General features: G+C 40.1%; 14 protein-coding genes across 25 annotated transcripts; 5 read left to right on the top strand and 9 right to left on the bottom strand.

Annotated features, from left to right (window-relative positions):
• Positions 1–1,528: 1,528 nt before the first annotated feature.
• LOC131676463 (large ribosomal subunit protein P2-like) lies at positions 1,529–1,932 on the bottom strand. The gene is given in 3 exon segments (XM_058955529.1): positions 1,529–1,592; positions 1,642–1,856; positions 1,858–1,932. Coding segments are annotated over 3 exon segments (354 nt in total).
• A 5,458-nt stretch (positions 1,933–7,390) lies between these two features.
• Positions 7,391–9,447, bottom strand: LOC131686285 (pre-mRNA-splicing factor Slu7-like). Its single transcript, XM_058970537.1, has 2 exons — positions 8,668–9,447; positions 7,391–8,607 (listed from the first exon to the last, which is right to left on the bottom strand). The coding sequence occupies exons 1-2, from the start codon at positions 9,355–9,357 to the stop codon at positions 7,471–7,473; spliced, it is 1,827 nt and encodes a 608-aa protein (XP_058826520.1). The 5' UTR covers positions 9,358–9,447; the 3' UTR covers positions 7,391–7,470.
• Positions 9,448–10,204: 757 nt separating this feature from the next.
• Positions 10,205–12,545, bottom strand: LOC131686269 (protein scarlet-like). The gene is made up of 4 exons (XM_058970536.1): positions 12,047–12,545; positions 11,113–11,987; positions 10,490–11,060; positions 10,205–10,423 (listed from the first exon to the last, which is right to left on the bottom strand). Exons 1-4 carry the CDS (start codon positions 12,450–12,452, stop codon positions 10,248–10,250), a joined length of 2,028 nt encoding a protein of 675 aa, XP_058826519.1. The 5' UTR covers positions 12,453–12,545; the 3' UTR covers positions 10,205–10,247.
• Positions 12,546–13,218: 673 nt separating this feature from the next.
• Positions 13,219–14,780, bottom strand: LOC131686260 (transcription factor IIIA-like). Its single transcript, XM_058970530.1, has 2 exons — positions 14,425–14,780; positions 13,219–14,365 (listed from the first exon to the last, which is right to left on the bottom strand). Exons 1-2 carry the CDS (start codon positions 14,665–14,667, stop codon positions 13,346–13,348), a joined length of 1,263 nt encoding a protein of 420 aa, XP_058826513.1. The 5' UTR covers positions 14,668–14,780; the 3' UTR covers positions 13,219–13,345.
• Positions 14,781–22,586: 7,806 nt separating this feature from the next.
• On the top strand, positions 22,587–569,580 carry LOC131686146 (uncharacterized). 5 transcript variants are annotated; one of them, XM_058970337.1, is made up of 19 exons: positions 22,587–23,945; positions 194,918–195,648; positions 315,834–315,953; positions 316,025–316,282; positions 316,345–317,504; positions 317,909–318,000; positions 318,065–318,307; positions 318,434–319,033; positions 336,625–336,967; positions 337,283–337,684; positions 351,404–351,614; positions 387,432–387,815; positions 401,094–402,059; positions 402,132–402,258; positions 402,315–402,460; positions 402,519–402,921; positions 411,359–411,661; positions 411,720–412,756; positions 569,491–569,580. In XM_058970337.1, the coding sequence occupies exons 2-18, from the start codon at positions 195,343–195,345 to the stop codon at positions 412,751–412,753; spliced, it is 7,098 nt and encodes a 2,365-aa protein (XP_058826320.1). In that variant the 5' UTR covers positions 22,587–23,945; positions 194,918–195,342; the 3' UTR covers positions 412,754–412,756; positions 569,491–569,580. The 5 variants fall into 5 exon arrangements, with proteins under 5 accessions (XP_058826320.1, XP_058826311.1, XP_058826347.1 ...); XM_058970328.1 differs by lacking the exon at positions 569,491–569,580 and having other exon boundaries at positions 411,720–414,592; XM_058970364.1 differs by lacking the exons at positions 318,434–319,033; positions 569,491–569,580 and having other exon boundaries at positions 411,720–414,592.
• LOC131676136 (uncharacterized) lies at positions 143,304–143,846 on the bottom strand. The gene has a single exon (XM_058955259.1). It carries the CDS (start codon positions 143,844–143,846, stop codon positions 143,304–143,306), a length of 543 nt encoding a protein of 180 aa, XP_058811242.1.
• On the bottom strand, positions 458,772–462,701 carry LOC131686197 (uncharacterized). Its single transcript, XM_058970435.1, has 6 exons — positions 462,268–462,701; positions 461,048–462,199; positions 460,841–460,992; positions 460,568–460,784; positions 460,038–460,504; positions 458,772–459,978 (listed from the first exon to the last, which is right to left on the bottom strand). Exons 1-6 carry the CDS (start codon positions 462,562–462,564, stop codon positions 458,772–458,774), a joined length of 3,492 nt encoding a protein of 1,163 aa, XP_058826418.1. The 5' UTR covers positions 462,565–462,701.
• LOC131686235 (nuclear transcription factor Y subunit gamma-like) lies at positions 462,972–475,421 on the bottom strand. Of its 2 annotated transcripts, none has more exons than XM_058970487.1 (4): positions 475,087–475,421; positions 464,338–464,934; positions 464,048–464,224; positions 462,972–463,985 (listed from the first exon to the last, which is right to left on the bottom strand). In XM_058970487.1, exons 2-4 carry the CDS (start codon positions 464,932–464,934, stop codon positions 463,686–463,688), a joined length of 1,074 nt encoding a protein of 357 aa, XP_058826470.1. In that variant the 5' UTR covers positions 475,087–475,421; the 3' UTR covers positions 462,972–463,685. The 2 variants fall into 2 exon arrangements, with proteins under 2 accessions (XP_058826470.1, XP_058826481.1); XM_058970498.1 differs by lacking the exon at positions 475,087–475,421 and adding an exon at positions 474,432–474,729.
• Positions 481,767–482,807, top strand: LOC131676135 (jerky protein homolog-like). The gene has a single exon (XM_058955258.1). It carries the CDS (start codon positions 481,767–481,769, stop codon positions 482,805–482,807), a length of 1,041 nt encoding a protein of 346 aa, XP_058811241.1.
• Positions 569,581–680,757: 111,177 nt separating the features above from the next.
• LOC131686169 (uncharacterized) lies at positions 680,758–776,006 on the top strand. Of its 6 annotated transcripts, none has more exons than XM_058970414.1 (4): positions 680,758–681,563; positions 767,858–771,910; positions 771,988–772,828; positions 772,927–776,006. In XM_058970414.1, the coding sequence occupies exons 2-4, from the start codon at positions 767,871–767,873 to the stop codon at positions 773,371–773,373; spliced, it is 5,328 nt and encodes a 1,775-aa protein (XP_058826397.1). In that variant the 5' UTR covers positions 680,758–681,563; positions 767,858–767,870; the 3' UTR covers positions 773,374–776,006. The 6 variants fall into 6 exon arrangements, with proteins under 6 accessions (XP_058826397.1, XP_058826389.1, XP_058826379.1 ...); XM_058970406.1 differs by having other exon boundaries at positions 767,855–771,910; XM_058970396.1 differs by lacking the exon at positions 680,758–681,563 and adding an exon at positions 747,659–747,879 and having other exon boundaries at positions 767,855–771,910; positions 771,991–772,828.
• Positions 776,007–781,513: 5,507 nt separating this feature from the next.
• LOC131686218 (signal recognition particle subunit SRP54) lies at positions 781,514–783,911 on the bottom strand. The gene is made up of 5 exons (XM_058970465.1): positions 783,435–783,911; positions 783,118–783,369; positions 782,593–783,047; positions 782,274–782,535; positions 781,514–782,214 (listed from the first exon to the last, which is right to left on the bottom strand). The coding sequence occupies exons 1-5, from the start codon at positions 783,510–783,512 to the stop codon at positions 781,747–781,749; spliced, it is 1,515 nt and encodes a 504-aa protein (XP_058826448.1). The 5' UTR covers positions 783,513–783,911; the 3' UTR covers positions 781,514–781,746.
• Positions 783,912–791,111: 7,200 nt separating this feature from the next.
• Positions 791,112–792,977, top strand: LOC131686226 (46 kDa FK506-binding nuclear protein). Its single transcript, XM_058970478.1, has 3 exons — positions 791,112–791,331; positions 791,486–791,844; positions 791,903–792,977. The coding sequence occupies exons 1-3, from the start codon at positions 791,322–791,324 to the stop codon at positions 792,677–792,679; spliced, it is 1,146 nt and encodes a 381-aa protein (XP_058826461.1). The 5' UTR covers positions 791,112–791,321; the 3' UTR covers positions 792,680–792,977.
• An 11,534-nt stretch (positions 792,978–804,511) lies between these two features.
• Positions 804,512–830,914, top strand: LOC131686251 (uncharacterized). The gene is made up of 3 exons (XM_058970518.1): positions 804,512–804,647; positions 829,514–829,771; positions 829,843–830,914. Exons 2-3 carry the CDS (start codon positions 829,558–829,560, stop codon positions 830,253–830,255), a joined length of 627 nt encoding a protein of 208 aa, XP_058826501.1. The 5' UTR covers positions 804,512–804,647; positions 829,514–829,557; the 3' UTR covers positions 830,256–830,914.
• A 12,665-nt stretch (positions 830,915–843,579) lies between these two features.
• LOC131686202 (probable Dol-P-Man:Man(7)GlcNAc(2)-PP-Dol alpha-1,6-mannosyltransferase) lies at positions 843,580–847,249 on the bottom strand. 2 transcript variants are annotated; one of them, XM_058970448.1, is made up of 8 exons: positions 847,108–847,242; positions 846,863–847,036; positions 846,605–846,799; positions 846,406–846,538; positions 845,082–845,781; positions 844,888–845,028; positions 844,726–844,830; positions 843,580–844,667 (listed from the first exon to the last, which is right to left on the bottom strand). In XM_058970448.1, exons 3-8 carry the CDS (start codon positions 846,728–846,730, stop codon positions 843,719–843,721), a joined length of 2,154 nt encoding a protein of 717 aa, XP_058826431.1. In that variant the 5' UTR covers positions 846,731–846,799; positions 846,863–847,036; positions 847,108–847,242; the 3' UTR covers positions 843,580–843,718. The 2 variants fall into 2 exon arrangements, with proteins under 2 accessions (XP_058826431.1, XP_058826437.1); XM_058970454.1 differs by having other exon boundaries at positions 846,605–846,794; positions 846,863–847,249.
• Between the last annotated feature and the right edge of the window lie 40,294 nt (positions 847,250–887,543).

Genomic DNA, 887,543 nt, shown 5'->3' with positions numbered 1-887,543 from the left:
CTAAATAAATGGCCTCGCATCAAACTGCACGGGAGACAGCAAATAAACAAACCGAACAGCTTATGCACAATCCTAGAGAGTGCGTTCAGTCTTGATTTTGTTAGTCACCGCAACAACCAATCTGGCAAATGCGGTGTGAGCATATTTTCGTGTGACAAAATTAAAATTTGCAATACACTAGTTAACTTTTACTCTTTATCAAACTGTGAACTAAACTGAGCTTAATAATAATATAACTTAATAATAGACCACCGACTTTAGCCTGTTATTAATTCCGTGACTTCAATAAATATTTATGTAAATCCAAGCAAACAGACAATTATTCATGTTTTCACGGTGTTTGGTAGAACAATTTTATTCGAAAAAAATCGGCATCGCTAACAACTTTTTATTTTAAAGATTTTTTGTTTGAAAACTTAGGTTTTTCAATGAAACTGGTTCACATTTTTGCCCCTAGGTAGTACTTTAGATATTCAAATATTACCAAATCAAAGAGTCTGATGGACAATTTCATTGTGTACAACTTTGTAGAAAACTTCATCGCGATCTAAAATCGCCAGAGAAAGCTATTAAATTTTTATCAAAGTTTCTAGATTCGGAACGGGGCCTAGCTTTATTCCAAAAACATTTTCATTTGTAAAAAAATGGATTGCTTTTTTTTTAACAGTGTGCTCAGAAGAACCTGAATGCTAGCACCCACACTACTTTTACAGTAAACGGCAAGTTACGGCGGATAGCCTAGAACAACGTTTCAATAGCCTACCGATCGCCAGCATCTAGTTTAACCTGCCTGTCCGCCATTTCGTTTACTGGGCAATGTCCCACCTTTAAGCGGAAAAAAACATAATTCCAGATTCCACCGTTTCATGCGCACCATATTTTAGGAGTAAGGAGATATATTTGTTTCTTCTTTTTTCTTCACTCATTCTGGAGTATGCTTGATATAATCTTGAATCAACCTTTTTGCTCGTTAGCTTCTTGTGGGATATATACGGCCAAAATTTTAACTTTATATTTGATCAAACTCGATTAGATATTCAGTCATTTAATTTGATTTCGATTGAGAATCCTGATTAACAGTTCCATGAAGGATGGAAAAATAATTCGATGAGATTTATGTTCAAGTTTGTTGACTTTTGGGAATCGTTGTACATTGAACATAAATCGCAAAAGTAAATGAGAAATAAAGGTTTTGTCTATTGTACGAATATAGCTATCTCAATATAAAAGTAGATATAGAATGTATCACCTTTTCCCGAAAGACGTGTTGCTGTTAATGTCTTCAGATTCTGATCTGAACTGGCAACTCTGTCTTCTTGATATGTTGTCTTTGCTCTTATCCCGTATTACGAGGGAAATCTTCAATAAACAGATTTGTATTACTTTGAGAATTTACTGAACGCATGGTCCAGCCTGATATTTTCTTGTTCGTTTTCTGTTGTGATCGCTGTTCAACGACTAACGACAAGCAAAAATCTGCATCTATAAATTCTGATGAAATAAATCTACCCCAAAAGATATGTACCTCTTATTCGAACAGGCCAAATACCATGTTGTCATCCTCGGAATCGGTATTTTCCTTCTTCTCTTCTGTAAGAGAAAAAGAAGTCATTCAGACTTTATGCTCCATATAAACAAGAATTCAAAAAAATAGCTTTCTTCCCTCCAGTGGGTGCGGCAGTAGCAAGACCAACGGCAGTGACACCATCGACTGCCGGAGCAGCTCCACCAGTTGGTATCGAAGACAATTTCTCCCGGCCGGATGCGATGTGCTCCTCGATCGACTTACCTTTCAGCTCGCTAATCACCTTGCTGACGCGGACTGAATCCGCTTAGATACCGACGGAGCTGAGGATGTTTCTCGATGTCGGCGGCGGCTGGGGAAGCATTTCCACAGATCACGACTAAAAGGTATGCAGCTGCGAAACGCATTCTGGGAATAGATGTAAAAAAGAAGGATAAGGCCGCTGACAGTGGGGCGGTGAGAAGCTGAGCTGTGACTGGAAGTACCATTAGGGTGCGAGATGCAAGAAACCTGCTTGCAGCAACCTAAAGGGATGATGTCAGAGTGAAAACCCGGTTCATCTGCGCCAGCTGCCTGCATTTATTGGGACATGCTTCGATTGATTTACTGGAAGCAGGTTTATCGCATCCTAATGTCAGTATCGCTGCTCGCCGTCACTCTATTGGCAATCTCAGAAAAGGTCCAATTTCTACCTCACAAAACGCGTGTCTTTAGGAGAATTTCTAATGGTGCTACCAAATCGACAGAAAGCGGCCAAACAATGCTTCTTGACAATTAAATAATTTCTATTGAAAACTACAAGCATCTGTTCACATCTCTAATAATTGTCAATGGTCCAACTAGCGGAGGTCCAACTAAAAAGCGGTCCAGTGAAAAAGTGTCCAACCAGCGAATCACGACTGTAGTGCATATTGCATTGACTTAATCAGAGCTCCTTTTCAGGCGGGACATCACGCAGTACTAGGGGTTTGCTCAGAAACACAAATTTTGTTTTGGAGCTACCGTCATTCCGACGCTGTCTTAGTCCTGTGACTAAGTTAGTGTCGGATTCTGATGAGATAGTCGACACGAAAATTCCATAACTAATTTAGAAAATTCCTTCCAATGGAGCCGGTGAGCTTTCGATTTTAGAAGCAGCTTGAACTAACAACTTCCACGTAGATGTATGTGTCGTTAAGAATTTTGGAATCTATCCAGTTCAAATGTTACTGATTCCGACTCAACTCGAATCTATTCCGAAACCATTCAGACTTTCGAATCGATATCAGAAAGGCTTGATTGTATAGTACCATGATGTACATGGTTGAGAAATCACCCACCTGGTCTTGGTAGTTACCTGCATGGCGAGGAGCCAGTGGACTCGTGGGCGGATCGAAACGATCTTCCCGGGATGAGATGATAGCGTGCGGCCTTGAATAAAAGTAAACCTGCTCCTAGCGTACCGGTTGTCCCGGAATGTCATGAAAATTTACGAGCGGTAACTTCGCTGGTGCAACGATATACGAGAAATGCCAGCTGAGAAAATTTATGAAACATCGGTTGAGAAAAAACTGAACAGACATTCAGAGAAGAACCAACTTCACCGCTCACGCAGCTGTCGCACTGGCATCAGCTGTTGGTAAATTGGCTGAATGGCAGTTTGGAGAATTGTCTACAAGTGCACAAAAGCATGTGGTCAAAAGCGAACACAAAAAAGTGATGGAATTTAAATGAAATAGTGTGATTGCTTTCTATTCAACTGGAGAATCATAGCCAGCGATGGTTTGTGAGCTCAAACACTTTAGGCCGATGTCAAGCTGAAGCGGAAGGCGAAGCGTTTGCGGACGCGTCTGATCACTTTACATAGTGTTTTGCCGCGTTCGCCTCGCTTTTACTATGACAGTATTACGCGTTCTGCATGCACACACCAAAGAGATAGGTCAAACGCATTCGCTTCGCTACCGCTTCGCAAATCGCGTAAGCATGTCATCGGCCTTAATGTTAATAAAATTTTGGTTAATGGCACCATAACTCATTATAATAATACTGACAGCATCGCAAAACGCCATGGAGGTGGGCATCAAAAGTGAAGCAGCGACTTCAGCGAAGTCCACGACGAAGTACCAAACAAATGCCTAAAGAACTGAAAATAATTCGACTGCAGCATCCCATGCATATTGGAAAATGAGCTCAAGTCAAGTTAATCTTGAGAGAACGAAGAAATGGCTCGCTTGTCCGAAAGTGGTCAAATTGTGAGCATCGTGTTTTCCAACGAAAAAAAATTTCGCAATTCGTAATCTCTCAAAACGATAGGGTTTACTTGCCGTGTTGTAACGACTTTTAATTAGCAAGGGACTAAAACAGAAGTATATGTTTTAATATTATAGCCATAGCACTCAAGGAACAACCGAGGAAGAACGAGGAGTTGAAGGAAGAAAGTTTAGAAAAGCGTGGAATAGGGTCATATGAGCAAGCTTAGTGTTTCTTGGCTACTTAAGCGTTTGTTTTCTACCGCAGGAGTCAGGATATTTTTGCATTTGAAATGCGAATAACCCGAGTCTACGGCATGTCCGGACGAGCGTAAAATAACTTCGTTCTTCTTGCTGCCGGAACCGACAAAGAGTAAGTCACGGAAAACTTCCACACTAAGCACTTTGCGACGTTGAAACTCTTGAATGAGCTAGTTTTTTTTGGCCCTCACCAATCGCCTGCCGGAGTGTTTTATTTGATCGACTATTGTGATTGCCTCAGCAGCTGTGTCATATGGTCACATATGTGTTGCTAATTTACACGCTGTTGGCAGCTTTCACCGGTTGAAAACCAACTTTCCGAACTTCATTTCGACCCTAGGGGCAGATCACTTGTGATGCATATTTAAAAATCAGCGAAATTAAATGCATTTATTTCTAGATTTATTTCCATCAAAATAGAAATTCATAATGTATTTTGCGTTGCGTGCAATGTTTTTGCGTTGCGTGAAATGTTGTTTGCGTTGCGTGTAAGACGTCAAAACCCTACAGAAAAACTAGCCCTACATTTAACAAAACATCGAACAAAGTGGATCAGCGTAGGACGTTTGTTAAACAAACTTTTCTGCGAGGGAGTGCAAAGCTGATGCAAAAATGGAAATTAAATGCATTTTTTCTTATTTGATGCAAATTTGTTATACAAATTTGGCGCGAATCCAATGAATTTTTCATTTTGGGCCATTTTGGTGAGCAAGGTTCGAAGTAAAAAATACGCCAGCCTCGAAATACTGTAGAGAGTCTGAGAGTAGGCCAAAATACCAGCAAGTCACATTCGGGTAGCTTGCGATTTTTGATGTTTTTTCACACATTTTGTACTTTGAAGTACATAAAAATAATATTCCAACCCGAATTTATGACCTTTAAATTGGTTACATTTCGGACCCTGTAGTGTTTCTTATTTTGGAATAGCGTCAGCCTGATGCAGAAATCAAGAAGCATGGTTCTGAAGAGACGAAGTCGAAACGCAAGCCCCGTACAATTATTCAAGATTTCAACGTTTAACCCTCTTTATAGCTAACGTCGATAGTTGATGCAACCAAGGATGTCGGAATAGAACATTGGAACATTTTCTCTCTTTTGATCGTTGATTTCTTCGAGGGTTTCTTACAATTATTCACAATTCTCGGACAATAGAGATCTTTGGGGGTGTGCGGGTTAAGGCATATTCTGATGCAGATTAGTACCGTGAGTTAATATCTTAGTCCTTTTTCAATTCGTAGGCCCGAAACTATTGAAAAAAAAATTTTTAGCTTGTTTTCTTTTAGGACAATAACACATCCAAACCCATGCGACTTGCACGACTCTATAGGTTGCCTTATCAGATCTACCATAGTTTGCAGATGAAACTTGGGATGACAGGCTGCTAGCGGATTGCAAAAGTACCAGATCATGCTGTGTGGGGTGATGTCCCGGTTAACAATGAGGCGAACGAGATATTGCGCACTTCCCACCAACCTGGACTCCGCACTTTCAAAGTGCGAGTGATCTCAAAACTGCGAGCTGTCAAAACACGTATTTCCAGTGATAGATATGGTACTTTCATAGACAGACCAGTCGAACTAACCAGTCTATGAGAAGAATTTAATGAAAGAGTGGTAAGTGCGCAGTGCGGTTAGAATCCAGTTTTTAGTGCCACAAACAATAATTGCAGATACATCATTTGGTAGGACAACTGTCAGTTTGTTGGTTGAATTTAATTTGGTTTTTTTTTTAATTTAAAAATCAGAAAAGCATAATTAAGGTTTGAGAATGATATGAGTGTACTCGTAAGGACACCTGCTATCAATACATATGAAAAACTCAGGCAATTTTTCCAAATTAAAGATACCTATTTAGTGGAATATTTTCACCCAATCCCGATAAGAACTCTTCGATTACCATTTAACTTGCACCACCTATCACTCGTATCTATACAACAGATACGCGTATTTCGCAACATTACTTGTGAACATCATCATTGACACTGATAATGCACATATGCAATGCTGCGAAATTCGCTTATCTGTTGTAGATACAAGTGCTAAAACGGTAGTCGATAATCCTTATTGGGATTAAATGTTGGCTTCTTGCTTTCGAAATTATTCTTGGCGGCAAGGATCGCGAACCATAACATCAAATGAATTGACCAACCGAATCAAAACTTGCGAGCACGTAGTGTAAATAACCGAACGTGCAAAATGTATATAAGTTTGTGCTAGTACACGTACACGCTCCTTGTTCCCAGTTGCTCAGGACCAACATTCTCCTTTTTACTCGGGTTTGCTACCAGAAGAAGAAAAAAGAGAAGAAGAGAATATAGGAACGATTCCGGTTTGCTCCGGAGAACTTCCAGTTTGTATGGCACCAAATGTTTTTACTTTTACATTTACATTTTCGTTCGTAAAAAAATCACAACTGCACTCACATTTGGACAAATGTGATTAAATCAATATTAATTCGTCAAAAGGGCGAAAAAGTTTGTAAACAAACTTGTTTCGCTCATTAGTCCGCTGCAGAGTGTAATTTCATGAAAAATATGCGTTAATGTAAATTTTTACCCTTCGTAGAAGTAATTTCAATTGTTTTCTGCTTTGAAATTATAGTAAATTAAGAGAAACTAGCAATTTGATGATGATGAAGTGATTCAAAATAAAAGTTTCTTTACAAATCTTATTCGCCCTTTTGCAAATTTAATATCGAAATGTTCATAGTACACCGTGCGTGCATCCTAACCCCACAACGTAAGAGATTGTAACTCTTAAAGGGCGCAAAGCGCTATAGTATTGAAACAATGTGTAATCAGTACTATAGTAGCGACATACGTCCTCTTGTAGTTATGATCTCTTTTCGAAAAGTCCGTTAGATATACTATTTAACAAAAGCAGCACAAAAATAAAACACAACTCACTTGTTTCACGTTCAAGCTAGCAAGAAATTCAAATTAAGCTGCGCATGAGACCGAAAGCCATCTGTTATCACGCTTATCGGTATTAAGATCTCTGGTAGCTCATGTACAACCACAGATGCAAACGCAAGTCAAAGGAAATTGGTTTGTTTTCATCACGAAATAATTCCGCCTTTTCTTTTTGAACGGGAGCAGAAATGTCAATTATCAATAACGGATACAAATCCGCAGAGCTATCTTGCGGTGGATCCTAAAAGTTGCACAATTTAATTTTTCGAGCAGTTAGCGTTATATTTGAGCAGTAGTAACCACAACCAGATAGCGCTGGTATCAAATCTAAATCCAAAATAAATTTCAAACCCATGATCTTGTGGTCAGTATCGAGTTTATTCGAACCAAATCTACTGTTGAACATGCAAAAAAAAAATATTGATCAGACCAAAGGTAGATGGAATTGAATAGAAAGAACCTTAATTGTTAATTTTCTAGTGAACATGCAACATCAACCTTTATTCCCATTAATCATATAGTACCATACGCACTGCACTATTCTACTACTTCGTGAACTGCATCATCGGATCTTCATCCCGCCGGCGCTTCATCTGGTACGCTTCCATTTCCTCCTCGGTGGGAGCTCTAACTTCGAACATACTGTTGTACGGTCGCTTCCTCTCGTCCATCTTCAGCAGCTGCTCGGCTCGCTTCTGATGGCGCTCCTCGGCCAGCAGCGCCAACTGCAGCTTATCCTGCACTTTCTCCTTCTCGGCCTTTTTCGCCCGTTTCTTCTGTTCTCGCTTCAACCTTCTCTTCTCCTTTCTACGTTTCTTCTTGGATTTTTTAGATTTCTTCCGTTCAGCTTGATCCGAGTCCGAATCGGAGGACGAATCGCTGCTACTACTGCTGCTGCTGCTACTACTTGAACTGCTGCTGCTGCTTTCATCGTCCTTGTCTTTGGAAGGCGGCGGCTGTTTCAACTGCTTTCCGGTAGCAAGTCCCTTTTGTTGCTCTGTCCCAATCCGAGAAGGCCCAGCAATTGGTTCCACGATGTCTACCGGCTTAACAGCCCCCGATGCTTTACCACTCTCTCCGACGCAGTACGAATTTTTAATCGTAGATTCGCAGCATTTGTATCCCCAAACGCCATCCTTCCAGAACGAGCCCCACACCGTGGTGTGGTTATTTACGAGGACATCCTCCTCGTAGCGGGATCGTATGATTGGTTTGTCCTCTCCCTTAATGACTTTGCCGAAGCGACTGTACTCTACATAGTTTTCTGTTTGGGCGAGAAGCAGTGCCCTCGGAGGAACCTGCAGATGCTCTTCGCCACCGTACTTCTCCAGTACGGTGTTTTTACTTTCATCCTTAAACTGGTCCTTTTTCTTCTCGTACTCCATCTGCAACAGCTCCAGTTTAGTCGGTTCCGCTAATACATGGACATCCACCCCCTTTCCGTGAGCTTCCCAAGCAAAAAGTTGCGCCTGGGCATGTTTCTGAATGTCTCCCGAGTAGCGGACAAAGTTCTCGCCGGCAAAATCTGTCTCTTCTGGATTAAGCTGTGGATTTGGATTGTCTCGCATGGAACGAGTCTTCGGATCGTAGTACGCCGAGTTCGGGTCCAGATTGCGGAGATATTTTGCAGTGTCCTCACGAATACGAAGATTACGCACCGTAATACGTTGTTTAGAATCAACCTGTAACACAATTAAATGTAATTAGTAGTATGAAGTACTATTTAATAAGAATAGACTTACCTTTGTTCCCGGCATGTCCACTTCATCCACGTACTTATCCTCGTCATCTTCCCCTTCTTCCTCATTTTCCAAATCCGGATTCTCTTTCAACTTTTGCGCCCTCAATTCCCGCTTCGCCTGTTCGATTTTCTGATATTCCTCTACAATCTCCCGGTGATTGGCCGGATCATAACCCGCCCAGCGATCCCGTTTACCATCGTAATCGGAGATGATCTTCGGCTGGACAAACTCATCGTAGGAAATTTTCGCTCCATTGTACTTAGCTCCCACCTTCCGCGGTCGCTCCATGCAATCCTTCTTCTTGTGTGTCACGGCCCCACAATTCTCGCAAGCTCCCTTCCGGAACTTGGTCACCACCTTGCTGGTATCGACACCCCGCTTGTACCACTCGTCCACTCCGGAAAAATCCTGCTTCCGATCATCCTGCGGTCGCTGATGTTTCAGCGTTGGACCGGCCGTATTGTAGTACCACGGTGCCGAGCTGATGTACTGCGGAATGTGCGGATTTATGTCCTTACCTTCCTCATCGACCGCTGCCGGTGCTGTTCCCGCTTTACGTGCTTCCTCCAGCTCCTTCGCCTTGCGCCAGTCTTCACGGGATTTTTTCTTCGGTTCCTCATCGTCTTCCGTGGTGGCCGATTTGTCCTGCAGCAGCATCGAAATCGGAACGCGTGGCGCTCCGCTAGCCATGGTCGAGATGGGTGGAGTGGTGCACTTTTTCACGTAAAAATAATATTGATTGTTTTTCGTTCTGGAACTGAAACGTAAATAAAATGCTGTCACCTCTGATGCGTATATTTGTTTGACAGCAAAATTTGACAATAAATCAAGCGCAACATTTGAATAGGACCTAACTGACAAAACCAATTGAAAAAAATAAAAATAAAAATTGTTTGATTCATTTTATTTATGAATATTTAAATATTTACCTAAATACATTGAAACTAGGATTAAATTCGTGCTCAAATCACGTGAACCATTTTCCGAATTTTAAACTAGCCTTTACAAAGAATGTGTGCACATTATCTGTGCGAATCATAGAAGTTGAAAGGCTCAGTCATTTTTTGACAACCTAATTGACAACGAAGCAGGGATGCCAGGTTATATTTTGAAAAATCTGTGCGTGGCCCATTTAAAAATCTGTGTCTATCTGTGTCACGGAAAACGTGCAAATTTGGCTGAAAACAAGATGTGGTGACCTTTTTTTTGGTTTTGCGCGAGTCAAAGCGCAACAGAAAACTGGGGAAATCTGTGCAGTTCTTGCAATCCGTGCAGCATATTGAAAATCTGTGAAACACAGATAAATCTGTGCACCTGGCATCCTCAACACCGAACGAATACTTTAGCTGACCGTGTTCATCTAAACGTATAATATCATGAATAAGGAAAAAATATTCTGTAGGATAGAAAATAATTGAGAAAAAACGGTATTACAACAGAACATATCGATCATCCGAGGAAGTGATATCTGTAATCATTAAACACAGGTACAAAACTCACGAATCTGCCGAAAACGCATTATTTTCTTTAGTCAGCATAAAAATCTCTCCCTAAATTCTATAGAAACCAAAAACGAAACGCTAACCATGTCTCGTCTTGCGCCACAGAAACAAACACCCGAGCAGATGAAAGCCAAAATAGATCACCACCATCGCCCAGATGTTTCGCCAGAGGTGCGACTCGTGAAAACTGTAGTGCATCAGAACTTCCTCTCCGGTACGCAAGCACGGCAGGTTGGGATCCTCCACGGAACATGCTGCTCAATAAAAAATTGGTAAAATTAAAACTTTAAAAACATCGATCCCATGAACCCAAAACCTACTGATATTGGTAACGCCTTGCCACTGCGCGATCGACATCGCCTCGTTCGCATACATCATCCAGGAAATGTACGGCATCCAGGAGATCGAAGCCGGCATCGAGCTAAGCTGGATAAACACACCGGACGTGATCATGAGGATGTAATCGAACGGAACCAGATAGGCCATCGCCAGCGGCAACGAGTTGAAGGCAGCCGAAAAGAAGCACCCACAGGCAGTGGAAACGTTCATCACAAGCGTAGAAGCGATGACCGTGATGGTGAAGGCGGCCAACGTTGGACGCAATGCTGCCAACCAGTACGCTACAATAACGAAGATCAACGGTTCGGCAATGAGTCCCGGTAGCATGGCCAGCACGTTGGCTACGTAGTACTGAGAGGTTCGGTACAGGCCGGATTTAGTTTCACGCATAAACAGCGGAAAGGTATCAGGGAAGACCGAGAGGACTGAATACATCGGTGAGAAGGTGTTTTCCGAAACGAAGATGAACAGAATGCCTTGAATGGCTTGCACACCGAGCTGATCGAGCTTGATGGCACCGGAAAAGCAAAGTCCTGCCATGAGGGCGATAGCCTGAAAGATTTGAAATATGAGTAATGGTCATAACGTATCTTCTAACACGTACGATTTTCTGAAGAAGTCTCAACCACTGAATCGTTGGATCCCGCACCACAACCAGAAAGGCTCGATAGGTCAACCAAAAGGTTGTAAACACCCAGAGCGGCTTGCGGAAAAGATTCTTCGCGTCTTTTACGTTAAAATTAGCACTTTCGGCGATATGCATCTCCAGGTTGATCAGAACGTCACGCTGACCAGCGGCTTCACTGACGGCAAACAGATCGCACAGACGTTGAGCAGATCGCTGAGAGGCTTTCTCATATCCGGGAGCAGTGGCCAGTACGCCAATCAGAAACTCGGCAGGATTGTAGTTGGAGGGACAGTTGTAGCCTTGCTGCTCAAAAAATGCCAGCGCATCGTTGGGTTTCCCCGCGTAAGCAACGCGCCCATCAGCCAGCAGCATAACCTGATCGAACATGGAGAACAACTGGCTCGAAGGTTGATGTATCGTACAGATAATGGCAGTGCCTCGTTTGGCAAGCAGTTGCAGAGTCGAAACTAGAGTTTGTGCACTGAACGAGTCCAAACCGGTTGTCGGTTCATCGCAGAACAAAATCGTCGGTTTGGTCAGCAGTTCCGTGGCGAATGCGAGTCGTTTCTTTTCGCCGCCGGAAAGCATTTTACCTTCGCCGACTTCACCGATTCTCGTATCGACGCACTTGGCCAGTCCGGTTCTCTCCAGCAGTTCCTGAATCAGACGAGAGATGTTCTGTCGGTTGGCACCCCGTTCCAGTTTTAGCTTCGCCATGAAATAGAGATGTTCACCGACCGTCAGCGAACCCATGAACAGATCATCCTGATGAACGAATCCGCTAAGCCGGTACATGTAAGGTCCTATTGGGTGGCCGTTTACCAGAATGTCACCCTGTACAACGGTGCCAGCTGAAATAAAAAAGCAACATCAAAAAGGTACGGACACGATCATTTGTAAGGTTTCTTACGCTGCGTTCGGTAGGCCAACGCTGACATGAGAGTACTCTTTCCGGCTCCACTGGAACCCATTAGCGCAATTAGCGTGCCCGGTGTGACCGCTCCACTCACGTTGTTGATAATTCGCTTGATCCGACTCTGATCGCCTCCTTTCCCGGTAGCATACACACACAAATCCCGCCAAACCAGTGTCGCACCCTGTTCCGTCGGGGACCACTTATTGTAGCTTCTCAGTGAAGACTGATAGCAGCGGGTACCGGTCGGCGGGAGCGGCGTAACGATGGACACCGGCGGCAATACCTGCTGGAACTCGAAACTCTCCGGGGTACTGTTCAGGGAGCGGGACTTCCTTCTACTGTTGCCGTTCTTCACCATATTGGTTAGAGTGATGGAACACGAGGCGGATTGTTTGGTCATGACGATGGTCCGGAACTACTAGGATTGCATATCTCTCTGCGTGGTTTGCTGCAACCGAACCTCGACTGTTGTAGGTGCGCACTGCTGGACGAACGAAACTAGACTGAGGAAGCCAACCAGGGTGTATTCCGAGCGTGGTTCATTAGCGGCAGAGTGAAATCGATATCCCGAGACGCACGGCAACAACCATCAAAAGAGATGGAATGTTTGAAGTTGTGGTTTTCATCCCTTCCCGCGGTGGGGCTAACCACTCACCGGCAGCGAGGCGGCACTCAATGGAGCGTGGTGCTGCTGGTGCCCGCTGTAAAAGGTCTAGGGTTTTTGTTTCCATCATACATTGTTCATAATGGTCAATCAGCGAGCGAAGTTCGCGGTCCTGATGGTGTACGTGTAGGTGAATATCGCTCCCAGCCTGGGTTTGGGCATGTGCCGGCTAAGTAAAAGTGGTATATGTTGTAATCTGATATCGGACTAACATAATTTTCAAGTTTCTTTCACGTGCAGCTAGGAGTTGGCGGGATGGAGAAAACTGCTCGAGTGGAAAGGAAGTCAAATTGAACGGATTGTGGTGCATATGCGATAGAATAGAAGAGAATCCGTAGAAGGGCGCCTTTGTGCTTGTGTATGGTGAGGCGACCTGCTTAAAATTGAAGACAAGTTCTTTCATAAAAGGCGGTGGAAGCAAATGAAAGAAGAACGTACATTTACATCCATTTGATGGACAAAAATGCAGAGCTAGGACTATATTCCTATTGACACTAAGAAGTTCAATAAATACATTTTATTTCAAACAATTCTTTGGTGTATACAAAATTCATAACTTTCATAATGGAACCTTAATTCATTGCTGTAAAATAATACTATTCCCATCCCCCCCAATTGATCACCACTCTTCACTGAGTTTGCTCCTGCAGCAACCGAATCTGCTCCTGAATCTTCGCCAGCTGACCCTGAATGATCTCACCAACCTTTCCGCTCATTTCCTGCTCCGACTCGGACGCCGAATCCAGCGCAATAGAACACTCGAACTGAACCGGTGGCCTCCGGTCCGGACTCTGTTCGATCAGAATTTTTTCCGCCCGTGGATCCAGTTCAACGTTCGCCAACCGAGCAGCACTGGAACGCTTTGGTAAACCGCTGTCTTTCCGTTGTTTTCCGGCGGGCTTCCCACTCGGGATCTTCATACGGGGGACACTTCTCGCAGCAGATTCGTGCATTCGACGGTGCTGATCAAGCTTCTGTCTCGTTGACAATGATCGACCACAGTCCGGCACGGGACAAACAAATTTTCTAGACCCTTCATGTTTCGATCGAATGTGCGCTACTAAATTACGTTCATAGTCGTAAAACTTGGGACATCCTTCGTGCGGACATTGGAACACTTCCTGGCTTTCCAAGTGTATCTTGATGTGCGCTTTCAGATTCTTCTTAGAAGGAAACTTTCCCTGACATATATCGCACTGATACAGGGTCGCATGTTGCAACTTCCGATGAGCTACCAAATCCGTCCAGCGGGTAAACTCAGCCGTACAGGAATCACACTTGTGCAGAGCATGATTCGAGCGATGATTTCGAAACGATTTCAGATTCATGAAACCCTTCTGGCAGATGCTGCACCTGTGCGGATACTGTCCGGTGTGTTTGAACGAGTGCTGCTTCAGTTGCAACTTTCGCCAGAAACGTTCACCGCAATCCGGACAGGACCAGGACTTGCCCAAAATGTGTTTCAATTCGTAGTGACGACGCATACTTTGTTCGGTTGAAAAATTCTTCGTGCAGCCGGGATGTTTACAGCGAATGGGATCTCCCGGTTGCGGCAGTTTTTCCGTGTGGTTCGCCCGAATGTGACGGTTTAAGTGAGTCCGGTTTGTGTATTCTTTTAAGCATCCCTGTACCGAACAGCGGTATTCTCTCTAAAATTAAATTATAAATTTAATAACACCTAAAAAATATCACTCGAAAATAAACTTACCACTCCGGTATGTCCAAACCGATGGCGATCGAAGTGATCCCGCTTTCGAAAGGTTAAACCGCATTCTTCGCAGTTGAAAATTGAGGCGGCCGTAACAGTGGGTGTTTCCGGTAGTTTGTCTTCGGTTTGTAGTTGCACACCGTCGGTTTCCTGCAAATCGAATCCTCGGAACTCGGGTTCCGACGGTTGGCTGGCTGCTAGCGGACCCTGATCGGTATCGGTGGATTCCGCCTCACTTACCATAGTCTGATTAGCTTTGTTACACTACAATGTACACGATAGTATTGTTTAAAATTCCAATGATTGAATAAAAAACTCAATTTGTTTATTGCGAGAAATGGCGCGTGCTGTTTAAATAATTAAATGTTATAACAAACCATCATTGATTTGAATGATATGTCATCAGTATCGTTAAGTGCGTTTAGCAGTGCAATTGTATTTCAAACTGCTCGAAATACCATTGTGTGGCGCAATCTGCATTTCAACGCATGAAGTGCGGATTGAGAAATCGCAAAGCAAAAATTGGGAATCCCGCATGTGCAAATGTTCTTGAACAATCTTTGTGTAGTTGATTCCGAGTTCTCGAGTTTGTGACTATTATCACTAACGACATAATTCCTCTCTTAACGAAAAATTATAAGTACCTACAATTCAAGCAACTGTACAACACGATATCAGCTTAAGCGGAATCTCGTATCATGCAGAATCAAGCTAACCCGACACCATAAGTTCACCAACAACCAGTTTAAAGCACGTATTCCAACGGTGGGCGGGGACTACACAGCGTGGCCAAAGTTCACGGCCATACTATGGCGCTTTCTCGAGATTCTGATGCAATCAAGCTGTACCACCTGGACAAGGCTTTGGTAAACCAGAGAAACTACGCATAAGCTTGAAGGATATTGACGGAGAGATATGAGAACACACGTACTCGCGGTCTGGTGGGTTTGAAGAAGATAATGTCCGAATCTCTCAACGAGCTGCGAAATCTTCTAGGCGAGTGCCCAAAACACGTGAAAAGTTAAGAGTATATTTGATGCGTCTGAGCTGGTTATGGACAACCTGTCGACAGCGGCATTGGTTAAATCATCCAGAAAACATTGGAAGTAGTCCCTGGAGAGCTTCGCAAATTCCAACAAATACTGAAGTCGCTTTGGAGAGATGATAAACTGCTATAACAATGGGTGCAATCAAAGTGCGCTAGCCAGCGAGTGTCATCGTCCTATAAAAGCTGTCGTAATTGCCACGGCAGTTGTGCGAAGATAGGACCACACCAAGCCTTACTGCCGAATGAAACTAGCATTTACGGTTGAGAAGGGCGAATCCATCATCGGACCAAAAAGCCACTCCTAATCCAACCGAACGAACCTGTAGAGACGTGCAAGCCGCATGGGTTTGGATGTGTTATTGTCCTAAAAGGAAACAAACTAAAAAATGTTTTTTCTTCAATAGTTTCGGGCTTAGAAATAGAAAAAGGATTGAGATATCAACTCACAGTACTAATCTGCATAAGAAAATGCCGTAACCCGCACACCGCTAAAGATCCCTATTGCCACGAGCAATCGTCTTGCTGAAGGGCAGAACTGACCAAACTAGGGTTGCCACCCCTCCGGGTTTGACCCGGAGACTCCGGTTTTCGGGAGCGATCTCCGGGTCTCCGGGTTTTACATCAATTTCTCCCGGTTTGGTGGGAAGAAGCATAGGTTCATTTTTTTTTGGAATTAATTGATTCTTTACAAAATATTTAAAAAGTCTAAATTAACTATTACTCTGGTTCAGATTTATTTTTCCCGACTAACCCTTCGTTTCAAGGTGGCGAAGAGTTCACCAAATATTGCTAATTTCTTTCACAAAGCAATGAAAATGAAAAACAAAATTTACTACAAATTAACCTTCCGGAAGTCGCGCTAGTGCACTGAGTGCACGCTGCTCTGAAAATCTAGCGAAATCGTCTTAGGGGACCAGCGGCTGCTCGTTCGGTAAGCCATATGCACGACTTCCGGAGGGTTAAGGAAAGTAATATTTCGCTATGTGCTACAATTGAAATATTGCATTCCACTAAGTCGCTCAAAATGGTGTAAAAAGTTATTTTACTGCAATTTTACCAAATCATTTCACTCTTAGTGGTGCTTATCACCAGCTGCACTAAGGTCTGGGAGATTTTTTCTAATCCAACTGACTAGGTCAACATCACACGAGTTCTTGCGGTGTTGTTGCTACTCCAGCAGCGATCCTTAATTGGGCTAGGGAGGTGAGTTTTGCCCCTTTGTTGCGAAATTAAAATTTGTTGGTGACGAATAACCGACACCAAATAGTGTGATGTCGCAGTTCTGCCTCCTTTGCTTTCCTTCTCCTGTTAGTTGTGGAGAAGAGCAATGCTCGTTCGACCTCCACAGTGAGAGTAGCTGGTGCTTTTGTATTCTTGGCACTTAGTCGGGGAAGTGAAATATTACACCACATTAAACCGATAAAACCGTTCTCAAACGTCAAAAATTTATAGCTTTACATTAACGTAGTAATAAAAAGCGATTAAAGTGCTCTAAAATGCCTAGCAATCGCTTTGATTCCAATTTCTGTCTCGTTCTACTCAAAATCCACCATCCTTCATCATTGAAAACTTGGCCAACACTCTAGCCATTCAGAAACAGAGAGTTAGTGTTCCAATTGCTAGCATAAACAATTTGAAGACAACCACATGCGACATGATGGAGGTGAGCCTGATTTCCTAATGCTGATCGGAGCGTAACTCGTCTTCAAATTTATGAAGCCAAACCGTCTAACCCAAAACGAAGGTCTCCCGGAGCTGAGTGAGTCATTGCTTGGATGGATGGATCAACCGCCTGATTTCGTGCAATATTCGCAAGTGGCATCGATTCAATCCATTGAACACTTAATGCACAGGTTCTTGGAGAATGAAGAAGTACCGAACACCATACCACATTTTGTGTCCACATACTATCGAGAATCGACCGGCACATTTATAATAGAAAACCGCGCCGAGCTGGAAAGCGGTCGTTTCTTAGCATTTAAATGATTTTACAAGCTAAAGAACCGACTGCATCCAGACCCTGGAGCCGAGAATCCAACATGAAACTGTATCAGCTCTGTTCCAAATCACACGAAGTTTGGTTGAGCTAGCTAACGAGCGATACACTTTAAGAAGACGTTGAATCGTATTATCAGTTCAAATCAATCTTGGGAAAAGTTAGATTCCAGCTCCATGATAGATATCCGAATTTCTAGAACACATTCCGGCCTATGAACGGGAATTGAAGATTAGCGCATTACCAGACACTAAAAATTCTTGGTCTACTGTGGTATCCATCCGCTGACGTACTTTTCATCGTTAGTGTGACATCTACGTTAATCAAATTCAAGCGATCTGTGACTAAAAGGATCATCAACTCCTAAGGGACAAAAATGTACGACCAGCTGGCATTGTATTCACGAACCATCGTACTCGCTAAACTATTGATACCAAAACTTTGGCGCACAAAGAATGATTGATAAGATCCGACGGGCAACCGAATTGATCAAAATCAATGGGACGAACTATAGCAGTTTCTGCCACTTCTGAAGCAATCATCGATTCCACGCAGAGTTACTTTCGATGGTTCAGTAAGGTATGAACTGCACGGTTTTGTTGTTGCCTGGAGCCTGCCTCTTCATTCTGCCCTGCCTAATTTAGTTTACTAATCACTAAATCGAAGATGGCTCCACTTAACGAGGTATCGATTGCGAGTTTGGAACTGTGTGCCCTGCTTCTACTCTCGAATGTGGTAAACAAAGTGCTTCCGAGCATCCAGATAGAATTCCAGTGGGTCATGTTGAGGTACGATAGCAAAATCGTGTTAGCATGGTTAGAGAAGCATCCTAGTCGGCTGGATGTATTCATCTGGAATCGAATTACGTTACTAATGACGTTTTTGCTTGACCTCGGAACTGAGTAAGGTAGTAACCAGTACATTTTGACAGCAGTTGGGGTTAGAACCTGACTCAGTTTCGCTTCAAGCAAAAACCACATAACATTCGACGACTAACCGATGATCTGCAGTCTAAGCACCTTTATGACCCGTTGACATTATACATAGTTGCCAGCATGCTAATACCAGTGTGCTACCGGCATAATACAAACGCTTGGTAGCTGTTGGTAATTGCAATTTTTATGCTAGAAAACGCTGCTGGTACACAAATCCAAGTCTGCACAAAGAAGAAAATTCGTTATTTTCGCATATTTTTCGATATTCAACTATCCAAATGCTTTTGAATTGTGTAAAGGAACAGTGAGTTTGTAAGAATATATTAAATAAACGTATGTTTTCGAAGTTTTTCTATTATTTTGAAGAATTTTCTTACATTGCTAGCATCTTATCTACCAGCAGGAGTGCACACATTACCAGCAGATGGTTTGCCCGTAGCTGGTTCCAGTATCTAAATTGACATCTATAATGTAAACTTTACACAAAACAAGTGGGATGTGGTGGGAGGAATAACAGTTTCTCAACACTGGTTCACCATCGCTATACTCGAGAATTTTTTTGACGAGATTCTTGAGTTGAAACCAGCAATCGTGGTAACACCACCAATGTTTCAGTGTCTCTTAGGCAGTGGCAAAATATTTCCTTCAACAATTTGTTTTGTGTGCTCTTAAAGCAGTTGCTATTATCACAGATAACAGACATTTAGGCTAGAATAAAAATTCTTCAAAAAACCTGTGTAAACTTTCAAATTGATAAACGTTGGAAATCCGTGTTTCACTATGGGCATCTACGGAACTGTTTGCTATACGTGTTTGACAGCTGCACTCTAACTGCATTGCATCGATCTCTGCACCACCTACAAACGTTTGCCAAACGTGGTTCAGAACTCTGATTTATTCGGAATTTCAGTAGCGGGTATTTACACACGTTTCGAATCGAGTCCAAACGTCTGTTATCTGTGCTATTAAATTGCCACCAACGGTTTTGAGCTTCTAACCCTCTAAGAACGGTTGGTTTCAAAATCGTCCAATGAAGGACGTTCGTTGGACCAATTTGGACAACGTCCAAATAACCGTTCAACGAACGTCCATCGTTGGACCCGTGTTGAACGATTTTGAAACAATTTTTTGGACGTCTCAGTGGGAAGGCCGCTAACAGAGTTCCGGCGAGAAGCTGAGCAGGGGCTGGTACTGACATTAGGTTGTGAGAAACCTGCGTGGGATGATATCAGAGTGAAAGCCGAGCGGATCTGCGCCGATTGCTAGCTGTTACTTTGACAGGCTCCAATTGATTTGCTGCATGCAGTATTCTCGCATCCTTATGTCAGTACCAGCCCCAGCTCAGTCTCTCGCTGCCACTCTGTAAGCACCCTAAGGCAGTGGCAACTGTTGCACAGTTCACACCAAATCGAACTGCACAGTTTGAAAGTGTCATGAATCAAAAGTGCAACTCCTTTGAACTGACAGACTTCTTACTTTACTATCTGATCGTAGGTTAGCATGGCTGCCAGTCTCGCGGTTTTAAAAGTTATTCATTTCATTAAGCAACTGTGAAAAAAGTGTGATAGAGAAGTGCATTCTAAATCTAAGTTTCAAATCAACAAACATTATATTGCTCCTAAGAATAACGAATATTATTCATCGAAAAAATATGTTCATGTATTAAACAATGCACATTTTATGTCGTTTTCGACTGTGCACTACATCAGTGTAGTCGGTGCTACACTCATTCAAATTTGGGTGTAATCAGTCTGTCTCTTTTTTCGCACTACACCGGTGTAGCACCCAAAAAAACGAAATCGCTATTGAACTCCGTGATTTGTTGATAAAATGAACTTTTAATTTAAAATTCTGATTGTAAAGATTGGCATTGGTTATGGGTTCGAATTTCCAACATTACTAGGTAATGATTTGGAATGGCCGATGATGGTTTGAAATTCGTCATAAAAAACATTGAATTGCTCGAAATTCACGTTTTGACAGTTTAAATGCTCGATGAAATCGAAACCAAACTTTGCCAGCAGCATAACTGCAGGAACAAATCAAAACAAAAACATAAATTTGGTTGCCAGAATTATTGGAAGATTTTAAAATAGAGCATGCAGAGTTGCCAGTTACATAAAATTGGTCGGAATTCGAGCAAAGTTGGATTGAGATTTGTTGTAATTTTTTCGAATTTTTTGGCAATATTCTATCAAATCGTTTAAATTTTCTAAAATCCTCGAAAAAAAAAAAAGAAATTTATGTAAAATTGAACGCAAAATAACAATTATTCTGAACCATCATTCCCCTCGTGTATCATAGTATGTATTGATTCCTTGCCCAATTTTCATGGCCTTAGGCTGTTCGCAACGCTGATGTATTCTACATAGGGTGTTCTATTTTACATCACCGACTAAATCAGATCTATTCGCGATCTAAAGCTGGATGTAGACCGCAAGATGGCACGAAAGTGCAGTGATGATGTTTTTATTTCCATCTGTCAAAACGCATCGAAAAGTAAATTTTGAATTTCATAAACTCAATCAATATTATAACTAAATGTTATTTCATCTAATAAAAAGTAATATTGATGAAGAAAATATGTTTCCTATCTTTAAAAAATATCTAGATGATAAATTTCTTGTTACATCACTAAGAATTCGTTCTTCCGGTTTCAGTTTATACTAAACTGAATTTCAGAGATTGAAATATCGATAAAAACACGCTAGTGGGCGAAAATCACTGGATTAAAGAGTGCAAATATTGACAGTCGAGGTTATTCATTGATAAATTAAATTTCTAGGTAAACATTTTCCGTATTTAAAACAATCAACCTAACCTCAACAATACAAAAATAATTCCGGATCTCAGTAATTCGTAATAAAATATCAAATTTGACTGAATGTTTTGGCGTCAAACGGAAGAACGAGTGTTTTCTTATCACCTGTAATTGAACTTTTAGTGAAACTAAGCAATGTTGATCTTAAAACAATTAAAATCGAACAACCATCCTATATCATCAATGCAAGAAAATACTTCCGTCATCATTTGACTGATACCAATAATGAAATCTAGTTGGCGCGTCGAGCGGATAAGTTTCACGTTTGAGAGCCAATTCGTGATCTAACGCTAGATGTCGACCGCCAGAGGGCACAGAAGTTCAACGATGATGTTTTTATTTTCATCTGTCAAAACGCTTTGGAAAGTAAATTCTGAATTTTTTAAATTCAATCAATATTATAATTAAATGTTATATCTTCTAATGAAAAGTAATATTGGTGAAGAAAATATGTTTCCTACCTCTGAAAAATATCCAGATGGTAAATTTCTTGTTACTTCACTCACATTTGTTCTACCGGTTTCAATTTATACTAAAATGAAATTCAGAGATTGAAATTTCGATAGAAAACACGAAGGTGGGCAAAAATCACTGGATCAAAGAGTGTAGTTGTTGGTGGTCGAGGTTATCCACTGATAAGTCCAATTTCTAGATAAACATTTTCCATATCTAAAACAACCAACCTAACCTCAACAATACAAAAATAATTCCGGATCTCAATAATTCGTAATAAAATATTGAGTTCAACTGAATGTTTTGGTGTCAAACGAAAGAACGAGTGTTTTCTTATCACCTGTAATCAAGCTTTTTGTGAAACTATGTGATATTTATTTTAAAACAATTAAAATAGAACAACCATCCTATATCATCAATGCAAGAAAATGTTTTCATCATCATTTGACTAGTACCAAAAATGAAATCCAGTTGGCGCATCGAGCGAAAAAGTTTCACGTTTGAGAGCCAATCGCAATGCTGAGATGCGGTTCTATTTTTCGAGCACTTTTTGGGATCAGATTTAAAACAGCTCGGGTAGGCGCCACAATCTATAGATTCGATGCTTTCAAAATAACGCGATTTACCCAAACAAAACTGAGTGCGTCGTGTACATATTCGAGAGGATTTTTACGGGAATTTCCCACCGTATCGGCAATTGACGACCAGATGCCGCTGATGCAATTATATATCGAAACATTTCGAACAGCTCGAACGTTTGACAGTCCAGGGTCGCACTCCTTGCATCACACAAAATGAAAACGGTAAAAATGCACGCACATTTTCTTCCAGTTTTGGTATGATGGTGTTCGTGTGCTCGCTAGCTCTCGTCAAGCAAGCAAGTCGTTCGTTCGTTCAGTCAGTCACAGACGGACAATCGACGATCGAAGCTGCTTTTTTCGGGTACGCGACGCGCTGTCGTTTCGGTTTTTTTTTTTCGAGGTACATTTTCGCGAGCGGTGTGTGTGTTGTGTGAGTAGAGCAGAGTGTATTTTTTGGAAGACAGCCGAAAAACAAAAAGAAGGTACAGAACGGTACGCATTTTGCGGTAGTCGAGTGTTATTTTTTCCTGTGGAGCATTTTCCGCGCGCGAGGCTTTTCTGTGTTAAGTGAACGGGATTGTTTTTCCGAGCGATAAAACGGAAAGGAACAAAAGCGGATCGGATCGGGTTCACCGATCTGCTGCTGCTATTATACAGCGAGCGGCGTTGCGTTTTCCGTGGTATCCGAAAAACGAAAAAGAAGCGAAAAAAATACTTCAACAATCTTGGCGTACGTGTGTGTAGAAGTTGTTTTCCTTTTTCGGGTTTTGTGTTTTTTTTTGCTTGTTGGCTCGTTGGTGCATTCGAATAACCTAACATCGGGCAGCTGGAGGAGACGAAGAAGGAACCTAACGAAAATTGAACGAGAGTCGCTTCTGCCGTCAAGGTAGGATAACCCGAGCAAAAAAAGAGTTGGATTTTTTTTGTTTTTGAGTGGAAAAGTGTTGAAAATGTGTGAAGATGCCAGGTTGATAAGAATGTAATGTTTTTTTTTGAAAACAAAAAGTGAATGTTTTTGTCTGCTCGGAGAAGGAGGTGAAAAATTTGCGGCTGTGTGTGAAGCAACAAAAGTATTGCCTGCCGAAGAGAGAGAAAGGCTACTTTCGAAGCGGCACCGAATTCCAACAATATTTTGATTTGTCTGGTTGTGCTATTTTCGGTGAATTTTCCGTGTGTTTCCGAATAGACATTTTCTCGACTGTGGCTGCGAGTCGAGTTCAGTTCAGGCTGCCGCCGACGAGAGGAAAGGTGTGAAGCGAAATAGTAGCAAAAACAAAGAAGAAACATCGGCCTCCAACTCGCTAACACACACATACTGACAGGCTCGCCTGGCTGTGGCAAATACTTGGGGCCGTCGTCTCGACGGTTCTTCCACGGAAGAGTACTCACCGGGAAGAAACGGACGGAAATTAAATACTCCCATTTGGCGAGGAAGGAACGACCGACGAGAGGAAAGGTGATGTCGGTTTGGTAGGCTCTTGGCACAAGCAGCCAGGAAATAGCTATTTAATTGTTCTCCACTTGCTGCTTGCCGATTGGATTGATTGCCGCTCCCCCCGCATATCTGCCTTCGAGTGCCCGGGGAGAGGGAAGAAAGCCATATCAAATCGATTCCCGGCTGGATTGGAATGCCGGGTGTTTGGGGCGAATGAGAAGCTGAGAGCTGCCTGTCTACGATTGAAGAAAGGTGAGCGGGTTGTTATTTGTTAGGTTATGCTTTGAGTTTATTGGTTCCTAGAGTACATCTTGGGATGATGAATACATGTTAGGCTTAAGATTAACTATATTTACTAAATGAGGACTATTGGTAGTTGGCGACTGCTAGTAGTAGAATTCGTGAACAATTTTACAAAATATTTTCTAATGTATTGTCAACTGTAACAAATTTGACAACATTTTTACAAATCGTGTCGAGAAAGCCTTTTCACAGTCGTTTTGAATGCTTCTTGATTACACAAATTTGATATATAAAACTCCGTCTTTCAAATTGCAACACCCTAGACAATGTAGGTCACTTTCGATCAAGTGACAAAATCTCAGCGTCCGGAGTTGCAGCGTACAGCATCTGCTTCTTCGGCGCGGTTGCAAAACCAGACATTCCATTCCGGGAGACGATCGATTTGACCGAAAAACCCGTCCGTCGGATGCTTTCGCCCTTTTTAGGACCAGCAGCTTGTGTCGCGCAGCACAAAACAACACCACCGAGGCAGAACGACGAGCAGGCATTCGCTTTTCAATTAAGGCTTCCTTTAAATGGCAATGAATAGCTCGCTTTTATTTGGCGTGTACGACCGGCTTGTCTGTGGCATGCCGGTTGCAGATTTGCCCCAGTCCAGAAAGGTAGTCAGTATCAGATCCATTGATTTGGTTGTACTCTTGTGTTTCGCTACTGATTGTCTTTTGCTTCTTTTGCGGGCGACCAATCGCTATCAGTTCGGGATCATCCGGGGACTGGTAGGATAGGGTTGCAAGTTTGTTTTTTTTTCGCGGCGGCGAGCAGTTTTGTGATTGCAGGAATGGGGTCACTTGCGGTGGATGTACCAATAGTTTTCTTTCAAATTCCATTTCATTTTTCGTATTCACCAACTCAAATCGTTTCACTAATTTTCACTTTAACTTGTCCTCAAATTACACTATTTTCACTTTCAACTGTTTGCCACAGAGCATTGTTACTCTAGGTAGGTTAATTTTGATGTCTGTGTTGGGGAAACTTGATTAGGATTTTATTTATTGGCTACTGCCATTTGCATTAATGTTTGCCACGCATTTAAGTTGACCTCAAATATTGATCAGGATGTCTTTGGAGGATAAAAAGGATAACGTTAAATTATGTTTTCATCTTTTTAGTATTGTGAATTCGTTTGAGAGCTTGTCACTTTGTCAGTGTGATTTTCAACCCTGGTTTTTTTCCTTCAATGCGCCAAAAAGGAACAGGTTCTTACAGTCGGCAACGAGCAGCGAAGGCATTATTCGACGACGAAGAAGAAAGGATCATACCAGCCTCCAGTGGCTAGTTCTACAGATTCCTGTCCGATTCAATCCACAATAAGCATTTACAATCGATCAGACTTTTAAATTAGTTGTGATACTTTTTGCTCTCCCGCTTCATTCGTCAATGCTGTTTCGTTTCACTTTTAAAACTACAGAAAGGTCTTGCTGATTGGGTACTGTTCCTTGTTGCAAAGAGATATTTCGATGATTAGGCTGGTTTTGGAGAACCGATTCCGATGATTTAGGATTCTATATCTCCATACTTCAACCACAAATCAAATTCTTAAATCTAATTAGTAAAGCTTCAACGTACCATGCCCCCTGAATTCGATCCTCCTCTACCAACATTGACGTATTACCTTCATTTTCTGACTTTGACAACTCTATCTCCTGCTGTTAGAATATTCAATTTCCCCACTGGCAGCGAACATCGGTCACGGCGTTCGTCCGTCCGAGCACCCTTCATCCCCTGTGGGTCGGCTGCATAGTTTGTCGAAAGTCCCATTGCAAATTTTTCGCTCTCGTTCCCCTTTTTTTCTCGAAACCCGTCCAACCGACCGACCGACCGAGCTTAAACTCCCGTATCAAGTTTCTCCACATCGTCGTCGTCGTCGTCATTGCCTCATGTCTCGAGATCTGCTTCGTGAGTCTCCTTTCTTCGCCTGTCCGAGCAGGCTTTTGTTTACGTCTTGAGCCGTTAGAAGAAGGGAATCAAATCTGTTCGCCTGTTTTTTTTTGTTGCTGTATAGGTAAGAAAGACATCACCCTGCCAGTGCCAGGCAATCGCGTAGACCATTCGGTTCTATTCCGACGACTTCTGTGGATAGATTTTCGGGAACCGTTTCGTTGCACAGAAAAAAATCGTTGGGCGTTACAAAATTGCTCCAATAATTATAGAACATCGCTGATCTGATCGGTGAAAAGGGTAACTGTAAACTGACTGGGTCACGTTTTGTTGTAGAACTCGATCAAAATAGTGATTGATGTTAAGAGGCGAACGATTGCGCATCAGTTCCGGGAAGAGATCCTTTCGATCAATCACTCACCGACCGATTGATGACCATCGCATCAATCATCTCGAGACTATCAATAATTGCATCACCATGAGTCTGCGAGAGCCGCACAGAAAAAAAAACACCCCGAAGGCTTCATTCACATTCATGGAAATTACTGATTGCGCCCGCCACCGAGATTGAGTTGCGAAAGCCGAGCAACACCCCCCACGGACACACCCAAATGACATTTGGGGCTGGGAATTAATTACAAATCTGTCATCCTGCGGTGAATGGTAAAGTTAAAGGGAAATCCGCCCTTTTACTGTGGGGAGTGCCCGTAGATCGTTTCGATAACGGTGCGCGACAGACAACAGCAGGAAAAAATACACAAACACCCTTATTGATATTAACAACCCAGCCGGACTTTACTTCCTAATCTGGAAACGTTTTTTTCACTCTGCAAGTTCGTGTCCGAGCACACAAAATACTGGACGCGAAATCGATAGCTTATCGTGATGCACGCATTCGCACAGAAAAGTTCGCTCGCTCGCTGCAGCAGTCACTGCCCCAAACACATCAGCCCGCTAGTAATGTAATCAAAAACTACAAAAAACAACGGCCCTGCCGCCGCGCAAGAACGTGTGCCCAAAGCAGGCCATAAAACAATGCCAGCCGGTTGGCTGGCTGAACGAAATCCACCGCTCGGATAAAAATTATCATATTTAAACGTTCGGGAGGAGGAAGAACGGACGAACGAACGAACGACAATGGCCTAATATGGGCCTGGTAAGGCTCCAGTTTCATCTGCGTAGCGTTCGTCCTTGTCCGTTTCGTGGAAGCTAGCCCGTCGAGAGACTGACAAATGCAGCTCCCTGCACACGGAAGGCAGAAGGACACGGGTAAAGAGATTGTATGTTGCATATGTCGTGTACTCTCACTTTTTGTTTCTGCCGTGTGTAACTCTTTCTTTCTCGGGTTCAGTTTTCCTTCGAATCACTGCTGTTCCATACTGACGATGGCGCGTTTTCTCCTTCTGTTACACACGAACCGGTATCCGTCGATTTGGGGCCACCCTTGGGAGGGGTGTTCGTTGCGAGATTCACTTTTGTTTTTGTTCCAAATACAATTGTTTTCGCTGTTTGCAAATGTTCGTCTTCTGTTTCTTTGCATTCTCCATTTTTACCATCAAATTCTTTTTGCAGATTGGATTTTTAACACGTTTCACTTTCTGAATCTCGATTTTTTTTTGAGTGAATTTTAATAAGTTTGAATCATTCCGCACATTTTGCTACCAAAATACCATTTGATTTTAGCTAAAATCTCGTGAAATGTTTCAGAAAAACATAAATCTTCCAAGATCCAGATCTTGACATCTAATTAAGGTCATTTTTTGCTTAATTCAAAACTTTTCAAACGACTTAGTGGAAAGTCCCAATTAATCCTCTTCCGACGGATGTATTCCGCTTAATTCCACCACAATATTGTAGTGGAATTACACGGAAGACATCTGTCTGAAGTGGAATAATTATTTTCTTTCATCCGATTTAATTTTTACATCACTTAAAACTTACCTTTTCTGTTCTCATCTGTAGGAATTCTAGTTGGCGTCACTCTTAAGATTCTGTACTTTTTCTTTCAAATGCATTTCAATTTTCGGTTTTGTCAAATATATAAAATTAAAAAAAAATCTACGAATATGGTTTCTTGACACTTCATCAAAGCTATTTTCTTTCAAATGTGGTTCAATTTTTCGCTTCATTTAAAACTTACCTTTTCTGTTCAACTCTATAGAAATTCCAGTCCACACCACTGTCACGTCGCAGCTATTTTTTCTTTCAAATTATATTTTAATTTCTCTTGGCACTGCACTTTTACACTACACTAAACTAGGTTCTACTATTACACGCATGTGACTCGAGTATATTAATTCTGATGTCCCTGTTAGGAGAGTGCACCACTTCGTCACGATACATGTACTGCTTAACGCAAATTTTGGTTATTCTTCTGTTACACACGAACCGGTATCCGTCGATTTGGGGCCACCCTTGGGAGGGATGTTCGTTGCGAGATTCACTTTTGTTTTTTTTTTACAAATACAATTGTTTTCGTTGTTTGCAAACGTTCGTCTTCTGTTCCTTCAAATTCTTCATTTTTACCATCAAATTCTTTTTGCAGATTTTTAAAATGTTTCACTTTCTGAATCTCGATGTTTTTTGGGGTGAATTTGAACAAGTTTGAATCATTCCGCACATTTTGCTATCAAATTGCATTTGATTTTAGCTAAAATCCGTGACATGTTTCAGGAAGCCGTAAATCTTCCAAGATCCATATCTTGGTACCTAATTAGGGTCATTTTCTTATTTTTTTTGCTTTATTCCAAACTTTTCAAGCGATTTAGTGGAAAGTCAATTAATCCTCTTAAGACGGATGTCTTTCGCTTAATTCCACTACAATATTGTATTGGAATTAAACGGCAGACATCTGTCTGAAGTGGATTAATTAATGATCTTCTTTCAAATCCGATTCAATTTTCACATCACAAAACTTACCTTTTCTGTCAATCTGTAGGAATTCTAATCGACGTCACTCTTACGATTCTGCATTTTTTCTTTCAAATGCATTTCAATTTTTGGTTTTCTGAAATATATAAAATTAAAAAAATTACGAATATAGTTTCTTGACACTTCATCAGAGCTATTTTCTTTCAAATGTAATTCGATTTTCGCTCCACTCAAAACTTACCTTTTCTGTTCAACTCCGCAGAAATTCCAGTCCACACCACTATCACGTCGCAGCTATTTTTTTCTTTCAAATTATATTTCAATTTCTCTTGGCACTGCACTTTTACACTACACTGAAATAGATTCTGCTATTACACAAATGTGACTCGAGCATATTAATTATGATGTCCCTGTTAGGAGAGTTCACCACTTCGTCACGATACGGGTACAGCTTAATGCAAAATTTGGTTATTCTTTTGTTTTACGCGACTTTAAAAATAGTTTTATTCGTTACGTAGCTATTCTTCTTCCAATGTAACACAGTTTTTGATGTCCGTGACGGAGAACACCGTCACTGAATTAAATTAATTTTTTTGCTTAATTCAAAACTTTTCAAGTGACTTAGTGGAAAGTCACAATTAATCCTCTTAAGACGGATGTCTTTCGCTTAATTCCACTACAATATTGTAGTGGAAATAAATGGCAGGCATCTGTCTTAAGTGGATTAATTAGTTATTTTCTTTCAAATCCGATTTCATTTTCGCAATACTTCAAACTTATTTTTTTGTTCTCATCTGTAAGAATTCTAGTCGGCGTCACTTACGATTCTGTCTTTTTTCTTTCAAATGCATTTCGTTTTTTCGGGTTCTCAAATATATAAAATTTAAAAAAAAAACTATGAATATGGTTTCTTGACACTTCATCCAAACTATTTTCTTTCAAATGTAATTCGATTTTCGCTCCACTCAAAACTTACCTTTTCCGTTCAACTCTAGAAATTCCAGTCGACATCACTATCACGTCGTATATATTTTTTCTTTCAAATTATATTTCAATTTCTCTTAGCACTGCACTTTTACACTACACTAAAATAAGTTCGGCTATTACACAAATGTGACTCAAATATATTAATTATGATGTCCCTGTTAGGAGAGTGCACTTCTTCGTCAAGATCAATGTATCACTTAACGCAAATTTTGGTTATTTTTTTTATTTACGTGACCTCAAAAATAGTTTTATTCGTTACGTTGTTATTCTTTTTCTAATGTAACACAGTTTTTGATGTCAGTGACGGAAAACACTCACTGAATTGAATTAATTTCAAGCGTGTCGCCTGGTATCATCCGCTATAATCACAAATTACATTCACACTGTGCTGTTCAGTCTTTTTTTTCCCTTCGCTTGCTGGCAAGATCTATGCCACGGGAAGCTGATGCGCGGTAATTTGCACTCGCTTTTGTTTCGCGGTTTTTGTTCGGTTTTGTTTTTCAGCGTTTGGCCTTATTTTGGTTCGACTTCAGCCCACCGTGGTTTCAATATTTTTCCTAACCATTATTAATTTGTCGGTGATTGTTGATTGCGTCAAATTGGTGAAAGAACCACCACCACCGGCGGTGTTAAGGCTATCAATCCGGTTACCTTTTGGCAAATCGTGTGGGGCCAGAAATGTGTGTCTCAGTATCGTTTCTACCGGTTAGCACAGGTGTCATTCGTCTCGTTCGGTGTTGCTACCATCGGTGACGAACTGAAAATTCATTCGAAGCTTCGTTGTGTTTATAATAAAAATTTAGAACTCCGTTCCAAGCCTGAAGATATTTTATGTTAAAATTCTCATAGACATAGACTCCAAATTCTGAAAAAAAAATTGAGAAAATAATTGATTATTGTAAAAGTGGTTTTGAAAAAAAATCCGTACACTTTTCAACTGAAAATTTAAAATAGTAATCACTGTATCCCAGCACAAACGAGGTGACTATCACAAAATTTAAATAATTGAATTCAATGTGAGTGAAGGACCCCGGAGTGTACTTGTCAGAGCTCACATTTTTGCTAGTGTTGTGACCGGTTGCCACAAGCAGCGTTGTGTTTCAAACAGCGATGGCTTAAGTCCAGGGGATTGCGTTACGACGTCGTCTCCTCAGAATCTGGCTCTTGATCAAGACACCAGACTGTCGCCGACGTCCAAAATGAACTAACACTTGTGAGCACACCTAAACCACTTCTTAATTTTTAATTTCGATGTCCCAAACGAGAAGAACAGAACATCACTTCTTCTCTTTGGAAACATCGAAAGTTAGAAGCCGTTTAGGTGTGTTCACAAGTAGTGTTTCAAATTTTGAACCCCCGCTAGTCTGGAGCCCAGGTCAAGTGGCAGATTCTGAAGAGACGAAACCGAAACGCATACTCCTAGAATTTTATGGTGAGGTTTCTTTGTTCTTTGCTCATGAAGTAGGTTCTACACACATCCTCTTCTTTGGAGGGGGATACTGCATATCATTAATTTACCATCAAAGCAAAGACTAACTATTTCTAGACATCGTTTCGTTTACCACTTTTGAACTGTCCAAAAATATGGTTTCTTTTTAACATTTTTCGTGTCAAGTTCAGAATTACCTAAGAGTACCTAAATGAGGTACTCCAATTGAAACAAAGCTACAAAATTGTAACAAACTTCTAATTCAATTTTTTTCGATCCCGATTGAACAAGTTAACATACAAACGCTCGAGCCGCTCGCGATGATACACAAGAACGAACATGCAATCGTGATCATTCACGCACAACTACGTTCAAGATTTCGCTAATACAATAACGCCCCGATGAGTTATGTCGTTTTTCATTAGAAAATACCGGGCCAGTGGATTTCACTTTCTAGCAGAAATGGGCATGAAACACGTCTAGTGGCCTGCTTTGCTGCTAGAAAATGCAACACCAAAGCGATCCACAACCCCGGGGTTTTGCAATGAAAAATCCCATTAGTGAACGCTATTGCACCTATAATCTGATCAACTTCATAAACAAAATAGATGTAGCCTTTCGAAATTATCTCATCAGTAATCTAAATCAAAAATATAGCACATCCCGTGTAAATGCCTAAACAACTGGCCTTTTCCGAGTGATGTCTCGGGAAGCAAGTACAGACACTTTTTATGGTGTTCTGGTGAAAAAGAGCATGAAATTTGTTATGGCGCGTGGAGATTCTTTCGTGCAACGGGATTATATTTACACCCTCATCTCACCTACTGCATCTTTTGGGGGCCATTCGATTTCTCAATAACGGTCGTACAATCTTCGATGCTTAGATTTTTCATTCACGAGCGGTAATTCGGCGTCTTTGGCTGATGATGCTGGCTTTTGATTTGGAGGTGTTGGCTATAGTTTTTGGAGTTTAGCAGCTACCATTGCGGTCCTGAACAGTCGCCACAAATTTGACAACCGTTTGAGGACCCAGTGACAGTGATTGGCTCGAGCGAATTCGCATGGATTCAAATGGGACAATACTAACAACGCTATACCATGTTCGCGTGTCATTCGAATAGTATGGACCAATCATGGCGCAGTTTATTACTGCTTTCACAAAATCTTTTCCTCGTTTGTCGTAGTCTTACATTTCAGGGAATTTAATATGAAATTATTGCACATGTTTGTGATGAGATAGTGCAAAAATAAAGTGATTTGCTTTGACTAAAGTTAATTTGCTTTTGATAAATCCAGATATAAGGAAAATGAAAGAGCAGTCCTAGACTTAATTACAATTACTTATTACATCAATTTAAGATTTAATGCAAAAGTATCTAGAAATCAAATCAAGGAACTACAAGTTATACAAAACACAGAAAATTGAAGTTGCAAAATATAGCAAAGGTAAAATATCACTGCCTTAAATATTCAAAATGCTAATTTTATTCAACTAATTTAAAAATCCAGAACTTGAACATTTGTCGTTTTTATTTAGGTATTTACAGACCCAAGCATTGAGGAATACGACATTGTAAAAAGCGCAGTTATTCCAGAATTTGGCGATGACCAATAATATTTGAAGTAGAGTACTTTCAACTTTTTCAACAAAAATCTCCTTTCGAAGATAGTTAGTCATTAGACTTTAATCATTTATACTCCAATATCTGTGCCATAAAAATAATTTAATGAAAAATCGGTAAAATTGAATAGTTATATATGTAGTATATGTACGCCCCACATGTTCGTCTTGTAACATTCGTTGCTTGGTTGTTGACCGAGCAGCATGTAGATTGGAATGTGCGGACGGCACTGGAAGAGATTTTAGATAGTGTTTGTTCAGCCTAACTCGCCTGATGTCGCACAGACCAGAAGCTAAAAACACAACGCTCGTTCGCAGCAAAGCAACCGAACAAATTTTACCCGCGTCTTTACCTCTACAGGCCAGTAACAAAAAAATAGTCTCGTTGAACTCACGATGAGCGAGGTTGGTGAATCAAAAAAAAAGCGCGATACTAAGGAAAAATAATGCCGTGATCGATTGTACATAGAAGACCTACAGTGTGCGAAGTGCAACAGTTGCTATAATTGAAAATGAACCTCACGGTAGTGACTCACGTCCAACTACATCATACAAAATGTGTTACTGACAAGGTTTAACATGCTATCAGATGTAGAAATCTTTATGGTGTTGAACACGACGTCGAATATGACAATATTAAAACCAAGATACCCGTATATATGGACAAGGACTTAACTGAAATTCGCCTACAGAATTTGGCACAGCTTCGAATACATTCAAAAATTCCTTTCTAAGTACGGAAAAGTGTAATCCGTTGGGAATTAACCTGGAGAAACTTTTTCCCCGCCATTCTAAATGGCCTTCGCATCGTTAGAATGTAGCTGTACTTCCGACTTGGCCTTCGTTTGCAAATCTGCTCCAGGTATCACCTATGCACATGCACATACCCTGGGCAAACGCCCACGTTTCAGTTCTGCAACCAAACGGTACCTACGAAAAACCACGCACCAAAACTGCTAAGGAAAATGTATCTGCTGTAACGGCACTGACAAACAGTAAATTATCGAAAAACCCAAACAAACTTCAGACACGTTGGTCCTGTAGTTAGATTTGTCCAATTTGCCTTAACATTGCAGCAAGTACTGGTGGGACTAGGAATCGTGTCAAAAGTGGGCTGATAGGAGTCATTTTTTTGTCACTGTAGTGTAGACATTTGTATCTTCTGAACTGAACCACTTTCCTTGATCGAAAACAAAGTTCGAATGATGCACTGATCAACCCTCATTAGAATCTATGTGCTTGTGTATATAGATAATAGCAAGGTTGAGCTGGCGGTGGCACTCCGTACTTGCTATGGCTGGAATCAGCTGCAAAGGATACGTGGAAAAATATTCTTGGGTACTTGGCAGTATACGCTTACAATAACCCATCTCTGGCCTTCAAAGCCATCAGATAGTCTTCAATACCATCTGAAGGTGGAAACTAATTTCCGAAAATTAAATTTCAGTCTTTAGTCAGTGATCTTCACCCTATCGTTGTCATACTCAACAAGTGACAAACTACGAGAAGCAAACTGTTTGGTTAAGTTGAAACTCTTGAACCCTAGTAGTACGACATTTCGTGTATGGTGAAACTGAATACCACAAACTTAATTTTCAGCGATGATTCAGCTGTATTAGGTCATCAATGTCAAACTGTACACGTCTTTATAATAAGGATTTTAATTCGAAAATCTGCCAACACGTGATAGAAACTTCACAATGTTTTCAGGAAACGACGATTTGTTAGTGAGTTGATTGCGGTCAAACACAACATTTAATTAGCATCCCGTCTGCCAAACAAATAGTTGGTCTGTCTGTTTATTGTCGCCGAGATAAATAGCTATAGATTTCAAATATTGTCCTACCCATCCTTCTGTAGACTAAGCTCTGAACGTGACTTATGAAAGCGCAAGAAGCAAGGGAGATTTTTTTAGTTTATTGGGGCTTTAACTTAGAGGTCATTCGCTTTAGAAAGCAAAGACCGTGAATACCAAGCACTGTATGAAAATTGAAAGAGAAACGCATAACCCACAAAAGATGCAGTGGTCCGAAGTAGCGAATATAGGAGTGTGGCTTCCTAACCAGCAAACCAGACTTTCTGGCCTTTCTTCCCGGAACTTCACTTCGGACGAGACAGCTGTTTAGACATTTACACTAAACGTTACTATGTTTTTAATTGCCGCAAGGTTCTACTGTACAATTTACACTAAACGTATGACTTGTTGGATTTACTATCTCCTTGGACTGGCGATGAGCCCTGGTTTCAGACACTTAGGGCCGATTTCTTCACCCTCGCTTAACGCTTAAGCGAGCGGGTTTAAACGTACCGGTGAACCTGGCCTAAAGGTTAAGGGCCGATTTCTTCACGAGGGAGAAGAAATCGGCGCTTAAACTTGAAGCGTCCCATGCTGGGACTCCCAAAGATGACAAAATACCAGATGGCCTTTGGCAGCTCTGGGTTCGGTATAGACGCTAAGAAAGATGAGTATTTGTGCTGAACGTACTGCGTGCCACTGCATGGTTCAGTTTGAAGAATGGTCCGACAGTGGAAACATTGGACTGCGATGATGCGATGACATGCAGTGGGAAAACAATCAAAACCTTAAGGCCCACGCTAAAAACTAATTTTAAGTTGGGTATTGTGCCCTCCTGAATGAAAAAAACAACTATATTTTTGAATAGTGCCAGGCGTTTTTGTTCGTAAGCCAAAAAACTGTTTCGTGTTCCGTATTCTCATTAGCGAACCAATACTTCTGTGCTTGTCTTTTCGAGACATCACTCATGATTTAGGATTACGCGTCTAACAAGTGTTAATTTTGGTGCTAGTTTAAATTTAACATCTAATTCGCGCCAAGATGGCGCTAGTTACTGATGAGGAAAATCCGAAACGCTAAAAACTAACTTTTAGGCCCATTTGGTTGCCTCTTTTGTGTACAAAACAGGCTTCAACAAGTTTAAAGAAAAGTAACGAAACAAACACGTTAACGTACAAGCGCTTGAGCCCTTCGCGATCACCCAGGCATACCTACATCCGCGATATTCCAAACATGAAAACACCCCTGCAATTAAGTGAACGTTTTAGCACTTATAAACGCGATCTTAAGCGTGAAACTAAAAATGCTCGCGTTTGCGCGATAATGAATCGATGACGCCCGGAAGTCCCTACTCTTGGTCCTAGCAGCATACCCGAGCGAATTCTCATGGGTTTAGACACCATACAACCCCTTAAAATGACCATAAATATGGTCCGTGCAAGCTTCACAACTGTCAAAACACCATGGGTCCGAATAACCCATAAATACACTAAAAGATGGTTTTCATATGGAGTCTACCGGACCATGGTGATGGCGGTTTCACGGGTGAATCCCATTGAAAACACTCAAAACACCATGCAGTGGGGATGAAATTGAACCATGACCATGGGGGTATTATGGGCTTTTCGTTTGCTCGGGTAGACCCTTGGCTTCAGTTGGACCAATGCAAAAAAAACGATGCTCACATCTACTAGACAACACGTTCCATGGCGACAGGATCGGTTGATATGTGAATATGCGAACGTCCACACGGTTATAAAATCGAATTTTTGCACTCGAAATTATACACGCGACATACAAAAGTCCACGCGATCGAATATGTTAACGCTCAAGCCTCTCGCCATAATACACAAAGGCGAACATGCAATCCCGATCATCCAGCCCTTCCGAGAACCCAACCCGTATTTTAAGGCTAGCGCCTAGATGTGAGTTATCGTTACCTATCAGTATCCGTGGAGTCTTCCGATGGTTTTAAATATGGATATCGGCCAACTAATCCGGTGTATTGCTGCTTGAAGTTCGCGCCTGAAATTTTGAATGAAACTCGATTTGAGTTCAGTTCTAGTCGGGCTACGTTCGCAGTTCAACTTAGGCATAAAGAAGCTGTCTCCATCAAGTCCAAGTTGCTTCGTAACCTCTTTGTCCATCAAAGTGATTGATAAGCTATCATTCGGGAAGCGAGCGACAATCTGCTGTTGACTGCTACCGGAATTATCCTGAAGAGAATTCTCCGAACAGTGCGATGCTGATTAGTCCAAAGCCCCAAGTCCTGGTGAAACCGTGTTCACATCATCTTTTAGAACTTACACGGTCGTTTTCCATGGGCTCCCAGACAGTTTCGGCGTAGAGCTTGGCTCTGTACGGTTTTTCACCATTCCTCGACCGGTAATTTAGAGTGGAGCCCACAATCCTGAATTCTGAACACTGGATTATGTTCTCTGTGCTCGGGACACTGGGCTCAGTATTTTGGATTGGGGACTCTGGACCCAGGATTCTCGACTCTGTTCTCTGCACTCTTCATTCTTAACCCTGGATTCTGAGCTCCCGCCTCGAGATTCTGTGCTATGGACTCTGGACTGTAGACTGCGGTAACTGAGCTATGGGCTATGGGTCTTGATTTTGGACTCTAAACTGTGGACTCTGGACTATGCACTCGGGACTCTGGATTCTAGACTCCGGACTCTTTTCCCTCTCCTCGGGACTCTGGGTTCTGGTCGCTGGGCTATAGAATCTAAACTCTGGATTATCAAATCTGAGCTCTGGAATCTGGAACTACTATTTTGGGTTAGGGGCTTTGGACTTTGGGCTCTGGTTTCTGGATTATGTGCTGAGACTCTGAGTTCAGAATTTTGGGATAAGAGCTCTAGACTCTAGCATCTGAACTCTGAGCTCGGAACTCTGGATTCTGGACTCTGAGCTCTGTCTTCGGAACTCTGGGTTCTGATCACTGTGCTATGGACTCTGCATTCTCGACACCGACCTCTGGATTCTGGACTCTAGACTCGCCTCAGTATTTCGGGTTAAGGACTCGCAACTCTGGAGAACAGTAAAAGCAGCCATCAACAACGTAGCTGAGGACATTGTCGGGTACGAGGAAAGGAGACGTCGGAACGATTGGTTCGACGAGGAGTGCAGAGCGGTTTTGGAGGAGAAGAATGCAGCGCGAGCGGTCATGCTGCAGCATGGAACCCGACAGAATGTGGAACGATACAAACAGAAGCGGAGGCAGCAGACACGCCTCTTCCGGGAGAAAAAAACGCCGCCTGGAAGAAACGGAGTGCGAGGAAATGGAACTGCTGTGCCGTTCTCAAGATGCACGGAAGTTCTACCAGAAGCTCAACGCCTCCCGCAAAGGCTTCGTGCCGCAAGCCGGAATATGTAGGGATAAGGACGGGAGCCTGCTGACGGACAACCGTGAGGCGATCGAAAGGTGGAAGCAGCACTTCGACGAGTACCTGAACGGCGAACCGAACAGCTACCGGAGGAGTGGAAAGAAGGGGTGATCTGCCCCATTCACATGAAAGGCGACCATTTGGAGTGTGAGAACTTCCGAGCGATCACCATTTTGAATGCAGCCTACAAAGTGCTATCCCAGATCATCTTCCGTCGTCTATCACCTAAAGTAAATGAATTCGTGAAGTTATCAAGCCGGCTTCATCGATGGTCGGTCGACAACGGACCAGATCTTCACCGTACAGCAAATTCTCCAAAAATGGCGTGAATAGTAGGTCCCGACGCATCACCTGTTCATTGACTTCAAGGCGGCAGTATCGACCGTGTAGAGCTATGGAAAATCATGGACGAAAACAGCTCTTCCGGGAAGCTGACTCGACTGATCAACGCAACGATGGACGGTGTACAAAACAGCGTAAGGATTTCGGGTGAACTTTCCAGTCCATTCGAATCTCTTCGAGGACCGAGACAAGGTGATGGACTCTCGTGTCTACTATTCAACTTCGTTCTGGACGGTGTGATGCGATGAGCCGGGTTCAACAGCCAAGGCACGATCTTCACGGCCAATTTGTATGCATCGCGGACGACATGGACATTATCGCCCGAACATTTGGAACGGTGGCAGACCTGTACACCCGCCTGAAACGTGAAGCAGCGAAAGTCGGACTGGTGGTAAATGCGTCCAAAACAAAGTATATGCTGGTAGGCGGAACCGAAAACGACAGGATCCGGCTAGGAAACAGCGTTACGATCGACGGGGATACCTTCGAGGTAGTGGAGTCTACCTAGGATCCTTATTAACGGCTCACAACGTGAGCCGTGAAATCCGAAGACGCATCATCAATGGAAGTATGGGCTCCAGAAGAAACTGCGGTCAAGAAAGATTCACCCCCGCACCAAATGCACCATGTACAAAACGCTTAAAGCACCGGTGGTTCTCTATGGGCACGAGACTTGGACCATGCTTGAGGAGGACCTGCAAGCGATAGGAGTTTTCGAGCGACGGGTGCTAAGGACGATCTTCGGCGGTGTGCAGGACAATGGTGTGTGGCGGCGAAGGATGAACCACGAGCTCGCTGCACTCTATGGCGAACTCAGTATCCAAAAGGTGGCCAAAGCTGGAAGGATATGGTTGCAAGAATGCCGGGCAACAATCCTGCAAAGATGGTGTTCGCTAATGATTCGGTTGGTACAAGATGGCGGGGAGCGCAGAGAGCACAATGGGTGGACCAGATGGAACGTGATTTGGCGAGTGCTGTGCGCAACCGACTTTGGAGAGCTGCAGCTACAAATCGAGTATTGTGGAGGCAAATTGTTGATTCAGTGTTATCATGAAATTGATGTTGGACTAAATGAATGAAATGACTCGCAACTCGGATTCTGGTTACTTTCCCCCGGACTCTGGGTTCTCTCCTTGGCATTCTGGTTTCTGGGCAATGGACTCTGAATAAAAATACACTGAAAAAATCAGTTTGGACAAGGAGAAGTTTTTTTCAAATAACTTATTTTCCTTGAAACTTGAATTTTTGACAGTAGGAAGTATCTATAACAGTAATTACCTATCTTGGAACAAAATTACACCTAAATCAAAAATTCGAAATTGATTTTTTTCAGTGTAGGAGTCGAAGATTTTTTTCAATGTTTTTTTTTCGAAAATTTGACTAATTTTGTGAAAACCACTCCTACAAAAATTTTTTGATAGGATTTGTCATTTTTAGACAGCCATTTGAAAAAAAATTGGTAAAAAGAGTCTGACCCTTTTCAAAAGACAGTCTGTACAGAAATTTTCATTAAAATCTGAGAGGGTACTGCCAACTCTGAATACGATTTAGCGCGAAATTCGTGATATATGAGTATATCCCGAGTTGATCGTATAAGGTTTGTAGGGATTCCAAGTCAAATAGCACAGCCGTCGGCAAAAGCAGTCAACTTCTGACAACTTGTAGTGTGCAACCTCGTAAACTACGTTGAAAACGTATCATGTTTTCCGCCTGTGTTTACCCACACGCTTGCGTGGAGTTATGAAATGGACCGTAAGAAGAAAGACCACCCCTTAGGATTCGCGGAAAATATCGGTAACTGTCGGGGAATGACCTATTTAACGGTAAGCTGTTGAGAAATGGCCCCGTTGTACGTTAGCTCGTCACGTTCTACGGAACCCACCGTTGCTATAGGTGGTGGAGGCGAAAAACGCGAATCAGATCCATCTGACAAAGAAGGACCCTTCTGGGGTACAGTCCGTTCTCGAACGACGTCATCAAATGGATTCGAGAGATGGAATATAGTACCTGCGGTAGTTCTAATGAACGATTCATTTAAGCAAGTACTGGCCAACGATTAAGCTCGCAGGAGGGAGTTGGAATCGGGATTATCCGATAGTATTCTGTCCTTTTCTCCAGAGCCTGGTTCACAAGTCGTTTGCATAGTGGTCGCAGAACATTGCTAGGTCACATTGTCACTTATTGCCGGAATTTGCATCGTTGAACTAGCCCCATCAACCTGCTGCCGTTGATCTCTCCAATCCTGGACTTGGAACTTACTAAATCTGTTTTCTGTCTGTTTCTCCTTCAATAGACGAAAATTATCTTTTTAAAGACCTCGTCCATCTAAAGTTTCCGAATGTTCCAACTGGTGTTTCCTGTTTTGATCACTTTTCTCCATATCCAATTGCATTCAGGCGAGCATCTTCTGAACCATCAGTCGTTGTATTCGGAGCCGAGTTCGAGCCCGCGCGCCGGCCAGCTACGCTTGATTGATTGTGGCGTTTCATTGGCGTTAAATATTTCACGCGACCGTGTGCGTCAAGAGAGTAAATGCACATTATTTCGATTATCACTATACATCCAAATATATAAACAGGTTAGATAATATAATTAAAATATTCTGTTTAAAAGTGTAATTCTACGTCAACAGTTGTTTCTGATGCGTATCACTTTACCTGCTTAGCATCTAGAAGAAATTTTGGCACACTAATCAATAAAAAACACTCTTTCATTAGATGTAAATTTTCTTTCAAATTCCATTCCATTTTTTAGTGCGAACTTATATAACATTTCACTTCTGTAACAATGATTTGCATGTCTTATGGATGGCTATATTAATTCCGATGTCCTTGTCAGGAAAGTGCAATTAAGCAACTTTGGCTGAAATCCGGTTATGACTGAGTCCATTCTGGCGGTTCCTCCCCTTTGAATACATTTTAATTTATCACTACACTTTACATTTGTATTTAATACATCACGTATTCTCATGCGTTTAAATTTTCTTTCAAATGCCATTTCATTTTTCAGCACTAAACTATTGAACACTGCACTTTTCTTACTATGATTGGTGATTCACATGGATGAGTATATCGATTATGATGTCCTTGTCAGAGAAATGCAGTACATTTGAACCACTATATGACAGGACAAGCTCAATGTGTTCTCTTCCGTGTACCTAAAGCGAAAGATGCTACCATGCATGTGAGCATTTGAAAATTCGAGTATTTCGGTTTTATCGCGTTCTGATCAAATTTTGAAATTCTCAAACAAGTTTTACTTAGCATGATTTCATTGGCGAACGTTGAAACTATTTTTTGATGGATGATAAAATTACAGCGTACATTTTCGAATAGGAAGAAATCACTGCTTCTCAAACGAAGAATCTTACATGCACACATCCAATTACTTGCTTAATTTTCACTGCTTCGAAGGTTCTTTCAAATGCTACATCGTTTTCCTTTATAACATACTTTTCACTACTCCATCGGTCCACTCTTTCACACGTACCGTTAACTTCATCAATATTAAATTTAAATCGTCTGGCACATCACTTGAGATGTCCTTGTTAGGGAAGCGACTGGAGTGTCACTCTTTTGTTCGCCTCGTCCAACAAAGCCGCTAGTCAGTGAACACGAGCTATCTTCACTATGGGTGAAGGGCGTATTAATCAAAAATTCCGTTTTTACTTTGTAGAGAGGGACAGAGTGTCAAATTTGTCCGACCAGCAGCTCGTGGCTCAAAGGCATTGTATTTTAACCAACCCGCTCCGAAAGATTTTGCTCGGTGGACAATTCTAGTCAAACTTACCACTCTATATTCAAGCAGGCATTTTTTTTCTCATTCGTTCATTTCGGCACACCTTCGACAGCCACTTGAGTCCATCCGAAATAGGATACCGACGTAGACACGTCATCGGCTTCAAGAGTTTTTTTTTGTTCAACTCCATATGGCAAATATTCGAGCGAGTTCCTTCACCTTCTCCGGCAACCATAATGTTAGGACTGCAGCAGAGGATGGGAAATTCCACGCTCGGAAAACAAACCTCTTGCCACAGGGGGGTTTTTGGCACATATCGGCCTCTCGTTTGGCTGACACCACTTTTCACAATTTTAACAATCAAAAGCAGCGCGCAAATGAGTGCTGAGCTTACTGATGCGATGGTGGGGTTTTGGGGTGTACTTGAGTCCAGTCCATAGAAACAAAAAGTACCACAAATTACAGTCGGCGTAAAGTACAGCGATTTCGTCCTCATCATCCATCAGCCGTGTTGCGGCTTGAGGATCACGTTTGTTACTCGTAGACTCAAGTGGTTTACAATGGGTTCGTTCTCTATTCCACGAGAAAGCTTCGAGACCGAACTCACCCTCATCGCACGGGACTTTGGTTTTTATTCAACCCCTGTCGAATTGTGTTTTTATTTTAACATAAACTGCACAATTTTCACGCCATTTTAAAGATTATATAACGCGTCCCAGCTTCAGCATCCTTCGCGTCACGTAAATCCTTTATGATTCATTCACCCTGGTTTCCTGCTGTTCGGATGTAAGCATGTATGCCTAACACTCGGCGCTCGATAAGGGTGAGAGATTTGTTTAATTAAATATTGTTCAACCCCGGGCGCGGAATCCGGAATTCTGATTTATTGTCATGTCGGTTTTTGTTTTACTGTTTGTGCTTCGGCTTTGCTCGGCGGGCGATAACAGCAGTTTAGAGGATTTGGAGCCTACAAACTCTACTCAGGAGTGTATGGAAGTGTTTGCTTTAGAACTGTGGGGCACTTGATTTATTGTTTGAAAATATTGCATTGCCACAGTAAAATTCAGTGGAGCTCCACGTTCTAGGTTCTTTATGTTTCTTTCAAATTTATTTCAATTCTTTTAAACTTTTAATTACACGCTTTAAGACACTTTGGTATCATTGTTCTGATGTCTCTGTCTGGGATGTGCAATATATTGGATCATAAGGACGGACAATACCAGGTTGCATTTCGCTACTCTCGAATTCTGTCAAAACCAGCTTAAATGGCCTAGAAATGAGTACAAACCTCAACCTTCCCCCACCTCCTACCGTGGTGTTGCAGCTTTGGCAAAATCCAACCCCCTTCCAGATGTTATTAACCACCGAACTGATTATCAACCAAACCGCACCGAACCTGCATCCAATCTAATAACAAACTTAATTCCAAATCAATCGTGACTGCGGCGAGCTTTTTTCTTTGCTTTGCACAGCTACCACTAAATCTAATCGGTAGCACTTTTCCACGTCTCGCTTTTCACTCACATTAGCTGCTCGAACTAATCAACGAGAATCGAGTCCGCCTTCCACTCTCAACGCAATTTCCGCAACAATTCCGGGATCGGTCGAGCATTACGATACACTTTCCTATGCTCGCTCCCCTTCAATCCAACATTCTACTAGTAGTAATATTTCATCAATTCCCCCTACTTTTTCGCCCCTGCAAGCTTCAATCGAGCTTCGAGGAAGCTGATCATCTCAGTTAGATGATTAGTTATTGACTTCACGTTTGACGGAAGCCTAATCGACGACGACGACGGGGACTAGCTGCTGACTGCCAGCCAGCCCGGCTGTGATGGTGGCTGGCGTTGATGATGATTAGGACAACAGGCCATCGCCCGTTGCCGCATGATGATCAATTGCGATCTGAGACGTCGCTCATCAACCGGAGCGACTAACTCGAGGAGAAAGAAATTGATATACACATTTTGTTGTTGCTGTCGTCCATCGAGGCTATTTGTTGTTGGCTGGGGATGGCCGGAGTAGTGTTTGCAACTCTTTCACTTGCCAAATCCCCGTAGGGGGTTGCGAGGAGGCCCACTATTACTCTAGCATTGAAAGCGAAATGTGTAATAATAATAATTATCCGTCAATTATGAAATTGACTCGCTGCGGATACGTGACGGCGATGGCGAAATTGGATATATAGAAAATAGTGAGGAAGAGGGGTAGTTGTTGTGATATAAACAGTGCAGCGAACCGAACGGACGGACGGATGTGTGAGGAGCGGGCACAGTAATCCCGCGTATATAGCAACATGACTTCGTTTATCTCCGATTTCGCCGTACGACAGCTGCAGTAGCCACGGCTATGGTAATGGATCTTTTGAACTCTCGGCACGTGTGTATCGTGGTAGCAGTTTGGATGCAATGAGATCGTGATTTTATCATTTCGATCAAGACGGGAAGGTAGTTTTGGTATTGGTTATTACCCTACTTTTTGCCGGAACGATAGACACGGGGGAAAATTGTGGATTCGGTTCTTGATTAAGTTTTTCTTTCAAATGCATTTTAATTTTTATTTTATATAAAACTTACCTTTGCTGTTCTCATCTGTAGGAAACATTTTGGCGTCATTATCACATTTTTTTCTTTCAAATGTATTTCAATTTTTAATTTTCGCAGAACTTACCTTTGCTGTTCCCATCTGTGTAAATTCCAATCGGTGTCACTGTCGAGATCCAGGTTTTTTTTTCTTTCGAACTATATTCCAATTTTTCTTGTCACTACACTTTTACACTACACTAAAAGAAACTAAACTAAAGTTACTACACAGAAATCACAACTCTAGTATATTAATTCTGATGTCCCTGTTAGGAGAGCGCATCATTTCCTTAGGATACATGAATTTTGATAATTATTTTAGTTTGCACAGTTAAGCCATATCAATTCTGATGTCCGTGATGGAGAAAACCCGGTTTTTTTCAACGAATAAATTCCATCCGTGTCGCTCGGCATAATTCGCTGCAATTACGAATGACATTTACACTGTGTTGTTGGTCAGCCTCTGTTTCCATTAGCTACGGTACCACGGGGAGCCGATGCAGAGCAATTTGCACTCGTTTCGTTCCGCAGTTGTTTTTATTTTTTTTTTTTTTCGCTCACCGTTTGACCTTATTTTGGTTCGAGCTCATGCCGCGGTTTCAATTTTTTTTTCAACCCTGTTATTGATTTGCTGGCGGTTGTTTGCAGTTTGCGCCAAATCGCTGCGGGATTAAAACTATCAATCGGATTACCTTGTGACAAATTGATTGGGGTGTCTCCGGTACCGTTGCTGTTAGTTTGCATCGGCTTCATTTGTACAGCACCGGAGCAACCATCGCAGACTCAGTGCAACTCAAAGTTTCATCGTTTTTCTCATGAAAATGCAGAGCCTACACTCGCCATACATTCGATCGTAAATATTTACCTTTGAACCGCGTAGAAGAAGCAGAAAGTGACCTCTTGCGACCCTGCTGCGGCAATCTACATGGCCGAGGCACTCCAGTGAGATGACGACCGACGCGATGATGATGCCGTGTGAAGGTCATCGAAGAAGAAAGTGAAATCTCGCATCATCCATCGCGCAGCGCATATATCACGAAATTTGAAGTAGCGTCTTTTTTTTGAGATGCTATTTGCTGCTGCTACAGTCACGGTTCCGAGTTTTTCGCACCCCGCTATTTGCTTCATGGCTCAGCGCTTGCGGCGGCCTGTCGGAACGAATCGCCACTGCAGGGCAGCACGATCTTGACACGGAGGAGACTTCCTCGGGTGATCTTTTTTTTGTTGTTGTTTGTCGTGCAACGTCTGAGGGTCATGGGCTTGGGAAAACTCGATGCTCAGGAATCCGTCCGGTTTTGAGCCATACAGACACAAACACAGCGACCGGTGTGTTGAAGGTCGTGAATCTTCGGAGCCGACGAAAGTGGCAATTATTCCGGGCTTGCCTCTTTACGTGTCCTAATTTCGTTCCCTCTTGTCTAACACCGCTGGAGAGCCACTGGCATCAAGCGTTTATCGTTTGGCTTTTAAACTTTTTGATGAGCGGAATGAAAAGTCTTTCTTCGGTCGTAAAATAAACATTAAACACCAGGTACTACATCGCGTCATTTTGAGAAAGATGATACCGGCAAAAGGTCAACACACTAAGCTTCTCTCGGTACCCGTTGTTTTTTGTGCCTCGGGGCTAGCGCGTCGTCCGGTACCGCGATGAACTGGCCACGATCGGTCAACAATGGGTTTGGACCGGCACCAAACACGAAAAAAAAAACGACGCTAGTATTACTCTTGAACTCGTTTTATGGGTATTTTTTCCGTGTACCTTTCCCAACCTATAGGTACCCACCGTCATGTAGTGTATATAATTGCGCGACTGTGTCTATTCGTACTGCTAGAGTCAAACGAAGAATAGAAAAAAAATATGACGCTGTGATAAGTGGAGTGTCCCTCCCGGTGCGAGTGTGTATTTCGTGGCTAACGGACTAAACTGACCCAGTTGCTTTATAGGTTCAAACTAATTTCGGTAATTGGAACCAGCCCTCGAGGCCCGGCGGAAATGTAGGTAGTACAAAGAAATTACGGTTCCGGCGGTTGAAGGGAGGGCCCGGAGCTAACAGCTAACAGAAGAGTGAAAGGGCAGGTAATTGCGAGCTCAGTTTTTGTTGTTGTCGAACAATGAATCTTACCACATTCCACACCAGCATAGTAATTGGTCACCGCTAATTATTACAAGCTGTTGGGTTTCCAAAGGTGTGTTGACCTTCCAGAGTTACAAAAGAGGTAGCTCGGGAGAGGCAGCGGCGGTGAATAGTTTGGAATGGTATCGGTAAACATTTAGCACTGGATTCTGCTAAATTGCCGTCATAGAGCTTCAGAAAAAAGTACTCCTATGACTGCTAAAAATGCTGTAGTTAACACAGTTCGCACTGGAATCCACATAATCCATTAAATAGACACAAGATTCATAAATGTTACGATATAAATGGTAAATTTTTTGAGAATAATCGCTTTTAATACAAATATTGTTTAACGGATTGTTTTGAATAACTGATTTTGCTGTAGTAATTTCTGTTGACGTCAATGCAACGATCCTCGTCTCTTTTCTTTCAAATATATTTCAATTTTCTCGAAACTTACCCTTTCTGTTCCATTCTCTGTAGAAACTCCCAGTCGATGTCACTTTCACGATTCAGATTTTATTTTCTTTCAAACTATATTCCAATTTGTCTTGTCACTGCACTTTCGTCTTTTGAACTACACTTAAAAAACTACACAAAAATTACTACACAGAAATTGCAGTTCGAGTATAATGACTCTGACGTCCCTGTTAGGGAAGCCCATATCTGTGATTGCCTGTGTGTACCATTAAATGAGACCTGTGATTATTGTTTCTGGTGGTGCAACCAATTCTACGTACTGGTTACAAGAGTTCATCTCGGTTCGTTTTCTTACTTCGTACATTTTACTAACCCGAAAAAAGAAAAGTATGTCCCTAAGGTTATAACATTTACAATCGAAGCAGCAAAAAAACGTTATTTGTACTGAATTTTGTGCATGATGGAATTGTGTACAGATGATTTCCGAAAGCCAATACTCCAATTTCACCCTCCATACCATCCATTTTACCTGAAAAGTTCTACATCGTGAGAAGGAAGGACGGGCATGACAATAATTAAAATCAACTGCCGCTGTGTTAAGTTTGAATTTTTTTGTTTTTGGCTTCAACAACCTCACCATTCATATTGTCGGTCTCTGAAACGTGTGTGAAGTTTCCATCATTTGACCTATCCGAATAATGCTTTTGAAAAAAGCGCGCATTTCTAATATATTTTTTTCTTAGTAGTACTTTGGCACAATAGTATCTAAAAATTCTCCGAGCATTTTTGCACTTTCGTTATATTCCTACTTCATCTTTGGCAACAATCAATTTTCGATAACTGCTGCTTCGTAATTACTCAATTATTTTAATTGGACAAAGTTTCGGGCATTTTCATGTAGTTTTCGGGCGCAAAATAAACCATATTGGCTTGATAATACTTCAAAACCGATATAACACAATTCGACATGATGTCGAATCAGGCCAAACCATCGTAAAACCACAATGCCCTCGAACAACACTCATTGCAATAAGTTTCCAGGTTCATAGATCCGGTTGTGACAAAAATCTGACATTGTCTGCCGCTACTGCAGATGGCTTGCCAGACCAAATGTTTCCTGGCAAATTTCGATACATTTTGTGATTGTGTTTTTCTGAACCGTATTATTTGCTGACCTGGACAAAAGAATTTTGTATGGTAAATTTATGTTAAACTCGCCCTGTAACTATGAATGACCAATTACTATTATTATGTATTGTTATTTGCTGAGGTTCAGTGTGTTAACTAACCAGAGCCGTGGGTCTTTTATATATTTACATTATGTAAAAATATAATCAATAAAACGAGCTACAATGCCATTCGGATTTTGTGTGCGTTACTTGTAGTTGCGAGTAGAAACCTTTTCACGCGTCGGGGTTATTCATTTCTCTTCTGCTATTGTTGCTTGATGTTTGCGGGCAGATATTCTTGCTTGCATTCTGCCCTCACGAGACACTAGAGTGAACTTCTTAATCATTGTTAGTAGCTTTCTTACTGATAGTTCCGGCTGTTGATTTTGAGGTACTGGATGCAATTTTCATAGTTGTCCAGCAGCCACAAATTTGGCAACCATTTTTGTGGTTTAGGTAAAGGTGTTGGAGACTGTTTGTTGGAACTTAATTGCGTAGATGAATTTTTCTTGGCCGTTTCTGAGCAGAGTAGTCCGTAGCGCGACGTCTGTTCAAAGAAATGGCACGCGTTAATTAGTCCTTGATATGTGTAAAGAATTCTATCGCATTGTGTTTTGTACAGCATGGCCAGGTAGCATGAGATCACTAGCATTCTAACCACAAATATTCTATTTGAGTTACTTGGGAAATAGTTTCTCCATGTATCGTACATCCGCCGTGAATCTTTTAATGACCATTTTGCAAGTAAATAGTGCCAAATCATGTAGCGAAACTTCGATTTTTCCATCCTCCATATACACGGGGAGCTCGATGTTAGCATGTTAAAAGGATTCTTTTAACCTGTGTCAATTTGTTGAAGCTCTTCAGCACTGAACATCTGGCTTGGCCGAACTGAATAAAGGCGACTTCGGGAAGCCTAAGCTCCATTTTCATCTTGAACCAACTGTTCCTGATCACGAATGTTCTGGTTATGCGAAAATATTAAGCTCTCGGAAGTCATATTTATACAGTTCCACCATGTACGAAATTCTGTACAAACAACGCTCAATAGTTTAACTTAGGAAAGTAGCGTTTTTGAGCTTAACTTGAAACTCGTACGATTATCCGTTCAGTAACAACGCACCTTTGAAAAGCTCAACGCATGCGTCAATTTAGATTTGTAACCTTAGATCCGTTAGATTTGGAACCTTCTTCCTAGGTATTTCCAACGGTTAATTACTTTCTATAATTTTTAAAAAAGAATTTCAGCGTCACCAACCAAATCAGAAACTGTTGGCCAATCAGCAACTTTAGTTCAGTCAGCATCGAATGTCGAAACAGCAAAGACTGCACATTTTATATTCAAACCAACAGCTACTACCACCAACGATAAAGCGAGTCCTAAATTTCTTTAACCAGCTATAAAGCAGTATATATTAATAGGCTGTCGTCACAAATAAACATACTAATACCATCTGCTTCCATCCAGCGACGATACCGATCTCGAAAAGCTTTCAAAGTTGAAGTTACCCGGTGCGTTCGGTTAGTGTGCACTGAGCTATAGAAACCTGACACCTCTATTCTTATAGTGAGCATTGTGTGAACCGAGATGTTTTAACCTGAGCACAATGAGGTACCCCTTAAGACGTTGTTTCGCAGCAGATATTGACTTCAAGACTCATAGAATTCGTCTGCTCGTGCAACAAGTGAAAATGCGTATAGCCAATTACGATATTAGACTTATTCAGCTCCAACATATACGGAATGTGCTCTTGGAACAGTTTCAAAATCGATTCATACTAAATAGCTTTAGCCGCAAACACAACATAACGCGCTTCTTTGAGCACGTTAACGTCAATATCTTCGGCTATATGGAACGCAATGCAGTCGACATACGGCTACATTATCGGTCTCCGTAAACTTGTTAGTGCAATCAACAGATTCATGTCACAATACGGTAAAGGGGACTTGACCGAAAAAATTACGGTGTTCGAATGGTAAAAATTCGATTAAACCAGTCTATTATTTCCTTCATGATACTGGACTGTGGCACACCCTATGCGCAGACTACGCTGTGCACCTACGATCATCAAACTGCCTTGTGTCAGTTCTGTGAACCGTCCGTACCACAGAGCTGCTAATTTGCGACAGGTTTGTATGAACTTGAAGGACAAAACTCAAACCGTGCCCTACCATGTTCGAACCGCAGTTGTCAGTTGCATCATTCATTCATCACAGCCCAGCCGCTCAATCAATTTCCATTCATATTCGTGGCCGACAGGTGGCTCGACATGGATTGACTTTTGCTGTGGGCCGTGTCTGCAAGCATTGTTCCACAGTTCAATGGCAGTGTTGGGTTAACACGGCTCACAGTGGGGGTCATTGTGTGTCGGTTTTATCGGTCGGCTTCGTCGTCGTTCACAGACTAGTGTAGAATTGTTATGTGCTAGTCGTGTGTCTATCTGTGTACATTAGAGTGCCCAGAAAAATGATGAATTTTTGAAAACTATCGGCCCACTCCTGAGTCGATTCCTAGTCCGACCAGGAGTACTTACTCCAAATTTGAAGCAAATCGGACAAGTCTAGCTACCGGACCAACGTGTCTGAAGTTTTTCTTGGAATTTTTCGACAATTTGCATGGAGAAAACCCACTAACTCGCTTTTTCGCTGCTAGGTGGCACTGTATGCATCGTATTATCACTATAAGTGAAAATAAGAAAGATAATTTAATTGTCTACAACTTTGTGGAAGACTGCTAGTGAATTCGGCTTTATTTAAAGAGGTTATTAAACTTTTAACAAAGTGATGTCTGAGTCAGTTTTGCATATAAAAAATAACATACTAACATTTACAAACACTATCAATTGCATATTTATTGCACTCACAATCTCTCCCATTCCGAACGAACAAACGCTCGAGACCTTCGCGATAACACAAACCTGGTCACCCGTGATCTCGAAAACATTAAAACATCCCGAAGATTGAATGAACGCTGTAGCACTTACAAATTTACATACGCTGTGTCAAGCATCAACCCACCGTTCACGCGATCATAAACCCGGACCGGAAGTCCCTACCCTTGTTCCTTGCAGTCTAGACAAGCATGTGCCTTCAGTTGGCCCAATAAAAACTGTCGATGATATCCACTAGACAACACGTTCTAGGGCGACTTGACGGGGATATGGCGAATCTTTACTCCCTTCTAGCATTCAGCACGTTAACATACAAACGCTCAGGACCTTCGCGATCATCCACGCACACCAAAGTCCGCGGTCTCGCAAACTTGATAAAAAAAACCCGGTGATAGTGATTAAGTGAAGGTATTAATACTTACTTACTTGATACTTGATGGGCAACAATTCGCTTCGTTGAATCTACGTCGAGTGAGGAATTCTCCTCCACTGGACCCGGTCCTGGGCCAATCTCTTCCAGTCACCCTGGACATTGAGTGCTTTTAGGTCCTCTTCCACTGCAAACAGCCATCGCGTACGCGGCCTGCCACGGAGTCGTCGGCCTCTTCCCGGTTCTCTACTGAATATTATCTTCGCCTGTCGTTCTTCCGGCATTCGTGCCACATGACCAGCCCACCGCAGCCTGACGTTTTTTATTAGCTTGACAATATCCACTCCTTTATATACTTGGTATAACTCGTGATTCATGCGACGCCGCCAGATGTTATTTTCTTCTTTACCGCCGAGTATTATTCGCAGCAATGTCTTGTACAACGCGAATTTTGTCTTCGTCTACAAGCTACGGGACTTCAGATGGCTACGAAGTCCGTAAAAAGCCCTATTTGCAGCTGCAAGACGCCATTTCATCTCGTGGGTAACATCATTATCGCACGTCACTTGAGTTCCAAGGTACACAAATTCTTCCACTACTTCAAATTTATCACCACCTAACACCACTTCACCATCAACATCACTATTGGACCCACGTATTCTTCCAGCTATCATGTACTTCGTCTTGCTGGTGTTGATTGTGAGACCAATTCTTGCTGTCTCCCTTTTAAAAGGCACGAATGCCTCCTCCACGGCTCGGCGGTCGTACCGCTCTCTGTTCTGCCGGGTACCAGACACTAACATCCGGCTTCTGGAAGCATTTTTCTCATCCGTCGCTCTCTGGCACTCCTCATCTAACCAACCGTTTCTGGGTCGTCTCTGAGCAGTACCTATTACTTTTCGCGCTGCTGTGCTCACCGCTCCGTGGATTGACACACACACAGACTGTTGAGGTTGTCGTCTACGTTGATTCCCCTTATCCGCTCATCAAGCTTCTGGAGGTACTCGTCCGTCACACTTTCTGCTAAGAAGCGCTGGATATTGAAACGCAACGGTCGCTGAGTTCTTGAGTTCGCTACGGTTGACAACCGTGCTCGAATCCTACTGACAACGATATAATGATCAGAGTCGATGTTTGGTCCTCTGAAGGTCCTCACATCTAAAACATCCGAGAAGTGTCGGCCTTCTACCAGGACATGGTCTGCTTGGTTGCAAGTTTCGCCATTCGGGTGCATCCAGGTGTGCTTACGGATGTCCATCCCTCTAGCTGCAGCGAAGGTCGTTGTCATTGGTTACAGAGTGAAGGCTCTCCTTACCAATGATTGGACGGAAAAAGTCCTCTCTACCGACCTGAGCTTTGGCGTCCTCGATAACAATTTTCACGTCATGTTTTGGGCACTCTCCGTAGGTTTTGTCGAGACACTTGGTAAAACGCGTCCTTCACGTCATCGGGTTTATCGTTTGTCGGTGCATGGATGTTGATCAAGCTGTAGTTACGTAATTTGCCCCGTACCCTCAATACGCAGACCGGTTCACTATGAAACCGACTGTTCTGCCTTTTCGCCACCGCTACAGTAGATGTTGTATTTGAAGGAAGTGCTGGCGATGGGATTCACCGCCCTGAATTCACGTTCTCCAGTTCTAGGCCACCGTACCTCCTGAATCGCAGTCACGCTCACTCCAACCGTCTGCAGTTCGCGAGCCAAAAGACTCACTCGTCCGGGTTCATTCAAAATCCTGACATTCCATGTTCCGAGTTTCCAATCATTGTCCTTATTTCGTAGCCGGATCGGTTGCCGAAAGTATCGTTCGTTTTTCCTTTCTTCACTTTTCGTGCTAAGTGGGTAGGCTACCTTACCGGGGTCGCGCTACCTACATTGCGCTGGTGGGGCTGCCACCTTAGATATGGCTGACGCGATACAGTATTTCATACTCAGCCGCAAGGATGCCAGAACAGACGCTGTTTTAGCCGCACTTCCTTGGTGAACAGACGCTCAGGACGTACCTCCTCAATCTAGCTGAAGTCAGAAGGACAACAGTGCCTAGGTTGCACTACAGGCTAAGCACACAGCTCTTAGCTGGCGGTCGTTGTAATCATATGACCCGGGGAAACATGTGAGGACCAGAGCTATGTTGGACACTCCTTCCAGGTTGTCGACTCACCGTTTTGCAGCCCGGTATTAACACTAATAAACTTATAAACGCGATTTCAAGAGGGAACCTACAAACACCCACACATCACATCGGTCACGTCCAGAAATCTCTACCTTCGGTCTTAGCAGCCCATGTTCATGCCACGTAAAGGCTTAAAAAATAACGCTCTTAGCCACTAGACAACATGGCGACATGACCGAAGACACACGGTTATAAAATCGAATTTATGCACGCGAATTTACATACATGCTAGTACACGCGACATACAAACGCCCACACGATCGAACATGCTAACGTACAAACGCTCGAGTCCTTCGCGATGATACACGCGATCGTGTAGTCCCTATTCCCGCCCATACCTGAACCGTACAATGAATATCACATTCAGAATCCCGGCCTGCTGCAATTGGCTTGAGGCAGTGTGGGTAAAATAAATTTACCGACGCACGTGAGTCATCCATTCCCGGTCAGCATAGCATGATGAAAGTCTAACAGCATACAATTGTCGTTAATGATAAATATACAACATTTGCTGCATTTAGACGAGTTTGATTGCATGTTACATGTGTTTTTTCTATTCTACTTCATTGGTCTGTTGGTTTTGTGCATCTATTAGTTTGCTTTTCCATTATTTATGTGTACCAAAATAGTATTGTTCAATTTATACACTTCTAGTCAAGCTCTTTGCATTTTTTTTCTTTATTCGGCATGTTATGATTCCTTTTATTAGTATATCTTTACTATACGCTATCTATACTCATATAGGTACAAACGCTCGTGGCCTTCGCGATAACACAGGCCTGGCCACGGGCGCGACCATGCATAAGATTCACGGTCCGCGCGCGATCAAACAAGAATACACGCTACATCATTATAAAATCAAAATTATACACGCGAAGTCACACACACGTGACAAACACGTTAATATACAAATGCTTGAGCCCTTCGCGACCATCCCCGGTACCTACACCCGCGATCTCGCCAACATGATAACATCTCGGTGATAAAGTGAATGTCTCAGCTCCTATAAATTTTCAAACGCGGTATCAAGCGTGAACCTAAAAACTCCCGCACTCGCACGATCACGAATCGGTCACTTCCGGATGTGTCTATCCTTGATATCAGCAGACCAGGTGCATGCCTTCAATTGGATCAATTAAAAAAAAGAAAGCTCTCATATCCACTGGACACCACGTTACATAGCGACATGACCGAGGACTAGTGATATGGGGTAACTCACTCCCTGTCAGAATGTGAATTGTACACCAAAAACCAACTATCAGAATGAAGGTCCGCGTGACCATCCAAGAACGCACGCGTATATAGGAAATGTCACAAGGTCGCAAAATCCAGTCTTGTACACGCGAAGTCACATGAACGCGAGCACACGTGACAAACACGTTAGCATACGAACGCTTAAGCCCTTCGCGATTAACAACGCACACCTACGTTCGCGATCGCGCAAACTTAGTAACATCCCGGTAATAAGGAGAATGTATTAGCACTCACGAAGTTTCAAACGCTGTCTCAAACACGAACCTACAAACGTCCGTTTTCGCGCGCCCATGAATCTGTCACGTCCTGAAACCATTACTATCTGTCCTAAAAACTTAGGTCCATACATTCAGTGGGACCAATCAAAAAATAAAGCAAATATCCACTAGACAACGCGTTCCATGGCGACGTCACCGGGCACTCTAGTGATATGGAAGATCTCACACTCTTTTAGCATCTTAGCAGTACACCAAAAAATAAAGTCCGCGCGCGATTATCCAAGAACACACGCGAATATGCGAAAGGCACACGGTTATAGAATGGATTTCATACACGCGAAGTTACATACACGTTAGCACATACAGCGACATACAAACGCACACGCGATTGAACACGTTAACGTACAAATGCTCGAGCTCTTCGCGATTATACACGCGATCGCGAGTCCCTACGCCCGCACATACCCGAAACCACCGTACAATGAATATCACATTCAGAATCACGACCCGCTACAATAGGCCTAATGCAGTGTTTTAGTGGGCGACATTGCCTGTCTCGTCTGCAAATTGTAGTATGTGATTCTGACGAGGAGCCCTTCCGAGAACCTAGCTCTACAGCTCCAGTAGGACAACTCTCGAAAAAAAAGTAATCTATTTTGATGACGGAAATCTTTGAACAAAAACTCGTCGGAATATTATTTAAAAAGTTGTATTAAATTTAATTAAATTAACGCTAAAGAACCTGGATTTGGCGTCTTCAGCAAAGTTGATTGCAAAAGTTTATTGCACATCATTGGCAAATAAATCATTTGTCTATATGTGCTGACAAGAAAAATTGATAAATATTAATAACTTTTAGAAGGATTATTCATTACAATGTTAACACCAAAAGAATAAGGCTCGTAACGTTCCTACTAAGACGTCATTGATAAAACTAAAAAAACACCGTTTCACGCGTTGATGTCCCGCAAGCACAGAACTTCTGTGCTTGCGGGACATCATCTTTGACTAGTTTTCTACTGTGAATACACACATCTTGTGCTTTAGTTTGGAACACGAATCCGAAACCTAAATTCATGACTTATATAAGGATTTTGCCTTTCATACCACAATAGTTTTGATCGAATTGTCTCCTTAAAAAGTAGCATAGAAAAGATTTGGTTATTTTACCGTAAGGAATGTATGAATTATCAAACAATAAATAAAGCAAATGATTCACGAAAAAATTTCATCACCTCTGCCAAGCCAACAAAATCGGCGCACTATTCAAGATCATCGCTTTCATCTCGAATGGGAAAATCTTTTTCTGTGCTACCCCCAACACCGAGCAGTAGACCTGCGGGGGCGGCGTCATATCTTTACACAGCTAGGCCAGCGACGTGATCTCCCTGGTCGTCCCAGACCCCCCGCACCTCGTGAATTTCGTGAATATCCGCACAGTTTCGAGTGCACACAAGTCATCTCGGGTGTCAAATGGCGACGGTCAGCGGGGGATAGCGCAAGTCGGGCTCAACCGCAAACATGCGGAAAAAGGGACGCGGACGGAAGGCGAAAGAAAACCGCGCCACCTCTGCTGCTGCCAACCAACGTACGTCACAAGTGACCCCCGTTGGCAAGGTCCTTTCGGGCGGCTGATTCCAAGCGAACCCGAACGCCTCGCGAGGTACACTTTCGACGGAAAAGATGAACGGGGGACCGTGTGTTTGCGTTTTTTTTTCTTCTTGCTAGTTAGCGGTGAGTAATGGAGATTTTTCCAAACGACGACGGTTTTTGATGTGTGGTGGAAAATCGGCGCGGTCGCGCATCGTGCCGGTTCAGCTCGTCCCATGTTGTAGGAGCAACAATGATTTTACGACGACGAACGTCGTCGTCGTCGTCTTTATGGTGGTCGTGGAGGAAAAATTGACCAGCACCCAGTCTAAATATAGCAACTTTTTCGGTACGAGAATCAATTTTGGCCGCCTTGGTTGTCTGTTTGTTCAAGACTCGCTCGGATCACAGGTAGATGATGAGTTATAGTTTATTTATTCTACGATCCGATGACATATCATGGTTCTGCTCGAATCGCTCGAAAACAATGCCAATTCGGCCAACTCCACAGATAAATGGCTATGACTCGTTGCATAACCGCGAAGCAAAAAGGTTGCCCCGTTTCATTGCCCAGCGATAACTTATGCAACCCGTGAACCGACATGCTCACGAATTTCCAAGCGACAACTTATTTATCATTAACACCATTGCCAAACAGCTGTTCCACCCCGTCATCCGACCCTTTTTTCACCAACAACCACACGGTTGCACAGCTTTCTAGCCTCCTTCGATCGTTCTACCAAATGTAGTGTGTTTGTTGTTGGGTTGCCCTTTTTCAAGCCGCTTCGTGTTACAGTTCCCAATTTCATAACACCTCTCCAAGCATTATGTTCTTCGACTGCACACTACACCGCTCCGAAGGTGTCAATAACTATCATTATCGGTCACGTCACGTGAAACGACGGAGTGAGAAGGGAGGGAAACGAAACTCCACAAAACCCTTATCTCTATGACCGGGCTCACGGTTTCGAACGCTTTTTTCTCAGTCCTCCATTGCATTGGCGTTTGATTTGCAGGGCGTTATTATTTATTTCACACTTTTTATTTGGAACAAAGTTGCAATTGAACTATCAGCGATCAACTCGAGAAAGAGAGAGAGAGGAAAAGACAGAGAAAGCTATACCCTAAGGGGTTTTTTTCCTATGTGTCTCTGACCGGCTGTCTAGGCAACCGGGTTTGAGTTGAAATGAGGTCAAACTGTTAGATCTTATCTGAAGCGTTGTTTTTTCCCCTCATTCGCTAGACTCGAACTCAGGTGGTTTCCCCACCATCCCAATTGAGCGGGGTAGGACCCCGCGGTGACGATTGTCCCGCTTTTATTTTTGCACGTGCAGTCGGCGAGGTTCCGTTGTCTGGACGACGATCACACAGGCAAAGGCAGGTACCGGTTTGAGTTTGTTGTTCCGAATCACATGTGCTGTGCCGCTTACTGCTTAGGTGTACTTGGGTAAGGTCAAAGGCTAGCTAGAACTGGTCAGTATAGTACGCAGGAGGGAATTGTACTGTCTTTCTATTAGTGGGAATTCTATTGTTGACAGTTTAGAAGTTTAAACTCAAGCAAACACGGGAAAACATGTAACATTTCGTTTGTTAGCAAAATAGGAAACTGGTGCCCTTGCATAGACACGTCCGTTCTGGGAAACGGTACCACCTACCAGGTAGAACGTGAGTGCTGTAAAACAGAGGAACATTGATCACTTTTTGAAAAGAAGAACAAATATCGGTAATTCTCTGTCTAACCATGCATATTTAAAACTAACTTCTTTATTTAAAAAAATGGTTTAAAAAAAGGACCAATAAAATTATTAATACTTATTTAAAACATTACGCTCATACACCCATGGGTGTTGCTGTTTTATGGTTATAGTGCTGGTCTCATAAACCAGTTGTTCGACCGAACATTCAAACGCTAATGCAAATATGCAAACGTCCATATGGTTATTTGTACGCATTTATACATGCTAGCTCTGGGTTATAAAAAAGAAACGTCCTCGCATTCGGACACACTAACATATAAACGCTCGAGGCCTTCGCGATGATTCATACCTGTATATGTTAATAAATATTTTATATGGGATTACCAGCACATGAATTATTTCCCAAAATCACCCAAATATTATAAAAACAAAGACGTAGTCCTTCTTCCACACATGCCTATACGTAAATAATTTCAAACTCAAACGATCATTTTATTGAATAAAGGTTAGTTGAACAGAGATATTGTTAACCTGTTTTGTTCATAAATGTTTTATTTAGCGTAAGTTCGATCGAATCCTAAATTCAAACAATCGACAATTCTTGAAGCTAACGTAAAAAACTATTTCCTGCAATTTAAAGGGTTTTTTTGCAAATTCAATTCGTAAAAATTCTCCGAAAGCTGTAGAACTTCCCCAAAATGTGTTAAAACTTTCTTGACCTTCGAAGGATCTATTTGAAATTCGTTTGAATTTTGTGAGAGTCGTGAAACCATTCTGAAGTTTGCAGGATATCCCGAACGCTTGCAAGATATTCTTGAAATTCGTTTCGATGGAATATCTAGGACTTCCTTGAAGCGCGAAAAGTTTTACTTGAAATTAGAAGTTTGTTGGATTTATGTGAAGTTTGTTATTCATAAGTCTAGTAGTGGAAACACTTACAATTTGTGGCTGACACATTTCACTCCACAAAAGGAGGGTAAACGATACTGTACCGTGTGTGCAGTGGATAAGCCACAAAGCGGTAGATAGAATCCATTATTCCTTCCGCTATAACTATGACCCAATTTTTCTCGATTTGGCGCAGCTCTGCCACGTTTTTTCTGTAAACTACCTACTAAATGTGATTGCTCACAGTCCAGTATCATTATTTGCTGATGTAGAGGATCCTTAAAGCTTCTTAACTTAAAGCTTAGATCTTCACATTTCGAACTCTTGTTGATCACACCGTCGATCTCAACTTCGCAGGATGGTACGTAGACACGGTACTACTTCTACAAGATGTTGAGCACAATTCATTCCAATGTAAAATGTAAAAACCTGTTTTAATCCACCTAGAGGTGGAATTGTGCCTTTCTCATTTGTCCAAACTATGATTTAATAGCTGGTTCGTACAATATAACATTATGGAAATGTCTTTCATTATTATTACACTTGGTAAGTATATATAAGAGCACCTTTTTGCATTCATCGCGGTATCGGTTTGAATCGGAGTTTTCTATGTGATCGCACTCCACAACCCGTAACTCCGGAGCCGGAAGTAGGATGGAGATGGAATTTGATATCAGTTTCCGGGGACGCAACACCTTTCATTTGAGACTAAGTTGATCAAATCGGTCTAGCCATTTTCGAGAAACTAATATAACCGTTATTCTGATTTTGGATGCTTCCGGATCCGTCGATGGTGGCCAGTGTGGCCAAAGAGATTTTGAATGACTGTTGGTGACCTAGATCTACAAATTCAACAGTTGTGCTTACATTTTGGAAAAAAATTCACCTTTTTACATTCATCGCAGAATTCGTTAGAATCGGGATTTGCTGCGTGATCGTACGTATCACCCTGGTATTCAAGAACCAGAACTCGGATCAACACAAAATTCAACAGCAGCTGATGGACCTTTCATTTAAAATCAAGTTTGTCAAAATCGGTTCAGAAAATTCCGAGAAACCGACATTTGCCGATCTCAACGAACTGAATCGAATAGTGTATGACACTCGGCCCTCCGGGCCTCGGTTAAAAAGTCGATTTTTACAGTGGTTGCATAGCCTTTCTTTATATGAGAAAGGTAAAAACGAAGGATTCAAATTTAAACTGGATCGCGGCTATTGCTGATTGCAAACTTCTTGTAGGGATTAATGTTACTTAAAACATACATCAGTTGAAAGAATTTTTCGCTGGTAATCTCTGTCAGGCGTTGAAAAAAATTAAAGAAAGAACAACTCATGTTTCAAAGAAGGGAATAAAACAATTGCATATCGCCAGTATCTTGCGCCTGATGAAGTGAAGGGCCCTTAAAACAGACGACTTCATGCTTCAGCAGATGTTCGCAAATCAAACTTTCATCGTTGACAACACCGTCGATTTCGACTTTGCGAGACGGGACTTAGGCTCGGAACATACTTGAAAATTTAATACAATATTGGCGTAGATTTTTTCCGATAGATTAGTGCAAATATTGTCGAATTCCGTTTAGTACAATGGAAGTCATCAACGTTGTATCGCTTCTTTTTCGTCCAAAATTTTGAACAGGAGCCCCTGTATCAAAAGGTTAGTTGCAGTCATGTAAAAAAAGGATAAATGGGTCTAAATATTAATCTAAATAAAAAATAGAACAAATTTTATCGAATGTCCGACGAATTTTGCGCACGCTACTTACTACAGCGCGTGTGGACTTTCTTTCGTGGGGCGGAAACATGTGTGTGCTCGTTTACTATATCTCGGAGGTTGGTTGTCTTGTTGTCGTTTACTTCAATGTAATAATTGTTAAAGTCGTGTTGGTGTTCGGGATTAGATGTGCCTTTTAGATTTACGCGTCACGAACATTAGCATTAACTTCCTCGCTAATTGGGCTGGCTATTGATTTGGGGGTGCTGGACACTACTTTTGCAGTTGTTATTATGGCCTGAGCGGCAGCCACAAATTTAGCAACCGTTTGTGATTCAGATGTTTTGTGATTTAATTGGCGTGGATGAGTGAGCAACCGGTTGTATTCCACGCAAGGTTTTCCATGTTGTGCAGTTGGATTAGTGGCACGCAGAAAATTTTCTTTTATGTGCGTTGTTTGTGTGATTTAGTTACAAGTCGGGTATAGCGGATACTACTTGTCTTGTTTTGGGTGTTTATTTGGCACGGTATTACTGATCCGTGAAAAATTACTGGAAATTACATCTCATTCCATTACATTCTCTTTCTTTACGGTGAAGCAGCGTTGTTCGCTGAAATGCACCTCGGATCAATCAGTCTGTCTACTATCGTGTTATCGTTCGCCTCAAATTCGTCATCGATACTGATTTCTTGCTGCTTACAGTCCAGGGTTCTTGTTTCTTGTCCTTATGGGCATCTTCGGCGTTCGCTTCCTTGTTGGCTGATGCTTGGCTCGGAGACACTGGGCGCGATTATTGTTGCTTCCAGTTGTCTGTGTTGTGACGCGTGTTTTTTGGTGAACTTGGAGTATAAACTCGCTGCCGGAATTTTTAATCGTACCGCTATATTGTCATCTTTTATATACACGACATCTTAATTCCACGAGTTCTGCAAAACGTAACATTCTACTTGAGCTGAATGTTGAATGATATCAGTACTGAATGGTGTAGGTGATGAAACTGAATGATGGTCACTTCCGCAAGTCTAAGCTCTATTTTCACATTCTGAATATACTCCATTTTACGGATCGGCACTTTTTCCTCTACATCACTCAGGACAGCAAAAGTGTCTTTGTTCTCGAGACAACGCACACTATATCGACAGCCTGGTGGCTTTCGATCACATTGCCCAAATGTAGCTTTGGCTCTGGCAGTAGTTGAAAGTATATTCCCAAATTTATGTAGTAACGTGTTCAGTGTTGTTTGACCACCACTGTAGATAAAAATGTAATGTTTTCTACCGCTTTGGTTAGGTTCTGAACATTATATTATCCCTGGGAACCCTGATTTGGGACTCTTTGAAACCTGAAGTGTCTTACCAAGGTTCCTGAAAACACGAACTACCAGATGATCTTTTGTACGCCAAGAGCGCGTGGTCCGGGTGGCGAATAGGAGCTAATGAAGATATGTGTTAGTGCCAAACGCATCGCGTGCCATTGCAAGTTTCAGTTTGAAGTTGGGAGCTCTTCTTCTACCTGCTTGGCGATGAGGCCAGAATCATAAAAGTGATCAGTTTTGCTGATCCGACCGGCAATTGGAATCATGGACTGGTGATGCGATGGGAAGAATAAAACGGCCAGTATCTATAACAAAAACAATCAAAATCATCTTTGGACGAAAATTCTTCTACTAAATCGCACTTAAACTATTACTGGTAATTATGAAACCAAGCAATGCCCTAAAATCACCAAAGTTTTCCGGAATTTTTCATTCTACAGGATCCAGACGTCCAAAGACCAGACCTTCACAAGTTATATATAAAAAAAGTTGTAACGCTAGCACGCGCGACAAACACGTTAACATACAAATGCTTGAGTCCTTCGCGATCATCCACGCATATCTACGCCCGCAATCTCCCAAACATGATAACACTCCGGTAATTAAGTGAATGTTTTAGCACTTTTCAATTTAGAAACACGGTCTGAAAGGCGCATCTGCAAACGCCCCTTTTTCGCGCGTCCTGAATCGGGCACGTCCGAAAGTCTGCAAGCTCGGTTCTAGCAACCCAGATCCATGCCTTCAGTTGAACTGGCGCAAAAAAAAATATCCGACGCTCATATCCACTAAACAACATGTTCCATGGCGATATGACCAGAGTCTCTAGTGATATGCTCGAACCCACTCGTTTCTAGAGTCTGAACCGCACGCTGAAAATTAAATATCGTATTCACGGGTCCGCGTGATCATTTAAAAATACAGATGAATATGCGAATGGCCACACGGTTATAAATCAAATTTATATACGCTAAGTTACATACACATTATCACACGCGACATACCAACGATCGAACACGTTAACTTACAAACGCCCGAGTTCTTCGCGATTATACATAAAGACGAACATGCATTCGCGATCATCCACACACAACTATGGCCAAAATTTAGTAATCTCAAAATCGCCCCGATGATTTAGTGAACGCTGTAGCACTTATAATCTGATTAACGTGGTGTCAAACGCGCACATATAAACGCTCATTCCAACGCGATCGTAAAGACCTCAGATGTTGAGATTTAGCTAAGTACTTACGCGCTTTGTCTTTTCATTTTAGATCAAAGTTTTCAGGTGTGCGACCTCCAGTAGAAATATGAATGCAGTTCGAATAGGCATTTTTATTCTTCCGTAGGGCGTTACAAAAAAGGATAAAGCCGCGTGGAATATAATAAAGGTTTATTCATCTATAGACAGTATGACCTTACCACAATGTACGAAGCAGCTCGCGAGTAATTGCCGAAAATACGAAATGAGCAATTTGAAGTCCAAGCAGCCGGCCATCGGGAGTATTGCTTCTTATTAAGACTTCAATAATCATTTACAATGTTTGCAGTACAAAGGAAGCGTACAAAAAGTATAAAAAGATATGTAAAATGAATGTGAAGAAATTCACTGCGAAATGTTAATGACAAGTTGGCATCTCCACTCTCCCTATCAGACACGTTTCCATAACTGGGTTATGTGCCAAATTGCAAACGACATGTTTATTGTGCGTAATAAATATAATTAACACTACGATAGGAGATCCCTTAGTGATCCAGAAGAAGAATGGATGGGAGAACAACAATACTACTAGCAAATACCGACTACCATATGAGCGGTGCAAATTCGAACGAGTGACGTAGAGTACTGCACTGGATGGTTTGGAAGAAGGGGCCAGGAGTGCGATTTTACGAAGTTGTAGCTTCCGATGGCCCTACATTTTCTGACAGAGTGAAGTTCCAGGATGTTAATTTTTTTTCCATTGTTTAGGAAAGTAAAAGTAGTACTGAGCTAGCGTCAGACTTTCATGAGACCTCAAGAAGTCTCTTTGGAAGTATTCGTCAATGCAAATTTGTCGACAGATGGTTCCAGATTTAATAAAAAAAATGGCTTATTTTGACACGTCTACAGATCGCTTGCCACACAATTTTTTTTTGGTGCGAATCTTGTAACTTTCATGTAGGAAATTTATTGAATTGGCCTAAGATGAAGCTGTATCTTAGGCCAATTCAATAAATTTCCTACATGAAAGTTTACTTTTTTTTTAAAAAAAAAACGGTTTTTAAACCAAAGCTTTGAAAGTTATACCTTGGCGTGGAAGAGCCGGTATATTAATATATGCTGCTACTTAGTGTTGAATAGGGCATTGCAAAAAAAAATTGAATTCTCAAAGTCAAAGTAAGCTCGAAATTTTTGAAATTGATGCTATGGGAAAATAAAGAGGAAACATATACTAAATGCTATAGCTTTTGAAGTAACGATCAGAAAATTACAATTCGTACCTCATTTTAAAGGAAATAACCTTAGTATTTGGATGGAGATATTTCTATTTCTATGTTTAGGGTCCAATTCTCATCGCAGGCACCCTTCTTTTATTGCTATATTTTAAATTAGATCCATGCTAACACTCACTAACACAAATTACTTATTCTCTCATATACACTCACAATCTCTCATTCCAAACGTACAAACGTGGCCTTCGCGATAACACAAACCTGATAACGAATGCAAACCCTCGCGATCTCGCCAACATTCAAACACCCCGGAAATTAAATGAACGTTTGTACTTAAAATGTACTAACGCTGTCTCAACTATCAACCAACCGCTCGCGCAATCATGAATCGGTCATGTCCGGAAGTCTCTACGCTTGATCCTAGCAACCCAAACTCAAGCCTTCAGCTGGACCAATAGAAATAAAAACTAGACAAGACATCTACGCGCGATCATTGAAGAACACGCGAACATACGAATGGTCATTGGCTTATAAAATAATGTGTCCACGCGAAGTTACATACACACTAGCACACACGACAAAAACGTCAACATACAAACGCTCGAGTCCTTCGCGATCATCCACGCACAACCACACCCACGATCTCGTAAAAGGGATAACACCCCGGTGACCAAGTGAACGGTTAAGTACTTATAAATTCATAAACGCGGTCTCGAGAGTGAACCTTCAAGTGCCCGTATTCGCGCGATCATGAATCGGTTTCGTCCGAAAGCCCCTATTCTCGGTCCTAGTAGCATAAGTCCAATGCCTTCAGGTGAAATAATCAAAAAGATGATGCTCATATCGACTAAACTACACGTTCCATGGCGACATAAAAATCAAATTTTATCGACAAATCGAATCGACAAACAGACATACAAATGCTTGAGCCCTTCGCGATCATCCACGCAACCTACACCCGTGCTCTCGCAGACATGATAACATCCCGGTGATAATATGAACATCCTCAGCACTTATACACATTCAAACGCGATCTCAAGCGTGAATCTACAGTCCCCCACACTCGCGCGAGCATGAATCGTCCGGAAGTCTCTATCCTCGATTCTAGGTCCATGCCTTCAATTGTATCAATTAAAAAGAAAGCTCTCATATCCACTGGACAACACGTTCCATGGTGACATGACCAGGAAATCTAGTGATATGGGGTAACTCACTCCCTGTCAGAATGTGATCCGTACACCGAAAACTAAATATCAGAATGATGATCCGCGTGGCCATCCAAGAACACACGCGAATATGTGAATGGCCACAGGGTTACAAAATCGAATTTATTCACGCGAAGTCACATACACGCGACAAACACGTCAACAACGCTTAGGCTCTTCGCGATCATCTAAGCACGCCTACGTTCGCGATCGCGCAAACTTTATAACACTCCGGTAATAATGTTAACGTTTTAGTACTTACGAAGTTACAAACGCGGTCTCAGACGCGAACCTGCAAACGCACGCGATAGTGAATCGTTCACGTCCGGAAATGTTTACCCTTAATTCTAGCAACTTAGGTCCATACATTCATTTATACCAATCAGAAAATAAAGCAAATATCCACTAGACAACACGTGATATGGAAGAACCCACTTCGTTCTAGAATCTGAACCGTACACGAAAAATTAAGTATCAGATTCACGGTCCGCGCGCGGTAATTCTACAACACAAGCGAATATGCGAAAGGCACACGGTTATAAAATAGAATTTATACATGCGAAGTTACATACATGTTGGCACACGCGACATACAAACGGACACGCGATCGAACACGTTAACGTACAAATGCTCGAGCCGTTCGCGATGATACACGCGATCGTGTAGTCTCTACTCCCGCTCATATCTCTGAACCGTACAATGAATATCACATTCAGAATCACGGCCCGCTACAATTGGCCTAAAGCAGTGTTTTAGTGGGCGACATTGCCTGTCTCGTCTGCAAATTGTAGTATGTGATTCTGACGGGGAACCCTTCCGAGAACCTAGCTCTACAGCTCCAGTAGGACAACTATCGAAAAAAAAACACTTCGTATGTTAGCAAAATGAGAAACTTGTGCCCTTGCAAAGACTTGTCCGTTCTGGGAAACGGTACCACCTACCATGTAGAACGTTAGTACCGTAAAACAGTGGAACATTGATTTGAAAAGAAGAAAAATGTCGGTAATTTCTGGTCTTAAAAGGTAAATTTACTAGTAGTCCCGTTAACAAAAACGGTTGTAAGAAAAAGGCAAATAAAATGCATTAATACTTATTCAAAACATTTATACAGCATTGCGGCGGCTCCAGAAGTTTAGCGTTGGAATCGCAAGTCAGTCGTCACCTGTTCAAGCCCTGACCGAGATGGATTCTCAGTTTCAGTAGCATCTTAGCACTAACCGCTTCATTGACCTGTATACTAAGAATCGGCTGCGAAGTCTGTTGAAACAGAAAGCGAAAACTTCGCAGAAGAATTGTAGTGCCATGGCTTTGCTTTGCTTTTCATACACCCAAAATGTCTTCTAACAATACTTTGCTCTTTTAAAACTAGCATCTATCTCAAATTGTGCAGAAATATTGTATAAAAAGGACAGCTCATGCTAAAAAGAATGAAGTTATCCCCAGAACAGTTTGAATAACTTATAACCCATATATTTCTCTGTTATCCATACTCGGTCAAAGAATAATATTCGTCCAAGGAACGCTTTCCCGATGAAATAGCATTCGTTCCAAGGGTATTCGACTGAGTATCATTCGGTCAAACGGGATTCTGTCAATTGACATTTGGCCTAACGACCCATTCGGCAAAATAGCGACCATCGGCATTCGATCAAATGATCACTCAAACGCACACGGGAATATGTAAATGACTATACTGTTATAGAAAAGTATTTGTAAACACTAAATAAAAAATACGCGACATTCAAACGGCCACACAACAACAAAGAGCGCGAACAATGACATACAAACGCTCGAGACCTTCGCTACGATACAGGCCTGGGTACAAACTCGTCCTAAACGCGAATATACAAACACTATATTTGTACAACTCTAGTTATCTAGGGTTAAAGCCCCAATAAACAAATCTAGTGATATCAGAAAATTCCTTCTTTTCTATCATCACAACCGTACACCAAGCATCAGAATCACGGCCCTCGCGAACAATCTAATGCCCACGCAAATATGTGATCATACTAACATGCTTTACACGTTAGCACACGTGATATACAACCACCCATGCCCACGCGTTCGGACACGTTTACATATAAACGCTCGAGCCCTTAACGGTAATACAAACCGGAACACACACGGTTCACTGCAGTTGGCGCTAATCAGTGTTTTTGAGGGTCATATTTCCTGTCTTGCCTGCAACTATGATGAGTGGCCCTGACTAGGTGCCATTTCGATAATTTAGGACAATCTCTGGAGGTTCAGTACAGTTGTGTTATCTGTTTACCGGTACTGAAAATTCAGGGAATTCCGAACTAGTTCTCGTAGGTCCTAACGCCACACAGCCCCTTAAAATACCATATGTTTACAATCATTAAAACACCATAAAATGGTCCTAAAACTCTATGGTTACACCAACATACAATTTCTATATGAGATCTGCTGGATCATAGTGATGATGTTTTCATTGGTTGATCGCATTTAAAATACTATCAAAACATTATGAAAAGGTCTAATTTGAATTAGGACTTGGTTTTTAGAAGAACGAGCACCGAATAATTTTTGTGATATTGGAATTTTGTCCCATCTCCGTTCATGAAATCAATCAAGATATTAAAGCGAATAATTTGGGGCAAAATTTAAGGGAAATTAGACCATATGAACGCGTACCATAAAACACTTGAAAATTCATAACATATTTCGAAGTGCTCGAAAAACTTGGGTGTTTTTTCTAAATTCTAGATATCCGAGAATATTGCAAAAAAATTTAAATGTTCGAAAAAGTACATTTAAAACCTCTCATGTGCTCCACCAAGTTTCAATTTTTTTCAATGACATTTTAAAACATAACATAAAACATTTAAAAAAAGCAAGTATTTCCCGCAAAAAAAATGTAATGCCAAAAAACCAATTGATAAAACATGCAACCGAAGCTATACACTAAGTTTTACTTACTGGGTTTGCTGGGGTTATGAACAAGAAACCGGTCGGTAATTGACCCAGATAAAAACTAAAGATTGAGATTTGATCACCATAATACAGTTGATCCCGCAAATATTAACAAAAATTTTGCGCAGCTATAAATGGACCAAAAAACTCCAGAATTTCTTCTTTCTGCACCATCTGAACGTACATACACGTGCTTCTTATTCGACTATCAAATGAGGAGCCAAAATCATGCAGAACTTCCCAATACTCGATTTAGGTTTCTAAAATGCTCCATATTGACTCCATATCTGGGCAAATTTGTCGCTGTCGGGGAATAAAAACAATTAAATGAAGAACAGATCATGTTTAAAAGAAGGGAATAAAACAACTGCATATCGTCAGTATTTTACGCCTGATGAAGTAAAGTGTTTAGAACCGACAACTCCATACGTCAGCAGATCTTCGTAAATCGAACTCTCATTATTGACAGCACCGTCGATTTCAACTTTGCGAGACGGCTCGTAAACACGGGGTAGTTAAAGTTCTATCGCTCGTGGCCTTCGTGATAGCACAAACCTGGTTTCAAACGTGCAATTGCAATCATCCACACATACGTACGCACGCGATCTTGCCAACAATAAAACACGCCGGTAATTAAGTGAACGTTTTAGCACCTATAAATCTACAAACGCAGTCTCAATCATTAACCCACCGCTCGCGCGATCATGGTTCGGTTACGACCCGGAAGTCTCTACCCTCGATTCCATCAGCCATCCATAGACAACGCGTCCCATGGCGTCATAACCGGGAACGCTAGTGATATGGGAAACTCACTCTCTTCGAGCATTCAACATATTAGCTTACAAACGCTTACAACCTTCGCGATCATCCACGCACATCAAAGTAAATGTTTTTGCACTAATAAACCTATAAACGCGGTCTCTAACGAAAACCTACAAACGCCCATATTCGCTCGATTATGCATCGGTCACGTCCGGAAATCTCTATCTTCGGTCTTAGCAGCCTAGGTCTATGCCTTCTGTTGAACTAAAAAAATGACGCTCGACTTCACTACACAACACGTTCCATGGCGACATGACCGGAAACTCTAGTGATATGAGGAAACTGACTGAATCTGAACCATACAATAAAAACAATTAAGTATCAGATTCACAGTCAGCGCTCAATAATCCAAGAACACTCGCGAATATGCACACGCCTATAAAATCGAATTTATACATGCGATGTTACATACACGCTAGCACACGCGACATAGAAACGCCTACGCCCACGTGATACTCGCGATCGTGAGATCCCTACGCCCGTACATATCGGAACCGTATAATAAATCACACATTTAGATTCACCGCGTGCTGCAATTGGCCTTAAGCAGTGTTTTAGTGGGCGACATTTTCCCGTCTAGTCTGCAGTTGTAACGAGTGATTCTGACGGTGAGCCCTGCCGAGACCCTACCGCTAGAGCTTTATTTTTTTTAGTCAGCGAAACGAAACATTTCGAATACTATCAGTGAAAATTTTTTTCCCAACAACAATTTTGAATATGTGTAAATTTCATAATGTTTCACAGTCAAAAATGATTTTTCATTTTGATTATAGAGGTTTTAACCTTAGGGTCATTCGCCTCTTTTCGGGTTAGAGAAATCTCTTTTGAAAAACTTTCTAATCCTATGTGCAAGGTTGGGAATCAAACCCAGATGAGTAGCGTACGAGGCAATCGATTTACCAACTACGCTATGCCCGTCCCCTCAAAAATGATGTTATTGAAATAGTTTATAATCCAAATTAAAATGCTCTTTATGAAGATCCTCCAAAAATATAGTAAATTTTGTTTCAGCAAAAGCAATTAATTTGTAGAATTAACCCCTTTTTGTAAGTGATTCATGTTTCTCATATTCTATGAGAAAATTTTATTTTTGTCTGGCAAGTATTATCAAGCCAGAAAATATTTTTAAAGTTATTCTTAACAAACTTTTTTTATTGATACCTTCTTCTTAATGCAATCACCTTACAATGTTTGTGAGAAAAACATTCGATTATTTATTTTTATGTAGAAAAGTGAATATCGCTGTTTCACGAAATAGTTGTTTTCGTTGAAACAAAATTTTTACATATTTTGAAAACTATCCCATATCAGAAAATTTTTGATTTGAAATCTCATTTAGAAATTCCAAATAAAATTATATTTTTGTTCGTCGTATGAAATAGTATGAAATTTAAAAACATTTTTAAAATTGTTGTTAGACGAACTTTTTCTCTTCTTCGTGGTGCAATTGCATTTGAAATGTTGCCTGTCTCTTCAGACTTTCGCTTACTTTAAAACCTAAAACAAATTGAAATTGATTTTGAACCTAATTTTTTTTTAATTCTTGTAAAATGTCACAATTTTTTCACGGTGGAAACTGACTTTCCGATAGTTTTGCCGCACAAAATACGGTTCTCAAACAAGACTTTTTTTTCTAAATTGATGCATGCAAAAACATATATGCCATTTTAAAAAATGGCTCTTGAATCAAAATGATCTTATGACCTGTGACACCTCCTTCATAAATTGAACACAACTGCAAAGTTTTGTTTGAATCAAAGATGGTTGTGTTTTGTCATCGCTTACAAGCTATAAGAACCTTTCGCTGGTGGCAAGTGTCGTTTGTTTATTTTTTAGATGAACAGCTCATGTTAGAAAGAAGGTAGTAAATCAGATGCCTGTCTTAATGAACCCAAACAGCCTTCGACCAAATGGCAGGCCATAAAAGAGAATATTTTTGTAGGTTATTCAAGGTTTATTATAAGTGTTAAGTTTCGCCATAACGCTAAAAACGACGAACTTAAATCATATGATGAGTTCTTATCTATGCAAAGCGTGGTTTACATTCGAACCGCATCTCGAATAAAAAAAAAACGATGCTAACCATATTCACCTTCAAATCACCATATAAAATTATCTTCATTTATGTTTTATCCTCCTCCTGACCATGGGAACAGTCAGTCAGTCAGCAGGCAGTACACTGTCAATTTGGAATGTGAGCCGCGCCGTGCCTTATGAATTTGCTCGGAGGTGTCCGCGAAGATCACAATTCGTCCCGCAATTGGCTTCTCTTCCGAAAATAACTGCGGGACGGACTCGTCATCGTCGTCGTTAATTGATTTCATCGTCGTCGTCGTGAAGCTTTTGTTTCGAACCAGTGGCGCTTACCGCGAACAATTCGTTCCTCGCCAGCAAACGCGGCGCCGGCTTGGATCGTTCGTGTCGTGCAAAGATGATGTATTATTTTGACCAAAAATGGCGAAAGGTCATCCAGGGCTCTGACACTCGCTTCTCTAACCAGTAGGGGGACAGTGTGTCACGATAAAACGAATATGATCGCTCAGGGCGATGGGATGTCACGGTAGCGGTAGTCGTCGAAAGTCAAGGTATCTCGATTTCCATGTTGGCTTGACTACGCGATATCTATGTTTATTTTCTGTTTTTTTTCGCTTCATTTCTTTTCCGTGGCCAGCTTCCATACGTATCTATCAGCGTCCCAATTATCCCTGGAGCAAATTTTATGTAAATTGCTACCATTAGGCTAGAGCGCGGCGTTCGAATCACGTTCGAGAAAAAAAAACGAGGTAAGGGCGGGCTACCGGGACGACGACTTAGGTCGTGCAGTTAGTGCAGCAACAGCAAGTCCGGATTGATGGCTGTCGTCATGACGACAGGGCCCAACATATTCAGCAGCGACAGATTTCACTTTTTTTTTATTTTATTTCGACAGACAGACCATACCAGAGAGGGCCACTTAATTAATGGTAAATATCTCTCGATTGACATTTTGCTTGCGCGAATGCTTTTCCGCGATTATGGGAGTGGAACGAGGATGTCGATCATAAATTCCTCTAATAGGGCCAATCAGTGCACGGGGTTAATTGTGGAGATTAGCTCGGAGAGTCTCGGGACACAATGTGCTGCTGCCTGCCCTCCGGCAGCGTGAGGTAGTAAAATTTTATGCTTATGAATATTACCAGCCGACGGACGTACGCGGGGGGGAGTTCGTATCGACTACCGGTTGCACAACCTCGAAAGGGTCGCTAACTATCAAATGGTCATAAATTTTAACGTTTTTTTTCCTAACCGAAGACATATCTCAACTTTTCACCGGAGTGAGAAAAGTTCATTCGTTTCCAAAGGCTAAAGGGTGTCTGTCTGTCTGGCGGTAGATGTTAGCAGAACCGCAATTCTGTGGAACCGGTGGGAGGAGGCGGGCGCAATCCGTTAAGTAGGTCGTTGTTTCCTACATGGCTGTAGGGGACTTTCGAGGCTGTAGTTGAGCTCCCATTTTTTTGTTTGTTTTGCTGTCTGATTGCAGAAATCTGTGCGCCTTTCGCTGCTTTTTTGGTTGTTTTCTGGATATGAACAAAAAGCATCCGAACATGATGGTTGGGAGGAAGGAACATGTAAGAAACAGACGCTAACTTTCTTCCGAAAAGAGACGTGTAGTTTTTAGTGAATTGATGATATCTTTTCAACCATTTTTTTACACTATATAAATTTTTTGTTCCATTTATTTCCTCAGAAAAACACTAAACCTTTTGTCAGTTTCATTTCAGAAACCGATTTTTATCAATTATGTCCCGAAAACAAACATTAGGGTGACTCAACCCTCACCTACCGCTAACCCATTTTTAACTTGTACCCACAATAGAGAGGCCTTTTATCTAGATTAAAACCACAATCTAGCATTTACATGGAAGCTACGGAAGCGAACAACCACCCGGTTTCCCCTTGTTTCAGTCCGCGTCGTGTGGCTTGGCAGAGCGGTATAATCGACACGTGCTGGTTCGCGACCGTTGCTACACGGAAAATCCTGCGAAAAACGATTCTTCGAGTTCAAAGGTGCACGTTCCGTCTGTCTGTCTGTCCCACTTATTTTCAACTTCCCTTGCCACTGGACAAATCTGAATTGCTTCAGCCGGGTCGATCAGAATTCCGTGTCTGTTGTAAGTGCATGTAGGGACAAGGGAAGAACGACCGACGATCCCCTCCGTTTCTACCGGTGGTTCCGGACGGTTTGGTATCTCCTCAATTCAGGATTTGTTCCGGATCGAGCGGTAGCAGCGATGGAATGACTTTCTCTTTTGTATACTTTTTTTTTTATTTTGGAGAAAAGTGATAGGGGTGCAGTACTCTGTCGACGTCGCTCGGGTAGGGAAGAGGTCAATCCTCGCGTGGGTCATTAATCAACCGTGCGGTATGGTTTTTGTGAGGGGTTGTAGGTTTGGTGTTCTTTTTTTTACTCCCTTTTGAAGGGTGAGCGAGTTCCTCCGTTCTCGTAATATATTTATTATCGTCGATAATTCGATTCTCGTAGACAGATAGCAGTTTGTAAAAGGGCCGATTTTTCTTTGTGATAAGGGTAGGGCTTTTTCCGACAAGGAAATTGGGTAATTAGATTTTTGGGATGACTTCATGTCGACAATTTGGACACATGTTCTTTCTTTTCTATACACGGACAAATGTGTTTCCAATTTCGTAAACCATGTAATACGAATTCTGAAAGTCACGTTTCAAGATATCAAAAGAGAACTGTGAATCATATATTTCACAACTACGTTCAGTTTTTCTTCCGTAAAGCTTAGACAAAATTTCATGCTTCTCCTGATGCGTAAACCAAGTTCATAGTTCTGGTAATTCTATTCTCGATTTTGTAAAATTATGCAATATTAATTCCCATAAGGAAAAATTGGATTAAACCACTTTGCGAGTTAAGGGCACAAAACCTAACTTGAAAGAATTCGTCTCGTCAGTAACTAGCACCAACTTGGTGTCTAGTTAGACGATGTATCTAAACTGGTACTCAAATTAGCACTAGATAAACATAAAAAAAATTCCAAACAGCTCACTGACTTGTCCCGAGTGACGAACTCTTTCGCTTTCTCGTCAGCAAATCTGAGCCTCTGTTACTTGCTTACCGGGACATCACTCGGGATAAGTCAGTTGCTTTGCACGTTCACATGTGTAATGTGAACAGTTTGGATTTTTTTGTGTCTAATTTGAGTACTAGTTTAGATACATCGTCTAACTAGACATCCAGTTGGTGCTAGTTACTGACGAGATAAATTAGAAACACAAAAAAGATGGGTGGATAATGTCTAGGACATAACCGGAGTGTCTTGACTACTCGTTTGACTGGTAATTCAAATCGAATGATACTCAATGAAATATGTGGGAATGTTTCAAGTTATTCTTTATAATAATTATGGTCGTTCTGAAAAGAACCTTTGTTGTTGTTTGATTCACTGGTAAAAGTACAGAATTAACAAGCGCAAACTTAATACTAGTTAACAAAAGAAACTTTCTAATTAAATTCTTTTTCCATTTTGCATTTGTCCTAATAAGGACGGTTTGTAGATAACTATGTTGATACAAGACGAGAATCTTTTGAAACAATTCAAACCTTGCCGACGATTGTTTTTACTGCGTACACACATATGATCATTCCCCTTTCGCAGCTCACACCGAATGAGCACGCTTTGCATCTAGGCGTTCCTATTTATTAACTTTTCGATGCAGATGAAAGGCCCTCCTTTTGTGCGATAAATGAAAATATTTTCATCATTCGTTTTGGTGTAGCTTTCGCTTAGTGGTAGAGTTGCCACATTCACTGATTTTCTTGGAAGGATTTGCAAAAACCTGTTATTAAGGTTCAAAATGTACGTAACGCTTTCGCTAATATGCATTACTATCGTTTTGTTGCTCGTTCTCGGGCCGAGCATGAGCCTTTCCTTTCCGTCCGGTTTCTAATTTCATAACCAAAACGAATATGCCGGCTTTCCCCCGCCAACTACTCTCGTCAAGCAACCCAATACGAATAATCATAGGAACAAACATGTAGTGGACCTATATTTAAAACTTTTCATCATTTTATTGTTCGGTTGGTGCACCACATTGACGACTCTGTGCGGGATGGGCTGAAAATTTTCACTTTTCCGAGTCGTTTTCGAAAGATTTTTCAAAACACTATTTTTCCGTTGATAATCAATGTCCTACATATTCCAAAATTTAATACAACATTGGTACAAATATTTTCGACAAAATGCCGAGGAAATTGATTAAATCCATTCAGTACAACAAAAGATATAAGCGTTCAAAATCTTGCATAATTTTTCTTCCGAAATTTTGAAAAGGGGCCCCTATATTGAAAAGTAAGTCGTTAGTCACGACAAAATATAACTTAATTTGGAAAATTGTTAAGTGAACTCGGTCACAGAATTATTAACAGTTAACCCAAGTAACCAATAAACATTATAACGTAGCCTAATATCTGCTTTAGATCCACATATAAAGCTGTCTTAAAAAGCCGTGAAGCCCTAAATACTGATATAATGCTGGTATTATGCCAGAAAAGGCGAAATATTGTGCTATTACTGTGCAGAGATTGACAGCTCGTTTCTGCAGTACTAATGCTATTATATAGCACCAGCGGGCAAATGTCAAATTTGAAAGCCTAATATTGGCATTAGTAATGCTATTAAAAAGCTTCGGTTGGCTGTCATTGTCTGCCATGGTTTTAAAACCATTTCTTATATTTCCTTTCGGTATGATGATCAAAAAGGAAAAATATTAAAATAAAATGTACTGTTTAAAACAGTAATTGACTCTCTTCTGATGCATTGTAATGAATATTTTTACGAACTGAGGTACCTTGTCTCGTCCTTCACGGTAAGTGCGCTGCGTTCGCTCCCTGGACTATATTGCATATGTTCGATTGAAATGAAATATGCAAATAAACCCACAGCATTACAATAACATTACATCGGCTTTTTATTTGCTTTATACTGGCACTAAATGCACTTGTAAAGCTTACAAGCTTTAAAGATCCTTAAAGCAGCTTTATATACGCATAAAGACCAAGCGATAATGCTATATGTCGGCTGTGCAGTTATGCATTATTGATGCTAATATAGAACTTTATTGCATAGTTAATGCTGTAATAGAGTTTCAATGCAACATTAGTGCAAATGTATAGCCAATATAGTTAAATTAATTAAATTAATTAATTAAAATAAATTAATTCACAAAAAAGGACTCCCGGTCAACGCAATAAAATTTCTGTTCATTCAATCGAAACTGAATAGACGCTGCCTATCGGTCGGCTCTAGCAAAGTTTATAATGATTTAATCGGTTAATATTAAACTGATTGTCAGTTCAAGGCTCTTCAGTTGACAGTCAACCTCCTTCGATCCTGTGTGTGTATGTGTAATCCTTCTAAATTTCAGTGGTATTATAAAAAAAGTTTTCTACATATAGTCCAATCACCCCATGCAAACAACTGATTCTCGGGACATAGTAGGTGTTAGCTCTACCGATTTTCCAGTGATCCATTTCAGAATGACAGATACCTAGCAAGACATACCGAGGCCATGTTCACATCGGAAGCTCCGCTCAGTTATAATACGTGTACCACAATTACCAGTATTATAATCAGACTTTCGATTCCTTGCTCCGAATGAGTGTTTAAGGAATCGATGTGTATTTAGTGCATCATATAATTGGATCTACTTCGGGCTTAATGCCTATAACGTAACAGGTAACATAAAAAATAAGTTGTATTAATCTATAAAAAAGCAGTTATACATTGATTTGGCTGGTTTCGGTTACACAGTGAAAAACGCCATCAATATGGGTAACATTTGAGGGGTGGTTGGTCAGTAGATGACGGATATTGATGACTGAGGCCATTTCGAGATGGCGGTTTGCGGTACACATAAAACAGTGAAAATCACCCTCAATATGGTAATTAGACCGGCAACTTTTTTGAACATTTTTCGAAACTCTGTTAAATCAAGAGGTAATCAGGGGATGGGCATAGCGTAGTTGGTAAATCGATTGACTTGTACGCAGCTCACCTGGGTTCGATTCCCAACCTCGCACATAGGGTTAGAGATTTTTCCAAAAGAGATTTCTCTAACCCGAAAAGAGGCGAATGACCCTCTATAATCAACATAAAAAAGACGTAATTAGCTCTACAAACCAGATGCCAAATATGAGCTTTTTTCTATAGCTCTAGATTACTTACAAGAGTTCAGAAAATGCTTTGGTGAAATATATGAAAAATCGGCAATAAAAAAATCAAAATTCATTACAAACTCCCACAGTTGCTCTATAGTCCTCAAAGCTTCAGATATTGCAGCTTTTTTTAATAACGAACAACTTTGTTCAAAGTTGCAGAATTATTGGAGGTTGCCGGACAAAGTTATTTAATTTCGAAGACCAAAATATTTTTTGAAAATGTCCTACTCTAAGCATGTGCGAGAAATAGAGGCATGGCATTATATTAAAATACCTTTATACCACAAAATCGGATCAATTTGCAATCTTCTTTCGTTTTCAGCTATACATCTGAGAATTTACTACTTGCTACTTACTGAAATCATTGTTTCCATTGCCGATATTTAATAAACTTCTACATACAAACTTGAAAATTCTTGTAAGTGAACTACAAGCATTCTAACAAGTTTGTATATAGAGCTAATTGCCATTCGATTGGTTGGTTTTCCGAAAAAAGTAAATTTTTGTGCTGATCTAATGGATATCATTTGATCGGTCGTGGTCAGTAGATGATGGAAATTGATGATTGAGGCCATCTTGAAACTCTTAAAACAGTGAAAACAACATCAAAATGGGTACAATTTGAAAGGGGCTGGTCAGGAGATGGAGAACATGGATGGCTGGGACTATTTTGGAATTCAACTTTTTGTCTTCCGGTAACCACAAAACAGTGAAAAACATCATCAATGTGGATATCTTTTTTAATTTAGACCTTTTTTTTAATTTTTTTGACGGCCTTCAATTAGCTAGAGATTACTATGTAGGGAAAGATATGAGAATTTCGAGCTATAGTACTCAAATGAGAGAAAGGCTGTGAAATATACATACCGTAAAACTATAAATGGAAGGGTCGTTAGAAACGGATCTGAAATCGTACGGACTAATCCTTTGTCTTCTGTTGGTAGGAGTCTAGTTTAGGCAGAGCTATTATGAAGCGCTCAAGGCATATGAAAGGCAAACAAAGAATACCAATAGCATTATTTATTGTTGCTGTGAATCATCGATAGGCTTCAGGGTGATGATCTCACGTGACTTCTCTTTTATCGGACAAGTTTGTCTTTGCCGTGAGACGTGTTGTAGAATTGAACGATTCGCTGTAACTCTGCCTAAGCTCGACGACTGCCAGCAGAAAACAAAAGATTAGTCCGTAAGATTTTAAGCTTGTTTCCAATGACCCTGCTGAAAAAAATGAAATTAAAGACGGTGACTTACGGTTACCACAAAACATATGAAAACACCATCAATATGGGCATCATTTGAAAAGGGCTGGCCAGTGGATGACGGAAATTGAGGACTGAAACCATTTTGAAATTGTAGATGGCGGCTTTCGGTTACCACACAACAGTAAACACTACCATCAATATGGATATCATTTGAAAGGGGCTAGTCAGGAGATGAGGAAAATGGATGACCTAGGCCATTTGTAAATTCAAGATTGTTGCTTCCGGTTTCACCAAAAACAGTGAAAATCATCATCGATAAGGGTGTCGGTTATGCAACTATTTTTTCCGATCTTATTTTAATACAAATAATTAAGCAGTTCTCATTTCGTTATATTCTGAATTGCACATATTTTGTAGCATGTAATTTTAAATGTTCTTTGATTTGATGGCATTGTTTGGGAACACGTATCCGCCGGTTGATGCCAATCGAGCTGACATTTTTTTAAGCTGAGCAAACTAAACTCTTTGTTTGTATTGTGTTTATTTGAACAGCTAGCGAACTAATCCACTGGGATTTAATGCGCGTGGGGAATACGCATGGTCTTGTCTGAGTGAATGATGACTTTTGAATTATGCATGAGGGTTGAGAATTAACAATTAGCAAAAATAATTCAAAACTAGTTACCAATTTTCGGCAGTCGTATCAGCACGAAGAACAAATGTTTTATTGTCATATTCATTGGTTTACTTTTAGTTCATTTAATCATCAATAAATTAAATTAAATGTTCTTATTGTATTGAGTGCTTGCATATACTTTGGAGTAGTACATATTACTGTTACGTTAACCTTATTTCTTCAAAAGTATAAACATAATGTAGCTTGATTATTGACGCAAAAGCTTACCAATTATTTTTTCATTCTTATTGTTTCTTGTAATTAGCGTAAACAACCGCGCGCATGTCATCGGTTGTATATCCGACGTACAAAGTTAGTCGTTTCAGGTATTTCGGTAGGGCTTATTTTATGCCGTTTCAGATGTGCCAGAGATAGCATAACAACGCGCGCGAATAATTATTGCATAAGAATCAGTCGTCCGCGGAGAAAGAAGCCAATACATTATTGCCATTAATAATAATACCAAAATTTATACACGGTAAATAATGCTTGTATCACGAAACTACATAGATATATCGACAAATGTCTCGAGACACTGAATGTAATCACTTTTCATTATATTGTATTGTTTTTGGAAAGCCATGTTTCGCCGGAATGAAGGATCAAGACTGTCCGGAGCTGAAGTTGCTTTTTTTACAAATCGAAATCTACCATAAATTCTCGGCAGCCGGCTGCCCAGAGCAATAAACATATGATAACACTACCGGGAGTTGCATTGAACGTATCACTCATCAAGGATAATCGAGATTTGTGTAACTCCACCCCATCCTACTAGCAAAAACTGCTTTGCGTGTAGATGCAGAGATATACACGGTCTTCATAACAACGTTTGTTACACTAACATAACCACATCATTCACGAACAGTGAAAACAGTAGTGGACTAAGCGCACTACCTCGAGGAACTCAAGAATTGTTGGAAAAGGGTTCAGATACATTCAGAACTGATTATCCTAAAATAGTGAATACATTCAGATCCTCTGTATCCCACTGATAGCATGTCGATCAGACAAGTTTTTGACATTGCATTCAAAGTTTCCATTACTGACCGAACTGAATGGATAAACGAGAACAAATCAGTCCTGGAAAAATGAAACACACGAAAACTAATTGACAATCAAACTTTAGTAGTAAGCAAACCGGGCTTGATAAAATTGGATAGAACAGCTCATGTTTTAAAGAAGGAAAAAATACATAAGTTTTTCCAGGTCTTCACTAAAGCGATGAAACTTATGACGAGCACTAAAATACATCATATCAAAAGGCGTTTGCGGCTAGAAACGCATCAAAAAACGGAAACACAAATTGTGTTTCTGAGAAAACGTTAATCCGGTGCTAGATTAGTCCTGTCACTAAGTTAGTGTCGGATTCTGATGAGACGAAGTCGAAACGCAAATTCCATAACTAATTGTGATTGTTCTCCACAAGTACAAAACATAATTAACAATTAATTATTATAGTTTAATTTAAGTATAAGTAAATACTAATTGCTAAGAAATTCTGTTTGAAGTCTTGTACACGAACTCAAGCTAATAACGATTTTCATTCAAATGAGGCTTCAACTTTCGTTTATCGGATAGAGAGAGAGACCAATTTCTAAAACCCCCACTTTCCAACAATATAATAATTAGGTCCTGTAACGAACTCGACGGAAAAGGGGAACTCTTCTACTGCAAAAAACGGCAAATGGAGCCTCCCCCGTTGAGTGGTGGCACAGATTGCGGGCTAGCTTGTTTGTCGACTCGAAGAAACCCACATCATCCACTAGAATATAGAGTTGTCTCCCGCCGCCCCGGACCCCGGTTGCAACACACGCCCAGTGCAGATCTTGATCACTTTCCATAATGAATTATACATACTTTCGCTTTGATAGAAATCGACAAAAAAACGAAGAAGACGAAGAAACTTTACACATCCTATGCACGAAAACATCTCCGTCTGTGTATGTCTCTCTCTCACCCCCGGTCGGTTCCTAACTTCAGTCTCTCGTTAGTTAGTTAGTTAGTTAGCTAGTAAGTTGCTCTGCCACAGATCGCACCGGGCTTGTTATTAGACGACAGACCGCCGCGTCGTACCTCCCCCATCACTCCTCTTCGAAAGGTTTCTAGGGACCAGATCCAGCCCGCAGAGGCGTAACATTTATCGAAAGCATAGAGCTTCGACCTGTCTGTGTGTGTATGCTGTGGATGATTGTCGCCACCGTCACTCTTTGACGTGCGCGGGCACCCGTAGTTTTCACAAGCTTCAAACGAAATCATGAGTTGATGGGTTTGTGCAAAAAAAAGAAAGAACGGCCGATTGAAGAAGATTGGAGTGATGAAACTGGTAAACCGGTAATCGGCTGCCTCCATCACATCCATGGACGACTTATGGCGAAATGTGTCATTTCTTTTCGCTTTCTTTGGCCGCACCCGTGATGGGATCTGTTTTTCGATTGTTAATTTTTACTTTGTTGTTAGTCTTTGTGATGATCGGGAAACGATTTGAGTTTGATCTGGACCCGCTTGTTCTAATTATATCCTACGAAACGTTTGTGCGATCAAAGAAATATGATCAGATAAAAATAGTTCTAGCGCGTAGTGCGTGACGAACAAATTCACCAATTCGAGCATGGTTGTGTCGGAGCAGAGAGTTACGTCTAACACCTACACTCCCCCAGATCGGGCAAATGTTGAGCGATTTCCAATATTGAGTATATCCAGTTTCAATTAGGAGCCTTCCAAATTGCTACAAGAACCATTTACGACAAAAATGCTAAATATTTATTGGACAAACGAACCTAGTCGGCCTGATAGATAGCAGCCACGATCAACGAACGTGCGCAGGTCATCAAGAAGTCGATAATGAAACAGCGGAACGGTAAAGCGCGTAAACATGATGCGTCAACCGGTCTTCTTGTCGCAGTATGCATACATCATAACACAGCTCAAACGGACCAATGTTTTTGTTATGTTTTGTTATGAGCGTAAAGAAAACAATCACTTGTCGTCGGTGTGGACTGGGCTGTTTGGTGAGTCACCACCACTTTGTCCACGACATTGTCTTCAGAAGTGAGTTGGCAAGTCACGTCGCCGGGTTAAATAATCTCACTCACCATCAATTGACAGATCACATTTTAAAAGAAGATACTTTACTTACCGATATTAAGCCGAAACGATCGCACAATCATTGACACTACCTCTGCGGTAGTCGATCGCCTTTCGGTGGCTCGCGAAGAAAAAATGCTCTCATTTCGAATGTATCATTTCCCTTGGAGCGATCCAAAGCAAGAAAGCGATCGATTGACGTGTGTCGTTTACTAAAAATTGGGTCATCTGTCAACCGACCGGCCGACCGACAAAGGAAGCGAAAGCATCCAGCGGTTGAACCAAACCACTCGCTAAGGTTCGGCAAACATTAGAATTGGTTCGAAGCCGACTCCGCAATGAAGAACACGAGTAAGAGAGAGACCGGAAAAAAAACTTGTGATGCAGTTTTTCGTGTTTTGTTTTGAAGCCCCATTTCCATCAAACACTTCCTTCCACCACGCAGTCAGTTAAACCGACGCACGTACTGATCGTCAGTCAGCTCGCTAGGCCGGGGAGGATCGTCCAAAACTGTCGACCCATGTGTTGATCATCTACGCTAGATCGTTTGTTATGGACGATCTCTGTCAATTGAAAGGAGAAAGACCGATGCTCCATGTACAACAAATCATTTGACGTGAGAATCTTCGAACCTTTCGGTGCATCATCACCTATTCTAGGTACCGAAATTCAAACGTGTAAAATCGGTGGTTTGTGGTCAATTAGTTTCTCGCACGGATCTGGGCCACCGCCATTCGAAGGTTTCTCAACCCTCCCCCCCTTCGCACCGTATAGATTTCCGATACCTGATGCATTCCAATCCATCAACTGTTTTAAAACGGCGATGAATTTTAATTGCTTTCATAATGGTTCTTGCGTGCGTGCGTCCGTATGTGTGTGTGTGTGTCGTGTGACGGCAACACAGAATATCAAATAGCATCACCGACTCACGTATGGTCGCGAGGGGTACGCACAGAGTGCCTACCGACGACGTATACGTTCATTTGCGATGACGACTTCGACCTACATTTCACATGGCGTCGTCATCGACCATCGGTTGTTGTTGTTGTTTGTCGGTTGGGGGAGGTGTCGGACGGTACCTACTGTACAATGATATCGTAAGTTTTTATTATTTTCATGGATAATGCCGCACACGTGCTCGCGTAGCAGCCACTGTCATGCATATGAATATGTGCTCATAGTGGAGTGAAAATTGCAGCGAGGCTACTTCCGGTGCGGGTGGTGAATTTGCTTCTTCTCTGCCTTACCCGACCCCCATCCATTGGCAAACAGAGTGCTGACGTAAGCGGTGTTAATTGATGTGTAAGAGTGGAGTCGATTTAAGTGAAATTTAAGTAAGTGTTCTTCGTCGTTCGTTTGATCGGTTTGATAGAGCTTCTTTCTAGAAAATGCAAGTTATATTTGCTTTGACAGGTAGAATTAGACGAGCGGCAAAATAAAGAAAAAAGAACAATTCACACGTTTTCAGGTGCTTGTTTTTTTGAGCGAAGACAAAACAATAATTTGGTTAGCAACTGAATTGACATTGATGGACTATTTTTGTTTCTCGAGCACGTAGCATTTTAAAACACTGTTGTTTGTGTTTTTTAGGTCGACACCTTCGAATTGACGTAACGGATCTCAAAGATCTAGATAGTTGAGCAGGAGTACGATGGTTTTAGAAGTAGCCTAAAAATAGTAGAATCCTGTAAAGGAAGGTGTGTCTCACAAGTACCGGTTGGGCCGATTGTATTTTACATGAAAATGAGAAAACAGATATATGATTCGCTCACTATCTGGTTAAGTATGAAAAGTGTATGTTTAACTCCATAACGTGATTTATGGTAGCCGGAAACGCATCTATTTTAAACATACATTAGTCCCGTTTTTATTGTTATTGTAAAACTGTACTATAAGGAAAAACGAATCGTTACCATGAAGGCGATCACCATACCGCCGAAGATGGGATCGAACACCATCGTAATACTTTTCACTAATTCCGAATGAGTGTCCATGGTTCTAGTCTTTATCGTACTGGAAGTGACAATTTGTTTATTGTAAAATAACCTTTATGTGTTGGGTAATTTCGATCCAATTACTTAAAATTATATAAATAATGTTTAAAATAAAAATACAAAAATTTGTTTTTTTTTCTTATTACAGGTTAGTCAACTCCAGTCAAATCTATCTTTTAAGGTAAGCAGCTCTATACCATATTTTAATCGTGCCAAAAAACGAATTCCTAAAATACATCCGAATCAATCATACGTTCAATTGGATTTCATCTGGAGCAACCTGAAATCAAGCGGCATCCACGTTTTGAACACTCGTGTAGACTAAAACGCACATCTAGTTGGCTCTGTTAAGTTAAAAAATTTCTATTCTGAAGCAAGAATCGGAAGAATCAATACCATTCTCGGACAACTTTTACAAAATATGTCTCTAAGGTAAGCAATACTTTATCATATTTTATCTGGCGATTGACGAAATACGAAAAAGCTATGGCATAAACTGCTACGTGACTGTATTTAGTGCTGGCAATTGAAATCTAATAGCGGCACTTTACTAAAAATGCTATCGTCAATACTTGAAATTATTGATAGTGCAAAGAACTTGAACGAGACAACATCCAACCGAAGCTACGCAAGTTTTAATTACTGAGTTTGCAGGGGTTTTGAACGGTAACCTCAACAATCGGCAATCTACACAGTAAAACAAATTTACCACCGAACTTCTCGCAGAATACGAAATGATGTGCTTCTATCATAATTTATTGCATGCCCCTAATATTAACAAAAATTGCATGCGGAACTGTATAGATGAATGATGAAAATCCAGAGTGCCTTCTTACTGCACCGTCTGGACGCACATCCCCATGCGTCCTGCTCGCTTGACTAAAGAACTAAAGATCATTGAATGCTTCTGTCCACTACGTTCAGGCTCATTCTCGTTAAGCTCTTCATTGACTTGTTCAATTCCATGAACAAAGCCATAGTAGATGCAGTGGTCTTTTGATAAATTACAACACCACCAGCTCTAGAATGGGGCACTTGGATTCTCTATAACTACAACAATAACCGAATATATTCACAGCATAACAATTGTTCAACCAAGTCTCGCTGGTGGCTAAAATGTCAGCTTTGGTAGCCAAATTTTTAGTTGATATATCTGAGGAATGAGCACTCAAGCTTTGTACCATTGAAACTGATTAGGTTACAGGTATGGTTACGCCTCTAATCGCTCACATCTGCTGAATTCACGGACGTCCTAGCTGTTCTCAGCCTAGCAACATGGGTTATATTACTACCCGGATGAAAAAAGATAGTTTTCTTGCGTGATGAAAAAAGGAAGTTTGAGTTAAAAACTTACTGGAGCATTTGTGTTTTATTGTGGGAACACAGCGAATCCGGCGAGCCAGTTGTAGGTTTTTTGAATAATACTACGTTACTCGCTCGGCACAGATTCGTGCCCTCGAACAAACCGACCAGGTAGGTTTCGCTGGTTTCATATAGGGTCATTACGACAGCTCTGGAAGCGTAGATTGGTTTTGAAGTCTGGTGCAGTCTCACGAACCAGACGCTGCCAGGAAAGCTTGTGGAGTAGCAGCTCCGTTAACTTCTGAAAGCGACGAATTTCTCGAAGGGTGACAGTTCCTGTGGACGGTAGCGAGGGAGCTTTTCACACCACCAGTGACTTGGACACTTTTGTGGACGGCCTTTGTTGCCAGCTGTTTGCGAGGAGCTTTTCTTTCCGTTGATCTATGGAGGGTCTGTTAGGTACGGGCTGTGAAACAAAAATGTCACGCTGGACTGCTGATGCTGGTAATACAACGATGATCAAACGAATATTGAGAAAACCGACCAACTGATATTTTTGTATAGTCGCTCAAATACGCTCTCACTCTTTTTTGGTGTGTGCCTTTCTCGCATATGTTATATGTTGTATTTTCCACCATCCACCAGTGTTGTCACAATTTCATTTTCAGAGTTCATTAATAACTATTTTAAAATGGGCTTTTGAAGTGATGTGCACCGGGCTAGTACCGTGAACTGAGTTTGCACATTTCAACAAAAGTGACATTTTTGCTCGAAAGCGCAAAACTAGTGCACTTCACTGCATCATTGCACTGCCATCGAAAACGAAAAAAAGGGTTGCTGATTCGAAAAGAGAAGTATTTGACAAAGGAAAAGATTTTCAAATTTAAATCCTTTTGAAATAAGTCAAAAGAATTTAAGGGCTGCACAAGCTAAATAATATTCCGACGATGGAAGGGCAGCTTGCGGATTAGTAGTTCCGTTGATTTTTGATAGCGGCGAACTTCTCGCAAGGCGACAGTTCCTGGTCGGTAGCGATGGGGCTTCTTAGCGCCATCGGTGGCTGGGGCACTTTTGTCTACTGCCTTCGCCGTCAATTGCATGCGGGGGGGGGGGGGGCTCCAACTGTTGATACTGATGCTGGTAGTACAACGACGGTCAAACGAATGATGAGAAAACCCGACTAATGCTAGCATTACCAAAACGAATAAGCCGACTTGTGAAAGTGGTGTGCGATACACCTCATAGTTGACAGTATCAGTTCTTTTACTTCTCAGTTTGAGTTCTATTTTTGAAATGTGAGTGACAGGTCATGTCGTTGCTGTTAGCATGTTCTTAAGTTGGATGATCTCATCGAGTATTAGCTCGTAGATTGTTAGTTGGACAATCCTGCGAAATTTCATTTCAATAGCTGTACTAGAATTTGCCTTCCGTGAAACGACAGTCTTTCTCCAGACCACTGTGAACCACAGCACGTTTGCGCGTGTTCAAGCTAGATCGCAGCGCATGGCCGCGTAAACACCATCGACGGCGTATTACAGAACCAAAATATTTTAAAAAATCGAGTGACTAATATCCTTTATTGAACACCGGATTTTATAAAGAACCTCAAAAACGTTTGACTTTTGTGAACTCAAAGTGAATATGTTCGGCTATTCCTTCGAACGTTTGTCTTGGAGAATTTGAATCAACGTCGACCATGGATTTGTGTAAAATTGAGGTCTATTTTTGGCGGAAATAATACCGCCCACGCGGAGCGTATGGTCGCCTCGATGGATGTTACTAAAAATTTGGCTTTCGTTACCAATTCCGACATGATTGTGGTTGCCGTAGCAGCACATGAGAATGTCTTGTCCCAGATTGTCCATTGTGACATTGGCGAAGAAAAACCTTGTTCTGAAAGTATTTGTAAATTTTCTAAGGTACGATTCGCCATCCACAGCAATACATAAAAATGGGCGTCCAATAATCAGCATGCATTTCGATCCGTTTATTGTTCCGTCGAAAGTTGTTTTTAATGCAATGGGATTTTAGCACTTTTACAGTTCTATCGCATTTCCACCAAGTTACCTAAAAGTGTGAGTCTTGCGAGACTTGCATGCATTTCACCAGTTACCTTTTGATCCCCCGCTGCCTTCCGCAGCAAGTTCAACCAAATCGAACCGCAGTTGCATAACACCGAACGCGTTTCCTTTCCACCTCGAACGGAAGAAAGGTGTTTGCCTGCCAACACACATATTTCATTGCCGTCCAGGGCACGCTGAAAGGAACCATAACACCCCATAATTCCACTAAACACCGTGTGCGCATATTGAAAGCAACCAACCTTGCTCCGACTCCGTACGGCTGGCTGGTCGGTATTTTAAATATTTACTCAAACTTTTATCAAGTTGAACCGTTCTACCCGGCCCGCGCTGCTGCCCCGTTGACCAACCGGCCCGACCAGTCGGAGTTGATTGACTTCCAAGCGCGGCACGACGCGATGCTTCGACCAACCTCCCCTCGGTTTTCCTAGGCTAATTGATGAAGTGTTCACGCGTTTTCTTTTCCTCTAAACACCACTGCCACCACCTCTGTTTGCTTTCTTTTGAGCTGGTTTTATGGTAAGGAAGTGCATTTGCGCTGCACCACCGACTGGCGGTTGCGGTTCCCACCTACCACCGTCGAGAAAACCAACCAGGAGGGCATTAGGTATGTATTTAGTTTGGAATCGGGAGAAAAACGTAACGCGATGATGCTGGTGATGATCTAAACTGGTTGTACAAATAAACAGAAGCTCGGTCCTATAGTGTCCGGAGTCAACTGGCGGTTCGGCGGCAGGTTGAACCGTCCGAATGTAAACAGCTTTGATTTGTACCTATATCCAGACTGGGCCCGAATCCGGGATCGTGCAATCGAGTAGAAATAAAACTGTTAAATATGGGAACAAAACACCTTTTTTTCTGTACACAAGAAACTACCAGGTAGATTCTGGTACAAAAATTGATTCAATTCTACACGGAAAAAATCCGTTCATAAATTCATGAAAAAAAGATCACGGTTTCGTGAACTGAACGATTTACGAAAACCGTGACTAAGTTCCTGAAATTATGAATAATAAACCTCGTATTCATGAAACTATTTGTGTTCTCTAAAAAACAGTTCGCCCCGAATATATATACATGGCGTTACATTATAATGTTTGGTTGGGTTACTGTTGTCGTTCCCTGGACATGTTTAGTTTTTGTTATGATTCTTGCTCATGATTTGGGAATATTCAGTCGACAGTCAAACGTTGTTCATGATTTCAAGAGCTTGTTCGCGATTCTTGTGAATTCTCATGACGTTAGCAGGATTAAAGATCATGATTTCAAGATCGTAGTCGCGATGTTCGTAATTTCTATTCATGTTATCGTGATATTTTAGTCATGAGTAGAGTGATTCATGTTCGTGATTCCAGGATCTTCGTCACGATTTTCGTAATTTCTGTTCATATTCCAGATATTTTATTTTAGAGCGTACTTTCAAAGAGTAACTAATGTTCATGATATCAGCAGTTTTATCATAGTGTTCGTAAACTCTCTTCGCCTTATCGTGATCTATTATTTTTTGGTTACCAACGGTTTTTTACCTGGAATAACGTGACAATATGATCTGGATCATTAAAATAAGACTCATTTGCGATATATTGTAATGAACTATATCACGCACACTATTTGGGGTTCTCAGTGCAGTTTTCATTTTCTATCCGGACATCACAATGAACCATATCAAATGAATAACGATGTTCGAGGTTCTAATAGTTTTTTGACATTAAAAATGTCTTACTCCACTATCTGGGGCTAGGTGTCATTCTAAAATCTAAACTATCTCCCATGTAACGAAACTATGTAAGGTTTGCACGCTTATAACTCCGATATTACTAGATGGATGTTAATCATTCATACACCAACCGATTCAGAAACACCTAACTTAAATATTGGTAATAATTTAATATCTCCCCAATAAAAGTAGACTTTTAAAAATTGGTAAAATTAAAAAGTTCACGAAAAACGGGAAAATTACCATTCGTGATGCAGATTTCTCAGACACAGCCGTCATTAGAGGGTAGGTTAGTGGCTCAATCACAAACGAAAAGTCATAAATAGAAGCAACGCATGTCCGTTTAAATCAGTTGTTGCTCTTATCCCATATGAGCAACATCGTCTCCGGGCGATGCAATAAGCGCTATCGATTTTCGGCAACGTTGGCATTCGCACACACTCGCACCTAAGTGACTAAACCATATACGGTTAGTTTATAAATAGAGGTGACGCGTACCCGTTTGAATCAGTTTTTGTTCTTATGTCGAACGGGTAAGATCATGGCTGCAGCGTCTAGGCACTACACTAAGCGGTAGACGCTATGCATTTTCGGCAGCGGTGGCCGTGTGCGGATTTTTCGGGTACCAGCACGGTGTCACAGAATGATTTGCAAAGTGGGTGGGTGGGGTGGTTTGGATTTAATTCAATACGGTGTGTGCTGCTTAAGAGTGTTGCGTTTGAAAAAAATATATTTATTTTTATGCATGCGTGTGCGTTGTAACTTGTTAATCCATGTTTACGGCGCTTTGTAGCTGCGTAGGGTAAAGAGCCTATTGGTTTTCATGTTTCATATTTCGGTTATATGTTTTTTATGAGTAAGGCATCTGACAACGTGCTTCTGTAGTTATTGCACTGTTCAGCAGCGTAGTATTTTATATAGGAGAGTACACTCAGGTTTTTTTACGCGGTTTTCATTAACGCGTTTTTTTTAAATTTTACGCGGTTTTCATTTACACGGCCTGTATCCCCTGCGTGAAAAATCTGAGTGTAATTGCATCGGAAACAATCACATTCCCAGCAGAACTTTTTGTTTTCTAATTTCAAATACTTTTGTTTCGTACTGCACACAACGGAAAATTTTAAAACAGAACTTACCGTCCCAGCAGCAGTTTAAGCGGTTGTTCTTTTTCGATTCAAATTCAAGCCATGTCTTAAGCGTTACTGGACTTAAAATTGTTTTCCCAGTTTATCCAGTCAGAATATCTGTCCTACCCTATGTATTTAAAACACAGTTCTAATTGCGTTTAAAAGTATACAACAAATAGAACGGTTGGGTATACAATTTTAATTTTAAAATAAATCTGTTTTAAATTATGAAACAAACCGCTGTACTGAAGATAAATTATGTCAGTCCTATTACCACATAAAACGCCTATATAACATAAAACGCTGCAGAATTGGTTTAATTATACAATGTTTACACTACAGAGTTATAACACGTTTTAATAATTAGCAACAAGAAAAATGTCACCAAGATAGCATAAAAACCCGTTTTAATTGGTAGTGCGAACGTTGTATAACAATGTAATTTATCAAATAATTTCATTTGTTCAATCACTAATCGATCAAGAAATACTTAATCTTAAGATTGTTTACTTAAGCTCATTAGTACATTATTGAAAATTTAAATGGAAAATGAAATTTCATATTTCATGGAGAATCTGTATATTTCCGTTGGCGGGCGTGGGCTTCCTCATCACAGCTCTCAATATGGAACTTTTCTTTTGAATATATTTTCTGGACAGACCAGCCTATTTTTACTAGATGGATCAGCCAAATAATGCCAATCACCTAGTGAGATACTTGATTAATTAATAGATTACCGTTAAAAGACCTTCAATAAATTATGTTTTGACGGGGAGGGTATATAGCAAATTGTAACATATGAAAACAGGCGAGTGAACAAGAGCGTGAGTCGATATGTGTGATAGATAAAATTCATTTGCACGCTCTTGAAAAAAGCTACATTTTTAATGTCACCGTGGTCGTGTCCTGTACACCACCCTTTCATTTTTTTTTTATATCTACTGCTCGTACCTATTACTGGTCGCGAAGTTCACGAATACATGAATAATATTTTGATTTCGTGAACTTTTTCACGAAGAATGATAAGTTGGGACTTATATTAATTATCATGAACCAGTTCACGAATACATGAATAATATTTCATGACCTCGTGAACTATTTCACGAGCACGGATATTAGATCGTTACTAATATACTAGGAATCATGAACCAGTTCACGAGGATTGAATGGACTCATGAATTAAGTTCCGAATCTCGTGAAATAGTTCACGAAATAATAGTCAGAATATTTTGAGTTTGTGAACCAATGTTCCTATATCCATAAAAAAAATCATGAATCAACCTTTGGTTTTATGAATAATGTTCATAAAGTTATGAACTAGTTCGCGTATTGATTCTCGAATTAGAAATAGCTCGGCGGAAACCATGACTGAAGTTCACAAAACAAAAACAAATATGTCCACTAATGAAAGCGTTATGCGGGCGTTACTGAAGGAACATTTTTTTCCGTGTATAATTTCGAACTTCGGTGCAAGGTATAGATAAACTTTTCTTGTCAAAATCAAGGCCCACTTGTCCTGGATTTTCAATTTTTCAACCACGTTTAGTGAAACAGTTCTTCTAATTGATCTAGTGCGAAATCTTCTGTTGGAAAGTTCCTAAAAAATTGTTTTTTACTGAAAGAAATATTGAACCAAATGTTTATCGATTTACGCACTACACAGACGTCTCCGTTGTATCCTTCCAAATTAGCAAACCAATTACGGCCTTGCTCCCAATCCAGCAACCATTCGGCGGCACGAAGCAATGTTCTAGCACTTGACTTTTATTGACATTTCCTTCCTCACGTTTATTTGATTGGTGCTTGTCGATTGAATCCTCCTTTGTTTCCCATCGCGTGGCGAACGTTGCACCGTGTTTGACAATGACATATCGAGTGAAACTATGTCGACTTGAGCATAGCTGCACCCACCACCCGTGTATATCCATTTGCCATGACTCGGTGGAACGTAATCTGATGGTTTCCTCTATTTTTTTTTCGACTGTTAATTAAAGCCTCTCAATCTGGTTGAGTAATCCCAAATCGAAGCTTTTACTTTCGTTCCGTTTGTTGTTGATTTTTTTCGTTGTAGTTACAACTATGCCTTCGTCATTCCAGAGTGCCGTGTTTCATTTTATTTTTCAGTTTTTTCCTACTCTGCATTATTGATCTTGCACGTTAAGTTTCCGAAGAGGAATCGTGAATTTTCCACCATCTTTGCCCCACTGAATCGCACCTGCCTGCCTGATCGAAGGGGTGGGTGATGGAAATGGATCGCAGCAAGCGAAGCGCGGTTGATTTTCTTCATTCGCTATTGGGAAGAAGACACGATTTTCGTGCACGGTCGTCGCAATTCGACAGCGGATGCGCGCGACGAGGTTGATGGCGGATCCTAACACCGCCATTCCGTCGTTGAGGTGCGCCGTTTCATTATTTTATCGGCCGAATTATGCCGGAAAAAACGGCTACAGTCCGCGCTCGTAGCTTGCTAAGAATAGGGTAAAAACGGGGGGATCGAGGTAATGGGATCAAACATAATTATAAGTTTCAAATCGTGCATATTCGTGGGATTAATTATGCTTCGGCGCAAATAGGCAATCTAAATCGTGCCATGTTGACTGAGCGATGGGATATTCCGACCGATCGCTCGGTTTGAGAACGGACGGTCGCCGAACCGCTCCTCAGGAATTAGTGAAAAACAGGGTCGAGTGTTAATTGAAGCCAATCATTAATTCACTCAAAAATGCAAATGATTCATCTTTATTCCAAAAATTAGTGCTGGGCTCCTCACAGACCTCATTTACTCTCTGCACAATGGTCAGAGTGTATTTTTAAATTTTCAAGCGAATTTTTGTGATTGTTTTTGTATGTCATTCTGCAATTGTTAATTATTGTGCTAGTTGTGTAAGACCGTTTCACCTAATTGCCCAGAAAACAAAATCAGCAAGACGCTTGTGTCGTGACTAACAACGATAATTACCGCGCGCAAGCAAGAGGTGGGCCTCAAACACAATGTGCTCGACGGCAAACGCAAATAACAACATACAACGTAGCCGGCTACCTGTACATCGTAAATCGCGCTGCCGAAATACGAAATGTTTAATGTACACGGGTACTTATCAGTTTCGCTGTAAAAAAATTGTCACATAGTCACGAGTATCCACTTGGAGCGATAGAGGTAATAATTTGAAACTAACACCTATCAGTTTGTTGCCGAATGCGTGTAAGTGTAGATGCTTTCGGGTTCAACCGATCTTTGATGAAATCAGCTATCAACGGTCACGTCCGGAACTCTCTATCCCCTAGCCTAGCAGCCCAGACTCATGCCTTCAGTTGGACCAATAAAAAAAATGACGCTCATATTCACTAGACAACACGTTCCATGGCGGCATGATCGGGAACTCTAGTGAAATGGGAAAAATCACTCTCTTCTAACATCTGAATCATAAACTAAAAATTGAGTATCAGAATCACGACACGCGCGCGTTCATTCAGGCCACCCGGTTATACAAAAAACATTCGCGCGATGTTACATACACGCTAGCACACGCAAAAAAAACGTTAATATATAAACGCTCGAGTCCTTCGCGATCATCCAGGCACACCTACGCCTGCGATCACGAGAGCAATATAACTTTCCAGTGACTAAGTGAATGTTTTAGCACTTATAAATTCGCAAACACGGTTTCAGAAGTGAACGTACAAACGCCCGTTTTCGTGCGATCATTAATCGGTTACGCCCAAAAGACCCTGTCATCGGTCCTGGTGTCATAGGTCCAATGCCTTCAGGTGGACCAAACAAAAAGAAATGACGCTCAATTTTAGAATGCTTCTAGAATTTATACACGTGAAGTTACATACACATTAGCACAGGCAGCATACAAACGCTCGAGCCCTTTGCGATTCTGAAAGTGGAGCAATTATTGAAAGTGTAAGATAACACAAGTTAACACTCTACAATTTCACCATGTTAGATATACTGTACTGATTAACCTGTTCGAAAATTCTCCATATAACTTGGTCTTTGTTCGCTTGCCTTCAACTTCTTACGCAACAAAGACGTATCTGCTATTTTCGTTTCTATCGGTATGACGGCTAGCTTGACACAGCATTCTTCGCGACCAATATGTCGCCATCAAACAAATCGTTTCGTTGACTCCCCTATCCCAGGACGCTCTCCGTAGCGTTGCCTATGGCAGTTTGTGTGTTCTGTTACAGTTGTCATCGATCGGCGCTTAAGTGAGCTCCTCCTTCCCTAGCAGCGCCTGTTTTGAGATGCTGCGCGTAGGCTGTCGCGTGACATCCGTCTCCCTCAGTCGGTCCAGGATCGTTACACAAGTTCAGAATCATTCGCAACGTGAAGACATAATCGAAGTACGACTACGCGATCTAGCACTCCGTTAGCTATGAAAGCATCACTAAACAATACGTCCCAAAATCAGTTATGCTCAGATTGTTTATGAACAACATCGTTGTTAAACAGCTATAACTTTCGGTTTCGGTTAAATTTACATACAGAAACAATAAAAATGACTACAACCTTTCATCTGAGCACTAACAATTACAAGTATTTGCTATACAACAGAAGTTATTACAATTAGTCTGATTGAATTTGGATGAAACAGTGCTGCCAGGGACAGTATACGTTAACGACGAAAAATAAAATTTTCGTTATTTTGCATGTTATTGTAAACTGTCGAAACCCAGCAATTTAGACTGTCTTCAACTACGTTTTTTCCACCATTGCACTACTGTAAATATTTTGGAATAGTATTGAGCATTGGAAGGCAAAAGCTGAGCAGCTTCCAGCACTGTGAGGGAAGCATCTATCTTTATGAAGACAGATTTCTCGTGTTTCTTGACCCCACTATTTCCAAGAAACTATAGCTTTGGAATCTTATATTCACTAGTAAAAAAATGGGCTTGAAAGGGTTAAGAAAGATACTTGGTGGAACTTCTTACCAGATGGTCCCAAAGATTTATGTGGTTAAAATGTACCTGTTAAAATCTATCTCCTCCTACCTGGTCAACCAATTCAAGCCAATCCATACAGTCAGACCACGTTGCTTACGCATCCGGCTCAGATTCCTGCGTGCCATTTTCGTGCCAGATGTAGATCATCTACTACAACTAAAACCAGCACACAATCTGCATCATCTTACACTGAACCACAAACGGTTGCTAAACCAATAATTAAACTGTTCCCCTTAGTCTATACTAAATTCGATTAAGTTCCCTTCTGTATTCATCTGTCTTCCTAGTTTAAGATTGTTTAATTGCCATCCCGCTTTGTTGAAAGATTAGATTGCTTTTTTTAAATCACCGTTTGATTCATTCGACTAGAAGAAGTTGAATGAAGCACAGTTAATATTGAATTCGGTGAGGGCTTCACATTGACGACTCTGCCTGAAATAGACTGGGAACTTTCGCTTCTCCGGTTTGCTTCTAAAAGATTATCTGAAAATCAGTTTTAGCGCATCCTGGGAATATTAACGAATCTTGCGTGCGGAGCAAATATGGACGATGAAAATGGAGTGCGTTCTTCTTACTGCACCGTCCGTACGTACATGCTTCGCGTTCGACTAGCGAGCGTCGAATGAGGCAACATGCGGGATTTCTCAATACTTTCTCGCAGCTTCTCCATATATGACGGCTCTGTCTGAAATAGATTGGGTGGTTTCGAATTTATGGCGTCGCTTCCGAAAGATTTTCTCAAATTAAATTTTTACGTTGTTAAGGTTGAGGTTAAGAAAGATGCTTGGTGGAACTTTTTTCCAAGTGGTCCCAACGGGGTTCGTGTAGTGAAAATGTATCCGTTAAAACATATCTTCTCCTACCCGGCCAACCAATTCAAGTCCTGTTTTTTTTAATTTTGGGGGGCTTCTATATTGGAAAGTAAATTGTAGTCATGACAAAAAGATCTAACATGAACAGGAAACCAGCCGGTAATCTACCTAGTAAAACAATTTTGCTACCAAACCTCCCGAGAAACACTTAATATTGGGATTCGATCAACATAATATAGCGCCCCTCGCAAATATTAACAAAAGTACGTGCGGAATATGGTCGATGGAATAAATAAAGAAATCCTTTCCTTATGAGTACTTTCTTCTTACTGCATCGTCTTTACCTACATGCTTCTCATTCGACTAGCAAGCGACGAATGAGGAAAAAATTACACGTGGGACCTATATAACATATCGATACCCGATTATGTCTCGTAGGTGCTTCATATTTGACGGCTCTATTTGAAATAGACAGGATAATTTTTGGTTTTTTCTCGGCGCTTCCGAAAATTTTTCTGAAAATAGTATTTTGGGTTATTTATAGAAGTTATGTATGCTTCGAACTTCAATACTCCCTCGGCATGATACTGCACCTTGATGTGCTTCTGAGGCTTTTCCTCCAAAGCAGTATTACAGTGATTATATCACAGAAACTTGGGATATGATTATTTTCTTTTTAGTTAAGCTACATTGTGATCAATTTTAGTACTTAACTTGGCGACCTTTATTCTCCACTGCCTTGGTCGAATAATATACAATGTGGGTTTAGGGCCAAATTCTCTCTGGAGGCACCCTTCTTTTATTGCTATATTTTAACTTGGATCCATGCTAAGACTGACTAACACAAATTGCTTATTCTCTCATATACACTTACAATCTCTCATTCCAAACGCACAAACGTGGCCTTCGCGAAACACAAACCTGGTCACAAATGCGAACGCCTGTGATCTCACCAACATTCACACTCCCCGGTAATTAAGTGAACATTTGTACATGAATCGTTCACGTCCGGAGGTCTCTACCCTTGATCTTAACAGCCCAAACTCATGCCTTCAGTTGGACCAACAGAAATAAAAACTAGACAAGACGTCCACGCGCGATCATTGAAGAACACGTGAACACGCTTATAAAAATATTGTATCCACGCGCAGTTTCATACACTCTAGCACAAGCGACAAAAATTTCAGCATACAAACGCTCGAGTCCTTCACGATCATCCACGGACAACCACACCAACGATCTCTGCTTGCGTGACTAAGGTGAACCTCCAAATGCCCGTGTTCGCGCGATCATGTATCGGTTTCGTCCAGAAACCCCTATTTTCGGCCCTAGTAGTATAAGTCCAATGCCTTCAGGTGGACCTATCAAAAAGATGATGCTCATTTCGACTAAACTACACGTTCCATGGCCAGATAAAAATCGAATTTATACACACGAAGTCACATACAAGCGACAAACAAACATACAAATCCTTGAGCCCTTCGTGATCATCCACGTAACCTAAACCCGCGCTCTCGCAGACATGATAACATCCCGGTGATAATATGAACGTCTCAGCACTTATAAACATTCAAACGCGGTCTCAAGCGTCAACCTACAGTCCCCCGTAGTACTATCATGAATCGGTCACGTCCAGAAGTCTATCCTCGATTCCAGAACTCTAGGTCCATGCCTTCAATTGAATCAATTAAAAAAATCTCTCATCCACTGGACAACAGGTTCCATGGCAACATGACCGGGAACTCTAGTGATATGGAGTAACTCACTCCCTGTTAAAATGTGATCCGTACACTGAAAACTAAATATCAGAATAACGGTCCGCGTGGTACATACACACGCAGGGCCGTCGAGAGCGGCGGCGGGCCCCAAGGCTAGTGTTACTGACGGGCCCTTCTCAACTTACTAATTTGAATCTTGATTAGAGGACTTGTATATATTCATTCATATATCAAACTATGTTGCTGTTGCTAAAATTGCTATGGTTACGTGTTTTTCAATTAGCGGGTTCCCGGGTACTCTTTTGCCCTGTTAAAAATGTACACAATGGTTAACAACCTTATTAGAGGTATATGGAGATAATCCGTGTATTCGGACCACGTTTGTGTCATCGCCTTTATATATACAGAGGTACTGACTTCATGTTGCCACATTCAATGATATATTTAATTTTGCGCAATAAACGCTTCTACTTGATTATTAGTCTGAAAAATAATCAATACACTATGTCCAACTATGAAATTGTAAGGTATAGACAATGATCATCTTTACCTCCATTTGCAAATTTGATATTTTTAACTTCTCCAACAGGTGATTTTAAGGGACACCTCAAAAAGTAAACAGGAATACAGTTTGACCACAGTACGGCCATTTTCCGCTTTGATCGTCATTCATTTTTATTCACGTTCGACACAGTAGGTTGAAGTAGGGGAGACTGGGGCTAGTTGGCGGGGTTTTTTGGTTTCTATTTTTATCGCCGATTTTTTTAAAGTGTTTGATGCATTGTCTCCATTTTTAGAGACAAAAATATGTGACGCGGAAAACCCGCTAACTTACCCCCGCCCCGGGGTAAGTTTGCGGTATGTGAGTATACGCCAAAAACTAAGCAATCAAATGGAGATTCAATTACTTCAAGGGTCCTTTTGGAACGTGCTGAATGTCTTTTCGAGAAAACTGTATATTAACCGACATTTGCTATTATATTTCAGTTTCAATACCCCGGAATTTTGACTTTGATGCGTACTCCCTATACAAAAGAAAATTTTCGAAATTTTTTATGCAATTGGCCGGAATAAATGTCTCCTACATTGGCGAGATACACAAGAAAAAGATTTTCTTACTTTGGAGTGAATTCCAGAAATAAAAATATTTCATGATTTTATTGCACTGTAAATAGTACCGCCAACTTATCCCACGTGCAGCACCGCCAACTTGCCTCAACCGCATATTTTATTAAAAATTATTTAAAAATTACTTTTGTTTGTGGATAGATGTAATATCTATACGGATGCTCTTTTCACGCGCTGTCGAAAAATATAATCATTCGGGAAATAGATTTAAAACCACTCTAAATAACGCAAAGCATTTAAAATTTAGAACATTTACGTGGTATACTCGAAAACACAATATCACCCACAACTTCCACCAAACAAATCGTTTTGCAACAAAAACACATTGGATAACGGGTTTTACCTAACTTGAGGTACACAAGAAGAGCCAGCGCTATATGTCTAATTGAAACAGAGAAAAAGAAATTCCGCAAACTTACCTCAACCGCCAACTAGCCCCGGGCTCCCCTACGATATTTTGCTTCTGTGGTTTAGACAAAATGATACACGGGTAGATTTATCTGTTGGTAGCGGTGGAGCAGTTTTTAGCTTTTGTTGTTAGCAAGAATAAGGTAGCAAATTCAGATCGTAATTCTCGTTTAACCCTACAACGGTTTCGTAACTTTTTCTATACGTAAACGGTTTTGTGGGGTACATTCGTACCCCAGAATTAAAACCGCTCTAATATGCCTAATTTTTATTGAATTTATAATTAAATTAGATAGTTTTATTCAAAAATAAGCCAATCAAAGCAGCCTTTTCAAAAATAATCGTGCTTTGCAAATTTTTTATGCACATTTTCATTTTTATACAATTTGTCCTAAAAATACGTCAACATCCCTTTTTAACCTTAATATTGCTATAACTTCGGAAGCTTCTAACCGATTTTTACTATCTATACGGCGTTGTAAATATTATTAAATTGCCTTTTGAACAAATAGTAAATAATTCAAAAAACCGACCAAAAAGTGCATTTATTCCGATGCTTGTTTGAACACCAAATACAAATACAATACAAATAGTAAATATACAGCAATATGCAGTAACGAAGTTAAAAAAGGCGATGAAGGAACAGACCAGTGCATTGTACGTTCTAGAACTTGGGCTACAGAAGATGAGGAATTGAGTGGTGCGTAGTACATATTATATACAAATCATATTTTGACATCAAAACCAAAAAATACGATTACGATCCAAGCGCCTTTCTAGTTACTTTGCTATAGTAGCATTATTAAATCAAATAACAGATTTAATTGTTCAGCAGTGTTGAAGCCTATACAATTTCACGCAAGTTACTATGTATCGATATTTTGCTTATAAAAAAGATATAATAAATTTTCCGAATTATATACACATGATAAAACACTAACGTAAACGGTTTTGTGGGGTACATTTGTACCCTAGACAAATTTTAAGCAGGCACTGTTAGGTTATTTAAGTGAAACAAATAGGTTGCACCAGCTTTAATGGAAGTTTAATAATCAAATTGATTTATGATAAAGTTTGCTTGCAGTTAAAATAAACTGTAACGGAATAACAGGGATTGCAAATAGCTCTGGGGTACAAATGTACCCCACAAAACCGTTGTAGGATTAAAAATATAGAACAACCGAGAAAATTTTCTAATCATAGCTTTTATGAAGGTTTTTTTGGAAAGGAATGTGAAGTTTTAATGTAGAAGTCGGTTTTAATACGCTGTTGGAATATGCAGTAATAGACAAAAAATGACACAGAACGCAGTAATAAGGAATTAAACGCAAATAAAACAACTGCGAGTACAGCGGGCAAACGACTGCTAGTACTGGTGACTGAATTGAACTGATTTGATTTCCTTATTTGGCACATAGCAATTGGCTTCTTATGGATATCACAAACATCTCTAGCGACGCCCAAAATTAGTGTTCCATCTTAACACAAAGCATTTTTGGCGAAAAATTATTTTAAAGAGCTATAAAAATACAAATATACAAATAAACATTTATTTCAATTACCGGTTAATTAAGGTCAGTCTACCTACTCATCCCTCCCGGAGTCCAAGCTAAAATCGTTCCGCCATAGATCCCCGGCAAAAACTAGCCCCACTGTGGATAAATTGTGTTGCTATTGTTTTTTTTTTTGGAAATGTTCTTTGAGACCAGCTATTCGAGAAGTGAAACAATTACTAAAAGTGAAAAAGGTGCTCAATGTGGCAGGAGCTAATATCCTACACCATCCACCATATAAAACATTAATCACAGTCATTCGTTACGCGAAACAACATACAACACGCCAACGAATGCGGCAACTAAAGCATCCCCGTATATATAGACAACGGCTCTAAACAGGTGCGCTTACACGATTTATCTCTGCCCACTCCTGACATGGCGATAAAAAAAAAGTTTATATCAAGGTACGGAGAAATGGATTTAATAACATTGAGGAACATTTTCCAGGGTAATTCTAATCCTTTTCCTGTGGTGAGAATGCTTGTGAACAAACTAATTCCTTTATACAAAACCATTTTATGCATATTAACCGAACATGGAACATCTCATCAGACAACACCGGTTATGCACCCAGGGCAGATTCCTATGCGCAAATTCTCCAAAAAACACTGCACCACCTAAAACATTGTACAGAAGTAGCTAAGAAAAGTCCGCCTACTATAACCGCTAACAGCACATCGTTATCTTATGCCAAACCACAAAAAGCTTCAAAACCAAGATTTGTGGATCTTACAGAAACAAATATTCACTCAATAAAATACTCCCAGTGTCTGCAATCCAACAACCGGTACCACCAGTAAAGAAACGAACGCAGAAGAGGACGGATACGTCCGTGTGCTTGCATTTCTGTTTGGCGCTGTTCTCTTCGAAAATACATTGAATTGGCTTCTGAACGTTTTGTAAAGTATTCTGCCAATTCAAACAAAAAACTCGGTTTTGTTGACCTAGTACATAAAGTAGACAACTCCTCTAAGAACGTTTGTTTTAACAAATGTTAAATATATCGTCGATTGTCACGGTAAAGATGGACACGTCTATCGATACCAGGACACATGTTAGTGAACTCGGGTGATTCGTAGTTATACTGCCTAAGCTCGACCCTCATTAACAGAAGACAAAGATTAAGCCCGTACGATATTAAGCCTGTTCTAATGACCCTGCCACTTCTAGTTTTCCGATCTGTTTACTTCACATCCTTGCTCTCACTTGAGTACTATGGCTCTAATTTTCATAAATTTCCCTACCCAGTAATTTCTAGCTAATTGAATGTCGTTAAAATGTAAAAAGAAAATGTGACTAACATAGTCGAAACAAAAAAAGTTAAATATAAAATAAAGCTCTGGTATCCACAATTTCGAATTCTCAAGTTATTAGATTAAAATGTCTTTCAAATTTTTCTCCGCTTTCATCATATGACAATTTAATAGGGTGAATAATTACAAAGAAATTACAATTCTTATTTTTCTTGCTCTTCTATGAATACCAGACGTTTTCACCCATCTTCCGGATAAAAATTCGGGCCCCCAAACGCGACCCGGGCCCCAGGGCAATTGCCCCGGCTGACCCCCCCTCTCATCGGGCCTGTACACACGAAGTCACATACACGCGACAAACGCGTCAACAAACGAAGGCTTAAGCTCTTCGCGATCATATACGCACACCTACGTTCACGATCGCGGAAACTTTATAACACTCCGGTAACAATGTGGACGTTTCAGTATGAAGTTACAAACGTGGCCTCAAACGCAAACCCGTAAACGCGTGATAGAACCCACTTTGTTCTAGAATCTGAACCGTACACGAAAAATTAAGTATCAGATTAACGGCCCGCGCGCGATCATTCTAGAACACGCGCGAATATGCGTTTTGATATAGAATTTATACACGCGAAGTTTCACGTTAGCACACGCGATCGAACACGTTAACGTACAAATGCTCGAGCCCTTCACGATGATACACGCGATCGCGAAGTCCCTACGCCAGCACATACCTGAACCGTACAATGAATATCACATTCAGAAACACGGCTCACTACAATTTGCCTTAAAGCAGTGTTTTAGTGAGCGCCATTGCTTGTCTCGTCTGCAAATTGTAGTATATGATTCTGACGGGGAGTCCTTCCGAGAGCCTAGCTCTATAGCTCCAGTAGGACAACTCTCAAAAAAAATATTAGAAAATAAAATTATTAAAAAGAGACATGTGAAGTAGTGTAAAATTGTAATTCTCTAGTTTTAAGTGGTTGCGCCATTTTTTAGAAAACTGAAAAAATTGCCACGGACCTAAAATGTGCTTTGGAGTCATTAAAATGATATCTCAGAAAATAAGAGGTCACAGGAATTTGTTAAATGTTCAAATTTTCAATTCCGTTGAAGCGTTTAGGTGTACTCCTAGCGCACTGAAAATTTCTAACGTGTTTTTCTCGAAACCACTTTTTTTTAGTTGTCCAAGAAAATGTAACTCGAACAAATCTGTTTTGATCGTTATAAAACTTGCTCTAATAAAGCGAGAAGAAAATTCTAGGTCGAAAATTAAGGGAGATATTTTTCCGACCATGCATCCTTTCTAAAAAAGATCATCGATGAGAAAAGACTGCACAGCCGCCATCCTGTGAAAAAATTCTTGGAAAAATTGATTTTTGTATTTCACAACTAGTACTATAAATCGCATTTTACAGATTTTCTCTTTGTTAAGTCAAGTAAAATTTCCGAAATACGCCTGTGCTCTACAGTGGTGTAACCCCTTAAGAGATTTGCGAATCACATGCGGAACTAATATGGATGATAAAAATCGGGCCTTCTTACTGCACCGACTGAAAGTTCATTCACACGCTTCTTGCTCGCTCGACTAGCCAACGATGAATGAAACACAGAAATTACGTGCGCCACTGTATATGGATGACGAAGATCTAGTCGGACCAATCCAATAATAAAGCTCATATCCACTAGGCCACACGTTCTACTGCGACATGACTGGGAGCTCTAGAGATATGGAAGAACCCACTTTCTTCTAGAATCTGAACCGTACACGAAAAAATATGTATCAGATTCACGGTCCGAGCGCGATCATTCTAGAACACACGCGAATATGCGTTTTAATATAGAATTTATACACGCGAAGTTACACGTTAACACACGCGATCGAACACGTTAACGTACAAATGCTCGAGCCCTTCGCAATGACACGCGATCGCGAAATCCCTCTGCCAGCACATATCTGAACCGTACAATACATATCACATTCTAATATGGGTGATAAAAATCGTGCCTTCTTACTGCACCGACTGAAAATTCATTCACACGCTTCTTGCTCGCTCGACTAGCCAACGACGAATGAAGCACAAAAATTACGTGCGCACCTGTATATGGCCGACGAAGATCTAGAGTTTTTTCTTCTTACTGCGCCGTCATGCTTCTCGTTCGATTAGTAAGCGACGAATAATTTAAAAAAAACTTGTTTTAATCCACCTAGAGGTGCAATTGTGCCTTTCTCATTTCTCCAAACTATGATTTAATAGCTGGTTCGTACAATATAACATTATGGAAATGTCTTTCATTCTTATTACACTTAAGTATATATAAGAGCACCTTTTTGCATTCATCGCGGTATCGGTTTGAATCGGAGTTTTCTGTGTGATCGCACTCCACAACCCGTAGCTCCGGAGCCGGAAGTTGGATGGAGATGGAATTTAATATCAGTTTCCGGGGACGGAACACCTTTCATTTGAGACTAAGTTGATCAAATCGGTCTACCCATTTTCGAGAAACCAATATAACCGTTATTCTGAATTTGGATGCTTCCGGATCCGTCGATGGTGGCCAGTGTGGCCAAAGAGACTTTGAATGACTGTTGGTGACCTAGATCTACAAATTCAACAGTTGTGTTTACATTTTGGAAAAAAATCCCCTTTTTACATTCATCGCAGAATTCATTAGAATCAAGATTTGCTGCGTGATCGTACGTATCACCCTGTAATTCAGGAACCAGAACTCGGATCCACACAAAATTCAACAGCAGCTGATGGACCTTCCATTTAAAATCAAGTTTGTCAAAATCGGTTCAGAAAATTCCGAGAAATCGATGTGGACAAATCAAAAATTTTGTTTTGTAACCATACTCTTCAAATCGTAATCCGGAACAAGATGTCGGTTGAAAATGAAATTCAATAGCAACCTATGGGATGATTATACCTTTCAGTTGAATCTTAGTTTGTAAAAATCGGTTCAGCCATCTCCGAGAAACCGATGTGGACATTTTGTTAACAAATCCGCACATACACACACATACATACATACATACATACATACATACATACATACATACATACATACATACATACATACATACATACATACATACACACATACACACAGATATTTTGCGATCTCGGCGAACTGAGTCGAATGTTATATGAGACTCCGCCCTCCGGGCCTCGATTAGAAAGTCGGTTTTTGGAGCAATTGCGTAACCTTTCTATATAAGAAAGGCAAAAGAATAATATTTAATTAGCTTAATAAGCATGAGTTCAATGTTATCTTCATGTGATTATAATTTGGAAAGGTTGGTGGAATGGGTTTGAACGTGTAGGGAATGGGGGGTTAGTAGAGTGGGAGTGGAGGATGCGTCAGAAATCCATCATCTTATTTCGGTATACGGGGTGGATGAAGGAAATGCGGGCATGAGGGTGGTCCAAGAGGAGGGGAGTGATGAAGGAGGAAGGTGTAAGGACAAGGCGGGGGGGGGGGGGAGGTGCGGCGACGCAATACTCAACTGCATATTTTACCTTCCATTTGAGACTTGGTTTGAGAAAATCGGTTCAGTCTTCACCGATGAACCGATGTGAATTTAATTGTGGAATATGCCCGGAATTCCGGACTTCCGGAATCGTCGATAGTGGACAATATATTCAAAGAATGTTTGATTGGCAATCAGTGATCTAGATCTGCGATTAGAAGTAATTTGGTGACCATTTAAATAGTTTTTAGCCTCTGAGGTATTACGATTGTACCGTTTTATATGGGAAATTCCAGTGTATCCTTACTAACACCCCTGTAACTCCGGAAGTAAGAGTCAGAACCGAATGAAATTCAGCGGCAGTCAATGGCATTACTGTATCTTTCATTTGAAATCAAGTTTGTAAAAATCGGTAGAGAATTCGTTGTGGAATGGGTGTGATATTAGCTTAGGAACATGGCGGGTTCCATGGGGGCGTCATGAACCGTCATAGGTAGCCAACGTGGTCAAAGCTGCTTTGATTGACCATTAGTGATCCAGACCCCCAAAATAGAGTAATGTTACATCAATTTTAATATGTTTTACATCATTTGAATTTCATGATGGTACCAGTTTATATGGGAATTTGCTGTGTGACCGCACTCTTCAACCCGTAACTCCGGAACCGGAAGTCGGATCAACTAAAAATTCAATAGCAGCTTATGGGAGCGTTATACCTTTCAGATGAAACTAAGTTTGCGAAAATCGGTTCAGCCATCTCTGAGAAAATTGTGTGAGTTTAAATGACACACACACACATACACACACACATACACACACATACACACACACATACATACACACACACAGACATTTGCCGATCTCGACGAACTGAATCGAATGGTGTATGACACTCGGCCCTCCGGGCCTCGGTTAAAAAGTCGATTTTTACAGTGATTGCATAGCCTTTCTTTATATGAGAAAGGCAAAAAGGAAAAACATGCGAATTTATATAACTTTCCAATACTGGTATAGGTCTCCGTATTTGACGGTTTTGTCTGAACTAGACCGGGTGATTTCGGTTTTTCTGCACACTTCCGAAGGATTTTCTGGAAATTACTTTTTGTGGAAAATACCAATATCTTACACTGCTGTTTTATTAGATATTTCGAAAAGGGGTCCCTATATTGAAATATTATTCGTAGTTAGTGGCTTTAAGCCAACAAGCAGCGCCAAAACAAACTGAAACATTCGACTTTGAACACTACGAAAGCAGCGGCGATGACGATATGCTTACTTACTTCATGCTTGATGGGCGACAATTCGATTCGTTGAATCTACGCCGAGTGAAGAATTCTCCTCCACTTGACCCGTTCTTAAGCCAATCTCTTCCAGTCACCCTGGACATTGAGTGTTTTTAGGTCCTCTTCCACTGCAAACAGCCATCGTGTACGCGGCCTGTCACGGAGTCGTCGGCGGTTCTCTACTGAATATTATCTTCGCCTGTCGTTCTTCCGGCATTCGTGCCACATGACCAGCCCACCGCAGCCGGCCGTTTTTTATTAGCTTGACAATATCTACTCCTTTATATACTTGGTATAACTCGTGATTCATGCGACGCCACCAGATGCCATTTTCTTCTTTATCGCCGAGTATTGTTCGCAGTACCTTACGTTCGAAGACACCGAACGCTCTACGATCAACTTCCTTTAACGTCCACGTTTCATGGCCGTACAAGGTAACCGGAACTATCAACGTCTAGTACAACGCGAATTTTGTCTGCGTCTGGAAGCTACGGGACTTCAGTTGGCTACGAAGTCCGTAAAAAAGCCCTATTTGTAGCTGGAAGACGCATTTTCACCTCGCGGGTAACATCATTATCGCACGTCACTAGAGTTCCAAGGTACACAATTCTTGCTGTCTCCCTTTTAAAAGGCACGAATGCCTCTTCCACTGCTCGGCGATCGATTTCAATGATGTCAATATCGTCCGCAAATCCTAGGAGCATATGCGACCGAGTGACGATGGTACCGTTCCTTTGCACGCCTACTTTCCTGATGGCACCTTCAAGAGCAATGTTGAACAGTAAGTTTGACAGCGCATCACCCTGCTTCAATCCATCTAAGGTTACGAAGGACGTCGAAATCTCATCCGCAACCCGAACACTTGATTTCGATCCATCCAGCGTTGCACGAATCAGCCTAATCAGTTTCGTCGGAAAACCATGTTCTACCTTTATCTGCCATAACTTGTTTCCTTTCACTGAATCGTACGCCGCTTTGAAATCAATAAACAGATGGTGTGTCTGAAAGTTGCATTTCCGGAATTTATTTAGGATCTGTCGCCGGGTAAACATTTGATCCGTTGTTGATCGGCCTTCACGAAAACCACCTTGGTATTCGCCGACGACGAAAGACTCCTCCAACGGCCTCAATCTGTTGAACAGAATACGTGACATAATTTTGCACGCCGAGTTGAGGAGCGATATTCCTCGATAATTGGTGCACTCGAGTATGTGTCCCTTTTTGTATAAGGGACAAATGAGGTCCTCTAGCCAGTCAGCATGTACATGTACGATAACTCGAGAGACTGCAGACTGATCACCCAATGCTATATTTCTACTCTGTGGAGAAAAATTAGGGTAAAAACTCATTTTTATCCAGTAAGGAGAAAATTGTTTAAAACCACGTAAGCGTGTTAAGTGCACGAAACATATAACTAAATCAGTTATGGAATTTGTGTTGCGACTTTATCTCATCAGAATCCGACACTAACTTAGTGACAGGACTAAGGCAGCGCCAGATCGACGCTAGCTCCAATAACGGAGAAACTAATTGTATTCCTGAGCAAACCCCTAGTCAAGTGCGATGTCCCGCAAGAAAATCGCCCAAATTGCATTGGACCACAATGCTAACGCTTCGCCGATCAGAAAAGATGTTTTACACGAAGTGGCAAATTGCATTAATGGGATTCAACGAATAGGCAGTCCATTTTGTATGATTTTGTATTCTCAGCTAATTGTAAAAATAAGATAGCCGTACGGCTCAGTCAAGCTAACGCATAGAGTAATGAAATAGTAAAAAATTCACGGTCATGCAATGGTAATGATTAATAAAAATCTCGTAATCGAAAATTGAAAATGGATCCATTTATCAAAATTCTCAAATAAGAGCTACACATCCCAGAACAAAAAAATATTCCGTGACAGTTCGAGATAAAATTTAATATCCCATTTTTGATGAATGACTTTTCAGATCACCAGCTCTGAATCCCTTGAATTAGATTCTATAGTCATATAAGCCCGCTATCATGGCTGCCGTAACAATATAGTTAGTGGTTTGGCTTTGGTTACAGTAATTGACACGTGACGATCGGATTTCCATACGTACATGACGTATTCTGAGCATAGGAAGTGCCTCAAGCCAGTGTAATGGAAGAAGGAATAGGGTGAGCTAACTGCTTCCTCACCGCACGAATACGGTTATCAAGATCTTATTGGTAATTGAACCTACTTTTCCGTACTATCAAATGAATTTTCTAATGAAATCTTCGGCAGTGAACGATGACGGATCGTGTATAGATGTATTTGAAGATTTTTAATAAAAAAGTGGATTTTTTCTGCGATGCAAAATGCTTTCCAGTCAATTCCAACCGACCTACAATCCCTGCCGGCTATGAGTATGTGCCACCAGGGTTGCGTAACTGGAGCGTGACAGTCATAGTCGGTGGGATGTGTGGTTTCCTGTTTTTATTCCCCCCCCCCCCCCCACCAGAACAAGCGCCGATGGATCATCATTGAATGTTGCATCTCAATTTCTTCACCGCCAATAGAGTGCTGCACTGAACTAGCGTTAGTCCCGGTGCCGATTGCGCGGTGGTAGTTGGTTGGTGACGGTCGGTAGGGTGGTCTAAAACCCGTTCCCCACGTCCAATCAAGGGGCAGGAATCTCCGATTTCATCGTCGCGAGACGCGCAAAAAAAACTGCTTCATTAGCGACTTCATTAACAGTGGTGCTGAACCTCAGGCAAAAAAGTACCTTACCTCATATAAACGTATAAATAAATAATCGCACACACACACAAACACGACACAGCACACATCTCGTCGTTCCGTTCCGTCGAGGAAAAGCCAATTGTCCGGGCAACAGGCTGCGACGCGGCGAGAGTACGTTATGTAACGAAACAATTTTGCCTGTACTTGTTTTTAAAATGCACTCGACACTATTTGCAGACGTTATTATTTTTTTCCACTGAGCACTGTCACTCTCGTCGTCTCGTCCCCATGGCAACGCTGCTCCCCCTTTGCTAGTTGGTGTTATATGACACCCGCAGATGTTTGTCGTCAAAACGGAATACTTGGCGGCGCGGCGGTTCAATTGACGACGAAGTGAGAAACAGCAACTGTCATCATTAGCCATCAATGTGTGTGTGTTTTGATAGACGCATAGAAAGTGTCCGGGAATGCGAAAGATCCGAATTTGCATCGAAATGTCCTCGACACGTATATGAAAGAGTACATGGTAAGTTGATGTCACTTCGAATGGGTCCACTGATAAAGTTGATATCATATCGAACAGTGCTGACGATAAAAGCGTACGTCCGGATAGAAAATATAGATCGGAATTCCTGTGTCGAAACGTATAATCCGAATTAAAATCCATTCGAAGGAGGACAAGTTTGCAGCTCTGCCATAGGCGACGTAACAAAAAATCAATAACAATTGAGCCGAAGCCGATGGCGCGTATGGAACCTTGGCAAGAGACTTAATTCCTATGGTAATGACCATCATTAGCATAGTACAAGTTTATTTAAACGATGATTTATGCTACTACCGACCGGATGCTGTACGCTATAACGACTCGCAAGAGAATATGGCCAACCTGTAGCAAGATAGACGCCTAGATAAATAGTGCCCCGGTACACACACACAAAACAAACCGGAGCGTTCCGAATCGAACCGCGCCCGTCGGGAAGAATCACAGTACACAAGCATTTTGCGATAAACTGATTAGGCTTTTGCCTTCCACCCTCCCCTTCGAATCTCTCTTTAAGCGGACCTTCGGACATCGAACACACCTTCGCAAACGATGCACGATTCATGTTGTTGATGATAATGATGATGATGACGACGATGGCACTGACTGAAGCGGAACAACAACACATGCTCGGGGACATGTGAAGGCGGACTCCGGTGTACACTTTACTGACTTGTAGGTGTCTACAATGGCAATTTAATGGTTCTCGTGACATTAATGAATTAGATGACTCGAGGGCTGGATCGTGATCGCGATGTTTATTGAGAGAGAGAGAGCCCAACAGTGGACGACGGGGTCGTGTTGGTCTTTCCATTTCCGTTGGGGAACGGGGAATGCTCTGGTTGTGCGCGTTGAGTTGATCGTTTTCTGTCGGTGCATCCGAAAGCTGATACTCCCGGTGGCGATTTGAGCAAGCTTTTTGATACCGTGTACTGACTAACGGGGGTCAAGTACGGGTAAGGCTGAAATTTTCTGTCCTCTTTTCAAAATGTTTACTCAGCTGTGTCTGTAATACTCGCTGGGTAATTCGATTGTTTTTTTTCAAAATCCTCAATTGTTTGAGTTGGTATTCAGAAAAAAAAATGGATTTTTCAAGGTTATGTTTCGTTTGGAAACTGATTGGACACATCTTTTGAGCAGTTTGAGCACAAGTTGAGACTTTTAAAAGTAAAATAAGTCACTTATTTATTTTTTTTTTCAAAATAGTCCATTACAGGTACCAAACCTTAAACGTACTATTCTCAACAAAATAAATGTTGACCATATTTTTAACAAACTTAGCACTACCAAGAAGTTAATCGAATGATAAAAAAAATTATTTCACCCTACTCCATTGTTAATTATTTTAATTCATCGGGTCATGCTTCTACTTACGCACAGACAACTACGTGTACATATAACAAACAGTTTATTAAGTGTCCATTTTGTTCATACTCCACTGCCTAAAAAGCGATTCGCTCGAAAGCTACTACGCTCAAGTCTCTGTTTTTTACAGAATAGGCTATATTATAAAATACAGAACTGCAGAAAAGGAACGGAAAATAGACATTTGATAATTTTGAGTTTTCGATTTATAACTTTGTTAGCTAATTTTCAATTTTCCAAATCTGACAGATTTGGGCTTTTTTGTTTACAGACGTTAAATTTAATTTTGTTTCTGTTTATTTCGCAGTTTCAGTTGATAGCCTCAATTTAGTTTTAAATCATTTCTAGTTTTTTTCAGAATTTTTGTTCATGTTTTTCTCTTGTTTTGTGTCCTTCATTTTCATCTTTTATTTTCTTGTTTTTTTCTTAATTTACAGGTTACAACTAGAATGATCATTCGCCTGAGATCTATTACTTTTTAAAAACTTTGCTTTTGGCTTTCAGCCTTTTCGTTCTAATTTTTATTATTTATCTTGTTCTTTCGTCTCTTACATTTTATCTTTTTTCCTTATCTTATCTTATGATCTTTGCTCAGTTATGTTTATTATTTATCTTCTATTTGCAACCTTTGAGCTCAGATCTTTTATCGTTAAAATTTTATTTGTAGCAATTTGTCTTTCATCTTATATGTTTTTTCTTATTTGCCATTTTTGTTATTTACTTGTTTCTTTTTATATTTTTTATCCATTTACTTTTTATTTCCCGTTCATTTACTTTGCTTCTTTCCTTTTTCCTCTAGTTTTTCTTTTTATGTCCTTTTTTCGTTTCTTTTTACTTTACTGTTTTTCCCCTTTTTCTTTTCTCAGTTTTTCTGTTTCCTGTTGTTCCTCTATTTCATTTTTTTCTTTCTTTTTTTCCTTTTTTCGGTTTCTTAACAAATTTTCTTTTCTTTTTCGTAATTTGTTCTCCTTCTTCTTTCCTTTTTTTCTTCTCGCTTTCCACTTTTTTTATTTTTTGTTGTTTTTTATCTGTTTTTTTCTCCTTCATAAACTCTTTTCTTCGCTCCTTTCATATTATGTCCCTTTTCCGTTTATTTTTTATATTACTTGTTTTTCGTTTTTATTTATTTTTTTTTTTCATCTTAATATTCTTTTTCGCTTTGATCTTTTTTCGTTTTCTCTCATATTTACTATATATTTTATTTCTTTTTTCATTGTTTACCCCCTTTTTCTTTGCTTATCCCTTTTTTTCTGTCAATTTCTTTGGTCTTTTCTTTGTTTTAATTTCTATTTTTTTTTCTTTATCTTAGCTCCAGATGTATCTTTATACCCCTTTTCTTTTTTTCTTCGTTTCACTGTATCCTTGAGTATTTAGCTTCAAAACAATGTTTTCTCGTTCACCTTCTGTTTCGTTGTCTATTGTTTTTCGTATAAAGATCTTTTTTCCTCTTTTTCTCTGCTTGTTTAATTTCCTTTTTCCCGTTGCTTTTCTTTTTACATGTTTATTTTCTTTATATTTCCTGTTCATTTCCTTTATTCCTCTTCCTTTTTTCTTGCAATTTTCTACGTTCTTTCAATGTCCCTTTTTGTTTCTTTTCTTTACCCTCCTTTTCAATTTTTCCACTTTATTTATCCTTTTTCATTTCATTATTCTTATCCTGTTCCTTCTACTCATTTTTCTTTCCACTCTTTCTTTTTATTTTATTTTCCTTTTCTGTTTTAATTTCTTTTTTTACTTTCGTTTTCTTTTCCATTTTTAACATCATCCTATATTATTCTTTGTTTTCCATTCCGATTTTATTTTCTCTATTTACTAAACTCTTCTGTTCTTTTTCCATTTCGATTTCTTTTTTTTTTGTCTTGTTCCTTTTTGTTTGGGTAGTTTCTCTTCCGTTCCCTATTTCATAGCCTTTCTCGTTTACTTTTTTCTTTTCCTTTCTTTTTATTTTAATTTCAGCCTTAATTGTTTATCTCATTTTTTCTCTTCATTTACTTTTTGCTTTGCGCTTCTTGTTACTTGTTTTCCTTTTCTTATTCATTTTGTTCTTTCATTTGTTTTTGTCCTTTTTGTTCTTTTTTCTTGATTTTTCTTGTATTTTTATATATTGCTTTCATTTTGCTGTTTTGTGTTTTTTCTGATACGCATACTCTCTTTACTTATTTTTTGTTCCTTCTTTCTGAATTTTATTAGGTTTTCTTTTCCTTTTTCGTTCCTTTTCTTTTCATTCTTCTATTCTTTTCCCCTAATTTTTGTGTTTCTTATTCAATTTTTATTCCTACTTCAATCTCTTTTTTATCTTATTTTACTATTTCCCTGTTCTGGCTTTTACTTTTTGTCATTTTTTCGTTTGCTTTTTCCTTTCCTTCTTGCGTTTCACTCTTTTCCTTTTTTGTTTTCTGTTGTATTTCTTATTTCTCGGTTTATCTTTTGTTTTTTATTTCTATTTCTTTTTCTTCATTGAGCAATTTTAAGTTATTTTTCTTTTTAGTTTTATCCTTTACTCTTTTCTTTGCCTTTGCTTTTCTCCTTTGTAGTCATTGCTACATTATTATTTTTCTTTTTTTAACTTTTACTTGTCCCGTTTGCTTTCAAATAACGTTTTTTCGTTTCGTATTTTTGTTTGTGGCCTTATTTTCTTACCTATTACTTACTTACTTATTTTGTTTCTTTTTTATTTTATTGCCATTTTTCGTCCTTTTTCCTCTTCTTCTTGTTATTTTCTTTGTTGCTCTTCTGCTTTTTCATTCTTTCTATATCCTTTTTGCGTTCATTATTCTTAATTTTTTCCCTATTTCTTTCATTCATTTCTACCGTAGTTTATTATTTCTTTCATCTTTATCTTTTACTTTTGTTAATTATTTTTTTAAATATGCACGGTATTTGTATTTCGATTTCTTTTCATTAGAATCCGATGCCGGATTCACGCTAGCTCTAAAAACAGAGACACGATGTGCGTTTCTGCGCAGCTTCCCAATCAAGTGTGATATCCAGCAAGACAAAGCGTCAATCCGGCCTTAGTTTACTTCTGGCTCTAAGTTAGTGTCGGATTCTGATGAGATGGAGTTGAAACGCAAATTCCATGATTAATTTCGCTACCTGGTGTCTGCCCAAAAGTAGTTTAATTGAAGTTTCTCCTTAGTGGAGTTTCTCCTTTTCTGTTTTTATTTTCTTCTTCCTTTCCTATTTTCTTTGTTTATATGGTTGATTACTTTTTTATAATTTTTATATCGTTTTCCATTTTGCTATTCCGTTCTCTTTTGATAGTTATTTCATTTTTTTCGTTTTTTCCGTTTCTTATTTCCTTTCCTTTTTATCCTATTGTTTGTTCGTTTTATCTTTTCCTTTCACCTTTTTGAACCTTTTTCGTGTTTTCGTTTTCTTTTACCTTTTTTCTTCTCTTTTCATTGTCGTTAGCTTCAGCTTTAGTTTTATCTTTATCTACATTCATATATTTTCCTTTTATTATCCTGTATTTTTTACTCTTCCCTTGTCGTCTTTTGCTTCCAAATAACAATGATTTATTCGTTTTTTGTTTTACTTTATGTCTTAATTAGCATTTTGAAAGTTTTACTTTTTTTCCTCAATCGTTTCCTTTTTCCCTTTTCTTTTCTTTTTCTTTCTCTGTATATTTTGTACTTTATTATTTCATTTTCTTTTTCACTGTCCCTTTCATTTTGCTTTTTCCGTTTCCTTATTTTCTTATTTTCTTTATTTTTTTCCATCACTTAGTACTAAATCTATTTTTTTCCTGTTCAATTTTTATTGTTCGTCCTTCCTTTTTCTAATTTTTCCTTTTTCTTTCACTGTTTTTTAGCTGCAGCAGTACCTACATCTTTTATCGTCGATTTTTTATCTTCCCATTATATGTTCTTTTTATTCTGCTTTTCATTTTGCTTTTTTCTTCTTTTATTTTTTTCTTATTATTTACTTTCTTTTTTATTTTGTCATTGTTATCTTTTTGATTTTCGTTCCTTCTTTTGTCCTATTTCATTTTACTTTTTTGCTTTTTCCTTATCTTGTTCTTTTCTCACATTTCAATTAATCAAATGTATTATTTCACTACTTTTGATTTGCTTTCTCTTTATTTTGCTTTTAATGGTTCTTACCTTTTTCGTTTTTTTCTTTTTCATGTTATTTTTTACTTTTGTCTTTTGACCTTTTCATTGTCATTTTTCTCTGACTTTTTCCTTCTTCTTATTGCTTTAATTTCCGTTTTCTTTATCGTTTTCCTTTTTCTTATTCTTTGGTTTCTTTTTTTTATTCCTTTTTGCTTTATTTTTCTTGTTTTTCTATTTCTTTTTCTCTTTATTTATTTTCTTTGTTTTCTTTTGCGTATCTTTTTTCTTGCACAGTTTCTATTTTGTTTACCTCATCTTATTTTCTGCTTCGATTTTTCTTATTCTCTGTCTTATTTTCCACTCTTCTTTTTTTCGTTATTTTTACATTTCTTTGTCCCTGTCTTTTTTTATATCTCCTTTATTCTTTTCCTGTACCTTTTCTTTTTTTCATTTGCTTTTTCCTCTCTCTTCCCTTTTCCTTGTTATTTTCCTTTAGCATTCTCTTGTTCTTTTTCATTTTGTTTCGTTTTTCTGTGGGTTTTGCTTTTATATCTTTTTTATATCTTCTTTTCCTTTTCGTTTTCTTCGTTCTTTTAGTTTTTCCATTGTTCTTATCTGTTTTTCTCTTTTCTCATGTTCTTTTTATTTTACAGTTTCTTTTTCTGTTTCCTTATCCTTAGCTATAGCTTTATCGCAATTTATTTCGTCTATCGCTTTTTTTCTTTGAACATTTTTGCATTTTACTTTTTTTGTTATCCTAATATTCCATTTTTGCGTCCAAATTATGTTACTTCGTTCATCTTTTATTTTTTCCTTACCCTTTTAATTTTTTTTTTCGTACTTACATTAATACATACAAAGAGGACCCGATTTTATCAGCCTTTGAGTTTGTATCACCCAAATTTTGTCAGCTTCATACCTAATTTAGAGAGTCCAACGATTCCGGTTAATTTACACTAAATCACAAGTACTTTTTAAAATAGACGTATCTAACAATAAGTGACTCGAAGAAATGAAAGATTGATTACTTGCTCTTCTGTTATTAACTCGGTCACTTATTCATTGCATAATATGCTAGTCAAAACAGCCGTCTTTCAATATGTACTGTAAAACTAGTGAAAAGTTGTGTAGCGACGCCAATATGGCGCATCGAAAGAGAAGGTAAACAAAGAGAGCCTCTCATGGTTAGTTACGTCCATTTGAAGAAGTACTGCAGGTAGAATAAAAAATGGTTATGATTTTGGTTCTTTCTTGTATTTATTTTCTTTTTAAAGCTTTGTCTTTTCTGTTTTGCTTCGATACTCAATCGTTTCTTTTTCATCCTTCGTATTCTACAGCTTATTTTAAACATTTTTATTTTATTTCTTTTTATTTCATTCCTAGTACCCTTGCTTCTTTATTTTTTTTCTTTGTGCCATTTTTATTTCATTTTCTTTATTAGTTGTTTTTCTTTACTGTTTTGATTAACGTTTTTTTCGTTTCCCCTTCATTGTTTTGTTTCATTTTATTGCTGGTTGTTTAATTTTTACTTTTAATATTTTACTTTGCCTTTTTTGCCTTTTTATTTTCTCTTATCTTATTGAAAATGTTTACTTTTATTTTATTTTCAATGTACTGGTTACTCGTTGACAGATTCTAGTAAATTGATTCTAGTCTTTGATTTTCAGTTTCTTGTCTCTGAATTTTAGGCAATAGTACCTGTTTATGTTTTTTTGTTTTTTTAATTCCTATTTTTTGGGCTGGAAAAATTTCTTTAGAAAAATCTCAATCTGCGGGGTTGGGAATCGAACTCAGGTAAGCTGCATACGAGGCAAGCAATTTACCAACTGCACTATGCCCACCCCCTCCTATAAATAATTTCTGTTGTTAGGAATTTCTAAGATATTTTTTTTATTCATTTCGTTTATTTGATAGGCACAAATGCGTTAGCTTGGCGGTGCCAAATGCTTGTGTTTTTACATTTTGGATATCTTAAAACTAGGAGGTTACAATGTTGAAATATTTTGTTTACAAAGGAAAAAAAAGAGTTTACAGCTATCTTAAGACTAGAAATAAGATTCAATATACAAGAGAGGGCCAAAAGATTTTTTTATGAAAAGATTTAAAACAAGGGATTCACTTTGATATACAAGAGAGGGAGTAATAGTATTTTACGAAATATTTTACGGTTATCTTAAAACTAACAATATAGTTTAGTACACAAAAGGAGGAACAAATATTTATGAGAAACTTCACAGAAATCTTAAAACTAGGGATTCAATTCTATTTACAAGATGGAGGACAAGAGTTTCAATAAAGAGTAAAAATTATAGCTATCTTAAAACTAGGAATACAGAATACTAATTTGAATTCTTTAACTAAAACTTATGCTTGGTCAAGATATTCAGACGGTGGCTTATTTCCGCATCAGTGTAGCAGCAGTTGTATCAAGGACAGGGGAGAGACAGGGAAAGAAGAGCAAAACTTGCAACTTTCGCTCGAACGGGGGGGGGGGGGGGAAGGGGGATCAGCGAAACAAATTTGCGCCTCAGTCTAGTAAGTCGTCGAGTACCGGATTGGCGGATGGTATTCTTCGGACACGCGGGGAATCCTTCAAAACTCATCGGAACTCGAGTCGCTCTCGCTTCAGTTTCCTTCTATGCAGGAGTAGTGGTAAGGGCGACGGCGGTTACATAGTGGCACTCTGGAGCTGATCGGTTCCACAAGGCAGGAGGAAACTCTAAAAACGAGAAATAAAAGAGAGGGGCTAAATTGGGATATTTATCGTTTTTATGAAGGTATAAATAAGGGACATATAGGGGAAATCACGAGTTGCCAGCATATCTCGGACTGGTACATTGGGTGGTCTACCTCGGGCCCGAAGGGATTCCTTTAACTGAGACCTGGCGTCACAATACCCGGCGCATACCCAGACAACGTGTTCGATGTCGTGATAGCCCTCGTCACAAGCGCACAGACTACTCTCCGCAAGCCCAATACGCCGCAAATGCGCATCCATGGTGTAGTGATTGGACATAAGTCGGGACATTACACGAATAAAATCCCGACCAACATCCATCCCCCCGAACCAAGGCTTCGTTGATACCTTTGGGATAATCGAATGTAGCCATCGTCCAAGTTCCCCGTTGCTCCACGAGGTTTGCCAACTGTTGAGCGTCCTCTGATGACAAATACTAAAAAATTCGTTGAAGCAGATTGGTCTTTCGTATATGTCACCATTTAATGCGCCCACCTTTGCTAATGAGTCGGCCTTTTCATTGCCCGGGATAGAACAATGAGAGGGGACCCAAACAAAGGTAATCTGATAAGATTTTTCAGATAACGTACACAAGGACTCCTGTATCATCCCCAGAAAATACGGGAGTTGCTTTTTAGCCTTCACCGCACGAAGAGCCTCGATAGAGCTGAGGCTGTCCGAAACGATGAAGTAGTGATCTGTGGGCAGAGTGTCGATGATCCCAAGGGTGTACTGAATTGCAGCTAACTCTGCGACGTAAACTGAAGCGGGATCATTGAGCTTGAATGAAGCGGTGATAGTATTGTTGAAGATACCGAAGCCAGTGGACCCATCGAGATTTGATCCGTCAGTGTAAAACATTTTGTCGCAGTCGACTTCTCGGAATTTATTATAAAATATATTGGGGATCACCTGCGGGCGTATATGGTCCGGGATTCCACGAATCTCTTCCTTCATGGATGTGTCGAAGAATACAGTAGAATCAAAAGTATCTAGGAAACGGACACGGTTGGGATTGTACGAAGAAGGATTGATGCTCTGTGCCATGTAGTCGAAGTACAAGGACATAAAACGGGTTTGAGAATTAAGCTCGACGAGCCTCTCGAAATTTTGAATTACCAACGGGTTCAGAATGTCGCATCGGATGAGCAATCGATATGAGAGTTCCCAAAATCGATTTTTTAGCGGAAGAACGCCCGCCAGCACTTCGAGACTCATCGTATGGGTCGAGTGCATGCAACCCAAGGCAATGCGCAAGCAACGATACTGGATTCTCTCCAGTTTGATGAAGTGTATGTTCGCAGCGGAGCGGAAACAGAAACACCCGTACTCCATCACCGACAATATCGTTGTTTGGTATAACCTGATCAGGTCTCCTGGGTGAGCACCCCACCATGTTCCAGTTATTGTTCGGAGAAAATTGATCCTTTGTTGGCATTTCTGTTTCAGATACCTAATGTGACATCCCCAGGTACCTTTAGAGTCGAACCAGACCCCGAGATATTTAAATGTGAAAACCTGGTTGATCGTTGCACCCATTATTAAAAGCTGGAGTTGCGCCGGCTCACGTTTCCTAGAAAAAACAACCAACTCAGTTTTCTCCGTGGAGAACTCAATACCCAGCTGAAGAGCCCAAGCAGACAAATTGTCCAAGGTATTTTGTAATGGTCCTTGCAAGTCGGCAGCTTTGGGCCCTGTAACAGAGACCACCCCGTCGTCTGCAAGTTGCCTTAGCGTGCATGAATTGGCAAGACAATCGTCAATGTCATTCACGTAGAAATTGTAGAGCAGGGGACTTAGACATGAGCCCTGGGGAAGACCCATGTAGCTAAATCGCGATGTTGTTAAATCGCCATGCGAAAAGTGCATGTGCTTTTCAGACAACAGGTTTAGCAAAAAGTTATTTAAAATTGGCGAAAGACCATGCTGGTGCAGCTTCTCTGACAGAATGTTGATAGAAACTGAGTCAAAAGCCCCCTTAATATCCAAGAAGACTGATGCCATCTGCTCTTTGTTAGCATAGGCCATTTGGATTTCTGTAGAAAGCAACGCAAGGCAATCGTTCGTCCCTTTGCCTTTGCGGAAGCCAAATTGTGTATCTGACAGTAAGCCATTTGCTTCAACCCAATTGTCGAGGCGAAACAAGATCATTTTCTCGAATAACTTCCGAATACAGGACAGCATTGCAATCGGCCGATACGAGTTGTGGTCGGAGGCTGGTTTTCCTGGTTTTTGGATGGCGATGACCTTCACTTGCCTCCATTCATAAGGGACAATGTTACCCTCAAGAAACTTGTTAAATAAATTCAACAAGCGCCTTTTTGCAGTGTCAGGCAGATTCTTCAGCAAGTTGAATTTGATTCTGTCTAACCCTGGGGCGTTATTGTTGCATGATAAGAGAGCAAGTGAAAACTCCACCATCGAAAACGGTGTTTCGTTCGCGGTATCGGGAGGAAACGCGGCGCGGCACGTTTTCTGTACCGGGACAGAGTCCGGACAGATCTTCTTGGCGAAAGCGAATATCCAACGGTTTGAATATTCCACGTTCTCGTTGGTACTATTACGGTTACGCATACGTCGAGCCGTACCCCAAAGAGTGCTCATCGCTGTTTCTCTCGTTAACCCGTCGACGAACCGGCGCCAATAACTGCGTTTTTTGGCTTTCATTAGACTCTTCATTCGCCTTTCTAACGACTCGTACTGTTGATAGCTAGCGGGTAACCCGTCTTCCCGGAAGGCCTTATATGCAGTGGACTTTTCCGCGTACAGCTCTGAGCACTCTTTATCCCACCACAGGGTGGGAGACCGTCCATGGGTATTCGTGCTGGGTACTGGTTTAGTCTGAGCTTGATTCGCACTGTCGAGAATCAAGCCAGCCAAAAACCTGTACTCTTCCTCCGGAGGAAGTTCTTGAGTGGATTCGATTTTAACGGATATCGCGGTCGCGTAACTCTTCCAATCAATGTTCCGTGTGAGGTCGTATGAGACATTGATTGTTTCCGATGGTCTTGAACCGTTAGCAATTGAAATCACGATAGGCAAATGATCGCTACCGTGGGGATCAGGGATCACCTTCCACATGCAATCTAACTGTAGCGATGTCGAGCAAAGCGACAAATCCAACGCGCTTGCGCGTGCTGGTGGTGTAGGAATCCGCGTCATTTCTCCCGTGTTTAAGATGGTCATGTTGAAATTATCGCAAAGATTTTGGGTTAATGTTGATCTATTATCATCATGAAGACAGCCCCATACCGTACCGTGCGAGTTAAAGTCTCCCAGAACTAGCCGCGGTGCCGGTAAGGATTCCGTGATATTACAAAGCGTTCGGTGCCCTACCGAGGCTCTAGGAGGAATGTAGATGGAAGCAATGCAAAGGTCTTTACCTTTGATTAAAACTTGACAAGCGACAATTTCAATGCCTGGTGTCGAAGGGAGGTTAATTCGGTTGAAAGAATAGCACTTTTTGATCCCCAAAAGTACTCCTCCATAGGGGTTTTCTCGATCCAGACGAATTATATTAAAGTCGTGGAAGTTGAGATTTATATCGGAAGTTAACCAAGTTTCACATAATGCGAAAGCATCACATTTTAAACTATTTAGTAAAAATTTAAAGGAATCGATTTTCGGGAGGATACTTCTGCTGTTCCACTGTAGAACAGTGATCGAATCGGTGACCTCGTTCGATGACTTAGCCATCGAAGGATACGATCGCTGCAAGGAGGGGCCATTTAGTAGTCAACTGCTTCAAAAATTTTTGCACTATAGGGAGAAAACGTATCAGCAGGCTTTTAAGAGGATCAGTAACATTGAAAGCTGTGAAAATTAAGTCCACTATGTCAGAAAATTTCATTAGTCCGCTACTGGACTGAGTATCTGTTTGAAAAAAGGGGACACTTGGGGTTTTGGATGTCCCTGGAAGTGGTGGGTACTCCTTGTTAGAATTAATATTTCCAAGTCCTGGAGCAAATTGCTTCGGCTTTTGTGCATCACTTCCGTTGGATTTATTGGTTGTAGATGGCGCACTCTGAGTGGACGACACCTTGGCACCCTTACGAGGCAATGTAGGGGAGACTGGATTTCTCCTCTTCCTGGATTCCCCTGGGTTAACCAAAGATGTTCCCTCTCGTGGGTCGTCAGATTCTTGCTCAACGTTAGCCAAACCAGCATAGGGATTTTCAGACAGGACAGATGGCGAAGCATTCTTTAGCATTTCTGCATAAGAACGCCTTGAGCGTTCCTTAAGGGAGCGCTTAATTTTATCCCCGCGCTGCTTGTACGCAGGACACGATTTAAGAGCATGTGAAGGGCCCCCGCAGCAAATACACTTTTCAGTTTCTTTGTCGCAAGAGTCATCCTCATGCTCTCCTTCGCATTTGCCGCATCGTTTCTTATTTCCACAATATGTGGCTGTGTGGCCCAACTGCTTGCAATTGCTGCAGCTCATGACCCGCGGTACAAACAGGCGAACTGGTAGGCGAACCCTGTCAAGGAGGATGTAGTTGGGAAGAGAGGACCCGGCGAATGTCACCCGAAGCGAGCCTGATAGAGAGTAGGTAGTCTTACCTCCCTCGGTGTTTGCGGTATACAATTGTTTGCATTCTAAGATCTTAATCTGTTCAAGAGAGGGGTCCTTAAAGCAGCCAACCCCGTGCTCCAACAGTTCTTCGCATTTCAGGCCCGGTTCGGATACTACCCCATCGATTTCACAGGCCACACAAGGCACGTATGCTTTAAATTCCCGCGTAAAGCGCTCACAGCAAGCAATCGCGTTTGCCTGGCCGAGATCATTCACTAGAACACGTATCTTGTTTGCCCGAACACGTGTTATCTGAGTTACGGCCGGGTAATTAGCAGTCAGATCTCGAGAAAGTTTTAATATATTAACCGGTTTCTCTCCGGTCCGAAAATATACCACCCATGGCCCAGAGGAACCTTCTGGGTACTGCTTTATACGGGGAGCAATGCGAGTATTAGGGGGATCAGGGACTTCCATGATTACATCAGATGGTATTTCGCCCTCGGCCATTTAAGCACGAGGGCAGAGCGTTATATAAACGGGAATGTGTCTTATTATTTGATTACAAGGTAGAGTAAAAGTAGGGAAAAGGAAAGAAAGCAAACGAGGAAAAAAAATAAAGCAAAACTTATCTGCAAACAACGTCGATTGTTCCGCACCAGCGAAAACAATGTACTGGATTTACTGCCGGCACCAGCAGAACGGCAGCTAACGAACGAACAAAGGATGACCTTGACTCACTAAAATTTACAAACCGAACACCACTGTGAAATATAACGATCCGTTCCGTTCAAAGGTTGGGAGACGTATGTATTTCTAAGATATGTTTTCTATGTATTCCTATTATAAGTATATTTTACTTGTCTATTTCTAAATATGACTTTTGTTTCAAGATTGAGAGACAATTGTAGTTTAAAGTCCGAGAAAGCTCGCACTCATAAATTTTTCTGCGAAGAAAAATATTGATGGAATGTAATTCGTTCACTTTTGAATCATATCATTGTAGAAAGTATTTTAAAAAATAGGAAAAAGATTCATGTAATTACCTTCTCTAGTGACAGCTTCTATAGAAATTTGTAAAAAATGCAAATTTTTTACTGAAAGTAGTTGTAATATGCCTTCAAGCAAACACAGCTGCAAACCACAAAACATCAAAATTTTCATCTTGCGCTCGACACACATCCTTTCAGTCTGGGGTTATAATAATGGAACATGTTCGTGGATTAAAAGGCGAAAGTCGTTTCTCGCTCGTTTTATTACTCAAACGTTTGGTAATTTTTTGTTTGTTGTCGTCTGTAGCGAAAGTGAAACGACTGGTAAAGTGACACACGCGTCGTAAGATGCAAATTTTTACTACTTCACCTGTTTTTTTTGTTTATTTGTTTTCCGTTTACTGAAGACGTCACCTGCTAATCGAACGTCCAATTGAAACGGTCTACCGGTGAAAGTAGCCACATTTTTTTGCCATCTCCAGATCAGCCCTCTAATTTGAAGCTTTTAGTCAAAGACACTTGCATAACGCGGTTTTAACTACACACAACACACGCCGCTATAAATGATGTCATCGCCTTGAGAGCAAAACCCGTTACATCCTTGATTTGTGTTTATCTCAAAGGTGGAAAGTAAAACAAATCGCCAATCAGATAAAATTTAATTAATCCAGCCCGGCGGCGACGATGACGACGACAACAACGATCCGGATCCGCTTCGCGTGGACTGTCTGCGCCTGGGTTGGTTCGCAAACATCGTAAAACCGAGATGAGCAAATGAGTTGAAATTAAATTTTCTCCACACTCTCGGCCCGTCGCTGACGGCGGCCTCCGGCGTTGATGGCTGCCACCAGCTGAACGACTCCACCTGCACTGCTGCGGCGGTCCTCTACCCCTATTCCAGTCGAGATCGACTTTATGACATTGAAATTCGAGGTGACAACTCGCATCTGTCCCACTCCACAAACTGCGTGAAGCGCTTTGAAACGCTTTGCGGATAGGTATGATTTTTTTTTCCTCCGTAAGTTTATTAGATTTGATGATTGGATCTCGCGCGCCTTTTTTTCTGGACTCTTCCGTCGCTTCTTCCGTCGGTTGGGTGGTTTCTAAAATTAATCGCTCGCATCGAAATCGAGCAGATGTTGAGGTTTTTTTTTTTCTGTTTCGATGATGTAGCTTGAAAACCGTTTCATTTAGATTTATGTATTTTTGTTTTGTTTATTTTTATTCGCAGGTAAGCTATCACCAAGGTTGGACCGATCCGGGGAGCGCACTGATTTGGACTATAGGCGAGGGGTTGCGTGGAAGTTGTTGTAGAAGACGTGCACTGGAGGTGTTTACAATTCCGGGAATAAGTGAGTTAATAACTGAGCTATGTTTTGTCGGGTAGTATTAGCGATTGGGTGAAAATTGAATTTGAATCCAGATTGGTTTCCAATTGGAGTGAAATAGCGATTTGAATGTGCGGAGATGCAACAAAGTAGTTTTTCCCAAACTAATTTCTATACAGACTTTAAAAGCAATGTACAAAACCGGGGAGTAACCAATCGGCTCCAAAAATTTTGGCCCACTAAAGGAACTCTAAAAGTTCCGTGAGCAAGAATAGCATACGACGAGCCAGGTTAATGAACAGTTTGACAAACGTACCGGGTTGGAACTGGTAACATTTCATATCATCCAATCTGTAAGGATTCCAATAGAAATTTAGAATCCAAACTTCGGAGCTTAGAATACCCTTAGTTTTCAGTATTGGAACCCAAAATGTAAACCCGTGAATACAAAAGGTCTTTGCATTTACAGCACCTAGGATGCATAAGATTCAGAATCCTTCAGACAACTCATTCATAATCGTCTATATTCCAACTCAAGAGTTGCCGGCAAAACGTTTTCTCCATTATGTCATACTTTTTGATGTAAGACAAAATGTGATATTTTGTAGCATGTTCTACCGCAAAATAGGAAAAAAATGATTTCAGACATTCTACGCACCATTCATGAATTACGTTACGCAAAAATTGTCCAAAATAGACTCCCCCATCTAACAAATTTTCACAAATTTCTCTATCTCCCCCTTCCTTCTTATGTAACAAAATCATCAAAAAAATTATACTGTAAAAACATGGAACGTAACGTTCTACCTTACTCCTCCTCCTCCATATGTCACAACTCGTGGTAACCCTCCCCCTCTCCTTGAAGCGTTACGTAATTTATGAATGGTCCCCTGTAGGAGGGAAGGATAGAAATAAGAAATTTGAGATCTGGGTAGGCATAATGTATGTGTTACGTAATGTAATAATGGTTCCAACATTGCAATTTTTACATTTATTTTATACATTTTTATTATATTTCCTCTTTCTCTCATTTTTTCAGTTTATCCTAGAACAAATATATTTTTTTTCCTTTTTTGATTTTCTTATCGTTGTTTTTACCTTTTTTTTTGTTTTGTTCATTTTTACTATTTTCCAATCTCCTGTTTCATTTTTTCATTATTTTAAGCTCCTCATTTTTTAATATCTCTAATTCTAATGTATCATTTTACATCATTTATTATCGCTTTTCCTATTTTAATTCTTCTACTATCCAACATTATTTGAATTCATTTTCAAGTTTGTATTTTACCTTTCTCGCTCGAAATAGATTTTTGCCATTTATTTCGTTTTTAAATCACTATGTTTGTTATTTATAGATTTGCTTTAAATTTTCCTTTCTTCTATTATTTATTTTTTCCATTCTATTGTTCCATACTGTAATGACGTATTTTATTATTTCTGGTTTTTATATTCACCTTCTTATTTTTTAGTTTCATTTTTTTCTTTATTTTAATTTCAAACCTTATCTTTTACTAATTCTTTTACGTATCCTGTTATTTTTTTCATTTCTTGTTATTCCTATCCTCTTTTTTCTTCTTTTTCCCTTTTCCTATTTTTTCTGTTCCATTTTCCTTTTTTATTTTGCTTTTTCTTTTCTTTTTTTCCTTTTTATATCTTTATCTCTTTCTTTTCAAAAATAATCCTGTTATTTTGCCGTTTTTTTCTTTTTTATTCCCTTTCTTTTGTACTTATTTTCTATTTTTAAATTCTCTTTTATTTTGTCCATTTTCTTGCTATTTTATTTTCCGTTCTTTTGTTTATCGTTTTCTTCTTCGCTTTTTAAAATCATCGTTATCTTTAGCTAAAAAATTAGGATTACCTTTGGCCTCATCATTATCCTTGGTTTTGTTGTTTTTAAACGACTTTTTGTCCTTATTTTTTCTTGCAAACTGCTCGTGTTGATTATTCTGTTTTGTCGTATCCGCTGTATTTTATTTAACATGCTTCTCTTTTTTAGATTTTATTTACTCTTTTCTTTTTTCGCTTTCTTGTTTTTTTTCACCTTTCCTTTTTTTATCTTCATTTTTTTTATTTTTTGCATTTGCTTTCAGCTTTTTCTTTCTGTTGTATCTTCTTTTAAATTTATTCTTTTCTTTTCTTCTTCGTTTTATTTGTTTCCCTTTCACATTCCTATATCCTATTTTCCTGTAGCATTTTCTCTTGTCTCGTTGTTTTTTTTTCCATTTTGCGTATTTCTAATATTTTCAGTCCTTCTGTTTCTTCCTAATCTTTTGCAACATCTTTAGCTGCAGCTTTGGATTTATCTTTATTTTCATCTTTATTGTCTTTTTGTTTCTTTTATGTTTATTATTTGTTTTAAATCTGCTTTTATCTTTTATTATTCTTTTTTTTTCCTTTTTTCGTTTTTGCTTTTTTTTTTTAATTTTTCCTCCTAGCTTCCTCTTTTCCTGGTATTTTTAATTTACGGTTCTTTTGTCTTTTTCTTTCTTTCTGCTTGAACTTTGGTTTCGGTTCTTTTTTATTCTATTTATCTCCTTATTTTTCATATTATCATCCCTCTAATTTTTCTTTTCTGTTTTTCGTTTACTCACTTCCCATTCTTTTTTTTCCTCCTTTCATGTTTTTGTTTTCTTTTTATGTTTTTTTATTTCCTTCTATTTATATTTCTTTTATATTATATTAATTTATGTTTTTTCTTATAGAGGTTTTAACCTGAGGGTCATTCGCTTCTTTTCGGTTCAGAGAGATCTCTTTCGTAAAAATCTCTAGCCCTATGGGAATCGAACCAACTACGCTATGGCCGTCCCCATTTATTTGTACATTCTAATCACTTGAGCCACAGTTCTTTCAGTATAATCCGGAATTCTATTTTGTTTTTATTTCTAGATTCAATCTTTTTGTTTTTTTTTTCAATGTCCTTCTATTTTTTATGTTCTATTTCCTATTTTTTTTTCTTTTTTTCCATTATCCCTTTCTTTTTGTTCTTTTCTGCTTTTTATTTCGTTTTTTCATTTCCTTTTTCTCAACCTTTGTCTATAACTTCAGTTTTATCTTCATTGTTTTTGCGTTACCATTTTTACTATTCTACTTTTAGTTCCCAATTAGCACTTTTGTTTTTCTGACTCTTTTATCTTTTGCTGATCGATGTCCTTTCATGTTCCCTTTTTTGTTCTTATCATTCTCCATTGCTTTTTTATTCCTGTTTCTTTTTTAGCGTTTTTAGCCATTTGTTATCCTATTGCTTTTATTTTCTTTTTTATTTCTCAGCCTTTTCTTTTTCCTTTTGTTTTTTATCTTTTCTTATTTTTTCTTTATGTTTTATGTACCTTTTTTACTTTTGTATATCGTTTTAATTTTTCTTTCCCTTTTCGCATTTAGTTTTTATTTTATTTATCTGCTATTTTTCTTTTATATTTCTTTCATTTCTATTTCTATTTCCATTTCATTTTCTATTTTCTTTCTTATTTTTCTTACCTTTTGCTGTTTCTATTGCTTTTTTTCTTCATTTTCAATCTCTCCGACATTTAACTTTTTTCTTCTTTTTTTTGGTCTTTTTTCATATTCTCCGTTTGTACTTGTTTATCTACATTTTCGTTTTTTTCCTAATGACTATCTAAGATTTTCTTCCTATTGCTTCATTTCGTTCGTAATTAACATTGTCAGTGGTTTAATTTATACCTTTTATTTGCTGTTATTTTTATTCTTGTCTTATTTGGGCATTTTTCATTTTTCAACTTCACTTATTTTTAATTTATATTTTTTACATTATTTTTATATCGCTAGTTTCTATTCATTGGCAATTTTTCCTATTTTTCCATCGTTCCCATAAAATTTTTCTTTGTGCTTTCGTCTGCCTGATATTCCATCCGTTTATCCTAATTTTTTCTTCGTTTTGTAGATTTATTTTTCGATAAACAGCTCGTTAGAAGCCATTTGCTTCCTTTCGTTTTACTTTTTATTTACTTTCTTGTTGCAATTTCTGTCACAATTTTGCCACGTTTTGGTTTCATCCATAATTTGCAGGAATTATTTTTAATTTTTACATTATTTAATTATCCTTTTTTGTCTATTTCTGCATCTTTCATTTATCTAACTTTATTTTCTCAATTTTCAATTCTGATATTTTTGGCCCATACCTCTTTTATGTTTTTCAATTAATTTTCTCGTATTCCATGTTATCTACCATTTTAATTTGATTTTTTTCCATTTTTTCTCATTTTTTAGTTGTGCAAAATTGGGGGCTGATAAAATCTTGTTTATTGTTTTATTGTTTTCTTCAGTTGTTTCGTTTGAGTCATTTTTTCTTGTTATTCATCTCGATCACCTCATTCATTTTATTCGCTGTGCATTATATTAAATTGACTTGTTTCATTTCATTCATTTATTTTAATTAATTATCACCTTTATACATCGAATTAATTCCAGTTATTGTATTTATAGTATTCATTTTAATTGGTTCATGCATATTCTAAATTTTATTCACTCTATACGTTTAATTTAACTATTTTTAATGATTTAATTCAATTGATTATTTTATTTTTTTACTTATTCATTACCTGCATTTAGTACTTTCTATTTTTCGCAATAATTATATTTGTTTGTTATTTTGTTGATTTTAACCATTTTATTCATTCCATGCATGTTGTTTATTATATACATTTTGTGCATATACACATTTTTCTAATTTCTTTTTTGTTTTAATTATTACACCTCGTTCATTCGTTTTATTTTTGTAACCCTAAAATTCATTTTGTTCACTTATTGCGTTTTACTATTTTTATTAGTTTTGCTTTTAGGTTCGATTTTCCATTTTTTGCCAGTGCTTTGCGACGGTTTGTTTTCTTCACTTGTTTCATTTATTCACGACATTCTTTTAGCACTTTTTGAAGTATTTCATTTTTTCCTGTTTTCAGTTTAAAAATATACCGATTTTCAAACAGTTTATTCAATAAATTTATTCATTTCTCTTTTTTGTCTTCACCTAAACACTTTTTCGGAAAGTTTCCATTTTTAGTCATTTTTTTATATTTTCCATTCGTGTCTATTCTTTTCGTTTTTTTATTCCATTTTTCTACTTTTATCCTTTCATCAAATTTTGACAATTTAAAAAAAGATGTTGCGATGCCACTAGTATCGCAACAGTCTCTTCAAAATCGACCACTTTCGAGAAGTAGCAGTCTCAGATGGACCACTGGTGTTTATGTAGCCTCTATGCTTAGAAGCCCGCAGTATCTCTCCCAATTGATGATTCGTTTTCATTTCTTCTATTATACCAACCGGTTCATTCATGGCGGCAGCTTTGCTTTTGCTTCAGTTTTAAGTGGCTTCAAATGTTGCGCGGTTGTTATTATTTTTGTTTGGCGTTACGGTACAACAGACAAAAGCAAAGGACAAGTCCCGTTTCAGTGGCGATGGCGGCAATATTCAAATCGAGGTCCATCAATTCAATGACCGCGATCGAGAGAAGGAAAAAAAGGCCCGGCACCGTAATCTGAATCTGTATCATATGCACCTTGTTACGAGATTAGTAGTGTAGTTAACGAGTTCCACATTCAGATGATAATGTTTATGGTAATTTTGTGTCTGTTTTTCTTTCCAGGGGAGGTGGGGTTTATTATATACGGGGGGCTTTTAAAGGGGTTATAGTCTAGCTACAATCGGTTGGACAACAGATCTGTGCGGATCTGTTGTAAGTCCATTCAATTATAAAATGAAGGAATCGAATGTATTGATCCTCTTTTAACAGTTCAAGTCTTCAGTATATTGACTTAGATGTTCTCAAAACATAAATTGGGTTCGTGTACAAAAATTTGAGAATGTGAATTAGTTATGGAATTTTGCGTTTCGACTTCGTCTCATCAGAATTCGCCACTAACTTAGTGACAGGACTAAGCTAGCGCCGAATTGACGCTAACTTCAGAAAACGGAGATACAATTTGTGTTCCTGAGAAAACCCTTAGTCAAGCGTGATCTCCCGCAAAGAAAAGAGCTCTCATTTTAATCTGATGAGAGCTAGTCCTGTCACTAAGTTGATGTTGGATTCTGATGAGACGAAGACGAAACGCAAAATTCCATAACTGATTTAGTTATAGGTTTTGTGCTCTTTGCGCACAAAGATGCTTTTAACTTATTTTCTCCTTAAAAGGGAAAAATTTGTTTTTACCAAAATTGTTCTCCACTAAATATTGAAAATATGTCTTCTTAGTAAACTCCTTTAATGAGATCTCCTTCTGCACGGGCGGACCACTACAGCAGTTATGGATCAGTGGTCCAGAATGCTAGTTTTATGGTGCACAATATAAAAGATATAGTTCTGTTCTCGTCAAACCAACTAATTTCTATTAATTTAAATAGTGATTCGCTATATACTGATAAGTGAAAATTCTATATTTAATGGTTCGAGATAGTGTTAGGCAGTCTTTAAAAAAGTTGAAGAAAATCGTAATTTGAACTAAGTCTTGTGCTTTCCATTGTACACGAAAATTACCAAAAAAAAATGGAGATGTTTTTTTAAAAAGGTTTTATTCAAATAACTTGCAGTTTTGATTTTTCGTTGCGATGGCTTTAGAAATACTTTCCGATGTTTGGAAACTCTAGCGTTTTTTGCTAGGACTTTTTTGGTGGTATCCAATGGGAAGCAATCACGTGAAAAAATCACCCCAGTGGCACAATTCGAACCTGCAACCCTTGGGACTCTGGCTTAATGTACAAACCCCTGTGTTATCCCTGAGCTATGACCGCGTCCCAGGAAGGGCATATGATTGTAGCTTTGGCGACAGTGATCGTACCCTGACTCGAAAGCGAGATCACACACAATCGCAGCTGCCATCCAACACATTTGAACTAGTTAACATCCCCGCTAAGTAGCAAGGTCCGAGTTTTTATCATCGTCTGGTGTCTAATTTTAGCTCATTATCCATCGGACTTCGGGTGGGTGACAGAACTAATGGAGACTGTCGATTTGTGGTCCCTTAACAGAGGTATAACGGGAGCGAATCTGTCGTTCGAATTGACAACTAATTCGTTCAACCTGTCCTGTTTTTCAAAGAGAAAAAAATTGGATTATACAATATGCGATTTGAAAAAAGTTTTAAATTATTTTTGGCGGTTTTGACGTAAGTACCAACACCATTGTTGGTGATATCCAACGAGAAAAACAGATCGAAATGGTGAGTTGAACAAGCGCAATTATGTGAAGAAAAAATCACCCCTGAGGCAGGATTCGAACCTGCAACCCATGGGGCTGCGGCCTTTTTTCAATATTCGTCACTCTTTTCCCTAAGGTTTCGTTCTATTTATTTCTCTTGCTTTCATTTTCCTTTGAATTTTTTGTTATTTTGGTTCATTTAATTTTTTTTATATTATCTATTTTTAAACCTTTCAGTTGTTATTTGTTATTTAATTGTCTTGATTGCTTCATTTTTTACCTTTTGACGTTTATAGATTTGCTATTTTAACACCTTTTGTAAATAGTTTTTTTTGCATTTTTAATTTTCCTAGTTATTTCGTTTTCACATCTTTCATTTTCAACATTTATCCCTTTGCGTTGTTTCCATTATGTATTTTCTTAATTTTTCATTTTTTGTATATTTTAATTTTCAGCTTCATGGGGTCTATTCTTCTCACTACTTAAATTTTTCCATTTTATTATTTGCAAGTTATTTAGACTTTCCATATTTTCGCTTCTTTCTTTATTTTATTTGCATTTCTTATATTCTTTTTTTTCTTTTCCGTTGTTTCATTATTGATTTTTTTTATTTTCTCTTAATTTTAGTATCATTTTCTACTCATTTCATTATTAATCTAAATTTTCCTTCAATTTATGTGTTACTGTTTTTTCATGCTTAACCGTTTCATTAATTGGTTCAGTCCTTTTTTTCTTTTTCAACATTACAAAATTTGTTTTTTTACTAGTTTTGAAGTTTTCTTGCTTTCCATTTGTCTTTTTTAAAATCCCTAATTTACTCAATATTTTGAGTTTTCTTTTTTCATAATTTCTCTTTTTGTTTCATTGTTTTCATTTGGTGGTTCTGCTTATTATTTAACATTTTGCCTTCTTCCTATTGTTCCCAATTTTAAATTTTGTCTGCAATTTGTAATTCATCTTTTCACTGTTTTACTTGTAGTCCCAGTTCATTTTTTCCCATCTTCGCAGAATTTTTTCCAATTTTTTATGCTTAAATTCTTCTATTTTTCTTTTTCTCATTTTTCTCATCTCCTTCCTCCGAATTTTTTATATTTAACATTAAATTTTATTTTCTATAATTCATATTTACGTTCCAGTTGCCTTCGCTTCTATTCTATATATATATATATATATATTTTATAAGTCATTATTTTTCTCTATTTTTTAGCTTTTTCGTTACTATTTTAATTTTCATTTTTTCTTTTTTTATTTATTATTTTTTATTTTCTGATATCTTCCATTGCACAGTGGTCCGAATCCACAATTTAGGAAGACAAAAAGGTTTATAGCTAAACCTTATATTTTAGAGCTACGATGTCTTCAGGACAAATAATCAGTATCAAATAGGTCATTTCCAGATGTATATGGTATTAGGGTGGCTCTTATTGTTAGGGTGCTTCAAAAATTATTTTCTGAATGTGGGGAGATAGAATATTACAGTCTTCAGCAATATTGTAGAGAAGCTTATGCCGAGCAACATTGCCGAAAACGTCATAGTTGTATCTCAAAAGGTTTTCATTTTATAGCAACTTAGGGTGTACCTAACAAAAACTGTTTTTTGCTGTAACGTTTTACATTTCTTATAAAAGAAATGTATAGAATTCGCTCAAACTTTCAAGATTTTTTCCGAGGCCCGGAGGGCCGAGTCTTATATACCAATCGACTCAGCTCGACGATTTGGGACAATGTCTGTGTGTGTGTGTGTGTGTGTGTCTGTGTGTGTGTGTATGTAACGGACAAATTCTCATTCGTGTTTCTCAGCAATGGCTGAACCGATCTTATCTAAACCAAATTTAAATGAAAGAACTAAAAAACAGTATGAACGCTATTAATTTGTTTTTGATTCTGATGTTTAGTTTCCAAGATATGAATGTTTGAATGCGTAAAAATGGCGTTTTTCGCAGTTTTTTTTAATTATCTGTCGAAATTGACAATATAGATTAACAATTTATATGTTTTCAGATAGCTTTAACGAATACCTTTCGAACAAGCTATAGATTGTTGAAATCGGACTATTATCAAAAGAGATATTAAACATTAAATGCGGACGAAAGATTTTTATCATTTCCCATTGCCAGGAATATGACCAAAAACATGTAATCTATTATTAACGCCAAAACGGCTTATTTTAGGTCAATAGTATCTTCGGAGAATATAATGTAGGCAATATGCCCTTTCTTCTGGTATTGTGCTTTTGCTGATTAATCACCCTATGAGTGAGATATTTTCACAAATTTTCTTGGAAGTGATTATATCGAAATGATGTCTTCGGCAAATTTGTAACTCTTACTTTTGCAAATAACTTTACTGAAGACTTCAAATATCTATTTTGAATACTTTAAAAGTTATGGCTTGTTGTTTGTGGATTACTCTTCGTCGCCTATTTATTGTTCAATATAGTAATAATCCATTGAAATAAGCCAAACAGTATTTCGATAAAACGAATTTTGTATTTCATTTTTGTATCTACAACCGCTAGAAATAATCACCGAACACTTCCAAGTTGTCTGGAAGGAACTTGATAACTTATCAGTGCAAAAATGTTCATTTGTGCGAACCTTCTGACTGCAATTTTTCTAACTTATAACCATCGGATCGATCTGAAACATATCGGAAAATGCGAAGCGAAATAAATTACTCCAAGCAACGGCGTAGCCAAGAGAAGGTTTTGGGGTTGACCACCATACAAGCACCGCCCCCCCCCCCACCGCACCCAAAAAAAAAATTGAATTGAAGTTGAAAATTTATTGATGCAGACTGATTTAATTCAATATTACAATAACAATTATCTGATCCGTACATTGATAACCTGTTGTTGCAAACATCATGAGGACTTTTGATAAATTGTCGGAATGGGGTCCTCCTGATATGTAACTGATCTATTGGTCTTGATTTCACAGTTGTCTAATAGCATCAATGTCAAATTCCTGCCTGAAAACATTCCAATAGAAAATTCCAGAGTTCTGTAATCAATCATAATCCTCAGATTTCTTTTCAAATTGCGCACGCTTTTGTAGAGATGTACTGTAATAAGGGTCTTTATTTAATAGGAAGCGAAGTTAAAATTGATTTAATGCATGTGAAACATAAAACTGCTCACCAAAAAAATGCATAACTTTCAACATTTGCCAAAAATGTTTTTGCCTTTCTCATTCACTCTAAAATTCGTCAATCTAATCCCGACCCGGAGGGCCGTGTCATGTGCCAATCGACTGAGTTCGTCGATATCGGAAAATGTCTGTGTGTGTATGTGTGTATGTGGAAAAAAATGTGACCTCTGTTTCTCAGAGATGGCTGGACCGATTTGCATAAAGTTAGGCTCAAATGAAAGGTGCAACCTTCCCATCGGCTGCTATTGAATTTTTTATTGATTGGACTTCCGGTTCCGGGATTACGAGTTGAAGAGTGCAATCACGCAGCAAATTCCCATATAAACTGAAATGAAAAAAATTCAAAATCAAATTTGTATTTTTGATGCCAAATGACTTTAAAATGCATGAAACATTGAGATGTTTGACAAAAATTGACTTTTTTAGACTTTGGTACATTTTTGCCTTTCTCATATAGAAAGGTTATGCAACCACTCTAAAAATCTTCAATTATACCGGCCCGAGGGGGGTATGCAGTGAGGGGTTGCTACTTTAAAATTAAAACTAGTTTAAAATTTCTTAACAGGTTGAAAAATTTCGGCAGGACCTAGACCTCCCGGATCTTTCTCCATGATCTGCCGCTGGTTTCAAGCGATGTTTCAGTATCACATAGTATCTCAAGATCGTGGCTGTCGATCCATTGTATGTATGTGCAAATCGTACTGAACATGTAATTTTCATTTCCACCATTGTATTGAATATAACCAGCCATGGAATCGTAGTCTGGACAAATGAGACAAGCACAATTGCACTACTTGGTGGATTAAAACAGGTTTTTATTTTGGGAATGCGTCGAGTTGAGACGAAAACGTAAGATGATTAATAACGAGGATAACACTTTCCGAATGTAGAGAGAAATTTATGAAAAATGACGATTTCCATTCGACTCTAGCAGTTCCTGATCGATTTTGATGAGCATTTAATTTTTGTTATACGACCAATTATATGTATAGGTCAAATGATTAAAAACAGTAATTTAAGGTCAAGATAGCATCATTTTGAAACCACCAATTTAGGAGGTTTAGTATCTTAGTAGTATCTTAGTCTTTAGTAAATAATTTTGACGGTATATCGTCCAAGAAGTATTTATGGTGAATTTTCTCAGGTTAATATTCATGACTACAATAAAGTCTCAACAAATTCGCTAGACACGAACTCTGTTACTATTTTCTGAAAAATTAATTCTGCATAATTTTAAAACTTCAAAAATTACGGTTTCGGAATTATGCCGTTTGGACAGTATGATCGATTTTCACCAAACCCCCACCAAACCGAATTTCTGGCTACGCCGCTGACTTCAAGTAAGTAGAAACAAAGTCGTTCTACACTCGTTCACAAGAAACTTCTTCGAATGCTGAATATCTATTATAATACATTGAAACCCTGATTTTATCAGCCAAATATGAACATATGTTTGATGGGCTCTAGCAGACGAACAAGACTGAATTCGAGTAAATTCTTTCTTGAGCATGTTTTCCTTATCATGAAGATGGAAATATGCAAAAATAAAAAGTTCATCATAATCAGAAATAGTTATCAGACTACATCAAGGGACGGGAAGAATATTTTAAGAGCTTCAGTTTATTATAAAGAAAAAAAATTGCCCGATTTAGTCAATGTCCCCATTTTGTCAGCCTAAAATACACCATGAGACTGATAAAAATGGGTCTTTATAGTATGTATTATTCACTGTGTTTCACATTAATAGGTACATTTCATTTTTGGGGATTTTTTATTGTATCGAACTACAACAATTTTTAGGTAATTTTCAAGGGGTTTTTTATAAACTTCTTCCAAAATTTGGCGAACCTATTCCAATTCGTATACCAATTAATTGGTATACTTAAGGGTTAATATGTTGCAGATAGAGAAAATACTGAAATTTTCAGCTTTTTTCTTACACAATATTACGAAAGATTATTAAACAATTTTTCTTAATAAGTTTGTGAAAATTATAAACTATTTGAATTTTTTTAATAGTATAATTTTTTTTATTTAACCGTGATTTTTTAATAAATAGTGACCATCGCTTCACAACGTAGTCTATTTTTCATGGCTTGCGGTGAGCACGATCTCTCGAATTGCTGAACTGAAAATTATGGAATAGAAATTAATTTTTAGTATTCTTTACAGATTAAACTCGCCGCGCAGATAGCTCTGAATTAGACCCGCTGGTGCCCTAAGACGATTTCGCTAGATTTTCAGAGCACTGTGCACCCAGTGCATTAACGCAAGTGACGGAAGGTTATCGAAAAGTTTCGTGAAAATGAAAATTCCAGTAATGATGATGATTTTCCCAAACGGTTCGTTTTCGAGAGGTTTTTATTTGTTCTTTGACATTAGGATTAGCGATAATATTTCAAATCAAGGATACTACTGAGAATTCACCTTTAGAAAAAGTAGATGACAAAGTAAAATTTGGAACTATGCACGCATGCACTTCAGAGATAGCGTGATATCAAAAGCTGCGATTTCATTTCAACTCTTTTTTGTGAAAAGGGCGATACTTACAAATGTAAACATAAGGCTTTTTTTCATACATGCGCATGAGAGCTTTGAAATGCAACAAATTAACCTAAAAAATTGGATTCTACGATATTGCTTTCTTAAACTACAGCAAAAAATACAACGGGCGAAACTGTATTTTTGTTTATTTATTTAAAGTTTCGCCCTCCACGCTCCATGCAAACAAACAGGGCGATACTTTTTTTGCTAGCAGTTTAGAGGCGAAACTGTTATTTTCTGATACCAGCTGTAAATAGTAACAATGATCGCTATTGAAAAAACACGGACGAAATCGGTGGTGTTATACGGTAGTTATTGTAAAAAAACGTAAGGGCGATACTTCAATGCTGATAGGTGGGACCGAAAAAGTAAACAATCGCCAAAGGGGCGATACTATCATTTTGTCAATTTCAATAGCAAAAACAAATTTTAATTTAATAATTTCAAATACTTTATGAAGTTTTGGGTTTCGATCACTGAATCATGTAATCTAGGATGTAAAAACACAATAGTTCTTATATAATAAAACCAAGTCTGGAAATATTCACTGTTGATTTTCTTTGAATGGTATCACTGCTAGTATCGCCCTTTTTAAGAAAAAGCGTTGATTTCTTAGTTCTCAGTCACGTTGGAAATTTGAGTAAAGTATAAACTTCAAATCGATTAAAAAAAAATTCGATTTTTTTGGCTCAGTACAATATATAACCCCTTTAGGAAAATTCAGTTTTCCCACCACAATTTAGATATTTTATTAACAGAGCATTAACAATAATTCGTTGGTATGTCTATTTTATGGGCCATTTTTTCGCTTTCCCATTGATTTGGTTTGAGATTTCTAGCACTGATGTTGTCCTATGCTGATTTGAGCGATTCTCTGAGTCCTGCCACTATCCCATGTAGTATGTGTTATCAAAAACATCGCGAAGCATCAAGTTCTAAATGTTCTCAAACGATATAATATCCGAAGAGAGTGATAAGAGTTATAAGAAATGTCTCATCACACTGTTAGGTGGATTAAAAGCGTTTTTATTTTTCATTTCTCGTAAACGGTGTCTTCAGACAACTTTTAAAGCTCATTGAGACAATTTTTTTTTTCATAATAGAAGAATTCAGATATCACTTCCAGAACCGAAGTAATGAGCAATATTAAATAAAATATGGGTCCATTAAAAATATTTATATCTAAAATTGAGGCAAACGAAAAAAATATTTTCGTCTTGCATTTCAAAGAGAATACTTTCAGGCATGTTTAGAAAAAAATGGTGAAGGTGATATTTCTAAAAAAAATTTAAATCGAGTTTGAAAATTGTGATTTTACTACTGAAAATGCCCCGTGCATAGTCAAAATTTCTCAAATAGGCCACCCGAATTAGGTGATATCGCAATTTCGATGAAGGATCCAATTTTTTGGTAGGATGGGGCATTGTAAAATCAAATCTAGATGGCTACCGCGAAAAAAAATTGTTGACCATAATATCACAGACTAGCAGACATAACACTATGAGGAAATTCCTTAAAAAAAGTTTCGATTCGCGAATTTTAATAGAACACTATAGCGCCACCATTTATTCACGATCTCAACCACTCATTTACAAAAGGGTTATCCCTCAGTCTCGGGAAAATTTTTTCACTAGTGGTGAATTAGTGAGAAATTTTGACTTTACACGGGGCATTTTCAGTAGTAAAATCAAAATTTTCAAACTTGATTTAATTTTTTTTAGAAATATCACCTTCACCATTTTTTTCTAAACATGCCTGAAAGTATTCTCTTTGAAATGCAAGAAGATTTTTTTTTTCGTTTGCCCCAATTTTAGATATAAATATTTTTAAAGGACCCATATTTTACTTAATATTGCTCATAACTTTGGTTCTGGAAGTGATATTTGAATTTTTCTATTATTAAAAAAATTGCCTCAGTGAGCTTTAAAAGTTGTCTGAAGACACCGTTTACGAGAAATAAAAAATAAAAACGTTACAGCAAAAAAACAGTTTTTGTTAGGTACACCCTAAGTTGTTCAATTAAAATAGCTATAGAATGAAAACCTTTTGAGATATAACTATGACGTCTTCGGAAAAGTTGCTTGGCATAAGTTTCTCTATAATATTACTGAAGACTGTAATTGTCTATCTCCCCACATTCAGAAAATAAGTTTTGAGACACCCTAGCAATAAGAGCCACCCTAATACCATCTACATCTGGAGATGGCCTATTTGATACTGATTATTTGTCCTGAAGACATCGTAGCTCTAAAATATAAGGTTTAGCTACAAACATTTTTGTCTTCCTAAATTGTGGATTCGGACCACTGTGCATTGTTGTGTTTGGCTATGTTTTATTTTTTCTTTCGTTTCATTCTGTCCTGTTTTCTTCGCCCTATTTCTATCGTCCTACTTTTTCTTCAGTTATTTAATTTTTGCCATTATTTTATCATTTTACCGTTTTTTCTATTTTATCATGTTCTCCACAGCATTACGGGACAAAGGAAAATCGAAGACACGAGAATGGCTATTGCATAAATGACACATACTAACGAAGGGCCCCTTCATGGTGGCAGCTGGCAGCAGGACTGCGAAAAAAGGATGAATTAGAAGGCTAACAGTCGGTTCGAGATTGTAGCGGATCGGCAATGAATACAGCAGCAGACACATCTAGATAGTTCGGAAGAATCTATGGAAGTATACAAAGTGCGAAATGGACAAATTTGCGCTCTTATGATGTTTTGAAAAAGGGTCGTTAAGATAGAGTAAAAATATAGAAGGTTCGAGATGAGTACCCTGAGCAACTCTACAGGCTAGCAGCAAATGGAGATGTCAAGCAGTCTTCAATTTTGATTACCACTCAGATACGCGTGAAGTCAATTCAGAAAAGAATTAATTGAATCCAAACCTACTTATCTGGTAATTTTGTCAAAGGCCGTGGATAAATCAGTGTAAATGGATGTATGGAGTGTTGATCAATTCTACTAGTCATTGATTATATTGTCACTCGGTTCAAAAGACTCCGAATCCTATAAGCTGCCAACCCCAAGAAATATATCACGAACCATTTTCGAGGAATCTCCCTATCGCAAAAACTTCTCTCACTGGAGAAAAAATGTTTACGCCATCAGTCGAAAAAACAACCGACAGTAGTAGCATTCAATTTCAATCCGAAAGCGAGAAGCCAAGCCAGCCACCTGTTCCGCGGTGAATAGACGACCAGCAGGAAGTGTTTCTCGGAAATGATTTTTAACGATAATTGATGCTGATTTTCCGAGATCAGTGTGCAAAAATAAAAAAAAAATGCCTCAAATTTCCAACGCCTGCTTGTTTGTGCGGTGGCATGCCCGGTCGGCGGTGCTGGTCTGAGTAAACTTTGACGTAGCAACATTGCAAAGGTGTTCGAACGAATTGCTCGCTCGGAGGTAGCCAGTTGAGAGGAAAAGTCGGAGGAAGCCAACGAAAAAAAAACAGCATCTTTGCACACACGACTGGCGATTTTCGGGGAAATATCATTAGAGAAAATTTAAAAAGCAATATTTCATCTGAATGAGATGTTTCGTTTATTTTTTTTGTTGCTTTTTGCGCTCGAGTCAACTGTAGAATTTTAAGTGATGCATCAGGGCTGGAGGCTGGAGGAATTGTAGCGATTTTTCATTCCGCTGATCAAAGACTTGGATCGAATCACACAACTCGAGCGACGGTCGCGGCCGGGTGTAAAGATCAACCGTTTTCATCGTCTAAGCAGAGTTGACTAATTGCTTGCCACCATAAAATCGACCAGCAGCTGCCTCTTCTTCTAGAAAAAAAAGAAACCAACACTGAACCCATTACCACCCCCGCCTCGAACCGAGAGCTTTCTAAACGACAATCCAGTCGCGCAGACTCATAAACCTTCGCAAACATGAAAGCAAATCACATGCAAACGAAACACCAACCAACCAGGAAGTAGATACCGTTGCCATTCTCGCCGAGTGGGAAAAGCTGGAAAGGAAAAAGAACACACCTCGACTGTCGCAGCTCAAGAGGAAGAAACCAATTTTATTCCGAACAGAAAATCCATTAAGCCGCCAACAGCAACAATGTAGGAACTAAAGTAACGAGCAAATACCCTGGCATTACAAATAAAATGTGTTTTTCAAACTGGCAGCAGCAGCAGCAGCACACCACGCGACTACATCTGCTCCCGTCTCACTCCACAGCTCAAAAGTCCCCCACCCGTCTCGATCGTCACCACATCACCAGCTCCAGTGGAGCATCGCTTCATTAATTTTATTGATCGTTACAAACTATGTTTACTCCCCTTCGTTTATTTGAGGGGGGATCACTCTGACGACGGTAGACTCCGGGGACTGGCAACTGCGGTGACCGGCCGGTGCAGACCATGGCGCGCGTGTTTGTAAACATTGTCCCAAAGAGCGTTAATGCGCCGTCGGTTCGTGCTCCCCCGTCGTTACTGTCGTCAGAACTAGCTTCATGATCAGTTCTGCCAAAACGGGCAGATCCGGTTGAAACTGAAGCGGTTTCCCCAGGTTGGATCTAAGCGAGGCCAGCAGGGTTTGACGTCGAACTTTACCAGCTAACCGGGGCGTCTCGGATTCGACGGAGAACATCTCCGCACTGTACTGTAAATTATACCAGTCAAAATACTCCAGGATCAGTTGGTTGATCAGTTGAATCGCCGAAGGCGGTGATGCTGTCGAGGAACCACCACCACCACCGGTAAACATGTTATCTCCTTCGGATCCCTGAATCGTTTCCAGGACCTTCCGCCGCATTTCACAACGCACCTTTCGCAGATACCGGCTACTCTCCAGGCAGTTCCGGACCGTGTGCAGCAGTTGCTCTTCCGGATCTATACTGGAGGGGGCGGTGGCTTCCAGCTGATCCTTTCGTCCATCGGTCGAACTAGCAGTCGAGCAGCTATCGTCCATTAGGTTCGCTACGCGGTGACAGTTTGCCATGTTGTGCATCGCCTACGTTGATTTGTCGGAGCGTAAAAACGGTAAAAACTAACGTGTGCGAGAGAAGTGGGTGGGAAAGGGAAATTTATGGCACGCGCCTTCTTCTGCTTGCTGCGATTCGGATTATGTTCGTTCACTCGCGGACAAACTTGCAAATTTACTTATGGAGAAAGATTTGCCCTGCCGACCACCCCTCGCGCCACTAATCTTGTTCGGTGTTTATTTTACGCTTTCTTCGGACACAGAAATCCATAGTTCAAATGCGGTTTTTCTCCCTCACTAGCAGAGTTGGGGCGGTGGTCTTACAAAGTAATTAGATCAACCTTTTCAGCTCAATTGACAGGATTCAAATGGTGGGTTGGGTGCGGAAAAGGGTTAGTTAGTTACGAGGTGGTCGCTGTCGCCGATATTGTTGGCAGCTGCAGCGATAGCAGTTTATTTGGTATCACGTTCGCATATTTATACTAAGTGAGACTTGGTGAAAAACTTCAATCGGATTCGAGCACGAAACCCATAGCGAACCGGATCATTTCATCGGGTCAAATAGTGGAAAATTGTATTTTTAGCTGAAAGTTGAGAAATCGAGCTGGGAAAATCGAGTTACTTCGCCCCAGTTTTTATTGTTCCCCATAATACGATATTCCTATCTCATGAGCATTCAGATCATGTAGTCTGGATCCAACCTAGTTAGTCCAGTTCGGTTCGATCAAAGAGCGACTCAGTACGAAGGCCATGTTTGAAAATGAGTAGTACTGTGCATTGATAATTCCGAACTGGAACGGCAATAGTATTGCTTTGTTTATTTAGTGTTGCTACGACCGGCTAAGAATCTCATAAATGTCTGTGATATGCGAAGAAAATACGCATTGTTATGTCCGAGTGTTTTAACAAATGTTTTATCGTACGCCAATATGGTTTTTACTTTAACTCAGAAATTGATAGTTTTGAATAGGAGTTGCTTGATGCTGATAGCTCATTTTACTTTCCTTTATTTTATTCAAAACACAATTCACGGCTCTAAAGTAATTATGAGGAGAGTTTTTTTCTAATAATATTTACATCTATAAAAGAATTTCTTGGATACGGTTATTAGCTGACCTTCCATGTCTATTAATCATGAACTGTTTTGTTTCATTTTCCATAGTAGTCAGGAGATCACATGACGACACGTTTTTAATGAAATCATCTTTAGGAATACTTTTAGAAATTCTGTATCGATTTTGTTGGCTATTTTTGGCAAATTTGAGACTAAGAGAAACGAAAGCAATGAAATTGAAAGACGGATAGGTATTCTAGAGCGAATCAGTTATAAACTTGATGAGTTATGTTCTGCCATAGACCATGCGGTAGACTTGGGTGCAACGCCCAACTCCTACTCTGCAGAAGGCAAAGAATTCTTCACATTTCCTTTCGATCATGCCCATATGAGCCTGCCTAGTTCTAGTTTTCCGTTCTAAGTTTATAACTGATTCGCTCTAGAATACCTATCCGTCTTTCAATTTCATTGCTTTCGTTTCTCTTAGTCTCAAATTTGCCGAAAATAGCCAACAAAATCGATACAGTAGAACCTCGCGGCAATTAAAACATAGTAACACTTTTAGAAATTATTACTGATGACCTCCGATTTACATATTATACACAGTTGTTACATCTCAAATTGATTACAAAATGTCTAATTTTTCCATAAAAAATTCTTGATTTAAAAGTTATAAGATTAGGATCAAGTGTGTTAACTATCGTCTACAACATTCTAATTTCGTAATTTTGAAAACTGTGTAGAAAACTGCGCCAGTGCCGTAAAAAATCAATACAGTTTATAGTGGCGTAGTACTCACTTTTCATTACACTGCTACAAATCGCTTGCCATACAATATGCACTTGCACCGATGACAGATTTTTTAAAGGCGCGGATTTCAGGCCGATTTTTTAAAAAGAGTGTGATATTTTTCGATGAATTACTTCGATTTCTGTAAGCATTTACTGATAGAAACATCAGCATCGACCGCTTGCTTTAGCTTTGTTTGAACAGATCAGAGACACTGAAACACCATTTCTCTGAAATGGCTGCCCTCGCCAACACCTTCGGTTCAAATTTTGGTTTGTCAACATGCTAAACATCGTTTGGTGTTGCTTCGATGCCGTCAGTGCAATTGCCCCCGTTTGAACTTAATTTATGGTACAAAAATGAAAAGTAAAATTTATCATCCCAAATGATGAGTTTTCTATTCGCAAAGTGTTTACGGTGAAGTGTACGGCAGCAAATTGATATTTTTTAGTTGTTCCGCTGTACATTGTGGTGCCAGCATGTGATTATGATAAGTTACGCTATTTATTTTCAAAATAAGTGTACAGTTGAATCTGAAATACTAATTTCGTGCCAATTTGAGTGTTGATTGTCCAACCTATTTCATATCTTTTTCCGGTTTTTTGTCATCGCGGCAATTCTTCATAACATTGAAAACAGAGGCACGCGAGATTGTCCTTGAACACTCAAAGAGTTCCTTTTGTACTGAAACGGTCAACTAGGTTGGCAACAGATTTACGTAAATTCAGCTTGTACGACATTTTGTTTGCAGAAAACTTAGCAATGTGAGGTGAAAAATGCAGTAGTAATACAGTTAAGTGCGACAAGTGCATAGGTTGACATTCCTGAGCCTGTTGAAGCAGTAGAATAAACGCCTGAGACTATACTAAAACATGTTATTCCCAAATCAGTAAAAATCTCCGGATCAAAGTCCCACCGGAAGTGGCAACACTAATCAAATGTAGCAGAATAGTGTATATTGTTAATGATCTAAAGAGTTTAAAATTACTTTTGCGAACCAAAAATAAAATAAATCTGATTCTTAAAATAACAAAATGTTTATAAAGTGAAGAAAAAAGTGGATAACGGAAAATATTAAATTAAATTACAAATTTAACATAAACAAACGTAAATATAACAAAAGTTAGAAGTCTGCTTCCTCATCTCGTACAGATTAGAAGTCAAAAAGCTCACCGCTTGTAAATAGCATTCAAACAAAAAACTACTACCCGCGCCGCTCCATTGTGAACGTGTAACAGCAAAATTCCGTTGTCCCCAACTGTGAGTGAAATTTAGCCCATTACGGGAGAACACATTCCCGACTGACTTTTTACAGACCCCCATCATAGACCTCAAGTGCGCGAGGTGGAACAATTGATCAAGGTGAAATTGGAACTTGTGCTTACAGAAGTGTCACACATACAATTACACCATACGAGGCAAGTAGTACTAATAACGTTCAGCGCCTTAGACGAGACAGAAAGCTTCCTGGCGACGAACAACACGCAACACGACGTCGAATATGAAAAAGTCAAATCCATGATCCCCGTACATGGTCCTTGATATAACGGAAATTCGCCTACATTATTTTCATACTAACACGGATTATATTAAAAAATTCATGTTGAAGTATGGAGAAGTGGAATCCGTCTCCATCGACACTTGAAGAAACTTTCCCTGGCATTCTCAACCTATACCGTCTTACTTGACTTTCGTGTGCAGATCATCTGATCGTGTTCACTACATCCAAGAAGCGTGGACGGCCACGAGCCAGTTCTGTCACCATGCGCCAAAACAATTAAAGAAAACTCATCTACTACAACCAACACCATCAAACAACCTTCGCCATCTACTGATACACTACAGACAGCAGGCCAAAATAAGAAATAAACAAAAAAAGAAGACAGCTATACCATTCGAAAACACCAAACATCTAACAGCGAAAATCAAAGCACTAGTGACGACGACATGGACGCAAACACTAGCGAGGGAGAAGGCAGACGAAATGATCAACAAGCGGCAGAGGCTAAATCTACTAAAATAAATAAGAAAATTGATATGTACACGAAGCGGAAAGCCGTGCGCCCAAAATGAACGTCAGCAAAAATATTTAATTTTTTCCCCTAATATTGTTTATGGATTGTAATTTATTATTTCTGTTAATTGTGTACTATTTCCAAAGAAGGTGAATGGCCCTTGGGGTGAAAACTTTAGTAAATGTACATAAAACATTTGTTATTCACCTACTGGTGCAATTGTGTCTTTCTCCTTTCTCCAAAATATGATTGTAACACTGCAAATCATGATTTTGTACAACGTTGTGCAAAAAGCTCCGTCACAAAGTTGTTTGTCGATATTTTTGCATAGAAAAATTACAGCATGTCATTGAAATGATACACTATAATGTACAAAAGTTTTGATAAATTTTCTCCACGCAAAGTTTTAAAAAATTCGAAAAAAAGTGTTTTTTTTTTCACTCTGAAACCTTTACTTCCCCCCTTAATATTGCATAAAAAATGTTCGATTGAAACTACAGGTCAATGTGGAAAACAACCTATAAAAATTGGTGAAATTAAATAAAGAACAAATAAAAGCATAAAAATTAGAAACTTTAATAAGCATGAAAAGGTTTAGAATGTCAAAAGATTAAAAATAAAGGAATATAACTACTTGGCTACATCCATAAATGACGTAGCATTTTTTGAGCGATATTTAACACCCCCTCCCCCATCGTAGCATTTCGTCGCAAATCTCTAAATACCCCCTGGTAACGACGAAGCTTGACGGTAATCTTCCCCCTGAGTATGTATTGTTCGGTAAATAGCAAAGAAAAAATTTCGTTTTTAACTTCTCACATGTTTAAGAATTTTCCATTGTAATTAGAAAACCTTGAAAAATAAATACATAACAGGTGGTTCTTAGCAGCTAGATGAAATGAGTGAGATTGTCGTGACATCTGGTCAAAACCCTCTTAAAAAACTACGTAGCAAGACATGACCCCCTACCCTGTCGTCACACATCACACAAAATACAAAACTTCCCCGTCATCCATATAATGCTACGTCATTTATGGATGACGCTAACATGAGGCAAGAAATGGAAATGTTTCTGCACCACTCTAAATCAGTTCAAACCAATATTTAATTTTGAAGTGCTTTTTCAAAAGGCAAGCGCCGACTTTGACGGTGCTATCGTTGGAAGATTTTCCCGTGTATCATTAGTTGCTCATTTTGCAGCATCCTCAAATTCCTTGCCAGATCAGATTTCGTTTAAAATTTTTAAAACGCTTGTGTTCTGAAACAGTAAACTTGAAAGGATCTATCCTGTCCTTAGATTTGACGGAAGTCGATTTTCTTGTTGATCGTCCATCACATTACAAAATTAGTTTCGTTAAGAAATGGTATTTAGAACGCTTCCGTGTGTTATTCAGCGACATTTGCTTCATTTCTCTATCGTTCTTATTTTAGCTTTGTTGTTGTATTTATCCTTTTCTTAATTTTTTAGTTTTCCCATATTCATTTATTTCCAATTTCCTTCTGTTAAAACTTTTTTCAAATATTCTCCACTATATTTTCCATTCTTCAAATTGTTCTTTAAACCGAATTTGCGCTTGAAGAGCATAAAATATATAACTAAATTAGTTATGGAATTTTCATTTCGACTTGTTCTCATCAGAATTCGATACCAACTTAGTGCCAGGACTAAACCAGTACCGAATTGACGCTAGCTCCAAAAATTAAAACACTATTTGTGTTTCTGAGCTAACCCTAGTCCTGCGTGATGTCCCGCAAGGAAAAAGTTTTTACCTATTTTTTCATTAGGGGAAAATATAGTATAGTGCATATTGCATTGGCCTACTAAGCAAAACTAAATTTCGATTTCATAAGTTCTCATCAGCCTTATCATTTTTTCGTTGATTAATGGCTGTTTTTTGTTTCTATTTATTCTTTAATTTGTTCATGTTATTTTTATTTCACCATTTCTTCTATCGCTATAATTCATTTTTTAGTTATCAGTCCTTTTATTTTTCAATATTTTTATTACATTTTTTTCATTTTTCCTTCACTTTAAATATGCCAATTTTTCATTTTCATCAACTTCTATTTTTCGAATAATTATTTTTACATTTTGTCATTTTAACTTTTTCCCCTTTTAATTGTTCATTTTTTATCCTTACTCCCAATTTTCAGTTTAAATAATCAATTTCTAACACATTCCATTTTCCCTCCCCATCAAGCATCAATTGCTTTAAGATGTGTATAGCATTACGCCTCGATAGTGGTGCATCGAGGAGACCGAGAGGGCTTATGCGCCTTTTTTATGTTATATGTTGCTTCATACTCTGCACCGGCGCATACCAACGCGAAATCACTGGTCTATGTGCGGTGTCGTGGCCGACAGGTGGATCGACGCAGATTGGCTTTTGCTGTGTGCCGTGTTTGCAAATATTGTTCTATTGGTGGTATTCGTGGACGGGGCTCAGGAAGGGAGTCGTTGTTTGCCCATTTATCGGCCTACTTCGTCATCGTGCATATACCAATTAAAAAGTTTTACCAGTCTGGACTAATGCCTTCAGTTGAACCAATCGAAAAAGTGACGCTCATATTTACTAAACAACACGTTCCATGGTGACATGACCTGGAACTCAAGTTTCCCCATAGGGAAACGGACTACCATCTGTACCATACAGCAAAAATTAAGCATCAGATTCACAATCCGCGCGCGATCAAACAAAAATACACACTACGTCATTATAAAATCGAAGTTATACACGCGAAGTCACATACACGTGACAAACACGTTAATATACAAATGCTTGAGCCCTTCGCGATCATCCCCGGCATCTACACCTGCGATCTAGTAAATATGATGGCATCCCAGTAATAAAGTGAATGTCTCAGCTCCTATAAATTTTCAAACGCGGTCTCAAGCGTGAACCTAAAAACTCCTGCACTCGCACGATCCTGAATCGGTCATTTCCGGATGTTTCCATCCTTGATATCAGCAGACTAGGTCCATGCCTTCAATTGGATCAATGAAAAAAGAAAGCTCTCATATCCACTGGACACCACGTTCCATGGCGACATCACCGGGTACTCTAGTGATATGGAAGATCTCACACTCTTTTAGCATCTTAGCAGTACACCAAAAAATAAAGTATTAGACTCACGGTCCGCGCGCGATTATCCAAGAATACACGCGAATATGCAAAAGGCACATACACGTTAGTGCACGCGATCGAACACGTTAACTACAAATGCTCGAGCTCATCGCGATGATACACGCGATCGCGAGTCCCTACGCCCGCACATACCTGAACCGTACAATGAATATCACATTCAGAATCACGGCCCGCTACAATTGGCCTAAAGCAGTGTTTTAGTGGGCGGCATTGCCTGTCTCGTCTGCAAATTGTAGTATGAGATTCTGACAGGGAGCCCTTCGAGAACCTAGCTCTACAGCTCCAGTAGGACAACTCTCAAAAAAAAAAAAGAAATGTCCAGATTCTCAATAATCATATGCCTGATCCCATTTTTTAATTCCCATTTTCCTTTTTATCTACTATTTTATTTACTGTTTTTGCGTTTTTCGTGGTTTTAATTTCATTTTTTTGTTTGATTTTCTCATTTGCATCGCTTTTTTATTTCTTTATGTAATTGTATCATACATTAAATTATCATTTCTTAACGAAACTAATTTTGCAATGTGATCTAAGGACAGGATAGATCCTTTCAAGTTTACTGCTTCAGAACACAAGCGTTTTAAAATTCTTAAACGAAATCTGATCTGGCAAGGAATTTGAGGATGCGGCAAAACGAGCAACTAATGATACACGGGAAAATTTTCAAACGATAGCACCGTCAAAGTCGGCGCTTGCCTTTTCAAAAAGCACTTCAAAATTCAATATTGGTTTGGACAGAGCTAGAGTGGTACGGAAGCATTTCCATTTCTCGCCTCATGTTAGCTGGCGCTTAAACCTGTTTCTTGGTATAATTTTAAAAAAAGTAAACAATGCGACACGACCATTCCTAGTTAATATGCAGCAGTAAAACTTGAAGAGGGTGTGGGTCTATGTTTCTCCATACGTTAGGATTGGCATATGACATAATTCTAATCTGTAGTAGAACTCGAATGCACAATAGATTAACTTTCGAGTCGGATCATCATAGTTTATTTTTAGTATCTGATCAACGTGATTGTCACCAGCAGCAGCAGCAATTCAAAATCCTCGCATCAACCAGCAGCTGTCAGTCATTAAGGCGTGAGATCACGTCATTGCAACAAAACATTACCGCACCGACCGATCTATCGAGCTGCACCCCCCGGGATCAAAGCTGAGAAACTCTCACTTGGCACTGTTCGTGCCCTTGCGATTGAACTCTCCTTCCCCCTACCCCCGGGCAATCGGTGGTGAGTTCGTGTCAGACACAGTGGCGAGCAGCAATTGATAGCTGCGAAGGCATAGGGGATAGAAACAATCACCACCGACAAATCTAACATCATATACCCTTTGTTTACCCCACCGAAACCCCCTTTTAGCAGCTCCCGTGACGACTAGTATCTCAGCGAGCTATAATTATCGTGTAATTTGCACAAATTATGGAATGTTGTGTAAGTTTAATAAGATCCAGCAGCTGCTGCCCCTTCGCGGATTGTGTGCTGCATATATCAGCGAAAAATATGTCGAATGGTGTTAATTTTACGACCAGTTTACATCTCTATACCACGACAACACGACGTTTAGCAGCACGACCACCACCACCACCACCGCCGCAGGTAAGGTAATGCAGAAAAGGTCAAATCACGTTCGGCTGATGGGAAAGGGTTGATTGAAAAAAAAACATGTTGTATCGGAGCTAAATTCATGCAAATAGGCTTGAAACTCGATCGATGTTCCGTTTTGTGCAGCACCCAAGATTAGGCGCTGCTGGGTCATGGCCTTTTCGTGTTCTAACCGAAACCGGTAAACCGACTACACTACATCAATCAGCGTTCTTGTTCTTGCGTCAGCACCCCTTCGACGACCCGACTATATATAAGTATCTATAATGCGCTAATCCCTCCGGACAGCCGGCTGATTCAGCGTAGTTGGCCTCACATTATCTACCACTCCACACGCGATGAATAATATCACTTATCCATCTGTGAGTGACTTTTTTTTCGGAGGCCACCCGATTCAAGTGCCAGATTATGGCCGATTTAGAAGCCTAATAAACTCAACCGGCAGCAACTGTCACTCTGTCTATCTCTGTTTCTCACTCTATCTCTCTCCGGGCGGAAAAACTAATCCCTCCGCCATGGCTGACTCAATAGTTCACAACTTAATCGGTGGTCACGATCTCCGCCTGGAGCCTGCCTTCCTGCCTGCCTGACTGTTTGCTATCTGAGCCTTTCGGTTTCATTGGTTGTTAGCTTTTTTTTTCTGCTGCTAGCAGGGCCGCCGAGAGGGGGGGGGGACCGGGGTGTTTCCCCCCGGGCCCGGAGTTTTGAAGGGGGCCCGGATTTTTAACAGAAACCAAAATTTTGACAAATACTTTTTCGACAAAAATTTATTTGAGAATACAATTAAAAATTCAATATCTTGTGTATGAGGTAACTAGAATAGCGAAAATTCTACTAACATTTTAATAGTTTTGTTTTGAATTTTATATGTCATGGAGCATGAAGAGAAGATCTCTCAGTTCACAATCCTTCAGCTGCCAATGATTCTAAGATGCATACGTTCAACTAAATTGCTAAATTGTGTTTGATTGAGTTCGAAGAGAAAATTGAACTCTGCTACCAAACTAAATCAACTAGTTAGCAAGATTAGCTAACTAAAGTAGCAAGTTAAATTCGCATACAAAATCTTTTCATTTTGGAGGAGTGAGCGTGAGATTTTGAACGTCGCTTCCTGAACGTAACGATTTTATTTTTATTTTTGAGCTATTTTCTAGAAATCAGTTACAACATTCTTGTAAAATATTTGTGTTGGTGTGCTAACACACCAACACAAATAAAAGAACAATCCATGTTTTTATAGGATTATGAATGTTTTCGAAACCAGCATAGCGTAAATCCAACCAAAACCCTTATTTGAAATTTGATTCATGTTTGTATTTGTATTTCTACAATTGTACGATTCTGCCTTTTTTATCTTTTTGCATAATTTTATTTTATCCATTTTTTACGTTCCTTTCTTTAGCTTTTTTTTCTATTGGTAACACTTATTTTATTTTATAGTTTTTTCTCTGTTATTTCATATTATTCGCATTTTTTTGAGAAAATTCTGCTTTCTTAATTTTTTTCTTATTGTTTCATATTTATATACCTTGCTTTTTTATTTATTTCTTTTGTCATTCCATCTAATTTTTAGAATTTGTCTATTTGCTACATTTATTCTTGTCATAGCGTTTTCCTATTTCCTTTTTTATTTTCATATTGTTTGCATTTCCAAAAGCAATTTTACTTATTCAAATTCATTCCAATTTGTCTTATTATTTATTTTTTTACCTTTCTCCTATTTTTTCCCTCATTTTCCAGTTTTTAGCTTTCCGTTTATCGTAGTTTTATTTTTTCCCATTGTTCATTTAATATATTTTTTTTTATTTTTATACGTTTTTTCTTAAGATTTAATTCGTTATTGTTATTTCTACATGTTATCCATTTAACCTATTTTGAAAGTACTTTTTCAGTTGAGGAAAATACGTTAACATTGATATTTTTTTATTTTCCTAAAAAACATTTGATTTATCTTTTCTTAACACTATGCGCACTTTTTCTTAATTTTACATTTAGTTAGTTGTTTGAATTTATTTCAAATTTCATTTCTAGTACTTTTTCTATTCTTTAAATAGTATCCATTTTATTCATTTTTTTCGTGTTAATATCTTCATTTTTGTGTTTCTATAGTATACCATGTTGGCTTTTTCCTATTATTTTTTGTTTTCCATTTTGTCTGTTTGCTCCGTTTTTGTTCAATACTTCCAATTTTCTTTACTTTTTCGTCTTTTCATCATTTAAATTTTCCAGCTTTCCAAATTTTTCTGGTTCGTTCATTTTTTTTAATTTCTTTATGGTTATTTTATTCTTGTCTTTTATATATACTCCTCTAGTTTTATACATTCTCAAAGTTTTATTTATTTTTTTTCTATTGCTTTAAATATGTCTTGTTTTTAATGTGAAATAAATTTTATTATTCTTGATTTATCGAGTTTTTCAGTTTTATGCATTTTTTGTATTAATGTTTGTATTCTTTTTAGTAGTTTTTTTTCATTTTCATTGATTCTAAAAAAATTTCCTACTTCTCTATCGATTTTTCATTATTTTCACCATTTGTTCAATAACGTTCGACTTTTTTAATCTTCGCAATATGTTTTTCTAGTTTCCTGTTTTCCTTTATCAATTTTTTATCGGTTTTGTTTTGGTTTTTCTCGATTAAACCTTTTTTGACAATTGACATTAATTTGTTTATTTGGTTGGTTTTGTTATTTTTAGCTCTTTTGTACATTCTTTTAATATTTAGTTTTCCTATTGTTGTTTTATCTTTTGCCGTTGGTCGCCCGTTGGATATTTTTAATTTTTGTAATTACTATATTTTTAATCTTGCAATTTCCTTACTTTTACAAATACTATTAACAAAACGGTTTTAATCCACCTAACAGTGTGATGAGACATTTCTTATAACTCTTATCACTCTCTTCGGATATTATATCGTTTGAGAACATTTAGAACATGATGCTTCGCGATGTTTTTGATAACACATACTATATGGGATAGTGGCAGGACTCGGAGAATCGCTCAAATCAGCATAGGACAACATCAGTGCTAGAAATCTCAAACCAAATCAATGGGAAAGCGAAAAAATGGCCCATAAAATAGACATACCAACCAATTATTGTTAATGCTCTGTTGATAAAATATCTAAATTGTGGTGGGAAAACTGAATTTTCCTAAAGGGGTTATATATTGTACTGAACCAAAAAATCGAAATTTTTTTTAATCGATTTGAAGTTTATACTTTACACAAATTTCCAACGCGACTGAGAACTAAGAAAATTGAAATCGCAGCTCCTGATATTTTTCTAAAGGTGACTTCCCAGTAGTATCCTTGATTTGAATTATTATCGCTAATCCTAATGCCAAAGAACAAATAAAAACCTCTCGAAAACGAACCGTTTGGGAAAATCATCATCATTACTGGAATTTTCATTTTCACGAATCTTTTCGATAACCTTCCGTCACTTGCCTTAATGCACTGGGTGCACAGTGCTCTGAAAATCTAGCGAAATCGTCTTAGGGCACCAGCGGGTCTAATTCAGAGCCATCTGCGCGGCGAGTTAAATCTGTAAAGAATTCTAAAAATTTATTTCTATTCCATAATTTTCAGTTCAGCAATTCGAGAGATCGTGCTCACCGCAAGCCATGAAAAATAGACTACGTTGTAAAGCGATGGTCACTATTTATTAAAAAATCACGGTTAAATAAAAAATAAAACTATTAAAAAATTCCAAAACCTGCTAGAGTCGAATGGAAATCGTCATTTTTCATAAATTTTTCTCTACATTCGGAAAGTGTTATCCTCGTTATTAATCACATTACGTTTTCGTCTCAACTCGACGCATTCCCAAAATAAAAACCTGTTTTAATCCACCTAGTGGTGCAATTGTGCTTTTCTCATTTGTCCAGACTACGATTCCATGGCTGGTTATGTTCAATACAATGGTGGAAATGAATATTACATGTTCACTACGATTTGCACATACATACAATGGATCGACAGCCACGATCTTGAGATACTATGTGATACTGAAACACCGCTTGAAACCAGCGGTGGATCATGGAGAAAGATCCTGGAGGTCCAGGTCCTGCCGAAAATTTTCAACTTGTTAAGAAATTTTAAACTAGTTTTAATTTTAAAGTAGCAACCCCTCACTGCATACTTCCTCCGGGCCGGTATGATTGACGATTTTTAGAGTGATTGTATAACCTTTCTATATTAGAAAGGCAAAAATGTACCAAAGTCCAAAAAAGTCAATTTTTGTCAAACATCTCAATGTTTCATGAATTTTAAAGTCATTTTGCATCAAAAATACAAATTTGATTTTGAAAATTTTTCATTTCAGTTTATATGGGAATTTGCTGTGTGATTGCACTCTTCAACTCGTAACTCCGGAACCGGAAGTCCAATCAATAAAAAAAAATCAATAGCAGCCGATGGGAAGGTAGTACCTTTCATTTGAGACTAACTTTGTGCAAATCGGTTCAGCCATCTCTGAGAAACAGTGGTCACATTTTCCGATCTCGACGAACTCAGTCGATTGGTATATGACACTCAGCCCTCCGGGTCGGGATTAGATTGACGAATTTTAGAGTGAATGAGAAAGGCAAAAACATTTTTAGCAAATGTTGAAAGTTATGCATTTTTTTTGGTGAGCAGTTCTATGTTTTAATTTTAACTATTTAAATCAATTTTAACTTCGCTTCCTATTAAATAAAGACCCTTATTACAGTACATTTCTACAAAAACGAGCTCAATTTAAAAATAAATCTGAGGATTATGATTGATTACAGAACTCTGGAATTTTCTATTGGAATGTTTTCAGGCAGGAATTTGATATAGATGCTATTAGACAACTGTGATATCAAGACCAATAGATCAGTTACATATCAGGACCCCATTTCGACCATTTATCAAAAGTCCTCATGATGTTTACAACAACAGGTTATCAAGCTACGGATCAGATAATTGTTATTGTAATATTGAATTAAGTCAGTCTGCATCAATAAATTTTCAACTTCAATCCAATATTTTTTTGGGTGTGGTGGGGGGCGTTGTATTGTGTTTAACCCCAAAACCTTCTCTAGGCTACGCCGTTGCTTGGAGTTTTTTTTCGCATTTCATTTTCCGATATGTTTCAGATCGATCCGAAGGTTATAAGTTAGAAAAATTGCAGTCAGAAGGTTCGCACAGATGAACATTTTTGCACTGATAAGTTATCAAGTTCCTTCCAACCTGGAAGTGTTCGGTGATTATTTCTAGCGGTTGCAGATAGTAAAATGAAATACAAAATTCGTTTTATCGAAATAATGTTTAGCTTATTTCAATGGATTATTACTATATTGAACAATAAATAGGCGACAAAGAGTAATCCACAAACAACAAGCCATAACTTTTAAAGTATTCTAAATAGATATTTAAAGTCTTTTGTAAAGTTATTCGCAAAAGTAAGAGCTACAAATTTGCTGAGGGCATCATTTCGATATAATCACTTCCACGAAAATTTGTGAAAATGTCTCACTCATAGGGGGATTAATCAGCAAAAGCACAATACCAAAAGAAAGGGCATATTACTTGCATTAAATTCTCCGAAGATACTATTGACCTAAAATAAGCCATTTTGGCGTTAATAATAGATTACATTTTTTTGATCATATTTCTGGCAATGGGAAATGATAAAAATCTTTCGTCCGCATTTAATGTTAAATATCTCTTTTGATAATAGTCCGATTTCAACAATCTATAGCTTGTTCAAAAGGTATTCGTTAAAGCTGTCTATAAACATATAAATTGTTAATCTATATTGTCAATTTCGGCAGATAATTTAAAAAAACTGCAAAAAACGCCATTTTTACGCATTCAAACATTCATATCTTGGAAACTAAACATCAGAATCAAAAACAAATTAATAGCATTCATACTGTTTTTAGTTCTTTCATTTAAAATTGGTTTGGATGAGATCGGTTCAGCCATTGCTGAGAAACACGAATGAGAATTTGTCCGTTACATACACACACACACAGACATTGTCCCAAATCGTCGAGCTGAGTCGATTGGTATATAAGACTCGGCCCTCCGGGCCTCGGAAAAAATCTTGAAAGTTTGAGCGAATTCTATACATTTCTTTTATAAGAAATGTAAAAATGGCGCTTTTCAAAGTCAAAACTGTCGAAGAGGTATTAAAAACTCCCAAAGTATAAAAAAACTCTACGTTTTTTCCTTCATTGGCACTACAAAGAACTAGAGCAAAAAATGGTACATGAATATAAAATTTCAGTGTACTATACATAATATCAGTGAACTCCAATGGATTTCAAACATTGACTTTTTTGCACTCAGGCAATACACAGTGGTGGGGCCCCGTACGTTGGACCCCCCAGGCCCGTATTTTCTCTCTGCGGCCCTGGCTGCTAGCTAAGGCTAAGAAGGGTGCTTATTTGTTATGCTTTATATCATTGAAGAGAGCAAAAAAACCTTCCGACTGTCCAGTTGGGGTGCTTTCAGCTGTCCATCTGTCCTGGATTGGGGCCACTGTAGTGCTGGTTCCTTCGCCGTCGATGGATACACGGTGGGGTGGAGTGATGTCATATCTGGTTAAAATTCGAGGCTGGGTTTCTCCATGATGACTTCGAGTTTGACTGGTTTTGAGACTCTACTTCCCAGTGTGCATTTAAAATATCAACAGCAAATCTACTCCTAGTTCAAAACATAACTGCATTAGTGCTCGATGATGGAATTTACATTTAGCAGTTGGAGTCAGCGATCTTAACTCAAATAACTGTGATTAGCTTCAACTGTGTATACCGGGTAATTACTGTCATCACGGGGCTGTCTGAAAATTAGCCACCATCGAAGGAGGCCAGGAATTTTGGACTCGAGCGTCAAATTGTGATGGTGACTAGTGAGGCAAAAAAAAAGTTCTCTTCCCAATATTTATATTTAGCAAAATAACAGTTTTGATTGAAGTCGGGGATTTTTGACACTAACGTGGTGGTGAACTCAAGCACGATTAGAAGTAAACAGGAGCAATAATTGTACCACAGTCTTCTGGAGATTGGAACAACATGATTTGGCATTAGTTTAATTATAATGTTCTGGTTGCCCAACACTTAAGTTAATGTTTCAGCGGAATGGAATTGAAATTATAAACAAGCTAGCTTCATTGTCCCAAAAAAATCCAAAAACAGTCGTACGCGTGAAACAACTACTGAGAGAAACAAATTCTAAAAATTTTATTCGTATGTTTCCGAGATAATAAAACTTACAACAACTCCCAGCTTAACCTTCCGGCAGTCGCGCTAGTGCTAGTGCTCTGAAAATCTAGCGAATTTGTCTTAGGGAACCAGCGGCTGCTCGTTCAGTGGACCATAAGCGCGACTTCCGGGGAGTTAATACGATAGTGCTTGATTTCAAACACAGTACTGTTCGTCCCCCTATACGTATTTTTAAGACAGGTATTTTTGAGGCAGTTATATCACCTTACGGGAACGTTTGTACACAAGCAGTAATCTGAAATGACAGAAAAATTCATCACTGTCTCAATCGAGAGAAAGGACTTTTTACTAAGAAACATTATCGAACAGTTGCAACTCATTTCTACATGTAGATCCTTATCTGGATTGATCGATTGGAGTTTATTGATAGGGTATGCAATGAAGCCCTCTTAAAGCCCAAACCGCATCCCTTCCGCACACACTTCCAAACTGTCCAATTTTCTGTAATCATTAATCAATCATTGAACTTTGATCCGGTTGTTGCGAACGTAGACGAAGACGCGATTCCATTTATCGACCGGCCCGGCAGCCGGTGGGACAGACACAGTCAGTGTGCTAAATATAACATAACCGTGAGACAGTCGGGTGTTTTTTTTCTGTCCTCTACCATCATGCTTCCCATATGGTGCTTCACCTTTCGAACTGGAGGATATGTACGTACGGTTCAGCTGAGGATTATACAATCGACCGACGAGAGACCGGTCCGGTATGACGGGGTGACTGTTTTTGGGGTGATGTACGAAGTGCTCTTGATTTGCCTGTGAGCTGTTCGCTGCCAGGGCACTAAATATCCATCAGCCGCGTCGATCCAAGCAAGGGCTAAATCATAACCAAATAAGGGATCGGTGGGTAAATCCTATTCATTTGCCACTGAGTTTGGAAATTGGTTGACTGGTCCCGATAGTTATCTGTCATGTTTCGATCATCAGTGACTCCCAGATGGCTTTTATGTAAAGAAATTTGCAATCTCTGGCAGTACTCATGTTTTTGGAAGAATGTAGGCAGATTCTAATGTGTGTGTTTGTGTATTCAACATCGTATTTCCCATTGACTGTCATCGATTTACAGAAAAAGTTTTCATTTATTTATGCACAAACATGTAATTACTTGGTTCACGGATTTTGGTAGGTGTTAGCTCAACTGACCTTCCGACACTTGTCGTCCACAGGACAAGTAATGTCCCAAGTCATTGTTTCATCAACCAACCTCGTTTGATGATATACTTACCTAAAGCAATTGAATCTAAAGTTTACATACGGGTCGTACGTCCATCTAACCTTTACTGAATGTAGAATGTGTTGTTTTTCTTTTGTTGTTTCATCGTAGGCGACACTCAAAAACACACGAGAATATGCAAACGACCATTCATTTATAGAAACGCGAAATTTTAAACCAGCACATGCGACATACAAATGCCCACACTATAAAAAGAACGCACATGATAACATATAAACGCTCGATCTTTTTACGAAAATACAAACCTAGTCGCAAACGCGGCATTTTCGCATCCTTACGCCCACGATCTTGCAATCATGAAAACTCACTCTAAAATACGGATCTTACATACACCAGACAACAAGTCTCAGAAAACCATAGTTGGAGAATCCAGTGAGAAGTGGGAGCTCACTTTATTCCTTCATCGGAAATGTACACTCAAAATTAAACCTCAGAATGACGGTAAAATAGCTGGAAAATTTGGAGAGCCGTTCAAGAAGAGTTAGAAAAAGAACAGTCACGACCTCTCGGAACCAAATAATGCTTCGACAAAGGATAAATCAAGAGTCTAGGCGATCAATCCGAAAAATGGCAAAATAATTGAAAAATGGACCATCACAAGGAGTTTGACAGTGGATCAGGGCTACCAGATATATTTTTTTCTAATGTCATTTAACAACAAATTATCTTCGTTTGCACTCAAGGATCAGGACTCGAAATCAGTTGTTGATTTTGAACAGGAATTCTGGCAGAAATTAACCAGATTCTCGAATAAAACTCTCTTTAAAATGAGGACATGTCTTCGCATCTGGTATCCCTGCACCGGACGCCATCACACTTTGATTTGTTGTATACCGATGAGAAAATTTACACAGTCGAGTAACCCCACAATGATCCAGATGATCGCTAGCTGCTGCCAAAAGACACTTCTAAGCCTGTGAATTTGCCTCGATCACACCACCCTTAACATTTATCGAGTAAGGCATATAAGTCAAACGTAACAAAACATTTCACCATAGTCGCGCGCACAATTCGATTAAACCAAATATGCATTTCAACGAAGATATTTGACTAAAAACGGCTGACCATCGAAAATACTCATTTAAATCCGAAGGTCTACTCCGCCTGGTCCATTTTTGAGTCCAGAACCCGTACTCGCAAAAGCCTGGGAAAGCAATATTTCTTGTATGATGTAGTTGTATGTGTAATACTTTTGTAAACACAATCTCCATTTTCACCTATATCAACTGTTGCACCTCGCGCACTGTCTGTCTAAAACGGGTCTGTGTAAAGTCAATCGCGATTTTGTTCACCGGAAATGTCGCTATTTATTTTGCGATTCACTCATTTCGCTCACAGAGGCGACTGTACGACCTGCACGAGACTAGAATTCAGACTGTTTTGTCCGCTGTTTATATTGTTTATTATTGCATTTCTTCATTTTACCGATTTTTTTAAATTTTTCATGCAACAGTGATAAAATTTTTGTTTAAATATTTTTTTTAGTTTATTCACTATTTTATGTTGGTGATGCTTAAAATAAATGTCTTATTTTTATTATTTTAGTAACTCAATCTTTTGACATTAATTTCCATTTAATTAATGTATCTGCTTTTATTTTCTGGAATTATTTTTTTGTTCTGCTTTTTCCACATTTCATTTTCTTTATATTTCGCCTTTTTTCATGTATTTTATTTTTAGTGTTTTTTATTGTTCTGGAGCTGTTTTTCTTATTTTCCAATTTCCCTAATTGATTATAAGTACCTAATGCAACATTTTCCTGTTTTTATTATTCTTTGTTCCCTTTTCACTTCTTAATTTTCCTTTTGCATTTTCTTTTAGTTATTTTTCTCGCACTTTCACACTTTTTCTATTTTATTTTTTCCAATTTATTTTCACCATCCATCGTTTTTTTTTCGATTATAATTTCTCCTGGTTCTCTCTCTCTATCTGCCTCTCTATTTCTTTTTCTTTCGCTCTACTATTTCTCTAAAAAAAAACGAGATAAACAATTAAGAGCAGCTGCAATTTACGTTTGCTAGATTAAAAAAATGTTTCAATAAGCAAGAATTATGGCATTTAATTTTGAATGGTGACGTGAAGAATGCAGCATTTCAAATTTAAAGCTCGTCTTTCTCAAAATCAATAAACTATCACTTCGCGCAGTTTGACTTAACACATGAAGGTACCGTAAGATTCGGGGAATAAACAAAATATATATATATATATATATATATATATATATATATATATATATATATATATATATATATATATATATATATATATATATATATATATATATATATATATATATATATATATATATATATATATATATATATATATATATATATATATATATATATATATATATATATATATATATATATATATATATATATATATATATATATATATAAAAGTGCATTCTAATGCTATAATTCGCAATAAAACCGAAATAAAATAAGAATCCACTTGAACTGATAAAACAAATAAACTGGTAGATGAACTTTTAAAGGAAGGGAAACTAAAACAATTTGTTAAATAAAAAAAAGCATCTGACGAAAGACCAGTACACACTAGCAGAACAATAACTACTATTTTTGACACTTCTTATGACATGAAAGCAAGTGCATCTTTTCTTGTATCAGCAGCCAGATGTCACACGGCAATTAGACTAGAAAGGCAGTAGAATCTCCTAGCGGACCTCAACCCCTTGTTCGGCAAGCAATTTGTAGCTGCGGATAGATAAGCATGACATAAATCATGGCTGTTATGAACTCCGGATCTTGTGAACCTATGCATTTTTCAATGTTTATCTATTTATCTTTCCATTCTTTTTCTTTCTGTTTTTCATTTACTTTTAAAGTTCCATTTTTCCATCTCGTACTTTATGTTTTTCAGTTTTTCATTTATTTCTATACTTTTTTACCTGTTCCCTTTTCTCTTTTTTCATTTTATTTATTTCATTCCTTTCTTTTTTTCTATTTATATCTTAATTTATTTTTTTCATTTTATTACTTTTACTTTGTTATTCTTACCTTTCCTCTTTATTGGATATCCATTTTGGGTTCATTCATAAATTACGTAACGCAAAAAAATTAAATTTACTACCCCTTCGCGCGTTTCACAAATTGTCAAAACTATTTTTACTCACCACCCCTCCACCCCTAGCACGTACCTGGTTATTTTTTTGAAAGTTTTCCTTCAGTAAAACATGTTACGTCACGTTCCGTTACCGAACGTTAGTCCGACACTTGCTTTTGCTTTAGAGGTCGTGTATACGCAATCCATAAGTGTCACGGAAGGAAGGAGGTTGTTGGGCGCCCGGTCCCCAGGAGACTCATTAGGTGCAAAAATACGTATTGGGGTATTCGTAATGGCTTAATTCAAATATTATTTTTACAGAAGACAAACTGGCAATACGAAAAATACCAAAAAAGTTCGGAAGGAAACAGAAATAAGAGTGAAGAAAAAGTGGGCTACATCTAAAAAAGTATCGATTGATTTCGCTGCAAAAAAATTAAATAATTTTGAGCGGCCCGAAGGAAACATTAACTGTACCTATATCAACCTCCTAGTAGACAGCAGTCCCTTCCTATGCAACTCCAGCTCTTTACGACGCGCGCGTTTTTTATCCTAGTTACTAAGCGAACTAATTAATAATGTGCTAAAGCCAAAAGATTATAAAGATGCAAGAAATAAATACGGGACTTTTGGGTTTTTCGCAATTAATGGTATGGTCCATGTACAACTCAAAAGTATATCAAAGTAGTCAATACAATGAGAAAAATATTATAATGATGTTAATGATTTAACATGTCGCAAATTAATTTTCGATCCCTCTAATGAATTGTCAATTCTCAACTCTCATACATCATTATACAGCTATCGTTCCACACAGACAAGACCATGCGTATTCCCCAAGCACATTTAATGCCCTGTAGATTAGTTCCATAGATGATCAGATAAACACTAAACAAACAAAGAAATTAATTTGCTCATTCCAACGAAATATCATCCCGAGTGGCATCACCCGGTGGATCAAATCAACGAACATTCAAAATTACATGCGACGAAATATGTGCAATTTTGAAAATAATAGAATGAAGACTACTATTTGCTTGCAATAAAAGTCCTAAATAATAAGCACTATACTATATTTCTCCCTAAAGAGAAAAGTTTAGGTAGATGCCATTTTTTATCCATTAAGAAGAAAATTGCGCGTGAAGGGCACAAAACCTATATCTAAATTAGTTGTGGAATTTATGTTTCGACTTCGTCTCATCGGAATCATACACTAGCTCAATGACAGGACTAAGCTAACGCCGGATTAACGCCAGCTCCAAAGACGGAGACACAATTTGTGTTTCTGAGCAAACACCTAGTCAAGCGTGATGTCCCGCAAGAGAAGAACAAATGTAACTAAATAATAGAACTAGAGTTCAAGTACCACTATAATTCCGTGTGTCAAAAAACTATTAAAAAAGTATCACCAAAAATGAAGGTGCCAAAAATACCGTAACGTATCATGAAATAATATTAAATTACAACAGTATATCGTAAAAGTACCATAGAAGCATTATAATAGCATAGTCTGTCTCTATAGGGTATTGGTGGATTTGGGTGTAATACAAAAATCAAACATGGCGATTGATGGTACTCGGTGGGATATAGGAGAACTCACTCTCTTCTGGAATCTGAACTGCACACTGAAAATCAAGTATCATATTCACGGTCGGCGCGATCATCCAAAAACACACGCGACTATACGTATAGCGGTTATACAATTGAATTCATACACACTAGCCCACGCGACATACAAAATCCCACGTGATCGACATACAACCGCTCGAGCCCCTTGTCATAATACACAAAGATGAACATGCAATTGCGATCATCCTCGCACAGCTACGCCCAAAATTTCAGAAACACAAAAACACCCCCATGATTTGGTGAACGATATTGTATTGATAATATCATCAATGCGGTCTCAAGCGCGAACAAATAAACGCTCGTTCCCACGCGATCGGAAAGTTCCTACGCCCCCACATCTGAATCGTACACTCAAGATCACAATCGAAATCACGGCCCGTCGCAATTGGCCTTAAGCATTGTTTTAGTGGGTAACTTTTCCCATCTCGTCTGCAATTCTAGTGAGCGATTCTGACAGAACCAAGTTCTACAGCTTCAGTTTGATCACTTGAAAAAAAGGTGTTTCAACTGTAACATATAGGAAACAACGCAAATTTCATCAAATTATGTGTGTGGTTCTATATTATTTCGCATTGTTTTGATAACATTCCCATTAAAATGTTATTTCTGTTTGCATCCCTTATTTCATGCCCCATGTCCTATTGTTTTGTCCGATACGGTATGAGCAATTAAGTCTTGTGGATTCCCGATAACCTATGTAATTTATTGGATACGTAACGGTAAAAAGTAAAGAAAAAAAGTAAAAAGTAAAGTATAGAAAGTACCAGAAAAGTATTAAAAACAGAGTAAAAGTACAATAAATATACCTAAAAATAAGGATCAAAATACTAGAGAAGTATCCAGAAATAAGGAAAAGTACCATAACATTGCTATAAAAGTTTAAAAAATATGAAAGAAGTATCTTTGATTACCATAAACGTACAATAAATAATGAAAATACCACACATTGCAATAACAATACAATAAAACTACCATAAAACTCCTTTTTTTATAAAATTCGTTTATTTGATAAGGCACGTTTGCGTTAACCAGAAAACTCCTATTAAACATACCCATAGGATACCATAGAATACAGTTACCACGAAAGTACCATAGAATAATTATAATTATTATAATTCCATTACAAAAAATACTTCAAAAACTATAAAAAAGGCCGTAAAAGTACTGTAATAGTGCCATAAAAATAAAATAAACGTCCCATAAACGTACCTTAAAAGCACCATAAAATCTACATACACATACTGTAATAGTATTTACCATTTACCACATGGAAAAAATATTTCGTTTTTGACCCCCTCCTCTCCGTCGACAATTTCGACACATCACCCCCGGTCCCCTCGTGATCACGTGGACTTTTTCTTGTCAGGAACGGCTCGAAACAGCCTCTGTCTCGGAAAGGGCAAGTGAAGCAGAAATGAGGTAACTCGTCAATTATATTAAAAATGGCAGCTCCATCTCGAGGCTAAAATGTAAATGAAAATGGACAGGATGGGCAGTTGGTATAGTTGGTATTTATGTTGAGTTCCGTTTTTACGCTCTCTGTGGTTTTTTTTTTTTTATTCATTTCGTTTATTTGATAGGCACAAATGCGTTAGCTTGGCGGTGCCAAATACTTATGTTTTTACATTTTGGATATCTTAAAACTAGGAGGTTACAATGTTGAAATATTTTTTTTACAAAGGAAAAAAAAAAAAAGTTTACAGCTATCTTAAGACTAGAAATAAGATTCAATATACAAGAGAGGGCCAAAAGATTTTTTTATGAAAAAATTTAAAAAAAGGGATTCACTTTGATATACAAGAGGGGGAGTAATAGTATTTTACGAAATATTTTACGGTTATCTTAAAACTAACAATATAGTTTAGTACACAAAAGGGGGAACAAATATTTATGAGAAACTTCACAGAAATCTTAAAACTAGGGATTCAATTCTATTTACAAGATGGAGGACAAGAGTTTCAATAAAGAGTAAAAATTATAGCTATCTTAAAACTAGGAATACAGAATACTAATTTGAATTTTTTAACTAAAACTTATGCTTGGTCAAGATATTCAGAGGGTGGCTTATTTCCGCATCAGTGTAGCAGCAGTTGTATCAAGGACAGGGGAGAGACAGGGAAAGAAGAGCAAAACTTGCAACTTTCGCTCGAACGGGGGGGGGGGGGGGGGGGGGGGGAAGGGGGATCAGCGAAACAAATTTGCGCCTCAGTCTAGTAAGTCGTCGAGTACCGGATTGGCGGATGGTATTCTTCGGACACGCGGGGAATCCTTCAAAAGTCATCGGACCTCGAGTCGCTCTCGCTTCAGTTTCCTTCTATGCAGGCATAGTGGTAAGGGCGACGGCGGTTACATAGTGGCACTCTGGAGCTGATCGGTTCCACAAGGCAGGAGGAAACTCTAAAAACGAGAAATAAAAGAGAGGGGCTAAATTGGGATATTTATCGTTTTTATGAAGGTATAAATAAGGGACATATAGGGGAAATCACGAGTTGCCAGCATATCTCGGACTGGGACATTGGGTGGTCTACCTCGGGCCCGAAGGGATTCCTTTAACTGAGACCTGGCGTCACAATACCCGGCGCATACCCAGACAACGTGTTCGCTGTCGTGATAGCCCTCGTCACAAGCGCACAGACTACTCTCCGCAAGCCCAATACGCCGCAAATGCGCATCCATGGTGTAGTGATTGGACATAAGTCGGGACATTACGCGAATAAAATCCCGACCCACATCCATCCCCCCGAACCAAGGCTTCGTTGATACCTTTGGGATAATCGAATGTAGCCATCGTCCAAGTTCCCCGTTGCTCCACGAGGTTTGCCAACTGTTGAGCGTCCTCTGACGACAAATACTAAAAAATTCGTTGAAGCAGATTGGTCTTTCGTATATGTCACCATTTAATGCGCCCGCCTTTGCTAATGAGTCGGCCTTTTCATTGCCCGGGATAGAACAATGAGAGGGAACCCAAACAAAGGTAATCTGATAAGATTTTTCAGATAACGTACACAAGGACTCCTGTATCATCCCCAGAAAATACGGGAGTTGCTTTTTTGGCTTCACCGCACGAAGAGCCTCGATAGAGCTGAGGCTGTCCGAAACGATAAAGTAGTGATCTGTGGGCAGAGTGTCGATGATCCCAAGGGTGTACTGAATTGCAGCTAACTCTGCGACGTAAACTGAAGCGGGATCATTGAGCTTGAATGAAGCGGTGATAGTATTGTTGAAGATACCGAAGCCAGTGGACCCATCGAGATTTGATCCGTCAGTGTAAAACATTTTGTCGCAGTCGACTTCTCGGAATTTATTATAAAATATATTGGGGATCACCTGCGGGCGTATATGGTCCGGGATTCCACGAATCTCTTCCTTCATGGATGTGTCGAAGAATACAGTAGAATCAGAAGTATCTAGGAAACGGACACGGTTGGGATTGTACGAAGAAGGATTGATGCTCTGTGCCATGTAGTCGAAGTACAAGGACATAAAACGGGTTTGAGAATTAAGCTCGACGAGCCTCTCGAAGTTTTGAATTACCAACGGGTTCAGAATGTCGCATCGGATGAGCAATCGATATGAGAGTTCCCAAAATCGATTTTTTAGCGGAAGAACGCCCGCCAGCACTTCGAGACTCATCGTATGGGTCGAGTGCATGCAACCCAAGGCAATGCGCAAGCAACGATACTGGATTCTCTCCAGTTTGATGAAGTGTATGTTCGCAGCGGAGCGGAAACAGAAACACCCGTACTCCATCACCGACAATATCGTTGTTTGGTATAACCTGATCAGGTCTCCTGGGTGAGCACCCCACCATGTTCCAGTTATTGTTCGGAGAAAATTGATCCTTTGTTGGCATTTCTGTTTCAGATACCTAATGTGACATCCCCAGGTACCTTTAGAGTCGAACCAGACCCCGAGATATTTAAATGTGAAAACCTGGTTGATCGTTGCACCCATTAATAGAAGCTGGAGTTGCGCCGGCTCACGCTTTCTAGAAAAAACAACCAACTCAGTTTTCTCCGTGGAGAACTCAATACCCAGCTGAAGAGCCCAAGCAGACAAATTGTCCAAGGTATTTTGTAATGGTCCTTGCAAGTCGGCAGCTTTGGGCCCTGTAACAGAGACCACGCCGTCGTCTGCAAGTTGCCTTAGCGTGCATGAATTGGCAAGACAATCGTCAATGTCATTCACGTAAAAATTGTAGAGCAGGGGACTTAGACATGAGCCCTGGGGAAGACCCATGTAGCTAAATCGCGATGTTGTTAAATCGCCATGCGAAAAGTGCATGTGCTTTTCAGACAACAGGTTTAGCAAAAAGTTATTTAAAATTGGCGAAAGACCATGCTGGTGCAGCTTCTCTGACAGAATGTTGATAGAAACTGAGTCAAAAGCCCCCTTAATATCCAAGAAGACTGATGCCATCTGCTCTTTGTTAGCATAGGCCATTTGGATTTCTGTAGAAAGCAACGCAAGGCAATCGTTCGTCCCTTTGCCTTTGCGGAAGCCAAATTGTGTATCTGACAGTAAGCCATTTGCTTCAACCCAATTGTCGAGGCGAAACAAGATCATTTTCTCGAACAACTTCCGAATACAGGACAGCATTGCAATCGGCCGATACGAGTTGTGGTCGGAGGCTGGTTTTCCTGGTTTTTGGATGGCGATGACCTTCACTTGCCTCCATTCATAAGGGACAATGTTACCCTCAAGAAACTTGTTAAATAAATTCAACAAGCGCCTTTTTGCAGTGTCAGGCAGATTCTTCAGCAAGTTGAATTTAATTCTGTCTAACCCTGGGGCGTTATTGTTGCACGATAAGAGAGCAAGTGAGAACTCCACCATCGAAAACGATGTTTCGTTCGCGGTATCGTGAGGAGACGCGGCGCGGCACGTTTTCTGTACCGGGACAGAGTCCGGACAGATCTTCTTGGCGAAAGCGAATATCCAACGGTTTGAATATTCTACGTTCTCGTTGGTACTATTACGGTTACGCATACGTCGAGCCGTACCCCAAAGAGTGCTCATCGCTGTTTCTCTCGTTAACCCGTCGACGAACCGGCGCCAATAACTGCGTTTTTTGGCTTTCATTAGACTCTTCATTCGCCTTTCTAACGACGCGTACTGTTGATAGCTAGCGGGTAACCCGTCTTCCCGGAAGGCCTTATATGCAGTGGACTTTTCCGCGTACAGCTCTGAGCACTCTTTATCCCACCACAGGGTGGGAGACCGTCCATGGGTATTCGCGCTGGGTACTGGTTTAGTCTGAGCTTGATTCGCACTGTCGAGAATCAAGCCAGCCAAAAACCTGTACTCTTCCTCCGGAGGAAGTTCTTGAGTGGATTCGATTTTAACGGATATCGCGGTCGCGTAACTCTTCCAATCAATGTTCCGTGTGAGGTCATACGAGACATTGATTGTTTCCGATGGTCTTGAACCGTTAGCAATTGAAATCACGATAGGCAAATGATCGCTACCGTGGGGATCAGGGATCACCTTCCACATGCAATCTAACTGTAGCGATGTCGAGCAAAGCGACAAATCCAACGCGCTTGCGCGTGCTGGTGGTGTAGGGATCCGCGTCATTTCTCCCGTGTTTAAGATGGTCATGTTGAAATTATCGCAAAGATCTTGGATTAATGTTGATCTATTATCATCATGAAGACAGCCCCATACCGTACCGTGCGAGTTAAAGTCTCCCAGAACTAGCCGCGGTGCCGGTAAGGATTCCGTGATATTACAAAGCGTTCGGTGCCCTACCGAGGCTCTAGGAGGAATGTAGATGGAAGCAATGCAAAGGTCTTTACCTTTGATTAAAACTTGACAAGCGACAATTTCAATGCCTGGTGTCGAAGGGAGGTTAATTCGGTTGAAAGAATAGCACTTTTTGATCCCCAAAAGTACTCCTCCATAGGGGTTTTCTCGATCCAGACGAATTATATTAAAGTCGTGGAAGTTGAGATTTATATCGGAAGTTAACCAAGTTTCACATAATGCGAAAGCATCACATTTTAAACTATTTAGTAAAAATTTAAAGGAATCGATTTTCGGGAGGATACTTCTGCTGTTCCACTGTAGAACAGTGATCGAATCGGTGACCTCGTTCGATGACTTAGCCATCGAAGGATACGATCGCTGCAAGGAGGGGCCATTTAGTAGTCAACTGCTTCAAAAATGTTTGCACTATAGGGAGAAAACGTATCAGAAGGCTTTTAAGAGGATCAGTAACATTGAAAGCTGTGAAAATTAAGTCCACTATGTCAGAAAATTTCATTAGTCCGCTACTGGACTGAGTATCTGTTTGAAAAAAGGGGACACTTGGGGTTTTGGATGTCCCTGGAAGTGGTGGGTACTCCTTGTTAGAATTAATATTTCCAAGTCCTGGAGCAAATTGCTTCGGCTTTTGTGCATCACTTCCGTTGGATTTATTGGTTGTAGATGGCGCACTCTGAGTGGACGACACCTTGGCACCCTTACGAGGCAATGTAGGGGAGGCTGGATTTCTCCTCTTCCTGGATTCCCCTGGGTTAACCAAAGATGTTCCCTCTCGTGGGTCGTCAGATTCTTGCTCAACGTTAGCCAAACCAGCATAGGGATTTTCGGACAGGACAGATGGCGAAGCATTCTTTAGCATTTCTGCATAAGAACGCCTTGAGCGTTCCTTAAGGGAGCGCTTAATTTTATCCCCGCGCTGCTTGTACGCAGGACATGATTTAAGAGCATGTGAAGGGCCCCCGCAGCAAATACACTTTTCAGTTTCTTTGTCGCAAGAGTCATCCTCATGCTCTCCTTCGCATTTGCCGCATCGTTTCTTATTTCCACAATATGTGGCTGTGTGGCCCAACTGCTTGCAATTGCTGCAGTTCATGACCCGCGGTACGAACAGGCGAACTGGTAGGCGAACCTTGTCAAGGAGGATGTAGTTGGGAAGAGAGGACCCGGCGAATGTCACCCGAATCGAGCCTGATAGAGAGTAGGTAGTCTTACCTCCCTCGGTGTTTGCGGTATACAATTGTTTGCATTCTAAGATCTTAATCTGTTCAAGAGAGGGGTCCTTAAAGCAGCCAACCCCGTGCTCCAACAGTTCTTCGCATTTCAGGCCCGGTTCGGACACTACCCCATCGATTTCACAGGCCACACAAGGCACGTATGCTTTAAATTCCCGCGTAAAGCGCTCACAGCAAGCAATCGCGTTTGCCTGGCCGAGATCACTCACTAGAACACGTATCTTGTTTGCCCGAACACGTGTTATCTGAGTTACGGCCGGGTAATTAGCAGTCAGATCTCGAGAAAGTTTTAATATATTAACCGGTTTCTCTCCGGTCCGAAAATATACCACCCATGGCCCAGAGGAACCTTCTGGGTACTGCTTTATACGGGGAGCAATGCGAGTATTAGGGGGATCAGGGACTTCCATGATTGCATCAGATGGTATTTCGCCCTCGGCCATTTAAGCACGAGGGCAGAGCGTTATATAAACGGGAATGTGTCTTATTATTTGATTACAAGGTAGAGTAAAAGTAGGGAAAAGGAAAGAAAGGAAACGAGGAAAAAAAAAAATAAAGCAAAACTTATCTGTAAACAACGTCGATTGTTCCGCACCAGCGAAAACAATGTACTGGATTTACTGCCGGCACCAGCAGAATGGTAGCTAACGAACGAACAAAGGATGACCTTGAATCACTGAATTTACACACCGAACACCACTGTGAAATATAACGATCCGTTCCGTTCAAAGGTTGGGAGACGTATGCGCTCTCTGTGGTTAATGACTGGTTTTGATTCGTCTAGTATTCGATTTAAAGCTAGACCAATGGCTTTCCGTTCTAAGAAGAGAACCATTTGCCCTCGTATATTGCAGCATTTGAAACGATAATAAAATTAATTTCTGATTGGATGTGAATGTTCTATTCTAACAATCAATTGAGGTAGTTTATCGATTTTTTTGCTCAAATGCCAACGATGCGACCATGAAGAAAACGACAGGCAACCATTGACCACCTTCGACACCAATTTGGCCTTACCAAGCAGTAACGCGGGTGGGGTCGTGAAAACTGTCGAATAGGATTTGAGAGCAACTTGAAACAACATCCAACGACTTGCATATCGTACATAACTAGACTCACTGTTCCCCATTCACCCACACTAAAGTAGCTGAATGTTTTATAGGCGAATATTAAGGTGGGTTTCGAGGTCGACGATAAAGGACGGATCAAATGTTTGCTCTAGTGAGTTTGGGAATATTGACAACTTGTTGACTCATAATCTGTTTGATTTTGAACTAACGCACGATTCAGTGAAACGTGGCTGAATCGACCTTAACAAACCTATTATTTTTGTTTTTGAATGTTGTTTATTTCCGTAGATAGGGGTAATTTTATCAAAATAATAAAATTAAAATGATCTGAAATCTTATAAAAATATCAAAATACAAGTTATAGATTGACAAAATCCGTTCACGGAATGGTGAAGATATTAAGAATTTTATATTTTCATAAAGAGAATTGCTACACTGGTGTTTTAGGGGCAAAACTAAACAGAAGTCGAACATCAGGGTATAAAAGTACATTTACGTGATTTAAGGAATTCTATTTCGAAAATATTTTGTGAATTTACTTTACTTAATAATTAATGAACTATTTCTCAAAAAATTAATGCGCATGATACCTTTTTTCCAGGGTTAATGTATTTACCCCTTGGATTAAGCATTGCGTTTAACCGTGAAGTAGACTTTGGATGGTGTATTATTGCACAGATCGCAAAGTAATGTACCTAGTAGCGAAATAATAAACTTTTCGTACCATTCGTCTTCCTATTATGCTCGTGGAGCACCGTGAGTTACGTCATTTGTAGATCCCAAAATTCTAGTGAAAATTTGACTTCTTTTGCAAGATGTAGGTGATACTGGTCATTGCGAAAAAATTGCACCAGAATATAAGGGATAAAAATACCGAGGAATATATATAAAAATGTCACCGCACTAACCGTCCGTTACCATTCCTCACACCTCCCTTCCTTTTCTTTCTCTCTCTGTGTGTGTTTTAGACTCACATCTATCTTGCTATTTCTCTATCCATTTTTAAGTTGCGTCAGAAGATATGCTACTAATCTGAAATATTTGTTGAAGTCCAAGCAAATTTAATGTGTGCGATGTAACTGTGTATTTTTTGTGTGCTGTTTCTCTAAACATAGTTTTTGCATTTCAATATCGAAACACGAAAACAAATTTAATTGTACGTCCTACTTGGCAAAGAAAATATTTGTAATCCGGCAAAAATTGGCAAAACGTTGGTATTATGAGAAAATTATAACCAATTAATATTCAATCCCTGCTTTCCCCTGATGATGAAGGAACATTCCTTCGAAACGTTGCACTATGGGAAGACATGCGACCAAAAAAAAATAAAAAACGACATCAACTTCAATTTAATTCAATTCTATACCGAGTGTTTATGTATACTACATTCAAGAAAATATTTTGGTATCACAGAAAAATATACGACCTAACAGGGCCATTTTGGATGTTCGAAGATATTCAAATATGAGGGATTCCATGAGAAACCGGCCGACCGCAAAATATGACCATCGCCGATTCGAACGAAACTTTGCAGGTGTGTTCGCTGTATGAATCTCCATGATATTCTCTGGCAATTGGAATATTTTGATACAAGAGTAATTTTTCAAAAGGGCGTAAACGTTTCTACGTGTATGAATTTCAATTTTTTTTGTTCGATTACTGTATTTTATACAGCAAAACTATCTGAGAACAAGTTACGGGGAATGAATACTTCTATCCGAAAAAAATATACACTGAAAAAAATGTGTCATTTTTCAAAAATACAAAAATTTATGATAAAAATTTAAATTGCGAAAAAACCCATTTTTTAATTTTTTTATATTTTGTTACCAAAAACCTAAAGAGAAAAGTAACATTTTAATTGTGATTGCATGATGGAGAAAAAATCGGTAAAAAAGTTTTTCTAACAATAACTTGGTTGTTTTCATGTAACTTTCAAATGTTTCACAATATCGCCTTGATGTCAAAGAGAAAGTTGCAGGAAAGTTTACGGGCCTTTTGAAAAACCTATTATTGTTGATGGAGAAACGCGACTAACTTATGAAAAGGTCGTAATAAAACAAAATAATTGTGTTGTTAAAACAAAAGTTAAAATATCTCGAGAACTATTACATTTTAGAAATTTTTTGTTAAGAGCATTTCGATTTAAAATGGCGTTTAGAATCATATTCAAAAAGAAAATTGTATTTTTGACTGCAAATAGTAAGATTTATAAAAAAATGTCAAAAGTTGTCGTTAGGAAAACTTTTTTATTGAAAGCTTCTCCATGACCCAAATACACTAAACGATAAACATTAAATTTTTGACATTTTTTGATGGGGTAACGCGAATAACTTTTAAAAGAGCATAATTACATGAATTAATTGTTTTTGAAGTAGCAAAATTTCAAATATCTCGAAAACTATCGCATTTTGGAAGATTTTTGTTAAATGCATTTTGATTTTAAATGGTGCTTAGAATTATATTCTGTAATAGAATTACAATTTTGTATGTCTATTAGTATGAAATTTAAAAACATGTACGAAGTTATTGTTAGGAAAACTTTTTTACCGATTTTATTTTCCATCATGCAATCACATTCAAAATGTTACTTTTCTCTTTAGGTTTTTGGTAACAAAATATAAAAAAATTTAAAAAATGGGTTTTTTTGCAATTTAAATTTTTATCATAAATTTTTGTTTTTTTGAAAAATGACACAACATTTTTTTCAGTGTATATTTTTTTTCAGACAGAAGTATTCATTCCCTGTAACTCGTTCTCAAATAGTTTTGCTGTATAAAATACAGTAATCGAACAAAAAAAAATTGAAATTCGTACACGTAGAAACGTTTACGCCCTTTTGAAAAGTTGCTCTTGAGTCAAAATAATCTTATTACCTGTGGAAAATATTTAGTCTTGCATGACGGTGAAACGTGTAAAGTTTCATTGGAATCTAAGATGGTCGGTCACGATTTTAAAGATTTTCGGACGGATCTTCGTGGAATTCCTCATATATGTCTTTTGAAAACTAAGTTTACCTGTTTTTGTAAGGATATAATTGAAAATGCATTTTTATTTTTGTTGGTATGAACTTTTATGAAAAATAACGGATCATAGTCCAAGGATATCATCAAATAAGATCGGGCAAAAACAGTTTCCCCTCCCCCTCTATGCTGACAATATATGACTAATTTATAATATATGGTAATTTCATTTTAATTGTTTATTTCATTCAGCGTACTTTTTATTCATTTCAATCATTTGAGTTCATTTTATATATTTTACTCGTTTCATTCTTTAGAATAATTCAGATCAGTGTATTTATTTCGTGCATTTTATTCATATCATTCATTTAATTTATCTAATTTACTGTTCATTTAATGTATTTAATTGTTTTTTTCCTAGTTTATACATTCTATTCAGATTTCTCATTTTCATAATCTGACTAATTTTTATTTATTTCGTCTATCTTATTAATTTGATACAAATCAATTTATTCCATTACTTTTATTACTGTTATTTCGCTTATTTTTTTAAACTTTTACTTCATTTAATTCTGTTTATTTTCTTCTTTTTCTATTTATTTTGTCTTTGTTAATATTTTTTTAATTTCTTTTGATTTCATCCATATTATTTATTTTATGTTTTATTCATTTTATTTATTTTATTCATTTTATGCATTATTTTATTTGGTCCATTTTGTTCAATCCGTATATTTAATCCATTTCAATCATTTTATTCGTTCTATTTCCTTGTTTTTCATTTCATTGTCATTGTTTTTTAACATGTTTTTTTTCTTAATTTTATTAAATTTAATTATTTTACCCAGTTCATGCGATTTATTCAGTTTCTTCGTTTTATCAATTTTGTTTGTTTTGTTCAGATATTCCTTTTATTCATTTAATCAAATTTGTTAGATTGAATTAATTCAATCTATTTGATTCATTTATTGATCATTTTTTCTATTAATTTGATTCATTTTAATCAGTCTACTAATTTTATGAATTTTACTTTTTATTATTTTTTTGCCTCAATAATTTTTAAATTTTATTTGCTTTATTGGTTTTCTTCAATTGTTATACCACTTGTTCATTTTTCGATTCCTTTTCCCACTGCCCACAAATATGAAAACGATTTTATTTTCTTCTGATTCGTTCCGACCTAAAGATCGTTGCATATGTCGTCATCCCTCCCGCAACTAACTCTGTTATCACTGAAAAGGAAGTTGGTTATTTACGTTCCGATGGATCTACAACAAGATAAACCCACGCGCGTGTGTCACGTGTGTAATAATAATTGACCCCAGTCCATAACTACCGTCCATCACACGTATGACTGGTAACGAGCTTACGAAATGCGTTACATCATTCCAGTTAGAACCAATCAAGTTTAATTCTACTGTTTGACCGTGATGTAATCCGGTCTGATGATGTGTGTGTGTCAAAGGGTAATCTATTGGAAGCTGGTGCTTTACAGAGAATTTTTTATCTTAAATTTTCAACCAGCTGGAAAATTGGACTTTCATTTTCACTACAGATGTATACATTCCAAATATCATTTTCACTGAAATCTGTCCCACATCCGAGAAGCGATCGTTATTAGTGCCTATATCGGCATCGCTGACATTTATGGACAACACGACGACAACCAGTCAGTAAACGGCGGAAATGGCTTAACGAGAAACTCGAGTAAAAAAAACAAAGTTTAGTTCATCGAACGACTAATCTACTATAGTAAACTGGTTAACCTATTCGCTAACGCTGACCACGACCACGAAGAAGAGTTCAGTCACTAGTCACAGAGAGTTACTATTTCACTGTGCCACTGACCGGTTGATTCGTTGGGTACTCCTACTTGGTGGGGAAAGTATCCCCTTTCGAAATTGAAGAAGTTTTAAATCCGATCGGAATTGGATCGCGCCGCGGAAAGCTACCAGTTCGTGCGTAGTAAGTAAATGATGGTGGATGAAGGCAACTTATCTTATCACATCACGGGCGAAGGTACAGAGAAACGGAAAGTGTTGTCACGTTTATAGTTTTATGTTGCTCTGGTACACAGAAGATAAGAAAGTGGCACTCGGTATTTGCTTGTTTTGCGATAACACAGTCGATTAGCGGAGAAACACATCTGCGTTCGTCGATGTACTCGATGTGGTCTTCTAATCAGAGACCTGGTCAGTCAGTGGAGGCGAGGGACAGCAGTTTGGATAGTGGTTTACATTATGGATGAAGAGATCAGGTTCACCCGCGAACTCGTTCCCGGAGCAATTAAGAGGTATTTATTTTATGAAAACCGACCGACCAAAAACGTATAAACAGATATTATCGAACTGTATGCAGGATAAGAAACAACTAAATCCTCTCCTGTAGACAGTTATGATAGAAACTTAAACAAAGAACAGCTCATGCTAAAAAGAATGAAAGAATGACTGATATTTGATCAAATACTAACTGATCGGTTTTTTTCTAGAGATTTCTAAATCTTTTATAAGAACGCTCTACCGTTACTTTGAGTACACCTTCATAGACATGCTCGGCTGAAATTAGAAATTGACAAACTCGTCCATGTCAGGTGTTTAATGAGACTGCACCGGTAAATCTCGAAAGTAGTAATTACCGTGTTTTTTTTCTATCGCCCAACCAGATTCCAGGACTGAACTTGAATTCCGCAATCCACCTCTAAATGAATATTGCATGAAAATGAGCCACTTTCCCCCATAATCACCCTATAATAGAAAATTGGCAAAAAACTTCGCTACCGTTCAGTGGCGCACCCCTGTTCCGCGCTTCGCAACCACAAACCACGGCGGTATGTGCTTGTTAAAAGTCGCACCCCGCCGGGGTTCTCTCTTTCTCGGTCTCGCTCTCGAGCGAAGGGGGTGCTGCTGGCAACAAAATGTTGGCAAAGGCGTGTAAAATTGTTCGTTAGTGCATAACTACATGAGCTTTTAACTATATGGTATTACTACTGGCAGACAGCCAGGCCAACAGGCAACATATAATTGATTTTGATTTAGCAACAACAACAACAAAAACAACAAGTCAAGAACGATTCGCCTCCAGGGTGTCCGGTTCTACGGCGACCAACACTTAGCGTGCAAAGTATAACCTATAGATGAACAATTTGCCTTAATTATTGGTCACCACCGTGTGTGTGTATGTATATTTGGGTCCTAATAAGGAGCGTCAACCTTGAGGGGAACAAACGCAATTTAGCGTATGAGAGCAGAGTTGGGGCCGCCGATTGACACTTTGTGGTCGCGTCAATAACCAAGCGGATTAAGTTGTTTCCGGTGCAGAATAACCTGCAGAAAGCAAAAAAAATGTGTCAGCTGACTGAAACGTTTAACTGATTGATTAGGTCGGACGGCGTAGAATTTAATAGTTAGAAAAAATCCAGAAATTCTACATCTCACTAGATGTGTAGAAGTTAGATTCGTCTTATCAGTATTTGGCGCATCGACCTGATCACCAGATAGGTTAACAAATGTTAAATTCTATCATCATTAGAAAACGATTCGAATTTACCTGATATAACATTATTTATTGTTATTCAATGTATAATTTTTAACATTAAACATTATCTGTCCAAAGAATTGACACATTTTTAAAATAGAATGAAGATCTTTTAACTTACCTATTAAAAACGACTCCGAATAATCCTTCCCATCAAGTAAATGACAGTTAAAGCGCATGGCTTGTTTGGATCTGTGCAGCTTTTAATTGTTTCAAAACATCACACACACACACACACGCGCGCACGACCGACGACATGAACGCAGATTACCTTTTTTTCTTTGTTTCGATGAACTGACTAAATGACTCAAGGTGAGAAGATCAAGATTTACAACCGCAGATTACCATCAAAAAGGGCTCTTTGACAGGGTTGCGGGTTCCTGTCAGGAGGGAGGAAATAATATGTTTACAGCTCAGTTTTATCTTTTATATGAATGACACTTGGGTTTGGACGAAAAAGCAATAAAACAGATACTGGTAGAACCCAGTCTACTACGGCTTCCGATCAGTTTTCCGTCTGATCCCGATCTAGGTCATGACGCCGTAGGAGCGCTTACTGTCCACGATTACCACCAACCAGCGACGATGGCGGTCGGTCAGTCAGTCAGTCAGCGTTTGCAGCATTTTTAAGCAAAACCACAGAATAGAAAGGTAGATTGTGGTTGACTGGGACGACCAACCCTGATGAGCGTGCTGTCATATCACTTGTAATTTATGATGTAGATCAGTTAAAAGCTCGTGATTTAAATGCGCTGTGGTCTGACATTTCTGTGTCCAGTGATTGTCAGCGGGGCCCACGATGCTCTCAAACTGAATTGAACCCTTTGTTGGTCAGAATATTTTATCAAAATACAAATGAGCTTACAATTAGCTCCTACTACCAATCGACTGTTAATTTTCAGATGGGAACAGGTGGTGAGGAAGTTAGGGTTATGAGTAAAATTAGATAGCAAAGGTTTTATGTTGCTACCCTGCGTCTATTGCTTAAAATGAGTTTCTACGAATCCATGAAAATTCCATCTATTCACAAAATAAAAAAAAATCAATTAGATGAATTCGACGAGTTCGATGAATTCGATGAACTCGACAAATTTGATAAATTCAACGAATTCGATAATTTCCAGGAGTTCAATGAAGTCGGTGAATTAGATGAATTGCTCGATTCGACGGATTCCGTGAATTCAGCGGGTTCCACGAATTCGACGGATTCTATGAATTCGTCGAATTCTACAAATTCGATGAACCCCACGCATTCGATGAATTCAACGAATTTGAATTTCACGAAATCGATGGATTCGACGAATTCGATGAGCTCGATGAATTCGATGAGCTCGATGAATTCCACGAATTCGATGAATTCGACCAATTCGAAGAATTCGATTAATTCAACGAATTCTACAAATTCCACGAGTTTGATGAATTCGACGGATTCCACGAATTCGATGAATTCCACGAATTCGATGAATTCCACGAATTCGATGAATTCCACGAATTCGATGAATTCCACGAATTCGATGAATTCCACGAATTCGATGAATTCCACGAATTCGATGAATTCCACGAATTCGATGAATTCCACGAATTCGATGAATTCCACGAATTCGATGAATTCCACGAATTCGATGAATTCCACGAATTCGATGAATTCCACGAATTCGATGAATTCCACGAATTCGATGAATTCCACGAATTCGATGAATTCCACGAATTCGATGAATTCCACGAATTCGATGAATTCCACGAATTCGATGAATTCCACGAATTCGATGAATTCTACGAATTCGATGAATTCCACGAATTCGATGAATTCCACGAATTCGATGAATTCCACGAATTCGATTAATTCCACGAATTCGATGAATTCCACGAATTCGATGAATTCCACGAATTCGATGAATTCCACGAATTCGATGAATTCCACGAATTCGATGAATTCCACGAATTCCACGAATTCGATGAATTCCACGAATTCGATGCATTCCAGGAATTCGATCTAATTCCACTGCGAATTCGTTGATTTGCATTAAATCGCCGAATTCCATGAATTCGCTAATTTACATGAAATCGCTGAATTCCACGAATTCGCTGAATTTCACGAATTCGATTAGTTCCACGAATTCGATGAATTCCATGAACTCCGCGAGTTCGATGAATTCCACGAATTCGACTAATTCCACGAATTCGATTAATTCGCTGAATTCCACGAATTCGATGAATTCCACGAATTCGATGAATTTTACGAATTCGCTGAATTCCACGAATTCGCTGTATTCCACAAATTCGCTGAATTCCACAAATTCGCTGAATGTCACGAATTCGCTGAATTCCACGAATTCGCTGAATTCCACGGATTCGCTAAATTCCACGAATTCGCTGAGTTCCACGAATTCGCTGAATTCGCTGAATTCCACGAATTCGCTGAATTCCACGAATTCGCTGATTTCCGCGAATTCGGCTGAATTCAACGAATTCGATGAATTCCACGAATTCGATGAATTCCACGAATTTGATGAATTCCACGAATTTGATGAATTCCACAAATTTGCTGAATTCCACGAATTTGCTGAATTTCACGAATTCGCTGAATTTCACGAATTCGCTGAATTTCACGAATTCGCTGAATGTCACGAATTCGCTGAATTTCACGAATTTGCTGAATTTCACGAATTTGCTGAATTCCACGAATTTGCTGAATTTCATGAATTTGCTGAATTCCACGAATTTGATGAATTCCACGAATTCACTGAATTCCACGAATTTGCTGAATTCCACAAATTTGTTGAATTTCACGAATTTGCTGAATTTCACGAATTTGTAGAATTCCACGAATTTGTAGAATTCCACGAATTTGCTGAATTCCATGAATTTGCTGAATTCCACGAATTTGCTGAATTCCACATATTTGCTGAATTTCACGAATTTGCTGAATTTCACGAATTTGTAGAATTCCACGAATTTGCTGAATTCTACGAATTTGCTGAATTCCACGAATTTGCTGAATTCCATGAATCTGCTTAATTCCACGAATTTGATGAATTCCACGAATTTGTAGAATTCCACGAATTTGCTGAATTCCATGAATTTGCTGAATTCCACGAATTTGCTGAATTCCACAAATTTGCTGAATTTCACGAATTTGCTGAATTTCACGAATTTGTAGAATTCCACGAATTTGTAGAATTCCACGAATTCGCTGAATTCCACGAATTCGATGAATTTCGCGAATTAGATAAATTCGATGAATTCGACGAATTCGATGAATTCGACGAATTCGATAGATTCGACGAATTCGATAAAATCGATGAATTCGTCGAAAGCGATTAATTCGACGAATTCGACGTATTCCACGAAATTGACGAATTCCATGAATTCGACGAATTCGATGAATTTCGCAATTCGATGAATTCCACGAAGTAGATGAATTTCGCGAATTCGATGAATTGCACGATTTCCACGAATTCGATTTATTCCACAAATTTCGAATTCCGCGAATTCTACCAATTCCATGAATTGTACACATTCCACGAATTCCACATATTTGACGTATTCCACAAATCCCACGAAATCCACAAATTAAGTGTATTTAACAGATTTCACGAAATCAACAGATTCCAAGACTTCCACAAACTTCACCGATTTCCTCGACCTCCGCAAATTCCACAAATTCCACGAATTCCACAAATTCCACGAATTCCACAAATTCCACAAATTCCGTGAATTCCCCAAAGTCCACAACTTCCACAAATTCTACGACTATGAAATACATGAGTTGTATAATCGTTACTAAATCTTTGAATGTCACGTGCGTCACCTTATCGGAGCTCTTTCACATATCTACAATATGTTAGTGACTATCCATCAGATCCCGTGCGCGCGCCTTGTCATTGCGCGCAAAGATCCTTTTTCGCAGCTAGTAAATATTAGTTTCGTGACCAATTGCGCATTTATGGGGTCATTCATATCTCTCTGTTTGTTGTGACACGACCATGTCGTCATGGTTGCGTCAATACTGTCTTGTTTCTAGCGATGAGATGTTCTTCTTTGCTTCTTGAAGTTACTGGTCACGAGTGTGAAGGTCTTTTGCAGCTACTTTTTTCTCGCTGATGGTGCTGGATGTAGATCGTGAGATACTGGGTGCAGAATCTGCAGTTGCTATTATGACCTGAACAGTAGCCACAAATTTAGCTAGCCTTTGTCGTACAGGTATTAAATTTAATCTCCGCTTTTTTGCGGTTCACGGAGGTTTCCGTGAATACATTTACAACCAAATAAATATGAATAGCCAACAAAAAATTGAAGTATCACAACCCGCTATAACAGCAATCTAAGAGTGGATAAAAACATTGATAGTTAAATTTCTGTACCATGATCTCGTTCAAACTTAATTACCGGTCTGATTCTTGTTTTTGTGAACCAGTTGAGGATACAATATCATCGTTTTAGTTCATGTGCTCGTGAATTAGTTCACGTTTCCGTTCTATGATCTAGCTCAGCGATCATGATTGCTCTGATCTTAGTCAAGAATGTAGAGACAACCTGAGCAGCCGGAGCAAAACCAAAGACTTGATTGAAAACGATACAAATTTTGCGTCGTTGGCGATTTTCACGTGATATTGATTTTTATTGGGCGACGATATCGTGATTATTCATAAAAATAAGAATGGAGTTTTTTACGATCATTTGCTTCAATAAGAATACGCAGTTCTGTGAAATCCGAGGAGAGATATCTTACCAAACAATTCACTCTAATTGAGCCGAAGATCACTCCAATGTGGAAATCTATTGTGTCACTATGATTTCGTCATCATGTCACGTCGCGTCATATTCGCAATCGACAGTAATAAGTGCAACAGTTCCCTCTATCTCTCTCTCTCTCTCTCACACGCTCTTGCACTATTGTTGTAGCAAAATAATCAAGTCACTAGGCAACCAGCGAAGGGAAGGGAAATTAATTGCCACGTGACCGACAAAGACAGAGAGTTCGGCACGCATCGTTGCGATTCGTTTGTTTGGTACAGAGTCTATTTTGACCCGGTTAGAGAAGGTGCCGCGTTAATTACTTGGTCTATGAAATGCGTATGAATTGGCATCAACATCATGTAGTTCGTTTCTAAGAAGCAATGAGATAACGAAATTGGCCAAAATTTTGAATTCCCGAGAAAATTCATATGGGCTCAAACACAGCCTCTTCAAAATACTTTATATATGGTCCGTCTCAAATTTCATAACCATTAAAATACCATAGAATGGTCTCATTAATCCATATATAAAGCAAAGTATGGTTTTTATATGAGATTCTGCCGGACCATGACGGTGGAGTTTTCATGGGTTGATCCCAATTTCAAACACTATTAAAACCATGTAGTTGAGGTGGATTTGGACCATTGGTATGAGGGTTTCAGTGGGCTTTTCGTTTACTCGGGATACTCGTGTTAGAGTGCAACGAATACCCGAATCGAGTGACACAATCATCACAGACCAACGGTTTTAAATGGGTAGAGAAAAATAAGCTCATTACCCTGTATACTTTTTAATGTCTTTTGATTTGACTATGACGGTTTCTGCGGTGCCGCGACGTGACTTGACTCAACACGAGCTCATGCGAAACAACAACAACAACAACCAAAACAACAACTGTAGGTTATGGATGATAGCAGTACGACCTTATAATCAATGTTACACACTCGGGGCATGATGCAGCTAATAATAACAATAGTAATGACACAGTGTGTAATCAAATGAGCACTATTCATCCGAAACCTCAGCTGGTTCCGAAGGGAAAGGAAAGAGGGGTGCTTGGGTGTGCTGTAACCGCATTTTGGCGGCACCAACAGCTGTTTGGAAGATTGCGGTAAGATATGTACTGTAGCGAATTGTCGCGATTGTCCTCGAAACACCACCGTTAAAAAGGGGTTTCGAAACTGTATCTAAACTGTTTGTCGGTGGATTGTAACATCAGCTAGGTGTCGCTGTAGGTAAAGAGGGCAGGGAGAAAAAACTGGCGTCTTCACTGTTTTGATATTTCAGTACTTCTTTGCGCAATTACTGTGTAATTTGTCTTTAAGATATAACAGTTCGTGTACGTGTGGTGCTATTTGTGACACCACGTCAATGCCTTTTTGCTCCATAGAATTCGTGGAATTCGTAGAATTCAGGGAATTTGGAAGAATTTGGAAGAAAGCGGAGAAATTTGTAAAATTCAGGAGAGTTTGTAGGATTTGGAGAATTCGGGGGAGTAGAAATTGAGGAATCGTAAAACTCGGGTGGAGATTCGCTTTCGAAGGAATTCGGGGAAATTTGTAGAATTCACGGAATTCGTAAAATTCTGGGCAAATTTGTGCAGTTCGGGGAACTTTGGAGAGACCGGAGAATTCGTAGAGCTCTAGGGAATTCGAATAATTTGTAGAAATTGAGAAAAGTAAAACATAAATTAAGAGCTCGTAGATAGCCACAAAAAGTTGAAAGAGATGGAAGTTCCAAGGGGGGAAATGGTTGAAAGGTTGAAAGGACAAATGGTCGAAACTGATAAAATGTCAAAAAGATCAGAATTTCGAATGTAACAAAAGATTGAAAAGGCAAAGGCAATGGTCATAATTATCTCAGAATCCAATTTCTGAACTGCTAGTTGCCTGATAATTGCAAAAAGTATCAGTAACGAATTTGGTATATATTCATTACAAACTTGAATGAGGGCCAAGATAAGCCATTTAACATCTTCGATATATGCGGGATTTAACTAAATACCACTTGACCGTGTACGAAGAAATATCTTGTCTATGTACCCGCCTGGGAAGTAGAGATTGATGGTGTAGGGGCCTTAATTGCGAAGTATGGGGAACCCTTTGCTTCGGCCAGTGAAAAATCTGGTTCGCCATCCTATAAATTCCTCAATTTTCTTCGCTAAGCTTCCTCGTAAAGGCCTGAGAGTGTCCTTTGAAGGGCGCTGTTATAAAACCGAAGTAAGTAGTTCCTGGTCTCGGTAATCTTAAAAACTCGCAAAAATTTCTACATGGTACATCGAAAACCCTTAAGTATCCCTATGTTTCAGTCCCTACAGTTTCCCCCCAGGGTTTACACAATGCATTTGCACTACGATTAAAGGTCAGACGAAACGAGTACCCGACGCGAACAACCGTGAACAGTCTGTTGCTACTTTGTGGTGTGCAGATTGATGAAAGCTGAAAAACGTGATTATTGGCACCGGTCCGTCAACGGATTAACGGACAGATCATCAGAGAAACACTGTTTCGTCTGGTGGCTAGGGCCTACGTTGTGCATTCAATTCATCCTGTGATTGGAATACACGAAACGTTCGTCATATGATGACAGCTATGCATCGCTTTTATGCTAAATATTATGACATTAGTGTTGAGTGCAGTCATAAAAAAGGCTGTGCTGCCAACATTCTCCCCACAAAATTGATGGTTTTATAATTACCTATTAACGACCATGCCCACATCGTTACAGTTACGGGAGGCTCTCTCTATTTGATGGAGCATGAAAAGCACTATGTATTTCTTGGGGAAAACATGGAAGTTTTCGAGTACTTTACCTGAAAAATCATAGCAGATTACCTTAGTTTGAATTTTTTCGCAGTGCTCCATTCCGGGTCATGAGAAGGCGGACACTTGGATTAGAATGATAATGAGAAGTGGACATTTAGGCATTAGAAGGTGATATTTATTAAAAATCGCGTAGCTTCAACGAGTTTTTAAATATTTCTTCTTAGAGGACACTCGAAATTTGGCAAATTTCGTGGAGCGATGGAAGTTTAGGAATCCCAAAGGTATTATAAAACCTTAGTCCAAGAGAATGGATGAGGCTCATGACTGCATTCGGGTGATATCTCGGGTCATGTACAATCATTGTACGTAGAAGGCCCATCTCCGGCGTATTGAGATAGTGGAGAGCGGTCTCTGCACTTGTGGTGGCGGTTATCGCGATATTAAACATGTTGTCTGGTCGTGCGCTAAGTGTTCTAGTACCAGATCTCCGTTAAACGAGTCCCTTCGGCCTTGTTTCAGTCTATACCAAATTCGTTACTGATACTTTTTGCATGTATCAGGCAATTATCAGTTGGGAAATTGGATTCTGAGATGATTATGACTTTCATTAGTTCAGTTTTCGATTAAAAAAAATACACTGAAAAAAAAATCAGTTTGGGCAAGGAAAAGTTTTCTTCAAATATTTTTTTCCTTAAAAGTGCCCAACTTAAATTTTTGACGGTAGGTAGGGAACGTAATTACCTATCATGGAACAAAATTTCATCCATATCAGCGATGGTTTTTCTTTTGTAAAACGACTTTAAATTTTTAAAATCGCAGTTGCTATTCTCTTTTCGGATGAGTCTTATTTTGACAGAGCTTCATAAGGCACCTCATTTGTTTTACCTGGAGGGTCCAGGTATACAATCTTTTTTTCCAAACTGCCAAGCAAGGGCCTGCAGTCAAAGCCTAAAAAAATCTGGTTCAAAACCGAAGTCAAACCTTTCCGGTTTTAGAAATGTACAATTCCAACACAACGCATTTATTAGAAATAATAAAATTTCGACACGAAGGTTTAATTTCCTCTTCTATTGCTTCGACAGAAAAGCTGTCGCCGAACGAAGAATATGAATTTCTCGATGGTTTGATTATTGAGGAACCAGAGCCAGCTCAAGCGAAACGAAATCCTAACATGAAAATGTGTAAGCGACCTGGGACAAAGAATGCTTCGATACGCATAAAGTGAAAAAAAAATTGCTTGCAAGAAATTTTTCAAACAAAAATGGGGCACGTGTGCGAATTTCGAAAAAAAAAAACGATTTTGTAAAGCAACACTATCAAATTACGTAGTACCAAAAAAGTCTAGTAATTGGAACATGCGCTCCTGTCGCGACAAAAAAAATGCTCCGAGTTCCGAAAGAATTAAACTTCACGTGGTGAAAAATTAAACTGACCTTGCAAAAAGACACTTGTTGAATTTATTCGACAGGTTTCTTGAGCAGAATACTGTCCCGCGTGACTAGAGACAAGCGAGAGTTATCGCTATTCCAAAACCGGGAAAACTAGCCTCCGATCATAACTCGTATCGTCCGATTGAAATGCTATCCTGTATCAGAAAATTGTTGTTGGAGAAAATTATCCTACGACGTTTCAATAATTGCATTTAAGGGTATCAGATATCCAGTTTGGTTTGTCGTAGCGAACGTTTCGACTCGCGGTTTGTGCCTTCTCCAGGGCTTTTCATTGAGTAAAAAAAATATTGGGAGGTATAAAAAGTTGCACAAATTACTTCGGTGTACGGGCGGGTATTTTTCGCTCTCAATTCTCTAATGTATTATCGAATGTTAGAATAGCTACTTTTTAAATTTTTTTTTTGGTGTCTGTGTGGCGGATAACCATATGAACAGTGAGAGTGATATGTCACACTTCTTATGGGGAGATTTTCGAATTTGGCGTCGATTGTTTGTAAGAATTTCAGAGAAAACCGGTGTTCCCTTCAAGATTTTGGATAACACAGTCGTCGTAGTTGCTGCCATCTGTTGGAATCTCTCATTTGGTTTATTGACTAGTGCATGATGTGCGTACCTGCGGACTTCCAGCTAAATTGCTGTCATACCTACGTATCTGTGATCACAATTTGGACATATATAGATACTATACGTAACACCACAACTTGGTTTTCAGATTTTGGGTGTTGATGTTGTGGCCTATCTGAGTTTATAGATTCTACGAATTCGAATTTTCTATGAAATATGTAATTGTACGATTTCAATGATTCTTTTTTATTTCAATTGATTCTATGAATCGAATTTGAAATCTGCTAAATCGCATGGCTGACAAAGCTGTATACTCGTGTAACTTTAGATCCCACTAATTGAACATTCAGCTCTAATACAGTACTAACGTCCTGTAGTGCCAGTTTGGGTACGAATAACCTAGTCAAAATCGAGTAACAAGCCCCCGCTGGAACCTTTGCTCGTATGCTGACAGGGAAATTAAAAACTCGAAGAGCGTGAACGGCTCGAAACAACGTCAGCTTCGGAACCGACGAGAAAAAGAAAATGGTGATTTTCTAAGCCTTTGTTCGATTAAAACATTGAAATCTACCAACAAAATCTATTATCCAAACAAGCGGGAGCGATACTTTTGAATGTTTTGTTTATTTTTATGACGTTTGACCTACCCATGTGAATTCAATTTGTCGCGAAATACTCAACATAATTTTACTAATAATAACCTGTCATCATAAAATGAAATTTGATTTCTGGGTGCAGTCGCGGGGTGTCGGTTTTACTCATAATTCCCTTACAAAAGATCGAAAGGATAAAATAACGAAAAAGACAAAACATAGAAAGTGGCAAACGTGAACGAGACAAAAGATTAAAAGGAACGATAGAGTAAATGGATTTATAGAATTGTATGAATTATTAAAATTCGTAGAATTCATGAAATTCATTGCATATGTAGCAATCGTAAAGTCTATGGAATTTCATAAAATGTGTGGAATTTATCGTTGATGTCGTGGGAATGCGGGGAATTTAGAGAAATTCGTAGAATCCAAAAAAAAATAGAACTCGTAGAATTAAGGCTACGGAGGAATTTCTAACATTCGGGGGATTTTTTAAAAATTCGGAATTTGTAAAATTCTTGGAAATAGATAGAAATCGGGGAAATTCATGCGATTCTGCGGAATTTATAAAGCTCCGTGGAATTTGGTTTCAGGAGCACTTTTAGTACGGGGATTCGTAGAATTGGAGCGATTCTGTAGAAATAGCAAAGATTTTAAAATTCGAAGCAATTCGCCGAAAACCAGCAAAGTCGTAAAATTCTGAGAAAGTTCACATACTTCGTAGAATTTTGGGTCAATTAACAGAATTAGTAGAATTCGAGGTAATAAGTGGAGTCTGGGGAATTCGTAGAAATCGAGGGTATTTTTAGAATTTGGAGGAATTTGTAGTAATTCGAGAAATCGTAAAATAGGCGGAATTTTCTAGCGCTTGGGGGAACCCTCAATTTTTCGGGAAATTCGTCGACCTCGAGGAATTTGTCGGATCCGCGGAATTCGTAGAGCTCTGGGAAGTTCACAGAATTTAGTAGAATGAGTAGAATTTGTGAGTATTCGTAGATCTCGAGGGAATTTGTATAAGTCGTAAAATTCGGGGGAATTCGTAGAACTCGGGAAAATTAATTGATTTCGGAGAATACGGGAGAGTTCGTTGGATTTTTTAGGATTCGCGGGAGTTTGTAAAGTCTTGAAGAATCCGTAGAATTAAGGGATTTTTTTAGAATTTAGAGAAACTTCGAGTAAATTCGTAGAATTCACGGAAATCCTAGAATTGGGGGTATTCGTTGAACTCGGCTGAGTTTGCAGAATTCGGGAGAATTTGAGAAAATTGGGGAATTTCGGCAAAAGCAGCATTCCCAGAGTTCGGAGGACTACGTAGAATTCGGGAAAATCCGTAGAATTTGGGGAAACTTATAGATTCCCGGAGCATTTCGAAGAAATCGATAAAATTCGTCGAATTTGGAAGACAACTCGTAGAATTCCTAAGGAAATCGTAGAATGCAGCCAAGTTCGAAGAGTTTGAGGAAATTCGTAGAATTTGGGTACATGCAGAATTCGTTGAATTTCGTAAATATCCTGGAATTCGGTGACTTTTGCAGATTCCGGGAAAATTAGAAGAATCTGGAATTCGTCGAACGTGATCGATTTTGCCGAATTCGGGAGGATTCGCTGGGAGAAATTTGGGAGATTCGGTAGGCTTTAGGGCGATTCATAGAATTCAGCGAAAGTAGCAGATCTCGAGAAATTCGTAGACTCCTGAAGAATTCGTGGAATTCGTAAGAATTTGTGGTAGAAAACTCGCAAAGGCAAAAATTCGCAAATGAAGGACGAATATGATAACGTCAAAAAGATCGAAATGAACGAAAAGACAAAGGGTCGAACGGGACGTAAAATCGAAGGGGACAAAACATCGAAATGGATGCAGAATTGCTAGAGATAAATCGAAAAAGGCAACACGTCGAAAGGGAATAGGACAGAAGGTCGAAAGGACAAATTATCTAATGGAACAAAGGATAAAATATCGAAAAAAGGCATGGGTCGAAGGGGCCAAACGGTCGAAAGGACAAAAGACCGACAATATAAAATATCGATAGAGACAAAGACAAGTCGAATGTCATTATTGGAATTATTCATACTATTTGCTAGCTTCAATATGGTGTCATTTTAGGCAATATTTTTAGAACGATTTATTCTCCTTCCATTTTCGTCAAGATACACAACAATGGAGGGAAATCGCATTCTATTGAGAATCAAAATAGACGGTGTCCGCTCATTTTACCGAAAGGTATGTGGCCGAATGCTGCTGGGACTAATGCAATTTGGCCGATTGACATATGGCCAAATGCCGTTATGCCGAATATCGTTTGACCGAAAACCGAATGAGTCATTAAGCGGACTACTTTTGGCCTGAGAGTTATTTAATTGAATGCAATACTTAGACGAATGCCCATTCCGTTTGACTGCCTAACCGTAGTAAAGAGATAAATAGACACGACCTGATTAGTAGCGGATGTGATTTATTTGTTTTAAATTAAATATTGTTGATTTTTTCTAGTATTTGCAATATTTGTAGCTATTAGTCTAAACATTATGTGAATTGGAATTTTTTTGTGGTATCCAACGGAAAAAATAGATTTTATCTATTTTTTCCGTTGGATACCACAATAATGAGTTAAACGAATGCAATTGTGAAAAGGGTCCAATGTCGGCGGGGCATTTTTTCACAAAATTGCTTTCGTTTCACTCACCATTTTGGTCTGTTTTCCCCGTTGGATACCATCAAAAAAGTTTTAAATAAGATATTGGCATGAATCAAATGATTATGTGGATATATTCCTTCTTTTAAACATGAGCTGGTCTTTCCATACATTTTTTAATATATGTCTACAGTAAAATGAACAATATTTGCATAAAGCTCGATAACGTCGTCAGTTTTGTGAGAAAGAAAGAGAGAGATATTGAGAGAGAGAAAGAAAGAAGTATTGATAGACGACATGTATTTATTTCGGGTTTTTAGGAATAATATTTCAAAGAATTTTTTTTTTCATTTTAGTTAAAGATATTCTTCATTCTTTATCGATAAACTTTTTTTTGTTAACGACTGTTGGGACTACGGACACGCAAAAAGAAAATCCCAATACAATCGCTGATATTTCCTGTTGCTTTAGAGGCTATGAAGCATGGACATTGAAACAAGTGGAATATCGAATTCTCATATGACAGAATTATGAGCTCAATCAAAATCTTCGGGCATAATCCAGAACACACATATCCACGATGTACTATTCAGTGACTTGTAATTAAAACAAAGTTTACACTTCGTATAAATAATTTTGAAGGTCAATAAAAGTCTACTCTTAGCTAGAGAGGTCCGGTTTCTTTGATTATTTATTGTTCACCCCTCAACAAAGTTCAAACAAAAAAAACAAAAATAATGGTTAAGTTTAATGGTCTCAAAACACCACTCTCGATTTGAAAATTTAAAAAAAAAACACTTTTATTGCGACCTTTGCCATGAAAACGTGATCAACACGATCGCGTTCAAATTTACAACCGTTTTTACGACCCTCCCCTCCCGAATTGTTTGATTAATTCCAATTCGAGAAAGCAACACAACCAGCAGCATTCTACTAACACACCACAAACTCGTTCACTTTTTCCGAAACCGGCAATAAATCCTTACTCATTTTCAGTCCTAACCTAAGTACGAACCCGGACCCACCCAACCGACCGACCGGCTGCTCTCCGTGTCATTGGAAGTGAACTTCTTATCATCCGATGGGCATCGACAACAATAATGTTGCTGATGTTTTGAAAATAGCTCTCAACCAGACGAAACGAGACACGAACGACACAGTCAACCGCACAGTTTTATTTAGTCCCGTCGCCGGGTTGGGTTGGGCAAGGGATGGCGGGGGGGGGGGGGGGGGGGGGGGGTTAGTCAACGAGACTGGTGTTTAATGTTGTGGTGATCTTGAAAATGTGCAGGGAAAACAGTCGTTTTGTTTGAAAACTGTAAAAGTAGTGGCGGGCCCGAGTAAAATCTGACAGTCGAAATTAATGAAACAATTTTGTATTATTTTTTTGTTGTTAGCAGAAGTTTGAAACGGTTACGCAATTTTTCCCAGTAAAATTTGTACTGTTTACAGTTTTGATCTTTTTTAATCGGGTTTCACAACCTCGATTCTATATACCGAGATGCAGTTCGAACTTGCCATGGCACACTATACGCCAGCTGCTCACAGAGGTCACTCTGGACGGCCGATTGAGTGACTTGTGAGTGAGTGATGCGGCGGAATGGTCCGGGGAGTAAAGTAATGTGTGATAAAAATGACATAAATCATCAACAAAGAAGGCATTGAGAATTTTTATGGGAATTACTATTTGTAAACTCTCACAACCTTCCTGATGGGATCGGAGTGATTCGACAGTCTACAAAGCGAAAAGTGTGTTGTTATTGAAAACGAATCGTAAAATCCGTCCTCCTATTTTTACGAGCCTTTAATTGTTTTATGATCCCGCGTGTGGACGTCAAGTAATTATTTAATTTCCACTTCGCCTCCGCTTGCCTTTGGAAGGGCACTGTTTTAAACATATTCGTCCCCAAAGTAATAAGTCGTGCGGTTTTATGGGTTTACCCTTTTGTCGTTGACACTAATTAAATGTTTTATTTTTCTTCCTTTTTCAGGCTACCTTTTTCCGCGAACCTTCGCCGAGAAGACATCCGTATTTGGGATTACCAGCGCGCAATAAGATTTGCGGCCGCGACCGCGGCCTCCCCACTGCAAAGACGTGATAAGATTGAATTTTTAATATATGGCAAGCTGGAAACGTTTCGGAACTGCATCACTGCGCCGCAATGCGCTGCAACGGGAAGCGGGCAGCCGTGAATCGGTAAAACCATAATCGGCAACTAAGTTGCACGAAAAAAAAATATTAAGTACAGTAGAACCACAATCGCGCCAGTCATCGTAAAATGTAGCCCTCACCTCGGGTCAGCCCGAGCTTGTCCGAGTCGTTTTTTTATTTATTACGCAACCATCAAGTTGAGCCGGCCGTGCCGTGAACACCAACTGGGACCGGAAGTGGATCAATCGAGAGTTGAATCGAGCAATGGCAGAAATAAGCCCAAGTGGAACACAGACGGGTGGAGGAGCTAATGCCACGCAAGGTCCTCCGGTGCCAGCAGTGCGAACTTCATCGCTTCAACCGGTTCCCCCGCCCCGAACTACGACGCAGGCAATAGTGCACCACTCGGCTCCTTCCCAGCAACAACATCAACAGCAACAACAGAACCATCACTTGCAACAATATGTTAGTCAACAGTCCCAACAACAACAGCAGCAACATCATCTCCCTGGAGTACAGCATCCGCCGCCGCCACCATCGCAATCGTCGATCCCGCCGAACACTAATCAGGTATGTTTGAACAAGCGAAACCAATTTCAGCAATTTACCAACATCGTTGTTTTTGCCCGACATTCGTACCGAAATTCGATTCAAACGCGTGTTCTCGCTGTTCGATGTTCGGTCACACACACACAAACTACACACGAACGATAAACTCGGACCATCTCCTGCCAAACCGAAAACATGAAGATTAATGGTTCAGGGTTTCCCCGTTCGGGGTGATTGTGGTGGGACTAAATTCGTTGGTGATCTCATTGGTTTGCCGATTTGTTTTATTTCCCACCTGGCGATCCGCAAGCCCCGCGACCGCGACCGGTGGTGTCCCGAACACGTCGGAAGTGTGCTGTATCCGGCTAGAAGTCAGGTGGAGATTGTTTTTTTTATTTCATTTGAACGCGGTGTTATTCGCACACATGTGTCTGCGGGGAATCGAGAGTGGAATGGTTCTGCTTTCGAGCTCGGTACGGTCTCGCACCTGTTTGACATTGGGAATAACTTTCGCTTGGTTATGTTCGTTTCGTATCGCACATATGTGGGATGGTCATGGGAAGAAATTGCATCCATTTTAATAACGCTTTGCATCATCTTGATTTCATGGTGGTCCCATTTCATATGATAATTTACTGTGTGACCTCACTCTTCAACGCTATCTCCGAAACTGGGACTCCGATCGAAAAAAAAAATCATCTGGCTCTGAAGTGAAATGGGTCAGCCTGTGAAGACAAAAGTGTATCTATTACGGGATAATACCGAAGCAATTGACTAACAAATTCGTATTAGACCTACAGTGCACGAAGTGGAACGTTTTCTAAAGGGGAAAATGGACCTTGGCTTTATGGAAGTGTTCTGTGCACAGCTACATCATACACGCAATTGTGCACTGATAAAGGGCAGAAATTTAGCTGAGACAGATAGCTTTATTGTGAAGGACAATATGCAATACGGCAATATGGCAATGTATGTATGGATTATGAAAACAAAGAAGTATGTCTATCTATGTATGTCTAGTTTCGCGCATTAGACAAGACCGCTATTAAAAAGGGTTTTTCATTCAAAAGCGCTGGGGTAGAGGATTGCACTGTTGTTGCATCTTCTAGCAGAAGAGCAGACCACTAGACGTGTTTCGTTTTTACCTCTGCTAGAAAGTGCAAAACCCGTGCAATCCACTGCCCCGGAGTTTTTCAAAGAAAAACGGCAAAAGAGTCATGTTGAAATACGAAGAAAAGGAAGCCATTACAGAAGATGCTTGGAGAAACGATAGTCCGATGAATACGGAGTTCGGAATCTGAATTGGGAGTCGGAATTCGGTGTCTGAAATTGGAATTCGGAGTCGGAATTGAAAGTTCAGAGTTTGTACTGAAATTCGGAGTCGAAATACGGAATTCGGAATCGCGATTTCAAAGTTCGAAAAGCGAAACTCAGAGTCGGAGTTCGAAATCCGATATCTGAGTTCGAAATCGGATATTGGAGTAAAAATACGGAGTAGAGTAGAAAATCGGAATTCGGAAACGAGTTTCGAATCAAAATTCGTAGTCAGAGTTCGAAGTCAAAATTCGAAACTGAAATTGAGAGTTAGAAATCGGAATTCGGAGTTTGAATTGGAATTTGGAGCCGGAGTACGAAATGAGAGTTCGGAGTCGGCATTCGAAGTTCGAAGCCGTAATTCATAGTCGAAATTCCAAACCGGATATGGAAATTCGAAATTGGAATGCGAAATTGGAATCCAGAGTCTATTTTCGAAATCGGAGTTCAAAATTGGCATTTCAAAGTAAGAATGTGGAATCGGTATTTGGTGTTCGAAATAGGAACTCGGAGCCAAAATCCGTTGCTCGAAATTGGAATTCGGAGTTGGTAGTCAGAATTCGAATCTCGGAATTTTGAAATGAGGATTTGGAGTCGGAATTCTATTAAAATTCGGAGTTCGGGATCTGAATTCGGAGTCGGAACTCGGAGTTCGCAGTCAAAATTCGGAGACGGAATTCGAAGTTCGGGGTCGGAATTCGGAGTTCGAAGTCAGAGTTCGAAATTGACATTCGGTGTTGGACTTCGAAATCGGAATGCGGAACTCAAAATAGGAATTCGGAGTCGGGATTTGGACTTCGAAATCAGAATGTGGAGTTTGAATTCGGAATCGAAGTTCGGAGTCAGAATCAGGGTTCGAAGCCAGAATTCGGAATTTGAAGTTCGGAGTGCGGAATTCGAAATCGAAACATGGAGCTCGATAATGGAATTCGGAGATCGAATTCGGAGTCAGAATTCGAAATCGGTCACGGAATCGAAAGTCGGTGTTCGAAATAGGAAATCGAAGTTCGAAATAGGAATACGAAATCTGAATTCGAAATCCGTATTCGGAGTCATAGTTTGAAATCGAAATTTGGAGTTGGAAATGGGAATTGGAAATCGAAATTCGGGGTTTCCAACCTAAATTCGGAGTCGGAGTTTGAAATCGGAATTATGAGTCCGGTATTCGGAATCGGAAATCGGGGTCGCAATTCGATGCCCAAAATAGGAAATCGGAGTTCGAAATGCGAATGCGGAATAAGAGTTCGAAATTGGAATTTGGAGTAGGAGCTTAAAATCTGAATCGAAATTCGAAATCGGTGTTCGGAGTTGGAGTTCGAAATGGGAATTCAAAAGCGAAATTTGGGGTTTGAATTCGGAATTCCAAATCGGATATCGGCGTTCGAAATCGAATGTCGAAGTTCGAGACCGGATTTCGGAGCTCAAAATCGGAAGTCGGAGCTCGATATCGGAATTCGTGGTGGGAGCTCCAAATTGGAATCCGGAATCGGAGCTCAAAGACGGAGTCGGAATTCAGAGATTGGAATCGAGATCGAAGTCGGAATTTGAAATCGGAATCCGGAGACGAAATTCGAAGTTTAAAATAGGAATTCGGATTTGGAATTCGCCGTTCGAAATGGGAAATCGAAGTTAAAATAGGAATTCGGTCTCGTAGTTCTATATCGGAATTCATATTTTGGATTCGAATTCAGCGTTTGAAATCAAAACTCGGAGTTCGAAATTCGGACTTCGAAATTGATATTCGCAGTTGGATTTCGACATCGAAATTCAAAGTTCAAAATGGGATTCCGAAGTCGGAATTCGACGACGGAATTCCAGATCGCAATTCGAAATCGGTATTCGTAGTTGGAGTTCAGAGTTCGAAACCAGAATTCAGATTCGGGGTTCGAATTTCGAAATCGGAATTCGGAGTTGAAGTCCAAAATTGGATTTGGGAATTCGCAGTTCGAAATGGGAATTCGGATTTGGAATTCGCCGTTCGAAATGGGAAATTAAAGGTGAAAGAGGCATTGGGTTTCGGAGTCGAAATCAGGAGTTCGAAATTGGAATCGTATTTCGTGATTCTGAGTCGGCATGAAGAGTTCGAAAATTTGGAGCCCGAAATCGAAATAGTCGGACTCGGTGTTTGAATTCGGAGTTATCGGAGTTCGAATTCGCAATTCGTAGCTCGAAATCGAAATTCGGCCGTCAAAATCGAAAACGGAATTCGATATCGGAATTCGGAGCTCGAAATCGAAATTCGAAGACGACATCCGAATTCGAAGTATGAATTCAGAATTTGGAATCCGAATTCGGAGTTTGAAATCGGCATTCAGAGTCGGAATTCGAACTCGGAATTCGGAGTTCGAAGTTGGAATTTGGAATCGGTTCCGGAATCGGCATTCGTCAGAATATAGAGCTCTAAAATTGGAATTTGCAGTTCATAATCGGAATGCAGAGCTCGGAATCGAGTTCGGAGTTGGAATTTAAAATTGGTTTTCGGAGTTGGAGTTCGAAATCCAAATTCGGAGTTTGAAATTCGAAATGGGAATTCGGAATCGAAGTTGGAGTCCGAAATGGGATTTCGGATTTCGAAACCGGAATTCGGAGTTCGAAATCCGAATTCGCGGTCGGAGTTCAAAAGCGGAATTCAGAGTAGGAGCTGGAAATCAGAAATCGGAGTCGGAATTTAAAATCGGAATCCGGAGACGAAATTTGGAGTTCGAAATGGGAATTCTGAGTTGGAATTCGTCGTTCGAAATGAAAAATCGAAGTTAAAATCTGAATCCAGACTCGAAGTTCGATAACGGAATTAAGATTTTGGATGTAAATTCGGCGTTTGGAATCGGAATTCAGAATCGAAATTCGGACTTCGAAATCGATAGTCGCGGTCAGAGTTCGACATCGGAGTTCGAAATGGGAATTCGGAGATTGAATTCAAAGTTCAAAATCGGATTCCGAAGTCGGAATTCGAGGTCGAAACTCGGAGTCGCAATTCGAAAATGAAATTCGGAGTCGGATTTCAGAGCTCGAAATCAGAATTCGGAGTCGGGGCTCGGACTTCTAAATCGGTATTCGGAGTTGGAGTTCGTCACTGGAATTCTGAAACAAAATTCGGAGTTCGAAATGGGAATAGTGAGTAGGAAATCGGAGTTCGAAGTCGCAATTCGGAGTTCGAAATTGGAATTTAGCGTTCGAAATCGAAACCGGAGTTCGAAATTGAAACTCGAATTCGAAGACGTTGAGAAGTTCGAAATTGAAATTCGGAGTTCGAAATCGGAATTTGGATTCGAAGTTTGCAATCTAGTTCGGAGTCCAGAATCGAAATTCAGAGTCAGAATGAGGAGTTAAAAAATTCCGAATTCGAAATCTGAATTCGCGGTCGATGCTCAAAATTGGAATTCAGAGTTCAAAATCGAGTTCGAAGTTGGAATTCGAAATCGATATTCGGAGTTCTAAATAAAAAATTCATTATTGAAGTGTGAATTCGGAATTGAAATTTGGGGTTTCAAATCCGAATTCAGTGTCGGAATCGAAAGCGAAATTTGGAATCGGGATTCGGGCTTCGAAATCTAAATTCGGAGTTGTAGCTCGGAGTGCGAATTCGAAGTCGGAATTCGACGTTCGAAATGGGATTCCGGAGCCCGAGTTTGGGGTCGGAGTTCGAAATAGGAACATGGAGTAGGAATTTGAAGCTCGAAATGGGAATTCGGAGTCGGAATTTGGACTTCGAAATCAGAATACGGAGTTTGAATTCGGAATCAGAATCAGCATTCGAAACCAGAATTCGGAACTTGAAATTGGTAGTGCGGAATTCGAAGTTCGGAATCGAAACATGGAGCTCGAAAATGGAATTCGGAGCTCGACTTCGGAGTCGGAATTCGAAATCGGTCTCGGAATCGAAATTCGGTGTTCAAAATAGGAAATCGAAGTTCGAATCAGAATTCGAAATCCGTATTCGGAGTCATAGTTTGAAATCTAAATTAGGAGTTGGAAATGTGAATTCGGAATCGAAATTCGAGGTTTCCAACCGAAATTCGGAGTCGAAGCTCGAAATCGGAACTATGAGTCCGAATTAAAAATCAAATTCGGAATTTGAAATCGGTAATCGGAATCGGAAATCGAGGTCGCAATTCGATGCTCAAAATAGGAAATCTGAGTTCGAAATGGGAATACGGAATAAGAGTTCGAAATTAGAATTCGGAGTCCGAAATGGGGATTCGGAAGCGAAATTCAGGGTTTGAAATCAGAATTCGCGGTCGGAGCTCAAAATCGAAATCGGAGTCCGAAGAAGGAGTCTGAATTCAAAGATCAGAATCGAGTTCGGAGTTAGAATTCGAAATTGGGATCTGGATTCGATATTTAGAGTTCGAAATGTACATTTGGATTTGAAATTCGCCTTTCGGAATGGGAGTTCAAAATCGGAGCTCATAGTTTAAAAATTCGTAGTTCGAAATCGATACTGATAATCCGATTCGGAATTTGAAATCGGAATTCGAAATCTGCTTTCAAATGCTGCGCTTGAAATCGAAATTCAGAGTCGAGATTCGGGCTACGAAAACCTTATTTGGAGTCGGAGTATGACGTCGGAATTAGGAGTCGGATTTCAGAGTTCAAAATCAGAATTCGGAGTCGGGGTTCGAACTTCGATATCGGTATTCCGTCGATATTGTTCGAGTCAAACTTCGGAGTTTAAATTCGGAGCTCGAAATGAAAATAAGCAGTAGGAATTCGAAGCATGAAATGGGAATCCGTAGTCGACATCGGAACTCGATTCTGAGTCTAAATTCAAAGTTCGAAAACTCGGAGCCCGAATTCGAAATTCGTAGTCGGACTCGTTGTTTGAAATTGGAATTCGGAGTTTGAAGTACGCAATTCGCAGCTCGAACTCGAAATTCGGCGTTCGAAATCGAAACCGGTGTTCGAAATTTCAATTCGGAGCTCGAAATCGCAGTTCGAAGACAACATCCGAATTGAGAGTATGAATGCAGAGCTCGCAATCGGAAATCGTAATCGGCAGTGTCGGAATTCGAAGTCGGCTTTTGGAGTTCAAAAAATTGAAATTCGCGGTTCAAAATCGGAATTCAGAGCTCAAAATCGAGTTCGGAGTTGGAATTCGTAATCGGTTTTCGGAGTTCGACATCGAAATTAGGAGTTTGAAATGGGAATTCGGAATCGGTGTTGCAGCTCGAAATCGGATTTCGGAGCTCGAAATCGGAATTCGCGGTCGGAGCTCAAAATCGAAATCGGAGCCGGAATTCGAAATCGGAGCCGGAATTCGAAATCGGAATGCGGAGACGAAATTCGGAGTTCGAAAAGGGAGTTCGAATTGGGAATTCGCCGTTCGGAATTCGGAGTTCAAAATCGAAATTCGGACTTCGATATTCGAGTTCGACATCGGAATTCGGAGTCGAAATTCATAGTTTGAAATGGGAATTCGGAGAACGAACTTCAAAGCTCAAAATGGGACTCCGGAGTCGGAATTCGTAGTCGGAACTCGGGTTCGCAATTCGAAACCAGAATTCGGAGTATGAATTCAGAGTTTGGAATCGGAATTTGGAGGTCGAAGTCGGTGTTCAGAGTCGGAATTCGAAATCGAAGTTTTGAATCGAGTTCGACGTTCGGAATCGGAATTCGGAGTCAGAATATGGAACTCAAAAATCGGAATTCGCAGTTCTAAATCGAAATTCAGAGCTCAGAATCGAGTTCGGAGCTAGAATTCGAAATCGGTTTTCGGAGTCGGAGTTCGAAATTCGGAGTTCGAAATGGGAATTCGCGGTGAGTTCAAAATCGTAATTCGAAATCGTAGTTCGAAATCAGACCCGAATTCAGAGATCGGAATCGACATTGGAGTCGGAGTTTAAAATCGAAATCCGGAGACTAAATTCGGAGTTCGAAATGGGAATTCGGATATGAAATTCGCCGTTAGAAATCGGAAATCGAAGTTGAAATAGGAATTCGGTATCGGAGTTCGATATCGGAATTCAGATTTCGGAATCGGGGTTCGGACATCGAAATCGGTATTCCGTCGATATTTTCCGAGTCAAAATTCGGAGTTCGAATTTGAAGTTGGAGTACGGAGTAGAAATTCGAAGCCTGAAATGGGAATTCGTAGTCGAGATCAGGAGTTTGAAATTGGAATCGGAATTCGAGATTCTGAGTCGGAATTCAGAGTTCGAAAATTCGGAGCCCGAAATCAAGATTCGTAGTCGGGTTCGGTGTTTGAATTTGAAATTTGGAGTTTGATATCGAAAACGAAGTTCGAAATCAGAACTCGAAATCGAAATTCGAAGACGACGCCGAATTCGGAGTATGAATTCAGAATTTGAAATCGGAATTCGGAGTTCGAAATCGGCATTCAGAGTCGGAATTCGAGCTAGGAATTCGGAGTTCGAAGTTGAAATTTGGAGTCGAAGTTTGGAATCGAATTCGGTGTCCGGAATCGAAATTTGGAGTCAGAATATGAGGCTCTAAAATTGAAACTCGCTGTTCAAAAACTGGAATTCAGAGCTCGGAATCGAGTTCGGAGTTGGAATTCGAAGTCGGTTTCTGATTTGGAATTCGAAATCGAAATTTGATGTTCGATGTTCGAAATGGGAATTCGGAATCGGAGTTGGAGTTCGAAACCGGAATTCGGAGTTCGAAATTCGAAGGTCGAAATGGGAATTCGGAATCGGAGTTGGAGTCCGAAATCGGAATTCGGAGTTTGAAACCGGAATTCGGAGTTCGAAATCGAATTTCTGAGTTCGAAATCGGAATTCGGAGTTTGAAATCGGAATTCGAAATCCGAATTCGCGGTCGGGGTTCAACATCGGAATTCGGATTCGGAGTTCGGAATCGGAGCCAGAAATCAGAGATGAATGTCGGAATTTGAAATTCGAATCCGGAGACGAAATTTGGAGTTCGAAATGGGGAATTCTGATTTGGAATTCGCCGTTCGACAAGGAAGATCGAAGTGGAAATCTGAGTTCAGACTCGGAGTTCGATAACGGAATTCAGATTCGAATTCGGCGCATGGAATCGGAATTCTAAATTCAACATCGAAATTCGGACCTCGAAATCGATAATCGGGGTCAGAGTTCGACATCGGAATTCGGAGTTCGAAATGGGAATTCGGAGCTGGAATTCGAAGTTAAAAATGGGATTCGTAGGAATTCGAGGCCAGAACTCGGAATCGCAATTTGAAATTGAAATTCGGAGTCGGATTTCAGAGCTCGAAATCAGAATTCGGAGTCGGAGTTTGGACTTCTAAATCGGTATTTTGAGTTGGAGTTCATCATTGGAATTCCGAAAAAATGAATTTTTTAAGCTTATTTTGAACCCATCAAAACAAAAAAAAAATGCAGAAGGAAAAAACTTTTTCTTTGGAACTTTTGCCAAAAGATAGTTCTGATCTAGATCAGTTTCAAATTATCTAGATCAAGTCTAAATTTGTCAAACTATGACTAAATTTTACGGAAGATTCTAAACCGACACAATGCATACCCAGATCACTAACGGTTCTGTTCCTCGAAAGTATCTTCCTTCACCACTTGCAATCGAGCGTTCTTCCATCGCTACTTTGACCACCTAATCCCAACCGTTCGGTCATCATTGAATACATTCTCCCCCTCGGTGGATTCAAGTATTCCCAAAACCAAAGCCGGCCTCTAATCCAAATTTACGACAAAAGAAAACACCAAAATCCACTGCACGAGCACGAGACTGGGGTGCATGCTGGGAGCTGCTCACGCATTCCCGTGTCGTGTTCCCTCTGCGAAGTGAGTGGTTAGTAATTTCTGATCATTCCAGGCAAGCAGCTGGGGCCATCACCAGACAGAACCCGTGCACCCCCGCCCACCCGCTCCCAACGCACGAGCGCGCGCGCCCGTTAATCACACACAGCTTTCGGTTGGGGGACTTTAGCGCGGAAATAAATTACCGCTTTTACCGAGATTAGAGCCGTGGATTTATTGTGTGGACCCCTGGCCGGTTGTTATGTGATAGTTTTCTGCGTCTTTTTCCTTTGTTGAAATGTTCTTATCCACTGACAGTTCCGAAAGCAGTACGGTCGTAACATAACCTCGGTTCAAAGGGTTATTTGTTTTGAACCAAAAATCACTAACTCATGTTACACAATTTGACAGTTCCATCGATATGTATCCGAAAACGGTACCCAGTGTCCGTAAATCAGTTGGAGTTCGAATCCGTAGCAACTGCGCCCCCTGGCGATCGTTCGTCATTTGTTTTGCATCAGTCGGACACCGTTTTTCGCCATTTAGTAGCTTCGGGTTGTGTGGTCATTATCCACTTGAACGTTTGTGTGTGCGTGTGGCTGTACCGTTATGCCACCCGGGACAGGATTGGATTGCCTAATCGGGTGAGGTTTCCTGCCCATGGCTTAATCATCTCACTATTGCACAACTCAACGATTTGCCAAACGAAGATCATCCTCTGAAAAACATTATGTTGGGTCATCCTTTGACTTTAATCGTTCGGTCGTAAAACTAGTTCTTTCCATTTTGATTAACGTTTGAATGGTAGAGAATCACGTCGTAACAAATGTTCAAGTGTTTTTCAGAAAGCTTTTACCTGGAAAGAAATTTGACGTTTGATAGTCTTCTTCAATCTAATAAAAGAAACCAGACAGTACTCACCCTTCGTGTCTGAAAAAAACAAACAACTGTATAGTTCCCAGTAGACGACATAATGACATTACAAAATTTGATAATGGACTCCGAAACGACGCGAAACGATGTCAATAAAAACAATAACAATAAAACGAAATATTATTGAAAATACCGATCAGCCTAAATTCAAGCAGCAGCAGCAACACACAGTAGGCGCGACAAATGAACCCAACTCAGTTCACACAATCAACTCACGATATAGACGGCAGAAGGGGAACGGGGGGACCACAAAACGCATGCACAAATTCAGCTAAATTGCACCATAACGTCTCGTAAATTTCCACTTCGCTTCGAATCCATAAAATTTCATTCGTTATGACAATATGATTGTTCGGAATGGGTTGCTGCCGCTGCTGTCCGTGGCTGGAAACAATTTAGTCTCTCGTTATTTGAGAATCGCGGCGTACGTCGTCGGTCGTCGAAAGACGAGACAAGTGTGTGTGCGTGTGTGTTTACGTGAATAATGGTCACGAACACGGTTGGAATTCTGCCTGGTTCTTCCAGTTGGTGCGCCCTTGTTGCAAGCAAAACACTGTTGCTTCCCTGTCTAAATCAATGTTTCTGACGGCTCGTTTCCAAGCAACAAACAACAACAACAACGAAAAATAAGAGAAGAACCTTTAAACGCAATGCCTTTCAGTTATTTAAGACAAACCATAAATAATGGGGAGCTCATTGGGTGCTGAGATTAGTGCAACAGCAAACCCGTCCTGCCGGGGTATCTCATGCTGTTGCACCGGTTGGGAGTCGGTCGGGTCGGAGGGGCCGGCCGGTCCGGGGAAGTGTATAGGTAGATTAACACTTTGTTCGCCGGTGGTTTGCGATTTGGGAAACGATTAGCGTTATTCTGGGGATTATCTCTGGTTATTTCGGTTGAAATGTGGCCTCTCTTTGGAGGTTGGTTGGTTGGTTGGTCAGAGCCTGCAACCATCATCACAAGATTTCGTGGATGACATCGGCTTGGCTGGCGTTGAACGCAAAATATTAAATCGAATTCAAAATCGTGATCGGAACTCCTGGTCGGATTCGGAATCGATCCTCCGGGTGTCTGAATTTTGTTTCTGAATTTCGATTCCCCATTCCGACTTCGAAGTCCGATTCCGAACTCTGAATCTCGACTACGAATTTCAATTTTAATTTGGAACTTCGACCACCGACTCGGAAATCCAGTTTCGTACCCGCGACTCCGAATTCCGATTCCCAATTCCGATTTCCAAGTCCAAGCAAATTTCGTTTTTCACATTCCGACGTCGAGTTTCGACATATAACTCCGACTCCGAACTCCACCGATTTCGATTTCGAACTCCGCACTCCGGTTTCGAACTTCTATTTTGAACTTCGAAATTCAATTTCGAGCTCTAATTTCGAACTCTAAATTCCGATTCCGAAAACCGATTTCGATCACAGAATCCAGACTCCGAATTCCGACTTCGAATTCCGATTTAGAATCCAGAAATCCAATTTCAAATCCGAATTTCGATTACGCATTCCGACTTCGAACTTCGACTTCCAATTGGAACTGCGAGTCTCGACTCAGAATTTTAATTTGGAGCTCCCTACTAAACATCTTATGATTCAAGAGCCTAACGACCTGCCCGGAGTATCATCCAAACAATATGTGGAATCATTGCACCATATGGGTTAAAGTTCGTGTATAATTATTTTTTATTAGGGCTCCGAATTCCGATTTCGAACTGATTCTGATTTTAAATTTCGAATCTTCCGACTATGAAGTCCACCTCCGAACTCCAAATGTCGGCTTCGAATGCAAAATTCGAACTCTAGCTCCGAATTCCAATTTCGAACTCCGAATGCCGACTCCAAATTTCGATTCCCATTTCGAGCTTTGACTCCGATTTATAATTCCGAATTGCGACTACGACTATAATACCGAATTCCGGTACCAGATCCCGATTTCAAATTACAAATTCCGACCCTGAATTTCGAAATTCCAATATTGAACGCGGACTCTCGAACTCAAAGTTCCGAATCAGGACTCAAAACTCCACATTTTGAGTGCGAATTCTAATTTTAAAATCCGACTCCGCAGTCCGTCTCCGAGCTCCATTTTCAATTTCCGAATTTCGGCTTCCAATTCCGTGTTCGAATTCCGATTTCAAACTTCTAATTCAGATTTCAGAACCCGAATTCCGACTCAAAGTTACGATTATGACCTTCGAATTCCTATTTTGAACTCCGAATTCAAACTCCGATCTCAAACTTCGATCTCAAACTCCGATCTTAAACTCCGATCTCAAACTCCGATCTCAAACTCCGATCTTAAACTCCGATCTCAAACTCCGATCTCAAACTCCAATCTCAAACTCCGATCTCAAACTCCGATCTCAAACTCCGATCTCAAACTCCGAATTCAAACTCCGATCTCAAACTCCGATCTCAAACTCATAATTCCAATTCCGAATTCTGATTCCGAATTCCAACTCCGAATTTCAGCTCCGAATTCGAACTTCGTACTCCAACTCCAAATTTCAACTTCAAATTCCAACTCAAAGTTCCAACTCCGAATTCAAATTCCGAATTCCAACTCAGAATATCAGCTCCGTACTCCGACTCCAAATTTCAATTCCGAATTCAAGCTTTAAATTCCAGTTCCAAATTCCAACTCCAAATTTCAACTCCGAATTCCAATTCCGAATTTCAACTCCAAATTGCAAATCCGAGGTCCAACTTCGTATTCCAACTCTGAATTTCAACTCCGAATTCCAACTCCGAATTCATTCCAACACAGAATTCATTTCAACTCCGAATTCTATCTCTGAACTCCAATTCCATCTTCGAATTACGATTCCGAATTCCAACTTTGAAATCTAATTCCGAATTCCAACTCCGAAATCCAACAACGAATGCCAAATCCGAATTCCTACTCCAAATTCCAACTTCGAATTCAAATTCTGTATTCCTACTCCGACTTTCAGCTCCGCATTCCAACTCCAAATTTAAACTCCGAATTGCTACTTTAAATTTCAGTTCCAAATCCAAATTCCAACTCCGAATTCCAATTCCGAATTTCAACTCCAAATTACAAATCCGAGTTTCAACTCCGAATTCCAACTTTGAATTACAACTCCGAAATCAAACTCCAAATTTAAGTCCCGAACTAATTCAACTCCGAATTCCGCTTTCTGATTTCGAACTCAAAATTCCGATTTGGAACTTCGAACTTCGACTTCGAACTCTGAATTCCGAATTCCGACTTCTAACTTCGAATTCCGAATTTCAATTCCGATTTCCAACTCCGAATTTCAACTCCAAATTACAAATCCGAATCCCAACTCCGAATTCCAACTCCGAATTGCGACTCCAACTTCGAAATCCAACTCCGAATTCCAACTCCGAATTTTAGTCCCGAAATATTCCAACTCCGGATTCCGCTTTTTGATTTCGAACTCCGAATTCCGATTTGGAACTCCGATATCCGACTTCGAACTCCGAATTCCGGCTTCGAATTCCGAATTCGAATTCCGAATTTCAACTCCGAATTTCAACTCCAAATTACAAATCCGAATTCCAATTTCGAATTCCAATTCCGAATTTCAACTCCGAATACCATCTCCGAACTCCATTTCCGAATTCCAACTTCGAATTGCGACTCCGAATTCCAACTTCGAATTGCGACTCCGAATTCCAACTTCGAATTGCAACTCCGAATTCCAACTTCGAAATTCGGACTCCTACTCCGAGTTTCGATTTCGAACTCCGACTCCGAATTTCGATTTCAAACCCCGAATCGGATTACGAATTTCGGTTTCGAACTCCGGACTTTCGAACGCTGAACTGCGATTTCGAAATTCCATTTCGAACGGCGAATTATAAATCCGAGTTCCCAATTCGAACTCTGACTCCGAATACCGATTTCGAACTACGACTCCTAACTCGAACTTCGAATTCCGGTTTCGAATTCCGTTTTCGAATCCGAATTCTAAAATTACGACTCCGAATTCCGATATTAAACTCCAACTCTGAATTCTGACTTCGAAAGCCGACTCCGAGTTTCGATTTCGAACTTCAACTCCGAATTCATATTTTAAGTCCCGAATCGGTTTATGAATTTTGATTTCGTGCACCGAATTTTCGAACTATGAATTCCGATTTCGAATTTCGATTCCGAACGGCGAATTCAAAATCAAAATTCCCATTTTGAACTCTTAATTTCGATATCAAACTTTGAATTCCGAATTCAAACCCCGAATTTCGATTCCCAATTTCCATTTAAAGCTCCGAATTTTGGCATTAAATTTCGATTTCTAACTCCAATTCTGAATTCGAATTCCTACTCCGAGCTTTGATTCCAAACTCCGAACTTCTAACTTTGAATTTCCATTCTGAATTCGTAATTCCGACTCCTAATTCCAAACATCGAATTCCGATTTCGAACTCCAATTCCAAACTCCGAATTTCGACTTCAAATTCCTCTCTTCGAACTCCAACTCCGAATTCCAATTTGGAACTACGATTGCTAATTCCGATTTCGAACACCGAATCTCGATTTCGACCTCCAAATACAAGCTACAAATTCTGATTTCGGCCTCCGACTCCGATTTACAATTTCGAACTCCGAGTTCCGATTTCGAGCGTCGACTTCTAGGTTCCGATTTCGAACTTCAACTCCGAATTCCTATTTTAAATCCCGAATCGGATTTCGCATTTCGATTTTGTTCTATGAATTCCCATTTTGAACCCCGAATTTCGATTCCCATTTCGAGCTCCGAATGTTGACTTCGAATTTCGATTTCGAACTCCGACTCCAAATTCGAATTCCGATTTCGAGCCACGAATTACGATTTTGAACTCTTACTTCGAATTCCGATTTCAAACACTGAGCCCCGCCCGATTACGAATTTTGATTTCCAACTCTGAATCTCGAATTCCGAATTCTCATTTCGAACTTCAAAATCCTACTACGTATTCCCATTTCGAACTCCGCATTCTGACTCCGAATTTCGACTCAGTCTTGCCGATTTCGAAGTCCGAATCCCGACTCCAAATTCTTATTTCGAGCTCTGAAATTCGACTCCGAATCGCAATTTCGATTTCGAACTCCGAATTCCGACTTCAGAAGCCCATGTTGAACTTCGAATTCCGTCTCCGAATTCCCATTTCGAACTCTGAATTCCAACTTCGAATTTCGACTCCGAATTCCGATATCGATCCTCGGCTACGACTACCGATTTCGAAGTACGAATCCCGACTCCGAATTTCGATTGAGAACTCCGATTTCGAACTCTGAATCAAAACTCCGAAATCTGATTTCGAACTTCGAATCCGAATTCTGATTTAAAACTCCAGCTCAGAATTCCGATTTCGAACACCGGATTTACGAACTCTGAACTGCGATTTCTAATTCCCATTTCGAACGGCGAATTCCAAATTCCCATTTCTAACCTCGAATTTCGAACTCCGAATACCGATTTCGCAGTCCGACTCCGAACTCTCCGTTTTGGAGCACCGACCGCGAATTCCTGAATTCCGATTTCAAACTCCAACTCCGAATTCCGTCGAACGCCGACTCCGAGTTCCGATGTCGAACATCTGTTCCGAATTCCTATTTCAAATACCGAATCGGATTACGAACTGCGATTTCGAACTCCGAATTTTCAATTCATGAACTCCGACTCCGAATTCCCATTTCGAACTTCAAAATCTTACTCCATATTCCCATTTCGAACTTCGAATTTCAGCTCCCAATTCCGACTCAGAATACCGATTGAACTCCGAATTCCGATATCGAACTTCTGTTTCCTATTTCAAATTTTCCACTCCTAATTCCCATTTTAAACTCAATATCCTACTCCATAGGTCGACTCGGACTTTCGATGTCGAACTCCGACTCCGAATACCGATTTCGAAGCTTCGTCTCCGAATCTTATTTCGAACTCTGAAATCCGACTCCGAATTACGATTTCGAATTCCGATTTCGAACTCCGACTTCCGACTCCAGAATCCCATTTCGAACTCTGAATTCAAGCTTCGAATTTCGACTTCGAATTCCGATATCGAACTCACAACTCCGACTTCGAATACCGATTTCTAAGTACGAATCCCGAATCGATTTCTTACTCCGATTTCGAACTCTGAATCCAAACTCCGAATTCCGATTTCGAACTTCGAGTGTGAGTTCCGATTTCAAACTGCAGATCCGAATCCCAATTTCGAACTACGACTCTGAGTTCCGATTTCGAACTCCGAATTCGAGTTCCGATTTCGAACTCTGACTCAGAATTCCGTTTTCAAGCCCCGAATCGGATTACGAATTTCGGTTTCCAATTTCGAACGGCGAATTCCAAACCCGAATTCCCATTTCGAGCTCCGACTCCGAATACCGATTTCGAATTCCAACTACGAACCCCGGTTCTGAGTTCCGATTTCGAGCACCAGTTCCGAATTCCTATTTCAAATACCGAATCGGATTACGAAGTGCGATTTCGAACTCCGAATTTTCTATCTATGAACTTCGACTCCGTATTCCCGTTTCGAACTTTGAATTTCGATTCCCAATTCTGACTCAGAATATCGCTTTTAAACTCCGTAACCCGACTTCCGATTTTGAACTCCGGATTTCGATACCTAATTCCCATGTTAAACTTCAAAACCCTACCCTGCCCTCTGCATAGTTCGACTCGGACTTTCGAAGTCGAACTCCGATTCCGAATACCGATTTTGAAGTCCGAATCCCGACTCCGAATTCTTATTTCGAACTCCGATTTCGAACTTCTGGTCCGAATTCCGATTTCAAACTTCAGTTCCCGAATTTCAATTTCGAACTACGACTCCGAGTTCCGATTTCAAACCCCGAATCGGATTACGAATTTCGGTTTCGAACTCCGGACTTTCGAACGTTTAACAGCGATATCGAATTTCCATTTCGAACGGCGAATTATAAATCCGAGTTCCCATTTCGTACTGCGACTCCGAATAGCAATTTCGAACTACGACTGCGAACACGTATTCCGGTTTCGAACTGCGATTTCGAATCCGAATACTGAATTATGACTCCGAATTCCGATTTCAACCTCCAACTCCGAATTCTGACTTCGAACGCCGATTCCGAGTTTCGATTTCGAACTTCAACTCCGAATTCCTATTTTAATTTCCGAATCGGATTACAAAGTTTCGATTTCGTACAGCGAATTTTCGAATTATGCTTTTACAGTAAACGGTAAGCTACGGCGGATAACCAGAACAAAGTTCAAATAACCTACCGATCGATCACCAGCATCTCGTCTAACCCACCTAGCCGCCTATTTGTTTACTGGGCACATTTGCTACCCTATCATAGTGACTGCTTCCTTCAATAGCACAAGATCAAAGCGTGCACCAATATTAAAATTCAAAGCCTCCTGCGATTCAACACGATTAGATAGCAATTATCCTAAAAAAAATACGCAAACAAACAGCCATCAAATTAGCACGTAAAACATCCGTCATCAAATAACCTTGATGCGTCGTAGCTTTGTCGACCCAATGACAACAGTTTGGCACCGGCCTACCACCACCGGCAAACGCCACCACAGCAGACCTCCCCCCCCAAATCAATGATACGAATGCGAAGCACAAGGAACACGAAACAAAGAATAAAAAAAAACACGCTGCATAAATTACTACAGCAGCAGGCTGCGAGCGGTGATGCTTGGAATTTTATCACTCTTTTCGTCTCGTGTGTTCGGCGTGTTCCGCGCCGCGCCAGTTGCTTTCGTTGCTGTTGTTGTTGTTGATGATAGATCCAGCAACCGACCGTGCGTCCGTCTTTCCGCAAGTCACAAAACCCACCATCGACGAGCTGCTGCATAGCATAGGTCAGCTAGCGTTTTGTTTTTGTTTTTTTCCGCTTGCGATGCGCCTAGAGGTAGACTGCTGTTGCTGCTGCTGCACCGTCAGCGACTGATCGTTTGGTCGACCGTCTGTCAATAGTTAAGTGTGCTGCCTACGAGACTGAAAGTGCGTGCGCCTGCAAGTTCACCGGAGTGTACTAAGCGATTTTGTTATTGTATAGGGAGTAGTTTATCGTTAAGTAAAGCTTAGTTGGAACGAAATTGTATCAAATTCCAGGCTACTTCAGGTTGGAATTATCGTCGTTGAATGGAAGCATTTATTTTAGAAGTTTGTGGAATGTATACAAAAGAGATGAAACATGAAGAACAAAGAGATTGGTGTCTTGTATTGTCTAAGATGCTTCGTCAAATTACGCAAGGAACTGGTAAGAGTACGTTTCATTGAGCTTCTTTCAATCTAAATGTTGTTCTATTATATTTCAGAATTTGACTATACGAAGAAGATGCCCTCTTATCAACGACCATTTGCACGAAGCGTCAAATCACAACTAAGCTAACTGCGAAAAGACCCCCGTGACACCTCGACTTCAATTTCGCGGATTCATATTGCGATTCATAATTCTCCCTCGCCGGGGCGGACGGCGCTAGAATGTGTGGGCATGAAATCCGAGATATCGCCGCAAAGAGAAAAAGCGAGGAATGACAGTGACCGACCATCCGCGACCTCCCGCGAATGCGAATGGAAGATGTTGCCTCGCAGAATCTGGGTTTCATTAGCATTCCTCTCTGTATATTATGTATTACATATGCACATTATTAGAGAAAAGTTTCCGGCCAACGCGCGAAGCAGACATGATTAAGTGATTAGTTTGAACTGCACACTCCCTCCCGGGAGTCTGTGCGATGGTCACTTTCGCGGCGGCAGCAGCGGAGGTTTAATTTATTTTGGCTTAGATTTTATGGTTTTTAGATTAGTCCCATTTTCGGGTGCCGCTGGAAGAAATTTAATGGGTCGTACGTACATTGAACTGCCGCCGTCGGCGGCAAGGGAAACCCATTATAACCGTGGTTTTTATCTAAATGACAACGGGTTTTTATAACCACTTACGGGGTGTTGATGAGCGAATGTTTTCCGACGGAGGAGAAAAATAGCTTTGATATCTGGGACGAATTCACACGCGCTTTTTACCCCCGTCTAATGGCTTTCAACAGTTTTGAGAGCAATCCTTCATTCGAACTTTTCACCACCAAATGTTCGGCCCTTAATCCATACTGGCTGGTCTCCTTTCCCCGGTCAACCGTGTGATGAATTCGCGGAAATGTTGGCGGTCAATAATACCGAGTACGTTTCTTTAGTGCGGCACGGAAAAGAAGAAGGCGGCGGCGGACATTACCACGAAAGTCCATCGCTCATCGCGCGGCGGAGCGTTCCCAGCCCGTTCGAGAACCGGATGGGGGTTTTATTGGACCGTTAAACAGCCGGGCTCGGTCGCCCTTCACACGGAATGCACGCCAACCGCGCGACCCAAACGAAACAACGGCATCGTTTGTTTAGTAGGTTGCGTCCCAGTCCGTGCGTGTCTTCTGCGGGTGGAATTATTATGTTTTATGGATGAGTCAGGCTGCATTTTACTGCACGAACGTCTTAGCACTTTTTGCGTGTGCATTTCTAGTCTCCGCCACCTTACCCTCACCATCCACATTTAACACAGGTTAAACTGTTCGAATGCGATTAAAATTTGTGCCCCATCTTTTTTACGACTTTCGGGAGCGATGCTTTTTTTACGAGCCATATCTGATGGAGCCGGCTGGATTAGACGTCCCTGACCCAGTAAGGGGGGAAATTATCCCACATTTTTTCGATGTTTGAACGTTGAAAAGTGAGCCACAACACAACAACAAAAAATGGAGAAATCGAAACAATCAAGTTCTACTTCCGGCACCAACTAAGACACGTGCTTTCAGAAAGGTTCAACTTGTTTGCGATCCCCGGTCGTTTCGTTGTACCTAACAATCAAAAGCAGCGCGGCATTGGCCACGAAAAAAACGACCGTTTCGTGAGAGAAAATGATTATTAGGTGTGTGTCTAACCTGCAATCATCCACTATACAACGACGGGGCGAGTGAATTATAGGCCTTGCCGAATACGGGCCGACTGTTCCGCATTTCGTTTGTCAAATTTGTTGTTTGTTTTGAACGGGATGGGGTATTATTTTATCTAGGTTGAATAATGATCAAGTTCAAATGTCGTCACTGAAATATTGTTCCATATTAGATTCGTTAAACACTTGCTGAAAAAATTGTGCAACCTCCCAATTGCAAACTGTGTCGCGTCCATTTCAGACACCACGTTTACAAATCGCTTGCCAGATATTAAATTTATTTCGGCAAACTTGCTGACCGAGGGAAAATCGGTACCAAACTTAATATTGTATTTTTCAGAATTTTAGGTTTCATGAATGCCAGAATATTTCGGAATTCAAAAGATTTGACGTCCATAAAATTAGTTTTGTTTTCATCAAAATTTATTGAAATTAGGTATAAGTCATAGGAAATTTTATCTATTTTAATAAACTATATTCATTTCTCATTTCAGTTAAATACGAGAGACCCTGAAATTAACAAAATTGAAATTAACGAATGAAATATCAAAAGCAGAAGTCCGTATGTCGTCGTTTTCCACAAAAAGTTCACAAATGATGCTTGATATTCCGTCGAACCCAGGAGAAGGTCCCCTCAAGATGCTGAGAACAAATGAAGTCGAAACTTGGAGAAAAATTGCTAAATTTCGACTTCACTTGTTCTCAACAATTTTAAACAGACACATCCTTTCTTGCGGGACATCACTCTTAACTAGGTGTTTGCTGAGGAGCACAAATGGTGTCTTTAAAGCTAGCGTCAATCTGGCCAACAAAAGCCGGGACAGGAGCAGGGTAGAGTCGGGAACAGCAAATGGACAAATCCAAGAGCCCTTTCAGCAGGTCAACGACGAACGCAGACTAGACGCCACAATCGGAAGCGGAACTTTCACCAAACTACCATCAAATCTCACCGCACCACGAGACTTACCAGACCGGAGTCCGCCATTGACATTTTGGAATGAGTAGCCATATAACCTTTCTGAACCTGAAGCGAGTAAAATCACCAAGCCCAATGATACCGACTCCGACCGGGGAAGTACCGACCCTCACTGATGAACGCTCAACTTCACCACAATCGGAACCTCTGCAGCTCGACCGTCCTCCCGATCTCACCAAAACCACGCAGCTCGAAAAGCATCATAAAGGAGCCATCAACCCCTCCGACCAAAACACCCATCGCAACCAATACCAATACAGTAACCGACGAACCGGTATCTTCAGGCCGGCATCCCTACGGAAGTCCCAGTGGACGACTGCCATAACAACACCACCGATAAAAACTTACGGCCCAAACGAGAAGAACCAAGCCCTAGAACACATCCCCAATCAGTGACCTACACATCGGCACAAAATGAGCGTTAGGGAAAAGTACCCCCCCCCCCCTGCGCCCGTCCTGTCCGCGGATGTCCCGAACTCCACCGACAAGCATTCGGCGGCTGCGATTGCGAGGAAACAGCTCAGCGTCCCTAACCTCCTTCCAGGGAAAGATATTACCTTCGACCCCTATTTGTGCAGGGGACCCAATTTTCCTCCGGGTAAGTCACATCCAAATCAGGTCCCACCTCGATCAATCGTACGGTTTCCAACCCATTCCTGGTAGCCCACCGCACAGTCTCCAGTATCTCGACGACTAACAAACCTGGGGCCAGAACTATCCACACGCCGTGTAGTGGAACATAAGCCGTATGAGAAATAACCTCGGGAACCTACGAAGTACCATCGCCCGTCTCGAACAACTCTGCACCGCCATCCAAGAAACCCACCGGAACACCAGCATCGACCTCTCCTCATGATCCAGGAACAATACGATACGAGTGGGAGCTGGCTAGAGAAGACAACAATCACCAAACCATCGGCCTGTCGGTGTACCTCCCTTTAAATGCGGAGCTGGTCGCGGTTGCCTGGTGAAACCTTCCACAAGGGCCCACTAACATGCGAAACCAATTGGCCATTCTGAACGAATGCCCATCACACCACCTAGGACTCGGGCAGGTGTTGCCATCGAGGCAACGAGATCCTCAAATTTATCGAGGAAGTCGACACCGTGATACTCAACGATGGCACGTTCATCCGCGCAACGCCGTCCCTACTCTCGATGTCACTTGCCCCATTACCGGGATACACAGTTTGTCCCCGGTCAATAACAAGCGTCGCCCCCACCTAAAAATTCCCGACGCAGACGCTAGATTTACGAAAATGCCGACTGGGACGCTTAGGACGTCACCATACAGTCCCACCTCGATCGGGACCTCACTTACTCGCTAGTCGAACTCGCAGAAATGTTCGTCAACGCGCTGGCAGACTGTACCCTGGTGGAACGTGGAAGTCGTCATCGCCGTCCTCAAGGCTCGCGGTATCATGTAAAAACACCGTCCAACCATCCCCTCCGGGACCAAGGGGCGGATAACTTCAGGAAGTTCCGGAGAACCAATCAAGTGTCTAAGAAAACAAGCGGGAAAAAAATTCGTGGACGGCATCCCCCCGGACTCAACTCGCTCTCCGCCGACGTCCCCCTGACAGCCACCTTCGCACGGCGAAAAAGCCGACATGAAGTATCCCCTGCTATGTTCACGCTAGATTCTACAACCACCTACAGCAGATCCGTAACCGGAGCGGAACTCACCGCCGCCTTCAGCACCCGCACGAGGAAAGTCCGTAGACCCCAACAGGGTGGGCTACCCGATGCTTAGGGACCTACCCCCGGAGGTAAAAGGGTCCTGCTAGACTCCTACAGCACTATCGGGGATAGGTGAGTCCATGTTCAAATCAAGTTTCATCGTCAGATTTTTATCAGCACACGGCACATTTTCTTCTATGTTGTTCGAGCAGTAGAAAAACATTGGACAATTTTGGGTAATGCTAGGTAACCGCCATTAAAGTATCTTCCTCATTTGTGTATCTTCAAAAAACTGGACTATAAGCCCGTGCTAAAAAAACTTCCCCTGGCAAAGATTCCTTCAAAATAATAAAAATCGACTCATCGAGAGCCTAATAAGTTTAGAGTGGTGGTAACTAGTCTTAAACAAGCAAATTATGTTACTGGCTACGGGCCGTTCACGTACACTGTTTACGTTCCAGCAAGCTTAGTTGAGATCGATGGCGTGGTTTTCGATTCGAGTTAGAGCGAAAAACTGAAGCATGTGGTTGGCTTTTTTTTGAGGACCCTATGTTTCAGCTAATGAAGATACTGGACTGTAAACGGTTGCATTCAGCATCAGTCCCAACTGACGGAAAACTACCTATTGCAACTTAAACTCATATCGGGTGACCTTCGTCGGGTCTGCGTTACCTAACTATTTTCTCTTTTACAAGATTAATTTATCTGTTTATGCAGCGCTTCTCTGAAGTGCATTATTTTTAAACAATTTGGTCGTGCTGCCACATATTATAGCAATAAGGTTCGATGTGGAAAATGCAGTGGGAATCATGAGAATTATTCTAAGGAATGCTGAAAAGTGCCTCTACTGTGGGGAAAGTCCAGCTTTAGTTTATTCCCCACACCCACACAGCTTGAGGAGAAACTCAGGCCAGTCAAAAATGCTCTCAAAAACCTCCTGATAACCTTTCTCCCTACAGTAAAATTATTTTGTATGAAACGAACTGCAAAATGGCCACGTATTGTCAGGAAAATCGTTTAGATGAGTTATGGCGCGAAACATTGACGAATACTCTTTAGGGCACGACCCAATAAGCAACCAATACAGTACCAACGAATGCGTGGAATATTCCAACATATCATTCTCGCTTGCTCTCTTGTCATTCAACAATAACGCTTGAGGATTACACAGAATCAGATTCAATTTGTCGAAGAATCTGCCTGGCTTTACGAAAAGGCGTTTGTTGGATTTATTCAATAATTTTGTTGAGGGTAATGTTGTCTCCCATGAGCGTAGGCAAGTAAGGGTCATCACCACCCTGCCTCCGATCACAACCTGTATCGGCCGATTCTAAATGTTATCCTGTTCCGTCTTGACAATTCAGTTGAAGCAAATGGCTTACTGTTAGATCCTCAGTCCGGCTTCCGCAACGACGCAAAGACACGAACGATTGGTTTGTGTTATTAGCAACAGAAATTGAGATGGACTACGCAAGCATCCAATTTCTTGGATTATAGGCTTTCGACTCAGTTTCAATGCGAAGCTGCACCAGAATGGTGTATCACCAGTTTTTCATATATTTTCCTAAATTTGTTGTCTAAAAAGTACATGTATTTTTCGCAAGACGATTTGATAGCTGACAGTCTTGAGATTATCGACACTTTGTCCACGGTTCATAACTTTATCGCTTCGGACTGCCTCAGTTTAATACGGCGTCTTCGTTTGGCAAAACCAAAAAAAATGACTTCTTTATTTTCTGGATCATTTACCAGATAAGCAAAGTTTAGGTTTCATCGAATTGCTGTATCCCGGGTAGAAGCGAACTCTTCAGCTATGGTGGGCCTAAGAAAAGAAGAACATCGCTTCCATGAATTTTGCAGCATTTCTCATCGGAAAACTCTAGAATGTTGGCTAACCTCATGGATTTGGATCAGTGTAAAACGGTGGGTACATTCTATTATTCTGAAAGTATCAAAGAAACCTTGCTTAAAATAAATAGAAATGGGTCGGTATTTTATACGGGTGATGTCCCGAACAGAGATGCCACATTGAAATCTGTGTTTCGATCAAAAATATCTTTTTACCATCTGTAATAAATAAAACAGGAAAAAAAAAATCTGTGATGAATTTCCGAAAAATCTGTGAAAAATCAGAATATTTCCAAAAAAGAATCTGCGATGAAAAATTGTGAAAAAAATCTGTGACATTACAGAACAATCTGTGGTGAATATGGTAACCCTAGTCCCGAATCATGCAAAACAATGCTATACGTTGAAAGCGCATTTCTGGTGTATTAGATTCGTGGAGAGTGTGGGTTTGCGCTTGTGGCGATAGGTATCACGACATCGGGCATGTTGTCTGGACGTTTTACGTCTTATAAATTTATAATGATATTCTGATCCAGTTTTCCGAAGATACCACCCTTTCAAATGGTCAGCATTTCGTGTCGTTGAAAATTGAATTTCATGTAGCTATCTACCTCATGAAAATCGTCCGTTCATCATAGACCGCTTTTTCACTTTCAACAGAGCCACCCCAACTACAAACTATGACACTCTCAACTTTGCACGCTTGTAACCTTGTCAGTTTTTGTTGGATTGACTTGCAGTCTGCACGAGACGATTTGTTGCTACAAGAGGATTCACGAAAAAAATGATAGATTACAGCGCCACCTAGATCTGAAAAAGTGAAACTGGTGCGTTTTTCTATACATTTGGTCAATTTTTCCCATACAAACTTTGAGCCGTTTACGGAACCACTTCCAGTGTACCAAATGAGCTGAAATTTTCATAGAAGCTTATTAGCCACCCGAACTATCATTTTCAGGAGCAAGGTTTTGATTTCGAGTTTTTAAGGTATTTTGGGCCAGGCTATGGTACACGTAACAGACAGGTCAACATACAAACGCTTAAGCTCTTCGCGATTATTCACGCACAACCCGTCAACTTGATAGTACGGGTATAGTACTACGGTGAAAAAATAAACGGTTCTTGCGCTTATAAATTAGCAATTAACGCGGTCTCAAACGTGGACCTACAAACGCCCGTGATCGCGCGATCATGGATCGGTTGTCTCTACTCTATGACCACACGGTTACAAAATCGAAATTGTTCGCGAAAAGTTGCATACACACTATTACACGCGATATACCGACGTCTACGCGACATATAAACGCCCACGCTTTCAAACACGTTATCATACAAACGCTCGAGCCTCTCGCCATAATACAGACGGGGCGAATATGGAAGCGCGATCCTCCGAGCACAACCACGTCCGAGATTTCGAAAACAAGAACGCTTCGATAATTTAATGAACGCCACTGAACCTATAATCTGATCGACGCGATCTCAAGCACGAACAATCGTAGAGTCCCTATGCGCCCGCACAGCTGAACCGTACACTCAATATCACGATCAGAATCACGGCCAGCTACAATTGGCCTTAAGCAGTGTTCTAGTGGGTGATATTTCCCGCCTTGGATGCAGTTGTTATGTAGATACTGACGGAGAGCCCTTCCAAGAACCCAGCTCTACAGATATAGGAGCACAACTCTGGGTCCGACCTTGGCCCAACATTGGCCAAACTGGTCCAACATTGGTTCAATATTGGTCCGACAGTATTTCAAAAATGTCTGCAATTGGTCCGACATGGGTTCAATATTGGTCTGAAATTGGTCCGATATTGGATCAATATTGGTCCGAGAGTGTTTCAAAATTGGTCTGCAATTATTACGACAATGACAATAATGATCTGAAGTTGGTCCGACATTCATTCAATATTGGTCCGACACTGGTTCAATATTTGTCCGACATTGGTTCAATATTGGTCTGAAGTTGGCCCGAAACTGGTTCAATATTGGTTTGACATTGGTCGAACTTTCGTTCAATATTGGTCCTACATTGGTCCGACACTGATTTAAACTGGTTCGACACTTCAATATTGGTCCGACAGTATTTCAAAATTGGTTCAATGTTAGTCTGACATTGGTTCAGTATTTGTCCGACATTGGTTCAATATTGGTCTGAAGTTGGTCCGACATTATTTCAATATTGGTCTGAAATTGGTCCGACATTGGTTCAATATTGGTCTGACATTGGTTCAATATTGGTCTTAAACTGGTCCGTCATTGGTCCGACAGTGTTTCAAAATTTGTCTGCAATTGGTCCAATATTGGTCTGAAGTTGGTCCGACACTGGTTCAACATTGCTCCGACATTATTTCAATATTGGTCTGAAATTGGTCCGACATTGGTTCAATATTGGTCTGACATTGGTTCAATATTGGTCTTAAACTGGTCCGTCATTGGTCCGACAGTGTTTCAAAATTTGTCTGCAATTGGTCCGACATTGACAATAATGGTCTGAAGTTGGTCCGACATTGGCTCAATATTGGTCTGACATTGGCCCGACAGGGTTTCAAAATTGGTCTGCAATTGGTCCGACATTGGTTTCAATATTGGTCTGAAGTTGGTCCGACATTGGTTCAATATTGGTCCGTCATTGGTCCGACAGTATTTCAATATTGGTCTGAAATTGGTCCGACATTGGTTTCAATATTGGTCTGAAGTTGATCCGACACTGGTTCAACATTTGTTTGCAATTGGTCCGACATTGGTCTGAAATTGGTTGGACATTGGTTAAACATGATCCTATTAAAGATTTCATATTTTTAATTTAAATTTAAATTGAACAGTCTTAAAGCTGTTTAAATTGACACCCCCTGATTTTTTTGGCGCGCTCACTTCGCAAATCATAACGCCGGTCGAACCGCATGCAGCGTCCCTAGGTCAATGACAATATTGTCCGACTTCGTCGATCGCTGGCAGCAGGCAATCCCTCCCCCGCACACCGCGTCGGTCGTACCACAAAACGGTATCCAATTGAGCTGGCCGGTAAGTTGAAATCCGCAAGCCAACAGCCCCGACGAGTAAGCGGCGGCGGTAGTGGTCGAGATTCAAGAGGGCACTTGAAACTATACAAGTGTTTTTTTTTTATGGGAACTAGAGGCGCAGTTTGAATCTATAGATCGCGTCAGTAATTGGATGGATCAACAAAATTAGGATCGTTGCCGCCGTCGCTCATCATATCATAGAAGCGGTGGTGGGGGCAGGGTGCACGGCGAAGTAGCTTTTCAACACCAATCTAGGCCAATGAGATTTGCATCACTGGCTGGGGCCGTGTTGACATGAGTTATGCTTCTCGGGTCGAAACGTTCTAAATCGTTTGGGAGAGTGAGTGATTGATTGAAGCCCATTGGTTGTGTGGCTTTAGATTGCCTGCCACAGCCACTTACATCACACGGTGCAAAGTAAGATTCAAGGTCCCCCGTGTACCGTCCAATCAATGGGGGTACACATAATCATCAATGTAACTTCGGAGCCGGTAATCTATCGACCCGCATTTATCAAGCTGTGCAATGGTTGAAGGTTCCGCTGGGGAGCCGCTTAATAATAGTAATAGGCCAAGAGACACCACTTGATACGGTAAATTTGACTTCATGGACTCCATGTCACATAGTGCACAGCTGGCTGCTTCACATCAGAATAGTGTTGCGTCCCGAAAAGGTGTCTTCTATTATTGTCACGAAAGCAATCAACCGATTGTGATTAGTGTAACCGATTCGGTTGTCGGTTCTTCGCAACTGCTAGTAGCAGTAGGCTGTGACCGCGTGACCTTCGCTATTTGTTTGACAGCACACCTGGCTAAGTTTTGGCAGCCCTAAAAAACAATGAAAAAAGAAGCAGGTTAATAAAATTCAAATTTTTCGAAGCGCTAAGGTTTTTATATCAGTCATTAAAAGCTGAACGCGATATACTTACCAGTGGGTCACGAATTAGATTGGTTTGCATCAGCGACCACGTCAAACAATGTATTGTGCTATCACAGTTGAGTAATTTTATGACTCCATCTGGATCAATTGTTTCTGTTCTCGGAAGCGTACCGTCAAGGTTTGTACCAAGTTTATTGCTTTTTATTGTGAAGCTGCTCAGTTTGTACGTTGATGGTGTGAGTTAGGCCATCTCACATGATTCAATTGTTTCATTTTGGATCCATCTCAAGTTCCATGATCTAGCAGCAAAAATGTCAATTCCACCTGCTGCATCATTTCCGATAACCCGCGGGGTAGTTGTCAAATTGACATGACCTTCCCTACGAACGCTCCCTGCTGGGTCTTTTTTCTCTCTTCAGGTTACATAACACAGGTGCGCCGGCTTGAGGTCGCAAATTCACATCCCAACCGAACAAAAAAAACTTTCGTTTTCATCCGACCAACAAGTCTAAAGCCCCGTAAATAGTTAAACACCAGTTTGTCTTCTCTTTTTCTTGTTGTTTTTTCCATCTTTTCTAAAATCGGAAATAGGAGTGTACTATTTTTCTGCTGTACCCTTTTTACATCGTTTAATTGTTTTGTTTTCTCGCGAAGACGTTCACTTTTTGCTTCTTTTCCTCGATTTTAGCTGCTGTTGTTATTGTTGTGATACAAAACATTGTATGCTAATAAGACAGAGTCGTACCATTCGGACCTTTGCGAAAAAAATAGAGCTGCACTTATTGTTATAATTGTACCGGTCTATGGAAATCGTCTTTGCAATGAAGATACCATCGTTGGCGAAGAATTCATTAAGACAACTTATATCTTATGCCGTCGTAGACTCGCCCGTGGGGAAGGGGAGGAGAAACACAGCACCCTTTCGAAGATGTTTTATTGACGGCAGTAATTGCTATGTTTTGCGTACCTACGTACATGATACACACACCGAAACGAGTTCCAATAGTACTCGACGATTGCGACGAGAAGTGGTTTATTCGTTCAAGACCTTGCGAAACGTGCGCGATTTCGCATTGTTTCATACTCCGCGTAACAAAATTTGAATATGTGCACTAAACGATATCTCTTCTTTTGTTTTCTCTTTCAGGTAAGCCATCGTGAAGATCCTTCATCGTTTCCGGAGCTGATCTGAGCTAAGAAAGAAAAAAAAATATCAGCGCGAACCCTTGTGGCGATCACAGCACAGGTCTCAAACCCCTCCTAGCATGTCATGAACCGGTAACTTTTTAACATACAATTGACCACAAACCATCCTATTTCTGATTCAACCTTCAACGCGAGTCTTCCTCCTTCGGTTGTTCTAGAGCTCATCGCGCAGCAGGCCGGTCTGTGGCTGCACGCTGCGTACACGCGCAAAAGAATCTTCTCGACGCGCGGACGAGGTCGGCTCATCATCAATTACCTACCGTGGTAATGGACTTCTTACATGAGTTAGGTTCCGCACAAAGTCCGTGTAGTAACTTGATAAGTACATAGAGGGTATCTCACCTGCTACCGAAATGTGAGCTCGGTGGAAAAGTTTTGGAATGTTTCATTCGACAGTTATTTTAGATCGCTAGAAGCGATCGAGCGAACACAGACACCACGTCGTCTTTGATGGGTGCTGCTTTGCTATAGCGAATTTCAGCGGCGAACGCGTACGACGAAGGCTCTCACTGCTGCAGTGAGTGCTGTATTGATGTCGTTCGTCTCCGTAGCGCTGAGTGCCGACAGTGGTGCTAGCTAACTAGAGTTTTGTTCAAAATATCGAACGAACTTATGAGTCTGAGTTAATTTTCCGATGTCGTTCCTTCGCAATATTCTGGTTGCAGTTGAAAATCGAAATATTGAACTTGCGCCTTTTGCTTTTTTCCCAGTTTGCAGAGTGGGCAAGTAATGCGCATCTTGTGTAGATTTGAGAGGATCAAGTTGCGCATCATCTACACCAGTTGCGCTTTAGTTGCGTACGCTGAAAATAGGAGAAAAACCTAAAGGCACAAGTTCAGTATTTCGATTTTCAACTGCAACCTGAATTTTTTTTTCGTACTTTAGCGAAAAAAAGTTGACGCGTATTTTTGTTTGCGGATATATTCTTCTTCAAGTTATTATTTTATGAACTTTTGAAGTTTTAAAAATGGAAGATTTTTTAATTACTGATAACTACTCTGATATATGTAAAAATATTAAATTTTGTTTTGTTAAAAAAAATTAAATTATACTTTCTGTAATTGTTTGCAAGGATTTTTTTTTGTGATCGAATCAATTTTTTATTAATTTTTTGTTTACATGTACAATTATATGGGGAAGAATTTCGAAGCACTTTTTGAGGCATTTCAATTATAACAGACCTATTACAGGATGTTAAGTATAAAATAGCTTTGCTTTATTATAACAATAAATCTCAATTAACAATTGAAGTTTTATAGCGTGCTATAAGTGCAGTCTATCATAAACTTTTAATTGTAACTAGAATTATTCGCAAAGTATGTTGAGAGGCACTCAAAAAATTTTACGCTAATTATGATTGTAAATATTCATAAAAAAAACTTCATGAACACTAAGATAATTGGTTAAGTTCATTATAAACTTCTAAATGCACATTACATTACCCAACTGCATATTATCTTCCATTTGAGACTTGGTTTGAGCAAATCGGTTCAATGATCACCGAAGAACCCTTGTGACTTTAATAGCGGAATATGCCCGGAAGCCGGGACTTCCGGAATTGTCCATAGTGGACAATAAATTCAAAAAATGTTTGATTGGCAATCAGTGATCTAGACCTGCGAATCGAAGTAATTTATTGACCATTCCAGTAGATTTTTATCCTCTGAGGTATTACGTTTGTAACAGTTTGTATGGAAAATTCCAGTGTGACCTTACTAACCAACCTGTAACTTCGGAACAAAATAATCAGAACTGAATGTAATTCAATAGCAGTCAATGGGATTACTATATCTTTCATTTGAAATCAAGTTTGTAAAAATCGATCAAGAATTCACTCAGAAGTAGGTGTAATATTAGCTTAAAGAATCTGCGAGTTCCCCGGGGGCATCATGGACCATCATATGTAGCTAATATGGTGGAAGCTACTTTCATTGATCATTAGTGATCTAAACTCGCAAATCTAAGCAATATTGCAACAATTTTAATATGTATTGTATCATTCGGACATAAAGGTGTTACTAGTTTATATGAGAATTTCCTATGTGACCACACCATTCAACCCGTAACACCAGAACCGGAAGTCGGATAAACTAAAAATTCAATGGCAGCTTATGGAAGTGTTATATCTTTTATTTGAAATTAAGTTTATGTACATCGGTTTAGCCATTTCTGTAAAACTGTGAGTTTAAACGACACACAGACATTTTCCGATCTCGACATACTGAATCGAATGGTTTGTGAATCTCGGCCCCCAGGTCTCAGCTGAAAAGTCGCTTTTTAGTGTGATTGTATAGCTTTTGTTATATGAAAAAGGCAAAAAGGTGTAAAATCAGTGCCAAAAATTCGATTTTTGACAATTTTTTTCTGTTTTGAGATGACTTCAAATCTCGATGTTTCATGCATTTTAAAGATATTTGGCATGAAAAAAACCGCTCCGATTTCTGAAATTTCTTGTGATCCCTCCTTAATTTTTTTAGTTTTGGCTTATAAGGGAATTTTATGTGACTGAATAACTCAGTCTATATTTCCGGAACCATATAAACGAAAAGTTTGTGAAAATCAGCCCAACCATCTCCAAGAAACTGGTGTGAGTTAGTTATATTTGGAAGATGTTCATTTTTCCCGGGAGCGCTGGAACCGTCCATGGTGGTCAATGTTGCCAACGAGACTTCGGTTGATCGTCAGTGATCTATAGCTGCAAATGCAAGGCACTCATTTTCGCATTGTATTTTTACCTTTTTGCATTCATGGCGCTATCGGCTTGAATCGAACTTTTCTATGTGACTGCACCTCACAACCCGAAACACCGGAACCGGAAGTCGAATCGAGAATAAATTTAATAACAATTTACGGGAATTTCACCTTTTGGAGCTAGCGTCTATCCGGCCCTAGCATAGTCCGTTAACTAAGTTAGTGTCGGATTCTGATGAGATGAAGTCGAAACGCAAATTATATAACTAATTTATAACATTTTTTATTTGAAACTAAGTCTGAAAAAATCGGAAACCGATATGACTGTTATTCTGAATTTGGATACTTCCGTCGAGGCTTCCGGAACCGTCGGTGGTGGACAAAGAGACTGAATGGTTTTTAGTGACCTAAATCTACAAATATAAGCAGTCTTCTTCACATTTTGGCATTTTTTTAGGAATGTTGCACATTTCATTTGACACTAAGTTTGAAATCGTGTGCGATGATGATTTTTTTAAGTGTTCAAATAATGCAATTGATAATTATGAAACCTATTGTCTGTGCGTCCGTTTATCTTATAATAGTCTAGAAGGTGAGTTGTTAATTACTGCGACAGTTTAAATCGATCGATAAATCGGCTATAGTTACCGAAACGAAACCAACAAATTAGAGTAGTTCGGTATATGTATTTTTTTAGCTTATACATGTCTATTAAATGTGAGGATGAGAAAAATGCTCGACAATTTCGATTGACGTCCTTCATTAAAGCTTGTACAGTCGTTTCCGGTACGTTTTCTGTTTTAGTTCATTTTCTAATCATGTCATTCGCGTCCTTTGCCTCTCTATGAGTTTCGCGTTTCATCATGGTCCAATAGGTTTCGATGGAACGGAGTTCAAAACAGTTTAGTGGCTTCGGTACAAAACAAACAAAATTAGCCACATACCCTCCTGCTCGGTTTTGGAATAGTGGTAACGCCAAATTAGGCCAAAATAAAATGTAAACGCTACCGGCAAAATAGATACATTGACAGGATCAGTTGAAAATCGAACCACGAGTGTAGAACGTGGCTCGTTTCATAACACCTTCAAGAACAATGTTGAATAGTAACACAGATATTGTGTCTTTAACGCGCAAAACGGTTTAGCTCAATTTTTTTCTTTTGGGATTTTATTGCATGATTAGTTGAATTAGTTTTGCCAGAAAGTCTCTCTTATTTATCTTCTACACTTATGCTTTTTTACACCTATCAGAACACCGCCGTTGTGTTGGTGTGTGTTTGTAAGAGAACTGCGATTGCATCTATAAAGTCAGTTCAGCATTTAAAAATTCGTCATTCAACCAAGTCTCGGTGAACGCTATAATATCTTAATCACAGAGGGAGAGTGCCGCATATAAGTTGTTTGTTTTTGTTCGGCGACCTCTCACATTCTGATAGTAGATAGCAAACGGATGGTGTATGGATGTATTGTTAGACAGTTGGTTCAGAAGCATAGTATTCGCTTTTGGTAAGCATCACGCGGGCAGAATGAGCAAGACGTTCGGAGCTATTTGAGGAGGTTGGATACGAAACGGGGTACAACGGTTCGAGGGACGAAAATCGAGGGCAGCATCTTACAGCTGTGGTTCGATTCAAAAATTTGAATGATGCGAAGGTCAATTCTTGAATATTTTTACCTTTTGGAACTAATTTCGTTAAATCAACATTCTCATCAAAGTTTAAATTATGCTTCGCTAAATCGGTAATTTAGGCATGCGTATCTTCTGGAGTGAACTCGGAAAGTAAGAGCCAAAACATCTCTGCTTTATTTTTCTTGGTGACGAGTATATTTGCGGACGTTTCGATTTTTTTTAGTGCCGCGCAGGATGGCACTAGAACTTTCATCCATATCAAGAAGTCTCTTTTTTGCAATTCACTAGCACCGGACAAAGGAAAAGAATACAGTGGTGTTGTCTCGAAAAATCGAGATCGCTGTAAGATTGGACCAATTTTAGTTGTATGATCCACAGTTTTTTTCGGTTTTGGCTGTGTGTTATGATGTTTCTCATTCATCTAATACAGAACGCTGCTTGTTGACGACATTGCGTATCGAAAGCAGGAATGATACATCATCTCGGTACACACAAAACACATCCCAAACCAATGGGACCTGTTTTCAATCAAATCGCGAACTTTAGCAGTTAGTTTGACGTACTTGAGATGGAATGATTGGTGGCAGAATGCATTCCGGTAGTACGATTGAGAATAATGATGATGAACTCCAACAAGAAAAAACTGATGATGCTGATATTGAAGAATCGACTCTTGATTTTCAATCTGCTCCACCCGTCCATTATCCATCATGATGAAAGCTGCTCCCAGTTCGTGTGTATTGCCCCAGCTCTGGTCGACGGTACCCCGAAACGTACGCTTCGAGAATCCTTTCCTGCGCACCTCCTGCAGCGCGATGCTATCTAACTTGTGGTTCTTCAATTCTTCGGAATACACGCGAGTACTTTCAAGGAAATTAGGAAATCGGTAGTTTCACGTTCTGAGTTTCCAATCGTTTGTCTGCACCCGTAGCCTAGCTCCTAGCTGGTTGTTCCGGTTCGAATCTCTTTCTTGTGTATTTGTTGCTGCAGTATTGTTAACCGGTGTTTGCTAGAAGGGCCCACAATACCAGAGCTTAGAAAAATTGGCATCCCCTCGTGAGCTTGAAAGAGAAACGAAATTTAATTCATGCCCGCCGCGATGATAGAAATGTTTGGTTCGTTTCCCCTCGTCATACGTTCTTTCGATACAGCGCATTCACGTTCGCATATGTTCGATTTCAAAAGCAAGCTGAATTTTGATTCTATGCTAACTCTAAGAGGGCTTATAGAGCAAAAGTGCACCAGCTATGGATTACGCAGTTCACTTATGCTCGAAATTGTAAGAGATGTCAACGTTTGCCCTCAAACTGTAACAATTTAACAATTTGTTGGGTGAATGAATTTATACTTCCTCTGCACGCAAGCATTAGATTCTGCATGAATTTTCAGTCAGTTGGGAGTTGAATGAATTAGGGAGGTACTGAAACTGAAGATTGGTTTCGATTAATTCAACCAGGAATAGACAACTGTGTTTAAAATGTCACACCACTGCCCGCAACCAAACTATCTCTGCCGTGATGCTGCTGATTAACAGTCCCGAGCACCACTAGGGATTTCGGCTTTTGCGTTTAGAGTCTTGGGCCGCTAGTGGAGGACGTCCCTGACCTGGAAACAGACACTCGATTATAGTTTATTCAGCCTTACTCAGCCTGCACCACGGGAAGGTGAACTACTGTAGAACAGAAAACGGAAAAATTGATTTTTTTGGAATCTTTCATTAACGACATTCGGATTGATTCCCGTCGTTCGCTATGCGCCGACATAATTAGGCCTAAACCATGTCTTTATTTAGTTTGCTGTTAATTATTTATCTATATAAGAACGAACACCGAATTAGTAGCCAACCATTTTTGGATTAATTTAGCTTAGGAATCGCTTCGAACGGCGTGATTTCTAATTTGTTGGCAGGCTGAATAGATAAAATCCGGTAAAACCCCTGGCGTACAGGCTGTACACAGGTGTACAGCTAAAACTTTTTTAGAATCCGACTCGAAGTTAAAAATTTCAAAATTGAAAAACCCGAACATGGAAGTTTAAAAAACCACAACCCCACAACCCCCCTATAACCCATAAACAGACCATATCCGTCTTCCAAGTTAACTCAGAAGATCCAGCATTTTTGGATGTTTTTTTTGGAAGCGTTAAAAATATGATTGATAATTATGACATCAATTTTCTGCGCATTCTTCTTCCAAAAGCTTATGACAAAGTGAATCTGTGCTACATTTTTCCTGGTCAAATTTTAAATGTTCCGAAAAACTTATGCATCATCATCGTCCTTGACGGGCAGTCCTTACTCAAGTGGGTAAATCGTATCCCAGCTCATGGGAAAATAGGAATCAGGTTGACGTCTGTTGCAATCAACTTTAACTACTCAACTGAATTTTTTTTATTGCTATCGAAGGCTCTTCAGTTTCAAAAATTATTCCTGCAAGAGAACTTTTGTTAAAATCGGGTTGGAAATATATTTATTACAAACCAAATAGCTTCCCACTGGTACTGGCATCGAAGCTTCTCATTAGTTAATGAAAAGCGGACAAGCTGCGAATTGAATTTATATTTACCATTCTTGCAAATATCTCTCTAAAAATGGCTCTCATTTCAAACATCCATAATAATGGAGATATTTATTGGATTATTTGATAACCCTCCTCACATAAACACGTATTTTACAGTCAATAATGGATGTATAAATGTCTGTTTATATGGTGTGATGTTATGAAAAGCGGGGTCTATCGGCCACAGCTGCTGATTCCCTGCCATATCATCAGCTTATCGGCAAACTTGTCCTCAAAAGTATATTTATATTTCATGGAAAAATCCCCGCGACTTCTGGCAACATAAAACTTCTATCCCGAAAAGCAATTTGAAGTTACTGACCGTTATTTGTGAATGACCCCCTTAAAAGCTTTTATTCAACATAACTTCTTAATTATCGTAGATAAAACTTCAGCATGTTGAAGCGATCATCGGCCAATCTCTTATGACTTAGAAGTTCTTGAGTAATTTTTGGTAAAATTTACAAAAGTTCTAAAAGCGATAACTTTTGAGCGGACAAAAACGGACAGCCAACAGCTAGTTTCAATTAGAAATAATACATCAACACTAAAATTCAACAGAGTTCACTTGTCTCTTGTTGTCTCCAGTAAAGCTATAGATGTTTTGAAAAAACTATTGTATTTCAAAAAATGTCAAATTTCTTCGAAAATACTTGAGTTAAGAAAAATTATGCGTTAATAATTTCGTAGATTATATGAAACCCGTAGGAATGATAATTGAAAAAATATTTAAAAAAAAAATATTTTTGGGGACCATCCAAATATAACGAGCTATATATAACCTTTGAACTATTTAACAAAGTGACTTCATGGATTCAGCAAAGATATTCGTAAAACCAATCTCCACAACTTTTCCAAAGACGTTAGATAATTTCTTTTACCAAAATTAAATTTAGTTGAAAAATCTAACGAACAGGAGGATTAATCAAATAAAATTCTAGCAGCAAATGACTAACCTTGCTATTTTTGGGATAGTAGTAAAACACTATTAACGTAAACTTAGCCGTTTCCCAGTTAACTGCTAATCAACATTTGAAGCACGTTATTTTTCAAAAATTGACAAATTACTCTGAAAATACACGAGATAAGCCGTTGTTGCAATATGGAAAATTTTCCATTTTGATGATTCATAGCTTTTTACTGAACGTAACAAACTTGTCAGAATGATATTCCAAGGTTATATTAATGAATTGGCTTTAAAGGGATCATCCTCAAACAAACAGCAGTAATGTTGAAGATATTAAAGATAAAGTCTTTGTGTCTTCAACAAAGTTGTAGGCAATGGCTTGCTCTACAACTTTGCTGAAGACATTATTTTAATATATGCACGTGCAAGAAAGTTGGTAAATATACCTCACATTTAGGGAGATTAATCATTGAAATAACAATACCATACGAAAGGGCTTATAGTGTCGACAAATTTATCCGAAGACGTCATTGACCCAAATTTAACGATTTAGGCGTAATTAATAGATCGCACGATTTTGGGAAGAAACCAGTGTGCAATGGTAAGGATTGTCAAAAATTGCCTGGAGATTTCAATTATTTTTTTTCTGTTTGATTTCGAGTATAAGTTTAGTGCCACAATGTATTTTTTATATTTTCTATCGTTTTCGTGCAAACCCGACTATTCGTCGAAAATAAGCCAAACTCCACGCAACATGACGAACGAATCATCATCGCGCCATCTGCGCTCCGACACGTGCTTGACCCGTTTAATAGAAAAATCGTAGTGAGATATGAAAAGATAAAAAAAATTTAAGCTATCATTATTATCAGTGAACTCACTCCAGCTTTCAAAAAATTGACTCGTTCTTGCACTAAACTCCACATCTGGCATCGCGGCACCCTATTTCGTGAGAACCTAAATAATTTGCCACTCAAGAGAAGCTTTTGCTAGCACCCAGCACCCACCCAACTAAGAAGCCAACCAAACACTGAGTTTGTTTATGTTTTTCATTTTGATGGATGCATTAGCGCTGTGAGTTCCCTTTCAGTAGTAGCGCTTGTGCGCTTCGCGAGTTCCTATGCTTCGCGGCAGTCCAGTTTGTTTATTTATTGTTTGAGCGCAGCATAAACCGGGTACCTCTCTATAGCATAGCACATAGTAGTAGGTAAGCAACGAACCAAACTTTTTTCGCTCTCGATGTTTCTATCTCTCTCCTTCGCGCGCACACAGCAACCGGGCATCGCAAATCACGAGTTGGGGACTTGCGTGCGCGATCCATTCCGAGGGGTTCTCCAGCCGAAGCCGACTCAACGCCCGTTCAGTTGCGTTGTTGCGGTGGTCTGTGCTTGCACCCTGAAGTGTTTTTTCGATGGATCCGAATGCTCTAGTCTAGTGGGATAGTAATTGTTGGTGCGTATCGCGGTTCTTTTTTTTTGAATTGACTCTATTTTTGTCGTCGTCCGGCAGAGCACTCTCGGGACGCCAGATTGCCCGACCGACCGACCGATCGGCAGGCAACATCATCTCAACAAAGAAGTGTCGTTGTTCGTTGTTGGCGAGCGGAATTCTAAGTGACGATTCGATTGTTCTCCGGCACATAATAAGTGCGTGAATGGGGTGTGATTTTATGTTTCATGTTTGTGTCAAGTGTAGCGGCGCGCAAAACGAAAATAAAATAAAAAAAAGTTGACAAGTGAATAAATTAAGGCCCGCTGCTAGCTACCGTGGTCGGTCGATCGCCGGAGATTGGATCCGTTCGTTGGCTGGATCCCATCGCAGAAAGGCAAACAAGACGACAACAGTTTGTTTGGCAGTTTAGTTATGATGGAAATCTATAAAAGTCCGGTTTGATTTACGGCGCAAAGGTGGAAATGCTTTTTTAATGGCTTCCTGATGCGTACACAGCACAGCACAGCTAGCTAGCTGGTGATGGTGGTTCATGGTACTACCGCCGCCATCGTCGTAATTGGATTAGATCGCAACCGTGCTCACGGCAGCAGAATAGTGTAGTAGTCTGAGGGGGTAAAAAGGAGTGAATAGAAGGGGAAGAGCGGTTTGCTGTGAAGTTGCGTGCCGTGTCCGATAATTCGTACTGGAGGTCAATTAGATTTGTCGAATCCAAGCGTGCTGTGCCCCGGGTACCGGTGAGTGACTGTGTGATGTGTAAATAAATAAATAAATATACAAGTGAAACAACACTTGCTTGCTGTCGGAATTGATGTGGTGAACCGCGTGGCATCTCGTTTGAAGCGACTGTGTTTCAATTTCGGATTGTTAGAGTGGTGCGATCCAAGGACGATACTTTAATTGAACTGGACCCGTGTTTTTTTATTTGACGTGCATCACCAAATTTGAAGCCGGTGTCACCAGTTTAGTGTTTCAGTTCGACTTCTAAAAAAATTGACAGGTGAGTTACTGCCGGATCTTTCTCTGAACAATACAAGCTAATCCGAAAACAATGTATCTGAAGTTTGTTTATGTGTAGTGTGATGGGAGGGGGTGGGCTTGGGTTCTACGGCGGCGGTTTACCACAGCTTCTAATTGAGACTTAAATGGTTGTGATCTTATCGAGTCACGTCGAAAATTGGACGACGGTTTCCGTCAGGGTGACTTCAGTCTGTTTTGGACTCACGGGTACCGGTTTTTTTTCGGCACGTATCAGGTTACTACGATGCTGGTGATTCACTTCGACGGATGGTGGTGCCAAATGGCAAATAATTTGCACTTCGTTGCTGTGTTGCGGTGACTAACGGTTGTCGTTCGGTATTTGTAGGTGCGAATCGTTTTATTATATTTAATATATTAGTTTTTACGATCCTTAATTTTAGGGTGGTGGGTTTAGGGCCGAGTTCTCCCTGGATTGATACCTGCAAAAGAAACTGGATAACACATGTTTTCAATAAGTTAGAGCAGGTACGCGTTTTTTTTATTGAATTTAATATATTCCCTACAGTTGAAAGTGTGGGTAGATGCTGGACCTGTGGCCTTCGACTGGCATGGACCTTGGATGGGATAGCTAGTTGAGGGGAGTAGACTGATATCTAAAAGAAAATTGATCGCTGTATTTTTTTCTGGCACTAGCGAATGACGAGTCGATTCCCCAGATCAGTGAGATCGAGTCAAATGCCCACCTAGTTGAAATAGACAGTCGGACAGACTGGTTGAGTTAGTTCGGACGAAACACTGGCACTGCAATCTACAATCTTCAGTCCTGTGAAAACAAAACATTTCACGCGTCTGGGCCAACACCTACACACAACAACATTTGGCAGAGGTCAGATAACTTTCACTTGGATCAGTACTGAATTTTGTCACCGCTTGAGCCCAGCAGAATATGTACAGCTTCGGATATCACGTTACAAGAGCCAGTCTCATCTGCACATGGCATTTTCTCACGCAGTTTTGAGGCAAACTTTCTTCTTTTCAATGCCAAGCAAAAAATAAACACTCAGTCGACGGCACAAAACGGCAATCATTCAATTTAATCGCACAAAAATTGTATGTCACCAGACCAGACCATGTTGAATCGGTCATCGGCAGTGAACAGTGGTGACAATGCGATCAGGAGGGAACAAGTAAGAAGAAAGGCTCATTGTTCCGCATTCCAAAGGGGGCAAACAATCCGCCCCCTCCCGCTATCCAACCCGGACAGTCCAATTCCCAATGATCTAGGTCGCCGATCGTCATAGTTTAGAAACAGACACACACGCACACATCACAATAGACCCATAAATAAACTCAATGAGTTTTGATTAATCGAAAGAAATGGACAACCGATCGGTACAATTGCTCTGGCATCCGCGGGTGCGATGAATGACAAATGGGTTACCCACCAACCAGCGCAGGGGAGGGACACCGCGGACCGGCTGACGACGGCGGCGGGTTCAATGGACTGGATACGGGGCGATTTGTGCAGCGCAAAATGTTCGCAAAACACACATTGGAATTTTAGATTGCCATCAGTCACTGTGCGAGCGAGCGTGCGCCCTCGTATCGGGTCTGAGTGAGTGATAGAAGGAAATAAAATCGGGGCTTCACGCAGTGAATTTGGGTGAGTGACTATTCAAAGCGAAAATTCTATTGGTGTTCTTCCGGGACATCAAAATGAAAGACCTACTTGCTTCCAAATCTATTAATAGATTTTGATCGTGTTTCAACGGAAGGAAAAAGTGAAAATTAAACAGGTAAGCATCAACCGATCTGTCAAACTGTCAATAAAACTTACATAATTGTAAGCCGATTGTCGTTCGGGCGCACCGTCGCGTTCTGCCGGCATCTGCTTTCGCGAGGCACACACGTATGACATATCGCTGCAATTAATTATGACGCAACCGGAGCGTGGACCGCGGACCCTGTTTTCCCCCTTCCTCCTTCCAGCGAGAGAGAGAAACGAGATTTATTGGTTCAATCGCTCGATGCATACCGCGAATCGCTTTGGCGCTGTATCAACATTGGAAACATCATTATCGTCAATTTGTGCTGATCAATCACGGCGGCGATTACGATGCTATGATTGCCCCCTAAAGGGCCCTCGACGGATGATTTATCGGAACCGTAGGTTGGATCGGACAAGGGATGAGGAATTCTAAAAATTTTATGCGATGTATCATCCCGAGTCCGACGCGCTTCAACGCCCGGGTAAAGTTCACGTGATCTTTCGTAACGATTCGGCTTATATCGGTAGTCGATCGTTAAATGTCACCTGAAACAAAAATTGGAACAGTTCTGCGGTTCGATCGTAAACAACCAACCGGTTGCCGCCGAAACGCATTGCGTCCTCGTTGTCGTCGAACACAAAGCAAAACTTTCACTCGTCTGTGTCCGCAAAGGCCAACCAACCAAACATCAAACCATAAATCCGACTACGCGGGGCAACGGATTTACACAACGGTGCAGAGCCCCATCATGCATAACAAATGTCCTCTCCCATTCATTCGACCGCGCTTAGGCCGCGCTGTGTTTTGTTGTCACACACACACACAAAAACCGCAACCCACGGCGGCCGTTTTGGGGCTTCCATGATCCGGAGGTAGCTAACTGTGATGCACCCATTCTTTGTGATTCGTGACAACGTCGGCAGCAGCAAAGCGATGGCTTCATTCCTAAATTCTAATCCTTATTTACATAAAAAACGAGAGAGGCAGTCAGAAGCGATCTTCATCATCATCATCATCCTGTGACAACTTTATGCTGATTCCGGCAATTAAGATCGATATATTTTTCGGACTGTTACCGGGGTTGCATCGGTTCAGGGGGGCAAACAAACATTACGTAACCATTTGCAGGAAAAATTGATTTAGAAATTGTTTCGATTTTTTTGTGAAATGCTTAACACTGCAGAGCTCTTAATACTGAGCTGCAACTCAATAAAACTTCTTCTGAGAGTCGAAAAAAGGAGTATTTTTTTCTGATCTGGACACCTGAAATCGGATTCCGACAAGAAATTAATCTACGCTATACCTTCCTTCGCTACCCTTTGTCATAGTACTAATTTTCGCTCAAACAACGCTATGCACCTATGACAATCAGATTGCGTATTTTCAGTTTTCTCAGCGGAGTGCACACGTAAGTTTTAAAATTTCTTCTCTAATCTTACGGCCATCACATCACACTATTTGGTACTCTTAGTATGCATAACAAACATAAAGATGTGACTCAAGGTGCTTAAACGCACAAAAATCTTGTCAATCTTATTTTTTATTGGATTGTTTGCTCTAAAGATAGTAGTGAGGCGGGGTTAATAAAACCAACAACAATTTTTAGACTTTTCTGCTAGACATTGTTTATGAATTTACTATTTTCCATAACGAATATCACGTAACATCGATGACAGAGCAGTGGGATTAAGGCCAAGTTCCCCCTGGGTCGTGCAAAACTGAGAAACAACAGCAATTTTGGCATGGAGAACAGACTTCCATCTCAAAAGTTGAGTAAAAGGTAAATCCAAGGGTAATTGAGATGTTGTCATCATTCCGTTTGATGCGTGAGTTTTACTGAATTGATATTAATAGTAAGTATTTTAAACTTGTTTGTTCGAAATTGGATGTCTGCTTTCTGTGACTTAGTTGTAACAATCCAAATCTTAAATTATTTCTAATTATCAAACAAATCGTTAATACACACTAGAACAGGAATAATAACTGGCAGAATACGTAGTTACAGGGCAATTAGTATTCTTGGACATTACGCTCTCTGAATTAGTTAATAGTCGACTGACTCGCCTCAGACCTAGGGGACCCAAGAGGATATCAGAAACAAGACAGATGCGGAATCAATGCGAAGTTTTAATTGCATCACTGACGATTTATGACAGGTGTTTTTGGGAGCTTGATACATTCGATTAGACAAAATAGAGGACTTGACGTTACACACTTCGAGACAAACAGGCGCAAAATTTAGTCCTCCTCCCGAGGACCGGTGTTTACTTGGCAGACAGTTGCTTATTCGACCGATATTGCAAATTTTGTCTCGCCCGACGGACAGAGATCCCTCCTCTAAGCTATAAGCTGCAGTCCTATCAGCCCGCTAAAAAAAGAGGGAACTTTGCCCTATACCCACTGCGCTATCACCGATATGATGTTATATTGGTTACGGAATATTTTTTTGTGAAGTCTTTCGCTGATCCCACGAAATGAAGGAGTGTCTATAGTGCGTTTCCAGCACCCGCTGTCGCATCGCATTCATAGATTTACGTTTTAAGTTTGGTATTAAATTTGTACCATGATCCATGCTCCGGAGGTAGCTAACTGTGATGCACCCATTCTTTGTGATCGTGACAACGTCGGCAGCAGCATTCATTCCTAAATTCTAATCCTTATTTGCATAAAAACGAGAGAGGCAGTCAGAAGCGATCTCCATCATCATCATCATCCTGTGACAACTTTATGCTGATTCCGGCAATTAAGATCGATATACTTTTCGGACTGTTACGGGGGTTGCATCAGTTCAGAGGGGCATAAAAATATTACGTAACCATTTGCAGAAGAATTGATGATTTAGAAATTATTTTGATTTTTTTGTAATATACTTAACACTGCAGAGCTCTTATTTCACTAATACTAAGCTGCAACTCATTAAAACTTCTTCTGAGAGTCGAAAAAAGGAGTAATTTTTCCTGATCTGGATAACTGAAATCAGATTCCGACAAGAAATTAATCTACGCTATACCTTCCTTCGCTACCCTTTGTCATAGTACTAATTTTCGCTCAAACAACGCTATGCACCTATGACAATCAGATTGCCTGATTTCCGATTTCTCAGCGGACTGTACACGAAAGTTTTAAAATTGTGATGATTTGAAAAAGTTGAAAACAGGGTTAGGGATTTTTTCGTTGGACTTTAAATCGTCCAAGTTTTTACATGCAACCTTTATCCTTTATTATTTAACTGATGGCGTTGTAGGGTCGATAGAATGTTCGGTTAGAACACTGAGGGTTTTTTCATGCGGTTATTTTTGCGCGTTTTTTACGAGGTTTTTTACGCGGATTTTCGAACGAACGCGGTTAGAAGATTTTCAGAAAAATGGAAGAGACGGGTCTGGAAGACTTCTTATGCCCCGCGCTTCAACAATATGGACATTTACGGAAAGGACTTGACGAGTAGATGCCAGAAATTTATATTTGACGCCATGTTGACATCTAAGATGGCAACTTCCGGGCTAGTCACATTCGCTATAGACCAGTCAATATGGGTAATTTCGGAATGGTCTTGACGTGTAGGTTCCAAAAATTGACTTTTGATGACAATTTTTAAATCCAAGATGGCGACTTTCGGTTTAGCGAAATTCGCCTTAACCCAATAAAACTCAACGCCAACTCGAACAAATGTTGGCAGCATCCTCTCAGATTTTAATGAAACTTTCTGTACATGAGTACTTTGTCACAGAAAGCCACTTTGCAAACTTAGTTTTTCCAAAAATGATCTAGACTGTCTATTGAAAAGGGTCAAACTTTTTTTAACATATTTTTTCAAATGTGTATAAAAATGACAAATCCTACAAAAAAAATTGTAGGAGTCATTTTTACAAAATTAGAAAAATATTGAAAAAATTCTTCATCGACTTCTACACTGAAAAAAATCGATTTTAAAAATTTGAAGTCGATTTACAAAAAAAAAACCATCTTTGATTTCGATGAAATTTTGTCCCAAGATAGGTAATTATGTTCCGTCAAAAATTCAAGTTGGGCACTTTCAAGGAAAAAAAGTTATTTAAAAAAACTTTTCCTTGTCCAAACTGAATTTTTTTTTTCAGTGTATTTTTATCAAAAACTGAATCAATGAAAGTCATAATCACCTTTGAATCCAATTGCCAAAATGCTAGTTGCCTGATACATGCAAAAAGTATCAGTAACGAATTTGGTATAGCATCTCGGACTGGACTGCAACGAGGCCGAAGGGATTCGTTGAATGGAGAACACTAGAACACTTAGCGCACGACCAGACAACATGTTTAATGTCGCGATAACCACGACACCACAAGCGCAGAAACCGCTTTCCAAGACCTCAATACGCCGGAGATGGGCCTTCTACGTATAATGATTATACATTACCCGAGATATCACCCGAATGAAGTCATGACCCTCATCCATTCTCTTGGACCAAGGTTTGTTGATACCTTTGAGATTCCTGAACTTCCATCGATCCACGAATTTTGCCATTTTTCGAGTGTCCTCTGAGAAGAAATATTTAAAAACTTATTGAAGCTACGCGATCTTTCATAAATATCACTTTCTAATGCATAAATGTGCTCCATTCCGGGTAATGTGTCCGCCTTCTCATTACCCGGAAGCACTGCGAAAGAATTCACACTAAGGTAATCTGTTATGATTTTTCCGATAAAGTACTCAAAGACAAATACAAATAGTGCCTTTCATACTCCATCAAACGGAGAGCCTCCTGTAACTGTAACGATGGGGGCATGGTCGTTGATAGGTAAATATAAAATCATCAATTTTCTGGGAGAATGTTGGCAGCACAGCCTCTTTTATGATTGCACTCACCACTACTGTCATAATAATTAGCATAAAAGCGATGCATAGCTGTCATCATATGTGTACTCCAATCACAGGACGAATCGAATACACAACGTAGGCCCTAGCCACCACACGAAACTTTGTTTCTCTGATGATCTGTCCGTTAATCCGTCGACGGACCGGTGCCAATAATCGCATTTTTCAGCTTTTTCATCAAGTTTTTCATTTGCATTTGTAGCGTCGCGTATATTGGGAAAAATTCGGGTGATCCAGTGTTCAACAGTCCCTTTCGCGTATAATTCTAAGCAATCTCTGCCCACCACGAAGTAGGAGACTGTTCACGGTTGCTCGCGTCGGGTACTCGTTTCGTCTGACCTTTAGACCGTAGTGCACAAATGCATTGTGTAAAATCTAGGGGAAAATGTAGTGATTGAAATATAGGGACACAAATTCCTGCTAGTTTCTAAGATTACCGAGAGCAGGAACCACTTACTTCGGTTTTGTAACAGCACCCTTCAAGGGACACTTTCAGGCCTTAGGAGAGAAAACTGATTTTCCTCTTTCGGAAATTTATAGGCACTTTAGAAGATGGGGACAAGGAAACGTATAAATTAGTAGTTCCTTAGAAGAATGTTTCATTCTGTCCCCACATAATTTATATGCGGGATATGTCGAGAGATCATGCGGAGGGGGTCTCTCCACAGTAAGAAAACTGTTCATGATTCTCTCCGCATTTTCTACAGCGTGCCTTGTTTCTACAATAAGTCTGTAGACCCAATTGTTTGCAACAACGGCAGTTCATGCCTCGCGGCACAATAAGGCAAACAGGTAGACTCGTTCGAAATGAGGCTGATGGGAAATAAGTTATTTTCATGTACTCCTTGATTTTTCCTGAACTCAATTGCTTGCGAACCAGAATTTTCACTGGCGGAAGCAAAGGGTTCTTGAAGAAGCGAACTCCATAGTTAGCAATTAAGGCCTCTGTTGGAGACTACACCAAGATACTTCTTCGTACACGGCCAAGTGGTATTTAGTTAAATCTCGCATATATCGATGATGTTAAATGGCTTATCTTTGCCCTCATTCAAGTTTGTTATGAGTATATACCAAATTCGTAACTGATACTTTTTGCATGTACCAGGCAACTAGCAGTTGGGAAATTGAATTCTGAGAGGATGATGACTTTCATTGGTTTAGTTTTCGATAAAAATACACTGAAAAAATAAATTTAGTTTGGACAAGGAAAAGTTTTTTTTTAAATAACTTTTTTTCCTTAAAAGTGCCCATCTTGAATATTTGGCGGTAGGTAGGGGACATAATTATCTATCTTGGAACAAAATTTCATCGAAATCAAAGATGGGTTTTATTGGTAAATCGACAAAAAAAAATTTAGATCGATTTTTTTCAATATTTTTATCTAAAATTTAACTAATTTTGTGAAAATCACTCCTTCAACATTCTTTGTGGGATTTGCCATTTTTAGACTATAGCTATTTGAAAAAAAAAATGGTAAAAAAGTTTTACCCTTTTCAAAAGGCAGTCTAGATCATTTTTGGAAAAACAAACTATGCAAAGTGGCTTTTTGTGAGAAAAAGTTCTCATGTACAGAAAATTTCAATAAAATCATTCAAGAATACACGCTACATGATTATAAAATCGAAATTATACCCGTTACAAACACGTTAACATACAAATGCTTGATCACTTCGCGATCACCCACAGCACCTACACGCGCGAACTCGCAATCATGACAACACCCCATTGATCATATGAACGTCTCAGCGCTTATAAATAGTCTCAAGCGTGAACCTAAAAATTCCCGTGCTCACATGATCATGAACCGGTATCTTCCGGAAGTTTCTATCCTTGGTAGCAGCAGATTAGGTCCATGCCTTTAATTGGACCAATTAAAAAAAAAAGAAAGCTCTCATATCCACTGGACAACACGTTCCATGGCGACCTGACCGGGAGCTCCAGTGATATGGAGTAACTCAGTCCCTGCCAGAATGTGAGCTGTACATCAAAAACTAAATATCAGAATGATGGTCCGCGTGATCACGCACGCGTGAATATATGAATGGCCACACGGTTACAAAATCCCGTTTTGTACACACGAAGTCACATGCACACGCGCTCACACATGACAAACGCGCTGATATACGAATGCTTAAGCCCTTCGCGATCAACAACGCATACCTACGCCCGCGATACGCAATGAAAACATTTTTCTCCACTATTTGGGGCTTGAATGCTTTTAACTTCACTATTACTAGTTTGATTTTAATCATTTATACGCCAGACGATTCAAAAACGCCCAGCTTGAATATTGGTAATAATTTAGTATCTGCGCAATAACGAAACAAGTGGAAATTTCCATCAACGAGGCAGCTGTTTCCGGCAGAACCGTCAATAGGAAGCACCTAAGTGGCTCAATTAAACACGAAAAGTTCTAAAAATAGAGGTGCTGCGTGCCTGTTTGAATCAATTTGTGCTTTTATGCCAAATGAGTAACATCATGGCTACAGTTTCTGGACGCTATGGATTTTACGGCAGAATTTGGAACGTGCTCAGTTAAACCGTGTACGATTTTTTTGGGTATCAGCACGGTGTCACAGAATGATATGCAAAGTGGGTTGGTTTTGGATTGAGTTCAATACTGTAGGGTGCGACGTGTATGTGCTGCCTAAGAGTTTGCTTTAGTTGTGTGATCACATGCTTCAGTAGTTATTTCTAAAGCACGGGTGTACTCAACTGGATTTGTGCTTTCAGAAAGGCGGGAGTTGGTTGGAGATTTTGCAGGGCGAGGAGACTCGCAGTTTTGCAAGTAATGCCATTTGCTTTGAATATATTTCCTGGACAGATCACCCTTTTTTGCTAGATGGATCTGCTAAATAATGTCAATCAACTTATGAGTTTAAAGAAGTTAGATTTGAATGTTTCGTGTTTCCCGTCGTCAGTAACTGTCACCAACTTGATGTGTCAGCTAGACGATATCCAAACTATTCACAAAAAATATTAGTTTGAACGTATAGCAGAGAGCATGGTGTTCTACTTGGATTTAAAATTTTGTTACTGTTAATGTTAAATTCAGTTTCAACCCATTCATGCTCATGTTGTTTGTGGACAAAAAAGTTTTTTAACAGCTATAAGTTTTGATTGAGGCAAGATTTTCTCACAAAAACAAGCAAGGCTGGTAAATGTGACTATTGCCTTTCATTTGAGTATTAACAGTTGCAAGAAACAGCTCTAGGACTGAAGTTATTGCAATTAGTCTGATTGGATTCCGATGAGGCAGTGCTGCCAGAGACAGTTTACGTTGACGACGTAAAATGAATTTTTCATATATAAATATTCGTTATGTTGCAATACTATTGAAAACTGATAAAACTTTTGCTAAGTTTTTCACGCAATTGGACTATTCTAAATATTCTAGGAGAATTGTATTGAGCATTGGAAGGTAAAAATTGAGCAGCTTTTAGCACTGCGGAGGAAGCACCTCTTTATGAAAAAAGGCCTTTTGTGTTTCTTGACCTCACTGTTTTCAAGGAAAAATAGTTTTGAAACCCTTCATGCACCAGAAAAAAGTTGGACATGAAAGGGTTAATGAAGAGGGTGTATACTTTTGTTTTGGTTTTTACTCTTAAAAATAGAGTAAAAAAATTGCACATGTTATAGTTGTGCACTTTTGTTATCGTGTTAATTTTTGAATAATTCGTATATTGGAGATTATAGAATTGAGAGTTAGGGGCGGGCGCAGCCTAGTTGGTAAATCGATTGCCTTGTCCGCAGCGCACCTGGGTTCGAGTCCCGACCCCGCACATAGGGTTAGAAATTTTTCACAAGAGATTTTTCTAACTCGAAGAGGCGAATGACCTTAATGTTAAAACCTCTATAATCGAAATAAAAAAGTGAGTGGTCTGGATTCACAGAAATATTTATTGGACACATAGAAAAATTCCCCAAAAAAGTAATGTTTAAAAAGTCCTACCTATTTCGTTACAAAATACAAAACATATTGCCGGAAGGTATTTTTTAATTCTCATAGAATAGAATCAAAATATCTTCCACATATTTCCACATCTCTGGCAGTATTTTTAATCCACTTTAGCCTTCGACAAATATCTGTAATTTTTTAATTCTAACAACTCCATAGAACATTTGAAGATCTGCAAAAAACTCAGAAAAAAGTTTTAATAAAGAAAGATTTTCTGGGTGGTTCCCACAAACAACGCGCTTTATCTTAACACCATTACATTTTGGAGAGTTTGCATGTTTACCAATTTTTCTCTTAGTAAAATTTCGTACAACTTCGTCATTGACATCATGACTCTATCTCGAAAGTATTTTCCTATCTTACTTTTTGGTGGATTAATCACATTTCAATATACATCAAAAGAAGGGGTCTTCCATTCTAAAAAAGTATTCCTAACTCCCCAAATCACTAAAATCAACTCCTAGAGCCCAATTAATCAAACGCACGTTCTGGTACCATTGCGATTATTATGCATAGTAGCAATAAGTAGGGCTCCGATCGGATTCGGTGAATTTTGATTTCCGGTCTTGTCGTATTCGATTATGAATTCGCGATGTGGAACATTTTTTGGAGAAGAAAATGGCCCTTAGCCTTACGAAAGTAGTTTTTATCCAGTTCCATCATATAAGACACACAGCACTGATAACGTTTAATAAATTGACCCAGGTACCCCAGGTGCGCATCGATTTAAAACACGTGTTTGTGTTTGACGACGTTAAAATATTCAAGATTCCTGTGTATATGGTTGATGATAAGATCTAAGTGCGATTGGTTGACCTGGTACCGCGTAGCTTAGAAGTGGCCATTAAAAATCACATCACGGAGTTTACATGGAGAAACTATTTCCCAGTTATATCCAATGGTAGTTTTGTGGTGAGAATGCGTTTAGAACTACTCATGCCTTCCTACCGGACCTCGCGGTACAAACCATACGTACCAGTTCTGTGATCAGACGGTATTTCAAAAATCAATGCTCAGAAGTCCCCAAGGAAAACTCATCAAAGGAAATTATGTTCAACAAATACTAATTTCCACTTCAACCACCAACGATTGCCTAATTTGCAGCAGGTTCGGACAAGAACTGGCAACTGTAAACGCTGCATCTAGTACTTCAAAATCAATAGCCAGCACCATCAGCGAGAAAACTAATACCCAATGACGGCGGATTCATACTCGTTACCAGTAAGTAAAAGAAACAAGGAAGAAAAGAACATCTGATCGTATTAGCCACGATGACGTGGATGAGTACGGTAAATTAAATGGTATTTATTGACGTAATTCAGGTAGGAAAATGTGGAAGTGGCAAATGATGTGAAAAATTATGAAACAGCGTAGGGAAATGTTGAAAAAACGTGTATTTTTCAGCAGTTGCGTCTGGTTTTGTACTTTCTTCGGTGTCCTCGTCGTCGCCAGAGTGTGGAATAGAAGTTGTGCATTCCGGCTTACGCGGTTGTTAAGCTGCGCTTCTTGGCAGTTTTTTTGGATACTTTTTTCTTCTCTTTTTTTTGTTCTTTTTCCATCTGTTTCTGCCGTTTTGCTGCCTCTACTTTTTCTTTTTTTCAAGGGCAAATTTTTTTTCTAGCTTCAACGACAGTTTTTTTTTAGCTGTAGCTGCTGGCTCAGCTCATAAAGACTCCAGCATCACTGAATCAGCGAGAAGTGAAGCTTTACGTCGCTTTCGGCCTCGATTTGATGGTTTGGTGAAGTGGAGCTTTGGGAAATGGCTGAATGTCTTCAGTTGAAAATAAATTGCATGACACTTTACATTAAGATTAGTTGACCTATACTGCCGTTCTACGCATTATTGTTTTATGTATACAGGGAATTCCATAGAACACGAGACAATTAAACTTATAACGGCAGCATAGTGCCCACAAACGGCTGACCTATCGTGCTCCCAAGCGTATGTTTCATGTTGATGCCTGTATTTTTTTTAAATAAATATCGAAAAACTAACACAATACTCGTGTTCAACATTAATTTTTACGTCAGAAAAAACTCCCTTGATATTTTTTTTTATATTGATTAAATGTACTGTACTGAGGACGAAAGACAATGGGTTTTCGCAGAACAGCACGTGTAAAATTAAACGACGCCGTAACTACTTCAGCCGATCCAAGGTAACAGCCGAAATAACAGTCGTTAACGATGTTTTCTACAGTGTATCTAATTCACGCAACATATTTGACCCCATTCTACTCTAGTCTTTCTGTGTGATTCAATTTGTTGAATGTTGTATGTACCGTGTGCTTGATATGATGGAACTGAATAAAGGCAATTTACGTAAACCGTCCCGTAAACCGTAAATAATTCGAATAGTGCTGATTTAGTCGCCATTATTTGTGTATGGTCAAGTCGGACTGTCAAATACTGATGAGACAAAGTCAAAACGCAAATCTGTGCCGTACTAAGGTTATATGTACGTTCTAAACCAGTTTCTCGGAAAATTTCGCTAAAAATTTAAAAATTTAACAGTAACAATCCGCTTTCCATGCGTTCATCAACTAATTTCAGACATTTGAGTTGGTAGAAAAATTGATACAACTCACCGATCTACGAACAGCCAAAACTCCCTGCTGTCATTGTTGGTGTTGTATACGTCGGTCTATGGAAAGTCCGATTTCCTTAACGGATGAACAACGACGATCTTCTTTCTCGACATCGGCCGCGCGCAGTTATCCGATCGTAAGCTGTTTATCATATCTTCCCGTTACCCTTTCCCCCCTTAACATCATCGTCGTCGTCATCATCTCTCGATTCGGAACGAGATTTCGGTTGGTTTCTCATAAGCCTCGGACAACGGGGCCTTCCTCCTCTGGAATGAACAGCATTTTTCAACAGCCGACTATCGGCTGTTAATTTAATTTATTGCAATCGCTCTGCCTGCCTTGCCTGGCTGCCGAGCGAGCTGCACACATTTTATATCCACGGACGCAAGTAGCGGACGAGACACCACCGCCGGTCCACATTAAACCGTGTGCTAATGTAATACTAATGTTTTCTCTCGCCGGGAAGAGCTCCCGCTGGGCAGCTTACTTCTTTCACCGAGTGCGCGGCTCGAACGCTCTGGCCGAAAGAGGTTCGCGCCCCCTCGGGGAGGAAACGAGTTTAGAGACGACAAGCTGCTGCTGCTGCTGTTGATGACGCTAAAGCTACTAAGTGGCGGTGGATTTGAACTATGTATTATGCAGGAGGAACTGCCCTGGCATATGGGTACCTAATAATAATAACCTACGGCTGACAGTTGTAGTGCTCTATAGACTCTATCGACAGGCGACAACGAAGATAAAAAATGCTAATACTTGCAGCGCTATCGCAATCCAGCAGCTGATCGAGATTGATCTGACTTTTATTTGTTTTTTTTTTCAGTTCGGTGGTAAATTGCCGAAACGTGTTATCCGGTGACGATTACGAATCACCTGATAATCTTTATGCGTCTGTGCGGTTGCTAAGAATGCGATCACGCCTATTACTGATGTAGTGTGTCACATGTTGAGTGAGTTAGGTGACGAAAATAAATCTTTAGTGACAATTAAAAAAAACTCGTTGTCGAATTGGTTGTCTCGACTCCACATAGTCGAGGTTGCTAGTAGTCTGTTTGCTAATTATTAAAACTTATTTGTTTTATGCTCTCAACTTTGTTGATGCACCACGTTTCTGATATGATGAAAATGGATAAGGTCGACTTCTAACTTCACTAAGTGCAGTTAACCTCTATCTGAAATTTCATCTTAACTGCGGCATATTCGCTTAAAAACCACGTCTTTCAAAAATTTCATTGTTTGCCTTAGAAAAGTGCTCAAATCAGGTAATTGTGTTGATAAATTATTTACCTTGAACGCAGCTCATCTGGGTTCGATTCTTAACCACACATAGAGTTTAGAGGTTTTTCTTAATTAGGATTTTTCTAACCCTCCTCAAGTTAACGCCTCTATGATCGAAACAAACTGAAGTGTGCCTTTCTTATGTAGTTAGTTAGTTAGGGTAGTTGTTACAATTTTCCAACCAACTCCATTGTCCGAAATTAGTTGCTATACGTGTTGAAAGTATTGTCACTGTTTTCAAAAATCAACAAATAACACATTTTATTTATAAATAGCACCAAATTCTTTTTTTCGCCAAGCAAATAAGTTATCGGTATTTGATACCTGAACTAAAACCATGTGATTTAACTATTTTTTACACCTTTTTTCCATTTTTTTTCTTTCTTTTATAATACATGCAATTTTAATTTTTTTCCTTTTCCTTTTTCAAGTTTTTTTAATCATATCTTTTTTCCTTGATTTTATCCTTTCTCTCCATCTCTCTTCAACTTCAACTTCTTTCGTTTGTTTCTCTGTTCCATTTTTTCGTTTCTTTTCCTTATTTTTTCATTTCGATTTTTTTTTTTACTTTTTTTTAATTTTTTGCTTCTTTTATTGCTATTTTTCTTTCTTTCCATCCTGCTTACACATTTCTTTTGTACAATTTATGTATTCTCTGCACCTTCTAGTTGTTTCCGTTCTATTTTTTTGAATTTTCTTTTTTTTTCGTTATTTACATTAGACCTTTTTCATTTGTTCTTTATATTTTTCTCTTCCTTTTTTCTCATTTTATGTTATTTAATTTTTTCTTTTTATCTTCTTTTAAATCATCTTTGCTTCATCCTCATTTTTTGCTGTTTCCATTGTTCCATTTTCTATTTACTGCAACCTGTTTTTACTTTGTTTCTTTTTTTCTTGTTTCCATTATTCTATTTCAGTGGTTTTCAACCTTTTTCATTCCAAGGACCCCCTTCTGAATATTGATCCCCACGATGTACCCCTTTCTGAAAAAAGGGTGAAAACCATAATTTTACAATCAGGAACCTGTTCCTGAGCACTATTTAGTAAGCATCTCAATTCTGAAACACCATATATAAAAACAAATATTCAACGGGAATGTTGGATAACAAGTTCAAATTTGTCCCGCAGAATTCACCCCCTACAATCGTCTAATTTACCCCTGGGGGTGAATTCACCCCCCGATTGAAAACCACTTTTCATAATTTGTAGCTTTTACTTTTTTTTCAATATTTTTCCTTTCTATCGTTTTTGTTTTTTCCTTTTCCTTCGTTTTCACCTTGCTCAATTTCCACTATTTTAATATATTTTCTTTTTTTATTTTAGGTATTTGATTTTTGTAACTATTTTTATCGTATTTTCGTTTTATCATGTTTTCATTTTTGTCATTACTGTTTTCTTCACTTCTTTATTTTTACATTTTTTGTTTCATTTAATGTTTATTTTTGCTTTTTTTCTTCTTTTTCATTTTTTTATTCTGCTTTAGTTCTTCCTTATTTATTATTTTCTTTTCTTTTTCTCTATTACTTCAACCTTTTTTCTTTACTTCCTTTTTTCTATTGTTTTTTTGTTAATCCTTTTTTTATCTCTTGTTCACATTTATCTATATTGTTTGTTTTTTTTATCATTTTTTTTTCTCCAATTTTACTTTATGAGATATTTTTCCAATACATAATTCCTTTTTATTTTATTCTACTTGTCCTTACCATCTATTCCCCTTTTTCGTTTTTAATTCTCCTCTCATTTATCATTCTTTCTTCACATCTTTCTTTTTTTCTACCATAATTTTCTGGTTTTACATTGTTCCTTTTCATATTCCCCCTTTTTTGGTTTGATATTTTTTCTTCTTCGTACTTTATTTTTTTCTGTCTACATTTTCTGCTTGCTCCGTTTTACTTTGTTCATTTCTTATACTTTTTTGATTAGTTTCCATTTTTCTGTCTTTCTTTTTTCTGTGATTCTTTTCACCCATTTTAATTGCTGTGTTCTGATAATTTTTTTTTATTTCACTTATTTCTTTTTTTCATATTGCTACTGCTCCTGTTCTGATGTTCTGAATTTCACATCTTCCATTTTTTTCGTTTCATATTTATTTCTTTTTACCTTTTTCCAATTGTCTTCTTTTTACTTTTTTCCTATTTCCATTTTCTAATTTATTTTGGTATTCTTTTTGTAATTTCCATTTCTCCTTTTTTGAATTGTTCCGTTTTTATTTGCCGTTTTCTTCTTCTTTTTACTTTTCATTATTTCATGCTGTTTGCCTTTTTTCCCATACTTTTTTGATATAATTTCAGGCTTTAATCTTGAAGGTCATTCGCTCGTTTCTTCATCTTTTCATTTTTTGGTTTTTTTCTTTCTTTTCTTTTTTTTGCATTATTTCACTTTTTTTTCTTTTATTACTTCCCTTTTCTTTATTTTTTTTTTTCATTTTTGTTTTTTTTTTTTCGTTTTCTTGAATAAATGTTTGTCTTTTTACGTTTCATCCATTTTTTGTATCCTTGTATAGCATTTTTACAATCTTCTTTTTATTTCATTTTCACTTTTCGTTTTAGTAGTTTTATCTTGATTTATTTTTTTTTATTTTTGCAATTATTTTTCTATTATTAACATTTTGTCATTTTTCCCTTCGGTATTACCGCTTTGTTCCTTCCGTTTCTTTCTCATTCCTAGCAATTTCAATTTCAGTTTTTCTTGTTCTATTTTTATTCTGTGTCAGTTATTTCTCGTTTTTACATTTGATTTTTTTCTTTCTCTTCTTTTATCTTTTTCTTGAAACTTTTTCATTACTTTCCTTTTGCTTCTGTTTCTATGTTGTTTGTTTTTCTTTTATCCTGTTTGTTTTTTTGCTGTATTGTTTAATTCGAGTTCATATTATTTGCCTTTTTCCAATTTTGTTATTTTTCTTAATAACTTTTTTTATGTCATGCCGCTTTTACTATTTTTTTAATATTTTTGTTTCTTATCCATTGCTAGTTTTATTTCCTTTTATCATTTACCGCTTTATTTATTTCTTTTTACCTTTTTCCACTGTCCTCTTTTTATTTTTTTTTCTATTTCCATTTTTGAATTTATTTTGGAATTTTTTGTAATTTCCATTTCTCCTTTTTTGAAATGTCCTGTTCTGATTTGCTGTTTTTTCTTCTTTTTACTTTTCATTATTTCATGCTGTTTGCTTTTTTCCCCATTACTTTTTGATATTATTTCAGGCTTTAATCTCGAAGGTCATTCGCTCGTTTCTTTATCTTTTCATTTTTTTGTTTTTTTCCTTTCTTTTCTTTTTTCCACTATTCCACATGATTTTTTTTCTTTTATTTTCTTCCCTTTTCTTTAATTTATTTTTTTCATTTTTGCCTTTTTTTCCTTTTCTTGTTTGAATGTTTGTCTGTTTTACTTTTCATCCATTTTTTGTATCCTTGTAGATCTATTTTACAATCTCCTTCTTGTTACTTCATTTTCACTTTTCGTTTTGGTAGTTTTATTTTGATTTTTTTTTTGATTTTTACAAATATTTTCAATCATTACTATTTAGTTATTTTTTCCTTTGTTATTACCCCTTTGTTCTTTCCGTTTCTTTCTCATTTCTTGCAATTTCAAATTTCAGTTTTCTCGTTTTCTATTTTTGTTCTGGTTCAGTTCTTCCTCATTTTTACATTTGTTGATTTTTTCTATCTCTCCTTTTCTCTTTTTCTTCAACCTTTTTCATTACTTTTCTTTTGCTTCTGTTTCTATGTTGTTTGTTTTTCTTTTATCTTTTTTGCTGTGCTGTTTTTTGTTGTTGTTTTTCTGTCATTTGCCTTTTTTCCAATTTTGTTATTTTTCTTAATAAATCTTTTTTTGTCATGCCGCTTTTACTTTTTTTTATATTTTTGTTTCTTATCCATTACTCGTTTTTTCTCTTACCATTTACCGTTTTTTTCTAAGCATTCTTCTATCTTTAATCATTATTTTCAGGTTTGGTATTGTTATTTTGTGATACCTCCATATTTTGTCGGTTGGTGTTTTTTTCTAGTTTCTTTTTCACTCTTTCCACCTGATTTCATTTTTCCTGTCTACATTTTTTGCTTACTCCGTTTTATTTTATTCACTTCTTTTTCTTTTTTGCCTGGAAAAAAGGTGATTCTATTTTCCTTTTTGAAAAGTTGCTTATTCCATGTTCCTTTTATTTCTTTTTTATCTTTTTTTCTTCAATTTTCTATTTAGGAACTTATAAATATTTCTTTGTTTCCATTGTTCTTTCCTCTGCTTTCTCTTTTTTTTCTTCTTGATAATGCTTTTTTAATCGCTTCTTTAACTATTCTCATGGTTCCCTTTTGATATTTTGTTTTATTTGTAACTCATTTAAACATTTTTCATGTCCTGCATTTATCGCTTTTATATCATCCTTAATCATTTCCCTGTTGAATTTATTTCTTTTTTTTCTTTTTTTCTCTTTGTGATTATTTCTTTGTTGAATTTTTCAAATATTGTTTGTTATTTCCGTTTCGGTCTTTGAAATTTGATCCTTCTTTTATTACTGTTTCCTTCCTCATTTTTCTTTCTTATTTCACGATATTTACTGTTTTCCTTTACCATTTGACTTCCTATTTTATTTTTTATGCTTCTTCTTTCCTTTTCCTAATTCTTCTTTCCTCTAATCTTTTCTTTTGGCTTTTTCTGTAACCATTTTGTTTACTTCCTTTTGCCATTGTTCGTTTATTCCATTTTTTTCGTTTCTTTCTTCTTTTCTCAATTAAATTTATTTTATTCAACTCTTTCCATACTGTTTTTTCGTTGCTTCCAATTATTTTTTTTCATATTTTTCTATTTTTCACCATCTATTTTAATTTATTTTTTTCTATCCTCTTATTTTTTCCTTTTCTTTTCATATTTATCAGTTTTTATTTTTTTCTATCTTTATTCTATATTTCAATGCTTACATTGTTCTTCTTTTTATGATTTCTCCTTACGTTTCTTTTTAATTTAAGCCTCTAGCTGGGACCCAGTCGGTCTGAAATGGGAACTTAAAAGTCCATCTACTTACTTGTGATTCATGAATTTCTATTTTGTAACTATTGAAATTCAATCTGTTTGAATAATTAAGTAGTTAAGATTCTATTATCGACTAAAAAACAAGTTCAGAATTGTTTTGCTCGACAACCATTCAACGCACAAACCGTGCACCCTCCTGCAATTTCTTAATCGATCGCTTCTTTGTTGTCGCCCATTCGCCAGATTGACTCATAAATTTCCTCCTCTCGTAAAGATCACCCCTCCTTCTCGCACACGGGGCCAGCCACCAGGCTGATCAGATCCAACGCGGGGTTCGTCGCTATCGACCAGGGTCAGGCTAAACACACTGGTAGAACTGTAAATCAGAGTATTTTGACATTTTACCACCAGGCGAACGTTTTCCCTCTGCAAACAAACACAAAAGCCTTTGTTCCGTGACGAAGGCCCACAAATATCCGATCGCTGCAGCCAGCCAGCCAGCAACAGCATCATCAGGAAGTTCGCGTCAAATGGTTTGCAATGAAACAAGGAATGGTCACGACGGGTACACGCAGGTACAGGACAAATGCCGGATTCGATAATTTGCCCGTCTCCCCTGCCTCTGTTTCGTCGTCCCGTCATTCGCGGATGTATTGACGGACAGGTCAAATAAATTGCCGTTGCGTGACTCGGTATGTAGCAGTTTATCCGTTGGGTGAAAATTCTTCTTCTTGGTGAAATTTATTGAATCATGCCGTAACCTTCATATTTTTCGAAGCAGTTTTGATGAATTTATTAATTGACAGATTTATACTACACAGAACTGTGGCTAAGTGAACCTACTTAGAACCCATTCACGCTTAAGAGGACATGATCATGCACATAAACCAACTCGCAACGAAAAGAGCAAACAACCGTCGTGAGAACGATCTAATCTGCTAATTGACAATCGGACTGCCTCGAAACATGTTAAAGTCAAACAAATAATAAAAAATCGAATCGCAGACAACCCGTTTTCAGCGGATCACGGGGGACGTACGACCGCTCCACTAATCGCGTTCAAATCGGAAATAAAAATCCAACACTGTTAATAGTCACCTTTTATCCCATAGGCATGACTTTGAACAATTTATCCTCTTCGTCGTAGCCGTCGTCGTCGCCGTCGTTACCATCGTGATGCTCAACCTGTCCGCGCGTCGTTGCCGTTGGCAACCTTGAGGTGTCGATCGGTGATTAACAAAGCTAGATACGCCAGCGACGACGACGACTGCTTGGATGTCGAGACAAGTGAAGGCCCCTATGTTAGCCAGTTCCATTTTCTACCTCTGTCCGGATTTTAGTTGGGAGTCCTCTAACCGGCCACGACTGCCTCCTCCTCCTCCTGTCAAGAAAAGAGTGTACCGGAGAAGAAAACGATCGCGCCGCGTCGGTTTGCGTAGGGTGCAGTCTCAGGGACATCCCTCTCATCCAGCCCGCAGAACTATCCCGAGACCCGCGAGAGACAGACACTTAATAAGTGTCAATCGTACCACCACGCAGGGACTGTGAGCCTGTTCGACCTTGCCCAGGATTTGCTGGCTGATCATCGCGCGTGCGCGGAATTTGCAATTATACGCACATATTTATTTGGAGGCCCGGGTCGCCGTAGCTGCTGCTCTGTGCGCAGAATTGCGTGGTACGCGACTGCCCTTATGTTGCACTAATGGGACGATAAATTTTCCCCTCCTCTGTGGGTCTGTGTTCGGACAGCGGAGTTGCATTATTGACAAATTTTGAACGATCCGAGAGGATCGAAGGCGTTTCGAGGACGCTGGCAAAAAGAATAGCTCAAGATGCAGAAGCACCAGCCGGTTTGTTGCTGGGAGAGGGGATTGAGACCCAAGGATTGTAAAACGCTGTCAGGGCAGGATACTAAATCTTCATGTAAAATTCTTTTATGACTATTCTGTTTTCATCATTCAGAATGCTCTAAAAAAATTTACTGACGAAATTCTCCGAACCAAAACTCAAAACACAAACTCTCGACTAAGAGTGCAAAATTGAAATAGGACCAGGTCAAATGATAAAACAAAAAACTTGATAGTCCAAAAATCAACTTACTCGGCAAGCAATTTGAAGCTGCGGACTAAATAAAAAAAAAGTTGTACGGTATATAAGTGTACAGTGAAGAACTGATTTTGTCTGCCTCGTAGACTGTTGCGGGTTACAATGTAGGATGATCTAGAGAGAGTTCTGTCAACGTTTGTGACAAACATTGAAGAGGTCCTTAATGCAAGTGAAAAAAATCCAGGCAATTCACTTGAAAATACATCTTGTCAATTGCATACTACTTTTAATTTTTGTACAGGACGACGAAGGTAGTCTGATTGTAATAACTTACTAGCGTGGTCTGAGCATATACTGAGTCAGATTTTTTTTTTCAATCAATTCGTTTATTTGTCCGAGTCATGTTGCAGAGTCACGAGGAAGAAAAAGGCTGTAGCAACCGCATTTTCACCATTCTGAACCTCTCTAAATTATTATGTAAATTTGTGAATAGCGACCTCCGGTGTATCCAAAGACATATCGTGTAATCGTACCTCACCTGTATTATCTTCAATGTACTCATTGTATCACACCTAATATGCTATTATGGGCAACAAAATAGTCGCCTTTGTATCATATCAGCAGTACATTTCTAACATGATGGAACTGAATGTCATGAACTATAAATTCGTCGATTTTATTCTTCAGGTCCACTTCACGAATAGAGGGTTATCCCGTTTAGGAACCAGACATTCCAAAGTAGTGAAGTACAACTGGTTAACTGTACTTTTCCAGTTTACTTGATGACCGATATCTTCGCTAGTTGGAAGCAAACTGAACCATTTACTTTACCTAAAACTAATTCGATAAGAGCCGTATGAGTCCTACAAAGTGAGCTGGCAACGTTCCTTTCGGTCGTGAATTAAATCAAATGAAGGGAAGGCGTGAACGCTTTCCAATGCAAAACTGATTTCAGAATAAGAAAAAACCAAATAAATAAATTAAAAAGAAATAATTATTAAAATAATTGGGTAAAAAATACGTAAATCAAAGAAAACGAAAATTTATCCAAAAAAATTATCAATATGAAATAATAAACAGAAAATTATTGGAACAAAGAAAAAAAATGGAAGATAATGCATACAAAAACTGAAAATTGGAAAAAAAATCAGGAATGAAGGAAAGGAAAAATATACTAAACTAAAGGGAAAAACACAAAAATTGCGATAATAAAAAAAGGAACAAGGATGTTTGAAAGGAAAAAAGGGGACAAGAAAAAAGAGTAACGATTGGAAAAAGATATGGCCCAAATTTAAAAATATTTGAAGCAGACGATACGCAAGTGGATGAAATGGATAATAGGAAAATTGTAAGAAGAAAAAAATAAAAAGAAGGACCATGTAAGAAATGGAATATAGGATGAAGATAGAAAAATACCTAAATAATGGTGAACAGGAAAAGAAAATTAAAAATAATGAAGATAAAGAAAGAAATAGAAAACAAGGAGCAAAAAAAAGGAAAATTAAAAAAAATTGAAATGAAATAAAAAAGCAAAATTGAAAGGAACTGCATCAAAGGAAAAAAAGTTGAAAAAAGGAGAAGCAAAAAAATGGAATAAACAAACGATGAAAAAAGGAAGTACGGAAAATGGTTAAAGACAAAAGGAGAGATTAGAGGATCAGCAAAAGGAAAATAGAAGAAGCACAAAAAATAGAACAAGATATGAAAGAGTAAGGGAGACAGCAAATAGCATGAAATAAGCAAGAGAAAAAGTAGGATAAAAACAATAATAAAAACAAGGAACAAACTTAAGAGACAGAAATGGAATTAATAAAACGTGGTTGAAAAATTAAAAAAAGAGAATAGGTGAAAAGTACAAAGAGCAAAATACGTCAACAAAGAAATAAATACTATAGGAAAATGATTAAAGATGATACAAAAACGATAAATGCAGGACAGGAAAAATGGTTAACATTCATACAAAGGATAGAAACAGGAAACTATGAGAAAAGTAAAAGATGCGGTATACGGCATTGATTACAAAAAGCACTGTTCAAAAAATAATATGCAAAAATAGAGGAAATAGAAAAAGGAACAATGAAAACTAGGAAATAGCTATAAATTTCTAAATAGCAAATTGAAAAAAATACGTAAAAGAATAAAAAGAAAAAAGCAGCGATTAGATAAGGAAAGTAAATAATAGGAAAATGCAAAAGGAAATTAGCCAAAAAATGAAAAGAAGTGAATAAAATAAAACTGAACAAACAAAAAAGGTAGACAGGAAATGGTTGAAAGGGTAAAAAAGAAACTAGATAAAAAACAACAGACGAAGAAAAAAATGGAGGAGCAACAAAATAACTATGTAAAACCAGAAAATAATAGGAGAAGATAGAAAAATGCTAAGACAAAAGGTAAATGATAAAAAAAAAAGACACGAAAAATGGAAGAGAAAAAAATATAAAACATTGTAAAAAGCGACATAGAAAAAAAAAGGTTTATTACAGAAAGGAAACAAAAGGGATAAAAGAAAAATAAACAACTTAGAAACAAAAGCAAAACGAAAGTGTGAAAAAGGTTGAAATAAAAGAGAAAAGAAGAAAAAAACACATATGTAAAATTGAAAGACTAAAATAGAATAAAAATAGAAAAGAGAAGAACTGGAAATTGAAATTGCAAGAAATGAGAAAAAAGGAAGGAACAAAGCCGTATAACAAAGGGAAAATGACAAAAACGTAAGAATAGAAAAACACTTGCAAAAATTATAAAAAAGATCAAAGCAGATCTACTAAAAGGAAAAGTGAAAATGAATAAAGTGATGGGTGCGTTTCGACTTCGTCTTAGCAGAAACCGATTCTAACTTATTTTCGGAATAGATTAGCGCCGGCTTGACGATAAATCCTAAAACGGAAACACTATTTCCAATCGAACAACTGGTCAAACGTGATATCCTGTTAGACTAGAAGTTCGGTAAAGCTGATAAGACAGTGAAAATTGCAAATTTAAAATGAACTTAAAATTTAAAAAATTTAAAATTTCGAATATAAAATTGAAAACTGAAAATTGAAAATTTCAAAAAAAAAATGAAGAAAATTGAAAATTGAAAATTGCAAATTGAAAATTGAAAATTGAAAATTGAAAATTGAAAATTGAAAATTGAAAATTGAAAATTGAAAATTGAAAATTGAAAATTGAAAATTGAAAATTGAAAATTGAAAATTGAAAATTGAAAATTGAAAATTGAAAATTGAAAATTGAAAATTGAAAATTGAAAATTGAAAATTGAAAATTGAAAATTGAAAATTGAAAATTGAAAATTGAAAATTGAAAATTGAAAATTGAAAATTGAAAATTGAAAATTGAAAATTGAAAATTGAAAATTGAAAATTGAAAATTGAAAATTGAAAATTGAAAATTGAAAATTGAAAATTGAAAATTGAAAATTGAAAATTGAAAATTGAAAATTGAAAATTGAAAATTGAAAATTGAAAATTGAAAATTGAAAATTGAAAATTGAAAATTGAAAATTGAAAATTGAAAATTGAAAATTGAAAATTGAAAATTGAAAATTGAAAATTGAAAATTGAAAATTGAAAATTGAAAATTGAAAATTGAAAATTGAAAATTGAAAATTGAAAATTGAAAATTGAAAATTGAAAATTGAAAATTGAAAATTGAAAATTGAAAATCGAAAATCGAAAATCGAAAATCGAAAATCGAAAATCGAAAATCGAAAATCGAAAATCGAAAATCGAAAATCGAAAATCGAAAATCGAAAATCGAAAATCGAAAATCGAAAATCGAAAATCGAAAATCGAAAATCGAAAATCGAAAATCGAAAATCGAAAATCGAAAATCGAAAATCGAAAATCGAAAATCGAAAATCGAAAATCGAAAATCGAAAATCGAAAATCGAAAATCGAAAATCGAAAATCGAAAATCGAAAATCGAAAATCGAAAATCGAAAATCGAAAATCGAAAATCGAAAATCGAAAATCGAAAATCGAAAATCGAAAATCGAAAATCGAAAATCGAAAATCGAAAATCGAAAATCGAAAATCGAAAATCGAAAATCGAAAATCGAAAATCGAAAATCGAAAATCGAAAATCGAAAATCGAAAATCGAAAATCGAAAATCGAAAATCGAAAATCGAAAATCGAAAATCGAAAATCGAAAATCGAAAATCGAAAATCGAAAATCGAAAATCGAAAATCGAAAATCGAAAATCGAAAATCGAAAATCGAAAATCGAAAATCGAAAATCGAAAATCGAAAATCGAAAATCGAAAATCGAAAATCGAAAATCGAAAATTGAAAATTGAAAATTGAAAATTGAAAATTGAAAATTGAAAATTGAAAATTGAAAATTGAAAATTGAAAAATGAAAATTGAAAATTGAAAATTGAAAATTGAAAATTGAAAATTGAAAATTGAAAATCGAAAATCGAAAATCGAAAATGGGAAATTGGAGATTGGGAATCGGGAATAGAAAAAAAATTTAAAATTGGAAATAGTAAATTCGAAATTCGAATCGATGTTTGAAATTACAAATTGAAATTTGAAATTCCAAATTGAAATTTGAAATTCAAATTCAGAATTCAAAATCCAAAATTCGACATTAAAACTTCGAAATTTGACATACCCGATTAACTTGTAATTTCAACTCAACATTCACAAATCGAAATTGGAAAATTAAAATTCAAAATCGAAGTTTATTTGTTTGTGTTTGTTTATTTGTTTCTTCGTTTTGTTGTATTTTTGTTCCTGTCGTTCTCTGTTCCTTTGTGTTATTGTTTTTTATTGTTTCTTTGGTTCTTTGTTTTATTGTTGCATTGTTTTTTTGTTTCGTAGTTTTTTCTTTGTTCCTGTTTATTTTTGTGTTTGTTTATCTGTTTCTTGTTTTTATCTTTGTTTTTGTTTAGTCTACTAAGCCTGCATTGTTAATTTTTTTAATTTTTTAAGGTTACTATTGATACTCTTTAACCCTTAAATGGGCAATGTTGTTATAAACCCTCTCCAAATGATCGTAGTAACGTATCAAAGCTGTTTTATAAAATTTGTAAAAAATTGGTTTGCGTCTTTAAGGGTTAAATTCTTATTTCCAACCCACTCTTATAGCGATTTTTCTGCAGCATCGATACCTTCATGTTTAGAATTGGAAGGTAGCCTAACAAAAACAATATTTGTGTCCGTTTTTTTGTATGCGATGTTGGATGTTTGAAATCCCGTCCTGGGAAGCGAGATGGTGACCAGTCGCAAATGATTGCTCAAATAGGCCCCTTGGAATAGATATACATATTTTGAATCAAGCCTAAACCATTACATGCCCAGTTCGTGCAGAACAATTTTCTTCCCCAAAGCAAACAACCGACGGAAACATTCCGGATCGTCCTCAGCCTCTCAGCAATTCGTTCGATCACGCAAAACCACTCAGCTTTTTCGATCCTCTGCATGAAAACATGACAGTGCCATTCGGTAACGCATTTCCTTCATAGATAATTGATAAAGATACAAAACTTGTCCTGTCCAGCCCCGTAGACTCGTTCGCTCGATCGTTCATTAGTTCGTTTCGTTTGGTGTGTGTGTGTCGATCTGTGGGGCTCCAAACAGCGAAGCGCAGGCTGGCCGAAGAACTACACGGCGAGCTGGGCTGTGTGTGGGCTGCTGTTTGTTGAAAGTAGCAGCAGCAGTCTGACAACTTCCCTGCATAGAATGGAATTGGAGTGCTTTTCAGTGACAGGTTCAAGAAATGAGAAATTAGGGAAATTAATTTTGTTGAGAAGCGCCTCTAAGAAACAGTTGTTTGATCTGGCAGGAGATTTGTAGCTGCGGCACCACTGCTTCTGTTTTGTAGTGTGGATTAATGTGAAACTTTCAAATCAATTATATTTAGTGATTTTTTTAATACAAGGTTGTCATTGTAAAACTCTTTTCGAGGGTGAATGGGATAAATTGTACAAGCAAACCTACAAAGGCTTAACCTTCAGTAATTACCAGTCCTGTACTGTCTATACTCCTGCGAGGGTTACTTCAGACTCGAGCACCTCTCCGACCTCAATCTTTCAGCCAGCAGACGTTATTCGCCGACGTCTGACTCCGTGTCGCGCCGAATGATCCCAAAAAGTATACCGGCGACGTCGTCGTCGACGTTGTCTCGATTCGTTAATTAAGATCGTTTCGATTCAATTTCGACTTGTTTGTGAAGTGTACGCAAACATTATCCGGGGCTACCGGGTGTTTGTCACCTCGAGGGCTTCTCAACGAAACGGTTGTGTAGCTGTTCCCACGCGCGTCAGCTATGCAATAAAACAAAAGCATTGGAAATTGTGTACCATTTTTTGGAGGTTCTCTTGCCAAAATGAGGCAGTTGTGGGCAATCGTGGGTTTTTTGCTTTTGAGGCTTCTGTTTGGCACGCGAAGTGAGCTACAGCTAGTTTGGTTTACAAATTTGGGTAGTGATTTATATGAAAGCTTTCGGGTTTGTCGTTTGTAGTAGCTCAAGTCTCCGCTAGCATTTTTAGTGACTGTGAAATGCAAACTGTCGGAACTGTTGGTTTGCTTCAGTTGCATTGAATGGCTCGCTGATTTTTGGCAAGTTTTAGGCCAAATATATATTAAGTGGTGACTTGAGGTAACATAGGCGACGAACCCGTCTAATTCTGAATAATACCCACTAAATCATATTTTTTCTCTTCTTTTGCAGGTAAAAACAACTTTCAACTAATTCCGGTCACCGTCAAAGGTAACAAAAAAAAATATCCAATGAAATCTAAACGAACCGGGGTTCACTTCTTAGGCGACTGATTTGGATCACATTTCCCTTCCTATGAGTCGCTCGTATTACGCACGCGTTCCAGATCAGAAAATTGTAAACATCAATCAAATGGTCCCCACTTTGTACCGCCTATCGCTCCTCCTCCATCACGACAGTACGTATTTACATTCAGACCAGTCAATGGGGTAAGCACTTGGCTCTCGCTCGAGAGTGTGCAGTAGAAAAACAAACATTTGAATTGTTTTGCCCTCGTCGTGTATCCCCATCCACCATCGATCCATTACATCTTTCGCATTATGAACTGGAGAGACACCAGCAGCACCAAACAGATGTAGTATATCTTCTTCGACCGTGGCGAAGCGCAAAAAAAATAATATCGGCTGCTGTCCCACAGCTGCCGCATGACGTTTGCTCGAGTGTGTGCGCGCGCCTTCCCATTCATCACGCGGGCGAGCGGGCCTCCACTTGCGGGAGATCTATTTCCGCGATACACGCAGAGGAATGCGAACCTCATTCATACCTCACGCAAAATGCAATGAATTCGATTGAGAAAAAAAAGGAAAATAGAAAAACGAAGTAGGAAACCTTACTTGCCGGCATTAGCTAGCAGTGGAAGCAGCAGCAGCTCGGCAGGCAGCATAGTTGTGGGTGAAGGTTTGCCCGCGGGAATCGAATTTTTGTGCGCGGGTGCGGATATGCGAATTTGTGGCATTCCTTTTCTTTGGTTTGGTAACCGAATCTGTGGAATAGCAGATTCGTGATGCCGCAAAAAAAAAAGTCAGACGCAGTTCTCGAGCGTGATTTACGTGGGTGGTGTGCTGTGCGGTTCGTGTCATCAATTGAGATCTTGGGAGGTCACACGCTGTCAGTTAGATGGGATATTTTGAAGATTTCGAAGGTAGAATAGTTTTAAGCATTGAGCTCTCCGCGAAAAAAACAGAAACTCCAAACTTCACCCAGATAGTATGAACGCTTAAACTATAAACTGTAATATCCAAGTAAGTCAGATATTGCGTTTAGATTTCGTCTCATCAGTATTTGGCATCGACTTGGCATCTGATAGATGCTAAATCCATTAAAGTGACACTAGTTATGTTCGCAGGAAAGCAATAGTTTTCTAGTAAAATTTGGGAAGCTTTTAATTTTAAACTCTAAATCCTTAACCCGAAACTACATAAATTACAAATTGTCATATTTAATCTCTATTCTCGAAGCTCTGAACTCTAATCTTTTAACTCAAAATTTCCAACTCCCAACTCTTTATTTTATGTGAAAGGACGCGTTGTCATAAAATCGAATTTATACACGCGAAGTTTCATGCACGTTAGCACATGCACTCGAACACGTTAACGTACAAACGCTCGAGCCCTTCACGATGATACACGTGATCGCGAAGTCCACACATATCTGAACCGTACAATGAACGTCACATTTAGAATCACGGCCTGCTGCAATTGGCCTCAAGCAGTGTTTTAGTGGGTGACATTTCCCCTCTCGTCTGCAATTGTAGTAAGTGACTCCGACGGGGACCCCTGCCGAGACCTTAGCTTTACAGCTCCAGTAGGACAACCCTTGAAAAAAAACTCCAAAGTCCAACTCTTCATTCATCTCTATGAGCATTAACCTTCCGCTATTTGCGCTAGTGCACCGAGTTTATCTGATTCCTATAACTAAATATCATTTGCTTTTGAATATTCTCGATTGCAAATTCTCAACAAATGTATAACTATATAAATATAAATATAAACCAACTATCATAATTAACTTTGAGGAGGTAAAACATAGTTAACCAGCGGGCAACGGAAGATAAAGCCTGTAATTGACGAGTAAGGGTTTGTCTGAAATTTCCTCTCCTATTGAGTTTTGTGACGGCAGGCTAATACACGCCAATTATGTATTTGTTGAAAATTATACTCCCACAAAAAAGTTACAATACATTTTAAAGCTATTCTTCAAAATATTGAAACGTCTCAACCAATTCTAGAAACAAATACTGCCAGCTGTTCTGACGAAAACTACAGAGGTAACAAAAATAAAAAAAGTTTTCAACCAAATTTAGTAAACTACAATCCTCATGAACAAATGATTAAATTCGAAAGAGAAAAAGATCGTTATACAAATATTTGCAAAAAAAAATAATACGAATTTACAACGTTTGTGCGTTAATCGCCATGAGAATGTGAAAAACATTTGTCAACTTCCTTTAATAACAACACAATTTACTAAAAATGTATTCGTAATTTACTATGTTGCGATTCCATAGTATGTTTGAGGTGGTAAAGGAGAGTAGCCCCTGACTCTGACACTACCCAAGCGAAATTCTAGAAGAAAATCACGGTATCTTCTACGAAAGAAATTGATGGAAAAATGGTTAACATAGATAAAAATGGCGAAATGCAAAATATGAAAATTAAAAATAGAAAAAAGAGAGAAACCAAATGGAATGTAAAAAAAGAAAAAAAAAAAAAGAAAAAGGGAAAATAATAAAATAAGTATTAGAAGATACAAAATTTTAAATAATTGAGAAAATAAACGGAAATATAGTAAAACAATGAACAAATTTCATTAAAATATTGGAATTAACGGAAAATTGAAAAAAGAAACATGGAAAATACTAATGAGCATGCGATAAAAAAGAGATATTTTGGAAAATAATAAAATTAAATAAGAAAATTCCAGGAAAAAAAAACAGGAGAAAGTAAAAACAAAAGATTCAAGGAATAAGACAATTAAATAGAGAGAGGAAAATGGGGAATGATATAAAGGGAAACAAAGCATATGTTAAATAAAAAATTGGAATCACTAAAAAATAAATATTGCAAAAAAGAAGAGAAGTAAAACAAGTTGAGGAGAAAAGAGAATGGCATAAATAAAAAGAAATTAATATATGTAAAAGAAGTGAAGTAAAGAAAGGAAAAAAATCAGTTCCACACCAAAAAACAAAGTATGGTTAAATAATGGAGAATAAAAAGAAGAAGGAATAAAAAAGTGTGAAAATGAAGAGAGTAGAAAAGAATGAAAAGATCAAAAGGGTGTCATTTTAAACCAAAATTAAAACGGGGGAAAAAATTAAGAAAACTATGAAGAAACCTTTTTTATAATGTAAAGAAATGGGAGTGGCAATAGGACAAAACAAAAATAAAAAATGGTAGAAGTAATAAAAAAGGAAAACAAGGTAACGAATTAGAGAATGGAAATGAAAATAGCAAAAAAAAATTATATCAATCAGAAAACAAGAAGCTAAGAAAATAACAAATAATAGTAAAAAACATAATAAATAGAAATAATGGAAAAGTATTACTCAAACCTAAAGAAAAAAATACGAAATAAATGATAGGTACAAATAGAATGATCGAAAAAAAATAATGAATGAAAATAATGGAAGGAAGGGCAAAAAATAGAGGAACAAAGGAAAATGAAAGCAGGAAAGAAGGTCAAAAGAATAAAAATTGAAAATATCAGGAAAAAATAATGCTGAAGGCGAAACGAAAAAAAGAAATAATTTAAGAAAATGGAAAATAAGAAAAAAAAAAAGTAGAATGGAAAAAAACGGGAAAAATAAGAAGACGAGAAGCAATAAACTGAACTTAAAAGTACTGAACAAAAATATAGTAAAGTGTATTATCAGACTGGAAGGAAGGAGAGGTAAAAAGAGAAAATGAAGTGAAAATAGAATATATTGAAAACCAAATAGATATGTCCAATCTTGAACACCTCTGGAACAGTCCCGATGGAGATCAATCTGTCCCGTTTTCCTGCATGAAATATACTGTTTCGTATTCTCTCTAGTTGAAAAGTTTCCTACAGTGAAAAGGCTTTCCGAGCTGTAGGTAGTACATAACAGTTTTGATCAGTTGAAGAAAACTACCGCGCAGTAATATATAAAGCGCATTCTTAAGTTCGTGAAAAGAGCAGTGTTTGCAAGTATTTGAAAGTCCGAAAGTCTAATTTCGCGTGAATATAGGGTATGGTATGGATAAAAAGAAAAAAAGGGAAAACGAAAGATAAAATAGGGGATAAGACGAAAAATTGGAAAAAGACTATAAAAAATTGCAACGAAGTCATGCCACACGAAAACCGAAAAAAAAGAAGAAAACAAACAGAGATACGAATAATATGAATAAAACGCAAGAAAAAGAAATAATGATGAAAAAAATGAAAAAAGAGAAAGTAACATTATGTTGGAAAGTAATAAAAAAATGTTAGACAAAACAGGGCAAAAGGAATAAGCGTAAACGAATAAAAGGGGACAAAATGATAAAAATAAATATGGGTAAACTGCAAATATAATTCAAAAAGAGAATAGAAAAGAAAGAATGAAAACGAAATCGAGAAAAATGTGATATATCAATAAAAGATAAAGAAAGCAAAAAGAATGGGTGAAAAAGAAGGCAGAATAACGAAAATGATAAATCAGGAAGAATGAAAAAGGCAGAGGGAAATGAGGAAAATAAAAAAAAAGTAAAAGGGGCAAATGCAAAATCAGCCAAAAATATTTAAAATATTGATGAACAAGCGGAAAAAACGGATAAAATAATAAAAATGTCTAAAAAATTCCGATATTTTTCACTTTTTCCAAAATCGAGCTAGTTTCTATAAACTCCGCTCAAAAGTCGTGCATAGTTCTATAGTGAAACTGCCTATGAATATGATAAAAAATAAATGATAAAGAACAATAAGACAAGAGGAAATAATAATAAAAATAAAAAGATAGAAAATACAAGAACGCAAAAAGAACCAAAAAAAGGAATAGTTATAAAAATATAAACAACAAAAAAAACAAAATTACAGAACGAGTAAAAAAGTAACAAATATTGCAATATCTTGCAATAGAAGTAATAAAATAGTAAGATGGTAAAAATATTTAAAAATCAGGGAAATAGGCAAAGAGAAACAATAGACAATAATGTGGCGACAAGGGGAGAGCCAACAGACAAAAATGAAGAAATCGAAAGAAGCAGACAAGCGACATAGAATGATTCTTTCAAAACAAAAAATTACTTAAAACTTGTTTGTTAGAAAGATATTAAAAACAATATTAAATATTGCTGATATGTTCTATCAACGACCGCGCCGTTAACTTGGTGGAACGTCCAAAAGATTTTTCACAGACGAACGAGAAAAGATTGTTCACATTTCTTTTTGATCATGTCCATATGAACCTGCCTAGTCCTAGTTTTTCCTTCTAAGTTTATAACTGATTCACTATAGAATACCTATCCGTCTTTCAATTTCATCACTTTCGTTTCTCTTAGTCTTAAATCTGCCGAAAATAGCCGACAAAATCGATACGGTGGAACCTTGCAGAAATTAAAACATAATAATGCATTGAAAATCATGAAAATAAAAAAAAATATCACTAAAATAGAAATAATAAGAAAAAAATTATTAAAAATATTGGAAGGCGGGAAAAATGATGCATAAAAATCTGATGAAATAAAAAAGAGAATTGTGAATTGAAAAAAGTAAGCCTACATGCATGGATGAAAATTGTGAAAATAATTAAAATGGAATGACGCAAAGCTGAAAACAATGAAAAAGAAAAAGACTGACTAAGAAAAGAAGGGTCTAAAGAAAATGAGCAATAATTGGGGAAAATGAAATAGACGATCAGAGGAAGGAAAAAGACTAATGAAAAAGGTGTAATTTTAAAAATCTAAAATGAAAAAAAAACAGAAAAGAGCAGAAAGGAAAAGAAAAAGTGCAAAAAAAGATAATGGAATAAAATGGTAAAGGTAAAACGAGATGTTAAATGAAGAAGATATAGAAAAATATAGGAACAAAAAAACGGAAAATAGAAGAGGAAAAAGAGAAGGAAGGAAAAAATATACAGAGGAAAAGAAAATAATGAAACGGAAAAATAAAACATAGAAACAAATGCAAAAAGATAAAAATAAAAGTGAAAAGAGGTAAGAAAAAAAAACAAAGGTGGATAAAAGGAGAGCAAATATAAAAAAAAGAAAAATGAAAGGGTCAAAAAGGGAAAGAGGAGAATAAGGCAAAGCAAAAATGTTTTTAGAAAAATGGCTAAATCAAAGTTAATTATTTAAAAATAATTTTCTTATGTATAAATTGAAAAACTGGAAATACTGAAACTTTCAAGAAAACGACACTTCTACCCAATTGAATTTCTAAATAACAAAAAAAAGAAAAAATTGGTGCTGCTAAAAATAGAATAAAACGATTTGTAGAAAAATTGGGAGCATTTTAAAAGGAAAAAGTAAATATCGAAAAAGAAGATAAAATAATGCACTCACAAAAATTATGAAAGGGAAATACAAAATGTAGCGAAAACGAAGGATCTCTAAAAAAATTTAACCAATAAAAAGGCGGAAAAATCAAACAGAAAAAGTAATAGGAGAAAAGTGAAAAGATACATAAAATAAAAAAGGGTTAGAAGAAATAGAGAAATAAACAAAAAGAAATGAAGGATAAAAGAGTAAAGAAAGATATAGAAGTAAAGTGAGACAATGGGGGGTTGGCAAAAGTGAAAATTAAAAATATAAAAAGAAAATAAAATGAAATGATAAAATAAAAACAAATCAGAATGAAGAAGAAAAGTTAAAAAGGAAGAATTTTACAGACATAAGGGAAAAAAGCAAGTAATAAAATAATAAAAATTAACAAAAAAGGTGAAATGGAAATTGCGAAATAATGGAAAAAGACAAAAAAGAAAATGGGAAAAATGATAAAAAAGAAAGTAAAAATTAAACAATTTGCGAAACAGAAATATATAGAAAGAACGTAAACATTGAAAGCTGAAACAAAAATAAAAAAATGAAGTGGAATAAATGAAAATCATTTATAGGAAAAAAATAACAAAGGTATATACTGAAAAGAGGGGAAACATATAACAAACAAAAAAGGACAGAAAGGAATAGGAAAGAAAAAGAAATCAGTGAATTGAATAACAGAAAAAGTATTCATAATAAAAGAAAAAAGTCGGAAGGAGAAAAAGGAAACAGAAAGAGTTTACGAAAAAATGTTTTTCTTTTCACGTAAGAGAAGAAAATATGTAAAAACGGATAAACAGATGGGGAAATGAACAAAGGGAGAGTGGAAATAAAAAAAATGTGATATGAGATAAAAAAATTTGAGAAAAGGCAAAACAGCTCAGCAAGTACAGATACAAATAGTTAAACGGTAATATATATAAAACGAAAAATGGAAAAAGGGCATCTGCAGAGAAAATGAATAAAAAAATGGCCGAAATAGCAATTAATCCAAGAAAGGAAGATAGTGAAATGTATGAAAGTTGTAAAACGTAAACGGCGAAAGGAATAGGACGACTGCAAATAATTCATGAAATAAAGTACAGTCTATCAATATATTGCTGCAGCTGAAATGAGGATGAATAAAGATAGAAATATTAAAAAGATAGGAAATAATGGAAAAATTAAAATAGAATGTGAAATGCACGGAAGAAGTGAAGAAAGGTAAGAAAAAAGGGGAAAAAAGCAAGAACAAAATGAAGAACAAAGAGAAGAGAAAAAAAGGAAAATAAGAAAAAATGGTAAAAGGATAAAATAATGATAATAACATAATGAAAAGAAAGAATAAAAGAAAAATCAGATGGGGTAAGACATGAGCAAGAGGTATTAAAAGGAGAATCCAATAGATGAACGAAATCAACTAAAAAGTAATAAAAAATGAACAATTCAAGTGATTAGAAAGAAAAAAGAAGTAAAAATGGAATGAATTTAAGAAATCGGGATATGTAATAAAAAAGACAAAAAAATGGCAAGCAGAGAAAAAAGAATGAAAAAAATAAATAAAGGTTAATTAGTGGCTATTCTTATTGAAAAGGGAAGAATGGTCAAATACAATATAAAAAAGATTTATATTTTAAAAAAAGTCAAAAGGTAACAAAAACTAAAAAGAAATTTTATATAAAGAATTTAGTAAAAAAAATGAGAAAGGAAGGATAAAATTATATTACACTGGTTAAAGATCTGGAAAATCTTAAATAAATGAAAGATGCAATCCGATAAAAAGAATACTTGAATAATCGAGAAATGCTATTGAAAAAATATAGAAATAAATGCATAACGATGCAGATAGTTGATGAAATTAAAATTCGAAAACAAATATATTTAAACGTTGGAAGAAGAAAAGAATGATAAAATGTAAATAAGTGAAAGGAATCTAGATTATGAAATGTATGAAAGTTCGAAAATAATGGAAATAAGGGGATATATAGACTGGACATGAAAGAGAGAAGAATGAAAATGAAGAATATCAATATAATTCATCCAACGAAGGCGATGAATAGAGAGAAGAAAATTGATTGAACGAAATAAATGAAGAGGATAAGAGAAATAAAACGAATAAAACGTGTGCAAACAACGTTTAATTTAACAGTATAAGAATGAAGAAGACAATGAAAAAATAAACACCGAATCGAAGAAGAAAAATGAAAAAAAATAGGAGAATGAAGAGGATGAAAAAAAATTGAATGAATACAGAGAATTGGAGCTAATTAAAGATTAAAGAATTGATTAAAGAGAAAAAATATACTGAATGTAATGAATAGATTTAAAAGAACGAAGAATTTTAACAGATTTGAAAGAATGCAGTTAATGAAGATAAGTAGTCTGATAGTACTGGACAGACTTCCCATGAACATCGACAAGTTTGTACCTTTGTACAAAATTTCATGCGCGCGTTCAACCTCAAACATGCATGTACAGGTTCGCCTCGAACATCGAACCCAAGCGAGCAAATGTACAAACTCTAGTTCAAACATCCGAGTACGTACACGGAAAAAAGAGTCAACGCTAATGATGATGAGAGTGAGAAAGAGAAAACTGGTGCCACGAACCTATGTGTACGCACACCGTATACGTTCGGTTGTGCAGTCAAATATGTGCACGTGTTTAGGTACGAAAGAGCGCGTTCGTACACGAAGTGTGGGTTTAACATGAGCACAGAACCAGAGCAAACATTGTGTACGATGTTCATTTGGGAAGTCTGGTACTGGATGAAATGAGTAAGCAATAGAAGGCAAACTAAATTGAGTTCAAATTATCCTTCAGTTTTCATTTTGTTCAAAAAATTTTGAACATGCACGGTCTCGTATCGCTTCAATGCCTTTCAAACCAGTGTAAAAATGACATTTCTGGCAACTTTTGGTCAATTTGCATCCTTTGACAAAACGAACACGAACCTAAACATGTTCGTAGCTGACCACCGCCCATGTTATCCGACAGTTCGATATTTGCATTCTTTTTACGCAAAAAACCTCATTCCAATTCGATCGACAAGAAACCTGTAGTTTTGTTGTTACGAGAAGATAAACGACCAGTTTGTTCACTTCTAAAACAACATCCAAGTTGGCGTCGTTCAAATGCCGGCTAACAGATAAGCAGCTAAGCAATGACAAATCGGTTCGAAAAAAAAAAAGAAAAATTCCAATCGTTTCTTGGTTCCCTCTACTAGGGGTACCAGCAGTGCAATCTGAATCTGAAAAATCCTACGACAGTGCGTCCTATCGACCAGCCTTCCAGTTTGTACGAGTGCAACATTCTGATTCTTTCTTTTCCACGCAAAAGAAAACTTCTCTGATTTCTAAGTGTTTTTTCTTCTTATTACTTTGTTACTTCGCGATTCAGCTGGCTGTCAGCCAGCAGCATCGAAGCATTAATCATAGAAATCATAAAATAAACTTAAAGTGCGTGGGCAATTAGCACCTTCGGTCGGGCGAATGATATGATATCCTTTCTGTGGCACGTTCCAAAGACAGTTGTCGTCGTCGTCGTCTCAGTCAGCGTCTATAAATCATTCCTATTCAATAAATCGATTTTTTTTTGCGAGAAGTAAGGTTGGTGGTTTGGACAAAGACAGGGTCGAGAAAAACGGTACATTTTCTCGCATCTCTATGACAGAACCGATTCCGAAGTTGTCAGATTTTCGGGTTGTTAGTGAGTGAAAGAGGGGGAACCACGATTTACGAAAATAATTCGGCAATCGAATTTGAATAAGAATAAAAAAATTGAACTAAAAAAAGAGGGCAGAAAATATACAAAATGGGCACGTACAAGCGAAAACATAAACAAGCATCAGCGTGACGGAAAGTGGCACATTGAGTGGCCTGGCCTGATAGTGGGTATTGTGTTTGGGTTTTTATATGGTAATTTTTGTATTGTGCATTGCGCTCGCGGGTTGCTGCGATGCGATGCGAGAGAGAGAGAGGTGTTATATAAAATTGTAGGGTTGCAACTGGCGATGGGTGATGTTGATTCGATTGTAGATGCATCACTCGGATTGTCTCGCGCATTCACAGGCTCGTTCCGTGCAATTAGAATTGCAGCCGGCACGCTGGTTCGTCACTTTTTGACCGTTGAAGTCAGTGACTTCGACAGTCCGCAAACGACGAACCGCCGCCGATCGATCATTGTCATCGATTTTTAAGACGTTTTGACCCCATGTCACGAATAGGGATCACGGCATTGCAAATCTCTTTTCTTCGCGAATTTCCCCATTCGTCGCTACGCGACTTGGTTCTGGGTCCAAAAGTTCAACGGAAAAAGCGATCGTCGGCCGAACGTGACTTTCGAATTACTTTTCCTTTCTTCTTCAATGTTACTTTTTTGAGACCGGGATGACTGGATGGATGGACGGACACACACGCACGCCTCGAGAGAGACGTAACCGTCGCCGGGGCGCGTTGATGCATCCCGTCGCGGCCTCGAATTGTGCAAGAAGAGTGCAATTTCGCCGGTTCTCGCGTGTGTGGTACCTTCGGACCGGGTTTTGACGCACGTGCGGATAAATAAACGGTCCGGATTTCGAGTGTTGCGATTTTATTTGCATAACACTCGTACGAAACGCGAACGAAGTGACGGCGAGCTGATCGATGGATTTTTTCCGAGAAAAGAACTATGTCGCTTTCCTTTGTTCGTGGTTTCTTTTAAATTTTGATTGAGTCATTAGACCGAGTGCGCCGACCAGTCTCTCCAGTGAGCGCAATCGAGCACACACAGGCGGCATTCATCTAGCGCCCTATTCTTTGCACTAAATTGCATTCAGTCAGTCGTTGGGCACCGAGATAATTACAAACCGCTGAGGATCGGGGAGAACGAAGCGAGGGTGGCGACTATCGGCAGAGCCTCGCTTGAAGTGTGGCTTTTGCACAGTTTTCATCGGCATCTAAACCGTGGTGTGCGAGGAGTGGCCTGGGATGAGTGATGCGCTCTCTTGGCTGCGGTACACAAAAGGTTCTGTTACGTAAGCTACTGATTGACGGTCGGTTTGTCGGCCAGTCGGTACTCCTCCCATCTAATAGTCGGATAAATTATTGGCTCCGTGGTTGGCTAGAAGGGGCGGGTTCGAAGATTGCATTCAGCGACTCGGTGACAGGTTTCCTTTCGATTGCACGATAGTTGCTAAACTTCTGCTTCGGGAAGGTTCCATTAATCAATTCGAAGAATAAGAGAGGCGAGATCAGCACGAAACGGTAGCCTCGTAACATAACCATGGTAGCTTCCGTCTTTGTTCTTTAATTGGAGTTCAAAATTTGCGATGATGTGTGCATTTCTGTGAATGAAAAGATGTCAGTTATTTTCACCATTAGTTGGGCAAGAACTGAAGAAGAGACCGAAATGATGACTTAAGCGAAAGCAATTATGTGAAAAAAAATCTCTCTAGAGGTAGGATTCGAACCTACAACCCTTGGGACTCCTGCCCAATGCGCTTCCTGGAATATGAATACGGTTGTGTGTGTGACCAGGGTACTGTCGCCAATGCTATAATCATGTGTTCTTTCTGGGACATCATCAGATCCCATGCATTGGGCCGGAGTCCCAAGGGTTGTAGGTTCGAATTCTGCCTCTGGGGGATTTGTTCAGCTAGCTGCTCATCGTTTCAATCTGTTTTTTTTTTTCGTTGGGTACCATAAAAAAGTCTTAAATAAGGCGGTGACACCAAAAACCAAAAAAAATAGAGATCCTTAACTTGATTGAATAAATAGAGGAAAAAGCAAGCACCCCATATACAACTCTAGAATTGCATTACTGCAATAACTGTGAAGTCTTCTCCAAAATTTCGCCAAATTATTCATCGCGTCTGCATTCGAAAACGGTCCCAGCTCGTACCTATTTCGACTTGCTACACCACTCCACGATATCAAAGGAAGAGATGCATCCTACACGCACTATTTTTATTCATCTCAGTGCAGATGATGAACCGAACGCAAATATGTCTTTCTTCTCTTGCACCGCCAGCCACCATACTCGTCCGTCACTGATGACCGCCCCTCAGCTTGTTGACGGCGCTCAATTAGCGTTGATAAATGATGGAATAAACATCGTAATAATCAACAATAAATATTTATCAGCTCATTTTAACTTTTTTTCTTCTTTTTCTTCTTCTGCTCTGAACTCTTTTCTTCTTTCGCTTGCGATGTCCGCTTTCAAGGTTCCGAAAGTTGGTTTAAGATGTACCTGAACCCGGGACCCGACCGACCGGGTGGCGGATGAAAATATAATTGGAATAAACATTTGATCGTCAGGTATCGTTGCGTTTGTTGTGCTAACATGAACGGATTTCAAAGACATAGATAGTTGAACGCGAATATGATGGTAATTCTGCGACGAAAATAAACGAATCCTGAAAAGGCAGATGTTGCGATCGGAACGCATCTATTTTAAACATGTATTGTAAGGCATTAATAAAAAAATAGTTTTCAACATAGCTTTAGTTGATTTGTTTCCTTTTGTTATGTTCAACGATTGGTTAAATATCTCTAAACCCTCAGCTAAAGTCTCGCTTTAATTTTTTAATGTTAAACTTTACTCTAAGGAAAAACTAATCTTTACCACGTAGCGACCACTATACATACTGCTGAAGATGAGTCCGAACTTCATAATACTTTTCACGGATTCCGAATGAGAGTACCCATGTTTCTAGTTTTTGTCGTACTAGAAGTAACAATCGATCAGTTTGTTGCAGCGTACCAGTCCGGTAGTCGTACTCGTTTTCGCCGCAGTCTTTATAGGCTGAGGATTTTGATCCAAAAAATATTAGTTATTAAAATAATTTTTGAAAATAAACATATTGAAGATTGTTTTCTTTTCTTCTCATTACAGGTTAGTAAACTCCAGTCAAATCTGTCTTCTAAGGTAAGGTAAGGTCTATACCGTATTTTAATTATGGCAAAAAACGAATTCCTAAAATACATCCGAATCAATTATACGTTCAACTGGATTTCATCTGGAGCAGCCTGAAATCAAACGGCATCTACGTTTGAACACCAAAACGTACATCTAGTTGACTGTGTTAAATTTTAAGTGTTGGTAACTTTTTAGTGCTGCAGCTATGTTAAGTTAAATCTTTACTGTTCTGAAGCAAGAATGGGAAAATCATGTATTCATGAAATTTTATGAAACTGTCAATGGCGTACGGAGAAAAACAGCGCCGTCTCCCGTCATGTGTAATGACCGTGAAGGTAACTTGCTGACAGGTTAAACTATGGTAGCAGCCAGGTGGAGGGAGCACTTCGAGACATTGTTGGATGGAGAGAATGTTTGCGCGTCAACGAACAGAATAAGGATAAGTGACGATGGACAAGCTAGAAGAAGTGAAAAAAGCAAAGAGCTGAAAAACTGTAAGGCTTCCGGCCGAACTTTTCAAACACGGTAGTGAGCAGCTGCACGAAATACTTCATCGTACTCTTTTGAAGGTATGGGAAAAAGAAGAACTACCTGCAGACTGACTAGAGGGCCTCATTTGTCCCTTATACAAAAAGGGACACAGAATGGAGTCCGCCAATTATCGAGGAATATCACTCCTCAATTCGGCGTACAAAATTGTCACGTATTCTGTTCAACAGATTGAGGCCGTTGGAGGAGTCTTTCGTCGGCGAATACCAAGGTGGTTTTCGTGAAGGCCGATCAACAACGGATCAAATGTTTACCCTGCGACAGATCCTAGATAAATTCCGGGAATACAACTTACAGACACACCATCTGTTTATTGATTTCAAAGCGGCGTACGATTAGGTGAAAAGAAACGAGCTATGGCAGATAATGGTAGAACATGCTTTTCCGACGAAACTGATTAGGCTGATTCGTGCAACGCTGGATGGCTCGAAATCAAGTGATCGGGTTGCGGATGAGATTTCGACGTCCTTCGTAACCTTAGACGGATTGAAGCAGGGTGATGCGCTGTCAAACTTACTGTTCAACAGTGCTCTTGAAGGTGCCATCAGGAGAGCAGGCATCCAAAGGAACGGTACCATCGTCACTCGGTCGCATATGCTCCTAGGATTTGCGGACGATATTGATATCATTGGAATCGACCGCCGAGCCGTGGAAGAGGCATTCGTGCCTTTTAAAAGGGAGACAACAAGAATTGGTCTCACAATCAACACTAGCAAGACGAAGTACATGATAGCTGGAAGAATACGTGGGTCCAATAGTGATGTTAGTGGTGAAGTGCTGGTTTGAAGTAGTGGAAGAATGGCATGGAAGTAGAAGAAAATGGCATCTGGCGGCGTCGCATGATTCACGAGTTATACCAAGTATGTAAAGGAGTGGATATTGCCAAGCTAATAAAAAACGGCGGGCTGGTCATGTGGCACGAATGCCGGAAGAACGACAGGCGAAGATAATATTCAGTAGAGAGCCGGGAAGCGGCCGACGACTCCGTGGCAGGCCGCGCACACGATGGCTGTTTGCAGTGGAAGAGGACCTAAAAGCACTCAATGTCCAGGGTGACTGGAAGAGATTGGCCCAGGACCGGGTCCAGTGGAGGAGAATTCTTCACTCGGCGTAGATTCAACGAAGCGAATTGTTGCCCATCAAGTAAGTAGCTAAAGGCAATTAATGAAGAGAATCAAGATCATAAAATGCATGAAGTTGAGAGAAGGCGTAGAATAAAAAAATAAGAAAGTAGATGCCAGCCCGCATTGGTACTGAACGGCGGGCAAAGATCACTTCTGATTGCACAATGGTATACATCATGTTATTCCTAAGTGTGTTGAAGGACTACAAACTCGAGTGTAATAATTATCGTGGCCTAACGATCCCGAATGGTGTCTTCTGTAAGGTGCTCTTCCATGTTCTGTTTAGCAGATTGCTGGGTCCTTTGTCGGTGACTACCAAAGATAGTTTCGAGTAGGACCAAATCTTTGCCCTACGACACATTGTGGCAGATAGTGTTTGATTATGGCTTACCGTCGAAAATGTTTAAGATGATTAGTATAAGGATAGACGGGTCAAATCAAGCGCTAAAATAAATGTAACAAAAAAATATTGCTTGGTATTTTAAATTGTTTTAAATTGTAAATTGATCTATTTTTCGAGCTTCTACACGTACTCTCAAACTTGCACTAGTTAGGCAACAGATAGATAAAAATCTGTTACTATCCCTTACCTAACAAATCACACAGCACCGTCACGTAGTGGTCGTCTTACTTAATCATTTTTCATTTCTCCCCGGATTTACTACTTTGCTACTAAATACACCAGGCACTGTAGGCCATTTATTGGATCACCCGCGCTCGCGGTGCAACCATTGCAATCCAATCAGCCCACCTCGGTAACACTGTGATCCTGTAAACCGATCGATCCCGTCATCGTCGTTGTCGGCTGATTGTGATTAGTTTTCAAAACTAATCAATCATCTATTTTTGTTTCGTTCGTTCGTATTTGTCTCCCGATTCCTTTCCTCCTTCGCTTTCGCCTGCTTAGGCGAGTATAAAATCTTATGAATGAAACCACGACCGGGTCGCGAAGGGTACCGGAGCAGCAGTAGGGTGCAGCTAGCGGATTGATGATTGTTTTCAACAGAAAACTAACTGTGTAAACAAGCCGTGTAGCTTCTGATGTCGATGCATCGTTCGATAAGCCCCAACCCCCCCTGTATGGTGTGTTCCAACAAACCAATCAACCGCACCAGCAGGAGGAAAGGGTCGATTTTAATTTGAATAAATCCACTTAAATCAAGCCCCCATTATGTCAACGTTGAGCTGGTTACACAGCCTGTCGAACGGGTGCTGGGGCAGTGAAAAATTAACTCGACGCTGTCATCGTAAATTTGACTGACCAAGCACCTCCTCCATCGGGTTGCAACTATGGAGACGGGCTCGTTTCAAAAACAAACATTATTTAACACCACTGCTTCGGATTCTATTGTTCGACTATAACAGAGCATGTCATGAATCGACATGGGGTGGTGGTGAGGTAACTTCACCTACATCGAATCGACCACAACTTCTCCATGGCAACGGTGAGTGCTCCTGGGCCTGCTTTGCGGCAGAAGCACCTCATCAGCAGGGTTCAGCGACCTGTCGTTTGTTCTTTCATCGCGTATTCAGCCTAGCCGAAGGCGTAAAACCGTCTGGATCCTAGTCATTTTATGCATTCCGCCTCTCTAATTGCATCCCCGGTATGCATGGCAGGATGAATTCCGCCAGAGCGCATGATCCTATTGAGTTGACGGTGGAGGCTGCTGTAGCTTTGCACCCGCATCATTCTATGTAGGTATATATTGTAGTGTTAACGAGGGAGGCTGCCGGCTCCCCGGCTGACGATGCTCGTTTGCACGGTTTCACTCCGTTGCATCACATTATCCTGGCGGCAGAGTGGTTGCATTTCGTCATCCTGTGGGAGCAGGGAAAGGCACAATGATGAATCCTCTCGACGACGGGTTGAAAAGGCCATTTTTGGGAATATGAAATAGGTCTAGAATATCATTCAGTTTAATGGTTCAAACGACATTGACTAATATAAGATTTTTGATTCTAATATTTCGCCAGAAGAGATTTGAATTGAAGGCACAATTGACCCTCTTTTTATCATATATTCTTGGCTCTCGTACGTTCATCAGGAATGAAAAATTTGAAATGGACCTTAAAGCATATTAAATTATCTAGTTATCAACTCATCTGTTTTCTAAAAAATTAAATTTTAAACAGAATGGTAGACATCCGAAGGGAAATTTTTTTTCCTATAAAATCAAAAAATACTTACAATTAAAGTTTTCCAAAAAGAAAGGGTCAAAGACTTAAGATATTCCATAGTACTTAAACCAAAATTTATTTATTTTTCCAACCTAGGGAGGGAGACCTAGTTGGGGAGGTTTCAAAAATTTATTCCTAAAATGTTATTTTTTCAATATTTGTAAAAGAGCCCTATGCCCCCTTAAGTCAGTGGTGAACGAAGATGTCCAGGACGATCCTTACATCCTTTTCGGAATGCCAAGAAAACAAAGGATCGCTTTTAACAATTAGGACAAATCTCTGTGCTCAGAATTGAAGAGTTTGAAGAGGTACAACCGTCCGAGTAACCGTTTTAGTTGAAGTTGTTGAAGATTGTGGGGTAGATTTAACTGTAGTAGGTGTATTTTCTTGACAACCTCAACGCAGAGTTTCCCATGGTATTTCATTCGATTGCAAATTTGCACGTAAGAATCTGTCCTTGATAGGTACCTAGCGTTGTTTGTGTAATCATAGCTCCAATGATTTTCGAATTGCATAGTCAGGTAGGAAGGAATGGATCTTTCAATCCACCTTCTCATCACAAGAGCACCGTTTGAAATATGCGAGAAGAAGTTTCTTCACGTGCCAGCCTTGACGGATTCCACAATATTGGGAAGTTATATAAAGCTTGCCTGCAATTTTATGCTTTATGCGACTTTTGCTCGTCGAATGAGAAGCACGCTGATGTCCGGTTCGATGAAAGGATAAGAAGGCAAACTTAAAATTTCGTCGCCCATATTTTGTTGCATATGCCTTTTTGGTAATAATTATCGAAAGAGTTTTGAAAAAAATATGTGAAAAAAGTGTTTTAAGCTATCGCTCGCTGTTATAATAAGAAGGAAAGTTTATTTTTCTCCATATTCATAATGTCCTTGTTGCCATCCTCCATTATTTCATTTTGTCGAAGACTTTTTCAATCCAACTGTACTAGGTAAAACTATTAAACTTTGAACGAAGTGATGGACGAGTCAGTTTTGTACACGGCCTTACAGTGCATGGTGGTGTATCAGTACCCGAGTCCCACGTTCCCGATTTTAGTTCCACAATTCACCGCATGGAGAGTCCCTCAGTATTGCAAACATCATCAAGCATATTTCGTACATCAGTGCTACGGAACCTCTGACAGGAAATTGTTTTAAGATGGTTATTGCATTACGCCTCGATAGTGGTGCATCGAGGATACCGAAAGGGCTTATGGGTATTTTTTATGCTTTGTGTTTTTTCTTACTCTGCACCTGCCACCTGTTGGACAACACGATCCATGGCGACATAACCGGGAACCCTAGTGATATGGGGAATCTCACTCTACTCTAGCATTCTGCACCTTAACATACAAACGCTTAAGAATATCGCGATCATCCACCCACACCAAAGCCCGCCCGATCTCGCAAGCATGAAAACACACCGGTGACTAAGTGAACGTTTTAGCACGTGACGAATTTTGCGCTAAATCGTATTCGGAGTTTTTATGAAATATTCTGTACATGAAGACTTTGTCACAAAAAGCCACTTTGCATGCTTTGTTTTTTTTTTTCCAAAAATGATCTGTCTTTTAAAAAGGGTCAAATGTTTTTACCAATTTTTTTCAAATGGCTATAGTCTAAAAATTACAAATCTTACAAAAAATGTTGTAGGAGCCATTTTTTACAAAATTAGTCAAATTTTTCAATAAAAATATTTAAAATTTTCGTCATCGACTCCTACCCTGGAAAAAATCGACTTTAAAATTTAAAAGTCGATTTACAAAAAAACACATTATTGATTTGGATGAAATGTTGTTCCAAGATAGGTGATTATCTATCCTACCTACCGTCAAAAATTTAAGTTGGGCACTTTCAAGGAAAACAAGCTATATGAAAAAAAACTTTTCCTTGTCCAAACTGATTTTTTTCGGTGCATTTTTATTCAGGGTCCATAGCCCAAAGACCAGAACCCAGAATCCAGAGGAGAGAACCCAGACTCCTGATACCGTAGTCCAGAGTCCCGAAGAGAGAGACCAGAATCCAGAGTCGCGAGTCCTTAACCCAAAAAACAGAGGCGAGTCTAGAGTCCAAATTCCTCAGAGCTCCATAATCCAGAGTTTAGATTCGATAATCCAGAGTTTAAATTCCATAGCCTAGCGACCAGAACCCAGAGTCCCGAGAAGAGAGCCTAGAGCATGAAGTCCAGAATGTAGAATCCCGAGTGCAGAGGGCATAGTCCACAGTTTAGAGTTCAAAGTCCACAGTTCAGAGTCAAAAGTCCAGAATCAAGACGCAGAGCCCATAGCGCAGAGTCCACAGTCTACAGTTCAGAGGCGAGAGCTGAAAATCCAGAGTTCAGAATGCAGAGAACAGAGTCGATAATCCTGGGTCCAGAGTCTAGAGCGCAGAGTCCTCAACCAAAATTAATGTGGCCAGAGTCCAGAGCTCTGAGACCAGAATCCAGAGCCCGAAGTACTTAACTCAAAATACTGAGGCAAGACTAGCTTTCGGAGCACAGAGCCCAGAACCCAGAGGCCACAATCCAGAGTCCATAACACAGAATCGCGAGGCGAGAGTCCAGAGACCAGAAGCCAGCATGAAGAGTGCAGCATCCAGAGTTCAGAGTCAAGATCTAGAGCTCAAAGTCCAAAGATGAGAATCCTGATACCAGAGTTCGGAGTCCAGAGACAGGAGTCCTTAACCCAAAATTCTGAGCTCAGTGTCCCGAGTTCAGAGTCCAGAGCCAAAAGTCCATAGCTCAAAGCCCAGAGACCAGAATCCAGGGTCCAGAGTCCCGAGGAGAGAGCCGACAGTCCTGAATCCAGAGATCCGAGTGCAGAGCCCAAAGTTCAGAGTCCAGAGTGAATGATTGAGACCTCAGATACCAGAGCCCATGGTTCACAGTCCAGAGTACGTAGTACAGAAATTCGAGGCCAGCGCTAAGAGTCCATCAACCAGCGATGAGAGTGAAGAGTCCAGTATCTAAAATTCAGTGTCCAGAAGCCAGAATCCAGAGTCAGAGTCCAGACTTCAGAGTCTGGAGTCTAGAGTTCGGATTTCAGAGTCCAGAATCAAGACCCCAGAGAGCATAGTTCACAGTCCAGAGTCCACAGCACATAATATCGAGGCCAAAATACGGTGTCCAGAATCCAGCGTGAAGAGTGCAGAGTCCGGAGTTGGTCTTGACGAGTAGGTACCGGAAATTTATGTCTAACGCCATGTTGAAATCCAAGATGGCGACTTCCGGATGTAAATTATTACGGTTACACTTCGGATTGCACAGCACTTGATATTGTTTATCTTTGATTTATACAATTGATCCATAATGATACTGATATATTTTTGTATGTATCAGGCAACTAGCAGTTGGGAAATTTGATTCTGAGATGATTATGTCTTTCATTGATTTAGTTTTCGATAAAAAATACACTGAAAAAAAATCAGTTTGAACAAGGAAAGTTTTTTTTTTTTCAAATATCTTTTTTTTTCCTTAAAAGTGCCTAACTTGAATTTTTTGCGGTACATAGGGAACATAAATACCTATCTTGGAACAAAATTTCATCCAAATCAAAGATGGTTTTTTTGTAAATCGACTTTAAATTTTTAAAACTGATTTTTTCAGTGTAGGAATCGATGGAGAGTTTTTTTAATGTTTTTCAAAAATGTTACTAATTTTGTGGAAATCACTCCTACAACATTTTTTGGCAGGATTTGTCATTTTTAGACTAAAGCTATTTGAAAAAAATATGTTAAAAAAAGTTTGACCCTTTTCAAAAGACAGTCTAGATCATTTTTGGAAAATCAAAATATGCAATGTGGCTTTTTGTGACAAAGTTCTTATGTACAGAAAGTTTCATTAAAATCTGAGAGAGTGCTGCCAACATTTTTTCGAGTTGGCGCGAAATTCGTCACTTATGAATTCACAAACGCGGTCTCATGAGTGAACCTAGAAACGTCCGTTTTCGAGCGATCATGATTACGTTCGGAAGTCCCTACTCGACCCTAGCAGCCGACAGGCCTTCAATTGGACCAATGAAGAATGACGCTCATATCCACTAGACAACACATTGCACGGCGACATAGCCGGGAGCTCTAGTGATATGGAAGAACTCCTTCTCTTCTAGCGTCTGAATCGTACACCGAAAATATAGTATCAGATTCACTGTCCGTGCGCGATCATTCAAGAACACACGCGAATATGCGAATGGACATATTGTTATAAAATCGAATGTATATACGCAATGTTACATACACGCATGCAAAATACAAATGCCCACACCATAGAACACGTTAACGTATAAGCGCTCGAGCCGTTCGCGATGATACACGCGATCGCGAAGTCCCTACTCCCGCGCACATCTGAACCGTACAATGAATATCAATCACGGTCTGCAGCAATTGGCCTTGAGCAGTGTTTTAGTGGGTGACATATCCCGTCTCATCTGCAATTGTAGTAAGTGATTCTGACGAAGAGCCCTACCGAGAACCTAGCTCTATAGCTCCAGTAGGACAACTCTCGAAAAAAAAAACTAAAAAAGTAATGTCAATTATTATAAAAACAACTTTGATCCGTTTGTCTGTGGCCGGTCATTATTACCGATAGTCATTCCCCCAAAGTGTAATCCGTCGAGGAGTGTTTTACTCACCGCTTGCTTCGATGAAATGTATGCTTTAATGTTAGCGCAGTTTCACTAATAGTTATGCAATTCAGCACCGACAAAGAACTAGCTTGGTTCGCGTTCGCGCATTGATTCACCTCTATTCCACGGAATGACACCCCGGACCCCAACCGACGCACGGGTACCGGGGCCAGATTGCGGTCGGAGACCTTTAAGGACACCGCAGCACAATTGGCATCATAAAACAACCCGTTCGGTGGACAATTGAACCTCATTCCGAATGATTGAACTGAGGAGAAGATGATGATGATGATGATCATGACGTCGACGACGACGTCCAAGACTCTATTAGCTTCAGTGGAGCTAATCAAACTAAAGCAATCACACAGCGGAGCGTAGAAACGGCGGCTCAACATAATCAGGTTGAAATTATTATGATTATAAGTGTAGCCACCAGCTGTGCTGAAGAGTGTTTACTTCCCTTTCCTGTACGTGCCGTGGTTGTAAATCATCCGAGCCAGCAATCTATGGTCATATACCGGGGACTGGTCTCCGTGTAATAAGATTAAGTTTTAATGAGTTTATTACCGACGGAGTAATCTAACGGGAACTGACGTGCTCGGATGCAGCCGCCCCGCGTAACTGATCTCAAACCATGACCTACCGGAATTTGGCAAACTTTCACTACTGACTGTCTTGACCGCTGAGAGCCAAAACTTTAAAAGAACAAAGCACCGAAGCATGCATCTCTGTTATCGACGGGGGAAAATTGCATGCGGCACGCATGACGACGCGCCGGTCGTGACCGGAGGGAACTCAACCGAAAGTGCTTGTATGCATTTATGTGCATTCAGCCATCGAACGAGAATCCAAGGCCACAGACGTTAGGAGATAATCAAGCCCCCCAGACTACTAGACGGTTGCGACGCAGGCCGTTGCCTTGGAGAATGACTGTTGGGTCAGGAAAAACAAAAAGCGGGGGGACGGAGGCATGTGTCATCAAGTGGCCGAGATGGAGAATGAACGCTCTTCACGGGGACTAGCTAGCTCTGCTCCGAGATAGATCGTTGCAATAGAACACACAACACCATGCAGTCGGATGGGAAATGGGAAGTCCGCCGGCTGGCCGGGTTGTTTATTTATAGAATCGTTATAAATATTTAAAGTCGATTGTGTTCGGTTGTACCGGTCTTGCTTCCCTCTTTTTAGCCCCCTTAAGCTATGCCCGGGTAATTTTAGTTGCTCTTCCGGACCCTCCGTGCACCCATTTTGTACACCGGTGTCTCTCCTTCTGTGGAGCTCATTTATTTTCATTTTCTGCTATTTGAAAGCATAAATCATCGTAGATGTCGCTTGAAGGCAGTGAAATCCATTGCCAGTATGTGATGGCATTGGAGAGACGGGACAGAGGAGCAGGTTGGTCTGCGACCAGGATTAAGAAGCCCTGTAAGTGTTACCGGTCGGCCTTTTGTCAGTGAAATTTTCTAGCTGGATGACCCTCGACCAGGCGACCAGGTGCTGGGTTGTCAACGGGTCAAGGAACGTGTAAATGATATGGTGGGGAGGGCATACTAAAGAATAATGATTGCGGCTAAAACAATGAAAAGGGTTGGTATCGGCCACCGCAATTATTTTAGCGGGAGTTAGATATTGAAAAGATGTTTTTTTTTATGTTTCATGTTCCACTCGTCAGTAACTGACACCAACTTGCTGTCAGTTAGATGATGTATCAAAACTTACACCAAATTGGCGTCAGTTAGACGCTTAATGCAAACAGTTCTCACAGCGCGTGTGATCACCTAAAGAAACTAGCTGGTACTGAATAATGGCTCAGTTAGCCAAGCACAGAAATTCGCTGACGAGTACAAGGACACGAACTGAGAGCCAAGCGCCTGCTAGTATCCAACCTTTCTTTCCCAAAGAAAAAAAATTGAATAACCAATTTGCGCACTGCAAAAACCTATTTTTGGACGTTTATTTCACTTAAATGTGCATAACTTGAGAGCGAGATCTTGTATATAAAATCTAATAACGCCTATATTTTCATCACTCAAATGTATATCCCAAATAACCACTCACTTGACACTTTTTTAATTTTACCAAATTTTCAACCCCACCCTGTCTATTTTTATAACAGAATACAAAAATTCATCAAATCATAAATCTGATCCTGACGTACGAAGTACGTCACGAAGAATGCGAACCATGGGCAGAAAATTTACAAAAGCGTCCTTGTTTCACTGATTTACTATTGATTCACAAAGGTATGCGGTACTTCATTGCATTTTATGTCTGAATGATCCGACTGTCACAATATAGGATTTCCGCTTAGCTCTAGAGACAAAACGCTTTTCATTCGTCCTATAATTTCCACGATTTCTGTATCACGTTGCTAGAGACACGTTCTTTATGAAAAAGTACCGCGTATATGTACCCGCCCACACAGTTGAGATCAATGGTGTAGTCACCGACTCGAGTTTTCAAGCTGTAACTCGGCGGGTAACAATTTATCACTGCGTGGAAAAAACGCCTACGTTTGTGCTATAAACTTCTTAAAGTGTGTTGTTATGCAACTTTACGGCGATGATAGTTGGTCTATGGAGTTTTGTTTTGATTGAGAGACGATGGCAGCCATCGTCGAAAGACAGATGTGAACAGACGATCAGGATACTTTTTTGGGACGGTTTGTCGCCACTAAATCCGGTGAGGTAAAGTGCACTTGTGCGACTGTCAGGCACTCGTCAGGTCGGGCACTCGTAAGTAGGATGTTGGTTCGCCATAAAGGGGATAACCGCTAAGGAGCACTCTCGCTTCTCCGGCTACACGGGAATGAAACAAAACACTGGAGAATCATTGGATCGAATTAACCAAGCACGCCTCTACAGCTAATCACCAAGAAGCACGGAGCAGGGTGGATAAAGGTTCTTCCCTGTGAAATTCTGACTGCGGTGACTTCCGAGATCACAAGTCGATCCGGCGATACTTTGCCACCGTCTCTAGGGAGGTTCCAACAAAAAAGCTATGCTCACCATTCCTAGTATAGAAACGCTGGTAGAGCAGCCAACGGAAACACCCAGAAGAACTGCCGGTCGTCAACAGTTCCGCCAGCAGCAGCGTGGGTTTTTTTAGGAAACTAATACACGGTCATCTTAGCCGCCCTGATACTTAGGGTCAGCCGGGCAAATTAATAGAGAAACCGAGTAGTGGACAAAACCCCTATTCACAACATGCGTGGATCTGCTAGAGAACAGGTTCGGCTGCTTCACAGATCTCCTGGTCCAGTCAGTAAAAATTTTGGGTTGCAAGCATGTAAGGTTGAAAAGTGAAGAGCAACTGATGTAATCTATGTAATCTGTTGAAGGAAAATTTACGCCACCGACCATGATAAACTTTGATGCTTTCTTGGGTTAGGGTAAGGAAGAGTGTAGTTCTGATGATCCCTAAGAGGGGACATCTTTTACTGTGCTTAGAAGCTTAGAAGAGGGAGAATATTTCCTCGCCTGAAATATTTCTTAAAGGCAAATGTTTTCAAATATAATAAAGTGCTACCATTAAATCGCACCAAATAGTTTCTTGTAAATTTGATCTAACAAGGAGCTCCTAGCATTTCTAGGGACACCGCAAATTGCAGGTGTCTCACAAATTCAATGAACTGATGAAATGCTCTGACATTTTGGACAGAATATTTAAAGAATATTTAGAATATTTAATAACATGTTTTAAGGGAAAGAGAATATGTTTCAACATTTCTCTTTCCCTTAAAAATCTTTTGCTGAAGTTTTTGAAGCAGTTGGCTGCCAGATGACTCCAGTTTGGAGCGATCATTGCTTTCCCTTGCACGAGAGCCCCAATTTAATATTTGTTCTAGAGTGAAATTTCGAAAGAATTATACAGAAGATCGATACTGCAGTACATTAGCCCAGAATCGATCTACGGGGTGTTCTTGCTCCCATGTCGTAACACGCGACTGTAAACAGGAGTCCTCAAGGAGTCAACAAGTCCGAATCGACGTGAAATGCCTCGTGCGTGTTTATTTACGAATAGTGCTATTAATGCATGTCCTATATGCCTCCTTATAACTCGCGATGTTTGATATGTCACAGTCAATATAACATAACATAGACAGGAAAAGCGTCAATTTTTTTGGCATATTTGCCACATAATTAATCATCACCTTTTGATGAGTTCAAAAGTGTTGTATCATAATGTGGCCGAAATGAGCACCCACTCAATCGGCTAATTCGAGAGGCTCTTATGGAATACTTAAGCAGCACGAATCTACATATTTTCAGCGCTGGAAATTGCCCAATATTTGCATGTTCTGGCAATGCACGACTGTTAGATGTAACTTTCTGCTCCGACAGTATTACGCATGAGTTGGCCAACTGGCTCGTACCCAACGAGCTTGAACCGTGCGTCGTTATCTGACAGTGGCGTAGTAGCGGGGGGGGGTTTTGGGGACGAAACCCCCCCCCCGAAATATTTTGATGAATTTTTAAAAAAATCAATATGTTAAACAAAAATATGCCTAAAATTTTAAATGAAATGAAAGTTTCATTTGCAAAAGTTATCTTGTGAAAATATTTCCTTGTAGTGAAAATTGGCTGCAGACTCGACACCTACCTGACGGCACGTTGTGGAGGCTAGCTCAACCGCCGAGGACTATAACAAGTAGATCGCGGCGAAGCGAGGAGCTGGGAGCTTATTGGTTCACGAAACGGATATCGGTACCGAGAGAAATTTCACCACATTCTGTAGTCCTTGATTGACGGCGAACATGGACTGGAGAGTGTGAGAGAAGTATCCCCATAGAGACCACCAGGCGATTCTGCAGCCTGAAGAAGGACGGGCCGCAAGCTAAAGTGGAAGACGAAAGCCTTTAACGAAAACCTCTTTGTTGAGTTACTTCGGCGAACAACGGAATCAAGTACGTTGATGCGCAAGAAGGATTGGGACGGCTTGTGACGTTACAATGTCACGAAAACTAGGGCCATGCAGTAGACGGCGTGCAGATTACGGGTTAAATGAGTAGCTCAGTACGCTACACGCTGCTTGTCTTAGATCCAGAAAACGGGCTCAGAGCGTAAGATCGGAGAGTAAGAGAGGAGCACAAGCGACGTTTCGAGAAGGTAGGGACTCTTTAAAACGGGAGATCAAGCTTAGCAAGCCAATTGCCATAAGTAGCTGTGCTGAGAAATAAACGCCAATCCCTGGGGGACGCGTACTGAGTCGTCATGACGAAGACGAGGGTCTGCGACACCAGCTGAAATATACCCGGGAAAACTAAAGATAATCGTTGAGGGTCTCTTCCCGAATCACGATTCAACTACCTGGTCACCGACACCGTACGGCGAAGAAGAAGGAGGTAACACAGCCGAGTGGTAAGTGACTAACGACGAGCTCGAAGAAGCGTCGATGTGACTAAAATCAAAGAAAACCCCCGGTCCGGATGGAATACGAACCGTGGCGCTGAAAGCTGCGATCCTGGCGTATTCGGATATGTTCAGGATGCTACTGCTGAAGTCTTTAGATGATGGTAATCCCCGAAATGAGGAAGGTGCAGAAACTGATGTTTCTGCCAAAGTGTGGGAAGCCACCGAGCCATGCAACCTCGAATAGACCAATGCCGCAGCGTGGCATAAAAGAATGAGCCAGATCCTGAAGAGCTACTTCCAGAGTAGAGCACTGCTGTACCAGACGAACAAACGGGCAATAGGCAATGCGAGTCACAGCGGGCGTTCCTCAGGGCTCCATTCTCTGTCCAACACTTTGGAATGAGATGTACGATGGGGTCTTAACACTGCGGCTTCCCAGGAAAGTGAAAATCGTTCGTTTCGTGGACGATGTGTCACTAACGGTGAGACACTTGAAGAAATGGAGGTATCGGTGACGGAGACAATGAAATCGCGAAAAGCTGAACAGGACGCTTCGACTGCTGGTCGTACGAGTTGCGATTGTGTACCGGAGGCAGTATGCTTTGTCGCCGAGATGATCCCCATCTGCATTACCCTGACGGAGGATATCAAGTGCTACAAACAATGAAACGCCAGAAACGTGAGGAAGATGATGAGAATCGATTCGATGGTGATGTGGCAGCAGGAATGTGACAATACGGAGAAAGGAAAATGGACCTACCGGCTCATCCAAACCTGTCGGCGTGCGTCAATAGAAAGCACGGAGAGATGACCTTCCACCTGAAACAGCTCCTACCGAGCCACGGCTGCTTAAGGAGTATCTTCATCGGTGTGGGTACGCAACGTCAACACTGTGCTTGGAGTGTGAGATCGTCCAGGAGACACCGGAGCGTCTTTGAACGTCCGAGGTTTGAAGTCTTTGAATGTCCGAGGAGAGTCTTTGAATGTCCGAGGTTTGAAGTGACGTACAGGGAGCTACTTAAAACGGGAGGACCGGACATCAACCCGGATAATGTAGCCTACAGAATGACAAGCGACTTAAAGACGTGGAACACAGTAAACAGAGATATGATGTAGATCAGTGATTCTCAACCTGGGGTCCGCGGACCCCTAGGGGGCCGCGGAGTCATTTCTGGGAGTCCGCGAAGAAAAATATATTTTCCGAATGCATATTGAAATTTCAAGTCATGTTTCCTAACAAATTGAAAATAACATATTGATAGCATACAAAATTGATCTTTATCTATGGGGGTCCGCAGCAACCCAGTGTGATATCTAAGGAGTCCGTGGTACGAAAAAGGTTGAGAACCGCTGATGTAGATCATGACCGTCTTACAACGTAATGGGCATCGAACAACGGTTTCGGGAGAGCAGTCACCGCCAGGGAACTCTCCGCAGGAATAAGCTAGATTCACCGCCGATGACTAGTCGAGTAGACTGCAACAGAGCAGCGAGTATGAGTCGTCGAAACGCCAGCGAACCGGACGAAAGCTCCATGTGGATTCGTCAGACCGACCACGGCACCCCACCGGTTGTTCCGATAGAAAAATAGCGAAAACCAAAGAAGAATCGATATTGGGAGAACTTTTTTCGCCAGGGAACTCTCCGTTAGCGTAAGCTTTATTCACCGCTGGGGACTAGACTGAGTAGACAGCGACGAAACACCACTAGTCGCTGGTCATCGGCGCACCAGTGCACCGGACACCCTGCTTCACCAGAATCGCCGAACTGACCTCGGCACCTAGCTGATTAGCTCGATCTCGGGAGAACTTCTCTCGCCGGGGAATTCTCTGTCGGAGTAGGTCAGGTCCATCGTCGGGGACTAGACCGAGTTGTTCGCGAACAAGTCGAGGAGCTGAATGGATCATCAAGGAAGTAGTGCTAAATGGCCCAAGAAGAGAACTAAAGGGCTTAAAGGAGTTGCGGTGCTAAATGGCACCGGTCACGGAGCCAAACGGCTCAAGAAGTTGTAGTACTGAAGAATCGGTATCGGGAGAACTTATTTCGTCTGGGACCTCTCCGTCAGCGTACAGTCAGATTCACCGCTGGGAACGAGACCGCGTAGATCGCGACGATACACCACCAGCCGCGCCGGGGCTCCAGCAAACCGGATGCCCTACTCTACCGGAATCGCCGAACTGACCGCAGCACCTGGCTGGTTGGCTCGCTTTCGAACTTCTCTCGCCGGGGAACTTTTCGTCGGAATAGGCTAGATCTATCGTCGGGGACTAGACCGAGTAGTTCGCGAACCAGTCGGAAGCTCAACGAAGAAGTGGTACTGAATTGCACAAGGGAACTGAAGGGCTCAGTAAATTAGACAGTCTGAAGTTTGCCGCCCAGATTGTCCTCTTAGGGGAAGAGCAATAATTCTATACCAACAGCTAGCTTTCCTACCTTGACTACCCAAACCCGTTCCCTTAGTTGTTGGTTTTGAACATTTTTTTCCTGCTCAGAATGTTTTTGAACATTTTTTCATATATATATACAAAAAAAAATTCATATCCCCCCCCGAAAAATTTTCTTACTACGCCACTGTTATCTGATCATACGTACATTGTCTTTGATCATTTAAACATCTCGTTAATTATCGTCACATATCGTAATCTTAAATTTACGAACTGAGATATCTAGGAAGAGGGCTTGGTGACAAGGTTTCATGGGTTTTTTTTCCAACGATAGAATCTACAGTGACTTGAGGATGAGGTCGTGGATAAACAAACTCACTCGTAGTAACAACATACCTAGAGGCTTGTCCGCTTCGAGTTATGCGTGCACCGCTTGGTGGATGCCGAGCTTGGTAGACTCCAAAAGAGCTGGGAATGGCAGACGCAGGGACGGGTCAAAGTTTCAGCTATTGAAATCATTTTGTAGAATTTCTGAGCGGCATACGCGAAAATTTCCAAAATTCATCGCAAAATGGCTAGATTTCATGCGTTTAAACCTAACCATTTCTAGTTACATATCATTTTTGTTGAATTTACAAACTTTCGATCCCTTGAGAAAGGTTCAAAAAGGATCGAAACGTCGAAAGAAGCGAACATACTGGAGTTCTTTATTACAAACAAACTGAAACGCCGATTCCTGACCAAAAGCAATACAAAATTTAACCCCATATCAAAAATAAGGACACTGTCCTATGTCAAAGCTCGCGATTTTTCGGACCAGTACAAAGTGGAAAGGACCAGTTTATTGACGATATAAAAAAAGATGGGTGGGTAATGTCTGCGACATAACCGGAGAGATGTAGAATACATAAGGAACACGTTCTTCAAATATGTTGATACTCATTAGGATTTTCGGACAAAAGCTGATTTGGGCGAGGAATATTTCAAATTATTCTTTACAAAAATGATGGTGGTCCTGAAAAGGACCGGTTTTGTTGGCGTTGTTGGCCTTGGTGAGGGAGATGGCTAACGATGAAATTAATTGTTAGCATGAGGAAGTCGCGTAGTACTGGCCAATGGAAGAACAGATAATAATTGATTCCTGAAAATCAATTTTTCTTTATTCATGTAAATTATACATACTTACAAATCTAACAGAAGATTCCTGATCATATTTCTGAATCATTAGTGCGAACATTGTGTAATTTGGTTAAGTACAATGAAAGTTACAAACTTTCCAAACTCGACCTTCTGTTCATTCAGAAATATTGAAATGGGGTGTCGTGGTCACAATAAAAAAAGATGGGTGGGTAATGTCTGTCACATAACCGGAGCGTCGTGATTTCAATTCGAGACGTTAATTTAAAACTAATAATATTCAACAGAATCACGTTTGAATGGGAAATTTTCAAATAATTCTCTATGGTAATAATGGTGGTTCTGAAAAGAACCTTTGGTATCGGCGTTGGTGTTGATGGTGATGCGCTGGATCGTTGGATATTTTTGGCATGATAGTTACGTGCCTGGCGAACTGTTTTGTAGCCTCGAACAAAACGACAAGACTGGCTTCTTCGGGTACCATTACGGCTGAACTTTATAAGCTTAGCTCGACTTTGAAATCCTGCACAATCTCACGAATCAGACACTGGTAGGGCCATTTTGTTTGCTACTAGCACGGAGCTGAACAAAAAATCATTTAATGCAGTTAGTTCACGGGGGCTGCCAAAAAGCTTGAATAGAAGCATGCGACTTCAACGTTTCTCTTAAACACATGCAACAACACATTCGTTTTGGTAATACTGATAATAACAGTAGAAAGGAATGGAAAAGCAGTGCACGAAACGAGCGAGAGGATAATTTAAATTTTTGTTCCGTGTGCAAGCTACTTCTTTCCACCCAACGTATTATGTTGCTTGTTGAAAATTTGCTACACACCTTAAAATAAAAGTTTCAGTTTAACTCTCACTAGAACACAATTGATTGGTCCTGAAAAGAACCGTTGCTTTTATTGTAATTTACGCCCACTCCCACAAACCGACCAAGTAGGCATCAGTGGCTTCATTACGGCTGAGTTTTGTAAGCGTAGCTCGACTTTGAAGTAATACACAACCTTACGAACCAGACGCTGGAATGTTAGCCAGCGGATTAGTTGCTCCGTTGCCCTTTAGTTGGGGCGAAATACTAGCATGGCGACAGTTCCTGATCGGTAGTTGGTTGCGATGGGCCACCAGTAGCTGGGGCACTTTTGCGGACCGTCATCATCGCCAAATGCTTTCCTCCGGTGGACTGGCTGCTTGCTAGTGCTTGAACGAATACGAATGATGAGAAAAACCGACCGACCAATATTCATATATGAAAACACAAGAAAGCACTACTATCGCTCTCCCGCTCGTTTTCGTGCCATTCCTGTGCCTTTCCTTTCCGTTCGGCTACCAATACTAGCATAACCAAAACGAATATTCTGTCTTTCCATCGCCTTCAATCTAGTGGCCAGTGCTAGCAAACTTGCATGTTCAGTTTTTCAATAACAACATTCAAACAATATTTTCAAAGAATGTTGCAGATTTGAAAAGAAGGAAGGAAAAGATTTTCACAAATTTAAATTCTTTCGTGTTATTTGTTAGCGCTGATAAAGGCTATTTAGTTTGCTACTAGCAAGGAGCTGCACAAACAAATCGATTTATGCAGTTAATCAACGGAGGCTGCCAAAAAGTTCGAATAAAAGCGTGCGACTAGTGTACTTTGCATGTTCTATATTTTATCAATACTAGAGAGGATCAATAAAATAATTCAAATTGTTATAGCGACATGCAATTGTGGCAACACTGGCCATGAGATGGTGGGGGAACACGCACATTCGTTTTAGTTATGATGGTAGTAGCAGCAGAAAGGAATGGAAAAGCAGTGCACGAAAACGAGCGAGAGAAGATAATTTAAATTCTCTTTCTTTCTTTCCACACATCGTATTTCTTATATTGCTTTCTGAAAATTATTTGTTATACACCATAAAATGTAAATTTCAGTTTAACTCTTATTAGAACACAATTAATTGGTCCTGTAAAGAACCGTTTATTGTTTTATTGCGGGAGCATAATTCAGACGCACTCCCCGCGGACACGGTGAGCTAGAAAGCACTATTTTGCATTCTCGAACAAACCGACCAAGTAGGCATCGTTGGCTTCTCGGGGCATCATTACGACTGAGCTTTGTAAGCGTAGCTCGACTTTGCAGTCCTGCACAATCTCACGACCCAGACGCTGGAACGATAGCCTACTCTGTTGCCCTTTAGTTGGGGCGAAATTCTTGCAGGGCGACAGTTCCGATGAGTCACCAGTAGCTGGGGCACTTTTTCCGTCCGTCGCTATTGCCAACTGCTTTCCTTCGGTGGACTGGCTGCTTGCTAGTGCTTGAACGAATACGAATGATGAGAAAAACCGAACGACCAATATTCATATACGAGAAAGCACTACTATCGCTCTCTCGCTCGTTTTCGTGCCATTCCTGCGCCTTTCCTTTCCGTTCGGCTACCAATACTAGCATAACCAAAACGAATATTCTGTCTTTCCATCGCCTTCAATCTAGTGGCCAATGCTAGCAAACTTGTATGTTCAGTTTTTCAATAACAACATTCAAACAATATTTTCAAAGAATGTTGCAGATTTGAAAAGAAGGAAGGAAAAGATTTTCACAAATTTAAATTCTTCCGTGTTATTTGTTAGCGCTGATAAAGGCTATTTAGTTTGCTACTAGCAAGGAGCTGCACAAACAAATCGATTTATGCAGTTAATCAACGGAGGCTGCCAAAAAGTTCGAATAAAAGCATGCGACTAGTGTACTTTGCACGTTCTATATTTTATCAATATTAGAGAGGATCAATAAAATAATTCAAATTGTAATAGCGACATGCAATTGTGGCAACACTGGTCATGAGATGGTGGGGGAACACGCACATTCGTTTTAGTTATGATGGTAGTAGCAGCAGAAAGGAATGGAAAAGCAGTGCACGAAAACGAGCGAGAGGATAATTTAAATTCTCTTTCTTTCTTTCCACACATCGTATTTCTTATATTGCTTTCTGAAAATTATTTGTTATACACCATAAAATGTAAATTTCAGTTTAACTCTTATTAGAACACAATTAATTGGTCCTGTAAAGAACCGTTCATTGTTTTATTGCGGGAGCATAATTCAGACGCACTCCCCGCGGACACGGTGAGCTAGAAAGCACTTTTTTGCATTCTCGAACAAACCGACCAAGTAGGCATCGTTGGTTTCTCGGGGCATCATTACGACTGAGCTTTGTAAGCGTAGCTCGACTTTGCAGTCCTGCACAATCTCACGACCCAGACGCTGGAACGATAGCCTACTCTGTTGCCCTTTAGTTGGGGCGAAATTCTTGCAGGGCGACAGTTCCTGATCGGGTTGCGATGAGTCACCAGTAGCTGGGGCACTTTTTCCGCCGTCGTCATCGCCGACTGCTTTTCTTCGGTGGACTGGCTGCTTGCTAGTGCTTGCACGAATACGAATGATGAGAAAAACCGACCGACAGATATTTATATAATCGCGCTAATATGCACTACTATCGCTTTCTCGCTCGTTCTCGTGCCGTGCATGAGCCTTTCCTTTCCGTCCGGCTTCTAATGGCCTAACCAAAGGAATATGCCGTCTTTCCCCCACCAAGTGCTCTCGTCAAGCAACCCAATGCGAATAACCATACGAACAAACATGTAATGGACCTATATATAAACTTTTCATTATTTTATTGTTCGGTTGGTCTACCATAACGACGGCTCTGTGCGGGATGGGCTGAAAATTTTCACTTTTCCGAGTCGTTTTCGAAAGATTTTTCAAAACACATTTTTTTTGTTATTAGTACATGTTATACATACTTCAAATTTTAATACAGCATAGAGGAACATATTTGCAACAAATTGGTCTAAAAATCAAATCATTCTGTTAAGTATGATAAAAGTTATTAACGTTCAAAATCTGACGCGGCGCCGCAGCCGATATTTTGAAACGGGACCCCTATATTGAAACCTTAAATGTATTCTACATTAAAAGGGTCTAATATTGTTCGATGTTTATCGAGTCTACCAAATATTAAGAAATTCCAAGAAACTTTTTTTTCCGTCAGTCTATTTCTAACCACCACCAGCCTTCGGTCACGATATTCCATGTGCTGTTTGCGTTTGTCCGAGCCAACGCAAAGCAAACAGCAAAAAAGTTGCTCTTATCTTGTTCCTGTGCATTGTCTGAACAACAAAGCCGACTGCTACTTTGGTTCTTGTCGTGAGATGATCTATCGAGCTGGCTGAGCTTTAGCAACAAAGCATGATTCTTTGGCCACTGACTCACTGACTGCATTTATGATGTGGAATATGTTCTGTAGGGGAAAATGGAGCTTAGGCTTTTAGAAGTTGCCTTTTTTCAGTTCCACCATGTCAGACATGAATGATAACATTCAATCGATTGGCCCGGATGAAATGGTTTTATTTTTATAACAATATAAGTGATTGTGTGTTTGACAGTGCTAAACAGAACACGGGAGTGAATTTTTTGTAGATAGGTAATATAAGCAATTATGGGATTTTCTCTTTCGCCCAAACCATACCGATCACACAGTGAATCGCTCCCAGCTTCGACCTGGATTCGTTGATTAAATCATTTATTAAAGAAACAATTCAACAGCCGTATACTTCACTAACTTACGCTTTGGAACTGAGTTGTTACTGTCACATTTATGGATTGATTTAACACATCCAAGCCAAAACAAGCCGGTTTATCGTTGCGTAGTAGCCGGGCGTAGATTTTATTTTCGCATATATTTATTTATTTTTTGTTCTTATAAAGTATTCACTTCACCCGTAACCGTTTATTGCGCACAGCAGCACGGCATCGAGAGCAAAAGTTACCAAAAAATGGGTCATGTCCCTTCCGCTGATCAGAGTAGGCGGTCGAAAATACACGACGGACGTTATGTCCGAACTTTCGGTTTCAGCGCATTATTATGCATACCTTTTAATTATTGTGTTTTTTCCCTTCTTTTGACCATGGCTACACTGTGGGCGAAAATGGTGAAAAATGTGGTGAAAAAATTGCCTTTCCACGTTAGGTAGTATCAGTTCAAGATTTTATAAAGAAAAAAAGTCATATAACAGCATTCACAAACGTCGATCAGAAGTACGATCCTGACAGTTGTTTTACACACTGTTCACCGATCTGTCAGACACTTTTCCGCTTTTTCGAGAAACCTCTTTATTTCGCAACGTCGACGGCGGCGGCGGCGGCATCCGTCATTTTCGTGAGATACGTTTTGTGACCGACCGGGCCCTAACCCCCGAGGCCATGTGTGACCATGTGTCCAGTTTTGTTTCTTGTTCATTGCTGTCGCTGCTTCCTCCTGCCAACGCTGATGACTTAACATTTAAGCTGCCATCCGTGAGGTATCGGGATCGGTTTGCGCGAAAGTGCGTGTGAAAACGATAAATAGTTTTGGTTGTTTTTATTTTGCGTTTTGCCGGGAGAAGACAGTTTCATATTTCAGTGACCTTTCCCAGAGCAACAGGACAAGTTCGCTGATCGTGCGAAGTATTTTTTTTGTTGCAGCGGATCAACGTGCTGAAATTACAATGTTGAAATTACAATAATCATGGAAGGAAGGAATAAAACGACCGCAAACAAGTGTATTGTGGTTCACGTCACGATTTCCCGCTCCGAAGATTGATCTCATTTGTTTTAATTGCCAGCTTGACTCTCGTCGATCATCCCCATTGCATCGACCGGCGGATCGACAGCACACGAATGGTAATGAGTAGTATTCTTTCCACCTAAAGATAGTCACTGTGAAGGGATACATGCGTGGCAGAAGTGACAGCAAACACACATACACGGGCGGTATGTTATTGATCATGGCTTGGAACGCCCCTCGGCCTCGAGAGGACACCTTCTTAAACCACATGCATCGACGACGACGACGACGATATCTGCATCGGCAGATCTACAAAAAAAACAACAAGAATTGAAATGCGATGATCGCCAAGTTTCTTTCTGCTCTGGCGGACATTCACAGGGTAGTTTTACGGAAATCGGATATTCTTGACTTGATTCTGACGCAGGTTCGACGAGATAGCACAGATAGCTATACGTTTTGCATTGTATCGACAGGAAGAACTTTTCAAGCTCATGTTGAAAGCGATGGATAATTAGCTTTTGTGAGTTGTCGTCATTTGTGATTTAATAGAGGTTTTAGTGTGATAATCTTTTCTACGATTGGACTAAATCAAAAATGTTGTGTTTTTTTGAAAAACTCAATTTTATTGGATTAAACTGTGCAATCTATCATCAAGCCTTAACAAGGGAGTCACTTGAAGCCTGTGTTGTTCGTCGTGTTATGGCACAGCCGATCATCAATTGGTGTTGGGTTTTCTCAATGCAGCTGTCACAACAAACTGACCACTGTTACGTATTGAAAACAGTCACAACCTGGGGGAGAAATTTGTACTCCACTTTATATTTGGCTTCTCATCGTTTTAGCACCAAAAGTTCTGGAATGGAACTACCCATGCATACTAATAATATCGATTATTATAATTATTAATTTCCATTTTTATTTATTTATCCATTTTTGTTCTTTCACCATAAATTATTAACACTCAATAAATCAATCTTTTTTCTTTATTTTCGGTTTCATGCGGCGACATGGTATGATGATGACTGATGTACTGAGGACTCGGATGCTAAAACCCAAATGGAACCTGGAACATTCTGAAGAAGTTGCCGACAGGAAAATCAACGAATTTTTAAAACCTATCCGAAAAAAAGAGGGGGTTGGGCAGGAGTCGATCTACGTAAACTACTAGAATGGAACTATCAGTTACTTTAATCGAACAGTTTGAGTGCATGGAGTGCTAATTGAGTCGCACATCGACTGTAGCTCGACAAGAAGTGAAAGTACACGTCAAGAAACCACTACGACTGTCTAGCTATCGTAGTAATCCCGATGCAAGAAGCAGCTGGAAGGTAGGCAGATACAGGTACAGAAACTTACGCCACTTGTAAATCAGCTAGACAACCTGCTGCGGAATATCCGAATAAAAGAACAAGCTATTGAATTAGATCCAGTCCAGACCACGCTAATGGTGTTGAGGTAAATATGCCAGAGATATTTTATAAAGTTGTTACGTTCGTGGATGCTTAGAGGATACAAAACTTAGGATTATAGAGCCCTTAGCTAGGAAAGGATAGTATACTAGTAGCACTGCAAGAATCCGGATTGGAACAACAAGGTACAGAGTGGCCTTTTAAATCGGTCTCATTGTGCCGATCTGTCAAAATTCAATTACAAACCGCTGGGAACAATTTAAATTGCTTTTAGGATAAAATAATACAATAATTGCAGTGATTCTATGAAATTTCAGAACTATGGAGTGGGAATCCATGCGCTGTGCAGTTTTGAAACTATTAACGAAACGGAAATCGGTTCAAGATAACAAAACTACTCGGTGTGAATCAAAAATGTGTCTGGCGATCCAAGAAACTATTGCAAGATGGGCCGAAAAGGTCTCGTTCTGTAAGGACAAAGGCAATGATTAAAGCTGTGGCCAACAAAATGCGTCGCGATCCACGCCAGATCCACGAATCAAATGGCTAAGGACTATAATGTGTCACGTAAGATGTTCCAAACTGTGGTGAAAAAATACCTAGATTTGTATCCATACAAACTCTGGCAACGCCTTTCTGAGGCAACAAAAAAGAGACTGGAAAGATGCAAAATGCCAAAAAATTGATACGCAGATCATCCTGCCGTCATCAATATCTATTTGGGTGAGAAATTATTTGATGTAAGACGAAAATTTAACCTTCAAAATGATAGGGTACTCAGTAGATACGCAACAACTGGATTCGGTTATGATTTGGACCGCAGTACTTTCAAATGGTAAAAAATCTCCTGTTTTGCGGATTCCGGATTGTGTAAAAATCAACCAGTACGTCTACCTGGAGTTTTTGCGACCGAAAAGCGATCGTGGATCGAAAATGAGTTTCCAGACATTTGCGATACCCAAGTTTCAGCACCATCACATGGGGCAAAAAGCGTGCGATCGTAATTTTAAGCATTTTTGGTCACAGGGAAATGTAGCGTTCTTCATCTCTGGATAACAACCCAGTCGACTTCGCAACGTAAAATATTTGTTGAAAAAGTCACTAACGCTAATTCGAAACGTAGTAAGAATTCTCTAATAACAGTAATAGAAAAAGCATGGAAGAATTATCCAAAAGAAACTGCGAGTTAGCTGTTTCAGTGCCCTCGAAGACTACCGCAAATAACTAAGTCGAAGGGTCTATTTCGAATAAGTTTCAAATAAATTAATCGGAACTATGCAAGAAGTATTCAGCCAAATTTTTCGAATTTGTTATCGATGAAATAATGAAAAGGACAACAGATAGTGGAACGGCCATTTTGGTATCGAAGCAAATGTACTATGAAAATAGGCTCAACAGAATTAGCGATAACTCTGGCTCATATCCGTTTGATAGTTTTAACAGGAACGTCTAGTTCATCTGGACATACATAAGAAGCGGATCCACTACGGAAAGAAGGAAGTTTAATGATATTTCAAGATCCCTTCTATCAAAGACAACGTCATTGTAGTAGGTTGGGACACAGGATCGCACAGAAGAAGACAAGGGAATATTTGGAAAAAAAGTGCACATCACGAATTCTTTAATGCGAATGCTCGAGAACTGAAGACTCTGACTCCACGGTCAAAGATTGAAAGATTATCTAACCTTCAGTACATATCCAGCGGACAGAACCAACTCTAGCATGTTTTAATGACGAACATGAGAGTTATGAATATAACGAACATAATAGCATTCACAAATGGATCATTAGGAAGCGATCATAAAATCATAAAAGGATTGAAGTGCAATAAAAGAAAAAGTATCGCCCAATATCATACTAAAGAGAAGTTAATTTATCTCAAGTTGAGACCAGCCTTTGTCTTAACTTGAAGAAAGGCGACAAGATCACAGCTGGAAATGGAGCGATTAAAAGATGACATCTAATTATCCGACAAGTAGACCGAATACTATCGAACAGCGAACCAAGAATAGCTGCGAATGTTCAAGACAGGTGGAAGAGAAATCGAATCTGTAGTAATCGAAACGGCTGAATTGATGTTAAAAACCGCGAGATCGCCGCCAACCCCCGATGAGAAAACGGACGTAAAAGCTATTGTGTTGCCCAAAGGACGCTGAACCTAGCTGACGAGAGAAACGTAGATTTTAAAAAGCAGCTAAATATTCTGATAAAGACAAAAGAAGTCTCGTACGCATAGCGAGTTCTTGAAATACGGTCCAGAAAAGCTACTGAAAACGACTTACGGATACCATGCGATAAGCATTCCGGACGAATAGTTAACCAAATCTGCGGTCATTCTGCAAGATTTAGGAGTATCTAATTGGTAACGTCGTCAATACAATGATTTGCACAAAGCTCATCTCCCGCAGAGACAACAAGAGGAATCAAGCTCTCAGTCCAGTGCAGTTCGTTCTGAAGCTAACGCCACGGGATATCTGGTCGGACATCAGAGCTCATCATAAATGGAACAAGATGGCCAAGAAGTCTTGACGGGAGAAGCCTGACAAATGACTATCTTGATTCTACTGGGCCTAGTTTAGAGTTTTAGACACTGTTCAGCGCATGACTAGTGACGCTGCCAAGGATTATTGTGCCCGTTCCGAACACTAAACCAGAGCTATCAAAATCTAGTTTTAAACGAATCGTTTCACATCTAGAACTAGGTACTAAATTTGAGTCAATCGGCCAAAAATTGCGTTAATCGAAATTACACCGCAACACAGCAGCTCTGGCCGCGGTTCGCCCTCGGACACACCTCCTCAAGGGTTAGGGTGTCGGTAATGCCACGTCTTGTTTCGCAGTAAATACCAACGCAATTGTGCAGGAAAAACCGCAAGCTCCCACGCTGGTACTGACTGCTGATGCTGCCTGCTGCCGAGGCTGCGGCGGTTAGTAAGGAGACAGGACCCAACCCAGTCATAAATCTTACCCACTTAGAGGTTGTCTGTGTAAAGTGTGATGGCCCATTTCGAAGGCTCACCTTCTGATGCTGTTACTGAGGCTGAGGCTAAGGCACTGTTACAGCAATGATTGAAAGTGAAACGAGGAAACAAAAGTTACGAACGAAAAGTACGTGCCAAAGGTCGTAAATAAATGTCTAGGTGTACAATAAAATTAGAGCTCGCCGATTATAGGCGATGATGAATCAAGGGGTGAAAGTGAAAGAATGAAACAAAAAAACACAGTAACCGCTGAGAGAGTGCTTGTAGTCTGCCGCGCGACGCGATGACAATGGCGTAAAAAGTGACAGCTCGCCTCGTAAACAATGGGCGTTCCGTTTCTCAATTAGAGCCAATTTGCGATTTAAAAGTTTTAAGTGTGCTGAGGGATGGAATTAAGTTGATCATAAATCGTTCGATAGTTCGGGGGAAAAAATTATACAACCGTTGACCCAGATCTCGTCGTCGGGAGTATGCAGCTGTCAGTCATCGTTTGCGGAGGGAAATACAAGCCCAAATCGATCGGATAGTACTGATAGTAACTAAGTGGGGCCGATTTCGTGTAACACGGAAAGGAAATGTCGAAAATCTGCCCCGCGTAAATCCATCTCGAGGGGGCGAGACGAGCTTAAATGAATTGTAAACAACATTTCCCCGCGGCAGGTAGGAGTTATTGGCTTTGTCAGATTAGAGCACCCATCAGTTTGCTTTCTTCGCAGGGGGGTATCCCGCGCCCGAAAAGGGCGTAACATGACGAAAGCAATCAATCAGATATAATCATAGGCATATCTGGCATGCTGTCAGGTCGGATAACACATCAAATATCAAGGGTGTTGCCGGTTTTCAGCGTTTCGGTCATACAGCAGTCGGTTCCGTTGGCTGATGAGAAAGGGGTAAGGGCCACGGATAGTCATGCCATATTCGCCAGCTTTGGGTGAATAGTTTTCTATCGATATCGATCAGCCGAACGTTTGTCAGTATTTTCAGTCGCATTCCTTATGTTGCTCATAGGATCTTATTGCGAACAGGGACCTGCGGAAAATAGTTAAATGTAAGAAAACTATTAACTTCAAGCTATGAACGATAATATAAAACATTGGTTGGTAAGGATTGAGCTAATTCCATTGATTTTGCGTTTGAATCAGTTGGATTGGATCATTCATTTATAGTGATTTACTGTCTATACCAACGTATCAAGTTTTTTAAAAATATATATTATGTAAGTCACCTTTAAATTGAAATAGATGCTTGAATCGAACCACTGTTCAAATCGCTTCTTAGTTCTATCTATTTGAATAGATAGATCGAATTAATTCAATAGCTTAATGTGCGAATATGTTATACAATCGAATTTATACACGCTAACACATACAACATATCTGTAAACTCGCGATCGAACACTTTAGCATACAAACGCTCGGTTCCTTCGCGATGACACACAAAGGCGATAATTCAATAGCGTTCATCCGCGCAAACCTATGCCCACTTCCTCGTAAACACTCCGGTGATTAAGTGAATGTTTTAGCACATAAATTTATAAACGTAGTTTCAAGCACAAACATATAAACGCTCGTTCCTCAGCGATCATTAAATTTTTACGCTCTCACATCTGAACCGTACACTCAATATCACAATCAGACAGACGGCCTGCTGTTGCAATTGGCCTCAAGTGGTGTTTTAGTGGGTGACATTTCCCGTTTCGTCTGCAATTGTATAGTGAGAGTGATTCTGACAGGAAGCTTCCGAGAACCAAGTTCCAGTTGAATCACCCTGAAAAAAAATTCTGAGGTTTGATGGCGGTTAAATATAGCTGCAATTAGCTTGGGTTTCATCGGAACCAAAATTACTATTATCCAACATGTTGTACGGGCTTCGAGAGTCACTAGTCGGAGGTGATGATTTTCACATCGCGACAACCCTTTCTTTCTTGTGTTCAATGTATGCGGGGTAAGATGCAAAAGACACGTGCTCACTTTCTCAAAGAATACATTGTTCGAAATTTCTTTCGCATAATGACGTTTCGTGCACATCTTCACACATTCTAGATTTTGCTCTGTTAGCACAGAATTTTTCTGTATGCTCGAATAGTTGGTATCTATTACAATGCATAATCTTAACGGGATTGATACTGATAAATCTGTGTACATTTTCAAATGTTACGCGAAACGCTTCAAAGTTTACGTATTTGGAAGCTTGCTTTTCACTGGTTATTTTGAAAAGACTATCGCCTTCTAATACTTGCACTGACAGATTATTTCTGTTTTTGATTCCATATTCAACGATAGCCTCGGTATCAATTTCCTCGTCGCATACTACACCATTAATCTCGACCATATTACACGGTACGTATACCTGATAGAGATTAACGAACGTCTGCTTGATTGCAAGGTCGTTAGCCTCATCACGGTTAACGAATACTACTCTCAGCTTAGTCGACGATGCTCTTTTCAGCTTCTTTACGCTCTTATATTTCTTTTGAATTTCTGCTGAAATCAAACGAATGTTTATGGGGCTTCCTATTTTCCCTAACGAGCCCTACTAGCTATGGAAGGATAGGACTCTAATTCGAGGAAAAGATTGGCACTGAAAGAGTTTAAAGTTTTTCGGAACTAGGTCCGGGTTAGAATTTTCACCGTCCAGCTGGATCCCGGGAATCGAGATTAAAGGGATGAGAACAATGAACTGCTGCAATATTTTAATCTGAAGTACTAATAGCAAACTTCTGGACACGACCGATTTTTACTAGAGCAAAACTGCGACTATAACGGAGAATTTAATGTTAGAATAATACAATAACGTTACTGGTAATTTTTAACTAGAATTGTCTGAATCGATTGGTGGTTGAATAATAAAAATCCGCCAGGAATCAACAACGCTGTAATCGATTAAAATTTTGAGTTTGATCGTTTTGCGGTGTCCCTTGATCATGTCCGATTGGGCTTGGGTTTCGCGTGGGGACTCGTGGCTTTTTCGTGTTGACGGGTTGGAAAATTTAGGATTTTTTGCACGCTTACACGAAAACGGGGCGGTGATAAAGTCAACATGTTAGCACCTAAAATCGTATAAACGCGGTCTCAACTGCGATCATGCAAAAGCCTATTCCCACGTGATCGTGAATCGGTACTTAGTTTCAATTGGACCACTCTAAAAATATTGTATATTAGAATTACGATCGCGCAAAGAAACGCGAGCTCACGCGAATATACACACGACACCACGGTTATACAAATAAATCTATAAACGTGAAGTTACATAAATGCAAACGCTCGCACATTAACATACAAATGCTCGTGTACTTCACGATAATATAAACCTTAAGCATGCAATAGCGATCATCAACCTTCGGTTCTAGCATCTAGGCTCAGTCATTCTGTTGGATCATTCCCACGACCAAAACAAACTCATACATACATACATATATCAAGTATCAAGGCAGCATAGCCGGAGACTAGCGAAATGAGGAAGCCAGCATCTGAACCGTAAACTCAAAATTAAACACCAATATCACGGCACACGCAAACATTCTAAAGTCGTCCATGAGAATATGCAAATGTTTCACGCGAAGTTACATACACTATAACATACAAACACTCGGGTCCTTTGTGATAATACAAACCTGGTCACGAACATGAACAAATAATCGTGTTTGAATGCGTCGTGATTAAAATAAAACATACTCACACACAAACATTAAGTAAACCACATTTTTGCAGCCGGGAAACGTCCACAGAAAGTATGCAAAAAGTTTTAGTACGAAAATTACTATTTAGCGTTTCGGAGTCTCCTCATCAGTAACTAGCAACGTCTTGGTACCAGTTAGATGCCAAATCTAAACTAGCAACAAAATTGTCCACGAAACGTTCTAACTTAAACATATGATCAAAGGCAAACGACAAAAAAACAAGGATGCAGACTGGTACACACATACTCGACGGACAACCGGTATGGGGTGGTGGGGTCTGGTGTGGTTTCGAAGGGGATTTTTGGGTCAACTTTTTGGAACTTGGGTTCCAATTGGGTCAGGATGAGACTTGGTTTGGAGGTACAGCTCTTGATTCGTTTTTGTGTCTCGGTGGGTGTGTATTTCAGCAGCTATAGTATTTTGACGTTTTTACCATCATTTGAAACTTTTTTCCTCGATTTTGTATATTTAGTACCGTTTGAAATTTCCATATTTTTCACATTGTAGAGAAATTTTCTTGATTGCAGCGACTTCGACGATTTCAAAATTATCATGTTTTTCCACAATTTTGCTTAACTTTTGGATTTTTTTTGGTTTAATTATTATCGTTTCAATTTAGAATTATCAACAAGATGTAGTAATTTCTTTAATATGTAAAATTTTTGTTTTCTGTAATTTGGTACTTCTTGAAATTTAATTTTTTTTTCACGCTTTCGATTTGGCTCAAACGATTCTAAAATTTCTAATTTTTCTACCCTCTTGTTTTTCTTCAATTTTGTCAATTTAATACATCTTAGAATTTCGATTACGTTCTTTTTAATATTTTGCAGATTTTTTTACGATTGGTTCTGAATTTGTTAAATTTTTTTTTGATATTTTTCTCAATTTAGTACACTTTATTATTCCAATATTTTACCTTTTTGGTAAAGTTCTTTTGATGCCAACAATTTTGTTTATAAAAAAATGCAGTTTTGGTTTGCATTTTAGTACAATTTAGCACAAATTGTAATTTTGACAATATTTTTGATTTTTTAAGGGTTTTTTCGAAATATTTGTTGATGTGCTTAGACTTTTTCGTTTTTGTCCATTTTCTCGATTTAGTACAATTTGAAATTTCAATAATTTTCACAATTTTGCTCAAGTTCTTTTCATTCCAGCACGATTCCAGACTATTACAAAAAATGTAATTTTAGGTTTGCATTTGTTTTTCTTTCCAATTTAGTACAATTCCTAATCTCAAGGCTTTTCACAATATTGTCTGAGTTTTTTTTGGTTTAAAAAGAGTCAGCATTTTGACAATTTTACGCACATTTGGCATGTTGTTCCCTAAAGTTAGTCTATTTAGTACAGTTGAAAATTGCGACATTTAGCATGCATTCAAGAATTTTTTTTAAAAAATTTCGAATTAAACAATTTTGTAATATTTAATTTCTTTTAATACCATCAATTTTGAGAATACAGACGATTATAAAAATTTGTATTTTTGATTGGTATTTGAGGGAAATTTAGCACAAGTTGTAAGTTTAACCATCATTTTGTTTTTTTAAGTTTTCATCGATTTGTACTTTTGGCGTCATTCATAAATGACGCAGCATTTTTGAGAGATTTTTAACTGCCCCCTCCCCCATCGTAGCATTTCGTCAAAAACCTCTAAATACCCCCCCCCCCCCCCTGGTAATTATTCCCTTTAAAAAAGCTACGTAGCATGACATGACCCCCCACCCCCCTGTCGTCACATTTATGGATGGTCCCTTTGATCTTTTGGCTTATAGGTTTTCAGTTTTTTTACTTTTTTTTCAATTTAGTATTTTAGTACAGTTCGAAATTTCAATAATTTTGCAATTTCTACTTCCAGAATTTATTTAAAATTGTTACTGTTACAAAAAAATGACATTTTGGGCTTATTTTTCTTTTCAGTTCAACACAATTTGTAATCTTGACTAAATTTGCAAAACCCCGACTAATCTTTCATTAAGTTGAGCATTATTTCACATTTGGTTCATATTTGTTCCTATCGGTTTAGTTCATTTAGTACAATTGATTTACTACCTGCGCTATGTCAGGATCCTTGGACAGTTGTTCTTTCGTGTTCGATTTTTTCGTTTGAGTACAATGGAAAATTTCACCAGTCTTCATCATTAAATTTCTTAGCGTTTTTTGCGTCATTTGCACAATTTAGTATAACTAGAAATTTCGACCAATCCAACTAACTTTTGATCTGAGGTATAGTTTAGTTTTTTTTATGATTGTATAATATATATTTGGACACTCCTAATTCGGTTTCTGATCATCGAGGTCAGATGGCCAATCAAAATGCTAGATTTGGCAAGCAATTTGTCCCGGGGTTTTGGCGACGAGCCCTGGTATATTGAGACTCGTTAAACTTGGAGCATCCCAAGCCAGGAATCTTAAAGATCACAATACGCTAGCTGATATTTGGCAGCCTAAGGCCGCGTGCTCTGGATTGGCGGATCGCAGCTAAGGAAGAAATTCTTATCAATTTAGTACAAATTGAAATTGTAACTATTTTCACAATTTCACTTTATTCTTTTATTGCCAGCAATTTCAAGATTTCTGGCGAATGGAAATGTAATGTTTTTGGTTTGGTTTGAATTCGTTTATTCTTTTTTGTTCTTATCTTACTTTTAGTTTAGTACAATGAAAAATTCTAACAATTTAACAATTTCGCTTTAGTTTCTTTTGTTTCCAGCATTCATTTAGAACTTTCACTATTACAAAAAATGTCATTTTTGGTTTGCGTTCACTTTTTTCCAATTTAGTACAAATTTTCTCAAAATCCAAAAATCTCAATATTTTGTACTATATTATCTGCTTTTTGGGTTTAAGAGGTTTTAGTATTTTAACAATTTGACGAACATTTGGCGTTTTTTTCTTCTTAGAGTTAGTCTATTTAGTACAGTTTAAAATTACCACCTTTTTCAAAGATTCTGAAACTTTTTTCTTAGACTGTGATTTAGACGATATTTAAATAATATTTTATATTTTTATCAATTTTTTTACTAATTTTTACGTGTACTGATATTTTTCTCAATTTAGTATCATTTGAAATTTCGATGATTTTCACAATTTCGCTTAATTTAATTTCAGCAATTTTGATAATTCTGACGATTACAAAAAAAAAAAATGTTTTTTTGGCTGGGAATTTCAGAAAAATTTAGTACAAGTTTTAATTTCGACCATCATTTCGTTTTTTAAGATGTTTTCATCGATTTGAACTAATTCTTTGACTTGTTCTCATTTTTGTTCGTTTTTAAAATTTAGTACAATTTGAATTTCAACAAATTCGCCTTAGTTTTTTTCGTTTCTCGTATTTATTTAGAATTCTTACTATTAAATGATATTTTCGGTTTGAATTTTTTTTTCCAATTTGGTACAAGTGGTAATCTAGATGTTTTTCACAATATTGCATGATTTGTTTGGTTTCAGAAGGTTTTAGTATTTTGACAATTTTATGAATATTTGGCATCTTTTTTTGAGTCAATACAGTTTCAAATTTCGACATTTTTCACACATTCTAGAACCTTTCTTAAATCTGGACGATTTAGAAATATGTTATATTTTCACTACTTGTTTTTTTACGATTCGTGCTAATTTTTTGATTATTTTTCAAGTTTTCTATTTTTTCTCAATTTAGAACAATTTAAAATTTTGATAATTTTTATAATTTCGCTTAAGCTCTTCAAATTTCAGCAATTTAAAGAAATTTATCGATTATGAAAATTGGCATTTTGGTTGTCATTTAGTACAATACTTTTTAGTACAGTACATTTTAGTACACTTATACTAAAAAGTTATAGTTTCGACCACCATTTTGGTTTTTTAAAGGTTTCCTTCAGTTTGTAGTAAATTTTTGACTTGTTTGTACTCTATTTTTGTCTATTCTTTTAATTAAGTATTTTAGTACAATTTGTAATATTAACCATTTCACTTTAGTATTGTTGTTTCCAGTTTTTTTTAAATTCTTACTGTTACTAAAAATGGTAGTTTGAGTTTATTTTTCTATTCAGTTTAGTACAATTTGTAATTTTGACCAAGTTTGGAAAATTTCGACTAAGCTCGTTTAATTACAACGATTTTAGTGCATGGATCCCTTTACTAAGTTAGGCAATAATTCACATTTAGTCGTTATGTTTCCCTCGACTTACTTAATTTAGTACAGTGTCATCATTTCGACATTTATAACGATTTCGACTAATTTCTTCTGATTCCAGTGGTTCTTAGAAAATTAACATTGTTGACATTACTTTGTTTCGAATCCAGCGGTTTGGAACCGTTGGGTGCCTCATTGTCGGATTAGAAAAATTGCTATCCTTTGTGCGGTTGTTGGGAATCGAAAGCTGGTGAGCTCCATACTGCGTAGATTGTGATGCTATGCCAGGTCTCTTGGACATTTTTTTGTGTTATTTGTTCGATTTTGTCGTTGTTTTTTCGCCAATTTCAGCGATTAAATTTTCTGTTGTTACGCGGGATTTACACAATTTAGTACAATTCGAATTTTCAACCGATCCGACATAACATCCGATCTAAGCTATAGTTTAAGATTTTTGATGATTGTACAACATATATTTGAACTCACTTGATTCGGTTCCTAACCTTCGTGGTAACCGCCGATAAAAGTGCTAGATTTGGCAAGCAATTTGTCCCTGGTTTTTGGCGATAACCCCTGGTATGTTGAAACTTTTTAAACTGATCTAGATGATCGTTGGCAGCCTAAGGGCTCTCAATTTAGTACAATTTCAAATGTCAGCTGTTTTCACAATTTAACCTAAGTTCTTTCAATTTTAGAGATTTTAAGCATTTTAGTACAATTTTGCACACTTTGTAATTTTAGCAATATATCTGGTTTTGGTATTTATCGATATGTACTAAATCGTTTGACTTAGCCTAAGCTTTTTTTTTGTTCTTTTTTGCCTTGTTTACAATTTAGTACAATTGAAGATTTCATCAATTTTACATTTTTCGCCTTAGTTTGTTGTTTCTAGCATAATTTAGAATTATTTTCATCAAAAAAATGTCATTTTTGGTTTGCATTCATTTTTTGCTATTTAGTACAATGTGAAATTTTTACCAATTTCTTAAATTCCGACTAAACATTTAATTACAAAGATTTTGGTGTGCGGATTGTTTTTATAATTTAACCTTTAATTCACACCCAATCAATCGCCAATTTCAGCGTTACGCGGGATTTACACACTTTAGTACAATTCGAATTTTCGACCGATCCGACTAACTTTCGATCTAAGCTATAGTTTAGTATTTTGATGATTGTATAACATATATTTGGACTCCCTTGATTCGGTTCCTGACCTTTGTGGTAACCGCCGATAAATGTGCTGGATTTGACAAGCAATTTGTCCTTGAGTTTCTGGCGATAAACACTGGTGTATTGGAACTTTTTAAACTGAGCTAGATGATCGTTGGCAGCCTAAGGGCTCTCAATTTAGTACAATTTCAAATTTCAACCGTTTTCACAATTTTACCAAAGTTCTTTCAATTTTAGAGATTTTAAGAATTTTAGTATAATTTAGAACACTGTAATTTTAGCAATATATTTGGTTTTGGTACTTATCGATATGTACTAAACCGTTTGACTTATCCTAAGCTGTTTTTTTTTCTTTTTTGCCTTGTTTAAAATTTAGTACAATTGAAGATTTCATCAATTTCACAATTTCGCCTTAGTTTTTGTTTCTAGCATTAATTAAGAATTCTTACCATAACAAAAATGACAATTTTACCAAAGTTCTTTCAATTTTAGAGAATTCAAGAATTTTAGTACAATTTAGAACACTTTGTAATTTTAGCAATATATTTGGTTTTGGTACTCACCGATATGTACTAAATCGTTTGACTTATCCTAAGCTATTTTTGTTCTTTTTTGCCTTGTTCAAAATTTAGTACAATTGAAGATTTCATCAATTTCACAATTTCGCCTTAGTTTTTGTTTCTATCATTAATTAAGAATTCTTACCATAACAAAAATGACAATTTTACCAAAGTTCTTTCAATTTTAGAGAATTTAAGAATTTTAGTACAATTTAGAACACTTTGTAATTTTAGTAATATATTTGGTTTTGGTACTCATCGATATGTACTAAATCGTTTGACTTATCCTAAGCTATTTTTGTTCTTTTTTGCCTTGTTAAAAATTTAGTACAATTGAAGATTTCATCAATTTCACAATTTCGCCTCAGTTTTTGTTTCTAGCATTAATTAAGAATTCTTACCATTACAAAAATATCATTTTTGGTTTGCATTCATTTTTTGCAATTTAGTACAATTTGAAATTTTTACCAAATTCCGACTAAACATTAATTTACAAAGATTTTAGTGTGCGGATTGTTTTTATAATTTTTGCGGCTTTAATTTATAATATAATTTAATAATTTTTCTCGATATTGTTCATTTAGTACAATTTGTTATCTCAAAATTTTTCACGATTTCTTCTGATTCAAATGGATTTGTGGACCTGCAAAAAGCGGTACCCTCTTTTATCATATATGCTACGTAGAAGCAGGTAAATCCACAGGTGACCCGTGTGATGCAGAAAAAAAAACAAGGATAAGTCCTTTAGGAAAAATGTTTGCCATTCTCGCAGGCGTTTGGCTCTCATGCCAGCAGGTAGTTCGTTTCCCTATACTCGACAGCAGCGACCTAGAGCTTCTGTGCTTGGCTAACCGAGAGATCACTCGGTACTAGCCAGTTGCTTTAGGAGGTCACATACGTTGTGTGAACTGTTTGGATTTAGTGGCTAACTGGTGCCAATTTGGTGTTAGTTTAGATATGTCGTCTAACGGGCAGTAAGTTGGTGCCAGTAACTGATGAGCGGAACATGAAATATTTAAATTCAACTTTCCAAAGATAAGAAAGATAAGTACGAAAGCACAAGTCAACTTTTATTAATCAAATTTGAAAGAGAACTAGTCGAACGTTCTTGGAAACGAGTCCTCGACTTCTTCCTAAAGTCCATCAAAAGTCCAATAAATTATTTGAAGGAAAAAACCCAATTAATTATGCAACACTTTCGATCCGATCTCGTGGCGGCTATCTACCTAACAACCGGCGATATTTCGATCTGATGCTGTTCGTTTGCGGGACGCGAAAAAACAAAAAGGGCGTAATCAAAGTCAGCCTGATAAATTACTAATTACTACCCTCCCCGTGTGTAAAGGATCTCCCGGTTCCAGTATGCAAACGCCGTCGGATGATTCTGACCCTCGGAGGAAAGTAAATTAAAATGTTAATCAGCGCTATTAATTACAAAGCTTATGACCGCTCGCGCACAACCTAACCTCTCACTTGGTGAGCCTCGACCGACGACGGCGCGCAAAAACCGGGTTTTCGCGGCAGGGATATCACTTTTCAATTTCACTTCTGCGTGGTCCTCGCAACTGAACCACCGGGATCAAATTACCGATCCACCGCTTGTCGCCGAAATTGGGCGTAACCCCCTCCCCCCCTCGAAGCCGAAATTGTGTCCCACTCTCGCCGCCATATTGGGAAGCTCGCGCGAACGATTGTTACTTAACCCATTCATGCCCATGTTGTTTGTGGACAACAACGTTTTTAAACAGTTATAACTTTTGATTGAGGAAAGATTTTCTCACAATAACAAGTAACGTTAATAAACGTGACTATTGCCTTTCATTTCAGTATTAACAGTTACAAGGATCAGCTCTAGAACTGAAGTTATTGCAATTAGTCTGATTGGATTCCGATGAAGCAGTGCTGCCAGAGACAGTTTACGTTGACGACGGAAAATGAATTTTTCATATATCTTCGTAATGTTGCAATATTATTGAAAACTGATAAAACTTACCAAATTAAACTATCTTTGGCTACGTTTTCCACGAAATTGGACTGTTGTAAATATTCTAGGAGAAGTGCATTGAGCATTGATAGGTAAAAATAGAGCAGTTTCTGGCACTACGAGAAACGCACCTATCTTTATGAAAAAAGGCTTTTCGTATTTCTTGAGCCCACCTTTTTCAAGGAAAACTAGTTTTGAAGCCCTACTTGCACTAGAAAAAAGTTGGGCATGAAAGGGTTAATCGAACGTAATTAATGGAATGTGATTCAGCCTGACTCCGCCTGACTCCGCGACGATGTAGTCATTATGTCGCAACAATTTGTCTTAATTGGTTAAACGTCTGACGTTGGTTTTTTCTGTTTTTAATTGCAGATTTTCGCTACAACCGGTTTACTGAGTGGACCACGGCTCGTCGTGCTGCATCGGCACAATGGCGATTTTGGATTCACCCTGCGGCACTTTATCGTGTATCCTCCGCCGGAAGCGACCTCAGTAAGTACAGTCATTCGTGTTTCGGGTTTTGTGGTTAGTTGATTGACACTTTGCTTTCCCCCACTCGGTAGGACCCCAACGCTGGCCGATTAGCGGCTGCTGCCGGTATGCCCAACTTTGCCCAGCCAATGGACACCGTGTTTGTGAAGAAGGTTCATCCGAATTCACCGGCATTCCTAGCTGGACTGCAGGAAGGTGACCGGTTGCTTGCAGTGAATGGCATTTCGGTGGCTAGTCTCCCCTATGCCCAGGTCGTGGCCACGATCCAGCAAACTCCGAAAACTCTGACGCTGCAGGTTGTACCCAAGAACTACGATCTGCTGCAAACGGTGAGTGTCCTGTCATTTCCTGTCATCGAGAAACTAACGATCGTTTTTTTTTTTTGATTCAGTATTTTAGCGAAACGGCCTACAATCCGGAGACGAATCAGCGACCTCAACCGCAACAGCTCTTCCTTCCGAAGGCGGCCTCAACGCCAAACTCGCGAACGGCTGGAGTCAAACGAGTGCTGACCGACGTACAGGAAAAGCAGGAATCTCTCTACAGCACGCTTCAGGAAATTGTTGGAAACGCGGCAGTCCCCACATCGGCAGCAGCCGCATCAAACGCAAATAAAGCAATCTACGCGGAAGTTTCCAAAGTCCGATCACCACCGGTAGCAGCTGAAGCTCCCAGCAACCTTCCAATGCCTGTGTTACAACAGCGCTCCAATAACCCACTGGTTTTCGATTTTGATCCAATCAAACAGCAGCAATATCTCGCCCAGCAGCAACATCAACAGCATTTGCAACAACAACAAAAATATCTGCAACAAGGAAAGGATAACGATTCGATCAGTTCGTACGATTCGGTAAAATCTACTGCTACCCTCTCAGCAAACGACGTCCTGATGGGCGGCGGCGATAGTGCAATAATGTCCCGGCAGCGGAAAATTTTCGAAAAGAAGGAAGAATTTCTACTGTATCCACACTCGGCTCTGCAGCGGGAATTCTATGGACGACCAAAGCGGTTAGAAAAACCTGTCTGGCCACCGCCAGCCGGTACCACCAATCAACCACAACCACAACAACAACTTATGCCTGTGATAACCGCTGCTACCAACGAGCAAGATTCCTTAGCAACAAAACCAACGAAAGCATCCTTCGGCACGCAAACGACAAAAGCCGCTGCAGCAACAATTGCCGCTAATTCAAGTAACCCGGCTAACAGCCGAGAGCAGCGTACGACCCATCTGTCGACTATTCGTGAACAGTTCTTTAGCGGAATTAACGGAACCGGCAGTGTTCCCCAGCAGCCACAACACCCGTCGGAGTTGGGCTTTACTGTATCTCCTAAATCGGCACCTCCATCGTTAACCATACAAAGGGAGCAACAGCAGCAGCAGTTGTTACTACAGCAACAGAATCAGCTCAGTGGTTCACAGTCAGCGCTTCCGTTGTCCCCGCAAAGTATGCACGTTGTTTCCGAGAAAGCCAAACTATTCGAATCCGGCAGGCCACTGTCTCCGGATGGGATTGATCGGGCTGAATTGTACAAAAGTGAGCTTAGCAGGTGAGTTGAATGAATCAAAAATCATTTAATCGTTGGATTTGAATGTTTCGTGTCCGACTCGTCAGTAACTGACACCAAGTTGCTGTAAGTTAGCGACCCAGAGCTTCTGTGCTTGGCTAACCGAGACATCACTCGGTACCAGCCAGTTGCTTTGGGCTTCACACATGTGTGAATTGTTTGAATTTAATGCCTAACTGACGCCAATTTGGTGTTAGTTTGGATATATCATCTAACTGACACCAAGTTGGTGTCAGTTACTGGCGAGTGGAACACGATACATTCAAATCTAACTTCTTTAAGTTAGGTTTTGTGCCCTTAAGCGCAAATTGTTACATCCATTTTTTTCCTTCAGGAAAAAATAAAAATGCATAGTTATCTAACAACTGAATTGTATTTATTTTTAGAATGAACACTAAACAAGTAGTGCCAAACGTTGCCGTACGACGGAAAGAGTTCGAGCGTAAAGCGGAAAGCACTGGATGGAGAAGATCTACCGGTAAGTTTCTTGTCCTTTTAAAATTCCGGTCGAACCATCTATAACACAAATTTACTAATTTTAGAAGAAAAACCACGCTCCATCAGTTCCGATTCCGATAGCCGCCGAACACCGGTCCGGGTGCGATCTCTTTCGGTCGAATCCAGTTCGATCAAGGACCCAACGCTGCTGTACAATGACAGCGTCACCACCAGTGACGATCAGCAGCTCGGGATTGGCTCTGGGCCATCACCGGGCTCGTGCACTTTGCTGCGTCAGCGTCCGGTACGGGAAAATTCCTACCGAAATGCGCTCCGTAGCTCGACAGGTACGTGACACAGTATCTAGCATCTTGAAAACCACCCCAACGGTCCTACCACAAACCATTCTCTCATCTGTGCACCCATATATTGTTCTTTGTATCTATCTATCCGTTACCGGAAAAAAACAACAGCCTTTTGGCTACAAGGACCAGCCACATCGGGATCATTTGTACCGCCACCGTCAGCCTTGAGTCCTCCTCCTGTTCCTGCTCCTCCTCCTCCGGCATCAGCACCGGCCAGTACTACCCACGGTCCTGCATCCTTTCCCTTTACCAATTCCAAATCACCACCGGCGCCATCGACCTCGCTAACGCTCGGTATAGCACCGGTTGCTCCGGCACGTACCTATGCGGCAACGCATCGGTTGCATCCCCTCACGGAGGAACAGTTTCGGCTGAGGATGTTGCACCGAAATCAAACGATCGTAGAGGTTCATAGTCAACCTAGCTCGGGAATTGGTGGTGCCCTTAGCATCGCTAACAGTAGTAACAGTAGCAGCATCAGCGACGATGGTGGTGGTGGTGGTGATGGCGATGTCGATATGATGTCGTCAGTTCCTTCCTTTTCTTCCTCCCCCGTGATGATTTCCCCTTCGATTACAACCGGCGGCACTAGCACATCAGTAGCACCGGTGGCGATGGCTGCTTCCGGTAGTGGTCCTCCGGTGAATGCTGCTGCTGCAGCTCCTTCTACGGCGGCAGTCCGACCGACGACGTTGAATTTGTGTTCAGGTTGTGTTTTCGTTTTTGTTTTTCCTGTTTTGAAGGAGCGGTTTTCTTTTATTTGTGTACTAATATTTTATAAATTTTGATTGCGAAAGTTACTAATATTGCATTCATTTCTAGTGCCATAACAATTGACTAACGCTAACGGATGTTGTAACATCGTAAGGTGTCCTGAGGTTTCGGAAAATAATCAGTTTTCTGGCACAGAAACGCCACGTATGGAACAAGCAATGCCGAAAGGAATTTCGAACTCAAGTTGCACTGCCCTGAATCTGGAAAATAAGATGAATTAAATATAAGAACCATACAATCGATGGATCAAATAACTATAAAATCAAAGTATAGAGGAAAATTGAAGAGATACATAGGTATACATTGTATAGTGTACAATATATTAAAGAATCAAAGAAAACAAAAATACCGATGTGTAAAAACCCGAATAATAGAATTTGCAAAGAAAATGGGGTCTACAGAACCAAGAAAACAATAGAAATATAACAGAATTTTCTGAAAACCAAAAATCCCCCTGAAACAAATAGTTAAAGATTAAAAATATGTATTTACCAAAGGTTGAAAGGTCTAAAAAAAACAAAGCGCCGAAAAGCCACAAGCTAAAGAACCTCATATGCAAAAACATATACAGAGAAGCAAAGAACCAGTTGTCCCAATTAATGACGGCGATGGGAAATGCTAGCTTGATTGGAAATTCTAACTTGAAATTTTCAAACTTGATAGCAATTTAATTGTAATGATCAAGAAATCTAACAGTATTACAGCCATTCGTTGCAGAATTAGGCGTTCTGTTTCGACGTACTTCGTCAGTGTACCAAATATGCATTGGAAATGTGTTGGCAAAGCTTGTAGGCATCCTTAATCTTAGTGAGCTGAGTTCACGCTGTTGTGAAAATCTAGCAAAATCGCAAAAATGTTAGGGCACCAGCGGCTGCTCGTTCAGTGAACCGATTAATGGATTAATAACCCCAATTGAAATCGTCAACCACATGAAAGGGGAATGGCTCAAGAGGAGCTTCCAGTCACTCTCCGGATAGCTGAAAAGAAATTCGTTTGAATACTACTCATTGCATCTAAAGTTAGAAACAGATTTCCCTCTACAAGAAACTCCATAATGGACCTTACTGTACCAGTACCTTTAATCAGTAATCTTCGAGTACCGAACCCTACTCTTCCCAGAATTAAAGAACCTACAAAAGTATTTATCACTGTGACAGTAGCCAAATGGTTAGCAGATGAATTCCAGACGATGCCGACAAAATTTCCGCGTCGAACAGTAAAAAACGCACGGAAATTTTTGGATCAACTTCAATCATCAAACCACGTCAGAGACGACGAAATCATGGTTCCCTTCGATGTCCCAGCATTATTCCCCAACGTTCCAGAATTAAAAGAATTCATCAATCTTCTGGAAGAGTGATTACTTCAACAAAGCAACGACAGCGGATTGAAATCAAGGTTCGGTGTTGTCTGAAGCTGGCGCTGCTTCGCATGGACGAGAACTACTTCATGTTTAGAGACAATTTCTATAAAGAAACGAAAGGAGGATCAATGGAGAGGTCACTGTCGCCGTTTTTATACGAATTATTGATAGTAATCATTGAGAAAAAAAATGTACGGCTACGTCGACGATACATTCAGCACCAGCAAACGTAAGAAGACAGCATCATTAAAATCAATCAACATTAACAGAGATATTCGTTTTACAGTTGAACAGAAACAATATGGAAAGCTCTCCTTTTTAGACGTTCTCGTTATTAGCGAAATAAACAATTCTGAATGCTAAATCTACTGAAAACCAACAAATACCAGACGAGTTATATCCAGCACATCAAACCATTCTCACCAACACAAAATGGCAGAATTTCATTACATGATCAACTGAATGGAGCTTCTCCCGTTTGGCGACCAAGGTCGGACGAAGGAGTTAGGATATATCTTCGAAATGGAGTGATTGAATGGCTACAATGAGACCAGCATCTAAAGAATCGTCGACAACAGCAACAGAATCGAAACTACAAAATCCTCGAGCATACCGCGTCGTTTCACGCAAGAACTAAGGAGGATTTCAGTAGAATATGATGAGACTATTACAACAGAACTTCGCCCGGAAAAAAGGAAATTTGGTATAGATCTCGTCTTCACCAGCGGAAATATCCAACTTAAAACAAGGCTAGCATCGATTTAAGACTCGATCGAAGAATTAAACAGATCAGCAATCTACAAAATAATATGTCCCCACTGTAACAAAATATATAATAGACCGGCACAAAAATTTTCTTTTTGGAATACCACTCAATCGAATGGTAATTGGCTCCAGAAGCCAAATTGAAAGACAAACTTGTTCGGTTGCTTCTAGTTTGCTCACAAGAATTTTTAAGTTTGTGCGTTAAAATATCTGAAATATTAGCAATGGAAACAATATTTTAAATAAAAAAGGCCAGTATCGTAGGTATCCTTAAATGCTCAGATGTATGTTGAGAGATCAACATTGTAGAAGACTGCAAATTGATCCTACTTTGTCGTAAAAAGATATTCCGATATAATTTTATATGCTCTCACTCTTTCTCGCACATGCTTAGAATAGGACATTTTCAAAAACATTTTTGATCTTCGAAGTTAAATAAATTTGTCCGGTAACCTCCAATTATTATGCGACTTTCAACAAAATTGTTCGTTATTAAAAAAGCTACACTATCTGAAGTTTTGATGTGTGCCGAGTAACTGGGAGTGCTTATTGAATTTTCATTTTTTATTTCTGATTTTTCATATTGGGTAAGATGCCTATTTTCACAATAGGGGACCCTACCAATTAATTGATTACTCGGCCTAAAATCGTTGGAATGCTTCGTTGCTTAGAACCAAGATAATAACACTAATACCCTGGAAACGGTGCAATATTCGTGTTTGAACGCAAGGAAATATTCGTGTTTGAACGCTCCTATTGTCGAAACTTCTAAACTCTTGTGAGTGAGCTAGAGCTATAGGGAAAAGCTCATATTTGGCACTTGAATAAAAGACGTAAAACAACAACGAGGAGGCGTCAACGATGCTTACTTATTCATTGCTTTTCTTTTTTCGACGAATCAGCTACTGCGAGAAGGTAGTCATAATGCTTTCATAGATCGTTGCACTATATTCGAATTCCATGAGTGTTAGGCGCAATCGCTACCGCTCAGTTAGACTTAGACTAATTTATAGTCCCTATGTTTGAGTAATCCCGGCAAACGACTGGATCACAGCTTTACTTGCGAGGAGCCGTCGCTTCCGATTGAGTTGGTGGTCAACCCATCTGGCAGAACCTCAGCGGTTTTATGTCGTTTCAGTTCGTTGAGCTCCGCATCACACTGGCTTCGCCATTTGCACTAGAGCAGTTAATGTAGATGCTCAGTAGCACAGTTTTTTGCCAAAATCGTGCGATCTATAGCTTTATCTACGATATTTAAGAAGTTATGTCTAACAAAAGTTTTAACCCTTCCGGCACTCGCGCTAGTGCACTGAGTGCACGCTGCTCTGAAAATCTAGCGAAACCGTCTTAGGGCACCAGCGGCTGCTCGTTCAGTGGGCCATAAGCGCGACTTACGAAGGGTTAAGGGATCATTCACAAGTAGCAGCCTATAGCTTCCAGTGTACTATAAATAGACATTTTTGGTCGCAAAGAGCTTAACATTTCTGAAGACTTCATTTCTTTAATTCGTTTATTTGACACGGTTCAGAGCAGTAGTTTAACGGAGTCGTGGACCTTTGATATGTTTAAAATATGTAGAAAAATAAATAAAAGAAAATATTATTGATTATGTTTTGGATCTCGTGCACACAACAAGCTATTGCGCGCGGAGACCTTCTTTCGTGCTGGGGAAACGTTTGTCTGCTCGCCTACTCCGTCATGGGGGTCATTTAAATCTCCCGTGTATTTTATGTCAAAAACTTCATCGTTATCGCTGTCTTGTTGCCTGTGTTGCCCTACGGCTGGCTATTTAGGGACCATTCAGAAATTACGTAATGCAAAAATTATCGAAAATTGGCTCCTCCCTCCCCCCATGTAACAAATTTTCACAATTTTTTTCCTCCCCCTCCCCTATTACGTAACAATTTTTTTAAAAACATGTTTCGTAACGTTCTAGATTATTCTTCCTCCCCCTATGTCACAACATGTCCTATTTTGCCAGGGGGTATGGCAGGGCTCCTCTAAAAGTGTTACGTAATTATGAATGTTCCCTTACGTTGTCCCATTTGTGAATAGCGCCCACGGACCTCGAGTGCTCTTAAGATGACCCCGTCAACAGTTTTTAAAATGTTCTAACTATTGGGAGGAACGCTGAGTGTATCCTCTTTGGAGGATCAGAAATATTGAGTCCTTTGAAAATCCTGTCAACAATTCCGGAAAATTTTAATAATTCTACTGCCGGTTGAATTTCAAAGGAAGTCGGGATTTTATTATTTCTAGTTGAGGTATTTCGTTTAGATTCTAAATTTCCAAAAAAAAAAAAGAAAGCTACTGACTTGATTTTCGAGCCAGAGTTTGTTGGCCCCCGGGTTCCATTTTTCTATTGAAAAAGGGATTTGAGCCTTTTCACTTGGTAGTTTGGGGTAAGGGTCCTCCCGGATCCTTGAGGTAAACCAAATGTTGTACCTTCGTGCGTTCTGTCGGAGTTAGACTCGTTTGAAGATGAAGCGTTTATACTTCTTCAAATGTCGCTTAATTTTATCCTCGCGTAATTTTCATGAGGATTTTCTCCACATAGTAAACATTTTACAGTACCTTCATTAGGCAATCCATGAGACGTTTCTGATCAGCTGATTATCTCTTCTTTTGAGAAACTCCACGAAGTTCCGTCCGGAAATCTTTAAAATTGATTCTGATGAAAATTTACTCGTTTCACCGACATGGAAGACTATACATTTTCCACAGCCAATGAGACCATTTAGGCTCAAGAGTACATGGAAGTTTTTGCATGCATTTTATTCAGCAAAACAATCTAAGAAAGAGTTACAGGAAATAAATACTTCTGGACGAAAAAAATATACAAAAAGTTGAGATCACAAAAAACCCATTTTGTCAAAAAAAAACCTCTAGAGAAAGGACGCTAAAGAGATGATACTGAGAGTTCGAAAGGCGCTAGTGTCTGCTGTGAAGGAGATCGAAATGACAACGCTAGGGGCTAATGTAGCTGATGTGAATTGGCATGGGCTAAGGCTACCGTTTTTAGATGAAGCTGGTTGGAGTTTAGAACGCGGCAATTTCCATGACACCGAAGAGAGCAAGAACCTCGCTGGGAGATGCAGGACCAGGTGGGCCAAAAAGGCAGCTCCTTGCAGAAGATAAAGATGCTACTCAACAGAGAGATAGCTGGAGTTCCACTGTGAAGGAAGGCAAAGAAAGCAGCAAAAGCGGAAGAAGAAGAGAAAGGTGGAGCAGAAGAGGTAAAAGTACCTCCTGGTCGTCAGAAGGCGCCAAAGGAAGAACCCGTGCTCGCCAACCATAATGACGCGACGACGTATGCAGCGCTTCTCAAGAAGGTCAGATATGATCCGGAGTTGAGTGAAAACGTTGTAGGATCAGACGTACCGAAAAGGTGCTTTTAGAGTTGAAGGAGCATCCCACGCAAGGGCGGATCCAGAAGAAAAATTTCGGCGGGGGCCTGAAATTTTTATTTTGAAATAAACGTTGTACAAAACCGAATACGTAATAATCTAATTTAATGAAAATCAGTGGGTTCGGTTTAAGATGATTTTGAGTTTGAAATAAAATTAAAATTGAAATTAATTATAAATAAATTCATGGGGGGGTGGTTATGACCCCAGGACCCTCTCCCTGGATCCGCTCGTGATCTCACGATTAACAGCTCGACTGTGAGAGTGATTATGCGAAAATCACTGAACGAAGAGGAAGAAGTTAAAGCCTTAAGCCTGGAAACGCTGTTTGTGTGCAAAGACCTGGATGATATCATGACGACAGATGAGTTGAGAGGAGTGCTGAAGGCACAGTGCAACGTGGACGAAGTGAACATAACTATCCGATTAAATAAGAATGATTCGTCTACCGGCCACGACACCGTTCCGTCAGGATGAGTTGAGAGCATTTATTGTGTGCGCATTCACACGTTCCGTACGTCAAAACGCTTAGAACGTCACACGTTCTGTTGACGTGCTGTACCGGTGACGGAAGACTGACGAATCGTGTAAATGACACTTAAATTCCGAAGTTCTTCTTAACCGTCCATTTCTAAAATTTCTCTAAACCATCCTTTAAAAGTGTAGATTCCTTCTCTTCCCTTTTTAATATAGTTTTTTTAACGGGAAAGAAAGGAATTTGACTGATATCAGTAGAATATAACGCGACTATAACAAAGACACTTCGCTCGGAAATGAGGAAATTTGATAAAGATCTCAACAGCAGCAGAAATAACCAACTCAAGGAAAGGTTAGGATCCACTAAAGACTCGATCGAGAATTTAAACAAATCAGGAATCTATAACATAAGATTCAAACAAGACATCACAGAAACAATAATGGCCAAAATAGTCGCTGTTCCTTACACCGCATCACTTCAAGCTAAAAGTAGCAAAATTATGTTTGCAACGAGAACCATCTATGATATCTGCATTCTGCGACGCATCTTTAATCTCCGGAAACTGGATGTAGCTGAAAATATAGAAATACATAAATAAGACAAACTGCTCAATAGGGACCATGGCATCGGATATTCGTGGCTTTGGCTAGCTGAAAAGTTTTAATAAACACGCATAGCTTACTCTACCTATTTCATATGAAACTACTGTAGCTGCTATTATAGTTTCCTTTAAAAGTGAACCAACACGGACCCCCAACTACGGGTAGTTTTCATTTTGTTTACCGATCTAGTGTTGAACAGTGTTAAGCTCCAATGAGCGCAGCGCCTCAATTGCGCTGAGACTAGTCGTGACAATTCGTGACAGTGACAGTTCGACATTGTAGCCAGAGCTAGGTTCTGCAAGCCCCATCGATTCCTATCAATGTAGAGCATTTTTAGGTAGTAAACGTTCTGGTACTTACTTGTGAGTAGCTGAGGAATCTTCTGCGAACGTAGGCGATCTACGATTCCACGAGTCAGTTCTTGCATTAACGTGTACAGGGTCCGGCACTCGAAGTGTAACCAACTTCAGACCGTTCGCGCATCTATCGCACTGGTATATCAGTTGTCTATTAAATATCTGAACCACTGTTCGGAGCATTGTTTGCAAGAGTGCAAATCGTATTGCAAAAAGTGAAGCCAAAAGAAGTGATCCACGATTGAACTCAAACGTAAAAGTGAGATTGCTTTATAATTGGCGGAAAAAACCATAACCAGTGAATGTTCGTGAGCTCAAACACCTTAATGTGAATAAGGTTTCTGTTTATCGCACCGTAATTCGTTACAATAAAACTGGTAGCATCGCAAAACGCCATGCAGGTGGTCATCAAACAATTGCAACCTCACGAGCTGGTTCGACAAGTGAAGAAGCGGCTTGAGCGAAATACACGAAGAATCAAATGACTAAAGTACTGAAAATATCCAACCACGACATCCGACGTATGTTGAAAAAAGAGCTCAAGGTCAAACCTTAGAAGGTCTAAAAAGCCTATAATCTCACACAGAAGCAATTTGCAAACTCCCAAACGATAGGATTTACTTAACCGACCATTCATACGAAAAAATTAAGTTAACGGTTAGCCACTAGGAGGCAGCACCCGCTACAAATAATGGTTTGGGCCGCTGTAACCGCAGATGGGCGCTCTCCAATTGTTTTCATCAAAAAGTTGAATTTTAATGTTTCGTGTTCCACTCGTCAGTAACTGACACTAACTTGCTGTCAGTTAGGCGATGTATCAAACTACCACTAAATTGGCGTGTATGAACGTCAAAATGAATGCGACATATTATATGGAAAGTATTCTGGATGCATCTTTTGAAGCCGTGGGCAGACACATTTCAGTCGCAGAGCATGGTGGATGCTTCAACGAGACTCGGAATCGCCTCATAAATCGCGACTGAACCAAGAATGGCTGAAAGCCATCATTCCGAACTTCATTACTACCAGACAAAGGCTCTAGAATTTACCAGACACGAATCCAGCTCTGGACCATTTTAGAGAGCAAGATCCGTTTTCAAAAAAACACAGTAGCCTCGAGACGCTGAAGAAAGCCGTGAGTGGGCCAAAATATTGACAGGTCACATTCGAGCAGCTCGCGATTCGTTTTCTGATCGACTCAAGACCCTAGCCAAGGTAAAAGGCGGTCATATCGAACAAAAGTGAGTTGATAATGAATTTTTGATTATTTTACAACACATTCTGACCAGAAGCTTAAACACACCGCTCGTTCATAGCAAAGCAAAGCCTCGCTACGTTATTTCTACATGCTAATAACAGAAAAATCTCAAAGCCCCACGGTAAGCGACATGAGCGAACCAAAAAATAAAGTTCGCACACTAAGAGATAATATTGTCGTGATCAACTTTACACAAACTCGAAGAAGACCTACAGTGCGTGAGATGGAATATTCGTCAAAGGTGAAAATGAACCTTGACCTTACGTAAGTGACACACCTACAACTACATCATACAAATAATTACGTTGATAACGTTCAATATGCTATTCGATGCAGAATTCTTTTGTATGATGAACATCATGGAACACGACATCGAATACAACAACATTAAAGTCAAGATCTCCGTATATGAAATTCATGTTGGAAAACGGAGAATCCGTTACGAATGACACCTGGACAACTTTTCCCCGACATTCCCAACGGGGTTCAGCTACACCAACCTATTCCATCTTCCTTGAGCTTTGAATGCAAATCTGCTCAAGGTATCACTGGCATTCATGGTAAACCATGCGCCAAAACTGCTAAGAAAAATGGATCTACTACTACACACACTGACAAACAGCGTTCCCATACTAAACCACAAACAGCCGGTCAAACGATAATCATCGATAACCCTAAGCCAACGTCCAGTACACCCAACGAAGGAATAGCCGAAAAAGAAGACGGACACATAAGGGTCACCCCGAAACACAAAAAAGCATAAAAAACCAATCAACATTGAGAACCCGGGACATCAAAACAAACACAACTCTAGTGACAACGACATGGACGTACACGAGTCCAAAGGAGAGGGCGGAAAGAACAACTAACAAGCAGCAAATGGTAAAGGGAGAAATGGCATTAACGAGTCGCCCCCAAGAAAAATCACGCGCAACAGCTAGCAGGGTGCCCAAGATAGACGATCGTAATAAGTTTTTTGAATTGAATCCCTTGCCTGTCTTTGCCAGGAGACATGCTGGTGAACTTGAGTGATTCGTAGTCATGCTTCCTAAGCTCGACCCTCAAAAAATTATGCAACTCTTCCAATTCTTTGGTTCTCAAGTTTTTCTTTGTGCGTAGTAGTGCTTTCGCTCTGTACAATTTTGAACCGGTGGCACATTTGTGTACGGAAATAACAAGCCGATTTAAAAGTTGCAAGTGAATACTTTAAGTTGTGCGGTTGTCATATGTTGTCCCTAACTTCTAACAGATAACATTGCTACACTCAAACTCTATCAGAGAGGTATCAGTATTTTGGAAACATCAAAATTACTCGAACCTATAAATATAAACCGTACAACTCATTCCACCGTCAGTCGTGTTGAAGTAGAAAGCACGTCGAATTACTAAATGTTTTCAGCTGCTTTAATGCATTTGTAAGCTCCTGTGAAGTAGCACATTTTGGACTCTTCACTCTCATCGCTGGATGATGGACTCTTGGCGCTGGCCTCGAACTTCTGTACTATGCACTCTGGTCTCTGAACCATGGGCTCTGGTATCTGGGGTCTTGATCCTTCACTTTGGAATCTGAACTCTAGATTCTGGAGTCTGAACTTTGGGCTTTGCAACGGTGGAAACTGATAAGCTACTGAAGAGTCACCACAATACTCGCTCGGTGAAAAGAGCGAGGAACACACTGGGGGTGGTTCGTCCCAAGAGAATGAAAATGGACCCGGAGCTGAAGAAACTGAGAGAGAACGTCGTTGAAACAAGGCTCAGTCAAGAAGCTTCTGAAGTTAAATAAGAAGCTTTCCATGAAGAGCTCAACCTACCGCAACCTCGTTTCTAAATCCGAACGCGAAGCGAACGGAAGGGCTCTGTCACAAAAAGCCGCGGTCGAGTGCAACAGTCTGGAAGGCATTTATATTCAAATTTAGTATTACGCAATGAATCTGAATGATTCACCAACATGTACATTCGTGAACCACATCTACCACCTAACCATACAAGCAACAAGGGACCACTAATCAATAGAGAAGAAAATATTGATATACTATCTCTCTCTCACAATGATGCTCATAATTATGCTGCCTTGTAAGGATACGTGCATGTGCAAGTATGTGTGGTTCACTTCTCCGATTCTTTGTCTACTTACTTCGGTGTCCATAGCCGCACTTCAACCGGTTATATAGAGAAGGCTAGCATCATACCGTACTGTTTTGAGTTTCATTCGGATAGAATTCAAATGAATAGTGAACGCGCTCTGCTTGCGAGGGTCGCCGAAATGGAACGCAAGACAAGTTGGTCGGCCTTTCCGAATAGGTTCACGTCTTGGTACGCTTCCATATTAGCACCAATTGTGAGTAGACTAGTTACACAGTGAGCTAGCAACGGAAGTTAAGGAGCAATAACACACACGAACAATACGATGTCGTAGAAACTCGAGATATCGTTGTCACCGTCAATGATTTCCTGGTTTAAGTGGATGAGACCTAATTGGCTCATGAAAACGGATATCGGGATCGGGAGAAATACCACCGCCAAGGAACTCTCAGCACTAGATAAATAGAAACGAGTAGCGTCAAGAAAGATGAGAACCCATGCAAAGGTTGTTATACAGAGATGTAAACCATTGTGGTCGGCACCTCCGCATTAGTTCGCTTCTCAACAGGTGACGATATTTGCACCAGACCTAAGGGGATCAGTTATATCATGAAGGTTGGACAGGAAGCTAGCAAAGGCAGCAAAGGAATAAAACAGGAACGATTGACACAAAATTTCAAAGAGCAAGAGGACCTTCCCTACTGCAGTAATACCTAACGGTGGCCCCGCTGCGAAAAGTATTGGGAGAAACAAGAGGTTTAGTCCGTAGGCTTAACTACTACCAACCACTGCAGTAAGATAGCCTTTAATAAAAGGCGAAGAAATATATCTTTTGGCGATCCAACAAACAGGTCCGTCGCATACGGTTGGTCGGGTTGTCCCACTTCAAGTAGGGTTTATAGTATCGACCCTTTTTGGTGAGATCCGGTTCCTCGATGCTGTATCCTTCAGTATAGCTAAAACCCGGTACTGGCAAGTTTCTGTCAAAAAAAAAAACAAAAACACTAGAGCCTGTAAGATGTTAAAAAATATACTTTTATTGGTAAGCTTTTATATGCTTCAGTCTACCTTCTAATCTCGCCCAGAGCCGAAGCAAAAAAAAAATACTCTGTTATAGCTATCAATAAACCATTCAATCAATTTCTACTTCTTTGTTGCTTATTCACTACACAAACAGTACAGTATCGTTACCCGGCTGAGCAGTGAAATCAGAAAACCACAAAAGTGAAACGTTTCTCTACTACGACAATTTCGATTGCGACTGACTTTAAATATATTCGTATTAGACCAAATGTGCGCTTGGTGGCACTGTTCCTAAAGGAGATCACCGCGATAATCCGCTACATCGGGGGCATAATAAATAACACGTAATAACACAAAGCCCAGCCGGTTCTGCACTAAGTTGACTATTTGGTTAAAATGTTGAGCCATTTAAGATTTTTGCTGTTCCTGGAATCGCTGGTCTCAAATGACTAAGACCAATAGGTGTTTTCTGGGACTGTTCTGTTTGTCGGCCGCTCAAGAGATAAATGTAGTTTTTAGAAGGAATCTCATCTGTCTGTAGTTTTTCGGAACAGTAACGGGTGTCCTTGGAAGAGGTTTACTTTTCCGGAGCAAAGAGAGATTCTTCGGGCGCTGTTTGTATACTACGCATGGTAAGAGATCATTTGAACTCTTCCCACAATAGGTACACTTTTCAGCATTCCCAATACAAGTAATATTAATGACGCACTTGTCACACCGGGCCTTATTGCTACAATGGCCCATTTACTACAATTAATACAATGCACGATGCTTGGTACAATTAACCGAACAAGCAGACTAACGCACTGTCAGATTCGACCCGGTGACCACACCGTCGATCTTAACTTTGTGGGCAGGCTTGTAGATGCGGTAGTCCGTAATAAAATACTCGAAGGCTTCGATGACGAATTTTGTTCGACATTTATTTTAGGTTCTTTTTCAGCAGAGTTCAGTTATGTGCGGGCCTAGAATCCGTCGCAAATTACAACTTTAAGAATACGAAGGAAGAGAGAATAATTATGGGAGTTTTTACGTCTGTGCTCAGCTCACCTGGATTCGATTTCAAACCCACGCATATGGATGATGGACTCTTGGCGCTGGCCTCGAATTTCTGTACTATGCACTCTGGACTCTCAACCATGGGCTCTGGTAGCAGGGGTCTTGATGCTTCACTATGGACTCTGAACTTTAGGATTTGCGCTCGGGTCTCTGGTTTCTGGACTGTTGGCTCTCTCCTCGGGACTCTGGACTTTGGATTCTGGTCTCTGGGCTCAGAACTTGGGACAATATTTTTGGTTAATGACTCCGGTTTCTGGACTCTGAACTTTGGTCTCAGGATTCTCGTCTCTGGACTCTGAGCTCTAGATTCTGGACTTTGAACTCGGGATACTGCACTCTTCACGCTGGGTTCTATACTCTGGACTCTCGCCTCGAGATTCTGTGTAATGGACTCTGGATTCTGGCCTCTGTGTTCTGGGCTTTGTGCTCTGGAGTCTGAACTCTTGTCTCAGTATTTTGGGTTTAGTACTTCGAACTCTGGATTCTGGTCTCAGAGCTCTGGACTCTGTCCACAGTAAGTTGAGCTGAGGACTCTGAGCTCTGGACTCTGGACCCAGGATTCTCGACTCTGTTCTCTGCATTCTGAACTCTGCATTCTTAACTCTGGATTCTGAGCTCTCGCCTAGGGATTCTGTGCTATAGACACTGGACTGTAGACTGTGGTCTCTGACCAATGGGCTCTGTGGACTCTGGACTATGCGCTCTGCACTCCAGACTCTGGGCTCTCTTCTCGGGACTTTTGGTTCTGGTCGCTGTGCTATGGAATCTAAACTCTGGATTATCGAATCTGAACTCTAGATTATGGACTCTGAGCTCTGGAATCTGGACTCTAAACTCTGGTCTCACTACTTTGGGTTAGGGGTTCTGGACTTTGGGCTCTGGCTTTTGTGCTGAGGACTCGGGATTCACTATTTGGGGATAAGAAATCTAGCCTCTGGTTTCTGGTCTCTGGCAGCTGAACTCTGAACTCGGCTCTTAACTCTGCACTCGGAACTCTGGATTCTGGACTTTGGGTTCTCTTCTCTGGACTTTGGATTCTGGTCTCTGGGCTCTGAACCCTGGTCTCAGGATTCTCGTCTCTGGACTCTGATCTCTAGATTCTGGACTTTGAACTCGGGATACTGCACTCTTCACGCTGGGTTTTGTACTCTGGACTCTGGCCTCGAGATTCTGTGATCTGGATTCTGGCCTCTGTGCCCTGGAGTCTGAACTCTTGTCTCAGTATTTTGGGTTGAGTACTTCGAACTCTGGATTCTGGTCTTAGAGCTCTGGACTCTGGCCACAGTAAGTTGGGTTGAGGACTCTGGGTTCTGAACTCTGGACCCAGGATTCGCAACTCTGTTCTCTGCACTCTGAACTCTGCATTCTTAACTCTGGATTCCGAGCTCTCGCCTAGAGATTTTGTGCTATAAACTCTGGACTGTAGACTGTGGTCGCTGAGCTATGGGCTCTGGGGCTTGATTCGGGACTTTGGACTCTGAACTGTGTACCCTGGACTCTGGGTTCAGGTCGCTGGACTATGGAATCTAAACTCTGGATTATCGAATCTGAACTTTGGATTCTGGACTCTGAGCTCTCGAATCTGGACTCTAAACTCTGGTTACACTGTTTTGGGTTAGGGGCTCTGGACTTTAGCCTTTCTGCTCTGGATTATGTGCTGAGGACTCTGGGCTCAGTATTTTCAGATAAGAACTCTAGACTCTGGTTTCTGGTCTCTGGGCTCCGGACTCTAGGTTTTGGTTTTTGGGCTCTGGCACCTGAACTCTGGGCTCTAAACTCTGCACTCGGAATTCTGGATTCTGGACTCAGAGCTCTGTCTTCGGCACTCTGGGCTCTGATCGCTGCGCCGTGGATTCTGGGCTCTGCATTCTCGATACTGAACTCTGGATTCTAGACTCGCTTCAGTATTTTGGGTTAAGGACTCGCGACTCTAGATTCTGGTCATTCTCCTCGGGACTCTGGACACTGGGCTCAGGTATCTGGGGTCTTGATCTTTCACTCTGGAATCTGAACTCCAGACTCTGGACTTTGAACTTTAGACTCTGCATTCGGGTGTCTGGATTCTGCACTGTGGGCTCTCTCCTCGGGACTCTGGATTCTGGTCTCTGGGCTCTGAACTCGGGATACTGGGCTCAGTGTTTTGGGTTGAGGACTCTGGTCTCTGGACTCTGAGCTCGGGTCTCAGGCTGCTCGTCTCTGGACTCTGAGCTCTAGATTCTGGACTTGGAACTATGGGTTCTGCACTCTTCACGCTGGGTTCTGTACTCTCGCCTCAGTATTTTGAGTTGAGTTCTTCGGGCCCTGTATGCTGGTCTCAGAGCTCTGGACTCTGGCCACAGTAATTTGGGTTGAGGACTCTGGGCTCTGGACCCAGGATTCTCGACTGTTCTCTGCATTCTGAGCTCTGGACTCTGTATTCTTAACTCTGGATAGACACTGGACTGTAGATTGTGGTCTCTGACCAATGGGCTCTGTGGACTCTGTGCTCTAAACTCTGGACTATGCACTCTGCACTCTGAGCTCTCTTCTCGGGACTCTGGGTTCTGGTCGCTGGGCTATGGAATCTAAACTTTGGATTATCGAATCTGAACTCTGGATTCTGGACTCTGGAATCTGGACTCTAAACTCTGGTCTTACTATTTTTGGTTAGTGGCTCTGAACTTTAGGCTCTGTGCTCTGGATTATGAGCTGAGGACTCTGGGCTCAGTACTTTGGGATATGAACTCTAGACTCTGATTTCTGGTCTCTGGATTCTGGACTCTAGGTTTTGGTTTCTGGGCTCTGGCACCTGAACTCTGAACTTTGGACTTTGAACTCAGCGTTCTGGACTCTGAACTCTGCACTCGGAAATCTGGATTCTGGACTCTGAGCTCTGTCTTCGAAACTCTGGGTTCTGATCGCTGCACCATGGACTTTGGGCTCTGCATTCTCGACACTGAACTCTGGATTCTGGACTCTAGACTCGCGTCAGTATTTTGGGTTAAGGACTCTGGATTCTGGTCTCTCTTCTCGGGACTTTGGATTCTGGTTTCTCTCCTCGGGACTCTGGACTCTGTGCTATGGAATCTGGAGTCTGGATTCTCTACTCGGGATTCTGGGTTCTGGTCTCTGGGCTATGGACCCTGAATAAAAATACACCGAAAAAAAAATTCTGTTTGGACAAGGAAGTTTTTTTAAATAACTTTTTTTTCCTTGAAAGTGCCCAACTTGAATTTATACGGTAAGGGTACATAATTACCTATCTTGAAACAAAATTTCATTCAAATCAAAGATGGGGTTTATTTTGTAAATCGACTTCAAATTTTCAAAATCGATTTTTTTCAGTGTAGGATTCGATGAAAAATTCAAAAATTTGACTAATTTTGTTAAAATCACTCCTAAAACATGTTTTTGTAGGATTTGTCATTTTTAGACTACAGCCGTTAGAAAAAAATCGGTACAAAAAAGTTTGACCCTTTTCAAAAGACAGTCTAGATCATTTTTGGAAAAACAAAGAATGCAAAGTGGATTTTTGTGACAATGTCTTCATGTACAGAAAGTTTCATTAAAATCTGAGAGGGTGCTGCTAACTCTGAATACGATTTAGCACGAAATTCGTCATAGCGACAGTCTCATACAAATATTTAAGCGTTTCCTTGTTTGTAGCATGAGCCGCTTTTTATCATTAAGCTATGCCACGACAAAAAAACGGCTCATGCTACAAACAAGGAAACGCTTAAATATTTGTATGAGATTGTCACTACTCTGGGCTCTAAACTCGGAATTCTGGATTCTGGACTCAAAGCTCTGTCTTCGAAATTCTGGGTTCTGATTGCAGCACTGTGGATTTTGGATTCTGCATTCTCGACACTAAACTCTGGATTCTGGACTCTAGACTCGCCTCAGTATTTTGGGTTAAGGACTCGTGACTCTGGATTCTGGTCTCTCTCCTCGGGACTTAGGACACTGGGCTATGGAATCTGGAGTCTGGATTCTCTCCTCGGGATTCTGGGTTCGGGTCTCTGGGATATGGACCCTGAATAAAAATACACTGAAAAAAAAATCAGTTTGAACAAGGAAATGTTTTTTTCGAATAATTTTTTTTCCTTGAAAGTGCCCAACTTGAATTATTGACGGTAGGTAGGGAACATAATTACGTATTTTGGAACAAAATTTCATCCAAATTAAAAATGGTTTTTTTGTAAATCGACTTTAAATTCTTAAAATCGATTTTTTTTCAGTGTAGGAGTGTAGGATGAAGAATTTTTTCAATATTTGTATTCAAAAATTTGACTAATTTTGTGAAAATCACTCCTAAAACATTTTTTGTAGGATTTGTCATTGTTAGACTATAGACGTTTGAAAAAAAAATTGGTAAAAAAAAGACAGTCTAGATCATTTTTGGAAAATCAAAATATGCAAAGTCGCTTTTTGTGACAAAGTCTTCATGTACAGTGACAGTCTCATACCAATGTTTAAGCGTTTCCTTCTTTGTAGCATGGGCCGCTTTTTATCATGAAGCTATGCCACGATAAAAACGGCTCATGCTACAAAGAAGGAAATGCTTAAACATTTGCATGAGACTGTCAATACACAATCATGAAAAAATAATTAGATTTGGCAATTTGGTTATTACGGCAAATACGATCAGGGGCCATGAGAATGAGTTTAATTTTTGAATAATTATTATGCTAATTACTGCTTTGGTTGGGTGTCAGTGTGTCATCCCTATTTAGTTTTTAATCTGCACGTTGTATCGTCCGTAACACTTTTTCTAACCATTAAAGTTTATATAATCTCGAAAGCTTTGGTCCACCGACAGTCGACGGGGTGTCTTCTAAAAGCCATAAATTATTCCATTTTCGGCAGTTTTTGGTTTTCAATTTCCTCGGGCACCTCATCCATCAACCGAACGTAACACACTTAACAATCAGTTTTTGTCTGGAATGCATTTATAAAATAAAATTAAAAAAAAAATCTATCGCCAGTCTCTCTCTTTCTAACAGCGCTTTATTTTGATTGCTCAAAACAAAACCGACTTACTCACACGCGCAGGCTTTCCGCTTGCTCCAAAATACTAGCCTTGAATAATCGATTTCAATTTTATTTTCTCGCCTCGCCACCATCGCCGTCACCGTCATCACGCGCTACAGATTCCAGCCAAGTTGTGCTTCGCCAGAAACAGCAGAAACAACAGCAGCAGCAGAAAAACGCAACGCTAACCATCGAAGAGGATGAACGAAAAACCCGCCGGATATCGTACCTGCGGGCCACGGCACACGATAACATGTTCCAGATGGAGTCGGACCCCTCGGACAGTAGCCCCATGTCGTTGCCGGCCGATACGCCCGACACCGAACCGGAAGCGATCTGTGACCAACAACCGCAGCACCAACAACAGCAGCAGCAGCTTCAGCAGTCGCAGTCCATCGCCGGTGGTGATCCGCCACCGGTTGGTCAACTACACCACCAGCAAGTGCCACAGCAACTGAAAAGGTAAGAAGCGGAACGTTTCCTTATTTCGCCACGTCTCGTTACAACTATTGCTGAAAGATTGCCCCGCGCCGTCCATCCGTCCGTCCCACGCGCGGTGTGTGGGTGAAGGGTACAAAGAACCGTGGCAATCTTGATTCAGCTATCGGTTTTGAGCCGCTCGTTCTAATTAGTAATATTTCTCCACCGTTCGTTTCAAAATGCGCCGATTGAAACACCTTCCCTTCCTTCGCGGCTGAAACATGCATCAAAACAAACATCGCATCGATTGCTTGCGGAATGCAACAAAAAAAAAAAACAACAAACGGAAACCATCAGCGCGTATCGTCCCTGGCGGCGTCCGCGTTTAACCGGCGACATTCAGCCGCTGCGAAGGCTGTTCGATGAATCACCGCCGATTATCAATCTGCCGCCGATTCTCGAACAACCTGCGACCCCCACGTGTGGTGGTGGCGGCGGCGGATCGGTTATGGATCTATCCAAGCTTCCCTCCGCATCCATAACGGATAGTGATGGCGAAGGGGAATCGATCGCCGGAACGCCTAGTCCTGTTCCGAGAGCGAAAGCGACTGCACTGGCACTGCAAAAGCGATCGTCCTCGCTGACGACGGCGACTACGCTGACGGATCAGCTGCGGGGGAGCAGCCTGGGGAATCTGCATGTCATCACCACTACGTCCGCTTCCGGTGTCGTCACGAGGAGTTACTTCTTCGCCCAAAGGTTGGCTGGATGTTGTTTTTTTGATATTTTGATGTTGATATTGATGTTGCTTGGCAACCGTCGATTGATTGAAGAATGTTGATGTTTGTGTTGTACGCTCGACAGACAGCGGCGGCGGTCAAATGTTTTAAATCTAGCACGTGCAATGTTTTGTGTAACAATTTCATATATTAGTTGAATTAGGAAAGGTTCTTACAACCGGGTTCTGAAGAAATCAGTTCCGCATATAAATGAAAGCTTGAGTTACCGGTTGGTAAGAAATGTTCTGCAATTTGTTTCAATAGACAGGGGAAGTTAACCTCACTTTTTATTCGATTGAGTACAAACGATTGCACTCTCATTTCGATGGAACGGGACAGCCTACTATGATGGATGGAGAAATGCTTTGGATTTGTAGCCTGCAAAGGCACTCCATTGAATGTTACCTCGGAGATACACGCAGAAAAAAGATTTGTAGGTTCAATAAAATTATGCGTTAAATTATTGGTCGGGAGACAATAAAATTATTTATTGAATTCAATAAAATTTATTTATTGTTTCAATAAAACAAGATTATCGTTCCATTTTTCAATAATTATTTTATTGAAATTAAAAGAAAATTATTGGTACTAAAAATGTATTTATTGAAAGCAAAAATTTGTTGTTGTTCTAATAAAAAAATATTTTCAAACCAATAAGTTTGTTTGTTAAAGTGATAAACAATAAATGATTGGATTCAATAACACATATTTTTGGTTTAAATATGCTAATTCTTTCTGCGTGTACGACAACCACAGCTCTGCCTACTATGTCTTTATTATCTACATGTCGTTTGAATGATGGAAACTTTTTTCTCTCGTTAAGGGTATATTAAAGAATTGGAACATTTGACCGTCGATAAAATCTGTTGACGTATGCCAACCCATTTTCGCCTAAATTAGTCGTTAGTTCTAGTGCTCGCTAACACTTAATTTGCGTTGTTGTTATTTCCGCTGCATTTTTCTAACTGATCGATGTGGTTTTTTATTTATTAAGCTATTTTTGCATCAAATCGATTACAAATCAGGGTCTTTTCACAGTATTAATTGTCACCTTTTTAACACGATTATCTCCCCCTTAATTTTACGAAGGACATTGAAAAATATTCAAAAAGAAATATTGCACTTATGTTGAACATTGGTCGGTTTGATTTCCGTCATATTCTGCTACTGGGCGAGAGAGCAACAATCAACACGTTTCCATAGTTCAGTATAAAGCTGAAATTTGATACCAACTGAGCTCACAGAGAGCCAACACTATATGGTAAATACACTCAAGCCTCTGCAGTATCCTGTGACATTGGGAGATTTTTAACGGATTTAGACACTTTGAAATGTTTTGAGTCCGTTTGTCCAACGTTTTAACCCCGTTAATAGGAACTTGATGAGCTAGTTGGGATGCTAATTTTGGCAATATATTTCGGTCATTCTTTCTATTGCCCATTGGACACGTTCCTGCAAACCTTGAATATAAGAGTATCAAGATTCTTGAAATTGCCGTTTAAGGTCGCTTATTGTTTTTATCTGATAGTTAGACCCCGACACAATTAAATGGAAAAAATTAGCGATCTGATAGAAATGTGACCTACGAGCGACTTCAAAAAAAAAATGTCATATCTTAAATTCGCATTTTTTTTAAATACATATGCAGAATCTTAGATTTTGTAGTTTTCAAAATTTTTGTGAATTTTTTATAATTCTGTACAAATACTATTAAATTCTGTACAACAAATTCAGTAAAATTCGTAAAATGTTTAAAAATTCTGTAAATTTTGCAGCTTTACAGATTTTTTTGTAATTCTGTATTACTTTGTAAAATTGTAATTTTTTTAAAAGTATGTAAAATTTTTAAATATTATTTTTAAATTCTAAATAATTCTTAAATTTCTTTCGAAGGTTTTTTTAAAGTTCCCTGTAAAATTTTGCAAAAATTTGCAAAATTCTTAAAAAATTATGTGTAATTCGTAAGAACCGTAAAAAAATCAATGCACAAAAAAAAAATTCTTGGGCCGAATTTGAGCGAAATTTTGGCGAAATCTCAAAATTGGACCATTTTAACACGTGCCCTAAAGCAGTTGAATTTTTATATGTGAAACATTATCAAAGTAATAGAAAATTTTTGAATTTTTGGTGTTCGAGCACACTACGAATGGATTCGATCACTGTAAAAGGTAGGAATTTTCATCTAAAACGTATGTAAAAATACATAAAATTTCAATCGCTTTGGAGCACGTGTGACAATGGTCCAAATTTGAGATTTCGTAATATGTTGGAGATTGAGATTTCAAATTCCAAAAGTTTGAAATTTAAAAAATTGGTAGCTTGAAATTTCAAATGCGTTACACACTCAGGTTTTTTACGCGGTTTTCATTTACGCGGATTTTTTAATTTACGCGGTATCCCTTAATGAGGTTTCCATTAAAGCGTATTCTTAAATTTACGCGGTCTTCATTTACGCGGCCTCTATCCCCCGAGTGAAAATACCTGAGTGTATTTCAAGAATTTGAAGATCGAGATTTAACATTCCAAAAATTTGAAATTTCAAGCATTTGATATTTGAAGTTTCGAAAACTAATTTTCAGCAGTTTGAAATTTCGAAAATTTGGAATTTCAACTTTTTAAATTCCAAAAATTTGCTGCTTGAAATTTCAAAAATTTTAAATTTCAATGATTTAAAATTTCTAAAACTTTAAAATTCAAATTTGAAATTTCCAAGATTTTAAATATCAAAACTTAAAAACTGCAATATTTTGAAAAAAATAAAATTTTAGGAATTTAAAATTTTTGGAATTTAAAATTCCTTATTTTTGAAATTTCAAATTTTGAAAATTTCAAATTAAAAGTTCAAAAATTTGGAATACATTTCAAAAATTTTGAATCTAAAGTTTGAAAAATTTGAAATTTCAAAATTTTGAATTTCCAAAAATTTTAAATTCCATATATTTGAAATTACAAAATTCCTAAATTTCAAAGTTTGAGATTTGAAATTCCCAAAATTTGAAAAAAACCAATTTTCAAAATTTTAAATTTTAAACATTTCATAAACTTGAAATTTTAAAAATTTGAATTTTTGAAATTTCAAAAATCTGAAATTTGGTATTTTCTAAAATTTGAAATCTTAAAACTTTAAATTCCAAAAAAATCAAATTCTAAATATTTTAAATTTCGGAAATTCGAAATTTCAAAAATTTTTAAATAAAACTTTCTAATATTTGAAATTTAAATTTTTTGAAATTTCAAAAATTTTGGGATTTGAAAATTAAAAGATTTTAAATTTAAAAATGCGAAATTTTAAAAATTTTAAATTTCAAAAATTCGGAATTTTAAATTCCAAGAATTTGAAAAAAAAAACGAGAATTCAAAATTTCTAAAATTTTAAATTTAAAAAATTTCAATTTTCATAAATTTGAATTTTTTTTGATGATTTGAAATTTTATAAATTTGAAGGGGAGTGGCAGCACTGCCAAGTCGCTAGAAGGTATTTTTGTTTTTATCCAAACTTTTTTAAAGTTTTTGAGTGAAATACAGTATAATTTATCAAAAAGCGAAACCAACCATTCACTAGGTCGTATTTACCATTAAGCTGTGTATTAGTTGGTAAAAATGTCGCGAGAATAGTGCAGCTTAACAAAAAAAATTTTTTTCGTTATTTTACCAAGTACGGGTGTGATTCTAGCCACTAAAATACACGCCCGATCGTTCCACTCAGTGCCTGCAGCGCCATCTAAACCTGACTTTAAGGTTCATCGCTTTGGTTGATCGACGATAGAGGAGAAAATTTCGCAAAGGAAAGGCATCCCAGTTAAACCCATTCAGGAACCGGTTCGAATTTCTGAGTGGAGTCGGAGTGGATTCCAGCTCAGATGCAGCAGCCGATTCCGAATCAATCGGTTTCGGCATCGGTAGTTGCGTTTGAGCTGGAATCCATACTGATACCGTTCAGGATTCCGAATCAAGTTCCGAATGGTTTGACCGGGATAGATTGATTGATTGTCGTAACAGTCTCAGCCGACAGCGAAATAAAAGGAACAGGTAGCTTCTAGGGAGATGGACGGGTGTCGATGGCCAACCCACCCCACAGGAATATACCATACAGGAACTGGTTTTGAAGAAACCAGCGGAAACTGAAGGAGGGATTGCGCTGTACCTGCAAATGTGAGAAAGGATTGCTCGGGCTGTTTGATGCGTGAGAAAGAAGCTGGAGATTGTGAGAATATCTGGAGAAGGTTTGGAATGGGACGAAAAATGGATAAGCAAGTCACTCACTCGCGTAAGTAGGAGATGAGGAAGGAAATAGAAAAACTGGTATATTTTTCTATAGACATATTCTAATTTATATATACAAAAATAAATAAATACACTAAATACGCGTCGATTTCTTACCTCATGTAAGGAATCGAAAGTCTTATTGTAATGTTATAATCCATTTGATACAAACATTACAGTAAGGCGGGGCTGGTTGATGGAACGATGACCTCGGAACATGTCTGGCGCTGTACACGAAATGGGTCATCGGAAAGTCAATTGAGCTAACACCTACCTAAATCCTTGAACCAAGTTATTTGCATGGATATGTTAAAATACATGCAAACATCTTTTTTCTGTAAATCACTACCAGCTAGTGAGAGTTAGGATGGTTAACACACACACACACACACACACACACATTTGAAATTTTATAAATTTGAATTTTCGAAATTTCAAAAATCTGAAATTTGGTATTTTCTAAAATTTGGAATTTTATAACTTTAGATTCCAAAAAATTTAAATTCTAATTATTTAAAATTTCGGAAATTTGAAATTTCAAAAATTTTTGAATAAAAATTTCTAATATTTGAAATTTCAAAAATTTGGGATTTGAAAATTAAAAGATTTAAAATTTAAAAAATGCGAAATTTTCAAAAAATTTAATTTAAAAAATTCGGAATTTTTAATTCCAAAAATTGGAAAACAAAACGGAAATTTAAAATTTCTAAAATTTTAAATTTCAAATTTCATAAATTTTAAATTTTTCAATGATTTGAAATTTTAAAAATTTGTATTTTCGAAATTTCAAGAATCTGAAATTTGGTATTTTCTAAAATTTGAAATCTTTAAACTTTAAATTCCAAAAAAATTAAATTCTAAATATTTTAAATTTCGGAAATTCGAAATTTCAAACATTTTTAAATAAAAATTTCTTATATTTGAAATTTCAATTTTTTGAAATTTCGAAAATTTGGGATTTGAAAATTAAAAGTTTTAAAAATGCGAAATTTTCAAAATTTTAAATTTCAAAATTCGGAATTTTGAATTCCAAAAATTTGGAAAAAAACGAAAATTCAAAATTTCAACAATTTTAAATTTCATGAATTTGAAATTTTTCGATGATTTGAAATTTTAAAAATTTGAATTTTCGAAATTTCAAAAATCGGAAATTTGGTATTTTCTAAAATTTGGAATCTTAAAACGATTCCAAAAAAATTAAATTTTAAATATTTTAAGTTTCGGAAATTTGAAATTTCAAAAAATTTTAAACAAAAATTTCTAATATTTGAAATTTCAATATTTTGAAATTTCAAAAATTTGGGACTTGAAAATTGAAAGATTTAAAATTTAAAAATTCGAAATTTTCAAAATTTTAAATTTTAAAAATTCGAAATTTTTAATTCCAAAAATTTGAAAAAAAAACGAAAATTCTTAATTTCTAAAATTTTAAATTTACTAAATTTTAAATTTTTCGATGATTTGAAATTTTAAAAATTTGAATTTTCAAAATTTCAAATATCTGAAATTTGGTATTTTCTAAAATTTGAAACTTTAAATTCCAAAAAAATTGAATTCTAAATATTTTAAATTTCGGAAATTTGAAATTTCATAAATTTTTAAATAAAAATTTCTAATATTTGAAATTTAAAGTTTTTGAAATTTCAAAAATTTGGGATTTGAAAATTAAAAGATTTAAAATTTAGAAAATGCGAAATTTTCAAAATTTCAAGTTTCAAAAATTCGGAATTTAAAATTCCAAAAAATTGAAAAAAACGAAAATTCTAAATTTCTAAAATTTGAAATTTTTCGATGATTTGAAATTTTAAAAATTTGAATTATCGAAATTTCAAAAATCTGAAATTTGGTATTTTCTAAAATTTGAAAGTTTAAATTCCAAAAAAAATAAATTCTAAATATTTTAAATTTCGGAAATTTGAAATTTCAAAAATTTAAAAAAAAAATTTCTTATATTTGAAATTTCAAAAATTTGGGATTTGAAAATTAAAAGATTTAAAATTTTCAAAATGCGAAATTTTCAAAATTTGAAATTTCAATGATTCGGAATTTTAAATTCCAAAAATTTCAAATTTCTGAAATTTAAAATTTTAAATTTGAAAAATTTTAAATTGCAAAAATTTGAGATTTCGAAAATTCGAAATTTCAAAAATATTTCAATTCAAAATATTTGAAAATTTCAGGTTCGAAAGATTTGAAATTTCAAATATTTGGAACCTGAAATTTAAAAGAATTGAAATTTTAAAACTTTGAAATTCCACAAAAAAAATTTAAAGGTTTGAAATTTCAAAAGCTTGAAATTTCGAAAATATGAAATTTAAAATTTTTAAGATTTGAAACTTTAAATATTTGAATTTTCAATATTTTGAAATTTGAAATTTCAAATATGTGAAAATGTGAAAAGAAAGCATTTGTGCGCTGAGAAAAATGTGTTTTAAACTAAAATGAATATGCAAAAAAAAAGATTATTTAGAAATGAATGAAATTGTTGCTAAATTTTTTGCAAATCAGTGCATTTTTAAGCTCTCTCTCCAGCACCCTCTCACCTTTTGCACTGAAAGCGGAATACGTATGGCAAAAGGTGTCGGCAACTAAATCGGTTTTCTTGAGAGAGAGAGAGAGAGAGAGAGAGAGAGAGAGAGAATTTCACAAATTTCCGAAAGTAGCATATTTTTGCAAAATATGTTAAAATTGGTTAGATTCTGGGAAGACTATTCCAAAAACTGGTCGAGTTGGTACGAAATTCGTCGAGCGACGTACAGCTCATGTCATAAACAAGGTAAAATCCGAATAGAAAACTTGTTAGTTAATCAGCTTCTCTATTAAAAAAAATGGTGGCTAATGTCGTGACTGCCCTGGCTCTTACCTGATCAATACTTGAGATGATTGTTAGTGTAATGTTAAAAATCAAAATTTTAAACTACAAAATGGCGACAAATTCGTCATTTACACATATAGTTTCGAATTGTGTGGATGTCAAAATTTGATTTCTGACAGCATTTCGAAGAGCGCTAAGACCGTTTCTCACATTGTTGGAATTTAACAGGGATTTTGTAATCGGAAAGCCGCCATCTTCGATTTTAAAATGGTTCAGAAATTAACTAGCAACAGTGTTGGGGCCAAAGAGAACTTTTCAAAAATAGCGAACATGAGTAAAAGAGAAAAAAAGTAAAAGAGTAGAAGAGTAAAAGAGTAAAAGAGTAAAAGAGTAAAAGAGTAAAAGAGTAAAAGAGTAAAAGAGTAAAAGAGTAAAAGAGTAAAAGAGTAAAAGAGTAAAAGAGTAAAAGAGTAAAAGAGTAAAAGAGTAAAAGAGTAAAAGAGTAAAAGAATAAAAGAGTTAAAGAGTTAAAGAGTTAAAGAGTTAAAGAGTTAAAGAGTTAAAGAGTTAAAGAGTTAAAGAGTTAAAGAGTTAAAGAGTTAAAGAGTTAAAGAGTTAAAGAGTTAAAGAGTTAAAGAGTTAAAGAGTTAAAGAGTTAAAGAGTTAAAGAGTTAAAGAGTTAAAGAGTTAAAGAGTTAAAGAGTTAAAGAGTTAAAGAGTTAAAGAGTTAAAGAGTTAAAGAGTTAAAGAGTTAAAGAGTTAAAGAGTTAAAGAGTTAAAGAGTTAAAGAGTTAAAGAGTTAAAGAGTTAAAGAGTTAAAGAGTTAAAGAGTTAAAGAGTTAAAGAGTTAAAGAGTTAAAGAGTTAAAGAGTTAAAGAGTTAAAGAGTTAAAGAGTTAAAGAGTTAAAGAGTTAAAGAGTTAAAGAGTTAAAGAGTTAAAGAGTTAAAGAGTTAAAGAGTTAAAGAGTTAAAGAGTTAAAGAGTTAAAGAGTTAAAGAGTTAAAGAGTTAAAGAGTTAAAGAGTTAAAGAGTTAAAGAGTTAAAGAGTTAAAGAGTTAAAGAGTTAAAGAGTTAAAGAGTTAAAGAGTAAAAGAGTGATTTTTCCGATTTGTTTAAAAAAATTCAATAAATCGTTCACGTATCAAGTTATAGTTAATAAAAATATTGATAATTAGCAAAGTTACAGTCCTTTCTCCGATTCCCCTCTTTTTCGGAAGAGGCTTGCGTCGATCACGATGGAAGTCCAGCAGGTCAACCAAAATCCTAAAACTTAACAAATTTTTATTTTTGATAGTTTAAATAAGTACTTGTTTTTTCACAAACGGATCGTTTTTCCTTGACAGAAATCCCAGAAGAAAACGAAAAATCATGACGAACAATGACGATGTGCTGATGTTTATTGAAAATGATGGGGATGAGTGATCGATAATCCCCGGATGTCTTCATTGACTTATTGAGATGTCAGAATGAGGGCATTTTGATTCAAGGTGTGTTAAACTTGTTAATGATTTTTAAAAGCCTTATTCCAGTGATACTGGAGAGGTTGCTATTTGCGCCAAAGAATCAATTATATTTAACGTTGGGATGAAGCGTATGATATTAGTAGGTTCTAGTGCATATCAGAATTTTCAAACTTTGTGATTTCTGCTACTTTTGAGAATTTTGAAAATATTGAGATTTTTGAGAATTGGGTCATTAACCCTTAAAGGCGCAAAGCAATTCTTTTCAAATTTTCTGAAAATTGTCTAACAGTTTTAATACGTTGCTATGAAAATTTTGAGATGGTTTTCGCAATGTTGTTTTAAAACAACATTGCGCATTTAAGGGTGAAGCAATATACTTTTTTAAATATAAGTTTATAAATTTAATAAATTATTATCATCACACCTTCTATTGAACTACCTTGATCCCTCCTATCCTTTTGCTGGGATAACTGTTCAAAATGCTAACCTATGTGGCTAAATTCACTGTCAAGGAAGAGCGCTAGTGTAAAATGGGCACGTGTCTAAACTTTCGTAAAAAAACAATCAAAAAATTATTCTGATATTTTAAGGGTTGAACATATAGGTTGTTATGTTGAAAAAAATTAGCACTATCTGCTTATGTAATACAAGAGGAATTTTATTCTTCAATTAATGACCCAATTTCAAGAAATAGATAGAGGATTTTTTTTGGAGAATTGAGAAAGTTTTAATGTTAAAGGGTTAAATAAAAAAGGGGAACGCAGCTTAATTTTTTTGGTAATTTTTAATATTTGGATTTTTTGAGAAATTTGAATATTTTTAGAATTTTTGTAGTTTTATCATTTTTGAGAATGACAGGATTCGGAGAATTTTTGAATATATGGAGTTTTGAAATTTTAAAGGATTCTTTCAAACTGCAAAAAAATATAAAGTCGACAAGCTTCAATCTATTTAAAAATATTTGAAAAATTTCAGAAATTTTGAGAATTTTGAACAATTTATAGATATTTGAAAATTTTAAACTTTCTAGAATTTAGAATATTTTGTTTAAATTTAAGGAATTTTAAGCACACTGAAATTGTTAATTTTGAAACTACTTTTTATAATTCCGAAGAATTTGAAAAAATTTGATCATTCTGAGAATTTTAAGGATTTTAATAATTATTACTATATTGAAATTTTTGAGAAATCGAAGAATTTTAAAATCCCTGAATACTTATGAGAATTTTGAAAACTTTAATGATTTCGGGTATACATTTTTTTATCAAGAACTTGAATATTGTTGAGAATCTTAAGACTTACAATTTTTTTAATTTTGAGAAGATTTCCGATAATTCCTAAAATCTAGAAAATTGTGGAAATTTAGCAATTTTGACATTTTTTTGAGATTTTTGTGATTTAGATTTTCAAAATTAGAAAATTTTGAAATTCTGAAAATTACTTTGAATTTCTGAAAATTGTCTAGAATTTTCAAAACTTAGGAATTTCAAGAAAATCAAAAAATGATTTTGATTTTTAATTTTGAGAATATGTGGACAAATTTATAATTTGGATTTTTAAAAATTTAAGTTGTAAAAGTTATTCCAAAATTTCAGAAAAGTAAAAATGTAGAATTTAAAAAAATGCATATTTTTGGGAATCCTAAAATTGTTGAAATTTTGGAATTGTTTAAAAGAAAGTGAGCATTATTGTAAACTTTGAGAATTTTCACAATTTTGGAGATTTTTGAAAATGCCGGAGAATTCGAAAACTTTCGGAGAATTTTTTTTAATTTTATGTGTTTTGATTAATTTTGCGTATTTGTTGAATTACAAAAAGTTGGAAAAATTGACAATTTTGAAAACTTTTTGAGCTTCGGATTTTTTTTTATGAACTTGAATATTGTTAAGGATCTTAAGCATGACAAAAAAAATTGCCTAGAATTTTTAAACTGAAATTTAAGAAAAACAAAAAAAAGAGTTTGATTTTTAATTTATGATAATTTTGAGAATATTTGGACAAATTTATGATTTAAATTTTCAAAAATTCAAGTTGTGAAAGTTTATAAATTTTGCAAAACTTCCAAAATTTTAGATTAGTAAAAATGTAGAATTTAATAAAATGCATATTTTTGGGAATCCTGAAATTGTTGAAATTTTGGAATATTTTAAAAAATGTGAGCATTATTGTAAACTTTGAGAATTTTCACAATTTTGGAGAATTTTGAAAATGCCAGAGAATTGGAAAACTTTCGGAGAATTTTTTTAATTTTATGTGTTTCAATTAATTTTGAAAATTTGTTGAATTACAAAAAGTTGGAAAAATCGAAAATTTTGAAAACTTTTTGAATTTCGGATTTTTTTTATGAACTTGAATATTGTTAAGGACATACAATTTTTTTTAATTTTGAGAAGATTTTCGATAATTCTCAAAATCTAGAAAGTTGTGAAAATTTAACAATTTTAAAAATCTTTGAGATTTTTGCGATTTAGATTCTCAGAATTTTGAAATTCCGAGAATTATTTAGAGTTTCAGAAAATTGTCTAGAATTTTGAAAGAAACGAAAAAATTGATTTTGATTTTTAATTTATGAAAATGTTGAGAATATTTAGACATATTCATAAGTTTGAAATATGGATTATTTAAAATCATTTGAGCCGCAAAAATTTATAAATTTTAAAGAACTTCCAAAATTTCGGAAAAGTAAAAAAAGGATTGAAATTTTTTTACTATTTTTTAAATTTTTTAGAATTTTGGAGTATTTTAAAAATTGTTAATATTCTGAAAATGTTGTAAATTTTGAGAATTTTCACAATTTTGAAGAATTTTGAAAATGTCGGAGAATTTGAAAACATTCTGAGAATTTTGTCATTTTTATTGTGCTTTGATTTATTTCGAAAATTTATTGATTTACGAAAACTTGGAAAAAATGAGAATTTAGAGAATAATGAAACATTTAAATATTTTTTAAACTTTTTGAACTGAGAAATTTGAGAATTAGTTGATCAATGAAATATCTGAAAATTTATGGAAAGTCTAAAAAAGTTTAAGCATGCATATTGAAAATATTTTTTAATTTTTTTTGGAAAATTTCAATAATTTTAAAACTTTTGAGAATTTTTAAAGTTTCGCGAACTTTGAAAATTTCAATAATTTTAAAAATTTTGCGAATTTTGAGTTTCAATATCTTAAAGTGTTAGACAGTTCTGTAAAAATAAAATAATTTAGCCTCTCGAATTTTTTTTTTAAATAAGTTGAAAATTTTAGGAATGTTGAGGATTTTTAAAGAATCTGGTAAATCTTGTTGGGGTAGATTTTCGAAAGTAATTGAGAATAATGAGAACTTAAATACTATTGGGCATTTTGAGGGTGTTGAGAAATTTGAGTATTTTTTCGACATACCGAGGAATTTTTATATTTTGAGTATTTTGGAAGCTTCTTGAGAATTTGAAATATTCGAGGAGTTTTGGAATATTGACTTTTAGACTGACAGAAACAATTCCGGGGAATTCTAATTTTTTTTTAGGAATTTCCATATGTTTATAATTGTTGAAATTTTAGGAATTTTGGAGACTTTTAAGAACGCTTTCAAAATGTTGTTAATTTTGAAATTTAAATATTTTCAGACAGTTTTGCTGAGAATTTTGAGACCTTCAAACACTTTTCTGAATTTTATTTTTTTTATAATTTTGAAGATTGAGATTTTGAAGAATTTTCTAAATTTTGAAAATTTCCAGAAATTTGGAAATTTTTCAGTTCAGAAAGTTGAAAATTAAAATATCTCTTCAAAAAATACAATACAAACTAATTTTTTTCCGGCGATACCGAAGCAAGAAAATGCGAGCGAAATACAGAAATTATTTGTGACCGCCATGTTCCAGCTTGGAACCACCGTGCGTCGGTCTGTTCCGTACTATTGTTTCGAGCAATGCGTCAATGTGAGCTGTTTTTTATAATTTTTATAATTTGTTTCAAATTCTAAAATTTCAAAGAATAATATAATAAGAGACTCCTCCACAGTTAACAAAAGTTTGAAAGTAGTAACAAATTATCTGGATAACAATATTCGTAATTTACATCTTTTTTCATCTTTCAACAAGACTTAATCGCGATATTTTTATTATATTTAACCCAAACTACAACGATCAAACATTTTCATTTCTGGCTGGAATCGCACCCTTAAGCCTCTGCATGTATTGATGTTTAGTCGCCAAGCTTGCATAGCCTACTTTTTCAACGCAAACTTTCAACTTCATTTTCATGACTCGATCGCACAAAGAATCAATTCAGCAAAGCTTCCTCTACACCTTGTTTCTCTCGAGGAACGGTACCACAACCATTTCAATTTTAATCTTCATCGGAACCATCTTTACAACCATCATCATCATCATCATCATCATCAATCAAAAAAATCATCCGTCAAATGCTACACATATCGAGACTCACCATCAACCACCGCTCGCCACCACCACCACCAGTCAGTGATGCAATCGCTTTCTCTTTCACTCGCCCCACACCCCGCGCCTATATGTGCTGCTGTTGTTTGCTTGGATTGTGCGCCCCCTAGCCCGCGTTGTTGTTGTACAGATTGCTGCTGCTGCTGCGTCGAGGCTGTTTGTTATTAGTGTGTTTTTTATTCGTTTACTCCCGCGTCGCCGCCCTCTGTTGTTGTTTGGCTTTTCCTTTCAGCACTACACAATGATGGCCACGCCGGGAAAATCACTGACTTTTGCATGGCCATCTTTGTCGATGCTTGTTGCTAGGACAGAGCGACAGACTCATATGATGGGTACGGGCACGTTTGACACAATCACTGTAAAATCGTAAGCTTACATCGTTTGTGCGTGTGCGATGTGTATCAAAACAATGTGCTCTGCCCTCGTTATGTAACCGAACTATAACCGAATCGAGAGCGCGTTCTGTCCCCCCCTAATGTACCAACGGAATGAACTCGCCGTTATTGCTGTTGAGGAACTGTAATTTCATCCAGGATCTCGAGCAAACGATGATTCTCCGTGAAATTACAGTGTCTAGCCAAACTAAACAAATTCATAAATGTAGAGGATGCTAGATGGCAGTACCCTAATGTTGGCTTATGTTTCGATTTATGACGACGTGACTTATGACATTCTACTAATAACCTTTTTTTTATTTCTTTTTCAAATATTCGCACACACAGTCACAGTGCCAAATCGAAAGCGCTAGCCCACTTCCGGGACTCACCGGCGGACCCGTCGGTGCCGGTGCAGCGCGAGGGGGAACTGAACATCAAGGTGACCCTGATCGATGGTAAACGCTCCCAGGACCGGAGCTGGCGGACGGTGCACGCCGAACTGCGCGGAACTCGCCTCAAGCTGACGCTGATTCGCGACGGGAAAAGCTCCAGTCAGGTGAGTTGCCTATTGATGTTTATTTTTTGTTGCGTTCTCTGCGCCTACTTTGCGACGGTTTGTTTTGAACGGTTGGTTAATTGAAGAGACCCAGATCCGGTGGTGATCGTTGTTGACTAACCTTGACGGATTGGCATTCAAATTTTTTAGATGGTCGCAGAAAAACACACAGCTCTAATCGAGACCCTGGGGGGATGGGTGATTTCCTAGAGCACTTAGAACGTAACTACGCTTCCGGAAGCTGTTCCTAATCAAGCAAATGATCACGAATGACGTGCCATCGAATTTAGCGTGTATCTGGCTACCAAGTCGGTCTGCCGCGGTACTGATGAGACGAAGTCGAAATGCAAATTCTTTGAATTACCTTTCTCGATTGTATGTTCTTGGAAGACACTCTAAACGAAGATGACCTCAAATCAAGCTCATTCCGACGTGCGTGTGATCTTCGACCTCTATGGATCTATCAATCAAAATCTCGCATTCATTTCGATACAGTTACCTTCCATCACTTTGGACGGAGCGGGGCGTTGATTGCATTTTCAAAACAAACGAACAAAACAACAGAAAACCAATTTGAGATCGAAGGACTTGATTTGGATATATTTCGGGGGGCCGGCGGATTCGTCAGGGTCAGGGCACTCGTTGGGGGGTAAACAAAGTGCGATTTTCACTGCGGCCGCCAAGAGGCCGACCATCGCGAATCGCGAGTGCATTCATGAGGTCGTCATGTGAATCATGTCTAATTTTCCAAAAAAAACGAATGTGGCAGAACAAAATAAATCTATTTTGACAGTTCAACAATGTCTTTAGTGCAGAAATGTGATTGGAATTGGTTCAACTTTCAAATTTTGCCTCTATTTAATCCATCTTCAGTTTTGCAAAGAGCACTAGATTGCATAAATTGGGTATGGAATTTGCGTTTCGACTTCGGCTCATCAGAATCCGACACTAACTTAGTGATAGGACTCTTGCGGGACACACAAATAGTCTGTTCGTTTTTTTGGAGCTAGCATCAATCCGGCGCTAGCTTTGTCCTGTCACTATGTTAGTGACGGATTCTGATGAGACGAAGTCGAAACGCGAATCTCATAGCTACTAATTTAGTTATAGGTTTTTTGCTCTTCACGCTCACGCGGTTTTAAAAAAATTTCTCCTGAGTGGAAAAATAGTTTTTATCTAAATTTTTTCTCCACTAAGGACAAATACAGCAGATTGCAATATACTAGAGTGCAGTCAACTTTCCCTCACTTTAGCAGGATTTAAGCTGAAAAGTACAATCAATAATGTTCAGTGAAAGATCAATGCCGATTTAGATGCACATTTCAGGGCCAGACAGGTGCCATCAGTTGTAAGTAATAGCAATAAAACTGTACTTTACTTATCCTAAGGTGGTTTATTTAAGCAATTGGATAGGGGAAGGTGGAGTGAAATTGGAAGCCGCCGCATGGACTGGTCATTGATATTTCATTTTGGGGATTAAAATTGATAAATAAAGTATACCAATTTACCTACACTGAGGCCCTAATAAATGCTCCTAATTTTTCACCAACATTTGTATAATAAAGTGGACTACCAGGGTTGCCAGTTTTTATTGTTGTTGATAAAAACTATTGTTCCCCATTAAGGAGAAAATTGTTTAAAACCATCTTTGTGCATGAAGAACACAAAACCTATAACTGAATTAATTGTGGAAATTTCCGTTTCGACTTCGTCTCATCAGTACCCGACACTAACTTAGTGACAGGAGTTACTAAGCCAAACCAAGTTTTAATTTCATTAATTCTCATTAGTCAAATCAGAACTTCTTTTCTTGCGAGACATCACTCAGGATTAGGGGTTTGTTCGAAAAGCTTAGTCTTGTCACTAAGTTAGTGTCGGATTCTGATGAGACGAAGTCGAAGCGAAAATTCCATAACTAGTTTAACTATCCATCACTAATAACAAAATAGTTTTTTTCGTAATGTCATCTAGGTAAACTCTTTACTGCTTAGTACCGAAAAAGTAAGTAATTTTCAAATTTCTTCGGATTCAACTACCCCAATTACCCCAACTTACCCTCTCCGAGCAATGAATAATATAGTGCAGTTTTCAATTTGTTCGGCATCGCTGCTGCCGACGCTATCTCTCATCTAGGCAAAGAGTGGAAAACCTCCCTCGCGATGTGTGTGGGTGTCTGTGTGTTTGTGTGCAATACAAAACCGCATCATATATGCGATTACAGATGAAGAAAAAAAACAACGACACTCATTTTTATTGGACACCATTAATATTTGGTGATGGTGCCTTGCCGCCAGTACGTAACTATTTATGCCGTCTTGTTATTTGGCGGCGGCGATCGGTGAGCGGAGTTAGAAAGCGTGCAATTTCTTTATCTCCAGTCCACTCCTAAGACGTAAGATGAAGAAAAGTCGCCCAAAGTCGAATCATTTAGTCGGTTGAGCTTTAAAAAGTGTTGTTGCCTTTAATGAACTTTCGATTGATACTGATTGTAGGCTGAGGAGGACAAATTTTCTCTATTACATCAAACATCGTACATAAACCCATTGCAGTCGAATTAATGATACGAAGCAGCTAAAAAAGATAAGTCGTTTAATCAATTACCATTTGGTCGAAATGTTGTTGTTCCCAGGGCTGACTCGTGGGTATCCGGCCATTAGACCGAAGGTCACTAGGCTGAATAGACATTAGACCGAAGGGACATTTGACCGAAGGAACATTAGACCGAAGGAACATTAGACCGAAGGAACATTAGACCGAAGGGACATTTGACCGAAGGGACATTTGACCATCGAAGGGACATTTGACCATCGAAGGGACATTTGACCATCGAAGGGACATTAGACCGAAGGAACATTAGACCGAAGGAACATTCGACCGAAAGGGACATTTGACCGAAAGGGACATTTGACCGAAAGGGACATTTGACCGAAAGGGACATTTGACCGAAAGGGACATTTGACCGAAAGGGACATTTGACCGAAAGGGACATTTGACCGAAAGGGACATTTGACCGAAAGGGACATTTGACCGAAAGGGACATTTGACCGAAAGGGACATTTGACCGAAAGGGACATTTGACCGAAAGGGACATTTGACCGAAAGGGACATTTGACCGAAAGGGACATTTGAGCGAAAGGGACATTTGACCGAAAGGGACATTTGACCGAAAGGGACATTTGACCGAAAGGGACATTTGACCGAAAGGGACATTTGGCCGAAAGGGATATTTGACCGAAAGGGACATTTGACCGAAAGGGACATTTGACCGAAGGGGACATTTGACCGAAAGGGACATTTGACCGAATGGGACATTTGACCGAAAGGGACATTTGACCGAAAGGGACATTTGACCGAAAGGGACATTTGGCCGAAAGGGACATTTGGCCGAAAGGGACATTAGACATTAGTTTCGATTTTTATAGTAGTTTCAAAATTAAAATTACTTCAAATAAAATTTGACCACCAAAACTGGTTTTCATTAAATCAGGTTTTACGCAATTTACGTATTGTACAATGTTCATTCCAAAATCAAAAGTTTTTTCTGGATCCAGGCCTGGGTGTCGCATCTCGTACTGGACTGAAACGAGGCCGAAGGGTTTCGTTTAACGGAGATCTTGTACTAGAATACTTAGCGCGCGACCAGACAACATGTTTAATATCGCGATAACCGCCACCACAAGCGCAAAGATCGCTCTCCACGATCTCAACACGCCGGAGATGGGTCTTCTACGTATAATGATCGTACATGACCCGAGATATCACCCGAATGAAGTCATGATCCTCATCCGTTCTTTTGGACCAAGGTTTGTTGGTACCTTTGGGATTCCGTCCTCTGAGAAGAAATATTTAAAAACTTATGCCTAAATGTCCACCTTCTCATTACCATTCTAATCCGCCAAGTGTCCGCCTTCTCATTACACGGAATGGAGCACTGCGAAAAAATTCAAACGAAGGTAATCTGCTATGATTTTTCAGATAAAGTACTCAAAAACTCACATGTTTTCCACTGGAAATACAAAGAGTGCTTTCCATGCTCCATCAAATGGAGAGCCTCTTGTAACTGTAACGATGTGGGTCGTTAATAGGTAAATATAAAACCAATTTTGCGGGGAGAATGTTGGCAGCACAGCCTCTTTTATGATTGCACTCATCACTACTGTCATAATAATTAGCCTTATGCTATGCAGCGATGCATAGCTGTCATCATATGACGAACGTTCCGTGTATTCCAAACACAGGATAAATCGAATACACAACGTAGACCCTAGCCACCAGACGAAACATTGTTTCTCTGATGGTCTGTCCGTTAATCCGTCGACGGACCGGTGCCAATAATCGCGTTTTTCAGCTTTCATCAAGTGTTTCATTTGTCGCGTATATTGGGAAAAATTCGGGCGATCCGACGTTCAAAAGTCCCTTTCGCGTATAATTCTAAGCAATCTCTGCCCACCACGAGGCAGGAGACTGTTCACGGTTGTTCGTCTGTCCTTTAATCGTAATGCAAATGCATTGTGTGAAACCTGGGTGAAAATGAAGGGACTGAAATACAAGGACACTTGGAGTTTTTGATGATGTCCCATGTGGAAATTCCTGATAGTTTCTAAGATTACCGAGACCAGGAATCACTTCGGTTGTTTAACAGCACCCTTCAAGGGACACTCTCAGGCCTTTACGAGGAAGCTTAGGAGAAAAAAAACTGATTTTCCTCTTTTGGAAATTTGTAGGCACATTAGAAGATGTTCCCACAGGGATGGGTTGTTAGTCGTTGCCGGTGGCGTAGCGCTATTTTGCATTATCGGAGTGTTCTTTAAAAGAATGTTTCATTTTATCCCCACATAATTTCACTGTCTGAAACAAAAGGTTATTGACGAAGCGAACCCCATACTTCGCAATTAAGGCCCCTGTTGGAGACTACACCATCAATCTCTACTTCCCAGGCGGGTACATAGACGATATACTTCTTCGTACACGGCCAAATGGTATTTAGTTAAATCTCGCTTATATCGATGATGTTAAATGGCTCATCTTTGCCTTTATTCAAGTTTATTATGAATATACACCAAATACGTTACTGATACTTTTTGCGTGTATCAGGGAACTAGCAGTTGGGCAATTAGATTCTGAGATGATTATGACTTTCATTGGTTTAGTTTTCGATAAAAATACATTGAAAAAATAAATTCAGTTTGAACAAGGAAAAGTTTTTTTTTCAAATGACTGTTTTTCCTTAAAAGTGCCCAACTTGAATTTTTGACGGTAGGTAGTGAACATAATTACCTATCTTGGAATAAAATTTCATCCAATTCAAAGATAGGTTTTTTTTTGTAAATCGACTTTAAATTTTTCGGTGTAGAAGTCGATGCAGATTTTTTTCAATATTTTTATTCAAAAAAAAATTGGCTAATTTTGTGAAAATCACCTTTACAAAAAAATTTTTTGTAGGATTTGTCATTTTCAGACTATAGCCATTTGAAAAAAAAAATTGGTTAAAAAAGTTCGACCTTTTTCAAAAGACAGTCTAGATCATTTTTCAAAAAACCGAAATATGCAAAGTGGCTTTTTGTGACAAAGTTCTCACGTACAGAAAGTTTCATTAAAATCTGAGAGGGTGCTGGCAACTCTGAATACGATTTAGCGCGAAATTCGTCGTATGTGATATACAAAAAAGACTGTTACCATTTATAGGAATCTACGACGGTTACCCGAGCAAACGAAAAGTCCATAATACCCCCATGCTCATGGGGCTTGACATGGGTGTTTGAAATGGGTTCAACCCATAAAAACACCATTACCATGGTCCGGTAGATCCCACATAAAACACCATATGTTGGTGTATTTATGGGTTATTGAGACCATTGTATGGTATCTTGATGGTTGGAAATTTTGGCACGGACCATGTTTAAGGTCTTTTCAAGGGGCTGTGTGGTGTATGAACCCATGAGTATTTGCTCGGGTAAACTTTGTTTTTATCCAATCTGTCATCCTGTTGCTAGCCTCGGAACGTGTTGGGTTGACAGTGTAAAATTTATAGCCATCAAATTTTCTGGAACTTGCATAATGTTGACCACTCATGAAGACAACGCTTCGTAGGTATGCCAATATTATGAAAAAGCGGAAATCAGTTGTGCAAAATGTAATACATAGCAATAGGACATAGGAACACTTCAGACTTTTAACGCCTCAGGAAGTGCTGGAAGTAACTTGCTTCGGTTTTGTACCAGTACTTGCAGGAATTGTTATTTTTGGAAGTCACAGAAGCGACATTTTATGGCCTTTACAATGAATCTTAGGAGAGGAACTGATCTTCCTTTTTCTATTGTTTCTAGCCACAGACAAAGATGTACGCGAGTAGACAAGTTAGTATAGATATTCGTAGTGACCGGGGACGTAACTCTCTTCAGCATTTCTGTAAAAGATTGCTTGGAGTGTGCGTAAAGAGAACGCTTCAATTTCTTCTCGCGCTGTTTGTACGCGGGACATTCCGAGATCATACGGACTTCCTCCACAATAGAGACACTTTTCGATATACCACAGGAATCATCTGCTATCGGTGTTGAATGCAATACAGGTCTTTAAAACAGCCTACCGCGTGCTTCAGCAGATCTGCGCAATTTGAACCCGAATCGGAAACGACCCCATCTATTTCGACCAAGTTTGCCGGTACATAGACTCCATACTCCTTCGTAAAAGATCCATAGACAGCAATATTGTTTGTCTGCTTCAAACTATTTATCACCATCGTAAACTTATGAGGGCCAATTTTCGATATGTCCGTCACGGCCGAATCCCGCTCTCCCAGGACTCTAGAAATCTCCGATCAATTCCAAATTTTTCTGGCTTCGGTTCGGAAAAAAATTACAAAGGACCCGGTTGAGGAGCATATAGTTTCAGCCGGAGAGTTGATTTCATTTCGATATTCATCACACCTTGAGGCGAAGCTTTGTTATGGAAACGAGCGTGGAGCCCGGTGCAGTATGGTAGGAGGGACAAGAAGGGGGAAGATAATATAACAAAGCATTACTGCTTCGCTGCTCGAGTAACACGGTTAGTCACGCACACACAAAGAAAAAGAAAAAAAATGTTGAAACTTCCAAAAAGGCGGAGATCACAAGAAATAAACCTGAAAGTGGACTAGTCAACTTTGCACTATCGCATTACACTGCACAGGGCTGGGCAGAGCGTCGAAGCGGTCCAACAATCACCATACGAATGAACAATGTTCAATTGGTTGATTGTCACCGACGATATGTCCGACCATGTCAAAGCTCCAATCGAGTTATTCTTTCTTCGCAGTATCGGTGTCGGAGTTTTTCCTAAAAACTGTGGAATTATACTACTTTACTTCCCTTTTTTACCTTTCTCATATAAAAAATGGTTATGTTTTCAACTCTATCAACTGTCATTTTCTTGTGGACTTTGGGTTACGGAACACCGAAATTTGTTATTTTTCGAGACATTTGGTCCTTCTGGGTTGCTGAGTCGCGGTCTTCCATTTGGCGTTGCGCTGTTGTTGTTCGTTTGAGATTTTCTTTGACTGTTTTTCCAATGAAGAGTTAAGAGCAGTGCCACATCACTACAGTGAAGATCCGTTTTTATCAGCCCCTTGGTGAGATTTATGCTGTTGAAACGGTGACATTGATAAAATCGGGACATATATTTTTGTTTCTTTTTAAAAAAGTGAAGCTCTTAAAATATTCTGCTTTAATCCCTAGATATAGCCTCATAACCTTTCCTCATTATTTAGCTTAAACTTCCCTTAAGTGGGTCTGACAGCGCAAAACATAATTTTTTTGGTATGTTTCGGATCTAAGATAAGAAAAATATACTCAAGAAAGGATTTACTCGAATTCAAAATGGTTTGTCTGCTAGAGCCCATCAAACTACGAATTATCAATTTTTATATGAAGCTAATAAAATCGGGTCTTCACTGTATATAGAAAATAAATAAATCGCATGCAATTAAAAAACTATTAAAGAACAAAATGAAGTGTTATCAAGTACATAAAATGAGTAGAATGATGGATATAAATAACATAAAAAATAAATTATTCAAATTAGTTCAGCTCATTCAATGAAAAATTAGAAAATCTTGAAAAGTTACAAAATTAATACAATAAATTAAATTGCGTCAAATTGATAAATTGGATGAAATGAATCAAATAAATGGCTGAACAGAATGAATTATAATAAAAAATGAAGAATGCTAACAAATGGTATGATCTGACAAAAAATAATTAACAAAATAAATAATTGAATTAATTAAATGAATTAAAGGAATTAAAGGAACTAAAGGAATTGAAGGAATTAAAAGAATTAAAAGAACTAAATGAATTTATTGAATTTAATTAATTTAATGAATTTAATTAATTTAATTAATTTAGTTAATTTAATGAATTTAATGAAATAAGTTAATTTAATGAATTTAATTATTTTAATGAATATAATGAATATAGTTAATTTAATGAACTTAATTAATTTAATTATTTTAATGAATTTAATTAATTTAATGAATTTAATCAATTTAATCAATTTAATCAATTTAATCAATTTAATCAATTTAATGAATTTTATGAATTTTATGAATTTTATGAATTTTATGAAATTAAAAAGGAAAAATAAAAAATCAAGTCCGTTAAGCGAAAGCAATTATGTGAAAAAAATCTCCCCAGAGGCAGGATTCGAACCTGCAACTCTTGAGACTCCGGCCAGGGCTAGCACAAGGGTTTGTGCATTAAGCCGGAGCCCCACGGGTAGCAGGTTCGAGTATATTATAAAAATAGGAACAAACGAGAAAATCTAACAGGAGAACTTGAAAGGAGAAAATGGAATAACTCGGAAACAAAGAAAAACTAACAACATGTTTAAAAAACAATAATAAATGCACAAAAAAATTAAATCAAAACTAAACTGAGACAAAATAAACAAAAATTTTGAAGAAATAAAAACGCAAATAGAGCAAAGAGAAAAAGCAAAAATCAAAAGGATAAAAAAACCAAAAAAGCAAAAAAAAAAATCAAAAAATACCAAAAAGAAATAAAAAAATCAAAAAGTAGAGAAAACATAAAAAGAACGAACGAAAAAAATCAAAAGGAATACGAAAAAATTGAAAAAAATGAGAAAATAAAAAGTAAAATAAATCAAAAAGAGAAAATAAAAAATATTTGAATGAGAAATAGAAACAAAATGAAAAAATAAAAAAATCAAGGAGAGAAAAAATACAAAAAATAAAATAAAATAAATTGAAAAGAGAATATAAAAAATCAAAAAGAAAATGCCAAAAAGAGGTAACAAAATCCAATCAAAAAGAGAAGACAAAAAGGGAAAATCAAAGAGAACAAATAAAAAAAATTTAAAATGGAAAATAAAAAAAATTAAAGAAAAAATTAAAAAAACAAAGAAAAAATTTAAAAAGATCAAAAAGGAAAAAAAATCAACTGAAAATAAAAACATCAGGGAAAGAAAAAATTTAAAAAAATTTAAAAGAGGATATAAAAATTAAAAAGAGAAAATAAAATGCCAAAAAGAGGTATTAAAAATCCAATCAAAAAGAGGAAATTCAATATAAGAAAATGAAAAAAATCAAAAAGAGGAAATTCAAAAGAAGAAAATAAAAAAACTCGCGAAGAGAAAATATAAAAAGAACAAATGAAAAAAAAATCAAAAGGAATACGAAAAAAATTGAAAAAAAAATAGAAAAATTTAAAAGAGATTATAAAAAATCAAAAAGAAAATGCCGAAAAGAGGTAAAAAAATCCTATCAAAAAGAGAAGATAAAAAAGGGAAAATCAAAGAGAGCAAATAAAAAAAAATGAAAATGGAAAATAAAAAAATTTAAAGAAAAAATAAAAAAACAAAGAGAAAATTTAAAAAAAATCAAAAAGGAAAAAAATCAACTGAAAATAAAAATATCAGGGAAAGAAAAAATTTAAAAGAGAATGTAAAAATCAAAAAGAGAAAATAAAATGCCAAAAAGAGGTAATACAAATCCAATCAAAAAGAGAAAACAAAAAATGGAAAATCAAAAAGAGCAAATAAAAAAAATTGAAAATGAAAATACTTAAAAATTTAAATAAAAAAGCAAAGAGAAAATTTAAAAGAATCAAAAAGAAAAAAATTCAACTGATAATAAAAAAAAATCAGAGAGAAAAAAAACAAGAAGGAAATAATAAAATTAGAAAGCCAAATAAAAAATCAAGTGAGTTCAGCGAAAGCAATTACGTGAAAAAATCTCCCCAGAGGCAGGATTCGAACCTGCACTCCTTGAGACTCCGGCCAGGGATAGCACAAGGGTTTATGGATTGTGGCGGAGCCCCAAGCGTTACAGGTTCGAGTCCTGCCTCTGGGGCGATTTTTTTTCCGCTTCCGCTTAACCCGATCTGTTTTCCTCATTGGTCACCACCCAAAACATTACATATTCAGATATAGCCTGAAAACGTCGAGCTTCCACAAAGTTCTACAAATTACTATTTTATACTGAAATGGTTTTTAGTGCATTCTTTTTTAGCTTATCGAAACCATGGGTCATTAATATATTTACAATATGGAGTAAAAAACAGGTAGGTAGGTTTCCGGCAGATCAAGTAGACGCAATTTGCCCGTGCTCGTGGAGACCTTCTTTCGCGGTGGGGAAACATTTGCATCTTCCCCTTTTGTATATTGGAAATCATTCATTTCGTTATCGTGGTCTTTATCGTTCATTAATGCTATTATGGTTATTGCTATTATGGTGTTCGTGATCAGTGGTTCTTTTTTGTTTCTTTAACTTAAGGATCAAAAGCAGGCATTGCATTTATCACTCATATGAGTAAATGAGTTCGGATAATTTGCCACTTCGACAGTAAAACATTATCCAAAACATGACAAAACAAGTTTTATACTACTTCTACTGAGGTTTTCTTGGTAATGAAGAGTATATTGTGACACTTTTGTTTACTTTTACGAAAATAAACTTTCTTCTGTGAGAGAGGAAATAATCAGTTAAATTTTATCGGAAAAAAATATCCTCACGCTATTTGTGGCGACAGAGAATTTTACGACTTCTCTTATGCCGGAAAAGTTGGACATCGGATAAGCTCCTTCTCGCATGAGTGAGTGTGAATTACAATGCCTGGTCAAAAGCAATGAACCCGTTGTCTTTGATATTACCTTCAGCGCGTGAGGTGTTGGCTGTTGATTTGGAGGTACTGGACGCAGCGCTTGCAGTTTTCATTATTGCCTGAATCGCCCGGACAAATTCGGCAACCGATTGCGGTTCATGTAATGTGGTAGTGCTGACTGTGTGTCTAACACAACAATGACAGATTGGCGTTGACAAACATTTTCTAACGGTTAATGGTTTTCCGTAATGTGCATTCCAAATACTGAACAGACACGTAGAAATTTGTGCTTGACATGTGTAAAGCGTACTCTTTGCAATGATAGCTCCTTGTTGTTAGTATTATTAGTATCCTATACATCTCTCTAAGCACTTTTTCTTGGCCGAAATGAACCAAATTTTGCCCAGATTATCTTTAGAATGTATTGTTTTCATCCGCTCAGTTATGCAGTTGTCAGTGAGACTCCGGATTTTTTTTCACCCCCAGTTCAATACAAAGTACTGGTTCATGCAGTATTGCGGTTGGTATTGAACAATTAGCATATATTTTGCTCAAGTAGCTAAGTCGTGAATTAGACAGCGAAAACAACTATATAGTTTTTACTTCCAACGTTTCGATGGCTTTATTCCACCTTTATCAAGGATTAAAAATTTTGTTGTTTAATCCTTGATAAAGGTGGAATAAAGCCATCGAAACGTTGGAAGTAAAAACAATATAGTTGTTTTCGCTGTCTAATTCACGACTGATAAGCCGAAAAATACCCTTTACAAATAAGTTCGACTGTCAAGAGACATATTCAAGTAGCTAAGTTGTTATTTTTTTGGATAGATTTTTTTATTTCTTTCAGGTACGGGTATTTTCATTTAAAGAATTTTTGAACGTCGTTTAAAAATACTTCCACGCAGTAATTCGAAGCATCGAAATTCTTTTTTTTTAATTTCAATTATAGAGGTTTTAACCTTAAGGTCATTCGCCTCTTCGGGTTAGAAAAATCTCTTAGGAAAAATTTCTAACCCTATGTGCGGGGTCGGGACTCGAACCCAGGTGCGCTGCGTACAAGGCAATCGATTTACCAATACGCTACGCCCACTTCCCCATCGAAATTCTTTAATCTACAATCTTTCTCAATAAGAAAGCTAGAAACCGTGAAATGATGTCCCATTAGCATCAAGCATAACTCAATTTACGATATTTGCATATACTGTTTGCTACACTCCGTCGTCGTATCTTTTCTCTCACCTCACCTCGCCGTCGCGTGCGCTGACAACCGAAGCACACGCGTATCCAAATCCAAGCAGCGTTCCCCAACGTCAATATAATTGGCTAATTTTTCTTGAACACTTTTGGGCCCACCTACCTTATTCAGTATGGTCACAGGTGTGAAATGACTCCCGTCCCGAACTTCTACCTCCCTGCCCTCAAGGCCAAGGCCAAGGCAACACCCGAAGGCTCGAAGGAAAGATGTCACCACCCTGCGTCGTTTCTGGTCCCGCCTGGTGATTAAGCCAAACAAAAAGCATTTCTGTTTCGAAATCAAATTCGCTTGCCCCTCGTTTGTTTCGGAACAGCACCCACCAGCTGCTCGTTTGCTGAAACTATATGCGCCAATCAGCAGGTGAGTGGCGTACAAGGTGAGGTAATAAAAAAAATCTAGCACCCAATTGAAATAAAACTAGCAAGCACGCAATTTAATTCACGTGTGTGTGTTAGTTAGTTAGTGTTTAATCGACTACAGTTAAAAATTAACCGTGCAATCAAAGGCCTACCTGCGATTAAGCTTCCTTTTATTTAAAAAAAAGGCTTCGGTCGGTAGGTTAAACGTTTTCGGATGGTTCGTCGCTTGCTGCTGTACGATTCGAGCAAGTCACTACGCTCTATGAACGAATAAACGAACCCGTTACTGTACGTTTCGGATATGGTTCCCTTCGCTAACTTTGGTGATGCCAAAGCTTTATGATAATGTGACAAAAATAATTTGCATGAAAATTCGGTAGTCGATTGAAATTTGACGTCAACGATTAGGACCCTGACGAGCGGTACGAAACGTTGTCTTTGTGACTGAAAAATTTCTTTCACAGATTGAATAATTCACAACAGAGAAACTTTGTGCACTGGAAAGGAACTCGCACTCGGTTTCCTTTCTCCCAATTTTTTTCAGCAAATTAAACTTTTAATTCGAACCTTGTACCGACAATTTCCTTTTCATTTGAGCTCGAAAAGAGACGAACTCGTGAACCATAATATGTGCATACATTTTGGCTCAAACAGCCTTCGACCTGACCAGGCTACTAGATGCAGTCATGATCTGCGCCATGACACGTGCGCAGTTACGAATGTTGTAACAAATATAGTTCAACAATTTCTCACTTCAATTTTTGGTTTTTCGCAATAATGAATCAGAGTGAAACCAGATCCTCCGTAATAAAGTGCAGTGACCCTACGAGCAACTCTTTAATAAATGCTACTGCTATTACCAACTAAAGATAGACAGTGCCCAAAATAAACTCTTTTTTTCTGTTTGCTCAAAACTTGCCGAAAATTCATCACGATGTTTGAAGTGTGTTGTACAGACTTTTCCCTCTGTCCGTAGAGATGGTGAACGCGATCACGATGCTGTTGCTGTTTCTACTGATGGTGATGATGATGATGATGATGAGGATGATGTTTCATTTCGCCACACACTTTTGCTTCCTTCGTCGTTAATAATCGGAATCAAAATAAAAACGAAGAAAAGCATAGCGTTGCATTAATTATCGGCTACTACTGGATGCAGGGTGCTTCCGTCTTCTCCTTTATCCACTAACATCATCATCACAATACGAGTATGGTTGAAAAAAAAAATCGGCATCAGACGATAGACGACTTAGCCTGGATGGAGAAAATAAAAATTAAGCGATTGTGAACGACCGGGGTGGTGATAAAAGATATATCGAGCAATCAAAACGCAACCACCCATTTTTTACTTAATTTTCAGGGTTCTTCCAGCGAGTTACCTAATTCGAAATAGATCAAAACATCAGCTTGAGTTTGAGCTTGTGCGATCACCGCTGGTTGCTACTCCGTCATTGATATTACGCTGAGAAACAATACAGTAAAGACCCGATTTTATCAACCTCTTATGAAAATACGTTGGACGGGCTCTAGTAGACGAACCAAGTCACATTCGAGTAAATCCTTTCTTGGGTACATCTTTCTTACATTGAAAATAAAAAAATAGCGGAAATAAAAATATATGTTGTACTGGAAGACCCCCTTCTGGGAAATGTATGATAATTAATCAGAATGGGTTATGAGGCCATGTCTTTGAACTAAACATTTCAACAGCTTCAGTTTCATTGAGAAGAAAAAAAATGCCCCGATTTTGTCAATATCCTCATTCGGTTAGCCTAAAATATACCAAGAGCCTGAGAAAAACGGGTCTCCACTGTATATATCATTACAATGCCTGGAGGTAACAAATCATCCTTCAAGGTACAACTTCTAATAATATCATTTTTAATCTGTTCGTTTGATAATCCCAAATTATTAAAGATTTTTTATCGCCAATGCGATAATCATGTGCTGTTTCTGGAACGCTATCATATCCCAGGGATAGCATAAGGATTGGTGCATTGGGCTGGAGTCTCAAGGGTTGCAGGTTCGAATCCTGCCTTTGGGGGGATTTTTTCACGTAATTGCTTTCGCTTTGCCACCTACGTCAAAAACCAAAAAAATAATTATTTGCTGATCTCGAAATACTTCATATTTAAACTATTTTTAACGCCAAAATCAATTACTTTTTTTGTACATTATCTAAGGAACAAAAGAAACCATTTCGTTAGCGGCGGATATAGCGTAATGGGTAAGCAGATTGCTTGCCACGCAACTCACCAGGGTCCGATTCTGAATCCCGCACGTAGTTTAACCCCTTCATGCCCATGTTGTTTGTGGACAACAAAGTTTTTAAACAGCTATAACCTTTTATTGAGGCGAGATTTGCTCACAAAAACAAGTAAGGCTAATAAACGTGGCTATTGTCTTTCATTTGAGTAATAACAGTTACAAGGATCAGCTCTAGAACTGAAGTTATTGCAATAAGTCTGATTGAATTCCGATGGAGCAGTGCTGCCAGTAACAGTTTACCGAACTTGCAAAGATCAGGGTTGTGATAGCCAATTAAAATCAGTTAGACGAGATTGCTCGCTGCGAACTCTTTATGCGGAACTATATTGTCTACATACCCGCTCGCAAAGTCAAGATTGATGGCGTAGTCAACGATGAGAGTTTGACGTCTGATTTAGGTTGGTTAAATAAAACGATTTCTGTGACCTTATCATACGCCCTGCGAAATTTGAATTGTATCAGTTTCCTTAATTTCTAACAACATATTTTAGAGTAAGAATGTCCGGTTTTTTCTCCAATTTTTGGATCGCTTTGAAGCTGGTCTGAGTGAACATTATTTCGTATTTTTCTTCGTTCTATTTTGAGAATTTTCGCATTATTATTTAATTTCTGAACAAAATTACGGACTGTTGTAATCTATACGTCCAAAAAGCATAAATCATCATATTATTCAGTGAATGTAATTGTTAATTATATTTATTACAATGGGATCAAGCCGTGTGGTGTCCGGCGGGCTGAAATCTTTTTGCACTATTTCAACCAAGAATAGAACCTCTGGGAACTGCTCCCATGTCGTAAGAGGCGACTAACAACATGCTAGGAGTTCCTAGGCCGACGTTTTGCTCCGTACCGAAGACTTAATCTGGACGGACCTTAAGGTTTTCCATATTACCCTCTTTCCAGTCTGTATTTAGTGAATCACTGACATATACTCACCTTTTCTGATTCGCCTTTCTTGATTGTGTACCAACGTTTTAAGTTTCTTCTGGCGGTTGTATATTAGCCGTAAATGACGAAATCTAATTCTACACTAAGTAACAGAATATATTAATATACCGGCACTTCCACGCCAAGGTTTAACTTCCAAAGCTTTGGTTTAAAAACCGTTTTTAAAAAATGGAAACTTTCATGTAGGAAATTTATTGAATTGGCCTAAGATGGAGCTGTCGAATTTCACAAAAAGCTTTTTATGTTGCAAGTGATCTGTAGTTGTGTTAAATTAGGTATTTTTCTATTATATTTGGAACCGTCTACCGACAAATCTACATTTACGAATACTTCCAAAAGTGACTTCTTGAGGTCTCATGAAGGCCTGACACTAGCTTTATGATACTTTTGCTTTTCTAAACAGTAATAAAAATCTCAACATTCAAGAACTTCACTTTGTCAGAAAATGTAGGGCCATCGGAAGCTAAAACTTCGTAAAATCGCACTCCTGGTCCTTTTTTCAGTGCAGTACTCTACGTCACTCGTTCAAATTTGCACCGCTCTTATGGTAGTCGGTATTTGCTAGTATTACTGTTCTCCCATCCATTCTGGTAGTCAAACGGTGGGATAGCAAAATTCTTACAAGTTTCCTATCTCATGCCTCCACGCGAGTCTAAGTCTATTGATGACATTTGGTCCTTAGACCGCAGAATGAGAGGGTGCGAACAGATCTAGTCGAGAAAACATTGCCGTAAAATGAATAGTTGATCGGAAATTAGCCCCAATACGACTAATCTGACTAGTATCTATGAACACGGGTCAATACGTATTGAAAATTCGCCGCGTCTGTTTTTATGAACCTAATTTAAAGCTCCGTTATTGCTAACAAGCCCGTGCATCAGGTTAACAATCCTTTATATTTCCCTTCAGTGTTCGGTATTATCGCTCGTATACTTGTATTCCACAAACAATCCGATATGGAAAATAAGAAATACTTTCCTTGATTTATAACATCTCTCGCTATTTTTGCCTGTATAATGTGTTATCACTCGGTAGTTTTCAAGCCAATAAATATATCGTAGAGAAGAAGTAGCGAATTCTGTCCAAATACTGTTGCAATAAATAGTGATCCGGCCCATTACGCAGATAAGATTAGCTTTTCCAGGCAATACTCCCACGATCGGCTGTGTGGAGTTCAAATTGTTTTTGTTTAGGGAACATAGTATACTCTCGGTAGCCGGCTGCCCAGAGTTTAAAAATAACCAAAAACTAAACAAGATCATCTCTTTTTCGAGTGATCGTGCACTCGAAGACTAACTAAACAACTACCTAATAAAACATGCTTTACAGGTCGCATCGTTTGCTTGGAGCGAATCCTAGACCTGATACCCTTCCAAACCACCAACTCCGCGACACCTATGGAAGAGTCTGATGAATCGTCGTCCTTCCGTTAAGTAGGTGGAGCATCAACACTTCCCGTCTACCTTATCCTTTATCCTTCCCCGTGAACGATGGAGATGGGGGCGGCCGGCAATGATGGCTATCATGCTGTTGAGGTTTTAATATGGGTCGGATTGGTATGAATTCTTACTTACCACTTCCTAAGCAACTCTTATTAGATAATCAGCAGTCAAACATGATGAAGTCAGTGTGCAATCCGCCAAAATCATCGTCACAACGCAACGCAACGCAAATTATATTTATTACAATGGGATCCATTTTCGCAAAAGAATCTTACTTTAGGATATATTGGATCACTTTTTTTTAACGTAGCTTAAATCGCTGATTTTAACCTATAGAACAATTCTATTATGTGTTTTTTCCGCGAAATTAAATTTCCTATGTGGCGGAACAAGCACGCAGCCCGAAAAAAAATCAAAAGGCGAGAAAATTTTTTGCAATATATACTGAATTTAAATATTATTCGAAGAGAAGACAAGCAAAAGGACGGGCAGCAAATAATCTCGAAAAAAATCAGAAATAGTGAAAAACTGAGGCTACAACTAAAACGGTATCGATTGTATACGCGACGAGAATGTGAAACAATTTTTAACGGCCCAAAATAAGCATTACCTGTAAGTGAAAACATTGCTTTGTATGACGAACATCCTAGCAATTTGACGCGCGTCGTTGGTTAATTTTCTAACTACCAGAAAGCGACTGCTTCCCAAATGAACATCGTACACAATGTTCGCTCTGGTTCTGTGCTCATATTAAATCCACACTTTGTGTACGAACTCGAACACGCTATTTCGTACCAAAACACGTGCACATGTTCGTCTGCACAACGGCACCCAATGTACGTACACGGTGTGCGTACCAATGCGTTCGTGGCACCAGTTTTCTCTTTCTCACTCTCATCATCATTGTGTGAATCATTCTCGTGTACGAGCCCGGTGCACGTACACGGATGTTTGAACTAGAGCTTCTACCTCGTTCGCTTGAGTTCAATGTTCGCGGCGAACCTGTACATCGAGACGAACCATGTTTGAGGTTGAGTGCACGTGCACGAAATTTTGTACACAGATACAAACTTGTCGATGTTCATGGGAAGTCTGTCAGAAAGAGAAGCCGGGTTATTACAAATAGATAAGAAGAATAATAAGAATTAGAAAATCTGTACGATGTAGAAAATGAGAAAGTGTGCCCTGTTTTTGTCGCTTCCCTGTGACATACGAGCAGTCTACTTCTTTCGGCGGAGTCCACACGGCCGCTAAGCTAGGTTAAGTCGGAGGAAGATACAAGTGATATCAACCTCCTAGTGGACACCAGCCTCCTCTACGATAATCAGATTTCCAATAAACGAAAAATGAATATTCAAGTATTTACTGTTTTGTGGGAAAATAATAAACAATTTCAATCCTTGCTGGAAAGGGGTCTAACGAAACAGCAATTGATATATTCTTCTCGATTTGTTGTTGCAGCTTCGGCTCGGGTGCGTTCGCTGCGCCAAGTTGCTTTGCTTCATTTTCTACGTAAGCAGAATGCTTCATAGGAGAAGAAAGCTTTCTTGTGAATGTAGAACGAACGGTTCGAGATACGTTTTTTCCCATGCATGCTTCCCATGAAGCGAAAATGTTTCGTCCATATTACCGTGAAAAATTACCAACCCAATCAAAGCCTTAAGCAACAAATAACGGTCAAAACTCAAGGTGCTGATGAAGCTCAATGGATGTGTCTGTGTCGACGATGAATCATTTGCGAAAGCCGATTTTAAACAAATATTGGAGCTCAAGTTCTACAACGACAGACCCCAAACTTCGGGTAGTTTCTATTTTTTTCGGTTACCAAAAAAGAATTTAATTCAGTTTCGACCTCATATCATCAGTAACTGGAACCGTCTTGGAAACCAGATAAACAATAAACCCAAAAAGTGTCTCTTCATGAAGAAACGTTGCATATCTTTTTGATACATTCATCAGATGTTGTTGAACGTTACGTTGGACGGAACTGCGCATCGAAGCGGATGGATTCATGTTGCTCACGTGAGATTGTAGCTTGTTGTGATTAGACTCAATTTGAATAACTTCGAATGAAAAGGGAATCTAAAGATTTATTGTTCATGATGAAACTTCTGGTAGTTTTGGAGTGTGTTTGTCAAATCGACGACTGAGCTCACGTGACATTGAAACCGAAACTGCCGACTATTTGCTGTTTTATTTCTAACGTCTTTCTAACGTCTTACAGGTAAAACAGCAAATAGTCGGCAGTTTCGGCTTCAATGTCACGTGAGCTCAGTCATCGATTTGATATTTCTAATATATTTCCAACGTCTTTCTAACGTCTTAGAAAAAAAAACAGCAAATAGTCGGCAGTTTCGGTTTCAATGTCACGTGAGCTCAGTCGTCGATTTGACAAACAAACTCCAAAACTACCAGAAGTTTCATCATGAACAATAAACCTTTAGATTCCCTATTCATTCAAAGTTACTCAAATTGAGTCTAATCACAACAAGCTACAATCTCACGTGAGCAACATGAATCCATCCGTTTCGATGCGCAGTTCCGTCCAACGTGACGTCACACTTTCCGTTGTTTTTTCCTCACTCCCATAAAGTACGACTGGATTAAGTCAATTTTTATATACGCAGCGGTTTGTTTTTCCGCTGGCAGAGCAAGCGAAAGTGTTTGGTGGTTAGTGCCACGCTCGTCGTGACCACTGGGTGGTCATAATTCACGCAACAATAACCGTCACGTTATTGGCCAGCATAACTCACATCCTCTAATTGCAAACTGCCTTGCACCGGTGGTTGGACCCTTTTCTGACGTTTGCCGAGATTTACGACCCCCTTTCCAAGCAATGCGCGCACCGTTTAGTACATACTATTTTGAAAGCGAGAATAACCCTTTAATTATGTACTGGTTCGGTTTGTAATTGACGACGCGTAACGTGAGTTCAGTGAGCAGGAAGTTGGTTAGAGCGATGTCTTCCAAATTGATCAAAAAAAAAAAAAATTACGCCTTAGAAAAATCCATCGAAGCAATCTGAAATTCTTTGCCTCTCGCAACAACACCTTCACCACCACTACCCCAAAAAGCGACAATAATTTTTCCAGTCATCATCATCATCCGCTTGCTACGATTTTCGCGCTTGCCTAAAAAAAACAACAACAAAAAAGCTTTTGCTCAGAGCGGTTTGCGAGCGTCGCAAGCTCTTCCTCTTTTGTTGCAGTTGTTTGCTTTGATGCCGCGACGTAGAGCGGCCCCCGGGTGAACTATTGGATCCAAACCCCGACCGTTCGTTCGTTCGTCCGTCCGTCCGCCACCCCGTTTGTTTGTTGACTTGATCCGCGCGGCGATCGATGCATTGGTGGTAGGCTGTGCTGCTCACCTTCGCTCTCGGCCCGCGCGCCACTGGCAGCTAGCTAGCCTAGCTAGCTAGTAGTCGTCGTTCGTTGGTCCGCATGGTGAGGTGTAGCCGAAGCGTCCTGAGAAAAATCGAACGGCTTTTCCAAAACAACGTGCGCGCGTGCATGTGCGGTGGCAAGTGATTTGTGGGACGTTAGGTGACGAACCCCAACGAAAATTTTCTTCGAGGAAATTGTTTCGCGCAGTGTGATCTCATTGTAGAAATATTTTCGATCCTTGTTTGGATGCGGGATGGTCGATCCATATTGGGTGGAATGTGAATAGTGTGGTGTTGGTGGGTTATCGGACTTGGGCATGCCCCTGATTGTTATCAGTATGCAAAGCGGCAGTCGACGAACGGAATGAAGACAGTGATTAAAAAGTGTGCGATTAATTACTTAATCGATTTAGGGTGGCCCATGGCTTTTAACTAAAGTGCAACGGTGTCAGAAGCGGATAATTATAAAAAGTTCGGTTTTTTTCGAAAGGCACCAAAACTTACCCGATGACTTGGGTCAACCGATCATCATCGATCGCGATCAATCATCCGTCCGAATGGTGCAATTTTGAGTGTTTGTGTGTGTATGCGAACGCGGCATAGATCGATTTCGTAAATTATGATGGTTTCGAAAGTGAAAAGCGCTCGGCTTTTTTCTTTGGTTGTTTGGGGCTGGCTGACTGGCAAGCAGACAGGCAGGCAGGCAGGCAGGAGTAGGCAATTGTAGAAACAGAAGAAAAACCTTGAAACCGGGTGCCCACACCGAGTGAACGTCTTGTTTCTTCATTGATTCAGCGCGTGGTTCCGTTCCGTTAATGCGAGCGGCCGCGATCGATGGCCACCGGTGCCCGTAGCTGGTAGCTGGGTAGCGAGGTCGGTTCGTAATATGTGCGGTGTGTGTGTATTTGCAGGTTCGATGAAGACGCGCATCAAGAAGCAGAAGGTTCAATCGGAGCGGAGGGCGTACGTGATGCGTGGAAAATCTAAACCTCACTTAGTCGGTGTGCTCAAGTGTGTTGCGTACGGTTTGTGGTGATTGAACCGGCGTATGTTTATCCAATGTGAATCCGTCCGCGGTCCGTGGGTGGTGGATCCTTCTACGCGGAATGGGTGCCCGTAAGAAATCAGAGCGAACCGAATCGAAGGTTTCACTTTTATCTGGCCGACTACCTTAGATAATGTATATGGATGAAGTTTGTTTTGGTTCTTGGTTTTTGAAGTCTAATCACATCTGTTCCATATTCTATCAGTAAATGACTGACTGACGCAGTTTAGCGTTCTTGGAGCATGGCAAAAAGTACACTTGAGATCTTCGTGCGTCTAAAGGCAACATAGAATTTAAATTGACATTCTTCGAACATTTTGTGAGTGGAATACTGATTAGAACTTGAAGGTCGAATATATAATGGACCGAACCCAATGTTTCTATAAGACTTTCTATTTCAAACAATTCATCTTGTGGTAGCCCGTAAAGTCAAAAATTTTCTCATTCTACATAATTACTTTAGCAATGGTCGCCTTAAGATATTTCAGTGGCCTTTGGCACCTTAGCAAACTAAATATTTCCCAATATTTCATTTTTTTTATCGAGTTCATTGGTTACATCCGTTGAATAATTTTATTAATAGCTTTGTATCGGTGACTTTTAAACAAGGATAAACTTCTTTGAATACTATATTTAATAATCAATTTTGCATGATAAAAAAAACAGCTCATGTTGAAAAGAAGGAAAAATATAAATTAGTTATTGGAGAGGCATTTCGAGTTCGTCTCATCAGAATCCGACACTAACTTAGTGACAGAATTAAACTGACACCGGATTCTATTTTCTCCTCAGTAAAGAAAAAAAAATACTTTTTACACTAAGAAGAAATATAGCATAGAGAAAAAAATATAGTTGGAAACAAAATGCACAATGTACTGATAATCATCATTTGTGTATGGCGACGTTTATCGGAGCAGTATTCAAGTTTTTGTACTACACATTTAGGTTTCAAACTTAACTTTCAATTTGAATACGCTTCGTAATCAATTTTGAGCATTAACCTCATTTGCAGACAGTGTAATGATTCGGCTGATGCTCTTTTGGCGGGTTTCGGCGCTTTTTAGCTAATGCAAGGCGAATGAATTCTAAAAAGCATGCGATACTGTAGAATAATGACAAATCTGTGAATATTTTCCTTATTTTTTACATGAGCTGTTGTTTATGTGAGGGTCATTTTACGTCAGATTTACAACCCAAATTTAATTTTTTTTTAAAACTTCATCTTACGTGCTTAAGCGAAAAATAATCGAGACGCGCTTTTTATTTTGCAGAATATGATTTTTTTCCAAGGTGTGATTTTTTGAACACTTGAATTTTATAACCACGTTGTTGAAGTCCCACCTCAAAGCCCTGGTATAGCATAAGGGTTAGTGCTTTGGACCGGTGTTCAAGTGTTGCAGGTTCGAATTCTACCTCTTCTAGGATGTTTTATGATACTACAAGACCTTAATTTTGATGATATAATTATAGTGATTAATCCCCCTTGAAGTGAGGTATTTGCTACAATTTTTTTCAAAGTATGAAAAACAAGATGAAGTCTTTGGAAATGTTACTGCAATGAATTTGTTTTGCGAACATCTTTTCTGAAGACCAAAAATCTATTCGAAGTTATTGACCGTTGTTTGTGAATGACCCCTTAGTTTTTTTTCAACGTAGCTTCTTAAATATCGTAGATAAAGGGGTATTGGGTAATTTTTGGTAAAATTAGCAAAAGTTTTAAAAGTAATAACTTTTGAACTGGCAAAAACGGGCAGCCAGCTCTAGTTGCAATAAGAAATGCTACATTCACCCTGTAAAACCCAATAGAGATCACTTGTCTCTCGTTGTATGCAGTAGAGTTATAGATGATTTGAAAAAAAAAATATTTTTCGAAAAAGTCCAATATCATCGATAATACACCCAGGTTTTTTTACGCGGGGAATACGTACCGCGTAAAAAAAACCGCGTTAATTGGAAAATCCGCGTAAAAAAAACCGCGTTAATTCGAAAATCCGCGCAAAAAAAACTCAGCAAAAGACTTTTTTTTGGAAGTTTTTTTTGCGCGGATTTCGCAATTAACACTTTTTTTTGCAAAAAATGTTCTTTTGAATGCAAAAGACTTAGAAGATTTTCGGAAAGATGGAAGAGACGGGTCTGGAAGATTCCATATGGCCCGCACCCCAACAATATGGGTATTTTCGGAATGGTCTTGAAGAGTAGGTTCCAGAAATTGATTTTTGACGCCATTTTGAAATCAAAGATGGCGACTTCCGGTTTTAGCGAAATTCGCTATAACCCAATCAATATGGATATTTTCGGAATGGTCTTGACGAGTAGTAGACAAACGTCGATGTTTGCCATCATTTTAAAATTCTAGTTGGCGACTTCCGGTTTACCGAAATTCTCGCATGAAAAATTTGGGCAATCATCTAAATCACCCTCAAATATAAAATCTGATCATAAACCAATTTTGGGGGTTTGAATTTATTCAAATTAAACATATTGCTTAAATTTAAGTAAATTCAACTGTTTAATTAAAACTATTTGTACTACAACTTCAACTTCCAAAAATACCAATATTGATTATAGCGTATTTCGCGAAATCGGAAATCGCCATCTTGGATTTAAAAATGGCGTCAAAAATCAATTTTTGGAACCTGCTCGTTTAGATCATTCCAAAAACACTCATATTGACTGGTTTATAGTGAATGTGGCTAACCCGGAAGTCACCATATTGGAATTAAAAATGGCGTCAAACATAAATTTCTGGCACCTACTTGTCTACCATTCCGAAAATACCCATATTAATTGGGTTATAGCGGATTTCGCTGAACCGGAAGTAGCCATCTTGGATTGCAAAATGGCGTCAAAAATCAATTTCTAGTACCTACTCTTCAAGACCATTCCGAAAATACCCATATTGATTGGGGTGCGGCCAATAAGGAATCTTCCAGACCCGTCTCTTCCATCTTTCCGAAAATCTTCTAAGTCTTTTGCATTCAAAAGGATTTATTTTTTGCAAAAACCGTGTTTATGGCTAAATCCGCGTAAAATAAAAACTGCCAAAGTTCTTTGCATTTAAAAGGACTTAGAAATTTTTTTCAGAAAAAAGTCTAAGTCTTTTGCATTCAAATGGACTTAGAATATTTTTGCAAAAATCGCGTTAATTGGAAAATCAGCGTAAAAAAAACCACGGTAATTCGAAAATCCGCGTAAAAAAAGCTCGTAAAAAACCGCGCAAAAAACCGCGTAAAAAATCCTGGGTGTACAATCATTCCGATTCGAATAACTGATATTAGCTCGATCAATAATTTTATTTCTAAAATAACAATTCAGTTGTCTGTATAGCAAACAGCAAACATCTTGCTTGAATAATATATTTAATAAACAATTATGTGACATATGAAGGACAGCTCATGTTGAAAAGAAGGAAAGATATAATTAAGGGTTAGTAGGATAATCTGGCCTGTTTTTTGATAATTTTTTGTATGGAAACTTATTTTACAATGAAACCATGTTGACATCTGTCGGAGAATTGGCTGGGTAATAATGGAAAAATTGTAATAAATAGAAAAGTTATTAACATTCTGCTTTAGCATTGCCAATAATTAACAAAAAAATCATGTTCGTCGTAGAGACGATAGCCAGGAGTTTTGCGAACATTTGAAAAAAATTCAAGCAAGTCGGTAAAGTAGTTCGGCCGGAATCATGGCGGCCAGTTTAAAAAAGTGTGTTTTAAGAAAAACCCTTGTGTGCTCAGAGCGCCCTGAATCTCGAGCGGTTTCATCATTTTTGGGTCTTATTCGAAACCTTCCGATGGATAAGTATGTGTCTACATTAATTCTAAGGAAATATAGGAAAAGATAACGTAATTTTTTTTTTGAAAGAAAGCTTACTCTACTAACTTATAAACAAAATTCAAGAGTAGTAGTATTTTAATTTTTGTACCACATTTAAGTTTCAAGCTTGACCTTCTATTTAAACAAACTTTACAACCATTGTTTAGCATGGATGAGAAATTTGGAAGCCGTGCAATGACTCTGCGGATGCTTCCTAAACGGGATTTGGCCTATTATTATAACTATCCAATGCCAGGCGAATGAGATCTTAAAAAATGCGATACTGTAGAATAATAACAAATCTGTGAGTATTTTCCTTCTTTGTAACATGAGCTGTTCTTTCTATGAGTGCTATTCCACGTCTGATTTTCAACCCAAATTTAATTTCTTCGACAATTTTCTATTCGTTCTTTAGTGAAAAATAATTGACACGTATTTTTTATGTTGCTGAATATGATATCATTTTTTGAATACATATTTACATTTTATGCATGTGGACATTTTTCAATCACTGATAATTCAGCAACTATCCGGTGTATTGGAAAAAAAATATAACTATGGGTTTTTCCTGGGACGTCATTATAGTCCAGGGAGAACATAAGGTTTTGCGTATTGGGGCGGAGTCCCAAGGGTTGCAATCCTGTCTCTGGAACGATTTTTTACATAACTTTTCCGTTTAACTCACCGTTTGGATCTGTTTTCTCCTTTAATTTTTTTTAATTGTTTCACTTTTGTATTTTTTTTTTTCAATTCGTTTATTTGATAAGGGAGGTTTGCGTTAGCTTAAAGGTGCCAATTTTGTTTTGTTTTACATTTTAAATTACTTAAAACTAGGGGATTACATATTGATTTTTTAAATTAAACTAAGGCGCATTTATAGCTATACATATACACCAGGGGGTAATATAATTTTCGTAAGATTGGTCATTTAGTTTTTATGGCAATATGGTTTGACATTTTTAGCAATGAGATTATTGGAGCAAATAATGTTTAACTAAGGGGGAAAATTTTTACGACTATCTTAAAAGTAGAAATAATTAGAGGGCGTGATTAAATTTTGTAAAGATTCGGGGACATTAATTAGAGTTATTTTATGTGGTAGTAGAGTTGGGCATTTTCAACGAGATCATATAATATAATAGTTAAAACTAGAAAAGGAAAGAAGAGCTAAATGCTTCGTGAAGATATTTGGGGGGGGGGGATGGGGGGAGGTGTTACTTCTGTGTATAAGAGTCAGGGAAAGTAGGGTGGACAAAGATGGCAGGGGGAGAACATTATTTCAGTTTTAGGCTTCGGGAGATCAACGGATGAATTTCAGAATCAGAGTGGCCTTCATCAGGAAGAATCATGTACTGGGACGCCGGGTGGTCGTTTTCAAGATGGCAGGGGTTTCTCCAGATGATTTCGTAGTGCGGCTCAGATGTTGATCGGCTACATTTCGAGTTGTGCGTGTGATGTTCGTGCTTTAGGTCCCGTGTTTGTTGGCTCATTCGACAGGGATGTTTTGTGTCGCCTTGGAGTCGCATCAAACCATCGTGGGTGTATGGTACAGGTGGAAGAGAGCGCTTCTGAGAATGATAAGGAAAAAGGGGCAGTTAAAGTTGGATATTGATGGTTTTTATGAAGGTGTATATAAGGGACATATAGAGGACATCGCGGCTTGCCAACACATCTCGAACCGGGACGTTGGGTGGTCTTCCTCGGGCCCGGAGGGTGTCCATAAGCCGAGACCTGGCGGAACTGTACTCGGTGCACGCCCAGACTATGTGCTCTATATCGTGATAACCGTCGCCACAAGCGCAGATACCACTCTCCACGAGCCCAATACGTCGGAGATGTGCATCCAGCGTGTAATGGTTCGCCATGAGTCGGGACATCACACGAATGAAGTCACGACCCACATCCATCCCCTTGAACCAAGGTTTCGTCGATACCTTAGGGACTATCGAATGTAGCCACCTTCCTAGCTCCCCATTGCTCCACGAGGTTTGCCAACTTTCGAGGGTTCTCTGATGAGTAATACTGAAAAATTCGTGGAAGCAAATTGGTCTTTCAAAAGCGTCACCTTCAATGGCACCCACCTTAGCTAAGGAGTCCGCTTTCTCATTGCCCGGAATGGAGCAATGAGAAGGGACCCACACCAAGGTAATCTGGAAAGATTTGTCAGATAAAGCACTCAGTAGCTCCCGTATTTTCCCCAAAAAATACGAAGAATGCTTTCCATGTTTCATCGAGCGAATAGCGTCAATAGAACTCAGACTATCCGAGACGATGAAGTAATGGTCTGCGGGTAATGTGTCAATGACTCCAAGGGTAGCAGCTAGTTCTGCGGCGTAAACTGAAGCGGGGTCACCGAGTTTGTAGGAGGCGGTGAACTTTTGATTAAAAATACCGAAGCCAGTGGACCCTTCGAGGTTTGATCCGTCAGTATAAAACATCTTAGAACAGTCGACTTCGGAATTTATTATAAAAAATATTTGGAACCACTTGTGGGCGTATGTGGTCCGGAATTCCACTAATCTCATCTTTCATGGATGTGTCGAAGAAAACAGTAGATTCAGAAGTATTTATGAAATGCACACGGTTGGGATTGTAAGAAGAAGGATTAATATTTTGCGCCATGTAGTCAAAGTACAGGGACATGAAACGGGTCTGAGAATTGAGCTCAACAAGCCTTTCGAAATTTTCAATCACCAACGGGTTCAAGATATCGCATCGAATGAGCAATCGATATGAGAGTTCCCAAAATCGATTTTTCAGCGGGAGAACGCCCGACAGGACTTCGAGACTCATCGTATGGGTCGACTGCATGCACCCTAAGGCGATACGCAAACAACGATACTGAATTCTTTCGAGTTTGATGAAATGTATGTTCGCGGCGGAGCGAAAGCAGAAGCATCCGTATTCCATTACCGACAGTATCGTTGTTTGATACAACCTAATTAGGTCTCCTGGGTGGGCACCCCACCATGTTCCGGTTATTGTACGAAGAAAGTTGATCCTTTGTTGGCATTTCTGTTTCAGATACCGAATATGGCATCCCCAAGTACCTTTCGAGTCGAACCAGACCCCTAGATATTTTACTGTGAAGACCTGAGCGATAGTTTGACCCATTAATAGAAGCTGTAGTTGTGCTGGTTCACGCTTCCTAGAAAATACAACTAGCTCAGTTTTCTCCGTGGAGAATTCGATACCCAGCTTAATAGCCCAAGCAGACAAATTGTCCAGGGTATTCTGTAATGGTCCTTGTAGATCGACAGCTTTGGGTCCCGTAACAGACACCACGCCATCATCTGCAAGTTGCCTTAACGTGCAGGAATTGTCAAGACATTCATCAATGTCGTTGACATAGAAATTGTATAAAAGGGTGCTTAGACATGAGCCCTGGGGAAGGCCCATGTAGCTAAATCGTGATGTCGATAAGTCACCATGCGAAAAATGCATGTGCTTTTCCGACAACAAGTTTAGTAAAAAGTTGTTTAAAGTCGCTGAAAGACCATGCTGGTGCAGCTTCTCTGAAAGAATGTTGATCGAAACTGAATCAAAAGCCCCCTTAATATCTAGGAACACTGATGCCACCTGCTCTTTACTAGCATAGGCCATTTGAATTTCAGTTGAGAGCAACGCAAGACAATCGTTCGTCCCTTTGCCTTTGCGAAAACCAAATTGTGTATCTGACAGTGAGCCATTTGCTTTGACCCAATTGTCGAGGCGGGATAGGATCATTTTCTCGAACAACCTCCGGATACAAGATAGCATTGCGATCGGTTGATACGAATTGTGGTCGGAGGCTGGTTTTCCTGGTTTTTGGATGGCGATGACCTTCACTTGTCTCCAATCGAGTGGGACAATGTTAGCCTCGAGAAACTTATTAAATAAGTTCAACAAGCGTCTCTTGGCAGAGTCAGGCAGATTCTTCAACAAGTTAAATTTGATTCTGTCTGGTCCCGGAGCTTTATTGTTATACGACAAGAGAGCAAGTGAGAACTCCACCATCGAACAAGGTGTTTCGTTCGCGCTATCGTGAGGAGACGCGGCGCGGTAAATCTTCTGTGCCGGGGCGGAATTCGGACAAACCTTCTTGGCGAAATCGAATATCCAACGGTTTGAATATTCTGCACTCTCGTTAGTACTGTTTCGGTTTCGCAAACGCCGGGCCGTGCCCCAAAGAGTGCTCATCGATGTTTCTCTCGATAGTCCGTCAACGAACCGGCGCCAGTAACTACGTTTCTTGGTTAACATCAAACTCTTCATTCGCGTTTCTAACGTCGCATATTGTCGATAGCTAGCGGGTAACCCGTCGTCCCGGAAGGTCTTATACGCGGCGGCTTTCTCCGCGTACACGTCTGAGCACTCTTTGTCCCACCACGGATTAGGAGAGCGTTTTTGTATGTTTGCGCCGGGTACTGGCTTAGTCTGAGCTTGATTCGCGCTGTCGAGAATCAAGCCAGCCAAAAAGCTGTACTCTTCCTCCGGAGGAAGTTCGTGGGTAGATTCGATGTTGTCGGATATCGCGGCAGCATAGCTCTTCCAATCGATATTTCGTGTGAGGTCATACGAAATATTGATTGATTTCAATGGCCTTGAACCGTTATTGATTGAGACTACAATCGGCAGATGGTCGCTGCCGTGGGGATCAGGAATTACTTTCCACGTACAATTTAACCGCAGCGATGTTGAGCAAAGGGACAAGTCTAAGGCGCTCGGGCGCGCTGGAGGAGCAGGAATCCGTGTCATTTCACACGTGTTTAAAATTGTCAAATTGAAGTTATCGCAAAGATCCTGAATTAAGGAAGACCGGTTATCATCATAGAGGCAACCCCATGCTGTACCGTGAGAGTTAAAGTCTCCTAAAACTAGTCGCGGTGCTGGCAGGGATTCTAAGATGTCTTGTAGCCGTCGGTGCCCAACCGCGGTGTTGGGGGGAATATATATGGAAGCTATGCAAAGGCTTTTGCCTTTGGTTGTTACTTGACAAGCGACAACTTCAATACCTGTTATCGAGGGAAGGTTAATTCTGTAGAAGGAATAGCACTTTTTGATCCCCAAAAGCACTCCTCCATAGGGGGTGTCTCGATCCAGGCGAATAATATTAAAGTCGTGGAAGTTGAGTTCTATGTCGGAAGTTAACCAAGTTTCACATAATGCAAATGCATCGCAACTCAAATTATTTATTAAAATTTTGAAGGAATCGATTTTCGGGATGATACTTCTGCAATTCCACTGTAGAACAGTGATCAAATCCGTGACCTCGTTCGATGAGTTAGCCATCGAAGGATACAATCGCTGAGAGGAGGGGCCATTTAGCAGTCAACTGCTTCAAAAATGTTCTCACTGTAGGGAGAAAAGCTAACATAGGACTTTTAATAGGTTCAGTAATATTGAAAGTTTTTATTATCCAGTCCACTATGTCCGAGAGTTTTATAATTCCAGTGCTGTGATTACTCTCGAACTGAAACAAAGGAACACTTGGGATTTTTGATGTTCCTGGAAGTGCTGGGAACTCCTTCTCTGAGCTTAATCCTCCGAGACCAGGAGCTAGTTGTTTCGGTTTGGTTGCAACACTTCCAATAGATGTCACTTTCGGAGCCCCCTCAAGGGACACCTTCTGGCCTTTACAAGGAACTTTACGAGAGGAAATGTTCCTCCTCTTCCTATAAATTCTAGGCACCCTAGTAGATGTTCCCTCTTGTGGGTTACCAGCCTCGCCCTCGTCAGGAGGCAAGTGAGTATAGATGTTTGCTGAGGGTGGTGGCGTAGCATTCTTTAACATTTCTGCGAAAGAATGTTTGGATCGTCCCGCAAGGGAACGTTTCAGTTTATCCCCGCGTAGTTTGTACGCGGGACATGACGAGATATCATGCAGACTCTCCGCACAGTAAGGACACTTTTCGGCTTGCCTACTGCACGAATCATCTAGATGATTCTCCCCGCATTTTCCACAGCGGGCCTTATTGCTACAATGGGTGGCTGTGTGACCCAGTTGTTTACACTTTGTGCAATTCATGACCCGCGGCACAAACAGACGCACAGACAGACGAACCTTGTGCAAGAGGACGAAATTTGGCAAAGCGGTACCAGCGAAGGTCACCCGATAAGAGTTTGATTGGGGGTACGTTTTTGAACCATCCCCCGCAACTACTACTGAGTGCAAACGCTTGCACTCGAGTATTTTCACTGGCTGAAGTAAGCGGTCTCTGAAACGGCCAACCCCGTACTTCAGCAGATCCTCGCACGTCAAACTCTCATCGGTTACGACGCCTTCGGATTGTACTCTTACAGCCGGAATATACACGTTATAATCCCGCGTAAAGTGCTCACAGCAAGCAATATCGTTTGCCTGCTTTGAGTTGGCTAGCAACACCCTTATCTTGTCCGAGCGGACCTTTGAAATTTCGGTCACAGCCGAGAACCGTTCCGTCAGGTCTCTAGAAATCTGAAGAAGATTCAGTGATTTAGTCTTGGGCCGAAAGAAGACCACAAATGGACCAGTTGAGAGTTCTGGATAGCATTTGGGCCGGGGGGAGCCTTAGAAGTTGAACCCGATTCAACTTCCATTTGACCGTCCGGAGAGGGAACCATAGAAAACGTCAACGCACGGGGTCAGCGCCCGCGCAGACGGAAGAAAGCAATAAATGTGTTACAAATGACAAAAACCACTTAGCTTTAAACTGGTGTCCAACGACGAACCGATCCAGCTTATACAGCTGGCTATTGTTTAATCCTCACACGCGAACAAAAGACTGAGGACCGAACCGAACTGGTAAAATAACCTTGAATGCGGATTAACACTATTCTTTATCGCCTCACACAGCACTACGGACTAGAAAAAACAACCTCTGTCTCGATGGAGAGCTCGAAAACGAATGACGCACAATGGTTCTTTTGTTGCCAAAATCGTGCGATCTATTAATTACGGCTAAATTGTTAAATTTGGGTCTACGATGTCTTTGGGTCTACGGAGGAAATTGGGGATATTACAAGCCCTTTCGTATGGTGTTATAGTTCTAATGATTCATCAACTTTCTTTTAAGTACGTATATTAAGATACTACCTGCGGCAAAGTTGTAGGCCAACGACTTTACTGTGTAATGCTATCAGTGCTGACTGGCGTAAATGATGGAACTGGATAAAGGCGACTTTCGTGAACCAATGCTCTATTTTCATCTGTAGTAAATTTTCCACCTCCCGAATGGTGAAATAGTACAAAATCAAAAGTCCACTGCCGAAGTCGCATTCTGAAGCAACGCTTTTTCAACAATTTCACTCTTGGTTGCAAGAGTTAGGGTTGCTTTGTTCTTGAGACAATGCATACGAGATCAAGTGACTGTTAGTTGACATTCACTTTGCTCGCTCGTAACGCTGATTCAGGCAAAACGAATTGCTGAAAAGCAAATTTTAGTTTTTTTGTTTTGAAAGTATCTCTGACTTTCTGTGAATTTTTTTTATATTGAAGTATTTTTTATGGATCGTATGGTATACCCACAATTTTTTTATTCACCCTATTTTTATACACAAAAGTAAGCTTACCGCAAACATCCCCGCCTTCTTCGATTTGCAAGGAAACCGATCGGAACTAAAATCACCACCGCCTTCATACGTCCATCCGTCAGCTTCACAATAGCGAAAACAACAGAAAAAAACCGCGCACACACGTTCCGTGAATGTGATATGCTACATTCCATTCACCATATTCACACACCTGAATCTGACAGAAACAAACACTCAACTGGCGGCGGCGGCGGCGGTACGGGCACGCCGACAATAAGGATCGGCCCGTGTTGGCGGTGCGTTGTGCCATCATTTACGTATTATAGCCCTATTTTGTTTACAAAATCTGCGCGGGGGGGGGGGGGACGAGACGTGCAAAACTGGTCCGTCCGTCGATCGCGCTTCTAGCGCGACGATGACAAGTGCGTCTATTTGATTAAGGGTAGCGCATTTGTTTGAATCCGATTGGAATATTAATAATGTTACCCCCGTGCGTCGTCGTCGTCGTCGTCCCACGTCAACACGTGTCCACCCGCCCGGCCCGTACGGCCGGCTTAGATTGGCGTGTTTCTGTCGGTTGTAAGTAGGTTCGATACAAAGTGAGGAATTCGGTTAAAGTACTACCTTAAAATTGAGTTACCTTGACTCAATTTTCGATTAGAATATCGAATTGGACGATTGAACCTAAGGTTAAAACATCTATAACCAAAACAAATAAATTTAATGAAAATTAAATGAAATGGAAATTTTTATAATGTTATATTTCTCCTTAGTGGTGAAACATTTTGGGTAAAAACTAAAGAAAAAAAATTGGGTAAAAATTAATTTTGGGTAAAAACTAATTTTTCTCCACTAAGGGAAATTGTTTAAAACCATATTCGCACATTAAGGGTACAAAACCTATAACTAAATTAGTTATACATTTTCCGTTTCGACTTCGTTTCATCAGTATCCGACACTATCTTAATGACAGGACTTAGCTTCTTACGGAACATCACGCTTAACTAGGGGTTTTGCTCAGGAACACAATTAGTGTCTTCGTTTTTGGAGCTAGCGTCAATCCGGCTTAGTCCTGTCACTAAGTTAGTGTCGGATTCTGATGAGACGAAGTCGGAACGCCAATTGTATAACTAACGAACATTTTGTCATAAAACTTAATTTTAGGTAGTTTTTCATATTCGTGTACATCTCTCGGCCGCCTGAAATTTGCAACAGAGAGACCGATGGCAATGATAATTTCCTCAAAATTCTCTCAAGAATGGAAAGTGCCCTCGCCAATTGTCTTGACGCATCTCTAATAGAAAGTCATTCTCGTCTTTTACATAACCCACCGATGGACCATCATCGACGACCTAGTGGCTCACTTCCGATTTGCCAATTTCGCGCCGTTTTTCATATTTCACCGCGCACCTTCGAAAGCATCATTCAAGTTTTGCAGATGATGAATGACGAGGGGAACCATACATCAGGTAACAGCCTCCTTTGATCGATATAATTAGCGAAACCGCCCAACGACGACGATGACGGCGACGACGACGCCGAAGACGATGAAGCCTTTCGTCATCACATCGATCACTTCGATCATCATAACTCGGGCACGGGCTTTTAACGTGATGCATTAAAAAAAAATATTTGGGTTCGCTACCCTCCGCCCTCGTTGAAATCACTTTGCTTGTTGGCTGGTTGGCTGACTGGCTGGCTGTCTCGGTTCGCAGGGGCCGGGCGTTAGTTGCTTGCCTCTGCTACCATCCGACTGCAAGCCTACTGCGTTGCTGCTGTGCTGCCGTTGATTCAAATACCGTGGCGCGTTGCGTGATTCATGTTTTTCTGCTCTCTTTACTTGCTGTTATCTAAGGACGCGCTTCATATATAACAATTGTTGACCAACAACGATGATGATCATGATGATGATGCCGGTCGTTGGTGATCATAAGTAACATTTCCTTCTATCAGAGGGAGGCGGCCTCGTGCTTTTCTTACTGTCATATTTTGATCGATTTTTTTTTCGAACTCGTCGAACACGGCTTTTTTGTATTCTCTTGATCCATTTCTCTCTCTCTCATTGTTACCATCACTGATTATGATGATGATGATGATGACGGCGGTGATCAATTTATTAGATTGATCGTTTCATTGCTAATGGGTGAAAATCGTAATAACCTGCTACTGCTTCTGCTGCCGAGTTCGCTTCTTTCTTCGATCGTACCCACATTTGCGCCAAAATCGGAGCCATCATAAGCTGGTTTACTAAAGCTACTATTCAAACGTGAAAATCGATAATTGAAGTTTTCTAGACTTTGCAGAATCAGGATGCAATAGATTGTCTAAAACGTGCGAAATGAGTGATACCGCCATCAGTGCGGACTGCCCCAGTCGATACAAGAAAATGAGGGTTTCTGTGAAGATTAAGTGATCCATGTAATATATTTAAACAAAAATTTAGTTACCAAAAAATACCGCGTGATTTCAACAAAAATGGCCCACCAAAGCTTGGAGCGGAAGCTCTCCTACTACAACGATCCAGAATATGCCGCCGTTCGGCACGCCCAGAGCGGCCGCCTGTTCAATTGGGTCAAAGTGTCGCACGGCTTCAAAAAGTTCCGTCTGCGACGCTGGAATTCCACCGGATCTTGGGTTAATATGAATTTTTTTAATTAATTTGTTAATTTTTAAAAACGTAATTCTAATAAATATTATTTTTTATTTCCCCCAGAGCCCGGAACCGTCAGGAATAATCGATCTCACCAACTTTCACGTGGCCGAAGGAAATTACACCAAGCGGAAGAACGTGTTCAAGCTGACGACGGTGTCCTACCACCATCAGCAGCATCCGCAACAGCAGTATCACCAGCAGCACCCAATGAATGCCGCCCAGTCCCATCAGCATCTGGCACTGCATCATACGCAGTCTGCGGCCGGTGGGTTGGTGGGCCTGGCGGGAACTGGACCCTCGTCGGCGTCCTCCTCGGCGGCTACCTCGCTGTACAAGGGCTACGAAAGGGAGCTGCTGATACAGGCCGATTCCCACAACGATATGCGGCTGTGGATGGACTCGCTGCGGACGGTGTGCCGGAGCAGTCAGTATTTGAACAGTAGTGTGAGTATACAAGTTTGTTTGTTTACTATGTGCGCTGTGTTTTTGGGTGGGCCCGCGGAGGTGTTATGGTTGGAGAACTGTGAAGTTGTGATTCGTGTGCTCTTGTAAAATTTTGTCCAATCAGCATCCTGACACATAAAGCCTGATGTTTCTTGGGATTGATTTTATGTAAGAAAAATGAAATCTAGTCAAAATGAAGGTAATGTTATTTCATAAAAAATGCGAAATAACTTCGACGGCGTTTGGATGAACACGTGAACTTTCTTTGAAATTCCTGCCATCAGCTGCCGCTCACTGAACTGGTCAGCGTCGGCGTTCTTTTTTTCAACATTAAGCCTTCGTTCCAGTTTTCTGTAACTTCCATTTTATAATTTTCCAATACTTTTAAATTGGGTGGAATTATGGGCAGTTGGGTGAATATTGACGAAGTATCATCGCAGGGCCTCCTGGCTGTTGAAGCAGGTGGCCAAATCTGACCAGAAATTGAAAGAACCTTTGTGAGTCTTAACGCAAGATATGATTCATTTCTACAGGTATGCTTATACCGCTTCGAATCGATCGTTTTCTTGATGATTAAAATGTTTAGTTTTAAATCCGAAGCTTCAAACTCCTTGCCAGATCATTAAGGGGGTGGAGGTTGATATCACTATTATTTTACTCCAGACAAACCTAGCCTAGAGGTCCTGTAATATCCGGCGGCAGAAGCCAAGAATTGATCAGCTGGGTATCTGCACCTCCCAAGTAACAATTGTGCTTTTATGGCACTCTTGTCTCGTTTAAAACTTAGATTGCACTTATAGCGTGCTATAAAACTTAAATTGTTACTTGGGTTCTGTCGTAAGAAGCGACAAAAGCAAAACTCTCTTCTTTATTTCTTGCATCTTTCAGCGTTTCTAATTTTTTGAACTAAATTAGAAAATTACACGGTGCTACAAAATAAAACAAATTGAATGAACCTTTAAAGTGGTATACTAAAGGTTGTAGATCTCGTCAAATACAACACAAAACCACGTTTGATCAATTTGATATACCCTCAAAATCTTGATTTATAGCGAAAAAAAGAGAACATTTTTCAGGAAGTATGGTGCTAATTTTGGTACTAGTTTAGATACATCATCTAACTAGACACCCAGTTGGTGCTAGTTACTGACGAGGGGAATCCGAAACACTAAAACAAAAAACCATACTTTATGTAAGGTCTTGTATCCTTATGCACAAAAATTTGGCTTTGTCCAAAATTTTCCCATTTGGGAATTTTGTACATTTTTCAGGATTTTCAGAACGAAAAATTTTTCTGCGCGGTCATTTTCCAACAGATTTTAAATTCTCTAAGTGTTTTAGGAAGAAGAAGAAGTGAAGTTTCCAACGGTATGCTATGTTACTCTGCGGTTTTGGGACTACAATATGAAAGTACCCATTATTTTGCGACTTTTTCAACAGCTGTATGAAAATTGCCTTACATTTTTATTAGGAAGCGTCCTTGTTTAAATAGAAATTTAAGGAGAATACACTCAAGTTTTTTTTACGCGGTTTTTTTTGCACGTTTTTTTTACGCGGTTTTTTTTACGCGGATTTTGAAATTTACGCGGTTTTCATTTACGCGGATTTTGAAATTTACGCGGTTTTCATTTACGCGGATTTTGAAATTTACGCGGTTTTCATTTACGCGGCCTGTATCCCCGCGTAAAAAAAAACCTGAGTGTATTTAATTCCGCATCCAACGACATAATTATGATCAAAATCGGTTGGAAAATGGCTTAGTTAATATTTTTTTTCCAAATTAAAATGTTGCTCGCATGAACTTTTAAGGGGACAGTCTCATATAAAATTATGAAAAAATAGATTTTTTTGCTCGATTACGTATGCAATCAAAAGTATGTGGGTGAACTTTGAGCTTGAAATTGGAAAAAAATAACCGTAGATATAATTATAGCATCTTATAGTGCGATACAATATCTCACTATCCCTTAAGAGCTCATGCGAGCAATTTTCTAATTTAGAAAGAAAATAATAACTCTGCCATTTTTGAACCGATTTTGATGATAAATAGGTCGTTGGTTGCGTAATTGAATGCTCTCTCTAAAATTTTATTTCAACAAAGACTCTTCTTAATAAGAAATTTTTATTTTTTTTTCATGGAAAAATCGGAAAATTATGGTTGTTTTTAAATTGCTGACCAAAAACCGTAAAGCATCTATGACAAAAGGACATTCAAAAAAAATTAAAATTAGTCGAAAAATGACCGCATTTTTTAATGCCGAGCGTCCCGAAAAAAAGTTTTTGTTTGCCATAAATCAAGATTTTGAGGGTATACAACATTTTTCAAACATTGTCTTGTGTTGCATTTGGCGAGATCTTCAACCTATACTAAGTCACTTGAAAAGTACAAAATAATTTTAGCACCGTGTTATGTCTTATTTTTCTTATCTCTCCGCGATAATCCAGCTTGCTTCTTTTTATATTAGTTAGAATAATAATAAAACACGGGCGTGCGTGAAATTGAATAGTAATTGTCCGTCATACAAAGTAAGGTTTTCAAGACATTTAATGCTTGTTTTAGGCCGCTCAAATTTATTTCATATTCTAGCCTCGAAAACAAGCAGTTTTTCAGATGTGGTCTCAGGTGGTATCCCAAGCAACCAAAAGTTCGTATAAGGGAGCTGGATAAGCTTCTCGGTTTAAGTAATTTTGCAATACGTTTTATGTACTAATAGTGGCTTAAGCAGCTTTCAAGTTCCATCAAAGCTTAAGCAGCTTGAAAGTTCGCTAAGAACTTTAGGTGAACTTTAAAGTGTGCTTTTTAAGTATTATTCAAACTTCTGGTTGCTAGGGATACTTCTTTTAATTATTTTCGTCAATTTTTTATGTTTTTCTTTGGCTAGTTTGTCTTTTGTAATACAGTGAAGACCCGTTTTTATCAGTTCCTTGGTGAATTTTGGGTTGATAAAACGGGGACATTGACAAAATTGGGACATATATTTTTCTTTCTTTTCAATAAACCGTAGCTCTTAAAATATTATTCTTTAGTCCCTAGATATAGCCTCATAACCCTTTCTGATTATTTAGTTTAAATTTCCTTTAAGAGGGTCTAACACAGCAAACTTTATGGAAAAAAATAAATATTTTATTTTTGCTTATTTGCTTCGAATCGCTAAGATAAGAAAAATATGCTACAGGAAGGATTTACTCGATTTCAACTTAGTTCGTATGCTATTTAGTGGCGGGTTCAGGGGGGCTTAAATTCTTGAAATTTTAAAATAATTTCTATTTTAAATTCGTTCTAAATTCAAAATCATTCCAAACCACATTCCACCACCAAAACTGATTTTAATTAAATGAGGGTACTACATATTACGCATTGTACAATAAAATCATGCGGATTCATAAACCGAACACAACCTCAAAGGTTCGTTCGAATCGACGATGGTCATATTTTGTGGTCGGTCGGTTTCTCATGGAATCCCCACATACTTCCAAGAGTCTTTCATGAAAACCTAAATTTTTAATATAACTTTTGCAGTGTTCATTTTTTGCCTTTCTCATATAAAGAAAGGCTATGCAATCACTGTAAAAATCGACTTTTTAACCGAGGCCCGGAGGGCCGAGTGTCATACACCATTCGATTCAGTTCGTCGAGATCGGCAAATGTCTGTGTGTGTGTATGTATGTGTGTGTGTATGTGTGTGTGTATGTGTGTGTGTGTCATTTAAACTCACACAATTTTCTCAGAGATGGCTGAACCGATTTTCGCAAACTTAGTTTCATCTGAAAGGTATAACGCTCCCATAAGCTGCTATTGAATTTTTAGTTGATCCGACTTCCGGTTCCGGAGTTACGGGTTGAAGAGTGCGGTCACACAGCAAATTACCATATAAACTGGTACCACCATGATGTTCAAATGATGTAAAACATATTAAAATTGATGTAACATTACTCTAGTTTGCGGGTCTGGATCACTAATGATCAATCAAAGCAGCTTTGACCACATTGGCCACCTATGACGGTTCATGACGCCCCCGGGGAACCCGCCAAGTTCCTAAGCTAATATCACACCCATTCCCCAACGAATTCTCTACCAATTTTTACAAACTTGATTTCAAATGAAAGATACAGTAATGCCATTGACTGCTGCTGAATTTCATTCGGTTCTGACTCTTGCTTCCGGAGTTACAGGGGTGTTAGTAAGGATACACTGGAATTTCCCATATAAATCGGTACAATCGTAATACCTCAGAGGCTAAAAACTATTGAAATGGTCACCAAATAACTTCTAATCGCAGATCTAGATCACTGATTGCCAATGAAACATTCTTTGAATATATTGTCCACTATCGACGATTCCGGAAGTCCGGAATTCCGGGCATATTCCACAATTAAAGTCAAATCGGTTCTTCGGTGATGACTGAACCGATTTTCTCAAACCAAGTCTCAAATGGAAGGCAAAATATGCAGTTGAGTATTGCGTCGCCGCCCCTCCCCCCCGCCTTGCCCTTAAACCTCCCTCCTTCATCACTCCCCTCCTCTTGGACCACCCTCACGCCCGCATTTCCTTCATCCACCCCGTATACCGAAATAAGATGAAGGATTTCTGACGCATCCTCCACTGTTCAAACCCATTCCACCAACCTTTCCAAATTAAAATCACATGAAGATAACATTGAACTCATGCTTATTAAGCTAATTAAATATTATTCTTTTGCCTTTCTTATATAGAAAGGTTAAGCAATTGCTCCAAAAACCGACTTTCTAACCGAGGCCCGTAGGGCCGAGTCTCATAACATTCGACTCAATTCGCCGAGATCGCAAAATATCTGTGTGTATGTATGTGTGTATGTATGTATGTATGTATGTATGTATGTATGTATGTATGTATGTATGTATGTATGTGTGTTTCTATTGAATTTCATTTTCAACCGACATCTTGTTCCGGATTACGAGTTGAAGAGTATGGTTACGAAACAAAATTTGTTGATTTGTCCACATCGGTTTCTCGGAATTTTCTGAACCGATTTTGACAAACTTAATTTTAAATGAAATGTCCATCAGCTGCTGTTGAATTTTGTGTGGATCAGAAGTTCTGGTTCCTGAATTACAGGGTGATACGTACGATCACGCAGCAAATCCCGATTCTAACGAATCCTGCGATGAATGTAAAAAGGTGATTTTTTTCCAAAATGTAAACACAACTGTTGAATTTGTAGATTTAGGTCCCCAACAGTCATTCAAAGTCTCTTTGGCCACACTGGCCACCATCGACGGATCCTGAAGTATCCAAATTCAGAATAACGGTTATATTGGTTTCTCGAAAATGGCTAGACCGATTTGATTAACTTAGTCTCAAATGAAAGGTGTTGCGTCCCCAGAAACTGATATTAAATTCCATCTCCATCCGACTTCCGGCTCCGGAGTTACGGGTTGTGGAGTGCGATCACATAGAAAACTCCGATTCAAACCGATACCGCGATGAATGCAAAAACGTGCTCTTATATATACTTACCAAGTGTAATAAGAATGAAAGACATTTCCATAATGTTATATTGTACGAACCAGCTATTATATCATAGTTTGGAGAAATGAGAAAGGCACAATTGCACCTCTAGGTGGATTAAAACAGGTTTTTTAATGTATCTTTTAGATTTTTTTCGGAGTTTTTGAAGACGAATATTGTTTTCTAATACATCAAGACTCTAGCTTCTATTATTCAAAAGATATAAGTACTTATAATATCAAAATTTTATTTTTGGAAACCAATTTTGTGAAATTTAAAAAAAATATCGTCGCCATTTTTTGCTCAATTATACCTCGAATCATAACCTTATACGGAGCTGAAAAAGATTTTTTTTTGCCCCAATGAGTTATAATGGTACTCCAAAGAACCCCATTCTTGGTGAAAAAGTGCTCATAACTTTTCAACGATAATAGTTGGATATGTGGTACAACGAAAGAAATTATTCGCCTTAAAACAATCTTAAAGTTGTCTGAAGACTACTTCAGTTTTAAATCAATACCGGACAAAAGTTTTTTGAATAAAACAGTTTTTCTAGGAAACACTAAAAGACACCCTAGCCTTTGATTTAAAATTGTAAATTGTAAAATGAAGTGTGGCAGATAGAGCTTACATGTCTTCAGCAAACTTTTCTTAAATTTGTCGTTTTACAACTTCGCTGAAGGTCGTTTGGCTCTAGCTGCAATAATTGAAAAGGTAGTGAAACTAGAACCACCCTAACTGGTGTTATGACAAGAAAAAGGTGCTCACAAACTACGAAAACTTTTTCAAAGATTTGTTAAGGCTAAGTTGTTTAGTTTAAGTAAAATCTAAAAATTCTTGCTAAATTTGCATGTTGAAGCACTGTGCACTGTAGCGCTTCCCGGCTGTAGTGGCGGGTGGCCAATTCTGACCAGAAATTCAAAGAACCTTAACGCACAGTATAATTCATTTCTACAGGCATTTTTGCTTATACCGCTTCGAATCCTTCGTTTGCTTGGTGATGAAAAGTTTGGTTTTAAATCCGAAGCTGCAAACTCCTTGCCAAATCATCAAGGGGCTGGTGCTCACTAAGTGGTTCACTATTAGTTTGCTCCAACTAAAATCTTCCTAAAGACCGTGTGATATGCGGTCAATGATGTCAAGACTCTTTGCACTAAATTAGTAAATTAGTTCTTATCATTTTATCTTATCTTCCGGAAATAAACCTGCTTCTTGTATTAATTAGAATAATAATAAAAAAGTGAAATTTCTTGTAATTGTTCGTCATAGAAAGTAAAGATTGACTTTTAAGGTTTATTTTGGGCCGCTCAAATTTATTTCATATTTTCGCCGCAACATTTTTTTAAATGTACCCTCAGTTTGTTCGCTTCTTTTAATTATTTTTTTCGAAATTTTTTGATATTTTCCTTATGCTAGTTTGTCTTTAGCGATAAAAATATTAGATTTAAGGGGGGGGGGGGGGAAGTATTAAGGTGTAATAAAGTATTTTTGGTAAAAATCGATTTTTTTTGCGATGCAGAAAGTTTCAGGGAAGGTTTAAAAAGCTTGAAAAAATAAAATTTTGATATATCATCGTTGTCATGAAATATTTTTTGAAAACTGATAAAACCAAATTTCGACTACATGCAATTGGACTATTGTAAATATGCTGGTAGAACTGTATTAAGCATCGGAAGGTAAAAATTGAGCAGCTTCTAGCACTGCTAGAGAATCTTGATCAACACAGGTTTTTCGTATTTTCAGACCCCAACAGTTTGAAGCGAAAATAAGGATGTAGTCTTATATATGCTAGAAAAAAAGTTGGCCATGAAAGATTGATTCTATACTCCCAGTTATTATCATCTACATATTCATTCTCTGTGCAATTTTCAGCTATGAATGAACAACGGAGTTAGCTAGGGATGATCGAGCAAGTGCAAGCTCAAACAAGGCTGCAGATTCCTTGCCAGATCATCAATTTTCGACCGCATTTATCCGCGAAAACAAACTTGAATGGACTATGGACATCGGAAACCCAGCTTCGTTACATTTTAGATATATTTTTTGAATGCATATAAGAAAAGTTTACTTAATTTTTTTAATTGAAATTGATGGCGGACATTTGAGTTGATAAATGGAGCGTCTCGTAACTGCAGTTAAAAAAATCGAAAAGATTTTCAATTTACTTACAATTCCACGTGAATTATGAAAAATCCTAACTTTTATTTAGGGTTTTCGCTAAATTCTACAGAGTTTTGACTCACCGCGCTTTAAAAAATATTTAAATTATAAAATCACATGCGCGCGTCACGTTTTTTTACTTTTGGGAGTGGATCTTCCAAAATTCTAAGATAAAAGAAATAAAAAAATGATTTTTGACCTTGTAAAGCAGGCTATTTACTAATCTATTATTAGAAGCAGCTCCATTTCCGTAAAATCAGTATTCAGTTTTCTTCTTAGTACTGGCGCGTGGGGATCTGGCTTTGATACATACAAAGCGTAGTCTGAGCACTGATAGTGACTTGTATTTGAGCACGATAAGTCAGGTATGACCAGAAGAACATCCGCTAAGAGCACGTTATCGCGACACGCAATGTTTAATAGACTCCGCTTTAGTAAATGATGCCAAATCAGGTGGTCATATCTTCATTTTGATTTTGTTATCGTATATGTAACCATGGATCTTGATCCTAACATTGTTATACGCAGCGACACGACTAAGTTAAACACCATAATTATAAATGATCTTAGTACTAAATTCCTTGCATGATAAATAATGATAAAAGTGAGCCCAAATTTCATTTTAACCTTCAACATTGAAGTTTCACCATGCAAACAGATGGGTAGACATGAAAATAATTAGAGATATCCACCAAGATGATGTTCCGAAGTAGGTCCACGGTTGATCTTCGCTCATTTTCATACAAATGATGCACGGATTTGAACCAATTCTAGGCTAATTGTATATTTAAAACCAATACAATACAAAAAACCTAAATTTTGGTGTCGGTTAAACCACCCTTCGGTCCGTGGGAGAACCTCCCAGTTTTAACAATTTTAATTTCTTTTGATTATATCTCTGTTGTTCAAGGAATCTAGAAGACAAACCTGTTTTAGCGGCAGTGCTGCCAAATGTACCCACATTTTATCAGTTGAAAAATAAAAGTAAATTTATTTTGTAATATATCAATTTCAATTTTAAAAATTTCAATACTATTTTCCTGCCAGATATTTTCACATAAAACTGCCTTAAAACCTCAATATAATTTGATCCCATACCGAGATGCACCGTTCAGAAGCAAAATTGGGTTGTTTACATATAAAATCGATGCGCTAAGCTAGAGGAATTGCTTTCTCTCTTCAATAGAGAAATCGTTGAAAAGCGATTATAGATTGGATGACAGTTGCGATTGTGTGTGTGATCTCGGTTTAGAGACAGGGTACGATCACTGTGACCACTGTGCGGCTATAAACATGTGTTCTTCCTGGGACGTCATTATAGCCTAGGTATCGCATAACTGTTTTCGCATTGGGTCGAAGTCCCAAGGGTTGCAGGTTCGAATCCTGCCTCTGGAGGGATTTTTTTTTCACAAAATTGCTTTCGTAACACACTATCGATCTGTTTTCCCCATTGAATGCCACCAGCAACTCTTCAATAAGGTATTGGCCCTTACGTCAAAATCAATTATTATGAAATATTAGTCGAATAGCGGCCATTTTTGAAAACGATCCACACCGTTGGAAAAATCTCCATTAAAAATGAATCACTAGTACTCTAACAATGCCCTGAATAGCTTGATTGATTTTCACAAAGATTATGTAAACTGCTTTTTTCGTTGGCCGCCTTTTGAGGCTTCCTCAGTTGAACCTTAATACATTCAGCAAAGATATTCGCGAAAATAAAAAAAAATTGTCGAAAACATAATCTTAATATACGTACTGCCAAGAAAATTTGGAAAATATAACATCTCTATCGGTGAGATTAATCATTGAAATCACATCACCATATGAAAGGTCTTATAGAGACCACAAAGTCCTCCGAAGACATCATTGACCTAAATTTAACGATTTAGAGACGTAATTAATAGATCGCACGATTTTAGTAAAAAGAAAACATTGTATGGTAGTCCGACAACTGGAATACTGGTAATAGACTTGATACTTTCCGAAACGGCACTAAAAACATGAAATTTAATTTCTTTTATGCCGAATCACCGTTTATAGTCGATTTAATGGGGCGGTGCTAGCAATGCAATAACATTCTCGCTCGCCGGTCGAATCGTAGACGACCAAACAGGGCACAGATATTGACTGCCTTAACAGAATCAGATCTTTTCTTTATTTGTAGTAGTCGTACATTGTTCGGGATTATATGCCAAATTGTTTTGCATATTTCCGATAAGTTAGTGCAAAAATCTTGAAGATATTTTACATTTTGGCAGACGCACATATGCCGCCCTGTCACTAAGGGTCGGTCAGGTAGAAATGGAATTCGACTAGTTCAACCCTTTTAATGAACATTAAATTTTTTTTAGCGGTGTATTTTGGAGGGTTAGGCATTTTATAACTTGATTGAAGACACATAATCCGACAAAAAGGGTAATTTTATCTTCTATATACTATCGTTCTACTCGATAATCCTACTCGTTGCAGCAGATATGTTGAGTCTTCCAAAAATTTCACTTCCTTGACCTGATTCAAAGTCTGTACTAACAGGTTGTCGTGCTCAATAAAATTACAAAATAACAAATTACAAATTGCAAATTACAAATTACAAATTACAAATTACAAATTACAAATTACAAATTACAAATTACAAATTACAAATTACAAATTACAAATTACAAATTACAAATTACAAAAAAAAACCTTGCTGGGAAGGTGCAGATTTATTTATTTATTTATTTCTGGCATTTTCTATATAGCATGGGTTATAGCGAATTTTGCTAAACCGGGAGTCGCCATCTTTGATTTTAAAATGGCGTCAAACATAAATTTCTGGAACCTACTCGTGAAGACGATTCCGAAAATACACATATTGAGAAGGTTACAGCGATTCTCGCTAAACCGGAAGTCGCCATCTTCAATTTCAAAATGGCGTCAAAAATCAATTTCTGGCATCTACTCTTCAAGCCCATTCCGAAAATATCCAGATTGATTGGGTTAGAGCGAATTTCGCTAAACCGGAAGTCGCCATCTTGAATTTTAGAATGGCGTCAAACATAAATTTTCAGCACCTACTCGTCAAGCACCTACTCGTCATTCCAAAAATACCCATATTGATTAAGTTACAGCGATTTTCGCTAAACCGGACGTCGCCATCTCCAATTTCAAATTGGCATCAAAAATCAATTTCAGGCACCTACTCTTCAAGACCATTCCGAAGATACCCATATTAGTTGAGCTACAGCGAATTTAGATAAACCGGATGTCGCCTTGGATCTCGAAATAGCGTCAAACATAAATTTCTCGAACCTACTCGTCAAGACCATTCCAAAAATACCCATATGGATGAAGTTACAGAGATTTTCGCTAAACCGCAAGTCGCCATCTTTGATTTCAAAATGGCGTCAAAAATCAATTTCTGGCATCTACTCTTCAAGACCATTCCGAAAATATCCATATTGATTGGGTTATAGCGAATTTTGCTAAACCGCCATCTTTAATTTTAAAATGGCGTCAAACATAAATTTCTGGCACCTACTCTTCAAGACCATTCCGAAGATACTTATATTAGTTGAGTTACAGCGAATTTCGCTAAACCGGAAGTCGCCATCTTTGATTTCAAAATAGCGTCAAACATAAATTTCTAGCACCTACTCGTCAAGACCATTCCAAAAATAGCCATATCTATTAAGTTACAGCGATTTTCGCTAAACCGGAAGTCGCCATCTTCAATTTCAAAATGGCGTCAAAAATCAATTTCTGGTACCTACTCTTCAAGATCATTCTGAAAATATCCATATTGATTGGGTTATAGCGAATTTCGCTAAACCGGAAGTCGCCATCTTTAATTTTAAAATGGCGTCAAACATAAATTTCTGGCACCTACTCTTCAAGACCATTCCGGAAATATCCATATTGTTGAGATGAGTCCAGACCCGTCTCTTTCATGTTTCCGAAAATCTTCTAAGTCTTTTGCATTCAAAAGGAATTAGAATTTTTTTGCAAAGACCGTGTTGATTGCGAAATCCGCTCAAAAAAGCTGCCAAAATTCTTCTAAGTTCTTTGCATTTAAAAGGACCTAGATTTTTTTTTCAAAAAAAGTGTAATTTTTTTGCATTCAAATGGATTTTTTGCGAAATCCGTTCAAAAAAAACTTCCAAAAATATTCCAAAGTTTTGCTGAGAGTTTTTCGAATCAACCCGTTCTTTATAGGCGGTACGTTTCCCCCGCGTAACAAAAAAACCTGGGTGTATTATTACATTTTTCGGGGTTGTTTGGTTTTTTATTCGGCATTCCGGCGGCTTCACCAGGGCTGCTTCACCTAACATTGTGATGGGGTCATGTCATCTTGGATATAGCTGACGAGTCACCGCATTTCTTCCTCAGTCGCCCCTTCCAGGACGGACGCTGTTTGGAGCCGCTCCTAACATGGAGAAAGGATTCTCTTCTATTTCGGCCTTCCCTGTCAATTGTCAGGTTGCTCGCGCCCCAGCTAGCGTCACGTCGCACAAATAGAAGTTCATGATGATGATGACGAACACCTATAGTCTCAAACAAAGTCTAAATTTTGGTAGAAAAGTCAATAAAAATCCATCCGAAATTTCAAAAATTGGAACAGTTTATATTTTACGAATTTAATCGCAGTTTGCAATAACCAAAGACTTCTATTTACTCACCATAGCTTGTTAACTAACTTTGGCTTCCCCGGTCATTCATAAAGAATCCAACTACTCTCACTGTGAATGATGAGCCGAAATACCCTTGCTTTTCTTCACAGCTAACGGCCAAGGAGAAGAAAACAGAAAATATTGCGATGTTTTCTGAGATTTCATCCGGAAACAAAATTGTGAAGTACGGATGGATGACCTTGTAGGTTAAAACCCCCAAATAAACAAACAAACACTGTGGACTGTGGAGTAAATATAACAGTATAATAACATTACTTTTGTTTTTGCTCATGATATTTTACATTTTGACTGAAGCACATATGCCGCCCTGTCACTAAGGGTCGGTCAGGTAGAAATGGAAGTTCAACCCTTTTAATAGACATTAATTTTTTTTTCAACGGTGTATACTCGATAGTCCTATGCGCTGCAGCAGATATGTCGAGGCTTTAAAAAATACTTAGCGGAAGAGGAAATTATACTCTAGGACACACAGATTTGTTTGGGATGCTATTTCCATCGAAGACTCACGTGAACTGCTAGGAATTTTTACGCAGTACGCTCTCTTCCCATTCAGCGCCTGATAATGGTTAGATACCGAAAGCTAAAAAAGGCACATCAAAACAATACCCCCGTGCGGCTCACTGATAACAAACCTTATCAGCTCCGGTTGCCATTCGATATCGTCAATAAAAACCTCTTCTGTTTGTGTAACGTACCTCCCCACTAGCTATCAGTCGTTCCGCGGAATAAATTATGTGACCTAGCCTAACGCGCACTACAATGGATTTAATCCTAACAGCTCCAATAATAGTTGTGTACTATCCACAGAACGGTCGCTTCGTACGGGTTGACCGCGAGCAGGAAAACATTCAGCGGGAGATCTGTCAAATTTTGTCCCGCTCGGTGCATGGAGCGATTGTGTGTTTTTTTCAGTCATTGTGAATAACAATAATCTCTATCTCTCTATCTTAATTCCAGGATTACATCAACAACTTCGGCGGTCAGCAAGCCGAACCCCAGCGAGTGGCCGCCCTGACAAGTGTGCAATCAACAACCAGCAACGACGAATTCTCGCCTGTCCTATCGGCAAAATCACACCGCAAGTATGCCCTCGGGTCACGATCTCCCTCCGGCCAGTCACCGGTTACCAAAAGCCGCAAGACACCGCAGCATAACTCGGCAGCAGTTCTCACACCGGCGGCGATAGCAAATGCCAACAGTCACCACAGTGGGAAGGAAAGTTCGGACAAGGAAACCGGATCCCCCAAATCGAAAACCTGGAAAGGGATCGTTGCCCGGCAGTTTCGAAAGATGCAAGGTCAGCCGGGTTCCCCGGGAGCCCAGCATCCGGAAATGCTGCTACCCGATGGAGCTTCCATCAACGTTCCTCTGCCGCTGTGTCCACCGTCGGATGAAAACCCGTATGTTCCTTTGCTGCTAGCTAAGTGTACTGGGATCGTGGAAACCAAGGGACTGGGAGTGATCGGAATCTATCGGATACCGGGCAATACGGCCGCGATATCTCAACTGACCGATCAGGTAAATCGCGGAATGGATGAGGTTACCCTCCGGGATCCCAAGTGGGAGGACGTAAATGTGGTTTCCTCGTTGCTGAAATCGTTCATTCGGAACCTACCGGAACCGTTGCTACCGAACGAACTGTACCATAGCTTTATCTGTGCCGATAAACTGTCCGGCCAGGCGAGACTGATCGAGCTGAAGCAACTGCTGAAGCGAATTCCGACCTACAACTACGAAACGTTGAAGCATCTGATGCGTCATCTGCACGCCGTCAGCACCAACGCGCTGGTCAATCTGATGGACCCGCGAAATTTGGCAATTGTTTTTGGTCCGTCGGTGGTGCGGTCGGTTAACGAGTCGCTGGAAACGGCTGTCAAGGACATGAAGCACCAGTGCCAAATCGTGGAAGTGCTTATTACTCATGTGAGTGTAGAGAGTTTTAAATGAAAATGTAACAGTGAACAATAATTTTGTTTTTTTTTTTTTCGTTTACAGTATCAATACTTCTTCGAAGACGATCTATTGCCGATTGTGGTGGAGAAACAATCAACTACTACCGTTGATTCGGGTTTGGATGTACCGTCTACATCGCTGTTGTTGGATAATGTTTCCAAAATTGAACGTAAATCATCTCCGACCGGTTACGAAATCAATTCTCAATTTTTTTTCCATCCGCAGCCTTCAGAGAATCATCAAAGGAGAGTAGCTCACATTTCGTGGCACAGATCGTTCAGGCGGCCAATAGGAAGATTCGAAGAACGGCACAGCGAAAGAGCACCATGTCTTCGACGACACCGGACACCCTCTCACTGGATAGTACAACGGTAATGATCATATTTTATTTACCTCATTCATGATGAAAATTGCCGAATTTTCCCACAGTCAGCGGAATCGAAGGAACGTGCAACGTCCCACAACACCACCCACCAGAATAACCATCGATATCTGCATCCGAGCAGCGCGGCGGCGGCTGCTCCTCGCAATGGAAACCACCACGACGGTACGAGTGGTAGTGGTAGCCAGTCGGATCCGGTAGCAGCGTTGTTAGCAGCACCGCGTGGTGCAGCAGCACCAACCACCACCATCGTAGGGTCCGATGACGGTCAGAAGGAGAATCTGGTGCATCAACACCATCACCATCATCATCACTACTATCATCACCATAGCGGGGGCAGTGGCAGCGGGGACAGCCGGCACCACAGCAGTCAGAGTAATGATGATAATTCGTCAGTATTAAATCGGTCCTCGGAGGAGGACTCGAACGATAGTGCGTTTGCTGATAATGGTGAGTGAAGGGGGATCATTTTGTTTAGTTCACAACTGAACATTTGCAAACGTCTCTTTCAGTTTATCGAAGATATTATCCGTGGTATTATTCGTGAGATTCGTTTGACTTGTACTCAGTCTTGTACCGAATTTCTCAATTTTCTTTCGTAGAAAGAAAAATTGAAGAAACTACTCTTTTCCTATTTATTACAAACAAAAACTCTCTGATAAAACTGCTATTTGAGAACAATACCGCTTTCGATGGATTCTCAGGAAATTCGTCGAATTATACCCGAAAGGTATTTATGGGTTTTGCAAACGTGAGCTTGTTTCTGGCTGCTTTGTTCGCTGGAACCTGTACGGTTCCAATTCCTTTTGTGATAAAGCTGTGTGTTTTTTTATCGTGATTTCCCATCCTGTTTTGAATTGTTATTACTAACAGCTTGCCTTTAACTCAAACGATAACGTTCCGATGCCAGAAAGTTCCCGTTCGGCACAAGTATTTCTTTATACATTATTTCCGGATATGAAAATTTATTTTACGGTATGTCGGAATACAAATTGGGATTAGATTCTTACCGCCATCATATATAATTTATATACCTAATATCAACAATTGGTAATTCTTTTGAATAAGATTTTCTGCTCTATCGAGTTTATCAATGCTCTCTAACAAATAACACATCACATTGATGATTGAGTTGTGGGTTTAGGGTCAAGTTCCCTTTGGCGGTGCTGAAATGATATTTATAGTTCAGCTTTGTTTGTTCAGTGTTTACATAAATAACTAGATACTTATATATGGGAATTTCAATGTACAGGAATAATAAATTTCTTTCAATAAAATTGAAGTTTCATGTTTGTTGAATGGTTTTTTTTCAGCTAATGGGCTGTATAGATTAAATGGGAACTTAAAGAGTTAGGGACAGCTGCACTATCAACAAAAATCTATACACCTTCTCTCAAGTTTTCGTGGTAAGATTTTCGCGGTACCACCTAGGACGAGATTCGGCGTCGGCGTGTAAGTGAGAATTGCGGAATGTTGTAATAACTTTCGTTTAACTTTCGTCAAAAAAATTTTTTCGAGGTTGCATCAAATCTCGACGTTTCATGCATTTTAAAGTCATTTGGCATCAAAAATGCAAATTCGATTTTGAAATTTTCCTTTACTCCCACCTTTGAAAAAAAAACGTCAAACAAGTCAATTTTCGTTAAAAAAATTTTTTCGATATTACATCAAATTTTGACGCGTTATGCATTTAGTCATTTGGCATCAATAATACCAGCTCGATTTTGAGATTTTCCCCCTTTTGAACAAAAAAAAGTCCAAAAAAGAACCTTCGTTAAAAATTTTTTTTCTCGAGTTTCCATCAAATCTCGACGTTTTATGCATTTTAAAGTCATTTGGCATCAAAAATGCAAATTCGATTTTGAAATTTTCCTTTACTCCCCCCTTTGAAAAAAAATCGTCAAAAAAGTCAATTTTCGTTAAAAAATTTTTTTCGATATTACATCAAATTTTGACGCGTTATGCATTTAGTCATTTGGCATCAATAATACCAGCTCGATTTTGAGATTTTCCCCCTTTTGAACAAAAAAAAGTCCAAAAAAGAAGCTTCGTTAAAAAAAAATTTTCTCGAGTTTCCATCAAATCTCGACGTTTCATGCATTTTAAAGTCATTTGGCATCAAAAATGCAAATTCGATTTTGAAATTTTCCTTTACTCCCCCCTTTGAACAAAAATCGTCAAAAAAAAGTCAATTTTCGTCAAAAAAATTTTTTCGAGATAACATCAAATTTTGACGCGTTATGCATTTAGAAGTCATTTGGCATCAATAATACCAGCTCGATTTTGAGATTTTCCCCCTTTTGAACAAAAAAAGTCCAGAAAAGAACTTTCGTTAAAAAAATTTTTTCTCGAGATTCCATCAAATCTCGACGTTTCATGCATTTTAAAGTCATTTGGCATCGTAAATACAAATTCGATTTTGAAATTTTCCTTTACTCCCCCCTTTGAACAAAAATCGTCAAAAAAGTCAATTTTCGTGAAATTTTTTTTTTTCGAGATAGCATCAAATTTTGACGCGTTATGCATTTAGTCATTTGGAATCAATAATACCAGCTCGATTTTGAGATTTTCCCCCTTTTGAACAAAAAAAAGTCCAAAAAAGGACCTTCGTTAAAAAAATTTTTCTCGAGATTCCATCAAATCTCGACGTTTTATGCATTTTAAAGTCATTTGGCATCGAAAATGCAAATTCGATTTTGAAATTTTCCTTTACTCCCTCCCCCCTTTGAACAAAAATCGTCAAAAAAAATCAATTTTCGTCAAAAAATTTTTTTTCGAGATAACATCAAATTTTGACGCGTTATGCATTTAGAAGTCATTTGGCATCAATAATACCAGCTCGATTTTGAGATTTTCCCCCTTTTGAAAGAAAAAAGTCCAAAAAAGAACTTTCGTTAAAAAAATTTTTCTCGAGATTCCATCAAATCTCGACGTTTCATGCATTTTACAGTCATTTGGCATCGAAAATGCAAATTCGATTTTGAAATTTTCCTTTACTCCCCCCCTTTGAACAAAAATCGTCAAAAAAGTCAATTTTCGTCAATTTTTTTTTTTCGAGATAACATCAAATTTTGACGCGTTATGCATTTAGGAGTCATTTGGCATCAATAATACCAGCTCGATTTTGAGATTTTCCCCCTTTTGCACAAAAAAAATTCCAAAAAAGAACTTTCGTTAAAAAAAATTTTTCTCGAGATTCCATCAAATCTCGACGTTTCATGCATTTTAAAGTCATTTGGCATCGAAAATGCAAATTCGATTTTGAAATTTTCCTTTACTCCCCCCTTTGAACAAAAATCGTCAAAAAAAGTCAATTTTCGTCAATTTTTTTTTTGTTTGAGTGCATTTAGAAGTCATTTGGCATCAATAATACCAGCTCGATTTTGAGATTTTCCCCCTTTTGAACAAAAAAAGTCCAAAAAAGAACTTTCGTTAAAAAATTTTTTCTCGAGATTCCATCAAATCTCCACGTTTCATGCATTTTAAAGTCATTTGGCATCGAAAATGCAAATTCGATTTTGAAATTTTCCTTTACTCCCCCCTTTGAACAAAAATCGTCAAAAAAATCAATTTTCGTCAAAAAAAATTTTTCTTGAGATAACATCAAATTTTGACGCGTTATGCATTTAGAAGTCATTTGGCATCAATAATACCAGCTCGATTTTCAGATTTTCCCCCCTTTGTACAAAAAAAGTCCAAAAAAGAACCTTCGTTAAAAAAATTTTTCTCGAGATTCCATCAAATCTCGACGTTTTATGCATTTTAAAGTCATTTGGCATCGAAAATGCAAATTCGATTTTGAAATTTTCCTTTACTCCCCCCTTTGAACAAAAATCGTCAAAAAAATCAATTTTCGTTAAAAAATTTTTTCTTGAGATAACATCAAATTTTGACGCGTTATGCACTTAGAAGTCATTTGGCATCAATAATATCAGCCCGATTTTGAGATTTTCCCTCCTTTGAACGAAAAAAGTCCAAAAAAGAACTTTCGTTAAAAAAAATTTCTCGGGATTCCATCAAATCTCGACGTTTCATGCATTTTAAAGTCATTTGGCATCGAAAATGCAAATTCGATTTTGAAATTTTCCTTTCTCCCCCCTTTGAACAAAAATCGTCAAAAAAATCAATTTTCGTTAAAAAAAAATTTCGAGATTACATCAAATTTTGACGCCTTATACATTTTGAAGTCATTTGGCATCAAAAATACCAGCTCGATTTTGAGATTTTCCCCCTTTTGAACAAAAAAGTCCAAAAAAGAACTTTCGTTAAAAAAATTTTTTTCTCGAGATTCCATCAAATCTCGACGTTTCATGCATTTTAAAGTCATTTGGCATCGAGAATGCAAATTCGATTTTGAAATTTTCCTTTACTTCCCCCTTTGAAAAAAAAATCGTCAAAAAAATCAATTTTCGTTAAAAAATTTTTTTCGACATTACATCAAATTTTGACGCCTTATACATTTTGAAGTCATTTGGCATCAAAAATACCAGCTCGATTTTGAGATTTTCCCCCTTTTGAACAAAAAAAGTCCAAAAAAGAACTTTCGTTAAAAAATTTTTTTCTCGAGATTCCATCAAATCTCGACGTTTTATGCATTTTAAAGTCATTTGGCATCGAAAATGCAAATTCGATTTTGAAATTTTCCTTTACTCCCCCCTTTGAACAAAAATCGTCAAAAAAAGTCAATTTTCGTCAAAATTTTTTTTTTGAGATAACATCAAATTTTGACGCGTTATGCATTTAGAAGTCATTTGGCATCAATAAGACCAGCTCGATTTTCAGATTTTCCCCTTTTTGAACAAAAAAAGTCCAAAAAAGAACTTTCGTTAAAAAATTTTTTCTCGAGATTCCATCAAGTCTCGACGTTTCATGCATTTTAAAGTCATTTGGCATTTGCAAATTCGATTTTGAAATTTTCCTTTACTCCCCCCTTTGAACAAAAATCGTCAAAAAAATCAATTTTCGTTAAAAAAAAATTTCGAGATTACATCAAATTTTGACGCCTTATACATTTTGAAGTCATTTGGCATCAAAAATACCAGCTCGATTTTGAGATTTTCCCCCTTTTGAACAAAAAAAAGTCCAAAAAAGAACTTTCGTTAAAAAAATTTTTTCTCGAGATTCCATCAAATCTCGACGTTTTATGCATTTTAAAGTCATTTGGCATCGAAAATGCAAATTCGATTTTGAAATTTTCCTTTACTCCCCCCTTTGAACAAAAATCGTCAAAAAAAGTCAATTTTCGTCAAAAATTTTTTTTCGAGATAGCATCAAATTTTGACGCGTTATGCATTTAGAAGTCATTTGACATCAATAATACCAGCTCGATTTTGAGATTTTCCCACTTTTGAACAAAAAAAAGTCCAAAAAAGAACTTTCGTTAAAAAAATTTTTTTCGACATTACATCAAATTTTGACGCCTTATACATTTTGAAGTCATTTGGCATCAAAAATACCAGCTCGATTTTGAGATTTTCCCCCTTTTGAACAAAAAAAGTCCAAAAAAGAACTTTCGTTAAAAAATTTTTTTCTCGAGATTCCATCAAATCTCGACGTTTTATGCATTTTAAAGTCATTTGGCATCGAAAATGCAAATTCGATTTTGAAATTTTCCTTTACTCCCCCCTTTGAACAAAAATCGTCAAAAAAAGTCAATTTTCGTCAAAAATTTTTTTTTGAGATAACATCAAATTTTGACGCGTTATGCATTTAGAAGTCATTTGGCATCAATAAGACCAGCTCGATTTTCAGATTTTCCCCTTTTTGAACAAAAAAAGTCCAAAAAAGAACTTTCGTTAAAAAAAATTTTCTCGAGATTCCATCAAGTCTCGACGTTTCATGCATTTTAAAGTCATTTGGCATTTGCAAATTCGATTTTGAAATTTTCCTTTACTCCCCCCTTTGAACAAAAATCGTCAAAAAAATCAATTTTCGTTAAAAAAAAATTTCGAGATTACATCAAATTTTGACGCCTTATACATTTTGAAGTCATTTGGCATCAAAAATACCAGCTCGATTTTGAGATTTTCCCCCTTTTGAACAAAAAAAAGTCCAAAAAAGAACTTTCGTTAAAAAATTTTTTTCTCGAGATTCCATCAAATCTCGACGTTTTATGCATTTTAAAGTCATTTGGCATCGAAAATGCAAATTCGATTTTGAAATTTTCCTTTACTCCCCCCTTTGAACAAAAATCGTCAAAAAAAGTCAATTTTCGTCAAAAAATTTTTTTCGAGATAGCATCAAATTTTGACGCGTTATGCATTTAGAAGTCATTTGACATCAATAATACCAGCTCGATTTTGAGATTTTCCCACTTTTGAACAAAAAAAAGTCCAAAAAAGAACTTTCGTTAAAAAATTTTTTTCTCGGGATTCCATCAAATCTCGACGTTTTATGCATTTTAAAGTCATTTGGCATCGAAAATGCAAATTCGATTTTGAAATTTTCCTTTACTACCCCCTTTGAACAAAAATCGTCAAAAAAGTCAATTTTCGTTAATTTTTTTTTTTCAAGATAACATCAAATTTTGACGCGTTATGCATTTAGAAGTCATTTGGAATCAATAATACCAGCTCGATTTTGAGATTTTCCCTCTTTTGAACAAAAAAAGTCCAAAAAAGAACTTTCGTTAAAATTTTTTTTCTCGAGATTCCATCAAATCTCGACGTTTCCTGCATTTTAAAGTCATTTGGCATCGAAAATGCTTTTCCTTTACTCCCCCCTTTGAACAAAAATCGTTAAAAAAGTCAATTTTCGTTAAATTTTTTTTTTTCAAGATAACATCAAATTTTGACGCGTTATGCATTTAGAAGTCATTTGGAATCAATAATACCAGCTCGATTTTGAGATTTTCCTTCTTTTGAACAAAAAAAAGTCCAAAAAACTTTCGTTAAAATTTTTTTTTTCGAGTTTTCATCAAATCTCGACGTTTCATGCATTTTAAAGTCATTTGGCATCGAAAATACAAAGTCGATTTTGAAATTTTCCCCCTTTGAACAAAAATCGTCAAAAAAGTCAATTTTCGTCAAAAAATTTTTTTGGAGATAACATCAAATTTTGACGTGTTATGCATTTAGAAGTCATTTGGCATCAATAATACCAGCTCGATTTTGAGATTTTCCCTCTTTTGAACAAAAAAGTCCAAAAAAGAACTTTCGTTAAAAAAATTTTTTTCTCAAGATTCATCAAATCTCGACGTTTCATGCATTTTAAAGTCATTTGGCATCAAAAATGCAAATTTGATTTCAAAAATTTCTTTTACTCCCCCCTTTGAACAAAAATCATCAAAAAAAGTCAATTTTCGTTAAAAAAAATTTTTTTCAAGATTGCATCAAATTTTGACGCTTTATGCATTTTGAAGTCATTTGGCATCAAAAATACCAGCTCGATTTTGAAATTTTCCCTCCTTTGAACAAAAAAGTCCAAAAAAGAACCTTCGTCAAAAAAAATTTTTTTTCGAGATTGCATCAAATCTCGACGTTTCATGCATTTTAAAGTCATTTGGCGTCCAAAATGCAAATTCGATTTTGAAATTTTCCTTTACTGGGGGGAGATTTGCTGCAATCTCGAAAAAAATTTTTTTTACGAAAGTTCTTTGGGCTATTTTTGTTCAAAGGGGGAAAATTTCAAAATCGAGGTGGTATTTTTGATGCCAAATAATTTCAAAATGCATAAAGCTTGTTCAAAGGGGGGTTTGAATAAAAATCGTTAAAAATTTTTTTTCGAGATGACATCAAATTTTGACGCTTTATGCATTTTGAAATCATTTGGCATAAAAAATACCAGCTCGATTTTGAAATTTTCCCCCCTTTGAACAAAAAAGAACCTTCGTTAAAAAAAATTGAGATTGCGTCAAATTTCGACGTTTCATGCATTTTTAAAGTCATTTGGCATCCAAAATTCAAATTCGATTTTTCGTTAAATTTCAATTTTCGTTAATTTTTTTTCGAGATTACATCAAATTTTGACGCTCTATGCATTTTGAAGTCATTTGGCATCATAAATACCGGCTCGATTTTGAAATTTCCCCCATTTGAACAAAAAAAGTCCAAAAAAGAACATTCGTCGCAGTTTGTTTGCCAAATAAGAATTTTTTAGCGTATTTCGACATCTTTTTCATCCACTTTCTGGTCAATTGTGGTCGTCGTTGGAAATTGGCAGACACTTACATTTATTTCGACGACAGGAATACCCTCCGGGAAGCCACTTGGGACCGTTGATGTTTCTGCTTTACTTCAACGACATCCTTCTCTAGAGCTGAAGACACCACTTCTGCCCTTCCCAGATGATCTCGAGATGTTTACATTATCGTAAAATTTTGAGCATTAATAGCTACAAATTGTAGGGCCTATCATTAAAGCATGTTTTGCCAAAAGCGGTTTTTAGATCATTAAAGGTGACTTTAATGATAAATAGGATTACGAAGGTTGATATATACTTCTGTGTAATGTGATTAGTACAGTATACTCGAACGTTTTAATAATAGCAAATTGAAAAAAAAATTAAAATAAAACAATGGAATTTATTATTGATCAAAATTTAAGAAAAAAAATTACGCCCTTATCTGATTGTTGAGTTGAGATACTAACTTATGTGTGCTGTTAAAAACAAATCTATGAGATCGTGCACGCTCGTACCCTGTGAAACAACTGTCTTATGTATCTACTTCTGCCTCTACACTAAAGCTGAATCTCTAAACAGAATTAATGTGATTTTATCATACAATGGACCAAGCCATAATCACTCTCTGAAACCCTTTTTTCATTTTCGTGCGAGCTTGAAAAAAACTCGTTAACCCTTCGACCTTTTGACATCTAACCGCCTGACGAGTTGAGCTCTCACCACCTTCCTCCACCGAAGACTAACCAACCAATTCCCCCATTTTCAGGTTCGATGTCCCTCAAAACGATCACGATCACGCTGGACAACAAGCTGCGCTCGCTGCGTACCTCCTCGATCGATTCCGATCGGGACGTGGCGGAAACGACGCTGGAAAGCGATTGCGACAACAGCAGCAGCTGCTACAGCACTGCCACTCCCGGCGATCCGAATCCGACACCGACGCGTCGTTCAGCGCATCACTCCAGACCGCTTACGCTCGGCGAAAACATTCCATACGCGGACGAGTCCCCGGAACGGCCACTCATCCAGCCCCGGTCGAAGCCGCTGCGGCAGCATAGTAACAGTAATGGTGAGAATTTCTTTGTTAGTTATGCCCCCCGTCCGTTTTAACAATTTTCTATCAAAAGGTAACTTTCCCAAATCATCCGACACCAGCAACAGCAACAGTAATTTGGTTAACAACAACAACAACAACAAAAACACCAGCAATACCAGCACCCATGACGATTCGGTCAAATCGGTTCAATCGCTGGACAGTGGCGGCGGTGCGACCATCAACTCGGGCAGCGCCAACGACAGCTGCGTAACGCTGGTCAACGAACCACCGGACGAGGACGAGGAAGATAAGGTGAACAACATTTCGATTAGTTCCGACGATACGGACACTTCCACGACTAGTAATCCGCGGGAAAAGTTAACCGCTACCTACCGCATCGATACGGAAGTGATTAAGAAAATGAATCGGATTCTGACGAATCTGGAACGAAAGGCAAATAATCTTGAGCGGAAGTTTAATCTAAACCGGTCGCTGTCTTTGAACTACAAAAATCACAAGAATTCAGAGTGCTGTTGTGGACATGCGGTGGCTACGGTCCCAGGAGGAGGTCCGCTACCTTTGGCTATGCAGTGCTGCAATAATAACCTGCATAATCATCAGAACAATAATAGTGTGAGTGTGCACAACAGTTTGAATATGCGATCGCGGCTGTCGCTAACGAAGGACGAAAAAACGGACAAGAACATTAACCGGCGGAGGCAGATTCACGACGTCAGCCAGACGACGACGGTGGCGAGTAGTGAGGGTAGCTGTTGTGGGCAGGATCATCAGCTTTTACCGGTGGGACCTCAGATTATACTAACGCCTTCGGCGAATCCTCCGCCGGCGACGGCGGCGACAGTGACGGGTGGTGGAGGACGACACCGGCGTCAGTTGGGTAATAGGTCTATTCGAAGGAGGCATACGGTCGGTGGAACACATGACTACTATTCGAACAAAATGGGACATAATGGGTCGCAGTGTCAGCAGCAGCAGCAGCAACAGTTACAACAACAGAATGTGACTGCTGGACGAGGAGGGACTACGGTAGGGTGCGTTGGGGCCGTACAGCAACAACAAGCGGTTTGCGGGGGTGATGATAAGGGATGCAAGGATTTGGAGTAGATTGTAAGTGAATGTGGCTCGTTTGAGGGGAGCGGGTTTGTGGCCGAATTTAGGTTTGTGTATTGTACGAGATTGATCGTATGTTTCAATGTTGATTCTTTACATTACATTTACAATTTAGTTGGGCAATTATTTCGATAAGTTTTCGAAATTTACTGTGTAGTTATAGAAGAAATTATTTTGATACACATGGCCGAATATTTGTAGCGAAAATTTGCTGATGGTTTTATTATGTGAGACAAGCTTTTCAGCGGTCGATTACTTCGTTTGCAGGTCCGTTCAAAGGGACGAGCTACTAACTATAAAGGGCTTTGACAAAGGAAACCAAAAATTGATTGAACCATTTTTCAAGGTTAGGGTCACTTAGCATGAGATCATTTGGCTTAAGATTATTATCCTAATGGACAGTTGGCGTAACGGTAATTGAGCATAGTAGTCATTAGAGAGATCATTAATCATTGAGAAGATCGTTAGACGTGCTAACGATCAGAGCAGGGATGGTACACATCTTCGTAGGGACAGTCTCTATTGGCTGTTATAGTGACTCTCATTTCCCTCAATGTAACTGCGATATCTATCGAATTTTCGTCTCTCGCAACCGATTCAGGAAAGTGGGTACTCATTAGAACATCCAGTATTTCGCCATTGTCAGTTATGAGATAGCCATCTGCTTGTTTCACTTACCCGAGGCCATCCTTTGATAGGATTTTGTGAAGGCGAACTACCTCTGGTAAGTTTCCAATGTTTTCGCAGAACACGCGACTCCAGTTACCAGTAATTTTCGGTTTATTGAATAGGCACTCAATTTCCTTCCTAATTTTCCTTGCTCGGTAACATTTGTATTCTTCTGAGGTACGGTTTCGTAGCACAGTACAGATGTTGGCATCAACCTTGATTTGTGGAATGAACTTCAACCACAGCTGACAATAACAATACCTCTCCAGCGCTTTGTTTGCACTTTGAGGGCATTTTGGGAGAGTGTTCTTATACTTTTTCATCCGCTGATCCGCAGTTTTTTTTTTAGAATTGTCCAGTAATTGTGACAATTCCTGAGTTGACGCTGATGGATTTTGAACTACAGAGACTCGCTGCTTCTTTCCGGAAATCAATACGTCGATGTACTTCTCACCGTGATCTGCGACCTCGTATTATGGTCTTTCGTACGGTTGCTATAGTGAACGTTTGGTGGTCAGTTGGAGGCAGTCGTAATTTGTCTCGAACACGATGATGATACCTTTGTTTTGATCACATCCTTTGTGGGTGGATCAAAGAACTCGCCAGGGATGCGCAAAGGTTGGTCATATACAAGTTCTGTTGAAGAACACTTGAGATCAGCGATTTGCTGATCTTAACCCAAGAAGCACGAGTGACAACTCATCTGTCCACTGGTCACCTTTTTTGCACATTAACGATACTTTTAATGTAGGATACAAACGTTCCACCGCAATGTCGAATTGTGGGGGGTGGTAAGAAGTAGTGCGGATATGATGAGAGTCCAAGATGTATGCAACTCGCGGATCAACTCCGACACAAATCGGCGGACTTGATTGGATGGTGTTATTTCGGTTTCGGCAAGTCTGCTACGGGGATTTCCTCCGACCAGCGAGTGAAGAACGTTGAGGATATATCGCTTTCCCTTCGATGGCAGCAGAGGACCCATCAAAACAATATGTACTAGCCGAAATCTAAACTTCGGAGGGCTGAATGTACCAAGAGGTGAGACGGTGTAACGAGTGACTTTCCAAAGTTGGCAATCCTTGCACGTCCTAACGAACTGGTTAACATCTTTTTTCTTTCTAGAAGGCCCCACGTGTCCCAGGATAAGCCATACCGTGAAGTTGCTGTATAATGGCGCTCTGATGTTTCTCTGGAACGAATTAGATTTGGAACGGACGCATCACAAGATACAGTGCAAGAAAATATTTGGAATGCGATTCAGCTCGATTTTCAACGAGTGTTCACGGAGAAAATCATTGAAGCAGCCATCAAGTGTATACCACGATCCAGCGGTCGAGTTGGTCCAAAAGCGGTTCCATGGTGGTGTCCCGAGGTAAAAGAAACTATCAAACAGCGACGCGAACATCTTCCAGCCCTACGTCGTATGCAGCCCATCGATCCTGAAAAACCCGCAACCTTGAGAAGGTTCCAGGAGACGAAGGCAACCGTCCTGGGAGGATTTCGTATCCAGCACACTTTGGTACTCAAGCAAGCGGATGGATTTACGAATGACCCCGAAGAAGTAGCGGAAGAGTTGGCGAAATATTACTAGGAGAGTTCAGCAACAGCCAGCTGTCCACCAATCTTTCAAAAGCAAAAACGAAACACCGAACGACAACGTATAGACCGATCACACGGCTCCAACGAAATGTATAATATCGATACTACCATCGATGAACTATTGTGGGCGCTAGATAAAGGAACGAGTCTTTAACGATATGGTATGATATCCCATGCTTCAGCGACTTCCGCTGTCCGTGAAAACGATCCTCTTCGAGCTACTCAACAATAGGAGTAAAACTCTCGTGCGTCCATAACCAGGAAAGTGGAGTCCCTCAAGGTTCTGTTTTGTCAGTAACGCTATTTCTCGTCGCGATGCAGCCAATCTTCAAAGTTGTTCCAAATGGAGTGGAGATATCGTTGTACGCAGACGACATCCTTCTAATTCCGCGAGGTAGAAAATCGGATGCACTGTATCGTAAAGTACAGGCGCTGCTGTTAAGGCTGTCGACAAGTGGGTGAAAAGTGCCACAAAATCATTTATCTTTTATTCGCGCAACATCACCATCGATCGGATCGCCATTCCATACACAAACCGGCTCGGAATTCATGGTGTTACTCTGGATCGGACACTAAGCTTCAAGGCATCGAGGATACGGGTAATGAGAGCGATTGGTGCCCAACTTCCGCGTGGCCAACGGTCAACGCTATTACAAGTTGGCTCTGCGGTTGTGACATCAAAACTTTTATACGGAGTAGGATTAGTTAGCAGAGAAGGTGAAGCTAGCCTGCAGACACTTGCACCTGCCTATAATCGGATGATCGGTTTTTCTTCCGGTGCTTTCGTTGCCAGCCCCATATCGTCAATCATTGCCGAAGCGGGTACACTACCCTTCGGAATACTGGCGATACAGTCTATTGCACGAGTGACCATTCGACTGTTAGCAAATGACTGTAGCAGTATTAACCTTCACCTGATAACTCGCGCGTCTTCTCGTATCCAAGAACTAACTGGAGAACCAGTGAGCACGGTAGCATAAATTGTTAGACAAGGACATCGACAATGGCACATATCAAAAACGTCTGTTGTATGGGATGTGAAGAAAGTCGTGAATGCAGGCGATCCTCCAGAAAAAGTTCGACCCGTCATCCAAAACATGCTAACTAGCCGATTTCAGCAAACGTCCGTTTTCTACACGGACGGCTCCAAAAGCGACGATACAATGGGTGCCGATCTCTACACAGCTACAATGGAACAATCTCGCAGTCTTCCAAAGCAGTACAGCGTTTACTCTGCCGAAGAAGCATATGCCATCCGAATGGCACTCTTCGTGCCAAATATAAATAATTTAGTAATTCTTACGGACTCGGCGAACTGTCTTTTGGCCCTAGAATTGGGCAGATCCAAACAAATTTTGCCGGCATCGACTTGCTAACGAGGCGAGAAGTCAGCCGGCAGTTACTGCACATATTCCCGCGGAAGATGCGTGGATACAGGTAAAATCATCAATGCGTCGTCACTGGGAGGAGCAGTGGTTTGCTTCACGGGATACTAAATTGAGAGAAGGTAAATTTGACACGAAACGTTGAAGAGGCAGCTGACGTTGACAATGCAGCTGACCAACGTGTACTGACCCGACTGAGGATCGGCCATACTCGCCTAACACGGCTCTCCCCCTACTGAACGGTCCGAACATTTTTTCAGTACAGCTGAAGGTATAGCACAGAGTCCGGTAGTATAAGATGGTTTGGTATTCCGGATTACACAGATTAACCATTTGTTCCGAAACAGTTAACAGATCATCACTAGCAGCATTTTCGAATTCGGTTGTGATTGTCGAGTTAATTTAAAAAACATTCGAGAAAAATTTGGTAAACAGTGTGCATATAGCCACAGTTGTCATAGCTACCTCTCCGTTAAAAAGCATCCTTGATGGAAGTCCAGTTTCCTTTCGTTTCGAGTTGACAAATGACCAAAAGCCCTTCAGGTTTCGTCGTAGGTCATTCTGGATGCGGTTTACATAGCGTTTGTACCGAAGCTTCTTGTAGCAACGATTATTGGACAACGTCAATTTGTGCACGCAGGTAGGGTTTTTACTCGGGTGCTCTTTAGCCTCCGAAGAGTGCCGTTAGACCAGAGTGGCTGGTATTTAGATGCTGAGGTCTCAACGCAGTTCAGTAGCAGCTGCTTGTAGAGGGCAACTGCAGCATTAACACTCACTTGGACATACCGTACACTCCAATCAATTTGCGGCGAAGAACAGTGCAGCATTACGAAAGCAATTTTATGAAATTTGAGAGTTTACACATACTGAACTGACGGTGGAAGCTTCAGTAACGGAATACACCTGTTACTCATACACCCCTATGCAGTTGCATGATATTGCAGTCTAGTCGCTTTTAAGAACGAATATAGACAGCACCAATATAACAATTCCTCGATGGAGTGGTAATTTTAACCCAAACAGCCTCAACGCTAGTTAAACTTCCTACATCAATCTCACGGGAGGCGAGTGCGGTGGAAGCAGCAATCAAAACTTCTCCTCCACGACCGTAAATACTGTTGCAACTATTTCGGCTCGCATTCGGTAAACGGTGCATCAAGCCACGTTGCGGCGAAGACGCAAACATCATAGTCACCGTCCACAGTAAACCATCAGCTGTAACCATGTGCCAGCTGTCGTGTTATACAACCATTTGCACGACTGCGGGCTTAACGATCAGCAACATTGCGAATAGCGCTGGGAGAGCTGTGGCTTTAGCTACCACAGAAGAAGTTGCCAACTCGCTCTTAGTGTTTTCGAACGGAAGATGTTCTACGGTGGGGTGCAGAAGGAAGACGGAATGTAGAGACAGCGTATGAACCACGATTTTCAACAGTTGTTTTAAGCAAGATCCACGGTGTCTGCGGTGTGCTGGGCATATCATTAGAATGGGGAACGACAAAACGGTAAAAATGATTCTCTAAACTGATCCGACAAGTACAAGGTGAGGTGCACAACGAGCTAGTTGAAGGCCTGAAAAGTATACAAGGCAACAGGACACATGCCGTAAAAAATATTCACTTTGGATTTTGTTCTAGCTATTCCATTGCGGTACCAGCAACAGCGTTGGAATAGGTAGAACAAAATTCATAGTGAAGATTGTAACGTGTGTCCTGTCGCCTCGCGTCTACTGGCAAACAGTCATGGACCGAGTGAACTGGAGACGATTTCTTGATACATCAAAGGGCATCTCGGCTTTAAATTGAATAGTAAGGTAGATATAATAGCCGAATTTGAATGTACCAGCAGCATCGCAATCGAAGAATACATTCAGCATCATGAACTATTCTTTGTAGGAATCAAGTAATTGGGATATACTGGTAAAATCCAGAAGAGTAACTTCTTCATAAACTAAATTTAATATCTTAATATGGGAGTACTACGAAAGGCCGAATCACATAAGGCCGAAGAACAAAAGGCCGAATCACAAAAGGCCGAAATCACAAAAGGCCGAAAACCACAAAAGGCCGAATCACAAAAGGCCGAATCACATAAGGCCGAATCACAAAAGGCCGAATTACAAAAGGCCGAACTACAAAAGGCCGAAGCACAAGATCAAATCGCTAAGGTCGTTGTAATAGCCCATGGCGTTATTTATGAGCTGGTGCATATCATATCATGAATTGATAGCTGAAAGCTGCTTTAATTGATTTTTGATTTAATTAAATTAAATTCAAAAGAACAGCTCATGTTAAAAAGAAGGAAAAATACCCGAAAAGAAATAACATGGCAGAATTTCTAAAAATCTGTTCAACATTGATTGACCATTTTTCGTTAAAATATACACTATCCGCATTACATATTTTCTGATAAGGTCTTTTCGTGCATTTTCTAGTAGATTAGAACGATGCTGGGGGTCATTAGTCAGTGTTATCCGGCGGAAGGATATATAGCCGAATAGTCATTAGGGCGAGGCACACTAGGTCGAATGCACCAAATAGGGTGAGAAATAAAGTCTTTGGAACTGAAAACAAGATTTAAACGAATGATCAGCTTTCAACAATTTGATTGGAACCATTGAAAATAATGTTTAGCATATTTACGTCATCTTTCTCGCTGTAAATATGCAGCGAATATCAAGGTGCTGGGTCATTAGGCCGAAAGCCGGTAGGCCGAATGTCGTTTCGCCGAATGCAGTTAGGCCGACTGGTCCAAAAAGAATGACAAATATGTAGAGCAGTTGGAACTGAAAACTTTCAATGATGATATAGTAAATAATATCAGTTTGAGCGCAACTTTCCATACTACCTGTCATGTAGAATGTTAAACACGGCAAGTTGGTCGTTGTTCCACAGGCTACTGCTTGCATTAAGCCTAATATGGTTCCATAATCACCAACTCGAGACGCAACACAATGAAGTTATTCCACGAAGTTGCCAAAAAGTGGGGTCTCCAAAATGTCGATATACCTTTTCAGAATAGTAAATATGTCGAGGGGTTGGAACTGGAAACTTTCTAAGAGTGATTTTTTACGATTTTTTTCAATAGAATAATAATGTTTGGAATATTTACGACACTTTTCTCGTTGCATATTTGCCGCTTTACAGGAAGAAATAAACAACACGAAGCCTAATGTGGCTACGCCACATCGCTTCATGGCAAGTGCTGTCCGACATCGCTCCGCTCCGTCGGACTTAAACTAATTTAAGCCCCTATGTTTGAGTAATCCGGGCAAACGAGTGGATCACAGGTTTGCTTGCGCGAGGCCGCCGCTTCCGACGGCGGGTCGGCGGCCACCTCGTCCGGCGGATCCTCAGCGGCTTTACGCCGCTTCGGATCCTTGGCCTCGGTTATGCGGCTAGGCCGCATCGCACTAGCTTCGCCGCATGCGCTAGAGCAGTGTAACAACCAAAGAATGGTTGTGGCTAGCGGGTTACATTTAGCCAAACTGACTTTTTTCTATCAATTTTCTTTTATTATTTATGCTTTTTATAAACGCGATTTTATTTTAAAATATTAGTCATGGGAAATACTAAAGTATCATCAATACCAACAGATTAGATCATTCGATTTCTGATGCATGTTAGACTTGCGATTTTATGTGATTCGGCCTTTTGAGATTCGGCCTTTTGTGATTCGGCCTTTTGTGATTCGGCCTTTTGTGATTCGGCCTTTTCGGGTTTCGGCCTTTTGTGGTAGGTTAGAACATCTTCGGCCTTTTGTGTTTCGGCTTTTTGTGATTCGGCCTTTTGTAATTCGGCCTTTTGTACCGCTCCCCTTAATATCACCAGAGCAACGGTGCATATCCAGAACGGAAAAGATGCCAGCTCCATATGTCATTGCAACGTTACGTTCGTTTTAATTATTATAGCAAATTCTTTCGAGGTATGCACGAGTTTCGATGACCATTGGACGCACTTCTGAAAAAACTGGTCATCAGAGTCAGATTCAAATAATTCCTACAGTCCTCGGATCTTCTCCTCACTCACTACAAACCAGCACTGGAGATCATCGTTGCAACTGATCGGTGTAGAAATTAACTCGTTTCTTCTATTCTCAGATGGCAGTAACAACGGTGTGTCACGCATCTATGCAATCCTCAAGAGGAGTATTGTGTCGATTTGCCGGAAGATACTGCGGAAATCAAAGTGGAGAATTAAATGCAAATCGGTCCTGATCCACAAATTCGCTGACTTGCATCTCGATTTCGTTAAAGGGAAAACGTCCCCGAAAGAGCTATGGACTGCGTTGGAGAGGCTATTTGAAATGAAAGGAGTTGTTGGAATCTTCTATTTACTCACGCAAATGGTGGTGCTAAAGTACAACGAAACTCTGGTTCACTGGAAGAGCACATAATGACATTCGTAACGCATATGGAAGATCTGGAGTTACCCGGAGTGGAATTCAACGCAGAAATTATCGTTTTTAACTTGCTACCATCGATACCTAAGTCATACGAGCAGTTTATTATAGTGCTAGAGACGCGTTAAATCCAAGATGATAAGCGAAGGCGTTAATCGACTGTTGGGTGAAGTCAAGTCTGAATACAGTACAGCTTTTGTCGGTAGAAACGACTAATTCGTTTGGTGCACCTGGTCATAAGAGAGAAGGTTTCCCCTGAAATGGGCAAAAGCGACAGAGCGGAGCGGAAAGCCCTGTCAGCAAACAGAGAAAGAGAAATGAGTAAAAGGCCAACACCGTTTACGTTGACCATGCTGTGGCAGTTTTGACTATCGACGGTACTACTAAAGATGACTTTCAGTGGATATTCGACAGTGGAGTGTCCGAACATATGATAAAAGGCCTGAAGCTCCTCCATGACATTTACAAGCTAGAGCTACCGGTTATTATCAGTATGCCGTAATCTGGACAGCAGCTGATTACACATTACGCTGGCGAAGTATGGATGCTGACGACCGTGGGTGACAGACAAGCAGATACGTTCTGTAGTTTATGAGGTCCTGTATGTTCCTGATTTAGCGTTCAACTTGTTTTTCCGTGAACCGTGAGTGTGAAATGCGCACGATACTTTCACGCGATGAAGCATGAGTATATCGCTAAGCATGACGGATCACGAGTCTGTACCGGATCTCGAAGAAATTAAAATTGTTAGAACTTAATGTGGAGCTGTTGCATCCGTCGGATGCGTTGGCACTTGTGACAGATTCTTGGAATCAGATGTTTTTGTGGCACCACAGATATGGCCACAGTAGATATACTGGCTTGGAGAAGCTGGTGCGTGCCAGGATGGTGGAAGGTCTAGAGCTGGGGGGCCTGGTAGTAGACGAAAATGTGCGTGAATCGTGCATGCAGGGGTAGCAAACAAGACTGCCATTTAATGAAACACCCAAAGCAAAATCAACTCGATCTATGGTGCTGGTGCACATGCGGACCATTCAAGCCAATTGCGAGGAATGGTGGAAAAATTTATCAACGACTACACTTAGCTCACGGCGACCTTCACCCTTAAGACTAAAAGTAACGCATTTGAAGCATTCGAAAAATATTCCGTTATGGCGGTTGCTTATTTTGAGTGCAGGATAGCTCGAATACGCTACAAAACACAACAAAACGGCTTTGCGAAGTGCATGAACCAGACTGTAATGAAATGAGTACAGGCTTTGTTGGACATTTCTGGATTCAAGCGGGACTTGTGGAACGAGGCAGTGCAAGCAGGGTTGTACCTGATTAATCAAAACCTAACTTCAGTGCTGCGAGAAGCTGTGACCCCCTATGAGATGTGTTTGGAACATAAACCTAATGTGCCTAAGCTGTGTTTTTTTTGAAAGCAGGGCTTATGCGCATGTCACGAAGCAAAAAAGAACAACTTGACGCAGGATCTGGGATCCTGTCAAGCGGATCGTGTTCGTTTCCCGAGATATCGTTATTGAGGAAAACAAAACCAAAAAAAAAACAAGCCAATCTACACGTTGGATCAGTTGCTTTCGAACGAACTAGTAGAAGAATCAGAACTACGCTGAAACACCGTTTTAGTGGTAGAACCTTGTACGAGTAGCGGAGCTATTTTGTTCAGGTAATAATTTACTAGTGGGATCGATTTCGTGGCCACAATCATCCTCATCTTTCTGATTATCAAGTGTATGTTGCATCTGCTTTAAATGCAGAAAATTTTATCCCAAAATCAACCAGAATCGATCCACGAATTGAAGAAACGCGATGACTGGGAGAAGTGAATGATGACAATTGAGGATAAAGTGAGGTCACCGTCAAGTAACTGGTGGGACTTGATTGAACCTTCCAACGGCTGTCGCCCTTGTAAATCCATGGTTGAAAGGGTGTTCGCAACGATATGATTTTGATTGCAAGGAAACATGTCCCCATAGGTCGGATGAGTACTTTGAGAACATTGTTAGCCGTGGCTGTTAGGCAAGATATGTATCTACACCAAATGAATGTCACGTTCCAAAATGTTGTCCTTACGGAGCAAACTTTCATGCGTATCAGGATTTGAGAGTGGAAATAAGGGTTGCAAACTTGAGAAATCCTTGTACGGACAGCTCTGTCCGCAAGACAAAGAAGAGAAGATTGACACCATCAAAAATGCTTGTGTATGAAAAATAACTGGTTGAACTAAGATAACACATAAGAATACATTTCATCTCTCCCTCGTTTGAAAGTAGTAGGAAAGCAGACATCTATTTGGGATCAAATCACTGACGGAGACATCGATGAACAAAAGAGATATTCTTATCTCGAGTAAATGGCCACCTATCATGATGGAGTATTCAACGTTAGGTTAACTACAGTAACATCCCACTGTGTGGAAAGTTGTATATAGTAACAACGTTAAACGAGGAAATGTTAGAGTTCCAAAAAAGAATGGACGTTGGATACAAGGAAAATACCAAGGTCGCCGAATCATATACACCAACTTACTTCTTGTTGCCCAAAGGTGTGTATATCGAGCTAGTCAAGTCGAAGCTAAGTTCGAAACTGATAAACTTTGTATCTCGTGAGGGTTGAAATCGAAGAAATTTCCAGGTGATACAGTACATGAATCGTAACAGCACAACCAACGCGGTAATAATGACAGATTTCACATCTGGCTGGCTGTAGAGGGATAATGTTTCCGACGGCATGCATGAGTAGAAGATAATGGGATGGACGATCAACTGGCTATAATAGAAATGGTTGGAAACAGCATTTTTAAGAAAAAGATATTACAGTTTTTTAAACAATTAGCTACTACGAAGGACTGTACGAGGAACGCGCCTAGTAATGCTATTTGGATTATACGTTCGAGCTAGGAAAGGGACGCAAATATTTCGGGATACAAAATACGATCACCAACAAACTCTGACACTATAAAATATGTCTCGATAGCAAAGAAATTTGACTATCCCCTTTTCTGGCTATGCAAATTGAAGCTGGTAGCTAATTGCAATTGTGAAACACTCGGTTCGATCGACAATGCTAAACATACACATTTCTACTGTTAGAAATATGCCGTGACGAGAATTCTGTTTGGACTGGCTCGCCACTGTATCATTTATCATGTACGAAAAGTACCGTTCTATTCGCAATGAAAATCAATAAGAGCTATGAAATGATTTTGACGGATCAAAACAAAACCAGTCGAACGGGACACCCCAGCACAAACAGTTAATTGACTATAAGTAATTATCGCTGGCGTTATGGCTTTACAGGTATGCCATTCCTGTGTGGTCTGACGAGAAAATATCGGAAATATTTCATCGCCATTTTCAAGGCAGTGAGCTAGATGCCAAAAAAATAGATTTATTCTCTGACGAATCTATGTGCAGATTCTTGACGATTAATGGCCGAGGGTAATCGAGAACGACCTGTATCCGAGACTACAGTCCACGCAACCCCTCGCTGCTTACTGAGCTCCCAAAGGAACTTATCCATTGATCTGGCTAAATGGGTTTTGGCAACGCTGATATCGAACAAAATAAAGCAAAGCATTGGCACTACAATTCCTTTTGCGGAATTTGTGCGTTCTGTTTCAACGGACTTCGCAGCTGTACAGGACATTGATTATTGATACCACGGGGGGGATAGCGTGTGTGGGGACGAGTTTAAAGCTACATCCCCTCCAGCTATGCATAAAGTTGTGCCAAGATCAGATCCGGTCCTTCCGTGGTGGTGTTTCTTAGTGAAGGCAGAAACTTCTGTTAAGCAGTTTGTGACGCACAGTTCCCCGCAAATTGCGAGGAAAAGAAGACCAACTTTGACATGTTTCCATCTTGTTGATTCCTAGTCATAAGAGCACTTTTTGGAAACTTCCCTGTTCAGTTCCTTCCTGGGGGGACGTGAAATAGCCGATCACCTGCCAGTCGTCGTTGCCGTCAAGCGTCAGGTACGTCTCGGCGTCTATGATCACAACAAAGTTGCGCTTCACAAGGAAGACATCCTTGACGAGCACCTTCAGCTGCTTACGCTTCCGAAACGACTCAAAACAGCGTATTGAGGTGATTAATTCATTGGAGTCAAAACTCCATATTAGCGATTTTACACATTCTACAATGTTTGTGTGTGTGTGTGTGTAAAAAGCGCCATATTTTGGAAATATTATTTAAAAAAAAAATGATCATAGTAGGTTAAAGAACATTTATCTGTTGAGCCAAAAGAGATAGCGCTCGGCTGTCTTCGACAAAGTTGTATAGGAGACGTACATTCTTCTGTAAGAAAATTATTCAATATCGGTGTTAACTTTCCAGTCTTTGAACACTAGCGCGCCTACTTGCTCAGTGAGCCTATCGCGTGACTTCAGAAGGGCCAGACGTAGTGCTTTCAACAGTGTATAACTTCTGAACGGGTGCTTATGGACAAATAGTTTTACCTTTGTTTTGTAGGTGAAACCCAGTTCGGAGGGAATAATTTATAACATAATTACAGTACTAGTGAAGTCATGCGGTTTCAAAAACAGGCTAAAATAGAATGAAAATCAGGCAGAATTTTTTACAAAGTATCCACAGCTATTTGGTCTCTTCTCGGGAAAGCTGTGTGTTTGTGATGAAAAAAATATCTTTGAACATTATTTACGCGAAAATCTGAAACAAAAAATTAAAAGAATTGAAGGAGTTTTTCACAGAAAACGTCCTGTAACTCGATTGGTGTGAGTGATAGACATGTCTTTCGAAAAATTTACAAAAATTCTCTCCTCTACAACACTGGCGAAGACGGCCAAGCGATATCACTTTTGGTTGAAAAGATAAATTTTCTATAGCCTACCATGACCAATTTTTAAAAAAATTGCTGCTTTTTACACACACACATACAAATATTGCGGAATATATAAAATCGCTATTCTGACTCCAATGAATTAAGTACCTAAAACGCTGTTTTGAGCCACTGTATGACGATGTCCATTTTGGCTGAGTACTTTCTGACCGTCTGCCGGTCTACCACCCTCCAGGCCCAAGGGGTGGAAGATTTTCACCACCTAGCCTTCTATTTCTGTTTCGCATCTTCCGGTCACGCTCGATGCTCTCATCTTTCTTCGGAATCGCCAGCTTCTTGTCGGTTGTATTCGGCAGGCACAAAGTGTGCCATGATAACCATCGGCCCTATTCTGAGCGGCGTGTGACGTGAGACGACTAATCTCACCTCACTCTACGTGACTTTTCTCACCCAATTCTGAAGAGTCACTTCGGGTGACGTGAGACGCTCATTTAACCGCAATGGAGAATCTTACCTCATCCGAGTCGACTCTAAGAATCGAGTGAAAAAAGTCACGTAAAGTGAGGTGAGTTTAGTCACCTCACGTCACACGCCGCGCAGAACAACGCCGCATGACTTCTTCGCTTGGGATGGTGGTGAGGGGAGGGAGTGGTTTGGAACTGTCGGTAATTACAAACCATCGAACGTAGTCACTTGACTGCTTTTGCCATAGGTGTCGTAAAAGAGCTTTTTTTAATGCAAGCGTTAATATGATCATACTGTAACTCCTTCCTGGTAGGGACTCGAGCTTGCTTATGAGGCTAGCGCCATATCCTTCGTACCGCCGTACCAGAGTATGCATCGATTATGAGGAAACATCGATTATTGTTTCAATCGCTCAAAAACAATTCAAACATGAACCATGTACTCCTCGAGCGTCCTTGATGCGATATCAAGATACCAATATCATCGATAACTACCATGACGAAATCTAGATTGTCAAAGATTTTGCTGATAAAAAACGCTGGAACAATTGGCAACCGTACAATATAGAACTCGCATAAACTGAACGGAGCCAATACGGTTGTTTTGGGAATGTCTGTTACCTGAACTGGAATCTGATGATAAGAGCATACTAAATCTAAGGCCGTAGATGAGCAAATCGTGTATGATATTAATCCGAAACGACAACCTTTTTCAGCTGCCAATTTTTGGATTTAGCGTCTAACTGACCCCAAGTTTGCGCTAATCACTGAAGACTGCATTGGAAACACCAAATCCGACATTGTCTGGCGGTAGTCGCTGACTGGCCCAACTATTACTGGACGGTTTGCAAATACCCAGCTCCCAACGTCCAAGCGAATTCTTCTTTTGCTGCTGTTTGGGCCTAGCGGTGGCCCTTGGTGTGGGAAATTTGCAGCTTGCTGTTAGTGGCTGGCTATGTTTACACTTGTCCGCAGACAAATAAAACTCTTGGATGAACCACTCAAAACAAACCGCAAACAACTTATGTGGACTGTACTTTGGAAAACCACTTGCAACTGGATGTGATTTATTGAAAGGAAAAACACTTTTTGCGCTTTACACTTTATTTGGAATTTCACTCTGTCACTTGTACGTTACATTTCACATGTTGGATTAAAACTGGTTGCTGCGATGCGCAGAACGCGCCACGTTCTAGAAACGCGTGGAACATTCGCTCACTGACGATGATGCATTACCGCGCCTGCTGCTGTTGCTATTGTTGCCTCTGTTGTATGCGAGTCAAATATGTGACAGTTTATTCTGGAATGTTCTTACTGGTTGGAGATTCTGCTCGATTATGATGGACAGGTGTGGACAATTTTACGTGGCAGTGATTATCGCTGAACAGAGGCGCGAACAGCTGCCTTGAATATAGCCAGATGCATTCCCCTCATCTTAGAAGCTACTCGAAGGCTCATATACGGACCAAACAGTAGTGGAAACATCTGGGACGTCGAAAGCCTCACTGTACCGCAACTGATCGTTAGAATAAGATGTACGTCTAACGGAATGCGCTGCAGAAATAGCATTTTACGGAGGTGGTTTGCAATTCAATTGCAAATTGAGAAGAAAAGTTGTTGCATAATATTTTACAAATTGTTCCTTCTTTTAAGCATGAGTTGTTCTTCAATGCAAAAGAAAGCAACAACTCAATCCTATATACCACTCCGATTGGAAGACGATGCAGAAAACACATTTGCTTCAGGATTGTTTTCTTATATATTTTCTGGCTCAGGGTTTTTTTTGTGTTAAATCCTTTTGCTAGTTTTTTTTTCTTCAGGCAATCGATCCATTCTGGCACAATATGTCCGTTTCCACTTGCCACTGTGAAAAGAATCAGCATTCGACGTTGTACGATTGAAAGGTTAAAAAGACGGCATGTTACATTTGCAATGCCAATCCGGACAGCTGAAGTGACGTTTCAAAATATAATACGTCGTCTCTTTATCCTTATTTTTAGACCAAACCAGCACAATTTCCCGTTAACGTTCGAAACAAATAATAATGAAAGCAGCTTCATAACTGTTAATATTTGGACACGATCCTAAAACCAGTCACATCACATCAGAAAAAGATTATTCCGAATCCGTGAGGAAACCAAAAACAAACAGGTAGAGTAATATGCTACGACGCTAAATAGTAACAATCACAACAACGAGTGAGACCCAATGAAAATATATTATAACAAGGTAACAGAACAGTAACAAGTATACAGTATTTATACGAATCTTTTACCCCTCTCCTTTACATTCACAATGATATTGAAGAAAACAAAAATCGTGAAAAACAATCGAAAAGAAACTGAGCTTGATAGGATTTCATCATTAAAACGAATTGAAAAAAAACACGTACAGAAACATAATTCACATTTTATATAAACATATATAAACACATTAAATCTCATCCATAGAAATTAATCAACAGATAAGTAAACAAACAAATGCAGCTCTCCGCTAGACGTCGAACTACAAAAAAAACTAAGTAACCCGGGCGAATTGAGTTTCACAAGATGCCGTCAGCAATTGAATACAGTGTTATTTTTTGACAGCTCGCTTGTACTGTTTACATGGACGACTAGACTCACGCGAAGCCAAGCGCAAAAAATTTTCTTAGTCCTTGTAAACAGTACTAGTGAACTGTCAAGAAAAGTGAGCTAACCTGTGGCAGTAAAGAATCTAAAGAAATCTAAAGAAGATCTAATCGTGTTCACTTACAGAAAAAACGCCCATACGAAAAGGCACTAATCGGTTCCCGGTCGAATGATGTAAAAGACAAATGTAACTTGTTTTTTTTGTTCATTTTCTTTCCTTGTTTGATTGGTCTTTCAACTTCTTCCTCGCACCGTCCCCGTACGTATGTATGTGTTTGTGTGTATGTATTTCCATTGTCCACAAACATCCCCCTTCTATATCTAGGTGTACCTTTATTTGTTACTACTTTCTTGTTATTTAATTAGAAAACAAAAACTAAAAACACAGGAAAAAAGTGAAGAGAAAAACTCGTTAAACTTAAGTTATTTAGTTGGTTTAGTTTTTTACTATGTTTTTGTTTTCCTTCCCTTCGTGTCTGCGTTTGTATGTGTTTTTTTTCATCAAATGGAAAGCTGCAGCTGAGAGAGAGAAACGATAGTTCGAAATTTAAAAATATAATATTAGTAGCAATCGTGAAATACAAGCGCATTATCGCTTAGTTGAAACATTTAGATGTATCATATGATAGTAACGTTTATAATTTCAGTTACATTTAAAATGTTTGAGCGCCGTCTGTGTGTGTTTGTGTGTAAATTTTGTTCACAATAAGAAAAATGATTTCAAAATGTCGCAAAAAATAATAAGAATGAAACAGGCTTAATTAATTAGAACCATTCACGAGCTGTTGTGAGTGTATAGTGTGTACGCGCGAACTTAAAGTGATAGAAAGTTCGCAAAAAAAAAAAATCACGTTCGGTTGATTAATTTTGGCTTAAACTTCCGGGTTTTTTTTTTGTTTTGTCCGGTGTAAATATTTGGGAATGATGATATCCAATAACAAATTATGTGTCGATATATATAGGATGAGAATGTTTCCTTTCTCACACTCGGTATTATAATACGATAATTGTAAGGGTGAAACGCAGGTGTGTAATTCAAGCACGACGACGACGATAGTAGGGAGCGCAAATATAGTGCTCGATTTTTGGAAGCTCTGTACGAATTCAAGTTATTATACGCCACTGTGAATTACGAAATAAGGGGGAGGCAATAACTGCGAAGTAGAATGAAAATTTCCTTTAAAAAAATGCTTGAGGGTATTTGTATTAGAACTTCAAAGAAATGCCTGAATTTTAGTATATGTGTAACATTGTAACGCCACTCGAATGTGTTTAGAGTCTAGAGGTGTTACGACGTCCGCAGTTTTACTCTATCGTTCGTTCTTTTCATCCACGCCGATGAAGTAACGTTAGTCTCGCGCGCTTTAACGAGAACGATTCAACTTGCCAAAAAGAAAAAAAAACATGGGGTATCCCCAGTAAAGAAGTTGGTGGCATGAAAAAGCCGCCGGACGCATCTTTAAACGGTGCCAGGTATCATCCTTTGCGAAGCAACCGGTACATGGATAGTGGCCAATGTATCCAAGCAACCTGTAACTTTGCAACCAAAAGTTACAAACACGCGAAATTGTTTGGGTTGCTCGGATAGAAGTATTGGTGAGATGACATTATTGTTTTTTTTTCGAATCTCTATAGTAACGGTTTTATTTGATTTGAATAAAATGACAGTTTGTTTTCGGTTGAATACGGTTGGAATTTCAAACAATCGGTCGCTCGAATTTCCATTGATACAACCGGATGGTTGATGGTGGATCTGAATATTTAAAGTCACGTTATAAAAATTAATATGTAATAATTAGTAAGATGTGGGGCCGTATTCTCACAGTCACGTCCCCTAGTGACTAGGAGGAAATTTTCTTTTAGTCACTAGGTGACGCAACTGTGAAAATAGGGCCCCTGAATGAAACTCTATTGCAGCTAATGAGAGTTTTGTACCTTTCAGCAGAAATCCAGCCTGTAAATCTAAATTTGGAGAGGAACAAACAAAAAGACACTGAAGGAGCCGTACCGGAAATGGAGAAGGGATCAACGATTCAGTGGACAGAGCTGACAGTTCGAATAAGCACACCCCGCCGATCACCGGCCGGGACTAGATCTAGTAGAAGCGCAGGCGGAGGATGGACGGGGCATCGGAAAACTGGAATCCCTTAAATGGGCTATAAATCCACCGATAAGGACCATCTGAATATATTGCTACAAAACTGGGAGCTGAATGGCTCACTAAAATTCATTGCCGGGAACTATTGAAGTAGATGCTTGAAAAAAGATGAAAAGCCCAATGATTTCGTCATGAACGTCATGACCAGCTTCGGTGCCAGTTGTTCTCCGCGCTGTGCACAGTATGTTGGGAATCACAAGACTATCGATTTTTCCCCAGAAAAACAGGTGGCAGGATGAAAATATGCGTTTCATCGAAGGAAAGAGTTAACCGAAGCTTTAGGAGACCGAAAAACACATGGACCAGGAGAGAGAGATTGTGTTGTTGAATCGGGTCGAATTGGAAGAAAAGATAGTGGTGTTACTTTCGCGAAAGAGGAGTCTCAGCCTCGTGTAATCCGGGACAAACTAACCGTGGATCTGTATGACGAAATTGTGGTGTGGCCGTCGGAGAAAAGCTCTCTGCCTAGTGCGATACATTGCGGCTCGATTGTGTAGTGACACGCTCAAGAAGATTTGCTTTAAAATTGGGAATAATTTCGAGCAGAAAAGTGCGATTAAAATGGCGATCGAAACGGTGCGGTTCCTCGTGGGCTGTTGTTGACAAAATGATCTAAAGAAGTGGAGTATTTACACGAAGAAGCTGGGTGGAGAAAGCCTCCATTGCGTGGTTGCTGGTCGTCGTCGACCGGATTTGCCTTTCCTTTTTGTTACTGTCGTTGCTCACCAGACGGCCACAAAGAAACAGTAGCTGCTGTATGTGATTAGTTCGTCAACAGAATCACGATTGCGACAGCGCTTACTACCCTCCCTAGGATTGTACCAAGCACACATCGCCTTGGGGCATCAGATTTGAACCGACCTACGAGGGAACGGGAAACCCACAGGGCTTCCGAGTCGCCGGAACGACACAAGCGACGGAGGAACCCTCAAAGCTTGTGAGTCGCCGGTCGGAAGATGACCGTCTGATCCAGCAGCGATTGTGTGGGATTGCACTTTCCATTGCATAACCTGTAAGCTCGATTTGTTCGATTGCCTTATCGACGATAAACAATTAAGTGAAGTGGAAAAATTTCGCTAAGAAAAATGGAACAAAAGGTGTCGTGCTTGCTAAGTGGCAAAGCTGTTAAGATCAACTCCGTTGACCAATGCCAGTTTGAAGTCGTGCTGCAGTATCATGCCGCTGAAGCGAACACCCATCAAGCATCTTGATTTGGAGTCCACATCGTCTACAAGAGGCTGTTGATCTATTAGTGTTAAGAAGATCGAAAAGTCGAAAGATTGATCATGGAGCAGCTGGTAGTGTTCGTCCACCAGCGCGAACCAAAAGCACACCTGGAGACAACCCAAGTGGCAGTACTTTTTTCCCAAATAGACCACGTACTGGTAGATGGACGGCATTTCTCCGACGTCATTGATGTGAGGACCTTCAGAGGCCCAAACATCGACTTGGATCATTATCTCGTAGTAGCAAAGATTCGTGCAGCGTCAAGAGTCCATGAATCAAAAGAACGATGCGATTCAATGTCCAACGTCTTTCTGCTGAAGGTGTAGCAACTGAGTATCGCCAGAAGCTGGATGAGCGGATAGATGGAACCAACGTGGGAAGCTGTGACGGCGCGAGAAGTGATAGGTACAGCTCAGCGGCACCAACGATGCGGTTATTTCGATAAAGAGTGCCAAAAAGTAACGAACGAAAAGAATGCGGCCAGAAGCTGGATGTTAGTGGCCAGTACACGCCTCAAAAAAGAGCGGTACGGGGAAGCGTGAAACAAGGCCACCGCGAAAAGAGAAGGCAGCCAGTGCACGTTATGTGCAATGACCGAGAGGGAAATTTGCTGACAGACAAAACAATGGAGGCTGCCAGGTGGAAGGAACATTTCGAGGTTTTGTTGAATGCCGCAAGTAAAAGTGGATCTATGAACAGGATAAGCACTGAAAATAACAAACAAGCTGTGGATCTACCAACACTACACGAGGTTAAGAACGCTATTCGTGAGCAGAAAACCGCTGAAGCTGCTGGGAAGGACTTCTCCAGCACGATAGTGAGCAGCTGTACCAAACAATCCACCGCATTATTCTAAGGCTATGGACGGACAAAGAATTCTTGAGCGTTTTTTCAAAACGTCATATCTGCAATGAGTTACTCTCTTTGTTTACTTTCTCTTTCGATTTTTACGGCGTCACTATAACACTTTTCACTTATTTTACAGTACAGATCGAAAGACGGTGGTTTTAACTAGCATATTATGCAAAGAGCTGAGGGATAAATGTTAAAGTGACCGAATTATTAACAGAAGAGAAAGTAAACAAAGAGAGTAACTCATTGCAGATATGACGTTTTGAAAAAACGCTCTAGAATTGTCTGCTAGTTGGCTGGATGGACTGATTTGTCCCATCCACAGGAAAGGGCACAGACTGGAGTGCGCTAATTATAGGGGGATATCTCTCCTGAACTGGGCGTACAAAATACTGTCGCGTAACCTATTTAGCAGACTGAGAATACCAGGCAGGATTTCGTGAGGGCCGATCAACGACGGATCAGATGTTCAGCCTGCGGATGATCCTAGGCGAATTCCGGGAGTACATTGACATCTGTTCATTAATTTTAGGACGGCGTACGACTCTGTGGAAAGATATGAGCCAGTGACAGAGTATGTTATAACATGGTTTTCCGGCGAAACTGATTAAACTGACGTGCGACGTTCAAAATAAAGTATTTGGATCGCAGACCTTAGATGGACTGAAGCAAGGCGATGAACTTTCAAATTTGCTGTTCAGTAGTGCTCTAGAAGGAGCTATCAGGCGAGCTGGCGTGCAAAGGAACGGAACTATCACAAGGTCGCATATCCTTCTTGGTTTTGCGAACGATATTGATGTAATTGGAATCGATCGTAGAGCAGTGAAAGAGGCCTTCGTGCCTTTTTAAGAGGGAGCCAGCGAGGATAGGCTTAGTCATCAACTCAGCCAAAACAAAGTACATGGTCGCAGATAAAGAGAGAGAGAGAGACGCATCTAGTGGTGTTGGTTCACAAGGTAGTACTTGATAGTGACGTGTTTGAAGTGGTCGTAGAATTCGTTTCTCTTGGTGCATTTGTGACTTGAGACAACGATGTTTCCCGTGTAGTAAAAAAAGCGTATTTCAACTGCCAACAGTGTCTTATACGATCTACGTAACCAGCTTAGATCCCGCAACCTTCAAACGTTAACGAAATTCACTTTGTACATACACTGATCCTCGCTGTCGCTCTGTATGGCCACGAAGCGTGGACATTGAAGGAGGCAGATAGGAGAGCATTCGGAGTCTTCGAGCGTAAAGTGCTGCGAGCAATACTCGGCGGGATACAGTGGCGTAGTAAGAAAATTTTTCGGGGGGGGATATGAAATTTTTTGTATATATATATGAAAAAATGTTCAAAAACATTCTGAGCAGGAAAAAAATGTTCAAAACCAACAACTCAGGGAACGGGTTTGGGTAGTCAAGGTAGGAAAGCTAGCTGTTGGTATAGAATTAATGCTCTTCCTCTACGAGGACAATCTGGGCGGCAAACTTCAGACTGTCTAATTTACAGAGCCCTTCAGTTCGCTTGTGCAATTCAGTGCCACTTCTTCGTTGAGCTTCCGGCTGGTTCGCGAACTACTCGGTCTAGTCCCCGACGATAGATCTAGCCTACTCCGACGAAAAGTTCCCCGGCGAGAGAAGTTCGAAAGCGAGCCAACCAGCCAGGTGCTGCGGTCAGTTCGGTGATTCCGATAGAGTAGGGCATCCGGTTTGTTGGAGCCCCGGCGCGGCTGGTGGTGTATCGTCGCGATCTACGCGGTCTCGTTCCCGGCGGTGAACGGAGCTTCTTTCGCTGACGGAGAGGTCCCAGACGAAAGAAGTTCTCCCGATACCGATTCTTATTTGGTTTCAGTACTACAACTTCTTGAGCCCTTTGGCTCCGTGACCGGTGCCATTTAGCACCGCAACTCCTTTAAGCCCTTTAGTTCTCTTCTTGGGCCATTTAGCACTACTTCCTTGATGATCCATTCAGCTCCTCGACTTGTTCGCGAACAACTCGGTCCCCGACGATGGACCTGACCTACTCCGAAAGAGAATTCCCCGGCGAGAGAAGTTCTCCCGAGATCGAGCTAATCAGCTAGGTGCCGAGGTCAGTTCTCCCGAAACCGTTGTTCGATGTCCATTCCGTTGTAAGACGGTCATGATCTACAGCGGTTCTCAACCTTTTTCGTACCACAGATTCCTTAGATATCACACTGGGTTGCTGCGGACCCCCATAGATAAACATCAATTTTGTATGTTATCAATGTTATTTTCAATTTGTTAGGAAACATGACTTGAAATTTCAATATGTACTCGGAAAATATATTTTTCTTCGCGGACTCCCAGCAATGACTTCGCGGCCTCCTAGGGGTCCGCGGACCCCAGGTTGAGAATCAGGTTGATCTACATCATATCTCTGTTTACTGTGTTCCACGTCTTTACGTCGCTTGTCATTCTGTAGGCTACATTATCCGGGTTGATGTCCGGTCCTCCCGTTTTAAGTAGCTCCCTGCACGTCACTTCAAACCTCGGACATTCAAAGACGCTCCGGTGTCTCCTCGACAAGCTCACACTCCAAGCACAATGTTGACGTTGCGTACCCACACCGATGAAGATACTCCTTAAGCAGCCGTGGCTCGGTAGGAGCTGTTTCAGGTGGAAGGTCATCTCTCCGTGCTTTCTATTGACCCACGCCGACAGGTTTGAATGAGCCGGTAGGTCCACTTTCCTTTCTCCGTATTGTCACATTCCTGCTACCACGTCACCATCGAATCGATTCTCATCATCTTCCTCACGTTTCTGGCGTTTCATTTTTTGTAGCATTTGATATCCTCCGTCAGGGTAATGTAGATGGGGATCATCTCGGCGACAAGGCATACTGCCTCCGGTACACAATCGCAACTCGTACGACCAGCAGTCGAAGCGTCCTGTTCAGCTTTTCGCGGTTTCATTGTCTCCGTCACCGACACCTCCATTTGTTCAAGTGTCTCACGGTTAGTGACACATCGTCCACGAAACCAACGATTTTCACTTTCCTGGGAAACGGCAGTGTTAAGACCCCATCGTACATTCCATTCCAAAGTTGTTGGCTCATTCTTTTATGCCACGCTGCGGCATTGGTCTATTCGAGGTTGCATGGCTCGGTGACTTCCCTGACTTTGGCAGCAACATCAGTTTCTGCACCTTCCTCATTTCGGGGATTACCATCATCTAAAGACTTCAGCAGTAGCATCCTGAACATGTCCGGATACGCCAGGATCGCAGCTTTCAGCGCCACGGTTGGTATTCCATCCGGACCGGGGGTTTTCTTTGATTTTAGTCACATCGACGCTTCTTTGAGCTCGTCGTTAGTCACTTACCACTTGGCTGTGTTACCTCCTTCTTCTTCGTCGTACGGTGTCGGTGACCAGGTAGTTGAATCGTGATTCGGGAAGAGACCCTCAACGATTATCTTTAGTTTTCCCGGGTATATTTCAGCTGGTGTTTGCAGACCCTCGTCTTCGTCATGACGACTCAGTACGCGTCCCGGGAGCTGTCCATAAATGTCAGCTTCTTTCTCCGAACAGCCTAGATAAGCCGTGTAGTGTCGGTAGTGGTTGTTTCAACCGGCTAAGAATTACACTACGGACTACCTGTTCCGGTGGTAACACCAAACAGGGAACCCCAATTCCATAGTGTCATGCGACCCGTGCTATGGGTAAAATTGTTGAGGGGGTTTAAAATATTCTCAATGGCGAACGGAGCCTGGGAAGAGCCGGGCGAACTCCCCAGTAACTGGCTGTGGTCCACCAGGAGGTTGATAACTCTATTATCTTTCTCCGGACAAAACCAGCCTAGAGGCCGCGTGGCATCCGGTGGGTTTGAAGTATGTCAGTTATGGAAATAACAGTCAAATTCATTCGCAAAGGTGGCCGCGTCACTTATGAGGAGGCAAAGAGCTTAAGACCGATCAGTCTGACCTCCTTCCTTCTCAAATCAGTAGAACGTTTAATCGACCACTACATTCGGGATGGTAGCTTGGGCGAGCACCCGCTGCATGCAATGCAACATGCATATCAGCGGGGGAAGTCTATTACCACCCTGTTACCCAATGTTGTCTACAACGTTGATAAAGCTTTTTCACAAAAGCAATCAAGTTTGGGAGTTTTTCTCGATATTGAAGGTGCTTTTTGTAGTGTATAAGATATTGTTGGAAGAGAAATAATTTATCTAAAACCGATAATTTTAAGAAATATCATTCCAATATTAGAATATGTCAGTATAAAGTATACATTCCACCTTAATGAATCGGTATATCGGTACGAATGTGAATGCAACAGAATAAGAACATTCAAGCAGTCTCTTTGATGTGTAAGTTTCACTATATATGCCTTGTGAGAAGAAGAGGGGTTGACTGGTTGACAAAATACAAGAGCAATGAGTACAGCTGTGTGCGTTTCAGCGTGTCATGTAGTAACTACAGACATCGAACACACGTAAGCGAGTGTGTTGATATATTTTGCGGCAGGGAAACCGATGGAAGTGCGAATACGATTCAGTCTGTTAAGAACTATTGATAGGTGAAGACGCTTTGAAGCGGAAAATACTTCGACCATGGATGCGACAATGGCGCAGTGGCTCCCAGTGACTAGTGCTTGAGAAAAAAAGTTAAGTAAATATGTATTCGCGTTTTAAATAGCATCATGCACTTTTGGTTTGGCTTTGCAAACTAATGAAAGCAAGGGAAACTTTTTGCAGTTTTGTTGAATTTGATCGTGTGAGGTGGAAAGATATTGACGTGCGGAAAAAACGACAGAATATCCATGTACAGTACAACGGAATTTGTATTTTTGTTGCCTTTAAGTTTCCGTAGTGGTAATCAAGAAGATGAAAATACAAATGAGAACATGTTTGTTAAAGATTTCTTGCGTTTTGACCGAATATTGATTCGTGTTTGAAAGCACGAATCAGGGTTAAATTGTATTGGTTCGTGCGAGAGGACGCGAATTATATTTGCATTCGTGCGAGAGGACGCGAATCATGTTCCGATTCGTGCGAGAGGGCGCGAATCAGATGGAATATGTTTGAATTCGTGCAAGAGGACGCGAATTATGTTTGGATTCGTGCGAGAGGACGCGAATCAGATGGAATATGTTTGAATTCGTGCGAGAGGACGCGCATTATGTTTGGGTTCGTGCGAGAGGACACGAATCGGATGGAATATGTATGAATCCGTGCGAGAGGACGCGAATAGGTTTGGATTCGTGCGAAAGGACGCGAATTATGTTAAAATTCGTGCGAGAGGACTCGAATCATGCTCCGATTCGTGCGAAAGGACGCGAATCGGATGGAATATGTTTGAATTCGTGCAAGAGGACGCGAATTATGTTTGGATTCGTGCGAGAGGACGCGAATCAGATGGAATATGTTTGAATTCGTGCGAGAGGACGCGAATTATGTTTGGGTTCGTGCGAGAGGACACGAATCGGATGGAACATGTATGAATTCGTGCGAGAGGACGCGAATAGGTTTGGATTCGTGTGAGAGGCCGCGAATCGGATGGAATTTGATAGAATTCGTGTGAGAGGATGCAAAATATGTTTGAATTCGTTCGAGAGGGCACGAATTATGTTTGGATTCGTGCGAAAGGACGCGAATTAGCTTTCGATTCGTGCGAGAGGATGCGAATTGGGTGGAATATATTTGAATGCGTGAGAGAGGACGCGAAATAGGTTTAAATTCGTACGAGAGGACACGAATCGGGTGAAATAGGTTTGAATTCGAGCGACATTATTTTTTTTTTGTTTGTGTGCACAAGGAAAATTTTATTTATCCATGATACAAGACAATGGACTATGGGATATAAATAGCGAATACAGAGAGTTTGTGCGCGAGACGTTCATATAGATAACAGTACTCAATAATACAGAACTTTCATGATATATTTTGAATTTTTCGATACCGTATTTTCCGTTGGAGTAGAGGTGAGAAAGGATGTAGTGTATAAGATATTGTTGGAAGAGAAATAATTTATCTAAAACCGATAATTTTAAGAAATATCATTCCAATATTAGAATATGTCAGTATAAAGTATACATTCCACCTTAATGAATCGGTATATCGGTACGAATGTGAATGCAACAGAATAAGAACATTCAAGCAGTCTCTTTGATGTGTAAGTTTCACTATATATGCCTTGTGAGAAGAAGAGGGGTTGACTGGTTGACAAAATACAAGAGCAATGAGTACAGCTGTGTGCGTTTCAGCGTGTCATGTAGTAACTACAGACATCGAACACACGTAAGCGAGTGTGTTGATATATTTTGCGGCAGGGAAACCGATGGAAGTGCGAATACGATTCAGTCTGTTAAGAACTATTGATAGGTGAAGACGCTTTGAAGCGGAAAATACTTCGACCATGGATGCGACACTTTTGACAACGTGTCTTTCGAATCCATTTTGGAAACAGCACGAGATCATGGAGTACCTTCATATATCACGAACTGGATACACGCAACGCTTAGCAACCGACATCTGTGCTCATCGTTAAGACAAGTAGAGTTGAGGAAACTGAGTGTCTGCGGATGTCCTCAAGGTGGTGTAACTAGCCACACAAGACTGTGGCCCCAAATGGTTACTTGGGATGAATATACACTTGCTCCCAGTGACCTTACACTCACATGTAGTTTTCCTTTTAAAACTTTCAATGTGAGAATTCCTCTTCGTGAGGAATGGCGGTCTGGCTGGATGGAGCGACAACTTGAATAATACGTAGTTTGTTATACGGACGGTTCTTTGTTGGGGAGCCGAGCGGGTGCTGGTGTCTATTGTCATGGGATGAGATTAAACCAATCTTATTCGCTTGGTAGATACTGTACCGTATTCCAAGCAGAAATCTTTGCGATTCTGTGTGGCGTACAATCCGCACTTCAACAGGGAATTTGCGGTAAAAGAATCTATTTTTGCTCTGACAGTCAGGCTGCCCTGAAAGCACTTAGTTCGGCAGATTCGAGATCGAAATTAGTAATCGCATGTCGAACTCAAATCGAAGAACTTAGCATTTCAAATGCTATCTACCTTCTATGGGTACCCGGTCATTCCGGTTTTTACTGGAAATGTATGGGCGGACGAATTGGCTAGAGCTAGCGCTGCGACTGATTTCGTTGGTCCAGAACCAGTTCTACCATCGTCAATAAGTTAGATAAAGCACAAGATTCGCTCTTGGGCTGCATTCGAACATGCCAAACATTGGCGTAGCTTGCAAACTTGCGTTCAAACAAAGGCTTTTCTGCCGGATGTGAGTCCGAAAATGTCAAGAAATTTGTTGCATTTTTCCAAGCACAACTGCAGTATTCTGGTCAGGGCACTGACTGGACATTGCAAACTCAATTATCACATGGCTACTATTCAGCGCGCTGGGTATTATTCATGTGATTTTTGTGAATCCGATTACGGAACATCATATCATTTGATATGCAATTGCCCTGTATTAATGCAATTGCGCATCCGGTTTTTTTGGTTCTCCATACATAGATGAACCTATGTACAGAGAGCTGAAATTTAAGGATATGCTTTTGTTCCTAACCCAGTGTGGTAAAGGGCTATAGTTTTTTTAGCCGTATTTGAATGACAATATCTCTTCGGGGGTGTTGTCGTTCTGTTATCTCAATATCCCCTCGGGGGTGTTGATATATCCGCTCACTGTTTGGGTAGAGGTTCTAAATCCCTCCGGGGGTTGGAAGTTTTATTCCTGCTGTTGTAACACCTGCAGATCGTTCAGCATCACTCCGGGGGTGCAGAATGCTCTGTTTTAATTGTTCTGTGTCGTTGTTTTCCTTACCCCTAACCTTACCACTTCCCCAATCCTTCTCATCAGGAAAATGATGAAAAGACGATTCTTGGCAAGGCACAAATCTTCGATCAATATGGGGAACGTGCCATTTGAGCCAGACGCTACTGATTCCTGATTCCTGATTCCAGTACGCGTCCCCCATGGATTGGCGTTTATTTCTCAGCACAGCTACTTATGGCAATTGGCTTGCTAAGCTTGATCTCCCGGTTTAAAGAGTCCCTACCTTCTCGAAACGTCGCTTGTGCTCCTCTCTTACTCTCCGATCTTACGCTCTGAGCCCGTTTTCTGGATCTAAGACAAGCAGCGTGTAGCGTACTGAGCTACTCATTTAACCCGTAATCTGCACGCCGTCTACTGCATGGCCCTAGTTTTCGTGACATTGTAACGTCACAAGCCGTCACAATCCTTCTTGCCGCATCAACGTACTTGATTCCGTTGTTCGCCGAAGTAACTCCACAAAGAGGTTTTCGTTAAAGGCTTTCGTCTTCCACTTTAGCTTGCGGCCCGTCCTTCTTCGTGCTGCAGAATCGCCTGGTGGTCTCTATGGGGATACTTCTCTCACACGCTCCAGTCCATGTTCGCCGTCAGTCAAGGACTACAGAATGTGGCGAAATTTCTCCCGGTACCGATATCCGTTTCGTGAACCAATAAGCTCCCAGCTCCTCGCTTCGCCGCGATCTACTTGTTATAGTCCTCGGTGGTTGAGCTAGCCTCCACAACGTGCCGTCAGGTAGGTGTCGAGTCTGCAGCCAATTTTCACTACAAGGAAATATTTTCACAAGATAACTTTTGCAAATGAAACTTTCATTTCATTTAAAATTTTAGGCATATTTTTGTTTAACATATAGATTTTTTTCAAAAATTCTCCAAAATATTTCGGTGGGGGGGGTTTCGTACCCCCCCCCCTACGAAATAAAAAAAAAACTCTTAACAAACCTTGAGATGGAAGCAATCCAAAGGTTATTTTTGATGGTTCAAATGACTGGCCCGATGAGAGGGGGGGTCAGCCAGGGCAATTGCCCTGGGGCCCGGGTCGTATTTGGGGGCCCGCGTTTTTACTCGGTAGATGGGCGAACACGTCCGGTATTCATAGAAGAGAAATAAAAATATCAATAGTAGTTTCTTTGCAATCGTTCGTCTTATTAAATTATTAAATGATGGAGGCGTAAAAAATGAAAACTTTATTTGATAGTTGACATTTGTTAAAACAAACGTTCTTAAGGGAATTGTCTACTTTGTGTACAAGTTAAAAAGCGAGTTTTATTACTTGAATCGAGGAATACACTACGAAATATTGTGAAGCCAATTCAAAGTATGTTCGAAGAAAGCAATAAAACGTCAAACAAGAATGCGAGCGCACGGACAAACGCATCCGTCCTCTTCTACGTTTGCTTCTTTGCTGGTTGTGCTGGTTGTTGGCGTGGAAATACTGGGCGTGATTGTTGTTGAGTGAATATTTGTTCCTGTCAGAGCTGTAGATATTGATTTTGTAGCCGTTTGTGGTTTGGCATAAGATAACGGTGTGCTGTTTACGGTTATAGCAGATGGGCTTATTGTTCTTTTGCACAAAGTATTCTGTGGTGGTTTTTTGCAGAATTCGTTCATAGGAATCATCCATGGGTGCATAATCATTAATCAGTGTTGCCTGATGAAACGTTCCATTTTCGGTTGATCCGCATAAAATGGTTACGTATGAAGGAGTTGGTTTGTACGGAAGCATTCTCACCATAAGAACAACGTTAGGGACATCCGGGAAAATGCGAAGTTTCAGCTGTTATGAAAAGCTTTTCTCCGTATCTTGACATAAATTTGTTAATCACGATGTCAGGGGCGTGTGGAGATAATTCATGTAAGCGTATCTCTCTAGAGTCCTTGCCTATATATACTGGGATGATGTTGTTAACGTGGCAGCTTTCGTTGGTGTGCTGAACGTTGTTCACAATCTATACGTTTAATAATTGTTTCACTTCCCAAGTAGCTGATCTTACAGGACATTTCCAAATCAATATCAACACAATTAGTCTGCAGTCGTTTTTACCGTGTATCTATAGCGGGACGATTTTCAGTTTCTACTCTGGGCGAGATGAGAAGGTAGACCGACCTTAACTAACCGTTGAATAAAAGGTTAATTTTTATATTTTTGTATTGTTATAGAACGTACTAGTATTTTCCCTCTAAAAATGCATTGTGTTGAGATAGAACGGTGATTTTGGGCCTCACCAATGATGCGTGTGATGTCTATAAGAACCCAATTATGATGCGCAAAATAAAGAAATCAAATCAGTTCAGCTAATCCAACAGCAGCAGTATTCAATTACCTACTGCACTCACAGTTGTGTTATTTGCGTCTGATTACTGTGTTCTGTGTTTATATTATTGTCTCGTCCCACATATTCTCACAGTTTACTTATGTAAATAGAAAATCTTTTTGATTTGATAATTTTAAACTAAAATTTTGAGCTGCATCTGCTACCTTCTCATTTTTCTTACAACAAAAGCCAAAAACTGCTCCACCGCTACTAGCAAAAAAAAAAACAATCCATGTGTCGCTTTGTCTGCACAGTAGAAGCAAAATATTATGTTCCAAGCTACTGTGTCGAAAAAATGAGTGACGATTACAAGTAGAAAGTGGCCTATTGCGGTCAAAATATATTCCTATTTACTTTTCGAGACGTTCCTTAAGATTTGTAAGTAGGGGTTTGCCCACTACTCGGGTTCTGGTTTGCCCGGCGAACCCTTCTTTTCAGGGCGGCCTAGGTGCTTCTACAGAATTTCGGATTTTCGTTTCACAACAAAAAGTAAACAAGCAAATAAACTACTAAATTTACCGACTTTATTGTCCTCCAACTCTCCACTTCACTGCGACTGCTGGTGATTCACTGATCTGCTGCTACCGTTGGCGGGAATGCGGGCGGTTTCTTCCGACCGGCCGGGACTACAACGGCCGAGTTCTCCTTCGGTCGTATCTTCGTTGGCTGCTCCGGCAGCGGTCCTTGTCTTTTAGCTAGGGAGGTGAGCTTGGCTCCTTTGTTGGAACCTCCCTAGCGACGGTGGTGATGAATCACCGGATTCTTCGCTCCCCGCAAAGAATCCCGGAAGACACCGCAGTGTTCTTCCCAGGGGGAGCCGTTGTCCACCCTGCTTCACCCTCCTTGGCTATTAGCTGGGAAGGAGAGCAAAGCTCGTTCGGCTTATCCTTCCAAGCGAGGGCGGAATGGTGCGTCTGGATCCTTTACGGTTAGCCGGGGAAGCGAAAGCTCCTTGATAATTAGCTTCCCCCGACGGCGATCCAGCACCAGAAACAAACGAGTACCCGAACCACGGGCCGGCACTTTCTGACGGGTATTTTAACCGTCCACACGCGCACTATACCGTACTGGTTATGGTGGCGGGAAACTGTCCCGAAAAACACAAAACTGATCAGGCGTCTGTTCGATGCCGTGGTCCGTCACTATCTACCCTTTTACGATGGCCGCCTTCCGCACTCGACTACAACAAACAAGCACCAAAAAAAAAAAACACACCGCCGCATAGCTGTCATTGCCATGGTACAGCATAGTTATCAATGACTTTTACAGCGAGAGGAGAGCGGAGACCTACCTAAACCCTATGTTACTAATTCACAAACGTAAAACAAAAATTATCTAACCTATCTGTACGAATAAAACCGTTAACAAACGCGAAAATGAACAAAAATTTACAACTAAATGTGAACGGTACCGAACAGCGGTGAGCATAATTTTACGTAAACAATACACTCTACGGAGTGTATACGCAAAAAAAGGGTGTATTTCCACCCAGTGCAAAATTGTTACCCTGGCGGGTTACAATCTCGCCCACACCGGGTGGAAAAAAATTGGAAACAATTTTTTTCTAACCTAACACCTAACACCGATACAATAATAATAACGAAATGAATCAATAAATAAACAAAGAAAAACTAACTAACCCTAACCATTTCTTCCGCAATTTATCAATAATATTCATCACAAAAATCTAATCGACCGGATGTCCTCATCGGTGAACTGTTTGACTGTGTTGGGTCTGATAATACTGACAGCATACGCGAAGCGAGAGGCTATCAGCCATCGTCATTATTCGGTTATGGGTTGAACCCTAAATCCAATCCGAATACAAAATCGGAAACAACCGATATTCCTAAAATTCTGCAAGTGACATTGACAATTTTCAATGTTCCAACTTGCAGGGGAACGGTTGTCGGCATTATTTTGTTCGTTTTTTTCTCGACTGTCCAGAAATGTCTTACGTGTCCTTACGATACCAGTACTACACACTTGTGTTGGGGATTCAATCCAAATACATTCATACAATTATCCCATTCATTCATCCTCAATCACTGGCCTACTCGATCATTCACATTCCGATAAGCACTTCGAATTAACCCCAAAACAATTTTATCTTATCATTCGCACATGCATTCATTCACTCTGTTCGATTCCACACTCATACATTCACTCATACAATACCGCTTAACACGTCATCATTTCTCCCACTCACAGACATTCCGGACAAAAAGTTTGTATATTCGTCCCTTTTCGCCTCAAAACGCTTCGTACATGGCAAAAGAAACGTTTGAGAGGGACCAAAGAATGTCTTTCGCATAATTCTAACAGATCAAAATGATTCCCGCTGGAATCAAACGAACCACCCCAGGTTTAACCACAAACCCAAAATTATGCGAAATAAAATTTTATTATTTGATTCGAAATCGAAGACGCAAGGCGCTTTTTAACCCACATCTCCCCCTAACACCCATACCATCCTGATCCGAATCGAGCTACACCTGTATGATGCAGAGCATTGGTGCGAACATCAAGGATAGTGTCAAAAATGATGATGATATCATCCACCTGAATGGATGAATGAATCATCATCAAAACAATACGCGAAATCGGCGTCGCAAATTGTTTTTATTCGCGATTTTTTTTTGTTTCCGCGCGATTTCGAGTATTATTTCGGTCGGGAATTAGCCGTGCTAATGTTTGTGTCCCTATTGGAAAAGGGAATAGTGATTTTGTGCTCCCAACAAGGAGATTTTTTTACATTTTCTGCACCCGTAGGTGCTGGTGTCCCACTAGTGAAAGGGGTTTTGAATAAATTTGTTTTGCCGGACACGGCGGAAAGTGATGTATTTGATGCGGCCGGGGACCACGGTGTGTTTATTGAAGTGGATAATTCTATCCTTCCGTGGCCAAGACGGGTCCCCGACCATACATTAAGTGGTATAATTTGATTACCTCACTGCGTGAGTGGGGCGCAAAAGAATTTTGCTTCTCTTTGCCGAACACGGCAGGTAGTGTATTTAGATGCGTCCGGTGCCCGGGAGAACGGCACGGTATAAGATTAGTGTTTTTAGTAGAGTATTCCACCATACCGTAGTCGTCACCGGGGCCGGAGCATATATTTCGTGCGAGTGTTTGTTTACCACACTGCGTGAGTGTGGCTCTGAAAAATTGCCAGAAGGTGTTGAAGAACCTTCTCGCGGCAGAGTTGGTCTTCCACAATAAAAATAGAGAAGACGGAGAAATGTTTATTGTTTTTTTATTCGGACCAAAGTCCGTGTTGTTGCCGTCGTGAACTGACGGCACGGAAAAGTTTTTATGCTGGTTTAAGGAGATTTGCTGGCCAAACTCCGAGATTTTTACCTGCTAAATCCTCCAGCTCGTAGGAGGATACACCTTTTTTTGAGACAATTTTTGCCGGTAAGTATTGTGGTCCAAGTTTAGCATTGTAAGACTCGAGTGCATTCGACAACTTCATGTTTCGACGGTATACCATTTGTCCTGTTTCAAAAGGTTTGGAGAACTTTCGATGACGCAAGTTGTACTGATGTCGAATGCCCTCGCTTGCCTTTGCCAAATTTTTGACCACAATCTCCCGGATTTTGTCTATCTGTTGGTGTCTTGTTTCTAGGTCACCCTCATCGGAAATCCTGCTGAAGTCATCGGCAGATGCCATTTCACACCCGTGTATAATGAAATGTGGACTAAACCCAGTGGAGGAATGAACGGTAGTATTTAGGATGCGCTCCACATCACTGATGTGGACATCCCAGTTGCGCTGCTCGGTTCGAGCATATGCCCGGATTGCGGTGTTTATCGAGCGATTTGTTCGCTCCACTGGGTTAGCCTGCGAATGATAGCGGGAGTTCAGCCAATGTTTGACGTTGGTTTCTTTTATGAATTGACTGAACTCCTTCGAGGTGAAAGTGGAGGCATTGTCGCTTAGCAGAATTTCCGGGCTGCCATGGCGATTGAACCACTGTTCGCGCAGTATCGTACAGAGTGACGTACTAGCGATTTTGCGAACGGGGGTTAACATGACGTACTTACTGAAGACGTCGAGGACGACAAGCAAGTGTTGATTGCCACGTTTGCTTTTTGGAAGAGGACCAATATAGTCCACAGAAACCATTCGCCATGGTGCATTAGTCGCACGCGACTTACCCATTTCGGGCTGGACTGGGACGAAAGGAGCTTTGATTTCCTTGCACGTCCCACATTCTCGAATAAACTTTCGTACTTCAGATCCCATACGAGGCCAGTAATATCGTAACTGCACTTCGTGGATCGTTTTATCGTATCCCACGTGAAGCAAATTTTCGTGGGTACGTTGAATCAAATCTTGACGGAACTCGGGTGCTGGGACGAGTTTCCAACTGAACCGCGAGTCGCACGGAACAACTTTCGAGATTACATACTTGAAAAGTTGATCAATTTCTACTTTGAAGTCGGCATAGTCGTCAGGATTTTGGGTAACTTTGGACTTCATGGAACAGTACCAGTCTGAGGTGGACAAAGCGGAAACGGCTGCTACGGCCCGGGATAACGCATCTGGAACGACATTGTCCTTGCCTTTCCGGTGCTCAATAGACATGTCGTAGAGTTGCAATTCTAAACTCCAACGACTCAAACGTGAACTGGTTTTCCATTTAGTCTTCAGTATCCATGTAATCGCTGACGAATCAGTGACCAGTCGAAAATGATAACCTTCCAAGTAACCTCGAAAGTGTTCAACCGCCATTATCACCGCCAGACCTTCCTTTTCAGTTGCATGATAGTTCCTTTGGGGAGTGGTCAGTTTGTGCGAAAAGTAAGCAACTACTTTCTCACCCTCGGGATACTCCTGCACCAGAACAGCAGCGACTGCTACGTCACTAGCGTCTGTCTGAAGAATGAATTCTTTGGAGAAGTCTGGTGGGACTAAAACTGGAGGAGTGACTAGAAGTTCCTTAATTTTAAGGAACGCGAGTTCTGCCTCGGAGTTCCAAACTAAGCTCTTGGTTTTCGTTTTGAGCAGATCGCTCAAGGGAGCAGTGACCTCACTGAACCGATCAATGAAGCGGCGGTAATAACCGCACATACCGAGGAAACGACGAAGTTTCGTCACGGTAACCGGTCTCTCGTAGTCGAGAATCGGCTGAATTTTGTCAGGATTGACCTTGAGTCCATCCCGATTCAACAAATAACCAAGAAACTTTAGTTCGGGGACTCCAAAACGGGATTTTTCCAAATTGATGGTTAGGTTGGCTCTTGCTAGACAATCGGCCACTGCTTTGAGCAACTGTATGTGATGCTCGAACGTTTCGCTTACCACGATGATGTCATCTAGGTAGACGAAAACGTAAGGTTCCCATTTACCTCGTCCTAGAACCTGGTCCATCAGTCGCGCCAGAGTAGCGGGGCTGTTGACGAGACCAAATGGTAGACGGGTAAATTGGAACATACCCCTGCCGGGAACACTGAAAGCGGTATATTTGCGACTATCCTTAGCCAGGGGTACCTGGAGAAAGGCCTCCTTCAAGTCTATGGTAGACAGGTACTTCGCCTTGGGTAAGCCGCCCAATATTCGCCCAGGGTGGGGCAGAAGGTATGCATCCCGTACAGTACGCTCATTGAGAGGCCTAGCGTCTAGACAAAGGCGGATTGAGTCGTCTGGTTTCGTGACCGCCACAATATTAAGCGACCAATCCGAATCAGACTCCTCGATAATTCCCATAGACCGCCATCGGTCAACCTCTTCCCAGACCTTTGACAGTTTCTTTGGGCTCATGTGATAAGGATATCGGCAAACGGGTGTCGCACCTTGGAATTCATCTTTGATGACAATCCTGTGCTCTGTGAATGAGGTTGGGCTTAGCTTTCCGGGCTCTACTGCCTGGAAACACTTCTTTACTTCTTCTACGCGCGCTAACTGTTCCGAAGTGAGTATCGACTCACGCGGTACTTCTTCTTCTTCGTCGTCTTCCGATTCCTGACCTGAGTTCAACAGAGCACAGTTTTGTATCTCAGGAGAAATCCCAAAGGCGCGCCAAAAGTCCATACCTAGAATGGAGTTGACGGTCAGATGCTCTACTACAAGAGTGCATAGGACCTTTGTCAAATTTTGAAAAGTATACGGGAGATACGCTTGTCCAATGATTGGTAAGGATTGACCATTTGCAGAACGTAGTTCGAATGGTCGTTCCAACCTTTTCAAGGGACTTTTCGAAAACTTTCGGTATAGCTTTTTAGTTATAATTGTGGCGTTACTACCACTGTCGAGCAAGGCTTTGAAGGATTTGCCGTACACAGCGACTATTGCAAATGGACGGTTATCGAACGGGTCGTCAAGGACGAAGGTTTCGACGGACAATGAATTATCATAATCCTCATCACGAGCCGGTCGAAAACTGTCGTAAATCTGGGGATGGATTGTTAGTTGTTCTTTGGAGCGCTGCTTTACTGCCAACTGCGACTTCAGTTGGTTCTGATCCCGTTTTTTAGGCAGTAAGGGCAACGAGAAACATCAAAACCTTTAAACGCACACACGATGCAGAACACCCGCTTTGGTTTCCGACATCCCTCATGTTCGTGTCCTTTGTCTCCACAATTGTAGCAGACGCCGAGCACGGGAGGACGATGCTTTTCCACCAAATACTCCAGACACATTATAGGTTTCTGCGGTGGTTCTGTAGGTTTTTGATTGTTTCCCTCGAGATTCTTGCCATCCTGATTCCCTTGCTGTTTCTTTTTCTGGTTGTCAGGAGGCTTGTTTGAATCAAGACCTGCCGGTTTGGCATTCTTGTTCCAAAACGTTTTGGATTTTGCGTTGCCGTTATTCTGTCCACCTCTCTTTTGGTTTTGATTGTTTTGTTTTTGTTTGTTTTGTGGTGGATTATCAGAATAAGCAGCAACTTCCCGAGAAGAACCGAAAACTTTCTGATAAATCGGCGTCTTGGAGGCGTCGATCGATTTACCAAGACTCATCAATTCTGAGAGCGTGTTCACTGGCCTGAGGATAAGCATTTGTTTAAAGTCGGCTTTCAGGTTCCGCTTGAGCACGTCGAGTTTTTCGTTCGGTGCCATTGGAACCGTCATAGCACGAAATATTTTCTCCATTTCCAGGAAATATTCCTGGAAAGATTCGTTACGCATCTGCCGGCGCTGGAGAGCCTTCATTTTGAGCGTAGCATCAAGTTCAGGATGAACAAAATTTACTTTGAGCTCGCAAACAAGATGGTTCCAGTTAAACAACCGGTTTTGCGCACGCATAGCCTGATACCAGGTCAAAGCATTGCCAGTGAACAGATGCATCGCAGAATTGAAAAGTTCTTCTTCGCACATTTGTTCACACGCAGCGTAATTTGCTACGGTGTCCAAAAACTCATTAAGTCCAGTTCCTTCATCAGTTCCAGCATACTTCCGAATCTTCCAATCAGCGACGCGTTGCGGGTTTCGCGAGTAATTCCTTGAAGCTGCCATCGATCCGTTTCCCGCGTTGGATGAAAAGTTCGGATAGGATGGTCCCGCCCGCTGTTCGGTCCATTCAGGAAAGTGAGGCTGGTTCTGAGTTTGGTACGGGGCTGTGAATCCGGTATTCTGTTTCGGTTTCTCGATTGGAAGTGATGGGCATAGATTTTGTTGACCCGAGAATCCTCGCTTCAACACAAATTGATCGGGACTGGGCGCCAGTGTTGGGCGAGGAATCTCTGGTGTATCAAATGAATCGGGTACGTCCATCAAACGCAAATCTTCCAGATCGGTCTGCAGATCCTTCTCGGAAGCACTTTCCTTCTGATGTACTAGTGCCCGAAGTTCATTCACGGATTCACGAAGTGAGACAACTTCTTGAACCGTCTTTCTCAAAACTGACGAAATTGTTGTCAGTGAAGCAATCCCGCCCATTAGCGTTTCGGTAGCTTTTGAAAAAGCATCAGACCCCTGAGACGCTAGGGCTTTATTATCGTCGGATTGCTGTCGCAATTGTCGAATCTCGTCCCTCATCTCGCACAAGACACGCAACAGGTCGTCTCCTACGAGCTGTTTGGAAAGAGATCCTTCGTTATCGGAAGGATTGGATCCCTGTGGAATTGCAGGTACGTCTGTACTCAGCAAATCTCCCAAAATCTCTCCATTCTCCCCTTCTTGGTTGTCGGGAGGAAGTGCTGCCTGTTCGTCACTGAAATGACTGGCATAAACTGCTAGAACTTCCTCCAGCAACCCCGAAATTTCCTGGTTGACCTCCCCTGCCGCATAATTTCGGATAACCTGGAGCCTAGACCCCAAATGAAGCAACCGTGTTCGGTAAATCTCCTTGTTTGGGCACCGGTACTGGAGATCTTCCTTGATTGTTAGTAATTTACCAAGGCAGATCTCCTTTTCTTCACCCACGTCACCCCGGAAATTGCGAACTAATTCCCTCCGAGACGACCGCTCATGCGACAAAATTCCCCGAAGACGCCGCTGCTGCTGGACACCCGAAAGATCCGAATCAGGAGAGATAAAAATGCTTCGAGATAGCAACTCAAAATCCAGCTCATCGAAATGCAAATGATCGACGCGCATGAACACACACGCTTGGTTGAATTTCTCCAACGCCATCATAACTTGCGCTATATTGGAAGAAATCACCAAGACACAAAGCATGTAAGTACTGACACAGTATTAATTTCAATTTTTCGCCCACTAACGATTCCCTTAAAATTTCAGGAAATCAAGCTGCTCCAAAAATGTCTCAAATCGGATTGAGAATTCAAGACAATTGGCCACCGCAACCGAATAATAAAAAACAACCTTCAAACTACTCGTCCGGCAGACCAAACACAAACAACGCAATCCACAAATTCGGACAAAAAAGGAAAATGCAAAAAATCAAATAAATATACCAAAAAATGTAAATAAATAAATAATACGGCCGCGGAACAATATTGCGGAAGAAACCTCACCACTGTTCTACGAAAATCCTCTATTTAGTAGAAGCACCCCACACTCCGGAAGAAAAAAATATTTTCCAAAATAGGAAAATATTTTTTTCAGTGTGTTTTGCGCTGTGCGCCAAATGTAAGTAGGGGTTTGCCCACTACTCGGGTTCTGGTTTGCCCGGCGAACCCTTCTTTTCAGGGCGGCCTAGGTGCTTCTACAGAATTTCGGATTTTCGTTTCACAACAAAAAGTAAACAAGCAAATAAACTACTAAATTTACCGACTTTATTGTCCTCCAACTCTCCACTTCACTGCGACTGCTGGTGATTCACTGATCTGCTGCTACCGTTGGCGGGAATGCGGGCGGTTTCTTCCGACCGGCCGGGACTACAACGGCCGAGTTCTCCTTCGGTCGTATCTTCGTTGGCTGCTCCGGCAGCGGTCCTTGTCTTTTAGCTAGGGAGGTGAGCTTGGCTCCTTTGTTGGAACCTCCCTAGCGACGGTGGTGATGAATCACCGGATTCTTCGCTCCCCGCAAAGAATCCCGGAAGACACCGCAGTGTTCTTCCCAGGGGGAGCCGTTGTCCACCCTGCTTCACCCTCCTTGGCTATTAGCTGGGAAGGAGAGCAAAGCTCGTTCGGCTTATCCTTCCAAGCGAGGGCGGAATGGTGCGTCTGGATCCTTTACGGTTAGCCGGGGAAGCGAAAGCTCCTTGATAATTAGCTTCCCCCGACGGCGATCCAGCACCAGAAACAAACGAGTACCCGAACCACGGGCCGGCACTTTCTGACGGGTATTTTAACCGTCCACACGCGCACTATACCGTACTGGTTATGGTGGCGGGAAACTGTCCCGAAAAACACAAAACTGATCAGGCGTCTGTTCGATGCCGTGGTCCGTCACTATCTACCCTTTTACGATGGCCGCCTTCCGCACTCGACTACAACAAACAAGCACCAAAAAAAAAAAACACACCGCCGCATAGCTGTCATTGCCATGGTACAGCATAGTTATCAATGACTTTTACAGCGAGAGGAGAGCGGAGACCTACCTAAACCCTATGTTACTAATTCACAAACGTAAAACAAAAATTATCTAACCTATCTGTACGAATAAAACCGTTCACAAACGCGAAAATGAACAAAAATTTACAACTAAATGTGAACGGTACCGAACAGCGGTGAGCATAATTTTACGTAAACAATACACTCTACGGAGTGTATACGCAAAAAAAGGGTGTATTTCCACCCAGTGCAAAATTGTTACCCTGGCGGGTTACAGATTTATTGTTAAAAGTACAAATGGAGCTAAAGATGGCCAATGTTTACACCATACCATTTCACCATGTTAGACATAGCGTGCTGATTATGTTCCATACCATCAATGGAACAGAAGCGTTTGTTTCGCGAAACAAAATATATCCGCTCACTGTTAAAATACAAATTCTAAATCCCTCCGTGGTTTAGAAGTATTATTCCCGCTATTGTAGCACCTGCAGATCCTGTTTTCCTTACCCCTAACCTTACTACTTCCCCAATCCTTGCCATCAGGGAAATAATGAAAAAACGATTCATGGCAAGGCACAGATCTCCGATCCACATGGGGAATGTGCCATTTGAGCCAGACGCTGCTGATTCCTGAATACACACAAATTTAAAAACTTGTAACTATGGCTATTTTGATACCACGGAATAAGAAGCTGTCGAAATTCGCCTGTCTGGCACGCTATCTGTAGATGTGGCAGTATGTGTCAACCGGAGTCTAATAGAAACCACGGACTCATGAGTTTCCCGTGGCTGAAGAGATACTAACTCATACTGCACTAGAGGACATAGGTTTAAAGGGGCCCGGCAGTAATACAAGCCTTGAGGCCCGACGCGGCTCTCGACGGCCCTGCAAATGAGGTGTGTCCCGCATCAAATTGCATCATTTTCTCCTAAAAATTTGGGTAGAAGTAGCTTACAGTGCATTGTTTACACTGTATTTTAATCGCTGTCAGTTTTTCGAAAATTGGAAAAAGTTGCGTCACCCGAAAAGCAACATTGCGAATTGATTTTGCGCAAGCATCTGGAAAATCATTAGCTATCTCATTGGGACATCAAAAAACAACTCGGAATGGTGAAGTCGAAGATGAGTCGTGTGGCTTAACGTTACTACCAAACTCTGAGCATCGAACGGAAGAAAAAATGCGCTCAGAATGGATGTTCTATTGATGATCAGGATCACAAGCGTGTAGTGAAAGCGTTTGTATTTGTACTTGTAAAATTTTTATTCATCTAAAATATGTCTCAATGAAATTTCCTGAAACTAGTGTGATTCAATTCGTCTTCTAAATACAGATGCGGTGAGGTTAAAATCAAACAATTCGGAGAACTCGTTGAACCTCCGAACCATTGCGATGACAGGACTGTTGGCAGCATAGTCAGTTGGTCTCATTTCAGGAACAAGCATCACTCTTTGGCGAAGAGTACGAGATAGCGCATAGAAATACATTTGCGCTAGTAGGTCAGGTACGTCGTATTCATCCAGCAGTATTTTGGCCACAAAGACTGAATGCGATGTCATTCTCCTTTCAGCAAGGGTGTGCAAGCCTAACAAACAACAGCGGTCTTCATACGGCGGCAAGCAGAGCGTATCTGACAAACCGTCTCTGAACGCCTTCGATCCCATTGATCCAAACAGCATGGTAAGGATTCCAAACGACATTTCCAAATTCTAGCATCGAACGCACTAATGAACAGTAAAGAGCTTTAAAACACAAAGGATCACGAAATTCGTTGGATATCTTAAACATGAATCCCAGTTGTCGATTGGCCTTGTCGATTGTAGCAGAGAGGTGACGATGGTAAGTTAGCTTATAATCCAGTATTACTCCAAGGTCTTTGATGTAGTCAACACGTTGTAGCTGATTTCCAGAAATATTATAATCAAAAGGGATGGTGTTCCTAGTTCGATGAAAGCTGATGACACTACATTTGGGAATGCACAAAACCATCATATTCCGCACACACCAGTCGTTAAGAGTATCCAAGAGAACGGCTTGCAGTACCAGGCAGTCGGACTGATTACGAATTACGTAATATAGTTTAACATCGTCAGCGAAAAATAGTTTGCCACCAGGATTTAAAATACTAGCCGCGTCATTAATAAACAGCGAAAATAGCAGCGGTCCGAGTGTACTACCTTGAGGAGCTCCAGAGCTGTTTGAAAAGCAATCAGACTGAGCAGTGCCAATACTAACAGCAACTTGACGATGAACGAGATACGATCGAAGCCACTCACAAAACCTAGTCGTGCAGCCAAGTATTTTCAGTTTGGCAATCAGGATATTGTGATTCACTTTGTCAAAGGCGGATTTCAAATCAGTATATATCGCATTCACTTGAAGTTTTTTGCACATATTATCCATACAAAATGACGTAAAGCTCACTAGATTGGTTTCCACCGAACGGCCAGGATAGAAACCATGCTGACAGGTGGAAATATAGTGTCGGCAGGAAGCAAATAGTGTTTCGTTAACCAGTGACTCAATCAGTTTTGATTCAACTCCAAGCGAAGTAATTCTCAACGTTACGCTTGTCGCCTTTTTTTTGAAAACAGGGATTAGTGTCGAACATTTCCAGTGCACTGGAAACGTTTGCTGCTGAAGCGACATATTGAAAAGTTGAGCGAGTGGTGAAGCCAAGATGTCCGAGCATTTTTTTTTAATACAGCTGCAGGCGTAGAGTTCCATTGGACCAAGGTGGTTTCTTGGCAGGTTGATATTTCAGGACTGAAGCTGCAACACATTCCAGAGGTAGGCAGTTCTAGTGAGTTACAGCATCGTCGACATTTGCAAATTGTTGCAACTCATTCCAGTTGATCCGCATTAGAGAGCGTCGAAGAGCGGAATAATCTGTCTTGCGAAAATTGAATTTATCGAGAATCGGTTCGTCCTCGCAACGAAGACATCGGCGGAACTTCAGCAAAACTTCCAAAGCAGGATGGTGATTGTCAAGGGGTACTAAAATTTCGGGAGCCTCCACAACAGAACATTCACGTACTGCACTTTCACTGACAAAAACTAGGTCCAAAAAGCGGGACTGATGATTGGAAATTAGACCAGCCTGTTTCAGTCCATGAAAGGCTATTCCGTCAGAATGTAAAATCGTGACCAGATGGAGTCCAAATGAGCCCGGGTTGGTTGAAATCTCCAAACAGGAACAATTCGTCACTACACGCTCATACAACACTACTCAAAATTTGAGTTCAGAGCACTCAATTTCAAAAATAGAAGCAATGTGTCAAAAAATGAGTTTTTATTTGAGTAGATTGAACTCAACTGGTGAGTAACCATTCAATTTTCAATATTTTGAGTGAAAAAAATAGTTAACTTCAAAAGAAAGTGAACGAACTTTGTCGTTGACTAAAAGTTTTATGAAAGATCAAGCCGCAAATCCTGTAGTTGTAGAGCCGACTTGGATCATTCACAAAATTATAAGGTAAGTTTTTCTGAGGTTTGTTGATATTCAAATCAAACATCCATTCGTATTTTTATAGTTTCTGTCATTACTATGAGGCGCCGATAGACATGGAATACGTGCAGAGAAACCTTTAAGGATTATATTTCCAGGCATTGCTAGCGCCTGGAGGTTCAGGTAAATGATATGTGAAATGCCGGTGAGATTCTTTGTTGTTATATAAAAAATACGGAATTAATATTTTCCGCATTTGCTTTTTGAGTAAAATCTACTCAAATTTGACATTAGCATCCCAAACTCAAAACTGAGTAAGCGAGGCAAACTCTTTTTTTGACTACGTGCACTTTTTATGAAATTGAGTGGCTGGTCACTCAAATTTGAGTTTTTATGAATGAGCGTGTAGAATCTGCTATAGAACAGACGTATTCCACGGCATCAAGATGAAACTGTACAATATTACAGTCATGTTGCTTTTCCGGATGTATGTAGGCAGCTCCAATGAAACAATTTCTAGTTGCTCTGCTAAGTTTCACCCAGACACTCTCAATGGAAGAGAATCTTCCTACCGCAATCCGACAAGAGACGAGAATGTTCGAAACAGCTACAAGAAAGTTCAAGTGGAATCCCAATGCTTCGGTCAGGGATGTAACCAAAAAATTGAATCTGTCCAGGTCTGTCGTTCAGAGAGCCAATGACCTGAAGGGACTGCATACTTACAAAGTTCAGAAGGCCCAAAATCGAGACGAACGGCAAAATACAGCGGGAAAGTCACGGACCCGGAAACTGTACACCCAGATGCTGACGAAGCCTCATTGTGTCATCATGGATGATGTGAGTGTCAAGGCGGACTTTCGGCAGCATCCGGGGCTACTGTTCTTCGCCGCCCAACACAAGTTTGATCGTCCGAAGGAAGTAAGCAAAAACTTTCCAAGTTTGCCAACAAATACATGACTTGGCAAATCGTGACTACCGGGACCGTAAACGGGGAGATCTACCTCCAGAAGCGTCTGCTTCCTCTGTTGACGTAACACGAGGGCGCCAACGATATTCTGGCCGGATCTAGCTTCGTTCCTACTATTCATGTGTTGTCCTGGAGTGGTTCGAAATCAACGGGGTCATTTTCGTACCCAACGACATGAGCCATCCCCCAACGCGCCGGAACTAGGGCCCATTGAAAAATATTGTGCAATTATGAAGCAGGCATCCCAAGGAGAGCAAATCTAAGGATGACATGAAGAAAAAATGGGTTTCCGTACAGAAGAAGCTGCAGCCAGATGTTGTACAGAATCTAATGAGTGAAGTAAAGCGTAAGGTACAAGCGTACGGTTATGGTATTGAAGTTGAATTAAATAAATATGCCAGAAGGTTATTGATGGGTTATATTTTATTGTTTGAAAGTTTGAAAAGGATCGGTCCAATAGGTAATTTTCTATAGCGTTTTTTCCGTGATGCAATTTGATGTAGGCCACCTTTTAAGTGACGTGACGGTAAGAATAGGGCCTATTGCGTATAATGGTGAGCGTTAAAGCTGCCTGTAAGAGTTGCGATAGTTGGATGGATTCGGAGATGCCATCGTTCTAACAACATTAGAAGAGACGCAAGAAGATGTTGACAATGGAGACGACCTGCGCAATAAAAAATTGAAGCAAGTTGCTGCGAACTCATCACAAAACTGAGGCGGCCTAAGTCAGCATCTACAAAGCGCTTCAGCGGCTCAGATCGTAGGCATAGCAGTAACATCGAAACGTGTATTGAAACAGCCACGACAGACTTGTGTGGATACATAAATAAACAATTATTGCCATTGCCAAATAGCAGATGTTAAACTTGAGCAATACATATTTATTGTTATTAATTAGGATTTATTAACGAGTTCCATTGCTTATTCAAACACAATTAAGGCATTTTGAAACGTGAAATATAAGCTTCGAACAATGTGCTTTATTATGTGCAAAACTACCAAAGAATGTAACTTGCTTTCTTATTTTTCATTTCCATCTAATAAAACTATACCAAACAGTGACGCTCTCTTCACTGAAAAAAATCCAAACGTTAATTCTATTTGCTTCAAACCGCTTAAAATTCATATGAAGAAGAAATGCTATTGTTATCACGCGCACACATACCTTCTATGTGTCAACTGTATAAACTATGTATGCACACACATAAGTTATATGTGCATATTGTTATAGAATGGGGTTTTATGTGCCTAATAGTTATGGAATGTGAATGTAAGATTAATATTTCTTGTAAATACACACATTAGGTTTATGTGCCAGCAAATAGTGTCTATATGCCTCCGTTAATTGCAAAAATCTATGTGTAAAATCAATAGGCATAACGTTTACTTTTTTCTGAGTGTTCACTCCTCCTGCGTGTCCGTATCGAGCAGCTTGTTAATGTTCACAATGTCCCGTGTACTCCACGGTTCCAACGGATCCGGCGGCGAATCACCCCCAGCCTCCTGTTCCTGCAACCGCCGGTGCCGTGGCCCTCCATTGCCACCACCACTAGTAGGAGCCGATTTCATTCGTTTATCCTTCTTTGCCGACGAAACACTTTCATTCGAAGTGTCCGGTGAAATCTTATTCTTTCCTCGACCAATTCCATGACCGTGACGTTTCTTCGAACCGGAAGATTTCTTACTGCTCTCGGTCGAGTTACTGTCCCGTTCCGGTGAGACCCGCGCTCTCAAATGAAACTGCTCCATTCGCCGGTGAACCTCCTCTACCGTCACACCCTCGTCCTCATTGTCATGAATTTCCTTAGCTTCCTCATCAACGTCATGTTTCAAATCTTCCTCGGTGTACTCGTAAGCCGTATTCAGTGCACCGAAATCCTCCTGCGCAGCACGAGCCACGTTTTTATCATCCCAGGCAATCATAAACAGAGGATGTTGGTCAGTTTTCTTCTTCCTGGAAGTCGTTCTCGAAACGGCCGATTTAGCGCGACGAATCAGGGAAATTTTACCAAGAACTGGCTTCTCGGCCGCTTCGCTATCGGTGTCCTCCAGGGCTTCCAACGTTTTGAGGAATTCCCGCTCCTTCACCGGATCGACAACGTCTTTCGTATCCAGGAAGGGATTCAGCTGACCAACAGTCTGCTGTTGCTGTTGTGTCTGCTGCTGCTGCTGTTGCTCTTCCTGGCGCATCTGCGACTGGCGGGTTAGATCGATCTCGTGGATGTGGTCCAAGGTGGAAGCGTCGAATGCTAGCATTTTGACGTTTTGAGCATACTGTTCGTCGACAGAGGTTGCTTCGGAGATGATGACCAGCTCTCGCAGTGGATCTTTGTAATCCTTCATCGGAGGGAAATCATCGTAGGCCGGTGGAGCACTGACAACGGATTGGCGCTTGACCAGAGCGGGAGTGGGTGGAATTTCCGGTGTTGGTTGCTGTTGTTGTGGTACAGGAGCGGTTGCCGGTTTGACAGTGGTGGTCGGTTTTTTCGTCGGGTCAATCGTTGGTGGGGCCGACGGATCGGTACTAACCATCACGATGTCCTGCGTAAAGGACATCACATCGATGGCGGCCGTGATCGCAAAGGGGTCCTCCTCATAGCCTTTCTTTCTGTGAAATATAAAAATATGGGTAGCTACTAGAGATTTTAATTATCCCAACGAACTTACTTCTTGGATACTTTGGCCGGTGAAGTGATCGAGGACCGACCCCACATGATACGTCTCAGTTCCTCACCGGTCATGCTACGTTTCTTCAGTTCGTTCAAAGTGACACGAAGGACACTCTTCCAGTTGCTTACCGCACCTTTACGCTGACGGGCACGAGTTTTACTCTTGCTTTTAATGACCATAACTCCACGAATTTCGTACCGAGGATCATCCGAGGGGCCTAAACCGATCGAGTACTCTTCCAGGTATTTCTTGGCGTCCTCCTGCTTCACAGCCCGCTCGAGGTTGACCACGATCTTGGCCCACTGTTTCATGCCCTCTTTCTCCGCTTGTTCGATGACGTACGCGTAGGTGTTACCCATCATAGCGATCAACATGTTGAGAAGTAAAATCGGTACGAAGATCATGAACAGGATGAATACGGTCTTGGCAAGGCTCGGGTAGGTGGTCAGATTCAAATCGGCGTACTGTAGGAGTGAACAAAGAGGTTGTTATTTCAGGATGCGGTAGACTGGGACTCAACAACTTACATCGTAATCACCCAGAGTCGTCTGAAAAAGGGCCATCCAAGTACTCCAGTAGCTTCCGAACGGTGTCTCCTCCGCATCCGGGTGTCCTTTGTACAGAAAATAGAATGCCTGTGAGAAACCGAACAGTATGATCATGTAGATGATGCCGAACGTGAACATATCACCCGTGATCATGGAAAAGATCATCGTTACGAAGGGACCTGTCAAACCGATTGCTCTGTGGATGAGAAGAGTTGATTATGGGTAGCAATGAACTTGCGGAAGGATAGTTACCCAGCGAAGAACATCAGAAGAAACCAGCTGCCAGGAACGGCAAATAGAAGGATCGCTTCTTCGGTCTCTGTATCGCCTAGAATCCTCAGAGGAATACACGCCAGGATCATTAAATTCGAGACCAAAAAGATGGCTTTTGCCGGTGCGTTGCCCTAAAAATAATAATTTTACTTGTTGGCATGTTGGTTCATAGTTTCTGTCACTTACCAGAGATTTAATGAACGAAATTAGCCCTTGGTTCTTGATCTCGTCGCCTTGCTGCAGGACCACGTAACTCAGCACTCCCATCACGGTTGCGATCTCGAACCCGTAGCGGAACCAGCTCGTCAAATCAATACCTTCATCGTCTCCGGAACCCTCACCAGCCTCGCCATCAGCCTCACTCTCGTTAGGAAATACCCGAGCCGGTCTCAGATAAACCGAGCAGGACAAACAAAACAAATGCAGTGCAAGGATCAGTAGTCGCTTCAGAAACTGATTCCTGGCGAAAGTTTTCCACTTTTCGTCCAACAAACGCTCAACGATGCCACCATCTAACATGTTCAAATGCTCCTCCTTAGTTCCATTCAGAATGATAAACAAAGCCGAATTCCAGTTAGTCGAACCATCCGGCATCAACGTGTCCAGCGCATTCAACGGATACCCGGAACAGGTGATGTTACTATACCGCCAGAACTCCCTCGCCGACAGTTCCAACATCTCGCGAAAAACTTCATCGCGACCCAAACGACAAGCCAACGTCAACGGAGTCAATCCCGCTTCATTCGAAATCCCATTCTTGCACGGTAGCTTCGGATGACGCAGAGCATACCCAAACATATCCAGTTTATCACCCACCACAACCATATGCAAAATCATATTCCCAAAACTATCCTGCGCGTTCGGATCTGCCCCACACTCCAACAGCAAATTATAAACCGATTCATTCGCACAGCAAGCAGCCCACGCTAGTGGATACTCCCCAAGATAAGCCAACCCCTCATAATCGGTCGTTTTGACCGGTCGCAAACCCTGCTGATCCCGCGGAAGGAAGAAGCGTCCAATGGCCCGCTGGGACACATCCGCCCCGGCATCAATCAGATCGCCCACCAACTCGTTGTTGCTGTAGGCGATCGCCAGGTGAAGTGCACTAGCGCCCAGGTACTCCTCACCTTCCATCACGTCAATCGATTGTTCCGGGAAAACGCGCAGCATGATCCGAGCCAACTTGGTGTGAATTTTGGTGTCGCAAATAATTAACACGTGCAGTAGGCTCTCCCCCAGCAATCCTCGGTACTGCATCTGCCAGCAAGCCTTATGATCGACCCATTTCCCTAGGGGATCGTGCGGCGATAGGGAAGCCTCAATCGGAATGACGACCTTGAAGGGAAAAATCGATAATCGTTTGTTACGACACTGGTCAGTAAAAAATTGAAAATTGTACTCACCTCATGATTATCCATGTACTTCCAGCGAAGATACTCGGCCCGATTGATAATCTGTCCGCGTCCATTGTTATACATAAACACCCCAAACTGATCCCGAATCAACTGTTCGACGGCTTTCTGACCACCGACCTGAAAGGCGTCAATCAAATCGCCACCCCGTTTATAGTTGGCCATCTTGTACAGCAGACACTGGTTGGAGGCGTTGGCGCTCTGCGAAATCACTTGATCCAGGATAGCACCACCCTGCGGAATGTTACGCTTTTTGCGGCAAAGCCGCCGCCAGTTGAATTGTACCATGCGGAACGGTTACGATTGCGGGAACACCAAACCGAATAGCCGCCGAAGAAACGTAGTGGAACCATCGACTTGAACGGTTCGCCACAGACTGAAAAATCGAAATCGAATCAACAACGGCGGGGTTGGAACTAGGTGGTCACTCGGTTGGCATGGCGTTGGCAGGTACGTTTGCGTGTTAGACTTGAGTGCTTGTGGGATCAACAGGTGGGAAGTCAGCGCCGTTGTTCTTGTTACACATTTCTATATGGAAAATCGGTTGAATTTGACATTCGTTTGGTGAACTTATTTTTTAAGTTTGGCACATAACAAAGCTCATTATTCGAAACTTATATTGAATGGTGGAAATATCCTGCATCCTCTTAAAAAAGCACTGCAATTCAGTTCGTACTTTCGTAATGAATTTATTTTAATCAGAATTTGAAATTACATTTTGACTTTTCGCCAAGTTTCGGTATCTGTCACTATAGGTGCTGATGAAAATGGCCTTCTTCGATTCAAATATGTTGAACGTTGAGTTACCTATTTGTTTTCATTGAGTTATTCAGCTTTTTACGTGCCAGAATGACACCCAGTATCGTCCTATTTGCAACGTATGCCAATAGTTCTTATTTTGCCAATGGTTGTTTAGGCACTCCATCAAGTAAGATAAATTCATTGTAAGTTAGATCAAAGCGTTAGGCGTAGGAGCTCATAACAACCAAACTAACGCAATGTTGCTGTAAAGCTGTGGGCTTTAGAGTTGTTTTTTGTTTCCTCGTTTTCGGTGCCGGTGGAAGTTTCTATGTGTGATGACGGGCGGCACTGGTGGGCCGCGGACAAGTTTTCCTGTAACGGAGCCAATGAGGCGACGAATCCGTGGGAGTTTCTATGTTTTCGAGGAGCTCGGCGTCTCACAAGAATGAGAATAAAAAACATGATAAGTTATGCTACCTCCCACTGTAAGAAAAAATCACAAGCAACCCCATTCGAATCAAAGTAAAATAGCCGATCGTTAAAACACTTACTATTTACTTATTTGTCAACCTCAATCAATACTATTGCTTAACCTAATTGTATACCAAGTTGGTAAAAATCTGTTATAAAACATTATTTACATTTTCGGCATTGAAACACATTCGCATTCACTCATATTGTTGCTGCTGTTGATGTTGTTGTTGTTGCTGTTGCTGATGATGTATCGGTGATTGTTGGATGATATGATGTTGCTGTTGCTGCTGCTGCAACTGCTGTAGCTGTGCCGCATTCAAGAACAACCCGGTGGGAGCTGTCTGAATGATTGTAGGTGTAGCCTGAAGCTGCGGCGCCTGAATGATAATCGGCTGCCCAGTTGGTTGTGCCGTTGGGGTAGCTGTTGCCGTACCGGCACCACCCAGCTGTATCTGGGATCGGATGAAGTTAAGCTGGCTTTGGGTCAGTGGGATCTGTTCATAAAAGAATCAAATTACTACAGGTTTTTTTTAAATTGGTAATGGGTTACACATACGGGTATGTGGGTCACTTCTCCCGTAGAAGTGAGCACCTGCTGCATAAGCTGAAGGGGTTGACCTTGTGTCAGCTGGGTAGCGTTTATGGCGGTTGTTCCTGCAGTTTGTATGGTAGCTTGACCCGTCGCTGGGTTGGTGAGGATGATGTTCTGGGTTGGGGCAGCAATGGCGGTGATCTGAAAGGGATCGAACGGGTTAAGGAAACAACTCTAGCTAGAGCATCTAAATAATGTAGATTTCTGTACAAAAGATATCAACCAAATTTCAGATTAGTGAAGTATTCTAATACCTGCGGCGTGGTCTGCTGCAACGTTTGAACCTGAGGCTGCTGTAGTTTCACCTGGGTAAGCGTGGGAGCGGTCTGCATTTGAAGCACATTCGTTGTACTACTCGAACTCCCACTCCCACTGCCACTATCCTGCAGAGCCTGCTGATGCTGTTGTGCCAACTGTAGATAATATTGGACATCATCCGTCGACGGTTTCGTTTCGAAGTCTCGCCGGGCGGGTTTAATTTCCTCCCGCGGGACGATATCGATCAGAAAATCGAACTGATCGTATTTGGCAATAGCCATTGCGATATCGCTTCGCTGCAACGTTCGTCGTTTGTTTTCTTCTGTGTGTAGCCAGGCGCGGAGGGTTAGCTCTTGGATGAAAATCTCGGCGGCTTTTGCGAATAGCAGAGGAGCCTCGGCAGATATCATTTTCACGTCCTCGTCCAGCTTCATAATTTTTTTGATCCGTGCCAGCGGAAGTAGTTGGTTGCCAGGTTCGACGTGTTTGATTTTGACCATTTCCTGCATCACCTCCGGCCAGAACTCTTCGACGCTTTGCTGAGCTTCGCTCATTTTTCCCGATGTACTGCTGTGACTGGATTGACCGGCCATCTGCAATGAACATAAGTTCTTTAGTTAAACATACTTTTCACAGCAAAATGAAGAATTATATATCGACCAACAGGTCTGTGAAGAATAAGAAGCAAAGAAAGAATGCATTGTCCTATTTCGCACCTGGTCACATATCCAACGTTAATGTTTTTATGGTGAAATACCTTCAGGTACATAGTAGTATCCGTTTGATTTTTTACCCCACTACCCAAATAACCAATGGAATAATTAAACAACCGGTCGAAATGACCGCTTTGGCACGGGCGAACTTTAAAAGTCGCAGAACTCTGAGGTGGTCAACTTGGTTGCCAAAGGGCAGGATATCAATAACACGACCTTCGTTTCCTTCAAAGTTGGCCTGGACGTTGATTTGAAAAGTACCGCATTAGCCTAAAGGAATATTGTTTCGTCAATTTGCGGAATATTTTGCCCCAAAATTTCACAAATCTCCATTTATGAAGCTGGCGCCAACACCTATAACGCCGCCAGGAGTCTGAGCACATCACTAGCCGTGTACAGCATTGGATCGACGCGCTCTATCGTGGACGGTGGGGACCCTTGGGTTCCCATCATAGGCTAGTATTGTAGATTTTTCGTACGACAACAGCTCTCATTCACTCCGTGTATCAGCATGCATCCATCTTGGACGTTGACACCGACCGCCGCACCACTGCCGCGCCCTCCGCTAACCTCCTTCTCTATAATTGTTCCGGTCCTGAGGCTGATGATGGCAAAGAGGCTATCCCAGGCGATGCTGCTCAAAATAGTATCCGTATTTACTACCAAAACGTACGCGGATTAAGGACCAAAATAGACGCATTTTAATTGGCTGCTTCGGAAGTTGCGTATGACATAATCGTCCTAACGGAAACTTGACAGAATGATCCGATCTATTCGGCACGAAATCATCGGTTCCCTCTGAATAGCCGTAAGACTCGTGGTGGAGGCGTTCTAATCGCAGTATCGCTATAAATCAACTTCTAAGTTCATCCCGCATCCATCTCCAACACGCTCGAGCAGTTCTGGGTAGATCTACCGCACAACACACTCAGTATCGGCGTTTGACGCGTCGAGTATCAACGAACACGTAGAACCGTTGGGTTCGAAGTCGAAGTCAGTTGATTTGAGCGACTTGTCAGTTCCATCTATCATATCAGCGACAGCACCAAGGAAGTTTTGGCTATACTTGTCTCGTCTAAACTCTTAGACCAGCGACGGCGATCGTATCCAGAAGCCTTTCTACAATAGAACCCGCAGATGTTGTCCGTCTAGTTTCCAAGGGACAAGATGTTTCTCGTATGTTTTTCGTGTCATTACAAATCGGTTTGGACTCGTAGTAAGAAGTCAAACTTTGGATCCTTCATCGTGGCCTGCTGGTTTGTTATTCCGAGAATTTATCGATCAACAAAAAACGGGAGAGCCAATACAGTAACCCCATCAATGGTATAAACTTTATGCGTTGTATCGTGGACGGTGGGAGCCCTCAGGCTCTCGCCAGAGCCCAGTGATGTTTTTGTCCCTGTTGCACTCTTTTACAGCATAATGATTGCGTAGGTGAAGGTGTTCATCACATCGCGTGTGGTCTTCTCAACAGGACTACTACTATCGGGGTAGGAGGAAGTGTTTCATCGCTATCATCTCCTGCTCATATCGATCATCCATCGTTCGCGAATCACCTTTCAACTTATGATGATACATCGACAAACGACGGCTCCTGCAGTACCTGATCCCCAACCGGCACACATCACGACCAGTTTCTCTCTGTGTACTATCAGAACGTAAGGAGTGTACGAACGAAAACGCAAGCTTTTTCGCTGGCAATCTCCTCCAGCGATTACGACGTCAATGTTCTGACCGAGACATGGCGGCGCGATGATGTATTCAATTCAGAACTTCCGATGGACTATGTAATATACCGATGTGATCGCAACCCAGCTTTTATCCAGCTGCGCCGTGGTTGTGATGTTCTCATAGCGTTGAACAACTAACTACCTTGCAGGTTCTCTGCTGAGCTTAAGTGGAGTTGAACATTTAGAGCAAATCGCAGTACGTATTACCCTTCCGCATCAGTCTGTCTTTATTTGCTGTATATACCTGGGGCCAAATAGCGACCTAGAGTTGTACAAAGCACACGTCAATTCCGTTTATAATATTTTGGACAAAGCCAGCAGCTCCGACAGTGTTTTCATCATCGGTGATTCAGTGGTCACTTGACAATGATTTGAAAATCTGAACAAAGAAGAAGCTGTCACGGAGTCTATGATTGCAACCAGTCTGTACCAGATCTGCTCACTTACGAACGTGAACGGAAGGATACTGGATCTTGCGTTGAGCTGCTTGAACCTCCGAACGCTTTACTGAAAATCGATCCTCACCACAAACCTTTTGTGCTGCGGTTGGATGTACGCACCAATGCAGGAGATGATTTTTCCAGTCGTTTGACCACCTTAACTTTGATTTGCTGCTGTCGACTGGAGTGACTCAATGTGCTGCAATGAGCTAGACGATGCTGTCGCAATTTTCTACAGCGTAGTCTATGGAATACTCCACCATAATGTTCCAGTGAAACGCATCAAGAATATGGACCACAAGCACCCGTGGTGGAACGCTGAAATTCGCCGCTTACGAAACACTCTACAAAAACATTTCCGCCATAAATCGGACGCTAACAAAATAACACTTCGTCAAACCGAGCAGCAGTATGAAACCTCCAGAAACGGTACATTTCGCGTGTACATGAGTTGAGTGCAAACTAGTCTCCGTGTCCATCCAGTAACGCTTTGGTCCTTCGTGAATAGCAGAAAACGTTCTGGCAGTACACCAACTGACGTTTTTCTAAGGAACAGCTCATCCTCCTCCCCAGCTGAGGCCGTGAATCTTTTCGCTGATTTCTTTCGTGATGTCTTCAACAACGACTGCATTGCCCCTTCGGAAGAGTATTTAGCAACGCTGCCATCGTACAACATAAATCTACTTCACCTCGGTTGTTAGTGAGGCCGACGTCTTGAAAGCTCTGGTTGCCGTTGATACGTCAAAAGGATCTAGTCCGGATCGCATTCACAACGTCGCGAACTATAGAGGTATCTCACTACTAAACTGTCTTGCAAAAGTCCTCAAAAAGTTAGTTTACAATGTTATGTATGCAGCTGCTTCCCACTTCATCTCGGAATATTAGCATGGATTTGTCATGAAACGATCTACTACATCTAACTATAGATACTATATTCATAGTTAGGCGGACTCAAAAACCGGAAAACTGGCAGCTCTTATTTCAGGAAGAAAACACTGGCATCCCATGTAAATGTTCAAGCTCTAGCTTAACAGTTTTATTGTTGACGATGTTAGTAAGAACTTTGCATGTACGAATAGCAATACGAATTTGAAGATATGATGTGGTTTCATATTTTTGCGAACATCTCCTGGTGATACACAAAAAATATTGTTTATTTTTGTTTCTCTACGCTCGATAACACAAGGAGAGTAAAATAATCATCACCATAATCACAATACCTTTTCCATATACATCCGAAAAGAACATGTTATGTGACGTCATGCTCGATTGGCTCCGGCATTTGACATGTTCGATTGGCTCCGCTCAGTGTCTCCGCCTAACTATGAATATAGTAACTATACATCTAACCTAATGGCTTTATTGTTTCCTGTCATCGAGAAAGGCCAGCAGATGGATTCAATTTATATAGACTTTTCAAAGGCTTTTGACAAAGTACTTTACAACATCGCAATCCGGAAATTACAGCGGCTAGAATTTCCATCTTGGCTGACTAATTGGTTGCAGTCCTATCTCTCAGATCGGATCGCATTTGTTTGGATAAATAACACGCTGTCAAGCATGTTTAATAGACTGGTTCATTTTTTGACTTTTAGCTCCACCAGGCCCTACTAGAGCACTCTAGTTACAGTGTGGCCAAGAGGCCATGACGTATCCAAACGAACATGGAATTTGACGTATACACAATAGAAATACGTCAAATTTAATGTTCGTTTGGATACGTCATGGCCTCTTGGCCACACTCTAACTAGAGTGCTCTAGTCTCTACTGATTCCTTTAATGGCCCCTAGTAATTGTGCAAATTTTGGTTCCGATTGGTTGTGTCTACGGATCCTCCAAAAATTTCAAAGTTTATATGGAAATTTGTATGGAAAATCAATTAACATTGAAAATAAATTCTTAAAAAAATTGCAAGTTTATGAAAATTCGCTGAGAAAAGTTAGAACCTAAAGAAGCAGCATGACTTCAACACAAGTGGATTTTATTATTAATCATAGCAACCCTGTTTGAATAGCTGTATCTGCCATACGCGAGCGGTGGGTGGCAAGTCTAGTTTACACTTGTATAACGATGTAGCTATTCAAACAGGGTTGCTATGGTTACTAATAAAATCCACGATTCATAATTTGTTAAATAGGTATGTACGGTCATTAGCGAAAATTTAGAAATAAAATAAAATAAAATAGAAATACAACTTCTCTACCTATACAAGGATCTTCCAACTCCGTCGCACCATCCCACGATGGCGCGGCATCTTATGCTTCCGTGGCAGGTAACACGGTTACAAGAATGATGACTATCACGTCTCCGAATTCTAAATTTTTTAAATTGGAATGCTCGTTCATTAAAAATGAGCGAAGACAAATTTTTCAACTTCTACATAATGTGCATATAGCCGTTGCGACCGAAACTTTTTTAAAACCAAATATTAAATTGAAAAGTAACTTTAATTTTCATATTTATACAGGGTGTTTGGTTCATGATTAAGAACCTTTCGAGGGGTGATTGACTGTCACATTTGGACAAAAAAATCGTTCTACACATACCATAAAATCTCAACCGTTACAGAGTTATTGAACTTTATGTGTAAAAAACTTATTTATCTTAAAATACCTCTATCACGAAAAGTATACTTTGTATTTTAAACCTTTTACTTCCATTGGTAAGGGGAGAAAATTTCCTATTGAATAATGCTCTCATATCTTTCAGTTAGTTAGTTTTAATTATCTTTTAGTTGTAAAGTAGTTAAAAGTTGGTGTTTTTGATGAGGCTTTTGTTAATTTTCTCAAAATAATGAATTATGACTATGGCAATGTGTATTGTCCAAAAGTTGGGTTTCAGGACGATTCATAATTTGTTCTTTAACATCACATTCCTATCTCTTCTCGTGTATTTGTAATTCCATTACTAAACTTCTCCTGTAATCGACTTGCAAGTGCTTAAAAGATTCTAATCTAAAAAATATGCTTTATATCGTTGTTTCCAAGGCTTAATTGGAAAGCTGAGAAAAAATTTTTCGATGTATGTACTGTAACCTGGCGGGGTCGTTACTCCCAGCACTTATGAGACCCCCCTCTACACTTCTCAGGGAAGGCTTGCGATCGCGAACTATTGTCAAGAAAACGCTTGTTTGACCTTCAAGTAAAAACCCACTATATTTCCGGATATCGATGTCACTTTTTATTCTTCTGTTAGTTGAGCACTTTTCCCACTTTCTTAAGGTACTCCTACCTCGGGTGCCGATGGTGGCAATACACCTGCTGTTGTTTCGGGGCCCCTTCTGCTACTGCTGCTTCGCCGTCGTGCTCAGTGGTGTTCACAGTTTCCGTCGTAGTTCGCGGGGCGGCCACGAAATCTACGTTGGTTGTTAACGGCGTCTCGTTGCCTGCAGAAGGACCTTGGTAACCCTGCTGTGCTGGCCTGAATGTGGTAACGTATCCAGGCAGCTTTTAGGAGGCCGATAGGAATGGCGTCGGCCTTGACTCCGCGATGGCGGTCGCAACTATATCGCGCTTTTATGATGGTTGACGGGTCGGGAAACTCCGGCGGTCTAGCACGCTCTGGAGGTTTCCTAGGGTAAAACCGAAGGGTCTTGTTGGAACAGTTGGGGTAGGACTTTAAATATTGCAGTGGGTACGGTCGGGTTGGTATGGGAAGTTCTACTTGGAATGGCCATTACCTGATTGTATTCTCCTTATTCGCTTCCTCTTTCGTCACTTAAATGCAATCACTGCTCAAAACTTTATCTTCCACTTAAACTTTTCGTACCGCTTTGCTAGGTGTTTACCAGGCAAATGGCGTTTTTAGTCCTGGTCGTTCAACTCGAACCAACGGTCGCCCCTCAGTCGTCCACATATTCCGCCCCATTCTGTCCTTATAGTTGTGTGGTTATCGCCACCCTCCATGGCCGCCTACTTCCTTCGATATGCGCTACCAGTGGTGGTGGAAACTGCTGCATGTGATGGATGGCTGCGTGCTATGTGGGTGTTGGGTGGGCTGCTTACCGTCAGATCTTACATTTATTTTCTTGACACTCACTATACACAAATAAACACAAAAATTACGAAACGCGAATATCTCAACAGTCTTGGACGAAACTAAACCACTTGTTACAGTACAAATATCTTTTTGTTAAGTGTGCTAAAAGACTTTTTACTAGTAAAATAACACAAAATTAACGTTTTTCGAGAGTTTTGCAATTATTAACTAAATTTATAGTAACTATAGTTCATTTGGTGCTCCATAATATTCTTTATAACTTGTTTCTTGACACTTTATCCCTACCGCTTTTCATTTCGCTGCAACTTAATAGTTAACACAGCATGATCTCACCACAAACGTAGTGGGTTTTAAATCGTTGCTTTTGCATATGAAATGAGGCGATAAAAATGACTTTTGCTTCGAAATTAAGAGATAATTGAATGGATTCAACGGAAGAATTGTAGATCTTGCTGAGCTCCATTCATGATAATAATGGTGATGTTTATTATTTACTATTTAAAGAAAATAACAAAAATGCTAATAATAACATTAACGTTAAACTAATTTACTTCTAAAATAATACTAAATTCACTTAACTGAAAGATATTAATACATTTTTCTATGCAAAATTTTCCTGGCTTTCGAAAAAAAATGAGAAAAGGTACAATAAGTGCCATACTTTTTCAATAAGAGCTAGTATTAGTGAAAATGAGATAAAAAATATCTAAGTTCAATAACCCAAACACATGAAAACAAGAAAAGATAAGTGTATCATATCAAAGAACAAATAATGCAGCTCTTCAAGACTAATAATCTGAATTATTAAAATGGTGATGTTAACTATTAAGATTTTCGCGAAATGAACGAAAAATCGATCAAAAGTGTTAAATTTTAAATAAATTACTGTGAAAAGGTTACTTAACCTCATTAGCTGAAACATTTGAGGACATTTTTCAATGGGAAATTTTCTCACCTATCCAATGGATCTGAAATATTTGAAATACAAAGTATATTTTTTGAGTTTGAGCTATTTTAAGACAACTAAGTTTTTAACACAAAAAGTTTAATAACTCTGTAACGGTTGCGATTTGATGGTGTGTGTAGAACGATTTTTTTGCTCCAAATATGACAGTCAATCATACCTCGAGAGGTTTTTAACCATGAGCAAAACACCTTGTATATACAAAGTATATTGTGTAGCCTACAAGACGGAGCTACAGATCTGTCTGCTATAACATTTCCCGAATCACTGAACAAGTGGTTACAGCGCCACCTCTTACGAGGACCACTTGTCACGTTCAAGGTTACTCTACCAGAAACCCAACCCCAGAGTGGGTTAGTTTTACTAAATTTTGTGGTTAACGATACGGCAGAACTAAAGGCCGAAGGGAGCAATACCAAACAATAATCAAAAGATCACGACTAAACTACCGAACGTTAACACCAACTCCTGGTTATCGTCACTGGCACAGTCCCTAATAACTACCAATAATAAACCAGCTTCTGAAATCAGAGTGGGGACTATTTTCCCGAGTAGTACGCAGAGTACAAACGTAAAACTACCAGAAACGAACGCGAAACATGAGGCCCTTCAACTAGACAAACTAGCGAAATATCACTTCAAAACACTTAAACATTGGCTTAGGCGCATCAATTTGGACCGTCTTCGACTATCTTTTCCTAGCACATAGAATATTGAAAATTTTCTAGGAGAATTGTGTTGAGCACCGGGAGGTAAATATTGAGCAGCTTCCAGCACTGCGAAAGAAGCATCTTTCAATACGGGTTTTTCGTGTTTCTTGAACTCTATGAACACTACAAAAAGTTGGGCATGTAAGGGTTAACTTAGATTAATTTGTCATGCATGCAAGATGAAATTGCTCAAGAAAATATATAACCTTGAAGAGCTCATGAAAGAAAGAATGATGCATTTTATTATTTATTCAACGAATATGCGAATATTGCTGGTTCTATATTGATTGTCTCTCATATTCTTAAGCACAATGATTGTATTCTCGAGGCCATCACAGGCCATAACTACGGAATCTCTTTGATATGAGAGAAAGTTGAATCCTGTATTGTGACGAGTTACCGAAACGAAAAAGGTATCATCACAAACGTAGAATCCGTAGCCTAATGTTGATCCTGTACATGACACTGCCAGTTTCCATAGGATCTAAAACTTAATGTCTGTTCATAATTTTGTTTTTTTTTAATATTTGGATGCAACTGTATTAGTAATAAATCTAAGAGGCTTGAAATGTGCTTGTACCAAAACTGTTCACTTAAATGAAGGAATCTTTTCTTCATCTCGTCTACAGAAAAAATAGAAAAAAAACTACACTTGCAAGGGTTAAATATCTCGCATGGTATTTTTCATTTTGGAGTCTCTCGCTAAAGTTATGCGAAGGTATGGAGCAAAGCGTCCTTTTTTTCTACTCTGAAAAAAAAACAAGCGAAATCTCTATAGAAACGAAAGCCTTGCGATTATTTTTATATTTTTGTGAATTATGCCTAACGTATTTATGCCAAACGTCGCGCACCCTTTTTACATTTATTCCACAAAACTAACATTACTACACTTATTTCGCTATCTTACATTTCTACTCCCGGTTCAGGGCCCTGGCATGTGCGCGGATGGAGACAAATCTTCTATAAGTGAAAGTTAAAACGGAAAATATCCGAAGAAAATTTTTTGATCATTAATTAAAAAAAAAAATCAATTAGCAAGGGACTGGAAGGTGTGAAGTATATTCAGTACTCAAGAAAGATCACGGATGTGAAGAAACAATGTTTAGAAAAGCGTGGAGTAGGGTCATATGAGCAAGCTTAGTTTCCCGACAACCTAACCCTTCGTCTTCTACCGTCAGGATATTTCGGCATTTTTATCGAATGTGAATCACCTGAGTCTGCGGCATACCCGGACAAGCGTAAAAAAACTTAGCAGTTTGGGCTGTCGGAACCGACAGCATTTTTGAAAAACATTTAAATATTGAAATATGGTAAAGACCCGATTTTATCAGTCCTCGATTTCGTCAGCCTCGGTTGAAAATCCGTTTGATGGGCTCAGCAACTGAAAAAGACTTTTTTTAACAGACTAGCTTTATTAAAAATGAAAAAAATACAGATTTTACCAGTCTAAAATACACGGAACTGATAAAAACGGGTCTTCACTGCAATTAATAAAATGCCAATAATTGTAAACATTTTCAAAAAATGCACTTACGTGAGAATAAAAAGTATCACACTTATTAATTGTATTGCAATTCCGTCTTTACTCACTTTACACCATCAGTATAAATAACATTACTGCTCAGTCATGACATTACAAACACCTCGTCTGCACATAAGCAAATAAATATACCCGCATTTCACATAATTAGCAAACCAAATCCACTTTCAGCCCCGCCAGTCAAACAGAAACAAACAACACGACGATCGCCCAGCCAATCATTTACTAACAATTTTGCACCAATCGTGTGTGTGTGTGTATAGTAGGTAGGCAACCAGGCAGCAGCTGCCTCGCTATTGGCCGCCTTCACTCTGTCGGTCCAACCAAATCGAAGCAATCGGTCGACAAATGAAAAGCACACCAACAGCAGCACTGCACAGTCAGGCAGCACAAGTTAACGGGCACGGGCCCAGCGGTAGGCAAAAGCTGAGAATTTGCTTACCTTTCGCTCACCCCTCAGTGCGGCCCTGCCGCTGCAGACCAATCGGTGATGAACAATTTTCGAAAAAAAAGCACCCAATCCCCCAAGCCAGGCGTCCCGATTGGCCAATCGGACAGCCACCCGCAGCAAATAGGCTGCTTGCTTGCCGATGCCTCTGCGGTGGGTGGCTGGGCAGTACACTGTAGGCTGTAGGCGAAAAACACTCACCCGCTTTTTGTTTTCTGATGATTTGGCTTCTCTCAATTCGACAAACGGCTCTGATTCACTAATTAACAGCTGAAAAAGCTGACAGTGGGAACGGGAAATGTTATTTTAATTTCGCGACGCGTACGCAACAACTCGGACACTATTTTTCCTCACACGGCACACGCACTTGTTTTCGACACTTGGGGGTACGTTCAACTTTTTTCGCGATTCGACCTACGGGGCAACGGCAGCAGGCGCTCCAATAAGCGGCTGGCGGTTTCGATCTTCTGTCTTCTGATTGACCAGAAATTCTTACCAATCGAAGCAGCAGCGGCCATTTGATTGGCTCAGGCAGCTTTTTGACAGACCAGTGGCGTGTTGGCACTCACGCCAGAAGCGTAGTTGTTGCGATGAGTTGCCAGGTTGGCGTGAGCGAATGCGGAGCGCGCTGTTTGATTGAGCTCCTGGCACAGTGAGTGCGATGTGTGCGGATTTGTGAGTCGCTCTGCCTTAGAAAAATGAATATTAAGTTTGAGATAATGTTACGATGTATTTTCCTGTCTGATATTATTTTTGATAGCCGGACACGTAAAATAGATTATTTAGTTTCCTTCTAAGTAAAACTCAGCTGAATATACTACAGAATTGTAAGCAGCACGTATTTTATATGTATTTAAAGTATGTTTTGATGAAATGCTGACAATAAAAAAACCACCATGTGGCATTCGTAGAAGCGTACAGGTACATATTTCGTCGACAGTGTAAATGAGTTTTACTGTGAGCTATGTTAACCAACACTGCCATTAATCTGTGAACTAATGTCTGTAAACACGGCTCACAGTAAAAGTAAATTTATGTAGATTTCGTCTGCGTGCATAGACTAATGGGTATGCAGTTTAGTAACTGCCACATGGTTACAATTAAGGAATTACACCATTTGATCGGTTTGAAATTTTCACAGCCTATTCAAAACTGATTTCTCCAGAGACGTACGTAGGATTTTTCCTTTTTTATTGGTTACTTGCTGATACCCGTTGCGTGTTGCTGAAATTTTCAATAAAATTGGAGTAAAACACAATTTGTTTAGGTGAGTATATTATAAGAGTAAAATTAACATATTTTTTTGTAAATCGAGTGGTTTCCCCATGTGGAGTGAAAATGAACAAACTGCGGTCATCTTGTGACACAATTACTTGAAAAAATATGTTTATGCTTCATAACTACTATTATAAATACCATTTTACAAGATCTCGATTCATCTCATTATTGTATCAAGGAAAACTCTCGAGATGAGCCTATTTGTTCGTGTTATATAGTGGTGTAACTTGTTGAAACTAATTTTCTATTTATGTTTTTGAACGAAAATTTAGGTGATTGGTTGAATAATACAATTAAGCGACTGAAATATGAAGTCGCAAGATCAGAACATGCTTAGTAAAACCCGCTTCAAATATATTACAATATGAAAATCGAATGTAAACATCAAGCGTATAAATCCGATTGAGATCCTTCAGTATAAGAATCGCTTGAAAGGTTCTCCCTCGAACGAATCGGTAAGAATGAACATCCAGTATAAAAAGCTGTTCAAAGAAAATAATTAGTTCGTAGACTACTCCTTATAACGTTACATTCAAACTAAAAAATCGGAAAAATGAGTATTTTGAAAGAACCGGATATTTTTCACTAAAGATTTTTTTGAACAATTTTTACATCGAAGAGCTCCTGTGCGATTTTTAGATTATCAGATTCTTACATTCTACTATATTTGAAGTGGGTTTTTACGAATCATGCTCTGTTCTTGCGATTTTAATTTACGCTCACCCAATTCATTCTTTATTACATACATCGGTGGAGTCCATTTCCTAAAACTTCAGAATAATTTTTATTCAGTTTTTACGAAATTGTGAAACACAGTTTTGTTTTACACTATCGATTTTACTTGACAATGGGCAGTATGCTATATTTCACCTTCACCAGGGCGAAAATTGTTAGTAAAACCAGTTTTTGTGTATGAATGACACAAATCCTAACTTATTAGTCATGGGTGCGTAAAGTAAGGACTTACATATTATGAACAGGATGGCCGATGTTATGGTACGTAGAAAGCAGGATGGGGATAAAAAGTCACTACTTGTTTCTGAACGCACAATACAAAATATTCTTTTAAAAATTTGATTACTTTTTAAGACTAAACTCCTTTGAAGATGGCTCAGTGTCCGTAAGTTTTTTTAACATTTTGGCCCTTTAATGAGCTGCGAGGGTCAACAGTTCAGGTTTCTAGATTACAAGCTTTAAATTCTTGGCCTGTAGTATATTGACACTCTGTGGGACATACTTTCGTGCCCAAATACTGTATCACTCCTTGCTCTTCTTCCGCGATACTTCGTGGGGATGCAGACTGTGCCTTTTTCGCTTCTTTTTCTTTATCATTTATCTTCTACTTTCTACTTCTTGTAATCCATCATTCTCGGCGTACATTAGGTCGTTTAGTTCTGAACATTTACTCGGATAGACTTTTTGTGAAACGTTTAGCTCCAGCTTTGTCGCGATTTTTTCAAGCCTGCTCAACGTCCTGTCAGTAGGTGCCATGGTCGGTCCGGCGATGCCAGGTGAAAATATTGGCGTTTAGAACACTGGTGCTTCGATGACCCGCTACCGATAGATTCACGCAAACTTGTTGAACTGGTCCCCAGCGAAGAATCTAGTCTACTTCAGGGCCATTTTCGCGGCAGATAACGGTATTCCACGTATTTTCATCGTGACACACTCTGATGTTATCAGGGTTGGTGTTTTCTCCACTGATTGCTAGCACTACGCTTCGTATTGGGCAGTCAAAAGCAGCAACCATAACCTGAAAGAAATTGCAACAGATGGAAGTTGACTTCTCCATGCCTCCTGTTTATGGTTGTGGACAGAGTTACAAATAATCGAAGCTCTATTTTGACGACTGAAAATGAACTTGATGCGACTCGCGGTGAATAGCAAAAATATTCATTCAAATATCCATGTTATTCATTCAGTTGAATATCGTACAATATATTCATTTCACTAATTATCAAGGAAAATGTTTTCAAATGCCGGTAAAGCATATGAAACAACAATCATCATCGCTTACATTGTGCCAGGACCTACTTTGATGCGTTTGATTCGTTGTTGCACGGCCGCTTCGTGTAATAATCGGAGACGAATGAAAATTTGCATGGATGAATGGGCGGTTTGTTCGTTTGACGTTTTCAGCTGCGTCACTGAATATTGAAAATGAATGTGGCTGAATATGATCAATTTTCATTCAATGAATTTGAATATTTTTAACTCTGGTTGTGGACATGTTCAGGATCAATCGGTGTGTCCATCTTCTATTCGCCGCGTTGTCTTTTTTCTCTTACCACTCCTTCGTGGTTTCAACCCACATTCTTCGTCAGGTTCCTCTGGTGTCTCTGCTGTCAATAATAATAGGAATCAATTCGGCAAGCTCTTGTACCCTTAATGCGCAAATAGGTTTTATCCAATTTTCCCTTTGGGAATAATTATTGCATAATGCCCGGCGTTTATTTTCCTTACCAAAAGGCAAGTTTTTGTTTTCACTTTCTCACCAGCAAACTGGACCTTTGTATTTGTTTACCTGGACATCACTCGGAGCAAACCAGTAGCTTCAGGCATTCACGTGTCGTGTGAGCTGTTTGGATTTTTTGTGTCTAACTAGTACTAATTTGGGTACTGGTTTAGACACATTGTCTAACTATACTTTCAGTTGGTGCTAGTTACCGATGAGATGAATTCGAAACACAATACATCCAACTTAAGACATTAAGAATATCGCTTGTTCGAGTGTAAAGTATGCTTAATCAGCTAAACTTCCTTTCGAAAGCACCACCTCAGGCGTGACCAATAAACGGCAATTATTTCTTCGTGATTGTGGATGTCTTGCCCTAGTTGGAAACAGAAGCAGCTGTTACGCTTATCGTCGAATGCACTGTCAAATAAGCAATGGATCAAACACCATCAAAATCGTTCGTATAACATAAGCAAATAATTAAAACTGCTGGAATGAAAATACTAAATTCACCCTGCTGGTTATGTGGCGATCTACGCTTCAACAAGTAATAAGTGTGTTCGTGTCCAAATTCACATCTGGCCAACATCGTTCGAGGAAGTTTCTAATAATTAGTCGCACAACTGACGTCCTTTGAAATTCTTAAGCATTCGCATCAACGGAAAGCCGAATAAACTTCAGATCATTATAGCTTTTTGATAGATGTCTCCGGTACTTTTCGGAAAAGGCATACGTCCTTCGACGTTATCCATTATTGGATTCATTTTTCAAGTTCCTTGTAAAAATCAAAATGCTGATCCGCCAGGTCATCGTGGACCGAAACAGATGGTAGTCGAAAAGGGAGAGCATCTGGGGAGTATGGCGGGTGAGGTAAAACCTTCCATTTCAGTGTTTCAAGGTATGTCTTGACTACTTTTCAACATGTGGCCGAGCATTGTCATGGAGGAGGTGGCCGGTTTTCCTTCAATGCTAGACTTCAATTGCGTTCAGTACCGATCTTCTGTGATGGTCTCACTCGGTTTCAGATGCGCGTAGTATGTCACACCGAGCTGATCCACCTAAATGCAGAGCACAACCTTGGCTCCGTGAATATTCGGTTTTGTCGTCAACTTGAAGACATGAGGATTATCGTAACGGACTCATTTTTCAGCGCTGGTTACAATGCGATGTAGAAATCCCTTCGTATTTTGTTTTTGAAGCACATGAAAAAAACGTCGTTCGATACCGATCGGTTTCAAACCGTACGGAGCCCAATTTTCTTGTTTCTGGATCATGCCCATGGCCTTAAGACGTTTTGATATGGCTTGCAGAGTCACTGTCAGTGATTCAGTTAGTTCTTGCGTTTGGCACGAATCTTCTTCGAGTAGTGATTTCACGTCGTCATCTTTGAGTATTTTTTTCCACCACCATGCTTCTCCTCGACATTGAAATCTCGCCCGAAGTATTTAAGAGAATTCGATGAGCCTCAGCTGGAGTTTTATTTAAATTGAAGCAGAAAATCAAGACTTCCTGCAAATGACGAGAATTTGGCTCGAAAACGGATATTTTGGTTTGGTAGAAAGTTTAAAATTCAAACCACTTTCACTAATACGGCGATATTTATACGTAAACAGCTCACTTTATGATAATTTAGATCTCTGTACAGGGTGAGCCAGCTGGATGTATCCAGAGAAAGTCCGCCAAAATCCAATGGCAACGTGCCCCGTCAATGAACTCTTCTTCTTTGACAAAATAAGGACCGATGATTGTTTTGGAGCACACTCCGGTCCAAACACTTACTTTCTGGTCGTGCAGTGGTGTTTGATGTATAACTTGTGGGTTCTGTGTCTCCCAAATTCGACATTTTTTTATTTACTCCGCCGGAAAGGGTGAAGTGAGCTGCAATATCTTTTTTTACGATAAGCACGCATAGTTTTCACTATCGAACGATCGTTTTCAATGCAAAAGCGCTACGACTTCAGCGTGTTCTTTTGGTGTAAATCGACTCACAGCCAAAATGACACTAAATGATGTTTCACAATTGTGTTTATCTGTCAAAATCGGCTGGAAAATGACGGAGTTGTTCAATAGGATACATCCAGATGGCGCACCGCTGTACCCATCTGTCGGAAAACGGCAGAAGCAACACCTGATACAGAAATAGTCGAGTAGAAGTAGTATTACAGTTTCGACCCGTTTTTATAAACTCCCGGTTTTATGCACCCTCGATTTTATAAACTTTTCGTACCCGATTTTATCAACCTCATAAAATTAAAGGTTTTTGCTCACACTTAAGATGTATAATCTTGTAATAGTAGAGTGTTGAGTGAATGAGTACATAAACTGTTAGAATGTGGTAAGTATCTCATTTTGTAAGATAATATCTAAAATTGGAGTTCTTTATTAGATGCCCAGTATCCGGAGATTCATTTTCATTTTTATGTGCTAGTCACCAGATGGCCTGTGGATGTGTGTTGTGTATTCCTTCGTTTTGCCTGAGTTTCAGAGAGTAAATTAAAGCTGCACACAGAATGACACTTGCTCTTGTGTTTCGTGATAATACATGATATAACCTACTCGTGTCCTAAAAATATTTGTTCTTAATTTGTTGATACATTCATTATCGGTAACTGAAGTGTTGTTAAATGTTAAAGAAGCTAATAATTAACTTGCATTCTAGAGTATGCTAAGTAGGAATATTGAGAAAAGACAGCGTAAATCGCTGACATTGCATGACAAGGTAAAATCCTGAACTCCCTGAAGAATCCAGAGGTAAGAAAAATTGATTTAGCTAGACAGTACGGCGTCAATAAGTGCTATCGAAAAGAATGCTGCGTCGATCTTATCTGCCGTTACGAGTAAGCCTAGTAAAAAGTTTAAGTACGCTTCTTCTGGGAAGTACCGGATGTTGGAGGACGCTTTATTTCTTTGGTTTTTGAATCAAAGACGACTGAATCACGCTGTATCAACATCTTTTTGATCGAAAAAGCCATAAAACTCGCTCCAAAATGCTCTGTTCCTGACACATTCGCTTTCTCACTTCATTGGGCACACAATTTTAAAGTGCGCTATGGAATCGGCGGAAATTTTGTCTTGTCCAATGAACTGTATTGGTTAATTTCTCGAAAAACTCCTCGAAGAAATTGCAGTGAGGGAATTAACAATTGACATGATTTACAACGCTGATAAGTCCGGATTGTTTTATAAAATAACACCAAGTCATACATTGGTAGGTCCTAGCGAGCGAAGTGCAGCAGGACGTAAGGTGTCCAAAGATCGTGTGACGTTTATGCCATGTTGCAATGTGTCGGGAACTCATAAATTGGCCATGGTTGTTATAGGAAAATCTAAAAATCCAAGTGCCCTCAAAAACGTTAATATACCAGTTATCTACATGTCATCCAAAAATGCATGGATGACCAGAGAATTGTTTCGAAATTGGTTTTTTGAAAACTTTGTATCAGAAGTTCGAGAGTTTGCTTCGCAAAATAACATCGCACCAAAGGCGATTTTACTGCTGGCTAACTGTTCGGCACATCACACTAATGACGAATTATCCAGTGAAGATGGGCAAATACAAGTCTTCTTTCTTCCGCCGAATGTTACAGCCGCTATACAACCAATGGACCAGAACGTTATTCAAAATAAGTTGAAGTATCAACAAAAATTAATGCTGGAGCTAATGGCTAATGACGATGATACGAAAATACAAGAACGACTCTCAAAAATTAACATGAAAGATATATGCTTTTGGATTCATGAAGCTTGGCAAAATGTCGAACCAAAGGTCATACGTCAGTCATGGAGAAACATTGGATATATCAATGAAAACAAGCTAATTGACATCGATGACATACCACTGGCAAAACTACTGAACGCAGTACCGAATGAACCCATTATACCGCATAACATAGAAGAGCGCTATAGTTGCAAGGTTTTGACAGAAGAAATTTTGAAGCTTGTCACAGAAGCAACAGCTAGTGACGACATGGAACCTGACGAATCAGCTGAAGAACAACAATCTGTTGAATCTGAACGAGCAGATATACTACTCAAAAATCCTGGCAGCTTTACGGTAATAGAACATTTCGATAAAGTGATCGAATGGGCCGAAGAGGGTTCTCAACCCATAGGTGATATTTTGTTTCAGCGTCGTCTCAGGAAAAGAGCTCTTATGGAGATTGTCAATACGAATCCAGTTTCACTGTAAAGTTGATTGCAATTAATTTTTATTTTTATGTATCTACTATGTTGACACGTACAAATGAATTGGTGTACTTTAATTTACGAACTGAAATAAAACAGAGAAACTTTAGTAGTTAACACAAATTGTAGACAAAAAAGACGGTAACTTAATTGAGAGCGCCTCCTTTTTACGTCGAATTAAATAAAATTCGCTTGTTAGTTTTGAGGGCATTAATCATCAAGTCTTGTTTATGGAATACTTTGTTATCGAGAACGAGTTTATCTAGAAAATCTGGACATATAATCAAATCTGATGTACCCTTTTCATCAACAACCAATTATGGTCGACTAGGAAGCAAAAGGCTGTTCGCACTGACAGGTGATCCGGATTCGTATTTAAATAACCAGTCGGCTTAATATCGTTTCTCGGTTGTTTTAAACCATTATAAATGAGAAATGCCATAAATAAATTTTTCCCGATTTTATCAACTTCCCTGTTTTATAAACCAAAATTTTCCGGTTGGTTGATAAAAACGGGTCATTACTGTATTGCATTGAAATGTAAAAGTAACCTTAAAGAGGTTTTAAAATCGTTTCTTTGAAGTATAATCACGATACTATATTCAACCGATGTCTTAACCCCTCCAACGGGCTTGAATTATCAAAATGCGTTTTCATCACTGCAAATAGATAGTTACAAATGTTTATTAGCCCAAAGCATATTTTCGACAAAATAACCTGGCAGCTCTGAAGAGAAGAAATCATCCTTGCAACGCTTCATTCGTACGCAGCCAAAAACTACGCATAGATGCTTTTTTGCAGTTGAAAAGCTCTCCAAAAGCTGTTCGTTTTACACTTGTACCCACCATGGTTGAGAGCTTTATCTCATTCGGCATCGTGTTGCCCACTCGAAACAGCGTTGAGCAAAGACACAAATACATGCTTTTTTATCACACCATGAGAGAGGTGAGTTCAATTTTTTCGCCAATAGATGGTGTGCAATCAAAAGGGTTATGTTATGAGTAATTTTTGAGAGCACACATCGTTTACCAAACAATTGTAAAATATATTCATATGTCGACCATTAATGTATCTCAATTGTACTTGTACAGTGAGGTCTGTTTTCATGCGGGGCATAAGTATCGCATAAATTTAAAATCGCAAAAAATTTAATTTTTTTTCGTCTGCCTAAAATTATACGAAACAAAAAATAGTTTGCCGCATGATAATTAGATTTTTTTTTCGATTTTGGATATAGAAAAAAAAGTCAAATGTTAACAAGTCGTACATATATTTATTTTTTTGTTTCACGGGATGTATAATTGTTTATAGTAAACAATAAGAGTGGTAATTTTTGTTGGACAGTTAATTAATTGTTACATAAAGTTTTATTGTTAATCTACTGAGAAAACTCGGCGTCGAACAATGTTGAAACACCATAATATTCTATTGTAAATGCTATTGATTATTTTGAATTGGTTATTCAAAAAATTAGGATATCATTCAATATCTTTAATCCGAACGTTTTATCAACTTTTCAACAGAATCGATTATTTCAGGGAAACGTTTAAGTATGCCGAAAATAACACGAATCTCATTCTTTAAATGCGCTGACTGAACCATTTGAAGCACAAACGCATATTTCGGTTGTTTTCTAACCCCATCGTATTACGTTATCGGTTCAAGTATAATTTCGAATCGGCAGAAGTATTCTGAATACGCAATTTGCTATTATATTAACCATTAAAATTATTTTCAAGAAAACCACCTTTGATGGAAATTGAAGTCGACGGAGATCTTCAGTGAATTAGCTTCCTACGAAAAGGTTTTGGTAATATAAACCAGACCCGTTTATATCTTCACAACAGACAATTTGGGCATATAAATCGGTTACCACCTTCACTATACAGATCCCCTTCCTGAACCAATAGCCTTTCCCCGAGGCAACCAAAGTTCGATCCAAGCAAACTATGATTTTGTAATCGCAAGACAATGGGAAATATGCATGCAAAACAGAAGAAGCCAAGGAAGAAGAAAAAAGCACCGTGGTCATGCCATATGTGTATGTAGTGTGCCATGCGAATGACACCAATGCATAAATCAAAACTGAAAACTATCACCCGATCGATCGATCATCGATTGATCGCATTGGGATTCCTTTTTGCCTTCGATGTGCTGCTGGGAGACACAATCGCTTCAACGGCGGAAGGGGGTGTATAGATTTTGGCCCGTCGAATCGGTCAGCCAGACTCCCCTCTTCAAATTTTTTTGGATGGAAGAAGAGCACGTGTACGCGTATGTGACTGTGTTGTGTTGTGTTGTTTGCACCCATCATCAGCTATAGGGAACGCATCCACAAGCTGCAGCAGACACAGATCATTGGGCACGCCTTTTCTTCTCTCTTGTTCTCATCGGGGAAGATTGCTCTCATGTTTCTCTCTACAACGTCTGTATTAATCAGATATACCCCTTGCGGGAGTGTGAGTGCTAGTGGTGAATATGAAGCTCGGATTTCTTATTGGATGCTGCGCTGATTTCTGAGTGGGAGATTGAATAATCTCTCGTTCTCGTTTGTGTGGGAGATTGGCATCGGAATGTATATCAGCAGAGCGCCCCACTTCACGAGATAGAACCGGATTCTGATTGGTTGTCCCGGTTCTACTGGTGGAATGATTTGTGATGAGTTGATGTTGTCTATCCTAGATGATTGTTTAGCTTAGTATTTGTGATGCTAGCTAAAGAAAATAATATCAGACATGGTAGATAGGAAGAACGAAAAGAAGCTATAAATGAAATTGTCATAAATTTAGTTTTATCCTAAAAACTTTTCAGTTTTTCAAGTCTAGAGGTAAACCGCTTCCAAGAGGTCATGAGCTGGTCGAAAGTGGGCACATTAATTTGGATTACATCCACTAGGTTCCGCAGTTGGTCATGCTAATCTAGAATGGTAATGTCTTCCGCCAGGCCCGTAGCCAGGATTTTGTTTCGGGAGGGGCTTAAAAATTATTGCATAAATGTATTAATTCTGATGACTTGAAACAATCACTGGAAACTGAACGTAATTATGAAAAGTTCTTAGTGAAAACAATTCCAAAAATAAGACAATAGACACTAAAAACTCTAATAATATGTTGCCTGTTACAAGAAAGGCTATAGTGCATCGACGAATTAAATTTGATTATTTTTGATTTACAAGTTAGAAATTTCTCTAGTTACAAAAATGAATAGTCAAGAGCTCAAAGTATTAAGGGCTGCTTGAAAATGGTACGCTGCATGCTACGCTGCTTGCAGGCCCGTAGCCAGGAGTTTATTTCGGGAGGGGCTTAAAAATTATTGCATAAAGCTTTTTTTTATTTCGATTATAGAGGTTTTAACCTTATGGTTATGGCCTCTTTTTGGGTTAAAAAATTTCTTTAGAAAAATTTCTAACCCTATATGTGCGGGATTGATGAACGAACCATGATGAGCTGCGTACAAGGCAATCGATTTACCAACTACGCTTTACCCGCCCCTGTATAAAGCTTTTAGTTCTAATTACTTCATATTGTCACTAGAAACTAAACGAAATTTTGAAAAGTTCTTGATGAAAACAAAGCCAAATCTAAGACAATCCATGTTCTTTGTCACAAAAAAGGCTATAGTACATCAACGAATTATTGATGTTTAATTTGATTTTTATTATTTATTTTTATTTACAAGTTACAATTTACTCTCATTGCAACAATGGATATTCTAGAGTTCTCAGTATTTATGCGCTAACCGAATATGACAATCCTTGACGGTGCTGGTAAACGCAAGGTGTTCTAAGCTACACGTTTAAAAGGTGTAGAAGACGCTAAATCGAAATGAGTAGAAAAATATCCATAAAATGTTCGATCGAAGAGAATGTCGAAATTTGCACAAAATCTTCTGATTTAGCGAACGAATTGTAGATGGTTCAACTTCTATTTTCTTGATCTGGCGTCCTGTAACTATTACCAGTTCTAATGCATCATGCTAACATAATTTTTTGGCATACCCCAGTTAGGAAGGAGGATCTTTGGTGATCAATAGGATCAAAATATATGGGTCATTCCACGTCTGATTTACAACCAAAATTTGAATTCCTTCCAATTTTATTTCTTGCATTCATTAGCTAAAAATAATTGACTCGTATTTTTTATTTTAGCTGAATATGATTTTTTTTTTCAAATTATTAGTTTTTGAACTTTTGAAGTTTATAACATTGATCATTTTTCAATCACTTATAACTCGGAAACGATTCGATATATGGAAAAAAATATTAAATAAAAAAGTTGTGTACTCAATGAGCTTACTGAAAAAAAGTTCAATTTCTTTTTGTTATATAACTTATGAAATTTGCAATTGTTTGAAACAAATTGAATTTTTTTAAGTTGAACCAATTTTTGTACTTATTATTTTCTTTAAATATTAAGAATCATGTTAAAATGATTGTGCAAAAATTTGGGAGTGGATATCAAAATACTTTGCGAGATATTATAATTATAAACTTAAAACAAGGCAATTTTACACCAAACGCCTAGTGATAGGCCTATTGTAATTGAAATATCTCGTAAAATACTTCGAATTTCTTTCTGAAATTTGTATAATATAAATTATTATTTATTTTATTATAAATTATTTGAAAAAGCTAAAAAGATTTTTTGGCTCTACCCTGAAAAAAAATTGTTTGTTACTAATATTTGCATAATGCATACATTATTTAACAAAAACAAATATTACAAAAAAATCCGCCGAGATCATCCAAAAACGCAGCTTTTATTTTTTAATGCTTTTTTCCAGAAATAGTTTCTCAGTTATCAGGGAATGAAAAATGTCCAATTCTATTAAATTTATAAAACTTTAAAAAATCACTATATTATTAAAAGTCGATATTTGTATGTATATGATTTATGGACTCCGAAACGGCTTAACCAATTGCCGTAAAAATTTATGCATTGTAGGAATTTTTTATGGAGCTATTGGTGGGGATTATTTGCCTACAAGATGGCGCTTCGGAACAAATTGTGTTTTCCTCCTATTTCGTTGAAAGTCGCATCAACGCGCGATGGGTATTAGCTAGTATTTTATAAAGTTCAAAAACTCATAACTTGAAAAAAAAAATATCAAATTCAGCCAAAGTAAAAAAAATCGTGTCTATAATTTTCAGCTTTCAGTTTCCGAGTTATCAGTGATTGAAAAATGTTCAATTTTATAGACTTCAAAAGTTCAAAAGCTAATAACTTGAAAAAATATAATATTTAGCCAAACCAAAAAATACGTGTCAATTATTTTTAGCTAAAGAATGTAAGAAAACATTTTGGAAAGAATTGAAATTTTGGTTGTAAAACTGACGTGGAATGACTTATGTATTTCAATGATTTAATCAACTAAAGGTAACTGCCCGGAATTTAATCTATTCAAGAAAATTGTCCACAAATCGAATGAAAATCACTTAACACTGTTACTACTATCATCTAATTTACGTAAAATTTTACTAAATGCATCATTGCTGACAACATAACTAGAAACTATAAATGTGAACAAGCTCAATAATTTTTTTTTAGACTGTAATATAATGAAAACATGAAATCGAAACAATAATTCCAACTTATTGACTTATAGACTCAACTAGTTACAACATTTTAGTCGCTCTCCGTGATAACCTACTGATGTCTGATCAATCTATCGACACGTCGTTTTCAAACTTACATAAGCATTAATTAGAAACCATCGAAAGCGACTAAAATGCTGCTGGTGGTTGCAACATTTAGTTTATTATGGTTGATTGACTAATATGTGGTTTAGAATCAATCGATCAATTGACATCCGAAGGAAAGTAAGTGTAAAATCACGTCAGTTAGTACTACCGCTACTGTGTACGTTTCTGTATATCAACAAAATTAGTAATATACGATTTCGTGGGTTGATGAACACCTCAGGAAAAACGCTGGTTTACCACTTTTTGGCTTGTTTACTTTTTCACGTTTTTCTTGCTTATTGTTCGATTTTCCAGACTAACAGTGTTTCAATACGGCCCGCATTCCCAACATAAAATGAAATTGAGTGTCAATAGAAATACTATTGCATTAAAATGATGCGAAAATAAAAAAAAAACTGTCGTCTCGGCTACAACTATGTCATCAGCTAATTGAAATGTTTTTGTTTAGCGCGCTTGAGTAAGAGGCCTGACGTTTATATTAAGCGTACAGTACTCTAATCTATTACAGAAATACAATTTGCGTATGATTTAACTAATTTTCTTGATTAAGGCCAATATCTAGCACAAAATGAGTTTTGTTAGATGACATCACTAGCGATAAATGTTAATTTTGGGACAGTTTTTGTACTCAGTTTTCTATGAAACTTCTAACATTTTATTATATAATTCGTTTATTTGAGTCGGTTCAATGCATTAGCTAAATGAAGCCTCGAGCCTTTAATATATTTCCACGATATAAACAATGAAAATGATAAAACGCTAATGGTTGTCCAACAGATCACGTGCGATTGACCTGTTTACTGACTGAGAAATATTTTTCATAACCAACCGCGTCTTGGTGGTCGTTCATATCTATCTTGTACACTTCCGTATTATTATCGTGGTAACTGCCATGTCCATGTTCGTGAATATCTGATTTCATTTTTGTTTTGTCCCCTTACGGGCCACCAGTATCGACTTCCTCAATGATGATGCTGACTGTTAATTTTGAGATACTAGACGCAGTTTTTGCCGTCAATATTATATGAACAGTAGCCACAAATTTGGCAATTGTTTGTTTTTCAGGTAATCGTATTGGAGACTATGGATGTGCAAAGATGTAACGTGTATAATGATACTATCGCATGGCGTTCTGTATGTGCAGGGTCAGCTAGGACGAAATCCTAGCTGACCCTGCCGTCTAGTATCTAGATGTGTCCTTTATAATAAATTCCACTTTTCCCAAATGTGACAGGAATCTTTTAATGGCCACGGTTCAAATAAGTTAAGTTTGTTTATTGGGGCTTTAACCTCCTGGTCGTTCGCCCGCGGTTCAAGTAAGTGGTATCAGATCTTGTAGCCGAACATTGATTTTCTCATCATCCATATATATGAGAATCAACCACGTGTTACAAGTTGCAAAATGACTGGTTTCTCCTGGGATAATTTGTTGAATAACATAAGTACTGAATGCCTGACAAGGTAGAACTCGTTAAAGGCGAAGTTCGTAAGCATAACCTCTATTTTCACCTTCAGTAAATATTTCCCATCATGAAATTCGGTTATGCAAAAATTCCGGAAGTCAATAGCCTCCACGTTTGGCTGGAGCACCACTTCTTGCTTCTGCGATTCAATCATCCGACGGATCACCCCAGCAAGAATTAAAGTAACAGTTTCTTTTGTTTTCCGAAGAATCACACAATATGACAGGAAGTGTGTTATCAGACTCGGCATACTGAGTAGATATCGATGTCTTCGGTGGTTCGAAATAGCAATCTTCCTCACCATTCTCCCATTAATTTGTTGAAACCAAACAAGACACAATTTTTTTACGAGTTACCGAAAAACATGTTGCTTCTTAAATTCATTTTTGAAAAATTTCGGGGGGGGCTTTAGCCCCCTAGCCCCCCCCCCTCTGGCTACGTGCCTGGCTGCTTGAAAATGCTACACATTCGATACACCTTTACAATTTGTAGAAGACGCTAAATTGGAATGAGTAGAAAAATATCCAAAAACCCACCTCATGAAACTTTACACGCATTTGCTAATCAGAAGAACGAAACCAACGTCAAGGTTGTCCCCATGAATAGGAATATATCAGTGTGAAATCAAAGTTTACCGTTGCAAAGAATGTCCGAACAAAGTGAATGTCGAAATTTGCTTCAAATCTTCTGATAAGGCAGGCGATTTGTAGATGCAGAAAATAGGTTCAACTCCTATTTTCATGATCAGGTTTCTTTCTACTATTACTAGCTCTTTGACTTCATCCGAAGTTTGCGTTAACTCGACTTTATGAAATTTTCAATTTAAATGATACTGATCATGTCGTAATCAAAACAATCCTGAAAAAACACATGTTTTTTCATTTGACTCTCATAGGTAATGGGTTAAAGACTATCTTCGACAACATTATCAGGCAACTCAGAATAACTATCTTTTTATCTATTTAAGTTGATTCTTTTTAGGTACTTTTTATATCATTGTACTTATGAATTAAAAATATCGTAGACTGATTTTCCTAGATCCCTAAAACTATAGTAAAAGTCAAAATGTAAAGTGAGTGCAAAAACTACTGATTTCACTACAAAGCAAGAATGCCTTAGCTCTATTGACTTTTGACAATCTTGCAAAACCGTTGTAACTTGAGAAGATTACCTAGATTAAGTAAATATTATATTTGAACATTTTGGTTTTATTTATTTATTTGAAGGTTTTATTTCGGAATTCGTGGGGTTTTGGACAATGTCAAATATATATTTCAATGATTTAATCTACTAATGGAAACTACCCAGAATTTAATCTACTGAGCGAAACTGCTCAGAATCTATTCACAAATCGAAAGAAAATTACTTAGCACTGATTACTCAATGCTTCTAATTTACATAAAATTTGGTAAATATAACATTGATGACACCACCAAAATAACTAGAGACTATAAACATAGATAATAATTTCAGCATCACTTGCTTCCGACACATGGAAGAGAACACATCGCACTTGCACCTAATTTGCCGAGGCTTTCTTTTAGAGTTGTCTGTTTTAAATTACAGCAAATTATCCGTTTCCTGTAAAACTTTTGCAAAACTCTTTGCCAATTCATTAAACAAATACGAACACTAATCTGTTTAGTAATAGGTTTGTTTGTGAATAAAAATAATTAGCTCTTGATTTTTTTCAATCATCATCAAGATTGGAAGAGATGTATGATTTCTTGAAGAAAGTTGTAATGTTTGTCTGATTACATGTTTGTTTTATCACTATTTGGGAAAAAGTTTCAATTAAAGTTGTTGCACCTAACGCAACGAAGACGAAATGAGAAGATCAGAGCGCAATTCGGAAAGAACTCGTGTTGAGTGTATAGTAAAGATAGAAGAGTGATCTTGAGTCGATTTAGATTGGTTGATTTTTTTCCTCTCTTTGCTCTCTTATTTAAGATTATCTCTCTCATTTTATTCCATAACGAGCAAAAACGGAACGAAAGACTGTCACATACTTAAGACATGAAATCGAAACTGTTATCCCAACTTATTGACTTATAGATTCAATCAGTCCCAACATTTTAGTCCCTCTTCGTGATTGCCTATTATTTTACCACTTTTTGCCCGGTCCACTTTTAAAAGAATTTTTTTTGCACGTTTGTCGAAGATATCGAGGATTTACGGATTAACAGTGTATTAGTACGGAACGAATTACTCGTAACAATGAAATGAAGCGTTAATAAAAATGGTATTGCGTTAAAATGATGCGAAATGAAAATTCTATTCTCGTCTCAATCGTTCTCAGATAAATTGAAATACTTTTTGTGTAGCGCAGAGTAGTGTACAGAGAACAGAGTGTACAGTGTGCACTGACCTAATACAGAAATTCAAAATTGTGTGCAATTCAAAAACTTATCATTTAAAAATAACAAACTGGGTCGTGGGTCTTTTATATATTTCCTTATGTAAACAATAAAAATAATATAACGAGTTTATGTGGTTGTCCTACAGATCTCGCGCAAGCGCTTAGCCATTGCACGTGGAAACCTGTTTACGAGGCGAGGAAATATTTTTTTCCTCACCAACTATGGGGGGGAGTAGTTCATTTCTATCTCGCTATTGTACATTTCCGTGTCATCATCGTAGTTGCTGCCTTTATGTTCGCGAATATCTTCCTTGCTTTTCGCCCTCAATAATTGTCCTTCCAAATAGATTCCATTTCTCCCAAATATGACATTAATCTGCGAGTAAGCGGTATCCGATCTTGTAGCGGAACATTCATTTTCTCATAGTCCATATACAGAAGGATCTTAATTATAGCATTGTCACACACAACCTTGTGCTTTAAGTTGTGCGAAATGAATGGTTTCATCTGCACTAATTTGTTGAGCGCTAAATGCCTGCCATGGTAGAACTGGATAGAGCCGGTTTCCGAAAGTCTAATCTCTATTTACACCTTCAGGATGCGAATGATCAATAATTTTATAATCACCGCATTTGGCTGGAGCACCAATTCTTGCTTCTGCTAATCACTAATCTCGACAGATTATTACAGCTACAATTAAAGTAACAGTCTCTTGTATTCTTCAGACAAGGCACACAATATAAAAGTTACTTTTTTGTTGTTCGCTTCGCACTGGCTCGAGCAAAAGCATAAAGCACCCTGAATTTCGTGACCATTGCCTTCGGTGGTTAGAAATAGCCTTCTTTAACTTTTTCTCAATAATTTGTTCAAACCAAATAAGCAACAAGTTTTGTTAAAAGTCACCGGTTTTTTAAATTTATTTTTGAAAAATTTCGGGGGGGGCTTTAGCCCCCTAGCCCCCCCTCTGGCTACGTGCCTGTCTTCCGCATAGTTGAGTTTGTAAGTAGGGGTTTCCCCAATGCTTAGGTTCTTCTTTATTTGCTCAGAGGACCTTTACGCGATGTAGCACCACGGATTAGCACAGATTACATTAAAATATCCATGTCCAAATATGGAGAAGTTTAATCCAACTCTTGGAAAAACGTCTTATTTGTTTTTCGGTGACAGATTAATGCTGATTTCGTTTTTAGATCAGAGTTGCTCTAGGTTCGCTCGGAGCTGTCGCTTTTGTATGGAAACTGTAAACATTAGAGCGAATCTAGGGCGACTCGATTCTAAAACCGAAAACAGCATAAGGCTCAAGTTACCTCAAGGCTTGGTAGTATGCGTAAGAAAAATTGTGTTCAGCTTTGCCACCAGATTATCCATTTAAATCTTTTCAAAACTCTAAAAGAAGAATATCAGTCGATTTATTAGATCATCAGGATTCAATTCATGCAAAATACCTGCTGGAAAAACCATCGGCTTAGCTGGATGGTGCTTTTGAAAAAGTGGCTGTGATTTTTTTGTCACACTACCACACCGAGCGGGGGTACGCAACACAACTGCGCAATGAAAAAACCACAGTCACTTTTTCAAAAGCACCATCCAGCTAAGCCGATGGTTTTTCCAGCAGGTATTTTGCATGAATTGAATCCTGATGATCTAATAAATCGACTGATATTCTTCTTTTAGAGTTTTAGAGTTTTAAAGGTTTATATGGATAATCCAGTGGCAAAGCTGAACACAAATTTTCCTACGCACACTACCAAGCGTTCAATTCTAACACATGCTTAAAAAAGGTAACTTGAACCTTAACTCAAGGTATTAAATACATTGAAAGAAGGCTATACACATACTCTGGGCAGACATCCACGTGCCAGTTTTGTAACCAGAAAATTCATCTACGATAGCCAACACTAACATACCGCCTTTGACATCTCGTGATACACCACAGGTAGGCGGCCAAATAAAATTGCCGCACAAACAATTTTTAACGTTATCACCAACCCTGCAGCTAGCATTACCAAGGAAGTAGTAAACCAAAACGAAGACGGCTATACCAGAGATACACAACTATCAAACATCCAAAAGTGAAAATCAAAAGTGCTCTGGCATCGACAATATAAACATACACATGAGCGAAGAAGAAGGCAGCCGGAACGATGAACAAGCAGTAGAGGCCAAGGCAGACAACGAGTCCCCATTGAGAATGAAAAATTACACACACAGTGGAATGTAGTGCTCCCAGAATAGCCAGAATACAGGGCAGCAATAATATTCGATATTTTTCTTGAATTGTAATTTGTTTTGAATTGCATATTATTTCCAAAATAGGAATGAAAATGAAAAAAAATGCAGAAGCGGTAAAAAATGCCACACCACCTGTCCCCTTAGAAAATTCGTATGCTCTTTTGGCTTGTATTGAGCATTAATCTGTCCAGGAGGAGGAGGAGGAGAAATCTTTCCGCACCTTGACTGCTCGTAAGGGTCAAAACATGTCCCCCTCTGTGAGTGCATCAACCACACTAATGAAAGTGCTGCCCTGAAGTCCAAGTAACATCCGACATCCGACAACTGCAGGAAGTACGACACGTTAGAAAAGTCAATGAAGAGCTTGATGAAAACCAAAAAACGCAGTTATTGGCGCCGTTTCGTCGGCGGGTTAACTGAGAACTCGTTGGGATACGGCCCGAAATGATCGGTTGCGTAACCAAAACAGTACTAACGAGAGCATGAAATATTTGCTTTCACCAAGAAGATCAGTCTGTGCTGTGTTCCGGTAAAGAAAATCATTCTTGTCGCGTCTCCTCACGACACCACGAACCGATTATCGTTTTCGATGGTGGAGTTTTCGCTAGCTCTCCTGTGATGCAATAATAATGCGTATCCCAAGTAACCAATAAGCATTATAACGTAGCATAATATCTGCTTTAGATCCACATATTAAGCTGTCTTAAAGAGCCGTGAAGCCCTAAATACTGATGCCAGAAAAGGCGAAATACAGTACTATTACTGTGCAGAGATTGACAGGTCGTTTCTGCAGTACTAATGCTATTATATAGCACCAGCGCACAAATGTCAATTTTGAAAACCTTATATTGGCAATACTAATGCTATTAAAAAGTTTTAGTTGGCTATCATTGTCCGCCATGGTTTTGAAACCATCTCTTATGTTTCCTTTCGGCATGATGAGCAAAAAAGAAAATTTTTAAAATAAGATGATTCTGTTTAAAACCGTAATTGTCTCTCTTCTAATGCATTGTAATGAATATCCTTAATGGGTTTTCGTTCTCACAAAATATGAAAGTTTTTCGAAAATTACCTTTAGTCAGTCTCGAACTGAGGTACCTTGCCTCGTCCTTCACGGTCAATGCGCTGCGTTTGCTCCCTAGACTATATTGCACATGTTCGATTGAAATGAAATATGCCGAATATAATCTTCAAAAAGAGTTGCATAACAAATAAACCCACAACATTACAATAGCATTATATTGGTTTTTTATTAGCTCTATAATGGCACTAAATGCACTTGTAAAGCTTACATGCTTTAAAGATCCATGAAGCATGTACGCGTTATATCAGATTTATATACGCATGTAGAGCAAGCGATAATGCCATACGTCGGCTGTGCAGTTATGCATTATTGATGCTAATATAGACCTTCATTGCATTGTTAATGCTGTAATGGAGTTTCAATGCAACATTAGTTCAAATACGTAGCCAATATAGTGCAATGGCTTAATGCTTATGGTTACTTGGGATGTGTCTGTTGAATTTATTTAAGGGGATCTCCTCATCAGTCAGTTTAAATAAATCTTTTTTTGCTTCAAGTAAGTTTCTTTTAATTTGATTTTTTTGCTTCTAAAAACTTTAAAGCCCATTTTATGAAAACGATATATTTTTTACACCCTTTTGTTTCAGGTAAAAAATTGGAGTTTGAGTTTTCCGTGGCTGCTGTGCGAGATTGTGCATAAATCCGCCATTTTTATTTATTTTGGTGTAAACAAGTATCAAATAACTATATGTGTGAATTTTTTGTAAAATGGTTTTTGGAGATTCAGTCAAATAATGCAGCATAAACGTGGTTTCGACAATTTATTTTGTCTACTTCACAGTAATAATAAGACAAAATAAGTTGTCGAAACGTTGGACAACATAGCCATACGTCGTTTGTGCTGCATTATTTGACTGAATCGCCGAAAACCATTTTACAAAATATTCCGGAACAGTCGACAGGCTACACAAATATATGTGTGAATTTTCCCAACAAATTCTTGTTGTTTTCATGGTAAAAAAATCCTAAAAAACACCTTTTTATGAGTCACCGATGGGGAGGTCCTCTAATTCCTTGAGGGGTAATATTGTTGAAAAATCTCACTTTTGGGAGGATTAAACACAAAAAGCAGCAAATGGCACATTGCTATTTTTGTTTTGTAGTCCGAAAAAAACTGTTGACGTAAATTCAGCCGTTTCCACGTTAACAACCAATCACCATTTGAAACACTTTATTTTTCAAAAATTGCAAAATTACTTTGAAAATACAGGATATAAACAATTGTTGTAATGTAGCAAGTTGTCCATTTTGATAATTCAAACGTTTTTACGGAACATACCGAACATGTCAGAATGATATTTAAAAAGTTATATTAATGAATTGGCTTTAAAGGGATCATCCCCAAACAACCACCAATAATGTTGAAGATATTAAAGATAAAGACTTTATGTCTTCAGTAAAGTTATTGACAAAAGCTTGCTCTAAAACTTTGCCGAAAACATAATTTTAATATATGCACTTACAATAAAAATTGGTAAATATATCTCACTTTTAGGGAGATTAATCATTAAAATAACAATATCATATCAATGGACCACTGTGCACTGTTAAGAAAAATGATTCTATTATTTTATGACTAACTTAGCTTTACTTGAGATTTTCAGCTAAATTAGGCAACATTTTAGCTTTTGTCCGATTTTTGTTCGAAGATCCGCCACTGTGCGACGGCCACGTCCAATGCTGTCCTACCGGGGAAGGAAAGGAGAATGCAACTTCGACACTCGCACTGTTGATAGAGACAGACTGTCTCTAGATCTCCACGAGCATCACGGGTAAGGTATTGTGTTTAGTAGGAAAGGGAAGCGGTCAGGAGGTTTGTCTTGGTAGACCAGCGGTTCTCAACTTTTTTCGTACCACGGACCTCTTAGAAATCACCCTGAGTTAAACATCGATTTTGTATGCTATCAATGTATCATTTTCAATCAGTTGGGAAACAAGGCTTGAAATTTCAATATTCACTCGGAAAAAATAATTTTCTTCGCGGACCCCACATTAAGAATCGCTGTGGTAGACAATATGATCTTAGCAATATATACGAAAATTGCTCGCGATCATTTTCTGAGAATTTTTAATGAGCAACTTGATCTCTGCATAGCCAGTCATCGGAAGTGTCGCTTCTTATTTACACTTCAATGATCATTACCAAAAAGAAAGGAATGGTCTCGAAAAATCAATCGAGGATAGTCAATAAACCGAAGCTACAACAGAAAACTCGACTTTATTTGTGAAGGCAATATGAAATAATTTTGAGTGGCCCAAAATGAGATTTAACTGTGCTGCCCATAAAAGCATAAGAGTCCCATAATGAAAAACAGCAAGCCGAGAAAAACTCGGTTCAAGATTTACATTTTCATTGAGCCTTATGGATGGGACAACCATGTTTTGGTATTTTTTCGATATTTTCTGAACAAACTTGGTAATCTTATTCGTGCATAGTGATTCAGTGGTGATACAGAATACAATCCAGCAGATAACTCATTTTGGACAAAAATCCATATGGGACTCTTATGCTTTTATGGGCAGTATATCGACAGCTTCACTTTGTATGATGGGCATATTAAAAACGACGCGCGCGTCGTTTGTTCCCCTTCTCTGTCAACATATCGACAGATTTTCACTAATGCAGCTCCTGCCTGAAGCGAAACCGAGTCAGGATCCAACTCCAAAAAACGGCATAAGGTGGCGCGTCCCCGGTCGGCACCGCGGGAAGGTAAGGGATGAGATTTCTGTAGTAGAGGTGAATGGCGACATAGTGCGGCTTAATGATTTCCAATAATACAGCTTTACCAACCAGCACTGCGGAAAAAAAATCATGAAATCGATTAACTGAAAGCTGAGATATTGTCAGTAGGTTGTGTCATTACAACATTTTTACGCAATTTTTCATGTGCACGTCCTCACCGTGTATAACGAGGATCCAGCGTACACTGCGATCACACTACATATTTTGAGATCAGCTATTCACCAACAAAGTGGCACGCTTCAATCCGATCGATGTAACTGACCTCCACGAGAGCGCAACATCACGAAACTGCCGGCAAAGTGGCAAAGTGAACCGATCCTTCCCAAAGTGGATCATACATAATTTTTGACAGTTCTGTGGCACAAGGCACACGGAGATCCATTCCACGTCGAAACACCTGCTCTCCTCGTTGGCTCTTTAGCTTTTCATCTTCTAATAATGAAGATTGGTAGGTTGTTAGGTAGGTAGGCATGCATCAGAGGGAAGAGCATTCGCGGTCAGACTGCTTGAGGCAACCAGCTTGCGCCAAACGAAACATCTTCGGCGTTAGACTGGTTCTTGCGTGAATGTTTTATGTTTCACTTTGATGCGATAGGGGAGCTTGCGGTGTAATGGCAATCCGGGAAAGATGAACCAAACCGGGGATACTCTTGTGACACAATACTGTCGAAATACATAAAATTGGAATTGTATGCCTAAATTAGTTATGAAATTTGCGTTTCGACTTCATCTCATCAGAATCCAACAGTAACTTAGTGACAGGACTAAGCTAGCGCCGGCCTATCTGTTAATTGGATCAAGGGAGGCACTTGATGCTATGTACTTTTATTTGAAAACGGGCCCAACAAATGTTTTTCTTAAAAACGTTGACCAGACGGCTTCAATACGTCACTCCAATTTGAATTCTATTCCATAAATATTTTAAAGATGCCTTTACACCAACAATATATTGATCAAAAATTGATTTATTATCAATATTTCTGCTAGCGTAAGACAATATAATAATTCGTACTGTTCTACTTACCCTAACATCCCCTTGACGCACAATACATTGTATTCGGAAGCGTCTGTGACCAGCAGACTCCGAACCCGAAGATGCCCGACTCGACTCGGTGCTCTCTGCGCCTGCTTCGCAGTTGGTTTTTTTAATTCAATAAACACCTGTACACTTTAAAAGTGCCCCCGAGGGGAGCGGCATTTCCCCCTCGGCCATTAATCGATGGTTATTTGAGGTTTTTCTTCTAACGTTGCAACAAGTAGGTCTGTAGCAAGAATGTAACTCTTGCCGCAGACTGCCTTTGTGCGGCCTTCGTTTGCCTCGGGGCATCGATTTTTCATTTATGATCTTCTTCTCTGCACCTTTTTTATCACTCTTTGATGATGTTTCGGAAAAAAATCAGCTTTTGATCAGCTGACCCTGTTGAGAGAGGTGGCACGAGCCAAACAAGACAGCGACTAATTGCTTCTGATGGGTTTGTTCATGTAGGCAAGTGACGACGCGGCCTGCTGGGATTCTTTTGGCGACATATTTTTCGGTATAAACTAATAATTTGTATGGAAATATCGCTCTTTCTTAAAAAAGGGTATCATTTACTTGGCAGACAGTTTTTTGCGATAGTTATTTCTCAATTTGGATGTAGACGTTCAGATTTTGAAAGCTGAAAAATGTAAATATGTTATACGTTGTATATTGACAGGTTCATACATACATTTGAACGGGCAGATAAAATCGAAAAATTCTTTTGGCTGTTTTGAAAATGTCGGAGAGAATAGAATGAGACGTGAAGAGTGAAAATCTGTTAAAACGGCAACATCTTTACTCTGATTACTTCACTAGATTTTTGGCAACCACATCTAACAGGTAGCACTTTAAAGCACTCTCTGGAAAATGTGTGCCCAAATGATTAAATTAAAAGATTGACCTTACGTCAGCTAATTTTCAGTGAAAATCTTCAAACAAACTTTGCAAATTCCAACCAACCGAACAAAATCTCCCTAAACCGATCATCAATTTCAAGAAATCGCTACCACGGCCGTTCCTGCCATCACTGGGTCCACTCTTCTTGGAATATCAATTTTCTCCCATAAATCGCCCACCCGAACGAACCCATCTGTCCCAGAGGCAAAGTCACGAATCGAATCAATAAAATATGTCCATCCACACATGACATCCCAATTCCTTCCAAGCAGTGTCATTTCGATCGGTTCACCATTTCACCGTTACGTTGCCCAAGACGCACCACCAACTAACTACTGACAGTTGTGTCTGTGCGGGTGTCAGTAGCCACCGCCACCCATCGGTCGGTCGTTCACCATCAACAGAGCATCGCAGCAGGCCACGGCGGCCGAAGATATTAAAATTTCTCTTCCTCGTAAAGGTGAAAACGATTTTGTGTTTGTATTTTTTTTTTCGGGTTCATTACCCATTCATCATGATCATGATCATTCTCCATACTTTAACCGCTTTCGCCGACGTTGTCTTCTTCGATGGATCGTGTGCGGAGTGTGTATTTAAAAATTTAACGCGTGCTCTATGCTTGCTGTGCGTAACGGGGAGCCGGATGACCAAACCCCAAAATGGGGTCTCTTGGCATCCTTTCCCGACTCGCCATAGTAGCTGATCAGCGAGCGAAGACCGGTGGCGATCGGATAAATTAGTTGTTGTGTACTGTTGGTTCCAACGTTGAACATATGTTCTTCCGAATATTTAAGATCTTGGTTGAGAACGGTTCATGGTAAACCAAAACAAATGTTTTTTTAAGCTGGTGAAAATTACTAAACTCATTTATGAATTCATTTACTCGAAAGGAGAAAACTATTGACTGTTGATGTTCTATTGAAACATTTTACTTTATCATCTCAATTTACTTTAAAATAGCACATCTATAATCGCGTGTTATATTGAACTTTGTCGTTTTGGCGACTTTGTAAGGCAATACACAAACAACATTTAATCGATTTGACATAACTTCGTATTGAACAAACTATTTTTTATGCTGTTACTCGATCTAGTGTGCATTGTCTGTATGACAAAGTGACCGTTAATTTTATTGTTGCCGTAGTGACTGAATTTGATGAAAGAGCACTGTTCTAGTGTAATAAAGTGGTGGTGGACTTCAAATGTTGTGGTATTTGCCCGAATATTTGAGAGGTGGAAGTCTAGCTGCAGGTTACAAGGGAGTTTAAGCTTACGAAAGTCGTCTTTATCCAGTTTTATCATCTACGAAATTCAGTACTTATATCGTTTCATATGTTAGGCTATGTAGAAACTTTCTTTTTGGTTGAATGTGACAAAGTTGCAATCAAGATCTTCGTGTATATGAAAGATCGGGTACCTCGTACTTCCCATAAGTCAATTTGGAAACTATGGTCGCAATAGGGATAGGTTGTATACTTCAAGTCTGACACACGAAGAAATTTTTCTCAAGTATTCCCAACGGCATGGTGAGGAAGAGGGCTAACCAATCAATTTATCCTTTTTATGTGTTCATAGCGCGAGGGGGAAGTACCAAATTTTCCATATGACTCAGTTTCAAAAGTCGTACTAAATTAGTTACTTTGAATAATAAAATATCGTCATTATTAAAAAAGTACTTGAAAATAAAAATAATAATATTGTCATTATCCAAAAAGTATTTGACAAATTTACAGTAGATATTTTACCGATGTTATTTTAAGTACAGAAAATTCGTTTTTTATTAATGCAAAGTATATGAAATACTGCTTTAAGTACCTTCGTAGAGACAATAATTACATTCAAGTACCGTGATGACTATTATAAGGTGCAACATAAGTATTATTAAATACTTCAATTAATCAATTCAATTGCGTCCAAAATGTACAGGTATGTTTAATACGATACAGTCCTAAGACAGGCTACACTATGTACATATCAAGAACAAATTCATACGTGCCAGTTCTGTAGCTGTACACAATGGAACTGCAAAGAAAAATGCGTCTACCACAACCAAATCTAAACATTTAAACATCAACTTTTCGAAATGAATCACACAACCTACAGCACAAACAGTAGCTGCTGTCCATAGGCAGTCAAATAACAAATATTGTACCTAGTTCTCCCAAATCAATAAGCAGCGCACCGCCAGCGGCCAAGCGGAAGACAAACACACGGTCATTACTTGTAAGCTCAAAAGACAAGCAAGAACATCCAACAGTGAGGCCCAGTACGTCAACAATGATGATAGTATTGATTAATATGTACCGGGGTTGGGTTGTCGATTTTCAGAGTGATTTCATCATCATCATCAATCATCAATCCGGGTAGTCCGAATCATAACCATATTTCAGACTTCCGGGTTACTCAATCTTGGACCAGCCCGCCGGTCAGTTCCTCGATTGTATACAGCCAGCAATTGCGGGGTCTGGCCCGAAGTCGACAATCTCTTCGAGGACCATTACTGGCCATATTTTTCCGGCATTCGCACTACATGTCCAGCCCACCGTTTTTTGCGCTGTTTTATCAGATTTCCAATGTCAGCATGTTATTATACTTGGTAATGGGGGTGGTATATGCGTCTGCCCCATTCTGCAATTTCTACTGTGTCGCCGAGCATTGACCATAGAGTTCTTTTCTCAAACAACTGGATCCTTCAACGCCCATACTCATGGCTGTACATAAGTACCAGGAAGTATCAGTAAGTTATATAGAGCAAAATGTATGTACATCTGTTGGCTGTGGGACTTTAGCTGATAACGTAGATCAAAGAACGTCCTTTTCGCAGCCGCGACACGTCTTACCTCACAGCTAACATCATTATTACATGTCAGTATTGTTCCAAGATATATGCATTCGTCGACAATCGCGTACCGTAGCCAATTGAATCTTTATCTCGGAACCAAAATCGTTCGGACTACCTCGCTCTTTACCAGCTCCCACTATGGTTCCATTCCTTTGCACATCAAATCTTCGTATCGCACCTTGGAACACAATGTTGAATAATAGATTAGAAAGTGAATCCGCCGAACACCATACGAATCAGCTTAATCAGTTTTGCCGGGAAGCTATGTTTAAACATTATCTGTCACAGTTCGTTTCGTTGCACTGCTGAGAATCAAACCAGCGCTGAAGTCAAAGTCTTTGATAGGATGTAGCTCTTCCGTTGAATTGGGAGTGCTGGAAGAAAATTTATGATTTCATTCCGTTTACTCAGTCTAGTCCCCGACGATGGACCTAGCCTACTCCGACGGAGAATTCCCCGGCGAGAGAAGTTCTCCCGAAACTGAGCTAACCAACCAAGTGTCGAGGTCTATTCGGCGATTCCGGTGGAGCAGGGCGTCCAGTTCACTGGTTCCTTGACGACCTGCGTGCAACTGGTGGTATCTCGTCGTGGTCTACTCAGTCTAGTCCCCGGCGGTAACTCTGGATAACTCCGACGGAGAGTTCCCCGGCGAAGAAAGTTCTCCCGATACCGATTCTTCTTTAGATTTAGCACCACAACTTCTTGAGCCCATTAGCTCCCTGTCCGGTGCCATTGAGCACCGCAACTCCTGTAAGCATTTGGCTTCCCTCTCGTTCCACTTCCTCGATGAGCCATTCAGGTTCCACCTTTACTTCTTTGCGAATAACTTGGTCTAGTTCCCGACAATCGATCTGGCCTACTCTAACGGAGAATTCCCCAGCGAGATATAGTCCTCAGCGGTGATTCTAGCCTACTCAACGGGCCAGCCAGTAGGTGCTGAAATCCATCCAGCCATTCCGAGTGGAGCGTAGCTTCCGGTTGTCTCGCGTCTACTACGCGGTCTACTCAGTCTAATCCCCGGTGGTGGATCTAGCCTACTCACGAGCTACCCGGTAGGGTGTCGAAGTCGGTCCGACGATTCCAGTGCAGCCTGACGTCCAGTTCACTGGCGCCCCGATGACCCAAACCAGGTGCTACCGCGTGTACTAGTCGCCGGTACGTCTAGTTTGCACTGCTCTATCACTGCAGCCTTCAGAAGATGGTAGCACGAGATTAGTGCTGAACAATAAGACTCTAGAGTCCATATGATCTCTAGACATGTTCCACCTACAAATCGCGCGGGAATAAAATCATTTAAAGAACGCCTGGGTCACTTGTCCTCTGCAGCCTCTGAAAACCCCTATGAGGGACCATATTTTGCTGAATTTGGCGGTTCTAGGAAAAGAAAGAACCTTACTTCTCCGAAGCTTCCCAGCAAAGAACCTAAGATATCCTCGGTTTGAAACAAAGGAAGAACAAAATGTCAAGGAAGAAAGTTTAGAAAAGCGTGGAATAGGGTCATATGAGTAGGCTTAGAATTTCCCGACGCTTAACCCTTTGTATTCTACAGCTGGAGTCAGAATGTTTTTGGCATTTTTTTTTTATCGAATGCGCATCACCTGAAGTCTGCGAGCGTCTAGACAAATTGACTTGTCACTTTATGTTGTCGAAACCGACTCACTTCAATGGAAACTTAGTCTCAAAAGTTTTTCCCTGCCGACAAATTGTAATCCCGGCGGATACCTAGACCATTAGCGCGTGCAAGGGCAGTATATTTATATCGTTGCTCGACTACAGTTAAATTCCACTTGGTAGCAATCATTAGCCAATCATGGCCTCAATAAATAACGGTGCAAGCCGCGTGGATTCGAGTAATGTTTCGTTTGGCCTTACATAAAAAAAAAATGTTTGGAAGAAATATAAGAGTGAGATCACAGATACGATAGCCACAGTACAAGAGCTTCCTCCAAACGAACAATACGACTTCCTGGCAGGCTTGATCATCGATGCTACGTTTCAAGCATTAATGAACTCTAGATTCGTGGTTGGAATACGAGTGTTCTGATGCTGATGCGAAAAAAGTACGGAGCATATAAAGAATTTCGGAAGTATTGTGCACGTGAAAAAAGCAGTTATTGGCGTAGGTTTGTCGACGGTTTATCGAGAGAGAGAGAGAGAGAGAGAGAGACATCGATGAGCTTTCTATGGAACACTGCTAAAAGAATGTGTAATACGTAATGTAACGCACGATGGCGAGGAAGATACGACTCTTACCCTATACAGAAAATTGTGCGTGAGCTGACACCGGGAAGCTACGAACTTTACTATTTTTTCGAATATGTAACTCCTGTCATGTAATAATAATGGGACAGAAGCTGCCTGATCCTGCAAAGAGACGTTTATTGTATTTGTTTAATAGGTATATTGTGCAGAACTTTATCCCACATGACTAGATATAAGTGAGCTTCCGATCATAATTCGTATCGGCCGATTTAAATTCATTTATTGCATTGCTGTATCTGGAAATTGATGGAGAAAATTATCTCACGATGCCTTGGGTTGAAGCCAACGGTTTTTTTTTATCAGATATTCAATCAGGCTTTCGCAAAGGCAAAGGGACACTGCTTTAATCGAAAACTGAACTGGCATATGCTCGTAAAGAGCAAATTGCATCTGTATTCTTAAGCATTAAGAAGGCTTTCGATTCGTTATCAATAGAGGCTATCTCGCATAAACTTTTGTAACATGTCACCCTGTCCCATAATTAAAATTAATAAATAAAAAAAAATTGTTTTTGATTTGTATAATAGGAGTTAGGTCTAGAATTGTTTAAATAAAATTAACTGCCAATTCAAAACACTACCGCTACCAAACTGTCCGAGTGCAATCATCAGCTACAAAAGCCGGAAAACACAAAACGCTCACAAAGATTGCAGTTGATCATATTGGAGGCTCGAGATCAGCTTGCAGGATAGACTCGCTCTCTTTGGCTCCAGCTGTTGATCAAGCCACACGTACCGCTGAAATATCGTTGAGTGAGTCAAAGTAAAACCGATATAATAGAGTAGAAGTTGAAACCCTTTTGGGGATCAAGCCGTTTTCGCCCGATCCGAGTGTAGAAAAGTGTGACCGTTTAAGTGATAAATTTCCGGGGGTTGGTAACGACAAGGTCACAGCAGTTAAAGGTGTAAAAAGCTATTGTCTATCCCAGGAAGCTATGCCCAGGAATGCGAACGGTACCGGTAAACTACATTTTTTCCGGTACATTTACATTTGCATAAGCCGCACAGCCCGCTACAGCGACGCATCACTACTACTCTTGCTGATTAAAAATATAAAAAAAATTAAAAATTAAAATGTTAAAAAGTGTAAAATAAGGAATGAGAAGCTGTATCGCTCACGTCTGGTGGCTGTACTGGGGGGCAGTATTTTTTGTCACGTTACTGCTTTGCACACAGGCTGCCATACAGCGCTGGCTGTCCTGCAGTAGCGAACGACAGCAGCGTCGTATGAGAAATGAGAATGTAGGCAGAAATATTACAGCCGTAGAAAGGTAGGCATTTTGCATCCTTGCCCATGCCACGGGTAATTGAAATAATAATTGGCAAATGATCGCTACCGTGAAGACCAGAAAGCATGTTCCTTGCACGTGGAACATTTTTTCTGGTACTAACCGAAGTGGTGTCGATTGAAGAAGTAAATAAAATAAGAGCAGTCAACTGTTTCAAAAATGTTTTAATTTTCGGGAGGAATGCACAGAGTAAATTTTTCATAGGTTTAGAATTAAATTCTTTGAAAATCCAATTGACAATTTCAGAAAATTGTAAAAATACATGTACTGATTGAATTTTAAAGGGAGACATCTTATCTTTGATCCTAGAAGTAACTACTGACTTCTGCTTGGATTTGCGTTGGACTGTACACGACGGATCCCTGAGTGTCACTTTATTTCTGTTGGTCGGTGCGGTTGTTGATGTTTCAAGTGCGGTTTTGGTTGATCGGTCGTTATTTGCGGTGATTCCTCTTCGCTGTTGGAATAGTAAAATCCTCGTAGTAACAATCGCCGTCGGAGAGGAATCGGAATCGTATCGGAATCGGATTGTTCACTACTGTAGGATAACACTTTACTTTTCGGGTATTCATCTTTTCGAATTTCAAAACAAAACTGTTTCCATCAACCGTAATCGATTTCTAATATAGTACTGGAAAATGTTGCATGACAATTCCTGAATATTCCACAAAACTGGCGTCACTGCAACTAGCCTGTGCACGCTGACGAAGTCGACTAATAAGTAGACATAAAATGAAGTTTACTGTGAGTCGTGTTTACCAACATTGCCATTAAGCTATGCAGCAATGTTTGTAAACACGGCTCGCAGTAAACGTCAACATTTATGTCGACTTCGTCAGCGTGGATAGCCTAACTCACGCAGTCATCGTTCAGTGCGTGTTGATAATGGTAATTACGACGGGTCGTAATCTTTCGCTCTCCTTCTCTCTCATTCACTCGGTTAACAGCGCTATGGTTAGCGGGATTGGAAATGTTATTTTGTTCCCTTTTGGCGAGGCATATGACAAGTGGGTGGAAGGGTGTATCGAATGAACATGGATGCTAGTTTTTCTTCTTGCGGACGCAACACTCAGCATTGTGATATTTTGTTGAAAGCAAACAAGACTTATAAACAGCTAAAGCGTTTACATACCCGCTCACAAAGTTGAGATCGATGGTGTAGTTAACGATTCAAACTTGGCATGGGTCCCACTGAAGGACGGAATTGGCTGTTTCAAAGACCCCTTGCTCCAGTTATCGAAGATTTTGAATGGCAATCGCACCGACAAAACGGGACAAACAGCACCGGGTCTTAGACATTTGAAAAGAAACAGGGAGTTTCCAACGCTTCCAGGAATACCAAAAATCCTATGTGATATTTCAATCAGAGATTCAACGTAGTGCAGGATTGGAGCTACTAGGTTGGGAACCGGCAACTTTGTGATATTACGGAACTTCTGCCGGCGCCGAGGAGACTTCAATTTTCACGATACGCATGGAATTATTTTGTCGGTGATAACTAATCTAGCCACCTTTTTGAGCTTACCTGCTTACTACCTATGACCGAATTTCTGTTCCCCTTGTTAGTATGAGCGGAAAATGTTGAATTTAGCAGTCTTTGTCTTGCTCGTTGTTTATTCTGGATTAACAGGACCGTAGCGTTGTCTTCTGGTGACTTCGGTAGAGGCTCAGTTATGCGCTTTTTTGCTGTATACTTTGGCTTTCTACTTCATAATAATTTTGTGTGTGCCTGGGAATGATACTCCTACTCTGACTTATTTTATGACTTAACCTCACTTATTTTATAAAGCAGACCGAGATTTTAGAGCCCGCCCTAAGGTTGGCGCCTTTGGCGGGGGCCAGCCGGGCCATCCGTACGATACGGCTCCGGGCAGACCGCTGGCAATTGTGGCTCTGACATTGTAGATTTTCCTTTTCTAGCTTTTGTGGGAACAAAATGAAAAAAAGAACGGTGAACATAATTTTGAAGGAGATTGCAATAATGAATGTAGACAAGGATTGCGAGGAGCGCAAATTTGGTGTGCTACGGTATTGGAAAACATTTCCTGTACTTCATCTATCCTTAACAATCTAGCTGGAGACGACGTCAAGGTCGGGTTCTTCGGAAAATAAAAGAGCAAATAAGTTTTCCGGGGGCGGTAGTAGTAGGAGAGGCTTTTTCAAGCATTTGGGCTTCTGAGCATTTAGTTTTTTTTTATTCACGCACGAGTTGTATACGGCACAAAATGAGAGCCTGCTGTGTTTCACCACAACACATACCTACATTTTTCGAGTGATACTGCCTGCAATCAAGTGTGTATAAATCTTTAAGCATGGTGTCTTTGAAACGACAAACCTTGCACATTCACAGTCCAACTCGTTTCGGTGCCAACACCGTCGATTTTAACACCACGGGAGGGGATGGCAACAAAGAACAATGCGAATTTCATTCATTTTAATTTTCAGGTTGTCTTTTACATCTGAGTGATGCGAAGCCAAATGTTTAGAAATTTGAATACCAATTAGCATAGAAAAATCTAATATTTTGGGCCTAAAAATTCAAAGTATGGTCCACTCGAAGAATCTGTGTAAATTTTAGTTCTAATGATATTAAAATTTATATCAGAAGGCTGTGCTGCGAAAACAGAAAATTTTAACAAGCTTTCATTAAAGATAAACTCATTTTGAATAAAATCGTATTTGGTTTGACGTTCTAAGTTTATAACTGATGCGCTCTAGAATACCTATCGGTCTTTTAAGTTTCGTATCTTTCGTTTTTCTTAAATAATATTTTGCCTAAAATTGCTAACATAATCAAGAGAGCCTTCGGTCAATGCAGGCGTGCTTTGTTGGGGAAAAAACGGATCTTTGCGTTTGGTACTTTTACTACACTTTATTCCAACGACTAGAAATGCTTCAACTCTCTTTCAAAATGATCCTCAAAGTTAGTAAAACCTATTCATTTTTACTAGAAATTACTTAAGTTGATCCTCAAGGAGGCCACTAAGGACCACTGAAGTTTGTTTTATCATCAACGATATTGGTTCAACAAGTGGCTGTCTACTAAACAACAATTTCGACAGATTTACAAAAACAACAAGCACTTTTTCATTAGGACAATTTCTGATTGTATATTGGGGGCACGAGCTCCATGGAGCTGCCCGTGATTTCAAGAGGTTCAGATATCTCCTTTGCTGTTTCCTTGTTTCAAGCGCCCAGCAGTCTGTATATTATGTACATACTGATCAATTGACTAAAAAATTTAAAGAAAGGTTCAATGTAGAAAGTTTGACTCTGAAATGCACATGTCCTTCTAGATTCCTGGTTTTTATCTTCGAGAGAGGCAATTTATCACCAAAAGATCAGCCGCTCGCGCGTTAATCCCTTTTTCGAAGGAGAGAACAAAGAACGAAAAATGCACCAGCAGTCAGTGCTCGAAACAGAACAGAACATAATAAATTTAAGATCAGACAAAATCCGAAAAGAAAAAAAAGAACAGTTGAAAAAAACCTTCGAACTAAATGTTCGTTGAACGCGTGCCACTTTTTTTTCTTTCCCTCTATCGGACAATCGACGAGGGGAACTGCGCTATCAGCTGATGGACAAGCAGCCCTCGCCCTGGCAGGTGAAGTATCTCTGGTGAACGAGAACCGATGAGGGGATGCGCGATCATCACCATCATCACTGCCGCCGCCGCCGCCACCACCATGAGCGGGAGAAGATCGGCATCCCAATGTGTGTGCGTGTGTGCTGATGGGGGAAAAAGACTGAATTTAACTTCCAAACGATAGCAGGTGGTTTCGCTGCTCTGAGGAAAAAAAGGCTGCTAAACGCGCGTGCTGTCGGACTCGCTGATGGTTTGGTACGTGTAGGCATCAAATGCACAGTTACCAACTTGTATCACGGAGATAAATCCACCAAGCAGTCAGCTAATTGGAACAAATATTCAGAGATCATAGGACTTCGTTGAAAATCACAATATTATTCCCATCAAAGGGATCTAACAATCAACGAGAAACCCCGCAGCATCGCTGCTGCATAACAGCAGGACGGGAAACGAATGATCGGAGTAGGCCGGGGAACAATCAACTTAGGCACGAGCCCCCTGGAAACGATTGATCGCGGTGGTGATCATTTTTTTTTTGTCGGAGGCCGACGGGATGCATGCTGTTTGCGAGCTGTTCCTTCCTGAGAGATGCGTTTTTTTATTGTTGGCTCTTCTTGATCGCGGTTTTACGACTTCTGATATACGGTGTATGATGCGGTTTTGTGTTTGTGCACGAGAAAGGATCCTTGAACAAAACTACTGAAGAGATGCGCCACATACAGAACAGAACCGCGGCAGATGATCGATCAATGGGGTTGACCATTCGGCTCAGAATATACGTAAAGTCAGTGGGAAAGAGACAAGGTAACCTGACCTATTGCCGCCTATATCCTGAACTCTTAGCAAAGGAGAATGACCGCAGACCGTCACCAGCAGACAGTCGTCCTCGAGCTCAATGTCCGGGTCTTTAGAGCTTACTTTGGTTGTATTGGTTACTCGGCGAGATCCACCAGCATATTTTGTATAGCGGCAACGATATTTCTCTCAGCTGTCCGGCTGCTGCTGCTGCCCCTGTATCCGAAGGGAACACAAAGGAGCACCAACGAAAAATTAAAGATGAATAAATTTTGTTACAAAATATAATGATTAGCTATTATCGCGAGTGAATGAGTGAGCGAGCGAGCGAACGAACGAGCGACTGACAGAGCGCGGAAAGGCAGAAAGAATCAAGAGGCACCTGTATCTTTTGGATGGTGCGGGGCTCAATTAGAAAACGGACGCCGGCTTTTTTTGCCTTGTCCGTTGAATCTACCTTCCGAGTGATCTTTTGTGTGTATCCTCTTCTCGTGGCGTTAGAGAGACGTTGGCATCAACGCAGCAGTTCCACATGGTGCGATTAAATTAATAAAACATGACAATTCCCGGCATCTTCGGCAGATCGAGTAAATTTATGTAGATTGAAAAATTGGTATTTTGTAAAAAAAAACATTCACCTTCTGTGGTTTATTTACATCACTTTGATATTCAGTAATACTACGTCTAAATTGTTTAGCATTCCAACCGTATGGAATTTAGGAGGCTGTACGAATCTGAAAAAATTACCTGTTTACATTTGACCGGAATTTGTATGAAATTTCCAACTTTGGGCGAAATCAGAGTACTCCCACATATTACCGTATGCTTACCCAATTTTTTCTCCATTTTTTCCTGTATATACTTTGACTGTTGCTCATTTTATGTAAATTCCAGCCGACAATCTTGAGCTGAACTTTGTTTGAAGGCAACGGATTGCCATCCAGTCATACAATGAGAAAGGAGAGATTACCACATTTTTACTTTACTATCCCCTGACTCGTCTTTTAATTTCGCATATATCCCGCATCTCTTTCTTTGAGCTTCAAACGTATTCACTTTGCGAATAAATGCACAAAGGAACTCTCCTGAAAGAGACCTAGCGGATGGTAAAATGGATGTCGTACACGAGGGCGTAATCGAAGACTCCGAGTACCTGTTGAAAATAATACATCACATCTGCACTTCTTTCGGATCAAAGTATTCTAAAGATTTCGAAGATAAGCTCAGTATTGTTATATCCTATCGAAAGCAAGCAAGACATTACTGGCGACAAGTATTTTATAAAAGACTGGCGCGTTTACATCCCGCCCACAATGTCGAGATCGACGGTGTCGTCACCTATTCGAGTTTGTTTGGCGTAGATCAACTGAAGCACGCTTCAGTTTGCTGTTTCGGGAACTCCTTGTTCCAGTGAGCGAAGGTTTTGAATGGCAATGGTCCCAGTGTGGTAAGTACGCAGAGAATCTTTTGGGTGACTCTTATATTAGGTAGCGTGCCTATTTGTGGGGAGAGTCCATCTGAACTATTACCCTGCCCTGCGTACAAGCAGTACTCGGAGAATTTGAAGCTTTCCATTAGAAGACGCTCTAAGTACTCTTTTGTAGAACAACAGAAACGAGCTACACCATTCATCACGACAAAATATTATGCACAGTTGGCTCAGGAAGAGTACGACTCTGACATGGGTGGGGCATCTGTTACTGCACCTAAAAACTACAGACAGATTAGTTTTCTTAAAAAGACTAATTTTTTTTCACTTGAGAGGCCATCAAATATAACAGCTCGTGGAATCGCTGATAGAAAGCTGAATCAAAAAGCCTCAGATCTTGGAAATTCGAGATCAAAAATCTCTCGCTCAACATTTCAACCAGAGGTTCAACTTAGTGCAGAACTGGGTGGGCTTTGGTAGGGCACCGGGCACCTTGTGTTATTGTGGAACTCCTCTCGGCATCGAGGAGACTTCAATTCTTACGGTACGGAATAGGGTGCTTTTCTCGATTTTTTTTTATTTCGATCATAAAAGTTTTTATTTTAAGGTCATTGGGTTGGAAATCGAATCCAGATTAGCTGCGCACAAGGCAATCGATTTACCAACTACGCGAAGTTCGCATCCTGGCTCTTCACTGATATTCGATTAAGCTTACTCCACGATCTTTGTTATAGCATTGAGGAGCTTTACTACCTTTGAATGTGGTCTGTCGCATTTATGTTTCTATGAAATTGAGATAAAGTTTGCAATACTTTTCGCTATTTTCTCAATTTGAAGTCTTTGCATTTGAAATTTCGTGACGTAGCGTGGTCTTCTGGGGCTTTTGGTGAAACCATGGTATTGCGTCTCTTTCGTGTTTACATTGGTTTTCTTTTTCAGTTCGTCTTTCGAACAATAATTTAGTGTGTACTTGGAAATGGCACACTGATTGTTATCGGAATAAGAGCATTTTTGTATATCACCCGAAAGAATGTGATGGGCGCTCAAGATCTTCTCCAATTATGCTTTGAGGATGCGAGACAGAAGTTTATAGACGTAGTTAATAAGTGGAATCGGTCTGTGTGAGCGAGCGTTGTCACCAGTGTTTTTTTTGTCGTGACTAACGACTTACCTTTCAATATAGGAGCCCCTTTTCAAAATTTCGGAAGAAAAATGATGTAAGATTTTGAACGCTTACATCTTTTGTTGTACTGAATTGATTTAATCAATTTCTTCGGCATTTTGTCGAAAATATTTGTACCAATGTTGTATTAAATTTTGGAATATATAGGACATTCATTATCAACGGAAAATAGTGTTTTGAAAAATCTTTCGAAAACGACTCGGAAAAATGAAAATTTTCAGCCCATTCCGCACAGAGCCGTCAATATGGTGCACCAATCGAACAATAAAATTATGAAAAGTTTTAAATATAGGTCTATTATATGTTTGTTCCTATGATTATTCGTATTGGGTTGCTTGACGAGAGCAGTTGGTGGGGGAAAGCCGGCATATTAGTTTTGGTTATGCCATTAGAAGCCGGATGGAAAGGAAAGGCTCATGCACGCCACGAGAACGAGCGAGAAAGCGATAGTAGTGCATATTAGCGAAAGCGTTAAGTACATTTTAAACCTTAATAACTTTTCTTCTACTAAACGGAGTGCCAATCTTGTTTCATAAATCGGAAGGAAAACGTTCAACGCTTGCTACCGATACGTTGTTTGCTATATAAAATTTGTTTAAATAGTTCAAAAACTACTTTAAATGAGAATCAACATTAATGATAAAACCTATAAATAGGGGTGTCGCAGCTTTTCTCAAAGCCAGACATGTGTAAGACGCAGTACATAACAGACGTGCGAGGTCGTGAGAAGCTGCATCGGACGACCAATCAAATCGGCTACCACCGGAGAGAAGAAGAAATACGTTGGTGGAGGTGGTGGCGGTGAGAAGGCCAAAAAGCCAAAGGCTAAGAAACGCAGTCACTGAAAAGGCGGTAGTAACTGCCACTAAAATGCCACCAAAACATCGAAGGCTGCAGCGAACCAGCCAAAGAAGGCCGCCAAACCTGCCAAGAAAGCTGCCCGAAAAAGATAAGTAAATTCACGCGTCTCTAATGTTGCCAACAGTCCAATTCAGGACTAACAAAATACTTGTAAAGAATTAGTGGTGCTTATTTTCCGTTAGCGCTGTTAATTGTAGATGAATTTGTGTCATAGTTGTATGCAAACCGTCCTTAGGATGAATATATAATGGAAAAAGAATTTTATTAGGAAGTTCCTTTTATTAATTTGTATAATTAAAATAATTATATAAGAAAATATTTTTCAAATTAATCTACATACCCGAAGGTTTTTGCAAATCCTTCCAAGAAAATCAATGAATGTGGCAACTCTGCCACTAAGCGAAAGCTACACCAAAACGAATGATGAAAATATTTTCATTTATCGCACAAAAGGATGGCCTTCCATCTGCAACGAAAAGTTAATAAATAGGAACGCCTTGATGCAAAGCGTGCTCATTCGGTGTGAGCTGCGAAAGGGGAAAGATCGTATGTATGTACGCAGTAAAAGCAATCGTCGGCAAGGTTTGAATTGTTTCAAATGATTCTCGTCTTGTATCAACATAGTTGTCTACAAACCGTCCTTATTAGGACGAATGAAAAATGGAAAAATATTGATTGGTAATATATATGACATAACAGGGGTGTCGTGACCGCACTTCGAATTTATTTCAAATCTTGCAAAGCATAAATTGACATAATTTCAATGATTGTTCCTATATGAATGAAATGACAAATTTTCAGGTCAACGCGGCAATAACTTTGCAATTTATAGAACAATTTTATATTTTTAGTTATCATATATTATCTGTCATCTCTTCCAAACAACTTAACCCTCTGCTGCCAACCCCGTGGTTTTGAAGGGTTAAGGAGAATCATTGTAAAATGTCCAATACACGATTTTATGTTGTTACCTCCACTAAAACCACTTCTAAACACTCCCACCTGTCATACGAGTACATTGTCTGCTTGTGGAAATCATATGAAATTATTGACCTGTATTCAATGCGGAGAACTCGGTAATAAAATTGTTTTACTGAATAGATTAACGAACGGGAACCCCAGGAAAATTTCGCCGAGCCCGGTGAATCGAACTTAATGCGTAAAATTTAGCCATTTGAAAGAGATACAAGCAGAATTTAAAGAATATGATCATCGCGGTTATGTCCCGGACATTACCCGCCCCTAGTTTTTCGCTAAGCGTGATTCATTTCTGCACGCTAGGAAAAGATTCCGATGGTTGTTTCGAGAGATTTTAACATTGATATTTCAAAGCAAGAAAATATGAAATTTGTTCATTTCATGAATGAATGTCTCAACGAGCTTAGAATCCAGCGTATCCCCTATCAACGCAGACGCCAACAACAAAGGTTCTTTTCAGAACCACCATAACTATTATAAAGAATAACTTGAAACATTCCCACATATTTCATTGAGTATCATTCGATTTGAATTACAAGTCAAACGAGTAGTCACGACACTCCGGTTATGTCCTAGACATTACCCACCCATCTTTTTTTTACTAATACAATGGTGCTCTCAACGAAGTCGGCGGGGAAGTTGCACGACAGGGCTTCGATGAGATTGAGCTCTCGGTGCATGACGTCGAAGGTCCATTAATAAAAATCCTTTAGGAGGCCGTCTGACCTGAAGATTTTTCGGGGCGCTAGTTTTAAATGCCGAGAATACTTCGGCTGTCGTAAGTTCGTTCATACTGTTCTCGTTTGTTTTATCATTATCGGGTCAACACTTTTGAACCCTACAAATCCCCCGGCAATAGGTTTTTTCTACAATGGATAATGCATTTACGCACTGACCCAGTACACGTGCTTAGTAGTTGCCAAGCTACCACACGGAAATGTACTGGAGTGTCGGGCTCGACCAGGACCAAGCTAAACTCCATTGGGCTCCGCCATCTTTCTCCCAGGAGCTACCTCCCGGCATTACTTCTGGGGGGGATCTCACTCTCGCTCACGTACGCACACATCCAGTATGAGGCTTACTTGGGTGCTCACCCCTGCCACCCCATGTGAGTCTGACTTGGACGCTCACCCTACACTCCTCTGCGCCACGAGGTATCAATAGCGATAGGTACCAACATTCTACGCAACGACCCTCTCATCTCGGCATGGGCAGTCCATACATACGTCTATTCACTCACTCTTCTGCCATGCTTCGGTGTGGCTATCGCGGTTGCCACCCGCTGCGCCACACTTGCCTCAGCATGAGCAGACCATTCGCTCAGCCCTTTCCGCTCTAACTAATCAATCACAAGTTTGTCATGCTTGTCGTCTGTTGCTCGGTACGCCAGATTCTCTGCAACCTGCAGGCAATCTGAGTAGTTGCAGCTGAGACTGCGTTCCACTTCTCCACCGCTTTACACATCCTCTGGATACCCGATCAGAATGAAATAACAAGATTATAACAGAACACATTTTTTGTAACATATTGTGTTATAAATTAGGTCTCGTTAGTAGTTAAAATAACAGAAATTTATAACAAGTAACAATGCGAGTTATAGTTTTGAAATATTTTTGTTATGTGTTTCTGATCGGGTAAGGGTATCAGGGATTGTGTCCCGGCCGCAGACGTCTGGCATTGCTCTTCTTTCGACGTCGAAACGAGGACATACGAACAGTATGTGGTCCGCAGTTTCGTCAACACCTGGGCAGTCAGGGCAGACTGGGGCTTCCGCGTGCCCAAACCTGTGGAGGTATTGTCGGAAGCAGCCATGGCCTGACAGGAATTGTATCAGATGGAAGTGAACTTCCCCATGGGGTCTTCCCACCCAGCTCGATATGCTAGGTATCAGCCGGTGGGTCCACCTGCCTTTCAAGGAGTTGTCCCACTTACGCTGCCATCTGGCAGCGGTGCGCTCACGGGCTCCTCTATTTCCACGTAGCTCGAAACACTCCTCATCTTCCCGAATGACCAGCCCGACTGGCATCATGCTCGCTATCACGCAGGATGCATCGTGTGATACTATGCGGTAGGCAGATATCACTCTGAGGCACATCACGCGGTAGGTGCTCTCCAGTTTCTGTAGGTAACTGGTTACCCTCAGTGCTCTTGACCATGACGGGCCGCCGCACTTAAGGATAGATACGGCAACGCCTGCCAGTAATCTACGTCTACTGGCGCTCACCTTTGAGCTGTTGGACATCATCCTCGATAGAGCCGCAACAACAGTCGACGCTCTCTTGCATGTATATTCGACGTGGCTGCCGAAGGTCAGCTTGTCGTCTATAATGACTCCGAGAGACTTCAGACTCCGCTGTGAAGTGATCGCGACTTCTCCCACATGGATAACTGCATGTTGTGCCGACTTACGGTTGTTGACGATAACTACCTCCGTCTTATGATGAGCGAGCTCCAGGCCTCTCGCGCTCATCCATTCCTCCACCGTGTTGATCGCGTGTTCTGCAGTTAGTTCTACCTCTGGGATTGACTCCCCGTAGACCTCCAAGGTTACGTCGACGATCTTGACCCCAGGAGGAAACTTCAGTCTCAGAACCCCGTCATACATGAGGTTCCATAGCACCGGGCCTAGGATCGAATCCTGCGGGACTCCGGCGGTAATCGGAACCCTTTTCTGACCGGCATCGGTCTCGTATGATAGTACACGGTTCTGGAAGTAGCTTTCCAAGATCCGGTACAGACCCACCGGCAGGCTAAGCCGGCGTAACGAGAGCGCCATGGCATCCCAGCTTGCGCTGTTGAATGCGTTCTTCACATCAAGTGTCACTTGCACACAGTATCGAATACCTCGCCTCTTCCGTTGGATCGCTTTCTCGGCGGTCTTCATCACTGAGTTGATAGCGTCCACCGTGGACTTACCCTTTCGAAAACCAAATTGATTGCTTGACAGGCCGTCCGTACCTTCTGAGTACGGGGTTAGCCTGTTGAGGATGACCCTCTCAAGCAGTTTGCCCGTCGTGTCGATCAGGCAAATTGGTCTGTACGCCGATGGGTCGCCCGGCAGCTTTCCGCCCTTTTCCATCTATCGGAAAAATGGCACTCGTCAAGGTATCTCTGCATAGCTAGCCTGAACCTCTTCGGGTTCGCTATGATGGCTGTCTTGAGAGCGCTGTCTGGAACTCCATCAGGCCCTGGAGCTTTGTTCGTTGCTAGGGAATTAGCCACTGCGAGTAACTCTTCATTCGTCACCGGAGCCACCATTTCGGCCGCGCCCACACCTTGCAGCGCAGGAGGCTAGGGACTTGTGGCTCGAGACGGGAAGAGCACTTCGATAATTCTCGCCAACTGGTCCGGGGACCGTTCGGGCGGTGAAGAGCCCCCTTTGGTCTTAGCCATCACGATCCTGTAGGCGTCACCCCACGGATTCACGAAACACGCTATCTTGCTGCTTTTAATGGCCTTGCTAAGGGCCAATTTCGCAGTTCGAAACACTTCACGGCGGTCCGCTCTTACCTCCTCGGTGTGGGCTCGTTGCGTCCTACGTCTAGCTCTGAGGCAGGCTGATCGTAGGGCTGCAATCTCGGCACTCCACCAATATACCGGGCGTCTGCCATTTCTTGGCAGGGTTTTCATCGGCATGGTGGCGTCGCACTGTCGCAGACTGTCGGTGTTGGCCTCCAGTCCCAGGGCCGAGGTGAAAACTTCGCTGGCGAAGTGATTGGTATTCCTGCACAGCATAGTTGATCCTAAAGCGAATTGCTAGCTGGTCACTATGGGTGTAGCCCTCGTCTACCCTCCAGTCCATGTCTGGAACTAGACTCGGGCTGGCAAACGTTACGTCAATCCATGACTCGACCCCATTTCTACGGAATGTGCTAGTGGAACCACCATTGACTAGCACTACGTCGAGTTTCGCAAGCGCCTCCGGTAGCGCTTGACCCCTGCTATTTGTACAGCGGCTGCCCCACTCCACTGCCCAAGCGCTAAAATCTCCCGCTATAACGAACGGCTTCCGACTTACTGGGTCGGACGAGACCCTTACTGGCGCAGATAAGGCATTTTGGTACCCTATCGCATTTCTGCACCATGTGTCTCTCCTCGCCACAGCGACGACATAACTTACTACTGTCTGGACCCTTGCAGTCGCAGGACTTATGGCCGGACTCTTGGCAGCGATAGAAGCTGTCCACTGAAGGCGACTGAGGTATGCTTACTGGGCATACTGACCAGCCGATTTTCAGTTTACCTTTCACGGTAACCTTTTTGGGCATCTGCCTTCCGTAGCCTGAAGTAGGCTACTTGGGTGCCGAAGGGTCCCCCTCTCAAGCGCACAGAGGCCCGCTCGATTGTTACGTCGCATTGCTCCTTGACGGCTGCGACGACATCGCCTGCGGTCGTGAACTCGTCCAGATGCTTACACTGGAGAGTTGTTTCCGCCCCTAACGACCTGAGCTGGGTGCCTTTACCCATGACCTCTTGGGCCAAGGTCTTGTAGACAGCACTGGATTGTGCGCCTCGCTTCAGCACCAAAAGCATTTCTCCTGTATTGGTGCGTCTCACGCTGCGCACGTCTTGCTCGAGGGCCGAGAGGCTTTTGGCCGCCCTCATCGACTTTAGGACGTCGGCGTATTTGTCCTTGTCGGTCTTTAACCGCAAGGCCTCGCCTCTGTCCTTGGCCTTCTTCGCGCACCGCGGCCCGCCCGGAGTGTGTGGACGTGCAAGAGACACCGGAACACGCCCTTGGTTCGAAGAAGCTCGAAGGGGTATGCCTGGTGTGACAGTTGATAAAATCGTCGAATAGATGTGCCACGACGAGCATATCTGGGACGCTGTCAACAGAGTGGTTACGAGTATACTCTCCGAGCTGCAGAAAAAGTGGTGAAGGGACCAACAAAGTAGCGTCCTTGGCTAGAAAGCCGCCTTGAAACCGCAAATCGGGTTTCGGGAGAAATTCCGCCACCGGGTAATTCTCCGACGGTGTAGACTAGGTTCACCGCCGGACACCAGTCGAGTAGTACGCGACGTAGCACCGAGTTCGAGCCGTCGGGGTGCCAGCGAACCAAACGTCAGGTTTCACCGGAATCGCCGGACCAACCTCGACACTCTACCGGTTAGCTCGTGGAACTCTCCGACGGTGTAGGCTAGATCCACCGTCGGTGATCAGGCCGAGTATATCGGAACGAAGCGGGGAGCTAAACGGCTCACGGAAACGAACATCGTTTAGCTCCGATTTCCGTGAGTTATTTAGCTCCCAGCTTTGTCGCGACCTAATCAGATAGTCTTACCTTAATCTGACTGAGAGTTCCCTGGCAGCGGAATTTCTCTCGAAACTTATACCCGTTTCCTTGTGCCATTTAACTCCCAGCCGGTAAAACTACCCTACTCCGACTGAGAGTTCTCCGGTGTCGGAGTTTCTCTCGGTACCGATGCCTGTTTCGTGAACCAATTAGTTCCCGGGTTTGGTCACGATACAAGTGAGCCATTTAACTCTCCACTTCGTCGAAAGTATTCTCAGGAGATAGCCCCCGATGCTATGGCACTGGGTGTACAACGTTTGTCGAGCACGGACGTTGAGGATCAATAGACGAGACGATCGTGCTGCCAAAGAATACGCGCAGCAGCTAGAGACAGCGCTACAAACTAGGCTCGGCTACTCTTGAGAATGACTGGAGCAACTGATGAACGTCATCTACTAAATTCTGGCGAGCGCCAGAGGTTAGTAGATGAAAAGAACGCGGCAAGGGCGGGAATGTTGCAGCACCGTACGAGAGTAAACAAGGAACGATACAGAAAATTCTATTTTATGAACGAATGTGAAATGATCGATAGGTGAATGCAGTATTTCGAACGGCGAATCAGTTGATGATGATAGTAGCACAAGAACCAAAGCGTAGACGCGCGCAGCCGACAGCAAATTACCGGCACCAGATCTAGTTGAGGTTTGGGAGGAGATCGTACGTTGAGGAATAACAGAGTGGTTGGAAATGATCAACTGTTAACTGAGCAAAGGATCACAAATCGACAGTCTTCATGAACTCTGTCACACACCGAAGTACGATGGGTAATGAACTAAAATCAGACATCAGACAATACAAAAAATCCGGGCTTGGTATCCAACGGGGAAATGAAATAGATCAAATGTGGCAGCTGCAATTATGTGTGATCTCTCTCTAGAGGCAGTGGTACGATCACTGTCACCAATGTGATAATCGTGTGTTCTTCCTGGGACGTCATTATAGCCCAACGATAGCATAAGGGTTTGGGCATTGGACCCGAGTCCCAAGGGTTGCAGGTTCGAATACTGCCTCTGGGAGGATACCACCAAAAAAGTCTTAAATGATCAACTACCAAGCGAGCTGTTGAAACACGGAGGGGGGAAATTGGTTAGAGTACCCCACTGGGTGATTTCGAAGAGGGATTTTAGCGGAAGATTTGATGGCGGGAGTAGTATGTTGAATCTACAAGGAAGGTGATAAGATGGATACTGAGCAATGACATTAATGAAGGCGGCCTACAAGGTGGTCTCCCAAATTCTTTGACGCAGCCTATCAGCGTCGCGAGTACAGCGTACCCGCTTATCACCTGTTTCAAGATTTCAAAGCCACTTATGACACGATTGATCAAAGAAACAGTGGATCGAGGCATGTATTAAGCCCGAGTATCAGGGACGCGTCTTTTTGAAGCACGGAAAGGGTTCTCTGGTCTACTGTTCACTATCGCTTTGGAAGATATGATAAGAAGAGCGAGGATTGACACGAGTGTTTCGATTTTCCGGAAGCCTGTCCAGCTTTCTGGCCTCACTGACTACATTGATATTGTGACAGGTAATCTTGAGACGAAGGTAGCGACATACTTCATACTGAAGGTTTGCAGCAAAGCAAATTGGACTGACCATAAAAGCGTCCAAGAAGTTGCTAAGTTCGTGTATTTGGCTCATTGGTAACCGCCGATAGTGAGACTTAAGAGGCATATTCTAGCAGGTAATTGTGCTTACGTCGAGCTTCGGAAAACCCTTCGATCGAACAAAGTACGCAAGTTAACCATCCGCAAAACGCTCCTTAAACCGGTTGTCTTCTACGACCACGATAGCTGGACTAACCTTCAAACTTTCAGGATTTGTTCCGAGGCCTAGAGGGCCGAGCCTTGTGTACCAAATTGGGATAATATCTACTATCGAGAAGGAATCTTCAACAGACACTACTGCCTGCAGTGTTTTGTAGTAAGCCTGTAGACTACAGCTAAACCTATTGTTTCTACCAACCATCATTCTTATGGGGTCATCTTTAGGTATTTTAGGTATTTCTTGATTACTATCCAGTGTTCATGGTATAACGGACCTTCTCAAGTTTGTTACAAATATCGTTACCAGCTGAACTGATCCGGAGGTGCCCTTTTATCTACTAGCCGGTACTGAGAGTTTCCCGGCGGCGGAATTTCTCCCGATACCGATGCCCGTTTTTCGAGAACCTATTAGCTCACTAGAGGTTTAATTACTCTAGACATCGATATCTTTTTATTATGCAATATTAGTTCCCAAAAGGGGAAAATTGGATGAAACCGATTTTCGCAGTAATGGCACATGGCCTAACTTAAATTAAGTTTGATTTTTGTGTTTCGAATTCATCTCGTCAGTAACTGGCGCAAACTGGGTGTTTAGTTAGCTAATTTGGGTACTAGTTTAGATATATCGTCTCACTAGACACCCAGTTAGTGCTAGTTACTGACGAGATGAATTCGAAACACAAAAATCAAATTTAATTTAGATTTTTATGTTTTTGACCCCAATAGTTTTCAAATTGTTTCCGAATCCTATATGAGCTTGAGGTTGCGCGATCACCCCTGGCTGCTAACTCCGTTATCGATCTGGACTAGCTGAAGTTGCACAGGGAATCAGTAGATAATTATGCTTGGGAGTAGCGAAACACATCTTTCAATGTGCAACTCCTGGGGTGACATTGCGCATCTCGAAACGAAAGGTTTATTGTATGCAAGCTTGTCTGAAAAAGTCGATTCGAAATGGTTCCATAATGTCGCCCCTGGTAATCCTAAAGTGTTGGCGCCGGCCAGGCCCGAACGTAGATCGCAGCAGGGAAGGAATGTTAGTCTGATACTTGCTTTTGCTAGAGGCCGTATATACTACTGCGCACTCCACAAGTATCACGGGAGGAGGATATTTGTTAGTACTAGAACTTGGATTCCACTTCTTCTTTATCGACGCCAGAGAGGTGACTCCACTATCTGGATTAGATATCGATCCATCAACTCATGGACCGAAGACCAGCGGCTTTGCTTCTTCCCTGCCGAAGGAAGACGTGACCACAGATTTTTTCACCTCAGAAAAATCTCAATGACCTTGGCTGGAACTGAACCCAGGCCAACAACTGGAATCAGTGGCGGTCACGCTTACTACTCAACCACCGGAGCCTTTTTTACAAATTGTTTCCGAACCCTATATGTACTAGAAAAAAATTACACGAAAAACTTCATGAAACAATTAAACGTATTCAAAAACAATGGAAAAATATTAAATTTTGACATTCAATTAAATTGCATTCGGTCAAATGGCTTTCGGCCAACTGACCAAGAACCGTTCAGTCTTACTCTATGCAGATTGAAGCCTGGATTCTTCTCCAAAGTGATCAGTATCAGCCAACCTTCTTCCATCTAGTCTACTTTCTTTGTTGAATGATGACGATGATGGCGTGCACAAACTTCTTTTCTCTTCCTTCCTGCTTCCACCAGTTGGGCACCCCTTGTTTATTATGTAGGTAAGTGCTATATATAGTACATAGAGATGATGGGGAGGCTTTTTTTTTTCAGAGAATCATTTCCTCTGGGTATGGATGGATGGAAATGAAACGGAGGATTTCGCTCGTTGCTTTTTTTATCAGTTTGTTACCGTCCACGGCGCCATCACCCTGCAAGGTGTGTAGTCGGTAACGAAGGTACTACCGCTGAGGGTGTTGCCATAGGAACAAACATATATGGATATTGTAATACCAAAATTTTCCAAGGCTACCTTTGTTTCGCGGGGCTTTGTTGTGAAGGTGGGCGAGGGTGATTTTTCCATGTTTCCCAACTCAACACTAATCATCTTTCAGGACAATGTTTTTTTTCGTTTTATGGAGGAGGGTTGAACAACGGAAATCATAGCTTATCGAACTACTTAGGCTAATGTCCCCAGTAATGATCCTAAATTATTAGGCTACCGTGTATAATCACTAATCTCCGAAAAGGGAATTATAATGTCAAAACAAACTGAAACACTCCGCACTTAAAATCTAACCTGGATATCCGTGAGCAGAACCAAACCAGACAGAGGAAGTTCGGTCAAATGTTATCTCAATTTCTTCGATTTCGACAAGAACCGAATAAGAATATTGATTTTTTTTCCGCCGCCCTTTGTTTACCTAGACTTTCCTCCGTGAACGACATCTTCACTCCCCACCGCCACATGAGACCAAAATAAAAATGTCAAAGATGTACGAACCTACCGCATATTTGTCCGGCATCGTGTTCGTTTGGACTGGATGTTTTACCGGGTCTCTTATCTCGTCGTGTTCTTCTCCAAATGGTTGAGAGGTTGTGTTTTTTTATTGTTTACATTCCGACTCGGTCCGGATATGCACTCGGGGTTTTTAGAGGATTTCGAACCATTTTTCTGCGTTGCATAATGCCATGGGTGATTTATTATTTGCTCTCCAGATTCGTAGCATTGTTATCCGGTATTGTCACTTACAACATAACCTCTCGAAAGATTGTCATTCTGGGTTTGTTTGGGTATGATGAGTCACATTTTACCAGTTACTATCTAAAATGGTTGTTGTGTGTACAGCAATAAGGTACTTCGTCGGAGCAGCTCCCGATTTTCCGTCAAAAAAAAATCCACGCGTTTAATTTGGTTTTGAACTTTGAAACAAAATCAAATTTAATTCCCTTTTCAAATTAACTCTCGATTACCGGAAGCCTGACCTGAAAATCCAAGCATCCTTTACCCGATGAATCACTGGTGGAGTTTCCCAGTCACATGGCTTGCTATGGCTTCACGAACTCTATCAGTTCTGTGAATGTTTGTGTGTGTGTGGGTGTATAGTAAACGCGTAGGTAGGCGCTTTATAGGATCACGTGCCAGTCTGAACAAAGAGCGTAGGTGTGCTGTAGGCGCAAGGCGAACTCACCACCCCATTTCCGCCCTGGAGAGCATATGTTCCGTTTGCCGCGCCGCTCTCCCTTGTCCTTTTTTTCTTTTATTCAACCGAGATAGTTTATTCGTGTGGAATTTGCGTGTAATTTCCTATCAAGCATCGAAGCATTTTGGGCAGAACGGAACGAGAAATTTATTTAATCACACAAGCTACATAAAACCTTCCATCGGGGGAGTCATTGTCCGGTGTTATGTTCGCTGGTCGCATTGAAAAAAAACAGTAACAGATCGTAGTAAGCCAGGTTCGACGAAGGGGACGACGACTGCTGCTGAGACGATGGAAAACTGTCTGATATGAGCACATGTTCTGTTTTTTTAAACCCCTGGTAGTTTTTTTTTTTAATTTCGCTCTTCTCCGATGAAAACAAACGAGGAGACAGGTAGTAGGCCCTGGCTTGTCGGATACGAATGCAAGGCCGGAGAGATCATGCTTGTTTTATCGATCCGTAATGGAAACAGACGAAATGAAATAAAGCAGGAGGCAAACGAGCGCGCGTGCGGAAACGGTTCGACGGGGCGGAGAGGTAGTGGAGTGGAGTGACTCGAGGCTCGCAGGTTTTACACATAAATTACACCTGTCTATCTTAATTTCCGGTTCAATGTATTCATCCGTTACTTACTGCGTTGAATACACTATCAATTGATGTGAGAACGAAAACAAGCGTAAGCAGCTTAAAAAATTGTGGACGAGTGTGTTTTGGGAACCCTCCGTCACTAATCTAACTAAACAGCTGACATTTACCAGTGCTAATTGCGTCCGTGAAATTCATCCCGTTTAGCATTTAATAATCTCAATAATAGACCCTATTTTCACCACCCGAAAAGTGTTTGTTGATTCATGCTCTGACATAAAGGGATTGGCCGCCAACACCAAAAAACAACCAACATCCCAACAGATCCGGATCTTGTTGCATGACCTTTCGCGCTTCCCCCTATGGTGTTTTAGCGCAGTTTCGAAATAAACCAGGGAAGGAAACGTCCCGTGATCAAATTAACAAAGTGGTACATCACCCTCACCTCACCCACAAAACAACTCGGGACTCAACCAAACAATTGCGATGAGATGAATGTGCTTTTAAAAGTCATCAACATCACCACCACAGCAGGCGGCCGGCCGCACCTTGAAAGCCATCAAACCCGACGTCGCGTGGGGATTTACCTTTTCCGCAGCAGCAACAACAACGTCAGCGTAAGGAAGACTCGGAAACCGAACGGGAGGAACTCAATCCGTTGCGCTACCACGGCTTTGCATCATCATCATCATCCTGTAGCCAGCAGTAGAGTTTTTGGCCGAGCCCTTTTTCTACCGTGTCGTGGGGTAAAACAGTTTTTAAAAGGGCGAAATTATCGGTTGTTCTGGTAATTTTTTGAGATTTTCAATGTCTACAAACACTTCTAACTTCAAACTATGAACTTTTAACTTCTTACTTTTTATCGTTAAATTTTAGCTTTTAACTTAATAGTTGATGATACTAGAATTACGAAAATCACCTTCATCCGGTTCCATCATGTGAGGTATACATCAATGATAACGTTGAAAACGTTAAAATCAAGATTCTTATGACGAAAATCGCAATATTGCTACACGATCTGGTATAGCGTACTAGACCTATCGCCACTAAAAATTCATAGCGCAATTTGTAGAAGTGGAGTCCGTTACGAATGATACATGGAGAAAGCATTACTGTTGTTATGGTGATAATGCGAGTGGACTTACCCATTCCTTTCTACTTGACCATGCAACACAGAATACAAGGCGATACAGATCACTTTGAGCACATATTACGGACAAATTAATACACATTCAGTGATAAGTCTGCTACGAAAACCATGCTAAAAACTTCTATGGAAAACGAACAGTTCTACACTTCCATTATCCGAAGATTAAACGCTTGTCAAATGTGTAAGTGCAGTTCAGGTAAAAATGAAAGCTGAAAAAGCTACATTTTCTACGAGTAGTTCAAAATCAACATCCGGCCCAATCAACGACGACTCCATTACCAACAATGCACAGAGTATCAAGATGTTATTGTCACGATAAAAAATCAATGGCTCCAAAACTTAGGCTACTTCTAAAAATTCTCCGAATATGTAAAAACGCATCTTATGATATCAAACTAATTCGGTTATTAATCCCCACATAACGCAGTGTTTTTTTTGCCAAAAGCGCGCGGAAAATTGCTGATATAGTTGTAGTGATTAATCCCATTTGAAGTGAGATAATTGCTACGAAAAGACAGGTTGCATACTTGAAGGCTGAAAGAAAGACAGTTCGTTTCCCTATACTAGTCAGCAACCCAGAGATTGCTGTGTGGATTTAGTGTCCAACTGACGCCAATTCGATGTTAGTTTTGATACATCGTCTAACTGTCAGCAAGTTGGTGTCAGTTACTGACGAGTAGAATACGAAACAATAAAATCCAACTTTACAATTTTTTGTCAAAGTATGAAACACAAGCTGCAGTCTTCAGAAATGTTAATTAACTTGCTTTTGAGAACATCATTACTGAAAAATCTCTATTTATAGTACACTCGAAGTTATTGACCGTTGTTTGTGAAAGCACCCCTAAAATCTTTTTTCAACACAACTCCTTAGATATCCTAGATAAAGCTTCAGCATGTTCCAGAAAGTTGTTCGGTTTATCCAGATACATATCTTTCCAGAAGAGATCATCGTCTATCTCTTGCGACTTAGAAGTTATTGGGTATTTTTTGGTAAAATTTGCAAAATTTTAAAAGTAATAACTTTTGAACGAGAGAAAAACGGATAGGCAGCTCTAGCTGCAGTTAAAAATGCTGAATCAACACTATTGTCTCTGGTTGTTTCCAGAAGAGTTATAGATGATTTGAAAAAAAACTATTGTTTTTCAAAAAATGCCGAAAATCTTCGAAAATACTAGAAATAAGAAAAAAATATGCATTTATAAAAATTGTGTATTTTAGCGATTGAAATAATTTCGTAGAATATATGAAACCCGTGGGAATGAAAATTGAAAAGATATGTAAAAAAATGTTTTTGGAGGTCATCCAAATAAAACGAGCTATTTTCTTAAGCATTAAAAGAAGAGACCTCATGTATTCCACAGAGATATTCGTAAAGGCAATCTTCACAACTTTTCCAAAGGCGTTAGCTAATTTCTTTTAGCAGAAAAAAATTTAGTTAAAAAATCTCACTTCTCGGAGGATTACTCACAAAAATCATAGCAGTAAACGACAAACCAAGCTATTTTTATGAGTAGTCCGAAAACACTACTAACGTAAACTCAGCCGTTGTCACGCTAACAACCAATCACTATTTGAAACACTTGATTTTTTAAAAATTGCCAAATTACTTTGAAAATATACGAGATAAGCCATTGTTGTAATACAGAAAGTTATTTCGTTTTGGTAATTCAAACCATTTTAGGCAGCCAAACTTGTCAGAATGATATTTAAAAGTTATAGTAATGAATTGACTTGAAAGGGATCATCCACAAACAACCACCAATAAAGTTGAAGATTTTAAAGATAAAGACCTAGGGTTTTCAGCAAAGTTGTTGGCAAAAGTTTCCGCTACAACTTTGCCGAATATATAGTTTTAATATATGCACTTCTATTCTATTATATTCTAACCGTTACACAGCCAGTATAGAAAAGCATCCTGCAAAAAACTTAGTTATTTTGGAGTGTATTTCTTGTTAATATTAATATTTGAAGCATATTTTCATATGTCGCAAATATTAAAATATTGGGTTTGAAAAAGTTCCAAAATTAGACGGCAATTGAATTATTAATTTGATGAATATATTAATTAGCGAATTGTTTCGAATCTTAAAGGAGGAAGAAACGAGGACAACCGTACCGACCGTTTCAGTTTAAAAGGGTTATAATAAATCGTTGGCAGTGACTTGCAAGAAAGTTAGTAAATATATCAAAATTTTTGGGAGCTTAATCATTGAAATAACAACACCATATGAAAGAGCTTATGGTATCGACAAATTCCTCCGGAGACGTCATCGATCCAAATTTAACGATTTTTAAACAAACATGTGAAAAGGGCATAACGCAAATGAAATGTGTTTACTTTCTCTTTCGATTATTATGGCGTAATGATAAAACTTTCCAACATTGTTTCAATAAATATCAAAAGACTCTGATGTCGTCTAGCATATTATGCTAATAGTTAAGAAGTACACGTAAAAGCGGCCTAGCTATTGTCGGAAGAGAAAGTAGACAAGGAGAGACTCTCGTTTGCGTTATGCCCTTTTCACATGTTTATCTAGATTTAGGCGTAATTAATAGATCGCACGGTTTTGGCAAAAAAGACCACGTTTAAAAATTCGTAGGCGTTAAATTATTCACCTAATCACAGGGGCGTTTTGATATTCACGAGATCGCGAGTATAGATTTGCATGGATATAACCACAATTGTTTGTTCGCTTTCTGACCAAGGCATTATCGCGCAGAGCTCGAGCGATTGTATGTTAGAGAAATCTCTTTTGAAAAAATCTCTAACCTTGTGTACGGGGTTGGGAAGCGAACCCAGGTGAGCTGCGTACAAGGCAATTGATTTGCCAATTACGCTATGCCCGTCCCCCACGCTGTTAACAGATTTGATAGCGATGCTAAGTGTCGCGTGTATGTGTATGTATAAATTCGTTTGTATGACCGTGTGAATGTTGGCGATTTTGAGGGTACGTATCAGATCTGGAAGGGAGAGGTCATGGAGCCTTGGGACTTCCAATGCATATTAGTTTGTTTTTTTTTTTATACCAAGATTGAAGGCATGAACTAGGGCTGTTAGGAGCAAAGGTAGGGGCTTCCGCAGGCTTGAGACCGATTTTATACATTTGTAGGGGAGAGAGGGTAACGATGGAACAGCAGGAACTTGAAACATTTTCAATAAAATCAAAATGCATGGACGGAATCGTCCCATTCCCTCATATTTCATGATTTCTAATTCTTTACACGTGTTGCCATATTTTGGATAACTCTATCTCTTTTAATAGATATGGTTTTTGTTTTGTGTTGTCCAGTGGTTGCTGGATCGCGGGAGTAAGTTGCGTAGATGGTAGCGAATGGCTCCAGCATTTGTATGTTAACGTGTATAAATTCGTTTTTATAATCATGTGGCCATTCGCATATTTACCCGTATTCTTGAATGATGCCGCGTGGATCGCGAATCAGATGCTTAATTTTCGGTGTATATCAGTTTCCCCACATTACTAGAGTTCCCGGTCATGCCGCCATGGAACGCGTTGTCTAGTGAATATAATTATATTTTTTGTTGAATAATCCAACTGAAGCCATGAGGCTAGTAAGTTAGGGTAGAGACTTCCGGACGTGACCGATTTATGACCGTTCATGTTTTAATGTTGGCAAGATCGCGAGCGTAAGCATCTATGAATGATTGAAATTGCATGTTCACGTTTGTGATCAGGTTTGTATTATCGTCTAGGTCAAGAGCGTTTGTACGTTTGGAATTGGAGAGATTGTGAGTGTATATGAGAGAATATACAATTAATTGAGTTAGTGATTATTAATATGAAACTAATTTAAAATATAGTAATAGAAGGAAACATAACATGCCAGCTACAAAGAGATTAATATGAAGAGTTTAAATTGACCGATGCGATTTTTGGAGTACATGAGTAGTATAAAAGCAAGCTACTAGAAGTACAACAAAAACAGACTATTGAAGTAGAAGAAAAGAACACATGCAATCAAACTACTTGAACTCGTCTAAATGCCAGCAAATGATGTTTATTTACCATTAACGATAATTGAATTCTGTTAGAGTTTTATCATGTCAAGCTGACCGGGAATGGATGATTCACGTGCGTCGGAAAATTAAATGTACCCTTATTTATCTAGCGTAAAAGTGTGCGCGCTTTCCGTTAATTTATCCAATCCGATTTTCCCCAATGAATCTAATTGAATACACAAATTGAACACTGGAAGGATTACCCACTATTCTATCATATACGCCAGTTCTGTATCCATTCCCTGACCCAGCTGTCACAAATACTTAGACTAACGCGTACACACAGGCGTGTCCACCAGCACTGCCATTAAACTGTGGAACAATGTATGCAAACACGGCCCACAGCATAAGTCAATCTACGTCGAGCAATTGTCTGTCCGAGGCTCTTTAATATTGATGAACGAAATATGCTTGATGATGATATTTGCAATACCGCTAAACCCATCAATCTAGAGGAGGGAAATTTTTCTGCAATGTTACAGATTTGTTTAACCATTTTTGGTCGCAAATTCTATTTGACAGATTACAGTTTAATGGCGTTTTTGGAGAATTTTAAAAATTGCTACAGCTTTTTAAAACACTTCTGATACTAAACAGATGTTTTTGGAAATGACTAACAGATTTTCAGATTTAGACATTAGATTTATTTGATTGAAATACAGATCTCATCGCTGGTGGACGATACCCAGTTTTTGCGGGATAGTTCTCACCTACAATAACCAGTGCTGGTCCTCAAACGGCGAGCTAGCATAGTTCTTACACGTCTCCTATTTCAAGCCTCCACGCGAGTCCAAGTCGATTGATGACACTTACTTCTTAAGGGGATCTTCTCCTGGATTCGGCGGAAAATCAAATCAATGCTTGAGAATGGAAAAATGAAAAGACATACGAACTTCTGCTTTTGATCTTTTATTCGTTATTCATCGATAATTAGAAAAGATTTTTTTTCGAGAATTCAAAATGGCGTTTTTTCTTCTAACATGAACAATAGGTATCTGATTTCTTTTATTAAAAAAAAAATGTTTGTTGTATAAGTAATACTTCTCATAGGCGACTATTCGGTATTCAAATTGATTATTTTGTAAAACGTATTAATACAATAAATACTAAATTTCCCAGATTGTCGGCAGCCGGCTGCCCAGAGCAATTATAACATGATAGTGCTTTTGACACACTAACAAATTTTCTCTTTTCGTGATACATGTGGAAATGCAGAGGATTGGATTCCTCGGTCACTAGCATAAACATGTATCGAACTAACATTCCTTTCTTCCCCAGAAGAAAATTTGCATTCGCACGTGACCGGCGTCGGTATTGATCAGTATGCAGGAATCAATATTGATTGCACGAGGCGATTCATCCTGTTATTCCCAAGCAGGTTTGTCCAAAGAACATTTTGCAATCTCAATTGGTTCTAGTCAATAACGTTGAAGCAAACACGGGCGATCTCTTATGTTTATGCTCATAGGAATAGATTATTTCGGCTTACATTCATGGTCACACTAATTGGGAAGGTCTGCAATTCTAAACCAGGCCGCACGGTTACAAAATCGAATTTATAGACGCAAAGTCACATACGTGCTGTCATGCACGACAAATGCGCGAACATACAAACGCTTGAGCCCTTCGCGATCATCCACGCACCCCTACGCTCACGATCACGCAATTTGATAACACCATGGTGCTAAAGTGATTTTTTTAGCACTTATGATTTTACATCACATAACCACAAAATACAAGTATCAAACCTTATGGAGAAACAGATTATTTTTATTTCTGAACAGCCAACAGAAGTACTGTTCAATTCACCTTTTCATCACATTCTGCAGCACAATTATTCGTCAAGTGTACATCAATTCCTCAGTCCCACCCCAACGTTGCCGCAGCAAACGCTGCAAAATGAAAATAAATTCGTGCCAGTTGCTAAGAAAATAGCATCCAGTCCAGGTAACTAAATTTTTGCTTCTTTTCTGACTTTATTATATCTCCAGTATTCTTGAAGTTTTCATTTTGTGTCATGCTCTGGCCCGTCTATAAATAAACCAATGTCAATAAACTTTCTTGAGGGGACCCGGTTGATAAGAAAATGAATGCCGAAGCAGATTCGTCTCAAAGACTCCGATTTCCCATTTAAAAACATACACATCGAACTCGGTCGGACCATATCTGATCTTCCACGAATTATTCTAAACGATCTCGAAAAAACAGACGCAGAAATATTCGACCGTGACGGATATCTTGAGAGTTTGTACAGATAACCTCAGAACTGTGACAACGAAGTTGCTGGCGATAAGTCTATTATGAAGGACTAACCGTATATGCATGCTCGCTCACAAAGTTGAGATCGACGGTGTGGTCAGAGCGAAGTTTTTCAATGCACGGTCCTAAGTTTTGTGTCCTTCCTAATTCATATCGTGTGGTTCATGGCGAAACTGCTGATCGTTTAATTAAGTATTCTTCGAAAAGAATCCTCCGCCTGGTCGGCTGTTTGAAGGTGCACATCATGTATTGCAGCCTCGCACTAAATACAAGCAAATGGGCTGCTGCAGTAGTAAGGCTAGATGAGAAAATTGTTCAGAGATTCATGAGAATGACTTTTGCCTTTGGCCTTTCCGATGACTGCCAGTAGGATGTCGTCGACGTATAGGAATAGGTAGACTCCAGGTGGTAGACAGCCGAAGATGGATTGCTTGCCGATTAGGAGCAGTGTGACAGGTAGGATGGATCCCTGGGGTACTCCGTTCTCCTTGGTGAAGAGATCGGATTCGTTTCCTGCGTTTGCGACTCTGAATTTCTGGTTTTGGAAGGAATCGTTGTATGTAGCTGCCGAGGATGCCGCGTATGCCCTTAGTGGTCGAGTTGTTGGATGACTCTTTTTCGCAATAATCTGTTGTAGGCCTTATCGATGTCCCAGGCGGTGATGTCAACGTGAAGGCCTTGGTTTGTTGCCTGGCCTAAGATCTCCCCGAGGGATGCAGAATCGAATCCGGTGCCTTTTTCTTTCCGGAATGCGTGATGTATGTTGTTTAGTAGTTACCGCTCTTCAAGAATTGTTGGGAGGCGTCTATTGACCAGTCTGCCACGCGTCTGGGAGTGGTGCGTTCTCACATATTCGGTTGTTGCTACGCAGCAGTCCTTTCTTGCCTTGGAGAGGTAGTTTCCTTAGTAATGGGTAGCCGATGTTATCGGGTCCAGTGGCCTTTCGATACTCGCGGGACAGGGCGTCGGCGAATTCGGGTCTGGAGAAAGGTTTGCTCGTCTCCGGCTTAAAGGCGTGAGGAAAAGTTACGGGGGTTACTTGGAGAACTGGTTTCTTGCTCAGGAAGTTGAATGGAAGAAAAGACGGTCATTATGATCCATATAAACAGCTGATGTTGGCACGATAGATAGTCATTCTAAAAACGAAAACTGTCCAACAAGATCCTAATCAAACTTGATTAATATAGTTTATGGTAAGTGTTATGAAGAACAGCTCATGTGATAAATAAGGAACATATATCTAGAAACCGAATTCTATTTTTATTAGACCAATCTTCTATCTTCGGCAGAGCGGGGTGACATTCGAGCTTCTGCCGACAATGCAAAGTCAGACGATCGATAAATAGCAACAGCTAACTCTTTCCTCTTTTTCCATTGATCATCGCCCATCTGGCAACCTGCCCCCTTAGCGGGAGCTTAATCAATTCAGCGCGGAATCGACCAACCGGGACTAATTCGATCGCACGCCACAATCCGCGATGAATGGAAGAATGGAGAAATTTGCATTCACTTCCTTATCGATCGCTAACCGACCGACCGACTGGATGTGTGTGTGTGTGCTGTTGTCTGCCGCCCCTCACATCGGTCGGTTGCATCGGCCTGCAGTTCCAGCAGCTCCGTCAATGATGATCAATGAATCAAACGGATCAAACTTAATATTCCACATCGGTTCATCACACGACACAGTGCGATGGCCAAAACGGGACCCGTCCATTGATGACCGTAGTTGGCCCACGGAAGAAAGTTTGCACATGCCGAATCGAGTCTGATGTCATCACTGTCAAACGGATCACTATAGTTAATGTGACCGTTACACCGTTGTCCAGCAAGATCGATCTCAACAGAAGCCATCACACGTCCACCGAATCCCTGGCATAAACGTGCTGGCCAAACGACCCAAATTATGCAAGACTGACCATTGCCATCTCGAAACCGTCTTAATTTGACCATCGTCGTCGTTGTCGCGTATTGAAGGCACACACGCGGTGTTGTGATTTCCAAATCAGATTATTTCATCGAAATCCGTAGGCCATGAGTGCAGACGCGTAAGATTTACTCAGCAGCATGGCCACGGCAGACGATTAGCGATTCCCGGCACGCCCAGCACGCAATTTCCATCATCCAAGTAGCCTGGTCGCGGCGAGCATCTTTTCCATCCGAAGCCACCCTCCGATTCTCGCCGCCGCCTTGAGGATACCAACGAATCGAACACCCTTTTAGACTTAGACCTCGCCTGCTAGGATGCTTTCAAGTGGTGATCGATTTGGTGTTTGTGGACCGAACAGAATTGCATCATCGCATCATCGATCTGACAGTCGTCAGACAGTGTGCAGTCATTAATCTGCTTCGTCGTCGGCCGTCAAGCGTTACAAAACTTGCGCGCGCAGCTCCCCGGTTTGCACCTGATTAGCATGCGTTGGGCGTCTGCATCCACTTTACGACGCTGAACTTACGTCGTTGTCGTTGAAAAAACCAACGAACGCAAACTACCCGCCTGCACTAGATGTGCTCCAAGCAGACACTGTACCAAATATTGCTCTACAGAGCGTAGTAAAAAAAAAATATAGACGAAAAAAAATATGTCAACTGTAATCTCCATATACTTTTTGCATCGAACGAAGAAGGCCATGAGTTACGCGACGGACAACGCGTTGTGATTCTGTTTTCATTTGACAGCCGTTGCGCAATATCTCGGGCAGTGCATCTTAGCTACAGTTTCTGACCCCGCGACAATCGGTAGGTGGTGGGGATGGTGGTCAAGAAAAGCGGACATGTTAAATCGTGATGCGTGATGTCAAGTCAAGCCTCGGCGTCCATTAGAGCAGTATCATTACCGAGAACAGACAGATTTTCATAAATATTTTCACGCTCTCCATCGTTGGACAGGTTGGACGGAGGAGGACGGACGGAGCCTACGCATCGGAACCTGTGGTGAAAGGCAGCAGCAGCAGGAGGGTTTATTTTTTCGACACTCGAGCTACCGGAATGAGGATCACGTCTGCGCGTTTTATGAATGTGATTAGCGCAAATGTTTTCATTCAGAGGCGTACGCGTTATTGTTTGCTTATTTGAATCTTTTTTTTTTGGTTGGTGCGTGGTTGGTTTGGTTTATGCTTTTCTCCGTGACAGAAGAGACGGTTTCTGCCCGTGAACGGATCGTTTCGTGTTGACACAATTGGGGCAACTTAGTAGGAATTTTTATTAGTTTCGAGACGCAGAGCATACACAATTCGATTATTACCAACAAAAATATACTTCGCTTCGATTATGAGAGGATCAGCTAACCACAAAAAAAGTTTCAATCAGCTCATAAAGGTGAAATTTCGAATATTCCCCTAATTATACTTCAAACTCAAAAAGGATTTCATTATGAATGGCCCACAAATAAAGAAACTCGCACGAACCCTATTTTCCACAGATAATAGGATGTACGAACTAGCGTTAATCGTAGGAGGCGGTGATGATGATGTTCTAAACCGGTACTTCGTTGAATGCTATACTCAATTTGATATGGCACTTTACACCCTTCCAGACAAAGCAAGCAGGGCATCACCATCTGACTGATTTCGAGTTTCGTTGTTTGGATTTTTAGGAAGTCAAACTAATGGCCTGCCTCGTGGGGGAGAGAAATGTTAGGGTGTGAACCGTTCGATGGTGTGCATTTGTGATTGAATGAACTAGGGTTTTGAAGCAATGTTAAGCATAGGTAATATTTGCGGTGTAGGACTAGGTCTTCGCAAAACGTAAAAGATCCTGACGACCCGAAGCATGTCAACCATGGGGTTAAAACTGACTCAGTTTCGCTTCAAGAAAAAATAGCATACGAGGTTGTCAGTGGGCGGCAGTAACCAGGGTGGCCAGATTAAAGGGCGAACACGAAATTATTGTGACACCGAAAATGTCATGCCAATTTTCTTATAATGTTTAAAATCAAACCAAAATTTTAGGGTAGTTTTATACATATATTTACTTCAAAAATCAAAAGAAAAGTTAATCGGTGGAGCCTTGAGTGTAAAATTGAACGCATTTTCGCTTGATGCCCTCCATCAAAGTCTTTACAGTGTCATCCGGTACCAGTTTCTCAGTTTTTTCCATTTTCTTAACATGTCCTTCTCGTCTTTGACTGTCTTCTTGCTCTTCCGATGTTTCCGCTTCGTCATTGCCCAGTACTGCTCTACCGGGCGCAGCTCCGAACAGTTTGGCGGATTCATGTCCTTTGGAACAAAATGGACAGAAAAGGCCTCATACCACTCCAGGACACTTTTAGAATAGTGGCATGATGCCAAATCTGGCCAAAATAGCGGAGCTTCGTCGTGCTGCTGCAAGAACGGCAAAAGGCGCTTCTCGAGGTACTCAAATTTGAAGATCTCGCCATTTACTGTGCCCTTTGTCACGAAAGGCTCAGTCCGCAAGAGCAGATGGCCTGCCAAATGAGATATTTGGAGGCGAACTTCGACATTTTCTTCTTCTTAAATTTGTCGTCCACATAGAACTTGCTCTTGCCGGTGAAAAACTCCAACCCCGGAATTCGCTTAAAATCGGCTTTTATATACATTTCGTTGTCCATCACACAGCAGCCATATTTTGTCAGCATCTTCTCGTAGAGCTTCCGAGCCCGAGTTTTAGCCATCGATTGTTGCCGCTCATCGTGGTTCTGTACCTTGTATGTATGTAGTCCAGCTCTCTTCTTTGCATTCTGGACGTAGCTCTGCGACATGGCGATCTTTTTGGTCCAACGTCAACCGCTCCTGGAACCGTTTCAACCCTCTTGAGACGGTTAAATGCTGAATGTTCAACATTTTTCCCAACTGCCGGTGCGACAGGTCAGGAAATTCCAGGTGCTTGGAAAAAATTTGTTCTCTCGACTCGCGTTGGTTCACCTACCTTTTCGTTGAATCGAAAAACACGACTTCGAGTTTGACAGCATGTAAACAATACACATCAATGAGAAAGTGTGCAAAATTTGGTTGATTTTTACCCAATGGTAAAAAAGTTATGCCCTGTTGAATGTGTCGCAATAATTTCGTGTTCGCCCTTTATACTTCACGAATGTCATGAATTCAACAAACACTCGGTTGTTTTCCCTCTACTGGAATGCTGTGAACCACTAAAAATATTCTGAAGCACGCAACTAACCCAATTTATAAAAGTAACAAAAACAAATTTAATCCAACCGATCAAAACAGACAATAATACAATCTTCGGTCGAATCGCGAGCGCCAGCCCACCTTCCATAAATACATCCTATCTCGAGAGTCGAGAGGTTCGAACCTGGTCTCAAACTAAATCTAAAACTCGGATCCAAATTGTTCCCCCAATTTTTTCTTAAATTTGGTGCCAGCTTAAGTTTTAAATTTATTCATAAATTTGATTGCATCTAGGCTTGAATGTAGCCGAATTCAGTTTCGTCTTTTGGCTCAAAAACATTTTCAAATTTTTGTCTCTACTCTTGCCCAAAATCTATTGCAATAAAGTCTCAAATTCAGTCTTAAGTTAAATTTTTGAGACAAAATTAGATTCCAAATTGATCTTAATTTCTAAACTGAATTTAGCTTTATTTGAGATTAAATTTATCCAATTTTCAGAATAAATTCGTGGCTTAAGCTGAAATTGAAATTAAGACCAAATTTCACTAAATTTCGCAGTGGTTCAAAACAGCGTTGAAAAATTTGCTATTATACATATTCTATAATATTTGTGTGTGTATAAAGTGCTATTTTTAGCAATATTTTTAAATAAATTATCGTAGTAGGCTATAGATAGTATAATTTTTGAATCGAAAGAGAGCGCTCGGCCGTCTTTGAACATCAAGCGAAAACGCCTTTGAACACCAGTAGCATCCTAACCAAAAAGGATTTAATCTTTTTCCCTGCCAAGGATCCGAAAGCACCAACCATCCTCGCGGTTGTCAACACCAAATCCGGGATAACTCGACCGTTGTTTTCCTGATAGGACAAAATTTTGGAAGCTGCTTTTTGGTCACTCTGTCACAAAATGTATGCGGGAAAGGCAAAACAGACAATCATGCACTTACAATAAAAACACATCACCAAAAAAAGGAATGTCGCTATTTTGTACTTTTCTGCTTTGCTCCCTGAGTAAGAAATTGGATTTAAACCGTACAAAATCTATAACTAAAGCCAATGATTTGCATATTGACTTCGTCTCTTCAGTATGTAGTATAGCGACTTGATTACCAGCTAAATGCTTTTTTTGTAATGATTTGGTTATCACTAATCATTTCGATAAACTTCAATAGAATGAAAGGATTTTTTGTACTTCGACCATATCCATAAAAACTTTTTCGACTCAACATGCCAAAAATCCAAAACTATCATCAGAAACATGCTCCAAAATGGTTGTTTACATAAGCTTTCAATTTAATATTGTTAAGCATCGACTCTGTGGCTAAACACTTCCAAGGAGAAGATGGCATTTCTCGACTTTCTCACGCATCCGTCCGCAGGACAAACGTGACCTTCGAGAAACGCGACCCTTTTCCTTACAATAAATGCTACCCGATCGTGTAATTCAACTACTGAAGCCAATGAAGAGCAAAAAAAGAACCCAACTGAAAACAAACGGTTTCATCCCGAGGTCCAAGCTCATTCGAGCGCACAAAGGCTATCATCAGCTGTCCTGTGGAAAGGTCTTTTTCCTCGATGGTGTAAGAAGACACCAGCTTCTCCCATCGTCCGGGCCTTTATTTTGGGATGCTTGTTTTGTTACACCATCATCATTAATTCCAGGGCTGCTGGACCCTTTTTCTTTGGTTCTCCCCCTGGTGAAACTGGCTACCGCCAGCAGTCAGTGTGTGCACGGTAATTGATGTTGTCGATGCAACCCTTTACCCGAACAGCATCCCAGTAGTAGACCATTAGCTATCAGGAATAGGATTTATGACTCGCGTTTTTTATTACGTTCACCTCTGCCTCGGGTACACACCTGGACTTCTCGCGACTGCCTTATTACGGAAATGGACAATCCGCCGCACCCTTCATCACCTTTCGTAGTCATATGGCGCTGCTGGTTCGCTGCCGTCAGCCGGTTATCTTTCGAATCGATCAGCGTAGACATTAATTAACGACAACGTACACCCTCGAAAGGAGCATCGGAATTATTCTGGAAAGAAAAGCAAACCTTACACACTTTTCCGAACTCCTTCGGCAGTGGAATAAAAACATTGTGACTCCTTTTGCTGATGAAGAACAGAAAAGAAAACACTCGCTCTTCGCGGCTGGTTGATTCGATTATCGGCACTGAACGTTCGATGCGAAGGGTAAACGGGACGGAACATCTGGGCCGGGATCCGTCGGGGTGGCTTGCGCCACTGAAGTCAATTATCAATTTGCGCGGGATTCATTCGAAGAACATTACAATGTTTAGCTGATCACGGGTCTATTTCTGACACTACCGATGAAAAAATACTAGTTGAGGCTGCGCCTACTTGACTTGGTAGCTTTTTCGTTTTTGACATTGCAACTACATCGGTGTAGTTGCTGCTACACTCGTGCAAACTTGAGTTATTGAATTAGGTTCTTTACTGACACAGTTTACCTCACTTTTCTTGACAGTTCGCTTGTACTGTTTACATGGACTTAGAAAAATTTGTGGACGACTAGATTCGCTCGAAGGAAATCGTAAAGAATTTTTCTAAGTCCATGTAAACAGTACAAGCGAACTGTCAAAAATGAACACTCAGTTCATTTGTGACGTCAGCGTAAAGTATTCAATACTTTACGGTGGCATCACAAATGAACTCAAGTGTTCATTTTTGACAGTTCGCTTGTACTGTTTGTTTACATGGACGTAGAAGATTCTTTGTGATTTGCTTCGGGCGAATCTAGTCGTCCACAAATGTTTCTAAGTGCATGTAAACAGTACAAGCAAACTGTCAAGAAAAGTGAGGTAAACTGTGTCAGTAAAGAAATCTCAATTTTGGCGCGTTTTACGCTTATTCTATTTTTACGTGAATCAAAAAGATCGACCATTTTTCCGCATGCTCATTGCTCGAGCGAAAACTATTTACTTCAAAGCTGCTTATATACTTTAAACAAAGAAAAAAATCAGGTTACAGAATATAGAGCAGAACAAACCAAGACCAGAGACAGCGCCCTTCCTTCGAAATCTCTTGTCCGGTGTTGTCCCCGGTGATAAAGAGAATGACGAAAAGGCGGGAAAGGACCTCGACCGTGCTCTCGCTTGACCAATGGTCAGTTCTCGACTCTATCCTTTTGACATACATGAATAGGATTAGAGCAGAGCCAAACAGAGGCCGAAAAAAACATGCTCGGGTTGCATGCATTAAAACCAGTAAGGAGTAGTTCCCCCTTGATCTAATTAGGATCAGTTCTATTCCGTTTACTTCTACGTCGTAGGGAGAAAGAAACTACACTAATAAATTGGAGCAGAGTGACCGTTGATGACGTTTGCTGTCCTGATAGGCCTCTAACGGCTGCTGCTAAAAGGCCAAAAGGACACGTACAAAGACGGCGAAGGAATTTCCGATCACCAGAAGAGAAGAGGAATTGCTAGAATATAATTACAATTTTTCTACCAACCAGCAGCAGCGCGGAAAGCGGAGACAGCGATCATCTGTCGCTGTTGGTGGAAAAAAATGTGGAACATTTAAAAAACGGAAGGTTTTTTAATTTTTTTTTCTTCGTTGTAGGTATGTAGAAAGCAAAAAGGACGAGGGAGCACGAGCCTTCGGAAAAAACGGGAGCATATGTTATCCTTTGGCTTCCCGATATGTGGCTGTTCTTGGCTGTCTTGGAAAAGGGATACAACCGGAGCTCCGAAGATGGGCAACGAGCCGTGAAGAAGCTCGCTCAGGGTGGTGTAAAAAAGAAAACAACCGTTCGATGTAACGACTTTTTGTCGAGTTTTGGCGCAATCTCCGATGCAGTCATCTGCCGATGCGTGGCAGAGAAAAGGACTTTCACCTTTGACGGGGAGATGATAGACTGCCATTTGAAGATCACGTCTGTTTTCGATGAAATTGTAGCCAGTTTTTATGTGTGTCTCCAAGTAATGTTCCTTTATGGGCTTAATGTTTATGGTTGGGGTCAAGTCGGCTGCACCGTACTGATGAGACAAGTTGAAACGTTAATTCTAACTTACTACAAATTGCTTGGAGCTTTAAGGTTTGAAATCAATTGCTTCTCAGCGGCTCAAGCTCCTTTTATTCAGATTCAAGAATTAGCTATCGATTTAATTCATAGAGCAACTCAGTTCCACTCGTGTTCAGTGCTAGTCCATAGCGGTCTTAGACAACGCATGGCTTGCATGCTTCTCATTCGCGCACATTAGCTGTTCCTGTTCTTCGCCTGTAGATGAAGTCTTCTTTCTGTTCCGTTTACCGGATCAGTATAAAGTAGACAGAATTATCAACAAACCGAATGAAGTCGTGCTTCATAGACGGCCCCACGCAAAACTGTTCGGAAAAGACCGTTCCGGGGTAAAATTATCAGATAGTTCCATAACGGTAATTGAAAATCTGCTAAGACAATCCCAAAAATTTGGCATCCATATAGCTAGGATTTTATTAAAATTTACAAATAGTATTGCACTACTGGAACACCCCACGGGAAACCCATTTATCCGGGAGACAGACGATCTCATCCGATCCCCTATAGTAGGTTTGAAATAGTGAATAGGTTCCTGATACCAAAACAACTACAATTTGAATCGGTTTGAAATTAGCTTAGTAATGAGCCAGATTCATTTCTACCTACAGCGAACAAAAGGACGGATACGACAATATTTAAAAGCAACAGCTACTGTGTTGAACCGAAGTGTATTCCCATTTTGCGCAAAACGTAAAAAGCGTCGTTGTACGGACTCATTCCTCTCAACACCGTTATTATAGTTTGGGTACCAAACTTCACAGCAATACGCCAGAAATGTCCGCGACAAAAACCAGTACAGCGATTTGAGACAAGAAATATCCGTAAATTATTTGTCAAACGATAGTTATCTCCTAAATCCTTTACGTGACTAACGCGTTCAATTTCTGTATCCAGTAGGCGGTAGTTAAAGCAAACTAGGTCTTTTTTTCGCGAAAATGAGATCACCGAGTATTTCAGCGAATGTTTCAAACTATTGTTGTAGTAATCTACAGTCTTCAGTAGAGCGGTTGAGAAGAAACATCGTGAGATCGTCTACGAAAGACAGGCGTGGAGTCTTCAGAGCTAGATAAACGTCGTTGAAGTAAAGCAGAAACATCAACGGTCCCAAGTGACTTCCCTGGGGTACTCCTGACGATGCAATAAAATATCTTGATCAACAAACCGACAAACGATCGAGAGCGCAAACATTAAATCAACAGTGTAAAACACTGCCATCAGCTCGTGGCAACTGTTGTTTGTCGAATACTTTAGTTCAAATAATTTCTGAACTAACGAATTAATTAACAGGCAAACGAATGGCTAACGCAATTTTTGTCTCATATCCAACAATCTTGCCATCAAACCGTCGTTCACTGGAAAAATTGAGTGGAAAGGTTCTATAATTTAATAGCAGACTTGCATAAAAGCATCGTTTTTCTTGTGATTATTCTACTTTCAATGATTTTTTCCGAATAATAATGATCCTATTTTACAGTTATGAAAAAACGGTGAAAGAATGAATAATTTTGTATTAACAGCGCAATCAATATTAATAATCGTCTAAAGTGAAGAACACGGTCCAAGAAACCTTCGGCACATGAATATTTCCACCATAAAGAGAATGCTGGCAATGTGGTCTTAAATACATGTTTTGTTTTATTAATTCAGACGAATAAAAAATATTGCTTAGATTTCGGAATATTCAGGTTGCATGGTTTTATTGTAATGGAAAAGTTGTGAGTTAACCACTGAAAAATTTATGAAAATGCCTGGAAAATCAGCGAATTTTTTGTATTTTGCGAGGTCGTTTGTTCAGCTGCAATGACATATTTATTTTTTTTTTGTTTTCAACAATCAAACACATCAACATATTCAGTTGTTTCTTAAGTGCCAGTCCTGCACCCTGTTTTAGGACCAGTCATCACGTCTAGGGTCAAAAGTGTTGACAACTACCAGGATCCACATGTCCCCCACTCAAACAAATTTAACAATTCGCTTGTAAGTTGAAACACACATTCACCAGCTAGCCATGACGGTATCCGAACCGATGGGAATGGATCGTGCCAGTCGAAGGCCATACCACACAAACCAACTCGCACCTTCAATCATTGGGGAATACAATTTTATTTTTTTCCGTTACTTTTCGAGGGTCACATTAAAGTGGACAACAACACTTTTAAAAGGGCATTTGCATTGCCAAGTATTTTAATACTTACTCTGATAGTTTGCTAGTCTGTAAGAACTTATTATTCTTTATCTCCGGAACGAGAATTCCTACAGTAATATATCAGATGAAAGTTATTATGCAGTAAAATTATCTTTTTTTTTAAGTGCTACAACTGAAGCTGTTAAGCTTAGTTCTGGGAAGGGCTCCCTGACAGAATTACTAACTACAATTGCACAGACGAGACGGGAAATGTCACCCATTAAAACGCTGCTTAAAGCCAATTGCAGCGGGCCGTGATTCCGATTGCGATATTCAGTGTACCGTTCAGATGTAGAAGTGTGAAAATTTCACGATCGCGCGGGTACGGGCGTTTATATGTTCACGCTTGAGACCGCGTTTATCAATTTCCAAATGTTAAAAGGTTCACTTGAGCATCGTAGCGTGAGAGCGCGGGCTTAGATGTGCATGGATGATCGTGAAAGACGCGAGCGATTGTATGTTAACGTGGTTGATTGCGTCATTATTTTTCTTGAGAATAGTTCAACTGAAGGCATGAGCTTAGGCTGTTACGAGTGAGGGTAGGGGCTTGACCAGCTAATGATCACATAGGAACAGACGTTGGAATAATTACAGCGACATTTTTATGATAGCCATTTCCACGAACATCACGGGAAAGGAACTGTATTAGTAGGAAAGGGAAAAGATCAGTAAATGATCTTAGAAATATGTACAAAAGTCGCTCGCGATCAATTTCCAAGCATTTCAAACGAGCAACTTGAATTCCGAACATCCGGCCATCGGACCAGTGTTGCTTCTTATTTACACTTGAATGATTATTTCCAATTTTTTGTAGTTTTCGTTAAGCTTGAGCTGATCTACACGTTAAATAGCGAGAAAATGTCTTGAAACACACTCAATCGATATTTTTTCAAAAATTCTCGATTTAATTTGTGAAGAGAATATGAAATAATTTTGAGCGGCCCAAAATGAACATTAACCGTACCGAAAGCTTTACTTTATTTTACGGATACATTAACAGACCCACGTGCGCTTCGTTTGTCCCTCTTGCCTGCCAGTATACGACCCATAGCGCCTCGGATCCAAGCAAAAACGGCATAAGGTGGTTTGTTCCCAGATTGGTTCCGCGGGCGGGTAAGAGATGGGAGTTCTGTATCAAAAGTGAATGGTGACATAAGCCTCATGTCGCACAAGAATACAGTTTTACCAACCCACATTAGCAACCGGGTATGTGCGTGTGTTATCGCAAAAAGCTCGAGGATTTGTATGTTATTCTGTGCAACCTTTTTATGGTTATAGCACTCTAGCTTCTTTTCTGAACCGTGTTTCTTTTATATATTGGCAATATATTAAAAATAAAAAGTTATGAAAAACGAGTATCAGTACGATTCCGCGCCGGCATCTTACAACTTCAATCTTCTTTCGCGATGGGGAAACGCTTGTTTCCTTGTCAAATGCAAAATGGGATTCAGTGAACTTCTCACTCGTTGTTGTTGTGCGGTTCGTCATCGTTAATACTGTCTTGGTATTAGCTTCTTTACTAACGGTACTGGTTGTTGATTTGGGGGTATCGGAAGCAGGTTTTTCAGTTGTCATTATTGCCTGAACAGGAACTACAAATCTAGCTAACGAGTATTCTCGATAATATGAGCTTTCGACAGTAGTTTTTACACATAGTATGCTGCAAGGAACCGTCTGATCACAGAACTGACAAGAATTAATATGTCCTTGTTAGGTGCAAAGCATTGTACAACAAGGTCAGATAGGGAACTAACCGAATATTGGAAGTATCTTCGAAATAATTTCTCCATGTATCCTCCGTAACGGATTCCATTTCTCCGACTTGATTTTTAATATATTTTAATATATCGCCAATACGCAATGCAAGATTGTGTGGTAGTACCTCGATTTTAGCATCATTCATATACAGGGCGTTTTTGATTCGGACGTCGTCCACAGTTTAACTGTAAAATATTTCTTGAAACTAATTTAGTAGTTTTTTTCACGGCCCATTAGAAATAACATGTCATTTCGTGAAAGAGGAAAAGTCAATAAAATAACCAACTGTTGGGTTTGAAATTTGACAGATTATGATAAATAAATAGCAGTAAGCCATTAGAAAGAATTTCCATTTACGATAAAATCTCCTGACACTCATCTAATTAACACACTTTCGTGCACCAGTTTTTGGACTAAGGGACTTTCAGTTGTTGTTAATTTCGTGAAAACGAGTAGCTTAACGTTGCTGATGTGATGAATCGCAATTTTCAACTCTGGAAAAAGATACATTCTCTCATCTCATCTATTAAATATTTCACTGCGCAAACAGATGGACGAATCTTACAATTCTTGAAATTAATATATATATATATACAGGGTGTTTGGTTCATGGTTAAGAATCTCTCGGGGGGGGGGGGGGGGGTGATAGACTGCCATATTTGGAGAAAAAAATTGTTCTACGCATACCATCAAATCTCAACCGTTACAGAGTTATTGAACTTTTTGTGTAAAAACTTATTTGTCTTAAAATACCTCTAACTTTAAAGGTATACTTTGTATTTTAAATATTTCAGTTCCATTCGAAAGGTGAGAAAATTTCGCATTGAGTGATGCCCTTACATGTTTCAGCTAATGAGTTTAAGTAGCCTTTTCAAAGTAATTTATTGAAAATTAAACAATTTTGAACGATTTTTCGTTCATTTCATGAAAATCCTTATAGTTAACCTCATCATTTTAATAATTCAGATTGTTAGTCTTGACGAGCTGCTTAATTCGTTCTTTGACATGATACACTTACCTTTTCTTATTTTCATGATTTTGGGTTACTCAACTTTGATATTTTTATCTCATTTTCACTAGTACCAGCTCTAATTGAAAAATTATGGCACTTATTGTACTGTTTTTCTTTTTATTCGAAAGCCAGGAAAATTTTACAGTGAAAAATGTAGTAATACCTTTCAGTTAAGTGAATTTAGTATTCTTTTAAAAGTAAATTAGTTTAAAGTTAGTTTTTATTATTAGCATTTTCGTTAATTTTCTTAAAATAGTAAATAATAAACATCACCATTATTATCATGGAAATAATGCATCTCAGCAAGTTCTACAGTTCTTTCTTTGACTCCATTCAATTATCTCTTTTGGTTTCGACGCAAAATCATTTTTATCACATCGTTTCATATGGAAAAATAACGATTTCGAACCCACTACATTTGTGGCGAGCTCATGCTGTGTTAACTATTAAATAGCAGCAAAATGAAAAGAGATATAGACAAAGTGTCAAATAAAAAGTTATAGAGAACATTAAGGGGTATCAAATGAACAATAGTAACAATAATTTTTGTTGATTAATAATTAGAATAATTAAAAAACTCTCCAAAAAACACAAATTTTGAGTTATTTCGTTAGTAAAAAATCATTTAGTACACTTAACTAAAAGATATTTGTACATACACTCATAGGACATTTTCTCAGCTTTCCAATGAAATCTTGTAAATAACGATATAAAGCATATTTTTTAGATTAGAGTCTTTTAAGCACTTGCAAGTCGGTTACAGGAAAAGCATAGTAATGAAATAACAAAGAAATGAGAAGAGATAGAAATATGACGTCCAAGAACAAATTATGAATCGTCCTAAAACCCAACTTTTGGATAATGGATATTGCTATAATCATACTTCATTATTTCGAGAAAATTAGCAAAAACCTCCTCAAAAACACTAGCTTTTAACTACTTTACAGCGAAAAGGTAATTAAAACTAATTAGTTAAAAGATATGAGAACACCATTCAATAGGAAATTTTCTCACCTTTCGAATGGAACTGCAATATTTAAAATACAAAGTATACTTTCAAAGTTAGAGGTATTTTAAGACAAATGAGTTTTTTACGCAAAAATTTCAATAACTCTGTAACGGTTGAGATTTGATGGTATGTGTAGAACAATTTTTTTCTCCAAATATGACCATCTATCACCCCCCGAGAGATTCTTAACCATGAACCAAACACCCTGTATATATATATATATATATATATATATATATATATATATATATATATATATATATATATATATATATATATATATATATATATATATATATATATATATATATATATATATATATATATATATATATATATATATATATATATATATATATATATATATATATATATATATATATATATATATATATATATATATATATATATATATATATATATATATATATATATATATATATATATATATATATATATATATATATATATATATATATTCTGTTGACTTCCAAGTGATCACATTTATTGATGCAGGAGTAGTAATTCCTTGTTTTATTGACTCTTTTTGAGCGAATTCTTGTTGCGGTAGTTCTTTGTTATAGGTTTCTACAGCCGTTCTATATAAACTTTAAAAAAAAAAACAAAAGAATAATAGTCCATAGTCGAAAGAAGAATATTCAATAAATTTTTCGGCAAAGTTTGTTGAAATTCGCTTCCAAAGTGACACATTGAAATTACTCGAATCTATAAATACATGCGGTACAGCTTTCAAGATCAATCGTGATGTATAGTAGAATAGTATACTTGTTTTTGATGCTGGGGTTTATATTTTGTCTTGTTGAATGTCGTTCGTCCGTAAATTGTGGTTTCTTTTTGAACACGATGCACTGAATTAAAATAGTTATTTTATTTAGAAGCATGATAAATCCCGCGTAATTAAAGAATTCGCAACATATTTTCGTTTCAACGAAAAATTACTTTTGAACCATCTGGTCGGAAAAACTTTACATTTAATCTCGTATGTATACTTTGCATTAATAATAAAACAATTGATTTCAAACAATAATCTATCGAAAGCGGCAATTGTAAGTTAATCTCGAGCAGAGCTGTCAATATGAAGTACTAATTGAAATTCACAACTTTATCAATTTATAATGTAATGTAATAAATGTGACAAAGCTGCTGATGTGCATAACTGTACACAGTGAACGGGATGCTGAGCAAACATCATGTTGATTGTAATAAATTTGTTCTGTTTATTTAACATGACAGGTAATACAAAATAGTGTCCTAAAAGGTTGGATTTTTTCGTTGCAGCTAATGAACTTTGGTACATATTTCCAAATAATACCGACGGTGAAGAACACTTTACGTGTAGTCAATAACATGATTTCATCGCGCAAGTCACACCCATATCCGATTCGTAGCTAGTAAGGCGTCTGTATTTCGATTTTTAGCACATTTGTTTCACTTACATTTAGATCTTACCAAATATGCCAAAAAATCGAATTGCAAACGACTTATTAGCAACGTTTGGAATATGGGTATAGCATAGGAAACATTGAGAAACGAAAATCCAAAAAAATATTTTCGATTGCCAAAAACTCCATTGAAATTGAATGTAATAGTGTTCATGCGTGAAGACGGTATCAAGTGTTCCCAATTGTTCACCAATACTGTAGTATTATCTTTTCAGAATAGCTGTCCCAGATTTTTTAAACCGTTTCCCACCAGTTTCTAATGTCTCTCTCCATATCGCCCGGTCGAGGTCGAATTCAGGCATTTCGCTAATTACGTACCGATCGTTCGCCGAAGGTTAATGTTGTCCAAACAAGGCTATTCTAGAGGTTCTCGTTTGGCACAACGACTACGACGCATTTTACTACTCTCGGTATCATATTATTCGAAAAACAGTCTCATTACTCATCCAAATCAGTTCACAGTCATCGTCGTAGCTAATGTGGTTTTCGTTTGAGGCGAAACTGAGTCAGTTCCTAACCCCAACTGCTGTCAAAATGTATGAACTGACAGCGGTTGGGGTTAGAACCTGACTCAGTTTCAGGTTCAAGCGAAATCGCCATAAGATACACTCATCGATTGGAAAAGGGGTCGAGGCGGGTGCGGATCGTTTCCCTTCAGAATGTGACCGAGTCAGGTTTGAAATCAGATCGCTGCAGTGTTGCGTCGGAATACGGTAATTAAAATAAAACGCCGTTCTGTGTTAATGTCGTCTGTGAACTGTTCTATTTTGACAATTTTCGACACTTAACCAAAATCAGAAAACAAACAACAGCAGTGCGAAATGGTTGCTTTGATTGCTTACGAAATAACGTCTGCAAAAAGGCGACGCATAGTTGGCCTACATTTTCAACGCCTTCTGGATTGATAGCGTTCGTAGAACGGTTTTTTCCATTCTCATTGTCGTACCTACTGATTAGAACAGTACCTCCCGAAGTGCCGTCGTAGACGGCCATGCCGTTCAATGTATGTAGACCGGTAGTGTCTTCATCGGTAGGTAATTATAAAGGCAAGCTGATTGGCGCGAAAAAAGTGCCCTGACTTGATTTTGCCTTACACACGGCAACCTCGATCCATCTGTAATTACGATTGAAGTTATCATTGCAAGTTTGACAGTTTTATGGCAGTTGTCGTAGTGGTAGTAGAACATGTTTCTGTCGTCTGTATATAAATTAGCTAAAGGAATCAAAAAAACAGATCAGCTGATTCTACAGGCCTTTAAAAACCGTTACTTATGTACCATTTCGAATATGGCGGCAAACAGGCCATGTATAAATAAAATTCAGACCGATCCACTTTCGCATTCTTACAACGGTCAAATCCCCGCCTCGTCGCCACCTTGTCCACGTAACTCCAACTGTCCAGGTATTGCAAATCAACCGACCCGGACTGTTCCAGTTCTAGATTAAATTTGACCAGTAACTGTCAGTGCCCAAAATCAACCCAAACCCAAACAGTATGCTTCCAACGGTCACTTTTTTTGTTGTTACCTCGTCAAGTCAAGAAACCCGAATCAAATCTAGTCCAATATTTGGCAACATCCGAAAGGACTGGAAAAAGGCGCACTCGCTTGATGATGGACGATTTATGTACTCGGTGATTTTCTAACTATGTATGAAAAATCCTTTCCTTGTCTAGCCCCGAAAATTGCGTCTTAATTTTACAACCATCCTGGCTGGCCCATTTCCCGCCTCCTCCCGGTGCCTCTCTTCGCTCCAAATTGGCCAACTTCGGACAGTGGTCAGTGTGTGCGCAGGTAGCCGAACTCGCCTCGAAAATCATTTTCTCATTACCGGAGCTGATTTATTACGAATGTTTCGAGGAAACCTTTTTTTCCCAGGATCTCGTTTCGGCAGGGAAAAACTTTTCCCGCGGTCCGGCTACCGGGACGGTCTCGCGCGGTCAGGTAGCAGAGATAGAGATGACCATCGTCACCGGCTGGACGCTGTGAGGGATGAGGAACCAGGACAGGAAACGAGGAAAAGGATCTTCGTTCGTTTTCGATGCGCAATGGTCAGTTCGTACTTCATTTACATAGAACGGAACAACGGTTTTCGGTCGTTTGGCCAGGTATAGGAAAAGTTTTATTTGCATAAATTGTGAGTTGCCTCAGCTGCGCCAAAGCGCAGGTAAAAAATTGAATCAAGCATCACTTTTAATCTTAATAAAAATTTGTACGCGGTCGGTCCGAAGGAAACAGATATCCTTCTGCGAGACTTTGGTTGCAAGGGGTTTGCAACGGGGGGTTTTTAGTTAGAATTTCCTACCTGGAAGCGCAGCGCGACGCGAATGGGACAGGTAGTCGAGTACACGATGCAAGCAAATATTGTCTGCGCTTGTGTGCAATGGTCGGCTGGGAAATTGAAAAAAACGGAACAAGTACAATTTTAGTTATAATTAAGTACAGGGTGACGATTTAGTATTGGCCATAAAGTGCGTTTCAGATGGAGGATTTTTTCCTACAAAGAATTGTGATTGCGAGATTTAGTTTTGATAGAATTTCGAACGGAGTTGTACTAACTTTTCCATTCATCCCTTCCCTTATATACGCCATTCTAAAATAAGTGTCCATGGGACATGTAATAAACCTTTACAGATTTGAACAAACTTTTGAAGGACAAAGGCAAACATGTAATAATCCCAGTGTTTGTGTCAATTGGTTTGGATAGACATCAAACACAGAATATTCCTTTCGAATTCTGCCTGAAATTACAAAGTTTTTTGGTGAAAACCTAGAAATGTCTGCTATGGCAATTTGAAAAACAAAAGGTTTGCCTAAAAGTACTGACTAACAAAGCCGTAAATGTCTTTATTTGTTCAGTGTCTATTTGACCAACTAGAGACTGGGGTGTTGTGTGTACGGGGGAAATACGCATTGTTTAGTCGGAGTGGAATGATTACTACATATGTTTTATGAGCGTAATATCATTATCTACGGCGGATCAATAAAATAATCATGTTCATATTTTATTAATTGACATTTTATTTTGAGTATTATCTGCACAAGTAGTGTATCCTTTTGTACACTTAACGTCTCCGTGGCAGTGAAGTCGGCCGCCCTATGGAATACGAAGCGAAAACTCATGATAAAACTCCTGCGCATCAGGGATGCCACATTGAAATCTGTGTTTCGGTCAAAAAAAAACTTTTTACCATCTGTGATGACTAAAAAGGGAAAAAAAAATCTGTGGAAATCCGTGATAAATTTCCGAAAAATCTGTGAAAAATCACAATATTTCCAAAAATCAGTGAAAATCTGTGAAATTTTCATCAAAAGGCCAAAAATCGGTCATCTGTGAAAAAGAATCTGTGATCAAAAATTATGAAAAAAAAACTGCGACATTACAGAAAAATCTATGAATATGGTAACCCTGCTGCGCATTTCATGAATCGTATTACTTACTAAAGCTAATCCAAATTTATGTAATTGTTTATCCCATCTTTCTAACTCCCACGACAGCCATTGAGATTTAGATGTATACACAGTAAACAGCCCAGAAAAAAAAAACGAATTTTTAAAACCTAAATGAGTCCACCCGTGACTACAAAAAAATTACACTCATCAGGCTACTCCTGGTCGATTCCTAGTCCTTCTAGGAGTCTCTGTTTGAAATTAGAGCCAAATCGGATAAGTCTAGCAGGACCAACATGTTCGAAGTTTGTATGGGAGTTTTCGACAATTTACTTGGAGAAATCCCAATAATTTGTATTTTCACCACCAGGTGGCACTATATGCATCAGTTTCTCACTGCAAGTGAAAATAAGAAAGAAAACTGCGAATAAATCCAACTTTCTTGGAAGAGAAGTTATTAAGCTTTTAGCATCCATTTAAAACCACGCGCATAGTTTGCTTTTGTGTCTATAAATACAAACCGGCATTTTTCTTGAAAGCTGCCACCAAAACGGTCGAAACGTCGGATAGTTTTGAACCAAGCAGCTTGATACACATATGATTGAGAAATCTAATGTCGAAGCATAAATCACCTTGGGTCGATCGAAAAATAGACAACAAAAAACTATTCTAGCAGAACAAAGCTACACGATTGGACTAAAAATAAGACAGTTTTGGGTAAAAATCAGTAATAAAAATTATAGTCCAAAAGATGCACATCATCTCAAAACATCGTTAACCTACAAAGTTACTAGCTGTTGATTTTGAGATACTGGACGCAGCTGCCATATTGCAGTTATACAAATAAATACGTGCCAGTGTTGCGATCAAACGGCACGTCATGGAAATCCTGATCCGAAGCTACAATGCAAATTAAATCCTACATAATTTGCATTGTAGCTTCGGATCAGGATTTCCATGACGTGCCGTTTGATCGCAACACTGGCACGTATTTATTTGTACTTGATATGCGCGGAAAGTAGTCTGTGTAATGATACAGTTTCGTGTGTTGTATTGCAAGGTTTAGTAGGGAGAATCGGATCGGACCGCATTTCCACTTCAAAATCACCATATTGGAAATATCAAGGAAGTTGTTTCTCCAAGTATCCTCCACTTCTCCGAATTAATATAAATTATAAACGGCCAAATTGTAAGTAAGTGGTACCTGATCGTGCAACCTTACCTTGATTTTCCCGTCTTTCATGTATTCGTAGAATCGTTGATTGTTCTGTTCCACACAACCCTGTCATACAATTTTTTCGCATGGGCTAATTTATTGCACGCTATTGGTACTAAATGCTCGATATGATGGAACTGGATATAGCAGGCTTCCGTAATCCTAAGCTCCATTATCCATTATCACCATCAGTAAATGCTGTACATCGAGAATACTCGGTCTAACATGAAAAGACTTGAAAACAATAGCCACGTATTTAACCGGAACTCCACCTCTTGCTTCTTGGCCCCTAGCTTAAATGACTGCGAGTAATACTGTATCTTTCTGGAAATAAAAAAAATAAACTCCTCTCTAACCGAACCATTTGTAAGGATATTCAGGATCGACAGAGAACGGTCATAATGCTGGCGTAAATCTTCGTATTCTTGGCAGTGGACGAGTCCTGATGTTGCAATTCTGCTTACCCCGTTTAGGTTCCCTTCACCTTTTGTGGGTAGCCCGGAGTGCCTCTCCAACGAGCAAGTGGTGGTTACTTTTCTCTTGAATGCCTTGCATATATCGGACGACCGAACTTCACGAGTTAGTAAGGTACGGGAGTGACGTCCAAGTGAAGCTAGTCGGTCGGCATTTCATTAACCTCACAGTGTCCTTGGACCCAGTATATTGTCGTTCGCAGTTCTCGATTTTCGGACGAAAGGGTGTTAAGGGTCCCCGTACTCCAGGGTAGTTATGATGGAAATAGAATCTGAGAATATCATGGTTAGGATATCCTTGGGGTTTTGGAGATGGCTGGAAATCACTGCATCTTCAGCTGAAACGACTGAACCACAGGTAACAGACGTTTAGGCTCGATTTGAATCGTGTGTAAATACCCGCTACTGGAATTCCGAATATATCAGACGTCTGAAACACGTTTGGCAAACGTTTGCAGATGGTGCAGTGATAGATACAATGTAGTTAGAGTGCAGCTGTCAAACACGTACAGCAAACTGTTGAGCAGATGGCAATAGTGAAACACGGATTTCCAACGTTTATCAATTTGAATGTTTACACAGGTTTTTGAAGAAATTTTGTTCTAGCCTAAACGTCTGTTATCTGTGACTGAACTAACGGATCGGATACGGAGGACCCCACGGCTTTTAGCTAGAGGAACATCTGCACGGTGGTGGTAATACTCCTGGTCATTTCGAGAAGGCGATAATAATCATCTTGCGTGGGCATGTTGGGAGAAAGTTGGTTACTTGTAGAATCGCTCCGTAATAGGGAGGTACTTGCCGAATTCCTGGCTGACACGACCGACGTTCCCGCGGATGTTCCACTGATGTAGTTGGCGGAGTACACCCTCTTACCGACCGTTTTATAATCTTACGCTTTATTTAGTATGACAATACCCAACAGAGGCCTTCAAATAATGCTTGAGTAACAATCTCAATTGTAACCCGTCAGGGTAACAATTTAGCACTTGGTGGAAATATACCTATTTTTACGTACTCTCTCCGTGGAGTGTATTTGTTTACATAATTTTATGCTTACCTCTGTTCGATACCGTTCACATTTAGTTGTAAATTTTCGATCCTTTTCGCGTTTGTGAACTTTGTTTTGTTTGTGCAGATAGGTGTAGTAATTTTTGTTTGACATTTGTGTATAATTAGCATAACGTTTAGCTAGGCTACCGCTCTCCTCTCGCGAAAATACGTGTGCGTTGGTTATGCTGCTCATCGATGGCAACTATGCGACGAGGCGGTTGGTGATTTGTTTTGGTCGTGAGGAAGGCGGCCATCGGGTGATAAGTTAGAATGTGACGAACCACGGCGAATAACAGACGTCCGTAATATGTTTTATGAGACAGTTTCCGCCACTAGAGAAAAGTTTCAAGTTAAGACCGTCGGTAAGTGCAAGCCTGTGGTTCGGACACAGTACATAGTGTGGTGTCGGGTTGCCGGAAAAGGAAGCTAAGCGCCAAGGAGTCACTCGCTTCCCCGGCAAAGTATAAAGGACCCAGAAGACACCTACCCGCTCTCGCTGTGAAGGATCAGCCGAACGAGTCTAGCTCTCCTGCACAGCTAAACGTCAAGGAGAGCGAAGCAGATCGGCCAAAGGTGTCTCCTAGGAAGTACACTGCGATGACTTCTGGGATCTCTCGCGGGGAGCAAGTAGATCCGGCGATAATTCGCCATCGTCTCGAGGGAGGTTCCAACAAAGGAGCAAAGCTCACCTCCCTAGCTAACAGTCAAGGACCGCTGGCAAAATAAGAGTAGAGCGCGGCCGTTTCTGTCCCAGCCGGTTAGAAGGAGCCACACACCTGTCCAGGTAGAAGCACCTAAGCCGCCCTGAAAAGAAGGGTCAGCCGGGCAAACAAGAACCCGAGCTGTGGACAAAGCCCTACTTACACAATGAAACAACCCAAGTGAATATAAGTGCCAAGACGAATATCACTGACTCTTCTTGGGGATGGGGATTAGGAGCGCTCTACGCCAGGTCTCTGGAAAAGCTCCATCTTTCCAGAGTCAGCTGAAAATATTAAAAAGTATTCTCTACCACAGTGGCGAAAAGTGTCGGAGCATTGCCGAGTGTGGCAGCAAATTCGGTGGCGAAAAAAAAGGATGTTATACCGGGTAATACTTCGTCCGACGACAGCCATTCAATCGATCTCGTTGGCGATCACAATGGGGTCAACTGTCGTAGTTCCGTTAATAGTGAGGGAGATGCCGGTCTGTCTTCGTTTCCCACTAGGACAGTTCACTCTCCTCCAGAGTCCCTGGGTTGAAGAGTCAGGGCTATTTCCATCGATTAAGTCAGCCCAGTTGGCTATCTTGGGCTCCCTCTTGCTTGATTTCTTAGCCTACGATAATCCACCGATCACCGCTCCCATAGAGGGTAATCGATAGTAACACTCTTGAGTGATCGAAGGGCTGTCTAGAGTGCCCTGCTATTCGATACCACTTCTAGGTTCCACTAATGTTTTATTGCGATGTAATAGAGTTCCACTTGTACGGCGGATACAAGATGAAGCTACCTGTACCATGAGCTCGAATAGGATCTAGTGGGAGTATGACCGGTCTTGGTCGTTATTGTTCGATAGATTCTGTTCAAATACGTCGGTCCGTTAAAAATACAGCATCTCTGTCTGGACGTGCAGGGTCCACAAAATCCTGCGATGTCGATCGACCGCGGACAAATGTGGGGCTACCGTCATTAAGCATGACAGCATTACTGTTCTTGACTACCTCTAATATTGAGTTACCGCGATGACAGCCTTGCCTAGAGCGCCAGTTGTGATGGTGTGCATTGAAGTTCCCCATTATTATAAGTTGAATTGGGAGCTGCTCGATGAGGTTGCTAAGCTTATTTCGAATGTTACTCTCCGGCTGGGGTACATAGATCGAAGGAACAGTGCATTTGAAACTGATCCGGCGTGCTTCAGCGATTAGATCGGTGTTGAGTTTCTCCGGTTCTGTTTATAAGATCCGCTCTTGTTCTGAGACCAGACCAGAGTCCTTCCTGATGTGTGTTTCCAGAATGGCGTGGCAGATAGGTGCGTGACGTTGCAGGTTTCCAAGGTTTACTTTGAATCCGGTGGTGTTTCATTGTACGGATAGCATGCAGTGATGTGTGAAGTAGGGACACTGGGGTTGGTACGACTGCTTCGGGTAGGGCTCCTCCCGTTTAGTGGACTGGGGCTGCCGGACGACCATCCAGGAGTTACCCTATTAGCCACGGTTTATTGAAAAGATAGCGAGTGGCCAGGGCACAGGTTGTCTAAGGTGAATAGTGTTTGTGTTTTCCGGGATGGCACAGTTAGCAACGAAGCAGTCCGTGACTTCTGTGACAGGGCCATACTGGCTGCGTTTTTTCGATCATATGTGGTGGTCCGCGATCCGCGAAAACGACTTCTGGATCGAGATTTGTAGATCCTGATGTTTGGATACATAGGCTCCTCAGTAGTCACCTTACCGTCCAGGCTTGTTGTCTCTTGCTGTTTGCCGTCTCCACTTCACTCGGTCCATTGCTGCTTGTCGCCAGCCTCGCAGTCTTCCAAGGGTCCGCAGGTCGTCCTCTATCTGGTCGATCTACCGTGCACGCTGTGCGCCCCGTCTTCTTGTTCCTGTAGGGTCGCCCTCAAGAACCATCTTCACCAGGTCGTCGTCCGGCATTCTTACGACGTGTCCAGCCCACCGCAAACGTCCTATTTTTGCGGTATGCGCGTTGGATTGTTCTTCCAGCAGCTGATGCAACTCATGGATCATTCGCCTGCGCCACGTTCCGTCATCCATCTGCATGCCACCATATATAGTACGCGAAACCTTTCGTTCGATAACTCTAAGGGCGCGTTGCTCCTCCACGAGCATAGTTCAGGTCTCGTGGCCGTAGAGGACCACCGGTCTAATCAGCGTCTTGTAGATAGTCAACTTCGTGCGGCAGAGAATTTTGTTCGACCGGAGCGTCCTCAGGAGTCCAAAGTAGGCACGTTTTCCCGCCAAGATCCGAATTTCTCTGCTGGTATCATTGTTGGCGGTTACTAGTGAGCCCAAATACACGAATTCGTCGACCATCTCGATTTCGTCACCGTCAATCCGAACTCGGGATGGGAGGTTCACATTGTTGTCTCTAGAACCTCTTCCTATATTTTGTCTTCGAAATTTTGATGGCAAGCCCAATCCTGCTGGCTTCAGCTTTCAGTCTAATGCACGTTTCCGACATCGCCTCAAAGTTCCGTACCATTGTGTCAATGTCGTCGGCGAAGCCAAGAAGCTAGACGGACTTCCTGATCGTGCCACTCCGCTCTCCTTATTACACCTTCTAACGCAACGTTGAATAGCAGGCACGATAGATCATCACCTTGCCGTAACCCTCTTCGTGATTCAAAGGGTATCCCTGATACTCGAACAAAGCACCTCACCCGATCCGTCGTTGCTTTGACTGATCGTGTTAGCTTATCCGGAAAACCGTACTCGTGCATTATCTTCCATAGCTGATCTCGATCAATTGTGTCATATGCCGATTTGAAATCGATGAACAAATGATGTTTGTACACGTTGTATTCGCGATACTTCTGCAGAACCTGCCGCGATTGAATATTTGGTCCGTGGTGGCACGGGAACCCATGAATTCCGCTTGATAATGCCCAACGAACTCCCTTGCAAATGACTGACAATCGGCGGCAAAGAATTTGGGAGAGGACCTTGTAGGCAGCGTTAAGTAGTGTGATCGTGCGGTAGTTGCAGCAATCCAACTTGTCACCCTTTTTGTAGATTGGGCAAACGAACTCCACCGGAAGAATCTCCTTCTCCCAAACTTTGGCGATTTCCCAGTGCAGCGCTCTATCCAGTGTTTCACCTCCGTATTTTAATAGCTCGCTGGGTAGTTGATCTACACCGGCAGGTTTGTTGTTTTTCAGGCGATCGATCTCTTACTTGGACTTCTTGGAGATCACGTCGTCTTCTGCGCGTGCTCCAAGATCTGCTTCACCGTTGAGGTGCTCGTCATAGTACTGCTTCCACCTCTTAATCACCTCACACTCGTTCGTTAGAAGGTTGCCGTCTAAGTCCCAGCACATATCGGCTTGCGGAACGTAGCCCTTGCGCGAACTGTTCAGCTTCTCGTAGAACTGGCGTGTGTCGTTTACGCGGTACAGTTGTTCCATTGCTTGGCGATCTCGTTCCTCCTGTTGGCGCTTCTTTCTCCGGAGGACCGAGGTTTGCCTGCTCCGTGCTTGTTTGTATCGCTCCACATCCACGCTAGTCTTGGGCAACCCCGGTGTCCCGAAGTGGCGCGATGTTCGGCCTTGGCATGCATACTGCAACTAGGTAGTGGTCCGAATCTATATTCGCACTGCGGTGGGTATGAACGTTGGTGATATCAGAGAAGAATCGCCCGTCGATTAGAACGTGATCGATTTGGTTTTCGGTGCGTTGGTCAGGTGATCTCCAGGTGGCTACTTCGGACTACCATGCCACGGGAGGCTGCGAAGTTCACGCATCGTTGGCCGTTGTCATTCGATACGGTGAGCAAGCTGTTTGATCCTGTTGCAAGACGTTTGGCGATATGGCGATGATCGGGCGAATTTTCGTTCGAGAAGTGACAGCGATGGCTGCAGGTTTCACCGCGAATGGCGAAGGTCCTCGAATGCTCTCGACCTCTAATATATCTGCACACATTTGTCGACGCCAGTGACAACGGTTATGTAGCCGCCGTACATCTACGTTTTGTCTAGAACGGAACACACTCCAGTTCTGGGCTCGGGTAAGACAGCCTGGCACTACTTCTATTTCGAGGCTTGAACTCCAGGTAGCCGTTGTAGGTGCACGTTTGGCAGGACCGATTAGACAATCTCTCACTATTCCAACTTACAACCGTTTTTTCGGGACTCATTCTTGGGACGTTATGGGTTAGCTGAGCTCGGACCATCAGCGGTACTCCCAGTCCGTCATGTTCCGAGTTAGCGAGTTTCGCGAAATTACTGAAATAAACGAAAGGCATTAGGTACGTATCAAGCTGAACGTAACCGATGACGACGCTACCAAGTAGGTTCGCCTGCAGGATATGACGCCAGACAGCAGATGGTACAAAGGAGTCCCTAGTCTACCGTTACACTATACGACTACAGAAGCAGCTATCGACGTGAATAAGTTCTGCACCTGGAAGTGACTCGTTAAACTGACCTGAAGTGACTCGAACATGTATGATTTCCAGCCAATTACAAACACCGACTGCAAGGGGAGGTAGACCTTCATCGCCACGCGCAGCTGGAAGCGTGGAAGTTTCCATGCAAGTTAATACCGAAGAACAACGAACTAACGCCCGTACTCGATCAGGGGGGTGTACTCAGGATGAAGGTTAGAACATGGTTCTGCGTCTACGCCATAGAAGACTCAAGGGGTTTTCACCGTGACCATAACCTAACAAGCTTAATTGACGATGATTCCGAATCACTTTCTCCTCGGTATCTTTGCCAGGTCTTCGTTCAAACTTCATCACCGATTTTACGCCGATCCGGTTATGAACATAATCCCCTTGAAGGATAGAATAAGCCCTAACATGGCCTCACCGCTTGCATAGACAACCATGGGGTCGTCGGAGGCGACTACGTACTACGTAGATAATTGCCCGAGGTTGGAACCCAATAACAAATAGAACACAACGGAAAAAAGAAGTACACGGATAGGCGAACGTGTTCGCAAGAAGCGGGAAACTTGCGAGATCGCCAACATCTGAGTTCGACTAGCACTAAGCGTCAACACCAACACCACGGAGCTCAGGAAGAAGATATGGAAAACTCAACGATTTCGTCAAAGACATGAATGACGTCCACTCTAGGATCAAACATCTTGTGATGGGTATCAAACCAGGAATGCTGTCGAACGATACCAGAACAGCTTCTTCAGAAGATAAGAATTGATCCGAAGTTGAAGCAGTTGAGAGAGAATATAATGGAAACCCGTCGTACTCCGAGATGCGAGGTGCTCTTTGAATCGAGAATAACACTTAACGATCAAGATGGTCATCGAAAAGTCGCTAGGCGAGGAAGCATCCGGCTCTCAGCGCACTGAGAGAATATTCGGACCTGGGAGATACATCTGAGTGATGCTTACTGAGGTACGCAGCCAGTGTCGATACGGATTTCGACGGAAAACTGATGGAAATAGTCTGACTCAAGGTTTTGTGGACAGTATGCTGTTTCAGGGGTTTCCAAACAAATAGAGAGATGCTTCAAATACATGGGCTTCGGTCACTAGACGAGAAACTGCGAATTGGGGAACGGCTGGAGGCCTTAAATGCCCGGTGAACTGTAAACCCACAGCGCTGGTGACTCATTACAGCATTGGACAACGAGACTTCGGCAAGGAGCTTTGCGTCGAACACCATGCAGACAAGTTGACGGAAGCGTTAACGAGGGCTTGTAGTACAACTATGCTTTGAAGATTAGGGCCAAGGAACAGTCGGCGTCTAGCCTACTGGTAAAACGAAACTCCAAGCATTCTTCGGACAGCTTGTCTTAGAACCAGGACCTAAACATATAGAGAGGTGCGTGGCGTAGTGTATTATGGGACTATGGGAGATAAAGGTGAGCAAATCAAACTGATTCAAAGAGCCGTGTCGAGAAGCTGATGCTAGACCTTAGAGTAACGTTCATCGGATCGGGATGGCAAAGATCAAAGAACAAGCCGGCGTCGGTAGGAATGTGCCCGATTAAGCTGAAGGTAATCGTGGAGGGTTTTTTTTCCAAAGCATGATCCAATAACATGGCCGCCGACTCGGTACGGAGAGGTAGAAGCAAAAATCACCGACGATATGTAATTTCTAGCTTCTGGTGGGGTTGAAGCGTTTAAGAGCTATAAAAACTTCTGGTTCGGATGGAATTTTCGAGGTGGCATTGAAACATACAATCCTGTAGATCTCGAACAGATAGGTGATGACGAAATTATCTTGAAGAACGCTACTTCCCAGACAGATGGAAGATCCAGAAAGGAAGATCTTGGAAAGGATCATCCTCAACAGACTAACGAAAAACAGGCATCTCTGATTACGGAGAGGAAGATCGAAGGGTAGTAGCAATCCGGACAGTCATCTAGAGAGCAGAGAAGGTGCTCAAACAGAAGAGGAGGGGTAATCGGACGTTAAGATCACATTCAACAGCGTTAGCAGCATCGCTGCACAAAATACATATGTGGAAAAGGTATTTTTAGAATCGTTGTTTTCACGAAAACAAGCGCTGAAAGAGCTGGACATGCTGACAATGGAGACCACCAACGCAAACGAACGCTAGATGAATGAAATCAAGTGGTGGCTAGCCAACCAAAAAAGGAAATGGTTCTAGTCAGCAACTGCAAAGTGGTTCAGCGGGCTCAAATCACCGTCGGAGGCTTCATGACCTTCTTCATCCCGAATAAAAAAACTAAACCTTATTAAAGCACCTGATAGGGTGCTTCTGGGCTGTAACTGAAATAGTAAAGGACTGCTCGGGTCGTAGTGTCATTTACAGTCAGCACTTCACGAATGACTATGATGTATACGTCCCCGACGCGAAGTTGAAATCGATGGAGTTATCAGCGATGAGAGCTTGACTTGTACCAGTCTGCTGAACGACGGAATATGAAGAACGACTGTTTTGAGATCTTCTGACTGGATTTAATTCGTGTTGCGCTCCTGCTCTTTTCCTACCAAATTACAAGCAAGACGCGCATCTGCTTCGTATTGAGATTGAGCTTGAGAGTAGTCTCTGCGCTTGTGGTGACAACTATCACGACATAAAACACGATATCCGATCGTGTACCGGATATTTTGACGCCAGTTCTCAGTTAAAGTATCCCCTTTGGGCCCGCGAAAGACCACTCAGACAAATATCAGCAACCGCAGAGCGGGTCCAGATCACCGTGGCTTTGCTGCCTTATCGATCCCGAAGAAAAAACTAAACCTAAAACTAAAAAAAATATCAAAAATTTCTAAAAACTTGATGGGACGGGCGGACATAGCGTAATTGGTGAATCAATTACCTTGTACACAGCTTACCTGGTTTTGATTTCCAACCCCGCACATAGGATTAGAGATTTATCTAACGCGAAAACTAAGGAGAATGACCATAGGGTTGAAATATCGATCAACGAAATAAAAAAAACAAACTTGACGAAACGCTTCCCGGCTGTTCCCGAAATAGCCAAGGTCCACTCGTGTCGTGATGGCTCTTTTCGAAGGACAATCATGTCTACGTACCCGATAGCGAAGTCGAGATTGATGGTGTGATCATCGATGAAAATTTGATCTGTGATAATCGGCTGAAGTGTCTTACATGGTCTCTGCCGCTCTAATGTTTGAAATTGAACTCCTTTGACGGTGTCTGTCCCAAGAATAAATTATCTCCTTTACAGAAAGCCGAATAGTGTTTCTTCTAGTTTTAATTGCTAAATCAAATAATATTTTTTGTTAAAAAATGTCAATCAGTATTTTCAACCTATAAAGATGTCTTAAATTGTCTTCGTTAGTCTAGTTAGAATTTTTTTTGTATGCCGATTTGTATTTCTAATTGTAAGTGAGCCTAAAATGTGTTCCTCTTAGTATACTTCAAATTTTAAATTGGAACACCCTTCTTTTAAGAAATTTTAATTGTAGCACATAGAAATTGGAACCGTCAATTAACGCAAACGTGCCGAGCCGAATAAACAAACTGAATAATGAAAATAGTGTTCAACATGGCGCGTATAAAACTAACAAAATTTGTTAGCAACAATTAAAACAGTAAGAAAAATATAACACATTTAACAACACTTAAAACTAACATATCTCACGAGGCACCCTGTAGCGACCATCCAACTAACACATCATTCAATCAAAATTCAAATTAATTGGCACTGACCATTCGCCCCTTCCACCAAACTGGACAGCCCCTTTTCTGCCCTCCTTTGCCCCCTTTTCTAGTCATCGTCGCACCAGCGCACCACTGACCATAGCAAAACAACTTCCCATGCCAAGCGTGAAACTACACCCCTTGAACTCGCCGCGCTACATCTACTGCGCCAGGTACAAGATCCTAGGGTCCATTTCGGCTGCCCTAATTCCCTCCTGTAGGAAAGAAGGTCCTTTCTTACGATCTATGAGCGATGACCTCCGGCGATGACCCCGGGTCTCTTCGTCAGCCGTCAAAAGCGGAAGGGTCATCGCAGGAACCGAGTCCCCTTGAATCTCAGTGACCACCACCACTACCGGACCGGGCGAGGGGTCACTTTATCCCTCTTTAGGATTGATTATTTATGCGAATGACCACTAGCTTGTTGCATCGCAGTTCCCATTCACGCGTGTTTGTATATAACAAAGTGTAATTGTTTATTACACTCCCGGCTGGACTTTGCCGCCGTAGGGATCTCAACATGTTCTCGTTTGTACCTGTACGACCCGGACTTTTGCCGATGATGGTCGGGTAGGGGATGCCGGACGGGGTAAGTGTAATTTAAATTAGGTCCGTTGATTTGCATATTTTCGGTGTGTCGGTGATGAATGATAGTTAGAGTTGGTTCGTATATAAAAGGTTGGCGAGACTGACCAGTATTGACGGAACTTCTGAAATGGCGACACACAGTAGGCCATCATCGTTGCTGCGTCGATTTCGCCATAAATCTTCGCCCGTCGAAGAAGCTGAGAAATGACGGATTACTTCGCATATTGATCGCCTCGTTGGAGTCCATAAAATAACCCAACAACAGCGGTGGATGGGGGCGGAGAGGTTCGCCAATATAATGGGTTACGGTGGCCAGTTAGTTATAAACAGTAACCAAGCTGGGATCGAGTGGTGATTTGATCATTCTCGCTCTTTCCCTGTCCCCACTCCGATCGCTAGATGTTTATGATTAATGTTCATCATCGCCAGAAGCGGGCTGCAGCAATTCAACTGTGAATGCCCGGAGTAGGCTATGCGGAAAGCTTGCGAACTATGGTCATCGTTTCTACATGTATTATGGTAGGAAGAGAAAAAAACGTGTAATTTCAAATTCCATCACATAGTAGGCTGGCCATCCATGCTTGGCATAATACCTGCCCGCGACGAGGAGACCCACAGCTCAGATGGCGGATGGATGACCATCTTGTACATTGACAAGAGAAACCGAATCGAATTATGTGATTGCTTTGATTGTTGAATTTAGCGGTCCCTTGACGGTTGCTGAGCGAAAAACAAATCTTCCCACTCTGTATGCACGTCCATCACTTGAACTAGTTTCTCCTATTTTTATCTAGATCTAAGCTTGTTCTTAATTTGCAACGATTTATTTTTCCACTTCACCAACGATGGCCATGTTAGAAGTCAGTTCCTTCTCGCCGCCACCGCCGTCCGAATGATGTTGAAGTACAAATTTATTCACCACCTTTTGTTTTTTCGCGCGCCCGCTGTTAATTCCGCTGGAATGCGTCACACCACGGCGGCGCGCCGACCACCGCCGTCAGATCTACTGGCTACTGGAGTGGTGTTGCACCTTGTTGTGAGCCGCCGCTGGATAAACGACCTTTTGCCTACGACGAGAAGAGGATTTTGTGATACCTACCTTCAGTAGACAGACCAACGTAAAATATATACGGCCACGATTTGCATAATTTTTCCATCCTTTCCCTCATGAGGCATGCAGTTCCCGTGTGTCTATCCCGAACCCGTGGCAAATAAAAATTACCATCTCTCGCGCGGCTCTTCCATCATCTCCTCGTGGAAGAGTCTCCGCATGGAAGAGCCCTCATCCCAAGCCTCGAGTACCTAGATGAGGGTAAACAATGCGTGTTCCGAGATGCTGGACATTCGATAAGGGTAAATGCCTTACGCCGAACAGCCGAACACAGCTGAATTGGAAGAGAGCACTGTTGCGTAACCGAAACCGAACGAAAAAAAAAAAACGCGAACGGACGTGAACGGGATCGTGTTTATTTTTCTCTTTCACTGAACAGGCAGGCCTTGAGAAGGCGCCAGCCAATGCCTACCGCGATAAAGGATGTCACGGCTATCCTTGATGGTGATGAAAATGATCAACCCGAGAAAAAAAATCGTTCCGCAAACGCATTCAAGTACACGACCGTCGAAATCTAATGCCATCTTCTTCTACTTCTTCTCCCGTGTAGACGATTTTTTTTTATTTTTCGCTGACAACTTCCGTCTTCCTGCCGAGTCTCGCGCGCTTGCTCCTCTCGATATATCCGTGCTAATCCGCCACCAACTGTGGTTGTCTTTCGCCTCGCTGTCTTCTGCAAGGGCAATTTTTGCTGACTATCGGTATTTTTACGACTCTATTTTATTACTTTATGGTCGCAGCGCAAACAACCGAACCGTCCTTCGGCCAGCCCCAGCCAGCAGCAGCAGCAGCGGATGGGCGAACAGAGCCACTATCAGTCTCAGACGAGTTCTTCTCAGTTTTATTTTTTGTTTTATGTGTATGAGTGTAAACATCATCACTATTTTCCTTCTTTCGGGGATCGCGTGCACCTTCGGGCGAAAGATGATCCGTCGTTCGTCGAACTGGACCAGTTCAAACAGAAAGTTTGGGAGTGACGATGATTCGAACGAAAAAATGCCAATTCAAACAGAAAAAAATAATAATCATTGAGCAAACAAACAGACAACGACGACGACGATGCGCGGTTCTGAGTCTGGAACGGAACCTGGTCTCGCTATCGCTATCGTTTAAGGTGTTGCTGCTGCTGCTGCGCTGGGAGTGGTGCTGTTCCGGAAAAGGTGAGTCTTTGCTGCGTCTACGATGACGGTGATATTCGAGCGCACCGTCTAGCGACCATCGTTCGGATTGATGAGGCATCATCCCGTGGGTAAACATTTTCCGTCTTGAAGGGGAAATTTTGAATGACGTTTGCTTGGCTTATCACTGGTAGAGTACGAATTATCTCTAATAGGTTTCCTGGTCATCGGTGTAGCCACGCCAGTGCTTCTCTGGAATCTATTCGAAAAAATTCAATTGCTATGAAGTGATTGTGAAAGATAACTTAGCCCCACTTTGCTTTGAACATGATGCCTCAACCCGCCATAAAATTAAAGATGATCAGTGGCAATGAGTGTGCCTGCATTGAGAATCGAAGGCCTTTTTCTTCAAATGCAGCATCATCAACGTGCACTGCCACACACATTATGAGACTCAACAGCAAGAGTAACCAATTTTCCTAATCGGATTGGGATCGGATTTGAGAAAAAATGGCACCAAACGACACCTACCGCAAAGCAAAAATTGTGAACCAAGAAATCACTAAACGGCCCCATTCGTAAACCGCTTCGCAGCTTAACCGAAACACAAACATTTCAATTATTTAATTACCCTATGCTCAGCAAACGGTAAAGAACCTAGGTATAGCTATCGAAACAATGGCGAAAAAAATTAATATAATTAAATCAACAGCGGTCTCTGTTCCCCACATTTGCTTCGACTGGTTACAATGCTCACTAGACTGGTTCAATTTTTGACTTTTAGCTCCACCAGGCTTTTCTGATTCCTTCCATGGTCCTTAGTAATTGTACAAATTTTGGTACCGATTGGTTGTGTCTACGGACCCTCCAAAAATTTCCAAGTTTATATGGAAGTTTGCATGGAAAATCGGTTAACATTGAAAATAAATTCTTAAAAAATCACCTCATCATTCAATTAATCAGAACACTATATATTTCTAAAGGTATTCTTCTACTGTACACATTCGTGGAACATTGCAAGTTTATGAAAATTCGTTGAGAAAAGTTATTAACAAAAGAAGCAGTATGACTTCAAAACAAGTGGATTTTATTAGTAACCATAGCAACCCTGTTTGAATAGCTACATCGTTATACCAGTGTAAACTAGACTTGCCACTCACCGCTCGCGTTTGGCAGATACAGCTATACAAACAGGGTTGCTATGATTAATAATAAAATCCACTTGTTTTGAAGTCAAGCTGCTTCTTTAGCTAATAACTTTTCTCAGCGAATTTTCATAAACTTTTAATGTTCCACGAATGTGTTCAGTAGAAGATTACCTTTAGAAATATATAGTGTTCTGATTAATTGATTGATAAGGTGATTTTTTAAGATTTTTTTTTCTAATGTTAACCGATTTTCCATACAAACTTCCATATAAACTTTGAAATTTTTGGAGGGTCCGTAGACACAACCAATCGGTACCAAAATTTGCACAATTACTAAGGACCATGAAAGGATTCAGAAAAGCCTGGTGGAGCTAAAAGTCAAATATTGAACCAGTCTAATGCTCACCCATCCAACCCCTCCATCGTAACCGGGTTGAAAAACAGCACAGCTTACTGGTGTAAAGTGCGGACCACATTGCAGCAGCGAGGTGTCTAAACGTCGATGCATGCAATCTCGTACAAATTCGTACAATTGACTTGAGCACCATGAGTTGCTAGGAGACATACGTCAATTAGTTTAATATTAGCCATTTTGATTAAACTTATTATTTATATTTTAATTAACACTTTCCATGTTGTCGCTACGCCATTCATTGTCGTTTTTGTAAAATAGATGTCCGTGAGGTGGAGGCATAGAAGGCGCAAGCTGCAAAATTGCAACTATCCTCCCTACTCGTTTATCAGAACACGCTACTTCATCGTTTACAGAATCGAATTCTGCATTGTGAACTGTGTTTGTTTAGTAGTACCAACCGATGTGGCACCGGCCAGGCCCTACGGTAGATCACGAAGGGAAAGGGAAAGAATGTTAGTCCGACACTATTTCTTTTTGCTAGAGGCATACACTACTGCACACTACGTAAGTGTCACGGAAGGAGGGTTAGTAAGAAAACGGATACGATGGTAAACTCAGAACCGTCTTTACGTATGGTCACACTCGCCCCACGTTGGTGGTATCGAACGGGGAAAACAGATCTCAATGATGGGCGAAGCGAAAGTAATTATTTGAAAAAATTCCCCAAGAGGCCTGCAACCTTTGAGACTCCGGCCCAAGATTTTAAGTCTTAAATAAGGTATAGTGTCACTAAAGTCAAAAACCAAATGAATGAATTATTTGTATAATTCGAACGGCGGGTTCGCTCCCGTGATACCTCTGTTAACTTGGCAAGAGACTAGAAATCAACAGTCTTCATTAGCTTTGTCACCCACCGAAGTACGCTGGGTATCCCCCATTTCGATCTGTTTTCCCCGCTGGATATCATCAAAAAGGTATCGAAAAGTGTTCTACTTCAGCGATAGACCTCCAAACTAGTAACGTTCGCCCATTTATCAATGAGGATTGACATCTTTTGACGTATAATAGCATATATATTTGATGTTGCAATATTTACGCAGTCATACATAGCTGAGCGCACTGTTCCCTAAAATATCCTTAAACGCATTATGAATTATGATTATGAATTATGAATTCTTTGCTTGCCTGGCCAAGGGAGTTCGAAAGATGAATTCACGGTAAATCTGCCTTACCCCCTTATTCCTTCTTCTTGACCAAGAAACTCTTCATTCTCCAACAACGCAATGTAACGTAGGATTTGTTCCACTCAATGCTAATTGCTACTCGTTCCAGTAGTGAATAATGTACCGATCGAGACGACCTTCAGTTGTGGCCATCATGGTCCACAACAGTATATCCCATCCACATTAAAAAGTGAAACACTTATGGAAGAAAGGATAAAATGTGTATCGGCGAATGTAAAGTTTGTGCAATGTGCAGTTCCACCATATATGAAATGTTGTACTGACAGGAACAGAAATCTCTGTTTTACATAACAACATGAAAATATTAGTCGAGTGTGACAATGTTAAAATAGAATTAACGAATTGTTTTGAATCTTAAAAGAGGAAGAAACTAGAACAACCGTACCGACCGTTTCAGTTTAATATAATAAATAAATAAATATAATAATATAATATATATATAATAATAAATATAATAATAATAATATATATAATATATATAATATAAATATATTATATATAATAAATATAATAAATAATATAATATAATATAATAAATTGTTGATATAATAAATTGTTGGGAGTGACTTGGCTAAGAAGGTTAATGTCTGGCTAATAAACCTAGGTTAAAGGGCATTTACTCGTTCTAAAAGATATTCAAAAAAGCTTATGTAATTTGTTATTGTTTTATATGGAAATGTCTAGTGAACGGCAACGAAGGGCAGGGAAATCGTTCGTTCTTGCGGCGTTGCGGAATGCAAATAGTGTATCTGAAAGAAGGTTATTCATCTCGAACAAATTTTCCAGGCGGAACAGAATCGTTTTCTCGATACTTCTGAATACAGGACGGCATTTCAATCGGACGATATGAGTTGTGATCGGAGGACGATTTTCCTGGTTTTTGGATAACGATTGCACTCACTTATCTCCAATTGTGTGGGACAATATTCCCTTCAATAAAATTATTTAATTAATTCAACAAGCATCTTTCCGGAGAGTCTGCCGGATTCTTCAACACTTGATTATGTCTGGTCTTGGAGCTTTATTAACACAGCAAGCTCGAACTCCCTCAACGAAAACGACATTTCGGTCGCGGTATCATGAGGAGGCGCGGCGCTGCTGGTCTTCTTTACCGTCGGAATCCAAACGAACCTTCTTGGCAAAATCGGATACCCAACGATTTGGATATTCTACGCTCTCGTTAGTACTCCTTCGGTTCCTCATACGTCGGGTCGTACGCCATCGATGTTTCTCTTCTTAGCTCGTCAACGAATCGAAGCAACATTTTTTGGCATTCATCAAACTCATCCTTCGCGTTTCTAACGTTCGTCCGTATATACGTTTAAGCACTCTTTCTCCCACCACGGATTGAGAAACTGTCTTTGAGTGCTTGCGACGGATACTTTAGTCTTTAGTCTGAGCTTGTATCACGGTATTGAGAATCGAAGCCAACAAAAACATGTATTCCGGAGGAAGCATCTGTGTCGAGTCGAAAGTATCGCATATAACACGTCAAACTCTCATCGTTGACTACGCCATCAATCTCGACTTCCCGAGCGGATATGTAGACAATATAATCCCGCCTGAAAAGCTCGCAGCAAACAATCTCGTTAGACTGCTTTGAATTAGTTATCATAACCCTGACCGTTCGAACATGACCGAGAAGCGTTTCATTAGGTCCCTTGAAATCTTGAATAAGTTTAAAGATTTAGTTTTGTCTTTGGGTCGGAAAAAATACGCAAATTGCTAGTTCTAAATGTCGTACAAGTCGGGGGCAGCCCTCCTCCCGAGGATCAGGGTTTACTTGGCAGACAGTCGCAACTTATTACGTTTTGCAAAATTTGTCTTGTCGGGCAGACCGAGAGCAACTGAGCATGCAAGGTGCAGTCCTATCAGTTCGCTAAAAATACTAATATTCACAATATTTGAATTCAAATCAAACGAGTTAATAAAAAATAATCTAGTAAAATATAGTAGTATTTTTTCAGTAAATATTCTTTCAGGCATGTTCTTTAGGATGCCAAAAAAAGAAATCACTTGCACTAGCTCCAATTTTAAACATCAAAGTTTAAAAAGACATGTTTTCGGATGAAAATAATAATAACTTCTAAACTAAATGAGCTATACCAAATCTGATTTTACGGAAATATTCGCATGAACAAGTTCTAATAGTTTTATGAATGTACAATTGATGAAATAATTGAAAAAGTAGCAGCAAAAGATCTGATTTAGGCTGTGCTGAACCATAAGTTTGGGTTGTTTTTCGCATTGCCAAAAAACAGATTCGTGAGTAAAATTCCACTTAATTTGAAACTCAATTTCACAGAAGGGAACACTCTTCCTCTTTAGGCTCCTCAAGGTATGTCGAAGGAAACTTATTCGGATTTTTTAAAATATTGTGTTTCATAACAAAATATTTTCTTCTATTCATTGCAGATTTTTTAAGGCATCATGTGCTCGATCTCTACCAAGTTTCAAAATTTGTTGAAGCTCAATGTTTATCATTAGGTGTTTAATACAATTCTTCTAGAATTGACATGAACAATGTAGTCGGAGACAGAATGAATTGGTATGTTTTAACAGTTTTACTAATATTTCCAGACAACAACAATCAATGAAAAAGTCCATTTTGATCCATCCCTGGCAGCACTGCACAGGCAGAATTCAATCAGAACAATCGCAATAGCTTCAGTTCTACGGATAATGCTTATAACTGTCGTCTAAATGGTCGTGCCTAAATGAAATTCCAGTAATTAGTCTTCCTTGATTCTGCGGGCGAATTTTGCTTAACCAAGAAGAATTAGTTGTTTAAAAACATTGCCTAAAAACTACATGGATATGAAGGGGTTAATGGCCACTTTGCAAATCGGAGGTGTCAGATCGTGTAGTCGAACCTCAATTTCTTCTTCTTTCATATATATGGGGATCTTGATTTTTGCATAGCTAAAAACAACCACATGTTTTAAGCTGTTACGCTAAATGATTTTTTTTTTGGCTGTGCCAATTCGTTCAATGTTATCGGTACTGAACACCTGCCATATTCGAACTGAATAAAGGCGACTTCCGAAAGCCTAAGCTCCACTTTCAACGTCAGTGAATGATACGCACTGCAAATGCTCGATCTTGTGCGAAAAGAGCGGTGATCAATGGCCTTCGTGTTTGGCCGAAACACCAGGTTTTGTTGCTGAGATTAACTCATCTTGATAGGTCACCACGGCAAGAATAAAAGTGACGGTTTCCTTTGTTCTTCATACAATGCACATAAGACGGAAGTCAGTACTTTTTGTCGCTCGCTTTGCGCGGGGCAGAAAGTAGGTGGAATTTATTGACCAAAAAGCAAAAAAAAAAAAACAATTCAATGCACTCCTGAAATATATTCACCATATGGAATTTGACCATTTTAATATTCACTATTGAAGAAAATACGAGAAATAATTTGGAATGTTGAAAATAACACCTTCTTTGATTACGAGATTTGGCGCTTACTATTCAGCACTACTACTTTCTTCGAATTCAAAGCTGCCCGGTACCAGAAACCCCTCTTTTCAACATTGAAGCAACAAGACATCATCAGTTTGTTATATTGGATTTTCACTTCTACCATATCTCGAGTAAAATTCAGCGCAATTCACAGCACAGCAGCCTAACACCACTGTACGGTTTGCCCAATCCTCTCCTTTGCTCTCCACGGCTTCTTTCTCTTATGTACGCTACGCTTTCTTGCTGGCTACTGCTCTTTCTAGTCGTCAGAAAAATCACAATTCTTGCTATTTGAAGCGACTCACGCGGATGCTAATCCAAAATAATTATGTACTAAATCGAAGTACGCTCATCCATAGATAAAGACCGAAAGCCGAGTTGCCACAAAGTAATTATGTCGGTACACAACGAATAACGAGAATTTCGATCACGGAACATTCTCAAAAAATCATGTTTTCCATTATTTTCCATTCGTTGTAAACACGGCGGTTTTGTTCATAAAATACCCCGTTTACCGAAAAAGTAAATTTCATCTGAAAAGATGAATTTTTGACAGCTAATTGCGAACAGTTTGCTTGACCAAACAATCATTGTTGATTGAAAGGAAACTGAGCACAGGAACATGACAAGCAGGCAAAAAACAATGTTCACATGAAATGTATTTATTTTAGAGTGATCCAACTGAAGCTATAGAGCTTGGATCTCGCAAGTGCTCCCTGTCGGAATCACTCGCTACGATTGCGGACGAGACAGGAAATGAAGAAATTTCATGATCACGAGGAAACGAGCGTTTAGTTGTTCGCATTTATAAATTTGTAGATGATAAAACGATTACTTCACACACCGGGGCGGTTTTCGAGATCGCGGGCGTATGCGGTATGGTATGCGTGGATAATCGCGAAGCGCTTGAGCGTTTGTATACTAACGCGTATACGAAACTTCACGTATGTAAATTCGATTGTATAATAATGTGGTCGTTCGTATATTCTTGAGTGATGCTTAGTTTTGAGTGTAAGGTTCCGATTTTTTTTATTTATTATCTGACAATACAGTCTTAATGAATGAACGGAAGTATAATTATAAAAACGGAGATCGCGATAGTTTCTTTGCGAATTTGTGCGACGGTTCTCCAAAAGCGAACAGATCCTCAACTGTGGATATAGCCTGCATACATGCTGATATTGGTTCGTTGGATCCAAACAGCGTACGTTGACTGCTAGAAAAGAGTGAGTTCCCCCATATCACTAGATATCCCGATCATGTCGCCCTGAAACTTGAACTTGTCGTCTAGTGTACATGACTGAATTGATTTTTTTAAGGATGGTCCTAATAAAGCCATGGACCTAGGCTGCTATGACTGACGCTAGGGGCTTCCGGACATAACGGATTCATGTTCCCGTGGAAAATCGCGTTTCTATAATTGCACTTGAAATCGCAATTGTAAATTCGCTGGTGTTAAAAAGTTCACCTAATAAAAGAGGCCTTAAGGTGTATAAACCTTGCAAAAAGAAGAAAACACGACAAACGTCAAAATAGGTAAATGTGGAAATATGAAAGGTCAATAACACAGGCTTATCCCCAAAATTTGTTCAGATTAATTTACTCTCGATTCGATTCATGCGAAGAGTTTCCAATATTGTAGTATTTTTATTGTGAAAAATGAATATTTAACAGTCCTAGTAACAATTGAGGTTTTATGGCACCCTTGAAGCCATTCTTAAAACGTAGAATGCGCTTGTAGTTTGCTATAAAACTAGAAATGCTACTTGGGAGTGCATGATTACAAATCCGAATGGAAACTCTTTTAAATTTCAGCAGGGTAATTTTCAAAGACCACTTCTCGTTTATGGAGAATGTTGAGATTAGACCAATAACCTTCTTACATGTGAATGTTTCATCGAAATCGATAACCGGTAACCAATTGAATTCAAAGAAACCAACTTCAAAATAATGAAAAAAATATTGTATATCTATCATTCAGAAATCTGTCATGGCTGTCTAGTTCAACGTACAAATGAGTAATTAAATAATCACATATTTACAATCGCAAATGGTCTACCTTCTCATCTCACCTAAAGCAGAAGCTAAAAATCGTTCCGTCATTCTACCTCCTGCTTTGTTGCTGTTCATTTTCCAAGCAGTACACCGAACATACTGTGTAAAGTAGTCCTACTATGGCAGAAATATGTGTCTGTTGATTTTTCGAAATGTCCCGTAAAGCTACCTATTCGGGAAGGTGAAACATTACTATAAGTGCAACTGGAGCAATTTTCAGCTGCAGTTGCATTCGCCGGATGAAACGGCAGTGGTACACAATGATAAGCGTATCGATAAGAAGGTAAATTATCGGCATCAAAGATCAGAAAGCCTGCTGTTCATCGTCAAAAGTATTCTCAATTGGTGGGGACGAGCATAGCGTAGTTGGTAAATCGATTGCCTTGCACGCATCCCATCGGGGTTCGATTCCCAACCCCGCACATAGGGTTTAGAGATTTTTCCAAAGGAAATTTCTCTCAAAATTAAAAAAAAAATTCTCTAATAGCAAATTGTCAAGGATCTCGGTCGGATCAAACAACGTCAAAATCTGAAGGTTCTAATATAAATGACCATGAGCATCTGCCTCGCAACCAATCCACCCCGCTGCGATCAGTCGGCAATTAAACACCTCAACCGAGTGCAGCCAGCCTTCCGCCATCCACAAATCAGTGCAAGTGAAAGTGTTTTTTTTTTGCTGAAAGCCCAACCAAACTACAGACTGTTTGCAGAGGAGCTGCACTTGCAATTCGATTTCAGGCGCATACATATTGCATGCATCGCTACCGTTCGACCACCCGCCCACTCACTTTTGCATTATTTTTTTTCTTTTTTTGCAAAATACCTTACAACATAAACATTATGAGTGCGGACTGCATACCCTCCCCCGGAGTCTAATGATTGTGGCAAGGGTGCATCATGGGTAGAAGAAGACGAAGCAGAAGCAAAAACGCTAAACATTACAGCGAATCATCGAAACACACTCCTAAAACTCTCCTTTTCAGGCGCAAGCGGCCGAGAAGAGCTAATTGCGCCGCGCTAAGCCGAGCCGTTCGAGGCTCCGGAGGAGGTGCCATGATGGAAGGACATTGAACCGTAAACAGTTGGGGAATGTAAGTGGTTCGCGCTAAGGGACCAGGAAAAAAACAGTATGCACAAGGAACGCGCGAATGTAACAAACAAAACAGTGCTGCATGTTTTGTTTTGTTGAAAAGTGCGTTCACTTTTATCTAGTACACATATACACGAGGGGGCCAATTACCAATCCAGATCGATAGGTAAATGGCGCTCTCTCTTTCTATCTGACCACGCAGTAAGTGGTGGTGGTTCACGAGATAGGAAGTGATTCCAGGAAGTTTAAAGCGAGGTTTTGGAACGAGATTCACGCGAGGAACTCGCGGATGCTTGACTGAGCGTATCGAAACAATTGATATCCGTGTGTTACATTGACATAACTCCTTTCCCATCGGGTGAAACGTTTCTGAAGGGAGATTAAACTGTCATCAACATTTGATGCCACGCTGTCTGGTTTGAATCGCAGTAGGCTATTTTTCCCAGCCGGCGACAATTTCTCAATGTTTACCCCTCAAACATTTGTTCTAACCTGTGTCTTTTATTATCACACTTAATTCAGTGCATATATTTATTTAAAAGAATAAAAAAACACCTACATAGACGATTCGAGTGCGCTATCAGCATCGGCGAACCCTGGGGCACGACGGACACGGTGCTATCCGTCCAGAGTGTGGAACGAGGCTAATTAAGTCGTAAGTCATCGAGGTCCGTGCTGCCGCCGTGCCTGCGTAGCAATAAAAACCGGTCCCTCCCGCAGTGTGTCTTATCAGAACTGGATGTGTCTTCAAGACTCCCAATTCAGAGCGTGGGATCCAGTTCTAGCTCCGCGGTTCGGTTCGATGGCCTCCTTTTTTCTTCCTATCCCATTGCTGGCGGTAGATAACTCTTCGGTCTCACACTCAGGTACAGTTTCGAATTTGGGTAGACCGGAAGAGTGACTTCTATTCCTTTCTTTTCACTTACATATCGAGAATGTATGGTTTTCGACCATTGTGACAGCGCGTACAGCAGGAGCGGGTCGTCGAAGCAGGAGATAGTTCTGGTAAGGTGATTTTCCGAATGGAAACGTTTCTTGGCGTACAAAGAAGACTAACGCGCCTCGTTGGATCTACGTTTTTGTTTGAATTTGTGTCATATTCGTTTTGAAAATTTCGGTCTTAGTCCAAAAATTGTAGGTAAATAATATTACGTTTTAAATAACGTTTGAATTATACCGATTTCGTTCTTCTTCATCTTCTGGTTCTAGATATTTTCCGTCGGTTTATTTCCACTACGAGGCCAAACACCAACGCCAGAGAGGTGACTCCGCTATCTGAACTAGATATCGACCCGTCAAACTCATGGACCGGCGACCAGGGGCTTTACTTCCCTTGCTCACCTCAGAAAAATCTCAACGATCTCGACTGGGATTGAGCCCCGACCAGTAGGGGTGAGTGGTAGTCACGTCGTTACCACTCAACCACCGGCGCCGTTGATTTCATTGTTGAATCCGGGCCAGGGTAGGTTCGCTTTAAACTGTCATTTTTGATGGATTTTGTAAACATTGGCAAACCTACTTTGATTAGGATTTAAATACGAAACTAGTAAGACGATATACAGGGTGTTTGGTTCATGAGTAAGAATCTCTCGAGGGGTGATTTACTGTCATATTTGGAGCGAAAAATCGTTCTACACATACCATCAAATCTCAACCGTTACAGAGTTATTGAACTTTTTGTTTAAAAAACTTGTTTATCTTAAAACACCTCTAACTCAAAAAGTATACCTCGTATTTTAAATCTTTTATTGCCATTGGAAAGATGAGAAAATTTTCTATTGAATTATGTACTCATATCTTTCAGATAATTAGTTTTAATTACCTTTTATATGTAAAGTTGTTAAAAGTTAGTGTTTTTGATGAGGTTTTTGTTAAGTTTCTCAAAATAATGAATTATGATTATAGCAATATCTATTTTCCAAAAGTTGGGTTTGAGAACGATTCATAATTTGTTCTTCGACATAATATTTCTATCTCTTCTGGTATCCTTGTAATTTCACTTCTAAACTTTTCCTGTGATTGACTTGCAAGTTCTTAAAAGACACTTATCTAAAAAATATGCTTTATATCGCCATCACCAGGGCTTTATTAGAAAGCTGAGAAAATTTCCTTTCGATGTATGTACAAATATCTTTTAGTTAAGTGTACTACATGACTTTTTACTAGTAAAATAACTTAAAATTTGCGTTTTTTGGTGATTTTTGTAATTATTCTAATTATTAATCTAAATTTATCGTCACTATTGTTCATTTGGTGCCCCTTAATATTCTCTACAACTTGTTATATGATACTTCATCCCTATCGCTTTTCATCGCCTCATCACAAATGCAGTGGGTTCGAAATCGTTGTTTTTGCATATGAAATGAGAAGATAAAAATGATTTTGCTTCGAAACTAAAAGAGATAATTGAATGGAGTCAAAGGAAGAATTGTAGAACTTGCTGAGATGCATTAATTCCATGATAATAATGGTGAAGTTTATTATTTACTATTTTAAGAAAATAACGAAAATGCAAATAATAACACTAACTTAAACTAATTAGCTTCTAAAAGAATACTAAATTTACTTAACTGAAAGGTATTAATACATTTTTCATTGTAAAATTTTCCTGGCTTTCAAATAAAAAGAAGAAAAAAAAGTACAATAAGTGCCATACTTTTTCAATAAGAGCTAGTATTAGCGAATATGAGATAAAAATATCCAAGTTCAATAACCCAAACACATGAAAACAAGACAAGATAAGTGTATCATGTCAAAGAACAAATTATACAACTTTTCAAGACTAACAATTTGAATTATTAAAATAGTAATGTTAACTATTAAGATTTTCGCGAAGTGAACGAAAAATCGATCAAAATTGTTAAATTTTAAATAAATTATTGTGAAAAGATTACTTAACCTCATTAGCTGAAACATTTGAGGACATTTTTCACTGGAAAATTTTCTCACCTATCCAATCGATCTAAAAGATTTGAAATACAAAGTATATTTTTTGAGTTAGAGCTATTTTAAGACAACTAAGTTTTTAACACAAAAAGTTCAATAACTTAGTAACGGTTGAGATTTCATGGTATGCGTAGAACGATTTTTTTCTCCAAATATGACAGTCAATCATCCCTCGAGAGGTTCTTAACAATGAACCAAACACCCAACAGAGTTAAAGATATTTTGATACACGACTAACCAGGAGAATTAATTTACATAAAGTCAATCTTCAAATTATTATTATTTACAAATTTACAGAAAAAATATGAGTTCGAATCGTATCACAGAAAATTTCCCAACAACCCAGTTCAGGTGGGCCCGTATGCTTCCACTGGTTTCCCGTGAGAATTATATTCAGAGAACAACTGGGTGTAAATGATAAGGTTACACGACAGGTGGGATCTTGTGAATTATCATTTACTAGCCCTGTTTTGTGATGAAATATGGGTCATTGCACGCGAAGTGACCATAATAACATGTTCAAGCGACCATCGCCGAATCGATCTAATTCACTCAATTTTAAGCGAATTGACAAATATCCTTATAATATAATTTGTAGGGCGTCTGCTATATTACTCCAAAAAGAGAAAATTTTATTAAAATCGTTTCTTGCATAAAGGGCACAACACTTAAAACTTTCGCAAGTCAAGGATTTTCATTTCGAGAATCTAGTAGAAAGGACTTGGCTACCAGATAGATGCTAAACCTTGAATTACGATCGGCTAGGAAGCTGATACGATGAATTTCATCAAGGAACTCAAGCTTTGCTTAAAGCTAATCGATATTATCTTTTCCCCTAGTACCGGCACTTTCTTTTGTATGCTTAAGTCATTTAACTGCGCATCCGGAGATAATTATTCTATACTGTTTGTGTACTGGATAAATAACAAAGCGGTAGAGGATTTTTACAAGAGGTGTTTTGAGCCTTTTATTCAGGCAGCAAACCACCTCAAGCTGCGAAATACCACCACCGGAACACTAATGTTGCCCTTTTTGCCTAAAAGAGCTATGCAGTTGTTATGTTTGCACATAATGGTTAAGATAATGTGCATATTGAATTAAATTATAAAATTAAATTATGGTTCATTGAGGTAATTATGATAAGCGTGCACGGCATACCCGACAGAAGAAGGTGTGCAAGTAAAACACTCGCTTGACAAAAACAAATTTGTCTGGCAACAAAAACCGGACGTAGAAAAAAACGTCAAAAAGGTAGAAAAAAGGAAAAAACGTGGGAGAAAAGTCAGTAGAGAGGTGAGCGTTCAATCGAAAAGACGGCAGGTACGAGCAAACGGAGGCTGATCCTGCGGACGGAAAAAGGAGGACCGTCGTGTTATCAGCAGTCGCCGGGAACACATGCGATACCGTTAACACCGAAGATACCACTCTCGTATCCGTACCATCATAGGCAGGAGACAAGTAAAACATCCCCATCGTCACGAGGTGTGAGTATAAAATAGTGCCGCAAGGGTCAGCGCCGGCAGTAAATATAAGAGCAAACCACGCTGCCGTGCGGATGCTAGGTTCCAACGAGTTCGCCGGTAAAATCAAGAGAAAGACGGCAACAACTATCCGGGAGCATCCAATAATCATCCCTCGGCGACGTCGGCCCGGTCCCGAGAGGAAAGTCCGTGCAGTCCGGCTCCTCCCAGGTCGGCAATACTCGTAGTGGCAACAATCACCACGACATTTCGGTTCGATCGCAACAGCCAGAGTCCGGTGCGGCTGGTCAAATCCTGAGGAGAACCGGTTTGGTCCACCGAGTACGTGATCAAGTTTCCGAACAAGGCGATCGAAACCTGCACAGCGGATCCGGATCTGCAAAGAAGACAATATTACAGACCTCAATTGTTCAGACTGCCCGGGAAAGCAACCACAGCGCGGGTGGAAAACGGTGGGAAAACAGCCGCCACTACCAATGCAACGGCAAAGCAGCAGATTCATTTGCGGCAACAGAGCGGTTATTGTGAAATTTCTCGGATCGAATATGTTGTGTCGGCGAACCATCTAGTCGCGGAAGAGCGCTGTGTATTTGTGAGGAATGACTGATTCGCTTAGGATAAATAAACCAGTGACGGTGGTCTGGAATAGGCAGCTCTCAAGCAATTCCCGGGGTCACATGATGACGACGGCCAACATCATTAAGGTGAGTGCACCTCTTTTTACCTCCTTCTAAGAACCATATGTGTTTTGGGGCAATTTTGGGAAACGATTTGGGTAAAGTCAACTTTAATTTTACACAGTCACTCCAAAAATCGATGTTTCCTACCGAGGCCCGGAAGGCCGAATGTCATATACCATTCGATTCAGTTCGTCGAGATTGCAAAATGTCTGTGAGTGTGTTGTATGTATGTATGTGTGTATGTATGTGTGTGTCAAATAATGTCACTCAATTTTCTCAGAGATGGCTGCACCGATTTGCAGCCATTCATCCTCCCTTCCCACTAAAAATATACCTTCCCTTCACCACATCGCATTTAAAAACTTGTTAACATGAAGACAACATTGAACTCACGCTGATTAAGCTTTATACATATTATATTTTTGTTTGTTTCAAGTGTGTTTCAGTGTCGACATGTTACTTATCAGGTTCGTGATAGTCGTGCTTATCAAATGTAATTAGAAAGTAATAGACAATTCCACAATGTTATTTTAAACGTAACCAGACATTAAATCATAGTTCGGATAAATGAGAAAGGCACAATTGCACCACTAGGTGGATAAAAACAGGTTTTTTGAAGTTAAAATTATCTATACACCATACTTCATTATTTAACTCCAATCGGGTACTTTTACATATATGATTTGGAAAATGATGACTACTCCCAACAAACAAGAATTATTTTTATGAGCACTACCTTATATTTTTCCCTAAGGTGAATGAGGATTAATTATTTTTGTGTATGGAACGCACAGAATCTATCCTTAGGAGTACGTTTCAATTATTGTTTGTATAGAGCATTTACGCAAAGAGCGACGCCAAAAACCTACAGAACATAATCAGAATCAACCTCCGGTACCACCACATCAGAGGTGAATACTGATTTTTTCTTGGCTTCTCTCTTTGTAAACTGTGGTATCGACTTCGTATTGTCCGTATCTAGTATTGACTTACTGCCAGATAAACGCTAATCAAAAAACTAAAGGGTTGTGTATAGGGCAACTCAATCCAAACTAATCTTATCAACGTACCTTTCCAACACTATTGCTGCGCAGCGCTCGATAAAATCTGCACAGCAAGGATACAGGCGCAAGTTGTACACGGCTCAACTGTGTGCGGGTTGCAGGAATGCCATATCGACTACCGCTTAATTTGCTGTCCGGGCGACATGGTCATGATGTTGCTCGTTTGGAATGCAAGCATCGACTGACGCAAACAGATACGCAGCACCTCTATTCATAATCTCGTGGTATTTGATTGCTTCGCAAGGTGCTCCGTATTGACGGTTCTTCCCGGAATGTATGAGATTTTTCACATTTTTCTATATCTATTCTTTTTACGGATTGTTCAATAATGCACTATTGAAATACATAAACTATATTGCAATAGAATATAATTTCAGTTAATTGCTAATTATTGGGTAGTAAAAAGACGGAAATCTTCCATAAATAACAGAGATACCAGCGTTCAAAATAGTGACGCGAAAACGTGACAGCGTTTGATTTAAGATTCTAGAATAACATCTAGTTTCAAATAGTGCAGCAAGACATTTTCAATGTGGAAAATGAAAACACTACTCTACAACCGCTCACTAGCGACTTCCCGCAAGTACAGAAGTTCTACTTGTCGATAAGTAACAAATGCGGTCAAAAATATTTCTTTCGTAAAAAAGATGAAATTTGAATAACGCCTATGAGTATGAAAATGAGGTCTGTGCAAGGGAAAGACTTGTCCAAGTTAGCAAAAATCATGTGTTTAGCACATATTTTACAGATTTACGGCTAATCCCGGACGAAGGACTGAGTGTTATATCCCAGTCGACTCAGTTTGTCGAGATCGGAAAAAAAGCCTGTACGTGTGTGTATGTGTCAAAAATGTCACTCATTGTTCTCAGAGATTGACCGATTTGCTCAAACTTAGTCTCAAATGAAGGGTACAACCTTCCCATCGGCTGCTATTGAATTTTGTGTCGATCTGAAATCCGGTTCCGGAGTTACGGGTTTAATAGTGCGGCCACACAGAAAATTCCCATAAAAACTGATACCACTTTCATATTAAAATGATGCAAAACTTTTTTTAAATAGGTGCAAAATTACTTGGATTTGCCAGTCTAGATCACTAATGACAAACCAAAGGCGCTTTGGCATTGGCCACGACGGTTCCTGAATTCATAGAAGCAGGAACTGAATAATGTTTAAAAGGCGAAGTAAAAGAAAATTTAAAAATCAAATCTTTATTTTTGAAGCCAAAAAATGTCTTTAAAATGCATGGAACATCGAGATTTGCTGAATTCTCGAAAAAAAATATCATTTGTTTCAAGTGGTTCACCATCGACACGTTGCTCATCAGGTTCGCGGCTGGCGAGCAATTGTTTTGGGTGCAAAGTGTACTAAGAACGTAATAGACATTTCCACAATTATATTAAACATAACCAGAAAAAAAAATTAAAATGAGAAAGGCACAATTGCACCATTAAGTGGATTAAAATAGGTTTTTTCTTATACAGCAGTCAAGGATATGAAATGATGCTTTCATAGCAAGCGATAAGATTGAAACACTGCTTATAATCGACATTCTCAGCTATTCTCAAGCTGGAGTCCGCGAATCCCTTGGGAGCCGTGAAGTGGTTTCTGGGGGTTGGCAAAGAGGAATAGCTTTTCCAGATAGCTTTTGGAATGTTAAGCATTTGATTGCATACTACAAAAGTAATGTTAAGCGGCGGGGATGCGCAACAATTCAGGGCGATTTCGAAGGGGTCCGTGTTACCAAAAAGGTTGAGAACCGCTGACCATAATGATTTTTGGGTTGGTCTTACGTAAGTATGCGAACATTTTATCTGTTGTGCACATTTTGTACTATGTTGCGGATTTTTCGATGGAATGCTATTCTGAGAATTATCTTACTGTAGATTTTCGGAAGGGCTCCCCGTCAGAATCATTCACTAAAATTGCAGACGAGACGAGAAATGTCACCCATTAAAACACTTCTTAAGGTTTATTGCAGCAGGCCGTGAGCCGGAATGTGATATTCATTGTACGGTTCAGATATGTGCGGACTTCGCGATCGCGTACATCATCGCGAAGGACTCGAGCGTTTGTGCGTTAACGTGTTCGATCGCGTGTATGTCGCATATGCTAACGTGTATGTAACTTCGCGTGTATAAAACCGATTTTATAACCGTGTGTCCATTCGCATATTCTCGTGTGTTCTTGGATGATCGCGCGCGGACCGTGAATCTAATATTTAATTTTCGGTGTACTGTTCAGATGGTAGAAGAAGGTGAATTTTTTCATATCACCAGAGTTCCCGGTCATGTCGCCATGGACCGTGTTGTCCAGTGGATACAAGCGTTATTGTTTGATTGGTCCAACTGAATGTATGGACCTAAGCTGCTAGGATGGAGGGTAATGGTTTCCGGACGTGACCGATTCATGATCGTGCGAACACGGACATTTGTAGGTTTGAGGTTTGAGATCGCGTTTGAAACTTCGTAAGTACTAAAACGTTCACCTTATTACCGGGGTGTTATCCAGTTTGCGTGATCGCGGGCATAGGCGTGCATGGTTGATCGCGAAGGGCTTAAACGTTTGTATGTTAACGTGTGTGTGTATCGGGTATGTGACTACGCGTGTATAAATTCGATTGTTTGATCATGTGGCATATTCGCAAATTCACGTGTATTCTTAAATGATCGCGCGCGGACTGTGAATTTGATGTTTAATTTTTAGTATATAGTACAAGTAACTTATTAAATAAATTCAACAAGCGTGTTTTGGCGAAGTCTGGCAGATTCTTCAACAAGTTGGATTTGAATACTGAGTTATATGATAAGAGAGCAAGTGAAAACTGCACAATCAGAAAGAGTGTTTCGTTCGCGAGGGGACGCGGTGCGGTAGATTTTTTGTTCCGGAACAGACACCGGACAAACCTTCTTGGCGAAATCGAATATCCAACGGTTTGAATATTCCACGCTCTCGTTAGTACTGTTTAGGTTTCCATACGTCGGACCGTCCCCCCAAGAGGGCTCATCGATGTTTCTCTCGTTAGTCCGCCAACGATCCGGCGCCAGTAACTACGTTTCTTGGATTTCATCAAACTTTTCATTCGCGTTTCTAGCGTAATTACGATTGGTTTTATTGAAGTTGTCGCTAAACTCATGGAGTGAGGTAGAGCGGTTATTGTCGTAAAGGCAACCCCAGGCCGTATCGTGGAAATTGAAATGACATAAAATCAGCCTCGGTGCGGGGAGGAGTTACGCAATATCGTCAAGCCGTCGGTGGCTAACTGAGGCTCTAGGGGGGATGCAGGCGGATGCAATACAAATGTCTAGTTTCTAGTTTGGTAAGTGATAACTTCAATGTCTGGTGTCGAGGGGAGGTTGATTTGATTGAAAGAATAGCACTTTTTGATCCCCAATCCGTAACTCTTCTTAATTCAACCAAACAATATTAAAATCGCGAAAGTAGAGGTCTATTTCTGAAGTAAGTCATGTTTCGCATAATACAAATACATCGCATTTCAAACTTGCATTCCAGTATCTTCAATGGCTGAAGTATGAGGTCTTTAAAGCAAGCAGGCCCATGTGTCAACATATTCGCACAATTCAAACTCGAATAGGAAACAACCCCGCAGATTTCAACTCCATTAGCTGGTACATATACTCTGTACTCCTTCGTAAAAAGCCCGTAGCCAGCAATACCATTCGTCCGCTTCATACTATTTGCCAGCATCCAAAGCAAATCAGGACGAATTTTTAATATTTCTGTCTCAGCCGAATATCGCTTCGTCAAAACTCGCGAAATTTGCAATAGCTTCAAAAAGTTCTTGTCTTTGGTCCGGAAAAAGATTATTCCCCAGTGCAGGCTGATATTTGAAACAAGAATGGAGAATGTAATATTATAGCGATACCTAACCGCAACATCGACGGCTTGAAAGATAAGAAACACTGCTGCTTCATTCGTTTTCGAGCTCTCCATCGAGTCAGAGGTTGTTTTTTTCTAGTCCGTAGTGCTGTGTGAGGCGATAAAGAATAGTTTTAATCCGCATTCAAGGTTATTTTGCCAGTTCGGTTCGGTCCTCAGTCTTTTGTTCGCGTGTGAGGATTAAACAATAGCCAGCTGTATAAGCTGGATCGGTTCGTCGTTGGACACCAGTTTAAAGCTAAGTGGTTTTTGTCTTTTGTAACACATTTATTGCTTTCTTCCGCCTGCGCGGGCGCTGACCCCGTGCGTTGACGTTTTCTATGGTTCCCTCTCCGGATGGTCAAATGGAAGTTGAATCGGGTTCAACTTCTAAGGCTCCCCCCCCCGGCCCAAATGCTATCCAGAACTCTCAACTGGTCCATTTGTGGTCTTCTTTCGGCCCAAGACTAAATCACTGAATCTTCTTCAGATTTCTAGAGACCTGACGGAACGGTTCTCGGCTGTGACCGAAATTTCAAAGGTCCGCTCAGACAAGATAAGGGTGTTGCTAGCCAACTCAAAGCAGGCAAACGATATTGCTTGCTGTGAGCACTTTACGCGGGATTATAACGTGTATATTCCGGCTGTAAGAGTACAATCCGAAGGCGTCGTAACCGATGAGAGTTTGACGTGCGAGGATCTGCTGAAGTACGGGGTTGGCCGATTCAGAGACCGCTTACTTCAGCCAGTTAAAATACTTGAGTGCAAACGTTTGCACTCAGTAGTAGTTGCGGGGGATGGTTCAAAAACGTACCCCCAATCAAACTCTTATCGGGTGACCTTCGCTGGTACCGCTTTGCCAAATTTCGTCCTCTTGCACAAGGTTCGTCTGCCTGTGCGTCTGTTTGTGCCGCGGGTCATGAATTGCACAAAGTGTAAACAATTGGGTCATACAGCCACCCATTGTAGTAATAAGGCCCGCTGTGGAAAATGCGGGGAGAATCATCTGGATGATTCGTGCAGTAAGCAAGCCGAAAAGTGTCCTTACTGTGCGGAGAGTCTGCATGATATCTCGGCATGTCCCGCGTACAAACTACGCGGGGATAAACTGAAACGTTCCCTTGCGGGACGATCCAAACATTCTTTCGCAGAAATGTTAAAGAATGCTACGCCACCACCCTCAGCAAACATCTATACTCACTTGCCTCCTGACGAGGGCGAGGCTGGTAACCCACAAGAGGGAACATCTACTAGGGTGCCTAGAATTTATAGGAAGAGGAGGAACATTTCCTCTCGTAAAGTTCCTTGTAAAGGCCAGAAGGTGTCCCTTGAGGGGGCTCCGAAAGTGACATCTATTGGAAGTGTTGCAACCAAACCGAAGCAATTAGCTCCTGGTCTCGGAGGATTAAGCTCAGAGAAGGAGTTCCCAGCACTTCCAGGAACATCAAAAATCCCAAGTGTTCCTTTGTTTCAGTTCGAGAGTAATCACAGCACTGGAATTATAAAACTCTCGGACATAGTGGACTGGATAATAAAAACTTTCAATATAACTGATCCTATTAAAAGTCTTATGTTAGCTTTTCTCCCTACAGTGAGAACATTTTTGAAGCAGTTGACTGCTAAATGGCCCCTCCTCTCAGCGATTGTATCCTTCGATGGCTAACTCATCGAACGAGGTCACGGATTTGATCACTGTTCTACAGTGGAATTGCAGAAGTATCATCCCGAAAATCGATTCCTTCAAAATTTTAATAAATAATTTGAGTTGCGATGCATTTGCATTATGTGAAACTTGGTTAACTTCCGACATAGAACTCAACTTCCACGACTTTAATATTATTCGCCTGGATCGAGACACCCCCTATGGAGGAGTGCTTTTGGGGATCAAAAAGTGCTATTCCTTCTACAGAATTAACCTTCCCTCGATAACAGGTATTGAAGTTGTCGCTTGTCAAGTAACAACCAAAGGCAAAAGCCTTTGCATAGCTTCCATATATATTCCCCCCAACACCGCGGTTGGGCACCGACGGCTACAAGACATCTTAGAATCCCTGCCAGCACCGCGACTAGTTTTAGGAGACTTTAACTCTCACGGTACAGCATGGGGTTGCCTCTATGATGATAACCGGTCTTCCTTAATTCAGGATCTTTGTGATAACTTCAATTTGACAATTTTAAACACGGGTGAAATGACACGGATTCCTGCTCCTCCAGCGCGCCCGAGCGCCTTAGACTTGTCCCTTTGCTCAACATCACTGCGGTTAAATTGCACGTGGAAGGTAATTCCTGATCCCCACGGCAGCGACCATCTGCCGATTGTAGTCTCAATCAATAACGGTTCAAGGCCATTGAAATCAATCAATATTTCGTATGACCTCACACGAAATATCGATTGGAAGAGCTATGCTGCCGCGATATCCGACAACATCGAATCTACCCAAGAACTTCCTCCGGAGGAAGAGTACAGCTTTTTGGCTGGCTTGATTCTCGACAGCGCGAATCAAGCTCAGACTAGGCCAGTACCCGGCGCGAACATACAAAAACGTTCTCCCAATCCCTGGTGGGATAAAGAGTGCTCAGACGTGTACGCAGAGAAGGCCGCCGCGTTTAAGACTTTCCGGAACGACGGGTTACCCGCCAGTTTTCGACAGTACGCGACGTTAGACAAGCGAATGAAGAGTTTGATGAAAGCCAAAAAACGCGGTTATTGGCGCCGGTTCGTCGACGGATTAACGAGAGAAACATCGATGAGCACTCTTTGGGGAACAGCCCGACGTATGCGAAATCGAAACAGTACTAATGAGAGCGTGGAATATTCAAACCGTTGGATATTCGATTTCGCCAAGAAGGTTTGTCCGGATTCCGCCCCGGCACAGAAGATCTACCACGCCGCGTCCCGTCACGATAACGCGAACGAAACACCTTTTTCGATGGTGGAGTTCTCACTTGCTCTCTTGTCGTGTAACAATAAAGCTCCGGGGCCAGACAGAATCAAATTCAACTTGTTGAAGAATCTGCCTGACTCTGCCAAGAGACGCTTGTTGAACTTATTTAATAAGTTTCTCGAGGCTAACATTGTCCCACTCGATTGGAGACAAGTGAAGGTCATCGCCATCCAAAAACCAGGAAAACCAGCCTCCGACCACAATTCGTACCGTCCGATCGCAATGCTATCCTGTATCCGGAAGTTGTTCGAGAAAATGATCCTATCCCGCCTCGACAATTGGGTCGAAGCAAATGGCTTACTGTCAGATACACAATTTGGTTTTCGCAAGGGCAAAGGGACGAACGATTGTCTTGCGTTGCTCTCAACTGAAATTCAAATGGCCTATGCTAGCAAAGAGCAGATGGCATCAGTGTTCCTAGATATTAAGGGGGCTTTTGATTCAGTTTCGATCAACATTCTTTCAGAGAAGCTGCACCAGCATGGTCTTTCAGCGACTTTAAACAACTTTTTACTAAACTTGTTGTCGGAAAAGCACATGCATTTTTCGCATGGTGACTTATCGACATCACGATTTAGCTACATGGGCCTTCCCCAGGGCTCATGTCTAAGCCCCCTTTTATACAATTTCTATGTCAACGACATTGATGAATGTCTTGACAATTCCTGCACGTTAAGGCAACTTGCAGACGATGGCGTGGTGTCTGTTACGGGACCCAAAGCTGTCGATCTACAAGGACCATTACAGAATACCCTGGACAATTTGTCTGCTTGGGCTATTAAGCTGGGTATCGAATTCTCCACGGAGAAAACTGAGCTAGTTGTATTTTCTAGGAAGCGTGAACCAGCACAACTACAGCTTCTATCAATGGGTCAAACTATCGCTCAGGTCTTCACAGTAAAATATCTAGGGGTCTGGTTCGACTCGAAAGGTACTTGGGGATGCCATATTCGGTATCTGAAACAGAAATGCCAACAAAGGATCAACTTTCTTCGTACAATAACCGGAACATGGTGGGGTGCCCACCCAGGAGACCTAATTAGGTTGTATCAAACAACGATACTGTCGGTAATGGAATACGGATGCTTCTGCTTTCGCTCCGCCGCGAACATACATTTCATCAAACTCGAAAGAATTCAGTATCGTTGTTTGCGTATCGCCTTAGGGTGCATGCAGTCGACCCATACGATGAGTCTCGAAGTGCTGTCGGGCGTTCTCCCGTTGAAAAATCGATTTTGGGAACTCTCATATCGATTGCTCATTCGATGCGATATCTTGAACCCGGTCGTGATTGAAAATTTCGAAAGGCTTGTTGAGCTCAATTCTCAGACCCGTTTCATGTCCCTGTACTTTGACTACATGGCGCAGAATATTAACCCTTCTTCTTACAATCCCAACCGTGTGCATTTCATAAATACTTCTGAATCTACTGTTTTCTTCGACACATCCATGAAAGACGAGATTAGTGGAATTCCGGACCACATACGCCCACAAGTGGTTCCAAACATTTTTTATAATAAATTCCGAGAAGTCGACTGTTCTAAGATGTTTTATACTGACGGATCAAACCTCGAAGGATCCACTGGCTTCGGTATTTTCAATCAAAAGTTCACCGCCTCCTACAAACTCAGTGACCCTGCTTCAGTTTACGCCGCAGAACTAGCTGCCATTCAGTATACCCTTGGAGTCATTGAAACATTACCCGCAGACCATTACTTCATCGTTTCGGATAGCCTCAGTTCCATTGACGCTATTCGCTCGATGAAACAAGGCAAGCACTCCTCGTATTTTTTGGGGAAAATACGGGAGCTACTGAGTGCTTTATCTGACAACTCTTTCCAGATTACCTTGGTATGGGTCCCTTCTCATTGCTCCATTCCGGGCAATGAGAAGGCAGACTCCTTAGCTAAGGTGGGTGCCTTAGAAGGAGACGTTTACGAAAGACCAATTTGCTTCAGCGAATTTTTCAGTATTACTCATCAGAGAACGCTCGAAAGTTGGCAAACTTCGTGGAGCAGTGGAGAGCTGGGAAGGTGGCTACATTCGATAATCCCTAAGGTATCGACGAAACCTTGGTTCAAGGGGATGGATGTGGGTCGTGACTTCATTCGTGTGATGTCCCGACTCATGGCAAACCATTACACGCTGGATGCACATCTCCGGCGTATTGGGCTCGTGGATAGTGGTATCTGCGCTTGTGGCGACGGCTATCACGACATCGAGCACATTGTCTGGGCGTGCACCGATTACAGTTCCGCTAGGTCTCGGCTAATGGATACCCTGCGGGCCCGAGGAAGACCAACCAACGTCCCAGTTCGAGATGTGCTGGCAAGCCGCGATGATCTCTATATGTCCCTTATATACACCTTTGTGAAAACCATCAATATACAAGTCTAACTGCCCCTTGTTATCTCCTTATCATTCTCAGAACGCTCTTCCACCTGTATCAAACCATCTGTATCGAATGAGCCAACAAACACGGGACCTACGGCACGAACATAACACGCTTAACTCGAAATGTAGCCGATCCACATCTGAGCCGTACTACGAAATCGTCTGGAAAAACCCCTGCCATCTTGAGGAGGACCACCCGGCGTCCCAGTACATGATTCCCCTGATGAAGGCCACCCGAGTTTATAATCCATCCGTTGATCTCACGATGCCTGAAACTGAAATAATTTTCTCTCCCTGCCATCTTTGTCTACCCTCCCTCCCCTGACTCTTATACCCAGAAGTAACACCCCTATCCCCCCCCCCCCCCCAATATCATCACGAAGCATTTAGCTCTTCTTGTCTCTTCTAGTTTTAACTATTATATTATATAATCTCGTTGAAATTGCCCAACTCTACTACCCACAAAAATAACTATAATTACGAATCTTTACAAAATTCAATCATGCCCTCTAGTTATTCCTAGTTTTAAGTTAGTCGTAAAAAATTGTCCCCCTTAATTAAACATTATTTGCTCCAATAATCTCACTGATAAAAATGTCAAACCATATTGCCACAAAAACTAAATGACCCCCCTAATCTTACGAAAACAATATTATCCCCTTGTGTAGATATATAAGATAGCTATAAAATCGCATTAGTTTCATTTTTAAAAAATCAATATGTAATCCCCTAGTTTTAAGCAATTTAAAATGTAAAACAAAACAAAATTGGCACCTTTAAGCTAACGCAACGTGCCTTATCAAATAAACGATTTGAATAATAAAAAAAAAAAAACACTGCTGCTTCACTGCTCTGCTGGATGAATATCGGTAAATACACAAAATTGGTCAAATTTTTTAATAAAATATTGAAAAAATTCTTCATTAACTCCTACACTAAAAAAAAACGATTTTAAAAATTTAAAGTCGATTTCCACAAAACACCTCTTTGATTTGGATGAAATTTTATTCCAAGATACGTTTGTTAAGCAAAAGTGTTTTTCAAATAACTTTTTTCCTTGAAAGTGCACAACTTGAATTTTTGACGGTAGGTAGGGAACATAATTACCTATCTTGGAACAAAATTTCATCCACATCAAAGAGGTGTTTTTTGGAAATCGATTTTAAATTTTTAAAATCGTTTTTTTTTCAGTGTAGGAGTCGATGAAGAAATTCTTCAATATTTTTATTCAAAAATTTGACTAATTTTGTGAAAATCATTCCTACAGCATTTTTTGTTGGATTTGTCATTTTTAGACTATAGCCGTTTGAAAAAAAATCGCTAAAAAAAGTTTGACCCTTTTCAAACGACAGTCTAGATAATTTTTGGAAAAACAAGATATGCAAAGTGGCTTTTTGTGACAAAGTTCTCATGTACAGAAAGTTTCATTAAAATCGGAGAGGGTGCTGCCAACATTTGTTCGAGTTGGTACGAAATTCGTCAGCTGCAAAAGCTGTCAAATTGGTTTCTTTTTTCAATAGATAATCTTAAACAACATTCACGACAGTTTTCTGTCGTAGTCACAATTACAAGCAATTCACTTAATTCGATTTCATTGACGTAGTCCACGAGGCGAGCCCTCAAGACGGTTTTTGTAGTTCTAGATATATTTCAGAATCTATTCGGATGGTTATGGAAAGTTTGACAGGGTATGAACATGTTACAGAAATTAGTTGCAAAATAAAATTCTTGCGATCATGCTAGACATAACGCATGACTAGGGGTTTGTTCAGAAACTTAAATTTTGTTTTTGTTTTTTGGAACTAGCGTCAATCCGGCGCAAGCTTAGTTCTGTCACTAAGTGAGTGTAAGATGCTGATGACAGGAACTCGAAACGCCTCTCCAATAGCTAATTTAGTTATAGGTTTTGTGGCCTTTACGCGCAAGGGTGGATTAAAACAATTTTCTCCTTGCTAGAGAAAAAATAGTTTTTTTCTATTTTTTTCTCCTCCAAGGAGAAATATAGCATAGTTACAGGATTGTTAGATGAAGCTTGTGATCATTTCAAATACCGTTGGAACGTGACTAAAAACCCTTTTTTTAAATTTAATATTTTCAATGAAAAGTGAATTGGATACTAGAAACGAATCGGTTGGCCATGCGGGGGAAATACGCATTGTTCTCACTGAGTCGATTAATAGTTTTTGAACTAATTATTCGAACAATTTTTAAATATTCGAACGACTCTAAACTCTAATACAACATTGTTATACCCAGCATTCAGTCCAAATCACTTTAAACCCCATCGGGATCATTGTTGAAAAATAATGGAGAGCCGTCCTATCAATACCATACCTTTGTAAGTTTTCTGTTTGTTTCAACCAATCACACTCGACCAGCTCGTCGTCACTCGTTGCGATGAACTCGATTTGAATAAAGCCACTGAGCTTAATAACAACTGTGATATCAACAACAACAACAACGACGACGACGCAAGTCGTTGAGATATGCAGATTAGTCCCCCGGTCGGCCAGTCATCCAATGAGCCAGCAGCGTGTTGGTCTTGACAATCTTAACTGCGATCAATGCGCCATCGCCGTTCGATCGGACACTTCATTTTGACTTTCGATCGGTTCGGATTGAATATTCATTAAGGATGTTGCAAATGTTCGCTGGCTCCGCGTGTGATCGGCCATTGTACGTTTGACATTTGACTCCCTTCGGTTTGCCTGAATGACTGAACAAACAACGACGAAACTGGATCACGTTCATCGTCAACAAAGTGTGGAGAGAGAGAGAGAGAGAGAGAGAGAGAGAGAGAGAGAGAGAGAGGGGAAGTTAAGGCAACCAAACCTTACTAAGTAAAAATTTCCATCTTCCATTAGATATCAGAACTTCGAAACTGGCGCGTGAATTGTGGCGTAACAACTACAACAAAAAGGTGCGCGCGCTTTCGAATTAAATGGAATTAATTATCCATTTTTCGGGAAGAAAGAATCCCTCAGAGACCGAGAGGCCGGCGTGTGCATGAAGGCGGAACATCAAACTCTAATGGGAGTCGCTGAAATAAGACACAGACAAAAAGGGGGAAGAAGGAAAAAGTCGTTGCAAACTGACTTTCTTCGGACAGATGGATGGCGAAAAAAACATACGAGATAATTTCTAGAATCGGTCGGAGACTCACCCGCATCTGTTGTTTGGCAGGGTTACTGTGCGTATTTTTGACCATAAGACAAACATTTCATGACTCTCCAAAGACTCCTAGGAAGAGGACACAAAAGATAAACCAACAGGGTCATTAGTTCACCTTAATTTCTTCGACAAAAATTGTATGTTCTACAATGACCCCATAAGGCACCTCAACGTCAACGGGAAGTTCATTAATTTATAACTGCCACTGAACTCTCGTTCAAGAGAACCATCAAAAAAGTGGTTATCTTCTCCGTCTGCCCTACCGACGCTCGAGGCACGCTTCGTCGCACCTCTAATCGGGGGCGTCCAGTTGGCTGCCATGCTGATGCCATGAGATGCGCCTTCTGTTCTGGACTCGGAAGTGCGTACGGACGGGCCAAAGAAGGTGTCCTCAAGCGTGTCCGACGATCTTGACTGGATGATACGGACCGGAGAGGAACAAGAGCAACAACAATAAAAAAAAACAGACGCGCGTCGTCCCCTGCTTACGGAGCGTCTCCACTCATCTTCGGCGCGGAGGGCAAATTAAACGGATGGTCTTTTCTCGTTTTTTCTTCCCGGATGACTACCCGTCTGTCTTGTAGTCGTCGCTTTATCTCCGGAGGAACTTCAACGGACGCGGTCGGAGGTTTGCTATAAAGCACGAACCCGCTCCGGGTAAGACTGGGATGTGGTTGAGTGCTTTCTGTGCGTGTCTTTCTTGCTCTGGATTCTTGCACTTTGATGATGGAACATGCAGAACGTAGTAGGCTTTGCTGATGGTGGTGGCTGCATTAAGACTCCATTACGATCACAGGCTGATGTTTTTATGTGGCGTTTTTTTCTTCTGTTATTGCCCTCAGCTGCTCCTGTCACGGTTCCATGGCTATCATGATCATGAGCACAGTCCGGAGAAGATCTGGGGGCATCATCATTTACGTTTGTGGTTCGATTTTTTGGTTAGCATTTTTGCTACGCTTTGGATCTTGCCTTTAATGTTTTCACACTCTTCGCCGGACTTGAAGTGGTATTGAAAGGTAAAGATCTACATTTCTCTCATGATGAAAGCGATAACAGGCTGTCTTTATACCAGTAATCTTCATTCCCGCATTCGCACTTTATCTGGTTGAAATAGGGAGGGGGATTTGAACCATCCAAAATGAGTTAGTTCTTAGTTCTATGTTCTAACCTTCACTCATTTCGATTCAAATGACTCTCGTTACACGATTCATTGCTTTGGTTGTTGTAGCTACATTGCGCGCTTGCTGCGATGAAAATATTTGTTCAATTTATTGCTTTGTTCTAACCATTTGAGCGACTCGAATCCAATCAGAATTCATGAAACTTTTTTCGAATCTGCAATGAGTGACTCTCATTGTTTACTTTCTCTTCTGTTAATAATTCGGTCGCTTTAACGTTCATCCCTCAACTCTTAGCATAATATGCTAGTCGAATCCACCGTCTTTCGATCTGTACTATTAAATAAGTGAAAAGTGCTATAGTGACGTCGCAAAAATCGAAAGAGAAAGTAAACAAAGAGAGTCACTCATTGTAGATTTGAATAAAAGCTCTAGAATTAATGTTCTTTCCAGAGCGTACGTAAGGAGAGTTACGACAACTGTCAAAAATGAGACAATGACTAATTGTCAGTGACATTTCAAACGAAAATCCACATCCCTCCCTCTTTAGTTTAGTTTGTTAAAAAGAACAATTTTCAAAATTTGGCGATGCAGAGACTGCTAGTATATTCATGCATTTTCCATATAATAAAGCAGCATTCGAACAATTCGTTTTCTTATATCTTGAGCGTTTTGCAAAAAGTCGTATCTGCAATGAGTTACTCTCTTTGTTTACTTTCTCTTTCGATGTTTACGGTGTCACTCTAACACTTTTCACTTATTTTACAGTACAGATCGAAAGATGGTGGTTTTAACTAGCATATTATGCAAAGAGCTGAGGGATAAATGTTAAAGTGACCGAATTATTAACAGAAGAGAAAGTAAACAAAGAGAGTAACTTATTGCAGATATGACGTTTTGAAAAAAACGCTCAAGATATCTTCATTTCAATATACTGAAAATGAGCGAGTAACAGCGAATTTCCGAAATAGTAATTCTAGAAATTTGTAAGTCTTTATGTATAAATAGATCGAGAGAGACGAAAACAGATGCATTTACGCTCCCGATGATCTGTTTTGGGTGTAGCAGTCCGTAATCAGGGCCGTAGCGTGCTCTTCTGGCGCCCTGCGCCCCTTTAATTTTTACTTTGGCATTCTTTTTCAGTGTGACTTTCAAATTTGATTTAGTTTATGACTTAATTTCACTTATTTTATAAAGCAGTTCAAGATTTCACCGCTTTCCTAAGGTTGGCGCCCATGGCGGGTTTAATGATGAGACGATTAATTGAGGGATTCAACCGTCCGCTATCATACAACATTGCGAAGAATTTCTTTGAATATTTGTTCCTTCATCAACCATTATATACATTTTTGACAGATGAAAACTTGTAAAAACACCGAAAAAACCGATTTCCAAAAGATTCGATTGACGCTCGTTCGTGTGAATTGCAGTCGCAAATTATGAACAGTAGATACGTGAAATCAGTTGACGCTTGGTGTTTGTAGGCAACGGATAGAGCACCTATTCAGGAGACTGTATATCAAAATCAGTATACTGAGGAGACAATTTTTCGGAGCTGTGATCTGGTAGGTGCATTTGAATTACCAGTCGCACACCCCTATAAATTCTAAAACTTCCGAAAGAACTGACGCAGAACCAGACATCATAAAAGTTCGCCAAATTGTAATATCCTCTCTAAAGCAAGCAAATGGCATTGCTGTCGACCAGTATTTTATGAAGGCGTCTCTACATGCCAGCCCACAAAGTTAAGATCGATGGTGTAGTCACCGATTCGAGTTTGTTATGCGTGGATCTACTGAAGCAAGAGGTTGACTGTTTCACGCACCCCTTGCTTCAGTGAGCGAAGATTTTGAATGGCAATCGTACAGGACGGCGACGTGTATATTAGCGGATAGGGGGTCAAACATTACGCTCCACGAAAAGTAACCTAAAAATTTTGTCACCCCACGCCACAAACGGAAAGGAATGGTCAGTTTCCATATGATAATTGCCGAGAGCACGTCCCACCAGCGATGCCAGTCATGCGAAATTTCATTTTTAAAGTGCCAACTTACTGTTGCATCTACCGCAACCAAGATTAAAGTTCAAAGCCTCCCTCAATCGTTTACTTTAAAGTTGGAGGTATTTTCATGCAAAGGCGATCGTTTTCATTTCAGATCAATACTTTTCCATTTACCAACCAAAGCCGTCAGCCTCTCGGTAGTGCCAAGTTTAGGTTGAAAGTTGACATGTTTAGCATTTTCGAGCACAGCATGACAGTGAGACACAAGAGTAGCTCGTTTGCAATCTGCAACCAGTTCTGAAGTGGATTCAGGAATTCGGCTTTGCCATCAGAACCGAAAAGTGCAGCTGATCCAGTAAAAAATGAGGCAATAATATGGCTTCCTTCTCCCACTGCCGTTTCAGGTGCTCGCCTTTTTTTGGGGCGAAGTTTGTGCCCATCCTGCGCCAGAGAAAAAAAAAGTTTGTTATTACACGCTCATTCACAATAACTCAAATTTGAGTAGCCAGCCACTCCAATTAATAAAAAATTGCCAAATTGCATAAATTGACAGCGGTTAGGAGCAGAACCCGGCTCAGCCCCAGGTATAAGGAAAAAAGGCATAAGATGGCTCGTACCCCGTTTGGAACCATGGACAGTAAGGGATAGAAGTTCTGTGTCCACAAATGCTCGAATGCAACGACTTGAAGCAGGAAACTCACGATTTTTCATATCGTTTGTTGTCTTTCAGTAACTAAGCCGAATTTCAAAATGTGGAAAATTCCAATTTGTATGGTTATTCCAATCAAGTTACAGCTCACTACATTGTTCTCTGTTCGAACATGTAGGCGTTGCAAGCATTCGGCTCATAGCGTCAGTTACTCTTCGGCACTCCACGTCAAACCAGTCACTGACTTCTGACCACCTCGTAACCTTACCGGATAAACCCAAAATTACTCCCTCCCCTGATTCCCCCAGTCCTTCCCGTATTAAAACATACCCAGCCAATTCAAATGGCCTCTGGATGGTGTATTTCCGGCCCAACACGAAATCGCCTAATATTCTAGAGATCTCACGGGAGCTGACTGCTAACTACCCGTCCGTAGCTCAGATATCACGTGTTAGAGCTAATAAGGTAGGCATATTAGTAAATGACCTCGACCAGGCAGACCAGATTGCTCGCTACGAGCATTTTACGAAGCAATTCAGGATGTATGTGCCTTGTAGGGTAGTGGAAATCGATGGGGTCGTCGCCGAACCGGGTCTGAAGTGCGAAGACCTGTTGAAGTACGGGGGCACTCTTATGCAGAAATGCTAAAGAATGCTTCGCCATCTGTCCCTTGCGAAAATTCCTTTGCTCTTTTAGCTCGTGGTGAGCAACAATCTGACGATCCACAAGAGAGAACATCTTTTGTTAACTCGGGGGAATCCAGGAAAAGGAGAAAACTAGCGTCCACTAGACTGCCTTGTAAGGGGGCCAAGGTGTCCTCCCCTGAGAGTGCGCCAACTACATTTAATAAATTCAACGGAAGTGGTGCCCAAAAGCCGAACCAAGTTGCTCCAGGACTTTCGACACCAGGCATTGAAATTGTCGCTTATCTAGTTCTAATCAAAGGCAAAGACCTTTGCACTGCTTCCATCTACATTCCTCCTAGCGCCTCGGTAGGGCACCGAACGATGTACGAACGAACTTTGTAATATCACGGAATCCTAACCGGCACCGCAGCTAGTTCTAGGACGGCCTCCTACCCCGTGTTGGGACAAAGAGTGCTCAGAGCTGTAGCTGGCGAATGAAGAATCTAATGAAAGCCACAAAACGCAGTTATTGGCACCGGTTCGTCGACGGGTTAACGAGAGAAACAGTGATGAGCACCCTTTGGGGTACGGCTCGACGTATGCGTAACCGAAACAGTACCAACGAAAACGTGGAATATTCAAACCGCTGGATATTCGTTTTCGCCAAGAAGATCTGACCGGACTCTGTCCCGGCGATTTGGCTACATGGGTCTTCCCCAGGGCTCATGTCTAAGTCTCCTGCTCTACAATTTTTACCTGAATGACATTGACGATTGTCTTGCTAATTCATGCACGCTAAGGCAGCTTGCAGACGACGGGGTGGCCTCTGTTACAGGGCACAAAGCTGCCGATTTGCAAGGACCATTGCAAGATACTTTGGACAATTTGTCTGCTTGGGCTCTTCAGCTGGGTATCGAGTTCTCCACGGAGAAAATTGAATTGGTTGTCTTTTCTAGGAAGCGTGAGCCGGCGCAACTCCAGCTTCTACTCATGGGTGTAACGATCAATCAGGTCTCCACATATAGATATCTCGGGGTCTGGTTCGACTCTAAAAGTACCTGGGGATGTCACATTAGGTATCTGAAACAGAAATGCCAACAAAGGATCAATTTTCTCCGGACAATCCTGCTTCGGCTTACGTCGCCGAATTAGCCGCTATTCAGTATGCTCTTGGGATCATCGACACTTTGCCTACAGATCACTACTTCATCATTTAGGACAGCCTCAGCTCTATCGAGGCTCTTCGTACGGTGAAGCCTAAAAAGCAATTCCCGTCTTTTTCTGGTGGAGATACGGGAGTCTCTGCGCAAGTTATCTGTAAAATCTTACCAGATTATCTTGGATTGGGTTCCCTCTCATGGCTCTATTCCGGGTAATGAAAAGGCCGACTCTTTAGCAAAGGCTTTAGAAGGTGACATCTATGAAAGATCAATTTGCTTCAAGGATTTTTTAGTATTTGTCATCAGTGGACACTCGACAGTTGGCAAAACTCGTGGAGCAATGGGGAACTCGGACGATGGTTACATTCTATTGTCCCGAAGGTATCAACGAAGCCTTGATCCCGGATTACGTCCAACCACTACACATTGAATGCGCATATGCGGCGTATTGGGTTCACAGAGAGTAGTCGGTGCGCTTGTAATGAAAGTTATCACGACATCGATCACGTTGTCTGGGCATGCGCCGGGTATTGTGACGCCAGGTCTCAGTTAAAGAATTCCCTTTGGGCCCGAGGTAGACCACCCAATGTCCCCGTTCGGGACATGCTGGCAAATCGTGATCTCCCCTATATGTCCCTTATTTACATTTTTATAAAAACGATAAACATCCCAATTTAGCCCCTATTTTTGTTTTCTTCTTAGCCAACAAAATCGATACAATATTTGGTTCTTTCCGAGTCAGCGTGAAACAATCAACAGTAACAACAACAACCTTAGTGTACTGTGTGAAGAGCAAACGAAGTTGTTACTTTTATTCTTGTCGTTGTCATCGTCTGTGTCGCGATGTGTGAAACAAGGAGCAAAAAGAGTAGCTCCGGACAAATAAGACCGAAGACTTCTCATATATGTACTTGGTCTAACATATTCATCTGGTGGACCATTTGTCGAAAGTGATAATAGAGCTTAGGTATACACAAGTCACCTATATCCAGTTCCATCATGTCAGGCACACAGTACTAGTGTGCCGATGATATGTACGGGAAAAGTAACCATCGAATTTTACAACCGGACGCACCTTAAAAATGCTATAGAATGTGACGAAACATTTATTTTTTTAAATGAGTTGCCTCTCTGAGAATTCCCAAACAGAGATTTCTTAAACTAGAGATTTTTAAATCGAGATTTTCGAAAACGATTTTTTTTCATATTGACAAAATCTGCATTATAAAACTCAAATCTCGTCTCAACTCAAAAATCAAAGGAATCGTAGAAACGATATTGATGTGCCAATTCTTTTGTTATATCCGCACATATCGAAAGAATAAACATGCCTACTTTGTTTATGATCTACACTCTGATCGATTTCAACCACTTTCGCACTTTGCCCCTTTTGTTTCCTGCCATATCTGTAGGTTGGTAATAGAGACACACTGCAAGAACTTAACGAGTCGGCGAATGACAATTGCTCGGATTTTTCTGCTGAAATCAGCTCTCATTTCCAAAGTAAGGGGCGTTTTTCCAACGTTCTATACCAACCGGTTGCTGCCAACTGGGACACCAAGCGACGAGGAAGAAGAAAAAGGAAGAGGAATAAAAATAACATCCATCGATCAAATGTGCTAAAAGGTGCTATCATAATAAAATAAACTGAGGTGACAAAGACAACGACGATTGCAACACCTGAACTGAGCGAAGCGAAGCAGGCGCTGATCGAAAAGAGGGCTACGGCGGCGGCGATACCCGAACTGACGCGACGGGGGGTCGCGATTATGAAATCTAGTGCACCACCTCAAGTATAAAATTAAATTGTAATGCTTATCGTTTGATTTTTCCCTTCGCTGTTGGTTTACTTATTTTTGCTCATTCCTTTCTCTCTCTCTCTCTTTCTCTCCGTCACCGGTTTTTTTGCCGTTTCACTCGGCTTCGGGAGCAAACTCTGCCCGATGTAAGTGACCGTTGGGGAACTTTTGACTCATCGAAATCCGATTTGCACGTTTCTGATGAGTTCTCGGTTCGAGGAATTTTGCGACGCGAACCGGAGATCGGTTTGGTGCAGTACGCGGGAAAATCACCTTCATTTTTCGCTGCATTTTTGCTACTCGCCATTTGATATGGCGAGCGTCGATTTGCATTTAGCACTAGTTAGGAAAGGGATAAGCAATTCCTCGGATGAATCGCATACGAGTGCAGTTAGTCATCCGAATGGTTTTGAAATGTGGAAATAAAACCGATGCGCTTCGAAGTAATGGATTTGATAGAGGAAACTGAACATCTATCAAGTCCGTGCAACGACCTCGCAACGAATCCATTGGATCGGTAAGTTGGTTCAAGTTCCTCAAGTTCAGGAAAAAAACGCACATCGTTTGAAACATCGCGTCAATCCTTGCGCGTTCACTAACCATTTTCACCCACCTCCTCCCCCCGGGTAGCGAGAAGGAAAAATTCCCCCATCCTATGCAGAAAGAAAAAAATCGCGAGGCTCGCCACACTGTTTTGAGTTTTCACTTTTCATAATTTTCATCTCTACATCAAGCAACCATGAAGCGGTTCAAAGCCCTTCGAATGCTTCCTTTGCTGTTCGAGCAGACATTCATTGGCAAGGCATACTAGATGGGTAGATAGATGGATAGATAGATAGATGGATCGATGAGGAAAACTCGCCGAGGGGCCGATGTTTGAGCAGGCGTTCTCTCATCCGTGGCCATCAAACACGCGTCATAATAACTTCAAGTCTGCGTCCTCCTAAGCTCTTCAGTTGGATCTCTTGTCCGCCGGGCCGCATACCGCATGCCGCCGCCGCCGCCACCGGCCTGTCAGTCGGTCCGGTCAGCTAAAAGTATGAAGCAAATGCGCGCGTGTGCAGATTGAAAGTGAGGTGCCTTCGACTGGGTGGATTGCAAATAAATGTGTGTGTGTTGGTGTGTGCATATTAGCCGACGGCGGTAAATATTTTTGCACTGATTAGCCGACGATTACAACATACAGTTTTCTGCGCTCCGCTCGACGAACAGCTGTTTTAAATCTTGCCTAGGCGGCGGCGGCGGTGCAAACCGTATCTTGGATGCATCATCGCGAAAGCGAAAACCTGAGCAATATGGTCTAATGTGATCTAAGCTGGCTTAGATTTTTTCGTTGTTGTTGTTGTTATTGCTGTTGCTATGGTGTTGTACCAACTAAGGGCCAATGGCTTCTGTTAGCGCTAATGAACACCGTTTGGGTTGGACAGGGGAGGGTAAACTGTTCGTGTTAACTATCGGTGTCTGATGATCTTGGATTTCCTGATATTTGCAGAAACATCAGTATCAGCGCAATCGGGTGATCGATGATATGTAGTATTGATTTTAAGTGGGTAATTTTTTCCTGGAAAATAAAAACAATGCATTTTGAGCGTTTCGTTTTGACAGAACACTGCCGAAATTGTGATCGCTTTTGCACTAACTATTCAGTAGTCATGAACCATGTACAGGAACTCATTTTAAAATTGAATTTACCAATGTCTACACCATATCTGATTTGAAATCTAATTTTACAGTTAGGAGTGATTAACGCTTGGTCTTCCACAGCTTTGATGCCGTTTCAAAGAGCGCGGGAAATAACGTGTCAGCCTCGATGCTTTTAAAAATAGATTGTGTACAGTTATGACAGAAAATTTCTGACAGATTTTAATTGAATTAATGGGATGTATCCTTTCAATGGAATACATCTGATTGAATTCGACTGATTTGTTTTGCTACTATTCGATTTTGATTTAGTGAAACCTATTCTAAAACACCCTGTGTATATTTGTAGGTGGATTGTCTAAAATAATGCTACTCATTTTTTGGAGTTGACTGGACCGGTTCAAATAAGAATTAAATAATCGGTTGATGTAAATTACAGTTGATTTTTACTATCGAAATTCTCGTTCCTGAGATATTGGTTGATAAGCAAGGTAAACAATTTTACCATGATAGGAAAATAACTTAAAACCTTTTGAAATAGTTATCATCGTACTTGGATTTGCAGAATCAGATCGTAGTCGAACAATTCGGTTGTTCCGAATCATGATTTTCTATGGTTCGTGTTGTCAGCTAAAGTTGCCTAACCTATATTCACACCCAAAATTTCGTACAAATCGCTGATACTCTCTGTTACTTTGCTCCGCTATGAAGCATAGACGTGAAGGTAAGATTTCAAAAAGATGGAAAGAAGAATTTTGAGCTCAATAATGTTTGCATCACCTAGAACCCGGGCACATAAAATCAGGTATCTCTCGGGATTGTTTTGGCGTATAAGCATGTGATTAAGTCACAATCAAGGTATTTTATTGAATTTTCATGAAAAAAAATCGCACGGAGTACGAATGAACTAGCGGACTTTCTTTGGAATTCTCTCCAGCATCTGCCACACACTGAAATGATCAACCTATGCGGTCACTTTATTTGCGACATCGAGCCATGCAGCGTTCTCGGACATCTCTTTAGTTTGCTTAAACTTTGGCTTGACAATTGCCCACTAATTGAGCGGAATTGCGGTTCACTGCACTTCACTGATCCTTCGTGAGCCTTAATGAAAGGTAGTATGAATTTCTTAAGACTCTCTTACTTATACAGCTTCGAACCCACCAGTTTTGTTGGCCATGACACTTGTTTTTGAGTCCGCACCTGCAAATTCCTTGCCTGATCATCAGTTTCCGGACCAATTTATTGGCAAAAATACTTGGATTTACTGGGAACACTGCACCGTGCTGTGACCAGATAAATTTTTTTTCCAGGAACTCATCTGAACGTAGGTTTCGTCGACAGTGGGTAGGCATCCTTTGTATTTCGTCAGAACCAGTGCGTACAACTTTCGGGCTCGTATTCTGGCCTCACAATTCAAGTTGATCATACTGCCCGGTTTCGTGGAGATACGGTATGAACAGTAACCGGACGGATCCTCGGAACGATACAATGACTGGCGTCGTATTTTAGCGACATGCACAAGTAGTAATTTTTGTTGCATATTGGTTATAGAACAACAATTTCTGATTGGGAAACGATTCAATAGGATTGGGTTTCTTCGACCTTTCAACTTAGCTGCTGATCCGAAGTGCCAGTACAACATTTGTTTTGCACCTTCCAGGCCAAACTCTTGCGATCACGGAATCACGTGAGAACATCTTTCAAGGTAGAAATGATAATTTTAAACATTCTCGCGATATAGTGATGTGCGTTTTCGACGTGGATGTGCAGGATCAGTTTTCTTGTCTTCCATCTAGCACAACTTTTCAATACCACACGTATCGAGTCGAAACTTTCACCACTGAAACACGTGTGCTTTCCAAATAACTCGCTGTAAAAACTTTTCAAATAAATAAAATATCCGGATTCTAAGTGAAGCAAACTTTATCATGGTCGTTCGCGTAGGTGACATGTATCGTCCTCTTCGGATCACAGACATATCTGCGCTGACCTAAAAACCGAGAGAACAACTTAATTCGATTCAGCGTGCTACTGAAACAAAGGGGGTGGAGTGTTCCACTGTCGGATGGATTACTGTGATTGCCCGCTGGGAGGTGAGACTATAGCCATGAGAACCACTAGCGGTTGCTCTCAAGGAGGAATGCTGTCACCTCTTGTGTGGTCCCCGGTAGTGAACCCCGGTAGTGGACAGGCTCTTGAATGAAATGCTGAGATTTGAAGTAACGGGTTACGTAGAAGACATTATCATCACAGTTAGGAGTTAGAATGAATCTGCCATATCGGCAGGTTTTTAAGCTGCTCTAAACGTGACGTAGTAATTGTGTAAAAAGAAGGAATCCTAGCATAAATCTCCAAAAAAAAAAGTCACAGCAGTCCCATTTACAAGGAAAAAAAGTCAGCCTTCAATGGAATTCTATCGCATGGTCCATGGATGTTAAACTTACAGTAATAACAGATAGTACAATGCTGTGGAATCTGCATATCAAAAGTAATACGGAAACAGCCCCAAAATGCATGATGGCTTGCCGAAATCGTTTCTAGGCGAACAAAAAATGTCATTTAGATTCAAAGTGTATCATCTATGGGCTTTTTTGCATACAGAGGATGTCCGGTGGAAGAAACCTGAGCAATTTTCAAATTATTTCGGCAACCGCAAATCTAATGCGTGGGTATGTGCTATTAAAGAAGAAATATCGAATTTCCGTACTTCATAACAAAAGTAAAAAATCTCACTTTTCCAGATGCCTTTAAAAAAGTGTAGAAACAAACTCAAAACTCAGGTACAGTTTCTCCGATGCGTCATTTGTTTCAGTGGAAAGTGGTTCGGCAAAATGGTCGTTCACTACCAAATTTCAAATTCAGCACAACGCTTCCTTTGCTCCCATCGATCTGGGTGGTATTACAGCAGAGAAGTAACATTTTATACAACAATCAATGTTTCAACTGATGACCGCAATGTTAAATTCTACCTCCATGTTTGATTATTCAGGCGAGGCAAGAGATTTTGCACATTTCCTATTTGATCATGCCCATATGAACCAGCTAGCACAAGTTTTCCATTGCAAGTTTATAATTGATTCGCTCTAGAGTACCTATCCGTCTTTCAATTTTAATATTTTTAATTTCTCTTAGTCTTCAGTTTGCCAAAAATAGTCTACAAACACCGACACAGTTCTTGTTTTTTGTAAGTTAAACAGTCGTTACTGATTGAAAAATAGTTCGTGGTTCTACTCACGATGTTGAAGTGTGTTGATATTCTGCAGTATGCACCTGGAAAACTGACTTTCATAAGTAAACGGTGTGGTCTGAGCATAGGGGTCATGAGCCAGGATATCGAAGAATAGAAAAGCTCACCACAGAATTGTCGTTTTTAATGGCTAGGAGAAACATCAACTCCCGATTTCAATTGTTTTATTTGAATAATGGCATGCATTAAGTCCTACCTGAATGGTAGTGATATCATTCTGGAGCAGTAAGATTCCTAACTGTATGCAAGTATACAAGTGAGGATTATATCCGTAAATAACTTTTTCTCTTATGGCCCACTTCTCGAACAAAGGGACGGACCGTGTGTGTGGCACTCCACTGATTGGCAGCGGTTTACAGAAAAAAGTTTGCATGTAATTTGCAAATAAATTAGTTCAAGAATTCGGATAGGTGTTAGCTCGACTGAATTCCGATGATCAATTTCGTTTGAAGGACAAACTAAAGATGAGCCAAACAGTTCACTTTGAAGAACCATTCCTGGCTGAACAGTTCTATAAAAAGAACTTGTTCACATGAAGCGTTCTTACGTTTAGCTGATATTATGTTGTATCTAGCGAATGGTTCTCAAAACATTCGAATCTCTGTGAGACACCAAACAGATCCACTACAATTGCTGAGCGAGAGTTCTAACAGAACTTTTGTTGCCTAAACCGTTATATCTCTGTATGCTGAACGAGTTCACCAAAGGTGGCGAAACCCTGTGATGTATATTGACAGACAGAGTGAGTGAGATGAATATTTTTATTTTGCTTGTGTGCCGTTCTTCGCCTAGTTTGCCTTTTAAATGAAAGGATATTCCCTTGAAACATGGGTCATTCGAAACAAAACGAATATTTTTACAGGATATCTGTAAAGAAAAAGGCATTTTTTAACTTGTAAGTAGAGGTAAACTACTCGTGTTCTAACTTTACCTGCCCGGTAGACTCTAGATGACAGGGCGGCCTAGGTTCTTCTCCTAAGACATTCGGATTTTCGTACTGCATTCTGCCGATGAAGCTGATCCCTGTGGCATCCCTGATTTTTTTGCGTTCCAGGAAAAACACATGATTATCGTATTGGCGACAGTAACCGTACCCTGCCTCTAAAGCAAAATCACACACAACCGCTGCCACCACCCAACGTATTTGAACTATTTAATTTATCCAATAGATACCAAGATCCGTTGGTTTGTGCATTTGGCCGTAGTCCCAAAGGTTGCAGGTTCGAATCCTACCTTTGGAGTGATTTTTTCACATAATTGCTTTCGTTTAGTTCAACATTTTGATCTGTTTGCCCTGTTGGATACCACCGAAAACATCTTAAATTGGCACTTCCGTCAATATCTAAATATATGAATTAATTATTTAATTATTACCTCAGGTGGATCCAATGTCCTACCTGCCTCGCCTTTTTTTGCGATCAACTGTGGGGAAGAGGTAGGCTCGTTCAGCTGATCATCCACAGTGAGGACCGGGTAAGCGAGTGGCTCCTTTGCAATTAGCTTCCCTTTTCCGGCAAACCCAACACTTCTCAGACGGATTCTACCTGCCGTCGTATGCGTGCACTTCAATCGTCGTCTAGCGGTGGGAAACTGACCCGAAAAAGCAGTGTTTACGGACGTCTTCTATTCACTGTGGATCATCACCTTTTGCGAGGGCCGCCTTCCGCATTCGTGGTTAAGCAAACGCCTTCCGCTTTCGCTCAGTGAATAACGAATTTTTCGCACCAAGAGGAAAATTGGAACCTGGCTAAACCCTAACATTTATATACGAAGATGTGACAACATTCTCCCCACCTATCTAGACCTACAGAATCGATCATAAGAACAAAAACAAATAAAAAATGTAGGGAAATGTGAACAACCTTTGGTACAGCGGTGAGCGATTATGTGGCATAAACAAATGCACTCTACGCAGTTTATAGACATAAATAGGTATTTTTCCACCCAGTACTTAATTGTTACCCTGCCGGGTTACAACCTCGATAACCAATCGGGCGATACCGTTTCCTGATATTTAATGAAGGTCTTTCAATAAAGTTGTAACTCCAGACAAACTTTCAAGACGGAAACTAAGACGCGAAAAAGAAACAAAATGGATACAATAACTTTTTTCAGGTAGCAAACCGACTGATTTTCACAAGCATTTTTGGATTTTCTTTTCATTTGTAAGCAGACGATGTTGCAAACTAGTCATTCTTCTTCGTATTCTTTCTGTAGTGTGCCGTCTGTTTACAGTACTGACACGTGGTGATCTGACCTTTATGCGCACATCGTGTGGTCTGAGCAATAATTTTAATTTGTTTTTGAGTTCATGTAATCAGGCAGGAAGAAATTAGTCGAATATAGCACTTTCTTGCCATAAGAACACCGATGAGAATACTTCGCTTCAGCAGCGATCTGATGCTAGGTCGGTGAGTCATGCTTCGATTTTGTCATCGTGCATGACCCCAGGAATCTTGTTCCTAACACCATCATTTTCGGTGAAGCGGCCAGAATGAACGAAATAAAGCGTGCTTCACCGTCAGAGCAAACGTGAAATGGCACCATATTGCGAGGAGATTTAAGCCTCTTTAAGGATATCAGCATTGCATTTCTTGTATGATGAAGCTGAACAAAAGACACTTGACACAGCATTGCCGATTGATCAGTTGGAAAACTACAAATTGTTGAAAGCACAAACAGATCGAATAATGCTCAAAAGCTGGGAAACACGAATTTTTGACGTGTAAAATGTAAATCTTCCATTGAGCAAAACGTATAGAACAGCTTATTTATCGAAAACGACAATACGTTATATGTTGCGAGGTCGGTTATCTAACAACGGGGGATATTTGTGCTGTGATATTTAATATAGGAATATTGATAACAGGAAATACCCAACATTTGCATGAATCTGACTGGGAAGACGTGTTAGGTTTAACTCTCTGCTCTGACAGTATTACGCACGATTGTGTAAACTGGTTCGTACTGAACGAACTTAAACTGTCATTATCGAATCATCAATACACCAGGTTTAATTACTTTTGGCTTTACGTTTTATGGATCTTTACTATTCACATCCAGCAGGCTTCGTTCGTCGTAGGTTTATCGTTGGCATATATTCCTTGCTCCAACACTCCCACATCCACACTACTAGATACAGTGACCGCTTGTGCACATCACGCAGAGTTTCCGCCAGATTCACACAACTATCCACGATGAGATCCGCGCCCTTCATAATTTAACGTAGAAACAGTCGTATTGCCACTATTTCAAGGCGCAGCGCTCTGGCGGCGAGGCACGTAAACACTGCCATCCATCGTTCTTCTTTTCTTCTTCCCACCGATACTTATGCTGGTTCCAAATAGTCCACACCAACCGAACTGAACGGATGAAGTCCAGCTTTGAAAACCATCCGGAAACTACCCCGCCAGAATCACTCACTACAATTGCAGACGAGACGGGAAATGTCACCCACCAAAATACTGCTTAAGGCCAATTGCAGCGGGCCGCGATTCTGAATGTGATAGTCATTGTACGGTTCAGATATGTGCGGGCGTAGAAACTTCACGATCGCGTGTACCATCGCGAAGGGCTTGAGTGTTTGTACGCTAACGTGTTTGATCGCGTGCCCGTTTGTATGTCGCGTGTGCTAACGTGTATGTAACTTCGCGTGTATAAATTGTATTTTATAACCGTGTGCCTTTTGTATAATCGCGTGGTCTTGGATGATCGCGCATGGACCGTGAATATGATACTTTATTTTCGATGTAGTTCTTCCATATCACTGGAGTTTCCGGCCATTTCGCCATGGAACGCATCGTGTTGTCGAGGATGAGACCCCCGGAAGTGGCTAATTCGTGATTGCGCGAGTGCTAGAGTTTGCAGGTTCACGCTTGCACCACGTTTGAAAATTTATAAATTTTGAAAGATTCACCTTATCACCGGGATGTTAGCATGTTTGCGAGATCGCGGGTGTAGGTTGCGTGGATGATCGCGAAGGGTTCAGGCATTTATATGTTGACGTGCTTGTCGCGTGTATGTGGCTTCGCGCGTATAAGATCAATTTTATAATCGTGCGTCCATTTGCATATTCGCGTGTTTTTAGGTTATTGTACGGACCGTGAATCTGATACTTAATTTTCGCTAGAAGAGAGTAAGTTTTCCGAATTCCACTAGAGTTCCCGCATGAATCTGGGCTGCTAGGATAGGGGGCAAACTTCCGGACGTGATTGACCGACGTTTGTGAATTTATAAGTGCTGTTATAGCGAAGGCCACGAGCATTTGTACGTTTGGATTGAGAGAGATTGTGAGTGTATAAAAATAAGCAATTGATTGGTTGTGTTAGTGAGTGTTAGTATAAATCTAATTTAAGATACAGTAATAAAAGGAACAATAACATGTTTCTTCTAATAAAGAAAAAGGAAAAAATAAGCAGAAGCGCATAAAAGCATATAAAAAACAAACTACACTGAAGTCTTTTTTATGCGGTTTTTTTATGCGGATTTTTTTTATGCGACTTTTTTTATGCGGATTTTCAAAGTTATGCGATTCTTTTTATGCAGCTTCCTTTTAATTTCTAGGGCATCACCTGAAGCGACTTTTATCGAAAGATAGATCCTCGTGAATGCATATGCTTAAACAAAAGACATAAAATGTTCATATTTTTATTTTAGGTTATAAATTACTAGTCTTTGGGTTAAGGATATGAGAAGTATTCTTGATGCAGTGAAAATAAAAACAGAAAATTACTGAATACCTTTTTACCATTCTCATAATAAAACTTATGCAATCGGTCGGAATTTCAACTTTTTAACCGAGGCCCGCAGAGCCGAATCTCTTATACCATTCGACTCAGTTCGGCGAGATCGGAAAAAAGTCTCTGAGCGTGTATTTTTTTTTACTTGGTGATAAAGCTTTTACGCCGACCCGGCACACGTTCAGTAGTTAGACCATACTACCGATTTCGTCCATCAGGTGCCAGAGTGAGGGACTCTGAACAGAGAAGATAACTCTCTATTCCTCTAAACTCCACCAAGAAGTCCGACATTTGCCTGATCCCTCGGATTCCATTTGAAATGACTACTTTGGGGGGAGGCGTGTTAATGCACTTCACTTGATTCCAGGTCTAGCTGGTCGTACTAGATTTCGCTTGTCTCGTAACCGCCATATCAGTCCTGCACGGCATGATATTCTACATGCCTTCCTCTCTACGTTGACCAGTTGGATGCCGTGGTCGATCTGGCGATTCCGGTTGGAGAGTGGCTTCCGGTTCACTGGTGCCCCAACGACCAGGGTCTGTCGCGTTCGGTGCTACTCGGCGTAGTCCCCGACGGTGGAGCTAGCCTACCTCGGCGGAGAGTTCCCCGACGAAAGAATGTCTCCCGTAACCGTTGACGGACGCATTATTCTTCCTTAGATGCAGTCCGGCAGAATGCCGAGGTCAATCCAGCGATTCCCGGTGGAGGATTGCGTCCGGTTCACTGGCGCCCCGATGATTCAAGCCGGCGATTCGCTACGGACTACTCGGAATAGTCCCCGACGGTGGATCTTTCCTACTCCGACGAAAAGTTCCCCGGCAGTGGAAGATCTTCCGAAACCGATACTACTCGGGCAGATGCAGAGGTCGGTCCTGCGATTCGGGGTGGAGTGACTTCCAGTTGTCAGGCGCCCCGACGAGCATCTGCCGGCGCTACTTCCCGATCTATTCGAATTAGTCCCCGGCGGGGGCCTAGTCTACTCCGACGGAGAAATTTCCCGACGTTGAAATTTCTCTCGAAATCGTTATCTCGATGCTGGTCGGTTAGGTGCCGAGGTCAGTCTTGCGATTCCAAGGAGTCACGGTTCCGACAGCATAAGTCATTAAGTGACTTTACGCTTGTCTGGACATGCCGCAGACTCAGATGATTCGCATTTAATGCCAAAAGATCCTGACTCCTGCGTTGCAGAAGAAAAAGAGCTAAGTAGCCGGGAAACTCTAAGCTTGCTCATATGACCCTACTCCACGCTTTTTTCTAAACTTTCTTACTTCAAATCCTTGCTTTTCCTTGAGTACTATGGCTCTTAATATTGAAAAATATTTCACACCTTATGTGTTTTTTTTATGCGGATTTTCAAAGTTACGCGGTTTTTTTTTATGCGGATTTTCAAAGTTATGCGGTTTTTTTTATGCGGATTTTTTTATGCGGTACGTATCCCCCGCATAAAAAAAAAATCTTCAGGAGAGAACACATGTAACATGGAATCAAACTACTTCAACTAGTCTAAATGCCACTAAATGATACTTATTTACCATTAACGACAATTTCATTCTGTTTAAAAAATTTTCATGCTATGCTGACCAGGAATGGAAGATTCAAGTGCATCGGTAAATTAATCGAACGCACTGATTGAACACCGGTAAAATGTTACCAACGAATCCTAGGAAAGGTTACCCACTTATCTATCACATACGCCAGTTCTGCATCCATTCCCTACCCAGCTGTCAGAAATACTCAGACGAACACATACACAGATAGACATACGGCCAGCACATAACAATTGTGCACTACTACTTAAAACTACAATTATTACCACACAACCTCTAATAGGCTTCCACATTTACATTTTTTTTATTTATCCTGTGCACGATGACTCCACAGAAAAAGTCAATCCACGGTGACCCGCCAGTGTGCACAGTTTGTTGGCTGACTATTTGTTTGGGCAAATGCAGAGTATAAAAAAAAACATAACAAAGGCGCATAAGCCCTCTCGGTCTGCTCGATGCACCACTATCGAGGCGTAATATTATCTCTACGAAGACTAAATCTGTTTACTTTTCGTAATTTATTTAAAAAAAATTATCAAGTTGAATTTGGGTAAAAAAATCTACTTGAAGTTTGATAACAAAGCTACAACAGGGCGCGCGATTTTTTTTAATTTTCGGAGAGTGTTTTACAAGGCAATTACTCTAATTAAACTGTCGCTGCTAGAATTAGAATCGTGGTTGAGCGCTGCGTGCAGTTATATTTTTCGCAACTATCCACATTCTTGAAAATGGTTACACTCAAGCTGATACGCAATGTGTATTAAAATTCCACAAGGAATTCACTTGAAACCAATATTCTTTGTTTCATTCTTTAACCGCCTCATTAAATACACAAAGTCTATGAAGCTTATCCTGAAAATATTCCGCTCTTTTGCATCGGTTCTCGACTCTATTATGGTTCAAGATGATGGTGATCAGGAATCAGGAATCAGTAGCGTCTGGCTCAAATGGCACGTTCCCCATGTTGATCGGAGATTTGTGCCTTGCCAAGAATCGTCTTTTCGTCATTTTCCTGATGGGAAGGATTGGGGAAGTGGTAAGGTTAGGGGTAAGGAAAACAACGACACAGAACAATTGAAACAGAGCATTGTATAAAGCATTGTATAAAAAACGTTGAGGGGTTGTGTATACGTTCAAAACAGAGAATGACATAATCATTCTGAATGTCAAATGTTAATAATATCAATGATCCAGACATTTTAGTAGGTACTATTGAAAGTCAAACAATGTGTGGGGGGCGTGATTTTAAACATGAGTTTGAAGAGAAACCAGACAACATTGTTCGCGGTGACAGATCAACAAAATCCTTTTGTTTCCAAATAAATTTACGTCGGCCAGCTCGGAACGCTACGTTTTTCACCAACATCTTGGAGGCACGTTGGCAACATTCTCTTGAATCACATGCTGCAAGTGACAACAAAGCCTTTCGAATCGGGCTCTGTCGGGCTGTCCAAATAACGTGGCAGTTATTGTACAACTCACGCCTGTTGCGCATTGTGTGTTACACAATTCTTGTTAAGCTGGAACTGTTGTCATTTGTCAGGTCACAGCCGCAGATAGGGCGACACTATTTGTCAATAAAGGAAATCACGTTCGGAAGATATGTCTAGTTTGGAGAAGGTCTGTTCGTGCGATTCGAGTAGGCCTTGATTTTCAACGACAAGTAAGATTTACTCGTAAAAGTGAGCAGATGTTCTAATTGGCTCCTGTGAAATCAACGATGGATCCAAGAGTGCTGTTTGTTATTGTTTAGCTTAAAATGAATATTCACTTCCCTTTTCAGAACCAATTTAAATTCAAACGCAATAAAATACTATTAAAACGGTCCGGCGTGTGGTTTCGAGCGGGGATAATGTGGCCTTCTTCCAAAAATGGTTTCCCATCAGTAGATTGTAAGCCGCCCAAATAATGTACCGTTTCTTCCCGGGTCCGTTTGAGTCGCACCGAGAACCTTATACCTTCTCAACTTCCAGGCAGTGAAGCGAATCGCCGATAGATTATCCGAACTTGGCTCTGTGCGGTATGGTCAAGCTACAGATCAAGTCACCGCGGGAAAAAAAAAAGACGGTAGCCACAAGCAAGAGCTGTGTCCGCAATCGAAGTGACACGTACGAGCATAAATAAAGAAGCTCTAAGCGCGAAACAAATGAGTCTCATCAAATGTTGCTTTGACTTGTCCGCGGCCACGACTCCGGCGTCCGGTTCCTTTGCTCCCCAACCCCCAGTCAGTCTTCAACGGCAAACCGGCCGGCCGTTCGTTGCGGTGAGGAATGGGTAGAGCTTTTCATCGTGATTATGCAAGAGACCATCTCTTCCCGTTTGATTCTTTTATTTTATTGTTATGCGTTTGTCGCTACTGGCGTGATTTTTTTTATTATTTATCTCGGGTTGCTTCGATTGCGGCCAGTGCTGGCCGGTCGATTCGGTGAGCGTCTGTTCTACTTGAATGCGGTTCAAAGCTTGCTTTGATACAATCAAATTGTTCAAACTGATGATTTTTTTTCACATCGTCTGACATCACTGCCAGCGTCTTCCCGAGGCCGATCGTAACAAACAGGAAAATGTAGAAATAAACTATCGTGATGATTATCAGCAAAGCGGGCCAGTTGAAAACACCAGCAGCCGTTACCAGCCCCAGTAAGATTCTTTCTCCAATTACAATATGAGCGGCTCTCGATTCCTCCAGCACTAGGCGAACGACACCCCACCCATCATCGACGGTGGTGATCATGATCAGGCAGCTCATTGGCCAATCTGATCACGTCCGTGGCCGGGCCACGGCACAGCTAGAGCTGGGCAGTGGCAGCAACTTTTACGGTGCACTCCAAGAAAACTCGCGACCGGCTTTTCTCTTCCTCTTTCTCTCACGTTTCGGATCGATCACGCAGAGAGTAGTTTCGTTCCCTCCTCCGGTCCGGTGGAGGCAGCGGGATGCGGGAGTCCCTCACCGGTCCCGATTATGATGATGATGGTCGGTTGGTTGGTTGGTCGGTCGAAACACTCGCAACGCGGACAATGGCGGGGTCTCGGGTCGGATGATCGGGAATGAAAAGTTGGGCGAACATAACAAAAAAAACAAGAAGGCAGTCGGGACATATCCGGTGTGTGTGCGCTGCTTTGGGTTTGAGCATGGTTTTATGAATCAAACGGTTTTCGTTGAGGTTGGATCTAAAGAAGATTCCAGCACTTCATTCATGCGCGGATGGCGTTGGGAGAGTGCGCGCGATCGTTGACACCGGAGAGGAAGTTCCGGACGATCGTTGCATGACAATTGAAGATTTGAGGTTAGCCAGCGTTCATAATTGTTGTGTAATGGGAGAATGATTCTGTTAGAAAATTGTCGATCGACTCTACCTAGGATAGATTTAATGGAGGAAGCGGGTGACGTCGATCATCGGTAACGGGTTTTTCAACTACTATCTGATTTAAAATCTGCAAAGCAATTCAACAGCAGAAGATCGAACATTTGGCCACTTTCACCTAAGTTATTTGTCTGTTTAGACCTTCCCGGAAAACAAAACAAAAAAACCAGAAGCTTCACGTACGCGCGGACGTGATCGCGATAATAATCAAATTGAATTCTAAAAGACCAGATTATCTACCGGGTCATATCTCCCAGGCCACAGCCAGAGCAGTACACTATCCATCATCGGGAGAGGGTGCAGCCTGTGGGTCTTCACAGCTCGGACCAGATCAAAAGCGCAACCAGTCGTAAAATGCGTTCCCTTCAATTGCTACTACTGATCACGCAACAATAAAGGTGATCGTTACTCGGAGTTTTCGGGAAACGATTGAAGCAGTACACGGTTCACTACACCGCGCACCCGCACACAATGCTGCGCATCTTAATCGCAGTACTGGTCCCCCTGCTTGGTCTGTGACTGTGCGAGAAGAGAAGAGCGTCTTCGCCCATCCTCGGCAGTAGCGATTCAATTGTTTCTGACGAGTTTTTCTTTGAATTTTAAAATCAAGGAAAGGCGATTCAAATTAATTAACGATTCTGCTCAGGACCGAATCATCCAATGCTGCACCGCGCAAAGGTGGGAACAGCGAGAAACGTTCTCACAGATCATTCGCCCGATTCTTGTTCGAATCGTTGCTTCGTTGATAACGGATTGTGGTCTTCGGGCTTTGGCAGGCAGTCTCCATTTCCGCCATGTATCAATCTGCGTCAGGGTAGGCTGGTTTGCCGAAGGTAGCAACCGTCGCCAGGGGCTGTGGTTTGGGCAAAGTAGGCTGCGATGATGGCTGCGCGATTTATGCTTTCGCGACTCTGCTGGAGCTGGAAGAGATGTAGGTAGAGAAATGTCATCGAATGCGAACGAGCCATGAATAATTCTCTGCGCAGATGAGATGATCGTTAGTCGTGGCGGTCGGTACGGTCAGCCGAGTTGGATTCCGTGGGATCGCTAGAAATTCGGTGTTCTGAATGACTTCGTTTGATAAAGATATTTTGACCCACATCAATCATTAAATACTCTTTGTTATACTACTCTTTTCCGGTTTTCGCAACAAACAGAAATTAATAAATTGATATCAAACAAAACCAATCTTCGGAAACAGTATTATATCGAATAAATGAACCAGCTGGTAAAGCGGGAAAATATAATTTCGATTGACTTAAAAAATCTTTTTGACCTACAGTCATGTACAGTTGAATTGTTACCAAAAGTGAAAACGGATCAATATCTCAAGGAAATGACATATATACAGTTACACCACGTGAGAAACTGTGTATAGATAACGTTTAAAAGTTAAGCCCCAGGCAGAAAATTTTATGGTGAAGAACAACATGCAACACGGCACCGCATATGACAATGTTAAAACCAAGATCCAGAATATACGGATGACGATAAAATAGAGGTGCGCCTATTCGACCTAGCGCGGTGCATTAGATCAGAACACATTAAAAGATTTTTGTCAAAATACGGAGAACTAGAATCCGTTACAAAATACGGAGAAGTTCAAATTTTCAGTGTCATTCCCAACGGCGCTCGTGTTGTTAAAATGCGTTTGGCAAATAACGCTGTGCACCTACTATGGTCAGATTCCTACAATGCTCCGAAGTCGCTTAGAAAAATCAACCTACTACAACCAACACTAAAAAACATTTTGCAACAGATGGTGATAAAATACAATCAATTGGCCAATAAATAACTGGTGCGCTTTGTTTATCGAAACTAACTTCCTGTACCGACAACGAAATAACACCTATCGGTCTAGCTTCTCCAAACCAACAACCAGCACAATAAATGCCAATAAACACGGAATTACTGACAGCGAACCCGTAAGAACAGGAAACAACCAAGAACTTCGAACATCTTTAAAAGCTGTACCGATCAAGACATAAACGTGAACAATAACGCAAGAGAAAGCAAATTGGTTGACTCCTAAGCTGTGGACAGCACAGCTAATGCGCATTAGCGCAAAATATTCAGGTAAGAGACAATAGTTATTTTTCATCGCAAGTTTTGTGGATCTGACAAATGATTTGGCTCACCTAGTTTTCCGGCTCACACTGAAGTGAAACGACCTGTGCGTGCTTCAAAAGTCGCCTATGAAAAAAGAGCTTTGTGCATTCTTTTCCAAATACATTTGCTTGCTTCTGTTTAATCGTTTAAAAAAATAGTGCATGCTTCTACAAGCAAATCCAACACACAACCTTCATCATAATCAGCTAAATCAAAAAACGGTTACCCAACTCGTATCTTTTGCTCAGGTAGAACATGTTTCGTTCAGCATTGTATCGAGAGTTGTAACGCACAATAAAGATTTACGCTATGTCTAAGGAATTGAGCGGTACCAATACAGAATTTCGTGTATGATGGAACTGAATACAACTGACTTTCGTAAGCTTAAACGATCCCAAAAATTTTTTCCTATTTGGTATGATCAGTAGCCGAAATCTAAACGAAAATCAAGAAAAAAATGATTTTCGTTTAGATTTCGGGTGAAATATAGCATAGTGCTTTCGCATAGGCCTGCTAAGCCAAGACAAGTTTCGGCTTCACTTGTGTCTCATCGGCATAAACAGAACTTCTGCTCGAACGGGACATCACGTTTGATCAGTCGTTTGATTGAAACACATAGTGTGTTTTAGTTTTAAGGGATTTGCGTCAAGCCGGCGCTAATCTATTCCGACATTGTGTTAGTGTCGGTTTCTGATGAGGCGAAGCCGAAACGCAACATAGTATGAAATAAGGATTTGTGCCCTCCTGTACAAAGACTGGTTTTTACCAACAAATTTTCACCCTAGTGAGAAATTTTGGTTTTTACCAAATTTTCCTCCATAGGGTGAAATATAGCATAAGAAAAAAATTAAAATAAAATGAATATCCCAGAAAAAACTATTCATAGAACCTTTTTTGAACTGAGAGCTTCGTGTTCTTTGGGAAAATATCATTTAAATTAGAAAATAATCCAATATTTTTTTATTTTCAACTAAAATTTTCCTACCTATTTATTATTATTGTCGTTCATCAGTTCAAATAAATTATACCATCTTTTGGCATTCCTCCATTGAAATTCTTAAAATTATCTAGTGTTTTTATTTCTTCCGATTTTTTATATATATTTTATCAAATTTTTATGTTGTTAATTATTTCATTTGATTTGTTTTTCATTTCATCCAGGTTTTTTTCAATTTTTATTTTGCCTCACTGATTTCAATTTTACATTTTTTCTATTTTATCTTATCATATTTTTTTTTAATTTTATAATTTTTCCTTTTTATACTGTTCCCATTTTTTCTTTTTGTTTTATTGTTTCATTTTATTGCATTTTTTTTTCAATTTGTTCCATCTGTTCGTGTTATTTTTGATTTTTGCGTTTTTTCTGTCGTTCTATTGCCTCGCTTTTCATTAATTTAATTTATGGTATTAAATTTAATTTAATGAATTTGTCTACATTTTTATTATTTTCCTACTTTTTGGTATTTTTATCGGATTTTACAATAAGCCTACTTTAACATTTGATCTATTCGCAGTTTTTCTATATTTTTCAATTTCTGTTCATTGTTTTCGTCATTTTGATTTTTTTTCGCATTATGCATTTTTCGGTTTTTTTTTTAAAATTTTAACAGTTTTTAAATTTATTTCGCTTTTTTGTTTGGATTTTTCCTATTTCATCATTTTATTTGACCCAACCCAATTTTATTCAATTTTTTTTGTTTCTTGTTTTTTTTCTTAATTTTTATTCGTTTCCTCTAACATTTTTTGTTATTTAAAGCAATTTGAATATAACTCTTGGACTATTCACAGTTGTTCTTGTTTCCATTTTTTTCTTCAATTTATGCCGTCCAATGGGATGGATTCATTTTGTTCATTTCAATATTTGGTATTATTTTTTGCATTATCCGTTTTTCTTACTTTTTCCGTTTTTTATATTATCCATGTTTATGATTTCGTCGTTTATTCGTTTTTAATTATTTTTTCCATGTTTGCAATATTTTTCCATTTTTTTAATTGTATCTGATTTCCTTTTTAAATTCTGTCATTCAATAAGATTTTTTAAACTTTTTCATTCTTTTTTATTTTGTTATTTTTTACTTATTTTCTTCATTTTAATTTTGTCCATTTTCTGTTGTTTCTTCGATCCTGAGGAGTTATCTACTAATACTCGAAACCAGCATAATATTGTAGAGGAACAACGTGGTTTCGTAAAAAACGCTCTTCCGCGACCAATCTAGTGTGGTACGTTTGAACTTATATTGAGAAAACGCGAGAAGCGTCTACAAGTGATTTCAATTTATGTCGATTTATCGGAAGTCTTCGACAGATAGGATTTTCGATTGGTTGACACCTGTGTAGTGGAGTGCATTGAAACTGCGCCGTTTTTGCACTTTCTAGCAGAAGTGCAGAAAACTGGATATGTTCCATTGACACTTCGTCCTTATATAGAATTATTTTGAATCCCGTAGGTGCGCACTGGACAATGCTTAAGGGGAGTATCTACCTTGTTTGGTGAAAAAAATCGATCTTTTTCTTTTGAGCTACCGAATAGCTATATTTCGAATATCTCCTCATGACATATCAATTCAAAAATTTATTCTCCAGGAAATGTTGGAAACACCACATCTTGTCTTAAGTTTTCTAGATCATGAGCCATTTGCTTCGGTTCTGCGTAAATACTTCCTCGGGCTGTTATTTTTTTAGTGATCTTCATAGGACATTTTCTGGCCTTTACAGGGAAGCTTAGGAGAGGATCCTTAATCTACAGTTTCTAGGCACAGGAAAAGAAGTTCCTTAGTCCGAGTCACAATGTACATAATAGCGTGGGAACGGGCATTAGTATAATCGCACTTGAGACTGCCTCTATGTATTCGTTAGTTCGAACATAGTACCTTGATCACCGGAGCGTTTTTATGTATACGATTGAACGTTTCCATTCGTGGCCAGATTTGTATTATCGTGAAGGGCACAAGCGTTTCTATCCTAACGTAATTGTTTGCGTGCTAGCGGATAGATAACTTCGAGAATTAGAAGTCGTTTATATAGCCGTGCAGTTGTTTACCTTCTCGTGTGGGCTTTGGAATGTTCGCGCGGGTCGCTGTCTCATGTTTAATTTGGGGATTTTGAGTGAACGGTTCAGATGAAGATAGTTAACTCTCCCACAATCCTGGAATCTCCTACTATGGTGACCGAAGACTTGTTGTTTAGTCTAAGTTCCATAGTTTTAAAGTAGAAACAAGCATGATTTGGAATCGCGCGAGAGCGGGCGTTTGTGTGTTACATAAGATCGCATTTATAAATTCGTACATGCTACCTCGTAAACTTAATTGCCGGTACATTTATATAAATACGTGACAGCGGGCGTTGGAATGCGTGAAAGATCGCGTTTGCGATCGGGTTTGTGTTATCGCGAAAGACTCAAGCGTTTGTATGTTATTGTGCACATTCTTTTAATCGCGTTCGCGTTGGTATGTCGTGTATGCTTGCGCGTTTGTGATTTCGCGTGTACTAATGCGTTTCTATAACCGTGGGGTCGCTTGCATATTCCCTTGTGTTTTTGAGTGTCACCAAGAGAGAGACAGCAAAACAAAAAAGAACACATTAATCAGTAAAGGTTAGATGAACGTACGACACGTATATTATAATATAGTAGAGAACGACCTAAGACATTGCGATAATCACGCGCAGAACGATAAAAAAATCATTGAAGCGAAAAATAAGATTTTTCAACAGTAGTAGACAAGAGAGTAAGGATATTCGTAGTGCCCGATAGCGTATTCCTTGTTAGCAAAGATTGCCTAGTGCGACCCTCAAGAGAATGTTCCAGTTTCTCCTCGCACTGTTGAGCAATAATGTGAACTTTCCCCACATTGTGTCACTATTCCAGCATCCCATTCTACAAGAGTCATCCCCATGATTCCCGCCGCATTTTCAACAACGAAACAATCGTTTGCAGTCCAGCATTTTCACATTGACTAACTCGCAGGGTTCAAATTCGAATCGACGACTACACCGTCAATCTCAACTTCGCGTGCGGGTACGTACACGCGATACTCCGATGTAAAAGTCCCGTATCTTTATTTTTGCTCGCACTTCTGCAAACTTTAATGATTCGATTCAGCGACCAACTCAGAAGCAAATTTTCCTATGCGTTCGTCTTCTCACTTGAAAGCATTTCACCAGTAAGCAATAGATATCTAGGTTAGGCGACGGCACTATGTGAGCGAGCTGAGCTATATGTTCCCAGAAATGGTTTAATGGTATATTAACCTAATTCTGGAATGGATGGGCTCTATTCCCACCGTCACCTCACCTCACCTTACTTGCGTCACCGTCATCTTAATAACATCTAACCCACGGAGTATTCCAAGAGCCACTATAAATGACATGGTTGTTGGGTGACCATCGACACCAAAAGTGATCCTCAAGTTCGCATTATTAACTCACTTCCCGGGAAATGTACAGAAACAGCTGGAATCATTTGTAATTTAGCCGAATATACCAAAAGTTAATCGTGTTGTCTAGGCGCATCTTAGGGCCGATTTCTTCACCCTCGCTTAGCGCTTAAGCCAGGTTTAAACGTACTGGTAAACCCGGTTTAAATGTTAAGCGAGGGTGAAGAATTCGGCCCTTAGTATTTTGAAATCCAAAATGGCAAGTTTTGTTTTTTAAACAGTCAAAACATATACAAAAAGTAAATAGACGACGAAGCTAAAAACTATTTTCAAATCCAAAATGGAGACTTCGGTTTGCCATAAATCATTGGAAACCCATACAAAAAGAGGGTGTCCTTTGAAAGAGACAAGTACTCAGATGACAGAACTGAAAGATTAAAGCCACATGGAAAATCAAAATGGCTATCACAAAACATTGGACATTTTTATGAAAATCGATGGCCACTGAAAGGGGGAAGTGAGTATATGACAAAAATCAATGCTCGACACCATTTTGAAATTCAGGATGGCGAGTGCTGTTTTTTTTACCATGAAAATCAATATAAAGATAGAATTCACCTCAAAGAGCAAGCAGATGACGTTTCAAAGAATCGTCCTGAAATTAGCTGAACTTACTATGGGATGTATAACGACCCTCAATGCCGCCTACAAGGTACTCTCTCCTGTTCTGTTTAGTAGACTGCCGCAAATGCGAACAATCAACGACCGACCAAATATTTACCCTGCGATAAATTCTGGGACTGCAATCTGCGAACTCATCATCTGTTTGTGGATTTTAGGGCGACGTACGATTCAGTGAAACGAAGCGAACTGTGAGAGATAATGCTTGAACATGTTTTTTGACTGATTAAGCTGATTCGTATGACACTAGCTGGGTTAAAATTAAGCATCAAAATAACCAGAGATATACACGACTCATTTGTAACGTTAGATGGATTGAAGCAGGGGCGACATGAAGATCTGGAACCATCATCACGAGATCGAACGTGCTACTTTGCTTTACGGACGACATCGGCATCATTGGCGTTGATCACAGAGCAGTGGAAGAGACATTTTTGCTTTGTAAAACGGAGGCTGCGATAGTCGGACTGAATATAAGCTCCAACAAGGTGAGGTATATGATAGCTGGTAGAGAGCGAAGCAGTTCGAACGGTTACAAAGTAGGAAATAATGGGGTAAGTGACGAGGTTGTCAACGAATTCATATATCTTGGAAGAATAGTGACATGCGACAACCATGTTAGCCACGAGATAAAAGGTAGTGTAGAAGTTGTGAATATAAATTTGTGAGGCTCTAAAGTCATCAAGTCCTGTAGCCTGCACAAAACTTGCTCTAGACAAATCGCTGATACTCCCTGTTGCTCTGTACCTGTACCGCCATAAGTCATGGGCGTTGAAGCAAGCAGGTAATCGCCTTCGAGTAAAGTACTTTCACAAAATTCGAATCGGTAAAATCTTACGCAACTTTGACGATGAAACCCCACTGACGTGTGGCTTTTGAAATAACGGTTGAACGATATAAGTCGAATGACGACTTAGAATCCAACATGGCGCCTAGGTCCTGGATTTGCTGAACTTCTGTCGATGCGAAAATCAAATACAATCGATGGCACATCGTTGAAAAACAGAATAAAAAACATGGGACCTAGATTGCTGCCTTAAGGGTGCCCAGACGCGTACGAAAATGCAGTCGAAAAACAGGAAACGGATCTTTACACGTAATATTCTGTCAGTTATATACGAGTTCAGCCAAGACAGCAGTTATACAGAAGCACCGAGGCATGACCATTTCAGTCAGTTTGATCAAGAGCAGCTGTCAGGTCAGCGTAAACTGCGTCAATCTGAGTTTTATTTGCAATTTGTGTGATGCATAGCAAGAAATTTTGTTGATCGAATGAAGTGTAATTTCGTATGCTTCAAGAATCACGCCGCTTAAAATAATTTCAAATAACATTCGCTTCATTTATTTATTTATTTAGATTACGACAGATTAGCTAGCATAGACACTTACATAGTATTTTTAACCTAAACATATTCAATTTTATATTCAATGTTATCCTTAGACGAGAGTCGGTTAAAGGCTGCGATTAGCACACCACCACCACATTTCTTCTCTGCACTGTTAGGTTCATGATCATTACGGTAAACGGTGCATCTTAAGCCGAACAATTGGAGCGAGTTGATTTTATCATGTTTCGCTCAAAATAATAACATCATGATCGACATCTACAGCAGTGCCGAACAGCTGATTAATATTTATGCGCAATAATTTCACGTACGGATAGCAGATTCTAAGATACCCCTGAAAGTAGCGTCTTGGCGATTGAAGGATGGACGAAAAAGCCACTTTTAAAAGAAAAAAATATATCGAAATTTGCATCGTATTTTGCAGGCAATCTGAACCCAGAATTTTTGTCCCAAAAGACACAATAATCGGGAATATTTACATTGAGTTATTTGCATGAGGTCCAGTACTTCGCTTCTAACTGCGCACATGAATATAGGTACAACTCCCTTGTTACATACATTGATATCATTGGACGAAATGTATTCTAGTACGTACTCACCTCAGGTCAGGTCAAAAGCGTACTACCCCATATAGAGTGATGTGCATTGGCATCACATCCAATGTTAAAGGAATTGTTTATGCTTCTGTAGTACTTTATGAACGTAGTGCTGTATCTTCATCGCCAGGGAAGATGCGATCACAATCTCCTGCTCTCTCATAGCCGTCGGTGCCTCCACTGTTGTTGCCACGACGTCTCGTCAAATGAATCCTGTAGTTGGACAGAATTTTACTGCTCTGTTTATCAAAACTGTTACTCTTGGAGTTGGTTGGTCTTTACAATATACTAACTTGTGCGCTGAGGAATCGCTCAGGCGCTCTTTGGTGATCCTGCGTGCTGTTCGACGAGGCCTTCTTCTCACCGTCGCCTCACTTGAGTCACTGTCATTTTACTTGCTAGTAACCCACGGAGAAGAATTCCAAGAGCTGATGACCATGGACAGCGAAGGTGATCCTCGGATTCAGAGTTTTTAAGTCATTTCACGGAAAATGTAATCCAGCCAAGTATACCAAAATTTCATCGTGTTATCTAGGCGCATCTTAGTATTTTGAAATCCAAGATGGCAAGTCCTTTTCTCTCAAACAGTCTAAACCCACACAAAAAGTAATTAGATGACGAAAATGGAAGCTTAAAGCCAGTTTCAAATCCAAGATGGTGATTTTGATTTGCCCTAAACCATTGAAAACTCATAGAAAAAGAGGGTGTAATTAAATGACCGAAGTAGAAGATTGAAGGCTCTTTGAAATGCTAGTTGCCTAGCACTAAACATTAGAATTTTTTATGAAAATTAATGGTTTTTGAAAGGGGGAAGTAAGTATATGACAAAAATCAATGTTCGACACCATTTTGAAATGCAGGATGGCCAGTACTTTTGTTTGTTACTAAAAAAAAACAATAGAAAAATGGGATTCACTAAAAAGAGTAAGTAAATGATGTTTTTTTATGTAGAGTGGGATCAAATCAGTTTTCTTTTGTGAGCTCGCGCGATGGTATTTTTGCATTGATTTTGACAAACAAGCACTCGTTAGAAAGACTATACATCTGGCAAAGTTTTCAAGCTAAATTCAATAAGGCGAAGGAACTTTTTTCGATGATTTTTGGGGTACGAATGGTCACTATATTAGAGGTTAAATGAAACTATTTACACACTTAGAAAATCATCGGTTCAACTTTTTTTTGAAGAGTATTAATACTGCAGATTATTTAAAAATCAAATTGACGTCATTGAATCAAGAAAATGAGAAGCGGCAAATGATGTGAAAAATCATGAAACAGCGATAGGAAATGTTGAAAAAACATGTTGTTTCGGCAGCTGCGCTTGGTTTTGTACTTGCGTCGTCACCAGAGTGTGGAATTGAAGTTGTACACTCCGGCTGACGTGGTTGTTTAGCTGTGAGACGATTACTAGTGACCTATAGTACCCCCTAACGGCTGACCTATCGTGCCTCCAAGCGAATGCTTCTTGTTGATGTCCGTATTTTTTCAAAAACAAAAATATCGAGAATCCAACACAAAACTCGTGTTCGGAATTAATTTTTACGTAAGAAAAAACTTACTTGACATTGTTTACATTGATTAAATGTACTGTACAGAGGACGAAAGATAGTGCGTTTTCGCAGAACAAGACGCGAAAACATAAATGACCAGCTGATCCACTGTATCAGCTGAAATGACAGTTCTCTACCTTGTATCTAATTCACAGAAGATGAGCGACCCCTGCAAGAACATAGCAAAGATAATGCCCTATATCTATTGTAAGAGCGTGTCATTTGAAGGAGGGAAGTAATTAAATGACAGAATTAGAAGATTAAAGCCTCTTTGAAATATTAAATCACTACCATTAAACATTAGAAATTTGTATGAAAATGGATGGTCTTTGAAAGAGGGAAGTGAGTATATGACAAAAATCAATGTTTGACCTCATTCTACTCTAGTGAATAATATGAAAATCTAATAAAAACGCATTTTTTCAATTATTTACGATAATTCAAGCAATCGTCCTGAAGGCTTAAAGTCCATAATCATTCGCCTCTTTTTGTGGATTGAATCAATCTAAGCTTACGTGTGAGCGTTCAATATCGAATCAAAATTCTTTCGAAGTCTTTTCAAGCCAAATCTTCTATCAACATCCTAGATAGCAGTAAATCAGTTCCCAAGCCAGCTAGAAGAAAACAAACAACATCAGTTCGATCTCCGGATGCACTTCTCGAGCTGCAATTACCATATCACAAACGCAACATTGTTGCAGCTTCCCCCTGGTTTTGTCCAAATCGATCCGTTCCGTTGCGTCTATCGACCTTTGGGCAGGAAGCAAAGTCACCTCTAGCCTCTAGCATCTATCGTCAAGCCGACTCGCCGTAATTTATGTACACTTTATTCAGAAAAATATTTTCTCCTTTCGTGCACCCTCGTTTCATATCCCGTTAAAGAAATGCCTGCCGAGGGAAAAAAAGGATGCACCCATTCAATGCAATCCTTATCTCATCGTCGTAATCGGAACCGTGCGCGTCCGGTCGACCAGAGAACCAGAGGCAGCAGTCATCGGACAAGAGAGCGGGACGAGAGGTACTCCGATGTGTAATTAATACCTGCTGTGAGGGGATCCGGTCCAAGATGAGCTACTGAAAGGATGCGGCGGTGACCTCGGCAGAGGTAAAATCGAAATGGATCGAGGGAAATTGACGTACATGTGTCCATGTCGTAACGTCAGTAAAGTGAAGTTTTCTGACGAAAAACGTGTCTTTTCTTCGGCATAATCTTCAGCGCAACCTCAAGTGATACCGTTTATCCTGTGCTCTCTTCCTACAACCTATTACCGTCACTAGAAAGGCTTCAACTCTTCCGATCCCACTTCGTCGCCGCATGGCCTACTGCTGCTGCTACTGCTAAAAAGTCATCTACAGTTTCAGCTGATCGGAAAAAAGGACACAAGAACATAAAACGACACAGACGGAGAAATGGGAAGCTTGCACCCTTTTTCGATCACATTCTTTACCTGAGCAGTTATTGCCTGTCTGTCCTGTGCTGATGATATGGTATGGTGCCAGCCTACTATACTGGAACCTGAAGCCCCTATGGATGAGACGGGTATCGGTAGCGGAGCGGTAGTTGTCGGTTTTACGTAATTGAGTATGGAAAATAAACAAACTTTTAACGACTTTTCTTACGCGCGGCAGCAACGGCGACCGGAGAAAAGGCTCTGCTGACGGACTGAGCTCGGCTTAGCTGAGGTCTCAGGTAGGCTGGAAGGGATGGACGGACGGACGTGGACGGTCTAATGGTGAATGGGATAAAATATAAAACAAACAGTCGACCGGTGGATGATGATGATGATGATGGGCGGAGGAAAGGGATGGAAGAGGTAAAGAATTGAGGTCAACGACAGGCGCTATGGCAAATTGGAGTGGTTAGTCGATGCTAAATCTGGACAGACCCCGAATGTCTTTTGACTGAAATGTAATTAGGCGATTGTTTCGTAACAAATTATTTTGCTAATTTGAGACGCCCTTTATTTGATTGTGGCAAATTTGTTTCATTGAAGCTAAAAGGTTACAGACGGATCAGTTGGTCCACAACCCGACAAAGGAAAATACCGTTTTTTGTCTCCGAAAGTGCGCATTTTTCTTTCCCACAGAGAAAACAGAAAATCCAATAAAACGTGGCAGAGAAAAATGTTACACGACACTTTAACACTTACCGGTTCTCGTCGTGACCGTCACTCTCTAGAAAGTGACACTATTGTTTTTGTTAACTGTCGCAGCGCCCAACAGTGATCGTAAAAATTTCCTGTCCCTGCGTTATTACAAAAAAACAGCACATCTATGGAACCCAGATATGAAGAGCAGAGAACTGGAGATTGTTCATTGACACTACACAAACGGTGCGAAAATGGATCTGACAGGTATTGTAATCACGTTGAATTCAAACTGCATGCAATTGACAAGCGGTCGTCAGTGGTGAACCAGGATTGTCACGTACATCACTCAGAAATGTCACTCATTTCGTGAGTGTCTAAATCGAAATCATAGCACATTATCTGATTCGATCAAAGCAAGCGGCAATCGGCGTAAACTGCACTTTTTATGCCTACAACGCATTAAGGCCCGAACACAATGAGAGCGGCAGAGCGGTAATACGTGCGCGTTTTTTGTCCAGTTCATCGCTATTTGAAAAAAAAAAAAACATTATTAAAGCAGGTTCCGTTTCTATTTTTCTTTCCAATTTTTAGTGAAAATTCCTTTCTTATATCACATTTAAATTGCCAATAAATTTGGTGATCTGTCTGCAATAATATCTAGATATATAGACGCGATTGATTCCGGAAATCTGTACTACGGTCTGGCGTAGAAAATATTTTATTGGGAATGTTCATGTCGGGTGGTGCATGAAATCACATCACATGAGGAAACCAATAAAAATTTTAGAAGTGGTGTCTGCATTTCGGTATGTTGTGGTCATGAAGTATCCACATTAGCATGAGCAGAACAGTTCTACGTATGGTAATGCCAAATGTGGACAAATTTGAGCCATTTTTATAAAAATTGTAATAAATGTAATAAATGGTACCCTTTGAACAAATAGTTTGGAACCAACAGCATAAGTCACTAAGTGACTTTACGCTTGTCCGGACATGCCGCAGACTTAGGTCATTCGCATTTCTAATGCCAAAACATTATGACTCCTGCGTGTAGAAAACAAATGGTTAAATCGCTGGGAAACTTTAAGTTTGCTCATCATGAGTCATATGACCCTATTCCACGCTTTTCTAAACTTTCCTTGACCTTGAGTACTATGGTTCTTAATATTGAAAAATATTTCACACCTTCCGTTCCCTTGGTAATTAAATGTCGTTACAATATTAAAATAGTAAAATTGACTTACTCTTAGTCGTTATATAATAAATATAATAATAGAAAATAAATATATATTTCAAAGCTTCAAACCACTGTCAATTTTAAACTCCTGAGGACTGAGGTTTATTCCAATTGACATAACCGCATCCGATATTGAAAGGTTTGGGTTTATTTTTGACTTTTAAAAAACAAAACGAAACCATCTCATTTTTGAACATTTCAAAGTTTAAAAGAAATTCTGGGAAGTATTGCGAATTTCAGAACAGTTTAAGACTTTTTGGTGGTATCCACCGGGGAAAACAGATCGAAATGATGAGTTAAGTAAAATCAATGATGTGAAAAAAAATCCCCCAGAGGCAGAATTCGAACCTGCAACCCTTGGGACTCCGTACCAATACCAAACCATTTCGATCTGTTTTCCACGTTGGAAACCACCACCAGTTTTAAATGATGTCACCTCAAAAACCAAAAAAAAAGAATGATTTATTCATAACAGTTGTAAAAATTGTAAGGCAATATTGCTTATTGCAAATCATGTGGCTTAATTTCACTATCGTCATTGAGAATGCCAATCACCTTTATCCGAAATATGAATCCTTAGTAGTACAGAACACGAATAGTAAGTATTTCGAATTCCAGGAAGTTCAATGAACTTCAAACATATTCATGTAAGTTTTGTATATTTTTTAAATGTATATGTAATGTATAAATCAATTGACACTAATTGGAATTGCAAAATGATCATTTGAAACAACATGCTTAAGTACAAAACGTGTGCAATATGTCGTGTGACGTCCGCATGCTGTCTAGGGAAGGCAAGAATGCTGGTCCGATGTTCCGTATGTTACCGCTAGAGCCGGAGGAATCTTCTACATCTCCACATATGACATCGGATGGGCAAATTTGTTAATGAAAATGGCCAATTGTGTTATTAATATATATCAATTGCTCTGGACAGCTGGTTGCCGAGATTTTTTTATCAAGTCTTAAAGTTTGCTGTATTATTACGAAAATTCATGGGTTGTACAATATGCAACTTATACTCCAGAGAGCCGATTGTCGGGATTGTTGATAATATTTTATTGAAGCGAATATTGCAAGAAAGTAATCACCTCCAGGGATATTTTGTGACCTTGAAGGAAGATATGCTAGATTAAGGAATGTTCCGTGAACCCAGAGAAGTATTATAAACTTCAAAGAAGATCTGCAAACATCTGCATAAATTACGAAAAATCGGCGAGCTTGTGAAAAGTTTAGCGAATTGCAGGAAAGCTCTGAAAACTACAGTGAATTTCCGGAAGACTCTATGAGATTCAAAGAAGTAATCCAAAGCTTCATAGTGGTGTTCAAAATGCCAGGAAGGTATACAAAAAATTAAGGGGTATGCTGAATGTTTTACGAAAGTTTAACTTAAAAATGGTTTTTCAAATTTTAGTTCCCTGATCAGCGAACTTAAGATTTACATACGTACTGAATAAATAGCAAAATTTAGGAAATTTCTTCAAGGGGGTTTTGAAAAATTCAAGGAAAATCTAAAGGGCGAACACGAAATTATTGCGACACATTCAACAGGGCATAACTTTTTTACCATTGGGTAAAAATCAACCAAATTTTGCACACTTTCTCATTGATGTGTATTGTTTACATGCTGTCAAACTCGAAGTCGTGTTTTTCGATTCAACGAAAATGGAGGAGGTGAACCAACGCGAGTCGAGAGAACAAATTCTTTCCAAACACCTGGAATTTCCTGACCTGTCGCACCGGCAGTTGGGAAAAATGTTGAACATTCACCATTCAACCGTCTCCAGAGTGTTGAAACGGTTCCAGGAGCGGTTGACGTTGGACCACGGCAAAGAAGCTGGAAGAAAACTGGGACCGGAGAACAAAAAGACGGAGGGAAAGGTGAAGCGGATGATTAAAGCAAATCCCAACGTCTCAAGCCGTGATTTGGCTAAAAACATCGGCATGTCGCAGAGCTACGTCCAGAATGCAAAGAAGAGAGCTGGACTATATACATACAAGGTACAGAACTTCCCAAACCGCGATGAGTGGCAACAATCGACGGCTAAAACTCGCGCACGGAAGCTCTACGAGAAGATGCTGACAAAATATGGCTGCTGTGTGATGGACGACGAAACGTATATAAAAGCCGACTTTAAGCAAATTCCGGGGTTGGAGTTTTTCACCGGCAAGAGCAAGTTCTATGTGGACGACAAATTTAAGAAGAAGAAAATGTCGAAGTTCGCCTCTAAATATCTCATTTGGCAGGCCATCTGCTCTTGCGGACTGAGGAGTGAGCCTTTCGTGACAAAGGGCACAGTAAATGGCGAGATCTACATATCTGAGTGCCTCGAGAAGCGCCTTTTGCCGTTCTTGCAGCAGCACGACGAAGCTCCGCTATTTTTTGGCCAGATTTGACATCATGCCACTATTCTAAAAGTGTCCTGGAGTGCTATGAGGCCAATTCTGTCCATTTTGTTCCAAAAGACATGCATCCGCCAAACTTTCCGGAGCTGCGCCCGGTGGAGCAGTACTGGGCATTGATGAAGCGGGAACTTCGGAAGAGCAAGAAGACAGTCAAAGACGAGAAGGACATGTTAAGAAAATGAAAAAAAAACTAAGAAACTGGTACCGGATGACACTGTAAAGACTTTCATGGAGGGCGTCAAGCGAAAATGCGTTCAATTTTACACTCAAGGCTCCATCGATTAACTTTTCTTTTGATTTTTGAAGTAAATATATGTATAAAACTACCCTAAAATTTTGGTTTGATTTTAAACATTATAAGAAAATTGGCATGACATTTTCGGTGTCGCAATAATTTCGTGTTCGCCTTTTAAATGGACAGTGAGAGAATCAATGTTCAGTTACAAGATCGGATACCGCTTACTTGCAGATACATATCACATATGGGAGAAATGCAGTACAAAACATAATGCGATAGTACAATTACACATAGTATTCTGTGCACATATAAAAAGCAAACTAGTACGTTCCAGTTCTGTGAAAAAAACGTCCTATTACGATTTATTTACCGCTGAACACAAACAATTGCCAAATATGTGGCACATGTTCAGGTAATATTGGCAACGGCAAAAGCTGCGTCAATATCTCAAAATCTACAGCCAGCACAATCATTGAGGAAATTCACAATCATAAAGGCTTGTTTGCGAACATGAAGGCAGCAGTTGGGGTTGCAAAAAATATTTCCCTGCTTCGTAATCAGGTATCTACGTGCAATGGTTAAGAGCTTGCGTGAGATCTATTGGCCAACCAATAAAACTCATTTTATTATTTTTATTGTTGGAAATAGATATAACTAGATAACAGAACCACTGTTTCGATTGGCTAAAGCATTGAACCGAGTTCACTTATGAATTATTTAAAAAATAGTTTGATGAACGACTGAGTACTAAAACTCTCCAAAAGTGAACGCATCATCGCAAGTGATTGTTTCGTTTAACAAAACTTAGACGTAATGCTCGATATTGGCAACTCTATTTTAACCCTCAAAAAGGCAACCGGGTCTCAGAGGCCCGGCACGTTATAATTTTTTAGTTACAAAAAAATGTGTATGCAGTATAAGCTTGGGCATGGAAATTTTGATAAGTAGCTTTGAAATCTATAACAAAAATAAAGAATTGTGAAATTTTCATCTATGGAGTGATGCGCAGCTATGTTTGAATTTTTTACATGCACAAAAAGGCAAGCCGGGCCTGGCAGGCCCGGTGTGCATGCAATATTTACTAGGAATACCACGGGTTTTATACATTAATATTTATCTGAAAAAAACATTTTTATGAGTTCATCTTCATATTAGCAGGAATTTTTTTCATGTTTCGATTGATTTTATCTTTTTACTTTTTTTATAAGAAAAAAATCTTGAAAGTTTGAGCGAATTTTATACATTTCTTTTATAAGAAATGTAAAAATAGCATACGATAATGACGTGTGTCATATTTTTTTGGGTAAATACTTTTATTTCACCCACTGTGGTCTACTTGACAATTATTTGGATACAACATAACCTATCTCTGTCGTTATTGTCTATTTTTATTGTCTATTCTTTGTGTTATAGTTGTCGTAATTATTTAAATTGTAGGATCTAAAAGCAACAAAAATTGAAATGGCTATGAGACGATATGCCCATGTTTTAAATCGTTTCAAAGAATCTGAAATAATGGAAGAAATTCGAGAAAATTCAACAGCAGACGATTCCGAAACTGATTTGCAAAGCGAGGAAGAAGATGTGAATGATATTGCTTCCGACGATGAATCTGATGCAGAAAAATATGAATATGTACTCCGGTTATGCATCAGAAGAAATTAATAGCAACCAAGAAACATTTATTGGTCGTGTTCAAACGAAAAGGATCTCAGAACCAATCGACAGTCGACGTGATCTTCCGAGTACTCACCTTTTGGAAAAAAGTTGACCTTTTTACATCCATCGCCTTATACGCTGAAATCGGGATTTGCTGCGTGTTCGTACTCATCATCCTGTAATTCCGGAATCGGAAGTTGGATCAATTAGAAATTCAACAGCAGCCAATGGGAATGCTGTACCTTTCATTTGAAACCAAGTTTGTAAAAATCGGTAAAGAATTCGCTGAGAAATATGTATGACATTATCTTAGGAGCTTAGTAAGTTCCCCCGGGGCATCAAGAACCTCCATAGCTGGCCAATGTGGTCGAAGTGCCTTCGGTGGGTCATTAATGATATAGACATGCAAAGCCAAGTAATGTTGCACATATTTTAATATATATTGCATCATTTGGACATCATGGTGATATCAATTTCTATGGAAATTTACTGTGTGATTGTACTCTTCAACACGTAACTCCAGAACCGAAAGTTGGATCAATAAAAAAAATCAATAGCGACTGATGGGAAGGCTGCACCTTTCATTTGAGACTAAATTTGTACAAATCGGTCCAGCCATCTCAGAGAAAAATCGGTGAGATTGTTTGCCACATACATACATCCATACATACACACACACATACAGACATTTTACGATCTCGACGAACTGAGTCGAATGGTATAAGAGATTTGGCCCTGTGGGTCTCGTTTAGAAAGTCGAAATTTCGACCGATTGCATAACCTTTCTATATGAGAACGGCAAAAAGGAGCTTGAATTTAGACGGGCCTGAGAGGCCCGGCTTGCCCTTTAATGTTAGGATTTTAGCTTGCCTTCACAAGGGTTAAATTTAAATGACAGGTTTTTGAATTGTACCCAATTTGAGTTACTGTATTAGGTCTGTGTACTCTGTACTCTTAGTATAAATACTAGACATCACATTCAAGCGTACTAGGCAAAAAATTATTTGAATTTACTGAGAACGATATAGCTGAGGCGATAGTTTTTGCTTTCGCGTCATTTTAACGCATCGTCATTTTTATTGGCACTTAATTTCACTTTCATGCGAGAAATTCGTTCCGTTCATGCGAGTTCGCAACTAAAATGTTGTGACTGGTTGAATCTATTAGTCCAATAATTTCGATTTTATGTCTTCAGTATATAGCAGTCTCACGATCTGTTTTTTATTCGTTTTGGACTAAAATGAGAGATGATAAGAAATCACGGAAGGGAGGAAAAAAGAAACAGCTAACCTAAGAAGCCTCCAGAGCACCTCTTCTATCTTTTCTATGCACTCAGAACGAGTGCTTTCGCTTTGATCCTCTCAATTCGGTTTGAATAAAACGGCATTTTCGAAAATACATTACGTCTTCGTTATCCGCACAACATTCAACGTTAGGTGGAACAACGTAGATTGAAATTATTTCCCAAATTTTGGTAAAACAAACCTGTTATCAAAAAGCATCACGAAAACTGCCGCTGACAAAAAATTTTGCAAAAGATTCACAGAAATCGGATAAATTATAATAATTTAAAAACAAAGAAATCTGAAAGTCTCTTCGGCACAAGAGAAGCATGTGCGATGTGTTTTCTTTGATTTGTCGGAAGCAAGTGTGATGCAAAAATTATTTAGCTCACCCATATTTATAGTTTCGAGTAATTCTAGTGGTGTCATCAATGTTGCATTCAGTGTTTCGAAATTTCCAAATTAAGTTAACTATTTCTGCTTATCGAAACTGACATTTTCAGATTCAACGCCTCGGTCATTCAACTTTCCAACTGACTGAAATTTCATGCAGAAATCGAATGTTTGAGTGCAGAGGAAATATAAATTCCTTCACCAACCAAAGCATTCATTTGTTATTATGTGGACAGTTCGAGCATTAGTGAGTTGCGTATCCATAGCATAGAAACCAAATTCAATGCGCTATGTCGGGAGAATGAATGACGAGGGAAACGTACCAAACATTTTATTCATCGCGGCGGGCAGGAATTGAATTTCGGTTTTCTTTCAAGTTCACGCAGGGATGTCAATTTTTTTAAGCTCTGGTTACATTTAACAAAATTTAAATAAATTGCAAGAAAACAGTAATCAGGGGATTTCCTTTCGATTAGTGAACAGTCCTGTAGTAGATAAAATTCCGGCTAGTTTAGTAAATTAATACATTGAAACATCTCTTTTGTATTGTCCAAAAATCCATAAATTTCAAAATGAAAGCTGTAAGCTTCGTGTGCTCAAATATAATATTGGCTTAATCTAGGTAAATACAGCTTTAGTTCTTATTTATGCTTTGTAAAGAAATCAGTAATATTTTTTGTACAAACAAAATTACTGGTCTGTGTTTTGCCATAGTTTCAAGGATCTAGTAAAAGAATTGCCTAGAAAAATAAGCCTGTCTAATGATATAAAAAGTTTCAATTTCATAAAAGAATAGGATCTGTGAAAAATCTGAATACTTAAATAGATAAATAATTAGTTGTTCTCCCTTGTCTGAAAATAGTCTTTAATGTATCATCATTTAAATTGAAAATTGTTATAAATTTGAGCTGAATAGGAGTTGAACCGTTTCTGCGCATCTACAAATCGCCTGCCTAATCAGAAGATTTGGCGCGAATTTCGACATTCTCTTGTATTTGTATTTGTATTTGTATTTGTATTTGTATTTGTATTTGTATTTGTATTTGTATTTGTATTTGTATTTGTATTTGTATTTGTATTTGTATTTGTATTTGTATTTGTATTTGTATTTGTATTTGTATTTGTATTTGTATTTGTATTTGTATTTGTATTTGTATTTGTATTTGTATTTGTATTTGTATTTGTATTTGTATTTGTATTTGTATTTGTATTTGTATTTGTATTTGTATTTGTATTTGTATTTGTATTTGTATTTGTATTTGTATTTGTATTTGTATTTGTATTTGTATTTGTATTTGTATTTGTATTTGTATTTGTATTTGTATTTGTATTTGTATTTGTATTTGTATTTGTATTTGTATTTGTATTTGTATTTGTATTTGTATTTGTATTTGTATTTGTATTTGTATTTGTATTTGTATTTGTATTTGTATTTGTATTTGTATTTGTATTTGTATTTGTATTTGTATTTGTATTTGTATTTGTATTTGTATTTGTATTTGCATTTGCATTTAAATAATTGAGTCATTAGGACTATTAACTATGCTAAAAAGAAATTACCTAAAGTGGCATGCGCGGAACTAATGACGAAGTAGAAGATGTCGTTATAATCGTTGAAGCGACGGGTCATTTCTAATATCGGTTGTTTGCTGCGTAGTTAGTGTTGTGCATTTCAGAGTGCAGCAGTATTCGAGAACAAAGGACACGGGTTGGTGCGTAGAGGTTAATTTGTGATAGATGATCGGGAACATCATATTCAGCCATAAGAAGCTTAGACACGAAGGTAGCTTACGACGCGGGTCTACGATCTTCTGAAGTGTGTAGTCCCAATAATCGAGAACGATCTTCGTATGGTTCAGGTTCAGCAGATCGTTCCAAGGCAATTGACGTAACGCATATCGTATGAATCTGCGCTGGACAGCCTCACTTCGTTGGCTTCAAGTTGTATGATAGGAGCACCCACGTTTGCAAATTCCAACAGTGAAAATGGTAGCTTATAAATTAATAATAAAAACCGAATTCAAAAGCAAGAATTCGTCGATGTACTATACCATTTCTTGTATCAGACAACATATTGTCTGTTGCCTTAGTTTTGGAACTGTTTTCGCTAAGAAATTTTCAAAATTACATTCCGTTTCAAGTGACTATCTCAAGTCACCAGAATTAACACATTTATGCAACAAGTTTTAAGCCTCTCCCGAAACAAAATCCTGGCTACGGGCCTGTCAGAAGATTTGATCAAAGCAGGCGACAATCGGTGTAGTCTTTCTGTCCACCAACGCCTTTGGTTTCCAAGGCGACGTGTCAAACATACGTCAAAATTTTCCGAAGAATAAACAAACAACCAGCTCCCGCAAAATAATCTTCTCTGGAAGATTTTACGGTCTCCGGTTGAGATCTGCGGTGAAACGAAACCCGCAATAAAACACAGAAGTCACGACGACTATTTTTATTATCGATTAGATAAGCAAATGTGTCGATCAGAGCTACTGCTGTTATTTATTTCGAGCGACGACACACAGAAAAAAAATAAAACTGGTGACAAACGAGAAGAAACAAGAGAGCTCCCGAGTTTGACCGTGTGAGCCAGCGATGGTCAGACCATCCGCACCGCAGTTCTGTGTCTGTATGTGGGAAATTGATGCGGAATTTCGAAGTCGATGATGAATGGCTTAAGGTCCAACCGGGTCCGCCGCCGCACCGTGCGGACGTGAGACGCGCAACGAGCGCAGAAGTTCGCTTTCGCATGAGTGTAAAACAAATTTTCTGATGTCTATGTCGGGTAATTTTATCTCTGTTTCTCGTCTCTTCTGTCTCGGGGCAAAGTCAAGTCGATTCTGTTTAGTCTCCTCTCCGGTGCCGCATATTGTAGACCGACCCGATCGGTGTGGTGTGGAGTGATGTTGCAATATCCATCACACTCCCCGTTTCCGATGATAAGACCAATCCCGCACATCGTCAATGACGTCAGCGCGGCGTGACCGATTCTGGGGAATTTTCATGCAAGTCTCAGCCTCAAAATCTTTCCCATCGTTAACAAAAAGTGTCGCAACCTTGACATGTACGGGTACGCCGCACAAGATGCTGACCATTTGACCGCGTGTCGTCACCGTAAAACTGGTCCTCTTGGAAGGTAATTAAACGCATCCACAACACCATCATCATCAACATCAGCAGCTGCTGCTGCTGCTGATTTAGCTTCCTCCGTTTGCTGGACCTCGTGTCGAGTCCGGAATTTTCCCAGAATACCTGCAAGCATGCTGTGCACTGTACTTGCTTTCGGTACACTCTTCATAGCCGCAACCGTCACCTGCTACCATCCGACGAACCGACCGGCCTGCTGTGATAAAAGTCTCCGGTGAAACAAAAGTGCCATGTAAACAACTGTTTGCGCATCGCGTTGACCACGGCCTACTTGGATTACATGCTGATAAATGCTCGTAAAAGATGCGCTACTGTGGCGCTTTTTCGCGTCACACACACGGAATCGGCTATGGGACGAAAAAATGTGATACTTCAGAGCGAGAATCGGAGATGGTCCGTCCCCGCTCGAACCCCATCAGTCGCGATCCGACCGGAGTCCGGAGAGTAAAGCGCAAAGATCAGCAGCACAGCCAGAAACTCGAGCATGAGAATGGAACCAGTTTTCCGGTGGAAAGCGTCGAAACGAAATGCGATGATGTAAACAGAAAAAAAAGCTGTGTGAGATATGCCACGGGTGGAATGGAAGACTGTGATTAATCCACCTGGAATCTGGCGCTTGCAACTGTAATTGGGGTCTTTTGGCTAGGGTTCTTGTCTTTTTATTTTTTTTTCTTTGAGAGACTCGGAACGGAACACATAAGTAGTACGAAACTGCATATAGTCAATATAGGTAATTGCTCAACATTTGCACGGTCTGCGAGAGAATAGGTGCTAGATATGACTTTCTGCTTCGACAGAAATAGTCCTGAGTTGACGAATTGGTTTATTTCTATGGAACTCAAACTATCCCTTTGTGGTTACAAATACAGCTTCTATAATCATTGTAGTATTATTTTAGATATCGAAGAAGCATTAGCTATTAAATTTCTTATGCATTTTCTGATTGTTGAATCTCCATGTGGTTTGAATGAAGCCGTAGATCCGAAAAAAATCACCCACTGAAGTATATTACTAAGAGGCATGAATGGCAAAGAGTTTTGAACCGATCAGTCTGACCATTTTTCTTCTCCATGGCATTATGAAAAGCACCAGATAACTTGTCTTTCGAACCAGTTGCTTCATATACATGCAATACTTAACAGCTGACAACTGGGATCATCGTTATGACAGGTAGATATTAGGAAACTGAATATCTGCGGCAGGTCCTCAAGTTGGAATGCTGTCACCACTTTTATGGTCGTCGATGGCTTATTAAGGAAACTAAAATTTATTTCCGATTTTATCCTCGGACTCGCAATGAAATCCTACAAAAAAGCAGACTTCCTGACCGCTTAGTGTCAGATTGTCCGCTTTGTAGCTTCAGATATCGAGACAATTTCGTAGCAGGGCTGCCAAACTTCCAGATTTTTCTGGATTCCAGAGTTTTAAACGTCACACAGACATACAGATTTGTTTGTCTGATTCAGATTTCAGGGAACTTGTTCAGATCTACACAGACAATTTGAAAAATAACAAAATAAGTTAAAAGAATGCATCGTTGATTTTTAAACCACCGTTTGAAGGACATTTTTTAAACGAAACTATCGCTAAAAAGAAGAATTTTTATATGAATTTCAATCAGCTGGAAGCTCTAGCAATTGCTGACAGCCCAGAGACTCAAGTTTAATCCATATACTCTATGCTTAAAATTAAGCATTTGGAATTGTTAGATTGGCAGCACAATTACCAAATTTTTAGTAAGCTGAGACATATTGTTAAAATACAAATATGACTTTGTTAGTGGTGTCCTAAGGGGGAAAATAGACCGGGATGGTAAGTTAAACGAAAGCAGTTTTGTAAAAAAAAATCACCCCAGAAGTAGCATTCGAATCTGCAACCCTTGGAACTACGGTCCAATGCACAAAACCTTATGCTACCTCTGGGCTATGACGAAGTCACAGGAATTATCGCATTGGTGTTCTTCCTAGAACTTCATCAAATCCCAGAGGTAGCATAAGGCTTCTTGCATTGGACCGTAGTCTTGCAGATTCGAATCCTGCCTCTGGGATGACTTTTTTACATAACTGCTTTCATTTAACTCAGAATTTCGGTCTCTGTTCCCAGTTGGACATCATCAAGAAGTCTTAAATAAGGCATTGGTACTTACGTAAAATCCCAAAAAATGCATTGATTGTATACAAATAAGCTTCAATGATAAATTGCAACAAATACAACTGATAGATGAGCTATGAAGCTCTTCAAAAAAAATTTAGACCGCTTCAGGACTTTTTCAAAAAATATTGCTGATTTTTCGATAAAACTGTCGGCTGTTTCGTAGTAGGCTCCTTTGATGCGGATCGGCAACACACCGAGTTGTGCGCATGATGTTTATGCTTTAGGATCCGTGCACGGTACAGGCGGGAAAGGGTACTACTGCTAATGTTACAAACAGAAGAAGGCCAAATTTGTATATCGGTTGCTGTTCAGAATGTGTAAACGAGGGTCATATAAGAATGACTGCAGCTTACTAGGACATTCTGAACAACTGGTTTAGTCGGGCCCGACGGGAATCCTTTAACTGAGACCTGATCTCACATGACCAGACAATGTGTTCGATGTCGCGATAGTCGTCACCACAAGCACGGAGACCACTGCTCTCTGCAAGCCTAACTCGCTACAGATGCGCATCCAACGTGTAGTGGTTGGACATGAGACGGCATTACAGTCGTCGAGAACTTCGTGGTGATAGAATGTAACCAGCTACTAAGCTTTCGATTGCTCCACGTGGACTTTCTAGTGTCCTCTGACGAGAAATACAAAGAAATCCTTGAAGCACATTGGTCTGTCGTAGATGTGCGAAGGGACCTAAACTAAGGAAATTTGGCAAGATATTTCTGACAAAATACTCAATGAGTCCTGCGTTTTTCCTAGGATATACGGTTCGTCAAACGGAGAGTGTCAATGGGTCTGAGGCTTTCAGTCATGATGAAGTATTGATCTGTGGGTGAAGTGTCAATCATTCCAAACCCATATCAAAAATCAGTTAAATCTATGACACAAACTGAAGCAGTAGTGGTAGTGGTCTAGCTTGAAATTTGGTTGTGATTGTATCGATCGGAATGATCTTCAGTGACTGAGATGAGTTTGCTCTGCGGCGTATCTAGACGACCACTGTTGGCTTCATTGGTGCAAAATTAAACTCCCAGATCACAAGATATCTAAATGTATATATCATTTTATCCAATTATAAGCATCGGTTCAAACTTCCTAAAAAAACGTGCTCAGTTTGTTCCGTGGAGAAATTCAGACTCGGCAGGAACACCGTCGATTTCAACTGCCCAACCGGGAACGTAGATGCGATATTGCTGTGGAAAACGCTTGTAGCAAGCATCTGGTGTACCGCTATTCACGATAACTGTCTGCTCGTACGTTTAGTATCTGAGCCACAGCCCAATAGTGCTTGGTCTTTATATTTATTCATGCATTTTATCCAAATGTTTGATGAGTTGTCTACAGTTTTGTAGACACATAAATTTGACAAGCGAACTCCGCCATCGTGCTCTGGCTACATTGGGTAGGAAAATAGAAATAAACTTGCTTCAAGCGTCCTAGCGATCTCTGCTAGCAGATTTTCGGCTTAAAACCTCCACATTTGAATTTCGACACATTTTTATACCCCAAAGCAAATTATATTAATTCTATTTTAGCAGAAGACATGAAAAAGAAGCTCCAAAAAGAGGAAAAGGAAACAGCCGGCTTACCCCTCCCAACTACTAGCCTACGCTCCTCTACTCAGCAACATAATTTTTTGTTGATTTTGTAAAATAGCCCAAATGTAAGAATTTTTTAATTAACCAAACTATTTGAAGCAATTGCGAAATCTCGGCGAACCTCTTGTGAAAGAGGTTGACTTTATACGGAAAAGAAAACTCTCTAAACTACTCTATTTCTTATTTAAAAATCAAAGTTCGGTTCTCATTTCACGGAGATTAATCATTCAACCTGGCGTTGGCATTAATCATAAATCGCACGTTTATGACGGAACTATGAATCGGTCTTTTTTTAATTCTTTAACATAGCTCAATGCGTTAAATCACAGACAAATGACCAAACAGCGCTAACAGCTACATCAAAAACGAATTTTGAATTCATTTTCATATGATACTTGGCGGCATAATGGAGGTCTGTGATTATAGTTTTTTTTCATTTTAGATCCATTAGTTTTTTTGTGGAGATGACGAAACCCATACATCACTAGTTCAAACGAGACTGTTTGTTTGTGCTTCACTGTGAGTGCATCTTCCACCTTGTACCACCGTTCACCACTGAGATCGTCCATGCAATATTCAACCTTGACCGAAATTACTACGTATACGTACCCACCCAGGATGTGGAGATAGATGGTGCGATTACCGATTCGAGTTGGAGTTGCTTGGATCTGTTGAATTATGGAGATAGCTATTTTTAGAACTCCTTGCTCTGGACAGTGCAGATACTTGACTGTAAGTGATTACATTCAACATCAATCGTAGCCAACGGGATTACGTCCTTTATCCACTCACGCTCCTATCGGGTGACCTTCGCTGGGTCTGACTTGCCAATCTACGTTCTTTTTTGGCAAGGTTCGTCTGCCTGTTCGCTTTTTTGTGCCATGAACTGACCTGTATGCCTGCAATTGGGTCAATAACGATCGCTGTTGCAAGTGCTCTGATGCCATATCCCCTTAGGGAACGTTTCAAGTGCTCTTTTGCAGAATAGCGCCACTAGTCACCTCAATTTAGCATGCTTCCTTGTTCACTGACGAGTGCGACTGTGTCGAACCCATTGAAGGAACTCCTACTGTGCCTCTCCAAAGTTTTCTCGTAAAGGCCAGAGGGTGTTTCTGGATGGGTCACCAAATAGAACTACTCGAGCAAGTGCTGCCAAAAAGCCGAAGAAGTGTCCTGATCTTGGAAAGTTTAGATCACAGAAGGAACTCCCAGCACTTCCAGGGGTACAAAAATCCCGAAGCGTCTTAACATTTCAGCCAGATTAGTTTCAGTACACTCCCACTGTACGGCGTGTGGTTGTCTTCATCATGATCGAATTTGCTTACTTCACAAGCTTTTCGATATCTTCAATATGAATATCGTATTTTTAGTTCAGTGGAGGTTGAATCCTGTGGCAGCTCTATTGAAAACTCGTTGAAGTACGGTAACAGTGCTATAGCGACGGTAGCTGGTTTTCCTAAAAGGTAGTCGCATAAGAGAGTTAGTACGCAGTGTTCGAATGCGAGCTAGAAGATTCGGGCGTTCTAGAAGTGTAGTCCAATCCACTCTGGCAGAGAGTACGTATGAGACGAATAGGGCTCGAAAGCAGTCCCACCGGATGCTGAGTGTATCGAGGTGTATTAGCTGGTAACGGTTTTCGTAGTTCAGGTCTGTTTCGCCATGGGAGATGTCGAAGGGCAAAGCATATGAACGACAGTCACGATTGTGTCAATCCCGGATTTCAAATAACAGAACAATATTCTAACATTGAGCGAACCAACGCGCAATAAAGCGATTTAACACAGTATACGTCCCTGGATTTTTTTTGCTATTCGGCAGATGAACCCTAGCTTGCTTGTTGCCATGTTCACAATATATGAAGTATGTGATTTAAAAGTTGGTGCCAAAGCCAAGATGACTCCCGGTACAGAAGACCTGGAAGAGTTCACTCACGATACCACGAACGAATCGCTGTTTTAGATGATGGAATTGTCACTGTTCCCTGAGGATGACATTGTCCCTCGTGACTGGAGGAAAGTCAAGGTCATCGTCATCCAAAAACCTGGAGCTCCGATCACAACTCGTATCGGCCAATTGCAATGGTTTCCTGTATCCGGAGATTGGTCGAGAAAATTATCCTATTCCGCCTCTATACTTGGATCGAAGCAAATGGCTTCCGCAATGACAAAGGTACGAATGATTTCCTTGCGTTGCTCTCAACGGAAATGTCCTATGCTAGTAAAGAGCAAATGGAATCAGTGACTTTTGACCTTGTTTCTATCCAATTTTAAGTATCTTCTTGAATCCCTTGTTGTAGAGTATAGGACGACGACAGTCCTATACTCTACAACTTTTACGACAAATATCTTGTCAATTCATACAAGCTCAAAAGCTTCCGAATGACGGAATGGTCTTTTTATAGAACCCAAAACCGTGAATCTCTATCTACCATTGTAAAATGCCTTGGACAATTTGTCTACATGGGCTCTTTAGCTAGGTATCCAATTTTTCACAGATGAACTAATCTAGTCGTATTTTCAAGCAAGTGGAAACTAATACAACTACCACTTCTATTAATAGGTAACAACATCGCTCACTGGTCTAAACATTCAAATATCTTGGGGTCTCTGTTCGAGTCTAGAGGTAGCTGGGGATGTCACATTAGATACCCGGCACAAAAGACAACAGAGAATCAACTTTCTCCGTACAATAACCATGGTGGGATGCACTCCAAGGATACCAGATCAGGCTGCACCAAACAACGGTATAGTCCGTGCTGGCGATCGGGTACTTTGGTTTTCGCTCCGTTGCGAGCATATACTACTCAAACTGAAGAGAATCCAGTGTCGTTGAATAGTAGTATCGCAGCAACGAAATGATGGGTGCATCAGAAAGTGACAATTACGAAATACCAATTGGCTTCCATTAATGTTTCTGTATTTTTTGCCAAGGGACATTGCATAGTTAGCAGACATTTTGAGGCAATGGATAGCTTGGGTGGTGGCTACATTCTATTATCCCGTAGGAACCAACGAAACCTTGAGTTAGGGAGTGATGGGTGTAATCCGGAAATTTAATTCGCATGATTTTCCAAATCGTGTTCACTCACTAGATCCGCATCTTCGGCGTTTTGAACACGTGGAGAGTGGTCTTTACACTTGTGGCGATGGAGACATCAAGCATGTTGTCTGGACGTGCGCCGAGTATTGAGTGGACAAATCTCAGTTAGTAGTTTCTCCGTTGCTACTCCGTTTTTGATCTGGACTAGTTAAAGTTGCACAAGAAATAAGTAGATATTTATGTTTTGGTGTAGCGAAACATCTTTAAATGTGCAACTCCTGGTAATTCTAAAGTGTTTATTGATCAATACCGGAGCCGGCCAGGCCCGAACGTAGTTTGCGGAAGGAAAGCGAAAGAATGGTTAGTCCGATACTTGCTTTTGCTAGAGGCCGTATATACTACTGCGCGCTCCACAAGTATCACGGGAGAATGACATTTGTTAGTAAGTATATAAGTTGGATTCTAGTTCTTCTTTACCGACGCCTGAGAGGTGGCTCCACTACTATCTGGACTAGATATCGATCTATCAACTCATGGACCGGGGACCAACGGCTTTACTTCCATTCCGGAGAAAGACGTGACCACAGATTTTTTCACCTCTGAAACATCTCGACGACCTCTGCTTGAAATGAATCCAGGCCAACTGGAATGAGTGGCCACCGTCAGTATCAGTTAGTAGTTTCTCTATGTGCCCAAAAACGAGCCCCTACGTTCCGGTATACTCATACATAGTCAATATCCAAAATTTAGCTTCTTTCCCCTTTGTCTCATCTTCAGAAACCTCCTGGGCCGTCTACCGAATACCTGCGACGGCCGTGTCCTACGACATCAACATATTCACACTAACTCAGTCGCACAAACGTGTCAGTTGATTTCCAACAAATATTAGAACAGGAGTTTCACGCCGGAAGTATGAAGTTCGAAGTAAACGATCCTTTTAAAACGGAGAAAATGTCGAATATCGCATCGAAAAATTTAATTGGCAAGCAATCTGCACCTATGGAAAGCGAAGGCACCTTCAACGGTAAAATTTACAAAACGAATTTTCTCCACATAGGTCTTTTGCTATTTTTGAACAAAACAATTAAAAATACCCCTCCCTGACGCCACCAGTGTTTTCTGGCTCCTGCTTGTAACATCATCAGTTTTTATCCTTCTTCGATAATTACGATTTGTGGCGTTGCTAGGTGCTGATACAGAGAGGAAAGGTAAACTCTTGTCACGACTGCATCAGCTCTATTTTACCAAACAAAGCAGCGGTCCGTGTTGCCACTTTGGTATGCCCAAGCAGAAATATTGCTACATTTGCACCAAATATTGAGGAGAGCTTCTTTTCGAAGAGCTCAGGTTTCGCTGCCAGCATATAATTGGTGCGCGGGGGGACTCGGACCAAGAGGCACGGTTGATTTGTATCTAGAGCGAAGATTTATTTCGTAACCAAACGGCAGCCATCATCACCGCGCACACTCCAAGGTTCCCGTCGCCGTGCCGTTCTCCTGCTGAATCGTCTGTGTATTTTGTGATTGACTGTGGTGAGCATTTATTGTTTTTTTGTTGTTGCTTCGTTCGTTTCACCGCCTGCTATGCCCACCTCGCACGGGCTAAGATAGAGCCGGTCAGCTACACATACCTACAGCTCACCAATCCTCGCTTGATTGATTCCGAAGCGCGCAATGTATCTTTCGAAGCTGCTGAGCCTCGCATTCTGTCCACACGCGAGTCCGGCCATTCCTCCGCCATTGCCATCGTCAGCGAGCGAGTAGAGTCACTCCGTTTTATTCCGTTTACCGCGCGGTGCGCTACGACGGTGATTGTCCCTGACTGAGCTGAGCGTGCGTTCTCCGTGCTCCGAGGCGGGAAAGTGATTTGCTAAATATGCTACCTTTTTTTTCAATTGTGCTCATTAAAAAATGGATTATTTAAGTTTATGGTAAAAAAATCTACTGCCACTTGACTGTACCGGCAAGTCCGGAATCAGACGGCACTTCCTGAACGGTCAAAAACCTCCCCTCTTTCAGCGCATCGATCATGATCGGTAAATGATACTGAAATTGATCCTCGATATCCGTTTCCCCCTTTGTGTAGAATCCATGCGATTGCTCATCCAGTAGTTCCATTCCCTGACCCCGACGTCTAGTCAGCTGTGTTAATCCGCATTGGGAAGCGGACGAGAAACCGCACATATGTTACCATCCAATCCTTCTCCAGTCCGAGGCACAGACAGAGAGGCTGCGTGTATTTCCAGTGGCCGGTAGTCATCCGACCGAGTCTCGTTCCCTCCGAAGCAATAAAAGCTACACGCTCCGAAGGATAGAGGAAGCGGAGGCTAGCCACACTAAAACTAAAGCCAAACCTAAAAGTGATGGTCGTTGTTCTTCTTCTTCTTCAATTAATTCGATAACCTTCTCTCCGGTAGCAACGAAAATCTGCTTCGACATTGATCAAGCAGTAGGTGATCACACGTTCTCTTCCAGCAACCCCCCAGCGATGATCGATTGCGGATGCAGCGAAGTCGTACAAAAAATAACCTATATAAAGTCCTCATATAAAATTCTCCGGTAGTTTTTGGCGGTTGAGTTTAGCTTCTGACGCCTGGCTATGTTTGTATGTATGTATTTTATACGGGTAGCGAGCGTAGGAGATTCGACATTGGATCTGATCACCGAGAGGAACGATTCAATTACGGACTTCCTTCATAAAAAAAAATAAAAATAAAATTGGTATCAGGTGCTGCGCGGGGTATCATCACATGTGCGATCGCAGGAGGCCTTGGAATTTATGTGGTGAGACCTATCTCTTTTGCTCTAGTAGTAGCATGGCAGAAAAGGCAGCAGCAGGCCGATGGCAGGTGTCAACAGAACTCACTCATTTATAATATCGGGATGCAATTAAAAGACGATTAGAATGCCCGGTGAAGCGGGTGCGGTATTCGAGAATAGTAGCTCGTGTCATTCAAGGTGTCAAAGCCGGCCCCCGATAGCATCTGTCACAGTGACAGTATCTTGAACGTGTCGCTGATTGATTTCTCAAGCGGATCGGGGCTTGGATCTTGAATCGAACACACCTTTATCGGCCGTGGGGAAGATGCGATAAGAAGACCTTCTGAGTTGATATTGTAAATAAATATTTCAAACACGACGACTAAGAGAAGAGAGACGAGTCGTTCGTAGTCGTTATCGCCATCTGTGGTGCTCGTTATTTCCTATATGGAGCAAACGGGGACGGGAGGAAGTCCAGCAGAACTGCGGCGGAAAGTCGGTCAAGCATGAAGGTGGTTTGCTGCTCGGATTTGATAAATAAATACCCTAATCGCTAAGTATCTTGAGGTGCTTTTCAGTCGAAATGTGAAGATTTTCGTCGTGGATGGTGTAATATCCGCTTTGATTAAGGTGTGTGTACTATCATCATCGGATCTGCCGTAATCACGAAGTTATTGTCATCATATTATCGGAGAGTAATTTTAAGGCTTCTATAGGAAATGGATGAACTATAAAACTCTGCACAGTGGTCCAGAATGTAAATTTAGCAGAAATTTTAACTTTTTGCTAAAACTAAATAACTTTTCAAGGCTCTTCTTTTCGTTTAAATAGAACCTAGGGTGGTTCTAGTCTTAGCAAGATCTAAAAGTATTTTTTAACGGTTTGAGATAGAGCTGGACTGTCTTCAATGAAGGTAACACATTTTAGACAAATTTGCGAAAGAAATGCAAGCTTCATCTTTCATACTTTCGATTGCCCGAGAAATTCAAATGTAAGGTTTAGGGTGTACAGTAGGATTCCGTTTTTGGCAACAATTTTATTTTTTTCAGTTGCCAAAACCGGAACCGTGCCAAAAATGGAACCTTATTTTTAAAGTTTTGATTTTCAATTTACGACTTCAAAAATGTTTCAAGGATTTTTAATCATATGTGAAATGAAATGAGATGGAAGAACAAATAAGCAAATTCTATTTTATTCATTATTTTATCAAATTCAGACGTCGTACAGTGGGGCAAGCTTTCGACGCTCAAAACCTCTTACCTATATCCTGGAGGATTAGTGTCTTTAGCAAAGCATCTTAGATGGAAATGATCATTATTTTGACAACTTTGGTTTTAATCTAGATAAGTAGAAACTGATCTAGATCAGTTCTATCTTTTGATAGAGGTGTTTTATCAAAAAAAATTCTTCGGCAAAGTTGTTTGTTTTGATATTTCTAACACATGTACTGAAGACATTTATACTTTATAACCTATGTAGATGGCGCTACATGACCTTTAAAAAAATACTCGAGAAAATGAATTTTAACATTTGTTAATGAAAAATATATCTAGAAATAAATGTTTTATTCCTAAATCTTCGAAAATATACAATAATAAAAATGCTTAAAAGAGTGATAAATGTTATCATGACATTTTAAGGTTGTTTTCATCAAAAATATTAAAAAAATATGTTCCACAAAATTTGTAATAACCCACGAAGCGGCAGATGGCGGCAGCTGGAATTTTGTTTGTGACTAGTAAACAGCTTTAACTTTATAACCACGAAGAGAAGAAAAAGTGGGGCAAGGTGGCCCTTTTGCAGACAAATGAAATGAGAAAAAAAATATAATTCAAGTTAAATAGTTCCTACTTTGCTAGAGAATTTTTGAATAAACTAAAATATATGCAAATATTTTCTTGTTTTCGAATTCAAATATAATATTTCGAACTGAGAATAAATTTATCAAGTAATTTATAAAGTAATCTTATTTAACTCACTGCTGTTTCTAGTCCTTTCTGCAGTTTTCCGAATTGTAGTTCAGTCATAAGGCTGTGCTTATTCTTTGCAAGAAACGTTTTTCAGTCAGTTGTCAAAATAATGCTCATTTTCATCCAAGATACTTTTCCGAAGACATAAATCCTTCAGGATACATACCCAGGGCGCTAGATGATTTGAGCGTCGAAAGTAGTATTCTGCCCACGGTGCCGGCCTGTAGATTTTTCACAATCTTCGCGCACTTCTCGAGTGCAATTCCCCTCATTACGAATATGTAAAATAGCATTTAATTCGAATCGCTTTTCTTCGGCCCACTGAACGTCAAAACTTGAACAATTAACTGAATGGTAGTGTTGATTTCGCTCCTGGTGCTGTTATGTCTTCTTTCTGAAAATTATTGAACAATTTTGTTTAAAAAACACAGCTCTTTTAGAAAATTAATAAATTTATTGCTTCTCCATAACTAACCCATCGTTGATCTTTCAAATGGAATTGATAGATTGAAAATCGAACTGCAATGCTTGAAGATATTTAGGCTTGAAGAAAACCATTTTTGCTGTAAAAATCACTTGTCGGCACCCCTATGTAGCTTTTGACAGAAACCAGATATGGACATTCTGATAAATATTATTTGTGTTATATATTAGCGCGATCTTTTTGTGCCGATTGCTGAAGCAGACTCGAATGTTCTGTTCTACAACCAATATATTTTTTGAACAAGTGAAACTCTACTCAAAAGTTTTTTTGATGATTTGCTTAGTGTTACAGAAAGAAGTAAATCGATCGAAAAAGTATGCGCGTTGAATATTTACAATGTGAATTTATTCTATTTTGTGATTCAACGTTGAATGGCGCCGAAATGTTCGCCACAAGTTTTCTTTTGATCAGTTTTCAAAAAGGTTACTAAAATCGGTTGTCGGCACCCAATTTTTTGTGGCAAATGCTCCCAATAACCTAATCAATATGGATATTTTGGAACGGGCTTTACGAATAGATACCAGAGATCGATCTTTGGCACCATTCTGAAAACCAGGAAGGCGACTTCCGGTTTAGCGTTTTACATTTACCAGATTGTCACGACCAGATAATTTGGTGGGGGGGGGGGGGGTTTGGGGTTACCGTGTAGTCCCCCTCCCGTTTTGACTGACTTCTAACTGATCTGTCTGAGGCTTTGGTAAATACCTGGAGTGCCTGAAACTAACTCAATGGCAGTGAATGCGATCCGTCAGTTCATTAGCAGTGCGTAATATTCGCACTAGTTTTTCACATACACATATTGTGGTTCTGATGAAGAATGATGTTCATAATGCCTTTGATGGGTATTGAACTGAATAAATTTCCTTTTCTCTTTAAATCGTGATGATCATCATTCATATTTTTCCATTTTTAGTAATTTTTTTAGGGTGCCGACAACCGACCACATTTTTCAAAATGGTAAACATTTATCATTTGACTAAATTGTTAATAACTTTTTTTAAGTTGACAAATGAAATTAAATTCTTCGATAAGTTATTAGCTAAGGCCTCTAGCTTTCTATTGGTATGCATATTCCCATATATTGTTTAATTGGAGTAATGTTGTGAGACAAAAAACAAAAGTGTTTCGACAACCGAACACAAATCCCCTTACATAAATAATGCATCTCTACACTTATTGTAATGATTAAATAAAACACGTATAGTGTAAAATATGGGTAACCCTTCAATACATAACACTGTTTTAAAACAACACTGCGAAAAACATCTCAAAATTATCACAGTAATGTATTGAAGCTATGAGACAATTTTCACAATATTAAAAAAATGATTTGCGCCTTTGAGGGTTAATATGACTCCCATGTTTGGAAATGAAGTCAAATGTGATATAAATTGATACAAAAAATATCTTTTTCACATTTCTAAAAGACTTGTTATGACCAACAAAAATGTTGCCAAAATCGGAATCTTACTGTACCTTAAAAAAAAGGTTTTATTTATAGAACTTTTTGTAGTTTTTATTGTACTCTAAAGCAATCTTTGGACAACTTGAATACTATTTTAGAGCGCATAATTTGTTTATATACAGCAACTACTAAATTATCTTCGTTCGAAAGTTATGAGAAAGTGTGATGATACATTTCTTATAACTCTTAACGCCTTTTTTTCGGGTATTATATCGATTGAGAAAAATTAAAATTGGATGCTTCGCGATTTTTTTTATAATTCGTTTATTTAACACGGCTCATAGCGGTGGCTTAACGGAGCCGTGGATCTTTTATATGTTTACAAAGGTTAAAATAAAAATATAAACGAATAATATTATAATATTGGATCTCGTGCGCGCAACTTTTTATTGCGAGCAGAGACCTTCTTTTGCGGGGTTTGCTGGCAATCTGCATCTAGGGGGTCATTTAATTCTTTTTTGTGTTTCATGTCCAAGTCGAAGCCGGCTTGGTGTCCGCGATCAAATGTTTTTCCCTGTTACTTACACTTATTGTTTATCAGCGTAAATCCGTCACTGTTATTGTTATCCTTGCCAATATTGCTTACAGTTGATTTTGCGGTACTGGATGCTTCTTTTGTAGTTGTCATTATGGTCTGTGCAACTGCTGCCACAAATTTTGCCAAAGTTTGTGGTTCATGCATTGGTATTGAAAACTCTGTTTTGGCTTGGTTTGCCGTAGATGAGTTGGCAATTGGTTGAGATGCATTTTCCTATGCATCTTCCACGCAAGATTGTCCATGATGAGCTGTTTGATTACAATACTTGCACGTAGGAGTTTGCCCCTCATGGGTGCATAGCGTAGTTTGCATAATTGTAGTTCCGTGAGTTTTGAGTTTTATTGTCAAGTAGGAGGGTATAGGCCTTTCAACCCGCATCCTCACTACAAAAACGCCGTTAAGAGTACCCGGAACGAAGTTTCTCCAAGTATCAGGTGTAACGGATTCTAGTTCTCCGTATTGCGACATGCATTTTGCAATTGGCTCAGGAGGGGTACGAGGTGATATGTCATATAACCTTACATCTATATAATCATTCTCAATGTATACGGGAATCTTAATTCCAACGTTGTCACTATCAACCACGTGTTTTAAGTTGTTCTTCAAAACGAAACGCTCGGCTTGTGCCAACGTGTTGAATGATATTAACACTACATTGCGAAGATGATGATACTGAAGGTACAAGACTTCCGCAAGCCTAAGTTGAATTTTTACCTTCAGAAGGTATTCCACTTCACTAAAACTCGGTCGTTTTAAACAAAATTTAAAGTCAACGACCGCAGCGTTGGGTCGGAGTAGAGCTTTTTCGTCAACTTTACTCATGATGACAAGAATAAGCCGATGTTTCCTTTTTTCGGGAGACAATGCACACTAGATCGAGATGCCTGTTGTTTATTAGGCTCGATTGTACGTCTGACTGCGGCAGAAGTAGAAAGTATGTTAAGATAAGGAAAACATAGTCAAGAAAGGATTTACTCAAATTCAGCCTTGTTTGCCTGCTAGAGCCCATCGAACATATTTTCATATTAGGCTGATAAAATTGGGGGCTGATAAAATCGGGTCTTCAATGTATTATAATAGATAGGCAGTATTCGAAGAAGTTTCTTGTGGACGAGTGTAGAACGACTTTGTTTCTACTTACTTGGAGTCAGCGGCGTAGTCCGAAATTCGGTTTGGTGGGGATTTGGTGAAAATCTTACTTACTGTTCAAATGGCATAATTACGAGACCGCCATCTTTGAAATTTTAAAATTATGGAGAATCAGTTTTTCAAAAATTTTGTAACATAGTTACTGTCTTTAGCGAATTTATTGAGACTTTCATTTAAAACAACTTTATTGTAGGCATGAATACTACGTATATGGAGTATATCGGGTCATAATATGATATTTACGAAGTGTTCCTTAATTTAGTTTTTTTTTTCTAAAATAACTTCTATTGTGAGCTGCACAAAGTCAAGCTTTGGATAAAATGTAAATTTTATCGTTTATAAATAATAGAAAAGATTTATCCTAAACTGTAAAATCATAACAATTTAATTTAAAATTAAATAGAAATAGTCTAAAATTTGTTAATACCTTGAACACATGGAGCCTTCATGTCTTCAACAAAGTGGTTTGTAATAGCACTCCCCAAAATTTTGCTGAAGACATTACTTCTTCGAGGATATAACGCCAAATTATTTTATCAAATGATGTACTGTTTAACGTTTGTAAAATTCATCGAAGATACTAAACCTGCGAAATTGGCGGAACGAAAAACGCTATTTTTCATTAATTCCCCTACTTTCGGAAGGTGGTTTTCTCGTTATTAATTCTATAACGTTTTCGTCTCAACTCGACGCATTCCCAAAATAAAAACGATCTGCTTTCCGGCAAAAATGATTAGGCTTATTTCTATGACGCTCATTTGGGACGATAGATGAATGGTAACAGCGCAATACATTTTTTAATTTGTTGTTCTACATAGATTTGTTCTTTTGCAATGTATTTTTTATCCGAAATATTTAAAGATATCAAAGTGAATAACTCTGTTGACACGCATGTCTCAATTCATTGATTACCTTTCCAAAATTCATCAAGCGATTCCTAATGCCAAAACGGCCTAAATACTTCCAGCCCAAACAGCTAATTAGGAAACAGGTTTATATTTTCCAGATCGCAACAAAGTCAGTCGGGAAGTCAGAGTCAGAGCTTTATGTACCCCATATTATAGCTGTGGCTAAGTGTCTGCATAGTCGTGAACAATATTGACGAGTAACCCTCGAAAACGAGACCGTAAAGTCAAAAGGAAAGTTATTACATCCGGAAGTGATATGACTGACTGTAACTTTGGGTCTCGTATTTAACTTTTCGTGTTTCGCTCACGTCCACCTCAACTCGTCTCGTTTCGTGTCGTCTTCTTTGACCGTCTGTCAGTCTGCTTGTGGCTCATCGATGTCATCGTCGTCGTCGTTCATCGCAGTTAATTTCAATTTTCGTCGTCCTATCTTTTTTTCTGTCTGCGCATGTTGGTCTCCTAAACGATTGGTTTTCTTACTCTCTCTGGGTCGGACGGTATCAGTCCATCTATCAGCTCGAGTTGGTGCTATTAAAGTTCAATGAGGTCGAAATCTGCATTCGCTTGTGCCGTCTTCCTGCCTTCTGTACCTCACTGAACTGAATCTGCACCGCACCGCACCGGCCGGACCGGACCGGACCGGACGATGAACGTGGCGTGGCGGCGGTGGTAGGAAATTGAAATATCATTAACCTTCGCCGGACGGGGGCTAATGAGACACGATCGCATTCCACACTCCGATTCTCGCTCCGATGCCGTACAAAACAACGTACAACGTACACATAACATCGAAATCAACCCCGAACACCTCTCGAATCCAGGCCAGGCAACGAGATATGAATAAAAACGGGTGGTGCAATTAAAAGAGAAATTTCGTGAAAAAGTACTTAAAAACGCGTCTAAAATCCTATTGCCATTGACCAAAATCCCGCCTCGCGGGCGCGCTTTTCTAACGGATTACACCCCCGAAATATTAATTAGCTCTTCTACGTCTGTACATAGGTATATTGACCAGTTTGCAGATCAGTATCGTGTTCAGGCATAGGCATAGTAGGCCGTTTCGGGGTGCTACATAAACTGTTAGCTTGCAACACCGACGCCGCCGCCGCCGCTGACCGTGTCTAGCCTAAAGGGGGTGGGAATAACAACAATGGAGTGTGGCGATTTCATATTCATACCTGAACCTGAAAACGACGGTGGCGGCGGCGACGGCTACTGTACAGACTGACCGCCTAATGTCGCCCAATCTGTCCGGTCCACCGAAATGTTTATGTTTGTACACCCGGGCGGTATTTGGATTGATGAGTAAATCTATGCTACTGGGGTGTGCTTGCTGCCTGGGCTACTGTGATCGAAAAGTGACATCTGACGCCACCTTTCGAAGGTGGAAGAAAAAAGAAAGAAAGATGGTGTGTATGAGTGGTCGACAGCATTTTCGGCGACCGTCGTTAAACGTCTTATGAGATTTGGCGTCCCTTCGTCGCGGGCGCGCGCCTCGTAAATGGTCATAACTAAGCGTGCGTGTGACTGGCGAATGTAATGCAGGTATGTGGTTGGGTACTCGTTTTTCGACTGCGGTATGCATACGGCATTAGGAATATTTTTGGGAGGAACGTGGCAGGGTTTGGTTAGAGATTTCACCTTAGCCTTCTATTGGTTTGAATGAAAATCCATAAATTATAATATCTGAAAACGGTCATTTTAAAGCTGGAGTAATTTCAATTCAACAACTCCCATATCTTTATAGAAAGCTTCAAATTGCATCTTAACTTTTCTACTAGTTCGTCGAGATCAGGCAATGTGTGTATGTGAGTGTGTCATTTAAACTCACGCAATATTCTCAGAGATGGCTGAACCGATAACGCTCCCATAAGCTGCTATTGAATTTTTGATTGATTCGACTTTCGGTTCCGGAGTTACGGGTTGAAGAGTGCGGTAACACAACAAGTTCCCATATAAACTAGTAATGCAAATTGAAAAGGGTGCGACATTGCTTTGCTTTGCAGGTATAGATCACTAATGTTCATTCAAAGTAGCTTTGACCACATTGACCATTTCAACATGAAACTATTTTGTTCAGGGTGACAATGTTAAAGTAAAGATCCCCATGTACGTTGACGATAATGCAGTTCAGGTGCGACTACACGATCTGTCCACAAACATATTCAATATCTTAGGTCGCAAATTTATTTGTATTTCAATTTATCATCCGAACTGGAGTGTTAATAAATATAGTAAAATATTAAAACTCAATCTAAATTATCCAGAGCTTCATCAAAATCGAATAAATCGTTCACTAAGGTGAATAAGTGTATACAAGTTGCATCCGGCTCATTGTATCCGACAGACGTCCTGTGACATCAAAGATATGACAGCGTTATGGTTTGAGATGGTCTTGATGGTCGTCCGAGATCTATTAGCGACAGTAAATGCAGTGCCTTACTTTCGCCATTCAGCAGCGTCCTAATAAATAATGCTTTTTGGAGCTATCTTCGTCGCTGCAGCGTATCTAATCGTAATAATCCACGTTGATTGCTGTTAACAGCGCCACAATGAGCCGGCTTGCCCCTCGTTTCTCAAATCAACAAGATCGACGATCGACAGACAAGCTCGATTAGCCGCACCCGTCACACATTCAAAGGATCGCCGCATCAATGACAAAGGTCGAGTGTAGTATTAAAAGTATATATTGCGAAAGCTATAGATCATTTCATTTATTGTGCTTCAAATAACTAGCTGTGCTGAAATTATAATTTAAGTAGCTGTTATGATCGGCCAACGAATACGTTGAGAATCGGCGCTGGGTTACAGAAAACCGGTATTACCGAAGATAAGGTGAGAAAGCCGACAGTTAATTTAGATAATTTATAATTAAACATTGAAACATGAATTAATTTAAAAATAGGATCTTGAGCGTCACGTTGCTCCAAAATCTAGCGTTGCTAAGGTCAGGCAATTTCTCAGCCCCAGAAGATATAGAAAGGTAGTTACTGGCGCCGGTTCGTTGACGGACTAACGAGAGAAACATCGATGAGCACTGTTTGGGGCACGGCCTGGCATATGCGAAACCGAAACAGTACTAATGAGTGCGAAGAATATTCAAACCGTTTGATATTCGATTTCGTCAAGAAGGTTTGTCCGGATTTCGCCCCGAAATAGAAGATCTACCGCGCTGCGTCTAGAGGACACAACAACTAGACGACACCAAGCGAGTTGGGATGTTAACGCATATAGCGAGCCATATCAGGTTTAAATGGGACACGATCATTTGATTCCCATGTTTTGCAAAGAAAATAATGGTCCACTGTGTCAGAGATTCGCATTACACAGTAAGGGCAAAACCCAAAATGCTCCGTGCGCGACTGGCATATTTTAAGCCCTCCAGTCATCAAGTCCTGGGCACGGAACTACACCTTGACTTAGGGTCTTCGACTTTCAGCCGCCTCCTACAACATGGGAGCAGGACCCCAGTGGCTCAATTCTTGGCCGGATACCACACGGCCTCTTTTTTTTTTTTTTACAATGGAGAAGACCTTTATGTCCTAGCCCAGTACACGTGCTATTGGTAGGGTCCAATCTACCGCACGGGGTGCACTGGGGGCGTGTCGGACTCGAATGGTGACCAGCCATTAATACCGATTAAACTCCATTGGGCTCCGCCATCATTCCTCCCAGGAACTACCTCTCGGTATTACTTCTGGGGGTACCACACGGCCTCTGGGCAGGTTCATCTGTACACATCGAAATTTGATAATCGAAACTCAGAAAAACTTCACCGAACTACTATCAGCCGAGAGTCTCAGCAAATCCCCAGCCAACAAAAATTCGACAAAATAAAGTTCGCCATTGAGAATATTTTAAACCCTCTCAACAATTTTACCCATAGCACGGGTCGCATGACACTATGGAATTGGAATTCCCTGTTTGGTGGGTTTTTACCACTGGAACAGGAAGTCCTAGTGTAATTCTTTGCCGGTTGAAACAACCACTACCGATACTACACGGCTTATCTAGGCTGTTCGGAGAAAGAAGCTGCCATTGAAGGACAACTTCCATAGATGGCCGATCACCGCGACTACTAACGACGAAGATCTTTAGAATGCTGGGCTTCTTAAAGCGGAACATTGAGGACTTCGATGATTTATAGGCTCTAAAATCAATTTACTATGCCCTGATCAGAAGTGTCCTGAAGTACGCTATCGAACCAGTTATATTGTCGCCTTATGCCGATAGATGTACTCACTCTGCAGACGCTGGCGACTCGTCGTATCTTCCTGAAAAGAATTTTTGTTTAACTATCTGTCAGGTAATACCGATAGTCTAGATCTTCTCTCGGAGGTCCAATTTGTATCCAGAGACAAACTGCCACTAAACCAAACTCATCACCGGCAATCAAATCCAACACACAGCCTTCAATACCGCAAATCAACGGTTGCCTAAATTTGTGGCAAGTCTTTAACAAAATCCGAAAGACTGTGCCCAGCACCTCCAAACCAAAAGCCAATACCATCTGCAAGAATGCAAATGCCAACAAAGCCGTATTTATGGAAGAATATCCGACCGCGAGCACTATCGAAAAAACGACGAGTTATCACCCGTACGATACGTGGAATGGATTCACCATACGAATCGCTTAAGCTGGAAGACCACTATTTACTATTTCTTGATTCCAGATCCTTTTTCTTTGAATTCGAAACCTTTGGGTCCAGTTCTCGGAACTGGAATCTTGGAATTCAAATACCATGTTACAAAATTACAGATCTCAAGGCAAAGATATTTGACATCCATATTGATGGGAATGATGACACTTCTATCCAACAATTCCAATGCTACCATTAACTGACCAATGGTTTTATACCTTTGGGTGATCACGTGATAATCTAGGCTTGAAAGTCTAAGAAATTGAATACCCATTATGATTGCGTTCCACCACAATGTAATGTTATCAAAAAAAATCATTTCGGTCGGAGTATCTAATTTTCTCTAACTCATGTAAATTCTAGAGATTTTTTGACATGGCAAGAACTCTTAGTACATTTTGAATAAATAAACATTCTTTGTGCTCCTTAAAACTCACAATGAATTCGAATTTTTCTGTCGTATAGAAATGCCAGCCCAACAATCTACCTTTGTATTTTAGAAATCTGTACCGATGTTGGTAGCCCACAGTTGTTTAACTTTGGTATAACTGTAACTCAAACTTGTGACATAAAATCCTCGAAAAACATCAAACAAAAATGTGATTTATCTGGACTCATTCCAATACTTTCATACTGACAATTCATTCGTAGACTTGAAATAGATAGTTTTGGGCGAAATGTGAAACATTCCGCAGTTTATGGAGAATCACATCCGGAATTTCAAGCCCCGTCTGGAATAGTGTCCGGAAAATTTCATGGGGAATCTCTTCGCGGATCTCTAGAGGATCCCATCTGGGACTCTTGAAAATAACAACCGGAATTTCTAGGAATTTCTGCAAGATCCCATTTTGGATTTTTTGAAAATCTCATTGAGGAACACTGGACAAGACCACCCGGGAGTTTCAAGAGAATCCCATCCGGGATGTCCTATGAATCCGATCTAAAGTGAAAAGAGAATTTCTTCGTAGATTTCCGAAGAATCTCATCCGGGAATTCTGGAAAGTCCCATCGTAGATTTTTGGAGAATGCCATTCTCTGGAGAACTCCATTCAGAAAAGTTTGCACTTTTATTTTCATAACCGGAAAAAAGTTACTAGCAAATGCTATGAAGGGCTACCCACTGTTCTATCATATATGCCAGTTCTGCATCTATTCACTGACCCAACTGCCACAAATAATCAGACGAAGACATATACAGATAGACATACGACTAGCACATAACAATTGTACACTAGAACTAAAAATTACAATTATTGGTACACTAACACTAATAGGCTACTACTTTTATATTTTTAATGGTTGAACGTTAGTTTGGGCTGGTGCAGAGTATAAAAAACACAAAACATGAAAAGCCCTGTATCCTTGATGCACCTCTATCGAGACGTAATGCAATAACTTTCCTAAAGCAATTGTCTGTCAGAGGTTTTCAAGCACTGCACTGCTCGAAATATGGTTCATGATATTTTCAATACTGCCAAAGCCATCAACCTAGGGGAGGTTTTGGGGAGGAGATTTGAAAGAAAATTGAACAAATATTCTTTCAAATTTTACTTTGATCAGTTTTTCCTTCAGAATTCATATGTGCGACACAACACTGAAAATCCTGCGCAGATTCTTCTATACAAAGTTCGATCAGTGCATTCAAATCTATCACAGTGTTCAATACTGTCTACGAAACAGTCAACGGTTGCCCAACCAGTAGGTGTAGCAACACGTGTCTTGTTCTCTACCGACCTTCCACATACTGTGTCAAAGTTTAAAGTCATTTCGATCCTCGCATCCTGTATTTCAAAAGTTGCAAACTCCTTTTCCACCGCTCTGCGATCGACTCCGATGGTGTTGATATAGCCCGCGGAGCCAAGAAGCATCTGTAATTCGGTTTCTTTGCACACTAAGTCTACGTATCACTCAATGACACAAATAAATCGGGTGTCTTTCACAGAATGATTTTGACCCATCGTGCATCACATGAATCAGTTTAATCAATCATGTCGGAAAGTATACTCGAGCATAATTCGATTCGCTTCACTGAATCGTACACTGTCTTAAAATACACAAGTATATGAATGGCTGACGTCCAACGTTGGACGTAATCCACGTGTAGTGTAATTTGAGAAATTTGAAAATTATGTTTATGTTTTTATTCAAATCGTTTATTTCATAAGGCACGTTTGTGTTAGCTTGACAGTACCAAATTCTATGTTACCATCGTGTCAAGTGCCCTATTGCTCCATATGACTTGCCAACTTTTGAGTGTCCTCAAAAGTTGGCAAGTCATAGTCTAGCGAGAAATGCAAAAAAAAAATCATAGAAGCAAATTGATCTTTGGTAGATATATTCACTGTAATGTCGTTCCCCAGGTAATAAAGAGTGAGCCTTACAAGCAACATCACACGGAGGCCCTCATATAGCTCAGGCTACCCGTAAGGATAAAGTAATGGTCTGTGCGCATAATATCAATGATCCTAAGGGAATACTAAATAGTAACAAATTCTGCGACGTAAACTGAAGCAGGAACACTGAGTGTATAGGAAGCGGTGAAGTTTTGATTGAAGATACCGAAGCCGGTGACACCGTGGAGATGTGATCCTGCAGCATAACGACGCATCACTTGTATGTGCTCCGAGATTCCTCGAGTCTCAAATTATTCAATATCGGGCAAAGACCATGCCGATGTGGCGGAAATTAAATTGTGTATCTGACAATTGTGTATCTTTCTGGGCTCCGACCCGATTGTTGAGGCGGAACAGGATTATTCTCTCGCAAAATTTCCGGATACACGACAGTATTTCAATCGACCGATACGAGTTGTAATCGGAGGCTGGTTTTCGTGGCTTTTTTAATGGCGTGGCGTCAACTAGTGTGAAAGAATGATTTCTAAAGACATTTATTTAATTAAGTCAATAAATATTTTTTGACAGAGTCGGACAGATTCTTCAATAAGTTGAATTTGATTATGTGTGACCCTGGGGCTTTCTTGAAAGTCGAGCAACTGAGCACCCCAGTATCGAAAATAGTGTTTTATTCACGGTATCGTTATAGGTCTTCTGCGTTAGTGATTCGTTTTTGCATACATCAAGCCGCTTCCCTAAATAGTGCCCATCGATGTTTCTAACGTTAATCCGTCAACGAACCAATCTCTAGTAACCACTTTCTTGACTTTCATTCAACTCTTCATTCGCGTTTCTAACGTCTCGGTTGAGCCCTTTTTGTCCCTCCTTGGATTGGGAGAAGGTTTTCGGATGTTCGCACCGGGTACTGGTTTTCTATGAGCTTGATTCGCGCTGTTGATAATAAACACAGCCAAAAAACAGCACTTTTTCTCCTGATAAAGTACTTGAGTGGAATTGGTATAGTCGGATATCGCGGCAGCATAGCTCTGCCAATCAATGTTTCCTGTGAGGTCATACGAAATATTGACCGATTACGATGGACTTGAGTCTACGATCGGTAGATGGTCGCTACCATGGGGATCAAGGATTAATCGCTCAATCGAACCGTAGCAAAGTCAAGCAGAGGGATAAACTTGTGCGCGCTGATAGAGAGGAATCTCAAACTATTTATTAAATTTTTGAAAGAATCGATTTTTGGGATGCAATTTCACTATAGAACAATTCCGCGACATCGTTCGATGAATAAGCCACGACACGATCATTGGGGGGTCATTTAGCAGTGAACTTCTTTAGCCAGGTGTTAGTTGCTTTAGTTTTCTTGTAGCACATTTTAAAGATAATATTTCAGGAGCCACTTAAGGGACACCTTCTGGCCTTTGCATGTAAGTTTAGGAGAGGCAAAGTCACTCCTCTTCCTATAACGTATAGGCAACCCAGTAGATGTACCCTCTTGTGGGTCATGAGCATCGCTTTCGTTAGGAGGCAAGCGAGGTGGTGGTGTAGCTGTCCTTCCCATTTCTGTGAAAACTTGCGTGAAACGTTCCTTATAGGAACTTTTTAGTTTATCTCTGCGAAGTTGTTCTGCGCACAATATCCAGAGATCGGGCAGATTCTCGTTACAATAAGGGCACATTTCAGCATTCTAATAGCAAAAACCATCTTTAGGATTCTCGCCGGATTGCTACAATGGGTAGCAGTGTGACCCAATTGTTTGCAATTGCGACAGTTCATGACTAACAGTACAAACAGATTGTCGGATCCAGCGCAGGTCACCCGATAAGAGTCTGATTGAGGGTATGTGTTAGTTCCATCCCTCGCAGTTACCACTGAATGCAAACGCTTGCAATCCAGTGTTTTCATCGGCTGGAGTAAAGATTCTCGCAAATCAAACTGTTTTCGGAGACCACACCATTTATTTCGACTTCGTTAGCGGGAATATAGACTGGTAAAGCTTGTCAACATGACCCTGAGATTGCCCGAGCGTACCTTGGATATTTCCATCACAGGCGAGAAGAGTCTCTCAGGACTTTAGAAATGTTTAATAGCTGCAAGGATTTAGCCTGCCTGAGCCTTGGGCTTCGATTCTGATTTCGTCCAATTTGAATACAGTGCAGACCCGTTTTTATCAGTCCCTTGGTGAATCTTAGGCTGATAAAACGGGCACATTAACAAAATCGGGACATACATTTTTCTTTCTTTTTAAGAAATCGAAGCTCTTAAAATATTCTACTTTAGTCCCTAGAAATAGATTCATAACCTTTCCTGATTATTTAGCGTAGCGCAAAATTAAAAAAATTTTTTTTTGCATATTTCGGATCTCTAAGATAAGAAAAATATGCCCAAGAAAAGATTTACTCGAATTCTGCTTGGTTCGTCTGCTAGAGCCCATCAAACTACCAGCTATCAATTTTCATATGAGGCTGATAAAATTGGATCAAAAAGCTGATATAATCGGGGGTAGATAAACTCGGGTCTTCTCTGTATAAAATAATGAGATCGTTTTTCGGGTAACTTTGGTCCACTGTTAAAATTTTAGAAAATCTCTTGAGTAACAAATAGTAGATACTAAACTACGATTACACATTTTTAATAGATAATTTGTGGTGATATATTAGTATGCTGGATAATCATCTTATTCTCATGATTCAATTCCAATGTTACCAAGCAGTATAAATTTCCCCTTAAAAGGGTCTTCCAGTGCAAAATTTAAAAAATTCTATTTTTCCATCTATAAGATAATAAAAAATGCCCAAAGGATTTCCTTGAATTTGCCTTGGTCTGAATGCAAGAGACCGTCAAACATATTCTCATGTGAGGCTGAACAATATAAACATAGGACACTGCCATTTTACAGACTGCAGGAGGTAAGGTAGGAGTGTCTGGCCGCCAGAAGACTCATCAGGTGCCTAAAAATAGGAAGGAAAAGCACCAAATGATCTAAAATAGAATAATTAAGAATAGTTACTGAGGTTATAACTAAAAAAAATATCGATTGTATTCACGACGAGAAGATGAAATAATTTTGAGCGGCCTTAAACTGTATTGAGAACCTCACTTTGTCTGACGGGAATATTGGTAATTTTACGCGTGTGTCGTATATTATTCTTCTAACTACTACAACTAGAAAGGGAGACAAGCAGGATTATTATGAAAATTTAAGAGGAGCGGCAAAAATTAATTCATCAATTGAATGAAAAAAAAATAGAAAGTTTATTTAAAAGATGCTGGAAATGAAGGAGATAGTCCTGGACAGCTGTTACTAGGAAAAACTCATCTCCGGCAATCAAATCCAATACACAGTCTTCAATGCCGCCACCTGATCTACAAACGGTGGCCAAATTTGTAGCTACTGTTGTTTAGGGAACTGCAAAACCATCTCCAAATCTAAAGCTAACGCCATCAGCGAGGAAGCAGATGCAACTTGGGTTTAATTCCCTCATGAAATTCTCATGGTTAAAAAAACAGGTTTCATCACCCAAAAGTACGTGGGAAAAAAGTCACCATAGTTCGTATTTGATTTCTATTCATTATGTTAATCTGTCGATTTATACAAAATCCTCTTTAATCGTTCAAATTTTGGTGGATTAGCGGTATGGAAAACGTCTTTATTCAGGATGCAGATTCCAAATGAATCTTTGAATCTTTCGTCCAGGCATTCGGAGCTCAACTAAAATTAACATTCCCTGGATTCCTGATATTGTATTTAAATTGATAGGAATGATAACACTTCCTTCAATAATTCCGAAGTCACGGACTAATGTTTATAAACATTTTAGTGATCATTTGATAATACAGGCTTGAAAGTCTAAGAATTGAAACATCCATTTTGATTGCATTCCACTATAACTCATGTAATTTCTATGAACCTTCCGACATAGCAAAAACTCCTCCTCCTCTTTAGCTAACAAATACTCTTTCTGCCACTCACAACTCACAATGAATTTGATTGATTTCTATGGTGTAGAAATCCCTTCGTCTGTGGTTAAATATAAAGAAGACGAGAAATACTGAACAGCTTAATAAATCGATTTGTGTTCTCGTTTATGAGCTGAAATCTGTACGGGTGTTTGTGGTCCACATTTGTTTAGATTTGGTATACCTGTAATTCAAACTTTTATCAATAAATCCTCAAAAAATATGTGATTTATCTGGACTTATTCGCATATTTTCATACTGACACCTTAAACCGTACACTTAGAATACACAGTTTTGATCGAAATATGGAGCAATCTGCGGTTTCAGAAGAATCTCATCCGGGATTTCAAGATAATCCTGCGTGGAATAGTGTCCGGAAAATTTCAGGAGGATTTCTGGGGCATCTCATCGCGGATCTGTAGAGAATCCCATCTGGGACTCTGAAGAATAAGAATCGGAATTTTTGGGGAATCTCATTTGGGATTTCTGAAAGATCCCATAGTGGATTTTTTGATAATCTCATTGGAGAATACTGGACAAGCCCACCCGGCATTTTGAATTATTCCATCAGGGATGGAAAGTCCCATCCAAGATTACTGGAGAATCTCGTACTGTATTTGGTGAGTCACATCCTAGATTTCTTCGGAATCCGATCCGGTATCTGATCCCATCTAGAATATCTGGAGAGTCCCATCCGAAATTTCGAAAATAAAACCTATTCTGAGTATGAAGTATTTCATCGAGGATCTTTGAAGAAGCCCATTCGGGATTTCTGGAGAGTTGAGTGAACTTTTTGAAGAATCCCATCCTTTTGAGTGAACTTTTTGAAGAATCCCATCCGGGATTTCTGGTGAGTCCCATCTGAAAGTTTTTGATAATCCCATCCGAGATTTCTAAAGTATACCATGCTGTGAATCTTATCCAGAACTCCTGGGTAATCCTGTCCGGGATTTCTACAGAATCCCATCCGTTAATTCTGGAGAATCCGCTTCGGAATTTTCAAAGATTCCCATTTAGAGTGTATGGAAAATTGCATCGGGGATTTCTGATGAGTCCCATCGTAAATGTTTATAGAACGCCAAGGAAGATTTATGGAAAATCCGCCATTGCTAGAGAATCCCATGTGGAACTTCTGGAGAATCCCATTGTGTACTTCTGAAGAATCGCATCTGGAAGTAAACCCCGAGAATTCAAACCGGCTTTCCGAACAATTTCATCCGGGATTTGTGGAGAACCGAGACCCGAGATTTCCGAAGAATTCCATCCGCGATAAAGAATCCTACACAGGATTTATGAATATTCGGAAAATTCCATCAGACCGTGCTTGAAAATCCCATCCAGAATCTCTAGACAGTCACATCCTTGGTTTCAACCGCTAGTTTGGAGGAAGCAAAAAAATGCTTGTTAATCAAATCAGGGATTATTTCCAAAAATTTACCCAATTCTTCTGGAAGGTTTGTAATAAAATAACAAAACTTACCATTGTCCGTCACACCGGTCTACCCCGGCAGCCATGAATTTGTTCTGACATATGGCAATTTCTACAAAATTGTAGATTGCTTCTGCTGAAAAATTATCCGCGAAATCCGAACAAAGGTTCGCATCTACCTATATAAAACAACCCAATTGACGATAGAATGTGACATCCTTGCTTGTATGGCTTAGTGTACCTGACATTTTTATCCCGAGCTTCAATTCTCTTGCCAGATAATGCAGTTTTTTTAAACGAAAACGACGCTCGATTTGCTTTTTTTCTGAGTAAACAACTTCAGATTTTTTTACAAAACTTCAGTCAGGAATCAGTAGCTAGTGGGTCAAATGGCACGTTCCCCATGTTGATCGGAGATTTGTACCTTGCCGTGATTTGTCTTTTCATCATTTTCTTGATGGGAAGAATTGGGGAAGTGGTAAGGTTAGGGATAAGGAAAACAACGACACAGAGAACATAGACAATTCTTCAGTGGAAATGATCTACAAGCATCAATGGTTTGATAAAAATTTCTCTCTTTCACATTGGTACGTTTGATCGTAGATTTGAAATACGTAGTTTCGCAGGAAATAAGGAGCATTCCGTGGTTTAAGACGAATCTCATCCAGGATTTCAAAATAATCCAGGAGTATCCGGAAAATTTCATTGGATTTCTAGGAAATTTCATCGCGGATCTGTGGAGAATTCGATCCGGGACTCTGAAGAATAGCAAACGGGATTAATAGGGAATCCCATCCGTGAATTCTGGAGAATCTATAAGCATGGATTTTGGAGAATCCCATCCCGGAGAGCTCTGGACAATCTCACCCAGCATTCTGAAGCATCCCATCAGGGATGGAAAGTTTCATCTAAGATTCCGTCCCGTATCTGGTGAGTCACTTCCTAGATTATTTCAGAATCCCATCGTGTATATCAGAGGAATCTCATTTAGAATATCTGGAGAATCCTATCCGGAGTTTCGAAAGTATTTTATTCATAGTATGAAGAATTTCATCGAGCATCTTTGAAGAACCTCATTCGGGATTGCTGGCGAATAGCTTTCGAATTTTTTAAAGAATCCATGCCATCCAGGATTTCTGGTGAGTTCCATCTGGAAGTTTTTGATGATTCCAGGATTTCTGAAGCATCCCATAGTGGAGAATCTCATCCAGAATACCTGAATAATCCCGTCCAGGATTTCCTAGGAATCCCGTCCGGTATTTCTGAAGAATCTCATACGGTGTTTCAGGAGAATCCCATCCGGGAGTTTTAAAAGAATCCGACCTACAATAAAAAGAGAATTTCTTCGTGGATTTCTGTAGAGTCTCATCCGGGATTTCTGGAAAGTTTCATCTTAGATTTTTGTGAGAATGTTATTCGGGATCTAACTCAATCCGGGAGCGTTTGGAAAATTTCATGCAGGATATCTGAAGAAGCTATACGCTATTTCTAGAGAATTCGATTCGGGATTTCTGAAGAATTCCGTCGTGGACTTCTCAACAATTGCATCTGGATCGCATGTCAAAATCAATACCATCCGGGATTTTGGGAGAATCCTATCCGAGATTTTCGATGAATTCCATCAAGAAAATACTGAAGAATTCCAGCCGAGATGGATAATTGCATGCAGGATTAATTGAGAATCCTGCTGCTTTAAACTTCCATCCAAGATTTCTTGAGAATCGCATCCGAGCTTTCAAACAAGAAAACTGCTAGTTAATCCAAATAGACCTTATTTTCCGAAATCTGGTTAAGTCTTCTGACGGGTAATAAAATTAATTATTAATTAGATTCCTACCCGATACCGAAGTTTGTTTCCGTGAGCCATTTAGCATTTAGTGTCTATGTGTCAAATAATCTCACTTGTTTTCCTTTGAACTGGCTGGGTCGATTTCACCAAAATTATAGTCAAATGAAAGGTCTCTATAGATCGCTGTTAATTTTTATTTAAGTACTTCTAATAACAAATCTTCAAAAAACTTGAAACAGAAACATGGTTTATCTAGTCTCATTCTCATACGTTTCCTACTGATGCGTTTGATCGTAGACTTGGAATACAAGGTTTCGGGTGAAATATGGAGCATTCCGTGGTTTGAGGCGAACTTCATCCGGGATTGCAAGATAATCCCGTCCGGAGTATCCGGGAAATTTCATGAGAATTTCTAAGAAATCCCAACGCGGATCTCTGGAGAATCCGTTCCGGGACTCTAAAGAATAGTAACCGGTATTCCTTGGGGATCCCATCCGTGATTTATGAAGAATTTCAGTATGGATTTTTGAAGAATGTTATTGGCGAACTCTGGACAACCCCACGCGGGAATCTGAAGCATTCCATCAGAGATAAAAAGTCTCATCCGAGATTTCTAGAGAACTCCGTCCCGAATCTGGTTCCTAGATTCTTGCAGAATCCCATCCGGTATATCTGAGGAATCCCGTTTAGAATATTTGGAGAATCCCATCCGGGATTTCGAGAAAATCCTATTCAGAGTATGAATAAATTCACCAAGGTTCTTTGAAGAACCTCGTTCGGGATTTCTGGAGAATACCTTTAAAACTTTTTGAAGGATCTCATCCGGGATTTCTGGTGAGTCCCTCCTGGAAGTTGTTCATAATCATTCTACTACTGTTCCTACTGATGCGTTTGATCGTAGACTTGGAATACAAGGTTTCGAGTGAATTATGAAGCATTCTGCCGTTTTTCACCTCCCGGGTTCAAGATAATCCCGTCCGGAACATTTCATGAGTATATCCGAATAATCCGATTCGGGATTCTGAAGAATAGCAGCCGGGATTTCTAAGGAATCCCATTCGTGATTTCTGAAGAATCTTAGCGTGGTTGTTTGGAGAATCCCATCGGAAAGCTCTGGACATTGACACCCGGGATTTCTGAAGCATTCCATAAGGGATGGAAAGATTCCTCCTGGAGAATCCCGTCCAGTATTTTGTTAATCACTTCCTAGATTCCTTCAGAATCCCATCCAGTATATTTAATAACATATAGAATATCTGGTGGATCAGTCTCTACGCATCGCTCGATCGAGATAGAAGTGTTTTGTTTTCGGTCTGTTGGAAAAAGAACAGTGCAGTAATCCGCGTTCAAGGTTATTTTGCCATTCTCTGCCTCTTCGAGGTTTGGACTTTTGTTTTCTTTTGTGCGTGTGTTAACCGTTAGGCCACATTCCTCAACCTTTTGTTCGTAAAGCGAGGATTGAACAATAACCAGCTATTTAAGCTGGACTGGTGCGTCGTGGGAAACGAGTATACAGATAAGTGAAATCTACCTTTTTGATACATTTACGGCTTTTTCCCGTCTGCGCGGGTGCTGACCCCGTGCGTTGACGGTGTCGATGGCTTCCTCCCCGGATGGCCAAATGGAGATCGAGTCGACTCCTAAGGCTCTCCCCCGACCCAAACAATATTCAGAGCTCTCGACCGGTCCCTTTGTGGTCTTCTTTCGGCCCAAAACAAAATCGCTGAATCTATTACAGATTTCAAAAGACCTAACGGAACGGTTCTCGGCTGTGATCGAAATAAAAAAGGTCCGCTCAGACAGGCTGAGGGTCGTGCTGACTAACTCAAAGCAGGCAAACGATATTGCTTGCTGCGAGCACTTTACGAAGGACTATCACGTGTATATTCCAGCTGTGAAAGTACAGTCTGAAGGCGTTGTCACCGATGACAGTTTGACATGCGAGGATCTGCTGCAGTACGGGGTTGGCCGTTTCAGAGACCGCTTACTTCAGCCAGTGAAAATACTCGAGTGCAAGCGTTTGCACTCAGTAGTAGTTGCGGGGGATGGTTCAAAAACGTACCCCCAATCAAACTCTTATCGGGTGACCTTCGCTGGTACCGCTTTGCCAAATTTCGTCCTCTTGCACAAGGTTCGTCTGTCTGTGCGTCTGTTTGTGCCGCGGGTCATGAATTGCACAAAGTGTAAACAATTGGGTCACACAGCCACCCATTGTAGCAATAAGGCCCGCTGTGGAAAATGCGGGGAGAATCATCTAGATGATTCGTGCAGTAAGAATGCTGAGAAGTGTCCTTACTGTGCAGAGAATCTGCATGATATCTCGGCATGTCCTGCGTACAAACTACGCGGGGATAAACTAAAACGTTCCCTTGCTGGACGATCCGAACGTTCTTTTGCAGAAATGCTAAAGAAAGCTACACCACCAACCTCAACAAACATCTATGCTCACTTGCCTCCTAACGAGGGCGAGGCTGATGACCCACAAGAGGGAACATCTACTAGGGCGCCTAGAAGTTATAGGAAGAGGAGGAACATTTCCTCTCCTAAAGTTCGTTGTAAAGGCCAGAAGGTATCCCTTGACGGGACTCAGAAAGTCACATCTATTGGAAGTGTTGCAACCAAACCGAAGCAATTAGCTCCTGGTCTCGGAGGATTAAACTCAGAGAAGGAGTTCCCAGCACTTCCCGGAACATCAAAAATCCCAAGTGTTCCTCTGTTTCAGTTCGAGAATAATCGCGGCACTGGAATTATCAAACTCTCGGACATTGTGGACTGGATAATAAAAACTTTCAATATAACTGATCCTATTAAAAGTCTTATGTTAGCTTTTCTCCCTACAGTGAGAACATTTTTGAAGCAGTTGACTGCTAAATGGCCCCTCCTCTCAGCGATTGTATCCTTCGATGGCTAACTCATCGAACGAGGTCACGGATTTGATCACTGTTCTACAGTGGAATTGCAGAAGTATCATCCCGAAAATCGATTCCTTCAAAATTTTAATAAATAATTTGAGTTGCGATGCATTTGCATTATGTGAAACTTGGTTAACTTCCGACATAGATCTCAACTTCCACGACTTTAATATTATTCGCCTGGATCGAGACACCCCCTATGGAGGAGTGCTTTTGGGGATCAAAAAGTGCTATTCCTTTTACAGAATTAACCTTCCCTCGATAACAGGTATTGAAGTTATCGCTTGTCAAGTAACAACCAAAGGCAAAGATCTTTGCATAGCTTCCATATATATTCCCCCCAACACCGCGATTGGGCATCGCCGGCTACATGACATCATAGAATCCCTGCCTGCACCGCGACTAGTTTTAGGCGACTTTAACTCTCACGGTACGGAATGGGGTTGCCTTTATGATGATAACCGTTCCTCTTTAATTCACAATATTTGCGACAACTTCAACATGACAATTCTAAACACGGGTGAAATGACACGGATTCCTCCCCCACCAGCGCGCCCAAGCGCATTAGATTTATCCCTTTGCTCGACCTCGCTAAAGTTAGAATGCGCGTGGAAGGTAATCCCTGATCCCCACGGTAGCGACCATCTGCCGATCGTAGTCTCAATCAATAACGGCTCAAGGCCATTGGAAACAATCAATATTTCGTATGACCTCACACGAAATATCGATTGGAAGAGCTATGCTGCCGCGATATCCGACAACATCGAATCTACTCAAGAACTTCCTCCGGAGGAAGAGTACAGCTTTTTGGCTGGCTTGATTCTCGACAGCGCGAATCAAGCTCAGACTAAGCCAGTACCCGGCGCAAACATACAAAAACGCTCTCCTAATCCGTGGTGGGACAAAGAGTGCTCAGACGTGTACGCGGAGAAAGCCGCCGCGTATAAGACCTTCCGGGACGACGGGTTACCCGCTAGCTATCGACAATATGCGACGTTAGAAACGCGAATGAAGAGTTTGATGTTAACCAAGAAACGTAGTTACTGGCGCCGGTTCGTTGACGGACTATCGAGAGAAACATCGATGAGCACTCTTTGGGGCACGGCCCGGCGTTTGCGAAACCGAAACAGTACTAACGAGAGTGCAGAATATTCAAACCGTTGGATATTCGATTTCGCCAAGAAGGTTTGTCCGAATTCCGCCCCGGCACAGAAGATTTACCGCGCCGCGTCTCCTCACGATAGCGCGAACGAAACACCTTGTTCGATGGTGGAGTTCTCACTTGCTCTCTTGTCGTATAACAATAAAGCTCCGGGACCAGACAGAATCAAATTTAACTTGTTGAAGAATCTGCCTGACTCTGCCAAGAGACGCTTGTTGAACTTATTTAATAAGTTTCTCGAGGCTAACATTGTCCCACTCGATTGGAGACAAGTGAAGGTCATCGCCATCCAAAAACCAGGAAAACCAGCCTCCGACCACAATTCGTATCGACCGATCGCAATGCTATCTTGTATCCGGAGGTTGTTCGAGAAAATGATCCTATCCCGCCTCGACAATTGGGTCGAAGCAAATGGCTTACTGTCAGATACACAATTTGGCTTTCGCAAAGGCAAAGGGACGAACGATTGTCTTGCGTTGCTCTCAACTGAAATTCAAATGGCCTATGCTCCTATGCTAGCAAAGAGCAGGTGGCATCAGTGTTCCTAGATATTAAGGGGGCTTTTGATTCAGTTTCGATCAACATTCTTTCAGAGAAGCTGCACCAGCATGGTCTTTCAGCGACTTTAAACAACTTTTTACTAAACTTGTTGTCGGAAAAGCACATGCATTTTTCGCATGGTGACTTATCGACATCACGATTTAGCTACATGGGCCTTCCCCAGGGCTCATGTCTAAGCCCCCTTTTATACAATTTCTATGTCAACGACATTGATGAATGTGTTGACAATTCCTGCACGTTAAGGCAACTTGCAGACGATGGCGTGGTGTCTGTTACGGGACCCAAAGCTGTCGATCTACAAGGACCATTACAGAATACCCTGGACAATTTGTCTGCTTGGGCTATTAAGCTGGGTATCGAATTCTCCACGGAGAAAACTGAGCTAGTTGTATTTTCTAGGAAGCGTGAACCAGCACAACTACAGCTTCTATTAATGGGTCAAACTATCGCTCAGGTCTTCACAGTAAAATATCTAGGGGTCTGGTTCGACTCGAAAGGTACTTGGGGATGCCATATTCGGTATCTGAAACAGAAATGCCAACAAAGGATCAACTTTCTTCGTACAATAACCGGAACATGGTGGGGTGCCCACCCAGGAGACCTAATTAGGTTGTATCAAACAACGATACTGTCGGTAATGGAATACGGATGCTTCTGCTTTCGCTCCGCCGCGAACATACATTTCATCAAACTCGAAAGAATTCAGTATCGTTGTTTGCGTATCGCCTTAGGGTGCATGCAGTCGACCCATACGATGAGTCTCGAAGTGCTGTCAGGCGTTCTCCCGTTGAAAAATCGATTTTGGGAACTCTCATATCGATTGCTCATTCGATGCGATATCTTGAACCCGTTGGTGATTGAAAATTTCGAAAGGCTTGTTGAACTCAATTCTCAGACCCGTTTTATGTCCCTGTACTTTGACTACATGGCGCAAAATATTAATCCTTCTTCTTACAATCCCAACCGTGTGCATTTCATAAATACTTCTGAATCTACTGTTTTCTTCGACACATCCATGAAAAACGAGATTAGTGGAATTCCGGACCACATACGCCCACAAGTGGTTCCAAATATTTTTTATAATAAATTCCGAAGTCGACTGTTCTAAGATGTTTTATACTGACGGATCAAACCTCGAAGGGTCCACTGGCTTCGGTATTTTTAATCAAAAGTTCACCGCCTCCTACAAACTCGGTGACCCCGCTTCAGTTTACGCCGCAGAACTAGCTGCTACCCTTGGAGTCATTGACACATTACCCGCAGACCATTACTTCATCGTCTCGGATAGTCTGAGTTCTATTGACGCTATTCGCTCGATGAAACATGGAAAGCATTCTTCGTATTTTTTGGGGAAAATACGGGAGCTACTGAGTGCTTTATCTGACAAATCTTTCCAGATTACCTTGGTGTGGGTCCCTTCTCATTGCTCCATTCCGGGCAATGAGAAAGCGGACTCCTTAGCTAAGGTGGGTGCCATTGAAGGTGACGCTTTTGAAAGACCAATTTGCTTCCACGAATTTTTCAGTATTACTCATCAGAGAACCCTCGAAAGTTGGCAAACCTCGTGGAGCAATGGGGAGCTAGGAAGGTGGCTACATTCGATAGTCCCTAAGGTATCGACGAAACCTTGGTTCAAGGGGATGGATGTGGGTCGTGACTTCATTCGTGTGATGTCCCGACTCATGGCGACCCATTACACGCTGGATGCACATCTCCGACGTATTGGGCTCGTGGAGAGTGGTATCTGCGCTTGTGGCGACGGTTATCACGATATAGAGCACATAGTCTGGGCGTGCACCGAGTACAGTTCCGCCAGGTCTCGGCTTATGGACACCCTCCGGGCCCGAGGAAGACCACCCAACGTCCCGGTTCGAGATGTGTTGGCAAGCCGCGATGTCCTCTATATGTCCCTTATATACACCTTCATAAAAACCATCAATATCCAACTTTAACTGCCCCTTTTTCCTTATCATTCTCAGAAGCGCTCTCTTCCACCTGTACCATACACCCACGATGGTTTGATGCGACTCCAAGGCGACACAAAACATCCCTGTCGAATGAGCCAACAAACACGGGACCTAAAGCACGAACATCACACGCACAACTCGAAATATAGCCGATCAACATCTGAGCCGCACTACGAAATCGTCTGGAGAAACTCCTGCCATCTCGAGAACGACCACCCGGCGTCCCAGTACATGATTCTTCCTGATGAAGACCACCCTGATTCTGTAATCCATCCGTTGATCTCCCGAAGTCTGAAACTGAAATAATGTTCTCCCCCTGCCATGTTTGTCCACCCTACTTCCCCTGACTCTTATACACAGAAGTAACACCCCTTCCCCCCCCCTCAAATATCTTCATGAAGCATTTAGCTCTTCTTGCCTTTTCTAGTTTTAACTATTATATTATATGATCTCGTTGAAAATGCCCAACTCTACTACCACATAAAATAACTCTAATTAATGTCTCCGAATCTTTACAAAATTTAATCACGCCCTCTAATTATTTCTACTTTTAAGATAGTCGTAAAAATTTTCCCCCTTAGTTAAACATTATTTGCTCCAATAATCTCATTGCTAAAAATGTCAAACCATATTGCCATAAAAACTAAATGACCCCTCTAATCTTACGAAAATTATACTACCCCCTTGTGTATATGTATAGCTATAAATTAGCCTTAGTTTAATTTCAAAAATCAATATGTAAGCCCCTAGTTTTAAGTAATTTAAAATGTAAAACAAATCAAAATTGGCACCTTTAAGCTAACGCAAACCTGCCTTATCAAATAAACGAATAGAAAAAAAAAAATATCTGGTGGATCCCATCCGGAATTTCGAAAGAATCCTATTCAGAGTATGAAGAATTTAATCGAGGATCTTTAGAGAATCCCATACATTCTGAACTTTTTGAAGAATCCCATCCGGGATTTCTGGTGAGTTCCATCTGGAAGTTCTTGATAATCCCATCCGGGATTTCTGAAGCATCCCATAGTGGAGAATCTCTTTCAGGATTATTGGACATCCTGTCCGGGATTTCTCATACGGTGTTTCAGGAGAATCCCATCCGAGATTTCCAAAGAATCCGATCGAAAAGGAAAAGAGAATTTCTTCGTGGATTTCTGAAGCATCTCATCTGGGATTTCTGGAAATGTCATTCTCTGGAGAACTTCATTCGGAAAACTTTTGAAAATTTCATGGAGGATATATAGAGAATCTATCCGCCATTTCTTGAGAATATCATTCGGGGGACTCCTCAGAAGTCCGCAAAGGAATTCTCCTGAAATCTCGTATGGTATTCTTTATAAATAGCATATGGATTCATTATATTTCCTCCATGAAATTTTCTAAACTCCCTCGGATGGAGAGAATTACATTCTCCAAAAATCTGCGATGGAACTTTCCAGAAATCCCGGATGAGATACTCCAGAAATCCACACTGAAATTCTGGATCTGGATCGCATGTCTAAAGAATTCCATCCGGGATTTCTGGGGAATCCCGCCCGAAATTTTCGATGAATTCCATCTGAATTTTCTGAAGAGTTCCAACCGCGATGGAGAATTCCACACAGGATTTAAAAAAATCGTGCTGCTTGAAACTTTCAACCAAGAATTCTAGAGAATCGCATCCGAGCTTCCAAAAGCGATAAAACAAGCAAAATGCAAGTTAATCAAAATAAAGTTTAATTCCCATAATCCACTCAATTCTTCTGACTGGTTTGTAATAAAATTGTTTCTTTGGGAATTTACCGTCGCCCATAATATATGCTGTGTGTTTGTAAAAGGGATTGTTTATGCTATAATTCCTAAGAATACAGACAAATCACATTCATTCAAAAAGATTTAAAAAGTTCATCCCACCAGCCTACTGCCATTGCCCACAGAGACAAGTCTCGCAAGCAAATATACGACAGCAGCAACAACAACAACAACAACACCAGAAACTATCATCACCGTCTTGGCGTAATGTCTTGCAATTATCACATTTTCCTTGCGGCGGCCTTCTTCGATTCGGTTAGCTTCCCCGTCCGTCAGTCCGTCAGTCGGTAGTCCGGTAGTTGGACGCGCCCCATACCAAAAACCCAATAAGCACATAAAGTCATCATCGCAGCACTGCTGCCAGCAGTCATCGACAACACAAAACGACACTCGATCAGCAGCAGCAGCAGAGAGGGTACAGCAAGGCGGAAAAAGGTAAACAACACCCCATCCAAGTAAGCGAGCAGTCAATGTTCGTCGTCTTCGTCGGTTATGTTATATTTTTGTTGCTCGCTTTTGTTCGGATGCGAAAAATTTCCATCCACTCTCGTTTCGTTAGCCGCGAGAGGAGAAGAGCATAAAAACATCGGAAAAACTCACCACTTGTGAATTGTATGTATAGAGTGATGACATATTCACCACTTCGATCTTACGGTACGCTCTCGCTCTCTCGTACGCTGTTTGACACGAGCATATGCTCGTGTGCGCTGATCATTTTTTTCTGCTGAGACGCGAATGATCCCCGATTCACCTGAGGTGAGAGTGATGTGGTGGAATCAACTACATAGAGAGTGAGAGAAGAGAATCTAATCAACCAACACCACCAACAGCAACATCGCATCATCAGCGACGGTTCGGTCGATCGATCGGTCGGGGGGACACGCATAGGTTTGAGAAAAAGCGAAAACCGCTTTTCGCTTCTCTCTCGCTCGTTCGTTCCAGCGTTTGTATGTATATGTGTTTGTACTCTCTCCCAGATTCGGATCCGACCGCACATGATCGTCTGCCGCGAGACGATGACGCGCAGCCCACAGCACCACCATCAGCGCGTGGAGACGAGAGGCGATTTTGTCTGTGCTACGTAGTTTGTTTGTGTGCGAGCGAGTGCGAGCGCGCGTTCACACAAGGAGAATCATCGAAGATATCGAAGGAGGCTCTGCCCGCAGCCAGCGCAGCCAGCCAGCAGCATGAGAAACTTCTTTCTCAATTTCTCGTAGTCATATCCGCCAAGACTGTCGTGGAAGAAACATCTCTTCTCCTCGACGGGTAACCGAGAAAAACGGTATCAATCGCGCGACCACTAACCAACTAATAGGTAATAGGTTCGGGAAGCGTAACCACTAGTTAGTACAGTTGCTGGGACACACGGATCCAGCGTGCAGTGAAGTGAACAGTGCAGAACAGAGGACACCGTGCGGTCGGTGGTGGACGCGCAAGGACAGTTACGTGTGCGGTGCATATTGAATTTTGCTGGAAGCAGGACGACGTGACGTTTTGAGGTTTTAATTGTTTTTATTAGTGTGATTCGTTTGGGAAAAAAAGTTGGTACGGATTAGGCCCCTTACTTCGGACACGGAACGTGCCGCTTACGGGGACAGGGTGGATAGAGCTGGCGGGTCAGTAAGTAGTGCAGTGCGCGAGTATAACGAAAACAACTGTCATAAAAGCAAAAGGTAATTTGCTGCGAGGTGAAATAATGCCGATCCAAGTGTGCCTGATTTAAGCGGCGAGTGATGAAATGACACAAGGATTATGTGAAGCTGGGTGATGAAATTGTGCCTTTGAAGATTGGGGGAAATTGATTGAAATTTGGCAATTGCGAGTGGTAGAAGAAGTAGAAGAAGAAGCAGGACCGACGAAAAAAGAAAATTAAGTGCTTCGAGAAGAGAACTCCACCAGCGAAGGAGACGTACGGGTTTTTTTTTGTTTTGCGGTTTTGGACTTCAGCGTCGTAGACGTAGACGACAGCCGACGAGAGCTCAAGGTAAGTTTTTATTTTTTGAACAGTCTTGTACCCGTATAAATACCCGTATGTTCATGTATGAAAAAGGGAAACTCAGTAAGCGGGGTAGCGAAACCGTCAGGGTCACGAAGCCGTGTTCGTCGTGAGTTAGCTCATCGCAGGGTACGGCCTGCTACAGTCTAACATGTATAGTAGTAGCACCTCCCACCCAGTCAGTCCGACGTCTTTTTCCCGAACTGTCTGAGGCCGATAGTAAGAAATGATTTGTCATCTGTTGAGCTATTTTTTTCTGTTCCTAGCTCGACGTCGTCGTCGTTACTTTTCGTCGAATCGAGATAAGCGATAACGAGTTTTTTTTTTGCGTTCGAGCGCTAATTAGAAATGCCGATTCTTTACGGTGAAAATCAGTTGGCTAGGTGTTTGAGACGAGCGGGAAATCTGTCAAAATAGGTACGGGGGCAGGTTGAAATTTTTGATCGATTTTTATTTCAACTTCGTTGTAGAGGTAATCTGTCTGATCTGAAGTCTCGCTTCCTGATGATGTGCGCATATTCACGGCGGCCACTTCGGGGGAAAAAACGAAGGCTGACGGGTCTCGAAAAGCAAACAACATCCCATATCCCATCATCGCAATAGGCTCCTTATCTCATTCGAACAGAAAAAAAAGTAACACAAACAAACCCGACTTCGATCTGGTTATCAATCGCCGCCCGAAGAAAACGTTAAACATTGCGCGCAGCTTGCACACACGGTGATCGAATCACAACGCAGAGAGGGTTCCAGTTAAACGGTCACCCCCCCCGTCTCCCTCACATCATCACACCGAACCCACTCGGAACCTTTCCCCCTGGCTCTGGGACAGGTGATGCGCGTCTGCTCTTATCGATTCCCGGAAAGCGTCTGTGTGTGTCCAGATTTCGAAATCGATCCGTCGTCGATGATGGCGATGATGAAAACCCAGAGTGTCGGGGATTTTTGAACCATTCGAGATAAGCGCGCCTCTCGATGTTTGCTTTAGATAAAAAAAAAAGTATTGCGGTGACGCGACTTGGTAAGATTCAACCAACCAACCAACCAGTAAACACATCCGGGAATGGGGTTCGATAGGGGAGTGCGGGTAGGTTCTCGCTATCAAAAACCACTAATTCCTACTAATCATCATCATTAACGTCGCCGCTGCCACCGCCCAAAATCGGACAGTCACGAGAGGCTCCGCTTCGCGTCGCATCGACGTGCGTGACATCGGTTTCATTGTGCTGTGAGTAGGCTGCGGCGGTGACAGCATTTTTGAAGTTAGTTCTGAGATCAGTGAGCGTAGAGTTTTATCGCGGGCCACTTGGATCGCAATCGCGACCAGCTTCTGCGGTTTTTCGTTTCGTATATCGGCGGCTTGAAGAATTTATAATTTTCTGCTCTCGTAGGCAGAGATGCCAGATTTAAAGACTTGTATTTTTTTGAAGATATTTAAAATGTTGCGAAAACATTTTTTTACACTTTGAAGACAATTTTATTCGGAAATCTTGCTAGTTTCGGATAGAATGCTTGCTTAAAATCAACAATCGATTTCGAGTCCTGGTTTTTGAAAACAAATGAAGATTTTTTTTATTAAATGTGAAAACATTTGAAAAATATACTTGGTATCCCTGTCAGGGCCGTAGAGTGGTTTTCTTGCGACCTTGGCGGAGTCTCGGTTTTGCGCCCTTTGGTTTTTACATTGATTTTCTTTCTTAGATCAATTCTCGAACGATTATTTGGTGTGTACACGAAAATGGCACACTTATTCTGACTTATTTTACGATTTATCTATACTTAATTTATAAAACAGATTAAGTCTTCAGACCTTGGCGGTCAATAAAAAGTGAAATGAAATTCATGAAAATTGCGGCAACTGTCATGCCGCGGTGAATGTCAAGTGTCTGTAAGATAATCCAAATGATAAGTAATGTATATTACAGTGTCACCAGAGAACGACTTCAGGTTTAAAGAATGATGTAAAACTGTTACATAGAAATTTGAATACAATGAATGTTCTATCACATTGCACTAACACAAACTTGAGCAGCAGGACTTTCACTACGATAAGACAAAGTTCATTCGTGAATTAGAAGAATCAGTAAAAGTATTTTACCGGTGCAGATTGCCGTTTTCTCAACATACGAAATTTTGCTGAATAGACAAGACAGTTTCGGTTAAAAATTGTTGGAAATAAAAATGTTTCTTGCAGACCCTCAGGGTTATTATTTCCTTACACAATGCAAAAACAAGGCGAAACACACCGATGGAAAATAGAGTATCATTCGGAGAAACTTCAACCATTTTTAATTTCGAAGCAGCTCTGCATGACTTTTCTGAAATAAATCACGGAAACTAATTTGGGAAAATCTGTCGAAAGCAAAGCGAAAACCCTAAGCCATTAACATGGAGCATAAACAGTACACTTAAGTTTTATTGAATTCTAAAAATAAGTGCACTACAGATATGTTTGCAATATTATTCGAAGTCAGGTAGGAGGCACTGACTGGCTGTCTCTCATTTAATGTAAATTTCAGCCGTAAAACTGAAATTGTATATCTAACTGAAGAAATGTTCAGCCGTGACAGACGACTGTTAGTCCGACATTTTTTTTCTTGCCAGAGGCTGTATACACTACTGAGAACTTCACAATTGTCACCTGATTGTTCCTTGCGATAGGGCTTCGATTCAAAATTGTGCTGGAGTTCGCACGCGATTGTAGATTCTGGGAGTCACTGGGCGCCCTGCCATCAGGGGACTCGTTTGGGAGTTTTAGGAATATCGCAACGGCGAATATCGAGAAAATGTCTAGAAACATTTTTTTTTTATTTCGATTATAGAGGTTTTAACCTTAGGGTCTCTTAAAAATCTCTTATGAAAAATTTCTAACCCTGTGTGCGGGGTCGAGACTCGAACCCAGGTGCGCTGTGTACAAGGCAATCGATTTACCAACTACGCTGCGCCCACCCCACGTCTAGAAACATATTTAAAAAAAATTATTATTTTGAACAGGAGACATACAAGCAAATGGCAAAGCGTCAAAAAGATTTCGAAGGAAAGAGGAGTAGTAAACAAGCTAGCGATTATTGCGCGATGAGAATAGGAAATAATTTTGAGCGGCTACCAGAAGAGGAAAAAAAGAGAAGAAGAGAATACAGCAACAATTGGTGTGACATTTCAATATGACAATCTACGAAATTAAAGTAGCAATATGTCATTGAATTCATTTACAAGCTGGATGTTATTGGCATACGTCTTAGTAACGAATCAAAAACGATAGACATTTTGTTCGCTGACTTTGAACTACGAGACTTACAATTGTATTCGGTTACATTGTGAGCAGCATGACGTGCCTAATGCGATGAAACTGGACACAGTCGGCTTGCCACATGGGAAAAAGCCACATCTTGCGTATGAATAAACAGCCCACTTGCTAGCAAATGGCTAAATTTTGCACCTCTTGGCATCGATATTATGTTGGTTCTAAGGAAGGCAATCCGCTCGAGATTCATTCATTATCGATCCACGAGTTCAATTCACTGAAAGTAGAATTGAATTTGAAGTGATGAAGCAAACATCCTTGAACGTTGTAGGGCATGAAATAAAATTTATTTCTCTTCCAATTTCGGAACCCTGAACATGGGTACAATCTCCATATTCAATTGTTTGACATTGGCAGCAATTAAATGCATTCCTTGCTAAGTAAACCTTGCTTAAAATTTAATCGAGAGATAAACATCGAAATCACTCGAATTTATACATATAGGCCACACAACTCATTCTGAGTCGTGACGGAGTAAAAAACACGTCGAATTCGGATTGCCATAATACCTCGATTTAGCATCTAATTTCCCATTAAAATATCTAACAGATATTCGTTTCACTTCCTCATACTTCGACATAAACATTTTAATGTAATCTGTGCTAGTGCGCGGGGTCGAATCGTGTAGGCGAATTTCCGTCATATCGTTGTCCATATGCACGTGGATCTTGATTTTGATATTTTCATGTTATTCTGCGCTACGAAGCTTTCTGCCTCGACTAAACAATTAGAAGTTATCAGTACTGCATTACGTGTATGATGTAGTTGTATGTTATACACTTCAGTGAGCTTAAGCTCCTTTTTAACTTTTATCGACCGTTCCACCTCGCGCACGGTAGGTCTAGGACGGGTCTGCGTAAAGTCAATTGCGATTGTATTCTCCTGTAATGGGTGAATTTTTTTTTGTGGTGTGAGTGGCGGATATATTACATCTCAACAGTCTGCCCGCTCTTCGGGGATAAATGTTTTGGTGTTGATTCTAACTGCCGAAAAGTCATTTGCTATTGCAATGAACCAAGCGATACCGAACCGCTCTCGCCATGAAAAATGAACAGAGCGAGCCATACTCTCTCGGATAGAAATGCACAGTAACATAACCGTAATTTGGGCTGTAACAGTACAGTAATTTTACAATTATTTATGCAGAAGGCTAATGTTACGTCACAATACAATAATAAAAATATTTTTTTCAACGCTTATACAGCAAAATCTCAATTTGAAACAGTAATAATCATAGTAGAGCTAATCGCCAAGGAAAGCGAAACACAAATATGCATTCTAAGCAAGCAAGTTATCTACGTGGATCATTCACGGGAATCGAGTAGACAGGGCCATTACTGTTATGATTAATTGGTTAGTCAGTTTCTAATGATCTACTTGAACTGCTCTACTAAAGTGGTAGCAAAGCAACGCGGGCATCATTGCGTAAAGACAGGAGAGTACAGTTTCATTATTCTTTAAATCACCTCAGAAATTCTTGGCATGGTAGCCGCCCTGTAACAAAGGGTCAGAATTTCGGAGTCGTACTTTTGGCAGAAAATTGTACCTACTTTTAATTTCAAAAAAATTTCGGTCACGAAAATACCGTACGATGTAACCATCTACAAAAAGCTTATTAGACCGGTTGTTCTGGAAATAAAGTATGAACCAAGTACCAAGTATGCAGCGTACATGTCGGTGCGATACTGATATGATTGAAGTAGCGGAAGTTTTAAACTGTGTATGATTTCACTATGTATTGTACATTAAACATACAAATCAATCGGCTTGATATATCAAAGAAAATACTAATGTGAGATAAACACGTTATGTACTGTATTGGTGGCCCGAAAGTTATTTTGTTTTGAACTGGTATGCAGGTATTGACGAATTCCAATACGACATATTTGTTGGTCTCTCCTGGCAACAGTAAACGAACGGAAGTATGTACCTTGTCAGAGTTTATTGTCTATGGTACACACTATTGGTGCAAATTTTCGGGAAAGCCCACCGTCGATCTCAACTATGTGATCGGACATATAGACGCAATAATCTCTCATAAAAAAAACTGTCGCCAGTAATGTCATCTTCTTGCTTTGGACAGAATTTTACAATTCTGAGCTTATCTGCCGGCATCTTAGAATTACCAGAAGTTGTACACACAAGGAAGATTTACTAATGCTAGTTCTAATCAAAATAACGTAGCAACAACCAAGAGTGGTCGCACAAGCTCAAGCAAAGAGCCGAGTTTCGTTGCTCAGCATTTTGCAGCGCGCGGGTGACAAACGTCAACAAAATTGAATCAAAAGACAGGTGTTTTAGTAGCTGAAATCAGTGAATGTTCTGCGAGATACACGTGGTGATTGGAGGTTTTTGATGTTGGATCTGCAAACTTGGATTTTGCTTCTTAGATGTTCAAGGAGTTTGATTCAGAAGCTTGAATCTATTAATTAACTCGAAAACTCCGATTTCCAAAAGATTCGGTTGAAACTCGTTCCTATTTGGCTGTCTCTGATTTCATGTTCGTTCATTCTAGCCGCAAATCTAGAATTGTACATTTAAATCAATAAGCGTTGAGCCGGTACAGACGTCTCCACCGATTAGCTCAGAATTGTGAAATTTTGTCCAAAGCAAGAAGGTGACATTACTGGCGACAGGTTCTTTATGAGAGATTATCGCGTCTATATGCCCGATCACATAGTTGAGATCGACGGTGTGCTTACCGATTCAAGTTGATTATGCGTGGGGATCCACTGAGGTACGGGTTAGAAAAACTGAAGAAGCTCTTGCGTCAGTAAGTGAAGATTTTGAACGGCAATCTTACAGGATGGAACAAAGCTGCATGTCCTTTCACACTCGTATCGGGTGACCTTTGGCGGGATTACTTTGTCTAGTTACGTTAGTTTCGATAAGGTTTGTGTTCAGCTATGAGTACCGTGCGTCACGCTTAGCATTAAATACAAGCACAAGGACGATTGTAGCAATAAGGTCCGGTGTGGTAAGAAGCGCAGAGAATCATGACGATTGTATTTTGAAAAGTGTAGGGGAACCCGGGGCTATTCAAACCTACTTAAGCAAATCGCCCTTTTAGGTGGATAGATGCGAAAAAATTTACCGGTCTAAGGTCATAATTATTAGTTTGAAACCTCCACTACATGTTAGTGCCATAAAAGGTTTATTTACACCACTCAATGGCAGCGCTCTACGTTTTTGCAACCTTTTACAATGTAGGGGTAATTCGGACCTCCCTACGGGGCAATTCACATCGTCATTTTTCTTTAATTTTTAACAATGGAATTATGTTTACCTTTGAAATATTTATAAGAGGTATTCCTTAAGAAGCAAAAAAAATTGTTTTGCGAAAACTTAACCTGGCCAGTCACAGCTGTCGATTTGGCGGCCCATGCATATTCATCGCTGTGGCGTGTACAATGGTGTGTGCAGCCGCAAGCCGCTGAACGGTGGTTGATGGAATGGGGAGTCCGAATAGACCCGTACGCTCACTTCGCACAAAAGTGGTGAGCATTTCGAAAATATCCGTGTTTTTACCCAAACAAAAATCATTCCAAGAAATAGGAGCCTCAAGCTTTCCAAAACAGTTACCATTTATTTTTTTCACTTTTATTTGTTGATTTAATCACGGTTTTTTCCATTATAATGATTTTTGTTTTGAGAATGGCAAAAAAACGAAACACATTGTAACTCGTTTTTACAAAAAGCAAAGAATCAAATTCAGCTCTCAGAATTAATGTTTCGGAATAGCGGTTCCACGAATATGTACGATAGTTGGAAAGTTTTGCTATTTTCTGAGGTATCGAGGGGGTCCGAATTACCCCCACTGTCTTAATAGCCCCTTACTATTTTTCCGAAAAACTGTTGGGGACAGCAAACACGGAAAACTTATTTTGATTAGGATAGGCCTTCTTCTGCTCGATACAATTCTCCTAGATATTTTACAATAATCCAATTGCTTAGAAAAAATAGTCCAAAGCAGTCGAAATTTATAGGTTTAAGCAGTTTGCAATAAAATTTCAAGTTAACGAAGACATATCAAAATTTCGTTTTTCACCGTTAACTTATACTGCTACTGGCAACACTGTTTCATGGGAATCCAATCACACTAACTCCAATACCTTCAGGTCTATGTGTATACTTTCAGATGTTCGAGCTCAAAGAAAAGGTGATAGTCACAGTTATCAGTCGTACTGGCTTTTGTGAGAAAATTTGTGCCTGAATCAAAAGTTATAGATGTTTAAGTACGTAGTTGTTTATAAGCATTCGAGCCTCCACTACTGGTCAAGTAGAATTTCCCTGTTTCTTCTATTCACAACCGGCACAAATTTGTGCTCCAAAAGCCTTCCTTGGAGAGTTCTGCACAACACTGATTATTTCAGGTCCATGATCTTCGGTACTGGTTTGAATGTTGTTTGAAAAGAGACTCATAAATGGTAGCAGTTTCCCTGAGCGTCTTTCTAAAAGACAACAGCAATATCTCGCTGGAATTTCCCTCTTTCACCAATCCTTTAATAAACATCTGTCTCTTTTCCGATAATAATTTTGTCGATACTCTTCTTTTGAAAGTTCGCTAAAAACAGGCTTTTAATGCAATTTTCGATGTTTCTCCAATAGTATTTGAACTGCACAAATTTGAGGAATAACAAAATCCCGATCAGATAACGAACGTGGATTTATTTTTATGTCACGTGGTTTATTTGGCATCCCAGTCAAAATCTTAAATCTATTTGCATTACATTACTTTTCATACCACAAAGTTGGCAACGCTCATTGACGCATTATTACTAGTGTTCGCCGCTAGATGACATCACCTTTATCATAACGTGGAGGTTACTGGCGCAAAAAGAAATGTTAACGCCGCCGTGGACTTTTTATTTTGTCCTTAACTGTATATAGAACGATCGCAAATAAAAGTCGGAAGCGCAGATCCTGCTTTATAAAACCCCTTTAACTCTATTAGAGTGTGACAGTCGGCGTTGAATGTGATTTTGTCACGACTATTTCTGTATGAGAATAACTTATCTTCAACCGGTTTTTGACACTGTAGCTTCATTCCGGCCGACTTTCTAAATGGCTTTTATGCCAAAGGATCACCGTCTTATCTTCATGTGATTGGTCAACACTATAATAGAAATGAGCACACAAAATTTTGTCTGCCGAATTTCAGGTGTTTTTGCATCTTTTGAAATCTGAGTAGCTGAAAAGTTTTTTAACGAGAGTTCAGTAAAAGTGACGTTAAAAATTGAGATTCGGGGCATATTTCGCTGAAAATGAGCCAGAAATTGTCGAGACTCCATCACTGAAAAACTACGAACATGAAGGAACAATTTAGCATTGCAGCCATCAATTGAAACATTGATTGCTGCAAACAAATTTAAGTCCCCTCCCGTAATGCAAGATCTAGCTCGGTTGGAGCAAAAGCGGCTTTGTGTGGAGATGAAATTAGATACATGGTAGTCATCGCTCTTTTTGCCGTGTTGCATGATGCTGCAGCATAGATGTGGCACCATTGTAGGATGGTGTGAATGAAATAGTATACAGTAAAGTACCGAACATACAAAATGCAGCAAACCCTGCAATGACACTTTTTGTAAAAAATAAACTAAGTTTTTTTGGATATTTTTTTCTGGAAGTTGGCTGACAATATATCCCCCCAATGCGCAATGGTCCAGAGCGTAAATTTAGCAGTAAATAAAACTTTTTACTTAAACTAAGTATCTTAGCTTTTTAATATGTTTAAGAATGTTGTTCTACTTTGCAAGACCCTCTTTTTAATTGTTCGAGATAGAGCTTGGCTGTCTTCGATGAAGTTGTAGATCAACATAAATTTACTGAAGACATGTAAGCTATAGCTTTCATCATTTCTGCTCCACAAAAAATCTAAATGTAAGCTATATGGTGTTCATTAGACTACCCAGAAAATTTTTGAATTTTTGAAAATTCAATCGGCCCACCTCTGATTCGATTACTAATTCCACCAGGAGCACTTGCACCCAATTTGAAGCAAATCGGATAAGTCTAGCTACCGGACCAACGTACTTGAATTTTGTATGGGATTTTTCCACAATTTACATGGAGAAAACCCACCAACTCGCCTTTTGCCGCTAGGTGGCTCTGTATGTATCGTATTATCACTGTAAGTGAAAATAAGAAAGATAATTTAATTGTCTAAAACTTTGTCGAAGACGGCTAGTCAATCCGGCTTTGTTAAACTTAACTTTTAATGAAGTGATGTCTGAGTCAGTTTTCCATGGGACGTAGCAGTACATGGTTGTGTATCAGTACTCGATTCCCACGAACTAAACATTTTTGTGAAATAACCGTTAGATTTAGCTCAATAGTACGTTCAGAAGAGTTGTAGTAAATAATACGAGTTATGTTTTGGTTAGAAAGTTTTAGTTCCACATTGTACCTCATAGAGGACGCCAACACTAACTTTTCAACGGAAAGAGATAGATATTAGGTGTCTTCTACAAAGTTGTAGAGCAGATATTTTTCAATAATTCTTCCGAACATTTCGATATTATATCCCTCTTCTATGAAAGGTTAGTGCTGGCGCCCTCTAAGCGGTCACAGTTGGAACTAAAATTTTCTAACCAATAACATTAAAACCCGTTTCTGCCATATTCCTAAATTGAGGGCAATCCGTGGGCCGTGGGATGAATTTAATTACGGTAAAGAATTTTTTGTGGTGGTTCCCGTGTAGAATTTTCCGTAGTGCTCCGTTAGGAATTGGCACATGTAGATCTGACCTTGATATGTTCATGGCGTCGTCTAAGATCTCAAAAAAAAATCTCGCATTTTGTATTATTGCATCAGATAAAAAAGAATAGAGCGTGCATACGACTTCTCCCGAACAAACCTAGTCGCGACTCCACATTTCAACATTATGCTTGCAATGAGCTTATGGAAGGTGTGCGTTGACAGAACGTGTATTTGTACGACACATAGCAGGTTTTTAAGAAAACTCCTATCTTTTCCTAAACAAATCAATTTCTTTCTTTTCAAATTTTAAATATTAAGACATCCCCAACTGGGCCTTTCCTATGAAGTTGGGAAAATAAATAAATTTTATTTAAACTCTTGTGAACACTCTATCGTGTTTTTCTCAAAACCATATGTTCAAAGTGGGTGCCATGGATATCTCAAGAACCGCTCAAGCAATTCACCAATCTTATTTCCTTGGCAAGCTTATTAATTTAACTAGTCTTTAACCCAACCCTTTTGAAAAATTTTAATTGTAGTTTTTGACGCAATTAAAAGCGCTTTGTAGAAGAAAAAATAATTTTTTTAAGACATCCATTTTGCTTAAAATTTGATTTTTTTTAAAAGTTGGGTCAAGCACTAGGTACCCAAGTAGCATTTCTAGTTTTATAGCACACAACAAGTGCATTCTAAGTTTAAAGAAAGGCTTCAAGAGTATCATAAAACATCAATTGATACTTAATATGCTTTAACCCTTTCATGCCCAACTTTTTTCTAGTGCATGTAGGGTTTCAAAACTATTTTTCCTTGAAAACAGTGGGGTCAAGAAACACGAAAAGCCTATTTTCATAAAGATAGGTGCTTCCATGGCAGTGCTGGAAGCTAGTCAATTTTACCCTAATGCTCAGTTCAATTCTCCTAGAATAATTACAATAGTCCAATTACGTGGACAACGTAGCCAACGACAGTCTAAATTGATAAATTTTATCAGTTTTCAATAATATTGCACTATCACGAAGATTTATGAAAAAATCATTTTCCGTCGTCAACGTAAACTGTCCCTGGCAGCACTGCTCCATCGGAATCCAATCAAACTAATTGGAATAACTTCAGTTCTAGAGCTGATCCTTGTAACTGTTAATACTCAAATTAAAGGCAAAAATCACATGAATGAGCCTTATATGTTTTTGTGAGCAAATCTCGCCTCAATCAAAAGTTATAGCTGTTTAAAAACGTTGTTGTCTACAAATAACATGGGCATGAATGGGTTAATACCCTTTTCAAATTGTACATTTCCGATATACGTACGAGTGACAATCCATGGTACCGCCTTTAATCTACATTTTTTTAAAGAGCCGGGGGAGGGGGAGTCGTGAAGGATATTTCGCATGCAACTAAAAATTATTATTGAAGACTAAAGTGTGTTTTGTAATATCCAAAAAACCTCAATCCATTTTGCCTTCCTGGTTTCAAAAAAAAAAAAAAAAAAAATGTAGACGGCGCCGGAGGTTGAGTGGTAAGCGTGACCAGGGGTGGTCGCACAAGCTCAAGCTCAAAGAAAAATAAATTAAAATAAGTCAGAAAACAGAGGAAAAAACAATAGAGCTTGGTAGGTTAAACTGTTGAACGTTATCAGTACATAATTTTGAATATGATGGAGCTGTATAGCGGTGACTTCTGAAAGCTTAAGCTCCACTTTCCCTTCCAAATTTGTTCCCCCTCGAGAACAGAAGGATGGAGGCGGCAATGTTTAAAAACAACTGCCACTGTGTCAACCCGAAATCTGGTCTTCTTAGTAAATAGTTAAATAACAAAAAATTGGGACGAATATCAACGCGAGACATAGTATTGATAGATTTTTGTAATGATCTTTTAACCGGGACGGAGTTGGATCTAAGGCGAAATATTAGCTTTCCAAATTTCCAAAAAGCAGATTGTTACCATGAAAGCATTTTTTTACTAGTGGCTGTCTTCGAGTATTTGGCTACTCAATCTAGTTTTAAAACCGCGTCTCAATTAAGAGCAAATTGGAGTTACAAAAAATGTATTGAAGGATGCTAGCAGAAGTGGATTTATTGTAAAAGAAGATACTTTCATCAGTATAACTTCAACAGAAAAGTAAAATATTTTTAAAAAATATTTAGTAGGTCCGGAATAGTCTGAAAAAATCAGGAAATTATATATTCGGAAATTAATCGACACCCAATCTAACTGTTGTCAGCTTGATTGTCAAAAGGTAAGTTTGACCTGAAACTTTGTCATTCAGTTGGTTTTTAGACGCGTACACAATTAAAAAGTGTCCAACAAGCGAATCACGGCTAATGCTGTCTATTGACTGAAATGAGCTGTGAGTCGTCTAAGTCGAACTTTGACCAAACCAAAGGTTGGTAGGTAATATTTGTACGCTATCATTCCCCCATTGTTACGAGTTGAAAGCAGAGAGACAGCTGTCAAATCGTAGCAGGCCTGTCCGAAATTAAATCAGCCGCCGCACGTACACTCATCACTTGACTCAATTTCGACGACGACGTTGAAAACGACGACGAGTGACCAAAATGGGAAGAATTCCATCGATAATTCGGAGGCACAATCTTGATAAGAGTCAACCAGTGGAGGCGCGAGGATTTCAGATAAGATGACTGACCGACGAAACGCGGGGGCAAAGAATGGTGCGCAGATGATTCAAAGGTTTCTCCTGGCTCAGAAGAGAAAAAAAAACACTCGCACAGCAGCTAAATCAATCACAAAAAAAAAATAAGAAACGGCGATAAATCACCTTGACGATAGCCCCGAAAAATGCACCCCTCGAAATCACGACTCACGACGTCGTCGCCTTCGCGACAAACAAAGAGCCTACTGAGGTTTTTTTAACGAGCACTTCTGCGCGATGATTTTCTGTACCAATCAACCAACCAATGATTCAATCGACCAATAAAAATTGAACGAAATCACGCCGAGAAAAACGCGCGCGAACGAACGAGTAGGCGAGGCAAGGCGGGACGCCAGTAATAAACACCGATTCGACGAATGCTGTCAGCCGTCGACGGGCTGCGGGGGGCAAAGTAACTAGCGGAAAGAAGAGAATCAGTTCGCGAAGAAGATCACGCCGTTGTACCCTTTCAACCCCTCAGGTTCCCATGCCTCTCTCTTCTCTGGACTCGGCACGACACGACACGATCGAAGCTCAGCTGAAGCTGAAAGATTCTACTCATGTGTGGTGTCGTGATGGACGTCGTCGTCGTCGTCGACGACGACCCTAGAAAGAAGAACAATAATAAGAAACAAGATGGCGGGGGGATGATCGATCGTGATTTGCTCTCGGTGCTGGATTGGACTGGATCTCTCGGACGGATTCGCGAAGAAGATGGAAAAAATGGATTGAAATTCTGAAATAAAATCACGTTTGCGTCTGACGTTCCGCGATGGGATCAGCAGCCCGATGGGAGATCGGGCCGAAGAAGCCGAAAAAAGAAAAAAAAAACATAATTCAAGCGAATTCAAGAAAGGATAAGAATTTGGCGGATGGTTGCTAACAGGCGGAACAAGAGGTTGGGCCATTCTTTTGGAGTTTTATTTTCGGGGAGACTCTGAGGTAGATTTATGATCTGCGGAGTCACGATTTCGTTGTCGTCGTTGGGTGCCTCATTTTGGAACGATCCGTGTGAATGATGGCGGTGGTTCAGATGGAAGGATCCAGCATAAAGAGGTGAAGAATCTGCTGGTAGGTTATTTTTTTTTCGGGGGACCAGAAGACAAAGACCTCTCAGACACAAAGAACGGTATGCGGATCGGATGGAGGACGGGGGGAACGAGAAGCTTGATCCTCTCTGATGCGTGAAGCGAAAGAATAATAATAAATGAAGGAAATTTATTTTCTCGTCCCCATACCTTCGACTATTTGCGCGAGTGAGTGATGGTATTTCTTTTTTTTTCGTTATCTTCCGTGCTCGACAGGCAGACAAAGAACCAGCGTTCAGGAGTAGTTCTTCCTTCCCAATTTTTGACTACATGACGCCCTGTGTGTGATGATGATCTTGTGTTGTTCGTAAGCTTGGTAGACCGGAAAGAAGACTCCGCCGCCTGCGAGCTGGGAAACGCAGTGTGCTCTTGGAGTCCAGCGTCGCTTGACTGAGTTTTTCTTTCTTCTCCGTGTGGTGGTTCTCTGTGCTCTTGCGACTTTCGATAAAGACCAAGACCGAGAAACCAGGGTCTGGAGTCATTGCCATAGCCATAGTTGATCATCACCGTCGCATTAACATCATGATACGGTTCGCTGACGGCGGGAGATTAAGTTCAAAATGGGTACTTCTCTTCGCCCCACCGTTCGTCCATCTGGGTCTGGACTGGACGCTGGAAAACCGGCTCGGCTTCTCGGATCCGGTCGCTAATTGGAGTGGAATTATTTCAAATATTACTTTGCTGTTTTATTGCTCCGCTCGATGGACCTTCGTGAAGAGTGAAAATCTTTCCCATTGCGCTCGGTTGGTCGGACGGACGGATCCATGTGGGGTAGAAGAAGTGCACAAACGAGCGAAGAAAATGGTTCAGCGAATCTGTTGAAGGTTGCCTCCGGCTCTCCGATCATGGCCACACTGAAGATCACATGATATAAATAGCCGCCCATCAGCAAGTCAGCCAAGGGGAAATAAATCTTTCCACTCGACTGACCACCGGCCGCCGGCCATGGTTGATGATCCCCTTCGCGAAAGAATACGTATTAAATCGCTCTGTCGGAGTATCAATCTGCAAACTGCACACAGCAAACGCAAACATTCCTCGCGAGAGTAGAAAATAATAAATTCTTCAAGCCGCCGATATAAGGAATCGAACAAAAAAACCGCAGAAGGCCGCCGCGATAGCGATCCAAGTAGCCCGCGATAAGAGATTGCGCTCACATTTGAGAAGAAAAAAAAACGTCGAAAATGCTGTCACAACTCACAGCATAAAAAAAACGAAGCGCGAAGCGGGGTCTTTCGTGACTCTCCGATTTCGGACGATGGCGGTGACTGCGGCGACGGAGGCGTTGATGATGATGATTAGTAGGAATTAGTGGCAGTGTTGCCACTTTTTCTTGAGGGTAGATCTGTAGATTTTCATTGCACTAAAATCCGAAAAAAAACATTTTTATTCCGGTATTCCATTTTGACATAAAAGTAGCCAAAATTTGAGTATTGTTGAGGATTCTTCTTGCGTTTAGTAGAATTATCAAGTGATGAAACAATATAATTACACGGAAAAACAAAATCGCGAATAAAATACCACGAATTCAGAAACAATCACGTGTGCTTTATAATTATGTTCTATTTCCCTTCAGTACCGTCCGCATAACGGTATCATTAATGAAGATATTTGTTTTTGCATTGTGAATTTCAGTCACAACTTTATTAACATTGTTCGTTAAACCACAGCTTTACTCGTCATTTTATTCATAGATTTAGGAATATTGTTAGGGTTCCTAATAACGGCCCTTTTTGGTGACAACCGGTTCCCCTGTATACCTCAATGCTTTTATCAAAAAAAAAAAAACTAAAAAACATCAGAGCAACATAAATTGTTAAAAAATATACTTTTCTGGTCAGCTTTTTTATGCTTTTTCTACCTTCTTATCTCGCCCGGAACAGAAGCAAAGAATTACTCTGTTATAGCTATCAATAAACCAAACAATCAGTTTCTACTGCTTTGTTGCTTGTCCACTGCACAAACAGTACAGTATCGTTCATCTGGCTGAGAACTGATATACCTCTACTACGAGAATTATCATTGCGATTGACTTGAAACAAATTCGTATTAGACCAAATGTGTGCTTGGTGGAACCGTTCCTAAAGGTGATAGCGACGATAAACCTCACCGGAAGTGGCTAACATCGTAGGCGTAATGTGGTACTGTCAACGTTCACAGAAAATTAACCGAAGCTGGAAGCGTCAGCGTAGAGAAGAATTTCATGCAACACAACATCGAATAGAACAACTTTTGAGCCAAGACTCAAAGGTACACTAAGGTTTTTTTTACACGGTTTTTTTTTTGCACGGTTTTTTTACACGGCTTTTTTTACACGGTTTTCGCAATTAGCACGGTTTTTTTTGCACGGTTTTCGCAATTAACACGGTTTTTCGCAAAAATATTCTAAGTCCTTTTAAAGGCAAAAGACTTAGACGATTTCTCAACAATTTTTTTTGCACGGGTTTCGCAAAAATGTTCTAAGTCCTTTTGGAGGCAAAAAACTTAGACGATTTTTGATCAATTTTTTTTTTGCGCGGATTTCGCAATTAACACGGTTTTAGCAAAAATCCTTATGAAGGCAAAAGACTTAGACGGTTTTTGACCAAGTTTTTTTTTGCACGGATTTTGAAATTTACACGGTTTCTGCTTTTCCATTTTGAATGCAAAGAATTTCGAAGATTTTTGGAAAAGTGAAAGTGATTGCTTTTGGAACAGCATTAACGAGTAGATGCCAAATGTTTATGTCTGAGGCCATTTAGAAAACCAAGATGGCGACTTCCAGTTCAGTGGAATTCTCTGAAACCCCATCAATATGGCTATTTTTGGAACGGGATTGATGAGTGGACGTCAGATATCGATGTTTAAGGCCATTTTGAAAACCAAGATGGCGACTTCCGGTTCAGTGTTCTCCAAAGCCCAATCAATATGAGTATTTTTGGAACGGGATTGACGAGTAGGTGCCAAATATCAATGTCTGAGACCATTTCGAAAATCAAGATGGCTACTTCGGTTTAGTAAAATTTTCAATTACCACAACAATGTGAGAATTTTTGTAATAGCGTTAATGAATAGATACCGGATGTCATTTCCGAAAGTCATGTTTTCATCTAAGATGGTGACTTCTATTTTAGTGCCAAGACGATGTTTTAAATATAAAGACACACGGCGAGAAAAACAGTAAATTTGGCTGCACGGTTTTACAAATTACAAATCTGCTAGTTTTGGCAACCAGGAATGTTGTGTAAACAGCGAGTGACTTGTAGTTTTAATGAATGCTTGGCGAATTCTTTTTTTGAAATATTTCCCACAATACTCAATCATGTAACTTGGAAACGCATTGATTTACGTTACTGAGCCTGTCTACATGTTTTTCGTTGCACTAGAAAAAAATGTATCGAGGATGCAGGATGCAGACATGCATTTCTTTTCATTTCAATCTCGATACTCCCCACGCATTACTTCCTAAATCCGCCATATTTGTTTACATTGCTAGTTTGGAACCGTTGTTTTGGGTTCGATTGGAACTTTCGGCTTCAGTCTTCGCGCATCTCTATAAGCATCATCTCTGCTTTAGTGTACATCTCATTCATCTTAAGGGGGCGTCTGGTGTAGTGGGCAAAAAATCGACTTCTTTTTTATCCGCTTAATTGTTAGTATTGAGCCTCTAGAATAGTCTCCCGCAATCTCGGTGACCACGCTGAACTTCTTTTGTTTTAAACAGCCATGCATTCCTCGCGCGTATTTGCTGTGACACACGCAGATTTCAATCTATCGGCAACAATTTTCTTAAGACTGACAGCGATAAGAATACAGTGTGAACAATACACTTTAAACTACTTCCACCCAAATTTTTAAGAGAAAATACCAAATGGATTGTTTTCCACGTCATTTTTTCCGTGATGCAATTTGATATGGAGTATCCTTTAATAGCGTTTTTTCGAAACCGCGTTTTTCAAATTGGTGAACACGATAACTCAAAAACTAATCAAAGAATTGACTTGATTTTTTTTATGAAAATGCACAATATGTGTAGCCTGTCGGTGAACCACAGAAAACAGAATGAAAAAATTGTTCTCTCTATTATTTTGAAGAAAAGTGCACGAATTTTACAGAAAAATATGAGATTTTTCGGTTTACATGAAGCCATTTTCCTAAACTCGAACTTTTTTTGGGTTCATCGAGTAACTACAAGTCTAAGCTTTACAAATTTTACTTAATTTCCTGTGTCAAACAATTTTATCAAGAGTCATCGTGTTAGCCGCGGCGCTCCTCGACGTGGAAATGGTTGGACGTCTACTCTTGGAAAGCTCGTATGTGTGGCTCTGCGTGGCTGCCGACCCTATTCTGCGCGGCGTGTGACGTGAGACGACTAATCTCACCTCACTCTACGTGACTTCACCCAATTCTGAAGAGTCACTTCGGGTGACGTGAGACTCCCATTTAACCGCAATGAGGAATCTCACCTCATCCGAGTCGACTCTCAGAATCGGGTGAGAAACGTCACGTAAAGTGAGGTGAGTTTCGTCGTCTCACGTCACACGCCGCACAGAATAAGGCCGTGCAAATATTTTTTTCGTACAGAATAAACGTACAAATTTAAAGCTTAACATTACATAAAAGATGCATTGTTTCCTTGCCTTCAAAATCGTAAAACAAAATAACTTTTGGTTTGAGCACTTTACACCAGACGCCCCCCTTAATAATACAGCGAAGACCTGATTTTATTATTTCCCCCTGATTATGTCAGCTTTTTGATTCGACTTTGAGTCTCGCATGAAGATTCGCTCGATGAGCTCTAGCAGACGAACCAACTCAAATTCGAGTAAATCCATTCATGAGCACATTTTTCTTATCTTATAAATGCAAAATATACAAAAATAAACGTATCTTTTTATTTTACGCTGGATATTTATACTAAATAATCAGAACCATCTTGGGTGTTACAATGACGTCAGACCTCTGGCAACTGCATATTTGTCAATCCAGTTCCAAAACACTCCATGTTGTGAGTTATACAGAATATCACTAAGCCGATAGTCTCAATGTTGTATTTCAAAATGGCCTCAGACATTGATCTCTATCATGCGCTCATTAGGCCCGCTCGCAAAATATGCATACTGATTGGGTTATTGAAAATTCTGTTAGACCGGAAGTCGTCATCTTGGTATTCCAAATGGTCTCAGGCAGCGATATTTGGTGCCTACTCGTTAACACTGGACCGAAAACAACCATATTGTTAAAGTGCGGGACAAAAGGAAACCTCAAGATCCGACGTTTCCACTTTTCCAAAAACCTAAGGAATTGGAAAAAGCAAAAACCGTGTTACTTGCATAATCCTTGCAAAAAAAACCTGTTCAAAAATCGTCTAAGTCTTTTGCCTTCAAAAGGACTTAGAACATTTTTGATAAAACTCCGAAATCATCCCTTTTCCTAAAATCGTCTAAGTCTTTTGCATTGAATGTAACGCGGTTTTTTTACACGGTTTTCTGAATTAACACGGTTTTTTTTACACGGATTTCGCAATTAACGCGGTTTTTTTTGCACGGTTTTTTTTACACGGTACGTATCCCCCGTGTAAAAAAAACCTTAGTGTTCGTCGATTTGCAACGCGCACTAACTTGGAGTTCCTTAAAGGAATCATATCGAAATAAGGAGAATTGAAATCCATTAGCCGAAGCAGCTTTTTCTTTTTTAGTTCGTGTTGTGAGAATACAGATGACGAAACATATTACTTCTTACCTGTATTTGGATGCAAATCACATATATTCAAACAACGCTGATAACAAACTAAGGTCAGATTCCTATGTGCCCTATTCGGATCGAGGTTAGGTACTAATTCGGCGTTCGTTCTTTGATATATTCACATTTAACAGCAAAATGTGTAGGTCTACGCTATTGGGCACCACCACCACTGCACAGTGGTCCAGTATGTAAATTTACCAGGAATTTTAACATTTTGCTAAAATTAAATGACTTAGCCTTACAATATGTTTGGCAAAGTTGTTCTACTTTGCAAGGCCCTTCTTTTTGTTTAAAACGGATGCTAGGGTACTTCTAATTTAAGCAATATTTAAAATTGAACTTTTTAACGGTTCGAGATGGAGCTTTACTGTCTTCAATGAAGTTGTAGAGCGACACATTTTAGACAAATTTGCTAAAAACATGCAAGCTCTAGCTTTTATACTTTCCATTGCAGAAGAAATCCAAATGTAGGCTTTAGGGTGTTTCTTAAGAACACAGTTTTATTTCCATAAGTTTTGTAGTTTTTATTTTACATTAAAGTACCCTTTGGACAACTGTAAGATCATTTTAGGGCGCATAATTTGCTTTAAAATGCCAACTGCCAAACATTTTTCGTTTCAAAGTTATGAGAACTATATATAAAAAATTAAACTTTTTCAAATAGAATTATCTTTGATTGGGGCACTTAACATTAAATAACGTTGCTGTCATATAAAATAACATGCTTTGTAGTATAGATCACCAAAAAATGGAAAATACGCGTTTTTTATATCTTGCAATTTTAACTCAAAAAATAGTTTATTTTTAGTAAAAAGTATATATAACTTTCTAACGAGAAAAGCCAAAGTTTCGATACATTAAAACAAATTGTTCTCCTTCAAAATATCTGAAAGTCTTTTTAAAGTGACCTAAATGAAAAATCAAAACTGCAAAAGTTATACAAAGAAAACCATTTTTCAAGAAACATCCTACTTTTTTGGAAAATGTCTTATAAAATGAAAAGTACACGACATAGAGCTTCAGTGTCTTCGACAAAGTGTTTTAAAATTTTATTTTCCTCAATTTTCTGGACGACAGCGAAACCCTATCTTGAACCATTAAAAAGTTAATTTTCTGATTTTGAAAAATTTAGAGCCACCCTACCCACTATTTAAAATAATAGAAAAGTGTTCTAATGTACAATATTTTATCATGAAAACGAAACTATATTTTTGCCTTTCTCAATAGAAAGGTATTGCAATTGCTCTGAAAACCGACTTTTTAACGGTTTATATTGTCCACCGTGAAGGTAGTTTAAACATATTACAAAGTGGCAACCCTGCTGGGGTTTAATGTAACGCCTCAAACATTAAACCCAAGCAGGGTTGCCACTATTTTTCAAAGAAAATCTGGCAGATCAACTAAAAATGTCTGGCAAAATCTGTCACTTAACAGCGACCTCAAAGTCATCGAAACTTATCAATCGATTTTTGTTAAATTTGGGAAAATATGCATGTGCAAACACTTCTCTAATTTAAGAATCTGGCAGAATGAAAGGTTTGTCTTTTTGTCTGGAAGCTGCGGAAAAACTCTGGCTGTGCCAGTTAAATCTGCCATAATGGCATCCCTGAACCCACGCGCACAAGGCAAAATGAGTCAACGCTGATGATGATGGGTAGAGCGAAAGAGACGGCTAGTGACACGACACTATGTTAACCGTGTTTGCAAATGGAGCTCCAATGTACAAGCAATTTTGTGTACGAATAATTGTGTTCGAGATTGTACATGAAAGTGTGCTGGAAACGAGCACAACACAAAAGAAAGCATAGTGTTTGAACGTCAGTCGCGTGTCGCGTGTTGGACGCCATTGGGCAGCGTAACTCCACAGCCAGTGCAACGGATTTCTAGCTTAGCTACACTGGCTGTGAAAACAAATAGCGCAGCGAACTGCTCCGCCTGACGTTCAATAGGCAACTGAGCTTGTCCGGCGAAATCCGTTCTCTAAATAGTCGATGATGACGTCATTCATAGAAGCGCAGCGCACTAGGTACACAAATCTGTCATATCGGACTTCTGTGTTTAAATGCGCGATATTTTGACTAGGTTGTACATTATTTAAATTTTTAACGCCATGATATCAAAAATCATTGGGTTTATCTATTGGAATCAATTCTTAGAAGTATTTCGGGGCGATATGCGCAAAAAAATTGAAAATTTATCGTGAGATGGCTGAATTATAAGCGTTTAAAATTGGACCACTTTTCGTTACATACCATTTTTGTAGAATTTGCAACGATCACCCCCATATCGAAAACAAAGACGTAGTCCTACGTCAAAAGTGCTCATAACTTTTCAACGAAAATAATTAGATATGTGTTGCCATGAAACAAATTATTCGCCTTAAAACAATTTTAAAGTTGTCTGAAGACTACTTCGGTTTTTCTAAGAAACACCCTAACCTTTGATTTTAAATTTGTTGTAAAATAAAAAGTATGACAGATAGAGCGTACATGTCTTCAGCAAACTTTTCCAAAATTTGTCGTTCTACAACTTTGCTTTACTCTATCCAGAATGATTTTATTTTTGTTAATCTTGTTAAATTTAGAACCACCCTAACTGCTGTTTTAACAAAAAAAAGGAACTCACAAACTACGAAAACTTCTCCAAAGACTTAATAAGACTAAGTTGTGTACTTTTAATAAAATCTCCAGATTGCTGCTAAATTTGCATCCTGGACCACTGTGTTGACGGCATACCGTTATATGTTCTCCGTAATGACAGGTCGTCAAATTCGGCCAAAACAACACGGAATAATTGTGTTGTTTCATGAAAGGCAACAGACGTTTTCCACACACGCTTTCACGAAGAATTTTCCAGTTGACAGTCGCGGTTGCGAGGAAAATGTCGCCATTCACGTCACAGGTACAGAAAGCTTGCCAAACCAGATATTTTTTTTAGTTTTCGAGTGAGATAACATACCACACATTGAAATAATTTGCAGACCAAACACTTTTTTGGAAATATTGAAATCAAAACGTTGGACTACATCAACAAAATCAAAAAGATGTTTCGTCCTTGCAGAGCACAATGATTTGGTGGACGCAAGAATTCCACAAGTCGAGTCTGTCTTCAAGGAACGTTGAAACGAAGTTTACCTAGCAGCGCTTAACAGTCGATGTTGTTGCTGGTAATGTCAAAAATTAAAACCTGTTGGATAGTTTTCTTCTGTCAGCCACATAGGCAGCTGAATCAGCTGGCATCGATCTTCATAAGTAAAAAAAACACTTTTGAAGGCTTCTCATTCTGTTACTCAAGGATACTGTGGACGATGGAATGATACAGATCCCATCGGTATTACACATCATTGAACGATTGAGCGTCACAGTGAATTAAACCCAGCATTGAGAAAGCATTTTCGGACGATTGCAGATAAATGTTCTAAAAAACCGCCGTTTAGTGTCAAGATGGATTCCAAGGTATTCTATCACAGCAACTCGGCTGATTGCTATCGATTGCAATTCTGTACCCGAAGGATCACTCGAAAAAACCTTCAAACTGTCAGCATACATCAGGTTTGGAAGACTTAAGCAGTTTGCCTAGGTCACTGATGGATAACACGAATATCAGAGGGTCTAAGTGACTCCCTTGTGGCACATCCGAACATCGCGTCTACAAGCCGAGCAAAAGCGCTTCGACCAGTCAGATCCACTACGTCAGCTAGTTCGGCAGTTCGATACACTTTAAGTTTTCGACAGCAAGAGGATGGGGAATTCGGTCGAAGGCTTTCGATAAATCAAAATATATAGCGTTTACTTGTGGACGCTTCTGGCGTTTTCTCAACTAAAGCTAGAAAGGTATCACATTAGGTTGGTTGTGGTGGAGCGATTTTTTTACGAAACTATGTTGTTCGTCTAAAATAATTTGGGGCCTTCGGGTATTGACAAAATTTAAATTGAAAATAAGTAAAAAATAACGAAATAAAACAGAAAAATGAAAACATCAAACTAAATGACAAATGAAAAAAAGAAATTAGACAAAAAGTAAAAAATAGCAAAATATTGCAAAAAAAATAATGAAAAACGGATAAACGACAAAATCAAACAAATTAATATGCAAAGATAATGGTAAAGGTAGGCAAAACAAATAAAACCAAAAAAATACAAAAGATTAAACAAATATTGAAATGAACAAAATGGATCCATTGAACTGGAAGTTGACATAACAATAATACAAAATATGGATAAAAATAAAATAAATTAATAAATCAAATATGGACGAAATGGAAAATTATAAAAGAAATTAAATGATTCAGAATGAGAAAATTGGAATGGAATAATAGAAAAAAGCGTTACTTTAAACATTGGCCGGAATGGATTGAAGAAAAAATGGAAACTAGAACAACTGTAAATAGTCCAAGAGTAAAATTCAAAATGCTTTAAATGGGTAAAACGAAAAATGGTAGAGAAAACGAATAAAAATTAAGAAAATAACAATGAATGAAAACAGAAAAAATTGGGTTGGTTCAAATAAAATGATGAAATAGGAAAAATCCAAACAAAAAAGTGAAATTAATTTAAAAACTGTTAAAATTAAAAGAAAAAAACAAAAAATGCATAATGCAAAAAAAATCAAAACGAAGAAAACAAATTACAAAATATGGAAAAACTGCGAATAGATCAAATGTTAAAGTAGGCTTATTGTAAAATCCGATAAAAATACCAAAGAGTGGGAAAATAATAAAAATGTAAGCAAATTCATTAAATTAAATTTAATACCATAAATTAAACAAACAAATCATATGAAATGAAAAGCAAACCAATAAAACGATAGAAAAATCTAAAATAACACGAATAGATGGAACAAATTGAAAAAAGCAACAAAATGAATCAAAGAAACGAAAATAAAAAATGGGAACAATTGTTAAAAAAAAAATTGAAATCAATAGAAGCAAATAAAAATTGAAAAAACCTGGATGAAATGAAAAACGAATCAAATGAAATAATTTACAATATTAAAATCTGATAAAATATATAAAAAACAAAATCGGAAGAAATAAAAACACTACATAATTTTAAGAATTTCAATGAAGAAATGCCAAAAGATGGTATAATTTATTTGAACTAAGGAATGACAATAATAATAAATAGGTAGGAGAGTTTTAGTTGAAAATGAAAAAATATTGGCTTCTTTTCTTATTTAAATAATATTTTCTCGATGAACACGAAGCACTCAGTTAAAAAAGTAACATGAATCGTATCTTCAGGGATCTGCATTTTATCTTAACTTGATTTTAGAATTCATCTCTCAAGTTTTAATCTTGGCCGATTAGCACTCAAAAAGAGGCTCGAAGATAGATAATTCAAAAAATTCATCTAGCATTAGAACGGTAGAAAATTCAATCACTCCAAAAGTTAATTTTGATTGGTGAAATAAAACTTAAAATTGGACCTAAAGAATAATTTGTAGGTTTGAGCTGAGACTAAATTTCACTACGTTTGATACTAAATAGAAAATCATAACAGCTGACAACGAATAGCCGAACGATGTTGGGTAGTTTCAAATTTTCCACTAACGGGTACGTATATTAGTATATTAAACTATTTCTTATATAAAATTTCTTCTCGTCGCTTAAGATGAGTTTTCTTTAGATTTTAACCCACTGATCACAACGAGATGGGTACAAAAAATCTTGGAATCGATTAAGCTTACGGAAGTCACTTCTACACAGTTTCATCATACACGAAATTCTGTACCGACAACGCTGAATTCTTTAGTCATGGCAGAAATCTTTATTTTGGGTAATAACATTCAACAAAACGTTCGAGTCTACATTTGCGTGTGTACAAATGCTTACTTAACACTCGGAATACCAAGGGGGTAAAAAAAATGGGAACGCTTACTTTGACCGGACATATCTCAGCCGTTACATATTCGATTTTAAATCTGTCTTCACCAATAGAAAGGTATGTCTTTTGTGAATACGTCGAATTAAAAAAATAGAAGAATTGAGTTGTCTACCGTAAGTTAGAGTAAAAAGAGTATAACAAAGTCAGCGAGAAAAAAATGGGAACGCTTCTTTGACTTGCCATATCTTAGCTGTTTGCTCACCAATTTTAATTCTTTCTTCACCATTCGATAGGTAAATCTTTTATAAAATCAGTGAACAAAGAATGATGGAAAACAAATTTGTATAACCGAAGAAATTGTAAAAAAAGTAATTGAGAGTCAGTACAGACGAAATGAGTGTTTCTGTTCAAACAATCGTTTCTCGACCGTTTGTCAACCAATTTCAATTTTCCTTACACCAATGCAATCCTTAGAGCTTCTAAACTTGTAATATATGCAATAAATAGTAGATTTTTAAAAAATACTATACTTTTTCGAGTTTTTAGGAGATAGGATTTTTACAATGTACGTGGCATACGGTTGATTGAAATTCTTTGCGACTTGTTAGTTTTACGGTTTGAAAATTACCTGTTTACTCAATAGTCCTACATATTATACATGGCTATTATTATGTCAAAATGTTTGCACAAACGTGGAGAAACACAATATTGTATGTAAGTTACTAAATAATAGAGTGTGTTAGGACGATTCAGTAAATACGAAGAAGTTCAGAATTTTAAAATATTCGTCATATAACTCTAAATTTGAAGCGATGACCTATACATTTTAAAACATCAATCGATTGTAATTGATGGCGGCTACAATTTCTGAAAAAACACATTTTTATATTTTCTCAAAATATACCCAAAAGTACGTAGAAGTACAGAAATTTCATTTAGTTGGCAAATAACGTCGAATTCAAAGCGATGGCCTATACCTTTTTATATACCAATCGATTATAATTGCTTTTGGTTACAATTTCTGGAAGAATAATTTTTATATATTCTCAAAAATAGACAAAAGTACGTAGAACTACAGTAATTTCATTTAGTTGACAAATAACTTCAAGTATTCAAAGCTATTACCTATGCAATTTATACATCAATCGATTGTAATTGATTTTGGCTACAATTTCTGAAAGAACAAATTTTTATATTTTCTCAAAATAGCCAAAAATACGTACAAGTACAGAAATTTCATTTAGTGGTTAAATAACGTCGAATTCTAAGGGATGATTTATACTTTTTTATACACCAATCGATTGTAATTGATGGCGGCTACAATTATTTAAAGAACACATATTTATATTTTCTCAATAAATAGACAAAATACGTAGAAGTACGGAAATTTGATGTAGTTGGCAAATAAGGTCAAATTCGAAGTGATGGCCTACACTTTTATATATACCAATCGATTGTAATTGATTTCGGCTACAATTGTTGCAAGATAAACTTTTCATATTTTCACAAAAAACGACTGAAATACGTAGAAGTACAGAAATTTCGTCTGATTGGCACATAACTGCAAATTCAAAGGGATGACCTACACTTTTTATACACCAACCTATTGTAATTGATAGCGGCTACAATTTCTGAAAAACACATTTTTATATTTTCTCAAAAAATAGCCAAAAGTACGTAGAAGTACGGAAATTTCATTTATTTGGCAAATAACGTCAAATTCAAAGTGATGAACTATACCTTTTTATATACCAATCGATTATAATTGATTTTGGTTACAATTTCTGGAAGAACGATTTTTATATTTTCCCAAAAAATAGACAAAAGTACGTACAACTACAGTAATTTCATTTAGTTGACAAATAACTTCAAGTATTTAAAGCTATCACCTATGCAATTTATACACCAATCGGTTGTAATTGATTTTTGGCTACAATCTCTGAAAGAACAAATTTTTATATTTTCTCAAAAAATAGCCAAAAATACGTATAAGCACAGAAATTTCATTTAGTGGGTAAATAACGTCGAATTCTAAGGGATGATTTATACTGTTTTATACACCAATCGATTGTAATTGATGGCGGCTTCAATTTGTGAGAAAACAATTTTTATATTTTATTCAAAAATTGACAAAATACAAAGAAGTACAGCAATTTCATATAGTTGGCATATAACTTTGAATTCATGTAACATAATTTGGGAAATACTGTCTTAACCACTATTCTCATCAGACCTTACTCCCTCCGATTTTTGATCACTGTAGTCATTTCTAAGAGGAAAAAATTCATCGGAATAATACCCTCCATATGGTCGCCGATGGATCTTCGGTCTCCAAGAATGAGAAGTATCATATCAACTGGATTGAAAAATTATGCGTTTCATCCAAGACGAAGAGAAACAAAGATAAGAGCATTTGTCACTTTTAAGTGTATTAGTTTTTTTAGTTGTTAAATTAAACATGGTATCCGGGACCCTGGAAGTAAACATAACCATCCGGACGAGTATGTTTAAAAAAATTCTGACATCAGGATCGGTAACAAAGCCAATTATGTCATTTGTTTATGTTTTTCTTCTTCATGTTCTCCGATAAAGCAGTTTTATCAAAGGAAAATGATAACCGTACTCATACATAGAAAAATGTGGCCACCTGGCAGTCTTGCGTTTCATAGATGTTAAATTATTCGGTTGTATTTGTGACATCGCCATTTTTTTGATTCTGGGTTAAATTTTCAATAGAACCTCATGGCGGGATTTTTTTTTATAGAGGTTCTAATTTTAAAATCATTCGCCTCTGTTATCGGGTTAGAAGTTTCTATTTTAAAAAGATCTCAAAGCCTATGTACGGGGTGCGGAATCGATCCCAGTTGAGCTACGTACAAGGCATTCGATCCCCATGATGAGATTCTCTTTGCCTACTGTTCGACAATCGTCTTAGGACGCCAGCGGGTGCTCGTTCAATGAGCCATTTGCGCGACTTCCCGAGGGTTAACTATCAACAGCTGAGATAACAGTATGTCCAGATTTTCCCCTCAAATACAGTAAATGAAATTTCTGTACTTCTACGTATTTTTGGCTATTTTTGAGAAAATATAAAATCTTGTTCTTTTAGAAATTGTAGCCAAAATCAATTACAATCGATTGGTGTATAAATTGCATAGGTGATAGCTTTGAATACTTGAAGTTATTTGTCAACTAAATGAAATTACTGTAGTTGTACGTACTTTTGTCTATTTTTTGAGAAAATATAAAAGTTGTTCTTCCAGAAATTGTAACCAAAAGCAATTATAATCGATTAGTATATAAAAAGGTATAGGCCATCGCTTTGAATTCAACGTTATTTGCCAACTAAATGAAATTTCTGTACTTCTACGTACTTTTGGGTATTTTTTGAGAAAATATAAAAATGTGTTTTTTCAGAAATTGTAGCCGCTATCAATTACAATCGATTGGTGTATTAAAATGTATAGGTTATCGCTTCAAATTTAAAGTTATATGACGAATATTTTAAAATTCTGAACTTCTTCGTATTTACTGAATCGTCCCAACACACTCTATTATTTAGTAACTTACACACAATATTGTGTTTCTCCACGTTTGTGCAAACATTTTGACATAATAATAGCCATGTATAATATGTAGGACTATTGAGTAAACAGGTAATTTTCAAACCGTAAAACTAACAAGTCGCAAAGAATTTCAATCAACCGTATGCCACGTACATTGTAAAAATCCTATCTCCTAAAAACTCGAAAAAGTATAGTATTTTTTGAAAATCTACTATTTATTGCATATATTACAAGTCTAGAAACTCTAAGGATTGCATTGGTGTAAGGAAAATTGAAATTGGTTAACAAACGGTCGTGATACGATTGTTTGAACAGAAAAACTCATTTCGTCTATACTGACTCTCAATTACTGTTTTTACAATTACTTCAGATATACAAATGTGTTTTCTATTATTCTTTGTTCACTGTTTTGATGAAAGATTTACCTATCGAATGGTGAAGAAAGAATTAAAATTGGTGAGCAAACAGCTAAGATATGGCAAGTCAAAGAAGCGTTCCCATTTTTTTCTCACTGACTTTGTTATACTCTTTTTACTCTAACTTACGGTAGACAGCTCTATTCTTTCATTTTTTTAATTCGACATATTCACAAAAGACATACCTTTCTATTGGTGAAGACAGATTTAAAATCGATTATGTAACGGCTGAGATATGACCGGTCAAAGTAAGCGTTCCCATTTTTTTAGACCCCCTTGGTAGTCCGCGTAACTTTTTACCCCCTTGGTATTCCGAGTGTTAATCGAGGTAAGACAACACAAATGCAGCCTTGGTGCGGCTGTGGTCCCATAAACCAGTCGTCATATGTTGAGAATCGGCTGCGTAGTTGGATCTAGTTGAAACAGAAGGCGAAAATTGCCCGAAGGGATAACCCAATCTTATATCCTGAATCACGGATCTATAAGTTCAGATATTTGGTTTAGATTCTCAGTTTTCGCATCGCAGAGATTGAGTCGCACATTTTGGATTCAGAATCTTAGATCACGGAATTCGAATGTAAAACCTCTTTGCTTGCGCTATATTTCACGTTACAATAAAAAAAACACCCAAGAAAAATGTTTCAATTCAAATGGCAACTAGTTTCAAAGATTCTGCGTTGGATGTGGCGTGATTAAACCGACTCACATAATTTGTAGGTCGGTTCTCACGGTAAAGAGGCACAATCTTTAAAAGGGATGTCTTTACCAGGAGGCATGTTGGTAGACTTGAGTGATTCGTACTTATGCTGCCTAAGCTCGACCCCTGCCAACAGAAGACAAAAGATTAGTCTGCCGGATTTTAAGCCTGTTTCTAATGACCCTGCCACTTCCAGCTTTCCGATCTGTATACTTCACATCCTTGCTCGCACTTGAGCACTATGGCTCTAAATGTTCGTAACTTTCTCTACCCAGTAATCTCTAGTTAATGGAAAGCCGTTAAAAAAGGAAATGCAATTTTCGTGACAAATTATAAATTGTTTATAAATTAGGTCTCGTTAGTAGTTAAAATAACAGAAAATATAGCAAGTATAATCGGGAGATAAAATTTTGATAGTTTTTAGTTATGATCTACTAATCGAGACGAAATCAGTAAAAAAATTCTGAATCGTTTAAGCTTACGGAAGTCTGTTTTATCCAGTTCCATCATACACGAAATTCTGTTCTGGTAATGCTTAATTCTTTAGTCACGGCAGAAATTTTTATTGTGCGTAACTACTTTCAACACAATGTTGAGTAAAAAATGTTCGTGTTAAGATTACCGTGTACATGATGACAAATTCTAAATAGATCCGCGTATTTTCGGTATGTATTATTGCAAGTATTCAAAGTTCCAATGAAAACAGAACAGAATGCAGCCATCAGAGCATCCATTGACTGGCTGCGGTTGTAACATCTCACTCATCAAATCATTTTTGCATCTACAATATTTCGTTAAAATAAAGTCATTTTGCCGCACCCCGTTCCGCAGCAGCACTACGCCAGCGGTGTGAATCGAGCGGATCAATTTCTTCGCCATTCGAGGCGCGTCAACATGGCGCGATCAGTTTGCCTCCCTAAACAAAAGGCAGATAAAAACGACACCTTTCTTGTCTTGTGTGTGTGCGCGTCTCTTCTGTCCATGCACGGGATGCCGAGCGGCTGGCGGCTTCCATGGCTGCAATCTCGACCGATTAATTTATCCGAAACAATAACATAATCGCGAAGCGTGTAGTCACCACCGCAGTTGGCTCTGCGAAATGAGGAAAAACTGACTGATGTGATGGTGCGAGGAAGAGGGAGAGAGGAAAGGTGCGGTAATAAAACCGCGCGGGCGGCTGAACAAAAACAATCACGCGTTCAAGTGACGCGACAGCGGGTTGCTTAGATTCTGTTTTTTCGCTTATTTTTTGTTTCTTCTTTCTCTTCTGGCTCCTAATGTTTTGATCCGTCGGCGAGGTGCAAAGATCACTAATTCTAATCGCTCGCATACCTACATTGGTTGTTGGTCCGATCGCTTTGTTCAGGGAGGAGGGGAAACGGTTGCCGTCTGATGAGACAGAGTGTATTGTTTTCCACCGCTGCCATCTCTGGTTTGGTTACGACGCGGGTGGCACATGTGCGGTAATGTTGTTTTTTTGCTCCTCCGCCGCCGCAGTCACTACCAATCGCAATGATGAAAAGCAATTGAAGTTACACCGATTTGGGAGCGTGATTTAATGGCTGCTGCTGTGAGTGGGTGCGGGTGGGTGGACGGAGGAACACAGATGCTGACGAACCAGCAGCGGCGGTGGCGGTGCTCTAATGTGCTACAACAATAGCAATTATCAATTTGTATGACAGACGGATCGAGCTAAACGATGCGCGTTAAAAATAAGCACATTGTCACCTTCCATTAGGGTGGCGCTGCGCGGGCGGCTTTCGAGCATCACCCGTTTCGCGAGACCCTGACAATCTGCATGATGATGGTGATGATGATGATGGCGGGCAGGCAGTTTCGGGTCGTGTACAACGAATGATGACGAATTTTGGCGCGCGGGGTGTCCATTAATCAGCCCAGAATTCCATTCATCATCGTGTGTTAACCTTCAGCGTTCGCTAGTTTCCGGACATTTGTGTATATGCGTAGAATTGTGCTGGTACATAGCAAGTCCTATCCTTTTTTTCTCTGCGGCAGTAGCAGGACGCCATCTTGCAAATACCTAGATCTAGAATTTTCAATGCGCGCGCAAGATCCGTAGTGAGGGAGAGTTTTTATCTCATTATACGTAGTCGACCACCGCATCCAATCAGAGCAGGATGTTGGCCGTGCCAAAATGGGAAGAAGCGAGAGAACAGTGTGCGGGGAGGGAGTGGGTTGCTGGTGGTGGGCGACCGTCTTCTGGGAATAATGGATTTTTCCTTTGCCGCGCTCGCCACGCGGTGTAGCCGTTGCCTACTTCGTTCGTTCCAGTCCAGCGCTACACACAGTCATCGGCATCGCGTGTTCAATCTCATTTGCGATGCCGATGGGCTTCCCGCTTCCCCTCTTCCATCGTTTGGGCTTCTTTGTTCTATATACTACGAACCATGGCAAGGATAGATTGGATGGGATGATGCTTCTGGCGATGGAAATCCGTGGATTCGAATGGAAGAGAATCAGGGTATAGATTGGTTGTGTAATCATGGATGAATTTTCGTAGAATGAGAAAAGTTAGCGTTAAGTTCAGGTGAAATAATGATTTGGTTCACGAAATATTTCTCGGTGGCAGGGTGTGGTCTTGACATGTTCGACATGTATCTCGAAGGCATTTTTGACAAACTCAACAATTTCTACGTGAACGCTAAATGTGACATCTGAAAAACAATATCAAGGATTCGTGTTCCAAGAAATTTGGGATTTTAATGTCTAAAATCACTCTTTAAAATACGTGATCGAAAATTCGTTATCAACGATGCATGAGAGAAATGAGGTTTAGAATGTAAACTTTAAAACTCGAGATCTAAGATCCAAAATTCGATATTCATGATCCGAAAATTGAGAATCTAAATTCTAACTGGAGATGCAACCGACATCTCGTTCATAAAGCCGAAGATCAGAGATCCTACCCTAATAGTTCGAATTCCAACATGTGAAATTTAAGAAATGAAATTAACATTCTGCTTTTTTGTGAAATTTCTTTAAGTTCGAATACAATAATGCAACATTGCGTACCAAATATACGCAAATTCAGGTTGTGTAGCTCTACCTCGATGTTGTCTTCATCTATTTAAATGGCAATCTTAGCTGGAAAATGTTGCACTCAGCAATAAAGATTTACGCCATGACTAAAGAATTGAGCGTTACCATTACAGAATTTCGTGTATGATGGAACTGGATAAAACTGACTTCGGTAACCTTAAACGATCCCAAAGATTTTTTTTCTATTTCTTAAGATCAGTGGTCGAAATCTAAACGAAAATCGTTTTAAGGTACGAGAAAAAATTTAATATAATAGTTTAATAAACGTGCCCGTTAGTGGAAAATCTGAAAATACTCGACATATCATTGCAGCCCCTGAACTGGCTATTCGAATATTTTTTTCTTTTCCGGACTATAGAGTGCTAGCATAGTGTTTCTTTTGTCATGCTCTGCCAGCTGCGAACTTTATCCGATTTTATGAGTTTCTGTTTAGTCTTAAACGTAGTGAAATATAGTCTCAGCTTACACCTACAAATTATGTAAGTCGTTTTAACCACGGCAAATCAAACGCAGAATCTTTGGAACTTTTTGCCATTCGAATGAAACATTTTTTTGTTTGCTTTGTAGCGCAAGAAATGAGGATTTACATTCAAATTCCACGATCTAAAATCTGATACTCATTATCCGAATTTCGCTATTCATGACTTGAATTCGAAAACTGAGAATCTAAATTCAATATCTGAACTCTCATAGATCCGTGATTCAGAATATAAAATTGAGGATGCATCCGACATATATACTCAAAAATCGAAGATCACAAATTCAAGCCTAAAGGTGAGGGATCCAGTATCCGGAATTAAACTTAACGAAATTAAATTTCTGATTTGTTTGTGAAATTTATTCACCTGAATTGAACTTGTCGAAAATACGCGAGGATTGTGTATTTTTTTTAGTCTTCTGTGAAATTTCCGACTACGATGGCGATTCTTAGCGTACAGAAACATTGTATGGTTAGTGCTACGATCCTACTGACGCAGAGAATCCATCCTGGTCGGGGATCGAACATATGACGACGACTGGTTTATGGGACCACAGCCGCACCAAGGCTGCATTCGTGTTGTCTTACCTCGATTAAGTAATCATCTGTACACACAGAAAGCTAGCCTCGAACATTTTGTTGAAGGTTATTACTCAAAATAAAGATTTCTGCCATGATTAAAGAATTCAGCGTTGCCGGTACAGAATTTCGTGTATGATGAAACTGTATAGAAGTGACTTCCATAAGCTTAATCGATTCCAGGATTTTTTGTACCTATTTCGTTCTGAACAGTGGGTCAAAATCCAAAGAAAAATCACTTTATGGAAGGAGAGAGACTTTGATATAAGAAATAGTTTAATATACGTACCCGTTAGTGGAAAATTTGAAAATACCCAACATAACATTCGTTCGGCTATTCGTTGTCAGCTGTTATGATTTTCTATTTAGTATTAAACGTAGTGAAATTTAGTCTCAGCATAAACCTGCAAATTTTTTTTAGGTCCAATTTTGAGTTTTATTTCACCAATCGAAATTAACTTTTGGAGTGATTAAATTTTCTACCGCCAGATGCTAGATGAATTTCAGAACTATCTACCCCACTTTTTGAGTACTTAATTGTTAATTGGATGAATTCTAAAATCAAATTCAGATGAAATGCAAATCCCTGAAGAAACGATTCATAGAAGTTTTTTAACTGACAGCTTCGTGTTCATCGGGAAAATATTACAGTGAAGACCCGATTTTATCTACCTCCGATTTTATCAGCTTTTTTACCCGATTTTAATAGCCTCATATGAAAATTGGATTGGCTCTAGCAGACGAACCAAGCTGAATTCGAGTAAATTCTTCCTTGAGCATATTTTTCTTTTCTTAGAGAATCAGGAATCAGTAGCGTCTGGCTCAAATGGCACGTTCCTCATGTTGATCGGAGATTTGTGCCTTGCCATGATCTGCTTTTCATCATTTTCCTGATGGGAAGGATTAGGAAAATCTTAAATTCTGGTACTGTAGCCGCCCTGTAACAAAGGGTCAGAAATTCGGAGCAGTATTTTGGTAGACAATCGTACCTACTTTTGATACCAGAAAACTTTTTGGTCATACAAAGTGTGCTACCGCACAAAGTTAACCAAAGCCATTATCAGACTGGTTGCCCTGGAGATAACTCGTAAAAAAAATTTGCGTGTTGCAAAAAGGTGGCTCTGAAAGAAGCTCATCTATAATGGTGGGTTGATAAACAGTACAAGTTATTTCGAGCTGTTGTCCCGGTTCTTGTTGCCGATCTCCGTACATAATGACAACAAAACAGAAAATGAATAATTTTCACGCAGGCATTTTTTTATTTCGATTATAGAGGTTTTAACCTTAAGGTCATTCGTCTCTTCGGGTTAGAAAAATCTATTATGAAAAATTTCTAACCCTATGTGCGGGGTCGGGACTCGAACCCAGGTGCGCTGCGTACAAGGCAATCGATTTACCAACTACGTTACGCCCACGCCCAAACTTTAACTTAATTGACCACGATCGTTTTGTTTTTACGAAATGTAAAAAATAAAAATAAAACATTTTCAAATAAAAATATCATACGAAAAATGTTTACGGCCGTTTGTTCTGAGCGCACTGCCTGCCATAACGTGTGTGATTTTTTCTTTGCGGTGAAGAATCATTTGCTGGTTGTTGATATTTGAGTTTGCTCTCTCCGTCGCTCTCGTAGTACACCGATGTCGTGTTCGCTAGAGCAGTTTTGGTTTTCGTTGTTGGATGTTGTGTTTTTGAGGGACTCTGGCGTAGCCGACCTCTTTTTGATTTATTTCATAGTGTGACGTCCAGTTACAGAGCTGGCACTGCCCAGGCTATGTGCATAGCGTTCTTTAGATGTAGTCAGATAAGTAAAAGTTCAATCGAATTATTACCACCCGAACACCGTAGAGAAGGCCAGGAAAAAAGTTTCTCCAAATGTTGTTTGTGACGGATTGCACTTCTCCATACTTCGATATGAATCTTTTTATGTAATCGTTAGTGCGCCGTGCCAAATCGTGTAGACGAAATTCCGTCATAACGTCGTCCGTATACACGGGATATTTCATATTCAACTTCGTGTTCCATGCTGTTCTTCATCACGACGCTTTCTGCCTCTGCTAAACAATTGAACGCTAGTTGTAGTTGTATGTGTAACACTTCGGTAAGCACAAGCTCCACTATTTCGCTTTTGGTCGATTGTTCCACCTCACGCACTGTAAGTCTAAGGCGGTTTTTATATACCTAGCTGATTGTTGGTATGTGACCACACACCTTGCCGAACTGGATGAACTGAGTCAAATGATATATGGGGTTCGGCACGTCCGCGTCTTGGTTAGAAGCTATGCGAAAAAAAATCGCCCCAGAGGCAGGATTCGAACCTGTTACGCTTGGGAATCCGGCCCAATGCATAAACCCTTATGCTATCCCTGGGATATGATGACGTCCGAAGGGTTGCAGGTTCGAATCCTGTCTCTGGGGAGATTTTTTCACATAATTGCTTTTGCTTAACTCATATTTTCGATCTTTTTTGCGTTGGATGCCACCAATCTTAAATAAGGTATTGGCACTTACGGTGAATTATTTATTTGTTTAGAAACAGAATTGCTGCGCATATTTCTAATTGGATAGCGCAAAAATCTAGATATTTCGTTCAGTACAATGGCAGTTATTCCCATCCAAAAACTGGGATCCCTGTATTAAAGCTAAAAAAGAAAATAACTAAAACCAAAAAATAGACAATAGAATGCAAAAAATACTAAAAATTTAAAAGAAATTGAAAATTTGTTATGGAAAAGCTAAAGAATAACACTTGACCTTGTTTTACATTTTTTTGAAAATTATTATGTTACCATCATTTTTGTGTACAACGGGATTGTTAGAATTAAGATTAGTTTTAAAACTATTGGAATTCGGATTGATGTTAAAAGCAAACAAATAAATAAATAAATAAAAAAGGCAGAACTAAGAAAAAAATGTGAATTCCCCCGAAAAAACTAGAGGAAAATGTGAATAAAGAAAAATAACAAGAAAATAGAGGAACAAACCCATAGCACCAATTAAACAAACGGATAGGAAAAAAGACAGAAAAAATAAAAGTCCAGTGTTCGTAAAAGTGACATAAATAGAAGGATCGGATGAAAATTGGAAAATTGGTTAAAATCAACGGATTTTACGAGAAAACATGTTGCTGCCAAGTTTCGAAGTAAGAGGTTAACTCATTATTTGGGTGCTAATTTTTACCTGCCCGACAGACCCTTAGTGACAGGGCGACCAAATTTTTCGTACACTAAGAAAAACAAAACAAGCAAATAAATTCAATTTTACCATGTATTGTCTCCACACAACTTCTCTGGCAATCACTTCTGTCGCTGGATGCTGCTGAAGATGAGTAGGCAGAGGGATCCTTCCGACCAGCTGGGACAAACACGGGAGCGTTCTCCTCAGTCGCATCTTTGACTGCTCATACAGCGGTCCTTATCAATTGGCTAGCGAGGTATCCAGGACTCTTGTTGGAACTTTCCCTATATTTTATAGCGATCGCCTACTGATTTACCGCCATGCGCTAAAGCCTTATGCAAAACTGACTTAGAAATATCGCTTTGTTAAAAGTTTAATAACTTGTCCTAACAAAGGTGGATGGTCTTGCTGTTGTAGAATTACCTATCGGCGAAAATGAGAACTGGTGGTTTCACTCCACGTAAATTGTCGAAAAAGGCCATACAAATTTCTAACACGGTGATCCGATTTGGCTCAAATTTGAAGCAAATACTCACATATCCACAGAGCGCCATCTTCTTACAGCACCGTCCGAACGTGCATCTACATTAGAGTGACAGGAAAAAAAAAATGACCCCTATTGGCCCACCCCTGATTCGATTCCTAGTCCCACCAGGAGCACTTGCACCAAATTTGAAGCAAATCGGACAAGTCTAGCTACCGGACCAACGTGCCTGAAGTTTGTATGGGATTTTTCGACAATTTACATAGAGAAAAACCACTAACTCGCATTTTTGCCGCTAGGTGGCACTGTATGTATCGCAGTATCACTGTAAATGAAAATAAGTAAGATAATTTAATTGTCTACAACTTTGCCGAAGACTGCCAGTGAATTCGGCTTTGTTAAAAGAAGTTATTAAGCTTTTAGTGAAGTGATGTCTGAGTCAGTTTTGCATGGGGCCTAACAGTGCATGGTTGTGTATCAGTACTTGATTTGCGCGAACTAAACATTTTTGTGAAATAACCGTAAGATTTAGCTCTATGATATATTCAGAAGAATTGTAGTAAATAATACGAGCCATGTTTTGGATACAACGTTTTAGTTCCACATTTCACCACGTAGAGGGCGCCAACACTAACTTTTCAACGGAAAGAGATAGAAATTAGGTGTCTTCCAAAAAGTTGTAGAACAGATATTTTCCAATAATTCTTTCGAACATCTTGATAGTCTATCTCTCTTCTATGAAAAGTTAGTGTTGGCGCCCTCTATGCGGTCATAGTTGGAACTTAATTTTTTCAACCAAAGCATAACTCGTATTATGTCTTATAATTCTTCTGAACATACTATTGGGCTAAACCTATCGATTATTTCACAAAAATGCATAGTTTGTGGGAATAGATTACAGATACACAACCATGCACTGCTAGGCCCCATGCAAAACTGACCCAGACATCACTTCGTTAAAAGTTTAATAACTTCTTTTAACAAAGCCGGATTCACTAGCAGTCTTTGGCAAAGTTGTAGGCAATTAAATTATCTTTCTTATTTTCACTTACAGTGATAATACGATACATGCACTATCACCTAGCGGCAAAAATGCGAGTTAGTGGGTTTTCTCCATGTAAATTGTCGAAAAATCCCATACAAACTTCAGGCACGTTGGTCCGATAGCTAGACTTGTCCGATTTGCTTCAAATTTGGTGCAAGTTCTCCTGGTGGGACTAGGAATCGAATCAGGGGTGGGCCGATTGCGTTTTAAAAAAATCATTATTTTCCTGGGCAGTCTAATCTACATGCTGTTCGTTCGAATAGAGAGCGTCGAATGAGGCACAAAAATACATGTGCTTCTTAGGTGATCTCTATTGACGGCTCTATCTGAAATAGACTGGGTAGTTACGGTTTTTTTTGTCGCATCTGAATGATTTTCTGAAAATCTGTTTTAACTTTGTTTATAGAAGTCGTATATATGTAAAAGTTTTATAGTCGATTGATGAACATTAGAGTGACAAGAAAAAAAATGACCCACATCGGGCAACCACTGAGTCTGTTCCTGGTCCCGTCATGTGGGGGCCGAATTGAGATTTCAAAAGTTGTTTTTTTACTGGTCAGCTTCAGCAATAAACGTAAAATGACAATGGGTAAGTGAATGAAAATTGCAAAAATTAGAAGCGTAAAAATGGAACATATTATACATTATTGAAAAAAATTATAGAATTTGCGTTTCGGCTTGGTCTCATCAGAATCCGCCACTAACTTAATGACAAAGATTAAGCTTGCGATGGATTGACGCTGGCTTCAAAAAACGAAAACACTATTTGTGTTGCTGAGCCAACCTCCTAGTCTTGCGTGATGTTCCGCCAGAAAAGGAGTTCTGATTAAGCGGATGAGAATTAGTGAAATAGAAACTTGGTTTGGCAAACATTATTTAATTGGTGGAATAGTATAGTGGATATTATTAGACACAAAATAAAAATAGAATAAATGGGAAGAAATCAAAAACGTGAAAATAAAAAGAATTAAAAGAAGTAAAAATCATAAAAATTGAGAAAAAAACAAAAAATGAAAAAATGCATATATTGGCGACATGGAAAGTGAAAAAAATAAAGTAAAAATGTAGAACAGGCTTGAAAAAAAAAATAAAAAATGGCGTAAAATAAGTGGGCTAAATTTAAAAAATCAAGCGAATGGAAAATTGCAAAAAATGGATAAAATAGACAAATGGAATAAATGTAAAGAAATTGACAAAATGGAAAACAGAAATAATGAAAAAATCCAGCTAAAATAATGAGAAAGGTAAAGAAAATTGAAAAAAGTAAAAAAAAAATACTAAGATGAAAACATGAATGATTAAAAAAATAATATGGCGCATGAAAAAAAAGCAAAAATCGGAAAAAAAAAGTCAAGATCGAAAAAAAATTAAGCAAAAGAAAAAAAATACACATAAAAAATATTAAATTTCTTTGAACAATCAAAATTCAAAAACAAAATGAAGAAAATAGAAGAAATAGAACCAACTAAAAATATGAGAATCGAAAAAACAAGAAAATGTAAAAAAAATCAAAATTGAGATGATGGGAAGAGAATTTTTTTTTATTTTGATTATAGAGGTTTTAACCTTAGGGTAATTCACCTCTTTTTCGGGTTAGAGAAATGTCTTTTGAAAAAAATCTGTAACGCTGTGTGCGTGGTAGGGAATCGAACTCAGGTGAGCTGCGTACAAGGCAATCAATTTACCAACTGCGCTATGCCCGTCCCCAGAGAAAAATTGAAAATACAGAAAACTAAAGAAATGCAAAAAAAAAAAGAAAAAAGTGGCGAAAATGGGAAAATTAAAAATCTGAAAATAGCATCACTTGGGAAAACAGAGAAAAAAATATAAATTAAATATTTGAAAAAACAAAACGAATAGAATATATAGAAAACAAATTAAGAAAATTACAAAACAATGACAAAAATGGCTTTAAAATAAAAAAAAACACAAGAAAAAAAATAATAAAAAGTCAGAAAAATTCAACAACGGAAACAAAGAAAAAATTTAATAAATGAAATATTTAGAAAAAAAAAAAGCCAGCCAAATTACAAAAACAACGAAAGAAACATATTAGTGGACGAAATTGAACAGAAACAATGGAAAAAATAATCAAAATGAGATCATAAAAAATAAAAAAAGGGAATGAAAAAAGTTTAAGAATATGAATTAAAGAAGGAAATAAAATAAATGGAATGACTATATACAGAAATGAGCATTATAATGGATAAACTGCACCAAAATCGAAAAAACGGAAACATGAGCAAAAATAGAAAATTTAGATAAAAATTACAGAATCCTCTGAAAAAAAATCAAAAGACAGAGAAAAATGCTAAAACAAATCAAAAATATGAGTAGATGTAACATATTTTCTTGAGTAATTACAATAGTAGAAAGATAAAAAGTGGGAAAAGGATAGAAAAAATTAAACGAAAAGAGAAAGAACAATGTAGAATGACAAAAGTGAATAAAAAATAACAAAAATGTCAAAAAATGAAAAGAAAAACAGAAAAGAATCTAAATACATAATAAGAAAAACAGAAAAAAATCGAAATGTTAAGACGGTTTCTCAAATCGTTTTAAGCGCTTAAAAATATCACTTTTAGGAGGATTAATTACAAGAATACACATCATCAAAATATAGAATATATATCTAATCTAGTCTAGTCTACACATGCACAGCCAATACATGTAGGGATCCTGGAAAATTGCAGCCGCTCGACTACAATTTTTCTTGTCAGTATTAATGTTTGTGGTACATATAAAATGTGACACAATCATTAAAACGGCCAGGCCGACTGTTCAGCGTACAAAGTGATCAAAATTATACGGCAATTAAATTATTCATTTAATAAAGAATTTAATCAACGAACTATTCCAAACCTTGAATAAGGAAGAAACGTGGACAACCGTACCGACCGTTTCAATCTGATGGGGATTTGATAAATCGTTGGGAGTGACTTGGCTAAGATGATTAATGTCACTCCTTTGATCCTAGGTTCCTGGGATGGGATGGGACAGAAGTATTTAGTCCTGTCCTGGCTAATGAGCCTAGGTTATAGCGCCTTTACTCGCTCTATCATCAAAATATAGAATAAATATCACAAACACCCTCGAAGACATCATTGATAAAAACTGATATAAACTTGATCTTCTTAAATTTTCATCGAACAATGTGCATCGGTTAGAAACTTTACATTTCATCCAACCTGTTCCGGTCAAACGACCTTGCTACAAACTGCCAAATGACAAATATTTGCTGAACAAATTTCACTTTGTCGACCTTTCATTAGCAGATGCATTCCTATCACCATTCACTTTGTATGAAAGAGTGAGACGGAAGAAGAAAATCCCACGCCAGACGCGACGGCTGGATTCTGGGGACTAACTGCAGCCGCATTTTGCAACCTTTTTTTTTTTTGCTTCGGTCGCCATCCGACCTTCCCCCGGGGTCCCGGCGCTCATAAAAGCTTACGTTTATGACTTAATTACCTATAACCTTCCATTGAGTCAACAATATAACCAGTCAATCCATTGACAAAGCAAACCATGACAGAACATGGGGAGGAGGAGGACGAAACAAGAATCAATATTTTCCCATGATTTTTTCGCCTTTTACCCTGCACACGGAAGTTACCTGCACCATCGAATAGCAGGCCCTGGAATTGTCTTGGCGAAAATGCTAATTAGAGACGCCTAACGGTTTTACCACTTGTTTTTTTCGGGATTATTCTGCCGCTGGCCTTCTTTGTTCCAGTTGACCCACTGATCAATTTTCTGTAATGGTTTTATGCCTCCTCGGATTACTCAGTTCTTTGGCTTCGGGGTAGCCTAAAAATTTGATCAATACTATCATTTTTCCATTATCTAAAGGCTCCCCTTGCTCTTCTCCTCGGCAAACAGGTCTAATCGCTTCTGATCTTCCCTCCTTTTCCTACGTCGTCGTTGTCGTCATCATCATCGTCGACGGCAGCGACAGTTCGTTGTTTATTCTCGCAGCGTAGCTACTTATTTTCGGGCATTTCATTTTCGCTGATTACCGCTGCCTGACTGACACGGGGGTTGATGGCTGCGTCGGCTTACGATGGCCAAATTTACACAGCAAGACGCCTCAACGAACCGTCAACCGTTGTGTTAGATAACTTCTGGGCCACCACCAGCGTCAGTCGGAACGGAAATGAATAGTGGGGAAATCCTTTTCCTCTGGCCCTAAATTGTAGCTGTCAGTGGCATTTCAGTGGCGGTGGTTTGTCGAAAAAAAGGATAGTTCCCCATTCCAGTGCGCATTTCGACGCTGCTGTCTACGTCGTGGAATAGGACCGAGGCTAGCAAAGCTGAAACGAGAACAACGCTTGGAATGTACATAGGGAAATTCGTTTATCTCGACTCAGTATCGCACCGTAGTCGTCGCAGAAGAAATCTCCATTTTGTTTTCACCCCCTTGCTTGCTCCTTGCACCACGCCAGGCAGCTGAACTTTCATTGGCTGTCGCTCGCTTTACCGCACGCTGAGAATACATACAAACAGGCTTCTCCCATATAGTCATAAATAAGAAGTGCCTACTCTCGCTGGAATCTCGCTCCCTAATCCTCCACCTCCTTCCTTCGCCGTCGCCTGCACCTTCCTACGGCCAATGCTATCACGTTTTTCCAATGAAACCTGACTCTTCTTGCGTGTGTAGCAGCAGCAGCTCAGCACCAGCAGCGACGACGACGATTCCAGTTTTCGTTCTCCCTCTGCTTTGTCCGAAACGTGTTTTTCTCGTATTTACTCCTCCTCAATGCAATGCAAGCAAGCAGCAGCCCAAACAACAACCAACCAACACTAGCAACCGACCCTGCCTACTGTGCCTACTTTTCAACTGGTTCGTCGTACACAGATTTCACATGTGTCATGTCGCCGTCGTCACCGCCACCGCCGCCGCCGCTACCGCCACCGCGGCAAGCCAAGGATTGGTGCTGTGCTTAACTTTTACGACCTGAATTTTTCATCTTACCACCCTCTTTCCCTTCCACACCAAACATTTCCCCGCTTCTGTCAACAAAAGTTTCATTTCTTTCTCCCGACTATACACACACACATAATTTATGCTTAGCTTGGAGCTTCTCTTCTCGGAAAGCCTTGCCCCAGCAAGCAGCAGCACACTGTAAAAAATCTGTTCGCCACAGACTGCTGTGTGGAGCTGGCTGGAATCCTGCTGACGGCGTCGTTCGTTCAAGTTGCCACAAAAAAAAAGTTTTTTTTCCAAAGGAAATAAATCACCCCACAAGGAAACATTTCTTTCCACCTGTCACGTGTACCAATCCCTCCGTAGAATTTAACCGCCCACGTCCAATCTAAACGCTCGGGAGGGGGGGGGGGGGTTGTGAGGTGTATTTCTCTCGGTGCCACGGAAGCCCTACACACTGGCAAATAAGACACCCCTCAGGAAAATCCTACGCCGTTCCGAGAACTTGAGCTGCTGTTACCTGTCCTGCTGGCTCTGTCGAACCGAACGCTGATGTTCACCCCAGCCGGTGTATTTTCCCATTGTCCTAGCGAGCTACCGAGCGAGCGAGCGTGTCCTTCGACCGGCTCCCAGGAAGACCCCCGCTCGCGCCATCTTCTTCTTCTCCATCAAACGGACAGAGCAGAGTGAATCACAAAAATCAATAATCACCGAACGACGAAAGCGAGACGATTCCCGGGGCTTCTTTTACCCACCCAGGGTCTCATGGGAATCTACCTGGCTTCTCGTGGATCGTCGTGAATCGGTCCCCCCCCCCCGGGTTCGTCAGAGCAGGAGCTACATTTTTCCTGGGTTAGAATTTATGTGTATGCAGACAAATAGTTTTACGAATTTTTCATCTGTTTCCCTTTTCGTGATGCACACCACCCCACACCTGCCCCATCTATGATGTGTCACTTTCGAACTCGTTCACGTCGTCGACGGAGTCGAGGCCACCGCTTTTCGAGAAAAAGTCAGCAGTTTTATCACCGCAGCAGCTGCGTCATTTCACCCTTCTTACAGCGCGCTGTATATTTTGACAGGAACTGTTCAACTGCTGGTGGTGGAGGAGCGCAGTAGGCCTTGGCGGATGGCGAAATTCGTCACGAGCGACGGTTTAGGGACTGGTGGAAAAAAATAAAATCGAGCACCGAGCTGGAGCACAAAGAAAATATGCGAGGGGGAATGGTTTTCAGAGAAATTTATACCCCTGCGGAGGTAGTCAAACAACGGGGGAACAGGTGAATGACGAGGGGGTGAGGGTGGGTAAGCCGCTCGCTGCTGGTAAGGTTTTGTTGGGCTCCGAGGTGGCGGTGGATTCTTTATCGTTATGGAAACGGGAAAACTTTCCGAAAAGGGTGCGCGTTTTTTTGTTGCTTTGAATTTGGGGTGATTTTCGGGAAGGATTTTGGCGGATGGTTTTGGGAAAAGCCATATTTTTGGTTTGAACTAACTGTTTGAAGTTTACTTGATTGTTGGAGTACCTAGTAGCGAGGGTAGGACCATTTTCAAAGATGAATAAGTAACTGTCAGGGTTACCAGAACTTTAGTGAAGTGTCTTTCGCATAAATTAGTTATGGAAATTTGGGTTTGACTTTGTCTCAACAGAATCCGACACTAACATAGTGCTGGGCTTTGAAAAGAATTAAGCTAGCGGCAGATTGGCGGGAGTAGAGGGGGGTTATCTTGACTAAAATTGAATTTTTGTGTTTCATCAGTCACTAACAGACCTACTGGGCTGCTAGTTAATACAGTTGAAACGACTGGTCGGAACTGATGTCTCGGTTGGTACAAAAGTTTTGATTTTTACTGCTGAAGTCTTAACGGAATCGAAATTTACTCGTTTTTCGCTTTGGATTTTTTTAATGAGTTCCATAATTTAGTTGATACATCCAGACTTTAGCAACGCCGAAGAAAGTAATGAAAACGAAAATATGAAAAAGAATGGAATAGAAGAACTGGAAGGCTTATTGCTATTTTAAGTAATCACTTGTTCAAAAGCCTGTTAACTAACTTTCAAACACTAGGTTTAATACTCACATGTAAAGATTTTTGAAACAATGACAACCAAATTCATTTCATTCATTTTATTTCGGTTATGTCTTTAATTTATTCCATTTATTTAACTTCTCTTCGATTGAATAAAAATCCGTGTTTATTTTGTTTATTTGTTTTATGTATATCTATTCATTTATTTTGTTTTAAGTAATTTTTTTTATTTCATTTATTTAATAAACATAATTTATTTTATTTATTTTACAAAGATTCGTTTTAATAATCTTATTCATTTCATTCGTTTTGTTCTTTTTAGTCATTGTATTGAATTTATTTATTTCATTTATTTTATTGCGTTCTTCTCGATTCCAGATGCGTGTGTATTTTAAAACTAGATGCACCCAGGTTTTTTTCTACGCGGTGGATACGTACCACGTAGAAAAACCGCGCAAAACCTCGTTAATTCGAAAATCCGCGTAAAAGAACTCTCAGCAAAGGACTTTTTGCACAGATTTCGTAACATTTTTTGCAAACATAAGTCCTTTTGAATGCAAAGGCTTAGACTTTTTCCTGAAAAAAATTCTAAGTCCTTTTAAATGCAAAGTACTAAGAAGAATTTTGGCAGTTTTTTTTGCGCGGATTTCGCAATTAACATGTTTTTTGCAAAAAACATTCTAAGTACTTTTGAATGTAGAAAACTAGATTTTCGGAAAGATGGAAGAGTCGGGTCTGGATTCCTTAGGACCCGCACTTCAACAATATGGGTATTTTCGGAATGGTCTTGAAGAGTAGGTGCTAGAAATTGATTTTTGACGCCACTTCGAAATCAAAGAATTCACCCTCTAGGCTGGTTTTTGACCGGAGAAAAGGACTGTCATCAACGTCGTAATGGAATACAACCGAAAAATATTGGATTTTAGAATGGCGTCAGCCACCGATTTCTGTCATCTACTTACCGAGACATTTCAACGAAGCCTTTTGTTGATATAATGTTTAGTATTTTATGGTAACCGGAAGCTACTATCTTGGATCAATTTTCTGCTTGATAGCGCTGATTTTTCAATAAACGCCGTTTTTTCTCTCTGATATTTTTGTTGGAAAATAAGGGTGCTTTTAGCGTTTTTTATAATTGAGATAATTATGTTGACGTGTGATTTTAAATTAATTTAATAACCTCAGACCTTTTTTCCGATTTCATCATTTATTTTCATAGCTTTGAAATTCTGAGTTCTTCGATTTGAGTTCGACATGAAATGTCTAAGTTCGATCTCGAATCTGCCGAACTGAGTTTGTATAGGGGTTCCTGACTGTCAGAGCAAAAATAAATTTGCCATCTAGGCTGGTTTTTATCCAGTGAAAAATACTGTCATCTCCCTCGCAGTGGATCACAACCGAAAAATATTGGATTTTGAAATGGCGTCAACCAAAGATGGCGACTTCCGGTTTACTGATATTCGCTATAACCCAATCAATATGGGTATTTTCGGAATGGTATCCTACTCGTCAAGACCATTCCAAAAATACCCATATTGATTGGGTTATATCGAATTTTGCTAAACTGGAAGTCGCCATCTTGGATTTCAAAACGGCGTCAAATATCAATTTCTGGCACCTACTCGGCAAGCCCATTCCGAAAATACCCATATTGTTGAGGTGCGGACCATAAGGAGTCATCCAGATCCGTCTCTTCCATTTATCCGAACATCTAACATCTAAGTCTTTTGCATTCAAAAGGACTTAGAATATTTTTGCAACCTCATAAAAAACCGCATAAAAACACCTGAGTGTATTGCAAAAACAAAGTAGCGATATCAGAAATATGTCATCTCACTACTAGGTGGATTAAACAGATTTTTTTTCAACGATTTTTCATCATTTCACTATTTTTTCAATTTTTTAATTGATTGCCGTTTTTTCTGTTATATATTTTGTCCACTTTCAAATTTTAACCTATTTTTTCATCATATTTTTATTTTTCCAACTCTTTATTAATTCTTAAATTTTAAATTTAGGCGTTTTTTGCCGTTTTACTCACTGTTTTTGTAATTTTCTTGATTTTTTCTCTAGCTTTTTCTTACTTTCCATTTTGGTCGTTGTGTGGTGTTTTTAGTTCCTCATTTATTCTATTTATTATTATTCTCTCTAGTTTTTCCACATATCAATTTTTGTAATATTTTTGGGGATTTTTTGTTTTTTCGATTTTTTTTCATTATTAATTTTTATTGTGTTTCCTTCTATTTAATTATTCTTTAACATTTGTTATATTTGTTCGATTATTTCTGTTATCCATTCTATTCATTTCTGTTCTTTCGCATTTATTATAATTTTCTATTCTTTTTCCCACTATCCTTTTGTTTGATTATTAAATTTCTCCCATATGCAATATTTTTCATTTACCTCATTAAATTGTTATTATTTTAATTTGCTTTTTTATCCTCGATGTTTCACAATTTAAAAAAAAATGTTATTTCGACAACGATCGTGATATTTTAATTGTTTGTAATCTTTTTATGTTTTTATTGTTTTACTTTTTCATTTCTTCAATGTTTATTCTATTCATCTCACTTTTGTTTTCCTACATTCTGTTCATTAATTTTCAAAGAAATTTTCTATTTTGCTATGTGGATTTTGTTTTCATTCTTTAACATTTTTTTAATTTTTTCTTTTATTATGTTCCTTTTCTTATTTATGTATTTACTGTTACTTTATTTATTCCTTTCGTTTCCGTTATTTTTTTAATATTATTTTCTTTTTTTATTCTTCAATATTTGATTCTAGCTTATCCATTTCATTTTGACTTTTATTTTATTATTTTTATTATTGATGTTGAAATTTTTGTATTTCATTTATTAATTTGTTTTCGCTGCATCATTTTTGTATGGATTCATTATCCTTTTGTATGAATTATTAATGTTCAATTTGCGCCACTTTTTCAATTAACTACAATTTTTACGCATTTTTTGGACATTTTATTGCATTTATTTTTTTCAAGTTTTCAAAATTGATCAATACAATTTTATATTCAACATTATTTTTTTAACATAAATAATTTTTACTTGGCTCTTTTCTTTTTTCGATTCGCTTCATTTATCCCAATATTTTTCTTTTTTTTATACGTTTCCACACATGATTTACATAAATAATTTTTTTTCTTTTGAAACCGTAAAAAAAATTAAATATACCACCTGACCCCGGGCAGAGCTGTCAATATTGAACACACAAAATTAGGGAAGTTATAAAAATAGGCCTACTGCAGTTTAGTCTGTTGCGTCATTCGTGGTGGCTACGTAGTATTCTAAAGCATGCAGCATCTGATCAGGACAAGATCGGTTCACTGAAAGGATAATATTTAACAGCTGCACCTTGCTTAATCGCCTGAGGCTTTACTGAATTTGTTCTGTTCTGTGTCATCAGCAGACGGAAATCGAAAAATAATTGTCTCTTGCCGTGGAATCAATTCTGGTCCTGACTATCAGAACTCTTCTAAGGACTACAATACGACGATCTGAAGAATACATTTGAATATTTTTAACGTTATCAATGAGGCATTTTAGGGATACGATAAGCTTGTTTCATTAGATTGTTTAAATTCACGGATTCTCCTTCGCACACAATTAGATGATTCCGCCGATTCTTGTTTGGATGGCTACAAAAACAGAATCGTTGCCCTGAATAATGATATAAGAACCCATAGAAGCAGCGGATACTTATCTTGATAGAATAAAAAAAATCCCACAATTTTCCATTCTTTGTTTCATGAGCTGTTCATATAGACATCGATTTAGAAGTTTGGAACCAACTGCCTCTTGTACCGTACAGAAGATATACTTTTACGAGGTACAGAGCACCGTTCGTTTGCTTTCAGTGGCATAAAACGAACATGCTTCCCATTCGACTAGCGAGTGATGAATGAAGCACAAAAATTCATTTGAACTTCATATAACTTCTCAGTATACGATACGGCTTCTTAAGTGTTTTCCCTGAAAAGACTCGGAAATTCTGGTTTTCCGTATCGCTTCTGAAAGATTTTCCGAAAGTTATTACTGTTCAAAATACTCCCCCCCGTCTGTATCTTCCAAAATGTTGAAAAGAGGCCTCTACACACTTAATTTTTTCCTCAGCATTTTCCCCATCTTTTGCCGAAATCTCAACAGCTGAGATCTCAGTAAACAATTTTTTTTTTGGTGAGATCTCAGTAAAAGTGACGTTTGATAGCTGAGACTCGGAAAATATTTCACCGAAAATCAGCAAATATATCTCACTTTACTGAGACATCAGTTTCTAAGTTTACTGACTACACGGCTGTTGGGAAATTGCCGAACCAAATTGAGTGTGTATATTGAAAATTAAGTCTTTCATTATCACGAAAAACCGTATGTCTCCTGTCACACAGATACGACTCTTCTGGACATACAACCGAATAGGAAACCTTGAACCGGTGTCGTTTTCTGGCGGATTGAAAACGACCATCACCATCAAAGCCAAGTATGCCGTTTTATCCGCAGATTCTGCTTTTAACACCATATCGAAGATCGTGAAGCAAAACTTATGTTCGCTATAGCAAACAGCGATTGTAGTCAACTGGCAGTCGCCATCTTGAATTTTGCAATGGCGTCAGCCATCGATTTTCGTCATCTACTTGTCAAGCTCTTACACCGAAAATATGCAAATCGTTGGGACATGAACCATAATTAATCTTCTAGGTCAGTCGTTAGTCATCATTTATTTCCGTCATCTACTTACCGATACATTTCTACTAACTGGAATCAGAATATATTAGCTCGAATGTCACGTTTGCCGTGTTATTCGGAGTTGTGTGGCTTTCGTCGTTTTGTGGCATGTCGTCTCATCACTCTCTTGATGGACAAGACAATACAATCACAACACAAAACAGATTGAATTTTTCAAGCCCAAAGGAATAAGGAACCCTACTGATAAAGCCTATAGCTCGGTACCACCCTGGGTTAGGAACATATTCTTTAGTTTTAGTTCCCTCTACATAGGTTCATCAATATATGGAGAACCAAAAACTAACCATTACTGCGGGACATTGGATTCACAAAGATCACACGAATAGTACCCAGCACGCTGAATAATAGCCATGTGATGATTAAGTTTGCAATGTCCAGTTTGTACAGTGACCAGAATACTATAATTGTGTTTGGAAAAATGCAACATTTTCGAATTCACATCTAGCAGAAGCAGTTTTTTTTTGAACGCAAGTTTGCGCCAATGAATGACATGTTCGGATACAGTTCAGCGTGGTAAAACCAACTCTGTACCAATGAAATGACCGCATTTGAAATTCTCTTCGATTTAAGTTCGACATGAAATTACTAAATTCGATCTCGAATCTGCTGAACTGGGTTTGTTTAGAGCAGCCTGACTGTCAGAGCAAAAATAAATTCTTCCTCTAGGCTGGTTTTTGTCCGTAGAAAAAGACTGTCATCAACCTCGTAGTGGACCGCAACCGAAAAATAGCGGATTTTGAAATGGCGTCAGTCACCGATTTCCGTCATCTACTTACCAACACATTTCAACTAAGCCTTTTATTGATATAAATATAGTATTTTATGGTAACCGGAAGCTGCTATCTTGGATCAATTTTCTGCTTGGTAGTGCCGATTTTTCAATTAACACGGTTATTCCTCTCTGCTAAAAATAGCGAATTGGCGAATAAGGGTGCGTTTAGCGTTTTTTTTTCAAGTGAGATTTTCTGATAACTGAGTTGACATATGATTTTAAATTAATTTAATAACTTCAGATCATTTTTGCGATTTCATCATATATCTTCATAGCATTTGAAATTTTGAGTTATTCAATTTGAGTTCGACATGAAATGACTAAATTCGACCTCGAATCTGCCGAACTGAGTTTTTTTAGAGCAGCCTGATTGTCAGAGCAAAAATAAATTCGACCTTTAGGCTGGTTTTGTCCGGTGAAAAATACTGTCATCTCCCTCGTAGTGAATCACAACCGAAAAATATTGGATTTAGGAATGGCGACAACCACCGATTTCCGTCATCTACTTACCGAGACATTTCAACTAAGCCCTATATTGATGTATTTTTAGTTTTTTAATGGTAACCGAAAGCTGCTAATTTGGATCAATTTTCTTTTTTTTTTTAATAAACGCGGTTTTTCTCTCCTCTATTTTTGTTGGGAAATAGGAGTACTTTTAGTATTTTTTTTTTTTTGGATTGAGATTTTCTGATAACTAAGTTGACATATGATTTTAAGTTAATTTAATAACTTCAGACTTTTTTGCGATTTCATCATAGATTTTCACAGCGTTTGAAATTAAGAGTTCTTCGATTTGAAATCGACATAAAATGTCCAAATTCGATCTCGAATCTGCGAATTTGTTTAGAGCAGCCTGACTATCAGATTAAAAGTAAATTCGATCTCAAGGCGGGTTTTTGTCCGGAGAAAAAGACTGTCATCAACCTCGTAGTGGATCACAACCGAAAAATATTGGATTTCGGAATGGCGTCAGCCACCGATTTCCATCATCTACTTACCGAGACATTTCAACGAAGCCTTTTGTTGATATAAAGTTTAGTATTTTATGGTAACCGGAAGCTGCTATCTTGGATCATCTTGGATTATCGGGAAATAAGGGTGCGTTTAGCGTTTTTTTTTTCAACTGAGATTTTGTGATAACTGAGTTGATGTATGATTTTAAATTAATTTAATAACTTCAGATCTTTTTTGCGATTTCATCATATATCTTCATAGCATTTGAAATTCTGAGTTCTTCAATTTGAGTTCGACATGAAATGTCTAAATTCGATCTCGAATCTGCCGAACTGAGCTTTTTTAGAGCAGCCTGATTGTCAGAGCAAAAATAAATTCGACCTCTAGGCTGGTTGTTGTCCGGTCAAAAATACTGTAATCTCCCTCGTAGTGAATCACAACCGAAAAATATTAGATTCAGGAATGGCGTCAACCACCGATTTACGTCATCTACTTACCGACATATTTCAACAAAGCCTTATTTTTATGTAAATTTTAGTTTTTTAATGGTAACCGGAAGCTGCTATTTTGGATCAATTTTCTGCTTGATAGCTCCGATTTTTCAATAACCGCGGTTTTTCCTCTCTGCTATTTTTGTCCGGCAATAAGGGTACTTTTAGCATTTTTTTTCAATTGAGATTTTCTGATAACATATGATTTTAAGTTAATTTGATAACTTTAGACCTTCATAGCGTTTGAAATTAAGAGTTTTTCGATTTGACTTCGACATGGAATTACTAAATTCGATCTGGAATCTGCCTGACTGTCATAGTTAAAATAAGACCTCAAGGCTGGTTTTTGTCCGGAGAAAAATACTGTCATCTCCATAGTAGTGGATCGAAAAATATTGGATTTTGGAATGGCGTCATCCACTGATTTCCATCATCTACTTACCGACACATAAGCCTTTTATGGATGTAAGTTTTTGGTTTTTTATCGTAACCGGAAGCTCTTTGATCAATTTTTGGCTTGGTTGCCCCGATTTTTCAATTACCACGGTTTTTCCTCCCTTTTTTGGGAAATGAAGGGCGTTTCTTAACGTTTTTTGTCTTTCTCGTATAAAAAGGTTATGCAATCAATCTAAAAATCATCCACCTGATTCCGGCCCGGAGGGCCGAGTGTCATATGCCATTCGACTCAGTTCGTCGAGATCGAAAAATGTCTCTGTCGGTGTATTTGTGTATGCGGAAAAAAATGTCACCTCTGTTTCGCAGAGATGGCTGGACCGATTAGCACAAACTTAGTCTCAAATGAAAAGTACAACCTTCCCATCGGCTGCTATTAAATTTTTTTATGGATTGGATTTCCGGTTCCGGACTTACGGGTTGAAGAGTGCGACCACACAGCAAATTCCCATATAAACTGAAATGAAAAATTCTCAAACGGGAGAGTAAGGGAAAATTTCAAAATTGAATTTGCATTTTTGATGCCAAATGACGTTAAAATGCATAAAACGTTTAGATTTGATGAAATCTCAAAAAAACAATTTTTTTCAATCAACGAATTACGGAGCCACTATACAGAACTGGACTTATATTCAAAACTTTTCTAGTCTAACGCGGCAAACGATAAATTAAATCATTTTTGCATTTTATTGGTTAAAAGTTGGTGGTTCGATAGACAACAGAAGTTATTTGGAGCTGATTCAGTGGTAACAGTTCCGCCCAGTTCTTGCTGCTGGCTTTCACACGGTACGGCTACAAAACACAAAATAAATAATTTTCAAATAGTCAATTTTCTTTAATGCGTAGCCTCCGCTCATAGTCACCCAATGGGGCGCTGCTAATAAGGCAATAAAATTCTCGTTCGCCGGACGAGCTTCACAAATCAATTTTTTTCGTTATCATTCTACGGAATCAGATACAAAATTGTCTATAATTTTGGAGCCAGATGGCGCAAAAATTTACTTATTTCATTTAATAGAACGACAGTTAAGACTATTCCCGTCGAATATTTTTAACAGGGAGAAACGTTAGCAGTATCCAAAAGTGCTCTTATATTGAAGAATAGAACACAAAAATCAAATTTAGATTTTTTCTAAATGATGTTACACTATTTCTGTTAAAACAAAATATGCAAATTTTCCTAATTGGTAGAAGTCTTCACACCCATAAAGTTTCATTGGATTGTAAGGTTCCAACACCGTCGAAATTCACTACCAACCTGGGGCATCCGAATGTTTCTTAAGCCGACCCTGCCAATCGCTCCTACGTCCGCTCGTGCAAATTCTGCTCACCATCATTAGGAAGCTCGGACTTTGCTAATCCATGCCAGTTTCATCCGGTCCAATAGTTCCATTTTTATGCGCTGCTCTAGCACTTTGCTTCGGATTAGTTCCATTCTGCGATAGCGGAGAAACGTTTGAGCTATCGAAAATTATCAACTGCTATTAGGTTCTTTACTGACTCCGTTAACCACACTTTTCTTGACATTTCACTAGTACTGTTTACATGGACGTTGTGGACGACTAGATCCGCTCTAAGCAAATCGCAAAGAATTTTTCTAATGCTGATTTCGATTTTAGATCAGAGTCGCCCTAGGTTCCCTCTAATATTTACAAAATCCATACAAAAGTGACAGCTCAGAGCGAACCTAGAGCGATTCGATTCTAAAAACAAAATCAACATAAGTACATGGCAACAGTACAAGCGAACTGTCAAAAATGAATGCGCTCGAATTGGCAGCGCAAAGAATTCAACGATCAGCTTCTGTTCGGTTCACTCCAATGGGTAACTGTCTCCCTACGAAGCATTGTGGTAATTATTGCTGATATTCTATTTGCGTAGAACGAGAAAATCAATACCTAGCACTAATATGACAGCAGCCCAACAGCCATCAGATACATCACAAGACCTTCTTCAGCTGCTGGATGGTATTATTTTCAGCGACGCGTTTCCACAATAACATGGCCTACTAATCATTTAATTTAATTAGCTGTTCAAGCTCCCACTAGCTTTGGGAATGCTGTCATTTCAGACCGTGCTCCGCTTCAAGTATCGGATCAATCCCGTACACGGACGTCAATGGTAGGTTCATTTGGGGCTTCCCCCTACTTCTCGAACTATGTGTACCTTTAGTTCTTCGAAACCGTTCCTCATCAACCGAAAGCAAGCAGCTCTGAACGTTTTTTCACTCGAGAAGTGTTCAAAGATACACTCACTTCCCAGTTGTTCGGTGGAGCTGACAACGGAAGATATATTGACATATCATGATATCACGACATGGACGCCCAGCCGTCGTTCCACGTGTGTGTATGTGTGCCGATGTAGATGTGTGTGTGTGTGTTCAAATCGATAGCGACTGTTTGCGTTGCCTGTTCTTTCTCCCCTATCTCTTTCACCTGCTGCCGCTACTCGAAAATAGGATTTCATCGAAGCCCCGTTGTAAAACAGGAAATGGAACCGGGGAGAGGGGTTGAAATCACGCGAAAGCAGATTCATTCCCGTGTTTTGTGTTGCCGTTCGAGAACTCAATCTGTTATCTGTTTTTTTTTTTCCTAGAGAGCTAGAGAGAGAGAGAGAGAGAAAAAAAAGCTGTCGTCCCCGTCAGCCACCCCCTTACAAACAAATCACAAAAATAACTGTGATAACAAAAAAATGCATGTTCAGTTCATGTAGTCTCATATCCAGGCTATTTCCGAATGATTTTGAGCCTGCCTATCGACCTCAACTGGAACACACGGAAAAACTCAGCACGGTCGGTGGCGTCCCCAGAATCGAAATATAAAAAAAAATTCCCCGTATCTGTTTCCTGGCTGTTTCGTCGGTTTTCCCGTGTCGATTTTGAAACGGGGCACATGTACAGCTTCGGAAGAGGGGTCTCAGCCGTCGTCGTCGTATGTGTCACCCTTCCAAAAACGTTGGTGGGTGGGTGGTTGGCTGGCTGCCAGCCAGAACCAGAACCATCAACCGGAAATGGCCCGGGGGTTGAAAAGTCCTGTTTTGTTCTTTTCTCTCAAATCGAGGCCGTTTGCCGTATCTCATGCCTGCGATTTCACCAACCAGAATCAGTAGCGGCAGCAGCAGCCCCTGGAACGTCCGTCGGTGTGTGTGTGTAGGTGCTTATATGGAATGTTATTTTTCCACAGTTGAATGATTATATAATGGAACGAACTCTGTCCTCCGCGTGGTAGTTGATGGTGCGAGGGGGTGGTTGGCGGGGGAATCGTTTCACCTGTGCTCTGCTGTTGTTCAGGCTTACTTTTTTAGAATAGGCCGGGGTTCGGGGTGGGTGATGACGACTGTGATGTGTCAGGAAGAGGGCTGTTCGCTTGCCGGATGGCCGTATGTTTTGCCCTTTTTCTGCGGTGTGGGTGGTGTCTCGAAAGGCTCCATTCGACACGGTGCCGTATGATGGTAACCGTAACCAGGCGGGTGGACGGACAGCAGCGTGTGATTCAGGAAGTTGGGAAATGATTTTCTGAAAATTTTGGGTTTTTTGCTGCGGTTTGAGGGAGGGAAAACCTATAATCGAACTAGTTTAATAATTAGTTTCGTTTCCATAATTGGATTTCAAGATGAATGCTATATTTAATTTTCATTTATGAATTTGCAGGGATTTTTTATCAGTGAATTTTTAAATAAAGCCAATCAAATATTCTACAGAAACATCAAATCCTTCTCAATTCGAAAACCCAAGTGCAATTCAAAAATTCAATATCCGGAATCCACGACTTAAGATTCGAGAGATAATAAATGCTGGAATTCACGAGCAAAACATGAGTTTCACAAACTTAAACCAAGATTGCAGACTCCAGAGTCAACAATGAAAGCCAATGATTTGAAATATTCAAAGATTAAGGATCTGAAATTTTGAGATAAAAGAATCAAGATCCGAAATCCAATATCCGAGATCCGAGACGTAAGATTAAAAATTCATGAACAAAAACTCGAAGCCCCCTTCAGGTTTTGGGTCAGCGAGACAGTAAGTCCAAGCATCAAATTATTAGAGTCGAGAGTATCGCTTAAACTGTTACCGAAAACCGGGTAAAACTGCCCAAATATCAAATATCGTAAATAAATTTTTATGCACTCTTAGGCGGTACATTTTTAAGGGTTTCAATCGCATCAGTTGCGCTAGTTTGAATTTGAATCCCAATTGAATCTATCCCTAGCACTGAGTTGGTTTTAAATCCCAACAGTATCTTAAGGATTATTGATAAGATGGACTAAATGACTACTTTAAAGACGTCGGAAGTGACAACTAAAATCATTACAACGGCCACGTTCTGATGAGTAACTTAAAGATGTGTGTGGACAATTCATCTGCAACATACTGAAGAGATGAAATCGAAACATTAATTCCAACCTACTAACTTAAAGATGCAACTAGTTGCATCATGTTAGTCGCCCATTAAAGTATTGCTGCTATTTCATCGCATCGCACGTACTCTTACGTGGGCATATTCTAGTAAGCATAGTAAATTTAATGTGTCGTTTGCTTCGGAACAGTATTTTAGCTTGGTTTCTGCTAGTGTGAACTTTCTTCCATTTCCAGATCTGGGGCACAACTACTTCCGATTTTTTCAGGTTCGATAGCCCGTAGATGCGAAAAATACTAAATCAAAGCGAAAATGTTGGTCAAAGCCCTGAGTGTTTTGCTCGTTTTTACACTCGGTATCAGTATTCGTTCTTTTATAGATAAAGATTTTACAGTAAACCGATCGACTGACGTGGCTTAGGCGACTAACAAATTATGTCGGAGCACAACGAATAATGGAAACCAATCACAATTTTCCGTTATTGAAGCTAAATTCCGTCTTTACGAAACATAACTTTGCTATAAGGGGTCGAGACACATATCATCGTTTATTAAAATTCTGAAAACTTTCCAGGTGCCTGGCTAATGTCAATAGTTTGCCAATTGCTTCGAGCATTGTATACCTATCCTTCCAAATCAAAGTGGCTAGGTGAACATCGGAGTACTCGGGTATGTACGAATCATTGTTTTACGAGACTTTTCCGGAATATTGATTCCATACAACTACAAGCAGACTTTCTAACCAAAGATCTACGTCAGGTTTGTTGATTTGGATGATGTTAATGTTAACACTACCGGTTAATTTGATGAACTGAAGAATCTTCTGGATATGGACGCCTCTTGGAATAACGAATCTCCATTCGTGACGAGAAAATTTCACGGTTTAGAAATATTTTTTATTCAGCCTCATTTAGCCCCTTTTTGAACCAGATTTAACTTCGAATTTGAGTTATGGAATGAACATACGTTTCATGCGGCCATTCTCTTCAATGGATTCATATTTCCGACTTTTTCACCTACGAATGACTGAATTTGGTCCGCCGTGTTAAGCTTTCTTCTAAGCTATATATTCAGTCCTGAATATATAAATTATAAATTGAGACGAATAGAGGAATTGAGACAAATCTGGTATGATAGCGTAACGTGCAGTTGTTTTAAATACCAGCAAACCATTTTCGCAGTCTTTTAACGTGGAAAACACGTCAGAGCACCTGATTAAAGTGACTTGAGTAGGGAGAGTGGAAATGCCAACTTCCTGTTACTAATACTTCGAGGACAAAAGGCGTGCTCTTTCCCTCACCAACTGGAAGTGTTCTACAATAGGACCGATTTCTTTCCTATTGACTTATGGGATCCGTTTTTGTGGTACGAAATTCCTGTGAAGCATATGAACGAAGTGATTACTCCCGAGTAAGCGAAATACCCTGCAGACCATTTGGGCCCTTCATACAGTGTACAGTAGACTGGTTCAATTTTTGACTTTTAGCTCCACCAGGCTCTAATGATTCCTTTTATGGCCCTTAGTAATTTTGCAAAATTTTGGTACCGATCGGTTGTGTCTACAGACTCTCCAAAAATTTCAAAGTTTATATGGAAATTAGTGTGGAAAATTGGTTAAAATTGATAATAAATTCTTAAAAAATCACCTCATCGATCAATTTATGAGAACACTATATATTTCTTCTACTGAACACATTCGTGGAACATTGTAAGTTTGTGAAAATTCGCTGAGAAAAGTTATTAACTAAAGAAGCAGCATGACTTCAAAACAAGTGGATTTTCTTATTAATCATAGCAACCATCGGTACCAAAATTTGCACAATTACTAAGGACCATAAAACGAATCAGTAGAGCCTGGTGGAGCTAAAAACCAAAAATTGAACCAGTCTAGTGTACAGCTGATCTTGTTCGATGGGTAAAGATTAAATAAGTCGTAACAGAAGAGCAAACCATTGTAATAAACTGGTTGTTTCGCTACAATGAGTGATAGTACCGCATCACCCAGCATACACGATTAGAAAATTTTATTTTTGGTCTAGATGTGGTTTCCTGTGTGTCTATTGTTGACCTGATAGGCACCATTCTTTTGTTGTCAGATTTTTGTAACGAGTAAATCAAGAAATTACAAAATACAAAGTCTGCTAGTTTATAACTATACCACAGTTCAGTTGTGGATCATACAAATTTAAATATGCTGTTGCTTTAACCTAGGCTTATTAGCCAGCGGCAAGGCGCAAATACCTCTGTCCCATCCCAAGGGAACAAAGGAGTGACATTTACCTTCTTAGCCAAGTCACTCCCAACGATTTATTTATTATATCCCCTTTAAATTGAAACGGTCGGTACGGTTGTCCTCGTTTCTTCCTCATTTAATAATCAAAACGATTCGTTAATGAAATTATTCATTAAATGGATAATTTAATTGCCGTCTAATTTTGAAACATCTTCGAACCCAACTCTGCACAGTAGGCCTGGCCGTGCGACATATGAAAATATGCTTCAAATATTAATGTTGACAAGAACAATACTACAGAATAACTGCAGTGTTTTCCCGAATGTTTTTCAATGCTGGCTGTGTAAGGGTTAGAATAGAATAGAGTACAAATTAAAATATGCTGCTTATTTAACAACTCTCCTTTAACGGAGACTTTGGAAATTTCTTTAAAAAATGTAAAAAGGGTAAACCGAATTGACAGTAAAAAAAAATAGAAATAAAAAATTAAAACATGCCAATATAGAAAATATATGAAACGTTACATGGTAAAAGAAATCAACGGAAAAAAGTGAAGAAAAAGTAACAAAACAAAACATGGTCTGTACCAAAATTCACAACCATCAAGACACCATAAAATGATCTCAATAACCCATGAGTATGGCGGTATTATAGGCTTTTCGTTTGCTCGAGAAAGCCAGAGCCAAGTAGGCTAATCGGACGACTGCGTTGATGGCCGCTTGAAGCCTTCCTTTGTGTTTAAGGCCATGCCGAACTGTGAATCGACGAATATCCTACAGACTGTTCAGCTCCAGGAAGATCATAATTCTATTGTTAACAATGCGCTCTATTGTTTTCAGCTGTCCTCGCGACGAGCGGTAGCAGGTGTCACAGAAGCCGAGAGCCTATGTCAGCTAGTCCAGCAGTGTTTTCGTGAGTCAGTGTACGGTATGGTAAAGCTAGGAATTAAAAAATGGTTAAATGAAGTTCGGCCCCGCGTCCGTGATTAAAGTAATTGGGCGATGATCCAAGTTCCACTCCCAAGCTGACAAAGGACAGTTGAAGGGTGAGACAATAAATGTAGTGTCCTTGATTTTGAGTGCAAAATAGATGCTTCTTCACTCCTTCACGGTTCGGTACGTCGGGTAATCTAGAAACTCAGGCCAGTTTTACCTCTCCGTTTCTCCTTGGAGTCGGGCGTTGATTTCCGAAGTGCTATCTCGACTGGAAGTCATCGTTGGAAGGAATTCTTTTCTTTTTGAGGAGTGCGCGTAAGTGTATCTGTGTACGCGTACGTCTAACCCTATTTTTGCAACTTTACAAAAGCTGTGCGATTTCGGGGTTACGACAATGCATTGGTAATATGGTAGATCAAGGTGAATTTTCGTCAATGTCACCTTCCTTACCATAGGCATCAGTTTAATTGTAATGATAAGCTAGACTCAATCAGATAAACGGTACTATTAAAAGTTTCCTTTGGTAGATTTAGTGGTCCTGTCAACCGAGAAACTAAACAAAAAAATTAAAAAATTGATGGATAATGTCCGAGACATAACGGGACTGTCGTGACTACACTTCGGGTTGTTAAATCAAACCTGTTGGTATAGCACGAAACTGGACGAACTAATGAAAGCAGCCAGTCCACCGAGACGGCCACTTCCCATAATTGGACTACTGCTTTGGTGTTGATATCTCCCAAAAAAGTGCCAACCAGATGAGTTTTAACATCGGCATTCGACTTAAATCACAATTCATTCTGTTCAAGTTTCACGACTCAATGCCTGAAATTAGCGGGAACTAATCACGAACGAACTTACACCACTTTCCTTTCGAAAATTTGAAAAGGGGCCCCCATATGGAAAGGTAAGTCGTTTTTCACAACAACAAAAAAGGTACGGACACAGCATGATTGGTAAGACGTTTACATTGTACGCAGCTTACTCGAGTTCGATGATCAACGCCCGCGGATGTGCGCTGTGCTATACCACGCTTTCGTATAACTTTAACGAGAGACTGTAACATGAACAAGACCATGTGAGTTTGCCAGCTCTTACATGCGTAGAATTTTTTCTATTGTTTGATGCTTTTTTCATGTATGTGAACAGTTTTGGTTCAAGCACATTTTAAGTCATGTATTACTGATACAATTGTATTCAAATATAGAAAAAATAATGAAAGATCATGACATTTTGGAACCTACGAAAACTTAGTATTTTGAACGCGTCACAATGCACGAACAAAACTCTTCCTCCTTTCAGACAGTTTCCGTCGTTCTATCGTACAATGTAATCATGAAACTGAATAAAATGGGAAATGAACATTGTAGAAGCAGCAATAGTTAAATGTTTGTTGAATGAATAGTAAAATGTATCATTCTTCAATTCATGAGCTGTTCTTCAAGGTAAATATTTTCTTCTTGAGCAAATGCGACATGTTTGTATGTAAGAATTAATCAAAGATATTGTTCGTTATCCATACCTAAATACAAATGATTGATTGATTTGAAACGAGAGTGTGGCCCAATTTATCGGTTGTACATGGAGGAATTACCGAAAGCAGAGTTTTTCCTATGCCAAGCATTCGGTCTGCTTCATTTATTTTCGTTTTGTTTACAGTAAACTGTAAGGCCAAAAAAGCTCAAACATTCACTCTCTTTCCACCCGACGGCATCACCGCCAATATTTTTTTTTTTTTTTGAAGTGATACATGTTGCCCTGTTATCAATGGTTGCGATACTGAATTGAAAATACAAATTAAACCGCTGGCTTCATCAAAAAAAAGTGTGGGCCTGAGACTTCAACAAAACAACACGAATGTACTGTATTTTTGCTCCGGGAGAGGGGGCCTTTCGATATAATTGGTGGCTCGAGAATTAGCACAAATTATTTTAAGCTAGTATATTTGATAAATTCCGAAGCGACATACATATTCGGTCGTCTCTCCCGGCAACAGCAAATGAACGGCAGCTTGTACCTCGTCAGAGTTTATCGTCTGTACAGGACTTGCGAATGGTAAAGGTTTTGGGCACACCCTAATGATAACGTAGAGACAGTAAAAACTCGTCTGAAATTAAGTTATGTAGGTAGCCCTGAAAAGGGTCCTTATGTATTGGTGGGTCGATCGATAGTACAAGTTATTTCGAGCTGGTATACCGGTAACGATTTGATCCAATCCATTTTTTTTACTGTCGATCTCCGTACAATATGACAAAACATGTTCAATTAGGTTATTTCTTTTAAGCGAGCCATCACTCATAGTTAATCCGAGAGGCGGTGCTAACAACACAATAATATGCTCGCTCGCCGGTCGAATAGCATGGACCAATCATGGTGCAGATAGTGACTACTTTCATGAAAATAATTTTAGTCATTATTTACAGAGCATTTTACGAAATTAGATAGAAAATTGCTGCGCATATTTCCGAATAGGCAGCGCCAAAAATTTGGTTATTTCGATTAGTTCTTCGACAGTTATTCGGATACAAAAACTGGAAAAAACATGTAGAAAAAATAGAATGCGAAATAGTGAATTCTTCCGATTATTATAACAAATTATAAAAAAATTGATGAAAAAATAGGAATTGGGATAATAAAAAAGGAAAAATTAACAGAACAACAAATAATTCAACAAACAAACAAAGGAAAAAATTGAAGACAGATAAAGTGTTTAAAACTTGACTTCTCAGTACACCGTCCGCCTCCTTCAAATATCTAGCCTGATCAACTGATTGCACAAATATTCAGTTCAAGATGTGCAGCTATAGTTTACGCGAAATGAGCGACAGCCAATCACGAACGGTTGGATGTTTTGGAAAATGGTTTTTACGGTGTTTTCAACCATCCAGAAAGTGAATGTAATGATTGGTGAAGGCACAAATGTTCCAATAAATTTCTTAGATTTTTTTTTGGCAGCTCTGCAACGAGCTATTGTCAGGTACAGAACGAATTACCCTGCAAGAGATGGGTTTATAATTTCATAAAATGTTTGCGTTCGCATCCCACGTCGCTTTCGATAGATTTTCTGGATGCGTGGATGAGTGCGATTGCATGTTCGTCTTTGTGTGTCATCGCGAAGTGATCGAGCGTTTGTATGTTAACGTGTTCGAGCGCGTGGGCGTTTGTATGCCACGTCATTATTGTAACTTCGCGTGTATAAATTCGATTTTACAACCATGTGTGACCATGTATAACCGGACCGTGAATATACTTTATTTTCAGTGCGCGGTTCAGATGCTCAAAGAGTGATTTTGTCCGTATCATTCGAGTTTCCGGTCATGTCGTCAAAGAACGTGTCTAGTGAATATGAGCGCCGTGTTTTTTGTATTGGCCCAACTGAAGGCATGGACCTAGGCTGCTAGGATCGAGGATAAGGATTTCCGCACGTGACCGATTCATTATCAAGCTAATACGGGCGTGTGTAGGTTCACACTTGAGTCCGCGTTTAAAAGTTAATAAATCCTAACGTTCACTTAATCACCGGGGTTTTACATGTTTGGTAGATGAATGGATGATCGTGAAGGGCTCAAGCGTTTGTATGTTACGGCGTGTGCAGCGTCACACCTCCTTTTTGTGTTCAAAACTTTGTTGATTTTAGGACATTATTATAACCTCAATAACCACTAATAGTTAGTAGAAAAAATTCCGCCTATCGAAGATTTGTTCAAGCAAAGACCAAGAGTGACAATCAAATAGGTCTTAGGATTTTTTTTGAATGTTTTTGAGTTACTAGGCACTTCATTCTTCCCACTGCATGCCATCGCAGCACCAGCCCAAGTTTCCTGACGCTGACTTACTGAATTGGCGGAGGAGTAGATTTAAAACGATTCTTATACAAAATCAGTGATTCAATATCCAAGGACTTCGAGGACTCGAAATCTAATGTTAGTGATCCAAGACTATATTATCAAGATGTGGAATACTAGAACTAAAATCCAAAAAATAGTGTTCAAGATCCGAGAAACGTGGTTCTAGAACTAAGAATCGATTTCACTAATTTAGGAATCAGGAATCACTGATATTCAAGAGATTGAAGATCGGAACTTCAAGCTCTTTGAAATAAAAATAAAAACGAACAAAAAAAAATTTAGGATGTGAGTTTTAATACCGTCAGTCTGAAATCAGACACAAAATATAATCTAGATAGTGGTCGAGGTAATAAAGTTTTCCTCGCAGTGGAGAAAAGACTGAAATCGTATATCGAAACTCCATGATCCACAATTCGTAAATGACTAGTCTACAAAATGGAGAATCTTAGTATAATATCCAGGATTGTAAGAAACTCCGTACAGGACAATTAAAGGGTTGCAACATGCAACATGCCCAATATTCAAAACTGTTTTTCGTTCAGTTTAACGACAAAACCTTACCAAGCGCAGATAATTTTCAGAAAAAAACCAAAAAGACGTTCACGAAGTAGAAACACCATCAATCAGGATCATTTCATCAGGATGCCTCTTACTCTGCCATTTTCCAACACAGCCAACCAACCCCAAACTATTTCCATTTTATGTGGTGACCCGAGCAGTATCCATAGCAACGGATCAATAGATTTCCACGAAACCAAACCGGGCCTTCCTCCCCAGTCATCCACCTCTCTGTCTCTCTCCACCCTTCAGAAGCCGGACAAAAACCAGCAGAGGAGCACACTGCTGGCGACGAGAGATTTATTACGCCGCCATCGCAGCTTGCCAAGCCGACCATCCAGCCATCCAGTCCCAGGTCCCCACACACACGGATCCCGTCCTGTCAGACCACCGTCGCCGCCGCGAACTCTGACAAGCCGCAGTTTCGTTGCGCAGAGCACATCAGAGTCACTGGTGTGCGTGCTGTTTTTCCTCTTACTAGGGCTGCTGCTGGTGCTGCTGGCACGGACAATTTTTCGATCCATCAACAAACAGCGTGGTACTACACACTGCCTGGCCTGACGCTGACTATGCCCCGTTCGAACATAGGGGGTCGTCGTTTTCTCTTTCCGCTGTCTTCTTCCGCTTCTGTGAAGAGAGATGGGGGCGTTCGAGGTCATAGCAGGCGGATGGAATGGGTGGTTGGAAAGGTGCTGCTTTTGCGTTATGTAGCCGTTGAGCGCTCCCTTCCTTCGGATAGGCGGCGGATGGCAGGTGTATCTTTTTCCCAGTTCTGTTCTCTTGCTTCCTTTCTGCTGCTGCTGATGGTGCTCTGCTGCTGTGTACCTGTGTGAGTGCCTCACATTCAAACCGCTACAGGGAGGAGGAAATTACTGGCTCTTCTCTTTTTTACCCTGGCAGCCAGCCGGGCTGCTTCGTGCACGGATCGAGAGATGAGGTCAGTTGCAAAGATCTCACCGGTGGGATCAAACGTGTTTTGTTAGCGTTCCTCTTGAATCCAGTGGAAACCTTGATAGACTGTGTGTATGTGTTAGTGTTTGTGATTCCATTTAATGGATGCCATCGTTCTGCGCATTATCTCATCCAATGTCGAGAAGATCTGCTAGGCGGAGCACCCCCCAAGGCGCTGGGGGTACCAGCCGTCGTAAGGGCGGTGCTGTCATAGCAACAACAGGCAAACAAAGCCATCAACAGCCGAACTCCAGGTACGCTGCCGCCTCCGAAATAACAAATAAACAACAAAAAAACGTCTACATAGAAGATAATATCATCTTCGAGTTCGTACTTTGCTGATTAGTTTAATTTTCTTCGGACTGATACACGCTGAACTCGGGACAAGTCCGTACAGCGCGAATAGCAGGGAAAAACACGATAGAACGAAAAATTCGATTGCGTGACTGCTATTAATTTTCTATGCCACTTCAATCATTTTCCATTTGTGTTCTCCGGCTCCGCCACTAGCGTCTTCTGCTCCAGCGCGGTACAACGCGAGGCTGCCAGGCTCCTCCACGGGAAGGGTCTTGGAATCATTGCGCTGTTCCTTTCCTATTTTTTTTCTTTTTCTAGCTCGAAATCAGTCTGAATAATTTAAATAATTACCTTTACTTGCCTCCTGCGAGTTTGATTTCTGTTCTTCGTCATCCATGCAGAGAGATGGATGCTCCTCCATGGAGTATTTTTTCGGCCATTGTCCTCTCGCGAAACGGTGAAATTGGCTAACCTTGAACTAAGCACATTTTTTTCGAACCAGCAGCCGAAACAAACAAACCGAACAAAGAACCTTTCTTGCCTCAAAATTCCCAGCATTATTCCGTGATTATGAGGCCGGCCCCTGAGGTGACTGTGTGACTCATCTCGTCATTGTGATCTTCGGTCCCACCGAGCGGGCAGGCAGCCGGACGGACGGTTGTAATTTGTGCGCGCGCTCGCTAATGGTGAACCGTTTAGTGTCGCATTAGTGGCGGTCTGATTTGCGAGAATTGGACGGGTAGGCTTACCAACGAACGATGCTGAGGGTAGCCAGCCAGCTTCCGGTATCTGCATCAAAATCGATTAAAATTCAAGCTGTAACCCGTGGAATAAAATTAACACCTTCTTCCGAGTGAAAGGTATGAATAATAAACAGAGACGTCAACCACACGGCAAGGAGAAGAGATCTTTATTCTCAGAAGATGTCATAAAATTTGACTGGGATCTTGATCTGGAGATAAGAACGAATCACCGTCAAATGATAATTTGTGTTTTACGGTCGTGGCCGGATATGAGAGGAGTGCTGGAAGAAAGTTATGACCTAAACAAGATTTATGATGTTCCTTGTCTGGTTTCGAAATTGTGCATCAATAGTATTCTTTTCACGTTTCGGTTTCGACGTGCTGTCTCTGAGACCTTTTTCTAGCTGTTGGTATAATTCAGGAGAGATTTCACTTCCTTCTAAATAAGCTTGTTTTGCTTATTACACTGCCGATATTGTGTTGCTTAGAACACATTACCGGATTCAGAACTCATCGATCACTGGTCAACATTTCAAAGGAACGATTTAGTTATTAGGTTAAAAAATGACTCGTTGACATAAATGAAATCCATTTTTAAAGGATAATTGACTCCAACATTAAATATATGGCATCAATCAATAAGGGAGTTGAGCATTCTTTGCTTCAAACTCGTATTTTCATAGCAAAGAATCTTTTCCAATTAACACTTGCAAATCGATTTAAAATTATCTCATCTAGACTTCTGACGAGGCCATTAGCCTATAGAAATAAACAGGCTTCACTTAAATGTGACATGAAATTTAATTTGCAGAAATTCGATCACTTTTAAGTCTATTTTTGGTATCTTCTTTGGTTTCTGGTGACATTCTCTTAGAATTGTGTTGACATATTTCTTTGCTAGAATTTGCTAGAATTCTTCTCTTTATGTTAACGTTATCCCATCAGCATTCTGACTTATCTTTTCTGGGTTCCGAAAAAAATCTCAGTATTTTTTCGTAATCCCGCACAGAATTATGAAGGAATCTTCTCAGGATTCTGGCAAAATTCTTTTGAAGATTATGGTTTACTCCTACTCGGGATCTTGTGTAAACCTTTTTCAGACTTTTGAGTGCTTGTATCAGGATGCGAATAGTTTGCAGCTGAAGATTGAAATTGGATCATTATCGGTATTTTAGGCTGAATTCTCTTCAGGATTTTTGGAAAGTTTTTCAGGGTTCTGATGGAATCATTCTCAAGATGAATAGAAAAAATATTCATTCAAATATCCATGTTATTCATTCAGTTGAATATCGTACAATATATTCATTTCACTAATTATATTGGAAAATGTTTTCAAATGCCGGTAAAGCATGTGAAACAACACTCATCGTCGCTTACATTGTGCCAGGGCCTTCTTTGATGCGTTTGTTTCGTTGCTGCACGACCGCTTCGTGTAATAATCGGAGACAAATGAAAATCTGCATGGATGAATGGGCGGTTTGTTCGTTTGACATTTTCAGCTGCGTCACTGAATATTGAAAATGAGTGCGGCTGAATATGATCAATTTTCATTCAATGAATTTGAATATTTTTAACTCTGGTCATAACGTCTATTTCTGGATTCTGAAAGAATGCTGCTTAGTATTTTAGCATTGCCATGGTCAGAATTCTGACGACCGCTGATGATGCCCTTTTCAGGATTCCAAAATAATCATTCTCGGTATTCAGGTGGAATGCTTCTCAGGATTTTAGAGGAAAGTTGATCAGGGATCTTGTGGTATACTTCTCAAGATAGATTTCACGTCATGATTTGCTTGCCTCCTCAGGATTCTAATGGAATCGTGCATATGTTTCTTATGAATCCTATTCATTATTTTGACGAAATCTTGCTAGGAAATCTGTCGCAATCCTGTTCAACATTGTGCATTGTTCAACCCTTTGCAAAATATTGGCGGTTTCGAGTCCATAATTTCAATGGAATCCTGCTCAGAATTGTAATAGTATCCTTATCAGGCTTCTGATGCAGTTGGATATTCTGATGGAACCCTTCTTAGTACGGTTCCATCGCAATCTTATGTTGATGTAATTTTTCTCTGTATTCTGAGAAGATTGTTTTCAAGATTCTGGTGAACTCTTATTTAGCAATCTGAGTAAATGTTTTTTTCAGAATTCTGATCCTTCTAGTGATTCGGATGGCATGCTGTCGAATTATTCTCGACAGTTTGGTTGAATCCTATTCAGGATTTTTGAAGAAAACTAACGGAATCCTTCTCAAGATGGAATTCGGCTAATGGAATTCTGTCAAATATTCTGTTGAAAATCCTGTTCAGAATTGTGGCGGAATCATGCTTGACATTTTAACGCTATCCCATATACATTGTAGACATTGTACTGAAATCTTTCGACGAATTTTGATGATATCAAGCCCATGATTATAACAGAATCCGGCTCATGATTGTGATCTTTATCGTGATTCTGATGGAGTTGCATAACGCCCAAATAGGCGAACATCGTAAAAATCCTGAACAAGGAAACGTCTATATACTGAGTGGAATTCTGTTAAAATCTTAAAATGATTCCTTTCGAAAAATACCAAAACAGTGAACAAGTTTTCCCCAGAATTAAGAACAAGATCTGGATACATTGCTATGCAAGAGTTCGTCGTTATCTTTTGTAGAATATCAGGATTCTGAATAGAACTCACCAGAAGGATTCTATCAGAGTCCTGAAAAGGGTGCCATTCGAAATCTTAGCAGTATTCCATCAGTATCATGAGAGAAATAATAAAGAGTATTCCATTAAAATTCCTAGAAATATTTCTCCTGTTTCCGAAGAACTGTTCCATCACAATCTTATGAGGATACCTGAAACCAACTCCAGTGCGACCAAATTTTGCCAAATAACAAGCTGTGTATGTCAATTCTAAGACAAGTCACAATTTCGTAATGCGATTTAGAGTCATACCTCGGGAGCCAATTTGACGTCTTCGAACCTAATGTATTAGCAGTTTTGTCACATCATGATTGAGTCGTACTGTTTTGCCGGCTATATCGAGCGTACTATTACGCTTTTAGCACATATTGTAGGACTATGAACAGAAGCTTCGCATGAAAAAATTCCCAAACTTAAAATTATTCATCGCGTGATTTGTTTTCGTGCCCAGCGGACGTCGGCAACAAAAGCCAGTCGGATTAGGCCGTCTGCCGTTTATCAGCTCCAAATAACTAGTACTTTTTTACCGATCCAGTACCATAGTGACCGTGCTCAAGACTACAGTATGTACATACAAAATTTTATTACGATTTCTTAGCGACATCATTTTACAATTGAGATCTCTACATGCGCATTACGATTTTCAAACGACCTTGCGAATACATCTCAAAATAATCGGTTAGATTGATTAGGCGCACGGGCTTCCCTTCATCGTCTATTGGTACAAAGGTGAGAGTGCGCAAAATGATGGTTCTCTATATTTCCAGGAGTGTTTCTGAGAACTTTGTCTGTCGGCAGTCTTGGAACCCTCATGCTATTCATTTTCTTCACAGATTGCATCAATCTCTGCTAACTTTCTCCCATATCTGTACTACTCGGTGACAGGAAAGACCGCTTAGTATCTGGAGATATAAAATCTTGCGTAATCTCCTCCTGATTCAAACACGAACGAAACTTGTTCCCCGTTCGCTAGAGTTCTAAAGACATTCCTCATTTGGTGATGAAGTTCCTTAGCTTCATGCTACTGGACCTAGTATTGAGCGTAAGGGCAATTTCTATGTGTACGGTGCGTTACACGAGCCATTGGATGAGTACCGATTACCGAAATTCCTTTAAGAGATTTCCAGCACGATTTTAATACAAACGTAACTCAAGTGAAACAATTTAGGACTTCTTTTTTGGTGGTATCCAACGGGAAGAACAGATCGAAATGGTAAGGCAAACGAAAGCAATTATGTGAAAAATATTTGCCCCAGTGGCAGGATCCGAACCTGCAACCCTTGGGACTCCGGCCCAATGATGAAATGGGTCTCAATTGTCGCAGGTTCGAATGCTGCCTCTGGGGGGAATCTTTCCACATAATTGCTTTCGTTTAACTCGCCTTTTTGATCTGTATTCCCGTTGGATACCACCAAGTGTTAAACAAGGTAATGGCGCTTACATCAAAACCCAATAAAAATACGGTATTAAAAACCTTAAAAACATTGTTTTCACTACATTTTAAAGATATTTTGATTGCGCATCGCGTCCACATTTCTGTCCACAAGCGCCGTTCTTTGAATATGCATTTCACGTCAACACAAATTAAATAATAGGCAGAAATCACTTTGCATTTAGAGAAGTGGCATCGGAAAGTAGCATATTGCATATTTACCAGATTTGATGCGATGAGAATGTGATGACAAATTGGATTAAAGCAAACAAGCTTATAAAGGCTGAAGATTTCCGAATTTCCCTAGAGTGCGAAGGATGTTTAGGAAGCATGTAAAACTTTCTGATTCTGAGAAATGCAGAAAAAATCATGGAAGCAAATTGGTCTTTCGTAGATAGGCTCTATGCAATGTGAGGAGATTCAAAATAAGGTATTCTGATATGATATGATTTCAGTTACATCGTTCGTCCTCTTGTCTTTGCGAAAAACAAATTGTGTATCTAACAGAAAGCCCTTTGCTTTGACCCAATTACTGAAGTGGTAAAGGATTATTCTTTCGAAAAACTGTCGGATACATGCCAGTATCCAATTGGCCGAGTTGTGATCGGAGGCTGGTTTTCCTGGTTTTTCATGGTGAGTGTCAGCTTATCTCCAATAGTATGGGAAAATGTAACCCAAAGGAAATTTATTTGATTAATTCAGCAAGCAGTCTGGCAGAGTCTGGCAGATTCTTCAACAAGTTGAATTTAATTCTGTGTGGGCCTCGGACTTTCTTGTAACATGATAAAAGAGCAAGTGAGAACCCTATTATCGAAAACGGTGTTCTGTTCACGGTATCGTGAGCGAACCCGGCGTTGTATGTACGTCTTCTGTGCCGGAGTAAACCTTTTTGGCAGACTTCCCATGAACATCAACAAGTTTGTACCTGTGTGCAAAATTTTGTGCACGCGTTCAACCTCAAACAAGCTTTGTCTCGATGTACAGGTTCGCTTCGAACATCGAACCGAAGCGAACGATGTACAAACTATAGTTCAAATATTTATGTAGTACACCGGGTGCGTACACGAGAACGACTTGCGCTAGACAAAAAGAGTCAACGCTAGTGATGATGTGAGTGAGAAGGAGAAAACTGGTGCCACGAACCTGTGTGTACGCTAGGTGTACGCACACCGTGTAAGTACATGGGGTTGGGTTGTGTAGACGAACATGTGCACGTATGTTGGTATGAAATAGTGTTTTCGAGTTTGTACACAAAATGTGGGTTCTATATGAGCACAGAACCAGAGCGAACATTGTGTAAGATGTTCATTTGAGAAGACTGCTTTTTGGCGAAATCGAGTATCCACATTCAGCGTTCCCGTTAGTGTTTCGGTTTTGCATACATCGCATGCATTCCTCAAAAGAGCCACTCATCGATGTTTTTCGCGTTAATCCCTCAACGAACCGGCGCCAGTAACTATGTTTAGTGGCTGTTCTCCCGTGTTCAAAACTCGCTAATTGAAGTTATCGCAAAGATGGCAGATTAAGGTAGATCGGTTATTATCATAAAGACAACCCCATGCTGCACCGTGCGAGTTAAGGTCGCCCAGAACTAACTGCGTTACGGGCAGGGATTCTATGATGCCATGATGCCGTCGGTGCTGAGCTACAGTTTAGGGAGAATATAGATGGAAGGTTTTTGCCTTTACTTGTCAAGCGGCAACTTCAATACCTGCTATCGAAGGGAAGGTTAATTCTATAGAAACAATATCACATTTTGAACCCCATAAGCACTCCTCCATACTAAAATCGTGGGAATCAAGCTCAATATCGGACGTAAAACAAGTTTCACATAGACAAAAGCATCGCATTTCAAACTATTTATTAAAATGTTGAAAGGATCGTTTTTCGGAATGATACTTCTGCAATTCTACCGTAGAACAGTGATTAAGTCAGTGACATCGCTCGATGAATAAGCCATCGAAGGACACGATCACTGAGGGGTCATTTAGCAGTCAACTGTTTAAACCAGGAGCTAGTTGCTTCGGTTTTCCTATAGTACACCCGAAAGATAATATTTTAAAAGTCCCTCAAGGGACACCTTCTGGCCTTTACAAGGAAGTGTAGGAGAGGAAATGTTCCTCCTCTTCCAATAGTGTCTAGGCACCCCAGTAGCTGTACCCTCGTGTGGGTCATCTGCCTCGGCTTCATTAGGAGGTAAGAGAGTCAAAGAGTTCGGTAAAGTTGGTGTTGTAGCGTTCTTTAGCATTTCTGTGAAAAATTGCTTGAAACGTTCCTTACGGAAACTTTATAGTTTATCTTCGCAAAGTTGTTCTGCGTACAATATCCAGAGATTGGACAGATTCTCGCCACAGTAAGGACACTTTTCAGCATTCTCACAGCAAGAATAATCCTCATGATTCCGGTCACACTATTTACAGCGGGCCGTATTGTTACAATGGGTAGCAGTGTGGCCCGATTGTTTGCATTTAAGGCAGTTCACGACTTGCAGTACAAACAGACCGTCAGGCAGATAAGCCTAGTGCAAGAGGATATATTATTTCAAATCGGATCCAGCGAAGGTCACCCGATACGAGTCTGATTGAAGATATGTGTTAGTTCCATCCCTCGCAGTTACCACTTGCAATCCAATATTTTCATCAACTGGAGTAAAGATCATCGCAAGTCAAACTATTTTTGGAGACCACACCATTTATTCCGACTTCGCTAGCGGGAAGATAGACACAATAGTTCTTCGTCAAGAGCTCTCAGCAAGCAATATCGTTTGACCGTTGAAGCTTGTCAACATGACCCTGAGATTGCCCCAAGCGGACCTTGAATATTTCCATCACAGGCGAGAAGAGTCTCTCAGGACTTTAGAAATGTTTAATAGCTTAAACCGTACACTTAGAATACACAGTTTTGAGCGAAATATGGAGCAATCTGCGGTTTCAGAAGAATCTCATCCGGGATTTCAAGATAATCCCGCGTGGAATAGTGTCCGGAAAATTTCATGAGGATTTCTGGGGCATCTCATCGCGGATCTGTAGAGAATCCCATCTGGGACTCTGAAGAATAAGAATCGGAATTTTCGGGGAATCCCATTCGGGATTTCTGAAAGATCCCATAGTGGATTTTTTGAGAATCTCATTGGAGAATACTGGACAAGCCCACCCAGCATTTTGAATTATTCCATCAGGGATGGAAAGTCCCATCCAAGATTACTGGAGAATCTCGTACTGTATTTGGTGAGTCACATCCTAGATTTCTTCGGAACCTCATCCGGTATCTGATCCCATCTAGAATATCTGGAGAGTCCCATCCGAAATTTCGAAAATAAAACCTATTCTGAGTATGAAGTATTTCATCGAGGATCTTTGGAGAAGCCCATTCGGGATTTCTGGTGAGTCCCATCAGGAAGTTTTGATAATCCCATCCGAGATTTCTAAAGTATACCATACTGTGAATCTTACCCAGAACTCCTGGGTAATCCTGTCCTGGATTTCTACAGAATCCCATCCGTTAATTCTGGAGAATCCCATTCGGAATTTTCAAAGAGTCCTGTCTAGAGTGTATGGAGAATTGCATCGGGGATTTCTGGTGAGTCCCATCGTAAATGTTTAGAGAACGTCAAGGCAGATTTATTTCCAGAAGCGTTTGGGAGTTTTCATGAAAGATATCTGGAGAATCACATCCGCCATTGCTAGAGAATCCCATGTGGAATTTCTGGAGAATCCCATTGTGTACTTCTGAAGAATCGCATCTGGAAGTAAACCCCGAGAATTCAAACCGGCAACTTTTTTCAAACCGGCTTTCCGAACAATTTCATCCGGGATTTGTGGAGAACCGAGATCCGAGATTTCCGAAGAATTCCATCCGCGATAAAGAATCCTACCCAGGATTCATGAATATTCGGAAAATTCCATCAGACCGTGCTTGAAAATCCCATCCAGAATCTCTAGAGAGTCACATCCTTGGTTTCAATCGCTAGTTTGGATGAAGCAAAAAAGAATGCTTGTTAATCAAATCAGGGATTATTTCCAAAAATCTACCCAATTCTTCTGGCAGGTTTGTAATAAAATAACAACTGCCATGAATGCCGAGAAGCCTATTTGAAGTTGGAAGATTTCTCTAAAGTTTACACTTTCTTCAGGTTTGTGAGAATTGCCCAAAGTTTGTAGAACATGCCATCTTTGAAGCGAGTAGAACTTTCTCACTTCCTTAAGTTTTCTTAGTCTTTCTTGAAATTCAAATTTGTAGAAGTTTGATGTTATTCCCTTGATGTTTGTAGAACTTCAAAATTTCGTGAGATTATTCGAAAGCTTGCAGAAATACTGTGAGTTTGGCTAAATATGCTCCAAGTTTGTAAGAACGTTGCAGTTCGCAGAAACTATAAAGTTTGTCGGGTTTCTCTGAATTCCATAACGACGTTCTTGAATTGAACATTTTTCAAAGTTCCCAGTTGAAGTTGGAAGATATTATCTCATATTCGTAGGACATCCCGAAAGCTTCTAAGAACATCTTGAAGCTCCATCCATCCAGTTGAACTTTGGAGTAATTCCCAAATTTTTTTATGAATGCAGAAAAGCACAAAGAAACAATTTAGAAACTGGACGAGTCACGCGATCTAGCACTAAGAGATTCCAGATTCTAGAGAAGAGGTTGCTACGCAACGCAAGCTCCAGACACAGCACATGGAGATTTTCCGTTACTACTAGTACACATAAACTAGTGGTAACGAAAGATCTCAATGTACTGTTTCTGGAGATCAAGTCAAGGTCAAGGTCGTACATATAAAATATGTGAAAACTCATAAAATCTTTGACATTCGATTAACTGCTCCAAAAATTCTTATAACTACACTGCAGTTTGTTGCACTTCCCAGAATTCTGTACGATTTTATTAATTTTTGAGAACGCCTCAGAAATGCTAAACTTTTTTCTAAAGTTGTCTTTATTTTTAAAGAACATTCTTGAATCTTGCAGAAATACCTCAAGTTTGGCAAAATATTTGCTTGAAGATCGTAAAAACACTTGTTCATACAAATATCCTCCATTCCGTCTGACCTCGTTAAGTTCGTAATTTAGCTTTCTCTGTAATTCAACATCTTCTGGGAAACTCGAAGGTTGATGAATTTCCATGACATACCTAAGACTTCCGTAAATGCCACCAAGCTGTTACGAAGCTAGCTCGAAGAATTTCTCTGAAGTTTGCAGACCAAGGTTGAGATATGTCCCCATCACAAGACAATACTGGCTTCAAATACATCATAACTGGCGAACTAAGCAACACGCTTCAAAGAATCATGTACAAAATGACAGATCGCATAGATCTCTCCGCTCGAATTTCTCAGTTTCCCTTCAGCGAAGCAAACATTACAGATGTAAATGAATTTGTAATCGTTTGCAATGTGTGCTCCAGTCACAATATTCCCCATAAAAAAATGAGTGACGCGCTCAAGTGCTCTTCTATAAATAATTTTGATGATAGAGTGGTTTGGAGAATGAGAAACAAATGACCACAACTCCACCGTCGTGACTTGTGTTTACGTATACTGCGTCGTTCTACTAATGAGTCTCACATTTGACTTCCGTTATTACCGGATAACGGATTCTGCTGCAAACTTGCCCGAAGTTCATAGAACATACCGTGCTGAATAAAATGCTATAATTTGAATAACTTTCGTGACATTTGCTAGATTCTTAAGATCCATATTCTATTCTGAAATTAGAAGCATTCTTTGGAGTTTGAAGAACCACCCCGTAGATCGTAGTTACCCCTTTGATGCTGAAACAACCTTTCTAAAATTCATAGAATCATATAATACTTCCCAGGATTATGTAGGATATTCTTGAATTTATAGAAATGCTACATTTTAAAAAAAATTATTTGGCTGAGAAATTAAAAAAAAACAGGAGCAAGCAAGGCATGTTGCAAGCGTTGCAGTAATTATATTTAAATAATGAATAATTGGTTATTTAATAAACATACTTTGTTTGTTTAGGAAACGTTTCGAAATATAAGCTTGAGGGCCAAGGATTTTGATGTCAAAGTAATAGATCAATTTTTTTTATTTCATTTTCAATGATTATGGTGAATATTTAATTATAGAAACTTTACCCCATCAACAAGATCAAAAATTTGTGAAGAAGGAAAGGACAGTTCGTTAACGATGCTGAAGAAGGATCTAGAAGAAGAAAGAACTCGAAGCGGTAATCTTTCCAGGGAGTTGGCGTACAACAAACTAGATACGCTCAATACTGGCGAGAAAGAGTCAACTTCTCGTTCGTGAGAAACTTTCACAGAATTAGTCGACAGTCAGAGAAATATAAGCCCGCTTCGACGATAGCTTCGGCAAAGGTAGCGAGAATGCCATGTGAATTCCTCATACTTCAGAAAAATGTGGAGCCAACATAGAAACAATCCTTTCGTGTCATAAGATTTTCCTACTGTTTGGTAGAATATACTTTATTGAGTTCATTCACTGAAATTCTCTGACAATCGAAAACCTGTTCTGATATTTATTGATATACTCTGAAGTCTGATAAAAAAATGCCTGGAAATTTGTTGGAAATCTTTTGAAATTTTTGGAAGGATTTTGAAGTTTTCCGCATGTTTCCGTCATTCGAAGGATGTCCCTAAAAATTTCAGGATTTTTTTCTATTTTGTATACTTCTCAGTGATTCGTACAAACGCTCTAATGTACATAGAACTTTTTTACCGTTTGTAGTAATTCTGTGGAAATCCGAAATTTACCGTTTCTTTTAGACAGGCACTGTATCTAAGCAGCATAATTCTAAGCCAACACTTCATTAAAAAATAAATCTCTAACTCAAGTGTAATGTTTCTCACCGTTAAAAGATCATTCACAAATTACGTAACGCAAAAATTGCCCAAAATTGACTCCCCGCTCCCACATGTAACAAATTGTAACGTTATTTACGAATGGGCCCTAAAGTTCAGCTCTTTCCACATCAGCGTAGAGGTCGAACCACCATCAAAACGAATTTCATATGTATAATATCCATCAGTTTTCGTAAGGCGCGATGCGACAACTCAGGATTCTGCACGTGGGTGCATAAAATCCTTTCCCGAGCGGTTTGCTGATTTTCTTTTATCTCGACCGGAGTTACAGTGACAACCGTAAAAATCAGAGTATGTAGACAATATGCTCTAAAGAGAAATTGGCAAAATTTATTTTAGTTCGGTAAGGTATGAAAAAGTTAAGCTAGTTTGAAAGTGTCGCAATAATTAGCAACTCATCCTTTATATCACAAGGCATAAGTTATTACGAGATAAAATTGTCAATTTAGTAAGTGGGCCTGAGAAGAGCATCTTAGTTGTTTTTGCCCCTTAACAGGCTGACGTGGTAATGCTCAATATTATGCTTATTTCTAGCCGTTTCAAATATTTGTAATGTTTTGGAACTCATCTACATTTGTAAACCTGCTGTGAGGAATCCGACGAGATCATTCTGTTATAAGGACGAAACGAGACGAGATCGGCCAAGCATTTAGAATGTCAAAACTTCTCTACGGAACAGGTTCGCGTGGGGCCGCAAGCGATCCACGACTTCATTCAAATGAGAAGCATGGGAGTCGTGCGTGGCCTAAGGCCACTATGGACTATTGAATCTGAATAAAAAAAAACTTTGCGCGTAATTGATTTGTAACCCCAAGAAGCCTAAGCCGTCACCGAAAAGGAGCAATCGCCGAAATTATTCTTTCCAGTTAAGTTCCTTTAAACGCACATTTTGGGTGCCTAAAAAATCTATCTAAAGCAATCATTTAGTGGCTGTCTATTCTAGTAATGATAATGATGATATGAATTAATTGCTCTGGGAAGCCGGCTACCGAGAATTTGGGAGATTTCACAGTTGATGAATTAATGATGTGCGAAATAAGCTGAACTCCTGATAGCTGACTATGAGGGATATTGCTTATATTTTATCAAACCTAATATTGTTGCGTTTTCTATCTAGTGGTAAATTTCTCGTGATATGTGTTATTGAATATTAACCTTCCACGGTGATCGTTTGAATAATATGTCAAAAATGTATTTCGGCGCGCCTATTTCTTGTTATGCTTACTACTGGTTATGATAAGTAAGCGTAAATAGTGGATAAGCATAAGAATATTATTGATAGCCGACATTACTACAACTCTGGATAGATAGATACAGATTACGTATATAATTATTAAAACCTGTTGAGTAAGAAAATACCCAATGGTTCCATTACAGCTGGAACATGAACTTTGACCATTTGCATTCCCAGATAAAATGATCACTCTTTATACTGCTTTTCGAAAAAAAATCATAATTTATAAAATAATGCGTTAAGTTTAACGATTGCGTTTTTTTCAATTCGTAAGTATGCGGCTACACATCCTGTTGCATTTCGCTTCCGAGTATCTAGGAGAACTGAAAGTGATCTGAATTAAATAGATGTAAATAGTTTGCTTATTCTATCCTTGATTCAATTTTTCTCAGAAATCATCGACGTCATTTACTTTGGACATGCAAAAATTAACTAAATTCATTCAGTCTATTTTCAACCATCAAAGACAGCGGTCACGATATTCAGTGTGCTCCTACTTCTGTCCGAGCCAGTGCAAAGCGAACGAAAAAACAGTTACTTGTGTGCATTGTTTGAAGAACAAAGGATACCGTTATTTGTATTCTTGGGTGATTTTTCAAGATGACTGAGTCTCATCAACAAAACGTGATTATTCGGCCTAACATAGTGGCGATTGACTTCAGGTCTTTTCGCATAAGACCAAGTATTCGTGATGTGGAACATCTGCTGAAGGTGAAAATGCAGCTTCGGTTTTCGGAAGTCACCTCCATACAGCTTGAACACGTCAGGCGTGCGGTGCTGATAACCTTCAAAAAATTCGCCCAGGCGAAAAGATTTATTTCGCAAAACAACTTGAAACACGTCCTTGTTTGTGACAACGTTGAAATCAAGATCTCTATATACATGGATAATGGAAATATTGAAATTCAATTACATGATTTATCTCATCTTACTTGCAAAGTGGCAATTAAAAAATTCATGTCGAATTTCGGAGCAGTGGAACAGAGGACACATGGAGAAACTATTTCCCAGGTATTTCAAATGGTGTCTTTGTGGTGAGAATGCGGGTAGACCAACCCATTCCCTCATATCTTACCCTGCAGTACAAAACAGAAGGGGGTGATTACCATTACACAGCGAACTCTTTGTACATATCAAGGACAAACAAATACGTGCCAGTTCTGTGAACAAACGGCACACTACGGACAACCCTGCCCAGAAACTGCTGAGGAAAGCTCACCTGCAGAAAGAAATACCAACACCCAAGCTCCAATATCTTCAGCTGAACCGCAAACGGTTGCCAAATTTGTGGCTGCGTTTCAGGCAATAATGACAACTGTAAAAGCTGCGTACTTCAAACTTAACAACTAATGCCACCAGTTAAAAAACTACCACCAAGGATGGAGTGTTCACATTCGTGACCCGCAAGGGCAAGAAGCCAGGAAAAACATCTGATCGCGAGTATCAAGGCAGTAATCAAGATGCTGATACGGGCGTAAACGATAACGAGAGAGACATAGATAACCCCGAAATTAACGAGAGAAGGAACATCTTCCCGGCGCGAAAAAAGATCTCCGCTCGCAATAGCAAGTTGCGCGCACGGGATCTTACAGGCTCAAAATAAAATGAGTTGTGATTTTTATTTTTTACATCTTGTAAATATATAAAAGACCCATGGCTCCTCTAAGCTAACGCATTGAGCCGTGTCAAATAAATGAATTAAAAAAAAGCCGTAGTCTCTAGTCATGCGCTTTGGGGTCAGGTCTGTTGATTGTTCCAGATGAGACAACTTATGCTACGAAACACTTCTCTGTCCAAAAAAAGTTACCATTAAATTGACTCATTGCAATAATTCTAGCAATGTTAAAATATTTTTCATTATTTTGATATCTTTGCTAGTGAGATTTTCAGCCAGAAGCCAGCATCATTTCGCTTTCTGAAAAGTGGCAGGGTACTGAGCTCTCCTGGGTCTCGTCCTAGCCATTTCATTGGATTCGAATTAAAAGCCCGAGTTGTGGTCATGACACTCCGGTTATGTCACTCATCGGTTTTGCAATCAATAAGTCATTTTTGACCATTTAGATGTTTCATTTGGATGTCGTAGTGTATTGGGTAGTAGTCTTGGGTTTGCGGACTAGGAGCTCGACTATGAGAACTGATGGATACATCCAACTATCTCATAGTAGTGACATCTTTCGTATTGTGCTAGCTTCTAGAGGTTTGCTTTTGTGAAATGCAGAACCATAACAGACCACTGGCTTGAACTATTTTAGGTAGTTCTCGCAGAATCGTGATGAGTGAATTTGGTCAAACAGCGGTTATGCATTTTTTCCATTATTTTTTTGGAATAAAGAGCTTTTGAAAACTTCGTGCATAGTATGTAAAAAGTTCCTACTTGTAAACATGTAACAGGTTACAGGCATAGTTGCGAAAAGGGACTACAACTAAATTAAAATGTCCTTTCGGGGGTGTTGGTAGATTATTTGTTGAACTATGTTATGACAACCAAAGGGAACATTAGCACTCCTTCGAGTGTTTTTCTATTCTATGTTAGTAGTAGTATTTTTCATGGTTCCGGGAGTGAAAGTATTTCCTTTAGCTTTTTTGCTTGGCACCATCTCTATTCCTATCCTTAAATGCTCCTCCTCTCTAATCTCTTTCTATTAGGAAAGTGAGCAATTGTTGGTAAGGCACAAATCTATGCACAACACACATTTTTACCATTATATTCTGTATCCCGATAAATTAACGACATAGACCAATAAAATAACTTAATAGGTTCAAATGTGAAATTTAGATTTGAACTAATTGCAACAGCTCATGAAATGTGCTCAGCTCCCTTAAAAACAAAAATTAAACACGACCTTTAACCCATATAGTGAAACCATTTCATATATTATTTAGATGAGACCATGAACACATCGTTAAGAGCTCTTAAATCATACAATGTTTATAAGGGTTGCTATCCCTAAAAAGTCCTCCTTTGGTTTTTCCCCATCTTAAAATTTCTAGGCTGTCAATTTTGCTAAAAATGTGTACTTGGCTTAAAATTTGAGACGTGGATTTTTGGTATCTGGTTCGCATCTAAACCTTGGTATTTGGTTCCCGACTGTGAATTTCCAGAAGAACAATTCTATGATACAAATTCCCAGATGCCAGAAACTTCGAATTCCAAAATTAATTGGCATTTACTGTCTCACGGAATCAACTGAACTTGGTAAAAGTTGACACTCTCCAGCAACTAGATAAAAATTGTAGGCTAGGAAGAAGTCGTACTGTTCGATATCGTATATCCAATTTTTCCAAACATTTTTGTTGGCATGTGCCAGAATTAGGTTCAAAATACTGCTTCACTGACTGAAACATAGATCTTCCACAGAATGCTTCCAGTGTTTTTAGTGATAACACTAGTTTACAAATTTTGGGTTAATTTCATGAAGTTAAGAAAAAAGGTGTTTTCTAAGTCAATTTTGGGTCGCTGAGCACGAAAATCATATCCATTTTCTTTTTCAAAGAACCGTTTATGTGATTTTTAAAAAAGGTGTTTTTGAGCACTTTTTGTAGTTTTTGGCTAATATCTCAGAAACAAATCTTCCGATTAACACAAACGACTCACCACTCGAAAGGTATTGATATGCCCATTCCAAAAATGTATAACATGTGAGGATAAAATGTCAACAATTTAGGATTAAGAGCAACCAAAGTCAAAAAAATTAGTGTTTGGTAAAATTACTAATTTTTGGTTGATTTTTCATAAAAAATAAATCAGCGAAAAAAATCTTTTAAAATCTTATGTGACAGGCAAACTTCTCACGAGAACTTTAAGCCTAAGATCACGAAAATCCGACAAAAACTGGTGATGTTATTAGAGGCACCGAGTGAAAATTGCTCTGTTTTTCACATATCTCTTTTGGTCTTAAATAAGATTACACTAGTTTACAAGAAAAATGAAGTTACGAGAAAAAGTGTTTTCTAGATTAATTATGGGTCGCTGAATACGAAAACAATACCCTATTTCGCTTTCTAAGAAGTTCGGGTTTAGAAAAATGTTCTTCTTTTACTTTCACTTTTTTGTTTTTGCTCTATTTTTTAGTGCAGAAAAATAATTTTTCATATTTTTAGAATCTAATGTGACAGATTTTATTAATTTTAAGGTAATCGCGATAAGCTAAGAAGAAAGGTGTTTCCTCAGTTAATTTTGGATCGCTGAATACAAAACCAAGTCCATTTTTTCAAAGAAGTATTTTCAAGATTTCTTTGAAAAAGGTGTTTTTGGGCACTATTTTAGTTATTTGTCAATATCTTGTTCAAATAGGATCCGATCGAAACAGTTCAAAAGGTATTGATGTGCCCTTTCCGTATATATAATATGCGTAGATCAAATGTCGATAAACATATGATTACGGCTTAAAAGCCAACTGTCAAAATTCTCTTTGAAATGAAATCTCAGACAAACTGTTACCCGGTATTCACAGATGTTTATAGTAAGCAAAAGAAAAAAGTTTTCTGTTGTATTTGCCCGGAATTTCCTTTCAAAGAGAATTTTGACAGTTGGCTTTTAAGCCGCAATTGTATGTTTGTCGAAAAATGTACATTTATTATGATTAAAATTGACCAAAGCAAAAAAAGTCTAATGTTCGACCTTTTTTAAAAAAATTTCTAGTGATTTTTTTATAATAAATCAAGGACAGAAAAAAATTCCTTTAGAATCTAATGAGATAAATAATCTTTTTGCATAAATTTTAATACAATGGTCACAAAAGTCGGATGAAAAATGTAGATGGTATGGAGCACTGAGTGAAAACTGTAACTTTTTATTTTTCGCACAATCATACTTTCGGCTGAAATAATCTTCTATACTTGATAGTTATTGTTTGTGTTGGGTAGTCTTCTCGAACTGGCATCCATCCATCCTGCGGCATTTGAATGGTTTTGGATAGTGCTCTCACTGAGACTCCTTCCCGATAGGGACTCGAATATTTGACGACTGGCTTATGAGACCAGTGCTACACGCTCTAAACCGCCGCACCAGGACAGGGTCCGTTAAAATCATGAAATTTCCATATCGCTCAATGTGCCATAGCATCAACATTTTCCATCCGATGTTAGTGATATTAGGCTTAAAATTAACGTAAACATATTTTTTGTCATATTAAATTCTAAAAGGTTCGAAAAAAATTGTATTTCGGTAAAAAAAATCATTTAAAATTGAGTAACTTTTAAAAATGGTCAAAAATGCACTTTTTTAAACTTTGGTCGCTCGCAGCACTGAAAATTTTACATATGATCGACACATATTATATGTTTCAACCTGCATATCGACTAAATTAATTGAATGATTTTGACAAGAAATATTGACTAAAAACTACAAAAAGTGCTCAAAAACGAGTTTGTTGAGAAAATCGCAAAATCGCATCTTTGAACAAAAAAAGGAACATTGTTTTCGTGTTCAGCGACCCAAAATTAGTCTAAAAAATACTTTGTCTTGAAGCTCATTTTTCTTGTAAACTAGTGTAATCCGCATAATATTCTAGTATTTGGAAGGAAGGAAGAAATGTAATTTAAAAAAATGTATATTTAACTTACCGAGTTGCTGTCATTGTCACTGATGTCTTCTGAACATTGTTTTAATAAAATGTGATATTCTCATTACAAAATATTGAATTTTCCTGTAAACACATAAGAGAAATAAATAGTTGAAATCACACTTACCGTTGTTCCTTTAACGTCGTCTAGAAGCTGAAAATAGAAAAAAAAAATTATAGATCAATTATTCGGTCTAGATTCGAAATTCAGTTATAATTAATTCAATTAGTAATGGAATTTTCGTTTCGATTTCATCTCATCAGAATTCGTCACTAACTTAGTGACAGGACTAATCTAACGTCGGATTGACACTAGTTACAAAAAAAACGAGGACACTAATTGCGGTCCAGAGCAAACCCCTAGTCAAGCGTGATGTCCCGCAAGAAAAGAAGCTTATTTTAAGCTGACGAGAACTAGTGAAAGCGAAACATTTGTTTCGGTTTAGCAAGGCAATTTTTTGATATGATAAAGAAAGTTTTAGCGTTCCCACCTGTTCTAAGTAACACGGAATCGTTTCTTCGATAATTGAAACAGTTTTGAGAAAATTAATAAATCGAATATCTATCCATGGAATAATCATAATCCGATCCGTCATTTAACTCATAGCTTGTTCTTAATAACGAACAAAAATATTTTTTATCTAATCCATCGAAACTAGTAAACAGATGTTATCACCATAATTTTTCATCGGTTGACAGAATACGTGTTAGTTTCCGCGGTACTCACGATCCGGGTTCGGTACTGGAAATACACCTCCCCGTCTTTCCCCACCATCTATAGATGCATCAGCGCTCCCAGTACGCACAACTTAGTTATTTACCCTTCGGTTCGGTTATCTTCACCTCGTTTTGTTATTGCAATAAAGGTGTGTTCGTTCGTTCCCTCGAGCTCCACATAATGATCTAAATTTTTACAATCTTTTCCTTCCCCGGGTCCGAACCTCCAATGGCGGCTTGCTTTGATCTCGAACCGTTTAACTCTTACTTTTCACAATGGTTTTGTCCTCCCCCCACCTGCTGTCGTCGAAAGAACCTGTTACAAGAAAAACAAAAAACAAAGATTGCAACACAGCTCGTCTCTCACCTCATCATCATCATCGGTTTTCTTATCGGAGGCAGACTTGAAGCTTTTAAGCCTTCACCTGAACTGATAAATGATTGATCACGGGAGAAAAGAATGTAGGACAGTTTGGTCGGCCGGGCGGGCGCGGAGAGCTGATGAACGTCTCATTATCTTCACGTTAGAGCGATTGATGATAATGCGCAGCACTGCTCTCTAACTGATAGACGGATGTCAGTCACTCTGCTCCGTTCAGTAATTGATGGATAAGAGGTTGACATCGGACTTTGGCGAATAAAATGAATGTTTTTTTTTGGAATCAACATGGAAAATTGATGATTTTTTTTCTCTACTTTATCTTCCAGCAGATCGCAACCAGCGATGGATCGTCGCCGCTTATCGATACACTCCGACTCATCCCAGGAAGCGATGGATATCAGCTCCTCGAACCGTACCGGAAGCAGTACCGATGCAAATAATTCATCTCTCCTCCTCAACAACAACAATAACAACAACATTCTACTGAATAAGACCGCAACCACCAGTGCCGATTCCGACAATGTCGACTCGGACGAAGACCAACGCCGTTCATCGGTTCACCTATTCCACCAGGCACGCCATAATGCCCGCCGGGAAAATCTCCACCAGCTGATGGATAACATGCTGCGCCGGAAGTTCCACAGTTTGAACAATAACAACTACAGCGGGAAACATCCGAGCTCGATGGTGGGGAGTACTACCCTTCTTCAGCAGCACCTAGCGGCGGCAGCCGTCGATAACAATAATCACGAATCGTCACGGATCGGCGAAGGTGGGAACGAGACGGATGGAAAAAAGTACGTCTGTCCGATCTGTGAGACCGTTTCGTCGACGAAGCACGATTTCACGGAGCACATCCGGTCGCACAATAATAGCAAATCGGCCAGCGGTGGTGATAATGGCGAGGGTGGTCAGTTTGTGTGTAAGATTTGTTCGAAGGTTCTGTCGTCGGCATCGTCCCTGGATCGGCATGTGCTGGTGCATACCGGGGAGCGGCCGTTCAACTGTAAATATTGTAATTTGACGTTTACCACGAATGGGAATATGCATCGGCATATGAGGACGCATAAGCAGTCGGAGCGGGAAAGCTACGAGAGTGATGGATCGACGGATAGTGGGGGAAGTAGCGGGGCGAGCAGTGGGATGTCGAATAATAATAACAATAGCTACAATAATAATTATGATGGCGAGGGGAAGAGGAAGAATTTGGACGAGAATGTGCATTATAAGAGGAAGATTCGTACGATTAATAATAACATCTTGGATGGGAGTGTGACGGAAGGGGTGCAGAAGTTCTGTTGTCCGGTTTGTGTCCGGAACGATTTCTCCAGCATGATCAGTTTGGAGAGTCACATGGATCGGGAGCATCCTCACATTCCGGCAAAGTGCCGTCACTGCGATATGGTGTTTAAAAGTTACAAGGCTTTGAATGCTCATCGCTGTGGGAACAATAATTATCAGAATATTACGCCGGGGTTTAAGGACTTGACTTTTGTGGATTTTTCGAGCGAGAAGTTTCCGCTGATAGCGAAAAGTGTTTGCGAGCAGAGCATTCGGACACCGGTCACGAGTCAAAAATTTGAATGCAGCAAGTGCTACCGGGCGTTTCCATGTTCGAAGACTCTGGAGATGCACGTGAGAGAATGTGGTGCCTCGGATTACAGCTCCGGTGGGGCGGAAAAGCGTAAATGGAAGACGAGTGAGGCTTCTTCGGAGGATGACCTAAAGCGAGATGATTTCTTTGCCAATTTGGACCTGCAGAACAAGTCGATGTCGACTAACATGTCGTCGAATGTTTCGGAAGCTCCCACCACACCTTCTTCGTTGGACAAATCATTCTCCTCGCCGATCATGTCCCGGGAGATCAAACAGGAGCCGAACTACTACCACCACAGTGGAGCTAATTATCCACCACAGCAGGATAACAAAGATCTCGCCGACATTCAGTCGATCATTAACGTAACTTCATCCGGTGGATTCTTCCGTCAGCTGGATAAGGACCCGTATCCTCCGCTGAAAGACGAAGAGGAAGCCCAAGACGCTTTCACGGCTGAATTCCGTAAAATGAAACTTCGCGGAGAATTTCCCTGTCGTCTCTGTACGGCGGTTTTCCCTAATCTACGAGCTTTGAAGGGACACAATCGGATTCACGTATCGGCTGCCGGTCCGGGACCGTACCGCTGTAACATGTGTCCGTACATCATCAACGACAAGGCGACTCTCATCCGGCACATGCGATCTCACAACGGTGATCGGCCGTACGAGTGCGCTCTATGCAATTACGCGTTTACCACCAAAGCAAACTGTGAACGTCATCTGAGGAACCGTCACGGACGCACGACCCGGGACGAGGTCAAACGTGCTATCATCTATCATCCCTCGGAGGATTCATCCTGTGAGGATCCGCTCAAGAAGATGCAAATGTTCAACACCCCACCCGGGGACTTTGATCGGGACGTTGATGATCACCCGTCCGACCGGAGCACTCCGGTGTCCCACCTGAAGGAAATGCTGATGCCAATACCGATGAGCCTAGTCACTAAGATCGACAACACGCCGATGCCCCTAACCCCGGCCAAAATCCAAGTCAAAAGTCTGGAAAAGCTTAATCAGTTGACTCCTCCGCAGGAGCAAGACTACGAGAAGGAAACTCCGGAGACGCCTGTCTCCCAACCGGACACAACCCGCCCGATGGATCTCAGCATGGACGTTCTGGATTTGAGTAAGAAACCGGAACCGATCATCAGACGGGAGAATGATGCGGACTCGGATCACCCTCGTTCCGATGCAGAAGATGACGATGAAGATCGCGGCGATGATGATGGAGAAGATGACGAGGAAGAGGAACAACAAGCCGCTAAAATTCCCAAGCTGGATCTGTCGCTGCTGGAGAAGAACCAACACCAGCTCCAGCTGATGCAACAGAAGCTCTTCAGCGAAGCTTTGTCCAAAATGGATCCGGCCCACTACTTCCAGCTTAGCCAACTGTACAGCCGTTTCAGCTTTCCAGCAGCAGCTGCCTTCCCACTGCACCCATTGTTCCTACAGAACCCCCTCCTGTGCGCCCCAGGCGCCCTCGGTGACCTGAAAAACTTCTTCCCCAAGGAATTCCCCCTGTTGCCACAAATGTCCGGCGGTAGTCTGATCGGAAACCCGTTCCACTCACCATCCGAGTCACCGAAAAGCTGCTCGGAATCCTCCACCGGACCGCAACCAACTCCATTCAGCACCAACCCCGTCACACCTTCATCCACCAAACAACAACCGCAACAGCAGCAGCAACACCCCGCTCAGCAATCGCCACAAAGTTTGCCAAATTCGTTACAACAACAAAAGCATCATCAACACCACCACCAACAGCAGCAGCAACATCAACAACAGCAAGTTCCGCCACCTCCACCACCCCCACCAACTCTCTCCTCGATGTCCTCGATCCCAATGGGAAACGGTCCCGTCAAAATGGTGATCAAAAATGGAGTCCTAATGCCGAAGCAGAAGCAACGCCGCTACCGTACCGAGCGGCCCTTCGCTTGCGAGCACTGTTCAGCCCGATTCACACTACGTTCGAACATGGAACGACACATCAAACAGCAGCATCCACAGTTTTGGTCCCAGCGGCAACGCGGTGGCCACCACATGATGCGAGGACGTGGACATTCATCAGCCGCCGCCGCGGCAGCTGCGGTTACCGGTTCGAACGCCGGATCCAATTTGCATCACCATCATCACTCGATGGCGGCTGCAGCCGCCTTCGGAGGGATCTCCGATCAGGTCAAGTATGCGATTCTGGCACAACAATCGGGGAAAGCGGCGGCCGGGCATCATCGTGGAAATGGGGGTGAAATCGGTGGAACGAGTGGAATGAGTAGTATGCTTCAGAATATCATTGCTCAAGGGCAGAATCCTTTCGGGACGGGTGCGGTGCCGGCACAGGTTCCGGCGTCGATGCTTCACCATGGTCAATCGAGGCTTGAACATCATCAGTCGGCGGGAAGAGGCGGCAGCAATGATCACGGAGGGGATGACGAAGAGGAAGAGGAGGATGAACAGGAGCTGGTGATTGACGAGGAGTTTGCTCCGGAGGATTTGAGTAAGGGCGGGAATGAGTCGGATCATGAGCTGCTGCCGCAGCCGGTGGTTGCCAGGAACGAGAGTCCCGTGTTTCAGCATAAAATTTTGAAGCAAAAGTTGGAGGAGAGTAAAGAACAGCGACAGCAAGCGGCGAAGGCGGTGGCTGAGGGGATCCTGGAACAGGCGATCCGTCAGCGGAAAGAGGTGGACTTGGAGAAGGAGTTAGCGAAAAGTGCGGATGAAAGCGACCTGGTTTCGGTCTCGAAGCTGGTCGACAACGCTACTAATGTGGCCTTCGAGAACTACTTTAGGTAAGTGTAGAATTTCTTTTGTCCGGTAGACTAGCGAAGATCTTTGGAATATTATTAATGAAAGGTTTCTCTTACAGCAGACCTGATGTGCCGTTGTCGCAGGATCAAAGTGACGAGGAAGGACTGGTGGCTTCGGGATCGGCTTCCGAGAGCAACAACTCCGGAACGGACGACCCGAACCCGTCGACACTGTTGCAGAAGAAAAAATCCGCCTACAGTTTGGCCCCGAACCGGGTCAGCTGTCCCTATTGCCAGCGAATGTTCCCCTGGTCCAGCAGCTTGCGGCGTCATATCCTAACCCACACCGGCCAGAAACCGTTCAAATGTTCTCAATGTACTCTACTGTTTACCACCAAATCCAACTGTGACCGTCATCTGTTGAGAAAGCACGGGGACGTCGAATCGGCCATGTCCATCCCCGTTCCGATCGATGATCTGTTGGATCCTAAACCGGAACCGATTCCGGTAGCCGTTGCCGTAGCCATTGCCAAATCGAAAGGTACTCCTCCGTCATCCCGACCTGCCAGCCCTAAACCACAACCAGCTCAAACCGTGGAAAAGGATCATCATTCAGCGCCGGCTAAGCCGGCGGAAGACGAACCAACACTCGAACCGATACCATCCCCGGAACTACCTACCATCAAAGAAGAACCAACCACTGACGATAACTCCTCGATTCCCACGATCAACTCGGATCTTCCCTTCAAGTGTCACCTGTGCGACTGCTCCTTCTCCGATCGTGTCTCCTGCCTGGATCACATCAAACAGTCCCACGTCCACGAATTCGCCCTGCTCATGAACAAGGTAACGCTGGAGGCGGAAAGTGAAGCCCCATCCGGTTCGCCGGATGACGACGAAAGCGGTAACAATGGCGAAGGCGGTCGGGGTGGAAAATATCCCGACTACGCCAATCGGAAGGTAGGTCGCAGGTCAGTTTGGACGCCAACGCCGCCGCAAGATCCCCCCCCTTCTCGAGTGAGACTAATCCGCTTTTTCTTTTCTCTTTCCATCAACAGGTAATCTGCGCCTTCTGTCTGCGTCGCTTCTGGTCGACGGAAGATCTGAGGCGTCACATGCGCACCCATTCCGGCGATCGGCCCTTTCAGTGTGACGTGTGCCGCCGTCGGTTCACCCTGAAGCACAGTATGCTGCGGCATCAGCGCAAACACAAGTGTTCCCGGTTGAATGGGACCGTCGTTTCGGCAGCGGTCGCCGCCGCTAAGAACGGTGCTGCTTTATCGGATGTTAGCGATGACGAGCAGGAGATGATACCGACGCCACCTCCAGCATCAGTTGCAGGTCAACAGGTCATCACACGTTCATCGAAGGGCCTACTTGGCGGCAGTGGTAATTCGGCCGATTTGATTGGGAACCTACTCGGCATTAGCGATCAGGGTATCCTGAATCGGATGCTGCTCGGATCGGCCTCGGATGCGGCACGGCTGCTCGGCGTGGAGAAATAGATTCGGTTTAGGGCTTAACGGAACCGAAAGCAGATTCTAGTCATACCTTTGTTTTATTTTATTTCCGGTTTTTATCGTAGAGTTCGGCTTGTATTTTACTACAGATTTAAGAGACAGAAACACAAACACAACGATTTTTCGCGCATGATTTCCATTAACGAAACATTTGATCTACTCTGAACTGTAAATAGATTTCCCGTGATTTTTTAGTAGTCTGTAATTGAACCGTTTGATGGTCACCCGATTCGAGTGGAGAAAAAAAAATTGCATGCAATAGACTTGCATCCAACTGATTCCCGAACGATGACAGCTGACCTCTCGAATATATATAGGTAGTAGGCATGGGATTTTCTCTCGCCAAAAGCTGCAAAACAAAACGAACGCAATTTTAAACGTCGTTTAGATTTATAAACAAACAAACCGAAAATCAAAAGTACCGTAGCCTAGCAACCCGGGGTTGTAATTTATTGAAGGGTTGGATTAAAGCGGATAGATTTTAAGATAGAAGAAAAAAAACTGTAACATACTAGAGCAAAGCGAGGCCTTTTTAATCGAAGACGAAACCGAAGTGGCTTAAACCGAGTAGCTGTTTTTGACTGGGTGTGTGTGACAATTTGTACTTTAACACACACACGTAAATAAATGGTACCGGGTACATAAAATCAAAATTTTCCCATGTTTAAAAATTACTAAATTTTTTGTTTATCATCAACTTTGTTTATGTTTATTATTGTTTTCTTCTTCGTTTACCGGTTGTACCTCGAGAGACACGACCCTAAACTTAGGCCAATATTTAAAAGACTGTTGATTTCCGTTTCTTATTAAGTGTACTTCTAATCGAATTACTGTATACATTATATTTGTAAGCGGGCAAACCTGATCGAATTGATTTGCTTTTCTACGCGTAGAATTAAAAACAAACAAAAACCAAACAACGCTTTTACAAACTGCTCATTTTAATACTTACACATACACAGACATATAATTATTAGTGGCTGATTTTACTCTAAGCTAAGATGTAGCAAACAAATCAACACAAAGTACGAGCGCGTGAGCCTTAGAATTGTCTTAGAAAAGCCCGAGTTTTAGTAGTGTTTTTAGCACTCGTAATAAACTGAAAATGTAAAGTAAAAAAATAATGTGCCTCATGTGAATGAAACAGAAAGATTTATAAAAAAAAAAACAAATTATATTATAGTCGGTAAGTCCGCAAAATCGCGACCCGGCTAAAAGCCGGGTCAGGCGATTCGTCAAACTACTACATATTTCTGCTAAGCGTTAAGGGAAAAAAACTGATCCTCACTCCTCCCCACCTTTCTTTGCCTCTTAAAACAAAGCGCCATCATCCAAATTAGTGATGTTAAATTTTACCTCCTTTTCTCTCTATCTAGTTTGCTCTTTTCCTATCATAAGTAGAATTTATATGTAGAATATTTATTTATAGTAAAAAAACAAACAAATCAAGCACCATCAAGTTAGGGTTAGAGTTTTTAGTTTTGTTTTACGTTTCGTTTTTTTTTTTTATTAAAGCACCCTTTTTTAAGATTTTATCAACTGGGAGACTAGCGGAGAAAGAAATACAGCAGATAACCAAAGTGTTAAACAAAATTAAAGCCTGCCTCCCTAATCCATCCATCATCGTCCAATGATAGTTGGAAGTGGAAAGGGGGCATGCAGCGACCCTCATTTTTTTTAGCTTCGTGACTCGAGTTAAAAAACGTCGATGATCGAACAAAAAAAAAATTAAACCGGCATAAAACGAGTGCAATGTGTAACGTTTAACGAAATAGATGAAAAAAAAAATCAAGCGAAAAAAGCAGCTTTGCTCCCAAAGAGATATAGCGAAATAGAAAATCATTCATTGTTATGTAACATATATATTTAAAAAAAAATTAAATCCCTCGGTCAGTCGGTCAGTAGTAGGACACTTAAATTTAAACTTCAAGTGCCATCTGATTAAGTGGATGAGTGTGGAAGTAATAAGTAATAGAGAAACAAAAGTCATGGTGTTGCTCAGTTAATAAATCAAAATATCAAGTCTAGCCCCCCCCCCCCCCCGCCTCTCCCCAAAAGTAGAAAAAAATAACTGAAATGACAACAACGTAAATGAGAATGACATTAGTAACCGTGTAATATTTTTAGCCATAAGTTAGTGCAGCACGTTTGAAACTCAACCTATTTCGTACACACAAACAAACACACCGACCTATGTAGAGTAGCGAGAGAGAGAAAAAACTCTTGAACTCTCCACACATACTGAAAAAACACGCATCCTTTCGTGGGTCGAATTTGTAGACCGACACAGTTTCCCGTAGTACGGCTTTTGTGTATTATAGTAGATCGTATATTTTTTCGGAAGGTAAACCAAACATCTACATTCGACGATGATAGTCGTCGTCGTCGTCGTGTCGGATAAGGTCACGCAGACGTCGAAGAAGAAGAAGCAAGAAAAAATATGGAAAATAACATAAATTATTGCTATTATTACTCTATTGATAATATTATTATTGCTAATTTTATTTCACACAAAAAACAAAACCCCTACGACAAAATGGAAAGAAAGAGACAAAACTTAAGAAACCTTAAAAGCATAGTTACTTATATATTATATATATGAATAAACGAGATCAATGATTGAGATATATCAATAAACTTTTGAAAAAAAACCTTCAATTTATTAAAGTGTTATGAAGTGAGTTTGGAAGAAATTCTTTAAGTTATCCTAGTTTCCAATCACTGCTTGAAATTTGAGAAGATAAAATAATTTCCTTTATTCCTCCCCCCTTTGAACAAAAATCGTCAAAAAAAGTCAATTTTCGTCAAAAAAATTTTTCGAGATAACATCAAATTTTGACGCGTTATGCATTTAGAAGTCATTTGGCATCAATAATACCAGCTCGATTTTGAGATTTTCCTCCCTATGAACAAAAAAGTCCAAAAAAAGAACTTTCGTTAAAAAAAATTTTTCTCGAGATTCCATCAAATCTCGACGTTTCATGCATTTTAAAGTCATTTGGAATCGAAAATGCAAATTCGATTTTAAAATTTTCCTTTACTCCCCGCTTTGAACAAAAATCGTCAAAAAAAGTCAATTTTCGTCAAAAATTTTTTTTCGAGATAACATTAAATTTTGACGCGTTATGCATTTAGAAGTCATTTGGCATCAATAATACCAGCTCGATTTTGAGATTTTCCCCCTTTTGAACAAAAAAAGTCCAAAAAAGAACTTTCGTTAAAAAAATTTTTTCTCGAGATTCCATCAAATCTCGACGTTTCATGCATTTTAAAGTCATTTGGCATCGAAAATGCAAATTCGATTTTGAAATTTTCCTTTACTCCCCCCTTTGAACAAAAATCGTCAAAAAAAGTCAATTTTCGTCAAAAAAATTTTTTCGAGATGACATCAAATTTTGACGCGTTATGCATTTAGAAGTCATTTGGCATCAATAATACCAGCTCGATTTTGAGATTTTCCCCCTTTGGGACAAAAAGTCCAAAAAAGAACTTTCGTTAAAAATTTTTTTCTCGAGATTCCATCAAATCTCGACGTTTCATGCATTTTAAAGTTTCATGTCATTGAGCATCAATAACACCAGCTCGATTTTGAGATTTTCCCCCTTTTGAACGAAAAAAGTCCAAAAAAGAACTTTCGTTAAAAAAAATTTTTCTCGAGATTCCATCAAATATCGACGTTTCATGCATTTTAAAGTCATTTGGCATTGAAAATGCAAATTCGATTTTGAAATTTTCCTTTACCTCCCCCCCCCCCTTTGAACAAAAATCGTCAAAAAAAGTCAATTTTCGTCAAAAAAATTTTTTCGAGATAACATCAAATTTTGACGCGTTATATTTAGAAGTCATTTGGCATCAATAATACCAGCTCGATTTTGAGATTTTCCCCCTTTTGAACGAAAAAAGTCCAAAAAAGAACTTTCGTTAAAAAATTTTTTTCTCGAGATTCCATCGAATCTCGACGTTTCATGCATTTTAAAGTCATTTGGCATCGAAAATGCAAATTCGATTTTGAAATTTTCCTTTACTCCCCCCTTTGAACAAAAATCGTCAAAAAAAGTCAATTTTCGTCAAAAAAATTTTTTCGAGATAGCATCAAATTTTGACGCATTATGCATTTAGAAGTCATTTGGCATCAATAATACCAGCTCGATTTTGAGATTTTCCCCCTTTGGGACAAAAAAAGTCCAAAAAAGAACTTTCGTTAAAAAATTTTTTTATCGAGATTCCATCAAATCTCGACGTTTCATGCATTTTAAAGTCATTTGGAATCGAAAATGCAAATTCGATTTTGAAATTTTCCCCCTTTGAACAAAAATCGTCAAAAAAGTCAATTTTCGTCAAAAAAAAATTTTTGGAGGTAACATCAAATTTTGACGCGTTATGCATTTAGCAGTCATTTGGCATCAATAATACCAGCTCGATTTTGAGATTTTCCTCCTTTTGAACGAAAAAAGTCCAAAAAAGAACTTTCGTTAAAAAAAATTTTTCTCGAGATTCCATCAAATCTCGACGTTTCATGCATTTTAAAGTCATTTGGCATCGAAAATGCAAATTCGATTTTGAAATTTTCCTTTACTCCCCCCTTTGAACAAAAATCGCCAAAAAAGTCAATTTTCGTCAAAAAATTTTTTTCGAGATAGCATCAAATTTTGACGCATTATGCATTTAGAAGTCATTTGGCATCAATAATACCAGCTCGATTTTGAGATTTTCCCCCTTTTGAACGAAAAAAGTCCAAAAAAGAACTTTCGTTAAAAAAATTTTTCTCGAGATTCCATCAAATCTCGACGTTTCATGCATTTTAAAGTCATTTGGCATCGAAAATGCAAATTCGATTTTGAAATTTTCCTTTACTCCCCCCTTTGAACAAAAATCGCCAAAAAAGTCAATTTTCGTCAAAAAAATTTTTTCGAGATAGCATCAAATTTTGACGCATTATGCATTTAGAAGTCATTTGGCATCAATAATACCAGCTCGATTTTGAGATTTTCCCCCTTTTGAACGAAAAAAGTCCAAAAAAGAACTTTCGTTAAAAAAAATTTTCTCGAGATTCCATCAAATCTCGACGTTTCATGCATTTTAAAGTCATTTGGCATCGAAAATGCAAATTCGATTTTGAAATTTTCCTTTGAACAAAAATCGTCAAAAAAAGTCAATTTTTGTCAAAAAATTTTTTTTCGAGATAACATCAAATTTTGACGCGTTATGCATTTAGAAGTCATTTGGCATCAATAATACCAGCTCGATTTTGAGATTTTCCTCCTTTTGAACGAAAAAAGTCCAAAAAAGAACTTTCGTTAAAAAAAATTTTTCTCGAGATTCCATCAAATCTCGACGTATCATGCGTTTTAAAGTCATTTGGCATCGAAAATGCAAATTCGATTTTGAAATTTTCCTTTACTCCCCCCTTTGAACAAAAATCGTCAAAAAAAGCCAATTTTCGTCAAAAAATTTTTTTCGAGATAGCATCAAATTTTGACGCGTTATGAATTTGGAAGTCATTTGGCATCAATAATACCAGCTCGATTTTGAGATTTTCCCCCTTTGGGACAAAAAAGTCCAAAAAAGAACTTTCGTTAAAAAAATGTTTTATCGAGATTCCATCAAATCTCGACGTTTCATGCATTTTAAAGTCATTTGGAATCGAAAATGCAAATTCGATTTTGAAATTTTCCCCTTTTGAACAAAAATCGCCAAAAAAGTCAATTTTCGTCAAAAAATTTTTTTCGAGATAGCATCAAATTTTGACGCATTATGCATTTAGAAGTCATTTGGCATCAATAATACCAGCTCGATTTTGAGATTTTCCCCCTTTTGAACGAAAAAAGTCCAAAAAAGAACTTTCGTTAAAAAAAATTTTCTCGAGATTCCATCAAATCTCGACGTTTCATGCATTTTAAAGTCATTTGGCATCGAAAATGCAAATTCGATTTTGAAATTTTCCTTTGAACAAAAATCGTCAAAAAAAGTCAATTTTTGTCAAAAAATTTTTTTTCGAGATAACATCAAATTTTGACGCGTTATGCATTTAGAAGTCATTTGGCATCAATAATACCAGCTCGATTTTGAGATTTTCCTCCTTTTGAACGAAAAAAGTCCAAAAAAGAACTTTCGTTAAAAAAAATTTTTCTCGAGATTCCATCAAATCTCGACGTATCATGCGTTTTAAAGTCATTTGGCATCGAAAATGCAAATTCGATTTTGAAATTTTCCTTTACTCCCCCCTTTGAACAAAAATCGTCAAAAAAAGCCAATTTTCGTCAAAAATTTTTTTTCGAGATAGCATCAAATTTTGACGCGTTATGAATTTGGAAGTCATTTGGCATCAATAATACCAGCTCGATTTTGAGATTTTCCCCCTTTGGGACAAAAAAGTCCAAAAAAGAACTTTCGTTAAAAAAATGTTTTATCGAGATTCCATCAAATCTCGACGTTTCATGCATTTTAAAGTCATTTGGAATCGAAAATGCAAATTCGATTTTGAAATTTTCCCCTTTTGAACAAAAATCGTCAAAAAAGTCAATTTTCGTCAAAAAAATTTTTTCGAGGTAACATCAAATTTTGACGCGTTATGCATTTAGCAGTCATTTGGCATCAATAATACCAGCTCGATTTTGAGATTTTCCTCCTTTTGAACGAAAAAAGTCCAAAAAAGAACTTTCGTTAAAAAAATTTTTTCTCGAGATTCCATCAAATCTAGACGTTTCATGCATTTTAAAGTCATTTGGCATCGAAAATGCAAATTCGATTTTGAAATTTTCCTTCGTCAAAAAAAGTCAATTTTCGTCAAAAATTTTTTTTCGAGATAGCATCAAATTTTGACGCTTTATGCAATTTAAAGCCATTTGGCATCAAATACTCTCCATAGGACCATTTGAATAAACTGGATAGATATTCAAAATTAGTAGAATTTCAACAATTTCCAGTATTTACCTCCAATAACATCTACCAATTCAGCCAGCTTCATAAAACACGCTTTCTAATCTCTCCTATTTTATCGCTATCGCACTTTGCTTCACCAGATCAATAAAAACTGACCTTTCACTTCTCTTTTATTTTGGCATTTTAAGCTACAGACATTTGATTTGAAAAGCAAATCCGCTTCAAACGAAACTGACACCAGCGCTCGCCAGCATCATTCATTTTCATCACCTTGACCCACACTTCCCACTGCGATGAAAATCATCATCACCGTTTCACCCGAACACTGAATGAACTTCGATTTTCTGCTTTCTTTCTCTGCGATAACCACATGCAAAACTGATCACGACAAAACATGCCGTAGCGCATTGGAACTATTTGCAATTTCCTTTTTATTCTCACAGCGCGCCTTCCATTCCGGAAACTAATTCTTGATTGAAACATTCCATTGAAAACCTACTGATGGAGGCATCGTACATACTTCACTGTACGGTAGAAGACCACCATCACTGCCGAACGCAAACTTTGCGTGTAGATTTCTCAAGGCGAAAAAAGCGATTTAGTGCGCGACGAAAACTAGAAACCACAACTTTCCGAATTACGATTTGTGATACGTTTACTGCGGGATTCGAAAAAAAAAACTAATTTTTAATAGAAACGCGGAAGCGAAAAACTAAACCGATCCACGACGCGCACGCTGATGAACTGAACGAAACGAAGAAAAAAATTAATGTCGGTGAGCGTAACTCGTGAGTGCTCTGCGCATCAGTGGCAGGGGCAGTGTTGCCACATATTTTACGAAAAACATTGTTCATCCTGAACTAATTAAGAAAAAAAAATTAGGGTGCACGAAAAACAATGCATAACGACGTCATCAGTCAAAAATGACATACAGTTGAATTTTAAACGATTCAAACCCAGTTTCTAATTGAGAAAAAGAGTAATTCCCTATAAACAAACTCAAGTGTCAAAAAAGTGAGGTTACACATTTTTATGCAATTCGATTTCATCAAATGTTAAAAATCCCACCGGTTGCTTTGATCCCAGTATACAGGCCTTGAACTACCTTTCAGTATCAATTTTACGAGAAATAGAAAATAAAAGACAATTCTTGTTTTTTGCGTTTATTTTCACCGGACTGCCTCGTTTATTTACCACCCTTTGGAATCTTCAAAACCTTGGCTTCCAACTGAAAGTGCTCCGATTAAGATTAAAGTCGACCCTACCTTGGCATGTATTTTTTTAACACCGACAACTCTCATCTTTCTCGCGCATTTCGATTCCAATAAACAATAGCAAAAAAAATTCTCATAAAACAACATAAACTATCAAGATTGGATTTACCGAAGAACGAATAAGCGACTCCACAAAGGTAACACCGTGTGCGTCGCACGGGGGAAAACACCGGGCGGTTCCAAAACTGCCACGATTCACACTTCAAGACTTACCGAATCCGCCCATCAGATTCCCGAGCCCCCCAGCTCCCTGCTGCAGCTGCCGCATCATATTCTGCAACCCACTCATTCCCCCCATCTGCTGAAACATCCGTGGATCAATCATCTTCGCCATCTGCTGGTTCAGCTTGGCCATCTGCGTCGGATTAACATTCTTTGCCATGTCACCGCTCTTGAACAGACCCTTGATGCCACCCATCTTTTTAATAACGGCCGCAAACTTTGTGTACTGTGAAATTAAATCCCGCACCTCCCGCTCCGTAACACCCGAACCCTGGGCAACACGAATCACCCGACTGGGCTGCTTGCTGAACAGTTTCGCCCCGTCCTTGTTGTCCAGCTCACCGTCCGACATGGAATCCATCATCGTCATCAACCGTTTGATGCGGGCCATCGATTCCTGTTCGCCACCTTTGGTCATGAAATCTTGCGAGAAACCTGGAATCATTCCCTACGGTTCGAGAGGATGAGAACGTGTCAAGTAAAAATTAAATTTTTCCCACAAATTACCATTATCTGGGAAAACGGTCCCATCTTCATGATGTTCTGAAACTGCTCGTACATGTCCCGTATCGTAAATTGGCCGTGTTTGATTTTATCGATCAGTTCCTCGTTATCGTCCAGGTTCAGCTCGTTGACCTTATCGATTAAACCTTCGATATCGCCCATTCCTAGCAGTTTACTGATGAACGGCTTGGTCTTGAACGGTTCCAAGTCGTCAATGTGTTCTCCGGTGCCGATGAAGATGATGGGGGAATTGGTTGCTGCCACGCTGAAAAGATTTAATTTCAATCTGATCTCTACGGATGACAATAACAAAAATACTCACGCCGAAAGAGCACCACCTCCCTTGGCATGTCCGTCCAGCTTGGTGATGATGACGGAACCGATGTCAACTTTCTCCTTAAAAGCCTTGGCTTGCGCTTCGCAAGCCTGTCCAATGGTGGCATCCATAACGAAAATAATATTGTCCGGTTTAATTGCGGTCGCAACCGCCAACATCTCCTCAAACAGGGACTCCTCCTGTTTGTGTCGACCGCTCGTATCGACGATGATAAATTCAAAACCTTCCTTCTTGAACATTTCAACTCCGTCCTGGGCAATAACCACCGGATCTACCTCCGTGTAGCTTCCGTAGAACGGAATTCGAGCCTTGGTGGCATTTTGCTTAATCTGATCGTAAGCACCGGCACGGAACGTATCCGCGCATACCAGACAGGATTTCCAGTTCTTTTTCTGGTAGTGGTAGGCTAGCTTGGTACAGGTTGTCGTTTTTCCGGATCCCTAAAACGGTTCAAAATCAATGATAAAAAACCATTCAAGGTCAAGATTATATTGAAATCCTATCAGGTACCTGTAAACCGACAAACATGATAATATTCGGACGACCCTTGATCGGTTGAAATGGTTTCACTCCCGGATCAACCAGTTTGACCAGCTCCTTGAAGACGGCCGACTGAATCATGCGCCTCTTGTTCAACCCGCCAGCCATTTCGTCAAAATCAATCACCGATTTTACATTCTCCCGCAGCTTTTTCACCAGCCGGATGTTCACGTCCGCTTCCAGGAGAGCCGTGCAAATCTCCTTCAGCATGGAATCAAGAACCTACGGGAAAAAAATCCATTTAAAAAAAACTTAAGCTCTTGGGGAGGAAAAATAAATAAACAAACCTCTTCATTGATGATGGTCGCTTTGCTCAGCGAATGCAGAGCATTCGTGATCTTCCGGCCGAGATCCGCTAGAACCATTTTGCGTTCTGTTCTTTTGCTTCAATCACAAAACTTGCGCTATCTTTCCAAAGCTTCCCCGACTTATGCTGAACCAATCAAGATTCTTCTAGTGGCTGTGATCGATTGCGAAATTACCATTCCACCTTGTTTCAATTTGCTTTCGACTGGAAATCAGCACACGTCACGTTCCCGAGCTCGACTTACAGCGCGTTACGGTGGGAAGGTTTTATGGCCGCTGAAATGGGCAGGAAAATCGCGATAAAATTTTACGCTTACGAAAATATGGGCACGATCGCGAGGAAAAATCTGTTTGTGTGGCTGTCTGACTGTGGTGGAAATTATGACGATGCGAGGAAAAACGAGAAGCTCGTCGGGAGGAGACAACACAACACGACACAGTAAACTGTCAGATTTTTTGGGATGATGGATGACATGTGTGTGAGTGGCGGCTACAGTGCTGAAAATGAGTTACTTTTTCGTTAAGTTTTCATTTGGGGTTTTCGATTGATTGACACCGGTATAGTGGAGCGCACTGGAACTACACCGTTTTTGCACTTTCTATAGCAGAAGTGCAGAAAACTGGGTACACTGCAAATAATCCGCACATTAAACTCAAGTGTTTTACACTTAATTTTGTCGCATCTGTTTTGGCACTTAGATCTCATGTGTCAGACACTTAATAACGCACTTATTGGAAAACACGTTAATTCCAATAGATGCCACACTTAAGTTTCATGTGTATGACATATTCAAATTAAGTGTTTGGCAAATGGTTGTTAAATGTTATTTGTATAGAATTCAAGTTTGCATTAACTTGAAAATTATATCATTTCCTATAAAAGTCATGTGAAAAAACGTTGGTTTTTAAGTGGGAGAGCATTGATATCTAAATGATTTAAATATATGTTTGATTCATTGTATATTTTTTATTTGAATATAACAAAATATATTCTGTAAAAGAAGGAATATGTATGTTAATATATTAGTCTTACTTATACTTAAATTATTCAACTTTTTAAAATCTAACCCGTCGCTTCTTTCAAGTTACAAAAATCATGTTCTGCAAAATCATGGACCATCGATGTCTTTACCTGCAAACACAGGGTTATAAATAAATCATGCAAAAAAATATTTTCAGGTATTTACTTACCATTTAAAATCTTTCAAATATGTCGTGAAAACTTGTAAATAAATCTTTCGCATGTTTTGAGGCCGATTGTGGAACAGTAAAATTGTATTGAATCGATATTACGTTTAATTTTGCCGTATTTGTCAAAACCATGGATTCTATGGGCAAAACATTTATGATTTAATACACCGACACTTTAAATTTAAATGTGATGACAGTCGACCATGCCATCGGGTGGCACACCTATATTTTAAGTGTAATATTTTATTAAAGACCAAAAGAAAAAATATTGATTTATCAGTGTGGTTTGAAACTCTTCGAAAAAAGTGTATATTATTTATAGTCATAGGCAAAACATTTATGATTCAATACGTTGACATTTAAAATCTAGTTGCGAAGACACTTAATGTTGCTGCATTTGTTAAAACCGTGGATTCCATGGGCAAAACATTTATGATTTAATACGTCGACACTTAAAATTTAAATGTGATGACAGTCGATTATATCAGCGGGCGACACACTTAAATTTTATGTGTAATTTTATTAAAGAGAAAGGGAAAAGTTCTTGAATTCTCAGTGTGGCTTGAAACTTGAAACACATGTGTCAAATCTCTTTGAAAAAATGTGTAGATTATTTGCAGTGTATGTTCCATTGACACTTCTGCTAGAAAGTGCAAAACCAGTGCAATCCACTACACCGGTGTCAATCAATCGAAAATCCCAATTGTTTCTCAGTTTACACTGTACCGGATAATATACAGTCGTGATTCGATGGTTAGACACTTTTTAACTGTACCGCTTTTTAATTGGACCTCCGCTAGTTGGACTATTGTTCAACTAAAAAGCATCTGAACGCCAAAATCTTATGTCAAATTTACTTTGACAATCAATCTGACAATATTTGGAGATGCGAACAGATGCATTTACACTACCAACATCTCTTTTGGAGTTTTTGACATTTGACTGACGGTCCAAGTAGCGAATCAAATTCGTTGGTTGGACAAGGCTGTGGCCCAACCAGCGAATCACGACTGTATTATAACGTGGAGTTCTCGTAGGAAAACAATGAATTTTTAATGAAATTATGGATTGAATATAAGGGCAGATCACTTCCCGGATATAAGTTTACAATAGTATTTACCCTACAAACAATCATAAAACAATAAATATTACTGTTATTACTGTTTCAGAATTGTTCGATTCTCGCAGTAGATTTACAATAAAATTTCATGTAAAACCCCTTTTTCTGTTCAGCAAAAAACTGATACAGTAAATTCACATTAAATTTTACTGTTTTCGAGAAAAAAATATATGGAGAAAAATCGATTTTTTTACATTGATTTTACATTGAAATTTACTGTAAAAACGTTAAAGTTTATTGTTTTTGTATTGTAGCATAACGCTAGAATTTACTGAAAATTATTGTAAAATTAGCGTACTGTCACAGTGAAAATCGCGGTTTTGTTCTTGTACATTTCTATTCGGGCATCCACTCCAAAAGTAGACTCTAGGAAGGGTGCACGGACCAATTCCCATTATGTGGAATAGCTAGTCAAAAGTCACCGCAAATTAAACTCGCGCGATAGATGATGAGCTTAACAAGTCGGTCTGGGAAAGCTGTAGTGAAAACGAGGGGCAAGACAGTAAGTAATACAGAGTTTTCTAGAGATTTTGTGAGCAATTCTGAGTAAAACTTGTTGCTTACCTTGTTGTTACTACCACCTTCTTTTCTCAATTCATTTTGATTCTCATCGAAGTAGACTTTGATGTCATTTAACTGTTTGTTTATATTCATTGAAGAATATTGATGCGAAGAATTATTTACGAAGTGAGTGTTCATTTCTGACAGTTCGCTTGTACTGTTTACATGAACTTAGAAAAATTCTTTACGATTTTCTTCGAGCGAATCTAGTCGTCCACAAATTTTTCTAAGTTCATGTAAACAGTACAAACGAACTGTCAGAAATGAACACTCAGTTCGTGATGGAGATCACAGACAAAGCCTCAGGGACAAAGATGTTGATTTTCAAAACGTCAAGAGCACATATTGGGCCCTATTCTCACAGTCACGTCACCTAGTGACTAGAAGGAAATTTTCTTCTAGTCACTAAGTGACGTGGCTGTGAGAATAGGGCCCATTGTTCTATAACGGCCAATTTCTTCACTGGATGAAAACCGGTTTTCGTTGAAAACCAGTTTTCAGGTTGCTGGTGATTAGTTAACAGGAAACCGGTTTTCAATGAAAGCTCGCTTTCATTCAAGTGAAGAAATTGGCCGTAAGAGGTTTCGACTACATGATCGAGAAAATAATTCAGCTCGAGGGTGATTCAACCATCCGAAGAAATGCAAATTTCCATAATCACCATTGCATTACTGTGGCAACTCCGACGCCTACCATTACTCGTGGTCGAACAACTCTGAAAATTAAGAACGCTGCATTCTCAAGTAATTCAAGCATCGAAAGAATCCTCGGAGTGATAAAATACGACGTCTTAGTGGTGGTATGCTTCACGGCAAAGAATGCTTTTATTTTTCGGGGGAGCGGAAGACATTCTCGTTTGGTTTGGCCACAAGATGATCCATTTTTCTGTTGGCTGTAATTCACTGTAAAATGTATAATAGGCATATACATAATAGGACCGCAATAAAATAATAAGATTTCTAGCTAATCGTTTCAATTATTATTTATACAAAAAATATACCCATACACTTCTTCATCAGCTGCTGAAAAAAAAGAAAAACGGTGTTCATGTTGATTCGATATCTGAAGGAGAAGTTATTCTTTCCCTAACAAAAATGACAAAAACAGTCTTTCAGTAGCGGGGTATTTCGATTGCGGATGTGAGAAGACACCGTATTGATCTGATAATGGCAAGAACACAAAACTCTGCAACCAAGTCTAGAATGACTCTCAGGACACTACGAGCAAGTAATTCCGGTAACAGCAGTTAACCATAGACGGCAGTCTGGATACTAGGCAACCTGACCAGATTCGACCAACTATGGATGGCACTCGGGACGCTGTGAACCAGCTGCCCAAGATGAATGGACTTGGTGTCGGATTGGCAGTTCAACCTAGGTGGTTCGGATGTACCTCCGGCTCACGACGAATGTGTTTAAACAAATCTTCTGACAGGCATTAGATTGAAGCATTGAAGCTAGGGGCAGATCGCTTGTGATTCATTTTTAAAAATGAGCGAAATTAAATGCATTTATTTCCATTCAAATAGAAATTCATAATGTATTTTGCGTTGCCTGCAATGTGGTTTGCGTTGCATGTAAGACGTCAAAACCCTACAGAAAAACTAGCCCTACATTTAACAAAACGTCGAACAAAGTGGATTAGCGTAGGACGTTTGTTAAACAAACTTTTCTGCGAGGGAGTGCCAAGCTGATGCAAAAATGGAAATTAAATGCATTTTTTCTAATTTGATGCAAATTTGTTATACATTCTTAGAGTGATCTGCCCCTAGCATTGAAGCCATTAATTTTCACACCGGTAGCTTTTATTATAGCTCTCTCTATGACATCATCAGAAACCTTTTTATAATAACTGGCCTTGGTTTCTAGTACGACGAAAGTGGCGGATATCTGAGTGATTTGAGTAACCGGACCTCGATTGTGCAATCTGCAAATAACAGTAATAAATACGTAATAATCAAAACGGAACCAATCGAATCTTAACATCTTCCTCCAGTTTGGTGTACGTTTACAATATTTCAGCTTGCAGCTATGAGTTGTCATGCAAACAACCTAACTAAACATTATCCATGTCGTTGGACATTTTGGACAAGTCTCCGATGACGGAGGTGGCCTTAGGCGAACACCATCCATCGGGATCCATTCCTGTCCTTGCTCCTGTTCTTCCTGAAACGGAACCTGCACCTCCTGGTGCTCAAATCCACTTTTAGCTGGATAACATCTGCTGGCAAAATCCTGCGCTTTTATCTTTGTTTCCGGCATAAAACTAATCCTTTCAGCTAGAAAAATGTTTATCCGATCCTTCGCTCAAAAGTGCTACGGCAGAACGTGCAGGTGCAATAATTGCAATAATTATTATGGAATATCTGCAGCAGTTATAATCTACTGAGCGACATAGACTGTGGTATTTACCGATGAATGTAGTACTGAGTCGGAAAAACCTGGTAAAGTACGTCTTGTGTGGGATGTAGCAGCCATGGGTATTATGCGGAATACGAAGTGCAACGTGTTCACATTATCGACGCATAAAAGAAACGTTGCGTTCATTTATGACCCGCAGACAAAGATCAATGAAGCGGATTGTACTGAGCTGCGACATGAGTATCTTTGATCCCCTTGGGTTCTTGACAAATTTCCACGATCATAACATAATGCAAGGCCTCGGGAAAAGCGGTAACGAGTAGGAGGGGACGATGCGAAGAACAGCCCGCTTAAAAGATGTTGAATCTGTGAGAATTCCTCAATGCTATTTCGGCAATGATGCAACGCTCCAATCTAACGCGGTCTGAAGTTGCTCCAATAAAGCCACATTCTATCCCTTTCTTGGAACTAATGGCAGCATTATTGGATGCTCGACAGCGGGATACAATACAGAAGAGTCACAACTTTGAACTAAAGAAGGTCCCTTTTTGGACAGATTAAAAAACTCTGCGCTCTAGCATCAAGACGGACGCACAAAAATATCGGCAGTCCATTGCATTCAGTATAGGAGATATTATGGCGCAAACGATACTTATCAATTTGAATATTGCGAATGAGCTAACAAAGTTCTAAAAGATCGTTCCTGACGACAGGTAGTACATGGTTAGTAGAACCCGCATTTATTTGCCGGTCGTATAGGGAGTGGCCGAATGACTAGCATGTGGAAGCGAATATCTTAGAAGAGCTTTGAACGGTGTGAACATTCCATAAAATGTAAACTTTGTGTCAACTCCTTGATGTGTCGAGATGGAACGTGACAGGGAGAACCGTGGCATGCAAAATTAGGTACGTAACGAATCTCCATTGGGAAGTGAAAGGTCTACCGATCGAAACACCTCGTTTTTCACGAAACAACCACTCCCTACACAAGCAACCAAATGCTCGTATAAGGAAGCTGCACAAGCTTCTTATTTTAAGTAACTTTTCAATACATGTCGTGTTCTAATGGCGGCTTAAGCAGCTTGCTAGTTCCATCAAAGCTTAAACAGCTTAAAAGTTCGCTAAGAACTTAATAGGAACTTTAAAGTGTGCTTGTTTAGTATTATCCGACATTTTGGTTGCCTAGTGTTTTAGAGAAGGTAAAAGATTGCGATTCGACAATACCTACAGAGGGGACATTTTAGCAAGCTGAAGAAATACTGTGGAAACAAACGCAGAGTGAAGCGTTCGAGGATAAAATCTATTTCTGCGAGAAAACAACAGAGTGCAAAAATTATACAAACTGTCGCCTATTATGGACGAAAACGATATGCTTGTACAGCCGTGATTCGCTGGTTGGGCCACAGCCTTGTCCAACCAACGAATTTGATTCGCTACTTGGACCGTCAGTCAAATGTCAAAAACTCCAAAAGAGATGTTGGTAGTGTAAATGCATCTGTTTGCATCTCCAAATATTGTCAGATTGATTGTTAAAGTAAATTTGACATAAGATTTTGACATTCAGATGTTTTTTAGTTGAACAATAGTCCAACTAGCGGAGGTCCAACTAAAAAGCGGTCCAGTTGAAAAGTGTCAATCCAGCGAATCCCGACTGTACAATAAGGTTTTTTACAAAATTTCACCACATTAAAGTGTCATTCATCTCATAAGAAATACATTGCGACAAACCGTGCGCCGGATAGCACTACAAATCTGGCTGTGACGAAAAATAATCGTTTCTCCTCTTTTGGAAAAGCACGGACAATATTTAGAAAATTAAAACACGAAATATCATCACAACGCATGCAGCGCCTCTATGTATGTTTTCTGCATAAATATACCAATCAACACCGATGCATCTGGCAACGCTGAATGAACCAAATTCTGAACGAAAGTCACTCACAATTAACTGAAAATTTCCCGCCGCTGCTCTCACGAGTAACGATTCCTAAAAGTTCGCAGTCGTGCTCGCAGCGACGATGAGTACCCGCGTGGTATTCATCAAATGCAGGGTGGTCAGACCTGCCGATTTTTTGCATTTTTGCAGAAACAAGCTTGCGCCTTTTTCTGTTCCTACTGAAAACTATCGATTTTTTCTCTTTCACGGCACAAAATTTTTTTGATCTGGTAAAAAATATCGGAGGTTGGCATGGCATATTTAGGCGCTTTGTCAATTTTAGGTTTTCGAAAAAAAAATGGTCAACAAAAATTAACAATAAACTTCAACGTTATGATTTGCGATTTGTAACGATTTTATGAAAAACAATCTGACCACCCTGATCGGTTCCAACAAAATCGCACCCGCAACCAAAACCGCGAGCGAGCGAACGAAACGAGTAGACGACACTCACTCTCGCAGTGCCTTTTTGTTCTGGAATCTCCCACGTTCGTTCGGTTCGGGTTCCACAACGACGTGCGTCAAGTCAGAAAGAAAAGAGTGTGCTGCAGCAATTCATACACACGCGAAATCGTACCAAGTAAAACGCATTTAGACAGTTTTTTCCGGCGCAAAAAACAGCATATTTCCTGCTTCCGACAACGGCAATTGTTTTTTGATTTTGTTACTCGTTTTCCTATAATTTAAACTAAGCGGCAAGATGTTTTGGGGTAAGTTTTCTGCGATCGAAAAATGTGTTTTCTTCCGGCGTCTTGTCGGGCGCACACAAGATGGCCTTCGTTTGAAACGATTTCAAAAGCATGTGAAAACATGTTTCCAGCTTCAAACGTGGTTGCTAATAAAACTAATTCTATTTTTTGGCAGGACTAATTCTGAAAGCCAACAAAAAGTACTCCCAGACGGTGGTCAAATCGTTCCATCTGTCTCAGGCGGCGCTGGATCTTTCGAAGGGTGGCGATGATGTACAGGTTATGTTAACTTCGGAGGAAAACACCTACCTACTGTGTACGCTGAGTAAGAAGACACCGCAGGTCGCGTTGGACTTGAACTTTATGGAAGGTGATCAGATCAGCTTGAGCACCAATGGGGAAGGAATCGTGCATCTGACCGGATATTTGGTACCGGAAGAGGAGGATCTTTTCGGTGGAGAAGAGGAGGATGAGGAAGAGGTAGAAGACGAAGAGCTGGAAGTTCAACAGCAGCTCAAAAGCAAGGGTGGAAAGGTGAGATTGAAATTATTTTAACTATTTTGTTCGGTACATTAACGCGTTTTCGTTTTAGGAACGTGCCGCCAAAAAGGTAGCACAGAAAGTAATCAAGAACGAAGTCCAAAAGCAGAAGGACGGCGATGAAGATGACGAACTAGACGAGACGTTCGAGCTGCCGAAGGGTGCCCAGAAGAAACCGGCTGGTGCTGATAGTGACGAAAGTGATTCCGACGACGATGAGGATGAGGAGGAAGATGACGACGAAGATGAAGATATGGATGATAGCAAAACTGGTCCGCAAGCAGAAGAAAAGGACAGCGAATCCGACGATGATGAGGAGGAGGATGATTCTGACGATGACGACTCGGACGAATCGGAAGATGAACAACCAGCGCCCAAGGTGGCAAAACTGGAGAAAAAGCCATCCAAGCAGAACGGACTCGAGAATGGTAAAGCTTCTTCGAAGGAGTTGAAAAAGGACGAAAAACAGCAGCAGAAAGAGGAATCCAAGGTTCGTACTCTTCAGGGAGGATTGGTCGTGGAAGATTTGAAGGTTGGTAATGGACCGGAAGCTAAACCCGGTAAGAAAGTGGTCGTATATTACGAAGGTCGCTTGAAGAAGAACAACAAGGTGTTCGATTCTACCTCGAAGGGTCCGGGTTTCAAGTTCGCCCTTGGACGAGGTGAGGTAATCAAGGGATGGGATCTGGGTGTGACTGGAATGAAGGTCGGAGGCAAGCGACGATTGACAGTTCCACACCAGTTGGCTTATGGCACTAAAGGAAGTCCGCCAGTAATTCCACCGAACAGTACGCTCGTGTTTGACGTCGAACTGAAGAATGTCCATTAAGCTAAAACCTTTCTCCACTTTCGTTTCGTGTGTCTATTATAACGTTAAGATGTTACACAATCACAAATTTGCATTCACAAACTACAAAATATCGGACTTAAGCAGCAGTGAAGAACACGTGTCATTCGGCAATCGTTCCAACGAAGATGAGATCTTCAGCAGAACGAAGGCAAATTAATTCAGACGAAGCAACAGGAAAAAAAGTTATTGCTCCTTTTTGTTGTAAAAAAGTTGCATTAATGTCACAGAGGGAAATGCTTCCCTGCGCCCGTGAATATAAAATGTGATGAAATTTAAATTACTTTGCAATGTTTTAGTTCGAAAAGTCCCTACTTTTTAGACTTCTTTTGGTAATTATTCAGTGATTAGGTCCTCAGTTTGGAACTAATTGAAAGCACCATTCGATTTATTGATGACATGCTTGTGGGTGAATGGAGAACTCAGTCTAGTTATGTGAGGTATGTAAACTGGAGCAACATCAGATGCTGTTTCAAGCTGTTCTCAAACTTTATTCGGCAGTTTTCACGCCGCCACTTGCGTTACGACTTGGTAAGGTCAAAATGATGTCGAAGGGCGTCGATAAGGATTGTCTGACAATGTTTTTCGCTTCAGATTGTTGCCAGCAGAGCTCCGAAGGAAATGGCGGATTCGGAGACAGATTTCGATTCTATGAGACGACCGACTTGCGGTATCAAGACGCCAGGAGAGATGTGCAGCGGTAAGCTGCAATTTTGCAGGTATCGAGTTTTAAAAGAGGGGAGGACACTTACTACCACTGAAATGAAATCTGTAAGTAGCACGAACACATATATTATAATTCCATCTAAACCTGTTCAGAAACTGTACGGGATGGCGCTGAGCCTGTGGCCTTCGACTGGCATGGTTCAGTCTCACTAGTTCTGTTTGATTTCTGTCATACGACAATTCAGTTTCTTATTCATTTTCATTAAGGTGAGAGAAGCTGGGCGTAAGATACTTTGTAAAAGTCGATCGTTGGCAGAGCTCGTTAATAAAATCGGCGGATATGAATTGGACAAGCCGAACAAGGAAATTTTTGCAAAGACGTATCCCATTAGCACAGAAATCGTTTGTAGCAGCTATTTCGCATGGACAGACTGGAACCAGTTATCAACGCTCAAACTATCTAAGCGGAGCATCTAAAGATGTAGGAACTATGTGTACTCAGGACGAGCAGGAAACTAGAACTTCGGAGGAACTGGTGGTTACCGTTGTTGGAACGATAAAAAAGCCGAAACCGATAGTGTTCCATGATGGAGATGTATCAGCCTCTTTTATTCACCATCCAACTGCCATGCAATGGACAAAGTTTGTCGTGATTATAAGATTATTGACCTTGCTTGCCGTAAGACGCCGGTTCCAATTACTTCCAAACGTCGTATTAGTGATGAAGGTTAGAACTCGATCAAGTCCAAGAAAATTGCTATTGTGTCAAAGGAAGAAGACAAGAACGCGGAATCGAATCGAACGTGATTATCCGACTTAGTCTAATGACGGCATTCTGACAGATCAGCAGCATTTTTTCTCTTGTTAATTTTGACTACCTGAAAAAATTTAAATAACAGAATTGTTTTGATAATCATATTCTAATAATTGTGAATTTTATTATTGCATTGTCTTAAATTGGCATTAGAGGAAAGCTTGCTGGAGCAATCAAAACTCAATTGCTAACATTTATTGATGGTTATTTACAGAGCGTAAAACAAGAATTGGTCTCCGTTAACGGATGCTATGATGAGCAAACATGCCCGTTGCATTTCTAGTTGATTCCAGCGCAGAAGTTAATACGGTTGGCGAGGATATCTTTAGCACATTTATGTCGACTAGATCTCCAATGAGTCATCAAAGTCTAGTCTCAGAACAAAACTAACATAGAAATAACGAACACGAAGCGACGTCATGTCTAACTAACGCGAAGATACCACAAAATACACAACGCGGGAAGAACAAACCCAAGCATAATAAATTTTTACGGCCCGGTCTTTAAAAGTGTCAAATGTAATGGAGAAAAAGGTATAGACCGCTCCAGGAGACCAAAGCCTAAATGAAAGCGCTTGAACCGACTATAGCTCATTAAACGTAAACGTCGTTCTTTGCCGGAAGAAGCTATGAGCTCTGCTGACATAAAGTAATGAAAAGAAAACCCTCCCCATATGGGCGGGGTCAATAAAATATGTATTACTGCTAACGCTATTTGTAAGTGTGATAACTCTAGTATTTAAACGATAATTTGAAAGAAATCGTTGGTATTCCACGGATCTACGTCTGGCGATAGTCATGGCATTAGTATTCATTTTCACTAACGAGATCGGCCACACAGTATATGTTGACAATCTTTTGATGGCTTCCAATGAACAAAAATGGATATCAAGGATTTTCTACGACGTTTCCACATGACTGAAAGCAATTCAATCTGGACGCCTGTTGAAGCCAATCAGCAATTGTCGAGGGCGATGCAATGGATGACAATGCCGATTGTTCCGTATCGTGAATTGGTGGGTGGATTATAATTTTTAGATCAGTGTACATGATATGCCGAGGCTCACTGGACAGCAACGAAGCGTATTCTATAATTTCTTAAGTGTACAAGGACAAAGAAGTTGCTTTACCTGAAGTGAGTTAGAGCAGTTTTCCAAGGTTTCAGTGGTGCTGGTTGAGGTAATGACCCTGATTTAAGGCGTTCGATGACTGGATATAGAAGGCATATCCATATGCCCTGGAGGCACTTTCTACGATAGAGGCAGAGTAACCGGCATTGTCGTGTACATTACCGAAAGCTCGGTTGGTGGTGCGGATTTTGTGCTGAGCTACTAGGTCACATGCAATCGATTCCAATCCCTGTTTAGAATTCTTGATATCGCTCTGAGAGCGAGCGACAATCCAGGCGTTACCGGAAACTTCACATTTCTGATTATGAAATTATTTTGATCAGGGGCACTTCCCTAACAGATGGACGAACCAGAAGCTAATGCTACTGCCAAAACCAGGTGAACATTTGAGGATCTTTCATCGTATAGACCAATTAACCTACTATGCTCGGGACACCTCGGAGAGGGTTATCCTCAACAGACTGAAAAAAATTATGGAGAAGTGATAACGGTTTGTCGAAGAACCAGTTCGGATTTCAGAGAGGTAAATCTACGGCGGTCGATGTCTATATGGCGCCGTGTAAACGGTAGACGTCCAGAACGTACACAATAGTGCGTCCTGGGAAGCCACTGCTGAATCGCTGCACAAAATGGGCGTCCCTAGCTACCTATGCAGAATCATGAGGAGCTAGTTCCAGAACCGAACAAGAAAACAAATCGGATAGAATAGCGGTCGGAGTTACGGAGTTGCAGATGATATCGTAATAACATATCGATTATACCTGCGAGAAGGCGGCCAAAGCTATCAAGCTTTAGCCAGAATTATGTCGAAAAACGTTGGGTCAAACAGTAGCAAGAAGCGCCCTCTGGCTAGTGTATCATCTTCTGTACTAAGGTATGGAGGTCCTGTCCGGGTTACGGCACTGGGTATACAGCGACTGTTACGAACCAGGCGCACTGCCCCGGTCAGAGTGAAGCGCCGCAGGGGTTCGCCGAACGACCGAGTATGACAGCTGCCAAAAGTATTTACCGTGAGGAGAACAATCTTGAACAGAATGTTAAGAAGGGATCAGTCATTCTTACATTCGTTATTACCACAGCAACCACGATGCAATCCTTCAACTGCGTTTCCAACTATTATTACTGTTTGAAAATTTGTAAGTACAGCACAGCGAATTTATTAATCAAATTTGAATCTACTTTATGAATAGGCCTAAAAGAGTGTTCTGTGAAGGTTTGTTGTTGCCGAAGATTAGTAGAAGCACTGATTTTGTGAGTAGGATGTGAGTCACTTGCTTTAACCAATTAATCACAATTATAAAATTGTAGCTTGAAGAATAGTCCAACTGCTAACAGAACTCTGCGTTTTAACTTTGACTCCGAAATAGCGACTGACGCTTGGGATTCGGCGGAAACTCACAGGCTCCTTTCTACCTGGGTTATTAGAAAGCATGGAGAAGCAATGACACAGACAGGTCATGAGCATTTCAAGCAGTACCTTTATCGGTTCAGTCACGCGGCGTGGTTACACATTTATCCGGAGAGGGTAAATGTCGGAGAAACTCCGGAGAATGTAGTCAAACATTTCAATAAGAAAACTTCAGTGAAAAACTGAAGACACCATTTAAAGTCTGCACTAGTTAGATTTTTGCTCGTCGTAGCACATATACATTAGCACTCGATTTGCTGACTTGGAATGTAGATGGGAGCGAATCCTTGCTAGAACCAGAGAGAAACAACCAATTAGTAGGATTTCAATTGGTACTAATGGCATTAAAAGGATGTCTCCAATAACGGGTGTTCAATAAAAATGATAATGATTTCAATACCATTCTGTAATTACAGTAAAAAACGTAAATATTCTTCTCTCCAAGAGAATTACTCTCTGGACTCCCTCGAAATGGGTGACGTGTTTCGCGTCGGAACAGCAAGCACTCCGCGTTGTACGGTTTTACGAAACGCATGGTCATCGTGGAAAAGATTACGGTAGACGCTCTTTCGAGACGAAAACGTGTCCGTGAGTACAGTTTACCGGATCCTGGTATCCCTGAGAGTGGAGCGAAATATCGGTAGCGGCAGTCCGGCGAAGACAATGGCGAAGTAGAAGAAGAAGGAAGCGTCGAAAATAGCACTGCTCCCATATCTTGATTCACCGAACCCTCAAGATGGAGGACATCATCTACACAGACGAGTACATAGCAATCGGGAAATCGCAGTGCCGATGGATGACGAAGAACTACCGCGGGACGTCGCTCGTGCTGGACGACGAAAGTCACTTTTCGCTCTCGAAGACCCGCATTCCCGGAAATGACAGCTACTATTCCAGCGACAAGTTGGCCACATCCCCCGCGGTAAAATATAAGTTTAAGCATAAATTTGAAAAAAAAAAGTTATGCTGTATATCGCCGTATCGAACAGAGGGATTTCAAAGCCGTGGTTCAAGCCGAGCGGTTTGGCCATCAATCAACAAGTGTACCAGGAGGAGTTTCTTGAGAAAATTCTTCTGCCGTTCTTAAAGGAGCATCATGCGGATGGGAAGTACGTCTTCTGGTCGGACAAGGCGTCTTCCCATTACGCCAAGAAGACGTTGGAGCATCTTGAGCAGAAAAAGATACCGTACGTGCCGAAAGAAAGGAACCCGACCAACTTGCCCCAGTGCCGTTCCATTGAGAATTTTTTCGGCTCGCTCAGTGCCCTAGTGTACAATAATAATTGGCGTGTCAAAGATGCGAAGCAGTTGACCACCCGGATCCGGAATTGTACCCGGAAGATGGATGCCAGTGCCGTCCAGCGCTCTTGTGAGAGCATCGCGACTAAGTTGCGTCGTACGGCTGACCAAGGGCCCGATAGTAGGTAACAATATCTAGGAACATTCTTCAATGAACATACACAGGCTGTACCTAGAGTTTTCAAACAATATTCTGATGCAGATTAGAACCGTGAGTTAATATCTCAGTCCTTTTTCAATTTTTTGGCCCGAAACTATTGAAAAAAACATTTTTTAGTTTGTTTCCTTTTAGGACATTAACACATCCAAACCCATGCGACTTACACGACCCTATAGGTTGCCTTATCAGATCTACCATAGTTTGCAGATGAAACTTGAGATGGCAGGTTGCTAGCGGATTGACAAAGTACCAGATCATGCTGTGTGGGGTGCTGTCCCGGTTAACAATGAGGCGAACGAGATATTTGCAGATACGTCATTTAGTAGGACAACTGTCAGTTTGCTGGTTGAGTTTAATTTGGTTTTTTTAAATTTAAAAATCATAAAAGAATAATTAAGGTTTAAGAATGATATGAGTGTACTCGTAAGGACACCCACTACCAATACATATGAAAAACTGGCACAATTTTTCCAAATTCAAGATCCCTATTGGAGATATGCGTTATATACACGGGCTTCGGACACCAGGTAAGAAACAGCAAAGGCCCGTACAGATCGGACACGTGCAGAAAATGCGGGACACATTGGACCGCACAAAGTAACGTACTAACCGATAAGCTAATTGGGCGAAGAACGGTTGTCATCGGAGGGGATTTCAATGACTAGAGGTTGGGGAGCAGACTGACTGACGCAAAATAATCCGTCCTACAGGAGGCTTTGACAAAGCTGGGTGGAAAGATGTGTAAGGAAAATACCGCAAGCCTACTTCGCTAAGACGGATGAGAATCCATCATCGACGTATTATTCTTCAGTTCATTGCTAGTGAGAAACATGAACTGCGAAGTTAGTGTGGATCGGCCACCAGCTGATTCTTCATTACAGCGTTAACCAACGGCACCCTACGGCAATACGGCGGACGAGATCTGTTAAGAGGAAGTGGAAGATGGAAGACTTCGGCAAGAAACTTCTAGTTGAGGGTCCTAGCGTAGATAACGGTGCTCCGAGCAGACAGACAAACGAACGGAAAGGTTAACGAGGGCATGTGATAAAACAATGGCTAAAAGCAATGGCTGGAACAAACGAATGGAACGAGATACTAAGCATTTTGCGACCTGCCTACCTTAGAGCCAGAACGGAAAAAGATAGAGGCGCCTGCGACCAAAAACGCTTTCAAACTGGAGAGGAAGGCGAACAAATTCAACAGATACAAAAAACTGTACACGACTCTAAGCCAAATTTTGAATTTTCGAAAAAAAAGGAATCATTTTCTAATTATCGATAAAAAACGAAGTAAAGATCAAAAGCAGAAATTCGTATGTCTTCATTTTGCCGCAAAAAATTTTCAAATATGGTGAAACTGTTGGAGGTGATCTGTGCGATATATAGCCGCCGACAACGAACCGCATTTGGCTGACTAACTGGTATCCCGGGCGTGAGAAAAGCTCTGTTAGATATAAGATCATTGCATTAGAAAAACCCGTACAATAAAGACGATTCTTTCCTTCTTTCACGATAAGCGTAGTACTTGTTCTTTCGGTGCCTTTCCGGATCGCATTGGACTGTCCACTGCATAACCTGCTGTGGAACTTGATTATCCCACAAAACCAGTGGCTCGAAATATTACAGCCACATTCGCTGAACAATATTACAGGAGAACATAAGCTTAGCAAACGTTCATTCCGAGGAAAGGCCTACCATAAAAACTTACAAAAATGCCCTACGCGCGGCACTAGCTGCAACGTTTGTGGGCTAAAAAATCACTACGAAGCAGTATGTACAGCGATGCCACATGTTTTTGTGAAATGTCTGTATCAGAATAATTAAAATGTCTGTAAAAGTCTGTAGATGGTTCTGTAAATCTTATTTAAACTAGGTTATTACTTTAAAAGTAGCTTGAAATTAGAAAACTATTGTGAAGGAATCGCTCGAATTCGGATACAATTGTTCTAGTGCAATTTTGTTAAACACTGTTACTCTTTTAAAAATCTGTAGATTTCTGATTACGTCTGTAGGAGACCATCAAAAGTCTGTAAAATACAGACATATCTGTAAATCTGGCATCGCTGAGTATGTAGGATGAAAAAAGAGGAAAGCAAACAATCTAGCTTCACAGACACAGATAAAAAGCGGTCGAAAAACTGTCGAAGAAACGGAGTAACTTAACAATCACAGGAGAGTGAGAACGATCAGGAATCGACCACAATATGCCAATACCTTTTACATTTGGATGTAGATAAAACAATTCAATCCGTTGTTTAGCAGCCATGTCGTATTGGTGTGACTTTGAAGGAAGAACTACGCCAAGAATTGGAAAAGCTAGAAAAATAGGAGTATCCTCCGCTCTTCCCCCATCGGCCAGTACACAAAGTGACATGGGTTTTCCGTGATGGCTTCACGGAGAATCAAATCGACCATATCTGCATGAGCCGAAAATGGAGAAGGAGCCTCCTTGATGTGCGTAACAAGCGTAGCGTTGATATAGCGTCCGACCACCATCTCCTAATCGGCGAGATTCGGCTGCGTATTGCAAGGATTCATCGACAGGAGGAGAAGATCGGGCGTCGGTTTAACACACGTCGTCTGGAAGATGCTGCGGTAAGAAGGTCCTTCGTCGAGGAGCTGGAGAACCATGCTGCAGATATTCCGGAAGGTGGAAGCGTAGAAGATAAATGGACCGCCATCAAGAACGCCTTCATCACCACCGGCGAGAATAATCTGCGTGAGCTACGTACCCAGAGAAAACAGTGGATCACAGATGACACCTGGAAGAAGATAGAGGAACGAAGGGACGCTAAAGCCGCGATTGAGCGAGCTAAAACACGAGGAGCCAAAGCCGCAGCCCGTCAGCGCTATTCGGCTCTAGAGAAGGAAGTGTAACTCATGTAGAAGAGGCAAAAGAGCGTGGGCAGACTCCCTAGCCGACGAAGGTGAGAAAGCCGCAAACACTGGCGACATCCGTCTCCTCTACGATATCTCACGCCGCCTTAGTGGGACAAAGATTAATGCTACGATGCCCCTAAAAGACACGTCTGGACAGTTGTTAACCGACCGCGCTGACCAGCTGAAACGCTGGTTCGAACACTTTGAAAACCTTTTTCAAGTGTCGGTCACGCCACCTGTTCCACCACTCGGCATGATCCGACAAGGGTTCGACGTATTAGCCGCGTTAACACCGAAACTCCATCATTGCAAGAGATAGAAGCAGCCATCCGGAGCATGAAATCGAACAGAGCCCCAGGGGTCGATCGCATATCAGCAGTGATGCTCAAATCTGACCCCGTAGTATCTGCACAACTGTTGCATCAATTATTCTACAATATCTGGGACACTGCGACTTTTCCGGCCGACTGGATGCAAGGCGTCTTAGTGAAGGTACCCAAAAAGGGTGACCTGACTGTATGTGATAATTGGCGGGGCATCATATTACTGTGTATCGTTCTCAAAGATCTCTGCAAAGTGTTCCTGAACCGGATACAGAAGAAGATTGACGCAACTCTCCGACGGTAGCAGGCAGGATTCCGTGTCGGATGATCCTTTGCGGACCATATTGTCACGCTCCGTATCATCCTGGAGCAAGTCAATGAATTCCAAGAGTCTCTCTACTTAGTTTTCATCGACTACGAAACGGCTTTCGACCGTCTCAATCACGAAAACATGTGGGGTACTGAGACGCAAGGGAGTCCCTGAGAAAATCATCGGTCTAATTGAAGCACAGTACGAGGCATTTTCGTGCAGAATATTGCACGATGGTGTCTTGTCTGACCCTATCCGGGTCGTGGCTGGAGTTAGGCAAGGATGTATTCTATCACCGCTACTGTTCCTCGTCGTAATCGACGAGATCCTGGTAGGAGCGATTGACCGTGAGCCAAATCGTGGGTTGCTGTGGCAACCTATTACTATGGGAGCATCTGAATGACTTCGAATTGGCTGATGACGTTGCTCTCCTAGCACAACGGCGCTCTGACATGCAGAGTAAGCTTGATGATCTTGCCGATCGCTCCTCCGCGGCAGGCCTCAAAATCAACGTCAACAAGACCAAATCGTTGGATATAAACACGGTCAACCCTTCCAGCTTTACGATAGCTGGGCAAGCACTCGAAAATGTATCTTGGTAGCCAAATGGCGCCTGATGGAGGCACCAAGATCGACATAGGAGAAGGGATCAAGAAGGCGAGGGCTGCTTTTGCGAGTTTAAGAAATATCTGGAAAAACAATCAGATTAGTCGACGCACCGAAACCCGAATATTCAACTCGAACGTGAAATCTGTACTACTATATGCCAGTGAAACCTGGTGCGTATCAGTGGAGAACATGCAACGGCTGTAGGTTTTCATTAATATATGCCTACGGTACATAATTCGTGCATGGTGGCCTCACAACTGGATCTCTAATGCTGAGCTCCATCGTAGATGTCATCAGAAGCCGATAGCGACAGAAATTCTGGAACGAAAGTGGAGGTGGGTCGGCCACACTCTGCACAGGGGCGGAAACGAAATATGCAAGCAAGCGTTAGACTGGAACCCAGCAGGACATTGCAGCAGAGGCAGACCCAGAGGCTCATGGCGGCGCAACCTCAGCAAGGAAATAAAAGAAGTCGATGAAAGTTTGACCTGGCAGCAGATCAAGGCGATGGCGGGCAATCGCCCAGTATGGCGATCTTTCACAACGGCCCTTTGCACCAGCAGGGGTTCGCAGGAATAAGAGTAAGTAAGTTTACCAATGTCACTCTAGAGTTGAAGCAAATTCCCAAATTCCCCTGTACCCGTATCAGAAAGTCTCCATGGACATGTGACCTGAAGGGTCCTAAGTCAGTGTATCGGTTTACCGTCGACCATTATACCGATTATTTCAAAGTTGCAAACTCAAACCGCAGCAGCTGTCATAAAAATATGAAAACGAAACTTTGTCTAAAATGGCAAGCTGCAAGAAATCGGCGGTGAAAAACACACCGCAACACACCGAACAAGATGGGTAATTCACCAGTCCAGCGTCTGTTGAGCCGTCGAACGCGTTGTGCAATGCCGATGAGAAAATATATACCGAAAATAGAGGAAAACGTTTCTGAGAAAATCTACAGAAATTGTCAGCATAACAAACCGATTTCGCTGAATAAAGCAATCATTCAATTCGTAACCGCGCGCACGAGACGCTCTTCCACATCTGTCAAATGGATTCCGAGCAATACCTTGTTTGAAGTGTCCGGATTCTAGCAGGACGATAAAGATCGAATGAGTCAAACAAGCTACGTTTGTTTGTTGTCAACTGCTTCGGAAGACTAAAACAGTATACGGCCTAATGACCCTATTAGTAATGATCATGGACGGAATCGAACGCCGCCTTGAAATCCACTGCATGCTGATTGCGCACAATTAGACGAAAGAAGGACAAAACGTTCCATTGCAGTAACTAATCGGGCAAAAAATCAAATTGCGTCCTCCGATTGCTATACAAACAGACGCTAATCCAGTTCCGAAGCGATCGTCAGTCATTGAATTGAAAGCAATTAAGTACAAAACCACCTCAATCAATCCCAGCTCGATAAGCACAAAAATAATGGTTCGGATTGAGTGAAAACGTCAGACAAAAAAAACAACATTCAGCCTGTGGTATTGTAATGTGCAATGAGTCCGCTAATCACCATTTCTCACGGCGGCTGTTCTTTGCTGTATATATGTCTGTGTGGTATAACAACGTAAGCCGTACACCTTATTCACCTTGCCGATACCGTAGTAACGTATATAGTAACCCTGTTTTCCCAGCCACCTACCCGGGTGAAGGTGTAAATCGGCCGTTCCTAATTCGCTTCGATTACCGAACGGGGCACAATAATGACGGAGCGATCAGTGTCATGGCCTGCCTCGCTGAATAAGACCCCGTTCGATCCATTTTCTTCTTCATTTGTGTGTTCGGTTTTTTTTGTTCAAATCCTGTTATGCATTCGGCATGCATTATGACGCGCGGTCAGTCAGTCAGTCAGTATACGATTCATTCACCGCATCAGAAAAAAAAACAGGAACAGAATCGAGCAAGAGAGCATATAGTAATTCAAATTCCCTGCCAACCGGCGGTTCAGTCTAACAGTAACAACCGAACGGAGCAGAACTCTACAACAACAAAAAATCGGAATCGGCCCTCCTCACAGCATCATGGAAGGTGATAAAAGTACCAATAAGCCACTGTACGCTCAGGATGCGGAGAGTGGCGAAGGTGGTCCACCCGGGGCACAAACGAAGAAATCTACCCCGACGATCGTGCGTGTGCTGGTGGTGCTCGTCTATCTGTTTACGGTGTCCTTTGCCGCACTGGGTCTCTCCGCTTACTATATCTTCTTTTGGACGCCCAAACCGGAACTTCCTGGTGGAGGACACCACCACAAACCGGCCCGGCTGATCGGGGACTGTGATCCGAGCAATAGTGATTGAATGGTGTCGGAGTGTGGTTAGCATCTTTAGGTTTAGGAGCGATTAGAATTAAGGTGAGTTGCAAAACTGGTTTAGTTGTTTGAATATGGAGACTAAGCGATCTCCTTCGATTGGGTTCAATCGATGGGAACGCGTGGTTGTTTTTGTCGGTGTTTTGAACGAGGTAGGCTGTGTGAATCACGAATGGGACAGATCGTAAAAATAAGATTATGAGAACAAATAACTTGTAAATTGTTCGCGAAAATCGTTACGTCGTAGTCCGACCTAACGAGGATTCACTGGTTGTTTAAAAAGAACTATACAACCAGTAAAAATTAAATTCTTTTTAAATGATTACGGCTTAAAAGCTAGTTGTCAAAATTCTCTTTGAAAGGAAATTCCGGACAAACTGTTACTGGTTGAGCACAGTTCACACCGGTTAATGAAAGAGAAAGCTTTTCCGTTTTGTTTACTACCAAAATCTGTGATTGGAAAGTAACGGTTTATCCGGAATTTGCTTCAAAGAGAATTTTGACAGTTGGCTTTTAAACCATAATCAAATGTTTATCGAGAACTTATTATAATGTAAAAAGCAGCTAAAAACTTCCAGTTTAGTTCTCCTTCGGTAGAGAAATTACTTAAAAATTCTCCCCGGAAAAAGTCGTCAAGAAAACACCTCCAGTGCGATTCGATGAAACAAAGCAAACGGCTTTGTGACTTTTATTATTGTCTCATGGGTTTTGGATATGTTATTGAATACCTTACGGTCACGACACAATTGAATTCGAGTGTTCAGTTTTGACAGCTCGGCAGAACTGTTTAAATGGGGGGAATAGAATCTCCGACAGTGTATGCATGATCTATGAGATTCCCTATATACATGGGACAATTATGCGAAGAACGGCAGTACAGAACTGATACAAAATGAAAATATCTGTGCCTGTAATGAACTACATCGTCAGTCAGACGTTCTAAATTAGCGAATAGAATTAATTGTCTGAATGGTCCCAAGTTGATGCTAGTTACTGATGAGATGAATTCGAAACACAAAATTTCAACGTTATCCAAGTTAGGAGTTGTGCCCATTATGGCCAAATTGGTTTAATGTTTTTTCATGTTGGGAGTATACCTTACAAAGAATCAAATTCGTTAGCTGAACTGAGGTAGGGGTCCAAAATCTCAAAAGCCCACATACCTCTATGGATCCTTAGAAGCTCCCGAAGTTCAGCCTCACTGACCCGCACAAAATGCCAAACGCTATTCTATAATTCGCAGAACCCTCCGCTACACGCTTAGTCACCCGCTCGGTGTCTTATTGCATTTTGCGACCACGACCTATTATGTATACACATATTTTCATTCTAAGTCGAACCAGTGATCAAAGCATAACAGTTATTAATATCCTTTCCGCTTCGTTGGTTGTGGTGACTTGTATAATTCCCATGCCGCCGTACCCGTAACCATTACTGCGGCGACCAAAAGGTGTCCCCTATATTAGTTCGAACCATTCTCGCGTATAATGGGATTGTCCTTTCGTTGCGTAATAATTTTCTGCGGTTCACGGAAGAAAACAGTTTGAGGAATGTGCCCTGTGACATCGGTTGGAAGTAAATTCCTTTCGGGTTGTTATGGGTTTACTTTGCTCTGTTATGAACGGAACGTTACTCACTTTTCTCAACCGACGTTATCCACGGGACACAAATCGGTACGAACAGTTTGACAAGTTTTGTACGAACGTTTGCTTAACTAGTTTTTGTCAATATTTGCGAGTCTACTTGGAGAAAATTGCGGTGGGCTGCAGGCATATGTTCATACTTTAAAAATGGCACTGACTTGGCCAAGTAACTAATAAGCATTATAACGATGCCAAATATATGCTTAATATACGCACATAGGGCAGTCTTAAAGGGCCATTAAGCCCTGTATTATTATATACTGCTAATATAGTGCCAGAAAAGGCACAATATATATCTGCAATGTTTTTGTAACGCTTTCTTATTTTTCTTGTTCTAATTAACTGTTGCTGTTAACACATTGTAATGAGCATTTTAACCTTAACGGAGTTCGGTTCTCACACGATATGAGAACTGCTTTACGACAGTCTCGAACATAGGCACCTTGCTTCTTCCGTCACGGCAAGTGCGCTGCTTTTGTTGCCTACGCTATATTGCATATGGTGGAATGCAATGAAATATGCCGAATATAAGCCTCAAGAGCAAAAGCATAATGAATAATCCTGCTACATTAGATTTACATTATATCGGTTTTAGTTGAGCTCTATAACAGCACTAAATGCATACATAAAGCATACCTGCTTTCAAGATCCTTAATACATGTATGCGTTATAACAGTGTAATAGAGTTGACGACTATGCTACATTTCGGCTACGTATTTACGATGCTAATATAGAGCTTGATGGCATTGTAAATGCTAAAATGCAGTTTTGATGCAAGATTAGTAGAAATATATAGCCAATATCGTGCAATTATTTAATACTTATTTGGGTTGTCCTGTGCACTAAGTATCGGCTGCGAATTTTATTTATTTCTTAGTCTTCCATAAGTTACACCGTACAGCACTTGTATAGTAATTCTAAATCTAAACACACTGTTAGACACAATAAAATAAATTTTGCCATGAGCTTCGTTAAACGATCGGCAACATGCATCCAGTGGATTGTTTCGTTTGTATAGAGTGTAATGGATTAATAGTTGAAAAAGTCTTTCTCAGCGGGCATAAAATCGTAGTTTTCCCGGCAGTTAAGGACAGTCGATGGCATTTGTAATTATGTAGAGATTCACAAGTTGTTGCGCAGCAGTTCTTCAGTGATGAATGAGTCTGCCACGATCCTCGTGGGAAGAGAGACGAACGAGATCAGGCGTTTTGAAAATGGCAGTTTTTATAGATTCTGAGATCTGTTAAGGTAAAAAAATTGTACTTGTGCCTACGTTAGCTTCCATGCCGTTGATATCCTCCAAGCAGTAAGCGTATCAATGTCTGACTAAAATTGAGAGATTTTATGCAGCGAAAAAAATCGAAATCATTGGCATATAACAACTCAGAAAATATAATCGGTCGTTAACAAATAAAATAAATAACAGCGATCCCAAGTGACTTCCTTGGGGAGCTCCTGAGGAGGTGTCGAAAGAGGAAGATGGAATATCCCCAATTCGTACAAAAGCGTTACCTTTTTCTCCAAATGCTCGTCTAGATTGGAGACGTAACATTCGTTAGATTCGTTTTCTTACCAAACTATGTTGTCCTTTGACGATAATGTGATGCATGGACTCATTTAGGGCAACTTAGGCGGTGATTCACTATTATCTTTCTCCCGACAAAATCAGCCTAGATACCGTGTGGCATCCGGCATCCGGGTTGAAGTATCTCAGCCAGGAATGGATCCTGCTCCCCCTGCCCCTGTCGTAAAAGGCGACTGACTGACTCCTCAAGTCAAGGTGTTTCTCCGTACCCAGGACTGAATGGATGGAAGGACTGAAATATGCCAGTCGCGCACGGAGTGTCGTGGGTCCCTTACAACGTTAAGCGAATCTGACACAGTTGACGTTTGTTTCTTCGCAAATCGTAGGACTTAGTGAATTTGATTTTAAATCAGTTCGTTTATTTGAAAGGCACGAATGCATTAGATTGATGGTGCGAACTTATTATTGGAGTTTAACTATGAGATTGCTAACGATTTAGAAAAGTCCAACTTTAAAAGCAGTAGCAATCGCTACTTCATTGTGGCATTTTAACTGTACACTATTGAAAAATCCGTAATTTTGTAAAAAATAGGCAAAACAAATACAACTTTCAGAAACTTGTACAAGACTTTCTCTAACACAGACATCATTTCCACACTCATAAACGTCATACAAATGTCATCGCTTGATGTAAAAGGATTTTTCCTAACCGAATTCAGTCAGTAAGATCATTGTTGTTGCTGCTACTGCTGGCAGCACTGTTGATCCATCTCTCATTTGACCTAAGCCACGGAAGGGGAACGTTTTTACTGGAAGGATTTTACTGTCCATAGGTGTAAGTGATGCTGGTGCAGCAGAAGCGAGATCGCGAACTGTTGGTTAATACTGTGCATATGAGTCGTGCCGGCCAGGTTCGTTTCGTTTCCTAGGATGTGTATCATTGTTAAATTGGTTGCCTTCATTTGTTCCGTTCCACTGTACATTTTTCCACCGTGATATATGTGTTTCAGGTCAAACGATCTTTTATCTGTGATGGTAAAAACAAACAACCTAAACAAATCTTGCAACTTTCAGGTAGCCTGAAGATCAGCGCGACATCAAATAGAGCTTCAGGCTGGCTACCAAGACGTCAAGAACCTGGTTCAGGGGTGGTTTTCTTTGGACCCGCAAGGAAGCCTTTAAAAGTGGTTAGGCTATCAGACTCTCTGCAAGCCCAATACGTCACAAATGCGCATCCAACGCGGAGTGGTTGGATGAAAGCCAGGACATTACGCGAATGAATCCAACCCCCTGAACCAAGGCTCGGCGGTCCCATCGATTTCCACTGAATTGGCTGGTACGTAGACCCTATAGTCCCGCGTAAAACGCACACAGCAAGCAGTATTGTTTGTCATTCAGTACAACACGTACCTTATTTGCTCGAACCCGTGTTGTCTGAGTTACGAACGGGTAGTTAGCAGTCAGCCGACCAATGATCAGTTGTTTGCTTTTACTTTATTGATCCGGGAAAAGACCGACAACTAGATATGACTAGTGTCTCGTGCAGTGCGTGATGCCTTGTGAATGCCAATTTCGGCGGCGGATCATATCCAGTATGAAAATTGATCGGAACACCGCCGGTGCTACGGTATATGTGTTACGATGGTTCTAAAAATCAGTCCGGTTTTTACGATGTGCTAGAAAATGTGTGGGGACTTACAGAAAGCGATCGCGGAACTACAGAAGGCACAACATGAGTTGGCACACAAGTTGTTGAGTGAATGCGCAAATTGGAAAACGGAATCAAGTAGCAACTGGTGGATTTTTTCCAGTTTAGAAAACTATCGTCGGTGAATGTTTACCCCGACGATTTTTTTTATTTTGGTTATAGAGGTTTTAACCTTAGGGTCATTCACCTCTGAAATTGTAAATGTTCGCTCATATGCTGAACTCATCCAAGCTAGTGAGGTTTACTACGCATCAACTAGAAAGAGGAACGGTCCCATCATGCCTGCAGATGATCTTCTTGTGCACAAACAGTAGAAATTTAATGATTGCGACTCCATGGAAGTGCAAACGTAGATTTCTGTCTGTTCCACCTAGCAGTGACAACGCTGACAATAAGACCCTATGCAACTTCGCAGAAACACACCCAAGTCAGTCCAATGCAATTGCCAAGCTAGAGCAAACGACCTTCATTAGATCAATCGAGCACCAAGTCGCGACACTGTTACAAAGCAGGGCATCCAAGGTAAGCTTGATCCAGTTTCCTTGGGTCTTAAAAAGAGTACTTTTCTGACTCATTGAAGAAGCAACGGTTGAATGTAATTTCCGTGAATCAGCTCTTAGACTGTTCAGTACAGGGAAAATCTGTCGGAGAAGTACAACGCTGACGTTCAGAAAGTTCTAAAACCCAGAGTAAAAGATGCTGGTTTCACTGACGACATCACTGCGTATAATTTCGTAGAAAAAATTGTTTAGCAAAATAAGTATTCTGGCAAATTGCAGTGACGTCTTGAAATCCACAATCAGAACGTACAAAAATTGATTTAACTGTTCGTCGCTGCTTGAGATGTCGATCTAGATGTTATTGTTGTAACCGAAGCATTGCTAAATGATTAAATCAACTCGCTCGAATTATTCGGCTCAAGACACCCGGTTTACCGTGACGATCGCGATTCCAAAAGTACAGGGAAAACATGGTGGTGGTGTGTTTATTGCAGTCTTTACCCGACTGTCGCCCAAACATAAAACTGACTCTCTCAATCTTGAACACCTCCGGGTAAATATTCGTGGTCGAAACACTAATATCTTTGTGGATGTAGTATGTAGTCCCTCCGATTCCGCAAGTGATGTAGAAGTTATTCAGAAGCACATAAAACATTACAACTTCCATTCAACCCGACGCGGTTTATCTACTGTTTGATGTTTGATGATTATGCGGATATTCTTTCCCAGACCCCTCTGAATCAACTTTTTCGAGAGCGAGTAGCAGTGGTGCGAAAATTCAAGTTGCCTATTTCTGCTTGAATTTACCGACACCAACATTCAGTTTCAACGCCTTCTTCATTTATTCACTTCCAAGATGACTGAAGAATCTTCCACTTCCAAGCTGACGCAGAATCGAATGCTTGGTTGCAGAGGAAATATAAATTCATTCACCAGCTAAAGCATTCATTTGCTATATGTGAACAAATTGAAGGCAGAAGGTGGTATATTTTACATTTTCTAGCATAATTGAACTGCGTAGTCTATGTTTAGTGCATAGTGCTCGATAAACCCTCTCATAGCCAGCGTAGAAACAAAATTCAGTTTGCTATTGAAACCGAAACTATCTGAATGAGTGCACTGTAGCGAACGAGTGAACCACGAGGTACATAAACGAAAAATTCTATTCAGCGCGGCTGGCATGAGCTCAATTTAGATCCTCTTTCAAGCTCATACGGGGATGTCAATTTTTCTGAGCTCTGGAGAGTACTGCCTCACTGGACGGAATGCCTGTACTCAACATACGGCAAACGTGTACAGCGAAACACTTCTCGAGTGTGTTGAAAAAAGGTTTAGCTAATTCAACTCAGGTAGATTCCTTCAGGATGTACCTCGTGATGTAATCAATTTTAGCTGTCATAAACAAGGTAAAGTTATCAACATCGGCGGCACTAGATGTACCCAATTATACTGAAGGGATGCGCATCTCTAGGACTAATAATTAACAACTTTCCCGTGTGTTGGTGTCCAGTGATTTTTTTGGAATCGTTCTTCTCCAGGTTTTAACAATATTTTATATACATATTATTAAGGTATTAAGCAGCTATCAGCAGTAATCATCATCGTTGTCCGGAACGAATATTACATCAAAGAGTTAAATTCTACTTGGGAAAGTAGAAAACGACCGGCTGGATTCTTAGTGGATTTTCGGCTTTCACGGTCCAGAAAATAAGAACGGCTGTTGTATACTGCTCGACGTTTCGGCCACAGGTTTTGGCCTTTTTCAAAGGAAATAGTGATAAGATATTTCCCTTGAAAAAGGCTAAAACCAGTGGTCGAAACGTCGGGCAGTACAGTCGTGATTCGCTGGTTGGGCCACATCTCTGTCCAACTAATTTGATTCGTTAGTTGGACCGACTGACAGATGTCAAAAACTCTCCAAAAGAGACGTTAGTAGTGTAATTGCATCTATTCACATCTCTAATAAATGTCAGATTGATTGTCAATGTAAATTTGACACAAGATTTTGACATTCAGATGCTTTTTAGTTGGACAATGGTCCAACTAGCGGAGGTCCAACTAAAAAGCGGTCCAGTTAAAAAGTGTCCAACCAGCGAATCACGATTGTATAGACAATTTCGTCGGTTACAGGAAATATAAAAATGAACTCTTTATCAAATTTATAGAATATATTAGCCCTCAAAGAAGCTTTGAATAATAGGAAAACCATTGCATGGGCAGCAGACTGCCCAGAAAAATAATGATTTTTTGAAAACGCAATCGGCCCACCCCTGATTCAATTCCTAGTCCCACCAGGAGTACTTGCACCAAATTTGAAGCAAATCGGACAAGTCTAGCTACCGGACCAACGTGCCTGAAGTTTGTATGGGATTTTTCGACAATTTACATGGAAAAAAAACCCACTAACTCGCATTTTTGCCACTAGGTGACAGTGCATGTATCGTATTATCACTGTAAGTGAGAATAAGGAAGATAATTTAATTGTCTACAACTTTGACGAAGACTGCTATTGAATCCGGATTTGTTAAAAGAAGTTATTAAACTTTTAGTGAAGTGATGTCTGAGTCAGTTTTGCATGGGGCCTAGCAGTGCATGGTTGTGTATCTTTAATCGATTCCCACAAACTATGCATTTTTGTGAAATAATCGATAGGTTTAGCCCAATAGTATGTTCAGAAGAATTATAAGACATAATACGAGTTATGTTTTGGTTGAAAAATTTTAGTTCCAACTATGACCTCATAGAGGGCGCCAACACTAACTTTTCATAGAATAGAGATAGACTTTCAAGATGTTCGAAAGAATTATTGGAAAATATCTGTTCTACAACTTTGTGGAAGACACCTAATTTCTATCTCTTTCCGTTGAAAAGTTAGTGTTGGCGCCCTCTACGTGGTGAAATGTGGAACTAAAACGTTGTATCCAAAACATGGCTCATATTATTTACTACAATTCTTCTGAATATATCATAGAGCTAAATCTTACGGTTATTTCACAAAAATGTTTAGTTCGCGCAAATCGAGTACTGATACACAATCATGCACTGCTAGGCCCCATGCAAAACTGACTCAGACATCACTTCACTAAAAATTTAATAATTTCTTTTAACAAAGCCGAATTTACTAGCAGTCTTCGGCAAAGTTGTAGACAATTAAATTGTCTTTCTTATTTTCACTTACAGTGAAAATGCGATACATACAGTGCCACCTAGCGGCAAAAATGCGAGTTAGTGGGTTTTCTCCATGTAAATGGTCAAAAAATCCCATACAAACTTCAGGCACGTTGGTCCGGTAGCTAGACTTGTCTGATTTGCTTCAAATTTGGTGCAAGTACTCCTGGTGGGACTAGGAATCGAATCAGGGGTGGGCCGATAGGGGTCATTTTTTTTCCTGTCACTCTAATGTGCAGTCGCAAGCCATTCCGATCCATCTATTTTCATGCATTACGGTACGGAACAAATTAATTAATCCACTGTAGCCAGAGTGGAAGTTTTCTCTTGTGATTTGAGGACCAATTCACGACCAGAAAAATGCAGCCCGTTTCAGATGACTTCTCTACACCGTAACGTCTTCACGAACAATCCACGTGCAGCGCGTTTGACCAGCAAACAACGAATAATGGTGGAAAAAGGAAGCATGGGATAAAAACTGATAGTCTCTTGGGAGTTCCATATTCATGGTTCTGTCCGAGATAGCCGACTAATTTATGGATAATTTACTCCTATTCCTGAAAAAATTCGCAAACAACCTTGCGTTCCCATCAAACAGACGAACACCCCACTAATTAGGCCGTTCGTGCTACCGCAACCACTATTCTTCCTGAAGGTCGAAAGCTGCGACAGTTCCATACGTAGTAGCTACTTCAGCTGACTAAACTTTTCCCTTTTTTTGTTTCTCGTATGAAGAACTGAGGTTGTTTACCTTACAGCTGATGAACAAAGCGTAATCAATCGGATGTTGCAGTTGGAGAGTTCCATTCCGAGTTGCTCTACTCAAAGCGCATGCGTTCACGTCGCTGTCTGTCAACGCTCTCTCAATCAAAACAAGTATCTACCAACCCGCTTCTCGAGTTTGTTTTGGCATTGCAGAATTGGTTATTTTTCATGGAAAATAAAACAATTAAATGAGGAATTCAGAATCACACCCGTTTAATGGTGTTTGTAATATTTGTTTTATTGATTAACGATAAAATCGGCTACTTTGATCGGAAACAGCTGCACGTATTCTTTGGGGAAAAATTCTGCGAAAATAATCGCTTCAAAGAGCCAGAGCGAGAGAATGTTATGGGAAGAGGGATTAGTAGTAGGTTAACTGGGGCAAAAGAAACTATAATTAAAATGGAATTGATTGATGAATTATAAGTTTGTTGAAATATACGATAGTACAATTTAAATGTTAGTCAAAATCCTGAATACAAAACTAGATCAAACTTTACAAACGTTCCACTTGCCCCCCATCACCTTACCCTTTCGTTGACTACACCCGCTGCTGCTAGATCAGGAGAAATAATCCCTCTTTTTGGAGTGTGAATTTTCCACACACATTTCAGTGAGCGAAAACTTTTCATTCGATTCGGTTTGTTGGTGGTGTTTTATTGCGGGAAATCATACGTACAAAGTACTTTAGCTAATTTTAACAGACTTTCTTTTTGTTCGAATTACCGTACCAAAGCAGGCGCGGAAAATTCCCGATATTTGCTGCCAGTGGTGGCTGGTTATGTTTTTCCTCTGATCTGACACGCACTTCTCAAGAGTGCACTTCGGAATTAGGTTCGCGTTTTCTCCCGGAAAATAAATAAACGTGTAGAGTGGAAAGTGTCGGGAAAAAAATAGACTAATGCACAATTTATTGTGTTCCTCGGACAAATACGAAGTAGATTTATTGGTTTTAAGTGGAAACTGTTCGCTGCCCGAGAGCAGCGGAAAGCCGTCTTTGAAGCGGAGTAGCAATCTGGACAAGGCAGAAAAAGGAAAGCATCCATAAATCGGTCATCGATGGTCGGTGTAGTGTATGCGTACGGACGGACAAGCAGATCGACACAGCAAATGCTTTCAAGTGTGTTGGATTAATCAAAACAGTGTCGGGGGGAAAGTTGTAAAAATGACTGCTTGAAATGCAATCGTAATTCATTTTTTACGATGATGAGATATCTCCGTAATCCTCCTACTCGTATTTAGCGTCCGCAAAGCGTGCGATAGAAATCTCGAGCTCAGATCTACCCCGAGTGATAAATGGAAGAGCTAATCGGACAAGAGCTTGTTGGAGCGGAAAAACGTCTTCTTAACCTACTTTGTCCATGAACTCGTCCTCTTTCCATGCCATCATCGCCTGGTGGCTTCTGTAGCAGCAAGGTGTACTATTATTTGAAACCTTTTCCTTTTCTTTAGTGACTGTGTCCTGGCTATTAGCTAGGGAGCTGTACTATTTCCTTAATTAGTCGGCCTACTTTCGATTTTCTTTTTGCTTCGAAATAACTCCGAATTGATTTTTGATTTTCGAATTCGAATTCACATCGTCTAACTAGCACCAACTTGGGGCTAAGTTAGACGATGTATCTAAATCAGTACTCAAATTAGCACTGGTTAGACACTAAACTCAAACAGTCGCACAATACAATTAACTTAACTTTCACCATACTATTTATGCCCATGCGTTAAAAAAATATTTTAAATGATAATAGAAATAGGATGCAAATGGGTTGAACACCACCTATTTTCCCTCATCATGCGAAGCACCGTCTGTTTACGAGAAAGTTTTACAGTTCTCAAATAATAAATCACGGGACACCACTCACAGTCACATCCTAGTAGGCCGTGAACATAAAGGGTCCTTCAGAGAATGACATCTCAACAATTTCTTTAGCTGATGGAGTCGAAACAAAACAGAAACGCTTTCTGTTTCTCTTCCGCTTTCCTCGACGCTAGGCGCGTATAGAGAACAAAAAACTTCCTAAAAGTACACAACAGCCTTCAGACATTATAGAGAAAAGTGTGCGGGAAGGGGTAGGTCATGCAGGTTAATTGGTGGACAAGGAGTGTATCAGGTGAATTTGCTGCTTTTGGCCTAATTCCGGATATCCTTTCTTGGGTTTGCTTTCTCCTGGCGACTGCATCGCGTGGCGCCAGGCTTTATGGTGGAAGAAGTATTGTTGATTGCATGGTTTATTGTAATAGGGTTACCAATTAAAAAAGAAACATTTTATTGCACACATTAGAGCGCTTTTGAATCGAAGAGTATATTATTTAAATTCCTAAACCTGATGAATTTTTAATTGTTTTCAAATGTGTTTATTAATTTTCTTACTAAATATATAGACGCGGAAACAAAAACGGTAAAACTAGCAACCATGAATGTAAACTGGCATCACGGAAGATCCCCACAACCTTTGTATGGGATTACTCCTGTACTACCCCTTCCAAATCTCTCATACTCGTTTGGCTGCAATTTTTGACACTTCGCTGGTCTGTGTATAAAGTATCTGTACTTAATTAGGTTCTTAGGTTGACACAGTTAACCTCACTTTTCTTGACAGTTCGCTTGTACTGTTTACATGGACTTAGAAAAATTTGTGGATGACTAGATTCGCTCGAAGCAAATCGTAAAGAATTTTTTTGAAAAGAAAGTCCATGTAAACAGTACAAGCGAACTGTCAAAAATGAACACTCAGTTCATTTGTGACGTCAGCGTAAAGTATTCAATACTATAGGTACCTGTGCAAGCAGTCTAGAGTCCGACAACCGCACCGGTATGTTGACGAACTTCAAGCGTACCTAGAGGCCTGCACGGGTTTTACCGGGACGAAGGCAATCGCACCGTTGGCTGACTCACCGCTTCAAGTCGGTGTCACCCTTTCGTATTCAGAGAGCAGAACAGTGCGACTGTTAGCCCGAAGTCTTCGTACAATTTGTGATCCATGTCCTGCCTTTGACGTTCGCAATGATCAGTCTGTCACTGGCATCGATTCCGACGTGTCGGTTGGCACACAGGTTGGGTTAACGTGCGTTATACATGTGAGTGTGTGTTGTTGTAGAGCAGAAAAATGTAACACCCTGTACTCAGAGAACGGACTGCCACTCGCTAAAACACTTACTCTTACCGCTGAACCTGATTCTTTCTGAGTGCTACCTTACGACATTACTTCGGGGTTATTTCCTTCAATCGGATTAGAGCACCGTCAGTTTTCTACCATCCATGCAAAGTATGCCATTTTTGTATGACAGTACGAAAGCTAATTGTGGATCTAAAATTAGTGCTCTTCCATTACGAGGACTATCTGAGCGGATAACTACAGATTGTCCAATTTACTGAGCCCTTTGGCTTCCTTGTGTCATTCAGCACCACAAGTTCTTGGGTCCTTCAGCTCGTTGTCAAGTGCCATGTAGCACCACCTCCTCGTTCAGCCATTCAGTTCCCAACTTCTTCGCGAACTTCTCGGTCTAGTCCATACCGATGGACCTAGTCGAGAGTTCTCCCGAAACCGAGCCAGCCAGCCAGGTGCCAAGATCGTTCCGATGATTCCAGTGGAGCAAGGCGTCTAGTTCGCTGGCGCCCCGATGACTCGTGACTGCTGGTGTCTCGTCACGATCTACTCAGTCTAGTCCCCAGCGGTGAATCTAGCTTACGCCAACGGAGAGTTTCCCGGCGAAACTCAGCGGTGGGGTGCCATGCACTTCGCTTTAGGTCTAGCGAGTCATACATACTAATACGCTGCCCTTTTAACCAGCGATTCCGGTTGGAGGGTGGCTTTCGGTTTACTGCTGTCTCAACGTCCCCAAACTGGTGGTATGTCGCGGTAGGTGCTACTCGGCGTAGTCCCTAACCATGGAGTACACAGTGGCGAGTGCCCCGACGAGATAATGTCTCTCAAAACTGTTGACGAACGCGTTATTCTTGCTTCGATGTTGTCCTATAGAGTGCCGAGGTCGATCCGGTTATTCCAGGTGGTGGATTGATTCCAGTTCATTGCTGTCACGATAAATCGAGCCGGAGATTCGCTACGAACTACTCGGAATAGTCCATGATGGTGTATCTTTCCTACTTCGACGAAGCGTTTCCCGACTTCTTCTGAAACTGATGCTATCCAGGCAAACACCGAGGTCCGTCTAGCGATTCTAGGTAGAGGGTGACGTGACGGTGCTACTTAACGATCTACTCGAACCAGCCACGGAGGTGGACGTAGCCTATTCAGACGGACGAATTTCCTGACGTCGAAAGTTCTCCCGTAATCGTTAACTTGATGCTGGTCGGTTGGGTGTCCAGGTCAGTCCTACGATTCCGGGTGGAGGATGACTTCCGGGTTTTAGATACGCCGGCGATACGTGAGGCTCAGTCTAGCCCCCAGCGGTGAATCTAGCCTACCCGGTCACGCCCGATGGGTTCCTTCCTCTCTCTTCAGTAGACTGACTTGTCGAGTGTCAAGGTCGGTCCGACGATTTTGGTTGAAGTGTGGCGACGATCCAATGCCCTGTACAACTACGCTGCTAGTCGTTGCTCCTCTTGCCATAATCGTTGCAACGCAGACATTATCTGAACGACTGTTCTGTTCACCGTGTCACTTCATTTCGTTTTGCTCGTGTTCGAATCGCGGACATTCAAAGACACGTGCTCAAGGATTTCCTCTGCATCACTACACGGCCGAATCTGTTCAGATACTTCTTGAAACAGCCATGACCAGACAAGAGCTGCGTCACGTGGAAGTTCACTTCTCCGTGCGCTCTGTCCACCCACATCGACAAGCGTGGAATTAGTCGATGGATCCATTTATAGCGTTATTCCAATGATGTTCCCACTTGCTTAAGGTATCAGCTCGGGCTCGTCTACGAACTCCTCTCGTACCTCGATCCCTATAACACTCGCTATCTTCTTCGAGTGGAAGGTTTATGGGAATCGTTCCAGCTATCACGTAGACTGCCTCCGACGAGATAGTTCGAAACGCGCTAGACACCCGCATGACCATCAGCATGAACGTACTGTTCAGCCGAGACTTGTTGCTCTTCGTCTGCAGTGCCGTCCCCCATGCAGATTCTGCGTATCGACGTGGAGGCGCTCGCCAGTTGCCGCTTTTTACTGCAGCTGATCGCCGAATTTTTGGGCATGACCCAAGATCACTTTTACAGCCCTCCTGCATGTGTAGTTGATATGTCGATTGAAGTTGAGCCGATTGTCTATCATCTCTCGCAGTTGTCTGCGAGTATGTCTACTTCCCCTATTGATTCGCCGATCACTAGAAGCACCACGTTGTTCGCAAAACCAAGAACCGTTACGCGCCTGGAGAGGCGCAGCTTCAACACTCCGTCATGCATAATATTTCAAAGGGTCGGACCGAGTATAGAAACTTGTGGAAGGCCCGCTGTTACGGTTACACTTCTTATTCCGTTGTCAGTGTCCGGTTCTGAAAATAGCTTCTCAGATCCTGCAGAACTACTCGGGAACTCTCAATCTGTGCAGCGAATCGGTGTTTGCAGCCCAATTAGCACTGCTGAAGGCATTTACACCACTCTGAAGTAAAGGTTTCCTCTTCTCTTTTGCTTCTGCGCAGCCTTCATAGCTTCCACGACCGATCTACCTTTCCGGTTAAGGATTACTCTTTCAAGCACCTTTCCGACTGTATTCAACAGGCACATCGGTATGTAAGTAAAAGGAGCTCCAGGGGGTTTACCTGGCTTCGGTCAGAACACCAACTTTCATAGCTTCCAGATGTCGAGGAAGTTACCATCGTCGATACGCTTTTGCAAAGCAGTACTAAACATTCCAGGTTCGTTAAGATTGCTGTTTTAGAGCCATGTACGGTTTGGTCCGAGGGCCTCCTTGATTCTTAAGGATTTTGTAACCGCTATCAGCTGCTCGTCGTTTATTCGAGTCTTTACTTCGTTGCCATCCTGATCCTCGTACGGTGTGGGCAGCAAAGCCATCGGTTCATGCTGTGGAAATAACGCTTCTACGATGACTCTCATCTTCTCCGGACACCTATCCGGCGGTACCTCCGGGCCTCTTATCTTCGCCATGGTACTGCTATAGGCGTCTCTCTCCGGATCATACCTGGTGTCACAGCAAAGTTCCTCTAGGCAGGCAGCTGCCCTTTCAGCGCCGTTGTGGGTTCCGAGCTCGGCGGCAACTTGCACTTAGGTCAACAATAGGTACTACTCAAACCTCAACGCTACGACGAAAACTCTTTTGTCGAGCACTGCCAACTGCCTATTGCTTTCAATAGTGTACCGGATCGCTTGATGGTCACCGTGGGGGTACTCCTCGCACACTCTCCAGTTCAAACTTCCTGCCAGCACGGGGCTGCTGATTCTTGACCTTCCCGGCGGTACCATCGTTAGCACCATCTACGCTCAGCTTTGTAAAGACCTCAAGTAGACTGCTTCCCTTTTGGTTGGTGCCCCATTCTACCCAAGAATGGAAATCGATGGCTATAGCAACTGGTATCCGATTGGTAAGCCCTTCTGTCTAGTCCGTCGAGCATTTCTGTGAATTTATCGATCGTCCATCGTGGAGGCAGAGGTGCAGAAGAAAACTCCCTTAATTTTGACGTTAGCAAAGTCTATATCTACGCAATAAACCGCTTCCTGAAATGGATATCTTCCCGTAGTCCAAAAAGGCGCTGATTTGACGTTATGATATTCAGTTTCCATCGCCGGTCGTGATACGGCATGGCTCCGAGCTGATAGCTACATCACACTTAGACTCCGGTAGATTGTCAAAGCATCTCTTTTCCTGTCAGCAGTCTTTGGCCTTGTGGCGTTCTTCTCCGAGCCTTCTGCATAATTTGCTCCTGTTAGGTCCACTGCAGTTTCTAACAAGATGGTCGAACTTTTGACACTTGAAGTACACTTCCGCTTGCTGAGAGACTCTCAATGGACAGTGAACCGACTAGCCTACTTTGATCTTCCCGATTTTAGTGCCTTGTTTGCTGCTTCGACTGGAAACCTAACCGAAGTCACTTGCGTGCCGAAATGTCCCTTTCTCATACGGATCGCCTTCTGCCCTTCTCCAATCTCGCACTTCTCTTTCAGAACTTCTCTTAGCTCTTCTTCCAAGGATACTTCATCCAGATGGTTGCCTCCGGGCGTGACTCTCATTTCCACCGCGTCACCCATGGCTTTCTCGGTAAACTTTTTGTAAGCAGAGTTGTTGGACATCGGATCTTTTTAAGTTCCAAGATCATCTCCCCGGGGCGTCTGATTTTCTTAACGCCCAGCCTCTTGAGTGCCTGGGTCGTATGCATTGCCCGGAGTACCTTGTAGTCATCGTCAGCTTTGACTGTGAGTTCTTCACCCTTATTTCGTCGTTTAATACGCTTTTAGGTTCTATACTTTTTGTTCGCTTTCCATTTTGTGCTGCTAAGAAGTTCTCACTGGGTGTTTACCCATGTTAGTGGCTGCTTCGTTTGCTGAGCTTGCCACGCCCACGGTGCCGGGAGCCTCTTTGTGTTCCTCGGACACGGTCTCCATCCACTGGTGTTCATCTTTCGCTTTGTAAATTTCCATCAATTTTGGCGTGGTGTTTGCATTATTTCGAAGCGCTACTTGGCCGGCACGACTCCATTTCGGTTATTTCCAGGGGTTTCCATTCGTTGACGGTCAATCCAAGGATTCCTTGGATCTTTCAAACCAGTGTCTTGATATCCTAGTTATTATTGACGAAGTCGTTCGTCCACCATTTTTCAGCTGCTAATACCCTCGACAAGTTTGATACTGTCAACCAGCGCACAGCACTGCTGCTTTTGTTGCTTCTAGCTGCCGAGATGGTTACCGAATTGAAACACTTTTGGCCGGCGTAAATCGGAAGTATTCACTTGCTTTTGTGATGTATTTCGAACGTACCCGGAGTACTGCCGAGTGTTACCGGCTCGGAGGCAACTGCGACATTAGCCTACTCACCATTTCAGGAAGGTCACCCTTCCCTACTGAGAGAGTACAATAGCGTAACTGTCAGCGCTGCAGCGTTTTATCCAATTCTCGTTGTGATTTCGTCGCACCTCTTTCTTTTGCTCACGAGTTTTCAGCAGCTATCTCGGAACCAAACTTGATCCATGAAATGGATCGATCTTTGACTCATTTAGCCCTCGACTCTTCTCTTGCTGTTCGTCTTCATCTATTACGTTGCCTTTTAGCTCTCGACATAGTGAACCGTTTAGCCCATAATTTGCTGAGCGATTTAGCTTCTGTTTCCGTGAGTCAGCTCCCAGCTTTATCGAGATCTACTCGGATACTATCCGACGGTGAAACTACTCTATTCCGACTGGGAGTTCCTCGGCGGAGGAATTTCTCTCGGAACCGGTCTGCTTCGTGAGCCAATTATAATCTACCCTACTGTGAATTCCTCGGTAGTGGATTTATCCCGATACCAATGCTTGTTTTTGTGAGCCATTTATGCAATCTAGTCCCTGGTGGTGGACGTTTCCTACTCAACGGGCGTTTTCTGGTGGAGCTTAGCTTTTGGTTCACTGGTGACCCAATGACCGGCCGCTAGCTGTTCTATTACATACGTTCTTAATTTTACCTACCCGGCTGACCCTTATTAACAGGGCGGCGTAGGTGTTTCTAACAGAATATTTCCTTACACTTAACAATAATTGTTAATCAAGCTTAGGTATTTTTCTACCCAGTGCTAAATTGTTACCCTATTGGGTTACATATTGCACTGCTCGACGGCTTCCTGTGACAGTGTTCTCAAGTTCGCTTCACTGTCCAAGGATTTAGCAACGAGGTCGCGGATCCTTCTTCAGTTCAGAACATCATCTTGCCTTTGTGAGTGCACCTCTTTTTAACGTCGTTCTCTTCCAACTCCTTTAACTCCGAGCCCTCTCTCACAATCTTGAGAAGAGCCGTGTACGATGTCTTATCGTTCGCTTCGACGACCAGTGCATCGCTTTTGTACCACTCCCGAAGAGACTTGAGTTTTTTCTTCTGCCGCCGTTTTTTCTGTTTCTTCACAAACCAGCCACGGTCCTGTCCTATGTTTCTCTAATCGCCGATGGACCGCAGCTCGCCCTTCTTTTTCTTTGAGTTCTCATACTCCCCCTGCGCACCCTTCACTCTTTCCATCGACCGAATATTGGGGTAACTCTTCGGTGTTTTGCTTAGTTTCAACCGTTGCGTGTTGTGAGGATTCCTTCATAGCCATGTCCGCTGCGTCGCTCTTTCGTGGTGACATATTCCGCCATTGACACCCCATTATGGAGGCGTTTCCACCATCTACAATCTCGATCAGTGCTACTGACTTTGGTCGAATCGAACAATTTCTTGCACCTCGAGCAAACTTCCTCCAGTATTACTATGTTGTCCTACCCCGGCAAGAAACTTGACCTCCGTAGGTAGTCCGATATGTTAGCGTCGTCGAAGCTGCAAATGCACAGAGCTCAAACTTCGATAGGATCGATACGTTTCCACCACATTTTTCCTTCGAATGCCGCTGACCGAAGCCGCTTACCGCTTGAATGTGACATTCTAGATCTACAAGGAAATGCCATGAGGCGACATGGGGCTTAGATTTCATTAGGTCCTAAAACTTGTCGCCACTTACTTCCTTTGGAAGGCTTTTTTTCGCGTCCAGGGATCACAAAGTTCTGGTGTTGTGTGTGGATCACCTCTATGCCTGCACATTATAAATCACAAATTTATTTTTCCGGTTTCGAGCTGACTGCCAGTAGCTTACCACCTGAACAAATAGTTGATTGTCGGTACTTATTTCTGAACTTCAACTGATTGCTTCGCTGGCGATCCGTCGCTTTGAGGATAGCTCCCACAAGTGGTGATGTCCTTCTATCCGAGCGGTTATTCAACCCCGATGGCTTCACACGTATATTTTGCGGACCGTTTTTTGAGTAACCCGTCACCGATCCTGATTGGCGTGCTTTACCCCCTTTGCTAGGTACGAAAGCAAATCACACCGCTTTTTTTCGGTCGTTTGGATGTTCCGCAGCACTAATCTCGTTTTCTCGTGACCACTCCTGACAAGAAGCTGCTTCTTCTGTGATCGGTTTTATCTGGTGCTATTTTCAACTGAGCGAATATGTCAAAACGTTTTTCCTTGTTGACGAGGGGTTCGCTTGTGTGTGTTGCATTGACAGCTTCTACAGTCGTATTGATGCAGGGTTGCTTCGTTGTTGCCGTGCGTGGCGACATCTGCATCTCGTTTTGTTTCTTTACTGTTCATAGGGCTTATATTTTATTAAGTTAACTGAGCAAAATAAATGCAACAACATTTCAGAGCTAGGGGCAGATCACTCTAGGAATATATAACAAATATGCATTAAATTCCAAAAAATGCATTAATTTTCACTTTCGCATCAACTTTGCACTCCCTCGTAGAAAAGTTTGTTTAACGTACGTCCTACGTTGATCAACTTTGTTCGACTTTTTTTTCTCCAAACTCGCACTTCTCTTAGCTCTTCTTCCAAGGATACTTCATCCAGATGGTTGCCTCTGGGCGCAAGACTCTCATTTCCACTGCGTCACCCATTGCTTCCTTGGCTTCCCGTGACAGAATTAGGATCTTACTGGCGTCGATTCTCATGTTCCGGTTGGTACTGCTTGGGCTAGCGAGCTTCAAGTGGCTGACGATCGCCTTGACAGAGTTGCTTGTGGATTTATGTAGCTTTTTACAGGGATCCGTCAGAGTCCACTGTCGAACCCCATTACACTCTAAGCGAGCTCCCCCTGCTCATCGGGGGTTTTCTTCTTTTGGGTATTCGCAACTAATCTGAACTACTCGTCTATTCGTGACCAGTGGACCCGCCTGATGGTTGACAGGTGAACCTCCTACGGCTGAGCGGGTGTGTGCGATTGAGTTGGAGTATAAGTGTATGTTTTTATAGAACATCTGCAAATAGACACCATAAACTAACACTCAAGAAGTGCGGTTGGCACGAGGCCGTCCCACCAAAAGACCCGGCCAAGTACAATCCTGAGTGGTTTACTTGAGCTTCTCTTCTCCTTGTGCCTCGATCCTCCTCTTCCGGAATCACTAGTTGCTACTATTTCGGAGGAAGGGCTGGGCTTATGGATATACGACTCTCAGTCCCTAGTTGTCGCTGCTGGCTCGCTGATTACTTTTTCGTTCGTCACTGGGTTTCATGCACTTCGTTTGTGCTAGTATCTGTGCTATTCTGGATGGAGTATGGCTTCCGGTACGCCCCGACGATCTGAAATCAGTACTTCGTCTCACGTCGCTCATCTGATCCTAGTCGATGGATCTAGATTACACTGACGGAGAGTTCCCCGGCGAAGAAGTTTTTCCCGAACCCGATTTATTGTTTTTAGGCGGCTTTCCAGTGGGCGGCCCTACTTGGTTGGTCCCTTCGCCAATACATCTGCAGCTCGAAGAGGATCCCGTCGAACTTTCTTGAAACTAGGACATTCGAAAACCACATATTCTGATGTCTCTTGTACGTTCAGACCTACCGGACAAATAGAGATAGAGAAGCTTCCGGGAGAAGCCGTGTTCAAAACAAAACCTGCGCGTCAGATTGAAGTTAAGTTCTCCATGTTTTCTATGCACCCATGCAGACACATTTGGGAAGAGTCGGTGGGTCCACCACCTTCCTTTTTCCGCGTTGTCCCACTCTTGCTGCCATCTAGTCAGCGAGTCTGCTCTCACCACTCTCCTTACATTCCGTGTACTCCTCCGCTGGTAGCATTCCACAGTCTCAGCCAGAGTTATGCAGATGGAGATCAGCCATTGGGCGGTTCCGCTTTGTGTTCAGCGCAGCAGACCACACCAGAACACCATACTTCAGTATTGAGGATGAGACGCCCGTCAGGAGGCGTCTCTTGCTGCATCTCTCTCCTCCGAAGTCCGGCACGATCCTTGCCACGACACTGATCAACTCTGGATTTTTTACAGTTGCTGACCACCGCTGCCTCCATCTTGTGGTGAGCCAGCTGCAACTTGACCTCAGCCATCTAGGTTTCAACGAGGGATATCATCTCTGCCGTCAACATCTACACTTCCTCCAGAGTCTCGTCGGTTATCGTCAGAACGACGCCATCTGCAAAGCCGACGATCTCAATTCCCCTGTGCAGTTCCCGTGTTGACAATCCGTTGAACATCATATTCCCCAGTGTTGGCCTAGTAAGGAACCCTGAGGTACTTCCGCCGTGACCCTAATCAACTTCTGCCCCATGTTCGTCTAGTACACCAGCACTCGCTTCTGGAAGTACGGAATCCGCGTTCTGTGCAGCGCCAGAACGATAGACGCCCAGCTCAAGCTGTTGAGTTCGTTAATCAGGTCGATCGGGTTTGCTTCGATGCTTTCTCCGCGCTCGCGATGACTGTGCGGATTGCATCCACCGTTGAAATCCCTTTCCGGAATCCGAACTGCCACTGCGATAACCCGTTCTCACTTTCAGCGTAGTTCGTCAGCCTGTTGATGATGACTCTTTCCAGAAGTTTACCAAGAGTATCTAGCAGGCATATAGACCGATACGAAGCTGGATCTACTGGTGGCTTCCTTGGTTTTGGCAGCAACACTAGCTTCTGGATCTTTCGTCTGTCCGGGAAGCATGCTTCGTCCAAGCATTTCTCTAGCACTGTCCTGAACATGTCTGGATATACCAGGATCGCGGTATTCAGTACCACGTTTGGGATACGGTCCAGATCGGGAGTTTTCCTCGCTTTCCGTCCTTTTACCGCTGTCACCAGCATTTCCACCGTCTGCATGGACGTACGGTGCAGGGCTTGTAGGGGACAATGCGGTTATGTCGTGCTTCGGGAAGAGACCCTCCACGATAGTCCTCAGTTTGTTAGTGCACATTTCAGCTGGCGACACGATAAGCGCTTCCATTCGTTAGTTGGACGGAGGCAGGTGGATGTGTCTCAAATAATCTCACTTAATTTTCTCACAGATGGCGGAACCGTTTTGCTCCAAACTTACTTACAAATGAACGGTGTAACGCTCCGATTTCTGTATACAGTCGTGATTCGGTGGTTGGACACTTTTTAACTGGACCGCTTTTTAGTTGGACCATTGTCCAACTAAAAAGTATCTGAATGTCAAGATCTTATGACAAATTTACTTTGACAATCAATCTGCCAATTAAAGGGCGAACACGAAATTATTGCGACACCGAAAATGTCATGCCAATTTTCTTATAATGTTTAAAATCAAACTAAAATTTTAGGGTAGTTTTATACATGTATTTACTTCAAAAATCAAAAGAAAAGTTAATCGATGAGCCTTGAGTGTAAAATTGAACGCATTTTCGTTTGATGCCCTCGATCAAAGTCTTTACAGTGTCATCCGGTACCAGTTTCTCAGTTTTTTTTCCATTTTCTTAACATGTCCTTCTAGTCTTTGACTGTCTTCTTGCTTTTCCGAAGTTCCCGCTTCATCATTGCCCAGTACTGCTCCACCGGGCGTAGCTCCGGATAGTTCATGTCCTTTGGAACAAAATGGACAGAATTGGCCTCATACCACTCCAGGACACTTTTAGAATAGTGGCATGATGCCAAATCTGGCCAAAATAGCGGAGCTTCGTCGTGCTGCTGCGAGAACGGCAAAAGGCGCTTCTCGAGGCACTCAAATTTGTAGATCTCGCAATTTACTGTGCCCTATGTCACGAAAGGCTCACTCCTCAGTCCGCATAAGCAGATGGCCTACCAGATGAGATATTTGGAGGCGAACTTCGACATTTTCTTCTTCTTATATTTGCCGTCCACATAGAACTTGCTCTTGCCGGTGAAAAACTCCAACCCCGGAATTTGCTTAAAAACGGCTTTTATATACGTTTCGTCGTCCATCACACAGCAGCCATATTTTGTCAGCATCTTCTCGTAGAGCTTCCGTGCCCGAGTTTTAGCCGTCGATTGTTGCCGCTCATCGCGGTTTGGGAAGTTCTGTACCTTGTATGTATGTAGTCCGGCTCTCTTCTTTGCATTCTGGACGTAGCTCTGCGACATGCCGATCTTTTTAGCCAAATCACGGCTTGAGACGTTGGGATTTGCTTTAATCATCCGCTTCACCTTTCCCTCCGTCTTTTTGTTCTCCGGTTCCGGTTTTCTTCCATCTCCTTTGCCGTGGTTCAACATCAACCGCTCCTGGAACCGCTTCAACACTCCGGAGACGGTTGAATGGTGAATGTTCAACATTTTTCCCAACTGCCGGTGCGACAGGTCAGGAAATTCCAGGTGTTTGGAAAGAATTTATTCTCTCGACTCGCGTTGGTTCACCTCCATTTTCGTTGAATCAAAAAACACGACTTCGAGTTTGACAGCATGTAAACAATACACATCAATGAGAAAGTGTGCAAAATTTGGTTGGTAAAAAAGTTATGCCCTGTTGAATGTGTCGCAATAATTTCGTGTTCGTCCTTTATTAGAGATGTGAATAGATGCAATTACACTACCAACGTCTCCTTTGGAAAGTTTTTGACATCTGTCAGTCGTTTCAACTAACGAATCAAATTCGTTAGTTGAACAGAGGTGTGGCCCAACCAGTGTATCACGACTGTAATACATTTAAGAATCCAGGTTTTCCACATTTTTGCTGCTTCGCCTTTTTTGTCGCACTCGTCATAAGCGCTAAACTACAATTCGAATGGTTGTTCGTTCCACTTCCCCAATATCAGTAACCGTCTGCTGATGGATTCCAATGCACAGCTCGGTTAGGTGGGGTCGTAAAACGTACTCTGAAAAGGAAGCATGAAAACAATTCAGTCCAAACAGCACATGTTCCCTCTCCCCGGTGAAAAATGGGCTTTCAACGGGGAAATGCTGTGGATTAGCAAAGGAAGCAGACCATGGCGTGACAGACGTCGGCTACCTTGCTATGGTAACAGTTCCCAAATTCATTTAAATCTCTTCGGTTAGCCTGCATAACGAACATAGCGCAGTTGAAGTGATGGGATGAAATGTTCGAATTTCCGTGTATTCCAAACTTGAATATTTCATACATTTTTACACCAAGTTTGATTCTTAGGAACGAATTAACACCGACCTGAGCCCAATAAGGGACCATCTACCTTATATATCCTAGTTTCATTCACTCGTCGTGTCTAGTCAAGTTTTCCACTGCGCGTTTCCTGTGTGGGGAAATTAGATTTATGTTACTCTTGTATAGAAAAAACTTTTCCTCCTAACATGAAAAGCATGGATTACTAGATTAGAACGGGTAGCTCGCTGGTTAAGTGAAAATCGATTCTGATTTATCGGAGTATGATCTGCTGAAACAGTCAGACACAGTGAACATTAAAGTTCTCGAGAAGGGTTTGAGGAAGAGTGGACTAGCTGATTTCTATTTTTGACACTAAGGGGAAATGTTTGGAATATTTGCTTAAAAGGTGCAATAATAAAATGGTAGCCGGTTAGGGGTGTTATTAGCTCTGAACAGGCACATTTATTCAAATATATGTAACTTATCACGAAAAAGTTCCAAAAACGTTTAGGTTGATTCTGACGGTTTTTTACCAATCCTCAGACGAAAACCCACCGCACGCACTACTCATCGACCATCAGGCAACGCCTGCCTAGACCCGAAACCGTTCAGATTCGATTTGATTTTTTCTTACTCCCGACCCGACTCCAACAGGTGATTTCGATGTGATTGCCGAGTAGGCTGCGACACCGGAAAGCATGAGCTACGTTGCGGAGGAAAAAATCAAACTGGCAGGCGAGGACTCCAAAGATCGGCTGTACGAGGCCAAACAGAACCAGAAGGCGATCCGGATTCTGACGGTGGCCGCGTACGTTCTGTGCGTCTCTCTGGTAGCCATCATGCTCTCACTGTACTACATCTTTCTGTGGGATCCCAGTTCGAACCAGGCGATCGCCAAAACACAAACCGTTGGTCCGAACACCGAAAAACGGCAACCCTTACAAACATCCCTACTAACGATCTCTCTTTTTCCCATCTTCCAGACAATATCGTCATCCCGGATCACCTCGCAGTTCAGCTAGCGAACAGGAGCGAAGTACCGGCGGAACTATTCTACACCAATCTCTATCGGAATCTGATCCACAGCAAAACCATCAAAGCCCGCAAATCGGCTGCCATTAACGAGTCATCCAATCTGACTCGACTAATCCAGCAGTATCATCGGCATCGGGATCAGCAATCGACCGAAAGCCACTCCTCCCGAGAGGAGGAAAAGTTCTCTCTGCACGAAGCGGTCCCGATAGTGCCGGGAGGAGCTCAACCTACCGGACTATCGCCGGATGCCATGATGGCCGACGAGGACGATGGGGGTGATGATTACGAACAGAGTGGTAACTATGGCCTGTACTCCAACCATACGACGATTCAGCTGGATCCGGATGAATTGCAGCAGTAGGCGGTGGAATTTCTTAAGCACCATTGATCTCAAAATTAGACAAAAAAGCGAAATGCGTTGCACCAACGGCTACAATTTTCTATGAGATAAGAACCACAATACTCACACAACTCAAATTAAGCAGAGCGTGAACTCGAAAAAAAAGGAGAATACTTAAATTGGTGGCCTAAAATTTGGAAATGTTGCCCTTAATTGAACTGACCCGAAGCGGTTGAAAAATATGCTTTAAAACAAATTTTCATGACCAAATAACGAGTTTTAAACTATAGAATTCATTTGGACAATTGATCACATATATTTAAACGTTTACACCCCCCCCCAACAACATTGTCGCACATCTCTACTTCACTAGCACCTATTGATCGATCGTCTTCACGAATTTGAAGTACATACATCGGTTGAATTTAACAGTTGAATCAAATGGTAAAATTTTAACACTTTCTCATTTTGAGGGTAGGATTTAGCTCTCACTAAAAGGTAACATTATTTAACTATATTGAAAAGTATTACTTACTACTAACACATACACAACTCGGATACAGGATAGGGCGAATAGCAAGGGTATGACATAAGTTAAAAATTGCTATGCGACACTTTTACTGTTTGTTAAGTTTAATGTGGAAATAACAAAGGAACAATAAAGATTTTAAGTAAATGAATTTGCTGGACGGCTGTTTCATTGCTGTGTCATCGACTAGCTCAGCTTAACCGTAGCCGAAGCAGGAATATTGTTCCCGGAAGAATCCTACGTAGATTGATAAATATTAATTATCATTATCATAATACCGGTTGATTCTTCAGCATAATCAATTCTTTCGACATAGTTAAAATTCACCAACCGATCGAAATTAGCGAAAAAATCCCGTACGCCGACAATGGCGAGAATAGACTACCGGTAAAAAGATTTTTTGAGAGTGTTGTTCTACTGGAGTTCTACAGACTGGGTTCTTGGAAGGACTCCCTGTCAAAATCCACTCACTACAATTGCGGACGAAAGGGAAATGTCACCCACTAAAAACCTGCTTAAGACCAATTGCGTCGGGCCGTGATGCTGAATGTGAAATTGAGTTTACGGTTCAGATATGTGCGGACTTCACGATCGCGAAGGGCTCGAGCATTTGTATGTTAACATGTTTGATCGCGCGGGCTTTTGTATGTCACGTGTATGTGACTTCGTGTGTGCAAATTTAATTTTGTAACCGTGTTGCCATTTGCATATTCGCGTGTATTCTTGAATGATCGCGCGGACCATTAATAGTAGGGTAAGGCCCCCCGTACCTATTGCGAGCTGGGGAGTTTTACTAGGATCTCTTTTCAGCGTCCGGTGTAATGAATCCGAAAGTATGCTGTCCTGTTATTTTCTCATCTTAGATTATTCCCTGTCCTTTCCTTTTCTCTGCCAGATTCTTTCGTAAATGCGGCTATGGGTAGGTTATAAACGGATAAGTAAAATTGCTTCGCCCAACACTTTAATTTTAATTGAACTTTGCTTTTACTTACAGGTCGACATAACTAAAAACAAACTACTAAATCTTTTTCGCAAATCCACTACCTTGTCCTAAATATCAAAAAACAATTTTTTCTACACTTCGCCAAAACTATTCACGATTTTTTCTACTATTTGTTCCTCTACTACAGCGGTTCTCAACCTTTTTCGTCCCACGGATTCCTTTTGTAATCAACCAGGGTTGTTGCGGCTTAACATCCATTTTATGTGCTATCCAAATATTATTTTCAGTTTGTTACAAAAAAACTCCCTCAGAGATAAACGGTCTTCTTCGCGGTCCCCTGGTAACTACTTCACGGCCCCCTAGGGGTCCGCCGACCACAGGTTGAGAATCGCTGCTCTACTATATTTGTTTATCAACACATACCCTCTGTCAATCTGTAGAGGGTTCGGCCGATTCGGCACATTAGTCGATTGAGCCAACTCCAGTGTGCCCAGCGGTGTTGACACCCCAGCCCATAACTTCCGGTATTTCCTCCGAACTTCCGGATATACCATTATCGATTTCTAGCACCGCCAGATTCGCGACGGCCCATCTATGGATCCCTGCCGCAGTGCTAACTTTTGCTTCTCATATCCGACCATCGGACCCTTGAACCAACTCCTCGACAACTCCTCTAAACCAATTCTTCCGGTCCTTACCATCCACGACGAAGATAAGGTCGCAAATATTCCTTGCTCCAACGCTCTCACATCCGGTCTGCCAGGTACTGCGATGGCTTGTAAACGTCACGCAAAGCCTCCGCTAGATTCACACCGCAGTCCAACGTGAGATCCGCGCCCTTTACCATTCCAAGTAGAAAATGGTTCGGTGTTAGAGCTTAGTTTTCGGTGGACGCCTGAGGCCTCATGCCGTCACCAGAATCTCGTCTGTCAGCTTCCCTCCATCGTACAATGCCTTCATTGCCTCCTTCACGGAACGAACCATCCGCTCCCAACAATCACCCATGTGCGGAGTGCCGGGCGGAATGAATCGCCAGGCCGTTCTTGTAGTTGTGATTTCCTCCTCGCAATCGCAATGTAACGTTTTCAGCATCTCGTTGTTCGCACCCTTAAAGCAAGTGGCGTTGTCTGAAAATATAATATCAGAAAACCGGCGGATCAAGCCATCAAGCACGAATGTGTTGCCAGACTCTTTACCACCTCAAGATGCACCGGCAAGGGCACGTAAACACGGCCACCCATCGCTTCTCCTTTCTTCTTCCCACCGATACATCTACTGGTCCCAAGTAGTCTAAGCCAAAACGAACTGAATGGACGAAGTCCTGCTCTGATGCGTCGAGTCGGGAGTGGCGCCATCATCGGTCCATGTGGACGACATCTCATTCGACCAGAAGTTTCCTATCATTCTTGCTCGGCAGCACGGATTTGGATTGGGTTCTGCTAAACCTCTAAAAAAAAGCCATAACACCGAAAGCAGCTCCGACTAAGAGTTCAGTAATCTTAGCTATAAAAGCACCCTAGCCCAACCGGAGTGCGAACCGGCACATTAGGATAGACGCGTGTTGTTTTACTCCCTGATTAATGAAGGATGACACCGACTTAAAATGGCGAATAGTCTAACAGCACGGCTGCCTCCGTCCCGCCGAAACCTCGTCAGGTCTCCGGGTACGTTCAAAACTCGTCACCATTTAGTTGGTGGTACTAGGTTCGGGTGGACCATTTCAGATTTTACGTTACTCCCCATGAAGGATAGTGTCAATCCTAGTATGACCTGCCTGCTTGCTTAGATAACCATGGGATCATAAGAGGCGACTATGTACGAGTAGAGATAGCGGCCATAAGGACATTAAGGAGATGGTTCTCAGAATCGGAAAGGCGCTAGTGTCTGCCGTGAAGGAGTATGACACGGCAACGTGGAGCGCTGATGTAGCTGAGCGAGCATTTGTGTCGGCTAAGGCTACTATCTTCCTAGCCCCTCCGAAACAGGGAAAGGAGAAGCAGATTGGAGTGAAGAACACGACAGTTTCCGTGACTCCAAAGAGGACAAGGCCCAAGAGACAGGCGCACGAGAACGATGTCGTTATCGAAGGAAAGGACGTCACCCGACAGGGATAAAGCTGGAGTGCCGTCCTAGGTCGGAAGGAGAAACACGGGAAAAAAGTAAAAGCGGAAGGAAGAGCGAAAAAGGGAGCAGAAGAAGAGAAAGAAAACCCTCCGGTTCGTCAGAAGACGCCAAAGAGAGAAGCCGTGCTCGCCAAAACCAATGACGCGACGACCTATGCACCGCTGTTCAAGAAGGTCTGAGAGGACCCGTAGCTGAGGGATTTGAGGAAAACGTGGTATGAATCAGTCGTTCTACCAAATCAGTGGGTTAAAAGGCAGAAGTTAAAGTCTTAAACTCGGAGATGATGATTGTGTGCAAGGATCTTGATGAACTGGCGACGGAAGACGAGCTGAGACGGAAGGAGCAGTGTAACCCGGGCGAGGTGCACATGACGATCCGGTTAAAGAAGGGATACGGAGGAACTCAGACAGCCATGATTATTTTACCGGTAGGCGCTGGAGGCAGACGAAGATACGGTTGGATGGTCGCGATGCCCGTTGAGAGCCACCCCACGAGTGAATAAACATGCAGAGAAATGATTCAAGTGTTTGGCAGGGGCTTGCAAAGGCCCGGATAGATCCGGGATGTGCTGGCTATTCGGGGAGATGGGCTATCTTGCGAGAGACTGCACGCAGAGACCGAAGTGCATGCTTTGCACTCCAGTGGACGGAAAGGCCCTCCCTACAAGAGGGCGACTGCAGGTCAACGGTAATGAAGATAACCCAGATAAATCTGAATCACTGTGACACCGCACATCAACTTTTGCGGCAGTCTACGACAGAAACTATGTGTGACGTCGCTTTGATTGCAGAGCCGTATCAAGGCCATCTTGATAACGGTAACTGGGTGCCGGATAGATCGAGAGCGGCTGTGATACAAGTTATGGGCAGATTCCCCATTCAAGAAGTGGTAGAACACTCATACGAATGCTTCGTGATCGCCAAAATTAACGGCGTATTCGTATGCAGCTGTTATAATCTACCAAGCGATTCGCTACCGTATCGGTCAACGAAACCCTGCTGTAGCCCGGAGAAGGATGACCAGCGAGCGAAAGTGGAAGACGAAAGCCTTCAACAAAGACCTCTTGGTTAAGGCACTCCGGCCGAACGGTGCGACCGAGAACGTGGATGCGGCTGATCTAACGAGAAAGATTATGACGCCACAATGCCTCGAAAACTGGAGCTACGCAATAGACCTTTCTCGTCCGACCTAACCCCCTTTTTTCTTATTTTTATTCAAAAGACTACACATTTTTAAGAATATTGCCGTTGAAATGAGACTATTTGGAGCTATCGTGATTTTTTAATGATTTTTTGAAATTTGAAAAATGCAAGAATGTTGAGTATTTTTTTTCACCTTTGCAAGAATGGTGGGACTCAAAATGTGTGTTTAGGCAACACTGTTTTGTATATTTTTGCTTGAGTTCCTGGCAACGCGGCAAATGAAGTGGTGAGTCGCGGTACAAAGTTCATTGGTTATGTAAACAAACTAAAGTGAACCTCTCGGTGGAGAACATTGCATGATAATGTTTAACCTCACTTTTTGACAGTTCAGAGAGATTGTTTGATTTTTTGTTGATTTGATCATAGTATGAGAAACTTGGTTTGGTTCGCTGCCAAATGTTAACTCTTTCCAAACAAGGTCGCTCAGCTGTAATTTTTTATTTGATGTCGGCATCATACATTGTTCCGTTAAATTTAACATTTTTACTTTTCTTGTACATGATTCATTGTAGAAGTAAGGAATTTCTAGCTAAACATTTGAAAAAGGCCCACTGCCAAATGCAAACAAATCGAATTTTCATTCAATTTTCAATTTTCTATTAAAATACTGGTACAAAACCTGTGGATATATGTTTTTATTCTTTTTTTCTGATCATTTGATCTCTTGTCTTGCATAGCCACTCTTTCTTCCTCACATATTTTAAATGGACTGGCTACATTTGACAGTTCCCTCTGACTGCATTTGACGGTTCCCTTTGTCTGCATTTGACAGCTCCCCCTGGCTGCAATTGACATTAGGTTTTTTCGTATCCACACGTCACGTCCCAGTTAAAAACTATCTATCCGGCCATGTGCATAAATATAACGTAACAATGGATTATGAAGAATTTAGATAATGATTTTATAACAAATTATAAAAGGGCCCGGCTGATATAAAAGTCCTAACTAGCAATACGCTTATTATAAAATGATTATAAAGGATTATTGTAACTGATTCCAAAAGGATTTTAAAGCTAGGGGCAGATCACTCTAAGAATGTATAACAAATTTGCATCAAATTAGAAAAAATGCATTTAATTTCCATTTTTGCATCAGCTTTGCACTCCCTCGCAGAAGAGTTTGTTTAACAAACGTCCTACGTTGATCCACTTTGTTCGACATTTTGTTAAATGTCTTTTCGGTAGGGTTTTGACGTCTTACACGCAACGCAAGCAACATTGCACGCAACCCAAAAAACATTATGAATTTCTATTTTGATGGAAATAAAGGCATTTAATTTCGCTGATTTTTTAAAATGCATCACAAGTGATCTGCCCCTAGTTTAAAGGCAGTGAAATACGTACTCAACGAATTAAGGGGAGTGTCTCATGTAATCAATATGCGCAATCAAACTAAATAAAACAGTATTAAATTTTTAAATAGAATTATAATGAATTCGACCAAAACTTCTTTTGCCTTTTTCTCAAGGTTTACGTTTGGCAGTTAGACCCTTTTCAAATGTTTCAAATGTTTGGGTAGAATTTAGATTATTTTATCGTTGTTGCGATCAATTTCATTTGGTTTGTTTTGTTCACAATGTTAGTCGCAGAGCATTTTGGTGATCTATGGCAATTGATGACCTTTACACCCCATACTAGGTCCGCTCCTGTTGCAGCTGTCTCGCCCCGTCCGGCACTCGTCTGTCGCTATGCCAGTGGCAGGGACTTGGATTAAAGGCTAAAAGGTCAGCTACGGCTGGTGGTGTTGCTGCAATCGGTTTGCCTTCGGCCACGTTGGACATTCGGCTAACGGGAATATTCAGCGATTCCGATTCGAAGGAAGCAGCGCCAGTAGCAGACTGCTTCGGTTCAGCAACACGCTCCGGTATCAGACGAAGCTAACACTCCGGCAGGACGAAGGTTTCAATGAGGGGCTCAGGCATAAGTAGCAGAGTCCTTGCACTTACTGCTTGTCGAGTGAACATTTCCGACGAAACCACTGCCACTCTCGCCAAGCTTGATCACCGTCATAAGTGCGACGTCAGCGGTATAGTGCCAGGAATAGTCGAGAAGAGTGCCAGGACTGACTTGCCGAGAGCTACAAGATTAAATAGCAGGGCGTTTTTAAAGTGACCGTAGTATAACGTAGAGGCTTTAGGCAGATAATTTATTCAGCAGAATAAGATAGCAAAATTACCCAAAACATAAGAGCTGGCTGCCGAGGTGAATCCACACACATCATCACCTACAGAGGCAAGCAATATTGGAACGCAGCGAAATTCCTTACAATGAATTGATCTCGTTAGATGAAATTCCAGGAAGTACAATTTTCATAGCATAATTTAATCGACCGAAATTGTAGTCCTCAGTCGAGAGAGAGACTGAGAGTAGCAGCAGCTAGGAATTTTCTTTCGAAAGCTAGCAGCGGTTTCGCGTATCCTGCGCTAAGTAGAGAGCGCTAAGACATCTCCGAAGCATGACAAGTGCTATCAGATGAGAAAAAACCTCGCATCTATGACCAGTACGACAAGGACGGTCTGCTGACCAACGGTTCGGTCCGGTACCACCATAACACACGGCACCGGCGACACATATATTCACAACATACTAATTACTTATCCTTCCGAAAAAGTAAATAAATTGACTATGAAATTTATCATTCGCTGCCTAGTTATTTCGTGCCAATTTGAACAAGACAGCAGATAGCTTTATTGCGGTGCCAAAATGATGGCAGCTTGGGATATAATATAAATTTACATATAATTTCTCCTCTCTGATATTCTACCAGAATGTATAATGCTCTGCATTATTATTATCACTCCAATCAAATCCTTCTTACTCCTTATTGTCAGTGCCGAGCGCTATTTTGCATTTGCCGGCTAAATCAACGACAATGCGATAATCGACGAAACTTTTGCTGTAATGGAACTTGAACACGAATCATAAATAATTGTTCCATTCGAAAGCGATAACCTTGTTGTCCTCATGTTTGCAGCTATCATACGCTGGTAGGCATTCTGACCAATTGGAAACGTTCTTCGATATGGGCATTGAACGATCAAAATCATTTCAACAACTTATCATCGACCGAATTCGTTACCTATAAAGTTCAGGTAAACTTCACCACCTAAAAACGAATAATCAATCGGATCATCTTGTTAGGAATTAACCCACGAGCAAACAAACAAATGTGTACAAATATAAGACAGTGTTGGAATAGCGAGCAACGCAGACAGTCGAAGAGTGATCGCCCGCATAGCGGTGGAGAGTGAACGAGAGTGAATGGAGATGCGTGATATAAGTTTATGTGAGTTAATTGTAAATTGTGTTTAATTTGTGAATGCTAGCTTTGTAATTTTTTGTGAACAAATTGATGTTAACGTTAATGCTAAATAAATGTTTGTAGGCGTCCGACGATGGCTGAAGAGCAGTAAGCCGAAACGTTACGTGTGGTAATGGGAAAATTTGGAGTTTTCATTTTCACCGAGAAAAGTGAACAAGTCCATGAAATAAATGTTTACAAATCCTTATCCATCATCCAGAAAGCAATCGTTTTATACTATGCTATATTTCACCCTAAGGAGGAAAATTTGGTAAAAACCAAAATTTCTCACTAGGGTGAAAATTTGTTGGTAAAAACCAGTCTTTGTACAGGAGGGCACAAATCCTTATTTCATACTATGTTGCGTTTCGGCTTCGCCTCATCAGAAACCGACACTAACACATTGTCGGAATAGATTAGCGCCAGCTTGACGCAAATCCCTTAAAACTAAAACACACTATGTGTTTTAATCAAACGACTGATCAAACGTGATGTCCCGTTCGAGCAGAAGTTCTGTTTATGCCGATGAGACACAAGTGAAGCCGAAACTTGTCTTGGCTTAGCAGGCCTATGCGAAAGCACTATGCTATATTTCATCCTAAGGAGGAAAATTTGGTAAAAACCAAAATTTCTCACTAGGGTGAAAATTTGTTGGTAAAAACCAGTCTTTGTACAGGAGGGCACAAATCCTTATTTCATACTATGTTGCGTTTCGGCTTCGCCTCATCAGAAACCGACACTAACACATATAGAAATATAGCATAGTGCTTTCGCATAGGCCTGCTAAGCCAAGACAAGTTTCGGCTTCACTTGTGTCTCATCGGCATAAACAGAACTTCTGCTCGAACGGGACATCACGTTTGATCAGTCGTTTGATTAAAACACATAGTGTGTTTTAGTTTTAAGGGATTTGCGTCAAGCCGGCGCTAATCTATTCCGACAATGTGTTAGTGTCGGTTTCTGATGAGGCGAAGCCGAAACGCAACATAGTATGGAATCGTTTTATAGCCCAATGCTTGATCTTACGATTCAGCATATGCCACCGGGTTTTACATCCAGCGCCGATTGGTCAATGTATGAACCAGGTTACGACTGTTCCAATCCTCATCCCTCTTGAGTTGATATTCTTTCAAAGAGCATCGAAAGTATTCAAGTAATGTAAATTTTAAAAGTCCGTGTAAACAAGTCTTAGGTAAACAAGCACACCGAACTGTCAGAAAAGTGAGGTTATACATTTTCATACAATGCTCTATATTATTGACAGGTATATGAATGAATCATTTCAGCATCAGTGATGCCAGGTCTATTTAAACAATAGCCTGCAGTAAAAATATAAAAGTCTGCCGATTGCTACAAAAATCTTCAATAAATGTATATAATTTAAATGATCAAAAATGTTGAAGGCTGGTGTATAAATTGGCTGGCATAGACTTTGTTCTGCTAAATATTTGTAATCTGCAAAAGATCTGCAGTGAAAATGCAAAATCTGCAGATTTACTAATATATATGCAGATCTGGCATCCTTTTAGTATTCCCCACAGGAAATTCATCCAAATGGTGTTAAAATATGGGGAAACAAGGCAAGATAGGTATTCAGAATATGGGGTTAAATGAGCAGCTTGCACTATTTTTGATTTTTTCAATAGTTAGAGGTACCAAATCATCGGGGCAATAGGCAGTAACGAATTGGGGATAAAAAAGGAAGCATCCTATCATATAAAATTTTTTGACGAGAAAGGTCTATAGACGGCGTCCAGCGTACTGGTGGAACGAGGCGCTTAGTACGCTACGCGCAGGATCTATCTGACAAGAAAACAAATGTAGGTGTTTTACTACAAGTTTCATATTGTAAAACCAAAGGACCTCTTTCTTCTTTCTCTTTGGGGAAACTTTGCCACTGCGATCACTATTCAGGTTAACTAGATGGTTTGCTCCACATGTCTCAGTCAAGCTATCGCCCGTAGTGTGTTCTGTTGGTCCCCGCCAAGGACACCAGCACTGGGAGAGCACAGAAATCTTCATCTGCTTTATAAACTTAGTGTGGATAATGTGATTCTGTGTGAAGGGCGCATGAAGGTTACAGAGACCGATGGCCTTTTGTGAAAATCAGAATTCCAACCAACGAAATCGCTCTGCCTGCTTGATTGTGGATTGGGGATGTCCGTTCACCACGAAAGATGGAATGCGAAGGAGGTCTAGTGCCGGTTTAGGGTAATTTCGTGGCATGGCTTGCTGTGTTCGACGGCCGTTCGTAACCATGATATTTTACCGACTCACATCTCTATCGATAGGGTGACCTACTTATACCTCACACCTTCGAAAACTCATTCCCTCTGCCAGAATTACTTTAGAACGGGACACCTTGCAGCTCCAGTAAGAGTGTCAATTCAACTACTCTTACTGGAGCTGCAAGGATCGGCATTATAGGCTTGTGTTCTTCGAGTTAGAAATGGTATAGGTATACGAAGGTGTCGGCAATTGCTAGAGGCAACCAAGTGGCTAACGTGACAGCTACAGAAGTTTTGGTTGCAGGTGCGGCACACCAGTATTCGTCTCAGGTTCTTCTGGCTAAAGCAGTCGTCGTGATCGAGGACCACGATGGGAATCGATTGCAAGCGCGTCCGCTTTTGAATTCGGGATCGGAATTATTTCGGTCGTCGCAATTGGACAAACGAGATCAAACACGGGATTCAACCGGTTTTACGGTCTTGAGTGTCTCAAAACTCATGAGAGATAAGCTTCCTTTATCCTTCCAAAGGAACTCGATCTTCCAACCACTACTATCAACATCGAAAGCTGGATAATTTCTGATAATATCCAGCTGACTGATTCTGCGTTTTTCGAATCGAAGATGGTGGATCTGGTACTCGGGACCGTAGCGTTTCTCGATTTCTTCAAAACCGGAAGGAACAGCTGCCTAATCGATTTCTGCACATCATCTGCACCATGTCGATATCGGAAAATTTAGACACGTTTATGTCTCGATTTTGGTCCGGTGAGGAAGTTAAACCTGGCAACACATTTTCATTGGAAGAGAAACGTAACGAAGAGCGATTTCTGAATACGGTTATAAGGGATAAGTACACCGTCTGCCTACCCAAGAATGAAGAATGTTCCTCAAGGTTGGGCCAGTCTACAGACATCGTATTTCGACGTCTTCAATCTCTTCGTCTGCTCTGGCATTAATAGTTACAGTAAATGTTTCCATAATATTACAGATTGCAAGGTTTTTCTGTACATAGTATCGGCATCGGACATATATAAGGGTCGCGTGGAAAATTTTCAAATTAATTTGGTCTGGAATTTCACCGAGTATTGAGTAGTTCATGTCATTTCTGGTTACCTTAAAGGGTGCGCTTTTTTCATATTACGAACATCTTGCGGCAATATACGTGAAACAGGAGGGGCACATAGATTTCCACACTGTACAAAACCTCATCCCAGTACAACACATGAGATTCGCAATGTGGGCTGATTTATGTTGGAATTCTAGTCCGAATGCAGCAACCCATTCCGACTTAATCGGTTTAAGAATCGATGATTACACTCGCGCGGAAATTCTTGGAGAAAATATTCATTATTCTCATACAGCCTTATTCTGCATTACGACGGATTGATTTTCCGAACGAATGTGGTTCGATCGTATCTGACTCCCGTTTGCTTTTGCTGTCGCTATTGAGAATACAAATCATATTCGTTCGAAAAAGCGATCGTAATGCAGAATAAGGGTGATATTTTTTCTGCATCAGTGCCAGCAGGCATTCGAGTGGTCCCAACAACTACCCAGGTAACCAACAAGCATTAATGTATGCAGTAAAATGGCATATAATTTGCATTTCAGATGCTACTTGCAGTATATTAGCATTGTTTATGCATAGTTGTTGTTAATCAGCATTCGAAAAACTGCTTAAAAACTTCTTGCCAGTAAGCAGCATTCTGAATGCACAACAGCAGTTAAGTAGCATTTTTATGGCACAACTGTAATGCAGCCGTATATTTTGCGAAAAGCGACTTTTAAATAGCATTTAAAACGACTTAAATGTTTATCAGGTAGCCGTTAAGACGCATTCTGCATGCTTATTGGTTACCTGGGTACAGTCGTCGAACTCAAACACCACGTTCCGAAATAATCTTAGCGGAGGATGCTTTCCCTATTGGATTAGGGGCCACTACGGTTCTATCAAAGTAGTTCAACATGCTTGGAAAGCATTCACTGGGGGCATCAACTTCGTGGAGGACTATGGTTCACAAAATGTTGTTTGGTCGGCATTTACGGCGGCAAACGACTACGCTACGTAAGCTTTGGTCCCAAGAAAGGCGTACCGATACACTCAGTCAACCGGCTACAGCGGTTCGCTTCAAAGTCTCTGCTCTACGATTTCGGGATCGAGTACGTGCTGCCAGAGAAGATCGGCAATTCTGATGACTGATCAATCAATACATCAGGCCCCTTCCCAAGTCGTGGCAGAAATCATCTGGCCATAGCAGCGAATACACATCGACCGTGCGGGTTCAATCAAAGCTGATCATTTTTTCATCGATGTGGATTGCTCCTCAAAGTGGTACGACGTTACTCCGCCACCGCAACGATCACTTCCCTGCGTCATCTATTTGCCACCAGTATGGGTAAGCTCAACGTCTACGCAGAGGCGGTCGCTCGATGAATCAATTCTCCACTGGAAGCCAGTACAGGTTAGCTGAGTCGCTGATGGGTAGTTATATTGGAGATAGATTCGGGATGTGAGTGTACATCCTTATAGAAAAGTACCCTCTTCACACGAAGAAGTGTTTCTACTACTGTCTCTTCTGGAAATGTAGTCTTCGCTGGAATCCAACGGAAAGATATGCAGCGATATTTGATTGCACTTCGACACAGATGAAGAGCCGCTTGCTAGCAGTTTGTTGCCATTAAGTTGTTCGATGTCAGAAACGACATCAGCCCTTCTCACAGCCTCCAACTCGGCTTCCCTGTATTCGCGATCGTAATCTAACTTACCTCACAAGAAACAAACCTTGTAATCCACCGCAGTCAACAAATTGTAGTTTATTTTCTTTTTAAATTTTATTTCTAAACCTTAGGAAATATTGGACGATAAATTTAGTGAATGTCTTGCAAGACACTCAGTAAATTAAGTACATTAAACAATAAAAGTTTTAGCAGAGTAAAGAATAACATGGTCTGCTACATAATCAAAACTGCTATCTTGACGACAACGTCCAGTTAAGATCCAGTGCAAATAAGTAGAATTGAAAGAAAAGAAACAACTTTTATTTATTACTTTTCAAAAATTCAATTCCCAGAACTGAGATTCCGCAATTATTCCTTCAAACAACTGCTAGTAACGTCAAACGATGTATTTACAAACAATTTTAATCAAAACAACTTTCATCCGCCATCCCGTTCGACGCTGGCATCCTCATCCGCGTCGTACTGCTCGTCGATAATCTTCTTCAAACACTCCCGCGACGACATCCGATCCAGATTGCACAGATCGCTAAAGTCCAGCTTGGCAAGCTCACTGGTCAGTTGTTTTAGCTTCTCCTCTTTGAGAACCCTTTGAGCCGCGGCGGCTGCTTTTAGCTCCAGGGAAGCCGACGTTGCCCGTTCCAGATAGGAAGCCACTTTGGCACGCTTTTCCTCCTGTGTTTCGGTTCCCTCGTCGTCGTTTAAAAGATGGGCGTTTTCTTCCAAAATTTCCCGAATTCTTAGTCGGCCTTTGGATAGTTTTTGTACCGGCTGTACTGGTTTGCGGGTTGTGAATTCTTTGCTACGAATTTTCCTGAATTTGGGAAGTTTTTTCTCCTCCGGTTCTGGTTGGTCAACAACCAGATCCTCTGAATCGCCATCAGCTTCCTCCTCTTGATTTTCCTCTTCGGGGGTGTTCTCTTCAGAGCCGTCTTCTTCGGCTTCGTCAATTTCTTCGCGTTCCTCCTCTTCTTCGTCTAGTTCAGTTTCTTCCTCTTCGCCGTCTTCCTCCTCCTCATCTTCCTTTCCGACGATTTCAAACGTCGGAAACTCCGGATCGCTTAGCGATCCACTCCCCCCAACCGAGTCCGTTTCGAGCACATCCTCAAAGTTCAACCGTATCCTATCAACGTCGACTTCGCTCCTACGGTGCATGATAAAAACACAGGGTTTCGTTTTGATTTTCACCGGCAGCACGGACCGGTACTGCAACCCGATACTGTTGAAACATTCGACGAACTCAAGAATTTCGTGTGTTTGGCTAAGCAACCGCATCTCATCCGAGTACTTGTCCCGGGCTTCCGTTAGCAGATAGTCGAACCGGTGCAACCGGTAATCGCCCGGAACGAGCCGCTCCTCTTTGCTGTAACTGTAAGAATTAAAGGAAGTGTAAGTTTAAATCCACAGCTGCAATATCTGGAACTCACCTCCAATCAGGATTAATTTGTGAAAAGCGGGAGACACCGCTCTGTGCGGCCAGGTCGTCGATATGAACGGTGACATTGGCTTCGCCTGCCGCAAGCCGGTGGAATCTGGAATGAATTTTCAATAATTAAAAAATTGGGTGTAGCGTTGTGTACAAAACTCACCTCGATATAGCGACTCCACCGGGATAGTTGGTTCCTGCCACCAGCAGCAGGAACATGGTTAGAAATGCATTCCCTAGCAGATGTCCGATGGCGACGAACGATAGGAATTTGGTTAGTAATGTCTTTTTTCGATTGTTCCAGCTGAAATAAAAAACAGTTCAGTGATTCGGAATCCGTTACCGTATCTGACTAACATTCTACTGCAGGCACAGGCCGCTGCCACGTTCAGCAGCGGAAACACGTAGATGATGAACCGCAGTTCCTTGTGCGGCAGCATCGAGAAGAGTAGTATGAACACCACGGCCGGAATAACCAGTGCTCTTATCCGGGTCTCCAGTGCCAGTCCGACGGGGACAAACAGGATCGAAAGTCCCATGGCTCGAGGAAGAGCCGAATAGATGTACCACAAAAAGGGTGAAGTTCCCCAATCGGAGCTCTTGTTCAGCACGGTGTTGAACCAGAAGACTTCTGCTTCCGGCCACACTGGTCGACGCCAGAAGAAGCTATCCACGGCGACGGTTAGCAGTATTAGTCCGATTCCGGCTGGAATAGCGGCCTTCAGAACCACGTCCAGTTTCACACGTTTATAGTACAGGTCGTACAGTAGGTACAGACCCAGAAGCATGGCGAGTTCCGCCCGGAAGATTATGATGGCCGCTCCGGAGCAGATGATGAACAGTTTCATACTGCGAGTGAGCCAATAGTTTACCGCAAGCAGGACCAACGGGAGAGCCATGATGTTTGGCAGTGGACGGCTCATGTAGAACATAAAGTGGAACTGGGTGATGGTGATCAGGATGTACCACAGCGAAACGGAAACACCGAGCCGTTTGTGGATTGTTACGCGAAGTTTGTCCCAGGCGAAAACGACGGTGGCTGCCAGGGCGAAGCGGACTGGAAACGTGGGAAAAAGAGGTCATTGTTTATGTTCCTGGAGATTGGTCAAAAGAGTCTTAGTCAGTCCAGGATTATTAGTTATGGAACTGGCGTTTCGACTTCGTCTCATCAGAATCCGACACTAACTTAGTGGCAGGACAAAGCCAGCCCCGGATTGACGTTAGCTAAAAAAAACCGAGACACAATTTGTGTTCTTGAGCAAGCTTGGAGCTAGCGTCAATCTGGCGCTGACTTGGTCCTGTCATTAAACCTGGCAGAAAAAAAACCTGAACCTGAAGAAACAGTGCACTACACCGGTGTAGTCGGTCCTACACTCATTCAAGCATGAGTGTAATCAGTCTCTTTCTTTGCACCAAGAAAAAACGAAAACGCTATTAAGTTCTAATGAAAATTTTCTCCCGATTTGTTTATTGTGGCTGGTACCCACACAATCGCTATTACCGGGTTTTTTCAAAGCCACGGTTACTACGATCAACATATGTTCGCAATTTATCTTTACCGTTTGTGTAGTAAAACGGTTGTCAAATTCAAATGTCAACCAATTACGTGCATCATTATGATGCAGGACAGCGTCAGTCCGAGTCCTTCTTCACCGGTGGGAAAAGTTCAAGTTATATTTACCGACGTACTGCATCCAAAACTTGTTCACCTCGAAATAATCAAGCACCGTTGCGACCGGCGTCACTAGGAACGTTACGAACAGTGGTCCGAGAAAACTGCGTGGAACAACACCCGGAAATTCCAGGTGATCATACTGAAAAAACGAGTTCAAATTGTTTTTTTTCTTCTAGCATATTTCCAGTTTGTAGTTGTCGCATACCTCCGTTATGTTCCACCGATGGTACAACAAATCATGGATCGCCTGCAGATTAAAGCTCTCCTCCACTTTCGTGAACGGCGTGTAGACGCAGTGGGCAGCTGCAATCAAAAATACCAGCAAGGCCATATTTGCGGCGGGTAGGCTATTTTTGTCTTTCGTCGCTTCCGCTTTAGCGGTAAAATTTCGATTTCTACACTGCAAAACAAACAACACAAAGTAAATAGAGGACGCTCGCGCCCGCCTCGAATCTCAACTCACCTAGGAACGCACCGTCCAAAACCATAAAACACTAATCCAGTCTTTAGTTGCTATTTAAGGCTCTGGCTGAATGCCAATCGTGCGCCATCGATATCGGACCAGCCTTTTCGAGTCACCAAAATCAGTCACCAGCTTCAAACACCCCCGCGACCGGTCTCTCACTCTCTATCGTGCCTAATTGGAAATTAGCAGCGAATGAAACATTGCAATTAAACGTATAGTAAAAGAAATAAAAATAAAGCTACAAAATTAAACTTATCGTCGCTCTTCACCGATGGGTTCTTAAAAATAACCAAAAAAGAACGAAAATATCAATGTTGTGGCAAAGCGCGGTGCCAACCGAATGGCAACGACACACCGTGTGATGTGGCGGGGGTGCCGGGACAAGACGAGACGAACTGACGACGGTAGAAAAACAAAAATAAATACATACTGAATGACAGCACACGCGAGGATGACGTTTTGTCACCGTCGTAATGTCATAACGCAGTACATCATCATCTAAATGCCCTGTGGTAAAAACGAGCGGGGGTAGTGTGCAATAAGTTGGAAGCAATGTTCGATGCAACTGGATCATTTGAAATGATCGTTGACGGGTTTGGTCGAATGGAAGTGATCATAGTAGACTGTTGGTGATTCCACGTTGATGCCACGTTAATTTTCGGTTCTCACTTGCTTCGTGGATGATTTCGACATCATCTGCGTCGATCGCAGAGTAGTGGAAGGGATGTTTGTGGCTTTTAAAAATGGAGCTGCAAGCATTGCACTGATTCTAAGCACTGATACGACACAAAACATGGTAGAAACGATGTAGTCCTAACGGTATTGGTTTCGAGGTGGGAATGAATGGTATACGGTAAGAGAGTGTTGACGAGTTCATATATCTTGGAATATTAGTGACATATGATATCGATGTTTGCCGCGAGGGAAACATATGTTACTCTATGTTCATATTAGCGCTGATATCAAGTGATATGCGGCTTACCTTCGTGTTTGATGTGGCGTATTACTTGATATCCCAAACGACGCAATAACATCACATTTCATCATTCTTGTGTGATATCCGGTATATCATGATCGAAATCAAGACAAATTGTCAAAAGTAGCGACTGGCAACACGATAGTGACATTTACCCAATGTGGTTATTGAAATTCGAGGGGGTCTCGGCATGCCTTGACCTAATTTTCACGAGTAGCAATAGCAACATTGTTGATGCCAGATCCGGCCAGAACACGACTTCGTCGTTCGGGTGGAATTTCTTAATGAAGACCGCAATTTACGGTAAACGCTTCGTGCTGTACATCTTCCCGTTGACCGCAAGTAGCGAAGAAAAGAAGACCGCCCTGACATCCCCTTCTTATTGATTGTCAACCACAGGAGGAGCTTCTTTGGGAATTTTGTGTGGGAGATGTACTGCACATCACTTCTCCCCTCCTTCCAGACGAGAAATACATGTCCCCCTGCCAATAATCGCCTTCCAATCTCAGGTACATCTCGTCGTCCATGATCACAACCACGTTACACTTCGCAGCGAAGACATCCTTGACGCGCACCTTCAGCCGCTGCTTTTCAATGGCCGCTTGCACTTCCGACACGGCCGGTCTCAACTTCCGCTCCCCCATGACAATGTCTATGGTAGTCAAATACTTTTTGACCGTTTGGCCGGTCGGTGCGGAAGGATTTTGTAGTATTTCTTTCCGTTTTCCACTTCAACGCTTGATGCATCTTCCGGTTACGTAGAACCGTCGGACGTTCGATGCTCTTACCTTTCTCCAGGTGTGCCAGGATCTTGTATACAGACACTCGGCTGTCTCCAGCCGACACCAAAAACGCCACGATGACGGACGGATTTTTTTGCTCCAGAGTGGAGCCGGCGGTAATTGCAAACCATCGAACGTAGTTGTTACACTGCTTTCGCCACAGCAGCCGTAAACGAACCGATACAGCTGTCAAATTTATTCTGATTATAGCCTACTGATATTTATTTACGGTTCACCAGTAGGCTCACCAATAGGTGGCAGTATAATCGCATGAAAATCAGCGAACTTCGTTTTTTTAATGCAAGCGTTACAATATATCCTAAAATTTGCTGGACTAATCGTTTTGAAATTTGCTCTGTTCTTCTCATGCGATTTCCCAGGTAAATGTGATAGCTTTTTGGTCAAACTTATTATTATTATTGCACTGACTTTTATTTAGCAAAAATCGAATTTTTGGCTTTAAAATGCTACGAAAAAGTCATAAATCGAAAAATTGGACGATTGGTTCAGTATATTTGAGTTAAGATGTACGCCGCAAAACAAGTTCCGTTGATTTACTGTCACTTGCTAAATGTTCCTTGGATTATTCAGTATTTTGCAATAAACTTTTGAGGAAACATTGCGAACCTCCCATTAAGCTGAACTCCGCACTTTTAAAGTTCGAGTGTTGAAACTGCTACTGAAAACAGCGAGCTTTCAAAACACATATATTTCAAGTGATAGAGATGGCACTCTCGTAGACAGGCCGTTCAAACTAACCAGTCTATGAGAAGAATTTATCAGAAAAATGTTAAGTGTAGGGTATAGACACTTTATATAACAGACTAGCGGAAAGAAAAACAGTAAAACTAGCAACCATGGATGTAAATGGGCATCACGGAAGCTTCCATAAGCTTTGCATGGGCTTCCTCTTGCACTTCCCCTCTCAAAACCATCATGCTCGTTTGGCTGCACTTTTTGACAGTCCGTTTGGTTGCAATTGTTGACACTTCGCTAGTCTGTGTATAAAGTGTCTGTAGTGTAGGGTTGCCACTATTTTTCAAAGAATATCTGGCAGATCAATTAAAAATGTCTGGCAAAATCGGTCACTAAACGGCGACTTCAGTCATCGAAATTTATCAATCGATTTTTGATAAATTTGGGATATATATATGCCCTAATTTTCCAAAACTTGTGAACAAACAATTCTATAATTTGAAAATCTGACAGAATGAGAGGTTTGGTCTTTTTGTCTGGAAGCTGCAAAAAATTCTGGCTGTGCCAGATAAATCTGGCATAATGGCATCCCTGGTTAAGTGCGCAGTGCGGTTCGAATCCAGTTTTTAGTGCCACAATCAATATTGATTGATCATCGAACGAATATTCCATCGCCAAAATATTTTTTTTAGAAAACTGCCTCTTTTTTACCTACATAATCTTAGCACTCCCTCCCAATCCCCTTAAAATTCTCTGTAGTCACTTGCATTTCACTGATCTAGGCAAATTTCTCGTTCCACAAAATGCAGATTCTCGTGAAATTAAGAATATTTTAGGTCCCTCCTCGAGACCATCACAGCTATTGGAGTCGGTATTTTCAGGTAAGTCACGAAAAAACAATTAAGAAAACAACTAGCGCAAGTCCAAGTAGATGTCGATTCATCCACATTCATTCACTGAAGCCTCAAACAACAAACAGCGGCCACAACTCGGACCAACGGATACAAACGAAGCTCGATGGATGCGTCTGTATCGACGATGATATTTATAAGAATCTCAAGCAAATCACAGAGCTCAAATTCTATAAGACTGCTGCTGCTCACGGCAAGGTTCTCAGAAGATTTAAGTTTGTTTTCGTGGATAAGTTCATGAAAAAAATATGATTTCGCAAGGGATCTGATCCTGTGGTAAGAAACCAGAGTTTTTTAAACAGATGTATTTAAAAAGGGTTTTACCATTATCAAGTTCCATATGTTTTGGGCATATCTAGCTGTGACGCCCTACAATGAGTCAGTACATTGCAAAGCTGTCAAGATGCTTCTAACAATACTTTCGGATTTTCGTAGCACAAAAAAAAAACAAATAGAAAACAAACAAAAAATGTTATTGTATAGAGTGAGATAACGACGCTGAATCCCTCTGGATAAAGACTCGACACGTCTATCGCTTGTTTACCATTTATCTGTCAGTGTCATTCCAATCGAGCACGAGACCTGTCAATGGCCCTCGTTCCAGAAGGATTCGAAGCGATTTTCTTCGGATTGAGTGTTTTTGATAGGTCTCTTGCTTGATTGGAATGACACTGTCAAATAAATAATAAGAAAAAGATAGAGATGGCGAGTCTTTATCCAAAGGGATTCAGCGTCTTTGGGGTAAGAGTCCTTCTGTACGCACCGCCCAAGTACAACCGACCGCAAGCACCTCCCGTGTGATGACAACGTACAAGACATCGAGACAACATCACACCGGTTACTGACAGTCTGCGGGACTTATAGTATAGACTCTAATGCAACATTTGTAAATAAAAAACATAAATTGAATTTATCTCAGATTTTATTTTTTTTCGAGTGGTGTCCTACTGGAACTGTAGAGCTAGAGGTTCTCGGAAGGGCTCCCCGTCAGAATCACATTACTACAATTTGCAGACGAGACAGGCGAATGGCGCCCACTAATACACTGCTTTAGACCAATTGTAGCGGGCCGTGATTCTGAATGTGATTCACCGCATGTGACGCCCGCACATACCTGAACCGTACAATGAGTGTACGGCCGTAGGGACTCGCGATAGCGTGTATCATCGCGAAGGGCTCGAGCATTTGTACGTTAACGTGTTCGATCGCGTGTGCCTTAGTATGTCGCGTTTGCTAACGTGTATGTAACTTCGCGTGTATAAATTCTTGGTGTGTTCTTGGATAATCGCGCGCAGACCGCGGATTTAATACTTTATTTTTGGTGCACGGCTCAGATGCTGTGAGAAAGTGAGACATTCCATATCACCAGAATTCCCGTAAATGTCGCCATGGAACGTGCTGTCTAGTGGATATGAGCTTTATTGTTTGATTGGTCCTACTGAATGTATGGACCTAAGTTATTAGGACAGAGGGTTTCGCGGACGTGGTCGTTTGTAGGTTCGCGTTTGAAACTTCGTAAGTGCTAAAACGTTCATCTTATTACCGGGGTGTTATCAAGTGATCGCGGGCGTAGGTGTGCGTTGTTAATCGCGAAGGGCTTAAGCGTTCGTATGTTAACGTGTTTGTCACGTGTGGTCGCGTTCATGTGACTTCGCGTGTACAAAACTGGATTTTGTAACCGTGTGGCATTTCCTATATACGCGTGCGTTCTTGGATGGTCACGCGGACCTTCATTCTGATAGTTTTTGGTGTAAAATTCACATTCTGACAGGGAGTAAGTTACCCCATATCACTAGAATTCCCGGTCATGTCGCCATGTAACGTTATGACCAGTGGAGATGAGAGCTATCTTTTTTTAATTGATCCAATTGAAGGCATGGACCTACTCTGCTGATATCAAGGATAGAAACATACGGAAGTGACCAATTCATGATCGTGCGAGCGCGAGAGTTATTAGGTTCACGCTTGAGACCGCGTTTGAAAATTTATAGGAGCTGAGACATTCTCTTTATCACCGCGATGTTATCATGTTTACGAGATCGCGGGTGTAGGTGCCGTGGGTGGTCGCGAAGGGCTCAAGCATTTGTATATTAACGTGTTTGTCACGTGTATGTGACTTTACGTGTATAATTTCGATTTTATAATCATGTTGCGTGTATTTTTAATGATCGCGCGTGGACCGTTAATCTAATGCTATATTTTTAGTGTATGGTACAGATGGTAGATGGTAGAGAATCAGTTTCCCCATGTCACTAGCGTTCCAGGTCATGTCGCCATGAAGCGTGTTGCCTAGTGAACATGAGCGTCATTTTTGGTTATTTCAATTGGAGGCATTAGTCTTGGCTGCTATGACCGGGGTTGGACTTCCGGACGTGGCCGTTTCAAGATCGCGCGAGTGGTGGGTTAATGTTTGAGACCGAGTTTGTAAGTTTATAGGTGTTAAGTTTACTTAACTACCGGGGTGTTTTAATGTTGGTAAAATCGCGGGCGTACGTGTAGAGGAGTGCAATTGCATGGTCGCGTTTGTGACCAGGTTTGTGTTATCGCGAAGGACACGAACGTTTGTACGGTTGTTCCTATATGAATATATAGAGTATAGTATAGTATAGAGTATACTAATAAAAGGAATCATAGTATGCCGAATAAAGAAAAAAGATGCAGTAGTAGAGTATGATTAGAAGTGCATAAATTGACCGATACTATTTTGGTATACATGAGTAATGGAAAAGCAAACTAATAGATGTACAAAAGAACAGATTAATGAAGTTGAATATAAAAACACATGTACCATAAAATCAAACTACTTAAACTCGTGCAAATGTTGTTTATTTGCTATTAACGACAATTGCATTCTGTTAGACTTTCATCATGCTATGCTGAACGAGAATGGATGATTCACGTGCGTCCGTAAATTAATTGTTCCTTAATTTATCCAATCCATCCTTCCCGAATGAATAGAATCGAATACACAAATTGAATACCGGAAAGATTACCCACTATTCTATCATATACGCCAGTTCTGCATCCATTCCCTGAGCCAACTGTTACACATATTCAGACGAACACATGCACAGATAGACATACGACTAGCACATAACAATTGTACACTAGTACTAAAAACTACAATTACTTCAAAACGACAACTAATAGATTTCTATTGATGTATTTATTAAATTAATTTAATAATTAAATTAATTTAATCAGCCTGTGAACGATGACGAAGTCGGCCGATAAATGGACAAACAATGGCCCCCACTGTTTGCCCCTCCACCAATACAGTCGTGATTCGCTGGTTGGACACTTTTTAACTGGACCGCTTTTTGGTTGGACCTCAACTAGTTGGACCATTGTCCAACTAAAAAGCATCTGTTTGTCAAAATTTTATGTCAAATTTACTTTAACAATCAATCTGCCAATTATTAGAGATGTGAATAGATGCAATTACACAACAAACGTCTCCTTTGGAGAGTTTGTGCCATCTGTCAGTCGGTCCAACTAACGAATCAAATTCGTTAGTTAGACAGAGCTGTGGAACAATGCCATCAAACACAGCCCACAGCAAAAGTCAATGCACGTCGAACCGCCAGTCGGTCACGTCAGCGCGCACAGGCTAGTGCTTGAGCGGTAGTATGGGTTGGCGCAGCGTGAAAAAAAAACATAAAACCTAAAAAAGACCCATAAGCCCTCTCGGTCTCCTCGATGCGCCACTGTTGAGGCGTAATGCAATAACCACCTTAAAGCAATTGTCTGTCAGAGGTTCTGTAGCACTTATGCATGCAGTATGCTTGATGGTGTTTGCAATACCGTCAAACCCCTCAACCTAGGGGATGGAATATTCAAAATCGGTTTAGTTTTGACCCTAAAATACATGTAAAGTAATTCTCTTTATGAGTTTTTGAAAATTCGTGAACGAATTTTGACAATCTATCCAGCTTTTTACGTGCCATAATGGCGATCTAAATTGTTCAGTTCATAATACGTTTAATTGCCCTTTTTTGACACAACAATCGTTTACGCCAGCTTGACAGCAACGCCCAGTTGAAGATGTCGGGCGTTCATTGAATAAACAGCCAACGCATTGGACTAACGTAGGATGACTGAATATCACTGGGCGGTTGACGTTAACGATTATTGTCAAAAAAGGGCCATTAAACGTATTACGAACTGAACCATTTAGACCGCCATTATGGCACGTAAAAAGCTGGATACATTTCTTTTATAAGAAATGTAAAAAGATACAAGAAGCATTGTTCGCCATTCTAATTACTACATGTCGTATTTTGGCTCACTCAGTATCGAACAAATGCCGAGAATCAACAAGAAACACTGGCTATACGCTACTACCGAATACTGATTAGGCAATCCTCAGACAGGATCATTAATTGATTTAATTCATTTTTTACAGTACTGCTGTAAAGTGGTCCTATTGTTCTGTCATTAATTTCTTCTAACCTTATATCTCTTTTTTCGAAAAAAAACTAACCCTATGTGCGAGGTTGGGAATCGTGCCCTGGCGAGCTGCGTACAAAGTAATCAGCTTGCCATCTGCGATATGGCGACTCCCATATTTTTTAAATTTTAATGTAAAGGCAGTTGATATGTTCTATTCCCATTTTAGATATTCACGATAGGAAAAATAGAAAATGACTAATTTTGTATACTGTAGTCTTATTGTTTTGTTCGACACTGCATTTAATTGCATTTAGCACATAATCAATATGACTTATTCACGATTTCTTCGCCCTCGCTTAACTTTTAAACCAGGTTCACCAGTACCACAGACCTACCAGACATAACACTGAGAACAGTTCACTGAATAAAACGTGATCATCATTTCAAATTTAAATTCGCTTTGCACACTATCGCCGCCTCGTGGCGATTTTTAACTACATAATCTGCTTGACACGTTTGTCCATTTGACATGAAGGTGCATTGGTGTGCGTAAGTAGTTATGGGCAAATGAACCTAACAACAAACATCAATTAAACGGAAGAGTCAGCCTGGACTATTAAATTTGGGGTTCAAAATAAACGAATTCACGGAACGGTAGAGAATTCTTTACGGGCAACTGCACTATGTGAGCAAACTGAACTGTGGGTCGTTCAGGTTGCCTAGAAAGGATTATCATTAGCACAATAAGCGAAGAGGACGATTTGATCCGTGTTGTAATGAGTACTGTTTCCCACAAGTTAGTTGCTGAAGATACATATTGGAAAGTGCACAAACCACAGTGCTTTTTAAACTGAATTTAAATTGAAGAGAATGTTTCCACACAATGCGATTTGTTTCACATTATTTTATTTTCATCTGGAATAGTGTTAACTCTTAACAATATGTAAAATAATTTCCTAATCGACTCTCATTTGATGGCCAACAGAAAAAAACATTCTGAATTCATTGTAAGCTCTGCAAAAATCATCGTCTTTGCGGTTCATTTTTATGGCCACTGCTTCCTCCACACATTGCTCCTCTAAAATTTACCCTCGTTTTTCTTATACTCACAAAAAGCACCCTAAAGCCTTGATTTCAAGACGAACGTTTACTACAATCAATTAAAGAGCCCTGGTTTATTCTTTTTACATTTCTTATAAAAGAAATGTATAGAATTCGCTCAAACTTTCAAGATTTTTTCCGAGGCCCGGAGGGCCGAGTCTTATATACCATTCGACTCAGCTCGACGATTTGGGACAATGTCTGTGTGTGTGTGTGTGTGTGTGTGTCTGTGTGTGTGTATGTAACGGACAAATTCTCATTCGTGTTTCTCAGCAATGGCTGAACCGATCTTATCCAAACCAATTTTAAATGAAAGAACTAAAAAACAGTATGAACGCTATTAATTTGTTTTTGATTCTGATGTTTAGTTTCCAAGATATGAATGTTTGAATGCGTAAAAATGGCGTTTTTTGCAGTTTTTTTGAATTATCTGCCGAAATTGACAATATTGATTAACAATTTATATGTTTTTAGATAGCTTTAACGAATACCTTTCGAACAAGCTATAGATTGTTGAAATCGGACTATTATCAAAAGAAATATTAAACATTAAATGCGGACGAAAGATTTTTATCATTTCCCATTGCCAGAAATATGACCAAAAACATGTAATCTATTATTAACGCCAAAACGGCTTATTTTAGGTCAATAGTATCTTCGGCGAATATAATGGAGGCAATATGCCCTTTCTTTTGGTATTGTGCTTTTGCTGATTAATCACCCTATGAGTGAGATATTTTCACAAATTTTCTTGGAAGTGATTATATCGAAATGATGTCTTCAGAAACTTTGTAGCTCTTACTTTTGCGAATAACTTTACTGAAGACTTCAAATATCTATTTTGAATACTTTAAAAGTTATGGCTTGTTGTTTGTGGGTTACTCTTTGTCGCCTATTTATTGTTCAATATAGTAATAATCCATTTAAATAAGCCAAACAATATTTCGATAAAACGAATTTTGTATTTCATTATTCTATCTACAACCGCTAGAAATAATCACCGAACACTTCCAAGTTGTCTGGAAGGAACTTGATAACTTATCAGTGCAAAAATGTTCATTTGTACGAACCTTCTGACTGCAATTTTTCTAACTTATAACCATCGGATCGATCTGAAACATATCGGAAAATGAAAGCGAAGTAAATAACTCCAAGCAACGGCGTAGCCAAGAGAAGGTTTTGGGGTTTAACACCATACAACCCCCCCCCCCCCCCCCACAACACAAAAAAAAATGGATTGAAGTTTAAAATTTATTGATGCTGACTGATTTAATTCAATATTACAATACTAATTATCTGATCCGTACATTGATAACCTGTTGTTGTAAACATCATGAGGACTTTTGATAAATTGTCGGAATGGGTATGTAACTGATCTATTGGTCTTGATTTCACAGTTGACTAATAGCATCAATATCAAATTCCTGCCTGAAAACATTCCAATAGAAAATTCCAGAGTTCTGTAATCAATCATAATCCTTAGATTTCTTTTCAAATTGAGCTCGCTTTTGTAGAGATGTAGGGTCTTTATTTAATAGAAAGCGAAGTTAAAATTGATTTAATGCCTATGAAACATAGAACTGCTCACCAAAAAAATGCATAACTTTCAACATTTGCTAAAAATGTTTTTGGCTTTCTCATTCACTCTAAAATTCGTCAATCTAATCCCGACCGGGAGGGCCGTGTGTCATATGCCAATCGACTCAGTTCGTCGAGATCGGAAAATGTCTGTGTGTATGTATGTGTGTGTATGTGTGTATGTGGAAAAAATGTGACCTCTGTTAATCAGAGATGGCAGGACCGATTTGCACAAAGTTAGTCTCAAATTAAAGGTACAATCTTCCCATCGGCTGCAATTGAATTTTTTTATTGATTGGACTTCCGATTCTGGAGTTATGAGTTGAAGAGTGCAATCACACAGAAAATTGCCATATAAACTGAAATGAAAAATTTTCAAAATCAAATTTGTATTTTTGATGCCAAATGACTTTAAAATGCATGAAACATTGAGATTTGATGTAAACTCGAAAAAAATAATATTTGACAAAAATTGACTTTTTTGGACTTTGGTACATTTTTGCCTTTCTCATATAGAAAGGTTATGCAATCACTCTAAAAATCGTCAATAATACTGGCCCGGAAGAAGTATGCAGTGAGGGGTTGCTACTTTAAAATTGTAACTAGTTTAAAATTTCTTAACAAGTTGAAAATTTTCGGCAGGACCTGGACCTCCGGATCTTTCTCCATGATCCGCCGCTGGTTTCAAGCGATGTTTCAGTATCACATAGTATCTCAAGATCGTTGCTGTCGATCCATTGTATGTATGTGCAAATCGTACTGAACATGTAATATTCATTTCCACCATTGTATTGAACATAACCAGCCATGGAATCGTAGTCTGGACAAATGAGACAAGCACAATTGCACCACTAGGTGGATTAAAACAGGTTTTTATTTTGGGAATGCGTCGAGTTGAGACGAAAACGTAATATGATTAATATCGAGGATAACACTTTCCGAATGTAGAGAGAAATTTATGAAAAATGACGATTTCCATTCGATTCTAGCAGGTTCTGATCGATTTTTATGAGCTTTTGATTTTTGTTGTATGACCAATTATATGTATAGGTCAAATGTTTAAAAACAGTAATTTAAGGTCAAGATAGCATCATTTTGAAACCGCCAATTTCGGAGGTTTAGTATCTTCGATGAGTTTTACAAACGTTAAACAGCGCATCATCTGATAAAATAATTTTGATGGTAGTAGAAGTATTTATGGTGAATTTTCTCAGGTTAATATTCATGACTACAATAAAGTCTCAACAAATTCGTTAAAGACACGAACTCTGTTACTATTTTCTGAAAAATAAATTCTGCATAATTTTAAAACTTCAAAAATTACGGTTTCGGAATTATGCCGTTTGGACAGTATGATCGATTTTCACCAAACCCCCACCAAACCGAATTTCTGGCTACGCCGCTGACTTCAAGTAAGTAAAAACAAATTCGTTCTACACTCGTTTACAAGAAACTTCTTCGAATGCTGAATATCTATTATAATGCATTGAAACCCCGATTTTATCAGCCAAATATGAACATTGGTTTGATGGGCTCTAGCAGACGAACAAGACTGAATTCGAGTAAATCCTTTCTTGAGCATGTTTTCCTTATCATGAAGATGGAAATATGCAAAAATGAAAAGTTCATCATAATCAGAAATAGTTATCAGACTACATCAAGGGACGGGAAAAATATTTTAACAGTTTCAGTTCATTATAAAGAAAGAAAAGCCCGATTTAGTCAATGTCCCCATTTTGTCAGCCTAAAACACACCATGAGACTGATAAAAATGGGTCTTTATTGTATGTATTATTCACTGTGTATCACATTAATAGGTACATTTCATTTTTGGGAATTTTTTATTGCAAACTACAACAATTTTTAGGTAGTTTTCAAGGGGTTATTTTATAGATTTGTTCCAAAATTTGGCGAACCTATTCCAATTCGTATACCAATTAATTGGTATACTTAAGGGTTTATATGTTGCAGATAGAGAATATACTTAATTTTTCAGCTCTTTTCCTACACAATATTACGAAAGCTTATTAAACATTTTTTCTTAATAAGTTTGTGAAAATTATAAGCTTTTTGGAATTTTTTCATAGTGTTATTTTTTATTTTACCGTGATTTTTTATTAAATAGTAACCATCGCTTCACAACGTAGTCTATTTTTCATGGCTTGCGGTGAGCACGATCTCTCGAAATGCTGAACTGAAAATTATGGAATAGAAATTAATTTTTAGTATTCTTTACAGATTTAACTCGCCGCGCAGATAGCTCTGAACTAGACCCGCTGGTGCCCTAAGACGATTTCGCTAGATTTTCAGAGCACTGTGCACCCAGTGCATTAACGCAAGTGACGTAATGTTATCGCAAAGTTTCGTGAAAATGAAAATTCCAGTAATGATGATAATTTTCCCAAACGGTTTCTTTTCGTGGGGTTTTTATTTGTTCTTTAGCATTAGGATTAGCGATAATAATTCAAATCAAGGATACTACTGGGAAGTCACCTTTAGAAAAAGTTGATGTCGAAGTAAAATTTGAAACTATGCACGCATGCACTTCAGAGATAGCGTGATATCAGGAGCTGCGATTTCATTTCAACGCTTTTTTTGTGAAAAGGGCGATACTTACAAATGTAAACATAAGGCTTTTTTTCATACATGCGAATGAGGGCTTTGAAATGCTACAAATTAACCTAAAAATTTTGATTCTACGATATTGCTTTCTTAAACTACAGCAAAAAATACAACGGACGAAACTGTATTTTTGTTTGTTTATTTAAAGTTTCGCCCTCCACGCTCCATGCAAACAAACAGGGCGATACTTTTTTTGCTAGCAGTTTAGAGGCGAAACTGTTATTTTCGTATTTTTTAGGATTATCAAGCTGATACCAGCTGTAAATAGTAACAATGATCTCTATTGAAAAAACACGGACGAAATCGGTGGTGTAAAACGGTAGTTATTGTAAAAAAACGTAAGGGCGATACTTCAATGCTGATAGGTGGAACTGAAAAAGTAAAAAATCGCCAAAGGGGCGATACTATCATTTTGTCAATTTCAATAGCAAAAACAAATTTTAATTTAATAATTTCAAATACTTTATGAAGTTTTGGGTTTCGTTTACTGAATCATGCAATCTAGGATGTAAAAAACACAATAGTTCTTAAATAGGAAATAAAACCAAGTGTGGAAATATTCACTGTTCATTTTCTTTGACACAGTGGTCCAGATCGCTAATTTAGGAGGAATTTTTACTTTCTGACAAACCTGTATAATTTAGCCGTATCATGTCTTAGGATGAATTTGTGTACTTTAGAAGATGCTTCTTTTTATTGGAATAGTTATTAGGGTGGTTCTAATTTATCTAAAATACGAAAATAAACTTTTTACTGATGAAAGATAGAGCTCCACAGTCTTCCACAAAGTTGTAAAGTAACTTATTTTGAATAAATTTGTTGAACATATTAAAGCTCTATCTCTTTTAGTTTTTGTTATACAAGAAATTTAAAAAAAAAGATTAGGGTGTTCCTGAAAAAAACGTTTTTTTAGTATAACTTTCGTATCTTTTACTTTTTGTTAACACAACCTTTGAACAGCTTATTGAAAACTTCAAGCCGAGTATTTTTCTCCAAGACACCGAAGGTCTAACTTTTTTCTTTAAAAAGTTATGGACACTTTTCGTTAAAAAAATAGCCTATTTCAAGGCTCAATATCGCTGATGCGGGCACCTAAAATTGAATTCTGTTTCCACCACATGAAAGACCATACTTATTAGTATATTTGAGCAAAAATTGGCGAATACGATATTTTTTTAAAATTTGCAATTTAGATTTAAAGTTTGTAGTTTTGCAGGTTCAACGCATTAAAGCATTTACACACATATCGTTGTATTATGAAAAAAGCCACTTTCAAATATCATTCTCTCATCGCAGCAAGCTTTGCATAAGTGAAACGACTGTCAAAAAAGGTTTCTGATTTTATTCGTTTTAAATAAAACTAGTAAATATGGATATTAGTCGAAGAGAGTTGGCGAATTTGCTTATTGCTGGTAAAAAGACAGATGAACTGCTTAAGTTCATTACAAGTAGTAATCCAAATGTAAAATTGAGACTTGTTAATGTTCGAAAGAAATTTTATATTTTGTTAAAACAACCTTTGAACAGCTTTTAGAAAACTTCAATCCACGTTTTTTCATAACTCTGAAAGTCTAACTTTATACTTTCAAAAGTTATGGAAACTTTTCGCTCATAAATAGCCCTTTTTCAAATGTCATTATCTCTGATTGGGGCAAATAAAAGTAAGTTCGGATTGAACCATAGAAAAGAACATACTTTTAAGTATATTTGAGCAAAAATTGGAAAATATTATTTTTTTTAAGCATGTAATTTTAAATTTACTAACCAAAGTTTTAAATTTTATCGCATAGCGACATAAAAGAAATTGCCTAAAGCCTTTGTATTTCCTTTTCTGTTTTGCTTACATATCAACAATACAGAATGTGTTCATTAAAAATAATTTGGCTATGACAACAATTTATGATTTATATAAGGAGAATTTATTCAATGCCAATTAATTCAAAAGTAGATGCATTGCATTTTCAGGTATATCCAGCGGTGCTCGTTGAATTCGACGTTTACATTTAAGAGAAATTATAGGATCTGATGAAACAAGAAGTCTCTTGAAAACGTCATCAAGATTGACGAGTCGATCGAATTTGCGTGCGTGGAATTCTCGGAATCTGCGAATACTTTTATTCCTGGTTTCTTGAACTTCTTCACTGCACATACCTACTGGCAGCATGTTATGTTGAATAATGCTTCCTCCATGGACCAGGAGTTTATGCACGGTTGGTGAGAGAGCGTACCAACCATACAGGCGTACATAAAGCAATCGTGTATCTTCGGCGTAACTCCGGTAAGCATCCGCGTTAATTCCCAATTTGCTGTTGATGATTGTTAATAGCACATACATACGTTCTAGCAACATTTTGTCCAACCCGGTTTCTTCTGCAACGACATCTCGGTTTCTGAAAAATTTTCGAGCTGTGTTACCATCGTTAGAATTTCCGCCACCTGGCAAAGGTTCGCTAATACGAAGACCTAAACGGTCACGTAACGCTTGTCGAATTTTTATTTGTCGTTCCTTAAGCTCGCTGGTATTTTTGCCTACGCGCCAACGCGGTTTTGCTAGAGCTAAACGGTAAGCAATATTCAATAGTAACTCCATTGCTCGTATTAATGCATGTAAAGGTGAAAAAACATATAAACTATCCGGTGGATCGCTGGCTTCCAGTAAAGGATCATTCAATCGCTTTCCGGAGCGTTTGCATATATAACACGCTTGAGACGGTGTGCCTGTTACGTCATTCACTACCTTCGTATCAACCATGGAAAATATGAAGCTTGAACTAATCGGAATCTTGCGCATATTAACATTTACTATAGTCGGGACTAATTCATCGATTTGCTTGTTCATCGCGGCAACTTCATCCTTTGTTAGTTCAGGATTTTCCTTCTTGAAAATTAATTTTACTGGTCGGCACAGGGATACTGAAGATGGAAAATCATTATTCCAAAGAATGCAATCTCTTGACTCATCTTTCCGGCGACTAACTACACGTAAAGGTACTATAGATAGAGCAAATATATGCGAATCGTTATACTCGAATAGTTCTCCATTTTCATCTTCGTCAACGCACATTTGCTTGTATCTATGTTCAAGTGGAAAAGAGACTGTCAGTCAAAGTTTAGAAGAAAAATAATGTTGCCTACCGGGAATGGTTGCTGCTTCCATCGCAGCCCCACTTAAAGATAACAAACGTATTATCCTCAGGATGCAGTGGTAGAACTCCAATATTCAGAAACGAGATGAGTCGTTCCACGGTATGGTTAACAAGAGCTTGAAGGGGAACATACGCACAAGAAGGCTGAACAGAAATTCCTGAAAAAAATTGTTGATTCAGGGACGAATCTTTGAGAATAGTACATACCGATCGGATAGCATAGTTTCTTTTCTTCTACTATTTTATTATACGCGGGATAAATGTCCAAACCCTTCTGCATAACTGAGCTGCGTATGTTTTGGTACTGCGCCTTAGAAAAATCATTTTCACAAATAAATCTAAGTGCCTCCTCCGCAGTAAACGCTTCTGCAATCGGGACAGCCATAGATCCTAAATTCTCTACGGTAGATCTGACGGGACTTTTCGACAATCGTTCGATTTGTCTGCCAACTAAACGGAAACCAGTAGAATTAGCGTTGACGGCTGACGCTAAACCAAGTTCTTCCGTGGAATACTTATCGCGCAACTTTCCTAATCTTTTTATTTTGGCTCTGCGACATATTTCGGAAAATGGTTTCCTCTTTCGGCCTTTACCTTTACCTTCGACTTCGAATCTTAGCTTTCCTTCAAGCCACACAAAATTTTCCAGCTCAAACCGAATTTGCGTGCGCTTACTCCGAATCCACAACCTTCTAAATTCCAACATGAAGATTTTTATTTTCTTCCGAGCACTAACAAGTCTCAATTTTACATTTGGATTACTACTTGTAATGAACTTAAGCAGTTCATCTGTCTTTTTACCAGCAATAAGCAAATTCGCCAACTCTCTTCGACTAATATCCATATTTACTAGTTTTATTTAAAACGAATAAAATCAGAAACCTTTTTTGACAGTCGTTTCACTTATGCAAAGCTTGCTGCGATGAGAGAATGATATTTGAAAGTGGCTTTTTTCATAATACAACGATATGTGTGTAAATGCTTTAATGCGTTGAACCTGCAAAACTACAAACTTTAAATCTAAATTGCAAATTTTAAAAAAATATCGTATTCGCCAATTTTTGCTCAAATATACTAATAAGTATGGTCTTTCATGTGGTGGAAACAGAATTCAATTTTAGGTGCCCGCATCAGCGATATTGAGCCTTGAAATAGGCTATTTTTTTAACGAAAAGTGTCCATAACTTTTTAAAGAAAAAAGTTAGACCTTCGGTGTCTTGGAGAAAAATACTCGGCTTGAAGTTTTCAATAAGCTGTTCAAAGGTTGTGTTAACAAAAAGTAAAAGATACGAAAGTTATACTAAAAAAACGTTTTTTTCAGGAACACCCTAATCTTTTTTTTTAAATTTCTTGTATAACAAAAACTAAAAGAGATAGAGCTTTAATATGTTCAACAAATTTATTCAAAATAAGTTACTTTACAACTTTGTGGAAGACTGTGGAGCTCTATCTTTCATCAGTAAAAAGTTTATTTTCGTATTTTAGATAAATTAGAACCACCCTAATAACTATTCCAATAAAAAGAAGCATCTTCTAAAGTACACAAATTCATCCTAAGACATGATACGGCTAAATTATACAGGTTTGTCAGAAAGTAAAAATTCCTCCTAAATTAGCGATCTGGACCACTGTGGAATGGTGTCACTGCTAGTATCGCCCTTTTCAAGAAAAAGCGTTGATTTCTTAGTTCTCAGTCGCGTTGGAAATTTGAGTAATGTATAAACTTCAAATCGATTAAAAAAAAAATTTTTTTAGCTCAGTACAATATATAACCCCTTTAGGCAAATTCAGTTTTCCCACCACAATGCATTGATTGAGGAATTTAGATATTTTATTAACAGAGCATTAGCAATAATTCGTTTTTATGTCTATTTTACGGGTCATTTTTTCGCTTTCCCATTGATTTGGTTTGAGATTTCTAGCACTGATGTTGTCCTATACTGATTTGAGCGATTCTCTGAGTCCTGCAACTTTCCCATGTAGTATGTGTTATCAAAAACATCGCGAAGCATCAAGTTCTAAATGTTCTCAAACGATATAATATCCGAAGAGAGTGATAAGAGTTATAAGAAATGTCTCATCACACTGTTAGGTGGATTAAAAACGTTTTTCTAACAAAGTTCGTTTGGCACAACAACAATAACGACAATAACAAAACACGAACGCTTAATAGTGTGTGTTTGGCAATTTTTGTCAATCATGTCATAGGTGCGCGCCTCGTGCGGTGAGCACGAAAAGTTATGGACATAATAATCTAACGTTTGAAAAGGCCGTTAAATTTTTGCAACACGTTGGTGACCTCGAGTGTCATGTCTGGTAGGTCTGTGCTATTATTTTCTAAATTATGATTTACTGTTTCTTCTTTTTTCGTGCAAAGAAGAAATATTTCCCAAAAACTGCGAAAATGCATTTACACGACACGTCAAATCTGTCAGCCATGTTGGGACCTGAAAAAAGTACACTTTCAAATTCGACCTTCGTCGACCGCAAACGGCACTTTCTCGCCTACCCGCACCGACGCGCATCCCAGCAAGCAAACATGTTCGGCTGCGGGGCAAGCCGTGTTGCTAGGATCCCGTCCTAAATAGATTCTCAGCCCATCGCGGGAATAAGTAAAAGGCCGACCCGACAGGACAACCGTACGAACAAGGAAATAGGACTCCGCTCCCACACATCATACATCATCCCTCCCGTGTCCGCGATGTCATCTGGTCTAGAGGAGGTACGTAGTTAGATATCTTGATTCTCGGGATCCGTGTTAGTGACTTTTTTTCCGACCGCCGACCTGCTGCTGCTGCTGTTGTTGCTGAATGGTGCGGAGAAGGGCGGCATTTTTCCTTTGTTAAATGAATACTTGATCATTTGTTTTTCATTTACAAACGAGACGAGACGAGTCGAGAGCGCATAGTTTCAGTTTTTGGTTTCTCCGGTTTCCTTCCTTTTTTGTTCTTCTATCACTATTTTCCCTGTTAGAGAGAGTAGATTGTTGTTGTTGGTGTTTTTCTTTTGCTTGGGGCGCTCACTCGGGCATGTCATAAATAAATGTCATATGTCACCGGGGTCGGGTGCCAGGGGAATGTCATCACTCAGCTCAGCTCAGTTCCAGGCCAGGCAGTAACATCATCAGCGAAGATATCGTTTCTCTTAACTCGGGCCTAAATCTGCATAAACTTGCACCATCAACCAACAACGACGATTATGACGAACGAGACCGAAGATGAAGATTTTGAGATGAGAAATGTTTAATTTCGGTCCTACCTACCGAAAAATGTCGCGTCCCCTCCGGGAACGAACGGAAGCTTTATGGGCCTTCCGAGGAATTTTGCGGTTAAATTGATGGTTTTTGCCAGCAGAAATGGCACATTGTATATTATTCTACCCATGGCAGGCAGTGTGCGGCTGAGGCTGAGGCTAGCAGATGTCAGAATTGCGCTACCAAGTTATTAAACTTTTCCTCGCATTTAATCTGCATATGTATGACAAACAAACGATGGAAGACGAAAAAAGAAGAGAGGACGAAAAAACCTAATCCTAATTACCACTATTCTTCCATCAACTACATTCGCCGTCTTTCACTTTCAAGACTCCTACTTTCTTTAATAATATGCCAAGAGAGAGAGACAGACAGAGAGAGAGAGAGGGACCATGTAGGAATTATTAATGACCGTTTCCTTTCATCACTTGAAACCCGTCAAGCATGTAACTATTCTTCATCGACCATTTAACAAGTGGTTCTGTACTACTCTAGCCGCGCAAGAATAGAGCCCATGGACCTACGGGGAACATCAAGTGGAATTTAGAGAATTGCTGTTCACACCGGGATAGGTTTCAGCAAAGTCTGTACGGGACAGGAGGAAGGTGTGAGTCCTTGAGAATCAACGAGGCGTGAACGGTTTAATTTGAAAACGATTTCTTTCTCGCTTTGTTGGGATTCGATATTTTACTAGACTTAAGCTGACAAGGATGTTCTTAAGGGAGACGCAATGCTTCGCAAGGTTAACTGGATTGCGTTAGGAATGCCCCAGGGAAGTCTCCTAGAACCGTTGATAAACGCTTTCTTCGCGAACGGTACAATTTAGTAAAGTGGAGATTATAGGTTATTAACACAAGTGTCAAACGGTGTTTGACAATGAACGGACGACATTCCTCACATAAATATTCCGACCGAGAATAGTCAAAATAAAAAAAAAAAAAAAACAAAATCAAATTACCTACCCCTCCATGTAAGCAAATGCCACCCTGGGCAAAAATGACAAATCACTTTCATCGCGTTGATGATTTATGAGACCGAAACGCGCGCGCCGCCGTTGGTTTACAAATAAAATGATGACAATTTCGAATGGATGAAATCTCATCAACTGAGATATGCTACATTGCGGACGAAGGAATGTTAATAGAATTGAAAATTGAGAAACTGGTGCATTTGTTTTGTCCGATGAGGCATGTGGGGGAATTGTTTTTGGATGCAGAGAACCACTCTTGAAGACGCATAACAATGAATTAAAAGTAAATGCTGAAGGAATCTGAACACAAATAACGGTTGTTCCGGTATGGTCTTAGCATTTGGAAACTGTATCGTGAACAGACAACGATGAATTTTCAGATTTTATCTTTGCAACATGAAATAAATAAAGATGCGAGTAGCTGAACCATATACGGCTACCATCCCGTTTGATTAATTTTTGCCATCTGTCAGTCGATCTAAATAGCTAATCGAATTCGTTAGCTGAACAGAGGTATTTGTCTAACGAGCGCATCCCCACTATTTTACAACTGTAGCCCGTCAGGGTAACACTTTAATATACCTGCTTTTGGTTATACTCTCCGTAGAGTGTATTGTTTTGAAAACAAAAAGTTCATCGTTGTTCGTGTTCCAGGTGATCGTTAACATTTTCTTGTGAATTTAATTTGATATTTCTTTTGTGAACGATTGTATTGTTTATTACTTGTTTGTATGTAAATAACATAGGGTAAGAAAAGTTATAATTCATCTCTTGCTGTAATTATGTGTGCTGACTAACTTGCACCAACAGCGATGAGTGGATTCGTTTACGTCGAAGGTAAAACCGGTCAACAGTTTGAAACAGGCGGTAATAGTTTTCGAGAAGCGCTAGCTTTCGAAATGCGCATATGCGAAGGAAGATTCCTCCCATGGTTCAGCATTAGTGAAAAATGTGGTCTCGATTTGTCATTGAAGGCTAGCCAAACGAAAAGGAGTGTTTTCACTACCCCGACTAAATAACAAACAGTCGAGACACCGACCGATCTCACTGTAGAGAATCAATCGTACGAATCAAGCTCTTCTCCACAGTTAATCGCCAAGGAGATCGGAACAGGACGGTTTCTCCCTAAGAGAAGAGACGACAACAGGCTTCTTGCTCTTCTTAATTTTCTCGACTTGGCCCTGCCGTAAATCTGAAGACAACAAGCGTTCATCGTTGCCAGATTCCCTTTGAATGTTTATTACAATTGCCGAAAATAATTGTACCTAAAAGATCGCACCTCTACCAAGAATTTACAATGCTAGCTGCATTTAAAAATTTAATTAAATATTTATTCATGTCTCTCTTAACAATACACGTAACTATATCGTTATTCAAGTCTTTTATTCAATTTGCACGAAATGTTGATGCGTATGAAAAATAGCCAGAATAGATTCAGCAGCACTGTTTTCCATCCCGATTGTAAATATAATGAATGCTCATGACTGGCAAAATGACCAATCAGAAGCTGGTTCAATATTGAGGTTAGGACTGGATCAAATTGGCTACGCGATTGTCTTCTCTTCTCTTAGGGTTTCTCCTGCGTAAAGAACACTGTAATGACTTTCACGATGCGATGCGGGAGAATAAGCTTTTGAGGGCGGGCATAGCGTAGTTGGTAAATCGATTTCCTTGTACGCAGCTCACCTGGGTTCGACTCCCGACCCCGCACATAGGGTTAGAGGTTTTTCTAAAGAGATCTCTAACCCGAAGAAGAAGCGAGTGAGCTCTTCCACTAATATTTCACCATTGTCGCTATGGAAATTCCAATAAATAAACCTTTCTCGTCTTCCTAGCGACAACTCGAGGACTGCTGCCATCGCGGTCACCGGACACACAAGCACAATAACCTCGACAAAATTTATTCTCGTTGATTCGTTTACTTTTTTGATTCGCATTATTTTTAAAAGCAAAGTTCTGGTAGAAGTTTTTATGTTGCGTTAAAACTTGGAGTTGCACAATTGAACCGATCCCGACTAGTGGCGTTACCGAAATGTCCACAACCTAACTTATTCACCGTTCTTCTCGCTTCCTAGTTTCAGCTTCATGATGTCACTTCACGAACCGATTAAAAGCATTTCTAGCCAAACATGTCAAATGGTCCTAAGTGCAAATGACAGTTTCTCTTTGTTTACTTTCTCGTTCGCTAATAACTCGGCAGTTTATACGTTTGTTACACAATTCTTAGCAGAATAAGCTAGTCGAAATCAGAGTTTTTCGACATATCCTGCAACAATATTGAAAAGCTTTAAGATGACGCCGTAATAATCGAAAGAGAAAGTAAATAGAGAGAGGCTCTCATTTGCACTTAGGACCATTTAACATGTTTGTCGAGATTTCTTACACGATGAAAAAGTTTCCATGAATTTGGAAAGAGATTATTAAAGAGCTCATACTGTCAAACGTAACTGTCAAATCAACAAAGCTGTCAAGTTGTTTTCTCCACATCTCACTATTAGAATTCTTTCAAATCAGCAGGAAAGATAACAAAAAAAATGATTTTACTAAAACTGTCAAAATCAGTTCATTAATACTGTACTGATTCTCTGTTCACCAAAAGGGGACACTGTGATGTGGTTTTTGTGTGTACCTAGAAGTATTAGAACTCAATTTATCAACTCCGGTAGCAACTTGCTTCAACTTTAAAGCAGCACTTTCATTGGTTCTATTATGTGTAGTTGACGCATCCACAGTAGGCCCTTTCGGGGCAGTTAAGCGGAGGAGCATTTCCTCTTCCTGGATTCCCAGAGTTTATTGCGCACTTCCCACCAACCTGGACTCCGCACTTTCAAAGTGCGAGTGATCAAACTGCCACCGAAAACTGCGAGCTGTCAAAACGCATATATTTCAAGTGATAGAGATGGTACTTTCATAGACAGACCAGTCAAACTAACCAGTGTATGAGAAGAATTTAATAGAAGAATAGTCAGTGCGCAGTGCGGTTAGAATCCAGTTTTTTTGTGCCACAAGCAATACAAAATATTTCCCCTCTTGTAGAATGTGGAACATGTGACGAGGCACCCGCTAACATTATTACTGAGTGCTTCAAATGTGCCTTAAAAAAGTGCTCAAGTTTATCCCTGTGCTGCTTATTTGTATACCGGACAAGACGAGAGATCATGCGTAGTCCCCCTGCTACAAACATTTTTCAGTTTCTTTCTCACAAGAATCGTCCTCGAGCTCTCTCACACGCTTGCTGCCCCATTGCAACAACAGGTAGCTGTGTGGTTCTAGTGTTTGCCATATTAGGGCAGTTCATGACTAGTGGTAAAGTTGCAAACATGCGAACGGTCAGACCTAGTTAATATGGCAAATCAGAGAGAAAATCACCCGAAGCGAATTTGATAGAGAATTCAAATTGTAGTCTTATTCTCCACGGTTTGGGCTAAATATGATTGATTATAATCCAACATATTTAGACATGTTGAAATAATGGATTCTTGAAGTAGTCAACCTTTTCGCACTTCCGACTCGATGAACACGCTGCCGATCTCAACTGCTTTGGCAGGTGCGTAGATGCGATAGCCGTGCGTGAAATTGTTACAACAATCAATCTGAGTCTTTGGTTAAGGTTATTCACGGTAACTCGAACTTTATTTCTTCGATCCCGCGTTAGACACGGCCGAATACTGCCCAATCAGGTCGCGAGAAATCTAATAAAATCATTTTTTTTCTCGTGTTCGGAAAGTACCCCAACCCAAGGCCCAACTTAGTAAAGACGATATTGTTTCATTCGGAGTATGTTGAGATTATTATTCTACACCGCCGACCGAGACAGCTACAGAGCAAACCTCACAAAGTATGACCTTACCTTTCAACAGAAAACTGAACTTTCACCAAACAACAGAGGCAGAAACGATATACTCGGGTCAAGAGAAGGGATTAAAGTTCCAGAAGTTAGAAAAGAAATTAAAAATTCAAGTGATGATATCTATTACAGTGGTAGTTTTAGAAATATTACAATTCTCGACTAACATAGGGTTATGGCGTAAAAGTCAACTGTCAAAAACTGTCACATCTGTGATTGACGAGTAACGGTTTGGCCGGAATTTCTCTTCAAAGTGGATTTTGCCACCTGGCTTATACGCTCTAATCATATGTTTGTCGAGAATTATAATGTTCGCAATCCTTAAAAAAATTGTGGGAAAAAATGGCTTTTGCAAATGCCTAGTAAACTATATATTTTTTTTTGATAAAAATTTTCCAACTCATATAAAACTTCTTCAAAACAAAACGTTGTATTCAACGGAATACTATTATAACTTAGAACTGAAGTTATTGCTATTAGTCTAATATAACTCTGCAGGTGCAGGACCACCAGCGTTGATAAATGAAATTTTGATATATCTTCATTATTTTCCATTATTATTGAAAACTGATAAAGCGATCAATTTGAACCGTCTTAGACTATCTTTTACTAGCATATAGAATATTGAAATATTCTAGAAGAATTGTGTTGAGCACAGGAAGGTAAATATTGAGCAGCTTCCAGCACTGTGAAAGAAGCATTTTTCAAAGTGGGTTTTTCGTGTTTCTTGAACCCTATGAATGCTAGCAAAAAGTTGGGCATCTAAGAATTAACTTAGATTAAATCTTCATGCATGCAAGGTGTAATTGTCCAAAAAGAAAATATATAACCTTGACGAACAGCTCATGAAGGAAAGAATGATGCATTTTATTATTAATTCAACGAATATACGAATTTTTCTGTTTCTATATTATCTCCCATATTCTTAAGCACAACGATTGTATTCTTGTGGCTGTGTTTTGTTTTGAAGGAGTTTTATATGAGTTGGAAAATTTTTATCAAAAAAAATATAGTTTACTAGGCATTTTTTAAGGATTGCGAACATTATAATTCTCGACAAACATATGATTAGAGCGTATAAGCCAGGTGGCAAAATCCGCTTTGAAGAGAAATTCCGGCCAAACCGTTACTCGTCAATCACAGATGTGACAGTTTTTGACAGTTGACTTTTACGCCATAACCCTATGTTAGTCGAGAATTGTAATATTTCTAAAACTACCACTGTAATAGATATCATCACTTGAATTTTTAATTTCTTTTCTAACTTCTGGAACTTTAATCCCATCTCTTGACCCGAGTACATCGTTTCTGCCTCTGTTGTTTGGTGAAAGTTCAGTTTTCTGTTGAAAGGTAAGGTCATTCTTTGTGAGGTTTGCTCTGTAGCTGTCTCGGTCGGCGGTGTAGAATAATAATCTCAACATACTCCGAATGAAACAATATCGTCTTTACTAAGTTGGGCCTTGGGTTGGGGTACTTTCCGAACACGAGAAAAAAAATGATTTTATTAGATATTATTAGATATTTTCTTCTAGATTTTCGCAAGCCGTTCTCATTCTCACCAAAAGTCCACGCAGATCTTTATATTGTTTTTTTTTTACTTTGTAGAAATGAGCGAGAAGCTTCTTATGGTATCAAAATTAATTTTAACTTACTTCGATTTATTTCAAGCACTTTATTTGATAAGGGCAAACATCGCCACCTATCGAAGAAAATGCGAGAAAATGGGTATAAATTGTCACCAGATCCATTGATAGAGCTTTGTTATGAATTTATGATCGGGTTTGGATCTAAAATCGTGTACAATAAAGTAAAAAACCGAAATCCATTCGTATTGTGTCGCTTGGATCGCTCGGACGTGTATCAAGTGAAGTGCCGTATTCCCGAGTGAAACAAGAAACGCTGGTGTGCGTGTGTGTCTCATCAAGCTCGTTGGGCATCCTTTTACGAGAATGAAATAAAGGCGCTGTGTTAATTTTTACTGCTCAGGGTTCTTTTCACTTTCCGTGGCTGTTCGAAATAAAGAAATTTTGTGAACTGCTCCTCTCAAAGTTATTCCTCATTCTTTGTGTTGGCTGTACTGGGGACTGAACGCCAGCAAGTTTATTAATAGCAATATTCAGCTCTCCACCGAGTGAATATAAGTGCTCCCATTTTTATTTTACTGATACTTGTCGCTTAATATTTCCTTACATCGCGCTTAATTCTTGTTCCAATAATCGTATTTTTTACGTTCCTACTTTGTGCCGGGCTCTAAGCCCGAAAATAAATGACGTCTGTCGAGAAAGATCCACCGGGTGCTGAAACGGATGTCGAACAAGATTCGCGCTTGTTGGCGTCGGTTCGTCGACGGGCTATCGAGAGAAACATCGGTGAGCGCTCTTTGGGTCACGAAAGCGTGGAATATTCCAACCGCGGGTCTGTCCGATACACAGTTTGGCTTCTGCAAAGGACGATTGCCTTGCTTCCAACAGAAACCTATATGGTCAATGCTAACAAAGAACATATGGCATCAATGTTATCGGATATTAGAGGTGCTTTTGACTCAGTCACTATATGTTGAGTGTGGTTTTCCGCCGATTTTAAATAACTTTTTGCTAAACTTGTCTGAAAAGTACATGCCTTTTTCGTACGGTGATTGAACAACACTAAAATTTGACTGCGTGGATTTTCCCCGAGATCATGTCATTTTAAGTGAATGATATTGACAAATATCTTGTCAATTATTCAAGAGATGACAATTTCGAGAGCCTTGTCAAGTTTAATTCTAACCCGATGTAGGTCCTTGTACTTCGACTACATTGTACAGAAAAACAGTTTTTTCTACTTATAAGACAAACTATACTCATTTCTTAGATTCAAATGTATTCTTCGACATGTCCACGAAGGAAAAGAATCGTTGAATACCGGACCATATAAGTTTGCTAGTGATTCCCCGATATACATTTATTTTTGTTTAAAAAAAAATTTCTATTAATTTTCGGGAGGTCAACTGTGACAGAATGTTCTACACTGACAGATCAAATTTCGACGGCTCCTCCGGCTTCGGTATCTTTAACCCTCAAAAAGACGAGGGGTCTCCGAGGCCCGGCTAATTACAGTTCCCTACTTTAAATGAACATGCATTTTAAAATATAAATGATCGAGTTTTTTCGGGCTTTCGATTCTCTCACTGGTAAAATGACAAAAAGAGGCTTTGGATTTCATTGGATCTTAGGAGCGATGCTTCATGAAGTCTCAATTCTAGCTTGCCTTATTGAGGGTTAATGAAAATATCACCATTTCACTTAATTTGATTTGGATCATTGGGCCCCATCATGCCGGATTATCTGAGATGGTTATCACGACATCTAGCATCTTGTCTGGTCGTGCGCCGAATAATGTTGTACATGGTCTCGGTTATTTAGTTCCCTCCGGGCCCGAGAACGATCACCGTTAAGGTTCCGGTTGGGGATGTAATGGCATGACGCAATCTCCCCTACATTTCTATCATCTACCTCTTTCTAAAAATAATCAGTATCCAAATTTAGCTTATTTCTTCTTATTCTCAATTTGTTCTCAGAAGTCCTTTGTAATGCCGGTCTACATTGGAGCGCCACTATGTAATGGTCTGTGTGGACGAACGAACGGGAGTAGGCTGGTCAAACTTAGATTAGGTCATGTACACGAGCATCAATTTTATTGACGTCCATATACACAGAGGTCTAAGTTATGATGTTATTGTATTCAACATTGATTTGCATAACGGGAAGAATACACAAGTGAGCAAGCAGATGAAGCCTTTTCATCGTGACTTGGCTAGATGGAGCTGATTCAACACTATCACACCTGGTAAGAGGTTTTACTAAGGCCTATCTCCTAAGCAAAGTCTCACAGTTGAGACCCGCCACGAAAGTTGCACCATTTATCTCCACCTCACGCGCTGGGACACAAACACAAATACCCGTTATTCTAAAAAGTCCTTTGTAGTGCCGATCCTTCAACGGTACCGCACCTTATCAAATAAAAAGATTTAAAAAAAAAACATAACCCCCTGTCTTTGGCATTAGCTTCCTCGCAAACGGTGCTGGCTGTTGATTTGGAGGTATCGGGTGCAGCTTTTACAGTTGCCAGTATTACCTGAACCGCAACCAACAATTTGTCAACCGTCTTTGGTTCAGTTGATGGTATTACTGACTGTGTGCCGTTTTGAATCGTTCTTCTTAACGGTTGCTGTGCATGAATTCTCGTAATGTGCAGTCTGATCACAGAACGGTCTCGTATTAATTCGTGTCACTATCTTTGTTTGTTTGTTGGTAACTGACTGATTCACTATGCTATATTTCTCTCTAAGGAGAAAATTAGGAAAAGCCACTTTTTCACGTGGAGGACACAAACTAAATTTGTTATGGAATTAGCGTTTCGATTTCGTCTCATCAGAATCCGACACTAGCTTAGTGCCAGGACTAAGCTAGCGTCTGATTGCCGCTAGATTCCAAAACAGTGTCCGTGAGCAGACCCTTACTCAAACTAAGTTTCTAGCGAGACATCTTGCTTGATTAGGGGTTTGCTCAGAAACACAAATGGGGTCATCGCATTTTGCAGCTAGTGTAAATCCGGTACTAGCTTAGGCTAGCTTGGCATTAAGTTAGTGTCGGAGACTGATGAGACGAATATGTTTTTATATACGTTATCGATTTACACCCAAAATAATAAACATAAAATTCTCATAACGAGTGTACGCTTAATTATGGGATTCACTGTATAGGGAATCAAATCTAAAAAAGGAGATAAGAGTCATTTTTGTTCTAATTTTACTTCAGAATATTCCAGTTTCAGATTGGATGATTTTGACAATTTGCACCATAGTAAATTATGATAAAACACTTATTGTAGGAATGGAATGGCTCTGTTCAGCATTTCCCCCATTTAATTACAATTGAAACATGCATTAATGTCAAGATCAAAAATCATAAATAACTCCATCAATCTACGACTCCGTAACCCCATCACAACCACTAATTAGTAATTACAACCGACTGACGACTAGAAGCGACAAAACCAATTCGACACAAGTACCACTTTACAATTAACCAAACCGCATCGTTCGCCGTGTCGGTTTTTTGTTTTAACTATCTCCCCGGACCAGGACCCGGTGGCCCTTCGGAAAATCCTGGGTGGCCTATCCACGCACTACCCGAGGGTAATAAACATATTCCTAGCTCCATAAAAGGGTACTACGGGCCGGGCTATATATTGTACTATAATAATGATTTATAAACTCATAAATTGGCCTACTTCGCCCGATCGGTACGATCACGCAAGCAAGACACATGTGGCGGGCATGGACCCGCACAGGCTAACGGACGCAACACTCGACTCCATTCCGTTCCGTCATGGGCCATACGATTCAGATGAGTGCTACGTCTGACGGGTATGTGTGTGTGACCTTGCGTCACCAAACCAAACGGAAGAAGATGCTAGCTACATGGTCGTCGTCGATGGTGGCGGTGGCGTTCGGTTTGGTCTAGTTTTTCTTTTATTATTATTGTTGTTCTGCATCGGAGATTTCCTTTGAAGCATTCGTGGCTGGTGCTGCCGGGTTCGTCCGTCCATCCGTCCGGGAAACACATGTGCACAAATTCGATGGGTTTGTGTCGCCGTTCCTACTGATAGTTTTATTATATGGCAATTAGAAGAGATTTGGTGGAGTAACTTTCAGCAAGTTTCGAAGGTGGGCCGCTTGATAGGCGGCAAAGACGACGACGAAGACGACAATCGTAGAAGCAAATTTACACATCCAAAAGGGACGGCGCCTTCTCGTGTCCGTCTATGCTGTCTGGCCGGCACTTGAAGGGCTCAAGTTGTTTGCTCCCAACATCGAGCTCCTTTATCTGCGCCCATATTGTGGAGAAACGTATGTAAACGTCCGACGCATAGTTGGCCATGCCGCGAGGCTCGTACATACAGGTATTTGCGCATGTCACGTAGCTTCTCCCCCCGGTAATCACACTCGAACGTCACGGATGACGGCCCGCAGAAGCAGTAGGCTAAGGCGTGCTCGATGACTACACAAACACTTTCCGTCCTGGTGGACTTGGAGTCTCCCGCCATATTCGTGCCATTTTCTGTAGCTTATAAACACTCACTTGGTTGGCGCAACTGCGGTCAAGTGCCAAAGATTCCATCCCCCCCCCCCCCTCTCCGATTCCTTCCTCCCCGCGGCACTACCGTTGTTGGCCATGGCGTCGGCTCCCGCGTGCATCGCGCGTCAGGCTCAGGCGAGAATGTTCTTCGGTTTCATCTCGGGGCAAACAATTTGGGAGACTTTATCCGGTAGTTCGTTGAAGCGTATCCGCTTTGAAAATGCTCTGAACGTACGAAACGCGAATAAAACATTCACGTTGGTGTTGTTGTTTGTTAGTCTGTTGTCTGTGTTGTTAGTCTGAAGCATGCTTTACTAAAGATCGTTTGGCGTCTGGCGCTTGGTGGTTAAATTCCAAAGAGAACACGCCATTACAAAGTAACTTTTCTTGTATGATTTTTGAAAATAGCTTAACGACAAATTCACGGTCCTACATTCTTTACATATTATGCTAGACAAAACCATCGTTTTTCGATATGTACTAGAAACCACATAAAATAAATAACCCGATCAAACCATCCGGAAATTCGATTCGGAATTTTGAAAATCTATTTTTCGCGAATACGCTGTTTTGAAAAGTTACCTGTAATTTTCCGTTGGGTAGTCGACGTTCTTTGGAGTGCTGACTTTGTGGCTGATGATTGCTTGGTCAAACGCAATTGCCATGGTTGATCAATGATCAGCCACCGTGGACGGGTTGCCAAAATGCCGCTGGAGCCGTGAAATTTCACGACTTTACGATACCCCGGAACCTGTCGGGAACACCGTGATATGTTTGGGTATTGATACGGTCAGCGAGATGGAAAAGCTATACGCTCCATATTTACACATAAAATACATAATTTTAGCTATCGAATTTCTAAAATCAATTATGGAACGCTCAAATGGTAGATCACCGAAACTGATTTATCGACAGGGAAGTCAATTTTCGTCAGAATTATCACTCGTCACAGAATCAAACCTGATGGGCAGCAATCCGTGGTTTCGATGCGTGAACGTGTGCAGCATTCCATAGCAACCCGTTTTCGAATAACAAAGTAGTCTGTAGTTATGCAAAGTGAAACAAAGTTAGGCTGGTTACGTTACGGTCCTTTAGAAATGATTCCACGTGATTCGTTTTCGATCATGGCATGCTGCTTTATTTTTGATTACGGTTCTGTCAGAAATGAGACACGCGTTTTAAAATATTTTCCGAACTTCATCAAAATGACGGTTTTGAAGCTTATGATATGCGTTGCAAAGTTATTGTTACTAGAGACGGATGGGTTGCACATGGTTTTTTCGAACCGGAACCCGACTCGAACCCGAGAATTTTAAAGTTAAAAACCAAGCTTTCGTCTGGAATTTCATCGGCTTTTCGGATTAAAACGTCGTTTTCGGATTAAACGTCCCAACGTCGAAACGTTGAGATTTGGAATATAAATTTCAAATCCCAACGTTTCGACGCTTCTGTTTGCGCCTTCTTCAGAGAAGACCATACGTACTAATTATAGACTTTCGATTATAACAATGAATTTTCGCATTTGATCAAATATTTTTTGCTATGATCCAGGGATGTCACATGTTTTGGAGAAATGTCTGTAAAATATTGAAAATCTCGGTAAAAGTCTTTTGATGGTATGTAAATCCTAGTTACATTACAACATTGCAGATTACAATTTTGAAAGAATAATGCAAATGTTTGATAATAATAATGCTTGCAAATCTGGCATCTTTGTTTAGAAGAGCAAACATTCAAAATGTTGTAGTTCTCTGCAAAAGGTGAAGTCCATACCATGCCAATATGGACGAGTCTTTCGATTCGCGCATAAAAAACGTTTCTACAGGCCACTGTTCGAAGCGGCGTCCTGGCCGCCATGTTACGCTCTCGGCTGGAGACACACACCTCAGGTAGAAACTTCTTCATGGAAATATGCACGTTCGCAGAATGCTTCGCATTGCACTGTACATGTTTACAGGTTTCGAGAATGCAATTACAAATAAGGTTCGTGTTGTTTTCTCTTACCGGAAACAAACACGGCTGGAAGTACCGCGGATATGTTCCTGCAAGCGTAGTGGAGATTAACGGCGTCTGACAGTCAAAGATTTACGGAAGCACGGAGTAGACCGTTTCGAGAACTACTCGCTTCAGTCAGTTAAGATACTTTAATGCAAGCAATTGTGTTCGGTATCGTTCGTGGATGGGGTGAATACGACTAGTCACGTCTATGTTTATAAGGTTCCCCTTTTATAAAACGGATCATGAACTGCCTCAAAGGGAAAAAGTTGGGACATGAGGCCACCTACTGTGACAATAAGGCACGGTGCAGTAAGTGCGCATAGTACCATGAGGAAGATGGTGGTAGGAAAGATACGGAACAGTGTCTTAATTGTGATTGTAGAATCCAAAAGATCGCTTGACATGCCTCGTTTACAAATCGCGCACTTTTAAAGAACGATCAAGACGCTCTCATGCCGAAATGTTTAAAAGTGCTACATCTGTGCCACTTGTCCAGATAAATCCCTGTTTTTCTAGTGTTGCGGCCTCTGAAAACATTTATAAATGTCCATCTTGCCGATCCTTGTTGATTGATTTATAGTTCTTGAGATTTCTTCGATGTAAAAATTTTATAAAAATGGCAATATGACATGGACAGCTAAACCATCAGCGCGTTCAAGGGAACTACATTTATATCTTTGTTCGGTTAAATTGCACCTGGAAGGGTAAATCCCGATCCCCGTGGTAGCAATCATTCGCCAATCATGGTTTCAATAAATAACGGTACAAACCACGTGGACTCGATTAATATTTCGTTTTACCTCATTTGTGTGGTAGGAAGAAATATGAAAGTGAGATCACAGATACTACAGCTCATAGTGGTACAGGATCTTGCGTTTCAAGCACCAGTAAACTCCAGATCTGTGGTGGAAATAAAAGTGCTTTTGGGGGAAAGTGCAAAGCACGTAAAGAATTTCGGAAGTATGGTGCACGTGAAAAAAGCAGTTATTGGCGTAGGTTTGTCGATGCTTCATCGAGAGAGACATCGATGAGCTCTCTATTTAACACTGCTAAAAGAATGCGTTATGTAATGGACGACAGCGAGCAATAGGTTTGCAAGGAAGGTATGCCCGGACTCTTGCCCTATACAGAAAATTGTGCGTGAGCTGACACCGGGAAGCTACGAAATTGACTATTTTTTTCGAATATGTAACTCTCAGTTGCACTCCTGTCATGCAGGAAAAATGCTTCTGAGACAAACAGAATAAAATTCAACTTATTGTAGAATCTGCCTGATACTGCAAAGAGACGTTTATTGAATTTGTTCAATAGGTGTCTTGTGCAGAACTTTATTCCACGTGACTAGAGACAAGTGAGCTTCCGACCACAATTCGTATCGGCCGATTGCAATTCATTCATTGCATTGCTGTATCAGAAAATAGATGATCATCTATGTTTGCGACAGATTTGTTTGCTAATTTATACAAACACTTCGACGGCGAGAAAATTTTCATCACTGACGGATTGACTGTCGAACAGTGCACTGGCTTCGATATTTTAAATAACAATACATCCGTCTCCTACAAGCTCAATGATTCGTACGGCTTTAGTAGCATTGAGACTCTGCCCAAAGACCATTATTTCATCTATTTGTATAATTGAGGATCTTCGCTCACTAACTGACGATAAGCACTCCCCGCATTTCTTAGGGAACATACTAGACTCTTCCTTGAGATACTGCTCATTCTTCAACCCCTAGAAATGAGATTTCGGACTCTTGAGCTAAGATATGCTCACTAGATGGTGATATTTTCGCATTCAATGAATTTTTCAGTATGTCTCGTCAAACAATGCTCAGAAACTGGAAATACACGTGGAATAAAAGGAATCTGGGACGGTGGTTACATTCTATCGTCCCTAAGGTATTGGCGCAAGCATGGTTCAAGGGGTTGGACGTGAGTTGGGATTTTATAATGTCCAGGTTCCTGTTCAATCACTATACGTTTGAGGCTCATCTCTTTCGTATTGGGTTCGCAGAGAATAATCGTTGCGTTTGTGGCGAGGGTTACCAAGACATCGAGCATGTTGTTTGGTCGTGTGCTAAGCATCGTGATAGCAGGTCCTTCTTGTTGGATTCCCTGCGAGCCCGAGGTAGACTAGTCAACGTTCCAGTTCGTGACATCTTGGTAAGCCGAGATATCTCATACATGTCGTCGATGTACTTTTTTTGAGAAAAACATGAATATACATATAAATTAAAAAAGGAATTAAATCTCGAAATTTTTATTAACACTCTAAAGAACAGCTGCGAACTAGATGTGGTCGATTTGGTCGCTTAGCCTCCAGTACCGTGAACTGTGACTTTAACTTTTCGGTTGTATGGCGAATAGTGAATTCAGTTGGCCATAGCATGATTGGAGCGCACAAAATAGTTTCCTCACAGATCGCTGATTTTCGTAATTCAGTTGAACAATTTAAAGAGGGTGAGCCAGTGTAAATCATTCCATTATGAAATGGCAAACAACACTGAACAACAATAGGATGACAGTTTGTTTAGCACGAGGAGGTCAACTCAGCGGACTATTTCCCATTCAAATCATTTACGCCAGCAGCTCTCATTCTTTTTCGTACCACGGACCCCTTAGAAATTACCCTGGGTTGCTGCGGACCCCCACGGATAAATAGCAATTTTGTATGCTATCAATATGTTGTTTTCAGTTTGTTAGGAAACCAGACTTGAATTTTTATTTTACGCTCGGAAAATATATTTTTCTTCGCGGACCCCCAGCATCGACATCACGGTCCCCGAGGGGTCCACGGACCCCAGGTTGAGAATCATTGATCTATACCATATTGATTATTTATATTTATTATATTTCTACTGGTGTAGACTTTCGAAATTTGTAGAGTTGAGTAAAAGAGCTTCGCTGGTGTGACACTGAGCCGCCTTTTAGTTGTTGGTTGGATATTTGTCGTTACACTAAGTTAGTATCGGATTCTTATGAGACGAAGTCGAAACGAACATTCCGTAAATAATTCAAACACAAATGTCAATATCTCAATAGACTTTGATAATCAAACTGACAACATAAAACCGTGAACTAAGAGGTGTTACCAATTTTCCCCACAGTAGCGACAGATTTCGACACCCCTTCTGCAGGAATCCCCATGATTCCCACTGCATTTCCTACAAAGAACCCTATTGTTACACTGAGTAGTCCTAATTGTTTGCTTGCTATTAATTTATTAAATCACTCCATCGATCTCAACTTCGTCTGCAGGCACGTAGACGACTCCTTCGCGAAAGGCCCGTGCTAGCGATATCATTTGCCTGCTTTAGACTGGTCACTGGTTCGTGACATACACCTCCATGGTCTTTTTCCCGAAATGGGAAGAGCTAAATCCGGCCAAAACAGAATGGAACAATTGCGTTGCTCGAAGAAAAAACAGCAGATATTTTGCAGACATTCCTGTATGTAAATTTTCAGGTTGATGGTCCCAGTTTCGATGTAAATGTAGCTCTTTAAGCCACACGAACAGATGGCCTGCCATACGAGAAATTTATTTGCGAGCTTCGACAGCTTAATGTGTTTGAAAATCTCTGCCACATTTCCTTCTCCAGTACATTCCTGCCCAGGAAGCTGTTTAAAGTATGTCTTGACGTAGGTTACGCCATACTGTACCGAGCAACTAAACTTCGACAGCATTTTCATGTACGGCTTTCACGATCGTTCTCTGACAGACTTGTTCTGCTTATCGTCACGATTTTGGGTCACCACCTTTCTGTAAGTCGACAGTCCGACTCGTTTTCTAGCTCGATGCACGGTTGTAGATAACACACTCCACATTTTGCTTGCGACATCTCGTACGGAGAGGTTGGGAATCCGCTTGATAGAGCTGGCCACATTTTTCGCAGTTTTTGTGGCCTCCGGCTTTCGATTTTTCCTCGATCTAGGCTTCCTGGTTATCGACACACCACCAGATCACCACCATCCACACAGACCATGGCTGTCGGAGAGCTAGCTGTGGGTCGAGACTTAGTGCTCGTCCCCTAGGACGACAATCTTGGCGGCAACTTAAGATTGTCTAAGTTACTGAGCCCTTTGGCTCCCTTGTGCAATTCTGCACCACAACTTCTCCTTCTCATACTATTCAGCTCCCGAGTTGTTCGCGAACTACTCGGTCTAGTCCCCGACAATGTACTGGCGTACTTTGACGGAGAATTCTCCGGCGAGAGAAGTTCTCTCGAAACCAAGCCAACCAACCAGGTGTCGAGGTCAGTTCGGTGATTCCGGTGGAGCAGTGCGTCCTGTTCGCTGGTACCCCGACGGCCTGCAACTGGTAGTATCCTGTCGCGGTCTACTCAGTCTAGTCCCGGCGGTGAATCTAGCTTACTCCGACGCAGAGTTCCCTGAAGAAGAAAGTTCTCCCGATACCGATTCTTCTTTGGATTTAGCACCACAACTTCTTGAGCCCTTTGGATCCCTGTCCGGTGCCATTTAGCACCGCAACTCCTGTAAGCCTTTGGCTTCCCTCTCGTTACATTTCGCTCCACTTCCCACCCTTACTTCTACTTCTTCGCGAATTACTCGGTCTAGTCCCCGACAATGGATCTAGCCTACTCCGACAGAGAATTCCCCGGCGAGATCTAGTCCCCGGCGATGGATCTAGCCTACTCAACGGGCGAGCCAGTAGGTGCTGAGGTCCATCCAGCGATTCCGGGTGGAGCGTAGCTTCCGGTTGTTTGGCGCCCCAACGACTCACTGCTAGCTGTACGACGCGGTCTACTCGGTCGAACCCCCAGCGGTGGATCTAGCTTACTCACGAGCTACCCGGTAGGGTGTCGAAGTCGTTCCGGCGATTCCGCTGAAGCCTGACGTCCGGTTCACTGGCGCCCCGATAACCCAAACCAGGTGCTACCGCGTGTACTAGTCGCCGGTACGTCTAGTTTGCACTGCTCTATCAGTGCACCCTTCAGAAGATGGTAGCACGAGAACAGTGCTGAACAATGTGACTCTAGAGTCCATATGATCTCTAGACATGTTCCACCTACAAACCGCGCGGGAATAAAATCATTTAAAGAACGCCTGTGTCACTTATCCTCTGCAGCCTCTGAAAACCCCTATGAAGGACCATATTTTGCTGAATTCGGCGGTTCTAGGAAAAGAAAGAATCTTACTACTCCGAAGCTTCCCAGATCCTAAGATATCCTCGGTTTGAAACAAAGGAATAACAAAATGTCAAGGAAGAAAGTTTAGAAAAGCGTGGAATAGGGTCATATGAGCAGGCTTAGAGTTTCCCGACGACTTAACCCTTTGTCTTCTACCTGGAGTCTGCGAGCGTCCAGACAAGCATAAAGTGACTTGTCACTTTATGTTGTCGAAACCGATTCAGTCTCAATAAAAGAAATATAAGAGTGAAATCATAGATACTATAGCCACAGTACAAGAGCTTCCTCCAAACGAACAATACGACGGCTTGATCATCGATGCTACGTTTTAAGCATTAATGAACTCTAGATTCGTGGTGGGAATACGAGTGTTCTGATGCTCATGCGAAAAAAGTACGGAGCATATAAAGAATTTCGGAAGTATGGTGCACATGAAAAAAGCAGTTATTGGCGTAGGTTTGTCGACAGTTTGTCGAAAGAGAGACATCGATGAGCTTTCTATGGAACACTGCTAAAAGAACTACACGTTACGTAATGTAACGGACGATGGCGAGGAAGGTATGCCCAGACTCTTACCCTGTACAGAAAATTGTGCGTGAGCTGACACCGGAAAGCTACTGTTATGCAATAATAATGGGACAGAAGCTGCCTGATCCTGCAAAGAGACGTTTATTGTATTTTTTCAATAGGTATATTGTGCAGAACTTTATTCCACGTGACTAGAGACAAGTGAGCTTCCGATCACAATTCGTATCGGCCGATAGAAATTCATTTATTGTATTGCTGTATCCGGAAATTGATGGAGAAAATTATCTAACGATACCTCGATATTTGGGTTGAAGCCAATGGTTTTTTTTATCAGATATTCAGTTAGGCTTTTACAAAGCCAAAGGGACACTGCTTTAATCGGAAATTAAACTGGCATATGCTCGTAAAGAGCAAATTGCATCTGTATAATTAAGCATTAAGGAGGCTTTCGATTCGTTATCAATAGAGGTTATCTCGCATAAACTTTATCAACGGCCGTGCTCGCCAAAACAAAATAACTTTTTGTACATTTTGTAGTCAGAAAAAAAACTTGAACTTCTCTCAAAGTGATACGACAACTTCTCGAATGAGCTCTTTGGGGGTTCCACAAGAGTTCGTTTCCCTATACTCGTAAACGACTCAGAGCTTCTGTGCTTGGCTAACCGAGACGTCGCTTAATACCAGCCAGTTGTTTTAGACGTTCTTATATGTTATGTGAGCTGCTTGAATTTAGTGTCTAACTGGCGCCAATTTGGTGCCAGTTTGGATATATAGTGTAACTGACAGCAAGTTGGTGTCAGTTACTGACGAGTGGAATACGAAAAATTCAAATCCATTTTTTCTAAACAATTAAGACCCAAAGCTACTCATTGTAGCAATAGGTTTCATTGTTTCTGTGGTGAAACAGCAGATGCTGTGACACTTTTTAACTGGACCGCTTTTTAGTTGCTCGTTGGATAATTGTCCTGACACTGACACGAAATGCAAATTCCATACTTTATTCAAACAAAAATGTCAAATTTAGCATGACAAGTAAACTGACAACAGTTTAGAAACGTGAACTACACCCCAAATATCCCTTTTGGCCAGTTTTTGACATCTGTCAGTCGTCGTGAATCAAATTCCCAACCGGCGAATCACGACTGTAGTATAGTCGGCATTGACGTACGCTTACAAAATGTCCATCATTTCCTAAACATCCGGAACACACGCACCGGACCGAAAGAATCGTGTCAGCGTGTGTCGTGAATTTCCCAGCACCCTTTCATCCCAAAACGAACAAACACACCTACTTACAATCGGTGGTAGATTTAGTTAGACGACGCGAATATATACTTTGTTGGCAGGCGGGACGATGACAGTATATTTCCGCTTGACGGATACGAAATACTAGGAATTGGAAAGCATCCTTTTGTATCGAATACCGGTCTTGGAAGTTCGTTTTCGCCGTTTCATCAGTAAACCACAGTTGCTTTCCTTGCTTCCCGGGACATCATTCGGAATCAGTCAGTTGCTTTTGGGTGTTCACACATGACACAAGTTATGTGACTGTTTGGATTTAGTGCCTAACTGGTGCCAATCGGGTACTAGTCACTGATGAGACGAATTCGAAAAACAAAAGTCTATTTAAGAAAGGCCTGAGTTTGAGCGCAACGAAAACTCCAATCGAGTACTCAATTTTCACCTTACTTTATAAGATCATGCGAGGAAAAGATGCCAATTACTCTGTTTTAACTAATGGCAATAAATAGACAAGGTAAAATCATTATGAATTAGTTATAGAATTTGCGTTTCGATTTCGTCTCATCAGAACCCGACACTAACTTAGTGACAGGACAGTCCTGTCGCTAAGTTAGTGTCAAATTCTGATGAGATGAAGTCGAAACACAAATTCCGTTACTAATTTAGTTATAGGTTTCGTGCCAATTTTCTTCCTAGTGGTGAAAAATAATTTTTACCTAATTTTTCTCCATTAAGAAGAAATATAGCAGAGGGTAATTATAAGAATAGGGCGAAAATTGACTCAATACCCTATTTGTATTTAGTCAAATCGCATCTCACGAGATTAAGAATTCGAAGAATAATTAACAAGTGCGTTGTGTCTGTTCGTCTACAACGAAAAAAAAACGAGTGAAATGATTTATTGCCAATCTGGAAACCCTAACCTCAACTTAAAATGCAACAACGCATTACCCAAAAAAGGGCTAAATTGCAAACGTTAGCAGCAACTGCGGGCAACGCCTGCTGCTGCATTTTCCCTTTTTCTTTCCTGTTCCCTTGAAGAGCATCGCCACGCTGAAAAGCGAGAAAATCAGTCTTTAATCTCCTTTCAGCTGCGTTTGTTCCGTGTTTTCCGTCCGCTTCGCAATTGATGTCCTCACGGCTGTGAAATTTTCTGTGTGCTGAGTAAAAAACGGTTTTTTTTTCGGTGCGTTGGTGCGTACATTTCGTTTGACACTGACACGTGTTTGGCTGGTCCTTGGCTTTACCGGATCTAGCCTGTAGGTGATGGGATCCTTTTTATTTGCCCGTCACCGTCCTCTCGGTTTCGGTCCCTTTTTCGACAGCGCACTCCGTGCGCATAATGCCAAGGATAAAAAGCAGCAT

This window comes from Topomyia yanbarensis, chromosome 1 (genome assembly GCF_030247195.1).
Source record: "Topomyia yanbarensis strain Yona2022 chromosome 1, ASM3024719v1, whole genome shotgun sequence".
NCBI lineage: Eukaryota > Metazoa > Arthropoda > Insecta > Diptera > Culicidae > Topomyia > Topomyia yanbarensis.
This window is presented reverse-complemented; position numbering and strand designations above follow the sequence as displayed.

What these genes read in the sequence shown, in the direction of transcription:
- LOC131676136 (XM_058955259.1), bottom strand. Translation starts at nt 143,846, where the DNA reads ATGGCAAACTGTCACCGCGTAGCGAACCTAATGGACGATAGCTGCTCG.
- LOC131676135 (XM_058955258.1), top strand. Translation starts at nt 481,767, where the DNA reads ATGATTTACAACGCTGATAAGTCCGGATTGTTTTATAAAATAACACCA.
- LOC131686285 (XM_058970537.1), bottom strand. Translation starts at nt 9,357, where the DNA reads ATGGCTAGCGGAGCGCCACGCGTTCCGATTTCGATGCTGCTGCAGGAC. An exon ending in TGGACATGCCGGGAACAAAG is followed by an intron (nt 8,608 to 8,667) that starts GTAAGTCTATTC and finishes ATTGTGTTACAG; the next exon opens with GTTGATTCTAAACAACGTAT.
- LOC131686226 (XM_058970478.1), top strand. An exon ending in TCAAAAGCAAGGGTGGAAAG is followed by an intron (nt 791,845 to 791,902) that starts GTGAGATTGAAA and finishes TTTTCGTTTTAG; the next exon opens with GAACGTGCCGCCAAAAAGGT.
- LOC131686269 (XM_058970536.1), bottom strand. Translation starts at nt 12,452, where the DNA reads ATGACCAAACAATCCGCCTCGTGTTCCATCACTCTAACCAATATGGTG. An exon ending in TGAGACTTCTTCAGAAAATC is followed by an intron (nt 11,061 to 11,112) that starts GTACGTGTTAGA and finishes CAAATCTTTCAG; the next exon opens with GCTATCGCCCTCATGGCAGG. An exon ending in GCAAGGCGTTACCAATATCA is followed by an intron (nt 10,424 to 10,489) that starts GTAGGTTTTGGG and finishes TTTATTGAGCAG; the next exon opens with CATGTTCCGTGGAGGATCCC.
- LOC131686260 (XM_058970530.1), bottom strand. Translation starts at nt 14,667, where the DNA reads ATGGTAAGTGAGGCGGAATCCACCGATACCGATCAGGGTCCGCTAGCA. An exon ending in GGTTTGGACATACCGGAGTG is followed by an intron (nt 14,366 to 14,424) that starts GTAAGTTTATTT and finishes ATTTAATTTTAG; the next exon opens with AGAGAATACCGCTGTTCGGT.
- LOC131686197 (XM_058970435.1), bottom strand. Translation starts at nt 462,564, where the DNA reads ATGGTACAATTCAACTGGCGGCGGCTTTGCCGCAAAAAGCGTAACATT. An exon ending in AGTACATGGATAATCATGAG is followed by an intron (nt 462,200 to 462,267) that starts GTGAGTACAATT and finishes TTTCCCTTCAAG; the next exon opens with GTCGTCATTCCGATTGAGGC. An exon ending in CTTCTGATGTTCTTCGCTGG is followed by an intron (nt 460,785 to 460,840) that starts GTAACTATCCTT and finishes TCTCATCCACAG; the next exon opens with AGCAATCGGTTTGACAGGTC.
- LOC131686218 (XM_058970465.1), bottom strand. Translation starts at nt 783,512, where the DNA reads ATGGTTCTAGCGGATCTCGGCCGGAAGATCACGAATGCTCTGCATTCG. An exon ending in TCATGTTTGTCGGTTTACAG is followed by an intron (nt 783,048 to 783,117) that starts GTACCTGATAGG and finishes GAACCGTTTTAG; the next exon opens with GGATCCGGAAAAACGACAAC. An exon ending in GGAGGTGGTGCTCTTTCGGC is followed by an intron (nt 782,536 to 782,592) that starts GTGAGTATTTTT and finishes AAATCTTTTCAG; the next exon opens with CGTGGCAGCAACCAATTCCC.
- LOC131686146 (XM_058970337.1), top strand. Translation starts at nt 195,343, where the DNA reads ATGGCAGAAATAAGCCCAAGTGGAACACAGACGGGTGGAGGAGCTAAT. An exon ending in GACGTTGAATTTGTGTTCAG is followed by an intron (nt 319,034 to 336,624) that starts GTTGTGTTTTCG and finishes CACGCGCTACAG; the next exon opens with ATTCCAGCCAAGTTGTGCTT. An exon ending in GTGCCACAGCAACTGAAAAG is followed by an intron (nt 336,968 to 337,282) that starts GTAAGAAGCGGA and finishes GGAAACCATCAG; the next exon opens with CGCGTATCGTCCCTGGCGGC.
- LOC131686251 (XM_058970518.1), top strand. Translation starts at nt 829,558, where the DNA reads ATGAGCTACGTTGCGGAGGAAAAAATCAAACTGGCAGGCGAGGACTCC. An exon ending in CGCCAAAACACAAACCGTTG is followed by an intron (nt 829,772 to 829,842) that starts GTCCGAACACCG and finishes CCCATCTTCCAG; the next exon opens with ACAATATCGTCATCCCGGAT.
- LOC131686202 (XM_058970454.1), bottom strand. Translation starts at nt 846,730, where the DNA reads ATGGCCTTGCTGGTATTTTTGATTGCAGCTGCCCACTGCGTCTACACG. An exon ending in ATCGGTGGAACATAACGGAG is followed by an intron (nt 846,539 to 846,604) that starts GTATGCGACAAC and finishes TCGTTTTTTCAG; the next exon opens with TATGATCACCTGGAATTTCC. An exon ending in GCCTGTGCCTGCAGTAGAAT is followed by an intron (nt 845,029 to 845,081) that starts GTTAGTCAGATA and finishes TTTTTATTTCAG; the next exon opens with CTGGAACAATCGAAAAAAGA.
- LOC131686169 (XM_058970377.1), top strand. Translation starts at nt 747,731, where the DNA reads ATGCCATCGTTCTGCGCATTATCTCATCCAATGTCGAGAAGATCTGCT. An exon ending in CATCAACAGCCGAACTCCAG is followed by an intron (nt 747,880 to 767,854) that starts GTACGCTGCCGC and finishes TTTATCTTCCAG; the next exon opens with CAGATCGCAACCAGCGATGG. An exon ending in CCGACTACGCCAATCGGAAG is followed by an intron (nt 772,829 to 772,926) that starts GTAGGTCGCAGG and finishes TTCCATCAACAG; the next exon opens with GTAATCTGCGCCTTCTGTCT.
- LOC131686235 (XM_058970487.1), bottom strand. Translation starts at nt 464,934, where the DNA reads ATGGCCGGTCAATCCAGTCACAGCAGTACATCGGGAAAAATGAGCGAA. An exon ending in TGCAGCAGACCACGCCGCAG is followed by an intron (nt 464,225 to 464,337) that starts GTATTAGAATAC and finishes GATCCCTTTCAG; the next exon opens with ATCACCGCCATTGCTGCCCC. An exon ending in GAGAAGTGACCCACATACCC is followed by an intron (nt 463,986 to 464,047) that starts GTATGTGTAACC and finishes TTTTATGAACAG; the next exon opens with ATCCCACTGACCCAAAGCCA.